The following is a 1,034,157-nucleotide window of genomic DNA, read 5'->3' on the forward strand; positions in this document are numbered from 1 at the left end:
ATGTTTTGGACCAAACTGGGCCACCTCTGTTTTGTTAGGATTAAGCTGGAGCCAATTCAGAGACATCCAGTTTCCAACGTCTTCCAAGCACTGCCCAACTTTATGAAACATGTCCTTAAAATTACCCAGCTTCACAAAGATCTGGGTATCATCGCTGTATGATTGATAGCCAACCTCATGCTTCTTCAAGATATCCATTAGAGGGTGCAAAAGTGGGGAAGGTGAGAAGCACTGGGGTATGCCACAATCCTGAGGAAGGGAGTTTGACACGTGACCTCCGAACTTCAGCTGTTGCTGACATCCCGATTAAAAAGTAGCCAAACCAGTTGATCGCATTGTCTGAAACCTTCCCAACATTCCTTAGTTGTTCCAGTAAGATACTATGGTCAATAGTATTGAATGTTGTGGATAGGTCTAGCATCACTAATAGGGACATCTCACCCATGTCTGATAGCTGAGGAAGTTTGTCCCAAAGTGCTATCATGGCTGTTTCAGTGCCGAATCGCAGTAGAAACCGGATGGGTGAGAGTCTAAAAGGGAAAACCTATCAACATGATCCTTGCATATATTCATCAGCTGCAGATGGTGCACCTCTCACTGCAGAGTGCACAGTGGTGAGTGATTGTGACTGGTGCTGGGGAGCATGGGAATTTATTGGGGAGGCTCAGTCAGGCCTGAGCCAAAGGTCTGGCCTGGCTGTAAGAGCCAAACACTAATCAGGCCAGGAAAAATGACATGTAAAACATGAGATGGAATATTTTCCCAATCACAGAAATATTTGTACAAACTAGAGCTAGTGATGGGAAGATATGTTATTAAGTACCTAAATTGCAGATGGGGCTCACATCCCGGGTTTGCCATTTAAACCAATGTGCGATCTTAGCTAAATATGTGGATCTCACCATTTTTTTTGCCAATATTGGGAGTCCAAAAAAATTATTAATATCTAAAATATAACAATATTTAAAAGAACCTTAGTTGTGATTTACTAGACGGTCATGCTGAGCAAACCATACATAATAGTGAGATTCTTATATTGTCCATCAAAAATGTATTTGCCTCTTGGCTTTCTCTTAGCAACATCGTGCAAGCCACATTATCATTCACTCACGGTAGTGCTGTGGGGGAGGCTAAAAGGACATGGATGTTGCTGCAACTGAGGTTGGTGAAGCTAGGATGCCATAGGCAGTGGGGATGAGGGTCATGGTGGTGGCACAGGGGGCAAAAGCAAAAATAAAAGTACAGGATCTTGGAGAGGTGATACCCTAATTGGGCTAACTCCATATTGTTTCTACTAGCCTTCCTGACCACATTGGTCTCTTCCGCAGGCAGTAATGCATTAGAAAAATAGCACACCGGTTGGCGAACCAACCCGGCCTAGCCATCCGAGAGCCCATTCTACCAGAGCGATTGCTGCTACAACAGCGTTCCTGTCTGGTTTGGCATAGTCCAATTCAGTGCAGAGGAGAGGGCAGCAGGGGAATTTTGGTAGTATAGGAGTAGGGTGGGGCCTAGGATTTTCACCAGTGTTGTAGATCATGGTGCATATTTGTTTCGAGAGTCAGGATCCTAGTCGTGATCCAGGATACAGGACGGGGACAGGAAGTGTGAATGTGCATTCAGAATAGTGTTGATCAAACAGATACATAAGTACATAGAGAAAGTCATAAAAAGCATTGTCAATGGAACAGATATGAACAGTGAAGAGTCATAGGAGGGGGTCCTCACATCATCAAGATAAGAGGCAAGAGAGTCCTGCTTGAATTTTAACTTGGTAATTGAAGAGGGGAGACGAGGGGTAGAGGACGGATGGACCCAGACTTCAAAAGGAAAAATGTGGTGATCAAAGGCGTCAATGCAGAGGTCAAAGTAGAGAAAAAGACGGTCAAGAGAGTTTCCACCAGAATCAGTAGGCTGGTTGTGAAGGGAGTAGAAGGAGTAGTCTGGTAGCAGGGAGTTAAGATCAAGGCATGTGGCTGAGGGGTACTTGGCAACTGTTAAACTCACCCCCCCATCTTGACAGCAGGGATGTTGGTGGGAAGTGACTAAAGGAGAGGGTTCAGGTCTAGAAGGAGGTGAGAGGATTGGGTGGGGGTGACAAAGAGCCAGAACAGTGAGAGGAATAGGTGGGAGGAGGTGAATAATGTCACATTCAAAAGAGGTGATGTCAGATGGGCGGGGGGCTGGTGAGGGCCTTATTAATAAGGAATCCCACTCACCAACATCCTATAAGTCAGGGAGAGAGGGAGAAAGTAGTGGAATTAGTGTGAGGAGCCGCTGGTGCAGCAGAATCACGAGAGGAGATCCAGGTTTCTGTGACAGCAAGAAGTGAAAGTTGAGGGTGATCAGAGTCAAAGTGGTCAGTGATGTAGGAAGATTTGTTGCAGAGGGATTGTGCATTCCATAGGCCAATTTATGTATTTCTTTCTTTTTATTCATTTACTATTATGTGTAAAGCGCCAGGTAAGACGATCAAGCCCAGAGGTATCAGGGCATTACACAGGCAAAAAACACATAAACACATGCAAATAGCTAACCCAACACAGACGTTGAACACCACGTCCAGAAGTACAACGTCAGTCTTGAACAGTAGTCAGAGCTCAGGCAAAGTGAAAGAGTGATGGGAACAGGTGTTGTGCGTTAGGCAAGGGGGTTAAGAAAAAGTTAGAGATCCAGGGAGAATGGAAGCAAAAAGGCTGCTTTGCAGGAGCAGGTATACGTTCTGAGTTGGGCTAGGGTGGGGCTATGGATGATCAAAAGACAGTAGGCGCAAACACAGATGACCCATGGTTGTTTGAGGTAACTGCAGCTCCACAGTGAATGGAGAGTCACTGGGTCGAAGGACCCTATGCGTGAAAGCAGGAGTCAGGAGAGAAGCAAGGACAGTGAAGTCCTGGCATGAGCACAGGCTCTGCAGCTAGGAGCCAAGAGCAGCAAAGGGCAACTCCCTGTTTGGGCCTGTTAGGCCTAGTGCCAAATACCTGACCTGAGGTGAACGCCCGGTGGAGTCTCAATAACAAGGGAGGCAGTGTGTCACATGACCCTCTGGGTAGTGCAAGCAGCACTAGATGTGTTAGTTCATTTGCATCCTTCACAATCACACATATATTATTGTGCGGCAACCGCCGTATTATAGTTAAGTTGGGTTAAGTTGAGTATCAAGTTCCTTAGGAAACCCGAAAAATGTATTGCTAATAAACTTTGACTTGTACAACGGATTTGCTGGAATTCTGCAAACAAAATCGCATTTATGGGCCACCCACACTAGAAATGTTTGGAAAGATCCGTTAAAAAATAAATATGTTATTAATAAAACAAACAAAAATACAGTTTCAGCACAATCTCCATTCATTTTCCCATGGTGCTATGCAGCAGAGTGGCTTTTTAAAGATGAAAAAGCCATAACTTTTGGTTTTGTGCAATGTGAGAGATAACTGCGGTTATACCTGTGGCTACCCAAAAACAAAAAGGCAGAAAAATAGTATTTGGAGGAGGAAAAACCATGCAATTGCATCAGGTGAGAAGTGGGAGAGGGTGGACACCCTGTGAAATTGGGGAGATGGGGGGGTGGCTAGGGATCAAGTTTAGAGCACAAATCTTTTCTCGTAGCCACGGATACAAAAAAAACGAGCACGAGCATGAAAGTATGCCACATGGAACAACAAGAGTTGGGGGTACATGGGAGAGGGCTAGGCAGGGAAACATACGTTTAGGGGGCTGGGGTCGTGTCAGGAGGAGAGGGCCACCTGGTGAGTGATGGGGAGGGTAGGGAATCATTTTGTTTTTGTTGTTTTTCCCCGATAAATGCAGATATCTGTAGTACATTGCTATTATACCTGTGGTTATGGGAGAAACGTGTTTTTTTTAAAGAGCATAAAGCAAAAAAATAGTTGGACAGCTATAGGGAGTTAATGGGGGATGGAAAGTGGACACTGCCGACGGCCATGGCTAGTGGCTTGGTAGTGTTGTAAAATATATATTGGGCACGGCCGAGGCCCTGGCTAGTGGCCAGGTAGTGTTTAAAAATATAGAGTGGGCGCAGCCGATGTCCGTGCTCACTAGCCAGGGCCAAAGACCCTGGCTAGTAGGGTTGAAAAACATGGAAAGTGGCACGGCCCAAGGCTGTGGCCACCTAGTGGGTGTAATAGAAAAATATTGAGAGAACATATACAGTGGACTAGGCCGAAGGCCATGGCCAGTGGCAAATAAAAAAAGTATGGTACAAAAGACCCTTGAAATTCATTGAAAAAACTTTAGTTAAAATGTAGTTAAGTTGACCAGATTTATAGCAACAAAACCCTTCAAATTCAGCAGATGTGGGAAGTAATGACCAGCATAACTCGGCATGTTCCTGTTGTAAAGCCCTTGAGCACATATATATTAAAAGAGAAGGGATTCACAATGACATACCAAAAGGCATTATGGGGGACATAGAATTTTGGGGGCCATCGATGGGAATCGGCGAGTTAAGCCGGTCATGACTTCCCACATCCGCTGAATTTCAAGAATTGTTTTGCGATAAATCTGGTTACCTTAACTACACTTTAACCAACGTTTTTTCAGTGAGTGTATATATATATATATATATATATATATATATATATATATAAATATAAAAAAACATCCGTATACACTACACAGTGTTTCCTTGTTTTTTCTGCCACTTTTGGAGCTTGCCACTTGCAATTGCTACGCGGGAGTGCGGTTCACCTTCTCCTCCTTCTTCCGGATATTGTTTTACACGGAGCGCTCCATGTAGGAACCAGCAGCAGGATCTTCATTTGTGCGCGTCTTTACTCAATTTTCGCCTCATGAGGGGGGTTGCTGCAGCTGGACGCAGACTATGCTGCCAATAGGATTGGGATTCCGTGCACTCATAAGAGACCGCAGCTGAACTAACTTTTCCTGCTGGCGGTTCTCTGTGTGCTGGAGGACGCACGAATGATCGTCATAAGTTAGGTTCTGTCTTGGCTTGCTTGTTTCTCTTATTACTCATTTGTGTCCACCGTGCCTATTATCCCTTTCCGCACCAGTTTGTTGTCCTTTTGTGACCGTCCTTTAAGTTATAGGTCGGTACACCGCTTCTGGGCCCCTACATTTGGACAGCACTTTTTTCTCCCCATTTATTCTTTATCTTGGCAGCTACTAAAATGACAGACATGCAGGACTCTGCCCACTACTGGGGCCAATAAAAAAGCAAATCTTAATGTCAGCAAAGAAGTGACTTTACTAAAGGAGCTCGAGAAACTCCGGAGAAAAGAGATATCGAAGTGGTGGGAGGAGCATTCTCTTCAAAATTACTTGGATATTGGCAGGATACCTCATGGTCTACCTATAATGACTACTCCCTCTTTTGAGGATCAAGATCCGCTTATGCTCCAAGAATGGGACGAAGCCAGCAAAGGCTGCTCTGCCAAGTTCTTAACCATTTTGGTAAAATATGCCAAGATCGTGAGACCGCACTCAAAGAATTGTCAACAATAGAGACTGAGCTTATTAAAATTCCACCTACAGAGGAAGGCAAACTATTACGCACTAAAATCGATGAAGGCTTAATCTCTTACGAAGATGAAATAAAACAACGTAAGCACAGGAAATTCCTCAGGGATAAAATAGACTACGAGATGGGACGTGTTTTCACTTTTGCCAAACGCTTTGATTCCCTCCGTGAAACCTCTGTTACACAGTTAGCCGCTGTGCAGTCTGGTGACTCAGTTGCTGCTACATCTGTGTCAGATGTCTCTGCATCTGAAACGGATGAGCCTACACCCAGACTGAATTTTTTAGACGAAATGCGGCTTCTGTGTCAGGATGGGAAAAATCAAACAAGAGGCTGGGGTCGTGGCAAAGCAAGAGGAAGAGGACAGGGATCTCAGGCAGGAAAATCATCCGCCGAGGCTGACGTGGGAAATGGTCTAAAGGGGCACCAACAGGTCAGGTCAATGCGCTCTGGGATAAAAAAAGTAACAACAAACACCATGAAGTGCTGCCAAATAATTAACCTATCGTCCCATGTCCTCACCAAATCGCAAACCTCGCTCCTCTCTTTAGGTCTCAATTTTTGCCCTACCATGAGCTTTGACTTGTACAAGCGCGCTTCGATCTTTACACATTTCTGAGAAAAATTAAACTCAAGAAGTTCTTTGCTGCCAATCCGACGTCTGCCAAGCACTCAACACCACGCACCGGTGGCACTGATCTCCTTATCTCAGATATACCTTCACTTATGGACATAGCTTGCCTCGATGATGACAAATTTGATTCTGCCAACTTTGATTTGCTTGATTTCGTTATTAATCCGAAATGGGATATACTCACCAAATTGAAGAGCAAATCAAGATTCAACCCACGATTTCCAGTAGGGAGCTGTTTTGAGGCATTCTATGATCTCTGTGTAAGTGACCTGAGAAGAATGCAATAAACAACCAGCATTACCAAGCAGAACCTCACGCTTGATCAACGCTTGGCCATTGGTGTACTTCAACAGTTTTCGAGCATTGCCATCAAACCAGCCGACAAAGGCTCTAACATCGTGATTCAAGACAGGACCAAATATGTGGCTGAAGCCAATCGGCAACTGCATGACCGCCTGTGCTACACTAAGCTTTCCAAAAATCCTTTTGTAGAAATAAGAGCTGAACTCACTGCTCTCTGCACTAAGTGGGCCAATGAAGACTTATTAGAGGATGATTTGATCAAATTCCTCATCCCTGCATGCCACACAGTTCCCACCATTTATTTTCTTCCCAAAATTCACAAATCACTTAGACATCCCTCAGGTAAGCCTATTGTTGCCCTATGTGGCTCACTATTAGAACATCTATTACAACTTATTGATGAAACACTCCTTCCATTTGTATCAGTGCTGCCATCCTACCTGAGGGATACTAAGGATTTTTTACAAGACATTACCAACACACCTTGGGAAGAGAGTCTGATTCTGGCTACACTTGATGTAGTCTCTTTATATACCTCTATTGAACACACTGTTGGTATTAATGCATGCAAATATTTTTTGGACACTTGCTCTCTCAATTATTTTGGGCATAGCTCTATGATTTTGGATATGCTTTTGTTCTGTCTACAAAACAATGTCTTTCTGTTTGAGGGGTCTTTCTTTCGTCAAGTTAGGGGGACTGCCATGGGCAGCACTTTCGCCCCGTCTTACGCTAATCTTACGATGGGGTGATGGGAGGCCACTTTTCTGTCTGATTTGCTCTTGTCTTGTTTTCCAACACAGATTACCACATGGCCAAACATTTTAAACAGGAACATGGGAATGACTTCAATTTGTTAACATTCTTTGCAGTGGCACATGTGCCCATACACCCCAGGGGTGTGACCGCATCTTGAAACTCAGACAACTTGAAACAAGATTCATTTTGGACTTCGACACAAAGTATCCAAAGGGGCACAATGTGGATGAGGAATTGTATACTTTTCTGGGGACCTAATTCTTTCCTCCATTTTGCATTCCTCTCCATTTTGGTGTTGCACTTCCTGTTTTTGCTCTTTCTGTTTTTCTCTCTGTTTTTCGTCCTTTTTTCTAATTTTGTTCCTTTATGATTATGTCTTTATGGACTCTTACTGAATGCTCCTGTTTGGATTTCTTTAGCCTTGGGTATGATTATTTTATTTCTTATCCTTTTAATATTGTGTATTTCCTCCTAGGATTTGGCTGCTTACTATCACTATCTGTTGGGAGTGGTATTTATATATTCATATATTTTATACCCTTGGGTTGGGTTTTAATTTTGGTCTTCTTACTTGTGTGGTTTTGACCTGCTATCTCTCTTTTCTCTGTTGATTGGGGGTCAGTCCAGTCTGTCTCATTTTATGAACTTTATACTGTTTCATGGAATCTGACCTCCGGGCTTCATGCTTTTATGTGTCTACTTTAATTTCCATTGTGGCATTTGTTTGCTAGGACTGTTCCAGCTGCCTTTTTCACTTGTACTTTAGTATGGCCCTATTACCATGAGGCTTACAGATATCCTTGTCGGCTTGCTGCTACTTATACACTTTATGTTTGCAACATTACCTGTTTTTGTATTATATGCAACACTTACCATCTGCTTTTATCCTTTGATCAGAGCTGTAACTATCTTATATATTAGTAGTTCTTGATGGCTTTTATGCTTATCATCACTATTACGGTTTCTTTTTCCCAACCCTATCTGTATTTAAGTGTGTAGATTTTAGTTTTTCTACATATAGGACTGTGTATATTTGTTGTGTCCTATGGTTAGGTTTGGCTGTTTTTTTTTATCTTCTGACTCTGTATTCCGAGTCATTAGTATATTAAACCCTCATTGGTGGTGACTTCATCCCCACTCCTGCACTAGCACTTTAGTCCTTTGCTCTATTTCAATTTTTAGCAACTAGCCTACCTACCTGTTGTATCATTTGGGTTGTGTTGCTAGCATCCCCTTTTTTCATGTGCACACCTCATATTAGTCATTGTATGGCTATTTACAGCTTTGTTGATTTTAATATTCTATATTTTTATTATTCTTCCATCCAGCCATTGCTACTATGTGTTACATATATATATATATAATTTTTTTTGTTCCATCGTGTGCATGTCTTTTTGAAATTTGGAATTATCTTGCCACATTCTGTTCTTATACTTGCTTTTTTTGATGACTGTATATATATATATATATAATACTCTGACATGTTCTGTTGACTATAAGACTATACAGCTTTATATGTATATATTTTTTTCTTGCCGTATTGCCATACACATGTAGCTGTATTTGTGCATTATGCATTTAAGTCTGTAGTTTTATCCTGTGTTTTACCCTTATTGGGGGTTTATTTCAGCCTTCTTCGGGTACGCAGGCACTTTACTCCATTCCATCATGGCCGCCAGTGTTTTCATTAATTGCCTGGCCCTAACAGAGTCAACTGACAGAGTAGTAGGACCACCTGTATTGTTTATATTTATACCAGCCACCTCCTTTCTCCCCCTATGGGATCAAGGCAGGGATGTCATTTAGGGGTTGCCAGAGGTCGCAACTGCGACCTCTGTGGTCACCCTTGCGACCTCTGTGGTCACCCTTGCGACCTCAAGAAAAAAAAGGAAAAACAAGTTTTTTGGGTTTTTTTTGCAATGCAAGCTCCTGGGCTGTGACCAGCACCATGTGGCTCTTTAGTTCCGGAGTGGCTGACTTTCGTGTTAAAGCCCCTTAAAAAAAAAGAAGACAAAGAAGAAAAGGAGTGACACAAGTCTAACACTTTCAGCACTCACCCTAAATAAGAAAGAATAGGAATACCAAATAATGTGTCTTTCTGGAATTCTATACAATAATTGCTAGACTCATTAAAGGTTTATTTCAGGCACACTTCACGGGGTGAGTCACTGATTTAGTCTGTTCTTAAACACCTCAACTCAGCCTTTCATCCTTCTGAGGTCGATAAATGAGTACCAACACAGGTTGGGTGATATTGGATGTATATTTGTTGTATATACAGTGCTTAAGCGTAAGTGCTATATAATAACACATCATTATCATTTGGTCATGGACGTCTGCTTGCATTCACAGTAATTTGGTAATATGGGCCTATACACACTGATCTTAATGATACATATAGCGATCCATTTTTGTATGAAATGTACATCACATTATAGTGATATCATAACCATATTTTTTGTAGTGTACAATGCTATGAGATAGCACTTCCTGTTTTGTCAACTTGGTGAAAGGTCGCGTTCCATCGCATCCCGCGATATCACTTCTGGGTGGGGTCAATTCGTTTGATGTCACCAGGGGTCAAGGGTCGTGTGATGTCACTTCCGCTACCCCTGGCATTTTGGTGAAATGACGTCCCTGATCAAGCGCTCAGTGTAGCGCAAAACGCGTTGTGTTACAGGTCGTGCACCACGGTGTCCTGCCTCTGTCTGTCTTTATGTTGTTGTCTGCTGTACTTAATATTTTTTGTAGAAATTTGCCCTTTTTTAAATATTAAAAAACATCCGTATCCACTTATAACGCTTACCTGACTCTGCGGGGACACCACTCCCTATAGTTCTAACTCTCTTCTCAGAGTGCGTTGTTATCACCTTTTCACTTCATGTACCCCAAAAGTTCTTTAGGCTTGGAATCAAAGAGTAAACACGGGGACACAGATCAATATATAACTCCCCAAGGTTGCCTGGGACTGACTACAATCCTTCTCTAACCCTTCCTTGAAACCTCACTACTCTTACCTTAGATTGGTATATGGTGGGCCATCATCCTGCTTCTGCGCAGGGGCGCGAGTTCTGAAGAAGGGGGGGAGATAGGGACTTATGGAGGAAGGGCTACAGTGGAGTGTGTGCACAAGAGAACTGGAGATGGAACCACTAAAGGCAACTGTATGAACAATCCACCGACAACTCTAATTCAAGATGGAATGACTCCTAAACCCTAGAACTGGACTAGAGTGGAACCATAAGGTGAGGTGTGACGCATGACTAAACACAACCTGAGGAGCAACCAAAAAGGGGCACTAATTTTGAATGCCACAGGAATTCCTAATGACTTCGTATTCCAAAATAAATAATGATAATGAAATGCAGTTTTCAAACAATTGCGGATTCAAAAGATGTGTAACAGTTCATCCAAAATGTTCACTCAAATGTCACAGCTATTGGGAACCTAAAAACCCCAGTATTATTATTGACAGACTCCTTTTTGTGTTCTATGACAGAATTTCCTAAACCCTAAACAAGGTATGCCTAATATACACACGCTAGCCTTCTGTGAAGTGATTAAACAACCACACTCCTCACATGCGTTTGAGTGCCGGAGCCCCGACACTCTATACCTGACCGGAAATACCAATGTGCGCAACGCACAAGCGCTCTAGCCACCACTAAATGAACATGCAAGGAATATACTGGCGGCTTAGAGTGCATGAAGGAATGTTGCCGCTGACTTACTTCAAATGGAAGTTTTCACCACAAAAGTATTGCGGATCACTGAAGGCGCATTACAGCAATGAACAGGGTAAAGGACAACAACTAATAACGGGGGCACAGGACCAGGGACCAAAAACCATGAAACTATGAAAGGGTGCTGAGGTGAATCTTGAAGGGAACTTCGATCCGCGGTAAGCGTCCAAGCAAAGAAAACAGACGGGAAGCGCGGAACATAAAGGGGAAGGGGCTTAAATACTGAAAGCGTGAGGACAACTAGGCTGCACAGCCCAATGCAAGGAATTTCCCTGGGAGCCATGTTGGAGGATGAGGAAGTGTCGAACAGCATAGCCAAGGTCCTACTTTACCTTAGCCCAGGACCTATATGCAGTTAGCCAAGAAACTTTGGAAGACCTTGTGAGGGGAAACCCAGTAGTCATGACACCACTTCACGGAGTTTCCTTGTTTTTTCTGCCACTTTTGGAGCTTGCCACTTGCAATTGGCCCGCAGGAGTGCGGTTCGCCTTCTCCTCCTTCTTCCGGAGATATATATATATATATATATATATAAGAAAAACACACAAGCCCCTGCGTGGTTGTAACACTGCAAAAAACCACCCAGTGGGCATGTGTACAAAATACTCCAGCACACAAGACCTAGCTATTTAAAATATCATATTTATTGGTACTTAATACTGCACATTACAAAACGCAGAGGGGAAATCATTTGCCTCTGTGACAGCCATAAGGTTGAACAAAGCACTCACCCCACGGGTGGAAGATGGTCACGCGTTCCGCCTGAATGCTCAGGCTACCTCAGACCCTTAAAATCCAAATGCGGCTTGCACATCATAGAATTTAAAAAGAAAAGCAGTTACAGAGCATCCCCATTCGTGTCACATCACGTGCAAACATGGTCATGTGACCGCTGCAAGGAAGCAATGGTGAAATCTATCACCTACGATGACCTCCATATTGGAATGGTCAAAGTCCTATAGATAAGGTAAGTACGTTGGAAAATAGCGTTAAACTTCCACGTAAGGAAGTCACTTATGTTAACTACCGCATTGTGAACTACACCATGGAGACGCTCTAAACTGCTTATTTAAAGTATTATTATCAAATTACAATTGATGTGTAACAAGTGAGCACAAGTGTGCCTGTTCATAATTGGATGACTGAAACCAGCTAGGATAGCCGCTCTCAGACATATGCTCCCACATAGGGTCAGTGTTTGCAAGCCAGGGATTACGCGCAAAGCAAAAATACCCACTAGAGAATCCTTGTTGTCTAGAAAAGTGAAAGCGAAAGACAAAAAAATCAGGCTAATCACAGGGTTTAACCATCAAGCTAAAGAAATCAGAATGATAATGAAGGTAGAAGGTACCACAGGAGGTAGAGCGCCATCATTTAGCTAAATTGATTTACTCATATATATATATATATATATATAAGTTGCATTAATAAACACCTATGAAATTCAGTCAAAAAAAGTTGTCGAAGGGGCGTTATGGTTGCAAGTAACACCGAAACCTCCAGAAATGTGCCCGTTATGGTAAGCTAAGAAACCATAATTCGTGCCACCAAGTGCACTGCTAAGACTAACACCCAGGACATCAAAGATGACATCACACACGTCATTGATGACATCACTGATGACATCATATATATGGCCCACTTGTTTTTGTTCACTGACATATGTAAACCAGGCAGTTTTTCTCACTGACAGACAAAATATGAAAATTTAAAAGGTACCATATATCTAGGCGTTAACCTTCTTGTATGTTCTTATAGTACTATCTTTAGGGTTTGGTCTCAGCTCATGGTGCACAAATATGGGGCAATAAGCAGGCCTCAAACACACAATTCATTTGTATACATAATGATGAACTTTAATGCTATTGATATTTTCTGGTGATGTTGTTTCTTTCTTCCTTACTTTAGTTTCCCTGTATGTGCCTCTTGATTTGTATGCATTGTGGGACTTCAAATGTGTTGTATATACTAACACAAGTAGGTAGTAAGTCTATAATGATTAGATATTTATTCCATGTTTAAAATTGCTCAAAACTCTGATAAGGTAGCATTCATTTTTTTTCTATCCAAAATTACCAGATTAAAAATATTGTACTTCTATAGTGCATGCTGCATCCATTGCCTATCTGTATGTACCATTGGGTTCCTGTATTAACAAAAACATGCCAATATAATTTGTTTAGATAAGTACATTCTTTAATACATTAAGTAGTTCATGATAGGTCTCCCGATCACCCTGTCATCCTGTTAACAAACATTATTAACACCAACCCCTTGTAGGGACCTTTCTTCAAAATTAATTTCATCAGCGATGTCATCAATGCCATTTGTGATGTCATCTTTGATGTCCTCAGTGTTAGACTTAGCATTGCACAGGGGTGGCGTGAGTTGTGATTCCTTAGCTTACCATAACTGGTGAATTTCTGGGGGGTTTTGGTTTTTCTTGTAACCATAATGTCCCTTTAACAAAGTTTTTCACTGAATTTCATAGGTTTTTATGGATGAAAATGTTTCATGATGTTACATCACTGTATATAAGTTATTAATAATTCCTCTTTTAACATATATCAAAGCACTGCAAACCACCTTTAAGAAACATATTTTTTTCAGTGCATACTGATTTGTGTTGTTATCAGCAGTGCATGCTGGGGATGCAAGTCATGGTTGAATTGCCTAGGGCATGAGGCTCGACCATGTTCTCAGCCCCACCAAATCACCCCTGTTATCCACCCCTGTTATCCACTGCACCTACCCTGCATCCTAGTTCAGTGTCCACTATACCCTCATAATGTGACCAAAGTCTCCACAATCCATGGGGCATGAACTTCAGGCATGCCGCATTCCCCAATAGGCAAATCAGAGTAGACATTTGTCCTCGCTGAGGGCCATGCCTACTGCCCAGGCAGCAAAGTTATATCGCTATTTTTTGTGGTTACTTTTTGACACTTTCAAGTAAAATGCAGAACAGATTTGCAAAAGCATCCTTTCAGGTCCTTGCTGATGTTCCTTGTGCAAGTTTGCTGCATTCCCGTCCAGCACTTCGGGCTGCAGCCGCAAACTGAATTTATGTTCCCATTTAAACCTAGGGCTTCGGCCATGCTGCATGCCCAAATACGTAAATCAGAGTAGGCATTTGTCCTTGCTGAGGGCCAGGCCCACTGCCCATGCACCAAAGTTACATCACTATTTTTTGTATTTACATTTTGACACTTTGGAAAAATAAAACACAGGACAGATTTGCAAAACCATGCTTTGAGATCCTTGCTGATGCTCCTCGCGAATGCTTCCTGCAATTGTGTCCAGCACTTCAGGCTATAGCCACAACCAGAATGTTCTCCCTTTCAAACCTATCCCGATTTCAAAAAACTTTACAACATAGCCGGGGCCTGGTGACCATGCCCACTTTAACCCCATTGCCAGTCCCTCACGGTCAAGGCCAGTAGCCAGATTGTCCGAGTCATAGTCACCAAAGGTATATCACTACTTTTTGTACATACATTATGACACTTTTCAAAAAATAAAACACAGACACATTTGCAAAACCATGCTTTCAGGTCCTTGCCAATGCTCTTTGCATGAGTTTGCTGCAAATTCGTCCAAGTTTTATTGAAATGTGTCAAAATGTACGTAATATAAAAAGTCATATAACTTAGCGCCCACTTGACAAAATCCATTCAGACTTTGCATAAACATTCAAAGATGGGTCTATAATCTGTCTGAAAACCTTTGTGCAGATTCGTGAAACGGCAATAAAGTTATAAGCCATCTAAAAATGTTTAGAACCCCCTCTAATTTCGAACCCTCTTGACAAAGTCCAACCAAACTTTGCAGAAACATTCAAATCTGGGTCTAAAATCATTTTGCAAACGTGTGTTCAGATTTGTCAAATGCCACCAAATTTTTAAACTTTTCAAATATTTTGGGACCCCCCCCCTCTAGTTTTTCCCCTCTTTGTGAAACAGCACCAAACTTTGCATAACCATTCAGGACTGGGTCTACAATGATATCGCAACATTTCATGCTGTTTCATTGAGTGGAGCCAAAGTTATAAGACATCCAATAACTGTTTTTCACCGACCCTGTAATGCAGACATATGCATGGATGTTCCTGAACATCTGAGAAGAAAAACAGCCAATGTTTTGCTTTTTATGCCCATATCCTATGGCATCCTCATCACCCCTCAACTCCCAAGTGATAGTTCATTTGTTTGACAAGTGCAATGTTGTATTTTTTAATGTTTTACCGCAATGTCCATGGGCTACAGGTGCTGTTCACGAATCCAACATCGCGCTGTTTCAAAGGTTTTGACGCACTTCACATTTTTAACCGACCAGTCAGGTGCTGTGTACGATGTCCGCGAATGTCACACTGCTCCCTTATTGGTCCCGAGGCATCCGCGGACCCTAATTCAGGAAAATTAATCCGCGGACCGGACTCAGATATCAATATTTTTTTTTACCTACTTTTTGGTCATTTTAAAAAAAAGGAATGGATGGATTTACAAGAAAGTTACAAAAGCACGCTTTTGGGACCAAGTCGCCACTTCTGCCACAAATTCGGTGAAAATCCGTCCAGCAGTTTCGGCTGTAGGCGCGAGCGAAAACAATTCCATCAAGTCTATGAGGATTTCTACAAATGTTGGGACCACCCCTTTAACTTGCCCCGCCTTGACGAAACTGCATCAAACTTCACAAAATCGTGTGGGCGGGGGGTCATATACTATTTTTTCCAAGTTTGATGAGGATTCATCCAGGATGGGGCAAAGTTATAAGCTGCCCAAAAAGTGCTCTTTATGAGTTGAGCAACTTAACCATAACTACAGGGCCACTACTGCTGGCCCTGTAATACACGCACACGCACACACACGCACACACACACACACACTTCAGAGAAAGTAGTTGCAGAGCTACAGAATGGTGTTGAGAAAAACCTCAAACCTAACAGCAAGGTATTCTGTATGTTTCCCTGTGAAGGTGAACCACCCTCTTGTGAGGGTAGAGATTACTTTGGTAGTGACCCAATATCCTCGTGCATATTAGGTGTTTGCTTGTGTTTTTATGTCTGGATAGAGGAAGATTTAGCTTGCTCTCTGCCAACCTTCTTGAAGATTCTTGCTAGAAAGCGGCCCGATGCCTGTCTTCTGCCCCTTGACGCATAACGAGGCCACCCAGCTGAAAGCTGGGCTGCAGTTACTGTCATTTTCTAGGTTTGAGGAGAGTTGTCACGCTGGGGAGGGATCTGTGAATGATTCTTTTAAAATCATGTTTTGTTTCCTGCTGTTTGGTACAGTGATGTGCTTCACATTGTTCTATTGTTCTACTGCATTACAACGTGCTTGCTATTTTTATTGTCTATGGCTGCCACTTTGTATGGTTATGTGGGCATGGAGTCTGTTTCCAATGCTGTTGCCGGTCGTGCAAACTCTTGTTTACAAAGTAAAGTCATGGTGTAACACCCACTGTATGAAGCCAAAGGACACTCTTTATGCTGTTATCGTTATATAAAGAGTAATGATGTCAAACGCTCCTGTAAAGCACTGAGACATGAAGTGTGTTCTTCCCCACCCGCCCATGGCCAGGGGCGGCGCCAGGCATGGGCTTGGGAGGGATAAAGCCCCCCACTTTCACACACAGGCAACACTCTGCTGTTATGCCCAGCCCTGGACTCAGACCGCTAGAACCTGTCACATTTCTCACCTCGGAGAGCGGTGCATTTACTTAAGTAAATACAACAGTCTACGAGGTAAAACAACAAGCAATGAAGTGAAGGTAGAGGCAGAGGACAAAAGCCTGCCATCATTAGGACCCCTCACCCCTATGTACATGGCCTATGCTTTCAATAATTACCATTTACTAAAAAAGAAAAGTGTATTTGTGTGCATGCAGGGATTGTATGCATGCATGTATGTATGTATGAATGAATGAATGTATGCGTGCATGCAAGAGAGTGTGCACGTGGGTGTATGTTTGTATGCTAGGAGGTGTCTGCAAATGTACTCCTATGAATGAATGCAGTGTGAATGGTGTACATGGGTGTGACTGCACGTGTCAATGAGGGCACAGTCTAAATGTTATGGGTGCTCCATGAATGACAAATCAGCTGTGTGGGTGCGTGACTGGTGGGTGAATGTGTCTTAATATGTCTATATCTGTGTGTATGCACGATGTGGCCTGGGGAGGGGCATTGGAGCATGACCATTTTTTGACAAGAGCATGGCATGTTTTACTGACGTTTTTGGGGAAGGAAAGCCAACTTGAGTGTTTTTATGTGATGGTGGGGTTGGAGTGGGGGTGGGGAGGAATACTACAGTGGGGCTGGCCTGACTGGGTCTTACTATGGCATGGAATGTTGTACTCGCATTGAGGGTAAAGCCAACATGAGTGTTCTTACATGGGGGAATGCATGTTTCCTTATTTTGAGTTGGCTTTATATTTTACTGGTGTTAAGTTCAAAGGCAACGTACATATTCTTACATGTTAATGTGAAAGGACATTTATACCATGCACTAACACCACCAGAGTGGTTCCCTGGTGCTCTGTCAGATCTGAAAAAGTACCATGGTAGGGGAGGGTTAGTAGGGTGTAGCGGGATAAATGTAGAGCGAGATTTGTGATGTCCTGTTGGCAGCTTTAGTTCCGTTACCACGCTGAGCATGGATGTGGTTTACGTATCGGTAGGCTCCCACGTGCTGCTGTGCTACACTACTATGTGTGGTTGGTTTTGTTGTTGCAGTGTAGTGAAGTGCATGCGTTTTGCTGTTCAACAAAGTGGTTTTGTTTGTTTAGGGTGCGAAGCGGTGTAAGCAGAGAGTTGAGGTTTTTAGCAGGTCGGTTAGTGGGGTTCCCTCGTTGCTTCGGACCTCTGTATTAGGTGTCCCTGCCCTTGCTGTCTGCTGGAGCATTTCTTGGTGGTTCATTCGTCTGGTTCATGCGGTGGCATGTCTCTGTGACTGTCTAGTGATCTGTGGGCCGGAAGGTGGTGAGGGCCTCCACATCCCCATGTCGAGATCACTAAGGTTGTGGGTTGCTTTTGGGTTGTCAGTGGGGTCTGCCTGCCATTGCCTTCCTGGGCTCCTAGGGCACAGTCCCTTCCCTCCAAGTACTAAGCTCTCCCTGTCCTCTTGGGTGCTAGTTAATGATTAATGCTCCTTCAGCTACAGCTATGGCCCCTGTCCATTGGGCTTTGCCTATCATAGGGGGTTGGCTTGGGAGAGGGTGAATCCTGGGCCCCTCCCTCCCCAGCTACTTCTTGCCACATGCGTTTGTTTGTGACGTGTTCTATTTCCATTTGTGTATGTTAGTTGATTCCGTCTGGTTCTGAGTAGTTTCCTGAATTTTAGGTGGTCCTTTGTATTGAGTATTTCTATCGGGTGGGTCTTTCAAATTTTTGCTGCCAGGTGGGAGAATTAGGAACCCCCGCGTTTTTTTCTTGTGTATGGTTTTGTTTCCAGGTGGATGTCGTTGCTTGATCTGAGTTTACTTGTTGGTTGGTAGACGGTTATTTTCTTTTGTGGGAATTCTGCTCTTTGGCCATGGATTGCTATGTGCATTATGCACATTATTTTGAACGTGATTCGTTGTTTGATTGGCGACCAATGTAGCCTTTTTAGCGCTGGGGTGATGTGGTCCCTTCGTGATAATTTAAGGAGCAGTCTAGCCGCTGCATTTTGGATGCCTTGCAGTGTCTTGAGCAGGTGTTCCATCATTCCGAGGTAGAGGCTGTTTGCATAGTCAATTATTGACATGTTGAGGACAATGATTGGCAGTGATTTATGAGTGAAGGGCAGGAACAGTAGGATTATTTTTTTTATCAAGTGTAGGAAGAAGAAGCATTTCTTGAATATTGCGTTTACTTGTGGTTCTTTTTTTAAAAATGTTATTGTAAAACTTCAGTTCAATAAACAATATCAAACTTTTGTTACATTTGATCAACATCTTGATCAGCAGGAAAATCCAAATCAACTTAATTCTCTCAAGTGTCTTTCCACTATTAGTTTGTTCTTACTTCTTCAAATAATGTTTCAACACCGAATTCAGCGGCTTTGCAATCAGCTGGTCCAGGTCCGGATGGATCGTCCCGCAGGATCATGTCAAGGAAATTAATCAGATTACATGTTAATTTAATGTTTCTTCCAGCAACGACAAGCTCCCACCAGTCTTCCGCATCATAGAGTAGCGGCTTGAACTTGCTCAGATGCAGTTCGCATTGCGCCGACAACACAGGACACACAGTTATGAGATGCTTTAGGGACTCGACCTCCGATTCCTTGCAGAACCGACATTTGTTGTTTCCAAGTTCCTTAATTTGTCAACTCCATAACATTTCTTTAGTGTGAAGAGCGTTTAAGCGAAATCTTAGGAACTGGCTCCTGTGATGGTGTGATGGGCAGTTCAAGAGATAGTTTGGTTGTTGATGTAATTTCAGGATGCCTCGAGAAATGGGCAAAGAGGTCTTAAGAGACAACTGAAGGTTGTAAGTTGCAATCCAGTCCCATGCTTCCAGCTTTTTTTTAGCATGTTGTGGACGATAAAGGTGCTCTGGCTCACTTATGTTTGCGTCAGCCAGTATTACTTTTAGTTTGTTCTTCCATAAAGATAAGATAGATGAATCTGAACATTCATTTTCATTAGTAAAGATTTTATAAGCTGGAATTTCTGAACCAAGAGACATTTTTCGCAAGGTAGAAAGCGATTTCCAAACGATTGTCATGTATAATGAATTTATGGCCAGTTCGTATCGGAGGGCATTGATTGAGATGTAATTCGGGAGGCCCAGTACACCCTTCCAAAACTTTCCTTCAAGTCTGTACCATAAATTGTGGTCAAGATTCTAACCTGATTTGCCGTCGAATGTAAGTGTGGGTATTTCTTTCTGGAGATAGAACGTTATGACTGGCGCCAGGGTGAATTTTCCATAGTTTTTATTAATTTTGGCTCCCTGGAAACTAAGTATGTTGGTTCTGTCTATAAGATCATTAGACCAAGCGACTTTGCAGATGGAGTCGTTTACCAATATACCCAGGTAACGTATTGACTTCACGATGGTTAAACATTTATTTTCAATGACCCTTGTGAATTGATGGTCTTTCCTCGAAAAACTTTGCCCAGTACACATGATCTTGGTTTTTTCTGTGGTTAGGGAAAGGTCATTAGCAATTAGATAATCGTTTAACCGGTGTACCAGATGTTGTAGCCCAATTTGTGTTTGGTCGATCAAAACAATATCGTCGGTGTAAACCAGGCATCTCAATGGAATTCCATTAATCTTAGGCGGGAAACAATGGGTGACATCCAACCACTCTGGCAAGTCGGCAAGAAACATCTCCAAAAGGTCTGCTGCAATTGGGCAGCCCTGCTTCACTCCTTTGTAAGTTTTTATTGGTGGAGTAAGATTGCCTTGTTAAATTTACTCTTATTTGAATAGAGGTGTTGGTGCGTATGGCGATGATTGGATCAAGGAGCTGGGCAGGACAATTCCAAGAGCGTAGTTTGGCCCATAATTTCTCGCGATTTATTGCGTCGAACACTTGTCGCAGATCAACGAAAGCAAAAAAGACCTTTTTCTTAGACTCTAAGGCTGTTAGTTTCAGTACTGTCAATAAAATGAGATTGACGTCCACACCCACTTGCGACGTAAAACCAGTTTGACGACAATCCATTTTGTCTGCCTCAAGAGCCCATTGAACTAATCTTTTGCGCAAGAATGAGCCAAATATTTTGCCAATTGTGTCTAGAAGGGCAATAGGCCGGTAGTTAACAGGATCTGCTCTACTGCCCTTCTTGTAAATTGGAACCACAATTGCTTTAGACCAAGATGTCGGAATGTTCTTGTTGATCGAGATCTGTTGAAATAGGCCATGGATGAAAATGGCCCAATGTGCTTTGTGTTTTTTAGCATTAAATTGGAAATTTGATCCGGGCCAGCTGCTCGCGAATTCTTTAACTTGCTAATGGCACATTCAAGTTCTTCAGATGAAGGGATAATGTGCCAATCGGCCATTGAAGAAGCCGAAGGCTGGCTGGCATCGGGGAATGGGTTTTCATAGATCAACGTGAGGTACACACGCCATGTTGCGCTTGAGATTTCATTTGAGATAGGGCATGAGGACTTACAACTACCATGATTCAAAATTGCCCAAATTTCTCGTGTATTCTTAGTTATTAATAGCTGTAACATGATTTCAGCGCGATTTTGATCAATTTGTACTGCATGAGATCTTAGCCAGTTACGATAGTGCTGGTGATGTTCTTTAATTTGCCTTTGTTTGACATCTTGATTAATCGAGGCTTTCTTGATCTGGCGTAGGTCTTTTCTTAGTAACTTTTTTGCCCTGGCTAGTTCATAACAGTATGTATGTTTTGGAGTAGCTCCAACCACTCTCGAGCCTGAGCATTTGAGTATAATCAGCCAACAATGGTGAATATTCAACATTTTGTGTTTCCAGAGCGTTTAAAGGGCCAGTTGTTGAGAGCCTATTTCCTGCAGCGTTTACTGACAAGTGAGAGGTGTATTTTTCAGGGGAGACACAGCCCTCCTCTGTCCAGACAAGCTGAAGCATGTCGTGGTCGCTATATTTCATAGCTACCACCTTAAGGGAAACCAATCTTGCGAAGAAGTTGCGCGAAGCCCAGATGTCATCAAGAGTGTTACATCTTTGCATGCCATGCCATGTTGGGTTAGGAGGTTGATTACCTTTAATAGATCCATTAACCATGCGGCAATGTCGCTGTGAAAGAGCATAGGACGATGTTTGGCCTCTTAAAGCGACAGTATTGCTTGCCAGCGGAGTGTTTGTCTTCATGTGATAATCATATTTAAACCAGCTGCAATTGAGATCGGCACATATGAGAACTGAGAGATTGCTATAATTAAGAAACGTTTCATCGATTAGAGTTGTTACAGCATGTATAAATGATGTTTCAGAAATCATAGCAGGGTTCCAGTAACCATTAATTATTAAAAGATTAGACTTTGGGTCAGATTATGTTATTTGAATCAGAGTACTCTGAACAAACAGATTTGGGTTATTAGAAGCCAGGTGTGTCCACCAGTTTTCGATTTTCAATAAGGTTATTAGACCTGCAAAAGGGCATCCCTTAGGATTTTTCTGAGCTGGATTTATGAAGATCGTAAACCCATCGTGGGTCGGTGGTTCGCGAAGCCATGTTTCTTGTAGACAGATTACAAATACATCCTCGAGAGACATCGTACAATTATTGAACAAATGAGTAAATCCTCGAGCATTCCATGAAAGCAAGGTGAACTCACGGAGAGGAATAGATACTCATTGTTACTTTTGGACACCATTTATTACGATTCTCTCGTGGCCGCTTCTTCCTTGATTGACCTGGAAGTTTGGATTTTGACGGCTTGTATGTGAGATAGACAGAGATTTTTGCAGGCTCGAACGCCGATCGGCAGTTTGAGACACATCGCCGTTCAATATTTTCGAGAAGATTGTAGACTGAGTTGAGCTGTCGGGTTCCACAGTGAGATCAAAGCCATACAACAGAAGATCTTCTGTGGTTCTAATGTTAGCACGTTGTCCTAAGGGCTCCAATATTTTTGACTATTTTCAATGGTGTGGGTGCTGTTCCTTGTTCTGTGGACCATGGGCCATATTTACATAAAATGTATCACCCAACCAAAGTTTGCATTCATTTAATGAGATTTATTTATTTATTTATTGCATTGTTCCCAAACCCATAAGTATCACAGCGCTGGTACAACCTGGTGAGCAGGGAAAACACAGTACAGTACAGAGTAAGGGAGAGGTAACAGGGTGCAAAAAGCAATATAATAGTACAAGGTCCGTAGAGGAGGGTAGAGCTCAGGGAGGTCACTTTGAAGTATGAAAGGCTGACTTGGCCTTGCTGGAATTTGAACCTGATTACAACAGCATGCGTAATCAGCCCGCGGAGCTAGCTTACCGGCTAGCCAGCAAGAGCATGTTTTCTTACTGTGGCTTTGCAGTTTATTACTGGTGTTAAAGCCAAAGGCAACTTAAGTATTTTTACATTGGTGTGGTGGCATTCGTGCAGCCTGCAAGGCACTGTTTTTTTTTACTGTGGCATGGCTTTTTTTACTGGCATTAATGAAAAAAAAAGTCTAAATGAGTATGTTCTTACATGGGGATACTGGCATATATTGGCAGAGCCAGCATAAACATGCTTTGTTATGTTTGCTTAGGCCATAATGCCAGCAACGATACTATGAGTATTTTCCTATCTGGGAATAGTGGCATATTTAGGTGCACCAGAATGGACGTGTTTGAGCACAATCAATATGAAAATGTTTTTTTACACTTGCAGAGTACTGGCATATATTGGGCAAAGGCATTATGAACATGTGTTTGAAAATGCTGCTGTCCATTGTTGGTGGCTTGGCATCTAACTGACTTTTTATGTCTTACTCTACAAAACGGATTGCAAACGGTGTGGCTTTTTACCTAGTTTATCACAGAAAGTGTACTGGAAAATGCACTATTTTAACCTATTATTTAAAAACTTTTCTCAAGGGGACTACCCCCTCCACCCCTGTGATTGATTCGGCCCCCCCTTACTATCTGTGTCATTCCTGTGCATTTGGCTTGGGCCAGAACGAGTGCCCTTCCTTCTGAAGGCTCTTCTTAGCGTGGGCTCTACAACAGTAGCCCCAGGCCCCACTTGTTATAGAATCATGGCTATGCCTCTGGTGAGTTGGAGTTAAAGATGGACCTAATGGGCCAAAGGAAAGCATAATATTTACTTACCCTCCTGGGCTTGGGGACGAGGCAGTAGGATGGGGTGGGGGTAATCAGTAGCACAATAGGTTTAATGTCCCGTCTCACTAACAGTTTTCAAAATTGCCATCTAGCCAGTTCCTCCCCCCCACCCCCCAACATTTTGAGGCTGGCGCCACCCCTGCCCATGTCGTCTATATTTGCTCTTCTTTCAGCACTGAATAACAGAACGGGGTGGGAGGCTGTTGGGATTCAGAGGTGAACAGAACATTCCAGTATGTCATCTCTTCCTTTCACATACCCTGTGGCAGCTCACAGTGTTCGGTATGGGGAGCATGTGGTGAATGTTGCACCATAGGGTGAGGCCCACTCTGCACGTGGATATGCCACCTGCCAGGTTCTTGCCACCGTACAGAAGCTGAGGGGGGCTGTGCACAGTAAATAGGTTCTTCAGATGCTATGTTTACTAATACAAAGGATGCATAGATGCACCTATTTTGCCCAGAGCATATAAAAGCTGGCTAGTAACTTTGGATGTATTGTGTCTTTATACCAGCATTTTACATGAAAAGGGAATACAAACTACGGAATATTTATTAAAAACCAGATCAATATCATTTTTAGAACAGAATATGCCCCATTTTATGCCAACCTATATATGGGGCACTTTGAGACAGAACACGCATGGACTCATCCGTTCTTCAATATAACCAACCAGGTGGCATATTGGGGCAGGTATATCGATGATATTATTATGATTTGGAATGGCACAGAAAACGAATTGCAACAATATCACGAATTTTTGAATCACAACAACTACAACCTCAAGCTGACCATACAATACAGTCAAAGTAGCAATAACTTCCTTGATCTTAACCTCTTTGTAGAAAACAACAAAATCCATACAACTCTTTACATAAAGGAAACAGCAGTTAATAGCATTTTATATGCTACCAGCAACCATCCATACCATATAACCAAAAATATACCATATGGAGAGATGTTAAGGATAAAACGTAACTGCACGAAAAACTCAAGATTTTGAAAAACATGCAAAAGAAAGTATCAGAAAATTTCAAAACAGAGGTTACAACTACAATCATCTAATTAAGAGCTATGCAAAAACCAACCTTAAAACAAGAACAGATCTCCTTAAAGGCATGGTCTAGTAAAAATGTTTATTGTCCCTACGGGTCGGCCATGTTTTTTTAAGCCTAAGTGGCTCGATTTTAGAAAACTTTCTTATGGACCTTACCCGAGTTTTCGTCCATTGAACGCACGCGAAAACAAGCACCAGGGAGCCGCCATTTTCTGATAATCCTATCTTTTCCCCGATCGCCCTGGCTGACCTGCTTTTGCGGCACTAAATCAATTCCCCCGCCCCTGAGCCTGTCATCAGCAGACTCGTACCGCCCATTTCCCAACGCCAAAGCACGTCTCGTGTCAACATTCGCTGCGCTTCAGCTAATGACGTGTCGCCATGGAAATGGCAGGACGCCTCTCTCCTCAATAAGTATAAACAGACCGTTTCACAACACACAGCAGCCGATTTTCGATTCCATTCCTCTCTCTGTGTTACTTTGAGTATTCTGTGACTCGTTTCAGTGCTCTGGTCAGCTACCTTTGCCGCTTGTAGCCCGTGTGAACAGATACCAGTACCACCGCTATAAATTATTTTAGTTTGTTTAACACACAATGGCTACAATAATGCCCTACATGTACGAGCCCGAGTATACCGAGGAGGAACTACTGGAAAGGGAAGCACGCGAAAACGATGGGGATTTGGACAGCAGTTGGCAGGACGAATCAACAGATGAAGAGCCTGGGCCTAGTCGAATGGACGGCGTCTCCACCTGGTGCACATGCAATCGGTGCGAGCAAATGCCAACCGAGGACGAGAACTGCGCCTGCCGAGAAAACTCGGGATGCCTGGCCTACATTTCGGAAGTCGAGCCACGACCGCAATGCATCACCGAGCTGCCAGACTTCAGGGCAGCCTGCCTCACACAGGCTGTGTTGAGAATAATGATGGTGCTTATGCACGAACTTCGAGCAACTGTTCGTCCTCGTAATCCGAGTAACGAGTAAGTACACTCTGCTTGTCATGCCACTCCTATTTCATGGTCTTCTACTATATCCAAAATTACATCTACATATCATTGTAATGCATGTAAGTCGTTGAATAGTGTGCATTGTCTAGATAGCATTTGTCCGTGTAAAATGCCATTAGTTACAAGAATTGTCATTGACAACAAACGTTTATTAAACTTATCTTGGTCATTTAAAAACAGTTTGTTTCATTCCTTTTCACAGGTGGTACAGGCTGGTGGCCTATCGTTCCTTTACATGGTGGCTTCACGGGAGGCTTGGACACCGCGTTCGAAGAGTGATACCCGCCTGTGCCGTTCGTGCCATTAGAGAAACGTTCCCGAGTGACAGCGGTCAGTACAGGGGATTTTCTCTCGCTGTGCTGTAACCTGACCTGTATAATCTTTAAAGTCTTGTATTTTTGTGTTATGAAAATAAGATACAAAATAAAACACCACATATATTTTAACAACGGTTTTCTCGATTTTTTAAATGAATCAAGTGTGTCTCCATTCAAGGATGGACGTCAGACATCTGTGCTCCGAATGGGTGAAGGTCTGGTTGCTGTGAAGCAGGGTGGTCACTATCTATCTAAGCTAACATAACATATTCTCGATAATGCATGCAGTAAATCACACTTGTTCAAAGTCTTTCAGTAGGTTATGTCTCTATAAAAGTCACACATATATCTATACTAACATTTACCATTGGATTATACAGTCTTGACCACTATAATACACCGGTTGAAGTGTGGGTCTGTGCTCACAAGAATCTCCGGTATGTGGCATTTGTTAATGATAAGCAACGATATACTGATGCGCGCTGGCATGGGGGGCTGTGACGGGCGCGAACGGCCAAGGTGCCAAACTGCATGTACACTACAAAAGGTGTCCCACGCCAAGGGGCCATCGGTCACATGGCCTCCTCAGACCCCGTGTCTCCAGGCAGGCCTCCCCTGAGGCAGGCCGCCCCCCTGCAATCCACATAAGTGTGTCTCCATTTGGCAGTCTTCCTGTACCTTATCTGCACGCCCCAGGCCCATCCATCTCACCACCCCCTCTATCAAAGGCGGTTCGCGCCGGTGGATGCGCGCTGGCATGGGGGGCTGTCAGGGGCTCGAAAGGCCAAGGTGCCAAACTGCATGTACACTTCAAAAGGTGTCCCACGCCAAGGGGCCATCGGTCACATGGCCTCCTCAGACCCCGTGTCTCCAGGCAGGCCTCCCCTGAGGCAGGCCGCCCCCCTGCAATCCACATAAGTGTGTCTCCATTCGGCAGTCTTCCTGTGCCTTATCTGCACGCCCAAGGCCCATCCATCCCACCACCCCCCTCTATCAAAGGCGGTTCGCGCCGGTGGATGCGCGCTGGCATGGGGGGCTGTCAGGGGCTCGAAAGGCCAAGGTGCCAAACTGCATGTACACTTCAAAAGGTGTCCCACGCCAAGGGGCCATCGGTCACATGGCCTCCTCAGACCCCGTGTCTCCAGGCAGGCCTCCCCTGAGGCAGGCCGCCCCCCTGCAATCCACATAAGTGTGTCTCCATTCAGCAGTCTTGCTGTGCCTTATCTGCACGCCCCAGGCCCATCCATCCCACCCCCCTGTATCAAAGGCCGTTCACACCCGGGGATGAGCGCTGGCATGGGGGGCTGTCAGGGGCGCGAAAGGCCAAGGTGCCAAACTGCATGTACACTTCAAAAGGTGTCCCAAGCCAAGGGGCCATCGGTCACATGGCCTCCTCAGACCCCGTGTCTCCAGGCAGGCCTCCCCTGAGGCAGGCCGCCCCCCTGCAATCCACATAAGTGTGTCTCCATTCGGCAGTCTTCCTGTGCCTTATCTGCACGCCCCAGGCCCATCCATCCCACCACCCCCTCTATCAAAGGCGGTTCGCGCCGGTGGATGCGCGCTGGCATGGGGGGCTGTCAGGGGCGCGAAAGGCCAAGGTGCCAAACTGCATGTACACTTCAAAAGGTGTTCCACGCCGAGGGGCCATCGGCCACATGGCCTCCTCAGACCCCATGTCTCCAGGCAGGCCTCCCCTGAGGCTGGCCGCCCCCCTGCAATCCACATAAGTGTGTCTCCATTCGGCAGTCTTCCTGTGCCTTATCTGCACGCCCCAGGCCCATCCATCCCACCACCCCCTCTATCAAAGGCGGTTCGCGCCGGTGGATGCGCGCTGGCATGGGGGGCTGTCAGGGGCGCGAAAGGCCAAGGTGCCAAACTGCATGTACACTTCAAAAGGTGTTCCACGCCGAGGGGCCATCGGTCACATGGCCTCCTCAGACCCCGTGTCTCCAGGCAGGCCTCCCCTAGGGCAGGCCGCCCCCTAATACCACGACATACATACGTCATTCATTCACAAACACACCCCAGTTTCTAATACTTTAAAAACCACTCGATATGTCTCATGAGAACATCTTTGTGCTTTGCAAGTCAACTCTTGAACGTGCTACCTGGGAACCACTGAGATCTATGCTAATCTGCTTGTGTCGTGCTATCCGTGAACTTCTGTGACCGCTTCGAGCATAACCATCAGTGCGCTACCTGTGGCCATCCACCTATTCTCCCGCAACATACAGCTCTGCTTGCTGAATCCAACTGTTTGTTGGTCAAGGTAAGGCCATGTATCCTGGTCATATTTCGCAGATTTTTAAATTTCTATCTATTTTCGAGTAGAGTACACAATTGTGCTATGTTCATTGGTCTCATTGGTATTGACTTGAGTTTCCATTGCTATGCTATCAATAGATCTATTTATTTTCATCTGTGACTATTGTGATTGAATTGCATCCTTCGGGGGTCCAGTCAATAATGTTAGCATGTTTTCTTCTCCTGCAAGACAGAACATCCAAGGGACGAGTCACATGTTCAGATTTCAGTCACATCAATTATACATTTCTGCAACTTATGCAAATACTAAGCAGCACATAATGAACTGGTATAGTTCCCGCGACCAAAACAAACCTTGCATTGATCATTGTATGATTCATTTACTTTTGTATCAAATCTTTACTCTTGAAGATTGTATAATAATGTCGATATTTACTTTTCAGATTTATCAACAATGCCAGCCTGTTCGATTAGCGGTTGCCCTTCGAAGACCCAATGCGAAATCTGAAGGAACTACAATGCATGTATTCCCGAAAACTGTGGATCGAATAAGAGAATGGGTCAGACACTGTGGATATCCACTGGATGAGCTGGAAAGTAGAGTCCAACAAGTCTTAGAGGACAAGAGGGGTGATCGATACCGCATCTGCAGCCGGCACTTTTCCTTGGACATGTGCACAACTTCTTGGGTAACAAAGAAGAATAAACGGCAAACGACACGGAAATTGCACGAAAACGCTTTTCCCACTCTATTCGTCCACATTCCGCCACCGGTGAGTCAAGTGTCCGGATTTAGCTTTCGGCCTTGCGGTAGTGTGTAGCCGAATGGATTAATAGATATTGTAGGTGTTCTATCCCTTGTAATAATTTCGATATGAGTGTATAGTTTTTTGAATAATGACATTTATCAATATATTCTTTTTCGATTTCATAACCCACAAACGCAATGTGTATATATATATATATGGGGACAGGGAACTGTGCTATATTGAGCATTTTTCAAGTATTCTGTCGGCTTACATGGCTATTTTTAATTTTGGCATTTCATTATCAATCATTAATTGACCTTTACAACTTCTTGACTATCCCTTGAATCTGAAGCAAGAACATTCTACATCCTTGACGTGGTTGCAGTTATCAACCACTTCTAGCGCGTATCAGGTAATCTTACTAGGCTAATCCGCTACATACTTGTTTTATGCATGTCAAGTAATAGTTTTATTGTATCGTGTAATTATTTTACCGAATGTTTGGTTACTACTTTCCAATTGATATACACCTTAGTTATCGTCCACTGGTGTTTTTTTTCATTTATAATTAGTGTTATCCATACTAATGCAAGTACTGTCTTTCAGGGAGATGCTGAAGCGTCTGCCACATCTACAACATTTCTAGATGTTTTTCAACATCAGGAGGTATGGATACTGACAGCTCCATCGAGCGTCGTCATCAGAGCTGGAATTCTTGTCGTTTGATTGTTCTACACAATGTTTCATTCGTGGTTAGCCGTTGATATGTACCTGTGCTGTCGACCCCAGGTGTGTGTTATGTTTTCACAATTGTAATCCTCACGAATGCAAGTACTATGTTTCAAGCAGTTGATGGAGCGTCAACCCCTGCACTTGATGCAGAGCCTGACATTCAAGTATACGAATCGGCGCAACAGCTTTCGGAAGTGCGCACTACATTTGCAACATCCATAGATATTCTTCAGCAGCACGAGGTATGGATAATGACAGCTGCATCATGCGTGATCATATAACGTGATTCCATTTGCTATACTTTCTTCCCTATTAACGCAAGTGCTGTGTTTCAGGGAGACGACGAAGCTTCCACCACAATCACAACATCTCATTTAGATGATGCAGATGTACAGGAATCGTTGAAATAAGTTGATGAAATGTGATCATATTTGGATTTTCCTTGATTCTTTTGGACAATGCATCTTTCGCGGTTATCTCGTTATATGTACCTGTGCGTTCGACCCCAAGTGTGTGTTATGTTTCCAATATTGAAAACCATACTAATCCAAGTACTGTGTTTCAGGGAGACGACGGAGCTTCCACCACAATCAGAACATCTCATTTAGATGATGCAGATGTAAAGGAATCATTGAAATAAGTCGATGAAATGTGATCATATTTGGATTTTGCTTGATTCTTTTGGACAATGCATCATTAGCGGTTATCTCTTTCTATGTACCTGTGCCGTCGACCCCAAGTGTGTGTTGTGTTTCCAATATTGAAAAGCATACTAATGCAAGTACTGTGTTTCAGGGAGATGCGGATGCCTCCTCTCCAATACAACCATTCATGGCAGTCCATGCAAAGCCAGAGGTATGGATACTGACAGTTCCATCGGAATAGATCATCACTGGTCGAATACTTGTCGTTTGATTGTTGCACACAATGTTTAAATCGTATTCGGCTATTGAGATGTACCTGTGTGTTCGTCCTCACGTGTGTTTTATGCTAACAATATTTTGATACATAGTAATGAAAGTACTATGTTTCAGGGAGACGATGGAGCCTCAGTCCTTGCTGTCTATGCGGATACAGAAAATATAGTCGTTGCAGCGCAAGAGGAAGGGAGGACATGCTGAAACGAATCGGAGCTACAGCGTGCAGATGTTGAAGATCCAGTCAAAAAAGTTGCAAAGAAAAAAAAACAAAAAAAGGTTAGTTACAAACAGTTCATAACTTTAAACAAATGTTTGTGCTGGGGACTATTTTATGTTTTTTTCCAGTCAATTTTACTACACTCCATCTTGTGTTTAAACTGAACATCCCTTTTCCAATCTCTCCTCCAGTTACCCGTGGGTGTCAGAACTATACACACACAGACAGTGAAGCGAATGAGAGATGTGGCTTGCCAGACCGTGTAACTATGGAGGAACTATTAATTGAGGCGAGGCGTGTTCAGGCTCGAGATGCTCATGTCCAATGGCCAGAACATGAATTAATTGTGTTTGGAGACTACAGCAAAGTTGCATTGGACCATAGCTACAGTGCGACCGCACCACCACAAGAAGATGTTATTGAAAGTATTGAAGATAGCTCTGAAGTAGTTGCAGATCAATTTACACAATCTACACCCGCCAAAAATTTGCCACCATAAAACCTGTCGACATTGTTGTGTTCTCCCATCAATGTCGAAGTAATAGATGTTGAAATGACAGAGAATGAACCAACCGCAGCATCCATAGACGCATCAGAACTTGATATCAGCGATATTTCTTTCCAATGTGTTGAAATCTCCACAACGTCAAAGGCCGAAACAACGTTGACGCAGGATGACAGTCTAATGAAAGAGAGCAAATACATTGTATTCGACAGTTGTTTGATGGAAATTATAAGTATGCTGAAATGTGTGCATTCCATTAGAGGGAAAGTATGTGGGAAGCCATTGATTAATGTGACTCGTCAAATAAAAGGCAGTAACGTCAAAATAAATGCCGCCTGTAGATTAAATCATAGGTTCTCATGGTCTGCACAACCGATGCTGGGGAAACTGCCAGCAGGCAATCTACTGTGTGCAGCTGCATCACTTTTTAGTGGCTCCAGTTTTAGAAAGTTAGAGGCTTTCTTTCAGTTTGTGGGACTCCATTTAATTTCTAAAGCGCTGTACTACACATACCAACGTGATTATCTGTTTCCGGCCATTAGTGATGCTTGGAAAATTGAACAATTGTCTCTAGCAAGTACATTCGAAGGCAAACGATTCAGGCTAGCCGGCGATGGACAGTGCGACAGCCCTGGATTTTCTGCCAAGTACTGCACCTACCACTTTCAGGACATGGATAGTAAGAAAATTGTGAGTTCGGTGGTCGTGCAGGTGACACAATGTACATCCTCAGTGGCCATGGAGAAACTAGGTTTTATAAAATCAGTGGAATATCTACAATCGAGGGGAATGCACATCGACCTCATAGCCACGGATAGACACGTTTCAATTGCCAAGACAATGAGAGAGCAGTTCCCACATATTAAACATCAATTTGACGTATGGCATCTTGCTAAATCAATCAATAAGAAAATCTCGGCTGCAAGTAAAAAAAAAGGTTTTGAAAGTATTTTGCAGTGGTCACATTCTATCACCAACCATCTTTGGTGGAGCTCAAAAACTTGAGGGGTCAGTGGAAATACTACTTGAAAAATGGCGGTCACTGATGCACCACTGTACCAACGTTCACCGCTGGACAGCAAATGAACATTTCCACCAATGTGAACATGGCCGTTTGTCCCCAGAGGAGGCACGGAAGAAGACGTGGTTGATTCCATCTTCACCGACACACAAAGCCATTGAGAAGATTGTTTTCGACAAAACTCTATCAAGAGATTTGAGAGGACTGACAGAATTCTGTCACACAGGAGATTTGGAGGTGTTCCACAATATGTGCCTAAAGTACAGGCCAAAGCGCTTGCATTTTAGCTTTCGGGGCATGAAACATCGCACTCTACTAGCGGTCTTGGCCCATAACAGCAATGTCGGACGTGAACAATCTAGGACTAGGGGTAAAGTAAGGATGCCGTGTTGCTGTTTTAGAGAAGCACAGACATGGAATTTTGGACGTTTCTGTGCAGAGCAGTGATCCATTGCCACCGAACATTGCGACTGTGCCATGCCCACCCGAAGCACAGCTGATTGTGAAGTACAAATCCCGGTTTAAATAATTGCAATACGATTGTCTTTTTGTAAATAAATGTTATTGTACAGTGTACCTGTAACCCTAACCCCTACCTTCACCATCATGGGTGGCGAACAAGCTGGGTGTCATCTTTGAATTCTCTCTATTCACCTCATATATGTGTATGTATATATTTTTCTCATGTCTCATCTCATGTAAATGTAAATGCTGCGCACTGTTAACGGAGTGGAGGCTTGCGTATTGCAAATAATAAAACAAACAAACAAACAATAAATCTCACTTTTAACTCAACTCCTGTGGTACTTTATACTTTCCCTGACCTTCCGCCAAAAATTAAATGTCTCAATTTGGGCTGCAAAGCTCGCAGACAACGGGGAAAAAATTGGGGCACTTAGAACGCGCCAGCCAAGCGGCCCATGGCATTTGGGAGAGAAGCCAGTTCGCATTTGCACATTGAGGCGCACACAATAGACGGATTCTAAACTTCAAGTTCTCACAGATGCCTATACTACGTGATGTTGCAAATAAAGAATACGAAGGGCAGCGCCCAGATGAGGCCCACAAGTCGCACTGGAAGTATAAGGGTCTATTGTTTTTTTACCTTGAGACAGGGACCATGCCGAAAGAACTACATATGAAGGGAGTGCGCAATAACGTAAGAGACGATAAGGCAGAAAATTCAGAAACTAGACCGAGTTTCATTTTAGTTCAGTATACGAAAAATCATTGTCAAGAGCACGGTCCGTTTTACAGACTGCATTACGAAGAGACACAATGGAAATTTCGAATATAATGTAAGTAAATCTTTACACGCTTTTATACCGGAATGAAGATTTAATGAATGGATGCATGAATAAATGAATGAATGAAGAGCTAGGAAAAGCAAGTAAAACTGTTCGTAGTGGGCACATGGGCATGCAGGTCCACTGGTCTCACCGATCTCGGTCCTTGGCCCAGCCACTTTTCCCTGCACTGCATACCTGCACTATGGGACTGTCTCTGTATCCTTCAGCCCCTTCTCCCGGCATTTACCTTGCACTTGCCACCAGCTGGCCCTATTATTTAATTTGTATTCAACTAACCATGTACAGCCCTTCCCCATGCGCAATCAGAAAGACACCTGGCCTAGTAGGATCGTTGTCTGTTTGCCCTTGTTCCCCACCTGCCTCGTCACGCCTAGAAACACTTGAGTATAGGCACGTTACAAATGCCATATCATATATCATATCATTCCTCATGCATGTAGACTAACTGTCGTTTATCATTGTGTGTTTGCCTCGATTTATATCGTTACTTTTTGCATTCATTTTAGAGCCGAACATACTCCATTGAACTATCCTTGCAAGCAAATAGTTTCTGATCGGCCGTAATAAATAAAATGAGTAATATTAATGAAGTTCGGCTAGCGAGACTAATTATCATTTTTTTGTTTTCATAACAGGTATTTGATCCCTTTCTGCCACTGCCACCTGTTTCAGACACCGGCGGATGGATTCTTCAGCAGACACCTGCAGCTTCGTGTCAACAACTGGAGCACGATCACCATATAATGGGACGATCGCTAAGGGCCCACATGCCCTTACGCTGTACTAGTGGCTAGAAGCAACATATCAACCTTTACGCTGGCCTAGTGCCTACTTGATGGAACAGCCTTGCGGTTCACCGTGCTTCCAAAGTGATTCTTTTTACGAAAATGAACACCCTGTGTACCATAAAGGAACAGCGCGTGACTCAAGATGAAACGGAACAGTTATTGCGGATACAGATAAAAGAAAATAAATGGCTTCCAGAGTTCATATGTCAATTGCTGAATATTCTCTAAACATTTAATGTCAAATAAATGTACTTTACCAAAAGTACTGTATTGCTGTTTCATTTTAAAGTACAGTTTCATATTCCGAATTGTGGCGCGCTGTGTTGTGAGTTGATCTGTGTTGGTTTCCGGGTTCTGTGTGGAGTCGCGCAGAAGACGACTGGGCGCGTTTGCCTACGCAGCACAGTAACGTCACGGGGAGAGGCGGGGAATATGAATGTTTTGATAATGTCAGGCTCAGGGGCGGGGGAATTGATTTAGTGCCGCAAAAGCAGGTCAGCCAGGGCGATCGGGGAAAAGATAGGATTACCATAAAATGGCGGCTCCCGGTGCTTGTTTTCGTGTGCGTTCAATGGACGAAAACTCGGGTAAGGTCCATAGGAAAGTTTTCTAAAATCGAGCCACTTTGGCTTAAAAAAACATGGCCGACCCGTAGGGACAATAAAAAAATTTACTAGACCATGCCTTTAAAAACAATCCCAAGAAAAAACAAACAGAAAAAGTGATAAGATTCATCAACATACAACAGCAAGAACAAAACTATCAACAACATTCTTAAAAAGAATTGGAATATACTTCAAACTGACAAAGATTTGGAAGTACTATTAGACTCACATCCAAGCATTACCTATCGAAGGGCTAAAAACTTTAAAACATACTCAGTCCATCTCATTTTGTTTCAGAAAAGAAAAATACCAGTACACCACAACAGAAGTGGTTAAGAAATCCGACGATAGGACATTACAAATGTGGATCCTGCAACCAATGCCAATACTCAGACAACAAAAGAACATCAATTCAATTGCCCAATGGACAAACTAAAAAAATACAACAGTTCATCAACTGCAACAGTAAGCTAGTAGCGTACGCAATTCAATGCATCTGCACAAAACTGTACATTGGGAGTACTAAACACATGCTTAGAATAAGAATCGGAGAACATATCAGATCAATAAGAAATCAAACACCCCTAACACCTCTGGCCTTTCATTTTCAGAACAACCATTCATTAACAGACATTGGAAAGCTAAAATATTTTGGCATTGAAAAAATAGAAACCCCACCCAGAGGTGGTAATGTAGAAACAATGTTAAGGAAAAAAGAGGCATTTTGGATTTGTCATTTGGATACATGCCATACAGGACTCAACAAAGACCAAGAAATGCATCATTTCCTGTAATAACAACAACAAATTAATCATTACATCGGGCAAGAACCACAAGAACCTCAGCAATACCACTCACATATCAAATACCATATGTAGTGGTACACTTACCAACAATAAGAAGCATGAAGTCTGGCAAGTAAAAAGATAATTGTCTGTAAAAGAAAACAAAATAGATGCAAGATTTGCAACATGGGAATAAGAGATATTTTATTCTATTTCTAAAAAAATATATATATGACTTTTGCTCAAAGACAAATACAACATGGAACCACAATGAGAATCTAGTCTGGAACTGTAGCTAAAGCTAGATACGAACTACGTGCGTAACAGAATAAAGGACACGAGGGAAAAAATAACTCATGACAAGTCAAATTGCACCATAAACAGGAGATGATCATCATTAGATTGTGTCACGTGATCTGAGTCCATCATAAAAGGTGAAGCACATAATGTTTTTTTGAAAATTATAGAAAACAGGATAGAATTATAAAACACTCAATTTAAAAAGGAGACGAATAATATTAATAACTAACAGTCTTAAACGGGGCTAACAGTGAAATCAACATGCCCAAACTAAAATGGCGACCGTTACCATTCTACGTCACGTGACGACAACTCCAAGCGGCACGTGATAAGGTTAAATGTCAACAATGAGAAACAAACACGACCGCGAGATTTGAACACGGCGTACCGAAAAAGAAAAACAAAGGCGGACCAACGCACAGCGGGGAATCTCGGTGACCACAGAGAAACAACAGCAAGGTAACAGTGATGCTAAATATTTTGGTAAACCATGACTGCAAAGTTTTATCCAGAAGTGAATACAGACGCTAACACTTAAAGCGTACTCTGGTATAACTAAGGGCTATTACAATGATAGTTTCACATTTCCCATGAAGGCACATCGGTAACCGATTGATCGATCGAATGAAGAAACAAACAAATGGAGAAAACAGCATTTTGTAATCTCGCAAGAAACATTAAGGTACAAATATGAATGAATTAAGCTGGCACCTGCTAAATAATATATCGTGGGAAAAGGGACATTATACAGTCCGAAAGTTTTTCTTAACAATAATCTGTTCAGAAACTGTGCCAATTATAACGTGAATAATGCCAAGTTTACTTTAGATAGCAACCATGCTTTCCAATCACAGTATAAGTAATTAATTAGCAAATACAGCAAACTACAAAATGCAAAATAAAACAAAGATGTGGGTTTTTCTTTTACAGGCAAGTCTAAACATCGATCTTACAGAGATTCCCAATATCAGCAACTAATCACACAAGAAATCTAATTTACCAAGGAACTTATACATACAAATTAAGTTAACAATTGGATCTCGCACAAGGCAATTGTATAGAGCAAATAAATACAAGGATCCTCCTGAAGAACCGTCAGAATAGTGGACGGGGAAACACGTGTCGAGGACACAAACAAAACAAAGAGACAGAGGAGAGGATACAAACAAGGACATATAAAGAATAAGGAGAAAGAGGACATAAATATAACAAGGAGAAAAGAGGACTCAAATAAAGCAAAGGAAAATACAAGGATATTAACAATTACAGAAAGAAAGAGGACTTGAACAAAGTAAGGAGAAATATTAAAGACTGACAGAGGACAACTGAACAAGTTATAATTGAAATATTAAAGACTGACAGAGGACAACTGAACAAGTTATAATTTAGAAACCAATAGCCTATAGATACATAGCTCTCAACCATTTGTGTCACAAAGGCGGGTGTAATCACCCGATTTTGTTTTTGGCAGGTGAGACGCCCATTGGAATGAATGGGCTTGCAGGAGGCTTGGCGGGTGAGTCAGCCCTTCACAAGGCGGGTGACACCCGCCAAAAGCGTGTGAGTTGAGAGCTATGTAGATAAACTGTAAAACAATAGATCACAGTGATTAACTATAGGCATAACTGCAAGACACATATTACAGTGATCTATTATATGTGTGCTTAATAAAAAGGCGCCATTTCTATCAATACAGTATTCGTTTTTTGATTTTTTCCAATTTGTAACCCTCGGACAGCCTAAGGGTAACTGTATTGTGAATTAATGCAGCCAGTTTGATTCTAAAAAAGGAAGAATTCTTACAATTTTTTTTACAAACACAGTAATACATACTAAATTACATTGGGCGCCAGTAGCTGTCCAAAGGCTGTCCATTTATATTGCGATGCTTGAGTAGGTCGTTTTTCAGGATTGCTTTGTGAAGTGTCAGGGGAGATGTGGAAGAAACCTTCAGAATTCCAAACTGTGAATCGTATGGTTATGTCGGGCTGCAGAAGACGGACAATAAACCTGTGCTGCTATCCTGCACATGTTATTAGCTCTGGCTAGAAAGATTTTTGTTTCACTGATCCAGTTGTCACCATCCAAACAACTTCACCCACACCCCCGATTTGACTAACCACTAAACACATTCACACTCACGCATCCAATATACAATCACTCCTATCCAGCGTTACACCCAAGCACACCCATAGTGTCTTGCCCATCCCCACGAATACACCTACGCATCCACCCAATTACATCAATCATCCATTTAAACCATCAAGCTCATCGTACACCGTTCTATCCATCTGTAAACAAACACTAACGCCTATTAAAAAAAAAGCCAGATCTATTGGCTGTGCCCATGCTTTTTTGTTCTGCAGTTCAACCTTCTCTCCATCTGTAAGCAAAAACGAACGCATATACATTTGTTTTAATGCGAAGAACTATTGCCCATGGCCATGCTTTTCTGCTTTGCAACGAAAACAAAATTGCCTTTGACAGAAACTCGCCGTGCACGAATCACTGTGATGTTAATGAATGTTAGTGTGCGCAAGGGAACATCTGATTCATAAGCACACTGAATCTGATTATCTTCCAGTCAACACCGACGGGCATGTGACTGCTGCCGACGATGGGCGCGGTTGCTGCTATCCAATCGAAAGGCGCGCTGCGGCCACTGCCTTCTGCGTGCGAAAGTTTCCCATGGAAACGTTCCCATCCGCCTGAGAAAATATAGGGCCTGCCAACCAGTCGCGTGGGGTGGTGCTATGTCCAACGTGCAGTGTTCTTGATAGCTTAAATCCAGAAACTTCTAACTAAAGGGACTGACGGGAGTGACGTGGTCTCAAACGTAGTTGAATTCGGCCTCGCATTCATTGCTTGATGCATCAAGAAAATACAAGATATGGTGTGTCCGTTGTCTAAACAGCAATGTTCTGTTTATACGCAATGCACGTTACTCCCGACTTCTGACAATACGCATCTCTCTTTTTCGCTGCTACAAAGCCAAGCATAATGTACATGTTCTGTCACTTATTTGTGTAGGTCACTACTCTCTGCGTAGAATATAGAGGGACAGGTGTATGAAATTCTACACAGGTTTTTGCTGCGCATGCGCAGTCCTTTTCTGAACTACCAGACATTGTTAGCTGTCACCCTTGTTATTCCGAGTAACGGCGGCACCTTTGCGTACCAGAAAAGAAGAATGCAGTGCCTACAATACAACTGATCTGAACGAAAGCAGCCAGGCGGTAAAGTGCTATAAAGCCGTGGCAAATTGTCCGGAATTTTTAGCGCGCCGTATACCATCACTTCCGGTTTGGACACAATATCACTCCTAACGGGTGCCTCCCCAGGAGTCTCGCGGCTTGTGCTGAGTGAGCCTGAGTTTAGCACACCACACCGCAACACAGCTCATCACCAACCCCTTAAAAAAGCATGATCAGAAGGCAACTTCACGACAATGCAGCCCAAGCAGAAATTAGATAGCTCCAGTGCTTTAAGTGGGATGCTAAATGGGGGTGGGTTGGTTTAGGGGGGGGGTCGTTAGGGAGCGTTGCCTAGCTACGTGTGCTTTTAGGCAACGCCCCCGCCCCCAACGAGAGCCCCCACCTAAGGAGGGGAGTGGGAGCTGGGTGGCCAGATAAAAAACTAAAACAGGCATAGACATAGAAGTAGGACTACAGTAAACCCGAACAGGACTCTAGACCTACTTCGCTGTCCTGTTGCAGGGGTGTGCTCCAGGCACACTCCTCTCATTGCAGGAGAGCGAACAGGGTTGGGACGGGGGAGGAAATGGGGCGTGAAAAGCCTACAAGCGCAGGAAGAGTAACGCCGGGCTCAGATTTCAGGATTTCTGAATCGGTTCGCAGCAAAAACCAGGACCGCAACCACCCGCCCATCCAATCCCAGGATTGGGTTCATTAAATGAAAAAACTCAGGATCCAGGGACGGATGGCGATTTCCCTGGACTGCCCCGGGCAAACTGGAATGTCTGGTCTGTCCTGGGCAAACCGGAACGTCTGGTCACCCTAAGGGGGAGGTGCCTGGTGAAAGCTGGGGCGCACTGGCATTATTACCTTTGGTGCACCCAGCCCCTCTTTTTAAACAGAAATAGGGGCTGGGCGCACCAAAGGTGTCACACTAGAGTGCCCCAGCTCTCAGACACAGCAGGCACCCCTTTCATTCATGGAGCCATGTGGTTAATGCCTTAAGTGGCACTGGGCAATGTGGCGGGGCTCATCAAGTGGGCGTGGCCTAATCGCGGGGACGGGGGCAGCACCTACTAGCTCATTAGGCCATGCCCCATTGATGAGCCCCACCTTAATCAGCTACAGGCCCCCCTGCCAGGCAGCCCTTTGTAGAGATCAGCAACTGCATTTATTTACTAACAGCTTGCCTTGCAGGGGACAGCACCTCAGCTTTTCACCCTTAATGGTGATGCTGTTCCTCGCCAGGCAATATGCCTGGCGAGGCACACCAGCACCATTAAATCTGAGGCCGCTGCTGGGAGCTGAGACTTTCTTACCTGAAGCTCCTGTGAATGATCAGGAGCTTCAGGCCTTAGGAAAAAAAGGCTGTGGCTTCAAGCGGTTACACCTTTTCTTCGATAATGGTGGTGGCGGCCTCCCACGGGTATCTATTGATTGAAGGGATGCCTCGCAGGTGCTGGAGCCACCATTATGGATTAAAGGCTTTTTTTTTAGAAGCCTGAAGATCTCGAACATGAGCGAGAGGTTCAGGCTTTTTACAAAAAGGCTTGTCCTCTAGCAATTGGGTGCTGCCATAGGACATTAGTGAGCTCCGGCAGGGCCCTGCCTCAGAAGGATATTTCTGATACTTCTGAGCCTGCCAGGGCACAGCCCTGGCTAGCCCCGGCTCACATACATCACAGGCCCCTTGAGTGAAATGTATGTCTGCTAGCCTGCAGCCCTCTTCCTGTTTCTGAGTAAAAAGTCATCAGGCACCCTGTAAAGCGGAAGCCATGGTAACACGGGCTGCATGCAGGTGTCAGTACTTCGGTTTAGAAAAAAGAAACGGTGATACCTTTTCTTTTTCTCGAATCCAAAGTGCTGACACCTGAAGGCAGCCTGTGTAAATGTGGAGTGCTTTCGGCTACACAGGCTATCTGAGGTGTCAGCGTGGCTCGCGTTAGTCAGTGCCCTGGTTCGGAAGCCATTTCTGGAGACTGCCGGGGCATGGCCCGGCTAGCCCTGGCCCACTTAAAGCCTGGTTAACAGATGGCTCCATGGCACTCGGACACTGCATTCCACCCCTGGGCTTTACTTTTACTTTAGTCCAATGTAAGAGAGCCACTCAGGAATGCAATTGACAGTGAAATGTAACTTGATGGGGGGGCGGTGGAGGGGCCTCATTTCCCTAGAGGCAGGGAACAATACAATTGGTAACCATAGCTACCTGCCCACAGCACTGCCTTCCTACCTTCCCCTTGAGCCCCTGCACCAAGGAGCTGAACATTTCTGGTTGGCAGAGCATTTTGAAATGGGACCCAGACTGAGTTGCATAGGTTTTCTTCATCTTTAGTTATAGCACGTCAGGCGAACAGTTTAAACATAATAGCAAGAGGGTTTTCCAGGGCAATTGCCTGTAGTTGTAATTAATTCATACTTCCCATCCATTTGTAGTATTTCATAGTTGCCCTAAATGACACGGGTATGCCCCATACATGGGTCACTTGCTTTATGTGCCCGACACATTAAAGATTATGGCCAGTGAGGGTGAGTGGGGTTACTTTTGCCCTTATGCATAAGGAGTGTAAGATAGCAGTTTGGGGGTGGCCTGCCCTTATTGTGGTGCGACCTAGCCTGATTTGAATACAGTTTTACCCTTCTGTAATGGCACAGCAGGCTTAAAACAGTGGGATGGACATCTGCCTAAACAATTACTACTTATGATTAATTCATAGCTTTCCATCCATGACTTGTTATACTGATATCATCACCATAAGTGGCATGGGTATGCAAAGATGTGAGTGCCTTGCATCTGTGTATAGGGTCCCAAGCCTCATCGCGCTGATGATGCCCAATGAGACTAAAGCATGTCTGGAGTTTGGGTCTGGTCCTCTGCAAAACAGATCTGAACCCGAATTTCGAACTTCACTACCTCTTTTTGGGACCACGCCTGATTGCCATGCGGCGAGTACCTTTTTGTAATTTGCAGACGTGCTAAAACAAAAGGAATAGAAAACTGTGCAGAACAATTGTCAGTGGTTATGATTAATTCAAAGCTTTGCACCCATCATTTTTTGTGTATGTGTTCATTACATGCAATTCACCAGAATGTTTATCGTATAATGTTCAGAAATGCTCAGGGTTGATGAGAAAGGGAGAAGGGTGGCACTACCCGGGGGTATGATTGTTATCCAGGTAAGTTTTGCTTTTATTCCATTTAAAAATTAACTCTATTTTAATGGGAACACCAAAATCCTTTTCTAGCCATCAAATACCATTCCTGTCTGTCAACTGTTATGATTATAAGATAAAACCAGGGTCGGCGCCAGGCATGTGCAGTATGCAGTGGCGTCGCCAGGAATCAAATTTAGGAGGGGCACAGAGGGGGCCAAAGACAAAAGTAGGGGGGCACAGACAAAAGTAACGGGAGAACATGGTCACTGCTCATCTTAGGTAGGGGGCACATGGTTACATAGAGGGGGCCAGGGCCCCCCCAAGTTCCTCTTAGCGACGCCACTGGCAGTATGTGCAGCTGCACTTGGCCGCGCGCCCATAGGGCCCTGTGCCAAGGGTGCCGTTGACTCCATAGTACCTAAGCCTGCTGCAGTCCACTCTGAGCACACGGACGGCACACGCTGCAGCATGCATGATGAAGGGAAAGCCGCTTATCTTTTCAAAAAGCGATTGTTCTCCCTCAGGTTTGGCTCTCTTTTGTTTCTGGTGTCAACCTCCTGCTGCGACGCTGGTGAGACAAATTCCCCACTCCCAGCGGCCCAACAGGTTCTGCTGGTCACTTTCTTTCTTAAAGCAGAGCGTTTAAAGTGGGTGTGATTTTCTAGTGATGGCCTATTTAAGAGACCATTTAAAGGGACATTTTTATTTTGAAAGCACATGCAAAGGGGCAGTTAGCTGCCTAAAATCTGTCCCTTCCTCCAACACAATTAAACATATCACACAAAACCGTTTTAGCTATTTGCCTTATTTACACATGTTTATATTTACCAAGCCAAAAAGCGTTTAAGTACAATGTAACATTTTCCTCACATTGCATATGAAGCATGCAAGTGAGTCAGGAATATTTACCAAGGATGTGACAAGAGTGGTTGTCATCCTGGAGACTGAAGGGGACATTTTCTTTGGTTCTGGCCTTGTACTTTTCAGGGCACAAGTCGATACATTTAGGTGCACAGCGTCCACATCACTTTTTTCAACAGGTGGAAGCAACCTCTGTTGTGTGTTTTTGAGGTCAACATTAAAAAAAAGTTTGCTTGCGATTTCACAGCAGGTTGTCATGTTTCCAATGCAGACGCTTACCCACAAGAACACATAAAAGTGCCTTTAAAGTGCATGTTTAATGTATGGATTTTGCTTTCTTTGGAATATTTCATAATAAATTGTTGGGATTACTAAGTGGGCACCTTATATATTTTGCTACTGTAGTTATTGGAAATTTTCTCTCGATATATATATATATATATATATATATATATATATATATATTTGTGATGTCATCTTTGATGTCCTGGGTGTTAGTCTTAGCAGTGCACGATGGTGGCGCAAGTTATGGTTGCTTATCTTACCATAACTGGCAAATTTCTGAGGGATTTGGGGTTTTTCTTGTAACCATAACATCCATTTAACCGTGTTTTTTCATTGAATTTCATAGGTTTATATTAGTGCAACTTAACCATAACGACCCTTTAACAATGTTTTTTCACAGAATTTCATGGGTTTTTACCAGTGCATGCTATTTTCCTAGAATTTACTAATATCATATTTACCCCACTATAGCAACGTTTTTGTCCAATTTACGTTTCACCTTAAAACGCTGCCATTTCCCACCTTCTAACATCATTTTTAACATTTATATACTTTTTCCACTGTTTTCGCTTCCGTTGACGTCTGCTAATGTCTGACATCATTGTGGACCTTCCGGACAGTGCCACGTGACCATGCACTTGCGTGCGGCATGATGACATGTCCATGAACGCATTTGCACTACGCGTTCCGGTCCTTGCTTCGAGGACAGTTCTGAACTGCATTTTGTACTGATCTAGGAACTTTCAAGCTCTAAATGTACCCTTGCACAGCTCCTACACCTATTCTTACTCATTATCCATTAACAATCTAGTACAAAGCATATACTTGGAAGAATAGAAGCAAAACTGCTATTTATCTTAAAAATGGCATAAGCTATTGCAATCCCTCCTCCCCAATAGCCACCATCAGCTGGAGGACCCACAAAACAAAAAAACACAGTATTTCCAAAGACAATGAAGAGGACCAAGACTATGAGGTATAGGAAGTGCCTACCTCTAGCACCCGGAGAGAATCATGGGTGTGGCAGTTCAAGGCTAAAGCTACAAAAGTGAAATGCACAGAGTGCAACTTTGTACTCAGTTGCGGACTACCTGGACATTACTCCTATTGGACCACCTCCATGCACCACCACACCAAATCCAACTACCACAATGCACTCAGAAAGATTGTTCCTTTCTTAGCAAGCAGTAGGCTGTCTTCCTCCACATCATCTACCTCAACCAATACTGTAACCAGACAGCCTACTTCTGTGGTTCACAAAATCCCACCAGCTACCGTGCAAGCAATTAAAGAGGCTGTTGATCCATATCTTTGGAAGACTAGAGTCCTCTGTATATACTGCAACACACCACTCTACAGGGGGAAGCAATTCCAACGTGCGTTTGAAGCTGTAATCAAGGAGCATGAGAAACACTGCCCACTACCTTAGAAGTAACACACATGCGCAACATCTCCCCCTGTCCACCTGCCCCTCCATATTAGTCCTTGGTGCCTCTTCCCTCATTTCCCTCCTCACCTTACATTCTAACCTCTCCTTCAAACATTTTTTTAAAACAAACAACAAAAGAAAGGTTCCTTTAGGAACCACCTTTCACAGTTAAAAAATAGAACTAAAAAAAAATCTAATAGACTCCATCTACTTTACATTTCTCAGTAAAGTACAAAAACCCAATATGTTTAATCAACATTTCCATTAGAATGTTGTGTTGTGCTAATGGGAATAATGTTATGTTCAGTGCATTATAAATAAATAAATAACAAGGGCTCCGGACCATTATCCTCCATTGTAGCCCCTGCAATGGGGGATAAAGGCCATTAGGACCCCTGGTTCCCAAAGCGGGTACCCGGGGTGCTAAAAAATGAATTTGGCTTCCGATGTAGGAAGGAAAATCCTTTTCCCAGATGGCCACCTTGGAAAGAGAAGGCGAGGCTCCGTACAGAGCCCCTCTTCCATTTCCATGGCAGCCTGCAGAGGCAAAGGCAGAACCCTATTACCATATTACCACAAGCACATTCTTTTCCTGTTCAAACCTATCCTACTTTCGAATACCTTTACCACATAGCCAGTCCCAGGTGGACATGGCCACTTTGCCACAATTTTTCGTCACTCGCGGTAATGGCCAGTAGCCAGATTGTCCGGGTCATGACCTTATACCATGACCCGGACAATCTGGCCACTGCCAATGGCCATAGGCTATACCTCAGTCACTAAAGGTATATCACTATTTTTTGTACCTACATTATGGCACTTGTCAAAAAATAAAACACAGGCACATTTGCAAAACCATGCTTTAAGGTCCTTGCCAATGCTCCTAACATGAGTTTGCTTGAAATCCGGCCATGTTTTATTTTTTCAAAAATGTCAAAATGTATGTAAATACAATAGTCATATAATTTAGCCCCCACTTGACAAAATCCATTGAGTCTTTACATAAACATTGAAGGTTGGGTCTGTAATATTTCTGAAAACGTTTGTCCACACTCATCAAATGGCAAAAAAGTTGTAAGCGAAGTTATAAGCTGCCCAAAAAGTGCTTTTCCAATGAGTCGAGTAACTTAACCATAACTACACTGCCGTTACCGCAGGCCGTGTAATATGAGAAAAACAGCAAAAAACCTACCACTGGCAGGCGAACTACACTCCGGGTCAAAAGGATGCCACATCAATCAAAAAGACGACCAAGATGAAATAGCTTGGAACGCATTTATTGGTCAAGCAGAGCATGCAAATAGAACACGGGAAAATATATGTATATATACATACATTTTTATTTTTTACCATGTTTTCGCTCCTGCCTACATATGTAGTGGTCATTATTTTGTGATGTCACTTCCTGTCATGTCATCAAATGCAAATTAAGGGGCCCTGCACTTAATTTGCCACACTTGTCCCCACAAATTCTAGGGCCGGCCATGGACAAAACTATCCATTATTCATTACAGTGCTGATTCTGTTAATCTCTCTTTAAGTACCAAATGACAATTGTTCATTTACAAATACAACAATAAGCAATACAATATATTTTTCAATAATTAAGTGTCGCTCAGACCAAAAGGTGCTTTTCAAACTTTACGGCTACCAAACAAGTTAATGACGGCATCAAAGGCCCAATGTTCTTTGGGATGAGCCTCCTGTCGATCTTGACACCTAGAGAAGCTTGAAACATGTTTGGGTCTGGTGCCAGTAACCTTTTTTACAGTGGTCTCGGTGACCAGTGAAGTACTGAATGTGTTCCTGATTAGTGTATGTCAGTTTGGTTATGCTCCCTGATGAGTTAATTGCCTCTTTACTTTCTGGCGGGAGATATTTCTTTTGGACAATGTGTACATTCACACGCTCAAATAGTGCCTTTTATTTGATGCTGGGTGGTGAAGGAGACCCGAGGAGGCAGTGGGAGGGGTTTTATTTATGTGGTGGTAAGCTTACATGCCAACATTATCCATTCCATTCGAGATTTCCCTATTGTAAAACCCAGGACTACAAATCCCAGAATGCAAAGTTAAAATCAGTTCTGGACTAGCTTTCCCGAATCGAATGGATACTGTTGCCATATATGGGTAAGGAGCACCGAAAGGAAACGAGGGAACGAGCCTCACTGCACCCTTTGTTCGACCTGGCAACTCCGAGTTTCAACCGCTGATCGATCCTCTTTCCACCCAATCCTAAGGATTTGCAACGCTCGCTCCTAATCTCAGCACTCTACCACCTCCATTGCACCCAATCTACCACTGCTCCTTTTCGCTCATATCCTGCGGATTCTCAACGCCAGCAGCATCCCACTCATTCATTGCCTCGCCAATCCACAGGACTCAGTGCCCCTACCCGACCTCTACGGTCCAGATCCCAGTATTTAATCATTGCCCCATTTCCCTGTAGCATGAGAGGTAGGCCTACCGAAGGAGCCATGCTGTTATGTGCTGTTTGGAATTTGTTTCTTTCCGGACTTGTTCCATGGCCTGGCCCATCCTAATCGAAGCCATCCCTTCTCCTCCTTGACTATACTGAACTGAAAACTAGCTGCATGGCCCCAATGTGGCTGGTGAGTGCGAGGCGAGTAGGGGTTGTTGGGAGAGGGGATGTCAGTGTGGGCTGTGAGCAGTTCTTCTCTAAGCCCTTTTTGTACATTTTTAAGTCCAAACAAAGCCAAAAGAACTACACAAAAATAGGAGCCAGGAACTCAGACAATTCTATACATTTGTAGTTTTTAAAATAGGTAGTGTCTATTCGCAAGGGCGAAGGATAAATAGCACACTTTCAGCACAATTTACAAGGACAAGAGGGTCTATTTAAATTGTGCAGAATGTATGCTATTTACACTTTGTCCTTGCAAATAGCATACATTCTGCACAATTCACACAGACAAAGAGGGTATGTGTAAATTGTTCTGCACTATTTACCGTTCGTCCCATCCTCTTCGCAAACAATGGACATGTTACACTGTTTACACTTTACCCTTTGTCCTCGTCCTGGCAAATAATGGAAATTCTGTACTATTTACCCTTCATCCCATCGTCCTTGGAAATAGTAGAAATTCTGCACTATTTACTGTTCGTCCTTTCAAATAGTAGGAATTCTGCACTATTTTACCTACGTCCTGGCAAAAAGTAGTAATTCTTTGCACTATTTACCCATCGTCCTTGTAAATAGACCTTACCTTTAAAATATGACTGACAGTTGTGAGGGCTCAGAAATATTTTTAGACATGACGATATATTTATTTTTTGGTTACAGGTTTACCGAAATACTTCTTTCCGCCCTGTGTGGTCAAATTGTTATGTTTGCAAATCCAATTGAAAAACCAAATGACCAGGGTCACTGAACCAGATGCATAACCTTCTACTAATATTCACACAATGGACTGGATTAATTTCCTTTTTTCAATTATTTAATACACAACATCAATTATATTTGAATCAAAACATATTTACAGGACATTCACCAATTCACAAGAAATAGGGCCTCATTACGACTCAGGCGGTAAGGGGTTTACGGCGGCGTAAACAGCGCCGACCCTTACCGCCTGAGTACGAGGTCCCTTAGCGCCATGGCGGATTTAACACCTGCTTTTAGAAGGTGTTAAAATCCATGGCGCTAAGGGACCATGGAGTTAATTACGCCACCGTAATTTACGGTGGCGTAATTAACGCCTTCCCCACTCCCATTATGCCCTATGGGGCAAAAATGGGAATGGGGAAGGGTAAATGGGGATTGGGGACTTACCGCCCCGCCGACCTCGGAATGGGGCGGTAAGTCCGCCTACCACCATGGCGTAAACATAGTTTACGCCATGGTGGTAAAGTCACGGCCCAGGCGGTAACTTACCGCCTGGGTCGTAATGAGGCCCATAGTATCCAAACATGATACTTTGGTGTTTAGCCAAGATAATTAACTTGGATCACAGTGCAAGACATATAAATACCCTTCAATCAGTGACAAAAAACATGGGGACACATGTAAAAATGCAGTGAGGTGTAGTTAATTACACAGCTTTAACATTGTATGTGTTGGACTCTGGGACAAAGAGTCGACACAACTGTGTTTCGGCCATTTCTAGCTACACTGTGTAGCTGCTGTTTTGTAGGCCTTCATCAGGACGAGAATCATTATGGTGGGAAGGTCCTGATTACTCTGTCGAAAGAATGGACAGAGACATATGCGTTAGAGGTGTTTGCAGGGCTCCGGAAAATATTGCTTTCACATTTTTGAAGGCAATTAACGCATTTAATAATTCATAAAAGCAAGGATCTCGTTGCTACTTGGGGGAGATCAAAAAAATGGTTTTACCATGTTTCAAAAGGGGCCACGCATTGCTCTATGGCATCGGCACTGGAAAGCAGTCCAAAAACGATGGCTGGCAATCATTAGTTGTTGTTGCATACCACCTGTATCTGTTAGTGAAAACAGATGAACATTTTATTAAAACAAACAGATACAGGTGGTACACAACAACAACTACTAATGATTGCCAGCCATCGTTTTGGACTGCTTTCCAGTCCTGATGACATAGAGCAATGCTCTGTCCCCTTTTGTAACATGGTAAGATCATGTTTTTGGTCTCCACCGAGTAGCAACGAGATCCTTGTTTTAATGAATTATTAAATGAATTAATTGCAGTCAAAAATGTTATAGCAATATTTTTTGGTACCCTGCATACACCTCTAACGCATATGTCTCTGTCAATTTTTGACAACAGGACCTTCCCACCATAATGATTCTCGACCTGATGAAGGCCTACAAAACCACAGCTACCCAGTCTACCTAGAAATGGCTGAAACACAGTTGTGTGGACTCTTTGTCCCAGTGTACAACACACACATTGTTAAAGCTGTGTAATTAACTACACCTCACTGCATTTTTACATTTGTCCCTATGGTTTTTTGTCACTGATTGAAGGGTATTTATATGTCTTGCACTGTGATCCAAGTTAATTATCTTGGGTAAACACCAATGTATCATGTGTGGAAACTATTTCTTGTGAATTGATAAATGTCCTGTAAATATGTTTTATTTCATATATAATTGGAATTTGTGTATTACATAATTGAAAAAAGCAAAACAATCCAGTCCATTGTGTGACAATTAGTAGAAGAGTATGCATCGGGTTCATTGACCCTGTTCATTTGAATTTTCAATTATCAACCCACCTGCGTAGAGCAGGGCTGTAACCAGGAGCCCATATTTTCAATTGCAAATCCAATTGAGGCTTTGTTTTCCATTTTGTTCCCAGTCTTGAATAATCAATTGCAGGAAACCTCTGCTCATCTCTTTGAATCTGACAATTGATTTCCATTTTCCTTTGTCATGGAAGTCCTAAGCTTCAACATTTTAATCATGAAAGTATTCTGACGTCTAAAAACATGGAATGACTTCCACTTTTTTACGATTGGAATTTTATGAATTTCTCTTTCAAAAAGTGAACTGAAGAACTCGGGGTGAGGTCAGTGAGTGCACATATGTGAGGAAAAATTGCACCACTGCTGCCCATGTTGGCACCATTACTGTACTGCGTGTGAAAGGAAGCTTACACTGCAGTAGCGGATGATGTAATATTAATTTTGCCGGGCAAGCTCAATTTGAGCTTTCTTTGCTGTACCTTTTCCAAGTACAAAGGACATTTTCTGTGCCGCCGTTCGGGCAGTACATTGTAATGCCAGTTATGTGTGTGTGAAACTCACCCTTTTCTCTCTGTTCTGTGAGAAACTTGGATTGTGGCTGCCAGTGTCGCCTGTTCGGTTACTCCCCCATATACCAGCTCACTCAATGACCCATCAATCCACAATCCTTCCATTCATGCAAACTCACTCCAACATACATATGCTGTACAATATGCTGTTTGTAGGTATGTTGGGACAACCTGTAAAAGTAGGACAATAATTATTGGTTTAGTATGGTTTAGAGAGTGTGATCATTTAAGTGTACAGGAGGTCTGTTATGATGTGTGGATCTTGTTATTTAAGCAATAATCCCGAAGGGGGGGCATTACTGTGTCAGGTAATGCACAGGGGTGTTCATAGTTACAGGCCAAAGCGAAGCCAGGGAAGGACAGCGGGCCTGCTGACGTCCTGTCAAGGTTCCCACTTCTGGCGAAAACAGAACTCCAAACTTCGAAAGCGGATCAATATGTCAACTGATCTGCAAGGCCCTTCCGACAGCCATAACCACACAGGAAATACTACTGGAGACAGACAAGGACGCACTCATTCGTCAAGTAAAAAACAAACAGGGTAATTCATAGATTTCAGCGCAGAGGCAGCGCACGGGAGCAGCGGAGAGAGGGAGCGTGCGCCAGCCGTGTGCGCTAAACAGCATTCTGGCGCACTGCGTATTCATGGAATTGCCAAGCCATTTTGAGCGCTGGCGCAGAGAACATCCCGCAGCGCCAGTTACACCCCCAAGAACGCCCCTTGCGCAAGGAAAAACCATTGAAATCCCCAATGCAGCGCAAAGGGCTGCGCTAACCCTGGACCAGCTAACAGGGCCGCTACACTGCAATCGCGCAAGCGGATGGGCAACGAGTATTTCTGGGGGGCGCGGGAAGTTTCACACGCGATAGGCCTTGGGCCAGCGGGGTACGTGTATTCTGAGGGGTGCGTGGGTACTTTCACATGCGATTACGCTTGCAGAGTGGGGTATGTGTATTCTGAGGGGTGCGCGGGTACTTTCACACGCGATTCCGCTTGCAGAGCGGGGTACGTGTATTCTGAGGGGTGCGCGGGTACTTTCACACGTGACTTTGCTTGCAGAGCGGGGTATGTGTATCCAGTGGGGTGCGCTGGGAGTTTCACACGCGATAGGCCTTGGGCGAGCGGGGTACGTGTATTTCTGGGGTGCGCTGGGAGTTTCACACGCGATTTCGCTTGCAGAGCGGGGTACGTGTATCCTGTGGGGTGCGCGGGGAGTTTCACACACAATAGGCCTTGGGCGAACGGGGTACGTGTATTTCTGGGGTGCACGGGGAGTTTCACACGCGATTTCGCTGTCTGAGCTGGGTACGTGAATTCAGTGGGGTGTGCAGGGAGTTTCACACGTGAATTGGCAGTGTGGGTCCTCCCAGGTGTGCCCTCTACCCCCTCCCCAGCCCCTCCAGGCAGCCCACACCACAGGGGACTACCCTGCGCCCCTGGTCATGTCCCGCAGGCAGCCCATCCACCATGGGCATGCCCCGCCAGCCAGCCCACATGTCACCTTGCCCTAGTGATCACCAACTCATGTCCCCCTGCACCCCCACCCACCCAGCATTGACGGGCACCTGTCAGCAGGCCCCGACTCATGTCCACTGCACCCCCACCCACCCACCCAGCATTGACGGGCACCTGCCAGCAGGCCCCGACTCATGTCCCCATGCACCCCCACCCACCCAGCATTGATGGTCACCTGTCAGCAGGCCCCGACTCATGTCCCCCTGCACCCTCACCCACCCAGCATTGACGGGCACCTGCCAGCAGGCCCCGACTCATGTCCCCCTGCACCCCCAACCACCCAGCATTGACGGTTAGGGCCTGACTCATGTCCCCCTGCACCCCCACCCACCCAGCATTGACGGGCACCTGCCAGCAGGCTCAGACTCATGTCCCCCCTGCACCCCCACCCACCCAGCATTGACAGTCACCTGTCAGCAGGCCCAGACTCATGTCCCCCTGCACCCCCACCCACCCAGCATTGACGGTCACCTGTCAGCAGGCCCCGACTCATGTCCTCCTACAACCGCACCCACCCAGCATTGACGGGCACCTGCCAGCAAGCCCCCGACCCATGTCCCCCTACACCTCTACCCACCCAGCATTGACGCTTAGGGCCCGACTCATGTCCCCCTGTACCCCCACCCACCCAGCATTGGCGGTCACCTGTCAGCAGGCCCCGACTCATGTCCCCCTGTACCCCCACCCACCCAGCATTGACGGGCACCTGTCAGCAGGCCCCGACTCATGTCCCCCCCAACACCTCATAAAGATGCACAATCTTGGGCCTCATGTCCACCAAAATCCCACAGCACGCCACCCCAGTCTTGAGATGCAATCAAGTCCTCAATCCACCCCACACTGAAATGCCTATTTCATGACACAAATCAAAAGTCAACTATGTACATCAATACATGTCCCTCACAAACAGACACTGTGTGCCAGTGATTGTGTAAATCTACATTTTCACATGCAGTAACCCAATGAGCGTATACCACACATGGAAGTAATACATCAAAATGTATTATGAACAAAATGAATGAAATGAATGAAAGCATGAAAAATGTTTCAAACATGAAATGAAATGCATGTCCAAAACAGAATAAAAAAAAATATGAAGAACCAATCCAAAGTAATCCAAAAGAAAATGTGTCCAAACGCTTGGTCCACCAAAGCAAATCCAAAGGAAAAGCAAATTGTAAAATCCATTGATCCATGGTGATTAAAAAAAACTACCTAAGAAATAACTATATACAAAAGTGTGGGGGCATAGTCCAATCACCCCAAAATAAAGCAAAACGAAAATGAAACCTAACACTACAAACTATATACAATGGCGGCGGGCTAGTTCGATGGCTCACTTTTCGATTTCCCGGGCCAGGGCATCATCAAACTCCTCGTCTATGTTCTGGAGGCGGGCCTCTTCCATGGCCCCGAGGTTTTGCAGGGACGATGCCATGTCCAACTCCAACTCCCTGCGAATTGCCTCGAGGCACTCGGCCCGCCTCAGAGCCCTCCGCATGGAGTTCTCCGCCCTGACCATTGTGAGCCGTGCCTCTTCTGCCCGCTGCCGCTCCGCATCTATCTGCTGGCCCAAAATATGCCACACGGAAGACACTTCCAATCCAAGGTCCTCCTGCCCTCCGGCCGATGCCTGCCCCTCTGATGTTGTTGGCCCCGAGACATCATCGCTCCCACCTTCAGCTTGCTGCTGCCGTGCATGTGCCCTGCACGCTGTTGCCTGCATGTCATCCTCCTGCTGGGGTCCAGTTGTTGGGTTGGCCACCCCTGCTGGACCTCCGACTCCCGACAGGGATGTGTCCTCCACCAGCCTGGCGGCTGGGTCAGGGACAGCTCCACAGGATGCCCGGGCGAAACTTGGGCAGGAAGATGGCACAGAGGACGACCGGCGCATAGGGTGTTCAGTTGAGGAGGGGGTCGGCAGAAGCTCCAGCACACGGAGGAACCCAGCACTGGTGACCCCGCCCAGTAGGTTGACGCGGTCTTCGAGATATTCGAAATGGTTTGCGATGTCCTTGCGAGAACCCCACACGTCATCCTGAATGTCACAAACACGCAACGCAACCCCACCCAGGACAGGCTCAAGCCGGTCCCGGATTGCCACATCCGCACGGAGAGGAAGGCCAGTTGTTGTGCGGCTATCCCCTCCCTAAAAACGGGTCTGGACGAAGGCATCCCTGCTGGTGCCGGATGATGCAGTCACAGGATCGGGAACAGGATTACATAGAGGCACCTCCGCGGTGGCCTGTGCTGCCTCCTGTCCCTGCCCCTGGACTGCACCACTGGCACCAGTGGAATTCCCCCCCTCCAGGCCCAGTGTGTGTGACTTCCATGGCCTCCTCCTCAACCAAACCCCCCACCAACCTGGATGACTCCATGCCATCTTCCTCTGTAGGCCCCTGTGGGGTCTCAGCTGCCCCTTCTGCTGCCGAGGAGTCCACCTCTGACCTCCGCCTCTTGGACCTACCCCCGGCAGCTGCGGCCGCGTAGGCGGCACCAGACTCCTCACTCCCCTACGAAATGACAACCTTGGAGGGGAGCTGGGCCTTGCCTCTCTGGCTGGCAGTGGTATCCCTGGCTGTGTGCTCCAAAGCACCGTCTCCGCCCTCTTCATCAGTTGACGCTGCAGACAGGGAGAGAAAGAACACAGGCATCAGGGCACTGTACAATGGTCTGATACACACATGACAGTTGCAGATGAGTGGCAGTCTCAAACTTCACACATGGCATCACACTCCCCAACACACATATCATTTCAAGCGACACACACCCGCAAATGAACAGGAATGTTGCAGCAGCCAGCACCATCCATACACATACAACACCATGACCATCCGAAGGTTAGCCTGACATCACATGCAACACTGGGATTGGCAAACACATGCACACCTGCCACCAGACATACATGCATCTGTACATCTACACCACCTTTTGCAGTCAAAGCCTCGGCATCCATGTCACATCTGCCAATCAGCCTCCTACATGTCAGTGTCACATGCATCCATGGTGTATCACAGTGGCACACATGTCAAATACCCTCACACACACATGTACACCATGCACGTACATGAAGGTGGAACCCGCATCCATGTGTCACACCCCAACCATGCCATGGTACATACACAGATATGTAAACATGTGTGCACCCCAACATGCATTTGCCCATAATGTTTTTGTACTCATACACCGTTGATGTGCCTCACACATGACTGGACTCTCATGCGGCAGGCTCATGTCCCTTTACATACACATCCATACATGAGCCTTCCAAGACATATGTGCAACCTACACACACCTGCCACTCTTCAACATGCACAGCATCCAATCAGTACGCATGCACACTTACCTCTCGACTCCGGACGGGTCTGCCTCCCAAGGACCTGGAGGTGGAGTGCTGGGTGTATGCGGTCCAGGACCCTCATCTGCATGTTGGTAAGGCGGACCCGGTACCCCTTTGCATGCTTTGCCTTCAGGAGACGCCGGGCTTTGCTGAGGGTCCTGGACCTGAAGTACTCCCAGCGCTTCCGGACGTGTTGCAAGTCGCGGGCTGCCACCTCCTCCACGTTGATGGCAGCCACGATGTCCGTCAAGATCCTCTTCCGTCCTTCATTGTCGGCGCGTGAACTTCCAAAGAGGGCATCATAATGCCCCAGGACTTGCTCCACCAGGATACCAACTTCTGCAGCACTGAAGCTGGTAGCCCTCTGCCTCTCTGGCTGGGGGTTGCCAGTGGTGCCAGATGGTGTTGTGTCCGACATGGCAACCCCCGAGGCAGGTGTGGGTGGGCAACTGGGTCCTGGGGCTGGGCTGTGGAGAAAGATGGTACTCCAGTCGGGAGTCTTCTGTTCCAGCAGGGGTGGTCACAGCAACTGGACCCCTGCAGATGGCTGACGTGCAGGCACCAAATAGCATGGCACGTGGCTAGCAGGCAGGCTCTGGGGGGCAGTAATTCGGCCTTATGGGCAGGAGCGTGGTCTTCCGTGTGTTGTTGCATGGCCAGCTTGATACGGAGTGATTTGGCACGTGAGAAAACTGCACGTTAGCGTGTAGTTCGAAGAAAGGCCCTTAGCGTGTAAGTGCGTCTGTGACGTTACACGCATGGGCGTTTCCCACAACAAGGGTGCATACTGAATCAGCACGTGAGAAAACTGCACGTCAGCGTGCTATTGGAGGAAAGGGCCTTAGCGCGTACGCGCGTAAGTGACATTGCACGTGTGGGCTGGCTCAAAAGGCACGCTTATGACACCATTTTCTCATACGTGCTATTTGTGGAGAGCGAGCGGGTGATTCTTGTACTTCTTGTCGGTTCACACACGATTACTTCACAACAGTTCCAGTTCGTACTCCCTGTTTCCTCAGACTGCGTTCATTTCTTCTTTTGGCGGGGGTATTGCCAACGCGCACAAGTGCATCTTTTTCACGTTCTTTTTCCAGGCAGACGGTGAGTCGTGCATGTATTTTCCAACTGTGGTTGCCTCCGTGTGTCGCGTACCCCTTCAGAGGTGATTGTAGGCTGCGTGTATCATGCGTACGCTTATTTTCGTATTTCTGGGTGCCACAGCGTAGTGCGGGTTCATTTTTCCATGCACGTGGTCTAACAGGGGTTACGTGCACATTTGATATTGTTTTCAGGGTGCCTGTGCGTTGTGTGACCCGTCATCTTCCCCCAGGGGTCAAAGACAGCCTTGCTAGAGCACTAGGGTACAAATACCATCTAGTACCCTACCCCTTTCACCCCAATTGCCCAGGACAATTGTTTACTGCAACTCCCATACGCACAACAACATCAGTGCCATGGTTGGGAGGCGACCAAGCAGTAAGGGAGGCAAAGGAGGCCGACCTCCAAAAGGTGGGCATGGTAGGAGACATGGCCAGGATGTTCAGGGTGGCCCAAGTGGGCAGTGTGTGGAGGACCAATCGGGGCCACTTATGCCCTCCCAAATGGTTGTGGGAAATGTAGCTGACACCATCCCAGCTCAGCCCTTTTTAAACCGGCCCATATTGTCAACTGAACCGGCACAGGATGATTCCCAGGCTGACTTCCAGGTCACCAAGTCTAAGCCACGTGCGGCGGTGAAAGTTGCTGTCACCAGGCCACGTGGATCTGGGGCAGCAATGTCATCTGCTGCCCCAAGTAGCCAGGGTGAGGAGGCTGCAGGGACAGCTGCAGCTCAATCCACCCCAGCTCCGAGTCTCCCAGCCGGGACAGTGGCAGTCCAAGTCCATCACACCGACGTTGGTCCTGCCAACATCACCCTGCAGCCAATGCCTGCACCAAGACCTTTGGTCATTGTGCCTTCGCAAACTTACAGTACCCAGTCCACCTGCGCTTCTGCCCCTACCAACCAGAGCAGCGTAAACCACTCAGGATGCGCACCACCTTCCAAGAAGAAGAAGGGTGCTCTTGCACTACAGGCTGGGACGCCAGACACGGCTACACACTCCGGCACATCAAGAAAGCCTAGCTTCAATGACGCCGAACTAGATGCACTTGTGGCCTATGTGTTGGCACATAGCCGCGAAATGGTGGTGACTGCAGGGTGCAAGACTACGCCTGCTCAACGTAGGGCTCACTGGCAGACCATCGCGGACCACATTAGTGCCCTTGGATTTGTGAGGCGCACAGCTGATGATTGCTACAAGCGGTGGAAGGACCTGAAACACAGAGCAAAGAACAAGCTGGCTTCCAATCATGCCTCTACTCTGGTGAATGACGGTGGGTCTCCACCAGAGGACGACCAACTCACTGAACATGAGTCTGTCGCTGGAACCTTCGTCACAGAGGAACAGATCCGAGGCGTGGGAGACCTACCAGATCTTGAAGCATTGTCCGGTGAGTGCCCATGCATGTGTGTGTAATCCATGTGTATGTTGCTTGGGTGATGTGTTCTGATTGAGTGCCAGGTGAGGGTGTGTAGTTATGACTGGTATCGGTCACCCATGTGGTTCCTCCAAACCATTCCCCGGCCATGGGTTTGGGTATGACAGTATCCCTTCTGACCACAGTAGCCAATTTGCACCAGATTACTGCAGTTGCCCTTCAACTGTCATCTTGCAACAACATTGTTCAAAATGTTTTCCTGTTCATTCAACCTGATTGTTTCAATCCTTGCCATTTTTATGATGCATTTTTCTGCCCTACTGCCACAAATGTGACATACTTCTGTCATAGATTACACCCCACAATGGCCCACATTTATTACCTTGTTATGGGAATGATTTAACCATTCAGGCTGATTGAGTAATGGCCTGCACACAATCATTTTTGGGCCCTTTTTGAATGTTGAACATGACTGTTGTCTTCTGTCATGTTGAAGTGACCAACCATTGATGTATCCATCTGCCTGCCATCACTGTATAATTGAACACTGGATCTGTAGCAGCGTGTGGCACATGCATGTTTTGTCACACTATTTTGCATGTTGTATCTCATGATGTCCATCTCACATGGATGGGTGACAGTACTTATTTCCTACCATATGGCTCTACTTGTCAAATGTACCATGGCTATGCTACGTGCCATCTGTGTGCTGGCATGTGTCATGTATGCGTATTGGACATGCCACTCACAGGCTAATGTGTGATGCCAGTGCTAACCAGCATGCAGCACATGTGTTGCTTTTCCATCTTGGAGTCCTCAGTGTCTGCTTCTTTCCTCCCCATCCAACTCCTTGACAGTGCATGCATGCATGCCATGGTTCTAGTCATGTGGGACATGTGTAATGTATGTACTGGATCTCTGCCTCGTCATGCCTATGTGTGCTATGGTGCTCATGCCTGTTTCTATTTGTTATCTTTCATGTTTTTGCAGGTGATGAGGCACTTGATGCTGTTAAGGAGGAGGAGGTGGTGCAGACCCAGGAGGAATCACAGCCATAACGGGGCACCACTGGAGGACGTGTGGTGGTGGTGGGTGAAAACCCATTTGTCCTGCAAACCATGCTGTCCAGGGATGTCTCTGGGTACACCTCCGCAGACCTCTATGAATCAGGTGCTGAATCGGACAGTGAGACATATGTTCCAGTGCAGGTGAGTGTTTCTGGCAGGGATGCTGTTCTGTCCAACCCACCTGCACCAGGGGTAGACCCCTCTATGGGGATTTCAGTGTTGGTAAGTCCGCCTTTGGTGGTTACGGATGCAGGGTCACATTCCACAATATTTGCTCCTGTTCCTGGGCCAGCAGATCAAAGGAGGAATGCAGTCCTGCAGCCTCAGGCAGTGCCAGCATAGCAAGGTGCAGATCGCCTTGCCCCAAACAGGTGTGGTGCCCGTCAACGCGGTGGCCGTGCGCCACCAGGCAATACAGTGTGGGAGAACTCCATGTACAGTATTGCAGCACAACTGGGAGCATCGTGTGAAATGATGGCTCAGGCAATGGATAGGGTGGCCACTTCCATTCTCCCCCCTGAAAGGCAGATGGAGCTCCAGCAGCAGGCAACAGACTCCATTTGCCACACACAGGGAGGACATGTTGGAGTCCAACAGGGACCGACGGGCTGGACTGGATGCTCTGCGCGAAGCCATATCTGTAGAGTCACAGGCCCACAGGGAAGCCCTGAGGTTAGAACACGGGTTCCTCAGAGATACTCTGGGTGAACTTGAGGCTTCCCGGAATTTTAGGCCAGAACAGCAGCTGGAGCAGCTCACACGTTCACTCTTAGCTGAGCACCAGGCAACCCGTGCAGAGATCTAGGCATCACGCGAGGCCATGCAGGCAGCAATGCGGGCAACCCATGAGGTGCTGCATGGGGATCTCCGTACCATCATCCTGCAGAACCAAACCTTCCAGGCCTACATGCTTGCTGCCATGGAGGACCATACCAGGGCTTTGCGTGGGCTGCCTCCCATATCACGGCCACCTCCTGATGTAGCAGCAGAGGGTGAAGAGAGCGAGGGAAGTTCTCCCACTGTAGCGTAGCCGTGCAGGCCATGAGCCCATGGAGGTATTTTTTTTTCTCAACATCCACGCATGTGGGTGTTGGAGTGCACCCGGTACCTCGAACCTCCTGGATGGGCTCCACCCCCCGCCCCCTGGTCCACACATGGCCATTTTTTTTTTTTTTTAATATTTATTTTTTACAGTGTGTTACTTTGTGTGGCTCCCGTGGGCATCCACTGTGTATTCCAGCTGGGCACATGCAGGCTTATCCTGTCTTTGGGTTAGATGCTTGGTTTCCTGACACACACACCCCTCCTGCTTTCCCTTTCCATGGGCTTGCAAAGGGTGTGACTAAGTGACAGTAACTTACACAGTGACATTGGGCTCCCATGAGTTGTGTGGGCAGTCTGTAGTCAAAACTGTGTGTATAGCCCTAGTGGGGATTGTTGTTGGATTCTACACTGCATGGTGTATTGATATGTGCTTGTGCATCGATGTCTTTCTCCTTATTTACATGTAGGTTCTTCATGTCTTCACAAGGCCGTCTCCTTTGCAGATGCAGTTCATGTTGTATGCAGTACACTGAGACATTTGCCTGGCAGCAACACTCTGCAGTTGGAAGGGGTCGATGTGCTGCCTTAGTCAGATTGTGAGACTTGCACTACTTCAATTCTTTACTGTCATATATATTTTTTTAACAATATTTATTAATTTTATTCAAACCAAACAACAATACAAACCAAACACGCAGTGCAATTTACAACAGTTCCATTATTCACTAATTAGTCTTGATCACTGCTCCCCAATCCCACCCCCCTTTATGAGCCTACTTTTTCCTCACATTCAGTATCCGCTACACGTGGCAGGGTCTCGCCACCCTCGGATTCTGTTGGGTCCGATACTGCTCCAAACAGTTCCTCTATTAATAGTTTCTAAGCCATCAGGGTACCCACTTCTTCTTCCCCACTCATGCTGCTCGCCTCTTGCCATACCATCGTTTCAGCCTCCGCCCATTTCTGCAACTCCTTCCACCACACCTCAACCCGTGGCTTGTGACGCGCCTTCCATCCCATGGCAATCCTTCGTTTTGCAAGCACATATGCCAAATCCCTTAGTTTCTCAACATGTTTAAGTTTCTGTGATCTGGGGAACCCTCCCAGCAAGCAGGCCCAAGCCGTGTTTATAATGAGCGTAACCCCCTTCTCCGCAAGTTTTTGTGGCTTTCTCCCCCAAAAATGCTCAATTACTGGGCATGACCAAAACATGTGTGTCATATCAGCGTTTTCCTTGTCGCATTTGGGACATGCCTGTCGCCCAGCGTTTTCAAACTTAGATATCCTCAGAGGAGTCATATACGCTATATGCGTTATGTACAGCTGTACTTCCTTTAGTCTGGCATTTCTTGTCACCTTCTTGTGGTATCCCAGGGCACGTTCCCACATCCCATCCTCTATCGGGGCTCCTACCTCTGCTTCCCAGTCTAGTCTCAATTGTGTCAGCTCCTTTCCGACCTTAGTCATCACCATCTCATACAATCTTGAAATCTCATGCCCCCCTTCCGAAATATCATATATTGCCCCCATGACAGCATCTGGTTCTTCTGCCAATACTTTTTCAGGCCACGTTTTCCGAATTTCCTGCACCATCCTATGATACGTGACATATTGGCCCGTATGCAATCCCGCCTCTTCTCCAAGTTCTTCAAAGTCCCTAATGGTCCCCTCTTGCCAAATGTCCCCTAACGTTACCAGCCCCACCGATTCCCAGTAAGTCCTGATAATCACCCTCAGCTGCTTATCTCCTCGTGCCAATGCGACCAGCGGTACATGCCGGGAGAATGGGAATGGGTCCCCCGTCATCCGGCATGCTCGCTGCCACATTTTCCACCCGAACCTCATCATCCCGGGCGCTCACTCATTTCTGACTCAGGCAGCCAGATCATTTCCCTTAAGTAAAACGGGGCACTGTCCTGCCCAAACAACCTTAGTTCAGGGGTCGTTTCATCGGAGAGCCACTGAGCCATGTATTGTAGCTGACTTGCCACATAATAAACCTCAAAATTAGGCAATTTGATCCCCCCTTTCTCATAGAAGTTCTGCAACTTTCATAGCGCCAATCTGTTCTGAGTACCGTGCCACAGAAAGTCCCTACACATACTGTTCAGTTTAGCAAAACATTTCTTGGGTATCATAGGTGGAATATTACTAAAATAATGTAGAAGCCTAGGGAAGACCACCATCTTAAGCATTGCACCTCGTCCCATCATCGCTAGGGGCAACTTCTCCCAAAACTTCATGCATTTCCTGATTTTCTCAATGGCTATCTCGGTGTTGTGCCTATGTTCCTCTTCCGCCGTGTGGTACACGTCTATTCCAAGGTAACGGAAAGAACTAACCGCCCATCGTATTTGTAACACCGTTAACCTTTCCACAGGAGTACCCTTATAGCTCCCTAGCGGGAATATGCTTGATTTTTGAGGATTCACCGCTATTCCGGACAGCCCTGCGTACCTCTCCATCACTTCCAGGACATACTCGAGATTTTCTTCCGGGTATTTCAAGTATAACAGATCGTCCGCATATAACGATATTAGGTGTCGTCCCCCCCCCTACCTCAATACCTATCGTGTCATATTGTTGCCTGAGGTATATTGCCAGGGGCTCCATGGCTAGAATGTAAAGCTTCAGGGACCAAGGGCACCCCTGCCTGGTGCCTCTACTAAGTTGTCATCTATCAGATATCACCGCTCCTGTGCGGACTCTGGCTAGCGGCTCACTGTATAGCATCTTCGCCCACCTGATGTAAACGGGCCCCATTCCGTACCCTCCCAGGGCTGCTAACAGCCATGGCCACTTAACCAAGTCGAAAGCTTTTACCGCGTCTAAAGACACAATCGCCATTTCGCCCTCATTACTACTACCCCATTCGACCACCCGGTGGAGTCGCCTGTGGTTATGAGTTATGTTCCTATTCGGGACATAGCCCGTTTGGTCTGGGTGGTTAACTTGCTAATCACTCTTCGCAATCTGTTTGCCAGGACAGCCGTCAATATCTTGCTGTCCTGGTTCAGCATTGACAAAGGCCTGTAAGAACCACAGCTATGCCCCGGTTTGTTAGGCTTGGGAAGCGGTATTATGATCGCTTCTCCGAGCGACTCCGGCTACCGTCCCACCTCAAACGCTTCATTAAGCATTTCCAGCATTGGGGGGAGCACTTCCTCTCTATATACTTTATAAAATTCACTAGGGAACCCATCTGCTCCTGGGGACTTACTGGTGGGCAGCTGCCACACTACTTCTTCTAACTCCTCTAAAGTAATTGGTGCATTAAGCTCCTCTCACTCCTCTCCACTTATCTTGGGCAGTCCTATATCTTCCAGTGTTTCGGTTATTTCCTCATGGCTGCTTCCCTCCTTGTCCCCGTATAGCACCCTGTAATAATCCGCAACCTCCTTGTTGACTCCTTATTGGGTGTCTGCTACCCCGCCGTCTTCTCTAGTTATCATTCTAATTGTGGACCTAGGGGTTTCACTCTTGTACACCCACGCTAAGAGCCGTCCTGTCTTATCCCCACCCGCATGCTGTCTCTCTATATACTTTGTATAATTAAGGTTGCAGAGCCTTTCCCAGTGTTCTGCACACTGTTGCTGTAGCTTACATACTAGCTCCATTTCCACGCTTCCACTTTTTAGTGCTTTTTCTAGTTCTTCCTCTGCTCTTTGTAGGTCAGCCAAGACCCCGCACTGTAGGCCCTTTGACTTAGCTATGGCAACCCCCCACATCACTACCTTAATGGCTTCCCACAATGTGCCCGCCTAGTCAACGCTACCAGTATTCACCTCAAAATAATGAGTAATCTCATCTCGTATATCTTCTCTAAAGACTGGATCTTTGAGCGCCTCTGCTCGGAGGCGCCATGTCGGAATCCACGCCTTCGGGGGGGGGGGCAATATTGCCACCCGAAGACCAGGGCCGAGTGATCCGAGAGTACCCTCGCCTTATATTCTATCAGAACAATCTCTGTCATTACTTCTGGTGTGGCAAAGAAATAATCAAGTCTTGTATGCAGCTGGTGCGGGGCTGAATAGTGCAAATTATGCTTACCCAAAGGACATTTAGTTCTCCACACATCTGCCAAGCCAAAATCGTCTAGCAGCATCTGCAATGCTTTAGCCGCTGGGGTAGGCCTATCAATCCTGCCATCAGATCTGTCTACCTTGGGGTTCATTACACAATTGAAATGTCCACCCCAGATCACCGCACTACCCACACACATGGTAAGATTGGTGCACAGAGTTCTGAAGTATGCCGCTGTGTTTTGATTGGGGGCATACGTATTTACAATGCATACTGCTTTATTCTCCACCAATCCCTTCAATATGACCATCCTCCCATCCACCTCCACCACTTCTTGCAATAGCTGGAACGGGACGTACGGCACCACCCAGACAAGCACTCCTCTAGCATAAGCAGAGTATGGCGAGCCAACTACAATGCCTCTCCATTTCTTCCCTACCAACTCCATCTTCTCCCGCATCAGATGCGTCTCCTGCAACAATGCAATATCTATCTTTTGCCTTCTCAAATACAGCAGGACCTTATTCCTTTTCAAATAGCTGTTAAGTCCCCTGACATTCCACATAATTATCTTAAGGTCTCCCATGGCTCGTTAGTGCTCCCTTCCCTTATCTCCAGCCGATCCCTCCTGCCCGGGCAATACAGATACATCCATCAAGCTCTTCTATGTAGGCTCACGTTAAGATGAAAATTCCCCATAATTATATGCACACCAAACTCGCCGCCTCCCTCCCCTCCCTCCTCCCAACCCTTCCCAAACAACACCCTCCCCTCTTCAACTTCAAACCACTGCACACCCCCCTCACACTTCCTCTTCTCTTCCCCCCATTTAACTGTTGCCCAGCTCTATCCCTGGATCTCAGGCACCCCCACATCTAGCTCTTTCTGGCTCTCGCCTGTACTCGAAGCTCTGCAGGGTGAGGTTGCCCTAGTGGCTAACCTACCGCAACTATAAACAATGTTCGGGGGGTAGGGTGCTCTCGCCCTGCCGCTCCTGTTTTGCATCAGTTCAACTACACATTGCTGTACATTTTACGTAAGTGTACGCACTACTATATTCCAGTTCCTTAAGTACGTCACAGTTCAATGTGTCCCAACCAAATATCAACCTTACTTAGTTGCTCCCCTTAGCCTTAATCTCAATCATAGGCGCTGCCAGGGTGTTCACTCTGCGCCATATTAATATACATACAGTATCCCAGTCACTTATTGTGTTCCTCTTGAGGCCACTCCGTATCCCGTTCCGGGCAGCCCTGCAGGTCCAGCCAGGTCGTAGCTTCCTCTGGAGTCTCAAAAAAGTACCTTTTACTCTTGTGCAGCACCTTCAATTTCACAGGGTACAGAAGCATGTATTTTATACCAGCCATGCGCAGCCTCCTTTTGATCACCAAATAGCTGTACCGTTGTCTCTGGACCAGCATTGTGTAGTCAGGGTACGCCGTAATGGTGCTTGAAGCCCTTACAATCGTTCCCCCTTTTCCAGAAGTATTCCAATATCTTCTCACAATCTTTATAGTTCAGTATTTTCGCGATTATTGCCCGGGGAGGAGCCCCAGGTTTCGGCTTCCTCATAAGGGCTCTGTGCGCCCGCTCCACTGCAAATCCTTGCAAGAGTTTTTCGGCTCCTATTTCTTGTAGAAGTAGGTTCTCAACGTAGTCTGTTGGGTCCTGTCCTTCCTCTCCTTCCGGCAAGCCAACCACATGGATGTTATTCCTTCTTGCTCTCCCTTCCGCTTCCTCCGCCCGGTTCTCTAGGTTAGCTACTTGTTGCTTCAGCACATGAACCTCCTTAGCGTTGTTGGAGCTGGTGTCCATATTGATTTGCACTGCGCTCTCCAGGCTGCTCGTTCTCACCGCCAACGCCCTAACATCTTGCCTTAGCTGGGTAACTTCTATGCCTACTGCGTCTATTTTAGCCTCCAATGACGTGCGCAGGTCCGACATCGGTGTTCCCCCATGAGTCTCTCAGCTCCGTGATAGCCGCTAATATTTGGTGATTGTCAGTGCCCACGGTGCTTTCTACTGGTGCTGTCAAGCCTTTTTGGCGCCGCAACCACAGGAGACTGGTGTTTTGTAGCAAATGCCTCCATTGCGGGCTGCTTGTTCTTGTTCTTGCTTACAGCCCCTCGCCCCATCATCTTGCGGCACCTGTGGTTACTTGTTCTCAGGTGTGTTGATCCTGCTCTTCAGAGTTGATATGTCACCAGTGCGTCTCCCCGGGTCGGGGAAGGTATCCCAGAGGGGCCCCAGCGTAGACTTGTGTTTGCTTAGCGAATCCTAGAGTGGATTGTGTCCTCCCACGTTTGGGGTTGTCTTATTGTGTCTTAGGGGCTGCGCTTTCCCTTTTTATTATCACCTGTCTACCAGGCTCTTTGCATGCTGCACATCACTGTTTACATCCACAGCAGCCCCTCTTCCATCTACATCCGCTAGGATTCACTTTGCATATCGTGCCTTTCTGTGGTATCATCCACTCTTTACCCCTTTGGCTCCACAGGGGTCATCTGCTCATCCTCAGCCCCTTAGAATATCCACTGCTCCCACTGCTATGTTCCACCTTGTCCCTCAATGCAATGAGGCATCTTCTTTGTAGCCAGTCTAGTTGTCTTTTGTTGTATCCTCCGGTAGCCTTTGCTACCACGGGCTCATTTCCAACCTCACCAGCCGCTATCGTACTCCATAAGCAGCCTTCGTTTACCTCTGCTGCCCATGCTGTTTAAAGTCCACGTTATGTGTGTCAGTTTGGCTCACACGCTTCACTGCCTCCCGTGTAGCCGTCCCGAACTGCCGCATCCATTCCAGGCATCAGCTGTGTAACCTGCGTCGGGCGCTCGCAACAATGTTTCGTATGATCCTGATGCGCAGCTTTTATTTACAGAAACGCTCAGATGGCCGCTCCAACTGCGCTCGACAGCATCAGGTCCGCGCAGAACGCTCCAGCGATAGATCTCCCGGGGGAGCCCCTCACCGCACAACAATGTACCTTCGGTACGCCGCTCCTTAGCTTCCCTCCGTCAGCTGTTTCATACGACCTACCATCAAGCAGGCATGCTCCCCGCCCGGTGCGAGCTTTCCGTTTTGTTATGCGTTATCAGGCTTCGTGACCCTGACTGCCGAGGATACCGATTCCTTTGTAATCCGCCATTTTGTGGGACTGCACGCCCACCGAGCCGCGCATAAAGACACAGATATCTCAGACACGCTCACTCCGATTAATCTGCAAATTGCTACGGCCGTGGGGCACACCTTCCGATGCCTTAACTTGCTATTTCTGGAACCCTTAGTCCACTTTCAGTGCAGTAACACGGATCGGCGTCGGATCACCAGGAGCTGCTGTCCAGGAGCACGTCCTACTCCATGGCTAGTTAGCCACGCCCACCTTTACTGTCATATATTAACACAGTTTCATCCTGAACTGATGTTTTGTGTTGCTGGTAAGTATTTGTTCATGTGTGCTGTTTCTTATTGATTGCTGAGCACATATTGTCTGTGGCCTGTTTACATTAGGGACAGTGCACTTTGTGACACTTGTGTCATGTGGTGTGCATTCATTTGGTTGCTTTCACATTGCATGCCATGGCATGGTGTGTTGGGTCACTGAGATAGGGAGGAGTTGGGTGACATGGTACTATTTTGATGTGGTATTTTGCAAGGGGGTAGTCATTCCTGCTGCATGAATGTGTATCTTTTTGTGACACAGTATTGGGTGTTTTTAAGTAGGTAGAGATGCACACAATGTAACATTTCCAGGTGAACAATCTCAGGCTGGTATGGTTGTGACAGTTGACTGTCCCTTTTGTCATCATCATTGATTGTCAGCTGGTATGTGCCAGGCCTGTGTGCACTCCGCAGGGGTGGGATTTTAGGTGAAGTAATTTGCCACAAGCTGGGTACGGGCTGCCTCACCACATGCCCTTTCACTTCCCATGCGCAGCGGCCGTGCATGTGGTTGGGGATTTAGGGGCACAACCATGTCGACCGGCACGCCCCAGTAGTGTGCAACTGGGGCGTATATAGCAGCTGCCCACCAGAGCGGTCCGAATGTGCGCTCCACTATGCCCCGGGTTGCAATATGGGCTGTGTTGTATCTTACCTCGAGTGGTGTGGTGGGGTTCTGAATTGGCGTCATCCTGTAGGTGCTCAGAGGGTAGGCACTGTCCCCTGGGGAGGTGATGATGGTTGTCATTGAAGGGGTTTTCCCATTTCTCTGTTTCTGACATGCATGCATGTGCAGAGGCATTTATACTCACCAATTAGCCATGTGTCGCCATGCCGGCCAGCTTCCAGGTCCTGGTTTAGGGGTGACATTCTGAATATGAAACTATCATGTCTGGACCCTGGATAGTTGGCATATACTGAGGTGATGATTCCCTTGGCATCACATACAACCTGCACGTTGATGGAATGCCAGTGCTTGCGGTTCCGATAGATGTGCTCAGTGGCCCTGGGTGGACGTAGAGCCACATTGGTGCAATCAATGGCACCTAGGACTTTGGGGAAGTGTGCCACCCTGTAAAATTGCTGGACTACTGCCTGCCTTTCTGCAGGCATTCTGGGCATGTATATGTGCCTACGGACTGAGGGGCGCGCAGTAATGATTGCCAACACCTGGTGTAGGCAGCATGACTGCGTGGCCTGTGAGACCCCCCCCACTATGGCACTTGTCCGCTGAAATGAACCAGCAGCCAAGAAGTGCAGTACATTGAGCACCTTTTCCAAGGGACTCAGTGCTTGCGATCACAGGGGGGGGGTGATGTGAGTTCATCCTCCCACTCCCTCACCAGGTCTAGGATTATGTGTGGTGGAAACCTGTACCTCCCATACACCTGGTCATCAGGCATCCCAAAAAGGCTGGTCCTGGGTAAAAAAATGCAGGGCCTAGCTATCCTCCTCCTGCGGTGTCCCACGACCACTGCTGCGAGGAACGGTATATTCATCCTAGCGTCTGAGCTTGTTTGTAGTTTGCGCGCACTTTTATGCTGTGCGGGGCTGCTTACGCCTGCTTCCTGCTGGCGTACGTGTTTCCAGATTAGCGCGTCTTTTTTGGCGCACGCCTTTCCCTTGTTTGATTCCATGAATACGTGTTGTTGGCGCGCGTGTGGGCGTTGTGAGCATTTACCTCCTGTACTTCCCCGTAACGCCCACATTTTCACGCGTTGTTCCCCATTCCGCATGTTATGCCCCGTGTTCCGCCCACTTTTGTTGTGTGCGCTGCGCTATGTGCGCTTTCCCTGTGCGCGTAGCACACGCCATTTAATGACATGTGCGCCCGCGTGCGCCACCCACGAATTTAGCGCACATCCCAGGATTTACACGCGCACTGAATTCCATGAATCAATGTGCGCGGCTTTGGCACACGTGCGCTGCGATTTTCACGCTTGCGCTCCCCTTTTCGGCACACATTTATTCCATGAATCGGCCCGATAGTGTTAACTGGCAGATAGTGGAGGGTGAAGAAACATGAGACAGAATGATCAGAAGATTAGAAAAAAGGGACTGTAGACATTATCTCTTTTGCAGGACGTGCTGTCGATTTCCCCACAAGGACTGTTGCTAAAGGAAAATAGAATAGTAATACCACTCTACCTACAAGAACGCATCATTGGCCTGGTGCATGTGGGGCACCGTGGGATTGTGTACACAAAAAGAAAATTGACAACCAAATAGTGGTTTCCAAAAATGGATGTGAAAATACAGACCACGTTGGAGGAATGCATTGTTTGCAAATCAGTAGCACCATGTACCTTTCCAGAACCTTTGAAGGTGACTACCGTGCCGCTGAATGTCTGGGGTGAGGTAGCAGTGGATTTATTTGGTCCCCTAGCCAACGGAAAGAATGTGTTAGTTGCTGTGGATGAAATGTCACACTATCCTGAGGCACATGTCGTAGCTTCCACAAATGCACATGATGTCATTCCAGCTCTGCACAAAATGTTTGTGGATTACGGAGTCCCCACCACCGTGAAGTTGGCAACGGACCCCCGTTCAGTAGGCACGACTTTGCCATGTTCGCAGAAGATTTGGGTTTCCAGCATAGGAAAGTCACTCCCTCTGGCTGCAGGTTAATGACACTGTTGAACGTTTTATGTCTAACATTAAGCACACATTGCAGATATGCACAAACCCCAGTGAATTGTTTATGCAGGCAATATGTATACTCTTGAGAAACTACCGGAAAACACCACACAGCACTACTGGAATATGCCCTACTGAACTCATGTTCAAAAATAAGATTAGAACATGCTTGCCCCAAACGCCTGGCCCTGACAAAGAGAAGGATGTGATACAAGATGCTCGAAGAGGAGATGAGCTGAACAAGAGGAAGATGAAACACTATGCAGATGGGAGGAGAAGAGCAAGAGTCTCTCACATTAAAGTGGGAGATACTGTGTTGGTGCGACAAAAACAGTCTTGTAAAGACACTGTGGTGTTCCGCTCCAGTCCGTTACGCATAATGGAGGTAAAAGGCTTGATGGTCTCGGCCGGGGATCATTCTCATTCAATCACTCATAACTCTTCTTTCTTTTGAAAGTGCGTGCAGGCAACTGAGGACGACAGCACTGCAGCTGAAGAATCTGAGGACGTCAAAGCTTCTGATAGTTGTTCAGACAAGAAAGATGATGATGTGGACACTGCTAATAGCAGTGACAGTGCTGTCCCTGAGACAGTCAGATTTCAGAGGCCCTCCAAGAGGATCTCACACTGATCGGTGAGATTGATTGAAGAAATTGAATGATTATAATAGTTTTACAAGTACAGTGTGAGTTGTAGTGTCTATTACTTTAAGTGGGGGGGGGGGGAGATGTACCAATGCAGTGTACATTCGTGCAGTCCAGTCCGATTTCAAGTGACTGGACAAGATCCGGCAGTGTTGCAGCATATCACAAATAAAGAGGTTGGATACCGAATCCCTCTGTGTAGTGTCCCTCATTCAAAGACATGGCATCCATGCCCATTCATAAACAGAAACTGGTCATGTAACAGTACAGGAGCGTAAGCATGATTTTCAAAAAATCGTCTCGTTCACATCCCAGCGAACTACGGAATTGATACATTCGTCCGTGGTAAAGTCAGTAAAGAGAAACCACTTCCCCAATCCTGTGCCAACCAATACAAGTACACTCCGCTGACAGCAGTCCTGTCCCTTATAAGAGGTGCCCAGAAGTTGACAGAGTGATGGCAGAAGGTATTAGCGCAGGCTTTTGAGATCAGAGCGAGGCAGTAGATGGAGTGGATTGATGAGAGAGCAGGCTCATATGAGTAGGAGAGGGGTGGCTGGTGAGAGGAGGGAGGTGGCAGGTGGGAGGAGAAGAATGCAGGAAGGAGAGAACATTGTAAGGAAAGTGGGGAGGAACAACACAAGCAGGTGGTGGAAGAAGGGAAGAAAGAGGTGATTGGCAGGAAGAGGAAATGAGAACATGAGGAGGTAAGAAAGGACGTGAAGCCACGGGTTGCTGCTGTATCTTTCGCTAGTTCATTCTGTGTTCCCTGTCAGCCCCTTTTGGCCACTGATTGCCACAGAAATCCCTTGCATAAAGCACACAAACATCCAAATCAAACTCCAATACAGCACTCCACTAAAACAACTAATTGCATACACCTGCATTCTTCTCAACTGCCACTCTGCACATGCTCACACAAAATTAAATGAATGAACTCATTAGCACACACTCCCCAGACATACTCTCCCTTACAAAAACATGGCTCAAGCCCAACCACACACCTATTATACCGGACATGCTTCCCCCGCACTATTCATCAAGCACAGAGACCACCTACATAAACAAAGTGGTGGCATTGCCATCATATATAAAGAGACACATAAACTTTGTAATCCCACACACCCCATACACATACTTTGAAGCACTCTCTCTGACGTGTTCCCCTCCATCACACCTACACCCTACCTTTCTCCACCTCATTTATCACACTTCCACACCGACTTCACTGCTAAAACCCACAACTCCCCATGCAACAACATCTACCATGGCGACTTCAACCCTAATTTCCTTCCAGACAGCCATCCCATACTAAAGACTATCCTTGCTCCACTTACCCCTTATGACCTTACACAACTCATCACCTACCCTGCACACATTACTGGCACTGAACCTTTTCATTACCAGCAAAAATCATGTCTCCGTGGATAATCAAATCTGGGTATCGTGGTCTGACCACTTTGCTATCCCAGTCAAACGAAACAGATTACTGGCATAGCCTTAGCACCACTCATATCACCGCTGCCCCACCCCACATGCACATCCATCCATCCTATTCAATCAATACAACACCAACATCACACAGGCACTTGACAAACCGGCACCCCTCAATTTACAAAAAAGCCCACAACAACCACCACACACAATTGTTCAACAGTTCCTACCTTTCTCTCAAGCAGGACTCCAGACAAAAAGAGCCCAAGAGCACTAAGATTGGCAGAACCTCATGACTGTGGAAGAGAACATTAGACTTAGGGCAACGTGGAGCTTTGAGTGAGGCAAAAGCGCACTGAAACTTCCCACACAAAGTTTTGATGAAAGTTAGAGTGAATGACTACACACTGAAAATATGGTTGTGTGCTAATTTGATATGAATGTAGACCAGAGCAGACAATTAGTGTCAGGAATAGGAAAGGCATGGGTTGACGAGTATCTTTTCACAGGATTACGAAATCACTCCCTGAAGGGATCTTTGTGATATTTTCGAAAATAAAATACTGAATCGCAAAATACCGAATTATTATTTTTTTAAAAAATTCTTTTCACCCCATTTCACCGCACATTTATACGGGACAGGCCCCCTATGCCCCTCCACATTTTTTATTAACTTTACCCCCACCATATATATATATATATATATATATATATATATATATGCTGTGAAATGGGGCATCCAAAATCCAGTATTTTGGGATGGGATTCAGCATTTTGTCCCACGAAATGATGGGGTGATACCTCCCTGAAGTACCATAGTAGCTGATCTAATGGCAATTCATCAAGATATCAAAATTGCTGTTTGTTGCCAGACAAAAGAGTTTGTCATCATTACAGATTGCTCTGCTCCGTAACAGATTTAAATTATGCATGAAACAGTTTTGGGGATGTTTTATCTAGCCGTGAAAGCTCTCTGCAAATAGGAAACCAGTAGACCATGGACAAATAATAAAAACCACTGATGACATAGTACAGGGCAATGCCCGGTTACAGAGTGGAAAATGGCGATTCCCGATACAGCCCCAAAGAAGGCCCTATTTAGGGGACACTATATGAATAGGTTAGTCACTCCTGAGGGAACCAAATAAGTCAAAGTTGCCAAGTGGCCCCAGGCAACATGAGGAGCACATTCAGTCTGTCGTTATTCCAAGATCATATATAGACAGGTTTTTAAATACTCAGCATTACTATTTCTTTCTCTGGATCAGAATAATATGTTGCTGAATTTGTTTTGTACATGAGTGAGAATAAATGAGATATGAATGGGTGAATGAGTAAATGAGTGGGAATCTTTGGGTTTTTATGGTGCTTTTCTTTTTTGAGGCACAATGAGAGCTATCACACACTTGAGATACATATTTTATGGGTGTGGAAAATACATTCTTATTTTTGTAGAACATCTGGTAATTAGTTTGTGACCACAATCTGTATTTCTGGTGAATGCAAAGTGTGAAAAGTTTAGGGATCTCATGATTTGAAGTGAGAAAAATAATCAATATTTCCCCTACCTTTTAGAGAAAGATAAGTCAACCTATGAGCACTGGAAGTGATGAACCCGTCAGTGATTAAATAACATGTTGTAATGCCCTTAAAAGAAATGTTTTAGCAGTACCAGTATTACATCAATTGCTACCCTCAGTAAGTGAAAGTGTGAGAAATGTAGGCTTTTCAACAATTCCTGGAGATGCTCCAGATAACATTTGGAAGTGGGAGTATTTTACTCCCTATTTTTAAAGTTGAGAGTAAAATTATTTTTTTGGGAGTCAAAATGTAAGTCCAGCTCCCAATTAGAGTATTCTATAAGTGAGTAAATATGTTTAAACTAAAAAGCAGAAATGTTATTGTAACAAGTATTTCTTTGCACCTAGTTATTTATGCACATTAAAAAATACAGGGTTACTCTTTCCGATCGGCAAGTTATAATAGTAGTTTCTTCCTGTGGTACTACATGCACTCCTTGTCCAAATATATCCGTGGAGCTTTGAGGGTGAACGTAGGGGCCCAAGATTCTAAATGTCTTTTTTCTATTTTTTGTTGGGAGTATTTTTACACCCATATTTTTAGGGAGTATTTGCCTATTTTTAAGGAGTAAAAGTGGCCAATAGACCCCTGATTTGCAGGGCTGATTCCTGGTCTTAAAAACAAGAGCTACATTGTGGCTCTTGCATAATATAGTGTAATTTCATTTCCATCGGTAGTGGATGAATCAACTTCCTGTTTACAACATGTGAACAAGCTGCCAAACTGAAAGCATGACATCAAGAATTGCTGCGTTCTCTCTGCAAATGCGCAATTTCTTAGCCAAAAAGATAAATTGGGATATTTTTAAGAAAGAAGAACATTTTGACTGTGCTGGAATAAACAAATAAATAAAGTTATTTTTTAAAAAAGGAGCTGGCTTTGGCTTGTGTGTGCACATATTTGGATAACTTCGGTGAAATGTTCAGGAAAACAAAGAACGAGCTGTTGAACAGTCTAGCCTGTTCATATGTAAATCTGTGCTCAATGTTCTAAAGACTGCTTCATCTTCTTGCAACAAGAGCCGATATAAGTATGTGACGATAGCCACAGAGGTGGGTTGTACAGTATGGCCACAGTGTTAGGAAGTGTTACAATACAAATTACTCGAATTATAGTAGTAATGTATAACTTGATAAGTTTATTAGGAGGAGCCCCCAGGAGGCCAACCATCATCAATGCGACATCTTTGTGTATGGTTCCATCTAACATTCTGGAACCATACACGAATCTGTAGTCAGGGTTACAGAACATTTGCACATCCTGGAATAAAGAACTATGTACATAATACTGGTGTATGTAACATCACAACATCTTCCCCCCTATAATTATTTAAACAAACAACATTTGTATATATACTCCCGTGAGCCCATGCATTAGTGGTTCTCAAAGTTTTCAATAGTATACATAGTCTTGTTTATAGTTCCACACTCTTTTCCTAAATCTTGAGGATGAATGATTATCCTCAATGTTTTTCTCATGTGGCTCTCTTTTTTTAAAAATTTTTCTTGTATATATTCTTCATCATTCTTGAGCCATTGGATTTATCTTTAAGTATTTCTCCATATATATTTTGTTCTCTTTTATTTTTCAATACTTCCTCCTCCTTTACCAAGATTACATCATTGCCATCTTCTAAAATCACAGATTTTTTAGAACACTCCATCACTTTCTGAGGAGGGTGGAATCTTGACTCCCCTTTCATCACACTTTTGGGTTCTATCACTCTAACCCAATCACCCTTCTCAAATTTACTCCCTTGAACATGTTTTTGCTTGTCATAATAATGTTTGTATTCTTCTTGTTTCCTTTTCACTTTGTTGACAGTTTCCTCCAAATTTATTTCTTTGTTTTTTGTTTTGTTATCCAAGCCGGTCTAAGTCTGTTCGTAGCAATTCTTCCTCTCATTAAGGTGAATGGTACTTCCTCAGTTACTGAATGTGGGGTAACCTTATACGTGTTGAGTGCTTCCTTGAGCGTCTCTTTCCATGGTAGATTGTTGACAATGGCTAACTGAATAATGCCCGTTATGAGGCGATTCATTCTCTCTACTAATCCGTTCCCCATGAGATGGTATAAGGGTGTTGTACTATGTTTAATGGCTCTTTCTTTCAAAATTTGTTGAACTTCTTGTGACATAAATTGAGCTCCATTGTCAGATATTAATTCCTGTGGTTCACTTTCCCTGTTAACAATGTCTTCTAAAAATGTCATTACTTTGACAGCTGCTATGGATTCTTCAACAATTCCACATTCCACTCATTTAGATGTATAATCAACCAATACAATAAAGTAAACTTTTTGTGGTCCAATGTTTCATATGGTCCAGCTATATCAATTGCCAGTTTTGTTCAAACTGTACTGGGAATTTCTACTGGCTGTAATGGTGTGATATGTGTTGATTTACCTTTATCACTTACTGCACACGCAGTACAATCTCTGACTAGAGCCTCCAATTCACCCCACATGTTAGGCCACCAATAAGCTTCTCTCACCCATCTTTTCGTTACATTTCTACCCACATGACCTTCATGTGCAATGTTCATAATTCTCTCCCTCATACTTGCTGGAGGTATTATCCGATCTCCTCGATAAATACATGCATTGTCACTTGTCAATTCATCTTTTATTTTTTCCCAGGATTTGATATTCTCCTCAGTATCTTTCAAGCCACTTTCAATAGCTTTTCTAAAAAGTCTTTGCTCAGGGTCATGTTCTCTAGCTTCAATCCATTCCTCCTTTGAAAAACTTGGATGCACATGTGCTATTATACATTCCATGTTTTGATCTTCTGTTAGTTCATCCTTGTCCTCACCATCATTTGTGCTACTCTCACATGGTAGGCGAGAGAAACAATCTGCCACTACATTTGTTCTTCCAGGGGTATATTTTATATTGACATTGTATTGCATGATAATCAGTGTCCACCTCCTTATGGGTGGGGATGTCATATGAGGATTCTTTGAGTTCAAAACATGTATAAGTGGCTTGTGATCAGTTTTGATATCAACCGGCATGCCCCAAATGAGCCCTTTGAAATGTTCTAGTATCCAATTGACACCCAGGCCCTCCTTCTCAATGGTAGAATAATTGTACTCAGCCCCTCTTAATGTTCTGGAAGCAAAAGCAATGGGAACTACTTCAATTCCTTGCACTTGCTCTACGACACCCTCAAGGCCTATGTTACTGGCATCCACTGATATCCTAGTTTTGGCACGTGAGTCATACAGTTTAAGTGCTGGTGCTTTGTTGATTAATGACTTGATCATTTCAAATTCTTTCTTGCAGCCTTCAGACCAATCAAACTTTATACCCTTGCACATCAGATTTCTCATCTTTTCAGTTCTATCAGAGTAGTGATCCACAAATTTAGAATAATATTCTGTTAACCCTAAAAAACTCTGAAGTTGATCTTTATTGATAGGATCGGGAATCTTAAGAATGGTGTCAACCAATGTCTCTTTAGGCTTTATACCATCTGCATTTATGCGATGACCCAAGTAAGTCACTTCATTTCTCTTTATTTTACACTTCTCGATCTTGAGTGTCATCCCTTTTTGCTGTATGACTTGTAGCACACCTAACAATTTTGCATCATGTTCCTCTTCGGACATTGCAGATATCAAGATGTCATCTTGGAAATAATGCACTCCTTGGAGACCATCAAACAAGTGATGCATTCATCTTTGAAACACGGCGGCTGCCGAAGCCAATCCAAAAGGAATGCTCCCAATTGCATTATAAACAATGTTAAATGTCTAGATTCTTCCTCTAATACAACTTGGTGATACATTGACGATAAATCTAGTGTCGTGAAGTATCTCGCCGGCTTCATGTGGTCAACATTTCTCCTATGTTTGGTAGAGGATGGCGGTCTACCCAAATGTTGGCATTTAGATCTCTTAGGTCGACACACATTCTGATTGATCCATCAGGTTTTTTAACGATTACAATCAGGGATAACCACTCAGAGCTTTCAATAGGTTCAATAACGTCTTGCATGCACAATTTCTCTAATTCGCCTTTGTAATGCTTCTCTGGTGCCAATTGGTATGTTTCTCACTTTGTGTACTACTGGATTTGCTCCTCTCTTGAGTATGATGCGATGTTTGAACCTTTGAGCACACCAATTTTATCATTGAAAACATTCAGAAAACTTTTGGCTAGATTCTCAGAAGTGCTACAACTGTTCTCAGTAATGCATAAAATAGGCACATTTTCACCTGGATGTATCCTGATTTTAAGTGATGCTTGTTCCCACCATCCAACTATTGAAAACCCATTTTCAGCCACATATAGTCTACAGTACGTCTTCCTTCCTTCAAAATTTAAATGCACCCAAACAAAACCTATAATGTTGATGGAAGTTTTTCCATAACCAGTTGCCTTTATCTTGGTCATTTGTAAATCTCCATTCTTTTCTTTAGTATGTTCACATAGGTGTCCACATCAACCATAGTATATGGAGAGCCAGTATCAACCATAACCTGTAAGGTTATGCCATTGATCTCCGTTGGTACCCATGGTCCCAGACCACCTTCATTTGGTGTGAAAGCTATTATTTGTACTTCATCTTCAAATTGATCTGTAATTGTCAACAAGCTGCTTGGACCACCAATTTCTTCCAACGCCTTTATGCTCGTCATGGCAGTACATCTTCCTCTACCATAGCGACCAGCATTTCTCACATAGCGGTTACTAAATCTACCCCTTCCCCTGCTGTTGCGACACACCTTACCAAAATGGCCTATTTGTCCACATTTATAGCATTCTGCTGACAAAGCCGGGCAATCTTTCTCCGCAGTTAAATGTCTGTACCATCCACACTTAAAGCATTTGTTGGTTGGTCTGTATGTGTTTTCTTTCTCTTGTTTAGATCCACCACCTATATCAGACCTAACCAATCTTCTGACAATGGCAATTAAATCCTCTTCTTCCTTGCCAAATTGTCTATCATCTATTCCTTGGACCGACTTTATTTCTGCATTCTCCACTTTGTTCTGGACTTCCTTCATACACTTCTCGCCTAGTTCAATAGAACTTGCTATTTCAATTGCTTGTTCTAACGTGGGGTTTTTGCCTGCCACAGACGTTGTTGGATGCATGGATCTGCTACGTGCAAAACCAGTTGATCTCTCAAGTATTCATCTGCCACCCCTGTGAAGACACACGTAGCCAACAACCCTCTCAATGCGGCCAAATAGGCATCTATGCTCTCACCTTTATTTTGTCTCCTTGAAAAGAACCTGTATCGCTCTAACACAATGTTGGTCTTATTTCCGAAGTGTTTATTTAATTTAGCGATTGCTGTGTCATACTTTCTGGCTCCACTCGAAGAATCTCCTGAGCTTTCATCAGTATGATCTAAATCAGGCAAGGTTCTGAAGATCCCGAGTGCCTCGGCACCTATGCAGTTAAGAAGCGTAGCTTCTTTTAAGTCATCACTGAACTTAGATCCACCTATTGCTCTCAAGTATACCTGGAAGTTGTCCTGCCATTGCTCCCAAGGACATACTAGATTTCCTGGCAGTGCCAAAAATTTAACTGGAGCAGCTATGTTCTGCATAATGTTCACTTACTCATCCAACAGTTAATTGTCTCAGTGTTAATGACTCTGTGTTTCCAGACTCATTACATAGTAAAACACTCGTGCATATCTGTTGCAATATCGCCACACTGTGAATTCGCTTATTTTTTACACCATTGGTCCGTCAAATTCTCTCACTGTATTTTGTATCTTTCATTCACTTTCAATTGTATTGATAACTGCTCAATATGTCTTTTTAATACATCGTGCATTCAATCCCTTAGCTTGAGCATCAAGATAATATCAGGGCAATGTCTGTATCTGGTAGCTTACAACACTGTCACGTTCGCTGTCACTTTAAACACTTGTTAATTTTATTCGAATGCTTCCTTCCTTTCATTTCATTCAATGAAACATTTCATATGTCTTTCCGTAACACAACAGCTAGTCGCGTATTATTTATTGTTGTCAAGGCAACGTTTAATGTCCTCAAAATGGCGGCACACAAAGCATGTACGAGGGTGCTTTTCTCTAATGATTACTGCGGTTGGCCCAACGTCTCACAAAGCATTCATAAGATGCCAATCGACGTAAGTTCATGTAAACAGTCTTTCCTTTTATATATCCGCATGCGATTAGCGCCGCTCCCCTTTCACTTTCTTTTCAACGTTGCTCTCATATTTTCGGTGGGTTCAGCTGCTTTGCCAAACCTTTTGATGCGGTTCGTTATATACTGGAAACTCGTTCTTTACCGCATCTGGGGCCTCCCTCCCTAACGAGTCCTCGTCGCCAATTTTTAGGAAGTGTTACAATACAAATTACTCGAATTATAGTAGTAATGTATAACTTGATATGTTTATTAGGAGGAGCCCCCAGGAGGCCAACCATCATCAGTGCGACATCTTCGTGTATGGTTCCATCTAACATTCTGGAAACATACACGAATCTGTAGTCAGGGTTACAGAACATATGCACATCCTGGAATAAAGAACTATGTACATAATACTGGTATATGTAACATCACAACACACAGCCTTTAGTTCCGAGGTAGTGAGTGGCTTGGGCGAATCGCACCCGGGGGAGGGCGTTGAGCCAATCAGGTGGCTGGAAGGGCAGGAGAGAATCCCGCCTGCTGTTCCTAGCCACCCGATGACCTTTCCCAGGTGGCGCCTTTCTTTTGTTATTTTAATGTATTGCTCCCCACCCCCACACTTCAAGCTGATGAAGATACATTAGGATAAGCCATGACTTTAAGTGGGCCATGGCTCTGTCAGTGTTTGAAATTCCGCTTCAAGACCAGACACCCTACAATGGGCAAACTCTCCTCACCTCTCCAGGCATAATACCTTTAATGACCTGATACCTTTGCTGTGGCAGGTCTGAAACATTAATGCTGCCAGGCACACTGAAAGACAAAAGGAATCACGCTGGCATTGTACTGTCACTGATAACTGCAGAGTGCTACTAGAAGGAACATTTTTGTTTTGTTTAAACCTGCTCTCCACTCTTTTGTCCTAATAAGAGAGACATTTTCAATTGTTTATATATTTTTGAGCAACAAACTGGAGTGTAGATTTTTCAGTTTTGAGGGATGAACTGGGTGGTCAAGCATAGACCCGCAGGTCTTTCATTGTTTTTGGTCGAGGGAGTAGTATCCTTCATGTTCCCCTGCAGCAGGCACATTAACCTCTTAAGTTGTTTTACTGGAAAGGGAATTTCTGACCTGCTTGCTACAAGTACAGCTCTGCAGTAGGCACGTTGGCACCCTGAACTATCGTCTTTTATGTTTGATTGTGTTGGGCTTCATTAATTGGCTCTCACTGGTAGAATAGCCTTTGAAGGTGGCCTACGCTCTGCCTTAACACTTTCTGCCTGCCACCATTCTAGACCAATAAAGATTATTCCCGCCCATCCTTGTCTGAGGCAGATCTGTGTGTTTTTCGAAGAGTTTAGCATAGCCTTTCATCATTCCATTTCCATAGAATCCAATGAGCCATGAAAAAGCGAAAGACCAAGATGGCCCCTCAAGAAGACAGAGAGAAAAATGAGGATGTCAAGTTCAAGTAACTGAACCACTCATGCACCAGAGTATAATGAGCAGTTCAGAGAGTGTAAGATTACTTTCAATTGTTTGCATAAGGACATTATTTTGTGCATTTTAAAAAACAGAGGTTGGGAATAATACCATCTTGTACTGGTATAGCTGTGAAGTAGGAGTTGCGATTAATGCAACTCTACTAGCACATTCATGTGATACAAATAGAATCGTTTTACCTATTGCAGTTATTTCGGGCAATTGCTCCCTTTATGATCCAGTATTGATCTTCTTCACCTCCTTCTGGATCATTACAGAAATATAGATGAAGATATTCAACCAAAATATACCGAGGCTTGAGCACAAGGCTAACATGCGTGCCAGGCCTGCTTCTAAAGCAAGGCAGGCAAGTACAAGTCCTCCCAATCATACGGTGAGCCATACCAGTGTGTAATAGGACAAGTCCTCCCGATCATAATGTGAACCATGCAGGGGTGTTGCTAGGTATTGAAATTATCCGGGGCTACGCTAATGTCAGGATTGTCAAGACTCGGGCTAGCTAGCCTTTTGGTTGTAGGCCCTGAGATTTTATCCGGGGCTACAACCAAAAGACCTGGGGCTATAGCCCCCTCAGCCCCCCCTCTAGCAACGCCTCTGGAACCATGCCAGTGTGTAATAGGACAATTCCTCCCAATCATAATGTGAGCCACACCAGTGTCTAATAGGACAAGTCCTCCCAATCATACTGTGAGCCATGCCATTGTGTAATAGGAGAAGTCCTCACGATCATAATGTGAGCCATGCCAGCGTGTAATAGGACAATTACTCCCAATCATACGGTGAGTCATGCCAGTGTGTAATAGGACAATTACTCCCAATCATAATGTGAGCCATGCCAGTGTGTAATAGGACAATTCCTCCCAATCATACAGTGAGTCATGCCAGTGTGTAATAGGACAAGTCCTCCCAATCATACTGTGAGCCATGCCATTGTGTAATAGGAGAAGTCCTCACGATCATAATGTGAGCCATGCCAGTGTGTAATAGGACAATTACTCCCAATCATACGGTGAGTCATGCCAGTGTGTAATAGGACAATTCCTCCCAATCATACAGTGAGTCATGCCAGTGTGTAATAGGACAATTACTCCCAATCATAATGTGAGCCATGCCAGTGTGTAATGGGACAATTCCTCCCAATCATACGGTGAGCCACGCCAGTGTCTAATAGGACAAGTCCTCCCAATCATACTGTGAGCCATGCCAGTGTGTAATAGGACAAGTTCTCCCAATCATACAGTGAGCCATGCCAGTGTCTAACAGGACAAGTCCTCCCATTCATATTGGGAGCCATGCCAGTGTGTAATAGGACAAGTCCACCCAATCATACGGTGAGCCATGCCAGTGTCTAATAGGACAATTCCTCCCAATCATACGGTGAGTCATGCCAGTGTGTAATAGGACAATTCTTCCCAATCATATTGTGAGCCATGCCAGTGTGTAATAGGACAAGTCCTCCCAATCATATTGGGAGCCATGCCAGTGTGCAATAGGACAAGTCCTCCCGATCATACAGTGAGCCATGCCAGTGTCTAATAGGACAATTCTTCCCAATCATACGGTGACCCATGCCAGTGTGTAATAGGACAAGTCCTCCGGATCATAATGTGAGCCATGCCAGTGTGTAATAGGACAAGTCCTCCGGATCATAATGTGAGCCATGCCAGTGTGTAATAGGACAACTCCTCCCGATCATACGGTGAGCCACGCCAGTGTCTAATAGGAAAAGTCCTCCCAATTGTTTGTGGAAAAAATAGAGTTAATACAGGAGAAAATCCAGGCTATTAAGCTACTAGATCCCCAAGAGGACCTGGAAATAACTGAGGAGATGAGCTTAGAGCATACAGCACACAACGAGATCGGAGTGTGCAAAAATGCCTTCACATTCACGGAAGTCTCGGAGGAAAGGATTTGTCTTTTGCTCTCCGCCTTGAAGCCTACTAATGATACGCTCTTTGCCATCCCATCATCAGTAGCGAGACAAATAGCTCCAGACATTGCCCCTTTTATCACAAAATGTGTTAATAAATCACTGACATCAGGGGTAGTACCTTTAGTTCTAAAAAGGTCAGTGGTAACACCGCTGTTAAAAAAAGCGAACCTAGACCCAAAACATTTCCAGAACTACAGGTCAGTCGCAGGACTACCATGGCCCTCTAAAATTCTGGAAAAAGTGGTGACTACTCAACTGCAGAACCACGTTGACCAGGAGAATCTGCTAGACCCATTACAGTCTGGTTTTCGCCCATGCTTTGGGATAGAGACGGCGCTACTAACAGTGTGGGACGATTTGTTGGAAACAACGGATCAGGGGGGCAAGTCCTTGTTGGTCATGCTCGACTTGTCTGCTGCGTTCGACACGGTGGACCATAGGACCATATTGAGACGCTTGAAGGAAGTGGGAAGGGTGGGGAAAAGTCCCTGCAATGGTTTAGATCTTTCCTCTGCAGCAGCGAACAACAAGTTCGACTGGGAGATTTCCTGTCGGACTCAGTACTACAAAGTTGTGGAGTCCCTCAGGGATCCTCCCTCTCGCCACTGCTCTTTAATTAGTATGTAAAACTGCTAATGGATATTTTAAGAAAGCACGGCATACAGTTTCACTCTTATGCGGATGACACCCAGGTGTTTCTGAGAGTACAGAATCAAGAGGAAACTTATGAGAGAGTGGAACAGTGTCTACAAGAGATACAGAGTTGGATGTGCGCAAATCAGCTATTGCTGAATGCCAGCAAAAATGAAGTAGCTGTTTTTGCCTCAAAATATAATTTACAGAAGGAGATACTTCTCCCCCCTTGCTTCTTGGGGACGCAGCTGAATTTCTCAAAAACAATTAAGAACTTAGGCTGTATTTGTGAAGACAATATGGAAAGTGGCGCTCAGGTGAGTGCCAAGGTGCAGGCAGCTTATTACTCATTACGCATGTTGAGACATATTTGACCTTTTATCGCGAATGAGGATAGAGCGGTCGTCAGCGGTACTCTGGTTAACTCGAAGCTAGACTGTGGCAATGCATTATTGTCAGGTATCCCAGCTTACCAACTGCGGAGGTTGCAGCTGGCCCAAAATGCAGCGGTTAGACTGGTGCACAAGGCAAAAAAATCAGATTCAATCTCTACTTTGAGGAAAGCCGTGCACTAGTTGCCTGTAAAAGAGAGAATAGAGTTTAAGATCCTCTGTCTGGTCTACAAGGGTGTGAATAAGATAAGACCAGCATACCTATCAGATAAAATCAGAAGGTACATTCCTACCCGACAGTTGCGCTCGGCAGACCAAAATCTGCTCTGTATACCAGGCACCAAATGTGTGAAGAAAGGAGATTGTAGATTCTCTGTGTATGGGCCCAGAGCGTGGAACAAATTACCTAGAGAAATCTGTGACATCAAAAGCCTCTCGGTTTTCCGGAGGGCTGTAAAGACTTACCTGTTCTGCTAGGCCTTGACAGAGTAATTTCTTCTTTTTTTGCTAAGTAACCCTCATAAGATCCAGTGGACCTCTCATAGACAAACAATCATTTGAAACATCTGCGCCCAGGCACGATTCAGTTTGTTAGGTGCGCGATACAAATACCACAATACAATACAATACATTGATACTGTGAGCCATGCCAGTGTGTAATAGGACAAGTCCTCCCGATCATAATGTGAGCCACGCCAGTCTCTAAGAGGACAAGTCCTCCCAATCATACTGTGAGCCATGCCAGTGTGTAATAGGACAAGTCCTCCCAATCATACTGTGAGCCATGCCAGTGTGTAATAGGACAAGTCCTCCCGATCATAATGTGAGCCATGCCAGTGTCTAATAGGACAATTCCTCCCAATCATATTGTGAGCCACGCCAGTGTGTAATAGGACAAGTCCTCCCAATAATACTGTGAGCCATGCCAGTGTGTAATAGGACAAGTCCTCCCGATCATAATGTGAACCACACCAGTATCTAATAGGAAAAGTCCTCCCAATCATACTGTGAGCCATGCCAGTGTGTAATTGGACAAGTCCTCCCAATCATATTGGGAGCCATGCCAGTGTGTAATAGGTCAAGTCCTCCCGATCATACGGTGAGCCATGCCATTGTCTAATAGGACAATTCCTCCCGATCATAATGTGAGCCATGCCAGTGTGTAATAGGACAAGTCCTCCTGATCATAATGTGAGTCACGCCAGTGTGTAATAGGACAAGTCCACCCAATCATATTGGGAGCCATGCCAGTGTGTAATAGGACAAGTCCTCCCAATCATACTGTGAGCCATGCCAGTGTCTAATAGGACAAGTCCTCCCAATCATACTGTGAGCCATGCCAGTGTGTAATAGGACAAGTCCTCCTGATCATAATGTGAGTCACGCCAGTGTGTAATAGGACAAGTCCTCCCAATCATACGGTGAGCCACGCCAGTGTGTAATAGGACAAGTCCACCCAATCATATTGGGAGCCATGCCAGTGTCTAATAGGACAAGTCCTCCCAATCATACTGTGAGCCATGCCAGTATCTAATAGGACAAGTCCTCCCAATCATACTGTGAGCCATGCCAGTGTGTAATAGGCCCTCCTTCTAAGACAACATGCTGCCTTGTGTATTTACTAAATGTTTTTAAAACGGTCAATCTGTACGAGTATCCCCAAGCTTCAACTAACATCAAAATCCGGTTTCGTCCCAGCTTTTCAGGGATTTTTGTTACATTTTCAGGTGCTGTATCTAACAAGAATAGGCAAGTGTGTGAAAAACGACTTTTGGAAGTATTCTGTGTTGTGTCCTACAATTCACCTAAGAGTGTGGATGACACTGTCGCTGAACACAGACTTGGGACCAGTGGTCGAAGTGAGCGGGAACGGTCGGGAGCGACGTTCCACTACTTTTTTTTAAATTTTTTTTTTTTACTGTTAACAGTTCCACTACTTTTTTCAGCCTTCTCCACTTTAACACTCACTAGCAGTTCCAGTTAAAATGAGATAGGTTTCAACTCAATTGGCTGTCAACCAGCATAGCTGCAACCCTTGAAACATGGGTTACACATTGCTCCATTCCTCGCTACTCTGTCCCCTGCCAGGTTCACAGCTCCACTACTTTATTTGATACACTTCTACCACTGCTTGCGACTCGATCTCGGGAGAGGATAGTTTGCCAAACGTTTTATTTAATAGCAGCACTGCAGGTGAAACACAAAGAAGTACATGCAGGCCGCCGTGGAATCGCAGACTGCGTTCCCCCACATCTTTTGATATGTTTTTCCAGTACATTGATCTGAATGCAATTGGTGGCCGATTTCATGATCCCACCAAGAAGGGGATTCAGTCTTCTCCCAAATTTACACAATGGCTGCCTCGTGAGGCCAGGCCAGTTTAGATGCTCAAGGTCATTTTCTAGTCTGCATAAGATAACCCACAAAGCTGTGCGCACGAATATAACTCTTAACATTCTTCTAATGGCAGCAGTCTGAAACAACTTCATCAGTGTGCTCTACTATGTTTTAGGCAGTGATAACATGTCTCTAAATTATTTGCCTGGTGCAGCAGATTACACATTTGTATGTAAATAGATATTAGTTGCCTGGCAACCTTTATCCATCTTGCCTGCAGGCACACATTTTCAAAATGGATTCTTCTCCACAGCCCGATTAGGCTTATTGTTAATATTGAGGGCTAGTCTTTCTCCACTCAACATACACCGTACAATTACATTAGATTCACATACACATATTTCCCATGAACATTATTTAGGAATATATTTGCATTTTTCTCTGACAACATAATGCGAGAAATATGTTCTCAAATGTATGTACAGGAAGTGACCTGTAAAGTACATTTATCCAGCACGCACCCGGGTATATTATAAAGTCTCCCTAAACTGTCCTGAAACCCATTCTTGATTATGCTGGGTTTGTTCAGAAATGCATTTGGAAATTAAGGATTATTCCAAGTGGGATCAAGCTATGGAGCGACGGAACTTTCATGCACCTAGAAATACCAATCCCCATTTTAATTAGATCTGGTAATATCTTCTGATCATTTGTATTGGAGCATTTAGGGGTGCCGCAGAGTAACTGGTAGCCATCGGGGTCTTATGGGCAAGCATTCCTCTTAGTGCATAACAATCAGAGTATTCTTTTTTTTATTTTCAAGTGACAACTTTATTCATAAAATGTACATTTATTCACAGTTTTGCAAACTGTTGCAATCAGAGTATTCATATGTTCCTGGCAACATCATACATGGAAGTCTAAGCATGTGGCTGGCAGAATACTATCTTCAATGGTCAAGGCACAAGAAAGCCCCTTTATGCCTTGGTTGGATAATTCTATTCTGTTCAGTTCAGGAGTTTTTCTCTGAGCATACACATTTTGTATATCTGTTATTTTAAAAGTTTATTGGGATTATACCTACATTCCAGCTAGCTAATGCATCTGCTATAGTTTTAGGATTTGTATATTGCCCTTTGTTTTCGAGCTAGACTAATCTTACCTGCTCTATCGAGCCAATCTATCTATGGGCCATCAAAGAAATCACACACCATGAGCAAAACCTAACCCCCAGTTTCTCCTTTGACCCCTCATTCCAAAGAGCAGAACTAGTACCACGTAGGAACTCTCCTTCACTCTCACAGTCAAACTCATGTATACATCAGTCCTTCATTATTCTCAACACGGCTCTAAGCCACAGTTGGGGATATGCAAACTTCTTACTCCGTGGAGCAATATCTGTTATCTACAAAAAGAAGTTACCAAAAAGTGCCGACCACACATGGGTATCCTGTCTAATAGTCAGAAATTACTATGATCCTCAAAAAAATACAATTTTTATTAGTTGAACCAAAGTTCATTAAAAAACATCATTAAAAATGATCATATCACATCACATAAAATAATCTGGTCTGAAACCCACACAAGTGAAAACAGCTTAAACCAAGTTTAAGATTCAATTCAGTGTCTAGTCAAACCCATGTGGTTTAGTCACATTAAGTTTCCTTAACTCATGTTGTCATTCTGATTATTGCACATTTTGATTTATCAGATTCCCAACTTGTACAAGTTTCTGTCCCATTCACACAACAATGTAGGACATTCTTCAGGGGCAAGTAGTGTCTTGTGTCGATTCTGTTCAAGATGCAACCATATTATCAAATTTCCGTCTTCTTTGAAAAGACGATGTACCTTATGTGTCTGAATTAGGGGAAGGACGAATTCTATCTCCAATGCGTCTTGCTCAAAGACTCGTAGTCCCTTCCCATCCGGACCCTCACTAAATGGGATATCTTCTTTACTTTAGTAGCATTAGAAGATACTTCCAGTAGGAGATATTTTCTTATGCAAGGTGAGATTAAAAGTCTTTTTCAATTAACCTGCCTGCGTGACTGGGCCAAGTGCTACACTGGATTTTTCTTGCTGGGACACAGGTGGTTAGGTTGACACACCGACACTTGGAGCGATGCAACACACCGAGGCTTGAAGCGATGCTGCGTCGGCAAGTTGTACTACAGATGTCAGGATTTTTTATGGTGCCATCGTTGCTGGGTACTTTTCTGTCAAAGATGGGATGATAAGAGCCAATTTGTGTTCTTGATCTCACAACCCCGCCACCAACCCTGGATCCCCATTGGTTTGGAACATTCAAACCCGCGCATCCGCAGTCTTCATTTACACAGCATTCATTCTTCAACCATTCTCACATTCAAACCCGCGCATGCGCAGTCATATGGCATCATTCATTCGTGCATTCACACACACGCACCTATAAGCATTTATACGTCATGAACTCTTCTTCTTTCACCTAGACACTCGCATTCACCCTCGCACCCATACAGCATTCATAAGCTCTCAGATAAACACACGCGCTCAACAGCACACACTCTCTCATTCACGCACCCACTTAAAGATACAAACCCTTGCATGCACCCACACACACATTCATGTTTGTTTATTTTCCTTCCTACAGCCCCAATCTGGATTCTGGTCCTCTTGGCCTTGTGCTGCCTTAGCAAAACTGGCCTACATTGGTGTCCAGTCTGGATATTTTTTTTACTGTGCACAGTAATAAATATGTCCAGACTGGCCACCAACGTAGGCCAGTCTTGCCATGTAATAAAAATGGGCATCAAGAGTAAAGCAAACATGAATCATGTTTGCTTTACTCTTGATGACCAAAATAACATGATGCAATGTCATGTCCTGGCATACCCCTCCTCACACAAACACACAGTCATTCATACAGATTCATTCATTCATCAATTTCTCTCATTGAAGCATGCATTCAAACATCCATTAATTTCTCCATTCACTTGCACACACTTACAGATACAAACACCTGCAAGTATGCATGCATGCATGCATGCATACATACATACATCCATTACCAAAAGAAATTCTCCTTAACTGCTGCCCCAGTCCTGATGACATCTGTAAAGGAGACACTGCGGCTCATGCGCAGCATTACCAGGAAGCAGAGTATACATGGGGGAGCCGGATTGTCTTCCAAACAATGCCCATGGATGCCGAAATGTGCGGGGAGGCACTGGAGCACACTTAAGCACATTTAGGCCAGCAGTTCCCTGGCCAGAATCCCAAATGGGCGGTGCACGGCTTGGGAAGCAAAATGTCCCCAGCCTTGCATGGCCCATTGGGCATTCATGCTGGGGAACTTAAACTGTCAAAGGGAAACAAGTGCTTTTCTGAGTAGCCTCTCCCACTCAGGCACAGTGCGGATGTGGGTCCTGGACCAGTAGCCTTAAAACCTGCAAACAGTAGATCACAGTGGGGAGATTGCAGCATGTGTTATGTAGGACACCACACGTGTCAGGTGGTGCCCTACGTCACAGGGTAAATAAGAGGGCCACGTCCCAGAACCAGGTCAGTCCGTGAGAGACTGCAACCTTTGTGCATCTGTTATTCCAGGGCTCCCATACTGCTGTGGTGAGCCACACAACAACTGGCGCCGAGTTGGGTGGTGGGCTAGCCCCCCACACCATTCGGTCTGCTGCCGTGGACCGTCACATAGTCGTTCCAGCCCAAGGAATGTGTTGAGGGGTTCCCGCGTGGTCAACACTGCCCCTCCCTAGGCCGCTTGTGTCTGTACAGGCAGTCTGACGATCTGCTAAACGGAGCGTGATCAGAAGACCTTCACATGGCAACGCGCAGAGGAGGACTCCGGTGGGTCTGTAGCTCCCTCACTTAATGACAGCAGCTTACCACTGCAGCTGTCCATTCCTGAGGTGAGTGTGCTGCCCCTCGTCATAGTCCCTGAGCCTGAACACCTCATGTGCACAGGGTGTCCCTACAGAGTGTGCTTGTGTGGATGTGCCCCTAACGTCATCTCTATGTTGGCCTGGTTGTTGCAGTGCGAGGAGGCCGTTAGACCTGGGACTTTCACCCAGGGTAGTAGCCCTCCAGAGGGTGCTTGTGTGGCTGGACTCTCCCTACCTTCGTCCCTGCTGTCAACCCAGCTAGCAGCACTCCTGAGGATTCTCGTGCAGCTGCACCTCCCCTGTCTTCATCCCTGATGTCGTGCTCTTGCTGCTGTTCTAAAATGAATGGGGAGGAGGTGGACAACGAGGTATCGTCATCGACCAGGACGCAACCAAACAGCCGACTAGACATCCTGAATGGGGGACAGCATCAGGTATTTGCAGGAAACCCTGTTTCAGAAATTCAGCATCACAGGCGCCCCAGCCTCTCGGGCCCATGTTGGGACTTATGGGTCCAGAGTCTAGAAATGTGCTTTGACACGGCCCAAAAAATGGACGACATGGCAATGAAGGCCATGGTGTTATTTTATGCAGGGAGCGAGGTCCATTAAATGTTCAAGACTCTACAACCAACGGACAATTTTTATGAGGAAGCAAAAAGGGTTCTGCAGGCCTACTTCCGTCCACTAGTCAACAGAGACTATGAGCGGTTCTGCTGAGTCTCTAGACTCTTATCATGGATGCCTTTATTGGCTGGCTATGTCCTGTTGGTTGCACGGATGAAACGGTGAGATCAGGGTGCAGTTCATCCAACACTGCGCATCATCAGCGTTATGGTGCCAAATTCTCAAGGAGCCAGACGTTCCGTTGCAATGGATCCTTGGACTCTGGCTCACACAAGTCGTCCGACAGGCAGCAGAAACCCAGCAATGTGTTTGGGGGCATGCTGCCGCATGATCATGTGGAAAACCCAACCATTTTGCTAGGCCCTGCCAACCTCCGTGGCCAATTGTACAAGCTGGCTGCCCCCCATCGACGGCACCATGTTCACGCCAGCAATGGGTAATGGCCCTGAACGATGACTAGAGGTCGGCATTGTCGAGACTGAAAGGGGCAGTGGATATTGAGAAGTCATTATATCAGCCATCTGTCTGGGGGCCCAGGAAAAGTGCAGGAAGCTGCAGTGCTCCATGTCATCATGTCCACAGCCATGCCTATTCTTATTGACACGGGAGACTCAGTTAATGTCATTCCCTCTGCCCAGTTCTGCAGGCTGCACCCAACACCAAGTTGGGTCCACGGCGAATATGAACCTTCATGTACAGCGGATCCTCGCCTCTACCGCTGGATTATGCATTCCATGCCAACATAGTACATGATCATGTAATGGTTAGTGCCAAGTTCTATGTAACCCCAGTTCTTATGGATACGCTCCTCTGCTGCTCCATGGAGGAAGACCATATTCCAGTGCGATTTGCATTTCTGGTTTATCAGATGATATTGACAGTTTGCTGAATTAATTTCATCACAAATTCGAAGGGGTGGGCTGCCTCAAGGTTCAGGAAATGCACCTGCACATTGATAAGTCGTTACAACCAGTGGCGTTGCTCACTGCAGGTTCCTGTATCATTTGCGTCCGAAGGTGGAGGAGGAACTAGCCTGGAGCAAGCAGACATCATAAAGCGGGTGTATGGGCCTACGCAATGGGTTTCCCGCATCATTATAGCAAACAAACCCAAGTGTCCCGAGGAGGTTCGGATTTGTGTGGACATGAGACTCCCCAATTGGGCTACTGATAGGCAGCAGCATCCCACTCCTACACTCAATGACATCTTAGCGGATCTGCATCGAGCCAAGGATTTCTCAACAATTGACCTCAAAGCGGGCTATCACCAGATGATTCCCCTGCATGAAGACTTCCCGCCAAATCACAACGTATTATTCACACGTTGGCTTATTTTGCTACAAACGACTGAGCTTCAGAGTGTCCTCTGTAGCTGAGGTGCTCCAGCACACAATCATGGGTGTGCTGGTGGATCTCCCAGGGGTGTTCAATGTAAGCGACGATGTCCTAATTTTCTCGTCTTCCAACAAGGAATATATGGTTCGACTCACTGCAGTGCTGGGAAGGATATCTCAACATGGGTTGATGCTCAACCGGTGGAAGTGTCGGTTCCTGCAGCCCCATGTGAATTTCTTCTGGTTCGTATTTCACAAAATGGGCCTGTCCCCCGACCCCAGGAAGGTCCGTGATATTAAGGAAGTTACACCACCCTGCTCCCCTGATGGGAAAAGGTGCTCAATGAACCATTCACTGAGCCTGGAGACGCCTGCTTGGTTGTAAATACTACTACAAAGAGTTTTATTGTTCAGTTTTGCAGAATTCAGTTATGTAAAGAAATTCAATCGTCCTTCAGAGGTATTAGAATCTGTTGTTTCTGTTTTTATTTTTCGATTTGTTTATTGCAGAAGCCAAAGCTGATGCATTTCGGACATGTGGTCCATCCTCAGGGTGGGCTCTACAAGAATACATACAATATAATCTTATAGAAACATTGTCAGTCAGAGGTGAGAAGTTTCTTGGGGACAGTCATTTTTTTGTGGCCGGTTTGTCCCTAACTTGGCTGCGCTGACAGAACCCCAGGACCAAGACTGGTGGTGGCAACAAGGAGAGCTGGACTTGTATGTCGCCACCAAGGTGCCACTGGTAGCCGATATGGCCATGGCCTACTTTGTTGCGGCTATTGCCACTGAGTTGGTGGTTGACGCCAGTCCGGTGGGGTTGGGGACAGTTCTACATCAGGTGGGTCCCAAAGAGGCCAGTGGCCCATTTTGTATGCCAGCAAGGCCTTGACGAACACTGAGCGCAGGTACTCGCAGATCTAGTGGTAGGCACTGGCAGTCCTGTGGGGCTGCAGGCAGTTCCACATTACCTGGTGGTGGGTTTCATCGAATCCACGGCAACAGGAGTTATAATTCCCATTCTTGAGGACGTGTTCTCAGCCTATGGAATCTCAGTCGATCAGGTCTGACAATGGGCCGCCGTTCCAGGGTGAAGAGTTTATTAGGTTTTTGTGGTTCTATGGCGTGGACCACTGATGCATCCCACCTTGCAGACCATGGGCCAGCAGAGATGTTGAGCGTTTCATGTGGATTATTATTACAAGGCATTCCGCATCACTGTAGACAAGGAGCAGAAGTTGGAACATGCCCTTACATTATTTCTGATGGCCTACTGGCCACCACCTCATGCCTCCTGCCACGGCGGGTAGTGCTCCTGCAGCATGAGGCGTTGTCAGTAGGCCTTCAGAAATAAGGGACCTCACTTTCCTGGGGTGGAAAGTGAGGTCCCTTATCCCAGAGCACGAGTCCAGGAGGCTTAACGTGCCTGACCCTCTGAGTACAAGAGAAGCGCAGGAGAGGGCTAATACCAAAGAAACGAGTCGGCGACGGCTGGAAGACATGGATGTCAGAGACGTATTGCTGTCCCGCATGCGATCAGCATGACGATCAGCCAAGGCCAGAATGCCCAGACACCCTGGAGCCCGATGGGGGGCCTGGACCACAACTGCAAGATGAAAAAGAGCCGAGGGGAGGAGCTGTCCAAATTGGCGGAGATGTGGAGCAGCAACAGGTGCAACTGTCTCTGTACCTGAGGTTGCCAGGCAGGAAGCCCCCAGGGCAGTTCCAGGACTATATGCTCCAGTGATGACGGAGAGGGCCTCAACTGGAAGGCCTGAGAACAGTTGTGCTTGTAACATTGTTGATGTCCGGTTGTTTGTTTTATAATGGTTGGATGGGATGTTGTGACGTAAACCACCCATCCCTGTCAGCTGGGGCCCCACATCACAGGGTAAATAAAAGAGGGCCACACCCTAGCATGGTCCGAGTCCATGAGAGACCACGACCTGGAGTGATTGTCAGTTTTCCAGGGCTCCATCACTGCTGTGATGGGCCCCACAACAGCATGCACCTTATTCTTGGAAAATAGACAACAATACTTTCCTCTTCAAATGCCTCTCATAGTCTGGTGTGGGGTTGAGTGTGCGGGGTGTTATACGGCTCGCAGGCCTGTGCCTGGGAGCCTAGAATGAGTTCACACACACACACACCAATAGCGTATGTTACTGAGACTCCTGCCCGTGCCTGGGTGCAGTCTCCTTTTACTGAGACCTGGGCATAGGTCACCACCTGACAGTGGTGACTGCCCACGCCACAATATCCCATCCAACCATCATAACAGGAACATCAACTACAACAACATCTGAGCATGGAATGGCATCTCCTTATTCCAGTATAATCCCGGAGCCTCACTCGAGGTCTCTGCTTGGATTTTTGTGGGCTCTGAAACCTGTGTTGTGTGTCAAACAATGCTTGTGTGTTTAATGTCACGTATCCCCCACATCAACGGGGTGTTCTCCGAGCCTTTGTGGGTTGTTTCCTTGTAATTGTCCCATTCATCAGCTTCGCTCAGCATTGTGGGGTCCGACACTGACTTCCTCCTTTATTCATGCTCGGGAATGAAGAACCTCACCTTGCACCATAGGAAGGGCTTCTCAGATGCACACTTGTGGTTCTGTGTGGTGTCATTTGATAAGCCACTGTCCCAAAATCTTATTGCAGCTGCTGCTCCATGTCCTTATTGCAGCTGCTGCTCCATGTCCATGGCGATGCCGAATGCCTTGTTGAGCGTTCTTATAAACCGATCCATGCTTACGGCCAGCGACACACCGTAGAACTGAAGGAACAGTGAGAACTCCTCACTTTGAAATGGTGACCCGTTGTCAGATTGGACAAATTCGAGGATCCCATGGGCTGCAAAAAGCCCTTTGAGAATGTGGATGATCACATGTGCTGCTGTAGAGTCGACAAACTGCACAAATGGGTATCACGAGAACTTGTCCAGGGTGACCACAAAGTGCATCCATTGAAGCACTGTCCCAAAATCCAGACTGTCCACCCTCCACAGTGTTGTGGCACTCCCCGGGGATGCAATAGGGGGTTCATTGACCACCCAACTGGGCGCCTGGCACCATGCACAATGGCTGAGCATGTTATCCACTTTTGATTTCAGGTCTGGAAACCATGCTGACTCCTGGAGTCACGCCTTTGTTTTGCTGGCTCCTTCGTGCCCAATATGTGCTAGACCCAGGACCTGTTCCTGTACCTCCAGGCGAACAACCAGTTGTGTGCCACATAGAAGCACTCCTTCCTGCCCTACTGAGAGCTTCCCTTTTACTTTCCACAGTCCCTGAAGAAGTGACTGCGCCTCTGGTGTTCAGTGTTGTGTTACAGACAGGAATGTCTTCCACTGACAAGCTTGCAGCTCAGCTATCAGATCCTGGAGGCCTGCGTTGCTGTGCGTTGCTGCAGCGATGTCAGCTGGAGACATTGATTTGAGGTCTGCTGCTCTGGCTATCATGGCCACAAATTCCTCAGTGTCTAGGTCCTCCCTGGCAGTTTGATCCATGCGTTCTGCCTGATGCTGCAAAAGGTAGTTGGCCGGGTTGTCTATGCCAGAACAGCAACGTTACTCCATATTCCTGCAGTTGGATCAACCACTTTTTAAGTTGAATTGATGGTCACGTAGCCGATCCCACCATGATAGGCAAGAATGCTTTGTGAATTATGAACACAGTTACAGGGTGGCCATAGATGTAGAGGTGGAAGTGTCTGCAACCCCATAAGGCTCCTAGGGCCTCTCGTTCAATTTGGGAGTACCGACGCTCAGTGCTCATCAAAGCCTTGCTGGCAATGCTACTGACCAGCATTCCTCTTGATCATCCACCTTAAGAAGGTCCGCCCCAGACCTGCAGCCACGACAAGCTACGTGGTGTGCATGGGATCAAAAGAGGCCATGGCTGTTTCGGCCTCTAATGCTCTCTTGACTGCATGAAACGCATCATCTTCGACCTGCCCCCACTGCTAGTCCTGGTCCTTCTTCGTGAGTATCCATAGGGGTTCTGTCAGAGTGGCTAGGTTTGGGATAAACCGGCCACAGACGTTCACCATCCCCAGAAATCATCTGACTTCCGAGGGCGTTCCTGCAAGACCGGCATCACTGATGTCTCTCTTTTTCCGAGGGTCCAGCGACAAGCCACTGCCATGAAATACAACCCCATAGAAGTCGACTCTGGACTGCATGAAACAGCACTTCCTTCTGTTCAGTGTCAGCCCATGCTCAGCCAATTCTGCCCAGCACAGCTTCCAGCCATGGCAGGTGGTCCTTGTGACATTTTGCGAAAATTAGCACATCATCACTGACATTGAGTGCCCCACCAGCACACCCCTGATTGTGTGCTGAAGCACTTAGGTCACAGAGAACACCCTGAAGCTCAATCGCCTGTAGCAAAATAACCCCGATGTGACGATTTGGCAAAAGTCAACATGTAGCGGTACCTGATGATAGCCTGCTTTGAGGTCGAGGGTGGAGAAAACGTCTGCTCCCTGGAGATCGGCCAGGATGTCATCTAGTGTAGGTGTGGGAAGACATTCCCAGTGAATGGCCCTGTTCAGCAGCCTCATGTCCACACATAACCAAACCTCTTCAGGGCACTTGGGCTTGTTGGCCATGACTGTGGGTGACACCCTTGGGGTGGGGCCTACCACTTGTTCAATGATGTTATCCCTTTCCACCTTTGCAAGCTCTTCCTCTACCTTTTGACATGGGTGAAAGGGAATCTTGCAGTGATGCAGCGCAACAGGTTGCACCCACGTGTCGATGTGCAGTTGCACCTCTTGATTCTTGAGACAGCCTACATCTTCGAACAGGTGCTGAAATGTATCTAACAGGCAGTCGATGTCCATTGGATAGACTTGAAATGCAAACTGCACAAACCCCAGGTCCTTCTCTGGCGAACAGCTTAACAGGGTATCTTTGGCCATAGGGGTCACATAAAATGTTGCATCAACCGCTACCTGTTCATACCTTACCATTGTTCGGAAACGCAACGTCCAGTGGTAGAGGTGATGATGATCCATAAACGAAGATGCGTATCCTTGGTGGCATCAGCTTTGGCACGGAGCGTAGTCACTTGAAGTGGGTGGCAGGCATGACATCAATCGACGCTCGAGTGTCAGTCAGGATGGGCGCATCAGTGGCCAATATGGATACCGAACAACGCAGCTTATGTTGTTGACCAAGTCCACCCAGACATATCGCTGATATGAAGAATGCCTCCTCAATGTTGGCCACACCCTCGTACCGTGACAGGACTGACCTTGGATGGTCATCCACAGCTGCTACATACCTCTGGCGATGCCTAGGTGGGGTGGGCAGTGTTTGTGACTGTAGTACAATTGGCATGTTACCCTGTACAACCTGGCAAAGTGAAAGGGTTTTCCACAGCGGCCAAAAGTGAGACTGCCGGGAACCTTGCTTGTGTAGTTTCTTCCCTCATACATCACAGTATTTTGGTTGGCCATCACCTTGCTTGGCAACAGGTTGCTTCGCTAACCTGTTGAATCAACCCTTGGGCTTTGCGGGGGACTTTCATCACCAGTGCTCGTGCCATTTGTATTCTCCCTGGTTTAGATGCTTCTTCCATCTGAGCAATTCGGGAGGTCGAGAGCTCTTGAGTGTGACCCAGCTCCAGAATTCATTGCAGCAGGATGCCAGCTTCTTTAAGGTTCTGCCTTCTCAGCACCATAGAGGCACAATGTTGGACAATTTGCGCCCTGATTAATTGTCTCATCATGGAGACGGCAGGACATGGCCTGGCGTTGTAGACAACCATGATACAAGTCCAACGACTCAGAGAGGTCTGATGTGCTTGCCTCAGTGTGAACCTCTCATAATCCCTGTTGACCAGGGGTCAAAAGTACATTTGTAGAGTGCCCTTTGCTTCTCATAGGAATTGTCTCTGGGCTGTAGTGTCTTGAAAATCTGGTGCACCTCACTCCCAGCATAAGACAGTAGCATGACCTTCATCGCTATGGCGGTGTCAAAGAACATTTCAAGCTTCTCGACCCACACGTCCCACCTGGGCTCTCATGTCCTGGGGCACCTGTGACATGAAATTCTGTGATACCGCAAGGCCATGATGGGGCCCTTGATATTGGCTGTATGACCCGGCGCTGTCAATGTGGGAGCTGGATGGACGTGTCCCGAGTAACGAAGACACCATACCCTCCACAATGTCATCATCCATGGAGCGGCCTGATTGTTCACAGCCTCAGGTGAATAGGCTTAACCCTGGGCTATCTCTCAATGAATTGTCTTATGCGGGGCACCAGCCACCGTCTATTGAGTATATAGGGGCCACAACCACACAAGCTGGAATGAATCACAGTTTCACCCTTCCTGAGGTGCCCTGTAAGGGACAGACATGTGAATAGGGACGTATACCTCATCTTCCTGCTTGTGTTGTTTGTCCCCCTTGAAAGGTGTCCTCAGTGGTCTCAGACGCGCATCAGTCCACACCCCCAGGACTTCGTCTGTGGTGTAATGACACAAGGATGCCGTCAGCAGGACGGCCGCACCCGTTGGTGATGTCCGTTATAGAATGGAGCTCTGCACAGCGTCGATCATGGTTCCCCATTAGTCCCATGGTGGGTGAGACATTCTGGTCCATTGGCAAAAGACGGTCCCAACAGTGCTAAGCCCAAGTCACCTCTAGCACACTAATTCACCTTTCGGTGGATGTACGAGTGCCATGCTCAGTTATAGGGCAGGCGGCAGGTACGCGCCCACCTCGTCGCTAGTTGTTAGGCGGTTTGAAGGCCTGCGTCTGGAAGTCCACAATGAGCGCACACACACAACTAGCGTATGTTACTGAGACTCCTGTCTGTGCCTGGGCCTCGTCTCCTTTTATTGAGCCCTGGGCGTAGATCATAACCTGACAGTCGTGACAGCCTACGTCACAACAGCGGTCGTAAAGATGTCATTATTTCAAACTGTATTCCAATCCTCATGTGTTGTGTCAATGGTTCATGTCTCAAAATGACTTTTCCTTTTCATGCAGGAAAGGAAATGTTTGCTGAGGGGAGGGGCTTCTGTGCTGAGCATGGTCCTGTTGGTGCATTTTTTCATTTGATCAATCAGCTGACCGCAAGAGAATTGCCCAAGGCTAGGCTGCCCGAATAACTGTCTTATAAGGCATAGCCAAATCCACTGCAAGAAAAAACAACTGGAAGATGTGCCAATTCCAGCGTTCCTTACAGGCTGCCAAAACCAACTGGTTAAAAAGAGGGAGGGGAAACACTGAACAACGTCTTCCTATACTAATAGGTTAGGAAAAACCCCAAAGGAGTTCTGTTGCCCAATCAAGCATTTAAAACACTTAAATTCATACCATCCATTGGGAACCTATATAGGAAATGAAAGCAGTTAAACCCTTAACTCTCCTGGAGATAAAGAAAAAATGTAACCCGTAGGGGGTGAAAGCTTTGTAGGTTCCATTCCATGCGTCAAAGGATGATATTGTATTATAAACAGGACATGCCACATAACTACACTGGGGAACAGAGTGGGAAGGGCAAATCTTCATAAAAGGTACAATTGGAGTACAGGGACATTTTATTAACATGCTATAGGGCGATTAGCTTGAGCGGGGCTGAAAAGCAATAGACTTGCTGCAGACCTGGGCCTTGTGACCCAGAAAATCTACTGCAAGCCCTGTCCTTAACACACAATTGTCCCCAGACATATGGGTATGCTAAGAAAGGATGTCTTCTGGAGGCAGGAGCAGAATGGAAGAGAGGGCCACACCTGAAACCCAGTAGCTATCGATAAATAAGACCCAAGCTAAGAAAAACCCAACCAGGGAACACCAGGAAGAGTTGAATCTGCCAAACTGTCAAGTCGGACCGTCAGACCTCGTGAGCTCTTGAAGAGGGAGTCTGCTATCATGACGAAAGGAAGATATTGACAGAACCTGACCCTTAAAATACCGAACTTGGCAAGAAGAAAACGTATTTTACATCCAATCGCAACCATTATAGAGACACCTAAACCCTGTGTAGATGAGCCAAGAGCTTGGAACTTATCCCCTCCCCCATGGTTGATAAATCCCCTAGAGGATCATAAAGTAATCGAAGGAGGACCCACTAAATTCCATAGTCTAATAAAGACTCTAAACTGCAAAGAAACTGTTTACTAACAGTTAAAATGAAGTTGCCCACCAGTAAAGGACAAACTTCTATCTTAGCCAATTTTCCGAATCTTGAAACCCCCAGCACACTGTGCTGGCACATTATTGCAGAACAATCACCCATGAAAACCCAAAGGACTACCTACATGCAGGTGAGTAGGAGAACCAAGTAATTAACTAAATAATATATATATTTATACACATATATATATATACATATATATATATATATATATATATATATATATATATATCAGCGCTCTGGAAATCGCACTGACAGGAGATGGTTAATGTAGAGACGTTGGAACGCCGCGTGATAGAGGGCCATAATAACATGGATGGAGGATGAGTAGCACTCCTAGACCTCTCTATCCCACCGAGGGATATTACACCTTCCCAAAGGAGGAGATAAAACCTCCTCCACTTATCTAAGGAAAAACCTTGCAACCCAGAAGAAGGCTACTTTGAGGACCAAACTAAAGCCCCGCTTTACACCCTTGAAATAAAATAAAACAAATGCACTCTTGCACTTCTAACAAACCCACATGACCATGGAAAGGGGGCTCCTCTTAACTTAGAGAAATGCCAGGAAAGTGGTGTAAAGGGGAGTAAACTGACGGGAGGGCGTTGCCCAGTGTTAGTTTTGCACTGGTGACGAGCCAGAACTCCTGTTAAAGGAAAACGGAAACCATCAGGCATTGCTCCAAGAGGTGTAACATTATGATGCAACCCCCCCCCCCCCCCCTCAAGGGTGGAGGGAAGGGGAATGAGGGGGGAAAGGACTTTGGGATAATTATCGCCCCATAATTGAAAGGTTATGAAAGAATACTTGGACCGTTGTCCCTTCAAACACTGAGGCGTTAGCCTCCGTATGCATGTAAGGCTGAAAGCCCTCGGGGAATCAGGGGAAGGAAAAACATTAAGCACATTTCTCATAGCAAAATTTCACTTATATAGTGCTACAAACCCTCAGGTATACAAGTGTTGCTCATCATTATTACCAACGGTGTGTGGTGTGAGGTGTTCACTTATCGATCTCAACAGGATGAAAGACTGCTTTAGACCTTTCAAAATTAGGAACCTGCATCAGTAGGCTCTGCACAGAACTGAAAGCAAGCACTCTATTCGCTGCACTGAAGTCAAAATATAAAATGAAAAAAAACTAAACAACTCTCTCTAGGGTACAGAACCCTGCTTGTACTCCTCGAACAGAGGAGAAATTGTAACACGCCGCTAGACGATTAGCGGGAAAACAGGCCAAACCATGGGAGGAAAACCAAGGGGCGGGCACTAGAAAGATATTATTTGGTAACTCGTCCCTCTGATACCAGGAAGTGTTTCCAAACACTTAATCTAAATCAGAACATGGTTGCTCAACTTGCCTTCCAAATTGTATAATGAATGTCATAATGGGACAAATAGTAAGGGAAACATGCCCCTCTCTAAAGAGAGAATCAAGCCCTGCAAGCCCTGCAGCCCTCATTAGGGACATAAAAGTGTCATCTTTCTCCTCCTCATGATGAAAGAAAATTCTGCAACTTAATCAACACGGGTATTGAGTGAGCAATTGTTATTGGGGAAGGAAATGCCTAAGGAAAGGACTGAGTTGTCCTGAAGCTAACTAAGGTAAAGGGTGACAGAATTTAACTAAAAGCCGAAGGTTAACACCTGAGAGAGGCTAAAGAAGAAGGTACAACCCCGGCCCCTTATAGAAGGTGATGCTTACTGAGCTATCCGACCTACTGACAATCCTGAAAATGTAATTGTGCTCCAGGCCCCTTAAATATATTGCTTAGCAAAAGAGTACACTGAGCAAGTGCACTTCCACTGCTCACCCGAGCAGGGTGTGGGACCAGCAGTACACAAGGGTTCACCTCGCAGAAGAATACAGGCAAAGCCTGCCACCGAGCAGCTTCTTTTTATGGCACACGTACCTTGAAGGTAATCACCAATGCCCTATGCCGCACACAAACAAGTTGCCTACTTTAAGTGAGGAAAAACACTGAGCAAGTGTACCTCAAACTGCTCACCCTAGCAGGGTCTGGCAACCAGCAGTACACGAGGGAGCACCTCGCAGTAGAACCCAGGCAAAACCTGCCACTGAGCAGGTTATGGCACATTTACAGCCATCTGCAGCACCTAACCAAAACTGCCAACTTTAAGGGAGGAATACACTGAGCAAGTGCACCTCAAACTGCTCACCCTAGCAGGGTGTGGCAAGCAGCTGTACATGAGGGAGCACCTCACAGTAGAAGCCAGGCAAAGCCTGAAACCGAGCAGGTTAAAGCACACCTATCTTGAAGACAAACCCAAACATAAACTTAAAACGTAGCAATTTTAAAATAAAATATAAATATAAATATATATATATACACACACAAACACTTATGTGCACAGTGGACAGGGCGGGAAGTGAACCCAGGGCTTCCTGCGTGGAAGACCTGTAGCTGTACCAATGAGCTATCCTGCTTCTGGCTGAAGCGGAAGCTTTAAATATGCTTCAAAACCAGCAAGACCCGCGGCGTCTGGCTACAGTCCAAACAAATTTATATATAAATAAACATACATATAATCAATATATATAAATAAATATATTAGGAAAACATGGAGAATTGAATTTTCCTCTAACACCCAACCCTTCAGGTACAGGTCACAACACTAATAGACTGAGCCACAGAAGCAGGCTTCCTATTATACAATCACAGAGCCCCTTGTGCGACATAAAGGGTGCAACGCCCATACCGAAATAATAACAAAGAAAAGAAAGGAAAGGAAACACAGCGCTCGCGCACACCTGGTCTGAACAGAAGCTTCTGTCAGAGCGGCGCGCGTCGGGACATAGAGGGTGGCAACGGCCAACTCGAAAAAAGAGCTTTACAGCTCTCGCGCGCACAATTAAATATACTCTTTGATTCAAATGTCCCCCCTACAGGGGGCTCAAACTTGGGCGTTGCAGCAATGAAGCCAGTGTAACACCGCACTGAGCTATCTCAGCGGTATCAAAGTGAAAAAGCACCGGATAAATGAATGTTTCCTTTTTTTTTTTAATGTTTAGCTCCACAGTGAATTTGATAACAAGACCTCACAATATGCAGCCTAGTTCCTTAACCATGTCTAACGATAGTTATACAAAACACTTCTGAACAGAAGCTTCAGACAGACCGTATTAATAAATAACGGCCGCCACTGCCTTCCATAGACAATTATACCAAAACAGAACCTTTTCCCTTTCAAAATGAAAGGTATCCAAATACAATACATTTATACAATATATTTACATAAAATTAAGGCCAAATACTATCAAGCCCTACTACTGACTAACATGCAAGGCACAACGAAATTAGGAGTGACTTAGCTGTGGTGTCAGCAGCAAAGAAAGAGGAGTTGGGTTTAGAGTAATGGACTTATATAAGGAAGTGTCCCTGCTCATTGGTCTCCTGCAGGGCATGACCTGTCCTCCATGATAGATTGGGGAACTCCCTTACATTGACATTGAACTCTATTTAGTTCTGTTCTTTACAACTTTTTGTTTGTACAAGTTTTTTTCTTTGCTGCTGTGGTTTCAGAGTAAAGATTGGAATGCATAATATGAGCCTCCTGTCTTGTCATAGAATTTTAACATGGGATTGTTCCTTTTGCCTGTGATCAAAAGGATGTCTGCAAGATTCACAGGTCCCAAAGGTTTTGTGCCGTTTAATTTGCAAACAAAGGTGGCTCTTTTTTATTTGCTATAAGTCCTCGGTCATTTGTAAGAACCTCCACTCCTTCAAAATGGTTGCCTTGATTTTCAGTGGGGCAGAGATCAAGGTAATCGCACACATGAATCTTTCCTTTGTCATAGTTTCTGTCAACACTTACATGTTTAATCATGGTGTTTCTTTCACCCTTTCGAAAACTGATAACCCCCTAAGTTCCTGTAGCCAGGTTCTTGAAATGTTAGCGTCATCTCCTGGCCTGCTTCATGAAACTCCTCATTAGAGGAATACATTCTTATTAGCAAGAATTGAGAGAATGGCAGTGATTGCTTGAACAGGTCAAAATCTATTTGTGCCCATGGGTTCACAGTATACAATGCACAGGCAGTTGTTTTCGATGTATGCATAGTTGTCTGAAAAAGTAATCAATTTTGCTCCAAGATGAATTTTATTGCAGCATGCGCCTTACCTCCCTAACCCATTAACCACCAGTTAACCACTTCGAACCGAGGATCGTGGGCGCTACCATCCTCCAGAGGGCAGGAGATGTGGCTAATACGTTCCGCGATGAGGAATAGGAGGACTAGGGGTAATGAGGATTACCGGTAAGTAATCTAGGCATTACCTCCACATCCTGCTTCCTTGTACCGGTGCTTACTTTTGAGGCATAGCACAGCTGAAGATGATGGGGCCTATGATAGGGCCTATGCTGTAGCACCCCAAGATCAACTTTATTGAAGGGCCAGTGGCCACACTTCCTTTAGTGTGTGCCAGCATCCAGAACACTTGCACCAAATGCACAGGCCTCTTGACTGGCCACATTGAACCAGTAATTTAAAATAAATGTGTTAGGGTCAGCTCAAGTGGCCACCCTACAAAAGTCTTACAGGGAATTGTACCACACACCATCCCAGGATGTTGCCATGCCTCTGGCCGAATGCCCCAGGATCTGGAGAGGCAGAATTACCCCTGCATCTTCATAGGCTATGCAAATGGTTTGGGTCTATTTGACCTAAAACATTTGACCTCATTTATTTGACCTTTTCTTCAGTCTAAAATGTGGGGGGAGATCCCCTGCAATCCCCCCTTCCCCTCAACCATTAGGTATAGATTACTATGCCCTTACCCACCCCCATATATATATATATATATATATATATATATATTACATGGCCACAGTAGTGGCCATGTAGTTATGGTTAAGTTGCTGTTTCCATAGGAAGAGCACTTTTTTGGGCGGCTTATAACTTCGCTCTCCGTGGGCGAATCCTCACCAAACTTTGCAAAAAAGGTATTTGGGTCCCAAAACTTTTTTTTTTCCCCATAGACTGAATGGGAAAAAACTTTGCTTGCGCCTACAGCCCAAACCGCTGGATGGATTTACACCAAATTTGCGGCAGGAGCGGCGGCTTGGTCCCGAAAGCGTGCTTTGCTTTATTTGGTGTAAATCCGTCCAGTAGTTTTTAAAAAAATGACAAAAATGTAAGTGAAAAAAATTTGTGATATCTGTGTTCGCTTCGCGGACACACTTCCCTGTTCGCTCCGCGGACAGGACGGTGATTGGGCAAGCAGCTTCCGTGATGTCTGCGGACATCTGACGTGCTCTCTCATTGGATGCGTGAAAGCGTGCAGTGCGCCTGGCTTCAGAGACGCCTGCCATCTTTGTTCCTTGCATGAGAGGCTTTGTATCCCGCCTGCACAGTAAGTCCCCCACCCCCGCTCATGCCCGTGTCTGTCTCCTGTTCCTTCCACCCCTCGCTCATGTCTGTGTGTCTTTCTCCCTCCCGCCCACCCCCCGCTCATGTCCGTGTGTCTTTCTCCCTCCCGCCCACCTCCCGCTCATGACCCGCTCGTCTCTCCCATCCGCCCACCCCCCGCTCATGTCCCGTGTGTCTCTCCCACCCCTGTGTGTCTCTCCCACCCCCGCTCATGTCCGTGTGTCTCTCCCCACCCGCCGCCCACCCCCGCTCATGTCTGTGTGTCTCTCCCCACCCGCCGCCCACCCCCGCTCATGTCCGTGTGTCTCTCCCCGCCCGCCACCCACCCCCCGCTCATGTCCGTGTGTCTCTCCCTGCCCGACGCCCACCCCCCGCTCGTGTCCGTGTGTCTCTCCCCACCCGCCGCCCACCCCCCGCTCATGTCCGTGTGTCTCTCCCTACCCCCCGCTCATGTCCCGTGTGTCTCTCTCCCTCCCCACACCCCCGCTCATGCCCCGTGTCTCTCCCCCTCCCGCCCACCCCCGCTCATGCCCTGTGTGTCTCTCTCCCCTTCCCCCCACCGACCGCTCATGCCCCATGTGTCTCTCTCCCCCCCACCCCCGCTCATGCCCCGTGTGTCTCTCTCCCTCCCCCCCACCCCTGCTCATGCCCCGTGTGTCTCTCCCCCTCCCGCCCATCCCCCGCTCATGCCCCATGTGTCTCTCCCCCTCCCGCCTTTGCCCCGTGTGTCTCTCTCCCTCCCCACCACCCCCGCTCATGCCCCGTTTGTCTCTCTCTCCCCTCCACCCCTCTCATGCCCCGTGTCTCTCTCCCCTTCCCCCACCCCCGCTCATGTCCGTGTGTCTCTCCCCACCCGCCGCCCACCCCCCACTCATGTCCGTGTGTCTCCCCCCACCCACCGCCCACCCCCCGCTCATGTCCGTGTGTCTCTCCCCGCCCGCTGCCCACCCCCCGCTCATGTCCGTGTGTCTCTCCCTGCCCGCCGCCCACCCTCCGCTCATGTCCGTGTGTCTCTCCCCACCCGCCGCCCATCCCGCGCTCATGTCCGTGTGTCTCTCCCCACCCGCCGCCCACCCCCCGCTCATGTCCCGTGTATCTCTCTCCCTCCCCCCACCCCCGCTCATGCCCCGTGTCTCTCCCCCTCCCGCCCACCTCCCGCTCATGCCCCGTGTCTCTCTCTCCCATTCCCCCCACCCCCGCTCATGCCCCGTGTGTCTCTCTCCCTCCCCCCAACCCCCGCTCATGCCCTGTGTGTCCCTCCCCTTCCCGCCCACCCCCCCGCTCATGCCCCGTGTGTGTCTCTCCCCCTCCCGCCCATGCCCCGTGTCTCTCTCTCCCTCCCCACCACCCCCGCTCATGCCCCGTGTGTCTCTCTCCCCCCCTCCACCGCCGCTCATGCCCTGTGTCTCTCTCCCCTTCCCCCCACCCCCCGCTCATGCCTCGTGTGTCTCTCTCCCTACCCCCCACCCCCGCTCTTGCCCCGTGTGTCTGTCTCCCCCCCACCCCCGCTCTTGCCCCGTGTGTCTTTCCCCCTCCCGCCCACCCCCGCTCTTGCCCCGTGTCTCTTTCCCCCTCCCGCCCACCCCTGCTCTTGCCCCTCTCCCGCCCACCCCCGCTCTTGCCCCGTGTCTCTTTCCCCCTCCCGCCCACCCCCGCTCTTGCCCCGTGTCTCTTTCCCCCTCCCGCCCACCCCCGCTCTTGCCCTGTGTCTCTTGCCCCTTCCCGCCAACCCCCACTCTTGCCCCGTGTCTTTCCCCCTCCCGCCCACCCCCGCTCTTGCCCCATTTATTTCCCCCTCCCGCCCACCCCCGCTCATGCCCCGTGTGTCTCTCCCCCTCCCGCTCACCCCCCGCTCATGTCCCGTGTGTCTCTCCCCCTCCCGCTCATGCCCTGTGTGTCTCTCTCCCTTCCCCTCACCCCCCGCTCATGCCCCGTGTGTCTCTCTCCGTCCCCCCTACCCCCTGCTCATGCCCCGTGTGTCTCTCTCCCTCCCCCCAACCCCGCTCATTCCCCGTGTGTGTCCCTCCCCTTCCCCCCACCCCCTGCTCATGCCCCGTGTGTCTCTCTCCCTCCCCCCACCCCTGCTCATGCCCCGTGTGTCCCTCTCCCCATCCCCCCACCCCCTGCTCATGCCCGTGTCTGTCTTCTGTTCCCCCCGCTCATGCCCCGTATCTGTCTCCTGTTCCCCTCATGTGCCGTGTCTGTCTCCTGTTGCCCCCCATGCCCCCCGCTGATGCCCCATGTCTGTCTCCTGTTCTCCCCACCCCCCGCTCATGCCCTGTGTCTGTGTCCTGTTCCCCCCACCCCCGCACATGCCCCGTGTCTGTCTCCTGTTGCCCCCCACCCCCCGCTCATGCCCCGTGTCTGTCTCCTGTTGCCCCCCGCTCATGCCCCATGACTGTCTCCTGTTCCCCCCACCCGCCCATGTCCCGTGTCTCTCTCCTGTTGCCCCCCACCCCCACTCATGCCCTGTGTCTGTCTCCTGTACCCCCCACCCCCCCCGCTCATGCCCTGTGTCTCTCTCTCCTGTTGCCCCCCACCCCCTGCTCATGCCCCGTGTCTGTCTCCTGTACCCCCCACCCCCCGCTCATGCCCTATGTCTCTCTCCTGTTGCCCCCCACTCCCCCGCTCTCTCTCCTGTTGCCCCCTACTCCCCCGCTCATGCCCCGTGTCTGTCTTCTGTTCCCCCCCACCCCCCGCTCATGCCCCGTGTCTGTCTCCTGTTCCCCCCACCCCCTGCTCATGCCCCGTGTCTGTCTCCTGTTGCCCCCACCCATGCCCCGTGTCTGTTTCCTGTACCCCCCACTCCGCGCTCATGGCCCGTGTCTCTCTCCTGTTGCCCCCTACCCCCCCGCACATGCCCCGCGTGTCTGTCTCCTGTTGCCCCCCACCCCCCCGCTCATGCCCCGTGTCTGTCTCCTGTTCTCCCCACCCCCGCTCATGCCCCGTATCTGTCTCCTGTTCCCCCCATCCCCCGCTCATGCCCCGTGTCTGTCTCCTGTTCTCCCCACACCACCGCTCATGCCCTGTGTCTGTCTCCTGTTCTCCCCACCCCCCGCTCATGCCCCGTGTCTCTCTCCTGTTGGCCCCACCCCCCGCTCATGCCCTCTGTCTGTCTCCTGTTTCCCCTCACCCCCCGGCTCATGCCCATGTCTCCCTCGTGTTCCCCCACCCCCCGCTCATGCCCCTTGTCTCTCTCCTTTCCCCCCACCCCTGCTCATGTCCCGTGTGTGCCCTGTACCCCCCCGCTCATGCCCTGTGTCTCCCTCGTGTTCCTCCCCACCCCCCGCTCATACCCCGTGTCTCCCTCACGTTCCCCCCCACCCGCTGCTCATGCCCCGTGTCTCTCTCGTGTTCCCCCCACCACCGCTCATGCCCTGTGTCTGTCTCCTGTTCCTCCCACCCCCCGCTCATGCCCCGTGTCCGTTCTCCCCACCCCCGCTCATGCGCCGTGTCTGTTCTCCCCATCCCCCGCTCATGCCCCGTGTCTGTCTCCTGTTCCCCCCACCCCTCGCTCATGCCCCGTGTCTGTCTTCTGTTCCCCCACCCCCCGCTCATGCCCCATATCTCTCCTGTTGCCCCCCACCCCGCTCATGCCCCGTGTCTCTCCTGTTGCCCCCCACCCCCTGCTCATGCCCCGTGTCTCTCTCCTGTTGCCCCCCAACCCCCGCTCATGCCCCGTGTCTGTCTCCTGTTCTCCCCACCCGCGCTCATGCTCCGTGTCTGTCTCCTGTTCCTCCCCACCCCCCACTCATGCCCCGTGTCTGTCTCCTGTACCCCCCACCCCCTGCTCATGCCCCGTGTCTGTCTCCTGTTGCCCCCACTCCCCGCTCATGCCCCGTGTCTGTCTCCTGTTGCCCCCCACCCCCCGCTCATGCCCCGTGTCAGTCTCCTGTTGCCCCCACCCCCTGCTCATGCCCCGTGTCTGTCTCTGTTGTTCCCCCCACCCGCCGCTCATGCCCCGTGTCTGTCTCCTGTTCCCCCCACCCCCCGCACATGCCCGGTGTCTCTCTCCTGTTGCCCCCCACCCCCCGCTCATGCCCCGTGTCTGTCTCCTGTTGCCCCCCCGCTCATGCCCCGTGTCTGTCTCCTGTTCCCCCCACCCGCTCATGTCCCGTGTCTCTCTCCTGTTGCCCCCCACCCCCTGCTCATGCCCCCTGTCTGTCTCCTGTACCCCCACCCCCGCTCATGCCCTGTGTCTCTCTCCTGTTGCCCCCACCCCCTGCTCATGCCCCGTGTCTGTCTCCTGTACCCCCCCACCCCCCGCTCATGCCCCGTGTCTCTCTCCTGTTGCCCCCCAGTCCCCCGCTCTCTCTCCTGTTGCCCCCCACTCTCCCGCTCATGCCCTGTGTCTGTCTCCTGTTCCCCCCATGCCCCGCTCATGCCCGTGTCTGTCTCCTGTTGCCCCCACCCATGCCCCGTGTCTGTCTCCTGTACCCCCCACTCCACGCTCATGCTCCGTGTCTCTCTCCTGTTGCCCCCCACCCCCCCGCTCATGCCCCGTGTCTGTCTCCTGTTGCCCCCCACACCCCCGCTCATGCCCCGTGTCTGTCTCCTGTTCTTCCCACCCCCGCTCATGCCCCGTATCTGTCTCCTGTACCCCCCCATCCCCCGCTCATGCCCCGTGTCTGTCTCCTGTTCTCCCCACCCCCCCGCTCATGCTCCGTGTCTGTCTCCTGTGCTCCCCACCCCCCGCTCATGCCCCGTGTCTCTCTCCTGTTGGCCCCACCCCCGCTCATGCCCCGTGTCTGTCTCGTGTTGCCCCCCACCCCCCGCTCATGCCCTGTGTCTCCCTCGTGTTCCCCCCACCCCCCGCTCATGCCCCGTGTTTCCCTTGTGTTACCCCCACACCCCCGCTCATGCCCCTTGTCTCCCTCGTGTTCCCCCCACCCCCGCTCATGCCCCTTGTCTCTTCCTTTCCCCCCCACCCCCGCTCATGTCCCATGTGTGCCCTGTACCCCCCCGCTCATGCCCCGTGTCTCCCTCATGTTCCTCCCCACCCCCCGCTCATACCCAGTGTCTCCCTCATGTTCCTCCCCACCCGCTGCTCATGCCCCGTGTCTCTCTTGTGTTCCCCCCACCACCGCTCATGCCCCGTGTTTCCTTCCTTTCCCCCCCACCCCCTGCTTTTCCCCCATTTGTACCCTGTTCCCTCTCACCCCCGCTCATGCCCATGTGTCTCCCCTATTTCCCTCCCACCCCCCGCTCATGCCCTGTTGTGTTCTTTATACACCCCGCCTTCCCTTTCCATGGTGGCCATCTTAGTAAAAGATTTTCCTTCCTACACCGGGACGCCGCAGGCATCCCGGTGTAGGAAGGAAAATCTTTTTGTTTGTTTGTTTTACCACCCCGCGTTCCCACTTTGAGGACATAAGATGTTAGTGGTCTTCATCTATTGAAAAGGATGTTATGGTGATGTTGTACTAATAAAAGCCTTTAAAATTTAGTAAAAATTTTTTTTTACAGGGACGTTATGGTCCTGCGCTCCTGAATGCACCGCAGGGCCTAGTGGATGCAACCAGTCCCCGGCCTGGATTACTGAGCCCAGCCAGTGGAGAGCCCCTCTGCATGCAGCGGGCACCACCCCGAGACCCGCAGTGAAGACCTTCTGTGGTGAGACCGGGAGCGGAGCCCCAAGAAAGGCCCACAGAGCGCTCCCCAGCACCGGAGGCTAGTGTGCACCGGAGACGCCAGAGGCCCCAGACACCGAGGGCGGCCGACCCCGCGGCACCGCAACAAGGACTAGTGGAGCCACGCGCCCCCACCCTGCACTCACGACCTGTGCCGGACGGTCGGGTCTCGGAGGAGGCACGGCGACATAAGAGGCACGGGGCTAAGGTCCCTCATCGAGATAGAGGGCCGCGGGCTCTGGAGAAGCGCTTCCCGGGCCCCCGCCCTTCAACAACGTACGGGGGACGGTGAGGAACGGAAGAGCGCCCACCAGCACACCAAGGGGAGCCTCGTTCCTGGGAGGCCCAGGGCCCCTCCCGAGTTCCTGTAGAAACACGGAGGCCCACACGAGGACCCGCAGACAGCCGCCCCCGCGGGAGGAAACGGCCAACCCAGGATACCGGCCCAGAGCACCACTGAGGGAGACACGGGGCGAGGACCCTCCACACGTGATCCCTGCCGACACGGGGTACCTGACGGGTGTCGGGGACTCAGGGGGGCGTGGCCCGGGCCCCCACTGGCTACGGAGAGGAGCAGTTGAGCGCCAGTCAGCACGCCGGAGATAGCCCACCCAGAGCCCCATCTACCGCAGCCCGAGCCAAACTGTCGGCCCTGGACCCCCCACGGTGACTGTGAAGTGAGGAGAGCGTGGGCGGGAGGAGACAGACTGGATGCAGTGAAAGCGGGCTCCCCTCCCGCACAACCTTTCCCGTGTGGCGCCCCGGCTCCCCACCTAGCTGGGGAGTAGGCCAGAGGGACCGAAGGTGCCGGGGATCGGACACCCTACCCCCCGAAGGTCCCATCTGACGACACGGCACAGCCCCCCCCCATAGAGCTGCTACCCAACACGAGGCGCTCCACGCAAGACCTTAGCACACCAGGCATGGGGGGGCCTTGGGCCGTGGTGTACTTGTGGTGTACACCACAGGGTCCCCCGCGAGAGGACCCCGGACAGAGGCACCACCCCTGGATGCGTCAAGACACCAAGACCCTGGAGAGCACGCCGACATTGGGGGCGATCTCGTCTCTCCAGCGCTTCCGACGGCCCCACTCAGCCACGAGGGAGGCCCCCAGAGACACCATGCCCTCAGGCAGCGAACCCCCTACTGCACCACTCACGAGGGAGGATCTCAAGGACATCCTCCACGAGATCAAGGCAATCCGGACAGATATACAAGCGTCCATAGTGGATCTCAAGGGGAGGGTGGACACCTTAGAGGAGAAAATGGAGGGGATGGAAAACAACCACCTCCAGACGGACCTCCTGGACATGAAATACGAGGCGAGGCTAACGGACCTAGAGATAAGAGATGAGGACATAACCTTGAAGATGGACGATTTGGAAAACAGAGAGCGCCGGAACAACCTGCGTATCATGGGTGTGTCGCAGGAGAGAGGGGAGACAGCGGCGGATGTGGGGAGGAAGGTCCAGGGCCTGATAAACCAGCTCTTCGCGTTAGAGGGGGGCAAAGAGGTCCAGCTGGAGAGAGCGCATTGAGGTGGAGGGGGTGCGGGTGGAGGCCCAAAGTCCATCGTGGTGAGGTTCCTCCGTTACAGGGAGAAAATGGAGGTCCTGGAGAAGGCAAAGAGGCTGGGAGCTTTATTTTTGAAGGCGACACAATTAAGATTTACCAGGACTTATCGTATCTTACGCTCACCCGCAGAAGAGAATGTCGTCCGCTCACCCAGTGGCTTACTGCTCAAGACATAAGATACAGATGGTCCTTCCCCTTCGCCCTGTCCTTTGAACGCGCTGGGGTGGACTACAGAGTGACTGTGGCAAGGAGGCCTCGCAAGTACTGCAAGAGATCAAGGTGGTCGCCCTGGGTGAGGAAGACGAGGTGGACACCCAAGCATCGGGTGACACCAGGAGAGAACCGGCTGGCCCTTGGGCCACGAAGAAGAAGACAAAGGGCAGAAGGAAATTCAGGAAACCAAACACCCCGACATTGGAGGCCGAAGGGGATTAGGTGAAGTAAGACAAACCAACTGGAAGATCAAGATTAGTTTGTTAGCAACCCCGGCCGGGGACGCGAGTTTTATCAAGAGAACTGCGGTGCAGGAACACGCTCACACCCTGGTGGCTTGCCCGTTGGCAGGCGTCATGCAAGAGGGAGAGAAAAGGGAGGGGGGAGGCGAGGGGATGGGGGACAAAGACCTTGGGGCACAGGACATATCCATCTCGGTAAAGAAGCGGGGCAGCTCTCACAGGACCGGTAAAACAATTAATCCATCAGAGAGAAGCAATGGCAGACAATGAAGAAAGGGGCCGGGTCGAGTCGCTTAGGATGGGCTCCCTTAACGTCAAGGGGCTTAACTCCCCAACGAAGCGCTCTCTTCTAGGAAGGGAAATGAGAAACGGGAGAGTGGATATTATGTTTGTACAAGAAACCAGGTCGGCGAGGGGGGAGGAGAGGGCCATCCCTGGACCACACGTGGGTCAGACCTTCTGGGCATCCGGCCACATAAAGAAAGGAGGAGTCGTTATCCTGCTTCATAGGAATCAGAAATTAATGGAAGTGTCCACTTGGGAGAGGGAGGATGGGAGGGCCCTGGTAGTGTCTGGTAAGTTACATAATACCAGAGTCACCCTTGCAGCAATATATTGCCCCAACACGGGTCAGAGGGAATTCGTTCAAGAGGCCCTGGGGGAGAAGATGGCTAAAGCAGATGGCCTTTTGCTCCTGGGGGGGGACTTTAATATGTGGGCGGACCGAGAGCTGGACCATAGTGGGAACGCAGGCCCTCCGAATAGCAGTGGGGGGACGCCTCACGGGGCGTTGCGGGAAATAATGTGGGAGCAGGGGCTGGTGGACATATGGCGGGAGCTGCACCCGAGGCGCAAGGGATACACCTTCCACTCTGCGGCCCACGGCACCAGAACTAGAATAGATTATCTTTTCATTGGAAACCAGCACATGAGCAGAATAGAGGCCTGTGAGATTTGGCCCGTTAGCTGGTCAGACCACGATATGGTCTGGTCGGACGTCTGTATGGCAGGCCTGAAACCCAGGGAATCTCTATGGAAATGCAACGATTTCCTGTTGAGAGACGTGGTCTTTAAGGAAGAAATGGCAACAGCGATCAGGGAATTCTTTGAGGTAAACGACACGGGGGAAGTCAACAGGGAGATTGTGTGGGAGGCGTCAAAGGCAACCTGGAGGGGTAGGCTAATTAGTGAAGGGGCCTCCAAAAAAAGGGTTAGGACCCTCCTGACCCACAGATTAAGATCGGAGATAATTACGTTAGAAAGGTCGGAGGGGAAGATGGAGACAGAGAGAGAGAGAGGGACCTGGGCATCGCAAGGGAAAAGAGACAAGAATTGCGGGAAATGGAGATGGGCAAGATTGTAGCGGGACTCCAACATTTACGTCAAAAATACTATGAAAAAGGGGACAAGGCGGACGCCATGCTGGCAGCAAAACTTCGAGGCCAGAGGGCGGATAGATGGGTGGCGAGGTTAAGTAGTGGGGAAGAAGGGGACGTATCCGACCCGGAAGAGATTGCAGAGAAATTTGCGTCTTTTTATGAGGCCCTGTATGGGAGAGAGGGGGAGACGGAAAAGGAAGCCTTGGATGATTATCTCAAGGGGGTCACCCTCCCGGCTCTTGAACCCCTAGAAGCTTCAATCCTCGACACCCCGATAACGGAGGAGGAGGTACTAAGAGCTATAGCGGGCCTGAAGAGGGGTAGGGCCCCAGGAGAGGATGGGTTCACGGCAGGCTTTTACAAGGCCTTCTCGGGCCTCCTGGCAGGGTTCCTGGCAGGTCTCTTCTCGCACATAATGGAGACAGGCAGAGCGCCCACATCCTTTGGCAAAGCGCTAATTACAGTAATCCCGAAGGAGGGGAAGGACCCGGTGGATAGCCGCTCCTATAGACCTATTTCCCACCTGAATGTGGATGCAAAGCTATTCACCAGGATCATTGTTACTAGGCTGGACGGTCATATGCCGAGGCTAATTCATCCTGATCAGGTGGGTTTTATACAAGGTAGGCAGGGGGCCGACACAATGCGGAAGACCCTACATCTGATGAGGGAGGCAGCGCCGAGGGGTGGAAACCCGGTTTTGGTCTCGATCGACGCAGAGAAGGCGTTCGACCGGGTCGACTGGGGATTCCTCCAGGGGGTACTCAAGAAACTGGGGCTGGGAACTGGGATTATACGAGCGATCAAAGCCTTATATGTGTCACCAACTGCCAGAGTCACAGTCAATGGGTGTCTGTCACGAGTCTTCCACCTCCAAAGAGGTACGAGGCAGGGCTGCCCTCTTTCCCCACTCCTCTTCGCCATGACAATGGAAGTATTAGCAGAGTATATCAGGGGCTCCCCAGGGGTTCAGGGAATTGAGGTGGTGGAACGTACCTTTACACTGGGTCTTTACGCAGATGATATCTTGCTTCACCTCTGGGAACCGACAAGGTCAGTCCCGGCAGCCCTGCAGGAAATTGAACGGTACGGTCGATTCTCAGGCTTTAAGGTGAATATTAGCAAGTCCATGATTTTTCCATTTGCCTCTGATACGGGTAGAAATGTTACTGAACTTATCCCACTACGCCTGCAGATCTGTACAGAAGGGATAAAATACCTGGGGATCAACATAGTACGCCCCGGTGAGGATCTGAACCAGGCCAACTACCCCCCACTATTTGATAAACTATTCAGAGAAATGGAGAGCTGGGGGAAGGGGCAGATCTCCTGGATGGGAAGGATAAATGCCATAAAAATGAACCTGCTCCCCAGAGTGCTGTATGTCTTCCAGATGCTCCCCTTGGAAGCACCAGACACATACCTCAGAGAAGCCAAGAGGCGCATAATGAAGTTTATATGGCAGGGCCGGAGACACAGAATAGGGTATGAGACCCTCACCCTCCCCAAAGATAGAGGGGGGGTCGCCTTGCCGGACTTGACAGTCTACCACAGGGCAGCCCAACTCAGGGCCTTGGCCCCACATCTTAGAGAGGACCCCAATAAACAATGGGTATACATTGAAAACTACTACCTGCACCCAGTCACCGTAGGCGAATGGCTATGGGTCCCTTTAAATAAGCTCCCTAAAAGAATCAGGGATCACCCGATACTGGGTACAATGTGGAAAGCGCTAGCGGGGAAGGGAAATAGAGAGAAAGTCACGACATGGCCCTCGCCCCTGAGCCACATCTGGTCCACTCCAGTGCTAGAGGAAATCCCAGGCCACGAACATTACCAGTCATGGTTCGACGCAGGCCTCTGCAAGGTCGGCCAACTGGTGAGGCAGGACACCTTCATAAGCATCCAGGAGCTCGAGGAGGCTCTGGGAATTGGCAGGCTCTCCCCACTTCTATACCTTCGCCTTAAGGGAATTCTCATGAAACCAAAGCTAAAGCCCTGCATACAAAGAAAGCTCACCCCGGTCGAGAAAATTCTAGACTCCCACACGGAAATGAAAGGCCTTATCTCTCTCCTGTACGGAGCTCTCTTAATCCCCCGCAAGGGATCGATTAAAAGTCTTAGAGGGAAATGGGAAAGGGACCTGGGCTGGGACATTGGGGATGGGCTCTGGTGGAAATTATGTAGCAGGGCATTCAAGACATCTATTTCCTGCCAGTACAAGACACATGCCATCAAACTTCTTCATAGGTGGCAATATGACCCGATCACCCTCTCCAGGATGTTCCCAGACGTTGCCCCGTTGTGTTGGCACGGTTGCGGAGAGAGGGCCAACTATTGGCACATGTGGTGGTCCTGCGAGAAGGTCCAAGTTTATTGGTCGGAGGTGCTCAGTTGGCTTAAGGACGCGGGAGAAGGGGTCTATCCATAGGAGCCACTCACACTATTATTTGGGCTACAGCAAAAGGATAAACACTGGGAGAAGCTCCCGAACTTGACACACTCCTTACTCCTAGCAGCTAGGGCTGCACGGGCCAGGACATGGAAGAGAGCAGCACTCCCCTCAAGGAGAGAATGGGTGACAGTGGCCAAGGACATTTATTTTATGGATAGACTAACAGCAGCACTTCATGGCTCCAGCTCCAGCTCGCAGCTCGAGGCCGACTGATTACAATTCATGGAGGTGTTCGCCAGCACAAACTGCGAGCCAGAAAGGTGATATGACCACTCCACCCGGCCCGAAACCAGTTTTAGGATTGAACTTATTTTACGCTTCTAAGGAAGGCTGATTCATTGTGTCTGTTTATATGCCCGGTCGGCGCTGCCCGAAGAAATTATCCACGGAAATGTGGAGCCTGTGTCCCAAGAAGGGGGATTTTGAGGGGGGGCGGAGGGTGAATACAGTGGAGAGTTACGGTATTTGTTTGAAGTTGATGTGGGCATGTGCCCTAGTGTAATCGTTTTTCAGAGCTCTTTGTTGTTCAGAAAATCAATAAAAATATATTTAAAAAAAAAAAAACTTTGTCAAAGGGACGTTATGGTTCCAAGTAAAACCGAAAAACCCTTGACATTCGCCAGTTATGGTAAGCTAAGCAACCATAACTCACGCCACCACCGTGCACTGCTAAGACTAACACCAAGGACATCAAAGATGACATCACAAATGTCATTGATAAACTCGGAAAGAAAAACCGCAGCGTTTTCAAACACAACCGCGTTGTGTTTCTGCCTGCTGTGGCTATCACTTTGGGTCTCCGGTGCTCCCCCACGGGAGCACCGGAGATCCAAAGTGAAAGCCAAGGCAGGCAGAAACACAATGCGGTTGTGTTTCTGCCTAAATCTGCTTTCCCATTTCGGGCTCTCGGGCTCCCCACGAGAGCCCCAAATGGGAAATGCTAAATGCTGCAGTGTTTCTGCCTAAATCTGATTTCCCATTTGGGGCTCTCGGGCTCCCCACAGGGGGCCAGAGAGCCCCAAATGGGAAATTCTAAATGCTGCAGTGTTGCTGCCTAAATCTGCTTTCCCATTTGGGGCTCTCGGGCCCCCCGTGGGGAGCCCGAGAGCCCAAAATGGGAAAGCAGATTTAGGCAGAAACACAACCGCATTGTGTTTCTGCCTGCCTTGGCTTTCACTTTGGAGACCCAAAGTGATAGCCACAGCAGGCAGAAACACAACACGGTTGTGTTTGAAAACGCTGCGGTTTTTCTTTCCGAGTTTCTCAGGCTCCTCCGAGGAGCCTGAGAAACTCGGAAAGAAAAACCGCAGCGTTTTCAAACACAACGTTGTATTTATGTTTGCGGTCGCTTCAAAAGCGACCGCAAACATAAATACCACATTTTTAAAGCTGCGGTTTTATTTCTAAGTTTTCTGGGCTCCTCCAGCCCGGAAAACTTAGGAAAAAAAACGCAGCTAGTGCTTATTTTTGAAAAAAAATAAATAGCACTTACCGAGATTCAGCTGCAGCTTTCCTGCTCTGGTCTCCGGTCCCCGTCCTCCGCGTACAGCACCAATGAAGGAAAAGCCACCCAGCGGTAGCGTTTGTTTACTACAGCTGGCTGGCTTTTCCTACATTAGTGCCGCAAAAGCAAAAGGCAGCACAGGCGGGCATCCATTCCACAAAATGGATGTGCCCATGTGCTTGCTTTTGCAAATTTTGAGCTTGAATAGCTCAAAATTTTACATAGGAAGTTTTAAAAAAAGAAGTGCTAGTATTTTTTTTTAATGTTGCCTATCTATTTTTTGAATAACATTTTTTACTGGACTATCCCTTTAAACAGCAGGCAAATGTGTTTGGAGGTTTGTATTGGGTGTGGGAGGGGGCATGGCAATGGGGTTTGTGAGGAGTCGGGCAGGCTAGCAGGGAACATAGTTCCACTACTCCTTTTCTTACACTTCGACCACTGGGCAGTAGCGAAATATCCGGAGGTACTTGGAACTTTGAAGCCCTTTGTGGTAGAAACCCAGGATCAGAGAGCAGCACCACTGCCACAAGCTCTCAGAAGCATTTCTTTACAAAGCAGAGCACCAGTCCTTCCCGATCTGTGGGCAGAAATGATTGCCAGTAGACACACTGTGCTGAGGGGCAATAGTCTCAAATCACCATCTGCAAAATGGGAATCCTGAAGAAACTTCAGGCCAGTGGAAGATCCCAAGGGGAGAGTTCCTGAATAATCCACAGGCCTGGAAAGGGCAAAGCTCTTAAACATGCCCCCCTCTAGGGCATTAGCTTCCAAAAAGCTTTCCCGCGGTTCACAAAATGCCTTCACTGCTGCCCATTGCACCCTCAGAATAGACACCACGAAGCCCTTCTCAAATCCAGTATAGCTGGCATTCCGCCCACACCAGAGGACAAAAAGATTCCAATGCCCAATGTGGTACTTGAACGTTACAGATCATCTACGGGTCTGCCAAGATTGGGCTACCTGCGCAGTAAAGCCTAGCTTCTGCCATCCCCTCCTCTCATTCTCCATACCGGCCATTTTGAACAGAGACAGTCCCTGCCCAGGGACCCCTGGTGTCTCCCCTGCTACCCCTGGCATCATGTTGCGACCCCATGGCCCTTGCGCTTAAAAAAATAGTTTGTTGTTTTCAAACTATTTTTTACGAGAAGCGCAAGCTCCATGTATGATGCCTGCCTGCGCGGTGGGCATGCTCAGCAACCATGAGCTTGAAGTGACCGAGGCAGAAAGGAGGAAGTACATAATTATTTTGTAAGTACCTTTATTTGTTACTTGCCGTATTAGGTACACTAAAGGTAGCAGTAACTAAGGATGCATAGGGCCCCACCAACTCCGGCTCCAAGTCCTTTGAAATCAGAGCATTCTCTGCTACGTGGTTGGACTTCTCAAATCTCCATGTGCAGAACACTCAGAGGCTCATGCATCCACGAGCTAGCACTCACGTGGAGCCTAGTGTTGCAAAGAAGGGATATATACGATACTGCAGAGCTCGTTCGTCGGCGGTTAGCAGCTGGAGAGCCGGCTGTGTCTTCCTAGTGCAGGGGGCAGCTCCCGCTAGATTCATTCATCCAGATTTATGGCGAATTTCGGATGTAAATTCCACCCTCGCGGCACAAGCAAGGGTGTTAACACTGAGCTTCAGGTGTGACAGCAGCAGCGTGGCTGCACGCCGATGACGAACAGCTAAACAGCTGCAATAAATCAGACAGCTTCCTGTCTGAGGTGGCGACAGACCCTGCTCATCCCCCGCCAGTCTGCAGTGCAGCCTGACACTACACACTTCACAGACACACGCTGGCTCTGTCATGAAGCGGCGCCTTTAGGAAGTTTCTTTTACACACTTTCCTATTTAAGCTACTTGCTCCCTAAAATCGTATCTGCTGGTGCCACCCAGCGTTGCTCACCAGGTAACAAAGAGGAGGCACTGGCCTGACCAGAGCCTCTCAAGCCAGCTGCAGGTGCCCACCCTGATCCAGCTGCCCTGACCTGCTTTTCTTACCGTGTGGTGACGAGGATAGTTCTTGCGACATCTCCTGCCCCGTCAGCTGGTCGCTGGCCACAAAATAAGAGCATCGCACCAGCCAGACTGGTGACCTTTCCCATTCAAGAGAGTGGCTTGTGCAAATTCTAATGTCACCTATTGGAGCTGCCAAAGGAGAAAGACGGGGAGGTCATTTGGGGGTCTCTGCTGCTACCCCTGAGGTCTCCCTTGATACCCCTGTAGTTTCCCTTGATACCCCGAAAACATTTTTTTATAAATGTGATCAGGGACTTCATTTCACCAAAATGCCAGGGGTAGTGGAAGTGACATCCCACGACCCTTGACCTCTGATGACACCACAGGAAGTGATGTCATTTGACCCCACCCCGTCAAGTGACATCACAGGAAGCTATGGAACACGAGCTTTCAACCCATGCCAAAGCAGGAAGTGACATCACATAGCATTGTTTCTAAGCACACTATGAAAAATATGGTTATGACATCACTGTAAAATGATATACATTTCATACAAGAATGAATCACCATATGCATCGTTAATATAGGCGCGTATAGGCCCATTTACCAAATTACTGTGAATGCAAGCAGACGTCCAAGGCCAAACAATAATGATGTGTTATTTTTTTATTTATTTTTATTGAAAAAGCTACAGTTTTAACATGAAGGAAAAACTTTTGTTTCAAATGACAGAATAAGAAATCCAATCAAAACGACAAGACTAAGCCTTGTCACAATTATTCCACAATTCTTTCTAAAAGATACCCCAATGCCTTAGCGTGCTTATAAACATCAGAAAACAAATTGGAAAAACCAATTGAAAGAACGAATTGAGACCAGCGGAAGAGGTAAGGTAAAGTAATCAAACATAGACACAGACAAAAGTATCCAAACAACTGTCTGTCATGTATCAGTTCTGGTGGCCTCCTCAATGACCGAAGACCCAACATTCATGTGGGAATGAACTGCAAAGTCCGCACAACCAACCCAAAGGGCCTACAACTGCTTCAATAACACAGATAAGCAAGGGAATTGTAGCAGCACATTTAGATAATTTAAAATGGCACAAACGTGTTTAACGTTATTGCCACTGGAAATTAAACGCCACCAAGCTACGATGTCTCCATCAAGAGTTGCAAATTGGCCAAGATGCCTGTAACGTAAGTCGCAGATGGCTTGGCATTCAAGAATGAGATGTTTCAAAGTTTGAATAGGCCTTCGACAAAAGCGACATAGATTGTCTTTAGACAATGGATCTTTCCTTTGCCATAAGATTTCCTTCGTTTTCATGATATTCAGACAAAATCTAAGAAATTGCTCGCGATAATAACGCGAGTAGCATCGCACCAAGTAGGGTGATTGAGAGTTTAGTTTTTTATGATCATGACTCAGCCATTTTGTTGAAGCCATCTTTTCATGTTCTTCCAAGTTGACGATCCATGCCCAAGAGTCAAATTTTCTTTTTGCATGTTGTGGCCGAACAAACAGATCATAATTACTGATTTCCGCGGCATCGACCCAGTTTTGCACTCTTGACCGCCATAGATCGAGTAGACAGTCACGAGTGGATTCATGATTTCTTGAGAATATGCGGTAGGCCGCCGGTTTGCTGTTTTCTGTCATCTTACGCATCAGTGCGATGGATTTCCAAATCATATGACTGTAGAGTGAGTTAAAGGACAGTTCATGACGTAAGGTGATGAGAGAGACACTCTGTGGAAGGTTTATAGCTCGCTGCCAAAAGCAGCCCTCTAGCTGATTCCAGGTTTGCTCTTTAATGTTCCAGCTTGCTTCGGCCCCAAAGGTCAGTATAGGTACTACCTTTTGCAGGTAGAACATTAGAATTGAGAGTTAGAGAAAATTTGCCAAAGCTTTTCTTTATTTTGGCTGCTTGAAGAGCTAATCTTGAACACTTTACTTTCCGATCATTTACCCATTGGTGTTCACAGAGCGAGTTGTTAAACTGAACTCCCAAGTAACGTATATAATTCACTGAAGACAAGAGATGGCCTCCAACCGCCCACCTGAAAGCTTTCTCCTTCCTGCTGCTCATGGGTCCAACAGACACAATTTTTGTTTTTTCTGAGTTTATTTGTAGCTCATTGATAGATAGATAATCATAAAGACAAAGAAGAAGACGCTGCAGTCAAACTTGGGTTCGGTCCATCAAAACCAGATCGTCAGCATAAGCAATATATCTTACGGCGATCTGGTTTATTTTAGGTGGAAAGCAATGGGCTTGCTCCAAATAAGGTGGTAAGTCCGCCAAGAATAATTTAAATAAGTCGCTGCCAGGGGGCAACCCTGCTTTACATCTCTTGTTGTTATGATTTTGTCTGATAATTCTCCGATCTTATTAAGGCGCACCCGAATCGAAGTATTTGAATGAAGGGCCATTACTGGATTGAGTATACTAGCTGGACACTTCCATTTTTGTAGCTTCGACCAGAGCAGATTGCGATTTATGCGTCAAAGGCTTGCTTCATATCAATGAAGGCTAGATGCACTTTGGAACTCGCTTTCTGAGCTTCCAATTTCAGGATGGTTAATATTAAAAGGTTTAGATCCACGCCAGCGCCCTTTGAAAAGCCAGTTTGACGGTCATCGAGAATTCCGGCCTTTTGGGCCCAAACCACCAGCTTCGATCTTAAGTTGGAACCAAAAAGTTTGCCAATTGAATCAAGTAGGGCGATTGGACGGTAATTCTCAGGAATGTCCCAGCGGCCCTTCTTGTGAATCGGACCACAATTGCTGTTAGCCATGACTCCAGGAGTGTTTTGTGTTTGGCAATTTTCTTGAACAGGCACTCAATAAATGGGGCCCATGACAGAATATTTTTTTTAGCATCACATTACTAATGATGTCAGGGCCTGCTGAACGTGAGTTCTTTAGCAGCTTGATTGCACAGGTTATGTCGTCTTGCGACATTTCTACGTTCCATGACCCGACTTCGCTCCTGGGTTGTGATACCATTGCAAGGTTCGAACTGTTGAACACTTTAGTGAAGTGCTCACACCAGATATCGCCAGCAATGGTACTCTGTGTCGAATTCAAGCTGTTCCCATGGCCGTGTTCAGTATTTGCCATATGTCACGAGTATTTTTAGTTATCATGAACTTCATCATTAATTCGGCACGGTCTTGCTCCATAATAATTCGATTAGAAGTTTCCCAATTCCTATACAATGCACGTCTTGCCTTCACTTCCACTTGTAATTTATGCTTTGAAATGATTTTTTTTTAATTCGTCTCAAGTCTCTTCTTAGTTCTTTTTTTTCTCATGCATAATCTTACAGAACAGATGTTTATGGCTTTTATGTTGTTTCTTTAGATCATTATTGTCAGTTATTTATATCGATAGTAGGGGGGTATAGTTCACCCCAAGGGGCAAATTCAAGAGTCTGTCAGTTAAGCAGCCAATCTGATTAACACTGAGCCGCAAATGATTCCCACCCATATTTGATTCTACCGGTACGTTGTATAGGGATGTAGAGGTTGATGCAACCAGCAAGCATCCAAGATTTAGTAGCCTATGATCACTGTTGGTCATTTTTTGGACATGCAATGTGTTGATCTTTGATTCAAATGGTCTCGAGATCCAGATGTAATCAATGATACTGTGCAAAAACTCTCTATGCCAAGTTGGTTGTGCGGGCATATCACCTTCAACTGCCCCATTTAACATTATACAATTACGTATTTTCATCGCATTAGACCATCTTTGTGCTCTTTCACCAAGGTCTTCTTTGGCGATCAAAGAGTAGATTTGATTTTTTGGGTCATATTTAAACCATGAACAGTTTAGATCTCCGCAGCATATGATTGTTAAGTTGCTGTACTTTAAAGTTGCATCATCCATTAGGGAGCATATGGTATCGACGAACTCCTTCGTATTGTTGTTTACCGGATTCCAATAACAGTTAATGATCAGAAGCGATGATTTTTTTGCTTCTACGTTGTCACACATTGAGTGCATGATTACGCCTTGTACAAATGGATTTGGATTGAAAGCTTCTGGTGTTGACCAATTTTGTAGCAGGCGGACCATAGTTATAAGGCCTGCACTTGGGCGGCCTTGTGCATTTTTAATGGCCGAATTAACTAATATAGTAAAGCCATCTCTCATAGGAGCGTCGAACAGCCATGTCTCTTGAAGACAAATTGCAAACACATTTCCAATTGGAACTTCGAAGTCATTAAATAGATGGTTGAACCCACGAGTATTCCAAGAGAGAATGGAGTAGGGGGCCTCCGATGACGTCAATCATGGCTAAACTTGTGCATGGACTCTCGAGCGGCTCACATAGTTACTCTTGGAATGCTCTGTACGACCCTGTGTGCCAGCGGAACTCAAGAGCTTTTCGAAAATGCGCTACATCTTCAACTTATTTTGCAAACGGTGGCTTGTTGAGCCTCTTTGAGTTGTTATTAGTGATTGCAATTTCGGGTTCAGAGGAGATGTGAAAACCAAACATCAAGAGGTCATCTGCAGCTTTCATTAAGGTGTTACGGACCCCAATTGAATCGATGTGAAGCAAGACTGTGTCAGAGCATTGCTCAGTTACGTATTCAACAATTTTGATGTCATCAGTATCGATCAAACGCAATGGTGGTATGTGTTTGAACAGCCTCAGCACATTTGTGCGGTTCAGGTTCAACTCGTTGTCGTCTCCATGAATATTTTGTAGTCTTAGTTTCATTTTGCAACTTGTTGAGATCTACTTTCGGCATGCCCCGATTTAGAGTTGGTGAGCTGTTTACGTTGGTTTCATGTTAGTTTTGTATTTAAGTTCGAACCCTCCAGGACAGACTTTGCGTGCTCTTCTTCTACCGCGCCCAGCCTCAGAGGTTGGGCTGCTGGGTGCCTCCTGGGCATGGCGCTCTTTGTAGAAAATGGAATGCGACGAGGAGAACGTGAAGAAGGCAAGTCCACCTCGCCAGAAATTTGAGAAGTTTCATCATCGCCTGAAATAGAATACGTTGATAAGTCACATAAATCAGGCGAGGGTGATTTCACAGAAGCGGCGGGTGAACAGTCATCAGAGATTGTACGACGCCGTTTGGCTCCAGGTTTCATTGATAAAGATTGACCCGTTTTTTGGATAGGTAGAGTGGCAGTCCATATTTCCGTACTACGCTTAAACAGGCCCAATCTAGGAGGAGTTGTTAAATTCCTTATAAAGCTTTTAGTAGATTAATGAACGGCTTGCTTTGGATTTGTACCTGGCGTCGTACGCTTTCCCTTTCTTTGAGGTGCCGAGGACTTAACAGTCAAAGTGGCAACTTTCGTTTTTGACACAGTACCCAAGGAGCCTGTTTTTGAGGGACCAGAAAAAATGCCAAATGATAAGAATGGATTAACAGGAATGCCAATTTGAGTCACGGAGTATATTGAAGGGCCAAAGTCACTCAGAGAGCAGACATTCATCAAGGCAGACAGGTCTTTTTCCATGGAAGGTTGTACGGCATCGAGTGGTAAAAATAAAGTTGCCTCTGACAGTTCTTCTGCGCTTGTTGTTGCAATAGGTGCACCGACTGTGGATGCATTTACCACATGCTTTAGGTCAGAGGTTTGTGAACTTACATCCAAAGTGGGAGGCTTTAGAGTTGCAATACTAAGTACTAGAGGGGGCGGCTTGATCATATTAGAGTTTTCTGTGATGTCAGCTGGAGTGTACTTTCGCACCAACTCTGTTACCGAGTCCAGGAGACCTTTTATCAAATTTTCGTTTCTCCCTTGCTGAATTGAAATAAGGTCACTTAGACGCAATTGCCAGCATAGACTTGAATCTTCGTCTATTTGCATTTGTTGTTTTGTGAACATAATGAAATTGTCAATTTTTTCTAGTTTTGTGAATAAGTTCAGTAGCATCGCTCCTTGATCACGGATGGTTTCATTCATGGTCTCATACAGTTTTACAAAAGGAATCATTGCTTGTGATGAGGCCGCAAGCACATTGTTGTGAATTTGATTTGTGGCGGCAACAGACAAGCTAGATTTCGAACTTGGAGTCTTCAAGCACTCATTGGCTAGACTTGTTTCGTTTGATGGATCCTTATTTGGAGTAAAGAGCGTATTCAATGGAGCTGGAGTCGTAGAGACACTCATTCTTTTTTTGCTCTCCCTTGCTTCTGGCCGGTTACCTACACTCAGCGTTATTTGGGGTTTCCCTTGTTGGCCACTCTGAAACGAAGACTGAGGAGTCAAGATTCTCAGATCTGACGATAAGGTGTTGCCGGTGCCTAAATTTCGGTGGCTCGTATTCAAAACAGGGCGCTGCATTAACGCACTGGAAATGTCCATCTGGGAACGTGCTTGCAGCGACACCTCGGGCATTGCAGGTGGAGGTATGTTTGCTGAATTTTCAGGGGTATGATCTGTATGCAAGGCGCTGCCCCTAGCAAGGAAATCATGTTGTAAGGTGCTTGATTTACTTGAGGCGATATTAGCTGGTTCCAATGAAGTGGAATTTAAAGAAGAGTTCAAATCACACCGCAGCTCAAGTGGTAGCAAGTGGTGAAGCACTGGGGGAGACTGTTGCGAAGGCGTTGAGTAACCATGAACTTTGTGCACACTTTCGGATTAAGATTGAGCAACGGGTCTCAGTGGGGAAATCAAGGTAATGATGACTGACTGTCATTTCCACACTTTTAGTCGGACATACATCATCATTGATTTTGGCGACTGTGAGACAGGCACCATCTATAGATTGGTCCTGGGCCACAGTAGATGCACACATGATTTCTGCATCCGTTAAATCGGCCAAACGGGGAGAGGGTGCTGATCTTTACAAAAGGCTGCCTTGCGTGTGGGTGCCTATACCCCATTGAGCCGGGGCTCATCAGCGAGGCGTGGCCTAACAAGCGAGCAGCTGACCCCCACCGTTAGGCCACGCCTCCTTGATGAGCCCCAGCTCATTTTCCAGTGCCACTTAAGGCACTAATAGGGGGTGAAGGAAGCTGAGGGTGGTGCCAGAGTTAGTAAAGGAAGCAGAAGGAGAATGGCAACATTTGACATTTTGAGAAACGTATTGAAAATAGAGCTTTGTATGGGGGAACTGGTTTAATAAAGAGGTTGGGGTCGCTGTTGCTTGTAAAGTGTATGGTGTGCTACTTCCTTCCATCCTATTTCAGGCTTCATTAAAGTGGAGTCTATCAGTATGAGTGAGATTACCCCTCATTCCCCCCACAGTCCGTGTATGTTAATGTGAGAATGAGAAAGGGACAGTCAAAATAAAATTGATCCCTAGAAAATATTTTGTATCCACATTACCCGCCAGATGCTTATAAGTATTTAAAAGATACAAGCTCCATGACACAGAAAGATAGGCGCAAGAAGTCCCCTGTGGAAGGCACCTTTGATTTTGCGAAACCTCTAAATTCATGTCTAGCGCTCAAACTTACAATGGGGGGAAAAGCTCTGCAGCAATGAGAGGCGTTCTCAGACAGTTTTTTGAAGTCTCTAAACGGGTTGGGGAATTCCAGATGAGGTGTCTTAGGGATACAAATGACAAACTGTAGAGGAGCAGCTGCATACCTCTGCAGGAAACCCTGCCCCCCCCTTCCTCCCATATGTTGGAGACATGAGACTATGCCGTGTTTGACACCAGGCGTTGTGCCAATACCGTAACATGTGTTTGCGAGAAGATACCCGTTGAGACAACCCTACGGAATGTATCCCCAACTTAATGACAACCTAAGGGAGGAACTCCCTGAAGGAATATGAGAAGGAGCAAAGAAAGGAAGCTAGTGATGTCACAAAAAGTATGCACGACCTCCCGAGATACTGGCTGAAGAGGATATATAGATCCTAAAGTAACTAATGGCGAAGTAAAGAATCAAGTGAACTTTTAAATACGAAAAAGAAGATTACTCCTGCACAAAGTGCTGCAGAAAATCAACCATTCAATAAATGTACAGAATCTGAAACGCAATGTAGACCAAGTAATCATAGCAGCTAGCTGGCTGGTTATACGTTGTGAATAGACACAGGCAAAGCGCCATTATATGGAAGCTGGATACCGTTATCATGAATTTAGTAAGCAGGACCCATGAAGCGGGAAGGGAAAACTGTGTCGCAGCAAGAATAAGCAGAATTCTGGAGCTACAAGACAAGGCTGACTGGCCTGGAGTCAAGACTGAAGCAGCCAAGGTCAGTTATCTATTCTGGAAATTAGCTGACGTGCAAAGGATGAATCATCCCTTGGTAAGGTTCAAAGAAAGAACACCAAGAGTGACAAGTTTAATTCATGTAAAGCATTTAAAAACTGCAAAATGGACCAAATCGTGGTCTCCTGTCACATGAACCAAGGATGAAAATAGAGTTCGAACTTGTAGTCCCAGACATGAGACTATGCCATGTTTGACATCAGCCGTTGTGCCAATACCGGAATATGTGTTCGAGAGATATGGCATTTATAACGCGCCTATACACAAGTGTTTCAAGGCGTGACGAGGCAAGGGAGGGGGAACAGAGGGGAGACAGACAACGATCCTACTAGGCCAGGTGTAATTCAGATCGCGCAAGTGCATGGGAAGGGGAAAGTGCAGGGGGGAGGGGAAAGGGACAGTGCATTATATGGGATAATAGAATAAATAACAATAGTAAAGTACGGCCAGCAGGTGGTAAGTGCAAGGGAAAAGGGTAAGTGCAGGCATCGGGTGTCAAGTGCTCGTGGTTGGACTGTAGGGATACAGAGAAAAGTCCCCAAGTGCGGGGGTTTCCAGGAGGGCAGTGCAGGTGTGATACTGGCGGAGAGGGGGACCTGGCCCCGAGATCAGAGGATGGGCAGGTAAACCAGTGCAGTTTCAGTATCAGCCAGGAAATCAGCAGGGGAAAGGAGGAGAAAAAGCAGAAGCAAAGAGAGAAAGGTTTTGAGATGCTTCCGGAACCGGAGATGGTTCTCCTCAAGTTTCAGGGGGGCAGAGAGGCTGTTCCAGAGGGAGGCCCCGGCCGAAGAAAGTGATCTACCAGCAACTCATTGCTTGGAGAATCGACTGACAACCTAAGGGAGGAACTCCCTTAAGGAAAATGAGAAGGAGCAAGGAAAAGAAGCTAGTGATGTCACAAAAAGTATGCACAACGTCCCGAGATACTGGCTGAAGAGGATGTATAGATCCTAAAGAAACTAATGGCAAAGTAAAGAATCAAGTGAACTTTTAAATACGAAAAAGAAGATTACTCATGCACAAAGTGCTGCAGAAAATCAACCGTTCAATAAATGTACAGAATCTGAAACGCAATGTAGACCAAGTAATCATAGCAGCTGGCTGGCTATACGTAGTGAATAGACGCAGGCAAGCCGCCATTATATAGAAGCCGGATACCGTTATCATGAATTTAGTAAGCAGGACCCATGAAGCGAGAAGGGAAAACTGTGTCGCAGCAAGAATAAGCAGACTCGTGGAGCTACAAGCCAAGGCTGTCTGACCTGGAGTCAAGACTGTAGCAGCCAAGGTCAGTTATCTATTCTGGAAATTAGCTAACGTGCGAAGGATGAATCAACCCTTGGTGAGGTGCGAGGGGGGTGCTGATGCGCACAACGAAGATGGCCGCCTAGAGTCAGAGCTCCGTCCTGGCGAACATCCTAATTGAAACATCCTGCTCTGGGGCACCCCGCGGACCCGAAAAAATAAGCAGAGAATGTGGCTGAAGACCCTTGCTACTGGCTGAAGAAATCCGGAGCAGAAAGGGTGGCGTGGTGAGGACATACGGCTGATTGTATTTCGAGCAGTGGAATGAGACGGCGCGAGCCGCATCCCAGAACCGCACGTATACAGGAAACAACCGCTGACGCTCTGGCCAGCAGACCATAGAGTGCCGGCGGCCTAGCATGAGAAGACTTTAGGTCCTGTGTGCGACTTCCCGCAAGTGAGAAGACACTCGACCAGCCACTCAACGTAGCGACCCTGCGGACCAGGGGGGGAAACAAAGAAACTTTAAGCAAAGGTGAGGAGCAGAGCAGCGGGAAAGGGCGCTCCTGGCAGCATAATCCACACAAACCCGACCAACCCGGATTGCACCAGGCACGCAGGCAAACTGTGGGTGGCCCGGAACCATGTCCTCCTCCAGTAATCCACTGAATCCCCCAGCGGAGGGAGCGGAACAGTGATGGCGAGGCAGGGGCACCAGGCAGACAAGTGGCTTATGAAACGGCAATCCACCCCTAGTTGGAACCCGCCGCTGTGGGGCTCATACGGGCGTGCCCCCCCCACCACTCACTGCGGGTGAGACAACTCCGGGCTTGTTTCACAGGCTGGAACGCTCCCGCAGTGCGACACGACCGCTAGCAATGGGAGGTGGCAGACGGTCTGCGCAATCTGCAGCAACAACGGATATGAAGAATAACACTCCTTAAAATACGTGGGAGAACCCAACCCACTCACGTATAAACGCCAGGAAGACCGCACTTCCTCCCGTCATAGGCAGAAATGTGAGGTGGAAGAGGGAGATCACCCGAAAATATAAAGACTCTACCTCTGGGGGCAAAGACAAACAATATGCGGCACAAGTAAAATGTAACTCATTTCAAATACAGCTTGAAGAACACTAGAATTGCAGCGGTCGTGCATCGCAAACATCTAGTGGTCACGGCCCTCACCTAGAAAAAATACACATTGCTCTGGGGGAATAACCAATCGGCAGACACATTTAGTGTGCGGCTAGGACGTAAGGATAGCGCAAAATGCCCGAGCGGGGACCAGGAAGAAAGGGCCAATGGATTTTTTCACCAACAGCCAAATGACTGAACCCGGGCCAGAAACTCTGGCTACCTCAAAATCCCAAAACAAAGCTGAAAACGAAGACAGTGTCGATAGGCTAACCACGATCGTCCAAAATGGATTCCTTGCGATAAACGTGAAACTAGATGATATTGTTTCTACTATCGGATCCTTGAAGGCAAGGGTGGACAAGGAAAGTTCTAGAATTACAGAAACGGAAGGCAGAATTAGTACCAATGAAGACACTATTGCTAACCATGATCGAGACATACTACAATTGAAAAATGACTTTCTTAAAATACAAACCAAGTGTGAAGATTTAGAATCTCGTTCCAGGAGGAACAACATTAGGATTGTTGGTGTGTCAGAAAAATTTGGTAAAGGGGAAATGGAACAACAAGTCGAAGCCCTCCTGCGGACCCTCTTTGGGCCCGAAACGTTCTCCGAACACTTTCTGGTTGAGAGAGCGCACCACACACTTGCTCCACCGCCAAAACCCGGGGCACCGCCCCGCACGATCGTGGCACGCCTCCTCAATTACAGGGACAGAGACATGATTCTTAGGAAAGCCCGGGAGCAAGGCACGCTGCACTACGAAGAAAATCGTATTCACATATACCCAGACTTTTCAGCAGGAGTTCAGGCGAATCGGCGATCCTACGAACCTGTGAAAAGTTTGCTGCGAGCACGACAGGTCCAATATGCACTAATATTTCCTGCTAAAATGCGAATCCAACACGGTGGAAGAGCGCATTTCTTCGAGAACCCTGCTGCTGCGACGGCATATATAGAAGCCCATATACCTCTTCCACCAGCAGGATGTGGCCCTGATCAAAATGGCAGGCTTCCCCCAGAGGCGAACTGACACTGCCCGAGTACTCGAGGAATTGAAGCGAACATTATCTACGAAAATGAAACAGAAGGAAACAGTGATAAGTGGAGGTGCACCACAAGTGACTGAAAATGCCGGGACATGAGCCTGGAACTGGTGGCCATTCAGCGGCAGCATGGCAACCCCAGGAGATCTCCAGAAGTTTGTAAGGTTAAATCATCAAGTTTGGGCAGATGATGGGGTGGTGGGCAGGAGGGATGGAGTGGGGATGGACTGGGGTTGAACTGTTGAAGAGTTATAAAAGTTGTTTTGTTAATGCTCTAACAGGATATTGCGCTATGCATACTAAATGATACATGTACGACAGAGCAAGGATGAATGGACACAATGACTGGAAACGCTAACAGGAATAATGGGATGAAAATAAATTATTATCATGGAATGTGAGAGGCTTGAACAATTCCTCCAAAACTAGAAAAATCGGAACATATATTACCAGACACTCGCCCCATATAGTTATGCTGCAAGAAACACATGCACAGGGTTCCGGTAATGCAGGGATACTCCCCACATGGGGCAAACAAAGATACCATACAGAGTACTCCACCCAGGCACGAGGAGTCACAATAATTCTACATCCATCTCTGGGATTTAAGTCTAAAGGTAATAAAATTGACCCCCTGGGAAGATATGTGGTGGTGTGGGGAGAACTGGCAGAAAAACCGATTGTATTAGTTAACACATATGGTCCAAATGTTGACGACCCATACTTCTACCTCAATATGCTGGAGTTGCTGAACTTGACACCTCCAGCATAATATGGGGTGGAGACTTTAACCTGGTGCTGGATCTGGATATGGATAGGTCATCCAAAGTCAAACGAACGCAGTCAAAAGCATCCAGTGTATTAGAGCAGATCATGCCGCAATTGACACTGAGAGACGCCTGGAGGGCGATACATCCATGTACAAGGGAATACACATACTATTTGAGTGTACACGACTCGGAATCCCGAATTGACTATTGGCTAGTGTCTGCGGACATGCTGAGTATGATTGAGGGCTGCGTGATACACCCTCGGACACTATCTGATCATTCCCCTGTGTCCCTAGACCTACTATTTAGAAATGTTCCAAAACCACAAAGGAGATGGAGAATGCCTGCGAATATACTAAAAGATCCGAATATCACTGAAGCATTACATATAGAAATTGAAGAATTCTTTGATAACAATATGGGGACAGTAGAAAGATACTCTACAATATGGGAGACTTTTAAGGTATGGGTGAGGGGGACACTGATCTCCAAATCTACAGAGCCGTTGAAATCAGTAAGGCGTGAATTAAACGAATTAGAGGTACAACTTCGTCAGCTTGAAATTTCCTATAGTGAAACCCATAACGCAGACACACTAGCAGAAATAAATCTTCTCTTAAAAGAATTCAATAAATTGGCCGCTAGAGAATTGCAATATATAGCAGTCCCAGCCAGGGCACGCAGGTACGGGGAGGAAACAAGGCGGGTAGAGCCCTAGCCAACATCATCAGAGCAGACCGCCAGCACACTCCGATCACAAGCATTCACGACACGGAAGGAGGGGTGGTCACAGGGAGCCAAGCCATAAATCACGAATTTCTAAAATTCTACCAGAACCTATACTCGAACAACGACAAGAAAACGGCACCAGAAATCCAAACATACTTAGACAGCCTGGAAGGTGTTCGCCAAAGTACTAGCGAACAGGCTGCTACCGAACATGCCGTCTCTGATCCATCCGGATCAGAACAGATTCATTCCCACTCGGTCCACTGCACTGAATTTACAGAGATTGTTCGCAATAAAGGTGCAGATAGACCTGGAGGCGCAGGCAGTGGCAATTCCCCTCGACTCTGAAAAGGCATTCGACTCAGTGTCCTGGGTGTATCTCTTTGAAGTGCTTGGTAAATTTGGAATGGGCCCCAATTTCATCAGATACGTTAAATTATTGTACCAAAAGACTGGAGCGAGAGTCCTCACAAACCACACGATCTCTGACCTATTCACACTAGGCAGAGGTACCAGGCAGGGTTGCCCATTCTCACCGATACTGTTTGCGTTAACTATTGAACCTATGGCTATAATGGTCAGACTAAAACACAGGGATAGAGGGATAAGAATGTCAGGCCCGCCCCAAATGATTTCGCTATATGCAGACGATACATTACTATACGTCCGGGACCCTGACACTAACCTAGCACCCCTAATGCAAGACTTATACAAATTCGCCGACTATTTGGGCTATAAAATAAATAATGGAAAATCGGAGATATTACCTCTGACGCCGCATACCACATGCCCACGGTCCACTGAAAGTCTTAAATGGACAAAACCGGACACATGCGATACTTAGGTATAATGGTATCCCGTGACAAACAAACACTGTATACTGAGAACTATGACTCCATAATACAGACACTGAAAGTAAAGTTTCAGACATGGGCCAAGCTTCCCATATCTCTGAATGGACGGATCGCCATCCTTAAAATGGTAGTCCTCCCCAAGTTACTCTATCTGTTTGTTAATATACCAATCTGGCCAGACAGGACCTTCTTCGATAAAATAAGAACAATGGCGATATCCTTTGTGTGGGACAGGAAGACCCCCAGGATGAAATGGGCGAAACTCACTGAGCCTTATGGTACAGCAGGACTAGCGGCACCTGACTTTGAGCTATACTACCTGGCGGCGCAAGCACAATTTGTGAAACACTGGTATGACCCTGAAGACCGTTCACCTCACATATGGCTCGAAAAGTTCGCGGCTTATCCCATAGACCTCCGTTCCATTATGTTTTATTCCCAATATAGAGACTCCTGTCCTTACGATCCAGTGGGAACCACAGTGCGCACATGGACGACACTGTACAAAAAACTAAACATAGAAACTCCATATCCCTTGGTAAGGTGCAAAGAAAGAACACCAAGAGTGACAAGTTTAATTCTTTAAAGCATTTAAAAACTGCAAAATGGACCAAATTGTGGTCTCCTGTCATGTGAGCCAAGGATGAAAATAGAGTTCGAACTTGGAGTTCCAGAACACGATAGTGAGTGCTCTCACTCCCACGTAGTCTAAAGATAAGGATACTTCGCAAGGCCAAGTTCAAATACAATCTTCCTGGCAGAAGGCATGGGCGATGAGAGATGATGCGCTAATTGGGAGATGGGATAGCGCCATACCCCATCACCTTGCACCTGGGTCTGGGATTACGTGCTGCTAAGTGAATCGAATGTTCCAGGCCTGCCATAAGCATGCCAACCAATTGTATTAGTCCATAAAACGAAGGACCTTATAGTTTGAAGAGAAATGAGAAACTGTGTATCTAAGGTTTCTGAAGATTACATGTTTTAGAGGTAGGCATATGTTGTCCACCTGATATTGGACAGCCAATCACAATCATAGTTTCTATAGAAAGTACTTAGATACTCCCCTTAGCCACTCCTGACCCTTGATGAAATTTGAGAAAAGACTTGCAATTTTACAACTTTGTAAGATGTAACAAGAGGAAAGAGTAGTCCCGCCCCTTGAGGAGTGGATGCTTAATCAGCATAAGGGTGAATGCTTTGAGCCCTCAGATCCCCTACCTTGCCTGAAGTAGAGAGTGTTGCTACAGAAGAGACAGGAGTGTATCCTTTAAAGGAATTAAGAGCAGTGGCGAGGTATAGTAATCCGAGATATGAACCCCCGCTTCCAGCAGTGACGATAGTCCGGAAGAGAATAAAAGAAAGGAAGATATTTTTAAAGTCATGCAAGACAAGGAAGAAAGAAGCAAAAGGTCGAATTTATCAACAAACATAGACAGAGAAATCAAGAGATGGAAAGGAGAAAAAGATAAGGCTGACGACGTAGCACTCATAAAAACGAATGGATGGGAGGACAGATATTACTTAAGATAGATGGGAAAAGTATTGAGGAAGTTAGGCAAAGAGAAGATAAGCACAAACAAGAAAGGAAGGATAAGGAACACGAGAGGAGATTGAGCAAAGAAGTAAAAGCAGGGAGCGTCGAGAACAGATATATCAGGAAGAACAAGAGAAAAACGAGCAGAGGAACAAAGAAAGTATGACAATAGACAAAGAACTATAGAAGAGAGGGACAGAAAGGAGAGAAGTGGAAGAAGCACAAAGGGTGAGGGATAAAAGATAAAAGATTACAGAGGATAAGGAAAGAAGGGAAGCAGTAAGGAGGGAAGAACGAAGGCAAGAAGAACAAAGGCAGGAGGAAGAAAGAGAAGAGATGCGAGAAAGTGAAGGGAAGTAGATGAAGAAATAGAGCAAAAAAGAAGACAACAAGGTTTGGGTACCAGTCTTATTCGTAAAGAACAAATGAGGCAGAGCCCAAAAATACGATGCGATAGAGTGGAAGAGATTCTCCCAATAAAGGAAGCAACGCCAGAAGCATCTAGAGTTGCGCTAGAAGAAGAAAGAGATGATGGGGAAAGCATTGGAGAAAGGATCAATGAGGTCTATCAGCAAATAAGATGTGATAGTGAGTATGGAACTCGATGGAATAATTATCGATCCCCAGTACCTCAATCATGAAGTGAGGAAGGAAACCTGTTAAGTGATGAGCGTTGAGCATTGTCTTTGAGTAGACTGAACCAAGACAAAGGAGAGGAGGATAGTCCTACTAGTTGGGGTCTGAAAATGTCAGAAGGAAGCCTGCAAATGGATAAGGAAATTAGATGGTCGGATCTGGAAAATCCTAAAGAAGGAATGCCAGATCCCATAACATATCCTGAGCGTCCCTGAGGACGATCACATAGTGAGAAGAGAGAGTCTCCACCATATGTAAGCAGGCTAAGATCATTACAGACAAGACAAGAGACAGGGACAATTATCCCTGCCATGGATAGATTAATAGTGGGATTCTGACTGTGGGATGGGGTTCACGCAGTTCCCCTTGTTAGAGAAGGGGGAACAAAACCACAATATATTCCATGGCCACAGATGGACAATGATAACTTAAAATGTAAGCTCCCTAGCTTGACTTTGGGGGCTGGGAAATGTATATACGAATTAGAGAAAATGACAGGAGGACATACGCTGGCCATAGGGGAAATAAAAAGTCTCCTGCAAGCCATTCCTGAAGAGAGGGCTGATGACATATGGAGGAGAGCGGGATATTCAATTGTCACTGCACAAAACACAGCACATGATGGAGTGCCTTTCAATAATTGTAGGGCAGATGTTTGGAGGGCTCTCAGAGTACAATATCCTGACACATCGGATATAGGTGCAATTATGACATGTAAAATGAAAGAAGATGAAGACCCTATTGCTTATATTCAAGATATTCTAGAGAAATGGCAGTTTGAAACTTGTGAGCCGTGGGCAAAGACAGTGGCAATATTTTACCATATTTTATGTCAGGGGTTGCCTGACCCAGTACAGAGACAGATGAAAAAACAAGTGGGGATGGAAGCGCAGCCATGAGCTGAGATACAGTTGAAAATAGTACACCATTCCCAGTTATTACAAGAAAAGAACAAAAAGAAAGAGAATAGAAAAATTGAGGAAGCCAAATTGGTTCAGAAAAAGTTATCAAAATGTGCTATAGATGGGGCGGTAGTGACAAGCGAAGGAGGAATGGGAATACAGGAAGCAATGGGTACATCACAGGCAAATAATCTGTGCACGATGGACCAAGGTGGCTATGGATTTAAACCACAAGGCAGAGGTATGGGTTATAGGGGAAGAGGAGGCAGATTTCAGAATAAGCAAGGTGGGTTTAACAATGCACAGAATGAGAACCAGAGTGCTCAGGGAGGATATAACCAAGGAGGGATATCAGAAGGGCTCCCCAAATATGTTGGAATTGTGGAATGAGAGGACATATTGTGGGTGCATGTGAGAGGTGAGGGACTGTACAAAATGGGCAGTTTTCTGGAGGGGGACAGCTTATCCACCACCATACAGCACACAGACCAGAGAGGGCTTTGCCCAAGATCACACATCTTATCAGGCACAAGCACCACAAGTACAGCAGGTGTCACAGCAGGGACAAATGCAAATGAATCCACCCCAAGGGCATTCGCAACAAGCCCCTATGCAGACAGAGCAGTATGCAAATACAGGACAAGTATTGATGCCTAGAATAGGAGGTGTCACTATGGTACGAGGAAATCCTTTCACAGGGACTGAGATGAGCTTGTACCCGCAATAGGACAGCTCACAGGGTGACTTGATGTGTTCAGTACTACCTGTGACACCAGACCCCCAAGAGGAACCAAAGGTCGATGTGACAATAGGAGGCAAATCCTTTTCTTTTGTTGTAGACACTGGACCAACTCGTTCGTGTATACGAGAGGGAAAATATCCAATGTCAGGTATTGCCACGAATGCTCAAGGGTTCTCTGGAGCTACAAATTTAGTTCCTTTTAATGATTAATTACCGGTCTCTATAGGAGAATGTGACATGTCTGTGCCTTTGTCATATTCACGACAGACACCAGTTAACATTTTAGGAAGAGATTTAATGACGAAACTTAACATGACGATTTCATTTACTGATCAAGGAATAGTGTGCTCCACTCCAGGAATTCATTATTTAAGTGTGGGAGAGTTCATATTGGCTTCACAGGGCAGGTGGCCCTGCGAGCCGTCCCAGTAGATCCAGAAATTTTTCTATATGGAATAAAAATGTTGCTGACATGGCTACCTGGCCTGGTAGGGAAGATTGTAAGGATACCTGATGAGTTTCTATTTAGACCACAAATACTTATGGGTGAGGAAGGTGGACAGACTATTCCTATAGAGTTGGAAGCAGCTATAGTGCAAAGAGAGATGGCAATGCTCGAAGGGATAGATGATGTGGGTAGACCATGGAGAACAGTGATAGCTCTTGAGGAGGGATACAGACTGATTGACATAACCGATGATGATATGTTCTGGGAAGACCGAAGTGATAATTAAGTGGTGTTCTTCATGACCGTTACATACTGGATAAGGATAGAAAAAATGGAAGTCCCACAAAGAATGGGGATAATGCAGAAACTACCAGCATTTCTTTTAGGAGGATCTTGAAAAGGTGCCAAGTGCCCTATGGACCACAGGCCCCTATGACATAGGTTTATTAAAGGGGACAGAGGAGGTTAAAAATAAGCTTAAAACAGGAGCTATATTACCTCAAGTAACACAGTAACCCATGTCTCGAGAAGCTGATGAAGGTATATTTCTGACTATTTCAGCACTGATGAATCAGTGGATTCTGGTGCCATCAGAGTCATCGTGTAATACTGTGGTGTGCCTGATTAAAAAATCTAAAGGAGGGTCGTGGAGATTTATCCAGAATGTGAGACCTCTTAACCAGATTATAGACGCTGAGTTTCCTTTAGTTCCTAATCCTGCGACAATATTGTGTAGTATTCCAGTAGAAGCTCAGTATTTCTCGGTGTTCGATTTGAAAAATGTGTTTTTCTCGATCCCATTGCACAAAGACTCACAATACTTGACTTAATTTATGTTTCACCAGAAAATACTAAAACATACTTGTTTGCCTCAAGGGTACTGTGTGTCCCGATCAATCTTTAACATAGTCCTACAGATGGATCTAGGCAATATCGATCTCAAAAGCACAGTGATACAGTACGTAGATAACCTATTGATTTGCAGTAAAACAGAGGATGAGTGTAGGCAGGACTCTATCCAACTAATGACTATTTTTGCAGGCAAAGGATACAAGGTGGACAAGGAGAAATTACAGTATTGCCAGGAAGAGGTGTTGTACATAGGGCAGTTAATTTTGCATGAAGGAAAGAAAGTGACACCTGAGAGGGCTGCAGCAATCATGAAAACATCAAAATGAACACAGTGAGACAGATGCAACAGTTTCTGGGTCTATGCAATTATGTCAGAGCATGGGTATTTGATTATAGCACGTACACAAGGTCACTTCTGCAAACATTAAAGAAAGCACAAGTTGGTACTAGAATGGACTGAAGAAATGAGGAATGATTTGAGGAATTGAAAAAAGCCATTTGTACAGCCCCAGTTTTAGGGATTCACAATTATGGCGAGAAATCATATTTTGTTTCACACAAGAATGGGTCAGTAATGACAGCAGTGCTTACACAAAGGACCACATTGTGGTACAAACCTTTGGCATATTACAGAGGGATTTTAGATCAAGTTATGAGAGGAGACTTCCCTTGTGAACAATCGTTGGTGGCTGCTGCATTTGCAATTGAGAAGTCCGCAAGTATTGTCATAGGCTGCTCTATGACCCTTTTCGTGGAGTATGCTCTGTTTGCCATCTTAGAGAAACCCAAGGGCACATTGACATCCCAAAGAGCTTCAGTTTATGAGGTAATGGTTTCTAACCCAACGATTAAAATTGTGAGATGTAAAATAGTGAACCCATCCACATCTATAGCTGAGCCCGTAGAAGAAGGTGATCATGTGCATGACTGTGCCAATTATGTTGAATTTTATGATGATATACCCCGCGTGAAAGAGAATGCTTTGGCGGGAGGGGAAACTCTTTTTATTGATGGTTCTTTGAAATTGATCTAACTAGTGGGGAAAGATATTCAGGTGCTGCAGTAGTAAGACACAGCTTAAATGGCGAATTGGAGGTAGTGGCGAGTGCAAGACTACCGTCTCACTTTTCAGAGCAAGCAGCAGAATTGGTAAAGGACAGGAAGTGACAGTGTACAGTGACTCCACCTATGTGATGTCAACCATAGACACAGGGTTGGCACGTTGGAAAAGGAGGAGCTATCTCTGCGCAGACGGCTCTCCAGTGCAGCATGCATCCTTATTGGATAGGCTCATTAAGGCACTATAACTCCTAGTAGCCATAGCGGTCATAAAATGTGCAGCGCATACTAAATGAACAGATTTGATGTCTCGCTGGATCCAAGCCACAGACATAGAAGCCAAAAGGGTTGCATATTTTTCAGAAATGTCAAGGTTTGATACTGAGGATATTAAAGAAAATTCAGCTACAACCATGTTAGTGCAGGAAGGGTTTGACATGTTGTCAATAACCCGATTAATAGAGATTCAGTGAAGCGCACCAAAGGAATAGCAGGAACTGTGGAAATGAAGTGGGTGTTCTTTATCCCCCACGGAAGCTCTATGACGGCAGGACAGCACTGGAAAGCCAGCAATGCCAGTAACTTTGTTAAAATTCCCGCTTGAACAGCTGCATGACCCTACGGATGTAACTAGAGAAAGTTTTGCTGCCAATATTGCAAAAGACTGGTTCATTCCTAATTTGTTGGAACACGTTGCACTGTTTATGGTGAATTGCATTGTGTGTCAAAAGTTTATTGCTGGGCATACACTCAGTACTTTTAGAGGAGTAATACCTCAACCAAATGGTCAGTTTGAGCATTTACAAATTGACTAAGTCGATATGCTGCAGACATGTAATGTATATTGACTGAAAAAGGGATGGCTGTATTGCCTACCCATTGCCTTGTATGCCCTTCGGAATCAGCCAGGATCGGACCACCACCTCACCCCTCACAAGCTAGTAGCAGAGCATCAAATGAGAATGCCCCTTTCACCTCCGGCTAGGATTAGGAGTGATGCCCGGAGTGTAGCCAAACCTCTAGGCGATGAGATGCACGATTATTTGACACCTATGACTACCAGTATTTCTTTCATTTCAGATCAAGTCAAGCATCAGGGGGAGTGGTCTAGGAACACGGAAGAAGATAATTCGGCAACCAATCCAAGTGAACTATTATCATCACCTAAATTATATGTTGGGGACCTGAATTTAATTACAAACTTCACCCGGAAGTGGCATGAGCCTCGATTTAACTGATGTTTCCCCTTCAGCTGTTAAGATTTTGGGAAGACGGGCTTGGTTGCATATGAACGACGTGAAGATTTATAAAGGCGAGCCCCTCCCTCCCACTGTTGCTGATCCAGAAGTAAGACAAGAAGAAGAATGTCTGCAGGTTCATACTCGATCGATGACTAAGAAGAAGGACAATAAAGCACCAAGTGATTAACACTTACTTTATTTGGACTGGAATTCAATAGACATTTGTTATATTTTTTAGCACGAGGTGCAAGGACTTGCGGAGAATCCCAGAGATTGAAATGAGTTTTTAGAAATAGATTGAAGCAGTGAATAATGCATCAGAATTATGCCTAAACATCAGTTCTTGATCAAAAATTGGAAAAGAGATCAATATCCAGATTCATTTTGTGGAGAATATCTGTTTAAGGTGATATAAATACATGATACCTGTAAATAGTGATGTTCATCAGTTTGTGGTTGCTGTCTTGGTGTTCATACTTCAATCATACCCTGCTCTTGTCAGAAGCAACGTTAATATTCATATTTTTTTTACAGGATCCTAAAAATGGTCCAGTGATAAGAAGACTCCTCATTGCTATAATTGAACCAATTGTACAGTTATAAATGCAAAGGAAACTCGATGATTGTATTAAAAATGATTAATGAGGAAGACAACACAATTCTAGAGAGAGCACAAGTTAAGCAAGCACTAGGATGGCACGAAAAATGGTTGTCCAGATGTCTATGCATAATGACATTTGCATGATTGTTCTTGTTATCTTTTGTCCCTTATTTTTCACACTCTCTATTATCTTAATTTTTTATACTGAAGAAAGAGCTCCCATGATTCTCCCCACTATGAGTACGAATGATGACAATTTCCTTGATCTCAATGGGTATGTTAGGAGATATTAAAGGGACGCAGAGGAAGATAACGAAGGGATAAATACCTATCTAGATAATTCAGCACACCTGGGAATAACATGTGGTATCAACACATGAGAAAGGTGGGGGAAGAGGATCTGATGAGAGTTGCTATGTCTGCTCTCTCATCCCCTATGCTGTGAATACAGTAAGGACTTTCATTTCAAAGGAGGTATTAGCATACAACGCGAAATGCCTCAGCCATTTTGCAGCATGTACTACTCGAAGACAGTTACAATTAAGCTGGGAAAACTTGCAATGGAGTTCACGGTGGTCGTTTCCATACCAGAATTACTATATCAAGAGTATACGAATGGAAAAGGAGCCTGAATGGAAAGACAAAATGCTTGTGTATCCTGCTGCAGGACAGGATGAGATGATCATTGAAGAAATGAAGAGAATGAATTGCCCTGATGTGACAGAAATCACAGGATTGCCTGGATGTTGGGAACAAACACAATTGTTGATCTATGGAGCAGTACATACCAAGAAGGGATGGGAAGAAGGAATGATGTCCTGGTCAGCTCATCTGCTGAAAACAGAATACGTACTAGAAATGCAGAGATGTCAGCCTTGACGTTTAAAGTCATGGGCCAAGTACTCCCAGTTACTGACATGGGTAGAAGATGAATCAGGCCCAGTAGTTGTAATCCCTGAAGTTAATGCGACAATATGTTTCCGAAGCCATGGAAGGAACCATGTGGGATATAATAAAGGATGCAAAACCACAATTGATGTTCCTGGAATAAGAGAAGGGACAGCTGTCCTTATGGATCAATATTGGTTGTGGATCTAGAGCCTATATGAAGTTGCCCAAGGATTGGGGCAGAGAGTGTTCCCTGGTGCTTGTCCATGTTCCAGCATTAGGGATTCCTCAGATCGATCTAAACATTGGTGAATTTCCAAACGTGGATGACCATTTAAGAAAAAGAAGATCACTTGAACTCCAATGGACGAAAAGAGAAAGTTATTTCTCGGCCAAGTAAATAACAGTGTATGAAACCAGTCCTGAGAAACACAAGTTGTTCAGCAAGACTGCTACGATAATCACAGCTATATTTATGCCTGGAATTCAAATAGTGGCAAACGCCAAATGGTTGCAAATCACTAGAGGGGAGCTTCTGCAGACAATCAAAGCTACCATAAAAGGATTCAACGCTATTAAAGAAGAGCTGAGGGCCATATGTTTGATGACCCTTCAGAATAGGTTTGTCCTTGATATGATCGCAGCGATGGAAGGAGGAGTTTGCACCAAAATTGGGCCATCATGTTGCACATTTACACCTTCTCACGATGGCCAGAATGGTGCCACCTTGACAGAGGCTATATCGATGTTGACAGACCTGCATGCCAAGATGGAATATGAGACAAATGACATTGAAGATGACAGTTGGTTTACCACTTTGTTCTCATGGATTCCTCAGTGGTTGGTGAATCTATTCAAGGTTTTTGGAGTAATACTGATGCTAGTAATGTTTGGATACTGTATAGTCAGGATGGTTATTGCCCAATGCAAGGAAATGTTAAAGTAGGTGCTAGGAATGAAAATCCTGATTGATGTAAAAAATAAACCAAATGCCAAGGACTGATGACGCCGTCAGAAAATACATACAGGCCAGTATCGTAGCACCTGAGGCAACACAGTTTCTGCATCCAAAGAATCATAAGCAGTACGTGGGATGATGGGTCTATTGTGCCCCGAATGGACAATGTTACTACATGACCTGGAGTGTAGATGAACATGTCGAATCAGCAAGTACCCTGAGGGGGGTGATGAAGATATGGCCACCCAAGAAACACTTTTTCAAGAGAAAATACCAGGATGTAGAAACACTCGAGGAGGTGGTCGGGGACTCGGCCAGAGGGAGGAATCTAGCTGGATACCTCTGCAGGAAACCCTGCCCCCCTTCCTCCCATATCTTGGAGACATGAGACCAGACCATGCCATGTTTGACATCAGCTGTTGTGCCAATACCGCAATGTGTGTTCAAAAGAAGATACCCGTTGACACAACCCTACCAAATGTATCCCCAAAGTGATGACAACCTAAAGGAGGAACTCCCATAAGGAATATGAGAAGGAGCAAAGAAAAGAAAGAAGCTAATGACATCGCAAAAAGTATGCAAGACGTCCCGAGATACTGGCTGAAGAGGATGCACAGATCCTAAAGAAACTAATGGTGAAGTAAAGAATCAAGTGAACTTTTAAATACAAAAAGAAGATTACTCATGCACAAAGTGCTGCAGAAAATCAACCGTTCAATAAATATACAGATGCTGAAATGCAAGGTAGACCAAGTCCTCATAGAAGCTGGCTATACGTAGTGAATAGACCCAGGCAAAGCCGCCATTATATAGAAACTGGACATCGGTATCATGAATTTAGTAAGCAAGGACCCATGAAGAAAGAAGGTAAAATGGTATCTCAGCAAGAATAAGCAGAATTGTGGAGCTACAAGATGAGACTGTCTGACCTGATGTCAAGCCTGAAGCAGCCAAGGTCGGTTATCTATTCTGGAAAGGAGCTGACGTGGGAAGGATGAATCATACCTTGTTAAGGTGAGAAGAAAGAACACCAAGAGTGCCAAGTGTGATTTATTTAAAGCCTTTAATAACTGCAAAATGGACCAAACCGTGGTCTCCTGTCACGTGAGCCAAGGATGAAAATAGAGTTCAAACTTGGAGTCAAGGAACACGATAGTGAATGCTCTCACTCCCATGCAGTCTAAATACAAGGATACTTAGCAAGGCCAAGTTCAAAGACAATCTTCATGGCAGAAGGCATGGGCAATGAGAGATGCTGGGCTAATTGGGAGGTCAGATAGCATCATGCCCTTTCTCCTTGCACCTGGGTCTGGGCTTACGTGCTGTTAAGTGAACCGAATGTTCCAGACCTGGCACAAGCATGTCAACCAATTGTATTAGTCCATATAACGAAGGACCTTATTGTTTGAAGACCAATAAGAAACTGTGTATCTAATGTTTCTGAAGATTACCTGTTTTAGAGGTAGGCATATGTTGTCCACTTGATAGTGGATGGTCAATCACAATCCTAATTCCTATAGAAAGTATACTAAGATGTTGCCCTTAGCCAATCCCGACCCTTGATAGGTTTTTCATTATTGCCACGTAGTATTATGTCACCTCTGATGTAATTTTGATATAAAGTCTATGTTTTGTGAAAAGATTGCTGAGAGAAACTGGAGTGTACGCCCGTTGATGTTTGTTGTAAACTCTGTGTTTTAGATCATTGTTAATACAACAGTACTTTTCCTCAGTTGGTTCAATTATTTGGTCTCAGAATTATTCTGTATGATCCCATCCATTACATATGCACGTTCCTGAAGGGCCCTAATCTCAAAAGTAAGAAGTGAAGCTTTGAAATTGGCAAATAAACCTAACTCACCGATACCCATTACGTCTCTATGTCCACTACTGGTTACAGAACCCACAGCAAGTAAGGGAGACAAGAAAACAGAAGGAGAAGATGTTATAGATTTATTTCGACCACAGATGCTGGCCATTATGACACACAGGCATAATAGCTGCTCCGTCTTCAGCAGTGACGTGCCCTCTAGCATTGTCCCACACTCAGTTTCAGGCTGCAGCCGGATCTGGCATTCAGATGAAGCAACAGATGCTACCAGCATACAAGCTGTAGTTTTGGGAGTTTTAGACTGGGAGGGCAGGGGCGGCACTAGGGGTGTGGTGAGGGAAGTGACGGGACGGGGAAGGAAACGGGTAGTCTGGGTGCACAAGAGGAGGAATAAAGACGTGTTGAGCACAGCTCCATCTCTGCCTCGTTCTTGCCATGCAGTGAGGTGTGTGCAGGGGTTAATGCAGACCGGAGGTCCCAGTCTACTTCTCAGGCAACCCGACAACTGGCAATGAGGACGCCGGCCTGTGTGTGCGGCCGTCCCCTTTCTGCTGCTCAAGCACGTCGGTCAAAGTGGGGAGCTCCCGACAGTGCTACAAAAGGGTTCCATGTAATAATGTCCCCTCAAAAATATCGCCATGCAAAAATGTCGCCGAAAAATGGCTGTTTTTTGTGGGGACATTATTGCATGGAACATGCGGGGGACACCCCTGCAACCCCAAACTCTTTTTTTTTCTTTTTTTGTTTGCTTTCCCTGTCCCTATATATATGGTCACCCATATAATATAGCCACAACCTTTTCCCGGCGATATTATATATGGCGACCATATATATGGGGATAACATTACCTGATACCCACAAAAGCGGGAAAGCCACTAAACGGAAAGCGGCAACCTGCTGGGAGCATTTCTGTAAGGCCAGAGGGCCGTAGCAGTGAGTGTGAGGTGCTCAGAGGGAGCACAGGACACCGGGATTCTATTCACACTAGGTACGGGTGCTCCTGTCCCGAGGAGGTGGCCGTTCTCCACTAGAGGGAGCCCCTAAACACTGTGGTAATGGACATAGCTGGAAGATTCCAGTGGGGAAACACGTGGAGGCCCCAGTACACACAGAAGGGCCAGGCAGCCACTGCCAGTGGACACCATCCACTGCAAACTGGGAAATTAGGAAATCCAGTAAGGAACCAAAAGAGGGTTGCCCCCACCATCTCAGATCAGGACATTCCGGCCACTGTGACAGTGACCACCCAACAACAAGGCAGTCACCGGTTGGCAGACTCCCCTGCAGTACAACTACCAGGTTTATTTGATGTCCCCGACATGAGTAATATGGGGTCAAGATGGCCTATGTGGGTGAGGGACTACGACCAATATGAAGGGGCAATTGGCCCAGTGGAAGACGCACGTCAGCCGTGCCTACTAAAGCTAGCGGCGGGCCCCGCCACCAAAGATATAATTGATGAGTTTCCGGCTGACTCTATTGACACAATCCAGGGCCTCAAAACAGGCTACCTACTTTACACCCCACACCAATGTAGATTAGGAGAGGCATCTCTTCACACCACGAAACTAACCAAAGGGGAGATGATGGATTCTTTCATGATGAGACTACGTAGCTAAATGAAGCATTGTGATTTCGCAAATTACTCAAACACAGAAGTGCTTCACTCGCAGATCATTGCTGGATGTGAATCGCAGTCATTCAGGAGGAAATTACTACAAAAGGCAAGATCTTTGGAGGAAATACTCATGCTAGCATGGGCGGAAATGGCCATCGACTCTTAGGTGGAATCATTCCGGAGTCAAAAAGGGTAGGCACTGCAGCCTGACAGCAAACACAAGCTAGCAGGAGCCTACACAACGCTGGAGGGACATTCAGCAGACAGCGCAGAAGGCCCACCATCACAACCACCTAATCCATCATACGAGGAAAGGACAGTGAGTGGAGAGACCACGGAGCAGGGGAGGAAAGACACTGAAGAAAAATGAAAGCGGAATGAATTGGAAGAGAAAACAGACATTACTGGACCCAGTCGACAAGACCGGAACTCCGCTCAAGATGTCACATCAGATACCTAGTGGAACAATCTCTGTCTGACACAGAATGGAGCTCCTCTGAAGGGGAACAAGGGGAAAAGGGATACCTTGACGCGCTGGGAAATCAGAACGCAACCAAGCACAGCCCCACACTACTAATGCAGTTGAATGAGAAACAAAGAGAATTCCTCATCGACACTGGTGCACCGGTAAATGTCATCAGTGAGCCAGTATATCGGGCACTGCCACACACACCCAGTCTCCGCCCGCATAGGTAGACATATACCCTTATGGCTCAAAGAACCCACTAAAGTGCTTGGGGCAATTTGAGGCGCACTGCTGCTACAAGACACAAACCAGAGACATACCAGTGCATGTGATATCCACCCTTACCGAGTCAGGGTGCATCATGGCTTCAAAACAGCAATCAAGATGGGCCTAATTCACATCCTCTACAAACTCATGGTCCATAAATATATCAACACCGTGGACAAGATAGACCAAATCTACCCGTCTCTATTAAAAGGGATTGGCAAACTCAAGAATCACCAAATTACGCTACACATTGGCCCTGAAGTAAGACTGGTGGCGCAGCACTACTGGGGAATCCCGGTAACTCGCCAGCGCCAAGTAGAGTAAGAGATACACACATTGTTGAGCCAGGACATCATTGAACCAACATCTGGGCCCACAGCATGATTGTCCCCAATCGTGACGGTTCCCAAGAAAGGGTCAGACTCCATCCGACTGCGTTTGGACATGAGGAGACAAAATGAGGCCATCAAGTGGGAGAGGCACCTAAGCCCTCGCATCACGGACATGGTTCACCTACCAAATGGTGCAACAGTTTTTTAAAATTAAACTTAAACAAAGGGTACCATCAGCTGGTCTTAAGCCCAGAGAACAGATACATCACAGCATCCCTAATCCATTTAGGGTTGTACAGGTACAAAAGGCTAAGCTTTGGTGTCTCGTACGTGGCTGAAACTTTCCAGGCAGAAATCCACAATCTGATCAAAGACATCCCGAACTGTATTAATAATAGCAACAACATCATTGTCTTTGGCACCACCACAGAAAAGTGTCACGTTCCATGCACCTGACCCCCTCAGGTATAACAGCCCCCTGGCAGCAGTGGGGCTAAGCCCTTCACACCGGCCCCAAGGGCCTTAAAACTCCATCAGAAACATACATGAAGTCAGTCCTGGCACCTTTGGCGCCAGGCTCATTATCAGGAATAAAGCAATACCAGTTTTGGGCTTAAATCCAACATGGAGGCCTATTACACAGCTCAGTTCTTTAGAACCAAGCCATGCGGTTTAGTGTTTTGGGTGAGGCTGGGCCTGGAACTAGTTGGCTTGGAACTACTTTACCTAGCCTATTTAAACCACACCCAAACAGCAGAACACGCTTTGCGTTATTCTGCACTCCTGCAGCGTAACGCTCACCGTGTCCAGCTCCTGCTCATCTGCTTCTCCGGTGGCCCGATCCTGAAGCCCTAGATCCGGATTCCATTAATAACCTGCAAGAACAAGAATAGCATTAGCGACCAAGAACACTTACCTGTGAAGTAACCGGCCTTGAATCCATCTTGCGCTTCGCTTACCTCGCCCATCTCCGGAGATTGCCGCAACCTGCAAAGGTAAAGAAACAAGGACAGCATTAATAACAATTCTTACCTGGGCAAGCAGCAAGTCCTGGCAGCACCCTGCACTTCTCTTACCTCGCCCATCTCTGGGTTTCACTGCAACCGGCAAGGGAGAAGGAACAAGTTCAGCATTAGCAAAGCACTTACCTGGGCAAGCAGCACTTCGATCGCTCATCACTCCGGAACATCACTGCAACCTGTACAAAGAAGAGAAGAGAACACAGGTTAGCAATTAACACCAATAAACAGTGCAGCGCTCTGCGCATCAGTAACTCACTGTGGTCTTCGCCATCGGTGTGGCAACTCCGAGACCGCAACCATCCCTGTGAAAACAAAAAGAGACATTGTTAGGGAACAGCGTAGTGGAGCAAGACGATGAGAAGACAGAGAAAACAGAAGGAAAGAAAGAGACAGAATAAAGACGGAAAAGACATTATAACTCACCTGGAAGACAGCAAGCAGAGTCGGAGTCACAGCCGGTCTGGACCCGACATAAGGGCACACGGACCAGTGAAGCAACTAGGTCCATGGAACGCCCGCACCAACCACGCACCCCTGCACAGAAACGCAGGGCGGAGAGTTCAACGCACAAAAGCCTAAGGCGCTACCCAACGTCTGGAACATAACCAAGCAGAGAGGGGTCGGGGATAGCACTTAGACCTCCATCAAGTATCGTGTGGCGCCACCATGGATACCAGGTGAGCATAACAAAAAGCATGACGACACCCTAGCGCAGGTATGCATGACCTTGGAAACGGCCAACCTCACATTGAATCGAGAGAAATGTGAATTCAGGAAAGGCACCCTCCGATTCTTCAGTCACATTTTCTTGGGAAAAGGGATGACACCTGATCCAGTGAAGATACATGCGCTCAATGAGACATTGCCACCGACAAATGTATCTGAACTTCGATCATTCCTAGGCCTAGCGAGTTCCTGTGCTCGTTACATCAAGGACTTTGCGACAATAAGTGAACCCCTGAGGGCACTGACGAAGCAACATGCCCCTTTTTAATGGTCAAAGGGATATCAAGCAAGCTTCATAGCCATTCGCGACAGGATAGCGAGGGCAGAAAACATGGGCTACTTTGATGCGGACAGAGACCCCGAACTGACGGTCGACGCACGCCCCGGTGGTTCTAGGGGCCACACTAGCACAGAAGAGTTCCAAGGGCTCTGGACAGAGACACATCGTCTCATATGCGAACAGAAGTCTGTCACAAATGGAACAAGCCTATTGACAAGCAGAAAAGGAAAGTTTATCGGTTGTATTGGCCTGCAAACATTTCCACTTGTTCTTATATGGAAAGCCCTTCAGAATCATTACAGACCATCACACGTTGCTGTTCCTTTATGGCAACCCATAGACCAAAATGCTTCCCCGCATCGCATGATGGTGCCTATGATTAGAAGACTATTTGCTTGATATCGTTCACAAAATGGGAAAGGAAACCAACCCGGCAGACTTTTTATCACAACATCCAGACAAGAGCATACCTCAGAACGTCCGTGGTGGGCCAATATATCAGGCACATTGTTTCAAATAATAATGGAGGGGCTGAAGACAGGCAAATGACGGTCAGTCAAGGAAAGAAGCAAAGGAGAGTCGGACGAAACAAGGAAAGACGTGGACAGCCTATTACTAGTCAAGGGAGAGTAAGCACTGGCAGAAGAGGGGGCTGCTCCTAAAGGAGAACACGATCATCATACGGAACCAACTCAGGAAATTAGTACTAAAACTTTCATATGAAGGACACTGAGGGATAGTATCAACAAAACGAATTCTTCTCCAGAATGTAGGGTTCCCACAGCTAGACGGAATGGTAGAAAACCTGCTAAGAGAGTGCCTCATCACCCCTACAAGGCATCCTGGACCACTTAACATGTCCCCACTACCTGAAAGGGTGTGGGAGGAGATTGCCATAGCCTTCTTTGGACCACTGGAAGGGCGTAAATATGTTGTGGCATTAATGGATGAAAATTCCAGATATCCTCATGCACAAGTAATCTCATCCACAGCAGTGCACCATGCCATTCCGGTGCTGGACAGAATCTTTAGTGCATATTGTGTCCCTCTGCAGGTAAAATCGGACAATGGACCACCATTCATGAGCCAAGCTTTCCTTGACTTTGCAGAATACATGGGGTTTAAGCACAGGAAGGTGACGCCACTGTGGCCCCAGGCCAATTACAGGATAGAAAGATTCATGGCCAACCTCAAGCGAACATAACAAATATCCAACATGGCAAGACAGCCCTACGAGCAAGTGCTCCATCAATTAATGCAGGACTACAGGAGCACCCCTCATTGCTCGACGGAAAAGTGCACAGCAGAAGTAATGTTTGGGTGGAGCATGCATACTCGACTGTCTCAACCCAAAGGAGTTGTTGACCATCAGGAGGAAGATCAAGAGATAAGAAGTCAGGACCTCAAATCTAAAGAAAAGATGAAAGTCTACATGGATCAAAGGCAACAAGCCAAACCGTCCATTCTGGAAATGGGGGATGTGGTGGTCGTGAGACAAACTAGGACCAACAAAGGGCACACATTTTTCCATGAGGATCCTCTCATCATCACTGAAAAAAGGGCTAACTTGTCACGGCAGAAGGCGACCGATGTCAGATTACGAGAAACTCCTCACACTTTAAGAGAGTGTTGGGAACCAGTCAAGAGCCGAGACAAGGAGCACGAGAAGATGAAAGGGAATACTCCTCTGATGAATCATATCCAGGAGATGGAGAGGAATCAGAGGTATACAGCCAAGAAGAAGAGAGACTAGACGATCCCTGGGAAAGGATGAGTCCAGAGAACTCTCACCTGCAAAGGGCTCGAGCCAGAACCCGCAGACATATTGAAGAGATGGGGTAAAGTTGTGTTGTTGAAATGTTGTTGGCATTTAAATAGGGGGGAAGTGTGGTGTTTGGAATTGTAGTCTGGGAGGGCAGGGGCGTGACTAGCGGCGTGGGGAGGGAAGTGACGGGACGGGGAAGGAAACGGGCAGTCTGGGTACATGAGAGGAGGAATAAAGAAGAGCTGAGCACAGCTCCATCCCTGCCTCATTCTTCCCATGCAGCGAGGTGCGTGCAGGGGTTAATACTATTAGTATACATGTGCAGGCGCTGTCTATGGTTTGCCTGGTTCACATTAACAGGCATTAGCACACAGGGCGTGGGGTGGTGACAGCAACCAATCAGGTTGCTCGGATCACAGGCTGAATCCCATGTGCCAAGCCTGCGTTCCGAGCAACCCGACGCCTGTTTCCCCCACCCGCAAACCTTGGTATTGCAGTGTTCTCATGCATCCTGGGCGGACATGACTCATTTCATTAAAGTGATTATGTCCTCAGAGATGTCCCAGCGTTTGACACAAAAGAGAAGTTGGCCCATACAGGGCACAATATAGGAGCAGAAGTAGTGCAAGCGAGAGAACATTTGTGGGTCAAAATACCTGTGGTGTGTAAAAGAAATATAGACTGGACAAAATAAATAATTTCAAGCAAAATACAAATGAATACCCAGCGAATTATCGTGATCGATTGAAAATTGTGAACAGTTTTCAGGAACTGGGAGGGACCTGCCCTGGAGGCCGCAGTTGCTGCGTGTGTCCAAGGGCGGATGCCCACATTTCATTAGCAGGCGAAGTCTCATATTTAAAGTCGCATCTGCAGATCGGCAGGTCGAGTGGGACATTGCACGCCAGGACTACTTGAAAGAGCATTCGAGAACCATCCCAGTTGTTGCTTACCAATCCTGGCCTGAGGCGCTGAATGAGGTCCCAGGAGTACCGTCTGATATGTTGCCATGCGGAACCTACAAAAGGGAGAGCAAACAGCCTACTGAATAAAAATTGCTGACTCAACTTCACAAACCTACCACCAACAGTGACAGAAACTGTCACTTACTGGCCAAATTTGTGTTGTTACCAGTGCCCTTTTTCTCAAATCCGGGGGCAGTCCAAAAGGTGTTTGCCCTGGTTGGAACTCTAGATTGTGTTTAGTATGCTGTTTTCTTTTTAGCTCTCCCTTTTGTAGAAACAAAGAAATTACATGGAAAGGGGTCATGTTTTATGCCATCGCCCATTGCGTTCCAACAAGTGTATGTTTCCAAGATGGAGTTATGTGACCGATAAGAGTGCAGGTATGTTTTTAAGCCTGCCTTATTTGTAAATTAACTTGTAGCTTTGATGACCCACCCTGACTAAGAATTTTACATGCTTGCCTATACTGGTCGGACTCTGAGTAAAGGATCCCAGTGATGAGTGGGATGAAATGTAAGCGGGTTTAGCTAATCTCTCACCCACTGTTGATTATTGAAGCTATCGGAGGATGGGCTGTCGGAGGTGGCTGCAACTTTGGTTGCGGTGCGGCTTGACGGTCTGACGTGTTGAGGACTTTAGTGGGTCCTTTACTCTAACCTTTCCCCTCAGTATGGCATGAGGGTCGCAGGTTGTTTTCGGAGCTTGGCAGCCGTTCCAGCTGAAGTTGAAGCGACCTTCCTTTCGAGGGTACACTTCTGTTCACTGCCTTCTGGCCGCCAGGCGCGACGGTCTCCATTCGGCACTTGAAGCCTCTGGATAAATCTCTGTGCGGAGCAGGATTGTGCTGCGGGTGCTTACCGAATTGCATGGCTCGGTATTAATTACTGAGCGGGTAAACTCAGATCCCTTCCATGTTCTTGCTGTTTTTAGCATTTGACCTGTCTTTTGTACCTAAACTTGAGTCGCCCTCACGTTCAGAGGAGCTTTAAATCCGAGTTAGCTCTGCACAGTAACGTGGTGACTACAGGCAATTATTTTGTATGTGTAGATTCTGTGATGATCGGCCCCCCGGGGGTCCCTGGCTCAGCGTCGGACCATGGGAGGGCAGGCCTCTGGTGTGCAGCGCGGGGAAGAGGGGCGCAGCAAGGAAACACACGGACCACTCTGATCGATGCATAAACCCGGACTGGCGTTATGACGCCAGTTCCGGTGATTCCTTTATTTCCTGTGTGTCACGTGACCCTCGATTGGCGGGGCACGTGACACCACATTCCTCCCCAAATTGGAGGTGTTTGCACAGTTGTCAACAAACATACATTTTAACTGGTCTTCTACATAACTTGGCATACATCTTGGATAAACAAAACTTATTGACTGAGCTTAGAGTTCACCTTAGCGAGGCTTCGGCCAGCCTACTCTGTCCACGACATATCCTTTGAGGCGGGACGACGGTTTGGGTCTCTCCCTCAGAAGATACCGGGTGTTCCTTTTCTCCAGTGCGTCCGTCCTTGGAGTCTCGGCTTTACCTCTCTCTATTTGCTGGCGTGGACTGTCTGATGTTCCGGGAGTAGCTGGACTTCCCGGTGCCACTTGGCCGGGGGGTGAGGGTGGCGCCTCCGCGTCTTCCCTAGAAGGCATTGGTTGTTCTTCCCACAGTTCTGGGGGTACCTTCCTGAAGTGAGACACGTTCCTCGTCACTGTCTCCCCCCCTCGGGTGGCTGTGACCATGCTGTGGTTTGTGGTACTAACTGTCCATGGCTGGAGTTCGAAGTTGAGGGACATTTTCTTAGGCGGGGCTCGATTCTTGACAATGACGGTGTCCCCTGGTGTCAGCTCTCTGTGGCAAGCTCGTCTGGTGATGCTTTCTTTCTCATTTCGCCTCAGCCGCATGGCGTCTATGGCAGGGATGTCTGGTTCTGGAGCTATCCACTGGGGGTGTATGAGTAGTTCCGCCTGTATGGGTACGCCAAGCATGAGGGCTGCCGGGCTGATTCCCGTAGAGGAGTGCGGGGTTTGCCTGTGTGTTCTCAGGAACCGGTACACTGTTTTCAGCCACGGGCGTCCCTGTTCTTTGGCGATCCTGATGACTTTGTTGAGTGACCCCATGAATCTTTCAGCGTCACCGTTCGCTTGGGGCCATCTTGGGGTGATTCGCTGGTGTTTGACATTTACTTCTTTGAAATACTCGCGCAGCTCTTGACTAGTGAATGATGGTCCGTTGTCGCTCTTCACTTTCCTCAGTATTCCATGTGTGGCAAATATCTTTTCTAGCGTGAGGATTGTGGTCTCTGCGTTAGTAGATGCTATGTGTTCCACTTCCGGGTATCGGCTAAATTCGTCGATCACTACGAGAAGATACCCTTCGCCGGCAATTGTGCAGTGGTCCATGCTGACAGCGTCCCAGCGTTTGTAGCTTCTTGGGGTGCTGCTAATCGGTTTGGGGTTTTCTGGTCTTCTGGATGCTTGGCATGCTGCGCAGGATTCGACTACCTCTACTACCTTTTGTTGTATGTTGGGCATCCACATCCTGGACTTGAGATATGCAGTGGTTTTGACAATGCCTTGATGTCCACTGTGCGCTAGGCGGAGAGCTCTATCCTCTAGGGACTCTGGCAGTACGATTCTATGTCCTTTGAGTAAAATACCTTCTGGGGCTACCGAGAGTTCATGTCGGATCCCAAACAGAGCTCTGAGTTTGACTTGGGCTGACGCAGTGCGCTGGGCCATCGACGTGAGATAGTTCTTCCAATTGCCTGATTGGACGGGGGCAGTGGTATGCTGCAGGACGGTGTCTGTTTCTGTTTCACTGGCCACTTCATGTAGGGTCAGGGCCCGCGGCCTCGCGCAGGCGACTATGTGACAGACGTGTTCTTCGGTTTCCTTCGCTTGGCGCCGTTCTCTGTCAGTGGCAGGCCGCGGGTGGCGGGATAAGTAGTCTGCCGGGTTGTCTGTTCCTGGGCGATACTCAACCTCGATGTTGTACGGTTGTAGCTGCAGCATCCATTTCTCGATGCGTGCCGGTGGGTGAGGAGCGGATCCACGGAAAATTGGGATCAGGGGTTTGTGATCCATGAGGACTTTTGCTTGTTTGCCTAACAGGTACACTTTGAAGTGACGGCATCCCCATAAGATGGCTAGTGCTTCTTTCTCTATGTGCGCGTAGTTCTGTTCAGGTTTTATAAGTGCTCGGCTGGCAAACGCGATGGGGACCACGTTTCCCTCGTTGTCAGTTTGGGTTAGGACTGCTCCGAGGCCGACGGGGCTGGCGTCGACCAGGAGTTCAGTCTGTCTATCTGTGTTGAAAAACGCCATGGTGGTGGACGCGGATAGGGTGTCTTTAATTTGTTGAAACGCTTGTTGGTGGGAAGTGGTCCATTCCCACCTTTGGTCTTTCTTCGTTAGTTCCCTGAGTGGGCTTGCCGTTCTGGCGAGATCGGGGATGAAGCGTGCGCAATATGTCGCCATTCCATGAAGCTTCTCACTTCGGAGGCTGATTGGGGTGCTTTGGTGTCCTTTATGTCTCGTACCTTGGACGGGTCGGGGGACACCCCCTTGACCCTGAAGATAGCATATTTCATCTTTGTTGAACTCGCACTTTTCTGCGTTGAGTGTTAGGCCTGCTTCTTCTAACCTTGTTAGGACCGCTGCCAGTCGTTTGTGGTGATCCTTCTTGTTTGATGCGTATACGAGAATATCGTCGCTGATATTGGTGGTGCCTTCTAACCCTGTGATGACTTTGCGGATTTCGTGCTGGAACACTTCCGCAGCAGATGATATTCCGAAGTTGAGTCGTTTATACCTCATCAGGCCGAGGTGCGAGGAGAATGTAGTGATGTATCTCGACTCTCTGGACAGTCTCAGTTGGTGATAGCCTGATCTAAGGTCAAGTTTACTGAAGACTGTTGCACCTGTGAGGTCTACAATAAGCTTGTCTATCGTAGGTGTTACATGACGTTCTCTCCCAATGGCTGCGTTGGGAAGCCTCATGTCAATACATATTCTTACCGCGTCTGGTTGTTTGGGTTTTTGAGCAACCACCATGGGCGAGACCCACGGGGTAGGTGCTGACGTTTTTTCTATGATTCCCGATTTTTCTAGCTTGGCCTGCTCCTTTTCCACTTACTCCTCTTAAGTGGAATGGAATCCGTTGATGTCTTACTGCTTTAGGTTCAATGGTGGGGTCTACGTGGAGCTTGATGGTTCTTCCTTTTAGGCATCCGATGCCTTGGAACAATTTCTTGTGTCGTTTTAGCAGGCTGTTGAGTTCGTCATGTTGAAGGTTGAAAGCGAAGTGGATCAACTCCAGCTTTTCTGCTGTTCTGCAGCTCAATAGTGTCTCGCAGCCGGCATCTACTACATAGATGCGTGCTCTGTGGTTGGCGTTCTTGTAGGTGAAATCCGACTTGAAGGATCCTTGTACGGGCAAAGGTTTCTTGCTTCCGTAGGCATATAGCCGGACTTTCTTCTCATGGAGAGTAGGCTTCGGGCGGAGCTTGCTGTATGCTGTTACCGGCATGACGTTCACGGTTGCGCCGGTGTCGATGACTACTTTCAGCGGTGCTCTGTTGGAAAGAACTGTGCATGACGGTCTCTTTCTCTGTCGTGGTCGGTGTGGCTCGACGGCCGAGATCAGGTGTACTCGGTGTGTCCGCCTACTCCCCTTTTTCCGTCTGCTTTTGTCTCTCCCTTCTGGGGACGAGCTGTCGTCGCTGTCGTCACTGCTGCTCGTGTCTGGGGACTTTTGGGAGTCGTCAACGGCTCTAGCTTTTCCTTTTCGCTCTTGTTGGGGCGAGGAATCTCTGGGTGCAAACTTTTTCCTGCGATCTTGTGCAGGCTCTGTGCTGCGTCATTTCTGTTCGGTGGGTTCAAACAGACTGCGGCATAGTGGTTAAGGCGGTTGCATTTTCTGCACGTGGATCCCCATGCCGGGCAAGACTCACCCTTGTGCCATGGGCCTCCGCACCATTTGCAGTTTCTGTCCCGTCCCTGTGCCATGTTGGACCTTTGGCCTTGTTTCATGCGATTGCTCTGATGTCTAGAGATGGCAGCGACGTCTTCGGTAGGTTTAGGGCTGTCTAGCGGCAATCTTTGGATCGCGGCCTCCATGATCGCCACCTGATATTCACGGAGGCGCGCCATTTCTAGGATGCGAGAGAGTCTTATGTTTCTCTCAGACAGGATGGCTCTTCTTAGTTTTTCTGAGGATATCCCGTTGATGATCTGGAGGCGGATGGCAAATTCTTCGTCCGGGAACTCGCAGCCTACCGCCATTTCTCGAAGGCGAGTGTGGAATTTGTCTACTGTCTATTTCTCGCGTTGTCTCGCCATGCAGAAATGGAAACGTTCGTAGTCTGGGTTGAGATCAGGCTTGAACATATTAGTAAGCGCAGCTTTGGCCGCGTCGTAGTTGTTGTCGTTGCCACGATTTGGGGTCGCGTTGAATAGGTGCAGGGCGGCTGCTCCAATGTTGAGTAGGAGGAATGTGCGCTTCTTCTTCGCTATGGTAATGTCTCTCGCATCTAGATGCATTTCAAATTGCTGTAGCCAGATCTCCCACCTAATAGCGGCTCCGGTGGTAAAAGGATCAAACGGCGGCATGAAGGTTGTCTGCGCTGGGTCTGGAGGATCTAAGGTGAGGCTCCTCCTAGATGATGAACTTGTGCTGGCCCTCATGGGGCTAGTGTTTGGGCTGGACATGTTCCAGAAGGTTCACGGTACTGCCCTTTCTGGTTAGGTTGTTGTTTGTATGAGCACAACTAATTTGGTTTGAGGCATAGTCTGTGGGGGATTGTGATGACTCCTGAGGTGAGGTGAGATTTATCTGATAGAAACGCAGTGCATTTTTCCCCCCTTGCCTGCTTCTTGAAATCCTCGAGGCTCATCATGGAGGACCTCAACATGCATGCATTTTTAAATCCACAAATAACTTCACATCCGATACAAGAGATATTATCTCGTGGTCTGGACTGGGATTGGCTGCTGCCCCTCCCATGGCAAATAGGGACCGTGTGACAGAGGTCCGTGCCCTAAATTCTCGGAGGAGACAGAGGCTGCACAGGGGTAAGCTCAGCACGGTCCTGAATCCCAAGGCACATGATGCCATATGCAAGAACCTACACAGCGACCTGGGCAGTCCGTCAGCAAGGACTAATATTACAGGCCCTGTCACCCCAGAACGATCTTTGGAAAGGGACACGATTGACTCCATCTCCTCTGCCTTCTCACCAGCAGTGACGTCTTTGTTAGGAGGGATAAAGGAATACGCCAAGAGGGACCCTGGGAACTTAACTCCCTCCCCACTAACCTTAGCCAAGGGCCCCAGGCTATCTGCTATTCAAATTGATTACACCTCTTCCCAGTTTGCGAATCTTAAAATGAGTATCCCGAAAGAGTTCAACTTGTGTCATAATCTCCAGGACCTCTGGGCATTCATGGCCATTGTGAACGAGTTTGTCTCACCCGTATGTCCTTCTACAGAAAGTACAGCATTACAGACCTCTATACAATCTCTTACAGCTGTAATGAACCAAGCGAATAAAAGGAGCACTGGTTGCCAGGCTAATCTTCTAGTGGAGAGTGGGGACCAAGCATGTCAAACCAACATAATAGTGGAGAGTTTGGGTCAAGCTCCCCACTCCAATTCTATCTGTGACATTCACCTCCTATAATTTCACCACCCATCAATGTTCAGGATAACAGTGCTAGCACCGCTGTTGAGGTTTTAAACATTGAATCCCCGTCTGTTATCCGGGTATCGGACTACATTCATGACCATAAGCCCAATGTACGAGATACGGAAATCTATGCTGCCCGAAGCAAGATCACACTCGGAATGTGCAACTAAAAAAATGCCAAATGCCTATAATGAAGGATATCAGTACATGTGACTTCATTATGGATAATCGAAATGTTGTTATTACTAACATTGGTAAAATAGCTGGAACTGAGACTAAAGAAGCCCTACGCAACAAAGTGTTAGCCTGGCTGCGCCAACGCACAGGCCCAGGGATTGTTAGATCATGCGATCTGAAAGTCCTACGTAGAATTAACTTGAGTGAGTGGTGCTCCTCACCGAATAGTGACTGTGTGATCGTGGGATGCGAGTCTAGAATGCTACCACTCTTTCTCGGCATGTGCAACTATTTCCCAAAAGGGGTCACTAACTGTAAAATAATACTATAACTGCTAGTCGTACAAAGTACCTGGGCTCCAATACCTGCACTCCAACATTACAGGTTAATAATCTCTCACTGGGATCGTTTGGTTTTTAGGTTGTACTTTTTATTATGCTGTATGTTTTTATGTTGTATCATTGTATTTTCGTTGTTGGTCTGTATGCACCATCATGCCTAAGGGTCCATTGTGCGCGATACAAATGAATAAATGTAAATAAGGATTGGTTTCTCTTTATTATAAAGGACAAAAATGAAGTGTGGAAGTAGCTGCAAGTGCTGTTCGGCTGGTCTGTCTGCCCTGCTGTGCATCTGTGGACACCTCTGAACACTGCTGGTAATCTACAACGCTCCTCTCTTCTCCACCTGTGAGCAGCAACAAACTGCCTCTGTAGTAGCCAAGCTCTGCCCACCCCTGCGAGAAGCCCTAATAATACCTGGGGCCACACGCACCACGCGCGCGCACTTTCGAAATTCCTGCAAGTTCTGTTCCGCTGGTCTGTCTGCCCTGCTGTGCATCTGTGGACACCTCTGAACGCTGCTGGTAATCTACGACACTCCTCTCTTCTCCACCTGTGAGCAGCAACAAACTGCCTCTGTAGTAGCCAAGCTCCGCCCACCCCTGCGAGAAGCCCTAATAATACCTGGGGCCACACGCACCCTGGCGCGCGCTTTCGAAATTCCTGCAAGTTCTGTTCCGCTGGTCTGTCTGCCCTGCTGTGCATCTGTGGACACCTCTGAACGCTGCTGGTAATCTACGACACTCCTCTCTTCTCCACCTGTGAGCAGCAACAAACTGCCTCTGTAGTAGCCAAGCTCCGCCCACCCCTGCGAGAAGCCCTAATAATACCTGGGGCCACACGCACCACACGCGCGCACTTTCGAAATTCCTGCAAGTTCTGTTCCGCTGGTCTGTCTGCCCTGCTGTGCATCTGTGGACACCTCTGAACGCTGCTGGTAATCTACGACGCTCCTCTCTTCTCCAGCTGTGAGCTGCAACAAACTGCCTCTGACAGGCTCTTAACTATCTTGCAATTGACTAGCCTCTATATCGATCATACCTGCAGACCACTCAATTAAACAACATTTTACCATCTTTTTCGCAGTAGCAGCCTAGCTCTGCATACACCTCCCAGAAGCCCCACTAATACCTAGGGCCATGCGCACTGTGGAAGTGCCTGCAAGTGCTGTTGGCTGTTCAGCTGAGCAGGTGCAGCTTTACCCTACTCAACCCTCTATCGCCACTAGTCTCCCTGCTACTGTTTGAATATACGATTAGTTTCACAACCATAGTTGCCTTCATGGCGGCTTATACTCTGAAATCGTCCATCCCTCTGCATGCACAAAATCTTCTTGGCATATTGCAATATGAAACAGCAACCCCTATGGACCAATACGAATTTGCACAGAAACTCAAATTCAAGCCTTCAAAAACCCATCGATCAAAGTAATTAAGTGCGGACATTGGGCAGTTCTGGCCGCCAAACCAAAGAGAACAAACCGAAGTGCGAAATGGTCCTGGCTTAAAAAAGCGGTTGACAACACCAATCACACAATAAATTACTAATGCCAAGACACTCCTCCGTCCTACTCAGTAAAAATGGCAGTGTGGAACATCAGATGGGTACAAACACCTCATGCACCCAAACAACAATCACCCCTTATCTATGTACAATCGCATCATACTGCAAGAAACGTGGATAACCTTACAGGCCTGCTGGCCAGACTATGAAATATCCTGTATACCTGCAATTGAACAACCTAGCGGCAGACCAATGGCGGGCCTGTTGATAGCACTCAAACTAAGCATGGCCACTAAACTATCCCCGTGGGCTTCTCCATACCCCTGCATCCAATTAGTAAAACTAACCTTTGCCAACCCTCTCCACCCCGTGGCACCCCACACTGCCATCTTAAACCTCTACTGGAATCCAGCCATCATATCTTTTTTTTAAGTTTAAAGGTTTTTTCTTTTAATCAGATCATACAAGGTGCAAAAGCATCATATTATATCTTGTATCCATTGTAAGCATAGAGAAATAACAATATAAACATTAGCTATTGAGATATGACATAGCCGTGCATGAATACATATTCATTCATTATTCACATTTCATTTTTGAGGGGTGGTACATATACATTTATGAACAAGGACATGCCATAACAGAAACAGAACAAACACAAGAGGAATAAAGAGGTTAAGCAAGGGGAGGGAACAATGGGGGGGTGTGCGTGACAAGTATTAGATAAATGACAGTTAAACCACCAATGAATGTGCCAGAAATTCAATAAAAGGTTTCCATTTCAATTCATGTTTTCGCAGTAGAGACACCATAGAGGCGTTACACCTTTCTAGTCTGTGAGTGTCGCATACTGAATTCTGCCACATTCTGTAATGAAGTTTATGTAGGTTTTTCCAGTTGGATGAAATAGTTCTGATCGCTAGCATAATAAACAAACCAAACAAGAAATGTTCATGTCTACTTGTAACATCTTGAACAATAGTGCTTCCAGCAAAAATTGCTTGAGGACAGAAGTCAATTGAAATATTGAAAATACATTTATGGGGTTTCCAAATGTCAAGCCAAAAGGATGTGACAAATCTAAAATTAAGAACCATATGCTGAAATGATCCAGAAGACTGATGGCAGCTCCAGCACTTGCCATTTTGCATAAGGCCACATTTGAAAAGATGCAAAGGAATAATACAAATTCTGTGATAAAGAAAATACGTGGCTTGTAGTATGTTTGCTGATGCTCTGACTTTAGATATGTGGCTCCAAACTTTAGGCCATTCCAGTTGATTATCCATAGGTGAACAGTCTTGTTGCCAGGCTAAGAAGAAGTCATAACAAAGAGGTGATGGCTGGAAGGTTTAGACTGAATCTTAACCACTGGCATTGCTCGGGGCAACCCTCCAGACCATCGTTCTTCGCCTGCCAAGCCATTACAGAAGGGGAAAGACCATATGCAAATCAGGCTTGGCCCCACCCCAAAAGGGGCAGTCCAGCCCGAACTGCTAGGTCACATCCCTTCTGCACGAGACCACAAGCATCCCCAAACATGTTTCACCCTTGTTGGGGCTCATCAGTGAGGAGTAGCCTGGGTCTCTAGGCCCAGCAGGCACGGGACCCACGTCTGGGATGTGACCTAGCAGTTCGGGCTGGACTACCCCTTTGGGGGTGGGACCAAGCCTGATTTGCATATGGTTTTTCCCCTTTTGTAATGGCTTGGCAGGCGAAGAACGATGGTCTGGAGGGTTGCCCAGAGCAATGCCAGAGGTCAAGATTTATTCTAAACCTTCCAGCCATCAACTCTTTTGTTTTGCTATTGTCACCCCGAGTGGGAAGGGTATGCCCAGACGTGGGTCCCTTGCCTGCTGGGCCTAGAGACCCAAGCTACTCCTCACTGATGACGCCCAACAAGGCTGAAACATGTCTGGGGATGCTTGTGGTCTCGTGCAAAAGGGATGTGACCTAGCAGTTCGGGCTGGACTACCCCTTTGGGGGTGGGACCAAGCCTGATTTGCATATGGTTTTTCCCCTTTTGTAATGGCTTGGCAGGCGAAGAACGATGGTCTGGAGGGTTGCCCAGAGCAATGCCAGAGGTCAAGATTTATTCTAAACCTTCCAGCCATCAACTCTTTTGTTTTGCTATTGTCACCCCGAGTGGGAAGGGTATGCCCAGACGTGGGTCCCTTGCCTGCTGGGCCTAGAGACCCAAGCTACTCCTCACTGATGACGCCCAACAAGGCTGAAACATGTCTGGGGATGCTTGTGGTCTCGTGCAAAAGGGATGTGACCTAGCAGTTCGGGCTGGACTACCCCTTTGGGGGTGGGACCAAGCCTGATTTGCATATGGTTTTTCCCCTTTTGTAATGGCTTGGCAGGCGAAGAACGATGGTCTGGAGGGTTGCCCAGAGCAATGCCAGAGGTCAAGATTTATTCTAAACCTTCCAGCCATCAACTCTTTTGTTTTGCTATTGTCACCCCGAGTGGGAAGGGTATGCCCAGACGTGGGTCCCTTGCCTGCTGGGCCTAGAGACCCAAGCTACTCCTCACTGATGACGCCCAACAAGGCTGAAACATGTCTGGGGATGCTTGTGGTCTCGTGCAAAAGGGATGTGACCTAGCAGTTCGGGCTGGACTACCCCTTTGGGGGTGGGACCAAGCCTGATTTGCATATGGTTTTTCCCCTTTTGTAATGGCTTGGCAGGCGAAGAACGATGGTCTGGAGGGTTGCCCAGAGCAATGCCAGAGGTCAAGATTTATTCTAAACCTTCCAGCCATCAACTCTTTTGTTTTGCTATTGTCACCCCGAGTGGGAAGGGTATGCCCAGACGTGGGTCCCTTGCCTGCTGGGCCTAGAGACCCAAGCTACTCCTCACTGATGACGCCCAACAAGGCTGAAACATGTCTGGGGATGCTTGTGGTCTCGTGCAAAAGGGATGTGACCTAGCAGTTCGGGCTGGACTACCCCTTTGGGGGTGGGACCAAGCCTGATTTGCATATGGTTTTTCCCCTTTTGTAATGGCTTGGCAGGCGAAGAACGATGGTCTGGAGGGTTGCCCAGAGCAATGCCAGAGGTCAAGATTTATTCTAAACCTTCCAGCCATCAACTCTTTTGTTTTGCTATTGTCACCCCGAGTGGGAAGGGTATGCCCAGACGTGGGTCCCTTGCCTGCTGGGCCTAGAGACCCAAGCTACTCCTCACTGATGACGCCCAACAAGGCTGAAACATGTCTGGGGATGCTTGTGGTCTCGTGCAAAAGGGATGTGACCTAGCAGTTCGGGCTGGACTACCCCTTTGGGGGTGGGACCAAGCCTGATTTGCATATGGTTTTTCCCCTTTTGTAATGGCTTGGCAGGCGAAGAACGATGGTCTGGAGGGTTGCCCAGAGCAATGCCAGAGGTCAAGATTTATTCTAAACCTTCCAGCCATCAACTCTTTTGTTTTGCTATTGTCACCCCGAGTGGGAAGGGTATGCCCAGACGTGGGTCCCTTGCCTGCTGGGCCTAGAGACCCAAGCTACTCCTCACTGATGACGCCCAACAAGGCTGAAACATGTCTGGGGATGCTTGTGGTCTCGTGCAAAAGGGATGTGACCTAGCAGTTCGGGCTGGACTACCCCTTTGGGGGTGGGACCAAGCCTGATTTGCATATGGTTTTTCCCCTTTTGTAATGGCTTGGCAGGCGAAGAACGATGGTCTGGAGGGTTGCCCAGAGCAATGCCAGAGGTCAAGATTTATTCTAAACCTTCCAGCCATCAACTCTTTTGTTTTGCTATTGTCACCCCGAGTGGGAAGGGTATGCCCAGACGTGGGTCCCTTGCCTGCTGGGCCTAGAGACCCAAGCTACTCCTCACTGATGACGCCCAACAAGGCTGAAACATGTCTGGGGATGCTTGTGGTCTCGTGCAAAAGGGATGTGACCTAGCAGTTCGGGCTGGACTACCCCTTTGGGGGTGGGACCAAGCCTGATTTGCATATGGTTTTTCCCCTTTTGTAATGGCTTGGCAGGCGAAGAACGATGGTCTGGAGGGTTGCCCAGAGCAATGCCAGAGGTCAAGATTTATTCTAAACCTTCCAGCCATCAACTCTTTTGTTTTGCTATTGTCACCCCGAGTGGGAAGGGTATGCCCAGACGTGGGTCCCTTGCCTGCTGGGCCTAGAGACCCAAGCTACTCCTCACTGATGACGCCCAACAAGGCTGAAACATGTCTGGGGATGCTTGTGGTCTCGTGCAAAAGGGATGTGACCTAGCAGTTCGGGCTGGACTACCCCTTTGGCGGTGGGACCAAGCCTGATTTGCATATGGTTTTTCCCCTTTTGTAATGGCTTGGCAGGCGAAGAACGATGGTCTGGAGGGTTGCCCAGAGCAATGCCAGAGGTCAAGATTTATTCTAAACCTTCCAGCCATCAACTCTTTTGTTTTGCTATTGTCACCCCGAGTGGGAAGGGTATGCCCAGACGTGGGTCCCTTGCCTGCTGGGCCTAGAGACCCAAGCTACTCCTCACTGATGACGCCCAACAAGGCTGAAACATGTCTGGGGATGCTTGTGGTCTCGTGCAAAAGGGATGTGACCTAGCAGTTCGGGCTGGACTACCCCTTTGGGGGTGGGACCAAGCCTGATTTGCATATGGTTTTTCCCCTTTTGTAATGGCTTGGCAGGCGAAGAACGATGGTCTGGAGGGTTGCCCAGAGCAATGCCAGAGGTCAAGATTTATTCTAAACCTTCCAGCCATCAACTCTTTTGTTTTGCTAAGAAGAAGTCATGCAATATGTGTGCAGAAGAGTTTTGCCTGAGAGTTTTGTAATCTAATGAAGCAGACCTAATCGGTTTGTAGAGAGATTGTAGCCTTTCAGCATTTGGAGCAATGATTTTATTGATGAGAGAATCAAAGTTTTCAGCAATTGCAATAATATACAGGAATCGTTGTAGGAATGAGAGTGGGACATTGGATTTATCAACAAGTACATTGAATTTGACTGTAATACCTTGGTCAAATAGGTAATCAAGATATTTGATACCTAGAGCGAGCCATGGCCTCTAAACAATAGATTCTTTATTTATTTTAATTAAAGGCTTAAACCAAATATATGATGAGATGTAATGGTGGTAGCTTTAATGAGAAAGCAATCAGCAAGGCTTAGGGGGGATGCCATTGCTCTCTCTAAGCATAGCAATTGGGGTATATCATTAGAACGTTCATGGATAAACCATAACTGAACTTGCTTTAACACAAAGGCTATATATGATAAATCTTAAGATCTGGAAACCCAACCCCACCAACTGCCCATGATTGTTTAAGTTTACTGAGTGACAATCTATGTTTCTTTTTCCCTCAAAGAAATTTAGCCAGACAGGTATCAATGGATTTCAAAATGGAGGATGGAAGAGGAATGGGTAACATAAATAGAAAATACTAAATAATCGGAGAAATCATCATTTTGATGGATTCTAGTCTACCCCACCATGACAGGAATAGAGGGGACCAGGATTTTGTGCGTTCCTCTATTCTAGGGAGTAAGGAAGCGGTATTGAGTTTCACAATGTCTTTGATAGTGGAGGAGATATGTATACCAAGATATTTAAAGCCGTTCAGACACCCTTTCACACATGATGTTAAGATTTGATGTTTGGTACAGTGCACATTAACCCCTTAAGTGCCAAGGACGAGATATCTCGTCCTTGACATTACCTCCATAGTGCCAAGGATGAGATAGCTCGTCCTTTTTGGCAATCTGGCCCCATGGGGCCCAAACCTTACTGCCCCACCCACTGGAGGGCCTGTCCCACAGTTTTTGGTGGCCCTCTCCAACCCCGCCCACATGAGTGGCACTGCATTTCCACCAGCCTCAGGGCATTCACCACAGGCCCGCGCCTCCCAACGTGTCAGCAACTCGTTCTCCGCAGTGGTGCAATGGAACCACCCCAAACAAAGAGATGATCAGCTTTGCCCTTGCGTTGTTATGTGGCACCCCTTTTTATGGCGGGGAGATCAGGTACACTGCTGATTTTTGGGCTGCTCAACAGTGCCCCCGATTTTAGCTTTATATTTTGTAAGGTTATCACAGGAGCATTGGGTCACAATTTTATTGCATTGAATTCTAAGTTTAATGATGGAATTTAAGATTGTTTCAGAGTTGGCACGTGCGTATTGGGATTCCAGGGCTTTAAGTTCTTTCAAAATGTACTCTGACCCCTGTTTAGGCTTATTTTTTTTTTATTAGCTACAAAGGAAATGATGTGTCCTTGAAGGACCGCTTTATAGCAGTCCCGGTTGTTGGTAACTGAGGTGGCTTGCCTTATGTTTTCTGTGAAGTCGATATCATGCTGTTGTATTATGAAGGGGGGAAATGATTCATCTTTGAGGAGGGTTGAGTTAAATCTCCATCTATTAGAGTTGCTAGGCTTATGCAGAGAGGATAATTGAATATGAACAGGTGCGTGACCTGATAATGCTATACAGTCAATTTTGGCTTCTAAAAGGCAACTCACAAGGGGTTTGGATATACATATATAGTATAATCTAGATAGAGTTTTGTGAAGGCTGGAGAAGAATGTGAAATCAGAGTCGGAAGGATAAGTAATACGCCAGGAGTCTATAAGCCCTAATTCTGAAATAAATTTGGTCAATTGCATGTGGAACTTGGTATATTTATAGCAAACAGTAGATTTCCTATCTAAGAATGGGTCCATAATCTCATTGCAGTCACCACAGACTACGAGATCATTGGGATTAGATAGAAAGATGTGGTTTTTAAGTTGCACCCAAGTGGAGGGGTCAGGCGATGTAGGTCCATAGATGTTGAGGACAGTAAATTCAGTGGAGTCAACTAAAATTTTTACCATTACCCATCTACCAATGTCATCAGATTCATTCACCAATACTTGACAGTTACATTTCTTGTTAATTAGGGTTATAACACAATTTTTCTTCCCATTAGCGTCAATCGAGAAGACTTGATCTACCCAATGACGCTTATGTTTAGCCGCTTCTGCATTAGAGAGAGATGAGATTCCTGAATGCAGGCAATGGAGGGTTTGGTTCTGTTAAGATGAGAAAGATTTTTCTGTCGTTTAATAGGATTATGTAACCCTTTAACATTCCACCTTGTTACATTGAATGTAAGAAATTACAGCAGAATAATAAACGTGAAATACAGTTTAGGAGTACTATAGTAATGAATAGTACAAGAAATGCTGTGGGAGTTATATTGAACCAAGCACTAGGTATTGTTTCCAAAAAGGTGGTACACTTCATGAGCTCATTTGACAGGGACACATAAGGAAAGAAACATACGGGGAGTGAGGAGACCAACAAAATCACCATGGATAACATGAAACCAGAGAAGAAAAAAATGTAATCAGTTGTGGCTAACAGGAAGCAGCCACTCCAACTCATGTTGAGTAAAAAGAAGAAAAAGGGTGTGGGAGAGCCTCTGAAGAGACAGCCATCCTCCCACCCCACTCCGGTGAGGAAACTTTATGATGAAGATCAGTAGTGATTAAAGGTATAAGAGTAGTGACAATCAAGTTGGTGGTCTCAACGTATCCATATCTTCTCTCCTCTGACTTTGGATAAAGTGTCTTAAGACAATTGTGTCTTGAAAAGAAGATGTGTGACCATTAAGAGTCACTTTAGGAATTGCCGGATGTATGATGCCATATCTCGCATTAAGCTGTTTAAGAGCAGGTCAAAGAGTAAGCAATTCTTTCCGTCTTGCTGCAGTAGCATTGGATACATCTTGGGAAATAAAATTCCTTCTGCCGTTCCATGCAAGTTGTATTTATTATTCTGGATTTTTCTAAGAACGAGGCACTTGTGGGTCTCGTCCAATAGAGCAAATTTGATGGTTCTGGATGAATTGTTGCTAGTACTATTGGAGGACTGTATTGAGTCCATTGGTCCAATCCGGTGAGATCTCTGAATGTTCAGTTGGACTGATGACAGGAGTTCTATGGGTTTCATTAGGAGAGTGTTAAGGAGCAGAATTCGATCATCTCTCTCAATGCACTGTGGCAGTCCAACAATTCGTAAGTTGTTCCTTCTGTTCCGATTTTCCGAATTCTCGGTGTGCTTCTGGATGGATTTGACCGTATTCTCAAGCACTTGAACTCTACGGTGTCCGGTTAAAGGTTCGAATCCAAAAGGATCGAATGCCATAGGGTCGAGTCAATTTGACCTAAAACAAAAGGGTCAAATTCTTTTTTTTTTTTTTTTGGGTTTCCGTTTTGGGAAAAAAAGTGGGTTTTACCACAAAAACTGGGCTTGGGGGGGACCACCCAAAAAAAAAATAATTAAAAAAAAAAAATTCGCCCTTTGGTTTTCGGTCCTTTTGATTCGACCCTTTGGTCATTCGATCCTTTACATTCGAAACTTTGACCTAGAACCGAATTCTACCCGTAACATCTTCGGTGTTACTAACTCTATGTTCAACTTTCGAGATCCTTGCTTCAAACGCGGACCATTTATCATCGATTTGTTGTAATTTGACGTTTGTTGCCTCCATAAAGGGTTTCAGAGCTTTTAATTCCATAAGAATGGCTTGCATGGTGGAATCAGGGGTGTCTTCTTTAGGAGTTGGTGATTCACTTCTCTGTCTCTTGTTTGATGGAGAGATAGGTATTTCCTTAACTTGGCCTTTATTTGATGCCATTTTGAGGAAGTATGATCAACGGCACACTTACGATTAATAGTACACTTGCACTCCACCTGCCCCTTGATATGATCACATATAGGTTATTCAAAGGCAACAGTATGTTAAAGCAAATGCTCAGTGAAGGAATAATGGCATCTGCTAAAAACAACTAAACACGTAGTATTCAATTCACAATGCAGCCCTGGTGTGTAAGTCAAGATGAAAGAAAGGTAGCCCGCTAATGCTTCCGCCATAAGATTTTAAATGCGATTGACCAATATATTTCAAAGTAGTTGCTGTACTTCTATGTCAATTCTCAAGGCTGTTCTGGTAACTGCGCACAGTTGTGAAGAACGTAGCCAGCTAAAGTTCAGTCATATGTTCTTGAAGGGGTTAAACAACTATGTTTTAGAATGGCAGTCTTACGTTTAAGTGAGCTAATTATGCCAATTGTGCATAAAAATGAAATGGTATTTTTATAGCAGGCAAGTTTTAAATTTTCTTTATTGCCTCAGTGCTTGTGCAGATTTATAAAACACAGTAAACAGCAAAGATTCAACCATGTGTGCTATAAATTAAAATTGCAAATGTGCCTTTATGTGAGGCCTAAATGTTTCATCCATTGTGCCATAAAATGGAGTATGTACCTTTAAATTCTGTGCTGGGCCCGTGTTATGAAAGAAAGTGCTTCCTGCACCTTCAGCTGCCGCCCCCGACACGTGATCCGGAACAGCTGGCAGGATCGTCGGGTTTGAAGTCACAGGATCTCGAGACTTTTAGGCCCGCCCCCGGCACATGCAGGACTTCAATTGCAGCCTCAGCACAGTGCACAGAATGGGCCACGGACCACCAGGGATATTAAAAAGGTAATAAAGGCATTTTACCTCAGGTACTTTGCGCCATAAAGTGATAAGAGTAGGAAAATGATATGCCGGAGCGGGAGTGCACGGATTAGGCGGCCATCTCATACGGTGCCTAGCCACGCCCACTGCCATCCTATCTGATGATGACTTTTTCGATCATATAACTCCTATGTTAGATCTTATAGTCATTGAACCTCATCACTACACCATACTAACCGTGGGCAATCTTAACATAAGATGCATCACCTCCCCTGATTTTACCCTCACCCCCAGAGCAACCAGGTGGATGCACCTCGTGGCAGACAGAAATCTCATCCCTCTGAATGGCACCATTGAGGGGGACTCTCCACCCTGCCCGACTTGGAAAAGATATAAAGCAACTGCTATCTTGGACTACGTGTTTACCACCACGCAAGCCATAAATCACATTGAGAAGTTCACCATCATCCCGACGACTGAAATCGATCATAACATACTAGAAACCACCTCCGTGCAAATGCCCTGCCCGCCTCAAGAATATTACAAATTTCGCTCTGCAACTTTCAGAAGGGAGAAATAGAATTAGATGGACGATACCAAAATGAACATGCTCGCTAGACAAATTAACAAGCCAATCACTGCACCTACCCTATACACAAACTCTCACTCTATTCGCAGGGAAACCTAACGCGGGCCCTCGACCGGCCTTCACCCTGAAACACACCTGTGATGCAGAAATTGCAACCAGAAAAACGAAAATGAGGAGAGCTCTAAGAACCATCAAATGCACCTCCTGCACGGAATGCAAAAAGAAAGCCACCAATATTCACACCATTTACAGGAACTCCTTAAAACAACTCAAAGCATCCAGGATTCCAAAAAATAATGAGCACATGCTCAAGGCGGTAGCCTCCAAATCCAGTGCCCAGGTATAGAATCTACTTAAACGTAGTCCTGACACTGGATAATCATCACTTCTTTTGAATTCGATCAGTGAACAAACCTGGGTTGACCACTTCAACTTGCTATTTGCCGATCCAATCACCTCCTCTCATTCTGTGACAACCACCAAAAATGACTTAAAGTAATTGTCATCTGACCAAATGGACATCCTAATCTAAATGAAAAAACTAAGCTCCTCCAGATCTCCAGGGCCTGATAGGCTCTCAAATGCCACCTTGAAAACCCACCCTCAGCAGTGGGCGCTCATCTTACAGGCAATGTTTCAAAATGTGATCCGCACAGGCACCATTCCTCCCTCCTGGAAACCATCGATACTCGTACCCATTTTCCAAAAAAGGAGACCGAAATAGCTCATCAAATTATAGACCAATTGTGCTGCTAAATGCCCCTGAAAAAATCTTTAGACGACTGGTTCTCAGAGACCTTAATAAGTGCCTGAAATCCACAAATATGATGGATCCCCATCAATCCAGTTTCGTATCAAGCATGGATATGGCCGTAAACCTACTTCTTATATCAAGCCTAAAAAAGCAAGCAATAACATCAAAGAAACCCATCTAGCTTGCCTTCATAGACCTCAAACAAGCCTTTGATTCCATCTCTCACCCCCTTATCAGAAGCAGACTGTCCTCCATATCTTTTGAACCTACTACATCAATTCTATACCCACACATCAATCCGAATGAAATTAAAGCAGGATGGTCACCTATCTTGATTTTAACACATCATGGATTGAAATAGGGATGCATCCTCGCATCAACCCTATTCAACTTCTATGTTAGAGACATTCATAAACACATCAACACCGTCAAAGCTTTTCCACCAAAACTCGGAGCTCACCCTATACCATGTCTCCTATATGCAGAAAATCTTCTCCTAATTGAACAAACCCCCATTGCTCTCCAGAGACAATTGAACAAGCTACGTAAGCATGCTCTAAACAACATGCTTACAATGAACACTTCCAAATCAAATATCCTTAAAATGCAATGCGTCAGAGGAAAAAACGAAACCTCCACTTTTAAATGGACCATAGGAACACAGCCGCTCATCTTGGTGTCTGAATACAAATACCTAGGCCAAAATATCAATGTTAACAGATCAGACACTCTGTACAAGTGCGAAATGAAAAACAAAATGGAAGCAATGCGCTCTCAAGCCAAACTAGTCCACTGCAAATATGGCAAATTATCCTGTCTCCCACCAGTACATTTCTACAAGCAGAGGTTTGTACTTGTAATAACTCACGGCGCTCATGCCAAACTTCCGGAATATATCCGGATTGGGACTTCCTAGAAGGGACGTTTTGGAAGAACATACGACCCGCACCTAAGTGCTTTCTAATCGCAATAATCAGATACGAGCTAGGACTGATATCACTAAAGACCATTGTCTCCTAGCACGCTTTAATACTTTACAGAAAATGCCTAATGAAAGAGCTGTTTGACTCAACTTTAATCTCAATATTAGCTCTTGCTCTACAAAATAATCAAGACAAGGCATTAGATACATGGAAAGAACACTGCATCACTGCATCTCCACCACCATGAAACAAGCCGAGATTGACAACAACCTTCTAATCACCAATCCTGATCGTAATAAAGAAAAACAATGGTATTGTGATTGGAATAACACTACTCAGAGATGTAATCTATACAAGGTGTTCACCACCAGACACTTTCTCCCAAAACTATTCAATCAAATCACCACCTATCTCCAGAAATTCCCAGATCAAATGTATCGAACCAGCATAATGAAACTGTGCTTTATCCTATGGCCGACAAAAGCATTACTGGCGAAACGAGTGAAAGACTACGAAACAAAAGACACATGCAGATTTTGCAACTCGGAAAACCATTCAGTGGGCCTCATTTCGAGATTGCCGGTAAAAAAAGCAAATTACCGGTATGCCGGTGCTGCCGTGTCCGTGTAGCACTGCTGCCGTAATCTACGTTAGATTCTGAGGTAGCGTGCACACGCATTCCGGCATGTGGGTAACTGTAGCACTGGCATGCCGGTAACGGCCCCCAAACCCTCGATACCGGCATCCACGATGCCGTAATTACTGGTACGACGATGCCAGTAATACTGGCACCGGAAGCAACGTCATCGCGCCGGAACGGGAAATGCACCGGCGACCATCTTTATAATGCAATCCATTGTAATCCTCAGTCTATAGCAGTCTAACAGGATAACTGAGTAGGCAGCAAGAATCCTGAGCAACATGTTATCCAGGCGAGGCACCGTCCGTCATCGGAAACCAAGATTCAGCGACATTGAGCTCAACATGCTGGCAGACAGACTCGTCGAAAATGCTGACGTGGTCTTCTGTGCTGACCTGCGGCGGTTACCCCAACAACAAAAGAAAGCCATATGGGAGGAGGTGGCTCGCAAGGTCAGTGGGGACAACACTCCGGACTGTCCGCGATTACAGCAAGCGCTGGGACAATCTTCGTCTGTGGGCCCGAAACCTCCTTTCGGACCACCATCCCCCCTCAAATGAACGTCCTGGGAGGAGACCTGTAGCACCGTCATCCATATGGAGGGAATCGGGGGTGTTGGAAATGCGTAGATGTGAGCTCCAACAACAGATTATGATGGTGAGTGTCCCTTACCGTAATCCCAAATGCACACCACACACCTTCATCCCCAATGCCAATGGTGCAGACCAATTGCCAAATAGGGGGCACCAGATACTTGCTGCATTTGCACCCACCGAAAGCCACCTCCCACACAACTGCAATGTACCTGCCACAAACACATTCAACAAACCCCACTGACACACCCCACATGACCCTTGTATTGCCAACACAAGTACCATCTGCATGCGCACACACACACATCACTGTACAACTGCAGCCGTCACCACCATGTCACCTCCTGGCAAGATGCACACATCACCACCACCTGTTGCACACCTGTCACACCCACCATGTCCATACACACAGAGTAAACATGAATGCATCAACGTACAGAATGGGAGCACATCAGTCCCACAATGAAACACCACATGCCATACAGCCCCTCTAGCATGGCCAAAACACGCAGGCCACTACACACCTGTACCCCACCCAACAGACACAGTGCAATACATGGCCACACCAGAAGGATGCTCCCACACTGCACCCCCCTTCTTGTGTGCACCATGCCAGTCCCTCCAACATGTCCATGAGAATGCGCATGACTCGGAATGTACTAGCATCGATGTATGTCAGATGGATGCTCACCCATAACTAATGCCCTGCCTCACTGTCCCCCACAGGCACAGGAACAGACAGTGAGGGCGAACATGCCACAACTCCCCGGAGAGCCGCTGCATGTTGGCACCGCGGTGAAGACACTGCTTTCAGCCAGGTGCCATCTACCTCCACGGCAAGACAGAAGCGTGGCACTCCATCCACGGCACAGCCCCCCACCAACAGGAAACACAGGCTGGCCATCAGCCACCATCGACCTCCAGCAAGGCCCCCCGGCACACATCCACTCCTGCCATCAAAGCCCCCCGGCACACATCCACTCCTGCCAGCAATGCCCTCCCAGCAAACATCTCCATCTGGGCCACAGGAGTCACTTCAAGTGGAAGAGCCGGAATCCCCCGTGGCCAGCGAGCAGGAGGAGGCACTATCTGCGTGCAGAGTGAGCAGGGTGAGGCGGCTCAACCCGCACTGCACAGTGAGGAGGAGGAGACAGTGTCCCCAGGCCACAGCCAGCATGAAAAGGCCGCTGACTCAACACCACCCAGGCAGGCAAGCACAGGTGCCACACCTGAAGAAGGCTCTGGTACACACGGTGCAGTGGAGTCCAGTGGGCCTGACACCCACAGTGACAACTCTGGGTTGAGCCTGCAAGCTCTCACAGCCCACTTCCCCTGCCAGTACCTGCTCTACAGGACATCAGGGACTGACTGTCATGCATGGAAAGACGCCAGCAGGCAATGCAGGCCGTGGTGACACAGTACATGCGAGACACAGAACAGACACGCCAGCCAATGCAGGAAGCCCTGCAAGACACGGCAAAGATGGTGAGCAGAGCCGTCTACCGTGTGTCCAGGCGTGTGCAAGTAGGAAATGCTGTAATGTCTGCCATGGCCCAGTCCATCACATAGTTGGCAACCGCCATAGCAGAACAATGCAACGTCACCACAACCCCACAACCTGACCCATCCACCAGCACAACACCAGCCAATTTGACCCAAACGAGCCCTGTGCGTCGCTCACAGCGACTCGTTCACTGCACAGACGCTGAACTCCCTCCTCCAAAAAGGGGGCGTGAATAGGACAAGTCCCTAGTGCATGTGGGGATGGAGTAGTTGTGAAGGTGTTGTGGGGATAGTGGGGGACCGGGTGTTGGGTTATTGGGTGTGAGGGCAGTGGGGGATGGGGTGTTGGGGTATTGGGTGTGGGGGTAGTGGGGTGGGGGTTTTGGGGTATTGGGTGTGGGGGTAGTGGGGGTGGGGGTGTTAGGGTATTTGGTGTGGGGGTAGTGGTGATGGGGGTGTGGGGTCAATTCAAGGGAACAGTAGTGGTAGGTAGTAATGCAAATTTGTAAATAGTTATACATTCTTCAATACAGCTGGTGTGTAAAAGAAAAACACATGACTTGACATTGCTTCTTGAGTGTGTGTCTATTTAATTGTGTACAGTGTGCAGTGTGACTCATGCCCAGTGCCTTCTCTTTTTAATTCCATCAGAAGTAGTGGGCAATTAAATCTTGCCTTATCGCACGCCCTTCATTTACATTGTGCCGCTGGGGAATTTCACCATCTTCCTCATCATCATCCTCAGGTGGCATCATGTCCATGTCAGGGGGTAGGGTGACGTTGCGCCGGATGCATATGTTGTGTAGCATGGCACATACCAACACAATTCTTCCAACCTTCTCAGGCCTGTACATGAGCTCCCTCTCCCCTCGACCTGCTGAGGCAGCGGAACCGGGCCTTCAGCAGGCCAAATGGCTGCTCAATGGTGACACAAGTGCGTACGTGTGCTTGGTTGTAGTCCTCTTCGTGCCTTTTCACTGGTGCCTGATGGGGGTCATGAGCCAGCCCTTCAGGCGATACCCGGCATGACCTGCATGGGAGCAAGAGTAAGGATACTTGTGGTTATTTTGCAAATCCATGTTAGCACTGCCTGTACGGTGTACATGATCAAGAGCTACTAAGAATACATTACTGCACATGACATGACCAAATTTCAATGACCCAGGTAAGTGTACTTAGGGGTGATCCATGGGTGGGGGGATGGGTGCAGTTGCGGTTCCAAGGACCATTCAATGTGAACCTGCACTCTCACATATCAAGTCCAAATGTTCATGATGGGCTCAGATTTAATTGATGTGTTACCAATGGAAATGGACTGTGCATGTAAAGTGGATAGTCACGCATTGGCATAATTGGCTTCATGTCACACAGTGGTATCCCCAGTATGCATTCTACTTATGGATGTCTCCATTTACATGTCCATCGACACCCTCCCCCATATGAATAGGTTAGATTTACATTGGAGGTATGAGCCACGGGTGAAGGGTTACATTTCTGTGATACGTCTTGGTGGTGTTTAGCATGGTGGAACCAAGGTACTTTGGATGGGTCCTACTCCTCTCAAACATATCTTGGTGGTAGTCAATGATAGCAGATTGTAATTTTCTTCGTACTTGACCCATTGTACTTGGAGGTGTCCCTTAAGTTGACATGACAAGTATACGGATCTGCTGTGTACCTGTGGACTGAGTGCAGTGATTGATATTTTTCAGTGTGGCAGATGGGTTTTTCTCAGGGAGGGCAGCATGACTCGTGATTCCTCTGGTGGGATCATGTAATTCATGCATTGTCACTACAGGGTGGTGCATTGTGGTACATGTGGGTCATGTTTTCTTTTTTTTTTAACTTTTATTTATTGGCAGGAGGTCAAAACAAGTACAGTACAGTGGAATCAGAGACAATCGACATCGTAAAACGTACAAAGGTAATACAACATATCCATTGCAGACATCGTCTGGTAGGGGGTATAGCAAATATAGACAGGCGAGCGAGACAGTTACTTAGGAGGAGTCGGTGGGGGGGTGGAACTCCATTGTACCTCATCCCTGTTGTTCAAGTACGTGCAGAATTCTGACCATACGTTTTTGGGGCGCGAAGAGGAAGGCAGGGTAGCGATATAGTCCTCTTCACACCCCTGTACCCAGGTAAGTGCTTTCAACCATATTTGTGGGGTAGGGGGATGGCGACGCTTCCAGCACTGCAGTATACATTTTTTAGCTACAATAGTGCTTACATTCGACATCTTCCGTTCACTCTCCCCAACCCAGATTCCAAACAGTAAGGCTAACAGGTCCGGGTCTACTGGGGGCCCAATTATTTCAGAAAGCGCGTTCGTCACTTCCACCCAAAACAATTCAATCGCAGCGCAAGACCAGAACATGTGTAGATGATCTGCCTCCTCTGATCTACACTTCGGGCATGTGTGAGTCAGGGCGCGAGTGAATTTTGCCACTCTATATGGTGTTTAATAGAGCCGGTTTAGGAGTTTATATTGTATGCAGCGAAATCTGGTATTGAGGGACACCTTGCGCGTATGTGCACACATCTTATTCCACAGCTCCTCTGTCATTTCCATTTCCAGTTCCCTAGCCCATGCTTCCCGTGGTGTGAAGGATGTGTTTTCCTTTTTCGCCAGCTGCATTTTGTATAAGGAGGATAGTATACCCCTATTACCTGCGGAGTTTGCAATGTATTGGAGTTTAGGTGAGTCTGGGGGTTCACCTGGGTATTAAGGCCACAATGCCCCTATCGCTGCCTTAAGCCTGTAATATTGTAGCATGTCTAGCGCGGAATTAGAGTGGTCAGGCCGCCAATTTTGAGGGGTGATGAATGTGCCCTCCGGGAACAGGTCAGTTAGAGCCCGATACCCAAGGGCTTCCCAGTGTTGCGAGAGTTGTTGGTCGTGTGTGGGGGAGAGGCCGGGAAATTGCCATATAGGAAGCCACGTATAATATGGGTATTGCTCTTGTGTAGACTGCAAAATGTTCTTCCATGCCTTGATCATGCTGGCCACTGGGTCTGTTGGGGCAACTGTTAGGTAGGCACAGTGCAGTAATAAGGTCATGATGTTGGTCCCCTCTCCTACGAGTTTCTCTAATTTTACATGCGGGGCCGGGCTTAGATGTTCGTACCAGCGGGAGGCATGCTGAGCCTGCGCAGCATTCCAGTACAATAGAAGGTCAGGGGCCGCGAAACCCCCTTTTTCATAGGGCAGGGTCATCTGTTGCCACTTCTTGCAGACCGCCCCGGAGTGCCAGAGGAATTGGCCGTACTCTGAGTGGAGCCGCCTGAAGAATTGCTTCCCAGGCCAAACAGGTACGTTCATGAAGATGTATGGGAGCTTGGGGGCCAACACCATTTTTATTGGGGAGAGCCTGCCCACAAGAGACAATGGGAGAGTACGCCATTTAAGCATCTTGGATTCCACGAGCTGTGCAACAGTCTCATAGTTGTCCGCCAGCAAGGAAGCTCTGGACAGTGACACTTGCACCCCAAGGTACCTTATGCCCTGTCGGGGACCAACGTAGGGGGTATTCGCATGTCGGTTGTTGGGTGGATGTAGTGAGAGGGAACATTTCTGATTTAGGATAGTTGATGGTGAAACCGGAGTATGTGCCAATTCTAGTTATATCGCGGATAATAGGGTATAGGAATGCAGAGGGGTTTCTGACGTACAGAAGTACGTCATCTGCATATAGTGAAATAATTTCCGGCGCATCCTGTAACCGAATACCCTTGTTGGAATGTCGTTCCCTTATATGATCCGCCATAGGTTCAATGGCAAGCGCAAAAAGTATAGGTGAGAATGGACATCCCTGGCGGGTACCCCTATGTAGTGCGAAAGGAGAGGAGGGAATCGAGTTGACCAACACCCTAGCCAGTGGTCCAGTGTATAGTAGTTTTATATAGGAAATCCTATTTGGTCCCACTCCCATTTTCCCCAGTACGGCCCATAAGTACTGCCAGGATACCATATCAAATGCCTTTTGGGCGTCGAGAGTCACTGCAACTGCATCCGCGTTCGGGTCTATTCTGGACAGTACATTAAATAATCTACGGATATTAAGAGCCGTTGATCGCCCGGGGACAAATCCACTCTGATCGGCATGAACCAGATGAGGCATAAATGGAAGAAACCTGCTGGCGATTACCTTGGCGAAAATGTTTGTGTCCGTGTTGATAAGGGACAGGGGCCTGTAGGACCCACACTCGTCCGGGGGTTTTCCTGGTTTGGGAAGGACCGTTATTACTGCCTCTCTCAAGGAGGGGGGGTGTGTGTAGGCAGAGTGACTCTGTTCAGACCCCGTGCAGTACAGGTGCTAATATGCGACATGTTCCTGATAGAACTCAGATGTGAACCCGTCAGGGCCCAGAGCTTTGTTATTAAGGAGGTCAGAAATGACCCGGACTATCTTGTCCAAGGTGAAAAGGGCTTCGAGGCAGTCCCTGGTGTTTTGAGAGATAAGATTCATGGGAATGTTCTCCAGCAAGTCATCCAGGTCTTGGGCAGTGTGTTCGGGCTGGGGACCATATAGCGTGGCGTAGAAACTGGCGAAGGTGTCGAGGATGGCCTGATCTGCCCAGTGTCTCACACCCCTTTCGGCAATTATGCTGTCAATTCTAGTCCTGCCGCCCTCTATCCTTACCAGCCTGGCCAGGGTTCTGCCCGGTCTGTCGCCCTCCCCATATCTGCGGGCTACTATAGGGCGAGCAAGATACTGCACCTCACTCAAGGCGTGCAACTCAAATTGTTCCGGTTCTGTTCTAATCTTAGCAAGGATTGCAGGAGTGGGTTTTGATACGTACTCTTGTTCTAGGGTTTTGAGGTTGGTTTCAGAGTTGTTTAGGGCCTGTCTTATGGACTTGTGGACCCCTGCTTCCCTGGAGATACACATCCCCCTGATGTACACTTTAAATGCCTCCCAGCAAGTCCCCTCAGGTGTATCGGCCGTGCTGTTAGTGTCAAAAAAAGCGTTGATATCCATCAGAATCTCCGCCTTGAAGACGATATCAGACAGGGCTTCTGCCTTGAAGCGCCAGGGGGGACGGGTCAACAGTGTGCCACCCAATCGGATCTGCATCAGTACGGGGGAGTGATCCGAGAGCGTGCGTTGGAGGATCTTAACCTCCAAGATCCTGCCCACGCAGTCACCAGACAGGAGAAACAAATCTATTCTTGAGGTGCTGTCATGGACAGTTGAGTAGAATGTATAGTCTCTGTCGTGGGGATGGAACCTTCTCCAAACGTCATATAAATTCATGGAGGTCATGTGTGTATGTAGTTGTCTGGCAGCTCGAGAAGTGACCCTACGAGTAGTGGTTGTTCTGTCCAGGGCCGTGTCGAGTATGAGATTCATATCTCCCCCCCATATAATGGGTATTCCCACGTATCTCGTAAGGATAGAGGCCACTGTGTCCATAAATTCGAGGGAGTCTGTGTTCGGCGCATAGGAATTCGCAAGCACGCATTCTTCGTTGGCTAGGGTGCAATGTAGGATCACATATCTACCTTCTGCGTCAATATGGGATGTGTGGAGTGTAATGTTTACCGATTTATGGATGAGAGTAAGGACCCCCCTGGCTTGAGTGGAGTAATGGGTATAGTACCTATTAGGGCCCCAGGTTTGTGCGAGGCCTGAGGCCAAGAGCTTCAAAGCATGTGTCTCCTGCAATAAAAGCACCCTGACCCCATGCCTCTGTGCATACGCCGTGATTTTACGGGACTTTGTGAAGTTCGTCAGCCCCCGTATGTTCCATGTCATTATTTTAATAGACATGCCATACCTTATGGAACATCCCAGGTGTAGAGTCTGTCTCCTATTGCCCAAATATGCACTGTAGTGGCGTTAAAGCACCCATCTGTAAAACCAGTCGCAACCAACCTGCCATTTTGTGTATAACTCACAACAACTCGCCCACACCCTACCTTCACCGCAATGCAGAACCTAGCAGTGTAGAGATACCCTCCCTTGAAACAATCATCAGTTTGCCAACCCCAACCTGGCAACACCTGAGAAACAGCCCAACAGGGGCTTAAACACAAACCCTTCACCCTGGGGGGCATTGCAGTCGCAATGGGGGCTGCCGCTGCCATCCGGACCACATACATTAATGCTTATGTGAATGATACATCATTAAATGTGTGGATTTGGCTAAAAAACTTAGGTTACAAAGCAAGGATATAACTGTTCCAGAATAGCAAAATCATGGCTTGAAATGCCTTAGCCAGAGTACAGTAGTGACACTTAGCTCTGAGTAATAAGGGCCTAGTGCATGGTGTTATAGTTAAGTGAACTCCGGTTGCTTCCCCCAGAGGAGTTGCGTGCCCACCACGATGATGGTAGGCCAGACTAGGCCCCTGCGGGACCACAAGGGGAAGGTCTGAGCCCAAAAGGGAGGCCGAAGGTAAAACACCATGACTTCTGGGATCCACAGAGGAGCACATGGGTTCTGAGATCAGTCATCGTCTATCCGCTCCTCCGGGGGAGCCACCAATGGGATCTGCGCTTCAATGAACTTGACAGCCTCGTCCGGGACAGTGAAAAAGTAGAGTTTGTTGCGATAGGTGAATTTCAGTCGAGCAGGGAACAGCATTGCGTACTCAGTGTTCCTTTCTTTCAACATTTTCTTCACCCCACCAAATTGTCTCCTCTCCGCCTGGACTACCCACCGAGAAATCCGGGAATATCCTGATGATCTGCGAGTCCAGCCTCAATTGCCCCTTCTCCCTGGCCAAACGGAGAATATGGTCTCTGTCTTTATAACTCAATAATTTTGCTATTATTGGCCTGGGAAAGTCTCCCGGTTTCGGCTGAGGAGCCAGGGAGGGGTGTGCCCTTTCCACTGTAAAGAAAGGGGAGAGCTCTGGGTTCCCAAGGAGGTCTCTGAGTTGTTCTACTGCCAGCTCCATGCAACCCTTCAGCGCAGATTCAGGAACCCCTACTATACGAATGTTATTTCTTCGGGACCTCGATTCGAGGTCGTCGCACTTAGCTTTGACCTGTTTCATGTCACGGACAAGATCAGCAACTGTGTTTTGTAGTGTATGAACGTTGTCCTCATTAGTGCCTATTCTCTGCTCCGCCACGGTAATCCTGGTCCCATGGTGGTCGATTTTCGCCTTCAATGAGGCAACATTTGCATTAAGTTCTTGGCCATAGATTCCTTCATCGCGGATAGGTCTGATTGTAGGCGGGTAGGCAGGTCTTCGTCTCTCCTGTGTCTCAGCGGACGATGCTTGATCCGCTCTAGGCACCATCTTGGTGAATTTGTCCATGGCGCCTACTTTGCCGTTACCTCGCGCCTTGCCGGGCATCGCAACCATGAATGATAATGCCTAGTCAGTTAGGTTTGACACATGGCCCGGGGATGTCCCCCGGAAGAGAGGATGGCAGTAGGGCGGTGGTTGCGGTGTGCGAGGAGGGCTGAAGGCAGCAGTTCGTAGCAAGGCAGCGATGGTGAGCCCGTCGCGGTCTAAGGGACCGGGGGAGACCAGACAGGAAGGGCCAACAGCCGTGTATGGAGAGCGTCTCCTTGGATAGTGTCCGGGTACAAAGGGCTATGAGCCGTTGGTGTGACAGACGAGTCCCCTACAGGCTAGGGAAATGCTGCAGCATGCCGCTATGAACGTTGTTAGGTGGGGGGCTCAGCTTCCAGTTACCCCCCTGCAGGAGCAGTGATAGTGCCGCATTCAGGCTTCGGTTCACGATTATGTGGAGTCTCATGGGCGACATCCGCCTGTACTCCTGCCGCTCCAAGGGGTGATGGGAACCACTGTTCCTGGGAAGGGGCCCTCGGGTGGTGGATGCCCCGGGGGGAAAGAGCTGGAAGGGGCCCAGGCAGGCCCTCACGGAAACACCTCGGCTGAAATGGAGACGGATGGGCGAGCATGGGCCTGAGGGGGCTGAAGTAGAGAATATCAGTCAGTTCTGAGCACCCACCTCTTGTTTTCCAGGGCGGCCGGATCTGTGTGCTCCTGCGCAGAGTTTCCTTCCCAAAGGGCCGCACCTCGCCCCACTGGTCAGGCCAAAGTCCGGGGCCAGTGCGGCGATGGGGAACAGCTAGCGTACGCTCCGCGCCGCGCTCAGCGGGTGCAGCCGAAGCCCCACGGTCTGGTGCCAGGTGTGTCAGCAGGGCCGCGCCAGAGGGCCCCCGATGGAGAACGAGAAGGGGCAGTGCCCAGTGTCCGCAAAGGTGCCGCTGCCTATGGGGAGATGACGGCGGCTCCCCGACACCGAGGCACCACGCCCTTCAAGCGACCCCCGTTTTGCAGGACGGGGGGGCGCGGCTGTGTGTGGGTGCGGGGGGGGCTCCAGCCCAGCCCATAGGAGCAGCAGCCGACCGGCCGTCACCTGCTGCTGTCCCCAGGCGCCGCAGCCGGCCGCAGGCGAGCAATGTCGGGAGCCAATCCTCATCCAGGGGGACAGCGCAGTACAGTGCAAGCGGCCCCCGCTCCACGGGACAGGGGGGCCGTGGTCGTGTGTTGGCGCGGGGGGGGGCTCCAGCCCAGCCCGCAGGAGTATGAGCCGGTCGGCCACCGCACAGTCCAGGCAGCCACCGGCCTGGTCATCCAGGCCCGGGGACCGGCCGCAGGCGAGTAGCGCCGGCGTCCAAGCCCGCACCCCAGGGCTTCAGCAGGGGATCGGGAAGCCGATCTCCCGGGCAACGGAGTAGCGCCGGGGGCCCGCAGGCAGCGGCGCCCCAGGGGCAGGCCAGAGAGCTCCTCAGGAGCCGGGCGTAGCTAGGGCCGCGGGTGGGCGCGCTCAAGGTCTGCGAGGAGGCCGCACTGCGCCGCAGTTTCCAAACATTCATTGTGCCGGTTCCAAACGCCGATTTATTCCCACATTTCGGCCACTTGACCAGGAGGATGCAGAAGGTGGGAACGTGGCAGTTTCTTCAGACAAAAGTACGGATTGGTGCCGGTATCCAACAGATCCTGGTGGGCCAAGACAGAGCTCACCAGCTAGGCAGCCATTTTCCTCGGCTGCTCCGTGGGTCATGTTTTCTTATGTTCCTGATACATGTGCTGGTGTGTGCAGTGTGTCTATCATTGCATGTGCACAAAGCTGTGTAGGCCTTGCACATCTACAAGCATTGGCTGTGTTGCACATTCAGTTTAATTTACTAAGGTCACAGTTGGAGTCACCTAAGACGCTGTGTGTGGTCTTCTTCCATTCTATTGTGTGTGGTTGTTATTGTGCTGGTTGGGAATGTGGAGGTTGCTAGGTCTGATTCCTCATCCGACTGTGCCTTCCATTGACCAACCCAGTCTCTCTGCACTACATTGAATGCCTGGTAATGTTTACACCTATTTGCAGGAGTGATGATGGATGAATGCATGCTGTGTGTACTTGTGCTCCTCATGCATGCAAACATATGCTATGTTCCAACACCCCTCATGTCACAGCCAGCAGGCATGTTGACTATGCTTGGGGACCCCCCGCCCCCAATCAACACCCCTCATGTCCCAGCCAGCAGACACGTTGACTATGCTTGGGATCCCCCCACAATCAATACCCCTCATGTCCCAGCCAGCAGACATGTTGACTATGCTTGGGATCCCCCCCAATCAACACGCTGCATGGCCCTGTGGTGAGACTCACCCAGCAGCCAGGTACGTTCTGCAGTGTGTCGTGCCATGTAGCAGGGAAGCGTGGAGTTGCGCAGCACCATGGTGTCATGTGTGGAGCCAGGAAATTTTGCACAGCAATGAGTGATCATTTTGCGTGCATCACACACCATCTGTACATTGAGGGAATGGTACAGCTTCCTGTTGCGAAGACTACCTCCAAAGAATGCCGGACAACTAGCTCCACATGTATGCGAGTGAGGTGGCCATGGTTGCTGGAGGCCCTGAAAGAATATGGGATGGGGCCGGGTTATGTTAGGTGGGCAAAATTACTATACAGTGAACCACTGGCAAGGGTGCGCACAGGATCGGTGATATCTGAGAGATGGCAACTCATTAGGGGCACCAGACAAGGGTGCCCCTTGTCCCCGATGTTATACATTCTAGCCCTGGAGCCCCTGGCAGTGTACCTCAGACAACAATATGACATGGTTGGTATTGAGGTAAGGGGAGAGAAACATCTAATATCCTTGTATGCTGACGATTTACTACTATACTTGAAATATCTGGAGGAAAATCTTCAATATATTCTAGAGGTTATGGAAAGGTATGCAGAACTGTCCGGCATAGCGGTGAACCCCCAAAAATTGAGCATGTTCCCATTGGGGAGCTACAGAGGAGCCCCTCTGGAGCGGTTGCCAGTGTTGTCCGTACCATTGGCTGTTGATTCCTTCCGCTACCTCGGAATAGATGTGTACCATACGGTAGAGGAGGAACACTTGCATAATACCGAGGTGGCTGTGGGAAAAATCCGAACAAGTATGAAGTTTTGGGAGAAGTTGCTGCTGGCGATGATGGGACGGGGGGCGATGCTCAAAATGGTGGTCCTGCCCAGGCTGTTACATTTCTTCAGTAATATACCATACTTGATACCCAAAAAGTTTTTTGTCAAACTGAATAGCATGTGCAGAGACTTCCTATGGCATGGCACTCGCAATAGAGTGGCGCTATGGAAGCTGCAGAACTTCCATGATAGAGGGGGCATTAAGCTGCCAAATTTTGAGGCCTATTATGTAGCTGGTAGTTGCAATATGTAACCAAATGGCTTTCTGATGAGGTAACTCCTGAATTTAGGCTGTTTGGACAGGACTGCACTCCGTTTTACCTAAAGGAGATTATCTGGGTGCCTAGACTTGAAATGAAAGAACGCCCGGTTATGATGTTGCTTGGGTGGAAGATGTGGCGCAGAGTATGCCGACTGATGGAGAACCCGTACCCGTGTTCCCCACAGGTGCCGCTAGTCGCCTTGGCTGGGGGAGACAACCAACTCAGAATGATAATCAGGACCTATTGGGAATCGGTCGGGCTGGTCACATTGGGAGATGTATGGCAAGAGGGGATCATTAAGGATTTCAAAGAACTGGGAGAAGAGGCAGGCTTGCACAGAGGCCAATATGTCACGTATCTTAGGCTAGTGCAGATTATTCGTAAAACCTGGCCAGAGACTGTACTGGCGGAGGAGCCAGACGTCATAATGGGAACAATATATGACATATCAGAAGGAGGGCACGAGATCTCTAGATTGTATGAGATGGTGATGACCCGGGTGGGGAAGGATTTGACTCATTTGAGGCTGGACTGGGAAGCGGAGGTGGGGGCACAGATGACCGATGGGATGTGGGAGCGTGCTATGGGATACCACAAGAAGGTGTCCAGAAATGCCAGATTGCAGCAGATACAGTTATACATAACGCATAGAGCCTATATGACCCCGAAGAGAATATCTAAGTTTGTAAACGCAGGAAGACAAACATGCCCAAAATGCGATGAAGAAGACGCTGATATGACACACATGTTCTGGTCTTGCCCAGTGATTGAAGGTTTTTGGGGGGAGGTGGCACAAAAGCTAGCAGATAAAGGGGTCACGCTCAACATAGATACGGCTTGGGCCTGCCTGTTGGGAGGGTTTCCCAGACCACGGAATACTAAACATGTTGGGAAACTGAGGGACCTGGCATATGTGCTTGCAAAAAGGAGGATTGCCATGGGCTGGAAGCAGTGCCACAAGCCACGGGTTGAGGTATGGTGGCGGGATTTGCAAAAATGGGCGGAGGCTGAAACGGTAGTATGGCAGGAGGCATGTAGTAAGTGCGGGGAAGAAGAAGTGGGTAACCTGATGGCATGGAGAGTGTTAATAACAGGACTGTTTGGCACAATAATGGATTCTGCAGCTTCGGAAGGAAGCGATACCCGGCCACACGCAGCAGATACAGAATGAGAAATGCAAACAAGCTCTTGAGGGGGGAAGGATTTGGGGAGCAGTAATGTGCATTAATTGATGTTCACGTGTCTGTTGTAAATAATGCTGCAAGTTTGGTTTGTATTGTTTATTTGTTTTCAAAATAATAAAAACTTTAAAAAAAATAAAAAATTATGCAGTCGAGGGCACTGATTACATTTGGCATGCCTGCCAGTGCATAGAATGCTATTCTGGATGCATTCACCTCCTCTGCAGTCCGTGGTAACTTGGTGTGGTTGCTTGCGTGTTTCAGGAGTGCATTTGTCACCTGTATCAGCACACGGGAGAAACAGGGTTGTGAGATTCCATGCAGCTGCCCCACTGTGTGCTGATATGTGCTTGTGGCTAAGAAGTGTAGCACAGACAATACCTTCAGCAAGGGGGGATGGCTGTCTGGATATTGATCAGGCTCACCCGGTCATTAAGAATGAGGTCCACTATTGTGGTGATGGTGTCCCTGTCCAGCCGGTACAGGGTGTGGATCTGAGCAGGGGTTAGGTTGAATGGGCTGGCCCTTAGGCGAGGGATTGGTGGCTGCCTGCGGAGTACAACTGCCTGCACAATAGATATGTGCTGGCCCATTCTCACCCTCCTTCTCCTACTGCACCTCCGCTGCATTCTTTGCCTCTCTGCCTCCATAATGAGTAGCAGTGCAGGCATGTCCTCCAGCTCCAGTACTGCAAGTGCTAATGGTAGCATTGTGGATTTGGGACAGGTGTGGTGTGTGGGAGTGCTCCTTTTGTGCTGTGCCAGACTCCATTGGCTCCACCTGTGCTCATTGTGTGCACCTGTGGCAGATTTCTACACACCAGATTCCTGTTAACGCCTGCACCGTGATGCTGGTGTTAATGGCATCATTGAATCCCTTATTACCGGCATATCCATGCCGGTAATTGCATGTCTGTGCATCTCTTAATGTGCACTTAACTGCGGCATGCCAGTGTCACTGGCACGGCTGCCGCGTGTCAACGCTCATACCGGCAAGGGTGAGGCCGGTCACAGCGGGTCCCTGTCAATGCCGCTAACACAGAAATCGTGCCTCCTAATATTCCGGTCCAGTAAACGATGCAGGTACGGTAATACCGGCAAAAATTTTACCGGACCAGAAACCTTGTAATGAGGCCCAGAGACTTTAGAGTACTTGATCGTCCAGTGCCAAATTTTTCTCTGAATACCGTCTACTACATCCGCATCAAATGTGAATCATGACTTTTTAACACACAACATATATCACTAAATTTTGCTACAAATACGTTTCTATTAAGATTTAATATACAACCTCTCTCTAACCATGCCCAACAACCATTGTCTACCTCCCTAACAATCTGAAAGTGATATATGTTTTGCAGCCTTTACAGCCTTTTAGCCTCCAATTGTATTTTTTATTTAACTTTTTGTTCATTATATTAAGCTCTAACCATGAACCTGTTTTTATCATATATTAGGAAAGTTATCAACAACTAAAACAAATAAAGGAAAAAAACGATGAAAAAGTGGGCTGGATGTGGGTAATGTACATGTAAAATTGTCTGGCACGTAAGACGTTTTTAAGTCTCTGTTGAAGTGTTAAACTACTGTTGTAAATGAGAATATTATTTTTGTAATTAAACACGATTTCTGTAATAGTTTATATAGTTTGGAAATGTGGTTTGTGGTTTACTCTCTGGAGAAGAATTTGCTATAAGCACTCAAGGAAGTGGTCAATGGTAGAAACGTGTTGGTTCATTGTAGTGCATTAGGTTTCCCTGACACACGTTTCCTCCACTGTAAACTGGCTGTTCCCAATATGGTTTGTGCTGTGATGGCAAGATGTAGCATCAGATCAATTGTGTGAGCAATTATGGAGACTGTAGGAAGCACTCATTTTGGATCCTTGTACATATGTTAACACACCTTTTTCCCCCCAGTTCTTCAGACCCCAACACTCTAATGACATCAAACAGTTCTAGGCGAAAGAAAGAAAAAACGCTGTTTGGCTACATACATGAGTGCGCTTTTAATTAGCTGGCAAAGGTATACAAATAGTCATAAAATCTATGCATCTGCCAGTAGGATTGTGCCGCCAGGTGCCAGGTCTCAACAGTTGTGGTAGAGGCACAATCATATTTGTAATCAGAGGTACTAGATCCACACTGCACCACAGCACGCCTCAATGTCATGTCACTTGCTTATGTAAACCAGCATTCCGTGTGGTTTTTCATATAAAGAGGCAGGGTTTCATGTTTTCTGTGTACATTGGGGCCTTCTCAGTTCCCGTAGCCATGAGCACAGGAGAAGCTCCCATGGGACTTGGTATGCTCCACCTACAGGAGGAGCGTGTACGAGGCTGAGGAGTTTTGGAACGAATTTCTGTCGGGAGGCACCTACGAGATAGCAGCAGGTGGGCCGGCCGAAATTGTATATATTGTATCCCGTTGTGGCGCAAAGGGAGAGACTGCCTGGGAGATCCAGAGAGAGCAGATCGGCTGTCAGTGGCTGCAGGGGACCCCCTTCCAGCTGTCCTTGTTCCTGGCTGGCCTGTCTTACTCTCCCCAATCCTGGGTTCAGAGTTTGGGCCCAGCTCGAGGTGAGATTTTGAGGTCGGGAAGAGTGCGCCTCCCCAACTAGTGCTGCTCTGCTAGAGCAGAGCCCAGGCGCCATCACGAGTGACTGCATGTGTTGTGGTCGCTGAGGTAGGTGGTGGAAAGTGAGGGAAAGGGAGGAACAATATTGATTTGTTTAAAAGTAAGCTCGCATGTAATGCACAGGCAGACAGTGGCTAATGTACATTTTATTTCTGTCAAAGTTGAAGGGGAGAAATCGAACAATATTGAACGGTTTAGAAGTAAGCTCACTCGCAGGCAACGCACAGGCTGGCAGTTGCTAGTGTACATTTTATTTCTGTCAAAGACGACGGGGGGAACGAAGGAACACTATTGAACTGTTTAGAAGTAAGCTCACTCGCTGGCAACGCACAGGCAGGCAGTGGCGAATGTACATTTTATCTCTGTCAAAGTTGAAGGGGAACAATCTATTAATATTGAACTGTTTAGAAGTAAGCTCACTCACGACAATGCACAGGTGGGCAGTGGCTAATGTACATTTTATTTCTGTCAGAGTGGAAGGCAACAATCGAACAATATTGAACTGTTTAGAAGTAAGCTCACTCGCCGGTAACGCACAGGCTGGCAGTGGCTAGTGTGCATTTTATTTCTGTCAAAGACGACGCGGGGAACGAAGGAACAATATTGAACTGTTTAGAAGTAAGCTCAATCGCTGGCAACGCACAGGCAGGCAGTGGCGAATGTACATTTTATGTCTGTCAAAGTTGAAGGGGACAATCTAACAATATTGAACTGTTTAGAAGTAAGCTCACTCACGACAACGCACAGGTGGGCAGTGGCTAATGTACATTTTATTTCTGTCAGAGTGGAAGGGCAACAATCGAACAATATTGAACTGTTTAGAAATAAGCTCACTCGCCGGTAACACACAGGCTGGTAGTGGCTAGTGTGCATTTTATTTATTTCAAAGACGACTAGGGGAACGAAGGATTAATATTGAACTGTTTAGAAGTAAGCTCACTTGCCGGCAATGCACAGGCGGGCAGTGGCTAGTGTATATTTTATTTCTGTCAAAGTTGAATGGGAATGAAGGAGCAATAGTGAACTGTTTAGAAGTAAGCTCACTCGCTGGTAAAGCGCAGGCGGACTGGGGCCAGTGTACAGTCGTCCTGTCAAAGTGAAGGGAGCAGTCACACGCCCCTTTGTTTTTTTAAACCCCCCACCCCCTCAGGTGGCTGCAGAGGCAGGCAGGTTTCTGGAAGGGCACTACGGGCTGTAGTGTTCTCGGGTCCCCCTCATGGGGAAGTCTTGCTGAACTTGCATTCATGGAGGAAGGGGGGGAGAGCCAAGTTATGTAAAATGCACAAGCTACAAGAGGACAGGACTTAATGTTAGTAATTAATTATTTATTTATTCGAGGTGAATTGTCTCACTCTGAGGTGACCCAATTTATGATATTCAAACCTTTATGTTACAAATGTGACCTGACGTATTTAACAGTGATTCAAGTGTTAACAATTAATCATGTATTTACCAGAGGTGAATTGACTCATACTCCAGGTGACCCAATGTATGATATTCAAACCTTTATGTTACAAATGTGACCTGACGGATTTAACAGGGATTCAAGTGTTTATAATTATTTATTTATTTACTAGAGGTGAATTGACTCACTCCAAGAAGACCCAATTTATGATGCTCAACCGTTTATGTAACAGATGTGAACTGACTGTCTTATCCTGAATGTTAGAACCTGTTTAATGTAACAATGGGATACAAATATGGCATATATAAAGCAAGCTATCAAGCTGGTCAACTGACAATAAGCCTGTGTCTGTTTTATTTACACTAGGTGCACACTAACCCAGGTTTGCAACCAGGTCTACATATCTCATATAAGAGGGCCCACGCTGCCCAGAGCCCACTATTCTCTCTGGGGGCAGGCCATTGGTCATCATAAGAAAGCACACACCTAACCCCCTTGGGATATCATTTCGCACATGTGTGCGTTAAGGTGTGAGTATCCCGTTTTCAGGACTCCAACAGGTTGCAGCACAAGTCACTTTTCAGATATTTTAGGGAGTAACACCTTACAATAACTTTGGAAGCACTGCCGATATCCCAAGGGGTCATTCACCCACATCCAAGGCCGGGGAACTCTTTCATTCATTTAGTGGATAATTTGACACAGACGCAAAGATGACACACGAGTATGTGATACACTGGACACAAGCCGAAGGGCTTAGTCCCGAACCCTGCTTCATAATAGGTGAGGTCCCTTTACACAATTCCACAGATGAAGTGCTAGCCATGACTGGTACCTTGGAACCCATTATGGGTAAGGTGAAAAGTGTGGGCCGTATACCTGGTCAAGGCCCCAAATGTTATATGCTATGTTATGGTGGAGTTTCTATTGCAGGTAAAATCTTGCCCAAGGAGATTCAAGGTGGGGAACCTGTAATTACCTGCCCGATCTGGGGCTTAGATGCTAGGCACGGGATACCCAATGCTAAGAGGACACCATGCCAACTAAAGAGGCCATTGTCATCTCTACTGCAGTGGCTGAATGAGTTTAAGTCACCATGGAGCGACAATGCCCGACACCCTTCCTTTGTGAACATGGGGCCTATACCCGCCTAAGACCATTCTCCAGAGAAAAACCTGTGCTTAAAGGAGAAGAGGGGTATGAGCTGTGGGCAGATCTCGCACAGCTCATGCTCAAGACTGGAAAGTGTCCGACCAAGAAAAAAGGAGACGAGTGATAGAGGCTTTGCGCGGACCTGCAGTACAGACGGTACAGTCCCTCCGAACACTGAGTCCAGACCCAACTTCTTTGCAAGTAATGAGCGCACTTGAAGGGACGTTTGGCACTACTGAACCAGGGGAAGACAAAATTATGAGATTCCATGCTACCTCCCTTAAACCTGGAGAGAGACTGGGCCTCATTACACGGATTGCGGTAAAATAGCGCCCTTACCGGCATGGCGCTATTAACGTGTCCACCTTGGCAAGAGGCCGCTAATTGCGTGCCATTACGAGTATGCGGACACGAGCATAGCGCCATGCCGGTAATGACCCTACCGCCATGCCCGTAAAGACCCTTAGCGGCACCGACGAAAGCGCTGATAGCACTTCCGACACCCAGCAACACGCAAATAGCGGTGACCGCTATTAGCGGTGACCGTAAAATTGCGGAAACGGAAACAGTGCAGCACAGGAACGGGAAAGAGCACGGCGGCCATCTTTAAAAACACAATCCATTGCCATCCTCTGCCCCAGGACGTGCTTCCACACCAGTGCCATACCACACCATCAAGGATCCCCTGACATTGCCCAAGGCAATTAAGAAAAGTGCGGATCGGCAGCAGAAGGAGAAATTTACAAATGAGGAGCTCATCATGCTCACAGACACCCTTGCTGCAAATGCAAATGTGGTCTTTGCGATTGACATGCGGCGTGAGACCCTGATTAAAAAAAAAGGCCATCTGGGCAGAGGTGGCCCAGAAAGTCAGTGCGGTGGGCACCACCACCTGCACTGTGAAAGACTGCAGGAAGCGGTGGGACGATCTCCGCCTCCGGGTCCGCAGCATACTGGCTGCAAATCGGAACCTGGCCATGGGCACAGGAGGTGGCAGAGATTCACCCATGAAACTGAGGGAGTGGGAAGAGACCTGCGTGAGCACAATTGGCGTTGAATGCATAGAGGGAGTTGGCGACATGGAGCGTGGTGCGCCCACTACATCAGATGGAGGTGAGTGTCCACATAATACAATGCACTGTGAAAGGTGAGGCACCCCCCAAATGTGATCCCTGAATGAGCTCATGGATGCGGCCACAAACATACATGCACACAAACCTGCCCATGTGAGTGTCACACCCCAACACACACACATGCACGCATCACCACAGACACGTGCCACCCAGACCCATGCATGAATGACCCACCCGACAGTCCCATTACTTGAATGCCCACTAATGAAGTCCCAATGCATAGAACAGCATGATGAACAACATCTGCATGAAGCATGTTGACCCATCACCAATGCCATCCCCCTGTTTGTCCCCCACAGGCTCACAGACTGACAGCGATGAGCAGGACACTGCAACACAGGCTCCCCAGCCAAGAAACAAGCCAGGGCACAGGAGCCAGGGAACACCGCCAGCACATCAAGGGGCACAGGGAGGAGTGCGCTCCTGCAGAGGGGCAAACAAAGCAAGCCACCCATGTCACGAAGACGGGAAGCTACAGCTGCAACAATTGCTGCACCCACTGCAGTGATCCCCCCAACATAGGAAACACCCATGGAGGGCCCACTGTCTGCTGCCAACAGTTAGACCGGTGAGGCAGCAGCCACCGCGCCAATGTCCGACGTGGAGGAGACCTGTGACTTGCCCATGCAAATGCACACCCCCAGCCCCACCCAATCCAGAGAAGCAAGCCCACGGCCAACGTCACGTTCCAGCAGCCATGGCCAGTCTGGCGACAAGACCATGGCAGGGTGCTGGAGCCTACAGCTGCCCTCACCTGATGGCCGAGCCATAGATCATGGTGCAGCACCCACCCCACGAGCAGGACACAGTGGCCATGACCTGTCCACCATCAGACAGTGGCAGGAGGAGATTACAGCGCTGGTTGGCCAGCATGTAGATGAGGCAGCCCGTCTGAGGGAGGAGTTGATGGAGAATGCAAGGCAGACGAGACAGGGCATGGAAGCCTGCACCAACAGGCTCTGTGAGGATACGGCGCAACTGAGGCAGGTCCTCACCCGCATAGCAGACGCTATGGACCGACAGTACCCCCCACCACCACAGGAACAACCAGGCACCTCCTCCTCTGCAAGCTCAATGCAGACGAGCCCCCACCGCCGCTCCTTGCGCACCACGAGGCGCACACCCTCCCAACCTCCTAATGGTGGTGGTGGGGATGGGAAGTAGGGCCAGCAAGATGTAGCTGGCACATGTACAGCAGGACAGCAAAGTTGTACCAGGCACACATGGGGGTGTTGTGGGGGTAGGGGGGAAAGGGTGTTTTGGGAGTGTTGTGGGGGGAGGGGGGAAAGGGTGGTTGCATAGTTGGGGCCATGCACTTTTTCTTCTCAAAATATGTTTAATACATTGGTGACAAATTTAAACACAGCTTGGACTTCATCATTGTGTATGTGAACTTTATTGGGGGACAGGGCCCATTGTGCGCTTCACCACAAACACCAGTGCACTAATACCCACATCCATCCAACAGAGTTGAACCATGTGATTCAGAATATTTGGTTGATCAGATGCTGATGCACATCGCGTCCCTCCTGGGCATCGCCTCTTGCATGACCTGCAGCCCCGTCCCCTCCCTCCTCATCATCATCCTCATCAGGTGGTTGCATTTCGACGTCAGGGGGCAGTGGCACATTCCGTCTGATACACATATTGTGTAGCATGACACATGCCATGGTGATCTTGGCCACCTTCTCATGGCCGTACAGGAGAGCCCCACCCGACCTGCTTAGGCACCGGAACCGTGTCTTTAAAAGGCCAAATGTCTGCTCAATCACGACGCGGGTACGGGTATATGCACGATTGTATTCCTCTTCATGCATGTTCTGTGGGTTCCGTACAGGGCTAAGGAGCCACCTCTTCAGGGGATAGCCAGCATCACCTGCATGGGTGGAACAATGGGGACTTGTTACTGTTCACCTCAAGTGTAACCTGTACATATCACACTAATCAAGTTTGCATTGTGATTGGCATCCACGAATCCCAGCATGCATGGAGACGATCTGTGTAACTGCAATGTGAGAAGGTGAGCTAGTCCCTGCAAGTGGACATGCACCATGCATGCCTCCGGCAGTAATTGCCATGTCCTGGGTGTGGACAGGTCTTAGGTGTTCCTGGGCCCAGGAAAATTTGGTACCACACTGCTAGTGTACTGCCATTCTGAAATCGATGTCGCCATGCTGTGAAGCGTCGCTTCAGTAGTGGTGTAGGGGTGTGGTTCAGTACAATGGCTAGAGGTGATCCCTTCGCATGCACTCAAGGGCATATAGCTGTAGTGATGTTGTGCAGCGCAAATTTTCTATACGCATATTGGTGCCATGTTGCCGATTTGTGTCATATGGGGTGTGGTATGATGTGCAATGTGCATGTGGATGGATGTGTCATGTTTGGCATCTTGGATTGTTTTCAATGTTGTGCTGCTTCAAATTGCATGTTGTTTTGTTTCCGGTAAATTGTGGCCTGCCTTGGTGGACATTGGCCTACATCTGTATGTCCATTTGTTCTACGGATGACAGTCCACACCCAGTTGTAGTATGCATCTCTTCCCCCCACCCAATCACACCCAGTTGGAGTATGCATCTCTCCCCCCCCAATCACACCCAGTTGGAGTATGCATCGCTTCCACCCCACCCCCCCCAAACACACCCATTTGGAGTATGCATCTCTTCCCCCCCACCAATCACACCCAGTTGGAGTATTCATCTCTCCCCCCGCCCCCAATCACACCCCACATCACACTGCCATGTGCTTGCCCTGCTACTCACCAAGTAGACACGAACGTTGTCCGGCTTGTCGCTCCATGTAGCGTTGTATCGTTGAGTTCCGCAGGACCATTAAATCATGGGCTGATCCGGGAAATCGGGCACAACAATGTGTGATTATCTTGTTTGAGTCACATACCATTTGGACATTGATGGAGTGGAATTGCTTTCTGTTTCGGTAGACTGCTTCATTGTGATGTGGGCCACCAATTCCACATGGGTACAGTCGATGGCCCCGATGCAACTTGGGATGCCTGCCAGTGAATAGAAGCCAACTTTGGTTTGGGAGATCTCCTGGGCAGTCCGTGGCAGGGATATGTGTTCACTTGTGTGCTTCAGGAGGGCATCAGCACCTGGGTCAGCGTGCGTGAGAATACTGGTTGTGAGATGCCATGCATCTGCCCTACTGTATGCTGGTAGGTGCCTGTGGCCAGGAAGTGGAGCACAGTTACCACCTTCAGTAGAGGGGGGGATGGCAGTTCGGATGTCTATGAGGCTCACAATGTCGTCATGTATCATGTCCAGGCTGCTGGTGATGGTATCCCAGTCCAGACGGTACAGGGTGTGTATCTGCTCAGGGGTTAGGTTGAATGGACTGGCTCGGATCCTTGGGATTGCTGGCTGCCTCTGTGGTATTACTAGGTGCACTGGTGGGGCTTGCTGCGCCTGTCTCACCCTCCTCCTCCTCCTCCTGTGTCTCATCTGTGCTGCCTGTTGTTGTTGGTGCTGCAATGCAATCATGTCTTCCAGCCCATGTAATTCTGCTAGTATTGGAACCATCTGGGTGTGGGAAGGGGTGTGGTGTGCTCCTTTTGTGCTGCCACAGTCTCCATTGCCTCCACCTGTGCTGATTGTGTCCACCTGTGGCAGGTGGGAACACTGCTCATTTCTCTTAACGAGTGGTTCGCGATGCTGGTATTTACGCCATGCCGGTATGGGCTTTTTGGGGCTGTTCCATGCCGCTATTAGCATGTCCGCATGGCTTGTGATGGTGTGCTAATAGCGGCATGCCGCTATTTACGGTATGAGGGGTCAGGCGCCCGCGGACTAGCCGCTATTAGTGGCACCGTTCTTAGTGGTGCCGCTAATTGCGGTTGGCCGGGTCATAATTGGCAAGGGTTTTTAACGATACCGGTATTCCCTTACCAGTATCGTTATTCCCTTACCGCAATCCGTGTAATGAGGCCCACTGTCTGGCTTCCTCATGAGGATTGAACAGATTCTACGCTTGGCGCACCATAGAGGAGGAGTAGAGACTTCACAACTGAATAGGTGCAGATTGAAACAGATACTCCGAGGAGCCAAAGAGGCTGCCATACCCATTTTGCAACTAAGACCGCGTGAGATATTAGATACCCCCCCACTTATGAAGAACTATTAAGGTCTATAAGGGCACTGGAAGAAGAAGCGGGTGACATTAATATCCTGAGCAACCCTGTCAAAGGAAGGAGTCCAGCACCAAACCATACTTCTCCCCAGCAGAAACAGATTGAGGAGCTGCAACAATTAGTAAAGAAAATACAGGCCCAGCTGTTAACTAGGGACAGTACGAATGCCAATCATCAGCGAGGCATAGAAGCATTTCCTACCTCTCGTGATCAAGAACATCAGATGTTTCGACGAGCTGAGGAGCCTCGAGACTACGTCACCCAATCATCTGCACCCTTACCTCCCTGGAGATTTTGTCATAGATCTGGGGATGAGGGACACTCCACTTGTCTGTGTGATAAAGACCATGACACTGCCCGAGTAGCTGCTCGATTTGAGGCCATGAAACCAGCTCAAACTCGAGCAGTGTCATGAAATGCCCAGGAGGTTGTAGCAGAGGAGCCGCTAGAACCTCGATCCCAGGAGTAAGCTCCACTGCAAGAAATTCCTGCATCTCCATAAGGACGGTAATCTCCGAAGTGCCAACTACCAAGCATCCAAATAAGGCTCAGGAGGGTCCCACAACTGACCACCTCTGCTTAGTCCGGGAGCTCTGCAACCCCAAGAAGACACTACCAGCGCCCTGCAGCCATCTACAAACTCAAGCCAGTTGTCATTGAGGCATTCCCGCTGGCCTTATCGGGCTCACCATGACTATCCCTGTTGATCTAGAAGGTAGGAGGACTACAGCACTGCTTTACAGTGGTTCCCAGGACACCATTGCCTATGGGCCATATTATTGACAACATATGATGCATTTACCCTTGGAGGGTTTTAAACTGATGGGAGTGGGGGATGCTGCCTGCAGATATCTGGGGTATGTCTGTGTGAAGAAACATCTAAGTCAGGAAATAGCTGGGGTGAACACTACCTTAAACACCTTGGCTCTAGTGTGCACCACAAAGAATCCGGACCCAGAAGTACCCTTAGTGATGGGCACCTACTGTGCCCTGTTTGGAACATTGGCTAAGATGTGTGCGGAGATGGCTGGTCCACAATTTGCCCAGCACCCTGCTTGCCGACAAGCTTATCTCAGGAAAAGCTTGGAAAAGCCTGACCAAACCAACGAGCCAGTGGGAGAAGTAATCACTCCCAACCACGGTCAGGCTGACTTATTTCCTGGGCAGACGGTGATGGTGCCCGGCCATGTGTGCATCCAAGGACCAACCCAGTGCCGGAGATTGGTGACGGAGGCCCCTGAGGGTGAAGAACTGCCGGAAGGACTGATGGTCCAACGCACCATGATCAGCGATACTGGCCAAGGATTAAAGGACATTAGAGTACCCATCACGAATGTTACAGACAAGATCGTGCAACTGCCCGGGAGGCTGAGAATTGCGCAGTTTCACCTTGAAGACTATGTGGCCCAGGCGGCCGGCACGCGAAAGCTACATCCTCCCATGGATGTGAGAAAGATAAACTTTGGGGAGTTGCCCCTGTCAGAATGTGAAAAGGATCACCTGCAAGATCAGCTATCTCTGCGAGCAAAGGCGTTCTCGATCAGTGACTGGGACTTGGGTGAGGCCAAGAGTGTAAAACATCACATCTGTTTAAATTATACCACCCCTTTTCGAGAAAGGTTAAGATGACTGGCACCTGCTGATGTGGAAGATGTTTGGCGTCATCTGGAGGAATTGCTGCAGGCAGGTGTCATCCAAGAGTCAAGGAGTCTACATGCTTCACCCATTGTAGTGGCACGAAAGAAGAATAATGATGTGCGGTTGTGCACAGACTACCGAAGGCTTAACAGCAGAACCGTGCCGGACCAGTACACCACCCCTCGAGTGGATGGGGCCCTTGACTGTCTGGTAGGAAGCAAGTGGTTCTCTGTTTTAGACCTACGGAGTGGATACTATCAGATCCCTATGGTACTTGAAGACAAGGCGAAGATGGCCTTCATCTGTCCATTGGGATTTTACCAGTTTACCCGAATGCCCCAAAGGATATAGGGGCGCCGGCACGTTCTAACGTTGGATGGAGAAAACTGTGGGGGACATGAACCTGCTGGAAGTACTAGTTTACTTAGATGACATACTCATGTTTGGCAGGACCGTAGAAGAACACCATCAGAGGTTGCTGAAAGTTTTGGACCATCTCCAGCAGCAGGGACTCAAAGTGTCTTTAGAAAAGTGCCAGTTTTGCAGGACTAGTGTAACATATATTGAACATGTAGTGTCCAATGACGGCATACAGGTTGATCCCACCAGGATGGAAGCCCTGGACTCTTGGCCCGGCCCAAAAATCTGCGAGAGATGAGAAGTTTCCTTGGGTTCTGTAACTATTACCAGCAGTTTGTGCCCGGATTCGCAAATATTGCCAGACCACTCACTGACTTGACCAAAGGCTATCCCTCGCCACAGAAGAGAACGACCAGAAAGGATACCCAGTCCAAGACTCGATTCCACCCCAAAGAGGACTTTGGCCTGCGATGGAGTGTGGAGTGTGAACAAGCCTTTCCTCACCTAAAAAAGACTCCAAATGAAGCCCATGTGATGGCCTATGCAGACCCACAACTCCCGTATATTCTACATACAGGTGCCTGCTCCAACAGACTAGGCGTAGTGCTCTACCACGAACAACAGGGAACAATCAGACCTGTGGCTTTCGCCAGCCGTCATCTAAGCCGCTCTGAGATGAACTCCCACCCACAAGAGGGAGTTCTTGGCACTGAAATGGGCTGTGACTGAAAAATTGCATGGCTACCTATATGGAGCAATCTTCACTGTGAGGACGGACAACAACCCACTCACATACGTCCTCAGGTCCACCAAATTGGACGCTACTGGCCATAGATGGTTAGCGGCTTTGTCTATGTATACTTTCCAGTTGGAATATGGCCCTGGAATCAATAACACAGATGCTGATGCACTGTCTCGCAGACCCCACCCTGAGGACAGTCCGGAATTCATCAATATTGAAATGGCTTCTGTGGCCACTATGAAAGCCTTGTTCAAGAAAAGAGCTGGTCCACCAGGGGAACCAGAGTGTTTCATTGACTGCCTGGGAGGTACCGCCCAAGGGGTCCCCAAGAACAATTGCGACGCAACCAGTCTAATGGCTCCAGAACTGCTCCACGTGAACTTGGCGGACCTGAGACAGAGACAATTGCAAGATCCAGAGCTATGTGAAGTGCTGCGGAACAAAGTGAATGGTGAAAAAGGGCCACCCAAGCACAGTAATATACCCAACTATCAAATATATCGGAAGGAGTAGAGATCCCTCGTGGTGAAGGGAGGAGTGCTGTTAAGGAAAGTCAACTCCAAGGGCACCAGATACACAGGCTGGTGCTACCAAGGTCCTTACGTTCGCAGGAGTTGTCCGCCATTCATGACCAACATGGACACTTGGGAAGTGAGAGGACCATAGAGTTGATACAGAGCCAATTTTATTGGCTGCGCCAGGGCCCCAAAGTGGAGGAATACTGCTGCACTTGTGCCTGACGCATCGCCCTAAAAACCCTCTGTTATCCCACGGCAACACTCCAACATCTACAGAGCTACGGACCCATGGACTTAGTTTGTGTGGACGTCCTGAGCCTTGAGATGGACCAAAGCGGGATACAGAACATCTTGGTAGTAACACACCATTTTACTCGATGTGCCCAAGCATATCCCATCAGAGACCAGAAAGCGACCACCATAGCAATGGTACTGTGGGACACATTTTTTGTACATGATGGATGGCCTGCTCGCATTCATTCTGATCAAGGACGAGATTTTGAGTACAAACTCATTAAAGAAATCATGCAGATGATTGGGGTGAAAAAAATGAGTACATCCCCCTACAACCCCAAGGGGATGCCCAAGCTGAACGCTTTAATCACACCTTGCTGGGTATGCTAGGGACACTTAATATCAAAGAGAAACTCAAATGAAGCCAACATGTATCCACCCTGGTGCACGCCTACAACTGTACCAGGAATTACAGTACTGGGTTCACTCCCTATCAGCTGATGTTCGGGAGGGATGCTCACTTACCCATAGACTTGTGCTTTGGAACATTCTCTGATGGGACACGAGTAGAGAACTATTGCAAGTACATGAGGGACCTGCAAGACCTGCTGGCACAGGCATTCCAGCTTGCACGAACTGCTGCGGAACACAGTGAGCAACAAAACAAAAGGAGATATGATGAAAAAGTCAGGTTCCACAAGATACAACTGGGTGATTGTGTAGTCATCCGTAGTTGGGGAGAAGAGGTCGGAGTAAACTGTGCGACAGCTGGGAATCTCAGCCCTACCTCATTGAGAAACAGTTGACAGGGTTGCCTGTGTACAGACTGAGAAGGGAAGGCATTCCTAGGGATGTAAGGAACATCCATCGAAATCACCTCCTACCACTAGGGGATGGTGTGGAAATGGATCCTATGGTTGACGAAGTTCCTTCTTCACCCGGTCAGAGAATCACACAACCTCAGCAACCAGAGTCACCCCATGGGAACGAGCCACGCCCCGCAGGACCTATATCTGTACCGTCTGTAGCCTCGAGTTCAAACGAGAACATAAATAATAAGGACCCAGAGCTGCCAACCATCCAAGCAGTCCACCGGCCTGCAGACATTCAGGCTGGTCAACCAGAAGAAGAGGAGGATGAAGATCCTGAAAGTTTAGACTCAGCCTACTGGAGCAAAAGGGCAGATCCCACTCCGGGTCCATTCAAACTGTTGGAAAACTGGAGAGAGGTATTGGCATTTGGAGACACGAACATGTTCGTCACAATCCAAGATTGGGACATACCCAGACCCACCTCTTTGATGTTGGACAGGTCTCCAATACCAATAGACCCTCAGGAAGCATCCTCTGCAACTCATCCGGATATTTATGGGGAGCTCCGCCGATCTCAGCGAGAGGTCAGGCCAGTCCGTATGTTGAGTTATGATGCACCTGGAAACCAAACTGAGACTATCAGGAGGGGATTTACTCTTCATTCTACTGCATATACTAACTTAAGTATTTATAAACCAGATGGCTATGCTCGACAATGGTGGATTGTACCATTGTTATGGAATGGAAAATGTCAGTGGCCCTCATTACGACCCTGGCGGAAATCGCGGTGCTAAATGCACCGCGGAGCACGGCGGAAAGCTGCCGATAGCGCCATGGAGGTTGGCGGATTTTCCGCCCCATGCCGACCTTGGCGGGGCGGTAAATCCCCATTCCCCATTTTACCCTTCCCCATTCCCATTTTTGCCCCATAGGGCATAATGGGAGTGGGGAAGGCGTTAATTGCGCCACCGCAAAATACGGTGGCGTAATTAACATCAAGGTCCCGTAGCGCCATGGATTTCTCCGCCCGGAAAAACCAGGCGGAAAACGTTCCATGGCGCTACGGGAACTCGTAGTAGGGCGGACGGGTCCGCCGCGAATAACGCTGGCGTAAACCCACTCCGCCAGGGTCGTAATGAGGGCCAGTAAGTGTTGTCTGCACCACTATGGCATGTAAACCCTTAGGAACATGGGTTTTTCTTTGAGGAGGAGACGAGTGTAAACCAGCATTTCATGTTCTTTTTCATATAAAGAGCCTGCGTTTCATGTTTTCTGTGTACTTTGGGCCCTTCTTGCTTCCTGTAGCGATGAGCACAGGAGAAGCTTCCAGGGGATCTGTTATGCTCCTCCTATAGGGGGAGCGTGTACGAGGCTGGGGAGTTTAGGGAATTATTTCTGTCAGGAGGCACCTGCGAGATAGCGGCAGGTGGGCCGGCTGAAATTGTATATATTGTATCCCGGTGTGGCATAAAGGGAGAGACCGCCCGGGAGATCCAGAGAAAGCAGATCGGCTCTCGGTTGCTGCAGGAGACCCCGTTACAGCGGTTCCTGTTCCCAGCTGGCCTGTCTTACTCTCCCCAATCCTGGGTTGGGAGTTTGGACCTGGCTGGAGACGAGGGATTGAGGTCGGGAAGAGTGCACCTCCCCGACTGGTGCTGCTCTGCTAGAGCAGAGCCTGGGCGCCGTCACAAGTGACTCCATGTGTTGTGATCGCTGAGGTAGGAGGTGGAAAGTGAGGTAAAGGAAGGCACAATATTGATTTGTTTAAAAGTAAGCTCACTCGCCGGCAACGCACAGGCGGGCAGTGGCTAATGTAAAAAAAAATTCTGTCAAAGTTGAAGGGGAGAAATCGAACTATATTGAACTGTTTAGAAGTAAGCTCACTCGCCGGCAAAGCACAGGCGGGCTGGGGCCAGTGTACAGTCGTCCTGTCAAAGTGAAGGGAGCAGTCACATGCCCCTTCGTTTTTTTTACCCCCCTCCATCCCCTGGAGTGGCTGCAGAGGCAGGCAGGTTTCCGGAAGGGTGGTGGTTTAGTTACTACGGGCTGCAGTGTTCTCGGTTCGCTGTCAAGGAGAAGTCTTGCTGTACTTGCATTCATGGAAGAAGGGGGGAGAGCCAGATTATGTGAAACGCGTAAGCAAGGAGAGGACAGGACTCTGCCCGACTGAAGTGTTAATAATTAATTATTTATTTATTTATCCAAGGTGGATACTCTCCCTCCAGGGTGACCCAATGATTGATATTCAAACCTTCATGTTACATATGTGAACTGACTTATTTAACAGTGTTTCAAGTGTTAACAATTAATCATTTAATTACCAGAGGTGAATTGACTCACACCCGAGGTGACCCAATGTATGATGCTCAACCATTTATTTAAAGATGTGAAAGGATTGTCTTATACAGAATGTTATGACTTCTTTAATGTAACAATGTGCTACTTGAACCAAATATGGCATATATAAAGCAAGCTATCAAGCTGGTCAACTGAAGATAAATCTGTGTCTGTTTTATTTAAACTAGGTGCACACTAACTCAGGTTAGCAAACAGGTCTAACATATCTCATAGAAGAGAGCTCACGCTGCCCAGAGCCCACTATTCTCTCTGGGGGCAGGCCATTGGTCATCGTAAGAAAGTGACCCCTTCCCCCTTTGGGATATCATTTCGCACATGTGTGTGGTAAGGTGTGAGTATCCCGTTCTCAGGACTCCTACAGGTTGCAGCACACATCACTTTTCAGATATCTTGGGGAGTAACACCTCACACTTACTTCGGTAGAAATCAGTTTTGTGTGTGTAACCTTTGTTTACTCGAGAGGTGAGCACCCAAAACAGGAAGCCACATCTATGGCTTGTTGTGCTAAAACGAAACGAATGTGTGTGCACATACCTGCTTACTGAATACAATGTGAGCATGGAGTCCTGCTTCATATCAAGGAACTGTTTGTATGGTGCAGGGCCCTGGACCGCCACACCGGGTTGCCACACTATCTTCTGTGTTAAGAGTTGGTTCTTTCTTCCTCCCAGGGCTTTAAGTGGGCCTGCGCCAGCTGGAGCAGTTCCCGGCAGTCTCCAGAAAGGGCTCCCGAGCGGGGGCCCACCCCCGACTAGCCCCAGCCAGCCGACACCTCAGGCAGCTCGCGTAGAGGCTGCACAGTTACACGAGCTGCCTGCAGGGGTCAGCAATTCGGTTTAGAGAAAAGAAAATGCCCAAGTGCCAACACCTGAAAGCAGCAGGCGTAACCATGCAGTGGGGGCTGCCTGATGTCTATGTACTCTAAAGAAGAGTAGGGCTGGACTGCCCAGCTCTCCTTTTGTTTCGAGTAACTAGCTAGTCATCACCCAGCATAATGCTGGGTGATGACTAGTTAATCGAAAACAAAAGTAGAGACTGGGCCTTCCAGCTCTCCTCCTGTTTCAAGTACAGACCTTTCATTCAAGGAGCCAGTGGTTAAAGCGGGCTCCTTCAATGAAAGGGCTGCCCGCTGCATGCGAGCTGGGGCCCACTGGTGTCACACCTTTTTGGTGCGCCCAGCCCTTTCTTTTGTTTAAAAGGAGGGCTGGGCGCATCAAAGGTAATAATGCCAGTGTGCCCCAGCTCCAACTTTTACCAGCCGCCCCCTTCCCCCTTAATCGAGGGGGGGGGTCTCGTTGGGGGCGTGTCCTTAGGCCACACCCCTGACCAGCCCCGCTCCCCCACACCCCCTCCGATTTCCAATCCCACTTAAAGCCCTGCTTCCTCCTCTGAACTCTAATTCCGTCTGCATTTTTGTTGCGGACTCTTCACTCTGTCCATGCTTCAGGCCGCGCGTGTGGGCATTGTTTATTTGGCCAGTGTTGAAACTTCTCTGCGGTGGTGGCGATATTGTGACATCACGCTTGCTCTGCGTTCTAATCCTGCCTGTCCGCCCAGTTTCTCTCAGTGGCCTGCTGGTCATGGAGGCTGCAAAGTGCTGCATTTTGGGCTCACTGAAGCAGCCTTGGATGAAATTGTAGAGAAGAAAGGCGATGATGGCTAAACGGGTGCTTGGAGGCCCGTATTCTAGGTACTGCGGTGCAAGCAAGAAAAGGTAAGACGTCTTGAATGTGCGGTGATGAGGGACAAGGTCAGTTGAGGCACGATTTGTGACAGCAATCAAATTGAATATGTGACGCAGTTTATTGTCCGCTCTGGCCGCCGTGGGAATACGGCAGCTTCTAAAGCGCACTCGCATTTTGAAACCGTGTTCGCATTTTCAATTAAACAGCAGGCCAAGGTAGTCACACTTGCCATCCACACAACGTCAGGGACTCACAGAAATATACAAAAAATGCAATGAAAGCAAAAATGAGCTCCGAGGCTACCCCAGTCTGCCAATGTCTCTGTCTACTCTTGACGTACTGTCACATACCATGTCATGTAGTCCCCAGTTTAACACTTGCTTGCTCAGGCCAGCACTATTCGCTATCCTTATGTACCCAGGCCCTTTCTTATGCGTTACGCACTTGACTCCACCACATGCTGCCCTATTCTAGGTGGCTGCATTACTTACAAGTTTATTGCTCTCCTCGGGCACGGTGCCGCCCTGAACTTCACAAGTTTAAATCCCGCGGCGTGGGTGCCCGATGCCTTTCATATTTCGGATGCCCAGAAATGGAATGCCTTTAAAATGACTAATGATAGCACCTGTTGCCGGTTTCAGAACAAAGAACTATATAAAGACACACATTGCTGGTATCTGTTTGAAAAAGAAAATATCCCCATTTTTAAAAATGTTTTTAAATGTTATTTGTACATTTAGTTTATTTAAAAAAAAAACTTTTAAGCATATTTATATAAAACAACATTTAAAAAAAGAGATTGGTCCTCATTACAAGCCAGGCGTTAATAATGGCGCTATTAGCGCCATGGTTGACGCCGGAATCCGCCATGGTGAATGGCGGAATTACCACCCCATTCCGAGGTTGGAGGGGTGGTAATTCCCCATTCACCATTGGCCCTTCCCCATTCCCATTTTTGCCCCATAGGGCTCAATGGGAATGGGGAAGGCGGTAATTACGGTACCGCAAATTGCGGTACCGTAATTACCTCCAAGGTCCCTTTGCGGGTCCCTTCCTTAATGGCTGGTAAAACCAGCTGTTAAGGTAGAGACCCGCAAAGGGACCTCGTAATTAGGCGGTAAGGGCTTAACCGCTCAGGTTGTAATGAGGCCCATTAAGATTTCATTTCTGTATGTTTGACAAATTCATTTTCTGCTTCCTCCCATATGTAACAGGCAGCTGCGACTATCACTACTGAATTTGCCCCAAACAAGGTGGACCAAAATTGGTCCCTGGCAGTATCCTCAATTCTTTGAACAAATGTGCGTAGGCCTTCCTATAGCATTCTTTCTTTAGTACACAATTTGTCAAGATGTGGCGGATAGCCTCGATCTCCTTAAGGCACAATCTACAGAGGCGTGCTTCAGCTGGAACATTTTGCCAAGCGCCAATATAGTCCATGGTAGGTAGTATATTTACCCGCAGATGTAATGCAAACTATTTTAGTTCCATGGTGCATAATTTCGTCAAGTAGTCACATGGTCTCACTTTGTAGCAAGTATTCTTTATACCTTATTTTTTCTGAGATCTTATATACATTCATTGTCCTGTCCCAGCATCTAGCTATTCGTAATTTGGGTCTGTGCTCAAGATGTCTGAATGCAAGCCTAGTGCTTCTATAAGACATTTGGCTGTTTAAAAAACAAATTCATTTATGAAGGTTTTTTTCTCTGTGGTTTATTCACCACGACCCATCAACAAGAATAGCTTGCTTGTGTTTTGACTGGTCTTCAGTAATTTTGCATACAATAGAGTTCTTTGAACCCGCCAAGTTGTCATTAATGAGGTTGTCCCAAACTCCAGTCTCAAGACCTCAACAGGTACAGAGCTTGGGACATTTCTGACAGTTCGTAGTCGTTTTCCCTCAAGTTTCTCCAACCAGCATACTTATCTTTTAAAGTTACAAGCCCATATAAGATGCTTGGGATCACACCTGAACAGTAGATCTCGAGCAGGCTCTCAGCGTTAGGTCCACCACAGTGCGCTATACAATGCTTAATGTTCAGCCATTTTCTCCAAGTTTTGGCGGTGATCCTCTCATAGTAGTATGTCAACATAGGTTTAATTTTTATAGGGAAGCCCATGTATATATATTCCATTAACCTTTCCATAGGAGCGTTATTTATATGCCACACATGTTTAGACTTCGCCAGTGTCTGTTTGCCCAAAGTCATGATTTACGACTTGTCCACATTTATCTACAGCGTTATTAACAGCATATTCACCTAGAGCACTCATCGATCGCTGTAGACCAATTTGTGTGAGGTCTAGGATTATGATATCGTCATCAGCATACGAGAACCATGGTATCCGCACACCGTTTATTTTTTGTGGGAAATTAAGAATTTTACCAAAGACCTGGCTGAAATTAGCCGTGTATAAATTGTACAGGATTGGGGCCAAAACACACCCTTGTTTAAGGCCACAGTTTGTGTTTTGGTATTTCGTACATAATCCTGCACGAGTCACACGAACAGAAATATATGTATTTGTGTATATCTACTGGATATAATGTAGCAAGGTTTCATCTATCCCCCACGCTACTTTCTGTTCGATTTGTCTGTTCTGTACTTAAAGGTTTGATGAAGGTTCTTGTCAGCTCAGCGTTAATTTTCTGTTTAGTGATTTGGAAACATGTTTTGGCTTCTGCTTAGCCATTTGCTCATTCGGCGCATTTAACACAACCTTGCGAACCGCCCCCTTCAAAGAGGTATTAGTCACCCTTTTTCTCCCATAGACGATCTCCTTAATGGCACAAGTACCTGTTTCCCTGTATGTTTAGACTTTTGTTGAGCACTCATTTGTGACCTTATTTTGAGCCTTAGGAGCAGGCAGAAATGTAACAGCTTTGGATACTTTTGCCGAAAGCACATTATTTTGTGTTGGCGGTTCTTGCTCGACTGCCAGCGGCGGGACAACAATCTCCTCAAGGCCCCGATTGTATTCCAGGTGCAATGATGGGATAAATGAGCATGGGACAAAGGAGGGGGGAGCTGGGCCGTCGCGTACTAGTACAGACGAAGTCTTAGTTATTTTCATTGGTTTATTTTTCGGAGTACTTTGTGGTTTTGTAGGGGCAGAGAGTGATTTTTCTGTCAGGTCTGTGACCTTTGCGAGAGAGTTTTTTTTTATCTCGACTTGTTCCTTAGCCAGTGCAGCTATCAGCACTGAGAGTGCTTCAACCTTTGACATTACTGTATAGATCCCATTTAGTACTTGCTTCTCTAGGACGTCCTCTTCCCTGCCGCTCTCGTCATCATCCTCGCTGCTGGTGTCAAAGATATCAGGAGTGATGGAGAGCGATGTTCGGGCAGTTTCACCTGGTAGGTTTGATATGTCCATGCCAATGACGTTGTCATCACAGTTTTGGACATGGCATCCCTTTTCACCACCCAAGCAGGCGCACCTCAGTCCCACACATAACTTTAATAATGGATTGTTTTCGTCTATAGTGCACGAGTCTGAAAGCAATTCAGTGCCATGTCTACATCCAAAATCACAGATGTTTGGTTGTCACCTACAGTTCTCCCCACATGGAAACATTCTCTGATGTCCGCTTGCATCAGATGGATTTTATGACCGGTTTCATTCGCAGCATGCATTCTTTTCCCCGCTGGAATTGAACTTTGTTTTTTCGGTTCACGCTCTAGGACAGTCGCATTTCATGATGTAGTTCTGCGATTTGCTGCAGGCTTCATTTGCAGAGCTGACCTGTGTCGCCTTTTCAAAAGTACAGGGAGTCTAGCCTAATGGCCGGCAGGTGTACTATCAAGTCCCTCCGTCTCCGGCAGGACAGAAACACAGAGTTCAGGGTACTTCTAATTACTCCTGCTGCTTAATGCAGAGGTGACCGGTCTGGAGAAAAAAAAACACAGGATTTGAAAAGCAACGAACACCAGGCTTAAAGGGGCGTGCCTCCACAGTCACCGAGTTACGATACTAGTAGTCATTTCAATATTGCAGTGTGCTCATATTACTCTGCACAAAGATTCATGACTGCTGTGGCCAATCCCAGAAATGAAAACTCGCTTTGGACTCAATCACCGGGCTCAAAGGGGCACGGCCCGCAGTCACCCAGTGAGAGATACTGATGTGAAGTCAAACATAAAGGCAGACCCGGGATTATGCTCTGTTCTTGGTGAAGAGTTATATTTGTGGTTTTGAAATTGGATGTCTTCACAATTCGGCACAATTACAAAGGGTTTACACAGCCCACAGCATAGACAAACAGAACACTCAAGCATCTGTACTCATGAAGGCAAGTCGCCCTGTAAGCACACTCCAGAGTAAATACAACCCACTAGGGAATAAAGCCAAGAGATAGTTTTGCAAGGATAACAAGGTTTACTCGTACAAAATACAAGTGCCAGCAAAGAACTCTGCTGCTCGTAAGCGCTCTGATCTTACATGCCAGGCGCTAATTGGCTGGTTCTTCCCCGTCGATCTTGGTGCACGTGGGTCAGGTGGGCTCATCCTTGCGGTGAAGCCAGGACACGCATTAAATACAATGTATCTAATCTAAGCCAACCAACTGAAACCGGTTATTCATTCATTATGGCAGGCACCTGGGCATCACGGGAAAGGGGTGCCAGGGTGAGGGGAAGATAACACAAAGTCCTGCTGACCCCTACATTCAGGGCTTCGTTAATACCGCAGTTCCCGCACCCAAGGTCTCCCCCTGGCGATTGATCTGTGATTTACCCTTCCTGGTACTAATGTTACAGGAGACTTGTGTTGCTATTGGAGAGATATACAGTCGTGCAGGCTTTAGATCTGTGGTGGGCACCTTAGGGAGGTTAGGGCCTTGGGGCGGGTCAGTGAAGAGCCGGGTACTGTCTCACACTCTTCGCAGGGTGCATTCCTGGAAGCGATACTAGATATTTGCAACATTGAAGGGACAAGAGGGAAATGGACTTCTGTGGGAACAGGGCTCGTGTAGAGCAGGCTTGGTGTGCCGATATTGAGCTTGGCACCTCTGTGTGAACTCGGGACATGAGCATCGCAGGCCATCAGCGTGTCCTTTCTTGGCCTAATACAAAATAGAGTCCCGGGGCAGGGGCATGGCTAGTGCTATTCACCTACTTCTATGCGCTCCAGGGCCTTTATATATGCCTGAGGGTGGGAGCTGCTCCCCCCTTGTTAGTTATATCGCCTTGTATGGGGTTCACTTAATTTGGAAGCGCTTAGGGGGTCGGGATAGGCTCATTTCCATCCCAACCCTCACAATAATGTCAGTCTGCAGTTGGTCTTCCGATGATAGTCATAGAATATCAACCAGCAGCCCCGCATTTTCCTGACTGCCGACTGCACACTTAGTAGCCCCGCTTCTCGGGAAAAACCTGTTTTGATGTAGATGAGGGTGCAGCATATTCCAGTCCTTAGTGGGAATAGAGAACAAACCAGCAGAGTAGCAGCAAACTTCTCACTGCCGTCTGCACACTTAGTAGCAACACTTCACGGCCCGCTATCCAAATGTTAGGCTTTTTTCCAGTCCTATATAGCGTATATGCTTCTCCTTGAAATCATTTTAGATTTGTGCTACTATTTTTTCTGTTGTGATCTGTATGGCTTTCTCGTGTCTTTACACATCGTATTGTATACATGTACCCTTGATCCTCTCTTCTTACAACTTATGCAACGTATGGCGCTCCAGATGTTTTGAACAACAACTGCCATCAGTCCTCCCCAGTGTAGCCATTGGACTGGGATCATGGGCGTTGTTGCAGTGAAGTGCTGCAGAAGTGCTTGGCAGTACTACTTGAAGGACATATTCCCAGCGCAGAGCCTGTTTCTTTCAACTTTTTTTTTCTTGTCAACATCATTCAGATTCGGTAAAGCCCAAAAAGCGTAGCAAAGTGCTGTAGAAGTGTTTGGCAGTGTTCGGCTGAGTTTGGTTGGCTGGATTAACACACAGTTTGCTCTCGGGGACCTGTGTGTTGCCGTCCTCTCTGCTCCTCCCGTGAGCTCCTCAGTGCTTCTGCAGCAGATCTCTCTGTGCAAGAGGAATTTTCTGGCTTCCTTTATTCTGTGTTCACAACGATACTTCTGGGACAGCTGGATTTCCATTTGCCATGTGAGTCAGCACAAGGAGTTTGCTTGGTGCTCTATAGCGGATGAGCTGCGCAGTGAACAAGGGGTGAGTGCTTCCCACCCATTCATTACGAAATCGCAGTACACTGCAACACCTTGATTGTCATTGATTGGAATTTCTCACTGCAGACTTCGCCATTCTATTGCTGCAGATATACATTAGAACTTGCGATTTTCGTGTTCGCCTTTCTCAGCAGTAAAAGGAGAGGAACCAAACATCTACAATTTGCGTAGTGATCCGTTATTGTAAATAACAACCTCTGTTGACCCTCATGACGTATGGAGGAGAGGGGAAGTAGGGCAGGCGTTGATTCTGTCTGTGCCGAATGGGCCGACATTGTTGACTGGAGTTGCAGATATGATGCCCACTGGAAATGACCAACCTGTCCCATTGCAGGGGGACGGGGGCTTAAAACTGATTGAACATGGCCAGAGCGGTCCACAACATCGCATCGCCGCAACTGCCTTTACTACACCAACCCATTTAAAAGAGAACTGTTTACCACTGGCCCAGAAAGGTCGAGAATGGAAAAGGGACAAATGAGGTATGCAAAGAGATGCCAATGGTTCACACTGTGGATCCTGGAGTAGGAACGGACTTAAGAGGCCTTAGGAGCCCATCCCTTGGTCTACAAGTGAATAACATCTGTCTTATTAGAGATCCTATTGATTACATGAAGGATACATTACAGATCTCAAATGTCAGGGTTGGGGACGGCTCGGCATCTGATGCCATAAGAAAGCCCACTTACGAGGTCAATGCAGTGGCCTTTACTGCTACTAATTTTACCTTGAGGAAAAACCCACAAAAAACTCATGCTCTTGGTGTAGCGGGGGACCCCTGCAGTGCAGAAGCCCCCTCCACACCAGCTCTGGGGGGTCCCCGCCCAAGTCCTCACCCATCAGGGTGAAGGCTGGGCCGGGGACGCGCACAGTAGGGGTTGTCGTTGGAGCAGACCGTGACATGTGGCACATGTCACATGCCACGTTCAACTCCAACCCCTTCTCCCTTGCCTTCCTCGCAGCTCACATACAGGAACCAGGAAGCTCTTGTAGCTTCCTGGTTCCTGTTTGTGAGCAGCATGGAGGAGCCAAGGGTGGCATGGTAGGACGGACCGAAGCTGCAAAGAAAAGGTAAGGCTTTTAAAAAGAAATATGTGTATTTTGCTGCGTGTGTGAAGTGCGTGTCAGATGTATGTATGTGAATGGTGGGTGAATGAGAAGTGATAGGATGTGTGTTTTTGAATGTTCTGGGTGGGTGTGCGCCTGTGTAGAGAATGCAATGAGTGAGTGACTAGTGGGTGAATGAGTGTGCATGTGATAGTGTGTTTTGGAATGCTGTGGGTGGCTGTGCGCCTGTGTAGAGAATGCAATGAGTGGATGTAAGAGACAGTGTGAGTGAGTGACTGGTGGCTGAATGAGTATGAATGTGATGGTGCATTTCTGAATGTTCTGGGTGGGTGGGTGTGTGCCTGTGTGGAGAAAGCAATGGGTGGAGGTAAGAAAAGGTGTATGAGTGAGTGACTGGTGGTTGAATGCGGTAGTGTGTGTTTGAATGTTGTGGGTGGGTGTGGGCCAGAGTGGTGAGTGCAGTGTGAATGAATGCAAGAGGGGATGTATGTGTGAGTGACCAGTGGGTGAAAGGGGATGCATGTGTGCATGTGTGTGTAAGGCCCTGGGAGACTGGGGATCACTAGAGCATGTTTGAAACATCCTTTATTGACTTTGCATGTTTTACTGGTATTTTCAGGCAAATCCAGGTTTATGAGTGTCATTTCCTGGCTAGACTGGCATTTTGTTTGGTGCAGTCAGTCTAGCCATTGCTTACTGTGGCATGACATTTATTACTCAGCATCTTTAAAAAAGCAAGCATGATGCGTAGTGTTACCTCGCTAGACTGATGTTTTGGTGTAACGGCCTGTATATATTTTACTGTACCATACGTTTTTATTAACTGAGTATCTATGATGAATCAAGCATAAGTGTTCTTATGGGTCTAGATTGGCCAACAATAATTTCCTCTCCTGTTGCTGCCAGTTACAGAAGTTGGTTGGACTATGCAGAATCCTACCCCCACAGGAGAATGAGTGGAACCCTTTTCTATGTCCGGTTATCCTATTTTATTGCACACCTGCTGCCCTTTTCTCACTTTCTAGGAGCTTTAGGATCGGAGCTGTCGTGCGCAATAGTTAAAGTGCACTCCAGGTTACAAAGATACTTGTTTGTGTAGTTGTCTGTGGTCTGTCAAAGTGGTGCTTAAGGAGTGTAGGGAGTTGTGTTGGTGTATCTGTGGCGGGTTAGTTTGGTTAGTTTGGTGTTTAGGGAAGTTTAGTGCATATACATGCGCCCAGATGATGTATGTTTCATTTTGTAACCTGTGTTTTTTTTATACACAGGTTGTGTGCCGTGATGAATTTTCAGTTAGGGTGGGAGTGATTTTGAAGCGGCTTTTGTTCACATATCTTTCTCAAATCAATGGCAAACATGATTGCATTGACACGCCACACAAGAGGGGAAATATGAGGCTTTCAAAGTGCACTTGAAACAAAACAGCACCCAGAGAATTGAAGCCTTTTGCTCCAGTTTGTTTTGAACAATGACTCCTCACGGAGTCAAGGTCCAGTCAAGGGGTGAACCACAGGAGCAGTTCCCAGGGGAGTCATGGACCTGAGTAGAGAGACTCACTAGAGCAGCCTAAGAACAGAGGGGCAAAGACCAGAGGGGTTAGGTGTGCTCTATAAATAAATAGACTAAACCCAACCACAGAGCTTTGCTTGTACATAGTTTTACTTTAGTCCATTTTTAGTTTTGGATATTAGATGGTACTTTTAAGACAAAAGTATTGCACTACAGTAAAGCTAGGAAGGAGAGGACATGCGAGGAGGGACACACAATTTGAGGGTGTGGTTAGTTATTTACCAACACATTCACTGCCCATGGCCATTTTGGTCCCCATGACCATCCACACCCACAACTGGCTCGTCACTCCCACCCAAAACACATGCTTCTGGGATGCCTTTGCACAAGCTCTTTCAAGCAGTAACACCAAACGTTGGCCTTTTACAATTGATCTTTTGTCCTAATTTCCTAATTGACCTAAGAATAGTGGCCCTAATTGTCCTTCTGCACAATTCACCTTTACCTCTATTTTACTATATATATATATATATATATATATATATATATATATATATATATATATATATATATATATATATATATATATATATATATATATATTGGGGCCATACATTTTTGGAGCACCACACTTTAGGTGGTTTTTACTAATAGTCATGTGTTGTGCATGGTCTATAAATAAAGAGGACAATTTTTTGAGAAAATACTGAGTTCCTGGTGTTTCTTCACAGAACGGGGGAATGCCTCTCACTTTGACTGCATGAAAGAACAGTCTCAATATATATATATATATATATATATATATATATATATATATATATATATATATATATATATATATATATATATATGTGTGTGGTGGGTTTGGGGTAATAAATATAATGGGATTGGGTAGGGGGTTGTAGGGTTTTTTGGATTGAGTGGAGGGTTGCAGGGGATTTCCCCCCACATATATGTCCTAATTGACCTTCATTTCGCAATCGATAGTGCAGAGGTCAATTCTCCAGTGATCAATTGTGAAAAGGTCAATTGGTATACATCCCCTTAAACCACTTGATTTATAGACGCTCCTTGCGCAGAAGTCCTGCCTAAACAAACATTGACAAAGTCAACAGTTTTTGCTTCTGTATAGGTATTAGATAGGTGCATGCCAGACACTAATATGCCTATAATAATCACACCATGGTCCAGCTGTTGCATCTTAGGGTCAGGTAGAACCATTATGACAGTGCCAAACAAATGCCTATCCCATGCCTACACAAAAGGATCCGATTGAAGTGGCTGCAACCAAATGATTACTGGCAACTACAAATTGTATTGAGTTTAAGGTACAGTCACCTATCATGGATGGATTCACTTCCTGTACTATTCATATAGGAACATTACATTTTACCTACTGACAATGTATAGAGCCCTAGACAGTTCACATTTTATTGCCAATCGAAATATCTTTAACCTACATTGCAATTGTTTGTTTTAGTGTAAATGAGGATTCACAGATAACAATAAACATGTTCTAACAAGATGCAGGTCAAATAGTATATTGTTTAATTTGCATGCACGGTTGTATCAAAGATTTCTATTCATGAATATATTGTTTTTATATTTCTGTCAGGGACGAATCTAGTGCCATTAGTTTATTATTCCAGCCAATGCCTAGTTTGGCCACAATGCAAAAATATCCATTGAGCATTGCAAAGCAAAAGTCAATCCCGACCTGCCCGTCCTGTCCCTCCCCTCCCCCAAACTGGCCCCCGCGCCCCACCATTCATGCTCCCATTTGTCCCGTCAACCCACTCCCTCCTTTCTGGATGCAGCCAGAGTACCACTAGTTCCTTTTTCCCACGTCTACCACTGGAAAAAGGCAGTTGGAGAGACTTGAATTTGTTCTACTTACATCAGATGTGCAAGTCGTCCTTTGTCATTCTTCCATCAACTGCGGACGCCGCCATGTTGGATCAGGCGTATAAACAAAAGCATAGGTCAAGGACAACAAACATTGCACATCCTACCTTTTTCCAGACAAAACCCTGACTTTCCGAAGCAGATCTCCACTAAACCAACCCCAAAGACCTACCAAGAGCAAATACCCCATATCATTGACTCTCACAGAGCCTTAGCTGGGACATAGGCATGGACGTCATTTAGGGGGCGCCAGGGGTCGCAACTGTGACCCATGAGGTCTCCCTTGCTAGCCTAAAAAAAGAATTTTTGTACGTTTTATTTTTTTTTTCAATTGAGGTTCATGGGCTGTGGCCAAAAGCGTGTGGCTCTGTTTCTGGAGTGGCTGGTTTTCTGATAGCTAAAGCCGGTAAAATAGCTCGGTGGGTTGAGCGCTAGCTGCTGAAATGTGTGTTTGATCTGCAGGTTGCAGGTTTGACTTCCAGCAAGGTCAACTCAGCCTTTCATCCTGCTGAGGTTGATAAATGAGTACCAACACAGGTTGGGTGATATTGTATGTATATTTGTTCTATATGAAGCGCTTAAGCGTAAGTGCTATATAATAACACATCAGCCCTCATTACGAGTCCGGCGGTAACCATGCTGGTAAAACCGGCAGGTAGCCGCCGGACCAGTAATGATTTACCGGCGCATGACTTGGCAGAAACACTGGGGCATTACAACCACAGGACTCCATGGGAGTGGGGACCACGGAAGCACCGGCACCGTTAGCAACGGTGCCGGTGCTTCCGTGAAAGTCTGTGGGCGGCTGCCGTACCACCCGCCAGGTCTGACCCTGGCAGGCAGAACAGCACCCACACGCAGACTCGTAGTTTGCCGGTCTGGAAACAACAGTGCCAGTAAGCTTACTGTAATGAGGGCCATCGTTATCGTTTGGCCTTGGATGTCTGCTTGCATTGACAGTGATTTGGTAATATGGGCTTATATGCACTGATATTAATGATATATATGGTGATCCATTCTTGTATGAAATGTGTATCAGTTTACAGTGATATCATAACCATATTTCTTTCGTAGTGTACTTAGAAACAATGCTATGTGATGACACTTCCTTTTTTGTCAAGGATGAAAGGTCGTGTTCCATCGCTTCCCGTGATGTCACTTCTGGGTGGGGTCAAATTACATCACGTCCTGTGATGTCATCAGAGGTCAAGGTTTGTGTGATGTCACTTCCGCTACCCCTGGCATGTTGGTGAAATGACGTCCCTGGACATAGGGATTTTAATAGCCAGTAAATAACACAAGAAAACTGTGTTCGTGTGTGTATGGGCATGCACGTGTTAGTCTTTCCATGTCAGGAGTTGGGAGGGGTACGGGAAGAGGACAAAGAGAGAAGAAGTGAGGGAGAGAAAGAACATTGCAGTGTTTTGCATGCATGCAGAGAGAGAGGTGGGTGGAAATGGGAGGGGATCTGAGGGTTCAGTGGGCTCAGGGAATGCTGGCCTATTCTGTGAGCACCAGTGTCATGAAAGATTCTTTTTGTACAGAGGCAATGATTACTTGAGCACACGATTCAAGGAAGTGAATTATGCAGAACTGTTGCGGTATACTGCGGGCACAAGCGACATCATTTATCTTGGAGTGCAAATGATGGCATATACTGTGGGCACAACCGTTTTGAGAGAGTTTTACGATGGCAATGATAAAAGATACCTACTACGGGCACCAGAGTCACGAAAGTATTCTCCAGTGCCAATAAGAAATGGGTTATGTGTCTTTATATCACTGCCAAAATACTTTTGCAATTAAATAACGAACATTTGATTTTGCTCTAAAAAATAACGATCACTCTTTTTTCAGCCCTTTCCAACAACCTCATCTCAAGATACAATCACTGCCAGCATATTGGCAATGTTTTCTTGGTTTCGTTGCTTTCTTGTCTCGGGCTGCCATCTAGTGGATCTTTGTAGAGTTTAAATAATGTTAAAAAAAAGTTTACTGCTTGCTAATGAATTTGTTTACCCTAACAGAAAACAAAGTATAGCTATACACATTGACTAGCAAATAACTTTTTACAGGGGGGACAACCGCAAGAAATCTCCCTGCTCACCCATTTTCTGTCCCTTAAGCCCCCACACCAGCCCCTTCCATTTGTGATACAGCTATATCCCTAAACCTTAACTAGATGTTTTTCCAGACAAAATCCAATAACATAATTATTCCCCCCGTACCCCTCTGTTTTTCAATTCTTTGTTTTAAACACTGATGCTATGACTGGATACCATGATGAATATAGTGGGCACTAGCATGTTTAAAGTGCGTTACAGTTGCAGCGATTACATGTACTGTAGACAAAAGCATCATGTTATGTTAAAGGATATTTATACCATGCACTTGAGTGGTCCCCTGGCGCTCTGGCTGATCTGAAAAGCAAGAGGGTAGGGGGTGAGTTAGTAGGACTGAGAGGGACAAAGTGCAAGAGAGCTGTGATGGCTGTTGGCAGCTTCAGTTCGGTTTACACCATTCGCTGAGCGTAGGTGTGATTTTTCGGTCGGTAGTTGTCATGTGCTCTAGAGTGAGGCTATGTGTGGTTTCTTTTGTTGTTGCAGTGTAGGGAGGTGCATGTGGTTTGTTCTGCTGTATAGGTATGGTTGTGTTTGTTTAGTGTTTGAGAGGTGTATGCAGAGGGATGAGTTTTTTAGTGGGTTGGTTAGTGGTGGTGCTCCATCGTACCCCTTCCGCTTTCTGCCACCTGTGACACGTGTCCTTGCCAGTGTCATGCATTTTGGTGTGGTAAAGGAGGTCTCCCTCCTATATTCTGTGCAGAGTTGTGGCTTGTCAGCAGGGCTGTTTAGTGGTGATGCCTCCCGCACCCCCCCCCCAGTGTTCAGACTAACGGATTTCTACACCACTTTGTCCCCTGGCATATTCTGCTGTGCAGTGCCCATCACCTCCCTGGGCACCTTGAAGGGTGTGGGTGGACCTCTTCCCTGTGCCCTTGGGATCCCTCGGCCCCATGGCTTATCTGTCAGTTTGCCACTCTTTCCCCTTCAACTCTAATGCCCTCTGACTGTGGTTCAATCTAGGACGCTCCCATCTCTCTCCCTGGCCAACGGGAGGGCCCTCCATGGGAACGGGAGCACCCGGGTCTCCCTCCAAGTTGGAGGTCTCTCCATGTACCTGCACTTTGTTGTGGTTCAGTCTAGTCCTCTGTCTTGCCATTTGTGTGTTCATTCCAGGGGGCGTGGGTGTTGCTCATTCGTTTTCATCCGGTTCTGAGTTGAAGAGCCAGGTTTTTAGGAGTTTTCTGAATTTTAGATGGTCCTTGGTGTTTCATATTTCTCTCTGTAGGGAATTCCAAATTTTTGCAACTAGGCAAGAGAATGCTGATCCACCAAGTTGTTTCCTTGTGTTTGGTTTAGGATCAAGACGGATGTCGTTGCTGAATCTGAGTGTTTTGGTCAGCTGGTAATAGTGAATTTCTTTTGTAACATTTCTGCTCCTTGGCCATGGATTGCTTTGTGTGTTATGCACATTGTTTTGAAGGTTATTCGTTCTTTGACTGGCAGCCAATGTAGCATCTTTAGCACTTGTGTAATGTGGTCCCTTCGTGAGAGTTTGAGAAGTCTGGTGGCTGCGTTCTCTATACGTTGCAGTTTCTTCAGTAGATAATTGGGCATTCCGAGGTATAGGCTGTAAGCGTAGTCTATCCTGGACACGATGAGGGAGATGAATGCCAGTGTTTTTTGAGTGAAGGAGAGGAATGGTAGAATCTTTTTGATTGAGTGCAGGTGGAAGAAACATTTCTTGATTATTGCGTTTACTTGTGGTCCTAGGGTAAGCTTGTTGTCCATTAGGATTTCAAGGTTTTGGGCACTGTTCCTAGTTCTGTGGGCCATGGGATGTATTGGTAGCTTCCCTGGTTTTTGGATATAATCATGATTTCTGTCTTGCCCGGGTTGACTTTGAGGCTCTTTGTGTTCATCCATTCATAGAGTTCTTTGAGGCAGTCTACTAGCATTGTGTTCTCCTTTTGTACATCTTCGATTTTTAGACGATTTGGGTGTCATCTGCGTAGTTGTAGTAGGTGAGTGTTGAAAATGTTTTACAATGGCAATGATGTCCTTTATTGTGTGCACCAGCACCATGAAAGTGTTTCACAGTGGCAATGAAAACATACATTGTGGGCCGCAGCACCACAAAAGTGTTTTACATTGGCAGTGCTGGCATACATTGTGGATATAGGCTTCAAGAAACTGTGTTGTGAAAGGCTTGAGTACTGTTGGTGTCCTAGCATCTATACAAATTCTTAATTTGCTACTCTACTGAATGGATTGTGAATTGTAAGGAACTTCAACCAATTTGTCATACAAAATGTGCCCTAAAATTGACCATTTCAATCCAATTATTTAAAAAATGCCCTGCCAGAGAACTCTGATGAACACATTCTTGAGAGCTCAGACTCTCCCACTACAATTGCTTGATTAGTCTAAATAGAAAGAAATATTTGGCTCATGCTACTGAAACAGTTCACCGGTCATCACTGGTGATATGTGGTATTTTAAATAGTTCCTAAAAAAACAGCCTATTATGAGTTTGGGTACTTACTGCATGAGGTACAAAGGAAGGCTAGGCTACCATATTCTGTGGGCACCACAGTCATTAAAGTGTATTACAGCAGCAATGGTGGCATATCCTATGGGCACCAGCAATATGAAAATATATTATAGTGGCAATGATGCCATACAGTGGGAACCAACATCATGAAAGTGTTTTGCAGCATCAATAATGATATATGCTGTGGGCACAAGCAACACAAATGTTTTTACAGTGGAAATTATCACATATACTCTGGGCACCAGCATCTCAATCTCACAATTATTGGTCCTATGGATGAACTCGCCAATGTATAATAGGTCAGAGGTCACACGCAATAGACGTTATTGGTGTAGAGAGGATGTTGAAGGCATTCAGTTGGTGACCGAGCAGGAGAAGGAGAAGCAGATGGCGCAAGTGGAAAGTAGGAGAGTGGAGGAGGAAGAGAGGGGTCATCAAGGAGAGGTGGAGTGAATAGCAGCTACGAAAGTGGAGATGGAAATTAAGAAAATAAGAGGAGAGGAGGTGAAGGAAGAGAGAAGTCATAAAGAGCAGTGGAAGGAGGTAACATCTAAGAGAGAATCAAAGACAAGGAGGGGAGCGGAGGTGAAACACAATCAAGAGGAGGTTACATTTAAGAAGAGGAGGTGGGAGAGAATACCCAGTGTGGAGAGAAGGGTGCTGAAAGAGGGGGGAAGACATCTGCAGTGAGGATGAAATGCTGACAGCTTGCCACAAGACAAAGAAAGTTAACTGAGACAGGAAGCGAGGAGTAGAACCAGTTGTGATGATAAGAAGAGATAAATATGTAAGAGAAAAGAGAGAACAAGTGGAGGAAAGCTAAGAGTAGAAGAGGAGTGGTGCACAGCGATGCAGATCGTTGACAAGTAAAGAAAGGCGGTAACTGAGACAGTCCATAGGGAGAAGGAAGGGCTCTATACAAGGGACAGAAGCCTGGTAGAAGGTGGCAAACCATGTGCTGGCGGAGACTATGGCAGAATCTGCCACTGGCACTAAGGGCACTGGGTTTGCCAATTTCTGGACCCACAGATATCTGGGTGAAGACCACAAAGAGCTTGGCAGCTGGCCCACGTCCCAAGGGCCTTGTGAACTAGAGGTGATGGATACAACCATTAGAGAAGAGTGACATCCTGACAAGGTTCACACAATACAAAGTTCCCAACTAAAAGAGCAAAGAAAGAAATGCCAGGACACTTAGACCCCCCCAAAGACTGTGAGTGACTTTATGATCAAAGGCTGGCCGAAACTAAAGAGAGGATAGAGCCGATGAACCAAATTCCTTTAGCAAGTTTTATTTGGTCATCATTATTTATTGCGTTCCCTATTATCCTGTTTGCACTTAAACATAATCCCTTAGAATGTTTGTTCTGCATTAAAAAGCTTATACCTTAGGAGCTGTGCTATGAGATTTATGGTGATTTCTCAGCAGTGGCACAGCTTACCCATCTGGCATACTCATGTGCATTCGTTCTTTTTACACTCAAAGATCATCACCCAGTTGGGACCAACATGAACGACTACAATGACAGATTCTTTGCACTGGCAGGGTTAGGTCTCATTCTGAAATGCACCTTCAGCAAACGACCAACCACATCCATCATTTTTCCATGACTTGTTCCTTCGAAGTGCTCCTCAACACCTAGGCCATCACGTCACCCCTCGTGCCACCTGACTCGCTAGACGCTGCCCGCCTTCTCCTCCCCACCTCCTGTAACTGTAAGAACTGTACCCTTCCTCTGTGCCCCTATGCATCCTACCCCCTGCTGTATATCTGTTCTGTTACCTCTGTAAAGCGCTCCATTGCTTCGAAGCTAGACCCGCACTCAATAAATACCCTAATAATGAAAAGTGAGTTGACACAGATACTTTCTTATCACAGACCTTGGCCTAAAGTCTGGACTGGATTAATGGCTTCACGCTATAGGAATGACATTTAAATTCTGTACCTGTTTCAGCAAGACTGTTATGTACAATAAAAGAAAGTTAAAGGGCCATAATGAGGGCTTTCAATCATTGTGAGCAGCTGTTTATACGCAAGGAAATAGGGTTATCATAAGAAGAGGCATTAACCCAGTGAAACAGGGAAACATAACCCAACACAACTTCCCCCAGAGGGAGCCTTCATGGTATCCTGCTATATTGTATACATATGCATGCAAACAGTGAATAAACACTCCTAAAAGTGGGATGCACAAACGACTGGGCCAGGAAGTAAGTTTTCAGTCTTTCTTCCCCATCACGAGTTTGGCGGTAACCCTTAAATGCAGCGGTAATGCTATGACCACCACATTTAAGGGTCCGGCAAATCATGGGTTTGGTAGGATTTACCCCCAGCTCTGAGCTGGGGGCAAATCTGCTGCGATTTTGCTGATTTTCGGCGCTATTATTTCTGCGCTAATACCACCGGCGGTAGTAGCACCGAAAATTCTCCATTGGGCCCAATGGGGAATGGGGAATTCCCGGGTGGGCCCAATGGGGAATGGGGACCGACCGTTCTTCCAAACCCGTGATCCACCGCTAATAGCGGCGGGGGTTTGGCAGTGATGCTAATAGCCCCGGCGGGAATACCCGGCATTAATAACATTACAAACACTCAGATGTCCCTATGAGCAACTCTTTAGGCCCTTCTAGATTAAAGTGAAAAGTTATTACTCTAACTCCAACTATGCTTCAACAAGAGGTGACCAAACGAGAGTCCACCTCAAAAATTCCCCACTCAATGTGCCCTCTAATTACTTCTCTCTAATCGTAGAAATGGTTGACTTCCGGGCACCCATTGTTTTCCACGTGCACTACTGACTAACAAGGTAAGCCACTTTTAAGCCACTTTGTGAGCATGCATATTTAGTGAGCTATCATCTCTGAAGAGTTTGGAAGGCGATTCCCCTTCATGCACCACTGCAATTATTAACACATCAGTGTAGAAGGTGCACATTACAGCACCTTTTCCAAAGATATAGGCTCATTTTTATAAAGAGAGATCATCAACCAGTACAAGTCTTCAAGATCTCCGCAGTACCTAGCAAAAATACTCCTATGCTGACAAAAATGTGTATGCACAAAAAAGCATTGCACGCTCAGTATAAAATATAAGTTTAGTTGTGGCTATTCATTTGTCGGCACTGCTCAAAGACAATGCCATTGAAAAAAAACACTCATGTGTATTACAAAAACCAAATATTGCTTATCACAACTTGTGATGGTAGAAATACCTTATGGAGGGACTAGGCCTCCTAGTCCCTGTCCTGCCAAAATTCTCTGTATTATCCTCATGTTCTCTGCCACTGAGGTCCAGCCTGGACCTCGGGCAGTGCAGCTCTTCATTTTATCTTTTGGTGAGCAACACCCATGGGATACCCTTATGGCACCCATGGGTGGGTGTACACCCTTGTACCACTTATGCGTGTATTTGGGCATCTGTGTGTTGCCCACAGAGCAGGGTATAGGCTGGTGGCAGCTACATGCTGACTTGGCAGGGGCTCTGAGTGTCCTCCATTTTCGGATAGCCAGGCCCTGCCTTAGGAATAAATGAATTCCTACACAAAGGCAAGATGGCCACTGTGGCCTCTTGGTTTCTATTGCCTTTTACCTTGTTTCCCAAAGTCCTGGGAAGCCCTGGCTTGGTTCTCTTTCCTCCTAGCTGGCTGCTGGGTGTAAATACCATATATGGCTCTGGGGCTGCCTCTTGTCAGACTGATTGGAGCCTTCCTAGGGGCTGTGTGTTGTGGGTACACCCTAGGGGTGGGACCTGTATGAATAGAGTCTGAAGTGAACTCACATTCTCTGTTGTGGGTGTCAAGTTTCTGTGTGTGTGACACAATGAATGAGACAGCCCTGACTGAAACTGACATGAATGCAGTGTAGTGTGCTGAAGGGCTGGTACTTACCCCAATCCACATTCTCTGTTATGGGTGTCTGGGTGGAGTGAGTGGCCTGATGTCGGCCTGTGGGCATAATTGGCTGCCTGCTTGCATGAATGCCCTTCTGCATGATTGGCTGACTGAGCCTGGCTCAGCCAGAGTGAATGGGAAACAGATGTGTATATCTGGGGACTTCTCACTTACCAATGATATGATAGGTTATTTATAACGCGCTTAATACCCAGAGGTTTCTAAGCGCGGACCCAGGGATCAAACCTGTGTTGCTCCGCGTTGTCTTGCTTCCAAGGTGAGCCTGTTGCCACTGAGCTATCCTCCCCAGAATAGCTGTGTTCAGAAGCTGAAGTCGAAGCTGAAGCAAGAAAGAAGCTGTTCCTTGAAGCACAGCTGGAAGAGAAGTCTGCTGCTGCATTTCTTCAAGGAATCCAAAGGCTGTTGTGTCTCTCAAGGACTGATCCAGAGAGGACCTGCAAAAGAGACCTCTGCCCGAGCTATGAGGGACCATGGTGCAACCCACTGCTCTTCATCAAAGTAGCCTGGAAGCCAGTCCTGTGTTCCTGCCATCGGGAGAAGGGGTCTTCAAAGTCCTGAAGAGGAGTGGCCAGGCATCTTGAGTCCAAGAAGTCCATTGGTGTCACCCAGAGTTGGGAGGTGCGTTTCGTGACCGCTGGAAGCCAGAAGAGGGTGTACCCTCGCATAGTGCTGCTGGACACTTGGAGCTGCAAAAGTTCTAAACTGCCTAAGAACATTTCAAGGGACATCCTCACCATCATCACTGACCATTTTTTCCCACCGGATCAAGTCCTGAGTCGCTGAGTGGTGAGGAATGTCTGACAGCGGGTTCCTGCCACAAGACGCTAAGGAAGACATCCCGAGGGTCCAGACGTTGTGAGGGTTCATGGTCCACCCCAGTGGTCTAGTCTAGGTCGCCAGAAGCCAACTAGAGGTTGGTGCTGCAGAAGAACCAAAAGTCAGAAAACCGCGATATTCCAAAACCCAACACCAAAAGTGACCTATGCACCTGTCACCGCCCGAATTGAAGGGTCCCAGGTGTGTTACTCTCTTATTCCAAGCCTTTAAGGAGCCCACAGCAAGTTTAATCCTCACAGGACTTCTGCAGTCGGAGAAATCGTTGACCAAAGGAGAGCACCATGAAGAGCCAAACTACTGCAATTCAGAAATACTTTTTTAAAAAAACATTTGTTTATGTATTTATAGTGTGCCGGCAGCCCGCAGGCATTGGGGCGCAAACATTAACACAGTGAGATGGAAACAGATAAAGACAGGACAGAAATGCCTAGGAGTTAGCTCAGTTGGGGGCTAAGTCATTAGGATAGAAGAGTTTTCAGTGCTTTCCTCAAAAGTTTTATATCAGGTTCGAGTCTTAGTGCAAAAGGTAGTGCGTTCCAAAAAGAGGCCGCTTTGGTGGGGAAAGATCTGCCTAAGCCTTTTGTGCACTTGGCTTCTAGGGCCCTGGACCAGACCTTGCATGGAACCGTGAAGGGTCCTAGAGGGCTCGTAAATGGGTACCAATGGTTTGAGATATTCCGGTGTTGAGCCAAAAAGGCAGAAATGAACCATGGTGCCTTACTTTGAAACCAATACATTCCTGGATAGGTAGCCAGTGAAGTTTTCTTTTGTGATCTGATAAGTGGGTTCGTCTGTGGGTGTTAGTAACAATACGAACAGCATCATTTAGGATCACCTGACATTTCTTGAGCTTAGAGAGTGAGGCTCCACTTAGTAGCGAATTACAATAATCTAGTCTAGACAGGGTGGTGGCTCGAGCGATAATGGTGCAGTTCCTCTCGGAGATATATGGGCACATGCTCTGGAGTAGACGTAGGTATGGTTTACGTATTTTACATGAGCACCTGCATTAAGGGAAGCCTCTAACTGGACACCCAAGGTTTTTCTTTATGTTAATGTTAATGTTAAAGGATATTTGTACCGCGCAGTATCACCACCAGAGTGGTCCCTTTATGTTGGATTTTAATTTAATTGTCTGTGATTTGGAAACTACTGTAGTCTGAGCTGAGTTTATCCCGTGCCTGTTTGGACCCAAAGATCAGAAGCTCCGATTTACTGCCGTTCAGGCAAAACCAATTCTCTGATATCCAGATTTCGATTTGACAATAGATGTTCGACAAGGAGGATGAGTCTTGAGTTCTATAACCAGTTGGGTGTTGTCGGCATAGTTTGTGAAAAATGTGCCCAAGTCATCAAGAAGCATACAGAGAGATCTGATGTAGAGATTGAAGAGCACAGGCGAGATCGAAGCGCCCTGGGGTACCCCGCAATTGATAGGTGCGGAAGAAGAAAAAACAGATACCCACTGTATTCTAGACTCTCGATTAGAGAGGAAAGAATGGAGCCAGAGCACCGCTTCCTTGGTGCAATGGCCCGGATCTTTCACAAAGGTAAGAAGCCATTCAATGTCTATTAAATCAAAGGCCACAGAGAGGCCCAATAGAATCAACATCCCAGCTTTCCCCTCGTCCGTGATCTTTAGCATGTAGGACTGAAGGTCGACAAGAGCTGTCTCTGTGCTAATAGATGGTCATAAGCCTGATTGTCGGTGTAGGATGTTGTTTGACTCTACAAAGGTTTGGAGCTGGGCGGTAGCACATTTGTCAAGTATTTTAAGAAGGAATTGACAATAAGTGATGGCTCATAAGTTACTTGGTTTTCTGGGGTCAATGTTGTTTTTTTTTTTTTGGGATGGCGAGGTGACTGTAACTTTAATTTCATTAGGTATTTGGTTATACCTAAAAGAGGCATTCACAAAACAAGTCAAAAATAGGGCAAATAGGACTTTGTTCTCTAGAATCAATTTAGGGGGGAGAAGATTGTAGGGGCAGGAAGTAGGGCGCATGGAGGATAATAATGAAAACATATGCTGGACAGATATCTAGTAAATGTAAAGAACGGATGTATAATCAAGTCCTTTGGGATCTGAGGAAGTCTGCTCCTTATGTATGGGATTGCAGATTTGGGCTATTGTTATTTTCTTTCCAACATTGTTGCTTTTTGCATCGTAAGCGGCCTGGACTGTGGAACAGTCGCAGGTTTCTAGGAATGTAGGTTTGTAGGAATGAAGGAAGTCTAAGATACCTTTGGTTTTTCAAGTAACTTTAGAATTTGAAATAGCTTCCCTGTATGGTTGAAGGAGAGCTCTATTTGAGCATTAAGTAAGTTATTTTCTTTGCTTCCATATTTCTTCTTGGTCACACATCCCAGTTGCTCTTTCTTTCAAAGGGGGGTCCATCCTCAGAGAGAATCGTTGAGTGAAACTGAGAAACTCTGCCACTTCACCTGCCAAGGAAGCAAAGGTACTGTGATGAGGAAGAGCATCTTCTAGCCCCAGGAGTCGTCGAGGGGTCCCAGAGTCATCTTGGATCCTGTTCTCCTGGGGCCTCTCAGTTACTTTAGGGTGGTGGAACCTTTTAAAGAAAGCAGAAGGTTATTGAACATTACTGTAAAAGACGAGATACGTTACTCCCTAACCTTTCCCTTTCAGGTAGCCCTGGTGGGGGTGGGGGCGTCCTCACTCAGAATTATCTATCTATCCAAAAGAAAGTATTCTGCCACTGTTCACCACTAACCTGCCGTCCCTCCCTATTCTATGCTCTTACGCCTCACTTAAGAATCCACAGGCCTATTTAAAACTGTCTGCAGTTAATGCATATATTACTGTAATGCTCACCTGGTATCCACGGGGACGTCACTCAGCCTCTTCTGACCACTTACGACCTTGAACCCTCCCCTGGAGGCTATTCGACTGGCGACTGGGCCTTGTTTTCTTGGATGGTGTGCTCGCCATCATGCTTTCAGCGCAGGGGCACGTTGATTGATGCGGGCTCATTGGTGCCTAGTTGCTTCACTGGCAAGAGTTCGACAGTAAAGTATAATGAGTCTTTGAACAGTTCTCTGATTTTGTTCGTTTCCTTCCTTAGATGATGTCCGGCGTCCGGGGATTGCAGCGTGCTGCTGAGATTAGTGGCGCTGAAGGTGAGCGAGAGCGCGATGCGCGAAGCACCCTTTTCGTATTTGTATTGAACTGAGTTCCTTTCCTGTGTCTTTTAGGTGCCGCGACGTTTTCAGCGTGGATGCCGGTTATGAAGAACAAATGCGGTGAGTAGGCGCAGTATGCGGCGCCTCTAGATGTTTCCACGCTAACCTGGACTGTCTTTTCCCTCTTGCCGATGGATGAGAAGTTCCGGTGACAGAGTTCCCCCAGAGTGGCTGGGATTCAGGTAAGCGTTTGGAGTTCGTATAGTATTGAGAGTAAGCGAAGATTTGCAGAATGCTTACTGATGCCTTTTTTCTGTTCTTTTCCCTTTTCCTCAGGAAGCAGCGTGCTGGGATGGAATGACACCGCCGAAGATGCCCGAAGAACAGAAGGAGCGATGAATGATGGGCAGAAGCGCTGCAAGGTAAGGCTATTCCTAACGGTGTTCTTGTTCTTGCAGGAGCTGAGCGCAGAATAAAGATGCAGGCCTACTGCAGACCGATCCGAACATGGTGAGTGTCACGCTGCAGGTGCAGAAAACACAAAGCATGCTTCTCAGCCTGTGTGTCGCTTAAATAGTCTCTGGGTATCCCAGGTGTCTCTGGGCTGAACCACACCCAAAATACTAGACCGCGCATGCAGTTCTGGGAACCGAAATATGTGGGGGCATCCATCTTGTCCCCGTCAATGCACTACAGTCCAATCCCCAATGTTATCCTATGGGAGTGAGTGAGTCTGGTGCCACAAGCGCCAAGTCTGACTCCAAGTGGAGGAGTGGAGAGGCCCTTGAGGGCCATGTAGGTGATCGTGGCCTGGCTCCAGCCTGACATCTTGGAGGGCTGGGGACATGAGGAGCAGGAATCATGACAGCACTCCCCCTCCAAGGCCCCTCTCAAGGTGGCTCTTCTGTCTGGTCTTGGTTGGGTTGGATGGTTTTGATGAAATCGTCTAAGCAAGCGAGGTGCATGGATGTACTCACAAGGCTCCCATGTCCTGTCTTGTGGACCATGCCCCTTCCAGTCTACTAAGTAGTATAATTTGGATCTGACGTACTTTGAATCTAGGATGTCCTTGACTTCGAATTCTGGCTGCCCGGCGACTACTACTGGCTGCGGTGGCGTTGCTACCCGGGTTCCAGGTTGAACAGGTTTAAGGAGAGACACGTGGAACACAGGATGAATCTGCATGTTTGACGGCAAAGCTAATCGGACCGCCACAGGATTTATCACAAATGCAACGGTGAATGGACCCAGGCATCTTGGATGGAAAGTTCGGGCTCCTTTAATGGGCACGTGTTTAGACGCCAGCCAGACTTTGTCTCCCACTTGGTAGTTGGGGGCCTTTGCTCGTTGTTGATCAGCAAACTTCTTTTGGGCGATTCTTAGCTTGAAGTAGGTGTTCGGCTGCCCTTTTAAAAGTTTGAGAAATGGTCGTGTGCAAGGTTTTGACTGCTGGCATTTCCAGGGTTGTAGGAACGTCCAACTCAGAAGTACGTGGGTGCCTACCATACATGGTATAAAAGGGTGTCTGCCCAGTGCTGGTGTGTAGGGAATTATTATAAGCATATTCAGCAATCCATAATAGTTCAAACCAGCTTCCTTCAGCTTGGTGTAGCATGCAATGCAGATACTGCTCGAGCGTCTGATTTGTCCTCTCAATTTGACCATCCGTTTGGGGATGGTGATTGGTGGATAGCCGGATGTCAATCTGGGCCATAGAGCAGCATTTTCTCCAGAAGTTAGATACAAACTGAGTACCTCGGTCTGAGACTAAAACTGAAGGGAACCCATGGAGCCGTACGATGCCTTCAAGAAATACCTTCGCCAGAGTGGAAGCATTTGGGAGCCCCTTAAGAGGAATGAAGTTTGCCATTTTTGAAAATTGGTCCACGACCACAAGAATAGTGTTAAACCCTTGACTGGGTGGTAAGTCAGTAATGAAATTGAGGGACAACGTGTGCCAAGGTGCTGGTGGGATTTCCAATGGTTGTAATAGCCCAGCCGGGTTCTGCTTGGATGACTTGTTTTGAGCATACACTCCACAAGATAGGATGAATTGGATAATGTCTTTACGCCACGTGGGCAAACAATAATTTTGTTTTACCTTGGCTAAGGTTTTAGCGATTCCGGGGTGGCCCTCGATCAATGAATCATGATAACCGGACATGACTTGTTCTCGTAGTTCTTGGTTTGGTAAGAATAAATGATTCCTGAAGTAGGGCAACTGATCTTTTATCATGTAATGTTCTCCTTGCGCACCCCACGCTTGTAATTGTTCCGGACTCATCAGGTTTTGGATTTCTTCACGTATTTCTTTCTGAGTTATGGTAGCTGTGATTCCTAGGAGCTTGTGGCTCGTGATGATTGCTATTGAATCAGGGGTCTGATACCCCTGCTCTTCCACCCCCATACGGGAAAGGGCATCGGCCTTCCCGTTTTTCACCCCTGGTCGAAATGTAATCACGTAGTCATATTCAGCATAAAAAAGAGCCCACCGTAGTTGTCGTGAGGATTGGGCCTTTGCCGTTTTTAGGTACTGGAGGTTCCGGTGATCAGTTATTACGGTGATTGTGTGTCTGGCGCCCAAGAGATAGTGCCGCCATGCCTTAAAGGCTGACTTAATGGCTAGGAGTTCTTTGTCGGTAATAGCGTAATTGAGTTCAGGGGGTGTGAATTTACGTGACCAGAAGGCAACAGGGTGTAACTGGCCCATTTCGGGGTCCTTTTGTGAGAGGACGGCTCCCATAGCCATGCTTGAGGCGTCCGTTTCCACCAGGTATGGGAGATCAGGGCGAGGGTGGTGTAAGATTGGGGCAGATGTGAATCTTGCTTTGAGTTCTTGGAAAGCCTCCTCGGCTTCTTTTGTCCACTGGAACTTTTTGTTGCTTTTCCTTAGTAATGACGTGATGGGATGCACGATTTGCGAAAATCCTGGGATGAACCGGCGGTAGAAGGTTTCAAAACCCACCATACTTTGAACCCTCTTGAATGAAGTTGGGGATGGCCAGTTCAGGATAGCATCTACCTTGTGTACATCCATTCGGATTCCATTCGGGCTGAGAATAAAGTCCAGGAATTCCACCTCGGAGACGTGGAATTAGCAATTTTCGAGCTTGGCGTAGAGCTGGTGTTGACGGAGTTTCTCCAATACGGATCGGACGTGTTTAACGTGCTCCTGCTTTGATGCAGAATACACCAGCATATCGTGGATGTACATTAGAGCACAGACATCAATCAATTCATGTAGGACATCGTTCATGAAGTATTGAAATGCAGCAGGTGCGTTGCAAAGGCCAAAGGGCATTACTTGATATTCGTACAAGCCGTATTTGGTGCGAAAAGCGGGTGTCCAGTCAAAGGATCGAATCTAAAAGATCGAATGACCTTTTGCTCGAATGCAAAAGGATCGGAAAAAAAATTGTTGAATTTTGTTTATTTATTTATATATATATATTTTTTAGTTTGGGTTGGTAAAAAAATAAAAATAAAAAAAAATAAAAAATTCAACCCTTTTTTTCGGTCCTTTGACTGTCGATCAAAAGGCATTCAATCCTTTTGTTTTCGACTCTATGACTGGCAACCCGAAAAGCGGTTTTCCATTCGTCTCCCTGTTTTACGCGAACAAGGTGATATGCCCCCCTCAGGTCGAGTTTTGTGTAGATTTGAGCATCTTTGACTTGATCAAGCAATTCAGGGATCAGTGGCAGCGATTTTTTTTACGGTAATCTGGTTCAGTGCGCGATAGTCGATGCACGTTCTCAAGGCCCCCTCCTTTTTCGGTACAAAGACTAGAGGACTGGCTGCTGGAGACTGCGAGGGACGGATGAACCCATTGGCCAGGTATTGGTCAAGATAGGCCTTCAGGTGCTGGTTTTCTGGTTCCGTGAGTGCGTAAATTCACCCACAAGGGATTTGTGCGCCGGGTATCAGATCGATTTGGCAATCGTATGGTCTATGCGGTGGCAGGGTATTAGCCTGTTCTTTCTGAAAGACGTCTTGAAAATCCTGGTATTCACTTGGTAGGGTGCCGATTGCCACAGTCGCAAGTGGAGATTCTGGTGTCTATTGGTTGTTTCTCTTGGCGATAACATGTGTGGGCGCAAGTCTCGGGAAATGTCAATTCTTTTGCTCGCCAATCGATTCGAGGATTGTGAGCTACCAACCATGGCATTCCCAAAATCAACAGGAATTGTGGTGCCTTAATGAGGTCAAAAACGATAGATTCTTGGTGTCCATCCTGGCACAGAAGGGTTAAACCTGCAGTGCATTGGGATACTGGACCAGAAGCTATTTCCGTGCCGTCGACGGTGGTAACAGTGTCGGTGGTTGATTTAGGGTGTAATGGAAGCCCCATCTTTGCTGCAAGATCCTGGTCGATGTAATTCCCAACAGCTCCAATGACTATGTACGCTCTTACTGCGTGCATCCGAGATGGTTGTTGGTGATTGATCAAGACCACAGAATGGGAGGTCTGTAGTTCACTTTCTTCACTCGACAAGTGGACCCCTACACTTGCCGGGCTGGGGAGTTTTCTGATTCCTTGATGGTATCTTCCTTGTCAGTGGCCCCTACCGTCCTCCTCGGTGGCTTCACAGGGCACTCTTTAAGGAAATGACCTGACCTTCCACAGTACAGACATAACTGCTGCTGTCTCCTTTTATCCCTTTCCGCTTTAGTCAAGGGTGATCTGACCCCCCCGATTTGCATTGGTTCTCCTGAACCTTCCGTTATATGAACAGCATCATTTAGGATCACCTGACATTGGGGAAACACTGTACTTAAGAACCAGCCTGCATCACCTCCTGAAAGCTTAAGCCTGGTTGCTCACCACGTTTTATCATATTGAGAGCCTTGCTGGGGTGTTCTGTGCCTTTACCCTAACCTATAGGGGGCCGAAGTACAGATACCCTCATCCAGTCTTTACACAACTGATCTGGCTGGCAAAATATTCAGACATGATACTTTATTTGCCAGATGGTATAGGGAACTAAATGGAATGTGACAGAAAACATGCCAATAAGAGTTCACATCCCACTTTAAAGAAGGAATTCAGGCGCCAGGAGAAAACGCACGTCATAATTTGTGTCAGGATAATTGCATTATAATAACTGCACCACAGAGTATAAAAATCAGATTTCCTGTGCCTCTACTTATCCTAAACATTACATTGTTCTGTGAACAGAGAAAAGACAACACTTACTCAACACCAACCTTGCCGGTAAGAGGCATACAAACCACCCATTTGTATTCCCTAAAAAGAGTAACATTTGCCCACCAAAAAATAGGGAGTAAAAATAAGCCCAACTAAAAAATGGGAACTAATAAACACATAGGATCCTTCCCCTATGCACGAATCCAGGAGTGGTATAGGAAGGAACTCTCAAGAGAAACTTTAAGATGAAAGAAAATGTTTTAAATAAGCATAAAGTGTCCTTATTGGCAAAGGCAATCTTTTTTTTCACTCCTAAAAAAATCCCTAAAAAAGTCATTGGGCCTCATCACGAGGAATGCGTTAGAGGGATAACGGCGCCGGCAGAGCTGCGGGCCCCGTTATCCCTCTACCGCCCCATTATGAGGTCTGCTGGCAGGTGCCGCTATGGACGTCTGGTAAAATCAGGCGTCCTTAGCGGGACCCGCTAGCAGACCAGGATGCTAACAACGGGCCCGTCATTAACGGGCCCGTTGTTAGCATCCTCCCCATTCCCATTGAGCCGTATGGGGGCTAAAATAGGAATGGGGATGTACCGGGTCCGGGTTCATGGAATGGGGAAATACTGGGCCCTCCAAGGTCGGAATGGCCCGGTATTTCCCCATTCCAGGTACCCAGTATGGGGGTAGCCCTACCTCCATACTCATAATGAGACCCATTGGTTTCAAGCTAGGGAGTACAATCTTATCAGAGCCCTGCTTGTAACCCTCACGTAGGAAGTGAAATGACAGGGCTATATAATACATCCTATAGTTTTTCCCACCATTCCACACCACAGCCTAGACCAATTTCAACAACTTCACTGAGGTTTCTTATGGAGCCCCTTCGAAGAAAATCACATAGATTTGACTTTTGAATTAAGAGCAGCACCTGTGTGAAATGACTACACAGAATAGGAAGCCTGGGATGGGCTTACACGTTCAAGCAGCTTGCTTACTTACAGTCAGTAGCCCATATTTGAGGTGACAGTTGGGATACATACCAACGCTTTTGCTACAGCACCATGAGTAACAGAATTCATATTACAAAAAAAAATAAAAACAAGTGGACATAAATACAAGTCTGGTAACCTTTCGCAGAACCAAGTTAGGCATTTTCAATGTTGTCAGGTTCAGCATCTCCTTTCATATCTTCCTGGAATGGTCTACTGGGCCCACCCCACCCGTGAGGTGGAGGGCCTGTTCCGTAGGAAATTCAAGTACCCGCATATGGGCAGTAGCAATCAGTTGACTGTGTAATGACTATTTAGTAATGCCCCACATATCAAATCGCACTCCAGTAGGCAATTGAGGTGATACATTACTGCTGGCATGTTTACGGCACCCTGCCTGCTGTCACTTAACAGTCTCATTTTGCAATTTGGAAAACTCTGGAAAGTGCAAGGAACACCTGCCTCCTGCCTTTAATTGGAGTTGGAGTGAACATTTTCTGCAGCCTTTGCTACTATAGTGTGCAGTAGCACCTGGAGTGTGCCAAGTGCCAGATGGAATTACCAATAAACGATCTCAGACCCAAATAACTGAGCAGACTCAAAGAATATGGCAAATACTACTTTATCAGCTCAAATAAAGTAGGGAAACCCGGTGAACAAACAGATTGCAGCTCACGGAATCTCCATTGCTCAAAAGCTTTATACCTCGATGTACGTCAGCTATGATGTCATCCTACGTGGCAAACATTAAAAACCTATCGATAGGAGGGATTGCTTAAGGGAACATATATACCTACACTTCATTTAGGTGTTAGTAACACAATTGGCTGTCCATTATCTGATAGGCACACCTTGAACAACCTCTAACTACGCATAATACAGATCAATAGCAGAAAAACAGCAGCAGTTTGGCTTCTGTAGCATTGTTTAGTACACTGCTATACAGGCCAACATGATTGGTTGGCATTCTTTCCCAACTTTGGACATTTGAGTCGTTAGCAGCACGCAAGCAAAACGAAACCCAGATGCAGAGAACAATATCAGACCACTGTCCACTCAGCCAATTAGCCTACCATCTCTCATCAATTAGGCCCTAAGCCAGGGCTGTTTCTTTGTAGTTGATATTGCAGAATGTTCTCTTCCTTGGGACGTTTAAGGGAGTGTAGGTACATCGCTATATTCAGTTGGAGCATAATGAATAGGCCTTATTTTCCAATCTTACACCATGTGTGAGGAGACCATGATTTTGTCCATTCTGACCTTTTATCTAGTGTTGTTTAATTGAGTTATGCTGGGTACTATTAATCCTCTTGGCCCCCGGAGACTTGGTTTATCTGTATTACAATGCTTCCTGCATCTTTGGTTGTTCAATACTTGGCACTTGCAAATGTTCTTTCTTTTACTTAATCTAAGAGAAATGTGTCATACATATGTAGCTTATCCTCTTTGACTCCCCTTGTGCCTTGCAATTACTTCTTGATGATGCATTATTGATCCCAAGCCAAACAGATATTCTTGGTTCCTCGCATGAAGCTGTTTTCCAGTGCCTGTCAGCTTCTGCAGCCTCAATCTCTCTCCTTCAGGCTTCTCAGCTCACTCTTATACAAAACCGACGTCCATCTTTTCATCATGGCCACTTTACTTGCGTTATATTTTCTACTGCAGCAAGCTTCTATATGTCTCATCTATGCTGCGTTTCTGCGTATATACATCTACTAAGTCTCCTCTCACTTATTTTCTTTAGTGCATATGATTTATTCGTATTTGCATAAATGTTTACTTCGTTACTTCAATTACATCTTCATTGAGTATTCTTATATCATTTCAGTGCGTCCTTGTGTTTTCTCACGTTATTCTTGTCTCCTTCACTTATAGCTCTTCCATGTCCAATGGTGTATGCAGACATCCTTCCACCACATCAGTGTGAGGGTACATTTGATATGGTTGTCTAAGAACATAATGTCTTTCATATATTCAATGCCGTGTTGGGACTATACCAGGTGTCACGAACAATGCTTTTTGCTGTTCTTCCAATATGACGGAGGCGAGGGGGGTCGGCAGTTGCAATGACGTGTGCATCTGCCTCTCTACATTCCCCCCCTTTGGTCGAGTCCTCAATCACCACCTCCTCAATTTTCTTCACCTTTTCTTCATACTTTGGTTTCTTTGGAATCCAGATCTCTGTCACCCCCCTCAAGTCACCTGCATTCTTCATGTGCTCATGCACACTCCAGGTCACATGGCAACACTCCCCAGTCGGTTGACAGAATAGCTAATGTCCTACATAGCTCTTATGATCCTTAGGGTACTACAACATCATTGGTATGGTTGTCTGGGACCAAGAAACCCCAATATATGGGCACAGTTTGATCACGCTGTTACCCAGAAAAATATGTGACCTATAGGCTCTCAGTATGTGCCTTAAGACTTCAGTATCGCCGAATTTTAGTTCAATAGAGATATCCCCCATTTTTGCAATTCTCATGTACTCAATTATTTGTTTCCTGTTCACAAAGGCGCACCGCCCTAGAGTTCATACCCAATGCAAGCTTTTCTTATGGAGTGCTTCCCTTTGTTCTGGACAATTTAACAGTGGTTTGGGGGCTCCATGCAGAAAAATGTAACTCGTTGCTGAAAACCTATTGTGCTTAGCCAGTGAGTAGCGGAGGTCCTGAGTCACTGTCCTAGTAAGGACTTCATGATGCAGGGTCCTGTTGAAACAGAAACGGATAGCAGTTATTTGCGAGGTGGCCCCTCTTGCCCATGGTTTTTCTCGTGGTTGTTTACCTGTGTGATGTTAAGTGTGATAGGCAGGGGTTCCTTGATAGGGTCAGGGGAGGGGAATTCGAATCAGATTCATTACACTTGCCACATTAAGCTGTTCCCTGGGAGGCCGGTATTTCCGCCACTGATACTCTTTTACCAATAACTTCGGTAAAAGACAGAAGCAACTTCTTTAACTGCAAGAGTTCGGCCAAAACTAAGATGCAGTTACAACAGCACGCCCTTGTACCCAAGTCTAAACTCCTTTTTCCACTGTTCTGTAGGGATAGCCACCGGAGTTGCAGTTGGCCTGACCAAGCCGGTCGTTGAGAGGGAATTATTGAACCATAGGTCAAATAACACAACACCATCCTTCTCTAAAACATTTGGGCATGGTGTGGAAATGTTGGCCCATCCTGCTTGGCATTTTGTAGTGGTGGGCCACCCTCTCCTTCTGATATCATAGAGCATGGGCCTTCGCCCCAATCTAGGATTGGTGCAGGGATTTTAGACTCTTCAATCTGCCCAAGCCCAATAATTGGGCAAGCAGCTGGCAAGGCTGTAACGGGGTTCTAAGGATACAGGGGGGCCTTGCCAGAGGCGTCCGTTGGGGCTATGTGAACTGTTCATAGATGGCAACAGGCCTCGCCTCCTCTGTGGAGCCCAATCAGTTAGCACCTTACTGTGCAGATACGGTGCAATACTGGGGCTCGGAGGCTGGATCAGCCATTGTCAGGCCAGATGAATTGGAACCCCCTTCCCCAGACCCACCCTGGAACTCACTAATCAGCACGTGAGCATTGCCAAAGGTGTTTAAGGCTTTGGCGATATTGGAGGTAGCTACAGTAACTGTGGAGGCCAAAGCAGCTGTAGTTTGAAGTTGTTTAATCCTCTTCAGTGACCATATTTTCCATTTTGAGCCTACTTCTGGACCCGAGCCAAGCTCAGGCCCATAAAACAACAGTGGAGCAGATACATGGGTCTCCACTATTTCTTGGCCAAAAGGCTCTGGCATGATAGACAGAATGGAATAACAGCAGAATAGCAAACCGCCTCCCAGTTAACCAAGCAATCTGCCCCCTACCATGGTCACGCAGGTAATTTTTTCTTTTGGGGGCACAGGCAGGACTGGGTGCTGGCGGTGCTCTAGTCAAGGTTCCAACAGGACAGCAAGTAAACAATTCTCTATGCTTTGAGGCACCCTGAGCAAGGGCCACAAGAGAGTTAACTTCTTAAGGAACGGGGAGCAAGCCCACCCGTGTTGGAGCTCAATGGCCAGGCTTCAGGAAGAACAGGGTTGATGGCGCTCACCCCCACACCCCGCTCACACCATTCGGCCCAGACAGGAGTATCAGCTGTATTCGAAGATGGGGGGCGTGGCCAAACAGCAAAGCAGCAGCAGTGGTCTTCCAAGCGGCGTGGGTCGCCAACACCCGCCGCCCTTGGTCTCCATCGGGCTTTGGCCCTGACAGGAGTAACAACTGAATTTGAAGAGGGGGTGTGGACAAGCGGCAGCAGGGGTCCGCCGAGCAGCCGAGCAGCACAGGATTCCAAAACCCGCAACCCTTGGTCCCCGCCGGGCTTTAGCCTTGACAGCAGTATCAGCTGAATTTGAAGAGGGGGGGCTTGGCCAAACAGCAAAGCAGCAGCAGTGGTCCTCCAATGTTACACCATCCACTAGTCACCTTACGCACACGAATACCCATGCAGTCACTAAGCCCTCCATCTCAGGTCCTGTTCTGCCTTCCTCTTCTGATCTCATGTCCTCACTCCCTCAAGCAGCACGGCAGCGGCGCACACGAGGGCATTTGACGCGCTATGGTCACCCATTGCAACGTTGGCAGCTGCCCTGGCGTCTTGGAGACAGTCGACGGAGACGCCGGCTCTTTTCCTTTGCTTCGTCATGCTCTCAGGAAGACCCGGCAGCGGCGTTTTGGAAACTTGGGTCATGTGACAAAGAAACGTGCTACATCATCGGTCACGTGATGAGTCATGTGACACTCCTAGGCCCCTTTAGAACCGGAGAGGGAACACTCATTCAGTGCTTCACAGCTGACCCAATCAGGCACTGTTCGGTGTCTTCCTGTCTCTGCATCTTGAACCTGGACTACGGACTGTTCTTCTTGGATTCCTCTGTCAAGCCCTTGGATATTGTTTTGCTCTGCTATTTCAGGACCTTTGAACTGTATTCTTGGATTCCTTTGGATTACCCCCTGGTTACGACAAACTTGGCTGGCTTTTGACCTTGGAAGTCTTAATGGACTGTTTTCGGATTTTCCTCTTCTGTTACCTTTTGGAGTACCCTCTCCATACAGGTTTTGCAGTGCCTATTTCTACAACAATCTACGCCTCAACGCTGCCGCTTGCTACACTCTGCAGCCACACGGAACACCTCCATTTTCATCTTTGTTCTTCCTGTCCCCAGACCCTTTGTAAGCCCCTTGATATTTGTTACCTCGCTATTCAGTATATTGTTTGCCATTGTACTGACCCATTGCTTGCTTTACAGCGGTCGAGGGGTCACCGGTGTTCCTGGGTCGTGGCGTTCTTCGGCACTCAAAAAACCTGTGGCCTCAAGGATTGCTCAGGAAGTTATTTGTATCTTTCTGAGCGTAACTTGTGGACAGAGGCCCCATAATCTTCATGACCATCAAGTCATAACATCCAAGCAGTGTGGGACGCCAACACCCGCTGCCCTTGGTCCCTGCTGATCCTGGCCCTGACGGGGGTATCAGCTGAATTTGAAGAGGAGGGGTGTGGCCAAACAAAGCAGCAGCAGTAGTCCTCCAAGTGGCATGGGACGCCAACACCCACCTTCCATTGCTGTAATCAAATCCAAGAAACACCTGTTCTGGTGGGCCATGAGTCGAATGGCCTTCAATCCTTCGCTAATCGCATTAAATGCTTTTATTGTTGTGTTTATTGTTTTGTAGCAGTTCCCACCTGGTTATTTGCAACCTGAATTCCTGTCATGAATATAGCTGTAAATATCCCTGCCGTTCTAGTGAACAGTTTATTCTCAGCTGGAATATCATGATAGGCTTCTATTGATTTTGCTGAGGAATAGTTCTCTCTCTTCAGTTGGATGAGGTTATGCAACCTCTTCTTTCTTTGATGTGCATCCATCTTTGGTAAGTCCTCGATATGGAGATCACTTTGGGGAATCACCAATGCAGGAACATGCATGATCACTACAGAGCATATTCCTCCCCATTTTTTAGGCAGCTGCATATAAGCTTTGGATCCACAGGCAAAGCAGTGGTCCATTAGCCCAGCAGTTTCTTCATTAATTCCTGGTATGTCAATTATCTGCTTGCATTCTTTGTTTTCTCCAACTTTAGTTAAGCCCTTGTTTCTGAAACACAATGTAACATTTTTAATGGGGAATATGGAAACAAATTGTGCTACATTTCTTACCCATGTTAACAGTTTCAAATACTTGGCCCGTGCATTCAAACATTCATCATTCACTATTTGCATTATCTGTACTTAGCTTTCATCAATAAATGTGTGCTACAAGCTAGCATTCCCTCTTCCCATCCTGTGCTGGTTGCTATTCGTCCATATACTAGGTTTCTCCCAACATCCTGGCAATCCTGGTGTTTCCCATGCTTCTGCACAACGCAGTCTCTTTTGCTCAACAATCCTTATATGGTCTTCAGTCATATCACTGAGGGAATACATGATCATTCTGCTTATCCATGGTGGGTCTTTTTCCATTTGCTGCATTTTGATGTTTTCATCTTCATATGAACATGTCTTTCGACCTCCATTGCATGGTTGCCCCTCATGTCTTTTGACCTCCATCGCATGGTTGCCCCTATTCCTTTAAATTTTCCACTTGTTGTGCATGCTTCTGGATGGCTGAGATACTTTGCATTGTGTACAGATATTTCTCTTGCAATTAATGTTCTGACTGTGGTCATGGCATAAGGGATGAGAGAACACACATAGCAGCTCTCATTTGACGCCCTCCTACCCACCTCCTTCATGTGTTGATACCACATATTCTTTAAATGGACTGAATTATCAAGATTTACATTTATATCCTCATGATCTTCTTTAGCGTCTCTCTTAAATTGACTAATTTGTTTAGAAATATCATGGAAAACATTTCTTGTGCTTTTATTAGGGATACAAATGGATGTCTCACTGCTTAATACTTCATCTGCATTATTGATCGTTATTTGATGAAATGCCATGATAACACCATTAAGGTATTTGTACCACGTGCTGTCACCACCGGAGTGGTCCCAAGGCGCTCTGGTGGATCTGAAAGAGGAGGGGTGGGGGGATAGTAGAGTGTAGTGGGAATACGAGTGGGAGAGTTGCTCTGTTGGAAGCTTCAGTTTGGTTTTCACGATTTGCTGAGCATGAGTGTAGTTATCGGGTCGGAGAGAGTTCCCATGTGCTGTTGATACGGGTTACGTGTTGTCTGTCTGTTGTTTGAGTGTGGTGAAGTGCATGCAGAATGCTGTGCAGACAAAGTGGTTATGTGGGTTTTTGTGTGAGAAGTGTATGTGGAAAGTTGAGGTTTCTTTATAGTTGTGGTTCGTTTTTTTTTTTGTTTCTATTTAGTTTCTTACATCTTAATCTTTGCGTTTTTTATGCTCCACATCTATGGTTATCCTCTGAGTTTGGTATTGTAGTTTGTCCATCTAGTTTGCACGTATGATGGGGTGTCAATTTTCCTCTGTGGTACTTTAGTGATTTGTGTACCTGGTTGAAGCCGGCGTGTTAGCCCAACCTGGTTTTGGCGATGCTTAATTTAGAGGATTCTGGTCCCATCCTGCCCATTCACATGTTGGAAAAGACACATCATTGTACATAATGAGGTTACAAGAAGTGTTCCAAATAAACTTATCGTTGTTCTTGCTAGCAGTGTATCTCTTGTAAAATTCCCCTTCTTTTTAATTCAATGTGTAATTGTTGTCACTTTTACGAACCACACTCCTTTATAATAGAAATTGTAAAATGATCAAAATGATGATCCTGAAAATAACAGGACTGTTTTTAGCCTTTCCCAAAAATGTTACTACATCAACATGCTGTCTCACTAAAGCTGTAAGAGTGTAGGCTGTATGTGAAAACAGCATACAAGAATGTGTGCAACGTTATTATTATAGGTAACAAAGTGTTGTGTGATCTTCTTCTTTGTATTTGATCATCAACGCATTGTCTCTTACCCATCTAGAATAGTTCTGGAACTGCTGAAAAAGTTATTAGTTCTTTCCCCTTAGACTATGTTTTTTCTTTAAACATTCAAAGTGTCTTTATTTCGATAAGTCTTTGTTTTGGTTCTTGGTAGGCGATCTCGTCATCTTCCATGGAACTTCTTCTCTTGCTTCACTGTCAGTGGGTTCAGGGGAGGTCAGGGTCTCTCCTTTGTACGGTTTTATGTCATGCAGATGCAGCCAGGCTCTTCCTCCTTCAAGTTTCACTGCAGTAGGGGTGACCCCCTCTACCAGGTACAGACCTTCAAAGCGGGGCTTATTACAAGTGCGCACAAAACTTCTTACAAGCCCTTGGTCCCCTGGGTACAAACTAGGTTGCTTTAACAAGTTACTGGGACCAACTATTTGCTGTCTTCTTCAATCTTCTTCGAACCTTCCCTCTGATTTTTGATCTGTTAAGAAATAAAAGAAACACTAGCGGTAATATTTGTTAAATGATCATGCATCTCATCACCTAATGTTTTTGCTACACTGTGGGCATCAGTTTCTATTCGAGTGGGAGGAGCAAGAGGCATTCTCATGCAGCGTCCAGTCACCAACTCATGAGGAGTCAGGTGGTGATCTGAGCCAGACTGATTTCTAAGTGCAAATAATGCAAGTGTTAGGCAATCTAGCCATCCCTTCTTTAAAGTTATCTTGATTTTAGCTATCCTTTCTTTGAGAAGTCCATTTAATCTCTCACAAATACCATTTGCCTGCAGGGGATACGGAGATGAGAACTTATGCTTTATGCCCAATAAAAGACTAATCTGTTCAAACAGTTCATTTACAAAATGCGGCCCACTATCAGACCACAGGATTTTGCATTCCATCTAGGAAACACCTTATGTACAAGAAACGTGGCAGCACATGTGGTATCAGGGTGCGTACATGGACCTGCCTCAATCCATCTAGAAAAGGGGCATAGTACCACTAACATATTTCTATAACCGTTACATGTTTGTAACCTATCCACATAATCTATATGTAGATTCTGAAAAGGACCATTAGGTCTGGGGATTGTGCCTCTCGCTGTTCTCAAAGTATGCCCTGCTGTGAACTTCTGGCATACAATGCAATTCACAATAAACTGTGCGATGTGTTCTAATAAATTTGAGGAGAAACAGTCTTCTGCAATTATGGCAGCAAAAAGCTCTCTGGTTAAGTGCGTGGCCAGTGAAGGTGCTCCAACGCTACCTTCAATATTGATAGATGCATAACTGGCTTTCCAGTACTATTTTGTCTCCATAAAGCCTAAGTGGGGGGGGAAGAATACCCCTGTCTCTTTCATAAATCCTACTCTTCCTGTGGGGCTCCACCCTGTAACTCAATTAACTGACAATGGATAACATGTTAAACCCTTCTTTCATCAGCATACAACATTCCGACATCTTCTTATCACTTTCTACTTCAAAATTAGAAATATTTGTAAAATATGCATCTGCGGCTTTGTTACCACGAGGAATTATGTCTGCCCTCTTAGTATGGGCTGTGCATTTCACCACGTCAATAGCCAATGGGAGCTTCAGTGCTTTAATAAGTGTGCCCAACAAAGATGCATGTTGCACTGGTGTGCCGTCTGTGTGGAGAAAACCCCTTTTCCAGCGTGGCAATCCTGCATGTACGGTTGATGTCACATAGGCGGAGTCAGAGTACACTGTCACTTCTTCATCCTCATATCTCTGGAGTGCGGCAGTAAGCACCACTAATTCTGCAGCCTCTGATGAACAATGCGAAGGCAGTCTGGTACTTGTGACTACTTCAAATTCTCCAATAGTGTTTAATCTCACTACTGCTGATCTATCCCATACGTCTTTCTCCCGTTGTTTTGTCAATTTTCAAAGAACCGTCAATGAAAAGTATTTCCCCCCTACAAGAGCATTTTCTCTAACATGGGGTATGTCATCATAGAATTCAGTATACATTGTGCAGTCATGTACATAACCCTCCTTCCCTAGTAGTTCTGCTATGAATGTTGCTGGATTCACTACTCTACATCTAACAACTTTGATTGTTGGGTTTGAAATATTTGGGATGACCAGCAGATCTTTATTCAACTTCCGCCGATCATCTTCATCTGTCTTTTCATGGGAAGGTATTATTAGATCATGATTTGTATTTGTATTTGTATTTGTTTTATTTGTAACGCGCACCATTAAGCCTGGAGGCATCAGGGCGCAACTTTAGACAAGGTTACATAAGCATACAATTACATATATTCAACACATTAACAGTACACAGTATTCGAGGCATACATCAATATACATATTTACAGACCGTAAATTAGGGCAGACGTTTTTCGGGGTTGGTCCGGACACATTGGCTGGTTTAAGAGCCAGGATTTGGTTTTAGATTTGAAGGCGCTAAAGCATTCTTCATATCGAATGGTGAGGGGGAGGGCATTCCAAAGCTTGGAGGCTAGGACGCGGAAGCTAGATCCACTGGCTCTTTTGTAGTTTGAACCTAGGAATGGTTAGGCAGTGTGTCTGTGCAGTTCTCTGCGGACGGGTAGGCGCGTGTCAGTATAGTTGGCTACAGAGGTATAGTGGGGCTTGGTTAGCTAGGCATTTGTGGGTGAGGCCTAAGACTTTCAATCAAATTCTCTGTTTGACCGGAAGCCAGTGTAAGTTGGATCTGGATTCCGAGATGTGGTGGTTTAGTGGGATGTTTAGTGCTGCTTTGATAGCGTTATTTTGGGTAATTTGCAATTTGTTCAGATTCTCTTGGCTCGTTCCAAGGTAGAGGGCGCTCCCATAGTCAATTTTGGCCATGATGAGAGTTCTAGCCAAAGTGACCGTGTTAGGGGTAGTCAGAAATGGCCTGCAAGCTACAATGAGTTTGCAGGTGTATGCTGAGGAGGATCTGACTGCATTTGTTTGTCGGGATAGTGATAGAGTAGCGTCACGATAGACGCCTAGGTGTTTGGTGTCTTTCGAAACTAGGATGGTGTTGCCATCGATGATAAATGATCGGTAGGATGGCTCAAGTTTACTAACACGTTGCGTAATGTCCAAGATGAGGAGCTCAGTCTTGTCATCGTTAAGGCATAACTGGTGTTGTGCCATCTAGGCTTGGATGACCAGGTAGACCTCGTTCAGTGACTTAGTGTCAGCCACGTAGTCACCAGTGATGGGAATGAGTATCTGGGTGTCGTCAGCGTAGTTCGTATAGGAGACACCCAGATAATCAAGTGCATCAAAGAGTGGTTTTGTAAAAACGTTATAGAGCGTTGGCGACACACAGGAGCCCTGGGGGACGCCGCAGTGAATCGGGGAGGGATCTGCAGCTGCAGATTGAGAGAAGACCCGCATAGATCTATTACTCAAGAATTATTTGATCCAGGCCGTAGCTGATGGTGAGAAATGGGTGGCTGAGTGAAGATGCTTGCATAGAATTTGGTGATTGACCAAATCGAAGGCCGCAGAAAGGTCAAGTAGGAGAAACAAGGCAAGTTTGCCATTGTCCTTTAGCACTTCAATTTGGGTTTTTAAGTCTAGTAGAGCTATCTCTGTTCCGTGTCTGGGGCGGAAGCCAGATTGTCTAAGGCCTAGGAGATTATTGGCTTCCAAGTGCTCTTGGATTTGCAGGTATGCTGCACGGTCTAGAATTATTAACAGGAACGGGACAGTAGTGATGGGTCGGTAGTTGGTAGGTATGCTAGGGTCGAGGGAGGGTTTTTTAAGCAAGGGGATCACCCAAGCATCCTTAAGGTTGTCAGGGACGGTTCCCATTTTAAAGGATGCGTTGATGAAGGATGTGATGAATGGGGCCAGATCATGGGCGGATTCCTTAATAATTGGGGCAGGGCAGGGGTCGCCCTGGCAGTTGGACGGTTTGATCCTCAGGATAATGTTTTCTACCTCCGCAATGGTGAGCGGTGAGAAGGCAAATCGTTTGCAGTTTGGGACGTCAGGGGCGGGGGCCCCTGCAGAGGTGGGAGGGCGATTGTCCAGTTTCAGGCTATTTTGTTTGGCTGTGATTTTAGATTGAAGCATTGTGATTTTGTTCAGTAACGCTGCCTGAATATTGGCACACCATTTTCTATCTTTAATGCTGGTGTCAGGAGGGGTAACAGGGGTTTCAAGCTCTTTTAGGATCTTAAATAGTTCCTTGGAATTGGAGTCAGCATGCAGAATGCGATTATTAAGGGATTCTTGTTTCGCCTCTATAATGGCTGCTTTGTAGGTGAGCAAGGTCAGGAAGAAGCCGTCTTTATGCACGTCAGAAGGGTGGCTTTTCCAATGGTTTTCGGCGCAGCGTTTGGTTTTACGGAGTACTTTTAGCAGTGGGGTTAAGCAGGAGTTCAAGTGTGCACAAGGTTTGGCCTTCCTCAGTTTGATGGGGGCCATAGAATCTATAGTTGTCAGCTTGCTGCAGTTGTAGATGTCAGCTAAGGCAGTCGGGTCGTTACAGGAATCAGTGGCCGCTTTGCGTGTAGGGAGTATTAGAGGGAGGAGTTTCTCTTTGGTTATATCCTTTTTGTTTCTGGTCGGGAGCGCAGGCGCTATCGCGGTCGGGATGCGGGGGGCGGCTTCAATATTAAAGGTGATAATGTGGTGGACTGACCAGAGGCAGGGGGTAATGGCCAGGACATTGACATTACAATTAGAGCTGGCTAGCCAGTCAAGGGTCCTGCCTTTAAAATGCGTAGGCTCTTGGATGTGCAAGGTGAAACCGGAGTTGGAGAGGGAGTTTTCCAGATCAAGTGCCGAAGGATCTTTAGGGTCACTGAGTCCCAAGTTGAGGTTGCCAAGGATAATGATTTGTGAATTAGTTTTGGCGTTATCAAGGAGGAGGGTGGATAAGTCGCCGACAAAGGAGGGTGCAGGGCCTGGGGGCCGGTAAATTAGGTGGAGGGTGGCTGTTTGGTTAGGTGTTAGTGTGAGTTTGACTGATAATAGTTCAGCTGACTCGAGTTTGGTATTGGTCGTTACTCTTAAGCCCAAAGTGATTTTATGGATAATGGCAAGGCCACCACCTCTAGAGTGGGAGGCAGAGGTGCGGTCACATCGCATTATGCTAAAGCCAGGTGGTATGGCAAGGGACAGTGAAGGACCGGAAGCGGCATGTAGCCAAGTTTCAGCTATGGCAATGAAGTCGAGATCTGACGATGTTATAAGGTCTGCTATGTCTAAGGCGTGGGCAGGGAGGGATCTAGCGTTGACAAGGGCGCCTTTACCACCAGATATCGAACCACCAACAAGTTACTGCTTTAATGTTGCATTTCAGGAACTCTTCGATATTCTTCCCTGGGTAGGATGTGCTAAGGGGCAATTTGAGACCCTCATCGGCATTTTTAAACCATCAGTAGACCAGCTTCAAAAACTAATATGCCGAATTATAAAATGGTTGTGCATTCACTGTTTTTCCATGGGACCCAAAAGCACTGCTTCCTGACCTTGCAAAGTAACAAAGGCAGTTTGCTTCCTATTGTGTGATCTGGTAATGTGTAATTTTCAATGTGCTGTCAGCCTCTGTGGCTACTAAGCAAGTTAATGAAATATGAACATGTTTCTAAACAAGCATGCTTCGAGGCCTGTTCACTGTGCATAATTTTAACATTAAGCCTCGTATACTTACCTGTACCTTAACTCTACTGCCTATATGTTGTTAGCGTAAAACACAAGTGATAGGGGAATTCTCCAGCCTACTGCATATTATGAGTGCCGCTACCATTGAAACCAACCTCCCCTTCTAGTGGCTAATCCTCAGCTGGTAGGTTCACGCCTCTTTACCATGTGGAACTTGCATTTGTACCACATTATTCCTCCCGTTTATTGATCCATTAATAACTAACTTTTATGTTTCCCCCAGCCCCCACTCTGCTGCTCTCCTTTTAGTTATCCATAGCTTTTTTAGCCTACTCATGTCCCCTCCTTTATCTTCTGAATGTTCCAATGGTCGCCCAGGCCCATTCTTGTCACACGAGATCTAGTACATTTCAGAATGTTCCATGTCTTCAGGTTGTATTGTGACCCAATCAACTTCATCGGTTTGATCACCCTTTGTTAGTTGGTTAAGGGGCCTATTTCTGTCATTTTCCCCATCAACATTCAGGGGCAGCATACATTTCCCTCTTCTTTTGTTAGTAAAGAGTCTTAAAATAGTTTTGTCAATGCAGAAGGTGACGAGCATGAGGACCAACGCGGGGACAGTCACTCGCAATACTCCAGAAAGCCAGGTGGGCACCCATGCAAAAATGTTGTCCAACCAGTTGGTTGACTGCACTCCACTAATTTCATTTGTCATCTACCACATTTTCAGCACTTTCTTCCGACCAGTAATTTCTTGACCGTCTTTTTCTATTCAACAGTGTTTTCACCTTGCTTAAAGACAGTGTACTGCTCCTTTAACAATGGCCCCACGTTGCTGCTATTTCGGGGCACCAGCAGGGCAGGGCTGTGCAGAGTGATGACAGCACAAACCACACTCCAATCTGGAGGAAGCTGGCCGTACCCCTTTGACCCACATGCCCACCACAGATCCATTAAGACAGCTGTTCCCTGCATCAGCGCTGCACTCCTCATCACCTTGGCACAGCCATTGTTAGTACCCAAATGGATGGACCGACTGGACCTGAAACACAAAGAGAATCATGTAAAGCTCCTTATGTCAACTGGTTGATGAGTTTCACCTATCCATGTTAATGCATGTACATATTTTCCCCACACTGCCTTGCAGCATTCCTTTAATTTGGCCACCACGTTTTGTTTGAATCCTACCAGCCCTTCAGCAAGACATTGCATTATTCCCCCTCCCAATAGCCACCGTACCACACTAATTTTATTTTCATTAAGGGTCTTGTGTGACACCAGGGAATGCTATCCCCTCTTTGTCTATGCATTGAAGTCGTTTGTGTTCACTTATTATTTGCTACCCCCTTTTAGAGCCCCTTATTATACATTCTACTACCGTCTTTATGGTTTCTTTACTTTTCGTCATGCTGTTCATCTGGACATATTTATCACATTGTTCCTCCTCCCCTTCATCCACCCATTGGACAGAGACACTTGTTCCTTGAAAGAGACCCCTTGTTTTACATAGGGACATGTGCATTAAGCACTATCCTTCCTCATACTGTTCCGCTCGAGGCAGGAAAAGCTTTGTTCCCCTGTAATATGTGATATGAGAGAACAAATGCAACATGTGCAGTTTGTTCTTTCTCTTCCCACCCGCAACATTTCATTGTACCATAGGTTCCCTGATGATATTACTTGCCCCCGTTCAGTCTCCTAATTCAATTCCTCTAAATCACCCTTTTTATCTAAAAAAGCATAAAACTAATATCAGTCCAATACTAATGCATATTAATATAACCTCACTCCAAATGGCATATATCTTTTGCCAAACTCTTAAATAAGGACTGAGTGCTATACATCATTCTTACAGGAAACCACATTATAAGGATTGGGGGGTGAGAAAGAATTAAATTAGCTCTTTACTGTTTATTACTATACATTTAGAAAATGTATTAAGAATCAAAACTAAAAAAACTAATCACAGTTAAAAAATACAGCTTCATGGCTGGAATAGAACCTGTAGACAGTATTATAAAAACATGCATATATACAAAACTGTGCAAGTGTAAACAACTATAAACACCATATGTTCACGTCATCAGTGCAAAAACAGTGAAAAATACAGAAAAAGTACAAAACATACAACAGATACTCATTCATGAAAAACAGCTTATTTGATCTAAAGCTTGAATAAAGTGCTAAAGTCATAACCTATTGCGGTTATTTAGCCTGTCAACTCAGACAAATTTTTATCCAGCATGTTTAATTCCTATCAAAACATTGTGTGTCTTATTCTATGAAATTCTTACAGGGATTTCTGTGGTTATTTTCTGTTCGTGTGACAGCAAAAGGTGTCAATCGCTCCTTAGTCTTCTGTGGCAGCCTGTATCATGAAACACATATGAACAGCTTATAATTAATTGTTCATTGTAATTTGTGCGATATAATCAATATAGTCATTGTGAGGGGCTAGTCGCCTTAATTAAATACAGTTCCGCTATTAGCTTGCTCACTTACCTATTCGATTTCTTATGAATCGAACTGGTGGAGAAGTTCAATTTCTCACATTACTCTCTTCCTATGGGGACACAATTATGTGAGACTAAAGGTCAGTGACAAATGGTGTCACATATAACGGGCAAATATATATCGATCACCAAAGTAATTAATTGTGTTATAGGTCACCAGCTCAAGATGTAAAATTACGAATGGCAAGCATCTGAAATGCATCCAGAATGTCCATTCAGGGTGTGCTGATATTTGCCGTCTATTCCAACAAACACAAGGGAACAACCACCCCACTAAAAGAGAGTGCATCAAAAATGCATTTGTATCTAGAAAGTGAGAAAAACGTGTTTACATTTTAAGGCACAGAAGATACTTAAATAGCTAGTGGAACCCTTCTTCGCCGGTACCCTGTGTGTTTAGAGTCATCGATTGGTCAGTGATTCATCACGCAATGCCATCTCGAACTCTAGATAATGCTGTTCATGTGAACAATATGCACACCTAGCAGTCACTGGTCTCAATCTGAGTCCTGCGGGGACATGAAGCGTAGAGCAAGTTAAAAAAAAAAGCTAACTCCAACTTACTACATAAGTAAAGCCGGTCTATGAGATAGAAATGTACTATCTGATGCATGAATTAGGGAGCCGTCCTACCTGGGCAACATCTGTAGTCCTGTTTGGATCACCGAGGTCGCAGCCCTCTGCGTTCAAGACTCTCTTCACTGTTTGTCTCTCAATATGTTCAATGCGTCTCTAATTTATCACGTCTGTTCATGCTGTTCATTTTTCGGCCATCTTGGGAGGTTAAAGCATACACTTGGTTCTATACTGTGAGCTTAGAAGTGACGGCAATGTAGAATAAATGTAGATTTGGTCCACACAAGGCAAAAACCTGATGCTAAGTAAACAGTGCAAAGGTACACACACTCTACACATAAAGAAATGAGCATAGAGAATTTGCGTCATAACCTCATCTCCTTGCATTTCACTTGTACAGTCCAAGCTTATATCTCTTAGTGCTATCTAACTGCTGTGTAACTCACATACTCGGGCTGTGCCAATCAAAGTTTTCATTCATTCCTACTTGATGACTGTTTGTCAAAAATATAAGGCGCATTTCCTCTCGAGTGAACCTTTTTTTGTCCACATTCTCATCATTGCTAACATTAATTTTTCTTAACACTGACCTCTTAAGTTCATCACAGCTGTGCCCAGTCATGGCAAAATGGCCTGCCATGTGGGCAGTAAGTGTGTTGTTCCTGATGCAAATCTTACGTATACCAATGCAAACTTTCATTTTACGTTCCGTCTTCCCAATGTAGATCTTTCTACAGGGACACCATACTACATAGATGACCCACGTTGTATTGCAGTTGATAAAACTTCCTTGTTGCCAAGGAACATACAGAACAATGTCCACTTCTATTGATCTTTCTATTTGTTTGCAGCATCTACAACTCCCGCATGCGCTGCGACCTACTGGCTTACTCAGGCCAGATTGTTCTGTGATCGTTGCTTCTTTTATTTTCTGTTCAGAAATATAATTTCGTGTAAGCAATTCTTTAAGATTTGTACTCCCTCTGCACGCACACCTTGGTTGCCGGATGGGAAGTGTTCCTTTAGACAGAATAGGCCAATTTTGTGTTATTTTTTTATTTGATTTGATATCTGTTTGAAAGTGCTGACAAACACAATGTCATTGCACCTGTCTTTTTTGTTGCAATAGTCTAATAGTGCTTCTCTAGGATTTTTTCGATGCCTGTTTAAACGCTCTCTTGATGATTCTTTTGGGGTATCCTCTTTCTCTCAAATTCGTACTTAACAGATGTGCTTCTTTCTCAAACTCCATTCTATTCGTACAGTTACGTTTCAGAAATATGAACTACGCTGAAAGGAAAGTTATCACAAGTATGTTTAGGATGGAATCCGGAATAAACAAGTAGTGGATTTATATCAGTCTCTTTATGAAAAGGTCTCACTTTCAGAACCTTCTCTTGATTGTCCACGTAGAAAGTGATGTCTAAAAAAATCTATTTTCTCCTTACTACTACTGTTAGTGAACTTCAGGTAGGGATTTTGTTTATTCAGCCAAACAAAGAATGCCTCAAGACTTGTTAAATCTCAATGCCAGATAGCTAGCACATCATCAATGTAGTGTTTCCAGAATTTAACATGGCCCTTAAATGGATTCTCATTGGTCAAAATCGTGCTGCTTTCCAGGCTCTCTACATACAAGTTGGCTACTGTCTGTGCTACTGCAGAGCCCATTTCAGTCCCATAAGTCTGTTGATGAAATCTATTATCAAATTGAAGAAAGAAATCTGTTAGTGCCATATTTGTGCACCATAGTATGAAAGAATTTGGAGTAATACCGCCAACCCTCTTGTTGAGTAGTAGTTCATCTACCATATTAAGCAAGGCCTCGTGTGGGGTCTTAGTATATAAGGAAATTATATCTTGACTCACAAGTATTTCTGTTTGTCTGTCAAAAGGATGACCTTTCACCAAGTTAATGACACTGGTGGTATCCTGTAAATTGGAAGGCATCTCTGTTACAACCCCCTTCAAAACTGCTAGGGGTTCCAATATTGAAGCTGTGCCTAAGACTATAGGTCGGCTAGGGGTCTGTCCAAGGTTTTATGGACTTTAGGTGAGGTGTAAAATTTAGGTATGTTCGGGTTAAGTATTCAGCTTCTCTTTTGGTAATCCACTGACGGTCACATGCTTTCTCTACTTTCTTAGCTGTAAGAGATTGTAATCTTTCTGTTGGGTCAAACTGTAATTCTTTATGAAAAGAGGTATCACCCAATTGTTGATCACATTCACTGATATAGTCTTCCCGGTCCTGAAGTACTATGGTACCTCCTTTATCAGCTTTTCTTATAATTATTAACTTGTTCGACTTCAGAGATTGAACTGCTCTAGGTACACTCTTAGAAAGATTTTGAAAGACTTTTTCATTCTTAGTCTTAGCTTCTAATGTCTATAATTCAGCCATAATCCTTTTTTGAATACTATAGATTCTGGGCTGTGGCTAGTTGTAGGAGCAAAAACAAAGAGGTGATGGCTGGAAGGTTTAGAATTAATCTTAATCACTGGCATTGCTCTGGGCAACCCTCCAAACCATCGTTTTTCGCCTGCCAAGCCATTACAGAAGGGAAAAGACCATATACAAACCAGGCTTGGCCCCACCCCAAAATGGGCAGTCCAGCCCGAACTGCTAGGTCACATCCCTTCAGCACGAGACCCCAAGCATCCCCAAACATGTTTTGGCCTTGTTGGGCCTCATCAGTGAGGAGTAGCTTGGGTCTCTAGGCCCAGCAGGCACGGGACCCACGTCTGGGTATACCAGTCCCACTCGGGGTGACAAAAAAAAACAAAGAGGTGATGGCTGGATGGTTTAGAATGAATCTTAACCATTGGCATTGCTCTGTGCAACCCTCCAAACCATCGTTCTTCGCCTGCCAAGGCTTATTATCACACAGACAGAAGGTGCTGTTCCTTGTGCAGTGGCAGTTGCCTTGGCGACGGAGGAAGCCCCTGTATGCATGTCACACAGCTAGAGGAAAGCGCCTTTCTCATGGTCGCGTGACACAGAGAAAATAAAAGCTGCCTTCTTCGGTACTTCCAATTGAGGTTGTTTGACTTTCTTGCTCCGAGTATCCTTTTTCTGACCCTGCTTCGTTGTTCTGGACTTGCCTCTTCCTGACCCTTCTGCTATGCTTAAGTTAACCAACCCTGCCTGCTCAAAGGACTGCTTCGTCTGACGATTTGGATTATCTGGCGCCCGCTCAACTAACAGAACTTGCCTGCCTACCGGACTGCTTTGTCTCACAATTTTGTACTTTCTGATGGCCGCTCAATGACTAGACTTTGCCTGCTGTACGAACTGCTTTGCAAGGCGATTTGGAATACTTTCTAACTCCTGCCTCATGTCTTCAGGATTTCCCTTTGGAGTAGCCTTATCCCATTGTTCCTATTTCCAGACTAGTTCACCGCGCTCCTCCTGGGTGCCTATCCCCCCATTGTGTACACGGACTAGAGATGCTTGCTGCAAGTGCATAATACTATTCTAGGGGTCCTTGTGCCATCGGGATAGGTCCTCTGGTTCTACATTCAGGATTCTGGAACTTTCAGGACTCTCTGTTACCAAGTGACTACTTCCAGGTCCAATCAATCCTCTGGGAGGTGTCAAGGGGACGCCATTTCCCATTCCACGTTCACTAAGGCCGACTACTACCTTATAGGGGATTCTTCACCTATTGAGAGTTCAGTCTTATGTGGTCAGCTTTGGTTTAGTCTGTGACGCTACTACAGTAATATTAATCACGGTCTTCTTGTCTTCACAGCCTGTGTTCCTTGTGTGTGTGTCCCCACCTTCTGACTAATAGATCACTCTGATTGTCAGCATCACACAACAGAGAGCTACATTGGTAGGAAAAACTCCTCTTCTGCTAAAGGAGTCCTGTATCCTCACAGCTCTTGGTTACTCCTATCACACTGGAAGACAGTACTGGTGGTGAGTCCTAACACCCATTCCTTCTCTCAGCCAAACTGTTTGCCTGCAGCTGGTACACAGTGCAAAATGTATGTTATATCCCGAAAAGTGCATTTATTTCCTTGATCAAATCTCTTGCAAAGTGCTGACCATTGTCAGAACAAATTTCATCTGGGATATCCCACCTCAGGAACACCTCCCGCACCAAGAATTTAGGTGCTGAGCCGCATCATTATCTGCACATGGACCAGCCTCAAGCCAACGTAAGGACAGATAAGCAGTACATCAGCCTTGCATGTCGACATAGTCAATATGCAAGTGCCGGAAGGGCCCTTCTGGCCACAGTAATGTTCCTCGTGCCACTCTGCGACCTGGAAGAAATTTCAGGCAAACCATACAATTAGGTACAAATTCAGACACATAGGCATACAACTTGGGCACAAACCAGTCCTCACTAAACCCTGCAGCCATGTCCTCTTTTGACACGTGGGCCAGGTAGTGGAGATGTTGTTGAGCCACATTCAACAGCTTTTTTGTCATTACTACTTTGCCTGTGCTGTTGTGTCACCAAATTAAATCAGTTGGTGATAGAAAGCACCCCCTTTTCCTCCAAAGCTCGTTCTCCTAATTTGGTGCTTCCCCCAGTAACTCTATTATTAGCATGAATGGGGTTGCATTAAAGCTTTCTGGTGGGGCATCTTTTACCTTTGCTGTTTTCATCAATGCTTTAAGTGGTATTTTTCTCCTCGCCAGGAAACAACACATGTGATCCTTCTGGCAGATATGAAGCTTCTTTCGCTCCTCTGCCTGCTTTTTCGTTACCCAATGAAATAAATTCTTGCACCCCTGCATGTGCCTTACACTTTATTATTGTCAATTCCACTGGGAGTGGCAACATTCCCAATAATTCACCCAAAGGTGCTGCGTGCGGTACTGGTGTACCATCAGTTCATCTGAATCTTCTCCTTTCCTATCTTGCTAACCTCGAATGTACGGTGGATGTTAAATATGCAGAGTGAGAAAATATATTTACTGCCTGCCCTTCGGACATGTTGGGCGCCTCTATGAATGTACCAATTCTGCTGCTTGTGCAGAGTAGTGTGCCGGCAGCCATGTTTGACACTATCAATTCTCTCTCCTTGTGAATGTTGTGTCTGTGCCCCACAACTGCAGACCCAGAGTGCCTCTGTCGTGTGTTTGGGCCGATACTTGAGCTTCCATCAATAAATAAATATCATGTCCGCCTTCAATCACTTCCTCTTTTACCAGAGGGTTACCTTTGCTCCTGTTTATGCTTGCCACACAATCATGTATGTAATCTCCCTCCTCAATTCGGTCTGCAATGAATTCTTCTGGGTTTATTGTCCTGCACCTTACCACCTCTATTGCAGGGATCATCAGTATTTCTTCATACCCTGATGATCTCCGAGTTATCAATGTTGATTTGGCTCCTTTCTAGTATCGTGAACAGTACATGTTCCACATACAAAATTACAGTGCACCCCATTGTTATTATTGACGCATTCTCAATTTGCGAACATAGCAGCAGCAAGTTCCTGTTCACAAGGAAAGTGTCCCTGCATCACAGGGTCAATTGGTCTGCTGTAGTAGGCCAGTGGCTTGTGACCCTGTCCCTTCTTTTGTGTCAGCACAGCGGTCATCACTTTGCCATCTGAGTGAAAACATAAGGGAAACCTCTCTTTATAGTTGGGTGTAGATAGTACTGGTGCTTGTGCTAGGTCATGTTTAAGTTCATCAAAATTCTCATTCATTTCTGCTGTGCATTTTATGTTGCTTTTGTTTTTCTGAGCTTCCGTAAGTGCTTGGAGAAGCGGCCTGGTGTATGTTGAGTAATCAAAAACCCATGCCCTGCAGTAATTGCATAAGCCTAATAACTGTTACATTTCTTTTATCGTTTTTGGTGAGGGTGTTTTTATGTATTGCCTCCACTCTTTCTGGTGTTATTTTCCTCCCATCTGCTGATACAATCTGCCCCAAGTAAACTACTTCCTTTTGACAGTACTGCAGTTTCTCTCTGTCCAGTTTTCCCCCTTGTCAGCTAGTAATGTCAGTAGTGTCACTGAGTCCTTTCTGCACTATCTTCTATTGTGCTATACACCAAAAGGTCATCAATGTATTGTATCACTGTACTTGCAACCTGTAGTTTGCTCAAATCCATTTCTATTATCCTGTTAAATATGCTGGGTCCCTCACAGTACCCATGGGGCATTCTTGTGTGTTCAAATATGAACACGCGATACATAATCACTTTGAGATACCTGGAGTCAGGATGCAGGGCAATAGAGAAGAAGGCATTGTTCAGATCCACTACTGTGAAGAAGCGTGCCTCAACTGGGACGCTGCAAAAAAATTGTCATAGGGTTTGGAACTAGTGGCTACCCTGCTTTGATGTTAGAGGACGTAAATCCTGTATGAAATGCTACACCCCTCTTTTTCATTTTCTGATCAAATAGATAGCGCTTGACAGGGTGATGTAGATTCCTGTATTACTGCTTGCTGCCATAGGGCATGCAGTGTCTCATGTATGCCCTCGTCTTCTTCTCGGGACAGGGGTATTGCTTTACTGGTGGAAGCAGTGCTCCAACCTTTATTTTAATGTGTATGGCCCCTGCCCCTTTCAGTATACCCACATGATGGGTTCATTTGGTTCATAGAACCTTTGCAACTTTTTTCAAATCCTCCTGCAAGTATTTTGTTTCTTTTTTCACCAATTGTGTCATTTGTGGCACTGCTCTTTCTTTTATCTGTACTGGACATGGTATGCTCAATTCAAACACTACCTTTCCCTCCTCTTCTTCTTTGTAGTGAACAACTCTGTGTATGTTACTCCTGTCAGTGTGGGATCGATGCATAATATTGATCGCCACTCCATATAATCATCATCTGTAGCAACTAGTATAATCATGTATTTTCTCACTACTACTTCCTCCAAGTATAGCAGTATGTGCGTGCCTGGAGGGATGGTGAAGGGGGCACCGCGGTCTGAACAGGAATTAATTGAACAATCAAAACACCTTCCCCTCTATTCCTGGGACCCATCCTAGCAGCAGTTTCTTTTGTACATGATCTGGTTGCCGCAGTATCTATAAGAAAAGAAAAACCTCTTTGTCCTATTTGAACTGCTACCTCAGGCTACTCTTTGGGTTCTTCATTACTGCTAGGACAGAACACACTCGTACTTCCCGTGGGACACCCCTATTGGGAAGATGAGTTAGTGGAGGACATGAATGGATTACCACCCACCATGGTAACCCCTGTATATTGAGGCACTGCATTCTGACCCAAAACTGTCAACTTCTCTTCTGTGCGTGTATGAACTGGTGCTTGATGTATGCTCACTGTACCCTGCATTCCAGACATCACTCCTGCTTGCACTGGTACTTGTCCCTGTGTTGATACACCTGTGTCTTCTTGGGCTGCAATTGTATTTGCTGCTGCGGGATCATTTGCATCTGTTGAGATTGTGTGGGTGTCTGCATATATGACTGTTGTTGCTGCACTCCTTCTTGCTGCCCTGTTTGCGGAATGAGGGGGCATGTTCAGGCAAAGTGACCAAAATGGCCATATGCAAAACACTGACCTCCAAACTGAGGATCCATACCCCTGTATCTGAATTCCCTTCCCCTTGGATAATATTGTCTTCTTGTCTGGTATTGTCCTGTATGCTGGTTTACTCCTCCCATATATGAGAATACAGACAGTTGTGTATTTGTAAACTCAGGCTGCTGTTGCATCTGTTGTGCCCCCCCCCATTGGTGATTATATGGTGCCTGTGTATATCCTCCTTGCTGTGTTATCATTTCTACTGCAAGACCCACTTGTTGGGTGGGTGGAACAACTGGTCCCGTGAGCACTGCTCCTTCCATGCTTATTTTGCCTATTTAATTCTGCATTCATTTGTTTTCTGCTTTTACCGCATTGTCTGCTGTCTCCTTGTCTTTTTCCTGTTTTCTTTTACAAAAATGCACAATTGTCGACTGTATCTCAGGCCATCCTTTCCATTCTAGCCCTACTATTTTTTCTAGGGAAACCTGCACATCTGTGTGGAGCCCCCTCACTAGAATGTGATAAAAGCATTTTATCGTCCCATGACTGTTTATTCTCTTGTGCCCACATTTCTTGTATTGATCATATATATTCCATTGGGTCCTCATCTGGCATCATATTATGTGCCAATATTGACCCCATATCTGACGTATCTGGATACAGCTCTCTGAAGAGCTTTCCACGCATGTGCTCTATAATTGTTAAAGGGCCCGCCATCATGTATGTTAGAGCTCAATTTTACCCTTGTATACCCTGCTTTTTGTCAAATTTTGTCACTTTGTTACCCTACCAATGCCGCCAATAAACTCTTAATGTCCCCTACGGCCAACGGAATCCCTGCTGTCTCCTTCTTAAATACATAGATCCACTTGGTAGCTCCCACCATCAGTGAAGGTAAACTGTAGACCAAATTATCCCGGACCATGGTTTGCATGCCATATAATATACTTCATCTTTTGCCTTCTGTAGAAGGGGCAACTGTTTTCGTGCTCTGGGCACTACTGCCATTCTAGCCTTCCTGCTTCGAAGCGTATTTCCCCAGTCCCCTGTTAGCACCTCTCTTTCCTCTTCTTCACTTCGTTCCTTCGCCTTCCCCGTTCACACTTGTTAGAGCGTGTGCGTTTACGCAACAGGATCTTTGTCCTCCCCCATTTTCCATGTCATGATCACACCCATGTCTGATGTGTCAGGATATTGTAACTCTGAGCGTCCTCCATACGTCTTCTCTGCAATTATTAAATGGCGCTGCATTGTGTGTCATGTTTTGCGCTGCTATACTTGCATATACTGCTCATCTCCAAATTCCATCAGCATTCTCCCTTAGAATGGCGGCCAGTAGGCCTTTTACGTCTCCCACTGCTAACGTCATTCCCGCTGTCATTCTCTTTAATTCATAAATCCATTTTATCCGCACCTGCAATCAAACTAGATCATTTACATTTCAAATTATCTTTATCCATTTGAGCCACGGTATATATTGTGGTCATTCTGCCCCTTTCTGTAATAATGTGAATTTTGTAAATACTGGTCCACAATCATTCCCACCCACACTTCTCTTCTTCCAGCTGGGGCTAGTTTCACCCATTCGTCTCCCTTCTGGCAATGACCTTAATCTGCTTACGTATTGTGGGGCTATATCCCCTGCACTGTGTGGTCGTTCAGAATATGGTGTTGATTCTGGTGTTTTTTCTTTTGGGCCTTCTCAGTTTGACTACTTTACCCCTCTTTCTATGCTTGGGTCTATCAAAAAACCACATGTACCTTCTCTTCACGCTCTTTCATTTTCCTCCTTTCTTCATCTGACATCATTGTACGCCAGCTTCTATGGCTGTCATCCCTTTCTTCATCATCAAGATCTAGTCTGCTTAAGGACAACGTTTTATGCTTATTACGTCATCCAGTTGTGCTTTACACTCTTAAAATGGCATATCCTGCTCATCTCCAAATGTCATCAGCTCTCTCCCTCTTGTTTCTTTCGGTGGCGATCCTTCGACGCTACCTTCGGTTTTATAACCATCTTTCTCCCTCATTTGGCTATATAAATCCCCAATCCTTTTCCCTATGCCTTCACCATGCTCATCAGCCCATTTCTGTGTTCTTGGTATCCCTTGAAGCTCACTGTGGGGCTGTTCTGACCCTCTCTCTTCTTGCCATCATTCCCGTGCTTCAATTGGCACTATACGTCTGTTAACAAGGTGATCTATTTTGTCATCCTTTTGACCCCAACTCTTTCTCATTTCTTCTTCTCTTCTTTCCATTTCCCTTTTCTGTTCTTCCTCTCGCCTTCTTTACAACCTACGTTCTTTCAATCTCTGCGTTTCTATTTCATTACGTTTCTTCTCTAATCTTTCTTTTGTTCCTCATACCTTCTTTGTTCTTCCTTTCACTTCTTCTTTTTCCTTCTCTTCTCTGTATGCTCTCGTTCCTCTTCCTTCTTTTCTCATTCCTCTCTTTCTCTAACACCATCAATACCCTTTCTGTCTAATTTGAGTAATATCTATCCTCCCATCCATTCATGTTGTATCTTCCTCCACCTTATCTTCCTCAACCAATACTGTAACCACACAGTCTACTTCTGTGCGACAACAAAATCCCACCAGCTACATTGCAAGCAATAAAAGAGGCGGTCGATCCATATCTTTCGAAGACAACAGTCCTATGTATGTACTGCAACACACCACTCTGCAGAGGGAAGCAATGTCGAAGTGCTTTGGAAGCTGTAATCAAGGAGCATAAGAAACACTGCCCCTACCACATATGTAGCACACACGCAACATCCTCCCCTGTCCACATGCCCTCTATATTACTGCTTGGTGCCTCTTCCCTCATTTCCCTCCCCACCTTACGTTCTATCCTCTCCTGCAAAAAATAAAATTAATCAATCAACAAAAGGAAGGTTCTTTTAGGAACCACCTTTCACAGTTAAAAAAATAGAACTTAAGAAAACATCTTATAGACCCCATCTACTGAGCATTTTGTGTTATGCTAATGGGAATAATGTGGCGTTCATCCCCCATTTCAGATTTCAGACACTGGAACGGGGGATAACCGACCAGCAGCCCAAGTTATCAGCCCAAGCAAAGCAAGGGCTGATAATGAGGGCTCCGGACTGTTATCCCCCATTCCAACCCCTGCAATGGGGATGAAGACCATTAGCACCCCGGGATCCCAAAGCGGAAACCCAAGGTGCTAAAAATAAATAAAGGATTTTTCTTCCTACACCGCTGAAGGATGGAAAATCCTTTCCGAGATGGCCACCATGAAAGGGAAGGCGGGGCTCCATATAGAGCCCCTCTTCCCTTTCTGTGGCAGCGTGCAGAAGGTGAAGAGAGAACCCTATGACTATATTACCCCAATCACAATTTATTTCCCCTTTCAAACCTATCCAACTTTCGAATAACTTTACCACATAGCCGGTCCCAGGTGGACATAGCCACTTTAACCTCATTTGTCGTCCCTCGTTGTCATGGCCAGTAGCCAGATTGTCTGGGTCATGACCTTATGCCATGACCCGGACATTCTGACGACTGCCCATGGCCACAGGCTTTACCCCAGTAAACAAAAGTATATCAATATTTTTGCTCCACCTCACTGATTATGCCCAACAAGGCTGAAACAAGTGTATGGGGTTGCTGTTGGTACTCTTGTTCAGAGTAGAATTTCCTAGTATTTTGGTGCTGGACTGCCCCGTGGTAGGACAAAGACTGATATGCAGGGATATTTCTCCTCTGTGAAAGGGACAGTGAGCTAAAGACTTGGTTGAGACTCTCCCGGGGGCCATCCACCCAAGAACAGGTCAATGGGCTGTGTTTGTGCCGGTAGAGAGACTCCCAGAACCCCTTTGTTTTTCAATAGTCATATAATTTAGCCCCCACTTGACAAAACCCATTGAGACTTTACACAAACATTCAAGGTTGGGTATATAATCTTTCTGGAAACCTTTGTCCACATTCGTCAAATGGCAACAAAGTTATAAGCCATTCAAAAATGGTGAGACCCCCTCTTATTTAGTCCCTAATTGATAAAATCCCACCAAACTTTACAAAAACATTTATATCTAGATCTAAAATGTTTTTGCAAACATGTGTGTAGATTTGTCAAATGGCACCACGTTTATAAGCCTTTACAATATTTTGGGACCCCCTCCTCTAATTTTGCCCCATCTTGACAGAATCCCACCAAACTTTGCCAAACCATTCAGAATCAGGTCTAGAATGCAGTTTGATTGAGTGGCACCAAAGTTATAAGCCATACAAAAACTGCTTTTCACCAACCCTGTATTGCAGATATAGGCACAGATGTCTCTGAACATCTGAAGTGTTCGCAAACATCACAGGACTGTCCCCGAACTTCCGGACTGTTTGCGGACTTCGGGAATGAAAAACATCTGTTTTTTGCTTCTTAAAGCCATATCCCATCCCATCCTCATCACCCCTCACCTCTCACCTCTCACCTCTCCAAAGATTGCTTGCTAAGTTTGACAAGTTCAATGTTGTGTTTTTTTAATGTTTTCACTGCGATGTCTGCAGACACCAGCCGCTGTCGGCAAATCCAAGCTTGTCGTCATTTCCAAAAATCAGACGCACTTCACGCTTTTCACCATCCAATCAGTGGGCGTGTTTGATGTATGCGTACATCACGTCGCCCTCTAGGCCAATCGGATTCCCGTCTGCGGACTGAACAGGGAAGTGGATCCATGGATCGAACCCAGATATCACAAATTTTGTATTATATGCTTTTTAGCCCATTTTAAAGAAAACTACTGGACGGATTTACACCAAATCTACAAAAGCATGCCCCTGTGACCAAGCTGCCACTCCTGCCACAAATTCGGTGAAAATCCATCCAGCGGTTTAGGCTGTAGGCGTGATCAAATCTTTTTTTCCATTGCGACTATGGAAAAAAGAAACTGTGGGCCCCACCTATAACTTTGCCCCCCCTTGACGAAACCTCACCAAACTTACCTAAATAATTCAAAACTGGGCAATATACTCTTTTTGAAAAGTTTGGTACTCGTTCGTCCAGGGAAGCGAAGTTATAAGCTGCCCAAAAAGTGCTCATCCTGTGAGTTGAGCAACTTAACCACAACTACACGCCCGCTACCGCAGGCCGTGTGATATATATTGCTTATTAGTTTCCTCAATACACTGAGAAGGAAATGCAGTGTACACTTGGAATGCAATAATTAATTTATTTTGTTAGATTGTAAACTGGCTCTTATATGGCTGTTTATTATCTCAAATAAATGTTACAGAATAAAATGCAGAATTAGAAATAAAAAGTTACATCACCGTTGGCATAGATGTGCCCCACTTCATCCCTGCCAAGAGCTTCACTGGACAGCTTCACAAACCTGGCTTGGCACAGAGAAACCAAAGGGATCGACCAACCGGATGAGTCCACCTTATCTCAGCCCAGTAGAAGCATGTGTCTCTTTGCCAGCCTCGTCCAGTGCCCCGAATCTAAACCTTACACAACTACAGAACAGTACTTTTCCAGAAAGGTCACCTGCTGATAGCATTTCACAGGCATTCGGCCAATATGCCATTTGGAATACCATAACGAGTAAACACATTCTGTTTCTCATGGGAGCCGAAAGAACTGCTTTCGGCTCCTGCCGCATTATCAAGCAGTTATTCAAAACAGACCTGAACTGGCGTGGGGGAAAGCAAGATGTTTTGATTCAGAAAATGCAGACAGTATTAAAAAATGGAGCCTTCACTGAGGCATGGAAGCATATGTCAAATGCTAAACCCAGAATGCATTTCAAACAAACTCAATATTTGAGTCAAAGAGATTACATTTTCATTACACTACTTTAAAGGATAGAATCCCTTTTTCTCAGTGTCTGTACTCTTGTTTTGTGAAGGAGAAAGTGGAGCCAAGGGCGTTGTATCCTCCCTTTTATGATAAGCATCCACTCCTTTTCAGCAGGTTTTCCTTCTCGCTCCGATACATTTTCCATAGTTCTAAAATGGCTAACCTTTTCTGTAACTTCTTCCCTCTATATGCAGCATGTAAGTATGTTGTCATGTGTCGGAAACGGTTTTTGATAACAAACTTTCTTGAGGCCACGGCATGAAAATTTTGTCAGCCGTGCCTTTTACCCACTCAGCATGGTACTTTCTAATCTTAGATGTGTATCTCGGCAATGTCTTGCATAAATGCAGCAGGGACGTGTCCACCATAATGACAAGATAGAAGACAACTCTCATATATTTACAATTTTACACATCATCAAAATGTATTACCATTTGATGTAACATTCATAAGTTGTAATCTTACATCATGTAATGATCTAACGATGTAGGATAAATTCATACAAAGTAAGATTTCCTAAATTGGCTCCTCAGGCCAAAGTACATGTTTAAGCATAAACAAAATCCCAAATTGGGTATATCAGATCCAGGTGTCCAATTATATTTCCATTAGTGACACTCTTGAGTCAAAATCAATTTTCAAAAAGTAGCTGACGCGTTTCGGATTAACCATCCATCATCAGGGCTTATTATTTACAGTATCTTGTGAGAGGTAATAACACATTTTCATCTGTGTTCCTACAATATACACAAGCTTCATTTCAGTGTTATATTCAAGTTTAACAATTTTCAGAACATAAAACATGTATTTCGTTTAGAATTGACCTCCAATGTTTTCAGTCAACCCCAACGCCGCTGCAATCCGTGGTGTACTTGGTATTTGTTGAAATCAAAAATACTACTGACTCACTCCTCTTAATGTATATGGGGAGATATATAAACCAAATCAATGTAACAGTCAGAGAAAGGAAGTGGGCCCGGAGTTCCAGAAAATCCTCACCGGCCTGTCCTGTTTCTGATGATATCAAATCTATGCTTTGTGAGATGTGCAGTGAAATGCAAGTATACAAAGCCATCTACGTTCTGTGTACCTCCATACGAGGCCTCCACAGTTGTACATGAGTTATTCCAAACGTGGATACTGAAAATCTGCGATGTAATTTCTAGGGTCTCTATCAACATGTTAGCGCCTACCGTGCTTACACAGCATGACAAATGTATTTTCCTAGGTCAATAAAACATCATCCCCATCAATGTATTAAACTTACAGTTTTCTCAAGTTCAGCGGATTCCCATACCCGGCCGGTAGCTGACGGCCATGAAGCAGCTCAGTTCTTTGCTTGTAAATATGTGTTTTGTGTTGGCTTGGCAACCGCGTGCACGTGCAAACGTGCCCGGCTCGGAGCCACAGCCATATTGCAAGGGGACTCATCCCTATGGCTCAAGGATTTTTTTGTGTTCTTTTGCTACACAGGGAAGGGGCATGTTGGTTGCAAATATGACCTTATGCCCCACACACGTGAAAATATCTTATAAGGAAAAACCGCTCAGACTCATAACAAGCTTCGCTTGTGAATATGTGTTCTATATTGGCTTGGCAACCACGCGCACGTGCAGATCTGCGCATCTCGGAGCCACAGCCATATTACCAGGGGACTTATCACTATGGATACCAGCCTGATGCTAGACCGCGTTTTCTTTCTGTTTTACTACACGGGAAAAGGGCATGTTGGTCACAAATACGACCTGGTGCTCCACCCTGTGTTAATACCTTGTAAGGAAAAACCACTCTAACATGGAACCAATTACGCTAGTGCGGGGCATAGAATACACAAGTGATTATATATGGACTGTTCACAGACAAAGTATGTACTTGTGTATACATCATACAATCACCTATTCAATTGCCTATTCTCAACCCACAGCTCAGAAAACATATTAAACTAGTGAACCACGAGTATATAAAGGAAACCATGAATACACTAGCTGTCTGACTTCCAAAAAGGAAGGTCACCTTCCACTCTCACCATCTCCAGATCTTTCGGGTAAAATTACCCAATCACATTTTATTAAACATAAGACACTCAATCGTCTATCTGGTTCATCCCAAACCAGAGGATGGATACATGTGTTAAATTCCAACATGATAGTGTCCATATATGCCACAACTCTTTACTTCCCACCATTTCTTCTGGTTTACACAAAACACATGAGGTCAAAATTACAATTCATGCCATGTGGGGTCAGGGAGTCTAATCTCTCTATCCATGTGATCTCCTTGTGTAGGAGTTTCCTGTTAATGTCACCTCTTCTGTTACAAGTAATTACTTGTTCTAAAATTACACACTTCATTTGTGCTATTCTGTGTCTGGCCTCAATTAAGTGGGTTGCCACCAGTGATTTAAGCTTTTTAGTCCTAATATTGGACTTGTGTTCTGTCCACCTTGTTTTCGCCTTTCGTGTGGTCATACCCACGTAGTAGAGACCACACTGGCAGCTTAAGGCGTAAACCACATTAGTGGAGTCACATGTACATGAATGGTTTAATTTTATGTCTTTTCCTGACTGTGGATGTCTAATGACGTTCCCCTTAATGATATTGTCGCAGTGCTGGCAATTAAGGCAGGGTACTGTTCCCTTATGTATAGTTTTTGGTGTTTTATTAGAAGGCATCTCTGCTCTCACCAGTGTGTTTCGGAGGGCCTGGCTGTTTCTGTAGGCAAAGGTCAGTAAATACGGGAACAATCTGTTAAGTACCGGGTCCATTTGTAATAAGTGAATGTACTCATCCCCCAACATAGATCCCAAATTATGGAATAAATGGACACACCCCAGTAGGGAATGAGACCAGGAGAAAGACTGCAAGTTGAACAAAGTTTTATATCAGATAAAAGATGCGCGCAGAGAACTCTGCTGCCCTGAGAGCACTCTGCCAAACATTACATGGGCAGCACATTATAAGATTGAAATGCGTCACTGCTGACGCTTTGATATAGGTACATAATACTTGAATGTCATAGGCTCGATGTGCAAATACATAATAGATGCATAGGAGACAGTTGTACCAGATTGGCTCGAGGTTTGGGTGTTCTTCGAGCAGCACGTAGGTCCGCTGGGCTCATCTCAGTGGGGTGAAGGTCAGACACACACGATGAAACATAGCTAACTAAACTATCTTAGCAAAACAGGAACTGAAGGCAGGCAACAAATAACAATTGTAAAAAGTGGACAGTCATGGGGATGCTGTGGAGTTAATTTTGTTAGGTATTTGATCGATTTTGCCGTTTCAACATTAGGGACTGTGAACCCTGAGGCTTAGGCTGCGGTGCCCACCTTGGGAGTTTTGATCTGCTTGATTCCTCATGATATAAGCCGACATGTGTTAAGTTTACCAGTGAAATACAATGGTAGGGGGATTAGATCTGGGATGGGTGGTTAGCCTGCTCATAAAATGGGGGTCCGATGTGTATCTGCATCAAGAGAGGTTGGGTGACTGACTTCTCAGGGTGGGGATTTAGGGGCCATAGAGAGGTTTGTGGAGACGGATGGGCGTGCAGACGGAGGTTATGCTCCGGTCACACACAGGGCAGTGAGCTCAGAGGAAGAGAAACAATATTGGATCTGTTTGCAATAATTCACACCTGGGCTTCCGTGAGAAAAGAGCTTGTGCAGTGCAGACAGAGGAGGAGGCGGTGGTGGGGCGGCTGGGCTGGCTGTGCGCGGCACTGCACAGTGGGAGAAATGGCCTTTGGAAATCATTGTGCGGCGTAGTAAAAAGATGGAGTTTGGGGTAGTATAAAATGGAGTCTTTATGTGTCATCCAATGGCTCCTGTCCTCTGTCTTCAGGGGACAAAACATAGGGACGTCTCCCGCGATTGGATGAGCCTAAGATTTATTCCATACAGAATGTACAGAGGGGTCGAAAGGACCCTTCTTCCCTTACATAAGGACCATTTTTTCTTTATAATCCTTTTGATTTTATTGCTCTGTACTGAATGTGTAGTCACATATACCATATACCAGTGATTTGTCTGTTTTAGGCGGTTTGGGTTTAAGTAGAAAGTCTTGCGGTATCCTTGCCACTTTATATGATATCACCTGTATTGAACTAGTTTTGTAACCTCGCTCCAGAAATGTGTTCTGTAACGCTTCTGCTGATTTTCTGTATGCTTAGTCATTAGAAATGTTCCTCCAGTATCTCAGGAATTGGCTTATAGTAACACTGTCAATGGTTCGGTTTGGGTGGAAGTTCGTGGATAATAACAATCTTTCTGTCCGTGGGTTTGGTGAAAATTCTGGTGTTTAATCCATTTTCTGCGTAATAAAGCTCTACATCAAAAAAAAGAATTTTAGTGTAACTATGTTCTGCGGTAAACTTTATTCTGGGATGCATTCCATTCATCATCTTGAAAAACTCTTCTAGCTCTGTCACCAATCCCATCCATATCCCAAATATGTTATTGATGTATCTGACAAGCATGGTGAGCCGTTGCATCCATTTGTTAGAGTTAAGCACATGTTGAGTTTCCAAATATAACATGTATGTATTTGCATAGCAGGGTGCCGTGGCTGCCCCCATGCTTGTGCCTGATAACTGTAGAAATAATCGGTCCTTAAATTTGAAGAAGTTATTCATTAACACTAATTTGAGTAACTTCGCAATAAACACTCTTTCACTTATACATGATTCTGTTTGTAACAGGAGCCATTCCATTGTGCCCGGGTGTGAGAATTCCACATGTGTGGGAATCCGCTGAACTTGGGAAAACTGAAAGTTTAATACATTTATGGGGATGATGTTTTATTAACTTAGGAAAATACATTCATCATGCTGTGTACGCATGGTAGGGGATAACATTTTGATAGAGACACTAGAAATTACATGGCGTATTTTCAGTATTCTTGTTTGGAATAACTCATGTACAACTGTGGACCCTCGTATGGAGGTACACGGAACATAGATAGCTTTGTATACATGCATTTCACTGCACATCTTGGATTGCGTAGATTTGATATCATCAGAAAGAGAGACAGGCCAGTGGGGATTGTCTGGAACTCTGGGTCCACTGCCTTTGGCTGTTACATCGATTCGGTTTATATATCTCCCCATATGGATTAACAGGAGTGAGTCAGGAGTATTCTAGATTTAAACAAATACCAAGTACACCATGGATTACAGCGCCCTTGAGGTTGACTGAAAACATTGGAGGTCAGTTCTAAACTAAATACATGTTTTAAGTTCGGAAAATTGTTAAACTTGAAAATAACACTGAAACGAAGTTTGTTGTATATTGTAGGAACACAAATGAAAATGTATTATTACCTCTCACAAGATACTGCAAATAATAAGCCCTGATGATGGATGGTTAATCCGAAATGCATCAGCTACTTTTTGAAAATTGATTTTGGAGTGTCACTAATGGAACTATAATTGGACACCTGGATCAGACATACCCGATTCTGGATTTTGTTTATGTTAAAACATGTACTTTGGCCAACTAAGGAAATCTTACTTTGTATGAATTTATCCTACATTGCTAGATCATTAGATGATGTGAGATTACAATTTATGAATGTTACATCACATTGTGATGATGTGTACAATTGTAAATATGAGAGTTGTCTTCTATCTTGCGAGTTCTCTCTGATAATGTAATGCACATTCCATGGCGATATTAAACACAAGGTTATTGGATTAGCTGTTTCAGTATGAGAGATTGTATGCATTAGGTTTTTTGTCTTCGCAAGAGTGCACAGCGGTTACCTGTTGGCGACAATAGGGAGGTTGTGATAGTAACTTGTTTTTAACTGTCAATACTTACCGGTTCTCTTATTTCTTTCTTACTTTAATCAATGTATACAACAATCAATTTGGGCAAGCACAATCAATCGCCACCTATTACCAAAACGCAATTCTTTAACTAGTTTTAAACCCTATACAGTGATGTTCTATTTATTCCTTCGTTTATAGTTCTATCGATTCTTACTATCCTGTTATATTTTTGTCACTCTTGGAAATTAGTTTTCATCTACTATTTTTCTCAATGTTTATCCTCCTCTGATTGACGTCAATCGTTTGATCTTGGAGTCTTAATAACCAGCTAGATTATTACTATTGTTTAAGGTCTAGTTTAAACAAAATAAAAAAGTTTTAAGGTGACATATTCATAACCGCAAATAAATGTGCACCTTAATTCTCTATGATAGTCCGCCTACTTTCTCTAGTAAAGGTAGCTCATCTCCAGTTTACCCCATTTTGGAGTTTGGCATGCATCTTCAATCTCAGCCTTGCCTCAGGAATCTCTAAAAGAATACCCCACTTGAAGTTTACAGTATGTCCTTTTGTCCCCTTGGAACCAGGAATCAAGGTATATTTTTCTCTTAAAATAAATCCTGTTACCATATATATATATATTTACCCTTACAATACGATCCCTCCCTCTTTATTCGCCACTTTCCATGCTCTTCCAACATCCGTTGCTCAGCTCGAGTCCCTCGGTATCGACTCTTCCTCAATCGACCAGTTCGCCTTCAGTCCACGGGGCACCTGCGGGGACCGGACAGGAATTTCATCACAGGGGTACCTCCAGCTGTCTCGTTTTCACACGTGTGCTTTTTCTCCATTTTCCACAGGAAACAATGCGATCTTCTGGCTAATGGTGAAAGACGTAAAAAAATCCAAAAGTCTGGATCTGGGGCCGGGAGGCTGGATCAGAATCATCCAGACTGCTACCAAAATGTGCAGTAGCACCTGGAGCGTTCCAAATGCCAGACAGAATTACCAATAAACAATCTCAGACCCAAATAACTGAGCAGACTCAAAGACTATGGCAGAATACTACTTTATTATCAGCTCAAATAAAGTAGGGAAACCTGGTGAACAAACAGATGGCAGCTCACTCACTCTCAATTACATTTCCATTGCACAAAATCTTTATACCTTGATGTATGTCAGCTATGACGTCATCCTATGTGGTAAACAGTAAAAACCTATGTATAGGAGGGATTGGTTAAGGGACCATATATACCTATACTTCATTTAGGTGTTAGTAACACAATTGGCTGCCCGTTATCTGGTAGGTACCCCTTGAACAAACTAACTTCGTATAATACAGATTAATACAGGATAACAGCAGCGGTTTGGCTTCTGTAACAATGTATTTTACACTGCTACATATGCCCTTATGATTGGTTGGCATTCTTTCCCAACTTTGGATGTTCAGCTTGTTAGCAGCACGTAAGCAAAATGAAACGCAGGTGCAGAGAACAACGTCAGACCATTGCCCACTTTGCCAATTAGCCTACCATCTCTCATCAGTTAGGCCCTAGGCCAAGGCTTCTTCTTTGTAGTGGACCTTGCTGACTGTTCTCTTCCTTGGGACTTTTAAGGGAGTGTAGGTACATTGCTATCTTCAGTTGGGAGCTTAATGAATAGGCCTTGTTTTCCAATTGTACACCACATGTGGGGAGACCATGATTTTGTCCATTCTGACCTATTATTTAGTACTATTTAATTTAATTAAACTGCCTGCTATTACTCATATTGGCCTCTGGAGACTTGGTTGCTCTTTCTTATGGATGCTTCCTGCATCTTTGATTGTTCGATACTTGGCACTTGCAAATGCGCTGTCCTTTACTTAATCTAAGAGAAATATGTAGTGCATATGTAGCTTATCCTCTTTCACTCCCCTTGTGCCTTGCAATTACCTCAATGTGGCATCCTTGATCCGAAGCCGGACAGATAATCTTTGTTCCTTGCACAAAGATGTTTTCCAGCACCTGTAAGCTTCTGCAGCCTCAATCTCTCTCCTTCCGGCTTCTTAGCTCACTATTATACGAAACCAGCATCCATCTTTCCATCATGGCCACTTCACTCGTGTTAAATTTTCCACTGCAGCAAACTTCTATACATCTCATCTACCTTGCATTTCTGCGTATATGCATCCAAGTCTCTTCTCACTTATTTTCTTTAGTGCATATGATTTCTTCGTATTTGCATAAATGTTTACTTTGTTACTTCAATTACATCTTCTTTCTTTTAAGGATTCTTATATCGTGTCAGGGCGTCCTCATGTCTTCTCTTTATGACGTCACTTTATTGTTGTCTACCTTCACTTATAGCTCTTCTATTTCCAATGGTGTATGCAAACATGTTTCCACATCAGTGCAAGGGTGCATTTGATACGGTTGTCTTAAGTACATAACGTCTTTCATTTCTTCAATGCGATATTAGGACTATACCAGGTGTCATGCACAATGCTTTCTTGCTGTTCTTCCAATATGACAGAGGTGAAGGGGAGGCCACTAGAAATTACATGTACCTCTACCTCTGTACATTAGATTCAAATTGCCTTTGCTTGATGTGGGCACTCACAAAGGATTTCTACATGGGGTGCAAAGGGTAGGGGCCCAGATAGACTGGAAATGTGTTGAGCAGCTCCATAGGCTTTGCCCAACAGCTTCAATCAGGGCCAATCCCAGATGAAAAAGGACATATTTATTGGTGGCTGTGTTCCCCCTGAATGCCCACTAACAAACCTGTGTTGGAGTGAGCTTGAAGATCATCGTGGCGTTTTGTAGAGGGGTGCGGTTGTGTGTATGCTTACTTTGGATTCTTCTTGGCAGATCTTCACGTAAGTAAGGTTTGTGATGAGGAGATAATGGCTCGGTACCTTACTAATAATCTCAAGTACGCCACGTTCGGGTCTTCCTTGTCACATTTCTATGTTCCCTCTCTGACTCCCGACTCAGGCATGCATGGCTTTTTAAATTTGGAAGTTGGTAACGCGGTGTTGATGACTTTTAGGCCTGGGTGGATGGCGCCAGTATGATAGAGATAACACCCTTACAATAGTTTCTTAAAATGTCATGCTGTGTTCATCAAAATCTGTACACACAGGAACTGTTCCCTATTTGATGGACGCCCCCCGTCTCTGGAACAACTTACTACAGAACACTGTACACACAGCCCCCTCTCCATCCTGCAGTTCAGGAAGGAACCAATGGCATTACTCGTCAAGAACATCTTATGTTTTCCCCAGTCCTGAGCCCCCCCATCTCCTTCTGCTCCTAACCATACTAGCTCCTCTGCTACCCCGCACCGGTTATCCAATGGCTGCATCCCTCTGTGTACAGTGCTCTGTTACTTCCAAGATACGCTTACAATTTAAAAATCCCATAAATACATACATGCATATCTTGTGAACAAAATTAAAATTCACCATATCTTGCTACATTAATGGAAATTAGACACTGTTTATTTAAAAAGAAATCTTTGTATCCTTTGACCCGTTCACGTGATAGATTCTTTCTCAACAAGAAATAGCACCACCGTTCTGCTCCCTTTTTGTGAGTATTCCTAAATTGAGAAATCCCAATTCTTTGCAATTTATCGAAAATTAACCTTCCGCGACTGGTTAAAATTCCAGTTTCCATTTAGCATTGCTGCGGACATAAGGTCTTTTGAAAACCTGCTGAGATTCTGTAGAGAAACTTCAATTTTGTATAGTTACGTTCCTGAACTCTTTATTGGTATCTAATGGTTTCTGTTGGTCTTTGATGCAATTATAGAATAGGACTTGCCACATTTTATCAGCAGTTGTAAGAAACCTAGGGTTATTCTCCCATTTAACCCCTCAAACTCCTCTATTCACATGGCCAGGGGAGGGCTGTCTCTCTTGGATCCCAACCGTGGCGATCGAGCGAGCGAGGGAGGGAGGGAGGATCGCCTGGGTAGGTGAACCCAGGGTTGTCTGAAGGGGGATACCCCAGGCAAGATGCAGTATCCTAACAGGGCAATAGGGGAGACAAAGGAAATCCCGGACACCTTCATGGGCTATGTTGATTCTTACAACTTATATTCAGGAGTCGTGGCCCGTGATTCCTATCCTGCCATTCAAGACTGAAAGGGAAGAAAGAAAGGAGTCAGTTACCCGAGAAGGGGAAGAAAGAAGACCCAAGGGACACAAGGGCAGTTCCTGTATTAAGATCCCTTCAAACTCTACTTGTCCCAAGTCATAAACCTCCTCAAGACTCCTGCCCCTAAATGACTCTGCAGACCATATTAAAAGATTGTCCTATGAACCAAGACCACTCCCTAGACAAGTAACAGGAACGCAATTTCTCCTACAGTCCCATTATACCTCAACATCTTTCCCCTCAGCTTTCATGGGGTATTTCCAGACCCATTCCAACTCCCCCTCCCCATTTCCAACAAATACAGGGACAAGGAAGAAGTAACCGGGAGTAGTAAAGATTCCTCATAGGAATAACATGAAGAGTGTAAGGGAAACTGACTGTAGAAAGAACTTAAGTTGTCCCATTGATAGTCAGGCATTTACTAATTATCACTCACACCTGACTCCACTTGGCCATTTTCCAACTATAAACAGTGTGGTTCTGCACAGTTGAATGAGCGAGCTGGGGACGCTGTGTGGACAAGAGGAGCTGAGGAGCAGAAAGCAGCAGGAGCTACGGTCCAGAGGAGAATGGCATGCCAAGACGCTGGCCCGGTGTTTGTGAGGGGCTTCAGCATGGCTAGGGAGCCATGTCTCCAGAGAGCCGGAGCCAAGCATCCTGCAGGCTTCTGTTGGCAATCAGAACATTGCTTGTTCCCTTGGGACCTGTGCCGGCTCCAAAGGTGTCTGAGGGGCAGGTGGTGAGATCCTGACCTCAGGCCCGCACAACCAGTAGGACCGCTTGTCAACGTGTTGCTGCCCAGGTGAGTCTCGTGGAACAGAGAGAGAGACTGACTGAAGCGGAGCAGGCGAAAGGAATATTTAAAGCGGTACGGAGCGGAAAACAGGAAAGAAAACTAAAAGAATAAAGCCAAGCAATATATATTGGAAGAAGAGTGACAAGAGAGAAAGTAAGAGAAAACAAGAAACGCAAGGTGCAAAAAGGGCACAGAAATGAAAGTACTCTATTAAAGAGGGTGCGACTGACCCAAAACAAGAGAGAAGGGTGCAAGCAACCCAGCACAGTGGAAAGTGTGCACAGAAAAACAAGAAGGAAGGTGCTTGTGGGGACAGAAATGTAAAGAGAGTGCAAGTGTGCACAGAAAATCTGGAGAAAGTGCCTGGGGCACAGGAAGGACAAAGAAGGTGCAAGTGTGCACAGAGAAAGTTAAAGAAGGTGCCAGTGGGCACAAGGAGAGGAAGGTGCAAGTGTGCAGAAGATGGAAAGAAATGTGTCAATGGGCAAGAAAACAGAGGGGAACAAGAAGGGGCGCAGAAAGCCCCTTAAGGCAAAAGGTTAAGAGAAGGAAAATCAGGAAATAAAAGAGAGGGGTTAAAGCTCAGATTGGTCACGCTTAGGGGGAGCAAAGAACCTGGGTTTTCAAAGTTCTCTGATGCTACCCTTCGAAAGAACTGTAAATGAAAGAAAGGTACATTTCAACAAACTGAACTTGCTCAACAGTGGCCTAAGCTTGGCGGAAGGGAACCATGAGAGGGCCGCAAGTGGGACTTGGGTTTTAAACTTGAAAGGGACCTAAGCCCAGGGAAGGGACCCCTTAGAAGCCTAAGGACTGAACTTGTGTTTGAACTTGGAAGAGGCCTAAGCTTGGGGAAGGGAACCCTAAGAGGTCTAACAAAGTGGAATCTTGATTATTTTGCATTCCTGAAGGAATTGAAGCCCAAGGTATTAAAGACATTGACATTGTTTGAACTATGGAGAAAATCCTATGAACTGTCCCTTCTAATTGAATTCTAACCTACACCTGGTGAGAAAGACCACTTGAAACCAATCATGATTTCCTATTTTTGTTGAACCATCACTTTCTTTTGTTTTTGAAAGACTTCCTGATAGGTTTTTGTCAAAGAGTGAGGGCAACCATAGGTTTAGACACAGACATATTTTTATTTTGGACTTCCAGACTTCGATGGCCCTTAGAAACATCAGTTAAGGGAACCATCCCGTTACTGTTAGGCCCAGTAAGGCATTACACCAACGCAGGAACTTCAGTAAATAAAGGTGTTGAAAAGAATATCTTTGAGTTTGTGTCTCTCTAGATACCATGCCTGTCTCACACAGATCTAAATCCAAAAACAAATAGGGATTCATTTAGTAAAAAAGTGGTAATAGTATGCAGGGGACCTCCAACGTTAGCAGTTATTGTTGGGTCCCTTGCGTGCAATTTTCTACTTTTACAAAACAGAGTACATAAACTCAGGTGAAATCACCTTTGATTTTTTCTTTTACTCTTCTTTATGTTAAAAATCTAAATTACACCTGCAAATTACATGCTGCAAACAGCATTGACAATGGATTCCTATGGAATGGGACTGCTTTCAGCAGGTGCTAAAAACAGAGGTAGATTTCAAGTGGAAGACATTCCTTTTAAGCCTGCATGAAAGTATCATGGTCATTGGCCAGTTGAAGTCGTAAAACTGCAAAGTAAATTCCATTTCGTTTTACATCTCGACCTCCAGAAGGATGTGAAATACAAATGTAGGTGTAAATAACACCTTACTTTTATGTCTTACTTTTGCACTCAAGAGTTTAGGTAATGAGCCACAAAAGGTCCCTCTCTTCAAGAATATAATGTGGTGATTGCAGGGACTGTGCAGAGATCTGTCATATTTCCGCAGGATAACAAACATAATTCTCTTACATTAAAGGCCTCATTAGAAGTATGGTGGTGACAGTTATAAGTGATATTTTTAATACCAGTGATTTTAAAATTATTACCAAATTATGAGTTGGGTTTCTGCAGGTATTTACAGCAAAAGGGTATATAGCATGCACTTGAAGGGGTAAATATGGGTGAATTAGCCATACAGTGCTATGTGCCCCATATTGTAAAAATCCATGAAATTCCAACTCAGAATTACTAGGTATTGAGGGATTTAAAATACCACATGTTTGAGATCCCTAGAGGCAATAATAGGCTGATGGAAATCTGAGAATACACTCTAAGCCTGGGAACTCAAATTGTCTTGTTCCGACATTTAAATGAATTGAGTTTTGTCATAATGAGAGTAAAAGATTGAGCATTCTCAGTCTGGTGCAAACATTGAGTACTATAGAAACCCAAAATGCAGATGGGGGACAGACATTGCAGAGCGGCAAACACAGGGACTGGCACAGGCACAATGATTGACCCAGATGTCGCAAATGTGTGTCTCTATGTTGCCTCTCGTTGAAAACCAGTGGAGAAATTGTTTCTAAATCTCTTTCCCCGATTCTTTCCAGTAGTTCCGCAGAGAGCCAGTGTTCTGTCAGACCCCAGTCTCAACTGAAAGCCTGCAGTGACTACACCTGCGACGAAGACTCCTGCGACGATACCAGCTGTGGCAATAACAAGGACTGCTGTATTTATTGCTCTGTACCACTCTACTGCCCGACCGTTTGTGGAAACCGCCAGCATTATGTGATCTATGTGCTTTTTCTTGTTCTCTTCATGCTTTTTGCCCTCCTTGTTATCCGTTGCTAAATAAAAAAAGACACCAAAGGAAATAAAACAATTTGGCTGTTATCACCTGAATTCAACTCTACACTTTATTTTTAATCATCAATGAAACGGAAACTAATAAGGGCGATTTGAGAAAAAGTGAAATCCCAATACAGACAACTGGCTGCTTTGTCTCCATTATTCCCAACAGTGTTTCAGTTCAAATTCCACATTTTGAAAATCAGCATAGAATAGGAAGAGCGGGTGTAATCTAAATAGTGGTGCACTCAGGCTTGGATGAAGGCAGCACCATACCATCTCACTGCATTTTTTCCTTGAAATGCTTTAGAAAAGAAAAGTCAATGTAACCTTGTCCCACTAAAGTTGCAAACTCATTTCCATGTATGTGAAACATGCAAATATTATTACTAATTAAAAGATAAGGCAAGTAAAGTAAGCATTTTCAAAAAATTCATATCTATCAACATTCTTTTTTTTAAAAAGAACAGTTAAAAGGGGGGAATGGAGCAGTAAAAAGGGGTAACAAAGAAATAAATCAAAGACTTTCATTTGGGAATGCGAAGGGTGAAGAGGGTGATGGGGTGAAAACAACGAGGGAACCAGAGACCTTGTCATGAGGAACATGTTTTCAAAAGGACACATTAGGCAATCATTTAAAACAATCCTACAATTTAAATTGCGTGAATTCAGATCTAACATGACATTTGTTGCACATACACTGAAATATATGTTGATGGAAGAGATGCACCAAGATGTAATTTTGATGGATTGCATTCAGGTAAAATTACATACATCCACCAAGATGTTAGTGTAAACAGAAATACAAAAATGCAAACGTTGAAAGTATTTTATTAGACAGAGGTGCTAATTGTTGACAACCTGTGCAAGCAAAAAAGATATATTCATAAGCTTGCATCTTGGGTGTTGTATGATCTAAACAGCTAATTTTTAAACAAAAAATGAAAGACAACGAAGCACCTAGGGTAAGAGAGTTGATATTTAATATGTAATCCATGACCACAAAAATTCGAGTTTAAGACTGTTGCGCACAGAGTAATGAATGTTTTAACCATTGTTTTGTGTAAAAAGGTAACTAACAACTTGGTACAAAAATTGTACATGCCCCCAGCAATTCTTTCTATGAATCTAATGGCTCATTCAAGATCACATGTTGACTAACATAATTAGCAATGTATCATTTCCTATCAATATTGCATGTTACTGCCCCATAGAAAACATGGGACATCACAGCCCGCGTGTCTGTAAAGGTGTTCCAGGGAGTTATTTTTTCCTCAATAAATGTCTAATTTTATCAACGTCGGAACTTGGTTAGAGGATACTCCAAAACATTGAACAAAAACACAGCATTACATATGAACCAACTACCCACATGTATATCAAGCATTAACCTGGTTTTACTGTCTTGCATCCTTCAATAGCCCATTCATTCACATACATGGCAATCATCATACTTACCCAGTTCAACATTAAACAAACTAAACCAATATTTTTGGGACGTCATATTGTTTTAACACAATGGTCTTGGGGAAAACCAATACAGCAGTCAAAAAATATGGGTCCTGTAAACAGAATATGGACTGTAGGCTTGGCACATGTAAAATGTTAGTACCCGCTCAGAAGCCGACATTAGCATCCTTGTACTATATTAAAATACTTTAATTTGTTGCTCCTTCATTTCACGAGAAATAGGGCCTCATTACGAGCATGCCGGTCCGGTAACAATGGTGCCGGTAAGCCTACCGGCACAGTTGTTACCAGAATGGCACACACTGAGTCTGCGGACAACACCTGCCCGCAGACTTTCCGGGAAGCTTTGGTCATCCCCATTGAGTCCTATGGGATTCAAATTGGAATGGGGATTTACATTTTTCCGGCGCCTGACTTCCAGGAACACCAGGGTCGTAATCTCCTGGTGTTTCCGTGGAGCCAGGCGCTGGATAAAATCAAAACTCCAGCATCAGCCTGCCGGTTTTACCGGCACGGCTACTGCCGGAGTTGTAATGAGGCCAATAGTTTTAGAATCTGTGTGCTCTTTTAAAAATAATTTGAATTGATTTTAGAATCAAGGACTATAGAACTTTTTACAAAACTTGATTTATCTGATTGCTCTGTGTATGAATGTAACGTGAGTTCGGTAACGCTGATCAAAGGGTTTTTATATTTTTAAACCTCAACGCTTTTACTTATGTGTATGTGGTGATTGCTTGAGGAACTACAACTCCCAAAGTTATCTGTAGTTGAACGCTAGCTTTTAAAGAAACGTGAGCGCCGTCTCATCTTAGCCGGCTTGTGGTGGTTCGTGGGTGGAGAGAGGGCAACCGACGCTGTGCGACTGTATAGATATTTTAGTAAGTTCTAACATTTTATTTTATATCAATACAGTATGTTGAGCTGTGATTTAATCAGGCGAATACAGCAGAATCTAAAAAATAAGGCAACAGGCACAAACATGTGATATTTCAGATTATCCCCACCTTTTTGAAGGAGATACCCCCACTAGTACATATGCAGCTGAGATGCATCAACCTGCTGTTGATACGCTCGCTACTACAGAGGACACTGAAGGGGATGCTGATGCCCATCAATTAGGCCCAGAGTTAGCTGGTAGTATTTACTTCCCGGCTAATAAGTATCTTAAAAAACTGCTGCTAAACGCTCGATCATTGGCAGGACACGCCACAGAGGTGGCAGATTATATTTTGACTGCTGATTTGGATTTTGCAATTTTAACAGAAACATGGCTATGTGAGGCTAACCTACATTCCCTACACTTATCCACACCAGCTGGCTATAAGATCTTGCATACAGATCAGGAGGGACAAAAAGGGGGAGAGTTGCAATAATATTTAGAGGCAATCTTAAAATATTTACGTCTAGCACACCAGTGCTTGATGCCCGCGAGGCTCTTTTCATAAAACTGTATTTGAGCCACACTACTACTCTTAGCTTTTTAATTCTGTATCGTCCCCTGGCCTCTGTACCAGACTTTCAGGAACAACTTCTTGCCTTTGTAGGATCCCATGCGAAATCACATGCCCCACTAATAGTGTTAGGTGATTTTAATCTTTGGGCCTACTATTCATCTGACCTGGAGGCTAGTGCTCTATTGAATCTCCTGGAGGGTATTGGGCTGAAACAATATGTCACTGTGCCCACTCACCAAGGAGGAAATATATTGGACTGGGCTTTATCTAGGAATCATTACATCCCCTTATTAAATGTGCAAACCTGCTGCTGGTCTGATCACCATTTTATTAATTTCTCGATCCTTATACCAGATCAAGCAGTGGATAGTTTCTCCATATCCAAAAACCATCTTGCGTAGAAACACTCAAAATGATTACAAAGAGGCTTTTAACTTTATTATATCCACCCAAGTACTAGCTTTGGAGGGAAACTGCACTGGAGTCGGTTACGGCTCAGTTACGAGATATTCTTAATGTTGACTTCGATAAACTTGCACCTCTTAAGCCTTCTCCATTAAAAAAAGAAGTGTAAAACAATGCTAATCAGTGGTTCTCCCCTGATGTTCTGGCAGCAAGGCAATTTAAACGTGTGGCCGAAAGAGTATGGCAGAAAAACCCTATACAATCTACATTGGCTTTATATAGAGAGGGAGCCAAGCTCTATAAAGATGCTATTCTTAAAGAAAAACATGATAAGCTGGAAGAACGCATCTTAGGGACAAAATCAAGTGCTAGGAAGCGCTTTAACTTTCTTAATGAGTTTAAATAGAAGACAGAGACACAACTGTGAATGATGCATGGTGCCAACAGATCCATGACAGCTTCATTCAGTAGGTCATTTGACATCAAGGGACTTCTTCAACACACCCCTATACAGATCAAGCTATGGGTATGGATGTTGTGGGTAATTGCCCGAAGGAAGATAGTGAGTCTGATGCTTTCAAGTTCAAGCAAGTTACAGTTCTCGATCTGGCTACAATGGTTGCAAAAATGAAAGCTACATAATGCAAGAGTGATGTGTTCCCAGCTTCATTTTTCAAGGACTACTTCTCCATCTTTGTGTCACCAGTCACATCGTTCATTAACAGATCTTTTCATGAGGGGCTAGTTCCTGACTATATTAAGGAAGTTTGGATCACCCCACTGCTAAAGAAGAAGGGTTTAGATTCCAATGAACCCCTTACCGCCCCATAACAAACGTCCCCTTCCTGTTAAAGATCATAGATAAAGTCGCATGTACGCAGCACAATGCCTTTGTGGACGAGAGGGGGCTTTTGTCTAAAGGTCAATCCGTCTTTAGGAAGAAGTATGGGAACAGAAACGGCACTGGTGGACGTTAAGTGCGGTCTGGCTTAAATTGTAGATCAGGGCAGACTGGTGATCCTGTTATTGCTGGATCTGCCCTCCGCATTCGATCCAGTGAACCGCGATAGGATGGCGGCCAGCCTAGCTGAGGTTGGAAAGTGTTCCACATCAGCAGTGAATTGGTCCAGGTCTTTTCTTGGACCAAGGGTCCCAAGGGGTGACGCCCAGTCGAAAGAGGTCCTACTTTGTTTTGAAGTGCCACAAGGATCCTGCGTCTCCCCCTTGCTGTATAATATCTACTCAGAACCCTTTTTTGATCTGTTGGTCTGGGTGTCAAATTTGCAAATTATGCTGATGACACTCAGATTATCCTGGAATTGTCTGGATCCTAAGAATCTGACTGGTCTGCAGGATATTCGATGCTATCAAAAAGTGGATTGAATTATTTTTTAACCCTGAATGACAAGACCGAGATCCTGATTCTTGGCAGTTCGTCAAAGTTGAAGAACTTAGACTCCTAGTATGAGGCATTCACAATAGGGAGTGCCAGAATACAGGTCTCCAAGCATGTCAAAACCCTGGGGGTTGTCTTTGATTGCAACTTAAATTGTTGTACTTCTATGATATAATTCTTGTGGCAGATACAACCCTATCTGTCAGATGAAAACAGGGCCATGATATCTACAGTCACAATGAACACAAGGCTGGACTATTGTAATGGGCTGTTAGTCGGCACCTCTCAAGCCAATGTGAAAAGGCTACAGACTATTCAAAATGGGGCAGTCAGAGCTGTCTGCGGTATTAGACACACAGATCATGTCTCTGACACCCGTAGGAAACTACACTGGCTCTCCGTTCGTCAGAGGATCGACTTCAAAGCATCTTGTTTAGTTTATAAATGCCTTGGAGATGACGCCCCAGGTTACCTCAGTTTGTGAATCAGCCGATTGTCGTATAGGCGAACGTTACACTCTAATGATAAGGATCCATTGACCCAGCTGAGTTTTAAACTTAAGAGTTTTGGAGGCTTGAGTTTTGATGTGTGGGCTCCGAGGGTCTGGAATGATCTCCCTCACTCAATCAGGCAGCTGCCCTCACTCGCCCAATTCAGAAAGGCTCTGAAAACACACCGTTTGACGGAGGCGGAATATAGTTCTTTCCGCTTTCCCTCGTGACTCTCTGATTCTTGCCTTCTGCATCTGGTGACCTTGCTTGTGTTTTTTCATTGTTTGTTCTGTGAGCGCCCTGAGGCCTGCGGGCGTGTTGGCGCTATAAAAGAATTTCATAGAATAGAACAGCCCATACATACTGGGTTATGGTCAGCATAATTTACATATACCTTTGAAGCAATATTAGAAAACATGTATTCAATGTTCTTGTTAGTTAATAATGCCATAGGAGTGCATTTTTTAGATTGTATGATTGAGACCTGCAATCGTATCGCTCGTATAAATTCGTAATACTGCGATAAGAATGGTATAATAGTTTTATATGTGCATAAACAATTTCCCACTAGTCATTTTATATGCAATGAATTTTGTAATACGTATATTGTAGTAAAATTACCTCATTCAAATAATTAAGCAATATGTTAGGTACAAAACTATTGAGTATTGCAGCGCCATACGGATGACAAAATATTCCCAACCCAGTAAAAGAAAGGAAAATGGACAACCCAAGGATGTAAACCAGAAATGGAAATAAAGACACTGTAAACAAGATTATGGACATCGTGCAGCTTAAAAGCGAAAACAAATCTTTGTTCTCCAGTCCTGGAATCACAAAAACTTTGCAGAGAATAGTATGGAGCTGGATACCATTAATATGAATAAGAAGAGAAACAAGGGGATGGCAAATAGTAGTTACATTCACATGCAAATATGAGTCTGCATTCCAGAAAGCACCAGTGCAGCTTAGCGGAATAAGTGATTAAAAAGGTTGCAATGTTAGGCATCAATGAAGTGCAGGCTGATAAAGTAGGGACTGGCTCAGATCAAAAGACAGTGCCCGGGTAGCGCCTCAGAAGTGGGCGGAGAATGTCATTTGTTTTATGACCCTGTAGACTCCTCTCAGATTGTCAAGGTCCACCAGGGTGCATTGCCATAGGTGCGTTTCTTATCTCGGCAATAGTCTGGAGTCCATTTGCGCTTCGCAAAGTTCTTGTATGTTGGTAGCAGGTAACAGTGAGACATTTTGGGCCTTTTTTTTTAAATGGCTTTGTGTGATACAGACAGTTTTAAGGATGTTCCTGATTCCACTGGCACCCAGAAGGTTTTGAAATGCTGGAGTGATTTGGTTACAGCCCCAAAGGTAAACAATTGGCAATGACCAATTGGCAGGTGGTTCATCGCTTTTTATGATGGAGGTCATTATAGTAGTCTAAACTCAGGGGCAACTCGTCTGTCTTGGAAGCAAGACAACGTTGCACAACACAGGTTCGAATCCCCATCCCGCGCCTAAAAACCTATCTCTGGGATTAAGCGTGTTGTAAAAAAAACGAATTATTATCATTTATATTTGGGGAGGCTGAGAGTTTGTATCATCGCTGTCCTAGGAGAAGTATTTGGTGAGTCAGAACCTTTTTAAACAAATGTAGTTTGAAACGTGCACTCAATTGTATTCCAGGTTGCAGGTCATGCAGGTTGTTTGCTACTTCAACTGGTTGAGGGATGTTCCTAGAGCTTCAAGTCTGTTGTATGGTAAAGTTTTGTTCTATTTGTTCAAGGCTTTCTATTATTAATTGGGGGTATTTTTAATCTTTCTTTCGGTATTTTCCAGAGTAAATGTGTCAGGTAGGTCACTGATCACAGCTGTTGGCATTCGGTTTCTACTACTTTCTCCTTCAAAGACCCAGAAAGCTGGTCTGAAGCCCACCTCGCCCCCAACTCACAGACCGCAAAGGCAGCGGACTAGTAACAGGCACCTCTGCACAGCAGCGGTCCTAGGAGGAACCATGTGTTGTCTTGTTCTTAGCTATTTCCATAAAAGGCGATCCTGGAGAGGAATGGAGACAAACATTTTTAGTTGGGGGAACGGTGGATGGCAGGACAGAGGCTACATTCTTGTTGGAGAACGTCAAGTGACGGATGATGGAAGGGCAGCGGGTTGAGAGTGCATAGAAGATTCTTAATGATCATTTAAAAATGCCTGCTTTTACCTTTGGGTAATTGCCATGCAATGTCCAGGGTGTGTGGGGATCTGGTGGTGGTAAAGGGTGCAATGTACCAGGAAATGTACTCTTCAGAGGATAGATGCATTTCTGACTGGATCCATCCTCATAAAAATGCATTACATTCTTAGTTTGTATTTTTGTGAAAGTAAGGTAATGCAAAGGAATGTAATGACATATTATGCAAACTCACATTATCAGTATACAACGGTCAAGTCATTTTGTATATGGATTTTTTTTTACCATTAATTTCCTTGAAAAGGTAAAGAAAAGTGATAAACTGCCAAACAGCACCCTGGAGGAAAACATAAGCACATTGTGACCACTTTGACTTGCATTTGGGGTGGTTTTCGATGTCTTGCATGCCTTGGAGTGAAAACCCAGGCTTCCTGCGGACCCTTTAGCAAAGGCGTGTTTGGATTCATTATCATCTGGGGCTCGCTCTGTATGGTTAATACCCCATACACTTGGGTAGTGGACCTGGCCATGGAAATCAAAGGATTTCAGAGCAGATGTAGATTGGTGAATGTTGGGAAACCACTCCAGCCAGAATCTTCCGGGCCTTTCGGCTTAACTATCCAATGTGTGTATTTAGAAATTATTTTGTCAAATTATGCAAGAGAAATATAATATTCCCAGAATCTCTTCTTCCTTCGAGAACTCTTCATACATACATTCACATTTCCTTGTACAATTATCTGTTCCTCACCACTATATGCAGAGAAACTGAAGACATTCCAGAAAGTGGTACTATTTGCAGAGATGAGTGCCCCATTTCAAATTCAGGGGTTCTGGCTCTCCAGCTGTGTCTTAAAAATGGAGCCTGCCAGAAAGGCTTGCGGGTACTTGGACTTAGTTACTCATAAGGGGATGTTTGGGGAAAGAGAACATTTCAAAATATGATCACTCCCCAAGATTACTCTTTATGGAACACTTTACTAAATGCAAAAACAAGTGCAATCCCGCCTGTAACGGATATCATAAAGTCTTCCAGCTGTTGTACAAGCTGGTGTCAAAACAAAGTATGCAAGGGGGAAAAAGAGAAGGTAGTACTATACAGGTGGGCATTACTCCATGTTTCAGGAGGCTATGGATTAATCATGCTTCGTCTCTAAGACAGAGGCACGTCAATCGCAGTCATTTTATTTAAAACAACTTTATTTGACTAGTGTGACAAGGTGTCATGCGGGAGACTACGGGGAAGAGGACTGAGGAACTCTTTGGGCCGGAGGATTGCAGCTTGCTCCACAATGTTGGCCCTGGAGGTCGTATACAGGGGATCTATTCTTCATCTCTAGCTTTGTTTGGAAATGAGATCTTTCTATCCCGAGAACCCCACTGGGGTCAACATATTAAGTCACTTACATGCTCACAAGTCTCCACTATGACAGGAGAAATAGGGAGGGGACACCAAAGATAATGGTTTGCAGAGGGTTGGCAGTCCCATTCAATAACAAGCAATTGCAGGGCTCCTAGGACCATTTATTTATTGATAGTGAGCAAAACCTGAGGGAACCTAAAAGGAGATTGACATTGACATAAGGAGCCAAACATTAAGGATTAGTGAAATACTCCAGGTGTGTGGAACTGTGGGAGAGTCCACCCTGCCACTGGGGAGATTATATTACACATACGTCTACGTCAATCATTCAGCCCACTCCCAGTGAGAGCACATCTGCCATGCCTTTCACTCTTACTGTACCAATTCAAATCCCGGATATGGTGTAAAAGGGGAGAAAATAAGAAGGAACATGTGTGAGTTAGGAGACAAGCAGAATGAGAACAGTGAGAGAGACTGAGAAACAGGCAGTGAAAGGAAGGAGTGGTGAAGGAACATTAGAGGAGAGAGGAAGGGAAGGAGGACAACAATCAGAAGGAAGAGAGATAAGAGGGGAAAGGAACAAGTGGATCCTCCAAGAGAGACAGAGGAGGAGGGAAGCAACCCAGTAGAGGTAAGGAGGAGGTGATGGAGACCAGCAACCCAATAGAGGCAAGGAGTAGGTGTGGGAGACCGAGGAGGAAGGAACAACATGAGGAGCCCCTCAGGAGATGTGCTAGATGGATACTTCCAAGTTGGGGGAGAAAGGACAGAGCAGGGTCAAGAAAATGAAAGACACCAGCCTATGGAGGACAACCAATAGGATAGTAAAAATCAGAAGGGGGGGGTAAATTAACTTGGGGTCCAAGTGTGTCTGCGTATCTGACCTCCGTACAACCTATGGGCACCAATTGGGGATGCCTAGTAACAGAGTCCAAGGTGCGAGGCAAACGGCCCTTCACAAACTTAGGAAGAAACAGAGCAAATAAAGAAATGCTTAGAACACTATAAAATCCCAGAGACTGAGTGAATGTTCACATCATCCAAGAAGTGGCCTTGAAGTAAAGGGATGGCAGGACTGAGGACCACAGGCCTAAAGGAAGTTAAGGGCCTGGTTGACTGTTATAGCCTTTTCAACCTCCTCCCTGGTGATTCAGTAAATTCAAATCTGCCTTTTTTTATAAGAATAAAACAAGCTGAGGTGTTTATGTTGGTCGAGTCAAATTATGACCCTTTATGTGCTGCAGTTGGTAAAAGGATATTAATATATAAATAATTCAGAGATTACTTTCATTAGATCAAGTTTAAGCAGACACTGGACAAGAATTGGTAATACTTTGGTTTTTAATATCAACGTGAAACCTGCGGATGTGAAATTATAAAAGTTTACAAATTAAATATTGTTTCATTTACTATACACAGTTTCTTGGAGCTTTTAAGTTCCCCAACTCCTTTTCTAAAGCAAAAGAAAACTTACATCAGTCAGTTTTACGATAGGGTACATGGTTAGTGGGAAGCACCATAATAATCTTCAGTAGGTTATGGGTGAACTTCTTTTTTAACAAATACAAAAGAAAAAAGACAAGACGTCAACAGTTATACAGACACATCATTACAATAAATTATTAAGGCATTTTTGTATAAATAAGGCTGCACAGTTGTCGTATGTAGTAACATGCCCTGAGATGTTACACTCTTTAAGTCTAGAGAGTAAATGCTATTTCAGATCTGCAGATTTGGCCATCAATTTGAGGATGCATTACAATTTCAACCGGTTTCGCGACACAGACTAAGAGCCCACTTTTAACATGAGGTCTACTAGGTCAAAGGCACGGCCTGAAAATAGGCAACAGAATAACAAGTCCAATGTATGTCCTTAAGTTAGCTTTTTCATGAAGAGCAGTTTCAGATAGGCAATCGTAAGAAATATCACGGTCATGCAGGCCAGGGCCACGTGGTTCTGCCACAGACCCCAGGCATTTGCTTCGATGCCCTGTTGTTGCAAATAATCCTCTCCAGTGCATCTGTAATAAGTTAAGAGAGAAGGAACAGGTGAAACAGGAATTAAAATACTTTCTTGCTGCAATGTCCACTGCTAAATGATTGTATTTATACGGTGTGCAATCTTAATATTCTAATATTAATATTCTTAATATCCTACCATGTCCGGTAACCACCTTACCCTATCTCATCAGAGCTATTCTGTTCAATTCACTGTATATAACTCGCCTGCATATTATGTCTGTAAATGTATACTTTGCTGCTAATGTAACATATTTAATGTCGATGTATATTGAATGCTATGCCTGTAACCCCAAAGATACGTGCCAAGATGCCTTTGGGCCAGGTGCACTATATAAATAAATAAATAAAATAAATAAAGTGACTCAAAGTATTACGTGCTATCATTTGAGCGCTCTGGCACAGTTCGGCTGCATAATTATTTCAGTTAATTGATTGGTATTGTTAAAACGATGCAGGATGTTGGTGACTTTGTATTAGTTGGCAAGCGTATGGCGGTAGGAGTTAAGGGACACCAACGACAAGAAGCCGTTCTACTGAACGTGGATGCGGGGGAAAATGTGGGTAAAGGCTTCCTATGCTTTACTACCACATGCACTGATTCTCCTGTGCATGGGGGTCTGGCAGCAGTGGACTCCGTGCCCATTGACGTACCTAACAGGGGTGACAGTCATCAGCGGCGAAATGCCTGTGGCAAAATGTTCACTCCTTGAAGAAGATTTGGGAGACTAGCTCAGGAGCAACGTGCTCGCCTTGGGAACAAGACGACACGAAGCGACACAGGTTCGATACCCCGGGTCCGCGCTTAGAAACCTCGGGGTATTAAGCGCATTATAAATAACCTATCATATCGTATCATATATGCTCTACGTTCCACATTTGTAAATAAAGACCTAACAGGAAAGAAACATATGCAACAATAAAAAAAAAGCGGACAAATCATGAGCTTTCAGACACACAGCTTACAAGATGTCAGTCTTTTCCAGTGACTGGGCGAAAACATTGCTAGTGAGGCATGTAGAGAACATGTAATGGGACTAGCTGTATAGGATGGGTGATCTTAGGAAACCCTCTGCTCCCTTGAGATGGTCAGCCATGGTTGCTTCACATGTTTAGCACTACATCTCCCATGACCCTAGCGTAGTCAGGGGTGAAGGGTCATGGGAGTGAAGGGCCAAATAATGAGTAACCATGAGCTAGAAATAGGACTTCTGCTCCCTTAGCATAAAGACCAGGAAGATTTAGACAGCAAGTGCTTGTACTTTCTAAATTGATGATAGTACCCGGTTTTTTGGCTGCTGGAATGTCCATATTGTTGGCTACATAGGAGTTGTTTGAGATGAACAAGTTACTTTCTTACCTGGTAACGTTCTTTCGATGGGATGGTCCGACGACGTATTCCATATCTATGACAGTAATCACCACAGCTGTGCTGCTTCGGAAACTTTTTCGGCGTCTGCGTCCTGCGTCGATGACGTCGATGCGCCGCCGTCGAGGACCTCCTCCGACGTCCGACGTCATCCGATGTGATAAGTAGGACGCACGACGCCAGTAGCCTCAGTTGTAGTTTTTTCCCCCAGAACGTGTGACAATAGTCAACTGCCAGTCCGACACAAAGCCTTGCGGAACGTAAGCTGCAAACGCAACAGAAATTCTGCAGCGGGGAAGGCAGGGCGGGAGCGATATGGAATACGTCGTCGGACCATCCCATCGAAAGAACGTTACCAGGTAAGAAAGTAACTTGTTCTTCGAGGGGATTGGGTCCTCCGACGTATTCCATATCTATGACAGACTCCCAAAGCAGTACCAAATCAAGGAGGAGGGAAAGAATTTAGAAACAAAATTTAGAATAGCCAATCAAATAGCAGAGCAAAGGACCGCCTTGCCAAAGGCCAGATCCTGCCCTCTGATGGAATCGAGGGAATAATGCCGCACAAATGTATGCACTGAAGCCCAGGTGGCAGCATCACAGATGTTGCGAATAGGAACACCCCTCTGCAGGGCAGTAGATGCAGCCAAGCCCCTGGTAGAATGGGCCCGCAAGCCAGCCGGAGGGTCCTTGCCCGCCAAGCGGTAACACTCCGAGATGGCCAAAATAATCCAGCGGGACAAAGTCTGTTTCGTCACAGCTTGCCCCAAGCGCTTACCAGCGTAACCAATAAAGAGTTGATCGTCCACTCTGACCCGGGACATGCGAGAAACATAAAAGCTCAAAGCTCTCCTAGGATCAAGCCTATGGAGCCTCTCCTCTTCCTTACCAGGATGCGGAGGAGGATAGAATGCCGGAAGAACAATCTTCTGGGCCAAATGAAATTCCGTCACTACCTTCGGAAGAAAAGAAGGACGAACTCGAAGGACAACCCTGTCCTTGTGAAATACAGTGAAGGGTGGCTTAACAGAAAGTGCCTGTAACTCACTCACTCTGCGAGCGGAAGTAACCGCAACTAAAAACACAGTTTTCAAAGTCAACAGCCTCAAAGGGCAAGAATGTAACGGCTCAAACGGAGCACCCATAAGAAACCTAAGAACAAGGTTCAAATCCCAACCGGGCACCAGGAAAGGCGACGGAGGGAACACATTAGTGAGCCCTTTCAGAAACTGTGAAATTAAAGGGATTTTAAAGTAAGAACATTCTTCAGATGAGCGCTTAAAGATGGACAGCGCCGCCAGGTAACCCTTAACGGTACCCACTTGCAAGCCCCTGTGGGCCAAAGAAAGCAAAAAGGACAGAACCATGGGGATGTCACATGCAAAAGGATCCACATCCTGAACTCTGCACCAGTCGCAGAACTTACGCCAACGGCAACGGTACAGAGACTTAGTTGCGGGCCTTCGGGCCGAAAGCAACACCTCCATCACGTCTTCAGGGAGGTCCCAATCCTTATACCTCAACCTTTCAGAAGCCAAGCGTGAAGGTTGAGGGATCCGACCTCTGGATGGAGAACCTGACCCCCCTCCCGTGAGAGCAGATCGTCTCGGTAGGGAAGACGACGTGGAGGGCAGATGGACAAGTCGAGAAGGTCCGGGTACCACGTCCTCCGAGCCCACGCCGGAGCAATGAGGATCATCCGGGAACTGAACTTCCGTAACCTCCGCAGCACTTGCGGGATGACGGGGACCGGAGGAAACGCGTACAGCAGCGGGAACGACCACTCCACCACGAACGCGTCTCCTAAGGCTCCTTTTGGAGGAAATTCCCGCGAGCAAAACCTTTCGCACTTCCGGTTGACACTGGAGGCAAAGAGATCCACTTGAGGGGTCCCCCAAAGGGCGAAGATCTCCAGGAGAATCTCCTGAGCCAACTCCCACTCGTGAGAGATCGTGCTCCGCCTGCTCAGAGCGTCCGCCGTCACGTTCTCGACTCCGGCCAGATGAACTGCCGAGATCGAAACTTCCTGCTGGATGGCCCAGAACTCGAGCTGCATCGCCTCCCTGCACAGAGGAAGTGACCCTGCCCCCCCCTTTTTGTTGAGGTAGTGCATGGCCACCGTGTTGTCCGTCAGGATCAGGACATTCTTCCCTCGCACAGTCGGCAGAAAAGCCCTCAGGGCTAGCCTGACGGCCCTCAGCTCCAACAGATTGATATGGAGTCTGGACTCCGACGGAGACCAACGACCGCTGACTGTCAGCCCGTTGGCATGAGCTCCCCATCCCGTGAGGGATGCATCCGACACGATCGTCACCTCCGGCCAGGGAAGCCAAAACGGAGCCCCCTTCATCAAGTTGCCTTCGACGGCCCACCACAGAAGGTCCCGGGCGACCGAGGGCGGCACCTGAATCGGGTCCGACATCCTGCCGGAGGACTGCGACCATTGCATCTTGAGTGCCCACTGCAAAGATCTCATTCGCAGGCGAGCCTCTGGCACCAGAAGAATGCAGGATGCCATGAGGCCGAGCAACCTCAAGAACTCGAACGCTGGGAGCGTCTGGGCATGCTGAAACTTGCGCACCATCTGCTGAATGTGAAGAGCCCTCACCTGGGGAGGAAAACACTGCCCCAGGGAAGTGTCGAGCACTGCTCCGATGTACTGGAGCCTCTGCGTTGGCGTCAAATGGGACTTCTTTAAATTGAGGGAGAAGCCCAGCCTGTGAAGGGAGTGGCAGGCGACGGACAGATGATCCAGGACCTGCTCGGGAGAGCTCCCCCTGATCAACCAATCGTCCAGGTAGGGGTAGACGTGAATCCCCCCTTGCCTGAGATGCGCCGCCACCACCACCATGAGCTTGGTGAAAACCCTCGGGGCGGAGGTCAAACCGAACGGCAGGACCCGAAACTGAAAGTGCGAGTCGCCAACCGCGAACCTCAGGTACTTCTTGTGCTTGGGATGGATCGGCACATGGAAGTAAGCATCCTTGAGGTCGAGTGACACCAACCAGTCCTGAAGCTGAAGGGCCTGGAGGACTTGAGAGAGAGTAACCATCTTGAACTTGTCCTTCCTGAGGAGTTTGTTCAAACCGCGCAAGTCCATGATGGGTCTCAATCCCCCGTCTTTCTTGGAAATCAAAAAATAAGGGGAATACCATCCCTTGTTCCTCTCCGCTACAGGCACCAGTTCTATGGCGCCTTTCTCCAGCAGGGCTTGAATTTCCTGCGCAAGGAGCGGATCCGGACACTTCAAAGAGAGGTTCCCCGGTGGATTGTCGCGAGGCCTGTGCCGAAAGGGAAGACAGTAGCCGTGGGTTATGATCTCCAGAACCCACACATCCGAAGTAATGGCACGCCACTCTACAAGATGCTGCGCCAGCCTTCCCCCAACCGGCGAACCATGGGACAAGGCCTCATGACTGAGTAGGAGCGGCTGCGGCGTTACCTGAGGGCAAAGAGGCAACTGCCCGAGCGGCCTTGGCACCACGGGTACCCTGTCGTCCACCTCTGGTACCCCTGCGTTGGCCCCTTTGACTGCCAGCTCCTCTCGCTCTACCAAAGGACGAGTAATAGCGAAAGGAGCCACCCCTCCACTGCTGTCCCCTAGGACGAAAAGGCGGAGGTTGGCGAACTGCAGCGCCCAACGACTTCGCTGCAGCTTTTGAGGTCTGCAACCTCTCAAGGCTCTCGTCAGCCTTGCTGCCAAAAAGATGTTCACCATCAAAGGGCATGTTGAGGAGCCGGGACTGCACATCAGGAGCAAACCCCGACTTCCGCAACCACGCAAACCTGCGTATCACGGTGCTCGCCGCCATGGACCTACTGACGCATTCAGCTAAGTCCAAACCCGACTGAACGGACTCACACATGGCATCCTTACCATCCTGGACCAAAGCAAGGAAACCATCCCGTTCGTCCCCTTCGGGAATATGTTCAGCCGCTAACGCAACACAGTTCCACAGAGTGTGCGTGAAACGTGACAAGGCACAAATGGAGTTGGCCGCCTGAAGCGCCATACCACCAGAAGAAAACACCTTCTTCGCCCAGCCATCAAAACGTTTGTCGTCCCTATCAGGAGGGATGGTAGGGTACGACGCCTGCTTTGCCGGGGCCGTGGCCGCCTGCACCACCAAACTTTCCGGAGTGGGGTGCCTGGTCAAGTAGCAGGGGTCGCCACTGGCTGGACGGTATTTCCGCGACAAGGATCTGCCCACTGCCGGGAGACTCTCCGGAGCAGTCCAAGCCGCCGCCACCCTACGCTGTAAAGCCATATGGAATGGCAGAACCGGGTCAGATGGGGGACCAACATCAAGGATGTCCGTCAGATCATCCTGCACAAACTCCCCTGGGGGAGCAGACCATCCCAGATACTCAGACACCCTAGCCATAAGGCGCCGGTATGAGGAATCGGCATGGGAGCCAGGCTCAGGCCGACCAAATTCCACCTCCGGAGAGGTGTCCAGACCACTAGCATCATGCAGCGACTGCCTCAAATCGTCAAATTGACTATGGCCCGAGACAATGTCATCCGGCACCTGATCAGGAACCAGGCCAACCGAATCCTCATCCGCCTCCGAAATATAATCCAAGTGGTGGAAAGGCACCTGAGAGTGCCTGCTCTTAGCCAGAGCCTTCCTAGGGGGTACACCCGAGACACGGGGCACCTCCGACACGAAAGGCGTCGATGGCGTCGAGCGAATCGGCGCCGCCGTCGAGAAAACCGGCAACGGCGCCGAGAGGATCGGCGTCGACGTCGAGGAAATCGGCGTCGACGTCAGATGCAGCGCCTCCAATATCGGCGGCGTCGACACAGCCCTCGAAGCCGGAGCCCCGAGCGTGTCCCTCGACGACCTGAACGTCGACGGCTTCGACGACTTCCTCGGAGCCGGAGCTTCGAGAAAGCCTGTCGACGCCCTCGACGCCTCAGACGTCGATGTCTTCCTCGAAGACATCACAGGTGCACACGGTCTCGATCGCGTCGAGGACCGGGACCTGGAACGGGTACGGCGAGAACGAGCCTCCTTGTCCGAACGGGACCTCTCCCGTGACTCGTGCCGACCACTCTTGCGAGCGGCGTCTCTCGACCTCACACGGCCGACCCCACTCGGGGGCGCGGACGGTTGAGTACCCTGCGACTCAAGAATCGCCAACATTTTCTTCCCGAAGGAAGCCCATTCCTCCGGCGTCGCACGGCTGGTGGGATAACCGACGTGCCGGGCAGAGTCCTCGGAAGAGGACCTGGAAGGCGACCGGTGACGGCGCTTCCGAGAACGCCTCGAAGAGGCAGAGGAGTGGCGAGACCGACTCCTAGAAGAAGACCGACGAGACCTCCGACGATGACGCGGAGAGTCACCCCTCGAATCATCCGTCGAAAGCCCCGCCGACTTCGACTTCCGGGGCTTGGACACCCGACCTACCGACAATTTCTTCTTACGTTCGCGTAAGGCCTTGGAAGTGAGCGACAGGCAGTCGACACAGTCATCCGTGTCGTGGGCCTCCCCGAGGCACCAGAGGCAGGCGTCGTGCGAGTCAGTCACCGACATCTTGGACCCACACACCCCGCACTTCTTGAAGCCCGGACGCGGGGTTGAAGACGAAGTGGAAGACATTGCTGCGAAGGAATATTCACAAACGAACAGGCTCGAAGAACCAGAAAGAACAGAACTCCAAAGAGTCGAGGCTAGAACCGAGAAACACGAAGCAACACGTTCGCGGAAAAAACGGAACTGAGGCTACTGGCGTCGTGCGTCCTACTTATCACATCGGATGACGTCGGACGTCGGAGGAGGTCCTCGACGGCGGCGCATCGACGTCATCGACGCAGGACGCAGACGCCGAAAAAGTTTCCGAAGCAGCACAGCTGTGGTGATTACTGTCATAGATATGGAATACGTCGGAGGACCCAATCCCCTCGAAATCAATCTACGGAAGTGGAACATCCAGATAGGCACCCCACCTCTCTGTGCATAGAGAGGTAACCGTACCCCACTGATGACACCCAGTGAGGCACAAACACAGTTCAGGGGCTGCTACTGATACTCTTTTTAAAGGGAATTTACATGGTGTTTTGGCTCAATTTCCTTTATGGGTGGGATCATTCTAAGGTGCACACGGATATTCTCTTGTAAGGCGGAGAGCGCTATAACGTGATTGAAATCCGATGCATTGGTTATAGCACAAAGAAAAAGCTATTTTAGCTTTTATTTGTTTTGTTAACTTTTGATAGCGTGTTTGCTCCCAGTAGAGGACCTCTTATATTGGCTAGTTTTGGTTCCCAAATAGGTTTACACTCATGGCCTGGTAGCCAAGAACCTGTAGGTTGATGCATCTGGTATGAAAAAACATGTCAAAACAAAGAGTCAAGAACGATGGAGATACTGACAGAACAGAAGGAGAAAAATGCACTTGGTATGTAATTTGGTTGTAGAGGTGAAGTGCGTCTGTGTTTGAGGTCTGCTGCGAGGGGCATTCAATTGTTGCCATGTGTGGTTGGCTTAGTTGGCATGTGTATTGTGTGTTGCATGCTAGTGGAGGGATCAGTGAGTCGACGCCACAAAGGACAGGTTAGTGAGGGACACAGGCAATGTGGAAGCCACACACATCATAACATGGAATGTCAAGTTATGAAAAGGGCATCATACAGCATGCAAGGCAAATAACAGCATTAAAATTCATAGGAAAGCATAACGAGGGTCTAATAAAGCCAACCAATCTCGTCTTCTCTCTGCACTATCATCACTGGCCTCTACATAGAGCTCCCATTTCACTTTCTCACTTTTCTGCGGTCAACACCCCCCTCTATCTGATAGATACATTGTGCGCCAAGTGCAACACGGATCTGGGAATTGGTAGATGAGGGGATGGAACAGTCAGTACTTCAGTTGTCATGATGAGTGAAGTCTCCAAGGTATTATGGGAAGCACAGACCTTTGGTTCAGAGAAAAGGTAACGGGATATAAAAACCTCAGACTCGTCAGGCGAACGGAGTAAGAGGGAGAATCCCTGGTCTGCTCAGTTGTCTTCTGCAAGATGCCTCAAACTCCCCTGCATTGGACAACAACATTTTTGTGGGTGGCTATTGCAGCCATAGGATTCCTAAAATAATCAACCAGGGCACCTGTGTTTCCCATTAATAGGTCAATCACTGAATGCCACTAAATGAGCTCAAGTGAAGAAAAACGAAATAACCAGTCCTGTATTGAGATTTAGCGTGGACTCATGAGCCACGGATTTTCATAAACAAAAAAACCATGTTTCTGTAAGACAGAAACTCGGGAACCAAGCAATCGACCTTAGTGAATCCAGCACAGGTTTATTTCCTTTACTGCAACTGCAGAAAGTAGTATCCTAATATGAAGTATGACTGAGCCAAATCCCAGAACCGAAGCAATCAGAACCAAATCTCCAGGACTGTTACACCTTGGAGGGCAACTACTCTTTTTCAAAGGGAGTCTCGAAGGCATCTCTTGATGACCCAGTGCTAACGTTTGATCAGATGATGACTAACTTATCAGCCTTTGGCCCAATGATGATTGTACGTGGTGAGCCCTAGGGTTTATCTTCACCACCAAGATTCTCTGTGGAGGCTTAATTTGATCTTGTGAACGCTGTTGTATCACCATTCACTTGTATGCCCATGAAATGAAGTGTCATCTCAGGAGGCCAACCACAGTCTAGAGGATGACCTTATTGTTATTTGAAGATGGGTAACATCTTATTAGCAGTTGGAGATGGAAGAGGTGCCACTGGAATTCTCAACCCTGGTAATCCTAGCAATTTAAGGGATTGTGCTTACTACATCAAAGATATATCAATGCAGCAATATTCCTTCACCTAAGTATTGCTTACATGCAGCACCCACTAGTAGCTGGCGATAAAATTCCTATTGCATGCCGCCAAGGTTGAATGTTACACACTGGCTCCCTTCGTGTGACATGCATTACTCACTGTAATAGCATTTCTGATGATTGTAGATTCACATGCTGTGCATATTGTCCGACATCTAGTGGTAATCGCAGAGAATTGCATCTTTCTTTCGAGGATCAAAAGGGGACGTCGACATGGGCGTGCCTGTAACACTATCCCTAACGCGACGTGTAGTATACCCAAAATCACTCACACGTTGAGGTCCCTCTGATCGTGTTTTTTCTGCCGTGAGGGAGCCTTATGACAATCGTGAGTGAGTACAGAGAGAGAGAGGTGTAAGATCTATGTCTATGTTCCTTCTATTCCAAGAGGGGAGGGAGGGTGGGCGCATGTTAATCTAAGCAGATACAATCATCAGAAAGGCTACTATGGTAATGCATGTCTTCTGATGCTTGTCAATCTGCTTAGAATCACATGCTGTGCATAGACTAGCAAGCAGTACCCAGAGATGGTGGTGGGATGTGTGAAGGAACAGTAGCAAAGAGATGTCTTAGCACCACTTGTCCCACCTGAGAATCAGACCTATAGTGTGTATCTAGGCAGCAGTGTTGTGTAAAGGTGCGTACAGAACTCCAGGTTGCTGCTTTACAAAAGGACTCAAGAGGAACATTTGCAGTGAATGCTATGGAAGCCCCAGTTCCCCGAGTAGAGTGTGCTCTAGGCTTGAAGTGCAGATCTCTCTTGGCAAGAGTGTAGCACAGTATGATGCAGTTTACGATCCACTTTTAAATGGTTGCTTTAGAGACAGGATCCCCTTCTCTACCAGCTGTCACTTAAACAAAAAACTGGTTTGTCTTTCTTAGTGGTTTAGTTTTCTCCAGATAATATAGAACGTCTCTTCTCCAACAAGTGTGTGGAGGCTTCTTTCTGCCATGTTAGTGGGGTTCTGAAAGAAGATGGGTAGTTCCATTGATTGGTTCACATGGAACTTTGAAATAAATGTAGGCGCAAACTGTGGGTGAGTGCGCAAGACCACCTTATCTTTGTGAATCGTGAGAAATGGTTCTTGAACTGAAAGGGCGTGCAGTTCACTAACTCTCCTTATTGATATAACTGACACCAGGAAGGCGGTTTTATAAGTAAGTGCTTTAAGGCTAGCCTTATGCATAGGTTCAAAGGGCGGTCCCATTAGTCTCGTTAGTACAACATTCAGGTCCCATCCTGGAGCGGGTTGGAGATAGGGGGATGAAGTCTCTTAAACCCCTACATAAAGGCCTTGATCACTGGTATTTTCCACCACAAAACCTTCTGGTACGTGGTGTAAGCTGAAAGTGCAGCTAAGTGTACCTTTAGGGAATTGAAAACCAAACCTGAGTCTAGTAGGTGAGCCAGGTACAGTTCAATATCTGCTGGAGAGCAGTTCATAGGATTGATGCTCTTGGTATTGCACCAGATGACGAAGTGTTTCCATTTGTTGGAGTAGTAATGTCTGGTGTTGGGTTTCTGTGCTTCCCTAAGTATGTCCATGCATCTCTGAGGGAGTTGGAGGTGTCCAAACTCTATGACCTCAGGAGCCAGGTTGCCAAGTTGAGAGTTTGCGAGCATGAAGTGTCTCTCCCCTGTCTAGAGACAGCATGCGGTACGGGCATGGCAGCTTCTTCGCAGGTGCGACTGACATTGCCATCAGATGAGAGAACCAGGGTTGGCAGGCCCCTCTGAAAAAGGGTTCTCGCCACAACAAAGCAGATGGTCTTGGGAAGTCACTCAATGTATTGGCTTGGGACAAAAGGATTCTGAAGACAAAAGGGAGCAGTGGCTAACCCTTTGGTGTAGTAGAGACCCTGGGAAGAAGATCTGGCAAAACCCCAATCTACAAGTAAGAGAAAATTATGAGAAAACGGATGCAGTTACAATAAAAGTGTATAATCTTCATACAACTCTCCCTCATCCTAGTATTTTGGGGAAAACATTGGAAATACTTGGCAGGCTAGTGAACCAAGTTTAGCTGGTGGACACAGGGGATACACAGACCTTGGCAGGGGAGTAAACCGAGGCTGTTAGTCAGTTTAAGCTAAGAAAAAGAAGTTGATGCGAAAGAAAGTATCAAACACCTTATTGTACACAAGAAACTATTAATAAACTCAAAAGAAGGGAAGCCACCCCTTTTGGAGTTTGTTGTAACGTTATCTGTTTTGAACATCTTGATTTTGGAACTTTTTATTTTGGATTTGCAAAGCAAGGCTGCAGGGGAGTTTAACTTGTGAGGGACAGATTAGGATTTGGACAAAGGATGGTGTACTTTAATGTTCGACATTCTGACACAGACAGGCTCATTAGTTTGTTTTATTGAAGCAGGGAAACCCCTCTTAGAGTTAGGGAAATTTAGGACTTTTTCCAAAACCTCACTTTGGTTAATAAAAGGAGTTTGCGAAGCAACACAACACCTTTTGTGCCCGACATTTTCTCCTAGACCCTTACAAAGCATATGGTTTTTATGTTTATGTTTTGTTGTTTTTCACAGTATTTATGATGCATGTGATATGTAGTCTGATTGTACTACTACTCAGTTGAATAATTTAAAATAAAGAAGAAATGATAGTGATGCAGGCTTGAAGATTTGGGACCAGTCACTGAACCCTCAAGAAAGACTTTCTTTCTTGTGGTATGTGACGAATCGAGGGTATTAAACCCCACCCCTGACCCCTTAGAGGACAAGAAGTCTAATTCCTGAATTCCCTAAACCCTCCACCAAAGTAGCATATATAGGCCTACGTGCTATGAAGAATACTCTGACATCTGGGTGTTTGGTTGAAGACAATGCTGAAAGAAACTATTTTGGAAAAGGAAAGGAACCTGTATCTTTAAGGAGGATGTATAATTAACTGGGACGAGTAAGGTGAAGAGAGGATCGCAAGCAGGGGAAGACTCCCCCCCCGCTGCACGCCTTGGAGAGGAGAAGCAGAGGCAGCGAGAGAGTGCCGTAAGCAGGGGAAGCACCCTGACATCATTACACATTGGAGAGGCGGAGCCGAGGAGAGCCGCAGGGACTGCGACTTTCAAGCAAGCAGAGGACGCCAGTCCGAAATGCCAGAGGTCTGGCGTTTGCAAGAATGAAGCAGCCGTTGTGAGCCAGGAGAAGAGATGCCTAGGTCTGGTGGTGGCGTGGCCACGACAATATCTTGGTGGGCAGAACGCTCAGTGAACCAATGCCAAAACCATCACAGTGGGAAGTGTGCAAAGCTCCCTGGTGCCCGCACCCATACACGGCAGCAACAAGAGAGAAGGCAGAGAATGCGAAGCTGGCAACAGAGAAGCACAAAATTCAAAGCAGGAGGAGGACCTGAGCAAGTGCTGAGCCCCACCACGTTCCCCTGTACAGTAAGAGGTAACCTGAAAGCCTGAAGCTTAGGTTATGAGACTCAGAAGCATCTCCAGGGCCTCGGCCCTCTTGTCGTCCGGTAGGAAGTCCAACAGGGGGGCGATCTTGTACCATAACTCCCTGTCGTAGCGAGCCACGATCTCGTCGTCCAATTGCGTCCAGCTTCTTTCCTTCGCCGTCTGGCGGTGAAGTTGACGTTGAGGCCGATGCCCCATCGGGGAGGGTCACCGCCTCGCTCCCCCTCGGCTGGATCCTTCGAGCTCAACCGGGGCCTCTCCAGAAGCTTCGCCGGGTTCTCGGCCTTCTTCTTCCCTGAGCCAGAGCATTGGCTCGTGGTTGATGGCACTGGAGAGGATGCGCTCTGCCTGGCAGCCGAGGAGCCCGACCGTTCGGCGCTCCCGGTGCCCGCGGACTCGTGGTGCTTTGCTCTCTGTTGGGCCCCCATCGCCGGGGCGCCCTTACAGGACTTAGAAGACCGCTCGGACTTCTTCTTCTCATCTGACGGGCTCTTTCCTTCCAGCCAGTTGGAGAGACGAAGGTGTTGGTCCTTGATGGCCCGTTCCGACATGTTCCTGCAAAACGCACAGTCCTTCTCCACGTGCGTTTTGTCCTCATGAAGGCAGTAGAGACATTTAGAGTGCTCGTCCTCCTTGAACATATTCTGCAGCTGGCATCCAGGGTAAACCCTGAACAGCTTTCCGGGCATCGAGCTTCCTTTCTTCTGGGCCATGTTCGGGTAGGCCACAGAAACTCCTGGACTCCTCCAAGAAGCGTAACTCGACGAAATCTTCACCTTTGAGGGGCGTAGAAAAATCCGACACAGATCCCCGTTAATCGGATGTAGAGACGGTGGAGCTTGAGGCTCTATTTGACAGTAAAATGAGAAATTATCTTTGAAAAAAGCGCAAAAACGCAGCAAAAGCTCGAGAGCTAAACACGAGGACTCCCAACACTTGAGCGTGCGGTAAAAATCTGAGGATGGCTGCCAGAGGCGGGACTTAGGGAGAGGGCAGTCATTGGCTGGGGGCAGTATGACCCAGAGACCAGTGATTGGTTACTACTGAGAAAGACAGTTCAGAAACGAAACTGATACTGATTTATTCTTTACCGAGGATTCCCTGCCTGACGACGGGGAATATTCATGAGCATGTGAATCCATGCCAGACCCCATGCTGGAGAATTAATCTTAACCTCTGGTATTGCTCTGGGCAACCCTCAAGACCATCGTTCTTCACATGTAAACCCATTACAAAGGTGGAAAGACCATATGCAAATAAGGCTTGGTCCCTGCTTTCATAGTGGCAATCTGTAATGTTCTCTCAAGTTTAAAGCCAACATGGTCATAATGTCTTGTACATCAAACCAGGGAAGACTATACAAGCTTACCTCAATCCTGTTGCACGCATTCCTCGTATCCTTAAACACCCTATTACTGATGAACTCATAAATGACATGACCGATAACATCACTGATAACAGCAGATATGGTATCAGTGATTGCATGATCAATGACCTGCTCTGTGCACAACACATTCAGGGCATGGCTTACGGTTGTGTCGGGAGCAAGCATTTGCCTGAGCTTGGGACACTTAGTCATCGCTTGTGTCCATGACAAGCACCCTGTATGCCACTGACTAGGACTTTGGGCACAAAAAGCCATGCAGCCTAGCCATGCGTGTGAGATTCTGAGCGTGTGGCTTGCTGCCATGGCCAGTGTGTACCACATTCACTAGTGTGCAGCCTTTCCCTGTATGTGGAGTGTACACAGCATGGCCTGATGCCATTTGTTAGCACACCAGTGATGGAATGTTCGAGGAGCAGCAGGTGGTGGAGTAAAATGTGCTAAGCTACATTATTTATTTGGCCTTTTTTAAATGGCTGATATTGCGTATGATAGCCTTAGTGTCACTACTACTATACGTTTTTCCATGAAAGGTACTTTTTTCACTCTAGTACTATGCTTTAAGTGCAAGTTTACATTCATCTTAACTAAAAGTTTTCAGTGAATCAAATATATGCTTTCCATTTGGATTCGACCACCAGGTTCCCAAAATACAAAATAGAGCATACCTTCAACACTCCCATTTCTTTGAAGTGCATAACTTGACTTGATTATCTGCAATCATTTGCTTTTTAGATTGCAAGATAGCTTATAGTGGTACCGAAGAGCACAGATGCACTGGACACTGATTTCTGGTGCGTAAACAACACGGATTGGTTAATTGACGCAAGGGGAGTAGGGGTTGGATAAAGTCCTATACGTCCTAGGAGAAGAACCATAAACAATAGGGATTAACCTAAAGTAAGCGGTGCACAGGGTGTATCAACACAAATTCGTTTTTACCTACAGGTGTCTAATACCTTAGTTGGTTCTGGTTCAAACTTCTTGACCTATTCATACAAGTCCCAGTCTCTCCTTGAGATTGCCTATCCTACAAAAAGACGGACACCGAAAAGTTCTGACATCGAATCTTAACGTGTTTTCAGGTAAAAACAAAAACGTTCAAGGTTTTGTCCAAATGCAAATGTTCACAAACCTAGTCTTTAAATTCCAAACCTATTCTAATACAACAATAGGGTGTAAAAGAAAACCAAAACTTACAAAGTGAATGGGCTGCTGGGCGAAGTGCTACAGTTTACATCTGCGTTTCGCTGGAGCGAAGTAGTGTTGGGGCAAAAGTTCAGACCTGTAAATTCGTTTACCTGTAGTGCCTGGTAGGGGAAAAAATAATACATACAGAGATTAGTGAAAAAAGCAAACATGTTCATTCTAACCTAACTATTATACAGCAAGTTCAGAAGATGAATGTGATTCCCTGCATTGATGCACCAGGTGACAGACAATAAAACAGATTCCCCTGAAAACGACAGCAAATAATTGTGTTATGGATTATATAGAAATCTATAATGCTGCCCTAACTCAAGGAATAAAGGGGGTGGGAGAGGGATTCCAAGATGCTGTGCTCAAAGGTTGCAAGCTAATGCTATTTCCACCTAATCCAAAGGAAAAGATGGAGCGTTGGTCTGTTATTGCAGATCATAGATGTTAAGATCCCAATCCATCCAAATCGGGTGAATTGGAATTTATTTTTCTGATGGCTTCTGTCGCAGCCAGGCAATTACAGAGGGATGTAATTTTAATTACTGCAAGGTGAGAGGATAGCAATGATGATAAAATCATGATTTTTTATAGTACGCCACTCTGCATTCCTCCTGCTTTTAAGTACTTTAACAGTAAATGCACTTATTACCCAACTCAATGCTACCGGGTTTATCGATTGCGGAAGGACAAAGGCCTGAGACGGCTATTAGGATTTAAGCCTGTGCCTGCAGGAAGCACCCAGATCTCTGGAGCAAGAGCTTTCCGGATTTATTTTATTGGCTGGATCAGATGTATTGTGCCTTTTCGTTTCAATGAGATATCCAATACAATCAGTGTTCAAGAAATTATAATACAAGTCTTCAGGAAAGAATATATAAGCAAAATGATGAGATCTGGGAGCCCACTAAATCGAAATTCATGGAAGCGAGGTGCTGGCTTTCAGAGCTGCTTGCTCAAATAGTTCATTCAACATTGTTCATTGACTGTTCAATGGGTTAGTCGTATCACTCACCAAAGGGCTGGACAAGCACAGTTAGTAACATTTAAAAACGCAAAATCAGAAAGGAGATCCCACATTTTTCAGCATGTTTTGTAAACGAACCCAAGGATAAATGAAGTCTTTCCTAATTCAAACCATGGGGTTGATTTTTGGACAGCAGTGGTCTTGAATTTGCTTCTCCATTTGCACCATTTGGGTTATGCCAGACACGGCTTATCTGACTTCCTGACGCTTGAATCCAAGAGGAAAAATCACCCTCAAATGCTATCTTGGTGATAATCATGTTGGGGAAACCCACCAGCCAGAAATAATTAGCAGAGAAAAATACGGCTCATTACTGAGGCCTACAGAGAGATTGCTTTCTGGAACATACCAGCAGAATGTGGGAGAGAGCATAAGGGGGAGGATTATCGCCATAGGTAGCTAGGAAAAATGTCTCAGGAGGTAATGGCTTTAAAGGGAAGGGTTTTCTTGAATGAAACAATGATTGTGGGCGAAAAAGGAAATGGGACCCAATTCAAAATGACGGTTATGGAGATAAAAAGCAAATTCAGCATTCCATGGTGGCTCAAATGGTTGTTTAGGAGGCAAATGTGCTACAGCAGCTGTTGTGGGGAATCAATGCAGATGACATGCGAGGGAAAACACACCAAAGGTAAGTGAATCTTTAGTAGATGAGCTGCCTAATAAAAAGGGGCGAGTGGATAGGGCAGCCGAGAGAATGGTCATAAAGTGGGCTTGCGCAGGAGTTTTCAGCCTCAGATCTGAGCATTCCCATTGGCTGATCTTCCTGCACTGGTGGCTAATTGCATATTCAGCGAATGTCACATGCTATTTCCTAATTGTGGTTTCAACAGAGTCTACAAAAGTACATCGTTATATAGCTGCATTGCACAAATAATTGAGCATTCGATGTAGTGGGTCCGTATCCCCCATGGCCGCTATCAAATGACTTGCAACGTTTTTCCCAAGAACATCTCGATGGCAGCTACCTCAGCTAAAATAAAAACTGTCTGGAAATAATTATTGAAAAATTGGTCTGAAACATCTTAATCTGACTGAATAGGATTGGTAGATTTGCAAATCAATCAGAAAATACATTGGGCACAAGTAATATTCAAATTGTATGGATAATACAGCATGTGTAGTACGTTATTGTTATGTTATTGGGCATTTCTATAGCGCCTTTTCTATCATTGGTATAATCAGGTCAGTGAAGAGAGTTGGGTGATATATAGTGCTAGGGTGCACTCACTATGTGTGCAGCCAGTGTGGATTATGTGGTGTTTGGCAGCATTCTAATGCTAGGCAAGGTGCTGTGGTTGTGTGAGATCAGTACAATGTGTGCAGCATGGCTAAAATTGACCTCGGAATCTGCATTCTGGTGGTGGTGTAGCTTTTGTGTGAGTTAAGTGCAGCTAAACTCATTTTTCGTGGGATATAGCTGCGTTCTAAAGACTGCTGAAGTGTTCATGGAGGTGTATAGGTATGTGCTCAGCTAGGTCGAATTGTTCAAGAGTGTATAGCTGCATTCTATTGTTTGTTGGTGTAGAGGAGAGAGTGAGCATTTTAGTATAAGTGAGTGTCTGTGCGGAATGGAGGGGGAACACCTGTTCTTGATTATCTTCCAGTTCCTGCTGCAGTGACCAAATCTATTTCAGAGATTCTGAGCCTTAGCTCTCTGAAACATTCTTGGTCTAGTGGGGAGTTCATTCTGATTACCAGGCTCGAGTGCATCTTTCCCTGGTTGGGAGAGTCATTGGAGTGGAGTTGTCCAATTTCAAAGCTATTCTGGGCTAAGTGATTTGCAGATCTAAGGTCGTCCCTGTGCTGACTGGGTTTGCAATTTTATTGGATGACATCTTCTCATTGTGTCGTTATATCCAGTTCTGTTCTATCCGACCATGAGTACATTCCAGGTTCAATGGCTGGGGTTCAATGAACCCGAAGGTCCAGCATCCGTGTCTATGGATCCCTGTGTCTTGTCGAGTCTGCAAGTGCTTAATGGGCGACAACTTTTCAGTGTGCAGTTTATTGCAGTTCTGTTCTATCGGACTTACGAGTGCATCCTAACCATGATGACTGGTACTCAGTGAGCTCGAAGATGCAGCAACAGATGAGGCTGTGTTATTGTGGTGTGTCTGACTGACAGTTACGTGCAGGAAAGCTTGGAGTGTTTATGGTCTCTTGAGTGCTCGGACTCCGCCCTCCAATGGCAAGATCTGACCCACTCATGCACACCAAAAGTGGTGCAATCATGGAATATGAGGACCTCATGCAAGCATGCACACCAGACATTCAGTCACCAGTATGTGGATTGGGACCAGACAGTACCAGCTCACTTCCTGGGAAAACACACATGGCCCTGCACTAGCCTTTGAAAACCAAGGTTTTCCCGGGCAGTGCATGCCCTTAAAGAAAATTAAAATAAAATCCTGACCTGTCGGGAAGAAGGCCACAGAGCAAGATGGCAAAACAAACGAGCAAAAACCTTGTGGCACGGCCATGTTGGGACACTAGCCATAGTTAGGCAGTAAACGCGGTAGGGCTAAAGAAATAGTAAAAATGCAACTGCTGCCACCAGTTTGTCTTTTAGGCACATCAAAGGTAAACAAAACAATCGTCTCAGTGTATGCTAAGGTTACATAAAAATAACGTGATTGCACTGCATTGTAAGATGCTTGGTGCAATGATACAAAGTTACCCCAAATAGATACCTTGTAACAAGGTAAGGGAAACACAGTTTCCCAATACTGACAGCCTTAAGGACTAGTGAGTTTCCCCACAGCCTTAAGGACTGTCAGTTTCCCCATAATAAACTGCAAACAGCCTGTGCACTTCGAAAAAAGTGGTGCAATGATACAAAGTTACCCCAAATAGATACCTTGTAACAAGGTAAGGGAAACACAGTTTCCCAATACTGACAGCCTTAAGGACTAGTCAGGTTCCCCATAACAAAATGCAAACAGTTAGTGCACTTTGAAAAAAGTCTGGTGAGATATTACATTAAATGCAAACATTTTGCGTTGTTCATAGAAATGGAGGAAAAGTTGCATAAAAGAGAAGTCTTTCTAGAAACCCGGGACGATGTGTATCTCAACCAGTTGCACAGAGGCGAATACTCCTGTTGGTTTCAAAGAAAAGTGCTCCAGCAGCACAAAACAAGCTGGTTAAGTGCAGGTCTTCTTTCCAACAGTGCAGTTTTCCGGATTCGGTACGCAAGTGCTTGCACCCTGAGGCAGTAACAAATCAGATGGTCAAGGAAAGGAAGAAAAAACTGGTCGAATATATGGCAACCCACAAAGACAGCTCACAGTGGGTTAGTGGACAGAAATGTGGGCAGCAGAGCAGCAAACTATGCCAGGACTGAGATACAAGCTGGGGGCAACCTCTGACCTCCAATGCTGAAGATATGGGAAGGTTGTTGAGGCCACAACGTCCTTCAGTGACACACAGCCAAGAGGAAACTGTGGTAAACTGTGGGTAGTGGCAGTAAGCAGCCCAGACAACTGTTTCAGTGTGGAAGACATGACACAGCAAATGTGGGGAGGCTGTAGGAGTCAACAGAACCCAAGTCTGGACCTCCAGGTGCCAAAACCCCAAACTGGGATATGCCCAAGCCACTGAATAGCCCAGTACAAACAAGTAAGTGTTTACAACTGGAAAAACAGGAATCACTGTGAAACGCCCCTTGAGCAGGTCAGCAGACCAGGTCCTTCCAAGCAGCAGAACATGAAACTATGGAAGAAGCAGGGACCAGGCAGAGCCTAAATACCACTGAATAAAATGGCAAGTCCACATAGCACTCAAGGGGCCTGATGGCAAAGGGGCAGAAGACCAATCACACTAGATGGTTAATAGAAATATTTAGACAACACCACCCACTACAGGAAATGAGAGAGAGAGATTAGACACAGACTGCTCCAAACTAGTTTAAACCAATATGGAGGCTACAATTGTGGGCTCACATAGCACTCATGATCACAATGCTCATTTTAAGGCCACCTCCTGGTGCTCTGAACAAAGGGAGCCCTAAGGTACACAAGGCTATTAATATAATGAAACAGCTTGCACCACTGAAGCCAGAACTTAAGTATAAGTATAGCTGGCACCAACCCAATTCCTAAAACCAATTTAGGGTGGCAATATCCTAGGTGAAAAATGGGGCGCCTGAGGCACACCGCTGAGACAGGGCATCTTAGGGGTGACCCAAAACCATATACCTTAAGGAAAAAAGGATCATAATGGAAGTGGGGCTTCAGGCGAAGTCCCTCTGGCCACCAGAAAGAGGTCAATGATTCAACAAAAAAAGGGAAAAAGCTAAATGTTGAGGGGCCATAAGAAGTTGCCCTACAATCCCCAAAAACTGGAATGATGTCTTAACACAAGGTAAGGAGCTTCAGGGGGGCTGCCTTTGAGCAGGACCTATGATTCAGTTATCCCCATTGCATCATGGGAAAGAAGCACGCCGGTGGGTTTCGTCTGGAAGGTAGAGCTTTGAAAGATTCTTCAGTGAGTCCAAGTATGCTGGTGCAGAACTTTGGTCCTTTTCAAGCAGCAGGCCTACCAGGGTGCAGGTACAGAATTCCAGCAGTAGACAAGTATGTAAGGCAGTCTGCTTTTATATCTCGTGAGTCAGCGAGTGAACACTAAACACCCCATCACACACCAAGTAACCTTTAAACAGAAGGCTGGTCATCCATATGCACAACATTCCTCTAAGCATACTCATGCATTCTGGAAGGGTCTTTTACACAAAGTAATAATAAAGCAGATATAGTTTAAGGTTTATTTTTGAAACCATGTGCACGATAATAAAAGATAAAATAAATAAAATAAAAATGAAAGAAATGAATAAAAGTAAAGAATCTACTGTCCCAACAGGCATCTACATATTACAGTCAGAACCATTTTCAGGCTGACTACAGCCCTCAGTTCTGGAATACATGCATCCATTGGCCGAAGGTGGTCACAAAGCGGGGCAAGGATAGTCATATGACTTAGTCTTTCACAAAAATAAAGACCCTTCCATTTGAGTGAATGGAAGAGGGGTCAAAAAAGGTCCCAATTAAGGGGCTGGCCAGCCCCTGGAGGGGGTGCTAGAGGGCCAGCCTGCATAGCGGGCCACCCCTCTGGCCACCCAAACCCAGGGTATCTAGCACTTCCTTTCCTTCAGAGGCGGAAGGCACATCCGTGGGCCCAGCCACATCTGGCTTAGGCTTTGGGGAGCAGTCATAAGGCGGGGGCGGCTGGACTCTTTCACTTTGTTGCAGCGACCCCCCCACCACTCCCTTTTGTTTTACTTGCTTTGAACTTGGTCATGACGTTTTGGAGGTAGGTAAAGCCTCTGCTTTACTTCCCTTGTCTGTTTTGCTCATTCTTATTGGAAACTGACTACACCCTAAAACTGTCAGTACTGAGAGTAGGTCTATGAATTCTTGTATTGTTATAATTGCACACATAACCTTACAGCGAAGTGCAATTAGGATATTGTATATCTTATCTTTTTATATAATGTCTTTCTGGGTTTTTTTTGTATGTGCCGAACAAAAGCTGGTGGCAGCTGTGATATTTTTACTGCGACTCCCCTTGCAACACTCCTTCTTTCCTGTGAGATGGCCTGGGAGCCTGCATCACATAAGTCTTCATCTTTCCTCGTTTGAGGTTTCTACTGGAAGCTGTCTGGAACAGATTCCTGTACACCGCAACCGACCGAAACTAAATACCAATGTTGAAAGTGTCCTCTGCACCTGAGACCCCTTGGCCTTTTTTGCCGGACCAAGAGCAGAAGATTGTGTCCCCAACGGATTTGGGAACACCAGCTGTTGTCTCTGGAAGAATCTGATTCAGGGGTTTAAGTTAACATGCCGGGTTCTGCTCCCCAGTCCTCTATAGGGTTACATTGGGCATAAAGTCCTGGTGCTAAACTTACTCTTAGCTAACATTTGGTGGTGGAGCCTGGTTTAAGGATCCTTCTCAAGGCTCATGCTAGAGTGTTGGGTTTAGTGAGCACTTACCTGAACTTTACTTGAACTTTTATTTAACTTTGGAACACTTATTTCTCATAACCGCTGGCACTACTATTCTAATAAGAACTTAACTGAAGTAGTATATACTTTGCAACTGGTGATCTTTGGGCACAAGACCCTAAACCCTCTCTGGGTTGGACTCCATAGGTTTGAGAGAAGCTGTCTGGGTTTATTCTAAAGGGTTCCGTCTATTTTTCTATGCATCTGACTACTCACCTGTACTGCACTGATAATTAATTTATATGCAATTCTAATTCTATGATGGGTGGAGGAGTATATATATTTTATAAGGATGTATGACAATACTTGCCCGTGATTTGTATATGCTTGGTGTGTAAACTAAAGGCCCAAGAAATAAAATTATATTTTGATATGATTGCAGTCTAACCGGAATTACTTGTGTTGCTCTGGGTGCACGCCCGTTATCCCTACACTACCCCCACAACCTTCCTGAGACTAAGCCTTGACTGCTCTGCTAGCTCACCTTGATTGGGTTTTTGGTGAACCTCTCAGTGACTTCCGGGTTCACCATAATAGGATAGCCTCCCAAATTCCTCCCACCAGGGCTGCTTTTGGAAATCCATCTTCCCATTTACCCCTGGGGTACCCTGGCCTTAACAGTTATAAAGACACTAGAGGCAGAGCACAAACAGATCCACACTAAGTCAGGTTTTGAATTCAGCCTGGCCTGAAGAAAAACACAGTCTGAAAAGCCAAAAGAAGTACAGGGGCTATCTCAAGTTGGCTTCTATCCAACCGGCACAACAATGAGACAAGAGCAATGGTGCTTACTCTTGCCTGAAGAGAAGTAAAGAAGCAGGGAACATGACCCTTTTGTTTTTTCTCCCTTCACTAGAGAATAGCACAGGGCTTGAACATGACGTTTGTTGGGCACTGGGCCTGGCACTATGCCCTTTGTGGTCCCAACAGGCCCAAATAGGAAGTCACCGGTTGCTTCTTTTGACTGGACTCCCGGTGTAAACTATACATAGGAAGGATTTATGTCACATGGTAGTTGGAGCCAAAGCGTCCAAGGTGACTTCGAGCAAGTCCATGACGATTTTGCAAACCATTTGGTTTTGCAGCAAGAGGTGAGCTTTCTTTTGCCCGCAGGATCATTAGGTTGGAGGGTAAGGGGGAGGGAATTAGGGTTCTCAAATGTTTTTAATGAAGCATTTCACATCTAGCTGGCGATTAGTAGCACTTAAAGCTAAGCAATGCATCATGCTAGGACGTACAAAGTTTCAGCTTGCCAAATTCAAACTGGAGAATTTAAACTTGTGAAAAACAATTCTGCCTCTTTCTGAATCGTATATAGTTTAAAAATGCTTGCTTGTAAATGCATAAATACTCAAGCTTTCAAACCTTACAACTTAAGTTCCTACAAATGAAAAATAAAACAATACAAAAATAAAGTTGTCATTCTAAGACTGGAAATCACACTCTGTTAAATAGTAGCAAGTGATCCAGAGCAAATGTTTGATGGGCATTCCATGCTTCAAAGCCGCTGAGCAGTGAGAACTGGCACTGAGTGGTGTAATATTTAAAGCTGCGATATCTCCGAATAACCTGCATTCTCTATTGTTGCCAACGTGCATTTTAACATTTGAATTTTGAGTTAAGAAATTGAATATCTGGAATATCCTAAATTCATCGAAATTAAGATTAAACTGGCTGCCCTTATATTTAACTTGGAATATTAGCATTTAGCAGCTTGTGCCTCCAAATAATTAGTAAGTCATGAAAATATTGTCCACAAACAAAAGGAATGTGCAATGTTAATTTGAAAGCTTCCCATCACCTAAGAACGTGATTAGTGAAGAAAGCCTAGACTGTTCCAGTGGCCCTAACTCTGGCACTGGCCATCAAAAGGAACGTATAACCAACCTGGATGCAATGAGCCATAGGAGGAGAGGATTATGCATGTTCACATTAGACACGGAGCTCGCCACCTGGGACTTGAGGACAGTGGTGTTACTAAGGATCATCAACATCTGGATACATCTCCATGGCAATTTAATAGCTATGTTTCAACGTAAACGAATCGAGCTCCTGCTGGAGTGACATCGACCCCACTTGATGTTTCCTGGATCAGGTGGCCCTTCTGAACAGTGCTTCTTTTATGGCCACTGTCATGAGTTAGCATTGCTTTCTCTCTTTCTATTGGACAACGGGGAAAGCATCGGCACACTGACTGTTCATATCCGCTGAGAGCAAGGGCCCTCTCTCTATATGGTAAGATCACCCAAGAACACACTCACGATTAAGTGGTGGCTGTCGAGTCAGCTCACTGAGGAAGTAATGCAGGGGAATAGCTGGATGGTCCGCACGTGGGCTCTCTAAAAGTGCTAAGATGTCCTTAACGTGAGGATTTAATGGATGTGTGGGTGCTACGCATTTGCATATCAGTTTTATTTTCTACTAATCAGACTTGATTTCCTTCAACGGTATCGTGCGCATAATTTCCAGGAACATCATTTTGAGAGTCCTGCTCTTAAATCGGTCATTTCAAACCATGGCAACATGGAGATGTAGGTGAGGCACAGGGCTTTTTCTGAACAACTTTTCTAGAACTCACTGCCAACATGTAAATTTTCCCCGGCTTTTGCTGTGGCCAGGATCTAACGCACCAATATCAACTACTAGCAAAGCATCCTAACATTTAGGAGCCATGCAAAGGCACAACGCATTTCAGGGGAACAAAGGCACACAGCCCTTGCTAGGTATCAAGATCCATCAGAAATGCCATCAAGCAAACCTTACCAGCCAGTGCATGTACAACTTCCAAAGGGGGATCCCCAACACCTGTCCAATATGCCCATGAATCCTGCCAACCACACCAATAGCACAGTAACACCCCTCTACCGTTACCGGTACCTTGTTAGGCTGCCAGAGAAAGTATGATTGGGTTAGGCTTGTGCACTACGCTTCAATTAGTGTCAATCCATCATTTAATTACTTTATTTGTATTTTACACTATCAATTACATAGGCATACAACAAAACACTAAATAAGAGGGATAACACAACAAAGCCCAACATTCATATATTTTGTGCACGAGAAAAATACACACTGCTAACCAGTGCCTATATTTATATGTAATATATTAAAATCAAGAGCTTCCCATACAATACATTGTATCATTCACTCACTCACACACTGTTAGGCAGAAACCTGTGCAGTTCCCTCTGGGACCACTGCAAAAGATTTAAGACTACAGGTGTTTGGCAGTAAACCCACTTGGTAGCAGTCTGTACCACACAGATTCACTTGGTAGCTGTCTCTGAGCAGTCAGACTTCCCCCAAGAAGAGTTAGGCAGTATACAGAGTATTCACAATAGGTCAGAAGAACACAGAACAAGTAAACACTGACCAGGGCTTGGTGTAAAAGAGATCTAATTATTTATTTAAAACCACATCTAGTAAAACACACAGGCACTAAGGTTAAGCAGTTCAAAAACACGGTCACTAAAAGATATACACTCCCTTAGAAGAATATTAGACAAGTCTTAAGTAAAGCCCCACTTATTTTCAGACAGCGGTGAGCGCTTAACGCAGATGGCACTCTAATAATTTGTTTTAAAAGGGAGAGAAAAGCAGAGTATGAATTGAAACAGTTCCCAACACTTTTACAAGAGCACAACAAGAGAGGAAGGCAAGTAAAACTGTGAAGTTAGAGTTCAGAAGGCTGGATCCACTTTAAGAGGATCAGAACGAAATGTGTCCAAGGTCACACGGTTGCAGTACACAAAAGTCTTGAAAAGGTTCAAAAAGCGTTGGACCAAAGAAAGGGACCAGTTAGATGGTCAAGGCGGCCAGCCCAGTCCAGAAGGTTAAGGGATTATTATTACCTTGTAGCAATCTTTAGAAAGGGAGGCCTGGCGGACACGGTACCTTAAAGTGGTGAGAATACTCCAGCGGGGGCAGTTGTTCCTGGCAGCGGATGCAAGTCGGTGCTTCGTCCGGGGAAGAGAGGATCTCGTCGGGGAGGAAGACAGGAGTCCGTTGCACTGCTAGGGAAGAAACCAGCCGTAGAGTTCTCAGGTAAAAGGAGCGGTCCTCTTATTCGCGGTCCAGTGGTAAGTGGCTATCCGGTGGCACGGGCAATTCGACCACAAGCTGTCCTGGGATGCGAGGAAAAGAGGGTAAACTGGTTGTGCCCACCAGTCAGGGGAAGAAGCCTCTCCAGCCGGGAGATCTTCTCTGTTGTCGGGAAGTGGTGAGTCGGTTCAGCAAGGCTCCACCGGTGGTGTCGTCTTGGTAGGTCGGCTCAGCTTCTGCCTCGTCGGATTTTCAGGTCCTGTGGCAACTTCTGAAGTTCCAGTCCCCAAAGCCCTGCTTTTATTCAGCACACCCCCATTCACTCAGCCTAGCTGTCAATCAAACATGCTAAGTGGTGAGCCGGCCGGCTCACCACTTGGGCCAATCACACAGAGTGCGACTTGAGTTACAAAGGTAACTCAGTACAGGGTGCCTAAACCCCAACCCACACCCACTGTGGTACCCAGACAGAGTGGCACCACTTTTGGAGGCTTCTGTGGAGAAGCCCGCCAAAAAGTGGAACAAAGGGCTCAACTTGGGTTGGAGTCACAGAAGAGAACACAAACGCCATTTTAGTATCGAGTCTTGGCAAAAAATACCAACCAGCGAATTAATATTAAATAAATAAACCGGTGGTATGTTCGAGGCTATGAGAATTAAATAATTAAAGTTGGTAGCCTCAAACAATGGGAAAATCCCATAGGGATATATTCGCGGCCGAATATAAAAAGTAGTATCCACTCCCACCAGCCAAAACTCGATCAGGAGGGACGGAGATGTGCCCCTTCGACTAACAGACCCCGGGGCAATTGAATTGCCCCGACCAGTACGTCCACAATATGATGGTTTGTACCGGTTTCTGTTAAATATTTGGGACTAGTAAAGCCAATGGTGACTTTACCTGCCCTGGGAGACAGTAGTCAGACACTCAGACACACACACACTCAGACAGACACACACAGACAGACAGACAGACAGACAGACAGACAGACACACACACACACACCCCCCCCCCCCCCAACCCCCCCCCCACCCCCCCGGTAGGTCATACCACTAAACTTGTTGTTGGGTGTTACTCACTGGCTCCTCTTGCGCACTCGCAGCAGCACCTATGGACCGGGCACTGCCCCAGGAGTGAGTCAGATTTTGAAAATGGGTGCAGACAACATGAGCAGCATGCAGACCATTGTGCAACTACATGGTGTTTATAATCCAGAAGACTGAGTCCAGATTCTGCAGCAGCAAGCTGGTGACCATGGCGGTGCCTAAGAGTATGATGAACCATCCTCTGCCAGCATCGTACAGGTACAATCACTTGCTGCTGGGGCTGGGGAGTCAAGGGATGGAGTGCTACGCAGCTGCAAGGAACCGCTGACAACACTTCACACATAATTAGCTTCGAATTATTTGTGTTAATAATGTCAGATGTTTGTGGGCATGAAAAGTGAGCAAGTACAGACTTCAGAAAGAGATACGGAGGAAGACATATTTTGGGAAATGCCATGCTATAAAGAGCCATGGGAAACATATGCCACTGTGCTGCCTCACCAGGCCACTCTCTGTTCACAAGGGTCAGTTATGCGGGTGCTCTAGGGGCTTGGAACAGAGCCACAAATTAAACAGCTGGGAGGTGTTCCAATAGCACCATTTGGATAGCTCCTAAGAATGTCCGACAAAGTATCTGGCAATGACAGCCATAGGCCTAGGGATGGAGACAATTCACTGTCATCATTACTGTACTTTGGATGTAAGTTGCAAAATCACAGAATCTGCTGGCCAAATCAAAAAGGCTTGCATGGGAAGCTGTAAGTCCTTTGAAGAAAGTTAATTAGCTTGACAAATACATTACTTTTCTCAGGTAATGTTTAAAAAGATCACTGCCAGTGGCGCTACAGTAACATGTTCCATTTTAAGTGTCAGATGGGCTCTGCTGTTAGTAGACTGGTGACCCATAGAAGGCTTCGGATTGGTCCATTATTTCTCTACATTGTTCCCTGATCAGATTGAGGAGGTGGCAGAACGTGTGCATCCCAAAGCATAAACAGTACCTCTGGTGAAGGCGGTCAAGAGCATCAGGAGTTCCATTGCATTTTCTTCTACTTGCTGGTCTCAAACATGGGCAGGCATAGATCTCAGAAGCACAGTGGTGCTTGCAAGCAGAGCGGTATGGTGTAGTGCCGGGATGTGCTTAAGGCTGGACACAGTCTTGTTTGCCAGCAGGGAGACATTTTCTGAACTTGATGGGCTGCATCAATGAGTTGTAGCTGGATTTCCATGGCCCATATCTGGGGCAACCCACTGAAACATGTCCGGCTGCTGCGTGCTCCCTGAACCCAGTTTATGATTGCTTCTGTTCCTGGGCAGAGGCGATACCCCTGGCAGTTTTGGCTAAACAGCTTCCTTTGGGCACGGACCTACAAATGCTGTGCACATGACTGGTTCCCTTTTGTAATTGCAAAGGCCTAGTAAAAACAATGGAATACAATGTACTCCAAAGGAATTCCGAGAGGTTATAAAATAATTGCGTGAAGACCACTGAAATGGGGCAAGATCCTAGCCCCAGAGCTAAAGCAGAGTATGTATGCAGCAATTTTAGTGAATCTTAAAGTAATTTGTAATCCAGAAACTAACCACATTGGGGTTTTGGACGCTGAAAACAAATGTGCAACCCTATCTTTCAGGGACTGAGGGGATACGTAAGAGCAAACCAACCACTGGGGGGACGTGGCTTGACGGTTGCTGCAGAGCGGCAAAGAGGGACAAAGAAAAATGCCTTTGAGATCCCTCAGGGATTGATAGACCCCAGCTCTGTTCACTGAGAAGAAACCATAAAAACCTACTCCATGATAGAAAGACCAAACATCTAAAAGGGAAATGGGAGGTATTGCACAATGCCCGACAGTCGAGAAACAACGTTTTGTTTTGGAAATTGGTCTACGAAAGTGATCTTAAAGGGGATGCCAAGAACATTGATAGTATTGGCGGGGACAGATGGAGGACCCATTTTAGTGCTCTTTATGCAGATGGTCTTATTTTATCACACCCATCGGCTATCGAAGGTGGAACAGGCACTAGCCCTGTGTTTATTACCCTGCAGGATGCAAGGAAGTTTAGCCTCTTCCAAAAATGGATAATGTGGCTGGTCCAGACCTATTACCAATGGATTTTTATAAGGACGAGTCGGGCAACTGGGCGGCTATTTTACTCCAGGTGTTTAGGGCAGTGATAGTTACAGGTAAGGTACCAGATTTATGGCGTAGGGCAGTTATTATCCCGGTGTACAAGAAGGGAGGAAGGGATAGCCTGGCCAGGTTTTTGACCTATATCCCTTTTGGATGGGGCTGAGAAGCTGTTTGGAAAAATAATCCTGAAATACCTCTAGACATGGGTGGACCAAAAACGAATAATAACTGTCCACAAAGCAGGGTTCCAAAAGGGTTGGGGTACCATGGATCAGTGTTTCATGTTATATCTTATTATTCAAAAATACACAATCTTATTAAAAAGGCATTTGAATGTATTATTTGTGGACCGTAGGACATAATTTGACTCTGTCCCCTGCAAACAGCTGTGGAAGGTCCTGGTGTGGCGGAAAGTACCAGAACATTTGATAGACATTATATCAGCCATATACTCATGTACTATGTACGTTATAACCTGGGACGTGAAGAAACTATATAAACTGAGGTATCTTAGGGAGTTAGGCAGGGCTGTCACCTGGCCACCCTCTTGTTCAACTTATATATACACAAGGAATTGTGGATGAGTTGGTGAGGGGGGCAGGGATTGGCCGAAACTGCCTGCGACATAATTCCCTGAACTATTCTACGCAGATGACGCGGTCCTAATAGCCACTATACCACAGGGACTAAAGGACTCACTTGCAATCTTCATAAAGAAATCTAGGGAGCTGGGTCTTGGCATAAATACGGCCAAGACAAACTCGATGGTTATTAAGAACAAGTTGGAAGCTTCGACTACCTGGGTGTGAGAATTAAGGCTTGTCCTGGATGGACTCACCAACTAGACAGGGAGCAGCTACTCTGAACAAATATAGTGGTGCAGTTCTGGCTTTCTTTAATCATCACGAGCGTGGTGCAAACTCACCCGCATTAGAGCTATACCACAGGCAGGCCGTCTCAGCTGCGCTCTATGGCACAGAGTTATGGGGCTATGAGAATGCAGAGACCCTTTCAAGAAGAGAAAATTACTTTTCTAATAAATTGTTGCAATTACCGCCAAGCGCACCAACTGCACTAGTGCATTTGGAATGTGGCACACACCCCTTGAGTTTAACTATTATTTATTGGCCTGTCTCCTTATGGGTTAGATTGTGGCCTAGATCAGCCCTTGTACTGTGTAGGAAGGCACTGGTACATAGGTCACTGGAAGGTGCAACCGGATTGAAATGCCTCTCCCACATAAAAAAATGTATTACTCCACCTGAAAATGGGTGAGTTTTGGAAAGAGCCAAGTAGGCTTTGTGATTTGAGCTGGATATAAATGAAGCCCCTAATAAAACAGGGAGCTATATAATTACTCCATCTTGAGGCTTCTAAGCTAAGCCTGGGGACTGCTTACCTAGCTCCGAGACACATTTATGGTTTTAATCAGACCTGGATCGGATTAGGCCTGCCAATGAAATATCACTATTTTTGAGGGTAAGATTAGGCATACTGCCCATCACCGCATTTAGCGCCAAATGGAAAGGTTATGATTTAACCAGATGCCCCAAGGAGTCATTACGTCATTTTATGTTATTTTGTAAACCATTCCATCGGTTAAGGCTCAAATATCTGAGACCTGTCCTGTTGGAGTCAGGGATCAAGTCATGGTCCAGCGCTGTAGAATTTTTGGTCCAATCGATTATCCCACAAATTGTAGATGATGTGGCCTGTTTTTTGCATAGAGCATGGATCCTGAGGAAAAAAATGGTAGCTCTTGAACTGGGCAACAGACTGCAAGGATAGCTCTCCTGTCGTCCCAGTTATCCATTTGAGATAGTTAATTGCCATCTTGTTATGGTAGTTGTGGCTAGAAGGCGAAATGTTGTTTATTAGCAGACACACAATTTGTTTTTATGTGTATTTATGATATTTAATTATGTGATAGTAATGCATTTTATATTTTATATAATGTATCCGAATGACTTTATGTCGAATATAGGTTTTATTATTACAATGAATTCAAAGCTTTCTAACCATCACCTTTTTGTGTATATAACTTTGTGTCCTAGCATATGGGAGCGAACACCCAATTAAGCACCTTTTGTGGAAGGAAGTCAGTATGATACAGCCAGGTTGCAGGTTCCAAGACATGCAACATAGCTTAGAAGGCAGCTGAAGGGATCTAACTCATCTACTCAAACTATCACTCAAAAGTATATGCTGTGGTCAAATTGCTGTCTTTGTGTGCGTCTATTGGGCCAAATAGAATTATAGAAGTCAAACTAATACATGTCAATACTTATGGACCCTTAGCTTTCTACATTGAAGAAGCCCTTAAAAACAGGATGATGCTGGCAGTGAGCACTGTCAAAAACGAAAAGGAACCCTTATAAGAATTGACATCACTGAGAGTTGGGTTGCCATCCAACCCACACGTGGCCTTGTCGGCTAGTCATAGACTTCCCAACTTCATCGGATTGTGTGACCTTAATCAAATCACTGTCTTCCAGCTTTCCCGCTAACATGATTGTATATCCTTGGGCAAATTAATTTGAGTTGGAAACACTAGCTAAATGCTGGCAAACAAAGACACTTGCCAGTACGGACTAAGTGCACTGCACCCTCCATCATCAATGTGTAAGAAGATTCCTTCCTCGCTTTCTGCAAAGTCTTATAAAATAGTACAGTTCATGCTCAGTAGATAGCTCAGGGATCTGCAACCTTTGGCTCTCCAGATGTTTTGGACTACACCTACCAACAGCTCTAACTTACATAGTCAACGGTGGGGCATCATAGAAACTGTAGTCCAAAGCATCTGGAGAACCGCCAGTTGCAGCCTCTTGTTCTCGCTGCTGCACCAGCAATGGCCTAATCTTAATGAGCTCCCAGTGATCATGTAGGATGGCTCTGCACCAAAACGCCACCTTTGCCATGCATTTACAGAATAACTACAAAAGGACTGCAGGTGAACTTCTAATCGTTCAACATAATGTTATGTTATTGTGCATTTGTATAGCGCCTTATCTACCATTGGTATGATCTCAAAGCGCTGTGGGTTGAATACCCACATGGACCGTAGTCCAGGTCAGTGGAGATAGTAGGGTAGCAAATAATGCTTGTGTGCACTCACTATGTGTGCAGCCAGTGCGGTTTACGTGGTGTGTAGCTGCATTCTAATGCTAGGTGTGGTGCAGTGGTTTTGTGAGTTGAGAAGAATGTGAGCAGCACGGCCGTTAACCTCAGTGTTTGCATTTTGACAGTGGTGGAGCTTGTGTATGAGATTATGTGTGGAGCTAGGCCAATTTTCTATGTGGGGTATAGCTGCGTTCTAAAGACTGTTGATGTGTTCATGGAGGTGTGTATGTATTCTTTTTCTATAATAAGAATAAGTAACTAGATGATGTCATCAGCCACAAGAACAACACAATCATTAGCAATGTTATTAGAAAACGAATTGTATGCATCAGTAGGACTTTAAACATTTGCGATTTGAAAACGAGAAAATTGCTATTTATTTTGACTAGGATGTAAAAATATGCCACTGTCATTTTGCCTCAAAATTGAAAACATGCTCACTGCAAGAACATTTCTTAGTGAAATAGATTCACGAGTAGTCGAAAGACAGACACAATTGCATCTTGTGACCGTTGGAATAAATTGGTCTGCAAGATGTTTTAGTTCTCATCAGAAACATACCATTTCATTTTTGGCATTGAGTATCAATCCACTCTCCCCCACACATGCAGTGTAAGAATATACTAAATCCTGGTGCACATTAGGGAGTTTTCACCAACAAAACCAACATTGGTAAGGATAGGAATTATTCTGTTCTCTATCTCGTGGTTGTGAGACAACAGGAAATGGGTGCAAAGAATAAAGGATAGGTTCATTGAAATGAATCTGTGGATTCCAAGATGGCGGCCGGCGGAGGAGGGCGTGTGTGAGTGTCTCTCTCCCCTCACTGGGCCGCAACAGCAGCAGACAAGGAAGCAACGTGGTGAAGGACGGCAGTGATTCCCCTCCACAATGAGCAGCATATTGAACCGAGGGATCGGTTTATGAGTGTGATCGTGAGTAGTGAGGCGGCCCAGCCATAAGGAATCACACAAGCACGCACTAAGACGCAACACCCCGACGGAGGGAAGGAGGATAAAACCTCAGGCAGTGGTGAGGTGAGAGGCGACCCCCACAAACAGGAAAAAAAAGAGCACCCAATAATGAAGAGGCAGGTCCGGGGTGTAAAGACAGAGCGGGAATGGGCAGTGGGCCAGGGGACACATTGGAGGAGCCCCTCCCCACACCTCCCCTCTCCACATACGAGGACCTACACAGAGAGGAAGGGGCCAGGAGACTGAATGTGAGCAGAAAGGAAACCCACCCCATAGCACAGCAACACAGCAGGGAAGACAAGACCATATGGCATGGAAGATTGAACAGTGAGATTGTGAACCACGTGAAGATTACAATGCCACAAACAATAGGCCCGGAACCCGGTAAGGGACCGAAGAAATGGAGGAGAGGCCTCCCTTAAGGGGCAGGTTGGTGAACCTGGAGAGCAGACAAAAAAGGGTGTCTGACATAAAGGGCCAAAACTTGGAAGGGGCAGGAGGAATGTATAACAATAACTAGTGCCTCCCGGAAGCGGGGAGAATAACTGTAAGAGGGGGAAGCCGCAGGGAGAGGCTCCATCACCAGGGCAGAATTGGAAAACGAGAATATGCAGCAGGGGAATATTGGAGTGAACTCCAGCAGAGCCCATATGTCCAAAACAAGGGGGAAGGTGACGTCTGCAACCTAACAGACTCCACAAACAAGACAAGCACCAGGCATTAAACAGTTGTGGAGCTTGGAGAAAACATTGCACTCCGGAAAGTGGGGGGTGGGGAGACCAGTCAAAGCTCACCAACTCCAGCAACCAGAGAAGAAGGTGCAATGGCGCCTTTGCAAAGAGGACATGCATAGTTGGTTTAAAGAATTCCAGGACCAATTTATAGTCTCCTTCCAAACACAATTTGAGACTCTGAAAGAAGAAATTAAGCAATCGCTGTAGGAACTGAGAATCGATGTAGCCAAGCTGGAAGAAAGAACGGATGCACTGGAAAAAGTTGGTGCAAAACATGGATGAGGACACGCAAAAGAACGAGGAAACCCTGGACCAACTGGCGCGTATATCGCATAATCTCGAGATCCACTGTGAGGACCTGGAAAACCGCTCAAAGAGATCGAACATTCGGATAAAAAATCTTTCAGAAACAGTGGAGGACAAAGACCTGAAAGGTACAGCCCAGCAGCTCTTTTCAGAAATGCTGGCATCTGACAAGGAAGAACTAGTCCAGGTGGACAGAGTGCACCGGGTGGGCCAGCGGAGAACACAAGACGTATTGGTGGCAGTTAACATCATACGGCCAGAAAGAACAGATACTGCGGAATGCGAGGATGGCGTGACAGGTGCGAATAAATGTAGAAGAACTGCAACAATATCAAGACCTTGCACAGTCCACGCTTCAAAAAAGAAGGCGGATGGGCCCCATGGTGAAATTCTTGGAGATGAAGCAAATAAGGTGTAAATGGACATTTCCTTTTGGTCTACTCGTCTCATGGGAAGGATGACAGCATAGGATTACGACCCGTGAAGAGGGAGAACAGACCCTAAACCTACAAGGAGAACTCGAAGAGGGCAACAAGGAACAACTGAGAGGAGACCGAGGACGCATAAAACCATGGGAATGGAAAAACAGTGATGAAAAAGGGAAACGGTTGAAGCAAGATGTGAAGGAGGGCTGAGGGGCCGAGATCGAGAACATTATATGGAAGTTGGACAACAACAGGAGGGAAAGCAGACATATGTGGCACCCCGGTAATGGGGGTAAGACTATAACACGTTATAACAGGTTTGTGGCTCAAGGGGCTGGGAAGGGATGGGAAGGGTGGACGCAGCTTGTAATCCTTAGTGGCGTTTACTACTCCCCATGATGACTTCTCTGGGACAGAACAAGGGCCAGGCGCGGCGGACACATCGTCCAAACGGTCATAGGAACTTGAGCCCTCCTCGGGGGAAGGGAGGAGGGAGTGCCTATATGTTGGGGTTTTATGTTGTTAGTTGGGAGTTGAGGGGAGGGGAATTGAGAGGGGAAGGAAAGGGGGGCCAGAAGCAGAATTACATGGGTCAAGAAACTGGGAGCTAGGGGGAGAGGGAGAGCGGGGTATCCAGATGAGTTTCTTAAGGTGTTAACGTACAATGTAAGGGGCGCAATACCCCAGTTAAGAGGAAAAAAGTGGAAAATGATCTGCGAGGGGAAAAACTAAACATTCTTATGTAACAGGAGACACATATACAAAAACACGACAAAGTGAAACTCTTAATTAGAGGATATACTCAAATATATCAGGCAAACGCGGGGAAAAGAGGGCAGGAGTGCTAATAGCAATACACGATAGGCTGGGAGCACAAGTGAAGGACACCATGTCGGACAAAGAGGGGAGATGACATGCATTACTCACCGTTATAGCATTTCTGATGATTGTATCTGCTTAGATTCACATGCTGTGCATATGGTCCGACATCCAGTGGTAACCGCGCAGTATTGCATCTTGTCTTTCGGGGACCGAAAGGGGACGTTGGCATAGGTCTGTCTGTAACACTATCCCTATCGTGACGTGTGTAGTACCCAAAATCCCTCACGCGTCAAGGTCCCTCCGATTATATTTTTTCTGCCAAAAGGGAGTCTTGTGACTATCGTGAGTGAGTACAGAAAAGAGAGAGAAAGTGGTAAGACGTCTATGTTCCTTCCATCCAAGCGGGGAGGAAGGGTCGGCGCATGTGAATCCAAGCAGATACAATCATCAGAAATGCTTTTACGGTAAGTAATGCATGTCTTCTGATGTTTGTTAATCTGCTTAGAATCACATGATGTGCATAGACTAGCGAGCAGTACCCGGAGTTGGAGGTGGGTTGTGAGAAGGAACAGTAGTGAAAAGATGTCTTAGTACTGCTTGTCCCACCTGAGAATCAGACCTAGAATGAGTGTCTAGGCAATAGTGTCTTGTAAAGGTGTGTGCAGAACTCCAGGTTGCCGCTTTGCAAATGGACTCAAGGGGAGCATTTGCAATGAATTCTATGGATGCCCAGTGCCTCGAGTAGAGTGTGCTCTAAGCTTGAAGGGCAGTTCTCTCTTCGCAAGAGTGTAACATAGTGTAATGCATTTGACAATCCACCTTGAGATCGCCGATTTAGAGACAGGATCCCGTTCTCTACCAGCTGCCACTGAAACAAAGAATTGTTTAGTCTTCCTTAGTGGTTTAGTTATTTCCAGGTAAAACATGACTGCCTGCGCATGTCTAGTGTGTGAAGGCTTCTTTCAGCCATGTAAGTAGGGTTCTGGAAGAAAGCGGGTAGTTCGATTGACTGGTTCACATGGAACTTTGAAATTGATTTGGGCGCAAACCTGGGGTGTGTGCGCAGAACTGCCTTATCTTTGTGGACTGTAACAAAAGGGTCTAAAACAGACAGAGCCTGTAGTTCGCTAACTCTTCTGATAGAAGTGATAGCCACTAGGAAGGCTGTCTTATAAGTCAGATCTTTCAGACTTGCTTTGTGCATAGGCTTGAAGGGAGCTCCCATGAGCCTGGTCAAAACCACATTCAGATCCCATCCAGGGGCTGGGTGAGAGATGGGAGGATAAATCCTCTTAACCCCTTCCATAAAGGCTTTAATTACTGGTATTTTCCACCACAATACTTTTTGTTGTGATGTGGTGTAGGCTGACAGAGCAGCCAGATGAACCTTTATGGAATTGAAGACTAACCCAGTGTCCAACAGGTGGGTTAGATACAGCACAATGTGTGAGGGTGAGCAATCGATAGGATTGACGTTCTTGGAATTGCACCAGATGACAAAACTTTTCCATTTGCTGGCATAGCAATAACGTGTATTAGGCTTTCTCGCTTCCCGGAGTATGTCCATGCATCTCTGAGGGAGTTGCAGGTGTCCAAACTCTATGATCTCAGGAGCCAGGCTGCTAAGTTCAGAGTTTGTGGGCATGGGTGTAGGGTCTCCCCCCCTGTCCTGAGGAAACACGTTGTACGGGCAGGGCAGCTTGACTGGTGGGGAGAGGGACATTTCCATCAGGTGAGCGAACCAGGGTTGGCGGTCCCACATGGGGGACACCAGAATCATGGTGACTGGTTCCTGGTGCATCTTGTGTACTATCTTGTTGAGAAGGGGAGTTGGGGGGGAAAAGCGTAGACAAATTTCCCCCACCAAGTTATCCAGAGACCATTCCCCTTGGATCAGTTCTGGGGGTACCTGGAGGCGTAGTCTTGGCATTGGGCATTCTCCTGAGTAGCAAACAGGTCGATGTCTGGGAAACCCCATTCTGCGAAGACGGACACAATGTCTTCGTGCAATCGCCATTCGTATTCTTCTGGCAGAGGAACATCTCTGCGGAGTATGTCTGCCAGAAGATTGAGTTCCCCTGGAATATGTTGGGACAACAAAAATATCTTGTGTTTCAGAGCCCATATCCAAATGTAATGGGACAGCTTGGATAGTCCTGGAGAGTGAGTGCCCCCCTATTTGTTCAGGTAGTACATTGCTGAGCAATGTCGGTTAGGATCAGCACTGTCTTCCCTTGCAGTTGCACCTGAAAGGCTTTCAATGCTTTGAACACCGCTGGTAGCTCCAGTAAGTTTATGTGGTTGGACGCTACTTGAGGGGACCACACCCTGTGTGCTGTCTGCTGAAGCAGGTGAGCCCCCCACCCCGTGAGAGATGCGTCTGTCGTGAGAGTGGCTTCCACTGCAGGGGTGGTGAAGGTCTTCCCCTTCAAGAGGTTTTCTCTTGACCACCACTGCAGAGAGAGAGAACGAGGGCTGGCGAGACAACTAACATATCTTCCCATTGTCCGCTGGCCTGACACCACTGGCTGTTGAGCCACTCTTGCATGGGACGCATGCGCAGCTGCACGTGGGGAACCAAGTATATACATGACGCCATCACCCCTAGCAAACGCATGGCCTTGCGTACCGTCGCCTCTCGACTGGCTACATATTGAGGTATCTGAGGGAGCCTGTTCTGAACCCTCTCGCTGGAGGGGAAGACAAGTCCGTCTTCCGTCCGAATTAGTGCTCCCAGAAATCGTTTTACTTGGCTGGGAACTAAGCTGGATTTCTTTTTGTTGATTGAAAAACCCAGGCTGAAGAGGAGATCTACTGTTTTTTGGGTGTTCGAAAAACAAGCGTCGAACGAGTCCACCGTAATGAGGCAGTCGTCGAGGTAAGGGTAAACTGGGTATGATAGTCTGCGCAGGTGTGCTGCTGCCACTGCAAGGACTTTGGTAAACACCCTTTTGCGCTGAGGCGATGCCGAAGGGGAGTACCTTGAATTGGTAGTGTTTGTCCTGGATCACAAACCTTAGATATTTTCTGTGCGCTGGCAACATTGAAATATGAAATTATGCATCTTTCATGTCCGATGTTGCCATGAAGTCCCCCTGTTTCAGCAATGGAATCACCTCCTGCAGTGTTACCATGCGAAACTTCTGGGGTTTTATAAACTTGTTCGCTGGACGCAGATCTAAAACAGGACGCATGGTGAGATCCTTTTTGGGTACAAGGAAGTACACTGAATAAATACCCTTGTTTACCTGAAGAATAGGGACGGCTTCTATGGCGTCCTTTCCCAGCAGTGCTTCCACCTCATGAATCAGGATCTGCAGATGGTCCAGTGAAAGGCGGCGTGAGCGCGGCGGTCTGATCTGTGGAGGTTGGGCGAATTCCAGGCAATAACCGTCAAGACCCACTGGTCAGAAGTTATCCCCTCCCATGCCTTGAGGAAAGATGTTAATCGCCCCCCGACTGGGGAGACATGGGAGGGAACCTGGATTTGGTGGTCATTTCTGACCAGAGGCTGTGGCTCCTCTGGGATTGGGGCCTCTGCCTCTACCTTTGCCGTGTTTCTGACCCCTTGAAGGGTAGTACGTAGGGCTTCCGGATGTTTGTTTTGAGTTGAAGTTACCCCTGCCGTAGTTGTTCTGACCGGCACAGGCTTGTCCTTGAAAGGACCGCCGAGAATTATTACCCCTCTGGGAGGAGGGTTTTTGTGTAATCTGGTGCAAAGACCTTTTAGTCTCGTACTTCTTCTTGGCCATCTCCAACGCTTCATCCACTGCTTTCCCGAAGAGGTTAGACTCCTCAATGGGTTTATTAATGAGGGAGGCCTGAGTCTCAGGTCTGAAGCCCGATATACTCAGCCATGCGTGTCTTTTCAGAAGAGTACCTTGTGCAAGAGGCCTGCCTGCTGTTTCTGTAGTGTCCAGGGTGTTTTTCACCACATTCTGGTTAACCAGTTTCCCTCCGAAACAATGGCGAGAAGCTTTGTTCTGGCGGGTTCAGGAACCTCCTGGAGGCCTTCTTGGAGTAAGTTCCATTGGGCATCAGCATAGCTTGCTAATAACGTAATATTATTAGCAACCCGAATGGTGTATGCAGCTGCTGATGTGACACATTTGCCCAGGGCATGTAACCTTTTAGACTCCTTGTCCAGTGGTGATTCTCCCGTGGCAAGGGGTACCCCTGCCCTCTTCCGGGTGGTAGTCACTACCAGCGAGTCTGGGATGGCGTGCCCTTTGATATATAGAGGGTCGGTAGGAGAGGGCCGAAATCATTTTTCGACTCCCCGGTTCACTGCTCGTGTCTGAGCAGGTGTGATCAATGAGGGAGCTACCCGTCTCTTGACAGAGTTAAGGAGGGGGATGGGTTGACTCGCCGGAGGTTTTTCCTTAATAATATCTTCCACGAAATCCTGCTCCGGTACCGCCTCTTGAGTGGCAATTTTGAAGGATTCTGCCGCTTGTTTCAACATGGAGTTGAAAGCCATTTGTTTATCCACAGGGGAGACCTGGCGAGCCGGGGTGGATGGAGGAAAATCTAGGCACAAAAGATCAGAGTCCTGATCTTGCTGTGTCAAGGGTTTTCAGGTTCCTGCTGGATTTCCTCCCAGTTGTCCGTCGTATCCTGTTGATCCTACTCATAGTTTTCGAGAAAAGAAGCTTCTACTTCTTCATTATAGATGTCTCTATAAGTATCCATATGGATCACGTCTTGTTGGAAAACCTGAGACTGATCTACTTGAATTTGGGGGTTAGGGTCTACCCGAGCCCTTTTCGGGGGCGGATGATCAGAAGAACTGATAATCCGCTCCAGCCGATCCATACAACCCTCACATTTTTCAGTAGTCCATTTAGAGGACCCAAATGGGCCGGCGAGAGGAGAAGTGACGTTCTCCGCACCTTGGCGTCGACGGGAACCTCTAAGGGTGTCGGAGAGAGTCTCTTGACTATCTATGTAAGCATCATCAGAATCGGGAATCCAATCCGCCGAAATCTTTTCTGCGGATTGACCCATAACCTTCGGCGGAAACGGAATAAGGCCCACCGCCACTGCGATTCTTCCGATGCTACTTTGAATCATCGCCGAATCGTCGTGAGACAAAGGCTCCGATGATTTGTCGGCAGTAGAAATACTGTCCGTGCCACTAGGAGGCTTAGCAGATGGGTTTCCGGGTAGAGACCTAGCCATAGTTTTCGGGCCTACTGAGGCCTTGCAACTCGTCGAAGCGTCGTTCTCCCGACTTTTGACGTGTGTAGGTTTAGGGGTAGCGCCCTTGGTTTGTCTTGATTGCCCAGTCGCCATGCGCTGCTGCGAATACGGCAAAGGCCTTGGATCAGAGCGATCCGAGGGAACCGGTGAAGACTTCGGCGGCCCTGTTGGCGCTTTCGCCTTTTTCGACAAAGGCGTCGAAATTGGCATAGGGGTTGTGTGCTTAGTGCGATGCGCTTGTACGCCCCTGTCGCCCAGTATGGTCCCTGTAGCAAGAGCAGAGTCGAGCCTGGAAGTGTCGGGGACGGGCGTGGCGGATCTAGAAGTGTCCACCTCAAGGTCTACAACATCCGCATTGGACGTTTGGTCATCGAAGTACCCCGTCATTTTCAGCTGGTGTGGCGGTGGGGGACCACGCGTGACTTACCGTATGCGGCCCACCGCTTTACACGGCGCTCCTTAAGGGTCTTGGGCCGAAGGAGTTTGTACGCCGCACAACGCTTCTCATCGTGCTCTAGGGGTAGACCGGCATTACACGTCCTGTGTTCGTCCTTCCAAGGATATCTGACCCTACACTTAGGGCAGAATCTAAAAGGAGTCCTTTTCATAGCAAAAGGGAAGGATGACCAGACCGAAAGGGAAAAGAGGGGAAAGGAGGAAAGACATACTAAACAATATGGCCACCCCGACCCCACTCTCCCTACTGTATAGGTCGGCCAGAGGGCCCGACCACATGGACAATCCGGTCGCCGGATCTTAGGCGCCGAAATCCACAGCCGTAGCGATTCCCCCGTAGTCTTCGTCGAAGATGTTGCTATTGGCGAAGTGACTTAATGGGGAATAAACCGACAATTCGGTAAAGATAAACAATGTCTCTAGTAAGAGCTCCGCTATAGGGCCACCAGTTATCTCGGTGGAAAAAAACAATCTGAGAGACCTCAGTGCGTGAGGGATTTCGGGTACTACACACGTCACGATAGAGATAGTGTTACAGACACGCCTATGTCGACGTCCCCTTTTGGTCCCCGAAAGACAAGATGCAATACTCTGCGGTTACCACTGGATGTCGGACCATATGCACAGCATGTGATTCTAAGCAGATTAACAAGCATCAGAAACTTGCTTCCGAATCCAGATATTGGAGGCCAAACGATCATGCTGGGCTCAGTATATGCCCCAAATACAGGACAGGATAGGTTCTTGAGAGAAGTCCTATCGAAGATGGAGAGCTTTGCAAAAGGAGAGATCATTTTAGCGGGGGATCTCACCATGGAGTGGGTCCCTAGACACGATAGGGTTGGGACTACAGTACAGGGAGCGCAGGCCCCCTCTAAGGCATTACATCGGAAGATGACTATGCTTGTCCTCCATGATATCTGGAGGATAGTAAGAGGACAGGAGCAGGGATTTACATACCATTTGCATGTACACTCCACCATGTCTCGGATAGATTACATTTGGACCTCTACATGGCTGCTGGGAAAAGTTAGCGAAGTTGAGCTAGGATCTATCTCTTTGTCAGATCACACCCCATTGTGGATGAGCATTATGGTGGGTAATATGAAGGGAGGGTCTATGGAAATGGAAGTTCCCCACAGATCTTTTACACGATCCAGTGCCACAGTAAATGGTACGAGACGCATTTTAGGCAGTGACAGGAGGCCACCTAATAACACTTAAGGCAGGAGGGGACAAACAGAGATGGCAGTGGGAAGAGGAACTAGAGGGGAAATTAAGAGACATACAGGGAGAAATGTCAAATAATCAGAATAATAAACTAAGAAGGGCACTGAGACACATCCAGGGCCAATTAGAGATGCTCAGAATGAAGAAGGTAGAGAAGGCGCCATTATATTTGAAGCAATGGCATTACGTGAAAGCCAATAAGGCGTATAGGCACCTGGCCAGACAGCTAAAGGCAAAAAGGGGCACCCAGACAATTATTAAACTTTGAAATAACCAAGGGCAGGACAAAACGTCAAACAAAGATATCGGGGAAACTTTTAGGGAATACTCCCAGAAGTTCTATACATCAGACAGCCCATTGGAAGATAAACAAGAGGAATATCTAGTGAAATTCTCGCTCACGCACATATCAGAAGAGTAAAGGGAACTATTGGAAGACGAAATAAGGGAGGAAGAGGTCCAGAAAGCTATTAAAGAGTTACCAATAAATAAGGCCCCAGGCCCGAATGGATACCCGGCGAGTTTCTATAAGAAATTTCAGGATATCCTGGCCACCACTCTCATAAACTGTTTAACACGTTCAAGAGCAAAGTTGCCATCAATGAATGAAGCTAAACTGGTGGTGTTCCATAAGCAGGGCAAGGACCCAACACTGCCAGGATCATACCGGCCAATATCGTTAATAAACCTAGACGCAAAATTGCATACAAAGATATTGGCAAATAGGCTAATACACTACTGCTGCAATTAATAGGGCAGGACCAATCAGGTTTTGAACGTTCTAGGCAAACATTCGCCAATTTCCGCAGAATCTGCCACCTAATATAGAAGGCGGGAATAATCCAAAATCTGGAAACACTAGTCTCATTGGAAGCCGAAAAAGCAGTCGACAGGGTCGAATGGTCCCTGTTGTTCCACATATTGAAACATATAGGGTTTGGTACGTGATTCCTTCAAATGCTGTGGGCTAATTAGAACTAACCTACAATTCGCATAGCCCTCAATGGGGTGGTCTGAGGAAAAGTAACATTGGGGCGGGACACTAAATAAGGATGCCCACTATCCCCGCTACTATATGCTATCAACCTGGAACCCCTATTGACCGGGATCCGAGAGCTGGACCAGCTGACAGGAATAGAAATGGCAGGAGAGGCACATAAGGCAATAGCTTTTGCAGACATGTTGGTAGCTTAGTCGGACCCAGAACATTCATTGCTGATACTAATGAAAGAACTGGATATATTTGGGGTGATATCAGGGTTAAAAATAAACAGGCAGGAATCGGAAATACTGAACCTAACGGTGGACCCCGAAAAGATGGACAGATTGGGGGCGAGAATGCAACTGGTGGGAAAAGGTATAGCACACTTCGGTGTAACCCTGATGAAAAAGATAGGGCAAATGTAAGGGGCAAATTACCCGCAACTACTGAAAATTATTAGAGCCGATCTTATGAAGTGGAATCCCCTTACAATAACATGGTGGGGGAGATTGACAACAGTAACAATGGCGGTATTACCGAAACTCATACTACTTTCAGGCACTACACATTAGGATCCCAAAGACCTTCTTTAGATCCCTCAATAAGGCCATAATGTTGTATATTTGCAAGAAAAGACCCACAACAGCCCAGGGTAGCAATGTCTACATTAACGGCTCAAAAAGACATGGGGGACTTAGCCTTCCCCCATTTTTACAGATATTATGAGACGGCCCAGTTGTGGGTCATGAGGGAATGGTTGTAGCGGGATCATCACTCTTGGGACTTATGTGGCTGAATAAACAAAATAGACACCATTATGTTAGGATGAGTGAGATAGTTGGGGTAGTGGTGGAAATATGGGACTTGGCAATTGAATGTGGGGTGCTAACTGAGAAACCATCTACATTCTACCCAATGTTTGGGAACCCGAATTTCAGCTGGGGATGGAAAAGGGGGCATTTAGAAAGTGTGAAAAAGTGGGTTGCCAAAAGATACGGGATATGTACCAGGGGCAGACTCTTCATTCTTTTTAAGAATGTGTTCAAGATATGAACCTGACAGAGAGATATTAGTATAAATATAACCAATTGAAACACTGGTTAATTACCCCAGCTATAAAGGAGGCAGCTACAAGACAGGTGACACCATTTGAAAAATATATAACTACTCACGCAGGCTAAAAAAGACTGGTGTCCAATCTATATAGATTTTTGAATGGGCAAGAAGAGCTTGTTTAATAGAACTACATGAGGAAATGGGAAATAAATCTGGGGGGACCATTCCAAGAAGACAGTGGGAGTACCTATGGGGGGCGATCCCAAAATTAGCTTGCTCCATTCAGGTGAGGGGAATGTGGATTAAGATTCTCCTACAATGGCATTATACGCCAGCAAGGATCCATGTAATGTTTCCCCAAGCATCGGATCAATGTTGGATGGAATGCAAGGTGGGGTGGGGATGTTGTAACTGTTTCTTCTTTTTTCTCTTGTATTGCACATCAATGAAACTAATAAAAACACATTTTGAAAAATGCACCTGTGGGGTCCCCTCTTTCTCTGCACCCAATTGGATGAATAAGCTCTCTCTCACTCCCACATCCCACCCTTGCCATTTAATCTCTTTGGAGCTTCAACATTATTGGCCGGAGGGGAGCAGGATTGCCAGTTCAACTGGGGTGACCACAGGGCTGACTGGGCCACGGGATCAAATGTGGTTTTTCATGACAGTCGCAGTTTTAAACTACAACTTTTTAAAGGGTATTTTGAGGGAATACCTTTGAAAAATGCCTTTTCAATGAGATCTTCCTGAATAAGGTCAAACTGCAAAATACAACTGGAAGAGGATACAGGCTTTTTGGGGTGAAAGGCTGACTCACAAGTAGGAAGACAGAAGGCGCTGTGCAGGCAGAAATGGAGAGATACATGAGGTCAATAACTGCCTTATTGAGGGCCAATTCTGAGGTGCATGCAAAATAGGAACATGTTCTTCCATGAAGCATGAACACTTGCCTTAAAAACATCATATTCTGTTTGTGATAACGTGGCGGCCTGGCCTCAAATCCACAACAATTGCATGTGCCTGATTTACTGCTTCACAACAGCCATCGCAACCATGAGGAAGGAAGTGCAGGCACTGAGAGGGGGTTCTCCTTTCAAAAGCACAGCTTTAGCACGTCAGAAAAAGGAGTTAAAATACGGCACCAGTAATGTGCCGTTAAACTCAACTGCACACTTTTTCCCCCCTTTATAAAAATAGCATTTCCTAAACTGCAGCACCACTTTTCTAATTTAACGAAAGCTTAAGAAAACTTTCCTAAATTAGAAAAGTGGCAGTCTTAAGAAAAGCTGGCAGTGCCAGTGGTACACATGTTTCTATCAGAAGGATAGATTTAAGCAGCTTTTGCTACTGGGAAGCACGGCATCTCCCCTCCAATTCTTCCACCCACCTCAGAATTGTGGTACTAAAAACTTGAGGGGAGAATGTCTTGGTGTCTTTGTAAAAGCTATTATCACATAGAACCCTTTAAATGCAATGCACAGAACATTATTTCACTTACTGTAAGGCCATATCGTGGGATGCTGAAGTATTTCAGCCAGTTCAGCCAATCCATTACACTGGGCAAATTAACCAGAAGCCCGGAGAAAATCTGCCAGGAAGAGAAATCGAAAGATCAATGATGACCTGTCCCTTTGTTCACTGCACAGAACCCAATCCCCTTTACCGCAGCAACAGGTATACGTGTTAGTTGCTGCACAGACTTGTGAAGCTCAAAGTCAAGCAGAACAAATGATTCACAATAAAGCACTGCATTTATTAAGATGCAATTCCTCAAAGCATGTAATTGCCATTTATTAAATCAAATGTCCATGTATAGGCCATTCTGCACTGTACACATTCAATGTTTTTTAATGTGAATTTGAAGTTCAGTAGACAGACAAAGAAGCAATCAAAAAGGGATTGGCGTCTAGGTGATCATATTTTCCGCCTTATATCTATCAACTTCGAGAAGGCACATAGAATCAAGACAAAAATAATTTCAAAAATATTTTAATACAATTTTGCTCAGCTTCACCTTTAGAGAAAAGCCAAAAAACCACAAAATGCTTATCGGTGCCATAAAACAAAAGAATCATCTTTTTCCCAGTAATATAAAAAAATACATTTCCGCATGCATTTGAAATTGTAATTGTGTGAAACTGTCAGCCAAAACCTGCCATCCCAGGACATATTAGCGTCATCGTCTTAAATGGAAAAAAGGATGCCACATTTGCTGAGGTTTACTTTAAAAAGGTTCGTTTTGAATGGTAATATGCTTCATCACTAATGCTTAGGACTGGTGTTAAAAGCGCCAGGTCCTCAAGGTGTTAGGAGATTGAAGACAAAGTGATACTATGTTCCAGAATGAATAACCCTTCATATAGGATCTACTCGTTGCTTTTGCATACATCAGTCCATTTGAGTCACTTCCAATGCCCAGCTGTGCACCACACCACGATGCAATGCCGACTTAACACAACACAAGCAGCAAACATATTCTCTATTTTGTTTTTTAGTCTCTTGAAAGGTAGACCCAGGACTTGCCAATCATTGCAAAAGTATTTATTGGCCAAGTGTGGCTTCTGGAGCGTTCCCACCTCTGTTACAGGGCATCATCATCATGCATCCCAGATCCTGGGAGTCTTTCACTGCCACCGAAAGGCAAACTAGCTCTCCTGGGACGCACCAATTAGAGTTCAATGACGAGATATGAAATGTCATCATCTTGCAGCATAGCTAGCAACAGCGTACCTTTAAGTATTTGTAAAAGCAACATGAAAAAGAGAAACTAGACATATCCCCAGAATGATGTTTCTTTCTGAACTCACAAGCATGAAGACAAAGCAGATGGTGATGAGAAGGTTGGCCACAGCGACCACACTCTGCCCTGCTGCGATAGCCAGTGCCATGGAAGTGGCCGTGTAGGAGACCAGTATAAGCGTGATCATCATGGTGAAGAAAGCGCCTGCATTTGCTTTGAAACCTAAAAATAATTGCAATGGTATAACGTTAATGCCTCATCACAAACTGGCATACATAACAATTGTACATATATTTTATTACTGCTTATTATTTTTACGTTACGCTGTAACTGAAAATGTAACCACATGCAGGCTTGTCGGATTGAAATTTAGGAATTTAATTGCTTTAGTTAGAAACGTTGAATTGGAAAACCCTTTTGTGTTTGACCACTGTGGCTTGGTTGCTCAAGAGCGGATGGCCTACCGCTAACCCTGCCTGCTTGCTTCTCTTGACAAACGCTAGCATCAACATGCAAAGATACAACTGGGGTTGACGGACAGGCTAAATTTACCAGGAATTGTTTTACACTTGCCAGTAAAGACATAACGTAGAGTTAAAGAAATAAGATGGTCCCCATCTATTGGTGCAAATTCTGTTAATTTACCCACATACAAAAAACATTGCCGCCTGAAACAGGCTTTATGTCAATATAGTGCACATTAGATGCATGCAACAACTAAAATACGGGGAGTCCCATCACCGATTCCTCCTTGCTCGCAAAATTGTACTCCCTTCCATCAACTGCTGAATTGCATCCCATGCTTGCATATGGCATTTCCCCTCCTCCCCCTATAGGATTCTCCAGCCAAGATCCCCCCCTTCTTAAGGACACTGTGCATGTCTTGCCCCTTGGTGGCTACACATCCACGAACCAATCGGATGATCTCTTAAAATAGGCGGCGTTTGTGTCGACTTACATCCTGCCCCCTTAGTTTGTGTAACAAGCCACTACTTGGTGAAACATCAGTCTGGGCATCCTTGTTCGCCAGGGAGAAACTTTTTAAATGTTATTCACTTCAAGGTTCAAGTTCATTGAATTTTCTAGATTGCTGGTTTTGTATGAACACACTTCTTAATTTGACATTTATTTTCTAGTATAATTTGGCAATTGCAGGGATCTCTGAACTCTTTTTTTTCCCTTCTACCAGTGTTAGCCCCTTTGTGTCATGTGTCTCAGCTACAGTTATGCTCTTGGCCTTTTCTTACCCGACTCCAGTGGTAGCCTATTTCTGCGCCTCTTGAGACGGGACTCTCCTGGCGGTGGTGCAATTAAATGCTGTAATATGCTTAACCCCCCCAAAGGATCTCTTCTAAGATTCCCTAATTATAAAGTGCTGAGGTTTATGCTCTCCCTGGTAACTAACTCAGCAGCTACTTTCATATCCATCGTTCACCAAAATAGGACACTGTCTGAGATTCTGTTGAAAACCTCAGGAACGGTGCAGAAGATCTTTTGCTTCTGCACTCAAAATACGTTTTTTGTTCTGGAAGCCTTATGTCTCCCACAAATAGTCAACACAGAGACACACCCTAAACAGCATGTCCACTGTGTACACATCCATAAGAAAAAGCACTATTTCCTTGTGGAGCTTTACTATACTAAACACTGCGTATTTTAGCAGGTGCCAACATGCTTCACTGATGTCCGTGAGAGATAGTTTAGTTTAACCGATTTCAGCAGTCTAGTTGACGCTGAAATGCTTGCACAACATTGCGGAACGGAAATACGTCATTATGTATGTAGGGACTATGAGTGATATAGACGGGAGCCTTAACGGTTAAAAAACGCCGGCTCTGCAACAAACATGAACGGACTAAATGTCCTGACAGTAAGCTTTTTCTTCCGTAACCTAAATAGTCATGTTTTGAGTATACATTGTTCATTTTGAGGATGTAAGGATGGTGGACTTACTTGGGCACCGTATATATATTTTAGATGCAAAGCCAAGGAATCAATGCTCCAGACTTGAGGAATGAACCGGCTACCGATATGAGGTATTATATTTCTGTATACCAAAGATGGATAACTTCATTATATTCCAAAAACACCTCACATACTGTTAATTGCTTTATAGATATGCAAGTCCGTCAGTGGTAGGTTCCATGCAGTACCACATCCTATTTGACGTAGCAACTGCACGCGGTAGCAGCTTTAGGTGCCATGCTAGACATGCTTAATTTAATAATTCTGTCGAGCAAACTATTAATAATACCAGCTAATTTATTATTTCAGATTAATTACACGCCCTGATAAAGACAATACCCTGAGGCATTACATTCAACGGGTTATTCTTCGAAACTAAACAGGACTAGCAGGCGTCTTGGGGTGACAGGATTAAAAATGGTTGTGAAGAGCCACACATTAAGTAGTGGAATTACAAAGTAATTATTGTTAGGTACAATCAAATAACGTGTTAACATTTTCGAATATGGAATGCATAATTGTTTGAAAATAATTGAAATATTATTTGGTTTTGTTATTTGACTTGTAATTTAAGGATTTGTGAACACTGTGCACTAGCACAGTCAGAATGTTATCTGCACTATTGCACATTGAGGGATGTAGATAACAACAGATGCACTTTCAATTCCGTGTTTTGTGTAATACATTTTGTAAACATTGTTTTCTTCATTTGTACAGTTTCCCCTCTAGAGTTTTCATTTTTTCTTTTTAATTGATTGTTTTAATTGAGTTCATTTGTTAAGTATTATTGCTTCTTGTCTATTGAGCAGGAGCAATGCTGTTCACTTAGACATTTTATTATTTTAAGCTTGTTATCATGCATGATGCGAAGAATATGTGAAGTTCCACAAAAAGCAAACCCTTTTGTGCATGGAAATAAACCTGACGGTTTAAAAGCAGCAGGGGCTGTGTCTCTGGTCATCTGGGAACAAGGTACATTTAGGTTCGTTTTCTGTAGCAGTGGGAGGTCTTTCAGGTACAAACGTGACTATCCATTTCATTTCACCTGAACGGCCATTCTTGGAAGGCGTCCTACATAAGGATACATTCTGACTCACTGCTGTGTATGCTTCCCTAAAGCTTAGAATCTAAATGAGTTGCGATGAGGCTCTATGCGGAGGGGGGGAGGGGGGGGGTCGACAGAACATCAGGAAGATGTCAACTGCCCCCTTCTAGGCAAGATTCTTTCAAAAACATTATTTTTGGGATGAGCAGGCATGGCTCAACTCAGGTTTTCAGGGACGAGCTGTACGTTTAGCCCCAGACCTGCCTGGCACATCCAACTCAATATAAAACGTATGAACACTGCATGGATTTAAGACCCCCAACATTGTTAAACAGCAGTCCTTCCCATTACCAATTACCATCCTTTAAAACCAACAGATAAAATTTAATAATTGGTCCAGGTGAGACTTTTAAAGATGAAACTGTGATGGAAGGAACAAACAGCAAATCAGCACACTAGTGAAGCCAAGAAGTGGGTTCCGTGCCACACTTGTGGCTCGAGGAGCTTTTAAATAGATGAGAACCTGGAGGACCTTGGGCACAAGAGGAAAGAGCAAAAACCAAAAGTGCTGGAAAAGCATCATTTCAGTAATATCCTTACTAAAATGTGGCTGAAAATGTATGTAAAATTCACCAACTGTATACTTTTAATTGTTAAAACTGTATAGAGCTCTTTCTAGAGTCCCCCCGGAGCATCAACGGATGCGCTAAAGACTCTGTTAATGCTCAGGGCATTTTCACTGCTTTTGACGGCGGTGGAGAGTTACGTTTCTGCCTCCCATTTGCCCTCCACCTTCAAAACAACTTTGCTTTAAGCCAGCATGAGATTTTCATGCTGGCTTAAAACCAATGATTTCCTATGGAATCCGCCTGCTTTTCAAAGCAGGCGGATTCCATAGGAAATCATTGTAAACGCGGCTTGGCATGTATCCATGGCAGACAGCGTTTACTCTATTTGCACTACAGAGTGCAAGTAGAGAAGTGCCAAGAGGCTTCCGTCGTCTCTTTACACTTCTCATTTGCACTCCGCAATGCAAATAACAAAAATTGCATAAAGGGAGTTGTTTTAACGTAACTGCAAACGTAAGCAGTCCCCTCGGAGTGATTTACGCTCATTTTGAAAATGATCTCCATTGTGGCTAAAAATATTGCCCGTAATAAAAATTTTTAAAAAATTGCTGGAACCAAAAGGTTCACATCAACCGGTAAGATTCACGTGAAAAAAGGAGTCTTACAAGTAGGTGTACATCTTATTCAAGGGGGCATATCGTTCCAAACTCTGGGACCTCACTCAAGCAAGCAGAACCTGCCAGCGTTTGGTGAAAGCACATGACACTTTAAGGCCATTTTCCTTGCAGGATCTTAGGTTAGACAGAGTTGACCTCTGGGGCACTACAGATGGGTACTCTGGCGTAGGCTTACTTTATTCAGAACATGCTTGCTTAGATACCTACCAATCATGAAATAAATGATACAAGTGAAGATCACGCTGGGCAAAGTTCTCATGGGAATTAAGTCAGCCAACAACTTGGAGAAGAAATACGCAGATAGTCTGTAATAACCACTGATGTACTCATGTCTAAAACCAAAAAAAAAACATTGTTAACGGCCACGTTAATTCAACAAAAAGAAACACAATGCATTTCAGGAACTTTCAAGATAACACGTTATGGGGTTGCAATTCAAATGAAGTAAAACAATTCATGAAATTCAAATAGTGCTAAGACTTTATTGAGCTTTTGCCATGAGAATGTTACACCAAATACTTTGTACAATAAAATACTACTGTACATTAGACTTTCAATTCAAATATTAACCTCAAAGATACACAACCAATTAAAATGTACAAATGGCTGGATTTCTAATACAAATTATAATGCTCTACCCAGGCACTGAAAAGAAGGTGTAATATAAATTGGGGAAATAAAGCGCCCATCAGTACTAGACAAGATGAACTGCATTGCCTCTGAAATAGTTCTAACATTATTAAAAATAAAATGGTGACACAACTACTGCCTCCTTAAAACCAACAATAGCTTACATGTTAACAAAAAATGGGGCAAGTCTTCAACAGTCCTGCTGTCACAAGGGCAGTACTTATTCTTGTGTATCCATGACATCCGAGCTCTCAACGGCAAGATGTTTAGTCTTACCATTGCCATCATACGCCTGTGCGCCGGTGAGTAAATTTAAACAAATTGACGCAGCAAACAGTGATGAACTTCGAGCCGAAGCAAAAAATCTCAACAAACACAAGTCCGTAATAGTACACATGGCCTGGCCATGTCCCAAGTCCCTGGCTATCGTTTTAAGGTGTTGTTTGTTGATGGCAAAAGGCTTAAACTGTTAAGTGTCTATACCCCACTGTTTGCATATTGTGGTACAGTTCTTCAGCCCAGGGTAAATAAACTGTGAGCCTTGGATTTTCTGAGGAACCTGAAAATAGTTTGACAGAAAACCAAAAAGGATAATCCAAACAGCCTGCCAATAGATAGGGTACCAGTTTCCAGCCTTAACGCCACCCCGGGGGCACTTGGGCACAAACCCCGTACATTGCTGATAAACACTTGTTGTATGCGATTGAGGGCAAAACAATTTGTACTACCCCAGATGTCACTAATATAGAGGGCGGCCAAGTGAACCTTGGCCCCCAGGACTTGAATACATTTGTTGAGCCGATGGCCGCCAAACTTGTAACAATCTCGTCACGGCACACAAACCTTTGCGAATACGACTTTCCACCTACTGCAGGTGGATCACTTGGGTGATCGGAGTGGTATACCATAGAGATTGCCCTATGGATCTTAGTTGATTGGCCCTCTCATGTCAGGTGGCTAGCCTGCCCCTTCCCCAAGAAACTATCTATTACATTGTTGCAGGGTCACAGGAGTAACTTTGGCCCTTGCCCCCTGCCATCCAACCCTGGATTTCTGTCCCGATTGTCTGGAACTGGCCTCCCCAGGCCTGGGACCCAGCTCTGTTCTCAGCACTCTGCGCACCTCTTCAAGGTGATGAGAATGACTATATGTTCACAATGTATCCGTTAGCAGTACCACTTTTGCCTGTGAGAGTGCCCTCACCGTTGCAACGTTGTTGACAAGTTCATGTGTCAATTCATGTCTAGGTTGCTGAGAACTGTTAGTCTTCCCACCGCGGGTGAATAACCATTGCCTAGCTCGGCCGCATCACGTGGTTGAGGACCACGAAATCAAGCTCTCTGGTCTGCAATTTATGAGGATTTATTCAGTTTTTCTGCAGATGGCCCCTTGTTGTTTTAAGTTTGAAATGTGCTGCTTTTCTCTGACCTTGGCTGCAAGCCCTGGCCTTCCTGTTCTGTGCAGCCTAGTTCTGCTTTCCCTCGTCCTGCGGCTGTGGTCTTATGTGATCCTAGTTATATTTATACTGTGAATTCTACATATCTATACCATGCTATGTTTTTCCTAGGTTAGTCGTATTTGGTCCTTTCAGGTTCCTTCTGTGATCATGTAGTTTCATAAGGTTAGTTGCCATAAGCATCTGCAAGCTTGCTCTGCATCTCTTCGTTGCCTTGCATTCAGCATTTCTGCACTTGGCTAATGTGGAAAATAAAAGCTTTTGACAGTATGTATATGTATCTGTCCTCGATCTACAGACCTGTGTAAGCATGTTCTTTGTGTATTCATGTGCGTGTTTGTGTAAAAGTTGTGCATGGCCGTGAGTGTACTTCGTGACTAACGTGGCTATGTTGTGGTGTCACTAATGATGTCAGCACAGTGGTTTCTTGGCATTAGTCAACGTCATCCAGCGAGGCATTTGGGTCCATGACCAATGTTTAAGCACCTGTATCCATAAAGAAATTCACTGGATAAGGTTTGAATGGCTGTCTGAGAGAATATCTTTTTGAATACGTGTCAGTTACTGGTCCTCCTGGGGACTGGCTGAATAGTGAGTGACTGTGTTTTTGACTCTTCGGGCCATTATGTTCTTGGGGGTGAGGGGCATTCCAGGGTCCCTCTGTTCAGCATCGTCTGTGCATAAAGGAGGTGTAGCTAACTCTATTTAAAAGGTTGAACAAGTTATTCCCAGATAAAAGCTGGGATTAATATCCAATAAAAAGATGATAAAAAAGCTGGGCAGACATTGGCAAGCCCTATCTTACCCCTTTGTTAACCAAAACCTCTGTTGGTACCCCATGACCTGGGTGGCTGACAACAGAGGTCTTTAAGCCCAAGTAAAGACAGATAATCAGCTGTCAAAGAGGGGGTGGCACACTCAATTTCTACAGATTGCACCACAATAAAGAGAGGTCCACCGAGTGCCTTAGCTAAATCTAAAAACATACTTTTCAACTACGATTCGAAGGTCAAAATCATGATCTACTGTGGTATAACCTTTCCTAGATCCTGCTTGGAAAGGAAGGAAAATGTCATCATTTGCCGCCCACACAGTGGGAAGTCACATAGCTCAAAAGCTTACTTTTACGACATTGTACAGCTTTAAAGCCAGGTGCAAAACAATCGCTGGAGGAAACATGACTTGGGACCAAAGCTTCCAAGTTTGAGGCCTAAGTAATGCCCCACTGCTAAAATATGAGGTCCAATGAATAGTAACAACACCAATATGATTAAACAGATTGCTGTATTCAATGAATCACAAGGCACAGATCTAGGAATATGTGGGTGCTACTACACAGAGCAATGAGCAAGAATATTCAACTAAGCCACTACTCGTAGTCACATGCCCACCCAATGGTACAGTGATTTCATAATCCCCTTCCATCTGCTAAACTTTTCTGATTACTTTACATTCAATTTTAGCACCATTACTAGGCCCTTCAATTGAGGTAGGGGGGTAGTAAGAAGGCCACATTTTTGGTTTTAGCTTCTCAGAGGCACTGTAGGTGAACTGGCATGTCACTTGCTGAATATCGATTCCAGTAACCTTTGGTTCTTGAAGTTTCTTTAGCGCCACCCAAAGGGAGCCAAAGCTGATTGGTAGGGATTCATAGCATGTGGCATGCAAAAGTCTTAGTGTATGTGTGTGTCCCTTTGTCACGGGCATGGAGTGCAATCTGCTGCTGCCCACCTCTCAAAAGGTCAATGGGAGAAGGAAAAGCCACACTGAGTGAGCGACTTACGGTGAGCGAAGCTCCTGTCCCCTGTACTCATACCTGTGTGGGCCTCGTGGCCTGGCAGCACCTACATTGGCACAGATGACACGCCCTTGTTGCCATTTCTTAGCAATGGGTAAAATACCCAGGTAGCTGATGTCAATCCCTAGCAATTGGGAAAGTGCAAAGGCAGATTATGAAGCAAGGAGCCGCGTACCTGATGGGATTGCTATCAATGCATCATGTTCCTGCTCATTTGATGACAACCTTTAATTACGGGGCAAGTACCTGAGGAGTTGTTTCAAATCCATGACAACAGGGCAAGTAACCGGGCATTTGCCTATCATTGGCAATTGGGAAGGTTTCGAGGAATTTTATGGCAAATTAATGGCAATTGCCCAAGTACCTACCTGTTGAGTGGTTACCTTGTCCCCAGATGACAGGAACCACAGGTAGAAAAGGCAGGCTTCTTTATTAGTTACTGAACATATAGGATCAGGTCACAGGTTACAGGACACAGGTACATTGGGAAACATTCACCGTCCATGCTCTCTCTAAACAAGCCTCTCAACTAACTGCAATCCAGCAGAGAACACTGGCACCACATTCAACTCATGACATCACATCCATATGAAGCAGAGCAGATCGGAAGAATGTACAACACAAAACTCCCCCCCCCTTATGTGAAATCGAAATAAGAACACAATAAAAGAGATGTACACATCAAACAATAGCACCATGGAAAATAGTGCATCTCTCAACACTACAATTCCAATTCCACCACTTACAAACCTAGAGCATAACTCCACAACAAACTGTGAGAAACCTGTGGGTATTCTCCAAGGCAGACCGTGGGAATCCCTTATTCAGGTGGCCAGAAAAGAACTAGCCCTCTCAGATCCCAACCCGAGGGGTGGACGAACAAGGGAGGACAACCCAGCGTTCTGCTTGGGGGAATATCTAGGGTAAGACGCAGTACTATACCGGAAAGGAGGATGAGGAGGTCAGATTCCCTGAGGATTTTGTGGGATGTACCACTCCTGCCCCCCTTTCTCCCATTAGATCTCTCCTGTCCAAACCAGACAACCCCTCCATATCTGTTACACCCAAAAACCACAACTCCCATAATCCCTGTGTTCCCATTTCCTACCTGAATGCTCATAATCACCTTTATGTACGTCCCTCTGATTATTCATTCCCAAGCACCCAAGCTACCCTGACAAAACACTACCATTCCTACAATCCCCTCTGTTCATTTCACAATTCCGGCCATTCTTGTCCATTTCACAAACCCTACCCATTTCGTTCGTCTCAGTCTACCAACCGACCCCCTTCTTCCAATACCTTTTCCCCATCCTACCACATAGGACATTCAAAAATACTGCCCCCCCCCTTTTCTGACATGAACACATTTGCACAACACGAAAGACAACAGACTAACACCAGACCCATTTACCGGACATGTCCCAATACAAGGGGGTCAGGCAAAGTCAGACAATTGACCAGAATTACACACACCTAATGGCCCTTTACCTTCCACACAAGGATAAATGGTGGACCATGAGCGCACACTACGAGCAAGGCCGACCACACAAGGAGACAGCTATACAGACCCGGCAGTTTAAGAGAAGGAGAAAGGTGGCAGGAACCGAGAGGGTGACAAGGAATGAAGCAACCTTGCCCTTTCTGTCCCAGACCCACGAAGCCTTCGTAAGAGGAAACGTAAGGCCACAAACAATAGCCTGAGTGTGTTGCCACAGATGTCAGCGGTACCCAGAGCGTGCCTACGCCGATAAACCGGAGCGTGGGCGACTCCTGCTATTGTGGTACCAGCCTTGACTCCATGGACAATGAAAGTCAAGCGGTTCATCACAGCCCGCGTGTCGAAGGAGAAACCGATAGGAAACCAAACTGTGTTGATTGAAACCCGCAAAGTGGCAGATTGAGAAAGTTCAAGAGTGTTCATACAGGAGGTCTAGCAAAATCCCAGTACAATTGAAAGTCTTTGACCGACAAACTGTTAAAAAAGCAAGGGGAGTGAATCCCGCTAAAGTGAAAAGTGGCAAGAGTGAACTCGGAGGAGGGATGCCGATAAAGAGGGGTGAAGTCCCAAGAAACAGTGTGCTGACAAAGGTGAACCCGGCAGAGGGATGTCCATGAGAACTGTTTAAAAAGACATTAAGATTTTGTGAAGTAGAGGAAAGCCATAGTGAACCCTACAGAGGTAGGCGCGATTCGAGAAGGGTCTGCACCCTGAAGAAGGGAACCCAGGGGTGAAGAATCATCACCTCAAGTTCAGTTTGAAAGGAACTTTTTGTTTTGTAAAGCTATCGGGCCCTTGGAAGCAGGAGATAGATGCGCAGAAGGTCTGGCTATCACAAGAAACTGTTAGTGGATCTGTGCCAGGAAGTGGGGTATCCAGGGGTGAGCCCATCACCCTAAATTCATCAAGAAAAAGGAACTTTGTGAAGGGTCTGCACCCGGAAAAGGGGGACTGAGCTGTGAAGTTATCACCTAAAGTATACCGGGAACAGAATTTAGCCTCGAAGGCAAGAGACTTTTAGTGAAAGAGACTCTACCAAAGAAGAACTCGATAGCCGATACCCAACTGTCGGCTCGTGTTGGAGAAAGCCTGAGCGTGTGTTGTGCTGAGGAGACCCACCTTGTCCCGTGCGCAAAACGTGGATAAGGGAGACCCCAGGCAATCACATCCTGACACATTATTTTGTGATCACTTCTTTCTTTTGAAAACCTTATCCCACACTCTTTCTATATTGATTTCTAAGGATTTGGCAATAGTTTTCTTTTTAGTATAGGCTATTTATTTTGACAAGACGCCACACAGGCTTGCTCCCATTTTATAGATTAAGGTTTAGATTAGGCATTTTTCCAACCTGCATACAGTTTAATAAACACCATTGTACAGTGATCACTTGTGTCTGTCTTTCCTGTTGCCACCATGAGTTCATTACAAAACCTAGAGAACTCCACACAGAGACCAAAACCCTAGAACCATCTTTGCATGCCATACAAAAACACACCCAAATGACAGCAGGACATAACTCCAAACCCTGCCACCCCTCAAATTATACAAAATAAGACAAGAGATGACACACTTCAACTAAGAAAAAGGATACCAAACGAATCTCTCAAACATCCCATCAAAAATGTACTGTCAAGTGACCACTCTAAATCAGTATCCACTATGCGCAGCAGAAAAACAAACATGAATCTGGCGCACAAATCTTACTTTAAAGATTTTGTTTAACACCAGCAGCAGGGACACTAAATATACCTCCCAGCATTCATCACTACACACATCCACTGTGCAGGCAAAAACCTCAATGTGACCCAGTCACTTTGCACACTCCCTCAACTGTAGCAATTCTCAAATGGCGCCCAACAGCCAGAACACACAGGCGTCCAATGACTTTGTGAAGCACTAAGTGGTATCGCAACCACTTAACTAACATGGTGTCCAATACCAATATAAACTAGTAAACCTAGGTGTCCAACACCTCACAACTAAACGCAAGTGTCCAACACCATCAAACTAACATGGGTGTCCAACACCACGAGGGCAGTAAGTAGACATGCATAGACCACTATACCGAGATCTCAATACCAAAACAGTCATACCGGCAAGCACTCACCTACATCTAAGTACACCCCTCCCTCCCCCAACTAGCCCCGTGGTTTGCTAGACCTCGGCCCAGATAGAAATGGTCAACTAAACTTGACCCTTACCCATTTCGAATGTAAACATGGGGGTGGGTACACACGTACACACACACACTCTTATTCCTTATATTGCATATACACCACAAACATGATTACAAGGCTTCAGTTTTTTCACCACTAGGTTTCAGTTGTACTAATGCAGTATTTTTCTTTTCATCGTGTCAAGGTCTTTTTTCAGTTTTATTGTATTTTTTTATCTGTTTCTGATTTTTCCTGGTGATGTATGCATTGATTACTGTGTCTTTTTGTGAATGTTATTTGTAATTATTACATAGATGTACATAAAAGATTTCATTTAATTCCTACAAATTGCCTTGAAAATAGGGCTCCAAGTGCACTGGCCACACATCGGCACTTTGTTCTTGATGACATTGCCAATGTGATAAATACCTATAGTTATATTCCAGACATCCATGTATAGGGGTTAGCGCAGATGTCAGCACTCTCAGGGGACCAACTTTCTCAATTTCTGCTCACACAAAGATGCAGTGCGTAGTGTCTCAACTAAAGGGCAGTCTAGCAGCATCAACCTCACCATACATCATGAGGGTATGCAGAAGGCAACACCATCGCCTGCTCTTTTGTAGACTATATCTAATCAGATGTAGCATGTCTGAAAGTGGATCTCAAGGTGAAGACCAAAAAGAAAGATTGTAAAGAGTGACTCGCCAGAAACAATGCCATTAAAATGGGGCTGCCAAAATAAACTAGCATCAACAAGATGGAGAATTTGCTTGAAAATTCCAGAGTCGCAGCAATATCTGTTCAAACTATCGCTTAGCCCTGGATCCCGCAGAGAGAGCCACCATGACCAATTATAATGCAAATCTTTAAATATGATATTTATTAAAAACTAGGGGGGGGGTGGAGTTGCGACTCTTAGTTAAAGTGGCATTCAATATTCATAATATATTGTCATTCTCTGTAAACTCTGTTTAACACTAGCTAGTGAAGCAATATTCTGTTTAGATCCCAAACAGGCATTCAATCCACTGGCTTAAGGTTCGCATCTTGGGGTCCTCCAACTTAGGTTTTGCTTTTTGTCTCAGCCTCTTTAAGCCAGAGGAGTTGGTTGTAGTCCTTGTAGCCCAGGATTTCCACTGCAACCTCAGAAGACCAGAAATTAAACTAACCCCAGCCACCATGCCCCGTTCTTCTCCAACTCGATCTTGCAGACTAAACGACATCTCAGTGGTCTTCTATCACATCCATCTCTGGTGGCCATCTCCAATGCTTGTGGCTTCTCGAGTAGACCGTGCTCCCATGCACCATCACTGTGACTGTCTACTTCCTTCCGGGAGACTTCTCTGCAATCTTCCTCCTAAAGTCATTGTTCAATGAACCTAGGTCTGAATCTACACTTAGGAGGTCATTGATTGTTGCCAGTCGAAGGATGCCATCCTTGCAGCTCCCTTGGGACCCTGGTAAAATGTAACCTCCCATTTCTCATAACCTGAAACTGCCTAATGGCGGTCCCATCCTAGTTTATGAGAGACCCATTCTAGCACTTTAAAACTGTAGCAAACTATATAAAAGTTAAATACCTTTGTACATTGTGTTGCTTGCCCATCTTAAATTGTTACAGTATATTTTACATAAATCTTTTTGTTTTTAATATTTCTCACTGATTTTTAGAACTCACCTGAATTCTAGATTTTACCTTAACACACAACTTTTTATAGAACGTTTGTAAGTAGTATAATACATGGAGATTCTTGCCATGAACTGGCATGAATCAAACGGTTAAGTGCAAGACACTTCCAAATTCGCATTATCACACTAACCCTTAGTTAGAGTAGGGAGAGTTCGGAAGGCCCTGAAGGAGATTAGATGGCCTGCTTTTAGGGAACCATCTTTACGAAAATACAGACTTAAGACAGACTTTAGACAGTATGGGTCAACATTCGGTAGCACTAACTGAGGGTTATGAACACTTGTGTTAAGGAATAGGGTCATGACAAGACGAGTGAGAGGGACAGCCAAGGCCCCAAAAAGAAAGCAAAAACCCTCAAAATGTCTTAAAGAGGTTGTGTGTGCCATCTGAGAAACTACATTGGAAACTGTATCCTGCCTATGTATATGCTGCATGGCTGAGAACTGCACTGTCCTATCCCGCTTCTCCCTTCCTGTACGACCCCTCTTGTGCAAACTGATGACCCACTTCCCTTCCAGTCCTGGCGCATCCCTCAGTGTGGGTACTACCCATTCAAGTTGCTGTTCTGGCCCAACACATCATGCTATCTTGCCCCAATACCCTTTTTGTCCACCTCTGCCAAGTTGCGTCCTAGCCCTGCTATTTGTTTATGTACTTCTCCCCTCTGTGTCCTACCCAACACGCATTTGTACTGTACCACTCCTGTTTGTGCATCTGCCGCTAATTTGTAATGTAAACTTTAAATTAAATTTGTAAGAAATATGGTACAATGAACATCAGTTAATTGATCACTTTGCAATGACCGTGCACCAAAAGAAGGTTGAGTTTGTTCTGTTGCGAAGTTCCAAAAAATCTGAGATGGGTAACCAAAGTTAAAAGAGAATCATAACAGATTAGTTGCACTGAATGGATGTGATCATGAAATGATGTCATATAAGTCTAAAATGTTAACCACGTTAACCAGTTTTCTTGTGGCAAAATCCTTCTCTGATACTCTACCTAATTTAAGATATTAGAAAAATAAGCCTTTTTTCCCCAACTCTGCGCACATCAATTAGAACACTGGAATGCTGTCCGTTCCACTGAAGGCAACACACTGGCAGAGTGCACTTATTGCTGGTACAAGGCCTCTAAACAAGCATTCAAATGTTTCTCCTTTGAGTCTCTTAGTTTTACACAGAACATTCACAGAGTTTAGGTCTCCTCCCAACTGTCAATCACTGGTAAGCTTCTGGTGTAGTCCATCTTTTCCCAGCTCTTTTTCTAACCTAAGCAGGCCTTCCAGCCTCCTCCTTTGCAGCTGGGGAAAGGGGATTAGGTCTCCTCCCACCTGTCAGTCACTGGTAAACCTCTGGTTTTGCCACTCTTTTTCGTAGGTTGTTTCCTACTTAAGCAGGCCTTCCAGCCTATGTCCCATAGGCGCCCTTCTATAGCCTTGGTCTCACCTAGGCGTCCTCGGCTAAGGAGGCACGAGGACAAGGACACTACCTGTTAGGGCCCAGGATCAACCAAGCTGCCCCTCAAATCCTCCAATGGACATTACCACGTGTCTCGGCCCGTCTGAATCCTATCCCCACCATTTTCAAGGTCTGTGCTCCAATGCGCACTAGGCAGCCATGAGTGGCTACCATATCCAACCTCATCACTGTACTGCGCCTTCCACAACAACACCCTCACATCATGGCCCATCATGCTGGTAAACACCCGGTCGGCGGTAGCCCACGCCGCAGACATCGCTGAATTAATCACTGAGAGTAACCGTGCCACCATCCTTCAGCCCCTCCTCCCAGCACATCCTCGATGTTCTCCTACCACCTGGATACAGTATTCAACATACTAACCGGCAAGGAAAGACAGGTGGCGGGGACGCTGTCATCCATAAGTCAGACTGGCCCTGCATGGTCCTGCCATCCCCACCATCGACACCATCCCCCTCATAATTCTGATCCCTGTCATGTCAATTCCCCCTGTCCCACAAGGCCTCCATCACATTCCATCTCATATACCGCTCTGCCCCAAGGGAACGGGTCGTTCGTAGAGGACCTCACCAACCACACTTCCTCAGCATCAATCATACACGCCAGCAACATCATTCTCAGGGACTTTAACATCCTGGAGACACCACCCTCTAAACACCTACGCAACCCACTCTATGCACTAGTTGACTTGAACAACCTCCAACAACAAAGCATCCTCTCTCCAACCAACACATAACACACGCTCGACCTTGCCTTCACTCAATTGGTCAGACCATCTGGCAATCCCTCTGACCCTGCAACACTACGATCAGCCCCATAAGGGACAGGCTAAAAGCCCTGAGATCACCCGCCGCTCCTTCAAACACTTCGCTGTGGACCTCCTTGAGCCAGCTCTGGCCACCGCCTCCTCCACCGGACATGCTTCGGATCACCTTGAACCTTCTCTCTTGTCGCCGCTGACCTGGTTAACACCCACGCCCTTCTAAAAACCACACGGATCAAGGCCAGACCATCCATCCCCAGGCAGGTGACAAAACGGTGGCGTTAACACCGCCCTCCTGACTCAAAACTCTGCGAACCTAGCGCAAAAAGCTAATTACTGATGCAAAATGAGTTTATTACGCCACTGCAATTGAGGGTGCCCCTAACAGGAGCAGAAACCTCTTTGGACATTGTCATACACTGCGCCAGGCCTACCCCGGAACCCATGGTCCTGGCTTTGCAGGAAAATGCAATAGCATTAACAGCTTCTTCCTCGACCAAATTACCCAAATCAGCGACTTTATCGACTCTGCAAAGGCCTCCAAGGAGCCACCCATGTAGCCTGCATCGGGAACTCCCCCCTTCGTCAGACTTCACCCCTCTCACTATTAAGGACCTCTCTGACATCCTTGCATCCCTGAAACCCACAGCCTACTCGGACGATCTCCTCCCAGTCTCCATCATCAAACAGCTGCAAAGGGTTTATAGTCATTGCATCAAATTCTTTACATCTAATACCTTTCCATCTAAAGCATTTGCATCGAAATAATTAGCATCAAATGCATTTTTTTATTATTTTTGTTTTGGGGGTGGGGGTTCACCCCTTCAAAACCCACCACAATACAAATTAACCCTTTACCACCCAATAAAATGCATTTGATGCATTTATTTTCGATGCAAATGCATTAGATGAAAAGGCATTAGGTGCAAAGACCAAATACCCGTGCCCTCAACATTCCTTAATATCGTCAATGCCTCTCTCGCTGAAGGCCCGTTCCTGGACACTCTAAAAACAGGGTTTATTTGCTCCCTGTTAAAAAGCCCTTATGCGATACCGAAAAACTAGCAAACTACAGACCCATCACAAGACTCCCTTTCATAGGGAAACTCATCGAAAGGCCGTAGACAAACGATTGCTGTCCAAAAATGACCAACTCTGCCTCTTCCGCTACTTCCAATCAGGGTTCCGCCCCAAATTTAGTATGGAAACTGCACAATTCAGGTGATAGTTGAAGCACTTCATCTTACGGACAGAGGTGACTCTTGCCTCCTCGTCCTTTCAGCAGTGTTCGACACAGTCGACCACCCCACGCTCATCTCGATCATCGTCACCAGAATGCACCTCACCGGAAAAGCCGTCCAAATGGGGCAGTTCAGGTTTAAACGCTCAATTCTCTCACCCATTATCTTCAACCTTTATATTGAGCGCCTGGGAAACCTCTTAAATTACCCCAGCTGTAACTTAAGCTTACTGGCTTTCAAGCTATCTCTCTTCTCCGCTACTGCTCGGACACCATCCAGACCTGGAAGTCATCCACCTACCTAAAACTCAACACCACCAAAATGGTGTGCGTCATTATTGGCCCCGCCTCCGAACAACAGATCGTCCAAAACTGGCTCGACAACATGAACCTAGATGGCTTCACCCCCAAGCTGACCAATTTAGCCAAATCCTTAGGCTTCATTGTCAATAGGGATCTCTCCCTCCAAAAACATCTGGCCAAGAAAGCCCAAACCGCCTGGATCCAAATCTCCACACATCCCTCTGCTAACTTCCATACAGTAGTCCAGGCACTGGTCATCTCACACATTGACATGGGTAATACCATCCTCAACAGGCTCCCAGCCATGTACCTGGCCCCTCTCAAACCTGCCCACCACGGGGCAGCCCGTCTTATCGTGGGTGCCCCCAGATTCAACCACATCACTCCCACCCTACCTGATCTCCACCCGCTCCCCCTCCTCGCAAGGATTCTCTTTAATCACATACAAAGCGGTCTCCACTAGAACCCCATATTATCTGGCCGCCAAACTCTGTATCTCAGGAGGTTCCTGCACCTCCCGTAGCTCGACCATCAAACGGTTAGAGTCCACGCTTACCTGTAAGGAAAGGAACAGAAAGCGATCCTTCTCCTGGTATGCCTCATCCCTCTGGAACTCATTCCCCCTGGATGCTCGTACTGCCCCTTCCATCATAAAGTTCCGCAAAATCGTGAAGACATGACTCTTTCGTCGCTTCCTCCCCCAGGACTGAAACTCTGACAATGCCACACACTACTGCGTTACTGTTAAAATCGCTAGCTCGATGCTAGCCTCTGGCTTCCCCTTAACTTTAGAAAGCGCTACACTCTCTATGGCCATGTTTTGTGCTATAAACTATAAAATAAATGCAATAAATTGGGGGGAATGTTCTAATAACACTAATGCCCCCCCATCCCTCCTTGGGCCATTACCAGGTGGCAATCTCCCTTGGCCCGCGTTAAACTTGGGCCAAGGTCCATTGCAATGTAGTAATGCCCACAGAATGTGGTATTATTGCTTAAGTATAACAGTTAAGGCATGAAAGTTATGCACAGTCTAATTTATAACAACAATGGATTTATGCTATGTACCAATTTTGCTACTTATCTGCATATATTTTTGACAATATCATACATTTACTTCAGGCATGAGAACACGTCATGAACACCAGCATGAGAACTTTACCAGGACCAAGTAGACATGTACTTGTTTCCACATCATCAACTTACATAAATATCTTCTTTTCCACAACAAATAGCTCAATCGCTGAAACACTGCTGAAGCACTGATTGGTGGTAATGAAAAACAATGCACCCACCCTGTGGAGAATGAAATAAAAACAGTTTTATTTAAAGCAGCACCAATCACAGGTTTTTATTACAGTACTTTAATATATGCTTTACAATTTCATCCGAAAAATGAACAGAGTTTGCCAACCGTTTAATACAAAAAGTGACCAGAGAGAATTATCTTTTCTTGGATGAATTGAGTAATAGAGTTCTACACATGACTGTGTGGTGGTAGGTCTTGTCTTCCTACCATTCTATGAGATGAAGATGGCCATACAGGCACTAAATGCAGGGAAGACCGCAGGGTTAGACAGGCTTGGGCTCCAATTCTACCAATCCCAAGCATATAGGTTTGCCTCGAGGCTAGTGGTGGTATATGAAACAGCGATTGAGCTGGGACACCTTCTGGACTTGATGGAGGAGGCTAGTATAGCAGGGCACTCTAAACTGAACTGGAAGCCTATGCATTGAGGGTCTTGCATACCCTTATCCTCAATGACTACTGATACAAAGATACTGGACGAAGTAATTGCCAAAAGGATTCAACCACATATTGAAAAGCTGTTCTCCCCAGAGCAGGCAGGGTTTATATTGGGACACTCGACTTCCTGGTATCTTAGCAGCTGGATAATGTCAAGGCAGTGTGTGCAAGCTTGGAAGAGAAGGCGTGGTGGCCCTGGATGGCGAGAATGCCTTACACTATGTCATGGGTCTAACTCAAGGGTCTACTCAGAAGATTGGCATGGGGAGTTTATCATCAAGCTGATTGAGCTGTTGTATAGAGAAGGGTGGAGGTACAGGCACCCACCCTATATAGGCATTTCATGGAAGGTCATCTTCGGTGCATAGCTCAGGGTGGCGGGGGTGCAAAGACAGGAGAGTCACCCTACAGGTGAATATAGAAGATAACAATAAAACATGTGGTAAGGAGTAAAACATATAGGAAGCAGATGTCAATATGGGAGCAGCTAAAAGATAACAGGCAGGGTGTCAGTCTTGCTCCAGGACACAGGGAAGAACTAGGAAGAATGGATGCCTTCAAAGGGAGACTGAAGACGCCAGATGAAATTTTTATAGGCATTGTTCAGACATTAGCATTTGTACTTTGCTGTCAACCAATCAGGGATGCAATAAGACTTTGGTGGGCAGGGTTCTTGATTCAGCCTTAAGTTACTCCTATACTATGTTCCGAATGCATGCAGAGAGGGATGCAAATTAATAGACTGCACAGGTAGGAAATTTGTGGCCCATGGAGCTGGATGGAGGAAAATCAAAGATAATGAATGGGTTATGGCCTGCATTCTCACTCATGCAGTAGCGTTAAAAGCCTTGCTCCAGATGAACCATTGCCAAGTGCTAATGAGTTCTTATATAACATCACACAAAATACATATATACATTGAGCAATATAATTCCAAGTTTGGTGTGGGAGTGCCTGGAGGTTAAGGACTTCTGGCAGGAGGTTGCTCCAAAACATAAGTGACATTCTAGAGACACAGATACAGATAAATTTAGAAAATGTGGTCTTGGGTGGAGTGACCGTGATACCACCGCCGCTCTGCATTATATTTTGTAATTTTGCCAAACATTTGGCAAAATGAAGAACAGCCCTAAATGGATGAATACGGGAGCACATATTTATACTGGCTTGGTGAAGGGTTGGACTTTAGGCAATGACAGGGAAGAGTGTTTTCAGAGATTGGCAGTAACCCCAACAAAGGCCAGTGAGAACTGGGGAAGAGTTGCACAGTTATCCAATTAGTAAAGTGATTCTCACAATCAGATGAGCGCAGTGTCCACTCCATAGCACTACTCTTTCCTAGCCATGGGTTGTGGAGTTCTAGCCTAGGATTCCTGGGTAAACACTGTAGCCCCACTTTAACTCTAAGCCCTTTCTCCTGAAAGTGTGCTTTCAAACTACCTTTTTACTTATCTGTTGGCTGAGGACAAACCCTGTGCAGGGGAACTGTATGACTTATCTGTGGACTGAACTCTTTGAGACAATGGATGCATGTACCTGGTTAGGGAAAGATTCCTTCAGCTAAGTGCTGGTTCTGAAACCCCTCCTAATACTTTGATAAAAAAGAGAAGTGAGGCGAGGGGCAAGTGTGGGATTCATGAGTACAGAGAGCAAGAGGCGAGTTAGTGCTTGGCAGTTGTGGAGGAGAAATGCAAATAAAAATGAATTCAGGATGTAGAAAATGACATTTAATTGCAAGTCGATACAATGCAATTGTGCAATATGTGTTCATTGGAAAAACTAGGCCTTAACTTTTGAGAAATGGAAGCCACCTTGGGTAATGTGTATTCAAGCAGAATGGAAAAGAAACCTTTGCAACTAATGATGCATTTGAAACTAGTGTTTGAAACTGCTGCAGCAGCACAATCACTTAGAGGAATGCATTCACTCCCATTATTATATTAAAATACATTGATGGGGCTGCTCCCACGCTATCAAGGCTGAGAAAATAACAATGCTTAATTGAACTTATTGACTGCAGCTGCAAAGTTATATTCTCACCTACGTAAAGAAGCTGTTGGGGTGACCAGGTATGTGGGCGCTGTATCTGAAAGGTTAGTTGATAGTATTATGTAAGTGTCTGCTGCAGATGGTGATACCCTAGGCTACTCCTGCCTAGCGCAAGAGAGTGAAAAGAAAGGAGACGGATCACCAATCATGCACTGACAAATATCAATGAAAAAAACAATTTTAGAAGATATTAGAAGAATAAGGAAACCACTTTAATGGTATAGTGCTTGAATTTGTGCAATCGTGCCTACTCAACCTGTTAGTCTTTTGCTTTGATTGCGTCCTATGCCTGCTCCTTGATCCTCTTCCTCGTATTCCTCTGAAGAGGTTTTTGTTGTTGGAATATTATGCCCTAAAGGGGCTTGAAATCGCACCTGTTTATAAGAGGTGTTATAATTAGATTGACTCACTTTCTGGTACCTTTTGATTTCGGCTATATACCCTCTTCTATCAGAATGTGGCTTCGGAGCAGTACTGGCTTCTCCTATTGTAGAGAGATGGGGTTTTCATCCTCTGAATCTACGTCTGAAGTACCGGGTGTACTAGTTGGAGTCTTCATGCTGGAAAACTTGTCGTCATGTCGTCATCATCATATTTCGGCTGAAATGTATAAACACGATCTTGTTCATAGTCCCAGTCATCACACACTTTTTTTTTAAAAAATGTTCTTAATTTAATGTCATCTTGGTTTTCTTTGAGAAGTGTATGCATTTTCTGATAATTCTTTTCTTTAGTAGAGGCCGGATCGGGCATTTTGTCAATTTCAGTTTTGCCAATCTGGAAAATAACACTGGTATGCTCACGCTCTGCGTGTGTTATCAGAAGACGCATCATTTTTTCAGAACTAAGAGTTAGGTTTTCCTCCCATTGCTGGGCTAAATCCCGATCCTCTGTGTTAGTGAAATCCGGAAAAATGTATGCTGAGTCCCCTCGGAATCTTATTCGGTTTTAGGTAATTTAGCGAGGGATGCTTTCTCCCAATACTTATTCATCTCTTTCTTCGAGAGACGTTCCAATTTGAGAACTGTGAAAGATAATGTTTCTGTGGAAGTATTTCTGCTTGCAAATGCATTGCCAGTACTGCCTTGGGGTGCAAAAAGTGCTGCTCTATCTTCTTCTCGTTTGAGAAGATATTCAGCCATATTGGCAGTTATTTGTGTTACGCTGCACCACCTTGGTTGACTAAATGTAAAGTAGCTGTTGGGGTGACCAGGTATGTGGACGCTGTATCTGAAATATTATGTTGTTATTATGTAAGTGTCTTATATTCTCACCTAGAATTGGCTTTTGACCTTGGGTTTCTGGAATGGCCTGATTTCACTGAGTCTGGTATTGTGCTGTTTGGAGAAGACCAGCACTCCTCGATCTCATGGTAATATTCCACTCGCTGTACAGAAAACGAATGGAAAAAAAAAGGTTTCAACAGGAGTAATTTGTGGGGAGGGGCGTGGATCACAGATTGAAATTGTATGGAGATATGCATGCCTCAGTGTTCTTCTTGTCTGTGGTTTCCTGCATGGCTTCTAATACATATTTTACAAAAGAAATGAACCAGAAATGCATCCCATGGATTCATTTCTGCTACACATTGCTACTATGAATCTGGCCGTGTGGGCCTTACATCATGCCCCCCTGCTCCGTGGACCTTGGAGCAGCATTTTGAAAGGAAGGCAAGACCTTCTCCATCATGGCCGCTGTCTGAGCCTGGCTGCTGGCATACCCTGCAATCCCTGCCTCATGGGGTACCCGGTTTGCTGATCTCTTTCTCATCAGTCCTGGCCTGGGAGCCGGCAGATGACGTCTGTCCCCAACTCTCTGCTTGGAGAAGCGTCTGACCCACAGAGAGTTGGCAGTGGATGAGCGGTGAGCTCGAGAAGGAAGATGTTTTGGAAGAGAAAGTTGGAGGTAGAGCAGTCCCAGGCCCCAGAAAGCCTCGTGGACGATGTAGAGGGTCTTGAACTTGATCCTTGCAGCCACTAGGAGCCAGTGAAGAGATTTCAGAGAAGGAGAGATACGATCCCTGGGCTTGAGGCCAAGGACAAGTCTTGCAGTCCTGTTCTGGATAAGTTGTAAAGGTTGAATCCCTCCCTCGGCTCTGCTCATACAATCCCTGCCTGGTCCTGGTATCTGCTGCTCCAACCTGTGAATTCGCCCATCTGATTCCTGGGTGTCCTCACTTGCCCGTTCATCCTGCACTACCTAACTTCTCACGTGCCTTCACATGCTTCCACCTGACTGGGGGTCTACTTCTGATTACCTTTGCCTGCCTACATGTTCTCCTACTAAGCGGCTGTTCACCTCTATCCTGGCAGTCTACTTGACCACTGGATTTCTGCTGCCCATGGTTAAACGCTGACTTTTCACCTGTATTGTTAAATTCAAATCTAGGTGCTTGAAATCTGCTGGCCATGGTTAAAGGCTGTCTTTTTAGCCTGTATTGTTAATTCCAAATCTGGGTGTTTTTAAATCTGCTGAACATGGATAAACACGGACATTTTTGTCTGTATTGTTAATTCCAAATCTGGGTGTTTTTAAATCTGCTGCCCTGGTTTGATTGTTTTCTTATAGAATGTCACATCCTAGGGCTGTATGTTTTAAATCGAATCTGGCGGTTTAGAACTCTGCTTCCTGTTTTGAACTGCTGCATGTGGCTTCATGCTTTAAAATCGACTTGCAGCCTGGTATGCTCTGCCCCCACTGCTTCAGCACAATGTTGGAAGTATTTTGGAGTTTGAATCTGAATGTTGTTAAAACTACTAGGCTTTAACTCACATGTTGACATTTTAAATTTACTTTAACTATTTGACTGCTGCCTGTTGCTTGAAAAAAAACAAAAAACAATGTTTTGTGTAATGATCATGCTCTCCCACTTCCTGTCTAACCTAGGTCGTTTCCCTCTTACCCTTGAGTTACTGTTTCATTTGATGCATTGACTCTTCTTCGCCTGTTTGGTTGCTAGGCCGCCTGGTGAGTTCTGAATGCATTGTGCAGTCCCCTTTCCTGCTCTACAGCCCCTCTCCTGCAACTATGGTATCCTACAGCTCTCCTATCTACTTCAATTGCTATTCTATCTCCTTTCCTACACCTTTCACGAAGACTGGAAGGAAAACATTTGAAAAAGCACTTCTGACCCCCAACCCAGGATTGCCTGTTGCTGACACCTATGTCAATGCTTCCTCCAGGCAGACTATAACTGACATCCTCTTTGCTGTCCCCTCTCCTGACCTATGGACTCCCCATATGGCCTCTATGCTCTCCCCTTTTCCCCCCGCCCATTAATGGTGGAACCAGATGGGAAGTGCTCTTAGCACATTTATCATCCAGATGCATCATTAATGTCAACCAGAAAGGCACTATCATGGCTCAGGGCTCTCAGCCCAACCTCCTCCTCCTTGACAGGCGCCATCCCTCTCTCAATAACTTCCTACCTTCTGCTGCCACTCCTCCATCTGCCACCTCCCTGGACTCTTCACCCCCACCAATGGGTGTACCTCGTCCCTGTACCCCGCCTCGGAAAAACTTTAAAAGGTGGCAACCTGCTTCACCTGGCCACCTTCAATTCTCGCTCTGCTGTCAAACACTCCTCCGACATCTGTCACCTCCTTAAAGACTTTGACCTCGATTTCCTCGCTCTCACTGAGAAATGGTTGAATGCCAGCTCTGTCACTGCTTTTGACACTCTGCTTCCTGAGGGCTACAAGATCCTATCCAAGCCCAGGACTAACCGGTCTGGAGGCGGAGTGGCTCTCGTCTTTCCTGAATGGGTCCCTGCCTCTGTCATCCCCACTCAATCCTACTCTTCCTTAGACTGTCTTGTTTGTAAGCTTTGCATCTCTCCTTCCCTCTCGCTACCATCTACAGAACCTTTGGGCCGATCTCCCTCTTCCTCTCGGAGTGGGCTGACCTTGCCTCTTCCATTCTGACCTCTAACTCTAAGCTTCCCCTCCTTGGAAACTTCACCATTCACCTAGATTTCTCTCATTCTTCCACTCTACACTTCCGCGACCTCTGCTGCTCTCTTTCCTCAGCATTCTTCCCTCTGGGCCAACCCACTCAGCTGGGCACACCTTACAAAGCATAAAATAAGCAGCATTGCATTGCAATACAATGCCACTCATTCATGTTTTATTAAATTAATCACGTTGCACTAACTGCGATATGATTTTCAAGAGTGAGAATTTCTTAAAGTCATTACTATTGAAGCCTAAGCTTTGTGTGCACTGCCTGCAGGGAGGCAGAGACTCTCGATCTGAGCTGAAACACGGTTTCAATTCATGTGCTCAGCCTTGGCATCAACGCACGTGCTGCCATCTAAAGCGCATGGGCAGACGAGCATGCAGAGGCCCAGCAGCTCGACTCACGGACTAACTGCATTTGCTTCCCAGTCATCGTCCCGTCCGGGTAAGTAAGGGCAGATCAAAGCAGAGGCTGACAAATGTATGTATATGGCCCTGCAGCTAACGTGCGCCTTATCTATGCAGCTGTTAAGGCGAGGGAGGCACATGGTCATGCTGGGGGTGGGGGACATAGCTGGCAGAAAGTTTCGTCCATAGGGACATTTGACTTTAGGCCAAAACGATTCAGCGTGGGCCACTTTTACAGTCATGTGTGGGCCCGATTTAAAAGCTCACCCAGAACACTTTCTTTTTTAAATGTTCATTTATGCGGGTGCTATGAGCATGAACAGCTCGCACACAAGCATGCAGCACAATTGAAATCTCTTACTGCTCATTGATGTAGCTGAGTTACAGGTGGGTGCTCTGGCCACGTAGCTCTCCCTTGCCATTATGACAAGTGGCCTGCATTTTCGTTAATGGCTCGGCCGAGATGGGCTGGCTTCTGCTGGAAGAGAGGTCTGTGTGCCCGAGGGAAGGGTGGACTTGTGCCAGTCTACCTTATACACCAGTGGACTTTCTCTTCAGCCCAAGACTGGCCAGTGTGTAAATGCATGCAGCAGCACCCTCTCTGCTGACTGGCTGTAAAATAGGTGATTTCTTTGCTTTTTAGGCAGTGCCTTAAGTGGCACTACAAATCGAGCCGGGGCTCATCGAGGGGGCGTGGCCTAACAGCGGGGGGCCTTGATGGCCCGTTAGGCCACGCCTCCTTGACGAGCCCCGGCTCAATGGGCTACTGGCACCCCTGCCAGGCAGCCTTTTGTAGAGATTAGCACCCTCTCCCCTTTGGGGGAGAGGGTGCTGATCTCTGCATTTCTATTCTATAGGCTTGCCTGGCAGGGGACAGCGCCTCTCCTATTCAGCCTTAATGGTGGCGCTGCCCCTCGCCAGCTGGGGAGGGGCAGCGTCACCATCAAGGCTGAAAGGGTGAGCCACTGGAAGCAGAGGCCGTTTTCCTAAAGACTGAAACTCACGCGAATCCGGGGAGTTTCAGTATTTAGAAAGCAAGGCCTCTGCTTTCAGCGGCCTCACGTTTTCTCCATAATGGTGGCGCCGGCCCACGTGCATCACTGGATTAAAGGGATGCCTCGTAGGTGCGGCGCCACCATTATGGCTGAAAGGCATTTTTTCTGAAGCCTGAAGCTCTCGCACACGAGCGAGAGCTTCAGGCTGTAGAAAAAAATGCCTTTTCGTGTAGTGGCCGGGGCTGCCAGGGGAGATTAGTGGTCCCCGGCAGGGCCCCGCCTCAAAACGAAATTTCGGAGCCTGCCGGGGCCCAGAGTCTTCGCACTCTAGTGGTCTGGTCATTACATTAGTGTGGAGATGTGCACTCCGTGAGGTCTGTGGTGCTTTGACAATGCTGGGCTGGAGAGGAATAGTAGCAACTTTATGCTCTGGAAACCGAATCCAGTTATCCATGGTAGTGGCTTCCAAAAGTTAGGAGAAAACATTTTACATAATGTTTGTGAGTTATGTTTATCTTAATTGCCCACAATGGAATACAGGCATCCCGAATATATCATGGCCCAAATCAGTGGTACTGCTTTGATCCACTGGGGCAAGACACATCTTTATGCTGAACATGTCTTGAGGGGGGGGGGGAGTAGAGGGGTGTAATCAGACAGTGGGGTGAGAGCTGTTCGGTGATTAAAGCAGAGCACATCTGCATATAAAAAAAATCTCACATAGCTTCACTCATCAGTGAATACTTGCAAGAGAACATGGAGAATGCATTTCTTTTATGTAGTACTTAAAATGTGTTTCACACCATGAAGAGCAACGCAGAGCAGCTTTTTTAGGGTCAGATAATATTGCATTCTGGTACGTGCAGTCTTCAATTCAGGTTGGGGAGCGTAAAGCTATACATATAAAGATTTCTTCTGTATAAGTTGTTAGGTTGGTGTATCGTAATTTGTGTACTTTGCAGCTTAGTGCTGTACAACTGCATTATTTTAGTTCTTGCCAAATAGAACATTTACAAATAATCGTACCTTGCTTTACAGCAGCACCTGGTACATAGTGTTCAGTTCCTAAAATGCCCAATGTGTTCCACCACTGGTTTCACCATTTTAAAAAAGTTGGCGATTCTGGGTAACTATTTTAACCTCATTATATATTACCATCCAGGGGTATGTGGCAAATGATTGGTATTTATTGGCCACTTTTTGTTGGGGCTTATTTTGGTCCCATTCAGGACCCTTGCTAGTGGAGTCGGGACACTCCAAGCAACAACGCCTTTGCTGCTTTGAAGATCATCCCTGCAGCAAAGGAACACGCATTGCTGTGTCCTGCAAATCAAAGTACGTTTAAATGAAGACATTATGCCTTCAGCTTGTGTGCCAACTAGTGGCCGCGGGACTATTTCCCCCGCCCAATGCAGCTGGCATTATGTGCACCCTGCCAGCCAACTATGTGTGGGGGGTCAGTGGCAATACTAATGTGTGTTGCTGCTCATGTCAGAGGAGTAGAGCTCTGCACAAGAACCCAGAGTCTGGGCAGTCTTACCCCCGCCCCCCACCCTCCTCCGAGCAGCACACTGTTGTCCATGAACTTGCAGCCAGCCTCATAAACGAATCCAGTAAGAGCAGACGGGCCTGAGCCACTGTACCATTTGGCGTATAACAAGATGGGCCTGTATGCACAGCTATCGCCTCACCATGGCTGCTGTCTTCCCATTTATTTCTTCTCACCCAGTGCCTCAATTCTTTAACACATGCCAACTACTCCGATAGTTTCGCCCCCTCTACCTCCTGTGCATTATATCTGACCGCATCCATAGTGTTTAATGCGTACATTGCATTTCTGTGGTGACAGAAAATGAAGTTTGAGTATGGAGTGCGTGACACCGGTCTGAACCGTGTTTCCTTGTTGTTCCGCAGCCCGTCTCAGTGAATTTGCAATAGGTGCATGGGGACAACTTCAACGCTGTAGTTGGTGTAAAAGGTTGATGTGCGTAGACATAATCGTATGTGTCATCACTGCATTCGAAGATCAAAGCACATGTGAGATGCAAAAACTAGAGCAGGGAGCTTGCTGGCCTGGGGGATTTTTGAGGCCCCCGTTTTTCTAGTGGCTATGCATTCTGAATTGTACATGGATGTGAATGTAGCCGAATACCCTCTTTCCACTTGCCCTGGTGGTTGTTGCATTATGCTATCATTTTCTCTAGTATTTGTGGGTTTTAGAAATGTAATAAGCATTGTGGTAAGGGAGCCTGGAATTTCATGTAACTTAATGACACTTTTCTCACCAGTTATTTAACATTATTGTACAGCCACGTTTCATTGGCCTCTTCCGACTTCCTACATCACTCCTTGTTAAATCTCAAAAACAGTTTAAGTAAGCCAATTTCTTAGTCCCTAGAAAGGAAAAACTTTTTCCTCCAACAGCAATTATAGTCAAGCGAGTGACGGGGGGAATTTAAATTAAATTGCCATGGCCGAGTAGCAAATAACCTTGGGGATCATATGTAATGGAACAAGAAACCTTTTAAGACTGAGGGCTATCATGATTAGTGTACAATTGATCACTTCCAGTTTTTGGATATTAAAGTGCATGGGGAGTGAATGATTTGTCCAAGATCACGCACATTATTAAAACAGCATAGGTGGAATTTCAGTACAACCTATACTTTATGCACTGGGCTGTGCTTTCAGCATAGGCCGCTCGTACAAATGTGCGTTAAGGTTTGCTTTTCACGCAAATAAAAGACTCACATTTCCATGATTAGACGTAACTCCCACTGGCTACTAGTTCAAGAGCGAATCCTCTTCAAAACACTTACTATGACACACAAATGTCTACATAAGTTAGCCCCCAAAATGCCTGGCAGACAAATTCACCACTAACCAATCAAATAGGCCTACACTCTCAGCATACACAATTTACTCTCCAATACCAGAGTCAAGCTCCAGAAAGCAGGAGGCAGCAGCTTCCCAGTGGGAGCTGCCAAACACTGGCACTCCCTACCAGCTGCATTAAGGTCAGAAGCCCCCTTCGGGACCTTCCGCAAAAACTTGAAAACGTGGCTCTTCACTCAAGAACTACTAAAATAACCCTCCATCAGCAACCTACTCATCTTAACAATCTACACCTGCTCAACATCTCCATTAACTGTGCAACTTCAGGTGAAGATTGTTTGATAATCTGTGCTTACCTTGAAATGCCTGTACATTCTATTATCAAGATCTCCTGCGAAACCTGTAACTCCTATGCTCTTTTATGTACAAGTACAGCGCCTAGATGCCTTTGGGTTAGGAGCGATGTATACACATCTCAAAATAAATAAAAATAAATAACATAGTATCTGATTTTACTGGAAATGAAAGTGCACTTATTCCAAGCGGAGTAGTTCTATTGGTGTGTAGGATTTATCCCATAGTATACACAGCCAACACGTTTTTCAACATCGTGGTTGTTTTCAAGGCCCATCCCTGGTTTAATGACACCTTGATGGACTGAGATGTCTTGATTATGAATAATGGATGAGCGATGTGTGTAACTGGGGCTGCGTGGACTTGATAGTCGATGTCTGTCTCATCTGAGATCAGTAAATGTTTCCCGGCCTTATCAAACAGCCCGTGTCTATGTCTGTCACGAGCAACCATACATTAATACAGATCCAGTGCAGAATATTAATTTGATGGATTCATGTATCAGCTAGAATAGGCAGAAATATAGTCTTGGGATTAATCCCTCAAACAATTCTCGTGCGGCCGCCACGTACACACAGAAATGTGCTAATCATTTAGGATGGCTGGCTAATCAACATTTTTTAAATTAGCAATTTCGACTAATCAATTTTTCAAAATGAATGCATGCCTTACCTTAGATGCGCTCATCACAGCTGATCTCTCTTTCCCTAATGCTCTCACTACCCCCTCTTTACAGGTCTGACCATGCTCTCCTCCCCTCCCAACTGGAGCTTCATCCCCAGCTAAGCCTCTGCCTGAACTGCCAGTCTCCTTCTCCCTCATTTGACTGATGAAGCGAGTGTCAGTAGCTGCTTTTACCACCGTTTTCATCCCCCCCCCTCTCTTGCTATTGACTCCCACACTGACTCTTCCCTTGATAACCTTCACCTCTCCATATCCTTGCGCCTGCCATGAGGATCCGCACAAAGCAGTCCTCCCAGTGCAATAGTTGGTATGATTCCGACCTAGCCTCCCTTAAGCTTAAGTGCAAAGTTGCTGAACGGAAATGGTTGGCTTCTAGCACATCCTGCGACAAACTGGCCTGTCGCCTGCTGTAAAGGCAATACAGACTCTCCCCACCCACTCCAAGAAACGGGCCTATATTCAAGCCTGCATCTCCGGGGTCACTAAAAACTTGGCTGAACTCTTCAAAATCTGCAAGGAACTTGCCAAGCCTACCTCTGTCTCCACTTCTCCTATTCCTTCCCAGGCCCTCTCCACGGCCTTGGCCACCCATTTCACTACCAAAACTCAGGACATCCTGTCCTCTCTCTCTCTCATCTTCTCCCCTCTCTGCTCCTCCCCTGACCCAGGCCCCTCTCTTCCCTCTCTCTCCTTCCCCCATACTCTCCGGATGAGGTCACCAAGACAGTCTGCTCTATGAAACTCTCTTCCAAACAGGTTCTCCCTTGCTCCTCCAGAACTATCAAGGACAATATTGCCTCACTTGCTCTCTCCTTGGCTGAGTTCTGCAATCATTCTTTTGCCACTGGCTCCTTTCCCATCACCCCTCAAGCACTCCTTTGTGCACCCTCTCCTAAAAAAAGCAGTTTGTGGACCCTTACAGCTCGGCTAACTACCACTGTATCCCGACTACCCCCTTCTTGGGTGAACTCTTGGAGAAGTTGGTCATCTCCCAACTAATCCATCACACTGAATCTATTGGATTACTCCACAACTACTTCAGAGCAGCCAGAGGCATGGAAACTGCTCTCCTGAACATCCGTGATGACTTGCTCTCAAACCTCGACTCTAACTCTCCTTCCATTCTTATCCTCCTCGATCTGTCCTCTGCCTTTCACACAGTCAATCATTTCACCATCATAAATCAGCTTTGTGATACTCTGGGTATTACAGACCGGGCACTGGATTGGTTGACCTCTTTCCTCAGGAAAAGGCCCTCCCAAGTGCAACTGGGCCCGTTTCTCCCCTCTATCTCACTCTCTTCCGGCGGCGTCCGTCAGGGCTCTATCCTCTCACCGTGGCTTTTCAACATTTACTTTGCCCCTCTTGCCCACCTGATCTCCACCTTCTCTCCTCATTTCCAATATTATGCTGACGACACTGCGCTCTCCTTTCAGCTTTCCTCCTCTCCTTCCTCTCTAATTCCCCATTGTATGACTGCTATTCAGGCATGGTGTGCTGTTAATGATCTCTGCCTTAATACCAGTAAGACTGAGATCCTTCTCATTGGGGCTCCTGCCCCCTCCTTCCCTCCTACTCTCTGGCCGCCCTCCTTAGACCCTCCCCTCACCCTCATTTGAGGCATAAAACCTGGTTGTCATCTTCAACTCCTCTCTCTCCTTCTCACCTCATATCGCTAACCCCGTCAAGAAATCTCGTTTCCACCATCACCATTTTCCCTTTCCTCAACTTCCTCCAGAAACTCAATATCTCCAGAGCCCTGGTTCTCTCCAGGTTGGACTACTGTAACAGCCTCTTCCTTAACCTCCATATTTTCTCCCTCCGCCCTCTTCAACTAATGCAGAATAGGACTGCGAGACCTATCCTTGGCCTCAAGCCCAGGCAGGGACTGCATCTCTCCAGCCCTAAACTCTCTCCACTGGCTCCCTGTGCTTGCAAGGATCAGATTCAAGACCCTCTGCATCATCCACAAGGCTTCCTGGGACCTTGCTACATCCAACTCTCTCCCCACATACCTCCCTGCTAGAGTCCTTCGGTCTTCTAGCTCTAACCCTCTGAAGGTCAGACGTTTCTCCAAGCAGTGAGTGGGGGGGGGGGGGCAAGATCTCTCTCTTCGGCAGGAGCCTCCCTCTGGAATTGCCTCCCTGCATAACTCTGTCTTGAGCTGGATCTCCTTAAGTTACGGAAGCTTCTCAAGACCTTCCTTTACGCCTCCTCCTTCCCTCTCCCCCACCCCCTGCTAGTTCCACTTGCCTTTATGTCTGGTTGCCTTTATCCCTTATAAGTCTTACTGGGGCCAGGCCCTACAAAGACCATTCTTCCCCTTCACCATCTGCACTTGCCCTCGGGCACACTTCCCCGACTAGCCTACTGAGTCTGGTCCACCCTGTCACTTCGCACTAGCTGACCCCCATCCCTTCTTTCCCGAATACTTGCCCTCCTGGGCCTCCCTTACACCTGCCCAGCCCCAGGTGCCCTCTCCCTTCCACTACCTGATACTTCACTTGCACGATCGAAATGCCACAAGGTCTAGTAGGACCATTGCTGTTAATTTCTCGTCTGCCCCCGAGCCCCCCTCCACCACCCCTTGCCTTGGCACCTGGAAGCACTTTTTTTTGTAGAGGCGGCATACAAATGTTCAATAAATAAATATGAATTAAGTAGGAGCAAGAGCATAGTGGAGGTGTAGCGGAAGAAAGAGAAGAGTGATGGAGGCAAGTGGAGGGAGAGCAGATTGGTAGTGGAGGAGAGAGAGAAGAACGGAGGGGAAGGGAAGAGAAAAGAGCAGAGAATGAAGAGATAAATCATTGAAAAGGAGATAAGAGGGAGAAATGGGAAGGAGGTGGTGACAAGTGTAAAATATCGGGGTAGATGTAAGAAAAAACTGATGCAGTGGTTAAGGAAATAAATAGAGCAGAAGAAGGAGAATGACTCAAGAGGAAAATGAAGGAGGTGGTTCAGAGAGAGACAGGAGGAGGTTAAGAAAGTAATGAAAAAGAGAAAGGTTAAATGAAAGGGACTTAGGAGAGGAGAACAAAAAAGATTAGAACAGAGCATGTAATAGAACATGGAAGGTGCATGGAGAAGGTGATGTACAGAAAACATTGCAGAGGGGAGAAGATTCAAGGAGGAGAGAGTTGAGGGGGAGAAAAAAGCAGAGTAAAGGAATATGAGGAGGAGAGCAAAGCAAGAGGAAAACGCCAGGATGGAGCCCCTAACCCTCCATCTGGAAAAGAGCAATGTCGTTTTGGAAAGGTTTCTGTTGTGCCTGTGGGCCTAGATGGCCCATCAGTCAAACAACCACCAATGTTGAAGGGGAAAGAAACCTAACATTCCTGGAGTCTAATGCTTACAAAAACATGACACCTGACTTCCCATAATATCCATGGCACCTGGGTGGTGGTCAGGTATCCAAGAAGTCCAGACAAATCACTGAAAACCGAATGACGTTTGACAAGCCAATAAAGTCTACAAAAAGCCAGGGAAGAAATATGGGGAACTATAAACCCCATATACTGTCAATTACAGATTTCTCACAAACAAGATGGATCTATTTTGGAGAGAGAGGGGAAGAACTGGACTGAGACAACAATCCTGAGGAAAAGGTCACCATGTTGTATTTGCTCTAAGAATCCCAACCCTGTGGGTGCAGTAAAAGCCAGTACCACACGTTCTGTTATTACTAACAAAACACATTGTCCTTTTACTTTGGTTTTGAGTGGTCAGTCGATCTCTCGGCTGCAACACCCGGAATATGGGTTGGGAGAACTGTTACAAACTAAACCCTAAGTGAGAAAAGCTACAGGAATCAGTGTCAGGATGGGCTATACCAAAATATTATTAATGGGGATGTAAGGTCCAAGTCTGGTTCCTTGGTCTAACCAAATACAGTTCAGAACTTCAGTAACTTGAACTCACCAAAAAAGAGTCACTCACAGCCACCAGGTGTTTAACGCTCCCCTGTATGTCTTGATCTCCTTGTTCTTTAGCCCAGATGAAGTAATCCTCAGGTCCCATGTCGCCCTCCCTCAACTAAGAACTCGGATGGGAGGCCTTTAAGAGGGGTGCTGCCATCTTGGAACTTAGCAATAAACATGAATAATTAGTTTGTGGAGAAGCTGCTTTCCTTCTCTGCCCGGTGTTCTGCCTTCTATGCAGTAAAATGACTTAAGCATGAAGATTTTCGAATTGTTGTTGCCCATATGTTTACATCCCTGTGCCTTATGAATCCTGAATTTGCGTTTTCTGTGTGGCTTTCATATAGCTTTATAGATAGGGTTTGAGATCATTATCGTGGTATAATGACCCGCCACCATGTTATGGTCCATTGCAAAGCCACTGGGTCATTAGTTGGGGAAGGGTTATCACCCCAAGAGATAATGATGCCTCCTGAGGTCTATACGCCTATTAGCACCTGGTGGTAGTAGTAATCTATGTTTTGGAGTTTTTATGTTGAAATAAAACATTACTTTAAGAGTGAGTACAATAAATGTGGTTTTATTTTGTAGTGTTTAAACAACATGGTTATCTTCATAAGTTAAAATTTGTAATTGCTACTTGGTTGAACTGGGACAGGTTTAATATTAGCATGAATTAGGTATCATGTAAAATTAAACGGTTTCACTTTAAGGAAGGAACACATTTTTTTCTATGTTTTAGCTTTCTCTTTTGTGCAGTGAATAGCATTTTGCAGCAAAAACAGGTCCTCCCAGAGAGGGAGAGACACTTGTTGAAAAAAATCTTGCCTGGAAATGACATTGTTGTTTCCCTGTCTGCTTCTGAAGACCGAATAATCAGAATGTAGTCAATACAAGTAGTTATTGCCTGCACTCTAAACATTCCGATTGGCTAAGAGGCGGTGAATAACTACCTCTATGTGATAATGAGAAATAAGTGTCTTGTATGAGCAAGCCATGGAGTTCAATGGGCGTGGGGGCGGTTTTCCACTCTACTGTTCTGGCTCAGTTTGGAGAGGTACACTTTCCTTCCCTTCCATCTCTTGGGTTGGTGAACCTCACCCCTTACATGGGGAGTTTGGCTGATGGTTCCTCTTAAGGTGACGGCACAACACGCTGCTGGATATTGCAGTTGTGAGGTGGCTTGTCATGCCACCAAATGGAGTGGTGGAAGTCCTATTTGGGAAAGTCCTGACTCCACTACACCTGTCTTGGATACCCCTCCCCATGTTCTTCAGAATCTGAAGTGGAGTTCCACTGAAGGAATTGGAGAGGGTCTTCATTTGATATTGGAGTTGTGGTGGAGATACTCTTCTAAAGCCTACCTGGATCGTAAGCATGAAGGGTCTCTGGAGGATACCCTGTATACCACCTGCAGGGGCTGCATTAGGTAGCGGGTGGCTTCTTCTGTATGCCGCAGTATCTTGCTACCCTCCCCTCTTTCCCTAAATAGGACTGTCACCACGCTTATGGGAAGCAATGGAAAATAAAGTTGAATGTGATGGCCAACTTGGCTTTCCAATTTTTGGTCTAGACTTAGCGGGAGACGCCTCAAAGTGCAGTCTATCCGGGGAAGGCAAGTGTCCCAAGTTATTTTGGTTTTCCATTGGCTAGCCTATTTTCTTGGGCACCTTCTACTAACTGTTCGTGTGAACCCAGGATGGGTTCTTGACTATCATTAGAACAGATTCAGGAAAGTCTTATTAAATGGGATGAGATTTAATGTGGCTCTAAAATCTCTGTCGCTATATCGCAATATATTAGTGGCAACTTCTTCCTTATGAAGTTGCCTGGCTACAGTTTTAATTACCCCTGAAAAGGCCAAGTCATCAATCCTCTAAAGCTGTAAAATACAGGCCAGGAGATAATAACTTTGGTGGGGTGTGGCGGGTACTCTACACTGGTATTCTACAGGCCCAAAAAATAACCTGGTAATATATGCAGCAGGCAACACGTGTTCAGACTGTCTTCTCAATAGTGTCGTGATCAGCGAGAGGATTCTGGAAAGTGAATTGCAAATTTTCTGAACAATGCATGCCTGGGCACCTGGCAGGCCCTAATCACCTCATTAGCAATTATGTCAGGCTTCTGCGTTTGTATGGGGGTGAGGGGCTACAGGGGTGCCATTGCCAATGCTGGGCATAGTCCATCAGCTCCAGAGAGGTTGCAGCATGCCACTCCATTAACTAACAGAGTCTGATGTTCATGCAGCTATATCAATACCCCTTCACCTTGTCAACCATTTTTTTTTATTTACAAAAACATCTTAGCCAATCGTTCCCTTTTAATTTTCCTGTAAGTGCCAATGCACACTTGGGCAGAAGAGCAGTCATGGCAAGGGACCACCTATATTCCATCACCTATATTCCGGGTGTAGTTTTGTCACTGGCATTTGATGCTCAGATTATTTGTAGAACCTAACTGATGTGATCTTCGAGAAGGTGGGGAAGAAGAGATGGAAAGTAGAAAAAAGTGACAGAATGTGTTCGATGCCCCGGATTCAGGAAAAACAAAGGAAGTGAGTGTGTGTGTGTTTGTGTGTGTGTGTGCACACACACACACACACACACACAAACACACACACCCCCGGACCTCCATTCCCCCCCTCTTTACCAGAGTGAATGCATCATTATTATTATGGTATTTATTGGCGGTGGACCTCGCTTCGAGAATCAACAGAGCGCTTTACCGAGTTATACAACAATAAAGAGGCACAACGGAGTGCGGCGTGATGGTCTAGTTGTTGAGGAGGAGAGACGCATTGAAGAGGCGGGTCTTGAGTTCCTTTACGAATTGTAGGAGCGTGGGGGTGAGTCTGATGCTGACGGCAAGGAGGTTCCATAGTGTGCGGCGTACGCAGAGAAGTCTTGTTTTCTTGTCCTCTCCTCCTCTCCTTTTTGCAGCAGCGTATTTTAAGTCTGAACGTGTCCTGGCTTCTGGTTGTGCGCTATTCACCAGAGATGAGAAGTTTCTCAGTGAGGTAGCTGGGTGACGTGAGGGTGACTGTCTCATAGAAGATGCAGCAAGACTTGAAAATGATTTATTCGTGCAGTGGGAGCAAATGAAGGTCGATGAGGGCCATGGTGCTGTGGTCGTATCTGTATAGATCCCCGAATAGGCAAGCGGGTGCGTGTAGGGCACTTTTGAGGGTCACAAAGAAGGACGACGGGAGGCCTTCAAAGAGGGCATTGCCCCCATCCTGGTGGGATAGGAGCAGTGCTTAAACAGTGGGATCCAAAGCTGTCTGGAGTGAGGAAGGGCTTGACTTCCGATAGGAGGGAGAGCGGATACCAAACTGTCCGAGTTACCTGTGTGTCTTGAAGGAGAGGTGTTTGTCGATGTGGAACCTGCAGGACTTGGCGCAGGATGTGAGCTCGGGTGTGAAGCCCCCAGGGTTCATGGTTGATAGCGGATTGGGGTTGGAAGCCGCAATCGAAATGTTCGAGTGAGAAAAGACTGAAGATAATTTTTCCGAAAATAATCTTCTGTCTTTTCTCCCCTGAACATTTACAACTTGGCCCCTTCCCACACCTGAACCCCCACTTACCTTGTGTCCCTGCGACACCTGTTCCCTTTCACTTCTGTGATCGGAACAGGCGCCACAGGTTCTTGTTTGGGGGGGGTGGCTGCGGGGGACACCCCTGCAACACCTGCTCACAATATAGTGAGCAAGGGAACGGGTGACACCACTGCAGCCCCCAGAACCGAATGCGTGATCTGGATGAACTTTTCGTCTGTTCATAATTTTCGAACGGCTGAAATTTGGCCAAATTACACATTCGGTCATTTAATTTCGTCATTTGGCTGATTCCGTTGATAGCCAGGTCTGTATGTCTGGGTGTTCAGTGTTGTCGGTGAGGAGTAGGAATTCTGTCTTGAAGGGGTTGAGCTTCAAGTATGCACTGGACATCCAAGACTGGATCATTGAGAGGCAGGTTTTGAGCCTGTGGATGTCCTTGATGGACTTGATCTTGAGGTATAGCTGTGTGTCGTCGGCGTATTGGTGGATGTGGATGTTGTGGTTGGCTAGGAAGGCTCCCAGCAGCTCCATGTATAGATTGAAGATCACTAGGGAGAGGATGGAACCCTGCGGGACTCTACAGGTGATGGTTAGCATTCGCAAACTAGAGGCTGGAGGTTGGCGCCATAGGTCTTGAACTAGCATAGGACAAGGTTGCTGATCCGCATGCGCTGATGTAGGGTGTCCATGAGCACCTGGTGGTATATTGTGTCGAAGGTGGCAGAGAGGTCGAGTAGAACCAGGAGACAGGGGTGGCCGTCGTCAAGGATGTTGAGGGCATCATCGACCACCTGTATGGTTGCCGTCTCTGTACTGCATCTGGGTCTAACCCGGATTGGTAGGTGTTAGGAAAGATTTCATCTATGTACAATTTTCCCTACATTTATGGACCCCCAAACGTTTGCCTTTCCTATCCTGACTTTTTCAGTGGACCACAGCCTTCGGCTGAACTCCCCAGGGCTTTTGCTCACTTGTTGGGGAAACTGACACGTTCCTCAGTACTGGGAAACTATGGTTCCCTTAGTCTTTGACTAAGTTGCCATTTCTTGGCAACTTTTTAACAGTGCACAATGCACTTCTAGTACTGTGCGCTGGGGTCACTTTTTGTTTTATGGCCCTAGATAACCTCGAAGTATTTTTTGCTGATTGCACAAGTGTGCCTGGGACGAACTAGTGCCAGCAGTTACTTTTCATAATGTTTTACTTCTTTTTACTGAGTTAAAGCGTTTTTACTATGTTTGGCTCAAGACTGTGGCCAGGTCTGAAAATGCCGAACCACAATGGCCATTTTGTCCCTTGCCTTCACCCAGGTCGAGTAACCCGGGTTTTCCTTATTTGGGCATGCAGCCTCCTGCGAAAACCGATCTCTTCTGCGGGCTTCTGCCTGTCATGTATGTGTACCCAGGAAGAGGGCTGGGACTGTCTAGTCCCAATCCACACTACTTGTGCCAGGATGGCTGGAGTGCCTGAATGACTGAGACCACTGTGAGCCGTGATTGGTCCACATCTGGGATGCCTGCAAGAGAGCAGATCTTCTATGGGAAGACCTTGATTTTGGCGCGAAACTAATCTTGAATAAGAGAAGGGGCTCTGCAGCCATTCCAGGTCGAACACCTGTGTTCTCACCTAACTACAGTAGGAGCCAAGTCTCCTACATGAAGAAACAGACTTGTGAACCACTGGAGATGCTTGGGAAGGTTTTGGCACGCTTGGCCCTCTGCTGTCCCGTCAGACCCATGCTTTCTTCTTGGATCAAGGAAGCTTGCAAAGGCGTTTCGCCCCTTTGGAGTAGTGGAAACAACTACTCTCGGCGCCCCCTGCTTACCCGGCAAACAAGCCCCTTCGGAAGTGTTCCTGGGCCATTCAGCGAATTGTCCAGCTCTACCTTAGGGTAATCCGCAGCACCGCCGTCGTCTGGAGTGCAGACCCGAGACCTTGCTTTCTTGTGGTCCCATGCATTCTCCCACCAAATTTCGCAGGCCTCGCTCCTCTGGGCCCCGAATAAAAAGAGTGCGTAACGCTGCCCGCATCTACGATTCCTGCGTCACTACCTCGTGGTAGCTGAGAAAGGGCAACTGTCCCATCACAAATGATCGTTCTCCCCTGCAACTGCTGAGAGCCAGAGTGAGGCGAAACTGCAGGACTCGAACCTACTAGCAAACTTAACTAAACTGGCAAAGTTTGGTCCAGACTGTGCCGAGGGTCGGTATTTGCATCACTTACAGGTGGCCTCTTGGCACAGCTGATCCTTTTTTACGCATGAGTATCCCTTAAAGGTATTTGAACTTGGCTGGGTTAGCCTGCGCTCCCTAGCTATTCTCCCCTTTTGAACACTGCTTTGCCGCCAACGGCTAGGCCTACTGGAATAGTGAGAACCAATTCTTCATCACCTCAACCCCCTTCCTGACTTGCTAAAGGCCCTGCAAGAAGGCCCGCTTTTTGTTCATCTGTGCGATCGTGTGTTTTTACGCACAACTGTACTGTTGAGCATAAAGCTTCCCACTTGTTAGGGTTGGACTCGAAAGTTAGGGAACAAACTCTGAAGAATTACCTAATGCCACTTGTGTACGAACTTCAGGTTGTGGTTATATCTTGTAGCTGAATTGCATTAGGAAATGTGTTGTACATATATATATGGGATACATTACTCACCGTAATCGTATTTCCGATGCTTGTATCTGCTTAGATTCAATGCTGTGCATAGGCCGACATCTAGTGGAAGCTGCAGAGTATTACAGTTTGTTTTTAGAAACTCGAAAATGGGCGTCGACACAGTGCGTGCCAGTAATACTATCCCTAGTGTGACGTCCACTGTACCCATGATGCCTCACGCATCTAGGACCCTCAGATTGTATTTTTTCTGACATGAGGTAGCATGAGGAGTAGCTTGAGTACAGATAATCCAAGCAGATAGATAGATAGATAAGACTACAAGCATTCATGCGCCTTCTCTCAGAGGGGAGGAAGGGTGGGTCGCATGTGAATCTAAGCAGATACAAGCATCATAAATACGATTACGGTGAGTAATGTATCCCTTCTGAGGCTTGTGGAATCTGCTTAGATCACATGCTGTGCATAGATTAGCGAGCAGTGTCAGAAGAAGGAGGTGGGATGTGAGAAGGGTCATGAGCAAATAAATGTCTTAGAACCGCTTGTCCCACTTCAGTATCTGTCTTAGAATGGGTGTCAATGCAGTAGTGCTGAGTAAAGGTGTGAATAGAGCTCCAAGTAGCTGCTTTGCAAATGGTGTCAAGGGGTACATTTCCAATGAAAGCCAGAGTGGCCCCAATGCCTCTTGTAGAGTGGGCTCTTGGCGTGAAAGACAACGTTTTTTTAGAAAGGGAGTAACACAGCTGGATACAGTTAACAATCCACTTAGAGATGGCACCTTTAGAGACGCAATCTCCCTCTTTGCCTGTAGCTACGGAGACAAACAGTTGGTCTGTTTTCCTTAGCGGTCTGGTTGTGTTTACATAGTATAGGACCGCCCTACGCACATCTAGAGTGTGTAGTTTCACCTCAGCCAAGCTTTGTGGGTCTTGGAAGAAAGCCGGAAGCTCGATGGACTGGTTCACGTGGAATTTAGAAATAAACTTAGGTGTGAACCTAGGATGTGTACGTAAAACCACTTTATCTTTATGAACTGTAAAGAAAGGATACTGCACTGACAGAGCCTGAATTTCACTGACCCTTCTTATTGATGTAATTGCTACTAAGAAGGCTGTCTTATATGTCAGGTGTTTGAGACTGCTTTTATGCATGGGCTCGAATGGGGGGCCAATGAGTTTAGCTAGCACCACGTTAAGGTCCCATCCTGGTGGTGGGTTTGAAATTGGAGGGTGAAGTCTCTTTACTCCTTCCTTGAAGGCTTTAACCACTGGTACTTTCCACCATGACACCTTGGTATGGAAGGTAGTGTATGCTGACAGAGCTGCTAGGTGTACCTCTATTGAGTTAAAAACCAATCCTGCGTCCAGCAGGTGGAGCATGTATGTGACAATAGTGTAAGGAGTGCAATCAACAGGGTTGATTTGCTTATTCTGGCACCAGATAACGAATCTTCTCCATTTGTAGCAGTGCCTCATGTTTGGCTTCCTCGACTCTCTTAGGATGTCCATACATCTCTGCGGCAAATTGAGATGTCCAAACTCTATGACCTCAGGAGCAATGCTGCCAGGTTCGAGTTGGGTTGAGGATGCACTTTCTGACCCTGGTGCTGGGACAGTAGGTTGTACCAGCCCGGGAGTTTGATGGGTTCGCACACCGCTAGTCTACGTAAGTGTGGGAACCACGGTTGTCTCTCCCACATGGGAGCAACCAGGACGAGCGTCATTGATTCTCTGTTAATCTTGTTGACCACCTTCCTGGTGAGAGGTGTTGATGGAAAAGCATATGCAAACATCCCTGACCAGTTCATCCACAGGGCGTTCCCCTGGGAGTCTGCTTGGGGGAACCTGGATGCGAATCCTGGGCACTGTCTGTTTTCGCTTGTGGCGAATAGGTCTATAGTGGGGAAACCCCACTGAGAGAAGATATTTTCTACGATTTCTCTGTGTAGACACCATTCATTCAAAGCATCTGCCAGAGAATTGAGATCCCCTGGAACATGTTGAGATGACAGGAAGATGTTCCGTCCGAGTGCCCATATCCAAATTTTCTGGGCAAGCTTGGACAGATTTAGCGAACAAGTCCCTCCTCACTTGTTCAGGTAAAACATGGCTGTAGTGCTGTCCATCCGGATCTGCACTGACAGGTTCAACAGGTAGGGCTTGAACACTTGAAGCGCTCTGAATACTGCCAGAAGTTCTAGCAGGTTGATATGATTCTTGGCCACTGAGTGAGACCAGAGACCCTGAGCTCTGTGGTGGAGATGGTGAGCTCCCCACCCTGACAGGCATGCGTCCGTTGTGACTACCGCCTGTATTTCGGGATCGTAAAAGGGGTTCCCCTTGTCCACCAGTGAAGACTTTGTACAAGTGTTGGCGAAATGAGCACTAGATCGTCCCACTGACCACTTGCCTGAGACCACTGTTTTGCCAACCAATTCTTGCATGGGATGCATGCGCAGGCGCGCGTGGTGGACCAGGTAAATACAGGACACCATCATGCCCAGCAAACGCATTGCTTTGCGTACTGTTATCTGGCGACCGGCCTGATATTGCGGAATTTGCAGCAGTATACTCCAAATTCTTTCCTCTGATGGAAAGGCCAACCCCTCTTGTGTGTTTAGGACAGCTCCTAGGAACTGTTTGGAGGTGCTTGGCACCAGACTTGACTTTTTCTCGTTTATGGAGAAACCTAATCGAAGAGGAGGTCGATCGTTCTTTGAATGTTTGTTCTGCAAATTACTGGGGTCTCCCCCGTGATGAGCCAGTCGTCCAGATAAGGGTACACTGGGATTGCCTCCCTGCGTAGGTATGCCGCCGCCACCGCCAGTACCTTGGTGAATACCCTTGGAGCCGAGGCTATCCCGAAGGGCAGTAGCTTGAACTGGTAGTGCTGACTGTCCACCTTGAAGCGCAAGTATCTTTTGTGCGCTGGGAACATGGAAATATGAAAATATGCATCTTTCGTGTCCATTGTTGCCATGTAATCCCCCTTTTTTAGGAGGGGGATTACCTCTTGGAGAGTAGTCTTGCGAAATTTCTGGTGCTTGACATACTTGTTTGCAGGCCTTAAGTCAATACTGGGCGCATTGTCAAATCTTTTTTTTTTGGCACAAGGAAGTAAGTTGAATAAATACCCTTGTTTACGTGGTGTCCCTGGACGAGTTCTATTGCGTCCTTTGCTAGAAGATTGGCGATCTCTTCGAGGAGGATCTTCTGGTGGTCTAATGAGTGTACTTTTTGACGTGGCGGATGGTTTCGGGGATGCTCTAACAGTTCTATGCAGTATCCTGCGGGCACTGTGGACAGCGCCCATCTGTCTGATGTGATCCCTTCCCAAGCTTGGGTGAAGTTGGTAATGTGTCCCCCTACTGGGGATGCGTGAGAAGGGACCCTGAACGGAACGTCACTGTTTTGGTGGAGGCGTGCCGCCGCCTCTACTGGGGCTGCCTCTACCCTTACCACATCCTTTCTTATTACCCCTGCCATAACTCTGGGTAGACTGCTGGTTGTTGTTGTTGCATGGTGAACCCTGCCCATGGGAATATTTTGTTCCTCTCTGGGAATTTTGTCCGCGTGGGCGACGAAAATTGCCATTCCCTCTTTGATTTGGGGGTTTGTTGGTTAATTGGCCTAGGGATTTGAGAGTCTCGTACTCATCCTTGGCATTTTTCAGGGCGTCCTCTACCGCCTTCCCAAACAGTAGATCTGTCTCCACCGGTTTGTCTATTAATGATGCTTGTGTTTCGGGTTTGAACCCAAATTGGCGTAAGGAACAAGTTACTTACCTGTAACTGTTATTCTCCAGCATGGGTCTGGCATGGATTCACATGCTCATGAATATTCCCCGTCGTCAGGCTAGGAATCCTCGGTAAAGAAAAAACCAGTATCAGTTTCGTTTCTGATCTGTCTTTCGTAGTAGTAACCAATCACTGAATTCTGCGTCATACTGACCACAGCCAATGACTGCCCTCTACCTAAGCCCCGCCTCTGGCAGCCATCTTCAGATTTTTACCGCACGTTCAAGTGTTGGGATCCTCGTGCTATTGCTCTCGAGCGTTAGTGCTATTTTTTCACGTTTTTTCTCAAAAACTTCGATTTTTTCGGTCAAAAAGAGCCTCAAGCTCCACCGATTCTTCATCCGATCAACGGGGACCCGTGTTGGATTCGTCTACGCCCCTCAAGGGTGAAGATTTCGTCGAGCTACGCTTTTGGAGGACTCCAGAAGTTTCTCAGGCCCATCTCGGACATGGCCCAGGAGAAGGGAAGCTTGACGCCTGGAAAGCTGTTCAGGGTCTGCCCTGGATGCCAGCTTCAGAATGTCTTTAAGGAGGACGAACACTCCTTTTGTCTTTATTGCCTACATGAGGACAAGACGCACGTGGAGAAGGACTGTGCATTTTGGGGCAATATGTCGGAGCGGACCATGAAGGACCGCCATCAACGTCTGGCTGGAAGGGAAGAGCCCGTCAGGCGAGAAGAAGAGGAAGAAATCCGAGCGGTCTTCTAAGACCTTTGAGGACGCCCCGGCGACGGGGGTCCAACACAAGGCCAAGCACTGCGAGTCCGCTGGCACCGGGAGCGCCGAACGGTCGGGCTCTACGGGCGCCAGGCAGGGCGCATCCTCCCCGGCACCATCAACCACGAGCCAACGCTCTGGTTCGGGTAAGAGGAAGGCCGAGCACCCGGCGAAGCTCCTGGAGAGGCCCCGGTCGAGCTCGAAGGCCCCATCGGAGGGAGAGCGAGGCAGTGTCCCCCCCCCCCAAGGAGAAGGCGGTGAGCGCACCTAAGGTGGTGAAAGCCTTAATCCATCCGGCCAAGGCCTCTATCGAGACAGTCGCGGCGGCCCTGGCTCAGCCTGTGGAGGCTACACCAGTGGTGGCGACCTCGGGGCTCAGAGTCTCCCTGCCATCGCGGAGGGAGTCCTCTTTTATGCCCATCGACAGGACCCCCGTGAAACCTCCGACGGAGAACAAAAAGGGGGGGCAGGAGGTCGTCGTGGATTCGGCCTCAACCTCTGAGGAAGAGCTGATCGAGGTCTTAAGCCACGGCGTTGGCGTGGAAGAAGACCAGCCCGTCGGGAGGGATCCCGACGTAGGAGACGACGATATCGTCAAGGGTGCCGACGGGGCCCCTGACCGCCCGTCGGACTCCCCTCAACCAGCGCCGCAAGACAAGTCGGCGGCCATTTTGTTGGCTATACAGTCCTTATGCTCGGAGATAAGGATGAGACTGCCGTTACCACCAGCGGAGGAACCGCTCCCGACGGGGGACCCGGAGCCAGGCCCTTCTGGGAGCCCTCCCCCTAAGAGAAGAAGGATTCACCCTCCACCTCCTTTTCAGCCATCGCGCCCTGTTCAGCCCTCCTCCCTGTCCACGACTCGTGGGATGATACGGGGACTGACACGGCCGCAACGGGTACGGACGACGAGGTTTACGACGAGGATCTGCCGTCGTCACCTCCCACCCGGGCTTCCCCGCCCGACGAGATTGGATCGTTTCACTCCATGATCGCCAGGGCATCCGAGCTCTTCCAGCTCTGCCCGGAGGAGAAGAAGAAGGAAGGTTTCCTTTATCAACGGCGCGAGGCCAAGAGGAAGATGGTCCTCTCCGTGCCTCTACTGGACGATATTTGGGATGAGGGTCTCGCCCTTCTCAAGAACCCAACCACGACGCCGGCTAGAAGGGATCGGTACGAGAAGAAGTACAGGGTCCCGGACGCGGCCCCCTTGTGCCTCCGTCGTCTCCGCGGTGGCCAGGAAGAAAGCGGGGGGGGTGCGGCCTCCACGTCGACTTCCCCGCCGGACGGCAAGGGAAAGAAATTGGATACAATGGGACGCAGGGTCATCTCGTCTGCAGCGACGACGATTAAGGCGGCCAACGCCTTGGCTATCGTAGCCCGCTACGACAGGGAGCTGTGGTACAAACTGGCCCCCCTGCTGGACTTCCTACCAGATGACAAGAGGGCGGATGCCCTAGAGATCTTGCAGGAAGGTGAGGTGGCGTCGGACCACGGCATTACGATTGCGACGGACATCGCCGACACTGGATTTCGCCAGTTGGGAAACGGCGTGTGCCTTAGGCGGCGTGGATGGCTCAAGGCTACTGACTTCCGTCAAGACGTGCAGACCAGAGTCTTCGACATGCCGTTCGATGGAAACAACCTGTTTGGGAAAACAGTGGACGATTCCCTTCAAGCCATCAAAGCAGACACGGAGACGGCCCGGGCTTTTGGGGTTCTCCAGCAACGGCGGCCGCCCTTTCGGAGCGGCAGAGGCAAGGGTGCCTCCAAAGGTTCCGGCGGCGGATTTTCCACCTACGGTCAAGCGGCCCGTTGGTCGTCGCAGGCAGCTTACAGGGGACGAGGCAAGTCAGGCGGACCCCGCCGTCGTCGCCAAGGAGGTCAAGGCGGCAAAGCCTCATCGAAGCAGGACTGAACCGGCCGTGGGGTCGGGCCCCCACCGAAGCACCCCGGTGGGAGGCCGGCTGGCGAGCTCCGTCAGCGTGTGGGAGTCCATCTCCACCGACCGTTGGGTGCTGGACGCCCTAGCCCAGGGTCACGCGCTCGAGTTTCAAAGAAGGTGCCCGCGCGTCCCCCCTGTGGCCAGGAAAGAACTTCACGTCCCTCAACTTCTCTTGGAGGTAAAGGCGATGCTCAGGAAGGGCGCCATCAAGCTCATCCCAAAGAGGCTTCGGGGCTCCGGAGTTTACTCAAGATACTTCCTCGTGAAGAAGAAGACGGGAGGATGGCGTCCCATCCTGGACCTACGACGACTGAACAAATTCATCAAGGCACAGAAGTTCCGGATGGTCACCCTCCAACACGTCCTGGGTCAGCTGGAGGAGGGCGATTTCCTGTTGTCGTTGGATTTGGAGGATGCCTCCTTCCATATTCCCATCCTAAAGGGACACCGAAAGTTTCTCAGGTTCGTGGTCCAAGGGCGTCACTATCAGTTCAGAGCCCTTCCCTTCGGACTAAGGTCGGCACCCAGGGTGTTCATCAAGTGCCTCGCACCCGTGGCGGCGCAGCTGCGCCGAGAGGGGATCCACGCCTACCCCTACCTGGACAACTGGCTCATCCGAGCCAAGACGAGGGAGCTCGCCGTGGATCATACGGCAAGGACCGTCCAACTTCTCACGGACCTGGGATTCTCCGTAAACTACGCCAAGTCCCACCTGGTGCCCGCGCAAGACGCACTGTTTCTGGGAGAAAAGCTCGACACAGTGTCGCTTCTGGCCTCCCCGTCGGAGGAAAGGACGAGGGCCATTCTGGGCAAGGTGCAGCAGATGCTGTTTGCGGACGCGACCAGAGTGAGGTCCATCAAGTCTCTCCTCGGAATGATGTCTTCTTGCATTTACCTCATCCCCCTCTGCAGGCTCCGGATGCGCCCGTTGCAGGAGTTCCTGGACGTGCGCTGGATCCAGACGACGGGCGGCTTCGAGGAGAGGATCACACTCGACGAGAGTTTCCGATGAGCGATCCGGTGGTGGGGCACCCGCGCACATCTGACGGCGGGCATGGACTTCCAGACCCCCGGCCACCAGGAGACAGTGACCACGGATGCCTCCCTGGAAGGGTGGGGAGCGCACACCGAGAATCTGCACGCGAGAGGCCTTTGGCTCCCGACGGAGAAGGCCCTCCATATCAACGTCCTGGAGCTCTGTGCAGTGTTTTGGGCCCTCAGGTCCTTCCTTCCGTCCCTCAAGGGCAAGGTGGTGAGGATCTTCACCGACAACACCACCACCATGTTCTACATCAGGAAACAGGGCGGAACCAGGTCCCCAGCCCTGTCCAGGGAGGCGCAGGATCTGTGGCATTGGGCTGTCACCCAAAGGATGTTTCTGGTGCCGTTTCATCTGGCAGGGATAAAAAACACCATTGCTGACTCACTCAGCAGGGAGCTGTGCTCGTGCCACGAGTGGGAACTACGACAAGATCTAGTGGACCGCCTCTTCCGACGGTGGGGCACACCCCAGATCGATCTGTTCGTGACGCCGACGAACTCCAAGTGCCGGAGGTTCGCCAGCAGGTTTCCCCAGCCGAGGAGCATGGGCGATGCTTTCTCATTCCCCTGGGAGGGCCTGTTTCTATACGCGTTCCCTCCATTGCCATTGCTGATCCGGCTCATCAACCAGTTCAAGAGGTCACGGTGCAGGATGATCCTCGTCGCACCTGCGTGCCCGAGGCAGATATGGTTCCCGGACCTTCTGGACTTGTCAGCGTCCCCGTCAATCAAGCTGCCAGTGGACGCGGATCTTCTCTCCAGGGAAGGAGGCGCCATCCTCCATCACGACCCGAAGTCGCTGAACTTGCAGGCCTGGCTCCTGCAGCATTAGAGTTTGGAGGAGCTGGTGATCCTTGCCTGGTAGGCAGAAGTGGAGGCTACTTTCCTACCCAAGCCATAAATCTTCTTGCTCTCCTTGTCAGGAGGAGCTTCGGACGATGACAGGGGTGTTCCCGCCCTCTTTTGTGTGTTCGTAACTACCAGGGAGTCCAGTTTCAGTTGCCCCCATATGTACAGCGGGTCTCATTGGGCTGCCCTGAAAAGTTTCTCTATCCTGGGGTTTACCGCCCTGGTGAGGTTGGGATTTACAAGGGAAGGGTCTATCCTCCTTTGTATCGATTTAAGGATAGGGATGGCCTGGGAAACAGGTCTCCTTTCTCCCACTAATTCTTCGGCAAAGTCTCTCTCTTCCTGTGCTCCCTGGGTGTCAATGTGGAAATGTTCTGCCGCTCTGGACAGAACTTCATTCAGGAGTGGTTGGTTGTCGTCGGGGAGTCGGTAACCGGGGGATCTTAGTCTACTGGGGAATCTACCCTGTAGGTTTCTGGGTCGTCCTCTTCCTCCTCTTGGTCCTCATCATCCCCATAGTAACCCGTCCCAGATTGGTCTCCCAACATGCCCAAATCAGGATCCTCAATAAAGGGTGGATCCTCATTATATTGAGAGTAGGGCTGTATACAGAAAGGGTCCGAAGACCGTGTTGGTGCTTCAACCCAGGACTTCTTACATGGGGGTATCGGGTCCCTAGAACCTGAGGGTGAAGCCCCGTCAGGGGTATATGAGAGGAAGTGTTCAGGATTCTTGGCATAGAAGTCTGCCAAAGACGACATCCTAGACATAACTCTGTCTATGTCGTCACTAGACCATTCCTTTGCGCTGGGAATGACTCTTTCCTGGGAGAGTTTCCCTGTTTTATCCTGACTGGACCTATGTGTTTGTGCAGGGGTCTTTAAAATGACAGAAGACTGAGAATGCTTCTTGTGTTGTTTTCCCTCCTCCCCTTGCCGTGGGTGGAAGAGTGTTTTCCCTGTTTATTCGCCCCTTCGGAGCCTTTCGACGTCTGGCGTCGAGGTTCTGGGGTAGTGTCCCTATCTCTAGAGTGTGGCGGTTGGGACTCAGGAACAGCCGTTAAGCGGTCTGCTGACGCCGACTCCTGGAGTGCGGCCTGGGGAGAGAGGTCGGCTTCGTCTTCCGACGATCGAACCTCCGTTACCTTAGGGAGCGAGGCACTCTTGGCAACAGTGGATGGCTGCCTGGAGTCATGCGGCGATCTAGATCGAGAACGCCCAGAGGACACCGATTCGGTGGACCGTTCTCTGTGTGCCTCTTTCCGAGAACTCGACATGCGCGTCGAGTCTCGGTGGGACTTATGTTTGGTGGAAGTGGTGTGGGTAGCGCTTGTGTCGCCGGGTGTTTTTCCCAGAGCCGTCCTGCCGGACGACCTTCCGAGGTCGGGGACTTGCGTTTGGCTGTCTCTCGACGCCACGTTACCCTCGCCGGCCGAAAGCACGGCTTCGCTGCCATCGCTGAAGGCGCCCTCTGCTGCCATGGCCTCTTGACGCCTGTCGTGCTGGGCCCAACGCTTGATCGAACGGTCCTTTAGTGTTTTCCGTTTAAACCTACTACACGCTCTGCAGTTCGCCTTGGGGTGGTCCCTCGGCAAGCAGAGGTTGCACGTGGCGTGGGTCAACCCAAGGGTACTTGCGGTTGCACTTGGGGCAAAATTGGAAAAGGGTACCCTCCATACGCACCTTGTGGCAGTGGGCTAATGATTGTAGGAATATATAGAAAATGTACCTATATATTAAAGAGTGTAGAGTATGTGCCACCCCCCACTCTCCCTACTTGCAGGGCCGAGGCCAGAGGCCTTCCGAAGCCCAAGTCCGTCATGCAGCTGTCGACGGTTGATTCCTTCTCCGGGCCGACGTCGAGTGTCGAACTTCGGTGGCTCGACTTTGGGGTGGAGAAATGGGGAAATATTAAGATATTTTAGCAAAATTGTGGCTAGGGCCAGGAACTCTGCGGGATGCTTCCGACCAGTATGGCGGAAAAAACAATCTGAGGGTCCTAGACGCGTGAGAGATCATGGGTACAGTGGATGTCACACTAGGGATAGTATTACTGTCACACCCTGTGTCGATGCCCATTTTCGAGTTTCGGAAAACAAACTGTAATACTCAGCAGCTTCCACTAGATGTCGGCCTATGCACAGCATGTGATCTAAGCAGATTCCACAAGCCTCAGAAATATATATATATTGTATAGATTAAGGATTTGTGCGATAACTGTTTTCCTCATTGCCAAAGTTACTTGTGTCTATTTGGTCCGGGTGATAATAAATGTATACATATTTTTCATATACACTTGTCTAAAAATAATTTGTGGTTTGTTGCTCTGTGTGCTCATTGTGGGCTTCTGATCACTCTCACCACTCATGAGACTTAGTCTTCACCGCCTGCCAAGCTACCTAGATTGGTCTGGCTTGTCCAGAAGGTTCCCTTGTTTGACTAAACCGAGGGTGGCCTCCTAAACTTCTGCCCATCAGGTCAGAGTTTAGAAATCCATTTTAACAATATGTTTGGAGGAGACTGTTGGTGTTGTGGGATGTATTTACCCATGCATCCTAGCCCTACCTCAAAACTGTGCAGTACTGACATGGAAAACATCATGATGGCCAGAGCTTCCCAGAAAATGCACAGGGAAATGCATGAAGAATAGGCTGCCACTCATTTTTGCCGATGTTATGGGCACAGAAGGACGCTGCCTAAAACCACCATTGGACTACCCGCACAGTAGTCTGAAACCATTGGGAATGGCAATGCTGATTGCCAAATGCAACCTAGAATTGTGGGGAATTCATTTCTTAAATCCCAAAAATGGGTGCAGTACCAGTACTCACCACTATCCAAAAGCCGGCGTTTTAAAACCACTCTGTTTCCCTGAAGGCAAGTCAAAATGCCTATTTTCAAACATTGCAATATGTGCAAAATATTCACTGAACACCAGCAGACATTTGGTAGAATGGAGTTTTGTGTGCCAACAAAATTTGGGAAATGAAGATCATAAGACAAGGTTTATAACAAGACTGGCTGCGCTGTGGATTTCAGCAGTTTAAGTTGCACTGGATTTAAAGACACTAAAATCTAAATGTTTAAATTGACTGAGTGACCTACTTTTGAGTGTCACATAGGTTGCAATTGTTTAAATGCCATAGTTTTGCACTAAGAATCAGCATTCTAGCTGCATGTGTAAAATTGCAAGTTAATTTAAAAAGCAACAAATAACATGACAGTAGCTGAAAGTCTGGCTTAAGGAACTTGATTCTGCCTGGCAACTACCCCCATCAGCAGTGAAACTTGAGTCACCACTGTGTTCCCAGGCCAACCTTCCTTTTGCTGCCCACACTAAGGATATGCCATCTATCTGATAATTGAATTAGCTGTGCTCTGCAGGAGAGTGAACAAAGCCCTCTTCACTCAGGCAAAGGTTTTTATTACCGCAGTCGTAAAATGTAGCTTCCTCTTGGCAAGAGCTGGGAGGGGCACTGCCTGTGAGAGCAAGCTGGCTTGGCAGAAACTGGAAAGACTGGTTTCTATACCATGTGACCTGGGAAACCACACCCCTTTGGAGCCAGAACATAACTTTAAAAAGATGAATAACTCATAGAGCGGACATGTGAAAATTTTATAAATGACACCATAATTCTTGTGATTTTTCTGCCCACATTTTAAGAGGTTTTTCGACCCGGTGGCGTGTTCAGGGGGGTGTCAGCGGAAAAGTGGATATAACTCTAAATGTATGCATGTTAAAAATCTGAAACTTCATCAGTTAATGTCCCTACTCCCTGCACACATGTATGTAAAGTTGGGTCCATGTCAGAAATTGCAAAATCAGTTAAAAAGTGAAATATGTGCCAGTTCTGAATGCAAGCTCCCAGGAAGAGCAGAGTTTGAACAGGGGATACCTCCTGTAATGCATGATGGGTGCATATGATTTTAAAACAATATGTACCTCTGCAAATATGTATTTGTTTCAAATCTAGATTTGTGTGTAAGTTGACAGGAGGAGTGGACTTTCTGCAGGCTGTAAAATGACATCACTCTGACCCAACCTAGCTCCCCCAATCAAGTGACAAATGGAAGTTTGACCAATTAGAAGCTGAGAGAGAGGTAGGGTCAGTGATGCTAGAACACACCCACATTCTAAACACATAAAAGCAGACAGACAGGACAGATAGGGACCTTCCAAATCCATCTGCAGCGGGACGCTCTGCCGGAAAAATCCATACTTACCTCGATCAACCTCCAGAAAGCCAAACTAGAGACTTCAATCTATCCAGAACTAAGAGACCAGACCAGAGAGAAAGCAGTGCTGTACTAAGAGACCAGACCAGAGAGAAAGCAGTGCTGTACTAAGAGACCAGACCAGAGAGACCCAGACCAGCAGAGAGAGTGACCAGAGCCCAGTCTAAAACCCTGACCAGATCCGTGATGAGGCCCATTTAATTCAAAAATATAGTGTGAGTACCCAGCAGAACTGTGTAGAACCAATCTCTTAGTTAAATTCATCTAATTCAATCTATTTAACCTAAGTAGAACTGCCTCCTAGCTGTCACCTGTCATTTCTAGTTGCAAGCTGCACTTGTCATTTTGAGCTTTTGAAATTTGCAAACCCAAAAACGACCTTTATTAAATCGCTCATATCTCCGCAGTAACTTTCCTCTGATAGCTTAGAATCGTAGCTTTGAATCGCACCAAGAACCGCATTCCTACCCCTTATAGTTTTACCGCAATCGCGGAACACGCATCCGCGAATTTTACCGCGATTTGCAATTTCTTCACATGTAAAAACTGCTGCTGCTTGCCTTCCATTTGCCAGAAATTCGTTTAACCTGCTAACTATCCCTGCATCATTGCTAGTGTGAGCCTGGACTAATATTAACTAGATACCACTCACCCTGAACCTCTGAAAAGGGAATTAAAAGCATTTTAGCATATTTTTTTAATTCATTGCCAGCACATATCAAAGCAATTTGGGCCTGTGATTTCAAAACTCCTATCTGTTTTCTGTTGTCTAAGCTTGCTGGATTGAACTGATTACATTGATTGCATTTCTGAGAACTGTGTGCTTTCCTCCCATTTCCTTGCATTGCATAAAGAGGGGGGGAGTGAATAGCCAGAGAAAAGTGATTACATTGTTTGGTTGAAATCATATTGAGTATTTTCTGTACTGCATTCATTGAATATTGCATCCACCTGAGCTTACATAAAGCATCCTCTACCACATTATACTTTTGTTCCTATTTACCAGTGTGCTACCTTATCCATTTCATGTCAACTCATTAGTAATTATAAGAAGTGTGCTAGTGCCAGATTCTCCGTTGTTGATCTTTATCATATCAGATTAAGTGTGCTATTCAATTATTAATTTATTATAAAGTATCATATATATATCTATTGTTTAAGTTATCAAATAAACCTTTTAAACTTGCAAAACAGAACTACTTCTTGGCTCAGTGGGGTCAGGGGGATTCCAAGAGAGGGGTGTTATATAGGGGTAGTCATCCAGAACGCATGAACTGGACCTAAAGATATATCCATAAGGGTTTTCATTCAGTATTCTAGACTAGGCGTTGACTTAGCTGTAGTGCTGAATTGAATCCTCTTACAAAGTGGGGGCTCGAGCCGAGACGTTGGGTTAGATTTACCACTTGTGCAGCTTAATACAGTGTGCTAACTGACGGGATACATACATCCGGTCGGATCACCACGCTGCATTACGCTGTGAAGCATTCCTCAAAAGGGACACTCCAAGAAAAGTTCTGTTCTGCAAAAATAAAATACAAACTTCTGTAAGTCAGGACAGAGACCAATCTCTAGAATGACGACCTTAGTAGACATGAAAATAGCCAGAGAGCACCTCTTGCATAAGCTATTTGTGAGAGGTGAATGGACCGAACAGGGCCAGGATGTGTGGTTGCAGGCCATCACACAACAGGTCACTGAAACAGGGTCAGATATATATAGAGATCAGGGTCCCTTACATGTGGCCCTGAGTGAACTATATATGGCTCCTAAAGCCAAAGAGGAACACAATAAGATTGCCAGGATAGCAGCATACCTGTACCTATATATGGGAGACATGCAGGATAGATGTGCTGAAAGCCAAAATCTGGCAAATAGGCAACAGATGGTGTTAGAGAAGGTCCAATCTGACCTGGTCTCTTCTGAGCAGAGGCTGCAGAGGAGCCAGGAGTCAGAAAATGACAGCAGACGGTACATCACTAAAATGAAGGAGGATATGGATGTGCTGCAAAAGGAAAAGTCAGAACAGGATACCAGATTTCTGGCCTTGCAGAAGGAACACCAAGAAGGTTTGGACTCCCTACTGCAAAGCCAGAAAAAGCTGCAGCAACAGCTAGACTTCAATAGGGCATGTGCTGAGCAGGTAGTCACCCTGCAAGGCCACCTAGATAGAGTGAAGGAGGAGAGCAATAAACTGATTCTGAAAGACCTGGATACCCAGGCAGAGTTTGATCAGGAGCGCCAGAAAGCTGGTGCCTTCCAAAGGCAAAGGGACGACCTGGCGGCACAAATGCAGGCTCTTAGTCAGGAAAGAGACGCCTTAGGCCAGGAAGTCTGCCATTTAAAAAGAAAAATGGAAGAAAATCACCTGGCCCACCAGGGGCTGGGTGACCTCCAAAAAGAAAACCAGAACTTGGTAGAGCACACCAGAAGGGTGGAGGATGCTCTAGCAAGAAAGGAGCAGGCCAATAGGGACATTGCCCAGGAGGTAACCCTCCTGCAGCAAAGACTGGCCCAGTTCTCCAGGACCAATCAGGAAACACAGAGAGAGAATGAAGCTCTCCGCCAGCACAATGATAGGCTCCAACAGCAGGTAGCGATGCAGGAGAGACTGATAGAGTCGAGTAAGGCCTTAACTGAGGAACTGAAGGCACAAATGCAGGCTCTTGCATTGCAACAGGGAGCAGGGGCGGATAGAGATGAGGTTCGCTGGGAAATGGAAACTCCGGAGCATAACCTCAGGAGCCCTAGTACCAGAGGCCCTCATACCTCTCAGTCCCTGGACTCTGCCACCCCCATGTCCCCTGGCGCACATGAGCACAGGGCCACAGGGATGGCAGATTACTATCCAGCCAGAAGCATGGGGCTCATAGGCCAGTACCATCCAGGAATGGAGGGGTGGGCATCCGGGTATGGGCACCCAAGTACAATACAGTTCAGTGGGGAACCCCAGGAGAGTAGGCCCATTAAGGGCATCCTGAAAACCTCTGCCCAGTTAGGTCAGTGGAGGGGGTACCCATCAAATCCTGGCAGCAAGGAGGAATCTGAAGACTCCTCTGAACTGCGCAGGACACAGGAGACCAGGTCCCCACATTCTGCCAGCCATTCCCAGGCTCGCAGAATCCGGGAAAACCTGGAAGAACAGACGGGAACCTCTGGGAGCAGTGCCTCTGAGTCCGAGGAAGAATGGACAAGGGTTACCCGAACCAAAAAGGCCAATAAGGCAAAAAGGGCCTTGCTTAAGGACCCCTTAAAGCAGATTAAGGCGATCAGGAGCGTCATCACGCCTTACCATAAGAACGCTAAGTATTCTGTTTGGGAGCACTTAGAGTTGTTTGAACAAATGATGGAGACTTTCCATTTGAAGGACAGCCAAAGCTGTATTCAATATGTAAAGTGGACATTCTCCCCGGAATACTCCAGTTTCTTTGCGGGGCTGGAGGACCAAAATCATTTAAGATGGTCCACATATAAGGCGGCCATCCTGAAACATTTTTCTGTTCACAGAAATCCTCAAGAGGCTCGCAAGGCGGCCTACAATTTGCAATGTGGGGAGGATCAGGCCCCACGAGAATTTGTGCAGGAGTTAAAGCGTGCTTTTGCGCAAACCACCAGAAGGGTGCGCACAGATAGTAGAGAGTTTGTCAATACATTTTTCCATGCCTTGCCCAAATATATCATGACCCAGCTTGTGAGGGATTTTCATGAGAAAAGATCTTTAGACTGGGTCATTGAACAGGCTACCCGGATCTATGAGGTGCAGAAGCCCATAGAAAATAAAAGCAATGCCCAGAAAAACCCCAAAGCCAACAGCACCCCTGCTGCTGCCAAGGTGGCAGAGGTAAAGGTCACCCCCGTTTTGGATTTGGAGATGGGGGGGCCTAAAAACCTACCTGCACCTAATAATGCTAGGCCCAGAAGGTCCTCGGGCCAGTCACAGACAGGGAGCCAGGGAGGCAGCCCCACAAATGGGGTCCCTCGCTCTCCTGATTATGTAAGTCCACGTTACAAGGGAAATCGACCCATCCTGGGTTATGTGTGGACTCCTCCAGCCCAAGGGGGGGGATCCAGCCAAGCACCTAACCCAGGGAACTTCCCTCCAAACTTCCCACAGGAGGGCAGAAATTTACCAAACCCTGGGCAGAACTTTTTCCCCAGATATCCTCCCGACTTTCAGCCCCAAAACCATCCATCCTTCTTTCCCCAATTCCCTGAGCCCAGACCACTGAATCCGGGAGAGGGGAGGCCAAGGGTGGAGGGGTACCCAACTCTTCCCAACCAGGGGTACTACCAAAGAAGGGACAGCTACCCTTCCCGGGATCAGCCCAGGGGAGAAAACAGGGCCCCGTATCAGCCTGAGCGGGTTTCCCAGTTAGAGCGCCAGGTTCAAAACATGGCGCGGGATCTGGGTCACATACTGAGGGCTCAGCAGAACCCTCAGATGGGCGTGCCGGCGCAGAACGCACCCAACTCTGGACCTGGTGCTCCAGAACAATGACGGGGGCAGCACCCCGATAACTCACCGGTTCCCAGGGAGGAGGCACAAAGGGAAGGGGGGTGTAAAGCCTTGGAGGAAGCTTCCTTCCTCACTTGTAAACAGCCCCTGGAAACCCAGGAACCGGAAACGAAATCTCTTGCCCCTGAAAGTCTGCCTCCTAAGGAGCAGAGGGGGGGTAGGAGAAACAAAAGACCCAAACAGACTCAGTTTGAGGAGGAGGTACAGATCTTCCAATTTGAGGGAGAGGGATCCTCAGAGGATCCTGGGAAAAGGATCTTCTCCTTCAGAGAGGGGGGAACTCCTCCCAAAGAAAAATGGGTCCCTAGGGATGCAAATCCAGACTGGGGAGATGTGGAGACTGAGCTACCGCCGCCCACCATCTCATCCCAGAACCAACAGCAAGAAAATCCCCTGGTTCAAACCCATCCTGGTGACTGCCTCCAAAAAGGGAGGGGCGGCCCAGAACCGGAGCCAGGGGAACCCACAATGGCTCTGATCTCCAGTTGCCAACTTTTTCTTTCAGATTCCCAAGACTCTCCACAGAATTCTGCCCAAATCTCTTCGCTAGCGATGTCCAAAACCAGAAAGTTAGCCCACCAGTTGTCCAAAAATGTGCATTATCTGTGCCCCCTTGAGGAGAAGGAGGGAAGATATTATGCCCCGGTACAAGTACAGGGGCAGGGTACAATCTCGGCACTGGTGGACACTGGATCTCAAGCTACCCTTCTGTCCAGAAGGGCCTTTGACGAACTGAATACAGGAAGGGGAGAGAATTACCAAATTCCTCTCACCTCTCTTCCGGGACAACTACAGAACTTTGACGGGAAGGAAATTCCCGTTGAGGGGACTGCAGACTTGGACATTAAAATTGGGCGACATAAGTTGAAACACCCGGTCATAGTTGTGACCCCAGAGGGCACCCCTTGTTTACTAGGGAATGACCTCCTGAGAAGGTTGTCACCCCTAATAGATTGTGTAAACAAGGTCCTCTGGACCCAGACTAGCCGACCAATAAAATTAAAACAGAGTGTCAACCATGTTAGTTTAAACGGCACCTGCCACATGGTTGAACAAAAATCTGACCAAGTAGAATTTCACTTCCAGAACAACCAAATTCCAGACGTGACCGTAATAGCAGTAGGACAACAGACTAGTGATGGGGGGTCCTCTCTATTTCTGAAAATCAACCTTCCTTCCAGTCTAAAGTGGTACTCCACGCTGGAAGGAAACACTCTGAAATTCTATACCAATCCACAATCTGAAACTCCCACTCCTATAGTCCAGAAAGATGTGAAATCAGCTCAGAGCCTGGCTGATATTCAGCAAATTGGAGAGCAGTTGTTCATCCCTGTTCAGTTAAATGATGGGAAGGACTCTGTTCTCGCTCGAGTGTGTGTGAACAACGGTAAGAGCTTCATCAGCGAAGCCATGTTTCGCCAACTCCCAAAAGATCCAGCCATTCCCCCCTTCAAACTGATAGACAAATGGGAAATGGACCTGGAAGCACCTAATTCCAAACATCTCCTGCCAAGCAGGTGGATGCTCAAAATCTCCATTGGCAACAAGAGCATAGTCCACAATTGTTGGGTCGTGCGAGACGTCCCTGCCGCCTTTTACTTAGGCAGTGACATTCTCAATCGCTTTGCCATTAGTTTGGACCTAATAAACTTCAAAGCTTGGTCCCGATTAGCGGATAATCCCATGGGCTTTGATGATCCAGAAAAAGCATTTAGGTCAGCTCAATTGCTACCTTATGCAGTTGAAATTCAGGTTAAAGAGGAAGTCACCATCCCAGAAAGGACCCGACAATTCTCCCTGGAAGTGAAAGTTAAAAGGGGACAAGAGTTGAAAAACCCTGATGCTTACGTACATCTAAATGCTTCTCTCCAACAGCAAGGGTTGGGGGTAAACCCAACACCATTAGTCAACATAGAACATGACACCATTCCAATAGAGGTGGATAACAGCGACTTAAAGAGTATTACTCTAGCCGCAGGCACCATTATTGGAATGGCGGTTGATGACCGACATTTCTCCATTGATCTTGTAAATGAACTGTTAGGACCAATCCCCAAGGACTGTTTTGACAGTGACAGTGATGACAATACAACACCAGACAGGATTTCTACCCGGCATGGGGGGAACTTCCTGGTGTACACTTCCTGCCCCTATGGTAAGGAAGATGTGACTTGTGACTTCAGGAGGGATGAGGTGATTTTCCAAGTCCATGAGGGCTGCCTTTCCCACCTGAAGCCTCCGGTCCAAATCAGCACTCTGACCAGGGACTGCTCCACCCAGCTGGAGGAGGCCGCGGAGATAGCCAAACCAGAAGTCTTTCCAGGCTTCAGGCAGATGGTGGAAGAGAGAGTCAACCTAGCTGATGCCTGTGTGACTCTGGAACAAAAGCAAAAGTTGAAACAAGTTTTCTTGGATTTCCAAGATCTCTTTGCGGTAGACTCATATGACTGTGGTCGCACTGACATCCACACAACAACAATCCCCACGGACCCTGGCATGACTCCTGTGTTTGTGAAGCAATATCGCTTGCCTCTCGCATCAATGGAGTCCCTTACTGAAATAATTAAGAACCTTGAGTCCCGGGGAATAATCCGTCCAGTCCACAGCACCTTCAATAATCCGGTGCTGGGAATATTGAAGCCAAACGGCCAGTGGAGACTCTGCGCCGACCTTAGGGAGCTCAACAAACGGGTCCATACTTCCCGATGGCCTCTGCCCTACATTGACCAAGGGCTGGCCCAGATCCAGGGGTCACAGGTATTCACTGCAATAGACCTGACCAATGGATACTGGACTGTGCCTGTCAGTAGGGAGGACCAATACAAGCTGGCTTTTACCTTTGGGGGCCAGCAGTACACATGGACCCGGACTCCCTTCGGATACCTCAACTCCGGCAATGAATTCAACATTTTCCTACATAAGGCCATGCCCGACCTGGGTGCGAGGGGTAACCTGGCTTATGTAGATGATGTCCTCATCAAAAGCTCAACCGTTGAGGAACACATAGCGGAGATCCGTTATGTTCTGACACAGTTGAGGGCCGCCGGAGCAAAACTTTCCTTTCAGAAAGCACAGTGGTGTAGAACCCGTGTTAATTTCTTGGGGCATGAGATTACTCCTCAGGGTCTCTGTCCCCAGGAAAAGAAAGTGGAAGCACTTCAGAAACTGAAAGACCCCACAACTCTGCGGGAACTAAGGAGCCTCCTTGGACTGACTAATTACAGCAGAAAGTTCATTGAGAGCTACGCAGAGATCACCAGACCCCTGATTCATCTCCTGAAGTGGGGGGTCAAGTGGGAATGGGGTCCAGAACAAGCCGAGGCGGTAAAACAACTCAAAAGAAGCCTCTCACAAGCGCCTTGCCTAGCTTACCCTGTCAGAAACAAGGAGTTCTTCCTGGAGACGGGGTTCTCTAATACGTGCTTGACGGCAGTATTATACCAAAAGCATGACAAGGTCAATAAAGTAATCTCCTATGCGAGCAAAACTTTATCCTCTGTGGAGGAAAAATTCAACGATTGTGAGAAGGCACTCCTGGCAACGGTGTGGGCATTATAGAATTACCGCCCGTTTATCCAGGGGGAACACATCATAGTGGAGACTCCACACCAGCCTCTGCAATATCTCCAAAGTGATAGAATCCGGGCCGGAAATGTGAGTAATTCCCGAATTACTTCCTGGATTCTGTCAATGCAAGGCTTTCCTGTGGAGGTCAGATATGGCCAAAACAAGAAGAGTCCCCTCGCGCAAGGTCTGGCGGACTTGCATGATTGTGCCAGAGAAAACTGTCTCGAGGACGAAAGTCTAAAAACAAAGGACAACATGGAGGCATACCTTAATTCCCCACACAAAGTCTTTGAAGAAGACAAGTGTGAGGGAATGCCCACTGTGTATGTGGATGGATGCTCTTACCATGTTGACAACGACGGGGAGAAAGAACTAGTGGCCGGCGTAGGGAATGCATGGGTGAATGAGTCCCCAGAACCCTCCGCTGGATACAAAATTGGTCCCCGAAGTAGTCAGGTGGCAGAATTGATGGCTGTGCATCATGCCATCCTCACTGCTGTCCAGCATCAACTCCACGAACTGGTCATAATCACAGATTCGGATTATGTACGGAACGGGTTCGTGGAGCACCTGGTTAATTGGAAAACCAGAGGCATGTTATGTGCTAACAACAAACCCTTGAAACATGGGAAGTTGATCCAAAACATTGATGATCTGGTCACATCGAACGGGATGACCATCTACTGGAAAAAGATCAAGGGTCATTCCAAAGTAGAGGGACCAGACAAAACTGGAAATGACTTAGCTGATCAGCTGGCCAAAACCGGGGCCATCCAAGGGGATCTAATTGAGATTGAGTCCCTGTTGGGGGAAATCCAGGTCACTGCTATCACTAGGTCCCAGACAAATGCTCACAACGACCTTTCAATTGCACAATGGAGTAAGGAGACCCCTGATGCTGATTTGATTACCGCTCAGAAGGGGGATCCAATAATTGGTAAATTTTACCAGCACCTTGAGGACCCTGAGAACTTTCCCCTGACGGATACCGATTACATTGGGAAAGAGGACCTAAGAGTGTTGATGAAATGTCCAAAAATGTTCCGGATCCAAGACGGTTTGTTGGTAAGGAAATCCAAAGCTGGCCACGACCAGTGGGTGGTTCCTACCTCATTCCGAAGCCTGATGTTAAGTCACGCCCATGATGCGGCCACCGCCGGTCATAGGGGGTTTCACACAACATTGGAAATCTTAAGAGAGGTTGCATACTGGCCACACATGGGGCAGGACCTCGACCAATACTTGAAGGGTTGTCTTGTGTGTGCACAATTTCAGCCGACATCCCTCACACACCGGGCGCCTTTACAAAAGAGGGGAATGACACTGCCATGGTCAGATTTACAAATCGACTTTGTGGGCCCTGTGATTCGCTCGGCTAGGGGGAATAAGTACATGTTGACTGTGACATGCTTGTTTACCAAGTGGGTGGAATGTCTCCCAGCCCCAAATTGCAAGGCAGAAACGGCAGCTGCCTTGATGATTAACCACATGTTTTCCCGTTTTGGTCTACCTCAAAGGATTGAGTCAGACAGAGGTAGCCACTTCACCAGTGAAGTAATGACAAAGATGTGGGAGATACTGGGGGTCAAAAGGAAGTTGCATATTGCTTATAGACCAGCTTCTTCTGGGGCAGTAGAGAGATATAACCGGACAATTGTGAGCATCTTAAAGAAGTTTGTGGCAGATTCTGGGCCAAGTTGGGATATCCGATTACCTCTGGTCCTAATGGCCATCAGATCTACCCCTTCATCTGCAACCAAAATGTCACCATTTGAGTTGATGACTGGACGCAAGATGGTGCTTCCTCAGCATTTGCTCTACAGGACCCAAGAGCAGACACTGATAAATGCCTCCACTACTCATGAGTATGTGGAGAATTTAAGGAAACACCTCCAACATGCTTTTGCTTACGCTCAGCGGAATCTAGAAAGATCGGCTGATAGCATGAAGACCCACTATGACCTGAAGACTTCCAGGAAGGAATATCAGGTGGGAGACCGGGTCTATCTATACAACTTCCAAAGGAACCAGGCCAAGCAGCGCAAATTTTTGCCTACATGGAAGGGACCATTCGAGATCATAGACAAAATCTCCCCTGTGGCCTACAAAATTCACATCCCCAAAGGTCCTTTGGCAGCGGGGGAAGACAAGTGGGTCCACATAAACCAGTTGAAATGTTGCCATCCCAGGCACACTCTGCAACAACTGGAGGAATCCTCTGGAATCCTAGCGGGTACTGTCTCAGACTAATTCAGTTCCAACCATAAAACATACCACATCTAGTCTCTAAAATATTGTGATTTGCATGAAACTGTCTCTTAGTTATACTGTTTTTATTTTTTCAAAATAAGAATGTAATGTTTCGTGATGATAAAATGCATATGCTGCCCCACTATCTCAACAGTGGTGAAAAAAAAAATCGTCTATGAGTAGATATTGCCGCTTTTGCTTTATCATCCTAGGAGAGATGAAACCATGAAGAATGACCAAGAAGGACGATCCGGAGACCGGGAACGAAGATCCAATGGGCCCAGTGGACCGCCCAATATTCCCATCAGGACCGGCGAGCAGAACTGATCGATCAGTACCGGATGGAGGAAAAGATGCTGAACTGTGCCATCTATTGGAAGAAGATGAGGAAACATCCCAGATCTTGCGAGTCCCATCAGTGAAACCGAATGGCCATCGCAAGAGGGGGGCTTGTGGGATGTATTTACCCATGCATCCTAGCCCTACCTCAAAACTGTGCAGTACTGACATGGAAAACATCATGATGGCCAGAGCTTCCCAGAAAATGCACAGGGAAATGCATGAAGAATAGGCTGCCACTCATTTTTGCCGATGTTATGGGCACAGAAGGACGCTGCCTAAAACCACCATTGGACTACCCGCACAGTAGTCTGAAACCATTGGGAATGGCAATGCTGATTGCCAAATGCAACCTAGAATTGTGGGGAATTCATTTCTTAAATCCCAAAAATGGGTGCAGTACCAGTACTCACCACTATCCAAAAGCCGGCGTTTTAAAACCACTCTGTTTCCCTGAAGGCAAGTCAAAATGCCTATTTTCAAACATTGCAATATGTGCAAAATATTCACTGAACACCAGCAGACATTTGGTAGAATGGAGTTTTGTGTGCCAACAAAATCTGGGAAATGAAGATCATAAGACAAGGTTTATAACAAGACTGGCTGCGCTGTGGATTTCAGCAGTTTAAGTTGCACTGGATTTAAAGACACTAAAATCTAAATGTTTAAATTGACTGAGTGACCTACTTTTGAGTGTCACATAGGTTGCAATTGTTTAAATGCCATAGTTTTGCACTTAGAATCAGCATTCTAGCTGCATGTGTAAAATTGCAAGTTAATTTAAAAAGCAACAAATAACATGACAGTAGCTGAAAGTCTGGCTTAAGGAACTTGATTCTGCCTGGCAACTACCCCCATCAGCAGTGAAACTTGAGTCACCACTGTGTTCCCAGGCCAACCTTCCTTTTGCTGCCCACACTAAGGATATGCCATCTATCTGATAATTGAATTAGCTGTGCTCTGCAGGAGAGTGAACAAAGCCCTCTTCACTCAGGCAAAGGTTTTTATTACCGCAGTCGTAAAATGTAGCTTCCTCTTGGCAAGAGCTGGGAGGGGCACTGCCTGTGAGAGCAAGCTGGCTTGGCAGAAACTGGAAAGACTGGTTTCTATACCATGTGACCTGGGAAACCACACCCCTTTGGAGCCAGAACATAACTTTAAAAAGATGAATAACTCATAGAGCGGACATGTGAAAATTTTATAAATGACACCATAATTCTTGTGATTTTTCTGCCCACATTTTAAGAGGTTTTTCGACCCGGTGGCGTGTTCAGGGGGGTGTCAGCGGAAAAGTGGATATAACTCTAAATGTATGCATGTTAAAAATCTGAAACTTCATCAGTTAATGTCCCTACTCCCTGCACACATGTATGTAAAGTTGGGTCCATGTCAGAAATTGCAAAATCAGTTAAAAAGTGAAATATGTGCCAGTTCTGAATGCAAGCTCCCAGGAAGAGCAGAGTTTGAACAGGGGATACCTCCTGTAATGCATGATGGGTGCATATGATTTTAAAACAATATGTACCTCTGCAAATATGTATTTGTTTCAAATCTAGATTTGTGTGTAAGTTGACAGGAGGAGTGGACTTTCTGCAGGCTGTAAAATGACATCACTCTGACCCAACCTAGCTCCCCCAATCAAGTGACAAATGGAAGTTTGACCAATTAGAAGCTGAGAGAGAGGTAGGGTCAGTGATGCTAGAACACACCCACATTCTAAACACATAAAAGCAGACAGACAGGACAGATAGGGACCTTCCAAATCCATCTGCAGCGGGACGCTCTGCCGGAAAAATCCATACTTACCTCCATCAACCTCCAGAAAGCCAAACTAGAGACTTCAATCTATCCAGAACTAAGAGACCAGACCAGAGAGAAAGCAGTGCTGTACTAAGAGACCAGACCAGAGAGAAAGCAGTGCTGTACTAAGAGACCAGACCAGAGAGACCCAGACCAGCAGAGAGAGTGACCAGAGCCCAGTCTAAAACCCTGACCAGATCCGTGATGAGGCCCATTTAATTCAAAAATATAGTGTGAGTACCCAGCAGAACTGTGTAGAACCAATCTCTTAGTTAAATTCATCTAATTCAATCTATTTAACCTAAGTAGAACTGCCTCCTAGCTGTCACCTGTCATTTCTAGTTGCAAGCTGCACTTGTCATTTTGAGCTTTTGAAATTTGCAAACCCGAAAACGACCTTTATTAAATCGCTCATATCTCCGCAGTAACTTTCCTCTGATAGCTTAGAATCGTAGCTTTGAATCGCACCAAGAACCGCATTCCTACCCCTTATAGTTTTACCGCAATCGCGGAACACGCATCCGCGAATTTTACAGCGATTTGCAATTTCTTCACATGTAAAAACTGCTGCTGCTTGCCTTCCATTTGCCAGAAATTCGTTTAACCTGCTAACTATCCCTGCATCATTGCTAGTGTGAGCCTGGACTAATATTAACTAGATACCACTCACCCTGAACCTCTGAAAAGGGAATTAAAAGCATTTTAGCATATTTTTTTAATTCATTGCCAGCACATATCAAAGCAATTTGGGCCTGTGATTTCAAAACTCCTATCTGTTTTCTGTTGTCTAAGCTTGCTGGATTGAACTGATTACATTGATTGCATTTCTGAGAACTGTGTGCTTTCCTCCCATTTCCTTGCATTGCATAAAGAGGGGGGGAGTGAATAGCCAGAGAAAAGTGATTACATTGTTTGGTTGAAATCATATTGAGTATTTTCTGTACTGCATTCATTGAATATTGCATCCACCTGAGCTTACATAAAGCATCCTCTACCACATTATACTTTTGTTCCTATTTACCAGTGTGCTACCTTATCCATTTCATGTCAACTCATTAGTAATTATAAGAAGTGTGCTAGTGCCAGATTCTCCGTTGTTGATCTTTATCATATCAGATTAAGTGTGCTATTCAATTATTAATTTATTATAAAGTATCATATATATATCTATTGTTTAAGTTATCAAATAAACCTTTTAAACTTGCAAAACAGAACTACTTCTTGGCTCAGTGGGGTCAGGGGGATTCCAAGAGAGGGGTGTTATATAGGGGTAGTCATCCAGAACGCATGAACTGGACCTAAAGATATATCCATAAGGGTTTTCATTCAGTATTCTAGACTAGGCGTTGACTTAGCTGTAGTGCTGAATTGAATCCTCTTACAGTGTTGATGTGTTGCTGCAGTTGCGCGGTTACAGCTTTCTCGATGATCTTACCTAGGAAGGGAAGATGGGTAATGTCAATGGGAAGGTACCTTGAGTTAGGAGCTGTTGATGATCTCCAGGTAGGGAAGGAGAGCTTCTGCAGGGAGGGTCTTGAGGATGATGCTGGGAGGATGTTGTCTGTATACAATGTGGCTATTAGGGCGGCCAGAGTTTCTACTGCTTTTTTGTCGGCTTCTGCTATGGTGTTCTGATAGTAGGAGGCCTTGGCCATGTTGATTAGTTGTCAGCGGGTTGCTCTGAGTTTCTTGAGGAGCACCAGGTTTGATGTGGTCCTGGAGCGGTACCAGGTTTTCTGTTGCTTCCTGATGACTCTTTTGCAGAGGTTGAGTTCTTGCGTGTACCAGGGTGCCAATGGTTTCAGTTTGCAGATTGTTTCCGAGGCAAGTCAATGGAGGCTGAGAGGGTAGCATTGAGTGCTTCCAATAGAGAGTTACAGTTCGGTTGGGGGGGTTCAGTCCATGTGAGGTGGAGGTTGGCGAGGTCTTCCACGAGGGCTTCCGATGAAAGGTTCTTGAAGGACATGAAGGTTTGTCTGATGAGTTTCTGCTGGGAGTGCTTGAATGGGGTGATGTGCAGGATGTTGAAAGGCATGGCCAGATCAGTGAAGCAGGAGAGGAGAGGTGTAGTGGAGGGAGGCAGTGCAGTGATGATTAGGTCGAGGTTGTCACCTTTCTCGTGCGTTGGGTCTTTTGTGTGCTGTGTGAGGCTGTCGAGAAGACCGAGGTAAGCTTCCTAATCGGTTTGGTAGCTTTGTTGCTCGGGAGGTTGAAGTCGCTTAGGAAGATGCATAAGTGTGTCTGCTACTATGTTGCTGCAGCACCACTAGCAGGCTAGTAGATGTTCGGTAAAATAAAGTTATATATCCAGTTTGGAAATATATTTCTATTTGAGGAATCTGCAAGAAGAACTATCCATCAGCTCAAAACTGAAATGGAAAAAAAGTGAACACTGTTACTTATTTCTTTAAAAAAGAATTTCATGGTGGGTAGAAATCTCTGTCATCCAAACAAAGCCTCTGCCTCTCTAGTGGCAGGAGAAGGGAAAGGAGAAACATGGGGACCGCAGCCTCATTCTGTGGCTCGACTCCCTCCCACTTCTACCACAGCAGAGGGGCACGTTGTAGGTAGAGGCTGATGCAGGAAGCGAGAATGAGAAGATCCTCTTGACACCCCTATACAGAGGGTAACCCTGGACCTAGGCATAAAAGTTGCATGTGGCATAATGAGCTAATACCTGGGCGTACGATACCAAATCCAGGGTATGCGAGGCTGGGTATCCCCACTTCACCCATAAAACCTTTCTACCCTTGCTGCCTCTGCATTCAATTTGTCAGACATTTATTTCTTCTTTCATATACTTCGTCATCGTGTACACATTGTCAAGGTGGCAATGGATATGATTAGGTTAGCTGTATGTTTAGGGTTACATTCAAGGGGCGGGACAGGAGCAAGAATATGGGTGAGAAAAGAAGGGGTGGGGGTTACAGGGGCACTCACCCTGTAATGATGGAGCGAAAGCTAGAAGAAGTGAAAAACAGAAGAAGTAAAGGTATGAAGGAGGTAGAAATGAAAAAGTGAATGTATGGCGAAGCGAATGCAGAAGGAAAAAAAGACACGCAACCCAGGGCCGAGCCTGACGTTTAAAGCCTGATATTATGATGGATGCACCTAGAAACGTATGACATTTGCAATGTTTGACTAGAAGCTGAAAGTATGATGTCTCATTCACTCACCTGTTCTGAATGCCGGAGGAATCATCCTTCACCCCGAAGAAAATTGCACCCACAATCAATGCCAGAATGAGTGTGACCATCAGCTGGAAAAGAGAACTGGCATTAATCTCGTAAAACAGTAGGGTTATTGAATCGCTTTCTATAAGTGCATTTTCGAATTATTGAACCTATACATATTTCTGACAATAGTAAGGATTACAACAAAATCTTTCTTACAACATTCTTGCGTTGACGCACCCCATAATTTCGAGGTGTGTTTGGTTTTACTATGCAAAAGACCAGGAGTGGGGCCAAAGGACTTAATTCTCAGCCTTAGTTGCACGCCTGGAGCATGAAGGACCAAGACGTTGGCCGTGCCACACTGTACGGTGCACAGCCTTGGGCCGCCCGCCAGTACAAGCTACAGGTTCACTGTAAATGTTCGCTCATCGCACCTGAAGCTAGCAGAATAGGAAGAGAACGGCCTCATTGTGTTAAGAAGATCGTGGTGAAAAATAATGACAAACACGCTCATCGCGACTACATCCCAACAAAGGAAAAATAGCGGACTGACAACAGTTAGGCTCTGTTTCTGAGGTGGTCATATCCAAGAGATACAATCCCGCCAAATGACAAATACGCCTTGAAACTTACATGGATATGGTTTGCTACCTGCCACACAAGAACAATATAAAGGCATCCAGGCAAAACAAGGAAACTCAATCGAAGTTTTTCTAGTACATTAAAGATGCAACTCCTCCTCAGCTCAGGACAACACCCTAATGCAGTGGTCTTCAAACCGTGGGACTGGTCGCGCCAGGTGGGATGTGGGGTGGAAGGCTCATTAAAAACGGATTACAGTGACTGCTTTTAATACAAAATATAAGCATTTATAGCATGTGGGGGAAAGATTATTTTTAGTCAAGGAGGGCTCAATATGAAAAAGTTTGAATACTACTGCAAACAGATGAAAGATTCATACTGCAAGTTGTTGCTATGGCCGTCTTTACGATTTGTGTTGTGTACAGAACAAATTACCTATTAAACAAACACAATTTATTCCATAATCTTCAAATATCTGAGAAAACACAGCTATCCATTATCCTGTATGTTATTGCAAAACTCCTAATTTGTGTTTCCACATAGGGCGCCTCACGTCGATTTCCTTCAGGTTCTACACGCTGTACCAGAAGGGGTTATTGCCCAATTTAAAAGGTACCCACTTTATCTCCCCAGAGATTGAGGGAAGAGTTGACCCTGTCATGACATTCTAATTAGCAAAGTGCGGCCTGGCCAACTGTGAGAGGCCAGCACTTAACTTGTGCGCTATCTAGAGGGTCATCGTGATATATGGGATAAAGTACCACTTACCGTACGTTATAAGGATATTTCAAGTCACTGAGGAGTTCCGCGGCCAAATAGAGCCACGCTTGTTTTTAAGGTTGTGGCACTCCGAGGTGACTTGCAAATATTCTTTTTATGGACGGACGGTTATTCCTCCTATCACATGGACACACGCTGTCATCTCCTTTACTACCTGGCCTCTTGCTTTATCGAATGTAAGATATCTTCCATTTGCTGTTCCATATTATTCATGTAGAATGTGTTTGGATTTAAAAAAGCTAACTTGCAGCTTCTAACGTGTTCCAGAAAAATAGTTTGAGCAGTTTAATAAAATGAATCGAAAATCTTTTTTCATTTTGTGCTTTAAACTAAGAAAAACCATGAAGATTCTTGATCACGTATTCAAATCCAGAAGTTCACAAATTAAAAAACTTACTATAAACAGTGCCTTTGCAATTATTGCCTGCAAAGTGCCACAGGAAACTAATTTACAAGCAGGGAATTTGAAAAGCTTGATACTGCTTCAAGTCCAGCAGTGACAGCTAGAGTTCTGCTCTGTGCTGGTTTAAGCAGCAGCCATTGTGACGTCACAAATCAAGACTAATGACGAATTACATAACAGTTGTGAATTCATTTTCTTGTTATAGGTCAGTTTTGATGTCACAACTAGCCTGCAATAAGAACATTATTTCCAGGCTTTTATATGCACATTGCAGGCTGCCATGTATTAGAAGTACATTGAGAATTTCTATGACAATTTAGATATGAGAGCGCAGATTCACACAGTGCCATCCCAGAGGGCCTGCAGGTATTTTATTGGGGGGGGAGGGGTTATTGCCATTTGTATCCCGGCCTGTTAGACCGGGTACTAATAGCATTTTTTTTCTGTTCCCCGTTTCGAAAAAGAAAAAAAAAAGTCTAATAAAATGGCCACTGGGAATGGGAAAACATAGTCCGTTTTCCCTCGTCATGGTGGCCATCGCGAGCGGACGCGCTGGGAACAAAAATGTTCCCAGCGCGTTTGCTCCCGAGAAAAAGAAGAAAAAAGAAGGTAAGTGGGGTTGCGATGGTGGGGAGGGGATAGTTTGCAGGGGAGTGGGGTGGAGGGGAAAAAAAAACATACCCGAGTCCACAGCGGGGGACAAAGGCAGCCTCCAGCCGTGGGGAGGCTCGGAGCGGGTATTGCCTCGTTTTGAGCCTCCTCATTGGCCAAGGGGCTGTCACGCCCCCCGCCGGGAACAAACGCAGACACATATGTGCGTACGAGGGTTTCCCGGCCGGGGAATGCCCCGGCGAGGACCAATCAGAATGTTTATTACATTCTGATTGACCCTCGCTGGGGATTAATGTTTTATACTACATGGATGTCAGCCGTTTATTGTGACAGAAGATTTCCATGTGTGCAAGCTATGTGACCTGCAAGCTGTAAACGCAGGACTGCAACAGGGCCATTCAACTACTGAGCTACCGTAACAGCTCCTGAAAGATTCCAAGTTCCTAGAGAATTCCTGATCGGTAATGCGCTGATAGGGAATGGAGGAGTGTGGGGAGCAAGGAGCATCATTTGGGACTCAAACTGTTTTCACAACAAGATGAAATCCGCACTCATCGCTCCCCAGGACACGAGAGACAGGTGCATGTCTGACCAAAGCTAGGCAATTTTGGCACTTTGCCACCACAGGTTGCTCGTTCGCGCTTTGACTATGAAAAAGAGACTAACTGAGAGGAAGCGTGGACTGGAGTTACTGCTCGCAGGAGCGTGCATTGCTGACTGAGTAGGGTCGGTGGAAGATATAGGGGGTGGGTGGGAAGCAGGTATGGCCTTAGGCATGGGCCCCCAGGGCGGTTACCCAGGGAGTCGAACTAACATTTACATTCGCCGCCATAGCCTGCGCCAAACCAGCATGGAGGAGCCTATTAAAAGCTCCTTTGTGCTTGCATGGAAGTGATGCCCCATGTAAAATAAAAGCCCCCCCGATACTGGCGCTTCAGTCACACCCTATGTAGCTGAAAACCCACCCCTCCTGTGAGAGGAGCTTTTCACTTAGTTTGGGGGCTACTGCCATGCAAGCATAGGGGGGGAAGCTGTTCTATTAAAAAGGGTGCCGCTGCGACGCCATCTCGGGGGAGACTTTCAAGGGCTTACCCTCGCAGGCATGTGGAGGCACCTTATTTAAATGAAATGTGTCCTGCTCCCATGCTGGCGTCAGGCACTCTAGCCCAGGAGCAGGGCGATTTTCACTTGAATAGGGCATTGTTGCCATGCCAGCACGGGGCAGCCTTTCAAAGGCTTCCCTCAACTGCCGTGGTAGTGGCACCCTATTTAAGTGAACAGCTCTCCACTCCAGTACAGGAACAGAATCTTTTCACTTTAATAGTAAGCGTGCGGGAAAGGGTGCAAGAATTGCCTGCTCCTGCCAAAAGACCCTGACAGCTGTCCCGGCATCGAGGCCACACCCCCTGCATCTCAAGAAGCCCAGACCCTTCCCACAGGCTGAAGCCCGCAGGAAAGGGTGCAGGTGTTTGGCGACCATAGGTAGAGGTGGCTGTGAATGACTGTGGAGTACATACCAGGGAGCAACAACACGAGAAGGTGCTGATGAGTGGCTGATCAGGTGAGGAGCAGTAAGGCCCACTGTGGTTCTGACTGTTGGTGCCTTAGTAAAATCTTTTCATCTCATACACCACTCCCGCATCATCCTGCAAGGGCAAGAGCAAGCAACACCCACCTCACTAGGTGCTGGCATGTGCATTGAAAAGAAATAACCCCCAAGTCCTACAAGAATCAAACTTAGCGATGAAGGCAATTAATCAGTTCCTCTGAACCAATTAGTACACGTGGGGACTAAAAACCTGGATAATAAGGCAAGGGACCACCAGCAAATTGGCAGCAGTAACAGAACGGCCACCTGCAGCTTTGAGCTCCAGGAAAGGATCAACTCTGCAAACAATGCCACATCTGAAACTGAAATGACTGAGGGCCCATCCAAAGGGCATGTTCAGCGCCTCAGGTGGACATAACCTATGAGCAAGGGGAATAGAGGGTGGAAATGGAGCCACCCCAGCCTTTCCAACCATTGAGGCTTCAATTACCAATAAGCATCCGCCAAACAGCTACATCACCCTGGATTGTCCCCTAGATGGCCCCTCAACCAGTACTGACAGAGGCAATGACAATTCAGTGCCTGGGACTGCGTCTTTGTCGATGGCCACAGGCCAGAACCCTGCAACCAATTAATCACTATCCTGGGCACAAGTGGGGACGGGGCGAGGGGGTGTTGGCCATCAGTCCCTTGAGAGCTAATAAGGACAGGGAGATACTTTACTCACGGGGTCCCCAACTTGATCCAAAAAAATGTTAACAGTACTACCAGGATACATTAGCCCCACAATACTCACGGGAAAAACATACATTGAAGGTGCTGAGGACAATGTGTGCACTGTCACTCACACTAGCATATCCCCTTTGTATACTTGTTAATAAGAACTAACTTGACATGTGTGTTGGGAGTGGCCCGCTGCTGAGCCCCAACACCCTATGTGTACCCATTTCACACTGTCCACTCACTCTGCATATCACTGATCCCATTGACAGCAGGGCGCGTATGGCCAGCGAATGTAAATGCAGCCTCATTTTGGCTCCCATAGCTAAGGGGCAACAAAAGACCAACGACAAAGACTCAAAAAGGTGGGCATGGATCCCCTCCACACTGGCTCACTACACTAGAAAATAGCAACCAAGTTATCGGCCACAAGTTCCAACAGAGAACCATCTAAGGGGATAACGGTCCAACAAAAACTTAACATTGGTTCTTGGAACACAAGAGGCCACATGCACCTTACGCAGACTAGCGAGATCAACAGAGGCCTATTTGACCTCCTAAGCCTACAAGAGACTTGGCTCCAATTCCCTCCTGGTACAGATGGCTTTGAGACTCTACTCTCTCCAGCATACAAAGGACCAAAAGGTCGCACGACATCAGGCCCTTTAACAGCAGTCCGTACAGGAGGGAGCCTGCAAATAGATCGAAGTCTGGTATCATCTTCCGCAATCTTGCTAGAATGGGATAAACAGAGGCAGCCATCAACGAGTACAAAGTGTGACCTTATACTATTACTCAATATTTACTGGAATCCTATGGTGATCGCCACCAAAGACTTCATAAACGACGTTGAAACAATCTTAACGGAAGCAACAACCACCTATAGCATGGACCATATCCTGATATGTGGAGATCTAAATGCCATCTGCCCAGATCCAGAAGGAGAAAACAAAGTGACTTCAACTAAAACCAATCACAGTTTACAGGCGAAGAAAAGAGGCCATGTATGGTCCGACTTTATGGACTCCCGCGACTTGTACAACCTAAATTCACTAGACAAAGCTTCCCCATCGGTTCCGACCTGGGAAAGCGAAGGTCTCAAAAGCACTATCGATTACATCTTCGCTTCCAAGGAACTGTATTAATTAACTGAATCATTCGAGGTAATCAAAACTACTAGAAGTGACCATAACCTACTAACAGCAACATGGGCTTCATTCAAAGACACGCTCACGGCAATGCCGCACCAGGTGGAAACAAACTCACAAGGAAACTGGCTAAAATTGACAAAAGAGGCAATCAGCTCCATTATGACTGCCTATAATCAAAAGAAGAGCTCAGAAACCGAAGAACAGAGACTAGCTAGCCTGTATTACCGTCCGCTCCTCGTCCCTTATTTACACCAAAGGCCTATAAGAAACAGCACGAAAAACCTGCACCTTCACAAATTCAACGAAGAACTAAGGTTGAGGAAAGCCAATTTAAGAAAAGCCTCAAGACGTGCACAAACATATCCATCTGGGGAAAACATAGCCCTTGCTCTTGAACTAAAAAAAGGCTACAAATCGTGGTTAACATGACCCAGAGACAATGCTACGGGCAGTCTGTAATAGAAATTCCAAAGTCCCTAATCAAAAGTACAACAACTTCAACAGACATGGTCATTTCAAACAGCGTCAGTGAGGAAATTAGGGTGTAACAATACACTAGCCTATTCGAACAATCAACTTCTAGAGAACCAGAAGCAGCAAACCACGCTGAGTGTGACTGGACAGTTACATTCAACAAATCACTAATCTTACGAATTTCAGGACTGGCAAAAAGAAGCAAAAACAGCAGATCTGTTTCAATATGGCTTTGAAAAGAACCTTAGCAAAACAGAAAGGTGATGGCTGGAAGGTTTTGAATAAATCATAACCACTGGCAAAGCTCTGGGCAACCCTCCAGAACATCGTTTTTCAGCCTGCCAAGCCATTACAGAAGGGGAAAAACCATATGCAAATCAGGCTTGGTCCTACCCCCAAAGGGGCAGTCCAGCCCGAACTGCTAGGTCACATCCCTTCTGCACGAGACCACAAGCATCCCCAGACATGTTTCAGCCTTGTTGGGCGTCATCAGTGAGGAGTAGCTTGGGTCTCTAGGCCCGGCAGACTCGGGACCCACGTCTGGGCATACCCGTCCCACTCGGGGTGACTTTAGCAAAACAGAAAGGTGATGGCTGGAAGGTTTTGAATAAATCATAATCACTGGCAAAGCTCTGGGCAACCCTCCAGACCATCGTTTTTCAGCCTGCCAAGCCATTACAGAAGGGGAAAAACCATATGCAAATCAGGCTTGGTCCTACCCCCAAAGGGGCAGTCCAGCCCGAACTGCTAGGTCACATCCCTTCTGCACGAGACCACAAGCATCCCCAGACATGTTTCAGCCTTGTTGGGCGTCATCAGTGAGGAGTAGCTTGGGTCTCTAGGCCCGGCAGACTCGGGACCCACGTCTGGGCATACCCGTCCCACTCGGGGTGACTTTAGCAAAACAGAAAGGTGATGGCTGGAAGGTTTTGAATAAATCATAACCACTGGCAAAGCTCTGGGCAACCCTCCAGACCATCGTTTTTCAGCCTGCCAAGCCATTACAGAAGGGGAAAAACCATATGCAAATCAGGCTTGGTCCTACCCCCAAAGGGGCAGTCCAGCCCGAACTGCTAGGTCACATCCCTTCTGCACGAGACCACAAGCATCCCCAGACATGTTTCAGCCTTGTTGGGCGTCATCAGTGAGGAGTAGCTTGGGTCTCTAGGCCCGGCAGACTCGGGACCCACGTCTGGGCATACCCGTCCCACTCGGGGTGACTTTAGCAAAACAGAAAGGTGATGGCTGGAAGGTTTTGAATAAATCATAACCACTGGCAAAGCTCTGGGCAACCCTCCAGACCATCGTTTTTCAGCCTGCCAAGCCATTACAGAAGGGGAAAAACCATATGCAAATCAGGCTTGGTCCTACCCCCAAAGGGGCAGTCCAGCCCGAACTGCTAGGTCACATCCCTTCTGCACGAGACCACAAGCATCCCCAGACATGTTTCAGCCTTGTTGGGCGTCATCAGTGAGGAGTAGCTTGGGTCTTTAGGCCCGGCAGACTCGGGACCCACGTCTGGGCATACCCGTCCCACTCGGGGTGACTTTAGCAAAACAGAAAGGTGATGGCTGGAAGGTTTTGAATAAATCATTACCACTGGCAAAGCTCTGGGCAACCCTCCAGACCATCGTTTTTCAGCCTGCCAAGCCATTACAGAAGGGGAAAAACCATATGCAAATCAGGCTTGGTCCTACCCCCAAAGGGGCAGTCCAGCCCGAACTGCTCGGTCACATCCCTTCTGCACGAGACCACAAGCATCCCCAGACATGTTTCAGCCTTGTTGGGCGTCATCAGTGAGGAGTAGCTTGGGTCTCTAGGCCCGGCAGACTCGGGACCACGTCTGGGCATACCCGTCCCACTCGGGGTGACTTTAGCAAAACAGAAAGGTGATGGCTGGAAGGTTTTGAATAAATCATAACCACTGGCAAAGCTCTGGGCAACCCTCCAGACCATCGTTTTTCATCCTGCCAAGCCATTACAGAAGGGGAAAAACCATATGCAAATCAGGCTTGGTCCTACCCCCAAAGGGGCAGTCCAGCCCGAACTGCTAGGTCACATCCCTTCTGCACGAGACCACAAGCATCCCCAGACATGTTTCAGCCTTGTTGGGCGTCATCAGTGAGGAGTAGCTTGGGTCTCTAGGCCCGGCAGACTCGGGACCCACGTCTGGGCATACCCGTCCCACTCGGGGTGACTTTAGCAAAACAGAAAGGTGATGGCTGGAAGGTTTTGAATAAATCATAACCACTGGCAAAGCTCTGGGCAACCCTCCAGACCATCGTTTTTCAGCCTGCCAAGCCATTACAGAAGGGGAAAAACCATATGCAAATCAGGCTTGGTCCTACCCCCAAAGGGGCAGTCCAGCCCGAACTGCTAGGTCACATCCCTTCTGCACGAGACCACAAGCATCCCCAGACATGTTTCAGCCTTGTTGGGCGTCATCAGTGAGGAGTAGCTTGGGTCTCTAGGCCCGGCAGACTCGGGACCACGTCTGGGCATACCCGTCCCACTCGGGGTGACTTTAGCAAAACAGAAAGGTGATGGCTGGAAGGTTTTGAATAAATCATAACCACTGGCAAAGCTCTGGGCAACCCTCCAGACCATCGTTTTTCAGCCTGCAAAGCCATTACAGAAGGGGAAAAACCATATGCAAATCAGGCTTGGTCCTACCCCCAAAGGGGCAGTCCAGCCCGAACTGCTAGGTCACATCCCTTCTGCACGAGACCACAAGCATCCCCAGACATGTTTCAGCCTTGTTGGGCGTCATCAGTGAGGAGTAGCTTGGGTCTCTAGGCCCGGCAGACTCGGGACCCACGTCTGGGCATACCCGTCCCACTCGGGGTGACTTTAGCAAAACAGAAAGGTGATGGCTGGAAGGTTTTGAATAAATCATAACCACTGAAAAGAACCTTGGCACATCTATTAACATCATGATGATCAGTATTCTAAATGCGAGAGCCATGGAAGGACACCCTGCAACATTTATAGCCTCCATAGACTTGGTGCAAGCATTTGACCGTGTAAACGGAAAAAAAACTGTGGGACAAACTGGAAAAATCAAGATGTCCACCTTCCATCATAGCACGAATTAAAGCTCTCCATAGCGATACCTCGATGAGAGTGTGATTAAACGCAGCCGGCCAGCCTTCAAAGTCAATAAAGACAGCAAGAGGGGTCAAGCAGGGCTGCCCTCTGGCTCCAGCACTGTACAAAGCTTACCTGGCCGACATCGTGGACTCAGAAAATGACACCCATTCATTTCCGCCCACAATAGGGGAGTCTAAGGTTACAAGACTTCTCTATGTGGACGACATAATCCTCTTGGACCAAACGGCTATTGGCCGTGAGCGCAAATTAGACAGTCTCTAAGCCTACTTAAAGAAAAATGACTTGGATCTCAACACAAACAAAACGAAGATCATGATCATCGAAAAAACTAAAAAACCAACAAGAAGGCTTCATTGGTTCGTAAATTCAGAAAAATTGGAAACCGTAGAAAGCTTCACATATTTGGGGATTAAAATCTCCCGAAGCAAAATCGAAATCACCATGCAGGAGCACCTTTTTGCAAGGACAAAAAAACTTGCAGCCCAAGGTTTGACTCTGGAAAGAAAGTTTTGCAAATTCTCACTTCTGGCAGTAAGAAACTTTTTCAAGGCAAAAGCAATGCCTGCAATCACCTACGGTGCAGAGGCTATGCCTCAACTTCCATCCACATTATGGGTAAAACTTGAGGGTCTATTCTGGCGCATGGTATTGAATCTTCCATCTTCGACTCCTGTGGCAGTAATTAGACGAGAACTGTGCCTGTCTTCAATGAAGTCTGTGGTCGAGAGGAACAGTCTCCTATTCCTGGGGAAAATCTTAAGAAAACCTTGCCCGAAAATCCTAGAAATCGTTCATAAGGAAATGATGAGTGAGAAAAACCGAATGATGACTGCTTGGTACAAAAACCAACTTGAACTGGTGGAAAAGATCAGCTGCTCACAATGGACGTATCCCAGAAAAAATCAAAGACAGGTTGAAAATCCAGGATATGATCGAAACATTTGAAAGAGCAAGCGAGTACACATCTTCAGCACAATTGACATTTAACACACAAAAGGTGGACGAGGTCAGAACATATCTGAAGAAATCCCCAGACAAACAATTTCGAGCAATGTTCTTACAAGCTCGTCTAAACGTTCTAAAGAAGAACAAAATCCTGTTTTTCAGGAAACAATCTAAAAATAACACCTGCCGTTACTGCAAGGGCACAAATAACATTGAAACAGTGAGACACCGCCTTCTACTTGGCCCAGGAACAGAAACATTAAGATCTATCTACCTCCCACCACACAGACTCAAATATCTGACATCAAACGAAGAAGTCTGGTGGAACCAGATGATGAGTGGGTACTCCAAATCTCTGACCACTGCAACAGCCAAATTCTTTCAGTCTCTGAATCTAGACGGGGAGGAAAAACTTTTAACCCCACACAAAGAAAACAAAGTAGAATAAAAAGAGACACAAAACCACGACCAAACCACCACAACCACTCAGGTCGCATTTGTAAAAATTGTTAATCACAATTAAACACACAAAAAATAAAAAATAAAAAATGCAGCCTCATTTTGTCCGAGTTAGCGGTCATAAAGAGGATGATCCTCGCCCTTGTGGAAGCACTTGGGAAAGGGGGAATGGTGGGGGGGTCCCTAACAGGACTGATGACACCTCCGGGGCTCATAATCCATCAGAAGAGATAGTCCATCACAATCCCACAAAAAAGATGTGCACCACTAAGTAGGGAACAGGACCTTTCTGTGTAAATGAAGAGAGAAGTGACCTCAATAGTCCACCGGCCAACAAGGCACCCCAGGCCCCACTTCACCTTGGGCCCTATGCCCCCACCTCAAGAGAATAGAACCATGTAGTGCAATTGCCCGAACAGCCTACAATTAGGTGTCCAGATCAAGTGCCAAGTATCGATCCAATCGCAGACAAGCAAGCTGGCAGGACTGGCCTTTCAGCAGCAAATCATGCCCCATATAGTGCCAGCACTAGGGCTTGCAGATCATGGCCCGCCCAAAGTATGATAAATAACAAGGTGAGGGGAGATCCATGGTGGGTATAGTCTTTCTGCACAAGGTACCCAAACTAGCCCCACACCATCTGGAAACCAGGGGTGCAAGTATAAACAAATGCACGCACTGGTCTTGTGAAGTATGTGGTTGCCTGTCCGTAATTCGAGAAGCCATTGTAAATTGCACCATACTGCACTGTAAGGGGGAGAGCCGCTATGACTTCCTACGGATGGAACTCAGGGACCAGAAAGCAGCCAATTGCATTCTGGGCATCAACACGAGACGCTGCCCAAAACGTATCAGGACGACTGAAATGTGCGTCTATACTCAGTACAAGAAGGACTATATTCCTGAAAACAGGCCTCAGTATTCTGTACTAACCGGTGCAAATGGAGAGCCATTGGGGAAAAAAGACCTGGGGAAGGTCCATATGGATAGGGAACCTGGGACCTCTAGCCAGCTGGAAGATACATTAACTAAGATATTTGCCCGTTGGCCAATGGTTGAGTATTGCGGTCTTGGGGTTGGAATTCTCACATTATGACATGGAGGGATGCACTGCCATTGATATTTGTTTATTATTTTGTTGTATCTGTTAGGATGTACTAAAGTTACTGATTGATTGACTTGAATAGGTGTCTGCTGCCACTCCAGTATGGGGCAGCCTTTGAAAGTCTTCCCTAAACTGACGTGGTGACGGTGCTCTATTAAAGTGAAAAGCTCCATGTTTCTGTGTTAGGGAGGGGAGTTTTTCACTGGAATAGTGCACTGCTGCCCAAAAATAAAATACTCTGGGCTCTACATTTTCCCAGGGGGAGGAGGAGGCTGGTGCCAAGGGTCCTAGCTAAACCATGCATTTTGCATAAAAGCAAATTGCATTTTAGGAACATAAGCCTTTCTTATGTTTGCAAAATGCTCTTTGCGTTTTTGCAAAATGCATGATTCAAATTTAAAATTGTAGGCATTCGTATTAAGAATTATAGGGATTCAGCAGGAAATCCTTTTGAGTGAGCAATGGAAGTTGGACTCTGCTGTTTTCCTTGGTCACAATACTTATCATTAAAAAAAATGTCTGTAAATTGGATGATCTTTTGAACAGGATATGGGGATGGCTGCTTCTGCATTCAGTCTCATGCCAAGACTTCTGAAGCAAGTCTGGGAGTTTCCTGGGTCAGCCCTGGTTGTCAGGACAGAAAAGCATCCTGTGCTGGGAGCTTTTCTTTTTTTTTCTCCCTAAGCTGACACAGTGGTGGATCTAGCCTCCAATTTCGTTTTGAAGGGTGGCTGGTTGACAATTTTGAAATCTAGTCATTATAGGGATAGAGTATTGATATCGCCAGGGGGTTGGGAGAGCTTCTGTTTGTTTGTTTAATATTTGTAAAGCGCGCCAGACTCGAAGGTATCAGGGCGCAATAGGCATCAAAATGGTTGTTCAGCTTAGGTTACATTGCTGTGCAGGTACATACATTTTATGCAATAAGTTGTAGATAAGGCAATTTGTATAGAATAAGACTAAAAAGGCAAGCAGATTGCACAATTACACAAAGTACACAGTAAACAATATACACAGTATGTACAGATAGAACAGGAATTACATAATATGTGTGAGGGGAGGTCACACATGTTATGTATTATTCCATGTCCTCTGCCCCTAGTTCTTAATGTGTGTGGGTGTTCTCCAAGACTCGGCCATGGCACCTATCTTTGAGCCCCGGCACTTATTGTCTCAGAATCATTTAATTATGAAGTGGTGATAGTCAGTGCATCCATCACCCACAATGAGCAGGTGCAAGCTGCAGTGTAACCCCAAACATGTCGACACTGCGGGGAGCAGCTATGGGTGGTGGTGGCAGCAGGGGTGCCCACCCACAGTGTCACAAGAGTGGTAGAAAATATTTGGGCCTGGCACTTATGTTTTTACAAATTAAGCACTGTCTGCCATTGTAGGTTTGCTGCTGCTGCCATGTTAATGAATGTTTAAATGTAAATAAATAGTGTGCTCTCAGAGGCGAAAAATCTGACAGGATCTTGGTAGCACCTTTTTCCCATCTGAGCCCAGGGTTTAGCACTCAGATATCAGGGCTGAGTGCTTCCGGTTTCCTGTACCCTCCTCAAAGTGGGAGGCTTACGCCCTCCAAAAGCAGGGGCTGGCACCACCCTATTTAAGTTACAAGCCCCCAGCTTCGGTACTCACATTTTGTTTTGGCCGGGGTGCTGCCAGAGATAAGGCCATCCCTAGTGGGAAGCTAATTTCAAAATTATGTTTGGGGTACCGTTGCCTACTTACCTAAAGCTAGGAAAACCTTCTTGCATACGTTACCTACAACAATGTTTTGATGGTGGAAAAATATCAAATATGTCTAATTTCAGTGGGTGGACTTTTGCTCCACAGGAGCGCATATCTTAACCTACAATGAATATATAACATACAGAATGGGAGGCAGGTATTCAGCGCGCCACAAGGTAATTTTAGCCGTATGGCGCAAACATTATAATGGAGGATGGATTTTCCTAACGCAAATTCCAATAGGTGATTTCCCCGGTTGCATGACACGAGCCCCAACTTGAACGGGATTCATCTACTGGCATATTCGCTGCCCCAGACCAAAGAGCCGAAAGCAGGGTAAAGCATGCCTGTGCTGTTGAACGCCTTTTGGAGAGGTTGGCCTTTGGCCAACAAGTGCCCATTTCAACTGATGCAGCCTTTAGTTTGTGAACAATGATGCCTCCTTGGAGAATATGTGCATACCAGCAGTCCCATTGCAGCTTCCTACTGTGGTATACAGGGAAGGGCGAGTGGCTGCAGATTATCAAGGGACGGGTTTATTGGCCTCTGCACAGCTGAACAAAGAAAGGCAGACCACGGTGAAGTGTGGGTGACTTGGTGACAGCCTCCTCCTCCCTCCCCCCAAACCCCAAGGTGCAAGTCCCAAAGCAGGGTCTGCGGCTGAGTTTGGGATGTCAAGCCCAACTTGTCTGCTGCAGTCCAAAGAGCAATATGTACGTTTCCACACACTTTCAGCGTTGCTGCCTGAAGGTGGCGTCCAGCTCTTTTGCTTTGTTTACACCATGATTGAATTGACTTGCTTGTTATGATATGATAGGTTATTTATAACGCGAAGTTTCAAAGCGCGGACCCGGGGATCGAACCTGTGATGCTCCGTGTCGTCTTGCTTCCAAGGCGAGCGTGTTGTCCCGAGTGTTAGGAGTCAGAGCAAGGAGCTGCATTTTTTTTGAGTAAACAGATTTTCCGACGAGAAAGTGTTGCTGCTGGCAGGAAAGGTTAAAGGCGCACACACAACACACTAGGGCAACCGGGACATTTCCTAACTAAGTAGGACTCAAGATCATCAGTAGGGGGTATTTTATTTCTTAAAATGCATGGCTGCACCTCCCTACACTTTAATACTTGAACATTCTTTCTTGCTCTACTAAAGCAGATGATCCAGTCATTGATACGCATAATCATTAGAGAATATGTCTGGCTGAAAAAAAAAAAAAAGAAATCGCAATAATATTCAGCTTGTGGTGTGTTGAAAAAAAATGTAATTACATATTAGGTATTTGTGTTTTTTTTAAATTACAGATTACTTCACCTTTTCTCTATATGTTTCTAAAACAATAGTTAAAGACAACTGCTGGCCATTCATACATCTAGACCCGAAATTCTCAGATGTTAAACATTCCTTATTAACCCCACATTTCCCGAATCTCAGGACTCTTAACCTTACAGTTGCCGGATATGCTATAATACGACGTTTAAATGTATTGATCTGTAAATTGTTGTCACACAATCCACAATCACAAAGCGCAGACGGCCTTTTAAATATTTAAGCAACTGAATACTTTACGCGGAAAAGCCATTTTGTGGTTAAAATAATAATACCATGCTGACTGACTCTTGCTATCCTCTATTATGCTCGATCAGCACACACAATAAACATACTGTCAGACAGTTCAGAAACGTCGCAGAAAACCATTCCGAATGAAGGCCATTCGAGAAGCGAGTGATGGCTTTAAATAAGGTCCCCAGTGCCAACTAGGTTTCCGCTTGTTTATTGCCTCACACCAGTGGTGGAAATGGAAAAAATGTGGTGGGGGATCCCACAACACAAGGGCCCGGATGGGGGAGGGGTTCGGGGGGCGAGGGGTGTGTGGTCTAGAGGGGCGTCTCATAGTGGACATCCAACAATGCTGTAATACGTTAAAAAAAAAAAAAAGCGACGGCAGCATTACCTTTTACCGCCGCTTTGGCACTGGTGTGTAATGCACAATGCTCGCGAACATTGTGCATTACACAACAGTGCCAAAGCGGCGGTAAAAGGCAATGCTGCCCGTCTCGGGCGCTATATATATATATATATATATATATATATATATATATATATATATATATATATATATATATATATATTTTTTTTTTTTTTTTTTAAGTATTCCAGTGCGTTTCATGGTCTTGGGCGCCTGACTCTGGCCGGATCTCGAGATCCAGCTCCGGTGCCGGATCTCGGATCCGGCTCCATATCTGTTGCCGGATCCCGGATCCGCCGAGAGCCGGCACAATGACCAGCACTGCCTCACATGGCAAACACTGTGACATGACAACGCAAGTGAAACGTTGCACTAATGATGTCACTTATTACAAAAGAGTAATCCGGTTACTGCTGCTATAGTGTATTAAGGACTTCCTTTATAGGCTTGTGAACCGATATTAGGGCTGTAATGTATTGAGAAAATAATTGACAGTGTTTATAGTCATACGACCACTGACAGCCAGAGGAGTTCCGTGACCACGAAGAGTAACAATACCAAAGGTTGCATTATTCTTTAAGTTCACTGAACCCTGCAGTGACTTGCAATATACTGGCTGCCTATGAGTGGGGGTAGTTTATTCTCTAGAAACGGCAACATCACCCTTACCACCCACCAGGTCCCTTAATCCCTGTGATGCAGAACATGTAACTGTTGCAGGTATGCAGAATAAGGGGAACATGTGAAGGTTTGGAAAATGGTTGTGTGTCAGAAAATATCCTGAACTGAAAGTGAAGTTGCAAAAATTAAGAGGTGAAAATAATGCATTTTACTTTATTATACTTATGTACAAATAAAGTACTCATTTTTTATTGAAAGCAATGAAAACAGTTCAAATAAAGACATTTTAAATAAAGAAAGTAAACATATCTAAATATACCATTTTATTTTTCCTAAAAAAAAAAAATCAAATTGTGTGCCCATCCATGCATTTGTTTTGAACGAGAAACTTCATCCTAGCGCCCCATCTAAACCTTTTACTGGATCATTTGCACTGATTTCTGGACATGAATGCATGCCATCTGAATGAAGGGACACAGGCAGCCCAGGCCCTTAAAACACCATTGCAGCCCTCCTGTGATCTGATCACATGCTCTGAACCATACTCATCACCTGCAGTATTTATTTACTTGGTCTATTTTATGATTTTGTTTTTATTAAATATTAATGTCGGGATATTTTTTCGTTTTCTTCATTTATAGCTTATTTTCGGAAAAGGTATTTTTACATCTTCATTTTTAATATTCCTAATTTTTGTAGAGTTCTTTTTTAATGTATCTTGGAAAATACACCCAAATACACAGCTTCAAACACACTACGCGCAGGTTACTAAAATGCATTTGCAAACCTTTGTGGTGTAGAGTATGTTGTAAAAAGCCGATCGATTCCTACTATTCTGCAATATACTCAGACAGTGGTCTAAGAAAACATACTACCACGAATGTCTTCTCATGAACTAACGACTGAATTGTCAGAGAAGGCTGGTCCAGAAAAAAGGAAATTTAAAACTTAGTCACGCCATTTCATGTTTTAATGTTTCAAGACCATTGCCACCCAGCTACAAGAAAGGATCACGCAAAACAATCTCCTGCAGGACTACACATCTGGAACCAGAGCACAAGGCAGCACAGAGAAAGGCATCATTCAAGTTATGTACTGCAACTTCCACACGGTGGGCAATGCGACCCACGGCCCATTCATCCTACGCAACATCTCTGCCACATCTTAACCATGAAGGCCTTCGTCAACATCCTCGCCACCCACAAGAGGTTCAACAGATCAGTCCTGGAGTGGTTTGCCTCCTACATCTCCAACAGACACCACCTCATCCATTTGGCCCCCAACAGACCCATGCACCACCCAGTCACCTGCAGAGGTCCACAAGGCACCATCATGTCGCTGAACATCGTCAGCCTTTATTTGCAATGTGGGGTGTAACTCCTTGCCAACACCAAAGTACAGAAACACCACTACGCAGCTTTACCTAAAGATCAACTGCTGCATCCACAACATCCATCACCTCAAGCATTGTCTCGCTCTCTCATCCAAGCTTGGAAGCCAAGCCCCTACCTGGAGCTCAACCCAGCAAAGACCAAATTGCTTCTCCCCTGAAATATCACCGAGCATGCAGAAGTCCAGAAAGAGCTTACAGACACAGAACTCAACCGAGTCAGCACCCAGCTCTCGCCCAGAGCAAAATCTCACAGCATGACCATCAACTCCAACCTCTCGTTCAAAACACAGCGGCAAGAAGACCCAAACAACATGGCACCGGCTCATGCTCCTCTGCAAACTCAAGCCCTTCAACCCAGCCACCAAGTTTCAGAACAGACAGCCAGGACCTGAAGACCCCACTCTTCAAGAACATGCTGCCAATCGTGGATTGCTCAACTTAAACCTACTTCTATTTCTCCCGCCAAAGTTCCCCTTCCCCTGTCCATCGTAGTAACTTCAGAGCAGCCTCCCACACTGTGTACAGGCTGGCAGCAGGGACAGTGACATCACAACTCAAAGGTGATATTGCCTTAAAGCACGCTGCCTCTGACTGAGGACTTCAACTTGGTCTCCAGAACGTGTAGTGTTGCCACTTCACAACAGGCGAGTCGTAACGTCACAGACTGTAGCAGGTATTTGTATAGACATTAAGGGCTTGCATGTATTCACTTATATTACATTAAAGGTGGGAAAAAGCGATGGTTCATGCTCAACAAACTGAGCGGTATATCGCATGGGAGTACCAACTTCGGTTGGGTGATATTGCATGTAAACATGTTCTACGTAAAGCACTTTGGCGAAAACGCAATATTAAGAAGACATCATTACATGCCTTTCGATTGTTAATGCTGGCTAGCATACAACTTGCTGAGAGAAGTCCGATAAACTCCCGGGGGACTCATTGGGGGAATGCATTATTAACAGTAATGATTATCTTGTCCCCATATGGAAACTGGAAAAACGGTGCAATCGTTTCCCTGCCCAAGAAGGTTTGGGAAGCGTCACTGCTGGAGAAGCAATGCACCTGTTCCAAGAACAGTCACGGTGTCCGCAGGTTAGGTAACTCGCCAATAGCACAAGCTTTTCATAGCGTATTATTAAAATGTGTACTTTTAAAATAACCTTTTTGCTGCCAGTGTCTTCTGAAATTGCAATTCTGTGTGAGACGTTATATAAATGGACACACAAACACACGTCACACGTGGCCGAGAGCTGGTATAACTCATGGTTAATGGGGAACTTCAATGCTATTTTTTTTCTAAACACGTGCCACGCCCCCCAGCGCACATCCCTGGGCCATTTCTTTACTTAAACTTTGGGTTGGCACTGTACCAAAAAGATTCATGGCCCCTTTCGGTATTCAGTCCTGCCATTTGCTATTGACACTGTTGGTGCTTCCGGCCGCTCGTGCCCAGGTCTGAAGATAATTTCCTACCCCAGTTAGCTGCCTTTGGTGGGCACTACTGCACCGGGAGCGACATCACTGGAGAGGTCAGTGAATACATAAGAAGGCAGAAGTAGCCGAGCGCCAAATTAAAGGGGAACTACTGCCCTGGAATGAGGCCTAGGAGCAGACGTGATTGAGGGTGGCAGAGGCTCATCGGAGCTCCCATTTAAGTAACATGAATGCCAGCATCACAACAAGAACACCTCTTCTTTCTCGCTGGGCACAGCTTAAGCTCAACACATTTTTGCAGCTTTTTCATTGCCAACCCTCCAGGACATGCTTATGTCAGCTGGTGCTGAATTCTAATTTGATCGGTTTAGTTTGTATTGTTGGCAATCTAAAGCAGAAAGGCGTATTTCACAAAAACAGTGTGGCGATTTTTTACCCTGAGCACACACAATTACACAGTAAATAAGTCCGCAAGTGCTTTTTAAAAGTGTTGAAGTCAATATATTCATATCTGATGCGAATGTGAACATGCGCTCATATATTGTACCCAACATAATAGAGCATGCCACTTTATTTCCTCGTTAAGGCCACACAATACTGTATTAAGGGAAACAATCCAGAATTGTTCAGTGTCAGGCGCTTTAGTATATTGACACCACGTGGACTTCGTTTTATTTGCTCAATTAGAAACCAAAATATTCCTCTTGTATTTCTTCCCTATTCAGGCAATATTTGATTATAGGGGCTAATTTAGTGCGTTTGTATATGCTGCCCCTATGCTCCCCAATTCACACTTTCACCATGCAGGTGAGTTGACTGATCAATCGGCACAGTCGTGGATGCCACACATTTTGCTGGTGGAGTTGCAATTTGTAAATTCAAATAATTTCAACAACCGCTGAACCTAAATTCCTTTACAGCATCTGTACAGCATCATTGCGCAAACAGTCACCATTGACGGTGGAGAACTTCTGAGTGACTTTTCTATTTGTCTACCAGTATCGTCACAGGTGTTTTTCAATTTGTGTATGTAGACTGTCGCCTTTTTTCTAAGCAAGCAGGCAGAGCAAAAAGCGCAACTATCCTAAGTTTGATGAAGGCCAGGGTTTAAGAATCTGTAGAAATTGTCTGACTGGTAAATTGTGACAAATGAACCTTTATAATGTAGTACCATTACACCTAAATCATGTAAAGTCCACAGATCCAGAACATGTAATCTTTACAGTGAGTTGCCTCACGTCTCTCTGGAAGGGGAAAATAAAGACGCCCGAGTTGGGTTTTTTTTTCTCTGACCAGAGGAGGCCCATTTCATCACTGTGAGCACTGTACCGTTTTCAAACTCTAATTGGAAATGTTTTTGCGTACACATTGTATGCCCAGGATACATGTATACGTATATATCAGCGTGTAAGCAAGTAGAGATGCCAAAATGGTTCGGACAAGGAAGGGTGATAAGGAGGGAGGAGGGACCGGACACCCCATAACAAAAAAAGAAAGATCAAAAATAGCTCGACCAAATTGTAGATTTTCAAACATGAGTCTACTCAAAAAAGAACCTTGATCTGTCTGGATTGGTCCTCCTGAACCTGTACTATTTAATGGAGTTCACAGTTCGATCTCTTTTGACCTCATTAGACGCTCTCACAGTGTTTGGTTGCCTCCTCCGACTCTGGGAACGTTCCTTCCTGTATTGTACGTGCATCCACATGTGGAGAGGATGGAGGATTGTCATCTTTATTTTGAACGCCTGTAAGATAATGCTTTTCACTCATTCATTAGACACATAAACCTGCCTTGTGGCGCTGCATACGCATTCACAATCATGGGAAGGAAGGAAGGAATAAACATGGTGGGTGGTGGTGTGATGCGTTCAGAACTGTCCATCTAATATTACAACAATTGTAGTGTTAAATACACACAGTGAGGAACGCTCTGATCAGCCATAGTTTAAGAGGCCTACCCACATCTTAAAATGTCGACTGGCTGGACAATGTTACCGTTTACATTCAGTGTGTAACTGCTTAGAGAATTTAATTCTAGTGAAACAAGGGCTGTGATAAGTTAGGACTCAAATAATTACATGGGATTGAGCACAAGTATTTAGATTTGCTGGATGTATATTAGAATAATTAATCCACAAAAAATGACATGGTGGTGTGATCCCCTTTTCATTTCTACAAGGGCTACAAGTTATCCGTACTCTCACTATCCTTTGCGGAAGTTCAGTTTAACTCAAATTCTTATAGGCTTAAAATACATTTTAGATCACATAATCTTCATCAATATTTGAAAACAGTGATTTATAAACCTCAAGTATTTAGCTAAGTGGATTCCACACAAAAACACATCATGCATTGTTAGATGAAAGCATATGGCAAGCTATGAGATGCAGGCTGGATTACTGGGCTAATCTACCTAATTTAGATCTTAACAACAACATTTCTTATGAACTAATAAAACATTTTTTAAAAATCAAAGCAGAATGGCGGCATCAGGCAGCTCAGAAAAGCATTAATGTACGAAAGAGAAATGTAAAGCCGGGGATAAACCCTGCTGCCTTAGCAAGAGCCAGGGCGCGGACTAAATACCAGTGGATAATTCAAGTAATAAGACACTTGCAGCAGAAAACAAGGATCATATCAGAGCCCTCTGGAGCAGGATCAGCAGATGCGGTGTAATGAACTGAGAGCCACTTTAAGGAATGCGTTCCACGTCCAAAGCTAATGAGGTCAAGGAGACAAGCGGGGCTATGAGAAAAGGGTCAGACCAATTAACACCATAAGGCTTAAGGGCCTTCGAGTGTAAGGCTTGTCACAAGGTCAAGCATTTACAAAGCAATCATGGAGGATATCCAGAATATCAAAGGGCACCGCTAAGGCCTTTCGAGCTCGAGGGCGTTTCACAGGGTTTACTCCGACACTGATGGGATACTGACCTACAGCAAAGAGCTAATAGCATCTATCGAAGCAATCACGTCTGTGGAAGCGGCTCACGCTGTTTTATCAATCATTTCCAAAATAACTAATGTCCCAAATCCTTACAATACATTTGCAGAATACCTTCAAATGCTGGCAAATAGACCCTATACTTTAGCAAAGAGATTTGATTATTACAAACCCACCACAACCTTACAGGTGTGACAATTGATGAAACAGGAGAGGCATAGCTGCAACAACCGACAAAGTAAAAAGGCTTCTCAGAAAAAGTAATGCCAACATAAATGCGATAGAAGGAAGGTGGAAAAAGGAATCCCAAGAAACTCTGGCCAATGTCAACAAGCCAATCCAATGATGAGAGGAATAATTTAACATCCTTGTTAGTAAAGTTGGGCCGAAACATTACACAATATGAATTGATTGGTTTGGGGAGTGGGAAGATGATATTGGGTAAGTTCTAGTTGACACATTGCAAACCTGCTATATATATATATATATATATATATATATATATATATATATATATATATACATACATACATATATATACATACATACAATTTGTTCATATTTGAATTTGGGTTTATACAGCGCAAACCTAACTAGGAAGCAAAGGAGCAGTGTACAAGTCAGGTGAAGTTGACAAAGGCCGGTGGAAGCGGAGATTACATATTCTAGTCGCTTGGATATCCCATACCACTGGGGGGTATATACACCTAGGAGTAAAAGGTCCCAAGTGACCCCTAGGTGTTCTCCAAAGAGCAGGGTCTGGAGTTCCTTCCTGAACTGCAGGAGCGTTGGACCAGTCTTGATTGCCACCAGGATGGTGTTTCAGTGGGTTGGGGCATAGCAAGAGAAGGCCAGTTTCCTGGTGTTCTATTTAAATTCAAGTTTGTTTGCAAGACTTGCAAATATCTGGCTCCTAGATGAATGTGTCCTCCTTGAGCCCCCAGGTTTTGTGGCTAGCTAGGCTGGTGCTCAGGAATTAGTTGCCTTATATCTGATTCAGATAGTTTTGCAGTGTGTGGATTGGAGTTTTGTGAACAACTCGGACGGGGGCAGCGCAAATGTGTGAGGCTGGGACCTCAGTATGGAGGGTGCTCCCTCCATCGAGAAGTGAGATTACCAGAGCATGGACCATGATTCTGTTTCCTTGGGTGTGAGGAAGGCTTTCATCTTCCAGAGGAGAGCTAGCTGATACCAAGCAGTTTGACCTTTTCTGTTGATTAGTTGCCATACAGATATATTGCTGTAAATTAAGTCAAGTGATTTGGCACATCGGGCCAACTGAGGTGTGAATGCATCAACGTGCATGCCATTCAGCCACCATTGGATGGCCTCCTGTTGAATCGGATGACTGAGTGGGAATGAGTGTCCGGTAGTTGTTTGCAATCCAAGCTTGAATGGAGGCGTGGCAGTTGCTGGAGTGTGAAATTTCTTAAACACAATTTAATTTGAAGTGAGTATCATCAGCGTACTGGTCAAATGATATATTAGGGTTGTTGAGAACCGACCGGTGTGGTTCCAAAATAAATGGGGAGCACATTGCTCTCTTTTGAACACTGAAGTGACTAGGTGATGGTTCGATCTGAAATTACTCATCTGTACTGCTTGGTATCTATCCAAGACATAGGAAGCAAACCAGTTGAGGTCTGTGCCTGTGAACGCATTCTTTCTGCGCATAGTGAAGTGGTCGACCTTGTCAAAAGCAGCAAAGGTCAAGGAGAAGCAAGACTCACCATCATCCATGATTCGGGGAGCATCGTCTATAACCTGCATGGTGGCAGTTTCTGTGATGCATCTGGGTCTAAACTCAGATTGGTAGTCAGAGAGCAGGCCATATTGGGTAGTACAATTGTGGAGTGTGTTGGCAATTGCCTTCTCAGTAACTTCATCAATGAATAGAAGGCTGGTGATCAGCTAGTGGTTGGCAAATCCGCCTGCGTCTAGAGTTTTTATTTTTTTGAGGATTGGGTGGATGAATCCTGTTTTTAAGGTGCTTGGAAAGAGGTCCTAGTCGTAAAAGGAATTGACTATTTGTAGAGCGCTAAGAACACATCCTGACAACTTTCTCATGGTGGCTGCAGGAAGGATGTTGTCTTTGTTTGAAATAGCTTTTTGTTACACAAGACCATCAGATAGGTCCTTGTAGGTGAGTAGTGTGAAGGTTGTCTAGGATTGTGTTGCACAAGATGGGATTGGGAGCACGGGGGCCACATGTTTTGACAAAGCCATATGTTGTCTGATTTTACCTATCTTGGTAATGACGTTTTTAATTGCGTTACATTTTCCTGTGGTACTAGGGATTATTGGTTCAGAGCAGTGTTTGACGGCCTCAAGAGGGTTTCTTTTGGTGGCTGCCTCAATAGTCATGGAGTAATGCAACATTTTAGCTTCAGCAAGGAGTGCCCAGACAGTACTACCTAATACTTTTAAGGTGAGATGGTCCTTGTGCTTGTGTTTGGCACCAAAATGTGTTATTTTCTTGAATAGTGCATTTGTCAGCCAGTTCTTGTGTAAAAGGGGGCAGAGGGTTAAACCCTGGCATGACTTTGTTTTAGGGGGCATGTATGTTTAACAGTTCCTTCATAATTTGATTTAAGTTTGACAATAATGAACTGACATTGGGGGTCAGTTGAGCTTACTAGCGTCACAATACTCTTCTGATGATCCCAAGGGAACATAGTTAATGAAGTGGTAGGAAGACAGTGGGCTTCCCCCTGCCCCGTAGTGGTCAGGAGGTATGTGTAACAAGGATAGGGATGGCATAATGGTCTGTCCTGTCAAGTGGGGTCTGGTTGAGGCATTTTATTTATTTATTTTATTTATTGTACATTTGTAAGGCACCTATACATCAAAAATTGTGTTTCAAAGCACCCACAGGGGAAAGAGGAGCGAACATGGGCACAAAATGCAAAAAGAATAAACGCAGATGTACAGGAAACAGGCGGTCCTATTAGGCCTTGTAAGCATTCAGAGCGTGTAAGTGCAGGGAGAGACAGAGGGACAGGGAAGGGGTAAGTGCCAGATGTGTGCAACAGTAAGTGCCTGGCAGAGATCGCTTAGTACAGAGTGACCACCTGCCTTTAGTAAGTGGAGACCTGTGAGAACACAAGCCAATAGGTGCCCGAGGCAAGTACTACGATGGGGCGGTAGGCTGAAGGCGATTGGGAGGAAGGCCGGGACCCAGATGGACACATAATGTCCCAGGCCACTAATCTCAGCGACTGTGTGGTGTTAGCACGGGAGTTGGGGGCTAGGGGTGGAGGAGCTGAAGAGGTAAGTTTTGAGGAGTTTCCGGAATTTGAGGAGATCTGACTCAAGATGGAGAGGAGGGGGTGGGGGGGCTGTTCCAGAGGAGGAAGCCAGCCCAGGAGAGATCTGCCACCAGCTCGCTGCTTAGAAAAGTGCCTGATACACACAGAATTGGAGCCGGAGGAGCATAAGGATCTGGAAAGAAAGTATTTGGCCAGAGCAAGTTGTAGATAAATTGGTCCTCGGCCCAAGACAGCCTTATGGATGATGCAGGGGGATTCGAATTTGATGCTTGCAGCAACCAAGAGCCAATGGAGGGAGTTTAGGGCTGGAAAGATACGGTCCATGGGCGTGAGGCCAAGGATAAGTCTTACAGCTCTATTCTGGACAAGCTGGAGGGGGCGGATAGAGGAAGGGGGTAGATTAAGAAAAAGGCTGTTGCAATAGTCAAGCCTAGAGAGTACCAGAGCTCTGGAGACGTTGAGCTTCTGGGGAAAAGTGAAGAAAGGAAGGAGACCTCGGTGGAGCTGGAGTTGAAAATGGGCCTACTTGGCAAGGTCCAAGATGTGAGTGAGGGAAGAGACAGAGGAGTCGAAGATGACTCCAAGGTTTCCGGCATCAGATGCAGGAGAAGAGGGAGACCCCATAGAGGGTGGCCAGAGTGAAGGGAGGAAAGAGGGAGATACAGGAGGGAGATACAGAAGGGAGATACAGAACAGATTAGGTTGAGTATGTTTCCCAGTGATATATCGATCAGGCTCAGTACATGTTTTGTGTTCATGGATTCTACGAGATGATGGAGAGCATCCCTTGTGCTTTTGGTGTCTTAGGTTCCTCTTAAGATTGATCATAAAAGAAGTTTGTTGTATGTGTGGTTGATGACGATGTGATTAAATTAGAGATATCATGGAAGGAATGACCCACACCTGTTAGGTGAGAGATAGATGAGATGTAAAGTGGCGGTCTGTCTGTGTGATAATAGTATCAAGTGAGGGGGCTCAATGCAAGTTTATATGAGCCCGGGTCGAGAATGGTGCACCCCCCCAGTTAGATTTGTGAATAACTTCCACATCCGGTACTGCCTTCCTTGTGTGATCAGCATGTTGAATGCTGTATCCAGCTGGAAGAGGATTACAGACATGGGAGGAGGTAGAGGAGTGCCATGCTTCAATGACAAAGATGGCATTGAACTTGTGTGTGGAAGTGAGGTCAGCAACGCCAGCATTCCGAAGGATGGCGGAGTGAGTGCTGATTAGTATCAGGCTGTGCGAGAGCAGCAGGGGTGGTGATAAGAGGGATATTGATGAGGTTATGAAGGTTCTGAGACCCGGCAGATCTATGAATGTTGAGGGGCCTGGGTCCTTGTGAGCATCGGAAATGTTATGTGACTGTAGGAGATAAACAATGTCCCAATGATGTGGACCTAATGCAAGGGTTCTGGCCTTTGGCCCTGTTGAGGCCCTAACAGGCACAAACAGGTGATGTCCTTGTCTTTATCCTTAGCAGAGGACGAATATGATTAGGACTTCTCGGGAGGGCTGAATATAAGGAAGAGCAAATGGCTCCAAATTGGCTAGTGGGTTGGAGGGGAGGAGCTGGATCATTGACCAGGGCAGTCTTCTGAGCCAGGGGGACGAGCACTGCAGGGGAAGGAAAAAATACCAAGCCTTTAAGCAGTTACCATTTGGTGGCAAAAGCTGGAGAATGTGGATTCTACGCCACATATTTTAGGGACAGGTAGATAATTTGTTGTAATCACAAATTACTTCTGGACAAATACTCATTCCTTCTCTAAATCCCAGTTTCCCAGATTCCAAGATCCGCAAGCTAGCCATTGGAATGCCTCTTCACATTAAGTTTATTGGATCAAAGCACATTTTGGAACTGAACGGACTAAAAGGACGCAGGACCAAACTAATATCATTGAAAAGCTTAGCAATGTTACCTGAGCTATTGAAGCTTGTGGGTTCCCCAACAGGTTTTTGATTGTACGCTTGGACACCCACTTCATCTGGTGAAAGAACGAAGTGCTGTATGTTATCTGTCTGGTAAATATGGTAGTTTTCACTTTTTCCCCTAGCGTCAGCTTATCCAGTTCAGCCTTCGTTTCTTTGAAGTCATCAGTGTTGTGATACTCCTCTGCTAATTTCTCCACAACGGTCTTGTCGCCACCATCATGTTCTTCAAGTTTATCTTTGCGTGAAAGAAAAACAAAAGGAGATATTTATTTTCAGGATAATTCATTTAAAGAACAAACTACATCAGGTAGACATCGTAGCACTGTGCAGAAATTTGAGAATTTGTTTTACACTGAGGAAATGCATTGTTAATTTTATTAGGGAGGATACATGAGTGCAGTAGGTCATTTAGGACAGGCATGTGGTAACAAAACAGAGGAAGAGCTAGCAGACAGCCATGAGAGAATTCAGCGATTGTTCGTGCACAAGGGAGGCAGCATTCAAAGAATGTTTTCAGAGCACCAGACGGAGGTAACCATGTATGCTACAGATTTCAGATTTAAGAGTTCGACAAGAGATTCACAATATCGCAGAAGGAAAGATTGTTTAGGAATTTATTTTCATGGGAGGGTGTGGCCTGGAGTCTAGACGCCGACTTAATTTGTCTGAACCTGGGACCATCTGAGATTTTTGGGTTTGTGAGCAAAGTTTAAAGAGAATCGCTGGTTTTAAAATGGAGTCAATGAGGTGTAATTAGGCTGGGAGTAGTGTGGCGAATTGTAGATGTTGGTGAGGCATTGTGGTTTTAAACGGAGGACAGAATTTAGTGAGAGTAGAGTGGATCTCTGACAATGTGGCAGACCGAAAAAACATGCCACACACAAAGTAAAGATTCAAAAATGTTTTCTCAAAGAGAGGAAGTGGTTGGGATGAACACAATTAGGAGCAGATTCTCGGAAATGATTGCAAAATGTACTTTTGTCATCTGCGCTCATTGCTGAAATGCACAGGTCACCTTGTATTTAAAAGTGACCTGCGCATTTCAGGAGGGCCTGGATTGTAGCACAAAAATGCGTTGTGTCCAGCCCTCTTGCATACATTAGTGTTTGAGAGCCTGTCTTTTGTCTTTAAAAGGACCAACCCCTCTGTTAAATGCTCACTTAAAAATAACAAATGTAAAAGGATTACCAGCCCTGTTTGGGAGATGGAAATGGAAGTGCGACAGTCACGGACTAAACCGCAACTTAAAAAAGAAATCATGACAGGGTCAGAATTGACTACGTCATGAATTGCGCCTCCATCTTTGACGGTTCCAGAAGAGGAAGCCCCTAATTTCTGTGCATTCGGGATGCAATGTGCGGAAGTACCCCCTTAATTGCCCCACCATGCTAAGTGGAGGACAAGGGCATCTGACTGAGAACATGCAGAGTACCACAAGGATCATCTTTCTCCCTGCTATTATTCATCATCTACCTATCTCTATTAAGCAAAATCATCAAAAGACACGCCGCACCTGCTACAACTACGCCGACAACACACAAATCTTCAAAACACAAGACACCCAAGAAAAAAACACAACACTAGAGAACTGCCTTCGTGATGTATTCAACTGGATGAACTCGAACTACCTCAAAATGAACCCAGGCAAAACAGAAATGCTGATTGTCGCAAAAAAAGGAGGTAACAACAACTCCATCCCTTGTCCAAAAGAACTAGGTACAACCCCAGTGCTATCGCCGATTGTATTGTAAAAAATCTGGGGGTCCTGATGGATAACAATCTCACTCTAGAGTCACAAGTAAACGCTGTACTCCAGAAATGCTTCTTTCTCCTGCGAGCGGAAAAAAGGATCCTTCCGTTGCTGTCATTTGACAACAAAACACTTACCCATCATCGCTCTCGTCATGTCCAGAGTAGATTACGCCAATAGCCTATAACTGAATGACTACTGAAAAAACTACAATGCATACAAAATGCAGCAACCAGACTGCTTCTCAAAACTACCCCGAAGAGAACACAACACACCTGCGCTAAAAACACTACATTGGCTATCAATAAAACATTGAATAAAATTCAAATCAATGTGCATCATGCACAGAGCAATACATATCCAAGGCGCAGAACTCCTGAGAAACAAATTACGCTAACATCAGTCAACAAGAACGCTCAGATGAAGCAACAACATCCGCCTGGAACTGACCCTACAACACAAGAAAACTCAAGAGGATCCTCTTTATATCACCAGGCACCGAAAACTTGGAACGACTTACCAAAGAAACACAAGAAACCACCTACTATTCAGAAAACTGCTCAAATCTTGGCTCTTCACTGCGTAACTAGATGATAACCCACAGGGACAGTTAAAACAATGATGAATGAAGATACCGATCCTGGTTCCCACCAAGCAATCAACTACAAACAGAATCTAAGGAAGACACTCCACGACATACCAAACCACATGATGAGAGGTAGCCCTGAACGGAAGACACTAAAGACTGAATACATAGGCAGACCAAGACGGAAGCACTTGGACGATTCATCAATAGCATCCTGGCCCTGTACCACACCAAAGCTCCAACAGACCTATTTCACATAGATAGCAAAGGAATAGGGGCCACCCAACCCCCAGCTCCGATACCAAAGGAGGAGAAGAGACGCACCCAATCACATTATACAAAGTTAATTGGAATACTGTAGGGAGTGCGCCGCGCTAACACACACAACAGTCAGACGGTCAAGAAAGAATAGTAGTAACTAATCCCAACTATAGTAATACAAATAAAATCTAACAAGATGTGCCACAACTAGGATTCTCACCACACTAACCCTACCTTCAAATCTCTGCATACCCAACTCACCCGAAATTTCACACAACCAACTGTCGCCCAGCAAACCGCATGCACTTTACCACACTGCATCAACAGCAAACCAACAACACATAAACAGCACCAACAGCACACAAGGTCTTGCCCCGGGCCAATACTTACACCACCAAAACTCAGCACACGGTGTATACCGAACTGAAGCCGCCAACAGCACAGCACCTCTCTCACTCAACTACTCCCTCTTCTCCCGACTAATCCAACCCCGCCGCCTTCTTGTTTTACAGATCCGCCAGAGCGCCTGGCGACCAACTCCATTGGTGACGGTGCGCGATATTAATACCTTTAACATTTAACATCCATTCAGATGCCATTTGAGAATAGGGCTGCTCCTTTTTTTGGTGCTAGTGAGGAGATGCGATAGCACTAGGACTACAACAGAACTAGGAATTCTGCTCAAGTATTTTCTAAAATAACAGCATCAGGATAGGTCAAAAAGTAATGTGCTAGAGTTTTCTCTCTCCCTCAGCTTCCCCAAGGTAAAAACAATCCCAGTGATATTGTGCCCATCTGCTTGCTGGATCAAACACACAGACACAGCAGCAAAGTAACCTGTCAATTCAATATTCCGGTTACAGTCAGGGAAATGGCATCAACCTACTTTTTTGCCCCACCTTCTCTTCACCTGCTGTAGTGCCCAGCTCCCCATCTTCAATACAGGCACAAGGAGAGCGTGATGACGGTTCAATAGAACACACAGGAGTCATCACCGATATTTAGTTTAATAACTAGAAAGGGTTGGGAAGATGGGCCTCCATTATGGCCAAGAGGCATTAATCTAGGAACAGTAAATTATACTTCTATTAAGTTGTCTCTTGAATAGGCCAGTCGCTGAGATGGCATTAGGCACAAATACTACCTCTACATTGGCTATTTGGTCTTCTGTTGGGTTCACCCATGTCTCTGCAGTGTTGATCTGCCTCTGCTCCCCATGATACCAGGGTTTACCTTTGCAGTGCACCCATGGACTCTGCTTTTGAGGTTGCCAGCAAGTGCTACATAAGTGCTCGGGGAAACACTGCTTGCACTCCCCAACTCCTTTCATTTGGTTTCCTGCCTGCCACATCCGGTGACTTTCAGCCTCGGCCAAGGAATTACCATTGATATAAGAGGTCCAAGCAGTGTTTTCTCCGGCAGTGTTCTTCCTAACATTTGCTTCAGGCTTATTAGGCAATCTCTCACTCAGTTCTTCAGAGTTCACATTCCTACACATCAAATTCCAGCGTCACTCGAGGGTCTGCGTGACACAAGTGGGTCCCGAGCCAATAAGAGGTACTACATAGTGTCTTCTCTTATCTCATTTGGGAGTTAGAGATCGGATATAGACATCAGAACAAAGGTCAAGTTCAACATTCAGAGTCTCATAAATTGGAGGCAATCTCACTCAGTTCAATAAACAGACATGATTCTGGCAGGGACCTTTGTAGCTCCCAACCTGTACTGCCTTCAGGTAGTGCAATGGTCTGGTGATATGGCCCTAGTAGGTCAACTTTCCTGGCCTGGAAACGTACCCCGAGCGAGCACCCTCACATACCCTTACCACAAATCCTCCTCTTGGGGGTTGATTCTTCAGATAAAGATGTGACAGGAAGTCCATATTACCAGGAGTGTGTCACTTTGTATTGAACCATAAAGGAAGATGGTGGCGCGCTGAAACAGGAGTGTTAAGCGCCCTTAATTTAAAAAACAATATGAGGGGTGCACGTCCATTGAAAGACTAACCATCTTCCTATTAGATAGTATTTCAAAATCTCAATTGCCCTTTTAATCAGAAAGCATTCCATCTCTATCGCTGGATATTTTGGCACCTGAGGATACAGCTTTCTACTTATGTAGCAAATCGGCTGTCCTATCCCCTGGTTAAAGCTTCTAATCCAACCTTCTTAAAAGGTACACAGGCTTAACAGTGGAGGGTTAGAAAGTACTTTTTGGTAAGAGTAAAAAAACGGGTTTCTATCAGTTTCTCCTGACACATGCTTGTTAGGACAATAAGCTTTTAATGTTATCTGTAAGTGGGCCAGCCTTTTCGGAGAAAGATAGAATCAAACTTCTGTAGAAGCACATTAAGTTATAGAAGGGACCCCAGCTCTTTCTTTAGCATCAGTTAGGTTAACGATTCCTCTGCCACTCTCTTTGTGGGTTCGCCACTCCACTACCCACTGTGAAATCTAGATACATGAATGAGGATCTAGCCAGTTTACATTTGGTGAGATTGGCTGTAAGCCCCACTTTCCAAAAGGCCCTTTACACTCTGTTCCACCTCATACAATGGATGAGATCATCATCACTGTAACTTGTAAGATCATAATGATGCCTGAGGAGGTGATCCATTAGGAGCTGAAACATTGCCAGAAAGTCATGCCACCAAAGAAGAAAACAGTATAACAGATGATTCCGTCCATAGCAGAGGAGGTCATTTTTTCGTGGTCTGCTGGTAGGGGTACCTGCTATCCTTTAGTCAGGTCCAGAGTGGAAATGAGACCCCCAGCTTCTCTTAATACATTGATTGTTGGCATCGGATGAGCACTGAATTCTGACAGGTGAGTATCATCACAAAAATCAATGCAAAATCTCTGGTCATCGGATTTGGATATTGACATGATGGGCAATGCGCATTCACTGTGGGATTTGTCAATCACGTTGAGCTTCAGTATTTTTTCCACCTCCTCTTACCACTTCTCTCCTTCCGATATGCAAAATGATCTTAGCTGGATTAGTTTCCCAGAAGGCATTCGGAATGATGATCACATCTTTTTACCTATTTGGGACCTCCAACATGACATTCTTTAAGTATTCCAGAACATTGGTGACATTTTGTTGGGTGGAGTTTGACAGCTTAGACTGAATTTCCACAGTCGATCCTGGTAGCAGCTGGTAATTAGTTGGAACTGCAGGCTAGAGGAAATGATTTAAATCACTTTTCCAAGCTTTCAGCCAGTTCACATGGAAACCTGCCCTTTCGACACTCAGGTAAGTGAAGTTGATAATTTTTTGAAAACTTCAATTATTTCATAATGCCCATGTCATGGGGCTAAACATGTGTTCTCAGAAATAGGGAGTGTGACCATCATCTGCTTGGAAAGATCTCAATTTGCTATCTTGATTGTAATTAGTTCACCATCACTTCTGGGCTTCCAGGATATCCTTACAGATGTAGGTGCGGACCAAATGCCATTTGCTCTTTGGTCTTCAGAGCAACTTGAGCAATATTTATGGGATTGTCATTCAGTTTTTCCCAGGCCGTTTGCAACATGCCGGCAGATTGCTGTGGTTCTGACCATACATAGACTCAGATGGGAAAGAAACAGTACAGAGCTGTTATGTTTCTCTTATTAAGCATAACACCCATGGATTTAGCTCATCCCAGGTTTTCCCATCCTGGCCTACTAGTTTGCATAATATAGGTTTCAACATGTTGTTGAAACATTCCGCAAGTCGGTCTGCTTACGGGTGACCCCAAAAAAGTAAGGTATCAGTGTTTCAAAATATTCTGGGTGGTATTAGACTGGATTGAATAGCCTAGTATCACTGAGATGTGTCTGTTTTCCCCTACATGAGGGTTCCAAAGGTTCCAACAATGTCTATCCTGATGCTATTAAAAAGAAACATCTATGAATGAGAGTGGTTACAAAGTGGCTTTTGGTATCAGTTTGGAAGTGTTTTCAGGCACATATGGAAGATCCGCAGCATTCTCATAGTGGTTAATATATACCAGGAATATAGAATCTGGACAATACATGGTTTTGAATCTTTTTCAGACCTAAATGAATGGCCCTAAAGTGGAAGTGAGCAAGGTCCATCATTGTACATTGGAATGGTCAGGGTACCAGAATTTGATATTAGATTTACGCCATTTTCCTCCGGCTTCTGCTCTGCCCAGAAAATCAAATACTCTTTTCCCATAATTGTTTGATGCATTTAAATGTTCATGTTAGTTACTTAGAGTGTAAATATTTTCCCAAACAAACACAGGGTCTACAGTCTCTGTGCCATGGGTGTTGCCGAATCCAATACAGTCCCTACAATGTGTATACTCTTTTCTCACCCATATACAGGAGTTCGATATCAAGCATTGATAATAGAACAAAGGTCTTGTTCTACATTGTAAGTGTTGTGGGCCTGAGGACGTAGCACTCAGGTTAGCAAAAGTTCATGGTCATGGAGGGGGTCCCTGCAGCCCCACCCCCTGCACTGCCTCCAGGTAGCGCACAGCTCTGGTAATATATTCCTTGGCTACATATTTCCCTCTTGGCCTGGGGGCGTTATCTGGAATGGGACTTCACCACATAACTATACCAGTAGGGTGCTATCGAAGTATGTTTGCGAAAAAAAGAGTTTGAACAAATGTGTCGGCATCCGAGATGGGTTTACAATGTGTTAGCTTCTTCAGGAGTGGTAGCTCAGAGTAGGCAAATAATAACCGTAGACAGTAATCTTGATTTTTCTCAATCTACTCAGAATTTGTACAAGCTGTCTTTTTTAGGAAATAACATACTTAGTCTTGATATTGAAACTGCCTTGGATTGCACACAATTTTTTAAAATTAACTTTATCTACTATCCACTGGCAATGTTCTGTGCCCACATTGAGTGAATAATAGATTATTACTTCTTTCGGATGGTGCAATATGCTTGATTACTTAAATTTTGCAACTACCGATGTATGATGTAATTTCCTCTTTTACTTATTTTGGTTGAATTCTTACCAGCATATCTGGGGGTCACCGCCATCTTTGATTTTAGATGTGTCCATCTGACTGCCCCTTAGAATGTCTGCAATGAAATTATTACTGTGGTGTTTTCAGTGTGATACCTATTGGATTGTTACATACTGTGTAAGCTTTACTTACTTTCATCTTCACTATCAAAACTGTGTGAGCGGGAAGCATACATTGGTTCAGCCACTGGGGAATACTGAAGTTGAAAAGCTGTTTTCTGACAGTGTTGAGTTAGGGAAGATCCAGACTCGAAAAAGTAGCTCAGCAGAGCCACTGTGTTTGATGCAGGATGTGCAGATTTTTAACCATAATCACCTTGAAGTATTAGGCATGTTGATAACAGTAGCGTTGTATGCACTATAATTGACAGTCAGAGGGAAATGCTTTCCCTCAAAGGTGAAGCCTTCCATTCAGTATTGGGGATTTGAGTCCGTCTACGATGAAACTCTGTTGCTTGGGGAGGAGGACTTTCTCAAATAACCTTCAGATTATTGTTAAGATCTCTAACAGGCCCGCGTCCCTAGGGTTGGTGTGCCCTGATAGTGTGGGCAGTGAAAGGACTGGATACCGGACCTGTGGGGAGGCAGTTGAATGTTCCCTACTAAGTGCCTCGGACCAGGGCACACTGACCAGGTGATCATCACCATAACTCCCCAGAACCCAACATCCACTGGCACGTGTGGCACCCAGACTGCTCAGCCATCACTCCAGTGGTTCCCAGAAGCAGGCAGACTACTTTGTGACACAGCGTTCAGAGGGACAGAAGGTTGCTGCTGGATGTAGGCTTTGGACAATTATGAAAAGGTCAATAAAATGTATTGAACTAGAGAAGTTTAGTAGGAAGAAGGGCTGGGAGAGGTAAAGAGAGAATGGGGGCTCAGATCTAGAGTAGGTTTTGTTTAAACTGTGTGCTATGTGAGAAATCCGAGGGCGTTCTCACATTTAGCCCTGCTAGGACTCCCCCTCAGTTAACCAAGAGAAAGACACAGCTGCCAGAACCCGGCCCCGGGGGTGAATCTATGAGGGAGGGTCACTTGGGTGGAAAGCCCTTAAAGAGTAGGAATGGGGTGCCGGAGGGTGAGACATGGTATCCCCCCTTCTCTAAACCCTGACCTACCCAACATACCCTTAGCCTTCATGGGATATTATTAGTACCATTTCATCCATTCCCCAAAGTACATACTTAGTACTGAGAAGACAAAGAGGGAACTAGGAATATTACACTCTTAGTATGTAAAATACCACTCTGGTACTGGGACGAAGAAGAGTGATCTGGAGGCATGTAGTAATAAAGATCAGGCATGTCACACTAATAGACTTCAGCAGGGTCAGGAAATTGAGTATACCTCATTCCACCTGCAGCCTGTTAGTAGAAGAGAACAGTATATAATGGCAGATGCAGTCGCAGAAGGAACAGAGGACCGGGGTGTTGCCGTGCTGAGAAGAGATTAGCCGAAACGCTGATACACTGACTGAGATCACTAGAGTCTTGCCGAGGTGACTGTACAGGACTGGGAACCGTTGTGAGGGAAGATGTACAGCAGGCACTGCCAGGAAGTAGAGGTGGAGCCAAGAACAAAGGCTAGTGTGTGCGGGTTGGGGAGAACCCGGCAAGTTGGTTTGCCTGCTTGGGGAGAAGCCGCCGAATGGAGCTGCAGAGACCCGGTAAGTGTCGGGAGACACTAGGAATGCCGGAGCGCTCCAAAGGACCATGGAAATGGTAAGGGTCCACGGAAGAAATGCCAAGTAGCACTTATTAAATACCAAACTAAATGAAAGGTGTTATTTAAACACACGTACAACTTAAAACTGCATTTATTAAATACCGAACCAAATGAAAGTTGCTGCACAACTTGAAACTGTTTTCATTTAATACCGAACCAAAGGAAAGGTGTAATTCAAGTTGGCACAGCTTAAAACTGCAATTATTGAAAACTGAAACAAATGAAAGGTGTTATCCTGACAAATACAACCTAACATTACATTAACTGAATTTTGGGCGATACGAAAGTCATGGTTTGGCTGAAACCAAGTCAATGCTGGAATTATGAAGAATTGAATGAAGAGAAAAATTGTTACTTGATCAGACTATGAAATGCTAAAGACTGCATAAGCATTTTGGGACAATCAAGTGCATCAAGTAACCCACTGCCAGAAAAACATCTCAAGAATAATTTGCAAGACATACAAGAAGAGTTGCCTTGAATATTACTAAACAACGGCCTTTGGGAAAACGTATGGTTGCGTGACCTGTGATGGATGTACCATGTGGTCTGACAACTGCGTCTAGACCAGAAACCACTAATTATTGGAAGAGCAGCAAATAAGTGTGTGTCCTTGGTGAAGCTAACCAAAGGATGGGTCAAGTGGACCATGTATTCTTTTGTAAACTTGTGAACAGAGGAAACAAGTCAATTGCTCAGTATAGGTCTTGGGTAAGGGAACCCTGAGAACCAAACGACTGGAGAGTGTTTATCTTGGGGAAGGGAGTCCCAAGGTCACAGTGTTGTATGAACTTGCTCACATTTGAACTTGGGGAAATGAAACCCAGCTTTTCACACTTGAGGATTAGAAGGAGCAGATCATCTCAAGGTTGCACTAGTGAGACTGAGGTGCACTTGATTTCTGAGGGACAAAGGAGAAGAGATTCACATAGTGGGAGATGCACCAGTTTGTGTCTCTCTCACAGTGAGAACATGAGACAAATGCCTCAGTGTCAAGGAAGGAGGAGCAGGAGAATGCAGACTCCCTGAGAACAACGTGCGCATAACACAAATATTACATGTGATTTTTGAGGGAGAAAGTAGCAGACATTCAGTGTGATGGGAGATACCAATCAGCGGGTGAACTGCACAATTGAATAACATATTTAGAGCACAAAAAGAGCCAGGGATAGGGGGACACATGGTGCTCTGATCTTTCCACATCTGTAGCCACCCTTGCAGTGGGGATTTCAGAATTGCATATGGTCAATCAAAGGTATCATCCAATTCATGTTATGTTCCTCACCCTCCTGCCACACGTCACTCTGGAGAACATGCACCACTTACAAATATATGCAAAGTTACTGCACTGGGAGGATGAACAGCCACTAAGATGGACAAAGGCAATTGCAGTTTAGCTTCCATTTGCTATGCTAGGGCAGAGACGGGAGGTGTATATATCTTAGCTAGTGAAGATCAGGGAAGAACAACACACAACGTCACCATCATCATCATTTACTTTATTTTGACGCTAAGCCATACAAGTATTTCACAACAATTAAAAACATTACACATATTTCAAACTAAACACCTCATTCACAATAATACAATTAAATAAGGTTAAGTGCAGTGTACTTAGGTCCCAGTTTTATCCCATAAGAAACTCGATTCATTGCAGGGGTTTCTCAACATGGGTTAAAGAAAGATCTCAATAAGATTAGGACACCGAAAGCTGTAATGGTCTTAGCCATAGGGTTGCCACCCATATCCTTTTCCCCAATGCTGCTCCTTTGGGGAAAGGTATATGGGTGACCCCCTCTGGCCAAGAGCATTACAGCTTCTGGTAGCACAGGCCACTGTTGCATGGTATTCAGAGGATGGACACTCATTTCTATTGCAATGTGATACGGGCGGTGGCATCGCCCATCAAAGGTCAATATGGCGCTAGGCATGCCTGGGTCCTTAAAATCGATTCTAACAGTCATGGGCATGGGCATTTCCGCCCTGGTAGGAGATCCTGGTGCAGTTTGCAATTTGCTGCTGGGTTATGAATAGGCAGCTGCTTACAATAGCAAAACAAAAGAGGCGACACCTGGAAGGTTTAGAATTAATCTTAACCTCTCACATAGCTATGGGCAAACCTCCAGACCAGCTCGACCTGCTAGGTCACATCCCTTCTGCACAAGACCACAAGCATCCCCAGACATGTTTCAGCTTTGTTGGGCATCATCAGTGAGGAGTAGCTTGGGTCTCTAAGCCCAGCAGGCACGGGACCCATGTCTGGGCATACCCGTCACACTCGGGGTGACAATAGCAAAACAATAGAGGTAATGGCTGGAAGGTTTAGAATAAATCTTACCCTCTGGCATTGCTCTTGACAACCCCCCAGACCATCATTCTTTGACTGCCAAGCATTACAAAAGGGGAAAGACCCTTCGCAAATCAGGCTTGGTCCCACCCCCAAAGGGGTAGTCCAGCCCAACCTGCTAAATCACATCCCTTCTGCACGAGACCAGAAGCATCCCCAGACATGTTTCAGCCTTATTGGGCATCATCAGTGAGTAGTAGCTTGGGTCTCTAGGCCCAGTAGGCAGGGGGACCCACGTCTGAGCATACCCGTCCCTCTCGGGGTGACAATTGCAAAACAAAAGAGGTGATGGCTGGAAGGTTTATAATAAAGGTTACTACACAAACCCAGTGAGTACATTTGTTTAGGAGCACTTCCCTATGTTAATACTGATTTGGCGCCAATTTGGGGACTGTTTGTAAATATATTGACCCCCCTGCCCGAACTGCTGTAGGCCTGCTGGATTTGGCAAAGGGGGTCACTGAAACATGACCCATCCTACTTGCTGCCCTGTCAAATCCAGACTTTGTCTTGGATACGCCATCTGCCTTTCTGGGTAGAAATCTTCGTCAATATAGGGAGGGTAATATATTGCATGCTCTTGGTAGAATCACAGCTACAAAGTAGTTAAACAGCAAGAGGAGTTTGAAAATTCCAGGTCTCTATCACCGCCACCCCATCCACCAATAAGTCCATCAATTAGGACGGTTATGACATTGATGGATAATAATCTTTATCTTAATCATCCGAGTCCAGATGGGAACAGGTGTTGCAGCTGGAAAGTATTGATATTGAGGAGGAAGAGAATGACACCACAGATAAAGAGGCTTTAGTAGTAGTAGATGTTTGCCTCCCACCGATTCACCCTCTTAAAAAAACAACCTTTCTGTCACAGATTCGAAAGTATTTCATTTCATTACATGGCCTCTGGAAGAACACTCCCAGCACGAATATGTCCAGCCTGCATGTAAGCTCACAACGAAAATCAAAAATGTGCCAGCACCTAACACAGAATAAACAGCTTCTGAATAGGGGCAACTTGCACACTCTGAATGAAATCTGTTTGCCGAGAGAAGACAGGAACCAACTTGGGTACCACATGTATGTGGTCTAATATGCTACACCACCATGCACAGATAGGAAAGGAAGAGAAAAGATTGAGATCAAACCCTCCCAACACCAACAGACAAGGAGCATACCACTAGTAGTCTGCACGATTACCACTGAAAACAGTGCAGCTGTCAATGCTCGGAACACCAAGCCCTACCCTAAGACTCCAGCAATGCGTAGCAGTGACTTCCCATTGAATTGGGCCATTCTTGAGGAAACATTTGAAATGGCATCAAAAACATCACTGCCACATGACAGACAGTGCCCCTCGATGCTAACCTGACTAGAATGTTGGCAATAGACCTGTTGCCCTACTAGTGGAGAAAAACCAATTCTGTCGACTTAGGGTAAAAATCTGATCACTGCTTAGAAGTTCTCAGCCATAATTTTTGAATCCCCCAAGGTGGCAACAGAAATTTACAACAAAGTTATGGCTGAAGTGAGGAGAGTACGGCAACCGTCCATTGACCAATCAATAACCTTCATTATGGACATCAGGACCAGTGGTTAGAGCATGGACTACATCGCCATCCCAGCACTCTGGGTGGACTTTCCTTCCTCTAACAGCCAAAAGGGGCCTCAGAGTAATGCAAAGGGGCAGAAGGTGTAAGAAGTATGGCATCAGGCAACATCGTGCATGCAAGGATTTCAGAGACGAAGCGACAGAGCAGTTAACATCTGGGTAAAAAGTGGAGGCAGGTTTTTAAGGCCTCACCTCATAATTTGCATATAGGCTTTAAAGTCACATAACATGGACTGAATTACATTGGTGCATTATCAGTTGGAAAAAATGTTATGTTATGCTGACTTATAACACACTTTGTTACTTCCAAGGGGCTGTCTCCAGCTGCTCTAGTGTCCCCCGCATTCTGCATGTCCTTCAACCTTTGGTCACCCCCCTTTACCATCAGCTGTAAGCCTCTGAAAGAAATGGTGGCTGTAACCCAGAAGATCAAGTCAAACCTAAGTCTAGCTCACAATGGAATAAAATGCACTACTCCAATTGAATCCCCTGCACAACCTGACGACCTCAGTGGCCACCCATTAGAACTCTATTTTTCACATGTTGGATAGGCTATGTCACAGATTACTGCAAAACTCAAAATAGAGCTCTAACTGGGGCTTTTATTGACACCAAATCACTGGAAGCTGTCTGCACTTGGACTTTGTGGAGGCCACCGAGTGGGTTAGCCATCAGAGTGCGTCCCTCACCGAGGGTCTCCCTCTGATGTACCTGCTTGAGCTGAACATATCCAACAAGACCCGTGCCTTGGCAGATGATGCAGGGTGGTTCAGCTGGTGAGCACCCTGCTTTTCACCCTGCACGGTATTAAATAGGTAGTTGGATTTCAAGGTAAGATTGGGCCCTTCTTGGCTTCTTTTATGGACTCATGTTTCAAGGTAAAAGGGGCCAATTTTCATTCACATGCAGGGTTTGAAACTGAGGGGCGCTGTGAGCTATTTAGTTCTTGCTTGCAGTCTAGAATAGCTGGTTAGCTTGAAACCAACAGTTACCAGAGTAATAAGGTCATTTTGTATAGCTATACAGTGCTTTTCCTCATATCACATAGAGGGGCAAGTGCTGTCAATTTTGCTTTGTCCGTGTCCCAATTTGTTCACACCCTTAAACTGGCTCACCAGTTGTTCTCATATTTGTTCTATTATACAGGCAACCTTCCTGGGAATGCCTCCACCTTCTGTAAATTAGTTATTGCACATCATTTGTGGTAGAAAATATAATCCTATTTCTTCAAATAAGATAAATTAAAAATAAATATACTGAGTGCACACACGCAATACTTACCACCCTACGTTTTCACTGACCTGGACTACGATCCCCGAGGGCGTGCAACCCACAGCGCGGTGCGATCATACCAATGGTGAAAGGTGCTATAGAAATGACCAGTAACATAACAGCATAGCAAAACCCAGAATGGAACTGGGAGTGAGCAGTGCCTTTTTCAGAGTCTTACTTTCAGAGATTTATGGGCTCTGATTGGCTGAACACTTTTTTGGCTGAACAAACTCGGCTCAAAAATCTCAGATTTAACCTGATATCTGAGGGTCATGATTTGAGCACAAATTAACACGAGAGTCCAGCAAACCTGCCACTTGTTTGACCTGGTATTCGACTACACCAAAAATCCGGTGTACACTGATGAGCGTGCCAAATCATGCCAAAAAGATTTTAGAGTCCAATGGGAAGCATTGGATGAAGCTGGACAAACGAGAGTTGTATGAGAAAGATAGAAAAGTCTGTTTTTACTTTTCTCTTTTTGTTACTGTGCAATGCAATGAAACATTTTACATTTTCCCTCCTGATGAAATTGTCTTGTCAACAGTGGAACCAGGTATGAAACCACACCTTGACAAAGAAAAGATCTTAGGCGGAATGTCAAACAAAATTCTAACAAATAAGTAGACAAGCAAAAATAAATAAATTGACATCAGCAAAAAAAGGTCTTGTTTAATTACAGCTAGGACAATCTTTTTAATTTTTATTACCCTTGTCAGGCTTCATTGTTTTGCATGCAGCAATTGCAGCTTCAAGGAGTCACATATTTAGTGCTGATTCAAGGCCAGCATTGCCAGTTTCTCCATTTGAGTATTTCTAAAAAATGACGACGTCATGCTCTGACGAAAGTGCAGACTGAAATGGTCTTTGAAGGACAAGCTGTTTAGACTGAATTACACTCTAGATACTAACAAGTTCATACTACTTCAGCAGATTCAAAGTCACCTGATTCACACAGCGTTTTCCTATGGGATTGCACCATTATAAAACACTTCTGTGAATCAGGCCCTAAATTAGACTGCACCTCAAACTGAGCAATTGTAAGAGTCCCAAAGTCCATTGATTGGTGTGCAACACAGAGAAGGTAGGGCATTCATGATGTTAATATAACATTTCTATAGGGATTCATGCAGGTTCCTCTCACTTCGAAGTGCTGTAATAATACTAGTTAATATTGACCAACTCGGTGGTACCAGATTTTTTCGACCTTGGAAGGATAAATGCTGAGCCTGCTCCTCTCCTAGCAGAGCTCAATAGTGAGATTGCAGATTGTGCCAAGATGTCAGAGGCAAATTCTTTACACAATGAGTTATGCTGGCTAGTGGGACAACACATGCAAACGCCATATGCATTCTAGCAGAAATGTACTAAAATCACTGGCGGGCGAGCCATCCACCCTATCCTGCTTTGATCCGAGGTATTTAAGGCATACACAATTTCAGTCCCTGCATCAAAATAAAGCACGATAGGCTTAGAAATCCGAGGTAATCATGATGCCGCGCTGCCCTTCCTGCTTCCCCATGCTGGAAGTGATCCAGCAAACGCAGCCCCACACTGCCTGGCAATGGTTTCAATTCGTAATTGCAGTAAACAGAGGGATATTTCACGTTACAATGTGAAAAACGTAAACATCCACATTATATGTGGATGGGAATGCAAGTGTACTTTCCCACATTTGACAACAAGCAAATCACTGAATATGATGGCATCCAATTGTAAGAAAAGTCCCCTTCATTCCTATGTTTGGGCTCCACTTTTGAAGGCAAAAGTGTCACAGAGCGGGAGATCAAGGAGAGGGAGAGCCCAATAGCGAAAAACAGAAAGGGAGAGGGAGAGAAAGAGAAAGAGAAGAGAGAGTATGCGCGCGTGTGTGTGTGTGTGGTACAAACATTGGATTTCACTATTTTACGTTTTCATGGAAAAATGGGCTCAAACCCGGTCCACTCACAAACCTGGATCAATGTCTTCTGGATCATTAAATGCCACTGCCGTCGAGTCTCCATTGATGATATCCAGAAAAAAGTCAGCAGGATTATTATGAGCCTCACATACATATCCTGCAGAAAAATATATAACATTAGTTCAAGCAAAACATTTTTTTAAATGTGCAATGGAATCAAAATGTCATCCCGCTATCCCGCCCTTATTACTGTGCGCAGTAATTTTTTTTCTTGAACAGATTTCCCTTAACGATGAAACTGAGTAGCTAGCCATTCCCAAATTAATTTTTAAAAACATATTTGTGATGAAAAATACCCGACTAAAAACAAGAGCATGCCGACCGTTAAAACACAGTCTCATATGGGCGACGTATGTGTAACGTCTGCCATTTTTCATCCGTTCTACAGTATCTCAACCCATCAGTTCAAAATCCATGCGCTATCTGCGTTAGTGAAGATTCACCCAACGCAATGTTCAGACTGTGGCACACCTTCCCAAAACTGGCAATACTATCACCATGAACAAAAAACATCCACACAGAGGTATACTTTATACTTTGCAGAAGGCAGGTAAACATTTTGGTTGTGGTGGTTGGCAATTAATCCGGGTTTAGGCACAATCTTAAATCATCATTTGGTTGTGCCACTTCTGGTTAGGGTTTCCCTTGAAATCAAAGATCAGCCAGGAACTTCAGGTCTCAAGTTTTACAGTTCGTTCCTCATGGATTTAGGACTTGGATTCAGCCTCTCTCAAAGGACTCACTGGGAGAGACAGACCGGCTTCTGAGTGGCTGAGCGGGATATTGGTCCTAATGTGGCTTTCCACTAGGATCACTCGGGTGCCTTTCTGAAGGCTATCCCGGGGCTCGGAAGGTATCTTCTGCTATTTTCAATAGCTGACAGACAACCATGTGGTGCTTGCAATGTGAGAGATCAGCTTTGCCGGTTCCAAGGATGCAGCAGCTGCTCTGATGGCAACGTAGAGTGTCTTCAAACAGGAATGATTTCTATGGGACACCAGTGATACTTCTGTGCAGAAGGGAAGAACTACTGGAACCGCAGTTATGTGTAATGATCCAGTTCCCCGAAGGTGCTCTTCAGTGTCAGTGAAGCAGACTGTTTCCAGCAGAGGCAGTTCAGGTAACTAACTCCCCAGATCCCCAGCAATGTATTGTAGTTCTTGTTTGTCTTGAGTAGCAACCACATGCCTCTGGCTTTATTGGCGGCCAATGCTCTCCATGTTTGTGCTTCTATGTTTCGAGCAAACACAGGGACAGGGAAGCAAGGGACTCTTGAGAGTTTACGACTTAGCTGTTTCCATCAAGTCAAGGTAAGGAATTGGTGGTTTTTCAATTTTATCTGGTTGCTTAGATGCCCAAAGCCTGTAGATATCAGGCAGAACATCACCCCCAAAACAGTGCTTGGACGAGTTCAGGAATCAGTAGAGTTTCTGAACAATTCCTCTTCATTTACCAACTTGTTCTCTGCTTGGGACCAGGTTTAACATTCTGAGAATCCAAAGCTTCAGGTCAAATAGGAAATTGTGATCTAAGTGGGAAAGTAAAGTTCAATTCGCAGGGTTGCATCCAATCAAAGTTTTGCCAGTCAATCTCTAAGGGGAAGGCCCATTCAACTAGAGCAGGTTTATTTCCGGGTGATCTCCCAGATGGCAAATCAGACGTTAAACCCAGACACTATTCACAAACAGGTCATGTGTTTGTGAGAGGTTAGAAATGAGAGGCAGACCCAAAGTTGTAACATTTTCAACAGACATCTTTATTAAAGAAAAGACAGTTTCCATTTCTAGAAAACGAAAACTAAAGATCAGTCTGTGTCTCATCGTCAAAATTATGCAAACTGTTCTTGTGTCCAAAACGTATCTGAATCTCACACTAAAACAATCAAAAGGTGCAAGGAAAGTGTCTTTGTTTTGATTTAGCAAAAAGTGTGTACAAACCAAATTTGAAAATTCAACAAATAATCCTTTAATACAGGAGGTGGTTACCTTCCCCTGGATTGTTTAAAGTAGAATAACAAAAGTGACCTTTTCAACCAATGATTCCTTAAGAGCAGCAGAAATGTCTCTTTCACACAACACTTTCTTCAGGAAGGCAAACATATATTTTGGAAAATTATAAAAAAGTGTCTCTTTTCCACAATAGATTTTAAAGGATGACCAAAGTGTCTCCTTCACACAATAACTTCTTATAATAACCTCCTCGTATGCTCTCCTGACAGGTATCTTTAAACAAATGTACTTTCCTTTTTATATGGATTACCTGCATACTCCCTTTTCAGGAATCCCCTATGGGTTTTGCAGATCCCCCTGGTATACTCCCCTGCCAGGTATCTTTCCAGGTATTTTTCTCCCAAAGGGTCACCACCTTATATGCATCTTTCACCAGGACTTCTTACAATGTTCTCTTTTTGTATAACACAGTTAAACTCTTTCACTGTTTATACTTTATTGACAAGTTCTGTCTGTTAATTTCTTCACTGGCAATGCTTCTTCCACCTTTTCGCAAATTGACATCTCATGTATGGAGACTTGTACACATTTTGCCTTTCAACTTCTTCATAAATGTTCATTTGCTGTTGATAACATTTACTCCAGCTTTCCCCATATTGACTTCTTTTATATGAGTATTTGTATAAATGCTGGCTTTCTAAATTACTTGGTTGATATTCAAAATAAATGTTCAATAGTTCATAAGCTTTTCGGCGTGCTCCACTTTCCCCAACACCAATGGGCAGACTCACCGGTGTCTGATGGTGTTTCCGAGTTGCAGCATGTTGATGCAGCAACGGTTTCACTCCTGGAAAGCTTCTGCTACGTTGCAGTCCCGCTCTCAATTCTCTCGCTGGCTAGGCGCTCCTCTACAAGTAGAACGGTTGTTGCTCACCAAGACCCCGTTTTCAACAGCACCACTGCTGCCGGTCTTCCAACGGCCCCTCAAAGGCATCTGCTGTGCCTCTTCCGGTCTCATGCCCCTCCAGCAAGTTATGCTTCCAAGCGGTTGCTTGGAAGCGTTTGCCTCTCTCACTGCGTTCCGTTTCCCAGCGTCTGCCTCTGGTTCTGCTTCCCGCTTCACTCGCTCTGCATCTCTCCCTGCTTCACCTTCACTCTTCCATTGCAGGTGACCACAATGTTTGAATGTCCCACGCGGCTGATATTGATTATAACAAGTCTGCACATTTAGCTTGGGGTTTCCTTCAATCCACATTCACTCCTTCCTCTTCCTCGTCTCAGTACATGAGGCTTTATGGGAGTTGGAGTCCAAAGGAATTTTGGATCTTTTAAAGTTACATTGTTTTAGGTTTTTGTTTAAATCAAAGACATCAGAGACAGGCGATGTTAAGTGAGCAGTACATGTACTGGTATTTTGCTCAGCTTGACAGTATGCCATCAGCACTAGATGTTACAGTGTTTTCTTCAGAAAGGGGTGCAGCGAGTGTACTGTGTCTTTCCTAATGGAGTCACCACCTCCTCCTGCGGGTCAAACCCTCCCACATGATCCTCTCTCATAATACCGTGACCCAGGGTAAGGACCAGGTAGCGTCTGACGTTCCCTGGCCATGTGGTGGTGGGGGGAGTCTACCACCGGAGATTCAGTGATAACTCAGTAGGATTCATCACATGTTGTTCTGGCGGGTTTGCTTTCAGAGGCAGGCAGTAGCCATGACCATATACAGCAACAAAATCATCTTACCCTTTTGTAGAAGGTATGTTTGGCCATTGGATTAAGTAGAGGAATCAAATTACGTCTGCCCGCAAGAAATTGTGCACTTTCAGCCAGCAGTGGAAAAAGACTCTAAATTGAAACAGGGTTTCATTGGGGCACTTTGACATTGCGGGCTACAGGATCTCTCATGGGCTGATTAAGACATAGCATCCCAGATGAGGCTTTAGGTAATAGCTCATCAAGGAAAAGTTAGGCAAGCCGGTCTCTCTCAAGTAAAACAGTCAGGGCTTTGTCCAAGCAGTTTTGAATTAAATATTTGGGCTCACAGTCTGGGTGTATGTTTTCTGTGACGAAGTTACATATAATCCATCATATTATTTTAAATACTCATAGAATCTGGCCTTTAGACCCCCAGTGTAAGCGTACCAATGGACGTGAAGTACGGCAATGCATTCTTAGCTTTGCCATGGTACAGCATCCTCCCGCTAGCCAGCAACGTTAGGCTATCAAACAGCTTGAAGATGGAGTACCGGGGCTGGTGAATCGAGAAGATGATGGTCTTGCCTTGCCGAGACATCCTAAAAGAAAACAGAGAATTCAAAAACTAACAACTGATACATTTTTCATTTTGGTTCATACAATAATGAAAGTGTATGGCATATTTTTCAGGCTACCCTATTACAAAAACTTATTTATCTTTTCTTTTTTCATTTTAAGAATACAGTCAATATGTTAATTTGGATAAATGTATCCATCAAACACATAAAAACACAAATACAATACAAAAGTAACCATTTCATCTCACTACTTGTAAAACAACAGTGTCCACACTCCGAATTCACACTGGAATCACTGCAACATAAAAATTATAAAAAAAACACTACATATCTCATGAGACAAAAACAAACAACAACCTTACACCAATGTCCCCTTTCACTATTGATCTCTTTTCAAGAAGGACAGAAGTGCCCAATCTGTCATTATCTGGTCCGCAACCAAAAGGAAAGGCATAGCCAAACTATGGGAGCGAGTGTTCATTAGGCCTATGAAACAGCAGAATTCATTGCACCATAAAAACGATTATAGTGCACAATACATATTGAATATCTTAAAACAGCCATCACAGTTGGGCCAATATCTCCTTTCTCTGGTACATAGCTCTTTTCACGAAGGACACTAGTGCCCAGGCTGTCAATATGGAGTCTGCCGCCTAAGAAGAAGCATTGCCAACCTATGGGCGCGAATGTTAATTGACCTGAGAACCGGCAATATGGTGGACCTTCTAACAACATTGTATGCTGGGCAAAACGATAGGAAGTGCTTCAAATCCTCGCTATCTGCCTCACACGCTGGGCAACTAGATGTGTCGTGGTACCCAAACCACTTTGCCATATTTCCACTCAGTTATAAGCAATCAAATCTGGCATGTGTAATCAGCCAACTATCTCTCCTTTTAAAACTCTGGAGAAGGTATGGCTGAATCTCGTTCACCCTGCTTATCACAGCATGGGGTATATCCGAATTCGTAACAAACTCCATAAAGTCCCTTTTCTCCTTCTCAGCCCGACTCAAAATGTGCTTATAGAAACACATTTGGCCCAGAAGTCAGCAAATTGTCTAGTGGCGAGGGTGCCCAATTATTACTTCAGGACAAATACTCATCAATGAATACCAAGCAAGGAATTTTTTTGCCAATTGTGCCTTTCCAGATGGGTCCTAATGATGAAATAGCATAAATTGCCACGATCATTCGCCCAGAGACTACGCCAGAAAATAATTGGTGCTAAGGCTCATTGGTACTCCCAGAAATCCATTCCCAGTTCCCTGTGAACGGAGATACATGGAGAGGATCCCAGGAGTCCCAATAGCCTTCTAAATAACGTTTTCTCCTGGACCTGTATCTCTGGTACTTTCCTATAACCCTACAATGGTGCTCCGTACAATGTCGCAGCCTTGGTCTGCATGGCATAGACTTTTAAAACTGAGTCCAAGTGTTGGCCCTGACATCGGTACAAAAAAAAACAGGAAATCCCACCTGGATATTGGCTCATTTTCACAGATTGTTTGTTGGCATGGTCACAACCCGTAACTGACTCTGAAAATCTATGCCTAAATAGTCAAATTCCTTGACTCTAGGAATATCCCATTACATATCATAGGGCACATCTTCGCCAACCTCTTCCGTCCCACGCACCCCATTACCGCTGATTTCGTGGTGTTTATTTCTAACCCTAGATTTTTCATGAAGACTGCATATGCATCGATCAGAATCTGGAGGCCCTAGGGACCTGGCTAGTAACACTCATCTTCATAAGCCAGGAATGAAAGGCCCTACCGCCCAGATTCGGATAGCCCTCTACAGTGTCCACCAAGGCTTTCAAAAGCGCATTGATGTAATCCGTAAACAACATTGGGGCTAAAACGCAGTCCTGACAAACCCCACTTCCCACCTCAAAGCACATAGTGCAATGACCACCTCACCCACCGCTCTGCTAAGCACACAAGCCTGGTTTCTCCTTGTGAAGTTCTTGTAACAAAGTTAAAATTTCCTCTGGGCATCCCAAGGACCCAAGCACGGCCCACAAATTCAGTCTATCCACTTTGCTGAAAGCCATGCCCAGGTCCATAAATGCAAGATACGCCCCTCCATCCTGCAAAAAATTAGGTTTAAATGCTGTTCCATGGTTCCCATTCTTGGACGAAGGCCAAACTGTATATCTGAGAGTAGTACGTTCTCCTTTAACCAGACTCTATATGCCCCAGCAACACCCTCCCAAACATTTTGAAAGAGATAGCCAAAAAGGATATGTGTCTGTAAGACATTGGACTCGCGCAGTCCCCTTTTTTAAAAATAGGGAAAATGATGGCAAAGGCAGAAAGTGGCCAGAGTCTAGACAGTCATTAAACACTATAATCAGCAGGGGGGGCCCATAAATCAACCTGGTTCTGGAACAGGTCTGCGGGGAATTCATCGCGACCAGGGTCCCGGTTGCGTGCCTGTATATTGATGGCCAGAGATACATCCTCCAGCTCACATTTGAACTAATTTATTAAAATGTATATAACTGTCCTTTGCAGGTTTATGATTTGATTTTTGAAATTATAGACCGCAAATCTGTGAGGAACCAAGCAGGAACTGCATCCAGTGGTAGATGAAAAATTCAAACAAGTGCGAACAGAGAATAGTAAGGAATCAGCTAAGCAAAATCACTGAAATAAATACGCTTTCAGCTTTTTCTGAAACAAAGGCAAAGAGTCGATCTTTCAAAGTTTGATAGGCAAGAGATTCCAGGCATGGAAACCACTGATTGAAAAACATCTGTCTCCTTGTTGCACAAAATGGGAAAAAGGAATGGGTGCGAACAAGGAATGGCTAACAGATTTTGTCCAGTCGATAGAAGACAACAGGACGAACTGTGGGGAGACATTTTAGACACCAGATAACTGGGGGCAGTGCCATGAATACACTTGAAAATCAAGCAGAGGAACTTAAAAAGAATCGTCTGCTGGATCGGCAGCTAGTGAAGATTCCTGCAATATGGAGAAATAGAGACAGATCCAGGAAGATTGTGGAGAAGTCTTATTACAGCGTTCTGAGCAACACGTGGGCAGTGAATCAGACCAGTTGGAATGCCCAATAATAGGGCATTGCAGTAATCCAACATTGAGTTGACCAATGTCCGACAACTGTAGAACGGTCTGATTCTCAACGAGGCAACAATCGTCTCAACAGTCTATTTGATAATAAATGGATTTGACCACTTCACTAACATGTGCATTGCAGGTAAGATTTGCCTGCCAGAAAAACCTACGTTTTAAACCTTAGTAGAAAAAGTTGTCAAAATGTCAAACATGGCAGGACAGGGAATCCCAGAATGGAAGCTTGTCATATTAGCTATCTCGCGGTTGCAATCTGGTCTACTATTACAGATACCTGCTGTGCCTCACTCTACCATGTGATGACTCATCGACATACATGCCAACATCATCCATTCCATTTGGGAGAAGCGATTACTGTCATGTAATTAACTTTGCATCCTCAGACTTTTAATGTTGGATTTCCTCTTTATAAATCTAGGCCAACAAGTCCCAAAATGAAAAGTCAAAACCTGGACTAGACTAGCATTGCTGGAATGGAATAGATAATGTTGCCATTTATCCATAGAAATCAGAAACCTCTTTTCTGTGCAATAGTCTGTACAGCATGAATTATCAGCAACGTTCGTTACCATTCAACCAAATCGAGAGGATTTCAGTTTAATTTTCAGGTGGCCTCAATCACAACTTAAAAGAATGAATTTGGGTGAATGGTAAAAGAATAAACATGTGTTAAACATCATGGTACACTAGACAATGTATATTTAGTAAGCAATCCACCTCCCCTTTTTTGATGATTTTTGGTAAAATCAAGATTCCCCATAAAGAACATTTGGAACTTTGTTATAAAGAGCTTGTTTTTTCTATACACAGCATTGTTCTGTATACAACATCATTTAAGATCCAGTGTAAATATTGCTTGTGAAAGATATAAGGTGGCAGACTGGGGTGAGCCACAAAGCAGATGTAAAGTAAGACCGTTTACACCAAAGAAAGCCAGAACCTTTTGTTATAAGGTAATGGGATTTATCAATAAATCAAACTATACTGCCCATTAAAAACTGTGGTGTTTTTAGGCTAATTCGATTTAAACATAACTCCTCGGTTTGCCAAAAGGGTTGAATAATACAGAAATGTGTTCATATCTCTTGCTGACACTAAACCCCTATGAATTAATGATTAAGATAGAATTGTAAAAAATGAGGACGTTGAGTATGAAAAAAATATTTTCAAATATATTATTTGCAGATATCTATGTCAATGATTGAAGTGTTATACACAATGGGATGTGTGCAGGTGATGAATTAGACACGTATGTCAAACTTTCCCACATGAAAAGTATTTATTCCTCAAAATAGTTTAACCTTTTGAAATGTGCTTATGATGAAAGTTCCAATGTTTTTGTTTTGGAGCTGAAACATGTCGACCTAAATATATTGTAAAAAAAGGTAGCAGGCGCTCCTCTCCAGAAAGAACATGGCATGATAACCTGTTCTGAGATGAGAGTTTGCAACACACGCTTTTTGCTCACTGTACCTTTCACAGATGGGAAATATCCATTTGCATATCACTCTTTGTCCTGCCCACATGGGCAGTCCAGCACCGAAATGCTATGGCAATTCCTCTCTGAACAAGAGTACCACCAGCAACCCCATACACGTGTTTCAGCCTTGTTGGGCCTCATCAGTGAGGTGAAGCTGTGCCTCTCTGAGCACAGTGAGCAGGGAGTCCATGTCTGGTTGCCCCCAGGTAACTCAGGGTGACCAACCCCAAGTTCCTTGCAAATATTTTAAAAAAGGTAGCAGGCGCTCCTCTCCAGAAAGAACATGGCATGATAACCTGTTCTGAGATGAGAGTTTGCAATGTATACAAGAACGTGGCATCAATTAGAAAATTGATTGTGAATGATTTTATCCATTAAGTTTATGCATTTATAAGTATTTGTATTCAGTAGTTCACACAACCTCCAAGAATAGCGGCATAGAGAATAATATCTACAGAGGATTTTTTTAAGCAATCAATGACACTCCATGTGTAGGATGACGTTTTCTACATTTGAATTAGTCAGTGTTTGTAATTCAAATATTTTTTCACAACATATATAATAAACAATTTACACTTTTGGAGACTTGTCTTACGAATGGTGTGGATTCTGCAATAACAATAGACAGGGTTATAATTAGTCAGGGTATGTCTGTCCAGATAAATATAGTTCTCCATTATTTTTTCTTAAAGACCATCTAAGCATCTGACATAGATGCTAAAAAAAGAAAAAAATGTTTCCTGTTTCATATGAAAATCAGATATGAACTGGAGTTAACAAAATAAAACAAGGATATATTCTGAGAACAACTGTGTCCCTATAAAAAAAACTTTACAGGGTCACCAGAAAACAGCTAACACATTCCTTACTATTTATTTCTGACAATGCCACAATAAAGGAAACATTTACCTGTAATCATAGTATGCCCCATCCCCAAATATGGATATGGTCGTTCCACTCATAATCTTTAAATAATGTATGTGAGTCAAGCCAACCCCTCCAAAAAATGATAGTAAATAAAACCATAATTGTTAAGCTTGACATTAAAACATATAGTTTTGAAATTAAATGTGACTGTCAGTTAGCACCCAAGATCAAATATACCAGCAGAACTTCTGCAGTAATCTTTGAAGCTTAGTGCTTCATAGATGACAGCTAAAAGACGCTAGCTTCATAGAAGCAAAGCTAATTCTCTGACCAACCGGGAGGAGGGCAATGGATCATGAATATGATCGCGATATCCATGAAGGAAAACTAGGATTACAGGCAAAGGAGTTGTAAAAGAGGGGAATCCAGGATGCTAAAATGAAACCAATTAAGAACGTTCATAAGGGCAGCTAGCCCATCTGCCCATAATAAGCACCTGCTATAGCTTTCCGGATCCCTGCTTGCAAATATCATAAGTGCTAAGGGCATCACATGTCAAATGTGGGCACTAGGAAGGTTTTTTAAGATGAGCTACCAATTCAGAGGAATCATGGGAGGGTTTTGTTGATCCCTACAAAACCCACAATCTGACCAGCTTTCCTACAGTTGTTCTTGCTGAAACCATTTAACTCTGGTGGTACACCAGTAAAAGGACTATTGACCTTCTCATAACAAAAACTGATGCACGGATCAATCCAACTTGGAAAAGTCTTCAGCACTTGCTCCAGTAGAGTAGTTGGCTTAGCAGAAGAAATCAGTAAATCCATATCTTGTTTAATGTAGAAAACAAAGATAATGTTCAGGGAAGCAGAATATACCAGCAGAACTATTTTGTCTCAGTTCAAATTCGATAAGGGTTTGTTTATGTAAAAAGGTTGTGCTCCCTAATCCCACTAGCTGCTGTAATAGTTGCAAAGACATCTTTACAGAGCACACTGCTCCATCATCACTGCAGAAGGGGAAACAATGACTGACAAAATCACTACGTTAAGCCCAGATGGGCTATAATTGAAGAAAATGCCATGGAATGATGTACTGCAAATCACTGATGAAAAACATCTGGATTCGAATGTGCCCATATTTGAATGTGGCCTTGCCAAAATGGCCACCATGTTTTTACCAAGTTGCCCCTCTGATGTGATGTAGGCCCAAAACCCGCCTCTTACTGGTGGCGATTGGACCATTTCTGCTGAATTGCCTAGGGCCTATGGGAGCCGGCAGGCCTTGCCGGCACTCTGCAAAGGCCAACTGCTAAGGCCTCAGACTTCCCCTGTCTGGACGTGGATGAACACCAAACCCTTACATCACATCAACGGTACATTCGCACTAGTATTTCTAAACGCTGTATCACATTTACTATGTCTGTATACCTGCCACTGCACTAGTCGATTCTCTACACGCAATGCTGCCTTCTATAATGTTGCAACCAGCACAAGTCCCCTATGCTCTCAATCTCTGTGATTGCGCCATTGTAAGTAGCTTCTGTGAATCGGACTTCTAATGTGGATTGCACTCCAACGCTCTGTCCTAAATGACATATAGAAAGCTCCCTCGCTCAACGTGACATCACATTGCCGTATGTCTCCATCTACCAGCATGGAGCACACTACGCATGCCTTGGCACCATACCAATACCATTACTTCCTACACACTCTGCAGCCTCAAACCTTATAGCCTGTTCAACACTACATATAGTGGGAATAACTGACCTTCCTGACCTAGCATCACCTCCTACTTGTACTCAAAACCATTTACCCACAGTTTCCGCCTTCACAATGTCCACTGCACCTCACATTAACATAGCAACTATGTCCCCTCCTACCTTTAACTTTATGCCCGCAACACTCACTTGTGGACCTCACCCACAGTCACCAATACCACCCCAGCACATTAGCCTAACTTCAATGATAGAATTGCGATCAAAGTAGATCTCATTAATGCTGGATCACTGACTGCCCATGCCCTCGACATCCATGACTTGCTTATTGCCAATGATTTGGACTTATTAGCCATCACAGAAACATGGCTGCACTCTGCCTCCGGCCCTACCCTTTCACTGGCAATCCCAAATAATGATTCAGTCTTTCGTAAAGACAGACTGGACTCCAGAGGGGTTGGGGGGATTGACCTTTATCACTAAAGACTCGCTAAGCATTAGAAGCCAATGACATGACTATCCTACAATACAATCAGGTGTACTCTTTACTATAAAACGTTCACTCTCCCACACAGCCACTATAACCATCCATTATCTATCAGACAGACACTGCTGTCTTTTGAAGATGACATTGCACACCTCCTCTCAGCTGAAACCAAGCCCTCCACCAGAATTATCCTACTCGGTGATACCAATTTAGGCTACAACGATAGCACTGACACTAACACTCTGGCCTCAGCAAGTTCCCTCGAGGCCTAAGGGTTCACTAAGTGCTTACTGAGCCTTACTTATAACTAAGGCCGAATTCTAGACTGGTTGGTCGAACGCAACTGTAACATTACTATCATCTCCAATGCAAAATGCCCCTAATCAGATCACAACACCATCTCCTTCAGCATTGCCGCTGCAACTCGACCACAGTCCACTCCAGCCTCCCTGGCAGCTATGCTCACTAGAAACTCTAGGAATATTTTGTATTTGTATTTATTTATTTAGTTTATATAGCGCTTTACACCAAAGCGCTACTTATTTTAACAACAGGATACATATGACAATTAACATTATAACAGTAACAGAAGAAGCAACTTACAATTGAGAATCAGACCAAAAAAACAATAAGTAGAGCAATTAACTGGAGGGGAGAAGGAGAGCAGTGCAGTAGAACTGAGAGGGGAGCGAGGGGAAGAGGAGGAGGAGGGGAACAGATGGGGTGAAGGGTGAGAAAGGGGGGGAGATGATCAAGGAGATAAGGCAAGGTGGGAGGGGAGCAGGAAAAGGGGAGGGGTTTCATGGAGGGAAATGGAGAAGGAGAGATTTGAGGGAAGTGCGGAATGAGGAAAAGGTAGAAATAGAGCAAAGTGGGAGAGGTAAGGAGTTCCAGTGTAGGGGGGCTAGGAGATGGAATGAGCAGAAACGGGATGTGGCACAAGGGGAAGGAGGTACAGGGAGAAGGAAGTGGTCAGCAGAGCGAAGGAAGTGGGAGGGAGTTTAGAATGAGAGGAGGGAATAGAGATAAGGGGGAGCAAGACCGTGGAGAGATTTAAAGACTGGGCAGAGAAATTGAAATTTAAGTTGGGAGTGAAAGGGAAGCCAGCCAAGGGAGTAAAGGGAAGCAGAGATGGAGTCACGGGGGAGAGGAGACAGAGGGTGCGGACGGCAGAGTGGTAGATAGATTTAAGGGGGGCAAGATGAGAAGTAGGAAGTCCAAAGAGTAAGGATGAGCAGTAGAAGAGGCGAGAGAAGATAAGGGAAGAGATTAAGAGTTTAGTGTCATGGAAAGTGAGAGAGGGGCGGACTTTGCGAATATTGAAGAGGTGGAAGCGACAGGCACGAGAATGTGAGAGAGATGTGATGGGAAAAGTTGAGAGAGGAGTTAAAGTGAATGCGTAGGTTGCAAGCATGGTCAGAGATGGGGAGATTAGAAGGGGGAAAATGAATGAAAGGAGGGGAAGAGGGAGGGGGAAGAGAGCTGGAGGGGAAGAAAACTACTTCAGTTTTTATCAGTGATAAGGGAAAGGAAGTGAGAAGACATCCAGTTTTTAATTGCAGCAAGGCAGGAAGAGAGTTTAAGGTGGAGGTCTGTAGAGAAGGAAGAGAAGGAGAGGAAGAGCTGGGCATCATCGGCGTAGAAATGGTGAGAAATGCCAAAATGAGGAGATAACAGGGGCAAGGAGGGAGGGGTTGATCGACAGTGTCGAAGGCAGCAGAGAGGTCTAGAAGAACAAGGACAGAAGATTGCTTAGAGTGTCGAGCGATGAGGAGGGAGTTAAGGATGTAAGTGAGGGCAGTTTCAGGAGAGTATTTAGGACGGAAGTGAGATTGAGAGGGAGGAAGGAGAGAGAGATTAGTGACAAAGGTTGAGAGTTGTGAGTAGGCCAGGTGCTTGAGAAGTTTAAGAGAGGAATGGGAGAAGTGTGATAGGACAGAAGTTAAAGGTGAGCAGGGGGTCAGCAGAAGGGAAGATCGCAGAGGAAATGCAGATGTTGAAGAAGGAAGTTAAGTAGGGAATAAGAAGAGGGTATATCTTAGGTATAAGGAGGGAAGGGAAAGGGTCAGTAGGAGCAGACGAGGGGTGGGCTTTGGAGAGGAGGATGGTAACGTCAGAAGGGGAGACAGGGGAGAAGTCAGTCATGCAGGTAGAGGAGGAGAAGTGAGAAGGGGAGATGGGGGGAGTAAGAGGAGCAATTGATTTTTTGCTGAAGAGCAAGGATCTTGGAAGAGAAGAAGTTTGCAAAGTCAGAGGGAGAAAGGGTGGAAGAGGTTGAGGGATCATGGGTGGGAGGAGAGAGAAGACGAGAGAGAGTTTGGAAGATGCAACGAGGGTGGGAGGCTTGGGATTGGAGAAGGTTGGAGTAGTAGGAGCATTTTGCTGAGGAGAGGCAAGAGTCAAAGAGAGTGGTAAGAGAAATAGGAGGTTTGGTTGGAAAGCGAAGGAGATTTGAGCCAGAGTCTCTCAAGATGTCGGAGGAGACGCCGCATGGAGAGAAGGTGAGGAGAGAGCCAAGGTTTAGAGGGTTTCCGGGTTGGACGGAAGAAGGAAAGGGGGTGAAGTAGATCAAGAGAGGAGGAGATAGAAGAGGACGGAGTAGAAATCTTGGAGAGAGGGGAGAGTAGAAGAGCAAGTGTCGTGAAAAAGGGAAGGATCAAAGTTGCGAAGTTCGCGTCGTGAAAAGATGGAAGGGGAAGGCTTAGGAGAAGAAGGGTTGGGAAGGGGAGTAAGAGAGAAGGAGAGTAAAGCATGATCGGAGAGATAGATTGGAATTGTGGAGACAATGGAAGAGGGGTAGGAAGAGTTGAAGAGAAGGTCAAGATTGGAGCCAAAGGATTGAGTGGTAGAGGAAGGAAGAGGGGAAAGGAGGTAGGAGTCAAGGATGGATACAAGGGAAGAGGAGTGAGGGGGAGAAGGGAGTTGAAGATTAAAGTCACCAAGTACAGTAAGAGGAGAGGGAGAGGGAGAGATGAGAGAAAGGAGATGATGGAGGTCGTCATAGCAGGAAGAAAGAGGGCAAGGGGTTCAATAAATGATTAGAAAGGAGATGGGGTAAGGAGAGGAAAAGGATTTGTAGAGAAATTTGAAGGAAGGGAAAGAAGGAAGAGATGGAGGGGAGGTAGAGGAAAGATATTTAGGATGGAAGAGGAGGCCAATACCTCCGCCACAGCCAGAAGGGCACGAGATATGAGAAAAGGAGGAAGAAGAGGTGTTGAGGGAAGCAGGGACAGTGGTGTTGTGAGGAGGGATCCAGGTTTCAGTTAGACATAGGAAATGAAGGTTGAGATGAAAGAACATGTCAAAAACTGCTGCAGTCTTATTACAGAGGGATCTGGCGTTCCGGAGAGCAACGTTCATGAGGCTGGAGGGTTGAACAGAGGGGGGGGTAGGGAAGATTAGGGCGGTGAGAGAGGGTATGTGAAGAACGGGAAAAGTGGGGGATGGCAATATCACTCCAGCATGCATCCTGCCTTTATTAACGGACCTCACTGGCCCTCAATCTACCTCAAGTAATCCAAACGTATTGGTTGAGACCTCCAATATATCCCTACTACAGGCCTTAGATTCTATAGCCCCACTGGGAACACAAAAAGGCAAACCACAGTTCCACCTCAACACATGGTTCACACATGCCCTCAAAATACTCTGTACAAATAAATGTGCTGCCAACACTGCTTGGTGGAAGGACCCTACAGCCTCCAATAAATCTCACTTGACTATGTTAACAAAAGTCTACAAACAAGCCATAATTTAAGCAAAATGCTCCACATAAAATGCCCGAATTGACAATGCAAAATCATCTACCAGAGAGCTCTTCAATATATTAAGGGGATTGCAATCTCCTGTGAACCAGCCTCAAAACTGTATTAAGGATATTATTTGGTGCACAAACATTCAAACAGCAGTTTGAATGTTTTTGCACTAAATAATATCCTTATTCAGGACAAAATAGCTTTACTCCAAAAAAAGATCTTAGCAAAGAAAAACAATCAGACCCTAACAGATGCTGCTCCTGGTCCAAGGCTTCATCCTGCTCAACGCACCAAGGACCCCTTCAAATTTAAACCTGTCTCAGACTTGGAGGTAACAAAAATCATAAAAGGCCTCAAACCTTCCAGATGCCAAGGGGACATATGCCCAGCTTCAGTCGTAAAAGACTGTGCAGAAACACTTTCACCATTCTTTACCTCGCTTATCAACTCCTCATTCTCCACAAGCTCAGTGCCAGCCTGCTTAAAAGATGCCTGGGTTCTACCTTTACTTAAGAAACCAACATTAGAAACCAATGAAATCATTCCCTTTACAATGGTGGGACTCAATAATATTTTTGTCTCCCTCGTTTTTAATACTGGGTTTGGAGGAATAAAAATATTAACTTCACCTTTCGAAAAAAAAAAGAAAAAAGAAACCAACATTAGACCCAAATATCCCTACCAACAATTTGCCCCATCACAACCATTCCCTTCCTCCTCAAAATCTTAGACAGAGCTGCATACCTGCAAATTCAATCACATTTAGAAATCAATAATCTCCTGGGTCTACGCCAATAAGTATTCCGGCCGGGCCACGGTACGGAATCAGCACTCCTAGAATTAAAAATCAAAAGGGTGCTTCTAAAGATGCTAGCAAGATGGCCCTCCTTCTCTTGCTGGACTTCTCTGCAGTCTTTGATTTGGTTGATCACCAAAGTATTTGTGTACACCCTGCCTCTGCAGCTAATTTCTCCATTGAAGCAACAACCAGGATTGCATCTTTCCTATCCAGAAGAACAACCAGAGTTTTCTCACCCAAAGCGTCAGCCCAGCCCACCCCAGTCACATGTGCATTTCCACAGGGTTCCTGTGTCTCACCTTCAGTTTACAATGTCTTTACAAAGCCGCTTTTCGATCTTTTGGACAGTCAGAGTATCTCCTACACTAACTACATGGATGAAACACAGATTCTCACACCCATCACAGGAGACTACTCCATTGACACAAACATGCTAGGTGAGCTCTACCACACTATCCAGGCCTGGATGGTGCACCATTCACTATGCCTTAACGACAAGACCGAGCTGCTCTTTGTCAGCCAGCAATTTCAATTAAAGAAACTTGATGGAGCACACAAAGCATTCATGATTGACGGCAATACTATCCCAGTTTCTCATTAAGTCTAAACTTTGGGGTGCTACCTGGACTACAACTTCACTCTATCCAAGCAAGTAAATGTAATTGCCTCCTCAGCAGCATATACCATAAAATGAATCAATGCTTGTAGACCTTTCCTCTCATCCGACAGTCACATCCCTCTACAAAGTGCTTAAATAGGATATAAACTCAACTGCTGCAACTCACTATTTGCAGGCACATGCACGTGTAACATCAACAAGCTGCAGGTTATTCAAAACATTGCACTTTGAGAAGCCTTGAACATCCCAAAAAAAGATCATATATCTGCAGTCAGAAGAAAATTGCACTGACTGCCCATCTGTAATCGCATCTTGTTCAAAACTCTTGCTATCATTCACAAGTGCTTTGCCAACAATGCCCCTATATATCTGTACCGAAAATGTGTCAAATGTCAATCCACCAGAGATACCCGCTCCTCCTAAATGCATCAACTCACCATACCAAGATATAATCGTCAAAGATCAGGAGGGATCAGCTTACCGGTGATTTCTGCCAAGAATTGGAATGCCATGCCATCATCTTGAAGATCCAAACTTTTTCATTCGATTTTCAATTCGACGCGTCTTCGGTGCCCTATTTGGGGTACATCTTTTTCAGGGAAGTTGTGTCCATGGATCCCAAAAAGGTGTCAGCCGTATTTCAGATGCCCGCTCCCTGTTCGATCAAGGAGCTCCAGAGGTTTCTTGGCATGGCTAACTTCTATCGGAAGTTCATCAGGAACTTCTCAAACACTGTTCTCCCCCTGACTTCTCTTCTGAAGAAAAATACCAAGTATATCTGGTCTGCTGCTGCTCAAAAGGCTTTTGAGAACTTGAAACACCTGTTCATGTCAGCACCCTTGCTGAGAAAGCCTGATCAGTGGCGTGATTTTATTTTAGCTGTTGGTGCTGTACTTAAGCAACAATTCAAGGACCGTGAAGAACATCCTTTAGCTTTCTTTTCCCAGACACTGTCCGTGGCCGAACGCAATTACTCAGTCCTGGAGAAGGAGCTGCTTGCCATTAAATTGGCTTGCTCTGAGAGGAGTTTCAAAATAGGGATTGCCTTACTGCAACAGGTTCTTCATGCTAAATATAATGGAACAACAAAAATGAACCTGGGCGAAATGAGATCAGAACATCTGTACACATTTAAACAATACCAGGTCTTGTCAAAATATATATATATTTATTTATAAACAATTTACACAAATATTTATTGTTCTCAACATCCCCATTTAAACACCACCATTCATTCACACTCTCACTATACATGTCAATATTCCACACTTGTGGTACTCAGACCACCTAGAACCAATATATTAACATAAATTTCAACACCTCTTGGTGATTACAGTAAGTGTTAATACAAAAACAAATAGCATCCTGCTTATTTGCTGTAACTCAACATATGTTTCGGTCGTCACAATAGGCCCCTAATTTAAGCCGGTAAATATAAGCGACATTCTTCAGGAGACGGATGGTTCTGTTGCAACTACTCCGAAATGTCAAAAGGTGGAGGATGTCATCAAACCTCAATCTACAAACAAACAATATACATAACATCAGAATTCCGATCTCTTATTTGTTTAGACACAGATATATCTTGTGTGTATATCTCAGTTTATGTGTACAGAGATTGGCACTCACCTCCACGGGAAATAATGGAGACGCGTGTCAACGATGGACTAAATCCTGCAGTGGTGCTAGATAACTCTGCGCCTATACTGCAACGTAAGAGGAGGACAAAGCATCTTAGTAAGCCTGCCCTATAAACAATACACCATTGTATAAATGGTCTGGACACACTGTCTTACCTGATCAAAGATTCAGGTATGGGGGTGTCTTGCGTCTTTAGTCAATAAATCCAAAGAGGAAAAATCCCTGTTCTCGCCTGAAATGCAACACAGAGACTCAATACTCAAATATTTTAATCTTGACCACACTGGATGTAATCAAAACCTCCTATCAATTCACCTCACCTCATGTGGCTGAGTCCAGAAATGTTCTAATCTGGTACCCCAGTTTTCTCTCACTGCGCGGTGATTCCAGTTCAATGTGCCTGAAGGGATACATGGAACAAAACGTCATGCTCAGCTATGTAACTAGCTCAAAGCATTATCAAGGTTTTTTTAATGCTGTTGTCTCTCTCCCCTGCCCCTCCCCACATAGAGTTTTGTGGAGGAAACAGATTAAAATTCCCTTTATGAACCTTTGTTCAATCATGCTGGAGTTCTATAACAACCCCACTCTCATATTAGGCTTTTCTGACCCTAAAAATAATAATGGGTCAGCGTGCACAGTGACTGCCAAACAGCTTCTAATGCTTATGGAAAAACACACAACTGCTGCCTTAACTGGGCTCCATGGCTGTTCAAACGCCTCTAAACGAGTGAAAAGGGGAAAAAACAGACACATCCAGCATCTGTTTACATGTGCTATGCATGCTGATTGTCAGCAGAAATGGAATTTGAAAGGGTTGAGTTTACCCTCGCACTCTCTCTCTCTTCAAAACTGCAAACAAACTTTGTGGATTTAAACACTTAAACCCACACACACATTTTACTTACCATGGGTTCCTTCTCTCTTGTCCTGCACACACTCCAAATTTCGTGCTGTTTCCTGGGCGTGGCTTCCTTAAATATGCCATCAACATGGTGAAAGGACTCTTGAGCCCCAATTCCCAGAGGCTTCTGGGCAATGTAGTCCCTCCGTAAGCAAAACATTTTTTTCTTTTTTTCTTTTTCCTTTTTCATGAACCAAATAGTGTTTGTTTGATAAACCTGGAGGAACAATGCAGCATGAAGGATGAATTACCTCACCCTATTACGTGCATGAAACAATAAACGCTGCTATACCATAAGTGTTTCTGTTGGTGAACAGAACTGTTAAGCCCCGGCTCCCAGTGACTTATGGGCATTGTAGTCCCTTCATGGACAAAAGTTTTTTACATGAACAAACATTTTAGATTGTGTAAAAATACCAGTGCAGCATGAGGGATGTTAAAAAGATGCATTACCTCACCCTATTTTGTGCATAGACCAATGGGTGTTTTTTTCTTTTTCGTGAGCCCAATAGTGTTTATTTGATCAACCTGGCGAAACCATGCAGCGTGAAGGATGAATTACCTCACCCTATTACGTGCATGAAACAATAAACGCTGCTATACCATGATTGTTTCTGTTGGTGAACAGAACTGTTAAGCCCCGGCTCCCAGTGACTTATGAGCATTGTAGTCCCTTCATGGACAAAAGTTTTTCACATGTACACACATTTTGGATTGTGTAAAAATACATTTTAGATTGTGTAAAAATACCAGTGCAGCATGAGGGATGTTAAAAAGATGCATTGCCTCACCCTATTTCGTGCATAGACCAATGGGTGCTTATGCTGCATGATTGTTACTGTTGGTGTATGCGGCTCATTCCAATATCCGAGGTGATCCTTGGGTATAGCTTGCTATTCTGGGTCATGGCCACTCACCTTCAGTTCATCCTGGATTATGGTGTGATCTTTCATGACTTACTAATGGACACAAATGCCCTTCCCCCTCACGGGGGCAGGAGGCGCCTTCGCCACAACGAATATTGTCAAAATCAAATATGGGTAAACCAGAGTCCAAATGAATGTGCTGACATGCCATGCCCTTCATATATATTTATCAGATGGCATATATATCAGAGGTTCACCATATAACTGATATAGAACCGTGCTCAACCAATGAGAGCAGAGACCATGTCTCTTATCCAGTTACCAGTTTGTTCCACTCTATGGAAATATTCAAACCATTTTTAACTGAGTCCAAAGAGTGAATCCATCTTTGTTCTAGTCTGTGTAACATAGTGGACATGTCGCCTCCTCTCGTGGGGGTCTTGATGGTTTGAAGTACAAACCACCTAATATCCTTGTCAGTGTGCCCCAATTTAGAGAAATGTTCAACTAAAGGTTTGTCTTGCACATTGTTCCTTATGCACGAACGATGTTCCGATATTCTCTGGCGTACCTCTCTCATAGTTTTTCCTACATATACAAGATCACATGGACATTGGATAATGTATATGACGTTTTTGCTCAAGCAATTGGTGTGATTTTTAAAAAACCACTCCTTCTTGTTGCCATATTCAAATGATTTTTTCGTAGAAGTAAATTGGCACGCCACACAATGGCCACATTTGTGATGTCCCGTGATGGGTTTCAAACCCCATTGGTTCATCACTGTTTTGTTATCTTCTTGTTCTTTATATGTGTGGACCCGTTTTTGTCTGAGATTCATGTTGCGTTTAAACGCAAACATTGGTTTCTGTGCCAGACTCCCTGGGCATTTCACCAGATGCCAATTCTTATTGACACTCCTCTTGATCAAATTGCTTATTGGGGAAAATGTAGACACACAGATCAATCTGTTATTCTTTTCTTTGGTCTTCGTTAATAGACAGGTCTCCCGATGTGTGTTGAGGGTTCGTTTATAGTGTTGTTTCAACAACTTTTTTGGATACCCTCTATCCATTAGTCTGTCCTTCAATTTCACGGAGTGGTTCACAAACTCGTTTTTTTGTGTGCAATTTCTCCTGATGCGGAGAAATTGACTGTATGGTAGATTTTGTTTAAGACCTCCCGGGTGAAAACTCGAGTAATCTAGGAGTGTGTTTTTATCTGTGCTTTTCCTGTGTAATGTTGTTTCCAAATGATCTTCTTTCTTTTGGATCACTAGATCCAGAAAACTTACACTCACTTTGTTCCACTCCATATCAGTTATATGGTGAACCTCTGATATATATGCCATCTGATAAATATATATGAAGGGCATGGCATGTCAGCACATTCATTTGGACTCTGGTTTACCCATATTTGATTTTGACAATATTGGTTGTGGCGAAGGCGCCTCCTGCCACCGTGAGGGGGAAGGGCGTTTGTGTCCATTAGTAAGTCATGAAAGATCACACCATAATCCAGGATGAACTGAAGGTGAGTGGCCATGACCCAGAATAGCAAGCTATACCCAAGGATCACCTCGGATATTGGAATGAGCCGCATACATCAACAGTAACAATCATGCAGCATAAGCACCCATTGGTCTATGCACGAAATAGGGTGAGGCAATGCATCTTTTTAACATCCCTCATGCTGCACTGGTATTTTTACACAATCTAAAATGTATTTTTACACAATCTAAAATGTTTGTTCATGTAAAAAACTTTTGTCCATGAAGGGACTACAATGCCCATAAGTCACTGGGAGCCGGGGCTTAACAGTTCTGTTCACCAACAGAAACAATCATGGTATAGCAGCGTTTATTGTTTCATGCACGTAATAGGGTGAGGTAATTCATCCTTCATGCTGCATTGTTCCTCCAGGTTTATCAAACAAACACTATTTGGTTCATGAAAAAGGAAAAAGAAAAAAAGAAAAAAATGTTTTGCTTACGGAGGGACTACATTGCCCAGAAGCCTCTGGGAATTGGGGCTCAAGAGTCCTTTCACCATGTTGATGGCATATTTAAGGAAGCCACGCCCAGGAAACAGCACGAGATTTGGAGTGTGTGCAGGACAAGAGAGAAGGAACCCATGGTAAGTAAAATGTGTGTGTGGGTTTGAGTGTTTAAATCCACAAAGTTTGTTTGCAGTTTTGAAGAGAGAGAGAGTGCGAGGGTAAACTCAACCCTTTCAAATTCCATTTCTGCTGACAATCAGCATGCATAGCACATGTAAACAGATGCTGGATGTGTCTGTTTTCTCCCCTTTTCACTCGTATAGAGGCGTTTGAACAGCCACGGAGCCCAGTTAAGGCAGCAGTTGTGTGTTTTTCCATAAGCATTAGAAGCTGTTTGGCAGTCACTGTGCACGCTGACCCATTATTATTTTTAGGGTCAGAAAAGCCTAATATGAGAGTGGGGTTGTTATAGAACTCCAGCATGATTGAACAAAGGTTCATAAAGGGAATTTTAATCTGTTTCCTCCCCAAAACTCTATGTGGGGAGGGGCAGGGGAGTGAGACAACAGCATTAAAAAAACCTTGATAATGCTTTGAGCTAGTTACATATAAGAGCATGACGTTTTGTTCCATGTATCCCTTCAGGAACATTGAACTGGAATCACCGCGCAGTGAGAAAAAACTGGGGTATCAGATTAAAACATTTCTGGACTCGGCCACGTGAGGTGAGGCGAATTGATAGGAGGTTTTGATTACCTCCAGTGTGGTCAAGATTAAAATATTTGAGTATTGAGTCTCTGTATTGCATTTCAGGCGAGAACAGGGATTTTTCCTCTTTGGATTTATTGACTAAAGACGCAAGACACCCCCATACCTGAATCTTTGATCAGGTAAGACAGTGTGTCCAGACCATTTATACAATGGTGTATTGTTTATAGGGCAGGCTTACTAAGATGCTTTGTCCTCCTCTTACGTTGCAGTATAGGCGCAGAGTTATCTAGCACCACTGCAGGATTTAGTCCATCGTTGACACGCGTCTCCATTATTTCCAGTGGAGGTGAGTGCCAATCTGTATACACATAAAATGAGATATACACACAAGATATATCTGTGTCTAAACAAATAAGAGATCGGAATTCTGATGTTATGTATATTGTTTGTTTGTAGATTGAGGTTTGATGACATCCTCCACCTTTTGACATTTCGGAGTGGTTGCAACAGAACCATCCGTCTCCTGAAGAAGGTCGCTTATATTTACCGGCTTAAATTAGAGGCTATTGTGACGACCGACACATATGTTGAGTTACAGCAAATAAGCAGGATGCTATTTGTTTTTGTATTAACACTTACTGTAATCACCAAGAGGTGTTGAAATTTATGTTAATATATTTATTGGTTCTAGGTGGTCTGAGTACCACAAGTGTGGAATATTGACATGTATAGTGAGAGTGTGAATGAATGATGGAATGAATGGTGGTGTTTAAATGGGGATGTTGAGAACAATAAATATTTGTGTAAATTGTTTAGAAATAAATATACATATTTTTTGACAAGACCTGGTATTGTTTAAATGTGTACAGATGTTCTGATCTCATTTGGCCCAGGTTCATTTTTGTTGTTCCATTATATTTTGCTCTGAGTGGAGACACCTTCTCCTTGGTGCCCAAGAACCCACAGAGGTAGGGATCGATCACCGGAACTTGATGGTCTTACATAATTACGAATATCAAAATAGCAGACAGTTATTCACCCACTACTCCCTGGTGATGACTTACATACCCGGAACCAAGAACGTCATCACAGATCTGTTGTCACGGAATGGATACAACTGCATGGAAAAGGGTCCACACAGAAGTATGTTCCCTACTACTACCTTTGTGTTCACTGTTGAGACATGGCTTCAGCAACTACAAAAGGATACTATCAGTGTTCCACCAGCAGAAGAGCTCAAGGGTACACTGACCTTCCGAGATGGCCTATTTCACCATCATTCCACGATTTATGTGCCTGCTACAGCTTTCTGACACAGAATCCTACAACTAGGCCATGGTTCTCTGGTAGTTGGACATCGGGGCCACAAGGCTACCTTGGAACTTGTGCAGCTGTACTTCTGGTGGCCTGAACTGACCAGGGATGTAAAGGAGTATGTTAGAACCGTCTCTGTCTGTGCCCAAAACAAGACGCCTCATCAGTTGCCTGTTGGCCAGCTTTGTTCCCCCACGTTGCCTGATCGACCCTGGCAAAAGATTTCAACCAACTTTATTGTCGACCTCCTGGAGTCCCAAAGTGTACCTGTTATCATGGTTACCATAGACACGTATACCAAGTTGGCCCATTTCTCCAGGCTGAGAAGAACAAGTTACTCTCTTACCTGGTAACGTACTTTTGATGGGATGATCCGACGACGTATCCATATCTATGACAGGTAATCACCACAGCTGTTATGCTTTGGTAAATATTTGGCATCTGCGTCCTGCGTCGATGACGTCGATACGCTGTCCTCGAGGGCCTCCGCTGAGCCGACGTCACCGGATGTTATAAGTAGGACGCAGAACGCCTGTAGCCTCAGTTGTAGTTTTTTCCCCAGAACGTGTGGCACCAATCGTCTGCGAGTCGGACCACAGAAAGCCTTGTGGAAACGTAACCTGCAATCGCATAAGAAATTCTGTAGCGGGGCAGGTAGGGAGGGAGTTATATGGAATACGTCGTCAGACCATCCCATCGAAAGAACGTTATCAGGTGAGAGAGTAACTTGTTCTTCGAGGGGATTGGGTCCTCCAACGTATTCCATATCTATGACAGACTCCCAAAGCAGTACCAAAGTATGGAGGAAGGAAAAAATTTAGAATATAGAAATTTAGAATGCCCAATTAAATTGCAGAGTAAAGGACCGCCTTGCCAAAGGCCAGATCCTGCCCATGGATAGAATCTAGGGAGTAGTGTCTTACAAAAGTATGGACCAAAGCCCATGTGGCTGCTTCACAGATGTTATGAATAGGAACATCCCTCTGCAGGGCAGTAGAGGCAGCCATACCCCTAGTAGAATGGGCCTGTAAGCCTACCGGAGGGTCCTTAACTTTCTCCAACAGCAACGGTACAGGGACTTTGTTGTATGCCGTCTGGCCGAAAGCAACACCTCCATCACGTCTTCAGGGAGGTCCCAATCCTTATACCTCAACCTTTCAGAAGCCAAGCGTGTAGATTGAGGGATCTGACCTCTGGATGGAGAACCTGACACCCCTCCCGTGAGAGCAGATCATCTCGGTAGGGAAGACGGCATGGAGGGCAGATGGACAAGTCGAGAAGGTCCAGGTACCACGCTCTCCAGGCCCATGCTGGAGCAATGAGGATCATCCGGGAACCGAACCCCCGTAACCTCCGCAGCACTTGCTGGATGACGGGGACTGGAGGAAACGCGTACAGCAGTGGAAAGGACCACTCCACCATGAACGCGTCCCCCAAGGCTGCTCTTGGAGGAAATTCCCGCAAGCAGAACCTTTCGCACTTCCGGTTGACACTGGAGGCAAAGAGATCCACTTGTGGGGTCCCCCAAAGGGCAAAGATCTCCAGGAGAATCTCCTGAGCCAGCTCCCACTAGTGAGAGATCACGCTCTGCCTGCTCAGAGCGTCCGCCGTCTCATTTTCTTCTCCGGCCAGATGAACTGCCAAGATCGAAATTTCCTGCTGGATGGCCCAGAACCAGAGCTGCATCGCCTCCCTGCACAGAGGAAGTGACCCTGCCCCACTTTTTGTTGAGGTAGTGCATGGCCACTGTGTTGTCCGTCAGAATCAGGACATTCTTTCCTCGCACAGTCGGCGGAAAAGCCTTCAGGGCAAGCCTGACGGCCCTCAGCTCCAACAGACTGATGTGGAGTCTGGACTCAGACGGAGACCAATGACCGCTGACTGTCAACTTGTTGGCATGAGCTCCCCATCCCGTGAAGGATGCGTCCGTCACGATCGTCACCTCTGGCCAAGGTAGCCAAAATGGAGCCCCCCTCATCAGATTGCCATCGACGGCCCAGCACAGAAGATCCTGGTCGACCGAGGGCGGCACCTGAACGGGGTCCGACATCCTGCTTGAGGACTGTGACCACTGCATTTTGAGAGCCCATTGCAGAGATCTTATCCGCAACCTGGCCTCTGTTACCAGTAGAATGCAGGATGCCATGAGGCTGAGCAACCTCAAGAACTCGAATGCCGGGAGACTGTGTGCATGTTGAAACTTGTGCACCATCTGCTGAATGTGATGAGCACTCACCTGGGGGGGGAAACACTGCCCCGGGGACCTGTCAAGCACTGCTCCGATGTACTAGAGCCGCTGTGTTGGCGTCAAGTGGGACTTCTTTAATTTGAGGGAGAAGCCCAGCTTGTGAAGGGAGTGGCAGGTGACTGACAGATGATCCAGGACTTGCTCGGGAGAGCGCGCCCTGATCAACCAATCGTCCAGGTAGGGGTAGACGTGAATCCCCCCTTTCCTGAGATGCGCTGCCACCACCACCATGAGCTTGGTGAAAACCCTCGGGTCGGAGGTCAATCCGAACGGCAGGACCCGAAACTGAAAGTGCGAGTCGCCAACCACGAACCTCAGGTACTTATTGTGATGGATCGGCACATGAAAGTAAGCGTCCTTGAGGTCGAGAGACACCAACCAGTTCTGAAGATGAAAGGCCTGGAGGACTTGAGAGAGAGTAACCATCTTGAACTTGTCCTTCCTGAGGAGCTTGTTCAAACCACGCAATTCCATGATGGGTCTCAATCCTCCGTCCTTCTTTGAAATAAAAAAATAAGGGGAATACCATCCCTTGTTCATCTCCGCTACTGGCACCAGTTCTATGGCACCTTTCTCCAGCAGGGATTTTATTTCCTGCGCAAGGAGCGGATCCGGACTCCTCAAAGAGAGATTCCCTGGTGGACTGTCGTGAGGCCTCTGCCAGAAAGGAAGACAGTAGCCGTGGGCTATGATCTCCAGAACCCACACATCTGAAGAAATGGCACGCCATTCTACAAGATGCTGCGCCAGCCTTCCCCCAACCGGCGAACCATGGGACATGGCCTAATGACTGAGCTGAAGCGGCTGCGGCATTGCCTGAGGGTAAAGAGGCAACTGACCGAGCAGCCTTGGCACCTCGAGTACCTTGTTTTCCACCTTTGGTACTCCTACGGTGGCCCCTTTGACTTGCAGCTCCTCTCGATATACCAAAGGATGAGTAATATCGAAAGGAAACTCCCCTCCATTGCTGTCCCCTAGGACGAAAAGGCGGAGGTTGGCGAACTGCAGCGGTCAACGACTTTGCTGCAGCTTTGGAGGTCTGCAACCTCTCAAGGATCTCGTCGACCTTGCTGCCAAAAAGATGTTCACCATCAAAGGGCATGTTGAGAAGCCAGGCTTGTACATCAGGAGCAAACCCAGACTTCCGCAACCATGCAAAACTTTGCATTATGGTGCTCGCCGCCATGGACCGGCTGACACAATCTGTCATGTCCAGACCCGACTGAACGGATTCACACATGGCATCCTTGCCGTCCTGAACAAGAGCAAGAAAGCCATCCCGTTCCTCCCCTTCGGGAATGTGTTCAGCCACCAAAGAGACACAATTCCACAGAGTATGAGTGAAATGTGCTAAGGCACACACGGAGTTGGCTGCCTGTAAAGCCACACCCCCTGAAGACAACCCTTTTTTCGACCAGCCATTAAAAAGTTTGTCGTCCCTATCAGGTGGGATGGTAGGGTACGATGCCTGTTTTGCCGGGGCCATAGCCGCCTGCACCACCAAACTCTCCGGAGTGGGGTGCATAGTCAAGTAGCTGGGGTCGCTACTGGCTGGACGGTATTTTTTCGGAAAAGACTTGCTCACTGCCGGGAGACTCTCTGGAGCAGCCCAAGCCGCTGCCACCCTTCTTTGCAAGGCCATATGGAATGGCAGTACCGGGTCAGTTGGGGGACCTTGGTCAAGGATATCCGTCAGGTCATCCTGCAGAAAATCCACTGGTGGCGTAGACCACTCCAAGTATTCCGTCAACCTCGACATAAGACGCCGGTATGAGGACTTGGCGTGCGTACCAGGCTCAGGCCTACCGAACTCAACCTCCAGAGAGGTGTCCAGACCACTGGCATCGTGCAAGGACTGACGCAGGTCTTCTAGCTGGCTATGAGCAGATATGAGTTTGTCAGGAACCTCTTCAGGAACCATACCTTCATCAGACCCTTCGTCCACCTCAGAGATGTAATCCAGAGGCTGGAATAAATCCCTGGATGAGGGCACAGAAAAACAGGCCTTACTGACTTCTGCACCTCGAAAGTCGTCGACGGAATCTGCGTCAACGTCGAGCGTGGCGCTGATGGCTTTGACACAGGCCTCGAGGGCGGAGCCCCAAGCGTGTCCTTCGACAGCCTCTGCGCCGACTGTGTCAATGGCTTCCTCAGAGGCGGAGCCTCGAGAGAGTCCTTCGACGGTCTCGGCACCAAAGGCATCGACGTCTTCATCGAAGACCTCACAGGCTCCGACGGTCTCGATGGCGCCGAGGACCGGGACCTGCAGAAGGCATGGCTAGAGCGATCCACCTTGTCCGACCGGGACCTCGAAGGTTCTTGGTGATCGCGATGACTACTCGAGCGCGAAGGCGTGCAAACTATGTCTCTAGCACGTTCCCTGCCAGCGTCTTTCGACGGCGCGGACGGAACAGAGCCCTGCGACTGAAAAATCGCCATCATCTCCTTATGGAATGAATAAAATTCCACAGGAGTGGAATGCTTGGTGGGACAAGCAACCCACCGACGGGCGGAGTCCTCGGATGAGGACGGGGAAGCCGACTGATGACGGCGCTTCCGTGAGTGCCTCGAAGAGGCAGAAGAATGGCGGGACCCGCTTCGGGACCGAGACCCCCTGGACTTCCGGGGCTTAGACACCTTACCGATAGAAAGCTTCTGCTTATGCTCCTGCAAGGCCTTCGAAGCAATCGTCACAATTGTCCGTGGCGTGGTCCTCAACAAGGCACCAGAGGCAGGCGTTGTGCGGGACCGTCGGCGACATCTTGGAACCGCAGTCCCGAAACTTCTTGAAATCCGGCCGCGGGGTAGAAGACGACGAAGACATCATGAAAATCTTCACAAACAAACTGGTTCGAAGCACCGATAGAACAACTCAGAAGAACCCAGGTGCGCCAAGATCTCCGAAGCGAGCACGTTCGCGGAAAAAACAGAACTGAGGCTGCGGGCGTTGTGCATCCTACTTATAAGATCCGGTGATGTCGGCTCGACAGAGGCCCTCGAGGACAGCATATCGACATCATCGACGCAGGACACAGATGCCGAAAACTTTCCAAAGCAACACAGCTGTGGTGATTACCTGTCATAGATATGGAATACGTGGGAGGACCCAATCCCCTCAAAAGATTCCTACGGCGGAAGAAATGAGTTCAGTGTTTCTTTGAGACGTTTTCCATTTGCACTGGCTTCCGGAGTCTATTATACCTGATCCAGGTGTACAGTATACCTCGAGATTTTGGGCAGCCATGTGCAGGAAACCTGGCATTTCCAGAAACATGTCATACAGATACCATCCTGAAACCAATGGCCAAACGGAACGTCTAAATCAGACTCTCAAGCAATACCTACAGTGTTTCACCAATCTTTCCAAGGACAATTCGATGTTGCTGTTACCTGTAGCTGAGTTTTCCTACAACAACACGATCCACTCTGCCCTTGGCAAGTCGCCTTTCTTTTGCTCTTACGGATACCATCCAACCTGGTTCCCGAGAATTACTTCTATCGTTACCCCGGTTCCCTCCATAGACCAGCATCTAGAACACCTTTGTGGAGTACAGCAGAAGACTCTCCAAGCCCTAAAAGACTCACAAGCCAACAGTAAGACATATGCCAATCGCAAACGAAGAGATGCCGAAGGGTATCAAAAAGGGGACTTGGTATGGCTTTCCTCCAAGTACCTCCGCAGAAGGCACAAACACGGAATGTTCTCTCCAAGATACTTTGGTCCCTTTACGGTGCAGAAGAGGATCAACCCAGTGGCTTATAGGCTGAATTTACCCACCACCTGAAGTCGGATTCACCCTGTGTTCCATATCTATCTTCTAAAAAACTTTAAAGAGGGAACTCCAAACAGTATTGTTCCCCCTCGTGAAGACAGTACTGAGGAATATGAGGTAAACAAGATATGTGATTCCAGGTATGATCGTGGTGCCTTAAAATATTTGATCGTCTGGACGGTTATTCCAGTGCTGAATGTTTTTGGGAACCATCGGATGTTGTTCATGCCAACCGCCTGTTTCGCAGTTTTCATCAACAGAACCCGTGGAAACCGGGAGGAACCAGGTACAGAAGGGGGCATGATGTTATGCGTTCCCATGCCTGGCGCCTTTCTGATCCTGTTTCCTTTCTCACTTGCTTTCGCTTTGTATCCCATTCCAAGATGGCGCCCAAACGTTCATATTGCGTTGTGACATCACGTGTATGTGTTCCTAGTCGTCAAGCCACCTGGAAATAAGTAGCGCTCACTCTGGATTCACCTCGCTTTGCAATTGAATTCCATTGCAGTACGCTAGTTTTTGTCATCTAACCCGGCGATCCTCTTCTATTTGTGCATTCCCTTCTCCTTCCTTCTCTCTGTGATGCCTGGGTTATGGCTCAGCTGTCTTTTCTGTTGCATCTTGCCCCGTGTTCACTCCCATGAACTTCTATTGAGCTGCCCCTGCCTTCAAAGCCTTTTGGGAAATTGAGTCTTGGGTATTCCCTCTTGAAGATTGAAGATTTCGCAGCACATCCTGAGAACTGGCTTTTCTTCCTCTATTCATCACTAAGAGTCACTTTTGGATCTTCCACTTACCTGGGCATCTTCTCTTCACGTTGTTTTTTTTTTCACCCCTCAAGGGTTTTTTCCCCTGGGACCTGGCTATCTGGGTTGCCATGGTGCCCACCTATTTTCTAGCAATTGGTTTGCACAGTGGCTGCCTGGAAGGACAGGCCTTACCTCTTCACAGCAAAGGAAACAAAGACTAAAGAGGTATGGGCTGAGTCTGACACATATGGTCGCCAAGCAGTCCAATGAAAATCATTGAACATTATAAAGAGCCACGGGTTATTGGTTGCATTACCTGTGATGGGTGGACCGTGTGGTCCGACAACTGCGCCTAGACCGAGTAACTCCTACTTGGAGTGAACCAAGGAAAATAAAGAGATTGAAGTTATTTTGCCTCATCAGTCTGAAAGTGACTAAAGTGAAGGAAAGCCAAGTGAAAGGTTGGAAAGCCTGAAAGATTTCCATTCATACAGAAAGCTGACTGAGCTGAACCAATTTTGAACTGTGTTGAACTTGGGGAAGGGAACCCCAAGGTTATTTTGAACTGTGTTGAACTTGGGAAGGAACCCTGAGGTTGCTGGGAACTGTGTTGTACTTGGGGAAGAGAGCTCCAAGACCTTTTTGTGGAACTGTATGGAACCTGAGAAAGGAGAAGCTGAAAATATGCCAGGAGCTGGAAGAGCTCCGAACTTTACTTTGAACACTGTTTATTTGGTTGCTGCCATCCCTACACATTGTATACATATAGTTATTAGCGCAAGCATAGGTTTTGGACACAGACAGACTTTTGAGTTGGCCTGTATGATACAGACTATCCTTAGTTTCTTTAGGTAAGGAAATTCTACCTTAGCATAGAGCAAGTTAGGCCTTACTCCATCCTGACATTTGAGAAATAAAAGCTCTATTTTAGAAAAGTGAATCTGTTGTCTGTGTCTTACTTCATGATGCCTTCACAGTTAATGGACTGGAGTGTAACGCTGACCCCCTGTAATTATCAGGTAGCACCAGTTCTTGGGGTCGTGTCCTGCCCGGGCTGCGTGTGAGAGAATCAATATGCAAAGATGTTTTACATGCATTCGAAGATAAAATGAAATCATAACCATGAACATTGTAAAGATGAAAATGTCTGTGCAGAGACCAAAGGGCAGGACTATGAAAAGAAGTATTAGACATAGGCTCAAAACCCCAGAAACCTTTGAGGGTTGGGTGGCACAGACACACAAGGAAAATTGATGGTTCACATCCTTCTAGTCTCTCCTGCTGACAACCAGCCTGCCTGTAGGATGCAGGTCAGGATTTGAGCCACTTACACAACTTTGAAGCAGTAATTCAGCAAGCAATTGTTCAAAATAATGGGATGGGAGCCTCCTGTTTTCTTGTCCCCAGGGAACTAGGAGAAGCCTGGCTGACCTTCCAAAGTGCAAATGCCTCCATTTCATTCATTGGCACAAGGAGTCAAATTCCTCCTTTAACTGTGGGGAAACTACATGCAGAGGGTGATGTGCAAAATGTTACCTGTGATGCTGGAAATTCTTTGGAGGGACAGGGCCTCTTCATCCTTGTCCCCCTACTTCCCTGTTGGTATTTGTCTGCCACAGGAGTCCATTTTGGACATCTGGCAGTGCAGCTCTTCACTTTTATTTTTGGTGAACAATACCCTTTGGCATCCCTAGTGTGTGTTTTTGGGAACCTGTTGTTGCCCCACAGAACAGGGTATGGGCAGGTGGCAGCTACATGCCGACTTGGCAGTGTCTCTGAGTCGCCCCCATTTTGGGACACCTAGGCCCTGCCATGGGACATGGGAATCAATGGATTCCTGAACAAAGGCAAGATGGCCACTGAAAGCCTCATGGCTTCCTGCCTTTCCCAAGTCCTGAGAAGCCCTGGCTCTGTCTTTCTTCGCCTGATTGGATGTTGGGTGGAAGGACCATATATTGCTCTGGGGCTGCCCCTGCTAGACTGGTAGGAGCCTTCTCAGGGACTGCTTGTTTTGGGTACACCCTGCGGTGGGACCTGAACGAATGGAAAGGGGAGTCGATTCACATTCTGTGTTATGCGTGTCTGGTTTTCGTTGGTACGATCCCCAATAATTTGAAACAGTCTTGGGTTCTACCATTACTTAAACAACCTCTAGACCCCACTATACCCACTAATTACAGACCAATCACAACAGTCCCCTTCCTCCTTAAAGTTTTAGACAAGGTAGCCTAACTTCAAATCCAACAATAGGTGGAACAGAATCATCTATCATGAATTCATCTATCAGAATCATCTATCATCAATTAGGAGTACGCCAGTCAAGTTTCAGACCCCAACATGGGACGGAAACCGCTCTGATCGACTTAAAGGCACAAATTGACACGCTGAGAGACAGTGGAAAGGCAGCCCTACTGCTCCTTCTCGACCTCTCAGCGGCGTTTGACGTAATAGATCACAAAATCCTGTGCAACCACTTGGACTCCGTTGCCCACTTCTCAAAGAAGCAATAGGTTGGATCCAATCCTTCCTTGACAACAGGACAATGTGTGTCTTTTCACTGGTAGCGGCATCCGACCCTATCCCCATCACCGGCGGAGTGCCACAGGGCTCTTGCGTGTCCCCTACTCTGTACAACATTTTCACAAAGCCCCTTTTTGACGATCTAGATGGTCTGGGTATCACCTACACCAACTACGCTGATGATACCCAGATCATCATCCCATTGACGGGAGATTACACCAAGGATTTGGCCTTTGTGAACAGAGTGTACCTCATCATCCAGGCATGGATGGCTTCTCATGGTCTTTGCTTGAATGATGACAAAACAGAACTCCTCATTCTCGGCACCCCGGCCGTCCTTAACAAACTTGACCATCAATACTCAAAATTTAGAATAGACGATAACATCACAGTAGCCAAGGAAGTCAAAACTCTTGGTTTCTACCTCGACTCCTCCTTAACCTTCAAAAAACAAGTTAACACTATGACTTCATCTATCGCTTATACATGCAAGCTAATAAGAGCAGCTAAGCCCTTCCTTTCCTCTAACAATTGCATTACCCTTGCGAGAGCCCTTATTTTGTCTTAACTTGACTATTGCAACGCCCTATATTTAGGGAGTAATAAATATATCACTAACAAAATCCAGATTCTACAAAATAATGCCCTGAGAGCAGCCCTAAGTATCCCAAGAATGCTCACATTTCTGATATCAGAAGACATAACTAGCTCTCCATTTAAAACAAAATCCTTCTAAAAACAGCCTCGCTGACACACAAATGTCTCCACAATGATGCCCCACAATACCTCATTGCTAGATTCACGAAGCAGTCCTCCAACCGCCCTACGAGAACCGCCAATGTCAACCTCCTAACGGTGCCTAGATTTAGATGCACAAAGACAGGTGGAAATAGCTTCCTGGTTAAAGCTGCCCAATATTGGAACTTCCTCCCTCCCAGGAAAATGACCTCTGACCACACTCTACACACACCGTATAAACTTCCCTTTGCCTCTCTTCGGCCTGGACTGTACACATTGTACACACCATGTATTATGTATTGTATATATTGCCTCACTTGCAAAATGCCTGACCATACACACTTTGTACATTGTGCACTACGCTCTGTTTTTTACTATTTGTTTATGTAATGCAACTGGCTTTAAGTCTCATCTTGTCAAACTGCCCGTACCTGCAGAGCAATGTAACCTAAGTTCAACAATCTCTTGATGCTTGTTTTGCACCCTGATACCTTCGGGTCTGGAAAGTAGAATTAAGAAAACCAACAAAACAATCTTGGGGAAGGGAACCCTTGAGCTCTTAGACATTAGCTGAAGTGAAAACGGAGTCTCAAGCTTCCCTTGTATTTGAACTGTGTTGCTTAGACTTGGGGAAGGGAACCACAAGTCTTGATTAAGACTATATTACCTTGAGTCCAAGGAAGGTATTTTTGAAACTTTTTGTGGAACTGTTTTACACTTGGGTAAGGGAACTAAAGGAAGCTGCGGGCTGGAAGAAGCTCAGAACTTTATGTCGAACACGGTTTTCTTTTGGTTGCTGACATCTGTACACATTTTATAGATTTAGGTGTGAGTGCAATTATAGGTTTTCGATACAGACAGATGCCCAAGTTGAACTCTTTTACTCAGACTTTCCTTAGTTTCATTTATATAGGGAAATCTCACCTTAGCATAGGGCAGGTTAGACCTTTCTCCATCCTGACTTAAGATAATAAAGTGTTATATTTTAAATTCTGAATCTGTTTGTTGTCTGTGACTTGCTTCATGATGCCTTCGCAATGCATATTATGTAATGTGTGATGTGTGTGAGTGACTGCATGATGTATGGGTAGCTGGATGTGTGAGTGAATGGTGTATGGGTGCAGTGTAAATGAGCATGTGAATGGTGTGCTTGTATTCAATAGCTAGATTACTTAGCTGTAATCTTCATTACTCCTAGTCTTACTCTTCCTTGTACCAGTACTTGCTAATGATACATCTTGAACTCATATGAAAATAAAGGAATGAGGAAGAGGGATGTGGAGGTAATGCTGGGCCAAGGAGCTGACTTTGGGGTTGGAGGATGAAAGTTGGAGGGATAGGGGATATGTCAGGAGGGGCAGGTGGGGGGTGCGATATAATGTAATGCGCATCCATAATAAAGCAGGCATGATATGTGTTATTAGTGTCTAGAGTCACATTTTGGTGCAGCGAGTAAAGTCATTTCTTAATGTGGCATGCCAAATTTACAGGGCATCTATGATAAAGTAAGCAAGATAAGTGTTACTACCTGTCTAGATTGACATGTGGGTGCAGCCAGTCTAGTCATTTGTTACTGCGTCATGGCATACTTTTCTGGGAATCTATAATGAAGTAAGCACCATAGGTGGTATTACGTAGCTAGACTAGAATTTTGGTGCAGCTAGATTAGCCATGTTTTACTGTGGCTAGACATTTTCTACTGGGCATCTCTGATAAAGCAATCATGTTAAGTGTTATTACCTGGCTAGACTGACATTTGGTGCAGCCAGTCCTTACTGTGGCATTGTATATTGTTCTGGGCAGCTATGATAAAGTGAACATGATAAGTGTTATTACATGGTTAAATTTGCATTTTGGTGCTGCCAGTCTAGGTGCTTCTTACTATGGCGTGGCATTTTTATTGTGCATCATCAAGGCTACAGCAAACATGAAAACTGTTATTACGTGTCTGGCCTAGATTGTGCAGACAGTTTTCACATGCTTTCTTATGGTGGTATTGGTGGTATTGCATTTTCAATAGCAATGCGCTAAAATAGCTCAGTGGGTTGAGCACTAGCTGATGCTATCTGTGTGTGATCTGAAGGTTGCAGGATCAAATCATGGCAAGGCCAACTCAGCCTTTCATTCTTCTGAGGTTGATAAATGAGTACCAACTTCGTTTGAGATGATAATTGTATGTAAATATGAGCTACGTACAGCACTTTGGCAAAAGCAAAATAAATAACAAATCTTTTTCATTAAAGCATTGATGCTCCTGTGTACTGAACGTGACTTGCATCTATTGGATTTTTGGATACTGTAATATTGCAGCAACTGGCAATTTAGGACATGCAGCTATAATTGGCATAATATTGTAGTAACTGGCCATACAATGCTGAAGTGGCATATCTATGGCAGTGCCTTAGCCTATTTATTTGTGATCATAGTTCATTAAAAACTTGAACGCATTTTTAATCATAACGTTCACAACTCTTCTTCATTACAAATGTCAATAAATTACTTCAGGCAAAACATTTTAAAAACAAACATTACAGACATTAATTCATTCAACACAATTTATCATCATTCTATATACCAATAAGGCCCTCCATTTGTAACCCTCAAGATTACCTTTTCCAACTATCCAAAATTACTCCCCTTCCCTACTTCATTGCGGACAAATCCAGAAAAACATTTCCCCTCAACTTTTTGTGTTTATCACTATTAAAATATTCACTAAAGCAACAGTCATTGAGATAGAGTATCCATACAAGAGCCTCGCCCACTAGACTTCACTGTTTAAATCTTCTAATCTCCTTGTGAACTTCCCCAACCACATTTTCCTCGGCCCTAGTGTTGCACTACAGCCAATCAGCCAATGTTTTAGCGTTTCTGCCTCCCCCGGTTTTTTACAGAGATGACAATTTCTTTCTTGCCAAGGGATCCCTTTTATGGGACCCCACCTTTGTAGGGAGCCTAGTAAGTCAAGACGAAAGTGCATATAAAAGTATCGATATATCAGCCCTGGGAATCTCATCACGGAGGACTGCATCTCCATATATGTCCTCAGATGTGTGGTTAGCTCCCTTTGTAATTTATATAATGACATTCTCAATACATCTTTTCCTATTTTACAGTATTCATTTTGTTCTACATCTTCCCTGGGCTTTCCATCAATGTAAGCTTGTCGAGTCAATTTCAGCAAGAATCGGGTAACAGCACTCCCCAAAACTGCTCAATTCTTTGTCATAATTATTGTTTAAAGATATATTCAAATCTTCAAATAGCTGTACTATTGGGTCAACCCCTGACCCCACCCATGGCATACAAAGGCAGAACCCTTGTTAAAATGTGGTTGGTATCTAAAATATTCTTGTCTTCTCCAGTACGTATTTGGCATTTTAAAATGTTTACGTACTTATTTTTACTCCTGTAAGCCACTTTCGCTAATGTGAACAGACACAAAGGGGAACTGATGCCATCAGTGTCAAAAGTTAAGTGACATCACTTCCTGTGATGCCATCAGATCTGTGATGACATTTCTGCTACCCCTGGCATTTTGGTGAATCGACATCCCTGGTCTCTCACAGTTTATCCATGTTCCTGCACAGCGAACTAAAAGGACAAAGTTTCCATGCAGGAAAAAAAAACAAAGAAAAAGGTCCCCACCAAACCCCGGTCGCTGCCTTCACTTCCCACCAAAGCAGGAAGCCCAAAGAATGAAAAGGGAATGAAGGCCCACAGGGAGGATGTGGACTCCGCCTCCCGCCTGTAGTATCCTGTACAGTGCAGGTTCAGAAGAAGAAAAAAAAAGTCTTACTCGAAGCATGCATTTCCCTGCCACAGCATGAAACTCGTGTGAAGAAGTATAAGGAAAGCTCTGAGTGAAGAAAGGCAACCCCTTTCCCAAATGATTAAAGTCTGTTCAGCCAACAGCAGCAGTGGGTGAGAAAAGAATTATGAAGATGAGAGAATATAGTGGGGAGAACAGAAGCACATGGCACAGCCCCATAGGGGCTTGAAGTGCCAAGGCATAAAAGGGAGGAGGGGCCGAGCCCCCCCACCTGCCACCTCCGTAGGCAGGCGCAGGCAGGAAAAGGAAGTGGGGCCACAACTATGGCCCCTATATACTGTACATGCGCAGGTGGAGGGGCCTGTTTGTACGTTTGCTCCGTCAGCGCAAAGCCGGCCACGTGGAGGCAGGTGCCAGGAACCATTGCAGGGTTACAGAGGTGCACACATTATAATGAGTCCAGTAAGAGCCTGCTTGTAAGCCCCCACGCTCACACCCATCGTAGCGCTATACCACCACAGGCCACCGGCAAAGAGAGGGTTTTAAATACCCGGGAGAGCACCAGGCAGTACTGGCTGCGCTAGAGGAAGAGGCCCGCTAGCGTGAGGGAGACATGGCGGCCATCTTTGGGGTATAAATCCGAAGAACAATTGCAGTAAACAAAGAGGAAGGACTACCAGGCTTGGGACAGCATGGTGGCCATTTGTATAGGAGTAGGAGAAAAAAGAAAATCGAAGAAGGGCCCCACCATATGGGTGTAGCCTGGTGGCCATCTTGGTAGGAGAGAGATATGGAACTCTTCTAACTGCAAGGCTTTAACTACCTTTGAGACAATGAAAGCTATTCTTTCAATTAATATTGGGGAAACACAGTAAAATGAGAGATGCAAGGGTGCCTGTCAGCACTGTGATAGCAAAACAAAGGCGCAAGTGGAAGCAGCAACACTCACAGGCCAGGGTGACTGATCATCCTCGGCACCCACATTCCTCATCACAGTATTTATTTTTTAAAGAAAAGAGAGGCAATTGTTGGCCTGCGAAGCCTTGCAGTTGGCACCACAATAAATGTGAGCCTAAAAATGAGACGTCGAGAGTAACAGGATGACAACCTACTGATGAGAAACCGAGCAGCCACAAGAGCCAAAGGCGTGGATTGGCTCATAGCGCAGGCGCCAGCTAAGGATGAGAAGGAGCAAAAGAGAGTGGTAGTGCAGGAGGACACCAAGGGTGGGGACTATGTACCAGACCCCTACCCCCTGAGAGTGGGTGGGCCAGAACCCAAGGATAAGGAGAGCGAGTTGCTGGGGGAATACTCCAAAGCGCCAGAGAGAATGGACACAGCTCTAAAGAAAAAAACCATGGCAATCAGATGTAAATGCTGAAGTATTAGAGAGTGACCAGTTAAAAGCGGGAAAGGATTCCCTCGAAACGGAAACCAGGTTAACATGTGCATGTCCAACAAAAACATACGCAGCATAAGGAACGGCAAATCTACTCCCCTCCGTTGGGGGTTAACAATGCATTCTCGTAAAAATAATTGTGAGTAAAATATGGCATCATGTAAAGTGATGGGTTTTACAGTGATACTTAAGCGCCAGGGAGGAATATGGGTGCAGGTTTTTAGGAATGCTGGAATAGGTGCCAAAGGAGCCTGGCAAAGGGTATGAGACTGTCCTTTAATGAGTTACGGGACTATTGGCAATGAGGAAATATACTAAATAAATAACAACAATAAAAATGAAAACAAAAAAAGGGATAATAAAGGAAAAATAGAAATAAAGTGGAGCACTCTGAACACAGCGGCAAAAGTAACATACCTTTGCTGGTAAGGGGCGCACTGGATGAGGAAGAACAATGCCTTAATGGGGTCCAGGGTTGAAAATGAGGAATCTGGGAGCCAAGCAGCCTTTGTCTGCACCCTAGAAGAGCATGGTTGGGCAGTGTAGGAGTTTTTCACGGCTACAAAAGATGGTTGAACATGATAGAGAAGGGTTTGTTACAGAAAGCAGCACATGGAGTTATGCAGGTCTGTGGCTCAGTGGACTGATGAATCCATTGTAGGGGCCTGCTTTTCACCTCGTGGCCAAGGTTTCTGATCCAGGCAGGTCCAAACAGCACTTCATTCTGCTGATGTCGAAAAGATTTGTAATGTTAAATTGTATTTCTATAAACGTCAGTATCTGTCAATAGTGCCAAGATGCCCTTTCGGGAAACGTGCACTCTACAAATACACTTTTTATGGTGAAGGGGTTTAAAATGTTTGAGCAGGATGTCCATTAAATGCACCAATTAAATGGTGGGCTAGCTGACTCAAGGAATGGAAAGGAGTTTCAGGGGAGTAGTTGAAAGCGAGGAAGAAGGAAGAAGTTACTTACCAGTAGCTATTGTTCTCCTGCATGGGTTGGCATGGATTCACATGCTCATGAATATTCCCCGTCGTCAGACTGGGACTCCTCGGTAAAAAGAAAAACAGTTTCACTTTCACTTACAAACTTTATTTCTCCTCTATACCAATCACTGTCCTCTGGGTCATAGTGCCCCCATCCAATGAAAGCCCTCTCCCTAAGCCCCTACTCCGGCAGCCATCTTCAGATATGGTAAGCACGTAAAGTGGCAGTATGACTAAGAAGAGCCGCAGAGGGGACAGATGGAGGGTTTTTTATGTGAATTCATGTCAGACCCATGCTGGAGAACAATAGTTACATGTAAGTAACTTGTTCTTTCTCCAGCATGGGGTCTGTCATGGATTCACATGCTCTTGAATAATGAATACACAGCAGTACAACATTACACAACCACAGGAGGTGGCAAGCCTCAACAGAAGCAATCAGCTCTTACCTCTGGAACAGACTAACCTCAAGCAAACAGGTCACGTAGCACTGCTTGGCCAACTCTGGACTCCCTGGAATCCCTGTCAATGCAGTAGAACTTTGTGAAGGTGTGTGTGGGCCTCCACGTAGCAGCCCTGCAGATGTACAGCAGGGCCACACCAGCTAGGAATGCCACTGTTGCAGCGATCCCTCTGGTGGAGTGGGCTCTCGGACAACCAGGCAGTGGTCAGTTCGCCAACTGATGACAGTGCATGATGCGGCCGGAGAGCCACCTTGAGATGGAAGCCATGGACAAGGTCTTCCCATGGTTCATAGGACCAAAGTTCACAAACAGCTGTAAGGTGTTTCGAAAAGTCTTTGTGCGTGCCACGTAGAACTTCAGGGCACAAGCAACATCCAATGAGTGCAAAGCCCTCTCAGTCGGTGACGAATGTTTCATGAAAAAAACAGGTAACATCAAAGTTTCATTGAGGTGTAATTCTGATGGAACCTTTGGCATGAAGGAGGGGTGTGTCCGCAGCAGCACCCTCGATTCGTAGAAAGTCAGATATGGTGGCCGTTTGCCAGATAGGGACTATCTCACTTAACCTTTCCTGGCACAAGTGATGGCCACAAGGAAAGCCGTTTTCCATGAGAGGAACTTGAGAGGGGCCTGATGCATAGGCTCATAGGTGGCCCCCATGAGACTCGTCAGAACCACACTGAGTTCCCACACGGGGGGAAAGAGCCTTCACCAGCGGGAAAGAAGGAAAAAGTCCTTTGAGGAATTCCTTGACGAGTCGATGAGACCAAAGTGAAGACCTTCCCGGAGACCTGGTGTAGCGGTAGATAGCCGCAAGATGTACCTTGATCTAGGTGTGCGCCAGTCCGGCCTTGGCCAAGGATAGCAAATCTGGAAGAATCTGCAGGGCCGTGACCCTCAGAGGTGTAATCTTCTGCGACCGGCACCACGTAGCAAAACCCTTCCACTTGCGACCGTAGCACTTCAAAGTCGAAAATGCCCTAGCCTTGGCTAGGACCTCCCTGTAGTTCGCAGGCAACTGCTATCCTCCAAACTCTAGGACTGCAGCAGCCAATCCTTCAGGTTGAGCGATCCTGGGTCATGATGCAGGACCGAGCCCCTTCTCTGGCGAGAAGATATGGAAACCTCTGCTAGCTTGATCGGAGGCAACGCCGACAGGCTGAGAAGGTCCAGATAGCAAATCTGTCTCGGCCACGCAGGGGTGATGAGTATCATCCTGCACCAACACTGTCCGAGTGTATTGATGACTCGTAGCAGGAGAGGCAATGGAGGAAACGCGTACAGAAACATCCCTTTCCACAGGAGGGAGAACATGTCTCCCAGGCTCCTTGGTTGGTGGAATCTGCTGGCAAAATTCTGGCATTTGCAGTTCAACAGCGTCGCAAACAGATCGATTGGTGGCCTGCCCCCCTTTGGCAAAGATGTGGTCCACCTGGTCTTGCTGTGGCAGCAGTGCAATTCCCTGCTGAGGGAATCCGAGATGGTGTTCTTGACTCCCGGTAGATGAAGAGGGACAAGGAAAATGTTTTGTCTAACGGCCAAGCACCATAATTCCTGCGATTCCCTGGAGAGCACAGGGGATCGAGTACCCCCTTGTTTCCTGATGTAGAACGTTGTGGTGTTGATGTAAATGAAGATCCTCACCACCTTGCCCATCAGAGATGGAAGGAATGACTTGAGGGCCCAGAACACTGCTCATAGCTCCAGGATGTTGATATGGAGATCCTTCTCCTCTAGTAGCCACAGGTGTCTGGCGTGCAGACATCTGGTGTGGGCTTCCCCGTCTTCCAGGGAACTGTCCTTTATGACCGTTTCCTGGAACAGAGGGTTCTGAAACCCTGTGCCCTGGGCGATGTTGGAACGGACGCCCCACTACCTTATCGCCTGACGGAACTCATCGTCCAGAGTGATCTTGTCCGAGCAGTCTCCGGACACTTGTACCCAGCGAGCGTCCAGGATCTCCTGAAGAGGTTGCATCGGTAACCTGCAGAGCCGGATGATGTAGATACAGGATGACATGATGCCGAGCAACAACTTGATGGTCCGCACTGTGTTTGTTTGTTTGTTTTATTTATTAATAGTGCACGCCAGACCCTGGGGCATCAGGGCGCAAGACATAAGAATGTGTTAAGTTTAGTTAAATAGGTACATGTACATCAGGGATCATAGGGACAGCATAATTTACATGCAGGAATAAGTACAGAGTAATAGGAATTAATATACAGAGTAAATGTCAAATGAGGACTAACACACAGTAAACTATCAATATACAGAAAAAAGTACAGTAATGAAGAGTATTAGCAGTCAAGTACATAGTTAGCAAAATACTAAGGCTGGCATCTAATAGAGGCAGCTGTGGAGGGGATATAGCATGGCAATTTACTTGTAATTTTCTTTCAGCCAGTCAGTCATGTTCTGTCTAAATTTGGCGAAGGTTTGATACACTCTTAGGCAAGGAGGCAGGGAGGCAGGGAGTTCCACAGTTGAGCTGCCTTAACTGGGAAGCTGGATCCCCCAATGGTGGAAAGTTTAAAGCGAGGTACTAGGAGGCAGTTGAGTTGGCTGATCTAGTCGGTCTGTGGGATGTTTTTCTGATAATCCTATCAGTTAAGTATGGCAGAGCTTTATTATTTAGACATAAGTAAGGGTGGCAATTTTGAGTCAAATTTTGTCGAAAGTAGATAGCCATTTGTATTTTCTCCAGGTGGAGGAAATCTGTTCCTTTCTATTTATCTTGAGTGCTGCTCTCAAAGCATTATTTTGGAGTACCTGTATTTTCTGGATGATATGTTTACTCGCACCAATGTACAAGGCACTGTAATAATCCAATTTGGAAAGTATGAGGGCTCTAGAGAGAATTAGACAGCTGTTTGTGGATAGAAATTGTTTACTTGCTCGAATTAAGTTACACGTATATGCAGTAGCAGATGCCAGGGAGTTGACTTGTTTAGTAAGGTTAAGGGTGGCATCTAGGTAGAAGCCTAAGGTCTTCCCCTCCTTAGCTACTTTGATGACATTACCATCAATGGTGAAGTGGTCATATTCTGGGCTTAATTAGATAGGTGAGGCATAGTGCCTAGGATAATAAGCTCTGTTTTATCATCGTTCAGGCATAGTCCATGGGTGGCCATCCATGCCTGAACGATGCCATAAATTCTATTCACCAATGCCAGGTCCAAAGAGTAATCTCTGGTAATAGGTAGGAGGATTTGGGTATCGTCTGCATAATTCATGTAGGCGATACCCAAATGGTCCATTTCATCAAAGAGGGGCTTGGTGAATACATTGTAGAGAGTCGGTGATACGCAGGATCCCTGGGGTACCCCACAAGTTATAGGGATAGGGTCTGCTGATGCCGAGGGTGAGAAGACTCTCATAGTCCTATTACTCAGGAATGACTCAATCCATATTGTGGCTTCCTTAGAGAAGTGTGCTGCCGAGTCTAGGTGGCTGCATAGGACTTTATGGTCAACCAAGTTGAATGAAGCCAACCAAGTTGAATGCAGCCGAGAGGTTTAGGAGGAGGAGTAGGGCTCATTGGCCCTTGTCTCCGAGTTCATCTATTTGGGCCTTAAGATCAATTATAGCGGTTTCCGTACCACGTTGGGGACGGAAACCAGATTGGCGAGATCCTAGTAAGAGTTTGGATTCCAGGAAGTTCTAGATTTGAACGTATGCCACTTTATCTAGAATTTTTAGGAGAAATGGCACAGTCGTTATAGGTCTATAATTTGTAGGTATAGTTGGGTCAAGGGTTTGCTTTTTGAGGAGTGGTAGTACCCAGGATTCTTTCAAATTATTAGGGACGGTACCAAATGTGAATGAGGAATTAATATGTTCTCTAGCAGCGTCCTTAATAAGTTGTGCTGGGCATTGGTCGCCCTTACAGTTGGATGTTTTGAGTCCAAGTATCACCTTCTCCACCTCGATAACAGACTTTTGAGAAACTGAAACGTGTTTCTTGTTTGTATTGTGGCAGCGGTATTTTGCTAGAAGTGGTTCGAGGTGCTAGTGAGGCTTTCTTATGGGCAATTTTAGTTTGTATGTTAGAGACTTTGTTGGTAAGTGCGTGCTGAATGCTAGAGCACCACATATTGTGTCTTTGGTGCAGTTTTCTTGCGGTAAGATGGGTGTTTCTAGTTCTTTTAGATTTGTGAACAGTTTTTTGGTACTAGATTTAGATTGTGATATTCTGTTATTATATGTCTCCTGTTTGGCTAAGAGGATATCTTTCTTGTATTGGGTTGAGATATTAGTAAGGTTTGTTTTATTTTCTACTGAAGGTGAAAGTCTCCAGGCAGTTTCACATTTTCTTTTGAGTAATCTTAGATTCTTTAGATGTGTGGTTAACCAAGTGTTGGTATGTTTTTTAGATTTACTCTTCCTTAGTTTGAGAGGTGCAATATCGTCAAGGGCGATAGTCATAACTTTGTTATATTGTTCAACTAGAGAGTTAGGGTCCACGTTATCAGGTAGGGAGTTAAGGTTAGGTAGTATGTAAGGACGTAGTTTGCTGTCATATATTTTTTTTTGTTCCTTGTGAGAGTTGGTGGGGCAGACGGGGTAGTCTGAGTGGTGGCCGATTTAGTTGCCAATGTGAATGACAGAAGATAATGGCCAGTCCAAATGTGAGGAGCAATGGTCGTGATAGTGACATTGCAGTTGTACTCTGCGATCCAGTCGAGAGTTCATCCTTTGTCATGAGTGGGTAGGTTGATTTTCTGGGTAAAGCCTAGTTCTTTCAAAGTATTAGCGATGGCAGTGGATTGGATATCTTCAGTATCGTTGGAACCTAAATTAAAATCACCTAGCACTAAGGTTTGCGAAGTATTTTTTAAGTTGTTAGACAGGGACAAGGAGATGTCTTCAGGGAAGGTTCCAATAGGACCTGGTGGTCTATAGATAAAATGGATATTCAGCGTTTGGGAATTGGCAATGGGTTTTTTGACCGTTGGGCATTCGCAGGATTTCAGAGTAGGTGTGGTAACTAAACTCATGGAGAGGTTAGTTTTAGCAATAATTGCTATTCCTCCTCCTCGAGAGGCATGTCTGTCGGCTCTCAGGATCGTGCAATTATCAGGAACTGCCAGAGAAAGGGCAGGGCCTGCGGAATCATGTAACCAAGATTCTGTGATGGCCAGGAAGTCGAGGTTATCTGTTAGGATGATGTCAGATATTTCGGTTGCGTGTGCAACTAAAGAACTTACGTTTAATTAGGGCTCCTTTAAGATTAGGTACATGGCTTTCTGATGCATGTGGTACATTAGATCTAGGCTTGTCTATAATAGTATGCCTAGGAGAGTTGGGTTTAGTTTTTTTTTTTTATAATTGGCAAAGCCTGTATTAGGCTCTATAGTTACTTTGTGGGGTAGCCTCTTTTTTAGGTGGTTTAGTTGCTCTACTTTTTTAGCTGGTAATTTGTGTAGTTTAGATAAGCGTGCACGCAATCTTAGATTTCTATCAGCGGTACTACAAGGTGCCTGTGTGATAGGGGGTTCTTGCTGTGGGCTAAGCTTATGTGGAGACGTAGCTGACATGGTGAGGCAAGTAGGAGTACTGTTTAGAGTCATTGGAAACGCAAGCATAGTAGTCGGGGAGTTAGTGGTCAGAGTGCTAGTCTGTAATACTATGATGATGGGAAGGGCAAAGGGTAGCGTTAGCCACACTATCTTGGATAAAGCACCTAGGACACCGAGGGTACATAATGACAGTAGGTTGTAGACAGTCCTAGTTAGGCACAAAGGGCTAAAGTTGGGCTAATTCAGGAGTAGGCACAGTAAAGTGCCGAATACACGTACAGATACAAGAGTACACAGTAGGCTAAGCTATTTTCGGTCACTGTTGGGCACAGTGGATTAAGCTAGCATAGTTAAAATATCAACACAGTAGGCTTCAGAAAATGCTCCTAATCGGGCAATAATGCATAGTAGACTAGCGTGGCATAGTTCAGGAGTAAACACAGTGGGCTTCAAGAGTAATAATGCACCGTGGCCTAAAGTGGCATAGTACGAGAGTAGACACAGTAGACTTCAAAAGCACCAATCATGCAGTAATGCACAATGGCCTAAAGTTGGGGCACATCAGATAGCGAAGGGCCAGGCTAGTAGAGTAAGGCACATCAGCTAACACAGGGCTAGGCTAGTAGAGTGGTGTACATCAGCTAACACAGGGCTAGGCTAGTAGAGTAGGGTACATCAGCTAACACAGGGCTAGGCTAGTAGAGTGGGGTACATCAGCTAACACAGGGCTAGGCTAGTAGAGTAGGGTACATCAGCTAACACAAGGCTAGGCTAGTAGAGTGTTTGAAAATATACAAATATGTGTCAAATACCGGAAGGTAGGATCGGCGTACACTAATGAATGCAGCATTTAAAGTTCAGTGTCTCAGGCGCGGTCTGCAATAGTGATTACTGGTATGGCATGTTCATGGTGATGTGGTAGGCAGCATGAAGATGTTGGACAGCATGACATGGGATCCTGTAGGGTGGGGGGGCTTATCAGAGGGGGTGCAGATGTAGTGGAGAAGGTGTAGGGCTCGTGGCCCTTGGCTCAAAAGGCACCAGACAGGCGCATGACATGCTTTGTGCCTTAGAAGGTGTGCCTTTGCTGGTGGGCCGGCGTTCGCCTGCAAGCTCAGGATAGGCTCCTAAGAAGGGCAAATAGCCCAATCACGTCACTTTGCAGAGCAGGGGAGGAAGTTAGGCTGAAGATTGGAGTATGTTGCAAGGATCGGCCATTTTAAAGTACCATAACCTCATGGCAAGCAATGGCGGACAACACAGAAATTCAGTTTTAAGCAAAAATCTTGATTTGGGAGCAAAGTGGAACTCATTACTTCCTCCAACTGTGGCCGTCTTCATCGACAACAGCCATTGCACCTTCTGCTGAATGGCCGCTACACTCTCCTCCGAGGGTGATGCTAGGCAGGACACTGTACTGAGTCTGGGCTTCCCACTGTTCACAGGACCAAAGTTCACAAACAGCTGCCAAGTCTTTTGAAAACTTCATGCGTGCCACGTAGAACTTCAGGGCATGAGCAACGTCCAGCGAGTGCAAGGCACTTGATTCGTGGAAAGTCAGGTATGGCTGTTTGCAGGATAGGGCATTTATCTCAACCACCCTCCTGGCGGAGATGATGGCTACAAGGAAAGCTGTTTTCCACAAGAGGAACTTGAGAGGGGCCTGATGCATCGGCTCAAAAGGGGCCCCCATGAGACTCATCAGGACCACATTAAGTTCCCACGCCGGGGCATGAGCCTTCACCGGTGGGAAAGAATGAAAAAGTCCAAAAGTGAAGACCTTCCTGGAGGCCTGGTGTAGTGGGAGATAGCCACCAGATGTACCTTGATCGAGACAGGCCCCAGTCTGGCCTTGGCCAAGGATAGCAAATACCTGAATTTCGGAGACTTGCGGTACTTGTTGAGACGTTGCAGGTCTAGAATGGGCCTCCAGTCCCCCCGTCTTCATTCTTACCAAGAAGAATCTGTAATAGAATCCGGAGCCCTGGAGTCGCAGGGGAACTAGGTCCATCGTCCCTTTTTGTAGCATGGCCGTACTTTCTCCAAGAGCTGAGGGATGTGCTGCTCCCGACGGGCTACCAGAGGGATCCACGGACACTTGTGCTGAGATTACAGGGTATGTCCTTGGGTGAGAGCATCCAGCACCCATCTGTCGGTCGTGGTATTTTCCCACTCGCTAATAAACCTCGTCAGCCGGCCTCCCACCGGGATGCACGGGGGGGGGTCCCGATGTCTTGGTCGATTCAGGCTGGCTTCAGTGCCGGCGCCCTGCCCTGCTGGTGATGCTGTCCTCCTCCCCCGTAGGCCTGGGAACGGCCTCTGTGGGCTTCCTGGGTCGAGAATCTGAAAGGCTAATGGTACGAGGAGGAGAAACCTTTCGAAGACCTGTCCGACTTTCCTCTGGAGAAGCGAAAGGAAGAGCAGTGCTGCTGGAGGGTGTCCAGGGCACGGGCCGTTTCTGTATGGCCTGCAGAGACTCTACGACCTTCCCGAAAAGTTTCTCTCCAGCGAAAGTATGTCCAGTACCTTTGTTTGGACCTCCTGGTAGAAATTTGTGGCCTTCATCCAGCCTTGGCAACAAAGGTAGACACCGTTCCCCATCTGCCAGAACCCTGTGTCGGCAACGTCCAGCACCACTGCGATGGGGTGATCTGATGCTACCTCTCCCTCCTGGAAGAGGGCGATCACCTCTTTTCGTCTGGGAGGAACTCCAGAATCAGACCCAGCTCTAAGACAGCTCCCTGTCGTACCTGGCTAGGGTCGCTAGTGCGTTGGCCGCCTTGATGGTGGATTCTGCAGTGTAAATCACTTTTCTCCCCATGGCGTCCATCTTCTTACCCTCACTGTCTGGAGGGACGGAAGACGATGAGGACAGGTTAGATGACTGCTTCCTCGCGGCTGCCAAAACCACTGAGTCCAATGATGGTTGCAACCTCAGGCACTTGGGTGCAGATTCCCGTACCCGGTAATTCTTGTCTAGCCTATCCTGCTTGGCTAGAGCTGTCCAAGGGTTCTTCAAGAGGGTCAGGCCCTCCTCCCACACGTCGTCCAGGAGGGGCACCGCCATGATTGTCTTCCTTTTAGCCTTGCGCCTCTGGTACAGGAAATCCTCCTTCCAGGTTTCTTCAGGCACAAGATGGAACAGCTCTGAGGCTCTGGGGATCATGGAATGGAACGACCCCACCTCGTCTGGTGGGGACGCCCTAGGCTGCGAGGATCCGCTGCCCACTGCGAAGATATCATCGCCGTCCATCATCGTGGCCGTATCCGCCCCGTACCAGATTCTGGGTCTGCTGGGGGAGATTGGGTGCGGCGCAGATGTGGAGGCTGAAATGGGGTCGTCAGATGGTGCTTCCTTTTCTTCATCGGCAGTTGGTCAGGGGTTTGGGGGACCACTGGAACAGGCCCTTGTGCATCCTCTTCTGGATCTCCGACACCAAGGTGCGGAGGGTTGATAGGATGTCCAAAGACGCATCCCTCTGCAGTAGTGGAGTGATCGGAACACTAGGCTTGCGCCATTGTCGCAGTCATCGGCACCGTTGTCCTCTTCTTCAACGTCCTCATTGACCGTGTGTAGGGACTCCAAGTCGTCGTCTGTGGATGAAACTTCCATGGCTTGGCCTACAGCCTGGGACTGATGCTGGGCCTCCTTGCCCCTCCTCCCCCTTTTTCCACCGTGAGGTGCTGGAACCGGGTTCCGAGGTGGTGTCCTTTTCTCTGGCATCCCGGCAGACCTTGTCAAAGTCACCACGGCGGCCTCGCGCCTCAGAGGGAGGGATAACTTAAGAGCTGTGGGGGCTACCTTCTCAGGGTCAGCCCCTTTAGCTTTTAAGAGAGCAGCCGCCACCAGCTCTATCGTCGACAAAGACTTATCCTGTGCTGCCTGGGCCTTCTTGTGCAGCTCGGCCATCTTCTCCTCCGTCTGTGGTTTCTCAGGCTTCTCCCGCAGCTTAGCCAGGTTGGACAACTTTCTCTTCAAGGAGGAGCTTGATTGCCGACTGGCAAAGGAGGCGGAAGGTGATGTCAATCGCGCCCTGTCTGCTGTGGGACCTGCTTACGCAGCGACCTGGGTGGACCCCGACCTGCGGTGCTTGGCCTTATCTTGGGCCGCCATGGATGAGGCGTCCTCATAGGACTTAGAGGATCGCTCCTCAGACCGACCGGCCCTCGGTATGGCATGCCCCTTCTCGGAGCACAGGGAAGAGGCTTTGGCGTTCAGCCACACCGCCAGTCTATTGTCCCTGTCTTTGGTCGTCTTTCGCGGCATATCTCCATCCTTGTGGTGCTGATGCAGGTGGTAGCGGCATTGCAGGTGCTTGTCCTCCACAAACACATTTCGAAGCCCACAATTGGTGCAGGACTTGATGAGGGACCTTCCTTCTTTCTTCTCCTCCGTCATGGTCGGAGAGCGCGAAGTAGGCCTGATGACCGTCTGGATACTTTGACAATCTTCACATTTGAGCAGCGCTGAATTTCACCGACAACGGATCCATGATGTTGGCAGATGGAGAGAAGAGCACACAGGCTCTTTTGGAACAAAAATAGAACCTTTTTCTGTGAAAAACACGAAAAAACATAGAAGTAGCTCACAGAACAAACTCAAGGACTCCCAACACTGAAGCGTGCGTTAAAAATCTGAAGATGGCTGCCAGAGGAGGGGCTTAGGGAGAGGGCGGCCATTAGATGGGGGCAGTATAACCCAGAGGACAGTGATTGGTTTAGAGAGAAATACAGTTTGTTAGTGAAAGTGAAACTTTTTTCTTTTTACCGAGGATTCCCAGCCTGAGCGACGGGGAATATTCATGAGCATGTGAACCCAGTCCAGACAACATGCTGGAGAAGCGCCCATCCCCTCAATAGGAGGTTTGTGGGGTACAACAGGGTTTACATAAGCGGAAAAATGGGTGGCACAAACTGCTGGGTGGCCAGCCAGTCGCTAGGTGGAGTTCAACATTGAAAGTTCAGAGTTAGTGGATGATCTCGAAGAAAATGGAATGAGTTCACCATGGTGGCAGTAGCCCCTCCTTCCCACATATTAGCATGAAAGATTGGTAAAGAGGAACAGAAACATCCTTGAGATTAACCTGGCGCATCGGCTGTATCGAGCAGATGCCTGGCTACAACTGACTATAAAGTAAGAGGTGAACTTTGGGATAGTGTACATATGGACATGTTTTTAGGACACAGCAATTGATGCAGAGCCTACCCAGATATGTAAATTAACATTGTACATTTGGGACAATCTATAAATAAACATGAGGGTGCAGCATAAGGGTCATACATTGGTGCACAGCCTACCCAGCTATGTCAATTAACAATGTGCATTTGGGACAATCTATAAATAAACATGAGGGTGCAGCATAAGGGTCATAAATAATGGGCACAATGATCAGTGTGCAGCTGCTATGCAAGCTAGAGTTGCGGAACTCTATGTACTAGCTCCTAGTTCTCCAGTGGCATCTCTTGGTCACTCGTTCATGCGGGATACTGGGAAGCTGCTCTTGGTTACAGCTTATCCAATCTTAATTTCGAGCCCTTGCAGTTTAGGTAGTGCAAAAGCAATAGCAGTAAATTTAGCAGCTTATTCCTAATGTGTATCAGGAAAGCCAAAGGGAACATTTCCAGTGTGACATAACTAATGCAAATGGCACCTACTGTTACATGGGGCGATATAGGAGGCGGTTTGGTTAAAAAATAGATGTGCAGGCGGCATACAGAAGGACTTTTTACATTAACTGTTGCAAGGTTAAGTCTTGGTGGAAAGGAAAGCAGAACGGCCCTCGCCGCAGCCCAACAGCAGCAGCTGTCAAGGCGATTGGTCCTGAGCGGGGGGCTCAGGGAGGTCAGGGGTGTGAGACATAAGTATGCGGTAGAATGAACTGTAGAAGTGTAACAGCACTCCAAGCTGCCCAATAGCGGCAGCTGGCAATGTGATACACTCTGAGCTGGAGGCTCAAGGGGGTTTGGTGGAGTGAGACCTAAGTGCAAGTGGGAATCATTGAAGCAGAGGCAGCAGATGAATTCCAGAGATAAGCCGCTAAGGGCCTTAACGCGGCGGCAGGGCAGGACGTGCTGTGGAGAGATAATGAACGCTAGAGCAAAGAAGCCGCTAGGGGCCTAGACGGTGGCGGCAGAGCAGGGCGCATTAGAGGACGCCATGCATGACAGAAAGGTAGCATGGGTGATTGGACACTCATTCGTAGTGAGAGAAGCAGAGTGGGCGAATATCAAAAGGAGTGAAAGAAACAGGTCTTTGAGCAACACGGACATCCTCCGGTTTGGTAAATATTTTGGACCTTATTTTGGAAAGCAATTTGAACTTCCTTTCCATTACTGAAGCTTGGCTACATAATGCCTCAGGACCTTCACTCCTGCTAGCCTTCCCAGATGGATATACTATATCTAGGCAAGATAGAGAAGGAACTAGAGGCAGAAGTATAGCCATCATATCTAGAGCCAGTCTTTCACTAAGACTAGGCCCCCCTCAAACTCTGCAATCTTGCGAAATCCTCACGGCTAAACACCCCCTATCCAACTCCCAGACACTTACCATCCATCTACTTCATAGACCATCCGGTCCACTTGGGACATTCGAGGAGGAGATTTACAAAATACTAGCCACCAACCTTAAAACAACCACCCAATTACTACTAGGTAACTTTAATCTAGGTTTCAATGACCCTGCAGATAAACCCGCACATGAAATAGCTAACATTATCATAGCATTAGGACTGTCACAAAAAACTAACAAACCTACCCTTATGAAAGGGAGAACATTAGACTGGGTAGCCGACTATAATTGTACTGCCACTATCACCACCATCCTACCGCTAGTGTGGACAGATCACTCTCTGGTGGCCTTCACACTAGCAACCACCAGACCACCTCCTATGGCCCCCCAAATTGTCTCACCTTGCCCAACCAGAAATAAAAAGAACATCACCGTGGACAGAGTGATCCCTGCCATTCTCCCTACACTAAATTCACTGCCTGATAACTTAGACCCTGATACTCTGGTCCATGAATACAATAAAATTATACTCACCACACTAGATAAAATCGCACCACTTAAACTAAGACCCAGTAAACCCAAAGCCCACTTAAACAAGTGGTTCACCCCACAACTAAAGGACTTACGCCTCCTACAAAGAAAAAGTGAATCCACTTGGAGAGTATCCCATCTAATGACAACAAAATCAGATTAGCCACAATCTCCACACAATACAAAAATGAAATATGCCGGGCCAAACAAAATTCCTATAATGAACGCATCACCAACTCCAATTCAAGTATGAGGGAACTATTCACTATCCTATAAGAACTAGAGTCCCCAACTCCTATACCTGCCATCTGCATCAAAAATAAACCCTGGTGTTCTGACATTAAAAGCGCCCTCGGCAATAAAATAAAGACCCTCCAAAATATAATAAACCTTCAAAAGAGACTCCTTGAATAAGCAGCACACCCCTGGTCCTAGCGAAATTCCCAAGGCCCAGATCACCAGATTCTGCTTCACCAAAACTTCCATCCTAGAGGTAGAGAAAGTTATTCTATCTCTCAAACCTTCCAACTGCAAAGGTGACCTCTGCCCAGCTCAAATCATAAAAGATGCCACCAGAGATCTGTCACCATTCATCTCCAAATTTATTAATGCCTCCTTCACTTCTGGTACCATCCCTGCTAACCTAAAACAATCATGGGTACTCCCTCTCCTAAAGAAACAAACTCTAGATCCACTTATTCCCACCAATTACCGACCTATCACAACCATACCATTCCTTCTTAAAATACTCGATAACGTTGCATATTTACAGATCCAAAAATGTCTTGAACTACACAAGCTCTTGGGAGTAAGACAATCTGGCTTTCGCCCACTACATGGGGCAGAAACTGCCCTGGTTGATCTAAAACACAGATCGATGAGCTGAGAGATAAAGGTAAGACAGCCCTCCTCTTACTTTTAGATCTCCCAGCTGCATTTGATCTTGTGGATCATAAGGTCCTATGTAATCACTTGGGCTCAGCAGCTCTCTTTTCCATAGAAGCCATCAAATGGATTGAATCTTTACTTGGTGAGAGAACCATGAGGGTCTTCTCCCCATCAGCAGCTGTAGACCCTATCCCTATCATGTGTGGTGTACCTCAGGGCTCATGTGACTCCCCTACCCTGTATAACATTCACCAAACCTTTGTTCGATGATCTGGACCTTCTGGGTATCACCTACACTAACTATGCAGATGATACACAGATTCTCCTCTCTCTTTCTGGGGATTATGGCAAAGACTTGGCGTTGGTGAACAGGGTCTATCTCATCATCCAGGCATGGATGGCCATACACGGACTATGCCTGAATGATGAATAGACAGAGCTGATTATCATGGGTACTCACACCAACCTTAACAAATAAGACCATGAATACTCCTCATTCACCATAGATGGGAATGTCATCAAAGTAACCAAGGAAGTAAAAACCCTTGATTTTTACCTTGACTCGACTATGTCCTTTGACAAACAGGTGAAATAACTGGCCTCCACTACCGCACACACCTGCAAGCTCATCAGGGCAGGTAAACCTTTCCTCTCCAATGATAGTTGCATGATCCTGGCCAGAGCATTAATACTATCGAGATTAGATTATTGTAACGCCCTATACATGGCGCCAACAAAGCTATCATTCAGAAATTACAAACTCTTCAAAATAATGCCTTAAGATCTGCCTTAGGCATAAACAAACGAGAACATATATCCTCTATCGAAGGCAACATAAATGGCCCTCCACCCACAATAAAATCTTGCTAAAAACTGCCTCCTTGACCCATAAAGGCTTAAATAATGCTGCCCCAAGTTACCGCTCAGATAGGTTAAACAAAAGAAGAACCACCAGGCCGTCAAGAGCTGGAAATGGCAATTGTCTCCTGGTGCCGAGATTTAGACTTACCAAGATCGGCGGTAATAGCTTCCCTAGGAAAGCAGCTAAACTCTGGAATTCCCTGCCACACGAGCTCAGAGTAGACCACCCATACTCTTACTTTAGAAAGAATTACATGAACCTGCTCTACTCCTCCGACCACTAAATAGTCTTTCTTCATCTACTTGACCCTAGCTTTCCTTGTAATCATACTGCCCTCCAGGACCTGATTTGTATATAATTTGTACATTTGTCTATGTTTTACTTGTACTCACACCTGTAATCATATTGTATATTTTTGCTGTGAGTGTATGGCCATAACCTGTCTGTATGGCCATGACCTATCTGTAACATTGTAAGCTTTGCATCTCCCTGTTGTTCAGCCATGCTACCTTCGGGTCTGGTGCGCATTAGAAATAAATAAACAAACAAATAAGGAATGAGATGGGATGAACTGAAGGAAACAGTGGAAGCATTAACGGAAGTGGAGGCTCCCCACCCGTCCCCTTGATCTAGGAATTATCCACCTAGGAGGGAATGAACTGGGCAAATTGGGCATAGGTCTCCGGCTGCATGAAATGTGCTGCACTATGTGGGCATTGAGCAAGGCCTTTTGAACTTGCAAGCTGAGGGTGTGAATAGTAGGCCATTGTTTGCTAGGTTAGGGGGCTGCAAAGGGGCAGAACTCCCTTTATGCTGTGGCAGTAACTCAGGCGATCGAGCACTGCCTAAATTAATGCGGGAGGTGTTAAAGGACCAAGGGTCACTGCCCCTCCCCCCCTGGTAGCCTATCACAGCAGGTGGGCACATGGTTTGAAGAGGAGGGGCACCCCCGTGGTTGTCGGCTTCCAGCTTGAGCTAGTGGAAAAGAAAAGCATAACAGCACTCCCTGCAGCCCATAGTGTGAAATGTTTAACATCAACTGCTGCCTTTTTATGCCACACACGAGGAAAACTGGTCTGGCCTCAGTCATTTAGCCGAGGGCCGGCCACATCAGGAGGTTATGTATCTTGCCAGGTGGGGGCGAGTAGTACAGGACTGCCCGTGTTATGTTGTAGTTTGCTGGGCTGGATAACAGTTCTGCTGGTGTGTGCAGACGAGGTGGGGGCGGGAGATACTATTGCACAGTCTAAGAAGCCCCATATCTTGCAATTACTTCTTTTACGCCCAAGAGGTTTAGACGCACGAGTCCCGGCCAGAGGCCGGCTGAGTAGGGTGGGGGAGGAAGGCCTGGGTATTTTAGTTGTAGCCCCAGATAGAAGGTTAGAGGCTACAATCAAAAGGCTGGCTAGCCCCTAGTCCCAACAGTAGCATAGCCCCAGATCTTTTCCAGACCTAGCAACACCCCTGGCTTTGTCTCTGGCTATATAATGGGCTTGCCAGCTGTGTGAACAATGAGATCTTTTAAAAACACCCCTGCGCCTGGAGTCCTCATGAAGGTAACCCACATGAGGCTTGTGGAGATAGCAGATGTGGGATATGCAGAAAAGGTTCGCTTGGGGGAGCTCAGACAGTGCCACAGACATGTAAAGATTAAAAGTGTTATACTCAATGCGGCAGACCCAAGACACATGTGGGCACATAATACATTAAACACATGTTTTACACATGCTGAATGATGCTGGATGGCAAAAAAGCTGCACAATAACCAACATTCTTTCTTTCTTCCCAGTGTCTCTTGAGAGAGGCGAAGAAAGGGTGATAATTGGCCAATCGAAATTGGTGACATTGGTTTCCAAGTAAGCTTTAAAGGATAGACCTGCAAGAAATGCTCAGCCGAATCTGTACAAAATGAAGCAAAGGACAGCTCAATTGCCTCCAGAGGCAGGCAGTGCTTTGAGGATGATCTCTTAATGCCATGCTGTGCAGGACACTCGGTCAGGGTCTCAACGGAGTGAAAGGGGGGAGGTGGGGTTGGCATTATGCACTTCCTTTCCCAGTTACCTTTTCAGCAGCAGGATTACTGCATTGGCAGTGCTGGCGTCCAGCCCGGTGGTGGGTTCATCTAAAAACAAGATGCTGGGATCGGTGATGAGCTCCATCCCGATGTTCGTCCTCTTCCGCTCTCCTCCAGACACGCCTCGAATCAGCTGAGTGCCAACCTGGTGAAGAATAAGCAGAGGTCACCCTTCCATCCGCCATCTCTCCCTGCGTGAAGTCATCTCCCTGCGTGAAGTCATCGCGAAGAGCGTTTTAAAAGCCACATGTGTAGTCTTACTTAAAGTTATTTAAAAAAAAAAGCCTCCAAAAAGGTCTTCCTGATCAGATAAACAATGAAGAAGAGATATCACCCCACATTTTTTTTAAAGAAAATAATACATCCATTGAGAAAGCAAAAATAAATATGCATAATTTCTGGAGTGCAGATACTTTACACATTTTATGTAAACATTGGATAAGCAGGAGCTAAAACTAGCTCTTGGGTGTCCAGCATTAACCAGTGACTAGGAGCTACTACTGAGGTAACGAGGAACTAGTACATAGCGTTCTGCATATCCAACTTATAAGATGTAAACATATCATTTTGTCCTTTATGTATGACCCCTTATGCTTTAAATGTTGTATGGATGTGCCCTCGCATTTGTTTATAGATTGTCCCAAATGCACAGTTAAATTCACTTAGGCGTGTTTTCTCTGCATCAGTTGGCATGGGGGAGCTAAAAGAAGGTCCTTGCCAGGAGTATCCAGCATTGCAAGTGTTGGGGGGGAGGGAGTACGGGGCCAGCCACGAAAAAAGTCCTGCTACTCCCCCCCTCAAAAGCAGTGTGTGCCATTCCATACGGAATTCGTGCCCTCAAACCACCCAAGCCCCTGATCCCTCCCCCTGCACAAATGTACCCTTTTGGTAACATTAGTGGCAGATGACATTTTAACACATAACATTATGCACCCTTCTCACTTCTGATCACTCCCTCCCATTCACATTTCTAAAGGGAGAGAAGTCCTTGCTAATAGTCCCCCCATCCCTCCCAATGGCTCACATTGTACTGCTCTGTTGACACAGAGCAACGTGAGAGTCCCTCTGCTTCCCAGAGCTCCTTGGGACATTGTCCTGGCAGCGGGATACCTTTCCCGTTTGGAGAGGGTAAGGAGTCCTGCTGCCAAGTCAATGAGCGTGCTGAGCACGAATTGCTCGGCGCACATTGTCCTGCCAGCGGGACACCTTTCCCGTTGGGCACCCTTATAGAGGTGCTGAACGGGAGAGGTGTCCCACTGAAATGTCCTATCTGGCTCTTAAAAGAGCCACAGGGGGGCAGCTTGCCACCCCCCACAAACCCCCACCACCCTCCCTGCTCGGTACGCCACTGGTCCTGGTAGATGCTGCTATCAAGCTAACCAGGCTCTTCTAGGCAACAAGCTGGAGTTAAATAGCTCCCGAATCCCCTCAATTTCGAACCGTGCATTGGCAGTACTGCGAAATATTTAACAAAAGGCACTAACAGAGTTTAGCACATATTTTTAAAATGAAGTAACGGATGGAGAGGAGACTTGGGGGGGAGGGAAGCACAATATTGAAAAATAATTAGATTGGGTCCTAAGGCAGAATTACATTTTTGGAGGTGCTGCTGTTCCATTGTATGGGATTCCTACACTTTTTAATTTTCTTAGCTCTTTGATCTTATTTTGTTTGTGGTCAGCGGGACTTCTACTGAGGTCCGCCTCCCTGCCACTGCAACCTTTTTGATGTGATGTGCTAGCCCACGTCGCTTCTAAAACAAGGATGCTTTTTTATATACTCCAATTTGGCCGTAGGGCGATTGTATCACCCTACACTTGTGTTGTGGAGTAGGATGGTGGCAGCTGTAATTTATTATTTGTCTTCAGGGGGGGGGGGGCAGACAGCTTTACCATATCAGTAGCCCAATGTACCACTTTAGTAGCCACTGTGGTACTAATGCATTTTGTTAAGTCCCAACCCCACCCATTTCGTTATGGGGGATCCATTGACCCATGGAGACCATGAGCAAGGCTTAAAATGGCTGCTGTACACACATGGGTTCACTGAGTCCAGCTCTGCACCCTCCATTTGGTTAAGACTGGCTTAGGCCAGAGAATACAGTGACTGTGTACACTGGCATTTGTGGGTCTTGTTTGATTGTGTAAATGCATATTACTATTGTCTAGGACTCCTTTTTTCTCCCCACTCCATAACCCAAAATGTTTTGTATTTACCATTAGGTATAGGTCATACATTTTGCTTTGGTTCGCACCTCCATATGGCTCTTGTGTTTTACCAGTTCTTTCTTTACCGTTTTACCACATTACTCTGATGCTATCCCCTCTTTCACCTTTGGTGGTATTCCCTCTGCCACCCAAACTTCCATCACCCCCTCCTTTGAGGTAATCATTTCTGCTAGTAGCACCGTCTCCTTCTGCTTCCTGCCTCCCACCACCTCCCCACTCATGCACAATGATATCACCTTCTCCTCAACTATTTTCACTACTACCACCTCCTTCTGACCACTCGTCCCTTCGAGTTTTAGCACCTCCTCCTGTATCCTCTTAGCACACAAGACCACCCCTTGGCTCTGCACTGCTGCCACTTTGCAAGTCACCTCCTCCTTTCAAGCCTCTTCCCTCTCTATTCTTTCCCAAACACAAAACTCCTGCAACATCCCCTCAGCATCCCCAGTGTACCTATAGCTGATTTGGGCACAGGAGATTGGACCAAACCTACACCTGGCCTGTCTGCCATCTCGAATGCCAGTAATCTATTATGACCCTCCCCTGTGCTGTACTGAGTGCCCCTGCCACCCCTGCGTAGGAATTCAATAATGGAAACACATTGGGCAAGCGTTTTACTCTTCGGTTTAGTGAACCGTCTGTCAATGCGTTTGTAGCTTTTGTTGTCCTCTAATACAATCCCGCATTGGGGAGCTGTGAATTTGCAGCACTGTCTCTGGGGCTCCCCGGCTCAGCTAATGAACCTTTCAAGGTTTGAAATTACCTGATGCTCCAGAGGGAGTTTTAACAATGTTAACAATACATGCTAGCAGTGTATGTAATGGAACATGTGTGGCTAAAAGGGAAAGGCAGCTTTTTCAACACTGCAGCTGGAGGCATGTTTAAACAGAGCTGCAGGCTCCTTCAATTGGGGTGGGGATGCTGGATTACCTTGCACGTTATTCAAAGAGTTTTGATTAGGGATTAACCCTTCAGGGATGTCTACCTTCATGGGTTAGTGGGGTGGGAGGAGTCTAGACCCTTGAGACTGAGCTGAATTGAGGTACTGTGACTGTCCCTGGTCACGTGCCAGAAACTAAGGCAAAAAGAACAGGGATTGTTCAGTATATATTTTAATTTGTTTAGTCCATGCGATAGTGCGTTGTGTCATAGTGTACATGATTTAATAGGGGTGTGTTCATATTGGGGGCCACAGACCTTTGTGTGTGTTTTTCCAAATAGTTCTCATTTTGAGCTATATTTTTAATGTCTTTTGTCTGTTAAGATGGATTTCCATAATCAATCCTATGGTGGATTCTGAGAGGCCGCACTATTATGGGGAAAAGGAAAGAAACTGACGTCTAGCCAAACCCAGTAAAGGTAGAATAGCATAGCAATAAGGCTGACACGCTGGAGGGGCCTGAGAGTGGGCTAGGGCACACACAGATAACTCCAATAATTCAAATCTATATGTTTAGTGCGACCCCGAAATTGCTGACTTATTTTATTTGAACCCCCTTTACACCACATATATATGCGGGGCGAGACCCCCCCGCAGCCCACATACTTGCATTGCATTATATACCATTACCCCCCACATATATGCATGTTCCATAAAGTGGGGTCTGAAATTTTAAAAAAGTCGACATTTTCGGATGTCGCAGTGATGGCGGCACAGTAATGGTATAATTCCAATAATTCCAGTTAGAGAGAAGAGTACAACAATTTGCAATTATGTATTAGCCCTTTAAGATACACCGCAAGCAAATGAAAACTTGAGGCAAGATTTATTACTGAACTATTATCAAACATATAATGCACCCTTTTACATTCACCTCTAATAGAACACCAACAATTTACTATTTGAAAAAGCTATGCAACTGCGGCGGAGTTTGAAGCAACACTTTAAAATAACTGTGAGTAGTCAAGTAAGCGAGAAACAAAGTCAATTTCAGCACCAATACACACACAGGCAGGAAATGTAGGTTGAGCACCTGTAGGAAAAACACACAGATGCAATCATACTGCGCATATGTCAAAATCTTGGTCGCATATGATTTATTGAATTCTGAGTCAGCCTGACACGTGTTTTGAGCAACTGCTTTTCTTCTGAGGCTGAATTGTAGCACCACATATAATTAACAAGAATATAAAAGAGTGTACAGAAAACACCAACAACACAAACCCGTGGCAGCAGGGTTATATACCAATCAATGAACGCATTTGCAAAAATATAGATCACACAGTTAGTGAATATATGACAATGTAAACGTGATAGATGCGTGAAAAGTATATCAAAAATGCAATACCGTAATCATTCATTATTAGTTAATATACCAAATCCAAAAAGTCAAATAAGACCAATGTACATGAACTGAAAACCCAAATAACACAGAAACATAAGAGAGAAAAAAACAATGAAAACAGAGGGTTAATAATATAATTGGATATATTCTAGGCATAGCAGTCGTAATGGCAAGTGTCACATCAAATCTGTCCATGGCTGAACAGGGGTGGGCATTTGGGCAGTGGTGGTTTTGGTACGTTTGTAGATGTATTTTTTATTCTGTTTGCTCTACTGTGCTACTTTTAAAAGATGACAGCCCAAACGCTGTCTACCCAAATCCTGTACAGAGCTTCACTGCTCTCGCGCTCGGTCCGTGCTTTAAAATCAAATTACATAAAAAATACTGTGTACATGTTTGCAGATCTAGATAGGTTTTTTCATTAAAACGTGATTGTCTCCAGTTTGAAAGATGTGATCTTTGAAATGTTTGCACCACACTCTACGCAGAATGGGAGTTGGGTAACTCTGCCTAATCGCATCTTTGACTATTTGGAATGCCCAACCTAGTTCTTGCCTTCTCCATCTTTTCCCAATATTTTAACTGTTTCTTTGTTCTAGAGCCTTGCCCATTTTGAATTGACTGAGATTCCTTCTACATCGCAGAACCGTTATGGTAGGGGGTTTTGCACCATACAGGTTTCAGTTTTGTTCCTGGATGTAAAGATTTTGTGAGCTAAAAATAAGATTTCTAATTCAGGCTGTATGGAGTATAAGCGGACCAAAATGAAAGCATGTGGCTGTGGTACTGAACAACTACCTGCTTGACATTCAGGGTTTTTTGGGGTAAGGGTCTGATTCTTCAGAAGATCAACAGCAGCACTGTTGAGGAACTGTTTTGCGGTCTCACACATATTTTAGACACTTTATTTTGAGAGTAATATTGGCCATACAAAATCCCCAAGAGACTGGAATTCTAAGGCAATGATCAGCATCTCTCATTCAACTGAAATTGTGATTTGGTAGCAAAATCATTTGATTTAAACAACATTGGTTCTGTGCTCTAGCACTTTAAAGCGGCCTTTAAGCACTAGATGGAATTACCAGTAAACCTCTAAGACCAAATAACCAGACAGACCCCAGGAAGATGGTAAAATACTGCTTTAATCTCAATGGAAGAAAACAGGGAGTTGAACAGCTATCAAAATAGATGCATGCATAATCACACCTCCTCTTGTTTATACAGGGTTTATATACTTTTTCGTACGTCATTTATGACGTCATCCTACGAGGCATTTTGCAAAACCTACTACCGGTAGGGATTGGATTAGGGGAAACATGTCTACTTATATAATCATACAAGTGTTAATAGCTCATTTGCTGCCCCTTGTCTGTAGGACACACCCTGAGCTACTTCTACATACGCAGTATACTGATTATATCAGAAAATATGGCAGCGGGTCTGTAACTACAACATTGTAAGTGAAAGTGCGTGGCAGGATTTATGGTTGGTTGGCAACCCCATCCAACCCTGGACTTTCGCCTTGTTTAGCAGCACGTGAGTAGAAACTAAACCTAGGTGCTCGGGAAGCGTCAATTCATTTCTTGTTTTCCCAATTAGACCTCATCAACCTGATCCTAAGGCAAGGCCTTCTGTTTGTAGTTGACCTCATAGTGTGCTCACTGTTCTGGAACATTGAGGGGGCATGAGCAGACTATTATCTTCATCTGGGTTTTCATGAATAGCCCTTGTTTTTGACTTCTGAGTCAAGTGTTAGGAGAACACAGTTTTGTCCATTTGAGCCTTTTATTTAGGACTATTTGATTTTATTAAACAGGGTGCCATTACCCTCTCTGGCCTTTAGAGACTTGCTCACTCCATCTTACATAGTCTTTTGCTCTCGTGATTGTTCAATACTTGCCACTTGCAAATGTCCTTGTCTCTCCTAATCTTAGCAGAAATATGCCTTATGCACGTGGCACGTTCCTTTGCTCCCTTTGGGCCTTGTACCCATTTCTCGAAATAGCCTTCTTGATCCCAGGCCAAGGTACTCCATTATTCTGCACGCAAAAACAGAATCATCAGTTCTTTAATTTTCAATCCAAGGCACATCTTTTGAGGTAACAGGGTTGATTCTTAACACAGGCCACCGTCCATTTTCCTCCAATAGCCGTCAAAACCATTGTATGTATACCTCTTTTTAGCAAGCTTCTACGTATCTCTTCTACCTTGCGTTAGAGAGTATTTACCGTTATTGGTCAGCACATTATTTCAAATTCTTATATTCACGATAACTCTGTCTTCAGGTACATATTTCGCTCCGTGCTTCAGTTATATTGTCAGTTTGAAGTATTTTCTTATTGTTTCTACATAGGTTCATACGTCTCCTTTATGACATCATTCTGTCATCTTCAGACTTTACTTAGAGTTCATCCCTATTACTCATAACCGCATTCTGACATCTTGGTAGTGGGCACCCCTCCCGGCAGCATCCTTCTGCTTCAACGTGAGGGTATAATCTTAATGGCTGCCTGAGTGCATATCGTCTATCACACACTCGACACGGTATAGGAATGTTGCATGGATTCATGCATGGGCTCCCAATTGTAGCTCTTTGCCTGTTACTCCAATAGAACGGTGGCAAGGGGCTGGGCACCACGGCAGAGGCATCCACCTGCTCCTCTACAGTCCCCAGGCAGAAAACTTAATTCTACTAATAATAACCTTTTGAGCTTTGTAAGATGTGAGAACTGAAGTGGAGAGGTAGTAAAACTGGGTTAATGCCCATACACCAAAGAAATGAACCAAAAGGAAAAAAAGTCTTACTTGCGAAAAATGAATTTTGGTAACAAAATCAAAATTGTAAAAAAACAAATAACATGGCGGTGCGGTATCAGGATTAGGTAGAGAAAATGGAATTCCAAGGATAGTATGGGTGGAACCCCATCAAAGAAAACAGAAGGTGTACATTAAAAGAAAGCAAACTGTTAGACATTTTAGGCTAGCATCCATTTTGGAACGGGAGACCTAGACCCAGTAAAAGTAAATAGGTCTGTGTAAATGACAGGAATGAAGCTCTACTTAGTCACCAACTCAAAACAAAGAGTTGCAGAAGGCTGTTCTTTACCTTGGAATCTGCCACTTTGCTCAAACCCAATTCTCTCATGATCTGATTAATTCGTTCGTCTTTCTCTTTCTGTCGAATGGATCGTGGAAGACGGAGTGCTGCTGAGAACTGCAAATTCTCTCTCACTGTTAGGGTTCCCATCACAACATCATCCTAAGAAAAAAGACACATAATTGTTTCATTATTTGATTGTTACTTCCTGCTCTGTTATGCATTTTTTTCACATGTTTTACCTATACTTATTTATATAGCTGGCGTGGTCATTTGTATACAAGTTTATATCTATGCAACAGTCTCCCAAACACTAGCCACAATCACAGAATCTTGAGTCTAAATACCGCCAATGTATATGATTTTTCACTTTATTTCAGAAAATAAACAGTAATTGTTTCATCTTTTCGGGCACCTGCAAACGGAATGTCACGCTCAGGCAGATTTTTCCATATTCTGTGCATAGGTTATGTTAAAGGTTGTTATATCACACAATGTTGCCACCTGCATGGTTTCTTGGTGCTCTGGCAGATCTGTGAGGTAATGAGGTAGGTGGGTAAGTTACTAGGGCTGTACGGGAAAAAAGAGCAAGAGAGCTGTGGTGTGCTGTTGGCAGCTTCAGTATGGTGACACCATTCACTGAGCATAGGTGTAATTTTCAGTTGGTGTTGGGTGAGACTACAGCCCTTATTATGAGTCTGCTGGTAACCCACCAGTGCAACGAGTGGATTTACTGGCAGACTTGCCTTACCGTTTCTGCCACCTGATAAACCGGTGCTACCGGGATATTAAATGTGGCGGAGGAACAGTAAGTTCCCATTCCCGTGCAGTTCAATAAGAATCCACGGGAATGGGAACCCTGAAGCACCGGCACCGTTACAAACGGTGCCTTTGCTTCAGTGAAAAATCTGCTGGTAGGGGCCAGAACTATTGGCAAGTCAGGCCTGGCGGTAGTTCACATACCGTACCGGCAGACTCGAAGTGAGCCAGTCTGGAAAAAAAGGTGCCGGTAGCAATGATACCGGCACCTTTAATTCCAGACCGGCTCACTTAAAATGATGACAAATGTGTGGTTTGTATCGTTGTTGTGGTGGCGTTGTGAAGTGCATGCGGTTTGTTGCGCTGTAGAGGTATAGTTGCATTTAGTTCAGAGTTTGAGAGGTGTAAGCAGAAGGATGTGTTTTTAGTAGGGGAAGTTAATGGCAGTACCTTTACTAATACCACTGTTCTGACTAAGTGCCACCCATGTCCCTTCCCCTTTAGTACATTCTGGTGTGCTGCAGTGGGCACCCCCAAGGGTTCCTCCAAGGGACATGGGTTCCCTGTGCCCGTGGTCCATCTGTGCGAGAGCAGGATACCTCTCTCTCCCCTGTTTCCATCTAAGGTTCTGTATCAGTGGTCCAATTTAGACGGACCCCATCTCCCTTCCATTTCCCCTTTGGCCCTCTATTGGGATGGGCACAGCCTAGGTCTCAAAACCACCCCTTTGGTTCAGACATCTCTTCTCCCCTGCCCACTCAGGTCCGGCCTACTCCCCACTCCTCAGTTGTGTGTTCACTTCATGGTGAGTGGATATTGTTCAATCGTTGTCATCCTGTTCAGAGCAGAAGATAAGAGGTTTTCTGAATCTTAGATGGTCCATTATAGTTTGTATTTCTCTGGGAGGGAGTTCCATTTAAAGAACTGGCAATATGAGGGGGAAGAAGTAGCTGAAGATGCAGCAGGAGTAGAGGTTGCAGAAAGGGCCAGAGGTGTAGATGAGGAAGTTGGTGCAGAAGGAGTTACGGGTGCAGGCGGGCCACACAGAGAACATAAGGGGTTGGAGGAGGCCGACAGCAAGAAGGAGGTGGCAATAGAGATTAAGGAGGAGGAAGGGAGAGAACAGAAGAGGTTGGAAAGGAGGTGAATGAGTGGAGAATGATCAAAAGAGCCAAAACATCACAAGAAAGGAAGTTGGAGAAGGGACATGGAGGACAGAAACCCAGGTGGAGGGGTAGCATGGAAGCAAGAAGTGAGAGAGGCGGAAGATCCTTAGGTGGAACAAGGGCAGTAATAGCGAGAGAGTAAAACACCAGTGAACCTGTTTGGGGAACATGGGATATGAAACAAGGCCAGAGCAAGACATCAAGGAGTTTAGACGTCAGTCAGCACAAGGACTACTGACAAGGCCGAGTGACACACCCCAGATAAGAGTGTGTATGTGTCAGCACAAGGAAGCTAGTAGGATGGGTGTGTGCAGTTGATTCAAATCCCTAATACAGGGAGGTGGCTGGAAACCCTGGCCATGCACCTACAAACCCTACTGACCCACCTCACGTCTAGTAGATAAGCAAGACATCCTGACCAAAGACTGTTCTGCTCTTCAGAAGGGGCAGGACCCTTTGCCAAGAGACCTATTAGGAAAGGGGAGACCCATTAGTGAGAAATAGTCCTGTGGTTATTTTGGTCTCTTACACTACCACAAGCAAGAGTATTTTTCTATTTTGTTCACATTCCTAAGCGTATAACTTAGACCCTCTCAATTAGACCCTTTGGTGGAATTGAACCTTTGTCTTTTTGACACATGGGGCCTCATTACGACCCGGGCGGTAAGTGATTAACGATGCCGGTAAAGGATTACCGGCATCGCTTACCGCTCCGGATGATCATGACCCGCCAATCCGCTATTAGCGGCACCATAATTAACGGTGCCTCTAATAGCGGCATGGGCGCGGGCATGCGACCCTTCATGTCGGCAATACCAGCATGGCATAAACAGGAGGACATGACAAGTCAGGCGGCCATGCAAATAACGGCCTACTGAAGGCCGAAAAGTACCTTACCAGCATGGAGCAAATACCTGCATCGCGGACCACCCGTAAACGGCCATGTGCAGTGTTCGCAACTGCCACAGGTGCACACAATCAGCACAGGTGGAGGAAATATAGACTGGGCCAGCACAAAAGGAGCACACCCCACCCCTTCCCACACCCAGTCACACACCAAAATGATTCCCATACTACTAGCAATGCTGGGGCTGGAGGACATGATTGCAGTGGAACTCCAGCTACAACAACAACAGGCAGCACAGAGGAGACGCAGGAGGAGAATGAGTGTTAGGGAGGCCCAGCATGCCCCACCAGTGCAGCCAGTGGTACCACGCAGGCAGCCCCCAACCCCTCGCATCAGAGCCAGTCCATACAACCTAATCCCTGAGCAGATCCACACTCTGTACCGTCTGGAACGGGACACCATCACCACCATTGTGGACATGATGCATGACGACATTGTCAGCCCGATTGAAATACGCACCGCCATCCCACCCCTACTGAAGGTAGTGTCTGTGCTCCACTTCCTGGCCACAGGCACTTACCAGCACACAGTGGGGCACATGCATGGCATATCACAACCATTATTCTCACGTACACTGAACCAAGTGCTTGATGCCCTCCTGAAGCACACAGGCGACCACATTTTCTTATCACGGACAGCCCAGGAGATCTCAAACACCAAAGTTGGTTTCCATTCACTGGCCGGCATCCCTGGTTGCATTGGCACCATCGACTGCACCCATGTGGAATTGGTTGTCCCACATGCCATGGAGGTAGCGTACCGCAACCTTAAATTATACCACTCCATCAACGTGCAAATGGTATGTGACTCAAACAAGATCATCACACATTGTTGTGCCCGATTCTCCGGATCAACCCATGATTCAATAGTCATGCGGAACTCATGCAGGGCAGATATCCTGGCTTCTCGGTGAGTTGCATGTTAGGCTCATGGAAATGCGATGTGGGTAAGTGATTGGGGGAGAGATGCATACTTCACCTGGCTGAGATGGGGGGGGGGGAGATGCATCCTTCACCTGGCTGAGATGGGGGGGGGGGAGATGCATACTTCACCTGGCTGAGATGGGGGGGGGGATGCATACTTCACCTGGCTGAGATGGTGGGGGGAGATGAGAGATGCATACTTCACCTGGCTGAGATGGGGGGGGATACATACTTCACCTGGCTGAGATGGGGGGGGGGGAGATGCATACTTCACCTGGCTGAGATGGGGGGTGAGATGCATACTTCACCTGGCTGAGATGGGGGGGAAGAGATGCATACTTCACCTGGCTGAGATGGGGGGGAGAGATGCATACTTCACCTGGCTGAGATGGTGGGGGGGGAGAGATGAGAGATGCATACTTCACCTGGCTGAGATGTTGGGGGGACAGATGCATACTTCACCTGGCTGAGATGTTGGGGGGGGGAGATGCATACTTCACCTGGCTGAGATGGGGGGGGGGGGGAGAGATGCATACTTCACCTGGCTGAGATGGTGGGGGGCGGGAGGAGAGATGCATACTTCACCTGGCTGAGATGGGGGGGAGGGGGAAGAAATGCATACTTCGCCTGGCTGAGATGGTGGGGGGGGGGAGATGAGAGATGCATACTTCACCTGGCTGAGATGGGGGGGAGATTCATACTTCACCTGGGTGCGAGTGCCTGAGAGAATGGACCATGCTCATACCCCAAAGCAGGCCAGACCGGACCTGACACTGACCACATAATGCAAGATGCAAGCTGCCCTACCATGTAAATGATGCAGTGTTACAACCATTCCATAGCCATAAACATGTGCACTGTACTCAATCAGACCGTATTCCCCGCAACACAATGCAGCTACAAGCAATTAGTATGGCCAATACACAGCACCAAATACCATCAACAGAAAGGACAGTCCTCCATTACTGCGTACAAAGGAGTCACATGAGGGCCAAATACATTAATACACCACTACACTGACACAGAGGTCCAACAAAACTGCATGTCACCATTTGTTGTGCATAGTGAGATCATCATGAGGCTGCCATCAACGGTGACAGGATGAAAGCATACAAATGACTGCACATCAGCCAGATCATGGGAACAACCGGCGTGGACTAACAGTGCATGAGCACTCACAAGGAATAGGACCACCCTGCGCCCACTAGAAGATGGCACGCACACCTGTCCATAAGAGGAATACACACATAGCAGTCACATCGTGCGTCTCCGTTCATGCATGGACATGTGGTTGCAATCAGGAAATAAATGCATGCTATGGTGTCATTGATACAGGTCCCATATGATGTGATGACTTAGACATATACATTGTTGCCCACATGCAGGTGATGCAGGCTATCCTGTGAAAAGGTAGCTCCTTACCCCAGTCCGGAACCCACAGAACAGGCACGAGGAGGACTACAATCGTGCGCATACAAGTACCCGTGTGGTGATTGAGCAGACATTTGGCCTCTTGAAGGCACGGTTTCGCTGCCTCAGCAGGTCTGGTGGGGAACTCCTGTACGGCCATGAGAAGGTGGCCAAGATCGTCATGGCATGTGTCATGCTACACAATATGTGTATCAGACGGAATGTGCCTCTGCCCCCTGACGCTGAACTGCAACCACCAGACTACCCAAAATAATGCCATTAGAGCGGCTCTTAATATCCCCCGATCTGCCCACATCTCAGAAACCAGGAAGAACCTCAACTGGCTCTCAGTCGCCCAAAGGATCTCCCTGAAAGCACTGGCCCTTACATACAAATGTGTTAACCACCAGGCCCCCTCATATCTAGCCTCGCGATTTACTCAACATATACCAACGCTAGATCTGCACATTCCCACGGTCTTGCAATCCCTAGATTCAAGCTTCATACAGCTGGGGGTGCCAGCTTCCCTGTCCTGGCAGCCAAGCTTTGGAACACTGTACCACTTACTATCAGAACCTTACCATCATTTAACCTATTCAAACACAAAGCCAAGCTTTGGCTAGTTACATCTCACTAACAACCACTCTTCTGACTCTGGACGGGCCACCTGGGACCTAGCTCTGCTTTGTTCCGGCACTACTGTTCTGCTTATTGCCCTGATTTGTAACGTCAATTGTATATTTTGTATATTTTGTTCACAATCTGTTGGTACCAGTGTGATGATATGTTATACTTGTAATTTTCTGCCAAGATATGCGCCCGGTTGCCCTTGGGCCTGGTCCGCGCTATATAAATAAAACAAATACAAAATACAAATACAAATGATGAGGATGAGGAGGGTGGAGATGGGGCTGCACTTCAGGGAGGCAGCGATGCACAGGAGGGACGTGCCATGCGTCAGACTCTGATCAACCAATGTTTCTAGCACACCTGGACAGGGAGTGTGACATGGAGGTGGCACTCAGGGCACTGGGTGTGTCAGGGACATGGACACTGTAGACTGTTCACCAATGAAGCACACGTACACAATAAGCAATGTCCGCCCATGTGAATTATGATTTCCCAACAGGTGTATTAAAGAAATATAACAAAGTGCACAAGCCCTCCACCCCACACACCCTCGCCCCCCTCAACACCCCCACACGCCCTCTCCCCCCTCAACTCCCCCACACACCTTCTCCCCCCTCAACTCCCCCACACGCCTTCTCCCCCCTCAACTCCCCCACACACCTTCTCCCCCCTCCCCCACCCCACACACCCACTCCCCTCCCCCTCCCCCTCCCCCCTTGACTTCCCCACACATGGCGTGCACTGGCGGGCACCATTAGTCCACATGGGACCAGTATGCCTGGCTGTACCTACAGCCCTCCCCCTCTTCCAGCACCAGGTGCACCCCTGTCCGATCTGCGCAGGGCACCCCTGTCCGATCTGCGCAGGTTCCGGCCAGACCTACGCACGGGGCTGGTCCTAGTTGAGCTTGCATTGGAAGATGTCCCAGGTTGTTCTGGCAACTGTGGCGGACGCATGGCCTGCATTGCTGCCACCATTTCGGAGAGGACCTGCCACACTGCTGCCAATTCGCTGCAAATGTCCTTCGAAGTGGTCTCAATTGCTGTTTTCAGGGATGCAGCACATTCCCTAATGTCATCCCTTGCTCGGCCACATTCCCTGATATGCTGTGTCAACAGCCCTGTCAGCTCCTCCTGGCGCTTCTGAATGGCCCTGATCCCCTCTTGGCTGGTTGGAACAGTGGTGGATGTGTGAGGGGTTTCCAACATGGTTTGTTCCTCATGCACAGTTGGCGTGGGGCTGAAACTGCCGGGCCATGAATCCCCAGGAGACAGCCTGTGCATGCTCCTGTTATGCAAGCTGCATGGGGGCAGTTGTGGTGAATGCAGGGGGCCTGTGGCGGTAGTTGCCCCATGCAGCTGAACATCTGCCTCATCGTCCGACACGGCTGCTGTGGCAGCTGTCTCCCCCATGTGCTGCTGGCAGCCGATGCAGTGCCTTCTGCCACTGGCTCTTGGGTGCTGGTGTGGGTGCTGTTGTGGGGGCCGTAGTGCACATTGGTGCTGTGGCCTCTGGGGTTTTCTTGCCCTTCCGCAGTGGTGCAGGTTGGCCTCTACCCCTTGAGGTCGAGGGGAGGTGTTCTCCCTCCATGCCCCTGGCCTTCTTTTGTGGTGTGGCATCATCCTCCCTGCGTGCCTGTGGGGGACCAATAGTGGGAGAGGGTTAGTGATGGGTCTACAGGCACCAGGCATGCATTGGGGTGGCTGTAGTCATATGGAATGACAGTTGATTGACATTGGAGGAGTGACATACGGGTTGCTTGGCTTTTGAGTGGGTGATGCATGGAAGCGTCTGGGTTGAAACACATATGGGGTGCATTATTCATGTGGACAAGATGATGCTGTGCATTGCCTGTAGGCAGTCTTGTACATATGTGTCTGGTGGACCCTGCTCTACATCATTGCACTGTCAGTTCAGGTGGACATCATCATGTTGGTATTAGCATTGTTTCATTTGGGACACCTACCTGCATCAGCCGATGACGGGGCTCCTCGCTCCATGTCCCCCACTCCCTCAATTGCCTCCGTCCCTATGGTGCTGGCACAGATCTCCTCCCATCGTTGCAACTTGATGGGGGAGTCCGCACTTCCGCATGTCGCCATCCCCAGGTTGCGGTTGGCAGGGAGGACGCTCCGCACGCGTAAACGCAGATCGTTCCAGCGCTTACGGACATCTTTACGAGTGCGAGGTGTGGTGCCAACAGCACTTACTTTCTGCACAACCTCCGCCCAAATCTGCTTCTTGCGCTGCAGTGCAGGTCGGGACATGTCGGTGGAGAACAGCACATCTGCATGTTCTTGCAGTGTCTCCGCCAGCATGCAACTCCTCTCGGACGAAACACTCCTTGCGCAGGTGATCCGTTCTTTTTTTAACTGCTTTCGGCATGGTGAGATGCAGCAGGTAGTGGTGGAGGTATGGTAGAGTTCTGGGGGTCAGATGGCTCCTGGTTGTGGTGGATGGCAATGGATTGTGTTTTTAAAGATGGCCGCCGTGCTCTTTCCCATTCCTGTGCGATGATGCTACTTCCGGTTCCGCTTATTAGCGGTGACCGCCACTATTAGAGGTGACCGCTATTAGCGGTCACCGCTAATGTCGATGGCTTGGATGCCGATGGAGCTATTTGCACTTCGTACTATGCCGGAAAGGGAGATTTTTTGCCCTTTTACGGCATGGCGGTGGGGTTATTACTGGCATGGCGCAAAGCTCGTGCCCACGTACTCGTAATAGGCTGCTTTTAACGGTCTATTGCCAGCACAGACACGGCAGTTGCTCCATGCCGGTAATGACCGGTACTTACTGCCCAACTCGTAATGACCCCCATGGTCATTTTGGTGTGGATGTCGTTTGGAATCAGAGCAATTGGCAATGTGGGGAGTGCACAAAAGAAATTATAATCTCTCCCCTACTGTAATGTGTCTTGGGAAGAAATTGAAGCAAAAACAAAAGATGATGGCTGGAAGGTTTTGAAAAAATCATAACCACAGGCACTGCTCTGGGCAATGCTCCAGGCCATAGTTCTTCAGCCTACCAAGCTATTACAGAAGGGGAAAGATAATATGCAAATCAAGCTTGGTTCCACCCCAAAAGGGGCAGTACAGCCTAAACTGCCAGGTTGCATCCCTTATGCACAAGACCACAAGCATATGCAGACCGTTTCGGCCTTGTTGGGACTCAGTGGTGAGGAGTGGCTTGGGCCTCTTGGGAAGAGATTGAGTTCTTAAACCATCCTTAAAATCACGGAACAGCCAGTCAACTGTGTGTGTAGATCCAGTGTTACTTCATTTTCAAAAACTTTATACTGCACCCATCACCACAAGAATGCTCTTACAGTCGCAACGCTTATTTGGATAATGGCATGTTGACACCCCACCCCACCCCCCCAACCCCGCATCTCCCTCCCCTATTGGGGTGAGTGAGGCCATGGTCTGTCCAAAAATGGAAAAGGGTGAGACAATAAGAGAAGCAGGAGCAGCCTAGAAAGAAACATATTGAAAGGTTCAAGGAGGTTGAAGGTGGGGGGTGCGGGAGTTATATGCTTATGGTAGTAGGGCTGAGTGTGTAATCATTGGTAGTGGATCAAACAAATGACTAGAAAGAAAGGGAGTAAAAACCACCCGTGATGTGGAGCAATTTTCTGTGAGGGCAGTTTCTAGTACAGTGATTTTGTGGAACAGCAATAATTCAGCGCATGGTAATGTGATGCACTGGAGTTGTGTTCAAAAGTGTGCTTCAGATTTGAAGGATTGTTTCCTAGAATGTGTTTTAAACATCCCTCTAGGTAAAGAAGGAGGATAGATTGTGGGTGCCAAGCCGCCTGACCGAAACGACAGAGCCAAGAATTGGCCTGGTAAAGATAAATGCTGGGAACACAAATGCGGAAAAGGAAGCAGATGAAGTAGTAATCATCTGTCAGGAACTCTGTCTGCTTGGAACCCTGGTAAGGAATGAAACTGAGTGGATGGTGTCTTATTTGTGATTAGGCTGACTCTATAGTAACAAAATATACTCCATGTCCTCTTTCCAGGATGTATTCAATAGATTGTAAAGAGAAGGTTGTTGTGCAACAAACAGGGTATGTAGGGAGAGATGGCCCAGATGTCATTGCTTCTGTGGGGTTTGATAGAGACTCCTCTTCCTGTGAAATGTGCCAATGGTGTGAGCATATCTTTGAGATGAAATTCCCTGCCTAATTATGGGATCATGCAGTGGGATGATCAAAGGGGCTGGGTACCATCCCAAGCCAGAGGACAAAGGGCTCGGAGCAGTTATATGGGACATCTCCAGGTCACACTCACCTGGTCCCCTCCATGAGGCAGGTGGTAGTCACAGAATCAAACACTTGTCAAACAAAAAGGCCAGTAACTCATTCAAGGAACTGGACCAGGGCCTGAGGGGAGTGGGAGACCATGCCTGAAAGGTATGTTGTTCCCAAAAACATATAGTTCCATCAAGCCGAGAACATTGTCATTCCTCCACTTTTCCGGCAAAAAAACAGCCAGTACTACTGCACCGTTATTATCGTTGGAGAATGGAGGAGTGATTAACATACATTAAACAAATACAATGTTGTGCAAAGCTCTAAACAAATATTAAAATATACAATGGGAGAGCTGGTCTTACCATATCGAGGGGTTGGGGGTGTGGGCCGGGGGGGCGCCTAAACATAGGGATAAAGGTATTACGGGAAATGATATTCTTGGGGCACGAATGATGACATACCTGAACAACATAGCCGGAGATGCACTTGAAGTTGGGAGGCTGACGTGCTCCATCTATTAGCACTTCTCCAGAAAGGCCATTGGGATCTTTCCTGGCAGCCAAGACATCCAACAGCCTGGAGAGGGAGAGAAAGCATATTCGTGTTAGCTGGCTCACTGTCCTCGCGACTATGCAACGGAAGCACCTTCACACCATGATGTTCAGCATTTTCAGAAGCAACAAGTAGGTTTCCAAGCTCTGAGACCGCAAAACCACCCAAAACACAGCATTCTATCCAAGTCCAAAATATTTGCCAAGCTATAAACAAGACCCATGGCAGATATTTTGAAATTAAGGTTTTTGGAAAAAAAAGATTATGAGGCAATTTGATCAAAAAGCCTAAAAAAAAACTAGGGGTGGGTTCCATCGGCTGGTGTTAAGTGGAAAGTCTAAGACGGGTGGCATAGTAAAAGACAAAGGACCTTGCATCATCTAGTGTGATGGGAAGAAGGAGGGGTAGTGGGGCTGACATGAGACAGAAATTAGACCCCTCCTAGCAAGCAAGTACCCTCTTAGAGCTTGCAGCGTTTAAACAGATCCAGTCACGGTTTTGAGATAAGATTGACCTAGTACCAACCTATTGGTGTCGTAGGAATTTTTAAGTTCAGAGGTATATCTTTCCGAATAGAGCTGTGTGAAACCCTTTGATCTGTTCAACACTTACCATCATTTCTCTGATCATGTCCAGAGTGGACGATGGCAATAGCCTATACCTGGGCATGCCCGAACATCTTCTAAAAAAACTGCAACGCATACAAAATGCAGCAGCCAGACTCCTCCTCAAGATACCCAGAAGAGAACACATCACACCAGCGCTAAAAATACTACACTGGCTACCACTGAAAGAGCGAATAAAGTTCAAGGCCATGTGCATCATGCACAGAGCAATACACAAACAAGGCGCAGAATTCCTAAGCGACAAACTACGCCTACACCAACCGACAAGAACACTAAGATCAAGCACCGGCATACGCCTGGAACCAAAACCCTACAACAGAAAAAAACTCAGAGGATCGTCTTTCTCTCACCAGGCACCCAAAACCTGGAATGACCTACCTAAGAATATACGAAATACAACAAACCACCTAGCATTCAGGAAACTCCTCAAATCATGGCTCTTCAATAACCACAACGGAGACGCACTAGAATTCCCAGACATTAAAACAATGACGAAAATAACTCCAACCTCGACCACTCTCAAATTGGACAAACACTCAAACCAAAGAACCAACCACTCGACAGAGCATAAGACACCATGGAAATAGCCACAAAGGAAGGCTGCAGAGACTGACCACATACCTAGACTCACACGAAAGCCCAATTGACACTCCCGCTCGTACATACCGGATGAACACATCCAGACCGGCAGACGCATCTAGATAGACGCTGGCCTGCGTCGCATCTAGATAGGATCGATTGAAGGATAACATGCCCGCACCTAGAAAAACGTGAATGCTAACATGTGCCACACCTAGAGTTGTGAACACCAGCCTGCGTGGCGCTCAGATGGAGTTGTGAATGTTAGCATGCCCACACCTGGAAGGGTCCCTAGACACTGGCCTGCGCCACATCTGGGTGGGAGTGTGAGTGTTGGCGGGGCCACACCTGGATGGAGCCCTGGGCGTTGGCCTGCGCCGCGTCTAGATGGGAATGTGAGGGCCAACAAGTGCCACACTCAGACAGAACTGTGAATGTTAGCATGGTAAAGGTCAGGTAACCCACTAACCAATATAAGCTCAAACTCTGCATACTGATCTCACTCAAAAAACTCACACAACCATCTCTCGCACAACAAGCCGCACGCACTTCACAACACTGCAACAACACATAAGCCGGAACAACAGCACACGTGAACTGACTCCGATCCGATACCCGCACCAAAGCTCAGCACCCAGTGTATACTGAGTTGAAGCTGCCAACAGAACACCACTCCTCTCACTATCCTATTCCCTTCTTCACCTTACTAACCCATCCCACTTTTATCGTTTACAGAGCCGCCTGTGCTCCTGGGGACCAATTCCGTTGGTGACGGTGCGCGGTACAAATACCTTTAACATTTAACATGTGTTCATGTCATGCAAGGCCAAAGGGCCTTGTGGAATGACGAGCGCCAATAGCACATTGATCAGATGGTTTCTAAAGGTGCGCTCTACTGCTTACAACAGTGAATGGGCTCTCGGGTGAAGTGCCTGTCTCCTCAGTCGAGGTGTTTCGGCAAAGTTGTGCAGAGTCTTCAAGAGGTTTGTCCTCCTGGGGGTCCTACTGGCCATACATAGTCAGATCACTTTTATAGACGTTTGCAGCAAGGTTATAGTGCGAGGAATTCACATGAGAAATATAAACCCTTGAACAAGATCTTCATTCCCAGTGAAGGTCAGTGAAGACTTGTAAGGTGGAGATATGTAGCCTCCTTTGGCTACAGAGAGACATTTCGTGATCTTGACTATTGAAGCTGCTAAATCACGTGAGCCGGAATAAGAAATTGAAACCTGAGCCAATGAAAGTACTGCCTGGGCCATGTTAAGTCAGGTGTTTTGCCATCGGAATACCTCAGGAAAGGGGGTAGGATCAGATGGAATCTAGTATTGTAGGAGAACAGGAGAAGAGCAGAAACCCAGATATCTAGTAGATGGAGAGAGGAAATGGACAGTACCTGCCTTGATTGAAAGCCTCTTGCTAGCTCCCCAATTAGAAGAGGTTGTCACACAGTGGGGCACATCGCTCAACAGGGCCCCAGCCTGGGAAGGTAATAAACCTGGGTCAGAGATTCACAATGGGACCAACAAGAAAGGGCCCACATAGCAGTTTGTCTGGGAAATAAATTAGGAAGCCGATAACTGAAGTTAAGGTGTAAATAGGGGTTAGGAATTGTGAGGAACGCCATTATATAAAATCTGTGCATGACTTATCATGGAGGATGTAAATGCCTGTAAACCAATGTTGTGACTGTCTCAGATAATTAGTTGTTACTTTCTTCTAACATTATTCATCATCTGAGATCATTGGCGCTGTAAACAGCCATAAGGTGACTTTGTCTTTACTGCCTCATCATCATCTTCTAGTGCAAAATCTGGGAAACACCTGCATGTGGAGTCTTCAGAGAAATTCTTGGTTTGTGGATGTACAGAAAAACCCCACATCCTTTGTGGAAAATATGTGAAACAACAAGGAACCATCCCCGCCGCCCCTAGAGACATCCCAGGGCGTGATAGAAGAAAAGGTAGCATGGATAGAGAACAGAGTCTACCCTATTTATGCTGATAAGCCTTGGATACTCTCTTTTGGAACATTTCAGAGGTGGCTTACCTCTTATTAAAGGAGGTCAGCGTGACAGGCATCCGCAATAAAGTTTAATGATAGTCATTGTGTTGGCCACTGTAGACTGGAGCTCCTGAAAGTTGAACAGGGACATCCTTCAGAGCGATCTCAGCCGTATCAGGGTATCTCTGCTTACATGTCAGATTGGTGTCCAGTTAAATAATTGTTGCTAGCCAGCGAACGGGAGAATTGGGAAGATGCCCTAGGCTTTTGGGCTTAATATCACTCTTGCAGATGAGGAGTGGAAACAAAAGAGGTTGTCCTCTTGGACAGGCGTGAATCCCTGATTGTACCTGTTGAAGAGTAACAATGTCATGGGGGCCAGTGGTGGGTGGTGCAGGTGACTATAGGTGGTTCGATACAAGGGGCCTCATTACAAGTTTGGCAGTGCTTGAAAAAGTGGTGGTAAATTCTATTACCACCACCTTTTGGGCAGTAACGAATTACCACCGTTTTTCCCTGCACTGCCAAATTATAACTTTGGAGGTAAATCTGCCACTTTATCTAAAATTACATTGGCAGATTTCCTGCATGTAGTTCTGCCAAAAATCAACATGGGGTGCTATGGACTAAATCTTGTGGTAAACCCATGGGACCACGTGGCGGTAACAGTAATCAAGTTCGGCGGTAACTGAGCGAATGTATCATTCTATCACCACAAAATAATTTGAAGGAGGCCCACACAAGTCTTTCAAAGTCACTCAATGCACCTTGTCAGAGGTTAAGCATTAATAATGTCCAAATTGTGTCCTGGGGCTCAGTGGAAAGTGTTAAGGAGTAATTAAAGTATGCTGTGTGTCACCATGATAAACGCAACAAGTAGATTTAAGAGGACGAGCATGGTCAGAGTACTTACCTGTTTGCTTCTTTGCATATTAACATCAATTGACGTATTTGTGCGGCTGAAGCTCTCCTCCAGTGGTTACCAGGGTCCTCTGCATTTGCCCCTCCCTCCCCCCACTCTTGCTTGCCTGATACCGCTGATAAGAAATGTCTTCAGGGAAGTGGTGATCTGGGGATCCCAACATGTACCAATTCCAGGCATTGCCAAACAAATCTGGGAGGCTGCTATGAAAATAGCGGCATGGCTACCTCCAAACTCGTAATGAGGCCCTAAATCTGTAACAAAACATGGGCAGGATATGGCTTGAATTTTTGAAAATAAAATTAGCAATACAGTTTGGAGTGTGGGGTGTTGTCAAGTGAGTTTGGCTGAATGATCATGAATGTTCGAAAAAAACATTTTCACTTACGAAGACTTGCCACTGCCTGTTGGTCCTAGGATAGCATTGAGGCCAGGTCTCATAATTCCACTGAAAAAAACAAAAGGAAAAAAATAATGGTTTCACAACATTACTTACTGAGAAAAAATATAACATAGGTAAATTCTTTCGTCTTGCAGAAATGAAAGGGTTGCGCCTTAGCACATGCGCGACAACTCTGTTTATTCATCTCCCCCTCAACCATAATAGCTGACTCTCCAAACGCATGCGGGATAGCAAAAACAAGCCCGGTTTGTGTTTTCTTTGCAACCTATTGTTCAAGATTTTAAAGCAATAATGTAGATTACTTTACCATGACATTCCTGCTATTGTATTATTTCTTTACAGACATTATAGTTACCATAGCCTACTTTTCAATTGTAATGCCACACAAAGGGAGCGAAGGCTAATGCTATAGCTGAGATAGAGGGCTTTAAATAAACAAAGTGTGCTTCTGAACTAGTGCTGTAGACATTGATTTTCATTACAATTAGATTGCTTGGATGATGGGTTTTAACTAGAGATATAAACGTTTGTTGTGAGCAAGCTGTTGGCTGCTCGCAACCTCACGTATCCCCCATCCCTCTTCTCATCTACTACCGCCCACTCGCCCTCACAGTGCCACGAGTAGAAAAATATAAATGTACTCGCTTTATCCACCACAACTCACCTCAAAACAGCCCTACCTCTTCTTCCTCACGACCCCCAACAAAATGGAAGAGAGACTCCATCCAGAGCCCCAGAAGCCTTTTCCATGGCGGCCATCTCAGTTCTAGTTGCCCCTTTTTCTGGGACAAACCTTGCTATGTGCAACCTGTCCCCTTCCCCCGCCCTCAAAACACATGGCCTTTAACACCCAGAATATTTCCTCCATGACCCATATACTGGTAAGCCAGACCGACATGGAGGAGTGATAGGTGGACAAGATGGGCCAGCTAGCAGCACCAACAGAGACCTTGCTAAACGTTTTAAGACATTGCTGGAATATTCTGTGAATCTCTGTGTCGAAGACTGTTTGTGGCAGTGGGCCTGCGACACAATGACTACAGGGATGAGTAGTGGATACAACTCTCTTTTCAGCCCTTACACTACTTCTATACCAGCAAGGATCCCAATCAAAGGTGAAAAGGCGACTACCAAAGTTTCACCACACCCCACAACACAAAGATGGCTTTCTCTGTTCTTCCTTCACCGCATTCCCCCAAATCCCTGATAACAGTCTGTCCTTTTTTCACTGCATCCTGCAACCCTCGGATCACATTCTCTTTCCTTCTATCAACCCACCCTCCAAACCTGTGAGTATATCCTGTCTTTCCTCTACCACATCCCCTAAACCTCTGATCACATTCTGTATACTTCCATCACTGCATCCTCCAACCCTCTAATAACATACAAGTGATCAGTGGGTTTAAGGATGTAGTGAAGGAATGGCCGAGAAGTTGATCAGAGGGTTAGAGAATATAGTGAAGGAAGGACAGAGTATGTGAGAAGAGGAGTTGTATTGGGTACACTGGAATTGGTGCTGGTCCTGTAGCGATTAAGGTAGGGCTGTTTGCCAAAAATCTTCTTTCAAAAAGAAAACACGCAATGTGTTATTCTCTAAGTGCCTTTATTATTCATGGTGCCCTTTGTGCTGACGCGTGTTTCGACCTAATCCAGGAATCTGGGGAATTGGCCCCTAAACAGTCTTTACTCAGAATGCATTGATCGTGAATTGTAGACACACACAAGTGCCCAGTTTTGAAAACGACCTGGATTAGGTTGAAACACGTGTGAACATAAAGGGAACCTTAATAATAAAGGCACCTATAGGATAACAAATCGCATATAGTCTTAGCGAAAGAAGATTTTTGGCAAACAGCCCTACCTTAATCGCTACAGGACCAGCACCAATTCCGGTCTACCCAATCCAACTCATTTTCATGATGTCAAGATTTTGGGTAAACCTTTTCAGGATGGGGGGCTGCTAAAGTCCAAGGCATATAAACAGTTACACATACTTTTTCAAAAAATTCTCACCACCGACCAGCGCAGAGTGAGCAGAATTACCCAGTATGTGAGAAGAGAGCTAAGGGATGGAGGAGGGATCAAGTAGTTACATACTCTGTCCTTCCTTCATCCTCCAACCCTCTTCTCACATACTCTGTTTTCCTTCACTATGATCTACAAATCTCTTACGAATCAATTTTCTTGTTTTCTTTAAAGGGATCAACAAAAGAATCAATGTAAATTAATGAAGACAATTTCCTCTCAGAAAGGACATATAACGATAACAGTGTTGATCTCAACCTAGTTTTAATGGAGATGGGCAAAAGTTAGTCACTGTCAGCTCATCCTATTCATGGTTGGTTGTACTAGGACAGAGTTTGTCACAGTTCACAATCGTGTCTCTCTGAAACCTCCAGGGGGCTAGAGTTAGTCACACATTAGTATCACTTCTAAAAGGCCGACAGGTCTGTGGCTGTGTCAGTCACATGCCATGCCCCTCAACGTTATAAGATGCAGCTGTTATTATCTGTTGCATGGTAACTATCTCTGTCATATGATGGTAGCATTGTGGCATTTGTGGCTGCACTTTACACATGCTGGCAGCATCTGCATTGTAACGGTTTATTGAGAGGTCACCCTCTACACGGGGAGTTCTGTCCCTCCCTAATCAAGGTGTCACACAACAAACTGTTTAATGGATTCTTTGTTCAGCCCTACTTCAGGCTCGTATCATGCCACTTGGATCCTTCCGCCTGTGCCACCAATGAGCCAAGAACCAGGCTGGTGTACAGAAAAGAGATTTATATTTATTTGAATTATAAGTAATGGGGATCGCACTAAAACACGCCACCTTCTCTGTGGCTCACAATTAAACTTCTTTTTACATAAATAAATCACACAAGTTGGTTGGGAGAACATGAATCCAAATACTTTACTTTATGTGAATTTCCCTTTAAAGGAATAATCAACACCGGTCAATGAACAAAATCAATTTACATATGCAGTGCTGTGCAATTTTGAATTTCCTGCTTGCTTAAAAAGGCTAGCAGTTTGGTTTACAAATTTGTACAAATGCATATGGCAATTATTATTTCACCCAAACTTCTATTACAACTACAGGTTTCTAACTGTAGCGGCCTGTACCTGGGTGAGGCATGTATGACCCCGAGGCTTGGTGTCCCCTTCTCTTTATACGTCCAGCAAGCTATGGATTTTCTCTTACCTTGATGCCAAGGCAACCATGTGAGTGATCCTATGGACAACTGAGTGGTTTGGTCCTGCCTAACCTTTCATGAAATGGAACCTTCGTTATTCCCCACCACTGTCCCCTTGGTCCTGGGTAACTTAGATTCTCTGGGTCCTGGGAGGTGTGAGAGGTTCTAAGGCCAGTGGACGCAAGGCTTTTTTGGGTCCTAATGGCAGGCTTTATCATGAGGCAGGAAATGAACTGGGGAGACTTGGGGATCCTCAGTGTACCATTTCTGGGGCCTGCATCATGGAACGGGTGGTCGTACATGGTTCCAATGTTCACCCCAGTCTCATCGCCAAGGCTCCCACATGGAACTTCAGTATGCTTCCCTCTTCTTTCCCTCAGTCTCCTCACCCCTTACCTTTCTCTGTAGTCACTGCCTTCCGCAACTTACCACTTGCACAATGACCCCCTCCTCGCCCCATCATTTGCCCTTTTGATGCTCAATTTCACTTTTCCCTTATCAAATTACAGTGCCATATTTAATTCTTCGTTGGCATGTAAGTGAATGGTTTCTAAGATTGTGCTAACTGTAAAACGGTCAGATATAATAAGCATTTAAAAACACAGAGGGGTAACACTTTTAAATTGGGAACATGTATGGATATAGAATGGATCCAGGCAGAGCCTCACACGAGAAAAGCATGAAAGGATTGTAATTTGCACAAACATGCATCAAAAAGAATTGTTAGTTAAAAATCCACATGCTTAGTACAAGCGTAATACGCTGATTCCATTAATGACGATTTGAGGTCAGGACCCAAGGACCACTAGGACTACTTGCCACACATCCAAGATATGTAGTTTAGGGCCATGAGAGAGTCTGGTACAGGTAAACAAGCACTGATAACGCCAATCGTTTGTTTTAGCCTATATTTATAGGCACTATCATGTCTCCAGTTTCTCACACCAACCTCCAGGTATTGCCATAATAAGACAATATCATGTGTCAGGGAGAAACATAATATGCCCTGTTTTTGTATGACAAGTACTTCTATAATAAACCAGTTTAGGCACTCAAAGGTCAAGTTATTTATACCATTTCAAGGCGTAGTTATGAAACTCCAAAGGACTCGCAATCGCCAAGAATTGCCATCAAACCACAAATATTTGCTCCATTGAAATAATATTCCCCAGAACTGAAATCACTGTCAATGATATCTGTAGTTAGCAGAGCAGTGGAAAAAATTTAAGGGAAACCCGATTAATGTCTATGGTCCTCCAGGCAATTCAACAGTAAAGTAAGAGGAAAATGGGCCAACTAGACCAGAGATGACAGCTGACTATTGTTTGAATCATAGTAGCATCATATTTATTGTACAGATACAATCAAAATTATTTTTAAAAAATTTAGCAGTTGCATTCACTAAATATTCGGCTCAATATACCAAACACATCCCTCCATACACTACTCATTCATGACTTCCACATGCATTCATCATACTCACATAAATAGGGACAAAATGGTGATATATCATTAATATCACAATTGCAAGTCAAACAAATGTCAATTTAGCACTATTATTTTACAATGTGACCCTCTGTCTATATTCAGGGGTTTGGAAAACTGTTGTCAACATGTTTCGGTTGAGTTCGCTCAGCAAGGGTAAGGGTCCCCTTGTGCGATTATTTTGTGGTCAAACTTCTTCAGGACACAGTGTAATCGCCAATTCCGCGTTGCCTCTTCGTAATGTAAAAGAGTTGGGGGTGTGTGGCAAGAGAGCCTTGATTCTCCTCTGGATTTTCAGGGGCCGGGAAACCGGTGTAATGGAGTTGATCATGCCGTGAGTGCTCCCACTTCTCTTCTTCCCTGCCACCACTATTCCCCCCTTACACTCCCTCTTTAGTGTCTTTCACTCCTTCCTCTCTATCTCTTTCCTGCACTGGTCTCAATCTCGGTCTTTACCTTGACACCGACCTATCCTTTGCCCTCCATATTTATACCATCTCCTGTTCTTGTCGCTTCCATCTCTTTAATATTCGTAAAGCCTTCTTTTTTCTGACATCTGACGCTCCCAAACTGCTGACCTCACCTCTTATTTTCTCTAACCTTTTTTACTGTTCTACTATTCTTTTTGGCCTTCCTCTTTCTCGTTTCGCCACTCTTAAATCCATTTTACAGCTTCTATTCGCCTTCTCTACCAGTTATCCCTTCGCAATTCCATTTCACAAACTCTGTACCTGCTTGGTTGGCTATCTCTTTCCTCCTGGCTCAAATTCAGTTTTCTTTGTATTGTGTTCAAGTCCCTCTTTGGTCTTGCTCCCACTTATCTACCATCTTTGGTCTCCTTCCATACCTCACTCGTCACTTTGTTCCCAATCCCAGTTCTTACTATCTGTCCCTCGTCCCCCTAATGCCCAATCCTAATTCCGTTCATTCTCTCTTCTTTCTCCTTATCACTGGAATTCTCTCCCTTTCCCTCTGCTTTCTAGTACTACTTACCCTGCATTCTATACTTCGCTAAAGACCTATCTTCTTCAGTCCTTATTCTTTACCTGAAAAAGTTGTGTAACCCAATCAATCCTCACTTTATTGTACTATAACATTTAGGTATAGTGCTTTGTAGTAAAACGATAAATAAATGTAAACAAACACACACACACTAAGCTATCACTTTTATATTCAAATACATGACATGCATGTTTTAAACCGCAGCAAAAATTAGGGTTTTCCCTTCAGAAAAGTAAAGGTTAAAAATGATGCACCATTTTACAATATTAAAAGCATGAGTTCCCACGGGTGGCACTAACATGATGTTCAGAAGCAAGCACTAATTTCAGTCTTGGCCTTGCATTTCAGCGGTCTGTGGCTGCCCAAAGGTGCAAGCATGAAACAGATCATAGAGAAGTTATAATGGCAAGGAGTAAATCTGAATGTGCAAGTGCATCAAGAAACCTGTGAAAGGATACCCAAAGCCATAAAAGGGTGAGAACAAAAATTGTTTGCCTAAGGTACACCGTTTCACAGCTGTAAAGGTGTCCTGTAAAGATATCTATTCACCAGACTTACAGAAGCTGCTCCGTGCTAAGCAGGCAAGTGGCATCCCTGCTAGGTTTATCATGTGTGCTTGATGACATTCTGCTACACGCTCAGTACTACCAGGAGAACCAACTGCAAAGTATGTCAAACAAAGCATAACTGTGATGCTTATAAGTAATCTTGACATTAATACAAGGTAGGACTTTTACTGTGTAACAGTACTTCAAACCACTGCAGGACATCTATATCTATCCTCACACATCTCAAAAGGTTCCTATGTATTGAACAGTCCAACAAACTCCAGAGAGTTAAACATTTTAAAATGACCTTACACGCAAGCTGGCAACCCCCCCAACCCTTAAACCACGCGCACACAGGTGATATTGTGCTGGAACACCCGATCCACTGCTCAATTCTACTCTTGGAGTGTTGGGTATTTTGAACAATTGCACAAACAGCAATGATGTAAATAGTATGTACCACTTCATTTGTTACAAAAGGTGCCTACATCGTGCAGCTACAAGGAATGCACTTGCTTCCCACACATGAATGTTCAGGGTCGCAATTAGCCATTACTCCACCAAGAGAAAAAAACAGCCAAAGATTACAAGAACCATTTCCAACTTTCTTTACTCAGCTTAGGTGTTTATGCCCAGGCACAGTTTACAAATTTCACTTGTGAGTACATCGCCTAAAGCAGGTAATTTGCCTTATTTCCATTTTGCCCCCTGCTAAAACCACATCTGTAACCATGAGAAAGGGGTTGAATTCTTTTTATTCAACATTTTTATAAGATGTGCCTGTACCATTTGCATATATTTCATACCATTTGACGAGATCGGATGTAGAAATGTAGTTGTGTTGCATTAATATTATGTACCAGTCTAGGTGTTTTTCATAGAGTGGCAGCAGGCAATTTGTGAGAGAAACCAGATATTAGCATTGAAACCAAAATGTCACATTCCAACCTTCTCTCACATGTGTCCAGTTGGCAGACAGCTTACGTTCTTATCACCTCCTCTAAAAGATTGTTTTCGGACTTAACCGAAAGTAGACAATTAGCTGTAACAATAATCTCTAATGCATTCAACTGTAGAACACCCTGCCTTCTCCAAATCTTGGGCAGCACAGATCTGAAAACACTCTTTCAACTAACATACCATAGAAGATGACAGGCTTGAACTAATAGAAAGGAAGCAATAACTTTCTAATCCCTGCAACCTTAAAATCGTCTTTATAATTTTATAGAGGCATAATGGGGACGAAGGGCATAGTTTGGACAAAGCAGACAGAGTTTGTTGAAGGGGTGGAATCTGATGTAGGTGCAGAGTCTGGCAGAGGTGGAGTAAAGTTGGGAAGCGTAGGGCTGCAGAAAGCCTAAATATGGCACAGACTATGCCCAATTAGCATAGTGCAGCCAGATGTATTATCCCCAGTTAGCTAAAAGGTGCCAGGATTAGCTATGCCCAGTCAGCATAGGGCATACAGATGCCATTATACCCAATTAGGACAGCATTACTGTGTCTTATTTTTCCCACTAAACTCACTATGGCTAGATAATAAGCCCAGTAACAGCAGCACAATTCATTATTTCGAGTAAGCACAGAACGGTCACATTCTGATATTCATCGTGATCACAGTAAAGTTAGTCACCATTATGTCCAGAAAATATTGTAATCCCATATTCCAGGAAACCCAGTCTGCACTTCAAGACCAGATTCCATTTTGGCTGAATGGGTGTGGAGCTGGGGCAGTGTAGGTGCAGTAAAGGGGACAGTCTGTATGTACAGTGCTATGGACAGTGTTTATGAAGTACTGAGCGAGGGTGTGTGCACATAATAGGGCGATGGTCGCCATCTAATAGTTAAGGTGGGCCAGCCTCCCAAAGGAACCTCGAAAAAATGAATTACTAATAACTTCTGACTCACGTGATAGATTTGGCTGAAATTTTGAAGTCTATTAGGGAGGTGGGGGCGCCCCATCCCCATCCACCTCCCTCCACCCCAAGACTGCTAAGTTTGGTAAAGATTTGTTAAAAATGAAAAAGTTATTAAGAAAGCAAACCAAAATAAACAAAGTTGCAGCCTACTTCCCATCTACAAAAAAGGTCACTTTTTGCTGGATTGCTCAGCCCAAACCGCTGGACGGATTTGGACCAGGTCCGAAACAACTTGGGCGCGAAGGGGGTGCCCAATTCTCTGAAATAGATAGCTATACCTCAGCTAAATAGCAAACTATCTAATGTGCTCTATGGGAGCACTGTGCACACAGTGCGCTTGCACAGAGTACATTAGATCACCAAGGCCCAGTGGCACAACGAGCGAGAGGGAGCAGTCAGTGAGATACCTCTCCCGTTTGGCACCTCAATGAGGATGCCCAACGGGAAAAGGAGTCCTGCTGCCATGACAATGTATGCTGTGCAATTCCCGCTCAGCATGCTTGTTGTCCTGGCAGCATGACACCTTAACCTTTCCGAATGGGAGAGGTGTCCCTCTGTCAGGACAGTGTCCCAAGGACCTGTGGGCAGCAGAGGGGCTGTCACGTTGCTCTGTGTAAACAGAGCATTAGAATGTGAGCCATTAGGCACTGATCGGAGGGCGGTGGTACCTTTTAGCATGGACTTTTGTCTTTAGAAATGTGAATGGGAGGGAGTGATAAGTGTGCATAACGTTGCACACTTTATGAAATAATGACTATTCCTTTCAAACCCAAGGGGGATTTGTTAGGCTCACTTTGAATGCAGGATTGGGGGAATAAAACTAAAGCCATACTCTTATTGCTCAACTTATTTCTATGACAATGTATATAGTGTAAAGTTAGTTTACTATGAAAGGCTAGTTTATGTAATGTGGTTTGCTTCTAAGACATTGCTATAAAGAAAGTATTATTTAAGCACATGAAATGCAAAGCAAAACCTTAATAAATATCTATATCAACTAAACCTTGGAAGATGTGCTCAGTTACTTAAATTGTCCACATCCAAGTTTCACCATTGAAAAGTACACAAACCATAGTAAGGTGCGCACATGCGTATCTTAATATGGTTTATGTACTTTGCAAGCCATGAAATAAATTGCACCATTTTTGAACTATTTCGAACACCTTTCATCAGAGTTCAACTGCCAGCTCGTCCTCCTCTGAACTCCGCCCCCAACCCTGGACCTTGTGGGATCCCCCTTCAAATGTGTTCCATTTCCACCACTGAGTACTGGTACTCAACGTTGCCAAGCATCCCATATTTCCTAGTCCCCCCCACCCCCCGTCTCTCCCCCCACCCAAAGCCTTCCCAGCTCGGATTTGCCTGTGAAACGAGAAGTTTGTGTCACAAAGTATTACAATGATGGAGATTGGAGGCTGGTAGCCCAGGCACAGGGGTGGCTGTGGAAATTCTATCGTCTACTGAGAAGTGAATGGGGGACAAGCATAAAGTTGCATGTTGAGTGAAAAAGACTCTCGTAGATAACATGGCATTGCTTTGCATGTTCTTTCACTGTGAATACAGTTTTAAAAGCTCACACTTTTATAAGGTTTTACTGTGATCTTCTAGTCAGGGTGTATAAAATAAAGCTATAAACCTAGTTTTGCTCGAAATATTTCTCAAACCATTTCTACAATGTCAGGTTAGTTAGTCTCTTATATAATTGCTGCACTTTTTAATGCTTTGCTATAAAACTAGTAATCTTCTGAAATCTAAACCTTAACAAATACTTAACTATAGATGGGAGGATATGTGGCTCAGTGCTTGAAATGCTGATTGGGCCCAAAACCTGGTTTCACCCCTTCAGCAAAGTGCGTGATCCGGGCCGAATAATTTAATCTCACTGTGCGTTAACTGCAAAAATTCAGAGTCCTGAGAAAAAATCAGCCGTAATAAAGGCCCACATTTAGGGAATCATTTTTCAATCGCCCAGCGCGTATGAAAAAGTGCAACAACCACGTGTTACAGATATATGCATGGTTTTTGCACTTAATTTGCCATTTCAGGGGATGATCAAGGTTTTTATTAGCTCGGGTAGGTGCCCAGAAAAAAAAAAAATATGTGCCCACAACCACATCTACTCGACCTTTCAAAAATAGATGCATATCCGCCAGCATCTAAATCTGATGATGGCAGATTTGCAATACATTCTTATGGAATCTGACTGCTTTTCCCAGTTGCTAAAATCTAGCAGATTCCATAGGACTATATGCAAATGCCTCACGCCATGTACATACATGGCAGAAGGCATTTACGATGGCACTACGAAGTGCGAAGAATCCACTGAAACTCGGGTTTGCCTGAATTTCCATGCATTTGCACTTTGTTGTGCAAGCAATCAAACCTCCATGGGAAGACTACTAACACGCCAGTGTTGGGGAGAGCGGTCCCCTCTCTGCAATTAGCACAGGGTAAGAAAACGAGCCCGTTTCATACAAAAAGTAGGCATGGTACGTTGACCTGAGTAAAGTCTGCAAAGCAACTCATTAGGTTGACCAGGTTTGAAGCTAATCAGTGCACCCATCTGGTCATGGTTTCATGTATGCAGCCCCCTAGACACCCTCCGCAGGTTTCAGTGGGCATTGTGAGAGTTTATCAGTGACTTTCCGCTTTAAGCACCCCTAGTTTATTCATAGATCATAGTTGGCTTTCTGGCCATCTCTTTCTTCAAACCCTGCCAGCTTCTATACATCACAAACTTGGTGCCAAAACAGGTCAAAAACAGTCCGTGATTGATAAGTCTTCTGAGAGGTGGCTGCACTGTGCTGACAGAAATACATTTCAAGCAAATGACTTCAAAGTACACCATTAGACAGCTTTTGCTTGGAATCATTCATTGTATTGTTTCAGTGCGCCAGGGTCCCAAGCCCCAAAGCTCAGAAAAAAAGGACTTACAGAGAGTGAAAGAGAGGGTAAAAATACGACTGGAGCATAAGAAAGTGGGAGCAAGACAACTAGAAAGTGATACAAATAGATGGCCAGACACAAAGAGCAAGACGGACATAGAAAGTGAGACAAATAGAGGACTACATGACTGGACGGGGAGACAGGGTTCATTTAACAGAATAGATTGGGGAGACACTGCAGGGACCAGGCTTGTGAAAATTGTCTGGACCTGAGCCCTGGCCCACTTAAAGCCGAGATCGGCGAGTTGCTGCATTTCTTTTTTTCAATTTAAATAACTGGGTATATCTCATTAATGAAGTCAGGGCCAACTGTTAAGGCACTCTAGAAGTTCTAGGGCCACAGAGCAACATAACCTTTGCAACAGGGATTCTGAAACTCTGCGCCATCTATGCAGCACATGCCCGGCCACAACAGGCACAGACAAGTCAAGGGATATCTGACCGATTCATTTACACATTGGATTTTATTGAGCGTGAGGACTTTTGGCAATGACTCAAATGTAATACATTTTGCCAGAGGTTCTTCTATGGTATAAAGTCACTCAACAGTTGCCAGATTAACGCTGAAAATTCAGGCATGAATTGAAATGGAATAGGGAGATTGCGTTTTAGCATAAAATAGTAATGGGATAAGTCATGTCAATGGGCTCTGCTCTTTTGGTGTTTTAGATGAAGATATGGGTTTTAATGTATTGTATAGCAAGTCGACTTGACAGTAGAATGTATTTCAGGAAAGCGATGTAAACGTATAGAAAGACATGTGTATACGATATAGGGTAGATTTTTACAATATGTAAGTGGACGTTTGGGGGACTTTTTGATATCTTATTATAAAATATTTTGCCTGTTTGGTTTTGATATGTGGCAGGTTCTGGAAACTATAACAAAGTAAATAACATCCAAAATATGCACCCGTTATAAACATTTTTTTTTAAAAAAAAGCAGGAGCCGTACGCAGCGATGTTTTTCTTGACTTCTACTGTATGTCTCTCTTCACACCTTCAGGCGCGGCTCGCAATGTATGCTCAATGTCTGCAGGCGAGTAATTGATACACTAATACATCTAACCAAACCTTGAGACGCTAGCTGCCAAGGTCCATGCGAGTATGCGCTACCGCTCCCCCCCCCCCCCCGCCCCCTCTCCCCCGCGTATTATACAAGCTTAGGTAAAGAATGACAGTCATCATTGTGTAACGCCGTTCTCGCCGAACTCATGAACCCTGGTGGCGTTTATTGTGCTCCATTGGTTAATGATGGGCAAAGGTAAACACCGAGCTGTGCAAGTACATGGTTCGCTCTAATTGCAGCCTCGGTTTCTGCTTCACAGTGGCGGGAACGGGAGCAGGACTAGGCGTAGATGACCTGTTGGTTATGTAGGGGAAAGGAGACAGGGCGGGCCAGTGCTGGGTACAAATGGGTTTAAAGCTGGACTAAGACTCGTTTGTCTCGGGTGTACTGAGATGGGGGACCCACACCCACACAGGCACCGTTTTAACAAACTGCTCGGCAGCTCACTATACAAAGACCAAAGCACACGTTAACTCCCACAAAGTTCTCTGCCTGTTGTAACATTCGGATTCATTTTCGTGGTGAGGTTTTTCAATAAGTATTACCTTGTCACCAGGAGGGAGCTGAAGAAAAGAGGCAGGAAATGCAGTTTGCCGCGTACAAGTGCCCTTTTCCAGGGACACAATGGCCCTCATTCCGAGTATGGTGGTAGTCATGGTGCTATTTGCGCCATGACTGCCTCCCATACTGGTACCGACTCTGGTTTGGTTCAATGGGGACTTATCGGTCCATTCCTATCTTGGAGGGACCGGTAACTCCCCATTTACCAAACCATTCCCCATTCCCATTTGAGCCCCCATAGGGCTCAATGGGAATGGGGAGGGCGCAAATAACGGGCCGTATGCCAAGCCCGTTATTTGCGCCCATGTCCCTTAACGGGTCCCGTCCTTAACACCTGGTCAGACCAGGCGTTAAGGAAGGGACCAGCTAAGGGAATTTGTAGTAGGGCGGTAAGGGATTACCGGCACCGGTCTCCTTACCGGTGCCCGGTATCCCTTACCGTCCTACTCGGAATGAGGGCCAATATGAGGTAAACATTAATGCACAAATAGCGTTAGAATTCACTTGCCACTAGAGAAGGGATCTCTTGCCATCATGAGATAAGCAGTTGCTAACCTTAAATAGAGTCCAGAAGTCACAGTAAATTAAGGCATCCCGCAACTACTTTAAGAAGCCCAGGCAAATTCCCCCCAGAAGACGCACGGCTTACAACACAAGCTCAAACAACTAAAAGATGGAAAATGTACAACGCAAGAGGCATAGGGCCTCATTAGAAGAATGGAGGTAGCCATGGAGCTACTAGCTCCATGGCTGCCTCCGTTCCGGGCTCCATTGCCGGGTTCCTGCAATGGGGACTTACTGGGTTACTCCGACATAGGAGGACCCGGTAATTCCTCCTTGCAGGAACCCATCCCCAATCCCATTTGAGCCCCCATAGGGCTCAATGGGAATGGGGAGGGAGGTTAATAACGGGCAGATTACATCTGGCCCGTTATTGCCTCCCTCTTCCCCTCGCGGGACCCGGAAAGCACTCCTGGTTTTACCAGGCGTGCCATCCGGGTCCTGCGATGGGAAGCTCGTAATCGGCGCTCCCGGAATGAAGGGGGCCGGTCCCGTACCGGCCCCCTTTATTACGGGAGCACCAGCCTTATAATGAGGCCCATAGAGTTTCTTGTGATGTAAGGGTGTACGAAGCAACAATCACTCTGGTTTCAAACTGACCTCAATCATCCCCAATCCCGAAGGGTGCAATACAACAACAACAAATAACCTCACCTTAATGAATTGCTAGGATTGACCAGTTGCGGGGAGGCATTTCTTGGGGAAGACGCAGCCCTTTTAATGAAGAAAGAGCTTGAAAGCCATTAAGATGGTAATGTCTGCTGAAGAGGCCTATTTGAAAGCATAAGGCTCAAAGGGGAGTTTTGACATATGATGGATCCACAGTCGTTCAAGAACTTATGTTTTGTTAGCAACACTCATCACAAGGGCTTCACTGCGTACTCCTGGGTGAGGCGAGGAGATAGAATAAGAAATGACTGAATGCCCACAAGGCTTTTGAGAAGGTTAATGGGGCGGTCTGGCTGGGATCTTGGAGGTCGGTGGGGTTTGACTTGTGGGATGTCTTGATCCACTGTTGCTCTGCCATGCGGCATCCCTGTGTTGTGAGGGTGCCAGAATTATTAAAATGGCCGCAAAACCCTTGTGCGTGCCAAAACCTTTGAAAATCGCGCTTTGCAACACGAAAAGATGGCTGCCAAATCTACCATGCATGTTGTCAGTGGTGGACCAGATCTCACTCCTGAAACATGTCACTGGGCTTCACAGCAAGTAAAAATGGAGCACAGTGGGAAAAGCGGTGTTGTAGGATCTTCCCTCAAACTATATCCCCGAAATCCCAATTGGTCTCCAGCTGTTAGCAATACTTGAACTCTTAAATTAGACCGGATATGGAGTCGCACTCTATCCAATTCCCTTAAACTAAGGAACTCACTTGGGCAATGTCCCTGGACTGTATAACCCTTTAAGACTGGAAAGAGTCAAATAACCTCAGCCCATTTTAATCTATTCAGCTTAGAACTATCCTGACAATCACACACCCTTTCCAAAATAAGGATTTGCGTGGGCCCTGCATCATTTTTAATGAGCCCCACAGCCAGCTGAGGTAATTTGGGTCTAGAGTTAGATCTACCCTTAGCCCCAAGAGCCCCTTGGGTCTCAATTGGATTTAAATGTGTACGCCCCTCTTCCATACCTACACCACCCTCTTGAAGCTGGCCCTTTGCCAAGACCATATGTTGAGGAATCTGATCCTATATCCAGCGAAAACTCAAAGAATATTGAAATTTATCACACATTAATCTCTTCTGTTCCAGAGTCTTAAAGCTGTGACACGTTGATTGTGAAGTTTATCCAGTACGATTGTTCTCTATAAACAATCTCTTGAAAGTGGCCGGGCAATGACCTCCTCAGTATGGATGCCAATTCCTCCATCACTCCCTTGTTTCAATCGACTGATCATACTGGATATCATCTGAGTATACAGAAACATTCTGCAATTCATCAATGACAAACAAATTAGAAGTACAATTCAGAGGCTGGCCAGCCCCGTCCTCCCGCATGACAAAGCGCACAGTAATTACTATTTTCGTAAGTTGTTTCTTTTTAACCAGTTTCTTCTGTCTGTTGAGCTTGTCTTCAATATTGGGAGGCGGAGAGTAGAACCAGTATGAAGAAACTTCCTGGACCAAAAAGAGTTAGCTCCTGTTCCTGGCCCACTGATTATTCGATTTTGGCTCCCCCTATTTTACCAAAAATCATAAAACCTTTGTGAGCATGAGCCTCAACAAAAGTTCATTCACAGGAGACCACCTCAGCTGGATTTAAATCGGGAGAAACAACCTCACCACAGTATTGTGTGATAATCCAATCAAATAGGCATGTTTGTTAACCTCAGAGGGCAAAGCAAGCTTCACCTCTTCCAGCGACTTCAAGGAGTCGTTTGGAAAAGACAATTGGGGCACTAGAGCGGAATGGCCAACCAACATAACCACAGGCAACTGGACCAGAGGGCTCTGCATGATTTGCCTCTCAGAATTATCCATCAAAGTCAAATACCCCTCAATGTATACTTTCGAATTATGGGAGGTCAACAAGGAAACTTGGTCCTAGTAAAACATTATGAATCTTTGAACATGAAAATCCTGGGTCAACAGCGTAGTATTCATCACCAACTGTCATCTCTACTGTAGGAGCGGCTACTGCCGATAAACCAAAGGACTGACGCAGGGTCGGATGAACATAGGACTCTGATGAATTCGACAAGGAATCTGGGGAGTCCACATAAAGAATAGGGGAGCCCGAGAGGTTCAAATCATTAACTACAGACAAGTCATTATCCATTGGAATTTTAAATGTCACCCCCACTATGGGAGCCAGACGTGGTAGTAAGGTCCCTGATGTGAGGGATGAAGAGTGGAATCGGAGATGACCCCGAGGTTTTTGGCCTAACAAGATGATAGGGATAGAGGGCACAAAGAGGGTGGCCAGAGGGTAGGAGGAAAATAGGGTGCAGGTGTCCCAATCAGAAGGATCTTCGTCTTACTGGCATTAAGGCAAAGATCGTTAGCTGCACACCATACCTGAATGGCGCACAGTCAAGTATCAGAGAGGAGGGAGAGGAGCTAGTAGAGGGGAGTTGGATGAAGGAAAGCTACATGCCATCGGCATAACACTGGAAATGAGGAGAGAAGGAGGAAATCAGGTGAGCAAGAGGGGCAAGATAGATATTGAAGAGCCCATATAAACCAGACTGGGACAAGGAAGAGTGAGGTGTACTCAGATGAAGTTGACAAAAACACTGAGATAAAGAAGAGCCGGCCAGAGGGCCAAAAGCCCACTGTGTAAACAACATACATGGTACAGTAATCCAGGGCATAAGCCAAACATAAAAAGGTCTATGCTTGCTGACGGATCCTCCCTGGAGGAACCGAGAGCGGGATGGAGGCTCGCCACGAAGAACAGAAAGGGCTGTTGGAGCCTCGCCGAACACATGCTGTGTTGTCAGTTGTCTGGGCTGGAAAGTCGGAGACCCAGAGAGACCGGGAGTAGGACCATGCGGTCAGACATAGAAGCTAAACCTGAGATGGACCAGACATGGGAACGCTGTCAGGAGATGCATAGACCACCTGCTGCAGGAAGAAACAGTTGCACGAAGACGCCCAAGCAAGACGACAATGCCAACAAAGCTACCTGGGTTACCATAACGGGTCGTGGAGTAAAGAGAGAGCCAAGGAGGCAGTTTGGGAAGACTGAGGACCCCTATTCCTCTCATGCCAATACTTGTGAAGAAGTAAGAGGAATATTTATGAAAAGCAGTGCCTGGCAGGTTAGTGAAATGGGCCTGGGTGCGAAACACAAGAAACCAGAGAGCAGGGTCTGGGATGCACACTGAGTCGGGGAAGCCCTGCAAAAGCAAAACAAAGGGGTCTGGGAACCACAAGAACCAAGGGAAGCACACAACGAAGGGGCCAGGGCCCACAACAAGTCGGGGAAAGTCCAGAGACAACCGTGCGGGATCTGGGACCCATGAAAATGAGAAAGTGCCCAGTAAGTCAGGGAGACCCCATGACAAGTTAGAGGGGTCTGGAACCAACCCGAGAGAGAGAGAGAGAGAGAGAGAGAGATACAATTAGTGAAGTTAAGGGGTCGAGGATCCACTGCCAGAAGGAGGCAAATTTTCTTGAATCTCAAGATCTGCAGTCAAGTCTGGCAGGCTAGTGAACCAGACTCGACATTACATTTGTGTACTGGAGAAAGAGAATGGGAGAAGAGACTCCCCCTGATATGTGAGAACTGGGTTGTGAAAGAAGAAGCTCTAGAGTCAGGTCCGGCAGGAAAGTATACCTGACTTGAGGTTACATTTGTGAATTGGACTAAGAGGAGGGGAAAAGAGCCCCTTTTTGATATTTAGGATTTGTGTTTTGTCAAATACGACAAACTCGGAAGAAGACGATTCCCCAGTAATCCTGTTGTGTTTTTGTTTACTTTTGGAGGAGCATCCAACATTAAGACTTTTAAGTCAAATGAACATTCTCTTTGCCTTCTCACCAAGAAAATATTCAGATTGAAAGGAGCCTCCTACGGGATATAAGAGACATCCAGTTTTCCTTAGTTAAAGGATAGTTCCGGGACTTTTTTTTTATTGTCCCTACGGGTCGGCCATGTGTTTTTAAGCATAAATCGGTAGATCGTAGGAAACTTTCCTATGGACCTTACCCGACTTTTCGCCCATTATCGCACTCGAAATCAGCCTCCATTTTGTGATAATCCTATCATTCCGCCGCATCGACCTGGCTCACCTGCCTTTGCGGCACTAAATCAAATCCCCCGCCCCTGAAACAGACTTTATCAAAACATTCATATTCCCCGCCTCTATCCGTGACGTGACTGTGCTGCGTAGGCAAACGCGCCCAGGCGTCTTCTACGCGACTCCACACAGACCCCGGAAATCAACACAGATCAGCTCACAATACAGCGCACCACAATTCGGAATATGAAACTGTACTTTGAAATCAAACCGCAAGATTGTAAATGTGGTAAAGTACATTTATTTGACATCAAATGTTTAGAGAATATTCAGCGATTTGCATTTTTATTTGCTCATGTTCCAAAAAGTTCGTATTGAGGAACGCGATGGTCCTTTGCTGTACACAGGGTCTTAGAGCATCTCACAATACAGCACCACAATTCGGAATGTGAAACCGTGGTTTAAAAGCAAACGGCAAGATTGTACATTTGGCAAAGTACGTTTATTGGACATCAAATGTTTAGAGAATATTCAGCGATTTGCATTTTTATTTGCTCATGTTCCAAAAAGTTCGTATTGAGGAACGCGATGGTCCTTTGCTGTACACAGGGTCTTAGAGCATCTCACAATACAGCACCACAATTCGGAATGTGAAACCGTGGTTTAAAAGCAAACGGCAAGATTGTACATTTGGCAAAGTACGTTTATTGGACATCAAATGTTTAGAGAATATTCAGCGATTTGCATTTTTCTTTGCTCTCGATCCAAATTAGTTCGTCTTGAGGGAAGCGATGTTCGTGTGCAGTACACAGGGTGTTGGTTTACGATAAAAATAAGCTCTTCTGTCGCACTGATAATCGCATGGCTGTTCCAACAACGAGGCACTAGGCCACCACAACGGTAGGTATGTTGCATCTAACCGTTAGTACCGCGTAAGGGCATACTTGTACTTGGCGATCGTCCCATAAAATGGTCAGGGTGGTAACGTTGTTCACGCGGAGAAGCAACTGGCGGCTGTAGAAGCCGTCCGCCGGTGTCTGGTACTCGTGACACAGACAGTAGTGAATGATGTACCTAAAAACATAAAAAATGAAATTAGTCTCACCATCAGATCCTTATTAAAATTATTCATTTCATAGCGAGGACAGCGCTACTGGGTGTACACAAGTGTTTAAAGGCGTGGCGAGGCATGGAGGGGGGGGAGTGGAGTACAAGGTAAGTAGCATAAAATAATAAATAAATAGGGCCAGCTGGTGGCAAGTGCAAGGTAAGTGCAGAACAAGTGCTGGGAAGGGGGGGCTGTAGGATACTGAGACAGTCCCCCAGTGCAGGGGTTGACAGGGAGGCAGTGCAGGTGGAGAGTGGAAGGGCCCAGGACCGAGGTCGCAGACAGTGGACCAGTTGTAGCAGGGGAGAGGGAGAGAGAAAGCAGAAGCAAAGAGGAAGGTTTTGAGGTGCTTCAGTAAAAGAAGATGGTTCTCCTCCAGATAGTGCGCGGTAGAAAACACTATGCCACATAGAACGAACAAGTACAACTGAACCCGTCTTTAAAGCCACTGTATAGTAATGAAATTGCGGTATAAACTCATCAAAAGTTACTTACATTATATTTGCATTTTCCATTGTGTCTCTGTGTAGGGCAGACCCGAAACACCACTCCTTCTTTGCCGACGTTACTTCTTCTAATGAACGTGGCTCATCGTTTCGTTTCTGAAATTTTATTCATTATCTTTTCTTAGTCTTTCAGGATGGTCCCGGCCTGTCAAGGTCAAATCACAATAGAACCTTATATTGGGTCGTGGGCCTTTCCGCCACCCGAGCAAAACATCAAAGCAGCTGACCTTCACTTTGAGCGAGCACACATTTCTAGTTAGCTCCAGTTAGTGTAAGGGCATCTTGTCTGCGTGCCTTTTTTTTTATTGTCCCTATGGGTCGGCCATGTGTTTGTAATACGGAAACATTCTATAATTTTTGTAAAAATGATTTATATTACTGTTTGGTTTAATTGCAATGGGCCTGCAACATGAGGAGACTCGAGAGAACAGACAATCGAATTACAATCATTTAAACCGTGATGTGTATTTCTCAATGAGCTCTGCTTTAGGTGGACATGGAACAGAGGCAATGTTGGGTGGCAATGCAGTTGTCCCCTGCATAGGTTCGTTCACCACTCCATGTATGTGCCTATCGAGGACATCTACGATAAGTCTCTCAATAAACTCATATTGCATATCCTCAAACACTGGTTTGATCACCCATTGTTTACTTCTTTTAGTGAAGGCCTTATTGTAGCGAAGCGTCCCTAAAGTTCCGGTCGTCCTACTTTGTTGACGGCCAACATTATGGTTATGTGCCAAGACCGCTAGAAGAGTCCGATTTATCATGCCTTCCATGCCAAAATGCAATCTTTTGGGCCTGTACTTTAGGCACATATTGTGGAACACCTCCAAATCTCCTGTGTGGCAGAATTCCGTGAGTCCCCTCAAATCTCTTGTTATAGTTTTATCAAATACAATCTTTTCAATGGCCTTGTGAGTGGGTGATGAAGGAATCAACCACTTCTTCTTCCGTGCCTCCTCTGTGGACAAATGGCCATGTTCACATTTGTGGAAATGCTCATTTGTCGACCATCGATGTACGTTGCTACAGTGCAACATTACTGACCGCCATTTTTCCAGTAGAATTTCCAACGACCCTTCACATGTTTTTGAGCTCCACCAAAGATGGTTGCTGATTGACTTGGACCACTGTGAAATACCTTGCATATCTTTTTTTTTTCCTGCAGCCGACAATTTTTTATTGATTGATTTTGCAAGATGCCAAACGTCAAATTGGTGATTTATATTTTTGTACTGTTCTCTCATTGTCTTGGCAATTGAAACGTGTCTGTCCGTGGCTATCAGGTCGATCACCATTCCCCGCGATTGTAGTTCTTGCAATGATGCTACAAAGCCAACTTTCTCCATGGCCACTGAGGATGTACTTTGTGACACCTGCACGACCACCGAACTCACAATTTTCTTACTTTCCATGTCCTGAAAGTGGTAGGTGCAGTACTTGGCTGAAAATCCTGGACTGTCGCATTGTCCATCACCGGCTAGCCTGAAGCGTTTGCCCGCGAATGTACTTTCCATTGACATTTTTTCCATTCTCCAAGCTTCGCTGATGGCTGGAAATAGATAATCGGTTTGGTATTTGTAGAACTGACTTTTCGCAATGAAATGGATTCCCACAAACTGAAAGAAATACTGTAACTTTTTAAAACTTGAACCACTAAAAAGTGCGGCCGCTGCACAAAGTAGATTGCCTGCTGGCAGTTGCCCCAGCATGGGTTGTGCAGACCATGCGAACGGATGATATTGTGTACAGGTGGCATGTATTTTAAGGTTAGTGCCTCGAATTGCACGAGTCACATTAATCAATGGCTCCCCACATACTTCCCCACCAACCCAATGCCCACATTTCATCATCATAATAATATCCATCAAACAGCTATCGAATACAATGAATTTGGCCTCTTTCCTTATACTGTCACTCTGCATCCCAGCTGGTTCGGCCTGTAACGTTGAGGACATGTCACTCGCATGAAAGGTACAATCTCTGATATCGTCTTCCGCTATGCTGAGTGATATTGATGGTGTTTCATTGTCGTCCACTTCATTCTCTTCCATTGCAACATCTGTTCCTTGTCCGGAGATGGGAGAAAAAAACAATGTCTTCAACTTTCGCGTGCTCTTATTTTTTGCGGGTGTGGATTCTGTGAATTGATCTACGACTGCATCCAAACTACCAGGAGGACATTCACTATCAATGGCTGGTGGTGGTATAGCTCCGTTGTCAATCACTTCATATTCTTCCCATTGGCACGATGCATCTCCAGTCTCAAGTCCCTGCCAAAAGGTTTGACAAGCAACATCTCTCGTTCGCTTCACTGTCTGTGTAGATCTAGTTCTTACACCCACTCGCAACTAGAGGACAGATTAGAAAAGGGATGTTCAGTTTAAACACAACTTACAGTATTGAACTATTGACAGTGAAAGACAACATAATATAGTGAACAGGACACTAACCTTCTTTTGCTTTCTTTTCTTTGAAACTTTCTTTCCTCGAACTTCAACATCTGGACGCTGTTGCTCCGACTCGTGTGTGCATGTCTCCACTTCCTCTCGCGCTGCAACGACTATACTTTCATGATAAGCACATCCATCACTCACTGAGGCTCCATCGACTCGCTGAAACATAGAACTTTCATTAGTATGTATAATAATATTGAAAACACAAAATGTACTTGGGGACCAATACCCATACGTACATCTCAATAGCAAAACACGAATGAACGCATTGTGTAGAACATTCAAACGACAATAGTTCACGCATTGTTGATCTAGTTAGATTGAACTGTCAAGATCCATACCTCGGGCTCCGCATAGACTTCCATTGATGATATTATTGAAGATGACGCTTCAGCAACTCCCTGAAACACAGTAATTGCATTAGTATGGTTTTCTATTTTGTTTAAAAGAACATAAACTTTCTGCAGGCGTCAACGGCTCATCTAAATAGACCTGCACAAATGATCAGTTGTCTAAAATAAATAATGGATATCCAAATATGATTCGATTTGCTCCATCGTTGGAAGTGTCACCACCCAGAGATCTGCATCAACTACTAGGGGTGATGTTCTTGTTGAAGAAGCTCCGTCAGCTCCCTGAAACATAGTACTTGCGTTAATAAAGAAGGAAGTATAGCGGATGTAATCACGTCATTTGATCTCGCATGATTGATCTGTCAGTATCCATACCTCGAAATGCATAAGAACATCAAGGGACGCTGTAACTGCGGTGCACACTTCTGCAAGCTGTTGCGCCGACCCGTAACTGCATGCTCCCCCTTCCTCTTGGACTAATGCTCCATCGACTCCCTGAAACATAGGACTTTCATTAGTAATGAACACAATATTGAAAAAAGAAGACACATAGGAGGGCGACGACAGAAGGACATACCAATGGCTAAAAACGAAAGAAACATTGTGTGTAACAATCACGCTACAAGAATGCAAGATCTGATGATCTCCATCGATGGAACTGTCCGGAAACGTACCTCGAGCATCTGAGTGACATCTACGGTTGTCGTCAATGCGTTGGACTCCTCAGCATCTCCCTGAAAGACAGTACTTGCATTATTTTGGATAACAATAATTATAACTGAAAACAAAGACTAGAGGACGAGTACTGTGGTGTACCATTAGGTAAAATAATTACACGATCAATTAAAACTATTGATTTACATGCCTAAAACAAGTCAGTGTCAGAATAGCTAAGTAAGATTACCCGATAGGCGCTTGAAGTGGCTGATGACTGCAATAACGACACGGATGGAGAATCTTCAGCCTTCATATTGAGTGGATACATAAATGGGGAAATTATTGTTAGCTAATGCTACACACTACCGCAATGCCGAGAGATAAATACGTAAACTTGACTCACCAGTGGAGGGATGTGGACGAATAGAGTGGGAATAGCGGTTGAGAGCAATTTTCGCCTCGCTCGCGGTGTTTTCGTCCTTATTAGCAATGATGTGGAGTACATGTCTGGGCTAAAGTGCCTGCTGCAGATGCGGTATCGATCACCCCTCTTGTCCGCAAAGACTTCTAGGACTCTACTTTCTATCTCAGAGGCTGGATATCCGCAATATCGGACCCATTCTCTTATCTGATCTATTGTCTTAGGGAAAACATGCATTATAGTACCTTCAGATTTGTTATGGGTCTTCGAAGGGCAACCGCCAATGGAACAGGCAGGCATTATGGAAAGTTCTGAAAAGTAAAGATCAACAATTCTCTATGAATACCAATGTGTTAAAACATTAAATGACACATAAAAGGTTCAATGCAAGGTCCGTTTTGGTTCTTGGAACTATACATGTTATTCACATGCGGATAAGTATTTCAATAACTTTCAAAAAATAGAAAAAGTAATTTGACTAAACTCAGAACATGTGACTAGTTCCTTGCATGTACTGTCGTGAACGAAAAGAAAACATGGATGCAATTTGATGACTACTAGCAAATAGATATAAATTAAAAAATTGGACGCAAAATGATTATGGTACATGGACTTACCTTGACGAACAAACAGTTAGATGCAGGGATCAGAGTAGTTTCTTGTCGTAGAACAGGGAGCAGTTCACAGGTTGCAAACTGACGAGTTTGCTCAAAGTGGTCACGGAAGTTCACAGAGACGAAGAGCAGATAACCAGCACCTTCACGGGTTGACTAGCAAAGCGCAAAGAAGTTCTCATTAGAAATATGAAGTGGGTTATAAAGAATTCGAAACAGGGGTGTGTTTGTGAATGAATGACGTGTATATGTCGTGGCATTATGCGGTCTGCAGGGGGCCATCCAGCGTGAGGGGGGATGCTTGGCAGGAGACACGGGGTCTGGAGGTAGACATGGGAACAACAACCCATGCTCTATAGACCACTTTGAAGTGTACATGGTCTTTGGCACCTCTTGGCCTTTATCGCTCCCTGACAGCTCCACTTGCCAGCACAAGTACCCCGGTGCGAACTGCCTTTGATAGGGCGGGGGGTGGATCGGGGCGGTGGTCGTGCAGACAAGACACAGGAAGACTCGTGAATGGAGACACACTTATGTGGATTGCAGGGGGCCGTCCAGCGTGAGGGGGGATGCTTGGCAGGAGACACGGGGTCTGGAGGTAGACATGGGAACAACAACCCATGCTCTATAGACCACTTTGAAGTGTACATGGTCTTTGGCACCTCTTGGCCTTTATCGCTCCCTGACAGCTCCACTTGCCAGCACAAGTACCCCGGTGCGAACTGCCTTTGATAGGGCGGGGGGGTGGATCGGGGCGGTGGTCGTGCAGACAAGACACAGGAAGACTTGTGAATGGAGACACACTTATGTGGATTGCAGGGGGCCGTCCAGCGTGAGGGGGGATGCTTGGCAGGAGACACGGGGTCTGGAGGTAGACATGGGAACAACAACCCATGCTCTATAGACCACTTTGAAGTGTACATGGTCTTTGGCACCTCTTGGCCTTTATCGCTCCCTGACAGCTCCACTTGCCAGCACAAGTACCCCGGTGCGAACTGCCTTTGATAGGGCGGGGGGTGGATCGGGGCGGTGGTCGTGCAGACAAGACCCGTTTGCCGCAGGGCCTCACCAAGGAGAGGCCATCTAACTGAATGTAAGAGGATGGCTGCAGGATCTACTACATGGAATGCAGGGGGGTGAGTTTATAAATACCTCACCCTCCCAGGAGAATATACACTAGATTCATTTAAAAAATCAAAACAACCATTGTTAAAATATATGTTGGGCTTTATTTTAGATTTTAATTAAACATAAATAATAAACATTACACATTGTAAAGTTGAGGTTGCAGCACATCGAGGGAAAATCCGCGGTATTGTCCACTGTCACTGGGGAAATGTTGTCTAATGGCAAGTACCGCACAGGCAGGTATTACTCTCCGAACGCGGTGTCCGAGCCTCCAGTGAAGCCACCAAGTGAAGCAACGATAGGCCACCAGCCTGTACCACCTGTGAAAAAAAAAGATGCAAACTGTATTAAACTGACCAAACTTTCTTATCAATGTCGATTCAGGTAACACATGTCATTTTTCTTAGAAAAAAATTATATCTAGAAAATGCACTATATGGAACAAATTTACATGCGTTCGAATGATATGTAAATGTAATTTTATATGTGGGAGACGACCATGAAATAGTGGTGGCATCACTGACATCACAAACAGAGTATACTTACTCGTTACTCGGATTACGCGGACGAACAGTGCCGCGAAGTTCGTGCATAAGCACCATCATCATCCTCAACACGGTCCGTGAGAGGCAGGCTTCCCTGAACTCTGGCAGCTCGGTGATGCATTGCGGACTTTGCTCGCCTTCCTGCAGACTTTGCTCGCTTTCCGAAATGTAGGCCAAGCACCCGGAATTTTCACGGCAGCAGCAGTTCTCCTCCTCAGTTGGCATTAGCTCGCACCGATTGCACGTGCACCAGGTGGAGACGCCGTCCATGCGACATGGTCCAGGCTCTTCATCCGTTGACTGGTCCTCCCAACTGCCGTCCGAATCCCCATCGTTTTCGCGTGCTTGACTTTCCAGTAGTTCTTCCTCGGTGTACTCGGGCTCGTACATATACGGCATTATTGTGGCCATTGTGCGGTAAAGATAGTAAAATAATTTACAGAGATGGTACAGGTGTTCACACGGGCTACAAGCGGCGAAGGTAGCTGACCAGAGCACTGAAACGAGTCACAGAATACTCAAAGTAACACAGAGAGAGGAATGGAATCGAAAATCTGCTGCTGTGTGTTGTGAAACGGTCTGTTTATACTTATTGGGGAAAGAGGCGTCCTGCCATTTCCATGGCGACACTTCATTAGCTGAGGCGCAGCGATTGTTGACACGAAACGTGCTTTGGCGTTGGGAAATGGGCGGTACGCGTCTGCTGATGTCAGGTTCAGTGGCGGGGGATTTGATTTAGTGCCGCAAAAGCAGGTGAGCCAGGTCGATGCGGCGGAATGATAGGATTATCACAAAATGGAGGCTGATTTCGAGTGCGATAATGGGCGAAAAGTCGGGTAAGGTCCATAGGAAAGTTTCCTACGATCTACCGATTTATGCTTACAAACACATGGCCGACCCGTAGGGACAATAAAAAAAAAGTCCCGGAACTATCCTTTAATATAGTGTGTAAGGGACGGCAGTGGATGTTGACACAGGACGGCATATTTGACTAGACATTCTGACAGACTCCTTAGCCTTTTTGTTGAGGAGAGGCAACCCCTCATAGAAATAGGGCCAGATAGGATCTTCCTTTCTTTTACCGCTTTGAATAAAAGTCTTTGCCAACAAACATGCCACCATTGTGTCAGACTCGTACTTCTGCGTCCTTACAGTGGTTATATACTTTAATTATCAAAATAATAATGTGCTACCGATATAGCGCTTTTATCCAAAGCGCTTTACATAGGACATATTTATCATCATTACCCAATCGAAATTTGTACTTTAATAACATGGTTACCCTTCTGCCCATGACTTGTCATACTAATACATTGTTTGTATGATCCGTTTGTTAACTTTTTTGACGATCTTCGGATCGTTTCTAACATCATCAAATAAAGGATCCGTAGGGATTTTTTTATTTTTATTGTATGGCACGTTTGATGATTTAATTTATTCCATGTGAGCTCATTTTGTTTGTAGAGCACATCTCCTGGAGTGATTTAATGTCATGCAGTGATATGAAGGCAGAAGAGATACCCTTATTCATGTAATAATCCCCTAGTGTTGAAGGATGGTATGTTATGATATGATATGATCGTTTATTTATATAGCGCCTATATACAATGTGTTTCAAAGCGCTTAATGTTGAGTATCAATAATTTTTGTTAAGAGTCGCTCTGGGGTCAGTGGCTGAAAGGCTGCTCCGTTAGGCTAGACTAACCAGGTTACTCACCGTAGTGACCACCTTACTCCTAGTCCATAGTCTCCTTTCCTCCATACTTATGGGACATCTCTCAGTCCTGTGGGACGGGACCGCAGCACTTTGTAAAAAGCATCAAAAAATTGTATTTTTTCAAAAATGTGTCCTTCCTCTCTTTCTGCGCGGGGCCCGGCACGCGGCCATAACCCCATCCACCTTGGCTCCGCCCCGCACATCGCCCATCAGTCCTTTTCTATCGCTAGGTCAGAGACCTATTAGCAATAACAGAGGAACCTTATTAGAGGGGACGGCGGGCGGGCGTATGGAGGAAAGGGGACTATGAACTAGGAGTAAAGTGGTCACTACGGTGAGAAACCTGGTTATACTCCTATGACCCGTCCCCTTTCCTCCATACTTATGGGAGATTCCAAAGCACTCCTAACTGGAACTACGGGTGGATGGAAATACCCCTTATTGAAAAAGGTTCTTCAGCACAGCCTGACCCAACTGAGCATCAGCTCTCGAGCTCATGTCAAGACAATAATGCTTACAAAAAGCAGATGGGGAGGACCAAGTAGCTGCCCTATCGATGGACTCCCAGGGGACATACTTCTGAAAAGCAACTGCAGCTGCCTTGGCCCGCACCAGGTGTGCATGAATACCCTTAGGAGGTTTCAGACCTTGGATGGTGAAAGACTCTGTAATGCAGGCGGCAATCCACCGAGAAATAGTCGCCTTAGACGCCTGCTTAACCTGAGGGTTACCGAAAGTCACAAAAAGCTGAGAAGAACTCCTAAGCTCGGAAGTCCTGTCAAGGTAGAACTTAAGAGCCCTTCTGACATCAAGACAGTGCAGAACCCTTTCTGCCTCTGAGGTAGGGTTCGGAAAAAAGACCGGCACGGAGATCGACTGATTCAGATGGAATTCAGTTACCACCTTCGGTAGAAAGGCAGGGTTTGTCCGTAGGACCACCTTGTCCTTGTGAAAATCCAAGAAGGGATGCTCCACTGACAAGGCCTGGAGCTCACTCAACCGCCTTGCTGAGGTAACCGCGACCAGAAAGGACACTTTCCATGATAGGCACTTGAGGTCCACCGTGGCCATGGGTTCAAAAGGCTTATGGCACAGTGCCGTCAGGACTACATTTAGGTCCCAGGCGGGTGCGGAATACGAACTGGAGGGTAGAGGCGTGTCAAGCCTGCAAAATGCCTCTTGACGACTGAGTTACTCAGAGAGTAGGAACATTGGTCTGTAGAAAGATAAGCAGAGACCGCTGAAAGGTAGGTTCTGCAGGACAGAACGTAAATACCCGACTCTGCTAGGCAGGACACGAAGGACAGCACAGTGTCAATCGTAGCTACCCTTAGGTCCAACTGCTTTCCCAAACACCAATGACAGAACCTGAGCCATTTACTCCTGTATTGGGATCTGGTCAAGGGTTTCCTGGCTGCCTGGATAACTCGCATGTTATCCGTAGACAAGTTAAGATGCTCTAAAGACCCGAACTCTGGCTCCATCCCTCCAAGCTGAGCGACTGTGGGGAGGGGTGCCATATCTGCTGCTCCCCCTGATGAAGATCGGGAGTCACTGGTAGCCTGATCGGTGGATACACCGACAGGTGTTGAAGTTCTGAGAACCAAAACCTGGCTGGCCACCAGGGCGCTATGAGTACAAGGGAGCAGTTCACCAAGTTCTTCAGCTTCCAAATTGCTCGGTGGACTAGAGGCAGAGGCGGGAAGGCATAAGCTCTCATGTTGTGCCATGGAATCTCGAGAGCATCCCCCAGAGAGGAGGCTCCCAGCCCCCTTCTGGAAGCATACAGAGGAAGCTTCCTGTTCACTGCCGTAGCGAAGAGATCCACCTCCGGTGTGCCCCAATGCAAGAAGATCCATGAGAGGACCTCTGCCTTCAACTCCCACTAGTAGCTGACCACCGTCTGCCGGCTGAGGTCATCCGCTGTGACATTCAGCTGGCCCGGAATGTGTACTGCAAGCAGCCAGACACCATGAAGCACAGCCCACTCCCAAATCTGGATGGGCAGTTCCACGAGGGGGGGGAGACTTCATTCCCCTTTGCTTGTTGATGTAATACATTGACACCACATTGTCTGTGCGTATGAGGACCACCTTGTTGACCGGTCTGAACGCCTTGAGTGCTAGAAAGATCGCCAGAAGCTCCAAATGATTTATGTGCAGGAGCTTGTCCTGAGGTGACCAGAGGTCCGATATTTGTAGAAAATCTAACATCGCACCCCACCCCAGGAGGGAGGAGTCCGTCGTGATCGTCACCATAGGAGCTGGGTCACCATTCCAGGTCCACTCTCATGGAATCCAGAATCATTATCAGCTTGGAATCCGGGTCCACTGCCTGACGCCAGGAACTCCGAAGAGCCATATGGGTCCGTCTCATCTTGAGACGAGCAAGAGGAAGAGCCAGCACACAAGCGGCCATGAGGCCCAGAAGCCTCTGGAACCACCAGGCTGACATGCTCTCCGACTGCACAAACATCTGACACGTGGCTAACAGGTCCGCCATTCTGTCCCCGGTCAGGTACACTCTGCAGTCGATCGTGTTCCAGCGAAAACCCAGGAAAATCAGGTCTTGAGAGACCGTCATTGAAGATTTCCGCCAGTTCACCGACAGCCCAAGATGGAACAGGAGCTGAAGGAGAGACTGGAGATTGCCCACTGCCAGCGGACAAGGGCTGCGTAAGAGCCAGTCGTCCAAATATGGATACACATGAATGCCCTGGAGACGAAGATGGGCAGCAATCACCGACATCATCTTTGTGAAGACACGCGGCACCGAGCTGAGGCCAAAAGGAAGCACTCGAAACTGGAAGTGCTCCTCTCCCAAAGAGAAGCGGATATATCTCCTGTGTGGGTTCCAAATCAGGATATGCATGTACGCATCCTGAAGATCCACCACGCTGAGCCAATCGCCCATCTGCAAGGAAGAGCGTATCTGGCTGGGCGTGATCATCTTGAATTTCTCTTGGGGTAGGAAAAGATTCAACTAGGAAAGGTCTAGATGGTGCGCAGGCCAGCCTGGTTGGGTTTGGGCACCGTAAACAGCCGGGAGTAAAAGCCCTCCCCTCGCTCCCCAAGGGGAACGGGTTCCACAGCTCTGAGGTCCCGAAGTTTCTGAACCTCGGCTTTGAGGGAGGGCGAGCCCGACAGCTGAAAAGGAGGGTTGAGGGGTGGGGTAGGGGGTAGAGGTAAGCGGAAGCCCGCCCGAGCGACTGACAAGACCCATCTGTCTTCTGTGATGGTCTGCCATGCCTCCCAATGAGACGCAATGCGTCCTCCCTCCGGGGTCTCGTGCGAGCGCGGAAAACCCTCATTTAGTAGGTTTATCGGTGGCGGTGCCACCTGAACCTGAGGAGGAGGCTGAGGAGCGGGAGAAAAACCGCGTCCGTTGTTGCCTACGGCGGTTGTTCCCCACAGGGGTATCCAACTCTTCGAGATTTTCGGTCGAGGAAGCCCCTAAAGCCAGAGGAAGGTTGACTTTGCGACAACGGTCTCTGGATTTTGAAAGGAGCCTTAACCAGGACAGACAAGGACTTAGCTGTCCGAGTGCTGTCCTTCGTCTTGGTGAGCTCTACATCTGTTGTAGAATCAAAGAGCTCTTTCCCATCGAACGGATGGTCTAACACCTTGTCCTGCACTTCCGTTGAGAGTTTAGTTGCATGCAGCCACGCCTGCCGTGAGGTATCAACCCCCAGCATAAGGCCCCGAGCCGAGGTGTCTACGTGATGAGCCGCAGCCTCCAGGAGATCCTGGGCCAAGACCCTGGCGTCGGATAGGCCTCCTTTAAAGTCTTCCAGCTTCTCGACCGGGATAAACTCCTCAAACTCCGACAGACCTTTCCACATACGCATGTTAGCTCCCGCTAATATCAATTCAGCGGTGGCCTGCCTGAGCTGCAAGGCCGAGTTGGCGAAGATTTTCCTCCCGAGGGAGTTGAGGAGCTTATCCTCCTTTCCCAGAACCTGAGTAGCTGTTGTGGAAGAGGATGCTGCAGGCCTGGACTGCAAAGTGGCTGCAGCCACTACTATGGAGGAGGGGGGCGGACAAGCCGACAGAGCCACCTCTTCCGAAGAATGCACCCTGTATCTTGCGTAAATTTTCTTATTGACAAAAAGTCCAGAGTGTGGCTTTTCCCAGACTCTGCAGACCTCGGACAGAACGTCCTTCTGCAAGAACAGGCTGGTACGCTCCAAGGGAGACAGGGTGAACGCCCCAGAAAGCACGCCCTCCTGCGGAGCGGGAGCCTCGGGCACTGGAACATCTAAGAAGTTCATCATTGATTGATTGATATTTTATTTCTATCGCGCTCGTACACAAGTGTCTCAGAGCGCGACAAGGCAAGGGAGGGGAACAGGGGAAAACAAAACAGCGATCTTACCAGGCCCAGTGACATTGAGAACGTGCAAGTGCATGGGAGAGAGGGAGGGGAAAAGTGCATGGAAGGGGGGAGAGGTGGAAAGTGCGAAGCAGAGGAGAAACAGATAAATAACAATAAATAAATAATAAAGGCAACAAACAGTGGTAATGCAGCCAGCAATTTGCAAGTGCTAGGTTTAAGGCAGCAGACAGGGTAGGCCTGATAAGTGCAGGAAGAAAAACTCCAAGACCCTGGAATGAAAAGCTCTGATAGAGCGGGGAAGGACCTCGCTGTCCTGAACGCCTTGTGCGTCATCCGACAGGTCAGGATCCTGCTGAGCCATGTCAGCCGCTGCCTTGTCCACAGGGGACAATGGAGGCAAAGGCGGAAGAGTCGGGGAAGGCACCGTAGGCAAGGGAGGTGCCAGCGGAACCACCGGAGGAACAGGTGGAGCCGGAGGCGCGGGAGAACACATCTCCCTAAAATGCCCTTTGAAATACTCCCTCATGGGGTCGGTACGCATATGCGTTTGAAATTTACCGAAAAAAAGCGTCCTCCGGGGCTGTTTCGGAACCTGAGGAGGCCTCTCATGAGGTGGACAAATCCAGGGACGTAACGGGGAAGGGTGCTACACTGGCCCCTCCACTGACGTATCCACATAAATCAATGGTGCCGACCCTGCAGGCAACGAAACTTTGTGCGGAAGAGGCATCCGAGCGCTCCAGTCGTAAATTGGCCGATAAGGATGCGCACAAGGGACTATGTTCACCCAAGGGACCAAGCCCTACACCTGAGGCCGATGACGTAGTTGTAGGGGTAGCACCCAAAACGGCCACCGCGGTCGTGGTGGGAACGGGCGCCATTTTGTCCTCATCTGAGGGGAACTGCGGCATGTGAGGAAGTGAGGCAGGGGCCCCTGTCGAAGGATCAGGGGTCTTAACTTTAGCCTTAACATAAGGGATCTCGGCAGAGCCGGTACTGTGAGGCCTGGAATGTTTTTGTGACATACCAACCGCCAAATTAGCCTTCAAAGGAAGGACCTCGGCACTGCCGGTAAAAGAAGAACTTTGCTTCTTTGCCCCCTCAACATGTCTGGTGTTGCCGCAAGAGCGGGAACGGTTAGAAACAGCTTTCACCGACAAGGCCTTGCCAGGCCTCTCAGAACTGTTAGTAACTTTAGCCTCTGGACGAAGGACCTCGGACTCAGGTCCGGTAACAGCCTTATCTGCGTGGGCCTTGAACATCCAAGGCCTCAGGGCGCACCCCAGTCTTATTTTTGAGGGAAGCCGAGAGAGAGGCCTCAGAGCGGGTTCCGGTACCCCACGAGTCAGTAGAACTGGGTCCATAAGAGGGGCCTCGGAGCGTGCTCCGGTATCCACAGGCCCCTTACGGAGACCCTCGGAGAAAACTCTGGTATAATTATTAGGCCCAACTGGCACCTCAGGGCGAACCCTGGTGACAGAGCGATCAACGCCCCTCCCGGCCCGAGAGGAACCTGGAAAGGTATCCCCTGGCCGGGGTGCTCTGAAAAGTAAAGAACTTACTGGGCGTTTTTTCTTCTCGTCGATGAACGCCTGAAAATGTGAAGGAGGAGTTTGTCGGAACACCTCCTCCCACCGCTCCAACCGACGTTGAAGTGCCCGGACCGAAAGGGAGTCGCAGTAAAAACAGGAATCCCAACGGTGATCTGGACCCAAGCACTCTAAACAAAGAGGATGGGGACCGCACTCGCGAAACGACGGTGACACGATGAACAGTCTGGAAAGTCAAGTTTCAACGACATAGACAGACTAGTACACGATCACTAGCGAGAGCCAGAGAGGAAAAAGGGAAGAAAACCTTCCGAGGATGCAAGTGCGTCCAGTCTCGAACGAGCAGAGAAAAGGACTGATGGGCGATGCGTGGGGCGGAGCCAAGGTGGGCGGGGTTACGGCCGCGCAGAAAGAGAGGAAGGACACATTTGAAAAACATTTTTTTTTGGATGCTTTTTACAAAGTGCTCTGGTCCCGTCCCACAGGACGGAGAGATGTCCCATAAGTATGGAGGAAGGGAACGGGACGTAGGAGTATATCCTTTTAGTCATGTGCTCACCAATTCACAATTGCCATAAAATTTCACTTTTGCTGCCCCATGTGACGAGGATCCCGTCCAGCCGGGTAGGTCTTTTTTTTTAGCCAAAAGCACCCTGTCGGCTGGGACTCCCAAACCCATATTCGGGGGAATATTGTAAACTAAAATTTCAAAAAAATTGCAAAGTGTGTTTGGTGAAAATGCCAGGTCTGGACCCAAGGGACTGTGTGGCATAGCGTAATTTTCAGAGCTGCGCGTCTCCTAATCTAAATGCAGTATGACTGAACATTCTTCACACAACCACAATTGTTAATATCCCAGGAATAGGTTTTGTTTTACAAAGTACAGGGCAGCAGAGGAATAAAACACTTTTGTCGTAAGTCAGCAATAAAAATAAAACACTGGCCGCACTACTTACTGCTTGAGGTCAGTGAGAGGCGCTCAGCATGACGCTTCCTAGCAATGTGGGCCTGGGGCTCCTGGATAAGTTAACGCTTTAAATCAATGCCGATGCCCACTGCTCTCACAAAATATGTTCTTAACTAATATTAGTGCAGGGAAATCAAGGGAAAGGAAAGGGAGGGGTGGTAACATTGTTCTCGTTGCCCCTCTGCTGTGCAGCTTTCCTGCCATTCATTTCGGATCTGGCGCAAGAACATCCCCCACTGTGAATATCCTTCTGCGTTACTGACAACGCCTACATCGGCCCAGATGTGAGCATAGTCCACGTTGTAAAATTGAAAAATAAATGCTACTTGGTGTGAAATAAGAATGCGGCAGAATTAATGAGTGGGTGGGTGGTTGAGTGTGAAGTTGCTGATAAGACACAAATAAGCACAGGGATGGCTGTTGCTTTCTAAATTTGTTTTATTAAACCAGGACGTAAAAAAAAAAAAAATAATTACGGTGGGCCACACTTTGTAGAAGAACATGAAGGACATGTTACTGTATAGAGATGCTTGAAGTCTTCAATGCTTGTATTGCACAGTGAAACGGAGAAGGTCCCCACAGTACTTTCAATGAGAAATATTTAAACCTTCCATAAAATCGAAAAAGCTTAGATTTCGTAAGAATTTAGTACCATGTTGGCCAGAAGAAAAGCGTGTATTATTTGTATTTGAAAAAGAGCACAGAAGCAGTAAGCAATCTCGAAAAGACCATATACACTTATTAGCTACATGCGTTTTAAAGCACTGTGTAGGTTAGGAACCAGTCTCCAGCGACTGACGTGTACTGTGGGAGGGGACGGTGGGGTGCTACGGGCAGGCCTGTTGTTTGGGGTGGGTGAAGCGGGCAGCTGCCCAGGGCACAATTTCTGCTTCTTCCACTTTTGACCCGGCGGTGCATGTCAATTGTGACGTATTCCTGCACGACACCCAGACATTTCCAGTTTTCTCTGTCTTGGAGGCGAGCATAAAAGGACAGCAAGAACGTACCATACATTCTTCCAACCTCATCCAGTGCTACCCTCTGTGTAGCACTTTAAAGAGAAGACTGCAGTCTCCGATCTGCAACCCCTCTTGCCCAACTCACGTTTTTTTAACCGCGCTACAAATAACCACGTTTGAGAATCTCAAATGTTCATATTTGTCACGCATGGCTTCAAAATCTAACTCTCCCCCCAAGTTAAGGAAATATCCTATGGTGGGCATGCTTTATGCGGATGACCTGATCCTGTTTGACAGGACCATGTCAGGGATAAAAATGATGCTCGATGAGCTGGCTTGCTATGCCTCTCAGTTGGGTCTGACCATTAATTTGGGTAAAACCAATATCTTGGTGATCGCAGGCAATAATATAATGCAGACTGGAATTGATACCTCTTTGGGCACCATAGAATACACCCAGTCCTACTCATATTTGGGATTGGAGTTTGAAGCTCGCACCAATTATAATCTGATCATTAGCAATAAAATACGACGAGCTAAAACACTGACGCTCCAAGCCTGCTAGAGCCACAGCAGGGTATAGTATGGCCGGGATTGTTAAGTTTTACCACCAATGCTTTTCCCCGGCTATCCTTTATGACCTTGAAGCTCTGGCCATTCAGGATCTGACATAGCTTAACAAACTTGAGGGATACTATTGGTGCACAGTGTTAGGATTGAACCCGACATGCCCTGTGGAATATCTCCGCCTTGAATTAGGCCTAACTTCTTTAAGAGCTATGGCATTGCGTGCTAGGGGAACATTCCATCCTAAGTCCTGCTCTGATCCCACCTGCAAGTTATTGGCCATGGTGGTGGCCAGGTATGACTCAGAGAGGACCCGGTATGGTTTCAATTTTAAGACCTTAAATGAAGCCCTATTTACTAAGATCGATTGGCCTTTCACTAAAAAGAGAGGTTATCGTTTTGTCCACTTAAAAAAATCCTTCGAGCATAAATTTAACGGGTGGGATTGGAGCACGAATGATAGACATCTGGCAAAGTTAAAAGGATATGAGGCGGTAGCTCATGTTGTGCACCGCTATCGTAAGATTCACCCCTATTTACTGCTATGCCTTGCCTCTGAAGTTAGACAGTTCATTCTGAGGCTTCGCATAAACCAAATCCCTGTGATGGCCGTTTTGGGTCCCCACCTAAAGGTACTCCTTGAACTTAGGTTTCTCAGAATATATGCTCAGCCGGAATCGGTTTGGCATGTCCTAACTCATTGCAAGTAATTGGGGCCCATTTATAAGTGCATGCTGGGCAGTTTGGTTTACTCCAATGAGGCAATCACCTCAAGACTCCTTTTGGGACTATTGTTTGAATACTCATTCCATCTCAGTCCAACTTGATCTCTTCACAGTTTGGCAGCAATTGAAAGGCCGATTGCCTGATTGATGAAACTAAGATGGTGGTGATTGAGAACTTATTGTCATCTATTTTCTCATCCTTTATATTAAACCTTCCCCCTTTTTCTTTTTTTCTTTTCTTTTTTCTCCCCATTTTCCATTCTCTATGCTTATGCTCTATCATACAAAACAGAGTAAGGAACAAATAAGCTTCACCAGAGCGGTTTATTATGTTGTGCAATTAATGCAACCCTAACTCTTTCCCTACAGGGAGTACACTATGCTAACCCTGCATGATGTTTCTAACCCTCAAAAACGCTAATGTGCCGGCTACCGGCAAGAATTGCATGGGGACTATTCATAACCTATGTCACAACAATGAAAAAACATATTCACAATGAACTACAACAGTACATTTTATACATCTAAATTTCATTATTCCAAACGATTAAAACCAAGACAGTTACGGGAAAAACCATTTCCCGGCTGCACCCTTGGATGAAACAGACAGGTTACGTGGGACTCGGCGTCACACTCTCTGACAATTTAATTGCCCTCCGTGAGGTGTGTCTGGTTGATCCAGGAGTAATTTACTAAAACATTTTATAAAAATGTATGTGTCGCACAGATTCTCAGCACAAAAATGCACTTTATATTCAACTCGTTTTTTTACAGGTGCATGAACCATTCTCTTGTGCGAGAATACATGACAACTTTATAAAAGGAGACTTGAGTTCCGGACCGGACGGAAGACGCGGATCAGCTCACTAGCGTTCACCGCGAGGATCGCCATTCGTGACTATCGCGAAATAACGAGACGGAAGAAAGCGTGCCAGGGAAACAAGAACCCAACAAGACCCCTTTGAAAGCGCAATGAACAAAGTTGCGAGACTATAAGAAGCTCACCTCATCGAAGGGACATCTATGAGTAGAAAGGATATGTCGCAATCCCGCCCCTATGGGGCTTGCTGATTGGGTCGAAAGAAGCAATAATGGGTCCTGAAGAATATGATATACGCAAGACATCATTGAAACCGGTCGACCAGATATACAGATGTCACCTCATTTAGAGTGACACAAGTGGACTCACGCACTTTTAAACAAAAATCGTTTGAATTAGTCTCAGAGAACTCAAGTTTCCTTTTATAAAGTTGTCATGTATTCTCGCACTTGTATGGAAAGAACCAGACCACTGAGAAAGACTAATCAGTTCTTTGTCTCTGTGGCAGCAGGAAGAGAAGGAGAATAGTCTGAGGGGGGAAATCAGTGTTTTCACCTTCAAAACGCTTAGAACGCTCCCACAACGTCGAAGAAAGGTTTCCGTCGCCCTCTGAAAAGCCCTCCGGTAGTTCAGAAGTGCCCTTAGATGAAGGGGGCAGTTCCTGGCTACTCTTGTGCTTTTTCGGCGTTTCCATAGCTTTTTGTGTGGTATTCGACGTTTGTTTCGTCATCCGCTTACGTTTGTCTTCGGAAACAATTCTCGCCAGGCTCTCGACAACGAGTTTGTCAGTAGAGGACTCTGGTGTCGACGTTGTCTGCGTTACGAGTTGTTCCTCGACGGCCACTCTATGGAGCGTTACGTCGGATGATTTTGGGGTAGCGCCCGTGTTTGATGAAAGCCCAATCGCTGGTCGCGGCTGCGTTTGCGGGTGGGGCTTGAGACCCTTACAGTCTGAGGTAGACGCCGGAGTGGCCTGCGTCCCCTTCGGCGCTGATGGATCCTTTGTCTTCGACGAAGAAGAGCCGGGGGTTGTGTGCTTAGGCCTATGGGGTCTATGTGCGTCCTTGTCGCCGGGGTGTTCATCCCCATAAGCAGGGCGTGAGCCGAGCCCGTCAGGGCCGGGGACGGACGTCGAGGAGCGCGAGCGCTCCTTCTGGGGGTTAATGACTTCCGTAACGGACGTTGAGTTATCACCCTCCTCGTCACTTTCTGTAACAGCGGCGGCGGGTGAGGAAACTGACTTCGAAATAGCGTAGTCCGCCCACCTCTTAACTTTGCGTTCTTTAAGAGTTCTTGGTTTCAAGAGCTTACAGGCCGCGCAGCTGTCCTCCTTAAGATCGAGGGGCAAGCAACGATTACAGAGCTTGTGTTTGTCCTTCCAAGTGTATTTGCCCCTACAGCGTGGGCAAAACTTTAAAGGTGTCCTCTCCATAGCTGAGGCAATAATAACTGGTGATAACAACCCCAAGGGAAAGATAGGGGAGAAAGAAAGACATTCTCAAAGAGAAGATAAAAGTTCGAACCCCCACTCTCCCTACTATATGTTGGCCGGCGAGGCCAGGCCACGTGTTCGGCAGCGCCGAAGGATCTCCTCCGTCTCTTCGACTCCGTTGAAAACTTGCTCGGCGGAGAAACAGCTTCACAGCTAACGTCGAGGGGAGGGATCTTTAATAATATAATAAGTATAATTAAGGACCGAGGTCCGTAGTAAGTATTTGCAATGTCTCTCTAGGAGCTCCGCGTAAGGCGACCAGAAGCTGGGCGGAAAAAAACAATCTGAGGGACCTCGACACGTGAGGGATTGTGGGTACAACGCACGTCACTATAAGGATAGTGTTACAGACACGCCTTGTCGACGTCCCCTTTTTCGACTACGAAAAACAAAATGCAATACTCCGCAGTGACCACTGGATGTCGGACCTATGCACAGCATGTGATTCTAAGCAGATTAACAAACATCAGAAATAATATTACAATGTTGCTCTGTACTTATAGGTTAATTTTAGTAATGCTAAAGTAGGAGACGCTGAGCATCACATTTGTTTTTTCAAAATCTTTAGAGGGCAAATTAATATTTGAGTTTTATAATGCGTTAACAGTATCCGATATATGAGCTAGTAGTTAGATTATATAGTCTGGGTGACGCTTTTGGTAAGGCACAATGAGTAACAGAAATTCTGGCACGTGAACATTATTCATGTTACAACAAACATAAAACAAGTGGATGTAGGTACACGTCTGCTAACCTTTCGCAGAGCCAAGAGAGGAAGAGTCAAGGTTGTTCGGTAGTATTGTAATGTACTCTGGGGCAGAGGTTCGAGTCATACGGTAAAAGTATGGTAGAGTCAGGTCAGGTTTAGGAGTCATGGGTGTGGAGGGAAAATTGTTGGTTAATGTGTGCAGGCATATCTTGGTTAGATTCCTCTGTTCATGGAGCCAGTTTTTTATATTAGTTTTTAACCTCTTGTTTTGTATTTTGCTGTTGGGGAGTGCAGGTGCACAGTAGTGTAATGCAGATTAGCAGAAAATCAAGACTAGTTGCTTATTTTAAGAGAAAGAACATTTCAGGTAATTGCTGTGGCTTCTGCCTTATTAAATCTTTTTGAATAGGTGAGAATTGTCTGTGTGCGCTGCTTTAAACCTTCTCAGCAGCACCCAGAAGGAAGCTGGGCAAGCGCACATGTGCACAGCTTAGAGGGAACATTGGCTGGGGGGGGCAGGGTTGCGAGGTAGCAGTGCAGTGGACCTTCGAGCCCATATGGGTAGCTTGCTCATAGGTTTGTTACTAGTTTTCTTGCCCAAAACACCAAATTTGTTTTCATGCTGTATTCATGTGCCATTATGTTTGACCATTTAGTACCAGAGTTAGCAAAGGTACATCTCTGCCACTGTAATATTTAGGATGGATATTAATCCAGGCATAAGTTAGAATGGAGGGTGCACAGTACCAATGGGGAACCACTGTCTCATTCAGAGTGGTTGTTTAAGTCCTTGTGAACCAGAGGAGAACGACTAACACCCACAAAGAATAGAGGATGGTAATAGGCAGTGATTCCAGAAGGCAGCATGGCTTAGGCAGAGCAATTCACCTGTCAGGCTCTCAGTCCCCACCAAGCTCCACTTAGTCACTGTCCCAATCATCCCTTGATAATATATCCACTCCTATTAGCTCGTTATTCTTTATTCAAAAAACAAAAAATAGTTAAAGATGGTCCACCTCAGCCAATGGCATGCAGGAATGTTAAAATCAAATTAGGAATATTTTGTATAGGGGTTAGAGGGATTGCAGAACCGGCTGCAAAAGACAAAAGACGTCATTATTCTGCTGTATTTCCTTAACAGATTTTAAAATGTGCTCAAAATTCATCTGTGCAGTACCCTCGTGGCCCCGCTTGCTACTTCGCACAAAAATGTACATAGCAAAAGAAAGGTCTTAGTATCACACACCTTCAAGAAAAAAATGGATTACGCAGTAGAAATAATTGCTTTCAATGTACGAAAGTCAAGGAGAGTGCCCTTCACGTGGACTAAAAATTGAAAAGCAAGCCTAGTTTGTTTGCATGCTTTGCATTGTCTGAGAAATTGCCATCAAGTCCTTGTATTAAAATGTAATAAAAATCTGCCTCGTTTTTATAGACTCGATATTTTAACGTTGGGATGGAGTTATGCTAAATGGGGGTGTAGTTTGGGAGTGATATGCAGGAGTTACGGGGGGACCTTATAGCAAATCCGCCCTGGGTACCAAATGGGCCCGAAATTGCCCTTGCTATGGTTGCCAGACCTGCTTGGGATACTAAATGGAACAGCTGTCTTGATGGAGCCCAATAGTCTGGCTGCAATGGGCTCCACCAGTTGTCTGCACACACAAGGTTTTGCATCATCCATTCAAGATTGCTTAGGGCCTGGTGTTGAACGAATAACCTCTCAGTCGTAGAGTGTGAAATATTGTTAGTTTACAGTTTTTTCAAGATGGATTTAGGTTAGCAGTCTGATCTCTCTGATAATCCCAGTGGGCGGTAGTAAGGGCCTTAGTGGGTAGTTGGTGCTGATTGAGGAAATCTACCAGATGGCAGCGAGGTAACCGAGGAGCTGCTCTTTGTCTAAACCAATGTCCCACTCTTCTATGGGATCTCCCTCTGGTACTGGCATCTCCCAATGTCCATCCGTTAAAACCCATCACTTCTATTCACAACTATTTAACTCTGAAGGCGACCTTATTAATTGCACTTATATCTGCACAGAGGTGGGAGATAGAGGCCCTGTTATCTTTTCATCCTCATCTTAAGGTTCAAATGAATGCCATCATTTCACAATCTGATCCAGGTTTTCAGCCCAAAGTATTGTCGAAATTGCACAAGTTTTAGGTTATGATGCTGTCACTCAACTATAAGGAACCTTCCTCCCTTGGGGACGAGGCATGGCACGCTCTTGATGTAGAGAGAACGGTTCTGGACTATATGAGGATGGCAGAATCTTTCAGGAAGACAATCTCCCAGTCCCTTTTGGAGACAATGATTGAGGTCTGCCATTGAAATAGCTCAAGCAGAGGTGGGGGGTGGAGGGCAACTTCCAGTTATTGTCCAAAAACGCTCAACCACAAGCACGGCAGCATCTTGAGCAAATGCACAGGGGAGTCGCTTTGCAGGAGATCTGCAGAGCAGCCACCTGATTGGGCCCCCAACACCTTCATCAAGCATTATTACGCTTAATATCTGCAGTGACTTGGGGACAGGGGGGTTCCTTTGGCACAAGTATCTTGCATTTATGGGTTGCACGGATTGAGTCACAAGGTCTGGTCAATAGATCTTGATAGGGTGTCTCGGCATTCACCATGGTCTGTGTTTTTTTCTCATGTCCATTCTTGGGTGTTTTGGAACACCTCCTAGGTAAGTGCTGGGATGAGGAAGAGGGACATATCAGATTACTTGCTGCTAATCTTCATTACTCCTAGAACTACTCTTCCTCGTCACTCTTCCTCGTTAGGAACAAAGCTTTGAATCAAAGGGCATTGCTTATCTGAAGTTAGGTAGAACCAGAACCACTAGCCACAAAAGTTCTTCTCTTGAGATAAGTGGCAACTGAGAAGTGGCAAAGATGATAGCTTAATGGCCTACTTCAGAAATCTAAGTGCAATCTGCAAATCACAGTTCCAAATCTTGGAGTTAGGGGTCTGACTCAGATTTGTATCCTTCCTAAATCAAATAAATGTAAGTGAAAGGTAACCACCTCACATTTTACTATAGCATTTCCAAAAGAAGGTTTCCCTCAAAAAAGGTCCTGTCGCTTCTTCATCAGGAACTCTGTGTAGTTAAGAGACAGTAGAAATGCCTCAAGCACGCCCTGCAGAATGGCCATGTACTATTCGGACTCCATTTCAACAAGTTACTATTGAATACTGGTGTAAATGTCACATTTTCTAAGTCGTAATGAGGTCATTTTGCTCAACTACCATTACATCACAAGTCTTCTAGACCCCCATCATTTCTATTGTTGGTAGCTAAAGCAAGATGGCACGAGATCCTTTCCATTCCAAGTCAGGGATGAAACATCAGTCTAAAGAAGTTCCCAAGGTTGCAAACCTATTGTAATTAGTTACTATGTTGTTCCTCTGAATGGTTTTAATCCATTGGACCCCGACTGCAATTTAGTGTCAACGGTATGCAAAGCCTGCACAGCTGAAGCAGAAAGATCTTTAAACGAACAGCAAAACACAATTAAACTTTTGGTGGGGAATCCAACTGAGTCCAAATAGGATGGAAAAACAAGCTTATCTTCATGAAAAAGAGTAAACTGGGTGATCTATTCTCTCCAAAGTCAAACAAGGTTAGTTCTATTTATGACAATTCCCAAACACGAAACAGATAAACATGTCCTCAACTGACCATGTTACAACTTTCACCTCCACCCTACCTGCATTCCCGCTGTTATCACTCACGCCTATTTAATATACAACAGAGAAATAGAAAACCCATTGTAAAAGTGAAATATTATAACGATGATGGAAACTTTGCACTTTGATCAGCATTTCACAAGGGCCAAATAACAAACCATGTAAAACTGCTGAATTCTTAACCAAGTCAGGGTACGAAATTAATGTTGCCTACAAAGAGGTTTCAGCCTGGGTGAAAATATGCCCACTTTCAACCTAGAATATGCAAATTCCAAGCGGTACCAAAGAGACAATGTTATAACTAATGAAAGCAGAGGCAACCAAATTCACTTGTTGCCCCAAGTACATGAAACCGCCAATATGAAACCAATGAAAGTTAAGCAAACTTCCAAACACATCTAGGGCTTCCTACATGATCTTAGCACACCGCAAACCAACTTTGAGAAGCAAAGAGTATCCGAGATGAGTCCTGTGCAGTTCAGCACAAGAAGCATGATGATAATTAGATGGAAACAAATATATTTTCATTTCATGTCGCTCTCTTTAGTGCCGAATGCGCCTTCCATTTCGGTTCGATGACAATTCCCAGAAGGTCACTTTTGCGGAGGCCAGTATTCCTAGCTCTGGTGCTGTGGGAAATTACGTTCCCCTGCTGGACCTCATTTTGTGCGTGGGAAGCCCCGGCAGTCTGAGCCCATCGGCCCCTTGACCCCACCACCAGCCTCATCCTCACCCTTCTCTTGTGCCTGCAACTTCTCCGCAGCCCCATATCTCCTGCTAGACCTCACATTTCCTCCTGAGAGCTCACCATCCTCGCCCCACACCTCTACCCCACTCCTTACTTTCTTGAGGCGCCAGTGGGACCTATTCCTGAATCTCCGTCAATGCGGGAAATGCGCATGCAGCAATCTCGACATACCGCTGTTTGAACAAAGTGGCCTGTCAGGAATCAACCCCCAGAAAAATGGGCACTTAACCAATTTCTCAATACCATATGCACAGTAGTCCCGACTGAATAGACAATACAAGGCTCTCTGCCCACAGCTCCTTTGCAGGATTGAAAGAAACAATGGGGGGACGGCGAGGCGTGCACTCCAGTTCCCAAATTAGACCCGATACAAAAAGTTACTGGGTTAGATCCCAAAAACACTTTTATAAGTATTAACAGGGTTGAATCCCAAAACATTGAAAAAGTATTAACAGGGTTGGATCCCATCTGCTGTTCAGTTGCTCTGTTTCTGTTCTCCTCCTAGCGCTTTCCTGTCACAAACAATCATCAGGGAGGCTTTGGGAAAGACTTGTGCACTAGGAGGGGTGTCGGATCCTGGTCACCTGATTAGTAACATGTGAAAACTACAGCTACCAGAATCCCTAGAGACTATAAGAGCTGCTAATTGGAATCACCTGCATACCAGCACAGCCTCCCTGATTTTTTGTGAGAGGAAAGTGCTAGGAGGAGAACAAAAACAGAGCAATTGAACAGCAGATGGGATCCAACCCTTATTAATACTTTTTTCAATGTTTTGGGATTCAACCCTGTTAATACTTATTAAATCGTATTTGGGATCTAACCCAGTTACTTTTTGGATCAGGTCTAATTTGACTGGGAACTGGAGTGCGCACCTTGCCATCCCCCTTTTTTCCTATGCAGGATTTGATGCAGCCAGCAACAAATGAGCAGCATGGCATAGGGTTTAAATGGGGGTGGAGAGGGGGCTATCTAGGAGCATTAGCTCACAAAATAATGAGGACCCGTTGATCCACCGCCTAATTTACCCGTATACTATCAAATCTGGTTTAATGGCAGTTGATGTTTGAGTCCCTAAAGAAACCCCTTACAGCTAAAAAATGATTGACCCTGACGTGAAGGGAAGAACTGCTTTGATGACTGTCGCACTTGCACAAGAGAACATTTCATGGAAACTGTGCCTAACTCCCACAAAACTCAAAGAACCAACAACACCCCTCATTTCTTCCCACTTTAATATTTCGCTCCTTCACACCAGGCCTCCCTCACTCCCAGAGAAGTTGGCATGGAAGGCAGGCATACATACTTGATATCAGTCAATATTTCTTTGTCAACAGTTTTCCGGCAACACATAAATCCGCTTTTTATTTTCACTCTGTAGTTGATGTTATGAAAGGTGAGCGTGCTTCCAGATGACATTTTCCCTGAGCCTGGAGAGGACACTCTTCGATGGTAGATGCCATTTATACTTGGTTCCATCATGGCAATCGTCGTGTCTTGCTTTGGTGCTGACATATTTAAAGGTGGGCAGTCCTAGAGTCAACATAAAAACAAAGATTGAGGTTAGCCATTTATTGCAGGAAGGTCAGAGGACAAAAAATTCAGTATTTCCAAGATTACCAAGCAGTGAACTGCGGAGGGGTGTGCATAGTATAACATGCTGTATGAGAGCATCTTGGAGTTAGACACAGAGAACAGATTCAAAGTTCTAAGTAAGCACTTTTATTAATTTGATTGTCAGGATGGAAAAACACCTATCTCGCCCTATAATATGATGAGATTTCCCTACCAAACCAAAACTAAGGAAAGTCAAAGTCCACAAGTTCAACTTGGGAATCTGTCTGTGTCCAAGACCTATAACTGCCTTCACAACAAATCTTATACAACGTGTAGGGATGTCAGCAACCAACAAACTAGTGTTCCGCACAAAGTTCTGAGCTTGGTTCAGCTCACAGCTTTCTTTCAGCTCCCTGCCCCAAGTATAAAGCAGTTCTTACATAGGTTTTAGGATTGTTTTAAGTTCCAAAGTAATATAGGATTGACCAATACTCGGGGTTCCCTTACCCAAGACACAAGTTCATTTCTGTGTTAATATGATGTTGTTTCAAAATGTTATTAATGTTCTGGTCCCAAGAACACCCTCTGCATATAGCTTGTCTTTGCACTACAAATTGTTTTGTTTGAAAATGGCAGTTATAAAGTTGCATTCACTTTGCATAATAATGTACATTGGATTTGCTGGCCTTGTTAAAGATGCATTCACTGTATAGTTCATTATTCATTGGTTTCTTGGCATTAACACTAGATAGTTCTGTTAAAATAATATATCTGAAAGTTGCTTGCAATATAAGTTTCATTCCCTTTATAAATTGGCACAGTGTGTATATAGTTGTACCGAAAAAGCTTAACTTTGTTTATTTTCTTCATAAGGGATGGTTTTCTTTCAGTGCGGTATTCAGAATTGTGCAAATTCATTGTTTTCTGTTATTTAAAAGAATTTAAGGTAAGTAACTCTGTTGTCACTTTCAAATCGTTTTGCTTTGTAATCTGTCTTTCTAATGTGTCTTTAAATAGGCCAAGCGTTCAGAGACTTTCGACAACGTGCTTTCGTCTGCACACGACCACGCGGTAACAAAGTATTCCTCCGAATTCACAAATTAACAAGTCTTATTGTTCGCTGGTTTACAAGGATTCCACTCGGAGACCTTCGATATCGTGCCACCATTCAATGCAACCATTCTGATACAAAATACCCTTGCACCTATCTTCAAACACATGCATTCCGAGTTTCTGTTTGTATAGAAACTCACTGGTTGCTTTGATGGGAGTTCCAACAGCACAGATCTTCCGGCCTTCTGGTCTTTGCTTCAGGGCTCCACTCCGGCCCCCAAGGCACTCCTGGGTCGGCTTCTAGCCCCAGGAGAATGAGCACCGTGAGCAATATAAAAAAAGGATAGCCTTCGAGCACGGCCCCCCCCTTTCACGCTTCCTTTGGTTCCCCAGCGCTTCCCTGTGCCATAAGCTTGCTCCACACAGACAGCCCCTCGCTGTTCTTCTTGACCTCTCTGCTGCTGCAATTTCACCACCACTGCTCTTCGCACCACTCGCTCTCCCACTCTAATTTAGTCGTGCTTTTTATACACCTGCAGCCCTTTAACAGGATGCAGGTGCGAGCTCACAAATAGCCCAACCACCATAATCAAGGGGACAAGCCTGACCTATGCTGGTCTCAGCAGGCCTCTTCTTCGTCTCAGTACCTAAGTAGTGAAAGTAACTAGTTTTCACTGTTCCCGGTTGTTTCTTCCTCGTCTCATTACTTTATGTAGCCATGTATGAAGAATTCAAGGGAGTTGGGTTTGTAATGCCCCACGAAGATGGGGAAAGGGTTGGTTTGATCATTATTAGGGGGTACTATGTCTCCCCAATGGGCATCCCACTCCCAGTTCCCACAGACCCTCCAACCAGGTGATCCTCCTTCGCTAGTCCACTCACAGGTTCGGGATCCAAGAGCGATGGCCTTTCTCTGGCCACCTGCGCAGAGGATCCATGGGGAATAGGAGTGAGGATACCCTTGGGTTTCTCACAGCTGATAGTCCCCCCATTAGCCTCCACCTTCCAAACACTACATAGAATTAGACCTTGTTCATAGTCAAAAGATTAATTGCAGTTCCCGCTGAAGCCCAGTTATACCTCACAAATTTTAAGAGTCGACAACCAAAGCATTGAATAATGAGAGCAGTAGCTGCTAGAGCATGGTCCAGCAACTTTTGGCCTTCCAGATGTTGTTGGTCTACAACTTCCATCAGCCCTAACCAGCATAGTCTGTGAGAGATCATGGGAGTTGTAGTCCAAAACTTCTGGGAGCCAAAATGTGCATACCCCTGAGACAGAGGGTGGCTGGTACGAGGAGCCCTTCACACAATGGAAGATACTGGTCCTCGAATCAAGTGCATGCTACCTTTTGATAGCAATTCTGAATACCCGTAGGCTACATTATAGAATACATGTGGTAAAATAACCTAGTTATAATATTGTATTCAAAGATAAGCACAAGCATATTTTCGATAACTCCCGTGAGAAACGCGTATGCAACTTCTCCATCAAGTCACTAGAGATGAAAGCCTCCAGTGAGTCCCTGCTCCAGATGTCGGGTTGTCGGGCCGTCGGGCCGAGAACTTCTTTGCAAGCCAGGAAAACAAAGTGCTGCCGATATACAACGCTAAACTCTCTGTATGTACAACATCGATCAAGTGTATTGAGATTAATTCATCTGGAATTCAGGACTTTACTGTCTTCTATGCTTGGTGTGCATTTAAGCAAAGCACATGCCAGCTAAAGCACTTTCTAAAAAGGGTTATCAATTAAAAACCACCAACATCAATACATTGCTTTTTTGTTTTTTTAAGTACTTTTAGCTGGACTCCTGTTGCATCTAAGCGCTGCAATATATGCAGTTATTGCCCCCTTCAACAGGAACTGATGAATGAATGGATGCATCTGCTCTGCCAGGATTGGAACTTGCGACGTCCAGGCTTCACCCAATGCCAGAGGCGAGCAGTCTGACCCATGAGCTATCCAACCGGGGAACATTACAAAGCTACCGTGTCATAAAATTACTGAGCTGGAATACTGCTGCGATATTGAAGGAAATTTGGATGATTAAAAAGAGGAAAACATAAATGACATGGCTCTTTGAGCAATCAGGGCATCTGGGACATCAGAGTACGTTTTTCAAGCCATTCCCACTCGGTTGTCGGCTTAGTTGGCGGCCACAAAAACAAAATCCCTTTTGGCACCACAAAGCTCTCTTGTCACAGCGCCTTAGAATTAAACAAAATCATAGGAGTCACCAAAAATGAGCCTAGGTAGTCGTCTTTTTGTCACTGAAGACAGGTTTTGTGTGTCCTGGAGTCCAGCACAGTTAGTTTCTCAATGAGCAGAGTGGTAGTTTACCCGGAGGGGGGAGCCTATATGGGGGTTGGAAACATTCAGCTTCAGCACATTTTCCCCGCAGGCGATTTCCTGACAGGCTGCCTGCCTGCCTTTGCTCAACGGTAGCCAGTCTGGGAATAGCACACAGGACAAGGCAGGGACAAGAAGCAGCGCAGGTGTAGGCCCATGAGTTAATGAAGGGGAAAGGGGATAGGGCACGATGCTAGGTGGGAGCGAGGGGCATAGCAGCAGGGATTGTGGGGAGTCCCAGTCCCCTGCACTGTAATGGGGGTGGAGGACTGGGGGTGGGGTGGACCTTCGCTAGGTGCTGGGCAGGGTGAGCAGGGGATACAGGGATGTCCCCTGCTGGAGGCAGCATGACAGCAATGGCAAGGGCTAGGGAAGGAGGGGTCCATGGTGTATCCCTGCAGCTTGAAAGCGGTGCAAGAGAAACCAGGCTTGGCAAATGTGGACTACAAGAATACATCACGGATCTGAAAAAAACATGACATGTACTAATGGTGAGGCCTGCTGCTGTGCTCTGCCTCGCGAACTATAGGAGACTTGCCAGCTTGAAACCAGGGACGTTTTTATGGGAGGGCAAAAGGAGCACTTGCCCAGGGCCCCCACCTAGGAGGGGGCCCCACAGGGCTGCCTGATCCGAAGAAGTAAGATTCCATTGTTCACTAGTCTTAAATAGCACACATCAGGATATTTTATGTGGTGCTGCTGATGCTCTAAACCCATTGCATTTCTGTTTTGACAAGTACATTCTGCCTTGATCAATTAATCATATATTGCTTTCTGCGTTCACTGTGGTATAGATAGTTTGTGTGTTCCTTACAGCGCAACTCTGTAGCATTTTTTCCTTCCTGTGGGAATTTTGTTGATTATGTGCAATAGGCAACAGTGAAATGCATATTGATAGATTGAGTGCCACAATGGTTCAGAAGTTAGCTCAGTGTGTGAAGTACCCATTACAGATATATGCGTTTACATGCAAAATTTGAATATCACATTACAGGAAGGCTGGCTGAGCCTTTCCTATGTCTGAAGTTTATAGACCTGCCTGCATTTGTACTTGGTTTTGCAGAACAACATCTGCTATTATTAGCATTGTACCTGCACCAGATAGGGGTTGCAATAAAAACTAACATATTATCTGTATGGTGAAGGTCTAGAAATTGGTTTGTTCAGATGGGGTGTTGTAAAACCTAGGCAATCGCCTCCTACGATGGAATAAACTATTAGTCCAAGAGGTGAAGAAGTATCCAAATTCAAAACTATGGAACGAAAGTGTTCATGCTTGTATCCTGGATTTGCCAGCAGCCGATAGAGTGATCCTAGTTAAATCATCTAATGTATATTACTTTACTGTGGTGTCTTCTGTGAGGTTTGCCTTCTTGCTTGCTGCTGGTATCGTTCAGCCCATTACTTGATCTTTCTTCTTATGTAGGCCATTTGGGTAGAAGCGCTGGTAGTCAGAACAGAGCGAACCAGATGTTGCAGGCCTCAGGCAAGCACAATGTAAGGTCTGCTTGTTTGACACAAGAAACGGTTTGCTTTTTGGTAAAAGTCAAAGGTTTTTATGCAAGTTTATAAATGAAAATGTCACAAGCCATTGTTTTGGAAGTATTTAAATCTTTAAAATACAAAAGACAACCCCAGATTAAATGTGTTAAATCACATCGATTGGTATGCTGGTTCTTACATACTTGCCTTGATGATGGAGAGAATGAAGCTAGACTCATTCCCATTTTGCATAGCACTGTTCTATAATATTTTGTTTAAAAATTGTCTTGTTTGGTAATGTGTTGGTCTTCAAATGCTACTTGTTTATCATTCTGATTAGAGCAAGAATAAAGCGGGTAAGGGGACTTTAAGGGGGTAATGGTGCTTATTATGCTGCGAGACAGCATATCAACCTATAGGTTGTGAGCGCGACGGGTTGGGGGGGTTGGCTACCCATATTCTTGATCCCTCAATTCCTTTGGTTTGGTGTAGGGGGGCCCCAAAGATGTCCGTGCCCAGGGCCCCAAAAGTGCTTCAGATGGCCCTGCTTGAAACATATTGAGAGCTAGTATTTCTTCTGCCACTGAATTCAAATTATGACAATACCATCCAACTGTGAGGAATACACAAAATGGCAAGAACGGAGGCTCTTTCTTTCGGCATTTTTTACTGCAAAATGTAAGCAGCTTCAGAGGCGAACCCGTACTTAAATATCACGAAGAAGACACCAGGCCAAGTCAGCAGGGACGTCATTTCACCGAAATGCCAGGGGTAACGGAAGTGACAACACACGACCCTTCACCTCTGATGACATCACAGGAAGTGATGTCGTTTGGGCCAAACCCTAAGTGACATCACAGGATGCGAAGGAACATGACCTTTAGCTCCTTGCCAAAACAGGAAGGGGCATCGCATAGTATTGTTCATAAGTATACACCGAAAAATATGGTTATGATATCTCTATAATGTGATATACATTTCATATAAGAATGGATGACTAAGTATCGTTAATATCAGTGTGTATAGGCCCATATTACCAAAATACTGTGAATGCAGGCAGACATCCAAGGCCAAATGATAATGATGTGTTATTATAAAGCACTTACTCTTAAGTGCTTTTTATAGAACAAATATACATACAATATCATCTAACCTGTGTTGGTACACATTTATCAACCTCAGAAGGATGAAAGGCTGAGTTGAGGTGTTTAAGAACAGACTAAATCAGGGACTCACTCCCTGAAGTGTGCCCGAAGTAAACCTTTAATGAGTCTAGCAATTATTGTATAGAATTCCAGAAAGACACATTATTTGTTAATCCTATTCTTTATTATTTTGGGTCACTGCTCAACGTGTTACACTAGTGCAACCCCCTGTTTTTTTTAAGGGGCCTGTAAAAGAAAGCCAACCACTCCAGAAACAAAGAGCCACATGGCACTGGCAACAGCCAGCCCAGGCGCTTACATTAAAAAAAAATGGATAGATCGTTTTCAGATTTTCTTTTAGGGGTAGCAAGGGAGACCTGAGTGGTCGCTGTTGCGACCCCCAAATGACATCCCTGCAGACCAGATCAGAGAATCGGGTTAACAAAGGGTTATATTACTTAATGTGTACAGGACTGACCAAAATTAATAAATAGCATCAGAATTAAACTAAAAACGGTCCGGATGGTTTCTCTCCCAGAATGAGTAGTGCTCTGAAAACCATAGCCACATTCTTGAGAAATAAGTGTATTCCAACAAAAGTTCTGTCAGTGCTCTGTAAGTGCAAGGGCTGGATGTCCCCTAGTAAGCCCAAACAATGCTTGCAGGTATTAAGGGGTTCATGTATCCTTTATTTCACAGTTCTTGGGGTCTTTTGAGTTCAGGTTAAAATCTGGGCTTGGATCCAGTGGAAGGATTCTCCAAGTGGGGTCGTAAATGATGGGCCTGCCAAGATGGAATGGAGCTAGAGGGTTACAGGACACTGCCCTAAATAGGGGTCATAAAGGGTTATTGGTATGACCCTCACTTTCTCCCTCTCTGTCAGGGTTCAGCTCCTCCAGCCACATGCTCCAATCTCATCCTCCTTCCCAGTGCAGTGTGTCGACTCAAGTCTTGCACGCGCATATCCTTGCCCTCCATTTGTCTTCTTGGGTGTCTCCTCTATTATCCACCAGGGTCACCAAGTCTATTTGAACAATACTGTGCTCCCCCTTTGCTCGAATGCCTGCTTCTCGTCCTTTAACAGTCCTCCCCTTCACCGTCCAAGTTTCTCCTAACTCCTTCACTTCCTGTAGGATTCTCAACGTTCCTCTGTCACTTTTGTCACCTCATTTCCCAAAGGTTTCTCCACTCATTCAATACCGGCTCTGCTTCACTTTCCACTATTCCCTGTTCTTTCCTTACCCATACTCATCAATAGTTTTATGCATTAGGTTTCTCTTCTCACCTACACACCTTTGTGCCCCCCTCACAAAAAAAGATGCTCTCAGTCTCTTCCAACTTTGTCACCTTTTCACCACTTTGGGCTCCTCTTTTATATTTATGGTTCCCAATTCACATCTCACTCTCCCAACATTCTTCGCCTCTTTTGTCCACTTTTTCTCCCATTTGAGCTCTTTCCTCAGAGACACCACTGTTTTCCACTTCTTCCCTATTTCTGCCACTTTCTGAATGTTTCATTCCAAAGCCTCCCAGGTTCTCCTTCTGCCAGCCCACTGGTTCTCTTAACTGCCCACCTTTTGGATCTGCCTTAACAAAGCCTCTGGAGGCTTCCCTGCAGCCTTCGGTCTCCTCCTTACCCCGCCACAGGTGCTCTGCGCCAATCTCCTGCCCCCAGCTCCTCCTCTTTCTATTGTCAGCGAGCACCTAACAAGGTCTTCCTCCATCTACTTACTGACACCTGAGATTTTATAGAGCTTTGGGCCCTCATTCCAGCTTCCCTATGGTGGAATAGAAATCAGGCGAGGTGCATTGGAATAAGGCACTTGGTAATTGTTGTTCTCTGGGCCGGGATGGGTCTGAGGCACAGTTTCAAGAACCACGTCTCCTATATTGGAGTCTCCAATTCCCTCTTCTTTAAGCTTCTGGCTGACTGTCTTTGGGGTCCCTTGGTCTATCTTAGGTCTCCCTCTTTGCTTGAATGGATTCTGGAGCAGCTTCTGCACAAGCACCAGGGGAGTCCAGCGTACCAGCTCTGCCGGCTCCGCTGAACGCCCGACTTGATTTTCTTAAAGAGGCTGGAGTAGCTACCATTATCATGTGATGAACCCCTGCCTTGGACATGTGATATGGTGGGGTCTGCCCTGGGATCCTCCCCATACTAACCCTGCGCTAAGCATCACCTCACTTATGGTGCCAACTAACCAGCTTGGTGACCCCACTATCCACATGCACAGTCAGGCAGGGCGCTTTGTCACACAAACGACTTCTGCCATGAATCCTTGGAAAAGTTTATTGCATTGTTTCAATCGGCCCATCCAGTCTCTCCGGGTCCCATAAGTCCCTATAACTAGTCAGACTCTATCCTCCGCTCCTGACAGCAAGCAAAGTACACCATACTTCAGCTCCCTCTCAAGGTCGGCCCTAGAGATCGGAAATCTGTGCAGTCAACCGTGGTCCTCTGCCAATGGCGACCCTGCAACACCTTCACTCTGCATGCTTACTGGCAAATGAGTGGATCTCGAGGGGTGGCTTCCAGCTGCAAATCCCTTCTTTATCCCCCAATTGCCCCAAGGCCCTAGAGACTCCCACTCGACCCCCTCCATCCAACTGCCAGCAAGAGACTGTAAACAGCATCCCTCCACCCTTGCTATCGACAGAGCACTTCAATGGAAAGCTCTTTATTCGTAATGGTTCATTGGAGTAACCATGCTTTGACACAGGATTCTATGAACTTTCATGTGCAGGCGATGGGAACTGTAATGGGTCACAACAAGGATCCAGTTAGCTAACAAAATCTGTGTCTTCTTTCAAAAGAATAGAAATGTGTTCTTAAAAAAAAAACGGTTTCCTTAATTGTCACTGTGCTTAGTTGACCAATGGAAAAGGGTTTTCATTTTGTGGCACTTAATATTTTCTTCACATCATTATAACACGCAGCATTCCTGCATCAAACAACGACTAAAAGCAGGTGACCTTATTACAAGGTATCTTTTGTTGTATGGTTAAAACTTAAAAGTACATGCACAAAATCCAGAGTAAATTGTGTAGTCTCCCAATGCTTTCAATTCTGGTACTTGTCTTCTATTCAAGGAAGGGAAAATAAAGTTACAATCACAGTTTTTACTTAACATATTTTTACGAGCGTTTATGCATTTGTCAAGATGGGTTTATGATGTGTACTTTTCAAGTCATCTATAAAAATATTCCTGAAAGCCACACAACACACGTTTCTACAAACAAGAGCTAGGAAGATATGTGGTCATGTCCCTAAGCTGTAGACTGACCTCAAATCCCACAATCATTGCTTAACCTCAGGTCTGTGATACCGGGCAAGTCATTTTATCGGACTTCTGTTTCAAAATTATAAGTTCTTAGAAGCAATTCAGTTCGCACTGACCGCTATTCAAAAAAAGCCTTGGTCATGGTATTAATAACAATGACAATTCATATATTACACATAACAAAGTTTGCATCTTTGCTTACTCATGGCAATTTCTTGTCATGTGACTTCCCATAATCCGCTTTGCTATAAAAGACACAAGTCACTTTCTGCAATATCGCCAACAGAGATGTCATTACATATGCACAATATGGGACTTTACACATCTCTTGCCACAAAGACCTCGCACATTCTACAACTGGCCTTGTTAGTTCCGAGAAGAGATTGCAGATGCCTTTAATGTCAGCCTTAAAACTGTTCTGCTCCCAGGTACTACACACAGAGTTGCATGTGTGCTCGTAATTGTACGATCGGACTGGAAAAAAAAGGTCCGACCGTACTGTGTGGTATAGTGAGTGGGGTATTGCAGGGGATACCCCTGCAGCTACTGAAAAAAAACAGGGGCTGCGGGGGTGTCCCCTGCAACACCCCGCTCACTATACTGTGTGGTATAGTGAGTAGGGGTGCGGGGGACACCCCTGAAGCTCCCGAAAAAAAACAAATTTGAAAAGGACCCTGTGGCGCTGGTTTCCGATCACGGAAGTGAAAGGGAACTGGCGCTGCAGGGTCTCAGCGTGTATAAAAGGTAAGTAGGGTTTGTTTATGTTGGGGGTGTGGGTGGGGGTGTGTTGAGGGTGTGAGTGGGGGAGTGTTGTGGGTATGTTGTGGGTGTGGGTGGGGGTGTGGGTATGTAGGGGTTTTGAGTGCGTGTTTGTATGGGAAATGTGCAAACCTTTTGTGGTTCGCACATTTCTCATGCTAACCTTTCCGTTGCGAACATTTCTGCGACAGAAAAATCACCCAGATACGTGTGCTCAAGTCCGACGGACAGTGGCGAAAGGGAAGAGAATCAGAAGCATGGCTTCCCTGCCTCCCCGACTAGGCAAAACTATGAAATGGGCAGAATAGAACGAGGGGAATTCCCTCAGATGCCTTCCAATTTACAATACCACATTAAACTATCTAGAGGAAAGAAATTCTAGGGTTTCAACAATGAAGATTGCTTCGAAAGACGCTGTGGGAACAGGATAAGTGCTCTGACCCGAAGTACCTGCCTTTGGAAGCATCTTCAGCTCATAAAGAAACACCAATTGCAATAACCTACCAACAAGAGGCAAGAGACTGGAAAATGTGTGCAGAATGTGGGACAGGAGTCTGCAAAAGTTACCATCACCTTGGCAGAACAATGAGCAACCTGATTGTAAAAAGTACCATGAGTTTATGCCTTATTTTTTTTAAGGACAGGGGCCGAAACATTGTGGGCAGGCTTCTCTTAATGGAAGGTGTGACATTTCAGCTAGCAGACAAACCAGGTCGATTTCACGCAGCACCCCAAGTTATTTGCAGTCAGATGTCTCATATCAACCAAATTCTCCATAGAAGCAGCCTGGACTCCTGATTTCTGTAAGGAAGCCATCTTGTCTGAAGTCAAGCCTTCTCTTAGTCAGAAAGTTTAGGTCGGAAGCAAGGATTTACGTTCTTAATTTTAAAGGATTTTCGGCAAAGAGTGAAATAGAATCCAAGACCCTCGGCACAAGAGCTAGACTAGAATAAATATTACAGCAGCTAGGTCAAGCAAAAACAATTGTACAACTTTCTATTTTAAACCCATTGACCAGGTTGCCTTGTGGCAATTAATAAGTTTTAACCCAGAATAATAGCCACCTCTGCTTTGACCATTTCCCATAAATCCTACCGGAAAGCTAACAAGTGTCATGCCCCCTCCCTGCCCCAGTTTGGTTTCAGATAACTGAAAGTAGAGGATACACTCAAGAGTGCCTAACTCTTGGGTTGGTATTTTGTTTTCAATCGTCTGAAGTGACATGGATATGAGAATCATGGTTGAGGTGGTGCAGGGGTCTGGTGGAACATGCAGATTCCAATGCTGAAGAGACTATTCCCTTTTGGTGATTATATAATCGAGAGGACAAGCAGACAAGGATTTACAGGGTCTCTGACAAGTGCTCCGAAAAGGCAGGTTGTATTATAATTTTTCTTTCATAACGCCCTTAATACCAATGAGTGTTTTCTAAGCATTGCCCTGCGTTGCTTCGAAGACAAACGCGTTGTCCCTAAGCTATCCTTCCTCGTCTTCGTGCACCTACAGAAGGTACATGAAGAAAGAAGGAGTTTGAGTCAGCGAATGGTCATATAGAAAGACTGGGCCAGCAGAATTTGGCGTTGGCATTTAGTTGCACTTTCCAGTGGATCTTTTGAGGCCAGTTTTCGCGCTAGAAAAATGTGCATTTTTGCTGATCTCACAAAAGCTCATCATAGTTCTTTCTTGCCTCCGTGAATTTAAAGAAAATGAAAGTTTCCTAACATCTACTGCCACTTCGGTATGCCTCCCACAATTACAATACTAAAAATTATGCTTTTTTTTTTGTTTTAAGAATACCACGCCCCATCAATTTCCTTGATAGAAAGAGTTTGGCAGTATGGGTTTTTAGGCGTGCCAAAATAAAAATGTTTATGCGTCAAGGCTAACTTAACTCTCCGTGCTGCATAGTGTGGAGAGCAATACATATGTACACTCTCGGTTAAAGGTGGGAAAACATGGCAAAGGCGTCAACAAGTCCTTTAAAATCTAAATAAAATAATAAATTAAGGTCATGACTGGTGGTTAAGTGCTGAATAATGAGACCTGCAAGAAATGCAGCGTCATTGTGCGTGCGCTGTGTGCATTGTGGGGAAGTGGGCCGCGTGAGGGCGGTTGATTCAGCAAACTTGCGCACGGTTTCCGTTTAGACGCCTGCCTCGGTCAGCAATCTATTGTTGCAATACACATTTCCTGTAGAAGAAAAACAGGTTTGAAATAAAATAACAGCTGTAAACAATGATGGAAACCCATTAACGTGGCGATTTTATACACACCAACCCAGGGCATTGGCACGAGGCATATTGCCGTGTATCACCGTATCAGGTTTATGTACAGAAGCGTTTACACAGTGGACCTTTGAACCTTGAACGCCATCTTAATCATTGATTCAACCACTGTGTTTGAAGGCTTCATTGTGAGCACTATCGGAGACGAATCACCAAACCTAAAATGACATGTCTGGCTGGTTGTGGTCAGCAGCGGCATTCACAATTATCTTTATCAAATCTCTTAGAATACCTTGGGGAATAACTGGGTCCGTGTGTTGCTAATCAGGGCCCCATCAAGGTTAGGGCCGCAACAGGGCGACTGCTGGGTATGTGCATTGCCGCCCATGGGCTACCATCAAGAATACGTCAACTTAAGTAATGAACAAGTGTGCTTGTTATCTTAGATTTCTGAAACCACACGTTTCCCCCTTATCAAATTTAACATGTAAGCTGAAGGCAACGTGTGAAGCTTAACGATCGTGCTAAACAATGCATAATAATGGTGTATTAGCCCCAAAGTTACCGCATTTTCAATGTTATTTGTAAACTGTATTGCATAGCATGTTACGATCTCGACTAAAATGGTAGCGCTTGACTGCTGCACGATTCGCTGCAGGGGCGCGCTTTAATTCGTACTGTGCACTGCGGTTTTAGAATGTCATTATCAGCTTTGTAATTTCTATGTGGTGTGGAGAGGTCCACAGACAGTAGATACCTACTTGATACACCGACCAAGGATGGATCATTGCGAAAATGTAATTGACCCAGCCACAGCAACATCTTAAATCCTCATTTCGTTATCTGATGAGGACGCATGCGCAATGGAGGCCCATTAAAGAATACCCGCTGACGGTGTAGCAGTGTCAATGCGCACGTTTCACGTATGCTGAAGTAAAAAGATCAATGCAGACACAGCCATAAAGCGATGCACACGAGCAGATCGATTGCTCGGGGAAGTGGATTAAGTCTACCCCGTCCCCTACTGCCCCCACACTTGTTCCCCAGTCAATGCGCACAGGCAGGCTGCGGCAGGTGCCTTTTAAGAACTGTCCTCTCAAATTCGTTCACATTCCTCTAGAGCAGATTCCTGGGACACCCTCGAACACTTACCTGTCCAGACACAAAGGTGCAATCCATCGTCATAACTACAGCGGCCAGCTGACAAATGTAACGCAGCAGCCTACTTTGTGGTGGTCAGTGTTGAAACGGGCCGGCTCAGCCAATTTTTATTGCCATACTAGAGTGCAAAAGCACGGTGTAGCCATGCTTGGATGCCACGTTGCTAGAGGTTTTGTGCCCACTTGCAGACTGTTGAAGGCAGCATGCAGGTTGAGTGCACTCTATTCTAGTCATTTGCATACAAGTACTAGCCTTCCTGCTGAACAAGAACCCAAGGGTTGTGTTTGCTTGTCAGTGGACCCTACTACACCCTCCTTGCTGGATCCGGAAGAAGGCTCTACACTGTTTTACAGAATTAATAGAAATAAATGTAATGCTACGTTTGGACGCTTTTATTTCGCACCCACCATGACCACAGTGGTCTTACGAAACATACATAAGCAGCCTCACTATGAGGTGGATTCACTAATGAATATTGGGAGTGTAATAACCCGAGGTGCGTTGGTGGTGTGATCGCGTTGTGGTGATGAGGGCCTAACAATTTGAACTGAAAGGTCTGCATTATTCATTAGTAGGACCATGTCCGAGGTTGATGTGGAGATTGACAAATATACTAATGCCTAGAATAGCACACATGTCACATATCAAACCCAGAGTGCAGAAAATTCCAGAGATTGGTCTTTGTCCTTTAGGCAAGACTCTCACAACTGTCAGAGGTCACAATTACACAGCCACAGGGAGAGAGATGTGGGTCCTCCTGCAGGGTGTGGGAGGAGTAAACCCTTCAGTCTCATCAAATAAGCTTCAAGATATCCAGTAAAATGGTACCTTTGAGAAAGACATTATGCATGGAGCCAAGAATGCCAAACAAAGAAACGAATTTGAACCCTCAGGGAGAAACTGCAAATACGGCCCCCAAGAGGTGATTATCCTCTTTCAGCATTTCTATTTTGATTGGTCTACAATTGTGTCCAAAAGCTAGCTATGGGGATCATGTCTTGTGCTTGGATGGATGGGTTGAAAGTATAGACAACATCCAACAGATGTCCTTTGATGTTACATTATATTAGTACTGGGCTTCCTATGGAGAATCCTACGTATGCCTCACTGAAACCCTGCCTTAATTCTCCTCCCAGGTGGGCAGGGAAAGGCAGACGCCTCCTGAACCTGACCTTGGGGGTGGTGTTCTGCAGGAGCATCACCTGGGAGCAGAAAGGGCCTACGCGAATGAGAGGACTCCGTGGGGTGAGACACAGTATTTATCTTCCTCTAAGGAAGACATCTCCTCCATACCAAAGTCTGTAATGGCTTGCTCTTGCTATAACAATCTATTTGTTCCACAAGTCAAACATCTAAATGAGAGTAAAAACAATCACAAATCCCTAGGTATTGGGAGAGAACTCTTCCAAAACCATGGAGACCTATAAATCTAAAAACATCCCTAACTCCCAAAGGTATAAATAGCAATACAATTCTGAATAACTTTAGTCATATTTACAATTAAGTATGGTGACTGATCCTTATGACATTTCTTTAAAGAATATTATGGGTAGCATAGATCAGTTTAAGAATGAAAATCAAGTGAGTAAAACTAACTTTGCCATCAGGGACAACAAGTCCCATTATTCCCGAATTACTGGGACGGGAGGAGGGCGAAAGACAACAATTTGCAGCAGGTGTGGTCAGATAGTTAATAGAAATGACTCACCTGAGGGAGACTGAGGGACAAGGCCCCTTCAGGTGCAGGCCATTATGGAGCAGAGGAAGCAGGAGGAGCAGTGTTAACTGCATGCAGCTGATGCAGAAACTGGAGGAGGGAGAAGTCACTGGGACCACTGTTAAGCAAGAAACAATAGCCAGTCAGTAGAAGGTCTGTGCCTCCAGAAGCTTGAAGTGCTGAGGTCACACTGCTGGAAGCATGCAAGAAGGAAGTTTGCCCTCTGAAGACCTGTTTTGCAGAGGCTGCGCAGCGGAAAGCAAGAACGAAGAAAGCTTTCCTTCCCAAGAGCCTGTCTCCAATGGCTAGCGAGCACCAGAGAGCGTCTGGAGCAAGGAAACTCATTTTCCAAGTGGCGCGGGCCACGGCGGACCAAGAGTAGCAGTTTCCCGGATTGCGAGGAGCCACTGAAGCAGAACACCTGCAAGCAGCGAGGGGATCGGATGCGCACGCCTTACCCAGTGAGTTCACCAACTGGTAGTGACCCCGCAGCGCTCCAAGACTGCTTGTGTGCTCAAGGCAGGCGTTTACCGAGTAGCAAACACTCATGTATGAGTAGACGTCATAGTAAAAGTCATTTTGCATATCAAACTATCAGAAAACAGCGAAACCAGTATTTGTCAAAGCCAAATGACTAACTAAGCATGTGAGTTTGTTAAGAAACCAGAAACCTGATGGGGCAATATTATTAGAACCCAATGCATACAGCCATTGCACAAGCAAAGAAAAGCCAAAAACAAGGCAATTCAAATCCCAAAGATATTGTCAAAGGCAGGAGGGGACTTATGAAAGGCCCAAAGGCTGCCAAGCTTGTTGCCCACATTTCAAGAAGCATATAACACAAGCTGGTATAAACCCACATTGCCAAAGCCAAGGAAGAAGCAGAATAAGACATTATCCTTGTCAGTATTTGGTTGTTGATGCAGTAGGGAATGTGAAGAACCCAGCGGATCCCTCACTGAACCCCGGCCTAAAGTCTCCTCCCAGCTGACATGGGGAAGGCAGACACATCCTGATCCCAATCCTGGGGAGTGAGGGGGTACTGCAGGAGGATCACCTGGGAGGAGACAGAATCCAGGGTGGGGAGGAGATTCTGTGGGATAAGACACAGTATTTATTCCTGACAAGAAGATTCTTACTACTGTACCTAAAGATGTTATGGCCTACTGTTATTTTAATATCTCTCAACCTCAGATCGAAGGTTGTGCACGCTAAGGTTTGAAAATGATAAACTATACCGAAAGAAAGATCTTTTTTAGTAATCCAGACTAAACATCTTTCTCAAACCCAAGGGTACAATGTAAAGGATTATGGAAATGTTGTCTTCGCTAAACCATCTTCCTCTGTGATAGCTAAATCTCATAGCCCCTCTGTTTAAAACCTTAAGGGTATTAAATCTACCCTTATGAATAATGTAGAAGTAGAAAAACCGAACTTTAGGAGAAGAAACTAGAAGCCCCAGAATCCTAGAGGTATTGGGACGAGGAAGAGGAATGTAGATGTAGAGGTCAGGCAATTAAGTCCAATAGCCTACACATGAAGGCTATCAGTGAACCTGTGAGGCATAAACGGCCCCGGCAGGAAGGCAGGAGAAGAATGAGCAGGAATGGGAGCTGGAATCCTGGCTGTAGTAGCAGTAGCAGAGGAGAAGCACAAGGCTGGCAATTCACAAGAAAGTGCAAGAATAGAAGGAACACCAGAGCGTCGAGACAGCAGATTTCACCTGCAAGCTCTGAGAGAGTCCTTTCTGCCAAATTCTTAAATGCAGAGGCTGTGCAGCGGAAGATGTGCAGGAGGCTGTGTTTTACCCATATGAGCCTTATTGCTGTGATTGCGAAGTTGTACAAGTGCAGGAGAGTAAGGCCAGATGGAGAAGACAAGCAGAGGGTCTCAGGAGAAAAGGGAACTCCCACATCAAGTGGTAGGACCGAAGACATCCGTTGTTGGAGAAGGGTGTGGGTCCCCAGCGAGCCAGAAGTAGAGGAACTCAGGAAAGAAGTGCACCCGCAAAACCAGGGTCATTGACTCGCGTGTGACTAAGAGGGAGTAAAAGTTGTTCAGTATATGATATGATATGGCATTTATAAAGCGCCTGTACACAAGTGTTTCTAGGCGTAACAAGACAAGGCAGGATAAACAAAGGGAGGACAAAACAACAAATTTACTAGGCCTTGTGTCATTCAGATTGCGCAAGTGCGGGAAGAGTAGAAGTGCAAGGGGGCGGGGAGAAGGGCAGGTAAATCAATAAGTGAAGCCAACAGGTGGCTCATAAGTGCAGTGAGAGGGACAGCAGTCTTTTTAAACAATGGACTAGCAACACTTGCGTGAGAAAGAAAAGGCATTTAAATCCATTGTTGAACACTTCACAACTTGTTGAGGACTAAACGGAGTGGTCGCGTGTCCTCAATTGAGGGAAAGGATCGCTTTCTCGACCATTGCCAAATTCCTAACAGTGCCCTTATACAAGATACAAGTATCAAAGAGTGAAAATTCCATGAAAAGAAGGTCGCATGTACTCAATTGTGTTTTCCAATGGAAGTCAGAGCTGCATCCTTACATGGGAATACAATTCATCAATTAACTTTAAACTTTGAATTCTATTTTAGAGAGAGGTTGTGTATGCCTAATTGAGTTTTCACTTGAAAGCTTGAACTTTATACAGTATGCAGAAGAGACATTCTGTCTATATCAAATAAGTAAGTTATCTAATGCATTGAAGGAGAAGAACAAGCATTACTCAAACTCATAGACATCCCCTTTTTATAGTAAAAGTAGTCTTGCCAAGAGTTAAAGAGCTATCCAACTATATTGTGGCGTTGTTAACAGTCAAGTGGAATAAGAAACCAATAGACCATTGTTGCCTTAAGCTGCAGGAGTGGCACATATGCTTCTGGGTAATTACTTGGCAGAAAGGTGGAAACAAAGCTGGGGAAGGGGAACAAAATGTTTGTGAAGAACACTGTGAAGTAAAGTGCAACCTGCGGTGTGAAATACTGCTGAAGCTAGAAGGGAAAGCGTCCTATGGGCGTGGTAGTCAGACAGAAGAGGCAAAGAGGCTGCCCCTTTTAAGAAAGTCATTAAAAGAAATATTGTGTAATGTAGGTAAAACAGAAATTTACATGTTTGTAATAAAGATCGAACATAAACGTAATTTGGGCTTTCAATAGGATGGCAAAACATCCAGATGGGGATGTGTACATGGTTATTTAAGTAATGTACATAATTTCACCTTGCACTGTTACTACAACGTTAGTGTTCATCTATGGGTTGGAATGGATGTTCTGGTATGGATCCAGGCTATGGAACCGGGCTCATGCATCATTTGGTTCTGGGTAGAATGTCTGGCTTTAAGAAGAACGGTTGTGGTGATGGGAAAGGTATGGGGCTGCTATAGCTAGAACGTAAATAAAGCTACTTAAAAATGTTACAGTTTCTGGAGGATCATTGAACATAATGCTTGCCTTGCCAAGCTGAAGAGGTTAAAGTGTCTGGTGAAAATCTACCTAATAATTCAAAGTACTGAAGCAGTAGTAGTAATACTTGAACTGTGGTGGTACATGAAGTTGTCGGTGGCACATGAAGTTGTCAGATGACGTTACATTGAAGTGGTTGAAGCAGTAAAGTATTGTGAGAAAAAGGTGACTGTTCTCATAGTACCAACAGAAGACGTGTAATGAATGAAAACAGAATCAGCAATACAAAGAAAGCATCCCAGCGAATATACCAAATGTAAAGTAGTAATGGTAGAAGTCTTAAAGAAGGGTGTATTATTGACATGGAAGATAATTACACTTTCTTTTGAACCATAGCAAATTATCTTGAAGAGGAGACAATGTATCATTATAATCAGGATTATCTTTGGTGCTATTTTCTGGAACCTGGGAAGGGATCTTTTGACCCAGGAACAAAGAACTGGCTCAAAACCTTATTTTTTGAAGTTGACTTGAATCCTGGGGAATGGCTCTTACTTAGGACTGGAAAAAGTCATTCATATATTTTGTTTATTATACTGTATTGCTACATAATTTCCTTTTCATATTTGTTGGATAGGGCGAGAGCCAGTTTACCCATGCTCAAGACTGTTCCCTTAGCATTTAGACTAGGTAGGGAATTCCCCTGTAGAGTACAGCAAGCAAAGTGTATTCTTTATATAATTTCCTAAATAAAATGGCATATTTTGAGAAAACCACAAGAAGTTGTCTGCCTTGCATTGTTGGGCCCTCACAGGAAACGAGAGTGTCAAGAATGCTGCCCTTCTGGAAAAGGTTATTCAGAAAAGGAGGAGCATAACTTGCAGAGGTTTTGGAAAGTACAAACGAATATTAAAGAGCGCCAATGTGAATCTTGCTTCTCCTGAAGAATTGCTAAAAGCTGATGGTGCAAAATATTGAACACTGTGAAGTTGTTGTGTCAACATTGTAAACTGATCTTAACCACAGAAGCACTTGTTTTATCAATCACTTTTCGGGCAGGGGCATATACCCTAATGGCAAACCTTTCAAGTAGTAGGCCTGGCATGGGGGTAAACCAGGTATGACTGAGGTAGTAGGCCTGGAATGGAAGTAAACTAGGTGGAAGCGGATTGTTGGGTGTCCTGACCCACGTTTAAGCTATCATGCTACAACATTTGGTGCTGTGGGCTTAGAAAATTCAAGATGGCGGAAAACCCACATGTGCGCCGAAATCCAGGAAAGCTGTGCAGTTTGTGCGCACACCAAAATGGTTGCCTCACTTGCCACCCACCAGTGCGAGAATGTAAGGCCGGGTTGCCATGAGGGAAATGGGTTGCCAAAGGAAAAACAGTAGCGCCAGTTAGCTTCAAAGCGCTTTAAAACCACCATTGGACTACCCGCACAGTAGTCTGAAACCATTGGGAATGGCAATGCTGATTGCCAAATGCAACCTAGAATTGTGGGGAATTCATTTTCTTAAATCCCAAAAATGGGTGCAGTACCAGTACTCACCACTATCCAAAAGCCGGCAGTTTAAAACCACCCTGTGTTTCTCTGAAGGCAGGCTCAAAATGTCTATTTTAAACATTGCAACACATCTAAAAACTCACTGGACACCAGCAGACATTTGGTAGAATGGAGTGTTGTGTGCCTACAAAATCTGGGAAATGAAGAGCCCAAAACAATGCTTATAACAAAACTGCTATGGAGTCAGCAGTTTAAGTTGCACTGGATTTAAAGACACTAAAATCGAAAATGTTTAGATTAAATGAGTGACCTATGTTTGGTGTCACATGCCTTTGTAACTGTTGAAATGTCATAGTTTAAACTTAGAATCAGCATTCTAGCTGCATGTGTAAAATTGCAAGTTAATTTAAAAAGCAACAAAAAACATGACAGTTAGCTGAAAGTCTGGCTTAAGGAACTTGATTTTGCTTGACAACTACCCCCATCAGGAGTGAAACTTGAGTCACAGCTGTGTTCCCAGGACCATCTGCCTTTTTGCTGGCCACACTAAGGATATGCCATCTATCTGATAATTGAATTACCTGTGCTCTACAGGAGCTCTGAACAAAGCCTGTCTTGACTCAGGCAAAGGTTTTATTACAGCGGTCGTAAAATGTAGCTTCCTCTTGGCAGAAGCTGGGAGGAGCACTGCCTGTGAGAGAAGCTGGCTTGGCAGAACTGGATAAACCAGTATTTCTACCTTGTGCTGAGAGGAAACCACACCCCTTTGGAGCCAGAACATAACTTTAAAAAGATGGATCATTCATAGAGCGGACATGTGAAAATTTTATAAATGATACCATAATTCTTGTGATTTTTCTGCCCACAGTTTAAGAGGTTTTTAGAACCGGTGGTATGTTCAGGGGGGTGTCAGCGGAAAAGTGGATATTACTCTAAATGTATGCATGTTAAAAATATGAAACTTCATCAGTTAATGTCCATACTCCCTGCGCACATGTATGTAAAGTTGGGTCAATGTCAGAAATTGAAAAATCAGTTAAAAAGTCAATTATCTGCCATTTCTGAATGCAAGCTCTTAGAAACAGCAGATTTGGACAGAGACATGGCTAAATTCAGCCACACCATGTATATGTAATTTCAAACAACTGTGTAACTGTGAAATATGGATTTTGATCATATATAGATTTGGGTGCACAGATGACAGGAGGAGTGGACTTTCTGCAGGCTGTAAAATGACATCACTCTGACACAACCTAGCTCCCCCAATCAAATGAGAAATGGAAGTTTGACCAATTAGAAGCTGAGAGAGAGGTAGGGTCAGTGATGCTAGAACACACCCACATTCTAAACACATAAAAGCAGACAGACAGGACAGATAGGGACCTTCAATTCCATCTGCTGCTGGAAGCTCTGCCGGAAAAATCCATACTTACCTCCATCAAACTTCAAAGAGCCAACACTTAGACTCCAAGATAAACAGAGACTTCAGAACCTTAACCAAAAAGGTCACTGCCAGCAAGAGTATTTGTCAGCAGGCCTAAAAATCTTTTTGCAACTGAACTCTTCAGACAGCCGGCTGACGCCGTCTGAATTTTGCCAAGAACTTTTGCAAGAACCCGGTGACAGAAATATCCAAAGAGAAGGCAGGACCCGACCCAGAGAACCGGTGCCTAGCAGAGACCAGGCCATTGTATCCAGAGTGCTGACCCCGATGCTGTGAGCAGTTCCAGAGACTGTCCGAAGTCCAGACCTGTTGACCAGATCGTGACAAAGCCGCCTTCCTGTTTAAAATCTCTTGTGAGTACCGCCAAACTGTACCAAACCAAAGCTCTTAGTTTAAATTCATATAATTCAATCTAGCTTAATCTAAGTAGAACTGCCTCCTAACTGTCACCTGTCATTTGCATAGCTGTCACTTGTCATTTTCTAGTTGCAAGCTGCACTTGTCATTTTGAGCTTTTAAAATTTCAAATCTGAAAAACGACCTTTATTTAATCGCTCATATCTCCGCAACCGTTTGTGCTAGAGAACTATCATCTGAAAGTTGAGAATCTAAGCTTTTAATCGCACTAAGAACCGCATTCCTACCCCCTATAGTTTTGCCGTAATCGCGGAACACGCATCCGCGAATTGTACCGCGATTTGCAAATTTCTCCTCGTGTAAAAACAGCTGCTGCTTGCCTTCCATTTGCCAGAAATTCGTTTAACCTGCTAATCATTCCTGAATCATTGCAAGAGTGAGCCTGAGCTAATATTAACTAGATACCATTCACCCTGAACCTCTGAAAGGGAATTAAAAGCATTTTAGCATATTTTTTTAATTCATTGCCAGCACATATCAAAGCAATTTGGGCCTGTGTTTTCAAACTTCTGTAGTCTAAGCTTGCTGGGGTGAACTGAATCACATTTGATTGCATTTCTGAGAACTGTGTGTTTTCCTTCCATTTCCTTACCTTGCATCAAGGGGGGGGAGGGGATTGCCAGAGAAAAGTGATTACATTGTTTTGTTGAAATCATATTGAGTATTTTCTGTACTGCATTTCATTCCACATTGCATCCATTTGAAACCATAAAAGTATTGTTGCTACCTTATCCATTTCATGTCAACTCCTTAGTGATTATCAAGAAGTGTGCTAGTGCCAGATTCTCCGTTGTTAATCTTTATCATATCAGATTAAGTGTGCTATTCAATTATTAATTTATTATAAAGCGTGATATATATATATATATTTAATTTATCAAATAATCTTTTAAACTTGCAAAACAGAACTACTTCTTGGCTCAGTGGGGTCAGGGGGATTCCAAGAGAGGGGTGTTATATAGGGGTAGTCATCCAGAACGCATGAACTGGACATAAAGATATATCAATAAGGGTTTTCATTCAGTATTATAGACTAGGCGTTGACTTAGCTGTAGTGTTGAATTGAATCCTCTTACAAATTGGGGGCTCGGCCGGACGTTTGGGTTAGAATACCACTTGTGCATGGTATTAATACAGTGTGCTAACTGACGGGATACATACATCCGGTTGGATCACCACGCTGCATTACGCTGTGAAGCATTCCTCAAAAGGGACACTCCAAGAAAAGTTCTGTTCTGCAAAAATAAAATACAAACTTCTGTAAGTCAGGACAGAGACCAATCTCTAGAATGACGACCTTAGTAGACATGAAAATAGCCAGAGAGCACCTCTTGCATAAGCTATTTGTGAGAGGTGAATGGACTGAACAGGGCCAGGATGCGTGGTTGCAGGCCATTACACAACAGGTCACTGAAACAGGGTCAGATATATATAGAGATCAGGGTCCCTTACATGTGGCCCTGAGTGAACTATATATGGCTCCTAAAGCCAAAGAGGAACACAATAAGATTGCCAGGATAGCAGCATACCTGTACCTATATATGGGAGACATGCAGGATAGATGTGCTGAAAGCCAAAATCTGGCAAATAGGCAACAGATGGCATTACAGAAGGTCCAATCTGACCTGGTCTCTTCTGAGCAGAGGCTGCAGAGGAGCCAGGAGTCAGAAGATGATAGTAGGCAGTACATCATTAAAATAAAAGAGGATATGGGCATCCTACAACAGGAAAAGACAGACCAGGATACCAGATTTCTGGCCTTGCAGAAGGAGCACCAAGACAGTTTGAACTCCCTACTGCAGAGCCAGAAAAAGCTGGAGCAACAGATCAATTTCAACAGGGCATGCGCGGAGCAGGTAGTCACCCTGCAAAGCCAGCTAGATAGAGAGAAAGAGGAGAGCAATAAACTGATTCTGAAAGACCTGGATACCCAGGCAGAGTTTGATGAAGAGCGCCAGAAAGCTGGTGCCCTTCAAAGGCAGAGGGACGACCTGGCAGCACAGATGCAGGCTCTCAGTCAGGAAAGAGACACCATAGGCCAGGAAGTCTGCCATTTAAAAAGGAAAATGGAAGAAAATCACCTGGCCCTCCAGGGGCTGGGTGACCTCCAAAAAGAAAACCAGAACTTGTTAGAGCACACCAGGAGGGTGGAAGAGGCTCTGGCAAGAAAGGAGCAGGCCAATAGGGACACAGCTCAGGAGGTAAACCTCCTGCAGCAAAGACTGGCCCAGTTCTCCAGGACCAACCAGGAAGCACAGAGGGAAAATGAGGCCCTCTGTCAACACAATGATAGGCTCCAACAACAGGTAGCGATGCAGAAGAGACTGATAGAGTCTAGTAAGGCCTTGACAGAGGAACTGAAAGCACAAATGCAGGCTCTTGCATTGCAACAGGGAGCAGGGGCGGATAGAGATGAGGTCCGCTGGGAAAGAGAGACTCCTGACCATAACCGCAGGAGCCCTAACACCAGGGGCCTTCATCTCCCCCAGTCCCTGGACTCTACCACCCCCATGTCCCCTGGCGCACATGAGCACAGGGCCACAGGGATGGCAGATTACTATCCAGCTAAGAGTATGGGGCTCATAGGCCAGTACCACTCAGGAATGGAGGGGTGGGCATCCGGGTATGGGCACCCAAGTACAGTACAGTTCAGTGGGGAACCCCAGGAGAGTAGGCCCATTAAGGGCATCCTGAAAACCTCTGCCCAGTTAGGTCAGTGGAGGGGGTACCCATCAAATCCTGGCAGCAAGGAGGAATCTGAAGACTCCTCTGAACTGCGCAGGACACAGGAGACCAGGTCCCCACATTCTGCCAGCCATTCCCAGGCTCACAGAATCCGGGAAAACCTGGAAGAACAGACGGGAACCTCTGGGAGCAGTGCCTCTGAGTCCGAGGACGAATGGACAAGGGTTACCCGAACCAAAAAGGCCAATAAGGCAAAAAGGGCCTTGCTGAAGGACCCCTTAAAGCAGATTAAGGCGATCAGGAGCGTCATCACGCCTTACCATAAGAACGCTAAGTATTCTGTTTGGGAGCACTTAGAGTTGTTTGAACAAATGATGGAGACTTTCCATTTGAAGGACAGCCAAAGCTGTATTCAGTATGTAAAGTGGACCTTCTCCCCGGAATACTCCAGTTTCTTTGCAGGGCTGGAGGACCAAAATCATTTAAGATGGTCCACCTATAAGGCGGCCATCTTGAAACATTTTTCTGTTCACAGAAATCCTCAAGAGGCTCGCAAGGCAGCCTACAATTTGCGATGTGGGGAGGATCAGGCCCCACAAGAATTTGTGCAGGAGTTAAAGCGTGCTTTTGCGCAGACCACCAGAAGGGTGCGCACAGACAGTAGAGAATTCGTTAATACATTTTTTCATGCCTTGCCCAAATACATCATGACCCAGCTCGTGAGGGATTTTCACGAGAAAAGATCTTTAGACTGGGTCATTGAACAGGCTACCCGGATCTATGAGGTGCAGAAACCGATAGATAGCAAAAGTAATGCCCAGAAAAACCCCAAAGCCAACAGCACCCCTGCTGCTGCCAAGGTGGCAGAGGTAAAGGTCACCCCCGTTTTGGATTTGGAGATGGGGGGGCCTAAAAACCTACCTGCACCTAATAATGCTAGGCCCAGGAGGTCCTCGGGTCAGTCACAGACAGGGAGCCAAGGAGGCAGCCCCACAAATGGGGTCCCTCGCTCTCCTGATTATGTAAGTCCCCGTTACAAGGGAAATCGACCCATCCTGGGTTATGTGTGGACTCCTCCAGCCCAAGGGGGGGGATCCAGCCAAGCACCTAACCCAGGGAACTTCCCTCCAAACTTCCCACAGGAGGGCAGAAATTTACCAAACCCTGGGCAGAACTTTTTCCCCAGATATCCACCCGACTTTCAGCCCCAAAACCATCCATCCTTCTTTCCCCAATTCCCTGAGCCCAGACCACTGAATCCGGGAGAGGGGAGGCCACGGGTGGAGGGGTACCCAAATCTTCCCAACCCGGGGTATTACCAGAGGAGGGACAGCTACCCTTCCCGGGATCAGCCCAGGGGAGAAAACAGGGCCCCGTATCAGCCTGAGCGGGTTTCCCAGTTAGAGCGCCAGGTTCAAAACATGGCGCGGGATCTGGGTCACATACTGAGGGCTCAGCAGAACCCTCAGATGGGCGTGCCGGCGCAGAACGCACCCAACTCTGGACCTGGTGCTCCAGAACAATGACGGGGGCAGCACCCCGATAACTCACCGGTTCCCAGGGAGGAGGCACAAAGGGAAGGGGGGTGCAAAGCCTTGGAGGAAGCTTCCTTCCTCACTTGTAAACAGCCCCTGGAAACCCAGGAACCGGAAACAAAATCTCTTGCCCCTGAAAGTCTGCCTCCTAAGGAGCAGAGGGGGGGTAGGAGAAACAAAAGACCCAAACAGACTCAGTTTGAGGAGGAGGTACAGATCTTCCAATTTGAGGGAGAGGGATCCTCAGAGGATCCTGAGAAAAGGATCTTCTCCTTCAGAGAGGGGGGAACTCCTCCCAAAGAAAAATGGGTCCCTAGGAATGCAAATCCAGACTGGGGAGATGTGGAGACTGAGCTACCGCCGCCCACCATCTCATCCCAGAACCAACAGCAAGAAAATCCCCGGGTTCAAACCCATACTGGGGACTGCCTCCAAAAAGGGGGGGGCGGCCCAGAACTGGAACCAGGGGAACCCACAATGGCTCTGATCTCCAGTTGCCAAATTTTTCTTTCAGATTCCCAAGACTCTCCACAGAATTCTGCCCAAATCTCTTCGCTAGCAATGTCCAAAACCAGAAAATTAGCCCACCAGTTGTCCAAAAATGTACATTACCTGTGCCCCCTTGAGGAGAAGGAGGGAAGATATTATGCCCCGGTGCAAGTACAGGGGCAGGGTACAATCTCGGCACTGGTGGACACTGGATCTCAAGCTACCCTTCTGTCCAGAAGGGCCTTTGACGAACTGAATGCAGGAAGGAGAGAGAATTACCAAATTCCTCTCACCTCTCTTCCGGGACAACTACAGAACTTTGACGGGAAGGAAATTCCCGTTGAGGGGACTGCAGACTTGGACATTAAAATTGGGCGACATAAGTTGAAACACCCGGTCATAGTTGTGACCCCGGAGGGCACCCCTTGTTTACTAGGGAATGACCTCCTGAGAAGGTTGTCACCCCTAATAGATTGTGTAAACAAGGTCCTCTGGACCCAGACTAGCCGACCAATAAAATTAAAACAGAGTGTCAACCATGTTAGTTTAAACGGCACATGCCACATGGTTGAACAAAAATCTGACCAAGTAGAATTTCACTTCCAGAACAACCAGATTCCAGACGTGACAGTAATAGCAGTAGGACAACAGACTAGTGATGGGGGGTCCTCTCTATTTCTGAAAATCAACCTTCCTTCCAGTTTAAGGTGGTATTCCACGCTGGAAGGAAACACTCTGAAATTCTATACCAATCCACAATCTGAAACTCCCACTCCTATAGTCCAGAAAGATGTGAAATCAGCTCAGAGCCTGGCTGATATTCAGCAAATTGGAGAGCAGTTGTTCATCCCTGTTCAGTTAAATGATGGGAAGGACTCTGTTCTCGCTCGAGTGTGTGTGAACAACGGTAAGAGCTTCATCAGCGAAGCCATGTTTCGCCAACTCCCAAAAGATCCAGCCATTCCCACCTTCAAACTGATAGACAAATGGGAAATGGACCTGGAAGCACCTAATTCCAAACATCTCCTGCCAAGCAGGTGTATGCTCAAAATCTCCATTGGCAACAAGAGCATTGTCCATAATTGTTGGGTCGTGCGAGACGTCCCTGCCGCCTTTTACTTAGGCAGTGACATTCTCAATCGCTTTGCCATTAATTTGGACCTAATAAACTTCAAAGCTTGGTCCCGATTAGCGGATAATCCCATGGGCTTTGATGATCCAGAAAAAGCATTTAGGTCAGCTCAATTGCTACCTTATGCAGTTGAAATTCAGGTTAAAGAGGAAGTCACCATCCCAGAAAGGACCCGACAATTCTCCCTGGAAGTGAAAGTTAAAAGGGGACAAGAGTTGAAAAACCCTGATGCTTACATACATCTAAATGCTTCTCTCCAACAGCAAGGGGTGGGGGTAAACCCAACACCATTAGTCAACATAGAACATGACACCATTCCAATAGAGGTGGATAACAGCGACTTAAAGAGTATTACTCTAGCCGCAGGCACCATTATTGGAATGGCGGTTGATGACCGACATTTCTCCATTGATCTTAGAAATGAACTGTTAGGACCAATCCCCAAGGACTGTTTTGACAGTGACAGTGAGGACAATACAACACCAGACAGGATTTTTACCCGGCATGGGGGGAACTTCCTGGTGTACACTTCCTGCCCTTATGGTAAGGAAGATGTGACTTGTGAATTCAGGAGGGATGAGGTGATTTTCCAGGTTCATGAAGGCTGCCTTGCCCACCTGAAGCCTCCGGTCCAAATCAGCACTCTGACCAGGGACTTCTCCACCCAGCTGGAGGAGGCCGCGGAGATAGCCAAACCAGAAGTCTTTCCAGGCTTCAGGCAGATGGTGGAAGAGAGAGTCAACCTAGCTGATGCCTGTGTGACTCTGGAACAAAAGCAAAAGTTGAAACAAGTTTTCTTGGATTTCCAAGATCTCTTTGCGGTAGACTCATATGACTGTGGTCGCACTGACATCCACACAACAACAATCCCCACGGACCCTGGCATGACTCCTGTGTTTGTGAAGCAATATCGCTTGCCTCTCGCATCAATGGAGTCCCTTACCGAAATAATTAAGAACCTTGAGTCCCGGGGAATAATCCGTCCAGTCCACAGCACCTTCAATAACCCGGTGCTGGGAATATTGAAGCCGAACGGCCAGTGGAGACTCTGTGCTGACCTTAGGGAGCTCAACAAACGGGTCCATACTTCCCAATGGCCTCTGCCCTACATTGACCAAGGGCTGGCCCAGATCCAGGGGTCACAGGTATTCACTGCAATAGACCTGACCAATGGATACTGGACCGTGCCTGTCAGCAGGGAGGACCAATACAAACTGGCTTCTACCTTTGGGGGCCAGCAGTACACATGGACCCGGACTCCCTTCGGATACCTCAACTCCGGCAATGAATTCAACATTTTCCTACATAAGGCCATGCCCGACCTGGGTGCGAGGGGTAACCTGGCTTATGTAGATGATGTCCTCATCAAAAGTTCATCTGTGGAGGAACACATAGCGGAGATCCGTTATGTTCTGACACAGTTGAGGGCCGCCGGAGCAAAACTTTCCTTTCAGAAAGCACAGTGGTGTAGAACCCGTGTTAATTTCTTGGGGCATGAGATTACTCCTCAGGGCCTCTGTCCCCAGGAAAAGAAAGTGGAAGCACTTCAGAAACTGAAAGACCCCACAACTCTGCGGGAACTAAGGAGCCTCCTTGGACTGACTAATTACAGCAGAAAGTTCATTGAGGGCTACGCATAGATCACCAGACCCCTGATTCATCTCCTGAAGGGGGGGGTCAAGTGGGAATGGGGTCCAGAACAAGCCGAGGCAGTAAGACAACTCAAAAGAAGCCTCTCACAAGCGCCTTGCCTAGCTTACCCTGTCAGAAACAAGGAGTTCTTCCTGGAGACGGGGTTCTCTAATACGTGCTTGACGGCAGTATTATACCAAAAGCATGACAAGGTCAATAAAGTAATCTCCTATGCGAGCAAAACTTTATCCTCTGTGGAGGAAAAATTCAACGATTGTGAGAAGGCACTCCTGGCAACGGTGTGGGCATTGAAGAATTACCGCCCGTTTATCCAGGGGGAACACATCATAGTGGAGACTCCACACCAGCCTCTGCAATATCTCCAAAGTGACAGAATCCGGGCCGGAAATGTGAGTAATTCCCGAATTACTTCCTGGATTCTGTCAATGCAAGGCTTTCCTGTGGAGGTCCGATATGGCCAAAACAAGAAGAGTCCCCTCGCGCAAGGTCTGGCTGACTTGCATGATTGTGCCAGAGAAAACTGTCTCGAGGACGAAAGTCTAAAAATGAAGGACAACATGGAGGCATACCTTAATTCCCCCCACAAAGTCTTTGAAGAGGACAAGTGTGAGGGAATGCCCACTGTCTATGTGGATGGATGCTCTTACCATGTTGACAACGACGGGAAGAAAGAACTGGTGGCCGGCGTAGGGAATGCATGGGTGAATGAGTCCCCAGAACCCTCCGCTGGATACAAAATTGGTCCCCGAAGTAGTCAGGTGGCAGAATTGATGGCTGTGCATCAGGCCATCCTCACTGCTGTCCAGCATCAACTCCACGAACTGGTCATAATCACAGATTCGGATTATGTACGGAACGGGTTCGTGGAGCACCTGGTTAATTGGAAAACCAGAGGCATGTTATGTGCTAACAACAAACCCTTGAAACATGGGAAGTTGATCCAAAACATTGATGATCTGGTCACCTCGAATGAGATGACCATCTATTGGAAAAAGATCAAGGGTCATTCCAAAGTAGAGGGACCAGACAAAACTGGAAATGACTTAGCTGATCAGCTGGCCAAAACCGGGGCCATCCAAGGGGATCTAATTGAGATTGAGTCCCTGTTGGGGGAAATCCAGGTCACTGCTATCACTAGGTCCCAGACAAATGCTCACAACGACCTTTCAATTGCACAATGGAGTAAGGAGACCCCTGATGCTGAAATTGATTACAGCTCAGAAGGGGGATCCAGTTATTGGTAAGTTTTACCAACACCTTGAGGACCCTGAGAACTTTCCCCTGACGGATACCGATTACATTGGGAAAGAGGACCTAAGAGTGTTGATGAAATGTCCAAAAATGTTCCGGATCCAAGACGGTTTGTTGGTAAGGAAATCCAAAGCTGGCCACGATCAGTGGGTGGTTCCTACCTCATTCCGAAGCCTGATGTTAAGTCACGCCCATGATGCGGCCACCGCCGGTCATAGGGGGTTTCACACAACATTGGAAATCTTAAGAGAGGTTGCATACTGGCCACACATGGGGCAGGACCTCGACCAATATTTGAAGGGTTGTCTTGTGTGTGCACAATTTCAGCCGACATCCCTCACGCACCGGGCGCCTTTACAAAAGCGGGGGATGACACTGCCATGGTCAGATTTACAAATCGACTTTGTAGGCCCTGTGATTCGCTCGGCTAGGGGGAATAAGTACATGTTGACTGTGACATGCTTGTTTACCAAGTGGGTGGAATGTCTCCCAGCCCCAAATTGCAAGGCAGAAACTGCAGCTGCCTTGATGATTAACCACATCTTTTCCCGTTTTGGTCTACCTCAAAGGATTGAGTCAGACAGAGGTAGCCACTTCACCAGTGAAGTAATGACAAGGATGTGGGAGATACTGGGGGTCAAGAGAAAGCTGCATATTGCTTATAGACCAGCTTCTTCTGGGGCAGTAGAGAGATATAACCGGACAATTGTGAGCATATTAAAGAAGTTTGTGGCAGATTCTGGGCCAAGTTGGGATATCCGATTACCTCTGGTCCTAATGGCTATCAGATCTACCCCTTCATCTGCAACCAAAATGTCACCATTTGAGTTGATGACTGGGCGCAAGATGGTGCTTCCTCAGCATTTGCTCTACAGGACCCAAGAGCAGACACTGATAAATGCCTCCACTACTCATGAGTATGTAGAGAATTTAAGGAAACACCTCCAACATGCTTTTGCTTATGCTCAGCGGAATCTAGAAAGATCAGCTGATAGCATGAGGACCCATTATGACCTGAAAACTTCCAGGAAGGAATATCAGGTGGGGGACCGGGTCTATCTATACAACTTCCAAAGGAACCAGGCCAAGCAGCGGAAATTCTTGCCTACATGGAAGGGACCCTTTGAGATCATCGACAAGATCTCCCCTGTGGCCTACAAAATCCACATCTCCAAAGGTCCTTTGGCAGCGGGGGAAGACAAGTGGGTACACATAAACCAGTTGAAGTGTTGCCATCCCAGGCACGCTCTGCAACAACTGGAGGAATCCTCTGGAATCCTAGCGGGTACTGTCTCAGACTAATTCAGTTCCAATCAAAAACATACCACATCTAGTCTCTAAAATATTGTGATTTGCATGAAACTGTCTCTTAGTTATACTGTTTTTTATCAAAATAAGAATGTAATGTTTCGTCATGATGAAATGCATATGCTGTCCCACCATCTCAACAGTGGTGGAAAAACGTCTATGAGTAGGTATTGCCGCTCTTCCTTTGTCGTCCTAGGAGAAAGAAGACCTTGAGACTGGCCAAGGAGGACGATCCGGAGACCGGGAACGAAGACGCAATGGGCCCAGTGGACCGCCCAATATTCCCATCAGGACCGGCGAGGAGAACCGATCGATCAGTACCGGATGGAGAAGAAGATGCTGAACTGTGCCATCTACAGAGTAGGAAGAAGATTATGCGGACAGACCGGTGCGTGGGTCAAAACCCTTGGGCACGCGACTCCCCATCGACTCAAATTCAAAGTGCAGTCGCGTGGGGGGGCTTGTTGGGTGTCCTGACCCACGTTTAAGCTATCATGCTACAACATCTGGTGCTGTGGGCTTAGAAAATTCAAGATGGCGGAAAACCCACATGTGCGCCGAAATCCAGGAAAGCTGTGCAGTTTGTGCGCACACCAAAATGGTTGCCTCACTTGCCACCCACCAGTGCGAGAATGTAAGGCCGGGTTGCCATGAGGGAAATGGGTTGCCAAAGGAAAAACAGTAGCGCCAGTTAGCTTCAAAGCGCTTTAAAACCACCATTGGACTACCCGCACAGTAGTCTGAAACCATTGGGAATGGCAATGCTGATTGCCAAATGCAACCTAGAATTGTGGGGAATTCATTTTCTTAAATCCCAAAAATGGGTGCAGTACCAGTACTCACCACTATCCAAAAGCCGGCAGTTTAAAACCACCCTGTGTTTCTCTGAAGGCAGGCTCAAAATGTCTATTTTAAACATTGCAACACATCTAAAAACTCACTGGACACCAGCAGACATTTGGTAGAATGGAGTGTTGTGTGCCTACAAAATCTGGGAAATGAAGAGCCCAAAACAATGCTTATAACAAAACTGCTATGGAGTCAGCAGTTTAAGTTGCACTGGATTTAAAGACACTAAAATCGAAAATGTTTAGATTAAATGAGTGACCTATGTTTGGTGTCACATGCCTTTGTAACTGTTGAAATGTCATAGTTTAAACTTAGAATCAGCATTCTAGCTGCATGTGTAAAATTGCAAGTTAATTTAAAAAGCAACAAAAAAACATGACAGTTAGCTGAAAGTCTGGCTTAAGGAACTTGATTTTGCTTGACAACTACCCCCATCAGGAGTGAAACTTGAGTCACAGCTGTGTTCCCAGGACCATCTGCCTTTTTGCTGGCCACACTAAGGATATGCCATCTATCTGATAATTGAATTACCTGTGCTCTACAGGAGCTCTGAACAAAGCCTGTCTTGACTCAGGCAAAGGTTTTATTACAGCGGTCGTAAAATGTAGCTTCCTCTTGGCAGAAGCTGGGAGGAGCACTGCCTGTGAGAGAAGCTGGCTTGGCAGAACTGGATAAACCAGTATTTCTACCTTGTGCTGAGAGGAAACCACACCCCTTTGGAGCCAGAACATAACTTTAAAAAGATGGATCATTCATAGAGCGGACATGTGAAAATTTTATAAATGATACCATAATTCTTGTGATTTTTCTGCCCACAGTTTAAGAGGTTTTTAGAACCGGTGGTATGTTCAGGGGGGTGTCAGCGGAAAAGTGGATATTACTCTAAATGTATGCATGTTAAAAATATGAAACTTCATCAGTTAATGTCCATACTCCCTGCGCACATGTATGTAAAGTTGGGTCAATGTCAGAAATTGAAAAATCAGTTAAAAAGTCAATTATCTGCCATTTCTGAATGCAAGCTCTTAGAAACAGCAGATTTGGACAGAGACATGGCTAAATTCAGCCACACCATGTATATGTAATTTCAAACAACTGTGTAACTGTGAAATATGGATTTTGATCATATATAGATTTGGGTGCACAGATGACAGGAGGAGTGGACTTTCTGCAGGCTGTAAAATGACATCACTCTGACACAACCTAGCTCCCCCAATCAAATGAGAAATGGAAGTTTGACCAATTAGAAGCTGAGAGAGAGGTAGGGTCAGTGATGCTAGAACACACCCACATTCTAAACACATAAAAGCAGACAGACAGGACAGATTCAATTCCATCTGCCGCTGGAAGCTCTGCCGGAAAAATCCATACTTACCTCCATCAAACTTCAAAGAGCCAACACTTAGACTCCAAGATAAACAGAGACTTCAGAACCTTAACCAAAAAGGTCACTGCCAGCAAGAGTATTTGTCAGCAGGCCTAAAAATCTTTTTGCAACTGAACTCTTCAGACAGCCGGCTGACGCCGTCTGAATTTTGCCAAGAACTTTTGCAAGAACCCGGTGACAGAAATATCCAAAGAGAAGGCAGGACCCGACCCAGAGAACCGGTGCCTAGCAGAGACCAGGCCATTGTATCCAGAGTGCTGACCCCGATGCTGTGAGCAGTTCCAGAGACCGTCCGAAGTCCAGACCTGTTGACCAGATCGTGACAAAGCCGCCTTCCTGTTTAAAATCTCTTGTGAGTACCGCCAAACTGTACCAAACCAAAGCTCTTAGTTTAAATTCATATAATTCAATCTAGCTTAATCTAAGTAGAACTGTCTCCTAACTGTCACCTTTTCATTTGCATAGCTGTCACTTGTCATTTTCTAGTTGCAAGCTGCACTTGTCATTTTGAGCTTTTAAAATTTCAAATCTGAAAAACGACCTTTATTTAATAGCTCATATCTCCGCAACCGTTTGTGCTAGAGACTTGCAGTAACTTTCATCTGAAAGTTGAGAATCTAAGCTTTTAATCGCACTAAGAACCCCATTCCTACCCCCTATAGTTTTGCCGTAATCGCGGAACACGCATCCGCGAATTTTACCGCGATTTGCAAATTTCTCCTCGTGTAAAAACAGCTGCTGCTTGCCTTCCATTTGCCAGAAATTCGTTTAACCTGATAATCATTCCTGAATCATTGCAAGAGTGAGCCTGAGCTAATATTAACTAGATACCATTCACCCTGAACCTCTGAAAGGGAACTAAAAGCATTTTAGCATATTTTTTTAATTCATTGCCAGCACATATCAAAGCAATTTGGGCCTGTGTTTTCAAACTTCTGTAGTCTAAGCCTGCTGGGGTGAACTGAATCACATTTGATTGCATTTCTGAGAACTGTGTGTTTTCCTTCCATTTCCTTACCTTGCATCAAGGGGGGGGAGGGGATTGCCAGAGAAAAGTGATTACATTGTTTTGTTGAAATCATATAGAGTATTTTCTGTACTGCATTTCATTCCACATTGCATCCATTTGAAACCATAAAAGTATTGTTGCTACCTTATCCATTTCATGTCAACTCCTTAGTGATTATCAAGAAGTGTGCTAGTGCCAGATTCTCCGTTGTTAATCTTTATCATATCAGATTAAGTGTGCTATTCAATTATTAATTTATTATAAAGTGTGATATATATATATATATATATTTAATTTATCAAATAATCTTTTAAACTTACAAAACAGAACTACTTCTTGGCTCAGTGGGGTCAGGGGGATTCCAAGAGAGGGGTGTTATATAGGGGTAGTCATCCAGAACGCATGAACTGGACATAAAGATATATCAATAAGGGTTTTCATTCAGTATTATAGACTAGGCGTTGACTTAGCTGTAGTGTTGAATTGAATCCTCTTACAGGATGAAGTGCTGTAAAGTGATGCTGACAAAGACAATTTATTTTGCCTGTGGTGCTGAAAGAAGAACTGTATAAAACATACTCTTGCTAAAGAAAGAGAAATAACTCTTTATATTCTTTGTTGAATTACTGGAGTGTTGGAACTTTCTGTTGTCAAGTTGGAGTCACAAAGGAACTAGGATTCCCTTGTTTTTTTGGAACTGTGGAGTAGAATCCTGCTTGAATCTGGGGGAAGGAGAATTAACCCAGATTATAAAGAGAGACTGTTGTCATATTGCAAATATAATTGTTATATTTGTGTTGCCTTTGAACTGCTATGCATTGAGTTTCTGTATGTTTAAGTGTGAGGGACAGATATTCTTTTTTTAGAGTCTTTCCTTTAGTTAGTGAAATCCTCGTCAGGGTAGGGATAGTGAGGCCTTTATCCAACCTTTTAATTTAATGAAATGTCACCTTTTGAAACATCTTCACAAAGTTGTCTGCCTCACATTTCTGACCCCTCCCAGGCGACATTGTGCCATATCACCACAATAGCGGTCCCAGTTTGTCCTGGCCTGTCTGGGAACCAGCATACTGTGCCCCCACCCTGTGCACCCAGACCTTTGTCTGGTGAAGGAAGCGCAACAGAGAGAGACAAGCGTGCAGCAACAAGGTTGCAAGTGTGCCAGACCGAAGAAAGGGTGGACACAGAAGGGGCAATGCATGCAGATCCAACAAGGTTGGACCACAGAAAGGATTAGATTAGATTAGTGCGGGAGACGGCAGCTTCAAGGTGGCTTTGCATTTGTATTGATGAATGCAGACCGGAAGTGCGCAGAGTTTGGAGTCTGCTTTGTCAGGAGCATAGAAGTGTGGTCAGAGGGGAGCCTTGTGGTGCTAGGATGCACGGGCATTGAACAAGACTGATATACAATTTGATTGTAGAAGTGTAGTGCTCTATTATGCAGTGTCTGTTAGGAGTGTTATTCAATTGTTGTGTGTGAGTGACCTAGATGATACGCATGTAGTGTGTTTTGGCATTGAAGTCAAGAATGTTAGTGTGAGGAGGTTAGTGGAGGGTCCAGTGGGGAACATATGATATAAACAGTCATTTATAATGCGCCTGTACACAAGTGTTACTAGGCGCGAGACATATAGCCTCCATCTTATGAGGAAATTACAATGTCTTGTGAGGGGTGCCCCTTTGATTGACGTCTTAGTAGTGCTGTCTATGGTTTGGGTCCATTTGACCTAAAACATTTGACCTAATCCCATTTGATCAAATTTATTTGATCTTTTTTTCAGTCTAAATTGCGGGGCGAGGCCCCACGCAATCCACCCCACTTCCCCTCAACCTAATCTATTCCCCTGCCCCACCACCATATATATATTTCATTAAATTTGACTGAGAAAAAGGCCAAGAAAATGTTATCAAATGTTTTAGGTAAAATGTTTTTAGGTCAATTATGCTAATACCGTGTCCATCGGGTCTTGTGGGGAGAGGTCAAGAGGCATTCTGGATTAACCAGGCATCTGCGGCATTGTAGATTGTTGCACAAATGGTCAAGGAAGAGGTAAGGTGGGGAAGCACAGGGAGGCGTGGATGACGGAGCATTCAGTAGTGGGTACCAAGAAGACAGTGGGTGAGAATAGCTAAGAGGAGAGTTCAGAGAAGAAATTCCAGATCACACAAAGTCCTGGTGGGTGAGCTATGCTTTCCTCAGTATGCTAGGAAGTCAAGACGGGATATCTACGAGCCTGTCACGCAAATTACAATGTGGAATGGGGAGCAAAAACACAGTAACGAACAATGAAAGTATTTTGATATATTGAGAGGTACATTGTGCAGGGAAGATTTAGTGCAACGTCTTAGCTACTGTTTTTCGAACGTATCCCCCTAATGACACAAACTATGTTAAGAATACGTGTTTTTGAAGAAGTTACTTAAAGTGCACTGAAAGTGACAACAAATGATGTTCCTTTAGAAAAACGGGACACAGCATGACCCCTCAATTGTGTTGAACAGGGTGACACAAAGTCAATTTGTGAGCCGGTACAACTAGAAACAATGTTTCTTGATTGACATGGTGTTCCCCTGCTGGACTAGTAAAAACACGAATAGTGGTTTATGCATGTATTTGTCATCCTGGATCGATAGTTTCTTGGAACATTGCTGGCCTGCATTTTCTAAAATGGAGGACCAAGATTGGCTTGTTTTTTATTGAGAATTATCACATACTTTGCTTCCAGTAAATGTAGTCTGTAGCCACAGTAGTTAAGACGGGGTTCCAATGTTTTGAAATACTAGTTAAAAAGGCCTGTTAAGGGAGACCAACTAGGGGATTGTGTGTGTGTGTGTGTGGGCCGATGTCAGGCTCACTTAAAATGAAAATGTCTTTTTTATTTTCTCAGTAAATAAAAAAGGTCGATTTCGAAAGACCTCTCAGTGAAAAGGGAGAAATGACAAGCATGTGAACATGAAACCCCCCCAGAGATGGCGGCTAGTTTACCAATTACAGCAGCCATCATGGCCGGCCTTAGCGGCAGCAGCAACACCCTGGCCGGATTGACCACCCCCACCCCGCACGCCCCTGGTCAACAGGGGAGGTGCGGGGAGGGGAGGATGCAACAGTTTTTTCTACCTCTTTGCTTCGGCGCCTCGCATGGGGGTTAATCACTGGAATAGGGCGCTCATGCCAATGCCCTATTCCAATGCAAACCGCCTTGCTCCCACATCGGAGCGGGGAGGTAATCATCTGAATAAGGTACCTTATTCTTATTAAATGCGCCCCACAGCCGTGGGCGCATTCAATAACAAAAGGGCGCCTGCTGTGACTTCTCCCACTATGCCAGCTCGCGGGAGCCCTTGAAAGACTCCCCTGAGCTGGCGTGGCAGGGGACTAATGGCGCCCTGGTGGGCTTGGCGCCCCGGGCTGTCGTCCGGCACACCCTACCCTAAAGCCAGCCCTGGCAGCCATCATTACCAAGTTACGGCGGGTGCGTGAAAGCTACACACGGACACTTTATACATATCGGAATAGTAAAGGCATGAAAACGCCATTCTAAAGCAACAACAAACACGTTTAACAAACAAGGAATCAGTGTATAAAATGAAACATTGACGTTAAAAATGTTGATTGCAACACCTGAACACCATCATCTTGCATAGTGTCCAAAACTTGTGTGGAAACTATTATTAGAAAACATTCGGAATTGTACTTTTTCGTATCTCAATGATTGTATCAGGTTCAAACAAAGATGGGAGAGCGTTATGTGCACTTCGAACATAGCATTTCAAAAACAGACGTTATGTCTGTGAGCAATGTGTACCTTTTTAGTGACTAAATTAAAGATAATCTAAGATTGGGGCACATTAGTGAACATTAAAACAGGAAGCACTTGGAAAATGTCCATTTATAAAAAATGTAAGTTGATATTTTATACAGATTGTGATAAAATGTGCAGCATACATTTGAAAGCCGTCATCACAAATTGGGTAAGTTAATCAGAGGGTTTAAAAATCACTTGCAGGCAAAAAAACAATTACAAGCGCATCTACCTAAAATCATACTTAAAACAGATGTTCTTCCTATGAGTTGCTTCTTTTTCAAATTAATTTGTATTTCAAAACCAATTTCTACATTTTGGCGCTTTGGGTCTGAGCACCGTTTAGTGCTTTAGAAAGAGCAGGCTGTCCAGCCAACGAGCTGTTTTCCCAAACCTATCTCGTTTTCTACCTACTGCCACCTGTTAACCTAAAACTAGTTAACGAAAGAGCTGGCTTATATGCAGCTCATTCGCAGCAATCACCTAAGAGAGGCCCGGTCTCCACAGCCACACCGGAATCATAAAAGGTTTGCTGGTATGACATAATGACTGCTCGGGCAGCAGCCTCCAGGCTGTATAATCAGCAGGGGACCTAGGTTAGAAACAGGTGACTAACACGGCATTGTAAGGGACTTCTTTTTCTTTTTCCAACAGAAAACCAGAACTGTCCCTATGTCTAAGATTCTACTCTGTAAAGAAAAAAAAAAAAAAGAAAAGGGGTGCTCGCTAGGATATCTTTACAAAATCAAGAAAGTCCTCTGTCCAGCTTTCTTTTACACAGTTCCAGCAAGCCCCCAAAAGTGTGTTTGTTGGTCTCCCACCCCCCCAAATTCTGGGGACCGTCTGGTCCATGCCCTTGTCCCCCACTTGTCCTTGGTACTCTTAAAGTTCTGTAAAGGCTTGTCCTTGAGGCAGCTCGTGTATTTCACGCCATCCTGGGTTTTGGTTTTACTCACCCCACCTCGGGGTATGAGTTCTGTCACCCACTCTTGGCGTCTGGTTTCTAGTACCGCACCTTGGAATCTGGTTTTTCATGCCCCACATTCGGGTCTGGTGGCTCCCTCTCGACACCGGGGTTGGTTGTTTGCACCCCGCCTTGGGGTTCTGGTTTAACATGCCCCGCACAGAGTTCTTGCTTCTCCCTGCCCTCCTTAGGGTATGGTTTCCTTAGCCATCCTTGGGGTAGGGGCTTGCTTCTCCCACCCCACCTTGCGGAATCATTGCTCTTGCCCCACTGCAGGGGTATGGTTTCATTCACCCTACCTTGGAATATGGTTTCTCCCACCAGCCTTGGAGTCTTGCTTCTCTCACCCCACCCTCCTGGGGTATGGTTTAGGTCACCCCTCCTTGGGGATGTTTTGGCCTGGACCTCCCTGGTTCCTGGAGCCGACGAGTACCCTTTGTTTCATAGCAGTGCTCCTCAGGAGGACGGGGAAGTTGGGTACAGGCTTCATCGGTTCTTCAGCGTCTTCTAGGTTCTCTGCTTTTCGGGAGCTTGCGCCCCTCTCCATTGGCTTCTGGCTGCTATGCAATGCCCATTCCTTGGCCCGCCTGTTGGGCGGCTTGGGCTCCACACTGGTGCTCTTAGTTGAGCGTTCCCAGTTACTCCTCTGGTAGGGCTGTCAGCATTCTGCAGGCTCTGCCCCAGTCAGATCCGCCACATTTGGTGCACTCTCTCCTGTTCCTGCCACACTTCCCAGGGGGAGGGCTCTGCGGATGTCTCTCTCCTGGTTATAACAATGATTGGCTCTTTATCCCTTTAGGGGTTGAGACGTACCATGGCTCTCTCAATCCAAACCGATCCTGTGTACACAGAGTGCCAGAAACCACACCATCCATACAGGAAGTTTCCAGGTATTTGACATTTTAATTGCCATATAGTCAACAAAGGTAGTATTGTATTCTTGGGGATAAGGAGGATAACTAATATCCCTTTCTGGCGACCTAACTTCTAATGGGGTTGGGGAGGGTTCACCACCAGTAGGATCCTGCTTCCCCGGTCCCCTACGTGGTGTCAAGCTAAGCAGGCTCACCACCTAGTCCCAAAGTGAGAGGCTCCCCCTTGGGGAGAAGGGCCAAATTCTTTGATTTCATTACACCACCCTAACCAGAAATGGTCTTCAAGGTCTCTCACTTATGCCCTCTATAGAACTGGCCAGGCGTGGCCATTGAGGGGCCCTCTCGGCACTGCTCCTGGGCACACTGCTGCTTATGTTGCTGTTGTGCAGCCGAAAGAGCGCCTCCCTGCTCTTCAGTACTGTGGGGCGGTCTTACAATCGCATGGAGTGCTATAAATAACACAGACATTTACTTTACGTGATAACATATTTCATTTATTAATTCTGTCCAGCCCACCCCTTGTCTTTTGTTACCAACAAAATGAATCCCTCCCACATCCCTACCTTGGATTGCTTAGCCTTCCGAGTTGTCTTAGCTGCACCAGACTTGTTCATCAGGAATTTACCTTGGATACCACAAATAGACACTTTAGGTATTTTAAGCATACATGTCTACCAGGATAACCAGACTATGCCCTCAAACCCCTCACACACCGAAAACTGCTTGATTTCAGTCTTAGATAACTCAAAGAAATCATGCGATGTCTGTAACCTATTACCTATACAAGCTACCACTGTAACCAACCTTCTTGAGCCATGGATACCTCTGGGCTATGTGTGATATACAAATGATAAATAAATAAATAATGCATTTGGATCCAAATGTGTATATTAGCTCAACACATGCTCTTCTGCGTCACCTCTCTAGAAGGGAGTCCATATATAAAATGGACAAACACACATCCATACTAATACAAGCATTTAGCGCTGCCTAACTTCCTCCCTGTCTCTGCAAGCTCCTTTACCCCTTTGCCTTCCTCCTATTTAACCCTTGCTCATGTTAGTTTTTCCAGCAGACTAAGGCCTGATTACTGAGGATGGGGGCATAATCTACCTCAGAGAAGGATCAGTGTTTTGAAACTACTGCAGTGGTGATTCAGTGCGCATAGTAATATATAACACAATAATTCCCTTTGATCAATTATGTATTCCTAAAAAGCATACAATTTCAGGTTTTCCTTTAAAAGCTGCTGAGACACAGTGAGCTTGTTGTTATTCCAGTTTAGCTAACATTGGACACCCACAGAGAATCTGAAAGACCTTGAACATATAAAGATAAGAGATAAAGCAATAATTAACCATTGTCCTGTCAACAATTCAGCATAGACAGAGCAGGTGGCTGAGCTGGAGTTTGCTGTGTTGCAAGATGGGCCGTAAGCATGCATGGTTTACCCGCCTGCACTCATAATGCATGGGCTGGCCTACTGGACGCATAGAAGGAAGGTCACTGTGCATGGGAGAGAATCGAGACAGCACTGCCCCGCGCAGCACTGCGCCCGAGACATAAGGTTCTCGTTAGGCCCCTCTGTGCACTACCCGATACGTAGTGAACCTACAACAGGCGACGAGGCGCTTTGAGAAAACAAAGCACAGAGAATGTTTCCATATGAAGCTCTGCAGGTAGTTGATGCACCGCCCAAGCAAGTGCATGCTGCCGTTACTCTGTTCCAATCAAATCACACACATCAGAACCCATCTTCCCATGGACCGTGAAGGAGGCGAGGAATGGCAGAGACGAACAACTAATTTTTATAAAATATGTGTTTCAATGAGTGTCAATAAAAGGAGATTGACATTAGAAGAAAAACTACTGGCTCGAAAACACACAAATGCCTACCTTTGCAAGGCCCTCCTACAATAACCACCATGAAGGGCTTTTATTTTAAGCTTTTTTATAAACCCATGAATACTATGGGCCTCATTACACGTTGTGCGGTAATGGAATAACGGTACCGGTAAAGATTTACCAGTACCGTTAATTCCCTAAGCCAATCACAGCCCGAACCCACCGCTATCTGCGCACCCGTTAATTACGGTGCCACTAATAGCGACAAGGCCGCGGGCGCGCGACCCCCCGGCCGGAATTAGCATCATGGCGCTAATACCAGGCCATCACAAGCCATGCGGACATGGTATTAGCGGCATGTAAAACACCCAAAAACCCCTTACCGGCATGGCGCTAATAACGGCATTGAAAAGCACCCGTTAAGAGACCTGAGCAGTGTACCCATCAACTACAGGTGGACACAATCAGCACAGGTGCATGCAATGGAGACAGGCAGCACAAAAGAGCACACCACACCCCTACCCACACCCCTTCCCACACCAAGACGGTGCCAATAGCAGCAGCATGACATGACAGCCTTGACTACATGATAGCAGTGCAGCACCAACAACAACAGCCCACACCAGAGGTGACCCGTAACAGGTACCCATTCCTCACACCATACAGGCAATGCCAGCGATCCACTGAGGAGGTGGCTCCCAACACCTGTACGGAACCCACAGAACCAGCAGGAAGAGGACAACAATATAGTACATCCCTCCAATGACAGTGCTCCGCTGCCTAAGCGGCCTGGGTGTGGCACTCCTGTACGGCCGTGTCAAAGTGGCAAAGACAACCATGGCATGTGTAGAGCATCACAAAATGTGCATATGATGGAACGTGCCTATGCCACCTGAAATTGACATGCAACCACCAGAAGAGTATGATGTGGCTGAGGATGAGTGCGGGTGGAATGCCCCGGCAGGACATGAAAGAGGCAGTGCCAAGGAGGCACACGATGTACATCAGCATCTGATTCTGTAATCTCATCATGCACCAAGGTGAAATAGCATGGACGTAGATGGGAATTGTTGCCCTGGTGCATGTTTCGAGGCCCACAAAGGACCCTGTCCACAATGAATGACACATACACAATAATGGAGACCACGCTTGGGTTTCAAACTCTGAACAGTGTATATTGAACATATTGTGGTACGAAAGTGCATTGCCCAAACTCCCAAAATACACCCTTACCCCCCTCCCCCCTCAACACACCCAAACAGACCCTTACCCCCCTCCCCCCTCAACACTCCCATGTGAGTCTCATGACGTGATTGTGTCCATCGCCACATGTGGCACACGAATCCTGGTGGCCCTATTTGCCAGTGCCTGCATCGTCATCTGGTGGTTGTGAAGCCGTGCGCCGCAGGTTCCGCATAGACCGGCGCAGGGGACTAGTCTGGCGTGAACTCCCAGACGAGGAGGGGCCTGGTTCTTCCTGGCCCGTGAGTGGGCACCGACGCTCAATAGCGTCTGCTATGCGGTTCATGGCCTGCCGCAGTTGGGCAATTTCACTGCAGATTCGGATGGTGCATGCCTCCACGCCCTCCCTTGTCTGCTGTGCCAATGTAGCAATGTCCTCCCTCAGGCGGACTGTCTCTGCCACATGTTGACCTACTAGGCCACTCATCTCGTTCTGCCTCTGGTAGATGCTCGAGAGGTCATGTCGCATGGTGGGTGCTGGTGGGATGGCTGATGCACCTGGTCCCATTGCACTTGCATCAGGAGAGGATATCTGGGGGCTCCATATCCCTTCAGGGGTGGGTGAATCTCCATGACTACCCGGACCTGAGGAGTACCTCGGGCTTGCCAGTAAGGGGCTTGTTGGTCTGGGGCTCTGGCTATCGGCATCAATGGCAGGTGTGTCCTCCTCATCTGAAGGTGGGGCCGTGGCTGCTGCTTCACCCGTTGAGCTGGTGGCAGCAGAGTGCATTCCCTCGATGCTGCCCTCACCTGCTGGGAGACACACTTCCGTGGGTGCCACGACGGGAGCAGCCATGGCCTGTGGATGCGTGCAACTGGTGTTCCGGCTGCTTCTGTCCCTGTGGTCATGGACACTCGTCCTGGCTGCCCTTGTGGATGTGGCGGTGTCCCCTGTGGCATCCCTCCTTGTTTTTTTGCTGGATGTGGGAGCAGGTGTGGAAGTGCGTGCCTCCTCAGTGTCAGTGTGTGATCCTGCAAGGGTGAGAAATGTTGACAACCATCAGTAATGGGTCGACCTGCCTTGAGCAAAATGAATACGTCATGCCGTTCTATGCATTCCGGGCTCTTCAGTGTGGATGCAGGTAATGGGGATGTTGGGTGGGTCATGCATGAATGGGTCTGTGTTGTTTGGGCATGTGGTGGTGCATGCATGTCTGTTTGTGGCTGGAGCCATGGCATTGATATGGACACATGATTGGGGGAACATCACACTTCACTGTGCATTGTTTGATGCATACACTCACCTCCATCGGACGAAACGGCCACGCCATGCTCCATTTGTCCAACTCCCTCAATGCATTCCACCCCGATGGTTGATGCGCATGTCTCCTCCCACTCGGTGAGCTTGATTGGCGATTCACTGCCTCCTCCTGTGCCCGTAGCCAGGTTGCGGTTCACGGATAGAATGTTCCGCACACGGAGCCAGAGGTCATCCCACCTCTTTCGGCAGTCTTTGACTGTGCGGGTTGTGGTGCCTACCGCGCTGACCTTGTGGGCTACCTCTTCCCAGATGGCCTTCTTCTTCACAATGGTCTCCCGACGCATGTCGTTGTTGAAGACGACATGAGCATTGTCTGCTAGTGTCTGTGTTAGCATCAGGAGCTCCTCCTTGCAAAACTTCTCCTTGCGTTGCCGCTCAGACGATTTTTTAATGGCCTTGGGCATCTTCACGGTGTCCTTGGTGTATTTCCCAACGTGGTTCCTGGTAAGGTGTCCTGGATAAGGGGGATGGCAATGGATTGTGTTTTTAAAGATGGCCGCCGTGCTCTTTCCCGTTCCGGTGCGATGACGCTATTTCCGTTTCCGCAATATAGCGGTGACCGCTTTTTGCGGAAACCGCTATTTGCATGTGGCGGCAGGGCGGAAGTGCTAACAGCGCTTTCGAGGATGCCGTTAAGGGACTTTTTGGGGACTTTTGCGGCATGGCGGTAGGCTCATTACCGGCATGGCGGTAGGCTCGTGCCCGCGATCTCGTAATGGCATGCAATTTGCGGCCTCTTGCGAGGGCGGACACGCTATTTACGCCATGCCGGTAATTGCCGGTTTTTACCGCATACCATGTAATGAGGCCCTATGTTTTAAAAATAAAATGTCGAAATCCACGCTAAGGCGGGGTGGAGAAAATAGTGAACATACCCCCACACTGTCCTCGCTTACATGTGTCAGCTCCCCAATATCTCGGTCATTTTCTCCTGCTGGGGAGAAATCCAAAGCAGACATCTAGGGGAGTATTACAGGGTTCCACTCCAAAACAAACCAATGTCCAAAAGAAAAGTGGCATCCCAGAAATCCAGCATCTCTTCCACTGCAGGGTGGCCTCAGAAACTATATTCCGGTATACTTTTGAGTGAAGGGGATTTTCTCTCGTTCACATCTCAAATTTTAGACTGGATTTCTTCCTGGTTAAAGATTCCCGGCTTATCTCTGGGACCGACAGAAACTGAGACCTACTTTTACTTAACAGCCTTCTCTTAACACTATGCAAATCATAACACCACCAATACTGTGCCAGGGTTCAAAATTGAGGGTAACTGGGAGCCATTTAGCTCCTGCTTGTGGCCCAGTTGAGCCTGGTTAGCTCGACAGGAACAGCTACCAGGAGCTACGTTTGGCTCCCCTGGGCTACTGGTGCAGAACAAACACACCTATTTGAATTTAACTATGTGCATTTGGGACAATCAATAAATAAACTTTAGTGCACATCTACATGCCATTTAAAGCATAAAGGATCATAAATAATGAACAGCATGATCATTTTGCATCTTGTGTGAAAGATGGATTTGCGGAATGCTATGTACTGGCTCCTTGTTCCACAGTGGTAGTTTCTGGTCACTCAATGCTGGATACCATGGATCTGCATTTAGCTCCTGCTCACCCAAACTTAATTTCGACTCCTGTAATCTCTCCACATCCTGGACGGAGTTTAGAAAATGTGTTGCACAGTGTAGGTAGCAGTGGTTGCATATCTCCACCAGACACCCTCTACAATTCTGTCAGGACCTTTTCACCATCATAGTGAGTTTTTGTCTAAATTGCTTACAGCACATTTTGAACCAAGGAATGGGAGCCTCTTGCATATTTGCTCATAATCTCAAACTTTTAACTTCTTTCATAACCTCCAGACTATTCCCCATACCCGTAGATTGGCGATCCATTGGGAATATCATGATCATCATTGCGTCAATTGGTTTCATCACCCTTACCAATACTACTTCTAACCTGGAGCACACTGATCAAATTGCTACTTCTTTGTGGTCTCCTTTTAGGATGTCAGCCAGGATTACACGCATTAGTGGATGCAGGGAATGCCCCTTGTTTAACATAAGGCCTCCCCATTGAGAGAATCCACAAAAATGATATCCTTCTTCCTCTTCCTTTCCAACTGAGAACTGAACCAGGAAAATTCCGCCTTGGTATTTTTCTCAGTTTTTCAGCCATGCTTTATGTATGGAACACTCATCCAAGATGTCTGCTAAATCTGGCAAGCCTCTTAGATGAGATGAGTTCTAGTGTGCAGTGTAGCCGCTAAACTCCCTGGGCTCCAACCCAAGAGTCCCCTGCCTCCTTCTCATGAGCAGTCTACCAGTGGCTTCAAGTGGGAATCCTACACTTGTGACATTGCTATTAAGACAACGCTGAACAGATAGCAGTATGGTGCTACAGTCGAGCACAAAGAATGACCCCCCCTACTCGTCGGACTACCATGCCTGCACCTCTAGAGCCTGCAAGGCTGTGGCAATAATCTGACTGTGGGTCTGATTATCCACAGTCCTTTGGACTTCCCTCCAAGCCAGCCACCCGCTGCCTCTGTCCGTGTCTTGCCGCACCTTCAATGTTTGTTTCGTCTTGCTTTCAACAATGTTGTGAGGGAAGTGGCCACTCCTCAAATTTCGCCTGAATTGAAGGGTTCCTGCTCAATCCAAGATACTGCAGTGTAGCCGGGACCTTCATCTACCCGATAGCCTTTCATCAGCAACTCAGGTGTTTCTTTATCGCACAGTGAGCAACGCTGTGACCCTCACCAGGGATCAAGTAGAAAGAAACCAGTTGTGTCTGGATTGGCTCTGCCCAATCGCAACAGCTATTCAACTGCCACTAAGTAAACTGATCCAGCAGCTAACAGATCATTAATGTGGAGTCGAGAGGGAGACCACATTCACAAGTTAATAACTTTACTGAATGGTAGCCCAGCGGACAATTGATGCATCCAGAGTAGCTCTTGGGGCTCATCTCCACCCAGAGGCAAATGCGGACGATGAGAGATTTGTGATGTACCAAGCCAAGGAAACTCACAAAGGGTACATCAATGCCTTTTGGTGCAGGGTTTCACAATGTGCAATGGGTTGCTTTATGCAGCTGTTAGGGTCACAGTGTTTGCAAACCGATCAGAGGGGAGTTAAAAATGTATCTGGCTAGGGGTGGTGATGGGGGGGCTCTACACCTCCACAGTCCAGCCATGGGGCATGGGACTTTCCAATGCATTTCATACACATTGCCACAATAACCACAGAGTGCAGGGAGATTTGCTCTACATCCGTCTCAGTATTTTGATAAGTGGGTGATGGTCCTGCTGCAGAAAACTATCCACCGTGCATGCTGCAACTGCTGGTCTCAGTGGGCTATCTTTGGTTTAAGAACTGCTGCAGAGATTTGTGCAGCCCATTGGTTACCAATTCAAAGTTCGGTAATACAGCTGAGTGGGTTGAGCACCTACTTCAGAGAGATGTGTAACAGGCTGGTTCAAAGGGTCTCTCTCAAAGTCTGAATCAGACTTTCAAGCTTCTTAGGCCACTGAAACGAGTGCAGACAACATATTTGGGTTCACACCAGATATTGAGGTTTTCCATCATGAGGAGAAGGTTCAGGGATAGCAATGGTACTCTGGTGTTGGTTCTATAGGATGTACTTTTCCTAAACAATTAGAATGGTGCACCTTCTTGTAAGCAGGCACAGCATGCCAGATTGTGCTAACCTTGCAGCCACTCTCAAGGTATCCCTATAATGCTTATTGAAAAATGGAGTGATTGTGCCTACAACATCACTTAACTATAGACTCATTTTTTGTATGGATGTAATTAATGATCTCAATAAAAAAAAAAAACTGCGTGAGTATTTTAACATCCAGAAACCGGTAAGACCTGCACATGTGTATTAATTGAATTCGATCACAAGTGCTCGAGCAGTGTGCCTTTTCTTTGTAGGGGGAGACTAAATTGCTAGTTTGCCTACACAATTGTTCGAGTAATCAGCAACCCTTTGGAATTGCTTTTTAAACTTTGATGCAATTCAGCTAGTTGTATGCCTTGTTTAGGTCAACGAGGGCTCCTACCCGGCCTTGACCGAGTAAAAGCCATTTTATTTATTTTTTATTTATTTATTTAATATTTGTAATGCGCCGGTAGCTCGCGAGCCTCGGGGCGCAGAGATAAGAACACGATAGACAGACAGACAGGAAAACGGACAGTAGAGACGGGACTGAACATACAGAGATTACTCCAGCTGGGATTTGGACATGTGGTAATTTATTTGAAGATGTGGGTTTTTAGCAATTTGCGGAAACGGATGTAATTAGGCTCTATTCTTAGATGGTCCGGGAGATTGTTCCAGAGATTGGCTGCGAGGGACGGAAAGGCTCTGCCTAGGCCGCTTTTAAGTTTATGTGGGGCTATTGCAATTTTGCCGAGTTGGGATGATCTCAGTGTTCTATTTGGGACGTATGGTCTGATCCTCGTTTTTAGGTATGTTCTTGCTTTTCCGTGGATGCATTTATGAACAATAGTTAGGGTCTTAAAGTGCACCCTATCTTCAATTTTTAGCCAGTGAAGCTCCCTTCTGGAGTCGCTGATATGCTCTGTTCTAGATTTAAGCTTAACAGTTCTTACTGCGTTGTTCTGTACAACTTGGTAGCTTTGTAGGCACCGTTTGGAGGCACCCAGGAGTAAGGCATTGCCATAGTCGAGGCGCGACAAGATGGTGGCTCTAGCTATGGTCGCGCAATTGTCCTCTGATAAAAAGGGTCTGATGGCTTTTATTAGACGGAGGTGGTAAGCACAGTTTTTCTTAACGTATTGTGCTTGGGCCTCTGCCCCTAATGATGCTTCAAGCAGCATACCGAGGGTTTTGACCTTGCCTAATACTGGTATAGGTGTGTCTTTGATCTGAAAGGATGCGTAGGATGTAGGTAACTTAGCTCAGGCGTATGATGAGCCAAAAATCATGAGCTCCGTTTTTTTCCCATTAAGACACATCCAATTGGAGTCCATCCATTGCTCCACGTAATTATAAATCATGTTGAGTTGCTCACTGTCCTTCTGATAATCGCCACTTAGTTCAAATACCAGCTGCGTATCATCAGCATAGTTAGTGAAATAGGTGTTAATATGGTCAAGAACTAGGCATAAGTACCTCAAGTAGATGTTAAACAGCAATGGTGACATGCTTGCCCCTTGGGGGACTCCACAGAGGATTTCTTTTTCCAAAGAGAACTTGTCCCCCCAGTGCACACTGGATATTCTGTTTTTGAAGAATGACATTATCCAGCTGATGGCTTCATCAGAGCAATTGGTGGACTTTTTCAAAGCATCCTGGAGTAGGTTGTGGTCAAGGAGGTCAAAAGCGGCACTGAGGTCGAGTAAAATAAGAAGGCCTGTCTTACCCTTGTCAATAATGCCGAGCATTTTGGTCTGGAGATCTAACATGGCTGTCTCGGTACTGTGGGCGGGTCGAAAACCAGATTGTTGTGGGTGGAGGGTGTTTGACTCCTCCACATATGTCTGGAGTTGCATGGTGGCAATTTTGTCCATAATTTTGAGAATGAAATTGCAATTAGTTATGGGTCTAAGGTTGTTCGGGTCCCTTTGGTCCAGATTGGGTTTTTTTACCAGGGGGGTTACTGTAACCTTTTTGATGGCATCGGGCACTTTCTGATCTCCGAAGGAGGCATTTATGATCTTTGTCAAGGTGGAGGCGAATATGTCAATGTTATCCAGTATTATTTTGGGTGGGATGATGTTCTCTGCACAAGTCGTAGGTTTCATTGTTGTCAGTACCTTGATCATATCACTACTGTTGATCTCTGTGAATTTAAAGGTTTCAATACCTGGTGTTGAGATCTCGACTGGCAGGGTCTCTATCATTTGTTTGTTAGACAATGAGTTAATAATTAAATCTCTGGCTTTAGCAATTTTATTGAAGAAGGCGATCTGAGTAGTGTCGCATTCTTCTTGTGAGGGTAGGAAAGGAGGGGTGATAGCTTTTGGTTTTTCTATAGATTTGAGAATATTGAACAATTTGCTGGTGGAGTTGGCTGCTGTAGAGATCTGTTCATTATAGAAGTTTGTTTTGGCCATGATTATCATGTGTTTGTATTTTGTTTCACTTTCTTTCCAAAGGGCTTTATTGGCTGACGAGGGGTCTTTTAGCCAGGCATTTTCTCTGTTTCGTTTATCTCTTTTTTGTTCTGCTAGTTCTTTGGAGAACCATTGTTGGTTCTTTTGGATAGATCTGGTTGACTTGGTTTGGAGGGGAGCTACTTGGTCTATAAGTTTATCGAGGTGACTAAGTAAATTTACTAGCATGGTTTCACAGGTGTCATTCTCAGCTTGCTTTTTCCAACCTCAGCCAAGCAGTGTATGAGATGGTTCCTGTCGATGTTTTTTTTCGATAGGTCGAGAGAATGGGGCTGTTGGGGGTTTTAGGTTTAGGAAGGGGTAGGCTGATGTGAAAGGATATGCTGTGGTGGTCAGACCATATGCATGCTTCCGTCTTAAACTCTCGTGTTTCTAGATTGCTAGAGATGACCCAGTCAAGAAGGTGACCGTTGTTCATTGTGGGCTCTTGATTATTGATCTCAAAGTCAATGTTGTTTAGGGATTTTTGTAATTTTCTAGCTTCTTTGTCTTTGGGATCACCGTACCAGCGATTGAAATCTCCCATCACTAGAGTGGCTGTATTGGGTCCTTTAAGCATGTTAAGTTGGTGAGTTATTTCGTCATTAAAATCAGGCATGGACGTGGGAGGCCTGTAAAGTACTATCAAGTTTAGGCTACTGTTGGCCGTGGGAGTGTGTTTAAGGTGTAGTATTTCACAGCCTGTGCAAGCTATGCTGTTTGGGAACATGTGGATGTGGTCTCTAGCAATGACTGCAACCCCTCCCCCCTGTCCTGCCATGGGGGCCCAGGTTCAAGCTCTGTGCCACGTCCCTGCCGAGGACGTGGGAAATGCATTCTGAAGTTCACTGCAAGGCGGAGTATTGTCTAAGAGCAGACATCCCTGCAGAAGATCTTCCTTGCCACTCACAGCTAGCCACACGGCCACAAACAGAGGGAAGCGGAACCCACACGAACAGTTAAGACTCATTGTGAAACGCCAAGCCAGCGGTGTTCCTATCGGATGAGATTGTGCGTCCTGTTCAGAGGAGAAAGAGTATCCACAGGTGCTCATTCAGGCCCATCAGAGTGGTGATGGAAAAATATCTTTAACTAGAATCACTACCACACAGAAGACACAATGCAGTACCTGCAGTTCCTGATTAATGTCCGACAGGAACCATCCATCTCCAGAAAGGCCTGACAAAGAGACTGCTGCATCGTCCCACCTTATTCCCTGATGAAGAGGGCAGAGTCGTTCCCTCATGCTGGTGCTCACAATGTGGTCAGGACAAAGGCAAGAGCATGGTAGATGATCTGCCCGAACACCAACGCCCAGTGCAGGAAGAGGAATCAAATGTGTATGCCCTGCGACTTCACACTATGACCAGCCAGCTCCCATCATTTAGTCGAATTGCAGTCAGAAACCGCAGGAGAGGATCTGCATTGACTCCTGCAGCTGGTTACAATAAATTACACATTCTGAAGGTATCCTGCAGTAGTTATTGGGAGCTCAACCACAGTGGCAATATCTTACTCGCATTTAAGAAGATACTTGCTGAAGCAGCTCAGGAATGACAAAAGTGACCCGTTTCCATGTATAGAGATGAAAAAGTCACGACAGAGAGAATAGCTCATCACTGAGCAGAGGCCAGACGCCAAAAGGAGTAGTGAAGAGCTTCATCAGGAGAAAAAAACGAGACGCATTTTAGTGAAACATGGTCACGATCCGAAACTTGACGTAAATGACCTCACAAGGGAAATTTCACTCGACCCTACACTCAACGAGTTACTTCCCAGGAGTACTGGGGGGCCGTAACCATTCACTCCACCACCAGGGATTAAAGTAGATTGTAGGTGGAAAGAATGCAATGAACAAAGAGCCCAACACTTCGACATACCAGGTGGTGATCGGTTGCTAGCTAAAGAACGACATCCAGGAGGGGCACTCCAGACGGGATTTGCACTGAGCCTGCTCATCATCAATGAATGGCAAGATACACTGAAAACAACGGGGGGCGGAACAGCAGTCATGTGTAATGCCTCATGCTTAAAGGCCCAGCGTCCCCAGTGGTTGAGGATTCGATAGAATGCCATCTGCGTGTGTAGACAATTTCGAGCTTTTTACAAAACCTTTGTAACATAAAATGATACTGGTAACTTAGTCTCAGAAAGTGAGCTCTGCTAATCAGCCTTCACTTTTTAATGCTTCATGCTGAAATCGGTTCGATGTCATTTCATCAATGGTTGTAATTTGGATGGTTTTTTTACAAGTATTTTTTACCGAAAAAACGAATCAAAGTTGATTTATTTTTATTTTGGTGGGGTTCCACCTCCCAACCCCCATGCCCTATTGTTTTTATTTTACTAATCTCGACCCCCTCGCCCCTTACATACACTTTCCCAACCCCCCCTTTATATTTTGATGAGTTTTTTCAGCAAAAAATACTTGTAAAAAACATTGAAATTATAACTGTTGATGAAAGAACACTATACCCTGAAAACGTATAGTGTGCACATGTTCTCGTGACTGGGTCCTGTCTAATGACTCACCAGCAACTGACATGTTATTTGGCAACACGAGGTAGAGGAGCAGCTGCATGCCTCTGCAGGAAATCCTGCCTCACTGTCTCCTGTATGTTGGAAGCCTGACAGTCTGCCATGCTTGACACCAGATGTGACAATTCCACGACGAGTATTCGAAAGAAGAAATCCATTGAGAAAACCTTATCAAATGTATCTCCGCAGAGACAACAATTTAAGGGAGGAACTCCCTAAAGGAATACGAGAAAGAGTGAAAGAGAAGCCAGTGACGTCACTGGAAGACTAGCTTGACACACTGAGGATTCTGACTGAAGGGAATGCATGGATCTTATAGAAACTGACAACGAAGTTGAGAATCAAGTAAACGTTTGTATATGAAAAGAAGATTGCACGTGTGTGACGCACTGCAGAAAATGCAAGCTGTTCCATAATTGTACAGATGCTGTAACACAAGTAGACCAATTTATCATAGAAGCTGGCTATATGTAGTGAATAGACTGCTGGCAAAGCTGCCATTGTATGGAAGCTAGACACCAGTGTCATGAATTTTAGTAAGTCAAAATCTATGGAGAGGAAAGTCAGAGAACTGTGTCGCAGCACAAATTAGCTGAGATCGTAGATGAGCATGGTAAGGCTGTTTGGCCTGGTATCAAAGCTGAAGCAGACAAGTTCTGTTATCTATTCCTGAAGACGGTGAACGCGAGAAGCTGAAACATCCCTTGTTAAGGTGCAAAGAAAAACACAAAGAAAAACACAAAGTGTGCCAAGTTTTATTCATTTAAGACATGTAAATGCTGCAAAATGGATCAAATCATGGTCTCCAGTCACGTGAGGCATGGATGGAAATAGAGTTGAACTTGGAGTCCTACAACAACGATAGTGCATGCACACACTCCCTTATATTCCAAGAGACAAGAATACTTTGCAAGGCCAAGTTTAAAGACAATCTTTATGGCAGAAGGCATGGTTGATGAGATGTTGGGCTAATTGGGTGGTGAGGTAAATTCAAATCCACCCCCCTGGTACCTGGGTATGTGCTTACGTGCTGCTAAATCAAACGAAAGTTCCAGACATGGCACAAGCGTGCCAACCAACTACAGAGGGCCGTATAATGAAGGGCCTTATAGTTTGAACACCAATGTTAAACCATGTACTTAAACTTGTTGAAGATGACATGTTTTAGAGGTAGGCATACATTGATTACCTACTGTCAGACAGGTGGACAATCACAATCCCATCCATTATAGAAAGTATACTTAGATGTTTCCCTTGAACCGATCAGAATCCCTCGTAGGGTTTTCTTATTTGCCACATAGTATGATGTCACGTCTGATGTATTTTTTGTATAAAAGGCTTTTTTTATGTGAAATGTACTGAGAGCGCGAGCAAACCTTTGTCATCTTCCTGAGTTAGTTTGATTATTTGGTGTCAGAGTTATTCTGCATCCCCATCAATTGCATGCACGTTACCCAAAGGGCCATATGCTCAATGACAGCATCAGAGTGACATGTACATGCTTGACAAACAGCCTGCTGAAATTAAAAAAATTCGGCCACCCTTAACAGTGAGCTCTCATGATACAAATTATATATAACTTTATACCCACAAGGCGTGTGGGAGACTGTAAATATAAATATAACGTTGTATCTCGTTTGATATAGTGGCCTCTAAAGAGATACTGCAAAAAAAAGAATTTCATGTCCTTTTATTGTCTGGTTTCAAGTGAGTCACTCAACTGTCAAGAGTTTTAGCGCATCACAGTTTGGGCTGAGTTTGTTGGGTCCATCCCCAGAATCTCGATTTGTTCACTGCTGAGAAGACTTGACACCTTCCCCAAGAGGAAAGGATATAACCCCATGGTGAAGGAGGGGACCAATGTTTTAAAGGAAACCTTGCCAGAACAACGGGAAAAATCCCATCATGGAGATCAGTGGAGTCTCTCTGATGTGAGACAGTCCTGGGAAGTGCAGCTTATAAGAGATGAGGTTCCCAGAGTAAGGATCCAACCATCAAAATATTTAGGCCACACTTACTTCCTGTACCTCAGCCCCACTTATTGGAGGCTCTGGGAGCTGACATCAGAAGACACAAGTCTTGTTACAACAAGGACTGCTGCCTTACAGAAGGCTTGAAACGGACCAATAAACTTTGGCAAAATGAGTATGTAAGGTGGTGAGATGCCACCCTCTTTTGTTGATTAGTCTTTGGACTCAAGGCTAAGGATTTCTTTTGAGCTATCTTGGGGTGCAGTTTACCAGTATTGGTCAAACACTGCAAAGCTGAAAAGATTGCATTTTTAAATGCTGCATTTTGCTGTATATATATGTGGGGGGTGGGTTAGGGTGATAATAAATATGGGGCGGTATTGGGAGGTTTGCGGGGGTCTCCCCTACATATACATGTGGCAAAATGGTTTTAAAGAAAGAAATAAAGTCAACATGTTCGGCTGTGATCACATAGACCCCAGTTTACCCATAGTCCTCATTCATTCAGAGTAACATAAAGCTTTCCAACGAGGGGACCAGGTTCTACACTCAAGCACTTCAGTGGAATATTTGAAGTGACTTGCTGTTGGACAAGGCCTGCCTTATGCCTGGACACTGGTACCCGGGACTCTGCCTACTGGCAGTCGCAGACCTGCAAGTGAACTATGAACATGGGTCACACTTGAACCTTTGATCGGCTTCAGGGATCTCCAAGCCACCTCAACAGCAATGCTCCGTGTCACCACATCTAGTTTCTTCTGGCTCTAAGCCATGGCTCCCGTTGGCCCCGGCTCAAAGCCAAAGCAGTCTAGTTGCTTTCTCCAGCTCTGCCGAAATTTAAATCACACCTGCTTCCTAGATTTGTTAAGCCTCGCACCACTGCCAAAATGCGCTGTTGAACACCATCAATGCCCCTTCCCGACTTCACCCAAATTCCATTCCGGGTATTGCCCAAACTCCTGGTTTGATACCTATAAACTACAAACTAGTATAAAAGGTTTATCACGGTGGTTCTGTCCCCAGGCCTGGTTTTAACAGCGCTCAGGACATTTAAGACCCCACCCATTATTTTTTAAAGACATATTCTTAAAACGTAAACATTGCTGCAAAAACAATTGCCTGCAGAGCCAGTCTTAATAGCCAGGGTGCCGCTTTCATCCAAATGGGTGGGTAGTTCAGGTTTTTAATAGTGATATTGCAATTTAACTTGATTAAAGATCTCTACTTTTATAGAACCTTGATTGGACATTTATTTTATTTTGATACCACAGTACTACTGTTTTGGATCCTCCTTCAGGGCTCGCACCCCTCTTGGAGGGTGTAGCCTGCCCTCGGCCCCTGCTCCCTTTAAGAGGTGAGGGGGTGTATCATTCATGTCATGACTGTTTCAACTTTATGCTTCGGATCACTGCTGGTTTAGTAGTAATGTGCACTGAGTAGGAGTTTACAAACCACTACTTATCCCTGTACTCAGAGTAGTCACTTCTTCAAAGATGGATACATATGATTGAGTCATAACCTCAGGGAACCACCAACGGAGAAGTCCTTTTGAGCATGCAATCTGTTCTGCACCGAGAGAGCCATAACCTCAGTAGGCCTTTGACTTAAGAGGAAGACTTCATTTGAGCATGCAATCTGCATCAGAGGTCTCAGGCACAGGGGTGCGTGGAACTCCCTCATAAACCAGTGTTTACCAAACCACATTGATTTTGAGGAACCTTTGTCGGAAGTTTGCAGGTGTGAGTAGAGGACTCCTACATCAATTTCTGACCTCAACGACCCTCCCGTGCAGGCAGTCTGAAAGACTATGCCTTCTACATAATGGACACTGAATGAGATAGTGTCTTTAATGGGACAGTTGTATTTTTTTAGGGATGTTTTCTTGTAATTAATTTAATGTGATTTAGTTTACATAATAAACTTTACACATAATCTAAACAGTATAAAAAATATAACATATTATCCATAAAGCACACAAAACAAAAAAAAATAAAAAATAGATAAAAGATTAATTTTTCTTTTTCTATCATATCACAACAATAAAAAAACATTTTCCCAAACTCCACCATATACCTATCTAACACAGGTGAGCAACAGAACACTTAAAATTTTAAATTTACAATCTCTCATAACAATCAAAGAGTCCTTTTGGTTCTTTTAGTAGTTTACATCACTCTTTATACTAAAACTGCATTAGATAATCTTACTGTGGTTCTCGAAGGATACAGCAATTTATCGGGGGTGGTTTTCTAATGCCTCCTGTCTGGCTTAGTGCAAGTGCTTTTGTTGATTATACCACCAATGATTTATAGTGATATGCCCAGTTTGGCTTCTATCTTCAACCAAATGTTGTAAAGGGCAGTCAGCAAACGCATAATAGTAGTTTTGGTACAGAAGAGCCAGAAAGACATCTCCTGAATAGCCTCCCAGTTATGCACATATCTACCAATATCATATTTAAGTATATTGGCCATTGTATGGCATTCGGTCAGTATGTTTAGCTGTCTCAGGGATTTTGTGATCTTGGCACAAACAGCAAAACCGTTGTTCTATAGGGATCTTATCCATAGTCTCCCACCATCATCTTAGTCGGGAGCTGCACCATTCTAAATAAAATAATTAACTATCTAAGCCTTTTTGATGGACATAAGTTCAGGTATTCCTGCGGCTTCTTGAAATAGTAAAGCCTATGCTGTACTAATTGATATTTTTTTAACCTATTCAGGTGGTCAAAGTTCTCCAGCCAATCCAACAGGTCTATGCTCCTCCCCAAAGCATTCTGCATTTCCTCTGAGAAACTCCCACCTCTACGTGACCAGCTGAATTTTTCCATGTGGCTTTTCAACAAGCAGGTGGTATTTGCTTTGGACATTTCCTGATAGCGTGCTGTTAACAATGCTTTTTCTGTTCCACAGTTCGTTTTGTTGTAATAAGGAGCGCTGCGAGAAGCAACATCGACAAGTAATGCCTGCGCTGGTCAGCGGATGAATAAAGGGCAGGGACCCCGGCAACATTCCACACCAGTGATGAGCCTAACATGAGGGACTGTCCAATGCAGTTTTCACCAGACCCTAGGTGTATTACTCTAGTAACAGTGATCTCAGAGCAGAAAGTAGAGTGTGTGGTTACAAAGTCTATAGAATGACCTTGTAAAGAGGGAGATGGAGAACCCTCTCTGCCTGGGCTGGGAGGCCTTAAAGGGTGGAAGCCAGAGCCATTCCTACCCCAGAGGGGGAAGATGATATTTGGGACGGCTCATGTTTCTGTCCCTTCCCCAAGTGCATATATATGCATGGGCAGTGCCCATTTTAAATCACCCCATACCCATGTATGAAGATACTGGCCAGTTTCTCTCCTTATTTCAGGTCATTACATCCACCAGAATTCAAGGTATAACAAGGCAGCCCACTAGAGATTCCAGACAGACCGCTCCAGTCAAACGGATACCGTGGAGTGAGAACCACTATGCAGAGCAGCAGCGACCATACCCTACAGCAAAGAAGACTATGTGCTGCCAGCTAACACCAATGCACGCAGAACCAGAGCAGCTGCGGGCCAGGCACCCGAACATGAACATTGACAAACCAGCCGCAGAGCAGCTTCCTGACATGAACTCAGGAATCCCTGAAACCATGACCTATGATTCAGCCACATCACGGCTCCCTGACACTAACAGGAACATTATCCAATGCGGCCCCATTGGCCTGGCGCAGGAGACCCACAACACAAAAAGGGCAGGGTTTAGCCACCTTTTTATGTGTTCTGAGTTCTGTAACACATTCTGGGCAGGAAATGCAGGGGAGGATTTGCCCGGGAACCAATGAGAGAGGCCCAAAAGGAGAAGGATAGGAAAGCGAAGGATAACGCTGGGGACAGGAAACAGGACATTGCGGGTTGCTCGGTTGAGGTCAGAGGTGTAGGAGGTGGCAGACCAAGAGACCAGAAGGCGAGGGACTGTGGGCAGGAGCGTGGAGGTGATTTTCAGAAAAGGTGAAGTATTAGTTGGTGAGAGAAAGTAGCACTGTGTTTTGAGTATTCGCGCAAGATATGTGAGTGAGTGTAGAAGTGGACAGCAAAGAGTGAGTGGAAGGTGACTGAGGGAACAAAAGAGGAGTGAAAAAGCAGAAAGAGGGTTGGAGAAGTAGTAAGAGAAGGGAGAGTAGCAGTGGAGTAGGGAGAGCAGCAGGCAAGTGGATAGGGGAGAGTAGGAAGGAGTAACATCGGAAGGTGGAGGCTGGGTGTAGAGACAGGCAGGACAAGGAGGGAGATGCAGGGAAAAAAGAAAAAAAAGAGGGGGGAGGAGTGAAAGATAGAAAAGTAGCTAGAGGGAGGGAACGTGATAGAGAGATGCAGGGAGAGGAACACCAGTTCGTGAAAGGAAGAAGATAGAGTGGGGCTCAAGTGTCTGGAAGGTAAAACTCCACGACCCTTAGAACTAACCCGTAGGCAGAGGTCGTCACATCTAGGAAGTCAAAGAGGGATGTTAAATAGATAACGTGGTTAGCTTGTAGGCCCTCCCAACCAAAGAGGTAGAAACTAGACAGTAGCGGTAAACAGTCAGTACATACTAACCTTGGGTGTAGGGGGACCAGGGTTAGGGAGGGTCTTGCTTTCTCTAAATGAGAGAGAGAGAGAGAGAGAGAGAGAGAGAGAGAGAGAGAGAGAGAGAGAGAGAGAGAGAGAGAGAGATGGCCCTTAGAGCCCCTTTCAAGGAAAATCAGTTAAAACCTGTGAACTGTCTTTGGGAGTTGGTGTGTTAGTGAGGCCATCTGTGACACTGGGCATAAACAAAATCATACGATTTCATCTATTTCACGAGATCTAGAATATTGAAGATGGAGTGTTCAAAAAATGTGTTAAAAGAAGAATACAATAAATGAACACACACTAAGAACTAAAAATCTTCCAACAGCATCTGCGCGCGTAGGTAACTGATGGACTAGAAGACAAATGGTTTCCATTCATATCACTGTGTGTGTGTTGCTTTTTAAGGTTATCCATCGAGGGTGGACATAACTTCAAGGAGTGGCAGAGAATTTTACAGTAAAACTAGGATGTCAAAAAGGATGTGCTGTGCATAGAAATGCATGGTGGGGCCGGGTTCTGGTTGAGAGTGCAACAAATAGGATTGATCGGGCGGGGGGAGGGGGCGGAAACATGAAGTCGAGCCAACTCTGCACAGCTTAATGTACAGTTTTCTGCCTATATTACTTTTTAAAAATGTGAGTTTCTCAGTAATGTATGGTTAGTACCTGGGCAGGGGATGGGCTGACCAGCCTACAGTGCCATTAGGTCCACCACTGTCTAGACAAAGCAATGATACAGGCTGGTGACTTCACAAGTGTTTTAGCATCTTTTCTGCCCAGCTGCTAAGCCAGGGCATGGCCGGGTCCTCCTCAGTCAAATTAGGGATGCAGAGGAGTAGGCGGGAACACCACAGTGCAGGGCACAGAGTTTTGCTGCCTGCTAGAGGTGTGGGGGTGCAGCAGAGAATTCATGTAGTGAAACGGGGGCCAGAAAAGGAGCCATATCTGGCGTCCTGCCTCCCAAACACCACACCAAAAGTGGCTATACATTCACCTTCATACAGGAAATGTTGATCTAGTCTTGGTTTCTAGGGCTTGTATGCCTGAATTTTTTATAAAGACGAATTCAAGGCTAGAAGTCCTGGAAGGCAAAGGAAACTAGGCATGGACAACCATCTCCTTAGTAGAAGAGGGTATGTTGCCACATAAGGTCCATGCTTTGCATCCTGCTGCCCATTTCCCCAATGCCTCACGACCATACTTGGGGATCCAGCCTCACCCCCCACACTGTAAGACCCATATCTGGCATCCTTCCCCCCCCCCCACAACTCTCAAAGCATATTAAACCCATACCTGGCTTCCTGCTTCCAACCCCCCACAACACAAATTCCACACCTAACGTACTGGCCCCCTGCATCCACAACACAAAACCATTACCTTGGGTCATGGTTACCCAGGATCCACAACAAAAAACCGATACCTGCCCCTCACCCCCCCACAGCGCATCCCAATTTTGCCAAATAATGAAGATCAAATGATTTTCCTAGTATCACACACGGGTTAGGAGGAGGCTGCACTCTGAACCTAGACTGCTCACTTTAGGCACTTGACCAAAAATCTTCTCAGCTCTAGCTGATACAAATACGAGCTCTGGCATGTCTTTAAAGGGGTTAAAATAATACTCTGTTTTATAAAAACTGCTTGAAAAGTACACATTACCCATTATAAAGCAATCCAACAGACACATAAATCCTCATGTTAAGCAAAGAGTATGACTGGGGATTTCTTTTGCCCATCCCAACTAGAAGTCCAAGTACCAGCAGATTGCAAAGTAACATCGGGGGTGAGGGTGTGTATGCATGAGTGATTTGGAAGGAGGGGCATGCTTTTAAGTAAAAATGCGCCACAATAGGTCTCACTGCCATCTAGGGATGGATTTCAACTTACTGCCCTTCTGATCACCATGAACAGGTGAATAGGAATATCTCAATTAACTTGTTATCAAAGAGGTTTCTATGCAAATCAGAATGTCTGCACTATTCAGCGAAACGTCAGTATGCGCAAAAAATACACCATGCAAATCTAACTGACGAATGAAAGTTCTTGTCAAGTTATTAATTTATTTGAAACATAAATAACCAAATCCGAGAATGTTGCAGGTAAGTCACACGAACATCTTCACTATTACTGTGCAGACACTATTTAGTCATCTTTTCTCTAAATATGTATGTTGCGAAGCTGCATGTGAAATAGCATGTGGCAAAATCAACACAAAAGGTGTGGCAGTCGTACAACGTTGGCTTAAAAATGCCAAAGAGATGTGGGGAGCAGATAATGGAAAGGCACGAAATGTTAACCCGAGCGATACCAGTGGTTTTGCAAATCCAAAAACCCTCCCCTCACCCACTTGTTAGGCAAAAAACCTTGGGATCATTGACTCCTCTCTCTCTCTCTTTCCCTCCACACATCACGGACCTTGCCAAGAAGTCCAACTTTCAGCTCCACCAGCTCAGGGGCATTCTACCATTCCTCACTTGTCATAAAAGCTCAACGCCCAATAGCTCTCGTCCACTCTAGGCTGGAGTACTGCAACAGCCTCTTCCTCAATCTGCCTCTTTCCTCCCTTCGGCCCCTTCAACTAATCCAGAATAGGACTGCAAGTCTTACCCTTGGCCTCAAGCACAGGGACCGCATCTCTCCCGCCCTAAACACTCTCCACTCGCTTGCAAGGATCAAATTCAAGACCCCTTGCTTCATCCACAGTGCTGTCTGAGGCCTGGGACCTCTCTAAATCCAGCTTTCCTTCCCTAAATACCTCCCTGCCAAAGTCCTTTGGTCCTCCGGCTCCAACTCTCTGCAGGTCAAACATTTCTCCAAGCAGTGAATGGGAGGTAGATACCTTTCCTCAACTGGTTCCTCCCTCTGGAATGGCCTCCCTGCCCCCTTCAGACTTGAGCCAGATCATCTTAATTTCCGGACACTTCTCAAGACTTACCTTTTCTCCTCTTCCTTCCCTCTCCACCTCCCGTGCTAAAGTTCCCTCTGCCGCTGTGACTGGGGCCTGGCCCCTTCAGATTCATACAGGGGCCAGACCACCACCCCTACCAGTCCCTCAGTATCCCGTGCCAGCACTTGCCCTCGGGCTCCCTTCCCCAGAGTAGCCCTATCCTGGCCCTCTCTGTCCACTGCACTTATCCTCCCTTCCCCTCTCTTGCCCCTGGCACTTGCTTCCTTTGCTGCCCAAACACTTGCCCCCCTCCATTTGGGCACCCCACTCCTACACTTTCCCCGCTACCCCACCCCCCCTGCGCTTACCACCTTATCTAGCACTTGCACGGTAGGATTGTCACAGGGCCAATATAATCATTTGTTGTTATACTTCTTTCCCATGTTCTCCCCCCCAACCCCCAACTTGTATTGTGGTGCCTGGAAACACTTGTGTATAGGCGCCATACAAATGTTCAATAAATAAACCTTGCATCTAGCACTTTTATATTTTATTTTTTGACTCCTACCAATGTCTAATGGGTCAGCGGTCAATGTCATTCATATACACGGGAGACTACACAAGCAAACTCATTTGTATCCTTTGGGGTATTAAGACGCTTTAGAAAGAGCCAACTACTTAAGAGGTGCAATTACAGCAAGTCTAACGTAAAACTGCACATTTGGGGAAGGATTTGGTAAAGAGGAAACAAGCAGAGCCAAGTTTTGTTTTATCTTTGCATTTTAAACACAACGGAAGCATGAACACTTCCTTAGAAACGATTTGGGAGAGGATGGGGTGGATTGCCACAAATACTCGCTTTATTTAGGATTGTTGGGGCCTGTTGGCTAAGGTCATGACTTCCATCAGTACAGTCATACCTCCACCAAAATGTCACATTTCTTGGCACCACTCTGCAGGGACAGTTGTTAGACGTTTACCATGGGCAGGAGCTGCTGTGTGCCAGGGCATCAGATGTGCCCAGTCAGAGAAAAGACGGTCCGGTGACACATCAGATCCAGAAAAAGGTAAGACTCCGAACAGTGGATCTCAACTAAACGCTACTACCTCCAACATAAACTCTACATATGAGGGGGTGCTTTTGTTCAACCCATAAACAACCCCTGGCCGGATTGGACATGCACCATTTAAAGACAGAAAAGGCAAGCAGGTAGGACTTCTCAAACTATGCATTTAGATTTAGAACCTACACCCCGTTTCCATCAGAGTGGGGCCCTTCATCATCAGAAGAAGTACTCCCTTTCTAAACAGCAACTCCTGAGCTGCATATCGTCCATCCCATGTCAAGGGGACTTACACATTCGGGATTCTACAGGCCCAAGTCTATACAGGAATACATTGAAAACATATGGGCCTAGGTCACGCTCAGATTACTCCGTCCTCACACATGTACCCATGTAAAGAAGCTTTGGGCAGCCCTCTCCTCCACGTATGACCCTACTAATCTAAAATACCTCCACTGGCTCCTGTTTACTGCAAGGATCAATTTCAAATCCCTCTCCATCATCAACAAGGTGGTCTGTGACCGGGGACCATGCTATATACAACTTGCTCTCACTAAATACTCTCCCTCCAGATATTTACGTTCCTCCGGCACCAACTCTGTGTGTCAAGCACTTCGCTAAACAGCAAGCTGGTGGCCGATGTCTCTCCTCAGCAGGCTCCCTCCTATAAAACAGCCTCCCCTTACTCTTCGTCTCCTCAAATTCTGCAAGCTCCTCAATAATTTCCTTTTCACCTCCTCCTTCCCTTCCTCCCTCCTCTGCTAAACCCCACAGTTGCTGAGATTGGTGACCCTTATGTATCCTCCAGGGGCCTGGCCTCCAACACCCAATCACCTTCAGCCCCCGCCCGCTACCAGCACCTGCCTTGGCACCCACTGGCCTATGCCACAATATGCCTGCACTTATTTATTGGCAGCTGAACACTCTCACCAAGTCACTTAACAGCTGCTTACTCACTAGCACTTCCCTCTCTGGCACCCCTAGCACTTACCCCCTACACCCTCATCCCTTCTCTCTCTCTGCACTTGCACGTTCTGAATGCTCACAAGGCCTAGTAAGTTTGTCTCCATCTTTCATTGTTATATTTGCTTTTCTTTCCCATGTTCCCTCTCTGTTGCCCTGTGGGCGCTTTGAAACACAATTTACTTGGTGTATAAGCGCCTTACAAATGCACAATAAATAATCGGTTGCTGCCATTATGTACATTTCTCCTTTCCGCACAGGGTCCAAGTACAAGGTCTGCTCGCCACACCATGGAATAGAACCCTTTGTTATGCACATGTTACCACTCATTACACCAATAAAAATATTGCAGCTGTCTGTCTGATGACATTTCACTGCACATCAAAAACGGTACATGATTTGCACCTTGCAGAAAATACCAATCATTTAAACCTCCAACTATAAAGCAATGACAATGGGAGTTACTCACCACTGCCAACCACGTTTTACATTCGTTTTAGCGGAGTAAATATGACAACCAGCAAACAGACGGTGCTTGCTCCTCACTTTGTGCTCAGTCCACATGTCGAAGACGATGTATACAACCTGCAGAGGATGTGGTTAAAACCAGCGTCAGCCGAGTGGTGGGCGGGGCTCGATCCACGTATAAGAATCTTGATTGGCGCCATGGGAGGAAGGGAGCGAGCAGGCATGTCTAACGGTGAATTCCTGTGAAGCTGGTGTGGCAAGAAGGGTCCTAATATGTTCCGATTGTCTGAAATCCATCGCATGCTGCATATTATTGGCAGCCTGCAAAAAAAACAACTGCAGTAGAGGATGGAGAGCCTGAGAGCCAAGTGTTTATGCACTCCCAATATTGCTGTCCCTACGCTGCCAGGACTCCACAACCGAGTTGCCTTGACTCCAGTACTGGCATGAAGCGTGTTTCTCACTCTATACTTATCCTTACTGAAAAAGGCACAGGGTTAGGATTCCCGGTCGCCCATGTTACGTATCTTTGTTGAGCTCATTGATTTACCTCTCTGTCCTCAGCTAATCTAATGTAAACAGGAAATGGTTCAAAGGGCTATATATTCCCAGTCCACACAGTCGATAATATACGCGTTTGGCAACAGTGCTTAAGGGCACGCTGTTTATGCAAATACAAAACTGTTAATTGGTTGGTTTTCCAATTTGTACTACAGCTGGGGTCTCTGCGATCTTACATAAGAGTGGGCGGGGCGGTGGAGTTGGAGTTTGTTTTGTGGAGATTAATTGAGGAACAGATACTTGAAGAAACTAAAATAATTTAAACTTGATTTTCAGACTGTTGCCATTGTCTAACTCAGTGAGAGAATGCAATAAATTGTGCATTCGTGGCCACTACTTCAGAATCCAAAAGTAAAATGTTATTAGAATGTTTTCCTAACTCAACATTGCTTTTCACATGTTGGATTTACGGCATGTGGAAAGCTCCTCCTGCAGAACAATGCGGTTGTCCCTTGCTATATCAAAGAGTGAAAGGCTTTCTAAAAAGATGCAGCGAACAGTGGGATCAAAAAGGCTTTGGTTGACACCACTGGCATCATAGCCAACGGGAATGGCACCCTTTCACTCAGGTACTGGACTGGACACAGCTTGTCAAAGTGTGGCAACCTTGTTTTAGGGTCCCCTAGAATTCCATCAGTGAGTTATCTTGGGGACTAGAACTACGCCGCTCTTCGTTACAGTGATCCTAGGGGACCAGATCATTTCCAATTAGCAGCAACACATCTCAATTCGAATTCCCAGAAATGCATGCACTAATCTGGGACGCATTAAAATGAAGTGCAAAAGTATTGCAGGACAAAGAAACATTCGGCAAGGAGACGGCACTTGGGAAATAGTATTCGCCCCGGGGAAGGGCGCTCTGCCAATCAGGTGGCTGGAACAGCAGGGGAGAACACACATTCTCTAGCCCTTTCACGGGTGGCACCATCTTTTTTTTTCTTTCTAGAATGTGGGCAGGCAACAGGGAGCATCTCGCTGTTGCCTCCCGACCCCCTCCAAATAAAGCCAACCCCTTCCCCATCCCCTCCCTCGCTCTCCACTTACCTGCTCGACTGGAGCTTTCAGCTCTGTCACGGTGCTCCTCCTGTCTCCCGGCCGCGACTGTGGAAATGGAAAAGGGGAACCTTTGGCGGCAGCACCCCGGGAGCAAATGGCTTTTACCCCCACTTTGGGGGCCGCCTTGGTCAGTTTCGGCCCACAGCCCTCGTCGGGCTCGTGGGGCATTACCCGCCATGGCTGCCCCCGATAGGGGGGGGGGGGTAAACGCCATAATCATAATTTCCCTGTTACCATAACAAGTCTGTCAACAATCCATAGCAGGGACTGCCTTAGGGCATCATTAGCCCCCTGCCACTCCAGCTCAAGAGAGTCTTTCAAGGCCCCCCCCCCCGAGCTGGCGTAGTGAGAGAAGGCATGGCAGGTGCTCTTTTGTTATTAAATGTGCCTGTGGGGCCCATTTAATAACAAAAGGGTGCTGATGCTTCACATAAGCCCCTGATTCAGATGATTACCTCCCTGCTCCGACGCATGTTCAAGTCGGTTTTCATTGGAATAGGACGCTCATGCTTTAGCATGAGCGCCCTATTCCAGTGATTAACTCCCTGCAGGCGCTGTAGCGGGGAGTTAGAAAATAAAAAGTGGCGCTCCTCCCACCATTGAACCGGGGTGCACGGGGAGTGCACTTTTTTTTTTTTAAACAGCCCAGGGTGCTGCTGCCGCCGCTAAGGTCGACCTTGATCCACAGCATAGATCCTAACAATAACCTGTATCACCCATCAGCCACAAGAGAAGAACCCCGCATTCACTTTACCCATATACTTTGAGACTTAAAGATCCATTTGCAACAAACCTGCTGCACTGTCCTAGCAAGGGGCTTCGTTTCATACTGCCAGATGCATGATATTGACGGTGCTTGTGAAAAGGCTCTGGAATCAATACGAGTTCATAGCTAGGCCTGTTGCTTGGAGGACGTCCTTTGAGCAAAGGCATTGTACATGCCAAAAAGTCTTTATTCACTGGTCTGCCTGATATGATGAAAAACATTTATTTTGTACAGATACACCTTGTGACAGAAAGCCAACTGCAACAGTGTGCAATACTGAGATTATTTCATTGTTGCAATGTGAAATGATGGTGGGTTTCTCTCTCAGAAAGTGGGCATTGCTAAACTTGTCTCACTTTCAAAATGCTCAATGGTGAAAAGTATAGTTCAGACGTGTACTTTGCCAGGCTCAGTCTACTGACACACCAGCAGCTGCAACGTGATTTGGCAATATGGCAGCTACAATGTGACATGTTCCTTCCAAAACAGCCTGCTGAAATCAAATTCCTTCAGGCACGGGCAGACTTTAAAATCACTGGCACCCATGTTCAAAATACTTTTAAATGCATAGCCTCATTTGTCTGGTGGCAGGACTTTGGAGTTATGCAGAGTTATAAAGTGATATGGAGCTTTGGAGAGTTATGAAGCTAAATTGAGGTTTGATATAGTGGCATATGAGGAAGTACAGTTAAAATTGCAAAAACCCAATCGGATGTCATTTAATATTTTGACTTGGTTTCTACTTGGTTGCAGCTGCAGAGCCATTTGTATATTGCACGTGGCCTGGAGGTTTCACTCACAACATATGGTGGGCCGTGGCCAGGATGTACTTTGTTCTCCGCTGGAAGGTTTTGACATCTCTCCCAGTATTACAGGCATAACTACTCTAGGGGCGGGGTGGGGACTTCAAAAGGGGCCTCTTCAACCCAACATGGAAGGAACACCACAGAGATAACTTCTGGTGCCTTTTCATCTGAGGCAGACCGGAGCTAGGAGGAAGAACGAACAGTGTAGATGCAAGAGGACTGCCACACTGGAAGAGGGGCCAGTCATCTTTGATTTGCCAGGCCTCACTTTTATCCTGAGACCATGCCTAACTTCCTGCAGACGAAGCACTCTGGGAACAGACATCTCAAGGAATAATGCTCACTAGAACAGCAAGGGTTGGCCCTTTTCAGAAGGCTTGGATTGGACCAATCCTTTATGGCAAAGTGACTAGTTAACAGAGTGATCCCCCCACCCAGTTGAATCATCTTTCAGACTTTTCTTGGAGCATTATACAGAAGAACCATCTTGAAGAATCACTTTGGAACCATCGTGTAGAAGATTTCACTTGAACCTTGTTGGAGTAAACGCTGCACAAAGTTCCCATCCATTAGGTGAAGACAACATTTGCAGGGTGGGAGCAGACCTTCTCCCTAACCGCTTCAGGGGAAACTCTGAAGTGCCCTGCTCGGGGGAAAGCCTGACTGCAGCTGGACACTGGTACCTAGGGCTAGTTGCCTGCTGAACTGGCAGCCCTGCAAGTGTTGCTGGGAACCTTCCTGGCTGGGAAGGGCAGAAGATGGACTCATCTTTTATCGGGGACCAGATGAAGGGTACCCAGCAACCTAAGGACTAAAAGAAGTTGCCTTGGGTTCTCACTCCAATTTCGAGCCACTCTGAGCATTCCAAACTCCTTTGAACTGCTGCATTGATCCAATGGAGCTGGCTTTCATACTCAATCGTCAGCTGCTTCAAGCTATGCTGATCAAACCCTTACTGCCCGTTCCAAGCTTTTTCCAGCCACATGCTTGTCGGACTGCACCGCTTTGTGCGATGCAGTTGAGACAGCTCATTGCAGAAGCCGATTTTCTACATTCCTCCAGAGACCCTCTTGAGCCTTCGAGCTATGCCAATTCAACATTGCTTTTCCATCCCAAGCTTTTTCAAGCAACAAGTAATTGGAGTTTGTCGAACCGTATCACTGTATTGAATCCCATCGAGCAAGCTTGCCAACTCACACCAGATGCATTGGGAAGAGACCACAAATCCTGTTTAATGCTGAAGAGAAGCAAATGAATGTGCCCTTCATTACACCGGCCCCTTCCCCGCCTTGATATTATGGAAATGTAAGATGTGCATTGTTTATGGCATCTGCCCCCTCCCGCTGTCATTTTGCAGATGCGAGAGACGCTACTCATTAAGGAAAACCTACCAACATTATCCCGGAGGAATCAAAGAGGAGCTGAATTTGTAGGCTATGGAGGATATGAACATGCTATAACCAAAATGATGAAAGCAAATGATGTCACTGCTTGACCTGAAACACGTAGGTGCATTAGACACAAAGCAGATACGCATCCACCACGAAGATATACGAACAGGTCAGGCTGCATTTAGACATGAAGAATATGCTTGCATGCAATAGACACTAGAAAACACATGCAACACATATACGCTGAAACAGAAGACACATAAGAATACAGATAAATCTTCCATAACGTAGAAATGCAAAAAAAATGAGTGACCATGTTAAATAAAATGGACGTTGTACACAAGTTCTAATGAATGGGAGACATTAAGAAACCTTGAAGCTACAGGGGGGCCCGGTTGTCTGAGTTAGCAGAAAAGCCGGCGACGAACATGTGGTAAATAACTGTCAGGAAATAGGGGATATCATGTCTCACCTTCCGATGTCTGCTTCCCGAGGACCCCCTACCCAGGTGATCCTCCCTCACTAGTCCACCCCCAGGGTCGGGATCCAATAGCGATGGCCCTTCCCTGGCCACCTGAATAAGGGATCCCCGCGGACTGAGTCGTGAAACACCTTCAGGTTTTTCACAATATGAAACAAGGTTACTGAGAAAATAGAGGACTTGAATGCACATATTCTATGATTGATGTAGAATTGAAGGGGTGATAGTTTTCTAACTCCCTCTTCTTTGTTCTGCCAGAGCAGCAATTACATTTTTTAAGCAAGGGACCTTCAGCTAAATATTAATAGAACCATGACCAGAAAGACTGTTCGTTCTTTCATAAGGTAGCCTTCCAGGGAAATGAAATCATTTTCAACTTAATTTCCTTACATAGTAGGAGGGAGCCTTTATGCTCGCAAACTTGGTTGGTTGGCGTGAGAGGCTCAGAGTCTGACCCAAGTTGCACGCGGAGGGGAGGGGGGGGACATTGTTGTGTGCGACCATGCGCATGAAACAACTCAGCTGCTTCAGCAGAGACTGCACATTCAAAATATGCTCTGGGTAAGTTGAACCTGTATCATGTGATCGTCATGGTAAATATGTACACGATGCTGTGTGGTTATAATGAGTTGTGTCAGGGGCGAGACATTAGTGCGGAAAAATAAATAAATCTTAAAATATTAGCCCTGCATTTTCACACAAATCTAGAAGCTTTCAAGGAATAATAGTTTACTTGTATGCGCCACTTACATTGCCCGTTCTGATGAATTAAATTATCTGGTATGACGCAAGTAATTTCAAAAATTCATAGCTGCCCATCTTTTTCTAGAAACCACCACTGATGTATGGAACGCGAGACATTCTTAATTCCAACATATAAAGAGAGAGGGATGTGTTCTGACAAAAATGTAAAGTAGGAACAAAAAGCATATAACCACAGATTCTGCGCTAGCAGAGGTATAAGTTGGTATAATGTTGGAAGCAGCCAGTGCAATTGAGACTATGAATGCCTTTGACAGAGGTACAGCGTAATTCATCACGCTTTCTGGTTTTCCTTCGAAGCCAGCCATTTTAGAAATTAAATCAAGGCCGCAGAAAACACTATGCATCCAGTTTGCCTGATTTTTACATTTTTTTACGATTAGCTAGGCCCTCCAGGATACTGTGGCATAACATTTAACATCTTGCAGCATGCAATTCTATTTATTGCGGCTTTGTTGCAGCACATTTTTTATTGGCTGAAGGGTGCAAGAGAGCCAGGTTATAAGACTGGCAGGTTGCTAGAAAGAGGCAGAGTGCGTGAGGCTACAAGAGAGGAGTTGCATCTTTTGTATGTGGCCTCTGCTATCAATTTGATTGCATCACAGATTTCCCCAGAGTTTTTTTGTTTTCACGTGCGTGCCTATTTTATATTATTACTTGTATTGTTTATTATCTGTTGTACATGTGCAAATATTCCCCTTCTATGTTCTCCAAACCTTCAACCATCCACATAACACCCCTCACATTCACCAATTATCCATTACAAATGAAACTCCCTATACCTCTCACTCTGCTGACAGGCACATTCTCACGTGTTCCGTCACACTGCCACGTTACAACTTGCACTGCGCGGTCACTGCCATGCTCCCAACTCACACATTATGCTTTTCAGTTCAGTCTACAGTCCTTAATTCTTTGTTGCTCCTTCTGCATCTTTTCTCCCAGTCTATCCCGCTCTTCTTCATCCTTTATACCAATCTATAGCTCGCTCCCTCTTTCTGACCCACCCTCCCTCCCTCCCTCACTGCTGTCTTGCCAACAGCTCCCCCTCTAGCTCGCCGCTCCCTCTACTTTCTGGCTCGTCGCCTTCTTTCATTCTTGCCACCCACCCTCCTGCTCCCTCACTGTTTTCTTGTGCGTCGGTCCCCCTCTTCCAGCCCACCACCAGCCCCCTGCTTTCTTCACTCCCCATTTGGCCCCTCATTCCCTGGCTAGCCTGCTGCACTCCCCGACCCCTTCATAGGTAGGACTATTTTAAAAAATGTATAAATGCACATTTTGGCCCAAATGCTAAAAAAAAAGGGGCATCTAAAAATAGCCCAGAGGATGAGCTGTTTTTATGTGCCCCACATTTGGAAATGAGGAGGTCACCTTATTCTCAAAGGTGACTTAGGCATTTTCAGGGAGGCCGAGCTGTAGAGCAAATGATGCGCTAGGCAGCCCTTTTGAATACTTTAGTGTCGGGAACGCTCTCCGGGCACTAATGTTGTACAGGCACCCATCCCGACAGCCTCTTAGCGCATTTTATCGTACATGTGGACCTTAAAGGCCCCGTCTCGGTAAAATGTGATCAAACAAAGGTTTCTATCCCTGTTTGAGGGATTCGCATGCAAGTGAGGCAGCAGCGGTTCATACCAAAGTAAAATTGCATGACAGAGTTGCATGACAGCGTCGGGAAAGACCCTCCAATTCAATGCGCACCCCTTTGGACTATTCCAAAGAAGCTCGGAGGGTTGCCTGAGTTTTCTGTGCATTTAAAAGAGCATCCAATCCCGGGCACGAAAGACCCGCGAGTAAAAAGGCAGCTTAATAAAAGAGCTCCAAGATCGGCAGCACCATGAGACCGACAATGCTGCAATATGAGGCACTTGGGGACAGATCACTAGTGGCAGGACTGCGGTGTCCCTTGTGTGTTCCCGCTGTGCACGGAGACAGCTGTGCGGGTCGTAGTGACGGAACCCAGTGCCTGTAACATGCACAGGTCTGTGGTGACGAAACAGCGTAAAGATAGATAGCCCTGTGCCTGAGCGGACAGGGCAGCTGGCGCTTCTCGGCGCGGTGGGCAGGTCACCCGACTGTGCAGTTATGGAGACTGGTGGCTGATCGATCCGTGGATGAGGCAAACCAGGATCTCCTGTACCCAGGATGCAGCAGGAGAGCATCCTCAATATCGCACCTGCTGCATTTGGAACATATCCGGAGTGCCTCATCTCGCGAAACCCAGGCCCACTGCAGCTCTGGGAGGAGGTTAAGTCAGTACTCCCCTTACCCCTTCCAGAAACTTGTGTGAAACCAATCAGTAAATGGAGGTGGTGCATCTAGGCACAGGTCGAGGCACAGGAGGACTCATTGTGGGTTGCAACAGATAAATGCCCACTGAGTGGGGAATAAGGAGTAGTGTCTGGCAGCCTATGATTCTAGAACTACCTAGTCACTGCAAACCCCAACTTTGGGAACTCCTTATCGCATGTAGCTGCCAGGGTCCAACTGATACAGACTAGAGCGGCTCCTGCTGCAGCCTTGCTACGGCCACGACAGCCCTTTGGACAACCACTACATATGGCTAAAGGGAGCAAAAAACGGTCCCGTTACCCTTTTCACAAAAAACACATATGGCAACCATGGCCCCTAAGAACATCACTCCAGACCTGGAGTAGAGAGGCTAAAGCCCCATGCCCAGAGCCGAACCCTTGTGAAGGGATAGAGGATGACTGCGCATCAGACACCTTATCCCCGGAACTGTCCCTTGTCCAATCTCAAATGAAGACAGTCTTTGAGTCAGCCAATAAGAAACTTGACCACTTGGTCTTTGAAGTGGAAACCATGCAGCAAAGGATTGAGAAGGAGAGTGGATGGATCACTCAAACTAAGCAATGCATAAGCGGCCTGGAAGATCAGGCGATGACTAAGACGTGATGTCCAGGCTATGAAAACGGATATGAGAGTAGTGCAGTTGAAAAATGAAGATTTGGGTGAAAGATCCCAGGGAAATAATGTGCGAGTGGTGGGCCTTCTGAAATCCTTTATGACTCCTAGTATGGAGATTTTTATGGAATCCGTTCCTGAAGGACACTCCACTATCGTCAGTCTCTGCTGGAGAGGGGACACAGATTTCTGGCATAGGTCCCCAAACCTGGATGGAACACAAGACCAGTCATATTTCGGCTCCTTACCCAGAGAGATAGAGATATGATTCTCCAGAGAGGAGGGGAGCTTGGTGAACCTCACTACCAGGAGTCAAGGATATCCTTTTATCTGGATTTCACACAGGCATCTCAGAAGTCCTGACAATCCTTCATAGCTGCGAAACAAGGTTTGAGAGTAAGAGGTCTCAAGTATGCTATGCTCTTCCCCTCAAGGCTCTCGGTGGTACATGGCAGCAAGATGCACTTTTTTTTACGACCCCCAAGGAAGTCCCTGGATACCTTAACCAGCTGCATCGGATGCCGGAAACTGTTAGACCTCTTACAGACTATTGCAAGATCTGTCGGGAAAGGCACCTCGATTATAATATTAAGTATGTAACGATTCAGTAAAATGTTATACTCTCGGTGCTGGTCCCAATGTATGGCCTTTTACACCGAGATCTGGATTTGATTTGAAGCTTTGACACCCCATTCACTGGTAGCTAGAGTTGGGGGGGTTGTTGCACTCTATTTGGAGTTTAGCAGTGAGGGAGGGGGTGGAATGGATAATGGGGGAGATTGTGGGTGGGTACCTGTATAGAGAAAATGGTTCACAGCACAAAAAGTGCAATTGCTAAAGTTGCTTCCTCAGGTAAAGCTCTAAGGTATAGAGACATTTGGAAAGGTGCAGGAAGTTGGCCAACCTAAGGGCTCTATGAGCACACTCACATTGTTATCCTGGAATGTCTGTGGCCTAAATGATCAAAGTAAAGCGAGGAAGGTCCAACAGGCATGCGGCTACAATCTTGTTGTTCCAGGAATCTCACTTCACTGGGATGAATAATGCATTGTTCACTAAGACATGGGGCTCTACAAGATTTTCACTTAATACTCGTCAAAGGCTAGGGGGTGATATATCGTATACACACATCTCTCCCATTTCTTGCAACATACACAATCATTGATAGATAGATATGTAATTGATTGGTAGATATGTAATAGTGTTGGGAACGCTGAGGCTGCCAAATTGACACTGGTCAACATGTATGCCCCAAACACGGATGATCCTCAGTTTTTCGCCATGCTGGCAAATAAATGCATGCAATTTGCTGATACCTACATGGTGAAAGACAATTCTGGGAACAGGCTGAGAGGGCTTAATGTTGCAGCGCAGAAGATCCTTAAATGGATGCCCTTCTTAAACTTGACAGAAACATGGAGATGGGTTAATCGGGTAACAGAGATGTTATTCTATTGGTCAGTGCATGACGCACTCATGAATCAACATGATATTGTGAGTATGCACTTACTCCACTTTACAAGGGGGTGCAAGATCCTCCCTAGGCCACGGTCAGAACATTCACTCATCAATACCTAATGTGCAGACGTACCAATTCCCCTTGGTCTATTTGATATGGTATTCATCAAGATAGAGATCCAGTCGGTCATCTCCAACTTCTTCAATGAAAATCTAGGCTTGGTGCAACCATGTGGGAATCCTTTAAAGTGTACATTTGAGGCATCTTCATCAGGGTGAGGGGTGGGATATTGAAAACCATAAGAAGGGAATTGAAAGTATGTACGGGAGTTTAGAAGACTCAAGAAAGAGAAGGAAAGGGTGTGTACAAATGTTATTAACCATGAATTAAAGACCTAATTGGACCGATTTCGATCTCTGGCAGAGAGGGGAACTCAAATGTATTTATAAACCCATATTGGTACGTAGATATGGCAAAATTGAGCACCGTGACCATGATGTGGCTCATTAGAGGACAAATAACTCCCACTGAAACCAAGCCATAAAGGATAGCAAGGGCAAAATACTAGCCACACCGCAAGAGATTCTCGAAACATATAGGTGGTATAATGCAAAATTACACAGTAATACCGACACCAAGACCCCTGAGGAAATGGGCAAGCTATTTGGAGGATTGCTCGCCTACGGCCATACACACAGGGGCTCCCAATGATATCAAAACACAAACTTCCATGGAAGACATTCTAAAGGCAATAAAGAAGCTGCCTACAGCAAAAGCTCCCAGCAGCGATGGACGAATTCTATAAGGAATATGCAGTAGTATTGGTGCTGCATCTCCAAAAAGTGTGGGAGGAAGAATTAGAACTCGGCCACCTGCCAGAGACTATGAATGAGGCATGCATTAAGGTCCTTAAACCAGCTAAAGATCCCGAACTCTGTAGCTACTAAAGGCCTGTATCTTTGCTTAATATAGACACACTGGATTTTTGGCAAAGGTTTTTGGAACAGCTTCTGAAAGCCAGTGCCTGAGAATTAATTCAATTAGATCAGTCTGTTTACCAGGGAGATCTACAGCCCATAACTTGCGTAGGATGTTTACTGTGTTAGCCCAGAGAGATCCTAATGTTCAAGCCACAGTGGCTCTATTAGATGCTGAGAAAGCTTTCAATTCAGTTTTATGAAGTTTATGCTCCAAGGATTAGATAAAATGGGTATTTCTGGGTATTTCACTCGAGCTGTGGAACAGCAAACGTTTGTACCCTGGGAGGGTGCTTGGCAAATTCAAATTGGGCAGAGGCATGAGGCAGGGAAGTCCCCTCCCATCAGGTTCCATATTACCATGGAACCACTAGCTATCAAAATGAGGAAACTCCACTGCAACAGAGGCTTAGCACTAGGCGGTCACAGGGAGGTTTTTTCGTTATACGCCACAGATGAACAAGTTACTTTCTTACCTGGTAACGTTCTTTCGATGGGATGGTCCGACGACGTATTCCATATCTATGACAGATAATGTCCACAGCTGTGCTGCTTTGGAAAATCTTTGGCGTCTGCATCCTGCGTCGATGACGTCGATGCGCCGTCCCCGAGGACCTCCTCCGACGGCCGACGTCACCCGATGTGATAAGTAGGACGCACGACGCCCATAGCCTCAGTTATAGTTTTTTCCCATAACGTGTGGCACCAGTTTTCTGCCAGTCAGACACACAAGGCCTTGAGGAACGCAAGCTGCAATCGCAAAAGAAATTCTGCAGCGGGGAAGGCAAGGAGGGAGCGATATGGAATACGTCGTCGGACCATCCCATCGAAAGAACGTTACCAGGTAAGAAAGTAACTTGTTCTTCGAGGGGATTGGGTCCTCCGACGTATTCCATATCTATGACAGACTCCCAAAGCAGTACTGAGCAAGGAGGTGGGAAAGAATTTAGAATACAAATTTAGCATGCCCAATCAAATTGCGGAATAGAGAACTGCCTTGCCAAAGGCCAGATCTTGCCCTCTGATGGAATCAAGGGAATAGTGACGTACAAAAGTATGTACTGAAGCCCAGGTGGCTGCATCACAGATGTGACGAATAGGAACTCCCCTCTGCAGGGCAGTAGACGCAGCCACTCCACTGGTAGAATGGGCCCGCAAGCCAGCCGGAAGGTCCTTACCCGCCAAGCGGTAACACTCGGAGATAGCTAAAATAATCCAACGAGACAAAGTCTGTTTCGCCACAGCTTGTCCCAAACGCTTCCCAGCGTAACCAATGAAAAGTTGATCATCCACTGTGACCCGGGACATGCGCGAAATATAAAAGCTCAACGCTCTCCGAGGATCAAGCCTATGGAGCCTCTCCTCTTCCTTACCAGGATGTGGAGGAGGATAGAATGCCGGAAGGACAACCTTCTGACTCAAATGAAAATCCGAAACCACCTTCGGAAGAAAAGAAGGACGAACTCTAAGGACAACCCTGTCCTTGTGAAACACAGTGAAGGGTGGCTTAACTGAAAGTGCCTGTAACTCACTCACTCTGCGAGCGGAAGTAACCGCAACCAAAAACACAGTTTTCAGAGTCAACAGCCTCAAAGGGCAAGAATGTAAAGGCTCAAACGGAGCACCCATAAGAAACTTAAGAACAAGGTTCAAATCCCAACCTGGCACCAAAAAAGGTGACGGAGGGAACACATTAGTGAGCCCTTTCAAAAACTGCGAAATTAAAGGAATCTTAAAATAGGAACACTCTTCAGACGAGCGCTTAAATATGGACAGCGCCGCCAGGTAACCTTTAATGGTCCCCACTTGCAAGCCCCTGTGGTCCAAAGAAAGCAAAAAAGACAAAACCATGGGAATGTCGCATTCAAAAGGATCCACATTCTGAACTCTGCACCAGTCGCAGAACTTTCTCCAACGGCAATGGTACAGAGACTTTGTTGCCGGCCGCCTGGCAGAGAGCAACACCTCCATCACGTCTTCAGGGAGGTCCCAATCCTTATACCTCAACCTTTCAGAAGCCAAGCGTGAAGATTGAGGGAATCTGACCTCTGGATGGAGAACCTGACCCCCCTCCCGTGAGAGCAGATCCTCTCGGTAGGGAAGACGACGTGGAGGGCAGATGGACAAGTCTAGAAGGTCCGGGTACCATGCCCTCCGGGCCCACGCTGAAGCAATGAGGATCATCTGGGAACCGAACCTCCATAACCTCCGCAACACTTGCGGGATGACGGGGACTGGAGGAAACACGTACAGCAGTGGGAATGACCACTCCACCACGAACGCGTCTCCCAAGGCCGATTTTGGAGGAAATTCCCGCGAGCAAAACCTTTCGCACTTCCGGTTGACACTGGCGGCGAAGAGATCCACTTGAGGGGTCCCCCAAAGGGCGAAGATCTCCAGGAGAATCTCCTGAGTCAGCTCCCACTCGTGAGAGATCATGCTCTGCCTGCTCAAAGCGTCCGCCGTCTCGTTGTCGTCTCCGGCCAGATGAACTGCCGAGATCGAAACTTCCTGCTGGATGGATGGCCCAGAACTCGAGCTGCATCGCCTACCTGCACAGCGGAAGTGACCCTGCCCCCCCCTTTTTGTTGAGGTAGTGCATGGCCACCGTGTTGTCCGTCAGAATCAGGACACTCTGCCCGCGCACAGTCGGCAGAAAAAGCCTCCCGGGCTAGCCTGACGGCCCTCAGCTCCAACAGATTGATATGGAGTCTGGACTTCGATGGAGACCAACGACCGCTGACTCTCAGCTCGTTGGCATGAGCTCCCCATCCCGTGAGGGATGCGTCTGTCACGATCGTCACCTCCGGCCAGGGCAGCCAAAATGGGGCCCCCTTCTTCAGATTGCCCTCGACGGCCCACCACAGAAGGTCCCGGGCTACCGAGGGCGGCACCTGAACAGGGTCTGACAGCCTGCCGGAGGACTGAGACCACTGGAGCTTGAGTGCCCACTGCAAAGATCTCATCTGCAGACAAGCTTTTGGCATCAGAAGAATGCAGGATGCCATGAGGCCGAGCAGTCTCAAGAACTCAGACGCTGGGAGATTCTGGGCAAACTGAAACTTGTGCACCATCTGCTGAATGTGAAGAGCCCTCTCCTGAGGAGGAAAACACTGCCCCAGGGACGTGTCGAGCACTGCTCCGATGTACTGGAGCCGCTGCGTTGGTGTCAAATGGGACTTCTTTAAATTGAGGGAGAAGCCCAGCCTGTGAAGGGAGTGGCAGGCGACGGACAGATGATCCAGGACTTGCTCGGGAGAGCTCCCCCTGATCAATCAATCGTCCAGGTAGGGGAAGACGTGAATACCCCCTTTCCTGAGATGCGCTGCCACCACCACCATGAGCTTGGTGAAAACCCTTGGGGCGGAGGTCAATCCGAGCGGCAGGACCCGAAACTGAAAATGCGAGTCGCCAACCGCGAACCTCAGGTACTTCTTGTGCTTTGGTTGGATCGGCACATGGAAGTAAGCATCCTTGAGGTCGAGAGACACCAACCAGTCCTGAAGTTGAAGGGTCTGGAGGACTTGAGAAAGAGTCACCATCTTGAACTTGTCCTTCCTGAGGAGTTTGTTCAAACCGCGCAAGTCCATGATGGGTCTCAATCCCCCGTCTTTCTTTGAAATCATAAAATAAGGGGAATACCATCCCTTGTTCCTCTCCGCTACAGGCACCAGTTCTATGGCGCCTTTCTCCAGCAGGGCTTGAATTTCCTGCGCAAGGAGCGGATCCGGACTCTTCAAAGAGAGATTCCCTGGTGGATTGTCGTGAGGCCTCTGCCGAAAAGGAACACAGTAGCCGTGGGTTATGATCTCCAGAACCCACACATCCGAAGTAATGGCTTGCCACTCTACAAGATGCTGCGCCAGCCTTTCCCCAACTGGCGAACCATGGGACCTGGCCTTATGACTGAGTGGTAGCGGCTGCGGCGTTGCCTGAGGGCAAAGAGGCAACTGCCCGAGCAGCCTTGGCACCTCTGTTTCCACCTCTGGCACTCTTACAATGGCCTCTTTGACTGCTAGCTCCTCTCGCTTTACTGAAGGACGAGTAATAGCGAAAGGAACCTCCCCTCCATTGCTGTCCCCTAGGACAAAAAGGCAGAGGTTGGCGAACTGCAGCACCCAACGATTTCGCTGCAGCTTTGGAGGTCTGCAACCTCTCAAGGCTCTCGTCAGACTTGCTGCCAAAAAGGTGTTCACCGTCAAAAGGCATGTTGAGGAGCCGGGACTGCACATCAGGAGCGAACCCAGACTTCCGCAACCACGCAAACCTGCGCATTACGGAGCTCGCCGCCATGGACCGGCTGACACAATCCGCCAAGTCCAAACCCGACTGAACGGCCTCACACATAGCATCCTTGCCATCCTGAACCATAGCAAGGAAACCATCCCGTTTGTTAGGCAGAAACCTGTGCAGTTCCCTTGGGGAACACTGCAAAAGATTTAAGACTACAGGTAGAGCAGTAAACCCCTTTGGTAGCAGTCTGTACCACCCAGATTTACCTGGTAGCTGTGGCTGAGCAGTCAGACTTCTCTCAAGAAGAGTTAGGCAGTATGTAAAGTATACACAATATGTACCAAAAACACAATAGCCCAAGCAAACACTGACCAGAGCTTGGTTTCAAAAGTATATAGTTATTTATTTAAAATACACATAAGTTAAAAACACTCTAGCAAAAATATAGTAAAAGCACTTCAACACAGTTATAATGAAAGTAGATTCAATCCTTTCTCCTATCTAGACAACTCTAAGTAAACACCACTTAATTAAAACAGAGGTGAGTGCTTAACGTTAGATGACACTCTAGTAGTTTCCAAGAAAGGGAGAGAAAAAGCAGAAATGGGTTAGACACACCACTCTAAGGTCCAGAGCACTTGCAATAGGCTTAAAGAAGAATAAAGTCACAGGTGAGCAAAAGTCACTAGGCAGGGCCCACTCTTAGAGTAGCCGGAGCGAAAATGTGCCCAAGATCACACTGTTAGTTAGAGATTCAAAGTCTTGCAAAGAGTCAAAAAGAGGTTAGAGTGGCTCAGAAAGTTTAGCCAAAGTGTCCCAGGCACTCCCAGGTTCGAAAGCCGGGGACTAAATCTACCCCGTACAGTCGGTAGCAAGGGAAGCCAGGCAGAACACAGTACCTTAAGCGGAAAGGATCCTCCAGCGGTGGCAGTTGTTCCAGGCAGTGGCAGCAGGGCTCGACGTCGGTCAGGGGAGAAGAAGTTCTCGCTGAAGAGCAGAAGAAGAGGGTCGTTGCACTGCCCGGGAAGAAACCAGCCGCGGAGTCCTCCGGTTAAAGGGTTGGTACCGACTTTCGCGGTATGGGGGTAAAGTGTGGTATTCCGGTTGCCGGGGTGCTTGGCACAGGCAAGGCGGCCACGAGATACCTCAAAGAACGGAAAGAAGGCGAAAACTGGTTGTCCCCACCAGTCAAGGGAAGGAGCCACTCCGTTAAGAGTTCTCCTCGGTCGTCGGGAAAAAGTGGTGAGACGGTTCAGCAGGGCTCCACCGGGTGGTGTCGTCGAAGCAGGTCGGCTCAGCTCTTCCCTCGTCGGATTCTTGGTCCTGTGGCGACTTCTGAAGTCCCAGTCCCCAAAGCCCTGCTTTTATGCAGCAAACCCCCATTCACCCAGCCTAGCTGTCACTCAAACATGCTAAGTGGTGAGCCGGGCGGCTCACCACTTGGGCCAATCAGGACGGAGTGCGACTTGAGTTACCAAGGTAACTCAGTCCAGGGTGCCTAAATCCCCCTCCACCCCTCCTAAGTACCCCAGACAGAGTGGCACCACTTTGGAGGGCTTCTGTGGAGAAGCCCGCCAAAAGTGGAACAAAGGGCTCCACTTTGGGTCAGAGTTACAGAGGCGAACACCAACGCCATATTAGAATCAAGTTTTGGCAAAAAGTCCCAACCGGAGTTATAAAAATAAATATATAAACCGGCGGTATGTTTAAGGCTACCGTAAATAATTAATTAAATGTGTTAGCCTAAAACAATGGGAAATCCCATAGGGAAATATTCGCGGTTGAATATAAAAAGTAGTTTCCACTGCCACCAGCCAAAACTCGATCAGGGGGGACGGAGACGTGCCCCCTCGACTAACAGACCCTGGGGCAATCGAATTGCCCCAGCCAGTACGTCCACAATATGATGGTTTGTACTGGTTCTGTTCAGGATTCAAGACTAGCAAAGTCTTTGGTGACTTTACATGCCCTGGGAGACAGTAGTCAGTCCCAGGGTATGGAGTCTATGTTGGGGAGTCCCTAGGACACCCCTGGGTCACGGCACAGAGGGTGCTGTGTGACCCACATCACAAAAATACATGAGGCCCTATGGAGTAAGAGACCCCATAGCCCATTCAACACAAGGTTTAACCAAGAAAACACACTTCAACATGTCCAAGAGTGAGGGTAAAAGAGTCTCACTCTTGGCAGGAGAAAAAAAATAAACCCCAGAAATCCAGCAAAGCTGCTGGGGGACTCACTAGGTAGGGAAATTCAGCCTAAACAGAGAATTCTCCCTAACACTCGCCCCCCCCAGACTAAGGGACAGGAGGATTTAATCCACTCCTGGATGAACCTCATACCTCTAGTCGATGATATACATCCTAGAGAGTCCATCAGCATTTTGATGGTGACACCTTGACCTATGTTCAATGGAGAACTCAAAGGTTTTCTTTTGCAAGCTAACGGACCTACAGACCCTTTGAGGAACATCAGTCTTTTTGTTATAGGGGATCTGGTTGACCAGTCCCTCAGAAGTTGGTACAACTTCTGAACCTATGTTAGGCTTTTTCAAGGGGTCCTTATAAAGGATTCCCTTAGATCTAGAGGGGCCTCCAAGGTTCCTCACCACCTCTCTTGTGGGAGCAGGTTGGGTCTTAGGCCTCTTGGTTGGAGGGGTTGGGGTTAGGCAATGTACCTGCTTCCCCTTCCTCTTAGATCTACCTTTACCTATTTTAGGAGTTTCCCCCCTAATATTAGGCTTGGAGTTGGGGTCTTCAGTAGAAGGTCCAACAGTCCGAAGGTTTTTGGCCTTAGACTTTTCTTTTCTGGTTTTCCACCAGCACTGAGAATTACCAGTTCTCTCAGGTCCAGATAGGGGCCTAGTTGGTCTATCCACCTCTTCCTCAGAAGCAGGGGGAGTCAGAGACTCTGAGACTAGGGGAACAATGATGGAGCTTGGTTGGGGCTCCCATGTTCCTAGCATACTATCCGGAAAGGTGCCTGGGTCAGAGGTCAACTTACTAAACCCAGGGCTTGTAGTGGGGTTCTCAGTAGAGGGTCCCACAGGCTTAGAAGGGTCCTTCAAGGTAGCCTTTCTAGCCAATTTGGTTAAGTTCTGCTTCTCCATACTGGGAGGCCTGGGGGTATGTGACACTACTCCTAGAGTTCTTAGGTCATTCCCTAACAGGACCTTCCCAGGTACCTCAGCCTGAACACTGACAGGGATCCTTACTGTCATGTTGTTACATTGAATGAGGGCTGGTAGAATAGGAACCATTTGGACAGGGCCTCCAGACATCTTAGTGGGACCTTTGGGTGCTTTGGCCACATCCTCAGGTTGAAAGAAGCTTTCATCCACTACTGTTCTGCTGGCCCCAGTGTCTCTCCTGGCAGGAGTATCCTGGCCATTGACAAGAACACTGTCCACATAATACACCTTAGAGTTAACAGGTAGGGAGTTATACACAACCCTATTCTGGGGACTAACCAGACCCATAGGCTCTAAGTTTACAGTTGCTTGAAGACCCAAGGGTTCTTCAGCAAAGAGTTCAAAGCGGGCACTAGCCATCTGTACTTCATCCTCAGGAGTGAAGGCTAAGGAGACTGTGCTGATCCCTGCAGGTTTACCCTTGCACTTGGGATCTCCTTTGATATGGTCAGTACCCTGACAGACATAGCATTGTCCAAATGCTCTATGGAAGGGTGGCTTGTTCTGACCTCCTTCTGGCTTGTGGCCAGAAGGTACAGTAGCCTGACTAGGTTTCCCATGTGGCTTACCCTGGTTATTTTGTGGTTTGGGGCCCTCTTTGGGATAGGAATTATTAGAATTCTCTTTGGAGTCTTTTTTAGGCTGTTTCTCCCCATCCTTCTTCTGAGTTACCCCAGAATCCTGGTGAGTGGCCCTGTTGGCAACCCACAAGTCAGCAGCCTTAGCTAGCTTCCGGGAATCTAATTCCTTGGAATCAGCCAAGTGTTGTCTGAGCTCAGGAGAGCAGGCATCATAAATAGTCTCCAACATAAACAAATTCTTCATACCTTCATAAGTGTTCACCTTGTAACCCTTAATCCATCCCTCTAAGTTTTTCAAACATTCACTCACCCAGGTAGCCCAAGGGGTACCATCATGCTTTTTGAGGCTCCTAAACCTCTTAAGATACTGGGAAGGGGTCTTCCCAAACCTAGCTATCAAAGCTAGTTTCACACATTCATAGTCCTTCCTATCCTCCTCCCCCATCTCCATTACCACATCAGTTGCAACAGGGGGAAGCCTAGAGAACAACCAGGTGAGTAAGTCATTTCCTGTGATGTTCTGGAGCCCATGATTATATTCAAACAGAGACAACCAATCCAACACATCCAACTTAGGCTCATACATACCAACCAATTCTTTAGGCATCCGGGGTCTTTTAGGACTGGAACTTCTAGAGGAGCCAGAGAGAGAAACATTCTCAACAGATAATTTCTTCATTTCTAAGTCATACTTGAGCTCCATTTCCCTTAGCCTTAGTTCTTTGTCAGTTTGAGCATTCAGTTTCTTATACTCCAATTCTAGCTTCATTTTCTCTAGTTCAAAGTACTGAGGACTAAATGTGGGACCTGGTAAAGGCCCAGTAGGTACAGCAGGTAGAGCAGGCAGAGGCCTAGGGGGGACAGTTACAACAGCCTCACCCTCCTCTTCTGACTCTTCCTCAGAAACATCAACATTTTGTTCCATGTTAACTTCAACACTGTCATCTACAGTTGCTGGAGTGGTAGGTTCCTCTGAACCATCACCCAGACTTTGGTTAGCTAACAATCTTTCAATCAGCTCCATTTTCTTGCCCTTAGTCAGGAGATCCTTATGTTTACAGAGCACTCTTAAACAATCAGCAGTTTTGGCTGCAAGGGACTCTTGACTATAGCTTTCTATAACTGACATGTTAGAGGTTTTACTTTTTCAGTGCTAAGCTTTGTGGTTAGTTGCACTAAGGTATCTAAAGCACAATAAAATGTATACTCAATACAAATCCCACCGCTGTACACCAGTGTTAGGCAGAAACCTGTGCAGTTCCCTTGGGGAACACTGCAAAAGATTTAAGACTACAGGTAGAGCAGTAAACCCCTTTGGTAGCAGTCTGTACCACCCAGATTTACCTGGTAGCTGTGGCTGAGCAGTCAGACTTCTCTCAAGAAGAGTTAGGCAGTATGTAAAGTATACACAATATGTACCAAAAACACAATAGCCCAAGCAAACACTGACCAGAGCTTGGTTTCAAAAGTATATAGTTATTTATTTAAAATACACATAAGTTAAAAACACTCTAGCAAAAATATAGTAAAAGCACTTCAACACAGTTATAATGAAAGTAGATTCAATCCTTTCTCCTATCTAGACAACTCTAAGTAAACACCACTTAATTAAAACAGAGGTGAGTGCTTAACGTTAGATGACACTCTAGTAGTTTCCAAGAAAGGGAGAGAAAAAGCAGAAATGGGTTAGACACACCACTCTAAGGTCCAGAGCACTTGCAATAGGCTTAAAGAAGAATAAAGTCACAGGTGAGCAAAAGTCACTAGGCAGGGCCCACTCTTAGAGTAGCCGGAGCGAAAATGTGCCCAAGATCACACTGTTAGTTAGAGATTCAAAGTCTTGCAAAGAGTCAAAAAGAGGTTAGAGTGGCTCAGAAAGTTTAGCCAAAGTGTCCCAGGCACTCCCAGGTTCGAAAGCCGGGGACTAAATCTACCCCGTACAGTCGGTAGCAAGGGAAGCCAGGCAGAACACAGTACCTTAAGCGGAAAGGATCCTCCAGCGGTGGCAGTTGTTCCAGGCAGTGGCAGCAGGGCTCGACGTCGGTCAGGGGAGAAGAAGTTCTCGCTGAAGAGCAGAAGAAGAGGGTCGTTGCACTGCCCGGGAAGAAACCAGCCGCGGAGTCCTCCGGTTAAAGGGTTGGTACCGACTTTCGCGGTATGGGGGTAAAGTGTGGTATTCCGGTTGCCGGGGTGCTTGGCACAGGCAAGGCGGCCACGAGATACCTCAAAGAACGGAAAGAAGGCGAAAACTGGTTGTCCCCACCAGTCAAGGGAAGGAGCCACTCCGTTAAGAGTTCTCCTCGGTCGTCGGGAAAAAGTGGTGAGACGGTTCAGCAGGGCTCCACCGGGTGGTGTCGTCGAAGCAGGTCGGCTCAGCTCTTCCCTCGTCGGATTCTTGGTCCTGTGGCGACTTCTGAAGTCCCAGTCCCCAAAGCCCTGCTTTTATGCAGCAAACCCCCATTCACCCAGCCTAGCTGTCACTCAAACATGCTAAGTGGTGAGCCGGGCGGCTCACCACTTGGGCCAATCAGGACGGAGTGCGACTTGAGTTACCAAGGTAACTCAGTCCAGGGTGCCTAAATCCCCCTCCACCCCTCCTAAGTACCCCAGACAGAGTGGCACCACTTTGGAGGGCTTCTGTGGAGAAGCCCGCCAAAAGTGGAACAAAGGGCTCCACTTTGGGTCAGAGTTACAGAGGCGAACACCAACGCCATATTAGAATCAAGTTTTGGCAAAAAGTCCCAACCGGAGTTATAAAAATAAATATATAAACCGGCGGTATGTTTAAGGCTACCGTAAATAATTAATTAAATGTGTTAGCCTAAAACAATGGGAAATCCCATAGGGAAATATTCGCGGTTGAATATAAAAAGTAGTTTCCACTGCCACCAGCCAAAACTCGATCAGGGGGGACGGAGACGTGCCCCCTCGACTAACAGACCCTGGGGCAATCGAATTGCCCCAGCCAGTACGTCCACAATATGATGGTTTGTACTGGTTCTGTTCAGGATTCAAGACTAGCAAAGTCTTTGGTGACTTTACATGCCCTGGGAGACAGTAGTCAGTCCCAGGGTATGGAGTCTATGTTGGGGAGTCCCTAGGACACCCCTGGGTCACGGCACAGAGGGTGCTGTGTGACCCACATCACAAAAATACATGAGGCCCTATGGAGTAAGAGACCCCATAGCCCATTCAACACAAGGTTTAACCAAGAAAACACACTTCAACATGTCCAAGAGTGAGGGTAAAAGAGTCTCACTCTTGGCAGGAGAAAAAAAATAAACCCCAGAAATCCAGCAAAGCTGCTGGGGGACTCACTAGGTAGGGAAATTCAGCCTAAACAGAGAATTCTCCCTAACACCGTTCGTCCCCTTCGGGAATATGATCAGCCGCTAATGCAACACAGTTCCACAGAGTGTGTGTGAAACGAGACAAGGCACATATGGAGTTGGCCGCCTGAAGCACCATACCCCCCGAAGAAAACACTTTCTTCGCCCAGCCGTCAAAACGTTTGTCGTCCCTATCCGGAGGGATGGTAGGATAAGATGCCTGCTTTGCCGGGGCCATAGCCGCCTGCACCACCAAACTCTCCGGGGTGGGGTGCCTAGACAAGTAGCAGGGGTCGCTACTGGCTGGATGGTATTTTCATGACAAAGACTTGCCCACTGCCGGGAGACTCTCCGGAGCAGTCCAAGCCGCCGCCACCCTTCTCTGCAGAGCCATATGAAAAGGTAAAACCGGGTTAGTGGGTGGACCGAGATCAAGGATGTCCGTGAGATCATCCTGAACGAACTCCCCTGGGGGAGCTGACCAACCCAAGTACTCGGTAACCCGAGACATAAGGCGCCAACATGACGAATCGGTATCAGTGCCAGGCTCCGGCCGACAAAACTCCACCTCCGGATAGGTGTCCAGTCCACTGGCATCATGCAGTGACTGCCTCAGGTCATCAAACTGACTATGGCCCGAGATAAGGTCATCTGGAACCGTAACCAGAACCAGGCCACCATCAGAGCCTTCATCACCCTCTGAAATGTACTCCAGGCGGGGAGAGGAAGACCTCTGCAGACCAAAGCAGTGCCGGACCCTAGCCATAGCCTTTTTAGGGGCAAACCCCGTGCCACTGGGCCCCTCCGACACCATCGCCTCGAAAGGCGTCGAATGCGCTGAACGAGTCAGCGCTGGCGTCGACAGAAAAGGCATCGACGTCAGCTGCAACGCCTCCAGCATCTGCGGCGTCGACACAGTCCTCGAAGCCGGAGCTCCGAGCGTGTCTCTCGACAACCTGGGCGTCGATGACCCCCTCGAAGATGGAACCTCGAGAGAAATCGTCGATGACCTCGGCGCCACAGGCGTCGACGTCTTCTTCGAAGGCGGCACAGGATCACGCGGTCTCGAGCGCGTCGAGGACCGGGACCTGGAACGGGCATGGCGAGAACGGCTACCCTTGTCCGAGCGGGACCTCTCCCGCGAGCCGTGCTGACCACCCGAGCCCGACGGCGTCGACGACCCCCTCGAAGATGGAACCTCGAGAGAAATCGTCGACGACCTTGGCGCCACAGGCGTTGACGTCTTCTTCGAAGGCCGCACAGGATCACGCGGTCTCGAGCGCGTCGAGGACCGGGACCTGGAACGGGCATGGCGAGAACGGCTACCCTTGTCCGAGCGGGACCTCTCCCGCGAGCCGTGCTGACCACCCGAGCCCGAAGGCGTACGGGCGGTGTCTCTCGACCGGTGCCGACCGACCCCACTCGGAGGCGCAGACGGACCGGTGCCCTGCGATTCCAGAATCGCTAGCATCTGCTTCCCGATGGAAGCCCATTCCTCCGGTGTCGCTTGCATGGAGGGATAAGCGACCCGCCGACGGGCGGAGTCCTCAGAAGAGGACGGGGAAGGCGACCTATGCTGGCGCTTCCTGGAATGCCTAGAAGAGGCGGAGGAGTGGCGAGACCGACTCCTGGAAGGAGACCCACTGGACTTCCGATGACTACACGGAGAGTCACCCCTCGAGTCATCGGTCGAAAGCCCCGCAGACCTCGAATTCCGGGGCTTAGACACCCGGCCTACCGACAGCTTCTTCTTGCGTTCCCGCAAGGCCTTCGCAGTGAGCGACTGTCAGTCGACACAGTCGTCCGTATCGTGGGCCTCCCCGAGGCACCAGAGGCAGGCGTCGTGCAAGTCTGTGACCGACATCTTGGACCCACAGTCCCCGCAGTTCTTGTAGCCCGGACGCGGGGTCGAAGATGAGAAAGACATTGCCACAAACAGGTCTTCACAACCAACCGAACAGGTGCAACGAACCGAGAATAGAAACAGCAACTCCAACGAGTCGAGGCGTACCGAGATTCACGAAGCGAACACGTTCGCGGAAAAAACGGAACTGAGGCTATGGGCGTCGTGCGTCCTACTTATCACATCGGGTGACGTCGGCCGTCGGAGGAGGTCCTCGGGGACGGCGCATCAACGTCATCGACGCAGGACGGAGACGCCAAAGATTTTCCGAAGCAGCACAGCTGTGGACATTATCTGTCATAGATATGGAATACGTCAGAGGACCCAATCCCCCCGAAGATATTTTATTATACCTAAAACACCGGAAAACAATCTGCAACCGATAACACGTGAAATAATACAATTTGCCACTTATTAAGGACTATGCATTCATTTGGCCAAATCCATACTGTTCCCACTGAATGCTGCAACAACTAAACCGTCAACCAGAGGGGAATATAGATGGGAACAGAATTTGGTTATAAACCTTGGGATCATGGTTTGCAGGGAACATTGTCAGTTTTCTAGCGAGCAACCATTTTAGGGCACAGGCATCGTTTTGCACCAATTTTGGAGGGTGGCTGGCACTACCGCTATCCCTTTCTGGCAGAATAGCGTTGGCCAAAATGCTCCTGTTTTTACACTTTTTACAGAACATCCCGGTTTGGCCAGTCAGGGACTTCTTTTGTAAACTAAGAAAGGATATGATATTTTATTTGTATCGCGCTCATACACAAGTGTTTCAGAGCGCGACGAGGCAAGGGAGAACAAAAACAACGATCATACTAGGCCCAGTGACATTGACAATGTGCAAGTGCAGGGGAGAGGGACGGTGAACGTGAAAGGGGGAGGGGAGGAGTGGAAAGTGCAGAGCAAGGGATAAAACAACAACTGGTAGTGCAGCCAGCAAGGTGGCAAGTGCAAGGTTAAAGCGCAGACAGGGGTGTCTAATAAGCGCAAGTAAGGGGACTGTAAGGTTGCAGATAAAGACCCAAGTGCAAGGGTTGCCAGGAGGCAGTGAGGGTGTGCGGCTAGGGTGGTCGGGGACCTGGGCCCAAAAATCAGAGGGTAACCAGGTGCCGAAGCAGAGGGGAGAGGAAGAGTGAAGGCAGAAGCAAAGAGGAAGGTCTTGAGGTGCTTCCAGAAACCGAAGATGGTTCTCCTCAAGTTTCAGAGAGGCATGGCAGGGAGGCTGTTCCAGAGGGAGGCCCCAGCCGAGGAAAGAGATCTACCCCCAATTGGAGAAGTGACTGACCCTGAGGGAGTTGGAGGTGGAGGACCAAAGAGCTCGAGTAGGAAGGTATTTACAGAGGGAGAGTTGAAGTTAATGTGGACCCAGGTCTACAGAAAGCATTGTGGACAATGCAAAGGGTCTTGAATTTAATCCTTGCAGCCACTGGGTGCCAACGAAGAGATTTCAGTTCTGGAGAGATACGATCCCAGGGCTTGAGGCTAAGGACAAGTCTTGCAGTCCTGTTCTGGATGAGTTGCAGAAGGCAGAGAGTAGAATCAGGCAGAATTAGAAAGTGGCTGTTGCAGTAGTCCAGCCTAGAAAGAAACAGAGCTCTAGAGACAGTGAGCATATAGGGGAAGGAGAGGAAAGGAATAATATCTCTGAGGGGGTGCAGTTGGTAGTTTGACTTCTTAGAGACATCAGAGATGTGAGGAGAAAGGGAGAGTGTGGAGTCAAGGATGACCCTGAGGTTCTTAGCTTCACAGGTGGGAGCATGAAGGGGGCAAACGGAGGCCAGCCAGAGAGTGGCGGGAAAGGAGGGTGCAGGTGCGCCGATGAGGAGAACCTCGGTCTTACTGGCATTAAGGCAGAGATCATTGGCGGCACACCACTCCTGGACAGCAGACAGACAATCAGTGATGCGAGAAGGAGAAGAGGTGGCAGAAGGAAGCCTGAAAACGAGCCGAGTGTCATCCACATAGCACTGAAAGTTGGAACAGAAAGCAGCAATGCATTGAGCGAAAGATGCCAGATATTGGTTGAAAAGCCAGAGAGAGGTTAGACCCCTGGGGAACACCACAGGTAGTGTGTGAGATGGAGGAAAGGAAGGACCCCAGTTGGACCTGGGAGGGTCAATCAGAGAGGAAAGAGGTCAGCCAGGCCAGAGCCTGATCGGTGATACCCAGGTTATCACAGAGACGGTTGAGCAGGATGGCATGTTTGATCGTGTCAAAGGCAGAAGAGAGATTGAGTAGGATGAGGACAGAACGGATGTTAGAGTCGAGGTTCGACAGCAGGTCTTCGCGAATGCTCAGGAGAGCAGTTCCTGTGCTTCTGGCAGCTCCGAATGCAGACTGATGGTCATGGACACAACCAACAGAATCGGAGTGAAGCTTAAACTGGGAGATGGCCAGCTTTTCCAGACGTTTTCCCAGGAAAGGCGTGATGAGATCGGGCGATAGTTAGCCGGGCATGAGGGGTCAGCAGTGGGTTTCTTGGGAAGAGGGTGCATGTGAGAGTGCTTCAGAGGGGACGGGAAGGATCCAGGGGTGAAGGAGAAGTTGCATAATTCGGCCAGAGCAGGAGCAAGGTTGTCAATGTGGTCCTTGATGATTTCAGACAAACAGGGAAAAACCTGTTTTGAAGAGACTTTCATTGATCAGACTGGTCTGGAAATCTCGTCAGGGGAGAACATAGGAAAGGGAGGGAATGTGGCTGCAGGAGGGCCAGAGGTAGCAGAGAGAGATGGTGGAAGAGAAGGAGGGGACGAGAGGGTGGACAGGATATCCAGGGTTTTTTTAGATGAAAGGAGAGGCAACAGTCTTGCAAAGGGCCTGGGAGGCGACAAAAGAGGTAGCAACTGCAGCAGGGTTGGCCAGCTCCTTGCAGATTTTAAAGAGTTCAGCTGAGTTGTTAGATGCCGCAGAGCAGCGGGCTTAGATGTAGACTCACTTCTTAGTTTGGACAAGGAGCCGGTCATTGTCACTTTGGACCAGGCAGCAGGCCAGTTTGGCCGAGGATGTAGAAGAAGCCTGCCATTTCCACTCAGCCACCTTACACTCATGTTTAAGGGTAGCTAGGTCAGAATCGTACCAAGAATTGCACTTGGCTCTGGGCTTCAAGCAGATCCTCATGACAGGGGCAATAACATCAAGAGTATCAGCGATGGAAGAGTAGAGCATGGAAAGGGCTGTGTCAGGATGAGTGCCAGCCAGAGGAGATGGGGGTGGGGGGGAGAAAATGGCAGTGAAAGCCTCAACTGTCACAGGCTTCATGGAGTGGATGACCAAGAAGGTAGGTGGCAGTGTTGGAGTTGGCTTGGGCTGAGGTGTAGAGAAGGAGAGATGGGAGGAAAGGGGGAGTCATCACTGGAGGAGAGAGGAGTGGTCAGAGGGATGGAGAGGGGGAGGTGAGAGAAGATCAAAACATCCAGCATGTGTCCTGCAGAGTGAGTTGGGCCAGAGCGGAGAATAGAAAGAGAGAAAGAGAGAGAGAATCACAGAGGTCGCAAAAGAGTCCAGAGGATGTACAGGGAGCATCTAGATGGATGTTGAGGTCCCCAAGAGTTGAGTGGCTGAAGCCGGGAGGTAGTGATCACTCCTGATTCACATAGCATGGGCCGCAAACAACCCATGTATCAGTGGGGATGTCTTAGATCATCCATATAACCAAGGGTGGATAGTAACTCGACATGGTGTTCATCTGCACAAGCACAATTTGTGGCATTCTGGATTTGACACATTCTGAATAGATAAATGTATATTTGACCCAGTGCAAATCATGGTGAATGCCTGGGGCAGTTTACACGCAGGACTAAACATAAAGAAACCTTATTGTCCAGCTGTACCTTTATGGAACATACAAAAACAACAGCCTAAATGTGATAATTGGATAAAAAAGCACTTGGAGTGAATTCGGTATAATGCACTTCCATGTACCCGGAAGGGGAATTTGTAATTCGAGAAAAATTTATAAAACAAAGTAGGGGGCGATTTCACCTCACTATTTTGTTTTGCATTCAGGTCTTGGAGGACATATTTTCCTTGTGACCCTATGCATTCTCCCATTTTGGAATATCTCCACACTGTACACATCATTTCAAGACAAAGCACCGTTGGTGAACTCGAGGGCTAAGGATAAATGAGAAAAGTATACAGGAACTCTCATTGAGGAGTCGGGCTGGTGGAAAATATGTGCTAGTACCCGAAAAGGCACCCTTCATTCTAAACGCAGTGATACAATTTAAGATTGTATACAAAGTATACATTTCTCCTAACTTTTTAAAGAAATATGATCCTTCAAGTTTTGGGGAGTAAGGCGCAGAGAGGAAGGTGACACCTTTTTCCCACATGATATGATTGTGTCAGAAAGCACAAGATTTTTGGTTAACTGTCTTGAAAAGGATTTCTCAAATTGTTTCTAAAGATAGTCTGCTAGACCCATTGCTCTGTATACTGGGATCCTATGCGGGGAAGGCAGCGGGAGCGAGTAAACAATTATCTATGTAGCTATCCTTGGCTTGACATTGCATCCTTAAAAAAATGGATGCTTCAGTGTACACCAACGCTAACGGAATGTTTTAAGGATGTTCTGTGCTCTAGAACTGAAACAACCTTGCGAGAAGTCACCCCCAACATGGAGGAGACCACGGGACATTTGGGAGCCTCTACATAGACGCTTAAGAGGAGAGACAAATATATGAATTCAATGTATGGGCAAGGTTGGAGGTAATTATGTGGATACATTACTCATTGGTGTACTGTCGATACGGTGACCAAGTTCTAAATAAAAGTTAAAAGCCAAAGAAAAAGTGCATCCCGTTTCGGAATTCCCTATGTGCTTTTAAATGTGCAGAAACGCCTCCCTCTTCCCCCACTGATTTGAGCACATGCGCAAAAGGGGTGAAGAGGGGAATCTGAATGGGAGCATTTAAGATGCACCCATTAAGTTGCCATGTGTGTACTGGGCACCCCGTTTTTGGTGCAAGACGTGCGCCCCAAATGTTTTGAGAACCTGGTCTGTGATGTGGCGTGAAAGACACACAGTGACGAGGCACTTTGATGCGTGCCCTAATAAAGACAGGACTGAGATGGTTTGGCAGAGGGATACGTTTGAAAACCTGAGCGCTCGTACTATTATGTTAGAAGTGGATTTGGCTACAGGTAAATGCAAGTTGTAGGTCGCCTGCCAACCTTGCCACAATTTGTAAATTACAGAGCAAAGATTGCATTCACACTGCGCACAAATCACAAAAGTCCATGCGTAAGTTGCATGTATTTAATTGATTGTAGGTTAGCATGACACATGTTTTGAGCTATGTGGTCTTTGTCCGAGGCTTGTGTAGTCTTGGTCGCAATCAATTGTCTAATAGCCGCGGGCGCACTTATTGTGCAAACTGTCACCTATATAAACCGCTGTTGCGTGATTCCATTCAATAAATAATGGTAATTACCAGCCTTTCGGTGTGTGACCCCTGCTTCAGAAGGGATCACACGCCGAAAGACACCACACGCACCTGCTGATGAATTCGTCCACACTTGCTTCAAGGTTGGGAAATCACACCTTCAGGCAGAGCCTTGATTTTGTCTTTATCGCCCCTATATGCCCATTATGTGCCAGCTTGATCACCCTTGCAACTAGCGCCAACGGAATTACCAGCTTGCTTCCTCGTAGCAAGAGTCCTTCCTCGGTTGACGAGAGTTCACTTTGTACCTTCCATAGCTGTTCCAGTTCTTGCTGGGCTCCCTGGACTCGCAGGTGTAGGTTTGTCAAAGCGGTTTTCCATTTGACGCTGGCCATGGCAGCTTTCACCAGGTTAAAACACTCATCGCGGTTTGATGCATCTGCCACTTCTTGGATCAACAGTGCCACTGGTTTGGCCGCCACCACTACTACCTGCACGTGGTCCTCTGATGCATGTTGATCTGTGCTCTCCTGGTCCACCTTACCCCTGAGATGTTGTGAGAGGTAGTCTGCAGGATTGTGAGATCCCGGCCTGTACACCAGCTGTACCCCATATTCCATCAGTGCAAGCATCCACCGCTCAATCCTCAGGGGTGCGTTCGATGATGAGCCTGCCATGATTGACAATAGTGGCTTGTGGTCAGTTACAACTGTCCCTGGTTTGCCCAAGATGTATATGCGGAAGCGGCGGTACCCCCACAAAACCGTGAGTGCCTCCTGTTCAATTTGGCAACAGCACAGCTTTGTGTTGGACAGAGCCTTTCTCACACATGCTACTGGTCTCACCTGTCCTTGCGAGTCCATCTGTGATAGGACTGCCCCCAATCCCATGGGAATAGCATTTACCACAATTTCGTATTCCTTCTGTGGGTCAAAAAAAGCTGTAGTCTCATCTCCGGTGAGTGCCTGTTTAATACACTCAAAAGCTTCTTGCTCTCTTGCGGTCCATTCCCAGGGCTTGTCTTTCCTGGTGAGCAGCCAGAGGGGTTCAGCCATGGTCACCAGATTCGTGATGAAGCGCCCACAATAGGTAACCATCCCCAAAAAGCTTCTGATTTCCGATACGCTTCCTGGTGGACTCGCTTCTAGGATGCCTTGAACTTTGCACGGGTCAATGATATGCCGCCTTCATGAAAGACAAATCCACAAAATTAAATGCGTCTTTTTAGAAACTTGCACTTCTACCTGTGGGGGGCGAGGCCAAAAGGCTGAATCCTTTCCATTGTTTACCAAGTTTATTCATGTGTTCAGCTTCTGACGCCGCAAACACCAGTATGTCGTCACTCAGATTTATGACACACTCTAGCCCCGCCAGAGCCCCTTGAATCACATTTTGAAACACCTCAGCCACCGAGGATATTCCGAAGCTGAGGCGTTTGTACTGATAGAGGCCCTGGTGGGTCGTAAAGGCTGTGATGTAGCGGGAGTCCCGGTGGAGTTCCAGCTGGTGGTAACTGGACCTCAGGTCTAATTGTGAGAAAACACAAGCTCCCTGCAGCTCCCCTACTACATTATCCAGCGTTGGGGTTATGTGCCTCTCCCTCTTGATGGCTTGGATGGGGAGACTCAGATCTACACATTTGCGCACCGAGCCTGGTTGTTTCGGCTTGTGCCCTAAGACTATGCGGGAGACCTTCTCGATAATGTCCAACTTTACTAGGTTGTCAAATTCTTGTTCCACCTGGTCTCTAAGCTGAAAATGTATCCGTCGATGTTTGAGGGCCGTCGGGCGGACAGATTCATCAATATGAAGCATGATGGTCTCAACCTGCAGTTTTCCAACTGCAACAAACCCTTTTTTGAACCTCTCCAGGACTCTGCGTACAGGGGTCTATGTCGAGGACATTAACAAAGTGTACAATTCCTAAAGCCTCTTCCACGGCAGAGCTCAGCAGGGAGTGATTACTAATATCTGTGATGATGAATTTTGCTTTAATTTCACGCCCATCGTGGGCCACCTGTATGACGAAAACACCCTTGAGAGGAATAGGTTGCGTGGCTCCGAATGTGAACATTTTTGTTTTCGCCTTGGACAAAAATGGAGGGTCTGGCAGAGCGTCATGGTCTTTAGTCGCCATTACACATACCGATGCCCCTGTGTCTACTAGGGCTGGTGTCTTTGTCCCCTCTACAGTCACTACACACATGCGCTGTCTCCTTTTTATTGTCCTGAGTGAGTCAATGATGGAAATTAAAAAATCACTTCTTCTGCTCCTCCCCTTCATTTTCCACCACCGCTACTTGTTGCTGTCACCTCGGGGCATCGATCAGCATCCTGCTTGGTCTTCTGGGAATTGTCACCGGGGTGGGGGCCTTGCACATACTGGCAAAGTGTCCCATCACCCTGCATCGGCCACACACTCTCCCTTTTGCTGGGCATTCTCCTGCATGTGGGTGGTCATATCCGCACTTCGGGCAGGGCGTTGGGTTCTCCCTTCTCTCCCTCCTTGAGTTCCATCGTGGCTTCCCTGCTATGGAAGTTTACTGCTGTCCTACTGCATAGACGTCTTCTAGTTTGAGCAACCGGATGGCGGATTCCATCTTGGTGGCACGGACTTCCACTAGTTCATACGACCCGCCCATGTCCAGTATGCAGGCCAGCGCGAGCCCAGGCTCTCATAGTACCTGCTGTCTTAGTTTTCTTGAGGCACAGCCTTGCATAAGCTGATTTGTGAGCATTCCCTCCTCGTTTTCCCAAGTACCAAAGGCTGCTAGGTGTCTGAGGCATCCATAGAACTTGTCCAAATGCTCTTCCTCCTTCTGTTTGGCAGCACACATGACAAAACTCTCGTAGTCTTGGTTCGCCAGTGGCAGGAAGTGTTTTCTCAGGCTGTCCTTCGTAGCCTGGTAGAAGTTGTCCACTGGGGTGAGGGATTTGAAAATCGTATGCATTTCCGAGCCTGCGGAATACATGAGCACAGCCACCTTTGCTTCTTCATCAGAATCTCCAGTGGCTTTGAAGTACATGTCTAGCTTTTCCACCCATGGAATCCACTTTGGCTCCAAGCTCGATTGGTTTCCGGACGTGTCAAATTCTGGCCTGGGGCCAGGGAGCCTTGTTGACAAGGCCACTCCTGGCCTGAGGAATTCTTGCTACGGTGCTTATCCTACATCTTGGGGATTCCCTTTGTCTTCACTCATGGTTGGGTCTTTGGAGCGTTGTACATGACTGAGCGCACAGGCACCTCCCCTGAAAGTGGAGGCCGCAACTCGCACGTGTCAGAGCACACAGGTGCTTATGTGCGTCTGTGCTGCAGTTCTACCCACGTCCCTAATTAGCGAAGCGTAGGGTCTGAATTTTCACTAATGGTATGTCCCAAAATGTCACTTTCTCTCTTTCCTTTTTTTTTGTTTTTTTGTTTTTTTTAAAAAGGAGCCCCTTGTGGGCTGTCTTGCAGTATCTTGCCCAGTAGGGCACGGTGTGGTGGGACCAATAATATTTCCTTGGGAGCACAAGCACTCCGCGTGGGAGCCGCTGCCACAGGAATGTAGGAAAATTACGGTTTGCCTCTTAGCCTGAGTTAGCAACTTGCAGGCTTTGAGAGGATTCACTGCGGCCGCCCGCTGACACAGTGCACACTTGAAATCCTTTCCCCCTGCCCAGGAGCTGTCCTCATCGCCAGTGTTGAGGGTTAATCACCCTGTGATGTGCCCCGGTACATAAACCTTCCCCCCCCCTATAAAGACCACTCGGACACAAGTTGTCATTCCGTCAGGCTCCAGGCACAAACTGAGTTGCTGCGCAGGACTCCCCCCTTTATTGCGCTTACGTACGATGGCTCAAAGCTGCCGTTGAACGAATATGTGACACATCACAGGCCCACTCTCTCGTAAAGGCAGTTACGAGCAAGGGACCGATGACGACAAAACTGTTGTCCGTCTTGTTTTTGTGCACTGCGAAGTGCAGCCTAGTCCCCCACACCAGACACAACATGGCTATGTATTTCTTTTGGCCATTTTCTTGTTTTTTTAAAAACAGAGCCTATTTCACAGTATTTTTTGTGCCAAAAAAGAAATCACTATAAACTCGAGGATCTAATTAGAAAAATCAAATTTGTTTTCCAGGTAAAATTATTTTAAAAAGTGAATAGCTTGCCTGAAAACCTGGCATAGTTCTTTATTTCAGACAAAATGAGACAGTGACGCAAAAGAGATATGAATGGTTAAATCAAATGCAGCATAAATGCAGGGGGTGGTTATGGTGTAATAGCACAAATAACGCTGTTGAGCAGTTTTGTTCATTAACTGGACACACCTCCAAGATCGCTTCTACGATGAACTCCAGTAGCACCCATGACAGTAACACGTTTGTCTGCCCAAGCAGGCAGTATACATTGGCATGGATGACTAACGAGCTCCAATTAGGCCAAAATAAGAACATTAACTGGCAATCCAAATTATGCCATTGTAATAGCCAGTCACTCCTCTGTGGGTTTGAACACAGTTCTATTTGCAGGAGAGGTGGTGATGTTGAAAAATAAAATTGAAACCTAATCAATCAATTTGGACAAGTGAACTTTGTGCTTTGCGTCACCGTTTATTACACAGCACACTCCAGCCAAGGAACTCCTTCCCCTATAATGAATGTGGCACACAATAATACGGTTTTTATTTTTTATACTGCGGATTCTTTTGAATAGGCCTCCAACTCGTCTCGCACCCAACCTCCACAAACACCGTGTCACAATGGACTAGGAACCAGGTCAGTGTGTATTAATAAGATATTTTATTAATGTATTATTCAATGTGAATGAGGATAATCAAAATACAACAGCCACCAAAATTGTGGCAACACAAATGCAATATCCTATCTAGAGCGACCAAGTGGAAAGAACAAGTTACTTACCAACTGGTAACATTCTTTCGACTGGTATTCCACATCTTTGACATGTAATGTCCACAGCTGTGCTACTTTGACATTTTTCGGCAGAGGGCGTCCTGCGTCGATGGCGTTGTGTCGATGTCCCTCGAAGGCCTCTGTCGAGGGCGGCGTCACCGGATGTTATAAATAGGACGCACAGCGCCCGTAGCCTCAGTTTATGTTTTTTCCTACATAACGTGTGACCTGCACGTACACAATGCCTGGCTGACTGCACAAAGCCTTGAGGGAACGCAAGCTGCAATAGAATCGGAAATTCTCCAGCGGGGCAGACTGGGAGGGCGATGTGGAATACGTTGGAAGAACATCCAGTCGAAAGAACGTTACCAATTGGTAAGTAACTTGTTCTTCGAATGGATTGTGTCCTCCAATGTATTCCACATCTTAGACAGACTCCCAAAGCAGTACCAGAAAATGGAGGAGGGAGAAGAATTTAGAATACCCAATCAGATGGCAGAATAAAGGATCGCCTTAACAAAAGTCATATCTTGACCATGGAGCATATCCAGGGAGTAATGTTTGACAAAGGTGTGGATAGAAGCCCGTGTAGATGCGTCACAAATATTCCCAATGGGAAATCCCTGCTGCAGGGTAGTGGAAGTAGCCACACCCCTAGTGGAATGAGTCTGCAAACCCTCAGGAGGTTCCTTGCCCGCCAATCTATAACATTCAGTAATCTTCAGGATAATCCACCTGGACAAGATCTGTTTGGTAACAGCCTGTCCCAATCGGTGTCCAGCGTACCCCACATAGAGTTGATCGTCCACACTGACCCTGGACATCCTAGAAATATAAAAGCTCAGAGCTCTCCTAGGGTCCAACCTATGGAGTCGCTCCTCTTCCTTACCAGGCTGAGGAGGAGGATAGAAGGCAGGAAGTACCACTTTCTGGCTTAAATGAAAATCAGACTCTACCTTAGGTAGAAAGGATGGTTGGACCTTCAGTACAACCCTATCCTTGTGGAACACAGTAAAGGGTGACTTAGATGAAAGTGCCTGCAATTCACTCACTCTGCGAGCGGATGTAACTGCAACCAACAAAACCGTCTTGAAAGACAACAGTCTCAAAGGACAAGAATGCAAAGGTTCAAACGGAGCACCAATCAGGAATTTCAAGACCAAATTCAAATCCCATACGGCACCTGAAATGGGGACGTTGGGAACACATTAGTGAGCCCTTTAAGAAACTGGGAAATCAAAGGAATTTTAAAATAAGAACATTCTTCAGACGAGCGATTGAAGATGGACAGCGCCGCCAGGTAACCTTTAATGGGACCTACTTGAAGACCCCTGTGGGCCAAAGGAAGCAAGAAAGACAGAACCATAGGAATGGAACACAGAAAAGGATCGACATGGTGTCCTCTGCACCAGCCGCAAAACTCACGCCAACGGTACAGGGATTTGGTTGCCAGCCGCCTGGCCGAAAAACAACACCTCCATCACGTCATGCGGGAGGTCCCAATCCTTCTACCTCAACCTTTCAGAAACCAAGCGTGAAGGTTGAGAGTCTTGACCTCTGGATGGAGAACCCCCCCCCCAAACTCCCTCGCGTGAGAGAAGGTCCTCTTTGTAGGGAAGACAGCGTGGAGGACAGATGGACATCTCGAGAAGGTCCGGGTACCACGCTCTCCTGGCCCAATCCGGAGCAATGGGGATCCTGTGGAATCTAAACCACCACAACCTCCTTAGCACTTGAGAAATGACGGGGACCGGAGGAAACGCGTACAGAAGTGGGAATGACCAATCCACGACAAATGCGTCCCCTAAGGCTCCTCTCGGAGGAAATTCTCTTGAGTGGAATATCTCACACTTCCGGTTGGCACTGGTCGCGAACAGATCCACTTGTGGGGTACCCCAAAGGGCGAAGATCGCCAGAAGGACTTTCTGAGCCAACTCCCACTCATGAGCGATCGTGCTCTGCCTGCTCAGAGCCTCCGCCGCCGCATTCTCCTCTACGCCAGATGAACTGCCGAGAGCAAAATTCCTTGCTGAAGCTGCATTGCCTCCCTGCACAACGGGAGTGACTCTACCCCCCTTTTTTGTTGAGGTAATGCATGGCCGCTGTGTTGTCGGTCATGATCAGGACACTCTTCCCCCGCAAAGATGGCAGAAAAGCCTTCAGGGCCAGCCTGATGGCTTTCGGCTCCAACAGGTTGATGTGGTGCTTGGACACCGACAGAGACCAACGACCGCTGGTGGTCAGATTGTCAGCATGAGCTCCCCATCCTGTGAGGGAAGCGTCGGTCACCACCGTTACCTCTGGCCACAGTTGCCAAAATGCCTCCCCCTTCATCATATTTCCTTCGCTGGCCCACCACAGGAGATCCTGCTGGACCAAAAGTAGAACCTGAACGGGATCCGACATCTTGCCTGAGAATTGAGACTACTGCATCTTGAGGACCCATTGTAGGGATCTCAGCCGCAGTCTGGTCTCTGGCACCAGAAAAATGCAGGATTCTAGGAGGCCGAGCAACCTTAAGAATACGAAAGCGCAAGACTCTGGGCATGTTGAAATGTGTCCACCATCTGTATAATGTAATGAGCCCTCATACTTCCCATTTCCCAAGGATGTGTCGAACACAGCTCCGATGTACTGGAGCTGTTGAGAAGGTGTCAGATGCGACTTCTTGAAATTGAGGGAGAAGCCCAGCTTGTGGAGAGAGCAGCAGGTGCGACTGAGATGATCCAGAGATTGCTCGGGAGAACGTGCTCGGATCAGCCAGTCGTCCAGGTAGAGGTAGACGTGAACCCCCCCCCTCGCCTGAGATACGCTGCCTCCACCACCAGTAGCTTGGTGAAGACCCTCGGGCGGAGGTCAATCCGAATGGCAGGACCCGAAACTGAAAGTGTGAGCGGCCAGCCGCAAACCTCAGGTACTCTGTGCTTTGGATGAATCGGCACATGAAAGTAAGCATCCTATAGGTCCCGAGACACCAACCAATCTTGAAGTCGAAGGACTAGAGAAAGAGTGACCACCTTGAACTTGTCCTTCCTGAGGAACTTGTTCAACCAACGCATGTCCAAGATGGGTCTCAGTCCCCTGTTTTTCTTTGTAATCAAAAAATATGGGGAATACCATCCCTTGTTCCTCTCCGCTACAGGCACTAGTTCTATCGCGCCTTTCTTCAGCATGGTCAAGATTTCCAGCACAAGAAGCGGATATGGAAGCTTCAAAGAGAGACTCCCTGGTGGATTGTCGTGAGGCTGCTTGAGGAAGGAAAGGCAGTAGCCGTGGGCTCTTGTCTCCAGAACCCATGCATCCAAAGTAATAGCTCGCCATTCTTCGAGATGCTGAGACAGTCTGCCCCCAACTGGCAAACCATGGAACATGGCCTCATAATTGTTTTGGAGCGGCCGTTGCAGCGCCTGAAGGCAAAGAGGCTGCTGCTTTAGCGACTTCGGCACCTCTATTTCCCTGACCACCACGGGTATGATTTTGTTGACCCCTTTGATTGGTGGCTCCTCTCATCCTAGCAAAAGAGGAGTCGTGACGAAAGGAACCTTCCCTCCACTGTTGTCCCCTAGGACGAAAAGGCAGAGGTTGACGGACTGCTGCACTCAAAGATTTAGCAGCAGTTTTGGAGGTTTGCAACCTCTCAAGGCTCTCGTCAGCCTTGCTGACAAACAAATGAGAGCCATCAAAGGGCATGTTCAGAAGACAGGCCTGTACATTCGGAGCAAAACACGACTTCCGCAACCACGCAAACCTGCGTATAACAGTGCTCGCAGTCATGGACCGGCTAACACTGTTGGCCGTGTCCAACCCAGACTGAAGGGATTCACACATGGCATCCTTGCCATCCTCTACGAGAGCAAGGAACCCATCCCTTTCTTCCCCCTCGGGAATATGCTCAGCTGCTAGAGAGACCCAATTCCACAGTTGGTGTGAAAATCGTGGCAAGGCACAAATGGAGTTGGCTGACTTCAGCACCATACTCCCCGCAGAAAACACCTTGCGTGCCAACCATCGAAGCGCTTGTCCTCCCCATCAGGAGGGATGGTAGGGTATGCTGCCTGCCCCGAGGTGGCCGTAGCCACCTGAACCACCAAACTCTCAGGATTGGGGTGAGTGGATAGATAGCTGGGGTTGCTACTGGAAGTCAAGTCATCCTGAACAAATGCATCCGGAGGACTAGACCAACCAAGATACTCACTAATCCTAGCCATCAGTCTCCTATAAGAGGACTCGGCATGAGCCCCAGGCTCAGGCCTGCCAAACTCCACCTCCGGACATGTGTCCAAGCCACTGGCATCATGCAGTGATTGGCGTAAGTCATCCAAAGGACTGTCCCCGGAAAAGACAGGCGCCACATCAGGCTCAACAGGGTCAAATTCCAAATCTGACCTCTCCTCATCCTCATAGATGTCATCCATAAGAAGAAAGAACTCCTGCCTACGGACAGAAGTGGGTCTGGATTCCTTAACAGGCTTCATAGACTTGGATGTAGCCTTCCTTGGAGGATCAACAGTGCCAGGGACCTCCATCAACAAATTCCAGCCAAAAGGCCCCGAAGGCTTCGAGGGCGCAGACTGCTTCAGCGTCTATGTCGACAACAGAGCCGACGGCGCCGAAGTCTGGTACGAAGGCAAAGCATCGACCTCCGTATCCGATGGACAAGGCGCCGACGGAGTCGATGCCGACCTCAAGCCCTTACCAGATTTCTGTGATTTCGCTGGGGGCGAAGACCGAGGCCTGGATCTAGCACGTCTCTGGTGATCAACCTGAACCTTGTCCGAACGGGACCACGACAGTTCCCGATGAGTATCGAGCCGAGGACCCTGGCCAGAAGGCGCGCAAGCATCAGACCGAGACCCTTCCAAGCCGGCTTCTTCCGAAGGCGCGGCGGGAACTGTGCACTGGGATTGAAAAAAAATCACCAGCATCTGCTCCCTGAATGCCTCCCATTCCTCCGGAGTCGAAGACTTAGTGGGACAAGCCACTTTCCTCACGGCGCCATCATCCGACGAGGACAGGGAAGGCGACCGGGCTTCCGGCAGTGCCTAGGCGAGGAGGACGAGTGGCGGGACCAACTCCGGGATCGAGATCCCCGGGATTCCTTCCGACGAGGCGAGTCACCCCTCGAATCGTCGGTGGACAACCCTTTTGCAAATTTTCGGGACTTACTGGGTTTAGTACCCCGACCTACCTCTCACTTCACCTTACGGTCCCGCAAGGCCTAAGCAGTCAGTGACTGGCATTTCGCACAGTCATCAGTGTCATGACTCTCACCCAGACACCACAAATAAATGTGGTGCGGGTCTGTAATCGACATCTTAGACTTACAGTCCCGGCAAGTCTTAAAGCCAGGCCGCAGATTCAGAGGGGTAGATGAAGACATTCACGAAGAATACACGAGGCGGGCCGGGTTCTCAAAGCAAACACGTTTGCAGAAAAAACGGGACTGAGGCTACGGGCGCCGTGCATCCTATTTATAACATCCTGTGATATCGCCCTCAACGGAGGCCTTCGAGGGACGTCGACACAACACCATCGACGCAGGATGCCCTCTGCCGAAAAAGTTCTGAAGTAGCAGAGCTGTGGACATTACATGTTAAAGATGTGGAATATGTTGGAGGACACAATCCATTTGAATGGGCTGTTACACTCACTTTTGTTATAATGACAAACAGGAAAATACAAATCAGGTTAAAATAGACTGTTACACTCGCTTTTGTTTTAATGACAAAACAAGAAAATAACAATTCCACCCAAAGTGATAGCACCAACACTTAAGCACTCCTGCCTGCAACACACACCCCCAAACATCAATTTGGACTTGATTCCTTTGAATGGAAGGCAGTGGCAAGGAGTAGGAATATAGAGGGAAAATCGGTTTTAGGGTAAAGCCCACCTCCACAAGATGGGAAGCCAGCAAAAAAAGGGAAAACCTGTTTACAGAGCAAAATGGCAGAATGGGATTTTGATTATTACTTACAACTGCTAGGGGACAGTATAGAAGAACATTTATAGTGCTTACACTTAGGAGATAGGCAAAGTTTTAGAGAAAACTAATCAGCACACCAGGGCAAAATAGAAATGAAGTAGGAAAATCGGTTCTTGGTAAAAAGCAAATGCAAAGGGAAAATACAGTGGCAAATGGAAATTCGTCTATACTAAGACTTACAATGACAGGCAGATCAGGGAAGGGGTTTAGCTTACAATAGGAACATCGGTTTTCAATGACAAGGAGAGAGGCTCATAACAGGTAGACTTCTGGCAAAAGGGGTTGGTCTCAATGCAAACAGTTTGGTTTTAATAGAACAGATGCAAATAGGATTTTGTTTGGTAATGCACAACAATACACAGACAAATTCGGTTTTTAGTTACAAGGAGAATAATTCTTTTGATGCAACACTTTACTGACTATAACAATTAAATAAAAACACCAGGAACACAATGGTTGATCTCGAGTTGCAACAATCTTGAACCGTGAATTTCAATGGGGGAATTAATTGATTTACTTGAAAAAATACTAAGGATTTACACAGACAACTGAGAGGTTTTTCAAAAGACATATGATAACATACATAGGCAAACAAGAATTCTTCTATGGGGAGATTACTGGACTACATAGGCAATGGGGGTTTTCAATGGAAAAATTGGATGTACTACTACAAAAATGAAGGGCTTATGCAATTTAGGGCTGGAGTATTGCTACTTACATAGCCAGCCTTGGTTTAGGATTCAGGAAAGCCAGCTGGATCTCAGGACACTCTGGACAAATAGGGCAAGGGGTCTGGTCACTTCACTCTCAAAGAACGTTCAGCAGCCTTCTCTCCGTCCTCATTCTCCGGTCTCCCCGGTTCTTGTGTGTGTGTCCTAGTACAGTCCTCCTTATATAGCAGGAATGACATCACTAATTTTACAATCTAGGGAAAGTACCCTGTAATTATCCCTGCCACTAGGATTGGACAGTTTTTCCTTCTCTCTCCGCCCCCAGTCAGTATTGGATCAGGAATTTTGGAGCACCATCTGTCTTTCCCCTTTATTACCCTGCTTTGTTCACAGCTCAACATTTTGGCAAAAACTAGTTATGTATCATAACTTCATAATTGTACTAACAACTGCCATAGCAACATGTATTCTGTTTGAGTTGGTCATGGGGAATTAGATAAGCCGATCGCTAAATCCATATGATGTAGCATGGCGATGTGGCACATTTTTGTCATTTTCATCAAATGTACAACAGTTGTGAATCTGCAAATGATCAAGCATGTTCCTAATTTCATCCTTTCACCAATTGTCACATTTGTCAAATGTTCAGATCAGCCAGAAAAGTAGTCTAACTGGCCATTACAGTCCCCAAAGCCCCAAGTAAATGCAATTTATATCCTTAAAACTGCCTGGAAATTACATGAACGATGGCATAAACTTGAGATCCATCCTCAGTCTGATGGCTGCGCAAAATGCCTTAAACAAAATAGTATTTTAATATGAATGATGAGTGTGTCTGTCAGCAAATGGGCTGGCCGCTTCCTCCCCCACAGCCATCTGTTCCCCTGGGTCAGCCTGTGACCAAAGGGTTTTTATGAGTTTCTTTGAAATGTACAGTTTGCGCTTTGAAGTGGGTGCTACAATGACCCACACCTTTTCATCATGCTTTAGACAAGGATTGCCTTCTTTGAAATCCATGCATTCCTGCCATCGTGTCTGCAGAAAAGGGAATTATGATGCCTCCGGCAGCATCACATTCTATTACAAGGTTGTTAGAGGATAGGTGTGCTATCCAGCTAGATGTGGGGCATGCCATGGTGAAGTTCCTGCCTCAGCCAGAACCGTTTTTTCCTGAAGTAGTCTCTCTTCACAGGTTACAGGGGTTTGTGTGTGAAACCTAATATACATTTGCTTTGGTCACCCCCACATCATGTTTCCCTGACATTTTCTGTGTGAGCAGTGATATCTCTTTCCATTGTGGCCTTTTAGAGCCGTTTTTATTTGTAACACATGTGCAGGCTGTTTTTGCTTTTAATGTTTAAAATCCTGTCTTGCAGGTCACAGGATTCTTTAATTTCTCCTTCTTGGGTGTATTTACATTGCTGCTTGTCAAAGATGATGATGGGTAGCCCCTTTCCACATTGATCTTTAATTTGACAATGACCAACAGAAAAAGCCAGGTTGATTTTGTTGCAGTGCTTACATTCTTGCCACTCATGTGAAAAAAAGTAAAAGCAAGGCCGTTTTTGGTTGAGGTGTTTAACTTCTTGCCATTGATGTGACAGGGAAAGCAAAGCAGGGCCGTTTTCGGTTGCAGTGTTTAAAGGCTGCTATTCATGTGAAAGGGACTTCTATTTGGGGCCTTTAAATGCACCCCACATTTGAAAAATGCACCATCAACGCCATCTCTTTTTCAAATACATTTTCGTAAGAGGAAGAATGATCAAGCATTCTGGACGCCGACCGTTGGCAAAACTGTATTTGTACGTTTTAATAATATGATCGACCATGTTAATGCATGGATTACTTACTGGTAATCTTCTTTATACCTAGTCTTCCTCTCCCTCATCCCAGTACTTACTTTACTTCATGACAGTACCCTGCCTCCCCTACAGCCTAACCACTAAAAACACTTAATTTTAAATTGCACCACCCAGTCATCCCTGTCCCCATGATGGGGAGTCCCCCATTCCCATTCCACTTCCTGAAGTACTCTGAATAAACTGAGATTGTATCCATAAGCCACCTGCGGATAATAGGGGGAGGCTTTCCTAACCCTAACAAGAGGTTCAAAATTTGAGCAGGCTAGGCAATGTTCGAAACTCTGCAGAACTAGATTCTAACAAGGGAACTGCCAGAAACTGGTTGAACCTCCCACGGCTTTGCCTTGTGTCAATTAACATCATAGATTCATGCTTCTGTATTTCAACAGTAAAGTACTGCACCCATGTCATTTGTATTAAATAAAAACAGGCGTTTATTCTATGTTGATCCGATGCATTTCGGACAGAAAGTCCTTTTTCAAGGATGTGGACTAATAAGGAAGACACAAAGAACTGTAATGTAAACAATATACATGCATGTGTACTGATGTGACATAAAATTCTATGACAAGACAGGAGGCTTGCATTATGCTTTAACTTTCTTTAATACGGCCATAGCAGCACTTTAACATCACATTTAATTTTTTACTGCAAGTTCTCAGAAAAAATGAAATCACCAAGTTCAAAGTTCTAATGTCAAAATTCCCCTCATGTAACAAAGGGACTACAACCCCCATGATCCTCAGGGCCTTAGTAGTCCTGACCTTCTCCTCTCCACCTATCAAGTGTCCTGCCTGGAATATAACCACTCTCGGCCCCAGGTCCCTTACACTTTCTTTTTGCTGCCACAATAGAGATAAGTACCATTGTTATACATCCATGTTTTTACATGATATGAATGGTTATAGCATGTCTTCACTCATAGTAATGTTAGTTACTATAAGCGCTATGTTTAAAAATGCGTTAGAATAGTGATTTGGGTGATTACCTTATGTGGGGCACTCGTGAGTGCATAGGACTCTTCCGTGACAGCGCAAGCTGAGAGAAGACAGAAGACAGTGCGCGCGCGTGCGACTCACATTCTCAGTATAACTGACCTGTACGTTTTGTGTACTTTTCAGGTGCATTTTATTGTTGAGAGTCGGGACGGAGCTGCAAGCAATACTGTTCGTATAAGGCAGCAGGCCCACTCTTCATCTCACTCGTTCCTGCCTTGGTTCGCACGCTGGCGAACACGGCAGGATTTAGGACCCGGAGGAGCTGGAGCCTGCCAAGCTTCCCGGCATCCTCTGGGTCGTATTAACGCTCGTGCATTTCATTTTACTGCGAAACGGAGCGCAGAGCGACCTCGGCCCCAGCAAGAAATTAAAAGTAAAAAAAAATAAATAAAAGAAAGGATTATTACGCTCATCACACAGCAGCAGGAACAGCTAGCAGCCAGAAAAAGACGGGGAGACAGCCCTGGAGAGGGGACGTCAGCAGGACACCCCCAGAAAGGGGTTGAAAAGAAGGGGTGTAAGTGAGGCTGCAAGAGCGCAGACTCTTTGACCCCCCCCGCACTGAGGATAGGGTTAACTCTGTTCCCAAAGTCAAGGCGACCCCATACCCCAATGGTGGATAATTCAGGGGATTACGAGGAGGACTTTGCACCCGACGATGAAGGCGGTGAAGATGAAGACATCTGTAAGCCTGTAGTACAGAATGTCGATCCCGAAGAGGAAGAGAGCACAATGGACATGTTCGACCCAGAGGCCATTAGGCACTCAAAGTCATCAGAGTGGGTACCATCGCCCAGAGTGGCACTATATATGGCCCAACATATTTGAAAGCCCCTGCTCAGAGAAGTACGATCTTCTATGCGGTTTGAATGTCCAAGACCAGAGCTGCCAGGGAAACTGGCGAAGACACCAGATCTCGACCCCAAGGTGGTCACATTTGTCACCAAATCGGCGTGAGACATCAGAAAGGGTGTCGACCGCGTGTGGAGGGGATGTCAGGACAAAGTCCTGGATCGAGCAGCGTCACTGGCAAAAATTATGGATTTGGCCGAAAAAGCAAAAGACACCGGGACCCTAGTAGATGCCCAGGCCTTGGGTAACTGGGCGCAGTGGGCAGTGTGCCTACTGGGAAACGCCAACTGTGCCCTCTCTTCGTAGAGGAGAAGGGGTGGTCTCCTAAAGATTGATGGCAAACTCAAAGACCTGGCCTCCTATGAGGCAGGGGAGATTGCTAAAGGACTTATTTTTGGGGAAGCCTTTGCAAAAGAGAGTTTGGCAGTTTGGCAGAACGTACTCTGCGTTGGAAAAAGCACAGAGTTCCATTAGAAAGATATTTCTGGGGCGAGTTTTTGCCTGGACCGGACGTTACAGGGGTCTTTTGTCTGGTTGCTACAACTTCCAGCGTGGACCCCAGGGACCACGCGCCCAATATTGGGAGGTACTTCAGCAGGACACCTTCTTTCCAGCTGCAGCAAGACACCCTAGAGGTCGCAGATGGAGATGTTCCTACCGGCAGCCTAGTGCATCAGGTTGTGAGTATACCAAGTATGCATGTGGGAGGGAGAACTCTCCACTTTGTAAGAGAATGGCAGGCTTGATCGAGCGATGCATGGGTATTGCAAGCAGTAGCAGGCCTTCATTTAGATTTCATAGGCAACCCAATTCAGTGGAGGGAGCCTCATCCCATTCGCATGCCGCGAGAAGAAGTGCTTTTGCAGAGTGAACTAATGCAACTGGTAGCAAAGAATGCGATAGAGCAAGACACACAAGGAGGAGAGGGCTTTCTCAGCAACATGTTCCTAGTGCGCAGAGGGGAAAAGATCAGACCCATCATAAACCTAAAGAACTTAAACAAATGGCTCACATCCAACCATTTCAAGATGGGGGGCATTCACCTGCTCCCGACCTACAACGTACGGGAGACGGAGACTGGCTGGCACGCTTAGATCTCAAAGATGCGTAACTCTCGATTCCAATAGCGACAGCTTTTCGGAAGTATCTCCGTTTCCGGTGGGAAGGGGAGATATGGCGCTTTACTTGCCTCCCATTCGACCTACCATCTGCCCCCTGGGCATTCACCAAATTGATGAGACCCGTGGCCGCAGACAAAAGAAAGAGAGGTATTTGCATTATCATTTACCTATACGACATCCTTGTGCTGAGTTCCGACAAAAAAACTCTCACGAGAGACGTACAGTGGATTTTCAGGTTCCTATCCTCGCTGGGTTTCCTAGTGATCTTGGAAAGGTCACAGCTTGTACTAGTTCAGAAAGTGGAATTCTTGGGTTTCACCATAGATACCGTAAGAGCAATACTCAAACTTCCAGGACACAAAGTGAGGGCAATCAAGAAGGAGCTCAGAGCAGTGATAGCAAAGAAAACTATTTTGCTTCGGAATCTCGCCAGGATAGTGGGTCTGCTGGCAGCCTCCATTCAAGCTATTTTTCCAGGACCACTTCATTACCGAGCGCTACAGAGGCTCAAGATCAAGCACCTACCGGGAAGAATAGGTTACCATCAGCTAGTGAACCTGGATCACGAAGCCCTAACAGAGTTGCAGTGGTGGTTGCAGAATATGGAGTCCTGGAACGGTCGAGTGAATTTCGGGGACGTTCCAGACCTGATCATAAAATCAGACACAAGCAGATCAGGCTGTGGAGCCAGGTGCGAGCAGATACAGACAGGGGGAAAATGGTTGGACGAGGAATTAAGTTTGCACATACATTGTCTCAAGCTGCTGGCAGGCTCTTTTGCTGTTCGCACGTTCATGAGAGACAAGATAAGGTGTTGAGTGCTGCTCAAGACGGACAACATCTCAGCTGTACGCTATCTAAACAAGTTAGGAGCAACGAAATCCAAGATGCTAGCAGAGCTGACGAACGGTTTCTGGCATTATTGTCTGCAGAACAGAATTGTGGTGACGACAGAGTATCTTCTGGGGAATCAGAACAGTGTACCAGACTGGAATTCACGGTACCTTGTAGACTCCAGGGACTGGAAGCTACATCCACAGATTTACAGACGATTACAGAAAATATGGGGTCCTCTAGACGTACATCTATTTGCATCCAGACTGAATGCTCAGACGCACAGGTATTTCAGCTGGAGGAGAGACCCGGGTGCAGAGGGTACGGATGCATTTCTACACCCATGGAGCGGGGCAGTACACTATGCCTTCCCGCCATTCATAATGATCACGAGAGCCCTAGCGATAAAATCCACAGAGACAAAGCAGAAGTGGTGATGGTGCTATCATGTTGGAAATCACAGGCCTGGTTTCCACTAGCGATGTAACTTTCTTTGGATTTCCCGAGGATAGTTCTGAATCGGCCGGACCTTCTGCTCGGCCCGACCAGGCGAGCTCACCCACTGATAGAAGTGGGCATGTTGCACATGATCGCCTGCAGGGTTTCAGGAGGAGATGGGAGTTGCCAGGAATTTCGCAACTAGCTGCGGACTGTATCAGAGACTTCTGGGGGCCTTTGACCATTAGGAGCTATAGCACTGCATGGAACGGTTGGGCGCTATGGTGTACAGAACACAGTTTGGATCTCATTTCAGCCCCTGTAGTGCAGGTCCTCAATTTCCCAGCATCTACGTTTCAGGAAGGTTGTGCCTACAGACCGTTAGGAGTCTACAGATCCGCAATTGCAGCTGGCCACAACAAAGTGGAAGGAGGTGCTATAGGGGAGCACCCTGCAGTCCTGCGACTTCGAGGGTATAAAGTTGAAAAGACCGCCAGAACCCAAGTACGCAGTTTTGTGGGATGTCAGAGATGTTTTTCATCTATTCCTTGGATGGCCAGAGAATGATAACCTATCCCGATCAAAACTGTCAGGAAAGTTAGCAATGCTATTATGTCTAGCGGCGTGTCGGAGAGTGTCAGACGTTAAGGCCCTGGAGATAGAAAGATTTTCTACCAAGAGGGAGTAGCGTTTACTATTGCTAAAAGAACAAAGACTGATTCAAGAGTTATTTCATACCCTTACTTCACAGAGAATAGGAAATTGTGCGTGGCGCAATGCATTCATGATTATGAAGTAGCAACAGCCCAGCTTAGGCCGCGCAGGGTGACCCAGTTGCTTATAGCGCGCAGAAGGCCTCATCATGCGGTAGCAACAGCGACTATTGCTAGATGGGCGAGGGAAGTAATGCAATGGGTGGGGATAGACGTATCCTTGTTTGGGGCGCATTCCGCTAAGGGCGCAATGGCTTCTAGGGCTTTTGCAGCAGGCATTTCACTACAAGACATAATGAAATCAGCAGATTGGTCCTCTGAGTCGACCTTTAAGACATTCTATTTCAGGCCGGTGTCAGATATAACTAATAGGGTGGTAGCAAGCTTTGAACAAGCATAATGCGAGCCTCCAGTCTTGTCATAGAATAAAGATTGCCCACGCTGAGAGCTCAGGAAGTCTTCATTCTATTAAAGACAAGGAGGCAAGCATTATATCCCACCCATAATGGCAAATGTTTGATTGGACTTGTAAAGTATTATGTGCGAGCTTTAGCTCATTCCTACCCTCATTTTTACTTCTTTATTTCTCGCAGAAGACAACCAGAAAGTGGCCTGAAAGTGTTTAAAGAGTGAAAAGAATGTGTGGTCGCAAGTTGTCCCCGTTGGACCAATGAGTTATTCGTTGCTGCGGAGCAGTTCACAGATCCATAACTGTTCACATTACGTATCAAGAGCATTAATGGCGAAGAAAGAGGAAGGGACCTGGGGCTGAGAGTAGTTATATCCCAAGAAGGACACTGATAGGTGGAAAGGAGAAGGTCAGGACTATTAAGGCTCTGAGGATCATGGGGGTTGTAGTCCCTTTGTTACATGACTGGAATTTTGACATTAGGACTTTGAACTTGGTGATTTCATTTTTTATGAGAACATGCAGTAAAAAATTAAATGTGAAGTAAAAGTTTATGTTTTAAAGTGCTGGTATGGCAGTATTAAAGAAAGTTAAAGCATAATGCTTGCCTCCTTGACTTTAATAGAATGAAGACTTCCTGAGCTGTAAGCGTGGGCAATCTTTATTAAATGTCCATAGAATCTGTAGAAGCTGTGTCCTGAAATGGGAAAAAAGGAAATTAAAACATACATAGTACATAATTAGCCCACGTTTACATGTCAGGTTAATGTGCATTTCATAAAAGATTTCATCTAAAGAAATCATCTCTACATACCTCCTCTGTCACTTGTGGGCATTATGCTTAGATCCCTTCTCTCTCCTAGCTTGGGCACACCATGATGCAAAGTGGGAGACAACATTGTAATTCTGTTTCTCCTAAACAAAGAAGTATCTTATATTAAATGGTAAGTCCCAGTGTACAGTGTAACACTGTATATTACCTGATCTTCAAGTATGTGACCAGCTCATTTACTGAAGCCCTAGGCTCCAGAGAAACTGTTGCGCTTTCCTACCTTACTTCTACAAATGCCGCCATTATGTGGAGGCTTCCCGGGATTGGATGGCACGGCACTATGACCAGGGAGGGTGGTCCACAGATTATCCAAATCTGATCCGAAAGAGCAACCAAGTGCCATCGTAGTGCCACCAAAAATCACAGAGCTCTGATCTTTCAGAGAAACTTTGATTTTAGTCCCAATTACTTTGCATCCAAAGACTAAAGCCCCAAGCCAAGAAACCGTCAAGGCATTCACCTTCCAAGACGCCTGCTCCCTGAACCTCGAGTAAAAAGTGGGTAGTGGGCTATTCCTGGCTAATGCAAACAGATCCACCTTGGGCGCACCCCCCAGTGGAAAAGAAAGGCCCGCTCAACAATATTCACCCAGCTGATAAATTAAATACCCGGTTCAGCATCAGTTCTCCATAGTGAGGGAATTGCGCTCTACCGAAGCCTCAAAGAACAGGTTAATCTGTTCTGCGAGCTGGCCATTGTTCCTCCCTGGCAATTGATCTAGGCTAGAGCTGTGGCACAATCAGTTCTGATCAGATTCCTGAGGCCCAAGACCTTAGTCTTGGAGACCAGCAGAGCTCACCTGACTGTTACTAGCTCCCTGCAGTTTGATAGAGCTCTTGCATTGGGTCCAATTACCCTAAGGGGTCTTCTGGCTCAATACTGCCCCCAACACCTGGCACAGGTGTCTATGGTGAGAGGCATCCTGGGGGGAGGGTCCAAGGGAAACCCCTGCATGAGGTTTTCCTACACAAACCACCACCATAGTTGAGCCAACCATTGCCTCAATGTCCACGAACCGAGGGTCCCAGTGCATGTGCATTTGGGAGAAGAGGGGCAGAAGGTACAAATGAGTACACTGTGTAACAGACTGCAGCCAGCAACAGACTCTGGTTCTATTACAAAATGCGGGCTTGAGTCTGGGGGAGTTGATTCAATTTCCAAATCCCCTCTTGGAGGGAGAGGGCTCTGCCCTCTCGAAGATGGATCCAGGCAGAGTTTGTGTGGAATACAGCACTGCAAAACTGCAACAGCTGGGTCGGAGTCAAGGAGCACTTCTTCAGATTGATGAGGGAGCCATGAGCTCCAAAGTCTGGAAGACAGTCCTCTTTGTGCCTGCTTTGTAAGACTCCTAAAATTAACCAGTTGTCCAAATATGGATAGAGGGCCACTCCCTTCTCCTGCAGCTTCCCTGCAAATGGGGCCAACAGCTTGGCAGAAACACAAGGAGCAGAGCCCGAATGTATCGGAAATGTTCCTGGCCCATTGAGAACCTCAGAAAGTGCCAGCAGGAAGGATTCATGTGAACATATAAGTAGGACTTGAGAACCAGTTCCTTTTCGAGATGAGCTGAATGATATGCTGGTAAGTCTCTATATTGAAGGGGATCTACTCCAACATCCATTGACCCTCTTCACATTGATGACAAGGTGGAAGCCTCCTGAAGATTTGGGCACAAAGAAGAAAATTGCATTTCATCTCAAACCTCTCTCCTCAAAAGGAAACCTCTACAATCGAATCTTTGCAGCAGGGAGACTGCATTTCCCCAAGCAGAGCAATTCTCTTCCTGGGATCCTTCGATGAAGATCCTACAGGTCCCTTTCCGCACTTGATACAAATTTTATCCCGTAGCCCTGGGAAATTATATGGAATATCCTGGCGGTCTGAAAAACTGAACTACCATATCTGGCATCAAACTAAAGACTAGCATCATAGTCTGGAAGGCAGCATCTTAACCATCAATGCCTCATGGTTGCACTGAGGAGCCGAGGGACCCCTCTGAATCCCTTAAATACAGTATGGCCCATGTCTGATCCAGTCCTATACGGAGAACCGGCCAGCTGTCTAGCCTTCCCAGGTTAAGATCTACACTTGGTTGGCCTGTTTGTGATTCCAAGTCATTATCAAACAATTTGGGACAGAGGAAGGGAGATGAAGGCCAACTGACTTTCCCATATTGAAAATCTCCCAATCTCGAACCTACACATTCTAGGCGCAGTGGAGGTCCCCATGGCCAAAGAAGTTGCCTTAACCGGATCTGCGAACAGTCGGACAGAATACGGCCTGCACATGCATGGCCTCAATCAAGTAGACAGAAATCTCCCGCCACACAAGCACAGAGGGAGGTGTTGCCGCAGCGCCCATATCTTCCCCAGGTAGATTGTTTCTTTCCACTTTGCAGGCACTGTATCGGCAGTCCCACTCCATGGAAAGTTGCTGGCACCACATACAGTGAGTGACCTGAGCCCCGGAGCACACTCCCATGCATGCAGGGAGGGCAGGGGCCCTGCCTGCACCAAATGGAGGTGGAGGGAAGCTGGGCCCCAGCTCAGAGAAGTAGGCGGATAAGCTCACCTTTGCTTTGATGCTCCTTTGCTCATACCAAAGTAGCGCTGCCCAAACACGGCCTTCACCTCTGTGGATGGGCCTCCCTGGAGCCCTTACAGATGCAACACTGCATGGGATCATCCAAGGTTCAAAATACTTACCCGGAGGCCCCGCCCCACCCCACCATGCATCTCTATGGTCCCTCTGCTCACCCCAGCAGGGATGGTGTCTCCACTAGGCCAGCAGGTTCATCAAGGGATGTCTGGAAGGAACGAAAACAAACAGAAAGTTTAACGGGGGACTGCCTTAAGGGCAGGGCGGAGGAGGTGGAGTTCTCCTCTAAAATTTAATATTTTTAGAGGTTAGGCTGGAAGGAAGGCGGAAGAGGAGTGACGTGGAAGTAACGATCGTAACTCATTTGACTCTGCCTTATTCTTTCTGTTGTGTTCAGCCATTAGGTTAGTGGATAAGCCACAGAACCATGGGAGCACATGCGTACAAAGCTCCATAATGCTTTCCAAACAAACACAACTTATGTTAAGTAACTGCAGAACGGGATGTCGTATCGAGATTATGACATACATCAAAGACATCCTCAATGGTGTGAAATTAAGCGCCACACGCTACTTGGTTTCCACTAGAATTAATTTAACATGGTTTTGGCACCATGTGATTTCTAAACGCTAATTTGAAGAAACATTTCCAAGCTTTGTGGCATTCTGCGTCCAGCTATTGATGGGCGTGTCTTCGTCTTACTCGGATAACGCCGAAGTCAGGACGCAGAGTCTTTGGGTCTGCATCTGCTTCAATTTGCTTGCCTGTGACTGCCTTCATTCACTTCATCAGCGACTGTTTTCCAGTCCTCTGTCTGCTACTACCATCACCCAGCCAACCCAGCCTGCAGCAGTTCAAAAGCTACCTTTTCCGCAGAGCGGGTCGCGGAGTCAGGACGCAGAGTATTTGGGGCTTCGGGCTCTGCAGGACTCCAGCGGCTCCCTGCGGCCTCCGGCGGCCATCCATGGACTCTTGCAACTCTCACGAATCATCACCGGAGTCCAATTGAAGTTGAGCGATTGCTTTCTTATCTACAACCCCTGCCCTCCATTTTATTGACTATCGTATGCTAAATTCATCTTCTCGCTGGAACTACATTCACTCAGACAATTAGTGGATACATTAGCGCTGAGTCTATTTCAATTCAGACATATGAACACCAACTACTTACTCAGCCACGTACTTCCTCTTCAGCGGCTTCACACGAACTGGCCCTTTCCGCCACTCGATTCATAGGGTGTAATTAATCCAGCTGAGGTATAGAACTGCCAATATCTCACCCGTACAGCGACTCACAGCGTGAACCATATCTATCACGCAACAAACTGCAGAGTCGGAACTCGTGATCTCGCTGTTCAGCCTAATGGCTGCTTCCACCTTACAACTTGACTCTAGGGCGATATACGATTGACATGCGGGAGACTGTGGGGCAAGTGCCCTTTGATCGCGCACACTATCCAACCAACCTGCCCCGCCACCCTTGACCTGGCATAGCAGCCAAACGGCTCCTTTCATTCAACAACTGAATGCTACGGCGATATACGAGTAGCGTGCGTGAGACTGTTGGGCAAGTGCCCTTTGATCTCGCACACTACCCAAACTAACAGCCCGTTTCAGTGCAAAAGAAATCTGATGGTGAGAGACTGCAGGGAATCTTCCCTTTGATCTCGGCGATCAGCACTCTCCATAACATCTACTGTACCTAGAGGTTGCCCTCTAGTATCTGTAGGAAGTAACAACATAACATCATTTACCTGCTTAGCAGAAAGAAGCCCGCAGGGTACGCTCAATAATTAATTGTCATCATGATAGCCAAGACACCTAAAACCATCGTTGGGCCAAAGACTAGATTACGTTGCAAGTTGGGGTCGGTATCCCCCCACCCCCAATGTGGATGAACTGAAACAACGAACCCTAGAACAGGCCCTTATTAAAAAAAACTAAAGGAGCACTGCTTATTGCAATGAAGACAGAGGGAACTAATTACCAGGAGCATCATGACTCAGTCCCTGCATTGCAAGACCACATGATGAATGAGACCAACGACCAGCTGTGACACCACATAGACACCGTTTCTGACTTCCCAGAACAAGGATTAATAGACGCTCCAGAGATAGACGCCGACACCCTCTCGAGACCAATGTCGATCACAAAAGATCAAGAATGTGGGTCTGGTGTGGTCTCGCAAAACACATTGAGCAATAAGCATGGCATTACAGATATTTCATACGAAGAATTTAACTCCCAGATGGCCGACAACCCCTCATTCCATCATAATCCTGGGAAAGAACAAATCCAGCTGGCCCCGTCTGTCCCTCAAGCTCCATACGAGAAACCATTCTTGGATGTACAAACAGAACTGCATGAACAACAACCTCTGCCATCAGAGGAGGCTACACAGGCCGATCGCACACCTGCAAATAAAGAGAGTGGAACCACTTCCTCCACTTACCAAGCAACAACCACTAGAACGCTCCGTCCAAGAACCACTAATAACGATTCCACCAGCACCAAACTCGCAATGAATATCCAAAAAAGAACAAGCGAGACTTGCAAAGCTAAAATGGTTGAATACTCATGCCCTTACAGCTCAAACTAAAGATCCAGACAGTGACCAGCTAACAAAAAGACATTCCAAACCTGCCAGACTATCACTCGATATTACAGAGATCGAATCAATAATGTATGGAAAAAAGGAAGGCAATATTTGGCGACATCTCATTAACTAGACATACCAAATCTACCTCCACTCCAATGGCAAAATAGAATCTGCCACCCATGATCATAACCAAGGAAAGGAAATTCCAAGAAACAATGTCGACGCCAGCGAAGACACAACTTCTGCACAGGATGAACAAGCACTATCAAAGGCTCCAACACGAATTCAATCTAAAAGGTGAGAAGGGAAATCCTCCCAACCATTTCTCATACGATTTTGAAGAGTCCTTTTATACACCTGCTGTTGAACAAGGAACCCAGAAATAAGATTCTATAAAACTAAATGGAAAAAATTACAACCTACTGCCGCACTTTGAGAATCCCATCCATGACGAAGCAAATCAACCAAGAATCCCAACGACCATGATCGACTAGCAAAACATGTTGATAGCAGTGGTATCACAATCAATGATTCTTTTTCTCAAGTTACAAGAAGACACCAAAGATTCCATCCGTGATCAAACTACATTATTAGCTTTAATTCGTACAAAGAGGTTTATATGAAGAATTTTTTAAATACACTTGAAAAAAGATTGGACTTCGAAGCAGATCAATCATTGAGATGGCAACAGAGATTATTTGAAATTGCAAGAGGAGATAGAGAAGAGAGAAACAGACTCACGACTAATGTTATGTCCTGGATGTAAGTGACGCAACAACAACAGAACCAGCCGGAGGTTTCCGCCAGAACAACATCAGACACAATAACTATACCCTCCAAGCTTGCACCGACGATAGGCTCACAATCTCTACCTGGTGGTATTGATAACTTCTCAATACTGGAACCTACTATAGTACCCCTAAAGTCAAACAAAGAAGTCCAACCAGGAACTGAGATTTTTCAAATATTCACATCAGGAAGCAAACCCATAACCATACAAGCTGGAAAGCAGGCACAACAAAAATTACAACATTTTTTTAAAAAACTGCACCCGTGAAACAAAAGGGCTCAAGAGCCTTCTTACGTGCAGTAAATCAACCAGTGATACATTCAACGAATCAAGCCACAGACTCTGAAAGTCGACTAAAGAAAACCATCCCAGCACCATCAGCAAGAAAACTTCCAACACAGATGCCTACAATTCCAAATCTTATTGATGAGGACACCTCAATCACTGTAGACGATCTATTAAACCTTACAACGCATACAGACCAACAAGAAGTTGCCAGCAATGACGACATCTCACCAAATGGCTCTAGCCTAATCATTGTAGATGACTACCCAGCAGCAGCCACACATAAGATTTTCAATCTTACATGTGAAGACGTTTCTGATGAATCTATGATAGATGAAATCTCTTCAAGTTACGAATACTCATCTGACGAGGATTTTGATGATGCTCAATGGTCGTCTAGATCAAACCGAGAATCCCACAACTATAATCCGAGAAGTCAGAATCGAAAAGAATGTCCTTCTGACTTTCATCGGACAGGGCCACAACCACAAAGACGAGACAAAAAGGATGAATTACCCAATGATAAACAGATCTTCCTTCCACAGTTTATCAATCCAATACCTGATCGAACTCAATATATCCTATGGATACAAAATCAAACTGGCGAAAATGAGCGGCTGATATTGAACCGAACTAACATTCTCCGACTGTTTCAGGCACTACCCCATCTGAAAATGAACTCTTCTCAAGATATTAAACTTGTAACATTTGAGGACCATACTGAACTTGACAGAGTGTTACTAGAACTATGGGATCAACCTATAATAGAAAAAATACTCTCGCAAACCGAAGTCTTACTAAACCTGGGTTTTAGCTGCAATCAAGCTGAACTAGAGACAAAACCTGAGACACCAAACAAGCGGAATAAACATACCAACCCACCACTACCTAGGAACAGTGAAACCGAGCGACAAAAATATCTAAGGAATGATCCACACTACACAACACCTGCTCGGTATGAACCACTAATAACCACTGCAGAAAACAACTCCTTTCGAAGTAATGAGAATTACCCGTTCTATCGTGAATATGAAGAAGTGTCATACAACACTCAAGACATATCATCTGTATCATAACCACCAACAACAAATGAACGCCAGTGGTCGCTATGTACTTGGAACACAAGTGGTAATAGCCATCTATTCAATCAGCCAGCCCAGGATCTAGAAACAATAAATATAGTTTGTCTACAAGAAACTTGGCTTTTGAAACCACCAAGCTGCGACGGCTTGATCTCTTTTTTGAACCCTTCACTAAAAGGAACACATGGCAGACCGGCAGCAGGACTCCTGACACTAATTAAAATCTCGCCGCATTGGTAATCGTAAGCAGTAAAAACCTTAACCCATGGACACAAAACACCATAATCCAAATTCAATCCACTGGCAAGAACAAAGGTGACCGACTTAAATCCATTATGAATGTATATTGGAACCCTGCCAGCCTAAACGATAATACATTCCTAGACGGAGTATTTCTAACCATGGATAAAAACAATTGCAGAACAACAGCATGCCAAATTCATCATTTGTGGCGACTTAAACATACACCTATACAACACGCTTGGCCAACAAATGGAGCATGCAGAGCTGTCTACGCATGCAAAAAAGTGGCAGAAAGAAACTTTCATCCGGAACCTTAAACAAGTAGAACAACCCAAAGATCATGCGATCATATGAACATAACGTACCAACATGGGCCAGTGGCAAAGCAACAGCTATAATATATTATATATATCTATCAGTAGAATTAATGGAATCCTTTACAGAAACTTTAAGCAAGACTACGACAAGAAGTGATCATTACCAACTAATAGTCAAAGGCTTCGGTCTGGACCAAGTTAGGAAGACAGATCCTTGCATACCGATAGAAGTTATTGGCAAAAACTGTAGATTTCGCCTGACCAATGAACAAATCAGAGACCTTACAAACCGCATCCAGCTACCAACAATACCAGATACCGATAAACTCAACTATGAAACCTTCCTCATTCCCTTTTTTAAACCAAACAAGAGGAACGAAACTACATAACCATCAATACAATTTTGAACTTGTACAGAAAAAAAAAAGAGATGCGCAAGGCCATACGCACCTTAAAACCAACAAATGGAATCTCAATCAACATACAAAAGAAAACATTAAAACAAGCCTATGTGAACTGGAGAAAATCCTATCGGGCAACAATGCTACAAGATGATGCAGAAGCCATCATGAAGGCATATAAAACCCACAATGCGGTGCTGTGCAACCTTTTAAACAATAATGCCGGTAACAAACAACTACAGATGGAAAATGTGCCCAAACAGCTCTGGATAGACCATTTTACAGATATATATATAATGAACATCCTATCACCACGCCTGCTGTCGAACACCCTTTGAGCAAAACGTGGAAAATTTGATATGACAAAGAACTGTCTCAGATTTTCCACAAATTGAACACCTCATGAGCCCCGGGACCCGATGGTCTTTCAAACGCAGCTCTAAAACACAATGTTGAGTTATGGACTGTCTTGATGATGTATATGACAAAAGGACATGGACTACTCAACCTGTCTGGCACTGGCCGGCAGTATTTCACAATACAAATTGACCGATCAACTAGTTTGATCTGTACATTAATAGATCACCAAAGTAGCATTTGTGAACATAACATTTTTATTTTCTCATAAAAAGCCTAAATAGGCCATTATACATGTATTCCCATGTTTAACTCCAGATGTACTGAGCGTGGGTACACATTATATTATATGACACATTCATATAATAATAGTTTGTAGTCGAAATTATTGCACAGACAAAAGATTTTTGCAATTAGTCACTAAGAATGTGGTTCTTGTAACCAAAACATCTATCTAGTCGACACTTTGTGGTGTTTCTGGCAAGAACTCGTGTAAGAAGTGTTCTTGTGCCGTCTTCAGGGCTGTGAGGTGGACTGGAAGGTGTCACTTGTGGTATCCCGTGGATGGTATATCTAGAGGGACAGTAGAGATTAAAATCAGTGTTGGTGGTGTCTCATAATAGGTAATTTTTCCTATGTGAAGTACTGGAAATATTCCTATCTGAGCCCATCATTGTTGTGCCACAGGTTCTAAGAAGAGATTCAGTATTCTTCTCACGCGGTGGCTTCTGTGCGCCGTATTTTTCTTTGCTCCAGTGCTACTAGGTGCTATTCTTTGGATATCTAGCTTGTGCAGCTGAAAAAATGGAAACGGGGCTCCCGTTATCCTTGTGGTGCCCACTGGTGTGCACTAATGCTAACAACGTAATTTTGTGTTTAGACTAATGCGGGCAGCAATGCTCGCTGTGCTCTGAGATTGGCATGGTCTGGTAGGTCCAAATGGGACTGTTCCAGTATGTGACTGAATTGTCACATGTGGATCTCAGTGGACAAAGTGAGCCTGTAGTAGTGAAAACCCCGGTTGTCATATATACGTGGGTTTCACCGGCTGGCTATAGTTGATTCTAGATCTTGTGAACAAATTGTGAGAAGAGCGGCTCTGCGGATCGCTCTGCGTCGTCGGTGCCGGGAATGGCCTGCCCTTAAGGGGCTTGGTCCGTCCGTGATGTGCCGCTCACTGGTGTAGGTCCAGTGGTCAGAGAGACTACAAAATCATGCTTAATGGTGGCTAACAGTGACTGAACATAGATCTAGTCATAGCTGAGACAACAGGGCCGTGCATTGTACGGCGGATTTACCTGCTAATGCCTTGATTGTGTGTGAGCTGTATCCGTGGCTATGTTCCTGGAAGCGCACATGCGCTTTTGCTATATGGAAGACAGTGACGCTGGTTGCTAAGCGCCCTGGCGCTCGCGGGCTGCGCGTGCGCATTGTAGAGATACTAATGGTGTACAGTATCACGTAGTCAAGGGAATTCTGCAAGCTGACTAATAATGTTGCAGGCTTGCTCGTGACAGTGTATGCCTGTCGTTTTAGGTAGCCAGTAGTATAGGAGTATCTGTTATAAACAGATCGTCTTAACCTGCCTTACATTTAATGCCTGCTGTGTGTGCATTGTATATAAATTTGAACCAGAACTGGCCATTTGTTTAGTGAACACAATTTGCAAGAGCGGTCAGGCGCATACGTTGTTCATAATTTCTGCCTCTCTTTATCTGGAGAGTTCACAGTCTATGGTTTCCAGAGATTTTTTATTGTCATTTAACACATTGATACTGGATGCGTGCATTCAAATTTGTCACCCTATATATGGTCCCTCTCTTGTTTTGGTCGGTGATATTATATTGCTGGCCCCTCTACCTAGATATGCTTATTAGCATATATTAAGGAAAAATCATGTGACTATGACATGCACTGACAGATGATTGGTGTGCTGTATGGGTCTGTATAGAGTGGCAGGGGCTGCTTGTTTTGAAGGTGGTAAGGGATTGTTAGGGCGTCCGATGTGGTGACTGCTGGTCCAGGCCTAGGTGTTTTTTAGAAAAAAAAGGTTCCATTCAATGGAAACATTTAAGCCACTTTTAACCCTATCTAGACGGTGTATCCATTTTTGTTTCAGTTTCCTTGGTTCCAGGTCTCTGTCTCCTCCTCTGGCTTTTGCATTAATGGTTTGGATGATGCACCAACGTAGTTCAATATGCTTGTGTTTTTATTTGACAAAGTGTACCACCATGGGTTTGTCTTTGATTGAGTTCTTGAGACACGACCTGTGCTCACAAATCCTTTGTCTAATATCTCTCTTGCTTTTACCTATGTATAATAGGTTGCATGGGCATTTGATCATGTAAATGCTCCATTTTGTTAGACAGTTGGAGAATGTTTTGTACTTCCAAATAATTTCATTCAGTCAGACTTCCTTCTGGTCTTGTATAAGGTGGCACACTGAACATTTTCCGCGTCTGTAGTGTCCTACTTCTGGAGGAAGGTGCCATAGAACGGTTTGATCTAGTCCTTTTGGTTATTCAATGGGGTAAGTGTGTACCAGATGGTCTTAGGTTTTTGCTTCTTTTAAATGCAAATCTTGGTTTCTCTGGTGTGAATGTGTCAGTTTGCAGTAGACTCCAGTTGTTCAGAATGGTTTTCCTGAGGGCGTTACTGACTGGTGTAAATGTTGTGACGCATTTCATTTTTTCTTTGTGTTCTTCTCTTTGTCGTTTGGTCAGGCAGTCAGTTCTGTTAGTATTCCTTGCTGTTTAACGGGCCTTCCTGATGATGGGTGGTGGCTAACCTTGTGCTTTTAGTCTGTTTGTCAGATCTTTGCCGTGGTGGTCATATTCTGGCAATGTAGTACAATTTCTTCTGATCCTTAGAAATTGGCCGAAGGGTACATTTTCCTTTAAAGCTTGTGGATGGAAACTTGTAAAAATTGAGTAGGGTGTTCTTGTCTGTCGGTTTCCGTTATAGGGTTGTAGAGATTTTTCCATTGTCTGCCCTGAGGATATTAAGGTCCAGGAATGCTATTTTAATGGTGTTGTGATGCATGGTAAAGTTTATACATGGGTCTACGCTGTTGAGCCATGTGTAAAATTCTTGTAGTTGTGTGGTTGTTCCTCTCCAGATTGTAAAAATATCATCAATATATCGTACCCATCCAACAAGTTGGTTTCTGTATCTGTTATTATCATTGTAAATGAATTTGTTTTCTAGGTTGTCCATATAGAGATTGGCAATATCTGGTGGAAATGTGGATCCCATGCTTGTGCCTCTCACTTGCTGATGAAATTGTCCTTGGTATATGAAATAATTTTCTCTTAAAGCTAGACGGATACATTCTTGGATGAAAGAGGTGGCTGTGGACAGATCGGATCTCTTATCCAGATATTCACAGAGTATATCAATGCATTCTTTTTGTGGAATACTCTTGTAGAGTGCCTTGACATCAAAGGTGACGAGTATGTCTTGTTGGGATGTCTCTAAGTTGTCTACATGATGTATAATGGCTGTTGTGTCCCGAATGAAAGATTTCATTTTCCTGACACATGGGCGTAAGAAGACGTCAGTGTATACGGACAGGGTTCCAGTAGTGAAACTCTGGCAGAGACTATTGGTCTTCCTGGTGGTTTGGACGTGTTTTTATGGATTTTAGGTATGCAGTAGAATGCTGTTATGACTGGATGTTCTTTGATTAGGAAAGATTTCTCGTCCTCATCAATCCATCCTTGCGTGGTTGCATATAACATCAAGCTTTTGATTTCTTCTGAGATACGTGTGGTTGGGTAGTGGTCTAGTTTCTTGTAAAACCGGTTGTCGTTTAATTGTTTTGAAACTTCTTCATATAGGGTTTTTCCCCATAGAACTATGCCTCCTCATTTGTCAGCTGGTTTGACTAGAAAAAGGTGTTGTTTCTAGATTTCGTAAGGCCTTCCTTTCTGTTTTAGAGAGATTGTCTCTGTAGTTGTTCTTAGTTTTGAAGATGGTATCCATTTCTCTTAGGATTTTATTTTCAAAGGTAAAAACAAAACAAGAGAGGGACCATATATAGGGTGACAGATTTGAATGCATGCATCCAGTATCAATGTGTTAAACGACAATAAAAAAATCGCTGGAAACCATAGACTGTGAACTCTCCGGATAAAGAGAGGCAGAAATTATGAACAACGTATGTGCCTGACCGCTCTTGCAAATTGTGTTCACTAAACAAATGGCCAGTTCTGGCGCAAACTTATATACAATGCACACACAGCAGGCATTAAATATAAGGCAGGTTAAGACGATCTGTTCATAACAGATACTCCTATACTACTGGCTACATAATACGACAGGCATACATTGTCACGAGCGAGCCTGCAACATTATTAGTCAGCTCGCAGAATTCCCTTGACTGCGTGATACTATACACCATTAGTATCTCTTCAATGCGCACGTGCAGCCCGCGAGCGCCATGGCGCTTAGCAACCAGCGTCACTGTCTTCCATATAGCAAAAGCGCATGCGCGCCACCAGAAGCACAGCCACGGATACAGCTCACACACAACCAAGGCGTTAGCAGGTAAGACCGCCGTACGCTGCATGGCCCCGTTGTGTCTCAGCTATGACTAGATCTACGTTCGGTCACTGTTAGCTACCATTAAGCATGATTTTGTAGTCTCTCTGACCGCTGGACCTACACCAGTGAGCGGCACATCACGGATCGACCAAGCCCCTTAAGGGCAGGCCATTCCCGGCACCAACGACGCAGAGCCGCTCATCTCATAATTTGTTCACAAAATCTAGAATCAACTATAGCCAGCCGGTGAAACACACGTATATATGACAACCGGGGTTTTCACTACTACAGGCTCACTTTGTCCACTGAGATCCACACGTGACAATTCAGTCACATACTGGAACAGTCCCATTTGGACCTACCAGACCATGCCAATCTCAGAGCACAGCGAGCATTGCTGCCCACATTAGACTAAACACAAAATCACGTTGTTAGCATTAGTGCACACCAGTGAGCACCACAAGGATAACAGGAGCCCTGTTTCTGTTTTTTCAGCTGCACAAGCTAGATATCGAAAGAATAGCACCTAGAAGCACAGGAGCAAAGAAATATACGGCACACAGAAGGCACTGTGTGAGAAGAATACCACATCTCTTCTCAGAACCTGTGGCACTACAATGATGGGCTCAGGTAGGAATATTTCCAGTACTTCACATAGGAAAAAATACCTATTCTGAGACACCAACCACACTGATTTTAATCTCCACTATCCCTCTAGATATACCATCCACAGGATACCACAAGTGACACCTTCCAGTCCACTTCACAGTCCTGAAGACGGCACAAGAACACTTACTACACGAGTTCTTGCCAGAAACACCACAAAGTGTCGACTAGATAGATGTTTTGGTTACAAGAACCACATTCTTAGTCACTAATTGCAAAAATCTTTTGTCTGTGCAATAATTTCGACTACAAACTATTATTATATGAATGTGTAATATAATATCATTTGTACCCACGCCCAGTACATCTGGGGTTAAACATGGCAATACATGTATAACGGCCTACTTAGGCTTTTTATGAGAAAATAAAATTGTTATGTTCACAAATGCTACTTTGGCGATCTCCTTTTAATGTACAGATCAAACTAGTTGATCAGTCAATTTGTACTGTGAAATACTGCCGGCCAGTGCCAGACAGGTGGGGTAGTCCACGTCCTTTTGTCACATACATTGTATTTCAACCTCATGACATAGACCCTCAGATCAAAAAAAGAGGGCCACATAAACACCACACATTTGCTAGACTGTCTTTATGATACAACTATTAGAGATCATAAATAAACTGAAATAAATCCCCCCATCGTGGCAAACCGCGACCATCGTCCCAATATATAAAGAGGGCGCACGAGACAACCCGCAGAACTTTAGACCAATCGCACTACTAGACCCATTAGGTAAAATCTTTGCTGCATTACTCCTTAAAAGAACTAAAGGAATGTGCCACAACAACAAAACGATTTGCAGCAAGGCAAACTGGTTTCACGCCTTATGTTGGAACAAACGTAAACCTCCTCATAATGAACCTGATCAAGAACAAAGCCATAGAAAAGAAAACCTCGATCTATGCGGCATTCAAAGATCTTCATATGGCATTTGACTCCATATCGAGAATACAGTTATGGGAAAAGTTAGTGGCATGGAACTGCCCGACTGAGATCCTAGAGCCAATAAAGTTATTATACTCTAACGCCACAATTGCAGTGAGACTTTCAAAGGATGGCAACACCACCCTCTTGATAAATACATCAAAAGGTCTAAAACAGGGATGCCCCTTGGCAGCTACATTGTATAATTTATACACAGCAGACTGTGAAGAACATCTAAACAACTTGGCTCTAAACCATCCGAAACTGAACTCTGTCGCAGTGCCAGCATTGTTCTATGCCGATGACATTATTCTATTGGACAAAACCATCTCAGGTCTACAACAGAGTTTACACCTTATGGGGGACTACATGAAGGCCAACGAAATGCGTATCAACATTACAAAGACCAAAGTCATTGCTCTAGTCAAACTCTCTTTCAAGAAGCAAAGACCATTGAAATTGACCATTGATGAAATCTGCCTAGAAGAAGTGTCAACTTTTAAATACCTTGGCATCACGTTAAACCATTTGAAAACAGAAAAGCAATGGTTTAATACTCTAGAAAGGAAAACTCAATCGCTAGCCAGACAAGGATGTATCCTACATCAGAAATATGGAATATTTTAATTCAAGCCTATCATATCCTTCTATAGACAGAAAGAAATTCCGGTAATCACATCTGGTAGCGACGCAATGATCCATTCACAACCGAAAAACTGAAGGCAATGTTTTGGAAGAAAATCCTAAGACTGCCTGATTCATATCCAATGGTCAGAATTCGTTATGAAGTTGCGACACAATCGCTATCATCACTAGTTATATGGAAGCAACTCTACCTCCTGAGAAAACTTCTGATAAAAGACGATATACCAGCTATAGAAATTCTGAAAGATATTCGAAAAAGCCATTAACAACACAATTCTCCAGACCTGGAAAGAACAACTATTTCGACAACCAAAGGATGAAGAAATATCAGTTGAAGCACTTCTGAATAGACCCCAGCATGCAAAAACCAAACTGGCAAAGAACGATTGGATCAGAACCTGCCATGCCAAAACTCTATATGCCCGAAATCTCCAATGTCAATCAAACATATGAGCATTAAATGAAATCCCAACATACATGGAAATATTCCCTGACTGTAAGAACCGCGCATTTTACTTGGAGATTCGACTAAACAACCTGTCTACAAGAGAAAAACTGGCCACGACATGGCAAATTCCAAAAAAAGATTGATATCGACAATTGTGCAAAAACAACGAAGTTTCAGAACCAATTCACCATTTATTAATGGCATGCCCAGAACTAATGCATAAAAGGCGGATCTTTGGCAAATATTTCAACATAGCGGACCAACAGATGGACAAAGATATGCGATGGTCGAGAATTCATCATATGAATGGTCGAGAAAATAAACTAAACTTCACGATAGTGCAATTCCTACAGAACATCTTAGGACTAGACAATAACCCATCAATGGAGCATAAGGGAAGCTACTGATGACTAGCTATCCGGTGTACTCTCAGATCGACATCAAGAAACTCTTTCTTCATTTTTTCGTGATTGTGTTCTACTTGTTTGCTTGATATATATTTTGTTTTTACTTTCTAAGTTTTTATCCTCTTGCTCAATTTAAGAAACTTAAATTGTACATGTCTATAAATGAAGTGTGAAACCAACTATATCATTTAAAAAAAAAATTCTAAAGAAATAACACCAAAGGCTAACAAGGATCCCGCTCTCTGACACCCACATGTGTGCATAGATTTCTAAGCAATCTGGTATCACAGCAAACGGATGTTTTACACCACGAGGACCCGGATGTGCAGTATGTATTCCTAGGCATGTATATGTTCTGCGTGTTTTGTCACTAGCGTATTTCCTTCTTCAACAAACTCCGTCCCCACCTCATGCAAACGTGAGCTAGCACATTTTAATTAATGTTATCTTCAGAAACCATGTTCACCAAAATAAAATTAGTTAACAAAAACGAGGAAAATAAACACCCCACAAAACAGAAGGGAGTACAGGGAATGCATTACTTGAGGGTAAGTGGGGAAATGGCATGCGGGCAGAACAACCCCGCCCCCTCCTGCTCACACAAACGTGTGCAAAGAAAAAAAAAAATTCATAAAAATATGGTTAGCTTCAATTTTGTGAAAATCGAGAAAATCACATTGATCTTGCAATTTGACATCTCGTGCCTTAAATACCAGACTCTCCTCGGGAGGATAGTGAAGCGGCAACGTGCTCGCCTTGGCAGCAAGACGACATGGAGCAACACAGGTTCGATCCCCTGGTCCGCGCTTAGAAACCTCAGGGTATTAAGCACGTTATAACTAACCTATCATATCCTAAGGTTTCCTTTAAGAGATAATAGTTTATTCAAGCGATAACTAGTTTACTGACCAATAAAACCAATCTGGCAGATTAAGGATGAGGCCCTCAACAGCCACCTACGGTTGGTCCGATTGAGTAGAGCCAACCAAAGACACTCAACACCCCAACTTGTGTGTTCCACCACCAGGAAGCTGGGTGTGACCATGACTGGCTAGCTGGGACATGTGTGACTAGCTACACACATTTTATTTTCAGTCAATCCACAGAGTGAGATGTGCTCTGGGGTGCCCGCAAAGCAGAATGATTAGTGATTCATTAGAACAAAGAATAAATCAGTGTACGAGTTCTTTCCAAAGTTTGACACAATGATAATATCACGCTTTAATGTGGGACTTCATGCTGGATTCCGCCAGTTTCTAAGTGTTTGTGTTATTGGTGCCAAATGTAATGGTACTCAATTTTCCACTTCAGAAATATGAAGGACAGAGGGATTGAAACATTTCTAAAGGAAGCACTAAGCTCACCAAGTCATCTTAACCCATGGTTAATTATGGTCTCACCTCTTTCGGACAAGCTCACTTAAAATATGTGATGCACTCAAAAACATGGTTAGACATGCATCATCAATAAAGAACACTGCCACAGGGGGATTTCCCAAATAAGGAACATTACTTATGTCCTTCTGGTTTGAATAATCAATTCTTGTCATAGGCCATCGACTGCTGTTAAGCGTAAGTAGAGAACGTCACTAAAAGTGTATGCTAGAAAGATGAACTACCCATATGAATCGGTCATGTCTACATTCTCAGACAGATCTGGGTATTTAAACAGCTAAATGGATACACTATTGTAATGCACGTGACCACTACCAAAGTCTGAAAACCAACTCATTCAGACACCTCGACCTGTGTCAAAGCTACAACCCGTAATGATCCTTTCGTCGATCATGAAAAATCAGGTAATTTCAAGTATATGAAACCATACATACATCTGTAAGCCCTTGTGATCACCTCTTGTAGTACAGGTGGTGTCACAATTGCAATACATTTCTTCTCGGTGAAGCAAACTGGAGGCAGGCATGGGTAGTCCTAGGACCCCGTCCCAGAAATCAGGCAAAGAATTTCACTATCATATTTTGAGAATGAAACACGCTTAGCACTCAACACTGGGTTATGCATTCATTCTCACATTCCGACCATTGGGGAAGGTTTTACATAGAGTATTAATCCAGGAAACAGCAAAAAAAGACTATCCTGAAACAATGGACTGCCAATAACCCACTAGTTGCAGCAAGTAGACGGGTACTATCAGACCTTATAGCTAATTGTTAATTTGCCATAGCAACAAAAACAAAAAAAAACGTGGTCTATTTCAATTGTAGAGCGAAATGCATAAAATGCCTCCAAAAAGGGTACACAATTCAATATTTTACCCATCTGCCACAAGCGTTCAGAAGCGCAATGCATCATGTAGAGAAGGAACCCCACATGGAAGGGCTTATTTTCAATCATGAGGTACAATAAGGGCACGGATAATGGACATCCATGGGATTACCATCTAATCTACCTATCACTATTCTGATGAACTATAAATGCGGCAAAATGCAGTTTTGTGGTGCAATATTTCTGATTACTTGCTGTTAAACTTTAAAATGATTGCGACTTTATCCTGCAGGATCGGTACAACGCAAAAAAATAATGTTTATCAGTGAAGCTTATAAGAAACGGACGCAAATTGATTAACTGAGCGAGGAATGTACACCCTTTTGGTTTAATACTCAATGACATGAATCGGCCCCTCTTTTTCTGACAACCATTTCATGCTCTTTTTTTGGTTTAAATAAAACCTGCCAAGGTGCATTGCCGCTACTGAGAACATCTCACAGCAATCAAACTCCTGCATAGTTCTGACCCACTAATCTTGAATTGGGACTTCACAGCTCACATTCAATATGAAACAAGTAACTCTATACAAGTGTTTTCAGCAGAGATCAATGCAAATTACACAAGCGTGCGAAAGAAAGTGCTAGGCGTTCGATGCCCAGAAGAGCGTGGTTAGCTTGACACCAGCGTCTGCCAGGAGCTACTTTTGCCTCCCATGGCCGACTTGTGCCTTACAAACATACCTGTGCGACATTGATTCCGAGTCTGGGAACGTGTCAAAGGGGCATCGGGGCACATCGGGAACAAATTTGCAGCATATGGGATCAGATTATTTAAAGGACAAAAACGAACAGTTTGCATTTCATGTGTAAGGAATATTTTCAAGCGCCCCATTCCCAGAGCTAGCTCCTGCTGAAGGAGCGATACCAAGAGCTACGTTTAGTGGTTGCTCATCAAACCTTTATTTCGATCCCTGTGACATATGGTCTTCAAAATCTCGAAACAATATCTTTGGCCCAAAACAAATCAAGGGCTTCATAAGCACCATCTCTCAAAATATGCACAAAACTATTAATGCTGACAGTGTGATCCGACCTTACTTGAGGGAAAGGTGCAATGAAATGGATCATTTATTTTGAATGCTGTTGTATTCCTATGGACAAATATTAATCTGGGGAACTGAAAATTCTCTGAACACATGCCAGCAGCTGTAACTGAGCTACCTCGCTGTATGCCGTGTAACTGAGCGGTCTCACTGTATACCGGCAGCTGTAACTGAGCTGTCTCACTGTATACCAGCAGCTGTAACTGAGCTGTCTCACTGTATACCAGCAGCTGTAATTGAGCTGTCTCACTGTATGCTGGCAGCTGTAACCGAGTACTCTCAATGTATACCAGCAGCTGTAACTGAGCTGTCTCACTGTATGCTGGCAGCTGTAACTGAGCTGGATCATCTATAGCCCTGCTATGCAGTCTATATTCAAAGAGTATTGCCCACTTAAAACAACCAGAGTAAGACTCTCCTCCCCTGGAAGAAGCATGATAGAGGACACAATGCCCGCATCATGGGATAGGAGTATCAGAAAAAAATGGTTTCACATTTCTTTTTTAGGATTTCGTGGAGCATTTTTCTGTCACAAACTTGCCAAAAAGAATTACCTTTATAAATTAGCATAGCATTATGAATACATTATACAGCAGTTCCATAAACACGTAACATTATGTATATTGGGCTAATAAACTGAAATTGCAATTGGCACACTGTCCCAAAAGACAAGAGATGTACTATTAATGAGTATGAAAAGTTTACTATAATATCAAATAAACATTCAAAAATATACTCTAGTATCTAAATAACTGTTATACCAACAGTATTGACGGTTCGAAGGGTTGTAAATGACAGTTGTCATTAAGCCAAATCAACTGCACTATTTGAGTGATCACAGACAGTGGAAAGGCCGAGTACACCCCACCAGGATTCAAACCTACGGCACGCAGGTTACATATCGATTTGATCAGCAAGCACATAACCCAGCAAGCTGTCCTATCAACAAATAAGAAACTGCATTGTTGTCATACCAATGGGGCCCGTCTCCCGCCGGAATACAAACATATGCAATAGCTTGACATCCCAAATTCAACGACCCGGCAAGATGCCACTTTCTTTTCCTGGAGGCGCCTAGATCAGCAAGGGCTGAACCGTGCCACCGCAACCATGTTATCAGTCTCTGAGTGCATTCAAGTCACAGTTAAGTTTTCTGGGGTTTTAGTCTCTGCAACATTCTTTTTTTTTTTTTACAGTAAACGTGACGGCTTTTCCCTTAGCCCTATTGTGATTGGTTCTACTTTTCTTGCTCTACTGTGATACGTTTTATATGGTTTTAGGTCAATGCCATTTCTAGATCGGTTTTCCGTGTACATCGACCCGATGCAGTTCAGTACCTTGTTTGTGCTAAACAAATTGATCGTTTCTACAAATGTTATGCCACCAAACATTTGCAGCGACTTTTCCCTGGCTGTTTTGAAAGAAATGCAGAGCCCCTCCAGCCACGCTGCGTGCTATGTTTCTGAGCGCTTTTGTTGATAAACAGCTCGCGGTGGAGAGAGGTGGTAGGCGACTGCAGCTCACTGATGGCCGCCCAGAAAGCCGTGAGAAATCGGCCCCAATCAATATGTCAGATCAGAGAGAGGCGGGACGGGCAGCGGCGTTCCCTGGAAAGAGCAAAGGTCGCTAGGGCGAACCCGTGTTCGAGTTGGCAATATAATGCCATGTGACGTCACCCGGCAGAGCACACGGCATTCGGTGCATGCATGTCTGCTTTTAATGAGAAGCTGCAATGCACACGTTGCTTAAAGACGAGTGAAATGTCAACGCTGTGTCCAGATGTGTGTTTGAGCTGGTATTTCGGAGGGACTCTGGATTCAAAGATAAAGCCGAGGGCGCAGCGTCCTTGATTTCCTGAAGGAGTCAATGGATCAGTGCATGCATGCATGCATGTTTAAAAAGGCGAGTCCATACACGATAAACGTGCGGAGAAGCAGCCAAAGTGGCGGTGCACACGCCAGGCTTCAATCGAAGGGCGGGGGGTGGGGGACGGTCCCGAAAGGGGATGGATTGGGTAAGTGGGTGGGCAAGATTAGGGTCAGTGTCACTGGGTGGGATCAGAAGTGTGTCCTTCGTGGCGTAGGGGTGTGAAGGGGCCCTTAAAAAGTGGCGTGCAGAGTTGGACACCCTTTTTGGGTGCCGGTGCAATTTTCTTTCCCGCCGTTACATCAGCAAAAAGACTCTTTTATGAGATGGAACCCAGTGGTGCCATTTACTGCTTGTAAACAATGTGTTCTGTTTGTTGTTGTTTCCTTCTCTTAGGACCATCCCAGTGGAATTACAGGGTCTATCGGCATCCAATAAGAAAGTGCTGTCGATAACCACACGGGTGCGGCACGGTGCAGTATCTGGGGTTCACACAAGTAAACAGGAAGGACTCTGGAAGCTGGTTAGTATGAATATGAATTTGATCTATTGAGTTACAGGCAGGGGCGTTGCTAGGGGGGGGGCTAAGGGGGCTATAGCCCCTGATCTTTTGGTTGTAGCCCCAGATAGAATCTCAGGAGCTACAGTCAAAAGACTAGCTAGCCCCCAGTCCCAACAGTTCCGACATCAGCTTAGCCCCGGGTCTTTTCCAGACCTAGCAACACCCCTGGTTACAGGGATTAAGATAGAAGGGGGGTAGGCGCTATGGTAGATAAATCCGTGTCCCAACCGTCACCCCAGGAACCTTGAGGTGACATAGGGTTCCAGGCCAGCTACATTCTACAACCACCAGCTTTGCCACAGTGCCCAAGGGTACACGACCAAGGGAGGCCACAGGAGGTTGAGGGGCGGCAGTGGGAGGCCTGGAACTCCTTCCAGTCCAAACAGTGTGTGGATTGAGAGGGGGAAGAATGAAGCAGAAGTATCTAAGTGACAAGTCAAAGTGAAAGTAAAATAATGTGATGTAAATGAGGTGATGTATAGAGAGCGAAGAATGGGGAATGTTTGATCGAAAAAATAAGAGTGTGTTCCTTGCAGGTGGGTTTGCAGGGGAAGCAGACATTGGCAGCACCTCCCTATGTGCGCAGGGTAGGCCACCAGGTCCTAGGAACAAAAGGGACCCAGACTACTGGGCGCCCAAGCAGGCTGAAGGTGGCAGGGGCAAGTAGCACACTCCTGTCATACAGGAGGTCCCTGCCACTGACAGCTACATCAAAGGCCCTCCTCCCATCCAGACAGAAGGGAGGACACAGGGCCTTCGATCCTTTGATCTGACAAGGAGGGGTCTGCCTGTCTTCAAGCACCTTTGTGGGGCTATAACAGAGGAGGGCAAGGCAGCCCCTACCATTGCTTCCCTTTCCCCGTGCACTGGCCAACTGTGCACACAAGACTACCGGCACTCCCAAGAAAATGGAATAAAAAACCTCCCTCCCTCCCTTATATAGGCAGTGCCAGGGGTAGGGAGCACCAATAATAAATGACACAAAACGACAGTCAACGCTGCGATAAGGGTAGAAAGGTAAAACAAGCAATACCAGAGAAGTCTAAACCTCCGGGAAACAAAGAAAAGAAATGACTAACGTCTCACAAGAGGCAATGCAAAAAGGTGAAATATGACGGGAAAAAGAAAGGAAGCAAATGAATGAATGGGGAAAAATACTAACGCCTCACAAGAGGCAAATAAATAATAAAGGGAAAAAATAATAACGCCTCTCAAGGGGCCAATCCCAAAAAGGGAACTATACATCAAAAGGAAGGATAATAATGCCTCAAAATTGGGCTAAAATGCATAAATAACTGGGAAAAGGTAAACGCTGCACTAAGAAGAAAATTTGAAAAAAGCCAGGATAAAGAAGAAGCCGGTGGCTAATCAAGGGAGTCAACTGGTCATTAAAGTTGGAATTGCAAAATGACAATTAAGCGAAGTATACAAGTAAAAGAAGAAAAACCGGACATGGCTCACACGCCTGTCCACAGAAGTTGCAAGCTTTAGTATCAGGGCGGCAGGGTTCCGCCTCGAGTTGGCCCTACGAATGAGTAGGGTCCCCGCTCACCTGATCCCTTGTCCCCCAAAATGGTTTTGTTTTATCATTATGTTTTTGTTTGGTTGGTTTTCTTTACACATAGCTCTTTACACAATAAAGCTTGTGGCCAAAGTTTTTCCACCTTACCTATTTGTCTGGTCTCATAATTATGGTACGTGGGGTATGTGGTAGTTATTGGCATTACTCCACCCACTTTGTCACTCACTGTCACCCCTTCCCTGCCACTAAAACACTTCCAGGCTTATTAGGGATCACCAGTAAGATAACTCCTGCCTAATAAAGCAGTGGTTTCTACCCTCTCAATCACATTGTGAGCCTATTTGTGCATGCAAGGGTGTGGGGGAGCAGTTGGAATCAGTGGGGGAGAGGTGATTGGGGGTGGGGAGGGGTCTATCGACCCCATCGCTGCTAAGGCACATTTTAATTTATAGAGAACACCTAAAAACGGAGGTCGTTTCCCAACAAAATGTAACAAACGTTACAGGTGCCTCTTTTTTGTCTTTTGAGCTTTACTTTTCAAAAAAGCTTGGCTACGTCTCTAAGTTGTGAGGTGACATACCATGCCTTTATTCCCTCAAGTCTACGCAGCAATGGACTTTTGCAATTCGTATGCAGGCAAACCTCCCCATAGATTAATTAAATTAGGCCAGCCTCTCTGTACACGTGCGGGCAGAAAATGAAGTGTCAGGCGCTAATTACACCTGTATCACACAAGGATGCTAGCCCTGCACACATGCACCCCCATCCCACCCACCGTATTGCCCCTTTCGGGGCAAGTCTGTTTGCACACACCCACACTCCGTGAAGCAGTGCCTGATGAAAGAAGCAGGACTTTCAGACTATTCTATAATAAGCACCCCCTTATTGACTATTATATTGCCAAAGGCCGACACTTATTCCAAACTGATCCTAGCTTCACTGCAAGCCCTGGGAACTTTCCTGATCCTTTGCAATTAAGGTACTATAGCAACGGATTGCTACCAATTGTCTGTGTACCAAGAACGTCAACACCCATCTACTTTTCACTCTTGTGCAGTGTCACCTATGTATGTTATGTATGAACATGTATGCAGTGTTTCAGACTCCGTCCTAAAGGAAGCTTAGCAGCATTGCACTGTTCAATAGTGCTCGGCGCTATGGGGCTACACCCATGAAGGATAAGGGCATTACACATATCCTAAAAGCATAGCAGTGGCTCTCTGGGGGCGTTGTGATGTGTGAGCCACTGCTGCTGCTCGGCTGTAAACTCTTCCTCAAAGGGAAGCCTTGCAGAATGACAGTCATATTAGCAATGAGATCTATGCGACTACTGCAACCATTTTACTGCGAACCCCTACAATGCCGTCTTTTTTATTTCGAACCCCTTTTCACCCCATATATATGCGGGGGGAGACTGCCTGCAGCCCCCCCTGTTGCCAAGCACTCAGGGGTTAAGGAGTGCTGCCCCCACCGTTGTGGGGGCGTGGCTATGATATGGCGGGAGGACGAGGGAGACAGGGGTTTTTTTGGGAAGGCGCGCTAAGCGCCAGTTCGAGCTACATTTTGGAAAATAAAGTAGCAGCCTGCAATCTCTGGTGTGCACGTCCTCCTTTACACGGCCTCTACGAGGTAACACTGGCGACGAGGTTTCGTTCCCGTGCGCCCACGGAGTCCTCCTTGGCAGTCCGCCGCTCCTCCATGGCTTTCCGCCACTCTCCGCGCCGCGAGCGCGTTCAAAGGCATCCGTATTGGCAGTCCGCCAATTTCTCGCCCTGAATGCCCCGGGCCTCCTCCTCCTACATCTCGACGTCCGACACGGGCGGGAGCCCTCCTCCTCCTCTCAGTACTCCCTCAACACCTCAAGAGGGTCGTCGGTGGATCCTGGGAGCCTGCCTGACCACCACAGTGTGACGAGCGCCCCTGGCACAGCGCAGCACAGCGCAGGGAAGCATTGGACATCTGCTGCGACCCCCCCCCCCACATCGCAGGCCGGTGAGTTTGCCCAGGCCCCCTGGAACGCAATAAAGACACGTGGCGAAGTTGGAGTGTGACACCCCCCTCCATAACATTCCACCTTTCAGACGGGCCAAGCTCCACCAGCCTACCCAAATCAGGCCAAATCAGGCGCAAGACACATATTTTTCCGGCATCATGAGCATGCCGGCCTCCGCTTCAGGGTCCAACCCAGGGTCGCCTACGCCAGCTCACGTGGTGCAGCCAGCTCACGTGGTGCAGCCGATTCAACTGCGGCTACCACCGCCTTTCACCATGACCCCACAAGCCACGAAAGGACCCAGATGGACTGATTGGATGGAAGATTTCCAGCACTACGTCAGGGGATCTGGTGATGGAAATTCCCCCAATATCAGGGACATCTTCCTTAATCTGGTGGGGGGCGAGATAAAGACTGTGGTCAAGACTATTCCTGCAGCTGAACAGAACAATTTCAAGGACTTAATAAATGCCCTAGACAAACTCCTCATCATAGAAGTCAATTGTGACTATGAACGCTACCTTTTCAACAAGTGCACCCAAATGCCACAGGAGACAGTTGATGAATTCATAACCCGCCTGAGAGTAAAAGGTGCAAATTGCCAATTCGACGCATTTTCTCTGGAAGAAGCCATAAGATTGAGGGTCATTGAAGGCTGCTTATCCCCTGCCCTCAAGAAACAGCTCCTGAAAAAAACCCTCTCCATCCAGGAAGTGAGCGAGCTCGCTCGCATACATGAGAGGGTCGATGCCCAAGCTACATCCATGGCCAGTCCAAGCAACCCCAAACACGACGCAGCGGAACTGGTCGCAACCATACAACCATCTCGTCCAGGTGACAGGGGGCCACAGTTATACAGAACTCAAAACATCCAAACACCCCGCCTACAGAGACAATGTTATCGCTGTGGGATGCCTTTTCCGCATGCAGGATCTTGCCCAGCTTTGTCTCAACGATGCACAAACTGCGGAAGAGAAGGACATTTCCACTCGGTTTGCTGGGAAGGCGTACCATTTCCTCCCGCGAGACCCCAAACGCCAGTCAGGACATTTGTCCGTCCGCCACCTCCTAGACACTTTCAACCCAGATATTACCAACAAAGCCAAGGACAGAGACGGTACGTCAGAGCCATTGACGAATACCATACGCCGGGGCACCCACCACAGCCAGAGCAGACTGATCGGACCAGATACTTCACGGATGAATATGATCATCCACCAGAGGAATATGGGCCTGAGACTCTCTACCAGGAGGTGCAGGGAGCCGCATATGATATGCCGTATGACTCATACGAGCAGGATGAGTTTGTCAACCTCATACTCGACACTGAAGAAGCCAGAGAAGCCCCGAAAATCCCCATCAAAATGGGGAATAGACAATTCCAATTCATGATTGACTCAGGCGCTACTGTTAACATTATGGGCGAACAGGACTATGCCGTACTACCGAACCCACCTGCACTTCAACAGTCCCGCTCAAGGATATTTCAGTGGGGCGCCACCACCCCCCTACCGACAGTAGGATGTTTCACACAACGCCTTCTCCTGAATGGCCTGAAAGTAGACACAACAATACACATCATCCGGTCACTTGCCAGAAGCCGATGCCTGCTCAGTTATCACACAGCGTCCCGCTTGGGGTTAATCGAAATACACGTGAGGGCGGGAGACTCCATCACAGCAACCTCCGAGAGCACAAACGCGAGAGACACAGTTGGCGCCATTGCATGCTACCAGCTGCAGAACCTGGTCACACAGGCTGACATCACAAGAGACTTCCCCAACCTCTGCACGGGGCTGGGCAAACTCAAGGCCCCTCCCATCCGACTCCACATTGACGCATCGGTGAGGCCGGTACCGCAACATCCCCGGAGAGTAGGTTTCCACCTGCAAGCGGCAGTATCAGACGCACTCCAACAACTGTTGTCTGATGGCATCATTGAACCAGCCACAGGTCCGACACCATGGGTGTCCCCACTCGTGGTTGTACCCAAAGAGGGAGGGAAGATCAGTTTGTGTGTGGACATGAGGGTGGCAAACACTGCCATTCAGCGCGAGAGGCATCCGGGCCCTTGCATCGAGGACATGATCGTGCAACTGAACAACGCCCAGATGTTCTCCAAACTCGACCTCAACCAAGGATACCATCAGCTGAAGCTGCATCCGGAATCCAGACCCATCACGACGTTCGCAACCCATGACGGTCTCTACAGATATCGGCGCCTGAACTTCGGCATCTCATCAGCCGCAGAAATCTTCCAAGAGGCCATCCGGCAGGTGATCAGACCCATCAAGGGCACACTGAATTACAGTGACGACATCCTCGTTTTTGGATCATCCAAAGAATCTCACGACAAGGCTCTGCTCGCTACATGTGCAGCACTCCAAGAAGCAGGCCTCACCCTCAATATTGCAAAATGCCGTTTCAGCAAGACCAAGCTGACATTTTTTGGACACATCTTTTCCAGCGAAGGCATGATGCCGGATCCTGATAAGGTTGACACTATCACCAACCTAGAAGAACCGCGACAGGTTGCTGACGTCCGCTCGTTAATCGGCATGGCTGGCTACTGTGCGAGGTATATACCGCACTACGCGTCCCTCACCGACCCTCTACGGAAACTCCTCCAGAAAGAAACGGTGTTTGAATGGACCCCTGCGTGTCTCCAGGCTTTCTCCGACATCAAGCGGGCCCTGATGGAAGCACACCGCCTGGCATACTTCAATCCCGCATGGCACACTGAAATAGTGGTGGACGCGAGCCCGGTGGGCCTTGGTGCCATCCTAGCCCAAACCAGCGGGGCGGATGTCCACCCGAGACACGTTGTCGCGTACGCGAGCAGGGCCCTGTCCACCCCGGAACTGGCCTACTCCCAGGCGGAAAAAGAGAGCTTAGCCGCCGTCTGGGCGTGCGAACATTTCCATGACTTCATCATTGGGAAAAAGTTTACTTTAATAACGGACCACCAAGCCCTGCTATCGCTTTTTGGCAACCCGCACACCAAGATGCCTCGTAGAATCGAGCGGTGGGGAATCCGCTTACAAGAATATGACTATGACATCGTGCATCGTCCTGGGGGGGACCTTAACCCCGCTGACTACCTGTCACGTCACCCAGTTGGGGGCCCCACTGACCCGCGAGGGAGACATCGCCTATGTACAATACATAGCGTCAAACTCGCTACCACCGGCGCTGTCCCTGGAGAGAGTCGCTGCCGCATCAGCTGCTGACCCCACCATGGCACTCGCCATCAGCCTCACATTGTCCAGCAAATGGAGGGATCACCACAGAGTAACGCTGGCACACCCGGGAGCGTGCAAACAAGAAATTGAAAGGTTGGCCAGGGTACACAGCGAACTGGCCGTCAAGGACAACGACATCCTCCTCAGAGGGTGCAAAATCGTCATCCCCGCCACGCTCAGGAATGAAGTAGTAAGCACGGCCCATGAGGGACATAGAGGAGCGGAGAACACCAAAAGGCAGCTGAGGCGCCATGTCTGGTTCCCGTTCCTGGACGCGGCAGTAGAAGAATGGGTGAAGAACTGCCATGCGTGTCAGTGCACAGCTCCTGCGGAACACCCACCCCCGCTCCAACACACACAGATACCCGAACGGCCATGGGAACGTGTAGCCATGGACTTCTACGGACCCACGGAAGAGGGTGACTACCTCTTGCTCCTAATAGATGAACACTCACGTTTCCCAATCGTCAAAACGGTCACCACCACCGCATCCCCCCAAGTAGCAGCGGCAATAGAAGAAGTGTTCAGCGAGTGGGGGATCCCCAAAATAGTCAAATCCGACAATGGGCCCCCGTTCAGTGGACATGAATTTGGAACACTAGCAGAACACCTAGGGTTTGTACATACGAAAATAACTCCTCGCCACCCTCAAGCGAATGGGATGGCTGAACGATTCATGGCATCGATCAAAAAAACGAGACAAAGAGCCAGAGTAGAAGCGGTCGACCCACACCAGGCGCTGTGCCGACTCCTACGGGACTAGAGAAACACTCCTCACGAAGCCACCAACAAGACACCTGCCGAGCTCATGTTTCGCTACAAAGTACGAACCCGCATACCGTACAACCCATCTGATGAGGAGCCGCTTGACATGGATGTGCTCCGAAGGGATGCAGAAGCCAAGGAGAGAGCGAGACGAGAGACAGACGCCCGCCGCCATGCAGTGATACAAGACTTCCACATTGGAGACGAAGTACTCGTCCAGCAACCAACGCCCAGAAAGACAGATCCGCGGTTCGCTCCAAGCCCCATGAGAGTAACCGCAGTGAAAGGCACGATGGTGACAGCCGAGGATCAAAGTAGAGCTGTCACCAGGAACTGTCAACAATTCAGACATTACTCCAGACGAGAAGGAACAGAGCCGCTCCAGCGATCGGCCTCTCCAGAGCCGCGAGAGACGCGGGATAACTTGTGGGTCCCTCCAGGAGGAGACCCAGGAGGGACAAGCAGAGAAGCGAGGACCACGGAACTGCAAGAGGCAGGTGATCAAGAGGAGAGGCCACGGAGAATTGTAAGAAAACCTGTGAGACTTGTTGAAGAATGTTAATCTCGATGTTTGAATATATTGTTCGGGGGTGATGTTGCCAAGCACTCAGGGGTTAAGGAGTGCTGCCCCCACCGTTGTGGGGGCGTGGCTATGATACGGCGGGAGGACGAGGGAGACAGGGGGTTTTTTGGGAAGGCGCGCTAAGCGCCAGTTCGAGCTACGTTTTGGAAAATAAAGTAGCAGCCTGCAATCTCCGGTGTGCGCGTCCTCCTTTACACGGCCTCTACGAGGTAACACCCCCCACAACCATTTTATACAATACCCATTCCCTCAAATATGTATGGGGTCTAAAAGGGGTAAAAATTAAAAAAGTCGATCTTTTAGCTGGTCGCAGTAAAATGGTCGCAGTAAAGGAGAGAAACCATGGCAATGCACTTTGAACCCATACCATCAATTGCAATTTGTTCATAGTTAATACAACTTTACAAAAAAATATATATTTTTGGGAAAACAACTTTATTCTGGACTGGGTGTAATATATGTTGGGCATGATGTGGTCACGCAGGCCTGAGAATCAAGGAACTCGAGCAATGGGAACTTCGTTAGGCTTTCTAGACTTCAACATTTTGATTGGGGCAATTCCCTGGTCGCAACCCATTGATTGAAAAAGCGCAAAGTTTCTGGGTGCAAAACCCGGCCCTGCGTATTTGCTACTGCTAAAGCCCAGCCCTTAGCGTGGAAGCAAAAGTTCCAAATACACTATTTGTTGGCTGCCTCAGAGGGGCCGGTTCTCTCTTTTATATTCCTTTTGTTCAGATTTAGATTATTTTAAGGATTGCTAGCAGAGGCATTGCTAGGGGGGGGCAAGGGGGCTATAGCCCCAGATCCTTTGGTTGTAGACCCGGATAGAAGCTCAGTGGCTACAGCCAAAGGGCTAGCTAGCCCAGAGTCCCAACAGACCCGACATTAGCATAGCCCCAGATCCTTTCCAAACCTAGTAACACCCCTGACTGCAAGGATGTATTTTGTCCTTTTTTAGACACATTGTGATTGCATAGTCCTCTGCCTGCCGCTGCTTAACTCAAAGGCGTAGATAAATAATACAATTGAAGGGTGGCTGGCACCATGACTTACATTGAAATCTCACCTGTGCTGTACGTGCCCACACGGCCTTAATAAGTCGAGGGAGACACTATGCTCTGGTAGTACTAAATAAACACACAATATGGTTTGCAAATTGTATTGGATTCTTGTAATTTTAGGAGAAAATGGATAGATCACCACATTTTGCAGCCAAAGGGATGTAAATCAAGAAAGCACAAAAATAAATATGGTAGCAGTATTTTATTGGATGGTGGTTGAGCAAAAGAAAAAAAATCGCTTTCGATTAAGCAAGGTAGGTTCTCAATCACAGTGAGTGAGGTAACGTGTTTGCAACATTGTCCTCATGTAATAGTTAAACCTATGAAACGAACAATGTCAACCCCACAGAGGTCTTGGGAGATTGCAGTTCACTCCTGGTTGAGAAAGGTAGGCTTCCAGGCCTGAAAGTATTGGGGTCTATCAAATCTTGGCCAGTTGTGCGACATGAGCCAAACACTGGACTTTGAGAGGAGTAATTTAGTACCCTGGGTCTTTTTTTATTTCATTTATTATTTTGTATTTCTGTTTATATGGTTTACAATTAAATTAGACACCTTTTACAGATAATATAGAATATTCCCATTCTTCATTTGAGTTTCCCCAAAAATGTACTGCACTCTTTAGGATTTCTACATTTCAAGTGATACAGATGCCCATCTTCATTTCATTTAAAAAAAACATGCTCGACAAACAGCAACACTCCTGAACTAACGCGTTTCACCCTTCACGGGCGTCTTCGGAGTCAGTCAGTTCACCATACAACAAGTAATACACAGGTGAACGCATTAAGTCCCTCTTCCATGTTGATAAAAAACAGACATGCACCTCATATTACCCTTATGAAAACAGGCTGCTATATTTTAATGCGTTTGAGTTTTTAATCTACTAAATATATTGCCTGAGGTGTCCTACTACTTGTCAGTGTGACATCTCGTGTCTGCATGTGAAATCATTCCCATTTTGTAATAAAAACATGCAACAATCGTATATTATTCAGATGTTGCACTTGTGATCACATGGTAGTGTTTGATGTTCATATGTATTTGTTGTTTCTTTTGACAGGATTATGGTCTTCCATTTTCGTTAATAAGAGTGCCTAGTGCATCTCATTTACAAATATTTTCCAAAGTGCATAGTACATCTTTATATTGCACTTATTAGTTATTAAAGTGCATAGTATTGAGCTTATTCTATAATAAAGTGCTAAGTTCATCTCATTTAGAAATGGTTTCCAAAGTGCATGAGGCCTTTTTATATTGCACTTATTGATTATTAAAGTGCATAGTATTATATGCAAAAAAAATACTATATACACGTGTAATCGCACTTGCATCTAGTGCAATTACTATAAAACAGTACGTGAATGCTACATTTTATACATCTAAACACATCCAAAAAGAAGTGCATAGTTAATTAAGCTCATGTATACAATAACACTTGAACGGGATTCCATACATGATAAACCGCTTCAGAAAAAAACAGTATTCCCCGGAATTATACATGACTAGAACTGGTCGGTTTGAACTCTGCTTATGTCTAACACCACTTTCTAGAGAGCTGGCTCTGGTAATTTTGTAAGGCACGAGCAGTGTTAACAGGTGGCGAGTAGTTTCAGCTTCAATGAAGCATATGCAACAAGATCTCCTCGCACATAGTGTCCTACCCCAAGCCACTGTGATAAACAGGGAAGGTAACAAGTTGAATCTTAGTCGCATCTGGAATCTCCATAATTCGTTGTCATTGTAGCTTATTACGCTTAGAGGGGATAAGAATGGAAATCTCGGTTTGTCATTCACCATATATTTTCTTAGTTGCTAAATATTCCAGATTGATAGAACAATACTCAACTTGGCGCCTTATTACCATTTTTTTTTTAGCAATACCAAGATTAGTGTCTTCCTCCATGATCCAATCAATGTCCTTAAAGAAATCATTGCACAAGCCAGTACACTCTTTAATTGTGCTATTGGCACGATTGCCCTTTTGAATCAACCTGGAGAAGAGGCTTAGCATAAAGCTGTCAAATTACTTAGTTTAATGCTCAATAAATTGGTCAACTATGTCAAACCAAGTTCAAAGCGAATAGCTTCACCTGGTACAGAGGTAGGTAGACCTAATACTGATTGCCAAGGATTTCCCTCTAATGTTTGGAGCCAACGAAGCAGACTCTCAAGAGAAACTTTCCAAACCATATAGGACACCAGTAACAATCCTGGCCTGGTAAATCTTTGGAAGACCTTCTAAAGAGAAACCCCCCTTAGTGTAAACACATTTTTAAAACTCTCTAAATATCCTGAGCCCAATAGAGTGAAAGATATTCCTATGGTCAGTAAAGGCATTGCATCATGCATCAGACGGTGAAGCCTGCAGCCTCCAGAGATGCTACCAAGTTTGAGGACAGATTTGTAAACGTCCCTGATAAGGAAAACATCTCTGCTTTACACAGTTCTAATTACTCCTGGCCAATTTTATCCCACATTCTTATATAAGGAAATGGGCAAGAGGATTTAGGTGTATGGCTTTCTGAGTTATCCTGGTTTAATAGTTGGATGAGGGTGGCCAATTCTTCAAAATGTGTACAGATAAAGGAAAATGCCTACAAACTAATGTTCAGATTGCACACCCGTTAAACTAAGGAAGATGTATCCTGCTTCATTGCTTTTCTGTTGGAGATGTCCATTGGGAAGGGGAACTTATCATATCTGGTGGGGATGTCGTGTGATTAAACCTTTCTGGGATACATGGACCCTCAAATTATTTTATGGGAGATATGGACTGGAGGCCGGGGGAATATTGGGGGCTTCACTTTATATGGCACTCGATTCAGGCTTACAGGACATATCGACTGCAGGCAAGTTAATTATTGCAGGCTACTGGCGATCCCCTCATACTCCCGCGATATAGAGAGGTGGTATCCCATCTGGAATGTAACAGTGATGGTAAAAATACCAGCTTCCTTAAATAATGCAGTCTCGACATATAGAAAAGATATGGTCCCGATTCTCGCTATATATATGATATGATATTTTATTTGTATCGCGCTCGTACACAAGTGTTTCACAACGCGACTAGGCAAGGGAGGGGAACAATGGAGAACACAGCACAACATAAAAACGATCTTACTAATCTTACTAGGCCCAGTGACATTGAGAACGCGCAAGTGCATGGGAAAGGGAAAAGGGAAAAAGTGCATGGAAGGGGGAGAGTGGAAAGTGCAGAAGCCGAGGAGCACAGATAAATAAAATAAATAGAAAATTGAGGCAAACTGTGGTAGTGCAGCCAGCAAGTGGCAAGTGCTGTGTTTAAGGCAGTAGACTGGGTAAGTCTGAATAAGTGCAGAAAAAGAAGAAAAATGGGAGGGGGCTGTATGGGTACAGATACAGTCCCCAGTGCAAGGGGTGGCCAGGAGGCAGTGCAGGAAGGTGGCAGGGTGAGCAGGTACCTGGGCCCAGGGGACAGAGGGTTGCCAGGTGCACAGTGCCAAGAGAGCAGATCAGCAGGGGAGAAGGGGAGCGAAGGCAGAAGCAAAGAGGAAGGTTTTGAGGTGCTTCCGGAACCGGAGATGGTTCTCCTCAAGTTTTAGAGTGGCAGGGAGGCTGTTCCAGAGGGAGGCCCCAGCTGAAGATAGAGATCTACCCCCAGCTCGTTTCTTTGAAAAACGACTGACCCTGAGGGAGTTAGAGGTAGAGGAGCGAAGAGCTCGAGAGGGGAGGTATTTGCGGAGGGATAGCTGAAGGTATTTTGGACCCAGGCCCCAGAAAGGCTTGTTGACAATGCAGAGGGTTTTGAATTTAATCCTTGCATCCACTGGGAGCCAATGGAGAGATTTCAAAGCTGGAGAGATACGATCCCAGGGCTTGAGGCCAAGGACAAGTCTCACAGTCCTGTTCTGGATACGTTGTAGAGGGTGGAGAGTAGAGGCAGGCAGATTTAGAAAGAGGCTGTTACAATAGTCCAAGCTAGAGAGAACCAGAGCTTGGGATGCCATGAGCTTCTGGGGGAAGGAGAGGAAAGGCAGAATACCTCTGAGGAGGTGCAGTCGGAAGTGTGACTTTTTAGAGACATCAGAGATCTGGGCCAAGAAGGAAAGTGTGGAGTCAAAGATGACGCCAAGGTTCTTAGCCTCACAGGTAGGGGTAGGAGGAGGGCCAAGGGAGGCCGGCCAGAGAGTGAGGGAAAAGGATGGAGATGGTGTGCCGATGAGGAGGATCTCCGTCTTGCAGGCATTCAGACAAAGATCATTGGGGGCACACCAATTTTGAATGGCAGTTAGGCAGTCAGAGATGAGAGAGGGAGAGGAGGTGGCCGAGGGCAGCCAGAAAATGAGTTGAGTGTCATCAGCCTAGAACTGGAAATTTGAGCAGAAAATGGCAATACAGTGAGCGAGAGTTGCCAGGTATTGGTTGAACAGCCAGGGTGAGAGGTTAGACCCCTGGGGAACCCCACAGGCGGGGAGGAAGATAGATGATAGGAAAGACCCCAGTTGGACCTGGGAGGGTCGATCAGAGAGGAAAGAGGTCAGCCAGGCCAGAGCCTGATCAGTTATACCCAGATATATAGGAACTCTTGACTACCCTTGGATGCATTACAAAGAACCTAAGAATTTGCAGCACTTTTCCTTTCCTTAATGGACTAGTATCAAACTAACAACAGAAAGCGCTCTGTGGCCTAATCGAGGTAATCATTGGAAGTATTAATGGACTGGATATAGATTATTTCACTATTAGATTAGTGAGTTTTACTTAATTGAGTTATGTTCCATTATGGCCGACAATATCAAATACTCCCAATCAGCACAAATAAAATATTTTGTGAGATCGGTGAAAATTTGTTTTGTTTTCATGACTAATATTTTCGGAAAAATAAAATGATGAATATAAAAAAAGAAAGCTAAAAAATAAAAGTGGGCGCAATTGTTGCCAGCGTTAGTTTTGCAGTAGGAAACTCTAGGCAGCCACCTAGCGTACAGGTTCAAGGGGGTGCCAGATTGCCTTTGCAATCAGTGAATCTGGACCATTGTTGGTGTGGGTGCATAAAATTGGCCTTTTATTTCTGTTGCAGCAAAAACCTCTTGCACCGGCCTTGTGTGCGGTTACTTATAGTCTTCTGTCGAACACACTCTGGGATGCCTGCTAAAGACGAAACCTTGCCAGCTACAGGGGTAATTGAGATATGCAGGTCGCGTGGTGATCCAAGAGGGGAAAGGGGTATTTTATCGATTGCCTAAAATTGGAAAACTGTTTATTTTAGAGGTTGCAGGAAAAAAAAAACTGTTAGTAAGTAGTGTGCATATTACACCCGGCGTAAATCTCATTTAAATGTGTTTAAGTTCAAGAAAGATTTCCCTAATTGCGTTTTTTTCTTTGAAAATTTCGGTGGGAGTTATGGAGATTGGAAGTCAACCAAGGAGTTCGGCACACTCTTAACTCCAAAGTCCTGAGCTTCTTTGCTGATTGGAGTCCATTGTGTTGACGCATTGCTCCATATTGGGAACTCAGTCTTCAGTGAGACTCAGTGTGGTAGTCGCAGGGAGGAACATAAGAATTCAATTAACAGGAGCTTAAGGCACCTCCTGGGTATTTGACATCACAGAGTAAGCAGGATCTTCTTCTGGGCAAGCAGGAGCTATTATATTGCATGTCGCAAATGTACCTCCCATTTGAGATGCAAACTATGCCTTCTGTCCATTATATATGGGTCATTATGCTTTAAACGTATTCCAAATGTGTCTGAAAGCACGTTTATACACATTCCTAAATATACGGTTAAAATCACAAAGATATGTTTTTATGGCACCAATTGGCATTGGGAGCCAAATGTAGCTCCTGGTAGCTGTTGGTGTCATGCTAACCAGGCTGAAGAGCTCCTGGCAATTTCGAACCCTGTAGCCAGATGCAGTCTCTGGCTGATTCATGAGACAATGGGCCAATACCAAACAGTTCAATATTGTCTAATTTTGTGGAGCTATTTGAATGACTTGGGGACATTTGCATCTGGTTGTATCACCCAATGCACTAAGCCAATATACTTGGACATTCACCTACTACCACAATTTTTCCCAAAAATGAGTCCTCCGACCCGAAAGATATTAATCAAACTGTGTTGAGAAAGATGACAAATTGCGATTCATGAATGCAAGTCAATTCTTTTTGGAGCTTGGAAACTATTTTTTCTCCATGTCTGGTCCCGGTCAGGGATGTAAACTGCACCATAAAGCACCTTAAGGGAGGGGCTGAAATAGGGCCCTGTTCTGTCCCAAGATCTATGTGCTGGCACTGGATTGCAGGAACCATAGTGCCACACTTAGCAAAAGAGCACTATTCATTTGCATTCTATCACTGGCACAGGCATAATATCAATGTGTTTGTAGGCATAGAATGTATGTACTCCTTTTGCTTTGGGACCATGAGAGGTGAGCTCTCTTACAGGGACGTCGGGTTCATTCCCATGGGAGCCTGGGGGGTGGGGGGGCCACTGCACCATGGGTCTCTTTTTTTCTGACCAAACTTAGAACCTCTCCTCCCCTGGCTATTCTCATGACAGTTATCTTATTGATACCTCCAAGTGCAACTCTTGGTATGACTCGGACCCTGTCACTCTGAAACGCAAATGCAGGATGGCTAAGCGGAAGTGAAGGGCTTCGAGCGCATCCTCTGGCAAATTGGCCTGCTGCCTGCACCAAAGGCAATACAGACGGTCTTCTCCAAGAAGAGGGTCCATATTCAAGTCTGCGTCTCTGCGGCCTCCAACTACACGGGCAAACTCTTTGAAATATGTAAGGAGCTGGCCAATCCCTCTGTGCAGCTCTGGCTTCTCATTTCACCTCTAAAACTCAGGACATTCTGTCCTCGCTTTCCTCTTCCTCTCTCTCTCCCTCAACCTCTCTCAGTCCCCCTTTAGCCGCCCCTCCCTCTCCTCTTCCTTTTTTCTCCTTCTCTCCGACAACACCCGACGATGTTTCTAGACAAGTCCAATCTATGAAAGTATCGTCGAAACAGGCGCTCCCCTACCCTTCCAGAACTAATAAGGACTACATTGCCAACCTCGATCCAGCCTTGGCCGATTTCTGTAATCACTCTTTCGCCACTGGATATTTCCTCTCTTTCCTCAAGCCCTCCCTTGTGCACCCACTCCTATAAAAGCCTGCCAATCCTACCTGTCCTGCAAACTATTGCCCGATTTCTATCACTCCTTTCCTGGGCAAACTCCTGGAAAAGCTGGCCAGCTCCCAGCTTCCTCTCCACACTGAATCTGTTGGTTGTCTCCATGACCATCAGACTGGCTTCAGAGCAGCGAGAGGCACGGAAACTGCTCTCCTGAACACCTGTGAAGATCTGATCTCTTAATCTTGATTCTAGCTCTCTCTGTCCTCTTCCTCCTTGACCTCCCGTCTCCTTTTGAAATGGTTAATAATGCCACCCTGATCAATCATCTCTGCGAGAACCTGGGTGTGGCTGACCTCGTTCCTCCTGGACCGACCCTCTTAGGTCCAACTTGGGTCCTTTCTCTCTACCACCTCTCTCTCCACATGTAGTCTCCCCCACAGATCTATCCTCTCTCCCTGGCTCTTCAACGTCTATCTGGCCCCCTTGGCCCACCTGATCTCCACCTTCTCTTCTAGCTTTCAATGTCATGCGGATGACACTCCGCTCTCTTTCAGGCTTCCCTTAGCCTCATCTCCCTTCTCGCTCATTCCGGACTGTCTATCCACGAATCAGCATTGGTGTGCTTTTAACGATCTATGCCTTAATACCAATAAGATTGAGATCTTTCTCATTGGGACCCATGCTCCAGCCCTCTACCCTCGCCTTCCTATGAGGCAAAAAACCTTGGTGTCATCTTCGACTCCACTCTCCTTCTCTGTGCACATCACAGACCTTGCCAAGAAGGCCCACTTCCAGCTGGACCTCCTCAGAGGTATTCTACCTTTTCTCATCTTCCCCTAGAAGCTCACTGTCTCCAGAGCCTAGTTCTCTTCAGGCTGGACTTCTGGAACAGCCTCTTTCTCAATCTGCCTATCTCTACTCTTTACCCCCTCAACTAATCCAGAACAGGACTGTGAGACTTACCCTTGATCTCAAGCCCAGGGAACGCATCTCTCCATTGGCTCCCAGTGGCTGCAAGGATCACGTTCAAGACCCTCTGCATCGTCCACAGAGCTTTCTGGGGTTGAGGCCCTTACTATATTCAGCTCTCTGTCTAAATACCTTTCTTCTTGAGCCCTTCCCTATGCTACCTCCAACTCTCCGAGGTTCAGAGGCTTCTCCAAGCAGAGAGTGGGGGGTAGATCTCTCTCCTCTGCAGGTGCCTCCCTATGGAACAGCCTCCCTGTCCCTCTCAGACTTTAGCCGGTCCACCTGAAGTTCGGAAGTGACTCAAGACCTTCCCCTTCTCCTCTTCCTTCTCTCCCTTGCTTCCTTGCTAACTTCCCATCTGCTGTGCCGACTGGTTGCTTGGTACTCTCAGAGTCTCATCGGGTACCAGGCTGCTCCATGTCCAGTCTTCCTTGCAGTGCTACCTGGCCTAACGCACACTTAGGGCTGCAACCGTTACCCCCGCTGCCTCCTGTACCTCCCCAGAGCTGCGCTGCCTTGGTTGCACTTACTGAGAGCCATGCTGCACTGAGCGCACTTTCCCCTACCCTCTGCCATGGACTTCCCCATATCCCTGCACTTCTCGCTGTCGCACTTTGCCCGATTCTAATGTCCCAAGACCAGGTAGGATTGTTTGTCTTGCCTTCCCTGTCTCCCCTCCCTTGTCTTGTGACACCTAGAAACACTGGTGTACAGGCGCGTTATAAATATCATATTTATCAGTGGTTTGGAAGGGGAAATACCGAGGAAGGGGTTGTCACTTTTTCAAGAATATTTTTTTATACTTTCCCGCAAGGACAGCCAGGACCGGAAGCGTCTTCTCTGATGAAAATGTCATGTCATCAGGACAAAGGTCAGGGCATGGTTTTACCTACGCTGTCAGTGTTATGTCAATAACTATTTTGGAAAACTTGAAAAAGCCATCCTCTTCTTGGTGTTGGCAAGTATGCACCCTTCATCCCCAATTAAGCATACCAGTCTTTTATTTATTTATTTTTTATAGGAACGGTAATATGCATCGTTTTGCGTTAAAAACAAAAACTGCCTTTCCTTATCATTCTGCATGCTTCGGCTCCATTTTGCCTTAATTTACAAAAAAAGCAACATCTGTTCTGGTCGCCAATGATAAGAATACGCTGCAGTGTGTAAGCGCTCTTACCGTGCCTCGCGCTCTCCCTTGGATGATGGTATGTAGCTCTCCAGCCCGGTGGTGGTCGCACTCAGACCCCCAGCAGCAGCAGTGGTCCACGGGAGGTGTCCTGCCACTGCTTATTCTTGCAGGGCTGCTGATAGAGTGGTTAATCGTCGTCCTCCCCGCGTGCTACTGCAGCTTCTGTCTCGCCTAGTAGTATACAGGCTGGGGAGGGGGGAGGAGCGGGGCAGGGCCTGGGCGCCTCCCACAGCCGGTCCCTGTCCCAGGCTTATGTAAAAGGACCTTGTTACCTAACACGCGCGGGGGGCAGCCACGCAAGGATAGCCTTGGGCTCCTCAACACCACTCACGTTTCTAACAACACCACAGACACAATTGTGTGTTTTCTCCAAACAAGGAGACACTGGCGTGCTCCCATACTCCGGTTCCGCGAAGATACCAAATGCCGATAAACTGTGTGCGTGCACGAAACGCAACTACCATTGGCCACATTCTGCAAAACAGAAGTGCTTCGTACAATTATAGTAAGAATCATTACGATGGACTCCGCTAAACCGTAAAGCAAGTGCAAATTGAAACACTAGCATATTCACCTCACAATTTAATGTTGTGTAATCGCAGCACCCCATCAAACAAAGAGAAGGTGGGAACGGCGGTGGCAGTACAAGCACTGCAGAATAAAAGCGACACAGCGGCGGTCTCGTATACAAATTAAACTACATTCCGTGCAAATAAAAATATGTGCACCCTGCTCTGCTTTCTTCCCATTCTGCCGCTTATTTGACTGGGTTCATAGTTATCTCTCAGTCAGTGACAGTGCAAAGAATGGCGCGAGAATGCCAATGGACCCGTAAAAGGGCGTTCCTCGAAGCACCAGCATTCCAGTCACAGCTCTGGCATTCCAGGAAATGGATACTGGGCAAAGGAGTGTTAAGTCCAAGTCCAAGGTGTAAAAAAAGATTGTTTAACAATTTCAAAAACAACGCATGTTAGAGACAAGGGCCTGGTTGCAAGTTTACATAACTCATTGATGGCAGCCACATACTCACGTTAACTGTTTTAAGAGCTGCGTGTGCTATATGGATCTCCTCTCGAGGACGGCAGGCACTAGAAACTATTCTGAACGTGGGCCAGTGCTTTAAATGGAAAAAAAAGAGAAGTGCAGGTTTTAGTGGTAGGCTTTAAGTGGGCCAGGGCTCAACTTGAAAGGGTCTTAAAGTCGCTCTTACGCCAGAAGCTCATTTACCATTTCAGTTCATCTCACACTGCGTCGCACTCCATTATCCGCATATCTCACTTTCTATCTGTGTCTCACTCTTTGTATCTCAATCTCTATCTCTTTACATTTCTGTGTCCCTCTCCCCACACTCCCACTTCAGTTATGTTTGTTGCCAGTGAAAAGATCTTGTTAAGAACTATTTTTTTCTTTTGAGACCTTAAAAAAAGGTAATTTCACATACAACATCATGTTCTGAGACTCTTTTATGCAAAAGGGGGAGCCTCTCTACTGAAAACGAACACGGTTAAAATAACCTGTTCTATGCGAGGTTTCCCATTCAGGACGGTCTACAACCAAGTTTTAGCTCACGTCACCCTTCACAGAGGAGAAATATTAATTTTCACATCAGTCTGGTCACACCCACAAGGGTGATCCAGCACATAAATCCTAGGCAATTCTCTGAACTAGAGTACCATCAGCAACCCCAGAAACGTATTTCGGCCTTGTTGGGCCTGCTCAGTGAGGTGGAACTGTGCCTCTCTAAGCACTTTGACCAAGGGGTCCATATCTGGATTACCCTGGGACCCATGTTCGTTCTCAGCAGAGGGTATCCCACACTCCTCTGTAATGTTCTCATACTCTCTTTAGCTCAGTGTAAGTCTGTATTTCGTTCTGAGCCTGGCCTTTGGAGCATTGCTATGCTGAAATATATCTGCGATTCCAACCAAAATCTCGGTATACTGATTTACTATTAAGTCATTAACTGCATTTTATTCTGTCAACCTAATGCAACCATCTCTTAAAGACGCTCCTCGATCACAGACTTATTTTGCCCTGTTTTGACACAATTATTGAGATGTATAAATGATGCAGGCTTTGGGAACTCCCAATTTTTGCAGTCAATGCATAGTGCAATCAAAATATTTGCCATGCATCACAAATCTTGGCTGAGCTGTGAATCTGAGATTCTTAACACAAACTTCCGGTTTGTTGTTATGCACTGTTAAGAAAATGTGAATACCACATAACCATATGAAATGAGACTTTCTTTTTTTGCGTGTCAAACTAACAGACTTCTTAGACGTAGGCTGAGCTTTTAAAGAGGAGTTTTGCTATTGCTCACTCAAAGGCGAAATTTTAGGGAGGGGACAAGGGTGTTTGCCCCCCATCTCCCAAATTTTTGTGGCACACCATTTTGTCCCACTCTTTTGTCAGGGGCCCCTTTCATTTAGAGGTCATGTCCCCCCAACATTTTCAGCAAAGCTACTCCACTGTGCTCACTTTCAATGTCCAATTACTTATAAGGGATTTGGTAGGAAACCTGTGATGTCTGTGGGTTTTCAGTCCAAAACATTTACCACAATTCCAGTTACATAAACATTTACATATTAGAAAAGGCACTACTAATAACAAGAAAAGTGCTAAAAAAGTAATTGCCCAGGCTTTCCAAAAGAATGAGTACTATATATGAGAACTTTCCACGGACCCCGTTGGTAACAGGTGAAGCCCAATTAGCGAAGTGAATTTGAACACCTAATGTGCTTTGAGCTCTGGGGTTGCATGTTTCCCTTTTCCTTTTGTTCTTCAGGGCGTGCCTTAAAGGAGTCATCATGGACACTGCGGGTCGGGGAGAGAGGAGGAGGGTGTGAGCATAGCTATCAACACCAAAATCTGCAGGAGCTTTTCCTTTATTGAGAGCCAGTTAAATAAAATGCTTTCATTTACATTTCGCCATGTCATGTCTTCCACATGACCTATTCTATTTTCCACCTCACTCATTCTATTTTCGAATACCGGTCCTCAAGCTGCTGCAATTTTTGGTTGGTGGTTTCAATAAATGGTTTGAGCGACCTTATTTCTTGAAGAATGGCTTCAATGGCAGGGTCCTGTGAACGTGATGGTGGCGGCAAATCACTTTGGAGCCTTTTAAGTGTAACAGAGGAGGTTTGTGCATCTTTAGAGGCATTTGACAAATCTGATTATTTTAGCTGCAGGCCATATTGAGCGATTAAACCCCCAAAAATATAGTGTTGATATAATGAGCTCAGAGGTATCCAACCGGCACAGAAAGAGGAGGGAGGCGCTAAGAATACCCCAATTGAAGTGAATTAGGGGGGCAGAAAATGTTATCTCTGGACTATGGTAGAAAAAAGTTGTGGGGTGAAGTAGAATACATTTCACCTTATGTTCTTCTTTTGTGCTATACTTTTAGTGCAATTTATCCTTGATGTGTGCACTATTGCTTATTGTCCATGAGGTGGCGCTGAGTAGTAAGTGAGAGGCCTGTCTGGGCCTTCTGGGCCCTCTGGGCCCTGGAAGTTACATCACCGCTGCGGCCCGGCATCTCCTCACAGGTGACAAATGGCGCCTCTGCTCAACGCCGCAGGGCCTTGCAGGATGGAGACAATGTTTATAAAAGCCCCAGAGCGCGCCGGAACTTGAGAGCGAGTAGCCTGCAGCTGTTGCTGCAATAAGGTGAGGAGAAGGGGGAGGGTTTGAAGAGAGAACAAAGTTGCAGAATGTTATGATATGCGGCGGGCCAGAGCAGCGTGACTAAGCAGCCATCTTCATCGGCGTCAAGCCACGCCCCCTTAAAGTGACTCCTACTGGCAAAGATAGGTTGTGGCTGCAGCATAATGAAAATAGTAGAAATTGCTCCTATTTAGTGTACTTTTATTGGCATGGCATTTCATGTGAACCAACTGTAAATTGTATGACTTTTTACTGCGTCAAACATTGGGCTGCAAAACGCTTTATTTCAGCACATTATTTTAACAAGAAATGTCTCGACTTAATTATTCTGTGCTCTCTCGCTAAACTCAGTCACTCACACTAATTTGAGGACATACTTAGGCCACTCCACGGAAAATATTCACCAGGCATGACTGCCCATGTATCAAGAACATTTCTGGATATTTTTATTGTTTCTGCAGAGAAGCAATTATACATGTTATGACTTTTCATCCCATTTCCTTAAAAATGGTGCTGCAAATGCATCATTTCAGCACATTATTTTTAAAAAACCTGGGGTGTAGGGGCAAAAGCACCCCTGAATACCCCTCAATTATTTAGGGCTACATTCGGTCACTCATGCTAATTTAAGGAAACATTTGGGACCCTTCACTGAACACATTTACCACTTTCCCTGTGAGAGCTCATCCATGAATTATAGAATCGAGGTGTGGTGTCCCATCAGGAGCGATCTGCCCTCCCTGGCACCAAAAGCTGCCTCTGCCACTGGTCCTAGTACTTCAACAATTGCGGAAACAATGCATGAAACCGCATCGCTACAATGATTTGGTTCAACTTAGAAAAAGGAACTAAGTGAAATCTAAGAACCCCGACTAAAATTAATCTTAATGGGCCTATTTATGGGAGCCTCAAAAGAAGGGCTATAAGAAGTAGATGATTAGTTATCAATATAAAATACTGTGCAAAGATAGCCAGTGTATATTAAGCACACTTATCAATAAACAATCGTCAGAATTCTGGCTACTTGTCAACAAGAAACTGGTAAGTCAGTTGTATTTTCAGACCTATCCTATATTGGCGGACATGTGTATAAAATAAACATATTCTCCTTTGTTCTCCTTTACTTTTGAAGCAATCAAATATCAGGGGTGCAACCAAGATAACATTTCAAAGGGCAGCAGGTTTTCCCTACACATTTCGGTAGGGGGGGATAACTTCAGAGACTTTGGGGGAGGGGCAAACTTACTTTTGTGGTGGGCATCTAACTTCTTTACACATTCTAAAGAGACTATTCTGGTTCAGCTTCAATGTTCCAATCAGTTAATTCTCTCCTTAAAGTCTGAAACAACATACTTAAGGACTGCTGTGAGAATGAGCTGACTCCTGTCCTCCTTTTCCCCTCCAATCACTCGCCTGACATGCACGTCCTAACACCCCATCACAATTTCAAATACCTAAAAATGTATGCATACGAATGCAGCGGCTAATAATGAAATGCTTTACATTAGTAACTGGCAGGCCTTTGTTAACTATGCAGCCTGGGACCCATTTGTCATCAATGTCATGTCCTGCTACGGCTCTGTAGGTCACCCAGGTTAAGTTACCATAAACCAAAATTTCAGTGGTGTGTCTAATAATATTAATAATAATTTAGCATTTATATAGCTCTATGAACCCTTGGGCAACTGAGCGCTGCTTATTATTACCCATGGTGTGTGGCGCTAAAGAACAAATTACTTACTTCTCGGTAATGTTCTTTCAAATGAATGTTCCGCCCACGTATTCCTCATCTATGAGATCTCTATCCAAGCGCAGCCCTTCTCCCAAAACCTTTCTGCACCAGTCAGCCCAGCACGGCTCATGACGTCAGGGTCAGTGTATATAGCTGAGCCGCCCCCGTGACCTCAGTTACACCCTTTCTCCCTAGCACGCTGAAGCTGAAGGGCCGCAGAACCGATGGTCTAGTAGCTATCGACATGAGAAGCAGTTAGGGTGGCGATGAAGAATACATGGGAGGAAGATGCATCAGAAAGAGGAAAGTAATTTATTCTTCTAATTGATTTTTTCCTCCCGAGGATTCCTCATCTATGTTAGACTCCCAAAGCAGTACGTAAATCTGGAGGAGAAGAAACAAGGACACCACCTGAACCAGAAAACGCTGTGCCATAACAAAACAGGGATCTTGTCTCGCAAGGAAATCCAACAGTAATGCTTTGCAAACGTGTGCAAAGAAGCCCACGTCGCAGCCTTGTAGATGTCCAGGAGGGGGACATCGCACTGCAGGGAAGAGGTGGAAGCCACTCCTCTGGTGGTAATCAGAGAATGATCCACCTTGACAGGTGTGTTTGGTGACCGCCCTTCCAGCTTGAGCCCCAGGGTAACCCATAAAGCGCTGGTCATCTATCCTAGCCTCCAGTACGAGAGACGTAGAATTTAAGGGCCCGCACTGGGTCCAGCCGAAGGTAACATTCCTCTGCCTCGCACAGGAAGATGAATATTCTGGGAGGGATGGAAATCCGAGACAACTTTAGGCAGAAAGGAGGGTCTCACTCTCAAAGTCACCTTCTCTTTGGAAAAAAACAAATAGTGAGGTAAAACAGACAACCCTGGAGCTCACTCACCTGTCTTGTGAAAGTGATGGCAACCAAGAAAACCACCTTAAGGGTGATCATGGAGTAAGACGACACCCTTTGCAACTCCAGCCCGATCTGCCGAAGATCCGCTCCTAAAAAACACACAGCTCGAGCCAGCACTTCAAAATGACAGAGCTCATAAGGGAATGTGCGGGGCTCCAGCTCTTTGGGATGTCAATGTGCCCATGGGTTTCTCTAAAATGGCAAACAAAGCATGTTCCACAATGAGAGTCATAGAGCAGCCAATAGATGTGTAGCCTTCTCAATTGCGAACGCAGCAGCTGCCAAAGACTGTTTGCAAGGAAAGTGTCCTTTCATAACTGGGTCTAAAATCCCACTGTAATACGCTAAACGCTTAGTTCTCTAGGTTAGCATTGCTGTCATGACTGTCCCATTTGTGTGTGAAAACAAATAAAAGTCCTCAGCATAATTGGGAATTCCCAAAACAGGGGCTGTACAAATTGCTTTTTTTCAGCTCCTCAAACCCTTCCTCCATTTCCTCAGTCCATTCTACTTTTACTTTGTCCACTTGTGCCTTCTTTAAATCTTGCAAACGGGGTCTTGTGTATGTACTCTAATCAAACACTCAGGCTCTAACATAGTTGCATAACCCTAAAAACTGTTGCATCTGGTTTCACTGTATTTGGGTTTGCGGTTTTCATAATCGCCTCAGCTCTTTCAGGTGTCACCTTCTTTCCTTCATGTGAAATCAGCAGCCCTATGTAGAACACCTCTTCTTGGCAGTATTGTCATTTCTCTTAGTCTACCTTATATCCCTTGACTGCTATAATAGTCATCAACTGAATAGAATCTTGTCTGCACTCATCTTCCGTGGTGCTACAAATTAAAATGACATCTATGTATTTTATCACTGCACTCTTAAGATCAATATTGCCTAGATGCATCTGTAGGACTCTATTAAAAATCGATGGGGACACAGAGTACCCCTGGGGCCACCTAGTATGTTTCAGTCAAGTTTGGTGAAACGTAAAGGAAGTCAAGTCTTGTGAGAGTCTTTGTGCAACGAGATCGAGAAAAACGCATTTTTTAAATTGATCACCGTGAAATATCGAGCATCCACTGGGATACTGCACAGTATCATCGCTGCATTAGGAACTACAGGAAACTCTGCCTCTACAATCTGGTTAATCGGTCTTATTTCTTGTATGACTCTCCACAACCCTCTCAGATTTCTTGATCGGATACACCGCGGTTTTACACAATGATTCCTATGGCACCAGAATCCCTTGTTTCATCAGTGCTGAAATGGTGTGAAACATACCTTCATCAGCTTCTCGAGACATAGGGTAGTGTTTTGCTCCAGGTAAAATTACTCCTGGTTTAAGCTTTATTTTAACTTCCCCTATTCCCTTTAACAAACCTACTTCATAAGGGCCTGTGGTCCAAAGGACGCTCAACACCTTCTCAAAGTCTTCCTGAAAAAATGCTGGACGCTGCCGCATTATCGCCATTCACTGTGGGACTTCCCTTTTCTCTTTTCTTATCCAGTATGTGATGCTCATAAAGAACACCACTTTATCATCTGTTCAGTCTTCCCTGAACATGTTGTCATCAGTTATGTCAGTCAATCTGCACCTTTCCTCAAGAGCTATTACTGTTCTCCATGGTCTACCCCATCATCTATTCCTTTGAGCATAGCCATTTCCCTTTGTACTATAGCTACTTCCAATTCTATAGGGATAATCTGTTATGCCTCTTCGTCCATAGGTATTTGTGGTCTAAACAAATCAGGTATCCTCACAATCTTTCCCACTAAGACAGGTAACCATGTCAGCAGAATGCTTACTCCGTACAGAAAAACCTCGATCTACTGGAAAGCCTCGCAGAGCCACTTGCCCTGTGAATGCCAGTATAAATTTGCCCACGTTTAAATAGTGTATTCCTGGAGTGGAACACACTATCCCTTGATCAGTAAATGAAATTGTCATTATCAGTTTGATCATTAAATCTCTTCCCAAAATGTTAACCAGCGTCTGTCTGTGTCTGTGAATATAACAAAGGAACAGACATGTCACACTCTCCTATGGAGATTGGTAATTCATCAGTAAAAGGAACTCGACTCATAGCTCCAGAGAACCTTTGAGCATTCATGGCAATTCCTGACATTGGATATTTTCCCTCTCGGAGACAAGTAGCTCCAGTGTCTACTGGAAAAGAAAAGGTTTGCCTCCTATCGTCACATCAACCCTTGGTTCCTCTTGGGGGGTCTGGTGTCATGGATAGTACTGAACACATCAAGTCACCCTGTGAGCTATCCTATTGTGGGTACAGACTAATCCCAGTCCCTGTGAAAGGAATTTCTCCTACCACAGTGGCACCTCCTATTCTGTGTTTCAATGTTTGTCCTGTGGTTGCATACTGCTGTGTCTGCATAGGGGCTTGTTTCGACTGCCCTTGTGTTGGATTCATTTTCACTCACTCACTCCTGCTGCTGTACCTGCTGTACTCGCGGTGCTTGCGTCTGTTAAAATGTGTGATCTTGGGCAAACCTTTCTCTAGTTTTTGTACTATATGGTACAGCTGTCCACCCTCTGAAAATTGGCCATTCTGTACATTCCCTTGGCTCTGGCATACGCGTGCAATGTGCCCCGTCATCGCACAAGTCCAACATATTGGGGGTGCCCGTCTGACAAGTCCCCCTTGGTAATATCCTCCCTGGATACTCTATTTCTTATTCTGTGTATTTTGAAACCCACCTTGATTATTTTGAAATCCACCTCCTCTTCCTCTATAGCCCGTACCTCTGCCTCATGGCACAAACCCATATCCACCTTGATCCATTGGGTGTTGATAACTTGCCTGTGATGCACCCACTCGTCAATACCGCCCCTTTATGGCAAATTTAGACCATTATTTCTGAATTAACCTGGCTTCCCCGACTTTCCTAGTCTCATCTTATGTTTCTCTTGCAATAGCCGACAGTGATGCACTATCGTCAGCTGTATCTCAGCCCATGGTTTTGCTTTCATCCCCACTTGTTTCTTCATCTGTCTCTGCACTGGCTCAGGCAAACCCTGGCATAAAATGTGGTAAAATAATGCCACTGTCTTTTCCCACGGCTCGCGAAGTTTGAAGTTGCCATTTCACCTGAATGTCCTGAATGTAAGCAATAGGGTCTTCATCTTCCTTCTTTTTATGTGTCATAATTGCACCCACATCTGATGTGTCAGGATACTGTACCCTGAGAGCCCTCAACACATCTGTTCTACAATTATAAAATGGCACTCCGTCATGCACTATGTTCTGCATGTTCACACTTGAATATCCTGCTCTCCTCCATATGTCGTCAGCTCTGTCCCCATGAATAGATGCCAGGAGACCTTTCATGTCTCCTATCGCCAGCGTGTTTGTTCCTGTCATTTTTTCTAACTCATATATCCATTTCCCAGCATCCAAAGTCAAACTCGGGAACTTTCACCTTAAATTATCCTCATCAATCTGCGGCCATGGGCTATACTGTGGTCTTGCTCCCCCTTTTTCCAATAAGGGAAACTGCGTAAACCCCAACCTTCAGTCGACTCCTATAGTTAGTCTATCCATGGCAGGGACGATCGTCCCGGTTCATCTCCTTGTCGCTAATGATCTTAACCTGCTCACATGTGGCGGTGATTCTCCCTTCTCACTATACGATCATCATCCAGGACACTCTGGATACGCTAAGATCTGACCATCTTGCTTCTTTATCCAATTGCAGGCTTCCCCTCAGGGGCGCATGCGCGTCCCCCTTCTACCCTAAGACTGGGTTCTTTTTCCTCGTCCGACATGTCTACCCCCCAACTAGTGTGACTATTATCTCCCTCACCTTTCTCCAAGTTCAGTCTGCTTTTGACAATGCTCTACATCCGTGACTGAACGGAATTTCTTCTTGGCTTTGTGATTAAAATGCTAGGGATTGATCCCTGCCCCCTGATTCCAAACTTGATAGGCCTTGTCAATCTTTATTCTGATGCTTTCTGCATCAAAACTCTGCGTCTATTGTCATACTCCTTGTTCTTCAGCTGTTCTTTTTCTCTTGCTCCTCCTGATACATCTGTTCACGTCGCTCCCTTCTTCTCCTTTTCTGCTCATCTTCTTTCAATCTCTTCCGTCATTCTTTCTCTTTTCTTTTTTGTTTGTCCTTATCTTCTCTTTGCCAAACTACCTCGATGCTTTTCTCATCTATTTTCAGTAATATCTGTGCTTCCATCCATTCGTTCTGCACAAGCGCCATCCCTTCAGCTTTATCCTTCGCTCCTTTCCATCTCTTAATCTCCATGTCTATTTCTGTCGACAAATTTGACTGTTCACCCTTTTCTTCTTTGTTTTGTACAATCTTATAGATTTCTTCTCTTCTCTTATTCTCCTCTGGAATATAATCATTGCTGCTATAAGTGGAAGGTTTGTATATTGGATTACTAACCCACGTCACCACTTTCAGTTCCTTTAAAGGATATAACCCTATTTCTTCCGCACTAGCGCCTTTTACTTCAGGCGAGGCAAAGGGAGCTCAAGGCTCAACACCTTCCTCCTTACACTGGCTTCGCATCCACTCCTCAGGTGGAGGATTATCCGTTTTTTACTGTAAACCAGATCTGTAGAATCACTAACCTTTTCTCTAATTTCTTCCCCGTGTACGCAGTGTGCAGGTATGTAGTCATGTTTTGCAATAGCACTTTTTACAATGATCCCCCTTGTGGCCACGGCATGAACATTTTATCTGCCATGCCTTTCACCCATTCCGCACTATACTGTGTGAGCTTGGGCATATGTTTTGGTAACATTTTACACAAGTGCATCAGAGGAGTATCTCCCATAATGACGAGTCTCAATTGACAGTCAATACTTACCAGACTTATAAAATAACCTTTATACTTTTCTTAAATCACCACTTTTTCAACACCTTTTAAAACAACAAATATGAGCGCACCCCATCAATCACTGCTCAAGCCTATAATTTCTTAATTAGCTATCTCTACCTTTGGATTGGTACAAACCACTTCGCTAGGTTCAATTACTATTGCTCCTCAATTTTGTCACTTATTTCACAACTTCTATCGCTCATTGATATTTTTACTCAGCAAAAAACAGACTAGTTGACATTAACATTATTAAACACTGATCTTTTTCTCTCTCACCTTTACTTATACCCTCTAAAGGGTTTGAGACGTCGCCTTACGTAAACCTGTTTAAGCGTTATATATTTCACTCTACTCCCATGGGAATTTGAGACGTCTCCTTCTGAACTCCCTTGAGCTAGGACTCTAGGCGCTTATCTTTTCTTCACTCAATATTTCCCGTTACTTAAAATTATCACAACTCCATCCCCTTCATTTGCCATTCCCCTTAATCTACTCACCATTTGTTTATTAATCATTTTGAGGCCTTCTTTATCGACTCCTCCTCCAATCCGACCACTTTGCCTTTCATCCGCAGAGCGCCTGTGGCAGGGATTTCATAAAAGGGGGACCTACTCGCCATCTCGGTTCTTCTTGCAAGTTTTCTATCGGCTGCTCTCCCCAGGAAACCCCGCGATCTTCTGGCTTAATGGCAGAGGATACTCAATCATCTGAAAGACTGGGGACAAACTTGTTGGGATCTTTGAACCATCCGAACTGCAACCACGCGAGCGTAGGGTACTTTGGGTATCGTGCATGCAATGGATGGGGATGCAAAATAACTCCAACACCAAATAATCGGATCAACTCAGGAAGATGGCAAAGGTGCTGTTTTATTAAGAATTATCTAAAACAGGGAGTTTACAAAGTACATCAACGGATGTTCGCTCGAGCTCTCAATACATTTCTTAAACCGTATCTTTTTATGCATAAAATACGTCATTCGTGATGTCACACTACGTGGCAAATGAGAAAAACCTACGAGGGGTTGTGATGGGTTCAAGGGGAACATCTAATTATACTTTCTATAAGGGGTATGACTGTGATTGGTTATCTACTATCAGTTGGACAACTTATGCCTACCTCTAAAACATGTCATCTTCAACACTATTAAGTATACGGTATATCATTGGCTCTCAAACTAGAAGGCCCTTCATTATATGGCCCTCTATAATTGGTTGTCACTTAGCAGCAGGTAAGCTCAGACCCAGGTGCCAGGAGGTGGACTTGAATTTACCTCCCCACCCAATTAGCCCAACATCTCTCCTCACCCATGCCTTCTGCCATGAAGATTGTCTTTGAACTTGACCTTGCAAAGTATCATTGTCTCAGGGAATATATGGGAGTGTGAGCACTCACTATCGTCGTTCTAGAACTCCACGCTCAGCTCTATTTCCATCCTTGGCTTACGTGACAGGAGAACACGATTTGGACCATTTTGCAGCATTTAAATGTCTTAAATGAATAAAATTTGGCAAACTTGGTGTTGTTTCTTTGCACCTTAACAAAGGATGATTGAGCATCTCACGATCACCACCTTCAAGAATAGATGACCGGCCTTAGCTGCTTCAGCTTTGACACCAGGCCAGACAGCCTTTCTAGACTCTTCCATTATCTCAGCTTATTCGTGCTGCAACGCAATTCTCAGCCTTTCTCTCCATGGGTGCAGGCTTACCTAATTCATGACACCGATGTCCAGCTTCTATACAATGCCGGCTTCGCCTGCAATCTATTCAATACTTATAGCCAGCTTCTAAGATTACTTAATCTACTTGAGTTACAGCATCTGTACAGTTATTGAACAGCTTGCATTTTCTGCACTGCTTCTCACACCTGCAATCTTCTTTTCACACATGAAAGATTACTCAATTCTTAACTTCGTCATCAGTTTCTATACTGTCCATGCATCCTCTTAATCCAGTATTCTCAGGGTATCACGCTCGTCTTTCGTGAGGTCACCAGCTCCTCTTTTGCTAATTTTCATATTCCTTTGGGGAGTTCCTCCCTCAGATTGTCGTCTCTTTGAGGATACATTTGATAGGGTTTTCTCAGTGGGTACCTTCTTTCGAATATACGCTGCGGAATTGGCAAAACTCCTGGGTTTAAGCATCGCACGATCTCAGGCTTGCAACATATAGGAGGTAGGCGGTGGGATTTCCTGCGACTTGATTTCCTGAGCATGTGACTGCTCCTCTACACACATCTCGCCATCCGGCGTCCCACTCCCCGATGACCCCTCACCCAGGTGATCCCCCCCCGCACTGGTGCACCCCGAGGAACTGGATCCAAAAGCGATGTCTGTGTTTATTGAACACTACCTCCAAAAATAGAATAACTTTCCTGGTGGTGACATTGTCTTCCACAACTCCCCACTTTACCCACTTAGATGTGTAATACATAAGGCAAATTATGAACACTTTATAGTTCCCTATAGTTACAAATGAGCCAATGATGTCCATTGCCAGTTTGCACCAAACCTTTCTCAGGTATTTTTATTGGTATAAGTGGAGCCGTATGTGGTTTCTTTGACTTGCCGCTGTTGGCACATACCTGGCATGTCTTCACCAACTCTTCCGTCTCTTTCATTATATTAGGCCGCCAGTATTTCTCTCTTATGCGTTGCTTGGTAAGATTCCTCCCTAGATGGCCTTTATGGGCATGTTGTAGCATTCTGTTGAGAAGACACACAGGGGGAATTAAATGCTCTCCTCTGTGTAGGCATCTGCAACTTACACTTATCTCGTCGCATACTTGTGCATAGCCTTGGAATTTGTCTTTTCCATCTTTTCATCTCTCCAGAATCATGCGTTGTAACCATGTCATCTCCTCATCTTCCTTTACAGCCTCTTCCCTTTCCTCTTTTGAGATGGCAGGTTGGATTTTTGCTATGACACATTCTTCAATTTTGTCTCCTTGTTCTTCTTCACTGGCATCATTCCATGGCAATCATGACAAGCAGTCCACCACAACATTTTCCTTGACATTGCATTACATTATGTTCACTAACCATCTGTTGATCATTGGCGAGGTTGAAAGTGACTTGGAACAACAGATGATATGGACAAGAGATTTGTGATCAGTCTTGATTGTTACAGGTAAGCGCCAAATTAGTGTTTTGAAGTGTCGAAGTGCCCAATATATTCCCAAAGCTTCTCTCTCAATGGATGAGAAATTTGCTCTGCTTTATTCCATACTCGAGAAGCAAATGCAATCGTCACATCACTTCTGTCCTGAATCTGTTTGAGTATGCACCCCAGATCTATGCTGCTCGCATCTACTGTGAGGATACTGGTTGCCGTGGAGAAAACATTTTGAGAGTAGGGGCTTCTTTTACTCCCTCCTTAATCTCTATAAATTATTTTTGACACTGTTCCGTCCATTCGAATGGTGCTCGTTTTATCATTAGGGATCTTACATATTCTGTTTTGTTTGCAAAGTTTGGAATAAAATGAGTAATATCTGCCATTCCCAAAAATGAGCACAATTCATCTTTGTTCACCGGTGGAGGCACTTTAGATATTGTCTCCACTAGTTCTTTGGTGGGTTTAATTTCATGCTGTGTAATTACATAGCCCAAATATGTTCCCTTATTCACTTTAATTTTACACTTATCTATCTTTAAGGTAAGCCCTCTATCGCGGATTGTTTGCAGGACACTTAACAGTTTTGTGTAATGTTCTTCTACAGACATTGCCGCATTCAATATGTTGCCCTGAAAATAGTATGCACCATCTAGGCCCCCCAATAACTGGTGCATCAACCTTTGAAAAAAAGCTGCTGTGGATGCCAATGCAAATGGCATGCGCCTAAACCTGAATGCCCCCAATGGTGTTATGAAAGAGGCGAGGTGTCTTGATTCTTTTTCCACAGCAATTTGGTGGTACGTCGACGATAGATCGAGAGTTGTGAAAACTTTTGCAGGTTTCATTGTCAATAGCATTTCATTTATGTTGCGAATGGGACGTCTATCGACCCATATGTTAGCATTGAGGTCTCTTAAATCTACACACATCCTAATGCTGTTGTCTGGCTCACAAACAATGACAATAGGGCCAACCATTCAGAAGACTCAATAGGATCAATTATGTCTTTGCTGCACGTTCTGTAGGGCATCCTTGGTTCCAATGGGTATGCTGCATACTTTGTGTACTTTGGGTTTTGCACCATTCTTTAATATTATGCAATGCTGGAAACCTTAAAGTCTTCCCACAGTGTTGGTAAATATATCTGGAAACGATTCCATTAGACTCTTCTTGGAGAAGGAAACATGTTCAATAATGCTCAAAATGGGCTTTTCTTCAATTGGGTGTATTCGGATCCGTAACGTGGATTGTTCTTCCCACCCTACTATGGACGATCCATTGTTTGCCACATATAGTTTGAAACAGACAGACCTATCACTAAACTTCAGATGGGCCCACTGGTAGCCCAGGATGGCGATGGGGCTTTTGCCGTATCCAACTGCTTTAATGTTTGTTTATCTGAAGCTCCTTGGAACCTTTCAAAAAATGTCGGTACATGTGTCAATGTCTACCATGGTGTAGGGAGAGCCCGTATCGATCATCATGTTTAGCATATTGTCCATTTATTTTCAGATGTTCCCATGCACCCTTTTTAATGTTGTTTACTGATAAAATGTAGTGTGGATTATCCTCCTCTTGGATGATGGTGAGTAGGCTCTTTGGCCTACCTATCTCTTCTAGGGCTTTGATGGTTCCCTTTCTCCGGTTTCTACCTTGTGAGTTTCTGCAAACCCTTCCATAATGTCCTAGTAGGCCACATTTGAAACATTATGCAGTGCTGGCAGGCAGTCTTTCTCCCCCTCTGCATGCATGGAGCGGACGCATCGGAAACACCTGGATGTGGGGCGGCTGCCATTTCTGTTTGCGTTTTCCACCCGATTTGTCTTCACCCTTATGGGTTTCTGGCCTTTTCTTCCTAGCGTTATGTCGATTTCCTCTCTATCAATCTCTGTGATGGATTGTGGTTTCTGTTATGGATTGATGTTCGTTCTGCTGAACAGTTTTTATACACTTTCCTAACTCTATTGTCCTGGCAATCTCTATCGCTTGATCGAGAGTAAGATCTTTTGCTTGCCATGGGCGTTGTTGTGTATGCAGGTCTACAGTAAGATTTGGTGCCCCAGGTATTCCTCAACTACACCAGTGAATTCACAGGTTGCAATTAATCCTCTTAGGGGCAGCGATGTAACTGTCTACAGACTCACCTTTGTTCTGCTGCCTTGGGAAAAAATAGTATCACTCCAATACTACATTGTCTTTGTTATAGAAGTGTTGTTCCAATTTGGCCAAAGCTTTTACATATTTCTTTGATGAAGTGGTTCCAGAATCTCTGGAACTTTCCTGAGTGACAATGTAAGGGAGTGTGCAAAATATGCGTAGGCCTTCACTGCCAAGACAATTTAGGAGGGACGCTTCTCTCTGGTCATCATTGAATTATGCCCCTCCAATTAGCTCCAGATACACTTGAAAGGAGTCTGACCATTGTTCCCAGGGAATTGGGCGTTTCCCTTGGGAGGCAAGAAAAGGGCAGAGAGGCAAAACATTCTCCATATTGTGCAACACCTCTTTTTTGTTGTTGTTGATGCTTTGTCACTCTTTTTTCTTCTTTACTCCCTTTTTTTATTTTTAAGCGTGTAGGTTCATCGCAGTGAACAATTTGTATGATGCTCTAAAGCTGGTCGGGCCTTTATTCCCTTGCTATGTTCTTGACACAATCCTTTGTTTTGTATCACCTTCTTAATGGTTTGTCACAAATGCCCCACTGAGAGTTCCTTCCTCATTATTCTATGGCCTTTTTGCGAGCTCATATTTTATGTTCAATAGGAGATGCCCTTTGCGTGCCAGACGTGATGACCTTTCCTCTAAATGCACATTATAGGAGTCTTTCGCTTGGTCAACTTGCGCTCGCGCTGGGAGCTGCTCTCTTGCTTGTTGGTCCCGGGGCCTTCCTTATGCTTTTGGTGGTCTCAGGCAGCCGGGGTACAGTGCGCAGGGGTGTGGCCACTCCTGGCTTGCTTTTCTGATGCTGTTTCCTCTGTGCAGCTGCAGATGCAGGCCACTGCTCGGGTCAGAGAGATCTGTAACATGCCTGCATGTGGCTGTCGTGGTCCCCCACTCACCAGCTTGTTGCCAAATTGTGTCGTAGACGCAAGACACAAACACAAGGTGAGATTGAAGTGGGTTTAATTGGGGACTGCAACAGGAGCCCAGCACGGCTCTCTTCCTTCTGCAAGTTCATCCTCAAACGTCTTTCTCGAATCCCGAAGATGTTCCAGAACCTCTACGCAGTAGAGCACTTGAACACATTCACAAGTCCTGGACAAACATACATGCTCCAGGGGCCTCATCTCGGAATTATACAAGGCCATAGGGCAAAGTCGAACATCTCACACTAGGTCACACTGGGGAAGGGACCTGGGACTGCAGGACGGGGAGGACATCTGGCAGGCCATCTACAGAATAACATGGTCCTCGAAGATTGTGATGCAATACAAAATGCACAACTATATGCTCCTTCAGAGGTGGGAACTTGCCACTTATAGGCTAGCTAAGATGTATCCAGGTATTAGCCCATTATATTGGAGGGGGATGTGGAAACACAGGCACATTGGGGACTGCGCTTGGGTGGTATCTGTGGGCAGTATAAATCAACATAACGTAACATATTGGCATATCCGGTGGGACTATCCATTAGCCCAGCTGTTCTGGAAAGAAGTCCTGGCATGGCACAAAGAACTAGACGGGAGAGATAAACCTGGCTCCAATGTTGGTTTTGTTCGGCCTACAAAAGGCAGGGAATTATCCACTTCGGGCTGACCCATATGGCAACGCATTTGATCCTGGCGGCTAGGGTGTGCATAACAATTCATTTCAAATTCATTGGAAAAGACTACATCACCCAACACAAAGAGAAGGGGTTAATCAAGCTCACAAAATATATGAAACGTAGATTATGATTGCCATATTGGCAGACATTCACACCCACATAGACTTGGAACGGCTTCCTTTCTTCATGTTCCATAGAAGAGTAGCAGCACAGAAATGGAGATCCCATTCCAAGGGTGCTGACATGAGAGCTGGAGGTACTAGTGACATTCGCAGTAATGGACTCCACTGACGAGAAGTGGACGGAATCATTAGCATGAAAATCCCCACACGAATACACACTGCCAGGGAAGGAAGTTCATTTTAACCAGAATACACATGTTGAACCCTGGTGGAAGAGAGGGTGGGTAGAGGGAGGGAGGGGAAGGGGTGGAGGGCGAAAACGGAGTAAACCAAATCGACATAGATGGAAGGGTAAAGTAAGGTAAATTGTAAGAGCTAAAGATTTTACATTGGGTTATGTTTATTACTACATGTATTTTAAGATGTAACCCAATACTGTTAGTCCTTGTAAAACTACAATGAACAACACATTTAAAAATAAAATAAAAAGTCTTTGGAAAATAGGAAAGTGCACAGAGAATGGTGACCAGGGGTGGGATTCCTGGTTTTTGCACCAAACAATTACTATATGAAGTTACCGTGCAACACATTTTTTGTTATTGTAGGTCTTTACGTGCTCAAAGAAGGGTGACTTAAAACAGATGTTTAGGCCTTACACTACCTGGCATTATGGGACTTGAGGTCTTCCATTTAGGATAAGGAAAAAAGGGCTATAATGACACTTAGGATGCATATATGGCTAGGTTGCTATACTGTGTAATTTGTGTACTTTTTACTTCTTCCTTTCAAAGGCAGGGGTTTGTCAGCATTATTATTATTATATATTGTTTTAATTTTGAATGCAGCGATACAAATCACGGCTTTTAGAACATACTGCAAAAACAGTTGTACCCAATATTTTGTAGTATTTCTGACATTTTTTAAATACTGGAAAAATACCACAATTATTAAAAAAGCAAACGCTGAAAACAGGAAAACCTAGGCATAATCAATCCACAAAACAAGGGAAAAAAACCTTAGCAACCCCATCCATTCACAAGGAGCAGCTCAAGGAGTTGTACCTGGCGACTGCTATAAAAGAATGGGAGAGAAGTCAAATGGGAGCCGGCAGCAGCAGAAGTAGGAGCACACAAGGACATGCTTTCAATCAGTCGCTGAGGAGACTAGGAGACCATCACGTTGTGCAGCGGGGGGGGGGGGGGGGGTCGCGCTGCTAAAGCAACAGATCGCTACCTGGGCCATAGGAGAAGGGTATGAAGCCTAACAGAGCTGTAGGAGAGAACTGCACAGTGGAAGTCTAACAGAGCAGACGGACTGACTTGCATTGCATAGTACTAAGAAACCGAAGGTCTGTGTGAGAATAGAAACGTTCTTGAGGAAAAACGAGAGGTTAAGGAGAGACACAAGTGAATCTGAGAAGCCAGATGTCCATGAGAGACATGTGCGGTGGAGTACTAAAAGATCAACGGTCTATAAGAGATCTGCCCAAGTGAATGCTGAGAACCAGTAGGTCGGGGAGAGCTATGAAAGAGTGCACATTGAAAACCCACAGAAGTTGAAAAAGATCCTAAGAGAAGTCTGAGAAACAGACCTGGAAGAGGTCCAGAGGAACGCATTGAAGCAGGAAGACTGGAGGCGGATCCAGAATGTGAGGAGGCCCTGGAAAGAACCCTCCCAAGAACCATTCCTTTCTTTTTCTCTTGTAGATTCGGGCTGAACATTATAGAACAGGTTGTGAACTTTACATTTGGCCAAGAATTGGATCGTTTGTATTATATTTTAGGACTTGCCTGGAAACGAAGGACTTAATAAGATTAGGATTTGAAACTTTCTGTTAGCCACATCTTTGCACTTGGATTTGTAGACTAGGGTGTTCCTGGAGGGGGCAAGGACAATTACAGGGTTCGAAATTGAAGGGAGCTATTTAGCTCCTGCTTCTAGCATAGTAGATCCTGGATAGCTTAAAACCAACAGCTACCAGGAGCTACTTTTGGCAACTAGTGCCTTCTAAACATGTAAATGTGACATTAACTTTGAGTATTTGAGAATGATAATAAAGACACATTACAACACATCTAATACACATTTAAGCACAAAGGTTCATGTAGATCCTGGTTACCCTGCTGTAGCTCCTGTCTACTGGGTGATGCCCGACATAAAGGAGCTGGTTTTAGCTCCTGCTAATCAAATCTCAACTTCAAAACCTGCTCTTATCACAAGGTTAAGAATTTTATAATTTGGACCATGGACTTTAGTGGTGTTGGACACCTGTGGAAAAAACCTACTTTGTGTTGTCCCATCCATAACACTGTTTGCTTTTGGAAATCCCTCTCATGCGTAGATATTTCCCCCGTACCTCCAAGCATTTGTCCCAACCGCTTTCCTGACCTAACACAAAATAGAGCTATCCTAAAACCCACATTTATCTGGCGTCACGTGTTTAAGATACATACAATGACACCCTGGCTCTCTTGTAGCCTTGCACACAGCCTCGTTCCTAAAGTGTACCAATCTTGCACCCTCCAGTCAATAATAATTGTGCTGCAAAAATGCTGCCATAAATAAAGGTTAGTGCCGCACAATTTGCCATTTCATGCCGAAAAATCCTGGAGGGTCCACATTAGTAACCTTCATACATAAATTGACAAACTATGCGTATTATATTACAGTTCATAAAACTAACCAAGATTGCATTTTCGCAAAGGTTACCTTTCAAGGTCTTATACAGATAAAATAAATCCTAATTCTTTGTTATACTGCACCATAAATCTTCCGTTCCACTTTACATCTCAAACATGTTTTCTCATTCTTTCACGTAGAAGATACAATCAATCATCAAGCGCTTAATGATTTTCATCTGTCGCACTACCCTACTAAACCCTACCCCGTCGCTGGGCACTGGGTATTCCTCTCGAAGCCTCATTAGTACCCCGGGAGGAGCACTCAACCAATTTGGTGGCTAGGAACGCGGGCTGACACTACCAGTGAAAGCCTGCGAACTATGCCGCCTGATAGACGGCTCCCCGCCCGCCATTTTACCTTCACCAACCCCTTTTTTTAAACCCCTTCCTCCAATCCCACTTACCTGTTCGCTGCAGCAGCGAGCCCTGCCGCTGCAGCTGCTGCCGCTTCCGTCCCCGATCTGGCTTCCATGGAAACCCTGAGTTCCTAATCCATGGTGGCCATGTTGGTAGAGCATTTTCTCTCCATGAACGGGATGCCTCATGGCATCCAGTACATGGAAAGCAAATACTTTCCATTTAAAAATAAAATAATAATACATTAGCACCTGCCTAGCATGCTGCACAGGTCCTAATGGCGATATGCCCCTCAGTGCCTGGGCCCACCCTAGCCTACCACCTTCATTAAGGGACCCTCGCTTCGCTCGGGCCCTTAACTTGGGTGGCGGGCCATTACCCACAGGGTGGGCCCGCCACCTCGTGGAATAGCGCCTCAATCACAATGCCTAGAACGTGACCTGTATTGTATGGTACAAGCCCGTGTTCTGAGCAGTCTTGGTAGGCAGAGCTCCCCTTCCCTTCCCAGCTCGATCCCTTCCCCCTAACCTCTTAGCACCTGTGTAATTTCCGACGTGGGTGCCAAGAGTGTGTTTTTTTGTTCTGCGTGGGACGTCACAGTCATCAACATTGAAAATTAACTTCGGGGACAGCAATGCGTGCCGCCGGGCCACACAGCAAAGGTTTCTTTTTTAAAAAGACACTAGTAGCACCCATGTAGGTAACTACACGGGGCCTAATGGTGATATGACCCTATGTAGCGGCTAACCCTGTCGGTCACGGCACCAGCACTTCACTCGGGGCATATTGGCCCTATAATATCTACGATAGGTAATACATTAAACCAAAATTTCAAATACAATCTCCTCTGTTTAGGAAAAGGAAAGCAGTCAGTTTACTGTGGACATATTCCAGCATCAGGAACATGTGGGAGGTATTCAGACAAATGAACGTTTTCTGCAAACTTTTCAGTTTCCATGATAATTCAGGATCTTTATATCTTCCTTAATTGTAAAAGCTAAATTATCAACGTCTAGTTGCCAAGACATGTTTTTACAACATATGTCCCATATTACATGTCCTGCATGGCTTCCCATATATGTGTTTCAATAGAGATGTAGTAGCTTCCTCTTAGCTTGGCTGCCATTGAGATTAAATCACGCTCAAGCCTGATGTACTCAACTCTTGAACCAGGGATAGGCCTAGCAGTTCTTTTCCATCATTTTGGGAAACGCTTATTTCACATTATGTACATTGGCTAAATGTTCCAAGTTAAAACCTGCATAAGCAGTGTTAAATCTGTTCTCAGCAAACATATGCTCTATTTTTCTAAGCCAATATGCTATGGTGTTGTTTTTCATCTAGTGTGCAGTGTTATGATATATGATATGATATTTATAACGTGCTTAATACCCAGAGGCTTTTAAGCATGGACCCGGGGATCGAACCTGTGTTGCTCCGTGTGGTCTTGCTCCAAAGGCGAGCATGTTGCCGCTGAGCTATCCTCCCGAGACAAATAGTAATTTTCAGTGTAAATCTTAATGCTTACAATTATTTTTTCAATTTAATTTGGAGAATATTAGCAATTACATTTGTGAGACATGCAGCCACATCTTTACCTTCAGGATATTCTGAAAGTCCATAGAGCAGTGGTCTTCAAACTGTGGGTCTGGCCCCCCTACAGGGGCCCAAAGGATGCTCAGGGGTGTGCGAGGCTCTTCAAAAAGGTTTTACGGTGACTGCGTATAAAAGAAAATATAGCAGATATGGCATCTGGGGATCCAGCAACAATATTTGTACTCAAGGGTGCGCTTGGCAGTAGAGCTGGGCGAGCCCGGCGGGGCTCGGCCCGGCCCGAGCCCCACCTAGTGCTTTGGCCAGACTCCCCCCTCGCGGGCCAGTGCCTGCCCAAAGCAGGGGCCGGCCACAAGCCCCAGCAGGTGCGCGCCCACTGCTTCCAGTGAAAAAAAAAAAGACGCACTTTCGTCTGCCTCTAGGCCAGCCTGACTGCCAGCATATAGAGCAGAGCAGCGCTGGCTTAGGGAGTGAGGCTGCAGAAGGTCGACTTGCCTCCAGTAGCTCAGTGCCATATAATTCATTTTACATGACAACGAGCTGGGGGCAAGGTCTGGCCCAGCACCTTTTAAAGAACCATGCCTGGCATACTGCTTAAACACAGTTTAAAGAACTGCAGGAGGCTCAGTTCTGTTGTTCCTGATACAGAACTGAGCCCCCAGCTGTTCTGAGGGTCAGACTGGGCCATAAAATTGTTTCCGGCACCAATGAAAAAGTGGGCCACAGTAGCAAATGGATATTAATTCCTTTTGTGACACTGTTTAAATAGTAACCAAAGGGGAGTTTTTTTTTGGATAAAGTATGATTCAAATTGTGCATTTTAAAGAATGTTTATTCTGCAACACTGGTCAAAACTACTAGCAGCAGAGTGAATTAACTCATCAAACTGGCCCAGCATTTTGTGTTTTTGGTTCGGCATTGGCCTATTGCCCTGGAGGCCAGTCCGAACCTGGCTGTTTTGCATTTGTGGTGGGGTGCACAAATCTCACGCTGGCAGACCTGGGGCCTACAGTCAGGCTTTTAATAAAATAGTGCCTTGTAATTGTGTGGTTTAATAAAACAACGATATATTGTGTTTGCTATCAAACTAACATTTGTGAATTGGGTATTACGGGAACACATCTCATCTTTAAACATAGGTTGGTGTTAGGTGTTGTCCCCATAAGGTAGCTATTGGTAACCTCAACAAGCCAGGCAGCATCACCCACCAAACTGTCTGTAGACATCAATCTGGATTGTTGTGGCTTAGTTCTGTTCTGAAGGGCTCCTTTCAACGCAAAAAAAAAAAATCACATTCCCAATTAATATTTAGTGGAACAGGGTCCATTTGGCTGACGTCCACCTTTCATAAATGTGCCCGACTTGGCACTAGCTAACATAGGCGCCTTTACATATTGCAATGATAATCTGGCAAGCAAACATGCAGCAACTGCTGCAAGATGACTTGCAGCAGGAATGACTCAAGAAAGGCTGGAGCAGCTCAGTGTACACTACTAAAGCATTCTGATCTGATGAAAAGCCAGCCGGCAGCAGTTTCCTTCCGGTGTTCATGTGAAGAAAAAAACATGCGTTTCTCTCATCTGAAGGGAGATGGCTTGGAGAAAGCGTTTTGTGCAGACATTTCCCATCCTCGGGCCGTGGTGGGCTCCTAGAGCCAGGCCTGACCTCCCCAGGCTCAGCTCTGGCTAGGCCCTACCCATGAAATCCCTGGCTCCCTACCTCTACTTGGCAGTGATATGTTTACTCAAGGGAGACGGGAGGGAGGGGGGCTCAGGGTTCAAAAGTTTGAATACCACTGCCACAGAGGCAGAGGCACAGATCATTGTACCTGCTCTTGCTCCCTACAGGTTCACTGAGCGACTTCAGTTCTAGAACCTCAGGCTCCCGTGCAGTCAGGCAGGGTGCGATACTCTGGATGCCACAGATGGTCCAATCCGCCTCGGTCAACCTCTTGCGTGGCTCATCCCATTTATCAACTAGAGTCTAAGAAAGGCATTGGCATTCACACATTGCAAGAAGGGGCTTTAGGGACCTGGACTCCTGAAGTATTATTTTGGGTATGACAGAGATTTGGCGGGAGAGGAGGGGGATTCACTAGTTTGATTGATGCAGCACTCCGCACCTGCGCAAGGTCTGTTTCAACTGCCAGCTTGGCAATGTTGGTGGTGGTCTGCACTTTGAGTCATTTGGGGCTAGTCCATGGAGCCAGTGCAATATTCCCTCTGAAGTATCAGCACTTACTATATGACATTAACAGAGCAAGGTACATAGTGACATTAGCTCCCCAGAAGGGTGCAGCTGATGCTTCGTAAAATTTAGGGAGACTACATCAGAGGAGCACTTAAGGGGCCAGTTACTGGGTCTGCTCCAGATCTTACTGCCAGGTTTCAAAAGTCTGATCTCTGCTCTAGCCAATGATTCTCTACTCGTAGAGTACGTCCCACAAGTAATGCATGTGCGTTTTCAAATATATTCCCTAGGCCAATCTCACATAACTGCCAAATACAACTTCAGTTGCTTGAAAAGGCCTCTGACAGCCAACCACCTGCAGAAGTCACCACTTGGAAAATGTGTTCAGCCAGGCAACCTGGTTTCATTAAACGTTGGGATACCTTACAATTGGTCTCTCGTGTAGCCAGCGGGCCAATGAGATTCAACAAGCCTCAAGCAATTGTTTAAGGAGAAGGTGTAAAGGTTAGACAGACCATGACAGCCAATGTGGTGGGTTACCTACCATTTATGAACTATGGGGGTTTGCCTATCACAACCCTACAACCACCAGCTGCATCCCTCAGAAGATAGCTGCAAGAAGCCACCACATGAAGAACCTGGCTAGAGACTGTTAGAATTGGACAGTGTTCTAGACAACCTGAGTCTGCATGCAGGCACTGCTTACCAGCTATGTGACAATCACAAACCATCAACCTTTTTGGGAGTGGGATTCGCACAATGCCATTGTCTTGGAGGCCTAATAAATCTGAAGATCAGAGATCAGGCTATTTTATCACAACAGGTGTCGGGGTGATCTCCCGGGGCCGGCAGAACTGTCCGCGGACCTTCGGGGTTGTGGAGGCCCCAACTCCTCCCACGTCCCAAAAGGAGTATGAGGCACACACAAGAGCAAAGTAATTACTGCTGTTTATTATAATAACGGCAGGGATGGTTCTCTGTCCGTATGCATCCAGGAAGATGCCCTCATTCTTAGTGGGGCTCGCAGGCCCTTTTTACCGTAGTATGACGCGCTACTCGCGTCATCTGGGAAAAAATCATCACAAAACCTAACGCCACTTCGGGTTGTTTCCCAGAGTGGTGTGGTTAGTATAGTTACCTATGGAAGGAAATGTTAGTGGATAAGGACGGGTAAGGTGGTACACTTGGGCAGTCCCTAACAGTTGTTACACTGAAATTGTTACAAGGGTACACTTGGTGATTGGCTAAGGGTAATGGCATCAGTGATGAGCCCCTTTTGTTCCGATTGGTTCTCCCGCGAGCACCAAAGCCTGGGACCATCGCTGTTCCCAGCTCGCAGTGTACCTGGCGTTGGCAACAATGTGCAACTATGTTTGTGGAGGACAATGGACAGGTCTTGCTAATGGCAGATGATCACGTCTTTCCCATCGGTGTAGGTGTCCAACTTGTCACTTCGTTGTTGCAACCTGTGTTCCAGACGTGGGACCCCGTCGACTTCTGTCTCGTAAGCTTGGCATCTTGTCAGTTCGGCTCGGTCATATGTGTATAGACGGTAGCTGGAGCATAATTATGGGCATTTAATTTGCTTTTTCGGCCCAGAGGGGTGCTGGCTGCGGCAGGTGTAACCTTGGTGCTGAGGGCTCGGCATGTGGGTTGCAACATTGTGGCCTTGGTCGTGGGCTCTCGCTGGGACTCGTTCTGCATGGTCAGCGCATTGCTTTTCGTCTCGAGGTGGTTTTTTTTGTCTTAGAGGCTCTGGCTTGTGGACTCTTGCTTGCGGCCTTCTTGGGCATAGTTTTCCTGGGAGGCGATGTATAATCAGTAATATAGGTGCCGTAGGATGACAGAGTGTCACAAGTAGTAGTAGATATATATATATGATATGATGACATCTCTATGGGGGTAGGGTGGCATGACACATCTGCAAGCATATACACAAGCTCTTCAGGCATCTTGCGTTTCTGCAGTGCTGTAGGAGGCCTATGTGTAAAATAACAACGATGTATGTCCGTGAGTGTGTCGGTCCGCTACATCATAGCACTGAGTATGCTCTTCGTGTGGGTTGGTGTGTGAGTGACCAGTGTGCATGGTGGCAACTGTGTTCTTGTCTGGTGGCTATGTTGTCATGGCATCTCTAACGATGTTGAGGCTTTTGTGGCTGTTTTAGTCACTCTGATCCATGTCGCAGGCGTCGGCTTGGCCAGGGCATGGTAGTGGGCATGCTCCTCATGGTACCTTGTCGTCTGGTAAGGAGGTGAGCGGGTCAAACTCCTCTTGCGGGGGTGGGAGGTGCTTGGGCCGTGATGGGAATGGGGCCAGCGTGTTCTCCCATTTTCCCACTTCAGTCCCCCCTCTGGTCGACTTGTCCATACTTTTGTTATTCCTCCTAAGTGTCCATACTGGTTCACGTGATCTTCAAATGACCAGTACATATATACACATCCACCACCTGGTTTGCAGTACACCCACTTTCCAACATAGCTCTTCAGGTTCCTTGGGTTTTCCACCTTCACAGACAGATGGTGCGAATCATTTTCTAATATTTGATTGCGCAATCTCTCCCTTTCCTTTATTATTATATCTGTGTGTCTGTCATCTTCTGCTGCCATTAAGGCGTGCATACCGATAATTTCCATCATTTCATCTGCCGTCCGAGCTGTCCAAGCACTCCACAACCTCAATCCTAAAATGGCAGCCATGCTCAATATAATGCAGCCAGCTATTATTTTAATGCCATCCGACAGCCATGATGGCATCCATGACCACAAGTAGGAAAACCAGTTGCCATCTTTTTTAACTCACTTCGCTTCTTCTTCCATCTTGGCGTGCATCTTGGCAAGTTATGATACTGCCTCTGTGAGGGTGCTGTTGTCTGCGTCATTAGCCGGTATAAATGTGCAGCATGATTTTCCAATCTTTGCGCAAACTTCTCCTTCCATTGCAGTAAGAAGGTCCAGCACATACCTATTCTGTAGTGCTACCATTCGTACTGCTCAATTCTTCTTTTATTGCAATAAATCCATTTATGGTGGAGTTTATTGTCATCATTAGCTCCCATCTTGTTATTTGGAGCCATTTTGCATTTGCATACGCCTGCAGTCCTGGATGTATTATTGATGAGAAGAACATTGCTGCTCTGCTAAACAGCCTGTGCCCTGGTGGAATGTCACTGAGAGCTGTTTCTGATCTTCCCCACAGGTAGTTCCCCGTCAGTGGTTCTCCTTGTCTTTTTATTCTTAACAATCTATTTGTACCGTTATTTTCTTTTCCTTCTTCAATCCTCATAGATCTTTTCCTCCTTTTATTCCCTTCATCCATCTTAGGGAAGTTTGCCAAGTTCACATCTTTCTGTGGTACCACTAAGGATTGTACATTTATGTGTACCATGGTAAATAGTCCACTCCAGGATGGCGGCAAGCTGTGGTATGCCTTGTCTCCGCAGGCTCAATAGTGGTCCATTAGAACCGCTGTACCGGCACCCTCCTTTGTTATTGTCACTATCCTTTTGCAGTTGCTGTTCCTTCCAACATGTACGTCTCCGCTGTGTTGATAACAAAGTGTCGGTGCAGTTAGTGGAAGTATTGATACCGGGTCTTCGTCCTTCTCCAACCATGTCACCAGTCCGGCTGTCTTAATCCATCCGTTGAAACACTTGTTGTTTTCTTCGTCTATTTTTGCTATATTCGGTTTTGTCAGTGTTACCATTTCGCTCCCCACAACCCCCTCTGTCCATCCTTCCTTCGTGTAAACTTTCCCATATATTAGCAGCAATGGTCTTTCCCAGCACCCCATCACTCCAGCAACTTCACTTGCGCGCCATTCACATGGTAGGTAATTAATCGTTACTTCCTTTGTCTCTCCTTTGTCTGGGCCATCCGTTACATACTGGAGTCCTTCTGTTAGTTGCCAGTAGTTGTTGTACATGTGGAGTGTCTTAATGAAGTTATTTTCATACGGGTATGTGTCTCTCGTCTGCCACTTTATTATTGCCATTCTCCCTTGGAAATGTCCTTTTGTTTGAAACAGGGCCAGGTATATCAAACATTCTACTGATGTTGCTGGTACTTCAGTAGCCATAAATGTTCTAGAGGCGCTCATGGCGTATGGGATCAGTGAGCACATGTAGCAGTTTTCCTTAGTTGTCCCCTTACCAATTTTGGACATGTGCTGATACCACATGTTGTTTGAGACGTGTGCGGAATCTGTAAGGTATGTGTCAACCCCATTATTATCAATATATGTGCTACGTTTAATTCTCCCTTTACCTATTCTTGTTCTCCTCGTACCACCTGACACCGTATCTGTTGCAGCCATGTTAAGGGGTTCATTGGCAGGGGGTGCAGCCAATACATTATAAGCGTAGTGTGTCTGCCAGACAGTGGCAGCAAGTAGACCAGTGATAAACAACCCTATAATCTTTAATACAATACCTAATATCACCGGCATTTTCCTCTTACCTTTGCTGTGGTCCTGCAGCTTATTATTATTTGACGATATAGTTGCCTGCCAGAATTCTTTTTTAAAAAACGTCTGTGGGGGACATTGTGCATCCCCTTTTAACCCACAGTTCTTTCTCCGCCATGGGTGCTGCTGCCTATATCTCCATTATGTCATTCTCAGGGATATGAGTGTACCCATCCTTCATCAGCATCTGTCTTGCCCCCACTCTCCCCTTATCTTTTTCTTTTCCTGGGGGGACCCATATCTACCCGTAGTACGCAGCATGTTTAGCATGTGCGTCCGCTGTTTCATTACCTTTGGAAATGTGATCATCCCCATTTGTATGGGCCTGACACTTCACCAGTGCTACTTCTTTGGGCTCTTCAATTACTTCAATTAATTCAGCAAGTAGCAGGGCATGTTGCACTGGGGTGCCGTCTGTCCTCCTGAAACCTCTGCGCTGCCACTTAATTAACCCAGAGCGTACAGTTGATGTGACATATGCACTGTCGGAATGAACTAGTTACTCTTACCTTGTAACGTTCTTTCGATGGGATGTTCCTCCGACGTATTCCTTATCTTAGATAGAAATCCTTCAGCTTTGCTGGCCTCGGAAAATTTTTTCGCCAGAGGGCGCTGCGCGTCGATGATCGCCGAGTCGATGACCCTCGACGGCCTCCGTGCCGACGTCGACGTCATCCTGCCTATAAAGGCCGCGCGCAGCGTCCGTTGCTCAGTTCCGTTTTGTAGTCCCCAGTAATGTTTTTTGGATTAGACTAATCACCTTGAAGGAGCATAGGCTGCAAACCCACAGGAAGTCATACTGCGGGGATGGATGGGAGGGTCGATAAGGAATACGTCGGAGGAACATCCCATCGAAAGAACGTTACAAGGTAAGAGTAACTAGTTCTTCGAAGGGATTGTGTCCTCCGACGTATTCCTTATCTTAGATAGACTCCCATAGCAGTGGTATTGTGACTGGAGGCGGGAGTAATAAAAGTTATGTTACCCTTCCAGAATGGACAGAGTGTAACACAGCCTTGCCGAATCTAGTTTCTTGACTAGAGGAGGAATCCAGGCTATAGAATTTGGTAAATGTATGTGCGGACGACCATGTGGCAGCCGCACATATATCTCGAATTGGCACCCCTCTTTGAAGGGCTGAGGATGTTGCGATACCCCTGGTAGAATGAGCCCTTAGATTTTGAGGAGGCTCCTTTCCTGCCAATTTGTAGCACTCCAGAATGGCTAAAATAATCCATCTGGAGATGGTTTGTTTTGTTATTGGAAGGCCCAACTTATGTCCTGCATAACCTACAAAGAGTTGGTCTGCTTGTCTGATCTTAGCCAATCTGCTGATATAAAAGCTCAAGGCTCGCTTAGGGTCCAGCCTGTGCAGTCTCTCTTCCTCCTTCCCCGGATGAGGAGGAGGGTAGAAAGAAGGTAATATAATCTTCTGAGTGATGTGAAACTCCGAGACTACCTTCGGGAGGAAGTTAGGCTTCACCTGAAGAACAACTTTGTCCTTGTAAAAGATTGTATGTGGAGGTTTACACGATAAGGCTTGCAACTCGCTAACCCTTCTAGCAGATGTCAATGCTATTAGCAAAACAGTTTTGAGGGTGAGAAGCTTCAATGAACAAGAGTGTAGTGGTTCAAAAGGGGCACCCTTTAGGAAGTTTAAAATTAGGTTTAAATCCCATAAGGGAACTTGAAAAGGTTTCGGGGGATAAACATTAGTTAATCCTTTTAGGTATTGTATTACCAATGGAATTTTGAAGTATGAAGGCTCCTCTGCAGTGCGCTTAAAGATTGATAGCGCTGCGAGATAGCCCTTAATTGTGCCAACCTGTAGGCCTGAATTAGCCAGGTAAAGTAAGAATGACAACACCATAGGTGTACCACAAGAAAAGGGTTCAATATTCTTTTCTCTGCACCAGCTGCAAAATTTGTTCCAACGGCAGCGGTATAGAGTTTTAGTTGCCGGCCTTCTGGCCGAAAGCAACACCTCCATAACATCATCCGGAAGGTCCCAATCCTTGTACCTCAACCTTTCAGACACCAAGCGTGAAGGTTGAGGGTCTTGATGGCTGGATGGAGAACCTGACCTTCCTTCTGCGAGAGAAGATCCTCTCTGTATGGCAGTCGAATTGGAGGGCAGATGGACATGTCTAGAAGGTCCGGGTACCACGTTCTCCTGGCCCAATCCGGGGCAATTAGGATCATGGTCTTCCGAAACCTTCTCAACCTCCTGATCATTTGAGGAATGACAGGGACCGGAGGGAACGCGTACAGAAGTGGGAACTCCCAGTCCACTACGAACGCATCTCCTAGAGCTCCTCTCGGGGGAAATTCCCTTGAGCAAAATCTGTCGCACTTCCTGTTGATACTGGTGGCGAACAGATCCACTTGAGGGGTTCCCCAAAGGGCGAAGATCTCTTGAAGGACTTCCTGAGCTATCTCCCACTCGTGAGAGACTGTGCTCTGCCTGCTCAGAGCGTCCGCTGTCAAGTTCTTCTCTCCGGCTAGGTGAATTGCCGATAGAGAGATTCCTTCCTGAATTGCCCAAAACCAGAGCTGCATCGCCTCTCTGCACAGTGGTAGTGAGCCTACGCCTCCTCTTTTGTTGAGGTAGTGCATGGCCACTGTATTGTCCGTCATTATTAGGACGTTTCTTCCCCGTACAGACGGCAGAAAAGCCTTCAGCGCTAGTCTGATGGCTCTCAGCTCCAACAGGTTGATATGTAGTCTGGACTCCGATGGAGACCAACGACCGCTGATGGTCAAGTCGTTGGCGTGAGCTCCCCACCCCGTGAGTGAGGCATCCGTGACTACTGTTATCTCCGGCCATGGTTGCCAAAACATTTCTCCTTTCAGGATGTTCTCCCGACAGGCCCACCACTGAAGGTCTCGGGCTACTTTGACCGGGATCCGAAGGAGATCTGTCATCCTTCCTGAGAACTGTGACCACTGAGTTCTCAGTGCCCACTGGAGGGATCTCATTCTCAGGCGAGCCTCCGGCACGAGAAATATGCAGGATGCCATGAGGCCTAGCAACCTCAGAAAGTCGTAGGCTGGGAGATATTGGGCATTCTGAAATCTGATGACCATCTGCAGAATATCTCGAGCCCTCACCTCTGGTGGCAAGGCTCTTCCCAGGGAAGTGTCCAGGACTGCTCCAATGAATTGGAGTCTCTGTGATGGTATCATCTGTGACTTCTTTAAATTGAGGGAGAAGCCCAGCTTGTGAAGGAAGTGGCAAACATAATCTAGTTGTCTCTGAGCCTGTTCCGAAGATACAGCTCTGATCAACCAATCGTCTAGGTAAGGGTAGACATGAATCCCTTCCCTCCTTAGACTTGCAGCCACAACCGACATTAGCTTGGTAAAGACCCTCGGGGCGGAGGTTAGCCCAAATGGCAGAACTCGAAATTGATAATGAGAGCTGCCAATTGCGAACCTCAGGTATCTCCTGTGCCTGGGATGGATCGGCACATGGAAATAAGCGTCCTGGAGGTCTAGAGATACCAACCAGTCCTGAAGCTGGAGGGCCTGAAGGATCTGAGAGAGAGTCACCATCTTGAACTTGTCCTTTCGGAGGAATTTGTTCAATTCCCGTAAGTCTAAGATGGGTCTCAGTCCTCCGTCCTTCTTCGGTATTATGAAGTAGGGGGAGTACCAACCCTTGTTCCTTTCCGCTACAGGTACCAGTTCTATGGCACCTTTCTCTAGCAGGTCTAAAACCTCCTGCAAGAGGAGCGGATCTGGAAGCTTCAAAGGGTTGTTCCCCGGTGGATGACTCTGAGGGATATGTAGGAAGGGCAGGCAGTAACCTTGGGCCACTGTCTCCAGAGCCCAAGCATCTGACGTAATAGCCTGCCATTCCGTCAGATGGTGAGTTAACCTGCCCCCTACTGGTGTTCTGTGAGGGGAGACCTCAGAGTGGTTTTGAAGCGGCTGATGCAGTTGCCGAAGGTAAAGTGGCTCCTGCTCCTGCGGGTGCGGCTTTCTTTCCCCTACCCCGTCCACCACGGGTAAATCTTCCTTGGCCTCTTTGAGCCGGTCGTCCTCTGCCCTTTCCATATGAGGAATAGTAACGAAAGGACCGTCCTCTCCACGATGATCCCGAAGGACGAAAGGTATTCTGACGGATAGCAGCTCCCAATGACTTGGCTGCTGCCTTGGACGTTTGCAGTTTCTCCAAACTGTCATCCGCCTTCTTTCCAAAGAGGGTAGAACCGTCAAAGGGCATATTCAAAAGCCTGGTTTGCACGTCAGAGGCAAAACCAGACTTCCTCAACCACGCATGCCTGCGGATTGTGGTACTTGCCGCCATGGCCCTGCTGATACTGTCAGCAGAATCTAGGCCAGTTTGTAGGGTCTCGCACATCGCATCTTTACCATCCCTGATGATGTTTAAAAATGCGTCCCTTTCCTCTCCTTCTTGGAGGCAGTCAGCCGCTGATGAAGCGCACTCCCAAAGGGTGTGGCTGAACCTAGCGAGCGTACAGGTCGCGTTAATAGACTTTAACGCCATGCTACAGGCAGAAAAAACCTTCTTAGCCATGGCATCATACTTTTTGTCATCCCTATCCTGCGGAGCAGTGGGGTATGCAGATGTGCTGCCTGATGAGGTTGCAGCCTGTACAACTAAGCTCTCAGGAGTAGGGTGTTTTGACAAATATTCAGGGTCAGAACTAGCCACCCTGTATTTTGTTGACAGTTTTTTATTTACTGCCGGGATAATTTCCGGCGTTTCCCAGTTTGTCAAAATCCTTCTCTGTAGAGCAGAGTGAAATGGAACCACAGGATCCTCCTGTGGGCCCTTGTCCAGTATGTCAGTGAGGTCATCCTGCTGAAAGGCAGGAGAAGGTGCAGACCAACCCATAAATTCTATGATTCTAGACATCAGAGCTCTATACGGAGTCTCCGCATGTTCTCCTGGGTCTGGTTTGATAAATTCTGCTTCAGGAGAAGTGTCCAAGCCACTAGCTTCCTGAAGTGCATCCTGAAGATTTTTTAATCTTCTATCCTCAGAGGCGAAAGTCTCTGGCTCTGGTGATGTGGTCCTCTGTAAATCAATATCTTGGTCTGAATCCTCCCTTTCCTCAAAAATCGAGGTTAAAGGGGGATACTTTGGTTTTTGGAATGGTATAAACCCCATTTCCAATGCAGAAGGAGCCATCATCACAGGCCTTGAAAACGTCGATGTCGTCGACACCGACGTGAAAGTACTCGAAGGCGCCGTGAAAAGCGTCGAGAAATGTGTACTAGGCCTCGAGGAACTCGACAGGATCGGAGTCCTGCTCGAGAACGACGTCGACGTTCTCGGCGTCGAGTCGGAGGTCTTTTGTCTAACCGTTGGCTGTGGAGTAGCCGTGGTTCTTTCCTTCACCGGCGTCGATATCGGCGTCGACGTCGGCGTCGACTCGATCGACTGATGCGCCGATGAATCCTTCGACAACGGCGTCGATGGCGCCGACCTCTGTTTCGAAGGAGTTTTCGACGATGGCGTCGATGATGCTTTATCTCCCGATGGCTCGAGGCGCTTTCGGGTTGACTTTTCCGCCGGGTACTGCGACTCGCGGCGTTTAGATTTTTTGGGTTTTTTACCCGGGGTATCACCCTCAGCTGTCTTCGAGGGGGACGAGGCCGCTTTCTCGAAGACGCTTAGCATCTTTTTCCTGAATTCCTCCCACTCAGCTTGCGAGCTGCGTTTTGTGGGGCAATGAACTCTCTCAGGAGAACTCGACGAAGATGACGAAGGGGATCTCCTACGTCTCTTCTTCGAGTGTCTCGATGTCGACGAGTGGTGGGAGCCACTTCGTGATCTAGATCGAGAGTGTTTTTTATGGTGAGGAGACGAACGTCTCGACTCTACCGAAGAAGCTTTCGAGGAAGTTAAAGTTGACCTACCTCTCTCGAGCTTCCCCCTACGCTCCTTCAAGGCTTTCGCCGTCATGGAAAGGCATTCCTCACACTCCGAACTCTGGTGCGTGATTCCCAGACACCACAAACAGACCCTGTGAGGGTCCGTCAACGACATTTTCTTCCCGCAGTCTCGGCACTTTTTGAAACCGGACCGAGGGGTCGTCGGGTCGGAGGAGGATGCCATCGATATCGAGGTTAAATATTATATACGTTATCTGACGAGAACTGAGCAACGGTGTTCCGAGGCACAACGAAGCGCGGAAAAACGGAACTGAGCAACGGACGCTGCGCGCGGCCTTTATAGGCAGGATGACGTCGACGTCGGCACGGAGGCCGTCGAGGGTCATCGACTCGGCGATCATCGACGCGCAGCGCCCTCTGGCGAAAAAATTTTCCGAGGCCAGCAAAGCTGAAGGATTTCTATCTAAGATAAGGAATACGTCGGAGGACACAATCCCTTCGAAATATAGTTACTCTTTTGTCATTACTTTCTTTAAGTGCTACAATTAGGGCCACTAACTCTGCTGCCTGGACAGAGTAGTGTTGTGGTAGCTGGACACATTTTACTGGGACATATGTCCATTCCTCTGTCAATCTTACCACTGCTGCACCTGTTCTGCGGACCCCATCACTTTGATCAATTGTTGAGGACCCATCAATGTACAATATCTCTCCCCCCTCTAGGGTGTTTTCGTCAACTTTCCTTGTGCTGGAATATGTGTCGATAGCTTGTGTGCAGTCATGAGCATAGTTGCCATCTTCTACTACCTCTGCTATGAACCTTGCCGGGTTCACGTTCCTGCACCTTACAATTGTTAACTCAGGCCTAGACAGGATAACCTCGTACCCTGATGCTCCTTGAGTGGTCAGTGTGGATTTTGGTCCGTTTAAAATGGCAAAAACAGCATGCTCCACGTACAGTGTTGTTGGGCAACCCATTGTTATTGAGGATGATTTTTCCACCGCAAAGGCTGCGGCTGTCAGGGTCTGCTCGCACGGGAAGTGTCCTAACATTACAGGGTCTAGGTGCCTGCTGTAAAATGCCACTGGTTTATGCCCCATGCTAGTTTTTTGGGTCAGTACTGCTCTCATCACTGCTGCGCTGCAATGTGAAAAGATACAAAATTATTCTTCATAATTTGGCGTGGCTAGTACAGGTGCTGTGGATATGGCATGTTTAAGTTCCTGAAATGCTTCTGTCATTTCTGTGGTCCATCTCAACTTCTTTTCCCCCTCTCTGTGCTTCTTATAGTGCCACAAGCAGTGGTCCTATGTATGAGCTGTAATCGAAAAGCCAAGCCCTGCAGTAATTGCATAGGCCCAAGAACTGCTGCAGTTCTCTCACGGTCTGTGGCTGCGGTGTTTTTGTTATGGCCTGTGCCCGTTGAGGTGCAATGTTTCTTCTATTTTGTGAAATGAGCTGGCCTATGTAGAGCACTTGTTCTCAGCAGTACTGTAGCTTTTCTTTATCTACCTTAAACCCTTTTTCTGCTAGCAGAGTGAGCATCTTAACAGAGTCTCTCCTGCACTTCTCTTCTCTTGAGCTGCAGATGATTATGTCATCAACATATTGTAGCACTGTGCTCTCCATCTCAATGTTTCCCAGGTCCATTTGTATCACCCTGTTAAATATAGATGGGTATTCACAATACCCTTGGGGCAGCCTCATGTGTTTCCATTTTGTGTTGCGGTATGTGAAGCTTGTCAGATCTTGTGAGTCAGGGTGTAGTGGTATTGAGAAAAATGCGTTTTTGAGGTCAATCACAGTGAATCATGATGCCACTGTTGGTATACCACATAGTATAGTGGCTGGGTTAGCCGCAATAGGGTACTCTGCCTCTACAATGTGGTTGAGGGGACTTAGATCCTGTATGAAACACCAAGATCCTTCCTTGGCCTTGCGCATAGGATACACAGCGATGTTGCATGGAGACTCTGATGGTACTAGTATGCCTCTCTCTACTAGTGCTGTTAGTGTTATATATTTTCCTTGATCTGCCTCTTTTGATAGAGGTTATTGCTTCACTCTCGGCATTATGGCCCCCTTTTTCAATTTTATTTTCATACCTCCAATGCTTTTGATGCAGCCCACGTCATATGGACTGGTGGTCCATAAAGATGCAGGTACTTTTGCCATATCCTCCTCATAAAACGGCACAACTGTAGCGGCTGGTGCCTGTAGTGCCAGTGCCATTTTTTGTGCTACATCTCTATGTTACTGTCGCCCAGATGTGGACGCTCATCTGAAACACCATCTCCCCCTCACCATTATCATCTGAGAAGAGCTCCTCATCAGATACTTGTGTTAGTCGGCACACTTCCGTTAGAGCTATAACTGCCCTCCATGCCCTTCCTTCCCTGTCTTGGGCATGTACCACGATGTAACCTTGCGTTGCCACAATGCTCTCAATGCTCAGTGATATCCTGGTCCCTTCCCTCTCACTGGTTGGTGTTTCTGGTCGGAAAAGGTAAGTTGTAGGCCTCCTCCAAACCTTCCCTTAAATTCCTGGTAGCCATGCTATTGCCATGTCTGTCCCATATTGGAATAGTTCTCCATCTATTGGTTCTGCTCTTGCTACTGTTTTGCCGCAATACGCCTGCAATATTTGTCTAGCTGTGAGCATGCTGATGCCTGGTGTAGAGCAAATTATCCCTTTGTCAGTGAAGGAGATAGTCATGTTCAACCCGCTCATGATATCTCTACCTAGTATGTTTACTGGTGACTCTTTTGAGCATAGCAGTGGCAGTGACATATCATGATCACCTACAGATAGGGAGATGTTATCTGTGAAAGGAACCAACCCCCGAGCCCCATAAAATCCTTGAGTGTTCATAGCTTCGCCTTACAGTTTAAACCTCCCCTCTCTTATGCATGACCTAATGGCCCCTGTGTCAACTAAGAAGGACATTTTTTTGTCACCCATCGTCACCTGTCTGCGTGGTTCCTCCGCATGTTTAGGTGTTATTGATAGGATGGGACACATCAAGGACGTCTGTGGGCTGTCCTATTGTGAGTATAGTGACTGTCCATTTCCTGTGTATGGGTTACGACCCAATATTGTCACCTTCCCAAGCTGTGTCTAGGCTACAGGCGCATCAGTAGATTTTATTACACTTTCTTGTATTTGTGCTAATTGTTGGCCAGTTTGGACTTGCTGTTGCTGCTGTATACTTGGCTTTTGCTGCAGTTGTGCGTGTGCTTGTATGTTTGGTTGTTGTTTCTGTTGTGGTATTTGCATTTGCTGTGGTGGTAATTGTTGTTGCATCCCCTTCTGTTGGTAAACCTGTTGTTCCCCCATGGCCCTTGCTGTCCCTGCTCCCCCAAACCCCTTGCGCTGGTCTCATCCTACATATGCGCGACATATGTCCTACTATTCCACATATCCAACATGCCAGTGGTTCCCGTGCTTGCCAATGAAGTCCACCCATCTAGTCCTGATACCTCTGCTGGCCCTGTTGATTGTAACCTCGGAATCCTCCCCCTTGCTGGTTGATGGGTGTGCCATATCCTCTCCCTCTCATTTGCCCTGCCCTGCCTCTGTAGTTGTTTGGGTACCCATTTCCCATTTGCATATAACCACCCCCCCCATTTGTTGTATGTGTGTCAGGGGAGGAAACATTTGTGGTGTCACTACTTGTGCTTGCTGTGGTGGTGCTACCTGTAGTTGTGTTGTGTCTTGTGTCACCATTGTCTATGGTTGTGCGGGGGCTGTTAGTTATAGGGCTATTGTTAGTTGTATTTCTGGCCATCCTTAAGATTACATCCCCACTAACTTCTTTAACTGTCTCTGTACTTGCCCCGGGAGCCCTTGTACTAGTATGTGGTAAAAAATTGCTAGTGTTTTGTCCTATGGTTCCCGTGTTTCCAAGCGCCACTTCTCCCGAATCTCCTGTATGTATGCAACAGGATCTTCATTCTCGCGCATCTTTCGTGATGTAATTGCACCTATGTCTGAAGTGTCTGGAAATTGTACCCTCAATGCTTGCCAAAGCGCATGTCTGCAATTGGCAAATGGTGCTCCATCATGTGCTGTGTCATGTATTGGCACCCCAGGGAATCCCGCCCTCTTCCATATGTCATCAGCAGCATCCCCCAGTATGGAAATTAGGAGGCCCTTCACATCTCCCACCGCTAATGTTTGCCCTGCAGTGTGTTTTTCCATCTCATATATCCACTTTCCAGCTCCTGCACTCAACGATGGGAGTCTGTATTTTATATTTTCCTTGTCTGCATGCTTCCAGGGGATGTATTGTGGTCTTGTCCCTCCCCTCTCCAGTAGTGGCATTAAATTGTACCCCCTCTCCTCTTCCTTCACCCTCCTATGTGCGGTTATGTCATTATACTCATCATTTTCCTCCATGTCTGGTATTTCTTCAATACTATCGATGTTACAGGTGTTTACCCTTTCACTTCCTATATCTCTCCTCCCCTTTTTGTGCCCTTCTGGTCCTACCGTTGGTATGCTTGCCCTTTCTTCCTGTCTGCATCCTGGGAGATCTCTAAGTCGCCAACATATGGGGTATGCATTGGTGTTGGTGTCAGTGGGCGTGGTGTTTGTGTGGGTGTTAGTGGGTGCGGCATTTTCCTCTTCGTGTCCCTATTCCTTTGCTCCCCTGCGTTTGGTCCTCCCCTTCTCTCGCAATCCCATGGTGACTCGCAATTAGTGCGCATTATGTATAGTTTATCTAAACTCTCCCTACTTCCATCTCTTCCATTGATGCTCGAACCTTCCTCTTCTTCGCTGCAAAACCCATCAGCTAATGTCAATCCCCACTCTGTGCTTTTTCCCCCTACTGTCACTGGGCCTCATTCCGAGTACGGCGCTAACCAATGGCGCTATTAACGCCTTGGTTTCCGCCGTACCCGGACCGGCAGCGCCTTGGTGGATGGCGGAATTACCGCCCCATTCCAAGGTTGGCGGGGCGGTAATTCCCCATTCACCAAGGCTCTTCCCCATTCCCAAATGAGCCCCCATAGGGCTCAATGGGAATGGGGAAGATGCAAATAACGGTGACCGTTAATTATGGTCACCATTATTGGCTTGGAGGCCCCTTTGCGCCCTTGACTTTAACACCTGCTCAAAGCAGGCGTTAAGGGCGAGGGCGCAAAGGGAACTCGGAGTATGGCGGTAAGGGATCACCGCCACCGGTCTCGTTTCCCGGTGGCCGCTATCCCTTACCGCCATACCCGGAATGAGGCCCACTGTCTTTAAATCTATTAACTCTGCATCTGTGTACTCACCTCCTCTATCCTCAGCTGACTTTGCTGATGTTGACGCCATTTCCTTATCATGGCACATGTATTTTCTTGCTCCATTTTCAACTTCCTATCTCTCCCCCCCCTTCTTTTCCACCACTTCACCACCCATCTCCCCTCTTTTCCTTTTTATTTCTTCCCATATTTCTTTACTTACCATTTCTAATATCCTTTCCTCGTCCTCTTTTCTCCCCTTTATTCCCCCTTCCCTTCTTAACATACTTTCTATAACCTTCACTTTGTCATACTTCCGTGCACTTTCAGCTATCATCCTCTTTTTCCACATTCTCATTTCCCTATCTTTCTCATCTCTCTCCTCCTCCTTCCTTCTCATCTACCTTTGCTCCGCGCGCACCATTCTTTCCGCTATTGCCCTAATGCGATATCCTTCCTTTTTTCCGCTCCTCCTCCTCCATCTTCATTCTCGCCAACTCTTCCTTATGTGCTTTCTTTTCATTCTGCCTCCTCCGTGTCTCTTCCTCGAGCTGCTTGAGCAATGCGCTTCGCACATTCCTCAATTCTGCCAACCTTTCCTCCAATATCTCTTCCTCCTCTTGTGACAGTCGCCCTTCCCTTTCTTCACTTACCTTCGACCCAGTCTGGGCGTTTTCCTTCTCCTCCTTATTTGCCTTTTTCACTGTGTCCTCCTCTTCCTTAGTTAATGTTCCTCTTAGTTTCAGAAGCACCTGTGCTGCTATCCACTCCTCTGGTCCTACATCTGCAAACTTCCCCAAGTACCTGCTGTCATCCCCCTTCCTCACCTGCGTAGTTGTTGAATCTACCGTACCTACCTCCCCCGTCCTCATTTTACAATCATCCGGTGGTGCGTATGGCGGGGGGCTGTATTCGGGGTTGGAGTATCCTTCAGCAGCCGTTAGTTGCTGCCTAGCCGCTTCTCTAAGTTCTGTCAGTGGGTACAACCCCCCTTCCTCCTTCTTCACTATTTTAGCTACTTGCGCTTCTTCTGTCTCTTCTCGTTTTACCTTTGCCTCTGCTACCGCAAATTATCCTTCCGCCTCTTGTTCACTTTCTTCACTGCTGAGCTCCTTTTTGTTCTTCTTGTCCCCACCCCCTCCTTTCCCTTTCTCTTCCTTTTCCTCATTTCCCTCCCTTGTCCCCTTCTCCTCTTTTACCCCCTGCACTGTGTACATACCTGTATCCCCGGGTCTAGTTCCCTGAAACATCTTCTAGAGGTCAAACTTCTAAGTGGTTTGCTAATTTCTTCCCCTTGTAGGTATTGTGAATGTATGTCAACAGACTGTGTTGTGTATACGTATCGAAGCTGCCGTTTGGCGGCCACGTTACTCTTACTTTGTTGTCCATTCCTTCTGTCCACTCGATGCTATACTTAATAATTTTTTCCCTTTGTGGTGTCAATATCGTTAATATGTGCTGAAGCGGAGTTGTTAATGCATTCCCCATATTCCTCCATCCCACTCCTGCCCCCGACCCATAGTACAGGGCCATGTTCCAATGTTACTTTTACCTGGCCCCATAATTTGGGGGACTTCGACTATCCGCTGAAAAGGAAGGCAATGTTTTTATTACACAATTATTACTTATAACTACGGCCCCCTTCGACCGTGGCACACAACACCCACTGCAGCGATGTGCCCTGTGTGGCGTGCCTCTGGGCTGCCCCACCTTCCTCTTCCTTCTGTATTTGTCACACCTTCAACATTACTCCTCCTCCTCCCCTTCTCTCTCTCTCTCTCCCCTCAAACCATACCCTCTACTTCCACAAACCCTTCGTTGAGCGCCACCAGTGTTCTCAGTGCATGGCCGCCTCTCCCCCCCGTGGCCCTTCCTAGCCTGAGCGCGGCCGGTGTTCTCTGTGCGTGGCCCTCTCTCCCCCTTTGCCCCCTCCTTCCTTCACCCTCCGTCCTCGGCCACCCTTCGATGGATGCGAGATTGGATGCGCAGTTTATCGCAGTGTCCTATACAAACCCTAAGGGCGACGTCACCAACTTCTACAATACACTGTAAGTACGTACAAATATCAAAGCTTCAGAAATGCGCGCTTGTTTTCACACAATTATCCCCCCATTAACCCCACAGCTGTCTTCTCGCCTCGTCTGGAGCAAGGTAATCCAGAATCAATTCTCTTAATATAATCGTTATGCGCACGCTGTGTCGCCTCACATGTGATACGCCCCCTCTCCAGAGGAGCTTAACCAGCCAATTATCTTCTGCACTCGGTAAACAACCTATCTACCCCCTGCGGGAAAACGTCATCTATTTAAGGAGCTTCAACACTCAATTAGTAGGGAACCTCATCTACTCATTGATTTATAACGTCAACTCATAGGAAAGCCACCCCCCCGTTACACAGGTGTTTGAGATCTCTAACCAGTCCGCGCTCTCTAACAGTCGCATGTGGGCGCCTGAGTCCCCACCCAATCCACTTCGTGACGCTGTAGGGGACGGTCCTCGCGGATGTCCCTTTACACCTCGCACCTCTACTGTCGCGGAACAGTCAAAATCAATTTCCATACACTGTTACAACCTCCCCCTCCCTTTTTACAACTCCTCCCCCCCGCACAACATTACGTTGCTGGTTGGGGGTGCCATACTCACCAAGTCCTCGTGAGTCAGGGCCGCTCGACCGCGGCACCCCTAAAGCGGCTCGCCAACGCCACTCATCTGGACCACCTCTGGACACTCACCAACCGCGGGCGGGATATTTTTCAAGTCGGCTCCCGAGGGCCAATGTCCGGATTGCGCTGTCCAGTCTTCTCGCAGTTCCGCAATGGTCCTGTAGTCCTCGAAAAGGGGGCAGCGGCAGAGGGGGCCGCGCTGCCGGGTTGCCTCGCTGCAGGAGGCCTGGTAGTTATGCTCTTAGGGTAGGTTAGGTAGATCTCAAGCAGATCTCAGCAGTGCCTCCAACTTGTCGGTGTGATCTCCCGGGGCCGGCAGAGCCGTCCGCGGACCTCTTGGGCTGGGGAGGCCCAACTCCTCCCAGGTCCCAAAAGGAGTATGAGGCACACACAAGAGCAAAGTAATTACTGCTGTTTATTATAATAACAGCAGGGTTGGTTCTCCGTCTGCATGCATCCAGGGAGACGCTCTCATTCTTAGTGAGGCTCGCAGGCCCTTTTTACCGTAGTATGGTGCGCTACTCGTGTCATCTGGGAAAAAATCGTCACAAAACCTAATGCCACTTCGGGTTGGTTCCCCGAGTGGTGGGGTTAGTATAGTTACCTATGGAAGTAAATGTTAGTGGATAAGGACGGGTCAGGTGATACACTTGGGCTGTCCCTAACAGTTGTTACACCGAAATTGTTACAAGAGGACACTTGGTGATTGGCTAAGGGTAATGGCGTCAGTGATGCGCCCCTTGTGTTCTGAGTGGGTCTCCCGCGAGACCCCAAGCTTGGGACCATCGCTGTTCCCAGCTCGCGATGTACCTGGCGTTGCTAACAATGTGCAACTATGTGTTTGTGGCGGACAATGGACAGGTCTTGCTGGTGGCTGATGATCACGCCTTTCCCATCGGTGTAGGTGTCCAACTTGTCGCTTCTTTGTTGCAACCTGTGTCCCAGACGTGGGACCCCAGCGACTTTCTGTCTCGTAAGCTTGGCATCTTGTCAGTTTGGCTCGGTCACGTGTGTATAGACCGTTGCTGGAGCACAATTATGGGCATTTAATTTGCTTTTTCGGCCCAGAGGGGTGCTGGCTGCGGCAGGTGTAACCTTGGTGCAGAGGACTCAGCGTGTGGGTTGCAACATTGTGGCCTTAGCGGTGGACTCTCGCTGGGACTCGTTCTGCATGGTCAGCGCATTGCTTTTCGTCTCGAGAAGGTTTTTTTTTGTCTTAGAGGCTCTGGCCTGTGGACTCTTGCTTGCGGCCTACTTGGGCCTAGTTTTCCTGGGACGCGATGTATAATCACTAATATAGGGTGCCGCAGGATGACAGAGTGTCACAAGTAGTAGTATTATATATATGTATATAAAATGACATCTCTATGGGGGTAGGGTGGCATGAAGCGTCTGCAAGCGTGTACATGAGCTCTTCAGGCATCATGCTTTTCTGCGGTGCTGTAGGAGGCCTATGTGTAAAATAACAACGATGCATGTCCGCGAGTGTGTCGGTCCGCTACGTCATAGCACTGAGTAAGTTCTTCGTGTGGGTTGGTGTGTGAGTGACCAGTGTGCATGGTGGCATGTGTGTTCTTGTCTGTTGGCTATGTCGTCATGGCATCTCTAACGATGTTGAGGCTTTGTGGCTGTCGTTTTAGTCGATCTGGTCCATGTCGCAGGCGTCGGCTTGGCCAGGGCATGGTAGTGGGCATGCTCCTCGTGCATGTGGGCCACGAACACATGGTACCTTTTCGTCTGGTAAGGAGGTGAGCGGGTCAAACTCCTCTTGCGGGGGGTGCCTGAGCCGTGATCCTCTAGGCCACGGTAGGGAAGAGAATGGGGGGGAGCGTGTTCTGCCATTTTCCCACTTCACAGGCGTCGATCTTCCAGATCTCACCCTTGAAAGGGAAGCAGTCGTCCCCCACCCCGTTGACTGATGGGCTTCCAATTCAAGACAAGACAGGTTCAGAAACACAAATTCTATTAATTATTCATAGAATATTTCAGCTTATGCATTTAAAAAGAATATGCTGGAGATGTGGCGTGAGCTTTGCAGACCAGTGGCCATCTTTATAGGGTTTGCTAGCACCCACACTCCAGGTAATCCTTTTAAAGGCTGCCCACAAGGGAATTCTCCAGACGAACGAGCAACTGATGACTGTCAAACTTAGGAGGAGTCTTGGATCAAAGCAAGGGATGAGATGGTTGCGATCAAGTTTAGCAGAGTACACCAGAGGGTCACATTTAGACTTTGAACAGTGTGTACTTTCAGACCTCGTTAAGACACCACACTCCAAAGACCTTCAAAGCAAGGGAAAATAGAACGATTTTCCAATGATAGGATTCTAAATGAGGGGGAACTGGAGGCATTGCCAGAAAGATGGCTGCAGGAGCGTTAGCATAGACTTGGTAACCATCTACACTCCGAGATAGGGGAGATCAATATGGCACATGCATCGAGGGACCCCCGTTGTGTTTTTGTGATGGGACTCGGTTAGATTTTCTTCAAATGTTGGAGCTAAATCACCCATTATTTAAGCATTTGCTGTTGCTCACATATCACAGACATTGATTTTTGTGTGGGCACCAATTGTGTTTTACGTGCATTTAAGATTTTTTTTTTTTAATGCAGTTTATCCTAAAAAGTAAATATATTTTCTTCATCCAGAAGCACCAAATAATTAGAAATCGCTACGTAATGGGAGTAATTTACCAGAGTAAAAATGTTAGATTAGAAAATGTCCTCTCTGTAAAAAAACATGTGACGAGAACAGTGGCCCCCATGATAGGTGTGAGATATTTTGTCAGCACAGACTTTCTTTGTTCACATATCTTTTTCACTACAATAGTTTTAGTCCTGAATTTACAAATGGGAAGCCATAAATACAAGTATGAGAATACCAAGAAGTGTGTATCAAAATGGCAAGACTGACTGAACACCTTCCACTGAACGTAGAACAGAGTGACCTCTAAACACCAGCCCCCAAGTAGTATGCAGAGCACAGTGCTTTGATGGCAGGGGTGAAGGCTGTTTGCTCTCTATGGCAGCCAAGATGGTCTAGGGAACTGGGAATTAGCATGTCTACACATCAAATGAAAATTGTAGCTTACCACAGGGTCATCTGTATTGCAGGCTTCATATTTCACTTCTGGATCAGGCATGTCTAAGCCACTTCTTTGTTAACCTCTTTGGACGGAATCTTTCCTGGTAACAAGAAAATAGGAAATCAAGACGTTAGATTATTATTTCCGCTCGAATGGGCGATTTATGGCTTATTTGCCTGCCCCATACAAAAAACAAATGGGAAATTAATACAATGAAACACTTTCATACTGCCACACGCCAATTTCGGTGGCTAGCATCACCTGGCATGCTGCGACATCCAGACCCCTTGGCAACCACACCATCCACTAGTAAGATTGGGCAGGGCACTTAGTCACATAAGGCCAGGTATCCCAATGTCGCGTACACACTCCTTAGCCCAATAACAGTGGCAGGCTCATATGACTGAGGTCTGAAATGCATCGGTGACGTTGGCCTCTGCACAACAAACGAAGATTAAAAGGAAGATTTCCACACTGTATATGTTGTTTTGCATATCAATGTTTCACATTGACTATGTACCAAATTAGATGTAAGTTACTTACAGTAGTGCTTACTACTACCACTGGCGTCATCAGGTCTGTTGAGATTTTCATCAGGCAATTCTTTTCATTAGGCTCATATGGTAGTTACTGCCCTGGATAGCCTCATCTGCCCAGGACAGCATCACATGCCTAGGTGCTGAGTGATATATTAGACAATCTCATATTTCCCATTACTGCACCACCTTAGTGGACTCACAGCCTGGCTTGTCCAGGAATAGGCATTTGTGTCCCTGTCAGGGCTGACCAGACCATAGTCTGAGTTGAGAGGAAGAGTGGGGATAAGACAAGTGGACCGTAAAGTTTTAGACCGCAGCGGGAGGGATGATGTAGCTGGAAAAAGTTCTGTTTGTGATTGTATGGCTGTGCGAGGGTCTGCTGGTGGGGCTGTGTATGTCACCATGCATGTGTGATGCTGCCCATTAAAAAGGGATGGCCTTGATCTGGAGAGGGTCTCTCCATCCTTACTCCAGAGCATATTCCAGACAGAGAGGTCTGAGCTGCCATGCCAGGGCAAGAGAGATCCCCGCCCAGTGTGGGCTGTATGAAAGATTAATGTTATCGGATAACGTTGGGGGGGGGGACAAGTTACTTACCTGTAACTCCTGTTCTTCAGCATGGGTCTTACATTGATTCACATGAATATTCCCTGTCATCAGACTGGTACTCCTCAGTAATATTAAAGCAGTTTCGCTTAAAAACTAAAACTGCTTGAGGCTTCTGTAGCCTATTCCTGTCACTTTGGATTATACTGCCCCATTCAATGACATTCGTTCTCCACCCCTGGCGGCCATCTTCAGATTTGTTTGCGCACGTAAAGTTACAGTAAGAACTAAGAAGAGCCAGAGAAGGTTTGCATGTGAATCCTTTTAAGACCCATGCTGGAGAAGAGGAGTTGCATGTAAATAACTTGTTCCTTCTCCAGCATGGGGTCTTACATGGATTCACATACTCATGAATAGGATTATACAACAGTACATATACACAACCACGGAATGTTACAAGGCTCAACAGAAGCAATATGCTTACCCTCGGAACAGGCTCACCTCATGCAAACAAGTTGTGAAGCACTGCTCGACCGACTGGGAACTCCTGTGAAGGGGACTATGGACTAGAAGTAAGGTGGTCACTACGGTGAGTAACCTGGTAATACTCCTACGCCCCGTCCCCTTTCCTCCATACTTATGGGAGATTCCCAAGCACTCCTTACAGGAACTATGGGTGGATGGAAATACCCCTTACTGAAACAGGTTCTTCAGCACAGCCTGGCCGAACTGCGCGTCAGCCCTAGAGCTCATATCGAGGCAGTAATGCTTACAGAAAGCAGATGGGGAGGCCCAAGTAGCCGCTCTAGCGATGGACTCCCAGGGAACATACTTCTGAAAAGCAACTGCAGCTGCCTTGCCTCGCACCTGATGTGCATGGATACCCTTAGGAGGTTTCAGCTTTTGGACGGTGAAAGATTCCATGATACAGGCAGCAATCCATCTGGAAATGGATGCCTTAGACGCCGGCCTGCCCTAGGGTTTACCGAAGGTCACAAACAGTTGGGAAGAGCTCCGAAGCTCGGCAGTCCTGTCCAGGTAGAACTTAAGAGCTCTTCGGACATCCAGGCAGTGTAGAACCCTTTCCGCCTCCGAGGCAGGGTTCGGAAAAAAGAACGGAAGGGAAATCGACTGATTCAGATGGAATTCGGTCACTACCTTTGGTAGGAAAGCTGGGTTTGTCCGAAGGACTACCTTGTCCTTGCGAAATACCAAGAAAGGATGCTCCACCGACAATGCCTGGAGCTCACTCACTCTCCTCGCTGACGTAACGGCGACCAGAAAGGACACTTTCCAGGGCACGTACTTGAGGTCAACCGTAGCCATTATGGAACAGCGCCGTCAAGACTACGTTTAGGTCCCAGGGCGGGTGCATACTACGAACCGGAGGGTAGATGCATGTCAAACCAGCAAAATGTCTCTTCACCACCGGGTTAGTTAACGAATAAGAACACCGGTCTGTAGAGAGGTAGGCGGAAATCGCCGAAAGATAAGTCCTGCAGGACAAGACATGAACCCCTGACTCTGCTAGGGAGGAGACAAAGGACAGCACCGTGCCAATCGTCGCCACCCTCGGGTCCAATTCTTTCTCCAAACCCCAATGACAGAACCTGAGCCATTTACTCTTGTATTGAGATCTGGTCGAGGGTTTCCTGGCTGCTGTGATAATGCGCATGTTATCCGCAGACAAACCCAAATGCTCTGGAGCTGTGAACTCAGGCACCATGCCGCCAAGTTGAGCGATTGTGGGGAGGGGTGCCACATCTGCTGTTCCCCTTGGTGAAGAAGATAGGGAGTTACTGGTAACCTGATCGGCGCACACCCCGACAGGTGTTGAAGTTCTGGGAACCAAAACCTGGCCGGCCACCACAGAGCTATCAGTAGAAGAGAACAGTTGACAGAACTCTTCCAACTTCCAAATTGCTCGATGAACCAGAGGAAGAGGCGGGAAGGCATAAGCTCTCATGTTGTGCCATGGGATCTCGAGTGCGTCCCACAGAGAGGAGGCTCCCAGCCCCCCTCTGGAGGCGTACCGAGGAAGCTTCTTGTTTACCGCCGTGGCGAAGAGGTCCACCTCCGGTGTGCCCCAATGCAAAGAAATCCATGCGAGGATCTCCGCCTTCAACTCCCACTCGTAGCTAACCACTGTCCTCCGGCTGAGGGCATCCGCGGTGACATTCAGCCGGCCCGGGATGTGCACTGCAAGCAGCCAGACCCCATGGAGCACGGCCCACTCCCAAATCTGGATGGACAGATCCACGAGAGCTGGAGACTTCGTTCCCCCTTGCTTGTTTATGTAGTACATTGACACCGCATTGTCCGTTCTTATGCAGACCACCTTGTTGACAATGAGAGGTCTGAACGCCTTGAGCGCCAGAAAAATTGCCAGAAGCTCCAATTGATTTATGTGCAGGAGCTTGTCCTGAGGTGACCAGAGGTCCGAGACCTGAAGAAGATCCAACGTCGCGCCCCACCCGAAAAGGGAGGAATCTGTCGTGATCATCACCATGGGGGCTGGGTCCTGGAACCCCACGCCCACCGACAGGTTGCTGAGAGATGACCACCAGTCCAGGTCCACTCTCACGGAATCCGGAATCATTATCCGTTTGGAATCCGGGTCCACAGCCTGACGCCAGGAACTCCGAAGAGCCATCTGGGTCCGTCTCATTTTGAGACTAGCAAGAGGAAGAGCCAGTACACACGAGGCCATGAGGCCCAGAAGCCTCTGGAACCACCAGGCCGACATGCTCTCCGACTGCGTAAACATCTTACACGTGGCCAACAGATCCGCCATTCTGTCCCCGGTCAGATACACTCGGCAGTCTATCGTGTTCCAACGAAAACCCAGGAAAATCAGGTCCTGTGAGACCGTCATGGAGGTTCACTGACAGCCCAAGATGGAACAGGAGCTGAAGGAGAGACTGGAGGTTGCCCGCTGCTGTCAACGGACAAGGGCTGCGTAGGAGCCAGTCGTCCAAATAGGGATACACATGGATACCCTGGAGACGAAGATAGGCCGCGATCACCGACATCATCTTCGTGAAGGCACGCGGCGCCGAACTGAGGCCAAAAGGAAGCACCCGAAACTGGAAGTGCTCCTCTCCCAAAGAGAAACAGAGGTATCTCCTGTGTGGGTTCCAAATCAGGATATGCATGTACGCATACTGAAGATCCACCACGCTGAGCCAGGGGCCCGCCTGCAACGAGGAGCGAATCTGGCCGGGCGTGATCATCTTGAATTTCTCTTGGGGTAGGTAAAGATTGAACTGGGAAAGGTCTAGGATGGTGTGCAGGTCAGCCTGGTTGGGTTTGGCACCGTAAACAGCCGGGAGTAGAAGCCCTCCCCTCGCTCCCCAAGGGGAACGGGTTCCACAGCTCTGAGGAGCAGCAGTTTCTGAACCTCGGCCTTGAGGGAGGGTGAGCCGACAGCTGAAAAGGAGGGTTGCGGGGTGGGGTAGAGGGTAAAGGTAAGCAGAAGCCCACTCCAGCGTCTGACAAGACCCATCTGTCTTCTGTGATGGCTTGCCACGCATCCCAATGAGACGCAATGCGTCCTCCCACCGGGGTCTCGTGCGAGCGCGGAAAACCCTCATTTGGCAGGTTTATCGGTGGCGGTGCCACCTGATGAGGAGGCTGAGGAGTGGGAGAAATACCGCGTACACTGTTGCCTACGGCGGTTATTCCCTGCAGGGGTAACCACTCTGCGATTTTTGCGGTCGAGGATGCCCCTAAAACCAGAGGAAGGTCGACCTTGCGACAACGGCCTTTGAGCCTTGAAGGGAGCTTTGACCAGAACAGACAATGATTTGGCCGTCTGAGTGCTGTCTTTGGTTTTGGTTAGTTCTACATCAGTAGAATAGTGAAAAAGCTCCTTACCATCAAATGGAAGGTCCAGAACCTTGTCTTGCACCTCCTTTGAGAACTTAGTGGCATGTAGCCATGCTTGCCGCGAGGTATCAACGCCAAACATCAGACCCCGAGCCGAGGTGTCTACGTGATGAGCCGCAGCCTCCAGGAGATCCTGGGCTAAGACCCTGGCATCAGAAAGGCCTCCTCTGAAATCCTCCAGCTTCTCGACCGGAACGTGCTCCTCAAACTCCGACAGACCTCCCCTCATACGCATGCTAGCTCCCGCCAAAATCAATTCTGCATTGGCCTGCCTGAGCTGCAAGGCCGAATTAGCAAAGATTCTCCTCCCTAGGGAGTCCAGGAGCTTGTCCTCCTTTCCCAAGACCTGAGTAGCCGTTGCTGAGGAGGATGCTGCAGGTCTGGATTGCAACGTGGCCGCAGCCACCACTGTGGAGGAGGGAGGCAGACAAGATGACAAGGCCACTTCTTCCGAGGAATGTAGCCTGTACCTCGCGTCAATCTTTTTATTGACAAAAAGTCCCGAGTGTGGCTTTTCCCAAACTCTTTGGACCTCGGCCAGAACGTCCTTCTGCAAGAACAGGCCGGTACGCTCCAAAGGAGACAAGGTGAACGCCCCAGAAAGCACGCCCTCCTGTGGAGCAGGTGCCTCGGGCACCGGAACATCTAAGAAGCTCATCATGTCCAGTACCCTGTCATGGAAAGCTCTGGTAGGTCCTCGTTGTCCTGATCTCCTTGAGGGTCATCTGACAGGTCAGGATCCTGCTGAACCGTGTCAGGCACTGCCTTGTCCACTGGGGACAATGGTGGCACAGGCGGAAGAGCAGGGGGAGGCACCATGGGCAAGGGAGTCGCCGGCGGAACCACCGTCGAACAGGTGGAGCCAGAGGCATGGGTGGACCTATCTCTTTGAAAAGCCCTTTGAAATATTCCCTCATGGGGTCGGTGCGCATAAGCGCTTGAAATTTACCGAAAAAAGCGTCCTCAGGAGATTGTTTCGGAACCCGAGGAGGCCTCTCATGAGGTGGACAAATCCAGGGACGTAACGGGGAAGGGTGCCACACCGGCATATCCACATAAATCAAGGGAGCGCCCCTGCGGGAAACGAAACATTGTGCGGAGAGGCATCCGGGCGTTCAGATCAGAAACCGGCCGGTAAGGATGCGCACAAGGGACCTTGCGTTCACCCGAAGGACCGAACCCTACACCAGGGGCCGATAGCGTAGTTGTAGGGGTAGTACCTAAAATGGCCGCCGTGGTCGTGGCAGGAACGGCCGCCATTTTGTCCTCATCTGAGGGGAACTGCGGCACGTGAGGAAGTGAGGCAGGGGTTCCCGTCGATGGATCAGGGGTCTTAATTTTAGCCTTAACATAAGGAACCTCGGCAGAGCCGGTACTATGAGGCCTGAATGTTTTGCGACATACCAACCGCCAACTGAGCCTTCGAAGGAAGAGCCTCTGCACTGCCGGTAAAAGAAGAAACTTTCTTCTTTGCCCCCTCAACAGATCTGGTGTCACCACAAGAGCGGGAACGGTGCGCTGTCACTGACAGGGCCTTGCCCGGCCCCTCAGAACTGTTGGTTTCCTTAGCCTCTGTACGAGGGACCTCGGACCTTGGCCCGGTAGAAGCCTTATCAGAATGGGCCTCGAACATGCGTTTGTTAACCTCAATCCCAGCAAAGACCTCGGGGCGTACCCCGGTTTTGTTTTTGAGGGAAGCCGAAAGAGCGGCCTCAGAGCAAGCTCTGGTACCCCGCGACTCAGTAGAACTGGGTCTACAAACAGCCCCCACAGGAGGGGCCTCGGAGCGTACTCTGGTGTTCACAGGCCCCTTACGGAGACCCTCTGAGAAAACTCCAGTAGAATTATTAGGCCCGCCAGGCACCTCAGGGCGAACCCCGGTAACAGAGCGATCAACGCCCCTACCGGCTCGAGAGGAACCCGGGAAGGTATCCCCAGGCCGGGGTGCTCTGAAAATTAAAGAACTTACCAGGTGTTTTTTCTTCTCGTCGATGAACGCCTGAAAATGCGAAGGAGGAGTCCGTCCGAACACCTCCTCCCACTGCTCCAACCAACGTTGAAGTGCCGGGACCGAAAGGGAGTCACAGTAAAAACAGGTGTCCCAACGGTGTTCCGGACCCAAACACTCTAAACAAAGAGGATGGGGATCCGCCCTCGCGAAGCGACGGTGACACGATGAACAGTCTGTAAAATCTAGTTTAAAAGACATAGACAGACTAGTAAACGAACGCTAGCGAGAGCCAGAGAGGGGAAAAAGGGAAGAAAATCTTCCGAGGATGCAAGTGCGTCCGGCCCCGATCGTGCAGAGAAAAGGATTGAGGGGCGATGCACGGGGCGGGCCAAGGTGGGCGGGGTTACGGCCGCGTGCCGGGCCCCGCGCAGGAAAGAAAAGAGGGACACATTTTTGAAAAAAATGTCGATGCTTTTAACAAAGTGCTCCGGTCCCGTCCCACAGGACGGAGAGATGTCTCATAAGTATGGAGGAAAGGGGATGGGACGTAGGAGTAAGTTCCTTCCCATGTTGCATAGCTCTAAAAGCAACAAAGCACTGAGAAGTCTTTCAAAACTGTTTGTGAGGGTGACCCCACTTGCTGAAGAGAAGTGATATTGGGGTCTGCTGGAGTTCCCACTGGTAGCAGCAACGTAGCTCCCTGCTGAGTGAGTCTGCAATTGTGTTGTGAATGCCTGCCAGGTGAAACGGAATGAGGAACATCTTTTGAGCGGTTGCACAGTGCCACAAGTTCTGCGCCTCCCGAGAGAGAATGGGAGAGTGAGTCCTGCCCAGTTTCCCGATGTAAAACATAGTGGTCATGTTGTTCATGAAGACACTGACCACATCCCCTGGAGCTGAGACTTGAAGGACTTCATGGGCCAGAAAACAGCCTGTAGTTCTAAGACATTGATATGCAACTCTTTCTCTTCCGGAAGCCAGAGGCCCCCGGCGTACAGCTGGGTGCCCCAATGTTCCAGAGAGGCATCAGTAGTGACTGTCGCCTGATGAGCAGGCGCCTGAAAGGGAGCACCTTGCAATAGATGAGGGCAAATGGACCACCAATATCGGGCTTGATGGAAGGCCGGCTTGAGGTTGATCTTATCGTCCCATGAGCCTGTCATTTGTTTCATCTGGAATCCAGAAACTCTTGATGTGGTTTCATCTGTAGTCTGCAAAAGGGGACCCAGTGGATGCACGAGGACATCATCCCCATCACGGACTTGATGGATCGGACTGTTGCAATGTGAACTGCCGATAGCTGTTGAACCCTTACCAGGATGACCCATACCCTGTCTTCCTAAGGAGTAACTGAACACAATAATGTGTTGAGGTGGGACCCCAGGAATAGTGTGAACTCAGATGGTACTACGCAGGATTTCTGAGTTCAGCAGAAAGCAGGGGGGGGGGGGCTGTTGGGGTTGCTCTGGAGGTCTACAAGGCCCAGGCCTAACAGGTAGTCCTCTATGGCGCAGAGCTGTGGGGCTGGACCAATAGCATGCCCTTGGCAGTAATTGAAAACAAATTGCTGTAGAGCTTACTGGGCTTTCCTACCTGTGCACCCAACTTGCATTGGCCTTGAATTAGATCTTCAGTCTATCGAGACAGCCTGCCGGACAAACCATTGCTCTATTGGCTAAGGCTTTGGACTAGCGAGTACATAGTGAAGTACAGACAGGCAATAGAGGATGTAATGTCCCAGGAATTAGCCATTCTTTTGCCTTGGTTTGCATTTCTGAAGAAGGAATTTTAAGCCATAGGTTTGACTGATTACTGGACCAGTCCCAACACTATTGGTAGAGATTCTAAAACTCGCCTTATACATGCTTTCAGGGTAGCAAGGGAGGTTGAAATCAATGTGGGGTTGGCCACTTTAAATCCGTTTTCTAGATACTAGGCACTAAAACGGACTGTGGGATATTAAGACTATCTGAACCAAATGCACCCAAAACAAATGTGAACCTTGTTTATTAAAGCTTGTCTGGGCATTTTGCCGCTGGCCACTTCGAAGAACAAGTAAAGCTGTAGCACTACTTGGACATGCCCCTTTTGAATGGATGTAGTTGAAGATACGGTCCACTTTGTCCTGCTTTGTTCATACTATGATGATCTGAGGAGAGATCTTTAAAGCCTCTCCTCATTGCTTGTATGGTCAACACCACTGCTGAGGCCATACCTTTTTGCCTGGAAGCCAAAGATGAAACTGCAACTTTTGCAATGGGCTGGTACTTACTAAGGGCCTGGCGAAGAAGATCCAAACAAATATGTCAATTAGCCCAAGTGGCTTAGAAGAGGGTCTTTTGTATTTGGTTGCGTTCACATGGGGCGTATATTCTTGGATTGTGCTAGTACTAGCTCCTGTAAATAGTGACTGATGATCTTGAATAGCTCTCAAGGATGAAATGTAATTTCTCTTTCCATGCCCTTCTGCATGGCTATCTAATCTTGGGGGATGATGTTCGGTTTTCAAACAGTGAATGAATTATTTGCACTCTTGCACTTTATTAGAATTGACTGAACAGCATAGACTGTTTATGCTAATAGTAGAATTTTTCCATTGTGCGCCTTGGATCACCTTTCCGGTATCGACTGGAATTGGCTTTTACTTAAGTCACAAATGATTTTAACATAGTTTTTTACTGTTATCGTGTATTTTTTATGTTGGCTTTTATGGTATTTTATCGAAATAAAGCACGAACGAACGACAATAGTTTCTCGAGAATCCCAGAGAAATTAGTGCCTAGATTGTCCCTGCAGTGTGCTGGACTGCCAGCACGTTAGAGCAGGATCGGATCAGCCAATCGTCTAGGTAGGGATAGACGTAGATTTGCTTGCGATGCAGGTGCGCTGCCACTGGAGCCAAGCACTTGGTAAACACCCGTGGGGCTGTTTTTTTGTAACCAGATGTTAGGGCTTTAAACTGGTAATGTCTTCCCTGAACAACAAAATGCAGGAACTTCTGGTGTTGGTGATGAATGAGGATGTGGAAGTAAGCATCCTCCAAGTCGAGGGTTGCCAGGGTATCTTCCAGTTGGCCAAGCACATGCTGCAACGTAATCATCCTACATTTTTGGCACTTGAGAAAATGTGTTAAGGCGCCATAAGTATGGAATGGGTCTCAACCCTCTGTCGCACCACATGATAGTTTGTGAATTTTGGGTACATTACCTTCTGAGGGGTATGAGCACCCGATGAGAGGTGGAGAGGAACAGGACTCTAGCCTAGAGGAAGTTGACTAATGTACGGAAGGGCAACCCAAAACATGAACGATAAAAATAATGCTCTAGTCAAAACAACCACTGCAAAGATTTACAAGGGAAAACAAGGTTTATTACTCGCAAAAGTCTCAGACAGTGGCGTAGTACCAAACTGACACTGAGCTCGTCATACTGTGAAGGATTACAGGTTTTATTGCGGAATACCGAACATTTGAATATATGGGTCACATAGATCCCCCCCAACCTCATTGGCTTTCACCTATAAACATGCTAAATTGTGTCAGGTTTTAATTGTTAGCTGTGACACTGGATGATTCTCTTGTGTTATGCCGTATATTGTTCGGTTGATTCAGAAAATGACTAAATACTTATGTATCCTTGAATAACCTTCATATGAAACCTTTGCATGCAATTCACGTTGCATTTATTCATAGTGCCAAATGTAAAGTTCCGTCCTAGCACCTACCACTTTCTCAGACAGGCAAAATGATCATACCTTGTAGATACAGATTTTATTGCATGAATTCTCACTTTAAAGCAGTTAACTAAATAAAATAAAGTTGAACCATTTGTACATTTTTGTATTCATCTGTAAGGCCTACTCTATGGGAAACCAAAGGTGAGCGCAGTTTCCAGTGAGACAAAGCCAATGCAATAAATAAGATATTCTTGGGCAAAACATAGCTACATGCGTTTAGCCAATAGGACGTTATTGGGCTGAGGCTCCAAAACCTGAGCAACCATCTATAAGGACATACCTATATCACACTAAAGAAAAAAGAAACTTTCCATTAAAAGGAATCAAAGGAAATGCCTATTAGTAAGGGCAATCTGTATATTATAAAGAAAAAGCAATCTTAAAGAATAATTGGTGGCAATCTGCATTTTCAAGCATAAGGGTCGTGTAACGGACTTTACCGGCTCATTGTTTTTGGAAATAAAGGAGGTGGGGAATGTAGGTTCAAAAACAAGGAAAGTTTAAAAAATAAATAAAAATTGAGACAAGCATGGGTACAACTTTAGACAGAGTGCCACCACTAGGGTTTTGTTCCAACCTGCAAACCACGTAAATAAAACAATTCAATTGATACAAACTTCTTGTTGTCACACTTGTCGTTGCTTGACCACCCGACAGTTATCAGGTCCTTAAGCTCGGCAATGTTTTCACACTGCCGTATTGATTACACTGATGAGAAGTTCAGACTCTAACAGATCGGAAAGTGTGCCAGAAGAGAAAGGCCTCTTGCACATGACTGTGATTTTTGCCAACAAGGATATAGTCTAGAAAAATACATTAGACTTTTGTGCAGAGTACTCTTAATTTGCCTACGTTCTGCGGTTTCTTGTACAGGGAGATCTGAGATCATGTTCCAAGTTAAAGGCTGTTAAATGTTCTGAATAGTCGAGGCCACAAAACATTTGGATGCCCAAGTCTTAAGATAGAATCCTCTGATTACAATACATAACTTAAAAAGGGGGATGGGATCAGGGTTTTCATACAGAAGGATAAATAATATTTCTACTTGGATTTTGAGAACAATGCTGAGACTAGCCAATTTATTTATTTATTAGATATGTGTAAGGCGCCTATACAACAAATTGTGTTTCAAGGCGCCACAAGACAAAAAAAGGGGAGCGGTTAACAAGGGATATGTTTAACAATAACGGTCCTACTAGGTCTTGTGAATTTCAAAATCTGTTCTAAAATGCAACAGGGACAACTTGTTGTTGGACTTTGAGGTGAAGCCGCAGCATGCACTCTTCCTATGCCACCTTGAGCCAAACTCTGCAACGTTCAGGAGCCAAGACCACAAGCTCCTTTCCTAACGGGCATTCCGGTCCCACAAAATGCGTTGGAAGAACAGGGCTGTTCCAGAGACCGACTCGAGTTAACGTATAGCACGGAATTGGCTACGGCATCTTTAAAAGCGAAAACAACAATATATTCTCAGCAGTGTGGACAAGCGAGAAGTGGTGTCTTAGGCAGGCCAACCACACATTCTTGGCAAGTACAAGAGCTTCGCTTCTGCGGCTGGTGTAGTCTGATAGGCAACTGCTGCATCAGAGCGCCACAGAGGCAGGGACTTGTGTCTTCCAGAGGAGAACGTTGCATGGGTTACAATGCATTTAAAAGGAATAATCAGCATACGGTAACCGGGGGGCAAACAGTCCTTAGACATAGCATTTAATAACGAAATATCATGTAGGAATAGTGATGAATATGCAGAAAAATAGTGCAACGACGTTCTATAAAAGGATTATGCAATGCAGCATGTGGACTCTCTCCACGTGAGAAGACCACACTATCTGTGTGTTACTCGCACTTAGACGCATGCACCGCCTTTCCTTAGTGCCACAACAAAAACGTACAGACAATTTAGTTACTGGCCCTCTTACAAGAAGTTTTTTTTTTTTTATAGAATAAACACATCAGTAACATTGCAAGGTTGATGCATTCCTTTGGAAAAAGGAAATCGCTTCAAGATTAGACGACTTTACACATTTATTTTACTCCTATTGTGTCCCTTGGGTTTTAAAGCCAGTCATTATTTCATAAAGCCTGCAGCATTATGCACCCTTCTCACTTCTGATCACTCCCTCCCATGCACATTTCTAAAGGGGCAAAAGCGCCTACCTCGCCCATCAGTGCCTAATGGCTCCCTTATTAGTGCTCTGTTGACACAGAGTAACGTGACAGCACCTCTGCTGCCGGGGGATCCTTGGGACATTGTCCTGGCAGCGGGACACCTCTCCCATTATGAAAGGGTAAGATGTGAAGCTGCCAGGACAATGAGCGTGCTGAGCAAGAATTGCTCAGCACAAAGTGTCCTCCCAGTTGGACATCATTCCCATTAGGCACACTCATTGAGGTGCCAAACGGGAGAGGTGCCCCACTGACAGAAGTCCCAATCAGGCTCTCAAAAGAGTTGGGCGGGGGGGCATACAGCTTGCCACCCTTACCCCCCGCTCTGTACGCCACTGCTGCCTCGCAGGAGGGACTTTGTTGCTGACATCGCCAAATTACTTTCCTCTGCCAAATTACCACACACTAAATGTCTTTCTCAGAGATGGTAAAGGCCACCCCCCCACCCGAGTCTCAGGCTGACACCAACACTCAAAGCATGCTTTTTGCACTGACTGGATCCATGGACCATAAGCAAATTGGGTTCTCCCCCACGCATAACAAAGACAACATCTTAGACCAGGTCTTCACACCATTCCACCCCTCGATCACCTCTGCAGACCCTATCCTACTCTAGTGTTCGGACCACACCGCCATCTCACTATCAATCACCCAATCTACCACGGCCCACAAAGGTCAATCCTAACGCCCACTCACTCAGCACTGACCATACAAAACCTTCCCCTTCAATATAAGAAAACCTTTCAGATTTCCCCATCACAGGAAATGCCTCAGTCCTCCTAGAATTATTCAACTACTCTGCTATGAATCTGGACACTCATGTCTCCCGTAAAAAGCACCCGGTGTAAGACCAATCAATCCAACCCTTGGTACACCCCTGAGCTCACCTCTAAAAAACACTCAGATCAGAGCCCTCAAGAAACGGTGGTGCAAAGACTGTAGCCCTGGAGCCATCACCAACCTCAAATCTCTCTGCTCCAACCGTAGGATTACGATTACCAAGGCCAAAGCTGCTTACTACTCCACCACCATACCAGCTGCTTCTTACAGGAGCAAAGCACTCTTTGAAGTAGTAAAGCATTGTACCAAACCCTCACCTGACCTTGAGGTGCCAGCAAGTCAGGTAAAATGCTTCAAAATCAACCCGTATTTTATTAAAAAATAGAATTTGACAGGTCATCAAATCAACCTCCAACAGCATTAGTCCATCCCTCCCCAGACTACAGCCCCCAGACTGAATTCTCTCCTTTCTCTGCCCCAGACCTCCTAAAACAATAGCCTTCCTCAAACCTACTTCCTACATCCCAGCCTCCATCATTAAACAATTGATGGGCCCAGCACTCAATTCACTATACAGCATCACTAATGCCTCTTCACAGAATGGTCATTCCCAGATACCCTCAAGACTGGTCTCATACAACCTTTTTTGAAAAAATGACCGTACACCCAGACGATCTGGCCAAGTACTGACCCATTACAAACCTCTAGTTTATTGGCAACATTTTACAAAATATTGTTGCTACACAATTACTTGCTAGACTCCAACAACTACACCTAAACGCCCATCAGTCGGGGTTCCGTCCCAAGTGTAGCATCGAGACAGCCACCTTTCAGGTGATAGATGATGGCCTCCAAATCATGGACATGGGACGACTCATGTCTCCTTATCCTCCTTGACCTCACAGTTGTATTGGAGAATTTCAACCACTGCATCCTCCTCCCCCTCCTCGCCGTCAGGATGGGATTCTATGGCACTGTCCTGAAGTGGTTTACCTCCCAACTGTTGGGCAGAAACGTGGCTATCCAGGAGCACAAGTTGCATTAAAACTGGTTCCCAGTCTCCTGCGGAGTACTAAGGCTCCATCCTCTCATGAATCCTTGTTAATGTTTACATGGAGCATCTGGGCACACTCCTCAAAGATCCAGATATAACCATCCACAAATATGTGGATGATACTCAGTTGTACATGAGAGTAAAAAGCCCACATGAAATCAGTTGTCTCCACGATCACCTAGCCATCATACAGTCCTGTCGACTGCATACCTCAAACTTAACCCCCCCCAAAGACCAAATGTGTCCTCATCTGTGGCCCTGCTAAACAACAATTTATCCAGCAATGGCTGAACGATATACACCTAGAAGGATTTGAGCCACAACTCTCGGATTCAGCAAACTCCTCAGGCTTCACCTTAGACAGCTGCTTGTTCTTCCAGAAACACATAGCCAAGAAGGCCCAAATGGTTTGGCTCCAAATCTTCACCCTTTGCAAAAGCAAATCCTTTATCCCGCCACAGGTCTTCTGGACCGTAGTGCAGGCCCTTGTGGTCTCGCACATCGATGGGGAAATGCTTTCCTGAGAGGGTTTCTCAGCCACTCTCTTAGGTCCCCAAAAAGCATTCCACAATCCTGCAGAAGGTCTTATCATGGGTGTGTGGAAATGTGACCAAATCACCTTGTCCTACTCAAACTACATAGGATTTCTTTGCGGGCCAAGATCAATTCAAGACTGCATACCTCATCTACAAAGCAGTCACTAGTAGCAGTAGCACACCAGCACAATTGGCAGCTCCATATATCTGGTGGCACACACCAACCGACTCAAATCGCTACCCGCCCACAAAAAGAGGACCACCAAACGAGACTTCTCTTTTCATGCACCCACCCTCTGGAACTCGATATCGGCTAGGAATACCCCCACAATTCTCTACTTTCTCAAAGCTCCCAAAATGTGGCTTTCAACAACACCTGACCACGTACTTATCCCAATGGATGCACAGAAGGTAACTCACAGTACTGCGCTACATTTAAAAGATGCTTAAAAGATGCAGGCAAAATACTTGCTACCCACACCGTGTGCATTGCCCTGCTGCTCTTGAGGTAGGTCTGTGCTTCAAACAATAAAATAAAATAATCCTCCCAAAACAAGAAGTTTTTACGGCCTTCCTAAATTTCAGGGGACACAGTCTAAGTCGAAGATCTTGTGGAAGCTTATTCAATATTTTGGAGACCATTTCTATGTTTGGCTATTAGAGGATTCCTTAGTGCCACCTATAAAACCCAAACTATTTGCATAACCATTTAAAATAATTCAAGCAGAGTGTGTGGAGCTCCAGGTCCTTTCATTTCAATGAGGTACACCCCACTGTACCATTCAAGATGGCGCCACAGTGCGCAGAGACGAAGTTGGGACAGTGAAAGTTCGGAGTAATGCTAGGTACAGCATAATCAGTACCACCTGCAGAGCTATAATGCCGGACGGCTTTGATTGTCATCACAAGCGCACTGCAGCAGACAGCCGAAGCTCTCTTCAGTGAGAAGCGTGAATCAGCACAGACTTTGCTCCACAGCAGGTGGCACCTGGTGTGTCATTCCTCCAGTGGACTACATAGGAGGGGTTTCGGGGGTGCACAACAACACAGACGCCGGCGGCCTAGAGGAGGAGGTGATCAGGCAAATAAACAATGAGAGAACCCACGCTGAAGTGAAGTCCTCCCTAAGGAAGAGCGTGGACTCCCCCCAAAAGATTTCGGAAGCGGCCTCCGATTTGTGCTCCTTTCTGTTCCTGCGTATCTGAGGTGCGCTTGACACACTGTGAAGGACGCTGTGAAGGTCCTTTCCTCCGATATGTTCTCGAAGGCGAACGGAGGAGCTGAGGAGGGAGGCGGTGGCGGTAGCTGCAGCATTAGGATTTCAGGCTGCTTTTTGGACTGGATCAGTCATCCCATCCAGTTATCCAGTTACCCAGATACCCGGTGAGTTAAGACGTGTGACGGTGTGCACGTCTGACCAGCCGGTGTTCTTGTTGTGCTTAGCTGTCTCTCGTGCCTACAATAGGGACTCGCTGTGACTCTGTGCCTCGGCATTGTTCCTCCTTTGTTGAGCAGGCGAGATCCAGCGTGATTGGGTAAATTCCCAGAGACTAATGCAGATTTTGCAAACTTCTCAGGGGGCTTACCGCGGTTTTATAGAGGCAGAGGCGTGGCTGGGGAAATAGTGTCGACATAGTGTTGAGCATCTAAGGGTCTCCGCTCGCGGCTTGCCAAAAATAAAAAATAAAATCTTTTTTTCCAAAACGGTTGGGTATTCCCTTCTTCCAGACCCACTTGGCCTAGTGGCTAGGGGACAACAGAGTTGTACGGAGATTTCTAAATTACAGCCTCGAACAAAGCACCTGCTCTGCTAGATTGTCTGAGGCGCCCAAATAACTTTTGTGTTTCTAGCCTCTAATCTATTTAGAGAAAGACGCAGAGTTCCACGGCCACTGGTGACTTTGGTCGGGCAGAGTGGATTTGCCTCTGGTTTGGCACAGGTGACAACTAGGAACTATTGTAGATGAAACTCTGTAGTAGAACTTTACAGGATGATACCAGATCCCCAGAGTGGGTGGACATGCCAATAGATAACATGGTGGCGCCACCAAATTATCAGCCTCGGGTCTCGGATCTCAATTTACAAAGCATCTCCACCATCTACCGTGTACAGGCTTTAGTCCACCATAATCCCCTGAAATCCGTACTGAATATGCCCCCCTTAGGAGCAGAGGGTGTAAGAGGGCACCAACCATTGTACAAGCTTGGAAGAAGGGGTTGGAATACACAGTGATGACAAGAAAATCCAGAGGACAATCGAAGACCACTTTGGGAGACGGAGGTGTAAAAGTGCTAATGATCAAGAAGTACAACCTCTCCCCAAATCTCTATATTATTGCAAAGAGAAGAGAGAAAGAAAATCTGGACCTAAGTGGAATCTCCTGTGTGAGTAAATTTTCAGGAGAGAAATAATCCTTAAATACTACTGAAGTGAGGGGGGATGTTATTCCCAAGGTACAACACATCCCAGTGGAAGAGGAAAGGAGTAAGGAAACTGTGGAAAGTTTTAACCTGCCATCATGTATAGCAGCAAAGGAGAGTAAATCAATCAAGTCAAGCCACTCTTTCTGCATTCAACTTTGTTCCAAATTCCTTGGTATCTGAACTAAGGTCAGAAGTACAGTCACAAGCTGGGGTGCTGCTAGAATTCGCCAAGGAAACAGAAAGTTGTGATGTGTCGCTGGTGGGACTTAACAACGTAATCAACTCAGTTGTGGACCCGGCCTTAAAGGACGTCTGACTGGAGGTAGCTAAGCAAGGGATGGATATTTCATCAGTTCAAACTGCCCTGCTAATAAGGAGATCTGAAGAGGAAGTTAATAATCTTCTTCTGCAGAAATTGCTATCCCTCTCAAATGTCCCGCATGATTTAGGAACAGAGGAGCAGGAGAGAGTGGTAGATGCTATGGTGCCATTTGATGATACCCCTTTGTCAAAGTCCGTCTTGGAGGAATTCAGACGACTAGCTTACGTGGTGGAGGGTACATTTGAAGGAGATGTGGATCCCAGTCAGGTAAGCCCAGAGGGCCTATCCCAGGAGCTGGCAGACACAGCTCAAGATCGTCAGGGATCAAACAACTCTGGCATAGGAGGAAAAGAGAAGCAAGAATGAGGAGGAGGAACAAAGCCTCCATGTCCAAAGGGAAAGAGCTTAAAAAGGTAAAAACAAAGAAACAAAAAATATTTTATTTTTAAAAAGAAAAAGGAACAAACTCCTTTCTTAAAGTTCACTTACATTACTCCTCTACAGCTCAACTAGGCAGGGGGTAGTATCCCCTGATACCACAAACTTGAATGGGATATCCTATATTAATGTCAACTTTAAAGAAGGGAAAGAAAGTGATGGAAATCGAGTTCAACAAGATGGAGCCCGTTCTACCAATAGGATCCAAGAAGATGGGCTGCAATTATAAAGGCTAGTGCGGGCCTTCAAACAGATTGGTGGGAGATGAGTGCGGTGAATGAGGTTCCGATAGGTCGGATCACTCATACAACCATGCAAAAGCAATCGGCACCTGGGTCTGAGGCAGCCCTGCTGGCTTCCAAGCTACAAATAGCCCTAATACTTTTACTGAATAAACGTGCATTGCCAGTTACTAATGCATTCGGTAAAACAATAGCGGCGGAAGGCCAGGTCCAGAATATCAAATTAGCCCCAATGTTTGTGAAACAATTGCACATGGGGTTGAAGAAAACATCCTCCGAGGAAATTGTGAGAACAGGGCAAGCAGACCAAGATGGATATGAATTCCAATGGAACTGGCATATCGAGGACGGTCGAGGTGGGTCAAAAACAGAAAATCTCACTACCTATTAACTCAGTGATGCAGGTCCCTCTAGGGAACCATGAGAAACACATACAAAATGACTTTGCAATTCCAAAGATATGGCTTAAGACCATTTAAAAAAAGAATGACCACAGATCACTTAGCAGGGGAGTCATCCTGTCACTTTTTAAAAGGGTTTCCAATTTATATTTGTTTAACTCCCAGGACATCAAATGTGTGCGATTCCCTACTGTCAGGAATCCTTATGTTGTGGGATTTGTACTTTCTTCAAAAAAAGCACAGGAGGCTATAATGGGGGCCGCAAAAGAACTAGAAGGACACGGCCTATTAGTCTCTAGGATTGCTTTGATGGACAGTACTAATTTGAGAATTCTGCCTGGCGAATGTATATGTGGCCATTTTGTGGGTGAGGGTGCAAACTTGACTACCGTCTTGTCACCCAGGAGACAAAGGGCAAATGGCCATGGTTCGCAAGATATCACGCTCAGTTTGTTACCAGAAATTCTAACCCAAGTATTGCAGAAACTGGGCATGGGCTCCCAGCCTCTTTAGTCAGACAGAATTGTGTTCGATTAGCTTGAATACGCAGGGTCACAATACGTTCAACTCAAGATTTATGAAAGAGCAACTTTTTAGCACAGCAGATATTATGTTTCAGGAAGCATAGCTAGTGAATGCTGCAGCAATTGAAGGCTTTACAATTTATAATCAAGCAGCCTCTCAAAAAGCTAAAGGCAGACCCTTGGTAGGGCTGCTGATAGCTTTTAAAAATTACTCAATTATGAACACGTCCAATCAGTTTCCTATTCTTGAGTTGATCCTTATAAATGTACATTGGAACCCCGCCTGCTCCAGCCTTCAAGGTTTTCTGGATAGCCTCACCTCTCTTTTGGAAACAATAAAAATATCATTTGTGGGATCCTACATTATCCTTGCGGGGGAATTAAACACTCAATGGCCCTCATTAAGAGCATGGCGGTCTGGGAAGTATGGTACCGGTAAGCATGCCGGTACTGTACTTCCCGAACCGCCGTACTTTGGGCTCTGCTCAGGGGAACCGTTACACCCACCAGGTTTTTCCTGGCGGTAGTGTAACGGCACCCGCGAGCAGAGCACGTCAGATGCACCGGCACAACTCTGAATGTGCCGGTGCATCGGACATCCCCATCCTCATTCAGCCCTATGGGGCAGAATGGGGATGTGGAGGCCCTTGATTCTGGCACCCGAAAATGGGCAATTACCGGGTCCACCGAACTCGGCATGACCCGGTTCTTGCCCATTCACGGGTGCCGGAAAAAATGCAACTCCGGCGGCAGCCGTGCTGTTTTTAATGGCACGTCTAACGCCAGAGTTGTAATGAAGGCCAATGTATTCTTCCCTCACAGAAAGGGAAAACGGGAAATGTAGGAGAGTGTCAAACAAGGGGAAAACATGGGTGGATTTTCTGGGGGATTAAGGGTTACAAATGAGGAGTGGGGCTTTGGCGGGGTCTCTCCTCCTCAGTTTTGGACTATATATTCATGTCAACTGAATTGTTTGCCCAGGATGTCTCCTTGAGGGTTGGGGGTGATGGAGGCAGCTATCATTGCAGATTAGAGTTAACATTTCAGGGCGTGATGGCCAATACGGCAGAAAGGTACGCTCAGTGTTTAGTGAGCAGAACAAGTAGACTTCGCCTACCCAAATATAAATGGCAAGGCTCTACTCTTAATAGAAAACTCCTAGAAATCCCAGATAGAATTCAGCTAGATAACTGCCAGCCAGACTTGTTTGTTAATTTTGTTTGGACAGTTTGCCCGCCGAGTGTCGGAGCAGGGGGGAGAACATAGGTTCATCACCATGTATTCGACGAGGTGTTCAGAGAAAAAAAAAGAAGGTTCTGAATAGGAAGGTGAGATACCTTAAAAAATGGTGTGTCAACTATTCTGATTTTAAGAGGGAATCGGGGGAGCTCAAACATCAGTATAAGCGTTGGCCGTTAGACAGAAGGATGTAGCGCCTTCAACAGGATGGGGAGATGATGCTAAAGTTGGTGTGTAACAAAGACTCGAGAAATTTCTGGTCACTTTTGCATCAGCTGGAGACTGTCTCCGACTCCAATCAATAAAATCTGTACCCCGAATTGAAGTGGGTTGATTTCCTGTCATCTAATTTTAAGGGTAATGGAGTGTCCACTTTTAGGGCTGCAAAGAGGGTTATGTGGAATCTCCCGCTTGACTAACAATCCCTGATAGACGGAATTGTGAAGTCTTCTGCTTCAAAAGGTAGCAGGACCAAATGGCCTCACCTACCAAGTGTTGACAAATAACCCAGCACTCTGTGTGAAACTGCTCTTTTGGATGTTTAGAGAGATACTCTTGAGGCAAAGATTCCCCTCTTTGTGGAAGTGTGCGATAATCATACCCTTATTTAAGGGGGGCGATCAGATGTTACCAACCAACTATCACCCTCTTTGATATCGAGAGTAAGCTATTTATGAGGATACTCCTGGATGAATTGGAAGAATGGGTTAAAACTGTTAATGTCCTCTTTAAATATCAAACGGGGTTCAGAAGGGGTTCATCAACTGCTTTGAATGAGGTTGTTTTGACCATCCTAAATGAAAAGACAATGGGCAAGGGGGAATGTCAGGTCTATGGGGCCTGAGTGGACTTCTCCAGAGCTTTTGATAAGGTGGACAGAGATCGGCTATGGAGGAAGTTAAGAGCGTGGGGCATACCGGAACATCTACTTTCTATGCTAGCGGAACTCCATAAAGACACTACAATGAGAGTGAGACTGGACAAATTCGGCCATCTTTCTGAATCGGTTAAGGTGGAAAGAGGAGTGCATCAGGGCTGGCTGTGTGCACCCCTATTTTTCAATCTCTATCTGGCGGATAGCGGTAACTTCTTGAGTTCGTCGGCATTGGCCAGTCCACTGATTAATAGTGGTAGAATTCACGGGCTAGCCTATGCCGATGACGTTGTCCTGTTGGATAAAATAGCGGTAGGGTTTCAGCATCTTTTGGAAAAGTTGAATGAGTATGCAATAGAGAACAGACTCTTGAATTGTTTTTTGGCACCCACTAATAAGGGTTGTTTACTCTCAGTGGAAACTGGCGGGACAGGCAATTCAAAGAGTAGAGGAAGTGTTTTTTCTGGGGTACAAAGTGTAAGCCTCATCTTCAATGGGCAAAGTGGAGTGTGATTTAAGGAGTAAAATTACGCCAATGGTAACTCAGTTGAAAAAGATCCTGATGAAATATTGTACATTTTCCATCCTCTCTGTAATTAGGTTTTATAAAGTGAAAGTTGTCCCAGTACTTTTTTACGGCCTGGAGGCTAAGCCACTTTTATGGAATCTGGACTGGCAATTAATTGAGGGACTTGTGTGGAAGAAAGCCCTCGGTCTGCCCATGTGCTTGCCCATCTCTAGTCTTAGATTCAAGCTGGGTTTAAGATCTTTGAAGGCCCATATAGATTGGAAATTGTGCTCTTTGTACCGGTTGATCATCACTGCCCAGGATTTAACATTATATGCAGCCATTAGATGTCATCTAGAAAGTAAAAGATCAAAAATGTTGTCTTCGCTGGAAGAAATGGTGGGGTGTGCCCTTGCAAATGCTAATACTAACACTGAGACTTTGATCCAGAACCCCTTGAAGGCCAAGACGGCCCTGCCTGGAGGAAATGGACTGGATTGAAACTATTTACAGTCTGCGTGCTATTTCTCCTGTGAACTCATTCCAGAAGGTAGGTAAAAAAGTTGGTTTCATACCGAGATATTTGCTAAAGTTCCCAGATTGGAAATTTAGACAAAACTTTCTGAGAATGCGTTTGAATATTGTTCATACAGGGGAAGTTTTGTCCAAAAGGGGGATGGGAGAACTTGCAACAGCATTGTGTAGTGTTTGTAAAGTTACATCCAAGCAATCATTACATAATTTACTAATGGAGTGTGAAGGTACCTGGGCAGTGAGGTCTTTAGCGTTCGCCCCTTTTGGAGTGAACGTGTCTGGTTTTTGTCTAACATGTTATGGGATACAGCGATTTCTGGTCATGACAGCGCATTGACAATAGCATTAGTCCAGGTCCTGGAAAGATCTAACTTTATCCAGTGATTTATCACAACTGTGCAGCTGTTTATTATAAAGGTTATCACCTCTTTCTAGTTTTGTCCGTTCACTTGGCTATGTCTTATGCTCCAATAGGTTATCTGTTCATTCTATTGAGGGGGTTTTGATAATGGGTGAGATCATCTAGCCAGACTCTCAATTTGTGCATTTTATTGAGTTATTTTTACTGTTTTAATTGTTCTAAAATGAGAAAAGAATTATCTTTGTAAATCTTAGGTCATTAGGACCAAGGAGTCTTAATTATCGTGAGTTGCACGAGTCATGTAAATGTATTTGTGTATTCTCTTTTATTGCATCTTTTTAATCTTTCTTCTATTTTGTATCTCTCATATTTTGCTATTGATTTTTTTGTGTTTTGTAAAGGTTTATAACCATATACAAATAAAAATAAAAAAATAGAAAAAAGATTCCCCCAAAAGATAGGAGATGGGGGCGCTGGGTGATTGTGAGGATCCTGTACACGGACTCTTGCACTTGCAGTGCACTGGACAGGGGGATTGTGGAGAAGAGGCAGAGGACCTTGAGAAGCCATTTCTAGAATTAGCGAAGAGCTTGAACGGTAAGGCCTGCGTTCCGCACATATGCTAAATGTTGGCTACCAAACGGCACAGTTGAAGTTTCCCTGCATTAGGCAGAGACTACTTCCTGATATTGGACTACGTTCATGTGTTTTCTATCTGCGGAATGGATATTCACTGGGTCCAAACAATCAAGGGCAGTTGTTAAATAAACTGACCATTATGTCGCGCTCTGAAACACCTGTGTACAAGCGCGATATAAATATCATATCATATGCGAGAGGGGAGTGCAGAAGGGGGAAGATTAGGTATTTGTTGAGTTATCATGCAGCCCCATTGCAAATGTTGGTTCCTGACCAAATTGTGCGTTCCAAACAAGACCAAATGAACAGCTATGCTCACAAACCGCAACTGGAGCTGGACAGGATGACTGTAGACGATGCTTCTTAACGGGCAGAAAGACCACAACAAGAGGCTGTGAAAGAGTGCTGGCTGTGATTGTGGCCCATAGGACCCACCGCAAAACCATGGATTGGGTTCCCAGGTGTTGATAGACCACATTGGAGTCTTGAACTTGCTTGCAGAATATTTTTTAAATACAATTTATCACCAGAAGCAGCGATAAATTATCTTTAATTGACATCCAAATGACAGACAGAGCTCCCATTATGGAGACATAGATGGCTTTTTGAAATTCCCAACTGTCCCATTTGACTTCATAGACCATCCTCAGAAGGAGGAGTGTGTAAAGTCAATCTCTTAAATTTATGGGAGGTTTCCATTTGGTGGTTGTTTGCAGGAGATCCCATGTGAAGATGTCATGGGGCAAAACCTGATGGGAAGTGGCTTGCTATTTCAGTGGTCACTGCAAACTGTACAGATATGATGTCACCACCTGGGTCAGAACTATGGATTGACAGGAGTTTACGGAGGGTGCTGAGATCACACTGCGTGACAGAAGATCTTACTCCAGTTACACTTACTAGGTGGCCTAGTTGGGAGTTTGAGACTATTCAAACATATGAATATGTTGCAACTGTAAGCTTGCTCAGCATATGGTGCATCCCGTTGATTCGATGCAGGGTAGGGCCCCCACTTAGCTTACGTGTTGGTGGGTAGGGTGTCCAACCATGAATGCTACTAGGTTGATGGCCCAGGCACCCAGTCCCTGCAAAAGGACTATTGTCCCTTAAGAGGTGCAAATGGTGGGCGATAATGGGATGGGAGGGGAGCATAACACTGCATGTGTGAACGACTCATGCATATTACCTCACATTGCATTGTATTTTATTTTGCTGTGGATACAGTATTAAAACCTCAATGCTTTTTGTTTAGGTTCACATACCTTTACAGGCTGCTAATGTCATTTTCCATTCAGGATGAGGAAAGGTAAAGCTTTAATCATTTTTGCTCAACAGGTTTCTATAATAATGTATGTATTACAAGGTTAGTTTCTTAAGTCATGTGTATACTTGTCAGCTTTTGCCCAAATCGAGTGAATGCTTAATATTTCTTTATATGCCAAATTTGGGAGACCCTGGAAGTTATTCAGTTTGCATCTTTTTCTATAAAGAAAAACAAATACTCTCATAGTTTGCAAAGACTATAGAATTGTTAAAAGGTACAGGTCAGTGCCCTATCTACATAACTGTCAGATTTCTTTGTTTTCTTTTGTGCTGAGAATTTTTGTTACAATGTCTTTGCCACTGTTTTCCATGAAAGTGATTATTGGGATTGGAGAAGGGCGGGTGCAAACGATGCTGTAAGGTACAGCGCACCATAACTGCTCTGATGCGCGTTTAAGTTGTGCAAGGGATACCATGTTGTAAAGTTGGTCACCTTGGCGGTGCGACCGGATGATACGAGGCAAGTAATCTGAAGCAACCCTTAGGGACAACGGATGTGGGCTAGGGCTAGCCAAAACTCTGCTTCATTGCCCAACGGATTTCAACTCTTTCTCTGCTCACTTCAGGCGCGTTGTGGAAGTACCAACCCAACCAAACACAGAAGCACAATGGATCCTGGAAACACTGCCTACTTACTCTCACAGTGTGGATGATAGGTGCACAGCGTCATTTGAGTTGACCGGGCTGAACACCCTCACCTCTCTCTCCCAAATGTTAGCTGAGGAGCAGGGCTTCAATTCCCCTTAACAGTTCAAAGGATCAGAAACATGCTTCTGGGCGCATTTAGAGGCTTCTCGGCCCCCGCAGCGGGCACTAGAGGGACAGCCTACATATTGGGCTGTCCTTCTGGCCACCTCCTTCCAGAGGTGGTCACCCTCTACTCTTCTACCCCTGTGAGGCGTGAGAGGCGTCCCCCAAAGGCCTGGCTTTCGGCGGCAGGCACTTGGGGGGCGCTTATAAGGCTGGGGGCTGCTGCAAGTCAGTCTCTTTTCCAGTAGCCCCCCGCCTTTTGATCCCCACCCACCGCACCCTATGTTAGGACCATAGTGTTAATGAGCAATGTAAAAAAGGTAAAAGGAGGTCATTGTCAAGGTACAATGATGCGATCTAGATTAGGAGGTAGTTCAGTTTGGTGAGGCATTCGCATCATCAATAGGAGTGCACTTTTGACCGTGCTGATAATATTGTATCCATTGGCACATGTATATTGAATTGTGTTGTGATATTATGTTTCTAATTATCTTTTTCTGTCGCAGGCGGAGTGTCGGGTGGTCCTAGCCAGTGAGGGTTTTTGATGCTGCGGCTTCAGCTGAGAGCGGTTCAGGAATGGCCGGGCTCGAGCCAAACCCAAGCGACGGGCACTGACTTGCCTCCTGAACACTTAGGCTACAGCATCTCTTGTTAGTGGTCCAGAAAATGTTTACTGACTGGCAGTACAACCAGAAGCCTATGTCCACTTATGATGCCTCTGGCAGACAGGGAATGACATGGGTCACCCTATACTTGCAATTCTTTAGTATGTGGCTGGGACGTCCCAATTTTGTGTTGCTCCAAAACAAAACAGTGACCTTGTTTTCCAAATACTTTTCAAAGTCGTCTGTGGTTATTAAGTGATGTAACTACGACATACTGTGGCCGCAAGAGGTGGGGGGCGGACATCGGGGGAATCAACCCGCTATGTTTCTTCCGAGGCAAATCTACTATCTGCTCGGATCAGAAGATCAAGCACTGCCAGTTTCCCACAGTCACAGCCCCCCTGAGACACACAGGCTGCGTCCCTGAGGAACTCAACAACACGTTTCTTTTGTCACCAGCAGCATAGGCTTTCTTATGCGCGATGGTGAATTTCCAACTGAAACACCACGAGTCACCTTGCAAATCTGTAACAATTAAAGCAAGGAACACAATAAAGCACTCTTTGAAAATGTGTTCATACCATTAATGTCTAATAGCTTGATATGCATAAAAGTAAAGTTTGCTTTGATGTCCTGAAGGTTTGTGACAAATCTCCAAACCTACGTGAGTTTACAACAAAACTTATTTTATTGTGTGTCTTAAAGTGCTGAAAATAAAGTGGGTAAATAGATATTTTGCCTTTTGCATCTTATCATTCTCCATTCAGGATGTGCAAAATAAAAGGTACACTGATATGATTTTGGCCCAACATGCTGCAATAAGGATTTACATGTTGGCATGATGCTTTACTATGCAATTTGTGTATTTTGCAAGTAAACTCTATAGGACAGTGTTCTTGTAATTCTTGACCACCAAAACTTAAATATTTGTTCCAAGTAAAGCATGGAAGAAGTTGGCCGTGCCCAACTTGAAAGAGTGGGTTAAAATCCCTGCTTCGCTGTTTAGCGTAAGTGTGTGATCCGGGCCAAATAATGTAATCTCACCTTGCAAAAATTGGAGTGCTTATAAGGGATTACGTTTACGCCCTTACAATAGGACAGTTTCAATAAGTGTAGGGACACATTCTGGTACCCTGGTGCTCCTCTGCTAGTGGCTCCAATACTGTCACATAGAATTGCATTATTGCTGCACTGGCCTTCCCCCAGTCTCGGAACACTTGATTTGACAGGCAGACATAGTCTCACCATCCAGTCAGTGCAACAGAGATTCTAGCATAGAGGACTAACTGTGGTAGAACCAACCTTACATGTTCTCCCCTGTTGCTCCCAGCTACTGAAGTTGCTTGGCCATCCAGAGTACTGTTCCACACGCTGCAATGTCCTGTTATGCTACGATATTGAGTCTTTCATTGCACTCCATCTGCCATTTTGACACTTTATAGGACCTTCAGGATCTGTAAGAAGTGGATGTTTCAGACTTAAAGGAGAGAGTTAACTGATTGTAACATTGAAGCTGCACTAGAACAGTCTCATTACAATGAGTAATGAAGTTGGACGCCCCTACAAGACTAAGTTTGCCACTCCTCCACCATCTCTGAAGTTAGTGCCTCTCCCAACATTTGAAGGGTTAGTTCCTGCCTAAATTGTAGCCTACATGCACCCCTGGATGTGCAGACTTGCATTTTGTTAGGCAGAGAGGTGAGGGAAGCCTTTCCCCCGAAACTGGCGGTAAAGTTTTACTGTGTTTGTTCAGACAAAATGTACTTGAACAAACGCAGTAAAACTTTAAAACTGCTACTTTCAAGAAAGACTTCCATCGCCTCTCTGCATATTGCGCTTTAAAATGTACTATTTCATAGTTGGTGCCCACACCAGAAAGGAGGGTGGTAAGGGGGTATAACAGTGGGGCGGAGCCTCCAAGTTGCCCTGCTTATTTTCTGAAGTGGCCCCTCCCATCACAACTTAGTCACCCTCTTTCCCCCACACTCCCGAAATGTAATTTTCGTTGCATCCCTGCAGATAGTGCCATGATATTTTTAGGTGCAGAGACCGTTTTGCAATTAATTTTGACTAAACATCTTTGCTTCACACAAAAAAAGGTAACCACCCACCTCTAGAATTTTTTTGTTGATAAAACGCCCGTAAATAATCAATGCTTTTCTTATTAAATTGTTATGTTCCAGCAGTACTTAAGATAGCTATGCCACGTTAAATTGAAAGCAAGGGATGGCTAGGCTACAAAATCACACGCATGCATAACCACACTGTAGGAGACCGGGTTGTGGGGCTACCAGACACCTATTGGTCCATTTGATTACAATGAAGATCAAAACTTACAGTCCTCGTACCCGACCGACATTGATCCGAGAGCTTGGTAGATCGCAATAGAAATAGCTTGACTCCATTTGACCACTAGATGTCAGTCTAACAGCAGAAAAACATTTTCCTTTCCAGTCACTTTGCTCAAAAAGCGACTTTTTGTGTTGTTGGAGACACACTGGAGAATAAATAAATACAAGGGAACGTAAAGAGCAGGAAAGCATGACTCAGCTTTCCAGATTAGCTGCATTGTATATATAACATTGCACAATGACACTTCTGTCTTCCATAGTCTGATTGCAGGTCTCTGTGTGAGAAAATTGCCTTAACCCGTCCCGAGAAACAATTTAGCGCATAACGAGAGCGCAACTTGGGGCTGAGTCGGGCGGCGCGAACGTTTCAAGTGGTGGAGTTTCCATTAAAGACTTTAGGGCTCAAACAAGTGGTGCCTTGATCTGGCTCTTGAGTGACGCAATGGGAGACAATCCCAGGGGTAACGGAAGTGACATCACACACCAGTGACATCACGTGAAATTACATTTAATCCCGATGTAATCACCTGAAGAGACTGACTGGTGTAAAAACATAAGAAAGCTTACATTTCATAAAATACAAAACCGGCACTAAAGCCGACATGAGACTTTTTTGATACCAAGCACATTTTCACTGTGGTGCTGCCTTGAATGCCATGGACAGGGTAATGTCATCAGGGCAGGCCTTAGGGGCAGCAGCGCCCTGGGTGAATTGGCATCCCCCTCTCCCCCTTGTCAACAGGGGGCAGAGGGGGAGGGTGGGCCAGGATGTTCCACTTTATTTTTTATTTATTTTTTTAACCTCCTCGCTCCGGCAAGGATGTATTAATATGAATAGAGCGCATCAGCACCCTATTGTTATTAGATGCGCTCCGCCGCCGCCGGCGCATTTAATAACAATGAGGAACCTGCCACACCTTCTGCCACTACACCCGCTCGTGGAAGCACTTGAAAGACTCCCCCGAGCTGGCTTGGCGGAGGCTAATGGCACCCTGGGGGCCATAGCGCCCCGGGCATTCGCCCGGCTGCCCCCCCCCAAGGGCGGCTCTGCATGTTATGACCAAGTAGAACCAACATAGGCCAGGGGCACTGTCATGCATTTGCCACTGTAGCCTCATATGGCCATTTACTGACAACTTATGACAATTATTGATGCACATGTCAGGTCTAGTAATCATATGCCAAGTAAAGCCCCAAATTCGCAGGTGCTGCCATAAGAGTGTGGTTAATGTATCCTCCAATGATACAGCCATGTCATGTCTGCTATAGCCTTACAGCCTAGGTATGGTCAAAATATATAAGTTACAGCTGTGTATATCCAGTTGCTTCTTTCACATGCCAATTGTGTGATATGCAAGTCGCAGGTTCAAATTCCGTCAAGGCCAACTCAGCCTTTCATCCTTCCGAGGTCGATTCATGAGTACCAATTTCAATTGGGTAATAATATTAATGTATGTTGTAAGAAACATGAAGGTACTCACAATCACTCCCTAGGGACCTTCTGTTCAGGTGGCCAGGGAAGGGTTATCGATTGAGGATCCTGACCGTGGGGGTGGACAAGCGAGGGAAGATCACCGGGTGAAGGGTCCTTGGGGATTGTGGAAAGGGTGACGGAAGGCGAGACATGGTATCCCCTCTTCCCTAACAATGACTTCCCCTCCCTTCCCTCAACTTTTATGGGCTATTTTCATTCATGCCCTATCTTCCCCTTTAAATACCCATCAACTACTGAGCAGAAGAAGGAGCTCGGAGTAATACACACTTCCTATTACAAACACCAATCTAGAAGTGGGACGAAGAAGAGGGGTATAAAGACATCCAATACTGATGGTCAGGCATGTCCCATTGATTGGACCAAGTATGGTCAGGCAAGACAAGCCAACAAATCACACCTGAGGCGCATTAATAGGGCTCGGGTGTAGAAAAGGGGAAGGCCCAAACGTGCAAAGAGAGAAGGGGAGCGAGAAGGAGAATCGCCATGTTGGGAAGAGCCCCGGGAGTCTGAATGCCGGCATCGATCCCAGAGGACCTGCAGCGGGTGGGTGCACAACAGGGAGCCTTTGAACTAGAAGGCAGGCAGCTGGGGTGCCAATTCGAATAGAGACAAGGAAACAGACGCTATCCGTGCCGAGACTCGGAGGCAGCTGGAGCTGCAAAGGCAACCGGGAGCTGGAGAGATGCGGTCTGTGTCTATTGTGAAGTAAGAAGCTGGGAAGTGCAGTTGTGGCCGACGAACGTGGCGTCTGCTCCCCACTACGTAGAAGGTGAACGAGAGAAACAGCAGCAACCGCTGTGGAAACGCAAAGTGCTGGTGAGTGGCAGAGGACATAGGGAGACCAGAGCTCTACTGGGACCGCAGGCAAGTGTCGGTCCAAGTGAATGTGAACAATATTTAACACCAAACTGAATTGAAACTACTAATGGAGTAGATCGAACACCGAACTGAATGGAAAGTGCTATTTGATATAAGATCACAGCATTATCTCTTGTTCAGAGGGCATTGTCCCTCTGGAACAGCCTTCCTGCCTCCCTGAAACTTGAGGAGAACCATCTCCGGTTCCGTAAGCACCTCAAAACCTTCCTCTTCGCTTCCGCTTTCTCTCCCTCTCTCCCCTGCTGAATTCCTGGCTAAATCTGCACTGTTGGTAACCACCTGCCCACCCTGCCTGATTCGGGCGCAGGCACTGCCAGTTGCACACCTGCACTGCCTTCCCTGGCAACCCTGCACCAAGGGACTGTTTCTGTCCCCCTGCAGTCCCCCTACCAGCACTTATGTCTGCACTTACCTTATTATCTTATTTATTCTACTACCCCTTGTACTGCACTTTCCCTCTCCCCCCTCTCACTTTTCCCTTTTCCCCCCTCCCATGCACTTGCGCGATCTGAATGACACCTGGCCTAGTAGGATCGTTGTCTGTCGTCCCTTCGTTTCCCCCCACCCAGTTGCCTCGTCACGCCTTGAAACACTTGTGTATAGGCGCGTTATAAATGCCATATCATATCATATCGAACACCGACCGAACATTTGGAGTTAAACAGACATAATGAATGTCAAGACTGTACGTAAGCAATACTCTGGGCAAAGCGAAAACATGGAATATTGAACAATCATTTATATATTCTATCAATCAGTATGAAAAAGACCCATGAATCTATGGCAAAAGAAAATATTGCAGAAGAGTGTTACTATATCCAAAGTGCATACAAGTGTGAGAAGTCAGAAGCCAGAGGCAGAAGATCCTGATAAGGGGCCAAACAAGTTTAAGGGAACTCATGGTTGTGCGACTTGTAATCAGTGGACCGTGTGGGTCTGACAACTGCCTAGACCAGAGAGCCCTAAATGATAACAAGTAAAGACATTGGAAATTATTCCTGAACTGTGTAACCATTGATAAAGCAAGTCAGAAGGTGGGTCAAGTGGACCTATTGTTTTCTTGTTTTGAACATTAAGCTGATGAAACCAGTAAAAGTGCTGCGGTGAGATCTTGGGGAAGGGAACCCTGAGAGTTGAAAGAACTAAGAAATGCTGTCTTGGGAAAGGGAACCTCAAGACATCCTTTTTGTGTAAACTATACTGTATTGAACCTGGGGAAAGGATCCTCCAGATTTAACGGAACATTGTGGGGACAAGCAGCCATCGGAGCTGTGTTGAACCTGGGACAGGGAACCCAAGAAGAACTCTGAGCTAGGAACAGCTGAGACTATTTTCCAACACTATTTTGTTGGCTAAACCCCCACACCACATGTTCTCTAGATGTGACAATAAGCATAGGTGTTTGACACAGACAGACGTTTCATTTGGACTTATAGACACAGACTTCTCTTAGACTCTTTAGGTGGGAGGAATCCCTACCTTAGTTATAGGGAAAGTTAGGCCATACACAATCCAGACATTTAAATAAAACATTCTTGGAAACTTGAAATCTGTTGTCTGTGTCATCGCTTGATGCCATGCCTGTCTCACAATGTAAATATGTCCTATGTAAAGCGCTATTTAAAAAACAAATTATTATTACATTGTTTCAATGCCACCCAATGCCAGTTAATGCCCCGTACCCGGCATGGGATAAAGTCAGAGGAATAGCCAATTGACACAAAACCCCAAACACTGTAATAAGTAACAAAGAACCCTTTCTGCCTTCTTTTTACCACAGAAAGACTTTCATCATAATGTCAAGTTTATAGAGGCAATATCGATCAATCACATTCTAATCCAAAAGTTCACAACAAACAAACTGAAAGGGAACCCATGACACCTCAATGTGTTTCAAACTGTACATGGTTCATCATCAGGAGGACCAAGATACTTATATAGCGCTGACCATAAATGCTGTTTGACCAAACATTCCTGAGCTATATGGCGAGTGGCATATACGGTTGAGTAGACCTGGTTACCCTTCACACTGTGACCTGCAGGATACAAGGAAATACCAGCAGTGAGCACTGAACCCGCTGAGCTATCTCAGCAGCTATATCTTCTTTGATGTGAATAACACAGCTTTTAGTAATACGTTGGCTCTGGTGGTTATGTGCCTTATTTACATAACACTTATAATCCTACTGCTTCTAAGTACTGTTATTATGTCATGGCCCACTAGTAAACCTGAATTGAAGAATGGTCGAGGGCGCACAGCTAGTTTCTTTAGTGTTGATTGAGTTAATATCTGTTGAGTGTTCGCTTAGACTTGCTTAGAAGGGTGCAGCCCATAATACTGTGCCACCGTGTTGGGCACACGTTATGTGCTGAGAAAGAAAGGACCTAGGCTAAATAGCCATCGGTGTGGGTCGCACTCCTAAATTTACCCAATAGGGTTTAAAACATTTGGTTGAAATTATTACAGGACAGTAAAACCAAGTTCCATAGTGTTTCTTCAAAAAGTGCTTTTATTTAGCAAGTTAATCCTTTGTTCCTTCTTTGTTTGGGTTAACGAATGGTTAAACTTCACCAAATCATTATGTGCTGATACAATGGCAAAGGAAAAATAACCTAGGGCTAATGCATTTCGGAAAGGTAACTTTCCTTCTTCAGAGCCAGGTTAAATGCACAAAAAATCTTACTGTTAGAACATTTAGAAAAACATCAGGTATGCATGCATTCAAAAAAACAGGGTACCCACAAATAACAAACACGTACATGTAACACAGAGAGAAGAGAAGAGAACATTGAATAGTCAGTAAATTGTATATATAACATTGCGCATATATGATGCAGAATTATTTAAGCCAGGTTAACTCCAAAAAAATATTATAATAATAAGTTGTGTTTAAGTAAAATCCTCTGGTAGCTCTGATTCACGTATTAATTCACTAATCCACCTAGTGTTCTATGGCAAAGTCCTCAGTGAGATATTGCTTGCTCCTATGTCTAAAGAGTAAAGTGGTGTCATATAAATCAAACAACTTCGCCTTGTGGTGTCACTAACCTGAGACTGTTAGGAGCGAGCATTCAGTTCGAAGCGTTCCTTCCCAGAACGCTGCAAGACAAAATTGTATGCTGCATTTAGTTATGGCCGTGGTCTGTTCTAACGTGCGCTTATCTATGTGAAAGCTGTGACCGCTTACCTTGAAAATGCTTGACACGCTCAAACGATGTGCTTCTCCGATGGCGGATAGCTTGAAAGCTGTACTCACGTCTGTGTGTGCATATCTAACGTTGCCATGGTAATGTGAATACCAAGATGGCGGATCACGGGTACGTGAAACAGCCATTTTGGTGTGGGCAATTACAAAATCTGGTAATCGTGTTTGGGCCGATACTTGGCAAATCCAACTCTTTGGAAGTTGGGATGATGTCAGCGATAAAGAGAATCTCCTCTCTACATTGTTATGGCGTTTCTGTCGTATGATAGTGAAGTGTGTGGATGCCAGCGTGTGATTATAAGAAGAAGAGGCTAAGAATAATAGGGAATGTTGAGTAAACACTTGGAATAAGAACCACTCTAAAGAGAAAGCTATATAAACCCTTGGAGTAGATTGTGAGTAACTATATACATAAATATAACATGGTGAATGAATGAACTGAAAATAAACAAAACAATACCAAAGAATATATCAAATTTTCGATGCTTATACATACAAAGCAAACTAAATTTAGTTCTCTGTGAATTGCATGGGTTAGTTAACATTCAATCCATATTCCACTTTATGGCATATAGTACTTATTATTACAATACTGGCGAGTACTTGGATGCTCAAAAATGACATGTCTGAAAGACAGGTTGATTGGATATATTATAAGAAACAATTAAGATCTAACTCATCATTCATTCCTCGAGGTGACAATGCTTCCAGTCTGTCAATCCAAAAGGATTCTCTTTGTTGTCTCTTCTTCTTGGTATCCGTGCAGGTATTCACAATGACTTCTAATACCTGAAATTTGATTTGTGAGATGTTGTGCTTCTTTTCATTGAAATGTTTAGCTACTGCTGAATTAATGTTTTTGTTTCGAATGCATGACTTGTGCTCATTAAGACGAAGCCATACTTTTCGTCCTGTTTCGCCCACGTAGTACAGTCCACAAGGACAGCGTATACAATATACACAGTTCTCCGTGTTGCATGTGGCGTAGCATTTTAAAATAATTTTTTCTCCTGTGTATGGGTGTAACACAAAAGACCCTTTTATTATGTTATTGCAGTTGCTGCAGTTCAGACACGGATACGTGCCAGTTCTTTTTGTTGAACTTCTTCTTGGTTTTTCATCGCGTGTGTTCACAAGAAGGTCTCTTAGGTTGTTAGATCTCTGATAAGCAAATGTGGGTGGATCAGTAAACAACTCTTTGGTTCTTTCATCTTTGGTCAAAACTTGCCAATGTTTGTTAATGCACCTCTTGATTTGCATACTCTGGGTTGAGAATTTGGACACGTATACCAGAGATGGTGATGTTTTAGTATCTTTAGGAGTCAGAGTGCTTAATCTTGTTTTGGTTGCTACTTTCTCTGTGGCCATTTTGATATCCTCCTCGGGATATCCTCGGTCTTCCAATCTCTTGCTTAATTTAGCTAGTTCTTGCTCAAACTCACTTTGGTCACTGATAATTCTCTTGAGGCAAAGCATTTGTCCGTAGGGTAGATTGCATAAAGTGTTCTGAGGATGAAAACTCATTCGGTGCAGTAAGTTGTTCCTATCTGTAGGTTTGGAAAAAAGAGTTGTGGTGATCTGCTGATTATGTACTTTGACTTGTATGTTGAGATAATGTATCCCAGGGTTCCCTATTTCGGAGGTAAATTGTATCCGTTGATCAATACTATTGATGTATTGAAGAAATTCATTCAATGTTTCTATTGTGTCCTGCCATATACCGAAACTATCGTCGATATATCGTACCCACACTTTGAGCTTGTCTTTCCATTGCGCTTTTTCTAAGATGTTCATCATTTCGAAGCGATACATGAAAGCATTGGCATATGACGGTGCCATGGTAGCACCCATGGCTGTGCCTGATGTTTGATGTTAATAGTCATTCTTGTATCTGAAATAGGAGTTTATGGAGATGAAAATCAGGAGAGACATGATGAATTCTTTTGCTGCCCCTATTTCTCCTTCTTGTAAGAGGAGCCATTCGACTGCTTCTTGACCCATGTTGTGGGGAATGCTCGTGTAGAGGCTTGCCACGTCAATTGTGAATAGAATATCATGTTCAGACAATTGTATCTTTTCCAAAATGTTCAGAAAGTGTGTGCTGGCCACAGAGAAAGTAGCAACCAAAACAAGATTAAGCACTCTGACTCCTAAAGATACTAAAACATCACCATCTCTGGTATACGTGTCCAAATTCTCAACCCAGAGTATGCAAATCAAGAGGTGCATTAACAAACATTGGCAAATTTTGACCAAAGATGAAAGAACCAAAGAGTTGTTTACTGATCCACCCACATTTGCTTATTAGAGATCTAACAACCTAAGAGACCTTCTTGTGAACACACGCGATGACAAACCAAGAAGAAGTTCAACAAAAAGAACTGGCACGTATCCGTGTCTGAACTGCAGCAACTGCAATAACATAATAAAAGGGTCTTTTGTGTTACACCCATACACAGGAGAAGAAATTCTTTTAAAATGCTACGCCACATGCAACACGAACTGCGTATATTGCATACGCTGTCCTTGTGAACTGTACTACGTGGGCGAAACAGGACGAAAAGTACGGATTCGTCTTAATGAGCACAAGTCATGCATTCGAAACAAAAACATTAATTCAGCAGTAGCTAAACATTTCAATGAAAAGAAGCACAACATCTCACAAATCAAATTTCAGGTATTAGAAGTCATTGTGAATACCTGCACGGATACCAAGAAGAAGAGACAACAAAGAGAATCCTTTTGGATTGACAGACTGGAAGCATTGTCACCTCGAGGAATGAATGATGAGTTAGATCTTAATTGTTTCTTATAATATATCCAATCAACCTGTCTTTCAGACATGTCATTTTTGAGCATCCAAGTACTCGCCAGTATTGTAATAATAAGTACTATATGCCATAAAGTGGAATATGGATTGAATGTTAACTAACCCATGCAATTCACAGAGAACTAAATTTAGTTTGCTTTGTATGTATAAGCATCGAAAATTTGATATATTCTTTGGTATTGTTTTGTTTATTTTCAGTTCATTCATTCACCATGTTATATATATGTATATAGTTACTCACAATCTACTCCAAGGGTTTATATAGCTTTCTCTTTAGAGTGGTTCTTATTCCAAGTGTTTACTCAACATTCCCTTCAGAAGCCTATTATTCTTAGCCTCTTCTTATAATCACACGCTCGCATCCACACACTTCACTATCATACGACAGAAACGCCATAACAATGTAGAGAAGAGATTCTCTCTTTATCGCAGACATCATCCCAACTTCCAAAGAGTTGGATTTGCCAAGTATCGGCCCAAACACGATTACCATATTTTGTAATTGCCCACACCAAAATGGCTATTTCACGTACCCGTGATCCGCCATCTTGGTATTCACATTACCATGGCAACGTTAGATATGCACATACAGACGTGAGTACAGCTTTCAAGCTATCCGCCATCGGAGAAGCACATCGTTTGAGCGTGTCAAGCATTTTCAAGGTAAGCGGTCACAGCTTTCACATAGATAAGCGCACGTTAGAACAGACCACGGCCATAACTAAATGCAGCATACAATTTTGTCTTGCAGCGTTCTGGGAAGGAACGCTTCGAACTGAATGCTCGCTCCTAACAGTCACAGGTTAGTGACACCACAAGGCGAAGTTGTTTGATTTATATACACCACTTTACTCTTTAGACATAGGAGCAAGCAATATCTCACTGAGGACTTTGCCATAGAACACTAGGTGGATTAGTGAATTAATACGTGAATCAGAGCTACCAGAGGATTTTACTTAAACACAACTTTATTATTATTATATTTTTTTGAGTTAACCTGGCTTAAATAATTCTGCATCATATATGCGCAATGTTATATATACAATTTACTGACTATTCAATGTTCTCTTCTCTTCTCTCTGTGTTACATGTACGTGTTTGTTATTTGTGGGTACCCTGTTTTTTTGAATGCATGCATACCTGATGTTTTTCTAAATGTTCTAACAGTAAGATTTTTTGTGGATTTAACCTGGCTCTGAAGAAGGAAAGTTACCTTTCCGAAATGCATTAGCCCTAGGTTATTTTTCCTTTGCCATTGCATCAGCACATAATGATTTGGTGAAGTTTAACCATTCGTTAACCCAAACAAAGAAAGAACAAAGGATTAACTTGCTAAATAAAAGCACTTTTTGAAGAAACACTATGGAACTTGGTTTTACTGTCATGTAATAATTTCAACCAAATGTTTTAAACCATATTGGGTAAATTTAGGAGTGCGGCCCACACCACTAGTAAACCTGATCATAGTAGTGCTATATTAGGACGGAAGGGGACAGGAGGGTGATGGGTAGATACCCTGATAAATGTTTCTAATTGCCCATTTGATTATCAGCATTATGTGTAACAATTGGATAGGTCAGAAAGTTAAAAGCTCATCTGTGACATGTGGCAGCCTGCACTTTCCATGTTGATATTTCAGCAGGGCTGAATTCCTCCTTCATCCTTCTACGGTTGATAAGTACTATTACATTTTGTACTAATAACACCTATTTTTACAGCACTTAAAAGAAGGAGGTATCAGGAGTCCGACATTTAGTGCTATACATAAAAATATGACATAATGCTCACTTATTTTACTTGGATATGGGAAAATCTAGGCCACAGTAACTTCAAAACAGAGATTTTTTGCAGACTCTAAATAAGTAGCTCTTCATCTGGAGCATCCACCCGGTCTGGCTTATACAGACAAATACTACTCTTCAGTCTTGCCATTGCGAATATGGCCCATTAAAGTAATCTAAACTTCACAGCATGCTTTCCAAAAATAAAGTGGTTTCTAAGAACCTACTTTATGTTTGTTTTCGCACTGCCAGTGGCGGCTGGTTTGTTTTTCAATTGGTGGGGCGTAAATATTTGCCACATGTTTGCAATAGTGACACAGCACAGCGAGGGAGGCTGTACCTACCAAAGATGGTCTGGGGAGGACGGTTCTTCTACGAGAAAATGTTTTAATAGGTTACAATGGTGCATTATATAGCACATGGCCTATTAGAATTTGGTTAAAAAAGCCAAACAGTGTGCAATATGTTTTGTAGGGGAATTCATGAAAATAATCCAATTCATGCAAGTCATCAAGAGGGCCCAGGAGCATGTGCCAACATATTTTTATGATGCTTTTATGATGCCTTTCCCCTCAAAATATGCAAGTATAAAAAAAAGTTCACGCTGCCTGTGCCCATACATTTCCATGCTAACTGCACGTATATATGACAGTATTCCCATATAAGAACATACTTATGTTGCGTATAATGCCAGTAATGATACCATAAGAAAACATGCCTAGACTTGTTCTGCCAATAAATGCCAGTACCCACACATAAGAACGTAGGCCTGTTGGCTTTGTCATTAAATCTGCCATGCCACAAAAAGAAAACGTGTTTCAACCAGCTACTCTAATGCAGGGCAGTCCAGACATTCATCATGATCGCTTCATCAGAGAATCCATAAAAAATGCCATATTAAGATATTAAAGCTAAACTGGCTGCACCGAAATGCCAGTCTGGTCATGCAATAATGCTTATTATGCCGGCTTTATCATAGATGCACAGTGAAAAACAATGTCATGCCACAATAAGAAATGGTAAAACTGATTGCATCAAAATGCCAAGGTAGCCACATAACACTTTTCATGCTTGCTTTAAAATGCTTTTAAAGCAAGCATAATAAGTCTTCATACACCAAATAGCCGAGTAATAAGTCTATTGATTTCCTACTGCGGCATGACATTTTTTCACTGTGCATCTATGATACTGTATCATAGATGCTGATTAAGAATAAGCAATGGCTAGAATGATTGCATCAAAATGCCAGTATAGCCACATAACACATCATGTATGCTTTATCATGCTTTAAAAGCAAGCATAATAAGTATTATGTGCCTATAATGACTTTTTGGTGCAGTAAGTCTAGCCATGTCTTACTGTGGCATGACATTTCTTACTGCCCATCTATGCTCATTAAAAATGTCATGCAACTGTAAGAAATAGCTAGATGTGGAAGAATGGACCCATCCCTACTGTTGGTCCTTTCTGGGTTCTGCGGCGCTCCCACGTTACCTCCAGGGCATCTGCCGACTCCGATCCTTTCCAGCACACAAGGGGCTCTTAGTAACTAGGACCAGATGAACGGTGGCTATGACAGGGGGAGGGGCATCCACCAGTGTACCGGCCCGGGGCCCTCCCTATGAGGCTCCCTCTGATTGGGGGAATATTAGATGTCTGGCTACAAAAGGAAGAGCAGAATCTGACCCAGGTGTGTTGCTCTGGTTTTCAACCAGGAAACTTAACTGAGAGACCAGAAGCCAGAGGACTGGTGGGCCGGTGCAGATTAACAAGAGACGGAGACTTATGCCCAACAATCCCTTCTTTTTGAAACAGAAGGACTACAAAGGTCCCATGAGGGTGAAGAAACCTGGTTGCGGAAAGTCACTTCTGTAACTTCTAACCAAATAAAGTATATTCAAGAAGCACATCCTGTCTCCCATACTTCTGGGTGTTCCCAGGCAGACACCAATCAAGAATGACCCATATGCAGAGTCAAGCCTCCTTTCATTAATGTTGCCCAAAGAACAAGTGGTGGTCAAATGCGCTGCACACCAGACCCCTAGAGCCAGCCACGATTTAAGGGGCCAGCTACCGAAGTGGCAAACTGCAAGCAAGCGCCAATTGTACACCTCTCCAGCCCCTTGAAGCCGCCAGGGCAAGCGAGGAGTAAACAGCCAACATGGGCTACTGGCTCCTAGTACACGTGAGGGCCCAGGCTCCCCAAAACCCTTCAATGCAATGTTCCTATGCATAGGGTCAGAGAAAGTTAGACGATGCCCTCAGGAATCCCTTTATCCCCCCACACAAGTGGCAGCTGTTTCAGTGAAGAATCTGTATGGCATGCTTCAAACTGGGTTCCACAGCAGAGTATTGTCTGCATTTAGTTTATAATGTGGTTTAATACAAAGCCCTCACAGATTTAAGACTGGCGAGGCAGAAGGCAGATGGGTCGGTAGAAAAAGGGATTGTTGGGGTCAGCAGTGGATTTTGTCAGGATGGGTAGGATGGTTAATGTATCACCTTGTTGCATGATGGGAAGATTCCAGCTGACAGAGGGGTTAAAAAAGGGATGAGGGGTGAGAGCAGGCAGCTAGTGTCAGGTATTTGACCATTTGGGGCGCAAAAGGATCAATAGAATAGGGTGATGATTGGATTGGGAATGGGCATCATAAGAACATGGCAAGTAGGAGAGAAGTACAATAGGAAAGAGGGTAGGGTTGAGGGTGGTCAATAGAAAACAGAAGCCTATGTCCACTTATGATGCCTCTGGCAGACAGGGAATGCCACGGGTCACCCTATACATGCAATTCTTTAGTATGTGGCTGGGACCGGCCCAGTTTTATGTTGCTCCAAAATAAAACGGTGACCTTGTTTTCCAAATTCTTTACAAAGTTGTCTGTGGTAATTGTGTGATGTAACTATGACGTACTGTGGCCACAAGAGGTGGGGGCGGCCAATGGGGGAATCGCCCCGCTATGTTTCTTCCAAGGCAAATCTACTATCGCTCGGGTCAGAAGATCAAGCGCAGCCAGTTTCCCAGAGTCACAGCCCCCCTGAGACACACAGGCTGCGTCCCCGATAACTCAACAACACGTTTCTTTTGTCATCAGCAGCATAGGCTTTCTTATGCATGATGGTGAATTTCCAACTGAAGGATCACGAGTCACCTTGCAAATCTGTAACAGTTAAAGCGAGCAACCCAATAAAGCATCCTTTGAAAATGTGCTCATACCATTACTGTCTAATAGCTTGATATGCTAAAAAGTAAAGTTTGCTTTGATGTCCTGAAGGTTTGTGACAAATCTACAAACCTACGTGAGTTTATGACACAACTTATTTTATTGTGTGTCTTAAAGCGCTGAAAATAAAGTGGGTAAATAGATATTGTGCATCTTATCGTTTTCCATTCAGGATGTGGAAAATAAAAAAGGTACACTTATGATTTTGGCCCAACATGGGGGGATGATTGGATGGGGAATGGGTAGCATCACAACATGGCAGGTAGGAGAGAAGCACGATAGGAAAGAGGGTAGGGGTTGAGGGTGGTCAATAGAAAAGGAGATCCTAAGGTTGACCCAATAACTAATTGGGAGATCTGTTCATTTAAAGAGATACTTATTTAATGCACTATGGAAAACCGCTTTGTTCACTTTGAGTTTAAGTGGGAGAGCGTTCCAAGATTTCGCAGCGCAGATTAGTGCGTTTACATCCATGGCAATGGACCAGTGCTAGGTTGGGGGAGCAAAATGATCTGGTCGGTGCGTAGTGGGAGACTAAGGACTTTAAGTAAAGCGGGATTCTCCCAAAGAGACAAGGATGAACAAGGGTTCTTACATTGAAGTTGATGTGGTCCCGCACCGGCAACCAATGGAAGTCTTTCCTGTACTTGGAGATATGCTCTTTCCCTGGGGAACTCTTAATGATGCTGATGGCATCATTCTGAATGACTTGGCATTTCTGTAGGCAGGTGGTGTTTGCCCCCATCAGCTAAGCATTGCAATAATCCAACCGCAATATTGTGGTTGCATGGGCAATAGTGGCACAATTATTTTCAGTCAAGAAAGGCTGGATTTTTATTTTAGCAACTAGAGGTGATCCGGAGGATTGAAAAAATTTTTTTTAAAAAAAGTGCCGAATGTTTTTACTTCGTTCTGAACTGGGATAGCACAGTTGTTAATTGTGAAACTTTTATAGTCTGGGTTCAGTATGGATCGTGCCCGTAAAGAGACAAAAATCTGAAATTCGGTCTTGCCTCCATTCAGACACATCCAATTACTAGGCATCTATGAGTCGATTAGATTGCAGGCGTGAATGAGATTGGTTGTGTCCTGTGCATAGTCCCCACTGATATCTAGGACTAACTAACTGCCTGTCATCCGCAAAGTTTGTAAAAAATATGCCAGATTCCTCGAGAAGCGTGCAAAGTGGTCTTATGTACAGGTTGAAAAACACTAGAGACATGAAGGCTCCCTAGGGCACACCGCACTGGATAGGGCCCAAAGATGAGAAAGCTTTATCCAAATAAATTCTGGACACACGATGGAACAGAAAACACTGGATCCATTGAATGGCTTCCTTAGAACAATTTCCTAAAAGTCTGAGTGTTTTCAAGAGGCGGTTGTGGTCGAGCAAATCGAAAGCCACGGACAGGTCGAGTAAAACCAAAAGGCCAGCCTTTCCCCTTTCGATGGTACCCAGTATGTGTGTTTGAAATTGACCAGAGACTATTCCGTGCTGTGTGCTGGTCTGCACCCAGATTGCCTAATGTGAAGGACACCGTTTACTTCCACAAAAGATAGAAGCTGCAATGTCGCAATTTTATTGAGTATTTTCAAGAGGAAGTTGCAGTTGGTAATGGGTCTCATGTTATTTGGGTCTTTGGGGTCACTTTCAGGATTTTTGATAAGAGTGGTGACCATAACCGCCTTGATTCAGTACGGGACATGATTGTCCCAAAAGGAGGAGTTGACCAGGCGGGTAAGGAATGGAGCGAATAACTCTTTGTGCTCCAGAATCACTTTGGGTGGGAGAATGTTTTCAGGACATGCAGTGGATCGCATGGTGGAAAGCATACACTCCATGTCCGCGGTGGAAATCGGGAGACAGAGTAAATTTAAGGAGTTCCCGATTCCTAGCTACAGTGAGTTATGATTGGTTATTTATAACACACTTAATACCGAGAGGTTTCTAAACGCAGACCTGGGGATCGAACCTGTGTTTCTCAGTGTCATCTTGCTTCCAAGGCGAGCAAGTTGCCCCTGAGCTATCCTCCCAAGCCAATAGTTAGAATAGTTTCCATTTAGTGGGATAGGGGCTAATGCGTTTTTTAATTGTATGCCTGGCCTTAGTTATTTTGGCTTCGAAGACTGCATGTACTTCAACACAATCTTGTACAGTGGGCGCAAATAATATGGATTGGGCTTTCTGCTTCTCCAAATATTTAAGGATCTCAAAGCATTTACCTGGACTGTTGTAGCCTCATTGATCTGCGTGTTAAAGAGGTTCTTTTTAGTTTCCATTATATTAAGTTTATATAGTTTTTCCCACACTTTCCAAGTCTGTTTATTCTCGACAGATGGGCATTTCAGCCACTTAGCTTCCAGTGTAAATTTCGCCCTCTTAAGAGCGTTAAGTTCAGGCGTGAACCACTTTGGGAGCCCACTGTTAGCCCTGACCGACTTTGGCTGTAGTGGAGCGACTCTGTCTAGCATGTCCACAAAGGAACTGGAGATGGAGTTCGCTAGAGTCTCTGCAGAGTCAGCATCTGAGGCACAGTGATGAGCAGACAGAGAGGGATGACGACAAGGAGCAATGTTTGGGTTGGCAAGCATGGCCTGGAGCGCCATGGTCAGCTTGCTAGGACATGAGTGGAGAGAGGATAGAGATTAACATAGAAGAAGAAAGGAGCAGCCGTGAAGCCAAAGAGTCCTTTTGGACATTGAGGTGAGCAGTAGAAGAAGCTTCTTGCTAGTGGTACAAGTCCCAACGCATGGTTGTCCTCAGCTATTGGCTGGCTGTGCATGTCAATGGTTGAGGGTGGGAGGCAGTGGAAGTGGGAGCCAGCGATTGGAGAAATAGGCAGATCCAATTTTGTGGGAAGTCCACACTTAGTCAACGTTGTGGTGGGTGGGGGGGGGAGAAATCATGCAGTCAGGCTCAAGAAGCCCTGATTTCCGGTCCTAACCCTGGTCGGGGAGCGCACCTTTCCTGCCCAGGTCAGGGACAGTCCCCAAAGGAATCACCACCCGACCCCCACGGCCAGCTGGATAGGGAGGGGAGCTGCACCTGTAAAATAAAATTGCTGTTAACAAGAGATGAGCTACACCCCGAATTCTTACCTTATTAATTGGACACAGACACCAAGGTGGACTTCATAAGGATCCCTACAGGGACCCCTCTTTATTTATAAAAATAAAAACACGTATTTCCTTATTAAGCTTTTCTAAACTTGTATTCCGTTCTTAAAAGTCCCCCTGCCTGAGTTCAATCCAAATGGTTATCTACTATGTCAGCCTCCACCCAATCCCCCACCCTCCCTTTCCTTGGAAGAATCTCAGAGAGACCTATACGTGTATCTGATGCAAAAGACCCCTTGCCTAATTCCTGGAACCACTCATGAAGCGTGAGGCTAGAGGATGGCCTCTGGGGTTGTTCCACCTCCCCAGGTGGTTTCAGACAGGCCGCCACTTACTGCCACTACCTCACACCAGGGTTTTTCCTCCTCCCATTATTTTTCACCCCTACATCCCATATATATATATATATACACACACACATACATACATATAAAACATTCAACCTACATAACATTTACCCTACTTAACATGTCCCTCTAAATGTCTTCCACCACCACACTACCTTTTCCATTATATACATAAATAACAAAAAATAACAAACATCACATAAAACATATACAACATTATGAGACAATGGGGGTTACCGCTGCAGCCAGTCACCCCCTTAAATGGCTGTCGCTGGTGGCTTGATGGAGCCCGTCTCCTGATCAGGCTGGGGCCTGGCCCCACTGCTGCTTTTATCTGGGTGCCCCATCCAATTGGGACACCCACGTTCACCAACAGCCAGCATTCTTGTCCTCTCCTTGGGTGGCCCTGACCAAGTAGGGGCTCCCCCATGCTCGCCGCATGAACGGTGTCTTTTTATAACTTCAGGGTGGGCCCCTTAGGCTGAGAGGGGCGGAAGTCACCCGCAGTCACCGCCACACCCATGCTCACGTTCTTTTGTCCTAAGTGGCCCAGTTGCCGTGGGGGGGCCACATGCATCACCGCGCACCTTGGGCGCCATCTTCAATTCAGGCGGCGTCCCCATGATGATGGGAACGCCGCCATGATCATCGCTGCACATGTGGCACTGCCTTTTGCCTCGCAGCCCTGCCCCCTCTGCAGTACATCGCTGAGACGCAGAGGGCAGCCTGTGGTTCTTCGGGGACATCTGGTCGGCACGCCATTTCTCCCTGCTTCACCCAGGCTGCTCCACCGTGGCTGACCAAGACTTTTCTTCACCCACTCTGCCTGATGAAGCAGCCTATGGCTAACCCGGCTTTGCCTGCTTGACTTGGACTACTCCGACAGCCAAGGGTTTTTTTCACTGCCCAGCCCTGTGAGGGGAGGCTTCCTCCCTTCTTCAATGCATGGGTCGCCTGGCAGACGCAGCCTGGGAGGGCTTTAGCAGGGCCCACATCGCTGGCCACCAACAATCATAAATAACCTACCCCTGAAGAAGGTACACAATGCAGAATACCGAAAAACATGTTGGGTGGCATTGTTTCCTAGAAAGAAATTGATTTAGGAAAAATAAAATATTTTAGTGATTTGTACTGTGACTAAACACATGGTGTGTGGATGGGTTTTGCACATTAAAATGTCGTTGCATGTTGTTTGGGGTGCATGCATTCTAGAGGCCCCAGATAAATAAAGAGGGTATTTCTGTGAATTTTAAGCAACCATTTTTGTTATTATGAGGGAAGTCGGTCACATTAACTGTCAAATTGAGTTAAGTTTATTTTATTTATTGGTTGTAACGCGCAACTCGCCCATAGGCATCTGTGCACACCTAAAACAAGACAAAACAACATGAAAGGAACCAATAGCAGACAAGATGTCACAGCTGAGAGGGACAAGAGAGATGACGGAGAAGTGCCACTAAATCATTACAGTTAAATAAGTAGGTCTTTAAGGCTTTGTTAAAGCTGCCTATATTCATGTCTACCCGCAGGTTGATTGGAAGTTTATTCCAGAGCTCCGGAGCACAGTAGTCGAAGCTCGTCCCACCAAAGTTCTTTATTTTATGGGTGTCTGCTGGAGTTTGTTTTTTCCATTGGATCCAAGTACTCTAGGTTTCACAGCCTCCTGCACTCGGCTCGCAAGATAACCAAGAGCGCTACCTGTGCAGTATTTATGTGTCAAGGATAAGATCTTAGGCGACATTGTGTGGCGCACCGGAAGCCAGTAGAGCACTCTCCTGGCATTGGTGATATGTGCAATCCTTTTGAGACCTTTGACAGCTCTGACTGCTCCATTGGTCTGCAGTGAATGCATATTCGTTTTTCAAGTACCAACCAATAGGCCATTGCAATAATCAGTTTTGTTGTTAATTAAGCAGCAGCAAGATAGGATACGTTGCTAAGAGAAAGATGAGGCCTAATCTGCTTGATCATGTATGCACAAGTAGACTTGAGGTGTTCACCTAATACTCAGCAGTCTACAGTGACTCATTGCTTATCGATTAACTGCTGAGCCAGGCTCAAATTAGGCAGGGTCTAATGTAAGGCAGGCGAGTAGCTATTTGCAAATTGAAAATGTCTGTGTGGCAGTTTAGGAAATAGGTTGCAAGTACGTGCCCATAGAATTTCTAGCTTCCATAGGCTGAAATTTGCTTCGTGACTAGTTTCTGGTTTAAGCCTTGAAGGGCTTGGAGTCTCCGGGTCTTCAGTAGTCCCAGCAACTCTGCCCGTGCCTTCATGTAAACAATTGACCACAAACAGGCCCTTAGTGGCCAATCACATGGAGGCATGGGCGGAGACACAGTATGGCTGTAAATCCCACACATATGTGGCTTGCCGATCAGTGTCTTAGGCTCCATGAGTTGTGCTTATTTTTTTTATTTTTATTTTTTTAACATGAGTGTGGATGGAGTCTTGCGTGAGTATGGGTGTGGCGTTAGAGGACGTCAATCTCTGCTTTTTTTATATTTCAACTGTAGGCCGATCTGGACTAGGTATGCATGTGCGTTATGTGTGTTGCTGTTCAGGTCTGCAGGTATCTCCCCCTTGGTTTCCCCAACAACCTCAAAGGAGCATTTTCTTCAAACTCATGAGATACACCACCCCGAATCCACCCACCCCATTTACCTTCCGATAGCCCTCCCCAGGCCCCCATTTTACACCAGCCCACCCTTCAGCACCATACATGTCACACTACTGTTCTGTTAATGTTAACCTTCCCCTACAACCCTAAATAGTATTCCACTGGTAAACGTTATGTTGTAAAGAATAGTTCCCCTTTCAAATATTTAATATATACCTGCAACCCCTGCTTATGGCCAGCACTCATGATTACAAAGCATAGGTTCACACTCAGTAACACCAAAAGTAAATTAAATACAACTTAAAACTCCCCCAAACCATAGCGGTTGAGCTATCCTCATTGGCTGCTCTTCCGCAAATCGGATTGAGTTCCGACTGTCCCGCCCAGCCCATAAGGGTGGGCCACATTTCACAAATGAACACACACCATATTCCTGTTGCATGCAGACTATTGATTCCAGTAAATGTATCTATGACTATTGAAAATGCAGAGAGGGTAAAAGGAGAGCAGAGAACGATGTGTTGAGACTGTGCGCATTTAGGTGCTGACTGTACTCTCCAGGTTACTGAAGGGAGACCCTCATTGACCTATGATTAACTTAGAATACATTTATGTTAACAATTACGGGTGTTCAACGTTAAGTGGTAATGACGCATGCAGTCCTGGTATGGAAAAATTGAGCCCCTATTCTGCATCTTGGGGGAAAGCCATGCTGTGTGGAGGATTAACTACTGTTTCCAGGAGCAGTGAAGTGAAATAGACTTTACTTATATTGTAACTTTCTAGACCCAGCACACACTATCTTACAATAGGGTGCTGGAGGGGTTACTTAGTATCCCCTTTGTCTAATTACTCATGTAACATTTTTATGTTACCCTTTCTCCAATTAATGGCTGGTGGCAGTTGTTGACATTTTCCAACCATTGTGTGTTTTTACCACAGGCTGCAATCGCAGCCCCAGTAAGGCACCCATGGGTGTCCATTTTGTTAAAATGGCCCGGTCTACTTTTTTTGCCATTTCTTGTTGGAAAGGTCCTTCTTGAGATTTACTCTGCGTGCCAAACTAGGTTTGGTCCCTTTGTTCGTTTTTTCTTTGGCGGGGTTCACTGCTGAAGGCCGTCTGTGGCTCCAGCGTGTCTGGCAGGGCAGGAAGCGAGGTAGGGAGGTTCCCAAATCTCCCTATGCTTAATCTCCTAGGTGACATGAATGCACTCTTAGGTGATTGGCTACTGTCCTTGGAGGACAGCCACCCTGCTGTGTTAGTGACAGCTAGGCTGCAAATGAATAGGAGAAACCTGCATAAAAGGTGAGGACTTTTGCTTGGAAGCCAGAGTCGACCACTGGACGAAGGAATCCAAAGAAGAATTTGGAAGAGATGCCTACTGCAACTCCTGGGCCGTTGGTTTGCCCAGTGAAGCCCTGCTGCTGTGCTGAAGCTCTGAATTTGTTTCAACTAGAGAAGGCCTGAAAGGACGACTTCTCCCCTTGGGTTGGGGGGACCAATCAACCCCAAAGCGAACTCACCTGGACAGCCTCTCAGAGCTGGCTGTATTTCCATTGCTGCTGCAGAAACCGATTGCCAGGGAGAGGAACACCAGTTCGAGTGCATCGTTTTTAAGTTGGACTGAAGCTCCAGGAAGATCCTCTGGACTCCCATGAAGCAGGACTGACCAAGCTTGAGCCACCTCAACAGAGTGCTGGACCCCAGATGTGAGGAAAGTCCATTAAGGTATCCGAGAACCGCAGTGGTGCTAGTTGCGAGAGACGCGAGGAGCTGAAATCGCGAAGTGCCGCTGATCTGAAGTTTGCCCATTGCTGCCGCTGACCTTCAATTCGTAGTGCAGGAGTCTCCAGAGTCTCCGTCTTGTCCCCACGACTGAGGCCCAAAAACACACGATCTGCAGATCAACAACTGGAACAGAAGCCAGCTGGAACCAATTTCTTCAAACCAAAGGTACTGTAAACTAAGGGGTTGCTTACCTCTTGCCATGTAGCCTTGCTAGCTGGTATCAGGTAATAAATAAAATCGTGGCAAAAATGTCGCTGGTAAAAAAAAAAATTTGCGGCAAAAATGCCATGGTTTGAACCGGTAAAGGTGTACTCCATTATACCATTTAAGGGGAGCGGGGGTTGCAGGGGTGTCCCCCGCTCCTCTTAAATGGTATAATGGGTTTGGGGGTTGTGGGGGTGTCCCCTGCATCCTTTACATGATTGTGGCGCAAAAAACCATGGCATTTTGGCTGCGATATTTTGTAATCGCAGTCTTTTTTGCTGCGATTTTATGACATGGAACTTGGTAGCTCCCAGTTGAGACTTGTCTTGGTTGCCCTTTTGCAGAGTTGCTTGCAGCTTTGCCCCTCACAAGCCTCCCAGAATGTGGCCCTTCAGTGATTTCATTTCTACAAACATTTCTAAAACATTGTGCAAGACTTTTACTTACCTGCAAGAAAAACTTCAGCTCCCCTAGACTTTGCTCAGGTGACATTGGCTGTTCTGGCTCCCTGATAAACTCTTCTTTCCTCTGACTTTGTGTGTTATTCTGTCCCTCCAAAAAGACACAAATTCAATAACTTGCGTTGCTGGGAAAGGGTCAATTTACTTTGCATTGGGGGCTTCAAAAAGTACTTACCTGTTTAAGAATATTTGTTAACCATTGTTTTCTTCCTCTAAAACTTATCCTTTGACATCAAACTCAGTATTGCTCTAAATGTGCCCATGATAAATCAATGTCCACAGTGTCTTAGTTATTTAAGTCACCTGAGGGTGTAGGAAGTGTCTGTGTGCCATCCTCAATGGGTATCTACTGATTTAGTCAAACTGAGAGTGTGCATGTATTGAAGTATTTTTTGTGTTTTATGATTGCTCCCTTCTAAAGAAGGCTTATTCAACTGACTGTTAAATTAATTGTTTAATCAAGAAACCTGGTGTATAAGTCTTTATATGTATAACTGTCATTGTGAAACTCCGAGTTACAACCTTACAGCTCACATTGACCTCTCTTGAGATAAGTCTGGCTGCTCAGTCACTCTACCAACTTGTGCAGTACATGCTTATACCAAAGGTTGGGGTAACTATTGCAAAGAAGACAAGGCTGGTGCAGTCTCCCACAAGGTACTGCATACAATCTTGCCTAACAACGTGCATACAACTTGAGTAGTGATAAATGTGGTCTACTGATCTGTGGGATATGTGCCAAAATGCTAAATGTTAAACCACTGCCATAGCTCACCAAACCCCAAAAATATCAATTATTCTGATACCAAATACTTTTTTCAAATGTTTCCGGAAGATGTTGTGCCAGTATTGCCACAACATCCTCTTTCTACTTTCCTTGCGCCAATGAAAAACACTGCTGGGGTCTAGCTGGGGGCGGGCTTGCAGACTGTCAGCCGAGACCAGGTATAAAGTGCTTACTCTTGGTCCATTACATCTCACCAGTAGCCCCTTACTGGAAGTAGGTTGCTATTCAGTTTGCGTGCCGGCAGGGTGGAGGCTAAGGTTCCGTGGGAAATAAATTGTATCTTTCTACACATTCCTGATACTGGACAGGCTCCGGAAGATACAGGAAGCAGAGCAGTGCCTGCAAATAGAGCAACTAAATGGGTGCCCGTGATGTCAGCACGGGTCAGCCTAAATAAATGTTTAACAAAATTAAAAATGTGGCTTTTATATCGCGCATCATGCCGGAATCCAGCCTTTAAGCGCAGGACTGGGTATCGAACCCATGCTGCCCATTATTGCCTTGCTTCCAAGACAAGCACGTTGCCCCAGAGTTATACCCCTGGTACTAGGGTTAACCTTCGCCATGTTTCAACACAGTCGATTTGGCGGTGGCCATTTCGGCACAGCACCCACTCAGGTGTGCCATGTTGGGCCAACAGGCGCAAGGCGCCATCTGTGCTGGGATTGCACTACAAACAGTAATATCCCAGATCGTACATAGATCGTATGGAGAGCGTGGTGTTTGCCTTAAATATATTGTTAACCAAAGCACCGCCTTTATTAGTGGTTAGGATGACAATATATTTAAGCAAACAGTAACATTTCGGCATGGATAAGTCTCTCAACTGGGATGTTACTGTTTGTAGTGCAATTCCAGCACGGATAGCTACCTGCACCCTGTTGGCCAACAGGGCACGCTTGAATGAGCGCTGCGCCAAAAGGTGCTGCAGCAGAACGTCCGTTGCCAAATAGGTTGCAACGGAATGTTTAGCTTCAGATAGAGAGTCCTGTAAGTGGTCAGGGGCTGTGCAGCTATCCATTAAAGGTAGATCCTTCCCCCATTACAACCCACATGCTCTGTGATGCTACAAGATGGGCATATCTCTGTTACACTGCAACAGACATAAGCTTAAACAAGCTTTGGACGCCATCAATGAGTTCAGCTCAATTACCTATGCACGACGAGAAAGACACATCCGTCCACACCTAGCTAAATCATGTCTGGTTGCTTGCTCGCTCAACATATGTTGTGTAGCGCCTGTTCCTGTGCAAACCGAACACACCTGGCAGTTTGCAATGGACTGCACAAGCAGTGCCAAGGCTGAAGTAGGTCACAGCAACGTTCCAATAACAGAAAGAAAGCTTAATCAGTCTGCTGCTGGGATCTCGGTTACAAAACAGAATACTGCAAAGGTTTACTTGCACTGGGATCTCAAAATGTGCGCTCTTTGGCACAACAGTCTCCCAGCTTCCCAATTTGGCCAAATTGTACGATACAGAGCAAGCTACTCAGCACTTCTAGTCCCTTAGGTTTCCTAATTGAAAGAGGCTTTGGAAACATCCGTATGTCAATAAGTGCTATCAGGAACCTGTCAGGACAACCAAGGTTAGAATGGATTTGTAAACTCTGCCCTGGTGGACAGATGCTTAGGAGGCCACCCTTGTTAAATGTACAGGGGGCATTTCTGGGAAGACCGCCAGACCAATTCACAGTAGCTTGGGGAGCAGTCAAGACTAAATCTGAGGAGGAGTGAGGGTGATCAGGGGTCTCCAATAAACATGTGGTGAAACACCAAGAATGACAATTACACAGTAGTATACACAAATACACCATTATAGGCCCATAACAACACAAATGAACACTGAAAATGCACTAGTAAAACATCACACAGCAACACACTATGCAATATATGTACACTCACTGCAGTCAGTTCGAGAAAGTTAATAACCCCACCAATACCTATAAGGGAAAAGGGAGAATCAATTTATAGCACTAACAGTCTTCAGAGATGGCAACCCTAACTTTAGAAGTCCAGCCCTAAGATGAATGGAGCCTTGTGCTCAACGTTCAATGTGCACGTAAAAGTGCCCGGTCGTGTGTACAGTTCACAAAGTACTTCTTAGGGAGCAAGAAAAAGTAAGGGGAACAATTTTGAAGGGGTGAGCGGGTTCCAAGGGTCATGAGAGGATCTGCTATGGTGAACAAAGCTGGTCCTGACGTTGGGAGGGCTTTAGGAAGCAAGTACTACCCAAGCCATAGAGAAGGACAAAAATAACCTTCAATGCGTAAATAGGTTTGGATGAACAAAGGGCCACCGGTAAGTGACTTCACTACTCACCGCCCTTTGCTCGGTTTTAGTCTACACTTGGCCGGTCTAGAGGTGATTGTCAGAGGTTCGATTTCACATACTTGGTTTGGCTTCCTGATGCACAGGCACAGCGGATACAGGTCCGGTTTGGGACAGGAGCTGTAATGAGGAACGAAGAAAACACTGATGCTGGAGGCCTCAGGGCACAGGAAAGAACATGGGGAAACTGCTTTCAGCGACAGTCACTGTTGCACAATGACCCAGGGGCACTGAACTCTCGTGGCATGACGCAGCTTCCTATCTTGCAACCAAAGGTGCTGGTATGAAGAAATTCCACAGAAAGGTGCTTTGTTGGATAAGCTGGCATTCCCCAAAGTCTCAGGTCGAACCTTGAAATGGCGACGCTTCTGCGTCGCAAACAAGGATTAAGCTGGACAGTCCCAGGAACACTTCCAAACAAGCTCACATGCAGTGTTCAAGGCATAAATTAGTTTTTCAAAAATGGATTAGCAGAGTTTGCTCTTTAAAAATGTTTTGATTAGCAAACCGATCCGTTTGATTAGCAATTTTGTACTAATATTGTTAATGTCACCCTTAAGCTATTTGTACCCAAGACATGAAGTGAGAAATAATACAACAGTTTTGCATACCGCTGAAATAAGCCCTTAGTGAGAGGAGTGAGGCCTTGCAAATTCTTTAAACTTCAGCTAGACCTGGAGGTCGGGTAAATTAGTTTACCTATTCAACCTAAGAGAAATGCACTCAACCCATGGCAACGCAAGACAGGAAGACAACAAATTTAAAATGCGATTTCTGTAAAATGGTGCATGTCACTATGAACCAACTTTTTCGGCAAACTGCTGCCACCCAGAATTCAGCCATGCACAGTGAACATTTGTTTGATAGTTACTGCAAACAAAGTAAATGTTAAATAAAAGTTTCAAACATCTCTTGTAAATGCTGCTCGCCCTTCGTAAAAGCTACTCGACGGTGCGAGTGGGCAAAAAGACTGTGAGCCATAGATGAGTGCATGTAAAATGTAAGAGGTTAGCTACAGCAGTGGGCACAACTAGATATGATAAAACGGCTCGGACAACAGTTAGGCCAGATGTCTACGGCAGGTGGTAATATATAATACAATCACAATCCTAAAGCAAAGCGAGCTCTGGAGGCTAGCTACAGTGTTTGGTATTGCAGTAGATCTGTAGATGTACAGACTGGATGGAACTTTTGATCACTACTTTGCGTAAGCATCTAGTTCACCATGTAAGAGGAAATAAAGACTAAGTGGATTGCGTATCAGATGGCAGGGGGAAGGCCAATGGACAAAATGGCCAAAGGAACAGACATAAGGCCTTACGGCACGGCCATGTTAAACACTACACATTGTACAGTCAATAGAAATTTCTTAGAGGGTGTCTAGGGCCATAAAACACAATAGCCACATTGCGCTCTACTTTAAAGGTACTCTGCGCAAGGTTAAAATGTTACCAACGAGTGAAAACAAAGTCGAAAGACTGCGAGAAACTTACTTTCTCAGTACTGACAGCCTGAAGGACGTGTCTGTTTCCCGTTTCCCATAACAATGAGCTAAAGCCCAGTGGACTGCAGCTGCAGGCTGTGCTGCACTGTAAAAGTCAGGCTGGAATACAGAAAAAAATGCTAAATGTTTGGGGGTACACAGACTATGGAGGAAAAGTTGCTACAACAGAAATCTTTCCAACACCAAGGATAATGCATGGAAACCTTGTTGGACAGACCAAGTCAATGAACCTCCATTGGCAAATATGTCACACTTGTGCTAAGCGCACATCCTCTCTACAAATGTATTTTTTTATTTTAATTGGTTATTTATAACATGCGTAATACCCAGACGTTTCTAAGCGGTGTTGTTTCGCATCGTCTTGCTTCCAAGGCGAGCGCGTTGCCCCTGAGCTATCCTCCCAAGAAATGTAGGAAGGTAACTAAAGCAGATTCTTCGTGCTCAGCAAACAAATGTTTTTCGGTACAAAAAAGCTAGATGCAGTGGAATTTCCAATGCTCCTTACTTATGTAGTGCTAGTGACTTCCTCTTTATCAAATGGAGTCAGAAAGTCTAGTGATCAAGCAGGTTTACGTTCAGATTCGGAAAAATAGTACATATTCAATATCAGAACCCACCAGTGACCAGAATTTTGAGAATAATAAAATGGATGCAAAAAGTACTGCACTGGCAGTATTGGATGGTCACTTAATCACCGCCACATTCAGTATCACAAAAAGACCAAGCCACGATTATGAAGTCCTTAGTAAGCACAGTCATGCTGCGGCCTGGACATCTAATTAGCCATTACGCTTGTAAATGTCTAAAAGATATCACATGGCTTTTTCAAGTATTTAACCAGAAGTGAACAACGGCAGCCTCGGGTCTTTCTTTCCGTCCGTTTCTGCTGCTTCTAGGCACTTGTTGGCATAACCACCACTTTCACCCAACTCGTGTACTACTTTACTCCAACTTTGAGGAATTTCTGATGGAAGATCGTAATAAACAGTCATAAATAGTTTCTACTGGATTCAGTTGAGGCATATGTGTCTTTCAACATTGCAAAATATATATCTACTAGCAGAAGCACCTGTTCTCTGAACGGGTTCTGTAGACAAACATGATAACACTAATCCTGTAGGCCGCTGTTCCGAGTGGCTTATCCCTTGATGTGCTTTGCACCCCGAAGTAAACTGCACTGAGAATGGGCACATGTGGCTAACTGACATACCCCGGAGCAGACGTTGGGGGGATGCGAGAGGTGGTGTGCTGCTGCATACTGGGACCTTCAGTGCTCTCTCCCTACCCGTCGCCTCACCCTGGCGGGGTGCAGTTAGTTCCGGTGCAAATATCTTGAAAACCGTGCATCTTAGGGCTTGGACCTCTAATTGTGTTCCTCGTGTTGGGACCGGTCCCTTCACGACCACAGTGATGTTTTGCCGATTTCAGGCAACCGTCTCATGTGTGAAGGTGCTTAAATCCGGGCGAATTGTGGGGTGTCCAAATGTCATGTAGCTAGTAATGTCTGCAGGGTACTAACAAGTGTGGTGCAGATTGGTGAAACGGTGTGGAATTGTATACGGAACAACGCTTTGCCACAAATCCTGCCACAAACACATTTTCTATATATAAGGTATCTGTATATAGGTCTAGTGGAAAATCACGGGAACATGTACTAGCTAATTGAAACGAGCAAGACACCACTGTAGGGGAGTCTGCACCATTAACCAATTCGAAAATGCAAATTGTGTTTTCTCCATGGCAGCTAAAACGTGACCAAATACCCACTTTCCTGAAACTGTACCCAGTAGACACCATTTCTCGCTAGACAACTCGAAATATCAACTAGTGCTAGGGCGATTAGCAGCACACGAATGTTTGCATCGGGTACACAAACACGGCAGGCTATTTTGCCGTCTCATGGGCAGTCATTGTGTTGAGGTGAGCAGTCTCCCTGCTGTACTTGGAGTTCTCTAGCGTCCAGTTTGGAGGGAGAGGATAACGCTGGGGGAGTGGGTGGGGAGGGGTTGCAATATTTGCGCGCGTACAGGTATAATATCCCGTTCTCTTTTTGCTTTCAGAAAGTGTTGTCTAATTAGAAAAAGCGAGCGACACAATTGTAAGAGATGTGCGTATTTTATAAAAGCAGCTGCGACACCCGAAACTCATTTGCATTTCTCGAGCACGTTTCCGGTGGGAACTAGTTTGCAGCGAACGCGGTTGCCGAGAGGCCCACAGGAGTGTACTTAGCGCAATACCTCGGAGCTTCCCCCTCGTGCTTGTTGCTACAGTCTCTTAGAAACAAAGGATCCCGCTGGATACGTGACGTTATTGGATCACAAGAGCACCTTCGACTGTTTAGTACAAGAGGCAAATTCTAGTTCTGTCCTGGTAACAGCTCCGCATATGCCAGTACTTAAGTAATACACGTGTTATGTGTGTGACAAAATGGGCAGTGCTGCCTGCAGGCGTACTGGGATGAGTGATGGTTTATAGACCAGGGATGAAACTACTGGACTGAACTTTCGTGGGGCAAACACCATAAAGTTCAGAGAGGAGATAACTTAAAAGACTGTGGGGGAGGGGCAGACTTACTTGTGTTGAGGCATCTAACTTCTCTAGACATTCTAATGAGACTATTCTGGTGACAAAATCAAAAATGTGTCATGGGTGCCCCTCTATGAGAACGAACACTGCAAAAAGGGCCTGTTCTATGGGATGGTACCCACTCTAGAGTCTGCAGCCACATTTTAGCTCACTGTACCTTTCACAGATGGGAAATACAATTTGCATATAAGTCTTTGTCCCACCCACATGGGAAGTCCAGCACCGAAATGCTATGGCAATTCCCTTCTGAACAAAAGTACCAACAGCAACCCCATATACATGTTTCAGCCTTTTTGGGCATCGCCAGAGAGGTGGAGTTGTGCCTCTATGAGCAAATTGAGCAAGGGATCCACGTCTGGATGACCCTAGGACACGTGTCTGGGGTTGCTGTTGGTACTCTTGTTCAGAGGAGAATTGCCTAACATTTCGGTGCTGGACTGCCCCTGGGCAGGACAAAGATTGATATGCAGGGATATTTCTCCTCTGTGAAAGGGACAGTGAGCTAAAGTCTTAGTTGAGACTCTCCCCGGGGCCATCAATGGGCTGTGTTCGTGCTGGTAGAGCGACTCCCAGACCCCCCCTTTGTTTTGCATATTAAGTAACTTTGGGTCTCATCCTAAATTACATGGGGAATCCAGACATGGACCCCTTGCTCACTGTTCTTAGAGAGGCACACCTCCACCTCACTGATGAGGCCCGACTAGGCCGAAACACGTGTCTGGGGTTGCTGTTGGTACTCATGTTCAGAGGAGAATTGCTAGCATTTTGGTGCTGGACTGCCCTTTTTGCCCTTTTTGAACTTAGAAATTGTAAAATCACATGATGGTTGTTTGGAAACTGTTATTCAAAAAAGCCGACTGACAAAAACAAGCTGCTTGAATACCACAGTTTCCATCCGGCGAGTCTCAAGGAAAACCTCCTGGTAGGTCAGTTTCTCGGAATCTTGAGAAATTGCACCCAATTATCAGACTACATAAAACACAAAAAAGCTCTGGAAAAACAGTTAAGAGATAGGGGCTACCCAAAAAACAGATTCATGTGGCATATAAAAGAGCTAAAAATGCCAAGAGTCACATGTCTAAATACACAACAGAAAAACAATGTGGAGAAAATAACGTGCGCGAGTACATAGAGCCCCATAAGTAATCATCTACGAAAAACTATTCTAAAAAATTGCCATAGCATAAAAACTGTGAACGTCAATCCCGCTGAGGATTGCATTTAAAAGACAGAGAAACATCAAGGATAGTCTGGTCCACACATATCCTATACTTGTAAACTTATCATTGCATGCCATCCCTTCTTGACAACCGGCAACTGTCTGATCCTAGCCAGAACCCTTATCATGTCCAAAATTGACTACTGTAACACCCTCTACTTAAGGACCAGTCAAAGAAACCTTGATAAACTCCAGGTCACTCAGAACAATGCCATCAGAGCTGCTCTCAATGTACCCCAGCGCCCTCACACCTCCCACACAAGACATGACTTTCACTGGCTACCCATTACACATCGCATATCTCTCAAGGCACTCGTTCTATCTCACAAGGTCCAGAATAACGCAGCCCCTGCTTACTTGTCCATGCGTTTCTCGCAACACACAGCATCCAGACCTCTGAGATCTGCCCATGCTCACACATCGTCTATTCCTAGCTTCAAACTGCAGACAGCCGGAGGCTCGAGTTACCCAGTCCTTGCGTCTAAGCTCTGGAACTCCCTACCCAATTCTCTCAGAACTGTGCCCTCCATCCACGCCTTTAAAAATAATACTAAATTGTGGCTCCATTAACTGGATGCCTTGGTTGCCTCGCCATAATCTATGCAGGCATCCTTCTGGAAGGTGCTTCCCGCTCCGGTATCTCCGCATCTTCCCGCCATATTGTATCTTGTCTCTCCGTTAACCTGAGCACTGTTGTATTCTGTTACATACTGTATACTACTGGACCTGTCTTTTTTCTCTCATGATACAATGTTCCAAATATGTGTAACCTGTTTTTTTTGCTGTAACCACTGTCTTCTAAACATGCACCCAGATGCCTGAGGGCAGGGTGCACATTACAAATAAAATAAATACAAATACAAATATCCCAAAAATAAATGCACAGTGGAAAAACAAAAAACTCTCTGGGAGCTACCCCCTGTAGTAGGCCACTTTAGATGAGGTAATTGCTCAGACTGCCTATTGTCACAACACATCAAAAGATCAATTTAAAAGGGAAAAACCGGGTTCTGAATACTTTTACTAATTGTCTCTCACAGTGGGTGGTATATGGGATAAAATACCCATGCGACTTATTATATGTTGGTAAAACTAAACACCCCGTGAGACAGCGGATTGGGGAACATAGATTGTGCATCAGGAACAACATTGAAAACTAGCCTTTAGTAGCACACTATACCCGCCTCAAGCACAAACCCACAGATATCTTCTGGTTTGTTATACAAACAGTGCACACATCGAAACAAGTTGGGGACAGAGACTCTTCTCTTAAAAAAATGTGAACAGAGGTGGATTTATAACTTGGATACAGTAAAGAACGGCCTGAATTCCTCAGTAAAATGGGGAATGCTTATGTAGAGATTATAGATGATGAGGAAATAGTGAGCACATCTGAGACGCCATGCAACCAAGCCAGATTGAATAACATATCATTTGTCATGGCTACCATTTATGAAGAATATGAGGAAGACATCCAACTTCTCATAGACAATCTTTAATTAATTTCAAGTATAAGCAGTTAACAAAGTGGTCAACATCATGTGCCCCTTTTTCTCTTAAATTATAATTCGCCCAACAACCGAAAAGTTTATACAAAGGAAGACAACTCACTATTTTCTAAAAACAACTTGGTATATGCAATAACAATATACAGAACAGCCAGAGTTGTCCCTTGATATGTATATACATTTATATAAAGAAAACAGCTAGGTATGCCTGGTAACACACTGGAACCAATATCATTCGAGGTAAGTGTGAGCTTTAATGCATAGTTCAAAAAAGTTCAAAAAAGATTAAAAAGTGATCATGCCAAACTAGATATTTAAGAAGAAAGAAGTGCCTTGAGAATCACTTGGGAGTGATTGTAGATGCCACCAATATAAAATTTAACTTAGATTCAACATCTTTGTGGCGATGAAATCACAACCCAAGAAAATGCGCAAATCTACTGCTTAGAATGTGTTCAATTTAATATGCAAGATCTTTATTAATTCTGCAGCAACACAGTAATATGGCTCACCAAATTAGAAAACAAGTATGAGTTGTGTATATCGCCAGCCATAATTACCAACACCCTCACTAGTAGCAAAATAGGTACTGCGCTTTAAAATAACACTAAAGATATGAACGATCATCAGCACAAGATGGCGGCCGTAGCTTGCACCAATGCATAATAGAGGGAGATATACTAGCTGTGCGATGAGCACATGACCGTCACAGGAAGCGACCCAAAACGAATGCAAACAGATGAAAACCTTTGCGCCGATTTATGCGCCTTTCTCCCGCTGCATCAAAGTGAAATGAATGCGAGCGGGATGTTGGGGGAGATCTAAACAGACAGGAAAACGTAAGTAAAACTATTGAGGTGAACGCTGCGAGCCAGGTTTTTCTTTGTCCCCGCACAGAAGAATACAATAAAAATTATAATATAAACTACAAACAAGGAATACAATAAACACTTTCTCTAATATATTTAGATAGAATTTTTAAAGTGGAAAGCTTGGTTGAATATTTAATATTCCAGATGAATACAATTGTAGAATGAAATAAGATAGTGGATCGCTCAAACTATATAAACAATAGAAAATGATGTAAGGTAACCTCACAGGTATGCGCTGACAACTTGCACTTTATTACAGATTCCGTGATACCAAACATCCGCCAATTTTAAAACGCCTAATAGAAAAATAGGCATTGATTAAAATAGAAAAACAAAGCATCTATTCTCCAAACATGCTGAGGACAATATAAGAAGACTACAAAAGAATCAATGTGGCATTCCTCATCCATGTAAGGTTCGTAATATTCCAAACATTGATATAATGAACACATTTAAACAGAAAACGAATATAGGCCTGTGACATATATCTATTCTTTGCCACAGATCAGAAGATTTTTCACAAGTGGAAGACTATTGTGAAAATAGCATGCTTCCGATGCACACAATGATATATTCTTCTTTGTCTAATAATGAAAAAGCTCCAATCCGACTAAGAGTATCAAGCAGGTTAGCTTCTCACAAAAAGAAGTGTCTAAATTATCCTGAATCATGTCTTCCAAAAGAATTTGGATTTTAAATTGATGTTTGTTTGTTTTTATTGCAGTGACTTTGTTTGAAACAGCTTATGGGGTTCCGAAAATATCTTGTTCACTGAGAGAAATATACTTGTCCTGACGACAGCTAGAATAATAAAGAAAAGACACTAGGGATAGTGTCTTATTGTTTTTTTTTGCCGAAACATATGTAGACATCTCCAACAGATATAAATAGATATCCCAGTACATGAGAGAGGATAACAGCTGCCTCTCTGGTTCAGTAATTGTTGCAAAACAATAGCTTATTGACAAATATAGAAAAGCTTGTGAAAACACAGGAACGGTCATAAACTGTGCACATATATGTTTATGTCACTTACTAACCCCACAATTCGATAGAACATTGCACTGATAAAGTCGTTGAATTTTTTTTGTGTATATGTGCCTTATGGAAAGTGCACATTTACTCTTAAAAATTTTTTATTTGTGAAGAACAAATGTATAATATTTCATGTGATACAAATTTGTTTTAAAAGTATATAAAGTGTTTAGACATGATAAATGTGTTGGGACTAAATTAGCAACCATCATTTTTGTGTAAGCCTGCCCGGTAGACAGCGGACTGAGACAGGGGTAGTCGGTCTTCGCTCTTTCTCGCTTTGCTTATTCTCCCATTGCAAGTTCGAACCCCCTCTAACAAAAAATTGGGAAACACCCACGTGATACCACTGCCCCTGGGCAGGACAAAGACTGAGATGCAGGGATATTTCTCCTCTGTGAACGGGAGAGTGAGCTAAAGATTTGGTTGAGACTCTCCCAGGGGCCATCCACCCAAGAACAGGTCAACGGGCTGTGTTTGTGCTGGTAGAGAGACTCCCAGACCCCCCTTTGTTTTGCATATTCTGGTGACAAAGCAATTAACTCTCTCCTTCATGTCTGAAACCACACACTTCAGTACTGCTGTGAGAATGAGCTGTCCTGCCCTTCTAATCACTCCCCGCCCACATGCAATTGCTAGTAACACTGCATCACTCCTTCAATTGCCTAAACACGTATGCATACCAATGCAGTTGCCAACAATGAAATGCTTTACATTAGTAAATTGCCAGGCCTTTGTTAACAGTGCAGCCCAATACACAGTTTATCTTATGTGCCCTGTCCTGTCACGTCCCTATAACTCAGCCAAGTCAATCAACATACCTCAATATTTCAGGTGGCCTAAAGCCCAACGGTCATTGTGCCAACATTAAAAAAACAATTGAAAATGTTTATCTTTAGATAGTTACCCGTCTTTATTAAGCTAATGACGCTTAGCTGCGGTCTTTCTTTGTGACTTTTGTGCGGTAGTTTGTTCTACTATTTGTTTGTCTGTCTTTCTGTTTGCGCCCGTATGCCCCAGGGCCATATGGTGCGCAATATAAATGCAATAAATGTAAATGAAAGAGAGAACGACATAATCTATGATTTGTACCAAGGAGAGGCAAGAATAATGCCAATACAGTGCGGAGGGCATGATGGGCGCGCCAACGTGTCTGGGATGAGAAGAAGGGCTGCTTTGTTCGAAAGGACTATGCTGACCTCGAAGTTGCCCACTGAGTTCGCGTTGATAACCAGGTGCATGTCACATGGTTAGGATCGAAGGTAGGGTGGTGCCTGTTGATGTTAACCAACTGCTTTACAGTATTCCATGATGGATGAGGAAGTTACCCACATGTGGTGAAGAGAAGACAGCAGAACCAATTGGAGGATGAGCTATATGTACTTATTAGCATGTATAGAGGCGTCTGCCAATGAGGGTGGGGGATTGACACTGTATATCGAGAGCACCATGAGTGACAATGTTTGTATTTATAACCTGAATCTTGTACGAAAGACGTCAGAGAGCTCCGTGGCAGTGGATTTGTAAACCCCTGTAGCCCTTTTCTTTTGTATACAAAATAAAGCTCTTGTCTTTCTCAAAAAGGGGTGCACCTAGCCTTTTTCCCTAGCGGGTTGTATTTTCTTGGTCTGATTGCATGCATTTTTGGTGACCCCGACGGGATCCCAGTAACCCCCGCGAAGATGAAGGATTCCCAGCCGCACATCCGGGGGGGCCGTGCTCAGCTGAAGTGACCAGTCCCCCATGTGCACAATCCTTGAGAGGTTTACACGAGCCGTGTTATAAGAATTCCTGTCTGTTCTATGGAGCAGGTGCTCTCCCCGGATTGTGCAGGCCGTTGACCGGACCCCGTGACGGATGACTTCGGGTGAAAACTCAGACGTAAGTGCACCCACTTTTGGAGAAAAATAAGTGAGGTATGAGCGGAGACTATAGGTGCTGGGAGATGTGAAGGAGAGTGGGTATATTTGTGTGGTATAAAGAGATTGGATTAATGAGTTAGAGAACCACATTGTGTTGTATATATTTTTAATGAGGGTTTATATTATGGATTGTAGAATAACAGGATCCTTTCCTTGGGTAATAGGGGAGAAGACAGCGCTGTATAATGGAAGGAAAAAAGGATATGGATAGAGGCTCCATATATTTGGTTGAGTCTGGGATCTCTCTGTCCCGTATGGGGGGTGAGAACCATATGAAGAGGGATGGGGAAATTCATCCCCTTCTATAAGATATATGACACGGAAGAAGGCCAGACAATAACATGAATGTCCATATTATTTTGGACCAATTCCTAGTGCTCCAATGATAGACAAGTATGTCGAAAGGTACCCCCTCAACCAGCCAGACAGGCCAGGTGCAGTACAAGTCTACCCCAGAGTGGATGAGGAGCCCCAGGCTGCAACCAAAGACACCTCAATTGGCAATATTGACTAAAGTGCCAAGAAGGCAAGTTACTGACGTCGTTAAAGACACCACGATTTAGCTGCGTTAGACATGAAGCACATGTGCCATCTGCACTTCGGGGCATAAACACACACTCAAATACACGAAGAACACGAGCATACAGTTCTAGAGCTAGAGAACAGATACATATACATACTGTCATTGCTTTATTATTTTGCCATTAGCCAAACGCAGCAACGCAAAAACTGCAAGAATCAAGAGATCCCGAGTAAAGCTTGCAGATGCTTAGACGTGAATAACCTTATGGAACTGCAGGAGCACCTATGGGACCTGGCAGAGCCAAGTGTGACTAACGTATTGGGAATATAGAATAGCATGGACACTGTAGGAACCGCATAATGGTTTAGGAAAATTACAGCAGGCCAAAAGCCTCTCAGCCAGAGCTGGGCTGAGTTGAATTCAGAGCAAGAGCAAACTTGTGAGACGGGACCCGCTGCCAAGGCCATCAGATACGAATGACATTCCATTCCCTGAATGGCAATAACACCAGCTGCAATTAATACAAATAATTCTTCATAATGCAGAGCTGCAGAGCTCCAAATCATGGTCTCCAAACACGTGACCCGGCCGACTCAGACAATGGACAGAAACCAGCACTGGGAAAGGGAGCAGATCTCACGCCACCAGACAGAAGCTTGCAACAAATGATGTTACAATGTGAGGCAAGTGTTGCACGAGATGAACGAGCACTCTCATCGACTAAGGTGGTACACACAAGTTACAATGCAGACACAGTCGTTCTTATTACCTTGAAAAGGTACACCAAGATCTGAGAACCTTTGCAGATCCCAAGCCTGGGGACGTCAGCTATAGCCAACCATAGTTCAGTATACTAGGGGTAGGTAGCGATGGGCAAGTACCAATGGTAAGACCCCCACACTGCAACATTGTTAGAGATAGTAGCTTGGGGATGTACCAGGCCAGCCACCTGACATGCGAGAGCCAGTAGAATAACACATATAGGCAATTGTATAGGTCTTTAGGCTCCTGGCGACTAATCCAGTAGGCCAATAGGTTTTCTGGAGAGGGGCCCAGTTTGTGATGTCACTCGGACACAGTTTTAGGTCAAAACTGACCTGCGAGCCACGAGATGTTGAGACGTGCACGGATTTCTTCTGTCCTTGTACAGATCCCTGTTGGTTTTGCTGTAATAAACCGCAGTTTGAATGTTCCTCCTGTGGAAGGTGTTGGGAATTCCGTGAGTCAGCGAACTCCTTTTGGCCCTCTGGCATACCTGGGAGTTTGTCCCAAAAGATAAGTAGTTGTGGTAGAGGCCCTTGTTGGTCTGGGATCTCCTCCCCGATATAGTGGGGGTGTTGAAACAAAAAAGTAGCATTTATTGTGATTTTATTGCTGATCTTTTTGGGGTATGGTTAGCAGTGGCCGAAGTGAGGCTGACTGTGGTGTGACATAGGAAGTGTGTGTTGTGGGTAAAGGGGGCGGCGAGTGTGGGCCATAAGAAGGAGTTAATGGGCAAGGGCACGGTTTGTCAAGGCGGGACAGCGGTGTTGGTAATATTGTAAAATACAGACAGGGATAGGTGGCTACCATGGATCCGACAACCCCATTGGATTACATGTGTAAAGCCCTTCCTTTGTATCGAGACAAAATTCTCAAATATCACAAGGAATGGTGTGTGGAAACAAAGAGGGATGTTTAACCATGGCCAGAGCAGGGAACGAATAACAGAGATAAGTAATATTTATACCTTTTTTTTACAGCTAAATACAAAGGTAGTAAACTAAAAAATAGAAACATAAATTTGCGACTACCTGGACAAAATACATTTTGCGAATCTTGGCCAACGCTGACATAAGCATAGAGCTCCTTGTTATGAATCCAACCAAGGCTAAAGATAAAATCCATAAGAGGGATTGGATTGAGACCCAAAATCTCTGCCTTAGATATAAGGACTTTAACAGCAGTGCCTTTTCTAATAAAAAGTTGGGAGAACTAGAAAGTTATTTATTCAGGTCTCCAACGCCGCAAGTGCGATCTTGCATCTTACGTCTCCGCTTTAATTTGTTTCCAACAAGAGAAGTGTTGCTAAGAAGGCGACAAATTGAGATTGAGTTGAATTTTTGTAGATTCTGCACAAATAAAAACATTAAAGAATCATTAGAACATCTAATAGTAGAATGTCCAGCTTTAATAGATCTCAGAGCTAAGTGTTTTTGGAAACATCTAACCCTTTTTGGCTGGATGGCAGAAGAGCACAGATGGACTACTATTCTAGCTACAAGAATCATTAGTATCCGCATTGCCACATATAACTTTCTGAATGCCTTAAAATTGAATACTGACCTAAATGTAAGGTTGTGAACTGCACAGTGAAAATAGGTTGGTTGCAGGGTCTTTCAACTTTGATGCGCAGAAGCTATATAGGGTCAAGAGAAGGGGAAATGTGTTAGTCCACCTGCATTTTATTTTATCTTACTTTTAACGTATTGATGTCTTATATTATGTTAATATCCAAAGCCTGGACATGTCGTCCTCTTTTTAATATGCGTTTATGTAGGTGTTCTTGTTTTAGTAATTTGTAAAATTTCTTTCTTAACTGTACTGTTCTTTGAAATGAAGATTTAATGAATTAAGCTTTGCATTTGATAAAAGTTGAGTTTCTCAGCTAAATTCAATAAAAAAAAAATAATAAAAAAAAAAAAAAAAATAGAAATGAAGTATTAGAAATATGGAAAATGGTAGAAGATTTGGATGATGGTCTATAGACTCCATTAAGGTGATATGTGAAGTGGCTACTCCATGTAGCACTATTGCTACTGTGGTCACTGTCCCAAGCCCCCCTGTGGCCCCCATTGAAAAAAAACAGTGCCCTCCGTTAGGGATACATGAATCACATATATGCCCCTTTGCCCACCACAGCTCCCCCCCACCCACGTGGGCTCATTATCAGAATCTTCCGAAGTCCACGACATCAGTAGCTGTGAGGGGTAAGGGATCAGAGGGAGATGGTGCAAAACCACAAAAAGAGTTGGTAGATGCACTAAGGAAAGTGGAGGGTGAGTTTCCGTGATTAAAACTAGAACGAAGAAATGCACAGCGGGCGTCCGTATGGGTGGATGAATGGAGGGCGGGAGACATTTTGTTCCGGATAGATAGAACAGCTATCAGTGATGTGCATGTAGAAAAGGAACGTGAAGAGAGGAGAAGGAGGAAGCGAGAGGGGGATATGCACTATGGCACGGCAAGGTCAGAAGAGGAATAGGAGTATATACACGAAGGAGAAGAGGAATGGTATACATTAGACGAAGTGGGAGGAGAAGAGCAACCGCCTGTGATATCTCCATGCGTAGAAAGTTAGTGGGGACCTAAGTTACGAAATAGGTTTTGGTGGAGTGGCGATAGCTTAGGGATGAGAAAGAAGAAAGTTGCGAAGGTGATAGGAGCGCAGTTTCTGTGGTTACATAAGGGAACAGGGAGAGAACAGTATATCCTACGGACACATAATGACACAAATAATCTTATAAAGACAATCCCGTTACTCACAACTGTAGCGGGTAAGTGGATATGCGCATTTGAAAATCACACAGCTGGTACTACTTTGGCCGTAGGGGAGTTGAAACTTTTGTGTCAATACTAGGAGATCAGGCTGATGACATATGGGTTAAAGCAGGGTATCCAGGTGTGAAGTTGGGTGGCAATAGCCATGGAGCACATTTCGACATTAGGCCCCCAAGTATGGGTGCGCGTACCCAGATACACCTGACCTTCAGTCGATTATGCAATGAACAATGTGCGATTATGAGGATCCTTCCCAATACATACTACACATACAAGAGATGTGGCGGGCGGAAACAGGGGACTCCTGAGATTGAGAAGTTACATTTTTCCATTTTGTAATAAGAAGAGGTCTCCAGAAAGAGGTGCAGAAGGTGCTTGACAAAATATTGGGGATTGAGGCAAAAGAGTGGGTGGAAATTCAGTATATTATTATCCATCAATGTAAATGGTTGAAAGAAAAGGGGAAGAAAACTGCACAGCGAGCGCAAGCAGAGGAAGAAAAACTGGTTCAAAAGAAGTTAGCAAAGGTCATACTGAAGGGGGCTGTGGGAGCAGTGCAGACGGAAGGGTTGGCAGATCTCAGGGCAATTAAGGTGGATGTGCATGCAGCATCTGGGTTGGGAGGAGAAAACGGTTGGGGAGGTGGGTATCAATCTCAATATCAAGGAGGGTTTCAAGGGGGGTTACAGCAGGGGAGAAGGGGTTTCCAGGTGCCCGAGGAGGTTTCGGAGCAATGGGACCATGAGAAAGAGAAGCAGGTCAGTGCTGGACGTGTGGGTATATGGGCCATTTTTCAAGAGAATGCAATAATAGACAAATGTATGCATACCCCCAACAATAGATATACCCTTACTTCCAGCGGGGTCCCATTTCAAGCCCTCAGCCGCATGGACACATGCCCCCAGCGGCCTCTTATCGCATGCCAATGCCCACAACCCCACCCATTTCCCCACCAAATTTTCTGTAGTTACCCACCTCGGTGCTAGTAATGTGCTGCCATATGCTATACACTAAGGGCAGCAACAGGGTCCCCACATCCAGAGCAAGAACGTTGTTCCTAATGGCACAGTGACCCAATATCAAGGAGCCACCATGGTCGGGGGGGCATTTGTTTTTCCATGGACGAACACATATCCAGACTAGGACAGCCCAGAGAGCCTTAGCATGTCCAGTTCCATCGGTCACTGCCGAACCAAAAGAGGAATCCTTGGAAGGCATGGAGATAGGAAACAAACCATTCATTTTCATGTTGGATACATGTGCAACTAAATCATGCATTAGTGGGGGAGGATTCCCTTTATCAGGTGAGGTTATGGAAACGCAAGGCTTCTCTAAGGCAGTTTGATCGGTTCCTTTTACAAAGAAATTACCCATTAAGATAGGGGGCAGAGAGGTCTGGGCCCCCTTGTTATATTCCACTGCAACTCTGATCTGCTGGCCAGGAATATCCTGAGTAAGCTCAACATGACCATCTCATTCACAGAAAGATGCGTGGTGTGTTCCACTCCTGGTATGTGTGCAGTGAGGGTAACATTGGCCTTCCATGCATTAGGTGTTGAGTCTGTGGCAAGAGGAATACCAGTGACCGTTGATTTGTTTCTATATGATATCACCATATTACTCAGCGCAGTGCCACAGGTGGTAAACAAGTACTGGCAGGTACCCTCTGAGTATAGTTGCAGGTACCATCATCGAGCTGGATACAGAAGGCGTTCTAGCGGCAGAAGACATGATTGTTTTGATAGCAGTTGATTCAAACAAAAGGGAATGGTGCAAGGTTTTTTGCATTGACCCCACAACGCCATTGAAGAATGTCTCTGACGAGGAGCAGTTTGAAAACAGAGAAAACAAGGGACAAATAATATTGGAAGTATGTGTCCCTTATGAGATCATGATACATTGTGTACAGCGGTGTCGCCATGAGTGAAACAGTATCCTTTATCAAAGGCAGAAGAGGAGGGAATTTATGACACCTTAATGGCCCTCTTGCATCAGGGCATCAGAGTACCCTCAAACATGCCCTGTACTACGCCTTTCTACCCTCTTAATGACATTGTATAGGCAGAGTTCCCAGTGGTTTCGAAACCTGCTACAATATTGTGTAATATGCCCATGCCTCTAGTGTATTTGAAGAATGGCTTTTTCACAGTGCCCTTGCATCCCGACTCACAGTATCTCAATGGGTTTACAGCCGATTCCAACACGCTAGGCTTCCTCAAAGGGTACTGCGAGTCCCTGAGTATTTTCAATAGAGTGCTAGAAGAAGATTTATGGAACATCGCTGTTCCTAGCACCATAATTCAATATGTGGATGTTTTGTTGGTATGTAGTAGCACAGAACACCAATGCAGGGAGGACTCTATATAGCATTGTTGCAAATGTTGGCTGACAATGTGTAGAAGGAGGATGATATTGCCAAGGCACGTGATTATGTCCTAGAAGAAGGAGAAGTATATTTTGTTGATGGGTCTTCAACTATTGTCCAGAGGGCAGGTCAGGGACACATTGGGGTGGCAGTGGTGCGATTAGTTGATGGAGAATATGAGATTGTTCTGCAGGGGAGGCTGCCAGGACATTATTCAGCACAAGCAGCGGAACGGATTGCCCTTATTGAGGCACTTGAGGCAGCACAGGGGTGCTGAGTAGCAATATATTCCGACTCGGCGTACGTCACAATGACTGTACATTCAGGGTTGTCTAGTTGGATGAGGAGGGGGCTCCGCAGAGCAGAAGGGTCCCCAATGCAGCACAAGGATTTGTTAGCGTGATTGCCACGCTTGCACAGCCTATGCTTGTCGCAATAGTGAAGTGCGCAGCCCACACAAATGGTGTGGACTTGGTCTCCCTCGGGAACGAAGTAGCAGACACTGCGGCGAAGCAGGCCGGCTATTTGCCAGTACCAGATATACCCGAGTAGCCATTGTTTGTGAATATGCAGTTGCAGGTTCCATATACGGGCCTTCCTGTCACATAAATAATCAAAATACAGGGATGGATCTCACAAAGTGAAATGTTAGTGTGGCGAAAGAGAGGGTGTGCACAATCACCAACTGATTTGGTGTGATTTGGAGTACTGGGAAGGTCGTGATGCCTCAAGCTTTGGCTTGGTTGGTGTTCAACCAGCTTCACTACTCTGCCCAGCACATAAAAACCCATGCTACGATGACAAATGCTCAAAAAAAGGTACTGATTGAGTACGCTAAAGGAATCAAGCGTGGGGGCTCATGGGCTTTGGCTGATTCTAGGGCCATATACTGCACATTGCTGAAATTAAAGAAAGTGGGGTATTCTGACTGGCCATGGGATAATCTCCTACATGCTTCTAAAACTAGTGACTCTAGGGGCTTTGGCAACAGTGTTGGGGCAGGGAAGCGCAGCAACCAAAATGTTATCCAGAATGGCATCTCATAGGCTGCCTGGATTGCCCATTTTGGTAATCTTTATAGGGATGACAAATTGTCTTTGAGTGCGATAGGTGGTGCTATCTCGGATAGGGCCTGGGAGGAGGCTCAAGCCCCATTAGTGCTGTCCATGAGTGCCATTACAGCAGCACTTATGTCACAGAAGCTGGGTAGGCACCCGGACCGGGTATGGTCCCCATTGATTGGTATAGGCAGGTAGTGGCAATATGGATCCCTATTTGTTCAAATTGTTTAATGCCCTACTAGCAGTCAATAAAATCCCATACTCAAGGACACAAGCAGTACTTGTCACCTTATTGAAGAAGGGAGATAGGGTGGCTCCCACCAACTACAGACCAATCTCTCTCTTCTAGATGCGGGAGGCAAGGTGTTTGCAAAGGGGTGCTGGGCCAATTGGATATATGGTGTCTGGAGGTGGGGGCCCGGAATCACCTCCAGACCGGGTTTCAGCACAATGTTAGCACCACAGATCAGGTCATGAGGCAATATTTAATCTTGGAAAAACAGGTCACGTTGAGGAACATGAACATTTATGCAGTTATCATTGATCTCAAAATTGCTTTTGACAGTGTCCCTAGACCAAGATTGTGGCAGAAATTGATGAATTTGGGTATGCCACTTGGTATTTTGAGAGCAACCCAGTCCCCCATACTAGAAATGGGGCAGTAATTAGGCACTCGTTGGATGGCCAAACAACATGTAAAGTAAAAATCAATATCGGATTTAGGCAAGGCTGCGTCCTTGCCCCGAGTTTGTTCCGTTTGTTAATCAACAAGGTAATTGATTTGTTGCTGGCGGAACCCACTGATGCTCCATCGTTGGCAAATGGCAGAGTCCCATTTCTCTTATTTGCTGACAAGGCTGTTATGCATTCCCTCACATATTAACAATAGGCGTCCTAGGAGTCTCTCTGCCAGACATTAGTCCTTGTTGCGAGAGCCTTACCCAGATTCTTTAGCTCACTATCTTTCACAGAGGCGAAATATCCAAAACATATCAGTCTTTGTCCTGTCTTGGGGTTGCTGTTGGTACTCTTGTTCAGAAGAGACTTGCCTAGCATTTCGGTGCTGGACTGCCCCAAGGCAGGACAAAGACTGATATGTTTTGGATATTTCTCCTCTGTGAAAGCTAGTGAGCTAAATCTCTGGGTAAGGCTCTCGTAACCAGGACTAATGTCTGGCAGAGGGCCTCCAGGACCACCCTTGTTATTTGCTTTCCCTCACCCCAAATGGCCTTTTGGGCAGTTGACCATTGTTGAAGATTTCTGTGATGTAAAGGGTTTCGCAATCAATGTGCAGAAAACACAGTCAAGGTGTTTAGTAGTAGCAAGGCAAAGAGAAAACTGTGTCTTGTAACCCGATTGAGGGATGGCACGATTGAGCAGGAGATCCAATAAGATTACCTGGGGGTTAGAATGAAGGCCAACTGTGTATGGTGTGACCAGGTAAACCGGGCAGCACTCAAGCTGACTAGGTACTGTGGGGCTGTGTCTAGATTTACTCAGGACCATGGGGCGAGCCCAGTGAGTGTCCTTTTGCAGATCTATAAAGGTCAAGCCAGACAAGTAGCCCTGTATGGGAAGGGGGGAGCTCTGGGGCATGTGCAACACAAGCTTGCTCCATGTAGTGGAACAGAAACGTTTTCAAACTACTCTGGTTCTGCCTGCAAAATGCTCCCAATGTCCCGTTTTTCCGGGACACAGACCTCCAGAGCATCTGCTTCATCTGTGGAGGGAGGCCTGTGTTTCTTTGGGTCCGTCTCTGGTCCAATCGTAATCTGGGCAATTATAGAAAAGTGTTAAAAGATGTCTTATTCCAGCCTGGAGGCTCAAACCTACCTTGGGTGGCGGCTATAAGAAATGAGCCGATTACCATGGGGTGGGAAAGCTATTGGCTCGATTCCGAATCAATCCCAAGAAATGTTAAGGTTCAACTAAAAAGGGCATATGAAAGAAGATGGGTGAGAGAAACCCCTGTGAAATTAGTAAATTCAACTGGTTTAGCCTCATATCCGTTAAGAAAGGAAAACCCCTACTTTGAAAAATATTTAGACAGGATGCAGCCGTAATTGATGAGCCCTCTACATGAAGCTGCGTACCGGCATTCTGCTTCTTGCTAGTTTGATGCACAACTGGAACGCGTGCAAACAGCAAATTGTCCATTCTGCCCAAATATAGTCAAAAGCAAAGTGTATTTTATCCTTTTTTGCCCGGAGTATCATTACATCAGAAGGAAATATTTGCTACAGCTTTTTAAACAATTATAAGAAACGTAAGCGAGGGGTTCTACCTATGTTTCTGGGGGAATGAACTGGCGACCCATTGTATGGGGAATTATGTATATCAGACTTGGAGGAAGGGACTTAAGTATGTTACCTATTTGAGAAGAGGATGTCTTAGTCTCGGATGATTCATTGATTATATTTTATTCTTCAATTCATTTTATTAGCAAATTTTATGCACCATTTGTTTTCATGTTATTTATCAAATTATTTTATATGTTGAGATTTGTATGTGATTTTTATGGTCAGATCGAAATAGTTATATGAAATAAAAGTCGGTAAACAACACATTGCAGCAGATATTCACGAGGACTGCTATGTGCCTAACATCCAGGAATTATTATCCCTGTACACGTCCAACTGTGCAGTGTGCCAGACCTATAGTACTGGATAGACACTGACAACATTAAAAGGTACTTTGCCACATCCAATTGGTCCATTTTGTAGATATGGGAGAAAAGTGTAATTATTTTCTTTATTTGATAGTTGTTGTTTGTCCTTTTTCCCGTTGGATTGGGGCTGGTCTGTGTGCACGTCCTGATGCCAAATCTTCCACCAAGTTTTTGGCAAGAGAAGTGTTTCCCCGGTGGGGAGTGTGCCATACCCTTAGAAGTGACGATGGCACTCACTTCTTCAACAAGTTGTTCAAAGAAATTGCAGCCCTTTTAGAAATTGCAGCCCTTCTAGCGACCCTCCTCGCACCGGCCCCTGCATTCACTGCAGGCAGCCGACGCTAGGTAAGGAAGCCCATCCGGGCATGCCGCCGATTTCTGGGAGCCAACTGGGCCCCCAGGCCCTCTGAGCGTCCCTCTCCCACCCCGCACCCTCTTCCTGTTTCCCGCTCCCCTCCCGCCTCCCAACCCGCCCATCCCCGCTCTGATTGGGCCGTGAGCCCCAGCTGAAAGGGTCTAGCGTCCCTCCTCGCACCGGCCCCTGCATTCACTGCAGGCAGCCGACGCGAGGTAAGGAAGCCCATCCGGGCATGCCGCCGATTTCTGGGAGCCAACTGGGCCCCCAGGCCCTCCGAGCGTCCCTCTCCCACCCCGCACCCTCTTCCTGTTTCCCGCTCCCCTCCCGCCTCCCAACCCGCCCATCCCCGCTCTGATTGGGCCGTGAGCCCCAGCTGAAAGGGTCTAGCGACCCTCCTCGCACCGGCCCCTGCATTCACTGCAGGCAGCCGACGCGAGGTAAGGAAGCCCATCCGGGCATGCCGCCGATTTCTGGGAGCCAACTGGGCCCCCAGGCCCTCCGAGCGTCCCTCTCCCACCCTGCACCCTCTTCCTGTTTCCCGCTCCCCTCCCGCCTCCCAACCCGCCCATCCCCGCTCTGATTGGGCCGTGAGCCCCAGCTGAAAGGGTCTAGCGACCCTCTTCGCACCGGCCCCTGCATGCACTGCAGGCAGCCGACGCGAGGTAAGGAAGCCCATCCGGGCATGCCGCCGATTTCTGGGAGCCAACTGGGCCCCCAGGCCCTCCGAGCGTCCCTCTCCCACCCCGCACCCTCTTCCTGTTTCCCGCTCCCCTCCCGCCTCCCAACCCGCCCATCCCCGCTCTGATTGGGCCGTGAGCCCCAGCTGAAAGGGTCTAGCGACCCTCCTCGCACCGGCCCCTGCATTCACTGCAGGCAGCCGACGCGAGGTAAGGAAGCCCATCCGGGCATGCCGCCGATTTCTGGGAGCCAACTGGGCCCCCAGGCCCTCCGAGCGTCCCTCTCCCACCCCGCACCCTCTTCCTGTTTCCCGCTCCCCTCCCGCCTCCCAACCCGCCCCTTCCCGCTCTGATTGGGCCGTGAGCCCCAGCTGAAAGGGTCTAGCGACCCTCCTCGCACCGGCCCCTGCATTCACTGCAGGCAGCCGACGCGAGGTAAGGAAGCCCATCCGGGCATGCCGCCGATTTCCGGGAGCCAACTGGGCCCCCAGGCCCGCCGAGCGTCCCTCTCCCGCCCCGCACCCTCTTCCTGTTTCCCGCTCCCCTCCCGCCTCCCAACCCGCCCATCCCCGCTCTGATTGGGCCGTGAGCCCCAGCTGAAAGGGTCTAGCGACCCTCCTCGCACCGGCCCCTGCATTCACTGCAGGCAGCCGACGCGAGGTAAGGAAGCCCATCCGGGCATGCCGCCGATTTCTGGGAGCCAACTGGGCCCCCAGGCCCTCCGAGCGTCCCTCTCCCACCCCGCACCCTCTTCCTGTTTCCCGCTCCCCTCCCGCCTCCCAACCCGCCCATCCCCGCTCTGATTGGGCCGTGAGCCCCAGCTGAAAGGGTCTAGCGTCCCTCCTCGCACCGGCCCCTGCATTCACTGCAGGCAGCCGACGCGAGGTAAGGAAGCCCATCCGGGCATGCCGCCGATTTCTGGGAGCCAACTGGGCCCCCAGGCCCTCCGAGCGTCCCTCTCCCACCCCGCACCCTCTTCCTGTTTCCCGCTCCCCTACCGCCTCCCAACCCGCCCATCCCCGCTCTGATTGGGCCGTGAACCCCAGCTGAAAGGGTCTAGCGACCCTCCTCGCACCGGCCCCTGCATTCACTGCAGGCAGCCGACACGAGGTAAGGAAGCCCATCCGGGCATGCCGCCGATTTCTGGGAGCCAACTGGGCCCCCAGGCCCTCCGAGCGTCCCTCTCCCACCCCGCACCCTCTTCCTGTTTCCCGCTCCCCTCCCGCCTCCCAACCCGCCCATCCCCGCTCTGATTGGGCCGTGAGCCCCAGCTAAAAGGGTCTAGCGTCCCTCCTCGCACCGGCCCCTGCATTCACTGCAGGCAGCCGACGCGAGGTAAGGAAGCCCATCCGGGCATGCCGCCGATTTCTGGGAGCCAACTGGGCCCCCAGGCCCTCCGAGCGTCCCTCTCCCACCCCGCACCCTCTTCCTGTTTCCCGCTCCCCTCCCGCCTCCCAACCCGCCCATCCCCGCTCTGTTTGGGCCGTGAGCCCCAGCTGAAAGGGTCTAGCGACCCTCCTCGCACCGGCCCCTGCATTCACTGCAGGCAGCCGACGCGAGGTAAGGAAGCCCATCCGGGCATGCCGCCGATTTCTGGGAGCCAACTGGGCCCCCAGGCCCTCCGAGCGTCCCTCTCCCACCCCGCACCCTCTTCCTGTTTCCCGCTCCCCTCCCGCCTCCCAACCCGCCGATCCCCGCTCTGATTGGGCCGTGAGCCCTTCATCACTGGTCCTCCCATGGCAGCCCTCTGCCCGGCAGCCCCAGCGGCTAAGGGCCCCAAGGCCAAGGGCGGCTCCAGGAAATGTCAGCAGGTGTCCGCAGAGGAAGCCAAGGAAGCCACCAGACACCGACAAAACTGCAAGTGCTGGCTTGGGTGGGGAGTAGAGCAATTACTCTACTCCAGAAAGCTCCTGCCACTCTCACTTACCTTTCAATGGCCTGCAGTCTAATGTTAACCAGCACCATTGCCCTAGAGAACCACACTGATGAACCACACTGATTAGCCTGCGCCACATCTAGGCAGAAATGTGATTGTTAGTATATGCCGCACTTAGATGGCATCTCTAATAGCCTCTCTATAAAAAGTTGCATCTAGAAATGCGGCCAATAGCCTCTCTGTGAAAAGTAGAATTTAGAAGTACATTTAGAAAGTTGCATTCAGAAGTGTACCCAATAGCTTCTCTGTGGAAAATTGAATTTAGAAATGTGCCCAATAGCCTCTCTGTGAAAAGTTGAATTTAGAAGTGTGCCCAATAGCCTCTCTGTGAAAAGTAGAATTTAGAAGAATGCCCAATAGCCTCTCTGTGAAAAGTGGAATTCACAAGTGTACCCAATAGCCTCTCTGTGAAAAGTAGAATTTAGAAGAATGCCCAATAGCCTCTCTGTGGAAAGTGGAATTCACAAGTGTACCCAATAGCATCTCTGTGAAAAGTAGAATTTAGAAGTACATTTAGAAAGTTGCATTTAGAAGTGTACCCAATAGCGTCTCTGTGGAAAGTTGAATTTAGAAATGTGCCCAATAGCCTCTCTGTGAAAAGTAGAATTTAGAAGAATGCCCAATAGCCTCTCTGTGAAAAGTGGAATTTAGAAGTACATTTAGAAAGTTGCATTTAGAAGTGTACCCAATAGCGTCTCTGTGGAAAGTTGAATTTAGAAGTACATTTAGAAAGTTGCATTTAGAAGTGTACCCAATAGCTTCTCTGTGGAAAGTTGAATTTAGAAATGTGCCCAATAGCCTCTCTGTGAAAAGTTGAATTTAGAAGTGTGCCCAATAGCCTCTCTGTGAAAAGTGGAATTCACAAATGTACCCAATAGCCTCTCTGTGAAAAGTAGAATTTAGAAGAATGCCCAATAGCCTCTCTATGAAAAGTGGAATTCACAAGTGTACCCAATAGCCTCTCTGTGAAAAGTAGAATTTAGAAGAATGCCCAATAGCCTCTCTGTGAAAAGTGGAATTCACAAGTGCACCCAATAGCTTCTCTGTGGAAAGTAGAATATAGAAGTGTGCCCAATAGCCTCTCTGAAAAGTAGAATTTAGAAGTGTGCCCAATAGCCTCTCTGTGAAAAGTTGAATTTAGAAGTACATTTAGAAAGTTGCATTTAGAAGTGTACCCAATAGCTTCTCTATGGAAAGTTGAATTTAGAAGTGTGCCCAATAGCCTCTCTGTGAAAAGTAGAATATAGAAGTGTGCCCAATAGCCTCTCTGTGAAAAGTGGAATTTAGAAGTACATTTAGAAAGTTGCATTTAGAAGTGTACCCAATAGCTTCTCTATGGAAAGTTGAATTTAGAATTGTGCCCAATAGCCTCTCTGTGAAAAGTAGAATATAGAAGTGTGCCCAATAGCCTCTCTGTGAAAAGTAGAATTTAGAAGTACATTTAGAAAGTTGAATTCAGAAGTGCACCCAATAGCTGTGAAATGTTGCATTTAGAATTGTGCTCAATAGCCTCTCTGTGAAAAGTTGAATTTAGAAGTCTAGAAGCCTCTCTGTGGAAAGTAGAATATAGAAGTGTACCCAATAGCCTCTCCGGGAAAAGTTGAATTCAGAAGTGTACCCAATAGCCTCTCGGTGAAAAGTAGAATTTAGAAGTGTGCCAATAGCCCCTCTGTGAAAAGTTGAATTTAGAAGTACATTTAGAAAGTTGCATTTAGAAGTGTACCCAATAGCTTCTCTGTGGAAAGTTGAATTTAGAAGTGTGCCCAATAGCCTCTCTGTTAAAAGTGGAATTCAGAAGTGTACCCAATAGCCTCTCTGTGAAAAGTAGAATTTAGAAGAGTGCCCAATAGCCTCTCTGTGAAAAGTAGAATTTAGAAGTACATTTAGAAAGTTGCATTTAGAAGTGTAGCCAATAGCTTCTCTGTGAAAAGTTGAATTTAGAAGTACATTTAGAAAGTTGCATTTAGAAGTGTAGCCAATAGCTTCTCTGTGAAAAGTTGAATTTAGAAGTACATTTAGAAAGTTGAAATCAGAAGTGCACCCAATAGCTGTGAAATGTTGCATTCAGAATTGTGCTCAATAGCCTCTCTGTGAAAAGTCAAATTTAGAAATGTGCCCAATAGCCTCTCCGTAAAAGTTGATTTTAGAAGTGTCCCCAATAGCCTCCCTGTGAATTAGAAGTCTCTGAAAGGGCATGAAACCCATCATATCTCACCAACACGCTTACTCTCTCCTTACATCACCACTCAACTAGAACACAGAGATACTATGACACCATTCGGTATAACTGTTCTCATATCAACATTCGCTGCTCACTCCACATCATTCTAAATAATCACTGCTGGCTACACACCCCCCAGCGAGGCGTTCTCCTCAGGCCTAACGCAGCCACATCCGATCTGGATTAATCCTGCCAGAACGAACACATACTCCTGACCTCTCAACCACCACACCTACCGCTAGAAAGCAGCTATTACACTGATACTGCACGAGCTGTACACATACCTGGTGCTCACACGCACCTTTTGACTCTCTCTACTCTCTCTACTGATATGAACTTCGGTTCCCAAGGGCGTTCAACCTACCAGCGCCTTCAGACCATACCAATGGTATATAAGGCGCTATATAAATGCAAAATAACAATAACAACAATAACAATAAAGCACAAGCTGTGTTCCATTTATCACGTTCTGGCCAATGAGATTGTAGAAAGGATGAACTGTTTGCTTAAAACAAAATTGTCAAAGTTGTGCACAACACTGAAAAGGAACTGGGTGCATTGCCTGCCATTGGCCTTGTCCAGTTTAAGGACCCAGCCCTGTAAGGAGCATCACCTCACCCCTTTTGAGGCTGTGACGAGGAGACATATGTACACGCCACTAACTCCTTTGCATAGTGCTTCAGATGCTCACAGGGCTGCATCGATTCTGGGAGATGAATCCCATTCACATTTAACGCAATTAACAAAGTGTATTAAATATCTTTCCCAACAGATTGCTCCACGGAGATCGGAGGAGGTTGACAACAGCGCTGCATCAGACTCTGCGAGCTCGCCACCATGGCAATTGTTTCCTAGTGATAATGTTTATATAACAAAATGTTGTTTTCAAGTGGAGTGAACCTCGTTACAATGGTCCTTACACTGTGGCATATGCTAATCCTCTTGCTGTTAAAGTAAAAGAACTGTGCTATTGGGTTCCTTTGTCCGATGTTCGTAAAGCACCACAAACTGTACCCCCAACTATAAGCATCTTGACTGTGTTTTTAAACTGCTGGTTGATGATTTTAGTTGTTAGTATTTATAGTAGGATTGCAGTATTATTGTTCTGGCAGGAGTTTTAGTTTTGTTTTTCTTTTGGATTGTTTTGATTTTTATATATTTTTGAAGATATATTTTTCTTTCTCAACAACATTGTTGAAGTGTTTAATGCTTTCTCAAATGACTATTAAAGAAATAGTGTTAAACGTGTGTTTGAAATGCGGTTGCAATACCATGTTTTATCAATGTATGTATGGGTTTGTTTTTGGGTTGTTTATATATATATAAATATACATTAGTTATATGGGTAGGCCATATAAAGGGCTGTGTGAATGTAATAGTACTTCAAAGGAATGCATATTTGTTCAATTTGTTGACAATTCTTTTGAAGCCACAACACCAAATGATGACCATTTAACCACAGTAGTCAAATGTAAGCAAACGGAAATACTGGATACTTTATAATGGGATTTTAAAATACGAGTGAAAAGGGGTTTGGAGGAAGAAAGGGAGAATGAGCAGTACAAAGGTGTAGTGTTTGACACATTGCCTCATCACGAGTTTGGCAGTAACCCTTAAATGCGGTGGCAACACAATTTCCCGCTGCATTTAAGTGTCCGTCAAATCACAGGCTTGGCGGATTTGCCAATTTTCAGCGTGATTACCACCGGCGGTAATAGCGCTGAACATTCCCCATTGGGCCCAATGGGGAATGGGGACTTACCTTTCCGCCAAACCCGTGATCCGGCGCTAATAGCGCCGGGGGATTTAGAGGTAGGACCAGTAGCCCTGGCGGTAATACCGCTGGGGTTAGCACCCAACTCGTGATGAGGCCCACAATGTCCAATGTGCAGCACCCACAGTTTAACAATATGTGGTATAGCTATATGAATTCAGTGGGGAACCAGAGGTACAATGTGAGTTGCTATGTCTGCTCCCTCATCCCCCATCCATCGGGAGCACCCACAATGTTAGTAACTCAGGAGATATCGCCCTTGGAGGCTCAGTGTTTGGTGCACTTAGCACTGTGTTGGATTCACAACCTATTCCAGGGGCACAAAGTGCAAGTATACTGATGGACAAAGATGAAGAGAAGCGTGAAAAGGACAACAGCGCTCCTCAATGCAAGCCCCGGTCTATGTTGAAATTGGATGGAGTACTGTTCATATCTGTTAATATGATAGTCTTCAACAGTATACCACTTTTAACTTAGGCTGACCTGTTTCAGATGCAACTGGCAGTAATGTGAATACGAATCCCCCTACAGTCGCCGAATATCAGGGTCGAAGAAACAGTAGGGAAACCCTTGTGAGGTGTGGGGGGAAAACCCTGGTGTCCTGTGCGTCTGATAATGGTGTCACCAGCTCCTCTGGAAGGCTTTCTGCTAGGAGTGTTGTTCAAGCTTAGAATAGATGGGCTGCAGGCTACTGAGAAGCTGGGTTGAACGCTGCAGTAAAGATAAGAGTAGCATGAGTGTTCGGTGCCGTGATTACAAGTGCGATCAATATCCTCCATTAAGGGCATAGTTTACCGCTTACACGGAGCTGGAGGCTTGTGAAACGGGAGCAAGGCAGTGCAATGTCGAAAGAAACAACAGGAGAGAGTTCTAAGAACAAGAGACAAACAGTGAACACACACACAGCAGAGCGAGGATACAGCTAGTATAGATTCACGGAATGATAGAAGAAAAAGATCAACAGACTCACAAGCGTTCTGCTGACCTATAGCAACATGCCATAGCTCAGGACTCCCCGCTACTTGAGGTCTTCTCCAACTGCTTTCCGACACCGAGGCAGCAGCATCCACAGACCAGCACTCCTCCTCCTGAAACACTAGACCGTCACATGGCATTATTGCAGCCATTTTGGGAGAACCAGGAAACAAGGAACAAACCCTCTTCCAGCAATGAAAAAACATGCGGGCAAAACCGGGGCATAGCAGTAAGCACCTTGCAAGAGGAGACCCAGTTTGCCCGGATTAAAACGACAAGCCAAAAGCAGGGCATGCACCGTGGAAGCATATTCCCATGTACGGTCAGCAGGTGAGTACCCCTTCGAGTCCACCAAGTACTGCAGATGACCATGAAAGTAAGGGGAATCACATATACTCGCAACCTCATACTCCAATCCAGAAGGTGTAGAGACTGGGGGAAGGTGAGAAACAAAAGACCTCTGGAACCAATTTGAGATATCAGGCTTCAATTGAGACATGGAAAACGGGATGCAACCAAGACCATGACGAAGGCAGTCGCAAAAAAAGGCTGAGGGCCCCTTGTGTCTAGAATTTCAAAAGGGCCGAATTACCTCATGGACAGTTTGGAAGGCACCTAATGTCTGGGGAGAAAGTGTGAAGGCAGCCAGACCTTACCTCCTGGACCCATTGGGGGGGGCAACTGATCTGTGACGATCAACCAAGCGCTAGAAATCGTTCCTGGGCTGCAGTAAGAGATGTAAGCACCTGCTTAGGACCCTGTAAAATGTCAAAAAGGAAAACATCTACATCCGGAAATGTGGTAGCTGAAAGTGACAAATAAGGAAAGCATTCTGATGGAACCCATATGTACAGTAGAAAGGACTATTGCCCAAAGGTGAATGTGCAGCATTATTATATGCAAACTATACTAACAGCAAGAGGTTGGACCAGTTACCTTGAGCGGAGGAGACAAAACATGGTAAGTAACTTTCCAAACTTTGGTTTATCCTCTCCATCTGTCCATTTGTCTGCGGGTGGTATCCGGAACGTAATGTTCTCTTGATATTTAGTGCAGAACAGACTTGTTTCCAATATCTAGAGGTGTACTGAGAACTTCTATCCAAGACAATTGTGTCTGGGGGACCATGACGAACAAAGACATGATTGATAAACAAGCAGGTCATCTGAGCTGACGTGGCAACCTGAACCAAAGATTGAAAGTGAGGTAATTTTGTGAAATAATCGATCGTTACCATTATGGAGGTGTCGCCATTTCATTTTGGTAAATCAACAATGAAATCTGTGGAAGTCATTTGCTGTGGTCTGTGGGGTAACATTAAGGATACCAACTGACCCAACAGAGGTTTTCTAGGTATCTTGGTTTAAAGGCATATGACACATCCTGAAACATACAAACACCAAAAATATCTTCATAGAAGTTCCAAGGTGCCGTCTATTAAACAGTGTCCGCCCATTGTGATATCATAGCCCATTCTAAATGCTTCTTTCTGTACTGGATGTGAAGGATGAAAAACTTGATGGTTATAGAAAAAGAGACCATAGTCTTGGGTCAGGTTGTGTTTCTCTGCAGTTTCATTACACAACCCGGTCTGTGTAGCTGTGTCCCATTTGACAACTTGTAAAGATTCCATAATTGCATAAAGGAATATAACTTTTGGAAATAGCTTCTCGGGTTGGAAGTTGGAAACGGACGAGCTTGTCTTTCTGGATGAAGTATCTGCTATTAGATTAGTCTTCCCCGGCATGATTTTGAAGGGGATATTGTATGGAGAAAAGAAATGGGCCCAGCGTGCCTAACGGCTGTTTTATATCTCTGAATATTGATGGCTCTTCGTGTTCTGGTGATCAGTCCTGACTTTGATGAAGGGTTTGCATCCTAAGAGGAGATGTCACCACTCCTGAAAAGGTCCGCTTGATCGCCAACAATTCTTTTTGTAACACTGTAATTGGTTATAACAAGTAATAAAGTTTTAGACAAACATGTGAGGTTGCATTCTTCTCCTGAGTCCTTGTTTGATTGAGCATGGCCCCCAAAGCATTGTATGAGGCATATTGTATGAGGCATCAGTCTCTACTGTAAAGCCTTTCTGTTGATAAGGATTCTTTAGCACCAGAGTGGTAGAAAAGGTTTTCTTCAATGTTACAAAGGCATAATCAGTGGTTGCTGTCCAGAAGAAATGGTAGAATAACTTTGGAAAAGTCAGCTATGAATTTTCTATAAAAGTTTGCAAAGCATATAAATCGCCAAGTTCTTTCGCCGATTGTGGAGGCATTGAATCAAGAATAGCTGGTACCTTCCCGGGGTCCATTGAAATACCTTTGGATGAGAACACGTATCCAAGATATGTAACTGCATTATTGTCAAATTCGCACTTTTCTAGTTTGCAGTAAAGGTGATTACCCTTTAAGTGTTGTAAAACAGATTGGACTTGATTTTAATGCTCTGTTGGGTCATGTGAGAAAACCAGCATATCATTGAGCTATACCACTACTGAATGGAGAAGGAGATCTGCAAAGAGGTGGTCCATGAAACGCTGTAATATTGCTGGCGTGTGTGAGAGACCGAACAGCATCACCTTATATTCAAAGTGTCCAAATGGTTTACAAAATGCCATCTTCCATTTCTCTCAAGATCTTATACAGATGAGAGGATATGCACCCCTAAGGTCCAGCTTGGTGTGGAGAGCTCCCTTTATTGCTTCCAGGATCTCTGGAATCAATGGCACAGGATTTCTATACGGTACTGTGATCTTGTTTAGTCCTCTTAAGTCTATGCATGGGCGTAATTCGTCAGAGTCCTTTTTAGGGATGTAAAATAAGGATGCCCAGCCGGAGAAGTGGATTCTGAATGTAACATTCTTCAAATTACTTGGGAGATATTCTTTTAGAACTACATTTTCTCATTGAGACAACATGTACATTCTTCCAAAGGGAACAGGATGATTAGGGAGTATATTGATCGAACAATTATATCTTCTGTGTGGTGGTCATTATTTGGATTGCACTTCAGAGAAGACTTCTTGGAACATCAAGTATTGCTTGAGAATTTTATGTACTTTGCTTATACACATGGCAGAGGATTCTCCAAAGGACGAGGTAGAGATGGATTGTAAGCCTGCCTAACCTTACATTAAATAATGAGTTACGCAATGTTCTGAACCCAAAAAAAAGAGTGTTGGCTTTCCAATTGGTGTACGGGTTATGTCTGTGTAACTACGGGAGTCCTAAAATAATAGGATGATGATCAGCCTGGATTATATTGAAAGACAATTCTCCCTGATGGGAAGACACAGGCATGTGTAGGGTTTCTGCTTGTTCTTTAATGGGCCCCGATATCAAAGGGGTACAGTCCACTCCTTCTACAGGGACGAGTACTTTGTTTACCACTCTAGGAATGTTAAATTGGCCTAAGTATCACTAAGAAAAGTCTGGCTTCCCCACAATCTATAAGAGCAGGTATGCCCTGTAGGCTGGTGTTCGTGAAGGCTACGTCAATCTTGATAACCACCATGTGTATATTTGGCATCTGCTGCAATTGTGGAACTGTATTCAAATTCCGGGAACCCATACTGCCTTTCCATATCATTGGTTCCCCTACAATTGGGAGCTGCCGTTTCACTGTCACCTGGGAGGAGCCAACAGACAGTCTTGCACCAAATGAGTCTTTGACGCACAGTACATACAAAGACCTAATCTACTAGTCTTGCACCAAATGAGTCTTTGACGCACAGTACATACAAAGACCCAATCTACTAGTCTTGCACCAAATTCGTCTTTGACGCACAGTACATACAAAGACCCAATCTACGTCTGCTCCACTCTTCCGTTGTCAATGGGCCTCTGGCCATTCCTAATTGCATAGGTTCTTCTTGGACTACTGTTCTGCTAGGTGTTCGAGTTGTTTCTGCTGGTAGTCTCGCACTCCTGCCCTTCTTTCACTCTGATAAGCGTCCCTAAAGTCTATAATCCAATTGCATGGTGATGGATATAATTTCTGTCAAATTAGCCACTCTAAGGACTTGTGAAACCATCTTTAAGCCCCTCGTTTAGTCCATGTCTAAACATGGTAATAAGAGCATAATCAGGCCAAGCAGTATCAGCAGCCATTTGTTCAAACTTGGTAATATAAGTAAATCTGAAGCACCTTTTTTAATATGCAAGAGCTGTTCTTGTGCCGAAATCATGTTTTTATGTCTGGCAAACATGGCCTTTAGACTATTTATAAATGCGGCATAGGAATCTAGGATAGCATTGTTGGTAAGGAATAATAGTGTGGCCCATGCTAATGCAGTCCCTGATAGATTGGAAATCATATGTCTGACTTTATCCATATTAGCAGGGAAGTAGGCTGCCTTAAATGCAAATTGAACAGTACATGCTTCAAGAAATTCTTTTAATTTGTGGGTGGTTCTGATCAAATTTTCCAGAAGGTAAAGGGCTAGGAGGGAGTTCGCCAGCACTAGTAGGACAAACCATTTGCTGCCTTAGGGCAACATTTTCCTGTTTAAGCATCTGCAATTCTAATGTTAAATTTTGAATAGCGGTCACTAGCTGCTACATCCGATCCATTGTCGTAATATTGGGCATTGCTAACTTGTTAATATAATAGTCTTCAACAATATTCCACTTTTAGCTTACAGTGGACTGACCTGTCTCAGATGCAACTGGCAGTGATGTGAATAAGAATCCCCCCCCACTGCCTCAGTCAACCCTGTGCCTGAATATTGGTATCACAGAAACCGTAGGGAAGCCCCATGGGGGAAAAAACCCTGGTGTCCTGTGTGTCTGTTATAATGGTGTCACCAGCTCTTTTGGAAGGCTTTCTGTGAGGAGTGCTGTTCAAGCGTAGTACCAAGGTCATATCCCTGGGAGCAAAGGCTTGGAACAAGACCTTAGGATGCCAAAACACGAACCAAGATTTAAGATACTAGCGCCCCCCAGAATGACGGTCACTCTATTTGAACAACCAGATGTTTAGGGAAATGGGCCTTAATACCTTTGTAAATGGATTGATTAGTGGGACTGAGGAAAACTGATTAAAGGGTAAGCAGAAAACAACATGATCTTTGATTTGTGCCAAGGAGAGCGAAGAATGATGCCCATACAGTGGGGAGGGCATGATGGGTCTGGGAGCAGAAAAAGTGCTGCTTTGTTTGAAAGGACCAGGTGGACCCCGAAGTTGCTCACTGAGTTCACGTTGATAACCAGGTGCATGTCACATGGTTAGGATCAAAGGTAGGGGGGTGTTAGTTGATGTTAACCAATTGCTTTACAGCATTCCTTGATGGATGAGGACGTTACCCACGTGTGGTGAAGAGGAGAGAGAGAAGACAGCGGAACCAATTGGATGATGGGCTATATGTACTTATTAGCATGTATATAGGTGTCAGCCAATGAGGGTAAGGGATTAACATTGTATATCAAGTGCGTCACGTGTGACGACTTTTATATTTATAACCAAGTACTCCTGGGCATCTTCTCCTTTCCTACTTTCTTCTCCACCTGTGGTGTCCCCCAGGGCTCTTTCCTCTCGCCCTGGCTCTTTAACATCTACCTTACTCAGAGGGCATTCCTCATCTCCTCCTTCTCCCCCAAATTCCAGTGTTATGCAGATGACACACAACTCTTCTTCAAACTTCCTGCGGATCCCCTTGCACCTTCCATCATCCCTGACTTCCTATCTGCCATCAAGTCCTGGTGCACTTCCAGTGGGCATCTGCAAGGGGGCTCTGCAATGGGCATCAGTACAGGGGGATGTGCAGTGGGCGTCAGTACAGGGGGATGTGCAGTGGGCGTCTGTACAGGGGGGTGTGCAGTAGGAGTCTGTACAGGGGGGTGTGCAGTGGGCTTCAGTACAGGGGGGTGTGCAGTGGGCGTTTGTACAGGGGGGTGTGCAGTGGGCGTCTGTACAGGGGGATGTGCAATGGGCATCTGTACAGGGGGATGTGCAATGGGCGTCAGTACAGGGGGATGTGCAATGGGCGTCAGTACAGGGGGATGTGTAGTGGCCATTTGCAGCACCCACCTGTGAGGTTCCCCGGAGAGCTGAAGGGTGCCTGGGCCAGGCTACTGCTCCGGCCTCTGCTGCTCCCTCTCCTTGTCATTTTTCTATGATAACTTTTTTTGGACACGGTGCTCCCCAACATCAGCACCAGCCATGGGAATACAACCACCGTGGCTCACTTTTGGCAGCGACCAGGGTCGGACTGGGGCATCAAATTGGCTTGGGCACCAATGATAAAGTGGGCCACAGTTGCAAATAGCAATTAATTCCTTTTGTGAGAGACTGTTTGAATAGTACCCACGGCAGAGTTTTTTGATAAAATGTGATGGAAATTGTGCAATTTAAAGGATATAATATATTCAGCAACAATGGTCAAAACTACTAGCTGCATAGTGAAGTAACTCATCAAACTGCCCGACATTGGGCAGAAAACTGGCCCACATCGACCAAAAAAACTGGCCCACACTAAGATTTTGCATTTGTGCAAAATTATTGAATCACGATCTAATAAAACCTGATTCATTTGTATAGCAGTAATTTATTGATGTTGGGTAAGAGTTACTTAAAGGGATGGTCTAGTAAAAAATTTTATTTAAAAAATAGATAGGCCACATAAAAAAAAAATACTAGCATCCTCCGTTTTAAAACTTCCTATGTAAAATTTTGAGCTATTCAAGCTCAAAATTCGAAAAAGCAAGCACGGGGCGCCGCCATTTTGTGAAATGGAGGCCCTCCTGTGCTGGCTTTTGCTTTTGCGGCACTAATGAAGGAAAAGCCAGCCAGCTGTAGTAAACAAAGTCTATCGCTGGGTGGCTTTCCCTTCATTAGTGCCGGGACTCGGAGGACGCGGACCGGAGACCAGAGCAGGAAAGCTGCAGCTGAATCTCGGTAAGTGCTATTTATTTTTTTTACAAAAAATAAGCATTAGCTGCGTTTTTTTTCTAAGTTTTCCGGGCTGGAGGAGCCCGGAAAACTTAGAAATAAAACCGCAGCTTTAAAAACGTTGTATTTATGTTTGCGGTCGCTTTTGAAGCGACCGCAAACATAAATACAACGTTATTGTGTTGGAAAACGCTGCGGTTTTAAAACCGCAGCGTTTTCCAACTGGGGAGCCCGAGAGCCCCAAATGGGAAATCAGCTGCAGGTAGAAACACTACGCGGCATGTAAACATAACCGCGTGTGTTTCTGCCTGCTGTGGCTTTCACTTTGGGTCTCCGGTGCTCTCCGCACCGGAGACCCAAAGTGATAGCCACAGCAGGCAGAAACACACGCGGTTGTGTTGGAAAACGCTGCGGTTTTTCTTTCCAGCACCGGAGACCCAAAGTGAAAGCCACAGCAGGCAGAAACACACGCGGTTATGTTTACATGCCGCGTAGTGTTTCTACCTGCAGCTGATTTCACCTTGGGGCTCTCGGGCTCCCCGTGGGGAGCCCGAGAGCCCCAAATGGTAAATGCTACGTTGTCTGCCTGAATCTGCTTTTCCATTTGGGGCTCTCGGGCTCCCCCGAGAGCCCCAAATGGGAAAGCAGATTCAGGCAGACACAACCCGGTTGTTTTCCGCAATGCTGCGTTGTGTCTGCCTGAATCTGCTTTTCCATTTGGGGCTCTCGGGCTCCCCGTGGGGAGCCCGAGAGCCCCAAATGGAAAAGCAGATTCAGGCAGACACAACGCGGTTGTTTTCCGCAATGGCGTGTTGTGTCTGCCTGAATCTGCTTTTCCATTTGGTGCTCTCGGGTTCCCCGTGGGGGAGCCCGAGAGCCCCAAATGGTAAAGCAGATTCAGGCAGACACAACGGGGTTGTGTTGGAAAACGCTGCGGTTTTAAAACCGCAGCGTTTTCCAACACAATAACGTTGTATTTATGTTTGCGGTCGCTTCAAAAGCGACCGCAAACATAAATACAACGTTTTTAAAGCTGCGGTTTTATTTCTAAGTTTTCCGGGCTCCTCCAGCCCGGAAAACTTAGAAAAAAAAACACAGCTAGTGCCTATTTTTTGTAAAAAAAATAAATAGCACTTACCGAGATTCAGCTGCAGCTTTCCTGCTCTGGTCTCCGGTCCGCGTCCTCCGAGTCCCGGCACTAATGAAGGGAAAGCCACCCAGCGGTAGACTTTGTTTACTACAGCTGGCTGGCTTTTCCTTCATTAGTGCCGCAACAGCAAAGGCCAGCACAGGAGGGCCTCCATTTCACAAAATGGCGGCGCCCCTGTGCTTGCTTTTTCGAATTTTGAGCTTGAATAGCTCAAAATTTTACAGAGGAAGTTTTAAAACGGAGGATGCTAGTATTTTTTTTTTATGTGGCCTATCTATTTTTTAAATAAAAATGTTTACTAGACCATCCCTTTAAGAATATACTAAATCAGTGACTCACCCCTTGAAGTGTGCCTGAAATAAACCTTTAATGAGTATAGCAATTATTGTATAGAATTCCAGAAAGAAACATTATTTGTTATTCCTATTCTTTCTTATTAAGGGTGACTGCTAAAGTGTTACACTTGGGGAACCCCCTGATTTTTACCCCCTGATATTTTTTTTTTTTAGGAGGACTGAACAAGAAATCCAGCCACCCAGAAACAAAGAGCCACATGGCACTGGTCACAGCACAGGAGCTTCAATTTAAATTAAAACTATTTTTTAGTGGTAGCAAGAGAGACCACGGGGGTAGCAAGGGAGACCTCGACACCCGGCACTCCCAAAGTACATCCCTGTGTGTCAACGGTCTGAGGAATATGATGCTAGTTATTAGCCTTTACTTCTACAGGGCCATATGTTGGATATGGGCAAATAAATCACATTAACGACAGCACCATGTCCCAAAAAATAAACAAAGTACCTACCAAATGCTCGCTGCAGAATGATGTTTGCTCTAAAGTGGAAAGCCCCGTCAGGTTTTTCGGAAGCAATGATTCAATGGCCGTGTAGTTTGCAAACACACAAAAACCACAGGCACCATAAGACCCAGGCCAACATTAGATTTGGTTAACATGGGAAACGCATGCAAACAGATGTAGTCAAGAAATTAAGATCAGTACAAAGAAAGTGCACAACTGCTGACATACATAGGACCCCCTCGCCCCCGCTCCATGCACCCGGGCACATACATTGTTCAGTGCTTAACAGCCAGTCCTGTAGCTTGAAAGCACTGACAATAGTTTATTAATCTATTACGCCATTGTATGGCATTGTTTTATCAATCTTTAAAAGATAAATCATACTACCTACCTGGCAGTAAAGGCACCCCAACAGCAGCCATCTCAGAACGGCCAAGATCCATGATACATTAGCCAGGTGAGGCTCCAAAACTATCCAGAGTGGTATAGTAAAAAAGATCTTGCCTGGGACTCCAGCCTGCACGAGGACTCTCGCACACTGCCAGTCAAGGCGCAGATTTAAAGGGCCTGTGTATTCTTTCATTTACCAAAAATAACAATTTCCTATATACTAATTCTCTTCCGCAATACTAAGTAAAGATTAGGCAGGAGTGGTTAATATTTTTCTACAAAGCAAGCAATACGCTGCATGGGTGGCTCACGTTATTTGGGATGCATGGCACAGACTGTGCATGCTGTTTCTCTGCAATGAATCATTAATGACCAAAATTCTCCTTGCTTCGGGAGCTGCCGATGCCGTTTCGCCACACGGAGTGATGTGATGATTTGCATTAGCCGCCCGTGCTGTTTTTATGTGCTGAATAATGATTAACACGAGAAAGCCATGCTGTGTCTAAATGCCAGGTAATGATGTTTTTTCGAACGCTTCGTGCTGTATCACTGGGGTGTTAAAACTTTACAGGTTCTGTTAATGCTGTTGCTTTACATCAAGTGTGCATAGCAGAGCTTCAATTACTTTTCACACAGTTAATTAGTTGAACTGTGTTATGGCTTAGCCCTTTGCCCCTCCAGCCCATCCTGCAGCATCTCTCGCCTTAACCCTCTCCACCGTTCAGCCTGTCCAGCCTGTCCTTTAACACCACTGCCTCGGTAGGGCTAGTGACTGCGAGATATATCTTGACCTATATCCAGTATCCTGCCTAGACCTACCTTGTAACCCACCATAAACCACAACCAGGGACCCAGAAAATGAGCTCCCCGACACATAGTGCCGAACCTAAGAACAATGACCCTCTGACCGGGCAAATCATAACTTACCCCAGTGCAACGTGTAAATCTACCTCAGAGTACCGCTAGCAGGAAACATGAAGACAATCACTGCCAGCTCATCCTGATCCAGAAAGGAACCGGGAACAGTACAACATCCACTCCAGACACTCACCTCTCCTACCTCTTTGCTCACTCTCCACTTTACACCAAAAAACAATAGAGCGCAGCTACACCCCTTGATCAATTTCAGCCTAGCTGCACACAAACAACTTGTTAGAACGCACCCATGAAAAATACAAATAAAAAATAAAATAAAAATAAAAATAATCAGCCTAGCTGCACACATAAACGTCCTACACAGGCCTAATGCAGTCTCGGAGACCACCCACCTGATTGCACACATTCAACTGATCTCTCACTACCACTGCACCTATTGTTAGGATGCAGCCACCATTACGCAAATCACACTGGCTGCACACATATTGAGTGCACCCAAGCACTGTATTCTACCCTACTGCCTCGGCTGACCTGGACTACGGTCCCCAAGGGCATTCAACCCACACACGCTTTGAGATCATACCAATGATATATAGGGCACTATATAAATGCCAAATAACATAACATAACATTGCCCCCCTCGCCCGTTTCCTTGCATCCTCATTAATACCAGAAACAAAACATCATTTTTTACCTCATCTCCGATGAAAACCCTAACATCCTTTTCAGCCCTGAAACCTGGTTCTCTGACAAATTCCTCCCTCTGCACACAAGGCCTTCTCCTCAGGCTACTCCCCAATCACCCATAACAGCAGAGCAGGTGGTATAGCCATCCACCAAAAACCCCACCTCACACCCTTACAGTCCGAGAATCAACCCTGCAATAACTCCAAATCCCTGCTAGTTAAATTCCAATCCTCTCGTTCCTTCTCCCTCTGCTTCCGCCTCCTTTACAGACCCCCAGGCTGCAACAGATCCTTCACAGACTCCCTCAGTAACTCTGTATCGGGCATACTGATATCCCACCCGATTCTCACTGTTCTTGGTGACCTAAACATCTGGTTCAACACCCCCTCCAGCCCCATGACCCATCATCTCATTGATAAAAAGGAAGCCCTCAATCTGACCCAACTCATATCAGGCCCCACCAACATTGCAGGTCACACCTTCGATGTAGTGTTCAGCTTGTCCAACCTGATCTCCCCCATCACCCGCCCCCTTATCTGGGCTGATCACTCTGCTATCCTCTTCTCAGCCTGACTTCCGTGTCCCCTTACCCTCCCCACCTCCCGCCCCCTGCCGCCACCCTCAGGATCCCACTCTGGACAAGGTAACCATCTGCCCTGATCTCTCCTCCACCCTACTCTCCTTCCTTCCCAATCTCACCCTCCAGGGAGGCATCCCCTCCCCAAAACCTTTTGACCAATGGCACTCGGACGCTCTGTACCCCTTAAACCACACAAAATCCCCATCCCACCACACAGGTCCTTCAGCCAGGTGGTTCAACTCTCACATCAAAACCCCCCAACCATCGCCTAAAACGACTCTTCCACCCAAAACAAAGCCACTCTGGCTAGACAGATCAGACCCTACAGATTCGAAATTAGGAAAGACAAACATGTCTTCTACACCTACCGCATTGCCAATGCAACCAACCCATGCAAAGATCATCTCTGTGTTCAAACCCTGCCCCCGCCCTTCCTCTCTGCCCATCGTCACCCAGGCACTGTGTGACACCCTTTACGACCAATACTTCAACATAGCCATTGAAAGGAACCTCGCCATCGCCGTCAAACTACTAAACCCGCATGCCCCTATTCCGACAGTCCCCCTTCTGCTGCCCCCACCTCGGACCCTCTTCAGATCCTTCTCTGCAATCTCACATCCTGAGTTCTCAAAGCTTCTCTACAATAGCCACCCCTCAGGTTCCCCGGGAGACCCCTACCCCCAGCCCGCATGAAACACCTCTCCTCCACCTGTGCAGACAGCCTTGTCAAATCTTTAATCAACCACTCTCTAACAGCAGGCATCTTCCCACCTGAATACAAAACCTCCCACATCAAACTACTCCTAAAAAGCCCTCTCTTGATCCCCTCCTCTGCTCGAATTGCTGCTCCATCTCCAACAATCACTTAATAGACAAATTACTAGATTGCACGGCATACTCCCAGATCAGCCTCTTCACCAAAGCCCACAACCTTCTTGACCCTGCCCAGTATGGCTTCAGATCCCTCCATGGAACTGAATCCTCCCTGGTCTCCATCTGGTACAACCTGAAAAGAACAGCAGACTAAGGGCTGCGCTGCTCTCCTCCTCCTTGACCAGCCCTCAACACGATTAACCACTCCATCCTCAAGAACAAACTCTTTGACCTAGGCATAAGGGACTCAGTCCTCAGATGGATCGCCTCTTTCCTCACTTATTTGTATTAGTTTTATTTATAACGTGCAATCCATCAGGCCCGGAGGCATCAGGGCGCAATTTGTACAAGGTTACAGAAATGCATATATACAGACATAAAAATTACATTACATAAACAGAAATATTAACAGGGTTTCTATCTACATATATTACAGTGGTTTCAGTGCCGCTAAGGCTTATCAAAGGATATACCCATAGGGTATACAGTAAAAATAACAGAGGTCAGCGGGTCAGGGTATGTAAGAGCAGGTCTTAAAGCTGGTCGAAAAGCCAGGATTTGGTTTTGGCCTTGAATCTGTCGAATGAGTCTTCAGCTCTGATTGTAGCAGTGAGGGAGTTCCATAGCTTAGAGGCTAGGACAGGGAAGCTTGAGCCCCCCGCTTTTTGCAGTTTAAACCTAGGGATCGATAGACAGTGGGACTGGGCAGTTCATAGTGGTCGGGAGGTCGAGTGGCGCGACAGCCGACTGCAGAGGTAGATAGGGGCCTTGTTAACCAAGCATTTGTGCGTAAGGGTGAGTGTTTTTAGTGAAATTCTCTGCTTGACAGGTAGCCACTTTAGGTTGGTTCTAGATTCTGAGATGTGGTGGTTGCGGGGAATGTTTAGGGCAGCACGAATGGCATTGTTTTGGGTTGTTTGGAGTTTATTCAGGTTCTCTTGGCTGGTGCCTAGGTAGAGAGCACTACAATAATCCATTTTTGCCATGATGAGGGTTCTAGCTGCAATGAGTTTGCATGTGTATGCAGAAGCAGATCTGACAGCATTTGTTTGTCGGGATAATGATAGGGTGGCGTCAAGGTAAAAACCTAACGTTTTAGTATCTTTCGAGACTTGTATGGTGTTACCGTCTATGGTGAATGACTGATAGGACGGCTCTAGTTTGCTCAGGCGTTGTGCGGTGCCCAGGATCAGGAGCTCCGTCTTGTAGTCATTTAGGCATAACTGGTGTTGGGCCATCCAGGCTTGGATGACCAGGTAGATGTTGTTAAGGGCCTTGGTGTCAGCTAGATAATCACCTGTGATGGGAATGAGTATCTGGGTGTCGTCCGCATAGTTAGTGTAGGAGACACCCAGGTAGTCAAGCACATCAAAGAGTGGTTTCGTGAAAATGTTAGAGTGTATGTGACACGCAAGATCCCTGAGGTACGCCGCAGTGAATTGGGGAAGGGTCCGCGGCTGCGGATGGGGCAAAGACCCTCATGGATCTATTGCTCAAAAAGGATTTGATCCAGGCCGCAGCAGAGGACGAGAAGTTGGCAGCAGAGTGGAGGTGCCTGCAAAGGATCTGGTGGTTCACCAAATCAAATGCGGCTGAAAGGTCGAGAAGTAATAGCATTGCTAGTTTGCCCTGATCCTTCAATACCTCAATTTGGGTTTTTAGGTCTATTAAAGCAGTCTCCGTCCCGTGTCTGGGGCGGAATCCGGATTGTCGTAGACCTAGCAAGTTGTTAGATTCCAAGTAATCTTGGATCTGAAGGTATGCTGTGCGGTCTAAAATCTTAAGCAAAAACTGAACCGTGGTGATAGGTCGGAAGTTAGTAGGTATGCTTGGGTCTAGGGATGGTTTTTTGAGCAGTGGGATCACCCAAGGGTCCTTAAGGTTGTCCGGGACAATACCTGTTTTAAAAGAGGAGTTGATGAAGGCCGTAATGAATGGGGCCAGATCATGTGCAGAGTCCTTAATGATGGGGGCTGGGCAAGGGTCGCCTTGGCAGTTGGATGGTTTAATTTTCAGGATGATATTTTCTACCTCGGTAACGGTGAGCGGTGAGAAGGCAAATGGTTTGGTGTTAGCAGTGTCTAGAGGGAGGGCCCTAGCAGGGGAGTGTGAGCGGTTGTCGAGCTTCAGGCTGTCCTGCTTGTCTTTAATTTTAGATTGTGCATAGAGATTTTAATTAGTAAGGCTGCTTGAATGTTAGCACACCATTTACTATCTTTCATGCAAGTGTCTGCAGGGGGGCGGGGGGGAAACTGGAGTTTCTAGCTCTTTTAGGATTCTGAAGAGTTCCTTTGTATTCGAATCAGCTTGCAGAATGCGGTTGTTAAGAGATTCTTTTTTAGCAGTGATGATAGCATCTTTATAAGTGAGTGAGGCAAGAAGGAAACCATCTTTGTGATCATCAGAGGGATGGCTTTTCCAGCGATTTTCAGCACAGCGTTTAGCTTTGCGGAGCATTCTTAACTGTGGGGTGAACCATGAATTAAGATGTGCTTGTGGTTTGGCCTTCCTGAGTTTGATAGGTGCTATAGAATCTATGGCCGTGAGCATAGTTTGGTTATAGGTGTCTGCTAGGGAGGTAGGATCAGAGCAGGTGTTGATGGCTGCATTAAGGGAAGGGAGTAACAGTGGGAGGAGCTTCTCCTTAGTTATGTCCTTTTTACTTCTAGTCGGGAGTGCTGGGGCTATCGGTGTCGGAGTTCGCGGGGTTGCTTCAATATTAAAAGTTATGATGTGATGGTCAGACCATAAGCAAGGGGTATTGTCGAGAACCTTGATATTGCAGTTAGAGCCGGCTAACCAGTCAAGGGTTCTGCCTTTGATTGAATGTACAAGGTGAGGCCGAGGTCAGTTAGAACATTCTCCAGATCTATTGCCACAGGATCTTTTGGGTCACCAAGACCTAAGTTAAGGTCGCCTAGGAGGATTGTTTGTGAATTATTTTTAGTTTTGTCCAGGAGGAGAGTGGAAATTTCACTGACAAAGGTCGGTGCCGGTCCTGGGGGCCTATAGATAAGGTGGAGGGTGGCCTCCTAAATCACCTCTCTCCATCCTTTCTCCTCTGCCCCCTGCCCAGTCCCCCAAGGCGCCTTGCTCTCTGCCCTCCTCTTCAACCTCTACCTTTTGCCCCTCCCCAAGCTCACCCATTGCCACAATCTCACCTGTTACAACTATGCTGATGACACCCAGATCATCCTCAAGATTCCCATCTCCCACTCCTGCCTCTCAGAAATTGACCTCTGGATGAGGAATAATGACCTGCTCCTCAACCCCAGAAAAACAGAAATCCTAATCCATGGCAAAACAGCTCTCCTTCCCCAACCTATCTCCTGGCTTCATTAATTTTGACCCGCATTCACTGTATCCCCCTCAGTCAAAAACCTATGATGCACTTTTAGCTCAGACCTGACCCCCTCCGGCACATCAATGCAGTCTCTAGATCGTGCACCTTCCAAGTCTGCATCCCCAAGCAAATGTTTCCTTGTCTCTCCTATCCCTATAGAGTTTCCACAATCATGGTCATCATCCTCTCGCGCCTAGACTATTCTAAATCCCTCTACATAGGCGCGCCTACATACCAACTAAGAAACCTCCAATGGATGAAAAGCTCTGCAGCAAGGATCCTCCTAGCAGTCTCCCTCAGAGAACACATCTACCCCACACTCAGGACACTGCACTTGCTGCCCATCAGCCGACAGGCCTCTTTCAAAGCTATGTGCATTACCCACTGCGCAATCCACAAGAAAGGCCCGGAATTCCTCCAAACAAGCTCACTCGCTATCTCCCCACCAGAATCCTCAGATCAGGCTCTGCACACCTCCTGGTAGTCCCCCCTTTCAAGTTTTCCAGATAAGAAGGTGCCTGTTTCTCTGTCCTTGTTGCACCACCTTTCTGGAACTCCCTCCCCTAGCGCCCCGCCTATGAGGATTACCTGGCCCTCAGCAAAGCCCTCAAAACCTGGCGGTTTCCCCCAGACTTTCTGATCCCCCCCCACCTCTGCACGCCAACTACCTGCCTCTCGCATACACGTTTCTTACTTCAGTCCCACCTCACCCTCTACCTCCATACACTCCCGCAACCTGCTGATCTATCAATTATAAGCCTCTTCTTTCCTTTCAACTGCTTCGCTCTGTCTTCCAACCTTCCTTTTGGGACGCCAAGCACATATGGAGGACAGGTAGTCACTGCAACAAAACCAAAAACGAATCCTGACAGTGGACCAGGTATTGCACTCAAACGGGCTTGGAAAGGGGAAATGCATCACACTTAAAACGCACCTCGGAAATTCACGCTGATCACCCCGTAGGACAACCAGGCAACTGCCCTCGCTCGCAGGTAATTCGAAAGTACAGGAGGGTGTGCCAGGCCACCGCATGTAATCATGAAATGGGATCCTTGTCTTTGCACTATCAGGATCAAGGCATGGAAATATCTCACTCTAAGAACCTTTCAGAGGGCGAGTATTATGCATGCATCGAGCACTTAGATCACCTGTAAAACATCCAAGTGGAACACAGGAAATAGACGTTGCTGTTTGCACAATGAACCCATTTCTCCTCTCGCACACTGAACCTTTGCAAATTAGCGTAAGGCACGGCCTCACTCCGCACACCATGCACTCACATATAACATTAACACTATTGCCTTAAGAATAAAGCTACTTTTAATGACAAAAATTCGAACTGCAGCTTCCCACATTACTCTATATCTCATTCAACACACTCCCACCCCCTTTAGTCCATAGTATACCTCTGCTGTGCTCATACACACTCCATTTAGATATGGGTGACTACCAGGGTCTTGGCCACCCTTGCATATTAATGACTGAAATGTACACACTCATAATAGCATTATGAAACAAGATGTGTACCTTTACTGTGTTCTAATAACCACTAGATATTTGGAAAGAAACAGGCCAGGCAAAAGGTTGGGCCTGTCTTCTTGATTTAAGTTGTGAAGGCAGAGAATGTGTTGCCTAATCTTTGACAATCACAGAATAAATCTGCATCTGGGTATGGATTATTACAATCTCTAAAACACAAAATTGAAGATACAAACGATACATTAGAGGTATTTTACTGTTTTGTAAAGTACATATCAAGAGAAAGTAAATGCAGAGAAAACACAGTAACATATAACTATTCTGGATAGTTATTTGGTCGTTATCCAAAGACAATAGACAAGTTTGGGAATACAGTTTTAGAACAATCCCTATGTACAAAACATTAAGGCAATTGAAATATATACATTCAAATAAGTATAGCTATGTACTAAACATTAAGACAATTGAAAATATGTACATTCAGGTAAGTATAGAATATTTCAAATCTAGTATTTCTTGGCGGGAGAAATTACAAATTTCAAGGGTCTTTTCATGTGAGATATCTGGTCGTTAGCCTAGATATCTGGTCGTTAGCACACTCATAATAGCACCTCCTAAATTCACAACTCCGGTCCCTGCGAGGGCATTCAACCAAAAGCGCATTGCGACCATCATTATGGTGAAAGACGCTATAACAAATGGTAACATTTATAATACAAATGTACAAACATACTACTGCCCACCCTACAAAATCAACCTCAAATTATACGATAAAATGTAGGCACCAATAACTTTAAGAGGGTTATTTTCCTGATTTCTCTTGCCAGTCTCACACTTCCCCAGAGCACTGAATAAGGACTTCCCTTCCTGGGAGGCTGTGGCACTGCCTCCTTGCTGCTGCGTGTGCCACCTGCTCATCCTGTCCCAAAGGTAGCAGTGGCAGTCGCGTTTACTCTTCTCCTTTTCTCCAACAAGCCGCTTACTAATCCTTACCAAGCCTTCTTCCTATTTTTTGTGGATGCACAGCGGTTGGGTGGGTTAAAGTCTTGACAAGGGCTTTTGGTGCAAGGGGGTCTCTCGGTCTCGGTCTCTCGGTCTCTCTCTCTCTCTCTCTCGGTCTCTCTCTCTCTCTCTCTCTCTCTCTCTCTCTCCCCCTTCCTCCTCTCTCCCTCTCTCTCACTCTCTCTCCTCTCCCCTCTCTCCCTCTCTCCCCCCCTCTCCTGGGAGTGCTCTTAGAGAGTGTTCACTGTGGCAGGTGCCCGGGTCTATGGACCTTTAAATGTAAGGTTGTCACTGTGCACATCCAGATGAAATCGGGCACATGGAAGCGTTCATAGGATCTGAGGCGGATGGCAGTAGGCAGGCATGCAAGGTTCAATATGGGCTTATAAAGCCATTTCCGTGGGTATATAAAGAAATACCAATACCATGAGTGTGTGAAACACATCATGAAGCAAAACACAGACAACAGATTCAAAGTTTTGTTTAAAGTACTTTATTAACTTAAATGTCAGGATGGTTGAAGGCCTAAATTGCCCTATGCTAAGGTGGGATTTCCCTACCTAAATGAACGAAGGAAAGTCCGAGTCAGTAAATTCAACTTAAAGGTCGGTCTGTTCCGAAACCTACGATTGCCCTCAAAACTAAAGCTAAACAATGTATAGGGATGTCAGCAATACAAGAAACAGTGTTCAAAATAAAGTTCTGAGCTTCTTCCAGCTCCGGGCTTACTTTTCAGCTCCCCTTCCCCAGGTTCAAGACAGATCCACAAAATCTCAGGATTCACTTCCCCAAAAAGGCAACAGTTCCAAAATGGCTTCAGTATTCCCTTCTCCGAAGGCCTCACCAAAACTTACAAGTCCTCGGTTGTCGTTCCCCAAGACTTCAGCATGTTCAGCTTGCACTTAATCTGAGTCTCTCTATATTAAAAAAAACAGTTTCAGGTTACTTTTTACACTCCACTCTTTCTGGTTTCTTGACAGTTCATACAGATTGCTTTCTTCTGCTTCACTTCAGCAATCTCTTTCATACACGGTCACCCATTACAGGTCACGCAACCAGTAACCCTAGGCTTGCTTGCCCACACAGGTTCTTTTGTAACTGCACCTGTGTTCTGGTTCACACTCACTTGGCTTTCTCCTCGCGAGCCTTTTGGCTTTGCCACAATGTGTTTTCCTCTTTGCCAGTCTCTTGGCTTTGCCACAATGAGCTCTTTCATACAGTTTACTTTGTGGTGCTCTCTTTCCTTCACCATACTGCTTTCATACTCTTCAGCAATATTAAATACTTGCTTTTCACTGCATTTCATAATATTTGTTCTTTGCTTTCAAAATATTGTACGTTTACTTCAGGCAAAGTTATCATCTGTTCATAGGTTTATCAAAAGCTTTCAAATGCTTGTCAAAAGCTTTCTTTTAGTTTTGTATTCAATAGTTCAAAGTTCTTCTCCTTTTGCTCACAGTTCACCTTATTCATCACAACTCTTTACTTTGGGTTCGCAGTATCTTGCACATCATCTTCTGTTCATTCAGCATTTACTTTTGCCATGTAACAGCCCCCAGAAGCGCCCCGGTTCAAGTGCTCTCTTCTGTTCACTCACCGGTCCCTGGCGTCTCCTTCAGACGGCTGCTTCTCTTCTTCAGCTGCGCATACAGTTTTCTGTTGGATTGCGAGCCATGTTTGCAGTTCGATACTCTCTCTGAGTTGCTGGCAGCTCTGCTTGCTTCCCGAAGACACTGCCAGTAGGTTGCAGCTTTCCAATTTCTTCCGTGCCCCGCAGCTCCTGGTGCGGGCACCGGCCAGTGAGGTTTCCACCACTGTGACTCTCTCACGGCCCGCCTAGGCCTCGCTCCACAGTTCCTTCTGGATACTTGCCGGCGTCCTGTTTTCCCCAACAAGACCCTACTCGAATGCCTCCTCCTCCACAGGATTTATCTCCTTTCAGGCCCGTAACGCTTGGCCCGGCTTCTCTCCTGCTGTCCGCTCCGTTTTCCTTGTCGACTCCACCTTTTATGCACCTGCAACCATTTGACAGGTTGCAGGTGGGAGTCCTCATGCCAAATATGCCTAACCATAGTTAGTGGAGTACTCTGGACATGCTTGACCCTTACAACAGTCTGCAGGTCTCTTCCTCGTCTCAGTACTAGAGTGGTGAAATGACATTTTGGTGTGCACTACTCCTAGTCGCCGCTTCCTTGACCCAGAACTTAAATGGTATGAATGAGGGGAAATGGTCAACAGCCTATAAAGCCAGATGGAGGGGTAGGTTGGCTCTCGCAAGGAAAAGGGGGACACCATGTCTCGCCTGTGGACCTCCTCTTCTTCACCCTCTTCCTAGTGCTCCTAGATTAATGATGTCTATAGGCGTTATCCCGACCAGAGGTAAAAAGGTAACAATATCCCATAAATGCAGCTGGGACTGAGGGTTCATCATGGAATGAAATGGGGGATACTGTGTCTGACCGAAGGACATCCCACTACCATTCCCCAAATCTCCCCTACCCAGGTGATCCTCCCTCACATCTCCACCCCAGGGTTGGGATCCAAGACCAATGGCCCTTCCCTGGCCACCCGAGCAGAGGATATTGGGGATAATAAAGTGAGGATGCCCTCAGGTTCCTCACAAATGTTAAACCAGAGTTGATGGTTTTGAAAATGGGCATGTGAGTCCGAAGCAAGACCTGTAAAGATGTTTCTGGCATAAGACAGCTGTAAAGGGCATTCAGGGCTGGAACAGGTGTGAGGAATCTGTGGGCATCCTCACTTCTTTCACCAATATATCCTCCTTCCAAGTGGCCAGGGAAAAGATGTTGCTTTCGGACCCTGACCTTGGGGGTGGATATGCAAGAGGGGATCACCTGGGTGGAGAAGACTTGGGGAGTGGGGAAGAAGCACCCTTGGGTGAGGAATGGTATTCCCAATGTCCCTTTTATAAGGAGTCAAATGTCGCCCAGACTTTTATAGGGTATTACCAATCTCTTCCCTATGATTACAGAAAATACTCTCCCAAAACACACCAACCTGGTACTGAGATGAGAAAGACAACAGAGTCATATATCCTTCCTTAATTAACTCAGACATACACAAACACGAGGAAAGGAGATGCTGAGTACTCAGACCGTATTGCAGTATAGGAACTTTATCTGGGGCCTAGAGGGCGGTATAAATGGCCCACTCAGGTGAGGCTAATGAGATTGCCTGTGGAATACTTGCAGGAGAAACCAGGGAAACACGTGTCCGAAGTGCCATGGATCTGCATAGTCGGTGCAGCGGAAGCGGTTTGTGGAGGGAGCATTTGGAAGGTCTCCGGTGCATGGCTGACCCCCGTACGTCCTGGAGCCAGGGAGACTCCCTATACGATATCCTGAGGCGTTAGAGATCCTGGAAGAGAGGCGTGCCAAGCCGGGAGCAGCAACAGCCACAGAGAGCCTGCCGACACGGAGGACAGTACCCAGAGACAGCTTACCCGGTGAGTCAAAGCAGGCTGAAGGACACTGGGATATATGCTACGGGGCGAACCGCATGGCTTGTGCAGGTTGGAATACTTGCGAGTAAGCGAGGGACGGTGTAAACAAGCAGAATGCTGGTCCCGCTTAAAATACAGCTGATTGAGAGGTATGATTACCTGAAGGCAGAAAGAGATGATTGAAAGGTTTTTGTAAATACCGAACTTTGAATGAAACGAAACTGACAAGGCCAAAGAAGGGACAGAGAAACAGTGAACTTTGAAAGCGTGAATAAGCCTGTGAACAGGGTGCAAATTGCCAGCAGGGGAATAAACTGGGAATTTGAGGTTGCTTTTCTATTTTTGAATACCGAACCAAAAGAAGGCAAGTGTGACTGAATACTAGTTGAAATGAAAGCAGTTGGTGAAGTTCCTTGATAAAAAGGAACAGTGAACTGTTTAAACTGAAAAGAACAAGCATTGGCAAGTGCCATAAGCATAAAAGGAACTGTGTAATTTGAAAGAATAAGCAGTGACAAAAGCTTTGAGCAGATCTGATAATCTAACAAGTGAATGGTGGCAAAACAAGCCGATTTCCTCTTCGAGGAGGAGCTGCAGCGATGACTTGAGATGGAGGCAGATGGTGAAGATGAGTGTGCCCTGCTCATCGCGGAACCCGCTTGCACGGCGACCCCGACGGAAACGGACTTGCGCTGCTTGGTCTTGGGCCCCCACGGATGGAGCACCCTCAAAGGACTTAGAAGCCCACCCACGGCCCGGCCGGTCCTGGGTAAGGCATGCCCCTGTTTGCCACAGGTGGTAGAGGCCTTGGCGTTGCGCCACGCCACCAATCTACTGTGACGCTCCTTGATGGTGCGCTTGAAGAAACCAAAGCGGATCTCACACTCCACTTCCTTGTGATCCGGATGGACACAGTAGAGGCACTGGGAGTGTTTGTACTCCACAAACACATTCCTCAATCCGCAGCTGGAGCAGAGCTTGAAGAGGGAACCTCCATCCTTCTTTTCCTCCACACGATCCGGTATGCGGTGTAGGCCTGATGGCCTTCTGGAATCTTCGATGAAACTCTCGACAATTCTTGCCCTTGAGGGGCATTGAAAGACACTGACAAACAGATCCCCGCTTGCGGTCAAAGCAACCAAAGTGCACACAGGCTCTATTTGACAAAAATTTGAACTTTTTTAATGAAAAAGCGCAAAAACGTAGAAAAGTTCTCAGAGCAAAACACAAGGACTCCCAACACTTGAATGTGTGCTAAACATCTGAAGATGGCTCCCAGAGGTGGGGCTTAGGGAGAGGGCAGCCATTGGCTGGGGGCAGTATGACCCAGAGCTCAGTGATCGGTTTATAGGAGAAAGACAGTTAGTAAGTGCAAGTTAAACTGTTTTCTTTTACCGAGGATTCCCGGCCTGACAATGGGGAATATTCATGAGCATGTGAATCCATGCCAGACCCCATGCTGAAGAAATCAGATGTCCAACTGCATTTGAGAAGGTTGCCATCAAGCAATCAGAATAGTAGGCACTGGACTGAAGAATTCAAACAGTAGATCTCGGAATTCACCCAAGGTATTGGTATGTCCGATAGGGGTGTAATGGTACACCAGTATAAATACTGTGAACACTTTCATGAAGTTCTAATAACCGTCACCTGGCTTATACAGTTTTACCGAATTGGTGGCTAGCCTGCTTTTGCGATCGTGTGGCTTCTCTCGCAGCCGAGCTGAGAGGCTAGGTTTACCTGCCCTCTTTCAATGGGAGCCTCATGTGATGTATACTAGCAGCCGGCAGTGCTCACGTGAAATGTTTGATTAACGGAACATCGCATCCTCATTGCCTGGGGCCTTGAGTGCCCGAGTAGGTTTGTTATTTTGCCTAATAGTCTATTTTGAAACCATAAACTGTGCTCCTTTAACAGTGTTTCCCATGGTCAGCACCCAAACTTCCCAGGGCCTCCGGACGTGCTGAACAGTAAATCACCGCACAGATCAGATAGCTGAGCAAGTTATGTCATTTGTACTCGCTTGCAATGTCTCAGGGCCCTCATGAAAAGGTATTATGGGGTGGAAAGGATGATGGGCGGTTCAGGGAAAGGTCAGTTTAAAGTGTGAATACATTTCCTTCGTTTTATTTTCCAAGTCAAAAGTATTGAAGGTGTTGGAGAGTGAGAGAGAGCATCCAGGAGGCCAGTTGCTCAGCAACCCCTCTCCATGAGCCTAATGTAACTACTTTGCTCTGCATTAGCAGCACACATTTCAAGAGCTCTCTTCAATGGCACCTCTGGTGGCTTGGCTGCTTGTGCTGCGATGGCTGGACAAAGGCCAGTGCACTCTTACAGTTGTGGACACTACGACTAGACTATACCCTACCTGTTCGCCAATGCCTGGTGATTATACCCTTATCCATATTATAGTACAGCAGCATATTAGAGTATGGTCTGGTGACAGCAGACCTAAGAGGAGTCGGCACACTCACTGGACTCCAATAAGGGAGACTTGAGCAGACTCACTGAAGGTAAAGGGAGATTTGGTGTGGGTTTGGAGTTTTAAACTGTGTAGAAAGCTTCTTGACCAGTACATGATTTACCACATTCGTCCGTGTGAGCTCTTTACCTGGCATGTGTCTGCAGACTTGTACATTTATGAAGTGCAGAGAAGGCAACCAGGGACAGTGTCTGGGCCTTTCAAACTTTCAGTTGAAAGGGCCCTCGAGGAGGGCCATCAACTGCCTCCATGTTGCCAGTCAGCAGGTTTATAACACAGCAATATATTCCTTTCTAGATTTCTTTCGTGATGGGGCATTAAATGTGCGTTTTATAGCTTTCTCCTTACAGGCTGTTTGCTGAAGCCCTTCCGGCTGTCCCTTCCCCCGTGATAGGAAGAAGTGTTATCAACATTTAACACCAGTTCCACCACATCCACCACTTGTTGACAAAGGATTTATAGCCTTTCAGGGGGCATTTAGTGTTTCAGCTCCCTCATGGCTGTCTCATGATAATCAGCGACTATTAACTACCGGCTGCGCCGCTGGGTCCCTCAGACTGTTTTCCACTTTAAGCAGGGGGCTGAGGGGACTGGAGGGCTGGAGGGAGGCAACATGATGCTGAAATGGGCCCCCAGAAATCTTCAGCCAGGCATGAAATCAACTTTATAAGCATGTACCAAACTGTAAAAATATCTTGCATACTGGCCAGTTTTGCCAGTAACTACGGTCTCTCCAAAATATACGGCGCTGCTTTCAAGTGCCTAGGTTTTACATGCTCAATGGGATGGGTACGATTTTAGAGGTCTGAATGCTTGTGTCATTAGCGCTGGCCCGCTGCATGATCCTCTCAATACACCAGACAGATAATAAACTGCTGGGTAAGGCTTTGACCTTCTGACAAAGACAGAATTCTAAACAATACAATACTGTTGCCTACCTAAATACTGTCCCTCTCGAGCCCTCCACTCATCTACCTCCATCCTTCTGCGAGTGAGCCAGTTCTCCAAGCAGAGATTTGGAGGGAGATCCCTTTGCTCAGCAGACACTTCCCTCTGGAACAGCCTCCCTGCCACTCTCGGTCTTGTGCCTGATATTCTTAAGTTCTGGAAACTCCTCAAAATATTCCTCTTCAACTCCTACTTCTCTCTCACCCAACCCTGCTAACCTAGCTCTCTGCTCTTCCTTCTCTCCCTCCTCTCCCATACAGCTTGCTGACTGGCCGCCTGGTGTACCTCAGTGTCTCACAGGTCCCAGGAACGCCTGCCAGTCTTTCCTGCACTTACCTCAGGGCCCTGCACCCCAACCCCTCACTGCACTTGTAATATATCCTAGAGAGCTTCTCCATCCGCACTTCCCCAGTCTTTACTGACTGGGTGCACTTGGACCACTGCCCATCCCTTGCCCGGCCTGCACTTGCACGATCTATCCAGCTCTGCCTAAAGATCGTATTTCTGTTCTCCCTTGTCTTCACCCCTTAATGTGCACTTGGAAAAAAACGCAGAATCACCGTCAGGCCCATTTGCTGTATCTTAACTGTATCAAATTACCTTAACTCTGCCTTTGCAGACCATTATCGTCTCAGAAATTCAAGGGCTCTGAGTGACTGTTCCCCCCCCCCCATGTTCCCACCCTCCTTGAGCGCATTGAAACACTTGCCTGTGTATAGGCGCTTTATAAATAAACATTACCATACATACCAATAGGAAAACACCTTGAAACTGACTTCATTCCAGAAAATCATTTAAAATAGAATGACAGAAGTGGTGCAACGATGATGGGCGATTCTCTGGGGCTCCCGGCTCTTGATAATCACAAGTGCACGTTTTGAAAGGTTATGTGACTGAACATGCAAACATTTAAAATGTTGTGGATGTTCACTTCAGTGGCCCCCTTCGAGAGACAGGATGACAGATTGCCAGAAAATTCTGAGTGCTCTTAGCAGTGGCATGCCCACCTCACAGGCATGGTCAATGCTAATCCCTGCACTCTGGGGTTCCACTAGAGAATCTTCAGGTTGGGGGGCTGACCCTTCAAATGTTGGTACAGGCGCTAGCTTCGGAGATTGGAGTGAAGTTCAATGTTAAAAGCATTTAACTCTACCCTTGATGTCTGAAAACAGACACTTAAGGACCGTTGTAAGAATTAGTCGTCCCTGTCCCCTCCTACCATTACAATTGCTCCCCTGATATGCAAGTGCTAGCATACCATCACCATTTCAATTGCCTAAAAATGTATGCATAGGAACGCAGTTGCTAACAATGAACCGCGTTACATTAGTAATTTGGGGCCTTTGTTAACTGTACAGACAGCCCCAGTACCGTTTATGGTCTCTTTCAGTCCTGCCTGCTAGCGGTCATGTTGGCGAGCCAGTTCAAATTAACATAGCCGAAAAATGTGGGTGGGTTTGTGGGGAGGTGTTGTAGGGGACTAAGCCCCATTTGCCCAATGGTCATTGCGCCACTGTCTGCACTACTTTGTTCGTTCTGAATACTTAATTTTGTTGTAGCTGGGGTGCAGGTCCTCTTTACCCTGCTGATGAGATGTTAAGAGCGGGTTCTGCTTACAGTCACACATTCAGCACAGAAAACTCATATTTTTAAAGAATATAGTACTATGACTAAGCAATTTAGGCAGCTAGCTTATTTGAAACAAAGACGGCATAAGATGATAAACCTGCTTTAATATAACAGCACAACATTGATTCAGAGCTAATGAATAATGCACACATTGAGGGCATATAAAAACGATAGCTCCCAGAAAGATCACTTAAAAAAAGTGATGTGCAGTAAACTTCAACACCCTAAAATTGAGTTCATACAGCAGGCCTTACAACCCCCTACAGCCAGAGCACATAATATAATACAGTAGCGTATGAAAATCTGCCATTGATTTTATATGCACAGCCTTTAATTAATAATTTTTGTGGAAAACACAGCAAAAGCCGGCACAAGCAATTAATATTATGGGACACACACCCAAAGTGTAGTAGTAATCCCTTTAAACTATGAGAGTTTGGCGATTAAATATGTGCGCTATACTGCAGTATACCATCATTTCACAAGGTGGTTATCATACCGTCAAAAAAGCAATACCGTGACATCCCTAAAGGCCAACCTTGTTCACTTGACCCAGCATGTTCCCTGCTTATTGTAATATCTTGTCTTATCTTATCTTGCCCGGGCTTCCAAAGTGAAGGGCAGAGAAAAGGGCAATTCCTGTTTGGACCTGTTCGGACCAGGAGGACCCAGGGCCGAACCCCTGCTCAGACAGCAGGTAAGCATGCACCAACATGTGTTTACTCCCTCTGTCCCCACAGGCCATCCCCACCGTGATATTCCCTTGTGCCCCGCACCCTTCTCGTACACAGGTGTTGCCTGTTTTTCTTGATTCTTCTACCCTGCTCCCTCTCCCTCCCCCTCCAGTCTACTTCTGCAGGAGTCTGTCCTGATACATTCTGGTATGACCACCACCGTCTTGTGGCCAATGCTGGACTTGACTTTTATGAACTTCATTGTTTCACCGTGCGTCACCCTTTGTCAACTCTCATGCTGGACTTCCTTTGCATCTTGTACTCATGGTGGCCCTGTATCATGCTGTTCCCATCTTCATCTTGTATCCTGGCTTGCAACATTATGTGCTACTACCGACTTCTGCAATTGTATTCGCTCCCCCCTCTTGCTTCTCCACTCTTTTTGACTGCTTATTCTCTGTTCTCTCCTCCTCTCCCTATCTCCTCTCCTCCTCCCCTTACCTTCTTCTACACACTTACTCTTTCAGAATTGTCCCTGGACCTAGTATGACAGAAACCTTGTCTGTCTCCTCCCCTTACTTATTCCTCCCTACCCTCCAGCACTATCTGAAATGTCGTCAGGCCGAGTACGATAGTTAATTTCACATCCTTACTGTTCATGGCCTGTAAGAATGTCATTTTATTTTGCCTTGTTCCCTCCCTTGCTTTGAAGCGCTTTGAAACACATTGTGTATAGGCGCTATATAAATAAACTAGCATATCATATAGATTACTGCATGGCAGCTCTTCTCTAGCTATAAAAGACAGGAGCAAAATAGGGCACTTAAGTGAATTCATGTTTTATCACCAGGTAACCTGAGGTCGACTGATTTAAATTACTTTTATTCATTTAATTATTTATAGAAATCACAGGGAAAGCAATGCACTTTTGGTACAAAAACCTTAATAGAGCAGAAGACATAGAACCTTGACAAAGGGGTGAGAGAATGTGACTTGAAGACCAGATGTTGCAGGCGAAGGTACTGGGACTGAATTTGAAGGACACAGTTAGTGTCATGCTTCTTCTGGTTTAAGTACTCTTCTTTTGTAATTGTTCCAATAGGCTTCTCTGACATTGATCAATGCCCCTCAAAACCAAGACCGCTAAGGATTGTGCACGGGAACCCACACAGATTTTACAGTCGAAGAACACAATGGAAATAATGTGTTCATTTGTAAGGCTTGCAGAGTAACAATTTCATTAGTAAATGGAAGGACTTCAAGCCGAATCTCTGAGCATGTTTCTTCAATGACCCACCATCTGCCAAAATGTGAAAGTTGTCTTTGCCAAATACGCCTTACGGAGGCACGGACGTGCTGTAAAAGAAAACACAACGAGGAAAAAGATGCGATACATGAATTTGCATGCGCCTAAGTGCAGGCTGGAACCAGCTTGCACCAGGCAGATGGCCCATTGGTAATCTTTTCCACAGGCGGAACCCAGCAGCCACAACACTGCCCAGGTACACTCAAATGTATAAGAAATACCTACCTGAGGTTTTCATGACAGACATTGGCCACATCAGTCCAAGGCGATGTAAAAGTTTCAATCACGGTCGATGAACGCCAGAGATGCATGGTGATTCAGCAGTGGCAGTACTCTTCACTTTTAGTGACCCAAAAAGTGGATGGGTGTGCCGTACTATCATTGCAAATTTGGAGGTGGTTGAAACTTGCAATGCAATTTCAGTTGCAGCATTACTCCAGAAAGTCCTGAGCAAGTTTGGGAAGGATTGGAGTGATGTAGTGTGTGTTTGTAGTAATTCTGCAAGTAGTATGAAAAAGTTATGCGATGATCTGTCTAAGGGCAATGCCGATTTCAAGGCCTTCCCCATGCGAGACACTTGCCACTTAGTTGATAGAGTTTTAAAAGCAGCTTTAAAGCCCTCAGATCTTATTAGGGATGCAGTTGACTTTATGGTCCATTCTGGTGTACTATTTAGATATGCGTGTGAACTGAAACGCAAATACCTAACATTTTGCCCTTTGTATGGCATGAAAGAAAAGGTTATTACAATTGTCTACTTTAGCCCGTGGTTCTCTGTACTACAGGCAGCGAATGCCATATACTGTTGATGTGGCAACCTTTTACCGATTTTCTCCTTAGTGATGATGCCTCGGGCAAGAAATGTGAGGATCTGAGGGTGCACATTAATAGTGCGGTAAAGAAAAAGTACAGTCTACTACTGTGTTCTTAGATTTTTGCAAGAGAACATGACGGCTGTAGTTGGTATAATGAAGAGGATGGAATGTGAAAACACATATTTACAAAGTGTACAATGTAATTGGTGTAGAGGTCAAACTCTTAATTGAAAGAAAGCTGTCTGACACTTTCAATGACTTTGGCCCTGTAACATGTGCACTACTGGAATGTCTGCTGTGAGAGAACCAGAATGTGTCTCACCCACTAGTCCCCGGGGATCTGTCATCCAGGTGGCCAGGACACAGCCATCGCCTTTTGGATCAAGTTCCTGGCAGTGGACCAGGACCAGCGCGGTAGAATCATCTGGGTGACGGGTCTTCGGGGGGAGTAGAACACTGGATGGCGAGATGTGTTACGGGGAAGGGAATATCACATTTACCCCATCCTACCTGGTAGAATACTGTGGGGCCTCAACTCCCCCACTTTCACAACACAAACACTTTCTTACGGACAGCTCACTATGAGAGAAAACGGACTAACACCTGAGCCGTATAGCGGACATGTCCCAATACAACGGTCAGGCAGGGTCAGGCAATTACTGACCATTACACTTACCCACCTGGATAAAAGGCAGAGGACGGGAGCACACTCTGAGCGAGGCATATCACACAAGATGGCAGTTTAATACAAGGCGAAAAAAGTTAAGACAGAAGGGGACCGCAAGGAGGGAAGTTCCCTTGAACTCTTTGAGAATATAAAACGTAAGACCAGGGAACAAGGCTGAAGAATCCTGCATTGTGCGTCAGAGGTACCCGGGGCTCTCCCGCGTCGATAAACAAGGCGGGAGAATCACTTGCCGCCGTGGTATTGTCCTTGGCTCTTACAACAAAGCAGTGCCAGTGAAGTCAGCACAGCTGGTGAGTTGGGGAGACTGATACCATACCGGCTGTGTTGAAACCAAGGTTGAAAGCGGCAACATTGTATAGTGAACGCTGAAGCGAATAGTGTATGAAGCGTATGTGATAATCAATGGGAGTAAAATTAAACAATGGATGAGTGATTGAACTTTTAAGCCAAAATACTATGCCTTGGACAGAGTGGTCCAGCACTGCGGGCATGCTCATTCAAAAGTCCATGTAAGGTATCCAAATTAAAAGTGGCAAAAGAGTGACAAAGAATTGTGAATCGAAGTGGTCCTGTAACGGGTCAAGCTAAATCCTGTGCACAATCGAAAGTCTTCGATGTTAATAGCATAAAGAAAATTGATGACAAAGTAGATGAAGTTGGTCCGAGCCCAGCGGAGGAAGAGCAGCTAAGAGCTTTTGGTTAAAGCAAGTTTGTGCTATAAGGTTAACTTGAAATTGGTCCGAGCCTGGCGGAGGGAGACTAAACGAACATTGTGTTAAGAGGATCTGAGCCCGGCTGAGGGGGATCCAGGGAGAACCGTGAATCACCCGAGAAATTGGATGCATGAATATCCTACGAACATTGCGTTAAGAGGATCTGAGCCGGGCTGAGGAGGATCCAAGGTGAATAGTTAATCGAATAGTAAAATCGCCTGAGAAATTGAGTACTTGTGAAATCTTAAGAGGAAAATAACGTATTGTTTGTCGCATCAGGCCCTCTGAAAGAAGAGACTTTGATGGGCAAAGTGACATGGGCATGGAAGGCCCTGATGCTAATGATTGAACTGCATCCTCCTGCTACAGAAGCCAGAGACTGTGCTAAGCTTGAGTGCACCGCCTTGTCCCGTGCTGAAAACGTGGGGGAGGCCAACGGCCTGAACATCCTGACATATAATTTTGTGAAACACTTCTTTCTTTTTCTTTCGTTACATTGTTTCCCACACTATTTGTATTTAGAGGTAAGGATTGGCAATAGTTATATTAGTATAGGCCCTTTTATTTTGACAAGCCACCACTAGGGCTGTGTTATTATTATTTGATAGTTGTAGCTTTCTCCAATCTTTAGATTTAGGGTTAGGTGTTTTTCAAACCCTTTTTAAAGTTCAATAAATCCCTTGCGGTCACTTGTGTCTGTCTTACTATTGATAACATGCCTATCTTACACTGCCACTTGGCAAACAAAGGACTGTTGAGGAGAGGTTTTGTATAGTCTACTCAACAATGCATGAAAAATGGCAAGCAATGCTGTGTAGAAACATCTGATCAGTCACCATGTCATTCAAAGTGAGTGAAGACTCTTTGTGGCATGCTGTGCAAGTACTTGATCCCTTCCGCAAAAAACAATTTAGTCCAAACTTTGAAAAGCATGCATTTATTTTTCACCATTTTAATAATACAGAGACTGTGGACACCCAGTTCAATGCCTATTTGGCAGAGCCTGTTCCTGAGAATCTGCATCTCCAGGTACATGAGTATTGGGTGGGAACGTGCCAACAGTGACCAGAATTATCAGTTTGTGTGTTGGATATTTTGGTCTTGCCGGTGTCCAGTACCAATGTGAAATGTCGTTTTCCCAAATTAAAGTCTTTATGGGAAGAAAAGAAAGGGTAAAGATGGGCAAAGAGTCCTTGAAAAAATATTTATTATAATCATTTTGACTCATAGAAATGCTAGAGATTACTGGATTAACATGAAAGGGTTTATAACATCTTGCGCTGAGAGATTACCCTGCGTATGCATGCAATGAAACAAGAAAATGTCTGTGTTTACACTGGAAAAAACAGTTATCCACAATTTTTTTAAAGGGGCAAACAGGAAACACAGATAAAACAGATTCAGAATATTTTTGAAAACACTGGAAAAACACCACGAGAAGTAAAAAAAAAAAAAGAACATTTTTTGGGGAAAAAAATGAAGAAACCCCTAAAATAGGAAACCCTAATTATAATCTATCTGGACGAGACAACATGCTCCTGCTGGCCCAGCAGCAGGAGCTCCTTCGTGTTCATCTCCTGCTGCAGTACCTAGGGTTTGTCGTCAACCTAGACAGGTCGGTCCTCGTGCCTTCTCAATGCATCCAGTTTCTAGGCTTAGTTATCGATTCTTCTCCTCAAGATAATTCACAGTATTCGCAGTCAGATCAAGTCTGTGCTAAAGAAGGGGCCTCTCTCGCCCCCGGTTCTGGCAAGGATAACAGGAATGGTGTCGGCCTATATTCAGGCCATTTTTCAGAGTCCTCTGCAGTATCGTGCTCTTCAGAGATTGTAGATCTCTCATTTACGGAAGGGGGCTCCATATTCGCAGGTTGTGCGTGAATCTCTCCTTGGAAGCCTCGCAAGAGCTCCAATGTTGGCTTCAGCACATCGAAGCCTGGAACAGGAGAGATATTTTTGGTCTGTCTCCCGATGTGGTGTTGGAGTCCAACGCCAATCTGTCAGGTTGGCTGTCAAGGTGCCAGAGATCTCCAAGGGCGGAAAGACATCTACTCAAGAGAAGTCTGTTTATATCAATTGTCTCGAACGTCTGGCAGTCCTTTGCGGTGAAGAGTCTGGCCAAGGACAAAGTGAACTGTTGCATTCTTCAGAGAACGGAAAATGTCTCAGCGGTACGTTACATCAACAAGCTGGGAGGGACGCGATCCAAGGGGCTAGCGGATCTGGGTCAGGATTTTTGTAATTTCTGCCTCAACAGAGGAATAACACTGCAAGAAGAATATCTCCCGGGTCTATTGAACACAGTAGCAGATTGGAATTCCAGGTTTCTCCACGGTGGAAGCGACTGGAAGCTGGATGATTTGTGGTCGGTTTTGCCCGAATGCTTTGCCTCTTGCCTCAATTGTCAGTTATCAAGGTTCTTCAGTTGGCGTTCGGATCTGAAGGCCATGGCAGTAGACTCAAGGGCTATGCGTTAACTCCCTTCCCGCTCATCCTTCGGGTTCTCCTTCAGTTTTGCCGACAGCCGGTGTCCCTCGTGCTGCTCACCCCGTTCTGGACAGCCCAGGTGTAGTTTCTGGTCCCGTTAGAGCCGACGGTGGATGTCCCCTGCTTACTCCAGTCCTTCCCCCTTCTTATCAGATCCCAGGGAAAGTTCACACATGCTTGTGCTACAGGGACAGCGGTCTCATAACTTTGCAGATTTGTACGATTCCTGGGCTTTCCCTGGGCTTTCGGGAGATGCTTTCCAAGTTCTCAGGGACTCTTGGTCTGGATCTACTCCGGTTTCCTACTCTTCTGTCTGGGCGCACTTGATGGGCTGGTCCATGAACAGGGCTGTCGATCCCGTTATTGCCCCTCCTGTAGAATTGTTCAAGAAGGGGAAGGCGGATAGGACAATTAATAATTTCCAGTCGGCAACCTCAGCAGGACACGTGCTAGATAAAGGGAAACCGGGTGGAAAGAATTTCCTAGAAAAGAAGGCATAACAGTCTATTAGGATTAAGGTTCCACCTAAGGACAGGTATTCTACTTTTTGGGATGTTGATTTGGTATCATGGTATGATAATGAGGCTCTGTTGCGTCAACAGCTGTCTGCCAAGCTAGCGATGTTGAAATGCCCAATTTCCATCAAAAGAGTTTCTGATGTAAAGCGTTGGATGTAGACAACAAGGTGTATTCTGCTGAGGGTGCAAACTTTTTTGTCACTCGTAGAGCCAAGAACTTTTTCACCACCTCGATTTCTTATCCTTCATTCAGGAAGGATCAGAAATTGTGTGTGGTTAACTGTTTGCAATGTTATGAACATATGACTTCTATTTACCGCCCTTCCCCTACCTCTCAGATGCTTATTTCCATTAAGAAGCCCCTTGGAGCATTTTCCTCTGCCACTTTGGCGGGCTGGGTGCGTTGGATAACAAAGGAAGTGGGGGTGGACATCTCGATCTTCGGGGCTCATTCTTGTAGGGGTGTGTGGAAATCACTACAGGAGCCGGTATTGATGCTAAACAATACTTTATTCAAGGAAACTGCAAAAGTTCAAGAACAGAGGAACCACAGACTTTAAGGCAGTTACTGCACTGTGGGTTTAAAGTCTGGGGTAAGCATTCCTTTGGAGGCTTCTCCTACTCACTCGATCCCAGGTAGGCCCATCAGTCGCTTCCACTCTCCTCTCCTTCTCCCTGCAATGAGCAACAACAGGATCATCAGTCCAGTTCCTTTTTTTCTCTTCTGTGACAGGCTTGTATGTGTGCCAATCAGGGACCTGTTCTCCAACCCTCCTTTGGATTGGTTAATAACCTGGGAGTCCTGCCCCTAAAAAGAGAGCTGCCATCCCCCTTCCTGTTCCCCTTGCTCCGCTATTTGTGCCAGGACCTCCCACCAAGCCCCCAGCCTCCATGTGGCCACTGCGGTCCATGTGGGTAGACTGGCGTCTGAGCCTCAGGTAGGCTCTGCCCCCTTTGTACGGCGTGCCGGCGGAGGGTTTTCGCATGAGTTGCTGTGCTGATGGTCCGTGGCCCATTGGCCGTGCAGGTGAGGAGAGCCGCCTGGGGCTCATGGCAGTGTTTCCCCTGGTCCCATCCCCCCCTTTGACGTCAGTCGGTTGGGCCGTGTATGGAACTTGGGTTCCTGGAGCCGGCCGCCGACGCACGTCAGAGGGGAAGGGATTTACCTGTTGCCTGTGTGTCGCCCAGCCCGGCCTGCGCTGCCGCAGTGTCGGAGGCCCTGCCTGATCCGAGAGCGGCCGTCGCTGTGACAGTGCAGCCAGCTTGGGTGGCGGTATCAGGCATACTGCCGTCGGCGCCCAATGGTACACCATTGTTTCCCCAGCAGCTCCCGAGACCACTGCACTTCCCATTTCCCCAGATCCCGGATCTGTAGTGCCCCCACCCTCACATACCCACACCAGAGCGGTCAGGCTGGTTCGAGCATCTGGACAGGTAATCAGCCACCAACTGAAACCCAGCAGGTCTATGCAGGGTGACAAAGTCAAAAGGCTGTAGGGATAAGAACCAACGTAAGACCCGCTGGTTGGTATCTTTGTGTCTGGCGAGCCATTGCAAAGGGGCGTTATCGGTGTACAGCGTGAACTGCCTCCCAGTAAAGAATAACGCAAGGAGTCGACCCCCCTACTTAATGGCTAAGTACTCCTTTTCAATCGTCGAGTACACAACCTCATGTGGCAGACGTTTCCTGCTCACAAAGCAAACCGGCCGCAGTCGCCATCATATTCCTGCGAAAGGACAGCTCCCAACCCTTGGCCTGAGGCATCTGTCTGCACGTAGAAATGTTTCAGGAAATCAGGACACTTCAGCACAGGATGTGAGGTAATGCAGTGTTTCAGCCTCTCGATGGCTTGCAGTGCAGTGAAGTTGCCAGTTAAGTCGGGAGATCCTCCATTCTTCAGAGTGTCGGTCAAAGGGGCAGCCAGTGTTGAGAAGTCGGGAATGAAGCATCTGTAATACCCAATAAACCCCAAGAACGCCCTTATTTACTTCCTGGTGGTGGGAACAGGTATGGTCTGTATTGCCTCAATTTTGGAGTCCTGGGGTCTGATAACACCCCCCGCCCCCCACCAATATGACCCAAGTATTTGGTTTCCTGGGCCCCTAGAACGGTCTTCTTAGGATTGATGTGCAGACCTGCACGGTTTAAGGTGTCAACCACTTTGCTGAGATGTTCCAGATGTGCTCTCCACAAAGCACTATATACCACAATATTGTCCAGGTATGCAGCTTCGTAGTTATCGTGGGGTTGTAAAAGGATGTTCATCTATTTCTGGAAGGTGGCCGGGGCCCCATGTAACCCGAAGGGTAATACCTTGTACTGGAAGAGCACCTGGGGCATAGAGAACGCTGTTTTCTCTTTTTCTGATGATCGTAGTGGGATCTGCCAATACCCCTTGGTGATGTCTAAAGTGCTGAGGTAACGGGCAGAACCTGGCCTTTCCAGAATTTCTCAATGCGGTGCTCCATAACCTTGGTCCTACCAGGTAAGGGAGAGAACGCTTGTATGTGGGCTTTAAGTGTTTTCTGGATTTCGTTCTTCATTAGGTCCGTCAGGGTTTTTCCCCACTGTACCATCTCCAGGTGGCTGTGTGGTGTTGTCGCCTGAGGGGCTTCCTCCTTTATCCCATGTGAGGCCATATCAAAATTGAAGTTTGATATGATACACTTTGTCAGAAGGAGTCCGGTCGGGTTGATGGATTAGATAGTTGACCGGTCCCAGGACGTCTTTCACCACATATGGTCCCCTCCACTGGGCCAAGAGTTTGTTGGTGCTGGTGGGTAACAAGACCAGTACACTTTCCCCTGGTTGAAACTTCCTTAAACGGCTCCCTTTAGTATATGCTCTATCTTGGTTGACATGGGCTTGCCCTAGATCGGCTTCGGCCATTGTTCACAGGGTGGTTAGGTGTTCTTTCAGTTCTTCTGCGTATTCTGTTAAGGAGGTTTCCTGGTGGTTTTCCCAGTCTTCCTTGACCAGATCCAGAACCATTCGGGGTGGTCTCCCAAATAGTAACTCAAAAGGTGAGAACCCGTGGATGATTGAGGCGTGACTCTCAGCACCATCAGGATTAGGGGTACTGCTCGGTCCCAGTCTCTTCCTTCTGGTCCCGCCAACTTCCTTAGCATTTTCTTTACAGTCTTTTTATACCTCTCGACCAGTCTATTCGTCTGGGGATGGTAGACTGAGGTACGTAATTGTTTTATCTGTAGTCTTTCACAGACCTGGCGCATGATGGTTGACATGAAGTTTGTCCTTGATCCATAAGGATTTCAGTAGGCAGGCCTACCCGTGAAAAAAAAGGGATTAGCTGATCGCATATTTGTCTTGCTGACGTCCCCTTCAGGGGAAATGCCTCGGGATACCTGGTGGCATAATCCACGATAACTAACAAGTACTTGTACCCCCGACTTGCGGACTCCAGTGGTCCTACTAAATCCATACCGATGCGCTGGAAGGGTAAAGTAATCAAAGGCATGCGTTGTAGTGAAGCCGTGGCTGGTTTCTCCCCGCTTGTCAGCTGACGGGTTTCGCATTCCTTGCAGAACCTGGCGACGTCTCCATAAATCCCTGGCCAGTAGAACCTCTTGAAGATGTTTTGTTGGGGTTTCAGGGAGGCCATGTGGCCCCCACATTGGTGACTGTGGGCCAGTTGGAGTATGATCAGGCGATGGTGTTTGGGTAGAAGCAATTGTTCCCTCCGGGTAACCTCCTTAGCCAGGTAGACCCTGTCTGAATATAAAACCTGCTCCCTTAGTCAGGTCATGATCCATTTCTTGCAGAGCCCTTTCTCGGGCAAAGGGTGGGGTCCGTCAATGTCTCTCCCCGGATGGATTCCTCATGATCCTCGGGATTCCAGGCTATCCGCTGGGTGGCATACATAGAATGGCACTATGCAAGACGGTTTTCCCTTCTTTCAGTACTGGTTTTCTTATGACCCCCTGGTACCTGGTTGTATTGGTTCTTGGGCGAATGGCGCTTCACCCCACCAGTCCTGGTCCAGGGCGTTTATTGCCTGGTGGAAGAGGGGTAGATCTGTTCCGATGACAACCGGGGCGGGTAAGGAGGGTAAGACGGCAGCTTGCAGTTCTGTGGTATTAGGGCCTACTTCTACTTGGGCGGTTGTCATGGGATAGGCTTTCACGTCCCCATGTATACAACATATAGGTATGTGTACATTAAGTAAGGCGAATCACTTACGGTTGGCAATATGGCGGTCTGTCTGCTTCCGCTGACAAGTAAGGCCCGGGCTGGAATCCCATCCACCCTGATATCCATGGTATATGGTCCCTCGAACCGGGGTCCTGGTTCTGCTTTCATATACCCAATATCCATAGGCTCTGTTCCTCTTCTTCAGGGGTAAAAGCGGGCTATGTGGCCCCATTTCCCACAGTCATAGGACTGAGGTTGGCGAAATCCTATAGCCAACGTAGGTGAATGGCCTTCGGTGCTGGCTTTTCCAACTTCTGGCCGACGAGGGCGTTCCTCGGCTGGCCTCCACCTTGGTAACAGGGGTTTAGTGCCCTTGGATACAGGTAACTCATGGAGGTGCATCATGCTATGTGTGGATGGGCCCACATAGGGTTTATTCCCCCCGGCCTTCTGATAGGCTGAGGCGATGTCAACAGCTCCGGCTAAAGTGGGTCGGTGGTGTTGACGGACCCTTCTTTGCATCAGTGCGGGAAGGGCCTCTACGAATTGCTCCAAGGTGACTTTGTCCAGTATGTTATGCACACCTGGGCCAGGCACCTGCAGCCACTTCTCCACGAGATCCTTAACCCGATAATAGAGTTGGCGTGGATTTTCTCCGGGTTTCAACTTAGTGTCTCTTAACTTCATTCTGTAGGCCTCTTCATCTAGACCCAGTCGGTCTAGCACCGCCTTCTTTATTCCCATTTGGATTTACCGCTTGGTATGCAGCTTGCATTATTCCCGATAGTAAGGGGGCCAAATACTGTCCCCAATGGTCCACTGGTCATTAAGCGTTCCGGGCTATTCTTTCAAAGCCTGTGAAGAAGAACGCTGGGTCTTCACCTTCCTTGAACTTTAGCAAGATGGCGGACGGAAACAGAGGCTAGTTTCGGGAGCTTGTCACTGCATCTGTCAGGTGGAGGATTGTTTCATGCTTCTTCTCCTGGGGCGCTGTCTGGAGGGTGCCCTGCAATTCAATAGCCTGTTGGAAGGCCTTGCAGTCAGCTGCCGCCTGCTGGGTTTGCACTTGGATGAGCTGCTGCAACAGCTGTTGACCCTCCAACAGCATTTGTATGATTTTTTCCATTGCGCTGTCGATATCCTGCCGACTACACCACATGTGGGAATCACAACAGGAGCCGGTATTGATGCTAAACAATACTTTATTCAAGGAAACTGCAAAGTTCAAGAACAGAGGAACCACAGACTTTCAGGCAGTTACTTCACTGTGGGTTTAAAGTCTGGGGTAAGTATTCCTTTGGAGGCTTCTCCTACTCACTCGATCCCGGATAGGCCCACTAGTCGCTTCCACTCTCCTCTCCTTCTCCCTGCAATGAGCAATAACGGGATCATCAGTCCAGTTCCTTTTTTTTATCTTCTGTGACAGGCTTGTATGTGTCAAGAACCTGTTTTCCCACCCTCCATTGGATTGGTTAATAACCTGGGAGTCCTGCCCCTATAAAGAGAGCTGCCACCCCCCCTCCTGGCCCCCTTGCTCCGTTGTTTGTGCCAGGACCTCCCACCAAGCCCCCAGCCTCCATTTGGCCGCTGCGGTCCATGTGGGTAGACTGGTGTCTGAGCCTCATAGGCTCCGCCCCTTTGTACGGCGTGCCGGCGGAGGGTTTTCGCCCGAGTTGCCGTGCTGATGGTCCGTTGCCCGTTGGCCATGCAGGTGAGGAGAGCCGCCTGGGGCTTATGGCAGTGTTTCCCCTGGTCCCACCCCCCCCTCTGACGTCAGTCGGGCGGGCCGTGTATGGAACTTGGGTTCCTGGGGCAGGCCGCCGACGCACCTCGGAGGGGAAGGGATTTACCTGTTGCCCGTGTGTTGCCGAGCGCGGCCTGCGCTCCGCAGCATCGGCAGCCCTGACTGATCCGAGAGCGGCCGGAGCTGTGACAGCGCAGCCGGCTCAGGTGGCGGTATCAGACAAACTGCCGTCGGTGCCCGATGATACGCCATGGTTTCCCCAGCAGCTCCCGAGACCACAGCACTTCCCATTCCCCTCATTCCCCCAGATCCTGGATCTGTAGTGCCCCCTCAACCCCCTCAGGGTGCTATGGCTTCTAAGTCAGTTTTCCTTGGGGGTAGTTTGCAAGAAATCCTTAAAGCAGCCGATTGGTCCAGGGAGTCTACGTTTAAGACCTTTTACCACAAGAAGGTCCAACATGTTGCTAATGTGGTTTTGCAAGAGCTTTGAACTTGCATAATATGAAGCCTCCGTTCTCGATTGTTAGGCAAAGTTTGTATGCAGTACCCTCTGGGAACACTACACACAACTATGACGACATGTGTAAGCAAACCAACCTTTGGTATAAGTCTTTACTACACAGTTTTTGTAGCGTGTTGAGCAGCCAGGCTTATCTCAAGAGGGGAATGTGAGCAGTAATGATGTTACACAGAGGTCTACAATCACAGGTGTTCAAATAAACTCTTACACTCAAAGTTTCTTTGATAAATACTTATTAATTTATCTGTCAGTTATAAAACATTCATAAGAAGGAGGCAATTATATAACACACAAATATACTTCAATACTATTTCAGAATACTTTTCAAGAGGAGTAAAAGGTAAAGGTTATTAGAACATGGAAGGTTACAATTATTCTTAGACAGTGTAGATATTTTGAGTTCACCAGAAGAGTCAATTAAATTCAATAGGCTAGGCCAAAGTCAATGGGCTAAAGTCTTGGATAGGATAAAGCGGTTCTGGTAAGTAAACGGTAAAGTCTCTGCACAGGTTCTCAGAAGTAGTTTGTAAATAGAAGAATCATTTGTTGGGTCACAAGCTGATTAGGCCTGCAAGTTGCAAAAGTTTCAAGTACTTTCACTGCGAGAGTCAAGTACTCTCAGTCTTGTTTCACAGTACCTTACAATGAAGAAAAATATGCAGCCGATTACTTCTGTTCCTGGCAGTTCCTGCAGATTTCGCTGTTCCTGTGACTCAGTCGTGGGGACAAGAGGGAGGACATCGGGAGACTCCTGCACTGCACTTGAACAATCAAAAGCTTGCAACTGGCAAACTTCAATTCCGGTGGCTGTAAGTAACGCACACAATCTGGTGTCCCTCTCCCTGGTTATACGGTTTCCTGCAGCACTCTGAGGAAAATGCTACCAGCTCTGAGATAGGTGTCCAGTTGGCTTACTGTTGAGTTGATTGGTCCCACCAACTCAAAGGGAGAAGTCGTCCTTGTAGGGGCTTCTCTGTTGAGGTGAACTTGGCGATTCGGACCTGCAGCAGGGCTTCACCGGGCAAACCAACGGTCCAGGAGTTGCAGCAGCCGTCCTCTTCAAGCTCTTCTTCAGTTCTTTCGTTCCAGTGGTCGACTCTGCCTTCCAAGCCAAGAAACTCACCTTTTATTCAGTTCTCTCCCATTCATTCCAGCCTAGTTGTCACTCACCCAGCAGGGTGGCTGTCCTTGCCGGACCTTCAGCCAGCCAATCGCCAGAGTGCATTTGGGTCTCCTAGGAGACTAAGCACAGGGAGTTTCGGGCACCTCCCTCAATTCCTGCCCACCCCAGACACTCGAGCGCCAGAGGCGGTCTTCACTCCTGAAGCCCGCCAAAGGCAAATGAACAGAGAGACCAAACTAGGTTTGGCGCGCAAAGACAAACTCTAGAAGAACATTTCCACAAAGAAATGGTGAAAAAAGAAGACCAGGACCTGTTTTTACAGAGGGGACTCAGTTGCCACCTTGAAAAACATGGTTCCTGTGATTTAACATTACGGGAGCTACGAATAGTTCGCGGTCATGAAAAATCATAGTAGTTCGTTGTAAAACCACTGCCACCAGCCATTCTGAGAGGAAAGGGTAGCATTTGACTGCTACATGAGTATCTAGACACAGGGGATACTAAGTAACCCCTCCAGCATGCTATTGTAAGATAGGGTGTGCTGGGTCTAGGAATGTAAAAGACTAGTAAAGTCAATTTCACTTTACTTACTCTGGGGAAAAGTAGGTTATCCAGAGAAGGTATTTAAACCTTGCGGAAAGCCTAAAAGGCTTCCCTGTGCCACTGCACTGAGGGTGCTGTGTGACACAAATGAAAAGATGATGCCTATGGAGTTGTTTAGACTCCATAACGAAAGAAAACACAGAGGTAAAACGCATATCAATATACATGAGAGAGTGGGAAAAAGGCTCACACTCTCTTCAGGTAAAAAAATCAAGTCCTCAAAATCCAGCAAAGTTGTTGGGGGTCTCTTAGGTGAAGGGAATTAGCAATTTTTTGAGAATTCTCCCTAACATCGACACAGAATGGCTAACCCCCCGCACTAACGTGAGCGGGGGTTTAGATTCTATTAAACGGCACGGAGGCGAGTATTTTCCCTCCCGCATCATGTGTTTGCTTTGTTGCAGTTCCCTTCTGAGAATGATGGTCAAGCAGGCATGTCACAGAGTGTTCCAAAGGAAGTTCATGGTGCCTGGACATCGCGATCATGGTGGCTCTCGACACTAGGTTGGGCTGTTTTTGTGGTTCTTGCCTTTGCCTCGCAGTTACAGAAGAGGACAAGGGACTACCTTCTTAGGACTTTATAGGGGAGCTCGGACCCCCATTGGTACAGGAGGACGTGGCTGCCATTTTGGAATGGGGTCCTCTCCCAAGCTAAACGAAAAAAAGTTGTTGTACATGTTTTAAAAGAAAGTTAATGTTTAAAAGTATGTTATTTTCTTTGCTGCTGTTTTAGAGTAAAGAAGTATAAGCATAATACTCACCTCTGTGTCTCTTAATAGTATAATAGTATCTAAACCCAAACTCACGTTAGTGTGGGGGCTTAGCCATTCTTGCTGTTGATGAATGTGTTTGTCCAGTCAGCACCTCTTTGCAGTCTGCTGTTTTTTTGTTTATTTTAATCAGCGTTCAGATTATGTTCTAAACTACTCCTTCACAGTAAAATATTCCAGCTCTGTGCCAGCAGTGGAAAAAAAAACTATTTTCCAGGTTGCTATTCTTCGCCCTTGCAGCTGATAAGAACCCCGCCAGATAGCACAGTCTTTTACAGAACAAGGGAAGCCACAAGCAAACATAGACGGATGGCTGGGCACCTTTAAGATCTTTGCAAGTCGTACAGTTTTGGCTTTGTGTACTGGCATACCTGGGCAGCCATTTGCACGAGTTTGCCCTCTCTACTAGGAACTTTCCTAATAATACGTAAGGGGCTTCAACATATATCTGTTGTCCTGTTGCAAGAATTCTTCAGAGCATAACTCCTCTTAGGGGTTGGATTTAACACTACTGTCCATACGAAAACCCCGAATCTTTCCCTCACACACTTTAAAAACGATGTTTAATTGAATGGCTTAAACAGAAACGGAGCAACCAGCGCTCCGGTTGTCACCAACGTTTCTACACTGCACTTTTATAACCAATAAAATGAAAACAAACCCTTCATTACTGTGCACACTGAGCGCATCTTTACCCTTCACAAACGTTGATATGTAATATCTTCCAGATGCATAAACAAAGAGGCCTGTGTGCGTTTGAAAGCATAAAACCAAAAATAATTTGTTCTAAAAAAGGTAATCAATTCTGCAAGATCATGTGGAGGTGGGTTGTTTTTTTTTTTGTTTAACAATGTGCACTGTTTTTCTGGTGTAAACGGTATTTTTCACATTTGACGGGGCACTCTTACAGGGAGCTCGTGGCATTGAACATCCAAACTGCTGCGTGATTCTCCACACAATGCTGGTCTTTGCATCACACGTGCATTTTTAAATGCAAAATTAACTTGCAGGATTAAAAGCACTGCTTTTTGAATACTGAGAGTTAATTTGGCATTTTCAAAAATCCCCAGGACACCTACCTATTGGCTATTCCGGCAGTACGCAATATACTATATCATTTTTTATGTTCTTATGGAGGGGAGCGAGCGAGGGATCGTGGGTACAACCAAATCTTACTTACCGAAATAAACACGGCCAACCGGCGGCTTCTCCCTCACTGGGGCTGCTTGCTTGGCCTTCTCCTGCCCTGGTGCTCCTATGCTTGGGCGGCTGCTGTGCTGCGCCTTGATCCTGCGAGCCAAATACGAATTGAGGATTAATCTCTGAAGTTTAGAGTGCCCGCCTGGTCCCTGCTGCTGTTGAGCTGACTGAACACAGCCCAGCCTGCACATTAATCAATCACCCCCTGACTGCTGCAGCACAGGCGCCGAGGAGGAGGCACGCGCGGGCAGGCCTAGCCGGTCCCGGACTGATAAGCAATGCATGTTGCCATTTACTAGGAGTAGCCAGTCCTAACATCAAGCACGTGGTGCTAGCCTGGCTTTGCTGGACAGCAGCTGCAGGCAGCATGCGTGCAGTCAGTGCTCTCACTCTCAGAATCTGATTTCTAGTAGCACTTTTATTTTTTGTACATAGATAGTAACGTTTCCCCTGGCTGGTAATGTACGTACCACATTTATGAAATTAAAGGATGTAGCAGCCTCAAGAATCATGACTGTGGTGTGTGTGTTGATCCTCTTGGAGTGGAGGACTGGGACTGCGCCTGGCGCCCTGTAGAGTCTGGCACGTCAGGCAGCCAGCTGCATGGTCTGATGCAAAGACCAGCACTGTCATCTATGCACTTATTTGTCAAAATGCCATGTCCTCATTAAATACAAAATACATCAGAGCCATGCCTGCATAAGAAACAACGGGTTATGCCACACATCATAGAAGCACTACCAAAACCTAGCATGGAGGGGAGGGGAGGCAACTTAGTGATAGTTGTTCAACCCTGGTTTCTGTCTGACGTTGCCCTTGAAGCAAGAGGTTAACATTGCAAGCCTATACCCACTCTACTAGCATGCCTAAAGAAACTGCTAGATGACCTCACAAACAAACTCCCAAAGGATTTCTGCAATGGTCCTTTAACGGCACACTTATCAGGAGATACGTTTGATGGCAAAGCATAAGCTTTCCCCAGACACATTGGAAGGATTTACCTGTTGGGTAAACTCGGATTTGAGGCGCGTTCAGGGGATATGGAGACTCATTACAAGTCCGGCGGTAGCTGTGCCGGTAAAACCGGCAGAGTGCCGCCGGACTGGCAAGATTTTCCGGCGCCAAGCTTGCCGGATTTATCGGGGCATTGCAGCCCCAGTGGTCTGGGAAGTCAGGCACCAGAAAGGTAAATCCCCATTCCCATTTGAATCCCCTAGAATTTAAATGGGAATGGAGAGCATGTTAGCACCGCCACCGTGTGCAACAGCGCCGGTGCATCTATGCAAGTCTGCGAGCGGGTGCCGTCCTGCCTGCCAGGTCAGACATGGCGGGCAGGACGGCAGCCGCTCGCAGACTAGGAATGTGCCGGTCCAGTATCAACAGTGCTGGTAGGCTTACCGGTACTGTGGTTACCGGACCAGCACACTCGTGATGAGGCCCATGGTCTTATTTGGAGTGGTACATTTCAACAAACTAGCCAATTTATCTAGAAAAGTAGATAACATTAACAACTTCCATTCTTCAAGGGACCGATTGACCACATCAAACTACAATACACACGTCATTGTATAAGAGGTACACAGACCGGCCAAATAACACCTTAAAACCGGCTCAACAAGGTCACCCATTTCTTCACCAACATCTCTTGCTCATTCCAGCGCCCATGATAACCCATACACCAATACCAAGACAAGCATGCCCACTCCAAATTCCTGATCTACATACCCGCCCACTAGGCCACCTGGTTCTCATTGTCCCTTTCACTTCCCCCTACCATTTTCCTAATGTTTTGTAATGTTTTGATTTTAACTCATGTTATTTGCATTATATTTATTTCATGAAAAAGGATGCCAATTTTGATCATAAATGATTTTCAATTACATTTTTACAGATGGCAGGGACTTTCCCCTAAAGTGGGCCTGCACAATTAGCAATAAGATGAGAACAAGTGGTGAGCAAGTTTGTGAGCATGTAAAAAACAGAGTGGAACATAAACCAGTGTAAAAGAAAAAGAATATTATATACATATAGCATAAATACCAATATAGCAGCATTTTCGGCCGATCTAGAAAGTTTCACCTTAAAACTGTGCCATTCCCCAACTTCTACCAACATTTTTAACACTTGAACTATCTGCAACATTTTACACTGCTTTTTGTTCAAAAGACATTCGTGAACGTCTGACATCATTGAGGACTCTCTGGAGGTGTCACGTGACAATGCGCACAGTGTGATGACATGTTCGCGAACTGCATTTTCATCTGATCTAGGAAGTTTCAAGCTGAAAATGTACCCTAGCACAGCTCCTAGACCTATTCTTACCGATGTTCCATCTATCTGCAATCCAGGAGAGAACACATACTTGGAAGAATATTAGCACAACTGCTATTTAACTTCAAAAATGGCATCAGCCATGGCCATTCCTCATCCCCAGGAGCCACCAACACCACCACCAGCAGGAGGGCCTAGACAATGGAAAAACGCAATGATGCAGAAAAGAATCAAGAGGACCAAGAAGAAGAGATAGAAGAAATGCCTACCTCCAGCACCCAGAGAGAATCATGGGTGTGGCGGTTCTTTAACACCATTGGGGGTGTACCAAAGGCTAAGGCTACCAAGGTCAAATGCACTGTTTTTTTTTTTTTTTTTTTTTTTTAGTTTATTACAAACTTTTAAAAAAATTCTTTTTACAGCAAATCATTTTCCTACTTAACTCTACATATCTTTCTCTTTCTTAGTATATACATTTTAATCTTTCATCATACTGTGTCCATTTTTGCTTTCAGATTTCTTGCTATTACTTCTAGAAATGCAGTTAGCGCAAACATTATTTTGTTATTCTCTCCGATGTGAAGAGCTCTCCACCATTCTTCGACAGTATATGTAGAGTATTTATTTCTCTCTTGTCCCAAACATCTTGTTCTGTCATCTCGTAGCGTCGGACACACTAACACCAAGTGCTTCAATGTGTCTTCCCCAATATTGCAGAGTCGACATCTAGGATCTTCTTCTAGTCGTTCTCTTCTTTGATATGAGGTTTCCAGTGATTCCCATTCATTTAACCTGAATAGCATGAACGTTCGTCTCCTCCTTTTGCATGGGAATTTCGACAGATATTTCGGGATTTCGTTTAGTTTCTTTGCTTCAAAGGGAGTATTGTTCATTCTTTTGTGTTGCCTTCTTTTGTCCTGTGTCTCAATCCAGTCAGATATTAGTAATCTTTTTTTGACTGCATCCGGATTCGGCACTAAGGTTTGGGTGTTAGTGTTCAATTGCTTTAAGATGGTTTCACAATTTCCCTTCCAGATTTTATATAGGTCGTCTCTCTTTTCCTCTTTCTTTTTTTTTAGAATATCGAATTGTGGAGAGCTATTCTCATCTACAATTTTCCTGTATAGTTTTAGGGCATTCCATGTGACGTTAACATGCATTGATGATAAGCTTAGCTCGTATCTCATCCAGGCAGTTGGAAAGCCCTTGGGTAACTTGAAGACTCTTCGCCATATTACATGTTCGATCGTTTCCAGAACTCTTGCCTGATTCCAAATAGAGTCTCAGCTCCATAGGTCAGTGCAGGGAGTATTTTATTTCTGTAGAAACGAGCCACAGGAACCATGGAGAATTTTCCATACTTTGTATCGAGTTTTGAAGCTTGCGCAGCAAGTGGATTGCATTTGGATATCAGTTTTTTGGTCATTGGTTCATCGCAAATGCTCACACTTATCTTTACCCCCAGATATTTTGCTTCTGAGACAACTTTGATGGTCTCGCTGCCTAGCTTCAATTTGAATTTATCACATGCGCTTTGATTGTGTGCACCCTGAAGTTTCTTCAGTATTAAGATTTCTGTTTTTTGCACATTGATTTCTAGTCGTTTTTTTTCAATCTAGGCTTTTAAGGCATTGATCTTTCTCTGGAGCCCGATTGGGGTTAAGTCCAAGATTGCGAGGTCATCTGCATATACAATCATGTTGATGTGTTCTTGATTCATTTTTGGTGGAAAGGATTTTAGGTCGCTCAGAGCCTCACCCACATCTGAAATAAAGAAATTAAAAAGCGCAGCTCCTAATGGGCAGCCCTGTTTTACACCCCGCGTAGTTGGTATGGGGGCTGTAATATTACCTCTCTGATCAAGGCGAACTTGTACAGCGATGTCAGAGTAGAGTGCCGCTATACCTGTTACCAAACTTGGTGGGCATCCTTTGATTTTCATTTTTTCCCACAGCATTTCTCTGTCCACTCCATCAAAGGCGTGGGCCAGGTCAATGAAGGCAACGTAGATTACTTGTTTTTGCCTTATCATCTCCATTTTCAGTGTGTTCAAGATGAATAGGTTCAGATTGCAACCCACTCCTTTGGCAAAGCCAGACGGTCATAGATCTGCAGCCCCTGTATGTCAGATCCATGCTGTCAGTTGGATCAGCATCTGACTTGCGAACAATTTCCCCACCACATCAAGAAAGGCTATAGGTCTTTAATTGGTGACTTCCAATCTCGAGCCTTTTTTTAAAAATCGGGACGATTATTGCTCGTCTCCATGTTCTGGGAATTCTTCCCCGGGTTAAAATCATCTTAAACAACGTAAAGCAGAAATCCGCCCACTCTTCAGGGTCGTTTTTTAGCATGAGATTTGTTAGGCCGTCAGGTCCTGGAGCCCTTGATTTACTTAGCCTCTTGATATTATTTAAAATGTCTTCTCTCTCTATACAGAGATTCCAAGGCCCCTCATTTGCCGTTTTAGGTGGTTTGCCATCTTTATGTTTCTGGAAGAGTGTTGTGTAATGTGCAGTCCACTGAGCTTCTGTAACCACGTTGCTTAAACTGGCAGCTTGTGGTTTCTCTAGTTCATTTATTGCCGCCCAGAAGTCTCTTGTATTTCTTTGTGATTGACATAGCATCATGGTCTCAGCATCTTTTTGTTCCATTGCAGCTTTATGCCATGTTTTTATATTGCATTTTCTTTTTTTTTCTATGTTTTTTTCCTCTCTTGTTTTAATGCTACACTCAATTGAACGCAGTTGTTTTCTCACGGCTCTTTTTTTCACAACAACTTCTGGATCATATTCATGTTTTTTTACGCTGTCCTTAGCTCTTGCTTGTGATGCGGTTTTGTATACTTGGAGAAGAATGTCAGTTTTTCTTCTTCGTTTTCATAATCACAGTTAATTTGTTTGTTAGATCTTTTATTTTCGCACCACTCATACGCAGGCGATTACCCCCTGGCAGGACTTCGATTTTTTGGTCCCGTTTCACTGGTTTTTCTGGTGGCTCCATGTTAAAGCTAACAGTAACCAGGTTATGATCACTTGCACATGTTTTGTTGACCTTCATGTATTGGATCTTGTCTGTCATGGCTTTAGATGTTATGAAGTAGTCCAGGATCGATTTCTGAGTACCTCTCTCCCAGGTTACTTGCGCTGGAATGTCACCAGCTATGTTACCATTGAGTATGTCCATACACCTGACTTCAAGTTCTTCCCAAATAAGATTCTTTGATGCACTGTTGCACTCAGTCGCTAACCACCTGGGCAGTACACCTACAGGACCACCTTCATGCGCTGCCACACCAAATCCAACCATCGGAATGCTCGGAGTCAGGATGTTCCTTTCTGAGGAAGTAGTAGACTGTCTTCGTCTACCTCATCTTCCTCAACCAATACTGCCACCACACAGGCTACTCCTGTGGGGCACAAAATCCCACCAGCTATCTTACAAGCCATACAAGAGGCTGTTGATCCATATCTTTCCAAAACAGCAATACTCTGTATATACTGCAACACTAAACTCTGCAAAGGGGACCAGATTCGAGGCTGTATTCAAGGAGCATGAGAAACGCTGCCCCCTATGTTAGATTTAACGCATGCGCAACATCTTCCCCTGTCCATCTGCCCCTCTAGAGCTACGGTTGAAGCCCATTTCCTGTTTTCCCTCCTCACCTTACTTCCAGGCATCTCCTGCAAAAAACAAACAAAAGTCTAAATAAAAAAAATAAAAAAAAAACACAAAAAAAGAAGGTTCCTGTAGGAACCACCTTTCACACTAAAAAAATAAATAATAATCATATAGACTCCATCCACTTTACATTTTTCAGTAAAGTAGTTACTTAATACGATTCTCCTACATTCCCATTAGCATTTTCTACTATGCTAATGGAAATAATGGACAATTTTATACTACAGAAAAAAAGCACACGAGCTATTTTCTGTCCCAAATACCTTTCTCTAGCATACAAGGACCATAATCCTATCAACACATTAAACTTCCACACACCAACTGCCACTTAAGAATGTTCTAGTTGAAGTATAAGAGGAGCAGGAAGGCTGTTCCAAACAGAGGCCCCGGCCAAAGAGAGTCACATGCCTCCCGCTATCTGTTGCAAAAAGCATTTGACAAGCAGAGAATGGGGTTACAGGAGTGGAGGGCTCTAGCAGGGCAGTATACAGGGAGAGACAGTTGAAGATATTGTAGTCCTGGCTCCAGAAAGCCTTGTAAATGATACAGAAGATATTCAATTTCATCCTTGCAACCACCAGGAACCAATGTACACATTTTAGGGCTGCAGCGATACGATCCCTGGGCTTCAGGCCAAGGATACGTTTTGCAGCCCTATTTTAGATTAGGTGAAGTGGGCGAAGACAACAAAGGGGCAGGTTAAGAGGCTGTTGCAGTAGTCCAGCCTACATACGACCAAGGCTTTAGAGACATTGAGCTTCTGGTGGAAGGTGAGGAACGGTAGAATGCCTATAAGGAGGTTAAGCTGAAAGTGGGCTTTCTTTACAAGCTCCAAAATGTAAGGACTAAAGGAGAGAGAGAACGTAAGGATGACCAAGGTTTTTAGCCTCACAAGATGGTGAGTATAGAGGGTCCAAAGAGGGCGAACAGACAGAGGGTAGGAGAAAGACAGGGCACAAGAATCACAATAAGAAAGATCTCCATCTTACTGGCACCAAGAGAGAAATTGTTAGCCACACACAATGCCTCAATGGTGGTCAAACAATCAGGCAGAACAAAACAAGAAGACATTAGTTGAGGGATGTTTAAGGAAAGTTGTGTGTCATTAACAGAATACTGGAAATGAGAAAAGAAAAAGGACATCAGATGAGCCAGCGGGACGAGATAGATGAAGAGCCACATTCATAGGATAGAACCCTAGGGTACTCTGCAGGTAGATAGTGAGGTGCTGGAGTACAAACGGCCCAGTTGCAGCTGGAAGTGCAGTTAGTGAGGAAAAGAAGGTCAGCCGTCCAGTGCCCGGTCCATGATGTCAACGGTGTCATGCAACTGTTTAATGAGGATACAATGGTTGACCTTGTGAAAGGCGGAGGAGAAATCAATGAGCAATATCCTCAACTGTACTACAATCATAAAAACCATAGGCACTTCAATTATATATTCCACCATATTACAAATACTGTATACTTCCCTACAGTACCTATAAATACTGTACACATATTACTATAGTGTGTGTGCCCAGTGGCTAGATTCAGAATCTTAGTACGTACGATACAACTTCAAATAACAAAACTCACCCTGAACCCCCCTGCAAATGAAATTATTTCGGCAGACACCAAAATTGAATGCGGACTCGGCGGCACCTGCACCCCCCTTTTCCAACCATAAAAACAGCTCCTTATCAACTATATTCCTCCCCACCACCCTTCCAGCCCCTCTTTCAACCACCAAAAAACCCCAAATGTGTTTTCCAGACTTTTTCCCCATTGCGCTATCCACGGACAACAGCGGCTGTCCATGGATCCAACATGGTGACTGTTTTCAAAAATAGGACACCTCACGCTTTTGAGCATCCAATCAACGGGCGCGTACAAATCAGGAAGTGAATCCGCGGACCCGATGAAGATATCCCTAATTTTGTTTACCTACTTTTTGGTCATTTTTTAAAAAAACTACTGGACGGATTTACAACAAATTTACAAAGGCATGGAATTTGGTGAAAATCCATCAAGATGTTTGGGATGTATGCATGAGCAAAAAAATGTTTTCCATTGAGTCTATGAGGATTTCCACATATTTTGCCCCCCACCCCTATAACTTTGCCCCCTTGGATGAAACTGCACAAAACGTACAATATATTGAGAGGGGGCCATATACTTTTTTTGCAAAATTTGGTGAGGATTCGTCAGGGAGGAGGAGGGGCGGCAAGTTATATGCCGCCCAAAACGTGCACTTTCTAGGAGTTGAGCAACTTAATCATAACTACAGGGATGCTACCACAGGTCCTGTAATATTAAAACAAAAGAATTCCCACAAACATGGTGCACTTGCCTACTACAAGCGGGTGCTCTAACAACGGTCACGGGACAGACCGATGAAAGTTGCGAAACTTTTGTGAGACCATAGCCCACTTCGGCATTGTTCCTGCTTTTAGTCTGGAACGTAGCACTGTAATCTAACAAATTGAACTGTTTCACTTAGACCTAAGTATGCAAACCTTGGTGAGCCCTGCATAATTAGACTGCAGTGGTATAATTAAGGATAAAAGATGAGCCATTTGGCAAACGGGCTTAATATTCTAAAGAAAGTTAGCGAATGTACACAAGAGTCATTTGGACATGTGTTGTTGCCTTTCTATTTTAGAATGACATTGGGAGTTGGCAATAAAGTATGGGAACACATACTGAAACGTGTTAAAATGGCAGCCAGGTTTTGTATATTTGTTCGAGGTCGATAAAGAGTCACATGACTCCAAAAATCAGCTGACTTGAGAGTGTTTGGAAATAAAAAATAGCCTGTATAAACACAATGTAATTTTTGCCTGAACAAGTCCCTGTGTTTGGGATGGAACGTGTGGCATAACAGTTCATCGCTGAGGACAGCGTGCACTGTTCTGCAAGTCCCTGCTGGTTTTAAATGAACTTTAATTGCTGATTTTATGAGTGAATAAAATTAAAGCTTTTGCACAACAGAGTGATATAATTGTTAAATTCTTAAATTATCAGTCTACTATCTTTGTGAACAGCATTAAGGTTGAATAGTTTTTCTCTCTCTCTCTATAATATATATGGCCGCCGTTGATTTTCTACAACAGGGTTATCATTATAGAAATGACCTTTTCTAAAGCACGTGCACTTTCAAGGGAAATGCTACTACACGGTCCAACCAGCAAGAAAAATAAGGATCAGGATGATCCTCACCTCATTGTGACATTCAACAATGCCTCATATGATGTCGGAAGATTGTTTTGAAACATTGGCACATCCTTAGGCTGTACAAAGACCTTGGCCCATTACTACCTAAATGTCCTACATTAACGTTTAAACAGGCACCTTCCTTAAAGGATAGACTGGTTTCTAGTTACTTATCTCCTGTCCCAAAAAATACTACCATGACCAATTGGCTACCTGGCTTACCAAAAGGCTTTACCAAGTGCCAAAAATGTAAAGCTTGTCCCCATGCTACTACCTGTAAATCATTTATACATCCGATTACGGGTATTGAATTTAGGATAAAATATTTTATCAATTGTGACACCCCTTTTGTAGTGTACGTCCTTGCATGTCTCTGCCGTAAATGGTACGTCGGATCTACCACGTGTATACTAAAGCTCTGTTCATTTACAGCATCTTAGAGCTACCAAGAACTTTGACCCTACGTACCCTATGGCCAAACATTTCAGGCAGGAACATGACAGTGATGTCCATCTGCTTACATTCTTTGCTGTGGCTCATGTGCCGATCGACCGGAGAGGAGGTGATCGCACTTTGAGATTTAGACAACTGGAAACCAGGCTCATTTTGGACTTTGATACTAAATATCCCAATGGTCAGAATGTGGATGAGGAGATGCATACTTGTATGGGAACTTGACTACTCTGTTTCTCTCTGTTCCAACCCCTCTCTTTTTCCTTTCTTTTCTTGTTGATTTGTTTGATTTTGGTCGCCTGTCGCATAATACTGTTTCTCCTGTTTATCATTAAGATTTACTGCCCTGGCCTGGAAATGCCCTATTCATTTTAATTGTATTATTTATGTTATCCAACCAGATTTATTTTCTTGTTGGTCCTTTTTGGCGGTCTTGCCTTTCTGATGGATTAGGGGTCTGTGAGTTTGTGAGTACACTCTGACATCTGTATTTTAAATTTACCATTCTTGTTTTTGCTTTTGATATTGCCTTCCTTATTACATCTCTGCCTTTTCTACACCCTTTATACCCCACAAGTCTTAATACTGTCCAGCTGTGTTTCCATATTGTTGCTCCCCTATATGTGGGCACTTGAACCAATAACCACTACTGGTTTGTTAGATCCCAGGGTGCACATGGTTCTTATTTGCACCCGAGCTAGTAGCCACTTTTATTCTAATATGGATTCACATAATAGGAGTACATCAATATTTTTGCACTTGCACTTCATCATTACCGATTTTTCTGACTGTCCATTGTTGCCATGTCGATATGTTTACAGTTAAATGCACTTGCAATTTATGCTGTAGCCTTGGGCTTTTGTTTTTATGAAGATCTGCCATTTGCACTTTATGGTTCTCGTCTGAAACATGTTTTTATTCTAAGGGTTGCATGTACTGATTGCTTGTAACTGTCAACAGAGATTACATATTGACAGCTTTATTCTGTCCCTGGTTTTATCCTACTGTATATTGCTGCTCTGTTGCCATGTTTAGCTAGATATGCACTTGCACTTTATCTTACAGCCATGGGCTGCATTTGTATGCTATTATGTTCATATGCCTACATAGGAATGCACTTGCACCTTATGCTGCAGTTTTGGATTGTCGAGTTTCTCTGATAATGGGATCTGTCTATACTAATCTCATTATGCGTCCCTTTCATTCATTAGTGTTACTATATTACATGTTTCTTGACGGATTCCAATGTGCAATGCATTATACTGTTATCTTTAAAATGTTTTCCCAATGGCTCATGCAGGATACTGCTACATTCCAATGTGGCCGCCATGGCTTCACGGCATAGCTGTTGGCTTGTGGAGTTAGGCAACATGAGAGAGGGACTAATCTGCAATATCTATCGTGACTGTTCTCACGTCTCCCTAACGTGATCAAGCGCTCGGGGAAGCGCAAAACGCGTCGTTCAGGACACTGCCTTGGTGTCCTGCTTTGTTTGCTGTGTGTGTTGTGCCTATTTTTTTACCATTCAGCAAACTCGGCTTGTTTACTTGGATCCGAGTTTGTCATTTTGTACTGGGACCTTCAGTACCTCACGCTTGGAGTGCGTTTTATTTTCCTCTATTGTTCAACGATTATATATATATACACATACACATACACATACATAAACACACACCCCCAGGGGGCTTAAAAAGGTAAGTTAACCTAAGGCGGAGGGGGGACTTCAAGCTAAAATTCAGTACTGTTTATTACAAATGAAACACAACCTAGGCAATTTCAATTCACCATTCCCCTTTCTGAAGACATCAAATGGTAGTTGTCCCAGAATATTGTGAAACTGTGGATAAAGAAGGATCTTATTGTTTTCGGATAACCCAGTTGCTACTTAATCACGCTTTCAAGAGGCTCTATGCTTATTATCTCAGAATAATATGCGTTTGAGGTGCTTTCAATCCCAACTGTGACTTGTACACTGCTTCAATACTCCCTTTCTCATGCTATGAATGTTCCCCATTTTCACGGTTTTGCCACCATAGTTGGAGAGCTATTGTGGTATGGAACATGAGGCAAAGAGGATACCATAGATTATCTTGAATACATCTCTAAAACTAGTGAAGTTTTCCTTACCCCTGTCAGGATTCGAGTACTTCACATTTCCATGATTGTTTCAAAGGGTGCTGCCAACAGGTTTGCTTAGCAGAAAGCATTGATTTTAACTAAGAGGGAGAGGTATTTGGAGGGGCACGTTTATGATGGTGCCAGGTCTCTTGCTGAAGCATGGAATGTATATCAGGCCAATGGCATGGGAAGGAACTGGGGAGAACGGAAACGGGCTTCACCACTGAGGCACAATTTACTTATGTTCAATCAACTCTCGGTTAACTTCAAATGATTTCTCATCTGAGCTTGATAACTAACTAGCGATAAATGGTTTTGAATATTACATCTGCAGGTGAAACGATGCTTCATAGCATGTGCATAAATGCAGGATTCCCTGAATGACTAACAGCAGGGACACCGATCACCAGGCCTGGCTGATAACTCTCACAAGAGCCTCAAGAATTCTCCTGCATCTGTGGCCATTGCACTTGCTCTTGAATTTCTACAGGTTGTGGTGGAGACTGTCCCAATGCTCATTCCAAGCATACGGACCCATCCAATGAGCCTGAGCCCCCACCTAGCGAATACTGCCACAACGTGGGGCTAGATCATCCAGCAAAACGTGTGAGATCAGGACTCCTGAAGGACCATGAAATGATGTTGCAAGTGCCCTGGTGCCAACTCCTGATGTCTGGGTAAGGATTGGAAATCAGTAGGCATTCTGGCCCACAAAGCCTCCAGAGCTGTAGCTCATTTTATGTGAAATAGTTGGAGAAGAGAAGGGGATCTGGTGTTTTGGGAAGGAGAACTTGACGGATTCTCCTTCGAAGGTAGTTAATTGCTTGGTGCAAAAGATAGATATATTTGGGTTAAAGAGACCACCACACAACATTCATTACATTCTGTCCATCAAGTAAAGAAAACACTTTATACTGGGCAGCAGAGGAGGTTAGAGAGGTATTAGCTATAATACTCCATTGAACTGGACTACCTTAGGAGCAAAGGTTTTCCAAAATGTAGAAGAGCTTTTACCTCAGATCACGAAACCTTCTGACTTAGATCGGAGAATACATGTGCTGCATGTCACATATGTTAATGTTAATGTTAAAGGTCATTTGTACCGCGCACTATCACCACCGGAGTGGTCCCCTGGCGCTCTGGCGGCTCTGAAAGAGGGAGGGAGTACATATGACAGAGAAACATGCTTTCCAAGCAATATGGTGGCCTCCTGTGTTTTGCAGAAAAGTCAGTGCCTCGACGCCAGCATTCCCAGAGGGTACTCCTATTTGTGACAATAAATATTTGCACTTATTCTGTTGTCCCTATGGACAGTGTAAAAAACATAATTCAGCTCATGCCCATGCCTAACCATTGGCAAATGTTGATTTCAGAGAATCCATTGAAGGACGAGACTGCCCCCTTAGGGAGGTCATTTCACCAAAATGCCAGGGGCAGCGGAAGTGACATCATATGACCCTTGAACTGTGAGGTCACTTGACCCCGTCCTCCAAGTGAAATCACGGAACGGGATGGTACACGTCCTTTCACCCCTTAACAAAACATCAGGTGGCAACACATAGCACTGTTCCACAGTTCACCAAGAAAAATATGGTTACAATATTTTTATTACTAGTTTATTTTGGTATAATCCATCAAACATGAGCACAATAATACACATAAAACTACTGTTGAAACACTCACAGTAAATCAAAGTAAATCAATAATGCCCAAAACATCATAAACATACATATAGATTAATGATTAAAAAACATATTTAATAAAATAATTGTCCAATGAAAGTCAAGGACATTTTTTTTCTTGCTTGCCAGGTCCTCTACCGATAATTAAGGAAACCCCAGGCTACAGCACATGGCTCTGCATGAAGCAAAAACATTAGAGCTGGTTGACACTGGGTGAATTTCCACCGTTTCAAAATTGGTAACAATGATTGTTTTCTAATGTTACTGTGATAGGGACCCAATAACACGAAATGCAGTAGGTCCCCTATAGGTCGAACCACAACATGGACACTCTAAAACTTAGGAATACCTCTGCCAACTCGCTGTATTTCCACACAATAGCAAATCAAAACATGCTCTAGTCAAAATCCAGCTGTCAGCTGGAATGTCAATGTGCATTAAATACGATTGTATTGAGTCCACTTTCGCGACAATGGCACATTTCCTATTTGAGACCAAAAGCAACACTGCTAGTTCACGCCTTTCATTAACTAAAGTTCAAAAGTTCCTTTTGTAAGCATTGTTCAAGCATTGTTCACCTGTTGAGACAGAAAATGTGTTGTACTAAAAAGGCTGGGAGCATTTATCTTGGTTATACAGTCCGAAATGTGCTTCAACCACGGTATCTTGTGGCAAACACAACTGCATAACGGGGCTTTAACTACATTCTGTGTAACCAATGCTCTGGGGTTTGACCATAAATTGGAGCCGAATAACGGATAACTTTTTAAAGAACTTATTTTCTATGGTCTGTAATATGGCAACATTTTCATAACACCACAGTGAGGCCCCATAATTAGTGGCTGCCTTCGTCTGAGAATTGTAAACCTTCAGAATCGTTCCTAGTGGTTTACCCTGACACATGTGCACGTAGCGAAATACCCCTCCCATTGCCTGGGTCGTTTTAGTTCTCGGTTTCGATATGTGTGACACCCCCTGCCAGTTTTCCTCAAATCGTATGCCTAGATAGTCAAACTCTTGGACCGTTGGCATTATACATCCATTGCTATACATTCCATGCATCCCAATTTGTTTCCTTCCTCTGCCTGCCCTGAATGCCATAACAGCTCATTTTGATGTATTGATTTTTTTCAGATCTAAATTTACCATAAAATCAGTGTAAACATTGATTAATTTATGTAGGGCATTTGGAGTTCGAGCAATAATAACAGTATCATCTGCATAAGCTAAAAGTGGGAAAATTATGTTGCCCACCCCTGAAGAATCCACCTTGGAATCTACAAGTGCTTTATAAAGACCATTTATGTAAAGTGTAAATAGAATCGGGGCCAGAGTGCATCCCTGTCGAAACTTGTGACCACATCAAAATAACCAGTGCATTGTCACTGGTCCCCATAACAAACACATGCCCTGGTGCCTTTGTGAACCAACTGCAGGAACCTCAATAGCCCACTCAGGTACCCCATGGACCCAACCATGGCCCAGAGGCCGGTTCTATTAACCTTGTTAAATGTGGTGCTTTGATCCACGAAGGCCAAGTTAATTGATTTGCCCTTCACGTAAACAGAACGAGCCACACGCAAAAATAAATGTAGGGTCTGGTGACATATCCCCATGACTGGTCTAAGACCAGACTGTACATCTGCCAGCACTGAATCGGCTACAATCCAGGTCTCAATATGACCCAACAATATACAACCAAATATTTTAAAGGAAGTATCCAGGAGTGATATCAGTCTGTAAACAAGCGGGCTCCCATCATCTCCTTTTTTAAATATTGGGTAGATTATTGCGATTTTCCACAAAGGCAGAAATTCCCTTGTGTGCAAAAATGCATTAAAGCATATATTCCAAAACAGGGCCATAAATCCATCATCCCCTTATAAAGGATCCACAGGAACTGCATCTGGGCTGGGCGCTCTTTTGTGTGATTGATCGCAATTTCTACTTCCCTTAAAGACAACTGAATCATTATACCCTGTCGCTGTAACCCAATGGTGGACCCCTCTCCTAAGCCCCATACAGAGCTGAAAAATTGACCACCCAAGCCATCGACTCCACATGTGTTTTCCTCAATTTATGCTCTCTTTTATAGGGCGACCCTCCTGCAACAAACTCCCAAAAATGGTTACAATATCACTATAATAGGCTATATATTTCATACCAGAATGGATCACCATATGTAACGTGTATAGGCCCATATTACCAAATGACTGTGAACGTAAGCAGAGGTCCAAGGCAAATGATGCCATGCAATGGAAAGAAAAAACATGTGGCTGTTGCATAAAATGAAAGAAGGCTTGTCAACAAAGTCAACCCTTAGAAACTGAGCCAGAACCAAGTAAATCTACAGTCATCCCCATTCTGGAAATACAAATATATATATATTTGTAGCAGGTTATAAATATTTACAGTTTACTGAAGGATGGTCATTTGTTAGACAGTTCTCACATATTGAGTGTGTCAAGGAACGAAGAGAGAGAGACGGAGACAGAGACAGAGACAGAGAGAGAGAGAGACCTTCATTTGTTTCCTCCCCTTTGGCTCTAGGCCACATGAAGACTGGTCCATTATAATGAGCCAAGGGCTGCCACAAACCGCATTTCTCAATAGCAGTTATCCCTGGTGGCTCCACGACTATGTGTTTTGTTCCTATATAAGAACTTACTCATGTTGGCTTTAATGCCAGTAATGATACTATATGAAAACATGTCCAAGCTGGCTCTGCCAGTATGCCAGTAACCCCACATAACATATTCCTGTTGGCTTTGCCATAAAGAATCCAATGCCATAATAAGAAAACATGTCCAAACTGGGTCCAATGTATGCCAGTCTAGACACACAACAACACTTAACATTTGAAAACATCTGCTTTCAGATAGGTGAAAAGCACATTTTAACAAAACAAAGGTGTCCCTGCTGCCAACACTTTGCAGTAGCCAGCGAGCTGTCAATGCATCCAAATGCCCCTTTTTGTAGTTATATGCCTGTAGGCGCCCCCCAGGTCTATCTCGCGGAGGCCGGCCTAGCCTCATTGATCCGGAGCCGCTCAGTGTGCTGTGAAGCTGCTGCCCATCCTGGAGTCCCGTGCCGCCGCCGGTTCCCAACACTTGGAGGCTCGCCACACCTCGCACCCCTCAGCTGCCCGGTTCACAGTAAGCCCAAGGCCGCTCCCCAGTCCTGGGTCCGTACCACTTACTGTCCTTGAGGGGGAGTTGCCCTTGCAGGGCCGGGATCTGTGCCTTTCCCGTGACACTCAGTCTATGTGCACCCCTGTCTGCCCCCGCCTTGCTTTCAAGAGCTCTCTAACTTTTTGTGGTAACCCTTCAAACCACGAGACTCTGTGGTGCCCACCACAGAGGTGGAGTTAAGACACAAGGGGTGTCACCACAACTCCTCCCTAACCACATAAGCCAAATGAAACACAACCCCTCCCACCATGGTTGCCACAGGTTCCTGAGTTGTATGATCAGGTCCCCACGTGGCAGCCAATGGGGGCGGGGATAAGAGGGTTAGGTAGAGGTTTTGGATAGGGAGGGGGAGTTTAGTGAAACCATAAAGAGGGTTAGGTAACTTGAGTGGATACTAATGGGGAGGCACAGGAAAAGTTCCAAAGCACTTTAAAACAGATCTGGTAAATAGCATTATGGCAACAGGCTATTCCAAATGGGTTGGCTCTTTCAGGATTGCCCTAACATTAAAGCCTCTCTCTCGAATCCAGACCCAGCTAGTTACTGGTGTCAGCCAAGTCTTGTATGAAGAGCGGACCGTGCGTGAGGTGGAGACTCTCCAATGTCGGCATCCACCTACGAGCCGTGTCAGAGTTACAGTGTGCACCCACGTACAAAGTGCTGGTAGGCAACCAAGAGTTAGATCACAGAACCCATGGTTACAAGACCTTTGTCAACACCATGTGCCATTACAACGTGGGAGGGACATGAGGGGGATTGGGAACTGTGAGTAGAGGCGGCTTCCGGCTCAGGGCCAAGCTAATCGATCAAAAGTGATCATGTTCATCTAACCTGGCGAAGGCCACATAAAGACGATGGGGGAAAAGTGGAAGGGTATGTTTCGAGTTAGAGATTTCTGTTATGGAAGGGGATGGTCAGCGGTTAGGGCGGGGAGCTTCACTTCCCCCGAAAGGAGTGCTTGAGCGGCCAACCTTAAAATCATTGCCCAGGTGACTGGCTGAGGAGGCCAAGGACTTCATCAATGGCACGGCCAGTTCAGTGTAGATTCCCGACACTGTGATGTCATTTAAGTCAACTGCTGCCTTAAGCACGCCGCAGGCACTTTTCTTCCCACACACCACTTGTCCTCTGGCTTTGTCTGGGTTTTGGGGGGTGGCTGCTGAGGTAGCGAATAGCCAGGGGTGGGGAATGTCTCATATGTGTGATGATCACATGTTGTGACAGATCACGTGGCTGGGAGAGACCACATTATGTGGATGAATAAAAGGGAGCTGGGAAAGCCTGCCAAGGCAGTCCGCGCTCCGACACCAATACCGAGTGTGAGTGTCCTGTCATTACACCCAGCCATCCAGAAGGTGTCACACTGGCGACGAAGCGGAGACAGAGCCCACCCGCTGCTACCTCTCACCTGACACCGCGCACCGCTATGTTGGCCCACTAACACGCCCCAGGCACCCACAGGCCCGCAGACTCAACCGCGGAGTCGTGCCCATCCCCCACAGTGCCTAGGCATCTGAAACAGCGACAGCACAATGGAGGATAGCTGTGAGTAAAGAGAAGGCGCTGCACCCCTCCCTGGACCCTTTCCCTGCAACTAGTGCTGATACCATTCTGCTGACCGCCGGCCACCAGGGAGAAGCACAAGAAGTCCACGACTAGCCTCCCAGGCCCAGCCCATAGGACTGCATGCATGCTATTCACCCTTCAGTGGTACCAAAGGTAACACTGCCCTACCCCTGTGTAAGGCAACACAACACTGCCAAGACCGTCCCATTCCGCAGTGATCCTGCCCCGGTGGCTTGGAACACGTACCCTTGCAGGCACACATGCTGCTCTGTGCACCCAGCACCAACTACACCTGCATGGAATCACACTATGGCAGAAGACCCAGCTACAACTCCATCCAGGCCACAGAACCACAACATGTTTAGATACCACGCAGGGCACATTCACAAAGCCATTCAAGCCTTTTGGCCCCCGGGCAGCGTTCCGCTGGAAGCTATGGGTCCAACAATTTGAACCAAGCCTAAAATCTCGCAAGATCACCGACGATGAAGAAAAATTGATGTTCCTCATGCTCAACCTTGGCACCATGGCGTTGAGAACGTGCTTCCAAACCGTGGCACTGAGGACGACTATGAGACTGCGAAGACTGTCCTAACAAGAAAATTTTGGCCTCAACTAAGCCCGGATTTTGAACGCTTCAAAATGAGCAAGGCAAGGCAACGCCCACAAGAAAGCATGGACGACTTCCATGGTCGAGTATGGGAAATGGCAATTGAGTGCAACTTTCCCGACGATGGATTTGCAGTCAGACAACAAGTCATACATGGCCTCTCCTCCAAGAAGCTTCGTAGAACCATCCTGTCTGAGACAAATCTCCCACTATACACAATCCTCACCATGGGACATCAACGTGAAAGAACAGACAAACACATGGCAGAAATGGAACAGTTGATCAGTCACCTATCACTCGACATAACAGCATGACCACTATCAATGCACTGTGACAGAAACGACCCCAAAAGGGGCAAGCTGCGAGCAAGCTCAAGGATTGCCTATGGTGTGGCGGCCAAAAACACAAAGGGGAACCAGGCCCGGCATATGGAGCCTTGTGCTACAAGTGCAGGAAAACCAACCACTATGTGTCAGTATGCCTCAACTCCCAAAGAGCCAAGTAACACTCGCCTCAAAGCAAAGCCCAGGAATGGAAAAGTGATCCAAGATGCAGGAAAGCGCAATCCTTCTGCTCACGGCAACCAGACCACTGCCCACGAGGTAGCCCGACTGGACCAGAGATACTCACAGAGGGTGGGCCCGAGCAGTCGAAGGAGACAACGCTGACAGCAGCAGCAACGACCAGTCGGGCAGAGAACATTCACCTGACCGTGCAAGCCACTACCACAAACCAAGATGAGAAAAAGCTCACATGATCTCGGCAGTCAAGCCAGATCACAGCAAACAAACCCACAACAGTAAATCGCATCGTAGCTGCATGGTAACAGTCAGAGACATCCCAGTGAAGATGATGATTGATATTGGTGCCACAGTGAATGTAATGCCGACCACTAAGTTCGAGAAGCTGAACCCCAAACCAACACTGCGGCGCAAGCCCGTACAGCTATTTGCACAAGGGTGCAAAAAAAAAAAAACCTGCCAGTTGTAGGGTACTTCAAAACCACCCTCACGTACAGCAGGAAGAGCTGTAAAACACATATCTATGTAGTCGACGCCAGAATTTAGAACTTATTCAGCGGCCCAACCGCCGAAAGACTAGAACTGATACTATTCACATTCACCATCCACTCCAGAGAAGTTGTGAATAGGGAAAATCTGAGAATGCCTTCCGTCCCCAGAGACCCCCCAACCGAAAGAAGCACCAATGACAACATGGCTGCCGATCCTATGAGGTTGTACCAATTCCCACTGCTCCCACCATGGATAAATACCACAAAAGGTACCCTGCAAGCAGACCATACAACCCAGCAGTAATTTGAACCCTACCTAGAGTGGACGAGGAGAGACAAGACAGAGCTGGAGACGATTACATGGACAGAATCGACTAATAGCACCAAGGAGCAATGCTTCAAGTCGTTAGAGACATCATGACGACATAGCTAAATTAGACTGAAGCACAGCACACCGCACATTCGGGACACTTACACACAAAATCTACATGAAGAACACACGCGTACTGCCCTATGAGGTAGAGGAAACTGGCATATACATACTGCCTGCACGTTTGTTATTTTGCCATTAGGTTTGCTACAGCAACGCAGAAATGCAAGAAGACAGAAGAGCTTGTGTACATACTTGCAAATGCTTACATGCAACTAACCCTATGGAAGGACAGGAGCACTCAAGGGACCTGACCGGCCATGACTCACACTAACCTATGGATACTATGGAACACCCATGATAGAAGCCAGAACAGGCCTTAGGAAAATACAGTAGGCCATGATCGTCTCAGAGAAATCTCAAGCCACAGGGTGCGGTGTAAGCAGAACAGCCATGGCAAGAGCAACGGCAGCCAAGGCCACAATGTTGCAGATGACATTCCACACACAGAGCCAAGGTGACACCGGCTGCAGCAAAGAATATTCCCTGCAAAATACAAGCTAATTCGAAGCAAGTGAGCCTGCAAGAGTGGTATACAGCCACGTGACTCGGCCGAGCTGACATTAGGCCAAGACTCGGAGGCTGGGAAAGCTACTCTCCAGCTACCTCGTACAATGAGAAATGGAACGCTCTCATGGCATTAGTCGTCTACACACTATTGTATAACAGACACATAGCTGCACCTCGCTGACACATAGTATACATGTAGCGCAAACAGGTGGCTCGCGGGCTGGGAACTGAGTTTGCCCCAGGCTTGCAGGCCCGCAGCCTGACCAATCCGGACCCTGAAGTCTAGGGGCAGATGGCAGGACCTACCGACCAATCACAGGGCTTACCCAATGTAATATTTTCAGAGTAGCAATTTTTAGGGACGATCCAAGTACACCACCTGACACAGCTGCATTCACTATAGGGTGCTATGCTAGACCTACCGCTCAGTGGCCTATCCTGAGTGGCGTTAGGTTTGTGGGGAGAGAGCCAACGAGTGAAGTAGAATATGATGTCACAAGTCATGAAAACTGGCCTGCGAACCAGAAGCTGCGAGATGTGCCTGGACCTTTCTCCATGCATACGACCCCTGTGTATTTTGTTGCCTAAAATAAAACCGCAGTAACCCTTTTGCTACTTGTGTGGACCTTGACGTCTTTGGGACAAGGGAAGGAGTTAGGGCCTTCGTGAGTTGGGGTCCGCTGACCCTTCGTACGGCTATGCCTGCCCAGAAATCCCCTAAAATGTTAGAGGCCCCAGTGAGATCATTTGTGATGTCAGCCTGGCCAGATGCTGCCTCTTCAGCCGTCGGACTTCAGAGGACTGCAGAACCCTTGCGGGAATTGTGAGGCAACAAGACAGCGCAACCAGAGATTGCTCATTGGGAGACGACTTCAAAATGATCTCGCCCGCAGTCGGCGAGGTATCCATGCAGTCCAGAGGGGGTGAGACGAGCAGATAACTGCGATTCAGCGGCCGGGCGGAACAAAAGTAAGTGTGGTCCAGGCAATTAGCAATGCATTCTTGTGTGGGTAGGGGGATGTGTAAATGGAACGAGGGGAATGTAATTTGTGATAATTTTTGGCATTGAAGTATTTGGTAGCAAACATTTGATGGTAGGGATCAGAGCGGAACAACAATTGTATGATACAATACATGTTTCTCCTTCAGTGACAGCAGAGTATCCAAATCCTCAATTCAAGGTCAAGTAAAATAATACTGCCATGTATTTGCACGGAGGGGTAGGGGCAATGTACAGCAGACACCTGAAGAAACGGCAGCGTACTCGCAGATGCCCTTACTAGAAAGGGGAGGGACACAACCACAGTACGTGCAATGGAAACACACAGATAAAGAAAACATTAAATGTAGGTTACCATCATTACGCGGGGGATCGGGGAAATGGATTTACGAAATGGTGAAATTAACGGCAGGACATGGATTGGCAGTGGGGACGTCAAAGGCCTACTGGTCTCTATATTGGGTGATGCAGCAGATGACATTTGGAAGAGGGCGGGGTTCCCAGGAGTGACCACCCAAAACAAATCACATGACGGATTACCATTTGCAAATTGCAGACACACAGTATGGCAGGCATTGCGGACACAATATCCCGACACGTCAGATATAGGAGCAATTACATCATGCAAGATGTGGGACGACTAATAGCCTGTTAATTACATCCAAGAGATTCAAGAGCTTTGTCACCTCCAAACTAGAGAGCCGTGGGATAAATATATAGCTATCTTTTATCACATCTTGATACAAGGGTTACCAGAGCCAGTACAGAAACATTTGAAATAATTGGTAGGGATGGAGGCTAAGGCATGGTCAGAAATACAACTCACTATAGTACACCATTGTAGGCTATGGCAAGAAAAGATGAAGCAAACGGCTGAAGACAGGAAGGCAGATCAAGCTAAATTGGTCCAAAAGAAACTATCCAAATATGCACTAGAAGACGCGCTCATAACAGACACAGATGGGAATTTCACAACCCCAACCTCAGCTCCAAACCCAGCAACAATACAACAGAGTGCAGGAATACACACCACAAATGGGAGGAGGATACATGGGAATGGGTGGTTACCAGAATAACTACACAGGAAGGGGGTGGGGTTGCGAAGGGGGCAGGGCTTTGGGCCACAATCAAACCAACCAATGGGGGGTTCAGGGATACCCACAGCAAATAAAACATGAACAGGGTGAGGGAGGAGGGGGATTCCCATGGAAAGCACGCAAACCACTCCAATGCAGGACTTACGGACAGCTAGGTCATATTTCTCGCACATGTAGGAGCAGAGGGATGCAACAGGGGTGGGGTGAACAAGGGCAACAGAGCTACCACGGTTGGCAGGAAGGCTACTACACACAGAACCCTCAGACAGGACAACAACAAAATATGCCACAGCAAAACATACACCCAGCACAGACGCAACACCAGACAACACCAATGACACAACAAATGCCAGCACCCCAACCGACAGCTCTGCAATTGCCGGCAGCCCAACAAACTACACAGCAGTTGACACAGTTACAGGACAACTCGCCACAACTCATGGACACGATGGCAACGCTACCAGTAACAAGGATGGGAGGGGTAACTATAGTGGGACATAACCCATACACAGGAAATAGACAGTCATTGTACCCACAATAGGACAGCCCACAGACAAACTTGCTGATCGTCCTAGAAGGAATAGTGTGACCAACTATTCTCGGCACCTTCATCAAAACCTGCAAGTAAGCCTTCTCGGCAGTGTCCCTGGGCCAACCAATAGTCTGACCAGCATACGCAGACTCTTTGCCCTGATACCGCCACTGTTTTGAGGTATATCTCTAGCTCTGTGTTCACAGCACCCTCACACCGAATTTCGAACACATGGCATCCCTAGGTCTGAAGTGAGACGAGTGCGCCACAACGGGAGCATACGTGGTTACCGTGTTGCCCAGCCATGGTGACGAACTTTACAGGGGCATTGCATTTGTGCCCCTCTTGCCCCTGAAGCCTGCTGCAGTGAAACTGGCCTGATCCATCCACCAGGAGCTGAGAAATCGCCACTGTCCAGTTTGGGAATCATCACTGTATCTTTGCTGCTGAAAGCCGCAAAGCTATCAAATTGCGCACTTGAACCTGCAACCGGAGTGGACTCCACTGCCGAAGTTTAGTCCGGAGTGCGCCGGGGGTCAGTGAGTAATCGCAACCCTAAACGGTGGCCCATAGTGCCTCCATCCATTTTTACACACAAGTGGCCCCGGGGGCCCCTCTCCTTTCGACTGCTAGTGCGAACTAGAGAACTATTCCCAACCCTAGGAATCGACTCTGCCCTCAAGTGGAGACACTCCTGGAATAGTGGGAACCTATTCTTCATAGCCTCACTCACCTTCCTGAGTTGCTACAGACCCTTGAAGAGACCCACTTCTGCCCATTAGAACTATCACATGCGCTGGCATTGCTTGTACATTTGAGCAGTAGGCTCCACTTTTCTTAGGGATTGGACTGCCTCTTAGTTAGGAGTGTGCTGGATGCAGAAGGGACTAAAGACTATTTGCACTGCCTGTTTCCATCCCCTTTTAGGTTGTGGGCCCATTTTGTGCGTTAACCCTTTAAACCCCAATGGTCTTGTATATATGTATTTAGATAGGATTGTGTTGACTTAATAGTATTACTGTGATTTAAGGCCTTGAAGTAAATGTATATGTATTTTTAATATATCTACACCTGACTGGGAGTGATGTGTAAGCGTCCTTTACTCTGTGTGCTCATTGAGGTCTTTCAGTCACCCTCACCCCTCCTGAGACCTAGTCTTGACCACCACCCAGCTACCTTGATTGGTCTGAGTTCAAAAGTCCATCTTAACACCGAGTTGTTAGATGCCGTAGAGACGCAGGCTTGGATGTGAGCTCTCTTCTTGGTGAGGACAGAGCCGGTATTGCCTTTGGAGCAGGAGGCAGGCCAGTTTGTCAGAGGATGTATATGAAGCATGCCATTTCCTCCCAGCCACTGTGCACTTGTGTTTAAGGGTGACGAGGTCTGAGTCGTACCAGGAGTTTCACTTGGCTGTTGTCTTCAGGCGGATCCTCATCACAGAGGCAAGAACATCAAGAGTATCAGATATAGCAGAGTGGAGCATGGAAAGGGCTGTGAGTCAGCCAAAGTGGGAGAGGGGGTGAGAAAGTGGCAGCGAAAGCCTTAACTGACACGCGCTTCATGGGTCGGATGACCGAGAAGGTGGGTGGCAGTGATGGAGTTGGCTTGGCCGGAGGGGTAGAGAGGGTGAGGTGGGAGGAAAGGAGAACGTGATCACTCCAGAGGAGTGGTGAGAGGGATAGAAAGGGGAAGGTCTGCCTGCCACCACAGGGTGCCAAACCTTCCAGAGGGTCACCAGCAGTTCCTCGACTCGGCTTCTTAGTTTCAGGATACTTGAATCCTATCCTTCATTCAGTGAGAACTCCATTGATCGACATGGTATGGGTGTTTGGGGCCTTCTCTTATCCAGAATCTCCTTCACACCAAAATGAAGAGGATCCAATAGATGATCTGCTCACATAAAAGCATACCATATGTGGAACAATCACGGACCACGGTGGTCCCAGGCATTCACAGCACTCCAGACTCTCTGGCACACATGATGTGTATTGGAACTAGACGTAGATGTATTGGAACAGCCCACATCCTGGAGGCACACACGGAAGGCATGCAGAAGGCTGCGAAAGCTTGGTGTTTCGCAGGAGAGTGCATGCCCAAATAAGGACTGACCTGAGTCGGCTCGACCTGGGGAAGGGGCAAGATGGCCAAAGGACAGGACAAAGAACCTTGTGGCATGGCCATTTTGGAGCCAGGCTACCTATTTGTGCCAAACACGGTAATCGCGGTTTACCTGGCAGGAAAGGGTTAAAAATATACGAAATGATAAGCTGCCACCAGCCCAGTCCAAGGCACAGCCCCACTTCTAAAAAAATCCTTCGAGGGTATCTAGGGCCTTTGGAAATAACTGATAGACCCAAGTGTAGTGTACTGGAAGGTACACTGTACACTTGTTACATGTTGCAGAAAAGTTGCAGCATTGGAAAGGACTAAGGGAAACAAAGTCTCCCAGCACTGAATATATGCCTACACCACGGTGTAAGGCCTGGTGTCAGTGAGAACAGAGAGGAATACTGCCGGAGCAAAGCCCTGCAGGCCCTCTGCTGCTCAGTCACCAGATCTGGAGAGAGATGTACTCCCTCCACTGAGCCATCCTGAGGGTTGCTATGCAGCAAATCAGGAAGGGGCTCACTCTCATTCTCTTCTTGCTCTGAAGCTAGCAAGAGACACGAGACCTCCGCTCGCCTATGGAAAGGCTTGAGCCTGTTGACGTGGAATACTTGAGGGACTACCCCAGAGACTCACATGTCAACCAGATAATTGACTTCGCCCATCTTGGAGATCGTCCTGAAGGGTCCAGTCCATTTGACTGCCAAAGCTCGAGGCTTGGTAGGCTCCATCACAAGGATCTCCTGGCCTGGAGTCCAATCCACTTGCGAGGCTTTAAGGTCATGCCAGTACTTATTCATTTCCTGGCTAGCCTTGAGATTTGCTGTCGCCTGACCCATCATCTGCGTCATCCTCCGTCTGAGGCCTAACACATAGTCCCCACTTGCTTGGCAGGACCTGGAGGGGTGGCTTCCAAACCTTCTCTGATCAAGGCAGGCCCCCTCACGGGATGTCCAAAGAGTAACTCAAAGGGGCTGAAGCCAATACCCTCTTTAGGTACCTCTCTGTAAGCGAATAGCAGGCATGGCAGGAGAAGATCTCATTTTCTCCTTAGGGGCTCTTCCAAAGCGCCGAGCATGCCCTTGAGAGTTTTATTAAATCTCTCGACCAGACCATTGGTCTGAGGATGGTAAGAGGTGGAGAACTTGGAGGTTACCCACACTTTTTCCACATTGTTTTCATATAACTAGACATGAAGCTGGATCTGCTAGGGAATCCAACACGGGTGAAAATGCCCAGGAGAGCCGTGGCAACCACCTTGGCAGTAACAATCCGGAGGGGTATAGCCTCAGGGTGCCTGATGGCATGATCAACTAAGACCAGGATGAACCGATGTCCACCTGAAGTGGGAGGGTCAAGGGGACCGACAATGTCGATGCCCACCCTCTCAAATGGTGTGCCAACCACTGGTAACGGCTGCAGTGGGGTAATGACACTGCCTCCAGTCTTGCCAGGCAAATGACAAGTTGGGCAAGTCCTGCAGTGGAACTCCACTTCTACTCCCATCCGGGGCCAGTAGAAATGGCCAGAGAGCCTCTGCTTAGTCTTCTTGGAATAAAGATGACCAGCTAAGGGCACCTCATGCACTAACTGCAGCAGGAAGGTCCTGTAAACCTGATGTACTACCAACCTCTTGGGGGCACCAGGTTCAGGCTTAGTGGGCTCACTAACAAGGAGCTCACCCTCCCAATAGATCTGGAATGTCCTAGGCACTTCTCCTTGTGCCTGGGACAGGGCCTGTTTCCTCAGACCCTCGAGAGAGTGGCATGGCACTCTCTCTGTCCCTTACAGAAGTCCACCCGGGAGGGTCCCCCATCAGCCAACAGGCATTGAAGGTCGGGTGGTCCTCCGGGTTGAGCACCTCTGCCGCAGGAGGGTCTTCTGCCTCTTCTCCCTCAGGAGTTGAGTTTGGGTTTTCCACTGGACCCAGCGCGTCCAGAGCATGGATCCCAATGGGGGCTGTAGGAACAGCAGGAAAAGAAGGAGCCCCCTTCACAGAGTTGGCCTTCTTGTTCTTCCATCTTCTCACCTTAGGCCTCGCCTTTGGCTTGGGTACCTGACTCACAGCCAGACCCTGTCTCACCTGTGACCTAGTGACTGCAGTAGCAGTCCTGGGTAGACCATCCGAGATCAACCCCAACTCTACTAGATCATTTCCTAACAGAATGTTTGCAGGGATATTGTCCTGAACCAGGACAGGAAGCTTTGCTGTCTTGTCTCCAATCATGAGTGTGACTAAGGCTATAGGCAATAATTTGGGAGGCCCACCAGCTAACCTGGTGGTTCTCAGAGGAGCACCTACATAGTCCTCTGGCTTGAGCATGGTCCGGTCTACCACTGTCATGCTTTCCCCAGTGTCTCTCAAACCAGTAAAAGGCTGGCCATTCAAGAGGACACTTCTCAAAAACCTACATGTGTTCTCTGGGATTGTCGCCAGTACTTCTGCGTACGGGTCCCAGATCCCAGACCCTCCTCTTTCTAAAGCACAGCTTCTATTTCCAACTTGTGGCATTCACATCCTTAATAACTCAAGTTCCAAGGCATTCCCTGAGGAAACATTGCTGGAGGTCGGAACAGAGGCAGCAGGAATGGTGGCATTCCAAGAATCAGATTCAGCAACAACCCCCGGGGTAGAGCCCTCATTGGTTACACCCTCCCCTTCAAGAGCTTCACAATCAATCTGGTAGTCCACCAGGGCAGCTATCAGCTCAGCCCTAGACTTATCCACAAAGTCTAAGTCCCTGGCTTCACAAGCACTCTGAAGAGCCTCTAAGCTCATCAGAGTCAATTTACCATTCGCAATAGATTCCATTGCTTGTAATGCAGTTATCTAGCACACAACTAAACCTCAATTTACAAAGTGCAGATATTTTGTAAGTGGCACGGTTATACACGGATTCTTAAAACCATAAGCATCCCACCACTGACACCAGTGTAAAGGACCAGAGGGGGGTGTCTGTACTCCTGCACTCTATATGGTAGAGGAGAGGCACAGAGGACCCAGACAAGATTCTCTATTGTTGGTACCAATGGACGAGCAATCAAGGCATAGCTTCTCAGGAGGTGATGCAGGCTGGTTCTTAAGTACAGTGTAGTCCCCAAGCACCCACAAGGAATGTCCGCACACTGTATTAGTTAAAACACAGTCTTTATTTAATTAAGCTTCAATGTTATACACAAGATCACACTAACTCACTTTGTGCTCAGTTAATCTACAATGACAAATATATACAGTTCTAAGTTGTACCACAATTATTATCAGATTTCATTAAAGTGCATCAACTGTACTCTGGTCAAATGTCACACAAATCAATTAATAATGGTAACCAACAATAGACATAGGAGGAAAGCAGTTGGTTACAACAATTGGCAGAATACTGGCTCCTACCACTAGACACAGTTCTGTGTGGAGATCCCCACACCTGGGCAACCTGTACAATAAAGATATACTTCAAGCCCAGTCCATATATTGGTCGAATACTCTTATTTCTTCTAAAGTGTTTTTTTCCACCCCAATGTACATGGAATAGCAGAGTTCCTCGAGGAGGCGTCGATGGATCCTTATTGAGTGACTCCCTTTAAAGCAGGAGCCACAGATCGTTGATGGGCCTTGAAGAAGGTTAACTTGGCGACGAGGCAGCAGCTTCGGGCCTGACGGTGCTCGTCGACGATGAGTCGAAGACGTCCTACAAGGATGAGGGTTGAGTGGCACCTCGTGGTCCATAGTTCAGGACCGCAAAGAGTTTGTGCAGAACTGTGGCCCAGCAAGGGCTTTGGGTCGTCCGGCGTCTCTATGCTCTTTGGGTGGCGGGAATTCCACCGGCGGATGCTCGGCACATCGACGGCCTGGCCTTCTCCCGCGGGATAAGGCGGTCGGCGGTGTGGACGAGCACGTCTGGGAATCAAATGTCTTAATCAATGGAGCGTTGCGGCTCCGGTCATCGACGGCACGGCGTCAAGCAGTCCCCGCTTCTGGGCCACTAACTTCGACGGGCCTCCAGCGGTTATAGCAAACCTGCGAACCCTAGTTGACGACGGTGGACGGCTGTCCGGTGCTTCTCTTCGTTTCTCGTCGGCGGTCCCTGTCTCCGGCTGACAGCCTTTCGTAGGCTGACTTCCAGGGCACTTCGGCACAGGTTAGCAGTGCACGATGGTCCCTCGTAGCTCGGGAAGAGGGCGCCTAACCAGGTCCTCTCTGGGTCAGTTCTAGAAGACACAGCAGCTTTCAGATTGACGAAGTAGAGCAACAGCAATACTTCTCTTCCAGCAAGGCTTCAAGGTTAAGCTTCAGTGTCAATGTTAGTTTCAACTCCAGCTTCTGAACAAATTCTGGCAGTGAGACGCCCCCAGATATACTGTTGATCTCCCATTCATTCTGCTGGGTCACACTCAGGCAACCAATCACTCGCAAAGGGCATTCAGTCAGTCAGTTAGCCATTCTTCTCCATCCAGACACTCGCAACACAGAATGTGGATTCGGACAAGTACCACGCCATTCAACACTACACACTGCATTCATACCAGTTTGGGCAGGGCTGTCTCAGTCCTTGTGTCAAACATCAGATACTAGACATCTACAACACTGAATGCGTATTCGTCACACACTCCATTCACCCAGGTTCCACCCACAGGCATACCCACAATATATACGGTTGTTGGGAAGGCTCCAGCCAGTCTGGTCGGCACTTCCCCCACACTACCATATATGGAACTTCCACCCAACAGCCAGTTAGGGGGAAGGGACAGAGTCAGGGCTTCCCGAGACTTCGGGAAAACCAAGGTAACAGGCAATGGAAGGCAAGAGGCCATGGGACCCATCTTGTTTCCATCAGGAATCAACTTATTCCAATGAAAGTGCCTGGGCATCCCAAAATGGAGGACGCTCAGGGCACCTGTAAATTCAGCTCAGGGCACCTGTAAATTCAGCACAGAGCTGCCACCAGCCCGCACCCTGCTCTGTACCCCCACCCATGGGTTCCATAAGGGTATCCCATGGTTCTATACACCAAACCAAAAGAGAGAGCTGCACCGCCAGGAGTCCCACATGATCTCCTAAACATAAAACACAACAGAACACGCAATAAAAAGCAGTAAAGGACAAGGATACGGAGGCCCTGTCCTGGCGATGCATTGCCAGCATCACACTATGGCATACCGTATCTTTCAAAAGCGACAACCGTCCTCCGTTAAAAAGCAAAGAATTCCAACGCTTTATCAACAACATGGGATTACAGCTACACCACATGACAACGTACTGGCCCCAAGCCAATGGAGACGCAAAGAGATTCATGGCATCCATCAATAAATTTGTACGAATCAAAGACAAAGGGCGGCTATGGCTACCAAAACTGTACCGGTTCCTCCGATCATACCGGCAAACCCCTCACTTGGCCACGCAAATCAACCCCGCAGCCCTGATGTTCGGGGTGTCCATCCAAGCAGGACTCCCACTCCACCACTCCTGGCATCCCCCGCAATCAGACCTAGAACGAATAGAACAGAGAAGGCAAGAGCACAATGCCAAGGAAGATCGCTCAAGAAGGGCAACACCTAATCACCTACAAGTACGAGACACTGCACTACTAAGAAATCGGACACTGCACGGAAAGATGGCCCTCCTCTATGAATCTCTAACCTGGACCATCACCCATCGAGAGCATGGGCTAGTAACAGCCACATGAGGAACAGAGACAGTCACCAGGAACATGTCCCACTTTAGGCGGATACTAAACACCACGTGGAAAGAGACTCAGGAGGAAAAAGCCCCCATGAGAGCATACCCTACATCGGCCGGGCAAACACCAACCGCAGAAGAACGAAGAGAACCCCCAGAGACTCCATCACAAGAGACTGCTGAACAAAGAGACATGGGAGGGATTCCAGCGAGGCTGACCACCCCCAGGAGAGAAGAGAGGGACGATACTCACTCTGCAGCCAAATGGTACCCTCCACCCGACTCCAAGGGTACATCCTAAATGGCATCTACCGACGGGTGTGAGCGAGTGAGAAAAACACAGGCACCACAATGACTGCAACCACAGAAATGTTTGAAAGTTGTTTTGTTTGTCCAAGTTGGGGAGGGATGTGATGTGGTTGAATAAAAGGGAGTCGGGAAAGCCCGCCAAGGCAGTCCGCGCTAAGACATCAATACCAAGTGTGCATGTCCTGTCATTGCACCCGCCGCGGCGCGCCCAGTCCTGCTGCGCCCGGCCATCCTGTTGTCACAATATGCACAATAGTTGCAGCAGGCAAGTGTGGTTTGCTGCTGCTATGAAAAGAAATGTGGGTTTTTATGTGAAATTATGAAACACACAACAGCCACTATTTTCAGCTACGTAATCTTGGGAAGTGGGCATGACAACGAGGTTAATAAAGAACGATTGACAAAGGTTACTGTTGTTTAGTCAAGTATTTAATTTGGACTAGAAGAAAGAAAAAGGAAGTGTCAGAGAGAGTAAGTAATTACTATCAGGGAAAGGGCTAGTGGAATGCACAAGGCATTCTTTGAAACATAAACATCCTCACTCATATCACGTGTCGTGGGAGTTTCTACATTCGGTTACACCAAATTATGTAACGCTGGCGGCTACGCATATTTCAGACATCCAATCCATCGCCACAAATTCCCCACACGAATACAATGCAAGTCGACGTTTTGGACACAAAAAATAGTTGGAGACTCAAATTGTAGCTTGACCTAAAGTGATGTATTTTTGTAACACAATAAAGCCTAGCGCAGCGTAAGCGTGGTTTATTTCCCCTTGTTACTGACATTGTTCCTCCTCCCGCTTCGGAGAGATGCTTTGAAAACGCCCACACTCCTCCCTGCTTCTCCATTGGCACAAAAATAGTTATAACTGCTAACCTGGAGTAATAGAATACGGGTCTGAAGTCCTTGGTGCAGCAGTGCTGTCTGTCTCCAAGGGGTCCACCAAATTAGCCGGATGTTAGAGAGTGATGCACCGCAAGCAGTTTCAGGCGGAAGGAACACGTTGTTTGGTTTTAGGCTGCACCACGCTCAGTGTGTGAGTGGCACGCCAGGGGGAAGCCGCGCAGCGCGCATGTACCAGCCTGCCAGGAAACGCGCGGTGGCCGTTTAAGAAATTTGTATCACAGACGGGCTCACTTTTAAGTAGCTTAAAAGGGAACAGGAATGGAAACAATGTGCACACTTTTTACAGGGCTCGGAAAGGGCAGCCTCGAATCTGGAAACAGAAAGCGGAGACTCTAGAAACTGGGAGTGCCATATGCCAGAGGTTCACATCATTAGGTCTCAGCCGTACGCAGGATTCATGCACGAGAGCCAGCGGACAGACTGTATTCGTACACCAACCATGGCAAAGATGTATTTTCTTTGTAGGTAAATTTGATGTTTAGGAATCTCACTTCGGGTCTTTTTCATAACCTCCATAAACTTAGAAAAGAGACCCACCAAATCATCACTAGGTGTTTACTTTCGGTTTCCGACCTAAAAGCAGGCGCGGCTTGGAAAGGGGGGGGGGGAGTGCACCTCTGGAACCCTTAACTGGTCTATGGAGCCCCTTGGTTGGCGACTCATGATGCTGCTGAGGCAGGGGCTACATCTGAAAATATATTGTATGGATTCCTATTATGCATTAACTCCTTTATTCATCCAACGACGAAAAGAAATTATTTCTTTCCTTTTGCTCTTTCCGCATTTGAGGCAGATCTCTCAACTCACGCACTTGGCCTATCAAAAATAAACTCGTCGGTTTTCACCCACCCTGGGGACATGAGGTTTAGAGTTATATTATAGTGTTTAACTTGCGCCTTTCATCGAGCTAGTGATGCGGGTGCGTTTTGATTGAAAAACAAAACGTTGTTCTGCATGATACTTGGCACTTAACATTTTTATAATACTCATTTTTTGTGGACCAACAAGATTCTGTAGTACAGTGGTTAAATGCCAGGGCTTTTGGCTATTAGGTAGCGCCTTCTAGGACAAAACTATTGCATTGACTCCCATGGCCATGGTCATCCCTATGCAATGTTGGAAACCGGTATCCACAGACCGTGGAGCACTCGCGTCCCCTGCACACCTGATTGCAATGTGTAACGCTCAATATTTATCAATTTTAGATTCCCCGAAGGAAATATTCACTCACACACAAGTTTTTATAGAAACAGAATTCTTATTAGCAATAAATAATAACTTTTCAGAAACACAAACAATGTATGAATTCATCACCACATGTTCAACAATAGTTTTTGGAATCCAATAGAGATATGCTCTACGTGTTTCAGAACCAGTGTCCCTTCCTCAGGAGCTCAAACTTCAACCTTGTAGTGTCTATCAAGCTTTACGATATTCAACAGATTCCAATAAAAAGTGACAAACGATACAACATCTTTAGTGTATTCTAAGTCTGCTCCAAACATACAATAACACAGTGTTTTATCTTTAATGCCCTATTAATAATCATTCACCTTGAGTGGGTCCAAAATGTAGAGTCCAAGTGGCTATTCTTAATCTTCAAATGCCTAGAGGTGTTGGGGTATCAACCTTTGTGAGTGAGTAAAATAAATCTTCTAAGTCTGATAAGATAATATTCTTATTGTTAGTCAAAAAAAAAATCACAGCACGGTGAGCCCTACGGCCATGATCATCTTCACACTCCGCTATGTAATATCAAGCAATCATGGCTAATTACCAAAAATTACAACAACTTACAAGAAGGAAAACCTACCCTCTTAGTGTGTGGAAAAGTTGCTGATGGCATCAATATGCGTGATGTGCGGAATGCACGCGTCTCAGTATCCCTCAATTACTGGTCCACTGTCTGCGATATGTGTTGGGCAATCGAAATGCTTACATTCAGTATAATCCTAAAATCAAAGTCAGACACATCTACTATAATCTCCCGAAGTGTAGCTATTACTAAGCACTCTGTCATGTTCTGAAAAACATGCTTACTGCTTGCTTGTTGGTTCATTTGCCTTTCCCTCGACCACGATGAAGTGCAGATAAAAGAAATGGTCATTTAAAGGTTGCGTCATCACCATGTCTGTGCATGATGATGTCATATGTAAACAAACATCACCACGCTGGTGTGGTTGCGGTTTTGTGACAGTACAACTTAAAAGGTACCTCAAATGCAATGAACATGAGGGTCCTCAGTTGGGTGTAATGAGTTGGGCTGATTTAACGGTTAATCTGCATCTTCCCCACAATCTTATGTAGGTTGAATTGACTAGACATGACAGGAGATCATTCATGAGTATTCAACACAAGGTGTATTCGTTTATGGGCCTGAATTGATAAGGACCTAGAGCGAAATCCTATTTTATAAGTGAATTCTGATTCAAAATGGAATCCTATGTCCACACCTGGCGAGTGGTTCATGATAGGGTATCATGCTCACAATATTTATGGTCTGGCATAGGCCAGAGACAATCATAGTACACAGATTAAAGTCACCCATTGAGCAATTGTTGATATTACCTATTTGTGATGCATCTCAAAAACAAGTTCAACCTTTAAGTTCCTTACTCTGATCAATCAGCTTATACACCATATTATCAGACCATACCATAACTCAGAACATTTGACAAAGCCCATGTCTGTATGACCCAGTGTCATCCACCAACACTTCAGTAAAATTGTGAATGAACAGTTCGGTTATATTTGGTCTTTTGCTTGATGTATCCCCCAACCAATTTCATACCCACCCTCTTAATATGACATGCATTACTCAATGTAATAGCATTTCTGATGATTGTGTCTGCTTAGATTCACATGATGTGCATATAGTCTGACATCTAGTGGTAATCGGGGAGTATTGCATCTTTCTTACGAGGATCGAAAGGGGACGTTGACAAGGGCGTGACTGTAACACTATCGCTAACATGTCGTGTACTGTACCCAAAATCTCTCACGTGCCGAGGTCCCTCAGATTGTGTTTTTTCTGCTGTGAGGGAGTCTTATTGTCAGCGTGTGTAAGTACAGAAGAGAGAAGGTGTAAAATGTCTATGTTCCTTCCATTGCATGAGGGGAGGAAGGGTGGTCGCGTGTGAATCCAAGCAGATACAATCATCACAAATGCTATTACGGTGAGTAATGCATGTCTTCGGATGCTTATTAATCTGCTTAGAATCACATGCTGTGCATAGACTTGCAAGCAGTACCCAGAGATGGTGGTGGGATGTGTAAAGGAACAGTAGCAAAGAGATGTTTTAGCACCTTTTGTCACACCTGAGAATCAGACCTAGAGTGTGTATCTAGGCAATAGTGTTGTGTAAAGGTGTGTACAGCCCCTGTGCCCTGAGTAGAGTGTGCTCTAGGCGTGAAGGGCAGATCTCTCTTGGAAAGAGTGTAGCACAGTGTGATGCAGTTTACGATCCACTTTGTAATAGCTGATTTAGGGACTGAAATGAAAAACTGGTTTGTCTTTCTTAGTGGTCTTGTCTTTTCCAGGTAATACATCACTGCTCTCCTCACATCTATTGTGTGGAGGCTTCTTTCTGCCACGTTAGTGGGGTTTTGGAAAAAGGTGGGTAGTTCTATGGACTGGTTCACATGGAACTTTGAAATAAATGTAGGCACAAATAGTGGGTGAGTACGCAGAACCACCTTATCTTTGTGAATTGTGAACTGAAAGTGCTTGTAGTTCACTAACTCTCCTTATCGATGTGAACGCCACAAAGAAGGCAGTCTTGTAGGTGAGACCTTTAAGACTAGCCTTATGCATAGGTTCAAAGGGAGGCCCCATTAGTCTAGTAAGTACAATTTTCAGGTCCCACCCAGGAGCTGGGTTAGAAATAGGTGGATGAATTCTCTTTACCCCCTCCATAAATGCCTTTATTACTGGAATTCTCCACCACAAAAATTTCTTCTGGGACGTGGTGTATGCTGAAAGTGCACCTAAGTGGACCTTTAAGGACATTAAAACCAGGCCTGAATCTAGCAGGTGAGTTAGGCACAGCACTATATGTGTTGGTGTGCATTCAATTGGATTGATGCTTTTACCAAGACAGCAGATGACAAAGCGTTTCCATTTGCTGGAGTAGCAATGTCTGGTATTGGGTTTCCGTGCTTCCCTGAATATGTTCATACATCTTTGAGGGAGCTGGAGGTGCCTGAACTCTATTACCTCAGGAGCCAGGCTGCTAAATTGAGAGTTTGAGGGCATGGGTGTAGTGTCTTCCCCATGTCTTGCGACAGCATGTTGTAAGGGCATGGCAGCTTCTTGGGAGGGGAGACTGACATTGCCATGAGATGAGAGAACCAAGGTTGGGGGGGGGCACATCAGGGCCAGCCGAATCATCCTGACTGGTTCCTGAAGCATCTTGTTGTCACAACACGCTATACCAAGCCCACAAAAGGCTATACAAATCCCAGCCTGTCTGGCAGACTGCCTGGTCAACCCTCATCTTTATGTCTCAGATGGCAGTTCCCGTGGCGCTTGAGGGAACGTTCTCCAGCTACTTCTGCATTTGCTCCCTCTCGTCAGGTGGATTCCACTGTTGCCATGGATACCCAACACGAGGAGCCTACGCTACCATGATTGGCTTCCAGTTCCTTATAACGCAGAACGCTTCAGGGTATAGGTGCTTCTGACTGAAGTTACACAGATACCTTTAGCGTTCCTTCCTGGTTCAGCTCCAGCAACGTTCTACGGTTGCGACCCTCGATCCAGTTCCAACTACTCTTTGGCTTAGCCTCCTTGCCACTCACGGTACTCAGCTGGAAACTCTTTGGCGCCTCGCGGCGTCATTTGAGATCAACTCCTCGCCGCCTCACGGCTTCAATCGAATGTACTCTTCTCCGCTCCATGGCTTCATTTGACATTAACTCCTTGCCACCCCACGACGTTCATTTGACATTAACACCTCACGGCATCGCGGCTTCTTCGACCTCTAAACTCTTTGCCGCTCTGCGGCATTAACCCTCAACTCTTCCCCGCTTCGCAGCTACAACTAGGTTTCTACTTTTCGCCGCCTTGTGACTTTCTTATTCAAACAACACTGTGCAGTTGCACGGCCCTCAGCCTTCCTGCTCCCAGCCGCCTGCTGCATTACCCTTTGTTTGAACCACGGCCAATGGACATTCAGTTTCACGCCGTCCCGCAGCTTTATACTTCTTCACTGTGTCTCTTACGTTTATTCTGCAGCAATGTGGTGTTACTGCTAATGACATCAAAGAGGAAATGGCAACTTTCAAAGAAGAAATATCAACTTTCCTGCAAGAAAAAGACCACAGCCTTTCGACCTCTGACTGCTTCTGGGATTGGTTTTGGATTTGCTTTGGCTTCAGATGAACTGGGATTTGCTTCCTTTTGTGGTATGGCCCTGTAACTATGATTTTGGCATTTTTTCATATGAAAGACACTCTGCTGGGATCTGGAGATCCGAAGACTCATTAGTGTGTCCTCGTTCCATTCGGTAGGTCCTTACTAACCTTTCCTTTTTTTTGGTTTTTCCTTTCGCTACCTGTTCTCTATTGCTGGTCACATATTTTTCCTATGGTACAAGTTCCATCTTCAGTAACCCTGAAACACAAAACTAGAGCAGTTGCCCTTCATATAGGATAAAGGAGATAGCGCTTAACTATCAGGTCAGTTCCTTGCCTTCTCTTATACATTATTATTGTTATTGAACTTCCAGCTACTTAACTCTATCTTTCTCTTTACAGCTTGGTGCTTACCAGTTGGTATACTGCTCTTTTACTCTAACAACCGTCCTGTCTGTACTTTCCATGGGCAGGGGGTTGCTTAGAGGAAAAGGTTGCCCTGTTATTCAGGAGACCGCTATCAAGGGGTTTGTTAGGGTATTGTCAGGAGGTCGGCAGGGTCGCACCCATGGTTTGCGGACCTCCAGCTGTGGGAAGGCCCTAACTCCTTCTGCGTCCCGAAGAAGTAGGAGGCCCACACAAGAGCAATAGGTTACTGCTGTTTATTACATGAAACAGACAGGGACAGTTTCATGGAGCGTAGGTTCCCAAAAACTTCTCGGGCTCGCAGGCCCCTTTTGTTTCTTAGTGATGTAACAACATGCGTCATCTGCGAAAGCTCATCCCCAAACCTACCGCTACTCCCGGTTGGCTCCCCGAGTGGTACGGTCAGTATAGGACAGTATATTGGGAAGGGTTATTGGTGGAGAAGAGGTCAGGTGGTACGCTTGGGTTGTCCCTAAAAGTTGCTACATAGAAATTGTTACATGGACAGGGTTAGTGATTGGTTCGGTTGTGATGCCGTCAGTGGTTAGCCCCCCGTGCCCTGATTGGTCCATCCACGAGCCCCCAAGCCTGGGACCATCGTCATTCCCAGCTCGCGATGTACCTAGTGCTGGCAACAATGTGTGACTATGTGTCAGTGGAGGACAATGGACAGGTCCTGCTGCATGCCGTTAGAGCGCTCCTTTCCCATCGCCGCCAGTGTCTACTTCGTTACTTCTTTGTTGCAAGCTGGGTCCCAGATGTGGGACCCCACAGCCTCTTTAGTCCTTGGAGCTTGGCATCATACCAGTTCGGCCTGGTCACGTGTTGAGGGACCGTGGCTGAGGCAGAATTAAGGGGATTTGATTTGTATGTTTGCTCCGGGGAGTCGCAGCAGTGGCAGGCGTAACCTTGGTTTGGAGAGCGCAACATTTTGAATGCAATGTCGCAACCTTGGCTGTGGGACTCTAGTCAGGGTTGTTCTGCATGATCAGCACCTTGTAGCTCTATATGAACTGCTCTGGGTCTGTGAACTCTGGTTTGCGGCCTACTTCGGCTTGGTTATGGAGGCAGTATAAGGTCCATAAGGCGAGGGTGCAGTGTAGTTCCGTGTAGTTTCTGCGATGCGGTTGCTGGCCTATGTGGAAAATAATAACAATGCATGTCTGTGAGTGTGCACGGTCCTCTATGTCGTAGAACTGAGCATGTTCTTCGTGTGGGTTGGTGTGTGTCTGATCCAGGTGCATGGCAGCACACGTGTTTCTGCTCATCGCGGCTATGTCGTCATGTCATCTCTAATGATGGCAGTGTAGGTTTGTGACGTTTAGTCGAGTTGGTCCATATGGTCGGTCTCAGCTTAATCTTGTTTCCCACTTCGTGCTCTGGGTGGGATGCGGCCAGGTCGTGGAAGTGGGGCGTGACTAGGGTGGATATTGCCATCCGGGGTGGTGGGCAGAGGTGCAATCTCATCCCATTGAGGGTACTTGGGTTGTGACGTCATCGGCCATAGTTTGTATGTGGGTTGGGGGAAGGGACTGTCCCATTTTCCCTCTTCAGTCCCCCCTCTGGTCGACTTGTCGACCACAAAACTATCCACTCTCTTGTCTCCTCGCACACTCCACACCTTTCTAATACCAGCCAGGTGTCTGTACCGGTCCACGTGATCTTCAAACGACCAGTACATGTACACACATCCACCACCGGCTTACAATAAACCCATTTTCCAACATAGCTCTTCGGATTACGTGGATTTTCAACCTTTATTGATGGTGGATACAAGTCTGCTTCCACTATCTGTTGGCGTAGCCATTCGCGTTCCTTGATGATGATGTCTGTGTGTATTTCGTCTTCTGCTGGCATTAGTATGTGCATACCGATCATTTCTTCTGCTGTGCGTTTTGACCCCGCCATCCATAACTTTATCCCCATTAGAGATGCCATCCCCAGTATCATGCATCCTGCCAATACCTTGAGATCATCCGCCAGCCATGACGGCATCCATGACCAGAGGTAGAAGAACCACATACCCTCCTTTTTCACCCCCTTAGCATCTTCTTCCATTTTCGCGTGCATCTTGGCCAATTGTGATACTGCTTTAGATAGAGTGCCGTTATCTTCATCATTCACAGGAATGAACGTGCAGCAGGAACTTCCAATTTTTGCGCAAACTCCTCCTTCCATTGCAGTTAGGAGGTCCAGTATGTATCTGTTCTGCAGGGCCACCATCCTTATTGCCCTCAGTTCTTCTTTTATCGCATTGAATCTGTTCACTGTTCAGCTCCCATCTGGTTATCTGCAGCCATTTTGCATTTGCATATGCTTGTACTCCAGGATGTATTACGGAGGAAAAGAACATTGCTGCCCTGCTGAATAACCTGTGAGCTGCTGGAATGTCACTCAGTGCTGTTTCTGATTTACCCCAAAGGTAATTTCCTGTGAGTGGTTCACCTTGTCTTTTTACTCTCGTCAGTGTCTTTTCTGGGGGCGTGGAACTCTGGGATGCACTGACACTCTGTTTCAGAGACCTTCTTCTTCATTTGTTACCTTCGTCCATCTTGGGGAAGTTTTCCATTTTGATGTGTTTCTGCGGTACTACCAGGGATGGTACATTAATGTGTACCAAAGTACATACTCCACTCCATGATTGCGGTAGACTGTGATATGCTTTTGCACTGCATGCCCAGTAGTGGTCCATAGTTACTGCTGTCCCCGCATCCCCCTCAGGAAGCTTCACTATTCTCTTACACCCTTCATTTACTCCTACATCGACCTCTCCATCGTGCTGGTAACATAGTGTGGGGGATGCAACTGGAATTATTGTTATTGGCTTCTCCTCTTTGTCCAACGACATGAGCAGTGCCGCACTCTTTGCCCATTCCTTGTAGCATCTGTCATATTCCGCTTGAACCTTCGCTACTGGAACCTTTGCCAATGTAAGTATCTTGCTCCCCACTACTCCGTCCGCCCATCCGTTCTTCATGTATTCCTTGCCATTTATTAGTATCAGTGGCCTTTCCCAGCACCCCGGTTCGCCTCCGATCTCTCTTGCGCTCCATTTACATGGCAGGTAGTTCAGTGTCACTTCTTTTGTTTCTCCTTTGTCTGGTCCATCTGTTACATACTGTAAACCTTCAGTTAGCTGCCAATAGTTGTCAAACATCGGTAGTGTTTTGATGAAATTATCTTTTTATGGGTAAGTTGACCTTGATTTCCACCTTAGTGTCACTGTTTTACCTTGGAATCGCCTTAGTGTTTGAAACAGAGCTAGATATAGGAGGCACTCTGCTGTGGACACTGGCACTTCAGTTGCCACAAGTGTTCGGCAGGCGCTCATGGCATACGGGATCAATGAGCATACGTAGCAGTTGTCCCTTGTCGTGTCCTTACCAATTTTAAACATGTGTTTATGCCACATGTTGTTAAGAGACGTGTGTGTAAGATATGTGTCAACCGCATGTACATCAAGGGAAATACTATGTTTACCTCTGTTTATGTTATATCCCATGCTACTCGTACCACCTGGCACAGTGCTCCTTGCAGCTGAGGTAGGGGAAATGTTTAGTATTGGGTTTTGCAATTACATGCAAAGCATAGTAGGCCTGCCAGACAGCGGCAGTTTTCAGACCAGTGGTCAAAAATATCCCCAACATTTGAATTACAATGGCTGTGACCACTGGCATGTTCTCCTTACCTGTGCTGCCGTCCTGCAGCTACTTTACTTGAGATGATATAGGTGCCAGCCTGGAAATGTCTAAAATTCTGCGTTATTACCGTTAGTATTTGTTATTTAAGCCCTGCGTATCAAGTAGTCATTCAATGCCCATGCGAAAAGCTCCTCCCACCTCTGCCTTACCGACCTGCGTCTTAGAGCTGGTAAGGCCGCGTGGAGGTGTAGATATGAGCGCAATAGTAGTAGTAAGAACGCGTTGTAGTAAAGGCGTAGCCGTCTGGGCCTTAAGTACTTTGGCCTTTTAATTATATATATACAAATTGGTGTGATAATGCTTCTGGGTGATCGTCGGTAGGTAACATTTGAGCCTGGGCAGTGGCGGATGTTTTTTATCCGATATATACATACAATAATTACAATGCGGGATACCTGCGTGTGCAAGACAAAAAGAAGAGAACATGCACGTGTTTACATAGTGTTGTGCGTATTGCCGATATCTTTGTCTGTGTTTCTCTGATTTAGTTGATGTTAGGTCCTCTTAATTTACACTCTATTTTCTTATTCCAATATCACCATCATAGTCAAATATTTATTAAAAATGCAGTGGGGACATTTTGTGTCTGAGATCTCGTTAGCATGGGGTGTGCTGTGGCTCGTTTATGTCCTTAGGTGTATCTGACACCTGCGATGTGTCCTTTCTGTCGTCTGTTGTTGGTGTTGCTGAAGTGTTGGCCCTGTCGCCGTAGTGGTGGCATGTGGTCTGTGCTTTGTAGGGCTTGATGTCATGGATATGTGTCCAAACGTCCTTATCGGTCAATTTGACCGCTATGGGTGCCACCCTTTCGATGGTGTGCGGCCCCGTAATTCTAGGGGCGTTCCACTTTTTACGATAGTTCCTGGGGAGAACTGTGTCTCCTTTTTTCACCAACCACTGTTCAGTTTGTTCCTCGCTGTCGGTTGTCTCCTGTTGGTTGTTCTCTGACCTGCCCTGTGTCCGTCGAATCTGTTTAGAGATAAAGGAGGCACTAGTAACCAGAGAAGTGACATAGTCATACATTTCTTGACCAAATACACGATCTGTTCCTTCACAGTCATACATTGCATTTGAGGGCGGGGTTAGTGGGAGGTGCATTTAGCGTCCACTCACCACTTTGTGGGGTGTGAGGTGGTGGTCCGAACCAGGTTTGTTTCTTAATTCAAACAGAGCCAGAGGAAGGCAGTACAGCCAACTCTTTTTGGTCGCCTGTTGGGTTTTAGCTATGGATTATTTTAAGAGGCTGTTGAGGCGTTCTGAAGAGGGGAAAATGGGACGATCCCTTTCCCCGATCCCCATACAAACTATGGCCAATGACGTCACAACCTAAACACCCACCGAGGGATGAGTTCGACCTGCTCACTGCTGCCTCGGACGTCCAGATCCACCATGGCCACACCCCGCACACCCAGGCCAGCTGCGCGTCATCCAAACCACGTGGTGGTACCTTGGACGGAGCTGAGACCGACCATACGTACCAACTCGATTAGACATCACCCACAAATATCGCCATCGTTAGAGATGTCATGACGACATAGCCAACATACAAGAACACACATACCACCAAGCACCTGGATCAACCACACACCAACCCACATGAAGAACACACTCAGTGCTATGACGTAGAGGACCGCTCACACTCACACATGCATCTTTGTTATTTTTCACATAGGCTAACTACAGCACAGCAGAAACGCAAGACGCCAGAAGAGCTCGTGTATATGCTTGCAGACACTTCCTTGCTACTAAAACCATGAAGATGCCACCCTGTAGATGGACTAATGTATAAGGACCCATGTCGCCCCTCGTGATCCCCGTGTTATGGACCGTATGCCGCCACCCATAGACTAGGCCAAGGTAGGCCGCAAACCAGAGTCCCCAGGCCCGGAGCAGCTCAGACAGAGCTACAAGGTGCTGATCATGCAGAACAACCCTGACTGGAGCCCCACAGCCAAGGTTGCGCAGTTCATATAGAGTGACAAGGTGCTGATCATGCAGAACAACCCTGACTAGAGTCCCACAGCCAAGGTTGCGACGTTGCAATCAACATGCCGCGCTCTTGACACCAAGGTTACACCTGGCCCTGCTAAAGACTCCCCGGAGCAGAAATACAAATCAAATCCTCGTAATTCTGGCTCAGCCACGGTCTTGCAACACTTGACCAGGCCGACCTGATACGATACCAGGTTCCAAGGACTAAAGAAGCTCTGGGGCCTCAAGTCTGGGGCCCAGCCTGCAACAAAGAAGTAACAAGTTGGACACCGACAGCAATGGGAAAGGGACACTCAACAGCCAGTAGTAAGCCCTGTCCATTGTCCGCCACTGACACATAGTCATACATTGTTGCCAACAACAGGTACATCGCGAGCTGGGAGCAGCGATGGTCCCAGTCTTGGGGGCTCGCAGATGAACCAATCAGAATACAAGGGGCTAACCATTGACGACACTATAATTCAACCAATCACTAGCTTTCCCCATGTAACTATTTTCATGTAGCAACTCTTAGGGAAGACCCAAGAGTACCACCTGACCCCTTCTCTACCAATAATACTTCCTTCTATACAGGTCTATACTGAGCCAACCCAAGATAGCGTTAGGTTTAGGGGCTAGTTTTCCCAGGTGATGCACGTAGTTGCGTCATCCGGTTAGAAAAAGGGCCTGCGAGCCCATCACAGCTGAGATGTTCCTTGGGTACCTATGTTCCGAGAACCTGTCCCTGTCTGCTTGATGCAATAAAAAGCAGTAAATATTTGCCCCCTCTGCCATTGCCCGCTTTGGAGGACTGCAGGACCATCGCGGAACTGCCAGACGACCGGACAGTGCAATCTGGAGATTTGGCGTCGGGAACCGACCTCAGAAATTTCCCACCCACTGTTGGCGAGTGTCCAGACGTGGTCCAGACGAGGGGAGGCGGCGAGCTGATAGGGAGTGGTGCCTGCAGCCGAACGGCACCGGCAGGCGAGAGCCTGATGTGAGTATGGTAGACACAACCAGCAGTGTAATGTTGTGCGGGTGGCGGGAGGAATTGTGAACAGGGTGGCGGGTGGTTTTGCAGTTTGTTCAGAAAAGATTTTGGTCATTTAGCAGCGATCGATATGTAAGGTGTAGTGGGGAATGGAACAAAGGCCATCCCTTCTGGTGTCACGAAGCGTACTGGGTGGGGCTTCGTGCTCCCACGTGTGACTGGCCGATCACGCTGATTGGTCTAGACCGCGGACACCTGTATAGGGGGTGTGGCATTCCTATGAGTTGGCTTTGTAGGTCGATGAATAGATGAGGATTCCTATTAATTGAGTGTTTTAGCTTGGTGAGTAGGTGACGTGTTCCCGCAAGAGGTAGCTAGATTGTTTCTCAGTGCAGAAGATAGTTGGCTGGTTAAGCCCCCTGGAGAGGGGGGCGTATCACACGCAAGGCCACGCAGCAGGTGCAGCACAATTATAAACGAAAGTGATTAATGAATACTCCACTCTGGGTGCGGTGGGAAGACAGCTGTGGGGATTGTGGGAAATAACATTGTCAAAATTGGCGCGCATTTTATGTTGCAACTGTACATACCGGTAACACATTGTACTAGATGGTGATGTCACCCATAGAACTTGCATGGCACCCCGCCATCTTCTTCAGCGTTATTGGAGCAACGGCACGCGGTTAAGGAGGGGTGAGGGGGGACAGGCGGCACGTCCTCGACCAAAGGGGTCACGCTGAGCAGCGGTGCAACCAGCGGGAGGGGGAGGAGACAAGGATACACTGCGCAGGCAGTGGGGACAAGAGAAGGGAGGAGGGGTTAGAAGAACGCTGCAGGTGTGCCGAGTAGCGGCCGCGCTGAGAAGGCGGGGTGGCTCAAAAGCATGCTGCACAGGGAGCGAGGACGCAGAAGGCCTTGCGCGCCACGGATCGAAGGGGCTCCTAGCTCCGAGATGAGGGTTGTCAAAAGGGTGATAGCGTTGATAAGACTAAGAGATCGGTGGTGACCAACACAAAAGTATTGTAATAACAACAGTGCTTTTACTTGCAGCGGGAAGTCGGAAGTCCCCAAATTACGGGGCCAGGTACTGGCGGTAACAACAATTTGCAAATTCCAAAATGTCTGTGTTTTATGGGATAGGGGCAGGATATAGGGCCAGCACATTAACAACACCACTCCAGCACATCTGCGCAACACTAGTACCGCACAAAGATAAAATAGTAAAGTACAGTATTGAATGGACTCGAGGGACAGATGACAGGATTAGGATACCGTGGCCGCCCAATGGCAGCTTTGACATGACCACTCAACATTCATTGCTAGCATACTTACATAACCAGGGGAAGAAGTTATCAGGCCACCTAGAAGTTTTTCGACCTCTGGAGAATGTTTCAGAGGTATGCACCAAGGATGTTGAACATGCAGGAGGTAAAGAAGGAGGAGGTGAGTGAGGGGGGCGGGTGCAGCGCACCCCAAGCTCCTCCCAGCGCTGAGTAGAGCAAGGAAGAGGCAGAAGGATCATACCCCAATGCAGAAGTAAAAAAGGAGAGTGAGGGAAAGACACCCCCAATTAAAGAGGTGAAGAAGGAAACAGAAGGGTTATATCCGATGAGGGAATTAAGAGAAGCAACGCGGCAGCAATTAACAGCTGCCGAGGGATACTCAAACCCTGCATAAAGCCTGCCGCCATACGCACCAGAAGACAACTACCAAAAGGCGCTGGGTGCAAGGAGTATAGTAGACACCAAACAGACACAGGTAAGCTATGATAGCTCAAAAAAGACACAAATGGATTTGGCGACTATAGGACCAGACGAATGGATAGCAGCACAGGTGTTACTGAAGCTTCGGGGGACAGTAACAGGAGGAGAGGAGGAGGACGTGATAAAAAAGGTAGGTAAGGAGAAGGTAGGACACACTCAGAGAGGGTGCAAGGTAAGTACAAGGGAAAAGGGAATTATGACAAGGGAAGAAGAGGCGGTGTTGGAGGCGAAACTAGCAGAGTTGAGGGAGGCGCGAAGCGTGTTGATTAGACAGCTCGAGCAAGAAGAACGGGAGAGGAGGGTGAAGACGCAAGAAGGTAAGGGGGTGCGAGCGGGATTAAACCAGCAAGAGGAAGAGAGAAGGAAAAGGGAAGAGGACCACATAAGGGGGATCGCAGAAAGAGTAGCACGTATGGAGCAACGGGAGATCAGGAGGAAAGAAGAGGAACAGGAAGAGAGCGACAAGGAGAGGACACTATGGAAGAGGAAGATTATATCAGAGAGTGCACAAAAATATGAGGAAGGGAGAGTAATAGAGAGTATACTGGCAAAGGAGGGCGGGACGTGGAACGACAAGGATAGAGACGCAAAGGTGCTAGGACAAGGAAGTGACGCCATACGGGGTGACGCAAGGGTACTAGGACAGGTAAGTGATGCAATAATAAACGAACTTCGCAGGGCGAGAGCGGAGTTAGAGAATGAAGGAGACAATAGAAATAAACAAGGGCCGAGGAGGACCAGCCAAGCACCTAGGTGTAAGATCCATGTGTGTGATAATGAAGAGGTAACGATGACACAAGTATGGGGAGACACGGAGAAGACAGGTGAGTACACATAGATTTAGAAACTGGAACAGACGGCTTTTGTAGTGAGGAGGAAGAGGGATCTTTTGGAGGACAGAGTGATGGGAGCGGAGAGGGGCTAAGTAAATTATACATCACATGGACAGACTGTGGGTCGTCATGGGAGAGCAGGACGCAAGAAGAAGAAAAGACAGGATGCGAGGGCAAAACACTGCAAAGAGAAGGGACCCAACGACCAATGACACCACCAGCCCAGCACACGCCATATGTTAACAGGCTTAGAGACCTCCCAGGATGCAGAATGGAGGGACCAGCCACCCCACACAACAAGGATCAGGCGGGTCAACGGAGAGGCCGTAAAGGCAGGGGACACACGCCTTACACAACACCTTACTGACTTACTCAAAGAATTTTCTGACATGGAAGAGGAGAGTGAGCACACATACACATCACCATGTCGACGCATGCCAGGGGAGATAAAATAATACACACAAATGCTATTATTAGATAGGGGGGAGTCAAGTCCACAATATGTCCAATGGAAGCATGCAGACAATGAGAATATTAAATGTAGACTACCATCCTTGAGCGGAGGGGCGGGGAAATGGATATATGAAATGGAGAAGCTAACTGCAGGGCAAAAGCTAGCAGTTGGCGATGTCAAGGGGTTATTCATTTCCATATTAGGTGATGCAGCAGATGACATTTGGAAGAGGGCGGGATTCCCAAGGGTGACCATCAGTGACACTTTGCATGATGGGGCGCTCTTTGCAAATTGCAGACACGCACTATGGCAAGCGTTGAGGGTACAATATCCGGACACTTGAGAATGAGGACCATGTTAATTACATACAGGAAATTCAAGAGAAGTGGCGCTTGGAAACACGGGAGCCATGGGACAAAGATTTTGCCCTATTTTACCACATACTGATACAGGGGCTCCCAGAGCCGGTACAGAGGCAGTTGAAAAAATTGGTGGGGATGGAAGCAAAAGCATGGCCAGGAATACAGCTAACGATAGTACACCATTGTAGGTTATGGCAAGAAAAGATGAACCAGAAGGAAGAAGATAGGAAGGCAGACGAGGCAAAACTGGTTCAGAAGAAACTATCAAAATATACCATGGAAGTTGCACTCATAACAAGCCCCACACCTCAGACCAGCAATTGCGCCACAACCACTAGCAACACCACCACAGCAGCACAAATTATGACACAGCAACTGCCACCACCGCCTCCACACACAGCCCAACACATATACGCTCCTCCAATGGGGGGGGAGGATACACGCAAATGGAAAACGGCTACACAAACAACTACAGGGGGAGGGGTGGGTTAACAAGAGGGAGGGGATTTGGACCAGCAGCACACCAGCAATGGGGAGGGTTCCGAGGGTAGAACCAATACGGACTTCAGGGGTACTTAGACAACACTGGAGGATACCCGTTGCAAGCACGGGAACCACCCACATGCTGGACTTGTGGATTGGTAGGACATGTGTCACACACATGTAGGGCAAGGCTGACACAAGCAGGATCGGGAGAGCCAGGGCAACAGGGTTATAGTGGGGGACCAAACAATTACCAAAAACAGCAGCTACAACAAATGGCCGAAACACATGCAACAGAAAGGGGCACTGGTACAACAAGTGCCACAACAACAGCAACAGCAAACATACATGACACCCCTGCACAACAAATACAGCACCAACCAGCCCAACAACAAGCACAACAACAAATGACGACGGCACAACAACAACACATCCAAACAGTACAACAGCTCACACAAATACAGGACAATAAACAACTACCTACAGACACGCCAAAACCACAGATGCAAATGGGAAAGGTGACGATACTGGGTTACAACTCATACACAGGTAACAGACAAACACTATACCCCCAATAGGACAGCCCAAATATGTTCTTGTTGTGTCCCATCCTGTCGGTAACACCTAACCCTGTGGAGGAACCACGCATAAAGGTGGCGTTCGTTGACAAGACATTTTCTTTCCTAGTTGACACAGGGGCCACTAGATCCTGTATTAGAGAAGGGAAGATCAACTTGTCAGGTGATGCCATGCACACTCAAAGATTCTCTGGGGCTCGAGGGCTGGTTCCTTTTACTGATAACATCTCATTATCTGTCGGAGAGCACTACTATACTCAAAACAATCACCAGTAAATATACCAGGGAGAGACATCATGAGCAGATTGAACATGACTATATCCTTCACTGACAAGGGAATAGTGTGCTCCACGCCAGACATACACATGCTCACCGCACGACACATACTTCAGGCTTACTGCGGCAAGACAGTGGCAAGGGTGGAGCCCGTGGATGGAGAGATATTTCAATACGGAACAGACATGGCAATAGCATGGCTACCGGGGATTGAAGGTAAGATATGGAGGAGACCGGCAGCATACCTTTTCAGACCAGAGACACCCACTAGTGAGGAGGAAGGGGCAATAGTATCAGTGGACATCGAGAGTATTGTGGCAACCAAAGACTACATTGCAGTACACGCCCAGGATGGAGATGGGAAAACATGGAGGGCAGTGATAGCATTAGCTGAAGGATGCAGGCTGACGTAGGTGTCAGATGAGGAACTGTTCTCAGATGAAGTGGGAGATGGAGAAATGGTGTTCCAGATGAACATATATGTGTGGTTGAAAGTGACATACAAAGAAGTGGTCCAGAAAATGGCAATGGCACTAGAAGAACCCGCCCTCACACAAGCAGACTTGTACGAGGAGGATTTAGCAACTGTACCCGCTTCACTATGGACTACTAGTCCCTATGAAGTGGGATGCATAAAAAGCATTGGAGGAGTAAAAATAAAGTTAAAAAAGGGAGCAATGTTGCCCAGGGTGAAGCAGTGCCCACTGTCTAAAGAAGCTGATGAAGGGATTTATGAAACAATAAGTGCCCTAGTGGAAAGAGGAATATTGGTACCATCAGAATCCCTGGGCAACACTGCGGTATACCCTGTGCGCAAAGCAAAGGGAGGGTCTTGGTATTTCATACAAGATGTGAGACCTCTTAACCACATTGTGGAGGCAGAGTACCCGATAGCAGCTAACCCAGCCACAATACTGTGCGGAATACCAGCAGAGGTGTCACGCTTCACTGTGATCGACCTAAAAAATGCATTTTTCTCAATACCATTGCACCTGACTCACAAAATTTTACAAGTTTCACATACCGCAACACAAAGTGGAAACACACTAGACTATCCCAAGGGTACTGCGAGTCACCATCCATCTTTAATAGGTAATACAAATGGACCTAGGGAACATAGACTTGGAAAGCACGGTGCTACAGTATGTGGATGACATCATCAGCAGCAGCACCACCGAGGAAAAGTACAGGAGGGACTCTGTTAAAATGCTCACAGTGCTGGCTGAGAAAGAATACAAGGTTGACAAGGAGAAACTACAGTACTGTCAGGAGCAAGTACTATACATCGGGCAGATCATTTCACAAAAGGGAAGGAACATTGCACCACAAAGGGCACAGGCAACAAAGAACACACAACAGCCACAAACGATAAGGGAACTGAAACAATTCCTTGGCCTATGCAACTATTGCAGTGCATGGGTTTTCGACTACAGCACATACACAGGACCCCTATTAGAGGCTCTCAAAGAGGCACAGAGGGAGGCGAGAAAGTTGGGATGGACAAGAGAGATGACTGACGCATTTAATGAACTAAAAGAGACAATTTCAATGGCACCAGTTCTGGGTACCCCTAATTATGATAATGAGTTCTACATATTCTCACATTGCAATGGTGCAGTAATGAAAGCAGTGCTAACACAAAAGACAAGCATGGGACACAAACCAGTAGCATTTTACAGCAGCCATTTGGATCCTGTAATGATGGGACACTTTCTGTGCGAACAACACTTAGCTGCAGCTGCATTTGCAGTATAAAAATCATCTTCCATCACTATGGGTTGCTCCACCACACTATACGTGGTACACGCCCTCTTCGCAATATTAAACAAACCAAAATCTACACTAACTACCCAGAGAGCAACAGGGTATGAGATTATTCTCTCCAGACCTGAATTGAAAATAGTAACGTGTAAGAATGTCAATCCAGCACAGTTCATAGCAGAGGAGGTGCTTGACGGAGACTACGCATACGACTGTGCACATGCCGTTCAATTTTTCTCATCCACCCGAAAGGTAGAGGAAAATGCCCTAGAGGGGGTTGAGGTGTTATACATTGATGGGTCATCAACAGTTGACCAAAGTGATGGGGTGAGGAGGACTGGAGCAGCTGTAGTGCGGTTGAGGGAGGATTGGACATACGTTCCGGTCAAATGTGTTAGATTACCCCAACAGCACTCAGCGTAAGCAGCAGAATTGGTAGCACTGATAATAGCTTTAGAAGAAAGCAACGAGAAAAGAGTAACAATATACTCTGATAGCGCATATGTCACCTCAACAATACACTCAGGGTTGATAAAGTGGCAAAGAAGAGGACTTAGGAGAGCATATGGTACACCTGTACAACATGCCCTCCTCCTGGGAGAACTAATAGCAGCAATAACATACCCAGCAGAAGTAGCACTGGTGAAGTGTCAGGCACACACCAAAGGGGAAGACCCAATATCAAGAGGTAATGAAACAGCAGACGCACATGCAAAATATGCTGCATACTTTGGTGAGACATGGGACCTCCAAGAAAAACAAAAAGATAAGGGGTGGTTAAGACAGATGATAATGAAGGATGGGTACACACACATCCCAGAGACACAGATTATGGAACTACAGGCGGCAGCACCAATGGCAGAAAAATAACTGTGGGTTAAAAGAGGATGTACTATGTCCCCCAAAGATGCATTATGGAGACAGAATAACACAGGGAAAGTTGTGATGCTCCTGGCCCTCGTAAGAACAGCCTTAGCCCAACTGCACCACCCTACTCATACAGAGAAAGAAGTAATTGCAGCATGAATAAAAGAATCATGGTTTTGCCCCGAGCTAAACTCACACGTTGCAAATTTCATTAGCAATTGCCTCACATGCCAAGGGTTTACGGCCGGTCACACGCTGCAAGTTATTAAAGGCACAATACCCCAGCCTGAAGGACCCTTTTTGCACCTGCATATTGACTACGTTGACATGATCAACATATGTCAAGGATACACATACATGATTGTGGTAGTATGCCCATTTTGAAGGTGGATTGAGGCCGGCCTGTGCTCTCATGCAGATGCATTTAGAGCAGCTAAATATTTAGTAAGGGAGGTCTTCCTGCGGTGGGGGGTTTGCGAAGTATTGAGGTCAGACAACGGTACCCACTTTGCCAATGAATTATTTCAGCACATAACTGCCCTTATGGGGATCAAACATAAATTTGCCTATGCATATCACCCAAAAGCCAATGGCGTCTGTGAACGCCTCAATGGCCTCCTGAAAGAAGCAATAGCAAAGATCCAGCAAACAACCCAAAAGAGCTGGATCTATTGCCTCCCTCTGGCCTTGTTTTAATTAAGGAATAAACCAGGTTCCGATCACCACCTCATTACTCATGAAGTGGTGACTGGATGCCAAATGCACCTTCCCCTCACAACACCGTCCAGGGCAATGAGTGATTGTCATACTGCAAGTACTGTTTTTGATGAAGAAATGCACGAGTATCCCTTCCCGGGTTACTAGGGCAGCTTTTATCTCTCAACAGATTCAATGGACACAGGGTGGGTCAAAAAACAACCAACAGGAAACAGCAACCAACAACGAACAGGAGCTGACTGAACAGTGGACAGTGAAAGAATGAGACAAAGTTCTCATAAAGAACTATTGGAGAAAGTGGAACGCCCCTAGATTCACAGGGCCCCACACAGTACAAAAAATGGCCCCTAGGGCTGTATAATTATCCGATAAGGACATTTGGACACACATTCATGACATCAAGCCCTACAAAGCACAGACCTGCCCCCATCTCTACAGCGAAAGGGCCAACGCTTCAGCAACGACAACTGACAACAACGACACAGCACAGGCGCCAGATACCCCAAAAGACACTAACGACCAAACACCCATACCCCACCCCGTGATCACGAGGTCACAGACCAAATACACCCCCACACCAGAACAATAAAATTATTATCATTAAGAAACTGCCAATAAAAAACTGGAAAAATAAGTTTAACTAAATAACACCCACCACCAGCAAAAGAAGAACATTGTCAAAGGAATCTGCAATATGCACCATACTGTGTAAACATGTGCATGCTCTCTTCTCTTTTTGTCTCGCACATGCAGGTATTGCGCATTGCTATTGTATATGTAAGTATTTGACAAAGAACATACACCACTGCCCAGGAGCAAATGCTACCCACAGATGATATCCCAGAAGCTCTGTCACACCATTTTGTATACATTATAAAAAGGCCAAAATACTTAAGGCCAAGGAGAATACGCATCTATTATAACGCATTTCTCATGATAATAGTACGCTCGTCTCCACACCTCCTCACAGCATTACCTGCCTTAAGAGATGGGACGGTAAGGAAAGCTTGGGAAGAGCTTTTCGCCTGGGCATTGAATGACCACCTGATACGCAGGGCTTGAATAACACGCACTAAAAGTAATAACGCACATTTTATGAGATTTTCAGGCAGGCACCTGTATAATCTAAAGTAAAGTAGCTGCAGGACAACAGCACAGATAAGATACAAAAAATGACAGTAGTAATAGCAACTGTAATAAAGATGTTAGGGATATTTTTCACCACTGGTCTGATAACTGCCGCTGTCTGGCAGGCATACTATGCTTTTCATGTGACTGCAACTCCCAATACTAACATCTCCCCTACCACAGCTGCAAGGAGAAGTGTGTCAGGTGGTAAAAGTAACACAGGACCCAACGTAAAAAGAGGTAAACTTAGTGTTTCCATAGATGTACATGGGGTGGACACATATCTTACAGAATCCGCACAAGTCTCCAACAACATGTGGTATAAGCACATGTTCAGAATTGGTAAGGACACGACAAAGGACAACTGCTATGTGTGCTCGTTGATCCCATACGCCATGAGCGCCTCAAGAACATTTGTGGCAACTGAGGTACCTGCAACAACTGCAGAATGCCTGTTATATTTAGCGTTGTTTCAAACACGAGGACGATTTCAAGGGAAAACGTCAACACTAAGATGGAAATCAAGGTCAACATACCCCTACAAAGACAACTTCATCAAAACACTACCGATGTTTGACAATTAATGGCAGCTGACCGAAGAGCTCGAGTACATAACAGACGGACCCGACAAGGGAGAAACAAAAGAAGTAACACTGAACTACCTGCCATTCCAGTGGAGCCCAAGAGAAATTGGAGGTGAACCAGGGTGCTGGGAAAGATCACTAAGACTAATATATGGCAAGGTATATACAAAGAACTGATGGGTGGACGGAGTTGTGGGAAGTAAACCACTGACGTTGGTGAAATCCTCAGAGATGACAGTGCAAGAAGAAAACTACAAATGCTACAAGGAGTGGACAAAGGGTGCAGCATTAGTAACATGGTTAGACAAAGAGGAAGAACCCATATCAATAATTCCCCTTACAAAACCCACACTATGTTACCAGCATGATGGCGAAATTGATGTTGGATTGAAAGAAGAGTGCAAAAGAACGATCAAGCTTCCGGTGGGGGGTGCGGGAACAGCAGTATTGATGGACCACTATTGGGCATGCAGAGCAAAAGCATACAACAGCTTGGCACAGTCATGGAATGGAGTGTGCACTATGGTACACATCAACGTACCATCACTGGTAGTACCGCAAAAGCATGTCAACATGGAGAACTTCCCTAAAATGGATGAAGGGAACAAAAGGAAAAGAAGATCACTGAGGCAAGCAGACAGCAAATCACAGAGTGTCACTGCACAAGACAGCCAACTATCCAGAATAAAAAGACAAGGAGAACCACTGACAGGAAATTACCTGTTGGGACGGTCGGAAACAGCACTCAGCGAGATTCCACCTGCACAAAGACTATTCAATAGGGCAGCAATGTTCTTTTCATCCATGATACATCCAGGAGTACAGGCGTATGCAAATGCAAAGTGGCTACAAATAACAAGATGAGATCTGATGATGACGATTAACTCCACAGTGATTGGATTCAATGCGATAAAAGAAGAATTAAGAGCAATTAGGATGGTGGACCTACAGAACAGGTATGTGCTGGACCTTCTAACAGCAATGGAAGGAGATGTCTGCACAAAAATTGGAAGTTCCTGCTGCACATTCATTGCTGCAAACGACAAGGACAACAGCACTCTATCTGTAGCAGTATCACAGCTGGCCAAGATGCATGCAAAGATGGAAGAAGAAGCTAAGGGGGTGAAGAAGGATGGTAGCTGGTTTTCATACCTCTGGTCCTGGATGCCGTCATGGCTGTCGGACGGCCTCAAGGTTTTGGCAGGGTGCATGATCCTAGGAATGGCTTCTCTAATGGGAATAAAATTATGGATGGCAAGGTCGAAGCGTACAGCTGAGGAAATGATCGGCATGCACGTTCTAATGCCAGCTGAAGACGACAAACACACAGACATCATCATCAAGGAATGCGAACGACTGCGCCAGCAGATAGTGGAAGCTGAATTGTACCCACCATTCATAAAAGTTGAGAATCCAAGAAACCTGAAAAGCTATGTTGGAAAATGAGTTAATTCAAGCCTGGTGGTGGATGTGTATATATGCACTGGTCATTTGAAGACCACGTGGACCGGTACGGACACCTGGCAGGAATAACGAAGGTATGGCGAGTACGAGGAGATAAGAGAGTGGATAATTTTGTGGTCGACAAGTTGACGAGAGGGGGGACTGAAGAGGGAAAATGGGATGATCCCTTTCCGCTATCCCCACACAAACTATGGCCAATGACGTCACAATCTAAACACCCACCGCGGGATGAGTTCGACCCTCTCACTGCTGCCCGGACATCAAGATCCACCGTGGCCACGGCCGCACACGCAGGCCAGCTGCGCATCATCCAAACCACGTGGTGGGACTTTGGGTGCCGCAGAGACCAACCATATGGACAAACTTGATTAGACATCACCCACAAATATCACCATCGTTAGAGATGTCATGACGACATAGCCAACGGACAAGAACACACGTGCCACCAAGCACCTGGATCAGCCACACACCAACCCACACAAATAATATACTCAGTGCTATGACGTAGAGGACCGCTCACACTCACACATGCATCGTTGTTATTTTTCACATAGGCTAACTACAGCGCTGCAGAAATGCAAGACGCCAGAAGAGCTTGTGTATATGCTTGCAGACGCTTCCTTGCTACTAAAACCATGAAGGTGTCACCCTGTAGATGGACTAATGTATGAGGATTCATGTTGCCACTCGCGACCCCGTGTTATGGACCGTATGCTGCCACCCATAGACTAGGCCAAGGTAGGCCGCAAACCAGAGTCCTCAGGCACAGAGCAGCTCAGACGATGCTGCAAGGTGCTGATCATGTAGAACAGACCCTGACGAGAGCCTCACAGCCAAGGCCAGAAATTTGCAATCTACATGCCGCGTTCGCAGCGCCAAGTTTACACCTGCCACTGGTAAACACTCCTCGGAGCAGAAATACAAATCAAATCCTCATAATTCTGCTTCAGCCACGGTCTCTCAACACGTGACCAGGCCGACCTGATACGATGTCAAGCTCCAAGGACCAGAGAAGCTCTGGGGTCTCACGTCTGGGACACAGACTGCAACAACGAAGCTACAAGTTGGACACCGGCATAAATGGGAAAGGGACATCGCAAGCTGGGAACAGCGATGATCCCAGGCTTGGGAGCTCGCAGATGAACCAATCAGAATACAAGGAGCTAACCACTGACGACACTATAGGTCAACCAATCACTAACTTTCCCCATGTAACTATTTTCATGTAGCAACTCTTAGGGACGACCCAAGTGTACCACCTGACCCTTTCTCTACCAATAATACTTCCTTCTATACAGATCTAAACTGACCCTACCACTCAGGGAGCCAACCTGAGATAGATTTAGGTTTAGGGGCTAGTTTTCCCAGGTGACGCACGTAGTTGCATCATCCAGTTAGAAAACGGGCCTGCGAGCACATCACGGCTGAGATGTTCCTTGGGTACCTATGCTCCGAGAACCTGTCCCTGTCTGTTTGATGCAATAAACAGCAGTAACCCTTTGCTCTTGTGTGTGCCTCATACTCCTTTGGGACGCGGGAGGAGTTGGGGCATCCCCAACCCCGGAGGTCCACGAACGGCCCTGCCGACCCCCGGGAAATTACCCTGATAGCTCACATATGCCATTGGCTTGTGGGTGGTAGGCACAGGCAAACTTATGTTTAATCCCAAGCAGGGCAGTGACATGCTGGAATAATTTGTTTGCAAAGTGAGGGCCATTATCTGACCTCAATACTTAGCAGACCCCCCACCTTGGGAAGACCTCCCTCACCACAAACTTTGCTGCCCTAAGTGCGTCTGCATGGGAGCACGGGACAGCCACAATCCACCTCGAGAATGGGCACACTACCACAATCATGTATCGGTAGCCTTGGCAAAAGTTGATCATGTCAACATAGTCAATGTGCAGATGCAGGAAGGGTCCTTCAGGGCGTGGTATTGTACCCTTGATCACTTGCAGCATGTGACCGGCCGTAAATTGCTGGCAGGTAAGGCAATTGCTGATAAAGTTTGCAACGTGAGAGTTTAGCTCGGGACAGAACCATTATTCTTTTATTCATGCTGCAATTGCTTCCTTCCCTTTATAGGTGGGATGGTGTAGTTGGGCCAGCGCTGTTTTTAGTAGGGCCAGGGGCATCACAACTTTTCCTGTGTTATTCTGTCTCCATAGTGTATCTGTTGGGGACATGGTGCATCCTCTTTTTAGCCACAGTTCTTTTTCCGCCATTGGGGCTGCCGCCTGTAGTTCCATAATCTGTGTCTCTGGGATGTGCGTGTACCGATCTTTCATTATCATCTGCCTTGCTGTAGTCTCTGAATATGTAGACAGAAATAGAAGGACTTGAAGAAAAACAACCCTGATAAGCTTACCATTTTCCCGTAGATACTGCTATGGACCCGCTGCCAGCATTTTGAACAGGCTGTACCTAATAACCTCACGAACATGATTATGTGTCGACAACAATAACATACTACTATTTTGAAAGTAGTATATAAATTCGCACAAAAATCTATGCTACTAACCCTCACTTGGCTGTGGAGTGTAAACATTTTGTATTTATTTGTTGCCCGCTAGGGTTTACATGTGTTTTTTTAAGGTTCAATTTTGTATTTGTGGACCTACAGATTTTAGATGTGTGTCTAAACCTTTGAATAAATTGAATAGATTTTTCCTTAAAATTTCGCAGCCTTTTTGTGACCACCAACAGCTAGTATTTGTAAAAACTAGCTAACTGCTCCTTAAGCCTACCTTCTTTGCACGTTTCAACAGGGGTAGCTGTTGACTCTCCCTTGTTTTTCTTTTATGTAAATTGCCTTTTCGAGTCAAGCCCCCCTTAAACAAAAAAGAAGGACCCTTTTTTCCCTATCTTGACCTTAGCCTCTGCTGGTATTCCACACAATATTGTGGCGGGGTTAGCTGCTATCAGGTACTCTGCCTCTACAATGTGGTTAAGTGGTCTCAAATCTTGTATGAAACACCAAGACCCTCTCTTAGCCTTGTGCACAGGTTACACTGCAGTGTTGCACAGTGATCCTGTTGGTACCAATATACCTCTTTCCACTAGGGTGCTTATTGTCTCATAGATCCCTTCATCAGCTTCTTTTGACAATGGGTATTGCTTCACCCTGGGCAGTATTGCTCCCTTTTTTAGTTTTATTTTCACCCCTACGATGTTTTTTATGCACCCCACATAATAGGGACTTGTAGTCCACAGTGAGGATGGTACAGCAGCCAAGTCTTTCTCGCAGAAATCAGATTGTGTGGGGAGGGGCGCTTCTAGCGCCATTGCCATTTTCTGTGCAACTTCCTTGTATGTCACTTTTACCTACACGTAGACGTTCATCTGGAACACCATCTCTCCATCTCCTGTTTCATCTGAGAACATCTCCTCGTCTGACACCTGTGTTAATCTGCATCCCTCTGCCAATGCTATTAGTGCCCTCCATGCCTTTCCTTCTTCATCCTGGGCGTGAACCGCGATCCAATCCACCTTGCTGTCCCATTTGCATCTGACCTGTTGGTAACGTTTCTTGTGGGTGGTAATTATTAGGTCCTCCTTGGTAGCCCTTTTGTCCTTGCTCCCCCTATCCTGCTTGTGTCAGTCTTGCCCTGCATGCGCGTGATACGTGTCCTACTAGCCTGCAGGTCCAGAATGTGGGCGGCTCCCGGGCTTGTATCCCCCTGTGCTGTCCAAATATCCCTGCTGTCCATATTGAGAATACCCTCGGAACCCCCCTCCTTGCTGGTGTGCTGATGGGCCAAACCCCCTTCCTCTGCTGAACCGTCCCTAACTCTGTAGTTGTTCATGTAGCCGTTACCCATTTGCGTATACCATCCCCCCATGGGTTGTGCATACGGTTGGGCAGGGGTGGCAATTGTATCATAATGGGCACTTGTTGTTGCTGTATCGTTGGTTGTTGTTGGGCAGGAGCTGGTATCGGTGGGGCGGGGCCTGTTATGAGCGCTCCCTCCAGGGTATATTTTGACAGTTTCTTTTGGACCAGCTTTGCCTCATCTGCCTTTCTATCTTCCTCCTTCTGTTTCATCTTTTGTTGCCATAGCTTACAGTGGTGTACTATTGTTAATTGTATCTCAGGCCACGCCTTTGCTTACATCCCCACTAATTTCTTTAATTGCCTCTGCACTGGTTCTGGGAGTCCCTGTATCAAATATAGCTAGTGTTTTGTTCCATTTCTCCTGAATTTCTTGGATGTAATTAACAAGGTCCTTATTCTCACGAATCTTGCGTGATCTGATCGCTCCTATATCTGGTGTGTCGGGGTACTGCACCCTCAATGCTTGCCATAGCGCGTGTCTGCAGTTTGCAAATGGTGACCCGTTGTAGGACGTGTCGCTGATGGTCACTCCTGTGAAACCCACTCTCTTCCAAATGTCATCTGCAGCGTCACACAAAATTGGTATTAACAGCCCCTTGACATCCCCAACTGCTAGCCTGTGCCCTGCAGTTAATTTTTCCATTTCATATATCCACTTCCCAGCCCCTCCACTGAGGGATGGTAGTCTACACTTAATGTTTTCTTTGTCTGCATATTTCCATGGAACATACTGTGGCCTTGTCCCTCCCCTCTACAAGAGCGTCATCTGTGTGTATTCTGCTATTTCCTCGGTTGTGCGTCTACATTGTGTGATATGTATGTTTTGAGTTTCCACCTCCATATCGGATAAATCGTCCAAAAAGTCAGTCATGTGACGTGCATGCTGTGCATTCCCTGTGCTCCTATGGTCCCCGCGTTGGTCTGTCTGGCCCTTGTTGTGTCCTATTTCTGAACCTTCTTTTCTCCCACCAGGGAGATCTCCGAGTCTGTTGACATATGATGTGTAATTGGTGGGTGATGTTACTGTTTGTAGTATCCCTTCCCTCTGTGTGCTTGCGCCCTCGCGTCCAGCTGTATCTTCCTCATGTGTTCTGCATTCCCATGACGACCCTGTGCCTGTGTGTATGATATACAGTTTGCTAATTCCTTCTCCGCTTCCATCGCTCTGTCCTCTGCATGATTCTTCCTTTTCCTTGGCGCTACAGAACCCCCCCCGAGAATGATAATTTTGTGCATGGGCGCGGTTGTCGTACGGTTACCGTTTCTAACTCTGTCTGTGCACCTACCTGTATCCCCTATATCCGTCCCTACTTGAGGTGTCGTGGCTGCTTCGCAACTGCGTATGTTCAACTTGCTCCTTATTGTTCTGTTACCTTCTCTTGGCTCTTGGTCGCCTGGGCGTTCGCTTCCACTTTCTAATTCCGCTCTAGCCTTGCCTACCTCTTTTATTATGGCATCACTTACCTGCCCTAACACTCTTGCATCTCTATCCTTGGTACTCGTTTCACTGCCCTCCATTGCTGGTATGCTCTCTATTATCCTCCCTTCCTCGTACTTACGTGTGCTGTCTGACAGAATCTTTTTCTTCCAGAGCGTCATTTCCTGGTCACTCTCTTCCCTCTCTTCTTCTTTTCTCCTGATCTCCCGTTGTTCCATATGTGCTGCTCTTTCTGCAATGCTCCATATGCGAGCCTCCTCCTCCTTCCTTTCTGCTTCCCCGTGCTGCTCTAATTCCATTCTCACCCCTTTTTCGCTCTCCAGCTCTATCTGTCTCTCCAGTTCCTTTAGCTCAATTTGTTTGGTGAGTACATTTCGTGTCTTCCTTATCCGAGCTAGTTTTGCCTCCAGCACTGCCTCTTCTTCTTCCGCTGTGTTCCCTTCTTCCCTGTTACTTGCCTCACACTCCCTCAGCGGTCGTCCTAACTCCACTCTGTCTATTGTCTGCATCACCTCCTTCCTCCTTTCTTGTTATCGTCCCTCGCAGTTTTAATAGCACCTGCGCCGCTATCCATTCGTCTGGCCCTACACCCGCTAACTCCAGCTGTGCTTTTTTTATGCCATCAAGGTTCGCCTGTTCCCCTTTGTACCTACCATATCTCCTGCGTTCAACTCTTTCAGGTAGAGATCCTCTGGTGCGTACGGTGGGGGGTTGTATGTAGGGTTTGAGTATCCTTCAGCGGCTGTTAGTTCTCGGGCCGTGTTGCTTCTCTCAGCTCCCATATTGGATATATCCCTTCTGACTCTTTCTTGACCTCTTTTACTGGGTATGACCCCTCCGCCTCTTCCTCACTCTCCTCTGTGTTCTTTGTTTCCTTGCAGGGAGGAGCCTGGGGCGTACTGCAACCTTCCCCTTCACTCACCTCTTCTTTCTTTACCTCATGCATGCTCATCATCCCAGGGCTATATCCCTGAAACATCCTCCAGGGATCGAAAACCTCTAAATAGCTTGCTAATTTCTTCCCCTTGTATGTGTTGTGTACAAATGCTAGCAGTGAATGTTGGGCTTCGATTCTAAAGCTACCGTTGGGTGGCCACGGTATCCTTATCTTTTCGTCCGTCCCTTTAGTCCATTCAATACTGTATTTTCCTATTTTATCTCTGTGCGGTGGTAGCGTTGCACAAATGTGTTGGAGAGGCGTTGTTAATGTGTCTAACCCATTGTCTGCTCCTAGCCCATAATACAATGACATTTTTCATATGCTTCAAGTATTGAGAAGTGTATTGAGGTGTACGATAAAAGAGAATAGTGTCAGGAAGTCCATGCCGGGAAAAGGTGTGCTCGATGAAGACCCGAGCCATCCGAGCGGCAGTGGGCACTCTAGGCTAAGGAACAAAAATAGCCATTTTAATGAGGGTATCAATGGTAACCATAATGGTATTGCAATTTCTTGACACAGTTAATTCAACTACAAAATCCATGGAGATAACCTGACAGGGCTTTTCGGGCAGAAGCATCCGAACCAAATCGCCCAAGGGGGCCTCATGGAGGTCTTGGACTGCTGGCAGATAGAACAAGAGTTTACACAGTCCTTGGCATCGGAGAGCAAAATAGGCCTCCAAAAGTATCTGCAGAGTAATTAAGAGGTGTTTGACACTCCTCGATGGCCCGATGCGGGGGAATCATGACACCAGCGCAGAGCATCCTTCTGTAAACCAGGACAAGGCAAGAATACTGCATTATCATGGAATAAGCATCCTTGATCCTGGGTTAGAGAATGATCCTCTCTGAATCAGGGGTGTTGGGTTACAAAAGGTGCAGCTTCAGTGGCTATCTCTTGAAAAAGGGTCTTGAGCACATTAACAATTTGGGCTTTTGGGAATATAGGTTCAGAGTGAAAACTAGAGGTGATACTCAAATCCTTCCAGGCCAGGGCATCAGCCCGGAGGTTGGTTCTCCCCGGGATAAATGCAAATTCAATCTGGAAAGGGGAAAAGAAGTGAGCCCACCTTGCTTGTCGGCTGTTGCATGCCTGGGCATATTGAAGAGCCCTAAGATTATGATGATCCGTCCTGACTTTGATTGGATACCTGGACCCTAACAGACATCACCATTCTTCAAAAGCCTGTTTAATGGCTATCAGTTCCTTTTCTAACACTGTCTAGTTTAGTTCTGCCGGAGATAAAGTCTTGGATAAATACGCCACCAGGCCTTCTATGCCTTGGTTATTGTTCTGTAACAATACTGCTCCCAGAGCATATTCTGATGCGTCAGATTCTAAGGTAAACCTTTTCTCTTGATCGGGTAAAATCAATGTGGGGGCTGTAGTGAAGGCAAACTTAAGGGTGTCAAAGGCAGCTTGTGCTTCCGAAGACCACTGAAAAGGAACGCCCTTCTTTAACAGTTGAGTGAGAGGACGAATGACATAGGAGAAACCAGGGATAAAGCATCTATAAAAGTTGATAAAACCCGAAAACCTTTGGATGTCCTTCACGGTTCTGGGAGCAGGGCAATCTAATACCGCAGTCACCTTCATAGGATCCATAGCAATTCCCTCTGCGGAAAGAATGTTTCAAAAGGTGTGGTCTCAGTGGCTATCTCTTGAAAAGGGGTCTTGAGCACATTAGCAATTTGGGCTTTTGGGAATATTTCAGAGTGAAAACTAGAGTTGATACTCAAATCCTTCCTGGACAGGGCATCAGCCCGGAGGTTGGTTCTCCCTGGGAAAAATGCAAATTCAATCTGGAATGGGGAAAAGAAGTGAGACCACTTTGCTTGTTGTCTGTTGCATGTCTGGGCATATTGAAGAGCCCTAGGATTATGATGATCCGTCCTGACTTTGATTGGATACTTGGCCCCTAACAACAGATGTCGCCATTCTTCAAAAGCCTGTTTAATGGCTAACAGTTCATTTTCTAACACTGTGTAGTTTAGTTCTGCCGGATATAAAGTCTTGGATATATACTCCACTGGGCATTCTATGCCTTGGTTACTGTTCTGTAACAATACTGCTCCCAGGGCATATTGTGATGCGTCACTTCTTTAACAGTTGAGTTTGAGGACGAATGATATAGGAGAAACCAGGGATAAAGCGTCTATAAAAGTTGGTAAAACCATAAACCTTTGGATGTCCTTCACGGTTCTGGGAGCAGGCCAATCTAATACCGCAGTCATCTTCATAGGATCCATAGCAATTCCCTCTGCGGAAAGAATGTAGCCCAGGTAAATTACTTTTGTCTGGTGGAATTCACATTTCTCCAGCTTGCAGAGGAGATGGTTATTCTGCAGCCTAGAGAGAACCTCCTGTACATGCCGAACGCTGTCAGATGGTGAGGATGAAAAACTCAAGATGTCATCAAGATATACTATCCAAGAATACACAAGTAGGAATGAATTGAGCTCCACAGGAGCAATTTGCGAGCACCAGTTGCACTCGGGTGGTTCCATGTTGAGTGTTCTTGGATTGTCTGTTGTTGGACCCTTGTGTCACAGTGTTTATTAAATCTGGTAGCTCCTAGTACCGATCTACACAGCATATCTGGATAAGAAATAATTGTATATAAACATTGCAAAGAAAGTGGAATAGAGAAAGTTGTGCCCGCCTCTTTACTTTTAAAATCAAGATATACTATGACATAATGAAGAAGGATATCTGCAAATATATGATCCATAAATCTTTGGAACATAGCCGGGGCATTAGATAGTCCAAAAGGCATTACTCGATATTCAAAATGTCCGAATGGGGTGCAAAATGCGTTTTTCCATTCATCGCCCGGCCGTATTTGGAGAAGATGATAAGCTCCTCGTAAGTCAAGTTTTGTATAAATGGTTGAATCTTTGACTGCTTCCAGAATATCCGGTATTAAATGCATTGGATACTTGTCTGGGACAGTAATTTTATTGTGTCCCCTGTAATCAATACACAGGCGTAGTCCCGTAGTAGTCTTCTTCGGAATGAAGAATAGAGTAGCCGCTGCTGGTGATGTAGATTCGGCTATCAATCCATTACGAAGATTGGTTTGGATGTAGTCTCGAAGCACCTCCTTCTCCTTGGCGGACAAAATATACATCCGACCGAAAGGCAGGGGTAAGTCGGGAATCAAGTCTATAGCACAGTCGTCCCTGTGATGCAGCGGGAGTTCAGAATACTCCAAAATGGAGAACACTTCGTGGAAGGGTAGGTATGGTTCGGGAATTTCTTGTACATGGTTGAGGATAGATGCAGTGGGAGGCTTGCTACAGGTTGTAGAGGGAATATGAAAGCCAGCAGCGGCCCCGGACAGACAGTGGGATACACAGTATTCTGATCCCAAGAAAAGGGAACCTGCAGACCAATTCACATAGGGATTATGTACCCTCAACCCGGGTAAACCTAATATCACAGGGTAATGTGCCATCTTTATTAAGTCTAGAACAATCTCTTCCTGATGAGGGGATATAGACATGTGTATTGTTTGAGTCTGCTCCCTGATGGGACCGGAGGTTAAGGGGCTGCCATCCACACTTTCTACAGGTACGGCTATCCTTTTAGTGGACAGAGGGACACCCTGTTGTATAGCCCATTGGTCATCCATAAAACAACCTGCTGCTCCGCTATCAATCAGAGCGGGTACTTGTGTAATCTTGAAATCGTCCCAGGAAAAAGAGACCATCATAACAAGGTCAGTACCTCCAAAGGTAGAAGGGGTTATCTTGGTGACCGGGAGACATACAGAAAGACTCTGCTCTGTGGTTCCCTTCATGGATGGGTCTTGGCGTTTCCCGACCTGCAGGGAGTGCAACTGGACAGTCCCGAAGTAGATGAGTATTGTCTCCACAGTACATGCAAAGGCCTTGAGACCTCAGATGAGCTCTTTCCTCGCGGGTCAACGGGCCCCTAGCAGCACCCGGCTGAATGGGCTCCTCTCTGACCGGGGCTCGGCCTGACGAAACAGTCTTGTCCGGGACAAAGGAGGACTCCAAAGGTGCGCAGATGTATCAATGCCTCTTCCTTTCCCGAAAGCTTTCCTGAAGACAATGATCCAGTTGCATCACCAATGCTATCATTTCCATGAGGTTAGGGGGACGAGGTACTCTTGAAACTTCATCCTTGAGTTCCTTGTTTAGTCCCCTACAAAACAGAGTAATAGGGCGTCGTCTGGCCAAGAAGTATCACTAGCCATCTGTTTAAAATTTGTGATGTAAGCAAGAATATCCTGTGAACCCTGCTTAAAGTCTAGCAACTTTTCTTGAGAGGCTACAGTAATCTCTAGTCTTCAAAACATAGATTTTAAACTATTGACGAAGGCGGAAAAAGAGTCTAAAATCGGATTATTGGAGGTCACCAAGGGAGTAGCCCATGCCAAGACTGGACCTGTTAGTTGTGAAATCATATGCCTGACTTTATCGCGATCTGTCGGGGGAAAAAAGCGGCCTTAAAGGAGAACTGTACCGTACAGGCATCCAGGTATTCTTTCAGTTTATGAGGATTCCCGTCAAATCTGCCTCCTGGTAATGGACCAGGGGGAATTTCAGAACTTTGAGGGGAGGGAATCATCTGCCGTAAAGCAGCATTTTCTTGTTTAAGATTCTGCACCTCAGATGTGCGAGACTGAACTGCGGCCATCAACTGTTGCATTTGTTCCATGGTCAGTGTAGAAGTATTTTGGTGTTGCTATCTGTCATGCGCCAAATGCCAACTGACTATTCAACATTAAATCAATTCCGTACCAGAGTATCACTAACCTGGTTCCAATTCAACAGTGTGCAGTAATGAAAGTTCCCCGGGTCACCCTAATACCCTGGCCCAGTAAATGAGGCAGAGGGGGTAGGATTTCCAGGGAAACCCCCTGGGGAAGAAAATCCTGGATGTATTCTCAGGAAGTTTATCTTCAGTTACTGATCTGGAATCTCGTAGAATCCTTTCGGATGATCTTTTCTGTCAGCAATTCTGAAGAAGGGACACCAGAGATAAATCGCTAGAATACAGAGAAAATACGTGAGGGGAAGTTGAGAAGGAGAGAGCGGTTAGAATCCAGACGGTGTTCCAGGTACTAGGGAACGTAAAGATACGCGGGTAGGCTTGTGGTCTAACGAGGTCTAATAAGTATACTAATAGTTTGTATATGTACCTACAATAGTGGGCAGGAGTGTCATCTGCCTTCTGAGAGGTTGTGAACGGTGTGCAACCCCACTGAATATCTAAGGAGAACAAAAGATTGGCTTCATGAGCTCTAACCAGTGTCCGGAGCACTCTGGTTACTATGGGAACCAAACGGGTCAATACCCGGAAAGACGCAGAACTCCAAATCAGACTTTCCGAAGTCTGTGGAAAGACTCTAGATGAAAATGAGAACAAAAGCGGACAGCAGCAAACCCGATCGAGAGGAAAGAAAAGTCAACTTGGAAAGCAGACAACCTAGTGACACGTAGTAAGATGCTTGTGGCAAGAGCCGATCAGTGCAGGTATTTCGTGTCGGCGGCTGGAACAGATATCTATGCCTGAGAGATAACAACAATAAGGAGGGAATCAAGGGAAAATAGATTAGAGACAGTAAGGAGACGAACTCAAGAGCGCTGGCTATTGAGAGTAGCAACGCAGAGTGTGTCCTGACAAGCAGGCAGATGAGGCTTTTGTGTTGCAGGGGGCAGAGCCAATGATCCAGGAAGACACAGAGAGTCTGAAACCACACAGTAGAGAGCGGACGCCATCTTGGGGGTAGGACAAGATACAGAACTGATGCAGAGCCATCTATGCCACAGGGACCAACGTAATCTATCCCTCATGACACTGCATTGCAAGGCACTGCTTCTTGCTTGTGTCCTGCTTTTATACTGACTGCTTGCTGATAACGACTGGTAGCTGAGACTGGATGCCGGTGGCCATCTTGGGTTGGACAGCATGGTCCCACTTGGTGGCCATCTTGGTTTGGGTAGCATGATGTAACAGGGTGGCCATTTTGCAGGTGGCAGTTTGTTCTTCCACGGACATTGTAGAATGGGAAACCTTAGCGATGGCAGCTACATAGCGCTGTGTCCATCGGGGTTGCTATATGCGGCCCGGAATCAGCGGGGCTTGTGTCAGACGGAATGAATTTCTAACAATTATACCCTTAGTCAGAGGGTTTAATAATTAGCTTCGGGTTTCCTTTAATATATAAATGTATCTAATGTATACATTGCGTGCCTTTCCACTTCGGTGATGTTGTCTTTAGTATCCTATTATTTACTATTTGACGTGATCGCATTCAGAGACGGTATCTTTAGATTTACCATTCTAGAAATGGGGTGTAAACATTGACGCCGACATTAATCCACTATCTGCAGCATGGCCAATATAAACAAAGTCTGCTGACACAATCTCTATTTGTTCATTCCGATTCTGAGGAGCTAACTTCCAAAGTAAGATAAGCATGTTTAAATCACCAATCATAGTACCTTCTGGGCTAAATATAAATTATAATTCCCGTACTACAATTTTTTCAGTTCCCTCCAAACTGGCAATGAGGCCCACTGTGTTGTGCTTTTATTCAGAGCCCTTTGTCGCTTGTGGAAGAGCAAAGATATCACCGGGACACACAAGGTGCAGTCCCAGCATGTGTGGACAGAACGGCGGCATCCAGGAGACAGGCACCCGGATTGATACATTTTGAGGTTCAGGAGCTGGTAAAAGGCATCTGCGGTCACCATTAGCAAACAAACGAATCCAGTCTGTAATTTTAATGGCTTGCTCAACAGCATGGATTCGCCCGGCCAACAATGGGTATGCCAGATGCTCAAGGTCTTCTTTTCCAGGACGAGTAAGAGGGACTTGGAGGGTAATGAAGATAATGGGTAAGCAATTAGCACATTCTCCATCCAATAAGTCCAGTGGTTGTCATTCTGGCAAACTGCACGCGCCTGTAAAATGTTTAGTTATTGCAATTAGCTGGTTCTGCCAGTCTTGCCTATAAACTGAAACTATTGTCATGGGAAGTGATGATAAGAGAGAGAGATGGGGTGTGAGGAGGCACACAAAGTTGTGAATGTTGTTTATTTTTTATCCACCCATTCAAAGGCTATGCCCATGCTAGTCCCTATGACCATTGCCTCCCAGTACCTGCCTCCACCCACCCAAACAACCCCCATTTCCCATCTCTCCCTCATCCCCGGATCTGTTTGTGCTAGATCAGAGCTGTCTGAGCGGTCTTCTGAAAGGCATCGGCTTCATTGCAGCTATAAAAAAAAACTAAAATGTTTTAACCAAGTGTGCCTTTAGCCACTTGAGTCATAGGAAAAATATGTGTGTTTGCATTTGATCCTTGCACTAAAGTTCTGTTGAAAATAAGCATTGGCAAAGTCAACAAAATAATATATCCAGCCACTAATTCTATTTGCCAGTCGTTGCTGTTTTATGGCCTAATAGTGCCATCATGGAAGCGCCTGGGAATTGCATATGCCATGCCTACACAAAAGCCCAAACTGTGGCTTTGCCAAGGCTTATTCTTACATGCACAGTTAACCAACGGTGTTGCAATTTTCCTTCCGTACCACTTATATTTTAACACGGACCTTCTTCCAACACACATTCTTGGGATAGTCTGACACCTACTGGAATAATTTAAAAACACATGAGACGGACATAAAAGACTTCTCTTTCTACATGCCACTCACTGGTCCCGCATCCCGTTGCCCTATGCACGTCTCACTTTTATTCCATTTTATTTTATATTTTCACAGAGTGCGGAAAATAACCCAGGCATGGCAAATCACAGCACGGTTATAATGCAGATTTTATAATTGTTTATGAAACCAACAGCAAGTCAATGATTTTCGAGTAGAGTATGAAATTGAACGAGAACAAAAGCAGTGTGCAGGGGGAGGAGCCGGCTTCAAACATGTGGACGGCTTGATGATCGTTTTGAAAGCTAATCTTGACGGTGGCCAATTAACCCATTGGGCTTTTGGTCCACACCCGCTCCACCTTCCTCTGTCCCAAGGTGGCAGAGTAGCTATTAAGCCCTCCTTGTGGCCCATTAGATGCATTGTTCATCTCAATTCAGAGGATATTCAGTTTCACGAAGAGATGCTAATCATTGGAGGCCTCGGCCATATGAAAGCTGAACCCAGCTGCTAAGCCTTTTGCTTCATCATAGGGGTGTATTGAAATCAGCTGGGCAGGCTTCTGTACTCTGCCACTGTATGTACAATGCTGCTGCCACGTTAATGATTGTTTAAACATAAATACTCTGCTCTCCTAGGTGAGACATTTGACAGGCTCTTGCAGGAGCGTCACTTTCCGATTGGCACCCCTGGGTTGAGCATCAAGGCAGAATTCTGACTTCTGCCTGAAACCTCCGCCATTTGGGAGGGCATAAGTCCTTCCAAGCCAGGGGCTAGCTCTGCCCCATGTAATGTGTGAATCAGGGTTGACCAGGCAAGGGCACATGCTCCATAACAGGATTGCGGACAAGGTGAGAAGGCAGAGGTCAGATGGAGCTGGGGTGCAGAATGATATACAGGGCCAGCCTTAGGATTTGGGGGTCGTGGATCCCAAAAGATGTTTGGGGCTCCCTTATTTGCATATGTAGTGGCATTGCAGAAAATGTCACAAAATGAGCCTTTCATATTTAAGGGGATCATGCAAAGTTACAGTAAGACAAGATCCCACGAGGAAAAGTGATGTTCAGAATATGCATCGTCGCTGTGAATGTTACACTTATTTTTCATTCTTTCTTTCTTTATTTGCATACATTCAGCCGTCGTGCCAGCATATGCGAATATTTTCAGGTTCCATTTTGAACAAATCTATGCACTTGAAAAAGATCCTTGGAAAACCAAAAATTAGATTCTTGAAACGTTTTATCGACAATATTTTTGGAATCTGGCAGGGCACGACTGAAGAGCTGCAACACTTCTTTGAATATCTCAATTTACTTTGGAACTAGGCAAACCTAACATCCACTTCCAATCCAATCATGGTTTAAATACCCCTTGGTTAACTCTAGAATGGAGCAGACCTAACATTCTAGCACCCCAACCTCTAAGATTTGCAGAAAATATTTATAATAATAATAATTTTCTTAAGAACTGGGTACAAATTAAAGAAGTCTGCCAACGATGCACAAACAAATAAAATACTCTGATGACATAATGAATGTGAACTCCTCTGATGGAGACAGACGACATTGAGACTAATATTTTTACTAAGTGTGAGATATTCTCGCTCTTATTAATCTTTCTGTGATTTATTTGAATCAGAATGTGTCTCTGAATCTTATCTCTTGTTCATTTGCATTAACATGCGTCATCAGAAATCTGCCTTACAAATATGAGTAGTTGAACAGGTAATAACCATTAAAGAGTCATATACATGACCTCACAAACTTATGGGAATGTGCAAATGTAGGGATTTGAATATGAACTAGCTATGACATAGACATAGACACAGACATACAAACACCCACAACAATATACATACCGTTCTGGTTCTATTGTCAACTAGGACATAGATATACATATTAAACACTGTTAATATCTAACCCCAACTTAGCCAGGATGGGCTAATACATCAGACTTGTTCATTCTCAAGCCAACAAAGGGAATCTTGCGTACCATCGTGATCTCATGCACATTTTAACGTGATGACGTTACTAGAAAGCACCATATTTCTACAGCCACTTCACCTTATTACATTTTCTAGCATCTTTGAAGCAACCCTCCCGCTGTTAAACAACCAACTAAAATTACTTATACAGAGGGACAAGTTGCAACATGTAAATCGAAGTGGGCTCCAAGTGGATGTTGGGCTGCCCGAAATAGTTTGTCTGTAGTGGATTGCCTGCATGAACTGAACTGCTGCTTTCTCCTACGCGCCATCCACAAGAGGAAGCATCTTGTCGGCGAAACGCTTCTGCATTGGACCGCACATCAATCACTCCACTGCTTGGCTCCACCTCCCACCCTCCTCGTCCTGCCCCCAGCCGTGTCTCACTTCCTATGTAGCTTCATGCGCACGCGCATCGCGCGCGCAACGAGGTGGGCTCCAAGTGGCTGTTGGGCTGCCCGAGGTCGTTCGTATGTAGTGGGATGCCTGCATGAACTGAGTTGTTGCTTTCTCCTGCGCGCCCTCCACAGGAGGAAGCATCTTGTCGGCGAGGCGCTTCTGCATTGGACCGCACATCAAGTGATGGACTAACAAGCCTTGTTACTTGGACTTGATTTCCTTTTGTTTTGCTTGAAAGTGTGCCGCGACATTTGCCACGGCGTTCTATGTAGGTTGTGTACGTTTGCACTGCTACACACTTTCTAAGTGTAATTGTATTTTCTCCCTTTTCTTTTTTAGTCACTCCACTGCTTGGCTCCGCCTCCCACCCTCCTCGTCCTGCCCCCAGCCGTTTCTCACTTCCTATATAACTTCATGTGCACGCGCATCATGCGCGCGCATCGAAGTGGGCTCCAAGTGGCTGTTGGGCTGTTAGGCTGAGAGGTTGTGGAGGTGGGCCCTGTCTTATATACGTTTGTGACTCACTTTCGCACTAGCTCAGGTGCTAATGGCTGCTTGTTTATTGAGGCTGTGAGGCTGTTTTGCCTGAGTGAAGTGGTACAACTTTAAATGGTTTCAAGTCTCCGCAGCGGTCATGCACTCAACTCACCTCCTCCTAAGAAAGTAATTACGAACAAAGCCTCTAAAAGGAAACGCATGTCGTTATCAAAGAGTACTGGGAAGAGCATAGCTCCTGTGCCCTGCAAGGTGACTGGTTTACCTGCAATGTGGGGCCCCGTTACAGATCAGGACCTAGTACGCCATGAGGTAGCCTTTTCTTATGCGCGTGCGCAAGCTCTTGCGGCGGCTAATAATGGGTCTGCCTCTATTCTTGCTAGTCCGACCCCTTCTAATGTTCCCCTAAAGCCGCCTCGTAAGAGCTTTCTTAGTATGCGTATGGATGATCTCAAAGATGTACTAAGCATGGCTGATTCAAATACTTTTTCAGGACCTGATAAACACAAAACAAATTCACGTAATCTTCATTCCTCCAGTTCCTGTCCCTCCTCGCCAATCTTAAATCCAACTGTATCTTTAGATCCCGCTTTGGGTCTTTTGTTTTCACCTGCTAAAAAACAGATGAATCTTCCCTTGGGATTTGATTTATTAGAACCCACATAGAACATGCAATCCCTGGAAGCCTTGTGTCCTGTATTAACAAGGATACTTAATTTATTAGATCGAGGCCATGAATACACTCTTTATGAGATCAGGGATTGCAAGTCCTCATTGACGGAAATTCTTATAAAAATCAACAAATTGGAGGGATTTATATTTGCTGAAAGTCTCAGACGGGAATCAGGTGCTCAGCAGTTGCTGAAAGTAGATGTGCCTTGTTATACCTCTGTGACCACGCAAACAGATGGTCTAGCTGCCCCTGAGAATGAAACACTAAATCGGAATGTTCCTTGTTCTACCTACTCATTCCCCCAATCATTTGCCCAAACTGTACTTGCTCCACGAGCTGACACCTCTTGCCATATTCTCATGCATGCACAACTATGTCTTGAAGTTGCCTCACACGTTGAGAAATTGGAACAGGTCTTATTCTTCTTACAACCTGGTCCTGGGGAGCAGAAGGAGGAAGCTCCTCCATGTACTACAGAGGAGTGTCAAACCTTCCATCCCTCAGCTTTAACTAAATTGTTGGATGTAAATGATCAATCTAATATTGTGTCTAAACACATTGAACTGCATCTGCTGAAATTCCTTCAATCGACTCAGGGTGTTCTTTTGTCTCAAGGAAGGAAAAAAGACTTTTCTTCCGAGCCTTGAAAAGGAAAGTTGATAGAAAAAATACAGTCCAACACCCTCGTGTAGGTGTAGCTGGACAAAACAAATTAAGTGAAAAACCAAAAAAAAAATGGTAAAGTGCAACTATCCCATAACCTCCATGGGCATTGACGGACAAACAGCCAACCAGGTACAAACAGGTATCAACTTGGAAGAACTGTCTGCAGACTCCAAAAAAGCACTTCAACATCCTATTCCAGATGAACAGAAAATTCTTAAAGGTGGTTTGGACCCTTGTGCAACTCAACCCAAAAAAAACTCTAAAAGTCTACCAAATCCACAGACTCATACATATACAGAGGAGAAAGTGCACTCGTCCTCTCAGACCCAATTACCTAACTTCTTTAAACCCCTTGATAACAAAATCACTCAAGTAGGGAAGGCGGTAGGCACAACACCTTCTATCAGTAAGACGGATTTCGAAAATGATCCATCTCTTAGGGCCCTGATACCCAATGTTATGCCCCACCCATTCCAAAACCCTGAGAGTCGTTGTTAGTCCGTGAAAAATTATCCTCTCTCGCCGGGTCACATGGGAGAGAGCTCAAAGAAAAGTCAACGGTCTCAGTCTCTGAACCACTCTGGGAGGGAGGATGAAGGTATGGGAGAAACGAGTAAACACTCTACGACCATTATAGGATGGGAAATTATTTTGGACAAAAATGGTATAAAGTGCCTAAATCGATCTGCATTGTTGCAAGCATTCGGTAGAATTCCAGCTCTTCACACACTGAACACGGCAGACATAGAGTTGGTTACTTGGCCCCCAATTCAGAACCACTGAATGGTATGTAAGGTGCAATCGGCCATCATTACCAACCTTCTGATACAATATACGGAAGAATTGCGTTTTATTGGTCTGATGCCGCATCTATTCGATTCTATTGATGATGCCATCTGTTTTACCGAAACTCCCGTTTCGACTATTCCTACGAATTTGCCAAAGATAGCCTCTGGCGACGCTCAGAGTGGCTTAATTGCAGATGTAATTGCTCACCTAGTAGTTTTATCTAACATCAGTAAGTACTGGTCGTGGCTATCTGCCCTACATAATACTCTAAACCCAGCGATGGGCAACATTCCCCACTAATCACACCCTACTTCATCCATTTTGTCCTGGAACTCGTGTGGCTTTACAAATTTACATTCATGGATCAACAATGTACATGTAGGCATCGAATATGATATTATGTTATGCCAAGAAACTATGTGCGAGCATGAACTTCTATTCACTGGATATACTGTTTATCAAACCAAAGCGAAACGTGGCTTAACTGGAAGGCCTTATGGTCGGCTAGCCATCTGTATAAACACCAATTTGAATGTACTAATTATACCTCTCTACAATTCTATGGCAACATTGGCCTTGTTGGTTATACTTAATGATAAACAGCCTAATGCTTTGCTCATTGTATGCATATATCACAACCCTGCAATACTTTAGCTACCAATTGTTTTTCAAGAGCTGGATAATCTTTTTGACGAAGTATATCCCACTTGTGGCATATTGCTAGGAGGAGATCTTAATGCCTATTGTTTGAAATCAAATAATAACAATGTGACTGCTGAGGCTCATTATCATGCGGGGTACAGAGGTCAGTTATGGCAGGATTACTTGGCATCCTGGGAACTTGACTTTCTTCCTTTTGAGGTCAGTGATGGCTGTCACACATGGAGGAGAGGTAATGCCTCCACCTCTATTGACTACTTTGCTATCTCTCTGGATTTGCAGCCGATATCCAGCAAAATTGTTATTCATGTTCCCGGTTATAGCGACCATCGCATGATTCAAATGAAATTAGAAGTGGATATGCCTATGCTATCCAAGGACCATCAACAGGCACTGCTGGAAGGGGACCGCCCTGGGTTGTCAATTCGATGGGCTACGAAACTCTGTGAAAAAGTGAACAACATGATTTCTGCATGACTCACGTACTATTATAGTTTTCTTCATCAACATGTTTTGCCGCAAGACGAACTCGGTTGTCTATCCAAAATTATAACTGAGGTAATAAGTACTTTGCGAGTAAAGTCTAACCACCCAACCTCTGATTCCACTAACCATAATCTTAACACAATTCTCGAAGCAAAGAAAACTAAGAACATGGCTCTTCGAGAACTTTGAAAACACTCTCACTCTTGGGAGGGATTTCTGAAGGAAAAAAAATGATTTTGAATTCGTATGGTAACAAATGCAGAAATCACAAACATTTTATGCATAATTTGACCAACCAACAAATGTTTAGTACACTTTGTCACAGAGATAGACGATCCACATGGGCTATGCTTAGGGTTGGAACAAACGCACTACCCACGGATCAGACATCTATGATATCTGCGGACTCTTGGAAAGTATTTTTTGAAAAAAAAATCTCACTCCCTGCAGTCTTTGTAAAACAATGGTTAAAAAGTGTTGATTTGGTAATTCCTTCCTTTACTCCATGGTCCGTGTGTAGCATTGAAAACACGATATATGCATTGAAGTACTCAAAAGCAGCTGGCCCGGACCGTACCGTATTCCCGCCTGTGTTCTTAAACGGAACCCAACAATGTGGGCGAGATTCTTAAAAAACTCTTTGACAATATTCTAACAAGTGCATTTATTCCCCCTTCTTGGTTAGCTTTCATTATTGTACCTATATACAAAAAGGAATCAAGATCTGACCCGCTCTATCGCTCTAATTGATACCGCCGCAAACGTTTTTGCTATATTCCTTCTTGGTGAGCTTCAATCAGTGGTTAGACAGCTTAAGATCATGTCTCGGTATCAAATTGGATTTAGGGCGAGGAAGGGTACTGCACTTAATGCAACAATAATGGCGCATTTGCTAGCGAAAACTAAAGTGCGGAATTCTGGTCCCCTCTATATGGCATCGATAGATCTTACATCTGCCTTTGATTGTGTCATACGCTCACTACTCTGGGAAAAAATGGCCTCTATGAATATACTGCAGTACATCATACAGTTAGTCTCTAAACTTTACGCCAACACCACTTATCTTGTAAGAGTCAACAATGAAGGTGTAACAACAAATGCGATAACAATTGATGTTGGTGTGAAGCAGGGATGCATCTTTGCAGCCACCCTTTTCAATCTCTATTTATGTGGCATAAATGATATCTGGGACAAGCAGATCTCTTATCTGGCGCGACTTGGTCATTTAAAAATTCACTGGCTAGCTTTCGCCGATGATATAGTTATCTTTGACCGCACACCGAAAGGCTTACAAGTTAAACTAACTTTTTTTGCCTCCTACTGTTACAATCATAATCTAAAATGTAATGTAGAAAAATCACATATTGTGGTTTTCAGGAATTTCAAGAGAAAATTGTCACGCCCCGATGTATTTTGAACACACCTCACAAAACACACTCTCCCCTGAAGACTTGCCAGCAAGGATTGGGACAAGGTCAACGACGCAGAGTTTTGCCATCTCAACACTGGTTTCCATTCAATCGATGGCAGTTGCCATGGAGACGCGCTACGAGCATTCTACAGCGTCTCCGTTGCCGGCAACTAAAAGCTCCTCCTCAACACGCTCGATCACGTGACGGTTGACGAAGTCATGTGATCACCAGTCACCGTTTAAAAGGGACGCGCTGACTACCTTCGACGCTTCACAGCTGATCCTGTTGGGCGTATTACGGATTTCGAACTAAGTGTGCTACTGGACCTCGGATTGAACTTTGGACTCTGATTTGGCTTTTTCCCTCTCGGTATAGTTGTTTTGGAACTTTGCCTCTACTGGATTTGACCATTTTTCTGTCCCTGGATTGCTATCGGATTATCCCTTGTCATGAACTATGTTCTTGGACCACTCTGATTGATCTACGTTCCTGTCTTCCACGTCAGGTGGTGATTTAATCCATCCCGTCATCCTTGCTGGCTGCTTCTGACACATTTCCTTTATTAAGTCCTGACCAACTTCGCAGGGTAAGCCTTGTTCCAGATTTATTATAGTCACCTGCAAACTTGGGGTTCTTTGTTTTGACCTAATCACGTGTTTTCCTTACAGCGGTCATCAGGGGCACCTTCCGGCATCTACAGGCATTCCTTGTTGCGACTGACGAAGATCACCACCTGTGGCCTCAAAGATCGCTCGGTGCAGTAACTTTCCTATCTGCCTGAGTGGTACTTGGGGACAGAGGTTCCATCGGCTACACGACCATCAAGTCTTGACAGACTGTGAAGCCTTTTTCTGGTCGTTCAGACGATGGAACCTACTGCCGGGGACCCTGTGGCTGCTTTAATGCAAGCTGTTGCATCCCTTAGAACCGAAGTAGCGGCTGCTACTACCGCGATACATCATCGTTTAGACAATATCCAAAGTACCCGCAACCCTCTACCGGCAGATGCTGAATTTGGGGATCTGGCAACACCCCCACCAGTTCCCACTATACCTGCTACCCCACCTACTCCTGTGGTGTTACCTACACAGTTTCCATTGGCACCTCCAGAGAAATTTCAGGGTGATCCTAGAAAATATCGCACTTTCATTAATCAGTGCAAACTTCATTTTCTTTGCCGACCACTAGTGTTCCATGATTCCACTACAAAGGCAGCCTTTTTGTTATCCCATTTGACCGGGGTTGCAGCTACCTGGGCTAATCCTTTTCTTGAGAATAACCATCCAGCCCTTTATGATTTTGATCTTTTGGTAAGTGAATTGGCCAAAGTTTTTGACACCAGGTACAAAGCCCAGTCTCGGGATCTGGAGCTCTTGGATTTATCTCAGGGCAGACAAACCTTAATAGAATACATCACACGCTTTAATCAATTATCAGCTGAGACTTCATGGCCCGAAAATAAGAAAGCTGTAGTATTTTACAAAGGTTTGTGTAACACTATGAAGGACGCCCTTTCTGTAATACCTTCCCTTCCTGATGCATATCCTGAACTAGTAGATTTAGTTCTTCAAGTAGACGCTCGAAAGACTGAACGTCGGGCGGAATCTGGCTTCTCAGGCAAATCCTTACCTTCTCCACCGGATGGTACAAGTGAACCCATGCAAATAGGTGGTCTACGAAGTCCCATCACTCAGACCGAAAGGGAGCGTCGGAGAACCGACAATGCATGCTTCTACTGTGGACTCAGTGGTCATTTTGTCAAAGAATGCCCAAGACGCCCAAAAAACAAGTCCTCGGGTTTTCAGAAAGCTCGTCCTTGAATATAGGGGACAAGACGAGCTTGATTCACAACCCCAGAGTTCCTACTTTTGGCCCAATAAGACCAGTGGTCGTTCAGGCAGTTCTTCAGCCTGATAGGGAGTGTTCACACACAGTACATATAGTAATTGATTCAGGGGCCACTGGTTGTTTTATTGATATACCTTTGGCCAAAACATTGAACCTTCCTTTAATAACCAAGGCACATCCCGAACCAGTTCAAACAGTGGACGGTTCCTCTCTCGCTTCTGGTCCAATTAAACAACAAACTGCCCAGATGGATGTAGTAATTCAGGGAAACCATAAGGAACAATTGTCTTTTGATTTGATATCCACACCACAGTTTGGAATAATCCTAGGCCTTCCCTGGTTGAAAAAACATAATCCCCTCATAGACTGGGGTACAGGACAAGTTTCGTTTGAATCGGATATTTGCCAACATTTTTGTCTATCGGAAGGTGAAGCAAACAATCCTGCAAGAGCACTTGGGGCCCTACATTTAGCTCCTGGTGAGGAGAACGGTACATTTGAAACAGCTCATACAGTGGGTGCCACATTGTCAGGGGTACCCCCAGAATATCATGACTTTCATTCGGTATTTGATAAAACATCAGCGGAGATACTGCCTCCTCACAGACCGTATGATTGTTCTATTGAACTAATCGATGGGGCATCGCTCCCCAAGGGACGCATAAATTCATTATCACCATCTGAAGAAACGTCCCTTAAAGAATATATACATCATGCACTACAGTTAGGACATATCATGCCTTCCTCATCACCCGTTGCCAGTCCCATTTTCTTTGTTCCTAAAAAAGAAGGCGATCTCCGTCCCTGTATAGACTATAGACGCCTGAATGCAATCACCATTAAGAATTGTTATCCTATTCCACTCATCTCTACCTTGTTGGACAAGTTAACCAATGCCTCCATCTATACCAAGTTGGACCTCAGGGGAGCATATAATTTGGTTCGTATGCGACCAGGAGATGAGTGAAAGACTGCATTCTGCTCTCGCCAAGGACTATATGAATACTTGGTGATGCCTTTTGGCCTTTGTAATGCCCCAGCCATTTTCCAACGACTGGTAAATGATATATTCAGTGATATTCTGGATGTTTATGTCGTAGCGTATTTGGACGACATATTGATATTCTCTCAAACATTAGCTGAACATGTCATTCATGTTAGAGAAGTACTCACAAGACTTAAGAAGAATTCCCTTTACGCTAAACCCGAGAAATGTCTGTTTCATACAGCTGAAGTCGAGTTTCTGGGTTTTCATATTTCACCGGGGGGATTAACAATGAATCAATCCAAAGTTCAAGCTATCACAAATTGGCCAGTACCTGTTAATCTGAAACAACTGCAATCTTTCCTAGGGTTCGCAAACTTTTATCGAAGATTCATTGCGAATTTTTCCTCCATGGTCACACCATTAACTGCACTGACCAGTCCGTCAGTACCGTTTCTCTGGACTGATGCACATCAAACAGCTTTTGACTCCCTTAAAACCTCGTTCACCACGGCCCCAGTTCTGAAGCACCCAGACCCAGAGCTTCCGTATATAGTAGAAGCAGATGCTTCTTCCTTTGCTTTAGGGGCCGTTCTATCCCAGCCTTGTCCTACTACCGGAGCATTACACCCGGTGGCCTATCATTCCAGGAAGTTCACACCTACTGAAATTCATTATACGGTCACTGAAAAGGAACTATTGGCCATTAGAGACGCATTGTTGGTATGGAGACACCATCTTTTGGGAGCAAGACATCAGACTATCGTCTACACAGACCATAAAAATTTACAAGATCTAGCATCCCTGAAATGTGTCAATAGTAGGCAAGTTCGTTGGCACCTCTTTTTTGCTGCATACGATTTCATCGTCAAGCACAGACCAGGTTTGTCTCATGGTAAAGCTGATGCTTTGTCCCGTTCACCTGGGGGGATACCTCTCCCTTCATATCCTGATACTCTGCTAGGGAAAGGCCATATTGTTTGTACCTGTACTCCATCTCCTCCTATGTTAAAGGTCATATGCCAATGGGTTATACAACATCCTCAAGTATTGGATGATTGGGATACCGTTATGCAGGATGGATTGCTTTTCGTTCAAGGAAAATTGTTTCTCCCTACCAGTGACTCTCGTAACCAAGCCTTAGAATGGTCACACAATGCTCCAATCAATGGTCATCCAGGTCAGCGACGAACTCTAGACTTGTTGAAACGCTGGTGTTGGTGGCCATCGATGCGACGAGATGTGGAGACATACGCCAACACCTGTTCTATATGTGCACAATGCAAGACCCGGAAAGGTCGTCCATTAGGGTTGTTACATCCTTTGCCCATACCCCCGAAACCATGGCATACAGTATCCATGGACCTGATAACTGATCTACCACGAGTACGAGGCTATGACACAATTTGGGTGGTTGTAGATTCATATACAAAAATGGCCCGTTTCCTACCATGTAAAGGCATTCCTACTGCTCCCTCATTAGCTCGTATGTTTTTTGAATCAGTTTTTTGTCTGTTCGGGTTACCGAATGTCATTGTATCAGACAGGGGATCCCAATTCACCTCACGCTTCTGGTTGGCCCTTACCAAACTGCTAGGTATAGATGCTCGTTTTTCATCGGCATATCATCCCGAAAGCGATGGGCAAACTGAGAGAGTTAACCAGGTCCTGGAGCAGTTTTTGAGGTGTCTAACTTTGCAATTCCAGAACACCTGGTTAGACTCTCTTCACTTTGCAGAATTTGCCTACAACAACGCCCTGCATTCGGCCACTGGTTTTTCTCCATTTTTTTCACTCTATGGCCAACATCCTCGTACTTTGCCCTTTCCTGACTTGAATCCTGTCAATGTCCCTGTATCAAGTATCAGTACCCCTGCGGCAAATGATTGTGTCAGAGATCTCGCTTCCGTTCATGCACAAACCCTTGTCCATCTCCAGAAGGCCCAGGCGTCTATGAGTGCTGCCGCTAACAAAAAAAGAAAAGAGGCCCCGTCATATAAACCAGGTGAACGGGTTTGGTTGTCTACACGGCATCTCCACATACCGGGGTGTCGTAAACTGCTGCCCCGTTTCGTCGGCCCGTATAAAGTTACTAAAGTTCTGAACCCGGTGGTCTATAGACTAGCCGTCCCCACTTCTTGGAAGTTACACCCCGTTTTTCACACTTCTCTCCTTAAACCTTGTACTGTTGATACACGCATTTCTTCTGCCCCTAGCCCTGTTCCTGTGGTTTCTCAGGAGGATTATGAAGTGAGCTCTATTCTGGGATCCCGGATAGTCAGGGGAAAGTTACAGTATTTGGTAGACTGGTTGGGTTACGGTCCTGAGGAGAGGTCCTGGGTCCCGTCCTCTGATGTCCATGCCCCGTTATTGGTGTCTAGGTTCCATCGGGATAACCCTTCCAGCCCACGGGGTCGTGGGCCTTTGAGGGGGGGCTCTGTCACGCCCCGATGTATTTTGAACACACCTCACAAAACACACTCTCCCCTGAAGACTTGCCAGCAAGGATTGGGACAAGGTCAACGACGCAGAGTTTTGCCATCTCAACACTGGTTTCCATTCAATCGATGGCAGTTGCCATGGAGACGCGCTACGAGCATTCTACAGCGTCTCCGTTGCCGGCAACTAAAAGCTCCTCCTCAACACGCTCGATCACGTGACGGTTGACGAAGTCATGTGATCACCAGTCAGCGTTTAAAAGGGATGCGCTGACTACCTTCGACGCTTCACAGCTGATCATGTTGGGCGTACTACGGATTTCGAACTAAGTGTGCTACTGGACCTCGGATTGAACTTTGGACTCTGATTTGGCTTTTTCCCTCTCGGTATAGTTGTTTTGGAACTTTGCCTCTACTGGATTTGACCATTTTTCTGTCCCTGGATTGCTATCGGATTATCCCTTGTCATGAACTATGTTCTTGGACCACTCTGATTGATCTACGTTCCTGTCTTCCACGTCAGGTGGTGATTTAATCCATCCCGTCATCCTTGCTGGCTGCTTCTGACACATTTCCTTTATTAAGTCCTGACCAACTTCGCAGGGTAAGCCTTGTTCCAGATTTATTATAGTCACCTGCAAACTTGGGGTTCTTTGTTTTGACCTAATCACGTGTTTTCCTTACAGCGGTCATCAGGGGCACCTTCCGGCATCTACAGGCATTCCTTGTTGCGACTGACGAAGATCACCACCTGTGGCCTCAAAGATCGCTCGGTGCAGTAACTTTCCTATCTGCCTGAGTGGTACTTGGGGACAGAGGTTCCATCGGCTACACGACCATCAAGTCTTGACAAAAATGCACTTCCCACAAATGGACAATTGAAGATTTTCCCATAACCATAGTTCCTGCGATCCGCTATCTTGGTTACACAATAACCGACTCTAATTCCTTGGCAATGTGGAAAGATGTACTGAAAAAGAAAGTGGCTCCTCTTGCGACCCAAATGCGGATGGTCTATATCAAGTACTGCAAATACTCTTTACTCCCATTATTACAATTCTACATTTTGAAAGTGGAATCAGTACTCCTTTTTGCTCTCAACATGTGCCTTGCAAACATTGATAGCTTTCTTGACCAACTGCAAGGTCATATATAGAAGGGGGCGCTGCGCCTGGCTAAATCCATTCCCAACATGGTAGTAAGGCAGGAACTTGGTCTTACTGCATTATCTGCGCGGTATTACTGGCGGCTATTGTCTAACTTAACCAGAATGTTATATCCTCCAGCTAATTGTTTATATGAAAATCTTGGTCAATTGATGGTTGCCTCCTCCCCCTCCTCCATTACAAGATATTACGAACGAATGGTCTCTTTACTTGATGAAATTGCACTTAAACCATCAGATTTGGAATTCAGACTAATTAATGCCAAATTGCGCATGTTTGATCATGATTGGTGTAAAACCTTAAATGGCATATCTGAATTTAAATTATATGAAGAAGTTGCTAAATTCAGTACCCCAAGACTTCCGCATAAACCCTATCTAATTCAATTTCCATGTAACAAGGCTAGAGAAATGTATCTCTGATTCAAATTGAATCAATCTCTAACCCTTGAACGAATTAGATGTTGGCATCCACTTTTAAAATCTGATAGCGGTTTGGGATGTAGGTTTTGTAACAACGAAACTATTACAAAATCCACGAAACACGTAATCATCCTTTGCCCACACTTCGAGGCAACTCGCCTATTAATATTTGATACAGATGGTGTAGGCTTGGATTCTATCAAAAGAGAATGGCTTTGGATAGCCTGCATGTGGGGTAATAGAACGAGCCTTGTCTTATCCCTATGGAGATTTTTAACAATCATCAACCGGGAACTTGAGATTATGTACCTAAGTCTAGAAGGTGTGAATTAATAACTTGGAGTAAACATCTAGTGTGCGCATCGTCGTTTGCAAATACTACTTAAAAAATAAATTAAAAAAACACTCAGCAAGAAGTGGAAGTTGTCTGTTGATTCATCATCCATGTGCCCTTTTTCCTCCATTGTATTATACCGTCCTTACATCCTTGACAAGTTACTCATAATCGCACAATGTTGATTTGACAATCTGTTGAATATGTTTTATTAAATAGAGTTCAAGTGGACTGATTGTAGCATTATGACAGATGTATTATTTCTGCTTTTTTATCAAATGTACATATGTAGTAAACCGTTTGCTACAATGTTATTTTAGTACATGAAAGAGTTTCAATTGTTAGAATATTTATTATCCACCAAATTGTATAAAAAATGTTTTCATTCATTAGAATCTATAGCACAGTGAACCATAAATCATATGTAAATATTCAATTGTAAGAACTATGAAACATAAAAAAAAGTTGTAAAAGTTTGTTGATCAAACTAATAAACAACGATTTGATTTGAAATGTTACCATGATTTACAACGTTAATGCTAATCGAAAAAGAATTTTCAAACACACCCTAAGCTTTGTTAACGATCGTGACGTCATGCACGTTCCGGTGTGATGACGTCACTAAAAATCGCTGTGATTTAAGCAGCCATTTTAATCTGCCTTCAAACGTCCGGCTCTAAAGGCAGACTTATCCCGCTGACAGGACAATAAATAATCTTTGCGTACAGTCTTCAGACTAGCTCATCCAATAAAGGAGTCTAATGACAAACCCTGGTCCTACTATTTACCCGATGATTCCAACTTCCTTGACATACCAACAAGGATCATTGTGAACATAATCTGGTATGATCTGGACCATCTAACCTATGAAGAACTATAACATTTCAGGAGTAAGACGCCTTTTTAGTACACATTGGACTTTACAAACAGTCCAGTTCAAGAAAGTATCAACCTATCTACACTGGGATTGATTAAAGCATACCGACCTACTGAGAAAAGAAACAACCACTTGCCACCAGGACACATTTTTTTCACTAGAAAATATAGGAAGAAAAGACACATTTTTTAAAAGATTATCCACCCCTGAAGAAGTGGGTCACACTATTTGTTTTAATACATTGTATATGAAATCAAAACCTAATGGTGAATTGTACTAATTCTGGACATTGTTATTACACTACCCGTAATGATCAAGAGAAATAAAGTTGGATGAGCCCTGATTTGAGAAAGGCACCTTGCGGAAACACGTGTAATCCATAGGGCAGATCAATTAAACTTTCTTATCACACAACAGCAATTGGACTTAATCTCCAGAATATTTTTTCTGGCGCAGTAATAAGGTGTGACCACAGCAGCCTGGTTTCGTGCTCAAAGAGTAAGTGGGGTTGGTGGAAGGAAGCAATCGCTTCCTATCAACAAACTTTAAATAGACACCTACTGTGTATGATTAAAGTGGCTACCAATAGCCAGAAAACTGCCTCACTGAGTGTGGGAAGGATATGTACGAGTATCATTATTTTCAGTTCTAATGATATTATACACTTTTCGTGTTTCTGCCTGTTTGTATTACTAATCCTTCCTGATCTGGGTATAGCCTGTATATTACATATTCTGTGTGTAAGAGAAAGTGACCAAAATTTACATTGTTGTGAAGAAGTCTAAAACATGATGGAGAAGCTGCAGATTTTGAATGTGGTGGGCAAGAAATGCATGTGAAGCAGTGAGGACACATCTGGGATGAGGGGATTGTATAACCAGGACACATGGGTTTGGTAGTGGGGGCGGCAAAATTACTTTGTCTATGGTGGCAAAAATCCTTGATCTGTGTCCAAGCCTTGGTCCTCTCCCTCCTGGCTGGTGTCAACGCTCTTGTGAAATCCATTATGGTGCTTTCCCTGCTGGCCCTGAGATGTGTCCTGCATGCAGCTGCATAACTCATTAAATGACTCTGAAAATTAGACCACATTACCCAGACCCTCACAGAACTGCACTGGCCCACACTGCAAGCAAGTATCATCTTCCAATCCTGCTGCATTTTCTACAAATCTGTCACCCTTTAGCCTGCAAGCAACCTCATTGGCAAGCCCAGCATCTCTGGAGGCCTACAACACACCAAACGTGAGGACTTTAGCAGACTCACTCTTTTCCGGTGCATGAATGAAAGATTTAGAAGACAGGTATTCCCTGGCTATGGCCACAGACTATGGAACCTCCTTCCCATCATTATTAGACACAACCCCTCACTGTTCCAGTTCATGAAGGAGCTGATGACCCTAATCTGCAATGTAAGGCTCTTCCCTAACACCTACTTCAACGCACCCTCCACTCACCACCATACCTGAGACAGTGTAAGCAGCATCCCCTATGACCTCCCCTGGTTGTTGTTACATCCCTTGATGAGAATAGAAAGGCCTCCCCTGTCAGCTTCCAACTTATCTATGTCACTGCTACCATCAACGTGTCATTCTCTCTATGATTGTAAATTGCTCCATAGCTTCCCCAAAGTAAGGTGGCCCTTCATCAAATACCCAAATGTCTCCTCAATAATACTGGACTCACACCCATTGCTATAAACTCAGTTGAAGGAAATGCCACACAGCTGCCACATGACCAGGAATATACACTTTGGCTTTCTTCATTATCATTTCCGCTACAAAGGACACCACACTTCACTCCTCGGCTTCATGGATAGTTGTCAAGCTCACATATTGTGCTGCATGTATCTTGTTGCCAATCTCGAATGGGTTGTGAGAGTAGGGTGTGTTGTATTCTCAAGCATCATCCAGTGCCTACTTCAACTTCCATGACATACGTCAGGAGATGGCATGCATGCATCACATCACTTAACTGAACATGACATACCACTCACAAAATAACCGAGCATGTCAACAACCAGCATCTACAACAGTAACAAAGATACATCAGGAGGAGAAAAACTGCTAGCAACATGCTGCAGAGCCGTGCAAAAAACTTCAAACCACACGACCATGGTGCAATACACACATCATCACACTCAATGGTCTGGGGCTACTGCCTTCATTGTGGACAGTGACCATCCCCCAAATAGGACCTGCATAGCACATATGTGTGCACCCCGACATGTGCCACATCAGTCCACTATTGTAGTGAAAACTTCAAACGGCTATGCAAATGCAGGATAGTGTACAGCCTTGCCTTGGTGTACAGCTGGTGTGTTGTGAATCCCACACCAGCGCCACCAAACACCTGCCCTCCTCAATGATAGTAGGAAGGCCAGTGTCCAAGAAAGGAAAAGGGGAGTAGGAGTGAATTCTGAGGGCTCTGGGTGTTTACACCTACCGTATGCTATTGCAGATTCCAATACCCAGTTACATCACTGGGCGAAGGACCACATGACCGCAGTTATCAAAAACAAACAAAAAAGATCCACTTTGTAACGAACCAAAAAAAAAGAAAAGAAAATCACGTACATCCACAGGCTCATGGTCACCAGGGAAGTTGAACAATGGGACACTGGCACAAAATGTAAAGTCAAGTTGAACAATGGGACACTGGCACAAAATGTAAAGTCAAGTTGAACAATGGGACACTGGCACAAAATGTAAAGGCAAGGTGAAACCGTTTGGATAGGTGTGCGCTAGGAAGGGGCGGTGGAACATGGGCAATAGCAGCTTAACTGTGGTTCACTGCAAAGTTCCATCCGGAGGGGGAGCCTGAGATGCGGCACCCAGACTGCGCATGGCCAATGCTTGGTCTTCATTGGCCAAGATCACTCTACAAAGTGATGCATCCATCAGGGCTCCGAAAGCTCCGTTGTCCTGATGAAAGAAGTCTCTAGTGGACAACATGCCCCTGTGGAAGCTCTCCATGGAAGCATCCATCGGCAGGTTGACAGTTTGCCTCAAGGCAGACATTTCCTATCTGTGTGTGTCCCTTGAGGCCACCATTTTATCATGAATGTCCTGCCACAAATGTGGCATTTTCTTTATCCTATCTGAAATGTTCCATGTCCTCTCTCTTCTCCTGCTTCATAAGCTTTATCTCAGCTGTGAGTGCAGCATTAGAGGAGACAACATTATTATTGGCCAGTTCATGTATATCCCTGGATATCTCCTGCAGGAGCTAGCCCTGTCAGGTGCTTGCCTGCAGCACATCATCCTCCACTGCAAATGTGCCACAGACACACACACACACACACACACACACACCCCACGTGTTTGCGGCCTACCATGGTGGAAGCCCAAGGACTGGCCCTGTCTGAGGGATCGCTGTCCTTTGCTGCCTTTCCACACCAGTGGCACTGCCATCAACCTCCACTCCGGCCTCAGAGATGGGAGATAACAAAATAGTGGACATGGAAGGCAAAAATGGTGCAGGTTTCCTGGCTCTCGTGCGCAGAGTCTGCAGCCTCGATGAACTGTAGCAGATCCACTTCATTTGGACCACTGAGCGCAGGGCTCTCAAGCATGTCCCTGAGCAAATCCTGCACATCGGAATCTGCACCCTCATCTGACAGAGTTGTCAGGCCTGCTGATGAAGGGCTGCAACAATTGCAGATTCTCACCAGCCAAAGGTGGCTCACCTGCGCTGGTAAATGGGCCAGCCTCCTCCTCCTCATCTGCTGCCTCTTCACCTGCAAGATGACACACAACAACAATCAGACGCCTATACAGCCTTGCATGCTTGTAACTATTTAAATGCAAAAAAACTGCAATGGGCCTGATAGACATTAAATACTGTCCCAAATGACCATCACAAAACAAAATGTGCCAATGATCAAGGCTACCTACGTCACACCCCAATTATTCAATTGGTATTTAGACTTTTCTGTTTATTATAAAACACACGTTTTTTTATTTGTACCAAGCAACAATTCGTTTTTTTAAACAATTCACCTATACACATTCTATGGCCGTTAGTAGGGCCTTCATACAGTTCTATATTCCAAAAGATGAACTAGTCATTGCAATTTCAGACACAAAAAGGACAATTGTATACAATTGAGATCTAGTGATCACATACATCTGTCCTCTTAATGTCATTTTATGAACGCTGATGAATTACAGGATAGGTTCAAATTTGTATTCTTTTTATAAGATCTGCCCTATCTTTGCAGTGTCAATGGTTGCTATATTTTGTAGTCGACACAACGTGTTTCGGCCGTCCGGTGAACAAAGGCTGTGATTCCACAACTATGCGGCCTTCATCAGGATGAGTAAAACATTTTGGGTACACAACAATGTGTTTTGTGTCTTTCTGTAGTAGCCCGGTATCAAGAGGGAATACCAATAACCCTCATGTGGGAATGTGATCCAAACTCATGTGGACTGGCTGGAAAACCGTGCTTCACTTGGGATGAGCCTCACTTGAAACAATCTCTCTCTTTCAAGGTAAAGGGGCAGGAAGTGCCTATCTCGTGGGTCCTACTGACCACCACGGTACTGCAGAGTTGTGGGCAGACTGTCAGGAACCAGCTAGTTCTGGTTGCAGAAGAAGGTGAGGAAGGAGCCACCGTTTAGGTGCACTCTGCATGCCATCATAAGGTGACACCACTCCAGCTCCTGGAAATAATCATTTTAGTGCTTCATGCCCAGGTCCTTGACCTCCAGGCCTGGATAGAAACTGCTGGTAGTGTGATGCTGGAAATGCATCTGAGGGACAGGGCCTCTGAATCCTTGTCCTTTTTCTGTTTTTACCGTGTGTTCTGTCATGTTTTCTGCCCAGGAGTCCATGAGGGACTCCTGGCAGTGCAGCTCTCTCTTTTTGTTTGGTGAACAGACCCATGGGATACCCTTATGGCACCCATGGGTAGGGGTACAACCTTGTGCCCCTAGTGTATGTTTTTGGGCACCTGTGGGTGGCCCACAGAGCAGGGTATGGGCTGGTGGCAGCTCCATGCTGAACTTGACAGGTGCTCTGGGTGTCCTCCATTTTGGGATACCCAGGCCCTGCCATTGGGATCAGTTGATTCCTGATAGAAACAAGATGGCCCCTGTGGCCTCTTGCTTTCTATTGCCTGTTGTCTTGTTTTTCCCAAAGTCCTGGGAAGCCCTGGCTCTGTCCCTTCCCCCTGACTGGCTGTTGGGTGGAAGTTCCATATATGGTGTTGTTGTGAAGGCCCAGCTAGACTGACTGGAGCCTTCCCAGTGACTGTATGTTATGGGTACCTCCTGTGGGTGGGACCTGGGTGAATGGAGTGTGTGACCAATATACACTCCTTGTTGTGGTTGTCTGGTTTCTGGCATATGAGACAAAGACTGAGACAGCCCTGCCCGAAACTGGCCTGAATGCAGTGTGTAGTGTTGAATGGCTGGGTACTTGTCCCAATCCACATTCCTTGTTGTGAGTGTCTGAAAGGGAGGAGTGTGGCCTGAATGCACTGTGTGCCTGATTGGCTGACTGACTGCATGAATGCCCTTCTGTGTGATTGGCTGCTGTGTGTGTGCCAGCAGTGTGGATGAGAGACAGAATAGTATATCTGGGGACCTCTCACCACTGGAAATTGTTCAGAAGCATTCAGAAGCTGAGTCTCCACTCAAGAGTAACTGGATTTGCTGATCCTCGACGTCCAGCTGGAAGAAGAAGACTTGCTGTGGCATTTGCTTCGACGGAACTGAAGGTTGTCGAAATTGTCGAGGACTGACCCGAGAGAGGACCTGGCTAGGCGCCCTCTTCCCGTGCTCCGAGGGACCATCGAGCACCGCTGAATCTTCGCCGAAGCGCCCTGGAAGTCAGACCCTCGAAAGGCTGCCGACCCGAGACGGGACCGCCGAGGAGATCGAAGTGAAGCGCCCGGACATCGACGCTGTCGAAGTCCATTGCCGTCGACCAGGGTTCGCAGGTCTGTGTAACCGCTGGAGGCCCGTCGAAGTTGTGTTGCCCAGCCGTGGGAACCACTTGACGCCGTGCCGCCGACGACAGGAGCCGTCCGCTCCTTGCCTAAGAACATTTGCCTTGAAGGACTCCCTCGCCCGCATCGTCGACCGCTTTGTCCCGCCGGAGAAAGTCGAGGACGACCAACGCGCCGAGGAGAATCCGCCGGTGGGTTTCCCGCCACCTCACGACCCCAAAGACTCGAGCGACTCGACGCCCTTGCTGGGCCACCGTCACCCACAATCTTTGCGGTCCGGAACTAGTGTCGCCGAGGTGCCCCGCACGCCTCTTCCTCGCAGGACGCCGACGTCTCGACGCCGACGAGCACCGCTCGGATCGAAGCCTGCCGCCTCATCGACGCCGTTCTACCTTGTTTGTTGTCGGACGTTCGACGCCCCGTGTCTCCCGCTTGAAAGGGAAGGCATTCAAGAAGGGCCGTCGATTCCCCGACACCGAACACCGAGTTCCTCGACGCTTCTCGACGCCACTCGACGATCCGTGACTCCTGCCTTAAAGGGGGTCATTCAAGAAGGATCTGTCGACGCCTCTTCGAAGAACTCGACTCCACCAGGTACATTGGGGGGGTAAAAACATTATAGGAGAGAAATAGACTATTGAACAATATATGGACTGGGCTGGTGTTATATCTCTTTATCTTGCAGGTTGCCCAGGTGGGGGGATCTCCACACAGAACTGTGTCCAGTGGTAGGGGCCAGTATTCTGCCTATTGTTTTCAATCATCTGCTATCTCTCCCCTCTCTATTGCTGGTTTCCTTCTTATTGATCTGTGTGCCATTTTTACAGTATTGTGAATGCACTTTAATGAGGTCTAATATTAGTGGTACCACTTTAGAATTGTAGATATTTACCATTGCTGATTTTCCTGAGCACAAAGTGCGTTATTGTGATAAGTGTACATAACCCTTGAATATTAATTATATAAAGACTGTGTTTTCAGTAATACAGTGTGTGGACATTCCTTTGTGGGGGCTTGGGGATACACTGTACTTAAGAACCAGCCTGCATCACCTCCTGAGAAGCTAGGCCTTGATTGCTCGTCCATCGTTACCATATTAGAGAATCTTGGCTGGGGTCCTCTCTGCCTCCCCTCTACCATATAGAGAGCGGAAGTACAGACCCCCCTACCAGTCTTTACAGCTGGTGGCAGCGGTGGGATGCTTATGGTTTTAAGACTCAGTGTATAACCGTGCCACTTACAAAATATCCGCACTTTATTAGATTAAGGTTTGGGTGTGTTCCAAATAACTGCATTACAAGCAATGGAGTCCATTGCGAATGGTAAATTGACTAGGATGAGCTTAGAGGCTCTCCAGAGTGCTTGTGAAGCCAGGGAGTTAGACTTTGTGGATAAGTCTAGGGCTGAGCTGATAGCTGCCCTGGTGGACTACCAGACTGATGGTGAAACTCTTGATGAAGGGGGGGATGCAACCAGTGAGGACTCTGCCCCTGGGGTTGTCGCTGAATCTGTTTCTGGGAGTGCCGCCATTCCTGCTGCCTCTGTTCCAAACCCCAGCAATTCCATGGAACTTGAGTTATTAAGGATGAAGTTGGCCTTTGAATATCGCAAGTTGGAAATAGAAGCTGAGCTTAAGAAAGAGGAGCTGGCACAGCAAGTGGAGCTCAAGAATAGGGATCTTGAACTCAGAAATAAGGACCTTGAACTCAAAAGCCAGGACACTGAATGTCAGAGAATCCAGCTAGAGAAAGCTAGAGTGGAGACTTCAGCTAAAACCAGTGAGAGTGTCAGGTCCCCAGCCACCAAGTTTATGAAAGATTTGGTTGGTGTGTTTGTGGAGGGTTCAGATATCCTCCAATGGATTGAAGCGTTTGAAATGGCTTGTGCAATTCATGATGTGGATAAAAGAGATTGGGCTAAGTGTTTGTTAAGCAGAGTGCCTCAAACTGGATATGACTGTATTCTGAAGCTGAGTGTGGAAGAAAGGGGTCAGTATGAGTGTATGAAGTCTGCTTTAATTGCCAAGTTTGGCAAGACACCTACCCAATACCTTAAGAGGTTCAGGGAATTTAAGAAAAGAGAGAATGTGTCTTGGGTTGACTGGGTGAGTACTGCACACATGAACATGATGGGGTGGATTGATGGATACAAGGTGAAAACTTTTGTTGAGTTGTCCCACCTCTTGTTTTTTGAGCATTTTTCTGAAGCCTGTTCACCAGAGCTGCGTCAGTATGTGGCTGACCAGAACATTTTGGACCCCTTTAAGCTGGCTAGGTTGGCTGACAAGTGGGTCTCCCACCGGGTGTCCCCTAAGGACTCCAGTGGGAAGGACAAGGACAAAGAAAAGGGGGCCTCTCAGAAAGCTGAGGAGTCCCAAAAGCAGTCACAGTCGGGTAAACCAAAACCTTCCTCTCCTAAGACCCAAAAATCTAGTGGGGATAAGTCCTCTGTGGGTGGGAATAAGAGTAGTGGTCCACCTGCTGCAAAGCAGGTTCCCAGTGGTTCCAGTACCGTACCCCGCACTCCTGGCACTTGTTGGGATTGTGGGGCTCTGGATCACAAAAGGGGTGACCCCAAGTGTAAAGGTAAGGCACTTGGAGTACAGGCTGTCAGCCTGACCTACCCTTACCCCATGTCTGAGGTGGAGGCCACTGTCCTCCCCTCCTCTACCGGAATCACCTTTGGTGCTCCTGTAGAGATTTCCTTAGTGTCCCTTGGGGCCTGGGACCAGTACGCAGAAGTACTGGCAACTATCCCGCAGAACACCCGTAGGTTTTTGAGAAGTGTCCTCTTGAATGGCCAGCCTTCTACTGGTTTGAGAGACACTGGGGCAAGCATGACAGTGGTGGACAGGACCCTGCTCAAGCCAGAGGACTATGTAGGTGCTCCTCTGAGAACCACCAGGTTAGCTGGTGGGCCTCCCAAATTATCGCCTGTAGCCCTAGTCACACTCATGATTGGAGACAAGACAGCAAAGCTTCCTGTCCTGGTTCAGGACAATGTCCCTGCTAACATTCTGTTAGGAAATGATCTAGTAGAGTTGGGGTTGATCTCGGATGGTCTTCCCATGACTGCTGCTGCAGTCACTAGGTCACAGGTGACACCGGGTCGGGCTATGAGTCAGGTACCCGAGCCAAAGGCGAGGCCTAAGGCAAGAAGAAGGAAGACCAAGAAGGCCACCTCTGTGGAGGGAACACCTTCTCTTCCTGCTGTTCCGACAGCACCCATTGGGATCCTTGCTCCGGACGGGCTGGGTCCAGTGGAAAACCCAAACTCAACTCCTGTGGGAGAAGAGACAGAAGACTCTCCTGTGGGAGAGGTTCTCAACCCGGAGGATCATCCCGACCTTCAATGCTTGTTAGCTGAAGGGGGACCCTCCCGGGCAGACTTCTGTAAAGGACAGAGAGAGTGCCACTCTCTCGAGGGTCTGAGGAAGCAGGCCCTGTCCCAGGCACAAGGTGAAGTGCCTAGGACATTCAAGATTTATTGGGAGGGTGAGCTCCTTGTTAGTGAGCCCACTAAGCCTGAACCTGGTGCCCGCAAGAGGTTGGTGGTACCCCAGGTTTACAGGCCCTTCCTACTGCAGTTGGCGCATGAGGTGCCCTTGGCTGGTCATCTTGGGACCAAGAAGACTAAGCAGAGGCTCTCTGCCCATTTCTACTGGCCACGGATGGGAGTAGAGGTGGAGTCCCACTGCAGGACCTGCCCAACTTGTCAGTTGTCTGGCAAGACTGGAGGCAGGGTCATTGCCCCACTGCAGCCATTACCAGTGGTTGGCACACCATTTGAGAGGGTGGGCATCGACATCGTCGGTCCCCTTGACCCTCCCACTTCAGGTGGACATCGGTTCATCCTGGTCTTGGTAGATCATGCCACCAGGTACCCTGAGGCAATACCCCTTCGGACTGTTACTGCCAAGGTGGTTGCCAGGGCTCTCCTGGGCATTTTCACCCGTGTTGGATTCCCCAAGGAGGTTGTCTCTGACCGAGGATCCAACTTCATGTCTAGTTACATGAAAACCATGTGGAAAGAGTGCGGGGTAACCTACAAGTTCTCCACCTCTTACCACCCCAGACCAATGGTCTGGTTGAGAGATTTAACAAAACTCTCAAGGGCATGCTAGGTGCTTTGGAAGAGCCCCTAAGGAGGAAATGGGATCTCCTCCTGCCATGCCTGCTGTTTGCTTACAGAGAGGTACCTCAAGAGGGTGTTGGTTTCAGCCCCTTTGAGTAACTCTTTGGACATCCCGTGAGGGGGCCCCTCGCCTTGATCCGAGAAGGCTTGGAAGCCACCCCTCCAGGTCCCGCCAAGCAAGTGGGGGACTATGTGTTAGGCCTCAGGCGGAGGATGACACAGATGATGGGTCAGGCAACAGCGAATCTCAAGGCCAGCCAGGAATTGAATAAGTACTGGCCTGACCTTAAAGCCTCGCAAGTGGATTGGACTCCGGGACAGGAAATCCTTGTGATGGAGCCTACCAAACCTAGAGCTTTGGCAGACAAGTGGACTGGACCCTTCAGGATCATCTCCAAGATGGGCGAAGTCAATTATCTGGTTGACATGGGTGCCTCTGGGGTAGCCCCTCAGGTATTCCATGTCAACAGGCTCAAGCCTTTCCACAGACGAGCGGAGGTCTCATGTCTCTTGCTAGCTTCAGGGCAAGAAGAGGATGAGAGTGAGCCCCTTCCTGATTTGCTGCATAGCAACCCTCAGGATGGCTCAGTGGAGGGAGTACAACTCTCTCCCGATTTGACAACAGAGCAGCAGAGGGCCTGCAGGGCTTTGCTCCAGCAGTATGCCTCTCTGTTTTCACTGACACCGGGCCTTACACCGTGGTGTAAGCACGAAATTGACACTGGTGACAGTGTGCCTGTCAAAAGCAGGAGCTATCGTATGTCAGATACCGTCAAAAACCACATCCAGGCTGAGGTCGCCAAGATGTTGGATCTGGGTGTTATTGAACCCTCCACCAGTCCCTGGTCCAGTCCAGTGGTCCTTGTCCCCAAGGCAAGTTCCCCGGCGGGTACCAAGGATTGGAGGTTCTGTGTGGACTACCGAGGAGTCAATGCCGTCACCAAAACTGACGCGCACCCATTGCCCAGGGCTGATGAGCTCGTGGACACTATAGGTGCTGCCAAATTTGTGAGCACCTTTGACCTTACCTCAGGCTATTGGCAAATAGCTCTGACGGACCATGCCAAGGAAAAGACGGCATTCTCCACACCTGAGGGACTCTACCAGTTTAGGGTCATGCCCTTTGGGTTGAAGAATGCCCCTGCCACCTTCCAGAGATTGGTCAACCATGCGCTCAGTGGGCTGGAAGCCTTTTGTGTGGCTTACTTAGACGACATTGCCGTCTACAGTTCCACCTGGGAAGAGCATTTGACACATCTGGATAAGGTGTTGCAGGCCTTGAAAAGGGCTAACCTCACTATCAAAGCCACCAAGTGCCAGATAGCTCAGGGGAAAGTTACCTATCTTGGTCATGAGGTAGGAGGGGGTCAAATCCAACCTCTCTCCAGTAAAGTACAGGACGTACAGAACTGGGAGACTCCCACTACTCAAACCCAGGTGAGAGCCTTTTTGGGCCTCACTGGGTACTATCGCAATTTCATGGCAGACTATGGAACCATAGCTGCACCCCTGACAGCTCTAACTTCACCCAAACAGCCTAAGAAGGTTAATTGGACTGAAGACTGTCAGAGGGCCTTTGATGGCTTGAAAGAAAGTCTGTGTAGGGCACCTGTGTTGAGTGCGCCTGACTACAGCCGACCCTTTATCGTCCAGACGGATGCCTGCGACACCGGAATTGGAGCTGTCTTGTCCCAGTTAGATGACAAAGGGAGAGAACATCCTATCATATTCATCAGTAGACAACTCAAGGGTAGAGAACTTAGGTGGGCTACTGTTGAAAAGGAATGTTTTAGTATAGTTTGGAGCCTTAGGCGTTTTAGGCCCTACCTTACGGGGTCCACCTTCAAGGTCCAAACAGATCATAAGCCCCTGAAGTGGCTTATGCAGATGAAGGGTGAGAATCCGAAATTGCTCAGGTGGTCGATTAGCCTACAAGGGCTAGACTTCACCATAGAGCACAGACCAGGGAAGAGTCACGATAATGCAGATGGCCTTTCCAGAAGGTATGTTGACCGTCTGGATGAGGGTGTCTATCCCGTGGGAGATTAGGCACCCTCCACCTCAGTCTGGGGGGGGCGACTGTGATGCTGGAAATGCATCTGAGGGACAGGGCCTCTGAATCCTTGTCCTTTTTCTGTTTTTACCGTGTGTTCTGTCATGTTTTCTGCCCAGGAGTCCATGAGGGACTCCTGGCAGTGCAGCTCTCTCTTTTTGTTTGGTGAACAGACCCATGGGATACCCTTATGGCACCCATGGGTAGGGGTACAACCTTGTGCCCCTAGTGTATGTTTTTGGGCACCTGTGGGTGGCCCACAGAGCAGGGTATGGGCTGGTGGCAGCTCCATGCTGAACTTGACAGGTGCTCTGGGTGTCCTCCATTTTGGGATACCCAGGCCCTGCCATTGGGATCAGTTGATTCCTGATAGAAACAAGATGGCCCCTGTGGCCTCTTGCTTTCTATTGCCTGTTGTCTTGTTTTTCCCAAAGTCCTGGGAAGCCCTGGCTCTGTCCCTTCCCCCTGACTGGCTGTTGGGTGGAAGTTCCATATATGGTGTTGTTGTGAAGGCCCAGCTAGACTGACTGGAGCCTTCCCAGTGACTGTATGTTATGGGTACCTCCTGTGGGTGGGACCTGGGTGAATGGAGTGTGTGACCAATATACACTCCTTGTTGTGGTTGTCTGGTTTCTGGCATATGAGACAAAGACTGAGACAGCCCTGCCCGAAACTGGCCTGAATGCAGTGTGTAGTGTTGAATGGCTGGGTACTTGTCCCAATCCACATTCCTTGTTGTGAGTGTCTGAAAGGGAGGAGTGTGGCCTGAATGCACTGTGTGCCTGATTGGCTGACTGACTGCATGAATGCCCTTCTGTGTGATTGGCTGCTGTGTGTGTGCCAGCAGTGTGGATGAGAGACAGAATAGTATATCTGGGGACCTCTCACCACTGGAAATTGTTCAGAAGCATTCAGAAGCTGAGTCTCCACTCAAGAGTAACTGGATTTGCTGATCCTCGACGTCCAGCTGGAAGAAGAAGACTTGCTGTGGCATTTGCTTCGACGGAACTGAAGGTTGTCGAAATCGTCGAGGACTGACCCGAGAGAGGACCTGGCTAGGCGCCCTCTTCCCGTGCTCCGAGGGACCATCGAGCACCGCTGAATCTTCGCCGAAGCGCCCTGGAAGTCAGACCCTCGAAAGGCTGCCGACCCGAGACGGGACCGCCGAGGAGATCGAAGTGAAGCGCCCGGACATCGACGCTGTCGAAGTCCATTGCCGTCGACCAGGGTTCGCAGGTCTGTGTAACCGCTGGAGGCCCGTCGAAGTTGTGTTGCCCAGCCGTGGGAACCACTTGACGCCGTGCCGCCGACGACCGGAGCCGTCCGCTCCTTGCCTAAGAACATTTGCCTTGAAGGACTCCCTCGCCCGCATCGTCGACCGCTTTGTCCCGCCGGAGAAAGTCGAGGACGACCAACGCGCCGAGGAGAATCCGCCGGTGGGTTTCCCGCCACCTCACGACCCCAAAGACTCGAGCGACTCGACGCCCTTGCTGGGCCACCGTCACCCACAATCTTTGCGGTCCGGAACTAGTGTCGCCGAGGTGCCCCGCACGCCTCTTCCTCGCAGGACGCCGACGTCTCGACGCTGACGAGCACCGCTCGGATCGAAGCCTGCCGCCTCATCGACGCCGTTCTACCTTGTTTGTTGTCGGAGGTTCGACGCCCCGTGTCTCCCGCTTGAAAGGGAAGGCATTCAAGAAGGGCCGTCGATTCCCCGACACCGAACACCGAGTTCCTCGACGCTTCTCGACGCCACTCGACGATCCGTGACTCCTGCCTTAAAGGGGGTCATTCAAGAAGGATCTGTCGACGCCTCTTCGAAGAACTCGACTCCACCAGGTACATTGGGGGGGTAAAAACATTATAGGAGAGAAATAGACTATTGAACAATATATGGACTGGGCTGGTGTTATATCTCTTTATCTTGCAGGTTGCCCAGGTGGGGGGATCTCCACACAGAACTGTGTCCAGTGGTAGGGGCCAGTATTCTGCCTATTGTTTTCAATCATCTGCTATCTCTCCCCTCTCTATTGCTGGTTTCCTTCTTATTGATCTGTGTGCCATTTTTACAGTATTGTGAATGCACTTTAATGAGGTCTAATATTAGTGGTACCACTTTAGAATTGTAGATATTTACCATTGCTGATTTTCCTGAGCACAAAGTGCGTTATTGTGATAAGTGTACATAACCCTTGAATATTAATTATATAAAGACTGTGTTTTCAGTAATACAGTGTGTGGACATTCCTTTGTGGGGGCTTGGGGATACACTGTACTTAAGAACCAGCCTGCATCACCTCCTGAGAAGCTAGGCCTTGATTGCTCGTCCATCGTTACCATATTAGAGAATCTTGGCTGGGGTCCTCTGTGCCTCCCCTCTACCATATAGAGAGCGGAAGTACAGACCCCCCTACCAGTCTTTACAGGTAGGTACACACAGGGAACACAGTACTGCATAGTAAACATTGCATCTATGAGGTAGCATGAAGGGATCTAGAGAGTATGTGAAACTGTATGTGCATGTTGCCAGACACATCACTTATATTGTTGCCTCTTTGATGCACTGTTACAATGGAAAGGGCCACATGGGCCAAGTGGGCAAGTTGTGAAGTAGTGTTGCCTCTTTTATGCACTGTCACAAATGAAAGGGCCACATGGGCCAAGTGGGCAAGTTGTGAAGTAGTGTGTGTCAGCCTGGGGTGCTACCAAAGCCATGTGTACATGGAATGGCTGACACATGTGCCAAGGGGAAGGAGGGAGACACGACGCATGCTTGATTTGGGAAGCTAAATTTCCTACATTCAATGACAATTATGCTACAGTACTGAATTGGCATAGCCACAGATCAAGGTTTGCTGTTGGCATGTGTAGGGGTAAAGATTGTCACTTTGCATTTCACATTTCTTTATGAGAATGGACTCTTAAGGATGTAGTGAGGAGGTAGTGGTGTGTGTGTGATACAGTTGGCCTTGACTTCTTATGGCTATGTAATACTATTTAAATTGATGTTCTCACACCTGTGTAATCACATACATGCATTTTAATTTTCTCTCACCCTTCCTATCCAGCATCTAAGGCAGAGGAAGAGGGACCCAGAGCTCAAGAGGAGCCACATGCCAAGGGCAAGGCCTCCAGACACCCCTGCAGACCTCGGGTACGTCCTGTGTCATCCAACTCCTGAGAGGGTGCATGTGCCTGGGGAAGCACATTCATCCAAAGGCACTGATGCTCTGGAGGAGCACCTTGGGGAGGTAAAAGTGGTAGACACCTCAGCAGCTGAGGGACAGAGAAGTGGTTCCATCAGCAGGGGCAAATACCAGGTAGATCTCAGTTGGGGTGTCAGAGTTGGGTTGGAGAGGAGGAGGTGGCCAATGAGGAACTGCCTTCGGTGTCAGGTGTGGGCTCTGAGGGGGATGCGCAGACTGCAAACCTGAGCCATAGACAGGAGGCTGAGCTTGACACAGTGGAGGAGTTAGCACATATTTCTGTCCCTGGCCCATCTGCTGCAGTACTGCGTACCTTTTCAGATGCCTTCACCCAGTCAACCCCTGCTGTTACGGCCATGATGCAGTGCTACCACTGCTGGTGGGTGGATTGAGGTGGCCATGGAAGCCACTCATTTGGACATTGTGCAGCATCATGGACAGGTGCTCCACCTCCTTTTATACATGGCTGGTGCATTGTTCCTGGGTGGCATCTTCAGACAAGCCCATTTAAAGGCCCCCTCCTCCTCATCTGTGCCCCCAGACTACCTCAATGATGGACAACATGGCTGACATCGACGGAGCCTCCTTTGACCCTTTCCTGCCACCTGACACTTTCGATGTGCCATAGTCCCTGCTGGAGGTGGTGGTCAGCACAGAGCCAGAAGAGGTGGTTGCAGGCCTTGAAAATGCCCATGCAGGAGAACAGGCTGTGAAGGACAATGAGGCACTACAGGGCACTGCAACCGTGTTTGACTCCTTCTACAGCTTCTACAGCTATTGTTCATATAGAAGGGAGTTCCAGTGCCTAAGATGCATTTCCAGATAGCCGGAGTTTTTGCGCCAATGAAGGCAACAATGGCTATTGCTGGCTGCCAGGGGGAGTCAACTGACATATGCCATGAGGCGAGCAAGGCAGGGGGCTAGCCGCAGGGTGCATACCCAGGTGTCTGTAGCTCCACCGCTGGAGGCAGTAGGAGGAGGAGAGGCAGTGACTGCCGGGGCTGAGGGGGAAGAGAGGATGGCGCAGGGGCGGACTTCCATTGAGGAGGAATCACGCAAGGCTGCAGATGACAATGAGAATATGATGACGGAGTCCCTTCAGGCCCTCCACTCATCTACAGAAGCCTGCCTGCAGGAGGCTGAGGGTGAATCGGCCTTGGCTGGCATTGGCTGCTTTGAGGGGGGCATGGCCCACTGACTCATGTAAATAGTTATGTATACATATTTAATTTTCTGTTCATTTTTTATAAATTTGAACAGTGTTTGAGTCACTTTACTTTTTATGAAAACAGTTATATTTGCATTACCTGTAGTCGATGTTGCAGTCTCATTGTGGCATGTGCGGCATGGCTTTGCTGGTTGTTGTGTATGGTTATTTATGGATGTCTATATCTGGCCTCCCATAATCTCTATGTTCAGGGGTCTGTACTTTGCATGTCACAATGTTTGATGTCACAGTTTGTGCCTCATGGTGGGAATTGACAAGCTGTAGCATCTAAATGGGTGTCGTTTCCTGTTGAGCTGCCCCAGTACACAAGTATTGATGTTCCCCTATATACAGTGAGCTGGAGAACATGTATGCTGATTTGGCAAGGCAATTGCCACAGACAACTTGACTCCATCATGATTGACATCTGTATGTCACACACGATCACACACAGGCTAATGGTCCTCATCCACATTGGCTACAGTTTAGTATGTTGTGCCAGTCTATGGTGGATGTGTACAGACATCACCCTCATTCTGCATGGTTGATGCACATCCGCCCACATGTGCGTGTACACCACGGGGCTTTATTTGGCAGTGATGAGCAACTTCCACTTTCAAGTACTGACACTGCATGCTTGGCCTTAATGGCAGTGACAAAGAAGGAGCATCATCAGTGTGTAAGTGTGGAATTCTGTGACTCGATTGATGTACGTGACAAAGTTCAACACCTTCTTCCTCAGTGTCTTCCATATCAATGTCTATCCAATAGCAATTGCATTCGGAAAGGTGTTGAGGACAATATTCACACTCGGACCACACACACTACACCGTTTATTGAACACTGTATGATGTTAACATCCCCTTTATCATCATGACCAGCCTTGAGCTACTTTGACATGGATTTGTAATTGTACTGTCAATGTTTTGTACATGATTAGTTCGCTGAACATGAGTCGCACTGCTCATCTAATCCACATCCACAGATATTTGATCAAAATGATGTGCACTTCAATTAGTGACTTCCAAGTGTTGGCTTTGAGGGTGCCCTTGAGGGGCACCAGCATTCTATGGCTCAACATTTCAGGTAATAAGTTGCACATCTCACAATGTTCCACAGAGTTGCTGAGAATGTGGACCTGAATGCACCTGCATGTATACAGACTGTAAGGAAGGTATGGTATCAAGGTAAGACCGACACAAGTGACCACATGCAAGAATGTTTATTGAACTCTCACATGGGTGTGATAAACGCCTATCTAAATCTAAAGATGGGAGCAAGCTACGACTATCAAATAATAAAGAAGGCCGTCCTAGTTGAGTCTTGTCAACATAAAAGGGCCTATACTAAAATAAACTATTACCAATCCTTACCTCTAATTACAAATACTGTGGGATAATGTTCGCAAAATGATAAGTCAGGATGTTCAGCCATTGGCCTCCCTTCCACACATTTTCAGCAATGGACAAGGAGGTTCCCTCAAACATAGCACACTCTCTGGATTCTTAAGCACGAGGACACAGTTCCATTACCAACATCAGGGCCTTCTGTGCCCAAGTCTCTTATGTTATCATAGTCTCTTAATTCAGAGGGCCTGATGTACCAAATTAAACCAAAGGTTCCTTTACAAATACTCAAGTCAGGTGAGTCACTCTTCACCCTGGATCCCCTCACACTCTCAGTATTATACCTAACAGAGTCCTTCGAATGAGCACCCACGTGGTGCTGGACCACTCTGTATATGGTATCTATCTGGGTTTCAAATGTTCACTCACTCCTTGGATATTCAATTATGTTCATGTCATTCATCACATACACCTCACACTGTGTTCTTTGCAGATTTCTTTATACAATGTTGCTGCTCGCAACCTTGGTTCTAACACAGACAGGTCTGCTATCAGTCTCCCCTACTCACTGTCTGTGTGTCAGGAACACACACCCTGGAGCATATGCACAGATACCCTGGATGGTGGGTGCTATGGTACCATACCGAGGAGTGACTCATTTGTGTCCCTTCGGAATACACAGACACAGGGGGCCCGGCTGGACTTTGTCTTGGCACCTCTGGCACCAGACTCATGTGAGGGATTGACCTTGGATTGCAGTATTTCCATTGGCCCACTTATTCCAGGCCTCTTATTAGGAGGTGCTGGGTGTGACCTTCTTGGCTCAGCTTCACGTGCCAAGGACTAGGTGAAGCCAGGCGTGGCAGGCTGAACAAGCTAATGGGCGTGGGCAAGGAGCCCAGCTATATAAGCCGCTCCATCCTCGGAGCAGGCGCTTCGCGCTAACTTGCATTCTGCAACATGACGCTTACTGACGCTCGAATCTGCAGAGAGATACTCACCCAGAATCCGACGCTCCGCTCTGCCACCGCTCCAAGTCATTCTTCTTCAGCGAGTGGGTCACTGCAACAGAAGAAGAAAAGCCAAGGTTAGCGCATCGCAACAACTGGGAGTGTGCAGCATTAAAGAGCACGTGCGCAGCGCTACAACTCAACTCACCTGTTACCTGCAACCGCAGATCCAATTCTTCATCGCTCTCTTTACTGCATCCGTTCTCAGCAGCTCCGGGGGCCCACTTCCATCACCTACACGGGGGAGAAAGCAAGAACAGGATTACTGAAGGTACGGACAATAACGCTCAGAACGGACACTTGTTGAGGAACTAAGCAAGTGAAAGATAACGAAAGACGAACAATACAAAGTCAAGCAAGGAAAGGCTGAAAATCAACACGCAAAAGAAGACAGACAAGAGTAAGAACACTACTTACCATAACCAGCAAGAAAGGCTGAAAACCAATGCGCAAAAGAAGATAGACAAGATTAAGAACACTACTTACCAAAATAACTGGGTAGTCACATCTGGACTGGACTACTGCCCGCAAAGGACCAGTGAAGGAACTCGGTCCTTGGGAATTAAGCCCCCCTGCCAGAAGAGGCAGGATGGAGTGCCCACAGACTCTACTTAATGGTGCACAACCCTGAGACATTCTTACTGCGGTCACTGGTGTTGACGGTGAGTACATCCCTAGGACGTATTTCACCCCTGGGAGGGTTACAACCGTGCCCCAAAGCCCCCGCAGACACAAGATAAGCGTTACAATGTGCTGACTTTACTGGCGCTGCTTTGTTTTAGGAGTCAGTACTATGGTGGCAATCACTCCTCCCAGCCTTGTTTATCGATGCGAGAGGGCCCCGTGTACCTTCAACACACACTGCACCTTTCTTCAGCTTTAATTCACAGTCTTATGTTTCTCATCTCGAGGGCTCTTGAAAGTCGCTGTTCTTCTCCGAAAAGGTCAAGGGCACTTCCCTGCTTGCAACCCTCTCTGGTCTTGCCGTCTTTCCCCTCATATTAAACTGCCATCTCGGAACTGCTGCTTCCTTGTGTTTTTTGCCTTGCTCAGAGTGTGCTTTTGTGCTCCGCCTTTTATCCGTGTGGGGAAGTGTGATGGAAGTCAGGTGTGTGTAATTATCAGTAATTGCTTGACTCTGCCTGACCCTTGTGTTGGGACATGTCAGGTATATGGCTCGGCTGTTAGTCCTTTTTCTCTTACAGTGAGCTGTCCATGAGAAAGTGTTTGTGTCGGGAAAAGGATGGGGGTAGAGTTCCTAACTATCCTACCTGGTAGGATGGGGAAAAGATGTTAGAGGAAAGGGGATACCGCGTCTTACCGTCTGGTGTCCCACTCCCCGAAGGCCCCTCATCCAGGTGATCCTTCTGCACTGGTCCACCCCCAGGAACTGGATCCAAAAGCAATGGCCGTGTCCTGGCCACCTGGATGAGAAATCCCGGGACTAGCGTGTGAGACACCTTCCGGTCTCTCACAAGACCCTGTAGCCTTGCTCTTTCACAACCTGAGACAATGTATGCCCCGTCCTCTCCTATTGTAACAAACGTGGAGGAGGAATGACCATGCATGTTCACCACAGATGAGCATCTTTCACACACATTGAAGTGATGTCCAGTGGAAAGCACCCATTTTGAAAAAGCAATGTTGTCACACAGAGAAACAAAGGGGTGACCAGGACACGGCCATTACCTTTGGATCCAGTTCCAGGGGGGTGGACCAGTGAGGGTGGATCACCTGGATGGAGAGCCCTCGGGAGTGGAAGTGGGACACCGGCGGGTGAGACGCGGTACCCCACCTTCCTAGAATACAATGTTCCGCAAATTACCACGCAGGATACTCAAACACTCTACCCTCCCTTTCGACGCAAACACTTTCGCATATTACAAAGGATGACGGACTATCATCTGAGCCATTTACCTGACATGTCCCAACACAAGGGTCAGGCAAAGTCAGGAAATTGACCAAAACTGCACACCCCTGACGGCCCTTTCCCTTCCCCAGAGGGATGAAGGGTGGAGAACAAGAGCAGAAGTCGAGCAAGGCAGACCGCACGTCGAGAGAGCTAACTCAGGACGGCAGTTCAAGCGGAGGAAAAGACAGTGCAAACCGAGAGGGTGACAAGGGGAGAAGCGACCTTGCCCTTTCCGACCAAGGTCTGTGAAACCTCAGCAGAAAGAATCGTAAGACCACAAACAATAGCCAGCGTGTGTTGCAGCAGATGTCAATGGTACATGGGACCCTTCTCCACTGATAACCAAGCCGGGGAGAGACGCATGTCTCCATGGTACCAACCTTGACTCCAGAGAGAAGGAAAGCCAAGCGATTCTTCGCAACCAGTGAGTCGAGGGAAGAGCCAATAAGAAACCGAACTGTGTTGAGCGAAAGTAGCAAACAGCTAATTAAATTGTGAAAGAATACAAAGAACTGTTGATACTAGAAGGGGGAAAACCAGCAACAGAGGAGTCTGGCACCAAGTGGGTGCTCACTCAGAAAACTCTGGGCAATTACCCGATTGTTGAAACTACAGTTACCAGAAGGCCTGGGGAAAGGCGCAAAAGGAATCATAGTGGTCATACAGGGGTACAATAAAATGCTCTGTACAGTTGAAAGTCTTTGACCGACAGAAGATTGTGAAGCTAGCAGAACCAAATCCCACATCATTAGAACTGATTGAAAAAGTTGTCAAGAGTGAACCTGAAGGAGGGATGCCGATAAGCAGGGGGCGATGTCTAAAGTCCCGATATACAGTGTGTTCACAGGAGTGAACCCGGCAGAAGGATGTCCACAGTAAATTGTTTAAAAATATTTTGAAATTTGTGAATGATACAGAAGACATTCTGTTGAAAGCAGTAGTGAACCCAATAGAGGGAAACTTGTATGTGAGAAGGGCCTGAGCCCGGAAGATTTTAAAACCCATCAGGTCCTCTGAGGAAAGAGACTTTTTGTCAAAAAGAGACTTAAAGGATAGTTCCGGGACTTTTTTTTTATTGTCCCTACGGGTCGGCCATGTGTTTGTAAGCATAAATCGGTAGATCGTAGAAAACTTTCCTATGGACCTTACCCGACTTTTCGCACATTATCACACTCGAAATCAGCCTCCATTTTGTGATAATCCTATCATTTCCCCACATCTACCTGGCTCACCTGCCTTTGCGGCACTAAATCAAATCCCCCGCCCCTGAAACAGACTTTATCAAAACATTCATATTCCCCGCCTCTATCCGTGACGTGACTGTGCTGCGTAGGCAAACGCGCCCAGGCGTCTTCTACGCGACTCCACACAGAACCCGGAAATCAACACAGATCAGCTCACAACACAGCGCGCCACAATTCGGAATATGAAACTGTACTTTTAAATCAAACCGCAAGATTGTAAATGTGGTAAAGTACATTTATTTGACATCAAATGTTTAGAGAATATTCAGCGATTTGCATTTTTATTTGCTCACGTTCCAAAAAGTTCGTTTTGAGGAACGCGATGGTCCTTTGCTGTACACAGGGTCTTAGATCATCTCACAATACAGCGCCACAATTCGGAATGTGAAACTGTGGTTTTAAAGCAAACGGCAAGATTGTACATTTGGCAAAGTACATTTATTGGACATCAAATGTTTAGAGAATATTCAGCGATTTGCATTTTTCTTTGCTCTCGATCCAAAATAGTTTGTCTTGAGGGAAGCGATGTTCGTGTGCAGTACACAGGGTGTTGGTTTACGATAAAAATAAGCTCTTAGGTCGCACTGATAATCGCATGGCTGTTCCAACAACGAGGCACTAGGCCACCACAACGGTATGTATGTTGAATCTAACCGTTAGTACCGCGTAAGGGCATACTTGTACTTGGCGATCGTCCCATAAAATGGTCAGGGTGGTAACATTGTTCACGCGGAGAAGCAACTGGCGGTTAAAAAATCCGTCCGCCGGTGTCTGGTACTCGTGACACAGACAATAATGCAGGATGTACCTGTTTTAAAAACATAAAAAATGAAATTAGTCTCACCATCAGATCTTTATTAAAATTATTCATTTCATAGCTAGGACAGCGCTACTGGGTGTACACAAGTGTTTGAAGGCGTGGCGAGGCAGGGAGGGGGGGAAGGGGAGTACAAGGTAAGTAGCATAAAATAATAAATACATAGGGCTAGCTGGTGGCAAGTGCAAGGTAAGTGCAGAACAAGTGCTGGGAAGGGGGGGCTGTAGGATACTGAGACAGTCCCCAGTGCAGGGGTTGACAGTGAGGAAGTGCAGGTTTTGAGGTGCTTCCGTAAAAGATAGATAGTGCGCGGTACAAAACAATATGCCACATAGAACGAACAAGTACCACTTAACCCGTCTTTAAAGCCACTGTATAGTAATTAAATTGCGGTATAAACTCATCAAAAGTTACTTACATTATATTTGCATTTTCCATTGTGTCTGTGTGTAGGGCAGCCCCGAAATACCACTCCTTCTATGCTGACGTTATTTCTTCTAATGAACGTGGCTATCGTTTCTGAAATTTTATTCATTATCGTTTCTTACGTTATTGCACCACACCGCCAAAAAGAAGTCTTTCGGGATGGTCCCGGCCTGTCAAGGTCAAATAACAATAGAACCTTATACTGAGTCGTGGGCCATTCCGGCACCCGAGCAAAAAATCAAAGCAGCTGACCTTCACTTTGAACGAGCGAGCACACATTCCTAGTTAGCTACAGTCAGTGTAAGGCCATCTTGTCTGCGTGCTTTGCAGCCCCAGAGAACCATAAATATGGAGACATTCTATATTTTTTGAAAAATCATTTATATTACTGTTTGGTTTAATTTAATGCGCAAATGAACAAGGTTGGAGAGACACATTGCATGTACAATGAGCAATCACTTTTATTTACACATTACATAGATACACATATTCAATGGGCCTGCGACATGAGGAGACTCGAGAGCAAAGTCACAGGTGACACCCGGGTGGTTCGCACTACTGCACGGTGAAGGGAGGGGCAAGGGTGGAGAGACACATTGCATGTACACTGAGCAATCACTTTTATTTACACAATACATAGCTACACATATTCAATGGGCCTGCGACATGAGGAGACTCGAGAGCAAAGTCACAGGTGACACCCGGGTGGTTCGCACTACTGCACGCTGAAGGGAGGGGCAAGGGTGGAGAGACACATTGCATGTACAATGGGCCTGCGACATGAGGAGACTCGAGAGAACAGACAATCAAATTACAATCATTTAAACCGTGATGTGTATTTCTCAATGAGCTCTGCTTTAGGTGTACATGGAACAGAGGCAATGTTGGGTGGCAATGCAGTTGTCCCCTGCATAGGTTCGTTCACAACTCCATGTATGTGCCTATCGAGGACATCTACGATAAGTCTCTCAATAAACTCATATTGCATATCCTCAAACACTGGTTTGATCACCCATTGTTTACTTCTTTTAGTGAAGGCCTTATTGTAGCGAAGCGTCCCTAAAGTTCCGGTCGTCCTACTTTGTTGACGGCCAACATTATGGTTATGTGCCAAGACCGCTAGAAGAGTCCGATTTATCATGCCCTCCATGCCAAAATGCAATCGTTTTGGCCTGCACTTTAGGCCCATATTGTGGAACACCTCCAAATCTCCTGTGTGGCAGAATTCCGTGAGTCCCCTCAAATCTCTTGTTATAGTTTTATCAAATACAATCTTTTCAATGGCTTTGTGAGTGGGTGATGAAGGAATCAACCACTTCTTCTTCCGTGCCTCCTCTGTGGACAAATGGCCATGTTCACAATTGTGGAAATGTTGGTTTGTGGACCAGCGGTGAACGTTGGTACAGTGCAGCATTACTGACCGCCATTTTTCCAGTAGAATTTCCAACGACCCTTCACATGTTTTTGAGCTCCACCAAAGATGGTTGCTGATTGACTTGGACCACTGTGAAATACCTTGCATATCTTTTTTTTTACCTGCAGCCGACATTTTTTTATTGATTGTTTTTGCAAGATGCCATACGTCAAATTGGTGATTTATATTTTTGTACTCTTCTCTCATTGTCTTGGCAATTGAAACGTGTCTGTCCGTGGCTATCAGGTCGATCACCATTCCCCGCGATTGTAGTTCTTGCAATGATGCTACAAAGCCAACTTTCTCCATGGCCACTGAGGATGTACTTTGTGACACCTGCACGACCACCGAACTCACAATTTTCTTACTTTCCATGTCCTGAAAGTGGTAGGTGCAGTACTTGGCTGAAAATCCTGGGCTGTCGCACTGTCCATCACCGGCTAGCCTGAACCGTTTGCCCGTGAATGTACTTTCAATAGACATTTTTTCCATTCTCCAAGCTTCGCTAATGGCTGGAAATAGATAATCGGTTTGGTATTTGTAGAACTGAGTTTTCGCAATGAAATGGATTCCCACAAACTGAAAGAAATACTGTAACTTTTTAAAACTTGAACCACTAAAAAGTGCGGCCGCTGCACAAAGTAGATTGCCTGCTGGCAGTTGCCCCAGCATGGGTTGTGCAGACCATGAGAACGGATGATATTGTGTACAGGTGGCATGTATTTTAAGGTTAGTGCCTCGAATTGCACGAGTCACATTAATCAATGGCTCCCGACATACTTCCCCTCCAACCCAATGCCCACATTTCATCATCATAATAATATCCATCAAACAACTATCGAATACAATGAATTTGGCCTCTTTCCTTATACTGTCACTCTGCATCCCAGCTGGTTCGGCCTGTAACGTTGAGGACATGTCACTCACATGAAAGGTACAATCTCTGATATCGTCTTCCGCTATGTTCAGTGATATTGATGGTGTTTCATTGTCGTCCATTTCATTCTCTTCCATTGCAACATCTGTTCCTTCTCCAGCAATGGGAGAAAAAAACAATTTCTTCAACTTTCTCGCGCTCTTAGTTTTTGCGGGTGTGGATTCTGTGAATTGATCTCCGACTGCATCCGAACTACCAGGAGGACATTCACTATCAATGGCTGGTGGTGGTATAGCTCCGTTGTCAATCACTTCATATTCTTCCCATTGGCACGATGCATCTCCAGTCTCAAGTCCCTGCCAAAAGGTTTGACAAGCAACATCTCTCGTTCGCTTCACTGTCTGTGTCGATCTAGTTCGTACACCCACTTGCAACTAGAGGACAGATTGGAAAAGGGATGTTCAGTTTAAACACAACTTACAGTATTGAACTATTAACAGTGAAAAACAACATAATATAGTGACCAGGACACTAACCTTCTTGTGCTTTCTTTTCTTTGAAACTTTCTTGCCTCGAACTTCAACATCTGGACGCTGTTGCTCCGACTCGTGTGTGCATGTCTCCACTTCCTCTCGCGCTGCAACTACTATATTTTCATGATAAACACATCCATCACTCACTGACGCTCCATCGACTCCCTGAAACATAGAACTTTCATTAGTATGTATAATAATATTGAAAACACAAAATGTACTTGGGGACCAATACCCATACGTACATCTCAATAGCAAAACACGAATGAACGCATTGTGTAGAACATTCAAACGACAATTATTCACGCATTGTTGATCTAGTTAGATGGAACTGTCAAGATCCATACCTCGGGCTCCGCATAGACTTCCATTGATGATATTATTGAAGATGACGCTTCAGTAACTCCCTGAAACACAGTAATTGCATTAGTATGGTTTTCTATTTAGTTAAAAAGAACATAAACTTTGTGCAGGCGTCAACGGCTCATCTAAATAGACCTGCACAAATGATCAGTTGTCTAAAATAAATAATGGATATCTAAATATGATTCGATTTGCTCCATCGTTGGAAGTGTCACCACCCAGAGATCTGCATCAACTACTAGGGGTGATGTTCTTGTAGAAGAAGCTCCGTCATCTCCCTGAAACATAGTACTTGCGTTAATAAAGAAGGAAGTATAGCGGATGTAATCACGTCATATGATCTCGCTTGATCGAACTGTCAGTATCCATACCTCGAAATGCATAAGAACATCAAGGGACGCTGTAACTGCGGTGCACACTTCTGCAAGCTGTTGCGCCGACCCGTAACTGCATGCTCCCCCTTCTTCTTGGACTAATGCTCCATCGACTCCCTGAAACATAGGACTTTCATTAGTAATGAACACAATATTGAAAAAAGAAGACACATAGGAGGGCGACGACAGAAGGACATATCAATGGCTAAAAACGAAAGAAACATTGTGTGTAACAATCATGCTACAAGAATGCAAGATCTGATGATCTCCATCGATGGAACTGTCCGGAAACGTACCTCGAGCATCTGAGTGACATCAACGGTTGTCGTCAAATCGTTGGACTCCTCAGCATCTCCCTGAAAGACAGTACTTGCATTATTTTGGATAACAATAATTATAACTGAAAACAAAGACTAGAGGACGAGTACTATGGTGTACCATTAGGTAAAATAATTACACGATAAATTAAAACTATTGATTTACATGCCTAAAACAAGTCAGTGTCAGAATAGCTAAGTAAGATTACCCGATAGGCGCTTGAAGTGGCTGATGACTGCAATAACGACACGGATGGAGAATCTTCCGCCTTCATATTGAGTGGATACATAAATGGGGAAATTATTGTTAGCTAATGCTACACACTACCGCAAGGCCGAGAGCTAAATCCGTAAACTTGACTCACCAGTGGAGGGATGTGGACGAATAGAGTGGGAAAAGCGGTTGAGAGCAATTTTCGCTTCGCTCGCGGTGTTTTCTTCTTTATTAGCAATGATGTGGAGTACATGTCTGAGCTAAAGTGCCTGCTGCAGATGCGGTATCGATCACCCATCTTGTCCGCAAAGACTTCTAGGACTCTACTTTCAAGCTCAGACGGTGGATATCCGCAATATCGGACCCATTCTCTTATCTGATCTATTGTCTTAGGGAAAACATGCATTATAGTACCTTCAGATTTGTTATGGGTCTTCGAAGGGCAACCGCCAATGGAACAGGCAGGCATTGTGGAAAGTTCTGAAAAGTAAAGATCAACAATTCTCTATGAATACCAATGTGTTAAAAAATTAAATGACACATAAAAGGTTCAATGCAAGGTTTGTTTTGGTTCTTGGAACTATACACGTTATTCACATGCGGATAAGTATTTGAATAACTTTAAAAAAAATAGAAAAATAATTTGACTAAACTCAGAAAATGTGACTAGTTCCTTGCATGTACTGTCGTGAACGAAAAGAAAACATGGATGCAATTTGATGACTACTAGCAAATAGATATAAATTAAAAAATTGGACGCAAAATGATTATGGTACATGGCCTTACCTTGACGAACAAACAGTTAGATGCAGGGATCAGAGTAGTTTCTTGTCGTAGAACAGGGAGCAGTTCACAGGTTGCAAACTGACGAGTTTGCTCGAAGTGGTCACGGAAGTTCACAGAGACGAAGAGCAGATAACCAGCACCTTCACGGGTTGACTAGCAAAGCGCAAAGAAGTTCTCATTAGAAATATGAAGTGGGTTATAAAGAATTCGAAACAGAGGTGTGTTTGTGAATGAATGACGTGTATATGCCTTTGATAGGGCGGGGGGTGGATTGGGGCGGTGGTCGTGCAGACAAGACACAGGAAGACTCGTGAATGGAGACACACTTATGTGGATTGCAGGGGGGCGTCCAGCGTGAGGGGGGATGTTTGGCAGGAGACACGGGGTCTGGAGGTAGACATGGGAACAACAACCCATGCACTATAGACCACTTTGAAGTGTACATGGTCTTTGGCACCTCTTGGCCTTTATCGCTCCCTGAAAGCTCCACTTGCCAGCGCAAGTACCCTGGTGCGAACTGCCTTTGATAGGGCGGGGGGGTGGATTGGGGCGGTGGTCGTGCAGACAAGACACAGGAAGACTCGTGAATGGAGACACACTTATGTGGATTGCAGGGGGGCGTCCAGCGTGAGGGGGGATGCTTGGCAGGAGACATGGGGTCTGGAGGTAGACATGGGAACAACAACCCATGCTCTATAGACCACTTTGAAGTGTGCATGGTCTTTGGCACCTCTTGGCCTTTATCGCTCCCTGAAAGCTCCACTTGCCAGCGCAAGTACCCTGGTGCGAACTGCCTTTGATAGGGCGGGGGGGTGGATTGGGGCGGTGGTCGTGCAGACAAGACACAGGAAGACTCGTGAATGGAGACACACTTATGTGGATTGAAGGTGGGCGGCCAGGTGAGGGAGGATGCTGGCCGGAGACATGTGGTGTGACAAGACAAGGCACAGGAAGACTATTCAATGGAGACACACTAGATTCATTTAAAAAATCAAAACAACCATTGTTAAAATATATGTTGGGCTTTATTTTAGATCTTAATTTCAATTGAACATAAATAATAAACATTACACATTGTAAAGTTCCGGTTGCAGCACATCCAGGGAAAACCCGCGGTATTGTCCACTGTCGCTGGGGAAATGTTGTCTAATGGCAAGTACCGCACAGGCAGGTATTACTCTCCGAACGCGGTGTCCGAGCCTCCCGTGAAGCCACCAAGTGAAGCAACGATAGGCCACCAGCCTGTACCACCTGTGAAAAAGAAAGATGCAAACTGTATTAAAATGACAAAACTTTCTTATCAATGTCGATTCAGGTAAAACATGTCATTTTGCTTTGAAAAAAAATATATCTAGAAAATGCACTATATGGAACAAATTTACATGCGTTCGAATGATATGTAGATGGAATTTTATATGTGGGAGACGACCATGAAATAGTAGTGGCATCACTGACATCACAACCAGAGTATACTTACTCGTTACTCGGATTACGCGGACGAACAGTGCCGCGAAATTCGTGCATAAGCACCATCATCATCCTCAACACGGTCCGTGAGAGGCAGGCTTCCCTGAACTCTGGCAGCTCGGTGATGCATTGTGGACTTTGCTCGCCTTCCTGCAGACTTTGCTCGCCTTCCGAAATGTAGGCCAAGCACCCGGAATTTTCACGGCAGCAGCAGTTCTCCTCCTCATTTGGCATTAGCTCGCACTGATTACACGTGCACCAGGTGGAGACGCCGTCCATGCGACATGGTCCAGGCTCTTCATCCGTTGACTGGTCCTCCCAACTGCCGTCCGAATCCCCATCGTTTTCGCGTGCTTGCCTTTCCAGTAGTTCCTCCTCGGTGTACTCGGGCTCGTACATATACGGCATTATTGTAGCCATTGTGTGGTAAAGAAAGTAAAATAATTTACCGAGATGGTACAGGTGTTCACACGGGCTACAAGCGGCGAAGGTAGCTGACCAGAGCACTGAAACGAGTCACAGAATACTCAAAGTAACACAGAGAGAGGAATGGAATCGAAAATCTGCTGCTGTGTGTTGTGAAACGGTCTGTTTATACTTATTGGGGAAAGAGGCGTCCTGCCATTTCCATGGCGACACGTCATTAGCTGAGGCGCAGCGATTGTTGACACGAAACGTGCTTTGGCGTTGGGAAATGGGCAGTACGCGTCTGCTGATGTCAGGCTCAGGGGCGGGGGATTTGATTTAGTGCCGCAAAGGCAGGTGAGCCAGGTCGATGGGGCGAAATGATAGGATTATCACAAAATGGAGGCTGATTTCGAGTGCGATAATGTGCGAAAAGTCGGGTAAGGTCCATAGGAAAGTTTTCTACGATCTACCGATTTATGCTTACAAACACATGGCCGACCCGTAGGGACAATAAAAAAAAAGTCCCGGAACTATCCTTTAACCACTGAAGGCCCTTATTGCTGAAAGCAGAACTGTTGGCTCGTGCTGGGAAAGCTCGGGCGTGTGCTCTGCTCCAGAATCCTACTTTGTCAGGTGCTGAAAACATGGGAATGGAGACCCTGACTACTGCATCGTGACTTATTATTTGTGAACACTTCCTTCTTTCTTAAGAACATTATACCACACTTCTTTTTGTATTTAGTGTAAGGATTGGCAATAGATTTCTTAGTACAGGCCCTTTTATTTTGACAATACGCCACTCGGACTGCCTTATTATTGTTTGATGGTCAAAGATTGCACCCATCTTAAATTCAGGTTTAGATTAGGCATTTTTCCAACCTACCCATACAGTTTAATAAACACCCATGAACTCTGATCACTTGTGTCTGTCTTTACTGTTGTCACCATGAGTTCCTTACAACTGCCACAGCAGTTTAGGTATACCATCGCCACTTCATTGGCCTTGTGGATGAGTTCATAATTTCACAACACATGAAGATTGAAATTATTGAGAGGAATGAAATATGACTGTTGAGTCGCTCTAATTGAATTGGCTCTCCTTCTCCCAAGATCACTATTTCACTTGAGGGGGAAAGGATGCTAGTATAGCACTCCCAAACCATCAGCCTGGCATTTGGTGAGATGCTGAGTGGCTGGGGGTGATCCAAGCTGAACACACGAAGCAGGTGATTGTCCTCATAACACCAGCACAGCTTCATGTGCAGTTCATGGAAGATGCAGACCAGACGGGAAGATGTTGACAAAGAAAGGTCTCACATGGACACAAGTTGCATAGCTGGCAAGTCGCTTTGCACTTACTACCACTGTGGGGCTGATACCCCCATCCTACTGAACTATGCCCCAGACTGTTGTGCTTCCTCTAGGGTTGGCAAGGGGGTAAGAAGATCCATGACTGTTGGGGAATGGGTACAAATAATGTATTAGCTAGAAATCATACGTGTGGCACAACAGAGAGTTGTGTGTTGACAGGCCAACAAAATGTGTACAGGAGTGGTCGCACAATTATTGTGTTCCTGAGTGCAAGGGTTCACGAAGCTGCATACAGTAACCAGTTGTCCAGTTAGGGGTTTAGACATATGCTATGAGGGTTTCATTGTGTATCTCTGAGGCAAGTTGATTGAGGAGGTCATCACTCAGAAATTTGACAGTTCCTCTTATGCCTGGTGTAAGCACTTTGAGGAGGATGATGGGGAGTAGGAATGATGTGGGTTGGGGGTGCATGATTGTCCGGGTGCACCTTGATTGTGTGAGTACTGTGAGGAGGAAAAGTGGGCGTAGGAGTGATGTGGTTTGGGGTGCATAATTGTCAGGGTGCACCTTGATTGTGCGAGTACTGTGAGGAGGAGTGGGCATAGGAATGATGTGGGTTGGGGTGCATGATTTTCCAGGTGCACCTTGATTGTGTGAGCACTGCGACAAGGAAAGGTAGGAGTGGAAGTAATGGAGCCTGCCAGTGCAATGTCATGTTCAGTGATTCACAGCTCGGCATAATGCAGTTACACAGCGCCGAAGGCATGAAGTGGGCATGCCGGGCGCTAACGTTTTACTTTACGCTGTTAGTTTTTGTGCAGCAAGAAATCTGTGAATCGGTGCACCGTGCATTGCATTGGACTGGTGCAGCAATGTAGGTCCTTATGAGTTTTCTAAGATCAGTTGATTTATCTTAGTGTATTCCCATATGTTCAGGAGATCCAGTCAAGATTGCAACATTACCAAGAAGATTGGTTGCCAAATTCTACATGGAATTTCGTTTGAATGTATCATCCACCAATGAGTTTCTGCGAACATGTTTTTATTCGGGTAATGGTGCGCTTGAGACCTTGAAACATTTATATCTCTAATGGACGTTGAAAGTGAGGTCCTTTTTAGGCATTTTTAATAGATTTGTGTATAATGAGGCTTTTTTAAAATACAGATACATTTTGGGTGAGATTCATGAATTGGCACCAAATAGCCATTATAGATGCAAATACGTGTTATTGGAATAGGATTGTACATTTAATATGATGAAATGTGACGTTTTTTAGGGTACAAATATGTAGCAAGGTTTAATTTATAAACCAAGTCACTAAAATAAAAAAATATTATGTTAGTGAAAAAAGCTTAGTAAATTAATAATTCAATTTTTAAAGTTTATGTAAAAAAAGAACACTAACCTGATAGGCTCGAGGGTCTCCCGCCAAGAAGACCACTCCACTGTGTGAGTGACAGCTAGGCTGTATGAATGGGTCTCTTTCTGCATAAAAGCAGGGTCCTGAGGACTGGAAGAGCAAGACGTCACCACTGGAACTACGGAACCGAAGGGGAGAGAAGCCACAGACATCTTCAGCATCTACTCCACCGGTGAAGCCCTGCCGGATCGTCTCACCACTTTTCTTCCACACGACGAGAGGAGATTTTCTGCGAAAGAGCCTCATTCCCTTGAGCTGGTGGGGCCAACCAGCTCACCTATCGCTTCCTCGGACCTGCCTTGGTCGAATCGACAGTGCCCAGCACTTGGAGACCGGATAACCAGGCAGCTATTGACCCGGACCACGATTAAAAGGAGCGTACCTTTTAAACTTCATTTGGCAGCACTGCGGCTGGCTTCATCCCTGGGTAGTGCAGCGACTCGAACCTTCCTCCACAACGAGAACCTCTCTTCCTCTGTTGGATGCCTCAATTTGCAGGAACTACCTGGAACAACCGCCACCGCAGGAGCCACTTCTCCACGTTTAAGGTACATTGTTCTGCCATGCCGCCCTTTTTCCGTGGTAGCCCTAAAGGTGTTTTAAATCCTTTAACTACTTGTGGGGTCGGCCGCCCTCTCTCTTAACATTGTCTTTGCCTCGCATCTACCGCTTTAATATTTTTCTACTAAAGACTTGACTGCTGTTACGCTCACCTGATCTCCACAGGGGCGCCAAACGGAGCTGGATGAACTGGTGGTGAGTGGTGTCTTGTACTCCCCTCCGATACGAAAGCAGGCTTGCCTAGGAAGGTAAATCACAGGTTAACCAGCCATGTGGATGAGGACGACTCCCGCCTACCGTGGCGTCCTCTTGCACCCCCTGCTATATCTCACCTTTGATTTACGAATAGCGGGCTCTCCGTCCTGCCACTGTTCGCAGGGGTGCGTCGTAGTTCTAGGATCTAGTTACTTCACTGATCCTATTGAAAGTTTCAGACAACTATGACTTATTCCAAAGATATGGATAGCTAAGAGTTCAAATTGCAAAGTTCGCTCTGTACCTTTCTTTACAGATTCCTGCTTCGTGCATACGATGGAGCGAGGTTCTTGGTAGCGGGCTTCCCAAGGTGAGATTTGCGCCAGTGCTATGCAAAAGTCTTTCAACCCGATACTGTTTTTTCTGCACAACTAACCTGCTGCTTTTATATTCTGCAGGTGCGGAATCTCCTGAACAAGGCTGCCTGATGAAGAATTGTGAGCCCATGAGGATTGCTGCCTTCAGGTGAGAGCTGCCTCATGCAGGATTAAAAGTCAGAATGAGGCCTTCCCACTGCTCTGCTAACCTGATGTCTTCTTTCTGTTTTACAGATGCGGCAGTCCCGGAGCGGCGATCGGAAGATGAAGCGGAGATGGAGTGATGACGCTCCGATGGTTCGCAGATAAGTATTAGAGCGGCGCTGGACTGCGATGAGGAGCGTGTGGTCTGCAAGGCTAATCTGATGTTCTTTCCTTTTCCGTTCGGAAGAAGCGTGGACTCCCGAGCGGCCGCGATGAAGAGACTGGTAAGTATCTTGTTCTGCTCTTCTTTTTCACTCTTCTTTGCAGGTAACGCGAGGCAACTGCACGGGCGTGGCTGATGGCTGGCCTGGAGCTGCAGACACAGTGAGCGTTACGCTACAAGAGTGCAGAATAATGAGAAGTGTGTTCTGTATGAAGGGTGTGGCTTATATAGCCTTCTGAAAGTAGTTCTCAGGTAAAGTAGTTCCAGCAACCACACCCAAGCAAATAGTCCCACAGCAAATAATCCCTTCACCCTGCCTCATATTGGTTTGCACGTGCCTCCCTAGGTCTGAAACTTGCCATGTTGGTGATGGCAGTATGAGCCTGGCGCCAACGGCGCCAGGACCGAGTCCAGGAAGCCCTGCAAGATTCCTTGGGGCATTCAAGGCCCCAATGGGACCCAAGGCCTTGGGCAGGGTGGTCTGTACCTGATGTTTGGGGGTATGGACTGTAACAACTGCAGCTACAAGAACATTTTTGCTCCTAAGCTCTTGGTCCTGTACCACTGACTCTGGCTCAGGCCTATTGACCCTGGCTGATTTGTTAGATCCGCTCTCACTAGATTGGTTTTCAATGAGAAATGTGTTGATGCACCTAAATCTTCTAAACCCCTCTTCCTTCCTACTGTTTTAACGTGTGGAGTGGCATTTTGCTCAGTTTTCATTCACTTATCTTTTGGCTAAAGTGTTACTGTGACGTACTTGTTCACAAAACTTCAGGGAAGTGTTGCTAAGGGGTGTCTGAAGATATTTCGGTTTAACTTGTGCTTTCCCTCCCTTTCGTTGAATTGCTAGAGTGCCATTTGTAGTTGGTTTTCACTGTGCCGTTTTGCTCAGTAGTCACTCTACCGCAAACTTGTCTACAATTGAATAGGGAGTTGTATTTACTTTTCCTTGACTGAATTTTAACTTACTTTACCAATTGTGAATATGTGTTGACTTAGAAGTGTATAAAGTAAACATATATTCTCTTTTTAATACAAAGCTTTGGTCAGTGTTTCCTTGCTCCATGGTCCTGTACTACCTATTGTATAAACCCTGAATACTGGTCATCTCCCTCTTGAGATAAGTCTGACTGCTCAGCCACAGCTACCAACTAAATCTTTGTGGTACAGACTGATACCAAAGGGGATTTATTGCTCTCACCTGTAGTCCTAATCTGGTGTAGTGCTCCCTAAGGGAATTGCACTGGATTCTGCCTAACACTCATGAAACAATCCAATAGGTGCAAGTCACCAACAGTGGACAGGAGCATTTCTCCAACACATTTTCATGATGCCCTTGCCCACAATATGTACCTGTACAAAAACATTGTCTTGCTGGCTGTGTCTATACATTTCCATGCTGGCTACCACAATATATGCCAGTTTCCCCATATAGGAACATACTCATGTTTGCTTTGCGCATAATGGCAGTAATGATACTATAACAAAATGGGCCCATGCTTGTTCTGACAATATACTGCAGTATCCCCACATAAGGACATAATCCAGTTGGCTTTACCATTAGAATTACATGCCTCAGTATGAAAACATTTTCAAAATGGCTGCACCAAAATGCCATTCCAGCAACGTAATAACACTTATCTTGCTTGCTTTATCAAAGATGCCTAATATGTTATGCCACAATAAGAAATGACTAGACTGGCTGCACTAAAATGATTGTCCAACCACGTAATATCAGTTATCATACTTGCTTAATCAAAGAAGCCCAATACAAAATGGCATGCCACGGTAGGAAATGGCTAGACTAGCTGCACCAAAATGCCAGCCTCGCCACGTGATAACACTTATCATGCTTGTTTTATCATAGATGCCCAGTAGAAAATGCCATGCCTGCCCACTGAAGCCCAAGCACCTTGCACTCACACATAATCACATTAATTTTCAATGTGATTATGTGTGAGTGTGAGACGCTGGAAGGAGAAGGGGAAGATTATGTATGCGAGGTGCTACGCTCCCAGTACGCATAGATACCCAGTAGAAAAAATTACATGCAAGCCACTTGGGGCCCCTAGTGCCCCGCAGACACACATTATCAATAGTGTGCATGCAAGGCGGGGGGGGGGGGGCAAGGCATGGCATTTCTTACTGGGAATCTATCGTAGATGCCCATTTAAAAATGGCAAGACTTCCCAGTGGTGCCAATTGTGTCTCACACACACAGATAATCAATGATCTGTTCATGCAAGGTGGTAGGGGGGCTCAGGAGTCAGGCATGACATTGCATGAGAGGCACTGGGAATCCCAGGGGATTGGCATGGCATTCTTTACTGGGCATTCCCAATAAAAAATTACACTCCTGCCCTCAGGGCCCCGAAGTGCCTCAAAAGCACACAATCAATGTGATGTGTGTATGCGAGGCGCTGGGGGTCCCAGGGGACAGGTATGGTACGTTTTACTAGGCATATATCATATCTGCCCTGTAAAAAAAAAATACCATGTCTTCCCCCTGAACCCCCAGTGCCTCACATGGACACAATCAATGTGATTATGAGTGTATGCGAGGCACTAGTGGGCCGAGGGCTCAGGCATGGTATTTTTCTTACAAGGCATCTATCATAGATGCCCAGTAAAAAAATATATATATATCAAGCCTGCCCCCTGGTCCCCCCCTAGCAACACACACACACTATGTGTGTGCGAGGCGCTGGGGGACCCAGACATGGTATTTTGTAGTGGACACCTGGTAAAACAAAATACCATCCCTGACCCCCCCCCCCCCAGCACATCGGAAGGGAGGTGATTTTGGCCGGTGGGGAGTGCGGAGGGGGGTTGTGCAACAAAGGCATTTCTCCACCACCACTCGCCAAAATCAGCTCCCTGGCCCAGCACAAATACACACACACTCACATTCACACAACATTGACACGCAGCATACCCTCGCTCATTCTGTGCACCCATCATCATAAACCCACACATAACAAAAGCATGCATGTATCCATACAAATATTTAAATTAACATTAACTTACCTTCTGCCCTGGTCCTGACGTTTCCTCCCAGAGCAAGAACTTCCTGGCTCCTGCACATGCGTGCAGGAGCCAGAGCATTGGTCTAGAAGTGCCCCGCTCTCTTTGTACGTGCAGGGAGGCTCAGGAGCGCCCCCTCGTACATACAGACATGCAATTCCCAGCCAGCATTCCCAATGGGATATGCGAGGCTGAGGAAGCAAAATAACCCAGCCTTGCATGGTTCATTAAGCATGTACAGCTGGGGAACAGAACTGTCAACGGGAAACTGTGTTTCCGTTTGACAGTTCAAGACAGCCCACGAGCACTCCCTCAGCTGCAAAAAGCAGCTAAGGGAGTGCTCAGTGTTTACACTAGGCTGGCTCCTCCGCTTCTCCATAATGGGTGGTTCTGCCCATACATCAGTGCCCCCTAGCTCATTATTGAGTTACTGCCACTGGTAGCTCATCACTTGCATCAAAAAATGAGGTATGCCCTGTTGTCAAAGGGCGTCTGAATGTGTGCATCACAGATGCGCAAATTCAGATGCCCTTTTTCACCCCCACAGTCCTGCCTCACTCTTCTTTCAACATTGAATTCAGCCATGGTTTCAAAACCCAGGCACCATCGCACAACTGCTTTGTTGTCAGAGTATAATTGACAAATGATGGAGAATAGGTCATGCGGGATGGCGCCTTTGCTTAGGACTTGCCATAGGAGGTTACAGGGAACACTATCGAAGGCGGTCTTCAAATCCACAAAGACTGCATATATATATACCTTCTTTATTACTGCATAGCCCTGAAGAATCAAAAATGGACGAAAACTCTGGTCGATAGTGCTCAGAGCCTCTCTTCCTCCTGCTTGAAGGAGGATGATAACCCAATTGTCAGCCACCCATTGTTGGGGGTGTTTCAAAACTACCCTTGGAGAGGTTTTCCCCACTGTGTCTAGAAGAGAGATTGTGCGTTAATTCCCAGGGGACTCCCTTCCTCCCTTTTGGTAGATGAGGACAATAACAGCATGACAACACGAAGTCGGGATAGCACTTGTTCTAACCACATCTTTAAAATGTTGCAATAAGACTGGGCCCGTGTAGTGTGTTACTTGCTTTGATGGAAGCCCTGCAAACCCATGGAATGTTTGGTGGCGGTGGAATACTGAGTGCACTCAGTGTTCCACAGATGACAGTTAGGATGGGAGACATTACTGGAAGGGTGCTATTATCTATGCTCTCTCCATCCCTCTAACCTGTTACCCTGAAACTAAATAAAGCTTCTTCTACTTTTGTACCTGGTGGCTCCTGCATCCTGTCTGCTATTCCTGAGGCCGCACACTACATCCCAAAATGAGTGGTTCATCGTTACATAAATCCATAGGTATGAAATCCGGCCCTGAAGGCTTGTGAGCTTTTGCAGTGTCCAGAGCCTCCACAACTTCACCTTCAGTAAAAAGAAGTTGGGGTTCATCCGCAAGTCAAGAGAGGGCCGTCCTCCTGGCAATGATGGAGAGATGGGGACCTCAGCTGTGTCAACCGGTTCCTTATTGAACTCGAAAAAGTGTTTGTGCCATAGTCCGTGCACAATACTACAGTGTCAATCCTCAGCATTAGTTGTGTCCTTGTCAGCGACAAGTTTCCAAAGTAGGGAGGCATCGCCTTTTACAATTGCCTCTAACACGTGACCTCATCTGGCGTGCTCAGAATTGCTCTGTTAGGCTGAATCAGAGCCTTATAGTTGGCTCTGGGAGCTCGGAAGTGGGACCTATCAACACGCACGTCCCTGGCAAGGTACAACATCGATGCCCTCCTAGCAGTCCTGCAATCTTCGGCCCACCAATCATCCTTCTTGGAGGATGATTGTTGGACGTCGCTCGCTGGCCGTGCCAGAATAGGAAAAAAGGGAAACAACCATGTTGTTAAACTCCTGCTTTATGCATTCATCAGAACCTGCCGGGTCACATATATATTTATTTATTGTATTTGCTGCAATATACACCCCATATTAGGCTGTGCCACCTCAAAGATCTTTTGCTTGTTTTCAGGTGTCATGAGCTTTGGCCATTTAATTAAGAGGGGAGCATGTCCTGTGACCTTTAAATCTATAGATTTAAGGTGTACAGATGTATTGTTCACAAAGTAACGTAAGACTCTGATCTTAGCCACAAGGGGGTCTATGGCCACTATCGTGTCAGTCATATACTTCAAAATGTTTAACCCACGTCCAATCTTTGGCGGAAATAAGAACGTAGTCAATTAGGGAATGTTTCTAGATGATACCGAGTGTGACAAAACCTGCTCGCTCTATCCTGCATCTTCTCAGTAGTTGCTCAATTGTAAGCACTGGTGCAAGTGTTGGATAATCCTGCCCAGGCTTGTGCTAGAGTAAAATAGGTTTCCAGCTCGTATGCAAATGTGTATTAGTTACATCATTTCGCTACTAGAGTTTTGATGTTCATATTTTTTTATAAAGGATACACACACCAGGAGGGTATTGATGAGTTCAATCACCAGATTGTGGTTATTTTACACTTGTGGATGCTGGAATGTTCTCTTTCTATATAATATATAAATGTTTGCACTCTGGTTTTGTAATGAAGCCTCTCACAATAGGGTACAATAATTACAGTTAAAGTAAAGCAATGAAATCTTCACACAAGAATACAAGAAGCAAAGATAAAACTACAAATAGACCCTTAACCACAGGGTTACTCATTTGGTGGCCTGCCAGATGTTTTGGACTTCAACTCCCATGATCCACACACAACAATAGTGAAGGGCCTTACGAACTCCAACTGGGAAGTTACAGGGTGGCCCCGGAGGGAACGCGAAGCGTTTCCCTCCGGGGGGATTTTTGTCGCTGCACAGGCCAGCGAGATGGCCTGCGCATAGAGCGCCCCCTGGGGGTATTTAAGGGCTCAGGGAATGTTCGAGGAGCTGGCGACGGTTGGGACGTGAGATTTACACGCCCTCCCACCCCCTTTTTTGGGTTATATGTCAGGTATCTGGTTTTAATTCCTTGGGGGGGGTCCTTGTAATTTGTTCTCTGCCGGGTTATTCCTTCTTTTCAATTTGTCTCTGGGTTCTTTAGTGTCTGTTTAAGGTCTTTATTGTTTTGGGTAGTTTTTGTGTGACAGGTTGGGGTAATAGTTGGGGAAGTTGTGATGTAAAATGTCTGTTGCTGATGGGGCAGGTCAAACTAGCTGCAGGTCATAGGAAGGGGGAGATTGGGGGCGAGGGGAGTTTTTTATGGGTTTGGAAGTTGTTTGGTTGCCGGGGGGCATGGCCCCTTTAGATGTGGGGGGAGGGAAGCACAATGGGGGTATGGCGCGGGAAAGGATGGGGGTGGTGCTGTTTGCACAAACAGGCTATGCCGGGGGAACAGGTATTCAACCTGGAGGGGCATGGCCCCGGGGAGAAAATTGGGACACCATGAGAAGATGGTAAGGAGACGGTAGGGAACAAGGGATAGCTAGAGAGGAAGTGGAACTATTTAATTATTTAATGGTTGGGGAAAATGAAAGTGTGGAATTATTAATTGGTTGTTTAAAACCTCTTGTTATTCTGTAAGGCCATGGGAGCCAGGTAAGCAGGTATTTGTAAGCTTTGGCCTGTCACATTAAAGCGAACATTTCCACTATAAGCGAGTCTGGGTGTTTTGTGCAGTAAGCCAAAACGCAGTTCTTGCTAGAGCCAAAGAGATGTAGTGCCAAAAAGCCTCTACATGAATGATTAGATCATTTTAGGAAGCACATTAACTGAAGTGACAGCAAGCCAGTTTCAAAATTAGTTTTGTAAATGGAAGCCGTGTTTTTGCTCTTAGAAAGCGGATCCGACTCATATTTGGAAAAAATTGCCACTTTTCGATATCATGCAACTGCACGTGGATATACTCACATCGGTTCTGCAGGCTACCCCAACATTGTTTCGGGGGCGTTATTGCTCCAAATGTAACCCCTCTTTATAAGAGACAATTTAACGTAATTGGGTGAGTGAATTTACACCCGGGCCCACCCGGATGGGAGGCCCGGGGCCGTAAGCTGGGAGGTGGGGGATTTGTGCGAAGTCCGGTGGGGCAGCGCCTGTTTGGCGCTGCCCCACTTAGCATGCACATGGTGGGCTCGGGCTGCTGGGTCCCTTAACAATGGGAACCCAGACAGCGCGTCTCCAAGACAGGAGGGTGAGGTGAGAGGGGCAGGTGACAACCGGTAGTCGCTGCCCCCTGTCACCTTGCCCTCCATACTTCAAAGGCCACACTTCCCATCCTGCGGATGCTGAGCGGGGGCCTTTTGAAGTTCAAAGAAAGGGCCGCCTTGCCCCCAGGCCGAATTTTGCCTTTATCTGGCGGGGGCAAGGTGGCCCTTCTCATGCTTCCTCCCCGTCAGCCACGAACAGCAGCAGGACGGCTGCAGGTCTGCACAGAGCTCCAGGACAAGAAGAAGCACCGTTTGTTGGGTCCAGCTGACAATTTTTTCCTGGCTGCGCAGAAAAAGCGGACATTGACATATTTCCAGCACTGAAGACCCGTCGGTGAGTGAGCCTCCCCAGCCCTGCAGGCTTCAAAATGACAGAGAGGCACACTGCTGCTGTGCTTTCTTAGGAGAGAAGGCTGCAAGCTCCCCAGCCCCTCCTGCACCTCCCATCGAAGTGGAATTTTGTAAAGAAACCAACGCTGCGCTACACTGTTGCACTCATGCGAATTGCTTCAAGGGAAGAGCCCAGCTACAGCCAGGTGATTGTTTCAACTGGGGGGGCTGCTACCAGTGTTTTGCGAGGAATCAACGCTGCTCATAAATAGGTCAAGGTACAGCTGGACAATTGCTGTATGAGACCTGTCCTAATCTGACATCGTGTCACGACGGTTGGGGGATACAGCGGGGGCTGTGGGCTGACACTGACAGGCCACAGCATTCCAAACCTGACCGAGTCAAAGGTCACAAGCAACGTGCAGCTAAGGAGCAGAGCAGAATTTGCCGGCAGTGTTTTTCTGTGTCTTCAGCCTGGGAAGCAGGACTACACAGAGCACCGGCTTTAACAGCTGGACAGGGGACAGCCGGAATTCCCAGGCACACATTTCGGCAGACCTGCACTGGAAGGAGGCAGACACAGAGCCCCAGCATTTTACTTTACCTGGGAACTACAAGAGGGGGGGAAGAGGACCCTTACCCACACAGCAAGTTGGGAAACACAAAGACAACCGATTACGAACCAGCACGCAGAGACCCAAACAGGCAAGAGATGGCCAACGCCTTATCCCTGAAAGAAACATTACTCCTGGAATGGGCCAAAGCAGCGGAAGCCGGCCATGGCATGGACGTGGTGCAGGAA

The 1,034,157-nt window shown here is 46.2% G+C and overlaps 1 protein-coding gene and 1 long non-coding RNA gene across 6 annotated transcripts; both read right to left on the bottom strand.

Annotated features, from left to right (window-relative positions):
• Positions 1–291,103: 291,103 nt before the first annotated feature.
• LOC138515801 (broad substrate specificity ATP-binding cassette transporter ABCG2-like) lies at positions 291,104–938,538 on the bottom strand. 5 transcript variants are annotated; one of them, XM_069630534.1, is made up of 19 exons: positions 938,300–938,429; positions 905,962–906,071; positions 779,546–779,639; positions 734,305–734,391; positions 577,256–577,482; positions 531,893–531,952; positions 527,283–527,397; positions 516,778–516,930; positions 509,146–509,303; positions 455,730–455,881; positions 451,633–451,737; positions 435,114–435,361; positions 407,938–408,020; positions 357,797–357,886; positions 343,777–343,901; positions 339,381–339,535; positions 338,072–338,161; positions 307,012–307,121; positions 291,104–291,801 (listed from the first exon to the last, which is right to left on the bottom strand). In XM_069630534.1, exons 3-19 carry the CDS (start codon positions 779,594–779,596, stop codon positions 291,654–291,656), a joined length of 2,157 nt encoding a protein of 718 aa, XP_069486635.1. In that variant the 5' UTR covers positions 779,597–779,639; positions 905,962–906,071; positions 938,300–938,429; the 3' UTR covers positions 291,104–291,653. The 5 variants fall into 5 exon arrangements, with proteins under 5 accessions (XP_069486635.1, XP_069486634.1, XP_069486637.1 ...); XM_069630533.1 differs by lacking the exon at positions 905,962–906,071 and having other exon boundaries at positions 938,300–938,432; XM_069630536.1 differs by lacking the exon at positions 734,305–734,391.
• Positions 938,539–994,850: 56,312 nt separating this feature from the next.
• Positions 994,851–1,010,677, bottom strand: LOC138515456 (uncharacterized). Its single transcript, XR_011282013.1, has 3 exons — positions 1,010,590–1,010,677; positions 1,010,433–1,010,493; positions 994,851–995,268 (listed from the first exon to the last, which is right to left on the bottom strand). It is a non-coding gene; the product is annotated as an uncharacterized lncRNA (long non-coding RNA).
• Between the last annotated feature and the right edge of the window lie 23,480 nt (positions 1,010,678–1,034,157).

Source organism: Ambystoma mexicanum, chromosome 6q (assembly GCF_040938575.1).
Source record: "Ambystoma mexicanum isolate Mex_15411 chromosome 6q, UKY_AmexF1_1, whole genome shotgun sequence".
In the NCBI taxonomy this organism is placed as follows: domain Eukaryota; kingdom Metazoa; phylum Chordata; class Amphibia; order Caudata; family Ambystomatidae; genus Ambystoma; species Ambystoma mexicanum.

Coding starts and splice junctions, on each gene's coding strand:
- LOC138515801 (XM_069630533.1), bottom strand. CDS start 779,596: ATGCCTGATCCAGAAGTGAAATATGAAGCCTGCAATACAGATGACCCT. Junction 455,882..509,145: donor GTAATCCTGCTGCTGAAAAG/GTAACTGGGAAA, acceptor GTTTTCTTTTAG/GATGTCTCGGCAAGGCAAGA. Junction 339,536..343,776: donor TATCATTTATTTCATGATTG/GTAGGTATCTAA, acceptor AATTATTTTTAG/GTTTCAAAGCAAATGCAGGC.